At 38.1% G+C, this 1,064,714-nt stretch overlaps 20 protein-coding genes, 3 long non-coding RNA genes and 1 pseudogene across 80 annotated transcripts; 9 read left to right on the forward strand and 15 right to left on the reverse strand.

Moving 5' to 3' along the window:
• Positions 1-5,712: 5,712 nt before the first annotated feature.
• Positions 5,713-166,382, forward strand: LOC114252100 (zonadhesin). 50 transcript variants are annotated; one of them, XM_089736897.1, is made up of 48 exons: positions 5,713-5,834; positions 8,161-8,322; positions 9,673-9,855; positions 11,478-11,669; positions 12,277-12,459; positions 13,619-13,780; positions 15,137-15,319; positions 16,454-16,645; positions 17,155-17,337; positions 50,410-50,604; positions 53,066-53,254; positions 53,321-53,509; positions 55,678-55,869; positions 56,363-56,545; positions 57,846-58,037; positions 58,532-58,714; positions 86,262-86,450; positions 86,517-86,705; positions 87,709-87,909; positions 88,674-88,859; positions 90,273-90,434; positions 90,932-91,114; positions 92,156-92,347; positions 93,158-93,340; positions 94,884-95,045; positions 95,467-95,649; positions 97,517-97,708; positions 98,197-98,379; positions 98,789-98,983; positions 99,901-100,089; positions 100,156-100,344; positions 102,437-102,628; positions 103,117-103,299; positions 104,735-104,896; positions 148,329-148,511; positions 149,661-149,852; positions 150,377-150,559; positions 151,102-151,293; positions 152,214-152,399; positions 153,385-153,470; positions 159,193-159,336; positions 159,699-159,902; positions 160,149-160,247; positions 160,755-160,895; positions 161,301-161,510; positions 162,244-162,388; positions 165,870-166,004; positions 166,248-166,382. In XM_089736897.1, exons 1-47 carry the CDS (start codon positions 5,771-5,773, stop codon positions 166,001-166,003), a joined length of 8,241 nt encoding a protein of 2,746 aa, XP_089593023.1. In that variant the 5' UTR covers positions 5,713-5,770; the 3' UTR covers position 166,004; positions 166,248-166,382. The 50 variants fall into 50 exon arrangements, with proteins under 50 accessions (XP_089593023.1, XP_089593030.1, XP_089593029.1 ...); XM_089736899.1 differs by lacking the exons at positions 8,161-8,322; positions 9,673-9,855; positions 11,478-11,669; ... (3 more) ...; positions 16,454-16,645; positions 17,155-17,337 and adding exons at positions 36,716-36,763; positions 36,847-37,035; positions 37,253-37,441; ... (3 more) ...; positions 44,937-45,131; positions 45,421-45,606 and having other exon boundaries at positions 5,746-5,834; XM_089736898.1 differs by lacking the exons at positions 5,713-5,834; positions 8,161-8,322; positions 9,673-9,855; ... (4 more) ...; positions 16,454-16,645; positions 17,155-17,337 and adding exons at positions 35,358-35,462; positions 36,716-36,763; positions 36,847-37,035; ... (4 more) ...; positions 44,937-45,131; positions 45,421-45,606.
• LOC149500354 (uncharacterized) lies at positions 71,375-83,502 on the forward strand. Its single transcript, XM_089737036.1, has 5 exons — positions 71,375-71,461; positions 76,100-76,285; positions 81,148-81,513; positions 82,020-82,217; positions 83,375-83,502. Exons 1-5 carry the CDS (start codon positions 71,398-71,400, stop codon positions 83,500-83,502), a joined length of 942 nt encoding a protein of 313 aa, XP_089593162.1. The 5' UTR covers positions 71,375-71,397.
• On the forward strand, positions 113,105-120,358 carry serpin-28 (serine protease inhibitor 28). 4 transcript variants are annotated; one of them, XR_016325046.1, is made up of 6 exons: positions 113,105-113,537; positions 113,936-114,145; positions 116,195-116,339; positions 119,103-119,234; positions 119,796-119,930; positions 120,224-120,358. XR_016325046.1 is itself a non-coding variant. In XM_089736948.1 (5 exons), exons 1-4 carry the CDS (start codon positions 113,484-113,486, stop codon positions 119,231-119,233), a joined length of 540 nt encoding a protein of 179 aa, XP_089593074.1. In that variant the 5' UTR covers positions 113,105-113,483; the 3' UTR covers position 119,234; positions 120,224-120,358. The 4 variants fall into 4 exon arrangements, 3 of the variants coding, with proteins under 3 accessions (XP_089593074.1, XP_089593073.1, XP_089593075.1); XM_089736948.1 differs by lacking the exon at positions 119,796-119,930; XM_089736947.1 differs by lacking the exon at positions 119,103-119,234.
• Positions 127,794-130,725, forward strand: LOC149500355 (uncharacterized; annotated as a pseudogene).
• A 6,118-nt stretch (positions 166,383-172,500) lies between the features above and the next one.
• On the forward strand, positions 172,501-174,401 carry LOC149500356 (uncharacterized). Its single transcript, XR_016325091.1, has 3 exons — positions 172,501-173,085; positions 173,277-173,307; positions 174,245-174,401. It is a non-coding gene; the product is annotated as an uncharacterized LOC149500356 (long non-coding RNA).
• A 2,516-nt stretch (positions 174,402-176,917) lies between these two features.
• Positions 176,918-186,183, reverse strand: serpin-30 (serine protease inhibitor 30). The gene is made up of 10 exons (XM_089736950.1): positions 186,117-186,183; positions 184,565-184,639; positions 183,361-183,422; positions 182,518-182,661; positions 181,274-181,480; positions 179,768-179,872; positions 179,548-179,688; positions 178,373-178,582; positions 177,619-177,757; positions 176,918-177,096 (listed from the first exon to the last, which is right to left on the reverse strand). The coding sequence occupies exons 1-10, from the start codon at positions 186,181-186,183 to the stop codon at positions 176,918-176,920; spliced, it is 1,329 nt and encodes a 442-aa protein (XP_089593076.1).
• Positions 186,184-190,735: 4,552 nt separating this feature from the next.
• Positions 190,736-198,462, reverse strand: serpin-23 (serine protease inhibitor 23). The gene is made up of 9 exons (XM_089737028.1): positions 198,386-198,462; positions 197,640-197,713; positions 197,013-197,156; positions 196,076-196,276; positions 194,973-195,074; positions 193,931-194,071; positions 192,603-192,818; positions 192,069-192,207; positions 190,736-190,887 (listed from the first exon to the last, which is right to left on the reverse strand). Exons 1-9 carry the CDS (start codon positions 198,450-198,452, stop codon positions 190,736-190,738), a joined length of 1,236 nt encoding a protein of 411 aa, XP_089593154.1. The 5' UTR covers positions 198,453-198,462.
• A 7,633-nt stretch (positions 198,463-206,095) lies between these two features.
• Positions 206,096-213,558, reverse strand: LOC114247606 (alaserpin-like). The gene is made up of 9 exons (XM_089736951.1): positions 213,492-213,558; positions 212,931-213,004; positions 212,317-212,460; positions 211,227-211,430; positions 210,492-210,593; positions 210,150-210,290; positions 207,901-208,116; positions 207,236-207,374; positions 206,096-206,263 (listed from the first exon to the last, which is right to left on the reverse strand). Exons 1-9 carry the CDS (start codon positions 213,556-213,558, stop codon positions 206,106-206,108), a joined length of 1,245 nt encoding a protein of 414 aa, XP_089593077.1. The 3' UTR covers positions 206,096-206,105.
• Positions 213,559-215,727: 2,169 nt separating this feature from the next.
• On the reverse strand, positions 215,728-228,135 carry LOC114247629 (alaserpin-like). Its single transcript, XM_089737090.1, has 9 exons — positions 227,759-228,135; positions 227,122-227,195; positions 226,504-226,647; positions 220,463-220,663; positions 219,797-219,898; positions 219,016-219,156; positions 217,632-217,847; positions 216,964-217,102; positions 215,728-215,952 (listed from the first exon to the last, which is right to left on the reverse strand). Exons 1-9 carry the CDS (start codon positions 227,823-227,825, stop codon positions 215,795-215,797), a joined length of 1,242 nt encoding a protein of 413 aa, XP_089593216.1. The 5' UTR covers positions 227,826-228,135; the 3' UTR covers positions 215,728-215,794.
• A 35,822-nt stretch (positions 228,136-263,957) lies between these two features.
• twf (twinfilin actin binding protein) lies at positions 263,958-276,289 on the forward strand. Its single transcript, XM_028180623.2, has 9 exons — positions 263,958-264,169; positions 265,728-265,805; positions 266,344-266,455; positions 267,231-267,393; positions 268,789-268,922; positions 269,634-269,737; positions 272,124-272,267; positions 273,047-273,165; positions 274,220-276,289. Exons 1-9 carry the CDS (start codon positions 264,145-264,147, stop codon positions 274,370-274,372), a joined length of 1,032 nt encoding a protein of 343 aa, XP_028036424.2. The 5' UTR covers positions 263,958-264,144; the 3' UTR covers positions 274,373-276,289.
• A 3,166-nt stretch (positions 276,290-279,455) lies between these two features.
• LOC149500357 (uncharacterized) lies at positions 279,456-283,899 on the forward strand. Its single transcript, XR_016324975.1, has 2 exons — positions 279,456-279,720; positions 283,146-283,899. It is a non-coding gene; the product is annotated as an uncharacterized LOC149500357 (long non-coding RNA).
• 140up (RPII140-upstream gene protein) lies at positions 280,225-284,126 on the reverse strand. The gene is made up of 6 exons (XM_028180596.2): positions 283,909-284,126; positions 283,566-283,731; positions 282,952-283,040; positions 281,628-281,761; positions 281,447-281,555; positions 280,225-280,529 (listed from the first exon to the last, which is right to left on the reverse strand). The coding sequence occupies exons 1-6, from the start codon at positions 284,055-284,057 to the stop codon at positions 280,412-280,414; spliced, it is 765 nt and encodes a 254-aa protein (XP_028036397.2). The 5' UTR covers positions 284,058-284,126; the 3' UTR covers positions 280,225-280,411.
• A 9,080-nt stretch (positions 284,127-293,206) lies between these two features.
• On the reverse strand, positions 293,207-815,289 carry heph (polypyrimidine tract-binding protein 1 heph). Of its 5 annotated transcripts, XM_089736955.1 has the most exons (17): positions 510,872-511,502; positions 498,212-498,259; positions 468,066-468,122; positions 354,619-354,720; positions 340,491-340,637; positions 334,100-334,246; positions 325,006-325,125; positions 321,714-321,840; positions 315,159-315,217; positions 302,219-302,378; positions 301,353-301,549; positions 300,950-300,983; positions 300,082-300,174; positions 299,166-299,280; positions 298,969-299,070; positions 298,807-298,884; positions 293,207-297,682 (listed from the first exon to the last, which is right to left on the reverse strand). In XM_089736955.1, exons 4-17 carry the CDS (start codon positions 354,676-354,678, stop codon positions 297,550-297,552), a joined length of 1,572 nt encoding a protein of 523 aa, XP_089593081.1. In that variant the 5' UTR covers positions 354,679-354,720; positions 468,066-468,122; positions 498,212-498,259; positions 510,872-511,502; the 3' UTR covers positions 293,207-297,549. The 5 variants fall into 5 exon arrangements, with proteins under 5 accessions (XP_089593081.1, XP_089593079.1, XP_089593080.1 ...); XM_089736953.1 differs by lacking the exons at positions 468,066-468,122; positions 498,212-498,259; positions 510,872-511,502 and adding exons at positions 603,427-603,531; positions 814,552-815,289; XM_089736954.1 differs by lacking the exons at positions 468,066-468,122; positions 498,212-498,259; positions 510,872-511,502 and adding exons at positions 579,386-579,535; positions 603,427-603,531.
• Positions 631,053-635,163, forward strand: LOC149500358 (uncharacterized). The gene is made up of 2 exons (XM_089737058.1): positions 631,053-633,570; positions 635,060-635,163. Exons 1-2 carry the CDS (start codon positions 631,053-631,055, stop codon positions 635,161-635,163), a joined length of 2,622 nt encoding a protein of 873 aa, XP_089593184.1.
• On the reverse strand, positions 689,091-691,839 carry LOC149500359 (uncharacterized). The gene is made up of 2 exons (XM_089737068.1): positions 691,667-691,839; positions 689,091-691,422 (listed from the first exon to the last, which is right to left on the reverse strand). The coding sequence occupies exon 2, from the start codon at positions 691,420-691,422 to the stop codon at positions 689,428-689,430; it is 1,995 nt and encodes a 664-aa protein (XP_089593194.1). The 5' UTR covers positions 691,667-691,839; the 3' UTR covers positions 689,091-689,427.
• Positions 815,290-815,890: 601 nt separating the features above from the next.
• Positions 815,891-825,166, forward strand: LOC149500360 (uncharacterized). The gene is made up of 3 exons (XR_016325102.1): positions 815,891-815,982; positions 816,757-816,951; positions 824,610-825,166. It is a non-coding gene; the product is annotated as an uncharacterized LOC149500360 (long non-coding RNA).
• Positions 825,167-861,917: 36,751 nt separating this feature from the next.
• LOC149500361 (uncharacterized) lies at positions 861,918-862,431 on the reverse strand. Its single transcript, XM_089737032.1, has one exon. The coding sequence runs from the start codon at positions 862,414-862,416 to the stop codon at positions 862,249-862,251; it is 168 nt and encodes a 55-aa protein (XP_089593158.1). The 5' UTR covers positions 862,417-862,431; the 3' UTR covers positions 861,918-862,248.
• A 46,746-nt stretch (positions 862,432-909,177) lies between these two features.
• LOC114247622 (putative tubulin polyglutamylase TTLL2) lies at positions 909,178-934,555 on the reverse strand. Its single transcript, XM_028180622.2, has 13 exons — positions 934,400-934,555; positions 933,574-933,827; positions 931,432-931,554; positions 930,137-930,240; positions 921,160-921,310; positions 920,204-920,366; positions 918,431-918,544; positions 917,759-917,964; positions 917,041-917,192; positions 915,268-915,406; positions 913,716-913,793; positions 910,831-911,025; positions 909,178-909,466 (listed from the first exon to the last, which is right to left on the reverse strand). Exons 2-13 carry the CDS (start codon positions 933,652-933,654, stop codon positions 909,275-909,277), a joined length of 1,698 nt encoding a protein of 565 aa, XP_028036423.2. The 5' UTR covers positions 933,655-933,827; positions 934,400-934,555; the 3' UTR covers positions 909,178-909,274.
• An 8,020-nt stretch (positions 934,556-942,575) lies between these two features.
• LOC114247569 (cytochrome P450 4C1) lies at positions 942,576-948,362 on the reverse strand. Its single transcript, XM_089737180.1, has 10 exons — positions 947,646-948,362; positions 947,415-947,504; positions 946,793-946,903; positions 946,326-946,511; positions 945,970-946,166; positions 945,418-945,487; positions 944,373-944,574; positions 943,727-943,878; positions 943,342-943,527; positions 942,576-943,108 (listed from the first exon to the last, which is right to left on the reverse strand). Exons 1-10 carry the CDS (start codon positions 947,800-947,802, stop codon positions 942,933-942,935), a joined length of 1,527 nt encoding a protein of 508 aa, XP_089593306.1. The 5' UTR covers positions 947,803-948,362; the 3' UTR covers positions 942,576-942,932.
• Positions 948,363-960,301: 11,939 nt separating this feature from the next.
• Positions 960,302-982,222, reverse strand: LOC114247567 (cytochrome P450 4c21-like). Its single transcript, XM_089737163.1, has 10 exons — positions 981,887-982,222; positions 981,686-981,775; positions 979,771-979,881; positions 978,849-979,034; positions 969,225-969,421; positions 968,464-968,533; positions 962,416-962,617; positions 961,932-962,083; positions 960,999-961,184; positions 960,302-960,774 (listed from the first exon to the last, which is right to left on the reverse strand). The coding sequence occupies exons 1-10, from the start codon at positions 982,041-982,043 to the stop codon at positions 960,554-960,556; spliced, it is 1,572 nt and encodes a 523-aa protein (XP_089593289.1). The 5' UTR covers positions 982,044-982,222; the 3' UTR covers positions 960,302-960,553.
• A 5,808-nt stretch (positions 982,223-988,030) lies between these two features.
• LOC114247566 (cytochrome P450 4V2-like) lies at positions 988,031-1,000,412 on the reverse strand. The gene is made up of 9 exons (XM_089737164.1): positions 1,000,115-1,000,412; positions 998,829-998,939; positions 994,344-994,529; positions 993,610-993,806; positions 991,667-991,736; positions 990,287-990,488; positions 989,830-989,981; positions 988,871-989,056; positions 988,031-988,646 (listed from the first exon to the last, which is right to left on the reverse strand). Exons 1-9 carry the CDS (start codon positions 1,000,197-1,000,199, stop codon positions 988,471-988,473), a joined length of 1,365 nt encoding a protein of 454 aa, XP_089593290.1. The 5' UTR covers positions 1,000,200-1,000,412; the 3' UTR covers positions 988,031-988,470.
• A 4,141-nt stretch (positions 1,000,413-1,004,553) lies between these two features.
• LOC114247565 (cytochrome P450 4c21-like) lies at positions 1,004,554-1,023,819 on the reverse strand. The gene is made up of 10 exons (XM_089736747.1): positions 1,023,631-1,023,819; positions 1,016,070-1,016,159; positions 1,013,576-1,013,686; positions 1,013,163-1,013,348; positions 1,011,515-1,011,711; positions 1,008,593-1,008,662; positions 1,007,682-1,007,883; positions 1,006,571-1,006,722; positions 1,005,427-1,005,612; positions 1,004,554-1,005,200 (listed from the first exon to the last, which is right to left on the reverse strand). Exons 1-10 carry the CDS (start codon positions 1,023,791-1,023,793, stop codon positions 1,005,025-1,005,027), a joined length of 1,533 nt encoding a protein of 510 aa, XP_089592873.1. The 5' UTR covers positions 1,023,794-1,023,819; the 3' UTR covers positions 1,004,554-1,005,024.
• A 9,325-nt stretch (positions 1,023,820-1,033,144) lies between these two features.
• On the reverse strand, positions 1,033,145-1,040,904 carry LOC114247613 (putative gustatory receptor 28a). Its single transcript, XM_089737059.1, is given in 5 exon segments — positions 1,033,145-1,033,250; positions 1,035,594-1,035,683; positions 1,038,758-1,038,826; positions 1,039,865-1,040,276; positions 1,040,278-1,040,904. Coding segments are annotated over 5 exon segments (1,245 nt in total). The 5' UTR covers positions 1,040,889-1,040,904; the 3' UTR covers positions 1,033,145-1,033,187.
• Positions 1,040,905-1,041,070: 166 nt separating this feature from the next.
• LOC149500362 (cytochrome P450 4C1-like) lies at positions 1,041,071-1,059,237 on the reverse strand. Of its 2 annotated transcripts, none has more exons than XM_089736712.1 (10): positions 1,058,979-1,059,237; positions 1,056,747-1,056,836; positions 1,054,950-1,055,060; positions 1,054,216-1,054,401; positions 1,053,389-1,053,585; positions 1,047,603-1,047,675; positions 1,046,959-1,047,154; positions 1,045,906-1,046,057; positions 1,043,046-1,043,231; positions 1,041,071-1,042,802 (listed from the first exon to the last, which is right to left on the reverse strand). In XM_089736712.1, the coding sequence occupies exons 1-10, from the start codon at positions 1,059,133-1,059,135 to the stop codon at positions 1,042,624-1,042,626; spliced, it is 1,527 nt and encodes a 508-aa protein (XP_089592838.1). In that variant the 5' UTR covers positions 1,059,136-1,059,237; the 3' UTR covers positions 1,041,071-1,042,623. The 2 variants fall into 2 exon arrangements, with proteins under 2 accessions (XP_089592838.1, XP_089592837.1); XM_089736711.1 differs by having other exon boundaries at positions 1,041,072-1,042,802; positions 1,046,959-1,047,160.
• Between the last annotated feature and the right edge of the window lie 5,477 nt (positions 1,059,238-1,064,714).

A 1,064,714-nucleotide genomic window follows, 5' to 3' on the forward strand; every position in this document is an offset into this window, starting at 1 on the left:
GTTCACTACATGGATTTATTTAATTGCATTAATGATGAATTTAGTGCCATCTTTACTTCTAAAACTCTGATCTTACTTAATAAAAGATCATTCAATGAATGGGCGACTGTTGGAATTCACAAAAGTAGGCAGAGATTATATGACCTTTATCATGAAAAATCATATAATCATAATAAGTCATTTCATGAGTATGTCTGTAAATATTCCAAGCTGTTTAAAAAAGTCTGTACATTGGCCAAGTCATTGCACTTAGGCAATCTTATAAAAAATGCACCTGACCAAATTAAAATGACTTGGAATATCATTAATAGGAAGACTGGGAATGTCAGAAACAGCAATGCTGAATCAATTTTGAAAATCAATGATAAAATAATAACTTCTCATCAAGAAGTGGCCAGTGCCTTTGAGCGCTACTTTGCTGATATCCCAGCTTCTACTACAAAATCTTTAATTTCATCTCCTACCGTCACCGAATCATTACTGCAACATCATGTTGATAAATGCAGTGTTAACTTTAAGTTCACAAATATTGCTATAAAGGACATAATTGATAATTTCAAGCTCATTAATATTAAAAAAACTGGTGATTTATGGGGAATATCAATTAAGGTTATAAAATCCATTATTGATATAATCGCACCTTACCTTGCTACAATATTTAATGACTGTATTGATAGTGGTGTGTTTCCTGATCTAATGAAATATAGTAAAATAATACCTCTGTTTAAATCTGGTAGTACTTTTGACCCCACTAACTTTAGACCCATTTCAGTACTACCTACATTGAGTAAAATTTTTGAAAAAATTATTTTGGAACAGCTTATGATCCATTTCTATTCCAATAACCTGCTTCATAACAAACAATATGGATTCACTAGAGGCCGTTCGACTATTGATGCAGGTGTAGATCTTATTAAAAATATTTTTCAGGCTTGGGAGGAATCGCATAATGCCCTTGGGGTATTCTGCGACTTATCTAAAGCTTTTGATTGTGTTGAGCATAATACATTGTTGAGGAAATTACACCATTATGGTATTAGGGGCGTTTCATTAGAACTTATTAAATCTTATTTATCCGGAAGAATCCAAAAGGTAGACGTTAAAGGAAAGAGATCTTCCGGTGTCTTACTTAATATGGGTGTTCCTCAGGGTTCCATATTGGGTCCCTTCTTATTTCTTGTGTATATCAATGATTTACCAAAGTTTATTGAAACCTGTCACGAGGTCGTATTATTCGCTGATGATACATCCTTATTGTTTAAAATTAAACGACAATTGGAAGATTATGACGATGTGAATGATGCTATCTCGCGCGTGGTACATTGGTTTAGTGTTAATAATCTGTTATTAAATAACAAAAAAACAAAATGTATAAAATTTACCACACCTAATGTTAGACAAGTAGACACTAATATCATTGTAAGTGGAGAGATACTGGAGCTTGTTGATTCGACAGTTTTTCTTGGTATAACAGTTGATTCCAGGCTGCAGTGGGGTCCTCACATATGCAAGTTAGCGAATAGACTTAGTTCTGCAGCGTTTGCGGTAAAAAAATACGAACGTATACTGATGAAGATACGGCACGTCTAGTTTATTTCAGTTATTTTCATAGTGTTATGTCCTATGGCATTTTGCTATGGGGCAATGCTGCCGATGTCGAAACTATTTTCATCCTGCAGAAGAGGGCTATTCGTGCTATTTATAATATGCACCCGAGGGAATCCTTGAGGGACAAGTTCAAAGAAATCAAAATTCTAACTTTAGCGTCCCAATACATTTTTGAAAATTTATTGTACGTGCGTAAAAACATTGTAGAATTCCCCAGAGTCTGCGATTTGCATAATGTGAACACTAGGAACAAACATAGGCTTGCGTTGCCGGCGGCTCGAATTAAGAAAATAAGCAACTCTTTCAGGGGGCTGGGTGTACAACTTTTCAACAAGATCCCACAAAACGTTCAACTACTACCTGTTCATAAATTTAAGAAAACTGTCAAGGAACGTTTATGCAACAAGGCATATTATAAAGTTAAGGATTTTTTACTAGATGGCACTACGTGGGAATGAGGCGTTCGCTCCTGGCCTTTTCATTTTTCATTATTATTATTATTTATTTGAATTGTATTTTTTTGACTTGTGTTTCGTACCGAAACAGATTTTTCGTGTTTCTGTAATTTTATTAATATCGAGTATTAGACAATACATCTTCAAGACAACACAAGTCTTAACCTAGGTGCAGTAAGGTTCGATCTTGCCTGTAGACGGCCGGCTAGCCAACCAGAAGCTTGCTGAGCAACCCCTCCAAGCCTACGGGCAGAGGTCGCCGTCGTATAGTAACTTAACACACGCGTTCCGCGGCAGACATTCTTTATTACAAACAACAAAAATTATCCAATGCAAGTCACGCGTAACCATTACAACCAGCGACAATTGTTCATCGTGTACCAGTCAAGGGACAGACGGTCCCACCTCCGGAAACGACGCTGAGCCCAGGGAGCGCGAGGCAGTGGAAGGAAGGTGAACCGGTAAGTCTTCAGACTTATTTCGTTCCTTGCTGTACAACTTGTTTTTTCGTATACTGTAAATATGTTTTCTTGTTTAAAAAGAAAAAGAAAATAGTTGAGAAAATACAAAAAAAAAAAAGTCCGCTGAGTTTGTTTCGCCGGTTCTTCTCAGAACTGTGGCTTTTTTTGGAACCGGTGGTAGAGTTAACATTTTCTTTTACATTTTGACATTCAACAAGTGTGTTTTTGATGACATCCAAGTTGAAATAAATTATTTTGAATTTGAATTTGAATTTGAATCGATATATTTATGATATAATTATTATATTATAGATAAATGATGTTTTGTAAGTAATAGAAGTTATGCTATCCGTTGTCAGTTACTGTTATCTATAAATTTATTCAAATTTGACATGCCATTGTTATGTTTAGATTTCGCTAATAGTGTGAAATCAAAATTAATATTACCATAGTTAATATACATGACTGAACATCTTTAACATTGTTAATTATGTGTGTAATATACGAGACATCACCGCCGTCTATGTCAAATATTGAGACAATAACTCAATATAATACAAGTAAAATAGAAATGTCAATTAAATATTTTACTACTTAGTCCAGCCATAACTACTGCTACAAATGAAAATGCATTTTTTTAATGTAGTATGTAATGTATAATAATATTATTAAGATTTAAACCTACATATTTATTAAAGTCTCAGCAAAAAATAGAAAAAATATTCCATTCGAATTGGCCATCTTTGGCTTTTATACAGGCCCTTAATCTGTTTGGCCACGTTTCCTAGGGACATTTTGCCACTGCTTGCTCTAAAGATTTTTTAAGAAACTCAATGTCGCCGTGTTTAGAGCATGTCCTCTAGAACTGAAATAAATAACTCGAAATCTAAAGGGCTGAGGTCTAGATGAGGGCCAGTCTTCAGGTCTTATAAAATCCGGAAGGTTGGTTTCAAGCTAGGCTTGGTTAGTTCGTGCCTTATGACCAGGTGCAGAGTCCTGCTGGAAAGTCCATGGTATATTTTTAAAAAGTGTATTGCTGAGTGGTTTCACAACACGATACAAGATTGTATCTTGATAAACATGGGTGAATTTTTCACTCCTTTTCCACAAAAATGTAGTTTTGTGACTCCTTGATAAGACACGCCCCACCAAATCATCACTGACGCAGGATGATGACCACGTCTTGTATTTTTTTGACCACTTGTTTCTTTAGAATTATGAGCGTCCACTTGATCATTAAGGATTATTGTAGTGTTCTTCAATTGTGAATTTTTTTCATCGGTAAAGAGGATATTTTTGTGCCTTTCCCCTGCATATCGCGACAGAAGGCGTTTTAATCGATCCGCTCTCTGTAATTGTAAAGATTGATTTAGTGCGTGCCCTGTACATCACCGAGCTTCAGGTCTTGTTTTATAATACGCGACGTCTTGGCGGGAATCTTCATTTCTCGCGATAAGAGATTTTGCTTTCTAATGGGGTTTGTATGAATTCTGGCTTTGACAGCATTAACCGTCTTTGTATTTCTAACAACACGCTGCCGCCCCGATCTTTTCTGGTCTTCGGCGTATGAAGTGTTGATAGTACGATATACGAACATATCGCGAATACCAAGCTTTTTCTGGAATATATCGACGGCTCCATACCCACTTTGTGCAAGGCGATCACTGCAATCTTATTGTTACGCCGTTTTAAAGTGCTTGTTAAGTGTTTTAAGTATTCTAAATGTTAATTTATGTTAGCTTATGTAACAGTATTTATGGTCAGATTACTTATTTCAAAAGTCGTCGTGACCCAAAGGATAAGACGTCCGGTGCATTCGTATCTAGCGATGCACCGGTGTTTGAATCCCGCAGGCGGGTACCAATTTTTCTAATGAAATACGTACTCAACAAATGTTCACGATTGGCTTCCACGGTGAAGGAATAACATCGTGTAATAAAAATCAAACACGCAAAATTATAATTTGCGTAATTACTGGTGGTAGGACCTCTTGTGAGTCCGCACGGGTAGGTACCACCACCCTGCCTATTTCTGGCGTGAAGCAGTAATGCGTTTCGGTTTGAAGGGTGGGGCAGCCGTTGTAACTATAATTGAGACCTTAGAACTTATATCTCAAGGTGGGTGGCGCATTTACGTTGCAGATGTCTATGGGCTCCAGTAACCACTTACCACCAGGTGGGCTGTGAGCTCGTCCACTCATCTAAGCAATAAAAAAAATTAAAAAAAACCTGGCGCCGAGTCTTGCTGGAAGGACCATTCTTGATTATTGAACGTGGTGTTGTTAAGGGGCTTCACTACCTTCTCAAGAATGGTATCTAGATACACTTGTGCAGATGTTTTGATAGCTTTTTCACAAAAGTATGGCTCAGCCACTCCTTCATAGCTAATACCCCACCAAACCATCACTGTCGGATAGTGCCCACGTTGCACTCTGTCGACTAATTGGGAAGCTTCCTTAGAGCTTTGAGCACACAAACATTTTACTAATACCAAGCGTATGGAGAGTTTTAAAAATTGCATTTGGCTCCATACCTACTTTGTGTAATGCAATCACAGCGATTCGGTTCTCTTCATCACCCCACTCCATTTTAATATCGCAAAATATTGTACAACGTATTGGCGCCAAAATGAAAAAACTCAATGAGCAATCATATAAAAATGACAGATTCCAAATTTAAACGTAATATTTTGTTTATTTTTAATTGTAACAGTATTTATGGCCAGACTAAGTATGTTAATTACCTTACTATTTTTTATTACAGAAGTACAAGAAAAAAAGTTTTGACGCGGACAGAATCAGGGTTTATCTCTAAAAATGAGAAATTGTAGAATTAATGCACTATTTTAAAGAGCAAGTCTTCTAGGGGACTTAATACGTTTATTGATATTGAAATATCAAAGAAAAACAATTTCGGTATACGAGTCAATTCAAAAACGACATGACAATGAACTTTTCCTGTAATTGAAACAAATTAACAAATTTTCAACCGATTGAAACGATTATGTTAATTTGAAATATGTTTAAATTAAAGAAACCGGTTTAAAATGCTTTAAAAGGTTCACATGAAAATGTAAATGGCAAAACGAAAAAAAAAACAGTGTTATTTTTCTTTTATTTAAATATTTACAAAAGCATCCTTTACATATGTTTACTTATATATTTGTACAAGTGCACGAACTTTAAACGGCGACTATAAAACAGTGAATAGCCTTGATAAGCACTTCAGAAAGCATTCTTTGGTGAAAATGTTAAAGACGTTCTTGTTCGTAGCCTGTATCGCTAATGTGCTTCTAGTAGACTCTACTGAAGGTAAGCTTGCATTATAAATTTCTTACGAAATTGTGTGATAAGAGAATACTGAATTTTTTTTTTTATTCATCCAGCACAAATTTAGACATCGCAATTAACTTCTTTATTTTATTTAAAAAAGTTGTTTAATATTTATATCCGAAAATTTTCATATTTATATTCAAAAAATCACGCAGCGAGATTGCGTAACAAAAAAAAAAGGACTCAACAGAAGACCACTAACGAAATAAATAAAATAAATCACTAAAATAAAGTTTTGGTGTTTTGTCTCAAGATGCCTCGTGATAAAATAAAAAAATCCCTCCCAAAAAAATCTGTTTGCTTACAAAAGACACTTTCTTAATTATATTAGTAAAATACGTTGCATAAAAATTAACTATTTCTATCTCCATATAACAACAAATATTTCAAATTAATAAAATGTGAATAAAAATTGTCGTAAAGTTCTGGAACTTTCGACGAATTTCAAATAATAGTTCACCTTTTATTTTATTTGGGAATAGTTTTTTTTGACAGTGTTTTTTGGTCCGCCCTATGCACTTTATTTTATTGATATTTAATGTCTACATTAAACATGTATGCTAAAAGACCTCCGTGATAAATAATAAGTCCCGATTAGTTTTCAATAAAGACTGGGGTGCCGTTATTCTAAATTCTAAAGCCACTGTCTCTCGCAACTAACCGGTAAAAATAATACCCAATACCGTAATTAATACCATGAGAGTTGATACGGGAATGACATAGGAAAGACTTGTACTTTGCCCCTGGATTGCGTCCCGCTCGATCCTCCCGCGCTCGCTAATATCGAAGCATCAGTGTGCCGAATCTCACTGACGGGACGCGCGCCGATCGTTATCGCGTCCGTTTATCTTCCACCGGATAAGATCGTTCTAAGCAGTGATATCGAGGCGCTGCTCGGCATGGGGAGCTCTGTCATTCTGGCGGGCGACCTAAATTGTAAACACATCAGGTGGAACTCACACACCACAACCCCGAATGGCAGGCGGCTTGACGCGTTAGTCGATGATCTCGCCTTTGATATCGTCGCTCCGCTAACCCCGACTCACTACCCGCTAAATATCGCGCATCGCCCGGATATACTCGACATGGCGTTATTAAAAAACGTAACTCTGCGCTTACACTCGATCGAAGTAGTTTCAGAGTTTGATTCAGACGACCGTCCCGTCGTTATGAAGCTCGGTCGCGCTCCCGATTCCGTTCCCGTCACGAGGACTGTGATGGATTGGCATACGCTGGGCATCAGCCTGGTTGAATCTGATCCACCATCGCTCTCGTTTAGCCCGGACTCTACCCCGTCTCCTCAGGGTACCGCTGAAGCCATAGACATCTTAACGTCACACATCACCTCGACATTAGATGGGTCATCGAAGCAAGTTGTAGCGGAGGGCTTCCTTTACCGCTTCTAATTTCCCGATGATATTAGGGAACTCCTTAGAGCCAAGAACGCCTCGATCCGTGCCTACGATAGGTATCCTAAAGAGGATAATCGTGTTCGAATGCGTGCCCTACAACGCGACGTAAAGTCTCGCATCGCCGAAGTCAGAGATGCCAGATGGTCTGATTTCTTAGAAGGACTCGCGCCCTCCCAAATAGGATCATATGATAGTATCATAAGAGGTGCGGCTCCTGGCCCAAAAAAAAAATGATGCAAAGCCAAAAAATATAACATAATGGATTAACTATCTGGCCATAATATATTGCAATATAAAATATTAGAGCAATTTTACCTTAATTACATTGCACCATAAATTATTTTAAGCATTAGGAAAAAAACTACCATGCACAGTTTTAAAATATTATACATACGTAAACTAAACATAAACTAAAGTTTTCTTTACTTTCTTTCTACTTTACTTTCTACCTGAAAGAGAAATCATTTGCAAGTTACCAAACGTGGCGACTTACGACTGTTTTTGAGTAAAATTCGTTTCGGTTTGAAGGATGGGGCCCCGTAGTATTATAACACTAAAACTCAGCACTCATGTCCCAAGGTGAGTGGCGGAATTTACGTTGTTGTTGACTATGGGCTAAGGTAATTACAACCAAGTGGACCGGAGCTCATTCACACGTTTACTCTATAAAAGAAACATAGGCAGGACAGTGGTACCTTCCCGCGAGGGCTAACTTTATTCCTTAACGCCAAACATTCAAGATTTGGTCTCGGGGTTAGAATTTTTATATAGCTATTTCCTATGTTTCGAACTTATGGACGGTAGTTAACGCCATTTTAAAATTTCTATACATGAAAACTGTAAGCTGTACCATAGCGCATCCAAAAAACAAATAACAAACTTTTTTAATTTAGCAAAACAACTTTGTGGCGAAAACGAAGAATCTTCAGATTGCGCCAATTGCTATGATAGTCCAGATTGTTGTGTGGATCCTATGGATTGCATTCAAGGATGCATTTGCAAAGTAGGATATGTGAGGAACGATGAAGGAGTTTGTGTTCGAGATGATTGTGATGGTACGTACGTAATCTCTATGATTTTTATAAGCCGTGACCATTTTATAACTATTCTAAAATTAAATCACAAATAATGTTACTTATTATTCACATAAATAAATATTAAATTGATTAATTATTAAATACTTTAAATTATGTATTTCATAATTAATTAATAGATTTTATTAAAAAGAAAAGTTACATTTTTTGATTTAATAGCATGCCTTATAGTAAGTGTATACCGTTGCTCGAAGACAATGTCAATGCCAATGTGGTTTGTTATTTGTATTCTCGGGATATTATGCTCCGAACACATAAAAGTCAAACACACCAATTCAACAATATAATATGTGTACAATGTTCTATTAAAAAGTAAAAAGAGTAAACAAGTCGCCAGGCACTACAAGGCACGAATTAAAACTAAAATTATATTACGTTTTACAATCAACTTAAATCAACGCGCGCGAATCTCGCAGTATGACGTCACGGGACACCTGCGCGTTCGGGAACTCCGATTGCATCCGATGACGCCCGAGTGCGACCGAATGTTGCACGCTACACCAATAAAGTATATTTATTATTGTTTACTACTGGAAAGTAATAGGGCTGTGGGAGCGCAGTTTAGAGTGAACTCCACTCAATTTCACTCTAAAGCCCAAAAAAATTTCTCAAAAAGAATGCACTGTTGATGAATGCCATAGTGCCTGATTAAAGAAAAAGTAGGTCTGCTCTGGTGTATAGCTAACCCCCGGTGAAGGTCAAGGGGCGACCTAAGGGGGTAGAGGCCGCGCGGCGCGCTACCAGCACTCTAGCGCGCCGCCAAGGAGTATCAATAATAGAGCGACCGGTTGGCGGTGTATCGCGCCCCGACCCGGCAGGCTGGTTCTGGTCCAGCGGGGTATTCCAGGATACCAGCGGCAGTGTCTGGGCGACCTAACGGGCTGCCGTACCGAGACGGCCGACGTTTCAGAGCCTTCGATTCGCCTTGAAGATTCCGTCGGCCGGGCGTCCTTGGGGTGAGCTGCGCCGTCTGGTTGTAGTGTTGACCGCGATAACTCCCTTACCTCATCGGGGTTCTGTCCTCGGAGGGGATCGGACGCTTGGGCGAAGGGAGCAGGGGACTCATTTAGTGGGTAGGGCCCTGAAAACTTTCTTGGGCCCGTGGTCTCGCAGTCGCGGACCAGTTCCAGATACCCCGCGCGCCCCCTAGGCGCGGGGACCTAATAGGAGGTGCGGCTTCTGGTCCAAAAAAAAAAAGGTGCAAAGCCAGAAAATATTATAACATAATGGATTAACTATCTGGTCATATAAATGAATAATGCATTTGTATTCAAATTCAACGATTAATTTCTTTTACATTTTATTTATTAGACTCATGCAATGGGGATCCGAACGCTGTTGCTGGATGTGGAGTAAATTGTAACAGACATTGTTATAATATCGGCAAAGAAAGTCAAATTTGTGCTGCTGTTTGCTACGAAGACGGCTGCGATTGTAAAGACGGATATTATTACGATGATAACATTAATAAATGTGTTTTACCCGAAGACTGCAGTAAGTTTGGATAATTTATTGAGTACAATTGTATTTTTGTGGTCAATTTCGGAAAAATTTAATTTATACCGAATGTTTTTTTTTTTTTTTTTATTGCATAGCTGTGTGGACGAGCTCACAGCCCACCTGATGTTAAGTGGTTACTGGAGCCCATAGACATCTACAACGTAAATGCGCCACACACCTTGAGATATAGTTCTAAGGTCTCAGTATAGTCAACGGCTGCCCCACCCTTCAAACCGAAACGCATTACTGCTTCACGGCAGAAAATAGGCGGGGCGGTGGTACCTACCCGCGCGGACTCACAAGAGGTCCTACCACCAGTAATTACGCAAATTATAATTTTGCGGGTTTCATTTTTATTACACGATGTTATTCCTTCACCGTGGAAGTCAATCGTGAACATTTGTTGAGTACGTATTTCATTAGAAAAATTGGTACCCGCCTGCGGGATTCGAACACCGGTGCATCGCTTCAACACGAATGCACCGGACGTCTTATCCGTTAGGCCACGACGACTACAATTTATATTTATATTATATTTTATATATTATATTATATTTATATTTAATGAAGTTTTTTTAAGTACTTTCATTACAAAACAATGGAATGAATATGTTTTTAAGAAAAAGCTGTGTCGTTACTGTTTTTGCATATAAATATTTACCAAACGTTGACTCTCACAACAGTGGAGACTGGTCATATTTAGCATTGCTCGCTGTACGCGGAAAACAATCACATCAAAATTGAAAAAAAAAAGGAAAAATAGCGAAAATACAATAATTATATAAAAGCGTAAATAGAAATGGACATTGGCCATAAGATAAAACGAAAAGAAAGAGGAGCAGATTACGATGGGGAAAAGAAATAAATTCAAAACTAAGAAAATTATAGAGACGGTCATACGGCCCACCTGAAGGTGAGTGGTTACTGTCGCCCATGGACTTCGGCAATGCCAGGGGCAGAGCCAAGCCGCTGCGTACCGCAAAATACTATCTTATTTAGTTTATACTAGTTTACAGAATAAATGAATTAGAAAGAAATGAAGTAGACCTCAATATTTAACCTCGACTATATACCTAACTATATAACTATAGCTCAATATTTAATATTTACCTCAATATTTAATAGTGTACATAAACATAATATGTATGAAACTGAAGTGTATTATTATTTATATACACATCTGTTAATAACGAATGTATAGGATTTATATTACTAGAAATTTGTGTAAGAAGTAAAGATTTATAAAAATAAATTTAAACTTATAAAATTTAAAGTGATCTTCTAGATCTTCTAATACTTCTACATCTTCTGTTACTAGACTGACTAATTTTAAAACAAATAACTATACATTTTCAGTATTGTATTTGTCGGAAATTTATTTCTGTATAATTTTCTGTAAAAGACAAAAAACGCAAATTCACAAATTTATTGGTAACCGATTTTTTATTGTAGAAACGTGATAAATATTACTTCATTTTTCTCTATACCCCTTGTTTCTCGCTACACCCAGAAATACTAACAACGCAATACTAGAAATAACAAAATATTAATCTAATCACGTTCACAACTTAAGTCACGAAACAAAACTAAAGATATAATGTTTTTTTTTTTCTTAGCTCCTACTTGTGGTAATGATGAAGTCTACAATGATTGTATACAAGGGTACTGCCAACCGAAGAATTGTTCGGAAATAGGGAAACCCGTTGCTTGCCCAAGAATAGATCCCAAGAATTGCATCAAAGGGTGCTTGTGTAAAGAAAACTACGTCAGAGCTGATAATGGAACGTGTATACCAAAAACCGACTGTCGTGAGTACTTTCAGTTATTAGTAAATATTTCATAATTTATTTAGAACTGTTCATCCTCACTGTTTTTCTATTCTCTTATTCCTCTCGTATGTATGTTATTATGACTGGTCTCCATTTAGACCTTAGAACTTATATCTCGAGGTGGGTGGCGCATTTACGTTGTAGATGTCTATGGGCTCCAGTAACCACTTAACATCAGGTGGGCTGTGAGCTCGTCCACCCAAGTAAACAATAAAAAAAAAATAAAAAAAGTAGACAGGCTTCGGATAGGACATTCTTACTTTTTTTTGAAGCCAATTTCTATGTTATTGTCGGACATGGTTAGCCAACGTCGTATCGTAGATTTAATAATACGTCAAGACTTTATGACTCAGCTGTCTAATTTTTATGATATTTTCAAACTAAAGAGTCAATTCAAAGCTTAGCAATTACAGCTGACACGCATGGATACCATAATCAAAATTAAATCTTATATCTCACAGTGGGTATTTCTTGGTTTGTATGGAGTTTTGTGACTGCGGACATCGGGTGGATGCATAAACTTAGTAAAATAAAGGCCAATTTACCGCGGATTGTCTTATTGAATCTCCTATTATGAATTTTCAAGCATCCTGCGGTGGAGACAACAACGCTCGTTCGGGCTGCGGCTTGCACTGTAGCAAACGGTGTGGCGATATCGGAAAAAAGCCAGGAACATGTGCTGCAGTTTGCTATGACAATGCTTGCGATTGCAAAGAAGGATTTTACCTAAACGAGAATACAGGAAAATGCGTAAAACCAAACCAGTGCCGTGAGTATTTTCAGACGTAGATTGTAGTTTAGAAACTACTTATACAATACTAATAAACTAGAAAAAAGGAATGAAAAATGTCGATTACTTGAAACTATTAACGCGCCTACATTGATGATACTATGACAGAAACCTTCCATGGAGGCCCAACCACAAGTATACGGTACGTACGTACGTATCCTATCATACGAGACAAAAACCTTCCTGGAGTCCCAACTATTAGAATTTCTTTTTCCTTACTCCTTTCTCGACTGCCCTATTCAGGTCTTCCCCTATTAATGCCATCTGTTGATGCTTCAAGTAAAACTAAGTTTGCATCAAGAAAATAAAACCAAAGAAAAAACAAATCAAAAGCGGTATAAAACTGAAATAAAATGCCGGTTTTTAAAACGAAAATTTGTGAATATTGTTAATCAATCAGCATATAAAACTCTCGCGATTGTGAAAATTTAATAAGTATCAAAGATCTTCGGAGTGAGTTAACAAGTTTATTTTTTTATCAGTTCCAACAACATTAAACACTTATCACAAACAAAAACCGCTTTCAAATGAATGCTTTTAAAGGCCAAAGAAATGTTAAAAAAGAGCATACAAATGCTCATACTCGTATGTATATATTTATCTAAATAATCGATATATGCACAATTAATGTATAAAAGTTGTTGGTTCATATTGTCAACAGAACTCTATAGGTAGTCCACACCCTTTAAAATAGAACGCATGACACATGACTTGACCTATATCTATTCCCCTGCCTAGTTCGGCCGCGTAGTAATAATTCGTTTCGGTTTGAAGGATGGGGCCCCGTAGTATTATAACACTAAAACTCAGCACTCATGTCCCAAGGTGAGTGGCGGAATTTACGTTGTTGTTGACTATGGGCTAAGGTAATTACAACCAAGTGGACCGGAGCTCATTCACACGTTTACTCTATAAAAGAAACATAGGCAGGACAGTGGTACCTTCCCGCGAGGGCTAACTTTATTCCTTAACACCAAACATTCAAGATTTGGTCTCGGGGTTAGAATTTTTATATAGCTATTTCCTATGTTTCGAACTTATGGACGGTAGTTAACGCCATTTTAAAATTTCTATACATGAAAACTGTAAGCTGTACCATAGCGCATCCAAAAACAAATAACAAACTTTTTTAATTTAGCAAAACAACTTTGTGGCGAAAACGAAGAATCTTCAGATTGCGCCAATTGCTATGATAGTCCAGATTGTTGTGTGGATCCTATGGATTGCATTCAAGGATGCATTTGCAAAGTAGGATATGTGAGGAACGATGAAGGAGTTTGTGTTCGAGATGATTGTGATGGTACGTACGTAATCTCTATGATTTTTATAAGCCGTGACCATTTTATAACTATTCTAAAATTAAATCACAAATAATGTTACTTATTATTCACATAAATAAATATTAAATTGATTAATTATTAAATACTTTAAATTATGTATTTCATAATTAATTAATAGATTTTATTAAAAAGAAAAGTAAAATTTTTTGATTTAATAGCATGCCTTATAGTAAGTGTATACCGTTGCTCGAAGACAATGTCAATGCCAATGTGGTTTGTTATTTGTATTCTCGGGATATTATGCTCCGAACACATAAAAGTCAAACACACCAATTCAACAATATAATAATATAATATGTGTACAATGTTCTATTAAAAAGTAAAAAGAGTAAACAAGTCGCCAGGCACTACAAGGCACCAATTAAAACTAAAATTATATTACGTTTTACAATCAACTTAAATCAACGCGCGCGAATCTCGCAGTATGACGTCACGGGACACCTGCGCGTTCGGGAACTCCGATTGCATCCGATGACGCCCGAGTGCGACCGAATGTTGCACGCTACACCAATAAAGTATATTTATTATTGTTTACTACTGGAAAGTAATAGGGCTGTGGGAGCGCAGTTTAGAGTGAACTCCACTCAATTTCACTCTAAAGCCCAAAAAAATTTCTCAAAAAGAATGCACTGTTGATGAATGCCATAGTGCCTGATTAAAGAAAAAGTAGGTCTGCTCTGGTGTATAGCTAACCCCCGGTGAAGGTCAAGGGGCGACCTAAGGGGGTAGAGGCCGCGCGGCGCGCTACCAGCACTCTAGCGCGCCGCCAAGGAGTATCAATAATAGAGCGACCGGTTGGCGGTGTATCGCGCCCCGACCCGGCAGGCTGGTTCTGGTCCAGCGGGGTATTCCAGGATACCAGCGGCAGTGTCTGGGCGACCTAACGGGCTGCCGTACCGAGACGGCCGACGTTTCAGAGCCTTCGATTCGCCTCGAAGATTCCGTCGGCCGGGCGTCCTTGGGGTGAGCTGCGCCGTCTGGTTGTAGTGTTGACCGCGGTAACTCCCTTACCTCATCGGGGTTCTGTCCTCGGAGGGGATCGGACGCTTGGGCGAAGGGAGCAGGGGACTCATTTAGTGGGTAGGGCCCTGAAAACTTTCTTGGGCCCGTGGTCTCGCAGTCGCGGACCAGTTCCAGATACCCGCGCGCCCCCTAGGCGCGGGGACCTAATAGGAGGTGCGGCTTCTGGTCAAAAAAAAAAAGGTGCAAAGCCAGAAAATATTATAACATAATGGATTAACTATCTGGTCATATAAATGAATAATGCATTTGTATTCAAATTCAACGATTAATTTCTTTTACATTTTATTTATTAGACTCATGCAATGGGGATCCGAACGCTGTTGCTGGATGTGGAGTAAATTGTAACAGACATTGTTCTGATATCGGCAAAGAAAGTCAAGGTTGTATTGAGATTTGCTACGAAGACGGCTGCGATTGTAAAGACGGATATTATTACGATGATAACATTAATAAATGTGTTTTACCTGAAGACTGCAGTAAGTTTGGATAATTTATTGAGTACAATTGTATTTTTGTGGTCAATATCGGAAAAATTTAATTTATACCGAATGTTTATTTAATGAAGTTTTTTTAAATACTTTCATTACAAAACAATGGAATGAATATTTTTTTAAGAAAAAGCTGTGTCGTTACTGTTTTTGCATATAAATATTTACCAAACGTTGACTCTCACAACAGTGGAGACTGGTCATATTTAGCATTGCTCGCTGTACGCGGAAAACAATCACATCAAAATTGAAAAAAAAAAGGAAAAATAGCGAAAATACAATAATTATATAAAAGCGTAAATAGAAATGGACATTGGCCATAAGATAAAACGAAAAGAAAGAGGAGCAGATTAAGATGGGGAAAAGAAATAAATTCAAAACTAAGAAAATTATAGAGGCGGTCATACGGCCCACCTGAAGGTGAGTGGTTACTGTCGCCCATGGACTTCGGCAATGCCAGGGGCAGAGCCAAGCCGCTGCGTACCGCAAAATACTATCTTATTTAGTTTATACTAGTTTACAGAATAAATGAATTAGAAAGAAATGAAGTAGACCTCAATATTTAACCTCGACTATATACCTAACTATATAACTATAGCTCAATATTTAATATTTACCTCAATATTTAATAGTGTACATAAACATAATATGTATGAAACTGAAGTGTATTATTATTTATATACACATCTGTTAATAACGAATGTATAGGATTTATATTACTAGAAATTTGTGTAAGAAGTAAAGATTTATAAAAATAAATTTAAACTTATAAAATTTAAAGTGATCTTCTAGATCTTCTAATACTTCTACATCTTCTGTTACTAGACTGACTAATTTTAAAACAAATAACTATACATTTTCAGTATTGTATTTGTCGGAAATTTATTTCTGTATAATTTTCTGTAAAAGACAAAAAACGCAAATTCACAAATTTATTGGTAACCGATTTTTTATTGTAGAAACGTGATAAATATTACTTCATTTTTCTCTATACACCTTGTTTCTCGCTACACCCAGAAATACTAACAACGCAATACTAGAAATAACAAAATATTAATCTAATCACGTTCACAACTTATGTCACGAAACAAAACTAAAGATATAATGTTTTTTTTTTCTTAGCTCCTACTTGTGGTAAAGATGAAGTCTACAATGATTGTATACAAGGGTACTGCCAACCGAAGAATTGTTCGGAAATAGGGAAACCCGTTGCTTGCCCAAGAATAGATCCCAAGAATTGCATCAAAGGGTGCTTGTGTAAAGAAAACTACGTCAGAGCTGATAATGGAACGTGTATACCAAAAATCGACTGTCGTGAGTACTTACAGTTATTAGTAAATATTTCATAATTTATTTAGAACTGTTCATCCTCACTGTTTTTCTATTCTCTTATTCCTCTCGTATGTATGTTATTATGACTGGTCTCCATTTAGACAGGCTTCGGATAGGACATTCTTACTTTTTTTTTGAAGCCAATTTCTATGTTATTGTCGGACATGGTTAGCCAACGTCGTATCGTAGATTTAATAATACGTCAAGACTTTATGACTCAGCTGTCTAATTTTTATGATATTTTCAAACTAAAGAGTCAATTCATAGCTTAGCAATAACAGCCATCGATATATTGTGGTAATATATCGATGATAACAGCTGACACGCATGAATATCAAAATCCAAATTAAATCTTATATCTCAAACTGGGTATTTTTTGGTTTGTATGGAGTTTTGTGACTGCGGACTGCGGGTGGATGCATAAACTTAGTAAAATAAAGGCCAATTTACCGCGGATTGTCTTATTGAATCTCCTATTATGAATTTTCAAGCATCCTGCGGTGGAGACAACAACGCTCGTTCCGGCTGCGGCTTGCAATGTAGCGAACGGTGTGGCGATATCGGAAAAAAGTCAAGACCATGTATTTTAATTTGCTATGACAATGCTTGCGATTGCAAAGAAGGATTTTACCTAAACGAGAATACAGGAAAATGCGTAAAACCAAACCAGTGCCGTGAGTATTTTCAGACGTAGATTGTAGTTTAGAAAATATACAATACTAGTAAACTAGAAAAAAAACTTTAAAACTATTGACGCGCTTACATTTATAGTACTATGAACAAAACCTTCCATGGAGACCCAACCACAAGTGTACGTTACGTACGTACGTAAGTTTCATCACAATTGGATCAACGGTTCGGGAATGCATAGAGGACAAACATTCATATTTATTTTAATATAATAATATGTACAGATTGTAATATGAAACGTTTAAGCTTTCAATACAGCCTTTCAACCAACCCGGCATTAAAGCATCAGTCGTTCTGACATTTATTAAACATATCTATCTTAATGACACCAACACCAGCCAGATACAAATAGTATAGCCAAAGAGATTTTATTACAAGCGAAATTACTTTTTCCCGAACCTATTAATATGAATTTATTTGTATCGTTGTGATAATATAAACAAAATGACGTTTTCATTAAATAAGAATATTATGTATTGCAGTGCTACTCCTTTTAAAAACATTTGCCTAGATTAACGTTGAATTACCGTCAAAGAAATGATTTCCTAATTATTTAAGAAAAAATTTACAAGTACTCTATTGATATTAATCTTTTGTGTGAATATGTATGTGTGCGGATTTATATCTGGCTGTGTATTTGTGTGAATACGGATAAGGGAGTTCGTAATCATCCCATATTGATAATACTTATACTTTGTATGGTATGTGTAGTTTTGTGTATATATACTATGTTTAATTTATTTACTGCCTTGTTATATATTGGGATATGTGTGTATGCCTAGTCTTGCCATAAATACTGAGACAAAGGAAAAAAAATTCTATTGCAAATAACATTTATTACTTTTACAGTGTGTTAGTTTAATACATAACTATAAAACAATTTAAAGTATGAAAAGCTTATTCGAAGTGCGACGGTTGCATTGAATAAACGTGTATTTGATTTGCAGCTACTACCAATTCATCGGGAAATGTTGACCAATCCTTGGAAAAACTCCGCAGAGGAAACATGGCATTAGTTGGCCAGTTTCTTTGGGTAATATTACTTAATTTAATAAAAACTGTATTGTATGTAATGAAGCGGACTTGATAGTCAGGGAAGGAATCATAAACGTTGCTACTGAAAAATCATTTCTGGAAGTTAAACAAATAAGCTAGCGCTCACGGTACCAAAGCAATGGTCCCGAAACTGAGCATAGAGTACAGTTCATCCACATTTTCTGAAACTAATATCTTAATCTACAGTGCATTTACACAAACATTTTTTGCAGTCCTCAATGACAAAAAGTGATTGGTGCCCCTGGCATTGCTGATGGTACTAGTGACCATGACCACTGACAGAAAATCAGACTAGTTTTGAAAGAAAGGAAAAAAAAAACAGATAAAATCTCGCTTAAACCAAATAATATTTCTGTATTTAAATTCTGAAATTTTGCAGGCACTCTAAAAAGCTATTTATTTAAAATATTAATATCTACTATACTCTCATATAATGTAATTTTTATTACATTTGAAACATATTGAAAAGGTAAAAAATGTTGGTATATTGTCTTTGATATTCATATTTTTTCTTCTAGGAATTGTACAAAATGGATCCAGGACAAAGTTTCGTTACATCACCCGTATCTGTACTCATTCCTTACGGTCAACTAGCGCTATACGCCGTTAGAGAAACTTTAGATCAACTATTAAAGTTTATAAACCTCGACAATAAGGATCAGGTACAAAGTACATTTCATATTGTTCAAAACATTTTGCATTAAATTTATTTGTTTTTCTAAGAAGCTGATTAGTAGTTTTTACGGACGTCTTCTAAGTCAAGGGCCCTAATGCGTGAATATCTTCACAATTTTTGTTGCAATTATAGAATATGTAGGTATTGTTAGATAATGCACACCCTAGTATGAGCAGGTAAAGGCAGGTACTATCATTCTCAATCAACAGTTTGTGGCATCGGCAGAAGAACTTCCGCAAAATGGGAATACGATGACTCGATTACTTTTAATATATAATTAATACCGAGAGCTTGAAGACTAATAATAATAACGTAATTTATCAATACCAAATATTTTTTTCGCAGATCAAGGAAGCTTTCCCCGCTTTGCTTACGAATTATCGGTCTCAAAGCTCAGTTCTTTTGACGGTGGCAGTTAAATGCTACGGCAACATAAATTATCCTTTTACGGACCAGTTTAAGAACGACGCTGTAACTTACTTTGACTCAGAAGGAGAAAATATTGATTTTAAATATGCGAAAGAAGCTGCAGACACAATAAACGGATGGGTAATTAAATTTAAATTTCTTTATGGAAGTTATTGATTAATTTTATGATAGTTGTCATGTTGATAGTTCTCATAAATAAAATATACATTACATCACTGTGATCATAGGAAACAGATATTAGACCCCTTTAGTGCGAGTGGAATTACAAACACATGCACTATTTTACGTAAAATTGTATAAAGTTTCACTATAGATTTTTTACTGAAGATGTCTATTATAAATGATGTGCTGATTTTTTTTTAAATTTACTTTAAACACACTATTATTTAAAGAACTCTTACCACGATTTTCATCATTAAGGAGTTTACGATATTTCGTTAATTAATATACTTTTATACCTAACACATTTCCAGGTCGCAAACAAAACTAATAACTTAATTCAAAATCTTGTCAGCGAAGATTTGTTCAGCGATGACACTAGATTGGTTCTAGTTAACGCCATTTATTTCCTGGTGAGTTACTATTTTCTTAGATTTAATTTTTTTATTATTATTATCAAACCTCAAGTAGTGAGCTCTCACTGTAATTTGTATCATATGGAGAATGCCACGAGGAATTGTTTGATGTAATCCCAGTCCCTCGTTTACAAACCACACACATAGAAGACCAAAAAGATAATACAGATTTACTGACAGGTACTATGGAATACGTAACCATATTGTATAAGTATAGCCGCGTATTCTGGGAAGAACTCCCATCATCTGCGTTTATAGTTCGCTATGAAGCCTGCCATCAACATTTAAAGTAATGACCACGACCATCTGTTAAGAGTGATAAAGACAAGGAAGAAGAAGAAATAGCATGTCTTACTTCAATTGAGATACTACTTATTTGCAATCAATAATTTTCTGTCAGTCACGACCAGGTAGACTTTAATAGCTACGCCCATCAAGCCATAGCCGCTAACATTGTAGTTAATACATCTTTTACATCACCTTTTTAATGAAATATGTACAAAATTTTTCAGGGAAATTGGCAAAATCAGTTCAATCCTAATAACACTCGCGACAGAGACTTCTACATCACACCAAACAAAACTAAGTCCATAAAGACTATGTATCAAGAAAACAACTTTAATTATGGAGAAAACGAGATTCTCGATGCACAGGTATGAGTCAGCAACAACTTCTTTAAGTTGCTTTGTAAAAAATTGCACAAGAAATGTTGCTCAAAAAAGAATTTTGAGATATAGTAAAAACAAAATTGGCATAAAACCTAATTCTCTCACTCATCGTTGCGAAACAAGTCGAACGCAAGTTAACGCAGACTCGAGAACCTGTGCGAACTTGAAAGAAGAAGAAGAAACTTAAAAATAAACTTAAAACTTTAACTTAAAGAAACTTAAAAAAAAGCAATAAAAATAAAATAAAAACATTAATGACTTCGCTGGCAATATAAATTATTTATCGCTCTGTTGAACAGTTATACGTATACAGCCAAATGGGGAAAAAAATTATAAATTAATGAATATACTTGTTCCATCTTGATAAAAATATAATTATCCCGTTTCAGATCTTAGAATTGTTCTACAAAGGCGGCAATTCTAGTTTAGTAATCTTGTTACCAAAGAAAAAAGATGGCCTTCTCCAGATGTTAGATAAATTACGAAATTCAGATGAATTATCTAATAGCATTAAATCACTTAGGCAAGAGAAAGTCAAATGTTTCCTACCTAAGATGGATATAGAAACGAACATCGATATAGCAGAACTTTCCCAGAAGGTTAGTAATTCTAATAATCTAAAGAGTATTCGAAAATTTCGTTATAAAAAGTGTGAAAAGGGGAAGACTAATGTAAAAAGGAATATCAGTACTAGAATTTAATGCACTATATATAAGTATACGTGACATATCGACTCTCGGGATAAATATCACTAAATAAGAGTATTTCATGAAAATAATTTGAAATAAGAAACTAAGAGTTGTTACATACATCTAGTTGCAAATACAACCGCCCTGTACTATATAAACATTTTTCTCTTGTTTACTTCCTTTGTATCTTAATCACTCCTATAATAAATGCTTATAATTTGCTAATCCCGAGATCTTAAATAAGAACTGACGTCACCGAAACGCCAGAACTTGAAACTTAACAATTTGAATTTATGTTGGGCCGCTCCGATTGACTTAGACAAGGACATAGACAAGAAGAAGAATAATATCGTCTCCTTGAAACTGTATTGATATCAAATCATAAATTTCATGAGTTTAATGTTAAACAACATTTTCAATGTCATAGTAATATCAACTTTGCCTCGAGGCTCTTTCAAAGTATCGAACCTGAAAAAAGTGCCTACTATCTTTTTTGTTTAAGATAACATAGCCTTTCATATCACGACTATTTATTTATATTATATTTTGAAAGCATTAGTTACTGTATGTATACCATATTATGGTACCACATGATTTTCATCACCGATACTAATTGCTACTTGTCATTATAGCTGAATGTAACCAAAATGTTCGATCCACGATCAGATGATTTCGAAGGAATTTTATTAAATTCGGACCCTGTATATGTTTCTGCTGCAATACAGAAAGCTAAAATCATAGTTGATGAAACTGGAACCGAGGCAGCGGCAGCAACTGGTAAGATTATTTTTATGTTTTCAATCGGCAATCAAAATAATAAAATCTAAATCTAATCTATATCTAAATTATGATACTTTCAAAATTGACAAAGCTAAAAAATGTAACACTTTCCAATTTTGGAGTTTTTTTTTTAAAAGAATTCCGTAATATGAAAAAAAAAATTCAATTGTAAGCTTAACCACGACGGCAATTTCAAAGACAAAAATCAAATACGAGGGCTGCAATAAAAGTATCGGGAATGGAATATTTCCACTTCTTGCCCACCTAAGTACCACGACCTGCTTATTCTTGCGTGGTATCATTTATTCTTGTTTTAAAATAAGAAATTATTAAACTTTCAATAAAGAATTCAAACTCATGTCTAAAGGATTCAAACCATTCGAAGTTTGATAACAAGAATATTTCACCATAACAAACAAAATGGTGGTACCAACTTGTGCGAACTTACAATATGCTTTGCATCATAGTATATTTTAAGAGTTCCATTGAGTTTTAAAAATAATTTATAATAATTAGAAGAGCATTTTACGTAATCACGGACGACAGTCGTCACACTGTTGAGATTTTTCGTAACATCAGAAATTAAAATGTACTTAACATGTCAACGAAATGTAGTCGCGTAATAAATATAAATTTACAGCCGTCGTACTCACTAAAAGAAGTGGAACAGATATGTATTATTTTGAAGCAGATCATCCATTTGTATACGCAATCAAAGTTCAAGATGACATTATATTTAGTGGGGTTTTTGTCGGATAAGTTGAACAAATATTATTAATGTAAAGTTAAATGTTTGTAATTGTGAAGTTTTTGTAATAATAATCATAATAAGAGAATTATACTGTTTCGAATAAAAAATGTTTTAATAAATAAATATTTGAATCGCACTATTTTTTTATGATTGTCAAAAAAGTTATATAAATTATCTAGTACACTTAAATTAGTTATACTTCTGTACTCATTTAGAAATGCATTTGATCCTTTATTTGTTCAACAAGATATTTTGGATTCAGATTTACAAGACCATCCATACGTATTCTTCTTTTTGATTAACGATGAACCAATTTTCAGTGGATTGTTCATAGGTGCCTAAGGTGAAAGCAAATTGTGAAATCGAAGGGTGTAACTAATCAAATTGCGATATTAATTTTAGTAACTTTATTTATTCTTTTAATCCATCTACGTAAGGTTTTTTTTTGAAAACGCACCGTGTGGCTCCTAAGTGGGTTTTGATTATTCATAAGAAGGAATTCAAATAAAAAGGCATTATAATGTATGATTTATCAATATTTTCGTGGTTTTGTAATTATATGTCCATTTGCTAGACATTTACAAAGATCTGCCCAGATGATTATTTTTTTAATATATATTATTATTTGAATACCTATCATTATTATAAAGCAAGTTAATATCATTGGCAAAACTAATGTTAAAATCATTAAATACAGACCAAATGCATAAATAAAAGTGAAAAACAAAATTTCAGTGTATATATTTAAAAAAAATTATACATAATGACTGCTTTTGTATAATCATTTGCTGAGGCCGACCAGGTACACTGGCATAACTCTATATTCCGCTCTTTCCTCTCGTTTTATTTTTATAGATGAGATAGTAACTATTACATTAGAAATAAGACCTTGATCATATTGTCGTATGCGCCGGAATGCTATGCGTATGGATAAATGCTATGCGTATGGATACGAACGCCAAAAAGGCAGTGAGTTCCCACACATAAATATACGACAGTAATAATAATGATGGATCTCAATATAATTATGTACTTACAGCAGTAGTCGGTACCACGTTAAGTCTACCGATATCTGAAGTAGAACCATTAGTCTTCAACGCAGACCATCCCTTTGTGTTTGTTATTAAAATTGGAACAGACATAATATTCGGTGGAATATTCGCTGTTTAAGGTGATTTTTAGGAAATTTTGTACCCTCTTCATTGTTTGCTCCTTTAATTCTTGCTCTTTCTAGGTTTCACAAAAAATGGCTTAATATATTTTTATTTTCATTGTACTCTCCTATTAATCTAATATTACTATGGAATAAAATGGACTTCGCAAAACAATTTTCTATTTTCATGTAGTAGGATGTATAATAGATTTATACAATAGACTGGACGTTGAGAATATCGAAATTACCCTATATTTTTCTCAAATCAACTATTTTATGAAATTTGTTAGTTTTTATTAATTGCCATATACGTTATACTATCCTTTAGCCTTTCAAGATGAGGTCAAAATGTTATCAGATTTATGGATCGAGAATCTTAGGAAAAATTATTACAGCTCATCACTATTTTCGATTGCGCATCGTGTGATACGCAAACTATTCTTTTTAAATACTTTTAAATTACTCATAATATGCACACGTTTGGAAATTAGGTAAAAGAGTTTTAATTGAAACATTCTCAAGAACTTTGGAAAGTTGACGTAGCGAATTAATCCATTTTTCGGTATTTATTTCTAAATTTCCAGCTGTTGTCGGTGCCAAACCAACATCCGCAATTATTCCGGAGAACGAATATTACTTCATAGCCGACAGAAGCTATGTTTTTTGTGTGTTACTCCAAAGGGATCCATTGTTTTGTGGTGTCTTTAATGGAAATTAAGGTGACCTTCTTGCGCAGTAGTTCATGTTTTGGCTTTATTAACATTTATAGCGTGTGTTTGTATTGTGCATAACACATATGCTTAAAATAGCATATGAGTAATGTTACTTTACCTATTTCTAAGTATTTTGGGAAATGTAAAGAAAGAGAAAGGTTTTTTTTCGTGCGAGCGTGTATATTTAATCAGTTCTCTAGATTTCTTCGATATATGTGACTAACAAAATTTAAAACGTAATGATACCTTAAAGATTTACTAAATACTAAACTATAATTTAAATTATTTACAGGTCCATCATTGCAGCATATTTTTTCTTTGAGCTAATAAAATGTATTAGATGAAAATTTTTGGAGTTTACTCCTTTAGAATCGATTTACATATATAGGCCCGGGGTATGAAAATTATGGGGACCAAAATCGTACTAGCATGTCACACGAAATGCGTTATGCGCATTTCGTGTGACATGCTAGTACATGCGCCGGCAGTCCGCCACAAAGCCTCGTACTGATCGCGCGTTTCTCTCATTATTGTATTTTCATATATTTGTTAGTCGTTTGTTTTGTGTCTCGTTAATTTGTTAATAATCTGTAGTGTATCGTGTTGTCGTAATATAGAACTATTTCTCGTATTGTTTCGTTTAATTTTTATATCCAGTAAACTCCAGTCGTGCGTCGGAGCGGACACACACACTTTTTTATTACTAAATCAATTTTGAATAAATTATAATATTTTTATGTGGTGTTCTACAACTATTAAAACTATTTGTTTCCATATTTTTGTTTTATTTACATCACTCTCCATAGATATTTGACCTATTAAAAAAATAGAACTCGAACAAAAACTTTATTTAAATTTTACACACAAGGACATATGGTTACAAGAATATTTTACTGAATTTCACTTTGGTTTAAAGGGTGGGATACTTTACGATAGGCAGCGGTTTGGCATTGCTGATGTCCATGAGTGATGGCGACCACTCACCATCAGGTGGGCCGTATACTCGTCTGCCTACAAGGGCAATAAAAAAACCTTTTCGAGATTTCGTCCCCATATGTCAAGATATGGTACAATTAGTTATCAGTTACATCTTCTTGATGTTTACTCCTTAAGAATCGATTTATTAATTAATATTCGCTCGTAGCCTAAGGAGATATTCCAGCTTGTTACGGACGGGGGTATTTCAACAGTACACGAGGCTTACACACACATTCTTTACTGCTATAGATGAGCAAAAGTGGTTACAGCGCAGTTTTTGAAGTGAAACTTTTTTAGGTGCGTTGAGATTATCCTTCTTCAAATGAGACTTGTGGAGAGTACTTAACAGTAGGCAGCGGCTTGGCTCTTCTCCAGGCATTGCTGAAGTTCATGCAGAAGTTCATGCACCACTCACCATCAGGTGGGCCGTATGCTCGTCTGCCTACAAAGGCAATAAAAAAAAAGACAAATTTAACTCTCCACAGATTCGTTACGGCTAGAGAAAAAAAGAGAGAAAGAGCTAGGCCGCTTCTCTTATACACAGCATTCCGTATTACAAGAGAAATTTGATTTAAGGGTGAAAATGAAGAAACCCATAATACTACAGACCGCTAAAGAAGTTTCACTTCTTTCGCGTTCACCAAGTTGCACGCGCATCATTTTTGTTTTTAGCTGTCAGCTTGATTCATTGAGCATAGACAAGACGGTAGTATCCACTAGTACTGAGTGACATTATGGACTTATGAGCTACGAAAGTTAGACATCCGGTAGTTCCATGTCCCGAAAATATTATCCTTCTATAATGAACAGTAGCAGAGGTAATTCAAAGATTACAATTAAAATCCTATGTTATATGGTAAAAATACGAATTGTGGGATTTCTATACAATTTTAATCAACAACTAACTCTTAGAGTTTACGTTTGCTTATCTGTCAGTAAACCGTCGATAATAGAGTTACAATGTCCTTAAAGTACAAATTATAGTCCATCATGACTATAGCAAGGACAGGTCTCTTAAGGGAACAGCTTCCAATCAATAGGTATTAGCGGAATACCCGAGGCGAGAATACCGATAAGTGGAGATCAAATGAAATTACGAAATTGACATTAACTTTATAGCCGGTAGCCATCACGGTACACAATATATTTGACGGATGCCTGAATCTCGCTAACGACATTTTCAAGACAAGCTTGCATACTGCAAGTACTGAACAACCTGAACATTGAAGAAGGAAGAAAGAAGAAGAGAAGAATAAAGAAGGAGAAGATGAAGAGGAATTAAGTGACAGTCCCACCCATCACAATCTCAACTCAAGCCTTCTAGTTATCAACCCGCAACTCACCACCCCCGCCTCGATAGACAGGGAGTCACATGCCCGGGCAGAGGGGTTTCCCCGCGGCGCGTCCCACGCCTTTGCAAGGGGACGCGACGACTAGATAGTACTCGAACATATCGATCGTCGATGTCCCGAGCAATTTCACCCGTTCGGTCGAAGATATTCCCTTTGCCGTTAACCTCCCAAAACTTTAGAAAATACTACAGTCCTGTCACTCGACTTCTGCGAGTGCACCGTCTCGCAGAAGGGGGCGGCGGGGCGGGTGAGGCAAAGCTCTCCTCACTACGCAGAAATCCGCCGCCGCCGAGCAGGGGGTCGGGACCGGGGTCCCATCCATTACCTGGCCCCCTAAGAGCTTTGGGCTCCACCCGTTTATGCGGGGAGGGACCCAACCGTGGGGAGAGGTGATTTACACCACGCCCGTAATAGGAAGCCGGGTGATGGTAGACCGCGTTCCTCCGACCGCTCTGGGGGAAGGTGCAGCGTTGCGCCTTCAAGGTGGGCCCCCGGCCCGTCGACCGTGGCAACCGGTGGCTGTTTCGTTGGCGACCGCTGGTCCGGCCTCTGGGGGACGACGGGATGGATGTAATATGCTCTGCGTAAGCCCTGTCCCGCCGTCTTAATAGCTCCGACTGGGCTCCGGCCCGGTCCGGGGTAGGGCGCCGGCTGTGAGCGGCAGGAGTTTTTAGTGAGGTTCAACTTCCACATACCCCACCCGCTGCGCGGATGAGGATCCGGCGATTTTCTCCTGTGGAAAAAAAAAAAAGAACTTAAGAAATGTTCACGATTGACTTCCACGGTGAAGGAATAACATCGTGTAATAAAAATCCAACCCGCAAAATTATAATTTGCGTAATTACTGATGGTAGGACCTCTTGTGAGTCCGCACGGGTGGGTACCACCGCCCTGTCTATTTCTGCCGTGAAGCAGGAATGCGTTTCTGTTTGAAGGGTGGGGCAGCCGTTGTAACTATACTGAGACCTTAGAACTTAGAATCTGAAGGTGGGTGGCGCATTGACGTTGTAGATGTCTATGGGCTCCAGTAACCACTTAATACCAGGTGTGCTGTGAGCTCGTCCAACCATCTAAGAAATAAAAAAAAGTTATACTATATACTAGAATTCACTAGATGGAGCGTGACAATTGAATACAAAACAATTTAATATTTAGGCAGTATTTGATTGTGTGTGACAGTATTTGAAGTCTAATATTATATTCTAACTAGCTGACCCGGCAAACGTTGTCTTGCCATATATAAGATTTCTAGAGAATTTCTAGTGTAGAAAAAAAATGACTAACTTATTGGAAGTGTATAAGAATGTGGAATATGAGTGAAAAAGGCCTGGAGCGCTGTGAACGATGAGGGAATGTTGTTTAAAAATAACAAAACACCAAACATTAATTGTTTTAATTTATTAAAAGTAATAATTATATATATAATTAATTCATTACATAATAATAATCTCTTAATGCTGCAGCGTGAACAATATTTTTTGTTAGCCCGTCTTTAGCTAATAATAATAATAATAATAATTTATTTATTAATAATAATAATAATTTATTTATTAATAATAATAATTTATTTATTAATAATAATAATAATAATTTATTTATTAACCTTGAAAAACATTTACACGTAACAGTTAATAATAATTAATACAAACAAACTTGATGGTTTACCCACTCGAGAGCATGCAACGTATAATTGTCCGTGTGAAAAACATGGTGTGCTCAAATCTAAGCCACAAACAGACATTGTTTGGCCTTGGGATTTATTAATAGTCATTGCAAATGCCAATCTAATCGTAAATTGAATACGCTTAAATTGAATTGGCACATCTGTGGGTATAATAGGTATTCGTGGTATCAATATATTTTCACCTCGAAACTTGCCATTTATAATGGTGCCTTCGATAACTTTTTTCATTCTTTTTTTAATGACTAATCGCGTACCGTTGCATAACCGTGGCGGGTTCAAATTACGAAGCAATAATTGGAGATCCAACCTTCAATTGTAAGTGGCGTGCCTGGCAAATCCAGTGAGTTCAAAAACTCTGTTGGAAAATTTACAGATTCAGTGTCATCGCAAACTGTATCAATAGATTTATATGATACCAAGTCCCCTGGCAATAACTGTGTTATCTTCAGATTTAAAATGTCAACGTCCAAATTTTTTGCAGCTAACATTGCTCTTTCTGCAAGCCACTCGAGATTTATGTAATTCGTGTGTACATCGAGAAATATTTGTTCAATGAGAGCATCTTGCAAATCAATGATAGTGCAGAAATCATTCGCTAATTTTATGTATCCAGTTTCAGCTATTATGATTTTTCCATCGCCGATATTTAAGAGTTGTTTTGAGAATGTTTCAGCGGATGGATCTTGAAGCATTTGAACGCGCATATTTACTTTCAGCTGTACTATTTCAACATTACGGCACAATGTCGATGATTTTAAGCAGGCGTTGATTTCACCAGCGTATGTTGAACGTGGAATGACGGGAAGTGTTTGTCTAAAGTCACCTGAAAGGACTAACCGAGTGCCACCAAATAGTTTGTCGTTGTTTTTAATATCTTTCAATGTCCTGTTCAACGCCTCAAGCGAATGTTTGTGTGCCATGGTACATTCATATTTTCCACTCTAAGCACCGCCATGTCACTGCCTTTTTGGACATAATTGCAAATGTATTTGATGCTTTTCACAGAACTGCAGAACTCAACATTAATATGAGCATTGTATGTTTTGCTCAGCAGGGGTGAATATGGCACGACCTAACGATTGTCAATATCAATGTCTGTGTTGCTGATGTTTTTAATAAATGATTGTCCGCCATTATCTGGATTCCTTCAGCGATATATTGGATATCCGTCGACATTTGTGATTGTATCGTTAGTGAAATCTTTAGGGATTTTTTTTGTAGATTTTCCATGTGACATGCAAGGCGATGAACTAAAAATGTTTAACTACTACGCTTGAAGCATAAACACTAATAATAGCCGAAAACTGTAGAGGTAACGTCCCTACTCCGTGCTGTTTACTGGGTCAGAAGTGACACCTGTAGACATCTGGCGGGGATAACTAATTAAATGACGATTGATCAGTTTTCGACCGGAGAGGAAAAATGATTAAATTACTAAAATGGCTATTAAAAAATAAGGGTTGATCGTAGAAGAGTGAAAATTGAGGATTGTATGTATTTTTGTATGTTGTATCATAAAAAAATAGAAATTAAAATTTTTGTCTAAAAAAAAAAATTTTGGGGTGGACTACCCCTCACATTTAGGGGGATGAAAAATAGATGTTGGCCGACTCTCATAGATACCGGATAAGCACAAAAAATTTCATCAAAATCGGTCAAGCCGTTTCGGAGGAGTATGGCAACGAAAACTGTGACACGAGAATTTTATATATTAGATGATACATATCATGGGTCTATTTTACTACTTAATAAATTGTCGCATTATAACGTGTCTGTGTCTAAGGGTGTCCCTGGTATGCTGATGTTACATGAGGCCCAGTCGCGTCACTCCCCAAAAGGTGGTCTACGGGTCGAGAGACACGGGGCCGAGTTGCACCACTTCTAGACACGTCACCACCGGTAGACAACCGGTGAACAGGAGACTGTGAGGAGGATCTCAGGGCGCCACCACTTATCGCTCTGGGAGATTCACACCAATAAATGAAAACAATTACAATATAACAAAGCAGTGTTTATTCTATTTAAATAACACGGATACAATTGTTATAATAGTTCACAAAGATTAAATTAGTGGTCAGGTACAATATTACATGTGTGTCGGTAGGTACACCGAACACACGAGAAAGTTATCAACGAAATTAGTCTAAAATTAAATTACTAGAAATAATGACGGTTTCACCAGTTTAGTTAACAAACGGACGATGAAGGTTCACCGGATTGCTTCCCAGCAACTGGGGTTGATGGATCCGAGCAACGCTGGGTATGCAGGTGTGTTCTTGGTCTACCGTAGTCAAGTACTCTTTCTTGGATCGCCTAGCCAGAGTACCTCGCTTCCGGCAGCGTCCACGCAGAAAGGTACTGCGGGATCTCGAAGGTGATCTAAAAGTCACTCTCCGCACCCTAACTGATGTACATATAATGTACTAGTTATTAGGACCTACACGATAAGACAAAGTAGTGTTAGCTTCTAATTAGTTATAGTTTGTGGACACAGTGTGGAGAATAAATTATGAAACACTTACCCTGGTTTAATATAAGACACCAAGGAACTGTTTAATTGACTCAGGTAAATGCGTAACAAAGCTTTCACTGCAGCTCGAGGGATGTTGATCGAAAAAGGACTCAGACAAAGTGACTTGTCGTTTTATAGCAATAGTCTGATGGTTCTCGAAGATTATGCCTAATAGTGCTGTGCCAATCTCACCTTCGAACTATAGACAAGATCGCACAGTCACGTCATGCAGCGTCGAGTGAGAGAACTACTTAGTGTTTTAAAATTATTTTATTTCTCCACACTGCGCCACGTATACGCTAGATGGCGTTAATTTCTAAAAAAAAATTAAATTCAATTTTTCTAGCGTTACAGCATGAGCGTCAGTTCTAAGTTAAATTGGTTTTTCAGAAGTAAAATCTAAGAAATACTATTTAGAAGGATATTTTTTTTCAATTTGAACTAATCCGAGATTATATTTCTCATAAACTACCGTGGCCTTAAAAACGATAGATGACTTATTTAACCAAGAAATTAATATGCGGTTTTAAAAGAAATGTCATTAAGTTTTCACCTACATAGCTGTTTTTCAAAGTACTGATAAGATACGTTACGGTTTATGTCATTTTCGAGCAGTAATAAAATTTCTGTTTTCGAACGAGTTTTTAAATTTTTTTTACTGTTTATATTTCTATTTGGTATATACATTATAGAGAAGATATATATAGACGTGCAAACTAACCAATGACAGTGAGCTTCTCGCCGGATCTTCTAAGCGGGTCGCGATTCCGATCCGCTAGTAGATTCATTCTGGAAGCAGGTGCTCTTGAGCAGTTTAGGTTAGGTTAGGTTAGCTTGGACGCTCGGGCAGCTGATAGCCAATCCCACCTCTCCTGGTGAGCCTTTGCTCGCCCACCTGTCTTGGTGAAACTGGAAAGGCCTCCGGGCCAACAGCAATCCTTCATTCATTAATAAAAAATAAATAAATAAGACATATTTTTCTACCATTTCAGATTATAGGAAACACAGCGGATATCCACTGGTAAAATGACTAAAATATACTATTTTCATAATTTTAATTAAATTATAAAATAAAATTCAAATTAAAAGTAAGCTACATAAATTGCAGAAAAATATTATTGTTTACTTGGAATTGGCTTTTATATAGCAATTTGATAATCAATAAATAAAAACATCATTTCATTTTAATAACACGTTACACGCAATTCATTGCACATATTACTTAAATTATTATTAAAATATAATGTGCATCATTCAGAAGGATCCAACTCATAACTCAAAAGGTGTTATATGCTTAGTGAAGACTATAGATACTAAAACAATGTAAATTCCATCTATTTGAACACAGCCTCAAAAAACAAAGCACATGTAGAGTAAGGTGTAATACGTGTTTGGTTGTGCTATTGTTTTACTGCAGAAACAAAAGGGACGGTGAAACCAAAGCTATGCAGGCCAACAGAACTATATAGTTTTTTCAATAGGTGTTAAAAAATCCTTAGAGCAACGAATCCTGCTTACACTTCTTACTGAATTTCGAAAATATTCGTCATCATCATCATCTTTTATCCGCCTTTATCTGCCCCCTGCTGGACATAGGCCTTCCCCAATGCCTTCCACATAATGCGGTCCTCCGCCTTCCGCATCCAACGACGTCCCGCCGTGCGCACTAACGAAACGAGGATGACGGTGTCCTCACCCTCTCTACGGACCTCCGAAAGCCCAAGGATATGCCATTTAATGGACCTCAATTCTACTTCCAGCTCTTCCACATCCTCATTTCGTCTCAAAGTCCGGGTGTTAATCGTGCCAATGGTCAGTTGTTTATGGTGGCCTGCCGACCGCGGATTCTTCGCACCACCTGCCCTACCGTTACCGTGACCGCCACCGTGGCCAGAAGTAGTAGAGCTGCCGGGTACTGGGGGCCGTAGCATTTTCTGTCCTGTCATTGGGATGTTTGTGCCCTTAAGTCACCACGCTGGGGATGCGGGTTGGCAACTAGGAAGTTTAACGTCGTACCCAGGACGAAAAATATTCGTGACTAACTAAATTCCTATTTACAATAGTATTATGATAAAATCGTCAGTAAAATGCTAACGAAAATCAGAAGCATACAACATCTCAACTACACCACCTAAAGAATGCGTAGACAGTTAATATTATTATTATTATTAGAAAGTCACAAACATAAGATATATAAAAATAAGACCTTAATAAAAAACAAAGATCGTGACGTGCGTCATTTTAGTGTTACACATAAAAAAGCGCAATAAAATGAACACACGTTATCCATAAATTAATTGTTAATTACCTCAAAAGCGTGGTCGTTTTTGGACTAATTAAACAAGGAATTATGTAACATTACGTAATTGCGTTGCTTTTGCAACATTTTGATTTAATTGCAAACCTTACTGTCGATATTGAATTAAATATACTTTAAATATATTTTGATACCACAAGTATATAAGAAATACAAACATAAATTAGGTGATAAGACCTAACTTTTTCATAATGCTGCAGTTGGACACACGAACTCGTGAATAGCCTTTTGTTTAATAATTGTCGCAGCCCATAGACGCCAAAACAGTAGGAAGCCGTATGAAGACGAAATGTCTAGAGTATTGCACGAGTAGCTAGCTGGTCTATCTTTCAAACAGATCTACGGAAAAATAGAATAGTGCCTCGCCAGCTGTCTGTGGTCTCATAGAAAGGCATTCTTCGAATTAAATTTTTGCAGTCTAGAAAGATTTTTTTTATTTCTATATGCACATAAATATAGTATTTGATCTATTATTGAAAAATTAAATCTAATTGAAAAGTCCATTCTTGGTAAATCGCATTTCCGATGCTTCATAATCAAATCGGATATTCATTCTTCTTATTCTTCTTTGTCGTACCTTCACTAATGAAAATCGTGATCATATACGATTTGTCTCTATGCTTAATATTATGAGCGTGGAGTGTTTGTTTCTTTGTCCATCTTGCACATTGACATGAAACGACGGAATGACATAATTTTTTATCCCGAAAAAACATCTCATTCCCACGGGCAACTGTTTTATTATCTAAAAAATACTTACACTTCTTCTTGGACGCGCGGACGAAGCTTGTCATCTATAAAAAGTTAACATCTGAATTAAGGATTTTATTACCTCATGCGCATATTTTAAAGCCAATCGTCTTAAATTTTAGAGGTCATCCGGTTTTAAAACTATTGTAGTGATGTTCACGGCTTTCCTCAACTCAGACATATGTATCCTCATATTTTTTGGGAAATTCATTGTTGCTATGTGTTTTACGAAAGCATGCTTATTTACGCCTTTGGTTTTGAGTATTATCATGATCGTAAGTAAATGGAATGTATTTAATCCACCTTGAGTTTTTTTTTTAATTATTAGTGCAGTAAACACATTTAATGAAAACTCGTAAATAAATTATAAAGAAAAACAGTTATACAAATAATGAAAAACGGGGACCAGACATATAAATAAAGTCAACAGGTATGTGAGTTGAAGGTGAGCTCCAACTATCTATATTAATTACATTATTATTTTTTCTTACATCAGGATTTACCTCTAAAAATTAAAAATGTAGAATTGATGCATTATTTTTAAAGAGCAAGTCTTCTAAGGGAGTTAAAACATTATTGATATCCCAATAACAAAGAAAAAATAATTCGATATACGAGTCAATTCAAGAACGATGTGACAGCGAACGTTTCCTGTAATTGAAACAAATTAACAAATTTTCAACCGATTCAAACGATCATGTTAACTTAAAATATGTTTAAATTAAAGAAAATGGCTTAAAATGCTTTAAAAGGTTCACATGAAAATGTAAATGGCAAAATGTAAATGGCAAAACGAAAAAAAAAAACAGTGTTATTTTTCTTTTATTTAAATATTTACAAAAGCATCCTTAACATATTATGTTTACTTATATAGTTGTACAAGTGCACGAACTTGTATAAGCGGCGACTATAAAACAGTGAATAGCCTTGATAAGCACTTCAGAAACCATTCTTTGGTGAAAATGTTAAAGACGTTCTTGTTTGTAGCCTGTATTGCTAATGTGCTTCTAGCAGACTCTACTGAAGGTATTTATTTAACTTGCATTATAAATTTCTTACGAAATTGTGTAACAAGAAAAAACGGAAAAAATATATACTCATGCAGCACAAATTTAGATCTCGCAATTAATTTCTTTATTTTATTTTAAAAAAAGTTGTTTAATATTTATATCCGAAATTTTTCATATTTATATTCTAAAAATCAGGCAGCGAGATTGCGTAACAAAAAAAGGACTCAACAGAAGACCACTAACGAAATTAAATAAATAAATCACTAAAATAAAGTTTTGGTGTTTTGTCTCAAGATGCCTCGTGATCAAATAAAAAAATCCCTCCCAAAAAATGTTTGCTTAGAAAAGGCACTCCTTTAATTATTTTAGTAAAATATTTACGTTGCATAAAAATTAACTATGTCTATCCCGATATAACAACAAATATTTCAAATTTATAAAATGTGAATAAAAATTGTCGTAAAGTTCTGGAACTTTCGACGAATTTCAAATAATAGTTCACCTTTTATTTTATTTGGGAATCGTTTTTTTGACAGTGTTTTTTGGTCCGCCCTATGCACCAATAAAATAAATTATTGATATCTAATTTCTACATTATACATGTATGTTATAAGACCTCAGTGATAAATAATAAGTTCCGATTAGTTTTCAATACAGACTGGGGTGCTGTTATTATAAACCCACTGTCTCTCCCAACTAGCCGGTAAAAATAATACCCAATACCGTAATTAATACCATGAGAGTTGATACGGGAATGATATAGGCACGACTTGTACTTTGCACGATTTGTGCTTCACCAAAGCAATATTACGGTTTAATCTGAAGACTACCACAACTATTGTAATTACTAAATTAATTTATAGGTAGATTTGAATTTTATTTACTGAGCTAAGTATGTGGGACCGTTCGCATAGCAATTAAAATGGACATTAACGGGTTAATAATAGTTGAATTATGAGTACATATTTGTAGACTGAAAAAAATCGGTTAAATAAAATCTATTAATCTCTTAATCTTTTTTTTTTTTTAAAAGCAGTACTCTACTGACTCCGGGAATATCTTTATGAAATGACTATAATTTCGCGCAGTTATTTATTTTACGAATAAAAATTTAAATTCGTGAATAAACTTCATAACAAAGTTATTATCTGTGAGATGGCCATGTAAGAAACCTTGAATACAAGCTAGAAGTATTGATTTGAATTATAGTGACCACAGCTATTGAATTGAAAATTTTAATTAAAGAAAAAGCAATTTTCTAATTTTTAGAAACATGTGAACAAGATTCGGATGATTATCCAAATGAAAATGACTGTGGTGAGTTTTATCAAATACTTTCTTATCTATCTGTATTTTTACATAGATTTTTACTTTCTACTACATTTGTACAACACTTTTAGGCTTAAATGAAGAATTTTCGGATTGCCCCGATGGTGCCTGCAGACCCTTAACTTGTGATGAAGTAGGATATCCTGTGCCCTGCGCAGATATTGATCCAGAAAGGGGATGCCCAAGCGAACCTAAGTGTATTTGTAAAAATGGATTCGTATTGAATAACAGCAGCATTTGTATACCAATTAGGGAATGCCGTAAGTGTATTTTACTTATTTATTCCTTTTTTTCTTTAAATATACTAGAAATAAATATTAATTTAACGTAGATACTACAATTTGGATGACTGTTTTGATTATAAAGTTGATTATAAGAAAAAAATAATTATAACTATAATATTTCACCTTCAACTTTGCCTTTTTAAACTCTTCATAAAATAAATATGCGGAATCCTTTTCCATCGTTTTCCTATAGCTTCATGCCGTGGAGATCCCAACGCTGAAGGTGGAGGTTGCGGTTTGAATTGTGGCAATCTATGTAGCAACTATGATCAAAAGCCCATCAAATGTTCAACAGATATATGTGAAGCTAATGGCTGTGATTGTAGACAAGGATATGTTTTTGATGAAATCAAACGGATATGTGTCCTACCAAACGAATGTCGTAAGAATAAAAAGCAAAAATAATTTACCTGTTGCTATTATATAATTGCTATAAACTGGGAATTACTATGACGCAAAATACTTGGTTTTTTTTTTTCCGTATTTCCCTGTTGTTATTTCCTCGTCATCGTTTCTTTAGTCTTTCTTGTTATTAAGTTAAGATACTATTGTACGGGAAATTTCGAACTTAATTGTAATATTGAGTGAGACTTTACATTTATTTTAATTTTAAGACAATTTGTTCTAGTACTTATTGAAAATGGATCTTCTCAAAAATGTTGATTCAATTTAAACTATACCGCGATCGATATCTTTATTTCTGGTCGACAGATAAAAATATCTCAGTCCTCAAATGTGCTTTACATGAAATGATGATGAATTTCGTTGATTTCATGATTTCGAAGTCGTCGTGACCTAAAAGATAAGACGTCCGGTGCATTCGTATCGAACGACATTCTCGCTCACGACTCGGTCGTGCGCGGACGTGCTTTCCGATCCGTGGCCCGCTTGCTGCGTCTCTGAACTCACAGTTGTGCTCGACAGTGTAGTGACCGTGAATACATCGTGCGTACAATTCAGTAGTGCGGACGTGCCGATCCGTTGGTCGCTTGCGATCTGCGTATCGAGGTCCATTTTTGTGCGCTAAAGTTTTGTAACCGCGAACCCACCCTTACCAACTGCCTTTTTCAAGGCAAAACCAATCGCTACGTTCAGCTTCCTGTGGCACTCACAGGCTAGCGATTTCCTAACCCTTCCCAAAAACAACAGTCTTTTTCAAGACTAGACCCCCGCTCGCGATTCTGCCTGCTGTAGCACTATACAGCCCGAGCGGGTTCCTTTCCTTTTCCCCGCCGATTGCCGTTTTCACGGCATAGGCATTCCCCCCCCCTGCTCCTTGCTGTCCTGCAGCACAGGGGGGTTACAAATCCTATCCGGGGCCTCGCCTTTCGGCGAGTTCAACAAAAGTCCCGGGGCCGCCCCCCCGGGCAAGAAGACCGAAGATGAGCGAAGATTTTGTGTGCGACAGTGATAGTGCTAGGGACATTGTCGGGTTCCTCCGGGATAGGTACCCGTCAATTAGGGCCGAGTATCTCAGCTATAGGGCCTCTCGTGGCAATCCCTCCCCCCCCGCGTCCGTCGCCGCGTATTTCAACCGTGCCTCGGAGGCACGCCGCGCGCCCCCCGCCGCCGCGTTAAGTTCGAGCGCACGTTCCGACGATGCGGCTCACATAGCGCCTAGCGCTACCCCCACCCCCGCGCCCGCGTCTATTGCGTCAGCCTCACTGACTTCGTCCGTCGCGACCTCGATCGTCTCTAATAGCTCTGTCTCTAATAGTTCAGGCTCCGATACCGAATCGGAGATGGACTTTGAATCCGCGCCCAGCCCTCAGCCCGGAACCTCGGATGGGTTCCAAACGGTTACCCGCGGTAAAAAACGTACTCGCGTCGTGGAGTCCCGGAGCTCCACAACAAAACAAACGAAATCCGCGCCCGCCTCTCGACCGAAGGTAGTAGTTACACCGGAGTCGGACTCCGCGCGCCGCGTAACCCCACCGCCGCGTCCCAAGCCCGCGCCCGCTCCTAAAGTAGCTGCCCCGCCCCCGCTGATACTTCAAGAGAAGACAGCGTGGAATCGAGTATCCCAGGCCCTTCAGGCAAACAAAATTAATTACACCCATGCGCGTAACGTCGCGCATGGGATTCAGATAAAGGTCGCAACGCCGGGCGACCATAGGGCCCTCTCTTCATACCTCCGAAAGGAGAACATAGGTTTTCACACCTATGCTCTTCAGGAGGACCGCGAGCTCCGCGTAGTAATACGCGGAGTCCCCAAGGAGTTAGACATCGACTACGTTAAGGAGGATCTGATCGCTCAGTCACTCCCCATAGTTAGTGTGCATCGGATGCACAGTGGGCGGGGCAAGCAGCCCTATAATATGATTCTTGTCGCGTTGGAGCCAACCCCGGAGGCCAAAAAGAAAATTTCATGCCTCTCGAAAGTTTGCGGCTTATCCGGGGTCTCCATCGAAGCCCCCCATAAACGTGGCACTCCCGGGCAGTGCTACAGATGCCAGCTATATGGCCACTCGGCGCGTAATTGCCACGCGCGTCCCCGCTTCGTGAAGTGCCTCGGCGATCACGCTACGTTAGATTGCGTTAGAGATAGGGAAACCGCGACCGAACCCCCAAGTTGTGTCCTATGCCTTAAGCAAGGGCACCCCGCGAACTACCGTGGATGTCCTAGGGCTCCGCGTAAGCGTTCAACCCTCCCAGCTCCGCGAACCGTCGGCCCAAAGACTTCGGCACCCTCAGTGCCGAAACCTGCCTTCGTGCCGGCTGCAGTTCCCACGGTTTCAGCGTGGAAAAAGCCGCTGCCGTATACGAAGGCGGGAACGCAAACCGCACCCCCGCCCCCGCTCGCGACACGCCCCGCGCCCCAGCCCCTGCTCGCACCTCGCCCCGCGCCCGCGTTCCGCCCCCCGCAACCCTCTGCCGTCAACGACTTCGCGCTCGTGCGCGACTTCGTCACCGCTGTTAACTTCGACCGTCTGCGATCGTTCGCAGACGCGATACGTAGGTCGGTAACCCCCGAACAGAGACTCGCGGCCGCGTTCGATCACATGGACGTATACGAGTCCGTGTCCCGCACTTTATAAAAATCTTTACCGGTAATCAATGGCGCAAAAAGGTAGAGAAAAACCGTATTCCCTTACGTTAGCATTCTACAATGCTAACGGACTCGCGCGGCAACGTGATCAAATTTTCGAATTCCTCCGCGATAATCTTGTAGATATTCTACTAGTGCAGGAAACCTGTCTGAAGCCCTCGCGTCGCGACCCGAAAGTCGCGAACTACGTCATGGTTAGGAATGACAGACTCACCGCCTCCAAAGGCGGGACTGCCATTTACTATAGACGGGCCCTGCACGTTGTCCCTCTTGATACTCCCTCGCTCTTACATATCGAGGCGTCAGTGTGCCGTATCTCGCTGACGGGACACCAGCCGATCGTCATCGCATCCGTTTATCTCCCCCCGGACAAGCCCCTTCTGAGCAGTGACATCGAGTCACTGTTCGGCATGGGAGACTCTGTCATCCTGGCAGGCGATCTAAATTGCCACCACACTAGGTGGAACTGCCATCGTACAAACGTCAACGGTAGGCGTCTCGACGCGTTTATAGACGACCTCACCTTTGAAATAGTCGGTCCCCCAACTCCAACATGTTATCCGTATAACATCGCGCTCCGTCCGAGCACTATAGACCTGGCATTGCTTAGGAACGTAACTCTGCGCTTACGTTCCATCGAAACAATGTCAGAGCTCGACTCAGACCACCGACCTGTCGTTATGCAGCTCGGTCGCCCTCACAACCCAGTCACTGTTACGAGGACCATGGTGGATTGGAATAAGCTGGGCACGTGCCTAGCCGACGCCGCTCCGCCAATCCTCCCTTGCGGCCCGGATTCGAATCCATCCCCCGAGGACACCGTCGAATCCATAAACATCATTACCGATCACATCTCTTCCGCGATCATTAGATCTTCAAAAGAAGTCGATGTGGAGGACAGCTTCCACCGCATCAGACTGTCCCCCGATCTTAGGAATCTCTTAAGAGTTAGGAACGCGGCAATCCGGGCCTACGATCGTCTTCCCACGCATTCAAACCGGATTCGGATGCGTCGTCTACAACGCGAAGTCCACTCCCGCTTAAGCGACGCGCGTAACGATAATTGGCATAGTTATCTAGAACAACTCGCGCCCTCCCACCAAGCATACTGGCGACTAGCTAGGACTCTCAAATCCGAAACTACCGCTACTATGCCTCCCCTCATACGCCCTTCAGGCCAACCACCGGCATTCGATGACGATGACAAGGCTGAGCTGCTGGCCGATGCACTGCAAGAGCAGTGCACCACCAGCACTCAACACGCGGACCCCGAACACACCGAGTTAGTCGACAGGGAGGTCGAGCGCAGAGCTTCCCTGCCGCCCTCGGACGCGTTACCCCCCATTACCACTGACGAAGTTAGAGACGCGATCCACAACCTCCAACCTAGGAAGGCACCCGGCTCCGACGGCATCCACAACCGCGCGCTAAAATTTTTGCCAGTCCAACTGATAGCAATGTTGGCTACAATTTTAAATGCCGCTATGACGCACTGCATCTTTCCCGCGGTGTGGAAAGAAGCGGACGTTATCGGTATACATAAGCCGGGCAAACCGACAAACGAAACTTCTAGTTACCGTCCGATTAGTCTCCTCTCGACGATAGGAAAAATTTACGAACGGCTCCTTAGGAAACGCCTCTGGGATTTTGTTACCGCGAACAAAATTCTCATTGACGAACAGTTCGGATTCCGCTCTAAACACTCGTGCGTACAACAAGTGCACCGCCTCACGGAGCACATTCTGATAGGACTAAATAGGCGTAAACAAATCCCGACCGGCGCCCTCTTCTTCGACATCGCGAAGGCGTTCGACAAAGTCTGGCACAACGGTTTAATTTATAAACTGTACAACATGGGAGTGCCAGACAGACTCGTGCTCATCATACGAGACTTCTTGTCGAACCGTTCGTTTCGATATCGAGTAGAGGGAACTCGTTCTCGTCCCCGTCAACTGACCGCCGGAGTCCCGCAAGGCTCCGCGCTCTCCCCGTTATTATTTAGTTTGTATATCAATGATATACCCCGGTCTCCGGAGACCCATCTAGCGCTCTTCGCCGACGACACGGCTATCTACTACTCGTGTAGGAAGATGTCGCTGCTTCATCGGCGACTCCAGATCGCAGTAGCCACCCTGGGACAGTGGTTCCGGAAGTGGCGAATAGACATCAACCCCACGAAAAGCGCAGCGGTGCTCTTCAAAAGGGGTCGCCCTCCGAACATCACTTCGAGCATCCCACTCCGTAGTAGGCGCGCAAACACCTCCGCCGTTAGTCCCATCACTCTCTTTGGCCAGCCCATTCCGTGGGTCTCGAAGGTCAAATATCTAGGCGTCACCCTCGACAGAGGGATGACATTCCGTCCCCATATAAAAACGGTACGCGACCGCGCCGCGTTTATTCTAGGACGACTCTATCCAATGCTTTGTAGTCGAAGCAAACTGTCCCTCCGAAATAAGGTAACTCTCTACAAAACTTGTATACGCCCCGTCATGACGTATGCAAGCGTAGTGTTCGCTCACGCAGCCCGCACCAACTTGAAATCCCTTCAGGTTATTCAATCACGATTCTGCAGGATAGCCGTCGGAGCGCCTTGGTTCCTTAGGAATGTGGATCTCCACGACGACCTGGAGCTCGACTCCCTTAGTAAGTATCTACAGTCGGCATCGCTGCGCCATTTTGAGAAGGCGGCACGACATGAGAACCCTCTCATCGTAGCCGCTGGAAATTACATACCCGACCCAGTAGACCGAATGGTAAACCGTCGACGTCACCCAAAGCACGTCATTACGGATCCTCCTGATCCATTAACGGTGCTTTTAGGCACCACAAGCACCGGTCACCGTCCTCGTCGAACCCGTCGCTTGCGACGAAGGGTTCGACGAGCGAACTAACCCATAGACACAGCCCACTGAGTTTCTCGCCGGATCTTCTCAGTGGGTCGCGTTTCCGATCCGGTGGTAGATTCTGCGAAGCACTGCTCTTGCTAGGGTCAGTGTTAGCAACTCTCCGGTTGAGCCCCGCGAGCTCACCTACTAACGTTAGGGCGAAGCTGAAATAGCCTCTCAAGGCTATCAGCATAGGTAGGAAAAAAAAAAAAAAAAAAAAATTTCGAACGATACAACGGTGTTCGAAACCCGCAGGCAAGGTACCGATTTTTCTAATAAAATACGTACTTAACAAATGTTCACGATTGACTTCCACAGTGAAGGAATATCATCGTGTAATAAAAATCAAAATTATAATTTGTGTAATTACTGGTGGTAGGACGTCTTGTGAGTCCACTCAGGTAGGTACCACTACCCTGCCTATTTCTGCCGTCAAGCAGTAATGCGTTTCGGTTTGAACGGTGGGGCAGCCGTTGTAACTATACTGAGACCTTAGAACTCATATCTCAAGGTGGGTGGCGGCATTTACGTTTTAGATGTATAGGGCTCCGGTAACCACTTAACCAACCACACCAGATGGCCCATGAACTCGTCCACACATCTAACCAATAAAAAAATGTAATTAATTATCGATTCAGCTTCGAAATGTACGAAACCAAATGAAGTATTCGACGAATGCCCGAAAACATGTCCACCCAGAGTATGTGGCGTAGATGAACGCACGATAAGGTGCGCTGCTCCACCAAAGCCTGGGGATCCTGCATGCAAGCCGGGATGTCGATGTGCTGACAATTATTATCGTAACGAACAGGGTACTTGCGTTACGAAGAAACAGTGCAGTATGTAAAATTATAACAATGAAAAGCTTATAACAAAAAAAAGTTGTTGAACGTTGATATTTCTTTTTAGAAATCAAATGTAATCAGAATGAGGTATTCGATTTATGTCCTGCCCCATGTCCTCCAAGAATATGCGGTATAGACCCAGCCACAGTGAATTGTATTCCGTCGCCTAAAATCGGAGATCCAGGTTGCGAGCCCGGCTGTAGATGTATTGACGGTTACGTCAGGAATAATACAGATGTTTGTATTCCCAGAGAAGAATGTCGTAAGTAATCAAAGCTTAACAAATTCTGTTACTAAATTTCAGTTCACTGACCTGTCTACTGTTAGTATAATATTTTATAAGTAAAGTTAAAAGCTGAATACGAAACTGATTAAATTTGAATTCAAATTGGCTGATGCCTTTTTATCTTTTGCATATATATTTTATTTATTTAGCTGTGGTGTGTACTGGAGAAAATGAAGAATATGATAACTGTCCAGCGCCTTGCCCACCACAAACGTGCGACAGTCTTAAAATAAAATACTCTTGTCCCAAACAACGTATCGTAAACGGAAAATATATTCCAGACGCTAAAAGTGGCCAAAAGTGCGAGGGTTCATGTCGTTGCATACCTGGCTATTATAGAAACAAACAAGGCATTTGTGTATCAAAAGGAAGATGTAGTAAGTTAAAGAGAATTAATATAAAATATCGAGGCACACATAAATTTGAGATTATCCCATCATTTTATATTAAATTCACGGCAACATCCTACCCCTAGGATCATTGGGTTCATTTAATCTTCTGAGACAATTTTTGCCACCCACGATGTAACTCTGAAATGTCGATGCTATAGTGTCCTTGAAAAAAGGAGTGAAAAAAGTTTTTGCAGTAAGAGCACAGCTGTATATGAATATAACACTGAAAGTGAAGAAGTCTAGTTTGTCCTAGATGGTTTTAAAAAGTTTGGATTTCAAAAAGATGAGGAATCGAAAAATTTTAACTCGGTATTATTCATAAATTCATTTCCAACGAAGTCCTCTTCCTTTATTTAATCAGGAAGCAAAATAGACCACAGTTTTCAAATGGTGCATGTTTAACGATGAAAATCTTCACAGAGTGCGGAGAATACGAACGATACGAAGTATGCCCATTTGATACATGCACTGCAAAAAATTGTTCTCAACTCGGATTCGCAATAGGCTGCCCTGGGCAAACTCAAGACGGTAGTTGTCCTGGTGGTCCGGGATGTGTCTGTATCGACGGGTACTTGAGAAATGACGTAGGATCCTGTATACCACAGTCAGAATGTGGTAAGTCTAGGTTATTTGTAATAGAGCCCAAAGCTTATAATTCCTTCCTTCAGGGGAATTTGGAATTATTGTCTATCTTAACACAATATGGACAAAACTGAAATCTTAAGGTTCTTTGTTTTAAAAATGCAGAAATATTTATCTATGAAACTTCACAGACACAAATACAAATTGCCCAGCTTAATGCCATCGGCATCCTCTACCAGCGAAGCAAGGATGATGCAGAACAAAAACCTAGTAGGTTCAAGGGATGATAAAATAAACTAAAACAATATAATATCCTTTATAGAAACATGCGGAGGAGATCCTAACGCAAGAGCCGGTTGTGGGAGTAATTGTAACAGAAAATGCTCCGATATTGGTGCAAATGAAACAAAAGCTTGTACTTTAGCTTGCCGTGTCAACGCCTGTGATTGCAAAGATGGGTATTATCTCGATGAAAACACCGGAAAATGTGTGCTTCCTAACGAATGCCGTACGTAGATTTACATTGTCGTTACATCATCATCGCCTCGAATACTTTAAGAAGGAATAACGTGATACGTTACTATCATTTATATTGTCAACATATATAACAACGTTATCGTCATCACCGTTGCTACAATTAATTACAACCATTTCGTTCTGAACATTGGGATACTATATTTTTTTATTTGAGACACCTTTTGGAAATTTCATCCAATAAAAAAAAACGGTGCGTGTGCCACTTGGTGCACGTGAATGAAGTGAAACTTCTTTTTCGATGTGTAGTAATGTGGTTTTCTTAATTTTTTATCCTTTAATCAGATTCTTCTTATAATAGGGAATGCTGTGTATAATAGATGCGAAATCTTCAACATTAATATTTTAAATATGTTAAATTATAGTTAGAAAAATAAATATATAGTAAGGAATACCCTACAAAAAGGGTATAAAACCTCCACGCAGCTCCGTCACCGGCGCATTTGTCGGTTGACATTCGTTGAGAGAACATCTTTCAAAGACTTTAAGTGTTAATTTAGGAAACACGAATTTTATAATAATGTTGAGGGTACAGTGCCTATAAATAGCGACGCCTTTGCTCGAAACATTCATTCGATCGGCGGCGTTCGTGAGAGAAGGTAGTCGTGGACATGGTGTGCGTGAGTCATTGTTTTAAGTCTCTGTAAACGTGTGCTAATTGTTATTTTTTTAAATGGTTTTTCTTCTGATTCCTAATATCAGAAGTGGGATAAAGGACTCAAATAGCCCACAGTAGCGTAAAACTCTGAACTTCGTTTTGTTTTACAAAGACTGCTTACTTTGATGCTTTCATACTTTATTTGTTATTTTTCTTGTGTGATTGCAAATTTTAACTGTGATAATGAGACATACTGAAACTCCTAGTACACGGAGGCGACCGTCTCGAGATGATTCTCGTAATCGAAAACGATATTATGCTTTCACGATCACAGAGATGATAGACAGAATCGCGATACGAACGATGCGCTCGCGCACGATAGAACCTGTCGCGACACGTTCTAACGATAAGGCGCACGCTGAACAGACCACCGATATTCTACGGACAGTTACGACTCCCATGTCGAATATCGTTGGTTCGCAACAAGGCCACGTAGAATCTAGTATCCCTGGTTCTGAGGCGTCTACGCTCGCCAGTGCTTTGATAAAACGTTAATAGTGATACGGGGCATAATGGGCCCTCAGATTAGAACCGTGAACGCTAATCTACCCGCGATTTGATTTCATTTTTAGTGGAGGTCAGGTTAGGCCGAGTCCTCATAGGGTTCAGGCACTAGTTGAGTCACCAGTGACTCGTAATGTCACACTTGAGGTTGACTGCATACTTCCGAAGGTGAATTCGGGACTATGTTGGCAAAATTGTCAATTCAACTTTTGAGATTACAGCTCATTATGAACATCACAAAATGCAAGACAACAGACATCCACCCTGCAGCTTCTGATAGAAAAGACGCCACCACACCTGTGGTGAGGACGCTAATTAGTGATGTCATGACTGAGGTGTCTTGGAGCCGTGAAGTTCGTCGAGAACTAGGTCGAGGTAGAGCTCATCAATTGGTACCACGGAGTGAAAAGCGACATGATGCTCGCGTGGACGGGCACCGACGAGCAGCAGCCGTTTTTAATGTCGATAATCTTGTTTTGGTAATAACTCAGTCTACAGGAAATCTAGATCCGGCAATCTATGGACCTTACCGAATGGTGAGGATTGTGCCTCACGGGCATTGCCGCCAGCTCGGGCCCCTCGATGGTTCCTGCGACAGTAGCACGCAAGTGACGTGCCGGTAGCTGCGTAATATCGGTCGGCAGGTAAACTTGATTCCGGCATACGTGGCCCGTATAAGGTTGTCGAAATTCTACCCAGTGGACGCTATACCCCTCGGCTGCTCAGCGGCAGTTATGGCAAAACTACGCAAGCAGCTGCACAATATATGGTGTCGTGGCGGGGCGAGTGGACCCCTGAGACATGTGCTGCCTTCTTTGAGAGTCAGTAAAGTTAATAATGATCATTGTTCACAAATATACGTATTCCTATGGTGAACCTGAAGGGTGAGCTATAGATGATTGCTCTCTAGTTACGTATCCCTCACTCGGAGTCACGGTGAGATGCCTCAATACGATTGGTCTAGGCTGGCGTATTGAGAAGCCTCGGCACGTTTGAGTATGGTCGGCGTGTCGGGAAGCTTCACACGTTTGAATACGCTCTGCGTGTGGAATGCACTCGTACGTTTTTAATACGATCTTCGTACGAGTGGGTCTGGGACCATTTTACGTATCCCTCACTCGTGTGATTAATTCTACACGGTGAGATGCCTCAATACAATCGGCCTAGGCTGGCGTTTTGAGAAGCCTCGGCACGTTTGAATGTGGTCGGCGTGTCGGGAAGCTTCACACGTTTGAATACGCTCTGCGTGTGGAATGCACTCGTACGTTTTTAATACGATCTTCGTACGAGTGGGTCTGGGACCATTTTACGTATCCCTCACTCGTGTGATTAATTCTACACGGTGAGATGCCTCAATACAATCGGCCTAGGCTGGCGTATTGAGAAGCCTCGGCACGTTTGAGTATGGTCGGCGTGTCGGGAAGCTTCACACGTTTGAATACGCTCTGCGTGTGGAATGCACTCGTACGTTTTTAATACGATCTTCGTACGAGTGGGTCTGGGACCATTTTACGTATCCCTCACTCGTGTGATTGATTCTACACGGTGAGATACCTCAATACAATCGGCCAAGGCTTGCCTATTGAGAAGCCTCGGCACGTTTGAGTATGGTCGGCGTGTCGGGAAGCTTCACACGTTTGAATACGCTCTGCGTGTGGAATGCACTCGTACGTTTTTAATACGATCTTCGTACGAGTGGGTCTGGGACCATTTTACGTATCCCTCACTCGTGTGATTAATTCTACACGGTGAGATGCCTCAATACAATCGGCCTAGGCTGGCGTATTGAGAAGCCTCGGCACGTTTGAGTGTGGTCGGCGTGTCGGGAAGCTTCACACGTTTGAATACGCTCTGCGTGTGGAATGCACTCGTACGTTTTTAATACGATCTTCGTACGAGTGGGTCTGGGACCATTTTACGTATCCCTCACTCGTGTGATTAATTCTACACGGTGAGATGCCTCAATACAATCGGCCTAGGCTGGCGTATTGAGAAGCCTCGGCACGTTTGAGTATGGTCGGCGTGTCGGGAAGCTTCACACGTTTGAATACGCTCTGCGTGTGGAATGCACTCGTACGTTTTTAATACGATCTTCGTACGAGTGGGTCTGGGACCATTTTACGTATCCCTCACTCGTGTGATTGATTCTACACGGTGAGATGCCTCAATACAATCGGCCAAGGCTTGCCTATTGAGAAGCCTCGGCACGTTTGAGTATGGTCGGCGTGTCGGGAAGCTTCACACGTTTGAATACACTCTGCGTGTGGAATGCACTCGTACGTTTTTAATACGATCTTCGTACGAGTGGGTCTGGGACCATTTTACAGGGATCACTGGTAACCAAATGCAGAAGACACTTAACGAAGGGCGACGCACACTGGCCCTTGGATAATAACAGGAATATGCGCATTAAGAATGATTGTGCTACTGCGCGCACTGCTCCCATGCCGCTACCTGCGCGCGCTTGCCTGCTTCAGGCGTGCATACTGCGCGTACTGCTCGCGTGCCGCTGGCTGCGCGCGCTCGCCTGCTTCAGGCGTGCATACTGCGCGTACTGCTCGCGTGCCGCTACCTGCGCGCGCTCTCCTGTTTCTGGCGTGCATACCGCACGTGCTGCTTATGTGCACACTGCACGTGATGCTCGCGAGCCGCCGACTTCACGGTGCCGTACGACTGGCAGTGACGCAGAGGGCGATGTCGCTCGATCTGTGGCCTGCTGCTTCACTCGTTGGGGACTATGATGCCTTTGGTCCACTAAGCCCGACGCAGAGAGTCACGGAGTAGTTAGTTTGTAGTCCTGCTGAGCTACTTATGCGCTCTGCCTGCATTTTCAGGATTATCTATCAGGACGGTCGAGCGGGACGCCCGCCACACGTGGTGCAGCCTCACATCGTGGTTGCAGACTGGAGCTGGGACGGCTGCCGAACTTTCGGGAGGCGCGGACCTAACAAGATCTTTCGCACGCTTCCGCATCATCGTTACGAGTAGACCCCAGTTATGTGGTCGAGGACGAACCACAGTCAGGAGAGGCCGAGTAAGGAATACCCTACAAAAAGGGTATAAAACCTCCACGCAGCTCCGTCACCGGCGCCTTTGTCGGTTGACATTCGTTGAGAGAACATCTTTCAAAGACTTTAAGTGTTAATTTAGGAAACACGAATTTTATAATAATGTTGAGGGTACAGTGCCTATAAATAGCGACGCCTTTGCTCTAAACATTCATTCGATCGGCGGCGTTCGTGAGAGAAGGTAGTCGTGGACATGGTGTGCGTGAGTCATTGTTTTAAGTCTCTGTAAACGTGTGCTAATTGTTATTTTTTTAATGGTTTTTCTTCTGATTCCTAATAATATTATTATATATTTTTTTTTAAATACTTGATTAAAATATTGGACGCTACTCGTTGCTAACGCTCGCGCTGGCCTGTAACAGGTTTACTACGCGCATGCGTTCGAGTGCTACGCATTCACTGTCGGTCTGTCTCTTTCTAGTATGGTAGCGTTCAACGTGTAACGCAACCTTGTTAGAAGTCTCATTAGAAGCTTTACTTCAATAATAATAATAATAATCTTAGCTTTCGACCAAGCCTTAATTAAATTTCATTGTTTGTTTTTTAGCTTCAATATGCGGTCCCGATGAAGTGTATTCCGATTGTACAAACGGCGGTTGTAATGCGAAAAACTGTACACAATTAGGCAGACCCGTACCTTGCGTTAAGATTAATCCTAAGAATTGCAAGAAAGGTTGCATTTGTAAAGAGGGATACTTACGCGACGAAAACGGCCTATGTGTTCCTGAACAATCTTGTCCTCGTGCGTATATGTTGTTGCTTATCGCTCATTCATCATCATCATCATCAGTCCACAGTCGTCCACTGCTGGACATAAGCCTGTCCCAAATTACATCACTGAGCCCGGTCTTCGACTCTCCTCATCCACCTCTTTTACCATCCACCAACCACCAGTCGATCATTCATATTAAAAGTATTAGTAAGTTAAGTAAATTAGGGCCACTTTTTCAACATTTCTGTCCTACAAAAATCTGGTGGTAAGACTTATGAGGATCCTGTCAGCAGCCTTACAATATTTACCGAAAAACATTTATTTAGGTTTGTAGAGTGGTACAGCTTTTTTTAAATAATAAAACTAGTAACTAATTCTACGTAATGTTTTTTTTTTATGATTGAAAGATTACTGGTGGCCCGGTGGCCTTTCCAGTTTCACCAGGACATGTGGGCGAGCAAAGGCTCAGCCAGGAGGGGTGGGATTTGCTAACAACTGCCCGAGCACTTCCAAAGGAGACCTAACAACTCAAGAGCAATTGCTTTGTGAATGAATCTACTACCGGATCGAAATCGCAACCCACTGAGAAGATCCGGCGAGAAACTCAGCGGGCTGATGCATGGGTTAGGTTGCACGTCGACCTCTTTGTCGAGTTCGACGAGTACCGTTACCGGGGTCCCTAAGCCTGCTCCTAGTGTTAGAGCTGAAGGCGTCTAATGCAAAGGTTATTGGATCTGATGGATCCGTAACGACGTGTCTAGGGCGTCGACGATGACTGGCTCCTGCATGATCAGGATTCGGGGAGTAGTCAGCGGCAGCAACGGTAAGGCGATTATTATGACGCATAGCCTTATCGAAGTATCGTTCCGACGCTGACTTCATGTATTTCTGGACTGATTTGAGGCCCAGGTCATCGTGTAGGTCAACGTTCCTCACGAACCACGGAGCCCCAACGGCTAACCTGCAAAAGCGGGATTGTAGGGATTGGAGGGATAGGGAAATAACACTGCTGTGCTTTTCGCTGGGTTGATGTCTATGCGCCATTTTCTGAACCATTGTCCGAGGGTTAGCGCTGCGCTCTGGAGTTTACTTGCGATTAGGGACTTTTTTCTACTTGAGTAGTAAACGGTTGTGTCGTCAGCAAATAAGGCTAGCTGGGTCGGTGGCGACCGAGGAATATCGTTAGTAAATAAACTAAATAGGAGTGGAGAGAGAACGGAGCTTTGCGGGACTCCAGCCGTTAGTGGTCGCGCGGAGGAGCGGGTTCCCTCTACTCGATATCGAAAAGAGCGGATAGACAGGAAGTCCCGTATGATGAGCACGAGACTGTCCGGTACGCCCATGTTGAAAAGTTTGAAAATCAAACCGTTGTGCCAGACTTTGTCGAACGCTTTTGCGACGTCGAAGAAGAGGGCTCCCGTGTAGATCGGCTTTGGTCGGTCAAGTCCTACGAGAATGTGCTCCGTGAGGCGGTGCACCTGTTGTACGCATGTGTGATTTGCACGGAATCCGAATTGTTCATCGATGAGAATGCCCTTGGATGAGACGAAGTCTCTGAGGCGTTTGTAGAGCAGACGCTCATACAGTATGCCTAGAGACATGAGGAGGCTAATCGGGCGGTAGCTCGTCGGATGATTTTTTGGTTTATCGGGTTTATGTAATCCGATAACGTCCGCTTCTTTCCACACCGCGGGAAAGATACAGTTCGCCATAGCGGCATTGAAAATAGATGCCAACATCACGATGAGTTGGACGGGTAGAAGTTTAATAACGCGGTTAGATATACCGTCGGAACCGGGAGCCTTGCGAGGACGTAAGTCTTTGATCAAGTCCTTAACTTCCATCGGGGTGACGGGTGGTTATGCATCCGAGGCTGGCAAGGAGGCTCTGCGTTTTACCTCACTGTCTACTAATTCTACATGAACAAGGTCCACGGATTGAGTGCTGGGCGTGCACTGGGTTTGCAATGTATCCGCCAGCAGCTCTGCTTTTTCGTCATCATCGAACGTCGGCCTGAGAAGCCTACGAGGGGGGGCATAGTTACTACCGTATCCAATTTGAGAGTACGAGCTAAGCGGTGGTAAGACTTTTGAGAGGGCGCGAGTCCTTCTAAGAAATCAGACCATCTGGCATCTCGGACTTCGGCGTTGCGAGATTTTACGTCGCGTTGTAGGGCACGCATTTGAATACGATTTTGAGCGGTAGGATACCTATCGTAGGCGCGAATCGAGGCATTTTTAGCTCTAAGGATTACTGAAGTCCGTAACATTCAGACTGTTAACTCATTGCTCTGTCCATTGCATTAAAAAGCACATACATAATATGAGCGCTTGTTTCCACATTTTTTCTTAATCACTAACGAAACATAAACTATATTTGGTATACCAAAACTTATTTTTGTAATATTTTATCAACTAACTAACACGATTGCTCGGGTTATATTACTTTATTTTCCGCTTGTATTTTCACTGATTCTATTTTTCTATTTCAGAGTCTTGTAACAAGCCGAACGAAGTTTATGAGCGGTGTACCTTCGACTGCCCTCCACAGACGTGCGACAGTCTCGACAAAGCGTATGCGTGTCCATTGCAGAATAACCAAACTTGCGTAGGAAAATGTAAATGCAAACCCGGCTACTACAGAAATTTAATCGGAGAATGTATTTCCGAAGAAGATTGCCGTACGTATTAAGTTACTTGCTTAGACTTAATCTGGCTAAGTTATTCGATAAACATGTTTATTACAGGAAGATGTCCCGGAAAACATGAATATTATTCTTGTGGCGGAGCATGCGACAACATTTGTGACAAACTAAGCGAAGAGAACCAGACAAGTTGTTCGATAATTAATATAAAATGTAATGAAATGTGTTACTGCGAGGAAGGCTATGCACGGAATAAAAACAATATTTGTGTACCTTTTGATCAATGCAATGGTGAGTATCCAAAATCACAGAAATTAATATATAAATTCCAAAGTATGTCCATTAATTTTCGGTTTGTCTTGTTGTCTTCCAAGATACAGTTATACTACAACATGCAGTTATACTACAGCATGAGCAATAAACACATGGTAGAGCAGATTTTGTGCAGAGATATAATAGGGGTTAAAGTATGAAACTGCCCATTTGTACTGAAAAATTGAAATTCGTTTTTATTTTTATTTAACATATTTATTTAATCAAAATATTTACTATTATTATCTATACATTGCTGCCATCTAATAGGAAGGTCATTTATGCCTTTACGATAGAACTCTGGTGATCTAGATTTTACAAACTATGTGAAAGAATTTTGTGCTGCCTCCTGGGAAGAAAACTTTTTATCAAGTAGAAAATTGTCTAAATCACGAAAAAAATTATAGTCTGTTGGAGTAAGGTCTGGCAAATATGGAGGGTGATGAATGGTTTCTAATTGTAATTCCTGTAGAGTTAAAACGGTTTCTCGTTCTGTATGAGGTCTCGCGTTATCATAAAGCAATAATGGTGAAGATCGCTTCATGAGTCGGGGCTGTTTAACTGCAAGTTTTACTATCATTGTTCGGAGTTAGGCACAGTAGATGCCGTTATTGCTTGACCAGATCGGAGAACGCTATAGTGAGTAACACTATGCTGAGACCACCAAACAGTTACCATTACCATTTTATTGGTAAGCTTTGCTTTAGGACACTGTTGCGGCGTTTGACCTGGGGTCAGCAGTTTGCGTATTTAACTTACGGTTATCTTAAAGAATCCACTTTTCATCACATGTCACAATTCGATCCAACATTCCTTCATTTCTGTATTGATTAACAAGGCAACACAAGTTTCAACACGTGTGTCTTTCTGCAGATCAGTCAAATCATGAGGCACCCATTTTTCATATTTTTATTTTATTAATTTGAAGCAAACGAGTCAATATTGTTGGTAAGGTAACGTTAAACAATGCCGCTAATTTCCGGATAGTTTGGCTCGGATCGGCTTCCACCGTCTCTTTACATTCATTGTTATTCACATGTGTGAGCGGTCTTCCACGTGGTTCATTCTTCAAATCAAAATTTCCATCACGAAAGCGTTTAAACCAAAATCACCCGGTGCGTTATTTAGCAGCCCCCTGTCCAAATGCAACACTGATATTGCGAGCTGTTTCTGCAGCGTTAGTTCCGCGTCGAAACTCGTATTAAAAAATCACTCGAATTTTTGAAGTATCCATCTTTCTTGCCTAAGCTGAATAAAAAAACAACTGAAATTGAATGTTGCACATTTAAAAGAAGAACGAACCCTTTAAAAAAGTTTCACTCATAAATCTAAAGCCACGAAGGTTCTATGTGAATTCGAAGTACCTATTACAATAGAACGGCAATTTCATACTTTAACCCCTATGGCATTTTTTTTTATTCTGGGAAAAGGTATCATGCCATCATTAATTATTATTGAATATATCAAGAAACGTGACATTATACATTCCTGTATGATATTTATTCGTAGTTTGGCCTTAGATTTGATCATCGTTACTCTCCTATTAGAAACAAGTGTAAACTCTGTAACTGCTTACAGTGACCCTTTTTTTAGCAAGATTCCTACGCCGTGTGACATTTTTGTTGAGTTTTTGCCGAACAGTAAAGATCCCTTCCTTTCGCAGTCACATGGTTGCTGCTCCGCGGCCCTTTCTTATCGCTAACACTCATTACATTTACTTAATAAATGTGGTCTGTGTCTTTAATAAAATATGGCAGCGTACTCTCCTGTTTTAACTTTCTTACAATTTGAAGTCGTCGTGGCGTTCTTCTACATCTTCTAATACTTCTTTCTACATATTCTGTTACTAGACTGATTAATTTTAAAACAAATAACTATAAATTTTCAGTATTGTTTTTGTCGGAAATTTATTTCTGTTTTATTTTCTGTAAAAGACAAAAAACGCAAATTCACAAATTTATTGGTAACCGATTTTTTATTGTAGAAACGTTATAAATATTACTTCATTTTTCTCTCTTTACCTTGTTTCTCGCTACACCCAGAAATACTAACAACGCAATACTAGAAATAAAAAAAATATTAATCTAATCACGTTCACAATTTATGTCACGAAACAAAACTAAAGATATAAGGTTTTTATTTCTTAGCTCCTACTTGTGGAAAAGATGAAGTCTACAATGATTGTATACAAGGGTACTGCCAACCTAAGAATTGTTCACAAATAGGGAAACCCATTGCTTGCCCAAGAATAGATCCCAAGAAATGCATCAAAGGGTGCTTGTGTAAAGAAAACTACGTCAGAGCTGATAATGGAACGTGTATACCAAAAACCGACTGTCGTGAGTACTTACAGTTATTAGTAAATATTTCATAATTTAGTTAGAACTGTTCATCCTCATTGTTTTTCTATTCCTCTTTTCCTCTCGTATGTAAGTTAGTATGACTGGTCTCCATTTAGACAGGCTTCGGATAGTACATTCTTACTTTTTTTTGAAGCCAATTTCTATGTTATTGTCGGACATGGTTAGCCATTGTCGTATCGTAGATTTAATAATACGTCAAGACTTTATGACTCAGCTGTCTAATTATTATGATATTTTCAAACTAAAGAGTCAATTCATAGCATAACAATTACAATTGACACGCAACGCAAGGATACCAAAATCCAAATTAAATCTTATATCTCAAAGTGGGTATTTTTTGGTTTGTATGGAGTTTTGTAACTGCGGAAATCGGGTGGATGCATAAACTTGTCTATAAATCTCAACTAGTAAAATAAAGGCCAATTTACCGTGAATTATCTTATTCAATATCTTATTATGAATTATCAAGCATCCTGCGGTGGAGACAACAACGCTCGTTCCGGCTGCGGCGTGAACTGTAACAAACGGTGTAGCGATATCGGAAAAGAGCCAGGAGCATGTATTGCAATTTGCTATGACAATGCTTGCGATTGCAAAGACGGATTTTACCTAAACGAGAATGCAGGAAAATGCGTAAAACCAAACCAGTGCCGTGAGTATTTTGAGACGTAGATTGTAGTTCAGAAAATATACTATTAAACTAGAAAAAAAAGGATGAAAAATATAGATTACTTGAAACTATTAACGCATTGATGGTACTATGACAAAAACCTTCCTGAAGTCCCAAATATTGGAATTTCCTTTTCCTTATTCCTTCCTCGACTGCCTTATTCAGATCTTCCCTTATTCATGCCATCTTTTGATGCTTCAAGTAAAACTAAGTGTGCATCAAGAAAATAAAACCAAAGAAAAAACAAATCAAAAGCAGTATAAAACTGAAATAAAATGCTGGTATTTAAAACGAAAATCTGTGAATATTGTTAATCAATCAGCATATAAAACTCTCGCGATTGTGAAAATTTAATAAGTATCAAAGATCTTTGGAGTGAGTTAACAAGTTTATCTTTTTATCAGCTCCAAGCAGTTAGGAAAAAACTACCATGCAGACATTTAATATATTATACATACGTAAACCAACATAAACAGAAGTTTTCTTTACTTTCTTTCTGTTTTACTTTCTACCTAAAAGAGAAATCATTTGCAAACTACCAAACGCGGCGACTTACGACTGTTTTTGAGTAAAATCGAACCTGATATCAGATAAAGTAATGAAATTGTGGTCTTTAAGTTTTAGGGGTGTATAAAAAATGGGGGGAGCTGAAAAATATTTGATTTTCAAAGGGGGCGGTAAAAGAAATAAGTTTCATAATATCTGGTTTACAGAATAAATTAATTAGAAAGAAATGAAGTAGACTTCAATATTTAACCTCAACTATATACATAACTATATAATTATAACTCAATATTTAATAGTGTACATAAATATAATATATATGAAATTGAAGTGTATTATTATTTATATACACATCTGTTAATAACGAATGTATAGGATTTATATTACTAGAAATTTGTGTAAGAAGTAAAGATTTATAAAAATAAATTTAGACTTATAAAATTTAAAGTGATCTTCTACATCTTCTGTTATTAGATTGACTAATTTTGAAACAAATAACTATAACTTTTCAGTATGAAATACCAAATATGTCGGAAATTTATTTCTTTATTATTTTCTGTAAAAGACAAAAAACGCAAATTCACAAATTTATTGGTAACCGATTTTTTATTGTAGAAACGTGATAAATATTACTTCATTTTTCTCTCTTTACCTTGTTTCTCGCTACACCCAGAAATACTAACAACGCAATACTAGAAATAAAAAAAATATTAATCTAATCACGTTCACAATTTATGTCACGAAACAAAACTAAAGATATAATGTTTTTTTTTCTTAGCTCCTACTTGTGGTAAAGATGAAGTCTACAATGATTGTATACAAGGGTACTGCCAACCTAAGAATTGTTCGCAAATAGGGAAACCCGTTGCTTGTCCAAGAATAGATCCCAAGAAATGCATCAAAGGGTGCTTGTGTAAAGAAAACTACGTCAGAGCTGATAATGGAACGTGTATACCAAAAACCGACTGTCGTGAGTACTTACAGTTATTAGTAAAAATTTCATAATTTAGTTAGAACTGTTCATCCTCATTGCTTTTCTATTCCCCTATTCCTCTTGTATGTATGTTAGTATGACAGGTCTACATTTAGACAGGCTTCGGATAGTACATTCTTACTTTTTTTTTGTAGCCAATTTCTATGTTATTGTCGGACATGGTTAGCCAACGTCGTATCGTAGATTTAATAATACGTCAAGACTTTATGACTCAGCTGTCTAATTATTATGATATTTTCAAACTAAAGAGTCAATTCATAGCATAACAATTACAGTTGACACGCAATGCAAGGATACCAAAATCCAAATTAAATCTTATATCTCAAAGTGGGTATTTTTTTGTTTGTATGGAGTTTTGTAGCTGCGGAAATCGGGTGGATGCATAAACTTGTCTATAAATCTCAACTAGTAAAATTAAGGCCAATTTACCGCGAATTATCTTATTGAATCTCTTATTATGAATTATCAAGCATCCTGCGGTGGAGACAACAACGCTCGTTCCGGCTGCGGCGTGAACTGTAACAAACGGTGTAGCGATATCGGAAAAGAGCCAGGAGCATGTATTAGAATTTGCTATGACAATGCTTGCGATTGCAAAGACGGATTTTACCTAAACGAGAATACAGGAAAATGCGTAAAACCAAACCAGTGCCGTGAGTATTTTGAGACGTAGATTGTAGTTCAGAAAATTTACAATACTGTTAAACTAGAAAAAAAAAGGATGAAAACTATCGATTACTTGAAACTATTAACGCATTGATGGTACTATGACAAAAACCTTCCTGAAGTCCCAAATATTGGAATTTCCTTTTCCTTATTCCTTCCTCGACTGCCCTATTCAGGTCTTCCCCTATTCATGCCATCTTTTGATGCTTCAAGTAATACTAAGTGTGCATCAAGAAAATAAAACCAAAGAAAAACAAACCAAAAGCGGTATAAAACTGAAATAAAATGCCGGTTTTTAAAACGAAAATTTGCGAATATTGTTAATCAATCTGCATATAAAACTCTCGCGAGTGTGAAAATTTAATAAGTATCAAAGATCTTTAGAGTGTGTTAACAAGTTTATCTTTTTATCAGTTCCAACAACATTAAACACTTATCACAAACAAAAACCGCATTCAAATGAATGCTTTTAAAGGCAAAACATAAATGATAGCATACCGTTTGTATGCTATTTTTTATGTTTCTCTTATACTCGTTTAAATTTATCTAAGTAACTAGCAGACTCGACAGACGTTGTCCTGCAAAAATTCATTCAAGTCGATCCAGCCGTTTAGTTGTAGTATAGATAAATAACCTAGATACCGACTGCAGCGCCATTCTTCGGAATGACTTGTGAATCTAAATCATCCAGGGTGCCACCCAAATGCATGCAAAAAAAATCATTCAAATCGGTCCAGCCGTTTAGGACCGTAGAGGCGGGGGCCAGGGAGGCGGATCTCCCCCAAGCTGGCCCTCTAAGTGTTTCGGGTCCCCCTCACATGTCGGTCTGTGGACCGGCGAGGGGGATCTAAGAAGACGACGTGCAAGCTGCTTTGCACGCGTTTTACGCAAGAGCATCCGGGTGATGGAAGGCCGGCTATCCTTGACCCACGCTGGTTCTGACCCAGCGGGGTATTCCGTAGGATAGCTCAGTCTAACCGGCGCCATCTAGGCGGGCTCCGGATAGCCTGCCGACCGAGAGGGCTGGTGGTCGTGGCGCCGACGACCGCCAGTCCGGCGTCCCGAGGGGGAGGGTGATGGGAGAGATGTGCTCCGCACTAAACACTTCACTTTCCCCCCCTTTGCCTTTTCATGAGTTCTGTCTCATGTGAGGTTTGGACGTTGGTTGTTGAGCGACAGGAGGTTATAGTCGGTTCGACTCCGACATGCTCCGCCCGCCATCCCCAGTGGAGGGCGGAAGTCCGGCGATTTCCTCCTGACCAAAAAAAAAAAAAAAGCCGTTTAGGAGCTCAATGACAAACACACGCATTTCATTTTTCATACTTAAATCAGATTGTTCTTATAATAGGGAATTCTGTGTATAATAGATGCGAAATCTTCAACATTAATATTTTAAATATGTTAAATTATAGTTAGAAAAATATATATATCATTATATATATTTTTTAAATACTTCATTGAAATATTGGACGCTACTCGTTGCTAACGCTCGCGCTGGCCGGTAACAGGTATACTACGCGCATGCGTTCGAGTGCTACGCATTCACTGTCGGTCTGTCTCTTTCTAGTATGGTAGCGTTCAACGTGTAACGCAACCTTGTTAGAAGTCCCATTAGAAGCTTTACTTCAATAATAATAATAATAATCTTAAGTTTCGACCAAGCCTTAATTAAATTTCATTGTTTGTTTTTTAGCTTCAATATGCGGTCCCGATGAAGTGTATTCCGATTGTACAAACGGCGGTTGTAATGCGAAAAACTGTACACAATTAGGCAGACCCGTACCTTGCGTTAAGATTAATCCTAAGAATTGCAAGAAAGGTTGCATTTGTAAAGAGGGATACTTACGCGACGAAAACGGCTTATGTGTTCCTGAACAATCTTGTCCTCGTGCGTATATGTTGTTGCTTATCGCTCATTCATCATCATCATCATCAGTCCACAGTCGTCCACTGCTGGACATAAGCCTGTCCCAAATTACACCACTGAGCCCGGTCTTAGACTCTCCTCATCCACCTCTCTTACCATCCACCAAACCACCAATCGATTATTCATCTTAAAAGTATTAGTTAGTTAAGTAAATTAGGGCCACTTTTTCAACATTTCTGTCCTACAAAAATCTGGTGGTAAGACTTATGAAGATCCTGTCAGCAGTCTGGTTTACTGGTTTACTGGTGGTAGGACCTCTTGTGGTGAGTCCACACGGGTAGGTACCACCGCCCCGCCTATTTCTGCCGTGAAGCAGTAATGCGTTTCGGTTTGAAGGGTGGGGCAGCCGTTGTAACTACATTGAGACCTTAGAACTTATGTCTCAAGGTGTGGGGCGTATTTACGTTGTAGATGTCTATGGGTTCCAGTAACCGCTTAACATCAGGTGGGCTGTGAGCTCGTCCACACATATAAGCATTAAAAAAAAGCCTTTCAATATTTACCGCAACACATTTATTTAGGTTTGTAGAGTGGGACAGCTTGTTTTAAACAATAAAACTAGTAACTAATTCTAAGTAATGTTTTGTGATCAGCGTTAATTTTAAAATTGTGGAGTCTATCGTATTCTGGGTGAGCGATTACTGAAGTCCTTAACACTTAGACTGCTAACTCATTAGCATATAGTTATGTTACTTTACTTATTACTAAGCACTTTGGGAAAATGTAAAGAAAGAGAAAGGTTTTTTTTTCGTGCGAGCTTGTATATTTAATCAGTTCTCTGGATTTCTTCAATATATGAAACTAACAAAATTTTAAATTTAAAACGTAATGATACCTTAAAGATTTACTAAATACTAAACTATAATTTAAATTATTTACAGGTCCATCATTGCAGCATATTTTTTCTTTGAGCTAATAAAATGTATTACATGAAAAATTTTATTACTGAATCAATTTTGAATAAATTATAATATTTTTATGTGGTGTTATATAACAATTAAAACTATTTGTTTCCATACTTTTGTTTTATTTACACCACTCTCCATAGATATTATACCTATTAAAAAAAATAGAACTCGAAGAAAAACAATATTTAAATTTTACACACAAAGACATATGGTTACAAGAATATTTTACTGAATTCCACTTTGGTTTAAAGGGCGGGATACCTTACGATAGGCAGCGGTTTGGCATTGCTGATGTCCATGAGTGATGGCGACCACTCACCATCAGGTGGGCCGTATACTCGTCTGCCTACAAGGGCAATAAAAAAACCTTTTCGAGATTTCGGCCCCATATGTCAAGATATGATACAATTAGTTATCAGTTACATCTTCTTGATGTTTACTCCTTAAGAATCGATTTATTAACTAATATTCGCTCGTAGCCTAAGGATATATTCCAGCTTGTTACGGACGGGGGTATTTCAACAGTACACGAGGCTTGCATACACATTCTTTACTGCTATAGATGAGCAAAAGTGCTTACAGCGCAGTTTTTGAAGTGAAACTTCTTTAGGTGCGAGGTGCGTTGAGACTATCCTTCTTCAAACGAGACTTGTGGAGAGTATTTAACGGTAGGCAGCGGCTTGGCTCTTCCCCAGGCAGGGCGACGGTAACCACTCACCGTCAGGTGGGCCAACTCGCCACAGATTCGTTACGGCTAGAGAGAAAAGATACAGCGAGCTAGGCCATTTCTCTGATACACAGCATTCCCTATTACAAGAGAAATTTGATTTATGGATGAAAAATGAAGAAAACCACAATACTACACACTGCAAAAGAAGTTTCACTTCTTTCATGTTCACCAAGCTGCACGCGCACCTTTTTTTTGTAACTTTCAGTTTGGTCTATTGAGCATAGATAAGACGGCAGTATCCACTACTACCGAGTGACATTATGGACTTATGAGCTTCGAAGGTTAGATATCCCGTAGTTCCATGTTCCGAAAATGTTATCCTTCTATAATGAACAGTAGCAAAGGTAATTCAAAGATTACGATTAACATCCTATGTTATATGGTAAAAATACGAATTGTGGGATTTCTATACAATTTTAATCAACAACTAACTCTTAGAGTTTACGTTTGCTTATCTGTCAGTCAACCGTCGATAATAGAGTTACAATGTCCTTAAAGTACAAATTATAGTCCATCATGACGATAGCAAGGACAGGTCTCTTAAGGGAACAGCTTCCAATCAATAGGTATTAGCGGAATACCCGAGGCGAGAATACCGATAAGTGGAGATTAAAAGCGTCGAGTAAGAGAACTACTTAGTGTTTTAAAATTATTTTATTTCTCCACACTGCGCCACGTATATGCTAGAAGGCGTTAATTTCTAAAAAAAATTCAATTCAATTTTTCTAGCGTTACAGCATGAGCGTCAGTTCTAAGTTAAATTGGTTTTTCAGGAGTAAAATCTAAGAAATACTATTTAGAAGGATATTTTTTTTTAATTCGAACTAAACCGAGATTACATTTCTCATAAACTACCGTGGCCTTAAAAACGGTAGATGACTTATTTAACCAAGAAATGAATATGCAGTTTTAAAAGAAATGTCATTAAGTTTTCACCTACATAGCTGTTTTTCAAAGTACTGATAAGATACGTTACGGTTTATATCATTTTCGAGCAGTAATAAAATTTCTGTTTTCGAACGAGTAATTAAAATTTTTTTACTGTTTATATTTCTATTTGGTATATACATTATAGAGAAGATATATATAGACGTGCAAACTAACCAATGACAGTGAGCTACTCGCCGGATCTTCTCAGCGGGTCGCGATTCCGATCCGCTAGTAGATTCATTCACGAAGCAGGTGCTCTTGAGCAGTTTAGGTTAGGTTAGGTTAGCTTGGACGCGGTGCCTGGCAGAAAACCTGCCCGAGTGTTCAGTGGCTGCTGGTCCTTTTGTTTTCTTGAGGACGAGCAGGCGCTGGGCCGGTGCATCCTGGGCGTGGGCAACAATCTCCTCGTGAGGGGTGAGAAAGAGGAGATTGTTGTCCGCGGCAAATTTCTGCCGGGGCGGAGGAGTCGCTCCCGAGGGCTCTCTATCGTAGACCACGGGCTGTTTTACAGTTCGCGGCCTAGGGGTCTCCGCTACGTGGCGGTGTCGAGGTGGAGAAGTCCGTGGGTTGCTCCTCAACCTGTGGCCTAGAGGCATCCGTGGCGAGGTGATTGAGCCACGGTGCCGGAAGGTGGCTAGTTTAAGTTAGCTTAGTTTCGTTTAGTTAAGCAATAGAAAAAAATAAAAAAATTATATATATAGTTTGTAGATACCGAGCAGCGGGCGGTATATCCTGCACCGGAGGCATCTGCGGGCCTCGGGAGGATCAAACACCCTCCCAAAAAGAGCGGCCACATCGCCTTGGGGAAGTGATGTGCGTACCACCCACTTCTTTAATATGAAATATGGCTAACTATGAGAGAGATTTGTCATGCGACCCGGCTGACGCCCGGCCTTGGTTACCGATGGACGCGCAGGAGTAGGCGACCAGGCCTCTGTTGCTGATAATATTACTGGAAGCAGTTATTTTGAAAATATTGACGGAGAACCGCGTGGATCGTCTTCCGTTAGAAAACGCTCACGCGACAATGCTCCAGTGGGAGATGGGTCGGTGGATCTGTCCTCAGATGAGGAAGGCTTGCTGCTCCCGAAGAAATTACCGACCACGAGGAGAGGTCGGCAGGCTTCGAGAGGGGTGAGTGCTTCACGGCCGCGGAGGAACGCACAGGGTAGGTTCGTGTGCTCCAATACTCCGGCGGCCAGCAAAGCAGATAGTGACATGGGGGTCACTACCGAGGACCCTGGTGGCGAGAGCTGTGCCTCACTAGGGAGCTCAAAGGCGGAGATCAACGCCGCCAGAAGAGAGCAGCGCAAAACCATCGCGGCCGACGAAGTGTCGGAAATAGCCCGACGCGCACGCGAGCGACGCGCTGCTCTAGTGGCGGAAGGGGGGGAACCATCTGCGGTGGCCCTAAGTCAGCTTGCCTTGGATGGGGTGGACTTAGTCCTGAAGGTTGCCACCAAATTCGGCAGTCTGAAGGGCACGTTCACCCGCGGTCTGAAGGAAGCTGCCGCGGACATTAAGGAGGCGATTGGCATCCTCCTCGACAGGACGGCCTCTGAAGAGGTTGCGAAGTTGCAGGAGGAAAACAGCCGTCTCCGAAACAACATGGAGGACCTCCGGCGACAAGTCACTGCGTTGAGCGAGCAGCAGCAGCGACGTACGTCCACTGATGCCGCATCGGTAGTGGCCCCGGCTCCCGCACCGAGACCGGCAAGCACTCATACCGACGACGAGGTCGAGCGCATTGTCCGGCTCTGCATGCTCCAGTGCGGGAGCATGGTCAATGCTCGTATGGAGGCGATTTCTCGGCGCCTCCCTGCGGAAATCCTCCGTCCGCCACTAGCGGCCGATACACGGCGGAGGGCTGAGGAGCCGCCGAGACCTAAGCCTAGGAAGGGGAAGCCCGCGGAGGGTGTTAAAAAGCCCGTCGAGGGAACCCCATCGAGCGATCAGCCCACGACTGCTGGGTCTAAGGGTGAGACCTGGGTTACAGTCGTGGGCCGCAAGAAGGCACGCAAGGCCGCCAAGGCGGCCTCAGCAGCACCGCATGCCCCCGGCCAAACCGCAAAGGCGGTTGCGCAGCCTGCGCGGCGGGCTGCCAAAGGCGGTCGCAAAGGACCGACGATACGTGCCCCGCGTTCCGAAGCTGTGACGCTCACGCTAAAACCCGCAGCTGCGGAGCGCGGCGTAACGTACCAGTCGGTCATCGCCGAAGCCAAGGCCAAGATCAAATTATCAGATCTTGGTCTTCAGGCCGTCACCCACAGGCAGGCTGCCACGGGTGCACGGCTGTTCGAGGTGGCTGGTGCTGTGAGTGGCAGTGCCGAAAAGGCGGACGCTCTGGCCGCCAAGATGAGGGAGGTCCTCAACCCCGAGGACGTTCGGGTCTCCAGACCAATGAAAACCGCAGAGGTGCGGATTGCTGGCCTGGATGACTCCGTGACCTCTGAGGAGGTGGTAGCGGCCATTGCCCGAAGTGGAGAGTGTCCGCCGGACAAGGTGCGGGCCGGCGATATACGCACCGACGCCACCGGACTCGGCGTAGTCTGGGTTCGGTGCCCTGTAGTGTCGGCGAAAAAAATCGCCTTAAGCGGCAGATTGCTGGTTGGCTGGGTCGCAGCGAGGGTGAAACTTCTGCAGCCCCGGGCTTTGCGGTATTTCCAGTGCCTGGAGAAGGGGCACGTCCGGGCAAAGTGCACCGCTGAGGTTGACCGCAGTGACCTTTGTTATCGCTGCGGTCAGCCCGGCCACAAGGCGGCTCAGTGTTCCGCCGCGCTCAACTGCAGCTTGTGTTCAGCTGCAGGGAAGCCGGCAGGACACAGGCTGGGTGGAGGAGCCTGTGGCGCACCAGCCAGCAAGGCCAAGAAGAAGAAGAGGAACTCAAAACCTGCCGGGGAAATCTCGCTGCCCCCGCAGGCTGGTAGCTCCGTGGCCGACTCCCGGCCCACGACCGTTGCCGAGGGAATGGAATGTCAATAATGGCACAATTCCATTTCCTCCAGGGCAATATCAATCACTGTGCCAGAGCTCAGGATATTTTACTTCAGAGCATGGCAGAGTGGTCGATCCACGTGGCTGTGGTCGCCGAACCGTACTTTGTCCCCGCCCGTGACAACTGGCTGGGGAGCGTTGACGGCTTGGTGGCCATTATCGGCCAGACTCTGATCAACCCGTCTCGGGGCCGCGGCTGGGTTGTTACGGTCTCGGACGGCGTCGTCATTGTAGGAGCGTATTTTTCTCCCAACAAGAGTCTCGCCGACTTTGAGGGGTTCCTTGTCGAGTTGGGCGCCGTCGTAGGCCGCTATCACCCTCGTCCCGTTCTGGTGCTCGGGGATCTCAACGCCAAGTCATCGGGGTGGGGATCTCCGGTCACTGACCATCGGGGCCAGGTGCTAGAAGAGTGGGCGGTGACAACTGGTCTGGTCGTCCTGAATCGGGATTCGGAATACACGTGCGTGCGGCAGCGGGGCGGGTCGATAGTGGACGTCTCGTTCGCAAGCCCCTCTGTCGCCAACCGAGTCCGCGACTGGCGTGTCGCCGTGGAGGTGGAGACGCTGTCGGACCATCGGTATATCCGGTTCGACGTCTCTGCCCAGACCGCGAGCGGCCGCCAGCCAACAACCCCGATTAACGACGGCCCACGCTGGGCACTTAAGCGCATCGACAAGGAGCTACTCGAGGAAGCTGCCTTAGTCCAGTCCTGGATTTGGGAGTCGACAATGGACGGTCCCGTCGACGTCGAAGCGGTGGCGCTGTGGTTTAGAGGGGCAATGACGCAGATCTGCGACGCGTCCATGCCCCGTGTCCGCCAACAGTCCGCAAGGAGCCAGGTGTACTGGTGGACCGACGAGATCGCGCGGCTGCGCATTGAGTGCGTCGCGGCTCGCCGCCGGTACACGCGATTCCGGAGACGACGTCGACGGGATTCCGTTGAGGAAGACGCGCTGTATGAGGCGTACCGCGCGTCCAAGGAGACTCTGTGGCTGGCCATCGGCGACTCTAAGTCGCGTGCCAGGGAGGAGCTGCTGGGGTTCCTAGATCGGGATCCGTGGGGGCGCCCCTACCGTTGGGTACGGGGCAAGTTGCGTGCCTGGGCGCCTCCACTGGCGCAAAGCATGCAACCCCAGTTGCTAGAGGCGGTTGTATCGACCCTCTTCCCTGAGCGAGCGGAATACGTTTCCCCGGCGATGGCTTCACCCTCAGCTACAGACTCTCGAGAAGAGGAAAGCACCGATGTCCCCGAGGTGACGCAAGTAGAGATGAGAGCGGCCGTGTCGCGACTCCGGTCTAAAAACACAGCGCCGGGACCCGACGGAGTTCCTGGTCGAGCTCTCGTCCTGGCTCTGAAGGAACTAGAGCCCCAGCTGAGGGGGCTCTTCACGGCATGTCTCGAGCAGGGTCAGTTTCCCAGTGTATGGAAGGAGGGGTTTACTTTACGTGTTTACTTTATAATTTGAGGTTATTTATCAATAAATAGATGTCTCTGATTTTTGTAGGCACGGACTATAACAAATTGAAAAAATAGGTAAATGATATGTTTAAATAACATTTTTAGTTTCCTTATCATAGATGAACCAAGGATACACTTATAATAGTACTCGAGTAGGTACCCTTAGCAATTGCAGAGCTACCTTGGTACATATACATACATATTATATCGTTTGTTCTTTCTTCTTTGTAAATGTGTAAAAATGTGTGTCAGAGATAGGTACTTTTAACCTTTTGAACGAATTAGTCACATATTTGCGACAAACGAAGGCTTGCAAAGCTAATTTACTATAGTAGAATTATTTTATCCGTGCAGTTTGGGTCATAAAAAATCGGAGCGGTGAAGCGAGTATTTCGCTCTCTCTTCCACTCACGAGCCTTATGGACGGGCATAGTCATGCGCATTATGTCAGTTGTTATACTGTTCAAATCATTGTCATCTGCAGTGCTGGCATTACTATTACATATTTAGTTATTTAAGTACTAATTGTAACAAAGGATAATTAATATTATTATTTTCATTTTAAATACTTTATGAATATTATTCATTATCAAAAAATATTGCTTTTTTGTCCCAATAGTATAAATGCCATACTTTACAAATGTATTATACCGGAAGTACACAAAAATCGAATTAAAAGCTTATTAAATTAACGTTTTTTCGTGGCTTTGCCACGTAAATCTAACTTCGTATAAAAAACGAGCAAATAAAATGATGAAGTTTCGTTTATGTCTTAATCTAAGACGCCTTTTAAAACATTCAGGTAAAAAATTGCCATTGTTCTTTCGCCAAGACTACACTATAAAAAAATATTAACAAAGACAAACAATATTTAATCTCAATTTGAGAACAGACGTCAAGAACAAAAGTTTGACAATATAATATATATATATATATATATTCTTATACACACTTATATTCCACAATATAATATATATATATATTGTGGAATATAAGTGTGGAAAATTTCATACTCCTCCGTCCGCGCAATTTTCGTAAAAAGGGATACAAAGTTTTTGCTTCACGTATTCATATATAGATATACTATTTTCATAATTTTAATTAAATTATAAAATAATATTCAAATTAAAAGTAAGCTACATAAATTAGAGAAAAATATTATTGTTTACTTGGAATTGGCTTTTATATAGCAATTTAATAATCAATAAATAAAAACATCATTTCATTTTAATAACACGTTATACGCAATTCATTGCACATATTACTTAAGCCTTCGTCAAACAGAACGCGTACTTAGCGCGCGTCATAGCGCTAAACTAACGCCGCGCTATGACGCGCGCTAAGTACGCGTTCTGTTTGACGAAGCCTTTAAATTATTATTAAAATATAATGTGCATCATTCAGAAGGATCCAACTCATAGCTCAAAGGGTGTTATATGCTTAGTGAAGACTATAGATACTAAAACAATGTATATTCTATCTATTTGAACACGGCCTCAAAAAACAAAGCACATGTAGAGTAAGGTGTAATACGTGTTTGGTTGTGCTATTGTTTTACTGCAGAAACAAAAGGGACGGTGAAACCAAAGCTATGCAGGCCAACAGAACTATATAGTTTTTTCAATAGGTGTTAAAAATTCCTTAGAACAACGAATCCTGCTTACACTTCTTACTGAATTTCGAAAATATTCGTCATCATCATCATCTTTTATCTGCCTTTATCTGCCCCCTGCTGGACATAGGCCTTCCCCAATGCCTTCCACATAATGCGATCCTCCGCCTTCCGCATCCAACGACTTCCCACCGTGCGCACTAACGCAACGAGGATGACGGTGTCCTCACCCTCTCTACGGACCTCCGAAAACCCAAGGATATGCCATTTAATGGACCTCAATTCTACTTCCAGCTCTTCCACATCCTCATCTCGCCTCAAAGTCCGGATGTTAAACGTGTCAATGGTCAGTTGTTTATGGTGGCCTGCCGACCAGGGATTCTTCGCACCCCCTGCCCTACCGTTACCGTGACCGCCACCGTGGCCAGAAGTAGTAGAGCTGCCGGGTACTGGGGGCCGTAGCATTTTCTGTCCTGTCATTGGGATGTTTGTGCCCTTAAGTCACCACGCTGGGGATGCGGGTTGGCAACTAGGAAGTTTAACGTCGTACCCAGGACGAAAAATATTCGTGACTAACTAAATTCCTATTTACAATAGTATTATGATAAAATCGTCAGTAAAATGCTAACGAAAATCAGAAGCATACAACATCTGAACTACACCACCTAAAGAATGCGTAGATAGTTATTATTATTATTATTATTATTAGAAAGTCTTATACATATAAGATATATAAAAATAAGACCTTAATAAAAAACAAAGATCGTGACGTGCGTCATTTTAGTGTTACACATAAAAAAGCGAAATAAAATGAACACACGTTATCCATAAATTAATTGTTAATTACCTCAAAAGCGTGGTCGTTTTTGGACTAATTAAACAAGGAATTATATAGTATTACGTAATTGCGTTGCTTTTGCAACATTTTGATTTAATTGCAAACCTTACTGTCGATATTGAATTAAATATACTTTATCACTAAACTTACTCACTAATGAAGATCGTGATCATATACGATTTGTCTCTATGCTTAATATTATGAGCGTGGAGTGTTTGTTTCTTTGTCCATCTTGCACATTGACATGAAACGACGGAATGACATAATTTTTTATCCCGAAAAAACATCTCATTCCCACGGGCAACTGTTTTATTATCTAAAAAATACTTACACTTCTTCTTGGACGCGCGGACGAAGCTTGTCATCTATAAAAAGTTAACATCTGAATTAAGGATTTTATTACCTCATGCGCATATTTTAAAGCCAATCGTCTTAAATTTTAGAGGTCATCCGGTTTTAAAACTATTGTAGTGATGTTCACGGCTTTCCTCAACTCAGACATATGTATCCTCATATTTTTTGGTAAATTCATTGTTGCTATGTGTTTTACGAAAGCATGCTTATTTACTTATGCCTTTGGTTTTGAGTATTATCATGATCGTAAGTAAATGGAATCTATTTAATCCACCTTGAATTTTTTTTTTTAATTATTAGTGCAGTAAACACGTTTAATGAAAACACGTAAATAAATTATAAAGCAACCAGTTATACAAATAATGAAAAACGGGGACCAGACATATAAATAAAGTCAACAGGTATGTGAGTTGAAGGTGAGCTCCAACTATCTATATTAATTACATTATTATTTTTTCTTACATCAGGGTTTACCTCTAAAAATTAAAAATGTAGAATTGATGCATTATTTTTAAAGAGCAAGTCTTCTAAGGGAGTTAAAACATTATTGATATCCCAATAACAAAGAAAAAACAATTTCGGTATACGAGTCAATTCAAGAACGACTTATCAATGAACTTTTCCTGTAATTGAAACAAATTAATAAATTTTCAACCGATTGAAACGATTATGTTAATTTAAAATATGTTTAAATTAAAGAAAATGGCTAAAAATGCTTTAAAAGGTTCACATGAAAATGTAAATGGCAAAACGAAAAAAAAACAGTGTTATTTTTCTTTTATTTAAATATTTACTAAAGCATCCTTAACATAATATGTTTACTTATATATTTGTACAAGTGCACGAACTTGTATAAACGGCGACTATAAAACAGTGAATAGCCTTGATAAGCACTTCAGAAACCATTCTTTGGTGAAAATGTTAAAGACGTTCGTGTTTGTAGTCTGTATTGCTAATGTGCTTCTAGCAGACTCTATTGAAGGTATTTAACTTGCATTATAAATTTCTTACGAAATTGTGTGACAAGAGAAAACTGAAAAAATATATATTCATACAGCACAAGTTTAGATCTCGCAATTAATTTCTTTATTTTATTTTAAAAAAGTTGTTTTATATTATATCCGAAATTTTTCATATTTATATTCTAAAAATCAAGCAGCAAGATTTCGTAACAAAAAAAAAGTACTCAACAGAAGACCACTAACGAAATTAAAGAAATAAATCACTAAAATAAAGTTTTGTGGTTTGTCTCAAGATGGTTTCGTGATAAAACAAAAAAGTCCCTCCCAAAAAAACCTGTTTGCTTAGAAAAGACACTCTCTTAATTATTTTAGTAAAATATTAACGCTGCATAAAAATGAACTATGTCTATCCCGATATAACAACAAATATTTCAAATTTATAAAATGTGAATAAAAATTGTCGTAAAGTTCTGGAACTTTCGACGAATTTCAAATAATAGTTCACCTTTTATTTTATTTGTGAATCGTTTTTTTGACAGTGTTTTTTGGTCCGCCCTATGCACCAATAAAATAAATTATTGATATCTAATTTCTACATTATACATGTATACTAAAAGACCCCCGTGATAAATAATAAGTCCCGATTAGTTTTCAATAAAGACTGGGGTGCCGTTATTCTAAATTCTAAAGCCACTGTCTCTCGCAACTAACCGGTAAAAATAATACCCAATACCGTAATTAATACTATGAGAGTTGATACGGGAATGATATAGGCGTGCCTATATCATTCCCGTGACTTGTACTTTGCACGATTTGTGCTTCACCAAAGCAATATTACGGTTTAATCTGAAGACTACAATAACTATTATAATTATTTAGGTAATTTAGATTTGAATTTTATTTACTCAGCTAAGTATGTGGGACCGTTTGCATAGCAATTAAAATGGACATTAACGGGTTAATAATAGTTGAATTATGAGTACATATTTGTAGACTGAAAAAAATCGGTAAAATAAATTCTCTTAATCTTATTTTTTTTTTAAAAAGCAGTACCCTACTCACTCCGAGAATATACTTATGAAGTGACTATAATTTCGCGCGGTTATTAATTTTACGAATAAAATTTAAATTCGTGAATAAACTTCATAACAATGATATTATCTGCGAGATGGCCATGTAAGAAACCTTGAATACAAGCTGGAAGTATTGATTTGATTTATAGTAACCACACCTATTGAATTGAAAATTTTAATTAAAGAAAAAGCTATTTTCTAATTTTTAGAAACATGTGAACAAGATTCAGACGATTATCCAAATGAAAATGACTGTGGTGAGTTTTATCAAATACTTTCTTATCTATCTTTATTTTTACATAGATTTTTACTTTCTACTACATTTGTACAACACTTTTAGGCTTAAATGAAGAATTTTCGGAGTGCCCCGACGGTGCCTGCAGACCCTTAACTTGTGATGAAGTAGGATATCCTGTGCCCTGTGCAGATATTAATCCAGAAAGGGGATGCCCAAGCGAACCTAAGTGTATTTGTAAAAGTGGATTCGTTCTGAATAACAGCAGCATTTGTATACCAATTAGTGAATGTCGTAAGTGTATTACAATTATTTATTTCTTTTTATCCTTTAAATATACTAGAAAGAAATATAAATTTAACATATATACTACCATTTCGATGACCGTTTTGATTATAAAATTGATTAAAAGAAAGAAAAAAATTATAACTATAATATTTCACCTTCAACTTTGCCTTTTTAAATTCTTCATAAAATAAATATGCGGAATCCTTTTCCATCGTTTTCCTATAGCTTCATGCGGTGGAGATCCCAACGCTGAAGGTGGAGGTTGCGGTTTGAATTGTGGCAATCTATGTAGCAACTATGATCAAAAGCCCATCAAATGTTCAACAGATATATGTGAAGCTAATGGCTGTGATTGTAGACAAGGATATGTTTTTGATGAAATCAAACGGATATGTGTCCTACCAAACGAATGTCGTAAGAATAAAAAGCAAAAATAATTTACCTGTTGCTATTATATAATTGCTATAAACTGGGAATTACTATGACGCAAAATACTTGGGTTTTTTTTTCTGTATTTCCCTGTTGTTATTTCCTCGTCATCGTTTCTTTAGTCTTTCTTGTTATTAAGTTAAGATACTATTGTACGGGAAATTTCGAACTTTATTGTAATATTGAGTGAGACTTTACATGTATTTTAATTTTAAGACAATTTGTTCTAGTACTTATTGAAGATGGATCTTCTCAAAAATGTTGATTCAATTTAAACTATACCGCGATCGATATCTTTATTTCTGGTTGACAGATAAAAATATCTCAGTCCTCAAATGTGCTTTACATGAAATGATGATGAATTTCGTTGATTTCATGATTTCGAAGTCGTCGTGACCTAAAAGATAAGACGTCCGGTGCATTCGTATCGAACGATACAACGGTGTTCGAAACCCGCAGGCAAGGTACCGATTTTTCTAATGAAATACGTACTTAACAAATGTTCACGATTGACTTCCACAGTGAAGGAATATAGTCGTGTAATAAAAATCAAAATTATAATTTGTGTAATTACTGGTGGTAGGACGTCTTGTGAGTCCACTCAGGTAGGTACCACTACCCTGCCTATTTCTGCCGTCAAGCAGTAATGCGTTTCGGTTTGAACGGTGGGGCAGCCGTTGTATCTATACTGAGACCTTAGAACTCATATCTCAAGGTGGGTGGCGGTATTTACGTTTTAGATGTATAGGGCTCCGGTAACCACTTAACCAACCACACCAGGTGGCCCGTGAACTCGTCCACACATCTAACCAATAAAAAAATGTAATTAATTATTGATTCAGCTTCGAAATGTACGAAACCAAATGAAGTATTCGACGAATGCCCGAAAACATGTCCACCCAGAGTATGTGGCATAGATGAACGCACGATAAGGTGCGCTGCTCCACCCAAGCCTGGGGATCCTGCATGCAAGCCGGGATGTCGATGTGCTGACAATTATTATCGTAACGAACAGGGTACTTGCGTTACGAAGAAACAGTGCAGTATGTAAAATGATATCAATGTAAAGCTTATAACAAAAAAGATGTTGAATGTTGATATTTCTTTTTAGAAATCAAATGTAATCAGAATGAGGTATTCGATTTATGTCCTGCCCCATGTCCTCCAAGAAGATGCGGTATAGACCCAGCCTTAGTGCTTTGTGTTCCGTCGCCTACAATCGGAGATCCAGGTTGCGAGCCCGGCTGTCGATGTATTGACGGTTACGTCAGGAATGATACAGATGTTTGTATTCCGAAAGAAGAATGTCGTAAGTAATCAAAACTTAATAAATTCTGTTACCAAATTTCAGTTCACTGACTTGTCTACTGTTAGTACAACATTATATAAGTACTTTAACAGCTGAATACGAAACTGATTAAATTTTAATTCAAATTGGCTGATGCCTTTTTTTTATCTTTTGCATATATATTTTATTTATTTAGCTGTGGTGTGTACTGGAGAAAATGAAGAATATGATAACTGTCCAGCGCCTTGCCCACCACAAACGTGCGACAGTCTTAAAAGAAAATATTTTTGTCCCAAACAACGTATTGTAAACGGAAAATATATCCCAGACTCTAAAAGTGGCCAAAAGTGCGAGGGTTCATGTCGTTGTATACCTGGCTATTATAGAAACAAACAAGGCATTTGTATATCAAAAGGAAGTTGTAGTAAGTTAAAGAGAATTAATATAAAATATCGATGCACACATAAATTTGAGATTATTCCAGCATTTTATATTAAATTCACGGCAACATCCTATCACCTAGGATCATTGGGTTCATTTCATTATATCGTCTGAGACAATTTTTGCCACCCACGATGCAACTCTGAAATGTCGATGCTATAGTGTCCTTGAAAAAAGGAGTGAAAAAAGTTTTTGCAGTAAGAGCTGTATATGAATATAACACTGAAAGTGAAGAAGTCTAGTTTGTCCTAGATGGTCTTAAAAAGTTTGGATTTAAAAAAGTTGAGGAATCGAAATTTTTTAACTCGGTATTATTCATAAATTCATTTCCAACGAAGTCCTCTTCCTTTATTTTAATCAGGAAGCAAAATAGAACACAGTTTTCAAATGGTGCATGTTTAACGATGAAAATCTTCACAGAGTGCGGAGAATACGAACGATACGAAGTATGCCCATTTGATACATGCACTGCAAAAAATTGTTCTCAACTCGGATTTGCAATAGGCTGCCCTGGGCAAACTCAAGACGGTAGTTGTCCTGGTGGTCCGGGATGTGTCTGTATCGACGGGTACTTGAGAAATGACGTAGGATCCTGTATACCACAGTCAGAATGTGGTAAGTCTAGGTCATTTGTAATAGTGCCCAAAGCTTATAATTCCTTCCTTCAGGAGAGTTTGGAATTATTGTCTATCTTAACACAATATGGACAGAACTGAAATCTTAAAGTTCTTTGTTTTAAAGATGCAGAAATATTTATCTATGAAACTTCACAGACACAAATACAAATTTCCCAGCTTAATGCCATCGGCATCCTCTACCAGCGAAGCAAGGATGATGCAGAACAAAAACCTAGTAGGTTCAAGGGATGATAAAATAAACTAAAACAATATAATATCCTTTATAGAAACTTGCGGAGGAGATCCTAACGCAAGAGCCGGTTGTGGGAGTAATTGTAACAGAAAATGCTCCGATATTGGTGCAAATGAAACAAAAGCTTGTACTTTAGCTTGCCGTGTCAACGCCTGTGATTGCAAAGATGGGTATTATCTCGATGAAAACACCGGAAAATGTGTGCTTCCTAACGAATGCCGTACGTAGATTTACATTGTCGTTACATCATCATCGCCTCGAATACTTTAAGAAGGAATAACGTGATACGTTACTATCATTTATATTGTCAACATATATAACAATGTTATCGTCATCACCGTTACTACAATTAATTACAACCATTTCGTTCTGAACATTGGGATACTATATTATTTAATTCGAGACCCCTTTTGGATATTTCATCCAATAAAAAAAAACGGTGCGTGTGCCACTTGGTGCACGTGAATGAAGTGAAACTTCTTTTTCGATGTGTAGTAATGTGGTTTTCTTCATTTTTCATCCTTAAATCAGATTGTTCTTATAATAGGGAATGCTGTGTATAATAGATGCGAAATCTTCAACATTAATATTTTAAATATGTTAAATTATAGTTAGAAAAATAAATATATTATTATATATATTTTTTAAATACTTCATTAAAATATTGAACGCTACTCGTTTCTAACGCTCGTGCTGGCCTGTAACAGGTATACTACGCGCATCACCCTGGTACAAAAGGGTAAGAAGCGCGCTGCGGAGTCCCGAGCTCCCGCGGCCGCTAAAATTAGTAAAGCCGCGAACGCGTCGCGCCCTCGCCCTCCGACTCCCGTCGCTCCCCCTGCCCGTGCCACACCGTCGCCGCGTCCAGTGGCACAAAATAAAACTCAGACCCCTCCCCCGGTAATCCTTCAAGAGAAGGCAGCTTGGGACCGAGTTTCCCTGGCCCTTCAGGCCAAAAAAAAAAATTAATTTTATCAGCGCCCGTAACCTCGCGAACGGGATTCAAATTAAGGTAACGACACCCGACGACCATAGGGCCCTCTCAAGCTACCTCCGAAAGGAGCGTATAAGTTTCCACACTTATACGCTTCAGGAGGAGCGTGAACTTCGCGCGGTCATACGCGGCATCCCAAAGGAATTAGATGCCGATCTCGTCAAGGCCGACCTTCTAGAACAAGGTCTGCCGGTCAATTCCGTGCACCGCATGCACACAGGACGTGGGAGGGAGCCATACAATATGGTTCTCGTCGCTCTCCAGCCTACCCCCGAGGGCAAGCAAATTTTCAACGTACGAACAGTCTGTAGGCTTTCCGGAATAACCGTCGAAACCCCCCATAAAAAAGGCACTCCGAGCCAGTGCCATAACTGTCAGTTGTACGGGCACTCTTCCCGTAATTGCCACGCGCGCTCCCGATGCGTCAAGTGTTTGGGCGATCACGCCACGAGCCTTTGCACTCGCGATCAAAAAACCGCTACGGAACCGCCTAGCTGCGTCCTGTGCCGAACACAGGGTCACCCCGCGAATTACCGTGGTTGCCCCCGAGCCCCTAAAATAAATCGCCGCGTCGCCCGCCAAAATCGCCTCCGAGCTTTCGGCCCAGACATCAAAGCCACGGCACCCTCTGTGCCGAAGGCTAAGCCTGCTTTCGTGCCGGCGTCGGTGCCCAGCGTCTCGGCCTGGGCTAAACCGTTGCCGTACACGAACACGGCTACAACTCTCTCCCCCGCGACTCGTCCCACACCCGCGATACGTCCCTCCCCCGTGACTCGTCCCTCCCCCGCGACCTGCCCTCCGACCTCGTCCGACAATCTCGCTCTAGCGATCGACTTTTTTCAGTCGACCAACTTTGATCGCGTTAATGCTTTGGGCGACGCCATTCGCGCCGCCTCCACTGCACAACACTTCATCGCCGTTGTGCAAGAATACGCTGACGTATACGCGTCGTTAAATACGTACGTCCTCCCCTCACTCCGCTGGTAATCAATGGCGTACATAAGTAGAATCAAGCCCCTATCCGTAACGATAGGATTTTTTAACGCTTACGGTCTCGCAAATCAACGTGATCAGGTTTGTGATTTTTTGCGTGACCATCAAATTGACATCTTTTTGGTGCAGGAGACCCTGCTTAAGCCCGCGCGCCGCGACCCTAAAATCGCGAACTACAACATGGTTAGGAACGACAGGCTCACTGCTCGTGGTGGTGGTACCGTCATTTACTATAGAAGAGCCCCGCATTGCGTCCCACTCGACCCCCCCGCGCTTTCTAACATCGAAGCATCAGTATGCCGAATCTCATGACTGGACACGCGCCGATCGTTATCGCGTCCGTTTATCTTCCACCGGATAAAATTGTTCTAAGTAGTGATATTGAGGCGCTGCTCGGCATGGGAAGCTCTGTCATTCTGGCGGGTGACCTAAATTGTAAACACGTCAGGTGGAACTCTCACACCTCAACCCCTAATGGCAGGCGCCTCGACGCGTTAGTCGATGATCTCGAATTCGATATCGTCGCTCCGCTGACCCCGACTCACTACCCGCTAAATATCGCGCATCGCTCGGATATACTCGACATAGCGTTATTAAAAAACGTAACTCTGCGCTTACATTCGATTGAAGTAGTTTCAGAGTTAGATTCAGACCATCGTCCCGTCATTATGAAGCTCGGTCGCGCTCCCGATTCCGTTCCCGTCACGAGGACTGTGGTGGATTGGCACACGCTGGGCATCAGCCTGGCTGAATCTGATCCACCATCGCTTCCGTTTAGTCCGGACTCTATCCCGTCTCCTCAGGATACCGCTGAAGCCATAGACATCGTAACGTCACACATCACCTCGACATTAGATAGGTCATCGAAGCAAGTTGTAGCGGAGGACTTCCTTCACCGCTTCAAATTGCCCGACGATATTAGGGAACTCCTTAGAGCTAAGAACGCCTCGATCCGTGCGTACGATAGGTATCCTACCACGGAAAATCGTATTCGAATGCGTGCCCTACAACGCGACGTAAAGTCTCGCATCACCGAAGTCCGAGATGCCAGATGGTCTGATTTCTTAGAAGGACTCGCGCCCTCTCAAAGGTCTTACTACCGCTTAGCTCGTACTCTCAAATCGGATACGGTAGTAACTATGCCCCCCCTCGTAGGCCCCTCAGGCCGACTCGCGGCGTTCGATGATGACGAAAAAGCAGAGCTGCTGGCCGATACATTGCAACCGCGTTATTAAACTTTTAACTTTAAATGTTGGCATCTATTTTCAATGCCGCTATGGCTAACTGTATCTTTCCCACGGTGTGGAAAGAAGCGGACGTTATCGGCATACACAAACCCGGTAAACCAAAAAATAATCCGACGAGTTATCGCCCGATTAGCCTCCTCATGTCTCTAGGCAAACTGTATGAGCGTCTGCTCTACAAACGCCTCAGAGACTTCGTCTCATCCAAGGGCATTCTCATCGATGAACAATTCGGATTCCGTGCAAATCACTCATGCGTACAACAGGTGCACCGCCTCACGGAGCACATTCTTGTGGGACTTAATCGACCAAAACCGTTATACACGGGAGCTCTCTTCTTCGACGTCGCAAAAGCGTTCGACAAAGTCTGGCACAACGGTTTGATTTTCAAACTATTCAACATGGGCGTGCCGGATAGTCTCGTGCTCATCATACGGGACTTCTTGTCGAATCGCTCTTTTCGATATCGAGTAGAGGGAACCCGCTCCTCCCCGCGACCACTCACGGCTGGAGTGCCGCAAGGCTCCGTTCTCTCACCGCTCCTATTTAGTTTATTTATTAATGATATTCCCCGGTCGCCGCCGACCCAGCTAGCCTTATTCGCTGACGACACAACCGTTTACTACTCAAGTAGAAACAAGTCCCTAATCGCGAGTAAACTCCAGAGCGCAGCGTTAGCCCTCGGACAGTGGTTCCGAAAATGGCGCATAGACATCAACCCGGCGAAAAGCACAGCAGTGTTATTTCAAAGGGGAAACTCTCCGCTTATTTCCTCCCGCATTAGGAGGAGAAATATCACTCCCCCGATCACCCTCTTCGGCCAACCTATACCCTGGGTCAGGAAGGTTAAGTACCTGGGAGTCACCCTGGATGCATCCATGACATTCCGCCCACACATAAAAACAATCCGCGACCGTGCCGCATTCATTCTCGGCAGACTCTATCCCATGATCTGTAAGCGGAGTAAAATGTCCCTTCGGAACAAGGTGACACTTTATAAAACTTGCATAAGGCCCATCATGACTTACGCGAGTGTGGTGTTCGCTCACGCGGCCCGCACACACATAGACCCCCTCCAATCGCTACAATCCCGCTTTTGCAGGTTAGCCGTCGGGGCTCCGTGGTTCGTGAGGAACGTTGACCTACACGACGACCTGGGCCTTGAATCAATCCAGAAATACATGAAGTCAGCGTCGGAACGGTACTTCGATAAGGCTATGCGTCATGATAATCGCCTTATCGTTGCCGCCGCTGACTACTCACCGAATCCTGATCATGCAGGAGCCAGTCACCGTCGACGCCCTAGACACGTCCTTACGGATCCATCAGATCCAATAACCTTTGCATTAGACGCCTTCAGCTCTAATACTAGGAGCAGGCTTAGGGACCCCAGTAACCGTACTCGTCGAACTCGACAAAGAGGTCGACGTGCAACCTAGCCCATGCATCAGCCCGCTGAGTTTCTCGCCGGATCTTCTCAGCGGGTCGCGATTCCGATCCGGTAGTCGATTCATTCGCGAAGCAATTGCTCTTGAGTTGTTAGGTCTCCTTCGGAGGCGCTCGGGCAGCTGTTAGCAAATCCCACCCCTCCTGGCTGAGCCTTTGCTCGCCCACCTGTCCTGGTGAAACTGGAAAGGCCTTCGGGCCACCAGTAATCTCTCAATCATAAAAAAACTACGCGCATGCGTTCGAGTGCTACGCATTCACTGTCGGTCTGTCTCTTTCTAGTATGGTAGCATTCAACGTGTAACGCAACCTTGTTAGAAGTCCCATTAGAAGTTTCACTTCAATAATAATAATAATCTTAACTTTCGACCAAGCCTTAATTAAATTTCATTGTTTGTTTTTTAGCTTCAATATGCGGTCCCGATGAAGTGTATTCCGATTGTACAAACGGCGGTTGTAATGCGAAAAACTGTACACAATTAGGCAGACCCGTACCTTGCGTTAAGATTAATCCTAAGAATTGCAAGAAAGGTTGCATTTGTAAAGAGGGATACTTACGCGACGAAAACGGCTTATGTGTTCCTGAACAATCTTGTCCTCGTGCGTATATGTTGTTGCTTATCGCTCATTCATCATCATCATCATCAGTCCACAGTCGTCCACTGCTGGATATAAGCCTGTCCCAAATTACACCACTGAGCCCGGTCTTCGACTCTCCTCATCCACCTCTTTTACCATCCACCAACCACCAATCGATTATTCATCTTAAAAGTAAATTAGGGCCATTTTTCAACATTTCTGTCCTACAAAAATATGATGATCCTGTCAGCAGCCTGGTTTACTGGTTTACTATACTGAGACCTTAGAACTTATATCTCAAGGTGTGTGGCGCATTTACGTTGTAGATGTCTATGGGTTCCAGTAACCACTTAACCAGCCACACCAGGTGGACCGTGAACTCGTCCACACATCTAAGCAATAAAAAAATGTAAATAATTATCGATTCAGCTTCGAAATGTACGAAACCAAATGAAGTGTTCGACGAATGTCCGAAACCATGTCCACCCAGAGTATGTGGCGTAGATGAACGCACGATAAGGTGCGCTACTCCACCAAAGCCTGGGGATCTTGCATGCAAGCCGGGATGTCGATGTGCTGACAATTATTATCGTAACGAACAGGGTACTTGCGTTACGAAGAAACAGTGCAGTATGTAAAATTATAACATGAAAAGCTTATAACAAAAAAAGTTGTTGAACGTTGATATTTCTTTTTAGAAATCAAATGTAATCAGAATGAGGTATTCGATTTATGTCCTGCCCCATGTCCTCCAAGAATATGCGGTATAGACCCAGCCACAGTGAATTGTATTCCGTCGCCTAAAATCGGAGATCCAGGTTGCGAGCCCGGCTGTAGATGTATTGACGGTTACGTCAGGAATACTACAGATGTTTGTATTCCCAGAGAAGAATGTCGTAAGTAATCAAAGCTTAACAAATTCTGTTACTAAATTTCAGTTCACTGACCTGTCTACTGTTAGTATAATATTTTATAAGTAAAGTTAAAAGCTGAATACGAAACTGATTAAATTTGAATTCAAATTGGCTGATGCCTTTTTATCTTTTGCATATATATTTTATTTATTTAGCTGTGGTGTGTACTGGAGAAAATGAAGAATATGATAACTGTCCAGCGCCTTGCCCACCACAAACGTGCGACAGTCTTAAAAGAAAATACTCTTGTCCCAAACAACGTATCGTAAACGGAAAATATATTCCAGACGCTAAAAGTGGCCAAAAGTGCGAGGGTTCATGTCGTTGCATACCTGGCTATTATAGAAACAAACAAGGCATTTGTGTATCAAAAGGAAGATGTAGTAAGTTAAAGAGAATTAATATAAAATATCGAGGCACACATAAATTTGAGATTATCCCATCATTTTATATTAAATTCACGGCAACATCCTACCCCTAGGATCATTGGGTTCATTTCATTTTATCTTCTGAGATAATTTTTGCCACCGCCGATGCAACTCTGAAATGTCGATGCTATAGTGTCTTTGAAAAAAGGAGTGAAAAAATGTTTGCAGTAAGAGCTGTATATGAATATAACACTGAAAGTGAAGAAGTCTAGTTTGTCCTTGATGGTCTTAAAAAGTTTGGATTTAAAAAAGTTGAGGAATCGAAAAATTTTAACTCGGTATTATTCATAAATTCATTTCCAACGAAGTCCTCTTCCTTTATTTTAATCAGGAAGCAAAATAGAACACAGTTTTCAAATGGTGCATGTTTAACGATGAAAATCTTCACAGAGTGCGGAGCATACGAACGATACGAAGTATGCCCATTTGATACATGCACTGCAAAAAATTGTTCTCAACTCGGATTCGCAATAGGCTGCCCTGGGCAAACTCAAGACGGTAGTTGTCCTGGTGGTCCGGGATGTGTCTGTATCGACGGGTACTTGAGAAATGACGTAGGATCCTGTATACCACAGTCAGAATGTGGTAAGTCTAGGTCATTTGTAATAGTGCCCAAAGCTTATAATTCCTTCCTTCAGGAGAGTTTGGAATTATTGTCTATCTTAACACAATATGGACAGAACTGAAATCTTAAGGTTCTTTGTTTTAAAGATGCAGAAATATTTATTTATGAAACTTCACAGACACAAATACAAATTGCCCAGCTTAATGCCATCGGCATCCTCTACCAGCGAAGCAAGGATGATGCAGAACAAAAACCTAGTAGGTTCAAGGGATGATAAAATAAACTAAAACAATATAATATCCTTTATAGAAACTTGCGGAGGAGATCCTAACGCAAGAGCCGGTTGTGGGAGTAATTGTAACAGAAAATGCTCCGATATTGGTACAAATGAAACAAAACCTTGTACTTTAGCTTGCCGTGTCAACGCCTGTGATTGCAAAGATGGGTATTATCTCGATGAAAACACCGGAAAATGTGTGCTTCCTAACGAATGCCGTACGTAGATTTACATTGTCGTTACATCATCATCGCCTCGAATACTTTAAGAAGGAATAACGTGATACGTTACTATCATTTATATTGTCAACATATATAACAACGTTATCGTCATCACCGTTACTACAATTAATTACAACCATTTCGTTCTGAACATTGGGATACTATATTTTTTAATTCGAGACCCCTTTTGGATATTTCATCCAATAAAAAAAAACGGTGCGTGTGCCACTTGGTGCACGTGAATGAAGTGAAACTTCTTTTTCGATGTGTAGTAATGTGGTTTTCTTCATTTTTCATCCTTAAATCAGATTGTTCTTATAATAGGGAATGCTGTGTATAATAGATGCGAAATCTTCAACATTAATATTTTAAATATGTTAAATTATAGTTAGAAAAATAAATATATTATTATATATATTTTTTAAATACTTCATTAAAATATTGAACGCTACTCGTTGCTAACGCTCGTGCTGGCCTGTAACAGGTATACTATGCGCATGCGTTCGAGTGCTACGCATTAACTGTCGGTCTGTCTCTTTCTAGTATGGTAGCATTCAACGTGTAACGCAACCTTGTTAGAAGTCCCATTAGAATTTTCACTTCAATAATAATAATAATCTTAACTTTCGACCAAGCCTTAATTAAATTTCATTGTTTGTTTTTTAGCTTCAATATGCGGTCCCGATGAAGTGTATTCCGATTGTACAAACGGCGGTTGTAATGCGAAAAACTGTACACAATTAGGCAGACCCGTACCTTGCGTTAAGATTAATCCTAAGAATTGCAAGAAAGGTTGCATTTGTAAAGAGGGATACTTACGCGACGAAAACGGCTTATGTGTTCCTGAACAATCTTGTCCTCGTGCGTATATGTTGTTGCTTATCGCTCATTCATCATCATCATCATCAGTCCACAGTCGTCCACTGCTGGACATAAGCCTGTCCCAAATTACATCACTGAGCCCGGTCTTCGACTCTCCTCATCCACCTCTTTTACCATCCACCAACCACCAATCGATTATTCATATTAAAAGTATTAGTTAGTTAAGTAAATTAGGGCCACTTTTTCAACATTTCTGTCCTACAAAAATCTGGTGGTAAGACTTATGAGGATCCTGTCAGCAGCCTTACAATATTTACCGAAAAACATTTATTTAGGTTTGTAGAGTGGTACAGCTTTTTTTAAATAATAAAACTAGTAACTAATTCTACGTAATGTTTTTTTTTTATGATTGAAAGATTACTGGTGGCCCGGTGGCCTTTCCAGTTTCACCAGGACATGTGGGCGAGCAAAGGCTCAGCCAGGAGGGGTGGGATTTGCTAACAACTGCCCGAGCACCTCCAAAGGAGACCTAACAACTCAAGAGCAATTGCTTTGTGAATGAATCTACTACCGGATCGAAATCGCGACCCACTGAGAAGATGCGGCGAGAAACTCAGCGGGCTGATGCATGGGTTAGGTTGCACGTCGACCTCTTTGTCGAGTTCGACGAGTACGGTTACCGGGGTCCCTGAGCCTGCTCCTAGTGTTAGAGCTGAAGGCGTCTAATGCAAAGGTTATTGGATCTGATGGATCCGTAACGACGTGTCTGGGGCGTCGACGGTGACTGGCTCCTGCATGATCAGGATTCGGGGAGTAGTCAGCGGCAGCAACGGTAAGGCGATTATTATGACGCATAGCCTTATCGAAGTACCGTTCCGACGCTGACTTCATGTATTTCTGGACTGATTTGAGGCCCAGGTCATCGTTTAGGTCAACGTTCCTCACGAACCACGGAGCCCCTACGGCTAACCTGCAAAAGCGGGATTGTAGGGATTAGAGGGATAGGGAAATAACACTGCTGTGCTTTTCGCTGGGTTGATCTCTATGCGCCATTTTCTGAACCATTGTCCGAGGGTTAGCGCTGCGCTCTGGAGTTTACTTGCGATTAGGGACTTTTTTCTACTTGAGTAGTAAACGGTTGTGTCGTCAGCAAATAAGGCTAGCTGGGTCGGCGGCGACCGAGGAATATCGTTAGTAAATAAACTAAATAGCAGTGGAGAGAGAACGGAGCTTTGCGGGACTCCAGCCGTTAGTGGTCGCGCGGAGGAGCGGGTTCCCTCTACTCGATATCGAAAAGAGCGGTTAGACAGGAAGTCCCGTATGATGAGCACGAGACTGTCCGGTACGCCCATGTTGAAAAGTTTGAAAATCAAACCGTTATTTTAAACAATAAAACTAGTAACTAATTCTACGTAATGTTTTGTGATCAGCGTTAATTTTAAAATTGTGGAGTCTATCGTATTCTGGGTGAGCGATTACTGAAGTCCTTAACACTTAGACTGCTAACTCATTGGTATGTCCATTGCACTAAAAAGCACATACATATGAGCGCTTGTTTCTACATTTTTTCTTAATCACTAACGAAACATAAGCTATATTTGGTATACCAAAACTTATTTTTCTAATATTTTATCAATTAACTAACACGATTGCTCGGGTTATATTACTTTATTTTCCGCTTGTATTTTCACTAATTCTATTTTTCTATTTCAGAGTCTTGTAACAAGCCGAACGAAGTTTATGAGCGGTGTACCTTCGACTGCCCTCCACAGACGTGCGACAGTCTCGACAAAGCGTATGCGTGTCCATTGCAGAATAACCAAACTTGCGTAGGAAAATGTAAATGCAAACCCGGCTACTACAGAAATTTAATCGGAGAATGTATTTCCGAAGAAGATTGCCGTACGTATTAAGTTACTTGCTTATACTTAATCTGGCTAAGTTATTCGATAAACATGTTTATTACAGGAAGATGTCCCGGAAAACATGAATATTATTCTTGTGGCGGAGCATGCGACAACATTTGTGACAAACTAAGCGAAGAGAACCAGACAAGTTGTTCGATAATTAATATAAAATGTAATGAAATGTGTTACTGCGAGGAAGGCTATGCACGGAATAAAAACAATATTTGTGTACCTTTTGATCAATGCAATGGTGAGTATCCAAAATCACAGAAATTAATTTATAAATTCCAAAGTATGTCCATTAATTTTCGATTTGTCTGTTTGTCTTTTTTATTTTTTATTGCTTAGGTGGGTAGACGAGCTCACGGCCCATCTGGTGCTAAGTGGTTACTGGAGCCCATAGACATCTACAAAGTAAATGCGCCACCCACCTTGAGATATAAGTTCTAAGGTCTCAACCACCCTTCAAACCGAAACGCATTACTGCTTCACGGCAGAAATAGGCAGGGTGGTGGTACCCACCCGCGCGGAATCACAATAGGTCCTACCACCAGTAATTACGCAAATTATATAATATAAATTAACCATGTGTACAAAATTACAGTTAAGTACAGTTTTTATCGCTCTTTTGGTTTCGCTCTTTTGCATGATTTACCATAGTAATTTATTACATTTTAGTTCAATTCTTTACACTATCTACATGCATAAAAAAATGGAATAGTATTTAGATACATTTACTCGATTTGTTGTGAACTATGGGATCACTTTAGTCCAATATACCCAAAACGAAACTGTAAGCTGTGCGAATTTGTCCAACTTTACATGTTACTGAAAATCTTTCAACGATAGCTCATATTGTTTTATATGTTACTCCAAATCTTTCAATGCTGGCTTAGATAATTTTACTTGTGACGAGAAACCTTTTATATAAAATTCAGATAATTTTACCTGTTTATCAAATTATGGACAATATATATAAGTGACAATAACTGCTATATGCACAAATGATAGGCAATAGCCTTTAAATATATTCGATGGGCAATAAAAACTATTTCTAGGTCTATTAAAATAATTTCAATCCTACAGTTAGATTCGTTAAAATAATTTTTTTTTCTGATATTTCGACTTTAAATTGCTCTACTGTAAAGTTCACGCATTGTCGCTTAGTCATGTTTGCCTTTCAAGCGTCGATATCTATAATAATGCTCATCTCATGCTCAAACTTAAATGTTTTCAAGTAATCAATCTTTTAGATCCTGTTTGTCCTGAAAACGAAAGGTACGATAAGTGTCCTGCATTTTTGTGTGGTCCACAAAAGTGCTCTGAACTCGGCTTCGGTACAAACTGTCCAGCATCTGTCAATAATGGTACTTGTCCCGGAAAACCGGGTTGCGTCTGTGATAATGGATATGTCAGAAACAATAAAAACGTTTGCATACCACAGGATCAATGCCGTAAGTAAACTTTATAGAGCTCTGTAATTTTTCTCTATGATTGCCAATAAAAATTATCACGATGGGATGACATAAAATGTCGCGTAAACTGAACCAGTACGTATAATTTGAACCATAGAAATTTAGATCAAGCACTGTATGAGTATCTTAGAGCTATACTGAGGTAAAATTTTATAAAACTACATCTCTGGATGCAATCGTAAACGGAATATAAGGCTTATGATTTTTGTAGGTATTAAAATTCTTACTAAAAGCAAATTTGTCAAAAAAAAAGTTGCGTTAATTTTGAGGTTCTTTGATAAAATGAACAAGCTGATATTAAGACTGGTATTAAGGGTTTTTTTTTTTTTTTTTTAATTTATTTATTGCCTTTGTACTTTTTTTTTTTTTACCGGAAACCATAGATATCAGAACATAAATACAGTCATTCACCTTGAGACATACATAGGTATGCAGTTTTAATTGCACGTTATGCAATTAAGACTGCAAACCTATGTATATATATATGAAAACGTTATTTATTCCGCCGATTAAAGCAGAATATTTCTTTGCGCTAGAAATAAGACGGTGGTGTCTACGGCGGCCTTAATATTTACTCTAACTTTGTAATATACTAGTATAGTACTCAGATTAGATGGCTGCCCATTTCACGTGACTTTTGTTGCCTTCTACGAGAAGAGATAGAATAGTGATATTCTAGAGCACACGGCTCCTTCTATGTGTGAAGTAAATATAAGCATTCACATTTATTTGACCTTTTTTAGCTTCATGTGGAGGAGACGAAAATGCTCAACCTGGATGCGGTAATTACTGTGGAAACCGTTGCTCAGATTACGAAGGCGGACCAAAGATATGTCCTCTGATCTGCATCCTGAATTCGTGTGACTGTAGACCGGGCTATGTGTATGATGATCTAGTTAAAAAATGTGTTCTCCCGAAAGATTGCTCATGTAAGTACCATTTTCAAGACTTTAACAGACTTCAAAAAATAACGTCCCGCTAAAACTTTTTTAAAAACAACTGTTTTTATTGCTTAGGTTGTAGGTCGAGCTCACGGCCTACCTGGTGTTAAGTGGGTACCGGAACCCACAGACATCTACAAGGTAAATCCCGCCACCTACCTTGAGATATGAGTTCTAAGGTCTCTGTTTTTACAGTAAAACGGCTGCCCCACCCTTCAAACCGAAACGCATTACTGCTTCATGGCAGAAATAGGCAGTGTGGCGGTACCTACCCGTGCGGACTCACAAGACGTCCTACCACCAGTAAAAATACTAGTACTATATTATATTTGTACTACACGCCTTGAAACTTACCGCACGCACCTATTAAGTTGAAGGACTTCCTTTTCCTCATTCCTTCCTCGACTCCACTATCCACCTCCTTCAGATTTCATGCCTTCTTTTGATGCTCCAAGCAAAACAAAGTGTGCATCATGAAAATAAAACCAAAGAAAAAACAAAGCGGGCGGAATAAAACCGAAACACGATGCCGGTCTTTAAAACGAATACATTTTGTGAATATTGTTAATCAATCTCAAAATAAAACTCTCGCGATTGTGAAAATTTAAAGTGTGTCAAGGATCTTCGGAGTGAATTAACAAGTTTATCCATTTCTCGGACCCAACAACATGAAAAACATAACACCAACAAAAACCGCAATCAAATGAATGGCTTATAAAGGCAAACAGAACATAGAAACGTTAATATTATTATTTATTTATCTAAATGATAATACCTACACGACATATGCATAAACAATATAAAAAAAAAATTTGGTTCATTTTGTCACTAGAACTCTATAGGTAGTCCACAAAATTCCATCAGCTTTATTGGAGTGTTTTTCACAGCCCACCTGGTTTTAGGTGGTTACTGGAACCTATAGATATCACAATATATGTGTATAGTTATAGCATCACCCACCTTCACACATTGGACCTCATGTATTACGTGTATTGTATAGCGGTTGTCGCACCCTTAAAATCGGAACGCATGGCACATGACTTTGTCTGTTTGTATTCCTCTGCCCAGTTCTGCCGCGAAGTAATGCGTTTGGGCTTAAAAGATCTAGGGCTCTAAGGACTCTGCTAACTACAGCCAGGTGGGCTGTGTGAGCTCATTCACAAATCTACGCTATAAAACAAACATAGACAGGTTGGTGGTACCTTCCTGCGACAGCTAACATTATTCCTTTTACACCAAAATTTCAAGATTTGGTCTCCTGGATAGAATTTTTATATCGTTATTTCTGATGTTTTGAGCTATTAGACGGTAGCTAACGCAATATTAAAAATTCGACACATGAAAACTGTAAGCTGTACCATAGCGCAACCGAAAACAAATATCAAACTTTTTTAAATTTAGCCAAACCACTTTGTGGCGAAAACGAAGAATCTTCAGATTGTGCCAATCGCTATGATAGTCCAGATTGTTATGTGGATCCCAAGGATTGCATTCAAGGATGCATTTGCAAAGTAGGATATGTGAGAAATGATGAAGGAGTTTGTGTTCGAGATGATTGTGATGGTACGTACGTAATCTCTATGATTTTTATAATCCGTGACCATTTTATAACTATTCTAAAATTAGAAATATAAATTATCTATCTATTAGAATACTTTTAATTATTTAATAATTAATTAATAGATTTTATTAAAAAGAAAAGTTAAATTTTTTGGTACATTTAATAAGTGTATACCGTTGCTCGAAAACAATGGCAATGCCAATTAAGTATCTTTATCATTGTTTACTACTCGAAAGCTGTGGGATCACAGCTTAGAGTGAACTTCACTCAATTTCACTCTAAAGCCCAAAAAGAATTCTCAAAAAAATGCCTTAAAATGCACTGTTGATGAATGCAGTAGTGCATGGTCAAAGAAAAAGAAGGTCTGCTTTGGTGCAAAGCCAGAAAATATTACAACGTAATGGATTAACTACTTGGTCAAATAAATGAATAATAACATTTGTATTTAAATTCAAAGATTAATTTCATTTAATGTTCATTGGTACATTTTATTTATTAGACTCATGCAATGGGGATCCGAACGCCGTTGTTGGATGTGGAGTAAATTGTAACAGACATTGTTCTGATATCGGCAAAGAAAGTCAAGGTTGTATTGAGATTTGCTACGAAGACGGCTGCGATTGTAAAGACGGATATTATTACGATGATAACATTAATAAATGTGTTTTACCCGAAGACTGCAGTAAGTTTGGATAATTTATTGAGTACAATTGTATTTTTGTCGTCAATTTCGGAAAAAATCAATTTATACCGACTTTTTATTTAATGAAGTTTTTTTAAGTACTTTCATTACAAAACAACGGAATGAATATTTTTTTAAGAAGAAGCTGTGTGGTTACTGTGTTTGCATGTAAATATTTACCAAACGTTGACTTTCACAACAGTGGAGACTGGTCATATTTAGCATTGCTCACTGTACGCCAAAAACAAGCAAATCTAAATTGAAAAAAAGGAAAAAATTGCGAAAATACGATAATTACATAAAAGCGCAAATAGAAACATCGGCCATAAGATAACACGAAAAGAAAGAGGAGCTAATTACGATGGGAGGAAGAAATAAATTCAAAACTAAGGAAATTATAGATGTCCTATCTTATTAGTTTATAAAATAAATGAATTAGAAAGAAATGAAGTAGACCTCAATATTTAACCTCAACTATATACCTTACTATATAACTATAACTCAATATTTAATATTTACCACAATATTTATTAATATACATCAATATAATATGTATGAAATTGAAGTGTATTATTATTTATATACACATCTTTTAATAACGAATGTAAAGGGTTTATATTATTAGAAATTTGTGTAAGAAGTAAAGATTTATAAAATTAAATTTAGTCTTATAAATTTAAAGTGATCATATTCATTTGTTTTTATTTTGGCGAATCGTCTGGCGTTTAACACTGTCTTGGGATATTATGTCGATGTCAAAAAACAAACGGACTATTTTTTTTTCTATACTAATATTATAAAGAGGAAAGATTTGTTTGTTTGTTTGTTTCGAATAGGCTCCGAAACTACTGGACCGATTTGAAAAATTCTTTTTCCATTAGAAGCCGACATTGTCCCTGATGAACATAGGCTACTTTTTTTAATTTTTTTTTTTTTATATTTTTGGTTTCATGTGTGTTTTAATATTTCCGAAGCGAAGCGAGGGCGGGTCGCTAGTTTCTAATATTTTTCATGTTGATTTGATTTTTGAATGTCTATTAGCAAAAACATGTGGACGAAACGAAGTTTACTCCAATTGCACTCAAGCACAATGTGGACCTAAGAATTGTTCTCAACTTGGGTATCCAGTAGCATGTCCGATGATCCAGGCTAGTTCGTGTACCCAGGGCTGTTTGTGCAAAAAAGGATATTTGAGGGCTGAAAATGGCACTTGTATACCTGGAGAAAAATGCCGTAAGTTTATACGAGTAATATTTAAATACTATTAATTAATTTTCAATCCTTCGTTGGTCTGAGCTCCCTCGCAAAATAGAAAATTTCTAATCTAAATTGTATCATCTTCTAACAGTATATTATAAGTATAAGTATCATCATTCATTCATTCTCCCCACTGAACAATAAAAAGCTCTAAAAAAGCGGCTCTACATGATAATCCCTTATCGTGGCTGCCGATAACTGCATATCCGTTCCAAGCGATGTGACTATGCAAAGCCGCCCTTGCCCGAGACATGTCTTGTTGGATCTGTTAGTGCTTTAGGCTCTTCAAGCACCGGTCACCGAGTTTCTCGCCGGGTGTTCTCAGTGGGTCGCCATTCCGATCCGGTGGTAGATTGAGAAGCACTGCTCTTGCTAGGGCTAGTACTAGAAAATTCATTAAATTTGAGCCCGTGAGCTCATTTACCTGCAGAGGGGTTCTTACAGAATAATTTTAAACAAAAATTGTATTAAAAAAAAATATATATATATATAAATATAAATACCAAAACTAGGAAAATCAGCATACTCAAATTCCTCATATAAAAAAACAATGAATATCCATTAAATAAAATTTCTTTTTTGATACTTTTAAAACTATGCAACTGTAAACTAGCAATTTATGGAAGAAATAAAAGGCTTTTTTATTTTTTTATTTTGTCTATTATGGAGTTTTGTAACTGCGGACATCGGGTGGATGCATAAACCCGTCTATAAATTTCGACTAATAAGATAAACGCCAATTTACCGCGAGTTATCTTATTGAATCTTTTATTATGAATTTTCAAGCATCCTGCGGTGGAGACAACAACGCTCGTTCCGGCTGCGGCGTGAACTGTAACAAACGGTGTGGCGATATCGGAAAAGAGCCAGGAGCATGTATTGCAATTTGCTATGACAATGCTTGCGATTGCAAAGACGGATTTTACCTAAACGAGAATACAGGAAAATGCGTAAAACCAAACCAGTGCCGTGAGTATTTTCAGACGTCGATTGTAGTTTAAAAAATATACAATACTAATAAACTAGAAAAATAAGGATGAAAAATGTCGATTACTTGAAACTATTAACGCGCTTACATTGATGGTACTATGACAGAAACCTTCCATGGAGGCCCAACCACAAGTGCACGTTACGTACGTACGTATCCTATCTTACAAGACAAAAACCTTCCTGGAGTCGCAACTATTGGAATTTCCTTTTCCTTATTCCTTCCTCGACTGCCCTATTCAGGTCTTCCCTTGTTCATGCCATCTTTTGATGCTTCAAGTAAAACTAAGTTTGCATCAAGAAAATAAAACCAAATAAAAAACAAATCAAAAGCGGTATAAAACTGAAATAAAATGCCGGTTTTTAAAACGAAAATCTGTGAATATTGTTAATCAATCAGCATATAAAACTCTCGCGATTGTGAAAATTTAATAAGTATCAAAGATCTTTAGAGTGAGTTAACAAGCTTATCTTTTTATCAGCTCCAACAACATTAAACACTTATCAGAAACAAAAACCGCATTCAAATGAATGCTTTTAAAGGCAAAACATAAAAAATAGCATACCGTTTATATGCTATTTTTTATGTTTCTCTTATACTCGTTTAAATTTATCTAAGTAACTAGCAGACTCGACAGACGTTGTCCTGCAAAAATTCATTCAAGTCGATCCAGCCGTTTAGTTGTAGTATAGATAAATAACCTAGACACCGACTGCAGCGCCATTCTTCGGAATGACTTGTGAATCTAAATCATCCAGGGTGCCACCCAAACGCATGCAAAAAAAATCATTCAAATCGGTCCAGCCGTTTAGGAGTTCAGTGACAAACACACGCACAGGAGAAATATATTTATAAGGATTGATAAATGCACAATTAAAGTAAAAAAATGCTGGTTCATATTGTCAACAGAACTCTATAAGAAGTCCACAAAATTCCATCAGTTTTATTAGAGTGTTTTTCACAGACCACCTGGTTTTAAGTGGTAACTGGAACCTATAGATATCACAATATGTATATATGTCACCAAGAAACACGACTTCAAATTATCAAACATATTGTATAACGGCAGTCACACCCTTTAAAATAGGAACCCATGGCACATAACTTGGCCTATATCTATTCCCCGGCCGCGTAGTAATAATTCGTTTTAGTTTGAAGGATGGGGTACCCGTAATATTATAAAACTAAAACTCAGAACTCATGTCCCAACGTGAATGGCGGAATTTACGTTGTTGATGACTCTGGGCTCAGGTAATTACAACCAAGTGGACCGGAGCTCATTCACACGTTTACTCTATAAAAGAAACATAGGCAGGACAGTGGTATCTTCCCACGAGGGCTAACTTTATTCTTCAACATCAAAAGTTCAAGATTTGATCTCGGGGTTAGAATTTTTATACAGCTATTTCCTATGTTTCGAACTTATGGACGGTAGTTAATGCAATTTTAAAATTTCTATACATGAAAACTGTAAGCTGTACCATAGCGCATCCAAAAAACAAATATCAAACTTTTTTAATTTAGCAAAACCACTTTGTGGCAAAAACGAAGAATCTTCAGATTGCGCCAATTGCTATGATAGTCCAGATTGTTGTGTGGATCCCATGGATTGCATTCAAGGATGCATTTGCAAAGTAGGATATGTGAGGAACGATGAAGGAGTTTGTGTTCGAGATGATTGTGATGGTACGTACGTAATCTCTATGATTTTTATAAGCCGTGACCATTTTATAACTATTCTAAAATTAAATCACAAATAATGTTAATTATTATTCACATAAATAAATATTACATTAATTAATTTTTAAATACTTTTAATTATGTAATTCATAATTAATTGATTTTATTAAAAAGAAAAGTTACATTTTTTGATTTAATAGCATGCCATATAGTAAGTGTATATATACCGTTGCTCGAAGACAATGGCAATGCCAGTAAAGTATCCTTATCAAAAAATAAAAAAAATGGTGCAAAAATGGTGGTCAAAAAAAATGGTGCAGAGCCAAAAAATATTATAACATAATGGATTAACTATCTGGTCATATAAATGAATAATGCATTGGTTTTCAAATTGAACGATTAATTTCATTTACATTTTATTTATTAGACTCATGCAATGGGGATCCGAACGCTGTTGTTGGATGTGGAGTAAATTGTAACAGACATTGTTCTAATATCGGCAAAGAAATTCAAAGTTGTGCTGCTGTTTGCTACGAAGACGGCTGCGATTGTAAAGACGGATATTATTACGATGATAACATTAATAAATGTGTTTTACCCGAAGACTGCAGTAAGTTTGGATAATTTATTGAGTACAGTTGTATTTTTGTGGTCAATTTCGGAAACATTTGATTTATACCGACTGTTTATATAATGAAGTTTTTTTAAGTACTTTCATTACAAAACAATGGAATGAATATTTTTTTAAGAAGAACCAAACGTTGACTCTCACAACAGTGGAGACTGGTCATATTTAGCATTGCTCGCTGTACGCAGAAAACAAGCAAATCAAAATTGAAAAAAAAGGAAAAATAGAGAAAATACAATATCTATATAAAAGCGTAAATAGAAATGGACATCGGCCATAAGATAACACAAAAAGAAAGACGAGCAAATTACGATGAGGAAAAGAAATAAATTCAAAACTAAGGAAATTATAGATGTCCTATCTTATTAGTTTATAGCAGTCTTTCTCAAAGTGGACGATAGTGCCCCCTTGGGGGCGTTTGAAACCTATAGGGGGGGGCTTAAGGGGCCTAGAAAAAATGGAGGGCGTTGATGTGGGCTGGGTGGGCGATGTATGATTTGTATTTACATTTACTTTATATAGTATTTTAAATTTCACTAAAATTAAAAACCACAAAAACACATTAAAACACCCCATTAAAACACAATAACGAATAATTAGTTTATATTTCTATCCAGTATGATGTTATAAAAACTTATAGTTAAAAAATTAGAGCAAGTTTACCTTAATTTCATTGCACCAGAAATTAATTTAAACATTAGGAAAAAAACTACCATGCAGACTTTTAATATATTATACATACGTAAACCAACATAAACAGAAGTTTTCTTTACTTTCTTTCTACTTTACTTCTTACCTAAAAGAGAAATCATTTGCAAGTTACCAAACGCGGCGACTTACGACTGTTTTTGAGTAAAATCGAACCTGATATCAGACAAACTTATTAAATATCATCAAATTCATCCATCTCATTAGATTAGTATAAAAACGAAAACTGATTACATATTTATATTGTTTATTTTAATTTGATTAAAATGTATTATTAATTAATATTAATAATACATTTTAATCAAATTAAACCCAACTTTATAATTAAAGTTGGGTTTTATTTGCTCTCACTGGTAAAAAGTTCTAGTTTAGAATGTAAGTTTAAACATCAGAACCGACTAATATAACTAAATTAATTACAGTAATGAAATTGTGGTTTTTAAGTTTTAGGGGTGTATAAAAAATGGGAGAGCTGAAAAATAATTGATTTTCAAAGGTGGCCGTAAAAGAAATAGGTTTGATAATCACTGGTTTATACAATAAATGAATTAGAAAGAAATGAAGTAGACCTCAATATTTAACCTCAACTATATACCTAACTATATAACTATAACTCAATATTTAATATTTACCTCAATATTTAATAGTGTACATAAATATAATATGTATGAAACTGAAGTGTATTATTATTTATATACACATCTGTTAATAACGAATGTATAGGATTTATATTACTAGAAATTTGTGTAAGAAGTAAAGATTTATAAAAATGAATTTACACTTTTAAAATTTTAAGTGATCATCTACATCTTCTAATACTACTTACTACATCTTCTGTTACTAGACTGACTAATTGTAAAACTAATAACTATAAATTTTCAGTATTGTATTTGTCGGAAATTTATTTCTGTTTTATTTTCTGTAAAAGACAAAAAACGCAAATTCACAAATTTATTGGTTACCGATTTTTTATTGTAGAAACGTGATAAATATTACTTCATTTTTCTCTATACCCCTTGTTTCTCGCTACACCCAGAAATACTAACAACGCAATACTAGAAATAAAAAAAAATATTAATCTAATCACGTTCACAACTTATGTCACGAAACAAAACTAAAGATATAATGTTTTTTTTCTTAGCTTCTACTTGTGGAAAAGATGAAGTCTACAATGATTGTATACAAGGGTACTGCCAACCGAAGAATTGTTCGGAAATAGGGAAACCAGTGGCTTGCCCAAGAATAGATCCCAAAAAGTGCATCAAAGGGTGCTTGTGTAAAGAAAACTACGTCAGAGCTGAAAATGGAACGTGTATACCAAAAACCGATTGTCGTGAGTACTTACAGTTATTAGTAAATATTTCATAATTTAGTTAGAACTGTTGATCCTCAATGTTTTTCTATTCTCTATTCCTCTTGTATGTATGTTAGTATGACTGGTCTCCATTTAGACAGGCTTCGGATAGTACAGTTTTACTTTTTTTTTGAAGTCAATTTCTATGTTATTGTCGGACATAGTAAGCCAACGTCGTAACGTAGATTAAATAATACGTCAAGACTTTATGATTCAGCTGTCTAATTTTTATGATATTTTCAAACTAAAGAGTCAATTCATAGCTTAGCAATTACAGCTGACACGCATGGAAACCAATATCCAAATTAAATTGTATATCCCAAAGTGAGTATTTTATGGTTTCTATGGAGTTTTGTGACTGCGAACATCGGGTGGATGCATAAACCCGTCTATAAATTTCGACTAATAAGATAAACGCCAATTTACCGCGACTTGTCTTATTGAATATCTTATTTTAAATTATCAAGCATCCTGTGGTGGAGACAACAACGCTCGTTCCGGCTGCGGCGTGAACTGTAACAAACGGTGTAGCGATATCGGAAAAGAACCAGGAGGATGCAGTGCAATTTGCTATGACAATGCTTGCGATTGCAAAGACGGATTTTACCTAAACGAGAATACAGGAAAATGCGTAAAACCAAACCAGTGTCGTGAGTATTTTGAGACGTAGATTGTAGTTTAGAAAATATACAATACTAGTAAACTAGAAAAAAAAGGATGAAAAATATCAATTACCTACTTGAAACTATTAACGCGCTTACATTGATGGTACTATGACAGAAACCTTCCATGGAGCCCCAACCACAAGTGCACGTTACGTACGTACGTATCCTATTTTAGAAGACAAAAACCTTCCTGGAGTCCCAACTATTGGAATTTCCTTTTCCTTATTCCTTCCTCGACTGCCCTATTCAGGTCTTCCCCTATTCATGCTATCTTTTGATGCTTCAAGTAAAATTAAGTTTGCATCAAGAAAATAAAACCAAAGAAAAAACTAAACAAAAGCGGTATAAAACTGAAATAAAAAGCCTTAATTAAATTTCATTGTTTGTTTTTTAGCTTCAATATGCGGTCCCGATGAAGTGTATTCCGATTGTACAAACGGCGGTTGTAATGCGAAAAACTGTACACAATTAGGCAGACCCGTACCTTGCGTTAAGATTAATCCTAAGAATTGCAAGAAAGGTTGCATTTGTAAAGAGGGATACTTACGCGCCGAAAACGGTTTATGTGTTCCTGAACAATCTTGTCCTCGTGCGTATATGTTGTTGCTTATCGCTCATTCATCATCATCATCATCATCAGTCCACAGTCGTCCACTGCTGGACATAAGCCTGTCCCAAATTACACCACTGAGCCCGGTTTTCGACTCTCCTCATCCACCTCTCTTACCATCCACCAAACCACCAATCGATTATTCATCTTAAAAGTATTAGTTAGTTAAATAAATAAGGGCCACTTTTTCAACATTTCTGTCCTACAAAAATCTGGTGGTAAGACTTATGAAGATCCTGTCAGCAGCCTGGTTTACTGGTTTACTGGTGGTAGGACCTCTTGTGGTGAGTCCACACGGGTAGGTACCACCGCCCCGCCTATTTCTGCCGTGAAGCAGTAATGCGTTTCGGTTTGAAGGGTGGGGCAGCCGTTGTAACTACATTGAGACCTTAGAACTTATGTCTCAAGGTGTGTGGCGTATTTACGTTGTAGATGTCTATGGGTTCCAGTAACCGCTTAACATCAGGTGGGCTGTGAGCTCGTCCACACATATAAGCATTAAAAAAAAGCCTTTCAATATTTACCGCAACACATTTATTTAGGTTTGTAGAGTGGGACAGCTTGTTTTAAACAATAAAACTAGTAACTAATTCTACGTAATGTTTTGTGATCAGCGTTAATTTTAAAATTGTGGAGTCTATCGTATTCTGGGCGAGCGATTACTGAAGTCCTTAACACTTAGACTGCTAACTCAGTGGTATGTCCATTGCACTAAAAAGCACATACATATGAGCGCTTGTTTCCACATTTTTTCAAATCACTAACGAAACATAAACTATATTTGGTATACCAAAAGTTATTTTTCTAATATTTTATCAATTAACTAACACGATTGCTCGGGTTATATTACTTTATTTTCCGCTTGTATTTTCACTGATTCTATTTTACTATTTCAGAGTCTTGTAACAAGCCGAACGAAGTTTATGAGCGGTGTACCTTCGACTGCCCTCCACAGACGTGCGACAGTCTCGACAAAGCGTATGCGTGTCCATTGCAGAATAACCAAACTTGCTTAGGAAAATGTAAATGCAAACCCGGCTACTACAGAAATTTAATCGGAGAATGTATTTCCGAAGAAGATTGCCGTACGTATTAAGTTACTTGCTTAGACTTAATCTGGCTAAGTTATTCGATAAACATGTTTATTACAGGAAGATGTCCCGGAAAACATGAATATTATTCTTGTGGCGGAGCATGCGACAACATTTGTGACAAACTAAGCGAAGAGAACCAGACAAGTTGTTCGATAATTAATATAAAATGTAATGAAATGTGTTACTGCGAGGAAGGCTATGCACGGAATAAAAACAATATTTGTGTACCTTTTGATCAATGCAATGGTGAGTATCCAAAATCACAGAAATTAATATATAAATTCCAAAGTATGTCCATTAATTTTCGGTTTGTCTGTTTGTCTTTCAAAATACAGTTATACTACAATATGCAGTTATACTACAGCATGAGCAATAAATACATGGTAGAGCAGATTTTGTCTAGAGATATATTAGGGGTCAAAGTATGAAACTGCCCATTTGTACTGAAAAATTGAAATTCGTTTTTATTTTTATTTAACATATTTATTAAATCAAAATATTTACTATTATTATCTATACATTGCTGCCATCTAATAGGAAGGTCATTTATGCCTTTACGATAGAACTCTGGTGATCTAGATTTTACAAACTATGTGAAAGAATTTTGTGCTGCCTCCTGGGAAGAAAACTTTTTATCAAGTAGAAAATTGTCTAAATCACAAAAAAAATTTAGTCTGTTGGAGTAAGGTCTGGCAAATATGGAGGGTGACGAATGGTTTCTAATTGTAATTCCTGTGAGTCGGAGCTGTTTAACTGCAAGTTTTACTATCATTGTTCGGAGTTAGGCACAGTAGATGCCGTTATTGCTTGACCAGATCGGAGAACGCTATAGTGAGTAACACTATGCTGAGACCACCAAACAGTTACCATTGCCATTTTATTGGTAAGCTTTGTTTTAGGACACTGTTGCGGCGTTTGACCTGGGGTCAGCAGTTTGCATATTTAACTTACGGTTATCTTAAAGAATCCACTTTTAATCACATGTCACAATTCGATCCAACATTCCTTCATTTCTGTATTGATTAACAAGGCAACACAAGTTTCAACACGTGTGTCTTTCTGCAGATCAGTCAAATCATGAGGCACCCATTTTTCATATTTTTATTTTATTAATTTGAAGCAAACGAGTCAATATTGTTGGTAAGGTAACGTTAAACAATGCCGCTAATTTCCGGAGAGTTTGGCTCGGATCGGCTTCCACCGTCTCTTTAAATTCATTGTTATTTACATGTGTGAGCGGTCTTCCACGTGGTTCATTCTTCAAATCAAAATTTCCATCACGAAAGCGTTTAAGCCAAAATCACCCGGTGCGTTATTTAGCAACCCCTGTCCAAATGCAACACTAATATTGCGAGCTGTTTCTGCAGCGTTAGTTCCGCGTCGAAACTCGTATTCAAAAATCACTCGAATTTTTGAAGTATCCATCTTTCTTGCCTAAGCTGAATAAAAAAACAACTGAAATTGAATGTTGCACATTTAAAAGAAGAACGAACCATTTGAAAAAGTTTCACTCAAAAATCTTAAGCCACGAAGGTTCTATGTCAATTCGAAGTACCTATTACAATAGCACGGCAATTTCATACTTTAACCCCTATGGCATTTTTTTTTATTCTGGGAAAAGGTATCGTGCCATCATTAATTATTATTGAATATATCAAGGAACGTAACATTATACATTCCTGTATGATATTTATTCGTAGTTTGGCCTTAGGTTTGATCATCGTTACTCTCCTATTAGAAACAAGTGTAAACTCTGTAACTGCTTACAATGACCCTTTTTTTAGCAAGATTCCTACGCCGTGTGACATTTTTGTTGAGTTTTTGCCGAACAGTAAAGATCCCTTCCTTTCGCAGTCACATGGTTGCTGCTCGGCGGCCCTTTCTTATCGCTAACACTCATTACATTTACTTAATAAATGTGGTCTGTGTCTTTAATAAAATATGGCAGCGTACTCTCCTGTTTTAACTTTGTTACAATTTGAAGTCGTCGTGGCCTTCTTCTACATCTTCTAATACTTCTTTCTACATATTCTGTTACTAGACTGACTAATTTTAAAACAAATAACTATAAATTTTCAGTATTGTTTTTGTCGGAAATTTATTTCTGTTTTATTTTCTGTAAAAGACAAAAAACGCAAATTCACAAATTTATTGGTAACCGATTTTTTATTGTAGAAACGTGATAAATATTACTTCATTTTTCTCTCTTTACCTTGTTTCTCGCTACACTCAGAAATACTAACAACGCAATACTAGAAATAACAAAAATATTAATCTAATCACGTTCACAATTTATGTCACGAAACAAAACTAAAGATATAATGTTTTTTTTTCTTAGCTCCTACTTGTAGAAAAGATGAAGTCTACAATGATTGTATACAAGGGTACTGCCAACCTAAGAATTGTTCACAAATAGGGAAACCCGTTGCTTGCCCAAGAATAGATCCCAAGAAATGCATCAAAGGGTGCTTGTGTAAAGAAAACTACGTCAGAGCTGATAATGGAACGTGTATACCAAAAACCGACTGTCGTGAGTACTTACAGTTATTAGTAAATATTTCATAATTTAGTTAGAACTGTTCATCCTCACTTTTTTTCTATTCTCTTATACCTCTTGTATGTATGTTAGTATGACTGGTCTCCATTTAGACAGGCTTCAGATAGTACAGTCTTACTTTTTTTTTAAGCCAATTTCTATGTTATTGTCGGACATGGTTAGCCAACGTCGTATCGTAGATTTAATAATACGTCAAGACTTTATGACTCAGCTGTCTAATTTTTATGATATTTTCAAACTAAAGAGTCAATTCATAGCTTAGTAATTACAGCTGACACGCATGGATACCAAAATCCAAATTAAATCTTATATCTCAAAGTGGGTATTTTATGGTTTCTATGGAGTTTTGTGACTGCGGACATCGGGTGGATGCATAAACCCGTCTATAAATTTCGACTAATAAGATAAACGCCGATTTACCGCGACTTGTCTTATTGAATCTCCTATTATGAATTATCAAGCATCCTGCGGTGGAGACAACAACGCTCGTTCCGGCTGCGGCGTGAACTGTAACAAACGGTGTAGCGATATCGGAAAAGAGCCAGGAGCATGTATTGCAATTTGCTATGACAATGCTTGCGATTGCAAAGACGGATTTTACCTAAACGAGAATACAGGAAAATGCGTAAAACCAAACCAGTGCCGTGAGTATTTTGAGACGTAGATTGTAGTTCAGAAAACATACAATAAACTAGAAAAAAAAAGGATAAAAAATATCGATTACTTGAAACTATTAACGCATTGATGGTACTATGACAAAAACCTTCCTGAAGTCCCAACTATTGGAATTTCCTTTTCCTTATTCCTTCCTCGACTGCTTTATTCAGATCTTCCTCTATGCATGCCATCTTTTGATGCTTCAAGTAAAACTAAGTTTGCATCAAGAAAATAAAACCAAAGAAAAACAAACCAAAAGCGGTATAAAACTGAAATAAAATGCCGGTTTTTAAAACGAAAATTTGCGAATATTGTTAATCAATCTGCATATAAAACTCTCGCGAGTGTGAAAATTTAATAAGTATCAAAGATCTTTAGAGTGTGTTAAGTTTATCTTTTTATCAGTTCCAACAACATTAAATACTTATCACAAACAAAAACCGCATTCAAATGAATGCTTTTAAAGGCAAAACATATTCTTTCTCTTATACTCGTTTAAATTTATCTAAGTAACTAGCAGACTCGACAGACGTTGTCCTGCAAAAATTAATTCAAGTCGATCCAGCCGTTTAGTTGTAGTATAGATAAATAGCCTAGATACCGACTGCAGCGCCATTCTTCGGAATGACTTGTGAATCTAAATCATCCAGGGTGCCACCCAAACGCATGCAAAAAAAATCATTCAAATCGGTCCAGCCGTTTAGAAGTTCAGTGACAAACACACGCACAGGAGAAATATATTTATAAGGATTGATATATGCACAATTAATGTAAAAAAATGCTGGTTCATATTGTCAACAGAACTCTATAAGTAGTCCACAAAATTTCATCAGCTTTATTGGAGTGTTTTTCACAGACCACCTGGTTTTAAGTGGTAACTGGAACCTATAGATATCACAATATGTATATATGTCACCAAGAAACACGACTTCAAATTATCAAACGTATTGTATAGCGGCTGTCACACCCTTTAAAATAGGAACGCAAGGCACATGACTTGGCCTATATCTATTCCCCGGCCGTGTAGTAATAATTCGTTTTGGTTTGAAGGATGGGGCCCCGTAGTATTATAAAACTAAAACTCAGCACTCATGTCCCAACGTGAGTGGCGGAATTTACGTTGTTTGACTCTGGGCTCAGGTAATTACAACCAAGTGGACCGGAGCTCATGCACACGTTTACTCTATAAAAGAAACATAGGCAAGATAGTGGTACCTTCCCGCGAGGGCTAACTTTATTCCTTTACGTAAAAAATTCAAGATTTCGTCTCGGGGTTAGAATTTTTATATATTTATTTCCTATGTTTCGAAGTTATCGAACTTATGGACGGTAGTTAACGCAATTTTAAAATTTCTACACATGAAAACTGTAAGCTGTAGCATAGCGCATCCAAAAAACAAATAACAAACTTTTTTAATTTAGCAAAACAACTTTGTGGCGAAAACGAAGAATCTTCAGATTGCGCCAATTGCTATGATAGTCCAGATTGTTGTGTGGATCCTATGGATTGCATTCAAGGATGCATTTGCAAAGTAGGATATGTGAGGAACGATGAAGGAGTTTGTGTTCGAGATGATTGTGATGGTACGTACGTAATCTCTATGATTTTTATAAGCCGTGACCATTTTATAACTCTTCTAAAATTAAATCACAAATAATGTTACTTGTTATTCACATAAATAAATATTAAATTGATTAATTATTAAATACTTTTAATTATGTAATTCATAATTAATTGATTTTATTAAAAAGAAAAGTTACATTTTTTGATTTAATAGCATGCCATATAGTAAGTGTATACCGTTGCTCGAAGACAATGGCAATGCCAGTAAAGTAGCCTTATAAAAAAAAAAAAATGGTGTAAAAATGGTGGCCAAAAAAAAATGGTGCAAAGCCAAAAAATATGATAACATAATGGATTAACTATCTGGTCATATAAATGAATAATGCATTGGTTTTCAAATTGAACGATTAATTTCATTTACGTTTTATTTGTTAGACTCATGCAATGGGGATCCGAACGCTGTTGTTGGATGTGGAGTAAATTGTAACAGACATTGTTCTAATATCGGCAAAGAAAGTCAAAGTTGTACTGCTGTTTGCTACGATGACGGCTGCGATTGTAAAGACGGATATTATTACGATGATAACATTAATAAATGTGTTTTACCCGAAGACTGCAGTAAGTTTGGATAATTTATTTATTGAGTACAATTGTATTTTTGTGGTCAATTTCGGAAAAATTTCGTTTATACCGACTATTTATGTAATGAAGTTTTTTTAAGTACTTTCATTACAAAACAATGGAATGAATATTTTTTTAAGAAGAAGCTGTGTGGTTAGTGTTTTTGCATGTAAATATTTACCAAAACTTTGACTCTCACAACAGTGGAGACTGGTCATATTTAGCATTGTTCGCTGTACGCAGAAAACAAGCAAATCAAAATAGAAAAAAAAGGAAGAATAGAGAAAATACAATATCTATATAAAAGCGTAAATAGAAATGGACATCGGCCATAAGATAACACGAAAAGAAAGACGAGCAAATTACGATGAGGAAAAGAAATAAATTCAAAACTAAGGAAATTATAGATGTCCTATCTTATTAGTTTATAGCAGTCTTTCTCAAAGTGGACGATAGTGCCCCCTTGGGGGCGTTTGAAACCTATAGGGGGGGGGGGGGGCGTTAAGGGGCCCAGAAAAAATGGAGGGCGTTGATGTGGGCTAGGGGGGCGATGTATGATTTGTATTTACATTTACTTTATATAGTATTTTAAATTTCAAAATCAAAATTAAAACCCACAAAAACACATTAAAACACCCCATTAAAACACAATAACGAATAATTAGTTTATATTTCTATCCAGTATGATGTTATAAAAACTTATAGTTAAAAACTTAGAGCAATTTTACCTTAATTACATTGCACCAGAAATTATTTTAAACATAAGGAAAAAAACTACCATGCAGAGTTTTAATATATTATACATACGTAAACCAACATAAACAGAAGTTCTCTTTACTTTTTTTCTACTTTACTTTCTACATAAAAGAGAAATCATTTGCTAACTACCAAACGCGGCGACTTACGACTGTTTTTGAGTAAAATCGAACCTGACATCAACAAACTTATTAAATATCATCAAATTCATCCATCTAATTAGATTAGTATAAAAACGAAAACTGATTACATATTTATATTGTTTATTTTAATTTGATTAAAATGTATTATTAATATTATAAAGTTGGGTTTTATTTGCTCTCACTGGTAAAAATTTCTAGTTTAGAATGTAAGTTTAAACATCAGAACCGACTAATATAACTAAATTAATTAAAGTAATGAAATTGTGCTTTTTAAGTTTTAGGGGTGTATAAAAAATGGGGGAGCTGAAAAATAATAGATTTTCAAAGGTGGCCGTAAAAGAAATAGGTTTGATAATCACTGGTTTATACAATAAATGAATTAGAAAGAAATGAAGTAGACCTCAATATTTAACCTCAACTATATATCTAACTATATAACTATAACTCAATATTTAATATTTACCTCAATATTTAATAGTGTACATAAATATAATATGTATGAAACTGAAGTGTATTATTATTTTTATATACACATCTGTTAATAACGAATGTATAGGATTTATATTACTAGAAATTTGTGTAAGAAGTAAAGATGTATAAAAATGAATTTACACTTTTAAAAATTTAAGTGATCATCTACATCTTCTAATACTTCTATATCTTCTGTTCTATTTTCTACTTCTACATATTGTGTTACTAGACTGACTACATAATTTTAAAACGAATAACTATAAATTTTCAGTATTGTATTTGTCGGAAATTTATTTCTGTATTATTTTCTGTAAAAGACAAAAAACGCAAATTCACAAATTTATTGGTTACCGATTTTTTATTGTAGAAACGTGATAAATATTACTTCATTTTTCTCTATACACCTTGTTTCTCGCTACACCCAGAAATACTAACAACGCAATACTAGAAATAAAAAAATATTAATCTAATCACGTTCACAATTTATGTCACGAAACAAAACTAAAGATATAATGTTTTTTTCCTTAGCTCCTACTTGTGGAAAAGATGAAGTCTACAATGATTGTATACAAGGGTACTGCCAACCGAAGAATTGTTCGGAAATAGGGAAACCCGTTGCTTGCCCAAGAATAGATCCCAAGAATTGCATCAAAGGGTGCTTGTGTAAAGAAAACTACGTCAGAGCTGATAATGGAACGTGTATACCAAAAACCGATTGTCGTGAGTGCTTACAGTTATTAGTAAATATTTCATAATTTAGTTAGAACTGTTCATCCTCACTGTTTTTCTATACCCTATTTCTCTTGTATGTATGTTAGTATGACAGGTCTACATTTAGACAGGCTTCAGATAGTACAGTTTTACTTTTTTTTGAAGCCAATTTCTATGTTATTGTCGGACATGGTTAGCCAACGTCGTATCGTAGATTAAATAATACGTCAAGACTTTATGACTCAGCTGTCTAATTTTTATGATATTTTCAAACTAAAGAGTCAATTCATAGCTTAGTAATTACAGCTGACACGCATGGATACCAAAATCCAAATTAAATCTTATATCTCAAAGTGGGTATTTTATGGTTTCTATGGAGTTTTGTGACTGCGGACATCGGGTGGATGCATAAACCCGTCTATAAATTTCGACTAATAAGATAAACGCCGATTTACCGCGACTTGTCTTATTGAATCTCCTATTATGAATTATCAAGCATCCTGCGGTGGAGACAACAACGCTCGTTCCGGCTGCGGCGTGAACTGTAACAAACGGTGTGGCGATATCGGAAAAGAGCCAGGAGCATGTATTTTAATTTGCTATGACAATGCTTGCGATTGCAAAGACGGATTTTACTTAAACGAGAATACAGGAAAATGCGTAAAACCAAACAAGTGCCGTGAGTATTTTCGATGTGGATTATAGTTTAGAAAATATACAATACTAGTAAACTAGAAAAAAAACTTTAAAACTATTGACGCGCTTACATTTATAGTACTATGAACAAAACCTTCCATGGAGACCCAACCACAAGTGTACGTTACGTACGTACGTACGTAAGTTTCATCACAATTGGATCAACGGTTCGGGAATGCATAGAGGACAAACATTCATATTTATTTTAATACTAGCTGACCCGGCAGACTTCGTTGTGCCTCAATCGAGGAAAAACAAAATTGTTATTTTTATTTAATTGCGAGCATTTTCATATTTATCTACCTTTTAAACCTTCTCTGGACCTATACAAATAATTTAATACCAAAATTAGCCAAATCGGACCAGCCGTTATTGAGTTTTAGCGAGACTAACGAACGAAGTTAAAAAAGTCGCACTAAGCACTGAGTTAGCTTACACGCGATCGAGAAGTTAAAAAATTCGCACTAAGCACACTGCATATTAAGGCACTGCTGGGCTATAAAACTTCAACACTAAAATTTTAGCACCATCATGCGGAAGAAATGAAGTATACAATAGCTGCGTCCAAGGACAATGTCGACCAAAGAGCTGCTCTCAGCTTGGAAAGCCGCTGTCTTGTCCTAGAATTGATCCTAAATACTGTAAAGGAGGCTGTCTCTGCGAAGACGGTTATGTAAAAGCTAAGAATGGTACTTGCATACCAGAGAAAGAATGTCGTAAGTAAATACATAAAGTAAATACGCTTGGCTTAAAATATGAAAGTGAATTTGAAATGTCATTCAGCTTAAGACATAAAACCGCAATATCATCTGAATAATGACTAATGACTCTTACGGGTCTTACGAAACCTCACGGGTCAGTACCACCGCCCTGCCTATTTCTGCGGTGAAGCAGTAATGCGTTTCGGTTTGAAGAGTCAGACGGCCGGTGTACCGTAAAAACTGAGATTTAGAACTCATGTCTCAGGATGGATGGCGGCTTTTACGCCATTGATGTCTATAGGATCCGGTGACCACTGTGTGGGACAAGGTGGGCCAAGATCATCCATAGTGGCAATTAAAAAAGTTGTTTCGCCTCTGAATTAAGACGACATTGCCAAGTCGTGTGGACAAACTGCCATAGCACTAGAACAATTTGAGTTATGAAGAGACATGAATGCGAATGATAGGGATGTTTTAATTGATTAAGGATCTTTGATATCGTCTGTGTACAGCTGGACAGACTTGTCATCTAATATTTAATGATGGTAAAGCTTATTGTGAGCTCGAAAGGAGCTATTTATCATCCTGTCTATTTCGGTCATGATTCAGTTATATGTTCCAGATAAAGGGAAGGAATTGGTTGGACAGCAGTTATATAATAAAATTGAGACTTCAACAATATCAGATGGGTGCGGTAATTACTTACAGTACACGTCGAGCTCGTCTAGCTAGTAGTGTAAAAATATAAGTTCGTCTTCATCAAATTTAGAAATGGTTTGGAACTAATCGGAGATATTTTATCAAACGTATTTTCTCTTTCTGACTGTAAATTGAATCATAATTATTCAACTTAAAATAGAATTTTATAACATAGCATTTAATAAAAGAGCAGTTATTTTCATAAATAAAAAGCCTTACTTTTAAATTACAGCATCATGTGGCGGTGATCCGAATGCCGAAGCTGGTTGTGGGATAAATTGTAACAGGCGTTGTTCAGATGTTGGCAAGGACCCTGAAGTCTGCGAGGAAGATATATGTGCTATAAACGGTTGTGATTGTAAACAAGGATATTATTATGATTCGACTTCATCGAAATGTGTTCTACCAGATCGATGTCGTGAGTGAAATAAACTGTTATTAGTTTTTTATTTATTTATTTTTTATTGCTTAGATGGGTGGACGAGCTCACAGCCCACCTGGTGTTAAGTTGTTACTGGAGCCCATAGACATCTACAACGTAAATGCGCCACCCACCTTAGAGATATAAGTTCTAGTCTCCAGTATAGTTACAACGGCTGCCCCACCCTTCAAACCGACACGCATTAGTGCTTCACCGCGCAGAAATAGGCAGGGCGGTGGTACCCACCCGCGCGGACTCACAAGAGGTCCTGCCGCCAGTTAATAACAAGGTGGTGATAACATGTGTAATTGGGTCTTATTGTGAGATACAGTACGGGTAGATAAAACTATCCTAACTTTTTCTAGAGCGAACCAGTCAAGCGTCCCAGTAAGAAGAGTTGGACAGCCACAAAAAACTTAGTTTCGACCTTATGTCGTGTACCGTCTCCCATAACAACCGTGGAAGGCAGTGGTTCATTTATCTAGTTTAAACAATGTTCTTCTCTAGTATTCTTCTTCTTCTAGTATAAAAAAAAAGTGTAGTCAGGGATAATACCTTTCCAAGGTAATTTAATTTCGATCGAATCGATTCGACACTATGATATTTTCGACACATGTATTTATTATTCATCCAAAGTTCCTTTTAGAGTTGATCAATGATACTCGTACAAAAATAGCAAGAATAAAATCTTACGAGACTGGATCCCCATGATACATTGATGTGTTGAATTTAAATTATAATATCATTGACGTAGTCATCAGTGCAGATACATCCACTACTGGACAACGGCCTCTCCAAAGGTTGGCCAAGGTTGGTCCTAGGCTGACCACCGGATTATCAGGTCCTTTACCAGGTTATCGGTCCAACTTTTGGACAATATGTCCAACTGGAAAATAGTACACTAAAAAATTATAAGCAATAACTATTTTTTCAATTATTCAATCGATTTTAGATTACATTGAATAAACGTGTATTTTGTTTGCAGCTACTACCAATTCATCGGGAAATGTCGACCAATCCTTGGAAAAACTCCGCAGAGGAAACATGGCATTAGTTGGCCAGTTTCTTTGGGTAATATTACTTAATTTAATAAAAACTGTATTGTATGTAATGAAGCGGACTTGATAGTCAGGGAAGGAATCATAAACGTTACTACTGAAAAAATCATTTCTGGAAGTTAGTCAAATTAGTTTAGCTAGTCACTCACGGTACCAAAGCACTGGTCCCGAAATTGAGCATAGAGTAAAGTTCATTCACATTTTCTGAAACTATTATGTTAATCTACAGTGCATTTACACAAATATTTTTTAATGTCCTCAATGACAAACAGTGATTGGGGCCCATTGGGGGCATTGCTGATGGCACGAGTGACCATGACCACTGATAGAAAATCAGACTAGTTTTGAAAGAAAGAAAAAAAAACAGATAAAATCTCGCTTAAACCAAATAATATTTCTTTATTTAAATTCTTTAATTTTGCAGGCATTCTAAAAAGCTATTTATTTAAAATATTAATATCTACTATACTCTCATCTATTGTAATTTTTATTACATTTGAAACATATTGAAAAGGTAAAAAATGTTGGTATATTCTCTTTAATATTCATATGTTTTTCTTTTAGGAATTATACAAAATGGATCCAGGACAAAGTTTCGTTACATCACCCGTATCTGTACTCATTCCTTACGGTCAACTAGCGCTATACGCCGTTGGAGAAACTTTAGATCAACTATTAAAGTTTATAAACCTCGACAATAAGGATCAGGTACAAAGTACATTTCATATTGTTCAAAACATTTTGCATTAAAATTATTTGTTGTTCTACGAAGCTGATTAGTAGTTTTTACGGACGTCTTCTAAGTCAAGGGCCCTAATGCGTGAATATCTTCACAATTTTTGTTGCAATTATTGAATATGTAGGTATTATTAGATAATGCACACCCTAGTATGAGCTCGTAAAGGCAGGTACTATCATTCTCAATCAACAGTTTGTGGCATCGGCAGAAGAACTTCCGCAAAATGGGAATACGATGACTCGATTACTTTTAATATATAATTAATACCGAGAACTTGAAGCCTAATAATAATAACGTAATTTATCAATACCAAATATTTTTTTCGCAGATCAAGAAAGCTTTCCCCGCTTTGCTTAAGAATTATCGGTCTCAAACCTCAGTTCTTTTGACGGTGGCAGTTAAATGCTACAGCAACATAAATTATCCTTTTACGGACCAGTTTAAGAACGACGCTGTAACTTATTTTGACTCAGAAGGAGAAAATATTGATTTTAAATATGCGAAAGAAGCTGCAGACACAATAAACGGATGGGTAATTCTCATTAAATTTAAATTTCTTTATGGAAGTTATTGATTAATTATAAGATGTTGACAGTTGTCATGTTGATAGTTCTCATAAATAAAATATACATTATATCGCTGTGATCATAGGAAACAGATATTATACCCCATTTAATGCGAGTGGAATTACGAACACATGTACCATTTAACGTGAAATTGTACAAGTGCTTTACTATAGATTTTTTTTACTGAAGATGTCTATTATAAATAATAAGCTGATTTTTTTTAATATTTACATTAAACACACTATTACTTAAAGAGTTCTTACCATGATTTTCACCATTAAGGAGTTTACGATATTTCGTTAATTAATATACTTTTTATAACACTTTTCCAGGTCGCAAACAAAACCAATAACTTAATTCAAAATCTTGTCAGCGAAGATTTGTTCAGCGCTGACACTAGATTGGTTCTAGTTAACGCCTTTTATTTTCTTGTGAGTTACTATTTTCTTAGATTAAATTTTTTAATTATTATTATCAAACCTCAAGTAGTGAGCTCTCACTGGAATTTGTATCATATGGAGAATGCCACGAGGAATTGTTTGATGTAATCCCAGTCCCTCGTTTACAAACCACGCATTGAAGACCAAAAAGAGAATACAGATTTACTAACAGGAGCTACGGCATACGTAACCGTATTGTATAAGTATAGCCACGTTTTCTGGGAAGAACTCCCATCATCTGCGTTTATAGTTCGCTATGAAGCCTGCCATCAACATTTAAAGTAATGACCACGACCTTCTGCTAAGAGTGATAAAGACAAAGAAGAAATAGCAAGTCTTACTTCAATTGAGATACTACTTATTTGCACTGAATAATTTTCAGTTAGTCACGACCAGGTAGACTTTAAGGGCTACGCCCATCAAGCCATAGTCGCTAACATTGTAGTCAATACATCTTTTACATCTCCGTTTTAATTAACTGTGTACAAACAATTTCAGGGGAATTGGCAATATCAGTTCAATCCTAATAACACTCGCGACAGAGACTTCTACATCACACCAAACAAAACTAAGTCCATAAAGACTATGTATCAAGAAAACAACTTTAATTATGGAGAAAACGAGATTCTCGATGCACAGGTATGAGTCAGCAACAACTTCTTTAAGTTGCTTTGTGAATAAATTGCTCAAGGAATGTTGCTCAAAAAAAGAATTTGGAGATATAGTAAAAACAAAATTGGCAAAAAATCTAATTCACTCACGCATCGTTGCGAAACAAGTCTAACGCAAGTTAACGCAGATTTGAGAACCTGTGCGAACTTGAAAGAAGAAGAAGAAACTTAAAAATAAACTTGAAACTTAAACTTAAAGAAACTTAAAATAAGCAATAAAAAAAAAAAAAAATGACTTCGCTGGCAATATAAATCATTTATAGCTCTGTTAAATAGTTATACGTATACAGCCAAGTGGGGAAAAAAATTATAAATTAATTAATATACTTGTTCCATCTTAATAAAAATATAATTATCCCGTTTCAGATCTTAGAATTGTTCTACAAAGGCGGCAATTCTAGTTTAGTAATCTTGTTACCAAAGAAAAAAGATGGCCTTCTCCAGATGTTAGATAAATTACGAAATTCAGATGAATTATCTAATAGCATTAAATCACTTAGGCAAGAGAAAGTCAAATGTTTCCTACCTGAGATGAATATAACAACGAACATCGATATGGCAGACCTTTCCCAGAAGGTTAGTAATTCTAATAATCTAACGAGTATTCGAAAACTTCGTTGTAAAAACTGTGAAAAGGGGAGGACTAATAATTATATAAACAGGAATATCAGTACTAGAATTTAGTGCACTATAACTAGTCAGGTCATAAGTATTGTCACACAGTAAAAACTTTTCTTTTAGAATGCTGGTCACAAAAAAGTTTATTGAATTCGAATTTCGAATTGTTCATGAAAATAAAAATGTATAACTTTTAGAATTTTACTCATTTTTAAATATGGAGTGGACGCTTAAAGAAGACCGTGTTGCAGTTATTGCGTTGCATCGTTGCGGTTACGCGCCAATTCAAATTTTTAACATACTGAAAATTTTGAATATAACCAAAAGATTCGTTTATCGTACCATCAAACGATACAATGAAGACTCTAGTGTAGATGACAGGTCAAGAAGTGGTCGCCCTCGGTCTGTTAGGACTCCAGCAGTGATAAAAGCTGTGAAGGCGCGAATTCAAAGAAATCCCAAACGTAAGTTGAAACTGTTGGCCCTTCAGATGGGGTTAAGCAGAACCACGGTGAAAAGGGTGTTAAATGAAGACTTAGGGCTTCGGGCATATCGAAGAAAAACAGGACATCGTTTGAATGCTCGTCTAATGGACCTGAGACTGAAGAGATGCCACGCTTTGTTGAAGCGGTACGTGGGAAAAAAATATCGGGAAATTCTTTTTTCGGATGAAAAAATTTTTACCGTAGAAGAGAGCTACAACAAACAAAATGATAAGGTGGACGCACACAGTAGTGAAGAAGCGAGCAACCGTATTCCGCGTGTCCAACGAGGTCATTTTCCATCCTCGCTCATGGTATGGTTGGGAGTTTCTTATTGGGGCTTAACAGAGGTACATTTTTGTGAGAAAGGTGTAAAAACGAATGCAGTTGTGTATCAAAATACAGTCCTGACGAACCTTGTGGAACCTGTTTCTCATACCATGTTCAATAACAGGCACTGGGTATTCCAACAAGATTCGGCGCCAGCTCATAGAGCGAAGAGCACGCAAGTCTGGCTGGCGGCGCGTGAAATCGACTTCATCCGGCACGAAGACTGGCCCTCCTCCAGTCCAGATTTGAATCCGTTAGATTACAAGATATGGCAACACTTGAAGGAAAAGGCGTGCTCAAAGCCTCATCCCGATTTGGAGTCACTCAAGACATCCTTGATTAAGGCAGCCGCCGATATTGACATGGACCTCGTTCGTGCTGCGATAGATGACTGGCCGCGCAGATTGAAGGCCTGTATTCAAAATCACGGAGGTCATTTTGAATAAACTTCAGTGTCATAAGAATCTATGTTTTGTTAAGTTCATTTTGGTATATGAATGGCTACATAATGAATAAACTTGTTTCAATTATTTTACATTAAACATGTGACAGAATTTATGACCTGACTAGGTATATAAGTATACGTGACATATCGACTCTCGGGATAAATATCACTAAATAAGAGTATTTCATGAGAATAATTTGAGTACTAGTATAAGAAACTAAGAGTTGTTACATACATCTAGTTGCAAATACTACCGCCCTGTACTATATAGACATTTTTCTCTTGTTTACTTCCTTTGTATCTTAATCACTCCTATAACAAATGCTTATAATTTGCTAATCCCGAGAACTTAAATAAGAACTGACGTCACCGAAACGCCAGAACTTGAAACTTAACAATTTGAATTTATGTTGGGCCGCTCCGATTGACTTGGACAAGGACATAGGCAAGAAGAAGAATATAAATATCGTCTCCCTGAAACTGAATTGATAATATCAAATTACAATTTTCATGAGTTTAATGTTAAACAACATTTTCAATGTCATAGTAATATCAACTTTGCCTCGAGGCCCTTTCAAAGTCGATCGAACCTGAAAAAAGTGCCTACTATCTTTGTGGTTTAAGATAACATAGCCTTTCATATCACGACTATTTATTTATATTATACTTTGAAAGCATTAGTTACTGTATACCATATTATGGTACCCCATAATGTTTATCACCGATACTAATTGCTACTTGTCATTATAGATGAACGTAACCAAAATGTTCGATCCACAATCAAATGATTTCGAAGGAATTTTATTAAATTCGGACCCCGTATATGTTTCTGCTGCAATACAGAAAGCTAAAATCATAGTTGATGAAACTGGAACCGAGGCAGCGGTCGCAACTGGTAAGATTATTTTTATGTTTTCAATCGGCAATCAAAATAATAAAATCTAAATCTAATCTATATCTAAAATTAAATTATGATACTTTCAAAATTGACAAAGCTAAAAAATGTAACACTTCTATTTTGGATAATTTTTTTTAAAAAGAATTCCGTAATACGAAAAAAATATGTCAATTGTAAGCTTAATCACGGCAATTTCAAAGACAAAAATCAAATATTAGATCTTAACCTATGAAATTGCCGTAAATTATACAGAAAGTTACGTTCTTTTTTCTAATAATTAAAATATGCACCGATGATATTGATATATCTGCTAGCGCACTGTCATTTTTCAATAGCCCTCCTGAAAAAGTCCGGTATACCGGAGCTTACAAACTGTTCAGAGGCATTTTGTAGTATTTCAGTTTTTAGTTTCCCAGTACTTTAAAACGCAGGTAAAGACCTAACATTAAATACTGTAAACTACCATATTTACCATGGTTTGAGTCAAGTTCCTTTGTTCTTATTCAATCGGGATATGCAAGAGTTGGGAATTTACCATAATACTCATATATGTTATATAGATATTATATACTTTATAGATAAAATAGTATACTAGACAAATCGTTGTGGTACCAACTTGTGCCAACTTACAATATGCTTTGCATCACAGTATATTTTGAGAGTTCCCTTGAGTTTTAAAAATAATTTATAATAATTAGAAGAGCATTTTACGTAATCACGGACGACAGTCGTCACACTGTTGAGATTTTTCGTAACATCAGAAATTAAAATGTACTTAAAATGTCAACGAAATGAAGTCGCGTAATAAAATATAAATTTACAGCCGTCGTACTCACTAAAAGAAGTAGAACAGATATGTATTATTTTGAAGCAGATCATCCGTTTGTATACGCAATCAAAGTTCAAGATGACATTATATTTAGTGGGGTTTTTGTCGGATAAGTTGAATAAATATTTTTAATGTAAAGTTAAATCTTTGTAATTGTGAAGTTTTTGTAATAATAATCATAATAAGAGAATTATACTGTTTGGAATTAAAAATGTTTTTATAAAATAAATATTTGAATCGCACTATTTTTTTATGATTGTCAAAAAAGTTATATAAATTATCTAGTACACTTAAATTAGTTATACTTCTGTACTCATTTAGAAATGCATTTGATCCTGTATTTGTTCAACAAGATATTTTGAATTCAGATTTACAAAATTGTTTAATAGCGTAAAGTTAAGTTTCGCAAATTCACAAACTTCTAGTGGCCCACTAACTGTATTGAACTAAAGCCCTAAGTAGTATTTCATTAAAATCCGTTCATTAATATCCTGTTTCTGTTCGAATCAAACCGCAAATGTTATTTCCAGCTGTTACCGTAAACTCGGATTCGATTGTCGAGGAATCTTTGCCCAAACTATTCATAGCGGATCGTCCTTTCGCATTTTCTGTTCTACTTTACGAAACACCAACTTTCAGTGGAGTTTCTCAGGGAATTTAAGCCGAAACACATAAAATTAAGGAAATAACAATAATAATATTAATAATAATAATTATAATTTATTTATTTCTCTCTTATAGTACAAATACAAATGGAAATTAACCTTATAATTTATTTTGTAAGGCTTTGAAAGAGCTGAAGTCTGTACTAGGTTCAAAGACCTGTATTACTGATATCCAGACTCCCTCCTCCTTAAGATAGATTAGGTTAGGTTAAGTCGTGAACAGATGCGGCCGACTAGTGTTGAGAGGGAGAGCGTGAGATAACACGGGCTTCTCTCGTTTATTGCGCTATCTTTCGGTATCTGCATGCTTTTAGTTCGCAGTTCCTAAGTTCTATTTTATTTCTAGTTTTTTTGTGGTTAATACACTTTTCCCATATGCGCATTGGCGGTCCGCTTGAAATGCACTAGAAAAGATCGTGGGGCTAAGTTTTTACCACTAGTCGATTGAATTACTTTCAGCTGTCATCGCAACATTATCTTCTGGACAAGCCAGCCAAGAAGTTTTGCCCAAATTATTTATAGCAGACCATCCATACATATTTTTCGTTTTGATTAACGATGAACCAATTTTCAGTGGATTGTTCATAGGTTCCTAAGGTGAAATCGAAGGGTGTAACTAATCAAATTGCGATATTAATTTTAGTAACTTTATTTATTCTTTTAATCCATCTACGTAAGGTTTTTTTTTTGAAAACGCACCTTGTGGCTCCTAAGTGGGTTTTGATTATTCATAAGAAGGAATTAAAAAAAGGCATTATAATGTATGAGATCTCAATATTTTCGTGGTTTTGTAATTATATGTCCATTTGCTAACAAAGATCTGCCCAGATGATAATTTTTTTAATATATATTATTATTTGAATACCTATCATTATTATAAAGCACGTTGATATCATTGGCAAAACTAATGTTAAAATCATTAAATAAAGTGCAAATGCATAAATAAAGTGAAGTGAAAAACAAAATTTCAGTGTACAAAATATTTTAAAAAAATTACATAATGACTGCTTTTGTATAATCATTTGCTGAGGCCGACCAGGTACACTGGCCTACCTCTATATTCCGCTCTTTTCCTCTCATTCTATTTTTATAGATGAGATAGTAACTATTACATTAGAAATAAGACCTTGATCTAATATTGTAGTATGCGCTGGTATGCTATGCGTTTGAATATGAAAGCCAACATCAAAAAGGCAGTGAATTCTCATACTTAAATATACGGCAGTAATAATAATAATGGATCTTAAAATACTTATGTACTTACAGCAGTAGTCGGTACCACGTTAAGTCTACCGATATCTGAAGTAGAACCATTAGTCTTCAACGCAGACCATCCCTTTGTGTTTGTTATTAAAATTGGAACAGACATAATATTCGGTGGAATATTCGCTGTTTAAGGTGATTTTTAGGAAATTTTGTACCCTCTTCATTGTTCGCTTCTTTAATTCTTGCTCTTTCTAGATTTCACAAAAAATGGCTTAATACTTTTTTATTTCCATTGTACTCTTCTATTAATATAATATTTCTATAGAATAAAATGGACTTCGCAAAACAATATTCTTCTTTCGTGTAATAGGATGTATAATAGATTTATACAATAGACAGGATGTTGAGAATATCGAAATTTACCCTATATTTTTCTCAAATCAACTATTTTATGAAATTTGTTAGTTTTTATTAATTGCCATATACGTTATACTATCCTTTAGCCTTTCAAGATGAGGTCAAAATTTTATCAGATTTATGGATCGAGCATCGTATTTGTTACAGCTCATCACTATTTTCGATTGCGCATCGTATGATACGCAAACTATTCTTTTTAAATACTTTTAAATTACTCATAATATGCACACGTTCGCAAATTAGGTAAAAGAGTTTTAATTGAAACATTCTCAAGATCTTTGGAAAGTTGACGTAGCGAATTAATCCATTTTTCGGTATTTATTTCTAAATTTCCAGCTGTTGTCGGTGCTAGAGCGACATCCGCAATTATTCCGGAGAACGAATATTACTTCATAGCCGACAGAAGCTATGTTTTTTGTGTGTTACTCGAAAGGGATCCATTGTTTTGTGGTGTCTTTAATGGAAATTAAGGTGACCTTCTTGCGCAGTAGTTCATGTTTTGGCTTTATTAACATTTATAGCGTGTGTTTGTATTGTGCATAACACATATGCTTAAAATAGCATATGAGTAATGTTACTTTACTTATTACTAAGCATTTTGGGAAAATGTAAAGAAAGAGAAAGGTTTTTTTCGTGCGAGCTTGTATATTTAATCAGTTCTCTGGATTTCTTCAATATATGTAACTAACAAAATTTTAAATTTCAAACGTAATGATACCTTAAAGATTTACTAAATACTAAAGTATAATTTAAATTATTTACAGGTCCATCATTGCAGCATATTTTTTCTTTGAGCTAATAAAATGTATTAGATGAAAATTTTTATTACTGAATCAATTTTAAATAAATTATAATATTTTTATGTGGTGTTATACAACAATTAAAACTATTTGTTTCCATATTTTTGTTTTATTTACATCACTCTCCATAGATATTATACCTATTAAAAAAAATAGAACTCGAAGAAAAACAATATTTAAATTTTACACACAAGGACATATGGTTACAAGAATATTTTACTGAATTTCACTTTGGTTTAAAGGGTGGGATACTTTACGATAGGCAGCGGTTTGGCATTGCTGATGTCCATGAGTGATGGCGACCACTCACCATCAGGTGGGCCGTATACTCGTCTGCCTACAAGGGCAATAAAAAAACCTTTTCGAGATTTCGTCCCCATATGTCAAGATATGATACAATTAGTTATCAGTTACATCTTCTTGATGTTTACTCCTTAAGAATCGATTTATTAATTAATATTCGCTCGTAGCCTAAGGAGATATTCCAGCTTGTCACGGACGGGGGTATTTCAACAGTACACGAGGCTTGCATACACATTCTTTACTGCTATAGATGAGCAAAAGTGCTTACAGCGCAGTTTTTGAAGTGAAACTTCTTTAGGCGCGAGGTGCGTTGAGATTATCCTTCTTCAAATGAGACTTGTGGAGAGTACTTAACAGTAAGCAGCGGCTTGGCTCTTCTCCAGGCATTACTGAAGTTCATGCAGCAAGCACTCACCATCAGGTGGGCCGTATGCTCGTCTGCTTACAAAGGCAATAAAAAAAAGACAAATTTAACTCGCCACAGATTCGTTACGGCTAGAGAAAAAAAGAGAGAAAGAGCTAGGCCGCTTCTCTTATACACAGCATTCTGTATTATAAGAGAAATTTGATTTAAGGGTGAAAAATGAAGAAACCCACAATACTACAGACCGCTAAAGAAGTTTCACTTCTTTCGCGTTCACCAAGTTGCACGCGCATCATTTTTGTTTTTAGCTGTCAGCTTGATTCATTGAGCATAGACAAGACGGTAGTATCCACTAGTACTGAGTGACATTATGGACTTATGAGCTACGAAAGTTAGACATCCGGTAGTTCCATGTTCCGAAAATATTATCCTTCTATAATGAACAGTAGCAGAGGTAATTCAAAGATTACAATTAAAATCCTATGTTATATGGTAAAAATACGAATTGTGGGATTTCTATACAATTTTAATCAACAACTAACTCTTAGAGTTTACGTTTGCTTATCTGTCAGTAAACCGTCGATAATAGAGTTAAAGTACAAATTATAGTCCATCATGACGATAGCAAGGACAGGTCTCTTAAGGGAACAGCTTCCAATCAATAGGTATTAGCGGAATACCCGAGGCGAGAATACCGATAAGTGGAGATCAAATGAAATTACGAAATTGACATTAACTTTATAGCCGGTAGCCATCACGGAACACAATATATTTGACGGATGCCTGAATCTCGCTAACGACATTTTCAAGACAAGCTTGCATACTGCAAGTACTGAACAACCTGAACATTGAAGAAGGAAGAAAGAAGAAGAGAAGAATGAAGAAGGAGAAGAAGAAGAGGAATGAAGAGACAGTCCCACCCATCACAATCTCAACTCAAGCCTTCTAGTTATCAACCCGCAACTCATCACCCCCGCCTCGATAGACAGGGAGTCACATGCCCGGGCAAAGGGGTTTCCCCGCGGCGCGTCCCACGCCTTTGCAAGGGGACGCGACGACTCGATAGTACTCGAATATATCGATCGTCGATGTCCCGAGCAATTTCACCCGTTCGGTCGAAGATCTTCCCTTTGCCGTTAACCTCCCAAAACTTTAGAAAATACTACAGTCCTGTCACTCGACTTCTGCGAGTGCACCGTCTCGCAGAAGGGGGCGGCGGGGCGGGTGAAGCAAAGCTCTCCTCACTACGCAGAAATCCGCCGCCGCCGAGCAGGGGGTCGGGACCGGGGTCCCATCCATTACCTGGCCCCCTAAGAGCTTTGGGCTCCACCCGCTTTATGCGGGGAGGGACCCAGCCGTGGGGCGGGGTGATTTACACCACGCCCGTAATAGGAAGCCGGGTGATGGTAGACCGCGTTCCTCCGACCGCTCTGGGGGAAGGTGCAGCGTGGCGCCTTCAAGGTGGGCCCCCGGCCCGTCGACCGTGGCAACCGGTGGCTGTTTCGTCGGCGACCGCTGGTCCGGCCTCTGGGGGACGACGGGATGAATGAAATATGCTCTGCGTAAGCCCTATCCCGCCGTCTCAGTAGCTCCGACTGGGCTCCGGCCCGGTCCGGGGTAGTGCGCCGGCTGTGAGCGTCAGGAGTTTTTAGTGAGGTTCAACTCCCACATACTCCACACGCTGCGCGGATGGGGATCCGGCGATTTTCTCCTGTGGAAAAAAAAAGAACTTAACAAATGTTCACGATTGACTTCCACGGTGAAGGAATAACATCGTGTAATAAAAATCCAACCCGCAAAATTATAATTTGCGTAATTACTGATGGTAGGACCTCTTGTGAGTCCGCACGGGTGGGTACCACCGCCCTGTCTATTTCTGCCGTGATGCAGGAATGCGTTTCGGTTTGAAGGGTGGGGCAGCCGTTGTAACTATACTGAGACCTTAGAACTTAGAATCTGAAGGTGGGTGGCGCATTGACGTTGTAGATGTCTATGGGCTCCAGTGACCACTTAATACGAGGTGTGCTGTGAGCTCGTCCAACCATCTAAGCAATAAAAAAAAAGTTATACTATATACTAGAATACACTAGATGGAGCGTGACAAGTGAATATAAAACAATTTAATATTTAGGCAGTATTTGATAAAGTCTAATATTATATTCTAATGATACATATCATGGGTCTATTGTACTACTTAATACGCTGCGCTATATACGCTAGCGCTGCACTACACCAGGCAACTGACCGGAACCGATGGAGGCTGACAGTAGACAAGCTAAAACGGAGTCACGATCCTCAGCAATGAGGGAGCGATGGAGAAGAAGAAGAAGGCCCTATAAAAGTATAGCCCATGTGTCCGATAGCGCTAGTAGTTCCGATGAGCAGCTCGAAACTGAAGACCTTATTGATTTATTTGAGAACTAAATGTTTTTGTGTGTTCCCCATTGCGGGAGCAATTGTTGCAGGATGGTCGAATGTAACGGACGTGACGTCAGCTGTCATGCCCTGCCGCCATCCAAGCCGCCAAGCCATATTAACACGCCCCCTTCCGGCACAGCCACCGCCGCCGCCGCCAGCCAAAGCCAACGAAGGGGGGATAGTGTTAATAAAACAAGCCGTGCCAGCCATTTCTACCTGCTTTCTACATTCTCGCACAAATAAAAGAACTTGTCGTTACGCTGCTGGTTTTTATTGTCACATCATTTGCAACAATTATCTACTTTTTCCCTTAATAGCTCTGCAGTAGTTGGCAATTTTGTATTTATCATGACGTCTCATGATGTACTTCCCAATCATGCATGAACATTCTAAACTCTCGTGAGCTGTACGCTGGACCATTATCAGTCACTAATTGTGCTGGAATGCCGTGACGCGCGAACTGTTCCCTCAAAAAATTAATAACATGCTTAGAGCTAATATTCGCCAACTGTCCGACTTCTACGTAGTTAGAAAAGTAATCGACTAGGATAATATAGCTTTTCTTTCTATATTCAAAAATGTCGGAGGCTAGTTTATGCCAGGGTAGCGCGGGCACAGGGTGCTGTAGAAGCGGTTGGCATCGAGGCACGTGTAACGCACACGCTGCGCACCGCCGCAGTCCGGGCCAAAATATTTAAATGTCCCTCGTGGACCCTCAACAACATGTCGTCTCGTAAAGCACGGGGTATAAAGACACGTTCCCCCTTGAAAATAATCCCTTCTATATAATGAAGTTCCTCGCGATACAGCCAGAACACTTTTATTTTTTCATTTACATCACGTCTATTCTTTGGCCAGCCATGCTTTATGTACTTAATTAAACACCTACAATCACTGTCCGTCTCCGTTTCTTTTTTAATTACCTCCAACTTTTTGTTACTATACGGTATATTTTCTATCATGAAACACGTTTGCACGTTAACTTCAGAAGAAACCCGATCATTCATCATTTCATTCAAAGGAGCCCGAGATAGCGTATCTGCAATATACATATTTTTACCTGGAGTATATACAACTTTGAAATCATACCCTTGCACGGTTTGTTGAATAAAGCTTCTAGGGGCTTGTGATCAGTATGTACGGTTACGTCGGACCTACCGTAAATATACTGCCTGAACCGCTCAATCCCAAACACAATAGCTAGCATTTATTTTTCTATGTGTGCATACCTAGTCTGAGTGTCGGTGAGCGTGAGTGATGCGAACTCTACCGGACGACCGGCCTGTAGCAGCACGGCACCCAGCGCTACACTGGATGCGTCCACCGACACTACTATCGGTACACTCTCACTGTATTGTGCCAGCACGGGCGCACAGCTAAGCTTCATTTTTAGCTTGTCCACAGCTTCGGAATGATGCGATTCCCAGAACCACTCGAATTCCTTTTTCAGTAAGATCCGTAACACATTCACACTCTCAGAGTAATTAGAAATAAATTTAGCTAAATAATTAACCATGCCTAAAAATCTCTCTAACGCCTTCCTATCTTTTGGATGAGGCATTTCTAAAATAGCTTTGACTTTTGAGTCATCTGCCCGCATACCATTCGCATCGAACTTATGACCTAGGTAAGTAATTTCGGGTACACCGAATTTACATTTATCGCGATTAAACTTTATGCCTACTTCCTTAGCATGCTGTAAAAGGCACTCCAACCTCCTATCATGCTCTTCCTTTGTGCGTCCCCATATTATGACGTCATCGATGAAAGACTCCACACCATCTAAGTCTTCCAAATGCTGCCTGAGTTTAGCATGAAACACTTCAGGCGCACAGTTTATCCCATACGGTAAACGTAAAAATTGATACCGGCCGAACGGAGTACCGAAGGTGCACAGATCGGCGCTGGCGTCGTCTATCTGTACCATCCAGAACCCTTTTTTTTTTTTTTTTTTTATCCTACCTAAGCTGATAGCCTTGAGAGGCTATGTCAGCGTAACCCTAACTTTAGTAGGTGAGCTCACGGGGCTCAAACCTGACGATGTTGCTAACACGAACCCTAGCAAGAGCCGTGCTTCGCAGAATCTACCACCGGATCGGAAACGCGACCCACTGAGAAGATCCGGCGAGAAACTCAGTGGGCTGTGTCTGAGAGTTAATTTACTCGTCGAGCCCTTCGTCGCAAGCGACGGGTTCGACGAGAACGGTGACCGGTGCTTGAAGTTCCTAAAAGCACCGTTAGTGGATCGGGAGGATCCGAGATGACGTGTTTTGGGCGACGTCGACTGCTTTCCATTCTGTCCGCAGGATCGGGAATGTAGTTACCGGCGGCCACGATGAGAGGGTTCTCGTGTCGTGCCGCTTTATCGAAGTGGCGCATGGACGCCGACTGCAGATACTTATTGATGGACTCTAAGTCCAGGTCGTCATGGAGGTCGACGTTCCTGACGAACCACGGGGCTCCGACGGCTATCCTGCAAAAACGGGATTGAATGATTTGAAAGGATTTTAAGTGTATGCGGGCCGCGTGAGCGAACACTACACTTGCATAGGTCATGACGGGGCGTATGCAAGTTTTACCAGAACCCACAGCGCGCGTCGAGCACGCGCGGTGAACACAGTGGCACCACGCAGACGCGCTGCCAGCTCAGACACTGTCGGCAACGTGTACTGGGCGCGCCGCACCTCGCGGTTCAGCGGGCGGGGGTCTAAACATACACGAATGCCACCGTCCTTTTTTGCGATTAAAACAATTGCATTCACCCAATCGGTCGGGTGTGTGACCTTTCTAACCACACCTAACTCTTCCATTCTACGTAACTCGTCCAACAATATACCTTTAATTCCTAAGGGAATTTTTCTCGTTGGACTAACAACAGGCTGTATGTTTTTATTTATTACAATAATATATGTAAAGAAAGTTATTCCTTTCTTTAATTTTAATTATGTCACGCATGCGCTGTCGACATGTGCCGGAACGTCTGCGCATGTGCTGAAAAGTCGAGAAGCCTTGACAGATAAATATTATGTCATTGTATAAAATTTTATGAAAAAAAATTTCTAACAAGATTATAAATAAACTTTAAATGTCGTTTCTTTGTTATTTCGGAGCAACACATTGAAGTTTTATTTTAATAAACATATAATACATATAAACAAAACAACATACCTAATAATCTTATAAAACGACATTTTTGTTTATAAACTACAATCAAAGATGGATAAACTACGTTTTGAATTTACACTATTGCCTGGAAGTGATGGAAAATCAAATATTCTTTCGCTTACCTCAATAACCACAAGTGATAATAAAGTCTATTCAATACCTGAAGAGCTACAAGCAATTAGTTATCATAAGGAAATATTGAAAACAGCCGCTTACAATAAGGTGAAAAATAGTTTGAAAAAACGATACCAGGTAAGAAGGGTTTGGATTACAATGACAGATGAACTCAATAAAATATACATAGATGAAGACGATAATTTACAATTTGAGAATCAATATTTAGAAAAAATAAACCAAGAAAAAAATTCTATTGCATATCAAACAGAAACCGGTACGCTGGAAAATTTGTTTGAGAAATTTGTACAAAATACACAAGAAGTGCACATCAAAATTTATTATTGCACCACCAGTCCAAAGTCCGCTCAGCGGACTTTCCACGTAATGCGCATATGTGCATGTCAATTAATTTTGTCTATGCTGTGTTAAGTCCGCTGAGCGGACTTTGGACTGGCTAGGTTTTTTCGGTCTAGGTTTAGAAAAACGTGATTTTCTCAAAATTTAATTGGAATTATTCAAAATTCCAACTAGATTTATAATTCCAATAAGATTTCTTTATGTAATTTGTTAGACTACACTTGACCTTGAATTATATTGCAACTGTTCTATGAGAAATATAATCGGTTACCTAAATCTTATCTTTTGTTTTCCATTTATTAAAAAATAAAGACCTTGCTGGATGTAAAATTATATATTTTTTGTACAATACTAAGTGTTTGATAAAATAAAAACCAAAAGGCTTAAGTTCCAATACATTTTTTTTATACTGCACATATTTTTAAATTTTCGACAAAAAAAGACCCTCTTCAAATGTCACCTAAGTGGGTCTCATAATTCATTTGTTTTTATTACGTTCTCGGAGTCAGGGACAATGAGTGTTTTGTTTACAATAATTTAAGCTTATTGCCAAGCCAGTTTAAACAATGTCACGTTGTTTTATTCTACAGATCTTGAGTATGAACGTCTCAAATATTAAATACTCAAAATTGGTACAAAAAACAGGGTCTCATAAAAACTAAGATTTTGCAGAATATGTGCTTACAAGTGGTATAGTAATTTGTTATTCAAGATATACATGAAACTAGGCATTCATTCCAATGAAAAAAGCCACATGTTTCGAAGAAAAATATAAAAAAAAAAGTTCATAAACATAGCAAAAAAATAAACATGTCTGCTCCACAAAGACGACGTACATGGTATGGATAGGACATATTCCAAAAAAAATTATCCATTTTTTTTTGTTTTTTTTTAAACTTATTTTACTATTGATAAGTCAAAATTAGAATTATTTTTTTTGTGTGGCTTTGAAGAATGAAAAAAAAAAAAAAAAAGTGTGTGTGTCCGCTCCGACGCACGACTGGAGTTTACTGGATATAAAAAATTAAACGAAACAATACGAGAAATAGTTCTATATTACGACAACACGATACACTACAGATTATTAACAAATTAACGAGACACAAAACAAACGACTAACAAATATATGAAAATACAATAATGAGAGAAACGCGCGATCAGTACGAGGCTTTGTGGCGGACTGCCGGCGCAGCAGCCCGGCGCGCATTTCGTGTGACATGCGCATAACGCATTTCGTGTGACATGCTAGTACGATTTTGGTCCCCATAATTTTCATACCCCGGGCCTATATATGTAAATCGATTCTAAAGGAGTAAACTCCAAAAATCGCGTTGAAAAAAGGAGTCGCATTGAACACTAAAATAATTTATTATATGAATAAAAGTAAAAGTTTACTTTTACGTTTTGGAAATTTATGTTTGTTAGTATCTATACATTAAAACAAACAAATATCAAAATAAAATAAGGTATTCTGGACTAAAAGAAAAGATTTTTCGACCCTAACCGGCTCACTTCTGTACACACGTCTTTTAATTTCACTCCACAAAAAGAAGTCCATGGGCGTGAGGTCAGGTGAGCGTGAAGTATAGCAACATACTCCCGTGATGTGGACTAATAAGCCGTCAGGGAAAACGTAAACAAACAACTGTTGCAACGAAAAAATCATGCGCACACTTCCACTAACAATTTAGCACTGTTTTTTGTTGTTGTTGCGTCGGGGCGCGGCGCGGGCGCAGAGATACAGGGGGTGGCGAGCTTCGACGCGAGTTTGCCGGAATTTATCAATAGAGCAGCGCCCCGTAGGTGTCTCAAACGCCGCTGCACGTACCTACTATCATTGATTTAGTTATTTAGCATTTACCAATTATTACGTATTTTAGTGGACAGTTTTAGGACTTAATGTTTTTTTTATTTTTTAACTACACAACTATAATTAGTTAAAGATACTTAGAGCCCGGTTAAATTTTTTTTGTACTAATTTTAAAATAGTGGTGTATAACGATTTTTCTTCACAGAAAAAAAAACAAAAGGAAGATGATTGGCTTATGCTAAGAATCCTATCCTTGGTATAAAATATAAAAAAAATCAAATATAACCAAAACAACAAAAAATATATCATTACAATATTTAACATGAAGTTCATGTCATATCCATATTTTTTTTACCGGCAGTTATTTTGTCACGTGACCCTTCAAACTAGTGTCTGTGTGCAGTCCGTTTAGCGGACTTTACGGTGTTTTGTATCTTTGAGGACGAAATTTTCGTACTTGCGACTAAAATACACGTATTTTATACTTATTAGATTGAAGTTCACTATATAATGATCTGATTACACATTATTATTTTAATAAATTTCATAATTTTTCTATCAGATATTACAAAACAAAATCCACTTACAACTTCGAAAAATGACTTGGTCGTAGCTTCGATGGTGGTTTTTAACTTAAAATGTAAAGGATATACCCATATTAGTAAATAAAATTAATTAATACTTATTGTTGCATATTTCTCAGCAGACGAACCAAACTTATTACAACAATTAATTGCTGTACGACCGACTAGTTCGCGGGAAACACTGTTTGAAATTGCCACCAACTAAATCAACGATCTTGAAAAATTTTTGTACCACAGACCAAACAAATTTTATGTAATAAGGCGAACTTATTCATGCTTAGTCGATTTTTAAAGTACTTCAGAACGAGAACTCTAGTAAAAATATGTAACAGCCCATAATAGTGGAAGTCCGCTGAGCGGACGCGGCACTGTGGCCGCCACTGGCCGTCTGTGGGAAGTCCTTTGAGCGGACGGGTCACTGTTGATAGATAAATGTGATTTGACATTTCACGTATCTGTGGAGTCCGCTCAAAGGACTCCGAACTGTGGAGAGGTTAAAGAACAAATCTTGACAAAAATTGCAGAAAAGTTTGTAATTGAAAAATTTACAAGTAAACATTCTAATGCTAACCAATGGATTGATATTTTTGAGAGTGAATGTAAACGCTTTGATGTAACAGAGGATGAAAAGAAAATTGAAATACTTAGATTGTTTATGGATAAGGCTTGTGTGGACTGGTATAGTTCAATGGTAATAAAATTGACAATGAATTCGGAATGGTCAACTTGGAAAAACAAATTCTGTGAATCTTTTGCAAACAAAGGCTGGAACCCAGTTAGATACGCACTATTCTTTAAATATAAGGATGGTTCATTATTGGATTACGCCATGAGAAAAGAAAAACTGTTATTGGATATGAGAAGAACAATTGACACAGATACACTAGTGGATCTATTAGCAGCTGGTTTACCAGAATTCATACTAAATAGGATTAATAGAGAAACATTAAAAGATACAGTGGATTTGTTTAATGAAGTGAGTAAGTATGAACATTTGGTAAATTAAAAAAGCTATATGCCTATAATGAAAAATGAAAATATGAGAACTAATAATAGAAATGAAGAAAAATATGTATGCAAGATTTGTGAAAAGTTGAATAAAGGTTCTCGTTATCACCCTGAGTCCACGTGTTGGTTTAGAGCCAAGGAAGATGAAAAACTAAAGAAAAATTTCATTAAGCATGTAAACAATTCGGTGATAGAAGCAGAGTTAAACGAAACTAATCAAAAAAACGAATAGTAACACCATTAATTAATGTCAAACTACTATTGAATGATAAACTAGAAATATATGGGGTTTATGATTCTGGTTCAAATGTTTCTCTAATTAATTCAAAAATACTAAAGTTAAAAGGAATAGGAAACTTAAATTAAATTCCTTTCTTTAATTTTAATTATGTCACGCATGCGCTGTCGACATGTGCCGGAACGTCCGCGCATGTGCTGAAAAGTCGAGAAGCCTTGACAGATAAATATTATGTCATTGTATAAAATTTTATGAAAAATAATTTCTAACAAGATTATAAATAAACTTTAAATGTCGTTTATTTGTTATTTCGGAGCAACACATTGAAGTTTTATTTTAATAAACATATAATACATATAAATAAAACAACATACCTAATAATCTTATATATGAGTCGCCTATTATCAAAGGTGGCAATCTGTGCATTTGGACAAAAATTTTTTATTGATATGTCAATACAGATTGATTTGAATATAATCGTCTCCTTCAAAGAATACGGTTCAAAACTTGCATTAAATAAAGGTTAATACTTAACCTGTTATTTATCTAAGATGTCGTTCAGAAGAGTTTTGTGACTGCCAATGGAATACAAAGTCAATAATTCGTTTTTCTGATTTACCAATAATTGTCCAAAAGTCACATTGCCGGCTTTGATAATAGTCGACTCATATATTTACCAGGTAATTTTCCTAGACCTTGAAACAAGTCTGAGTACTTATCAATATTTATTACATTAACGTTGCTAATTAATCCCAAAGAAATACAGCTTTCTAAACCGAGTACATTCTGACAGTTTAAATTGGCAACAGCAAATGGCAAAAAATAACGTTTGTTATTGAATGTAACACACAGATGTTCAGTAATACCTATAATAGGTAACCTGTTCCCTGTAAAGGAATGTACCCGCAAGGGCTTAAGGCTGTTAATTGATAAACCCAAATTGAAAAAATCAGTTTTAGACATTACATTAATCATAGACCCCGTATCTATTTTTAACATAATATTTTTTCCTTTATATTTTACAATTTCCACCCATTCATTAGACGACTTACAATGTTATTGTTCCTCGCGATCGTATTCACATAGAACATTTCTTTACATTTTTCTTCACTATCACTGCTCGCAGTATCCATACTCAAATTTAATACCTTACGAATCGCTTTCCTTTGCACACATACTCGCGAAAAATGCCCCGGACAACGTTCACCGCCTAGACACCGGCTGTTTCCACATCGCTGACAGGCGCTGCGATCTGTTATCTGCCCGCCGTTACTGCCAACTCTTGCGCCGCGTACTCCTCTCGCGCGCTGTCCTCTTCGTTCACTGCTTCTGTTCTGAACTGCAGACACTTGCACACTGTCCGCAGCGCAGTTAATGTATTTACTGTCCTCTTTAGACATCTCGGCCGCCTGACAGAGTTGTAAGGCCTTCACTAGTGTAAGATCATCAGTGCGAAGAAGTCGATCTCTCACCGTGTTGTTATTGACACCGCATACGATACGATCACGTAACAAACTTTCGTGTAATTCACTGAATTCGCATTGCTGACTCAGTACCCTCAATGCGGTTATGTATTGGTCAATATTTTCGCCATCTTCTTGATCACGGGTGAAGAACTTATACCGTCTTACTATGATATTCGGTTTTGCTCCAAAGTACTTGTCGAACTTATTCAAAACACAGTCGATATCATCCTCACTTTCACCTTCGTTAAAAGTGGAGGTCGTATAAGCCTCGTAACCGGCCGATCCTATGAGATTCATCAACAAACTAGCCTGAACTTCTTTAGGCTCTTTGCTCACTCCAGACGCTTTAAAAAATACTTCGAACAGCTTCCGCCATTGCCGCCACGCCTCGGAGCGTGCAGCCGGACCGCCATCTAGTGATAATTCTGCTGGAGGACGCGCGTGTTCCATATTTATGTTGGTTACTTCCATTTAACGTGTATTAATGTTAAAAACGACGCACCGCTGCCACCACGTAGTGAAACACACGCCAGTTGGTTTAATACCGATTTATTTTAAAGACACCCTCACTACGTCATTATAAATATACTACAATTATAACGTGTCTGTGTCTAAGGGTGTCCCTGGTATGCTGATGTTACACGAGGCCCAGTCGCGTCACTCCCCAATAGGTGGTCTATGGGTCGAGAGACACGGGGCCGAGTCGCACCACTTCTAGACACGTCACCACCGGTAGACAACTGGTGAACAGGAGACTCTGTAAGGAGGATCTCAGGGCGCCACCACTTATCGCTTTGGGAGATTCACACCAATAAATGAAAACAATTACAATATAACAAAGCAGTGTTTATTCTATTTAAATAACACGGATACAATTGTTATAATAGTTCACAAAGATTAAATTAGTGGTCAGGTACAATGTTACATGTGTGTCGGTAGGTACACCGAACACACAAGAAGGTTATCAACGAAATTAGTTTAAAATTAACTTAAACTAGAAACAATGACGGTTTCACCAGTTTAGTTAACAAACGGACGATGAAGGTTCATCGGATTGCTTCCCAGCAACTGGGGTTGCTGGATCCGAGCAAGGCTGTGTATGCAGGTGTGTTCTTGGTCTACCGTAGTCAAGTACTCTTTCTTGGATCGCCTAGCCAGAGTACCTCGCTTCCGGCAGCGTCCACGCAGAAAGGTACTGCGGAATGTCGAAGGTGATCTAAAAGTCACTCTCCGCACCCTAACTGATGTCCATATTATAATGTACTAGTTATTAGGACCTACACGATAAGACAAAGTAGTGTTAGCTTCTAATTAGTTATAGTTTGTGGACACAGTGTGGAGAATAAATTATGAAACACTTACCCTGGTTTAATACAAGACACCAAGGAACTGTTTAATTGACTCAGGTAGATGCGTAACAAAACTTTCACTGCAGCTCGAGAGATGTTGATTGAAAAAGGACTCGGACAAAGTGACTTGTCCTTTTATAGCAATAGTCTGACGGTTCTCGAAGATTCTGCCTAATAGTGCTGTGCCAATCTCACCTTCGAACTATAGACAAGATCGCACAGTCACGTCATGCAACGTCGAGTGAGAGAACTACTTAATGTTTTAAAATTATTTTATTTCTCCACACCACGTATATGCTAGATGGCGTTAATTTCTAAAAAAAAATCAATTCAATTTTTCTAGCGTTACAGCATGAGCGTCAGTTCTAAGTTAAATTGGTTTTTCAGGAGTAAAATCTAAGAAATACTATTTAGAAGGATATTTTTTTTCAATTTGCACTAAACCGAGATTACATTTCTCATAAACTACCGTGGCCTTAAAAATGATAGATGATTTATTTAACCAAGAAATTAATATGCAGTTTTAAAAGAAATGTCAGTTTTCACCTACATAGCTGTTTTTCAAAGTACTGATAAGATACGTTACGGTTTATGTCATTTTCGAGCAGTAATAAAATTTCTGTTTTCGAACGAGTAATTAATTTTTTTTTACTGTTTATATTTCTATTTGGTATATACATTATAGAGAAGATATTATATAAGTGTAACCTACCAATGACAGTGAGCTACTCGCCGGATCTTCTCAGCGGGTCGCGATTCCTATTCGCTAGTAGATTCATTCTTGAAGCAGGTGCTCTTGAGCAGTTTAGGTTAGGTTAGGTTAGCTTGGACGCTCGGGCAGCTGATAGGCAATCCCACCTATCCTGGTGAGCCTTTGCTCGCCCACCTGTCTTGGTGAAACTGGAAAGGCCTCCGGGCCACCAGCAATCCTTCAATCATTAATAAAAAAATAAATAAAAAAGACATATTTTTCTACCATTTCAGATTATAGGAAACACAGCGGATATCCACTGGTAAAATTACTAAAATATACTATTTTCATAATTTTAATTAAATTATAAAATAAAATTCAAATTAAAAGTAATAAGCTACATAAATTGCAGAAAAATATTATTGTTTACTTGGAATTGGCTTTTATATAGCAATTTAATAATCAATAAATATAAACATAATTTCATTTTAATAACACGTTATACGCAATTCGTTGCACATATTACTTATAAGAAATGTTAGTTCTAGAACCCCAACTATTTGACAATAACTTCTTCAAATATACTATACCAAGTAAATTAAGACTATATTATTTTGTATACCTACAGACAGACAAACACACAGACGTACAGAGTCCGAAATAAACGTGCACACAAAGTCGATTAACACTTTGATATTATTAAAATATAATGTGCATCATTCAGAAGGATCCAACTCATAACTCAAAGGGTATTAATATGCTTAGTGAAGACTATAGATACTAAAAAAATGTAAATTCCATCTATTTGAACACGGCCTCAAAAAACAAAGCACATGTAGAGTAAGGTGTAATACGTGTTTGGTTGTGCTATTGTTTTACTGCAGAAACAAAAGGGACGGTGAAACCAAAGCTATGCAGGCCAACAGAACTATATAGTTTTTTCAATAGGTGTTAAGAAATCCTTAGAGCAACGAATCCTGCTTACACTTCTTACTGAATTTCGAAAATATTCGTCATCATCATCATCTTTTATCTGCCTTTATCTGCCCCCTGCTGGACATAGGCCTTCCCCAATGCCTTCCACATAATGCGGTCCTCCGCCTTCCGCATCCAACGACTTCCCGCCGTGCGCACTAACGCAACGAGGATGACGGTGTCCTCACCCTCTCTACGGACCTCCGAAAGCCTAAGGATATGCCATTTAATGGACCTCAATTCTACTTCCAGCTCTTCCACATCCTCGTCTCGCCTCAAAGTCCGGGTGTTAAACGTGCCAATGGTCAGTTGTTTATGGTGGCCTGCCGACCGGGGATTCTTCGCACCCCCTGCCCTACCGTTACCGTGACCGTCACCGTGGCCAGGAGTAGTAGAGCTGCCGGGTACTGGGGGCCGTAGCATTTTGTGTCCTGTCATTGGGATGTTTGTGCCCTTAAGTCACCACGCTGGGCATGCGGGTTGGCAACTAAGAAGTTTAACGTCGTACCCAGGATGAGGAAGATTAACGTCGTACCCAGGAAGAAAAATATTTGTGACTAACTAAATTCCTATTTACAATAGTATTACGATAAAATCAAAGGCCCAAAGTTTCTACCCCAAACGGAACAAAAATGAAATCTTTAGAGATATTTTCATATTTCCGCCGTTTGAGGCCTTCAGCCGTTGAAGCAGCGCTGCCAGCGTTAGGATTAGTCCCAGGAAGATGTGTCGGTGCCATGGTATCTACACAAGTCGCATCCCAAACGAGCGACCGACCCATATTCCAGGGAATAATCGACATACTGTCTGGTCTCTTACCATCGCCTCACACCAAACCATTCGGTTCTAGAATGGTTGGCACGCCGGCGCTGACAAGGGCCCGACGGACGATGTCATTTATGCTGGCGTGGCGGGATATTCTGCCAGCGTTTTTCGCGCATGAGAGCCCGTGGTAACCAAAGCGGTCGACAATGTTGCCACACTGGCAGTGATGCTGAACACAGCAGGCGAAGACAGGTTGCTAAACGAAAGCTATTGTCGGACATTAGAGTGCCGGTGTGAAGTGATGGATGGGCCTGCAACCATAGCCCCGATTCTCGTTCTGCAACTGCGAGGAGGCGAGCACGCTCTGTTGAATCTCTACATGAGTCAAGTAGATTTTTACGTATTAATTCACAAAGCGGCTCATCCCACAGTGGCGATGTCAAGAGACACCGCCAACGGTCGAACGGCCCTCCCGGAAGCCGAACTGCTCCGCCGACAGGTCTGGTCTAACTCCGACCAGGTGCTGAACGATGCGGGCAGCCAGAATACGCTCCAGCAATTTTCCCGCCTCGTCCAGCAGTACGATGGGACGATACCCAGCGGCTGTATCCACCGGGCGCCCCTCCTTTCTCAACAACACAAGTCTGCCCGTCCGCCAGAGCAACGGAAACCGTTCCGACTCCAGGCAACCATTAAATAGCTCCAGGAGCCGGACCCCAGGGCATCGAGGGCCAATGCCAGCACCCGGCCATGGACTCCGTCCGGGCCGGGGGCCGTGTCATTTGCAGTCATCCTAACAACGGCCACACGGAGCTCTGCCCCAGTAATACGGGGCACCTCAGCAGGGGCTTCGCCGTCGTTGGCGTCCGACGGCTCACCCATAGGGGAACAAAACCCTCCCGCTCCTGCGGGAACAACGCCGAAACGATGTCCCGCAGCTGTTGAGGCTGAAGTCGCTCAGTCAAAGGGGGGGCCCACGGGCGTAGCTTGCCACGCACCAGCCTCTACGGGCTCCCCCATGGATCCGCTTCGAGCGCATCTAAGAGTCTCTCCATGTTCTGCTCCTTGGCCCGCCTGATAGCCAGCCGCAGGGCGTCCTTCGCAGCGCGATATTCGCCGTGCAGCCGGATCTCCTCCTCCGCGAACGCGACGGAATCGTCGCGCCGCAGGTGGCGGCGACGGCGATGTCTAGCGCACCGGCGGCTTGCCGGTGCGCTAGACCGGAACCCGATATACCGGTGATCCGACAACGATTCCGCCCCCACCACCACGCCCCAGCCCAGGATGCGCTGTGCGATGGACGAGCTCGCGAACGTCAAGTCTACGATAGACTCTCCCGTCCATCTCACGTATGTCGCGACCGAGCCCCTGTTAACGATACAGAGATCGGCCGCGACCACCCACTCCTCTAACAGCCTACCAAGAGCGTCCGTGGATGGAGAACCCCAAGCGACAGACTTCGCATTGAAGTCCCCCGCCAGTATCACCGATCGGGGAGAGAGGTGACGAGCGATCACCTCTAGCCCGTCCAGAAACCGCTCGAACTCGACGGTAGGCCGATTTGGAGAGAAGTACACCCCGATCACGACGGTATTTTCTAGTTGTAACGCGACGATCTCGGGGCCCCTGGTCACCATCGCCAGGGGAGAAATCATCGCGGATCTTCTTAAAAGTATGGCCGCCAAGCCATCAACGTCCCCAAACCAGCAGTCATCCGCTGGGGGAACGAAGTACGGCTCGGCGACCACAGCCACGTCAATTGACCACTCCGACATAGTCTGGAGCAGCATGTCCTGAGCCCCGGCGGAGTGGTTCAAATTTCCTTGGAGGAAGCGATAGGTGTGATCCATTAAGGCTGGACCACATCCATCGCCCCCTCCCCTACTCTATTGTCCCCGCTATCGGGCTCGAACGCCTCAGTGGGGGCCAAAGTACCAGCTGGTGCTCCCCTGGCCGACCGCCAAGCTAAGCGGCGCCAATTTCGAATTGCATTTTTGCCGGCCTGGGAGCATGCCTTGCCCCCGGTCCGGTGATCAGCCCTGCGTCCGGCCGCCGCACATAATTAACAATGCGGCGCAGCCAAGCACACGGCCGCCTTGTTTTCAGGTTATCCAGGCGGAAGTCCGCTGCGGTCAACCGCACTCACGCACCTGACGAGGCAGTGCCCAGTGCTGAAGCACTGTCGAAGTCGTCGTGGCCTAAAAGATAAGACGTTCGGTGCATTCGTGTTGAAGCGATGCACCGGTGTTCGAATCCCGCAGGCGGGTACCAATTTTTCTAATGAAATACGTACTCAACAAATGTTCACGATTGACTTCCACGGTGAAGGAATAACATCGTGTAATAAAAGTGAAACCCGCAAAACTATAATTTGCGTAATTACTGGTGGTAGGACCTGTTGTGAGTCCGCGCGGGTAGGTACCACCGCCCTGCCTATTTCTGCCGTGAAGCAGAAATGCGTTTCGGTTCGAAGGGTGTGGTAGCCGTTGTAACTATACTGAGACCTTACAACTTTTATATCTCAAGGTGGGTGGCGCATTTACGTTGTAGATGTCTATGGGCTCCAGTAACCACTTAACATCAGGTGTGCTGTGAGCTCGTCCACACATCTAAGCAATAAAAAATAATAAAAAAAGCACCTTAGGCACCGCCAGGCACGCGGGTCTAGCAGGCGCACGTGGGCTGCTATCCAGCCCACGCGCAACCTGGCTGGATTCCCCGACGGTCTCCCGGGCGGAGGAGCAGGGCGACGGCCGCCTCCACCGGGCAACGTACCCACACGGAGCCGGCCCCGGTATAACCGGAGCGCAGCTCCCCTACCGTTATATTCTGCGGGGCACAGTTGCCCTGGGCAGCGACGGCCGCCGCCACCTCATCCCTGGTGGTGCAGCCGTCCAGGCCGGTCACTCTAAATTCGGCCATCTTAACCGGCCTATGCACTCGCACCTCCTCTTCAGGCGGAACCATACGGAGCCTTGCCGCCAGACGCTCCGCGATGCCGGGACTGTTGGCAACAGGACATTCTAGCAGCTTGGCCCCATTGCCAGTCTGCCTACAGCGGAGGCCCTCCCCCGCCAACCATTATGATAAGAAAAATTAAACGAAACCTTAGAAGAATAACATTTTTCTTATTATTTAGTAAATATAATAGTTAATGTATAAACTAAAATAAAATATATGATATAAAGAACAGTTTCAGTTAATTTTATACCAATTCAAAAATTGTCCCACCCTTCGTACTACTTACCGTTCGCGAATACTGACAGTGAAATAGAATTGTACCCAATGGTAAATGTAATCTTCACGATAACTCCCCACCACGACCTCAGTGCCCGCTAGTGACTTGAGCAGATTACAGGTCTTAAAGAGTAATTTGGCGCCAACGAAAAATGAATAATGTATAAAAAATCGTCCAGGTCAAAATAAAATCTTACCGTTCGTGTCTTCTAAAGGTAAGTTATTTGTTCAGATTAATTTAATTAATGATCTAAATATTTGAGATTAAATTAAATATAATAATAAGCCTTTATTGCTATTAAAAATTTACAATACTTATATCTAGATATTATATATATATATATATATATATTTTAATGCTAGGAAACAGCTTTTTTTTTTTTTTTTTATGATTGAAGGATTACTGGTGGCCCGGAGGCCTTTCCAATTTCACCAGGACAGGTGGGCGAGCAAAGGCTCAGCCAGGAGGAAACAGCTTGTCTCTCGACATAGGCCTCGTCTAATGTTTTCCACAAGGTCCTGTCCTTTGACTTTCTCAGCCACTCTCCGCCAGCTATTCTTTTGAAATCATCTTCCCATCTTTGATTTTTTCTGCCTTTACTTCTATGGCCATCTCTTGGGTACCATTCCGCTACATTCTTTGTCCACTTTTCTTGTGTCTCTCTTAACATATGTCCTGCCCATCTCCACTTTTGCATTTTATGTACCTTTTCGACGCTTTTTAATTTTGTTATATTTTTTACGTATGTTAGTCTAATTTTATCTTTTCTCTTAATTCCAGTGATACTTCTTTCTATATTGTTCTGACATAATATGTTTATTTTATTTTATTGTTTTTTTGTCAATGCCCATGTTTGGCATCCATAGATCAGGCATGGTAGAATGCACGTATTATATACTTTTCGTTTGTCTTTCATAGGCATATCTTTATTTTTCATTATTTCACTGAGGGACCAGTATCTCTTCCAAGTATTGGCTATTCTCCGATCGATCTCTTTTTGCATAGTGTCACTTGGCGATATTAACTATAATTAAATATTATATTATATTAAATATTTGAGATCTAAATATTTGATATAAGATTATTTCTCGTTTGGTAACGTATTTAGTCTCATAAGTCTAATAAATAATGCAACGTACACAAATGTTTCCAAATATCTACTCACCATTTTACTATTTACCATTTTTCCCGTTCACATTTTACCCGAATGGTAAGGAGCAAGCTAGAATAGTAAGTAGGTATTTTTTCTTTTTAAATGTAATATTGTTTCAATACATGCTATATTTAAACTGCCGTGTAAATTACTAAACCACTACAAATATCAGATTCAAGAAAAGGGCAAAATAGTACTTTCTGCGTTTTTTTTTCGCTGTCAATCTTCTCTTACAGTACAAATTGTAAGTCTGAAGCCGTAATCACTGGGCTACCAGTGCTCTCATTGAGGATTACGGCTTAATACCTCCTAACTCTTAAAATAGTTGAGAAGAGACCTATGGGATAGTAATGGATAATAATAATAATGATGATGATTGTTTAATTTCTCATTACCGTTTGCACAAAAATTTCAGATCCAAATTGTGACGTATATAAAGGCTTATTTTTGGTCTCACGCATATTTGTGTATATGTATGCTATCAGCTTTGCTTTAATTATCTAAAGAACAGTTTTGGAATTAAAATCGTCTAATATGTTCATTTGCAAATATTCACCCAACAATCAGGAATTTTGTTTTTATTTGTGTTAGCAAGATAGCCCTATCGACTGAATTGAAGGCTTTTTTGATGTCGACTTTGAGAACCACAACCCTTCCCTGCTCATGGAGAAAAGTCCTTAAGGCGTGGACAGCAGCCTCACAGCCGCCTCATGAGCCAAAACCTAATTGCACTGGTTGGAAGTATTGTTTTAATTTTTCCATGTTTTTCTTGCAACAGATTTTGGCTGCCAGACGGCGATATACCGTGCCCACGGCAATTGGTCTTACTCCCCCATCTTTCTTATTTAGAGCACATAAATTTGCACCATAGAGAATGTCAATGATTTTATCAATGACTTTGCCCGAAAGCATAAAATCAATGAAATCTTTTAAGCCTTTTAAAAGCGACTGGCTGACAGCGCCACAGCTGCCACTAGTTAGATCTTTAAGGTGCTGTGGCGTTAGGCTATCAAGCCCGCCCGCAGAACCACTCTGAAAAGATGCAAGAGCATTAGCAACAACCTCTATGGTCGCCTCTATGGCTTGTTCAGAGCTGGGAAGGTCAGGAAAAAATATGTTTGATGACGGATATGGGTGTTTACTTTCGAGAGCTTGCAAAGTATCGGAGGTATCAGGTGCTATTACATCAGTTAAAAACAAAAGTTTTGCAGCACCCCTTATATCACCATCAACGAGCCTAGTTTCAACTTTTCTAAAAAATGTGATCTCAGAGTCGGATTTTTTGGTTGACAAAATGAATGAATCACTATTGAAATCATTGCTAGAGATATATGTGTTATCACTACAATTATCTTTGATTGTTTGTGTTATAGTCGTTTTAATATTTTTGTTAGGTCTAATGTGTAAAATTCTGTAATAAAAAAGAAGGAGACGCTCCCAGGCCGAAAGAGAATTCTGTACTATAACGTTTTTGATCAAATTTGATAACGATTGTGATGCTGCAATCCTTGCACCACGGGGAATTCGTTTAATAACTGGAACGTTCTTTTTTAATTCTGAATTTTTTTCCCAAAAAAGTTTTTCTGCTTGTGACGGAGAAGTTTTAGGGTGTGAAGGAGGAATTATGGTATGATTTGAGGAAGGGTTACCCTTCCAAATGTTGGGTGTTTTCGACTGATATGTATTTTGAAACCACGATTTCCTTTAAAAAGCCTCACTTGGGGACATTTTGGACATTGCAAAATTTTTTCCTGAGATGCAGAAGCTCCCTTAAACCCTGACGAAGAAGAGCAGCCGTCTAACTGAGGGCACCTATCCATACAAATCTTTTTACAATAAACATACTACACATTTAAAATAGATAAAAAAAGTGTGTGTGTCCGCTCCGACGCACGACTGGAGTTTACTGGATATAAAAAATTAAACGAAACAATACGAGAAATAGTTCTATATTACGACAACACGATACACTACAGATTATTAACAAATTAACGAGACACAAAACAAACGACTAACAAATATATGAAAATACAATAATGAGAGAAACGCGCGATCAGTACGAGGCTTTGTGGCGGACTGCCGGCGCATGTACTAGCATGTCACACGAAATGCGCATAACGCATTTCGTGTGACATGCTAGTACGATTTTGGTCCCCATAATTTTCATACCCCGGGCCTATATATGTAAATCGATTCTAAAGGAGTAAACTCCAAAAAGTAAACATATATAAATAGTATATACCTATAGTATGCTATATTTATAATATAGTAGCTATATCTAGAATGTCTATAAATAGTTAGCTCAGCAGACGTTAGTAAAAAAATAATAATAATAATAGAAATGTGGGGCTTTCCTTAAAATCTGTTCCTAGTGAGCGTTCATGACTTGAAATGAACAACGATGCTCAGTTTCAATTCAATCGGACATCAGCTTCGGAGGTCTTGTGATGAGTGAGCCAGTGGTACCCCGCTTACATATATACCTCGCCACGTCGACCAGTGTCCTCTTCTCGTCCGGGGATTATGAGGAGGATCTTGAAGATCTCACTCAAATAGGTTGAAGAATATGTATGTTGGTTGATATGTATATGTATGCACTTTAACGTAGGTGAAGCTTCTATCTTGGGTCCAATTTACTTATTTATTTATTTCACTTTAAATATTATAGCAATATTTATAATATTGGGAATCCGCAATTAACATACGAAAATAATATATAGCGAATATTTTATAATTTTACATTTTATAAAAAAAATTAGACATGTCGTGTCTTATTGTCAAGATGGCGCTCAAAAAGTCCAAATCAAATTGGAAAGTCCATTCTTGGTAAATCGTACTTCACTGCATTTCCGATGCTTCATAATCAAATCGGATATTCATTCTTCTTCTTCTTCTTCTTCTTCTTCTTCTTCTTCTTTGTCGTACCCTCACATATGAAGATCGTGATAATATACGACTTGTCTCTATACATAATATTATAAAAGTGGAGTGTTTGTTTGTTTGTCCATCTTGCATACTGACATGAAACGACGGAATGACATGATTTTTTTATCCCGAAAAAACATCTCGTTCCCACGGGAAACTGTTTTATTATCTAAAAAATACTTACACTCCTTGGACACGCGGACGAAGCCGCAGTCATCAGATAGCTTGTCATCTATAAACAGTTATCGTCTGAATTAAGGATTATACTAGATGATGACCGAGCTTTGCTCGTTTTTTTTTTTCTGATAACGCCCTCTTGTTGTGTCTTTAAAGCGGTTAGTTGCCCTCAATTAAGAAAAATAGTATTATTATTCGCCAATAGATGTCGGGAACAGTTGATTATTGAAAACACGAATAAAACAACATTTTCTGAAAATAAATCGTAGCTAGATCGATTTATCGCCCCCGAAATCCCCTGTATACTAAATTTTATGAAAATCGTTGGAGTTGTTTCCGAGATTCAGATTACATATATATATGACGTAGGAGATACAAAAGTAATGTTTTTTAAAAAGTGATTAAATTCTTGACGATGACTCATGTTTGGGCTTCCAAAACAAAACTTCACGAGAACTTCACAAGAACTGCGTATATTTCACGAGAAGCGTGACAACGTTCAGAGAGATCCGTGGTACTGTGCTACCGATCGGACACGAATGACCAAGCGCTAGATAATACGGCCGTATATTTGAGTCGTCTATTATCAAAGGCGGCAATCTGTACATTTGGACAAAAAATTTTTATTGATATGTCAATACAGATTTATTTGAATATAATCGTCTCCTTCAAAGAATACGGTTCAAAACCTGCATTAAATAAAGGTTAATAGTTAACCTGTTATTTATCTAAGATGTCGTTCCGAAGAGTTTTGTGACTGCCAATGGAATACAAAGTCAATAATTCGTTTTTCTGATTTACCAATCATTGTCCAAAAGTCAGATTGCCGCCTTTGATAATAGTCGACTCATTTATAGGGCTTGGTACACGTCAGCGTGTTTACAAGTTTTTAAAGTATTGAAATTACAGTAAAAGGGACTGCTTAACATCAATTTCTCATCTTAACAAACACAGAGTAATTAGTTGATGACCAGATGATCCGATTATTACATTGAATCATTATTATTTTTATAATAGGTAGGTAAATAGTAATATTTGCGCCGACATATATATTAACATACAAGAATTGCTCGTTTAAAGGTATAAGATTAAGGATTTTATTACCTCATGCGCATATTTTAAAGCCAGTCGTCTTCAATTTTAGAGGTCATCGGGTTTTAAAACTATTGTAGTGACGTTCACAGTTTTCCTCAACTCAGATGTATGTATCCTCATATTTTTGGTATACCCATATTGGATTTAAGTCGTCGTGGCCTAAAGGATAAGACGTCCGGTGCATTCGTATCGAGCGATGCACCGGTGTTCGAATCTCGCTGGCGGGTACCAATTTTTCTAATGAAATACGTACTCAACAAATGTTCACGATTGACTTCCACGGTGAAGGAATAACATCGTGCAATAAAAATCAAACCCGCAAAATTATAATTTGCGTAATTACTGGTGGTAGGACCTCTTGTGCGCCCGCACGGGTAGGTACCACCGCCCCGCCTATTTCTGCCGTGAAGCAGTAATGCGTTTCGGTTTGAAGGGTGGGGCAGCCGTTGTGACTATACTGAGACCCTAGAACTATATCTCAAGGTGTGTGGCGCATTTACGTTGTAGATGTCTATGAGCTCCAGTAACCACTTAACACCAGGTGGGCTGTGAGCTCGTCCACACATCTAAGCAATAAAAAAAAAAAAAACCTCCTCGAGTTTTTTTTTAAATGATTAGTGCAGTAAACACGTTTAATGAAAACACGTAAATGAATAATAAATAAAATAAAAAATATACAAATAATAAATAACCAGACATATAAATAAAGTCAACAGGTAAGTCAGTTGAAGGTGAGCTCCGACTATGTATATTAATTACCTTATTATTTTTTATTACATAAGGACAAGAAAAAAAAAAGTTTTGACGCGGGCAGAATCAGAGTCTATCTCTGAAAATGAGAAATTGTAGAATTGATGCATTATTTTTAAAGGGCAAGTCTTCTAGGGGACTTAATACGTTTATTGATATCGAAATATCAAAGAAAAACAATTTCGGTATACGAGTCAATTCAAAAACGACATGACAATGAACTTTTCCTGTAATTGAAACAAATTAACAAACTTTCAACCGATTGAAACGATTATGGTAATTTAAAATATGTTTAAATTAAAGAAACCGGCTTAAAATGCTTTTAAAGGTTCACATGAAAATGTAAATGGCAAAACGAAAAAAAAAAACAGTGTTATTTTTCTTTTATTTAAATATTTACTAAAGCATCCTTTACATAATATGTTTACTTATATATTTGTACAAGTGCACGAACTTGTATAAGCGGCGACTATAAAACAGTGAATAGCCTTGATAAGCACTTCAGAAAGCATTATTTGGTGAAAATGTTAAAGACGTTCTTGTTTGTAGTCTGTATTGCTAATGTGCTTCTAGCAGACTCTACTGAAGGTATTTAACTTGCATTATAAATTTCTTACGAAAGTGTGTGATAAGAGAAAACTGAAAAAAAAATTTATTCATACAGCACAAATTTAGACATCGCAATTAATTTCTTTATTTTATTTAAAAAAAGTTGTTTAATATTTATAACCGACATTTTTTATATTTATATTCAAAAATCACGCAGCGAGACTGCATAACAAAAAAAAGTGCTCAACAGAAGACCACTAACGAAATTAAAGAAATAAATCACTAAAATAAAGTTTTGGTGTTTTGTCCCAAGATGCCTCGTGATAAAATAAAAAAATCCCTCCCAAAAAAATCTGTTTGCTTACAAAAGACACTCTCTTAATTATTTTAGTAAAGTACGTTGCATAAAAATCAACTATTTCTATCTCCATATAACAACAAATATTTCAAATGAATAAAATGTGAATAAAAATTGTCGTAAAGTTCTGGAACTTTCGACGAATTTCAAATAATAGTTCACCTTTTATTTTATTTGGGAATCTTTTTTTTGACAAAGTTTTTTGGTCCGCCCTATGCACTTTATTTTATTGATATTTAATTTCTACATTAAACATGTATGCTAAAAGACCTCCGTGATAAATAAAAAGCAAATGTGGTGTCGTGGGACACCAGGTAGGAACGAAGTTCCTTCGGCTAATGTAGAATCGACACAATTTGCAAAAAAAAAATCGTGCTCAATTTTATGTTGGTTTTCTTGATTTTTCTCTTAAATTTTGCTGATTAGTTTTTATTTAAGTACAGGAAAGTATTTAGGAAATTCAGTATTTTAGGAAATAATAAATTACGTAAAATAAAAATAAAATCGTAATTCAAATTATCAATTAAAATAACAAAATATGTCTCTTTATTTTTGTTTGACAACATAAAATTACATAGAAATAGAAATAATTACAAAATAGAGAGAGAAGGGATGAGAGAACGAAAAGAAAGAGGGAGAAAGAGAAAGGTATTATACACTACTCGCTTGTGTATACGACTGTCGCACCTGCGCACGTCTCATTTAACGGTTTTATTCCACGCACTTTTTTCCACGGATTTTTTCTTACCGTTTTACTATCACATTTTTTTCAGTTCGATCGCGCAGCAAAATCCCTATCCCCCCCAAGCCTGCCGTAAGGAACTTCGTTCCAATAAGTCCCGATTCGTTTTCAATAAAGACTTGGGTGCCGTTATTTTAAGCCACTGTCTCTCGCAACTAACCGGTAAAAATAATACCCAATACCGTAATTAATACCATGAGAGTTGATACGGGAATGACATAGGAACGACTTGTACTTTGCCCCTGCATTGCATCCCGCTCGATCCTCCCGCGCTCGCTAATATCGAAGCATCAGTGTGCCGAATCTCACTGACGGGACACGCGCCGATCGTTATCGCGTCCGCTTATCTTCCACCGGATAAGATCGTTCTAAGCAGTGATATCGAGGCGCTGCTCGGCATGGGAAGCTCTGTCATTCTAGCGGGCGACCTAAATTGTAAACACATCAGGTGGAACTCACACACCACAACCCCGAATGGCAGGCGGCTTGACGCGTTAGTCGATGATCTCGCCTTCGATGTCGTCGCTCCGCTAACCCCGACTCACTACCCGCCAAATATCGCGCATCGCCCGGATATACTCGACATAGCGTTATTAAAAAACGTAACTCTGCGCTTTCACTCGATCGAAGTAGTTTCAGAGTTTGATTCAGACGACCGTCCCGTCGTTATGAAGCTCGGTCGCGCTCCCGATTCCGTTCCCGTCACGAGGACTGTGGTGGATTGGCATACGCTGGGCATCAGCCTGGCTGAATCTGTTCCACCATCGCTCCCGTTTAGCCCGGACTCTACCCCGTCTCCTCAGGATACCGCTGAAGCCATAGACATCTTAACGTCACACATCACCTCGACATTAGATGGGTCATCGAAGCAAGTTTTAGCGGAGGGCTTCCTTTACCGCTTCAAATTGCCCGATGATATTAGGGAACTCCTTAGAGCTAAGAACGCCTCGATAGGTATCCTAAAGAGGATAATCGTGTTCGAATGCGTGCCCTACAACGCGACGTAAAGTCTCGCATCGCCGAAGTCAGAGATGCCAGATGGTCTGATTTCTTAGAAGGACTCGCACCCTCCCAAATAGGATCATAGGATAGTATCATAGGAGGTGCGGCTCCTGGCCCAAAAAAAAAAATGATGCTAAGCCAAAAAATATAACATAATGGATTAACTTTTTTTTTTTTTTTTTTTTATTGCTTAGCTGTGTGGACGAGCTCACAGCCCACCTGATATTAAGTGGTTACTGGAGCCCATAGACATCTACAACGTAAATGCGCCACACACCTTGAGATATAGTTCTAAGGTCTCAGTATAGTCACAACGGCTGCCCCACCCTTCAAACCGAAACGCATTACTGCTTCACGGCAGAAATAGGCGGGGCGGTGGTACCTACCCGTGCGGACTCACAAGAGGTCCTACCACCAGTAATATTGTATTCAAATTCAACGATTAATTTCTTTTACATTTTATTTATTAGACTCATGCAATGGGGATCCGAACGCTGTTGCTGGATGTGGAGTAAATTGTAACAGACATTGTTCTAATATCGGCAAAGAAAGTCAAAGTTGTGCTGCTGTTTGCTACGAAGACGGCTGCGATTGTAAAGACGGATATTATTACGATGATAACATTAATAAATGTGTTTTACCCGAAGACTGCAGTAAGTTTGGATAATTTATTGAGTACAATTGTATTTTTGTGGTCAATTTCGGAAAAATTTAATTTATACCGACTGTTTATTTAATGAAGTTTTTTTAAGTACTTTCATTACAAAACAATGGAATGAATATTTTTTTAAGAAGAAGCCTTGTGATTACTGGTTTTGCATATAAATATTTACCAAAACTTTGACTCTCACAACAGTGGAGACTGGTCATATTTAGCATTGTTCGCTGTACGCAGAAAACAAGCAAATCAAAATTGAAAAAAAAGGAAAAATAGAGAAAATACAATAATTATATAAAAGCGTAAATAGAAATGGACATCGGCCATAAGATAACACGAAAAGAAAGACGAGCAGATTACGATGGGGAAAAGAAATAAATTCAAAACTAAGAAAATTATAGATGTCCTATCTTTTTTTTTTATTGCCTTTGTAGGCAGACGGTCATACGGCCCACCTGATGGTGAGTGGTTACCGTCGCCCATGGACTTCAGCAATGCCAGGGGCAGAGCCAAGCCGCTGCCTACCGCAAAATACTATCTTATTTAGTTTATACTAGTTCACAGAATAAATGAATTAGAAAGAAATGAAGTAGACCTCAATATTTAACCTCAACTATATACCTAACTATATAACTATAGCTCAATATTTAATAGTGTACATAAACATAATATATATGAAACTGAAGTGTATTATTATTTATATACACATCTGTTAATAACGAATGTATAGGATTTATATTAGTAGAAATTTGTGTAAGAAGTAAAGATTTATAAAAATAAATTTAAACTTATAAAATTTAAAGTGACCTTCTACATCTTCTAATACTTCTACATCTTCTGTTACTAGACTGACTAATTTTAAAACGAATAACTATAAATTTTCAGTATTGTATTTGTCGGAAATTTATTTCTGTATTATTTTCTGTAAAAGACAAAAAACGCAAATTCACAAATTTATTGGTAACCGATTTTTTATTGTAGAAACGTGATAAATATTACTTCATTTTTCTCTATACACCTTGTTTCTCGCTACACCCAGAAATACTAACAACGCAATACTAGAAATAAAAAAAATATTAATCTAATCACGTTCACAATTTATGTCACGAAACAAAACTAAAGATATAATGTTTTTTTTTCTTAGCTCCTACTTGTGGAAAAGATGAAGTCTACAATGATTGTATACAAGGGTACTGCCAACCTAAGAATTGTTCACAAATAGGGAAACCCGTTGCTTGCCCAAGAATAGATCCCAAAAAGTGCATCAAAGGGTGCTTGTGTAAAGAAAACTACGTCAGAGCTGATAATGGAACGTGTATACCAAAAACCGACTGTCGTGAGTACTTACAGTTATTAGTACATTAATTTCATAATTTATTTAGAACTGCTCATCCTCACTGTTTTTCTATTCCCCTATTCCTCTTGTATGTATGTTAGTATGACTGGTCTCCATTTAGACAGGCTTCAGATAGTACAGTCTTACTTTTTTTTTAAGCCAATTTCTATGTTATTGTCGGACACAGTTAGCCAACGTCGTAACGTAGATTAAAGATAGACCTATATAGTTACTTCAGTGAGATTAAATAATACGTCAAGACTTTATGACTCAGCTGTCTAATTATTATAATATTTTCAAACTAAAGAGTCAATTCAAAGCTTAGCAATTACAGCTGACACGCATGGATACCAAAATCCAAATTAAATCTTATATCTCAAAGTGGGTATTTTATGTTTTCTATGGAGTTTTGTGACTGCGGACATCGGGTGGATGCATAAACCCGTCTATAAATTTCGACTAATAAAATAAACGCCAATTTACCGCGAATTATCTTATTGAATCTCTTATTATGAATTATCAAGCATCCTGCGGTGGAGACAACAACGCTCGTTCCGGCTGCGGCGTGAACTGTAACAAACGGTGTAGCGATATCGGAAAAGAGCCAGGAGCATGTATTTTAATTTGCTATGACAATGCTTGCGATTGCAAAGACGGATTTTACCTAAACGAGAATACAGGAAAATGCGTAAAACCAAACCAGTGCCGTGAGTATTTTCGATGTAGATTGTAGTTTAGAAAATATACAATACTAGTAAACTAGAAAAAAAAACTTTAAAACTATTGACGCGCTTACATTTATAGTACTATGAACAAAACCTTCCATGGAGACCCAACCACAAGTGTACGTTACGTACGTACGTACGTAAGTTTCATCACAATTGGATCAACGGTTCGGGAATGCATAGAGGACAAACATTCATATTTATTTTAATACTAGCTGACCCGGCAGACTTCGTTGTGCCTCAATCGAGGAAAAACAAAATTGTTATTTTTATTTAATTGCGAGCAGTTTCATATTTATCTACCTTTTGAACCTTCTCTGGACCTATACAAATAATTTAATACCAAAATTAGCCAAATCGGACCAGCCGTTATCGAGTTTTAGCGAGACTAACGAACGAAGTTAAAAAAGTCGCACTAAGCACTGAGTTAGCTTATACGCGATCGAGAAGTTAAAAAATTCGCACTAAGCACACTGCATATTAAGGCACTGCTGGGCTATAAAACTTCAACACTAAAATTTTAGCACCATCATGCGGAAGAAATGAAGTATACAATAGCTGCGTCCAAGGACAATGTCGACCAAAGAGCTGCTCTCAGCTTGGAAAGCCGCTGTCTTGTCCTAGAATTGATCCTAAATACTGTAAAGGAGGCTGTCTCTGCGAAGACGGTTATGTAAAAGCTAAGAATGGTACTTGCATACCAGAGAAAGAATGTCGTAAGTAAATACTTAAAGTAAATACGCTTGGCTTAAAATATGAAAGTGAATTTGAAATGTCATTCAGCTTAAGACATAAAACCGCAATATCATCTGAATAATGACTAATGACTCTTACGGGTCTTACGAAACCTCACGGGTCAGTACCACCGCCCTGCCTATTTCTGCGGTGAAGCAGTAATGCGTTTCGGTTTGAAGAGTCAGACGGCCGGTGTACCGTAAAAACTGAGATTTAGAACTCATGTCTCAGGATGGATGGCGGCTTTTACGCCATTGATGTCTATAGGATCCGGTGACCACTGTGTGGGACAAGGTGGGCCAAGATCATCCATAGTGGCAATTAAAAAAGTTGTTTCGCCTCTGAATTAAGACGACATTGCAAAGTCATGTGGACAAACTGCCATAGCACTAGAACAATTTGAGTTATGAAGAGACATGAATGCGAATGATAGGGATGTTTTAATTGATTAAGGATCTTTGATATGGTCTGTGTACAGCTGGACAGACTTGTCATCTTATATTTAATGATGGTAAAGCGTATTGTGGGCTCGAAAGGAGCTATTTATCATCCTGTCTATTTCGGTCATGATTCAGTTATATGTTCCAGATTAAGGGAAGGAATTGGTTGGACAGCAGTTATATAATAAAATTGAGACTTCAACAATATCAGATGGGTGCGGTAATTACTTACAGTAGGTACACGTCGAGCTCGTCTAGCTAGTAGTGTAAAAATATAAGTTCGTCTTCATCAAATTTAGAAATGGTTTGGAACTAATCGGAGATATTTTATCAAACGTATTTTCTCTTTCTGACTGTAAATTGAATCATAATTATTCAACTTAAAATAGAATTTTATAACATAGCATTTAATAAAGGAGCAGTTTTTTTCATAAATAAAAAGCCTTACTTTTAAATTACAGCATCATGTGGCGGTGATCCGAATGCTGAAGCTGGTTGTGGGATAAATTGTAACAGGCGTTGTTCAGATGTTGGCAAGGACCCTGAAGTCTGCGAGGAAGATATATGTGCTATAAACGGTTGTGATTGTAAACAAGGATATTATTATGATTCGACTTCATCGAAATGTGTTCTACCAGATCGATGTCGTGAGTGAAATAAACTGTTATTAGTTTTTTTATTTTTTTTTGTTGCTTAGATGGGTGGACGAGCTCACAGCCCACCTGGTGTTAAGTTGTTACTGGAGCCCATAGACATCTACAACGTAAATGCGCCACTCACCTTAGAGATATAAGTTCTAGTCTCCAGTATAGTTACAACGGCTGCCCCACCCTTCAAACCGACACGCATTAGTGCTTCACCGCGCAGAAATAGGCAGGGCGGTGGTACCCACCCGCGCGGACTCACAAGAGGTCCTGCCGCCAGTTAATAACAAGGTGGTGATAACATGTGTAATTAGGTCTTATTGTGAGATACAGTACGGGTAGATAAAACTATCCTAACTTTTTCTAGAGTGAATCAGTCAAGCGTCCCAGTAAGAAGGGTTGGACAGCCACAAAAAACTTAGTTTCGACCTTATGTCGTGTATCGGCTCCTATAACAATAGTGGGAGGCAGTGGTTCGTTCATCTAGTTTAAACAATGTTCTTCTCTAGTATTCTTCTTCTTCTAGTATAAAAAAAAAGTTTAATTAGGGATAATACCTTTCCAAGGTAATTTAATTACGATCGAATCGATTCGACACTATGATATTTTCGACACATGTATTTATTATCCCTACAAAGTTCCTTTTAGAGTTGATCAATGATACTCGTACAAAAATAGCAAGAATAAAATCTTACGAGACTGGATCCCGATGATACATTGATGTGTTGAGCATAAATTATGATGTCATTGACGTAGTCATCAGCGTAGAGACATCCGCTACTGGACAACGGCCTCTCCAAAGGTTGGCCAAGGTTGGTCATACGCTGACCACCGGATTATCAGATCAGATTACCAGGTTATCGGTCCAACTTTTGGATAATATGTCCAACTGGAAAATAGTACACTAAAAAATTATAAGCAATAACTTTTTTTAAATTATTCAATCAATTTTAAGATTACATTGAATAAACGTGTATTTTGTTTGCAGCTACTACCAATTCATCGGGAAATGTCGACCAATCCTTGGAAAAACTCCGCAGAGGAAACAAGGCATTAGTTGGCCAGTTTCTTTGGGTAATATTACTTAATTTAATAAAAACTGTATTGTTTTTTTTATTTTTTTTTATTTTTTTTATGATTGAAAGTTTACTGGTGGCCCGAAGGCCTTTCCAGTTTCACCAGGACAGGTGGGCGAGCAAAGGCTCAGCCAAGACGGGTGGGATTTGCTAACAACTGCCCGAGCGCCTCCGAAGGAGACCTAACAACTCAAGAGCAATTGTTTCACGAATGAATCTACTACCGGATCGGAATCGCGACCCGCTGAGAAGATCCGGCGAGAAACTCAGCGGACTGATGCATGGGTTAGGTTGCACGTCGACCTCTTTGTCGAGTTCGACGAGTACGGTTACCGGGGTCCCTAAGCCTGCCCCTAGTATTAGAGCTGAAGGCATCTAATGCAAAGGTTATTGGATCTGATGGATCCGTAAGGACGTGTCTAGGGCGTCGACGGTGACTGGCTCCTGCATGATCAGGATTCGGGGAGTAGTCAGCGGCGGCAACGATAAGGCGATTATCATGACGCATAGCCTTATCGAAGTATCGTTCCGACGCTGACTTCATGTATTTCCGAATTGATTCGAGGCCCAGGTCGTCGTGTAGGTCAACGTTCCTCACGAACCACGGAGCCCCGACAGCTAACCTGCAAAAGCGGGATTGTAGGGATTGGAGGGTGTCTATGTGTGTGCGGGCCGCGTGAGCGAACACCACACTCGCGTAAGTCATGACGGGCCTTATGCAAGTTTTGTAAAGTGTCACCTTGTTCCGAAGGGACATTTTACTCCGCTTACAGATCATGGGGTAGAGTCTACCGAGAATAAACGCGGCACGGGCACGGACTGATTTTATATGCGGGCGGAATGTCATCGATGCATCCAGGGTAACGCCCAGGTACTTGACCTTCCTGGCCCAGGGTATGGGTTGTCTAAAGAGAGTAATCGGGGGTGTGAGATTCCTCCTCCTAATCCGGGAGGAAATCCGTGTGGAGCTTCCCCTCTGAAATAGCACCGCAGTACTTTTCGCTGGGTTGATGTCTATGCGCCATTTTCGGAACCACTGTCCTAGGGCTAGGGCTGCGCTCTGAAGCTTCTTCGCGATTAGGGACTTATTTCTACTAGAATAGTAAACAGTCGTGTCGTCGGCGAATAAAGCTAAATGGGTCGGCGGCGACCGGGGAATATCGTTGACGAATAAGCTAAATAGGAGGGGTGAGAGGACAGACCCTTGCGGGACTCCAGCTGTGAGAGATCGTGGGGAGGAGCGGGTTCCCTCGACTCGATATCGAAAAGAGCGGTTCGACAAGAAGTCCCGTATGATGAGCACGAGACTATCCGGCACGCCCATGTTGAATAGTTTGAAAATCAAACCATTGTGCCAGACTTTGTCGAACGCTTTTGCGACGTCGAAGAAGAGAGCTCCCGTGTATAACGGTTTTGGTCGATTAAGCCCCACAAGAATGTGCTCCGTGAGGCGGTGCACCTGTTGAACGCATGAGTGATTTGTACGGAATCCGAATTGTTCATCGATGAGAATGCCCTTGGATGAGACGAAGTCTCTGAGGCGTTTGTAGAGCAGACGCTCATACAGTTTGCCTAGAGACATGAGGAGGCTAATCGGGCGGTAGCTCGTCGGATGATTTTTTGGTTTACCGGGTTTATGTATGCCGATAACGTCCGCTTCTTTCCACACCGCGGGAAAGATACAGTTCGCCATAGCGGCATTGAAAATAGATGCCAACATCACGATGAGTTGGACGGGTAGAAGTTTAATAACGCGGTTAGATATACCGTCGGAACCGGGAGCCTTGCGAGGACGTAGGTCTTTGATCAAGTCTTTAACTTCTATTGGGGTGACGGGTGGTAACGCATCCGATGGTGGCAAGGAGGCTCTGCGTTCTACCTCACTGTCTACTAATTCTACATGAACAGGGTCCACGGATTGAGTGCTGGGCGTGCACTGGGTTTGCAATGTATCGGCCAGCAGCTCTGCTTTTTCGTCATCATCGAACGCCGCGAGTCGGCCTGAGGGGGGGGCATAGTTACTACCGTATCCGATTTGAGAGTACGAGCTAAGCGGTAGTAAGACCTTTGGGAGGGAGCGAGTCCTTCTAAGAAATCAGACCATCTGGCATCTCGGACTTCGGCGATGCGAGACTTTACGTCGCGTTGTAGGGTACGCATTCGAATACGATTTTCCGCGGTAGGATACCTGTCATAGGCGCGTATCGAGGCGTTCTTAGCTCTAAGGAGTTCCCTAATATCGTCGGACAATTTGAAGCGGTGAAGGAAGTCCTCCGCTACAACTTGTTTCGATGACCTATCTAATGTCGAGGTGATGTGTGACGTTAAGATGTCTATGGCTTCAGCGGTATCCTGAGGAGACGGGATAGAGTCCGGGTTAAACGGGAGCGATGGTGGATCAGATTCAGCCAGGCTGATGCCCAGCGTGTGCCAATCCACCACAGTCCTCGTGACGGGAACGGAATCGGGAGCGCGACCGAGCTTCATAACGACGGGACGGTGGTCTGAATCTAACTCTGAAACTACTTCGATCGAGTGTAAGCGCAGAGTTACGTTTTTTAATAACGCTATGTCGAGTATATCCGGGCGATGCGCGATATTTAGCGGGTAGTGAGTCGGGGTTAGCGGAGCGACGATATCGAAGGCGAGATCATCGACTAACGCGTCAAGCCGCCTGCCATTCGGGGTTGTGGTGTGTGAGTTCCACCTGATGTGTTTACAATTTAGGTCGCCCGCCAGAGTGACAGAGCTCCCCATACCGAGCAGCGCCTCGATATCACTGCTTAGAACGATCTTATCCGGTGGAAGATAAACGGACGCGATAACGATCGGCGCGTGTCCCGTCAGTGAGGTTCGGCACACTGATGCTTCGATATTAGCGAGCGCGGGAGGATCGAGCGGGACGCAATGCAGGGCTCTTCTATAGTAAATGACGGTACCACCACCACGGGCAGAGAGCCTGTCGTTCCTGACCATGTTATAGTTCGCGATTTTAGGGTCACGGCGCGCGGGCTTAAGTAGGGTCTCCTGCACTAAAAAGATATAAATTTGATGGTCACGCAAAAAGTCAGAAACCTGATCACGTTGATTTGCGAGACCGTAAGCGTTAAAAAATCCTATCGTTACGGATAGGGGCTTTATTCTACTTATATACGCCATTGATTACCGGCGGAGTGAGGGGAGGACGTACGTATTTAATGACGCGTATACGTCGGCGTATTCCTGCACAACGGCGATAAAGTGTTGTGCAGTGGAGCCAGCGCGAATGGCGTCGCCCAAAGCGTTAACGCGCTCAAAGTTGATCGACTGAAAGAAGTCGATCGCTAAAGCGAGATTTTCGGACGCGGTCGGAGGGCAAGTCGCGGGAGAGGGACGAGTCGCGGGGGCGGGACGAATCGCGGAGGAGGGAGTTGTAGCCGTGTTCGTGTACGGCAGCGGTTTTGCCCAGGCCGAGACACTGGGCACCGCCGCCGGAACGAACGCTGGCTTAGCCTGCGACGCAGAGGGTGCCGAGGCTTTGATGTCTGGGCCGGAAGCTCGGAGGCGGTTTTGGCGGGCGACGCGGCGATTTATTTTAGGGGCTCGGGGGCAACCACGGTAATTCGCGGGGTGACCCTGTGTTCGACACAGGACGCAGCTAGGCGGTTCCGTCGCGGTTTTTTGGTCGCGAGCGCAGAGGGCCGTGGCGTGATCGCCCAAACACTTAACACATCGGGGGTGCGCGTGACAGTTACGGGAAGAATGCCCGTACAATTGACAGTTATGGCACTGGCTAGGAATGCCTTTTTTATGGGGGGCTTCGATGGCGATACCGGAGAGCCTACAGACGGCCTGTGTGTTGAAGATTTTCTTACCCTCGGGGGTAGGCTGGAGGGTGACTAGAACCATATTATATGGCTCCCTACCGCGACCGGTGTGCATACGGTGCACAGAATTCACTGGAAAGCCCTGTTCTAACAGATCGGCCTTGACGAGCTCTACATCTAACTCTTTAGGGATTCCGCGTATTACAACGCGGAGTTCGCGCTCCTTCTGGAGCGTATAAGTATGGAAACTTATACGTTCCTTACGGAGGTAAGAAGAGAGGGCCCTATGGTCTTCGGGTGTTTGAACCTTAATTTGAATGCCATTCGCGAGGCTACGGGCATTCGTGAAATTTATATTTTTGGCCTTAAGGGCCAGGCAAACTCGATCCCAAGCTGCCTTCTCCTGAAGGATAATTGGGGGAGGGGTCTGGGTTTTATTTTGTGCCTCCGGACACGGCGACGGAGTGGCACGGGCTGGGGGCACAACGGGAGTCTGAGGGCGGGGGCGCGACGCGTTCACGGCTTTGCTAATTTTAGCGGCCGCGGGAGCTCGAGACTCCGCGGCACGCTTCTTACCCTTCTGTACCAGGGTGAATCCATCCGTCGATGAGGCGGGGGCGAGGTCGACCTCCATGTCCGAGTCAGAGTTGGAGCACGAGGAGGCGGGTGCAGGCGACCTACGAGCAAGTGTAGGTGTTTTAGAGGGCGCGACGGAGGCCGCGGATGATCGCTCAGCTGAAACGATGGTCACGGCAGACGACGCAGCAGCTTTTATCGCCAGTATAGGCGACACGGGAGCGGCAGGCACGACAGAGGCTGCGGTGCTCAATGCAGAAGCTCTGCACGCAGGTACAGGCGACGCAGGAGCAGCGAGCGCGGCGGAGTCCTCGAGAGGGCTCGCAGTGTGATTGGCCTTGAAGGCCAGAAACTCCGAGGCGAGCTGTGGGTGGCGAAGTCGGAGGAATTCCGCGAATACAGCGTCCATGATCGCTGAATACCCAGGTGGGGCGGCCCCGGGTCTTGAAAACACTCGCCTTGCGGCGAAGCCCCAGCTTCTCGGACCTGAGCGGTTCTATTGAAGACAGGTGGCAATGCGGCGCGATTACTACAGGACAAAGAAAAAGCACAACAAAACAGAAATTACAAAAAGAAACAAAACAAATAAATACTTGCAGGAAACCACTTTGTCGGCAAATGTTCCACGAACACAAAAATAACTAAAACAAAACAAATAAAAGCTTCCAGGAAACACACTTGGTCGCCAGATGTATCACGAACACAGGCCGCGCGAACAATGGCCGGGCTAACAAAAGCCGGGCGAACAAAGACCGGGCGATCGAGTGGACGATGAGCACGTCCGCACGTGACGGGTGCCTCTATCGGAATGAACTGTATTGTATGTAATGAAGCGGACTTTATAGTCAGGGAAGGAATCATAAACGTTACTACTGAAAAAATCATTTCTGGAAATCAGTCAAATTAGTTTAGCTAGTCACTCACGGTACCAAAGCACTGGTCCCGAAATTGAGCATAGAGTAAAGTTCATTCACATTTTCTAAACTATTATGTTAATCTACAGTGCATTTACACAAATATTTTTTAATGTCCTCAATGACAAACAGTGATTGGGGCCCATTGGGGGCATTGCTGATGGCACGAGTCACCATGACCACTGACAGAAAATCAGACTAGTTTTGAAAGAAAGAAAAAAAAACAGATAAAACCTCGCTTAAACCAAATAATATTTCTTTATTTAAATTCTTTAATTTTGCAGGCATTCTAAAAAGCTATTTATTTAAAATATTAATATCTACTATACTCTCATATAATGTAATTTTTATTACATTTGAAACATATTGAAAAGGTAAAAAATGTTGGTATATTCTCTTTAATATTCATATGTTTTTCTTTTAGGAATTATACAAAATGGATCCAGGACAAAGTTTCGTTACATCACCCGTATCTGTACTCATTCCTTACGGTCAACTAGCGCTATACGCCGTTAGAGAAACTTTAGATCAACTATTAAAGTTTATAAACCTCGACAATAAGGATCAGGTACAAAGTACATTTCATATTGTTCAAAACATTTTGCATTAATTTTTTTTGTTTTTCTACGAAGCTGATTAGTAGTTTTTACGGACGTCTTCTAAGTCAAGGGCCCTAATGCATGAATATCTTCACAATTTTTGTTGCAATTATAGAATATGTAGGTATTATTAGATAATTCACACCCTAGTATGAGCTCGTAAAGGCAGGTACTATCATTCTCAAACAACAACAGTTTGTGGCATCGGCAGAAGAACTTCCGCAAAATGGGAATACGATGACTCGATTACTTTTAATATATAAGTAATACCGAGAACTTGAAGCCTAATAATAATAACGTAATTTATCAATACCAAATATTTTTTTCGCAGATCAAGAAAGCTTTCCCCGCTTTGCTTAAGAATTATCGGTCTCAAACCTCAGTTCTTTTGACGGTGGCAGTTAAATGCTACGGCAACATAAATTATCCTTTTACGGACCAGTTTAAGAACGACGCTGTAACTTATTTTGACTCAGAAGGAGAAAATATTGATTTTAAATATGCGAAAGAAGCTGCAGACACAATAAACGGATGGGTAATTAAATTTAAATTTAAATTTTGTTATGGAAGTTATTGATTAATTATAAGATAGTGACAGTTGTCATGTTGATAGTTCTCATAAATAAAATATACATTATATCATAAATATAAATAATAAGCTGATTTTTTTTTATATTTACATTAAACACACTATTACTTAAAGAGTTCTTACCATGATTTTCACCATTAAGGAGTTTACGATATTTCGTTAATTAATATATTTTTTATAACACATTTCCAGGTCGCAAACAAAACCAATAACTTAATTCAAAATCTTGTCAGCGAAGATTTGTTCAGCGCTGACACTAGATTGGTTCTAGTTAACGCCATTTATTTCCTTGTGAGTTACTATTTTCTTAGATTTAATTTTTTTATTATTATTATCAAACCTCAAGTAGTGCGCTCTCACTGTAATTTGTATCATATGGAGAATGCCACGAGGAATTGTTTGATGTAATCCCAGTCCCTCGTTTACAAACCACGCATTGAAGACCAAAAAGAGAATACAGATTTACTAACAGGAGCTACGGCATACGTAACCGTATTGTATAAGTATAGCCACGTTTTCTGGGAAGAACTCCCATCATCTGCGTTTATAGTTCGCTATGAAGCCTGCCATCAACATTTAAAGTAATGACCACGACCTTCTGCTAAGAGTGATAAAGACAAAGAAGAAATAGCAAGTCTTACTTCAATTAAGATACTACTTATTTGCACTGAATAATTTTCAGTCAGTCACGACCAGGTAGACTTTAAGGGCTACGCCCATCAAGCCATAGTCGCTAACATTGTAGTCAATACATCTTTTACATCTCCTTTTTAATTAACTGCGTACAAACAATTTCAGGGGAATTGGCAATATCAGTTCAATCCTAATAACACTCGCGACAGAGACTTCTACATCACACCAAACAAAACTAAGTCCATAAAGACTATGTATCAAAAAAACAACTTTAATTATGGAGAAAACGAGATTCTCGATGCACAGGTATGAGTCAGCAACAACTTCTTTAAGTTGCTTTGTGAAAAATTTGCTCAAGGAATGTTGCTCAAAAAAAGAATTTGGAGATATAGTAAAAACAAAATTGGCAAAAAATCTAATTCACTCACGCATCGTTACGAAACAAGTCTAACGCAAGTTAACGCAGATTTGAGAACCTGTGCGAACTTGAAAGAAGAATAAGAAACTTAAAAATAAACTTAAAACTTTAACTTAAAGAAACTTAAAAAAAGCAATAAAAATAAAATAAAAACATTAATGACTTCTCTGGCAATATAAATTATTTATAGCTTTGTTAAACAGTTATACGTATACAGCCAAGTGGGGAAAAAAATTATAAATTAATGAATATACTTGTTTCATCTTAATAAAAATATGACTATCCCGTTTCAGATCTTAGAATTGTTCTACAAAGGCGGCAATTCTAGTTTAGTAATCTTGTTACCAAAGAAAAAAGATGGCCTTCTCCAGATGTTAGATAAATTACGAAATTCAGATGAATTATATAATAGCATTAAATCACTTAGGCAAGAGGAAGTCAATTGTTTCCTACCTAAGATGAAAATACAAACGAACATCGATATGGCAGACCTATCCCAGAAGGTTAGTTATTCTGATAATCTAACGAGTATTCGAAAACTTCGTTGTAAAAACTGTGAAAAGGGGAAGACTAATGTAAAAAGGAATATCAGTACTAGAATTTAATGCACTATATATAAGTATACGTGACATATCGACTCTCGGGATAAATATCACTAAATAAGAGTATTTCATGAGAATAATTTGAGTACTAGTATAAGAAACTAAGAGTTGTTACATACATCTAGTTGCAAATACTACCGCCCTGTACTATATAGACATTTTTCTTTTGTTTACTTCCTTTGTATCTTAATCACTCCTATAACAAATGCTTATAATTTGCTAATCCCGAGAACTTAAATAAGAACTGACGTCACCGAAACGCCAGAACTTGAAACTTAACAATTTGAATTTATGTTGGGCCGCTCCGATTGACTTGGACAAGGACATAGGCAAGAAGAAGAATATAAATATCGTCTCCCTGAAACTGAATTGATAATATCAAATTACAATTTTCATGAGTTTAATGTTAAACAACATTTTCAATGTCATAGTAATATCAACTTTGCCTCGAGGCCCTTTCAAAGTCGATCGAACCTGAAAAAAGTGCCTACTATCTTTGTGGTTTAAGATAACATAGCCTTTCATATCACGACTATTTATTTATATTATACTTTGAAAGCATTAGTTACTGTATACCATATTATGGTACCCCATAATGTTTATCACCGATACTAATTGCTACTTGTCATTATAGATGAACGTAACCAAAATGTTCGATCCACAATCAAATGATTTCGAAGGAATTTTATTAAATTCGGACCCCATATATGTTTCTGCTGCAATACAGAAAGCTAAAATCATAGTTGATGAAACTGGAACCGAGGCAGCGGTCGCAACTGGTAAGATTATTTTTATGTTTTCAATCGGCAATCAAAATAATAAAATCTAAATCTAATCTATATCTAAAATTAAATTATGATACTTTCAAAATTGACAAAGCTAAAAAATGTAACACTTTTCTATTTGGAGTTTTTTTTTTTTTAAAAGAATTCCGTAATACGAAAAAAATATGTCAATTGTAAGCTTAATCACGGCAATTTCAAAGACAAAAATCAAATATTAGATCTTAACCTATGAAATTTCCGTAAATTATACAGAAAGTTACGTTCTTTTTTCTAATAATTAAAATATGCACCGATGATATTGATATATCTGCTAGCGCACTGTCATTTTTCAATAGCCCTCCTGAAAAAGTCCGGTATACCGGAGCTTACAAACTGTTCAGAGGCATTTTGTAGTATTTCAGTTTTTAGTTTCCCAGTACTTTAAAACGCAGGTAAAGACCTAACATTAAATACTGTAAACTACAATATTTACCATGGTTTGAGTCAAGTTCCTTTGTTCTTATTCAATCGTGATATTCAAGAGTTGTGAATTTACCATAATATTCATATATGTTATATAGATATTAATATTATATAGTTTATAGATAAAATAGTATAATAGACAAAACGTTGTGGTACCAACTTGTGCGAACTTACAATAGGCTTTGCATCATAGTATATTTTAAGAGTTCCCTTGAGTTTTAAAAATAATTTATAATAATTAGAAGAGCATTTTACGTAATCACGGACGACAGTCGTCACACTGTTGAGATTTTTCGTAACAGCAGAAATTAAAATGTACTTAACATGTCAACGAAATGAAGTCGCGTAATAAAAAATAAATTTACAGCCGTCGTACTCACTAAAAGAAGTAGAACAGATATGTATTATTTTGAAGCAGATCATCCGTTTGTATACGCAATCAAAGTTCAAGATGACATTATATTTAGTGGGGTTTTTGTCGGATAAGTTGAACAAATATTATTAATGTAAAGTTAAATGTTTGTAATTGTGAAGCTTTTGTAATAATAATCATAATAAGAGAATTATACTGTTTCGAATAAAAAATGTTTTATAAAATAAATATTTGAATCGCACTATTTTTTTATGATTGTCAAAAAAGTTTTATAAATTATCTAGTACACTTAAATTAGTTATACTTCTGTACTTATTTAGAAATGCATTTGATCCTGTATTTGTTCAACAAGATATTTTGAATTCAGATTTACAAAATTGTTTAATAGCGTAAAGTTAAGTTTCGCAAATTCACAAACTTCTAGTGGCCCACTAACTGTATTGAACTAAAGCCCTAAGTAATATTTCATTAAAATCCGTTCATTAATATCCAGTTTCTGTTCGAATCAAACCGCAAATGTTATTTCCAGCTGTTACCGTAACCTCGGATTCGATTGTCGAGGAATCTTTGCTCAAACTATTCATAGCGGATCGTCCTTTCGCATTTTCTGTTCTACTTTACGAAACACCAACTTTCAGTGGAGTTTCTCAGGGAATTTAAGCCGAAACACATAAAATTAAGGAAATAACAATAATAATATTAATAATAATAATTATAATTTATTTATTTCTCTCTTATAGTACAAATACAAATGGAAATTACCCTTATAATTTATTTTGTAAGGCTTTGAAAGAGCTGAAGACTGTACTAGGTTCAAAGACCTGTATTACTGATATCCAGACTCCCTCCTCCTTAAGATAGATTAGGTTAGGTTAAGTCGTGAACAGATGCGGCCGACTAGTGTTGAGAGGGAGAGCGTGAGATAACACGGGCTTCTCTCGTTTATTGCGCTATCTTTCGGTATCTGCATGCTTTTAGTTCGCAGTTCCTAAGTTCTATTTTATTTCTAGTTTTTTTGTGGTTAATACACTTTTCCCATATGCGCATTGGCGGTCCGCTTGAAATGCACTAGAAAAGATCGTGGGGCTAAGTTTTTACCACTAGTCGATTGAATTACTTTCAGCTGTCATCGCAACATTATCTTCTGGACAAGCCAGCCAAGAAGTTTTGCCCAAATTATTTATAGCAGACCATCCATACGTATTCTTCGTTTTGATTAACGATGAACCAATTTTCAGTGGATTGTTCATAGGTTCCTAAGGTGAAAGCAAATTGTGAAATCGAAGGGTGTAACTAATCAAATTGCGATATTAATTTTAGTAAATTAATTTATTCTTTTAAAATCCATCAACGTAAGGTTTTTTTGAAAACGCACCGTGTGGCTCCTAAGTGGGTTTTGATTATTCATAAGAAGGAATTAAAAAAAAAAGGCGTTATAATGTATGAGATCTCAATATTTTCGTGGTTTTGTAATTATATGTCCATTTGCTAACAAAGATCTGCCCAGATGATTATTTTTTTAATATATATTATTATTAGAATACCTATCATTTTTATAAAGCATGTTGATATCATTGGCAAAACTAATGTTAAAATCATTAAATAAAGACCAAATGAATAAATAAAGTGAAGTGAAAAACAAAATTTCAGTGTACAAAATATTTTAAAAAAATTACATAATAACTGCTTTTGTATAATCATTTGCTGAGGCCGACCAGGTACACTGGCCTACCTCTATATTCCGCTCTTCTCCTCTCATTCTATTTTTATAGATGAGATAGTAACTATTACATTAGAAATAAGACCTTGATCTAATATTGTCGTATGCGCTGGTATGCTATGCGTTTGAATATGAAAGCCAACATCAAAAAGGCAGTGAATTTTCATACTTAAATATACGACAGTAATAATAATAATGGGTCTTAAAATACTTAGTACTTACAGCAGTGGTCGGTACCACGTTAAGTCTACCCATAACCGAAGTAGAACCATTAGTCTTCAATGCAGACCATCCCTTTGTGTTTATTATTAAAATTGGAACAGACATAATATTCGGTGGAATATTCGCTGTTTAAGGTGATTTTTAGGAAATTTTGTACCCTCTTCATTGTTTGCTCCTTTAATTCTTGCTCTTTCTAGATTTTACAAAAAATGGCTTAATACTTTTTTATTTCCATTGTACTCTTCTATTAATACAATATTTCTATAGAATAAAATGGACTTCGCAAAACAATTTTCTTCTTTCGTGTAATAGGATGTATAATAGATTTATGCAATAGACAGGATGTTGAGAATATCGAAATTTATCTACCTATATTTTTCTCAAAACAACTATTTTATGAAATTTGTTAGTTTTTATTAATTGCCATATACGTTATAGTATCCTTTAGCCTTTCAAAATGAGTTCAAAATTTTATCAGATTTATGGATCGAGAATCGTATTTGTTACAGCTCTTCACTATTTTCGATTGCGCATCGTGTGATACGCAAACTATTCTTTTTAAATACTTTTAAATTACTCATAATATGCACACGTTCGGAAATTAGGTAAAAGAGTTTTAATTGAAACATTCTCAAGATCTTTGGAAAGTTGACGCAGCGAATTAATCCATTTTTCGGTATTTATTTCTAAATTTCCAGCTGTTGTCGGTGCTAGAGCGACATCCGCAATTATTCCGGAGAACGAATATTACTTCATAGCCGACAGAAGCTATGTTTTTTGTGTGTTACTCGAAAGGGATCCATTGTTTTGTGGTGTCTTTAATGGAAATTAAGGTGACCTTCTTGCGCAGCAGTTCATGTTTTGGCTTTATTAACATTTATAGCGTGTGTTTGTATTGTGCATAACACATATGCTTAAAATAGCATATAGTTATGTTACTTTACTTATTACTAAGCATTTTGGGATCAGTTCTCTGGATTTCTTCAATATATGTAACTAACAAAATTTTAAATTTAAAACGTAATGATACCTTAAAGATTTACTAAATACTAAAGTATAATTTAAATTATTTACAGGTCCATCATTGCAGCATATTTTTTCTTTGAGCTAATAAAATGTATTAGATGAAAAATTTTATTACTGAATCAATTTTAAATAAATTATAATATTTTTATGTGGTGTTATATAACAATTAAAACTATTTGTTTCCATATTTTTGTTTTATTTACATCACTCTCCATAGATATTATACCTATTAAAAAAAATAGAACTCGAAGAAAAACAATATTTAAATTTTACACACAAGGACATATGGTTACAAGAATATTTTACTGAATTTCACTTTGGTTTAAAGGGTGGGATACTTTACGATAGGCAGCGGTTTGACATTGCTGATATCCATGAGTGATGGTGACCACTCACCATCAGCTGGGCCGTATGCTCGTCTGTCTACAAGGGCAATAAAAAAACCTATTCGAGATTTCGGCCCTATATAATACTAAAATTTAACTCGCCACAGATTCGTTACGGCTAGAGAGAAAAGATACAGCGAGCTAGGCCATTTCTCTTATACACAGCATTCCCTATTACAAGAGAAATTTGATTTAAGGATGAAAAATGAAGAAAACCACAATACTACACACTGCAAAAGAAGTTTCACTTCTTTCACGTTCACCAAGCTGCACGCGCACCTTTTTTTTGTAACTTTCAGTTTGGTCTATTGAGCATAGATAAGACGGCAGTATCCACTAGTACCGAGTGACATTATGGACTTATGAGCTTCGAAGGTTAGATATCCCGTAGTTCCATGTTCCGAAAATATTATCCTTCTATAATGAACAGTAGCAAATGTAATTCAAAGATTACGATTAAAATCCTATGTTATATGGTAAAAATTCGAATTGTAGGATTTCTATACAATTTTAATCAACAACTAACTCTTAGAGTTTACGTTTGGTTATCTGTCAGTAAACCGTCGATAATAGAGTTACAATGTCCTTAAAGTACAAATTATAGTCCATCATGACAGGTCTCCTAAGGGAACGGCTTCCAATCAATAGGTATTAACCGAATACCCGGTTAACACCTATAAGCTATATTATATTGCTATATTAAGCTTGCATACTGCAAGTACTGAATAACCTGAACATTGAAGAAGGAAAAAAGAAGAAGAGAAGAATGAAGAAGGAAAAGATGAAGAGGAATGAAGAGACAGTCCCACCCATCACAATCTCAACTCAAGCCTGCTAGTTATCAACCCGCAGCTCATCACCCCTGTCTCGATAGACAGGGAGTCACAAGCCCGGGTTTCCCCGCAGCCCGTCCCACGCCCTCGCAAGGGGACGCGATGACCAGTACCCGAACATATCGATCGTCGATGTACCGAGCAATTTCACCCGTTCGGTCGAAGATCTTGCCTTTGCCGTTAGCCTCCCAAAACTTCAGAAAACACTACAGTCCTGCCACCGGAAATACTTTTAAAGGTAATTGGAAAAAATACCGTAAAGGTTTTTTTATATTATATCTTTTAAAGCAAACTACGCAAGAAATACTTTAATTTATTGAAGTAGAATTTAAATTTAAATTATAATTTGCACAATCACTGGTGGTAGGACCTCTTGTGAGTCCGCACGGGTAGGTACCACCGCCCTGCCTATTTCTGCCGTGAAGCAGTAATGCGTTTCGGTTTGAAGGGTGGGGTAGCCGTTGTAACTATACTGAGACCTTAGAACTTATATCTCAAGATGGGTGGCGCATTTACGTTGTAGATGTCTATGGGCTCCAGTAACCACTTAACACCAGGTGGGCTGTGAGCTCGTCCACACATCTAAGCAATAAAAAAAAAAAAAAAAAATTGAAACCTGGAAATCAGCTCGTCTGTTCGCTTTTATTGTCCTATGTTCAGCGTTTTGGAGTTTTCGTGGCCTAAAGAATAATACGTCTGGTATCTTTGTATCAAGCGATGCAACTATGCCAAAGTTCAAATCCCGCAGGAAGGTGTCAAATCTTCTAAGGAAATACGAACGTTCTACGACGAATTAATACTTAGTATCGTATGATAAAATAAATTCAAGATCTGCGTAATAATGAATAAATAGTTGTACTATAGTAGTACCTTTTCGTGTGAGCTCAAAAAAATTACTATTTCTGCAATCATACATTCCAGATTAAAGGAAACGTCGCATAGCTTTTATACAATAAAATTAAGGCATCCACTTGAAATATCCCATTGTGAGCTGTGAGTTCGTTCACCTAAGTATAATATCTAACGCATATGACCCACTTCATAATTTTTTGTGATCAACATTTGTCTTAATTATATTGTTCACATCACCAATGGTATCTATACGGTGTCATTAAAATATAACATTAATAGTCTATACAAAATCGCAAATAATTATGATACATACTATATTAAACCTCCAATAAGGTAATGACAGGTAATATAATAAATCTTTATTGTCGGAGGACTGCCTAACAACCTCGTCCACGGCCATCTTTTTGGAACGAAGTTCCTTAAGGAACGATGCAGAGGGGTACCCTAACCGGGAAAAAATGTCCGTAACGTAAGATTTTTATTATTTTTGTATAGTCTTAGTATGATGGCTATACAGTATCTAATGTTCAGTCTACTTGATGACGGTTATTATTATTATTCGTATAAATAGCTGTTTCTTTGTATATTATTATTATTATATATTTTTTATAAATCATTGTGAATAAAATAAAGTTGATAACTTTGTAAAGTAGTTTCTTTTATTTTTATCAACAAAAAAATCATAGTAAAAAAGGTATATCCGAATAATTATTTTCTTTATACCTCGAATAGAACTTAAAATTAATATTTTTTATAATAAGGAACTTCGTTCCTATCCGGTGTCCCACAACACCACACATCTTTTTAACATTGCTACGGTAACTTTCCCTCACACCAGAAATCCCAGTATTCATCCACAGTATGTTTCCGGTGATCATCTTAGCACGTACTCGGAAATAAAGTTCACTCCATTACTTTTCCTGAGGGCTGACAATGACAAGTCTGTCTTCAAACAAGATGCTATTAAAACCACTTAACGTTAAGCTCGTCAGCCTACCGAGGGCAATTTCGTTTTATCGAAGCCTAGTTCTAAATAATAATACCAAACTTTAACGAATAAGAAATCCGGCTTCGATACATTAAAATTAGCATATTATCAATGTCACCGAAGTCGAATCAATTTTAAGGATTACTCAAAAACTACTGGTTAGACCATAATATTTTTTTTATGGGATCGCATTAGGAGCACAGCACAAGTTTTGGAATAAAAAAAAAGATATCTAGAAAAAAAATCTGAAAAAACATATAAAAGTTGAATCACGAAACCCTTTTATTTTTTTGTGTCGGTTAAACGAAAACCAGAATCACTCCTGATTTAATGTAAACAAAGGGCCATACATCACACGGAAAGAGCGGTTCTCCCGAGACTTCTAAATTGATGATTTAATTAAGCAGCTACCCACAAAGTTGTCTATTGGGCGGCTAAGGCTCGCGATCATACGAGATTGTTGTCCGCTACATCGGAATTTGCAATTAAGAAACAACGTCTCAGAACAAAATCAGTTCATGAAGTCTCCTAAAGTATTTTATCTAGTTTGATATTTAAACCCAAAAGATCCGATTGATGTGGTTTAAACATTGTTTAACTATTTGATGACCTCGATAAACTTATGGTCGGTGGTGCTACTACTGTACTTACTGTACAGGCTCGTTTTTATCGATTCGATTACCGGAAATCAGCTTGCTTTGAGAGTGTACGGTTCCTTCCCGTGATATTACAAAGAGAAGCTAAAGTGAGGGCCTTTGAATATGGAATATTTTGTAAGCGTGATGACGTAGATTGTAATTTTGGTTTCGGGAAATTCAATGTTAAATGTCCCATATTTATGCGGAGAGGAACCAAGTTCCATTTTGTTTGTGGTTTGTTATATTATTATTATGTTCTCTGTATTTGCGTTAAGTGGTTACTGGAGCCCATAGACATCTATAACGTAAATGCGCCACCTAACTTGAGATATAAGTTCTAAGTTCTCAGTATAGTTACAACGGCTGCCCCACCCTTCAAACCGAAATGCATAACTGCTTCACGGCAGAAATAAACAGAACAGTGGTAACTACCAGTGCGGACTCACAAGAGCTCGTACCACCAGTAATTACGCAATTTATAATTTTGGATGTTTGATTTTAATCACACTATGTTATTCCTTCACCGTGGAAGTCAACCGTGAACATTTTTTAAGTACGTATTTTATTGGAAAAATTGGTACCCGCCTGCGGGATTCGAACACCGGTGCATCGGAAGATACAAATGCACCAGACGTCTTATCCTTTAGGCCACAACGACTTCTAACTTAGGCCAAGACGACTTCTGTTCTGTTTCTGACGTCAGAGGACACCTGCGCGTTCGGAAATTCCAATCACGCCCGATGACGCCCAAACGCGACCCTACTGGTGGTAGGACCTCTTGTGAGTCTGCGCGGGTAGGTATCACCACCACCCCGCCTATTTCTGCCGTGAAGCAGTAATGCGTTTTGGTTTGAAGGGTGGGGCAGCCGTTGTAACTATACTGAGACTTTAGAACTTATATCTCAAGGTGAGTGGCGCATTTACGTCGTAGATGTCTATAGGCTCCAGTAACCACTTAACACCAGGTGGTCTGTGAGCTCGCCCACCCATCTAAGCAGTAAAAAAAACCCTATATGTTAATGTTGCACGCTACATGTTCAAGTTAGAACAATTTTTCAATGAAGGGAAATCTTTTGTATTCTACAATTAATCTGTTATATTCACGTAGTGTATGTAATGTGTTTAAATAGAACGTACTATAATATAATAGATAATATAATATAATCAATAACACTTTAGTTTAATTATTATGTGCTGTGTAACATAGCATAGCATAGTCATTGACTATATAAAGTAGGCAGCGTGAAATCTGATCCTTCAAACACGGTGAAGACTGAAATACTTTCAGAGGAAAAATCAATTAATGTTTTAATTATTAACGTATTGAAATTTAATAGTTTGTACAGGTAAATTGGAATGGTCGAGAAGTGAACTTTGTAAATTAACTTCGAGAAACCTCAGAATTTTCTAGAAAATTTCGATTGCTGTCGATTGTAATGACTGCAGCAAATCTTCGAGGGAAGGCCGGCGTTCGTCGTTCATTATGAAACTTGACTTGGCCGCAAACTAATTAAGCGGACAACCAATTTTTGCTTTAGATCAACTAAAAGTTTTATTTTCCAAACATTTAGAAGACTTGAGGAGACTCAACATTTGAATAATTAAGCCATAAAAGTGCCTTGCTGTTAAAATAGCGTCTAAATGAGTAGCAAGATAACATAGTAGCTGGTATTTTAAATATTGGAAAGGAAAAGTATAAATTTCGGTAATTTGTTTCAGGCACGTCTGCACCTAAAGCTTATGATGACGTGACTCAATTTACGAATATGTATCATTTGTTTGTTTTTTGATATATTTGATACATATTGTTATGCCATAATATCAGTAAAATTAGAGTTAATTTGAGAAGGAAAACATAAGGGGTTAGCAAGGATAAAATAATTGAAGCAAGTATACTTACTGCCACTACTGATAAATTAAGATTTGGAATGCGCTTACTTCAGCTACAAGTGGCCGCAGTCAAATACTGATAATATCTCCTCTCTTGATAAAAAGCCAGACCAAATATTATTATCTTTGTACGTTCATCTAACTATCATATACACGTTTATAAAAATATATAATAGTTTTAATCAATATAAGATTTTTCTAAAACATATTACCAATTCCATAAATGCCTTTGATTTCGACCTAACATTTCAGAGATGATCACGTTATTCTCAGAATTATTTTTTTCTACTTACCATCCAGCTTTGAAATGAACTGCTCTCCAGGATGTTTCCTGAGAGCTGTGTCACGTCTTTCTTTAACCGAGGTTTGCGGAGTACTCAGAGTGGTAGACATGTTTGGTCATTCTCTTGGCATTGCGACATTGAAGACCGACTATACGCACTCACTCCGGAGTGGGCCGTTTGCTCGTCTACCTACAAGAGCAATAAAAAACCCACAACCAATCATTTAAACGTGAATTCATTTCCCCTCAAATTTATTGAAGCTAGCAGCTAGCATTAATTAATTAACGGCATGCGCACAAAATGCTTTTTGAGACATTACAGTGCTCTGAACAGCTGTTTGTGTATTAAAATGTCTTCCAATGACCTTTCTGTTAATTATGAATCAATATTTAAACAAAACACTAAGACAATATTTTCCAATTGTTTCACAATAGCTCGTGTGTGTTCGTATATTATAGCATGTAATGTAATTCAATAACAGGTTTGAGAACGAACCTGTTATTAATGTTACAATAAAACGAGATAACAAAACGTACTGCATGAACTCTTCACGAATATATTACTTAGTATTTATGTGAAATTACTGAAATCCCAGATCACTACAACGATTTTCTCTATATACGTCAAAAGTGAAGTGTCCCTTTTTCAAATTTGAATATTTTGTGGATAATGATTGGTAATTGTAATTTATGAAAATGAAAGTGTTTTTATTTATTTTATTTTGCACTATTTTCTATATTAACGATGCCCTTGTTAGTGTAAGTAACTTATATAATTAGATTAATTAATTCAATGATAACTGTAATAGAAAAAATCACGACGTTGTAAAGACTAACTACAAAAGAACTCAATATACATCGAGAATTATATTAAATATAGAATTAAATGACTTCAACAACTAGACTTGTAGTGAGTCTGACCGGTATCACTACTCTGTATTTATGAAGCAAAGATATCTTGGAATCTAGTTTGAAGAAGTAATCGGACATTATAAAGCAATTGGGACCTCATGTTCAAGTAAGATAATTTTGTTATCATGATAATGTTCTTTTAGGTTGTTTTTTCAACCACACAGTTCAAAATAGACGGTGACCTATCCTTACAGTCAACATGTTTTAAATTAAGAAAAAATTCGAAGTGAATGTGTTTTGGATTACTCTTATGTTTACTAGTTATAAAATAGACATATTGTGGTTTTTTTTTTGCAGAAAAACATCATGAAACGCAGCGTTGATAGTTGTAAGTATTTAGCGTTAATAAATATGTCTTAATTGAGATATTTCTAATTTAAAGTTTTTTTCTCAGATGTTCAGTTATTTTTAATGTATATTTGTACAAGAACACGCCCCGCTTGGTGTTAAATACCGAGCTGATGCATAAGATTATAGACATCGAAACGTAATTGCCGCTACTCAACTTGATACTTGAGCTCAGAGTCTCAATTTTATTGCATATCGGATCTCCCTTGAAACCGGAACGCAGGGCTATTCACAGCAGATACAGTTAGGATAGAGGTACTTACCCGTACGAGCTTAGATACCATACCACTAATAAATTAAAAATAATAACTGATACCTCAAAAACTAGTCAATCAATTGGTGAAGACACTAAATATTTATCGTACTGTAACTTTTATGTATAATTTTACTTATTTCTCATTAAAAAAAAAGAAGTTTTAGAATATTTTAAATTAAATTCTTTGTTGTTTTTTTAATATTCTTCCCTACTTCTGCTAGTTCTTATCCAAAATTATATTATCTCGTCTCTTGAATCTGAACAGTCCATTACGTATTATTTTGTAACTAAGCAATACTTTCAATGCGTATTTAAATCGCGTCATAAAAAAAAAAGCCGTAGCTTATTTGAGTCGACTATTATCAAAGCGGGCAATCTGACTTTTGGACAATTATTGGTAAATCAGAAAAACGAATTATTGACTTTGTATTCCATTGGCAGTCACAAAACTCTTCGGAACGACATCTCAGATAAATAACAGGTTAACTATTAACCTTAATTTAATGCAGATTTTGAACCGTATTCTTTGAAGGAGACGATTATGTTCAAATCAATCTGTATTGACATATCAATAACATTTTTTTGTCCAAATGCACAGATTGCCACCTTTGATAATAGACGACTCATTTTACATATTTGTAAATCGTACTTTTTTTTTTAGTAATCGGTTCAACAAACTTTGGAGCTTCCACTACAAATGGAGAGCAGGGCGTGTCCGATTGCCTGGCCGCTGGTAATCTACCCGGGAAATGTTATACCGAGCAATACGGTATAAATCCAGAATGGTGAAAATAAACTAATCTTTTATTGACACTCGAGACATTATTTTAATTTAAACATAGATTGGTTTTATTTTTTCCATGTTTTTATACGTTAAGCGTCGATTGTGTTCTCAAAAACCACTCCGATGTGATGCCATTGATTTCGTTTAATTAAACTCTGGGTTTTAGTTATCCACTTTATGAACATTTGCATTTAAACAACAATGCTGTAATAATATTTAAATAATGATGTCATTAAGAACATACAATCGTCAGACACTATATCTAAATATTTTATATGTATTTTTTATTTATTTATCTTCTGTATTGTATAATCATCAATTATATTATGTATGTTTATGTTACGTTTTTGTGATATGGATAAAATTAGGTAAAATCCAGTTTATAGTATGGCTTATTAAGAAATTTTAATTTAATTTAAACTTTTATTTTACTTTAAATTATTAAGTATCAAATAACATGATCTAAGTAATATCGGGCGTATCAGCGATAGTAAATCTGTCAGCGTGTTCGCTGATTTGTGAGATGATGTAGAAATGGATCAACGTATCGACTGGGAGTTTATGAATTAGTGATTAGTATAGCAATTCTTCAATCAGTGCCTTTGATAAATATATATGATATTGAAGTATTAAACGTCATTTCGGATCCTCCCGATCCAATCTTGGTACTTTTAGGCATTCCAAGCATCGGTCATCATTCCCATCGAACTTGTCGAATGCGAATGTGAGAATTCGACAAACTTAAGCCACAGACAAATCTCACTAAGTTTCTCTCTGGATCTTCTCAGTAAGTTGTGATTTCGATCCAGTGGTAGATCCACCGTATCACACTTCTTGCTAAGGCAGATGTTAGCAAAATTATCTCAGGATAAACCCCGTGAACTCTCCCACATTCTACGTAAGACCAGAATAGCTCCTAGAGGCTACCAGCAAATAGGCTGGAAAAAGCAAGATCTTGTCTCACATGCTGCCTAAAAATCATAACAGAAAATCGTTGATTCGTACCAATTAGTATGACTATGCGTTGTCTTTTTTTTTTTTTTCTGCCAAGATGACGTCCAAGATTTTTGGAAAAAGTTTAGTCAAGGTGAGTTGAGTTGACTGAGTACAAGGTTTGGGAAGTACGGCGGAAAACGCAAAACTTCCAACTCTAGCCCGCGAGCGTTGTCGTGTAGGAGCCAATAACCAAGGCTGGTATATGATGACCCGCTTAAGATTTGAAAAATAATCCCATTTTCATCGCAAATCACCATACGATTTCAATCTCTCCGTTTCTGTGTCTGTGTCTGTTAAGCAATACAAGGCATTTTTTATTCGGGCCGTGTGTCGAACCTCCTACGAGGTTCCTGCGCGCACCCGCGCGCTGAGAGGGCGCGCGGGGTATGTGGGACTTGACGATCTGCAAGTTGTTAAAAGCAGACCCCGGGCCCAAGGAATACATACCTTAACACGTTCGTCACGCTGGTGATTGGTTCGTGGGGCACCCACTTATCAAGTTGACGCCAATTGACCAAATCGAAATTGACCAAAATTTGTTTTGTTGTTAATATTGAAACCTGCTGCTAAATAAGCAGCTTTCACAATTCCCTTTAATTCTTTTTGTGAACTTTACTGACGACCGCAGGCTTCATTTTTTAGATGAAAATTTCTAGCTCGGTGGCTGCTAAACCAATCACGAGTAGTGCGTTCGTTTGCAACATTCTCTCTGTACACGTCATTAATGTTGTGAGCCGCTTGTGCCATATTGCTAACGCAACGGTACTCTTATTTTTATCGTTTTCACATTTATGAAAAACATAAAAACATAGTGAAAACAAAACACTAATCAATATACAAATAAAATAATATGTGAAAAGCCGCATATAAATTACGTATAAAATGACAACTTCATAGGTAAAAAAAAACTATCATTTTACATATATCTGTCACGAATCTTTTAAACGTTCAACTTTCAAGGATAAGATATCTATTATACAATAATTATACAGTTGAGACTCGAAAGGTATTATTTACTTTGATATCTACAGGTTATGGTGACCAATGACCCATAGATTACTTTAAAAAAGTACATCAGATACGTCTTTCAGAAAGCACTAGTCCTAAAATATATGTACTACAATTACTATTCGGTTCATACCAATTTAAATGGCACAGTTCTGAATTGTCACAAGAAGTACGTGCCTTTAGAACCGTGAAGATTTGTCCGGTTGCGGTTTGGTAGCATGGCCGTGGAACAATTTAACAGACCGCGGTTTCGCCAGACATTCTGCAATCGTAAGCCTTCGTTTGCGGAGAGGAATAAATCTTTACCACACCCTCATTAAAACATCGACTTGTCAGCAAAATATATTATTGTAATATGAAGATTTCAATGAAACAGTTGCTGCTTTTTTAAAGCTGCCACTTATACATGTCATCTTTTAGAGTGGAAGGTTCGATCTTATGTCTCAACTGATTTGTATGTATGTGCCCGCGAAGGACAAGAAAAACAAGTAAATGTGAATTAAATTTATTAAGTCAAAAATTTGTAGAAATTGTGGAGTAACGTATTTAAAAATTATGGTTTACAATATCGTTTTGATAGTAAACACCGGAGAACAGGAGCGATGGAGTGTCGACACCTACGAGATTGTTCAGTATTGAAAATGCATAGGGACGATTAATCTCAATGGTTATCTTATCTTTATTTGCACAGATACTTTTCGCCACATGAGATTTTTTCATTGCGTCTGAAATAAACAAAATGTTACTATAAATGTGATCCAAACAGTTACAAAAAATACTAATTTGAACGACAAGACATAATTGTATTTTATTTGAGTGTAATAAAGAACAGTATAAAAGGAATTAGTGAACTGAAACTGTAGGTAAATAAATAAATAAATAACGGACCCCAAATTAGGATTCCCTGTGTTATGGGAACGAGAGACTAATACAGTTTTTAAATATTTTGTACGTTAAAAAATATACATTTATAGATAATAAACACCCAGAAAAAGAGAAAAAAACCTGTTCACCACATCGATGTGGGAATCGAACCCAGCACCTTCGGCACAAAAGTCAGGGGCGCTAAACACTGCACAACCGAGTCGGTCAAATACGATAGAAACACGCATTTATTTCATTGACGTTTTTAACGTTACCTGAATAAGCGCTGATAAGTTTTTTAAAGATAAATCAATATTCTAATTTATAGAAATTAAAGTTTAATTTTCGTTACCATAAGTATTCTAAAGTCAGTTCATACGTACCGAAATTGTCATCTTCGATCATTTTGCCAACAATGTACACTTCACTGAAGACACCTTCGATAGCACCGGATTCACATTTCTTCGTTACACCAGAAAACTTCGCGCGGTCTTTGTCAAATACTATATCCAAATTTTTAACCTGAAAGTTGGGTTACGAATGGTGCTCAAGACTTTAGAAATACACAATATACATAATAGGGCTCATAGTATAAAACAAAGTTGCTTTCTCTGTCCCTATATCCCTTCTTCTTCTTGCTTCGGTTTCCTCAATACTGAGGGTCGTGACCACCTCCTCGCAACAAGAGTTTATTACGAACCATTCCACGCCATTTGCCTCTATCTGCCGCCGAGTGTAGAGCATCGTGAACTGTGGTGTCGAGGGTAGTGCGGATCTGGTCAGTCCAACGTGTCGGGCCTCTACCTCGTGATCTTCTTCCGTTCACCTTGCCAGTCACCACATGATACTTTTCTATATCTATTCCTATATCCCTATATCCCTGTGTATGCTTAAATCTTTAAAACAACGCAACAGATTTTGATGCGTTTTTAATAGATAGAGTGATTGAAGAGGAAGGTTTATATGTATAATAACATCCATTAAATAGTGGAGAAATCAATAATAAATTATAGTTTCGAAGAGCTAAACGAGGGCGGCTAGTTATTTATATTCAGCTATTATAATGTCTTCAAATATGGCGTTTCAATGTTTTTGTAAAAAAAGCTTTATTAAGTCCCTACGCAATGTTCTTTTTACCGATTTGAGAATTTTCGTAAGATCAGCTTGTGTGGCGGCTCGCTGTAACGGTAGACTTATGTTCACACATCTAAATTCTTGAGCAGCAAAGGCTTCTTCAGATACATTTGATCCCTTAATCTTTTGTAGCATTTCGGGCAAACCGTCAACCTTATCAGGAAGAGCTACGAAAAATGTAAAAGCACCTCCATTCAATGTTATACTGATGAACTGAAAAAAGTATGGTCAAAATAACTGCCTCGATATTATAAGTATCAGAGTAAGTAATAAGTATCAGGGTAAGTATTATAAGTATCAGAGTAAGTAACCATAATACATCTGTATTGTAATTTAATGTTGTATTTTTTACTGTGTAATCGTGAATTAAAATGAACTCACAGTCAATCTGGTGTTAAGTAATAGTTCTTAAACACCAGAATGTAAATTCCGCCTTTGAATGCCTTGAGACGTGTTTTCGAAGTAGGTATGAATTGTAATGTTTAATTACTATCCAATCCATTAAAATTGAATTTATGAGTACTTCTAGGCAGCAATCGGCCGTTTGGTTATTTTTTTGGTAAGGACACACAATACGCCCTATTGCCAGTACCTAATTATTTAAACCTTTAAACAATACGGTTTGATCTATCACACGATAATCCCTTAGTCGTAGAAGTGGATTGCGAAACGGTGTTAGGTACTACATAATATTTTTTTAGACAATTTGACAGAGGAGCTGGTCTTATCTTTTTATCTATTATGCCGCGATGACTTAGTACGCGGAAAAGTACCACTATTGAAGATAGACCTCCTTCATAGTTTCAAAATTTGAAAGTGACCCGAATGTGCTGGTTTTACGATATTAAAGACCATTTAAAATAAAATGAGGTATATTTAAAACTACTTTTACGGTTTAATCTAAGTTTTTTTGTTGTCATTATAATATGATTTCTGACCTTTCGAATACTTTATAGGTTTGTGGTCACAGACGATTACGGGTTTTTGATTGACATTTGAATATTGTGCTGACTACCAACTATTTTTCTATAAAAACATATCTAGAGTTTTAAGTTTCATTTCACACAGAAAGAACTAATACTATTTTGGAGTCTAGCAGTTTCTTTAGCTTGGGTTTTCATCTTTACTGCAAGAGGATCACTGGTGTTAGATAAGTTATATGAACATTAATGATTTACCTGTGCCTTATATTTTTCAAGGTGTGCGTATTTTACGATTCCCGTCCCAACTAGTGCAGGTGTATTAATTATTTTCCTTTCGTTCGAATAAACATTAATTAGTTTAACTTGTCTTGGATTGAATCCGGTGTCGAAATCGAGCTGAAATTTAACATTACGAATCATCGACTCTTCGAAATTTCTATGAAGTATCTCAAATATATTCGCTTTACTTTCTTACCTCAAATTCGAAAGAATTAACAATAACAAAACCTTTATCTTTCTTTATCTTGGTCGCATTCACTAAATCTTTGTTTCCGGCCTGACCGATTTCTTGGCTGTTGACCTTTGAAACAGAATTGTTAACTAAATAAATAAAAAACAATTGATGAGTACTAATTTCAATTATTGGCCCTTTGGTCTATTGAGGTAAACGAACCAGGAAAGATATCCATCCAGCCGAGCGCGCGAATTTGCTCGGTAAGCCGATGGTCGAAATGTTCGGAACTTGTATAATCATATCAAAACTCATCTTGAAAATGTCGTTAGCATCATTCAGGTGTCTGTCATCATCATTCACATCACACATAATGGGGAGATAATTTATAATTAATGATAGAAATAAAAATAAACAAATATTGACACAACACAATTATTTATTTATTTATAACTTTATATACTAGACAGTATAAAGGCGGACTTTTTTTTATTGCTAGATGGGTGGATGAGCTCACAGCCCACCTGGTGTTAAGTGGTTACTGGAGCCCATAGACATCTACGACGTAAATGCGCCACCCACCTTGAGATATACGTTCTAAGGTCTCAAGTATAGTTACAACGGCTGCCCCACCCTTCAAACCGAAACGCATTACTGCTTCACGGCAGAAATAGGCAGAGCGATGGTACCTACCCGCGCGGACTCACAAGAGGTCCTAACACCAGTAATTACGCAAATTATAATTTGGTGGGCTTCATTTTTATTACACGATGTTATTCCTTCACCGTGGAAGTCAATCGTGAACATTTATTGAGTACGTATTTCATTAGAAAAATTTGTACCCGCCTGAGATTCGAACACCGGTGCATCGCTCAACACGAATGCACCGGACGTCTTATCCCTTAGGCCACGACGACTTAATACCATAGGCATTCTCTGACAGTCTACCTTAGGAGGGTGCAGAGATGAACCTTGGTAGGTGTCGTATGATAGTGATATTACTTAAACATATGTGTATATATAACATACATATTTATAGATACAAATACTCGTACTTAAATAAATACATATACATATAAAAATATATATAAATAAATATTATCAATTAGATGACTCTGCTAACTCTCTGAGAAACAGTTCTCGAACCCTCGTCTTAAGCGCTTCACGTGTAGTGGCCGACCTATCTTCTATTTACCGACTTATCTTCTATTTAATATATTTTTGAGACAAACGAGCTGATGAAAAATGTTTTTGTCCTGTAGGTTAGAGAGGGCGTGCATGGGTTTTGTGATCCTATCGTCTGCGTTCTAAATTGTATACCTGTTGCTATCTTAGAGCAGCTTATAATTTACTTTCTAGAGCTATTGCGATAATGTACACTGCGTTCTCCGTGATAATTAAAATTTATATTCGGTAGGAACATCTTTCCAAGTGTTTCCAAGGGCTTGAGTAACATTCGTTTTTGAACAAAGTTAGGAAAGATTACGAGTATAGCCTGCCTATAAAACAAATATAAAAAAAAATACATACCCATGCATTTATGGTTCTGGCCGCTTTGGTAGGATTATCGAAATCGGCATTTCCAGTTTGTCCTATGAAATAGTTTGAGAAGGAGTTTTTGAAAGCCGAACAGAACGTATATTTGTCGTCGGCGTAAATTTTTGTTGCATACCTCAGCGGAAGGTGTAAATCATGGTCAAATGTCCTTTTATTCACTATTTTTAGTATTCTTTTCATCTAACAACATATTAAAATTGAATAAAATATAAACCAAATTAAAAAACACCCCGGGCATTTCAGAAATCCCATGTTAAAACGGAACCTTAGGTACTCACTCCATAATATTTTCCAAATTAATTATCACTCGCAGAGGAATCTATCCCATACATCCAAATATTTTCAAGCACTTAAAATCTATGGAGTATAAAAAAAGTCACATACGCACACACCTTGAAAGAAGAAAAAATAAAATAAATAAATTTTTCTCTTGAAAAGCTATTGCAAGCTATCGCAAGCAGTCGCGATATTGCAACCTATCGCAAACAATCGCAATATTGCTAGATTCTTATCTTGCAATTACATTAGTGGTTAATATTGTTGTAAAAGTTATTCAATCCCGTTTTTGCAGGATAGCCGTCGGATCCCCATGGTTCGTCAGGAACGTCGACCTCCATGACGACCTGGATTTAGAGTCCATCAGTAAGTATCTACAGTCGGCGTCAATGCGCCATTTCGATAAAGCGGCACGACAAGAGAACCCTCTCATCGTGGCCGCCGGTAACTACATTCCCGATCCTGCGGAAAGAATGGAAAGCAGTCGACGTCGCCCCAAACACGTCATTTCGGACCCTCCCGATCTACTAACGGTGCTTTTAGGTACCGTTCTCGTCGAACCCGTCGCTTGCGACGAAGGGCTCGACGAGTAAATTAACCCTCAGACACAGCCCACTGAGCTTCTCGCCGGATCTTCAGTGGGTCGCGTTTCCGATACGGTGGTAGATTCTGTGAAGCACGGCTCTTGCTAGGGTTTGTGTTAGCAACGTCGTCAGGTTTGAGCCCCGTGAGCTCACCTACTAGTTAAGGTTCCGCTGATATAGCCTCTCAAGGTCAGCTCAGCTTAGGTAGGGAAACATTTTTTTTTTGTAATAATAATAACTAGCGCAATTTGTTTTAAATTTTGGTTTATAAATCGAATCCACTACTAATCCCCAAGTGCTTAAGTTGATAATTAACTATAGTTCTTCTTGGTGTAACTTAATAATTTCATAACTTACTTCAGTTGTATTTTTCGTTCCCAGCGCATCCTTGATAGCTTTTAACGTTTGACCTTTCGAGTATAACGAGAACTGCGCTAAGGTATTGTAAAACGCCAAAGCTGATAACACGAAGGTTTGCCTTGGATACGATTTTAGAAGTCCCTGTCAATGTAATTATTTCATACAATAAAATTTCATATTTCATATTCGAAAATATCAATTTGAACTATTCCGTGCTGTAATTAATAATAATAAATAAATAAATATTTACTAACAATCACGCCACGTTAACTGGTCCCGTGATAAGTTCGTAAAGAACTTGTGTTACAGGTACCAGATAACGGAAATAAATGTAAGATTTTTTTATACACATACATATATTTAATATACATACATAACCCTGGAAAAGACATTTATATTTATCATACAAATATCTTCCCTTGGCGGGATTCGAACCCGCGACCCCCTTGTGTAGTGACCATGTCACTTACCACTACACCAGACGGCCGTTGTAATTGTGCATTGCAAGTGTATTTTTTTATAATTTAATATATTATTATGCATTTCATTGTTTTTATTGTTCTTGTTGCAGTTATTGTTGTTGTTGTTGTTATTCTAAGCTCAGGTAATGATAGGTATTGTTATTATATAAAAATATTCGCGAAGCACGACTTCGAACTTCGTTCGAATTTATCGTAATGTTCACAGTTATTTAAAACCAACACATACATACTTATGTTTCTGAATTAATCCTCTTGAAATAATCTACCTATAAATTTTATAACACTAATTTAAGTAATTTCGTCAATAACATCACGATAGCGTTATAAAATGTAAAGTTTTTCACTATTGTAAACTTACGTAAAATAACTGCCGTGTCAATTGATTGTAGTTTTCAACGAGCCGCTTAGTGTCCGGATTACCTAAAACATAAAGATTGCTGAAAATCGTTATTAAGTACATAATGTGTACGTAATAAGCCCTAAAATTCTACTATGCAAATGTTTCGAAGTCATCGTAGCTTAAAGGACCAGAAGCCAAGTATCTTAAATATCTTTTGACTATGCGACTGTACCGGTACTTGAATCCCGTAGGAAGTACCAGTTTTTTAAATGAAATACGTATCGACATGTTCATGATTCTCTTCCGCTAGGAACAACAACAACCATAAGTACACGTCCTCTTTTTATTTTTTATTGCTTAGATGGATGGACGAGCTCACGGCCCACCTGGTGTTAAGTGGTTACCGGAGCCCATAGACATCTACAACGTAAAATGCCGCCACCCACCTTGACATATGAGTTCTAAGGTCTCAGTATAGTTACAACGGCTGCCCCACCTTTCAAACCAAAATACATTACTGCTTCACGGTAGAAATAGGCAAGGTGGTGGTACCTCCCCGTGCGGACTCACAAGAGGTCTTACCACCAGTAATTACGCAAATTATAATTTTGTGGGTTTGATTTTTATTACAAGATACTATTCCTTCACCGTGGAAGTATTTCATTAGAAAAATTGGTACCGGTGCAACGCTCAACACGAATGCACCGGACGTCTTATCCTTTAGGCCACGACGACTTTAAGGAATGGCAGGGTATAATAAAAATCAAACCCCAAAAAACAAAATAAATCCGTGTAATTTAGTGATTGTAGGACGCCTTGAGAGTCCGCACGGGTAGGTACCACCACCCCAGAAGCAGTAATGCATTCGGATTTGAAGGGATAGGGACAGCTGGCGTGAACGACTGGTACTTACAGATGGTTGGGTAAGTTGTTATCCCACATCGGTGGGTGTCACCATCCTGCCCATTTCTGATATAAAGTAACCATGCGTTTCGGTTTCAAGGGCAGGACAGTCGTTTCCCAATACAATTGTCACTTCGAACACATATTATTATCATATATATTGACACTTCGAACACATATTATATCATATATATTGACACTTCGACCACATATTATTATCATATCTCAAGGTTTGGCCGCAAGCATGTTCTAACCAGGTAAGCTAGGAGTTCGGCGACCCGTCGAAGCAAAAATATATCAATAGGACTTGGCGTCAAACCTGCAACTATTTGATTCCGACTTAAAGATGATACGGTCGGACGACCATGGCGATCGAGTGATATGTCACTGCTTCCTGAAACAACATTACTTCATTACTAAGAGCAGAAATAACAAAGTGTAAATAGATTCGTCACGTAACTATTCAATTGCGGGCTTTATTAAAAAGGAATAATTTGGTTCAAGCCGTTTGTTGAAACGTTATTTTATCTGTACAATATAAAACAGTCGTCATTCTCGTTCTTTTCTGTGTGTGTGGGTGTTTGGGTGCTTATGTATGTGTGTACATATTATATACTTTCTGTACGACTGAATGGTCTTAAGTGCATTGTTTACCACGAAGAAAACATTAAAGAGAAATTTCCGTGTACATCAAAATGATGCCTATATGCCTGCAACTGATCTATTGTCCTGACACTAGAATGTACTAAGATAGTCACTGGCCCATGACTTCAGCAGGGGCCAGTGACTTCAGCAGAGAGAAGGGACCCAAAAAAGAGCCCAGGCGAGGTATGCGGAACCCTCTATACTACTACCCATCTAAGCAATAAAAAATAAAAATCGCTTTGCTATCTCACATTACCCTCACCCTGCTGTCTCTGCTAAAATCCTGGCCTCTAATTGTTTAAAGTCTCTTCAGTATTCCGGCTTCGGAGCTAGTGAGAGAGATTCAAGGAAACGACATGTATGCTGCTTTACAGGCGTCGTCTTGCGAAGCGGTGACCGGATAACGGAGTACCCTCATTGAGATTTTCCGAGGACACAAGGTGGAGGCTCCACAAAAGCGGGCTTTAGTAGTCTATCGACCGAGAGACTTAGCGTTTGTGCCGCTTACAACCGCTGTTTCGGCATCCTGAAGTGATATGACCACCGTTGGGTAGGAGAGATGCGATCCGCGCAAAGCGTTTGGCGTTGCACCCCACCCGCTTCTTTCTGTTCGCATTACGTTTTATCTTACAACAGGCCTACACGCAGTTCGTTGAACGACAAGGTACTCGGTCATGCTCGCAATTCATGGACGGATCCGGCGATTATCAGAGTTTACCGATTGCCACGGTGTGCGTCCAACGAACCATACTAATGCTATGGCACCGTGCTAATTTTCGCATACAGCAATATTTAATATATAGTATAATAATACATATATTATAGATAGATAGTATAGATAAAGTATAATAATAGATAAATACAAATCCACGGTAAAGGAATAACATCGTGTAATAGAAATCAAACCCGCAAAAAATTATAATTTGCGTAATTACTGGTGGTAGGACCTCTTGTGAGTCCGCACGCGTAAGTACCACCACCCCGCCTATTTCTGCCGTGAAGCAGTAATGCGTTTCGGTTTGAAGGGTGGGGCAGCCGTTGTAACTATATTTAGACCTTATAAAAATATATTAATTCATATTCCAAATAACGGGGCTGTTTCATAGACCCCCAAAAGTCCAGTAGCCACTCTATAGCCCAAGTACATCAGGTGATTATCTAGCAATACAAGTATAATCAAGTGAAAAAAATACCAGTACTTTAAGTACTCAAAATGCATTATATACCTTTTGAAATTATAACTGCTGATAAACCAAATAATGCACACAAATAGTACACGTTTAACTTCACCATTATTACGCTATACGATTTCTGGAGAATTGGTGATTACAAAACTGACACTTCACTTAAATACTATATAAGACGTATTACCGACATACTCGTAAATGTATTTTAATTTTATTTAATTCAAAACTGACAATCGAAAGTCATTAAACTAAGGTATTTATTGATGTGTTTTTGAATAAAGTTTAGACATTAAATTCGACAATTTAGACATTAAATTAGACAATTTAAGGCTTTGTCAAACAGAACGCGTACTTAGCGCGCGTCAGAACGCTAAACTGACGGCGCGCCATGACGCCGAGATGTGAATTACCACTATAACATACCGTCAAACAGAGCCCCAGCGCTATAAGTACGCAACGCTCTGTCGCGGGATTAGGACGCTTTGACGTCAAGCGTTGTAACTTTTTACAAATTTCATTTTAGCGTCCGAGTGAATTTGTATTAAAATACTGGGTAATGCCCGAAAAATTGATAGAACTAGTTAGAAAATAGTCATGCTTATACAATAGCACATCTGAAACACTCGACATCTTAATACTTTTAAAATTTCACACTGCTATCGAAAGGCACTATGATTTGGCGAATGCGTTGTGTCAAGGAGCGTTGGGCTCATCTAGTCAATTTGTGTGACATGAAAAGAGCGCGACGTTAAAACGCAGCGCTAAGTACGCGTTCTGTTTGACGAAGCCTTTAGATTTTAAATTATATAAAGTACTGTTATTTTCGAAACTAGAGTCAGCTAAATGTCGCACCAAGAAAAAATTATGAGCCAAATAATATTTCATGCATAAAGAAATAGAAGTTTATCTTTCCGAAGAAGAAAAAAATTAATAGAGATGGAAGTCTGAAGTTTAACTTTTGTTTTCATTGCGACTTTGCTGATGTAATTGAATCAAAAATACTGAACATATCCCTCGGAACAATAGCTGGGTGTGTCATCACGGATTTAAGTTTCCTCTTTTTGATTAACTGATTTGATTACCATAAAAAAATATATATTTAATTAGGTCACTACGAGAGAATTTTCCAAAAAAAAATGTACTTTACACAACAGTACTAAATACACATAGGACAACAGTAGCTAGATGAAACAGGGTGACATCGCTAAGTACTGCTGAAAGATTTGTTCAGAGGCCAAATTCAGATCTGAAGTCACCACTACAAGTGAATTCACCGAGAGAAACATATTACTTGATTTAACAACAAGACTCAACCAGTACCTACTGGAAAATGTAGTCTTATAAACTATTTATATTTTGAGTGACATTCCAGAAACGTTGCCGCCTCTAGTGCACAGCAGTTCTACTGTGGAAAAACGAGCCGTTGGCAGAGTATCACGTTCCGACTTAGCAAGGTATTCAGGGACATCAGCGGCACTGACAGGGGGGGTCTTACGGGCTACCGTAACGAAATGGCCGACGTATAGACTTGTCGACTTCGCTTCGGCCAGGCTTTCTTTGTGAGGTGCACTTCGAGTTGTAATTTAGACCCCGGAATCCACATAAGCTTCCACTGGTTTGGTCTCGAGCGTCGGACTAAAGTGCAAAGGAGTTGTATAATGAGTGCCCCTGTAACATCTTTAGCATCAGCCTTGAACTGCTTCGTCCTCGAAGTCCCACATATACCAAGGGCTCCCTAGGCACAGCAACGTTGTAAAGCCGCCAAAATGACAGTCCAGGTCCAAAACCAGCAGATAAACCCGATTGAGCTTCACACATATGTGCGACAGGGTGACGTTATATCGCCGAAACTGTTCACTGTTGCTCTCGAGGATTTCTTCAAGACTCTGGACTGGAGTAAGCTGGGCATCGATGTGAATGGCGAGTATCTCTCACGCCTCCGTTTTGCAGACGATATCTTTATAATGGCAGAGTCGCTGGAGGATCGCAGCTGTATGCTGGGTGAGCTCAATGCCGCGTCACGACGTGTTGGTCTGGGAATGAATCTGGACAAAACTAAGGTCATGTTCAACGACCGTATCATTCCTAGACTGATAATAGTCGAATCCGCGGTACTCGAAGTTGTGTCTGAATACACCTATCTTCTTCTTCTTCTCCATCGCTCCCTCATTGCTGAGGATCGTGACTCCGCTTCAGCCTGTCTACTGTCAGCCTCCATCGGTTCCGGTCAGTTGCCTGGTGTAGTGCAGCGCTAAGTGGTCCGCTGGTTTGCTCGGAGATCTGGTCGGACCAACGTTTGGGGCTCCGGCCTCTAGGACGTTTCCCTTCTACTTTCCCAGTGACCATCAGACGTTCCAAGTTGTCTACACCTCTGCGGGCAACGTGGCCAAAGTAGCGCATTATGCGTTGCAGACAGGTGGCAGACAGGCGTTGAGCGTTCTCCATTTTAAGCTGATGTAGGACCGAGATGTTCGTGCGGTGGGCTGTCCATGGAATCCTTAATAGGCGGCGCCAGCACCACATTTCAAAAGCATCAACTCTGTTTCGGTCAGCTGCTTTTATGGTCCATGTTTCTGCTCCATACACCTATCTAGGCGACATTTTTCAGCTAGGCAGGGCCAACTTTGAGATGGAAGCTGATAGGCGCATACAGTTGGGCTGGGCTGCGTATGGAAAACTCAGTCATATTTTGAACTCAGCAAACCCGCAATGCCTAATAACAAAAGCCTTTAACGCTTGCGTGCTACCGGTAATAATATATAGCGTTGAAACGTGGACATTGACCGTAGGTCTGGTCGGTAAGTTCAGAGTCGTTCAGCGTGCTATGGAAAGGTGTATGCTCGGAGTTGTTTTGATGGATCGAGTCAAAAATGAAAAAATCTGCCAAAGAACCAAAGTAACCGACATAGCCCTAAAGATGAGCAAGCTGAAATGGCAATGGGCCGGACATACGTGTTGCAGAACCGATGGCCGATGGAGCAGACGTGTTCTGGACTGGAGACCACGTATCGGTAAGCGCAGCGTTGGGCGTCCCCTTGCCCGTTGGACCGATGACTTGCGGCGATATGCTGGGAAATATTGGATTCGGAAGGCGGAGGATCGTTCATTGTGGCGGACTATGGGAGAGGCCTACACCCAGCAGTGAAGAGGCTGATGATGATGGCCGAGAAGGCACAATTATTAACACCATCGACAAACATTGTAAGGACGAATAGGGTGATCGAGCTAAGAGAAATACTGAGTACACCAATCACGTTTGTTGTTTTAGAACATCATAGAAATCTTCTCTTGACGTTAGCAAACGAAAACGAATGACAGTTCTTAGGACGGAAGCACCGCTCTTCAAGAAAGCTGGTGGGTAAGTGTGATGTCGTCTACGCACCTTCATCAGCTAGGCTCTGTCGTAGCACGAAGTTAGCCGAGTCCCGATGATACCGCAATCGTGCTGCCATCTCTCGGGAATCATGCTGCGTTTCGTTTAGCTACCAAAGTAATGACCGCCTCCGACATAATAATATATTATGTTTTATATATTATGATATTCAAAAAATTTTCATCAAAACGATGATCCTTCTATTCATGTCCGTCAATAAAATAATAATATGTATTTATAACCATTGACACCACGCACCCCACGCTATTTTTACAATAAATTTACTTTCTATTTTTTATAAAGGCTATTTTATATTTTTAGTTGGATTTTCTATAAAAGCGTGTTTTTTTTGTTTAAGGTACTAAAATCACGCTTTTTAACCGTCTTCAAAAGAGGAAGTTATCAATTCGACCACCATTTTTTTATCTATGTATGTTCACTGATTTCTCGAGAATGCTTGAACCGATTCTAATAATATTTTTTCTATTTTTTTGTTCGAAAGGGTAGACTTCCCGAATGGTCCTGTATTCATCAAGATCTCATGATGGGATCCTCGATCCTCGAGAAAGCCAGAAAAATCTATAATTTTCAATGTGTAGTGAAGTGAGGGAAAATGTCTTTAAAATTAAATACTTGTAATGCATAACGTATTTATTTGAATAGGGACTAATATCATCTTCATAAAAATATCTTCACATATAATGCTTTATTTTGGAACAAATTTGTTTAGCATAAAAAAGGTTATAGTGAGCCAACCTTAAAATATAGAGATATGCTGTCACAGACTTTTTTTTTTACTTTTAAAGGGGAACAATTCTGTCGTACATTATTTTAGCAAAACTTTAACCGTTTTCGCAACACACGCAGCGGAAGCTCTCAAAAGGGAATAAAAAACCCTATTTTGAAACATTCTTTATTGGTGTTCCACTTGTACTGATCTCAGCGTGATGTTATATAGCCTATAGCCCTCCTCAATAAATGAGCTATATAACATTGCAATAATTTTTCAAATCGGACGAGTAGTTCCTGCGATTAGCGCGTTCAACAAACAAACAAACTCTTCAGCTTTATAATATTAGTATAGATAATAAATTTTAACTACTGTAAACATTAGTTAGCTTAGATTTCATTGCAAGTTGAAAAGGCCTAAAATTCGTTAAATTTTAAATTTATTAATTAATTTACAATTTAATTAAGTCACAGGTGCTACCAAATTATAAGCAAAGAAACACTAAAATTTGAAACAAATCTTTATTAAGCTTCTATTATAATTTATATTTATAATTCAGCCATAGTAAACACCAGCCATAAGCAATGCTTTCGGAGTAGCATCCAGGACGTTGTTGATTATGGAAAAGGCGAATGGACGATTAATTTCAACAGCTATCAGTTTGTCTGAACAAACTTCTTCTGCCTTATTGGGTTTCTTCACTTCATCTGGAAATATTGATATACTATAAATATTTGACGTGACTTAAGTATTTCAATTATAAATTAATAATGTATTTTCAGTTTGTAACAAGAGAAACCTAGGCGCAAAACGAATTTCCAAAACACATTACCCCTCACTGCTTTGGTTACAAGTCATTAATGTCAGATCTCCCGGATCCATTCTCGGTGCTTTCTTCAAGCACTGGGCACCGCCCTTGTCGAATTTGTCGATTACGATGAAGAGTTCGACAAGCGAACTAACCCATAGACAAAACCCTATGAGTTTCTAGCTGGGTTTTCTCAGTAGGACGCGATTCCGATAGTGTGGTAGATTCAGCGAAGCGCTGCTCTTGCTAGGGCTCACCTACTCGTTCGCGCTTAGCTGGAATAACTTCTTAGGCTACCGGCGATTAGGCAGGGAAACGATATTGAGATTGTTTTCGACATCCGACAGTATTTTTATTATCTTTTGTTTTGTCTTCGAAGTTTTCGTTAATATTCTGCTTAATTTACTTTATTTTACTTCTCTTTATTTGACCCCATCGACATCTACAACGTAAATGCCGCCACCTATCTTGAGATAATAGTTCTAAGGTCTCAGTTTTTACAGTACAACGGCTGCCCCACAATTCAAACCCAACGCATTACTGCTTCACGGCAGAAACAGGCAAGGTTGTGGTACCTACCCGTGCGGACTCACAAAATGACCTACCGCCAGTAATTATGAAAATTATAATTTTACGGGTTTTTATTTTTATTACACGATGTTATTCCTTCACCGTGGAAGTCATCGTGAACATTTGTTAAGTGCATATTTCATTAGAAAAATTGGCTAAAAAAAACAAAGCCGCTGCCTGCTGCTCAGGATTCTCCAAACCTTGGATGAACAGGGTAATATGACAGCACTTATAAAACAACGTGAAGGGGAATTCCCTGAAAACCCACTATAATAGAAAAAAGTGTCTCTAGGTAGTATGGATGACCTTTGTTTCGGTGGCGGGTGGTGCGATGATAAAAACGAGATGACGGTATCATCTTAAATTATTTCTTAGAGATTTCTCCATTGAACGTTGTTGTTAGAAAGGGTTCTTTAAAATAAAGTCAACTGTTAAAGAGTAAACTACAAGAACGGTTTCTTTTTTCTGTGAAAGTCACATAAAATTAATTAAGCAACTGTAGGTACATACCGAAACTATTTTCTTTAATTATTTTATCAACAAGATAGGTATCGGTCAAGAAACTTTTGATTACACCGGGCTCACAGTTCTTGGTCACACCGGAGAGCTGGGCACGTTTTTTATCAAACAATATGTCCAAGTTTTGTATCTGAAACGTTGGGTTCAAATTGAGAATCACGCTTACAATAAGAAGATATTTGTATATAAATAAAACATTTAAGTCTGTGTTTGTCCGGGCTTCCGAATAAATCAATCCGACTGTGACGAAATTTGATGCGGTTGTCGTTGGCATTTCCAGAATTGCTTGTCATATTACCATTAACGTATGATAGTGAGATGTGGTCAGATGGTTGTTTCAATAAAGCGATGTTTCTCATACAATTAGCGATATTCCCAACGGAAGCCCAATGATGCGGTACAAAATAATTTTAGGTTATTTTTTTCAAATCCGTTAATTATGCAGTTAATTAGTATCAAGAGATAATAGCATTAATTAGCAAATATTAAAATAGAAGATTTAACATAATTTGAATCTTATCACACCGCTTTGAGGGCCTTCGTAATGTCCAGTTGAGTTAATATCTCTCCAAGGGGCAGATGTAGCTCCACGCATTTATATTCTTGGAATGGACTGATTTGTGTGAAAACTTCGGCTTTCGAACTTCTGAACTTCTGTATGAGCTTAGATAATCCATTGATCTCATCAGGGAGAATTATGAATAGTGTCAAGCCGCCTCCCTTGAGGGATATGCTGATGAACTGGAAAAAAATTATATGTGAAGGAACAATCACTAAAATCTGAATTTTCTGAGCGCATATTTTTTTGTTTTTTTGTATTTCCATGTAATTTTTTTATACTTAATGGACTGACTTTGGCTATCTCTTCAGTTGAAGAAGTGCTTGCTGTGGACTTTGCTTAAATCTTGCTTCTCTCTGTAACTTGTCTCGAATGGTTTAGTTTACAAAGAGTGTTCCATAGTGCTCTCAGAATTAGTTCGAGAGCTAACCTCTCTTGAATGGAATTTTAACATTTTCTAATCTGTCTTATGCACTGACACTGCCCGTCCACAGAGTACTGGACTGGGAAGAAGGACCCTTTTGTCGTGGTATCGCAATTACATGGACTATCCCTACAACCTTCAACGAGTATTGGAATTGTTAGGGTCGACATCTGAAGGAAAATTTTCAAGTGCAAACCAAGCTGGCAACAATATTGTTGGGGGACCTCAACAGAAAGAAGTGGTATTTCACGTTTGTATAAAGACTTTTGCTTTACAAAGCACAAGTTTGGCCTTGCGTGGAGTATTACTTCCGCCTCTGGGTTGGAATTTCCAAATACCAGGTACTTGCATTTGACTCCTTATAGAAGAGGGCCGTCGATAACCCCACTCTCACGGATCTCCAGAACCGCTGCGTTCATCCACGGTGCGATTCCAGAGATATTTTCTGTCACGTACCGTCCGCTTCTGAAATTCCTATCCACAGAATTTCCCGAGCGCTATGACATGTCCTTCTTCAAAGGAAGCTTGCGGAGAGTACTCAGAGGTAGGCAAGACTTGGCTCTGCCCCTAGTATTTGTTGACGTCCATAAGCGGCGTTAACCACTCGCTATCAGGTGGGCCGCATGCTTGTCGGTCTTCAAAGGCAATAAAAAAGTCCATAAGTGACAGTAGACGCTAACCCCTCAGTTGGGCTGATATTCGTCAGCTTCTATAGAAATTAAAAAACAAAATAACTACTCGTCCTTGCTAATTGAAACCATTGTAATTCTTTAAGCTTTGTAGTTAATTCTTTATTTACGAGAACATGTATCCACCATTATAATCAGCTTAGATCTCAAATGAGGAATAGGAATAAAAATAAACACTAACCTGTGCATCATATTCCGGAACTTTGGCATACTTTACGATTGCCTTTCCGACCAAAGCAGGTGTCTTTATCTTTTTCTTAGGGTTCAAATAGAAATCAATTGTTTTCACTTTCGTTGGATTGAACCCAGTATTGTAGTCAAGCTGAAATTTATGAAATGATGTTATGAAAACACAAAAAAAGTAAAACTTAATCGGACACTAAACAGGTGAATGTCGTCGTGGCCTGTTAGATAAGATGTTCAGTACTCGTATCGAGTGATGTGATTCAGGTCGGGATTAAAATCCCGGAAGTACATAGACAATTTTCTGAGGAAATACATACATACCTAATTCAGGTACCTCCACGATGAAAGAATAACGTCGTGTAAAAAACAAAAACCATAAAATGTATAAGTTCCTGTAGTTGAGTATTATGAGTATAAGGCCGTACAGATTAAAATCTCAGTTTTACTGGTGGTAGGACCTCTTGTGAGTCGGCACGGGTGGGGAAGCCGTTTTACTATAAAACTTTTTTTCTATTGCTTATATGGGTGGACAAGCTCACAGCCCACCTGGTGTTAAGTGGTTACTGGAGCCCATAGACATCTACAACGTAAATGCGCCACCCACCTTGAGATATAAGTTCTATGGTCTCAGGTATAGCTACAACGGCTGCCCCAGCCTTCAAACCAAGACGCATTACTGCTTCACGGCAGAAATAGGCAAGGTGGTGGTATCCACCCGTGCGGACTCACAAGGGGTCCTACCACCAGTAAAACTGAGATTTTAAGCTGATTTTTCAAGGTGTTCATGAGCTTAGGTAACCACTTAGCTCCAGATGGGCCGTCAGGTTTTATGTCTATCCGAGCAATAAAAAAAATTCACCATAACATAACGATAAAAACATAACAATAAAATTGACACTCCGGTTTAAAGATGAGTAACGGCAGTATCTCTGTGATGTCTACAGACGTAGTCAATATCAAGTGAGCCCTGGGTTCCTCTGTCAATTTACAGCAATAAAATAAAAATAATAAAAATCCTTCCTCTCCCTTAATATTACCTCTAAATCTAGAGAACCAACTACAATGAAGCCATCGCCACCCTTGAATATGCTTGGATCAACTAAATCTGTGGTTCCATATTCGTCGCATTCTTCTTCGACCTAAAAAAAAACTCATATTGTGATGTTTGATTTGTAAAAAAAAAGCACTTACTTTTTTACAATCATTCCTTTCGTTGAAAACAAACATACCACACATAAATAATATTTTTACTGCGAATATATAAAATATATTTATTTTTATGTCTATTCATAAAGAAAGTTGTGTCTAAGCTATAAATTAGCCAAGACAATTCTTATTATTTTTAATTAAAGACATAAAATGAATCTAGATCTTGCGGAGTACATGATTTATTCTGTTTTTTTTTTTCGATCACTGACCGAACATTAATAAGTATACACAGCATACCTTTTTCTCCTATGCTTGCCAAGGACTTTTATTGTTGATTGCTTATCGAGTTCATGTTATATAAAACCAAACAAAAATATTGGAAACAAACTACTATTTCCCTATCTTGACAAGTAAAAATGTCAACAGCACAAGAAAATGTCAAGCCTACGTAAATCTATAGGTACTAGTGGTCCCGCAGTAGTCGAAATTCAACTATAATTAATTGGAATTGTAAGTTTGTACACTATTATGATTGTAATTTTTACTTCTATAATCACAAATTTCGTCAAGACTACACTGTAAAAAATATTAACAACAATATTTAATCTATTCTCAATTTGACAACAGACGCTATGAACAAAAGTTTGACAATAAATAGCATGCATGCGTGTGTGCGTCAAATACATGGTATGTAGTGTGTATAATGTTTTCTTTATTGATTTAATGTATCTTTTATGCATTATTTGGAAAAAATATTAGCATTGTGCACTTCTTCTCTATATTCTCTATAAGTGTGCAAAATTTCATACTTCTCCGTCCGCGCAATTTTCGTAAAAAGGGATACAAAGTTTTTGCTTCACGTATTAATATATAGATTGGTGATTATATTTTTATCAACACTATTACCGACGATATTTTTACAACAAATTAGTTACTTGCATAAAGACTGCAAAGGGAGGAACTTAGGAACTTATCTACTGAAGATACATACCCACTCATTTATTTCTTTGGCCGCTTTCTGTGGTCTATCGAAGTCTACATTTCCTGTTTTCCCTTTAAAGTACTGCGAATAGGTTTTCTTGAAAGCCGGACAAAATTGGTCTTCGTCATCGGCGTATATTTTCGATGTGTACCTGAGTGGAAGATCACTGTCAAATGTCCTTTCGTTTCCTATTTTGAAACTCCTCTTCACCTAATAACAAATTCAAATTTACAGTTATTAAAAAAAAACTAAGGTTCATATCTCGTAGTGTCATATGTGATAGATTTGTTTTTTATTTTTATTGCTTAGGCGGGTGGACGAGCTCACGGCCCACCTGGTGTTAAGTAGATACCGGAGCCCGTAGACATCTACATCGTAAATGCCACCACCTACCATGAGATATAAGTTCTAAGGTCTCAGAATAGTTACAACGGCTGCCCCACCCTTCAAATCGAAACGCCTTACTGCTTCACGGCAGAAATAGACAGGGCGGTGTTACCTACCCGTGCGGACTCAAGAGGTCCTACCACCAGTAATTACGCAAATTATAATTTTGCGGGTTTGATTTTTACTACACGATGTTATTCCTTCACCGTGGAAGTCAATCGTGAACATTTGTTAAGTACATATTTTATCAGAAAAATTGGTACCCGCCAGCGGGATTCGAACACCGGTGCATCGCTATATACGAATGCACTGGACATCTTATCCTTTAGGCCACGACGACTTTTTTGTGTATTTTTTCGCATTTATAGCGTAGCTATAGTGTAAATCAAACCAATATTATTTTATCTTAATCCTACAGACATTTTACCACTCTAGACACCAAAGATACCAATACTAGATACCAAACTACAAAATTATGAAACTTTTTGTTTTTTATATTTCCTACCGGAGGCTGGTATTATGTGGTACAATCTAATATAGTATATATACATCTACATACATCAGTACTATTCTTCAATCCCACTATATCTGTGACAGTTTCAAAAGTTTCTCCTTTGGAATATAAAGAAAGCTGCCCCAAAATGTTGAAAATGGGCACGGATGTTACAGCAAGAGATTTTCCTGGATAATGTTTTTGAAGTTCCTGTAAAAATATATAATATTTTAAACACTGCCAGGACTTAAGCTCTATTTTAGTTCAATATAATATTTATGTCTTCAGTTGGAATGAGCATATTTTTTAAATAGTTTATAGGATGTTTTGAAAATTGCATCTTTAATTAAAAAGTTTATTAAAAGTATTTAAATAATTCATTTTATTTTGCCATATGTCGCACAAACTGCTTGTAGATATTTCAATTTGATAGGAAGATACTTTAATGCATATTAAAAATATTAATTTTCATATAATATTAGTTTTCATGGTCAAAGAAGACGGGACACTAAAGACAAAGATAGATTGGAAATATTAAAAAGTGGAAGATAATCGAACCCTATAAATCATTTCGAACATATCTTAGGAATGATTGGATCAACTGAACAGACAACGTATATTACAATACACTTCCCAACATAATATTTGACTGATATGATACTATGTATAAGAAATTTTAAGTACTAAACTTACATAAAACAGGTTCCTCGTTAACTCATTACTATTTGCAGCAAGCCAGTTGCTTATATTTGCGTTTGGATTATTATCTAAAAACATAAGAGTATCGTAATATATTGCTAAGTAATAGCTGATAAATTATACGCTTTCACTGACAGGCAGGGAGGCACGGGAATCGTGGTATTAAAAAAAAATCGCACGGCATACATTTCTAATGGTAAGACGTATTGTCAATCGTTTTGCCAAATTCTACAAATCAGTAGTTTCGTGTTCTGTTTTGATGGGTTGGGACAATTCATATACAAATGAAGCTTTGACTCCGGGTCTCAAAGTGGGTGGCGATATTCACGTTGTGTTGTCTATCAATCAGCTTTTAATATCGCATAGACTTAAAGCGCATCCTGAAACCCAATTCTATTAAAAAAAATATTAACAGACACCGACCCGATTTTTTTAATGTAGAACTTGTATAGTAAGTTAAGCTACGAATATGTAGAAATTACACAAATTAAGAATGGAACACGTTTTGCTCCATGCCTGTGGTAGAGCATACAAACAAACTTCAAAATGCTGCTTTAAATCAGGTCTACATACAACCTTTATTTATTTACTTTTTCCTATCTTCAGGAATAGTATTACAAAAAAAGGAATCTGATTTTCTAAATTTCAAGTTTCGGTCATCCGATCAGGCTGACTATTTAGTATTTCTAATTCAAGCTGTAACCTTTTGCAAATAAATTACATAAATTTTAACTACAAACCTTCTACGAATGTGGCGGCTAACAACCCAAATAAGGAGCACAAACAACTCAACAAAGACTTCTTCATTGTGAAATGTTCCTGCAATTTCTGGAAAACCAATTGTTCAAACTTCTCTTATATAAAACCAATTTTAATTAATTCTCTTTGTTTAATTCAAAGATAAAATCGAATAATGTAACGTTCTTAATGTGTTACTCAATAAAATTTATTGAGTCGTAATAGTTGTTGAGTTTGAGTTTCAGTTTCTAAAACATGTTAGAAAACGTGACGCGTTAATGGATCTTCGCTAGAGTGTCCTTTCCGAGTTCCATCTTGGATAGAATCGGACGCTTGGGCAGAGTGGCGAAGAATTTCTGAATGCGGTTCGATTCCCGTTATTCTTAATTTGAGTTTTCCTCTAATTAACATTATTATGTTTGCCTATTTAATTGAATTTAAACTGTAATCTTGCTGTTTTCTTGAAATAATAAAGAAATTTTATGGATTTTCATTCACGCAACCTACTAAAAATTCTTTATTTTTATTTTTATTGCTTAAATGGGTGGACGAGCTCACAGCTCACCTGGTGTTAAGTGGTTACATCTACAACGTAAATGCGCCACACACCTTGAGATATAGGTTCTAATAGAGCATCAAAATTATCACAGACGGCTTTCTATAGTGCTGGAGTATGAATCAAATCCATATAGAAGATGAAATACAATAAGACCGTTATATTAAAATTTTCCCTGGCACCTTCCTGTGTGCGTTTGCCGCAAAGATTGCTCTCACCTCACCTCACTGTTTTTTGAACTCTAAATATTTAATTTTGTAGTCCTGACTTAGCCATTATCCTTATGCAGTTGCAAATTTAATTTTATTTCTCAAATGAGCATTGTCATATATCCTTTCGCTTTGTCATATATCCCTCGGATCGCCGGAGTAATATCTGGGTAATAAATAAAAATTTTCAAGCATTAGGACATTTTCAGAAATATCGCGTCAATTCGAGTGTTGCGAGAAATTTCGGAAAGATTCTAATTCGTTCTGTACGACTTTGTCAGGCCGTTCCAGTCCAATTAGGACTCAAATAATGAGAGTGGGCAACTGAGAAGTTCAATTGTAGCTCAAACAATACAAGCCCAAGCAGTGGAGGCAAAGTGAATATGCGAAAACATATTATAATGTATAATTTTAGTGCTTAAAATTGTTAATGGCGTTGAGACCTGTCAATGTCAACGGAATTATTTTAAAAAAAATGTCATTTGGATAAATCAGTCCACTTATATTATTATCAGGCCGCGAGCCTGTTTTGCTAAGGGTCTATGTACGATTGTATGGAAATAGCGTTACTTTTGACGCGAAAAAATCATTAAGATGCAGTCTTCCACTGTCGGGTGCAGTCTATGAGGAAATATTCAATAGATTCTTAGAGAGTGCAGGAGACTAGCTCTATAGGCTGATTGTCTGCAGGGTGCACTGCCTCGTACAGCATTGGTAAAAAGAGTAGTTAAAACTGCAATGAAACGGATCGATAACCTTTTTTTTTTATTGCCTTTGTAGGCAGACGAGCATACGGCCCACCTGATGGTGAGTGGTTACCGTCGCCCATGGACTTCAGCAATGCCAGGGGCAGGGCCAAGCCGCTGCCTACCGCTTAATACTCTCCACCAGCTTCGTTTGAAGAAGGACATGTCATAGCGCTCGGGAAACACCGTGGAGGGGAGCTCATTCCATAGCCGGATGGTACGTGGCAAAAAAGATCTCTGGAAACGCACTATGGATGACCGCAGTGGCTCCAGGTAGTATGGATGAACTCTACTCCGGTGGCGGGCGGTGCGATGGTAAAATCGAGACGTTGGTATCATCTCGAACAATTCCTCAGAGCACTCCCCATGGAACATGCGGTACAAAATACAGAGGGAACCGAAGTCCCTCCGCAGACCCAGAGGCTCCAAACTATTTTACGAATTTAAATTTATGTTCTTTAACAAAGTACGAAAACGTTGCAATTATTTTATTACCTTTCACTTCCTGTAGTTAATGTAAATTTTCGTAAACTAAGTCACTAGACGTATTTATTATTCGATATTGTACTTCAGAAAACAGACGCTGATAAAATGAAAATTTTAAAATAAATATACCACATTTGTAGTATTAATTTAAACACTGCAATGTCCCTGCCAAATTTTTATGTTTTCTGGGATACGATGAATTTAGAATTATGTAAGTGACGGACCGATTAGACTGTTGATATTCCAATATGGCATCAGATAACCTCAAATTCCAAAAAGAAAATACATAATGGTATACCGTGAAATCCACTACATTACACTTGCTAATGATGTCTGTGCGCTTTTGAAAATCATTCTTCCTATTTCTGCCGCAAACCAGTCATCCATTGCGATTTGAAGTGTGAGGCTCCCTAAAACATACCGCTTAGGTTACAAGTAATTTGGTAGGCAGCGGCTTGGGTCTGCCCCTGGCATTGCTGAAGTCCATGGGCGACGGTAACCACTCACCATCAGGTGGGCCGTATGCTCGTCTGCCTACAAGGGCAATAATAAAAAAAATATATAATGTCAGATTCACTGGATCCATAATACATTTAAGTCTTTGATTGATCTCACGGTGGATGGCGGTACAGTACTTGAGTGTAATAAAAAACAGTATAAAATTAATTAGTGAACTTTTTTTACTATTTTTTATTGCTTAGATGGGTGGACGAGCTCAAAGCCCACCTGGGGTTAAGTGGGTACTGGAGCCCATAGACATCTACAACGTAAAGGTTCTAAGGTCTCAGTATAGTTACAACGGCTGCCCCACCCTTCAAACCGAAACGCATGATGCTTCACGGCAGAAATAGGCAGGGTGGTGGTACCTCAGGGCGAGAATATTGTGGACGTTACGTTCGCAAGTCCGGCCATCGCACGCCGTATCCGCGACTGGAGAGTTTTGGAGGGGGCGGAGACGCTGTCAGATCACCGATATATTCGGTTTGATCTCTCCGCCCGCTCCGCAGTCGCGGACGTCCACGGGGACCACCCCCGTGATGCGCCCCGGTCATTCCCCAAGTAGGCACTGAAGCGCCTGAATAAAGAGCTCCTGACGGAAGCCTCTACGGTGACGGTGTGGGCGCCCATGCGTCCACACCCGGTCGAGGTCGAGGGAGAGGCAGGGTGGTTCCGGGACACGATGCGTCGCATCTGTGATGCGTCGATGCCCCGAATCGGCCCTCGACTTCCTAATCGCCAGGCGTACTGGTGGTCGCTCGAAATTGCGCAACTGCGCGTGTAGTGCGTTCGGGCGAGGCGCGAGTGTGCCAGGCATCGCCGCCGCCGCCTGCCGCGGCGCAACGATCAGATGGCGGCAGAGGCCTGGCTGCACGGCGCATTTCGCGTCGCACAGAGGGCATTGCAGCTGGCCATCAGAAGAGTCAAGAACCAACACATGGAGGGTCTCTTGGAGACGCTGGATGAGGATCCGTGAGAGCGGCCCTATCATATGGTGCGCAATAAAATGCGCCCATGGGCCCCCCCGATCACGGAGCGTCTCCAGCCTCAGCAGCTGCGGGACATCGTCTCGGCGCTGTTCCCGCAGGAGCAGGAGGGATTTGTCGCTCCCTCTATGGATGCGCCGCCGGAATACGACGGCGAGGTCCATACTGAGGTGCCCCGTATAACGGGGGCGGAGCTCCGTGTGGCCGTGCGCAAAATGTGCGCGAAGGACACTGCACCAGGCCCGGACGGCGTCCATGGCCGGGTTTGGGCCTTGGCTCTTGGTGCCGTTTCCTTCATCGTGGAGGACGAGCAGACTCGTGCTGTTGAGAAAGGAGGGGCGCCCGGTGGATACTGCCGCCGGGTACCGTCCCATCGTGTTGCTGGATGAGGTGGAAAAGTTGCTGAAAGGCATTCTGGCAGCCCGCATCATCCAGCATCTGGTCAGGGTGGGACCCGATCTGTCGGCGGAGCAGTATTGCCGCTCAACGGTAGACGCGATCCTTCGCGTGCGGGCCCTCTCGGAGGAGGCCGTATCCTGGGGTGAGGTGGTTTTGGCGGGGTCGCTCGACATCGTCAATGCTTTTAACACCCTGCCCTGGTCCGTGATAGGGGGGGCGCTGGAACGACATGGAGTGCCTCCCTACCTTCGCCGGCTGGTGGGTTCCTACTTATAGGACAGATCAGTCACGTGTACCGGACACGGTGGGATCCTGCACCGGTTCCCGGTCGTACGCGGTGTTCCACAGGGTCGGTGCTCGGCCCCCTTTTGTGGAATATCGGATATGACTGGGTGCTGAGAGGTGCCCTCCTCCCGGGCCTGAGCGTAATCTGTTACGCAGACGACACGTTGGTCGTGGGGGGGGGGGCGGAATTTTGCTGAGTCTGCCCGTCTTGCTACTGCTGGGGTAGCGCATGTCGTCGGCAAAATCAGGAGATTGGGCCTCGACGTAGCGCTCAGTAAATCCGAGGCCATGTGGTTCCACAGGCCCCGGAGAGTGCCACCTGTCGATGCCCATATCGTGGTTGGAGGCGTCCGTATTGGGGTCGGGGTGCAGTTGAAGTACCTCGAAGTACCTCACTTTCAGAACCTGGTCCCTCGTTTGTTGGGGGTGGCCGGCGCGTTAAGCCGGCTTCTGCTCAACGTTGAGGGGCCTGACCAGGTGACGCGCTGTCTCTATATGGGGGTGGTGCAATCAATGGCCCTATACAGGGCGCCTGTGTGGGGCCAGTCCCTGGCCACGGGGGTGACGAAGCTGCTGCAACGGCCGCAACGCGCCATCGCGGTCAGGGTCATCCGTGGTTATCGCACCATCTCCTTTGAGGCGGCAGGTGTACTGGCTGAGACGCCGCCTTAGGTTCTGGAAGCGGGGGTGCTCGCCGCTGACTATCAGTGGCGGGCTGACCTTCGTGCCCGGGGCGTGGCGCGTCCCAGCCCCAGTGTGGTCAAAGCGCGGAGGGCCCAATCTCGGCGGTCCGTGCTGGAGTCATGGTCCAGACGGCTGGCTGATCCTTCGGCTGGTCGTAGGACCGTCGAGACGATTCGCCCAGCGCTTATGGATTGGGTGAATCGTGACAGAGGACGCCTCACTTTCCAGCTCACGCAGGTGCTCACTGGGCATGGTTGTTTCGGTGAGTTCCTGCACCGGATCACAGCCGAGCCGACGGCAGAGTGCCACCATTGTGGTTGCGACTTGGACACGGCAGAGCATACGCTCGTCGCCTGCTCCAAATGGGAGGGGTGGCGCCGTGTCCTCGTTGCAAAAATAGGAAACGACTTGTCGTTGCCGAGTGTTGAGGCATCGATGCTCGGCGACGACGAGTCGTGGAAGGCGATGCTCGACTTCTGCGAGTGTACCATCTCGCAGAAGTAGGTGGCGAGGCGCGTGAGAGACGCACAATCCGGCCGCCGTCGAACGGGGGCCAGGGAGGCGGATCTCGCCCAAGCCCTGGCCCTCTAAGTGTTTCGGGTCCCCCTCACATGTCGGTCTGGACCGGCGAGGGGGGCCTAAGAAGACAACGTGCAAGCTGCTCTGCACGCGTTTTACGCAAGAGCATCCGGGTGATAGAAGGCCGGTTATCCTCGACCCACGCTGGTTCTGGTCCAGCGGGGTATTCCGTAGGATAGCTCACTCTAACCGCCATCTAGGCGGACTTCGGATAGCCTGCCAACCGAGAGGGCTGGTGGTCGTGGCGCCGACGACCGCCAGTCCGGCGTCCCAAGGGGGAGAGTGATGGCAGAGATGTGCTCCGCACTAAGCGCTTCACTTTCCCCCCTTTGCCTCTTTATGAGTTCTGTCTCATGCGAGGTTTGGACGTTGGTTGTTGAGCGACAGGAGGTTTTAGTCAGTTCGACTCTAACATGCTCCGTCCTCCATCCCCAGTGGAGGGCGGAAGTGCGGCGATATCCTCCTGATCAAAAAAAAAAAAAGGGTGGTGGTACCTACCCGTGCGGACTCACATGTATGGGGTAAATTCCACTGCGAGTGATAATTAATTTGAAAAGGATGATAGTGGAGGGAGTTCTTATGGTTGCGTTTTAGCATGGGATTTCTGAAATGCTGGGGGTGTTTTTTAATTTGGTTTATATTTTATTCAATTTTAGTTTGTTGCTATCTAGCAACAAACTAAAAGATACCGGCTTACTGTTTCACAGTAATGCGTTTCGGTTTGTAGGGTGAAGAACTCATATCTTAAGGTGGGTGGCGGCATTCACGTTGTAGATGTGTATATGGGCTCCAGTAACCACTTAACACCAGGTGGTATGTGAAGCTCGACAACCCGTCTAAGCAATAAATAAAAAAAATTATGATCCTGTATTCATGTCTGACAATAAAATATGTATTTACAACCATTGACACTAAGATGACACATTCATGTCCAAAATTGAAATAAAGAAAATATATTTTGAAGAAAAAGTAGTTACATACATTTTGATGCATCCTTTACAACAAGATCCCAAAACTTTCTACTACTACTACACATACGTAATAAATAATATGTGCGGTTAAGAATGAAGGAAAAATTGAGTGAACACAAAGTTTATGATTACCTACGAGACCGCGATTAGAGACCAGGGAATGAGGTTCAAACAGTTTGATGTTATCATGCCATTGAAGTTTTCTAAAGCACAAATAAAGAAAATTTTGATTGGTTCTTGTTTATTTTTTTATACCTCATTTATTTATCTCTATATATAAAAATTTATTGCTGTTCGTTATTCTCGCTAAAACTCGAGAACGACTGGACCGGTTTGGCTAATTTTGATCTTGAATTATTTGTGGAAGTCCAGAGAAGGTTTAAAAGGTAGACAAACATAAAAATGCTCGGAATTAAATAAAAATAACAATTTTGTTTTTCCTTTGATGTGTCCTCCGTCGGACGGATTCCTTTTGTTTGTTTTAAGTTTATTTTATACAAAAGCTTAGGTCTCTTATCGATTGAGGCACTATGAAGTCGGCCTGGTCAGCTAGTTTTATATAAAAACTTCATTATTTTCAACCCTATGGATGTTTAATGGGAAATGTCCCGAGCCACTTATCACTTAAGAACATGGCGAATCTAGTGATTACTGATTACTGATACGGAGTTGTCGAACATCAATTTGAAGAATTATGCCAAGGACAACAGATATACACTACTTTATTTGTTTAAATAGTCGACTACTTAGCACGATGATTCTTTAGATTTAAATAAACTAGAGAGACAACGTATAGTTTGTTTTGTAATATATCATATTCAGAGAGTCATGCTATATGCGGCCTGGAATCTATGGAATTCAATGATGTTATCTTTGTTGATATACAAGCATTCTTCTTTTATGGATATCTGACGGAGAAAACGATTAAGATTAAATTTGCAACGTAGATATATACCAGTAGATAAAAATTCAGCTTGAAAAAGGAAAGAAAACAACCAAATGAATACAATTTTCTTCAATCACAAATTATGATTTCTTGGGATTTTTTTTTATAAATTTCATTGGACATACCAGCGTTTGATGCAGTGGTAGCTTATTAAATTAATCAATCTAATTATTCATTTAAATTAATCAATTTTAACTATTGTAAACATTAGGTAGTTTAGATTTTACTGCAGGTTGAAAAAAAAAGCCAAAAATTCGTTAAATTTTAAATTTATTTATTGATTTACAATTTCATTAATTCACAGGTGCTACCAGATTTTAAGCAAATACACACTAAAACTTGAAACAAATCTTTATTAAGCTTTTATTATAATTTATTCAGCCATAGTAAACACCAGCAATAAGAAATGCTTTCGGAGTGGTATCCAAGACGTTGTTGACTATGGAAAATGCGAATGGACGATTAATATCAACAGTGATCAGTTTGTCTTTGTCTGAACAAACTTCTTCTGCCTTATTGGGTTTCTTCACTTCATCTGAAAATAGTTGTCGTGATAATACTTAAGGTATTTCAATTATAAATTAATAATATAGTTTCAGTTTGTAACAAGAGAAACCTAGGTGCAAAACGAATTTTCAAAACGCATTACCCCTGACCGCTTTAGTTACAAGTCATTATAACGTCATATTCAGTGGATTCATTCTCGGTGCTTTTAGGTTATTTCAGCACCGGTCACTGCCCTCATCAAACTCGTCGATTACCACAAAGAGATCCACGAGCGAACCAACCTATAGACAAAGCCCTCTGTGGTGTCTCGCCGGATCTTCTCAGTGGGACGCGATTCCGTCATACGGTAGATTCCGAGAAGCGCTTCTATTGCTAGGACTGGTGTTAGCAAATTCCCTCAGCTTGAGCCTGTGAGCTCACCGACCCATCCGTGCTTAACTGGATGGGTAGGTGATGGACTTGGAATAGCCTCTTAAGCCACCAGTGATTAGATACGGAAACGATAATAATATTAAGATTATTTCCGACATATAAATAGCGCGAGCAGTCAAAACTGAATATTTTTTTCGATTATCGATGATTTATAATGATTTGCAATAGTAAATTTGTTTCTATATTTCTGATCATCTTCTCACGGTTTTATTACTGTGCACATAATCTCAGCGTACGCTTATTTCCGTGTTCGTGTTTAAATGACATTATGCTCGTTTGTTAGTTAATACGGTGAATAGATTTTAATATACGAAATAATCTCAATAACGTCAATCATAGTTTGCGATATGCCTCCTGTTAGTTTGAGTTCATATTAAATATTAGTAATATATTATTATTTTCATGCCTACAGAATGTCAATCATGGAACTAAGCTCACATATCTAAATAATTTAGATATTTAAGCTTAGTTCTTAGAAAATCGATTTCATGTTACCAAACCTTAATTTTCAAAAGAGTTATACGTGTGGAAGTCACGTAAAATTAATTAAGCAATTGTAGGTACATACCGAAACTATTTTCTTTAATTATTTTATCAACAAGATAGGTTTCGGTCAAGAAACTTTTGATTACACCGGGCTCACAGTTCTTAGTCACACCACAGAGCTGGGCACTTTTTTTATCAAACAAAATGTCCAAGTCCTGTATCTGAAACGTTTATTTCAAATTGATAATACATATAAGAGATATACATATATAAATAAATATATCCTTCATAATGTATACATATATATAATAAATAAAACATGTAGGTTTGTCCATTGACACAATGACGTAAATGCCGCCACCCACCTCGAGACATAAGTAAGGTCTCAGTTTTTACAATACAATGGCTGCCCCACCCTTCAAGCCGAAACACGTTAATTATTGTTTCACGGCAGAAATAGGCAGGGTAGTGGTACCTACCCGTGCGAACTCACAAGAGGTTCTACCACCAGTAATTATGCAAATTGTATTTTTGCGGATTTCATGTTTTTATTACATGATATTATTCCTTCACTGAGGAAGTCAATCGTGAAAAATTGTTAAATACGTACTTCATTAGAAAAAATGGTACCCGCCTGCGTTACATCGTTTTGATACGATTGCACAGGGCGTCTTATCCTTTAAGCCACGATGATTTCAAATCATTAATTAAGGTCGAAATTTTAAAATAATTTTAAAAATATCACACCGTTTTGAGAGCCTTCGTAATGTCACCTTGAGTTAATATTTCTCCAAGGGGCAATTGTAGTTCGACGCATTTATATTCCTGGTATGGACTGATTTTATTGTAAACGTCAGTTTTCCAACTTTTGAATTTCTGTGTGAGCTTATATAATCCATTGACCTCATCGGGGAGAATTATGAATAGTGTGAAGTCACCTCCCTTGAGCGATATGCTGATGAACTAAAAAAAATGTGAATGAAAAATTACTTATTATAAATATTAGGTCCTTACATATGAAACTAGCGTTTTGTCGTATTGATCTCTTTCATCTGAAATATCTCCTCTTTGGTGAAGAATTCCGAATTCAAATTTATAAATTCATTTAGCTGGTACATTTGAGTTTTGCAAACATTCATTCACTTGTTTTTTCCTCATTATTTTTAAGCTATTGCATAGCTTCTATTGCGCGCTTTGAGCACGGCGACCGAACCAAGAAATTCCATAAAGAAAATAAAACCTAATTTCCTAGACTCCCCCTACCATGTAGCTCACGTTCAACACATTCACACGTTGCGCTTGTGTAGTGTTTGTGAATAAGCGCGCGGCGTGACGTGATGTGACGTGCATGCGCATCATGCAAAGTCTGCCCAACTCTCTCTTGCGGTTTAGCATAAGTTCATAAGAGTGTGAAGGGGATAGTTAATGGTTTGCTTTTGTTAATGTTTATAAATATAGCGTGGTCTTATTTTATTATTGTATTAATATTAAATTATTATTGTCTAATTATAATTGCATAAGTTGATAAAAAATGCTATGCAATAGCTTTACCGCGGCAGTCCCCGAGTGCCACACGTATTTTTTTCTTTGGCGCCAATTATTACCGCATAATGGAAAACATAAAATATCGGTATATTTACGGGTACTAGTTTTACCGTGGCACCAGTCCTGCATAAACAGCTCGTAGGATTAATGATGTGTACGGCGCTGGTGTCGCAAAAGAAAGTACGAGACGTTTTGATTTCAACGTTTTCGTTCTGGAAATTTTAACCTTCAGAACCAAACCCGTGAACGGCCGGAGACCAAAGTTGAAAATGAAGAATGAAAGGCTATTGTGGAAGCAGATATTATTATGTTATGTAAGGACCAATATTAATTTTCTGGGCGCATATGTTTCGATGTTCTTTTTTATTATTTAGTATACTGAATTCGGCTATGATTCTAGTTCACGAAGTGTCTATAGATTGTGATTAAGCCTTGCTTTTCTCTGTAACTTGTCTCGAATGGTTTATAGAGAGAGTTCTGTAGTGCTGTCAAAAATAATCCGAAAGCTGCCTTCTCCTGAATGAGTTTCCAACATTTTCTGATCTATCTTATGCACTGTCCTTATTATACCGTCCACCGAGTACTTCTACGTATTTAATTGCATACATTGCTGTTGCTATTTCCGGTGTAAATTTAGTTGTGAAATGATCCTGTACCGTCTTAGCTATTTGTTAGAAAATGTTAAAATATTATGAGAATTGTCTTCAAATACAGCTTGAAAAGAGATTAGCTGCCCCTGGAATTACTGTGCCCCTGGGATTACTGATGTTTTGCGTTCACTGCGAAGAAGGACCTTTTTGCCATGGCACAGCAATTACGTGGACTATGGCTACAAACTTCCACGAGTATTGGAATTCTTGGGGTCGACCTTTGGGGAAGAATTTCGGAGTGCTTAAAAAAAAAATATTTTACTTCGTATAAAAGACAGCCGTTCGTTCGGATTGTCGATAACCCCATTTTCACGGATATCTGGAACCGAAGCCTTCATCCATAGTGCGTTTCCAGAGATCTTTTCTGTTACGTACCAACTGACTCAGGAATGAACTTCCATGCACGGTATTCCCCAAGCGTTATGACATGTTCTTCAAATGAGGCTTGCAGAAAGTATGCAAAGGTAGGCAATGAGTTGGCTTTGCTCCTGTCATTATTAACGTCCATGAACGGCCACGGGCCACTGGTCACCAGGAGGGCCAATTGCTTGTCTGGCTTCAAAGGCCAGAAAAAAGTTTATAAGCGACGGTAAGCCCTTAGTTGGCCGAAAATCGTCAATTTCTGTAGTAATTAAAAAAACGAAACACTCCGCCGTACTAATTGAAACCGCTGTAGTTCTTTAAGCTGTAAACAGCTTAAAATAAATTTTTCAATTTATTTGTGAGAGCAGTCACCGATTTTAAACGTGGCGCAGTTTAAATCTACAGTAATAACAAATATAGCTAAAAATAAAGACTGACCTGTGCATCGTATTCCGAAACTTTGGCATACTTTACGATTGCCTTTCCGACCAAAGCAGGTGTCTTTATCTTTTTCTTAGCATTCAAATAGAAATCAATTGTTTTCACTTTCGTTGGATTGAGCCCAGTATTGTAGTCAAGCTGAAATTTTTCAAATTATGCTAAATATGGGAAACAAAAAAAAGATTTGATCGGACAGTAAACAGGTGAATGTCGTCGTGGCCTGTTAGACTAATTTGATGTCTACAGACTTCAGTAGTCAAGGTCAAGTGAACCTTGGGTTCTTCTGTCAATTTACAGCAATAAAATAAATATTAAAAAAAATCTCTCTTTTAATATTACCTCTAGTTCGAGAGAGCCAACTACAACGAAGCCATCGCCCTCCTTAATTACGCTTGTATCAACTAAATCTGCGTTTCCATATTGATCGAAATCTTCTTTGAGCTATAAAAAAACATATTGCCATGTTTGATTCATGAAAAAAACACTAAATCCTTTACAATCATTATTTTATTGAAAACAAATATAGCTTCGACACTTAAATAATATTTTTACTGCAAATATGTATATTATTTATATATCTATATACAAATAAAGTTGTATATAAGGTATAAATTAGGTAGGACAAAATTGTAAATTAGTTATCTTTACTTCGCTAATGTTAAATTAAAATTAATGTTATTAAGAAGTTTGTTGAAATATCAAAAACAGCACAAATATATTTTAATTAAGACTTAAAAGGAATCTAGACCCTGTGGAGTCATTTATATTCTGATTTACACTAGTAAGTGTACATAGCATACCTTTTTCTCTTTTGTTTGTCAAGAATTTTTTTTGTTAATTCCTTATCGAGTTCATGTTTTATAAAAGTAAACAAAAATATTGGAAAAAAAGTTACTTTGTCCCCACCTTGACAATTAAAAACGTCAACAGCATAAGAAAATGTTAAGTATAAATGAACGTAAATCTAGAGGTATCTGAGATTATTGTCAAACTTTACAATTAGTTATTTGCATAAAGAATATAAAGGTTTCCTACCTTTATATTTTTAGGAATTTATCTACTGAAGATACATACCCACTCATTTATTTCTTTTGCAGCTTTCTGTGGTCTATCGAAGTCTACATTTCCTGTTTTCCCTCTAAAGTACTTCGAATAGGTTTTCTTGAAAGTCGGACAAAATTGGTCTTCGTCATCGGCATATAATTTCGATGTATATCTGAGTGGAAGTTCACTGTCATCAAATGTCTTTTCGTTTGCCATTTCGAAAGTCCTCTTCACCTAATAACAAATTCAAATTTACAGTTAATAAAAAAAAACTAAGGTTCATATCTCGTAGTGTCATAATATATGATAGATTTTTTTTTATAAATTACAAAATTTATTGTAAAATAACAAAACCAGCAAAAGAGTTATTAAAAGCAACCTGCTCAAAATTAAGTTTTATTAGACTCTGAGGTTTTAGACCATCTTTCTTTCGTTGCCATTGAAGGCACATGGGTCTACAACGTACCTCATCGGGGTTACTGTGGTGGTGATGCAAACTAAATATCGTATCTCTTCTATTCTCTCAACAAAAATCGATATGAATGAAATGCTGTTCGTTAGTCTCGCTAAAACTCGAGAACGGCTGGGCCGATATGGCTAATTTTGGTCTTGAAATATTTGTGGAAGTCCAGAGAAGGTTTAAAAGGTAAATAAATATGAAAATGCTCAGAACTAAATAATAATAACAATTTTGTTTTTCCTTTGATGTGCCCTCCGTCGGAAGGATGCCTTTTATTTGTTTTAAGTTTATTTTATACAAAAGTTTAGGTATTTTATTTATCGATTGAGGCACTACGAAGTCTGCCGGGTCAGCTAGTATAATATAAAAAGGAATTTTAAAAGGGATAAAATTCAATCTCCCACCATTAAAAATGGTTAATTTTATGTGAAACATCAATATTTTTAAATCATCGAATCTAACATATTAAGGTTCATATCTCGTTATGTCATAATATGTGACTAATAATTTATCGTTTTATATTTTGGCCCCAAGCGAACTAACTGTCAAAACTGTATTATTAGATACCAAACTATGAAATTATGATTTTTTTATTTTTCACATTATTATGTCCCACCGGAGGCTGGTTTAATGTGGTACAATATATACACATCTACGTACCTCAGTACTATTCTTCATTCCCAGTGTATCTGTGATAGCTTCAAAAGTTTCTCCTTTGGAATATAAAGCAAGCTGCCCCAAAATGTTCAAAATGGGCACGGATGTTACAGCGAGAGATTTTCCTGGATAATCTTTTTGAAGTTCCTGTAAAAATATGAATTTTTTAAAACACTTCCAAAACTTAAGGTTTAATGTAGTTAAAGATAAGATTTATATCTTCAGTTTGAATAAATGTGTTTTTATTTTGTCGGATATTTTGAAAATTGTATCATCAATTAAAATTAATGATAGAGGAGTATGGGAGGAGAAAACATCTTTCGCCGACCCCAGGTTACTGGGAGAAGGGCAGGAGAATAAATGGTATCTTTAATTAAAAAGTTTATTAAAAGTATTTAAGTAATTCATTTAATTTTGCCATATCGCATAAACTCAATCGTGAACATTTGATTAGTACATATTATTTCATTAGAAATATTCGTACCCGCCTGCGGGATTCGAATGCCGGTGCATCGCTCATCACGAATGCACCGGACGTCTTATCCTTCAGGCCACGATGACAAAATTGTGTATTTGACTGATATGATACTTTAAGAAATTTCAAGTACTACACTTACATACAACAAGTCCCTTGTTAACTCATTATTATTTTCAGCAAGCCAGTTGCCTATATTTAAATTCGGATACTTATCTAAAAGCATAAAAGAAACGTAATATATTGCCAAGTAGTAATTAATAAATTATGCGCCTCCACCGACAGGCAGGGAGGCACAGGAGTTGTTATGATAAGAAGAAACTTGCGGGTGGCGATATTCACCTTTTTTGTATGTGGGCTCTGGTAGCCTTTTAATATAGCATAGACTTAAAGTGCGCCCTGAAACCCAACTCTATAAAAAAAAATAACAGACTTCGAATCCGATTTTTTCTAAATTTTATGTAATATAGTAAACTAAACTAGAAATGACACAAATTATATAGATGGAACATGTTTTGCTCCAGACCTAGAGCATATTAACAAACTTCAATATTCTACCTACATATTAAGCAATCTGATTTTATAATTTTCAAGTCTCGGTCATCTGATCGAACTGACTATTAAGTATTTCTAATTCAAGGTGTAATCTATTACAAATAAATTACATAAACTAATAAATAAATAAATTTTATTAAATACAAACCTTCTATGAATGCGGCGGCTAACAAACCAAATAAGGTACACAAACAACACAACAAGGACTTCTTCATTGTGAAATTTTCCTGCGATTTCTGGAAAACAAATTGTTAAAGCTTCACTTATATAAAGCCAATTTTAATTAATCTCTTTGTTTAATGTTTAATTAAGACATAAAATCGAATAATGTAACGTACTTAATGTATTTTGTAAAATTTTATTGAGGAACAATAAAATTTAGTGAGTCGTAATAGTTATCAAGGCTTTTCTGAAACATGTTAGAAAAGGTGATGTGTAGATGGAGCTTCGTGAAATCGAACGCTTGGGCAGAGTGACGAAGGATTTTTGAATGCGGTTCGATTCTCACTATTCTTAATTTTTTTTTCTTCTTTTTATTGCTTAGATGGGTGGACGAGCTCACAGCCCACCTGGTGTTAAGTGGTTACCGGAGCCCATAGACATCTACAACGTAAATGCGCCACCCACCTCGAGATATAAGTTCTAAGGTCTCAATATAGTTACAACGGCTGCCCCACCCTTCAAACCGAAACGCATTACTGCTTCACGGCAGAAATAGTCAGGGTGGTGGTACCTACCCGCGCGGATTCTCAAGAGGTCCTACCACCAGTGGTATTACACAAACAATAATTTTGCGGGTTTCATTTTTATTACACGATGTTATTCCTTCACCGTGGAAGTCAATCGTGAACATTTGTTGAGTACGTATTTCATTAGCAAAATTGGTACCCGCCTGCGGGATTCGAACACCGGTGCATCGCTACATATGAATGCACCGGACGTCTTATCCTTTAGGCCACGACATTTCAGAAATCCCACGGTAAAACAGAACCCTAGATACTCTCTCCATTATCATCTTTTTCAAATTAATTATCACTCGCAGTGGAATCTACCCCATACGCGTGAGTCCGCACGGGTAGGTACCGCCACCCTGCCTATTTCTGCCGTGAAGCAGTAATGCGTTTCGTCTTGAAGGGTGAAGAACTCATATCTCAAGGAGGGTGGTGGCATTTACGTTGTAGATGTATATGGGCTTCAGTAACCATAACACCAGGTGGTCTGTAAGCTCGAGAATCCGTCTAAGCAATAAAAAAATTTAATAATTATGATCCTCGTATTCATGTCTGACAATAAAATATGTATTTATAACCATTATCACTAACGTGACACATTCATGTCCAAAATTGAAATAAAGAAAATTTCTTTTGAAGAAAAAAAAACATACATTTTAATGCATCCTTTACAACAAGATCCCAAAACTTTCCACTACTACCCATAAAGTAATAAATAATATGTGCGGTTAAGAATGAAGGAAAAATTCAGTGAACTCAAAGTTTATGATTACCTACGAGACCACGATCAGAGACCAGGGAATGAGGTTCAAACAGTTTCATGTTATCATCCTACTCAAGTTTTCTAAAGCACAAATAAAGAAATTTTGGATTGGTTCTTGTTTATTTTTTTATACCTAATTTATTTATTTTATATAAATACTTCACTATTTTCAAGCCTATGGATATTTTTGAAACCGGTAGTAGAAATCGGATTTTAATTGGAAATGTCCCGAGCCACTTATCACTTAGGAACATGGCGAATCTGGCAGATACACAGTACTTAATTTGTTTAAATACTCGACAATTTAGCACGATGATTCTTTAGGTTTAATTAAACCAGAGTCACAGCGTATAGTTTGTTTTGTAATATATTATATTCAGAGAGTCATGCTATATGTGGCCTGGAATCTATGGAATTCAATGATGTTATCTTTGTTGATATACAAGCATTCTTCTTTTATGAATATCTGACGGAGAAAATGATTAAGATTAAATTTTCAATGCAGATATATACCAGTAAGAGAGAGGAGAGGCCTATGTTCAGCAGTGGACGGCGATAGGCTGAAATGATGATGATGATGATATACCAGTAAATAAAAATTCAGCTGGAAAAAGAAAAAAAAAACAACCAAATGAATACAATTTTCTTCAATCGAAAATTATGATTTCTTGAGAAAAAAATTATAAATTTCTTTGGACATACCAGCGTTTGACGCAGTGGTAACTTATTAAATTAATCAATCCAATTATTAATTTAAATTAATCAATTTTAACTATTGTAAACATTAGGTAGTTTAGATTTCACTGCAGGTTGAAAAAAAAGCCAAGAATTCGTTAAATTTTAAATTCATTTATTTATTGATTTACAAATTAATTAATTCACAAGTGCTACCACATTTTAAGCAAATACACACTAAAACTTGAAACAAATCTTTATTAAGCTTCTATTATAATTTATTCAGCCATAGTAAACACCAGCAATAAGCAATGCTTTCGGAGTGGTATCCAAGACGTTGTTGACTATGGAAAAGGCGAATGGACGATTAATCTCAACAGTAATCAGTTTGTCTTTGTCTGGACAAACTTCTTCTGCCTTATTGGGTTTCTTCACTTCATCTGAAAATATAGATATACCATAAATAGTTGTCGTGATAATACTTAAGGTATTTCAATTATAAATTAATAATATAGTTTCAGTTTTTAATAAGAGAAACCTAGGTGCAAAACGAATTTCCAAAACGCATTACCCCAGACCGTTTAGGTTACAAGTCATTTATAATTTCAGATTCACTGGATCCATTCTCGGTGTTTTAGGTTCTTTCAGCACCGGCCACTGCCCTCATCAAACTCGTCGATTACCACAAAGAGGTCCACGAGCGAACCAACCTATAGACAAAGCCCTCTGAGTTTCTCGCCGGATCTTCTCAGTGGGACGCGATTCCATCGTACGGTAGATTCAGCGAAGCACTGCTATTGCTAGGGCTTGTGTTAGCAAATTCCCTCAAGTTGAGTCCGTAAGCTCACCTACCAATCCGCGCTTAACTGGATGTGTAGGTGATGGACTGGAATAGCTTCTTAAACCATCAGTGATTAGGTAGGGAAACGCTATTAAGATTATTTTTGACATTTGAATAGCGCTAGCAGTCAAAGCTAAATATTCTTTCGATTATCATTTGTTTCATCTTCGTTCAATATTCTGTTTATTTTACTTCCAATCTTTTTTAATAATTTGCACTAGTAATTTTGTTTCTATATTTCTGACGATTCTATTACTGTGCACATAATCTCAGCGTATGCTTATTTCCGTATTCGTGTTTAAATGATATAACGCTCGTATGTTAGTCAATACGGTGAATAGATTTTAATATACGAAATAGTCTCAATAACGACAATCATAGTTTGCGAGATGCCTCCTGTCAGTTTGAGTTCATATTAAATATTAGTAATATATTATTGTATTCATGCCTACAGAATGTCAATCTTAGAACTAAGCTCACTTAACTAAATAATCTAGATATTTAAGCTTAGTTCTTAGAAAATCGATTTCATGTTACCAAACGTTAATTTTCAAAAGAGTTATGCGTGTGGAAGTCACGTAAAATTAATTAAGCAATTGTAGGTACATACCGAAACTATTTTCTTTAATTATTTTATCAACAAGATAGGTTTCGGTCAAGAAACTTTTGATTACACCGGGCTCACAGTTCTTGGTCACACCACCGAGCTGGGCACGTTTTTTGTCAAACAAAATGTCCAAGTCCTGTATCTGAAACGTTTATTTCAAATTGATAATACATATAAGAGATATACATATATAAATAAATATATCCTTCATAATGTATACATATATATAATAAATAAAACATGTAGGTTTGTCCATTGACACAATGACGTAAATGCCGACACCCACCTCGAGACATAAGTAAGGTCTCAGTTTTTACAATACAATGGCTGCCCCACCCTTCAAGCTGAAACACGTTAATTATTGTTTCACGGCAGAAATAGGCAGGGTAGTGGTACCTACCCGTGCGAACTCACAAGAGGTTCTACCACCAGTAATTATGCAAATTGTATTTTTGCGAGTTTCATTTTTATTACATGATATTATTCCTTCACTGTGGAAGTCAATCGTGAAAAATTGTCAAACTAAATACGTACTTCATTACAAAAAATGGTACCCGCCTGCGTTACATCGTTTTGATACGATTGCACAGGGCGTCTTATCCTTTAAGCCACGATGATTTCAAATCATTAATTAAGGTCGAAATTTTAAAATAATTTTAAAAATATCACACCGTTTTGAGAGCCTTCGTAATGTCACCTTGAGTTAATATTTCTCCAAGGGGCAATTGTAGTTCGACGCATTTATATTCCTGGTATGGACTGATTTTATTGTAAACGCCAGTTTTCAAACTTTTGAATTTCTGTGTGAGCTTATATAACCCATTGACCTCATCGGGGAGAATTATGAATAGTGTGAAGTCACCTCCCTTGAGCGATATGCTGATGAACTAAAAAAAATGTGAATGAAAAATTACTTATTATAAATATTAGGTCCTTACATATGAAACTAGCGTTTTGTCGTATTGATCTCTTTGATCGGAAATATCATATGTTTTTGTATTACGATGTTCTTTTTTATTATTTAATGTACTGAATTTGGCTATCATTCCAGTTCACGGAGTGTCTGTGATTATGATTAAATCTTGCTTTTCTCTGTAACTTGTCTCGCTTATAGATAATTGCTTATAGAGAGGGTTATGTAGTGCTCTCAGAAATAATCTGAAAGCTGCCTTTTCCTGAATGGGATTCGAACATTTTGTGATCTATTTTATGCATTGTCCTTATTATACCGTCCACCGAGTACTTCTACGTATTTTATTGCATACATTGCTGTTGCTATTTCCGGGTTAAATTTAGTTGTGAAATGATCCTGTACTGGATAGCTATTTGTTAGAAAATGTTAAAATATTATGATAATTGTCTTCAAATAAAGTTTTGGAATTGCGGTACCCCTGGAATTACTGATGTTTTGTGTTCAGTGCAAAGAAGGACCTTTTTGCCATGGCACAAAAATTAGATGGACTATGGCCACAAACTTCCACGAGTATTGGAATTCTTGGGGTTGATATTTGGGGGAGAATTTTGGAGTGCAAACTAATAAAAATTATTTTACTTCATATAAAAGACAGCCGTTCGGATTGTCGATAACCCCATTCTCACGGATATCTGGAACCGTTGCCTTCATCCACAGTGCGTTTCCAGAGATCCTTTCTGTCACGTGCCAACTGACTCTGGAATTAACTTCCATGCACGGTATTCTCCGAGCGCTATGACATGTTCTTCTTCAAACGAGGCTTGCAGAAAGTACGCAAAGGTAGGCAATGACTTGGCTCTGCTCTTGTCATTATTAACGTCCATGAACGGCCACCGTTCATGGACGTTAATAATGGCACAGAAACAAGTTTTTAAGCGATGGTAAACACTAACCCTTAGTTGACAGAAAATCGTCAATTTCTGTAGTAATTAAAAAAACGAAATACTCAACCTTACTAATTGAAACCGCTGTAATTCTTTAAGCTGTTTATTTTTCAATTTATTTACGAGAAGAGTCACTGATTTTAAACGTGACGCAATTTAAATATACAGTAAAAAATATAGCTAAAAATAAACACTGACCTGTGCATCGTATTCCGAAACTTTGGCATACTTTACGATTGCCTTTCCGACCAAAGCAGGTGCCTTTACCTTTTTTTTAGCGTTCAAATAGAAATCAATTGTTTTCACTTTCGTTGGATTGAGCCCAGTATTGTAGTCAAGCTGAAATTTATGAAGTGATGTTATCAAAACCCAAAAAAGTAAAACTTAATTGGACAGTAAACAGGTGAATGTCGTCGTGGCCTGTTAGATAAGATGGTATCGAGTGTTGTGATTCCGGTCGGAGTTCAAATCATGGAAGTACATAAAAAAAATTCAGAGGAAATACGTACCTAATTTAGTAACAACTTTCACGATGAAAGAATAACGTCGTGTAGAAAACGAAAACCATAAAAGTAATAAGTTCCTGTAGTTGAGTATCGTGAGGCTTATTGTAAGTACAAAGCCGCAAAGATGGGCACTACCATCCTGCCTTTTTATTCAGTGAAACAGTAAAACGTTCCAACTTGAAGGTTGAGCCGTTACTATAAAACTGATTATTAAAGTGTTCGGCGGAATTTACATTGTAGATGTTAAGGGTTCTACTAACCACTTAAGTCCAGATGGACCGTCAGATTTATTGCCTATCTGACCAATAAAAAAAATTAACCCTATCATATAAATAAAATTGACACTTCAGTTTCAAGATGAGTAATTTGATGTCTACAGACTTCAGTGATCAACGTCAAGTGTGCCTTGGGTTCTTCTGTCAATTTACAGAAATAAAATAAATATTTAAAAAAATCCTCTCTTTTAATATTACCTCTAGTTCAAGAGATCCAAGTACAACGAAGCCATCGCCCTCCTTAATTACGCTTGCATCAACTAAATCTGTGTTTCCATATTGATCGAAATCTTCTTCGAGCTATAAAAAAACATATTGCCATGTTTGATTCATGAAAAAAGCACTAAATCGCTTTCTTTATTTATTAATATATCTATATATAAGTAAAGTTGTATATAAGGTATAAATTAGATAAAAGTACATTACTTTTCTTTACTTCGCTAATGTTAAATTAAAATTAATGTTATTAAGAATTTTGTTGTAATATCAAAAGCAACACAAATATATTTTAATAATTAAGACATAAAAGGAATCTAGATCTTGCGGAGTCATTTATTCTGATTTACACTAGTAAGTGTACATAGCATACCTTTTTCTCCTTTGATTGTCAAGATTATTTTTTTGTTAATTGCTTATCGAGTTCATGTTTTATAAAAGTAAACAAAAATATTGGAAAAAAGTTACTTTGTCCCCCACCTTGACAATTAATAATTTCAACAACATAAGACAATGTTAAGTTTGAATGAACGCAAATCTAGAGGTGTCGGTGATTATTGTAAAATTTTACAATTAGTTATTTGCATAAAGAATATAAAGGTTTCCTACCTTTATATTTTTAGGAATTTATCTACTGAAGATACATACCCACTCATTTATTTCTTTTGCCGCTTTCTGTGGTCTATCAAAGTCTACATTTCCTGTTTGCCCTTTAAAGTACTTCGAATAGGTTTTCTTGAAAGTCGGACAAAATTGATCTTCGTCATCGGCGTATATTTTCGATGTATATCTAAGTGGCAGATCACTGTCAAATGTCTTTTCGTTTGCCATTTGGTAAGTCCTCTTCACCTAATAACAAATTCAAATTTACAGTTAATAAAAAAAAAAAACTAAGGTTCATATCTCGTAGTGTCATAATATGTGATAGATTTTTTTTTATAAGTTACAAAATTTAATGTAAAATAACAAAACTAGCAAAATAGTTCTTAAAAACAACCTGCTCAACATTAAGCTTTATTAGACTCGGAGGTTTTAGACCATATTTCTTTCGTTGCCATTGAAGGAAGGCATGGGTTTACAACGTATCTGATCGTGGTTACTGTGGTGGTGATGCAAACTAAATATCGTATCTCTTCTATTCTTTCAACAAAAATATAATGTATATATGTATATAAAAATGAATTGCTGTTCGTTAGTCTCGCTAAAACTCGAGAACGGCTGGACCGATTTGGCTAATTTTGGTCTTGAATTATTTGTAGAAGTCCAGGGAAGGCTTAAAAGGTAGATAAATATGAAAATGCTCGGAATTAAATAAAAATAACAATTTTGTTTTTCCTTTGATGTGTCCCCCGTCGGACGGATTCCTTTCGTCTGTTTTAAGTTTATTTTATACAAATTTTTAGGTCTTTTATTTATCGATTGAGGCACTACGAAGTTTTTTTTTTTTTTTATGATTGAAGTATTACTAGTGGCCCGGAGGCCTTTCCAGTTTCACCAGGACAGGTGGGCGAGCAAAGGCTCAGCCAGGAGGGGTGGGATTTGCTAACAGCTACCCGAGCGCCTCCGAAGGAGACCTAACAACTCAAGGGCGTCGACGGTGACTGGCTCCTGCATGATCAGGATTCGGGGAGTAGTCAGCGGCGGCTACGATAAGGCGATTATCATGACGCATAGCCTTATCGAAGTACCGTTCCGACGCTGACTTCATGTATTTCTGTATAGATTCGAGGCCCAGGTCGTTGTGTAGGTCAACGTTCCTCACGAACCACGGAGCTCCGACGGCTAACCTGCAAAAGCGGGATTGTAGAGCTTGAAGGGTGTCTATGTGTGTGCGGGCCGCGTGAGCGAACACCACACTCGCGTAAGTCATCACGGGCCTTATGCAAGTTTTGTAAAGTGTCACCTTGTTCCGAAGGGACATTTTACTCCGCTTACAGATCATGGGGTAGAGTCTACCGAGAATAAACGCGGCACGGTCACGGACTGATTTTATATGCGGGCGGAATGTCATCGATGCATCCAGGGTAACGCCCAGGTACTTGACCTTCCTGGCCCAGGGTATGGATTGACTAAAGAGAGTAATCGGGGGTGTGAGATTCCTTCTCCTAATACGGGAGGAAATCCGTGTGGAGCTTCCCCTCTGAAATAGCACCGCAGTACTTTTCGCTGGGTTGATGTCTATGCGCCATTTTCGGAACCACTGTCCTAGGGCTAGGGCTGCGCTCTGAAGCTTCTTCGCGATTAGGGACTTGTTTCTACTGGAATAGTAAACAGTCGTGTCGTCGGCGAATAAAGCTAAATGGGTCGGCGGCGACCGGGGAATATAGTTAACGAATAAGCTAAATAGGAGGGGTGAAAGGACAGAGCCTTGCGGGACTCCAGCTGTGAGAGATCGTGGGGAGGAGCGGGTTCCCTCGACTCGATATCGAAAAGAGCGGTTCGACAAGAAGTCCCGTATGATGAGCACGAGACTATCCGGCACACCCATGTTGAATAGTTTGAAAATCAAACCGTTGTGCCAGACTTTGTCGAACGCTTTTGCGACGTCGAAGAAGAGAGCTCCCGTGTATAACGGTTTTGGTCGATTAAGCCCCACAAGAATGTGCTCCGTGATGCGGTGCACCTGTTGAACGCATGAGTGATTTGTACGGAATCCGAATTGTTCATCGATGAGAATGCCCTTGGATGAGATGAAGTCTCTGAGGCGTTTGTAGAGCAGACGCTCATACAGTTTGCCTAGAGACATGAGGAGGCTGATCGGGCGGTAGCTCGTCGGATGATTTTTTGGTTTACCGGGTTTATGTATGCCGATAACGTCCGCTTCTTTCCACACCGCAGGAAAGATACAGTTCGCCATAGCGGCATTGAAAATAGATGCCAACATCACGATGAGTTGGACGGGTAGAAGTTTAATAACGCGGTTAGATATACCGTCGGAACCGGGAGCCTTGCGAGGACGTAGGTCTTTGATCAAGTCTTTAACTTCCATCGGGGTGACGGGTGGTAACGCATCCGAGGGTGGCAAGGAGGCTCTGCGTTCTACCTCACTGTCTACTAATTCTACATGAACAGGGTCCACGGATTGAGTGCTGGGCGTACACTGGGTTTGCAATGTATCGGCCAGCAGCTCTGCTTTTTCGTCATCATCGAACGCCGCGAGTCGGCCTGAGGGGCCTACGAGGGGGCGCATAGTTACTACCGTATCCGATTTGAGAGCACGAGCTAAGCGGTAGTAAGACCTTTGGGAGGGCGCGAGTCCTTCTAAGAAATCAGACCATCTGGCATCTCGGACTTCGGCGATGCGAGACTTTACGTCGCGTTGTAGGGCACGCATTCGAATACGATTTTCCGCGGTAGGATACCTGTCGTAGGCGCGTATTGAGGCGTTCTTAGCTCTTAGGAGCTCCCTAATATCGTAGGATAATTTGAAGCGGTGAAGGAAGTCCTCCGCTACAGCTTGTTTCGATGACCTATCTAATGTCGAGGTGATGTGTGACGTTAAGATGTCTATGGCTTCAGCGGTATCCTGAAGAGACGGGGTAGAGTCCGGGCTAAACGGGAGCGATGGTGGATCAGATTCAGCCAGGCTGACGCCCAGCGTGTGCCAATCCACCACAGTCCTCGTGACGGGAACGGAATCGGGAGCGCGACCGAGCTTCATAACGACGGGACGGTGGTCTGAATCTAACTCTGAAACTACTTCGATCGAGTGTAAGCGCAGAGTTACGTTTTTTAATAACGCTATGTCGAGTATATCCGGGCGATGCGCGATATTTAGCGGGTAGTGACTCGGGGTTAGTGGAGCGACGATATCGAAGGCGAGATCATCAACTAACGCGTCAAGCCGCCTGCCATTCGGGGTTGTGGTGTGTGAGTTCCACCTGATGTGTTTACAATTTAGGTCGCCCGCCAGAATGACAGAGCTTCCCATGCCAAGCAGCACCTCGATATCACTGCTTAGAACGATCTTATCCGGTGGAAGATAAGCGGACGCGATAACGATCGGCGCGTGTCCCGTCAGTGAGATTCGGCACACTGATGCTTCGATATTAGCGAGCGCGGGAGGATCGAGCGGGACGCAATGCAGGGCTCTTCTATAGTAAATGACGGTGCCACCACCACGAGCAGAGAGCCTGTCGTTCCTGACCATGTTATAGTTCGCGATTTTAGGGTCACGGCGCGCGGGCTTAAGTAGGGTCTCCTGCACTAAAAATATATCAATTTGATGGTCACGCAAAAAGTCAGAAACCTGATCACGTTGATTTGCGAGACCGTAAGCGTTAAAAAATCCTATCGTTACGGATAGGGGCTTTATTCTACTTATATACGCCATTGATTACCGGCGGAGTGAGGGGAGGACGTACGTATTTAATGACGCGTATACGTCGGCGTATTCTTGCACAACGGCGATAAAGTGTTGTGCAGTGGAGGCAGCGCGAATGGCGTCGCCCAAAGCGTTAACGCGCTCAAAGTTGATCGACTGAAAGAAGTCGAGGACGCGGTCGGAGGGCAAGTCGCGGGAGAGGGACGAGTCGCGGGGGCGGGACGAATCGCGGAGGAGGGAGTTGTAGCCGTGTTCGTGTACGGCAGCGGTTTCGCCCAGGCCGAGACACTGGGCACCGGCGCCGGAACGAACGCTGGCTTAGCCTGCGACACAGAGGGTGCCGAGGCTTTGATGTCTGGGCCGGAAGCTCGGAGGCGGTTTTGGCGGGCGACGCGTCGATTTATTTTAGGGGCTCGGGGGCATCCGCGGTAATTTGCGGGGTGACCCTATGTTCGACACAGGACGCAGCTAGGCGGTTCCGTCGCGGTTTTTTGATCGCGAGTGCATAAGGCCGTGGCGTGATCGCCTAAGCACTTGACGCATCGGGGGCGCGCGTGACAGTTACGGGAACAATGCCCGTATAATTGGCAGTTATGGCACTGGCTAGGTGTGCCTTTCTTGTGTGGGGTTTCGACTGCGATTCCGGAAAGGCTACAGACCGTTCGTATGTTGAATATTTGCTTACCTTGGGGGGTAGGCTGGAGGGCGACGAGAACCATATTATATGGCTCCCTTCCGCGGCCTGTGTGCATGCGGTGTACGGAGTTAACCAGTAGGCCTTGTTCGAGAAGGTCGGCCTTAACGAGCTCGGCATTCAACTCTTTAGGGATGCCACGTATAACGACACGGAGTTCGCGCTCCTCCTGGAGCGTATACGTGTGGAAACTTATACGCTCCTTACGGAGGTAAGAAGAGGGGGCCCTATGGTCGTCAGGTGTTCGAACCTTAATTTGAATGCCGTTCGCGAGGTTACGGGCATTCGTGAAATTGATATTTTTGGCCTTAAGGGCCAGGGAAACTCATTCCCAAGCTACCTTCTCTTGAAGGATTACCGGGGGAGGGGTCTGGGTTTTATTTTGTGCCACCGGACGCGGCGACGGAGTGGCACGGGCTGGAGGCGCAACGGGAGTCTGAGGGCGGGGGCGCGACGCGTTCGCGGCTTTGCTAATTTTAGCGGCCGCGGGAGTTCGAGACTCCGCGGCACGCTTCTTACCCTTTTGCACCAGGGTGAATCCATCCGTCGATGAGGCGGGGGCGAGGTCGACCTCCATCTCCGAGTCAGAGTCGGAGGACGAGGAGGCGGGCGCAGGTGACCTACGAGTAGGTGTTTTAGAGGGCGCGACGGAGGCCGCGGATGATCGCGCTGCTGGAACGGTGACCACGGCGGACGACGCAGCAGTTTTACTCGCCAGTATAGGCGACGCGGGAACGGCAGGCACGACGGAGGCTGCGGTGCTCGATGCAGAAGCTTTGCACGCAGGTACAGGCGACGCAGGAGCAGCGAGCTCGGCGGAGTCCACGAGAGGGCTCGCGGTGTGATCGGCCTTGAAGGACTGAAACCCGGAAGTGAGCTGTGGGTGGCGAAGTCGGAGGAATTCCGCGAATACAGCGTCCATGATCGCTGAGTGCCCAGGTGGGGCGGCCCCGGGTCTTGAAAACACTCGCCTTGCGGCGAGGCCCCAACTTCTCGGACCTGAGCGGTTCTATTGAACACAGGTGGCGATGCGGCACGATTACTACAGGACAAAGAAAAAACACAACAAAACGGAAATAACAAAAAGGAACAAAACAATTAAACACTTCCAGGAAGACAGTTTGTCGGCAGATGTACCACGAACACAGAAATAACAAAAGGAAACAAAACAAATAAAAACTTCCAGGAAAAACACTTGGTCGGCAGATGTACCACGAACACAGGCCGCGCGAACAATGGCCGGGCTAACAAAAGCCGGGCGAACAAAGGCCGGGCAATCGAGTGGTCGATGAGCACGTCCACACGTGACGGGTGCCTCTATCGGAATGAATGCACTACGAAGTCTGCCAGGTTAGCTAGTATAATATAAAAAAGTAATTTTAAAAGGGATAAAATTCTATCTCCCACCACTGAAAATGGGTAGTTTAATGTCAGCCATCAATATTTTTAAATCAGTGAATCTAATATATTAAGGTTCATATCTCGTTATGTCATGTATGTAATATGTGACTAATAATTTATCGTTTATTATTTTGGCCCCAAGCGACGTCACTCACCAGCTGTCAAATCTGTATTAATAGATACCAAACTATGAAATTATGTTTTTTTTATTTTTGATATGTCCCACCGGAGGCTGGTTTAATGTGGTGCAATCTATACACATCTACGTACCTCAGTAGTATTCCTCATTCCCAGTGTATCTGTGATAGCTTCAAAAGTTTCTCCTTTGGAATATAAAGCAAGCTGCCCCAAAATGTTCAAAATGGGCACGGATGTTACAGCGAGAGATTTTCCTGGATAATCTTTTTGAAGTTCCTGTAAAAATATGAATTTTTTAAAACACTTCCAAAACTTAAGGTTTAATGTAGTTTAAGATAAGATTTATATCTTCAGTTTGAATATATGTGTTTTTATTTTTTATTTTGTAGGATATTTTGAGAATGGTATCTTCAAATTAAATTTATAATAGAAGAGTATGGAAGGAGAAAACATATTTCGCCGACCCCAGGTTACTGGGAGAAGGGCAGGAGAATAAATGGTATCTTTAATCAAAAAGTTTATTAAAAGTATTTAAGTAATTCATTTAATTTTGCCATATCGCATAAACTCAATCGTGAACATTTGATTAGTACATACTTCATTAGAAATATTGGTACCCGCCTGCGGGATTCGAACACCGGTGCATCGCTCATCATGAATGCACCGGACGTCTTATCCTTTAGGCCACGATAGCAAAATTGTGTATTTGACTGATATGATACTTTAAGAAATTTCAAGTGCTACACTTACATAAAACAAGTCTCTTGTCAACTCGTTATTATTTTCAGCAAGCCAGTTGCCTATATTTGAATTCGGATACTTATCTAAAAGCATAAGAGAAACATAATATATTGCCAAGTAGTAATTAATAAATTATGCGCCTCCACCGACAGGCAGGGAGGCACAGGAGTTGCGATGATAAGAAAAAACTCGCGGGTGGCGATATTCACCTTTTTTGTCTGTGGGCTCTGGTAACCTTTTAATATAGCATAGACTTAAAGTGCGCCCTGAAACCCAACTCTATAAAAAATATTAATAGACTTCGAATCCGATTTTTTCTAAATTTTATGTAATATAGTAAACTAAACTAGGAATGACACAAATTATATAGATGGAACACGTTTTGCTCCAGACCTGTGGTAGAGCATATTAATAAACTTCGATATGCTACTGTAAATCAGGTCTCCATACAACCTTTATTATTATACCTTCTCCTATCTTCAGGAATGGTATTACATACTAAGGCAATCTGATTTTTATAATTTTCAAGTCTCGGTTATCCGATCAGGCTGACTACATATTTCTAATTCAAGGTGTAATATGTTACATTTGTATAATTACATAAACTAATAAATAATAAATAAATTATTATACTATAACTACAAACCTTCTATGAATACGGCGGCTAGCAACCCAAATAAGGTACACAAACAACTCAACAAGGACTTCTTCATTGTGAAATTTCGCTGCAATTTCTGGAATACGAATTCTTAAAGCTTCACTTATATAAAACCAATTTTAATTAATCTCTTTGTTTAATGTTTAATTTAGAGATAAAATCGAATAATGTAACGTACTGAATGTGCTACTCAATAAAATTTATTTGAATCGTAATAGTTATTGAGGCTTTTTTAAAACATGTTAGAAAACGTGAAGTTTAGATGGAGCTTTTAATCGGACGCTTGGGCAGAGTGGCGAAGAAGGATTTTTGAATGCGGCTCGATTCCCACTATTCTTAATGTGAGTTTCCCTCGAATCAATCTATGGAATTCAAAAAATTGGATGAATTGGAAATAAAATTTTATTATATTTGTCTATTTTAATAGAATCTAAACTGTGAACTGTGAATAACATGTCACGCAACGTGGTTTTTTTATTACTTAATTTGGACGAGCTCACGGCCTACCTGGTATTAAGTGGTCACCAACTGGTTTACAAAGTGGATGCCGCCACCCACCTTGACTCTCTGAAGTTCGAAAGAAATTAAGTTTTTGAAAGACAATGCAGCATACTTGGTGCTTTTTAAAAATTCTTTTAATACTGCTTCTTATAATTTATTTTTAAATCTTACTTATGATACAAGGCTATAAGGAGCTTTATCATTTACATATTGTTTTTAACAAATCGATGTCATTATTGTTTAGGTTTTGCTTATAATGTGTATCTTTCTTTAAGTGTTATTTTAATATTAGTTTGATCTGAAATATCTTCTCTTTGGTTAAGAATTCCAAAATCAAATTTATAAATTCATTTATGGTATATTTGAGTTTTCAAAACAGTCATTCATTTGTTTTTTCCTCATTATTTTTTTCTTTGGCGTCTCTTATTACTGCACAATAGAAAACATGAAATATCGGTATATTTACGAGTACGTGTTCTACCGTGGCACCAGTGCTGCAGAAATAGCTCGAAGTATTAATGATATGTACGGTGCTGGTGTCGCAAAAGAGAGTACGGTACGTTTTTGGTTTCAGCGTTTTCGTTCTGGAAATTTCGATCTTCTGAACATACCCCGTGGACGGCCGGAGACCAAAGTGAAAAATGAAGACTTAAAGGCTATTGTGGAAGCGGATCCATCACAAAGCACTTCCGAGATAGCTGCAGGCTTCGGGGTGAGTGTTAAAACTGTATTAATCCACTTGAAGCAAATCGGGAAAATAAAATAAAAACTTGTACGATGGGTAGCTCATGAATTGAGTTAATCGAACTTGCAAACACGCGTCGACTGCTATGTTACTTTGCTCAACCGACACAATAATGAAGGGATTTTAAATCGAATAATTACTTGTGATGAAAAATGGATACTGTACGATGATCGAAAGTGTTCGTCGCAATGGCTGAGCCCTGGAGATCTAACCCAATCCTGCCCTAAATGAAAATTGACTCAGAACAAGTTACTTGTGAGTGTTTGGTGCAATAGCGCCGGTGTTGCTCACTACAGCTAAAATCTTGCCAGACAATTACGGCAGATATCTATCGTCAGCAACTACAAATCGTCAAGGAAGAACTAGCTAGTTAGCAGCTGCTAAACAACCAAGATTGGTCAATAGCTCTAGGCACTCCTGCTTCACGACAACGCAAGAACACACACTGCACAACAAACAACCACTAAGTTAGATGAGCTACAATTGGAATATCCACGACATCCACCGTACTCCCCGGACCTTACTCCAACAGATTACCATTTTTTCCGGAATTTGGCCAACTTCGTACAAGGAAAAAAATGCAATTCCGAAGCGACAGTCCAAACCAGCTTCAAAGAGTTAATCGATTCTCACCCCATGGTTTTTTTTAGTAAAGAGATCAATGAACTACCTATGAGATGGCAAAAGTGCATAGATAACAACGGTGTAAACTTTGATTAGTTAAATATATTTTTCACAAGAAAAAATTTACTTTATATTCCTTCCGCACAAAAGGCCAATTTCATATGTAAGGACCTAATACGCGTAACTGGAGAACAAAATTTTATTATCTTTCATGATTATTACATCCTCAGTATGAAATTGTTTGACTGTAAAGGCAAGGTACCCACTGTACTCGTATCCTAGAAATATTAATATCATAAGTCGTCGTGGCCTAAAGGATAAGACGTCCGGTGCATTCTAATCTAGCTATGCGACGGTGTTCGAATCCCGCAGGCGGGTACCAATTTTTCTAATGAAATACGTACTTAATAAATGTTCACGATTGACTTTCACAGTGAAGGAATAACATCGTGTAATAAAAATCAAACCCGCAAAATTATAATTTGCGGAATTACTGGCGGTAGGACCTCTTGTAAGTTCCTGCAATGATAATGATAAGCAATAATGCGTTTCGGTTTGAAGGGTGGGGTAGCCGTTGTAAATATACTGAGACCTTAAAACTTATATGTCAAGGTGGGTGGCGCATTTACGTTGTAGATGTCTATGGGTTCCAGTAACCTCTTAACACCAGGTGAGCTGTGAGCACGTCCACCCATCTAAGCAATAAAAAAAGTCTGGAAATATCGTATCGAATTAAGGATCACAATATGTAGGCAGCAGCTTGGCACTTCTTATGTATAATATAAGTGACGTAAACCATTTCCCATCAAGTAGAGCATCAACATTATTACAGAGGACTTTCTATAGTGCTAGAGCATGAATCAAATCCATATAGGAGATGAAATAAAATAGGATCTTAAAATTAAAATGTTTCCTGGCACTTTCCTGCGTGCGTTTGCGCAAAGATTGCTTTCGCCCTACTGTTTGAACTCTTAATATTTATTTTTACAGTCCAGACTTAGCCATTACCCTTATGCAGTTGCGACTTTAATTTTATTTCTCAAAATGAGCGTAGATATTCGCGTTGTTATATCCCTTGGATAGCTGGAGCAATGAAAGGATAATAAATGTAAAAAATTCAAGCATTACAGGACATTTTCTCAAATATCACGTCTATTCGAGTGCTACGAGAAATTTCGGGAAGATTCTAATTCGTTCTGTACGACTTTGTCAGGCCGCTCCAGTCCAATTAGGACTCAAATGAGAGTGGGCTACGGAGAAGTTCAATTGTAGCTCAAACAATACTAGCAGTGGAGGCGAAGTGAATATGCGATAACGTATAATTTAACAGCCCACTGAGTTTTTCGCCGGATCTTCTCAGTGGGTCGCGTTTCCGATCCGGTGGTAGATTCTGCGAAGCACTGCTCTTGCTAGGGTCAGTGTTAGCAACTCTCCGGTTGAGCCCCGTGAGCTCACCTACAAACGTTAGGGTGAAGCTGAAATAGCCTCTCAAGGCTATCAGCATAGGTAGGAAAAAAAAGTATAATGTATAATTATTGTAGTGCTTCAAATTATTAATGGCGTTGAGACCTGTGAATGTAAATGGAGTGATTTTTAAGGAAATGTTATTTAGACAAATCAGTGCATTGTTATATCAGAGCATGAGCCTGTTTTCTAAGGGTCTATGTAGATTGTATGGAAATAATAGGTTGGGAAAAAGTCTTTTCGCATTATAGTATGTATGAACTTGTAATAAAATCTCTTTGGCTATACCATTTGTATCTGGCTGGTTTTAGCATCATTAAAAGTTTAAATTTTAAAGAAGATAATTCCAAATTCAAATTAGGATAATATGTGATTTTTATATAATTTTCGTATTGTCCAGATGAGTGAATCTAATGAAGAAAATCGATACATTTTAAAACTTTACTACAAAACAGGTTAAAATGCAACGCAAGCCGCGAAAAAACTTTGCGATGTTTATGGACCTAGTGCAGTGTCTGTGAGAGTAGCACAAATTTGGTTTAAGCGTTTTCAATCCGGAAATTTTGATGTCAAAGATGCACGTCGCTCTAAATGGATGCCATTTTTGAAAAAGTGGAGCAAGACCGGCTAATCGATATCAGTAGTTACGACATAACTAAAGAACTAAGAATTGACCACAAAACAGTATAGGCGCATTTGAAAAAAACTGGGTACACAAAAAAGCTCGATATTTGGGTACCTCACGAGCTCACCGTGTACTCATTTGTGATTCTTTATTACGACGTATTGAAACCGAACCATTTTTGAAAAATCTGATAACTGGTAGTTAAAAGTGGATCACGTACGACAAGAACGTGCGAAAAAGGTCGTGGTCAAAGGCCGGTCAGGCTTCACAGACTGTGGCGAAACCCGGGTTAACTCGCAACAAAGTGATGCTGTGTGTGTGGTGGTATTGGAAGGGCATTACTCATTATGAGCTGTTACTAGCAGGTAGGACCATCGATTCTGACCTATACTGCGAACAACTGATGAGATTAAAGCAAGAAGTTGAGAGAAAACGGCCGGAATTAATCAACAGAAGGGGTGTGGTTTTTCATCATGATAACGCGAGACCTCACACATCTTTAGCCATTCAGCAAAAAATAAGAGAGCTTGGCTGGGAGGTGTTAATGCATCCGCCGTATAGTCCTGACCTTGCACCTTCAGATTTCCACCTGTTTCGGTCTGTTCAGAATTCTTTAGGCAGTGTCAGGTTAACATCACGAGAGGACTGCCAAAACCAATTGTCGCGTTATTTGGATCAGAAGCCCCAAAATTTCTATAGCAATGGGATAATGTACCCTACCACAAGATGGCAAAAAGTTATCGAACAAAATGGTACCCACATTCTTTAGTTAACTGTAAATAAACTATATTAAGAAATGTTGTGAATTTTCTTGAAAAATGCGAAGAAAACTTTTCCCCAACCTATTAGTATAATTTTTGATGCTAAAAAATCGTTAAGACGCAGTCTTGCACTGTCTGGTGCAGTCAATGAGGAAATATTCAATAGATTCTTAGAGAGTGCGGGAGTCTAGCTCTATAGGCCGATAGCCTGCGGGTTGCACTGCCTCGTAGAGCAAAAAAAAGGGCAGTTAAAACTGCAATGAAACGAATCGATAACCTACTAAATGTATGTTCTCCTTTAACAAAATACGAAAACGTTAGAATTATTTTATTACCTCTCATTTCCTGTAGTTAATGTAAATTTTCGTAAACGAAGTCTCTTACTATTCGATATTGTACTTCAAAAAACAGACATTAATAAACTGAAAATTTTAAAATAAGTATACCACATTTCTAGCGATAATTTGAACACTGGATTGTCCCTCGCAAATTATAATGTTTTCTTGGACACGATAAATTTGGTATTATGTGAGTGACGTATGTACCTATTTATTTGCATTTAACAACATAATATTTCTTTGGAACTTCTCCATACAAATTTCAAAACCGAATTTAGTGACGAATAATCAAAATAATCATAACATTTGATGCTTCATACCAAGAAGAAAGTTGCAAGGAAAATATGGCACAAAATTATATTTGATAGTGATGTCTGTGCGCTTTTGAAAATCATCCTTCTCATTTTACCTCAAACTAGTCATGCATTCCGGCTCGAAGTGTGAGGCATCCGTAAAATAATACATCTGAGACTTTAATACATCTCACGGCTGATGACGGTTTTCGTGTAGATAGATGTCTATGAATTCCATTAACAAAATTATAAGCCGCGCCAATAAAGAAACGAATCTAAAATGGCGGCGGCGATCATGCGCTCTCACTCTAAACTATTGCTGTCTTTAGTCGCATACGGCGCGTACTGCGTGCAAAAAAAATGTCAGTTTTGACTTTGTTGTTGAGTTCGAGTTTTTTCACTTTTGAGTTGTGCGACTTAGATGACTGGCAGCAAAAGTGTATACGCAAGTTGCATCCCAGATGAGACACCTCGCCCTGTGCCAGGGCATAAAGTAAAGAACATTCTCATTTGCTTTTTTTATATTTTTTTCAATTAACAACTTTTCTTTCTATCTTTGTTTTTATTTGTTGACCCTACCATCTGTCAGTGCAGGTACATAGACGCCATTTTCGATTCGTTTCTTTATCGCGTATAAGTCGCGCACAAGGTGGGTTGTGACTCCTTTAACCCACGTACTTAATAAATAAACAAAAACCTTCCGACGATAGTAAAAACAAGTCTAAAGTAGTAGATGCATTGATTTTCGCTGCTATGGATTTATATCTTCTAGTTGGATAGATTAATTTGCGGGTAGATCTTCAGCTGTCTGGTAGTCGAAAATAATTTGCTCTCCGTTTGTGATGCAAGCACCTTAGCTTGTTAACTAGTTTGCTACAGAAAAGTGTTTTTTTTTTTTTAACAATCACGCTACGTTAACTGGTCCCGTGATAAGTTCGTAAAAAACTTGTGTTACAAGTACCAGATAACGGAAATAAATGTAAGATTTTTATTATACACATACATATATTTAATATACATCCATAACCCTGGAAAAGACAATTATATTTATCATACAAATATCTTCCCTTGGCGGGATTCGAACCCGCGACCCCCGTATGTAGTGACCATGTCACTTACCACTACACCAGACGGCCGTTGATTATAATCACTTGATATTTCTACATACACTTATCACTTTTTATTATTATTCTCATTATCCTCTCGCAGGTCTGCTGGAAGAGATTTCTCAAAGAAATAAGCAGTGCCTTTGTACATAATTTTCCTATTACTCTGTACTGTGTCTTGTTTTCTGTGTGTACATAAATAAATAAATAAATAAAAATAAATAAATATTTACGTACGTAACTAATGTGAACAAAATATATCAAATCGCAATTAAAACCTATGTTTGGTTTGTTCTCCACGCAGTGGTGGGTCGTTTTCAAGTTTGGGGCCAAGAGCGAGTTATTTGATTTAATTCTCATAACCTTAACGTTGCCGTAATTATAAGTACATTAAATTTGTTGTCGTGTCAACAAGCGGGTGATCCTATAACTATATTCGTAAACACTGCTAAATTAGGAGTTATACATTAAAAACTACCCCAAATTTCATTCGTATCACTGGTTCGAAATTCAAATTCTAAATTGTTTGCTATTTTTCCAGTAATGCGTGTTGAAATTAGGCAATTTTGTTTAATCAGTATGTAATACAGTAATAAAGGAAAACTAACTGGATATTACAACATTATTAAAAACGAAGTACGATTTCTAAGCTTTTAAAAAAAAAAGTTTCTATTTGAATGGTCATCCGTGTTGGTGTTATCGAATGCGTAAAATGAAAAATATAAATGAATATTATATAATATTATCAATAAATGAGTGGTTGACTTGATTGTGATGAAGCATTTTTCATTTTGAACATGCCTAAATACAAAAAAAAATGGAAAATTAAAGAAAATTGAAATTCATGAAATCGTTACTTTTTTGGACCGCAAAATTGCAAACGGCCTGTGCAGCGGACGAATGATGAATCATTGCAAGCCTGACGGCGGCAGCTATAATCATTGCACCCCCAATACCACTATAATACTTAAATAAAAAACCGAACGCCTTCAACCGAAGGGGACTGATCCGTAAACGCTTCCTGGGACTTTGTCACCTCAAAATGCATCATCTTAGACGAACAGCAAAGATTCTGTACTAAGCACTAGTGCATTCAACAAGTGCACTCACCACCTTATGGAGCACAACTTAGCTCAACATATCTAGACCCTTTTTCCACGCGAGCCGTCTTATTAGATATCGTGAAGGTTTTCTACAGAGCCTGGCAGTACGGCTTAATTTACAAACTGTACAACATCGCAGTGCCAGATAGTTTCATGTTCATCACACGAGACTTGTTGTTGAACCGTTCCTCTTAGTATCGGGTCGAAGGAACCTGATCTCTCCCCCTTACTATTTTCTTTGTATGTCATTGATATACCCCGGTCACCGGCGACCCAGCTAGCCCTCTTCGTGAATGATACGGCTATCTATTAGTCGAGTAGGAAGATGTCGTTCATCTACCGTAAGCTCCACATCGCAACCAATTTAGGAGAGTGGTTCTGGTTGACATCAACCCCACGAAAAACTCAGTCGTAGTTTTCGAATGGAGTCGATCACGACATCACTGCGCGGTATTAGGCGCGGTAACTCCATTGCCGCCATAAAAATCTTTAATCTATCCATTTATAAAATATAGTGAGCCCTTACCCTGGGCAGCTAAGGTGTAATACCTAGGTTTTTTTTTTTGTAGATGAGTGGACGAGCTCACGGCCCACCTGGTGTTAAGTGGTTACTGGAGTCCATCCCATTGTAGATGTCTATGGGCTCCAGTACCTACTTAGATGTAGATGTAGATGTCTATGGGCTGTGACCTCGTCCACCCATCTAAGCAATAAAAAAAAGGTCATCCTCGCCAGAGAGATGAAATTCCGTTTCCGAATATTGTTCAAACCTGTGTTCTTAATCGGTCGTCTCTACCCCATGAGCTGCAAGCAAAGTGAATTGTTTCTTTCGTAAGAATATGACAAGTAACACAAAACGTGCATACGTTCAGTCATGACATATGAAAGTGTAGTGTCCGCTCACGCGGCGCGCACATGTAATCTCTCTCCAGATTTAATCAATATTTTTTTCGACTTTTGCGAGTCTTACAAATAATGAAAATTACTTTTACAGCTTAATCTCAGATTCATATTGCCAGTACATTATTTCCTATGCTTCAAATGCCTTACAATTTTCGTCAAACAATTTACAAGTTTCGTCACATACATCGTCCGTGTCGGTGGTGATGGACTATTTGATTATAGTTACAATAAAAAATGCTAGACTAAATTTTTAAAATTGTTGAATTAACTGTATAGACTAATTTAGTTTCAAGAAACTATAGTTATAGCGCCTTAAAGATTTAATTGAAATGATATGAATCCTTTTTTATCTTCAAAATATCGTTCCAACAATTTATTGTCTATTGTTTTCATTCAAATTAATTCATTAGTATGTTAATAGTTGAGAGCTAAGCCGTGTCTTGGCATAATTAGCTTGATTTACATTCTGCTCGTACTTGACAGGTTAACTAGCATGTGCCAATATTGAATCTAGTATAAATTGCCTATTTGTTATACCGCAGAAGGTAGGTACTTATTTTAGTTTAAATCGTATAATAAAAAACATTTATTTTTACTCAGATATGTCTAGCGGTCAGGTAACTTCGATGAGGAAAGTTCATTCGAAAGTCGGAAGGTACTTGGGAAAAACGCAGTGAGGATGAACGAATTAATTCTACACAGTATAATAATACATTATATATTTTATTAAATAATATGTACGTTCTGTTATACAGATTGTAAATTATAGCATTAGGTTTTTACCTACCTACGAAAGTACCGTTTAGTAAACAGAAAGTTAATAAAAAAAATATAACTATTTCTTATTTCTATCAATCGAAATATGCACTCATGATATCAATGCACCTCTGCGAGCCTAATGGTAATATTTCAATGCCTCTCTTGAGAAAATCAAGGGTACGGGATCTAACAAACTCTTCAAAGGCATTTTTTTTTCTTGGGTATTGATTTTTTTCCCTGACGTTGTCCAAGCTTTGGAAAAAGTAAAATTCTTTTAAATAAGGTCTGGTGAGTACAGTGTATAACGTAAAGATTTCAACCCTAGCTCTTGTAGCTTAAAGATCATTTATTGTGCCGCATGAGGTCGAGTGTTTTCGTGTAGGAGCTTAACCAAGGCTGGCCGGAGTTTTTTTTTTTTTATTGCCTTTGTAGGCAAACGAGCATACGGCCCACCTGATGGTGAGTGGTTACCGTCGCCCATGGACTTCAGCAATGCCAAGGGCAGAGCCAAGCCGCTGCCTACCGCATTCTCGACCTTCTCTATCATTGTGTCCAGTTCCTCACAGTACACATTCGCAGAAATGCTGGGCCATTTGGTAATACGCTGTGATTAATTATACCAGCACTTGACCATAGAAGAGTGACCACAGTGTTTTAGCGGAAAGTTTTCCTCTAAGCGCTGAACCGAGTTCTAACGAAATTATCAAAAAGAATTTATTTTTCGGCATATGTGACAATACGGTACAAAATCCCTTAACTGTTAAACGTATGCTCATGTTGAAAGCTGCTGCTATCTCAGAGATATATAGAGTATCGTCAGCATTCTCTATCGCTTTTAATTTTTCTACCTAGGTGCTAAACCAAGTTCTAACTAAATTATCGAAAAAAAAATATTTTTCGGCGCATGTGACAATACGGTACAAAATCCCTTAATTTCTGTCTCTGTTAAACGTATGCTCACGTTGAAAGCGGCTGCTTTCTCAGAGATATATAAAGTATCGTCAGCTTCCACTATCGCTTTTAATATCTCTTTGTTGACTTTAGATTTCGGGCGAACTCGGGGTTCAGTTTTCAATGCCGGAAGCATTCATACCAATAACAACGAGCTGTGCGATCATTTGTAGTATTCACTCCATACACCTCATTAACAGTGTGAACCGTTTTAATATCCTACTTACTTTATTAATCTCTCTCTTCAATCGGTCCCTCATTGCTGAGGATCGTGACTCGGTGTGATTCCGTCAACTAGCTGTCTCTATCAATCCCGTTCTGTAGCTTTGTGGACTGCGTCGCTGACAGGTATTATTAGTTCCTTCGCTATTTGGTTCGACCATCTTTGGAACCTCTACCCCTAAGTCTTTTTCCCTCTATTTTACTTTGTTAATACTACTGTTCATATTTTTAATTGCACAAGCCTGACCTGGAGGCTCACCTACTGAAACCCATTTGCACGAAATGGAAGTTTCATAATATTGTAAGTAATTCCGAATGCTTCCGCTCTTAAAACCATAAGGTACACCTAAAACAATAAGTATCAAGTATTTGCGACCTTAAATTAGTAAATGAATATAAAATTAAACAACACACTAACTTTTTTTTATTTTACATAATTAAAGATTCCCTATTCGATGGTTCGAAATATTATCAATTTAACATTAATTTTTAAATATCGTAGAGGATCAAACAAATTTCAGAGAGTGCAGGCGATTTTCAGCAGAGCCATGAATACCTCAAAGGTAATTTGGCCTCATTTATTCAACACCAAGTAAAATTGTGTCGTGTACGCAAAGATTTACGATGAAGTCATTACGTTTTATGGGCCATAATTGATAGAGATAACATCTCAGGCCCACTGAAATTGCAAAGTGGGGCTCCGGAGCACATTGAACTCGAACTTTTGCATTAGTGCAAAGAAAAATAACCTCTATTAACATTTAAACGAACGACGCCATTGTCATTAATTACAAAATGTTATAGGCGATTTGCACGCGAACAACCTTTCATGTTAAAAATGTTAACATAAACACTTTTTTTCAACCGACCCCCATAACTGTTACGAAATGAGATCTGAACATAACAAGTGAAATTTTTTCTTCGAATTACATTTACAAACATGCTTAACATACTGGTCGATTATTACCGAACTAATTTTTTTTTTAAATCTTATACCTTTAAACGAGCAATTCTTGTATATTAATATAATTATATGATAATATAATCTGAATCTCAGAAACGGCTCCAACGATTTTCATAAAATTTAGTATACAGGGGATTTCAGTGTGATAAATCGATCTAGCTACGATTTATTTTCAGAAAATGTTGTTTTATTCGTTTTTTCAATGATCAACTCTTCCCGACATCTATTGGCGAATAATAATACTATTTTTCTTAATTGAGGGCAACTAACCGCTTTAAAGACACAACAAGATGGCGTTATCGAAAAAAACCGAGCAAGGCTCGGTTATAATCTAGTTTAATTAAAACCCGTAATACTCCATGTAGGTAATTGAATTTTCTCTAATTTCCTGTAGTTATTCAATAATTTGTTGCCTAATGAAATTACCACTCTAGGTGTTTGTAATTTTTACACTGCAGTATTTTTCACTTATTCCTGTTTTTATTTTATGATGTTGACAATAGTTTACATTGTCGTACCTATAATTGTGGTGACATTTGTCCTGTAGGTACTTTAATGTTTCCACTTACAAATTATCTGAATTAGTGTCCACTCTTTTAGTATAATTAATTTAATAAATATATAAACACTATTTTTAGTGAACGTTAGATATTCAATAAGCACATTATATTTATTATTCGAAATGGTTAAATATAGGAAATTTACTGTTCAGTAAAATGCTTTATACCCAAATTACCTGCGAAATAAATAACAGTAGACGAATAAACAAAAGCCCAAAAAACTCTAACTCGATTATTTAATTTGAAACTCGTGCACGCACGAACTTTTAACTTGTTCTATCAAGTTACGTTTCTCCAGGTGCTAATTTATTTATGGGCCACCATACAACTTGTTAGGTAAAGAGCACTACAAAATTAATATCGTCCTTTGCCTCAAGAGCTACAAGTTTATACGAGGTAAGTTTGTGAGCAAACTTATGATTAATAGCATCCAAGAATTTACGAACAAGTGATAGTTGACCATCTCTTTGGGATTAAACTTCAAATTACTAGAAGCAGCGTTCTCGCACGCTGTTTATGCTATTTTTCTATCGTATAAATATAGTGTGAAGTCGGCGGAAACCCGATAGAAGTAAACCTTTGCATATTTATGAACGAAGTTAAATTTTTTTCCATGCAACACATCAATATCGTTTGTCAAAAGCTATTTTAGAATAGCCAATCCTCAATAATAAAATCACTTTAAGCAACTTAATAGCAAGCGGTGTACTTTAATTTTATTTAAAAATTTCAATTCAAAATATTAAATAGAAATGAATTCTAATCTTTAAATTCATTCCGAAAATCCCAAATTCAGTGGTTCGTATTTGCATACGAATACATTTGCACGAAAAGCATTCGTCCATTAAGGAGGGTTCCTATGTGCTCCTTTACTTAGACGTTGCAGACTGCTTATTACTTAATTTACAAGTTAAAGGCCGCGCCCTCAACCTGCCCAAAAGAAAAATGGGTTACGTGAAAGCTCTGCCTTACTAATTGAATGCTTTCAAGCCCACATGTGGCATAATGTAGCATATTTATCCGAATAAATAGTTGTGCCTGTACGAAACGGTAGAATAATCGACCGACATTTTAAAAATCGGCCTTCTATACAAAAAAAAAATATTCTTGAGAATTTATGTGGCAATCTTGCCTTTCAATCTGTTAACTATCTGTTAATTAATCTATAGTTAATCTTCAGTTAATTAAATACATACAGCTGGTACATTTTTTGTTTCGTGAAGCGAAATGAGATTGTTTTTGTTCCTATTCGTACACTCTTTACAGAGTGGTCGTGGTCATGCATCAGTCGGATCCTGCGATACCGATGCTCTCGCGATGAAATTAATTAAATATAATAACCGAAATGAGATGAAGTTGATTAATTTGGGAGTTTAATCAGTTGCGATGAAATTAAATGAAACGACATTAGTTAATAAACCACCGTTATCATATATTTAAGCCTGTAGAAACACTAAATTAATAAAATAAAATAATTCATACAACCGTGCTTCTCATGTTCCAGCGAAAAGTCGTAGTTCAATTTATTTAACCCCGACAGTTCAATATTGTTATTTCTTGTACAATTATCACGTTACTGTTTGGTTCCAGTGTAATCGCAAGAATTATCAGGCGAATTATCATACTGAAGGACAACGAACTCTACCCTTTAGATATCCTTAGGTTACAGTCTGGCGTACTTTCATAGATGTGCTTTACGTAAAGCCTGTTGCTTCAGGACAAAGTCGAAGCTTCCGAGCTAAAAGGTAAGCTTATGTAAGTTACAGTAGCATAACGTCGTTGGAACAGGTGTCTGCAAACTGTCGGGCTAGGACTAACTTAAATTAATTTTGGAGACCGTATCTTTTATGACTAGTTATGGAACCGCATTGAGAGGACGGTTTTGATTCTTATTTATAATATCATTTCGAGTACGGCGAAAACGAGTTTATGGTCATTCTGGTATTAGGTTACATAATTAGATTACCGTCTTCATAGCTTGGATGCCGCCACACACTTTCAGACATAATTTTGAATCTTTTGATTTAATTCGCGGCCCTGGTATTATTAAGTGGTTACCGTAAATACCGCATCCTTGAGATTTGATTTCTGAGTCTCAATTGTATAATAATTACAACAACAATTACATAAATTGTACTTTTTGAATACAAGCATAGTCGCAAGGCCTTCAAAAGGCTCAATTGCACAGTACCACGGCTATCCCGTCATCAAAGCAAAACACACCACTGCTACGGTGCAGAGCGTAAGGGATAATTGGACTTATTGGCTTATAAATATAATATTAGGTATTTTCCTACGAAATTGTCGTTTATAGCAATATCATTAATAAATAAACTAAATAGGAGCGGAGAGAGAACGGAGCCTGGCGGGACTCCAGCCGTGAGTGGTCGCGGGTAGGAACGGGTTCCCTCTACTCGATATCGAAAAGAGCGGTTCGACAAGAAGTCCCCTATGATGAGCACGAAACTGTTCGGTACGCCCATGTTGAAAAATTTGAAAATCAAAGTGTTGTGCCAGACTTTGTCGAACGCTTTTGCGACGTCGAAGAAGAGGGCTCCCGTGTAGATTGGTTATGAACTGCCTCCGTGCTATCTCTACAACGCCTTTATAGTCGATACGACATCCCTAGAATTATCGAGAACATTACTGACAAATCGAGTAGTTTCGATTTGTGTTTTCGCTATTTGATAAAAAATGACGTTGTACTTCTCGAGCGTTTTTGATTTTACTAGTTCTTTCGATATTTGTTTCTGCTATTCGACGATAGATGGCGTTGCTCTTACCGGCGTAACAATACATATTAACTCGATTTGCGTTCCAAATGTAAAAAAAATAAAGCGAAACGAATGAAAAAAAAAGAGAAATTAAAGAGAGAGAGAAATCTTTTAAGGGCTTGCGGAATCCATAGAAAGTAAAGGAAAGTAAACAGAAACATTTGTTTCAAAACGAGTTTCAATACAATAAAAACCTGAGAACTTCTCTATTATAAATAACTTGTTAAAAAAGCCTTTCCCTAACATTGTTAAAGTTGTACGTAACTGCGAGTTCTCAACGAAATAAGTCCTCATTGTATACTGAATGTATTGTTACGCGAACTGTATTGGATTTGTTATCATAACTAAGTTCTGGGCTCGTTAGTATTGTTGTACGCAATATGTATTCATTAGAGCAAGCTGTTTACATAAGACGTAATTGTGACAGTGTCTGTTTTATAGACAGTATAAAGAAATAAAACTTTAAGACTTTAAGAAATAAGAATTAACTTTATTTCATATACGGTTCATTTTGCTTAATATGAATAGATGAATAGTCGCGTCACTTATCCGCTTGGGATACCAGATTACAATTATTTTTTTTAATGAAGTTTTACTGGTGGTCCAGAAGCCTTTACAAATTCATCAGAACAGATGGGTGAGGAAAGGCTCAGCCAGGAGGGAATGGGCTGCCCGAGCACCTCCAAAGAAGACCTAACAACTCAAGAGCAACAGTTTTGCGAATCTATCTTCAACCGGATTGGAATCTCAAAAATCTCAGTGCGATGATATGTGGATTAGGTTGCACGTCGAGCTCTTTGCCGAGTTCGACAAGTGCGTTTACCAAAATCTGCTCCTAGGGTTGAAGGTATCAAATGCAAGAGTTATTGGATATTTAAGGACGTGTCTAGAGCGTGAACTAGCATGACTAGCTACTGCGTGGGCAGGAGTAAGGGAGTTGTCCGCGAGGGCAACAATAAGGCGATGAGACCCATTATAACGCGAGGCCCCTCCACAACGCGAGACCCACTACAACACGAGGCCTACTACAACAAGAGGCCTACTACAACAAGAGGCGTACTACAACGCGAGACTCACTACAACGCGAGGCCTGCCAGAACGCGAGACCTACTGCAATGCGAGAAAAATACAACGTGGGGTCAACTACAACGTGAGGCCCACTATAACGCGAAACCTGCTACAACGCGAGGCCCACTACAACGCGAGACTCACTTAAACGCGAGACCTACTACATTGCGAGGCTCACTACAACGCGAGGCCTACTACAATGCGAGGCCTACTATAACGTGGTGCCTACTACAACGTGGTACCTACTACAACGTGAGGCCTACTACAACGCGAGGCCTATTATAACGTCTAAGGTTTCAGTAGACTATTTATTATTCTAACACGAACGCTGTGGTTACTCTATGATAAATATAGCGTTTGACTTTATGTAGGCATAGTTGAGTTTTTTATTGTTTTGATAGCTTAGATGAATGTGCGATTTCACGGCTAACCTGGTATTTAATGGCTGCAGGAGCCCATAGACATCTTAAACGTATATACCATCATTTGCCTTGAGATATGAGTTATAAAGTCTCAGTTTTAATAGTACAACGGCGGCAAAATAATGAATCATGGAAATTCATGAAGAGGAAAGATTAGATTATTTGTTTGTTACCGTTAGGTCCAGATTATCTGCGGCACTCCCGTTTGGTGCCGCACCCGCAAGAACGTCGCCATGCTGCGACATTCGCATCGCGCTATCGAGGTCAGGGCGATCCGTGGATACCGCACCGTCTCTTACGAGGTGGCGTGCCTGCTTGCCGGGGTGCTACCCTGGGGCCTGGAGGCGGAGGCTCTCGCTGCCGAGCACAGGTGATGTAGCGACCTTCGCTCTAGAAGAGAAGGGCGCCCTGGGTAAGGATTCAATAATATAAAGGACGTAATTTATATTATTGAAGTCTATGGGCGCTGGTAATCACTTAACACCAGTGAGCGCGTTCACTCTTCGATGCAATATAAAAGGCCTTTGAAACAGACCTTAGGATCGGAATCGCAACCGCTTTCGACGAGTTCGACGATATTGGTGACCGGTACTTCGAAGGACCCATGACCTATGCAAGTGTAGTGTTGGTTCACGCGGCCCGCACTAATTTGAAACCCCTTGAAGTCATTCAATCCCGTTTCTGCAAGATAGCCGTCGGAGCACCGTGGTTCTCAAGGAATGTATGATGATGATGATCCGTAGCTTGATTCAACAGTACATAAATATATACAGACAACCATCAATGCGCCACTTTGAGAAGGCGCCACGACACGACATTACATAAACGACCCTGTGAATCGAATGGTAAACAGTCGACGTCGCCCTAATCACGCCATTACGGATCCTCCCGATCCATTAACGGTGCTTTTAGGTACCTCAAGCACCGGTCACCGTCCTGGCCGAACACGTCGCTTGGAGGGTTCGGCGAGTAAATTAACCCATAAACACAGCCCACTGAGTTTCTCGCCCCGATCTTCTCAGCGGGTCGCGTTTCCGATCCCGTGGTAGATTGTCTAGGGTCAGTATTAGCAACACCTCCGGGTTGAGCCCCGGAGCTCACCTACATGCTAGGGTAACGTTGATATAGCCTCTCAAGGCTATCAGCATAGGTAGGATAGTAAAAAAGATAATGCCGCATGCGGTCCTCATGTTAAAATGAAATGAAGATTAAATATTATGAAGAACTATCAAGAGGATCATAAAGGACACCTCTATGGCGACGGCACTTGTTTTATTCTATTCCCAAAATGCATTATTGTATGGGCCCTTAAAAACACAAGAATACGTTTACGCCGAACTTTCACCTTGTTAGCAGCATTCAAGCAAATGTTCTCAAAGCCGTTTTTTTTCTTCAATTTATTCTTTTCTCAGCCTTTGATATTTTATTCGAAAAAAGATTTGCAGTTCCGTTGGTACCACAAAGCGCTTCCGCTGCGACATTTCAAGACATCTTTCACACACATGTAAAGCGGTATCGCTTCAAATGTTTAAACGACTGAATAAAATTATAAGTCTTTACCTAAGAAGTTTCCGCTTAACATAACTGGTAATTAATTCTAAATTACGGCGTCTCCGACGGCTATCCATCAAAATCGGGATTGAATGACTTTGAGGGGCTTCAAATTAGTGCGGGCCGCGTGAGCGAATACTACACTTACATAGGCCATGACCGGGCGTATGCAAGTTTTGTAGAGTTTAACCTTATTACGAAGGGACAATTTACTTCGCTTGCAAATCATGGGATAGAGGCGTCTTAGTACGAAAGTGGCAAGGTCATGTACCGGATTTATGTATGGTCGGAATGTCATCCCTTTGTCGAGGGTGATGTCTTGTATTTGACCTTCGAAGCACACGGTATTGGCTGGCCAAAAAGAGTGATGGGGCCAATGGCGGAGGTGTTAACGCGCCTGTTAGGAAGTGGGCTGCCAGAAGTGGTGTTCGGAGGGTGACCCCTTTTAAAGAGCACCGCTGTGCTTTTCGTGGGGGTCGATGTCAAGCTGAGCTAGCAGTATCTATTAAATTTAGCGATCATCAAAATGGCAAGGTAAAAAAACTTGATAAGTGAATGGAATAAAGAAATTATTTCTTTTATAAAAAAAAACCTTCAACTTTCTGTATAATAAATATAGGTAATTCGTAGATAAAGTATATTTACATTCATTAAAATTAATTTAACTACCAGTACCACACCGGTACCCACAATTATTTGAATAACAATAAGTCAAAGTACATTGACCTTTCCGTTGCACTATGTAGACGTTTTCCAACCATTTACCAGATAAAATAACATCTTAAATGATACAGTTCTACAAATTTTCTTATTCGTATATCAAAAAGGTAGGTGGGTAGATTTCATAGCCAAAATCCTCCGGGGGTTACTTAGTGACTTTGTCATGTAAATCAGCCACTCAAATCCCTCGAGGAGACGCTATTGCAACTGAAATATTGTAAATGTTTTAGTTCTGAATACTTGACTTTGGTATCTATTTTCATTACTAGTTTTATTTAACGTCTATCAACATAATTAAAACTGTATTTAATGGTATAGTCTTGCGTTTATTGTTTTCATTGTGTTTTATCTAACGTTTCAAATGCTTACAGGTTTTTTGGCCCAGACCAGACGACTAAGGTGATATCCGTCGACACGTGCATATACTGCACACTGATATCTAATTAAAAAAGTCTTTATTGGCATTTAACTTTTTTTTTCCATCATTATGAGTATATCAGAAGAGTTTCAGAAGGCAAATATATTTACTTTGTTTGAGATCATAAAAAAACTTTAAAAGCGTTTCCTTTTTTTTTAAATATCCATTCAAATCACGGATTTCTAAACAAATTAACGATGTTAGTAGTGCCAAACCTATTAGTCAATAAGAAGCATTTTAATAAATGTATGTGGCTTATAACAACGAATTTCTATGAGCCACTTTTCAGAACAGTACGGGTAGGAAGACAACTTCAATCCTTTCTTATAATTGTATAAACAAACAGCTACTAAAAAAAGAACGTAATATCCGACACAATATTTTTATTAAAAATTATAATTGAAAAATATTATCTAAAATATTTAGAACTAATAATCTCAGTCATATGGTTAATATGTACATATTGTACATAATAATAATATGGTAAATTTGCTTTGACATATTCGTGATTTTGTTGTTAGTTGATATACTTTTGGCTGTGTGAAAATCTTTTTTTATTTTTTTTATTGCATAGATGGGTGGACGAGCTCACAGCCCATCTGGTAAGTGGTAACTGGAGCCCATAGACATCTACAACGTAAATGCACCACCCACCTTGAGATATAAGTTCTAAGGTCTCAGTGTAGTTACTTCAATTTACTACTATTCTTATAGTTCAGTATAGTTTCCAGAGTACTTACATAATATTCCCCATTACTACAACTTTTTCTGGCAGATTGAATACCTTGACATTACAGTTTATTCGTCTCCTGAAGCTATCCACGAATTAGGCAATTTTTTGAGCGGAACTACTGACCAGCCCTGCCTCACACAGTATTGCCCTTGATACAATGCATTGCTTAGAAAACGAATAGTTTCGTTAATGTTTATTATAAAACAATGACCTTTTTTAGGTTTTAGTTTTATATTATTGTTTATTATGTTTATTTATGTCTGTTTTACTACATATGCAAGTTCTACTACAAAACACCAACGGGAAAGATCTGTCCGCAGTTGAGTTTAGGTGAGTATTACCTTGCTCTTTGTATAATATTGCGCACGATTATAATATTAAATTAGTGTGTATGTTAATTCAAAGCACACTTTAGTGTTGGTAAGTTTAGTGTAAGGTATTCTTTAGAAATATTCTTTAGAATACCTTACAATGTTCAAACAAAGCTGTGACCCGAATAAATATTGAACAAAATTTTATCCATCTTGAACGATACACTAAGAACGTTTAACCGGTTTATTGATTTCTTTGAAATGTCGAACATTTTGATTTCAATAAAAATATCACTTCGCACGACGACAGATTTCATCTTTGATATGTAAATCAACCCCTCGGGAATTCATACCTCAAATGGGGTGTCTGAAGGCAGGCATACACTTACAAAGATATTCCAATATTTATGTTCCTTTTACGCCATCCATTTTTAGATCCAAGCTGATGCCATTGTGAAAAACAATGGATCAATTTTGTCGGATCAAATATAAAATTTAATCTAAGTAACGATATCTTTGTTTTTGTCTGTTCCCTGTACATTTTTTTCAATTAAAATTCAAAACTTAGATTTCATGGTTTTTCTTAACATTCCCGGCCCACCAGATATTAAATGGTCACAAGAACCAAATTTAATTCAGCCAGAAAACGAGCAAGAAAACACCTTCTGCTTCTGTGAGGCAAAAATTGGAGAGTAAATTAGTAATGAATATACTAATGCTATAAACTGATTAAAGGGATACAGTCATCACCCTATTGACATAGCTTGAGCGCATACTATTTATTGATCTAATTGACCTTTTTCTCGGGCTGGATGTCAATGATCCTACAAGGCTCTCGGTGGCGCGGGACGTGTGGGACTCGATGGTGGAAGATGGTAAAGACCTCGGCCGAAAGACCAGGACCGAAGATGGCAAAGGTTCACCTACCAAACGAATCGCCTGTACCTCCGACCGACGCCAGATCCACCCGAGAACACGGAACAGACAAAACCACCAACCGGTTGCTCTTCCACAGCAGCTCACAGAAGTCAATCATCGCCTTCCAAGACTAGTCGTCGCCGAGCATCATAGCCATAACGGCGGTAGCGACAAATCCGTTCATTTAACTGGCTAGCCAAACCAGACTATTTCAATCTGGCCTAATTTTTTATTAATTCTTCTCAGTCGTACACTCTGGCGGAGTGGTCGTGGTACGTATGTCTTAATGCTTGGTTGCGGCTTTTGAGAGACTTCTGCATCTCTCTCTATTTGTGGCGGTACGTCTACATTCAGTAAAGGAACACTTCATAGATGACTTTTCTAAAACCATCCGCATTATGTTTTCGGTATAGATATTAAACAAAAGAGGGGAGAAATTTAATTATTAAACAAAATTTTAAGACTCAAGCACCAGCTTGAGTCTTAAAATTTTCGGAATCTATTCCGTCCACGCGAACAGCAGCTGTGCCGTCTTCATAGTCTCTTTATGAGATAAACTAGATGTTCTGGTACTCCCATTATTATTTATTATTTTTATTAATAGTATAATAATAATGATTTCAGGCCTGAGTCTTTATATTAAAATAAAACTTTATTACCACTGTAAGACCCCTATATTCTGTTTTATGGCACCGAATCGATTTTAACTCTCAAACGACACACGAACCGAACGTTCGCCATCAACTGTTTCAAATATTTGACGTCCCAGGAAGATGTATTCCGTCCTAAACAAACAACCGAACAAGATCCTTCGATACTTCTCTGTGTCGATGATACAACGTACGACACGGTTTTGCGACGTGAATATTTTTTTACCCAAGCGCCAGTAAAAATGTATGTTAGCTTTCGTCTTTGTTCGTTTTCTTTCAGTGTTTATTTTTCCTTAAAACTAGCTGAACGCATAAATATATAAGATAGAACGTCACACAGAACGATTTCAACCGATATGTAATTCTCTTGTTAGGAATTTTTGATTATTTCGTTTGACAACATTGATCGCGTGCTCGCCTTATACAATTGTACTCTCACTACAACGTGGATTTTGCTTTCAAACAATATCAAAGTTCCAATAACTTTAATAGCTGCGTCCTGCTTTTCGAGTCGCAGCAAACATATGTTTTCGAAGCTTATCTTCAAACAAAAAAGATCTTATCGTCCTCTTACCGCCTAATTACACGAAAAGCTAAACTCAAATCAAGAGATTTCATTGAATCCTTGTGCACATACCAGAATGACATCCCAGTTTTACATATTTTATACCTTATCTCAAATATGCTGAACAGAATACAGTGCTAAGCAAAATTCATTTAAAAGAACAAAAGCGGTTCACGGCGCTTCACCGAATGCAAAGTGCAGAGCGCAAAGTTCAAGCAATTCCCGCGAAATGGGGCTCGCGTTTGAAACAAGAACGAATTTTCTTACCTAAGCATTCTCACTAAACTGTATTCTCTATACTTGGGTACACTACGTGTCAGGTATTGAACGGTAATTCTCCACTGTCAAACTGCTCTTTCCCACGTTTCAGATTTACCTACCAGTGATTTTTTGTTTTATAAAATACTTTTTTTTTACTGCTTTGGGTAGACGAGCTCACAGCCCACCTGGTGTTAAGTGGTTACTGGAGCCCATAGACATCTACAACGTAAATGCGCCACCCACCTTGAGATATAAGTTCTAAGATCCCAGTATAGTTACAACAGCTGCCCTACCCTCCAGACCGAACCGTATTACTGCTTAACGGCAGAAATAGGCAGGGCGGTGGTACCTACCCGTGCGGACTCACAAGAAGTCTTACCACCTTTTTAGTGTAATATTGAGGACATGGTAAATATTTAAAAGGCACAGTTATACACATAATAATCATACAGATCAATTTCAAAGTCTAATACTAGTATTGCGTAGTTTGTGTGAAAATAAACCAGTTTTAACAGGAAATTTAAATTGCTAACGAGGTCTTACCTAAGCAGTCTTCATTGAACACTATTTAATATCAAATTATGTGTATCAAACGATAGGAAACTCATTACTGCTTTACGGCAGAAATAGGCAAGATGGCGGTACCTACCCATGCGGACTCACAAGACGTCCTACCACCAGTTATTTAGTTCCGCAAATTATAATTTTGCGGGCTTGATTTTTATTACACGATGCTATTCCTTCACCGTGGAAGTCAATCGTGAACATTTGTTAAGTACGTATTTCATTGGAAAAATTGGTAACTGGTGGCGAGATTCGAACACCGATGCATAGCTACATACGAATGCACTGGACATCTTATCCTTTAGGCCACTACGATTTTTTTTAAATGACCATACCGTTGCTATATCAGATGTGCTACGTCAGCATAAGCAACGTTGACTATTTACCATCTGGTACCGGGGCGGCAGGTGTTATGATCGTCTGCCAAAAAAGACAACTAAAAAACAGGAGTACAAACTATATATTGGTTAATTCTTGTTTTTTTATTGCTTAGATGGGTGGACGAGCTCACAGCCCACCTGGTGTTAAGTGGTTCCCGGAGCCCATAGACATCTACGACGTAAATGCGGCACCCACCTTGAGATATAAGTTCTAAGGTCTCAAATATAGTTACAACGGCTGCCCCACCCTTCAAACCGAAACGCGTTACTGCTTCACAGCAGAAATAGGCGGTAACCCGCGCGGACTCACAAGAGGTCCTGCCACCAGTAAGTTACTTTGTCTGACTACTTCAAATTTTAGTTATCGACAGTTTCAATACGGTCGGTCAGGTGACCATAACTATATGATGATTGGATAAAAACCCGATAAATAACTCCTATATCCATGTTTAGTTACATTACAATAAAAAAACATCATTTCAGTGACAATAACATAACGAATAGTCTATAAACACTAGATGAACACCGACGAAATTGAATTAAACCTACAACGTATAAAAAACCAATGAATTTTCAACCAACATAAATATTTTCAGACGAGGAAACCGTGTTTTATTTTTGAAAACACTGTACATTATATGCTTACTATTTTAAAAGAATTCCAATTGTATTGCATTCACTGACGAGCTTCAATTTTATAGTTTTAAAAGATATTCATATTTTAGTTGCACTTTATTTATTTAAGTGAGGCTTTTAAGTTCATAGCGATGTTACTGGTTGTTTTCTTTCATAAAAATATCACTCATTTGCGTTTAAAATTATTATCATATGCATGAATAATCATTGCGATAAACTCGCAGACTGTTTAATGGCAAATCGACAAAGCGAACAAAACGGTCGATTGGATCTCAAAGCGTGGAAATACAACGCGAAAATTGACTATTATAACACCGAATTTATAAATGTGTGAGTACAATTTATAATACAAACCCGTTTTAGAAGAGGAGGTTAGCTTGAAAAGATAATCTAAATAGAAACAATTCATTTGCTTACTACGGCGTATTAAATTTCATACTGAAGCCAATTAACAATAAAGAAATACGTAAATTTTTACATTTAAATAATTATTTATTACTAAACAGCAGTACGCGGTATGCAAAGTCTACCTAATCTTATGTGATTTGAGCCGAGGGTCTGTAAATCAGAGTCTCCAATTAGCGTATACCGCCTCCCAGCTCATAATACCCCAATAAATGTTTCGCACAGAAATAGACCGGATGATGGTGATCATCCATGCAGGCTCACATCTTATATTGTACTAGCGACCCGCCCTCGCTTCGCTTCGGAAACATTAAATTTTATTATTGATACCTAGTTGAGTCCCGCGATGTTACCCGCGGTTATTGTTGTACCGCGGGTGACGCCGCGGGGCGAAGCTAGTCTAAAAAAAGTAGCCTAAGTTACTCCTTATATCATCAGCTACCTGTCAGTGAAAGTCCCGTCAAAATCGGTCCAGCCGTTCCAGAGATTAGCCGGAACAAACAGACAGACAGACAAAAATTGTAAAAAAAATTATTTTGGTGTATGTACCGTATATATATTCATATGCATGTAGTAAAAAGCGGTTATTTCAATATTACAAACAGACACTCCAATTTTAATTATGTGTATAGATTACGCCTGTAGACGAGGCCAAAAGATTCAGGATGAACCTGGTAATTTAAGAATGACTACCTGATACTCCACATGAGCCGAGGGAATTTGGTAGCTAGTAATATGGCTGGAGTTGCAGACGCGCATCTCCAAACGCATATATCAGGGATGAGCCCTCTAATCTCATTGTTTTGGCTGATTAAACTACTGCCTGGAAGCCGATTTGTATGGTAGGCCTGATGACATACTGTTACATACAAATAGCAAAACCATACTCCATTCATATCAATAGAGGAATATCATGGAAATATTAAGATGCATTGTAACTTATGACTTAGTACAATGCGAAGATCACGCTTTATACGAGCATGCTATTAAATCGACTCCTCTACAAAATTAACCAACTAATAGTAAAAGTATTACACTGAAAATTTTTAACTAAATCGAATCCTATTGGACTGCGTTTTGTTCTTGTTAATAAAGATATTCATTCAAGTATAGGGCTTGAAAATAGCTCAGTCAGCAAACACGGGGAACAAGCATTAATTTAACACTTCTGTGCAATTAACGTGAAACGCTGGCCCGTTGAAAACAATGTTCGTTTTATTTAGCGCAGCCTTCCGACAAACAACGCGGACCTCCGCTATCCAAACAAAATGTGAAAGCGAAAAATATTTTCGTATACCTACAGCTAAAATACCGGTATTTAAAAAAAAACTTTTCGTTGAATTTTTACTGAAAACCCATAATGCTTAGTTCGTAGTGAATGTGTGTAAAAAAGCGTGGTAGAATTATGGATTTTCGATTGTTGTTGAATATGTGATTTCTTGACGTGACATAATTTTAGTTCATAATTTTCTAACGAATGAGGTTGGTAAGGAGAAAATGAGGTTGGTAAGAGAGTGTTAACTGTGAATGTGGAAGGATATAGAGGAAGAGGTAGACCTAAGAAGAAATGGATGGATTGTGTGAAAGACGATATGGGTAAGAGGGGAGTGAGCGAAGAAATGGTATATGATAGAGGAGTATGGGAGGAGAAAACATGTTGCGCCGACCCCAAGTGACTGGGAGAAGGGCAGGATAATGATAATGATGATGAATTTTCTAACGAATCGATTTCGATATGTAAAAGAATTTTAAGAATTTGTTTAAACTGAAAAGAGTCGTTTGTCTCAAATTCCACGGTGCCATAACGCAACTGAAGAATCTCAAAAATTTCTGAAGTATGGTGTACCTCTAACACGTAAATGGCCTTATGGGCGAAATCCCTGGCTACATTTTCAGCGTAAGGGCCTGGCCACAGCTACTGGCGGTGCGTTTTGCGGTGCGTTGCGAGGCGCGGCGGGCGGCGTGATTTGCGGGGGTATGCCACAGCTAGACTAGTTGCGACGGCGGCGGCGTCAGAGGTGCACGTATTTAGAAAGCCCTATCAAATTTCCCTTTCAAAAGTGGCACGATATTACCTTGAAATAAGTGCGTTCTTAGCTGAAGATATTATTCAATCAAGAATAGGAGCGCACCCAGTTAGAAAAAGAAAGAATTTGGCGAATTTCACCCTATTTATTAGGTATTCTATTAGGAATATTAGGAATATAAGAACTATCCCGATAAATAGATTATTAATAGATTCAACCTTCACAGAGATTACCAGTTTCAAATCTCAATTTACCATAAGTGTTAATTGCTGATAAAGCCTATCCTCTTAAAAAATTTTTGATGCGCCCATATCCACCGGGTGGTTTAAATGCGGAACAAATAATTTTCGACAAAACATTATCCCGGGCAAGTGTCACAATTCAGTACGCGTTTGGTATTCTAACTAATAAATTTCGTATTTTTACGAAAAGTGTAAAGGCAAACAAAAAGCACGCGACATTGATTATAAAGGTTTCGTGCCTTAAAAGAAAGTGATGGAGACAGAGATGCAGATTTTCAGCAGTTTGTTTCCCAGTTTGGAGACTCCAATATTCACAATAGCGTACGCAGATCAAGACGGAATAATCGAGCAACGGTTCAAGCATCTAGAATACGAAATGAATTCAAATTTCAAATTTTATTTCAATAATCCTATCCAAGAGTATCTAGGAAACCATTAGTACCAGAAAATTGTTGTTTTATTTCGTCCCACATTTTTTTTATAACATGCCTATATTTATGATGTGGATGTTTTGACATCCATATTTCTGGTCTACTCAGTATTTCACTAATGAATTGTTCCACATCCATTATATTTTATTAGCTCAACGCGCGGTAAAAACAAAATGATTTGTTTAGGTCGCGCGATGCCTCAATGCGTCCACCGACACCGCCGCGCGCGCCGCTCTGAGCTGTGGCCGCCTCCATATTGTCTAGTACATTTGTTTCACTCGCACATGGCGCAGCTCGTCGCCGCCAGATGTCACGCGCCTCTCACCGCGCCTCGCAACGCACCGCAAAACGCACCGCCAGTAGCTGTGGCATACTTCATAGGCTGTCTACCATTTGTTTTCGCCGCTCCCGCTTGCCGCGCCTCACGACGCACCGCAATTCGCACCGCTCTTGGCTGTGGCCAAGGGGTAAGGGCCTGGCCACAGCTACTGGCGGTGCGTTTTGCGGTGCGTTGCGAGGCGCGGCGGGCGGTGTGACTTGCGGGGGTATGCCACAGCTAGACTAGTTGCGACGGCGGCGGCGTTAGAGGTGCACGTATTTAGAAAGCCCTATCAAATTTCCCTTTCAAAAGTGGCACGATATTACCTTGAAATAAGTGCGTTCTTAGCTGAAGATATTATTCAATTAAGAATAGGCACCCAGTTAGAAAAAGAGAGGACTTGGCGAATTTCACCCTATTTTTTTTTTTTTATTATTGCTTAGATGGGTGGACGAGCTCACAGCCCACCTGGTGTTAAGTGGTTACTGGAGCCCATAGACATACACAACGTAAATGCGCCACCCACCTTGAGATATAAGTTCTACGGTCTCACGTATAGTTACATAGTTATATATTTATTAGGTATTCTATTAGGAATATTAGGGATATAAGAACTATCCCGATAAATAGATTATTAATAGATTCAACCTTCAAATCTCAATTTACCATACGTGCTAATTGTTGATAAAGCCTATCCTCTTAAAAATTATTTGATGCGCCCATATCCACCGGGTAGTTTAAATGCGGAACAAATAATTTTCGACAAAATATTATCCCGAGCAAATGTCACAATTCAGTACGCGTTTGGTATTCTAACTAACTAATAAATTTCGTATTTTTACGAAAAGTGTAAAGGCAAACAAAAAGCACGCGATATTGATTATAAAGGTTTCGTGCCTTAAAAGAAAGTGATGGAGACAGAGATGCAGATTTTCAGCAGTTTGTTTCCCAGTTTGGAGACTCAATATTCACAATAGCGTACGCAGATCAAGACGGAATAATCGAGCAACGGTTCAAGCATCTAGAATACGAAATCAATTCAAATTTCAAATTTTATTTCAATAATCCTATCCAAGAGTATCTAGGAAACCATTAGTATCAGAAAATTGTTGTTTTATTTCGTCCCACATTTTTTTTATAACATGCCTATATTTATGATGTGGATGTTTTAACATCCATATTTCTGGTCTACTCAGTATTTCACTAATGAATTGTTCCACATCCATTATATTTTATTAGCTCAACGCGCGGTAAAAACAAAATTATTTGTTTCGGTCGCGCGATGCCTCAATGCGTCCACCGACACCGCCGCGCGCGCCGCTCTGAACTGTGGCCGCCTCCATATTGTCTAGTACATTTGTTTCACTCGCACATCGTGCAGCTCGTCGCCGCCAGATGTCACGCGCCTCTCACCGCGCCTCGCAACGCACCGCAAAACGCACCGCCAGTAGCTGTGGCATACTTCATAGGTTGTCTACCATTTGTTTTCGCCGCTCCCGCTTGCCGCGCCTCACGACGCACCGCAATTCGCACCGCTCTCGGCTGTGGCCAAGGGGTAAAGCCGCTCAATATTTATTATTCATTCATAAGGAGCACTGCGATATTTACTCTCCCATTACTCGAGCCTCGGAGTCGCGTTTCTTTCATTTAAAATTTAACACAAAACCCGACTAGAAAGAAAAAACGAATAAAATGTTTATTGAACTATATTAAACAGACATACTGTCGAACGTTCGCAAAAAGGCGACAGTTAGACTTGCGCAACAATCCGCAGTTCGGGTTTTACTCGTAGAAATTCAATTCGGGATAGACGGTTAAATTCTTAATCCGAAATCGATTGTTACGGACTGTGTTCGCGTCAATAAATAACCGCAGAACGATAAAGCTGAACAAATCTATATTCACGTAGGCGGGTGTGTGCGAGTTTCGGAAAAAATTGGAAACTATTAGCACTACACTGCCGGCCGCTGCGACCGTTCGACAAAAAGCTATCAACTGGAGTAATTTAGTTTCAATCGTTGAAGTATCATAAAGTGATTTATATTTTATTTTTAAAATAGTGAAGTCCCGCTTCGCTTTGGCTATAGCTGATTGCGTGAAAGGAAAAACAATTTCTTGGAGTTAATCGCGAACCATTTGCTGGACATTGTGGTAGGTACTGTAACAGAAACCTGAAGCAGCTGCTCTCGAGTTGTTAGGTCTCCTTCGGAGGCGCTCGGGCAGCCGTTAACTAATCCCAGCCCTCCTGGCTGAGCCTTTGCTCGCCCACCTTGATAAAAGTGGTAAGGCCTCAAGGCCACCAGTAATCCTTCAGTAAAAAATAAAAACAGAAGCCTTCCCTGGTGTGAAAGCGAACAACAACTGCACCAAGTGGTAGAGCGAATCTACGAATCGGCCGTGCGCTGTTGACTCGACTGTATACAGTAAAAATTTGATTTTCAGAATTGTAGGACCAGGGAGAGACCGTGCCCTAACTTTTTCAGCAATTTCCTCAACGTGGATTTCAGTTTCTGTGGGCGACCACCTTTCTTCACCGCTTGATAATTCTCGGAGACAGCTGATGTGATCGACGGTTACGTAGCTCTAGAATATGCGAGACTTGTCTTATATATTACTAGCTCTCGACCGCGATTTCGACCGCGTAGAATAGTTATGTACTTTGGCATAACGCTAAATTTTACCCGCCTCTTCATTTACGCAGAAAGTGAAAATATTTTTGAATAACAGTATGTAAAGGAGCTATTTAAGGTACCAAAATTACGTTCTTTAACCGACTTCAAAAGAGGAAGTTATCAATTCGACCATAATTTTTTTATCTATGTATGTTCACCGATTTCTCAAGAATGCTTGAACCTATTCTGATAATTATTTTTTCGTTCGAAAGAGAAGACTTCCCAAATGGTCCTGTAATAATCAAGATCTGACGATGTGATCGTAGCGAAATCTAGCAAAATCTATAATTGTCAAAGCCTATCTTGAAGCGATTTGAGTGTTTCAATGTTGTAATGAATAGCGTATTTATTTGGATAGGACTAGGATAGGATAATGTCATCTTTATAAAAACACCTTCACAGATAACGCTTTATTTTAAAACAAATTTGGTTAGTACAAAAAACATTATAGTGAGCCAACCTTTAGAAATAGACATATTAATATGCTGTCGCGGACTTTTTTTAAACTTTTAAAGGGGAAATTTTTTGTCATACATAATTTTAGCGAAACATTAACCGTTATCGCAGTGCACGCAGCGGAAGCTCTCAAAAGGGAAAAATACTCCGATTTTGAAACATTCTTTATTGGTGCTCCGCTTGTATTGGTCTTAGCGTGATGTTAGTATAGCCTATTATAGCCTTCATCAATAAATGAGCTATCTGACACTGAAAGAATTTTCAAATCGGACCAATACTTCCTCAGATTAGCGCGTTCAAAGAAACAAAAACTCTTCAGCTTTATAATATTAAAATATAATAAGTATAGATTTACTTAAATATTTTATGCAGCGGTTTACTCAGAAATTTCGTCATTTCTTCTATTGGCGGTATTTTTATATTGCCACAGATTATTTATTATTATGCAGCAGTCTCAAAAAAGGATTTATGGGTATGTAACCTTTCCCAAAATTTAACTAAAGAGCTTTACCATGATATTTGATCACAATCGAACTCATAGACGGTTCAAATATACGTCTATCTTCCGTCTGAACGTTTTGCATAGACGAGAGAACTAGCTGAAGGCATTAAGGCATTAAGCGGTTAGGATTTGAACACCGGCAAGCGATTCCCTATACCAGGCGCTTTCTCCTTCCGAAAGCGACGATCTATGTAAGTTTACCTATGTTACTTATGTGCTTTGTTATGTAAACGTTCCCCTAATTCTTGTCCTTACTTGAGAATTCCAGACCTATCGTTCCCGATGGCCAATGTAAAACAAGTTACTACTTTTAACCAAGTGCCTTATTGTGATATTCTATAGAGTCCATCAACAATATAAAGAAAAAGCGACAATTTAAATCTCTATGTATTTGAAACTAGGTCGTAGCAGAGACATTTCAATTCTTTTCGATACACGGTTTGTCGGATCGCTATGAAACAGTTGACCCGTGAAGCACTAATAATAACGAAGCATACAATAGGCATACCAAGCAAAACCGAGCGGTTCCGTTGAATCAGCGAAGTGAAAGGAATCCTCGAGTTGGATCTGCGCCCGGTCTTCACGAGATTGCAGCAATTTATCCAGTCCGTGACATCTTAGATACGTTGGTATTGTTACTTATATATCACGTTGATATCTAGATTTATTGAACTTGACTTTTCATCACATCTATCCAGATACGCAAGAACTAGTACCGCTATTACAAAATATTAACACACTCAATTCCCTGCTAAGTGAATGTGTAAAAATAAATAAAAAAGATGTGTGGTTTCGTGGGACACCGGATAGGAACGAAGTCCCTTATTATAAAAATATTAATTTTAAGTTCTATTCGAGGTATAAAGAAAATAGAACTGGAGGTTTCGCAACAACGCGCGGTCATTCGGTAACGTGCGAACTTATTGTGGTACACTTCATTCACAATTGTTTGCATAAGAGTTAGTGTATTGCGCAAACGAACGCTCTGAGATCGTGGTCAATGAATGATAAAAAAATATGTTATTTTTTGTACGTTATTACAAAGTTAAGTCGTACACTGTGTGCATTACTAATAAAAATCTTACGTTACAGACGTTTTTTCTCGGTTAGGATACCCCTCCGCATCGTCCCATAAGGAACTTCGTTCCAAAAAATAAAAAATAGTTTAGAAGGCAGAGGGCTTTTGCAATTGACTACGAGGTTTATTCAGGAGAGGTAAGTTTGTTACCCCAGTCACCTTCTGATGCAACTATTATTTTCTTCGTTTATGCTCCGTAGTAGTGACTTCACATACTTTCTAGTAACATCTTCAGTGTTCCCTCATTCATAGCGGTATTGGTGGTAGAGCGTGTGTTAGCGCGGTTCATGCAACACGGGTTGGTATTGTCATCTTCTCTGTTTCGGCCATAAACCATGTTCCAATTAAACCTAAAATTCGACCGGCGGTCTCAAAGAGGTGGTCTAAAGTCTTTGTTCAAACAGGGGACAGTGAATGAATCATTTTGTTTTTGCTAATAAAAACACTAAGAAATTCTTAATATATCATCGGATAAATCTTCCATAATGAAAATATCATTTTAATCAAAACATGTTTGTACAGTACCGAAGTGAAAAAAACTCGAAGCGCTTTGATATTCCTTAATATTTCCTCCTTTCATTTCTTGGACTCTTTGGAACCATATACAGTTCGCAAAGAGCTTTTGAATGTAACATAATATGTACATTACTAACAAACTCATGGTCGGATTCTAAATCAGTTTTATACGGATTTATATGCGGCTAACTAACACATATAAAGCGGACGGGGGCAGCCGGCGTATAGTGGTGGCCGGCAGCCCTAATGGCTTCCATTACGTTGCTTACCACCTGCGCTAATGGCTCAGAAATATTTAATTGATGAGAGCGGTACAGATTTCCACGATTCACATTTTTCATCCGTTCGTTAGTGCTTTATGTTCGTTTTATGGAAACATGTCTCATTAGGGCTGAGGTCTCGCGCTGTTCACGTTTTTGAACGAAACGTGCGGATACTAGTGCATCTTTTTTTTTATCTTAACTTAGCTTTTATCTTGATTTAATTACAATTTTTGAAACTGATAATGAGTGGCGACTTGTGTTATTTCAAAAACTTATTCTGATTTAGGCGTCAAACGCAAAGCAATAGTATCAAAACAAACTATATTTTCTGTTTGTCATTTTCAAAAGTAAAACTAGAATATTACTAACATACTAAACACAAAGATAGCTGTTACGCTTATGAAACGCTTTGACTTCTGATGCAGTTTACTGGTGGTGCCTTGCTGTATAGCGCGAGCCTGTTTGTACGGGTAGGTACCATCACTCTGCCTATTTCTGCCCGAAGCAGGAATGGATTGTGTTTTGAAGAGTGGGACCGTTTTATTATTGAACTGAGACTTTATATTCATGTCTCAAGATGGGTGTTGGCATTTAAATACCGAATAATAATTAAAAAAAGATCTATAGACTCATTCAACAGATTTGAAGACAATTACCTTCTCAACTTTGATAGTAATAGAGCTTATTGTGAGCGCGCAAGACTAGGTATAACCATTCCATTTCTGCCGTGAAGTAGCTTTCCCGTTTGAAGGGTTTATAGTCTTTATGTATGTGATCCAATTTATGGCGAAACAAATAATTATCCATTAATCAAAAGATCCTTCAAAAACATTAAAGCTTGGCACTCGAAACATTAAAGCTACCTATGTTACGTTGTATTATTTTAACTACATTTCAGCCACTGAGCATGGCTACGGCTGAAATCGACTGATGTTTATTTACACACAGAATGGACTAAAACAAGTCCTCAGCACCGAATCCAGATTGTGTTTGTACGTTATGAGGAACGTGAATCAAACCGTAAACGTATGTAGGACTGTTTTCATTTACTAATTAGATATAAGGGGGAATTGTTTGTACAATTCGTATTTACAAACAAAACTGTAATTTGTGTACCGCTTTCGCTAAAATTCATTTGGTGTGGACTTTAATTGTCGTTCATAATGAAAGCATTTGACTAATTAAAAAAATTTTCATGTTTAATTTTTTAACTTCTCTCCTTTGTTTAACCTTAAACCATCAAAGATAATTGTAGGTTTCTTCCAAACATTTCTAACCTTTTTTGTGCTATACGCATCCAACTATCTTACCTACCTGGCTTTCCTAATTTTCTACTACTACTTTGAATTTGATGTAATCGTTTAAATAGACTTTTTAATAAATAGTTGACCCGGCAGACTTCGTAATGGCTCAATCGATAAATAAAAGACCTAACCTTTTGTATAAAATAAACTTAAAACAAACAAAAATAATCCGTCCGACCGGGGACACTTGAAAGGGAAAACAAAATTGTTATTTTTATTTAATTCCGAGCATTTTCATATATTTACCATTCAAACCTTCTCTGGACTTCCACAAATAATTAAACACCAAAGTTAGCCAAATCAGTCCAGCCGTTCTCGAGTTTTAGTGAGACTAACGAACAGCAATTCATTTTTTTATATATAATAGATAGATTTAGTACTGCTGGCCTGGAGGCTTTTCCAGTTTTAGCAGGACAGACGGGCGAGCACGAGCTCAGCCAGGAGGGGCGGGATTTGATAACTGCTGCCCGAGCGCCTCCGAAGAAGGCCTAACAACTCAAGGGCAGTTGCTTCGCAAATGCATATACCACCGGATCGGAATCGCGACCCGCTGAGAAGATTCAGCGGGAAACAGGCAGTGACTTGGCTCTGCCCCTGGCATTGCTGAAGTCCATGAGCGACGGTAACCACTCACGATCAGGTATCTGGGGCCATATGCTCGTCAGCCTACAAGGGCAATAAAATAATAATAATAATACTGAGCGTGGTGATGTAAGTTTGGCAGTAGTACGGTTACCAGGGTTCCTATGCCTGCTCCTGGTGTTAGAGCTGCAAACTTCTAAGAAGCGAGGAGAATGGACCCGTAAGGATGTGTCTATGGCGTTGACGGTGACTGGCTCCTCCGAGAGCTGGAGTTAGAAAATAGTCAGCGGCGGCAACGATGAATCGATTATCATGACGCCTTATTGAAGTACCCTGAAAAAAACTGGATTGAAGAGCCTGAAGGGTGTTTAGGTGGGTACGGGCCGCGTGTGCGAACACCACACACGCAATATGCCGTATTCAAGTTTTGTAAACCTTATTACATTTTACTCCGCGTGCAGATCATAGGATAAAGTCTGTCGAGGATAAATGGAGTGGAAAGTGCACGGCTGTGCTTTTCGCTGTGTTAATATCGATGGATACTGTACAGTGTACTACGTAGGGCATGGTCAATACAAAGTACTGACTACGCTCGACGTTACTTGACTTCGGTGATCAGACCAGAACCAGTTTTTTTGACATGAAATGGACGTTGGCTTATTTATTCTGCTATGTTGTATGTCGATTGTAACTTCTCAAGGTGGGTGGCGCACATACGTTTTAAATTTCTACGGGCTCCAGTAACCACTTAACATCAGGTGGGTTGTGAGTTCATCCACCCATCTAAGTATGAAATAAAAAAAAAAAAATTAACAATCGTAAAAGCGCACAAATGTACAAAAATGAAGTCGCTTGACCTGGCTTTTTGGGTTTTTTGCGGATGTTTGCTGATCTAGTCACCATTTTACTAAGACTATATTTCAGCCTATCTCAACTTATCATTTAATTCCACCTCAATTGATTACAGTCCCGGATAAATCAACTTCATAGATAAAAGATAAGCCTGTATGGTCTGATATCTTCACTAAGTTATAAAAATGGAAGTACTACAAAAATAACTGACAACCAAAGCTACTGACATTAACTCAGATTATGACTTTTTGGCGGGAACGCGAGGAGCGAAGTTATGTGAATTGTTTTAATTTGTCTATTTAGTGTTTCTTCAGGTTTAATAACGGTGGTTTATTAACTGTTTGATATCTGTGAAAGTGCATAAATGTGGGAAAATGAAACAAAGCCGCTGGACGTAGCTTCTCGGGATCCTCTCAAAATACCACTAAAGAGTCTCAGTAAATAATCACCATTTTACTGAGAATATATTTTATCCCATATCATTTAATTTTATTTCATGCTAATTGCTTAATGTTTCAAATTGATTAACATAATTTAATTCATTATACACAATATTATAATTATTCATAAAAAAAAATATATATTATATAAAAGAATAGGTTATGGTATGGTAAGATACTCTTGCCTTTTCAGTTGGAAAAATAGAACTATTCAGATTGTGAATTGTCAGTAGATTGTCAGAAACTCAAATTGACATTGAAAATTTCGGCAAGTGGCGCATACTTCTAAATTAGTTACTATTTAAGTTTTTTACAATTATTCGCATATATTATTTTATCAATAGTTTTTTTAAGTAATAATTATAATATATTAGAAAGCTGTACGTATATTTATAATGTCGCACCAAACAGGGATTCAAGGTGGGTGTAGGAAAATTGCAAAATACAAAATACAGTTATTTGTCAATTTTTCTAAATGTGTGAAAAATAATTTTTAGAAAATTCATGAACCATTTAAACTATAATCGATTAACTAAATATGATTGATATAGTTTTGTTGATGACCTCGGACAGCATTGACAGTTAACCTCAAGTTAAGTGATGTATTTTTTAAGCAAATTTCTTAAATAAAGTAAGATTATCTTTCCATAACTTTCACTTAATTCTGAAGATCGTAAAAACTCCAAGTTGGTATGGTTGGCCCATGTCATTCTATTATGATCTGGTTATACATGATATAATATAGTTCTATAATACGTCTGAGTTCATAAAATATTTCTAAGAATCTAAAAATAAACTTCAATGTACTTCATAGATGACTGAATCCGTTTATCATGTTAGTGTATAAAATACAAATTTTGATTGTTACTGAAATGAAAAGTTAGTTTCTCTTAAGTTAACGAAATAAATCAATATTAAAAACTAGCTGAAATAATTGAGGTTGACATAAGACATATTATACGAACATGTAATCTTCAGTGACCAATAACTAATTTCAGATTAATCCATACATTTGATGTGATTTGTTATTGTATTCGTCACATGTATTACAAAATACCTTATGTGAACAATTTAAATTAAAGATTTTTTAGAATTTTCAGAAATCCATTATCTCACATACATACACATACACTCACTTTTATGATTGGATTATGCTTATAGTTTACTGTATTATTCACTAATACTGGATTATAGTTTATTGAACATATCAGCGTTTGCTTGCTTGATATGAGGTGATTTGAGAATTGACACTTCTTTTCATTATGATATTTGTGTTTTATTATCACATTTTTATATTGTAGAAAATATGTAGAAATGTGATTAAACTTTGGCAACCACTTAACATCAAAAGGATATACTTATCCTTAATGGCATTTAAAATTACATATTGGTTTCCTGTCCTGGTGAAACTGGAAAGGCCTCCGGGTCACCAGTAATCCTTCAATCATTAAAAAAAAAAAAACATATTGTTTCATTCTGGGACATTTAAAATTTTTATGCGAAAGAAAACCTCTTTGAAACTAGCTGTTGTCATAATTTGCAATAATATGGTTGATGCCACTAATGTGATGATTACCTAACATTAAATTCTTGGCACGGTAAAAGTAAACCTCAAAGAGTATTTCTAATAATAGACATAAAATAATTAAAGTTAATAAAACCAGCGCAAAAATTGTAAATGCACCATCACAACAAACTAACATACCCAGCACACCAGCCCAGGGCATGAGCAGAAATTACTATAAAAAAATATATCACAGTATATTTCAATGCAATCTAAATGACGCTCACCAAAATTTAAATGGATAAGCTGTTTCTTTGGACTTAATGTTAGCATAGCTCCTATAGATGGTGTCAGCATGATTTGTGTATATCCTATTTCTGACTGCTGGATATTGTACTGGTTGAATTCAGCTCATATTAGATTCATCAGAATAAGAGGGAACAAACTAACTAAATCCTTTCTATTTTATTTCAGCAAATGCTGAGTTAAAGAAGTACATCAGCAAATGCCGGGATAGTAAACTTCGTGTTTTAAAAGTCACTATTGAAAATGGTAGGTGTCTTCTTATTTATGACTTATATTAACATGAAAAAAAAACATAGGCCTGGGCAATAAAACTTTTTGCCATCCACTCTTTTCCAGATACTGGACAATGGTATGGTCCATATGAATTCCAAGATATGAGTATGATCTTGCTGAGATGTGTGGATAGATGTCTCTTTACCCTATTTTATCAAATGTGAAGAGATCCTTATGCCTAGTAAATTGAAACGACAGTCACATATACATTACATTTTATTTTTTATTGACATTGTGCCATAGCACTGCTGAGTCATCATCGAACAATTCCTATGCCAGGCAAATATTTGTGTATGTTCATGTTCTTCATGTTATATTATAATTATATTTATCAGCTTCTGATTCCTATAATACAAGGAAACCTAGTTTGGGTCAGAGGACTATGTGATTCAAATTCAACTCTACTTATTTAATAAAATATGACTAAGCTACCTGAATTTTATGATTTGATGACTAGTAAATTATTAAAGAGTATTGAATGCATTATAATATATGCTGTGTGAATTTTCAGAACAGCTGACAATGGCTAAGCATTTTTCCACAAAAGGAACATGGGAGCATGATTTTGATAAATATATACCATCATTGATTGAGGAAGATCAACCTTGTTATGTATTATATAGGTAAAAACAAATATTTTAATGATTTTCATCAAATGTGTTTTCTTAAGGAAATTATTTATAACTTTTTTTTTATTTTATTACCTGGCGTACCTGATGATGAGTCGTTACTGTCGCACATATTCACCAACACACCGGGGCACAGCCTCGTCGCTTACTACCTTTGACTACTCTCCAGAAATCTTGTTTGAAGAAAGGCATGTAATAGCGCTCAGGAAACACTGTGTAGGGGAGTTTATTCCTAAGACAGAGGGTATGTGGCAGAAAATATCTCTGGAAATGCACTCTCGATGAACGCAGTGGTTGGAATACTTTTGTTTAGATAGTAAGAATGAACTCTGCTCGGGTGGCAAGCAGGGCCATGGTAAAGATGAGATGATGAGGATGCGCTTCCGATGTAACATACGGTACAAAGTACAGAGAGAATCGAAGACCTCCGTAGATCCAGAGGTTTCAAACGATTAGTGAGCATGGGGTTATCAACAATCCAAGCGGAACTCTTTTGTATGGAGTCCAATGGAAGTAGCTGGTATTTGGAAGCCTCAGTCCCGAGTTGGAAGCACTACTCCACGCGAGGTCGAACTTGTGCTTTCTAAAGCAAAATTATGGTGTGAAGAACCCCTTTGCTCTGATAAGGGCTTGAAGAGTCTCGGCATTTCTGATGCTAACCTGGTTTTGCTGTCCAAATGACTCCGATACTGGACATCCCTCGAACGTCAACTCCAAGAATCCCAATAACACATAACGCATCATAAAAAGTTATTCATTTTTTTTTCAGGTTCGATTCAAAAAATTCCCTTGGTCACGAATGGTTGCTGTTGAGTTGGTCCCCAGATAGTGCACCCGTTAGGCAGAAAATGTTATATGCTTCAACGAAAGCCACATTGAAACAAGAATTTGGTTCCGCCCATATTAAAGATGAGATGCATGCAACTGTTAAGGTACACAAAGCTCGGAAAAGAAAAAATATATATTGGCATATCATTAAAATTCAGTCTTATTCATGAACAAAAATATAAATTGTAGTGCATTAATGGATAATCGCGTCAAATTTAGATGATGGCAAATGTAGTTTCTCGAACTGCTTCATATTATTTTAATATAGAACATCGAAAGGACTTTATTACGAGAATGCGAGGAGGGAAATCATGTGAATTTCCTTTATTTTGTTAATTTGGTATTTCTTTAATGTATTCATAGGTTTCATATGTAATAACGGTATCTTTTTAATTGTTTACCATATTTAAAAGAGGCCAACTCTGGGTCAAGCCAAAGTATACAAAGCCGCTGGACGGAGTTTCCAATAAGTTCACTGAAAAAGCCGCGATAAATAACCACCATTTTACTGGGACTTTATTTCATCACATCTCGTTTCATGTAATTTCATTCCAATTGATTAAAGACCCAAATTAATCGGCATCATATCATTAATATGTCCATATTTTTTTAACTATCGAAGATTTCTTATGAACTTGGCAATGGCAAACAGTGACGTCGTAAGAAGCCAAGTAAAATGGAGGAACACCGAAAGTTTGTTTCATAAAAATAACATTGTCTAAAATATTAACGCGGTGGGGGTTGTCATCGATATTAATAAAATATATAACTTTATAACGGAACCAACGGTACGGAATTAAGAGACAGAACTTTCTTTTCTGAGCCAAAAACCACGCGCCCTCGGCGTGCGCGAAGACGACCGGCAAAATATTGTCAATATTAGCTTGTCTGGACTTTTCTCATTTTGTTTTATTTTAGTTATTGTGTCGCTTTTCTATTCAAATCTTATCCAAATCAGTGTTCACATCAGTTTTATACTCTCTTCGCAAACAGCCCGGAACACCGAAGAAACCCACAAAAAACTCACAAAAGTCCCGCCAGTCGGACTTTTAGTGTTAAAACTTATATTTAAGTTGTTGATACGAATAAGTCGAATTGCAACCACAGTCTACTCTATTATCATCAATCATCATCATCATCAGTCTACAGCAGCCCACTGCTGGACGTAGACCTATCCAATTGCACGCCACTGAGCACGATCCGCGGTTTCTCTCACCCAGCTCTTGCCATAAATATCATAACTAACACAAAAAATTAAATAAACGTAATCTCCAGTTGTCAAAAAGACCATTCTAGTTTAAATCTTGTCTATGATGCTTTTTACTTTAATAACACTAACTTAACAGAATCAATTCTGGAGACAAAAGAAGTCATAATATCTAAAGAAATTGAACCATGACGCACACATTGCTACAAAAACCTTTTATGTATATGGAGACTTTTTTAAGTTTACTTGATTTGAAATTGAAGAAAATAAATCCATTAAAATTTTTTTACAGGAAGAAGTCTCTTTGAAAGGCTACAAGGCGCATTTGAGCGGAGTGAGTGCACCCGCCCCCCTCACGGATAGAGAGGAAGCCTTGAAAGAGTTGCAAGAAAGCGAACATAACACCAACTACGGGGTTGATGCCAGGTAAAATTGTAAATGTACTTAGACAGTAATAATATAGTAGTCTAATGGTAGGCAGGGGATTGGCTCTGCCCCTGGCATTGCTGACGTCCATGCGCGACGGTGACCACTCACCATCAGGTGGGCCGTCTGCCTACAGAGACAATAAACAAAAGAGATTCCAAATAGATAAGTAAATTTCGTGAACCGGCTCCGGTCACCGTCCTCACCGAACTCGTCGCTTGCGACGAAGGGCTCGATGAGTAAATTAACCCTCAGACACAGCCCACTGAGTTTCTCGCCGGATCTTCTCAGTGGGTCACGTTTCCGATCCGGTGGCAGATTCTGCGAAGTACTGCTCTTGCTAGGGCCAGTGTTAGCAACACCCCCGGTTTGAGTCCCGAGAGCTCATCTACACTACACGCTAAGGTACCGCTGACATAGCCTCTCAAGGCTATCGGCATAGGTAGGAAAAAAAAGTGAACCGGCCATTGTAAGACTTCTGGCGGACGCAACTTATGTTCTAAAATATGTTACCCAAACCGTACGTACGTACGAACGTAGACCACAAGCAAGCTCGTATTTTCCTAGAGTATCAAAAAAAAAAATACCATATGGATAAGGAAAATGTGAGCTATGTTTGTACACATAAGATTGGTTTTGTCTCAACAACCAGGCGACTGTTAAGAATATTTGCAAGTACAACATAACATTAATAATAATTGTATTTTTCAGGCAATCAACAATGGGTGGTGTAGCCTTTCCGATAACAGAAGCCGCTAAGCAAGGAATAGTTGATCTCCAAAGAGGTTCCTATAATTATTTACAATTTAGAATAGGTAAGATTTGTTTTCGAATATGTGAATCTTGAGGCTATACAGTTAAGGCTATATAGTGTCTACATAGTATTTATTATAGCCTATTCGTTATTTTGATGTTTGATCAAAATCCCTCTGTTAGTTTTTGCGTGAAAGTGAAAAACTTCCATTAATCTACAAAAACTTTTCAATTATAATATTAGTAGCATAACAGAACATGTCCCATACTCCAAGCCGATAAACGTGACAATTAGTGGCAAAAATGCAGAAAATGTCGGATTATTTGTCAATTAAAACTTCACCACTCTTTCTCAACTTGAAGGTTATTAAAATGTATATATGTTTGTGTGTGTGTGTGTGTGTTAGGAGTGGGTAATATCGGTTTTGCCGCGTATCGAATCGTATCTATATATCGAGGATCAATATCGGATATTGAATCTATATATTTTCTGAATCTATATATTGATGGATGCTAGTAGATTTTCTCGATTCATGATATTTGAGATTTGAAACGAACGCTGATATAATATCGTAGTAGATATAGATTTAAGTCAACGTTATACGGTTGGTTTTCTGATATCAATTTATAATATGATCTTAAAGTAATAAAAAGAACATGAAAATAAAAATATCAAAAAAACTTTCCTTCATGCCCAGGCTTAGGCTTAGGACTGGCTACATTATTTTCAGTTTTTAGTATTTTGTGTCTTAATTTAAAATTACAAAATATACCAAAAGAGTGTAGATTTCAAAAGTTTAATACAAACACAAGAAATAAACTCAATTATTTGGATAAAAATAGAAAAATGTGTACTTTAAAAATCAAACACAAAAAACTTTTAAGTATTTATAAACACTTGTCCAAAAATTCTAGTTCAAGGTCAAAGCGCGTGAAATTAAATTCAACGATGCAAATAGGCTATACTGCATTCAAGTTAGGGTCGAAAGTTGAAACTTCTTTCCTTAATTGTATCCTGCTGATACGCTAAGAATAATCTACAGACATATGGACTTAAATATAAGGTTAACAATTGTATGGATAATGCCTGTTTCTGTTTCATTCATCACATGATATCCCTATCGTGCGCTCGCTCACTCTGGCCGATTCGATACGAACCAAACGAATATTGCTGATATTAACGAATCGGTACGATATGCCGATGCGCATCACATCGAGCAATATCGTGTATCGGCTGATATCGAAATATAGATTTCGATTCACGAATCGCTACGATATGGCGATGCGCATCACATCGAGCAATATCGTGTATCGGCTGATATCGATATATAGATTTCGTGCGGGGCGATATCGGATTCAACGATATTGCTGCGATATATAGATATTGAATCTATATACGATTTATATCACCCACTCCTAGTGTGTGTATGTGAAAAGGAGTAGAGCAATGATTTAAAAAAAAAACATGGAGAACCGCTGGCCTTATTTTTTTATTTTTTTTTTATTGCTTAGATGGATGGACGAGCTCACAGCCCACCTGGTGTTAAGTGGTTACTGGAGCCCATAGACATCTACAACGTAAATGCGCCACCCACCTCGAGATATAAGTTCTAAGGTCTCAGTATAGTTACAACGGCTACCCCACCCTTCGAACCGAAACGCATTACTGCTTCACGGCGGAAATAGGCGGGGTGGTGGTACCTACCCGTGCGGACTCACAAGAGGTCCTACCACCAGTGATTACGCAAATTATAATTTTGCGGGTTTGGTTTTTATTACACGATGTTATTCCTTCACCGTGGAAGTCAATCGTGAACATTTGTTGAGTACGTATTTCATTAGAAAAATTGGTACCCGCCTGCGGGATTCGAACACCAGTGCATCGCTTCAACACGAATGCACCGGACGTCTTATCCTTTAGGCCACGGCGACTTATTATTCTGGTCATTGGTTCTGCTGTAGTTTATAAAGTCTTACAATCTCATAATTATTCCACAAAGCGAACTCTAGGAGTGTAGTTATTTTTAAGCAAGGAATTTTAGCAATAAAACACATCAATAATTACAATTTAATTTCTCCGATGCAAACTTTAAACCAAACAAAAACACCTTTTATAATATTTGTTCGTCCTACGTCAACCAACAAAAACACTTAAATAGCAAACAAAAAACACTAGGGTTGGTTATAATTATGTGAACTAAATAACATACGAAAATAAATAGTTATGTAAGTAGTAAATAATGATTCCCACAGTGAGCAGATTATTCCCAAATTTCAAAATAAATGACATCACATTTAAACATATTTTTTCTGTAAGTCTGAGGGTAGGTTGTTAGATTGGAGATGCTACTAATAGGTTGACCATGAGTTCTTAACTGGTACGTAATTTTATTCATGCTTTCTCATACCATCTGCCTGTTGTCCTTGACTCAGCATCTTAATTTTCAGATTTAGAAGAAGAAAAGATTAACTTATCGAAAGCGTCAAAGATATTATTAGAAGAATTACCTCTCCAAGTTCCCAATGACCAAGCCAGATATCACCTTTACATATTCACACACACGCACGAGGGAGACCACATGGACAGTACAGGTATCAAGATAATAACGTGCTTATTTGTATAATATAGTTTCAACGAATACTTGAATTATAAATATGAATGCAAAAGCTCCTTGAAAATATTGTTTATGAATTTTTTTAAACTTCATCAATACATAATATTGAAATTAATATGAAAACTTAAATACTCTTGACAGTCCTAGTATATTGGATTTTTTTGGTAAATAGCTTATGGAATTGTGTGCGGTGAGTTATAGGGCGTGGTAAGGCACACAATGAGTCAGCACGTGTAGATCCCAACAAGTCGTCGTGGCCTAAAGGATAAGACGTCTAGTGCATTCGTATCGAGCGATGCACCGGTGTTCGAATCCCGCAGGCGGCCACTAAATTTTCTAATGAAATACGTACTTAACAAATGTTCACGATTGACTTCCATGCTGAAGGAATAACATCGTGTAATAAAAAAATCAAACTCGCAAAATTATAATTTGCGTAATTACTGGTGGTAGGACCTCTCCGCTAGTCTAGTCCGCACGGGTAGGTACCACCGCCCTGCCTATTTCTGCCGCGAAGCAGTAATGCGTTTCGGTTTGAAGGGTGGGGCAGCCGTTTTAACTATATTTGAGACCTTAGAACTTATATCTCAAGGTGGGTGGCGCATTTAAGTTGTAGATGTCTATGAGCTCCAGTAACCACATAACACCGGTTGGGCTGTGAGCTCGTCCACCCAACCAACCACAAAAAAAAAAACGGATACCTGTATGTGTAAAAATCATTGAAGAATCAACTAATATTTTTCATTGTTGTTTCAGTATTCATCTACTCAATGCCCGGCTACAACTGTAGTATTAAAGAGCGAATGATGTATTCAAGTTGCAAAGGGCAGTTCTTAGAAATCATAGAGAAAATGGGCGTCGAAATAACAAAAAGAGTGAGTTAGTTGTTTTTGTCGTCATACTCCCTATGACATGTCCTTCTTCAAACGAGGCTTGAGGAGAGTATTAAGCGGTAGGCAGCGGCTTGGCTCTGCCCCTGGCATTGCTGAAGTCGATGGGCGACGGTAACCACTCACCATCAGGTGGGCCGTATGCTCGTCTGCCTACAAGGGCAATAAAAAAAAAAAATATGACTCCGCTGTTGTGATGATGATACACAGATGCTATCACTAATTCCTTATCCATAAAACCTTAAAAGAATCTAGAAATTTACATGTAAATACATTGTGGAGAGTATTAAACGGCAGACAGCGACTTGACTCTGCCTCTGGCATTGCTGGCATCCATGAGCTACGGTAACCACTTACCATCAGGTGGGCCGTATGCTCGTCTGCTTAAAGAGGCAATAAGTAAAAAAAACAAATACATATTATACAAAAAATGCTAACGCACTGTCTAAAGTTCATCGATATTTAATGACAGGATAGTGCGGCGCCGTCTTTATTAACATGCCATTAATGATTATGACAACCCTCCGTAAGTCTTAAGTATTAAATTAACTCATTAGGAAGCTTCACTGCTGTAAACGTTTTACTTAATTTGGTTTTTTTGAATATTCACACGAATTGTATTACCGTGAATAGAAAACGGTTACCTATGTAAAAATTATAAAAGGCGTCCTCAAAATGTAGGAACAATTCAGCCTCGGGAAAACATTAAATGTATAAATTAATATTATGTTGCAATCGTTCCATAAATGGTTAATTTATAGAATATAGAATAATTCGGCTTTTTTTAATTTTGGTACATCATTGTTTTTTGTCATTACATAAGTACAATAGTTATTTTTACGCCTATCACAGGCTCTCAAACTTTTTGGTCCCACCACTATTAGTTTTTTTTTTTGTAATACTTGACTCATATAATGAAGGTGATTAATACGCATGAGTAATTATGCGAGCCGAAGCAGTAGCACTAAGGAGCCAGACTTACACACCCCTTTCATACTTTTATCATTAAATGTATAAAGTAAAGATTTTTTTTTTTCAGTTGGAAATCGACGATGGCAAAGAACTGACCGAAGAATATCTATATGATGAAATACATCCGAAGAGAAACTTACACCGTCCCGCTTTTGCCAAACCTAAAGGCCCCCCGAATAGGGGTGCCAAACGTATCACAAAATCACAGACCTCTCAGTAGTAAGATATTTAAATGTTTTTACTATTATATTATTTTATACTCTTAAATCATGCCAAGTAGTTTTTAAGTATATTACCTGAACGAATTTACCTATTTTTTTGTGCCGAAAATTGTTTATAAAATTTCAATGCTTTTGCTGGTTTTTTTATATGATAAAAATAATGTTTATAAAGTACATTACTGTATATTTTAATGAAATTACATTATCACTTTGTATTTTTTAATCTATTGCTTCTTTGTTTTAAATGCACCAGCACCAAAGGCTGTGTGATTGATTTTCTTCGAATTTTTTTTAACTTTTTTAATGTATTTATTCCCCTAAATTATTTGATCCATATTTAATACGTATTTCGTGCAATCATATTCAATGTTTGGAATATTTTATTTATAAGTTGAAAATCAAGTTGAAGTCAGCTTTTATGGAACGTATTATCTAATAATTATATATCGTGTGGTATTTAGTTTAAGAGATATTTTGGTTAATACGCGACATATATCTTTGTAATTAAAAGTCCGTTTTATTTGGTATTAGTATCAACAGTACGATATCTTTATTTAAACTTCAATTATGTTTACGATATTCAAAGAGCTGAAGAAGTTTTTTTTTTATGTTATTTTTTTTCAAATTTTAAAATTTAAATAGCTCTTATAAAGTTGCAAAAATAGCCTTTCCGATATATACCTATATACCACTCGATATATACCTAGTTGAAATTTAAATAAGGCTTATTTATTTTATGTATTGTTTTGTATATAGGTTATTAAATTATAGAATGAAACGAAATGTATTATGGAGTCATTATATATCAAGTGATTTTAAGAAGTCAGTATTTATTTAGTTTCTTGCCTTTTATAGGCGTAAAATGTATGTTTGTACAACGTATATTGTTTTTACGAAGTTCGCCTGAGAATCAACTGAAGCTAAATTGATCTGATGATTGTTAAAAATCCGAAATTTTTATTTTAATGTTACGTCTCTACGTCGCAATTAAATCTCGTTAAAAAGCAGTGCTTTGAGACTGCCTATTTTAATTGAAACCTTATATTATTATAATACACATAAAGTGCGGAAGTTTCGTTGCAAACATAAATGACTCTGACGGATAATTAACGTTTATACGAATAGTATCTATAGTAAAGGTTTTATATGTATGAAATTAATGTAGAAAATGCATAATATTTTTCGTAATTGATAAATTATATTTTTATTAGTGTCGCAATATGCATGTTTTTTCACTTTAAAAAATCAGAGCAGTACACTGCACGTGCTCAGAAAATACCGATTTATTATTGTGGGCGAATGAATCGAATAAATCGAACCAAACTTACTGTGTATTAAAAATAACTAAAAAATAAATGTAGCCGACATACGAATGTACGTACAAAATTCATGACAATAATAAAGTATGAAAGCTGCGTATTGTTAAATCGAGTAATTTATAACTAAAATTACTACTGGTTGGAAATAAAACACGTGAAAATTTGTCGCTATATACAGATTTTTTGTTCTCTCGTAAATTGAGTTTGGATATGCTTACGAATGGTTACACGTTTTTTTTGCAATGTAATATTATCATTCGCATATATATATTTACACCCTTTTTTTACAGTGCCAATGAAATTATGCTTTTTTATACTGCCTAAAACTTTGGTTGTGTACTGTACCATTTGAAATCTGTTTGAAAATATATAATAAAATCGTGATTTTGCTTGTTTACAACTAAATATTCTAATTATTTTATTATTAAAATTAATAAATGAATATTAATGCAAAAAAATCTCCACGTTTTATGCACAAAATTGTATTGTATAAAATGTAGGTACCTACTTGATATTTTTGTATACTCTGATTATGAGATCGTTTTGTGCGGAAACATTTTTTGTATCTGTTCATCAATAAAGTAGTATTTTCATTCATAATATGCGTTTTATTTACGGTGCATTCAAGTTACAGGACATTACCTGCAACATACATATTTTTCAGTTTGCTTAGAAAAATCAGTAAATTTGAGTCAAATTTTTTACAGAGACTTGCTAGTGTATTTCACATTATAAAAGTTTACAGATACAATTGAAAGTCAATATGATAAAATAAATAGTTTTGTAGGTTGTTTCTAATTTTTTATTCCTTAAACTACTCGTTTTTGGGCAAAAACGAACAAAAAGATTATTTTAGAGTGCTTTATTGTACACCAATATAAAAATAAAACAAACTCAAAATACAATTACAAATTTCAATGGCAGATCTTACCACTAAGAGCGATCTCGTCCAAACAACCTTCAGATGGACAAGGATCATCTAAGAAACTAACCACGATGTACTTACAATGCCTGCGTCAGATTTTGAAAATCTTTTGGCCCGAGACGATCACTAATAAAGAGCTGTGGAGGATCACCAAGCAGACACTAATGGAGGAGGAGATCCTTACACGGAAGTGGTATTGGATTGGTCACATATTGAGAAAGCCCGATACACATCTATCCAAGAGAACACTGACTTGGAAAGTGTCTGGCAAAAGGAAGAGAAGCCGTCCCAGAACATCTTGGCGTCGCTCGGTGGAACGTGGACGTCTAGGGCATGACGTGGGAGGAGCTAGAACAAACTGCCCAAGACCGATTTAAATAGAACGATTTGATTCGAGCCCTACACGAGGTGGGCCGTGTGCCTCACCATCAGGTGGGCCGTGTGCTCGTCGACAAGGGCAATAAAAAAAAGGAAGAAAGAAGAAGACTTAAAATGTATGACATTAATATTTTACACATAAAAGCAATAAACAGTCTATACTTAAACTAGTTGAACCGCGCCACTTCCTCTGCGTCACATAAGAGAGAAAGAGATGGTTAGAAAGACTGGAGCGTAGGCATCCTATGTTAGGTCAGGTTAGAATCTGAAACTTTGTTTTATCTACGAACCACGTCTGGAGAATAATTGACCCAAATTTAGTAGGTTGGTACCTGCATAAATTAAAAATAAGACGAAACCAGGTGAAGCTTTGTATATCTTTAATCGGTAATATTTATCGGTTATTTCGAAGATTTATTTTAATTTTTCAACTATCTACAATAAAAGTTATAATAAGGATATCTTGTGATAGAATAACAAACTTTTTCTGCAATCTGATTGTGATACTGTCCTTGTGAAAAAGTCTTGATGTAGGTAAATCTATTCTTACGTGATCAAATGTTTGCGGCAAACTTGCGAGATACTGAACGAATATGTAATGGGAAATTTTATTCATCTGAAGTTAATAAGCAAATCATTGGGATACGAGGCTACCAATCGACCAAGTGACTCCTGTGACTGCAGCGCATATAGGTAATTCCGCGTTATCATTCTTTTTTGTAAATATTTAAAAACTGTTATTTAAGCTGAAATGTTCATTGAAATCAAATTATGTAAGGAACGATTTTGTTCGAAATGAAATACTTGTAATGAATAATTTAGGTATCTGCATTTGATTAGTACAATGTTCATAAAAAAGTCCTTGGCCATGAATGGATTATTTTAGAACATATTTTATTACGATTAAAAAAAATTATGATGAGCCATCCTAAAAATATATCTAGCTGAAATACGCTATTTTAGGAACAATTTTTGGAACTTTTTAAGAGGAACAATTCGATCAAACATGATTGTTGCGTAGCTAACCATTTTCGCGACGCACCCAATGGAAACTCTCAAAAGGAATAAAATATCTCAGTTTTTGCAACATTTTAAAATAAACTCCTGTCCGGCTAGGGTGGTGAGCATGTTGCGCGGGCGCAACGCCCTTATCGATAAATACAAATGAGTCATCGAAGGCAGGTATATACACGGCGGCGGGGTGGTATACGAAGGGTGGTGAGACATTGTTGTTATGAGTTATTTGTACTTACCTGCAAATTATAGTATAATAACCGGCAAACTTCTTGAGCATTTGTCGACGTAGTGGGGGTAAGTTTGCGCATGGTACACTCACGTGCAAAAACATTACTTACTCTGCGTCATAATGCTATTAAATTATTAAAATCAACATATGTATTTATTTATATATTTATTAGAACATCAACAAAACATATAGGTTAATAATTGTAATAATTTAATCTTGGGGTAAAATAGATATTCCTTCTATTAAGTCAAAACTAGAGCTGTTGCCAGGTCTTGGTTCAGTTGAAGCGAAGCTGGTATTTGTAATTTTTTTTTCGTTATCATAATCTTGACCATCATCATCATCACTGTTTTCATCACCCGAGTCGCTATCATCGTGATGAGTCGACATAGGGCTCATCGGCGTAGTTTACAACTCTGTCGATTCGGTCTTCTTTTTTGTCTATAATTAATTATTTTTTGAAGATATTCGATTCGTAGTAATCGAATGTTACTTTTTTCATTTACCAGCTTCCGATTATTTTCTGTTCTTTTTTTCCATCTGAAGCCTAGCTCTTTCATAATCCGTCGTAAGCTTAATTCCGAGCCATTAAAATTTATATCTTCTTTAAATTTTTCGAAGCCTTTCTACGGTACGGAGTTTCGCTGCTTGTTATGTAGTTATTATGATTACATCTTTTTATTACAGATTGAACGAAACTATCCATTCCGGTAACTTTCTTCTTCCCTGATCTTTTCTTACCCGGAGTCCGAAACACGGCGAGCAAGCCAGAGCCTTTAGCTTCGTTAATAATGCACCTAACAGTACTCACTGATGTTTTTGTTGCTTCCGAAGTCTGTTTTAATTTTTCCATATCATTCTTCCCATGTTTTATAAAGAAGCAATATACGTCGTACACAAATTTTCTACCCTTTCTTTTAAGTACTACACCAGTTTGTCACGGCATAGTGTATGTTTTATAAAAAATCAACAAACACTCAACAAATAGCAATGGCAACAAAGTCCACAAGCAATTATAACAAATAACTTAACGATTAATAACGATAGACTTTCCACTGTACGCAAGCGTACTTTTGGGAGCAAGCGGAATGAGGGCGCAGTGCGGGACGCAGGGTTAGACTGATCTACCAATAACGCGCTCGATACGATTTCCCCTGCCGTCGCGCCTCACCCTCACCACCAAAGTGATCTAAAATTCGGTTCTGCGCAGTCAAGGTCATTTGCTCACGAAGTTTGCCGATTACTATACATTATGTCGAAGAGAAATGTGTTTTTATGCATTCGTTCTCTGAATTTCTTTAGTGACACAATGGCTACTCATTTGTTTTGTATCAAAACGGCAGAATTTATTCAAAATAATATTTGCACGTTTTGTTATCAACAATGTGTTAAAATTTTTCACTGAAATAAGAATAGATCCCGAAAAGTGACAGTGTTAATTTCTGCCGTTCTCGTTAACTTGCTGCGGCGATATGTGGTGTAAGTGTTCGATTAGTGATTTTTTCTTTCATTTTTATCACTAACCCAAAAAATGACAAAACTAAATACACTATCGATAACGCTTATCGACAACAATAATGCGCATTGCTATGCCCGTCCATTAAGGCTCATGAGTGGAAGAGAGAGCGAAATACTCGCTTCACCGCACCGCTCCGATTTTTTATGATCCAAACTGCACGGACAAAATAATTCTACTTTAATCGGAAATACAAATTTATTTTACCGGAGGTGTGTTCTACAAACGAATGCAGTGAAGGAAGAATCAATTCACTGCCATCATTAATTTTACGTCTCATCAGAAAACAGGGAGCCAATATGTTATCACGAGCGAACTCCAGGCGTCTTTTGAGATAAAAAGGAACTTTGCCATAAAAGGCAACAAATGTTCAATGTTATGCAATGAAATAAAATAACAAAACTATAATTCATTATGAAGAGGTTTTAATGTACAACACTTATTGAAATAAAATAAGAAAACAATAATTTCATTATAATGAGGTTTTAATGTACAACACTTACAATATTTACAAACATAAAATTAAATAGGTAGTAACTGTTTTAATCTCAAATGCTTTGCAAAAGCATATTCTATCAAGCATTCGAAAGTTTTATATACCATCCTAGTTTATTACATCTTCGTGAAATTACGGTATGATACGTTGAATTTTAATTAAACCTCCTCAATCTTCACTTCACCTTGCTCTTGGACTATTGTGTCATGATGTCTTGTCAAATCGTCGTGTTTGATTTTTGATGATTTCTCTATTGCTTGATTATAGTGATCAGTCCTATTGAATAAGAGAACAGTACATTAAAGCAGATATAGTGGTATCATGCCAATGTTTTATATTTTTTACAGTCACACGCTAGTAGTCAGATGTTGAATTCTGCACTACAGTGATCACTCATTGTGATTTTGAACAAGTGCTTAACGTTTTTTATTAGCATCCGCTAAGAATAGCACAAATAAATAAATAATCATAAACCAGTTTAAAAACAATAATTTGCATATAGCCTACCTGACCATATGCTTGTGATTCCTAGAACTTATTATATTATTTTGATTTTATCTATACTACTCGTAATATTACAAATAACCTAACTGAATAGATTTGTATCAAATATTGCAGAGATTATATTAAAAATACATCCTGGATTACCACATGGGATACTTTATATCATGGTAAATGACATGACCCTGTTAATGCCAGATATATCTAGATAATCTGCTATGGTAAATATGAAAATATGACTATGAATATAAAAATGGAATGAGTTTTAAATAAGCAAATGACACTGAAAGTCTTTATTCTAGGACAATGCAATCTGTTTCATAATTTCTAAATTACAAATTTAACATGAATGAAACTGCAAGGCATATTATTAATAATAATAATAATAATGTTTTTATTGCAAGTAACCATGACTCATATAAATTGTTAATAAGACTTAGACCTATGTTAGTAGTTATATTTACATCACAATGAATTACTGTCGTAACATCCCATGGGAGATGGCACCACAGCGACCCATGTATACACAGTCCAGCCTGCTTGCGATCATGCTCAGGATACTGTTGGAGCTGGCCCTCACTCTGCTTACCAGAGATGCACACCTCTTACGCATGGTAGTGTAAAAACAATCTATGGCATAGCTAGTACTGACTAATTTTGACATTTTCTCTGAAGCTGTACTTGAAACTTACCTAGATTCTTTGATTTTGTATAATGCTTGTCGTATATCGCTCATACGAACACCAGTAATTTTTAATATTCCAATAATTAAAAGTCCACCTATTGTACTTAATACAGCTCCTAAAAATAAAGAAATATATAAATAATATGGTAACTAGTAGTAAAAAATGTCTGGCTGTTTCTAATCGTTACCTAGGGAACCACCAACAATCATAGCAGCCAATCCTAAATTTGCTTTATACAATGCTCCGGTAAGTGCACCTGCAGTTGTGTACTCGATGAGTGTTGTATCTCCACGATATGCAGATATTGTTGTGGCTATCAAACTGAAATGTTCCAAGGAACTTAACAAACATTCACGATTGACTTCCACAGTGCAGGAATAACATTATGTAATAAAAATCAAATCCGCAAAATTATAATTTGTTTAATTACCAGTAGTAGGACGTCTTGAGAGTACACACGGGTAGGTACCACCACCCTACCTATTTCTACCGTGAAGCAGTATTGCATTTTGGTCTAAAGGGTGGTGTAGCTGCTGTATTCTTAAAAATGAGACTTCAGAACTCATGTTTCAAGGCGGTTGGCAATATTTATTTTGTAGATGTCTATGTGCTCCGTTAACCACTTAACATTAGGTGGCTCATGAGCTCGTCCTGCCATCTAAGCAATAAAAAAATGTAAATACAGTAAAATCAGTTTAATTTATTCAACCATTAGGTTATAATTATATGACTATCACATTTTCACATATTGCAATGTTCGATTATTATCATGATCAAACACTGCGATAAAATTTGACAAACAATTGTTAAAATGTAGTGTTATTTAAAAAAATCACTAAATGAGTTGTAGAAGAAATTGTTTCAAAAATGGTACAAGTTATATGTACCTTATAATTACTTCGGCATGAAAATGATATGAATTAGTAATGTGTACATTTTTTTTCTCATTCAAAATTTTCAAGAAAAAAAATTGGATCTTTGTTTTAGATATCTTCATTGCTCATAACTAATACTAAAAGCATATGTAATACTGATGATAAATATAATTCCACTTTAAGTCCAGTGCATTTGAACTAATGATGAAATCTGCGTCTACTGCGAGACTAAAGTCTTCACAATAAAATTAAATGTAAAATAGGATTAAATAACAAATAGAATATATGCTAAGAATGTTAGAGATTTGATTCCTTGTGTTTACATGTACTGTATTTATATGTATATATATTATATTTATTTATTTATTATATTTATTTGAAAGGCAAACATGACTAAGCAACAATGCGTGAACTTTACAGCAGACGAATTTAAAGTTGTAATACCTGAAAAAAATTATATTTTAACGAATCTAGCTGTAATTGAAATGGTTTTAATAAACCTAGAAAAAAAATTTTTTTTGCGCATTGAATATGTTTATTGCCTATCATTTATGTACAAAGCAGTTATTGTCGCTTAGTCACGTTTGCCTTTCAAGCGTTGATATGTATTGCTTATATTAGTCTTAATAAATTTACCTGAACATTCCTGTAAAAATACTTAATTTCCATCCCCACTTGTAGGCACCTTTGGCAAATCCAATTGTTACATAGTCTTGCAGTTTTTTCTGTAATCCATCACCAAGGTTTTATAAAATCATTATAAAAGATAATAAATTAAGGATAAAAATAGTAATAATTTATATTCAATATAAACTAATAATAATTTACAGCTTTCTAGGCAGACAAGCATACTGTAATCCTGTGACAGCATTCTACCAGGTGATCTGTAGCTGTATTAAGCAGGATATGGAGAAAAGATATTGAAGAACCGGTACATATTCTAGTAGATATTCTTGGAAATGTTAAAAAAGTTAATGAGTTTGTTTCCTCGCTGGCCACTTGTTACATGTTACCACTTACACATAACACCTAATATAGTTAAAGTTACATCTATTGTGAATTAAAAAATAATTCAAAAGTGGGTTAAGATTAAGCGGTTGAGTGTTTGGGAGCATCTTTATCTTCCTGAACATTCCAATTATGAATGTATCAATAAATTAAATAAAGAATAATAGTTAAGGATACAAAACATTTGAGTCAGCATCTCTATTTTAAAAACAATCATGTATTATGCAAACCTTTTACAATACCTTTGCATCGCCTACTGTTTTATAAGCGGTTGCTTGATTATTTTCAATAAAATACAGGTAGGCTTCTCGAGATGAGATAAATCCTCCGAAACAAACACCAACAAATGCACCGCACAATGTGGATTGTACAACTGTATTCAGTTCAGGAGAAACTTCGTCGAATTCGCTAAAATATTTGTTTATTTCATAAATCTCATGGAGTTCACTTAAATTTGAAGCACTAATGCGATTCAGTCACGAAAATACCATAAATCCATAGTATTATTTTATTAGTAATTTTAAACATAAAATCTTAGCGAGTATGATTATTAAATAATATTGATGAAAAATGCAATTTTCTTACTTTTTTTTATACATGGCTTTAACCCGATCCCAGCCTGTCTGAGGGCCTCCAGGCAGAGGTCTGTTAAGGACATCGTAATCATTTTCATTTCTTTCACGAAAAATTGGTAAGACAAAACTTGGAGACAACCTGATTACCGTTCGGATCATTTCGACAAGATCCCTTTCCCTTTTTGATAACTACAGAGAAGACAGACATCACCAACCAATCTGAACTTTTAACTTAAATGATCTTTTTTTAAAGGGATTTTATGACTTGGTAACTAAGACCTTTAAGTCACATCTTATTTTAATTTATGTTCTTATTTTTATGAAAAATTATAATATGAAGTGAAATGAAATGAAGATGAGTAATTTGAGACATTAATCAACTGAGATGAAATTAAATGAAATGATATCCGATTTGAGAGTACGAGCTAAGCGGTACTAAGACATTTGGGAGAGCGGGAGTCCTTCTAAAAAATTAAACCATATGGCATCTCGGACTTCGGTAGGTAGTCTACCTATCATAGGTGCAGATCGAGGCGTTCTTGGCCGGAGTCCCTAACATCGTCGGGCAATTGAAGGAAGTCCTCCGCTACAATTTGCTTCAATGATCTAGCTAATGTCGAGGTGATGTGTGCCGTTACGATGTCTATGGCTTCAGCCGTATCACATTTACTCACTGGAGCTTACCCACTGGGAGCTTAGGTGCTCACTGAAACGCTCATCTGAAGGCACGCCATAATAGACCAGTGTAACAGGCACTGGTATCCCCGAGATGACTGGACCTCCAACGAAATTACTCCACTTTCTTTAAAAATAAGCAATTTCCCTAAAATGTCACTAGCACGATTCAGCCTTTCAGTGAATAGCTCTTAAAATAATTCGTATTCTTAAATTATTTTCACATGTGTAAATAAGTTATTCAATTATCGTGCTACTTTATTTCAAATATTTAGTATTTTGTGTTTAAATTAATGAAAATATTGTTACGTGCAACGAGGTCGTTCAACAATAGTGTAGTATGAGGATGGTAATGACTTCAACTCGGCTTACTTAGCTCCAGTTAATTGGAGGTGTGCGTAGCTAAACTTTTTCTGGTGGTAGGACCTCTTGAAAATCTGCGTGGTTAGGTACCACCACCCTGACTATTTCTACCATGAAGCAGTATTGCGTTTTGGTCTGGAGGGCGGGGTAGCTGCTGTACTGTTAAAAGTGAGACTTTAAAACTCATGTCTCGAGGCGGTGGCAATATTTACGTTGTAGATGTCTATGGGCTCCGTTAACCACTTAACATTAGGTGGGCTGTGAGCTCGCTTTTGAAGTCGTCGTGGCCTAAGGAATAAGACGTCCGGTGCATTCGTGTTGAGCGATGCACCGGTGTTCGAATCCCAGGCGGGTACCAATTTTTCTAATGAATTACGTACTCAACAAATGCTTACGATTGACTTCCACGACGAAGGAACAACATCGTGTAATAAAAATGAAACCCGCAAAATTATAATTTGCTTAATTACTAGTGGTAGGACCTCTTGTGAGTCCGCGCGGGTAGGTACCACCACCCTGCCTATTTCTGCCGTAAAGCAGTAATGCGTTTCGGTTTGGAGGGTAGGGCAGCCGTTGCAACTATACTGAAATCTTAGAACTTATATCTCAAGATGGGTGGCGGATTTACGTTGACTCCAGTAACCACTTAACACCAAAAAAAATACGCTTCTATTCTAAGGACGGGGGAGCCGTTTTAAAATTTTATTCTTCAATTTCGAGCATTAAGGTATTCAATTAGAGATATAAATGAGCTCCAGTAAGCATTGGACACAAGGTCATTCCGATAGAGGCACCCGTCACGTGCGGACGTGCTCATCGACCACTCGATCGCCCGGTCTTTGTTCGCCCGGCTTTTGTTAGCCCGGCCATTGTTCGCGCGGCCTGTGTTCGTGATACATCTGCCGACCAAGTGTGTTTCCTGGAAGCTTTTATTTGTTTTGTTTTAGTTATTTTTGTGTTCGTGGTACATCTGCCGACAAAGTGTTTTCCTGCAAGTATTTATTTGTTTTGTTTCTTTTTGTAATTTCTGTTTGTTGTGCTTTTTCTTTGTCCTGTAGTAATCGCGCCGCATTGCCACCTGTGTTCAATAGAACCGCTCAGGTCCGTGAAGTTGGGGCCTCGCCGCAAGGCGAGTGTTTTCAAGACCCGGGGCCGCCCCACCTGGGTACTCAGCGATCATGGACGCTGTATTCGCGGAATTCCTCCGACTTCGCCACCCACAGCTCGCCTCAGAGTTTCTGGCCTTCAAGGCCAATCACACTGCGAGCCCTCTCGAGGACTCCGCCGCGCTCGCTGCTCCTGCGTCGCCTGTACCTGCGTGCAAAGCTTCTGCATTGAGCACCGCAGACTCTGTCGTGCCTGCCGCTCCCGTGTCGCCTATACTGGCGAGTAAAGCTGCTGCGTCGTCCGCCGTGACCATCGTTTCAGCTGAGCGATCATCCGCGGCCTCCGTCGCGCCCTCTAAAACACCTACACTTGCTCGTAGGTCGCCTGCACCCGCCTCCTCGTGCTCCGACTCTGACTCGGACATGGAGGTCGACCTCGCCCCCGCCTCATCGACGGATGGATTCACCCTGGTACAGAAGGGTAAGAAGCGTGCCGCGGAGTCTCGAGCTCCCGCGGCCGCTAAAATTAGCAAAGCCGTGAACGCGTCGCGCCCCCGCCCTCAGACTCCCGTTGCGCCCCCAGCCCGTGCCACTCCGTCGCCGCGTCCGGTGGCACAAAATAAAACCCAGACCCCTCCCCCGGTTGTCCTTCAGGAGAAGGCAGCTTGGGATCGAGTTTGCCTGGCCCTTAAGGCCAAAAATATAAATTTCACGAATGCCCGTAGCCTCGCGAATGGCATTCAAATTAAGGTTCAAACACCCGACGACCATAGGGCCCTCTCTTCTTACCTCCGTAAGGAACGTATAAGTTTCCATACTTATACGCTCCAGGAGGAGCGCGAACTCCGCGTTGTAATACGCGGAATCCCTAAAGAGTTAGATGTAGAGCTCGTCAAGGCCGATCTGTTAGAACAGGGCTTTCCAGTGAATTCTGTGCACCGTATGCACACCGGTCGCGGTAGGGAGCCATATAATATGGTTCTAGTCACCCTCCAGCCTACCCCCGAGGGTAAGAAAATCTTCAACACACAGACCGTCTGTAGGCTCTCCGGTATCGCCATCGAAGCCCCCCATAAAAAAGGCACTCCTAGCCAGTGCCATAACTGTCAATTGTACGGGCACTCTTCCCGTAACTGTCACGCGCGCCCCCGATGTGTTAAGTGTTTGGGCGATCACGCCACGGCCCTCTGCGCTCGCGACCAAAAAACCGCGACGGAACCGCCTAGCTGCGTCCTGTGTCGAACACAGGGTCACCCCGCGAATTACCGTGGTTGCCCCCAAGCCCCTAAAATAAATCGCCGCGTCGCCCGCCAAACCCGCCTCCGAGCGGAAGCCCAGACATCAAAGCCTCGGCACCCTCTGTGTCGCAGGCTAAGCCAGCGTTCGTTCCGGCGCCGGTGCCCAGTGTCTCGGCCTGGGCGAAACCGCTGCCGTACATGAACACGGCTACAACTCCCTCCTCCGCGATTCGTCCCGCCCCCGCGACTCGTGCCGCTCCCGCGACTCGTCCCTCTCCCGCGACTTGCCCTCCGACCGCGTCCGACAATCTCGCTTTAGCGATCGACTTCTTTCAGTCGATCAACTTTGAGCGCGTTAACGCTTTGGGCGACGCCATTCGCGCTGCCTCCACCGCACAACACTTTATCGCCGTTGTGCAAGAATACGCCGACGTATACGCGTCATTAAATACGTACGTCCTCCCCTCACTCCGCCGGTAATCAATGGCGTATATAAGTAGAGTAAAGCCCCTATCCGTAACGATAGGATTTTTTAACGCTTACGGTCTCGCAAATCAACGTGATCAGGTTTCTGACTTTTTGCGTGACCATCAAATTTATATCTTTTTAGTGCAGGAGACCCTACTTAAGCCCGCGCGCCGTGACCCTAAAATCGCGAACTATAACATGGTCAGGAACGACAGGCTCTCTGCTCGTGGTGGTGGTACCGTCATTTACTATAGAAGAGCCCTGCATTGCGTCCCGCTCGATCCTCCCGCGCTCGCTAATATCGAAGCATCAGTGTGCCGAATCTCACTGACGGGACACGCGCCGATCGTTATCGCGTCCGTTTATCTTCCACCAGAGTTCCGTTTCAGAGTTAGATTCAGACCACCGTCCCGTCGTTATGAAGCTCGGTCGCGCTCCCGATTCCGTTCCTGTCGCGAGGACTGTGGTGGATTGGCACACACTGGGCATTAGCCTGGCTGAATCTGATCCACCATCGCTCCCGTTTAGCTCGGACTCTACCCCGTCTCCTCAGGATACCGCTGAAGCCATAGACATCTTAACGTCACACATCACCTCGACATTAGATAGGTCATCGAAACAAGTTATAGCGGAGGACTTCCTTTACCGCTTCGGGTTGCCCGACGATATTAGGGAGCTCCTTAGAGCTAAGAACGCCTCGATACGCGCCTACGACAGGTATCCTACCGCGGAAAATCGTATTCGAATGCGTGCCTTACAACGCGACGTAAAGTCTCGCATCGCCGAAGTCCGAGATGCCAGATGGTCTGATTTCTTAGAAGGACTCGCGCCCTCCCAAAGGTCTTACTACCGCTTAGCTCGTACTCTCAAATCGGATACGGTAGTAACTATGCCCCCCCTCGTAGGCCCCTCAGGCCGACTCGCGGCGTTCGATGATGACGAAAAAGCAGAGCTGCTGGCCGATACATTGCAAACCCAGTGCACGCCCAGCACTCAATCCGTGGACCCTGTTCATGTAGAATTAGTAGACAGTGAGGTAGAACGCAGAGCCTCCTTGCCACCCTCGGATGCGTTACCACCCGTCACCCCGATGGAAGTTAAAGACTTGATCAAAGACCTACGTCCTCGCAAGGCTCCCGGTTCCGACGATATATCCAACCGCGTTATTAAACTTCTACCTGTCCAACTCATCGTGATGTTGGCATCTATTTTCAATGCCGCTATAGCGAACTGTATCTTTCCCGCGGTGTGGAAAGAAGCGGACGTTATCGGCATACATAAACCCGGTAAACCAAAAAATCATCCGACGAGCTACCGCCCGATTAGCCTCCTCATGTCTCTAGGCAAACTGTATGAGCGTCTGCTCGACAAGCGCCTCAGAGATTTCGTCTCATCCAAGGGCATTCTCATCGATGAACAATTCGGATTCCGTACAAATCACTCATGCGTTCAACAGGTGCACCGCCTCACGGAGCACATTCTTGTGGGGCTTAATCGACCAAAACCGTTATACACGGGAGCTCTCTTCTTCGACGTCGCAAAAGCGTTCGACAAAGTCTGGCACAATGGTTTGATTTTCAAACTATTCAACATGGGCGTGCCGGATAGTCTCGTGCTCATCATACGGGACTTCTTGTCGAACCGCTCTTTTCGATATCGAGTCGAGGGAACCCGCTCCTCCCCACGACCTCTCACAGCTGGAGTCCCGCAAGGCTCTGTCCTCTCACCCCTCCTATTTAGCTTATTCGTCAACGATATTCCCCGGTCGCCGCCGACCCATTTAGCTTTATTCGCTGACGACACGACTGTTTACTATTCTAGTAGAAATAAGTCCCTAATCGCGAAGAAGCTTCAGAGCGCAGCCCTAGCCCTAGGACAGTGGTTCCGAAAATGGCGCATAGACATCAACCCAGCGAAAAGTACTGCGGTGCTATTTCAGAGGGGAAGCTCCACACGGATTTCCTCCCGGATTAGGAGGAGGAATCTCACACCCCCGATTACTCTCTTTAGACAACCCATACCCTGGGCCAGGAAGGTCAAGTACCTGGGCGTTACCCTGGATGCATCGATGACATTCAGCCCGCATATAAAATCAGTCCGTGACCGTGCCGCGTTTATTCTCGGTAGACTCTACCCCATGATCTGTAAGCGAAGTAAAATGTCCCTTTGGAACAAGGTGACACTTTACAAAACTTGCATTAGGCCCGTCATGACTTACGCGAGTGTGGTGTTCGCTCACGCGGCCCGCACACACATAGACACCCTCCAATCCTTACAATCCCGCTTTTGCAGGTTAGCCGTCGGAGCTCCGTGGTTCGTGAGGAACGTTGACCTACACGACGACCTGGGCCTCGAATCTATCCAGAAATACATGAAGTCAGCGTCGGAACGGTACTTCGATAAGGCTATGCGTCATGATAATCGCCTTATCGTTGCCGCCGCTGACTACTCCCCGAATCCTGATCACGCAGGAGCCAGTCACCGTCGACGCCCTAGACACGTCCTTACGGATCCATCAGATCCAATAACCTTTGCATTAGACGCCTTCAGCTCTAACACTAGGAGCAGGCTTAGGGACCTCGGTAACCGTACTCGTCGAACTCGACAAAGAGTTCGCCGTGCAACCTAACCCATGAATCAGCTCGCTGAGTTTCTCGCCGGATCTTCTCAGCGGGTCGCGATTCCGATCCGGTAGTAGATTCATTCGCGAAGCAGCTACTCTTGAGCTGTTAGGTCTCCTTCGGAGGCGCTCGGGTAGCTGTTAGCAAATCCCACCTCTCCTGGCTGAGCCTTTGCTCGCCCACGTGTCCTGGTGAAACTGGAAAGGCCTACGGGCCACCAGTAATCTTTCAATCATAAAAAAAAAAAAAAAAAAAATGGACACAAGGTGTGTGCGGTAAGTTCGTTCACCCATTTAAGAAATAAAGATTTGAAGTTATCATTAGATTAGCGGTTAACAATTGTACTCAATTTACTTGCTTTGAGATACTAGGTATATTATATTGTCCAAATATCGGGACCTAAATAAATATAATATTCGTGACGTTTTTGTATATTTTTATTTCTTTTAATTCTACTTAATAAATTGCTCAGTAGCAGAATAGTTGTGTCGTAAAGTATATAACAATATTTTTAACAAATCATTTACTAATTTCATCCTGCCTATAATCTGCCTTGTTGTCGCATTGATCGTTGCTTAGATCGGTGAAAGCGGTAGACCTTAACAACGTGGATAGCGCTCCCACCTGACCCGAATTCTAAGTCTCAGTTTTATAGTACAGCTGCTCCATCCTTTAAGCTGCAACGTATAACTGGTTTAGGGCAGAAATTGGCATGGCAGTGGTACCTACCCGTATAGGATCACAAGACTCCCTACCACCAGTAAGCCAGAAAAACTTGTACTAATAGCAATAAGATTCAAAAAAAGTCCTCGGGGGTGAACAGTGATTTGGCCGTGTCCCTGAAATTACTGATGCCCATAGGCCATGATACTTTATTTGCACCCGGTGGAAAACACCTAAAACAACAGGTCGAATGTTGGCTCATCTGTCTTCGAAAGTCTAAAAAGAAAACTGATTCTCCAATATATATTTTTTCGGAAAGTTTAGCGGCCGTATCGCATTGCAAAGTGCTAGTATAATATGTGGCGGGTGAAACAAATAATTAAATTTAAGCAATGCTTTTGTATTGCAGCTAAATGTAAGGATATTGAAATTTAAAATAAAACACACAATCATTATTTTCAACTATGTTTTATTATAAAATCACAAAGAATAAATCTAGAGTTCAATAGGGTAGTCACTTAGATTGTAAGAAGTGTAATATTAGTATAATTTATATCTGCAGTAAAGTAGACATCAGCGTTTCCGGCTTCAAGAGGCCTTTGAACTTCACAGAACAATTACTTAATCTTCAAGAACGGCTATCATCAAAATATGTTTTATTTTTCAATTTAATACTCGTTATAACTAATTCTTCCGCTAGAGCTTATAACGTGTAACGTCCATAAAATGTATATCGAGAATTTAAGTTAGGTGAAAAGAAAAAAAAATAGGTAAGTATTAGATCCCTGTTATTATGTCCCAATGATTGGTCTTTGGCATATCGATTAAAACGCTATGATATTGAATTTGGATAGTTCCAGAACATTCTAGGTTAAATAAAGTAGATGTGCACATTTGAGAAAACAATTTTTTTTTCGTTACATGAACGATTGTTTAAATCTATTAAACTATTTTAACTTTACACACAACCCTTCGATTTGCACACCATTAAATTCATTTAAAATAAACAACTTAACGATCATTTATTTAGCAAGGAGCCACGGTAATCTAATGTTAGCTAGGAAGTTTTTTTTATTTCGATTAGTAGATTTAAACTAGATTTACCTATTGAAATTAGAATAGGATACATTAATTAGTTAATCTTACAATAATGATTATGTTATTCTTTACTGTATGTAGATACTATATATTTTTATATGTAACTATATGTAACGTAATTGTATTTTATATTTACATTTGCAGATAATATAACAAGATTACAACTGCCATGTATTAGATTCACCCGATTTCCTTAGCATTTGATACTTAAATTTATGAGTATCATCTAATCTCTAAAATAGATATGATATTATGAGTGTTTTATTTTAATATAATCTTTTCCCTTACTTGGACATTGTGGTGAGTCGGGTCCCGTGGGAAAACCTCTTTCGATTGGCAGTTGTATATATTTTGCTAAGACAACAGTTTAAATACGGAATGATTCAGTTCTTCGCGTTTTGGGAATAAGGGACGTGGCACGGACACAAAATAACTGTCGTGGGCTTCACTTAGCCCCTGGACAGCATTAAAAATTCACAACATACCCTGTGCGTAGTATATTCCATTTGATAATATTATATAAAACATATCATATTTATCATTGGCGATATTTAAGTCCCTTACTCCTTTACAAAAATTCATTTAAGCATTTCCTAATATTCATTTACTAGTCAGATCACTCGTGTGAACGCAAGACGAATTTCATATTTCTATAGTAGTACTTCGAAGCGTTTTGAAGTTAGTGTAAGATCGTGTAGATTAATGACAGATAGAAGTTAGATCTAAAGTACGAATAAGTCTAGAATACCAATTGTGTACTAATTGTACATATTTTTTTTCATTATATTGATCCCATTTAATATTTTATAAATTTTATTTACAATGATTTCTCATTTATTACGCAACGAAATGATTACTGAAATAACGATATTATTTTGTATTCAGGTATTAATAAGATAATATATTGATTTTATTGATTTCAAAACTGACATACAGAATACGGACTTAGTGAAAATGGCAATCTCAAACATCTAGTTACCTATGGTGTACGGTATACAATTGGTACATTGTAAGTTTAAAAAAATAATAGGAAAAAGGTAATAGGATGGGATTGGAGAAAAATAATGAACAAAAAGTATCAATGATAATAATAGTTTAATTATGAAATTGAAAATAAAAATGAAATTGACCACACACAAAAAAGGCTTAAAATTAAAAATAAAGAAATAGGTGTAGTAGACACTAACTTACCAAACGATTAAAATATAAGAAAAAATACGATTATTCAGATTAATGTGTCGCGGCGAAGTGAAAGAAAACAGAACTTCAAAGCCAAGTGAAGAAATCGAAAAGCATTGATAGCTAAGTTTCTGTTTATTGATATGTTGGTTTTTATTCTTCTCAATAAAGAATATAAAAATATAGTTAACATGGCAATAGACGAAAACTTACGAAGCGCAATAAAGTTTAAGCACTGGATGATATGAGGAGATATGTGTTGTAGTAATAACACCTAGTATTCATGAAGTATATAAATACAGTTAGTATTAATTTGTAATAAGACCAGCATTGGTTAAGGGAAACGTGGAATCAGAAACAAATGAAGTAATCAAGAAAAATCTGAATCAACTTCACAATTATCAATGCACAACTTTAACTAACAAATTGAAACAATATCTAATTCACAATGAATACAATTGCATAATATATTGCGTTTAATAAAACTCTGTAATATAATTTAACTGTAACATTTTCATCAACTTTTCAATAAATGTTAAGATTACTTCATTAATCATTTTACCTAAAATAATGTGTATTGACTTTAAATTTGGCATCTCATCCTAAACATTGATCTATTATTTTTAATAACATTAAGATTATTATCTAAATATTTAAAATACTTTTCTAAACACATAAATTCCTATAATAATTATCTATTAGTCAATACAATGTAAAAAGAAAACTTAGGCCCAAAGACGCTACACACTTATGTATATAATCCCCTACAAATTGAGCAGAAGCACTACAAGTGTTAACTGTATGAATTATGAGTGTGATATCTATACAAGCGAACAAATAATATAAATAGGAATTTCAAAATTTGTGTGTAGCGTTCTACTCTATATAGTGGATATGTAAGTTCCTTTTTGCATAGTTGATTTATTTATTCAATTAAATATGTAATAATAATAATAATAATAATAATATTTTTAAAATTACAAATGCGTTTACCATTTTTATCGCAAACAGACCACCACCAGTCGCGTACCACATTCCGAGACGTTTCATAGCACAGGCACGTGATCCTGCATCTTATATTAAAACATTTTCAAAAACGTGCAAAATATCACCACACCCTGGTCACCTAACATTATCTAAACCGAATAACTACATTCTTACCGTATATAGGTACTGGTTAATACGATTTGTATGATTAAATTTTCACTATTAACTCTTAAATCGTAATGACAATCTAATATTTTTATTTTTATTTTTTTTTAGTTAAATCATCTTACTAAGCTCTATTTTTAATTACGATAAGTGATGTATACTATACATTTTTTAATTGTGTAAATATGCGTTATTATATATATTTTTTTGTTTTTTTTTCAGAAATAACTTATAAAGTAAAGATATTTTTGTGACTATGTGATATTTTGTGACTACGGTAGATATGTTAAATCTGGAGCTAAATGATGTGGCGTGCGTAATGATCGGCTAGATAAAATAATGCGCTACATTTACATTTACAATTCATAATCCTTCTCCGGTTAATCATTCCTCCGAATCGAATCTCCACAGTGGCGGGTCGCGATAATTTACATTTTATAAAGGTGCATTTCAATCAAATTCAATCGGTTCAAACGAAGACGGCGTTGTTTATTTTGTCATAAATTCAAATATCTGTTCCACGCATGCTTTGCCTAATCACATAAACTGGACGTGTAACTGAACACTCAAAAAGGTCCTAAAGGCCGTATTTCGAGACGTCTAAGACCGAACTCACTACAATTGGTATTCTATTTAATATAATTTCATTAAATTAAAAAAAAAAAAAACGTTCGGAAGAGTGTGTTGAAATTTTCCCGTGTCAGTAAATTTCCTTAACGAAAAAAAAAAAAAATACGAAACCTTAATCTCCTTCTTATTGGACTAGACGCATTTCAAATTAATTCAAGAAGGCGAACATGTGTGAGAACCAATCGTGTATTTTTTATTATTAGCGGAGTGCGAGAGTATGTGAAGCTTAGGTGGCCGAAGTTGAAACAAAGGAACATATTATTTACAATACGAAGAACCGAGCGACAGTTATTCATCTAAAATACTGTTTTATTAAAGTAAACTATTGTGACCTAGTGTAAATACTGCTGATTATTTATGTATTAGAGCAATATCAGATCGTGCTAATACTTTCGCAATCGCCCTTGTCGCCTCTCACGAGCGAGTGTGGCCGTTTTTTTTTTTAGATAGTTTTACGGCCCTGGATGCGAGTCCTTATGAGCCCGTAGTAAGGTAGTGTGACCGACCGCGTCGACTTTACCTGCCAACTGTAATGTCGCATTCGAGCTGGTCACACTGCCCGCGTATAGGGACAAAATAAATAATAACCTTAAATTAATCGTTTAGTGAAACGCATGCACGAGCATTTATTTTACATTATTTAATGTTGTAGCTACCATTAATTTAAATTATCATCGAAATAAATGCATCATGTCACTATTATGTCACTGAACATAACGTTATAGTTTAACCGCGCACGCCATTTTTCCTTATTAGGTTCCGAAAGGGAAATAGGAAACCCGTGTTCGATTTCCGAATGCAATGCATTTCGTTGAAGTGCTCTATACAGCGCACACGCTTAACCCACTGAGTTTCGGGTTTTCTCCGTGGATCGCGATTCCGATCCGGTGGTAGATACAGCGAACCACTGCTCTTGTTAGGGCCAGTGTGAGTAATTCTCTCAGATTGAGCCCGTGAGCTCACCTATCGGTCCGTGAGCTGTTGAAATAGCCGCTTAGGCTACCAACGATTAAGTAGGGAAAAAGAAATAAAAACACACGTTCTTAATTTTTCCGGACGGAAACGTGAATAGTGTGATTAGTGAGAGTTTGTTAACGTTCGCGTAAAAGTTAGTCCAATTTTGTATGCAGTTGGAACAGCGCCCTTAGCGGCAAACGTAGGCAAAGGATCCCATTCCATACAAATATGAGCTAACTTTTACGCTATCGAGAACGTTAAAAAACTCGCACTAAAGCACACAGAATCATTCATATCGTATTCGCATTTCCTGGTTCTCGAAACCGAATGTGAAAACGTGACGTGAGCGGCCACGCTTAAAAAGTGATTTAAAACTAGAGGCTTAGCTATAGAACTGTGATTACACTAACTAATCGTCAATAACTATTATATTATCGAAGCAAAGATAATATTTACCTAAATAACGAAACAAGTATGGAAGCATGAAGATGGACACCGATTATCCGGCAGCAGAAGACAGTTGTGTCTAATATATTTTATTTAACAATTACTTCTACAACTAATATTGCACACACATACACATTTCTAAATATGACATTTCTGTATTTAAAATAATAATAATAATTAAAAAAAAATGTGTATGCGCACAAAACTACATTTATAAAGAAAACGCTATTAAAATATAATAATAATATAGTAAATTGTGCATTTTTAATAAGAGCGAATAAAATATATTTTATAAAATACAATTCAAGAGTTGTAACTGCAAATCATATTGTAAATATTGTAACCGATGAATATAATAACAATGTAATGTAATAATAATTAGGGAAATTTCCGTATCCTGAATTTAAAACAACAAGCGTGGCAATGTCATACATTGCTATCAAAATACGTTCCATTTCACATAATATTGCCAAACGAATCTAGCGCAATCTAATTGCAAAATAAAACTGTTATTTTAATTCGTATAAATTCAAATTATGTTGATACAATATAGAAATCAACGCACGAATTGTCTACAAGAATAAAAACGTACGTAAACAAATAATTAGAACGAATATCACACAAAATAGAAATCCTCTCCTGTGTAACAACGGTTATGGAAGTTAGATACTATTCTGATAAAACAAGCATGATTCGGCTTAATGTTCATGTGACGATTCATCTTAGATTTAATTATATTGTAACAGTTAAATGTTATTCATATAAGAAAATAGAATAGCACTTAATCTATAGACTGATCCGAGTAAGCGTAATACATACATATATAAAATTTTCAGTCGAGCGAAAATTCTCGATTTTTATGAGAGGTGAGATGTAATTGACAGTCGCATCGAATTGATATGCGTTACTGGAACACGAGTCTCCGTCGACACAATCTAAAATAATTATGACAAACAGTACCGTAAGAATCTTCAATTATAGTTTAGATCCAATAGAACGGACGCGACTGCCAAGTATTGTGTGATATTCAGTTTGATAGTCCGGTCGAATCCGTTTAGATGCTTGATTTGGAGAAAGACACCCTGAGGTGATTGGATTCCGAGAGCTGGTAGTTGTGCATCTTGATGAGCGCGGTCACTGCGTCGTCGATGGACGACAGTTGGACCAGAGCCATTTTGCGGTCCTTCCTGTAAATAAAAATCGAACTCTATATCTATATTTCGTTTGAAACACATCCAAACATAACTCTTATAATTGCTTTGTTACTATAAAATTAGAAAAAAAAGGCGCGCGTGAATGAAGTGAAACTTCTTTTTCCATCTGTATTGTGGTTTTTTTCATTTTTCATCTTTATATCAAATTGCTCTTGTTATAGGGAATGCGGTGTATAAGAGATGCGACTTCTTCAACATTTATATTACATAATAATATATTTTAAATTATAGATAGAAAAATAAATAAATATATATTTTTAAATATTGCATTAAAATATTGGAAGCTACTCGTTGCTAATGCTCGCACTGGCCTGTAACAGGTATACTACGCGCATGCGTGCGAGTGGCACGCATTCACTCTCACTCTGTCTCTTTCTAGTATGGTAGGGTTACACGTTTAACGCAACCTTGTTGGAAGTCGCATTAGAAGTTTCACTTCAATCATGTTAAATGTCAAAGAATACGAAAAGCTTTCATATTTATTATGGTTCAGGCATCTCGTGAGCCCGCATGGATAAGTACCACCACCCACCCTACCTATATTATTTCTGCCGTGAAGCAGTAATGCGTTTCTATATGAAGCGTGGGGAAGTTATTGCACTGTAAAAACTGACAATTTTAACTCATATTTCAAGGTGAGTAGCGGTATTTACGTTGTTGATGTTCATGGGCTCCGATAACCACATAACATAGATGGGCCATGGGCTCGTCCAACCATTTAAGCAATAAAAAAAGACAACATGCAATATCACGGTAGGTAGCGGCTTGGCTCTGCCCCTGGCATTACTGAAGTCCATGGGTGACGGTAACCACTCACCATCAAGTGAGCCATACTCGTCTGCCTACAAGGGCAATAGAAAAAAATAAAAAATCCTAATTCCTAAGTCGTCTTTTATGTCGCTCACAGAAAGATATGGCGTGATGCTATTCTATTGTTTGGTGTTGCCACTGCACGACATGTTACCTACCACTACAATCTCTTGTAAGAATCTGAAGTAGATGGTAGAAATTTTCCACATGCATTCACAAACTCAATATTAAATCTGGCATCAACGCATCACTTCAGACTTGTTCAACGAAACTGAATTAAAACTTACGGGAAAAATTTAAAAGCCTTAATTGTGAATCCCCGTTTGGAGAATGCATCTTTGATATCCTCTTCAGTCACGGTGGCTCTGAAACATCATCATTAGCAATTTAAACAAGATCTCTTGAAATTACAACGTTGTGTAACTATTGAAGATTAAAAGAATGCTCACGGAATGTTCGACAGATGCAGAGTGGCGCTTGGCGGGTAGATGTTCTGGTAATTTTTGCTACCAGGTTTCTTGAATCTGTGGAGTGGGCTCTGCGAGTAGTCCCTGTACCAAAAAAATTACATTAATAACACAAATAGCCTCATTCCCGTGATCCTTGTTTCGTTGAGGGCGATTTTAACGATGCGAACTTCACTTACCTGGTAAGACCAGCGTCAGGTTGTCCTTCTTTAGGGAGCTGAACAGTTTGGTGCTTACTTAGCATAACGCGCATTGCCTTTCCGAACACGCGTAACTTGTCCATGTGGGTCAGGGCTGAAATTGAATGTAACCAATTAGGACAACTTAACTCAAGTCGACATCAAGGAGAGACTATCGTCAACAGTCCAAATACGAATCAAGTTCTTCGGGCACATCACTCGTAATGAGGACTCCGTTGAGCGGTTGGTGGTGCAAGGGAAAGTCGAGGGCAAAAGATCTCGCGGACGATCTCCAACACGATGGACCGAACCTCATAAAATCTGTGACTCACTCTAACATAAATTATTACTCTCATTCTGCGAAACACCGTGCCACATGGCGTCGCATCGCGAGAGCATCGGTATCGCAGGATCCGAATGATGCATGACCAAGACCACTCTGTCAAGAGTGTACAAATAGGAAGAAATTAGGACAAGCTTATGAGAGCTTGAATATTCATTGTACAGTCATTACGAATATCATCTTTGAGATCGCTTGTACTGTTAAAACTGAGACCTTACAACTCATGTCTCGAGGTGGGTGGCGGCATTTACGTTGTACCTAGATTTCTATGGGCTCCGGTTACCACTCAACACCAGGTGGGCCGTGAGCTCGTCCACACATCTAAAGTATAAAAAAAAGAGGAAATTGTTCAAAATAGGAATGAGGAAAGGAACAGGAAGTTAAGTACCAAATAAGGTCACTACTGGTATAGAGGAATTATGATGAAGTTGCTAAGAGAAGATGGAGGAGGCCGGAGATGAAAACCCTTGATTTTCGTAATATGTCCTGTCAATGTTTGACCTAATAATGAAATTCTTGAAAGTGCCTCTAGAATGTTCGTAATAGAAAGACCATAATTTGTATTTATCATACCTAGATGGGCCTGGTGCGGTTCTGCCATCTGAATCAAAGCCGAATCCTTCTTGTTGTAAAGTATCTTCACCCGTTGCACGTCACCATACACGCCTATACATACAAAATGTCTTACAAGTCAATATTTGATCTTAACATATCCAAGCTCGGATAACAATAAAATATTTAGTTCTTCAATATCTAACTAAACTACTGACATCGTTATTAACAGTACCCAAAATATGCCATAAGAGTAGTCGCTAGCTTGAATGTAATCTTATAAATCATTATTGCAAGATGACAATACACAAGGAATTTTAAGTTGTTTGGTAATGCCACGAAACAATAGCGAGAAGATAACACAAGAAGAAACAATTCTAAGCTCTCTAAGCTGGTCACGTTAAGCTATCGATTAATATTGTAGCTGTTAACAGATGAGCCTCGAACGAGTTTATCTTAAGCAAAATTTTCAATACAACATTGTTACTAAATGTACAACATATTTTTACCAGAAAAGAATTTGAATTCAATCGAAACGGGATGTGACAATAGTATTTTTTGTCATTAAATCAGTCATTTTAGGCAGGTTTAACGATTCTTATTTAGGTATAACTGACACGGGTGGTTTACAGTGAAAATACAAAACTGGGTACAAAATACACTAACTTAACTACAAGTGTAGGTCTGAAACACAAATTGTCAAACGAGTTAATAAAGCATTAAAGACTGGAACGGTGTTATCAAGCGAAGCTTCGACGTAGATTTGTCGGATGCGGTTATCAGTAGAGAAGACAAGAATGTTAGCTGACAATTTGTCTTCCAGGCGACAGGGCTCAGGAGTAATATTAATGTTTTTAATATAAAATACGGAATGTATGTGCACACGTACCGAAAAGGGTAAAGAGAGCGTCAGGCGTGACCATCTAAAACAATAGGAAAGAGAAAAGAGACAGTATTATAAATAGTCGTAAAAGATATCTGACATCATATCTATATAAATTAGCAACTTATTTTAAGGAGTTTACATAGAATATAATAATATAATTCAAACAGCCCGTAACGACGTTCGTATTAGTGGATGCATTAGTTGATGTTTTGTAAACTTGAATCCATTATTGAGAGGTATTTAATGTAGACGTTACCGACTGTTATCTTAGCGTGATGATTATTGCCAATACGGGAACTATTACATGTTTATATTACGTTCCACTTTTCTTTTGATTATTAATGTAAAGTGGTCTTTTATTTTCAGTGTTCTCGTAAAATTTTGGTTATGTTAGCGGGAGACTTACCTCTTCGTTTAGGTTAGACACCAGTAGGACTGTGGCTAATGGCAAAGGTGGGGCAGCAAGAGCTCGCAGAGCAGGCGAGGCCGGTGTGAGAGTGAGAGCTCCGAAGGCTGGAAGCCCCACTCCACCGACACCCACACCATACGGCGAAGCCAATCCCGAACCCAAGCCCAGGAACTGAGGCGCCAACACACCTCCGCCTGTTATATCACAACATGTATTTAGTAAGAGAAAAATAATAAGAAAACGTCAAACGTTCGATTTCAAAAGATTTTTCAATCAATAACATTTTTTTATTTTATGTTTTAGCAATTAAGCATTAACAAACTTTAAATAAAATAAATAATCAATTTCAGGAAATGTTAATTTAAAATAATACTGACTAAAATTAAATAGGTATGTCGAAGTTTGAATAGAACATCACAAAGAAATAAGATTGATTTAAAGAACGTGTGAGAAATCCTCTATGGTGCAGTTGGGATTGGAAAGTAGATTGATCGTATCATGAACTGTATCTAAGAAATAAGAAATGGAATAAGTATGTCTAACAAGCTATTGTCTTTTGACTACGTGAACAATGTTAAGTAGATTTTTCACTTTAAGAGTCACTCTGTATTGCTGATCGAGTAAGATACGTAATGTATGGTACAAAGAGGGATGCTATTATGAATCATTTAACGAAATAAAATTTCATAAATTTCAAAAATCAAACTAAGCGCAATCAGAAAAACGGGAGTGAAGAGTCTACAAGGGCGTGTTCAAGTTTGAGGGCAGTGTTGAAAGCGTCCAGGTGCTCGGAGTAGTAGAGGACTAACTCATCCTGGATGCGAGGGCCAGCGCGAGGCGTGCTCGCAGTGGCATCAACTCACTGGTCAACAGCTGATGAGCGTCGCCGTCTCCGGAGGGAAGCGTCGGATTCGTGTAGTCCCGCGACTTGTCATTGTTGTATTTCACGTTCAGGCAAGTCATCTTCGAATAGTCGATGCGGAGTGTGCAGCACCCGTTGTAGATATTCTGCCCGTCGAGCGCCTGAAGAATTACAAGGGATCAAAATTCTAAAACGAGTTAACACTTTTTATTGAAATAACTTTTCTCGTTTCACATGAACAGGATAGACGAGCGAATTATAAATCCCATCAAAAATATATTAGCACTTCAAAAAGTTTTATTTCCTCCGACGGTCGAGATTTTTTTCCCGTAATAAGGACTTGTCGCTTTCACTGACGTAACATTTTGATTGCAAACTCTCAACTTGAATTATACAGGTCAAATGATATTTCCACTTGTTTCTTTCGACCTACTCGACGAGGTATTTTCCATAATTCAAATTAAGCTAAGATAAAAGTGCTTTCGAAGATTTTAATAACAGTGTGTACACTAGTCGTAACACAGAAGAAAAACTCGCATTATGGCTGTGTCAAAATCGTTATGTCCCGAGAGTAACAGCTATTTGTTTGTTCGCGACGCCTGCGGCAGGCTGATAACACCACATCGCGATAGAAAAGAGAATTAATTAAAATGCAACAGCACTCAACCCATTCCTGCGCGCTTTATGCTTCTCAGCGGCTTGTACATATTATTTTTGTAATGAAAACACTAGTGCATCGCATTTTGTTTTACACAATGAGCGCTGAAATATGTAACAGCACGGTGTAATTAAATTAATAGCTCTGTAACGAATAGAGTTCTAAGACTGTTGTATCATTTAAAGTAGAGCTGCAATTAATAAATTGATTTGATTTCTTTCGTTGTTAATTTTGTGAACTGTCTCAGAAGTTCAATTTTCATTATAACCTATAACTTATCTCCCTTGAGAGTTCTAAATCAAATTTATTAATTTTAACAATTAATGACGCGCGCCAATTAAGACGACGGAAGTGTCTTAAGAACATGGAACATTTAATGTATTGGAGTGATTTGTAACAAAATTTGGTTGGAAATAAAAATATTTAATTATATTAAGTATCCTACGTTGTTGATATATTATGTTACTGCATAAAAATCTCAAGATATTTTATAGTCACGTTTGATTTGTTGCTCGTGTGGCTGAACGAAATCACGGCACAGATGGTGTTAAATGGTTCGCTGAAGTCCATTGATACCAAAGAGACGGCCGGCAACTATGAGACATATGGTTGAATTTTCACTTGTGTTCTGCATCGACTATCCTACCTATCCTTCAAGCTAGAACACATTACTGCTTCGCGGCTGAAATAGGCGAAAAGATTCTTTCATCGTCAGAGTCATTCGTCAACACGTGTTAAGTAGGTACGTGTTGCTTTGAAATAATTCCTTTGGATAAATTCCTGTGACGTTTGAATAGCATCGTTTCGTGTAAGTACATCAAACGTTTTAATCTCTGGGCCGCAATTATTGATAAAACTGTTTTTAATTTACAGACAGAAAGCCGAGCAGTAGATGCCGCTTTTTTGGCTGAGTGGTTCACAATCCTGACAGCCATTATTAACGATCCTAGTCACTATCTTTGCTAAATATGTTTCAAGTTCAGGTTATGTGAATATTTACTATTGACTCTTTTATCGTATGAGTGTTTTCAGTATCGATATGAGATAGTCATATGTTGGATTCAAGGCTCGTAAACTATAGCATACTAATTAATACTTATATGACGCTATTTCTTATTTTATTAATTCATATCTAGAGTACCTACTATTAATGATTAACAACGTAATCGCAAAGACAAAACCGCCATTACATTAATTCAACGGAGGCTTCAAGATAATGCTTTAAGGTCTCCCCGCTACCTTCCAGTTGTAGTATCTTTGGGTTTCGGCAACCACCACGGATAATTCGGACTGGAAGTTTGTCTACGATTATAAAAATTTATGTTAGCACTGACGAATTATTTGTTTTAAGCACTCATACATTTTGTATACCTAAATATTATATCGGTATTGCTTTAGTGTATTATGGATATGATTCACCCATAATGAGTATTCGATATTGAAAAGAGGTGATAGAAAGATGCAAAGCGGCGATGTCGGCTCTCAGAATATTGGCCGCAGATTTAATAAATTTTTGTTCTATATGCAAATGTGACCCCCTGATGTGTAGACGTGAATAGATTGGCTCGTTTAAAACTCAACTTATATGGAAATTCGAAAGGCACGTAAGAAAACGTGGAAGAAGAACGCTTCGATACGTAATTAGTTTTGTAGACCCTCGCGGGTGTGCGGATTCCGCTCCCAATGCCGAATGTAGGCGGAAAGCGAAAATAACGAGTAATTAATTTACAATTCTAATGAATAAATTTTCTTGAAGAATTGACATCGGAGCGCCGTTACGATAATATTGAATTTCTAATGGCCAATGATCTGCATTTACGTTACGTAATGTAATTGATTTGTTGAATTAATGTATGTAATTAATATACTTCCATTATTTGTAAAATCTTTTATTTTTATTTTTTTTATTGCTTAGATGGGTGGACGGTGGTGGTGGTAGGACCTCTTGTGAGTCCGCGCGGGTGGGTACCACCGCCCTGTCTATTTCTACCGTGATACGTCTCGGTTTGAAGGGTGGGGTAGCCGTTGTAACTGGCGCACTGGGTGGCGCATTTACGTTGTTGATGTCTATGGGCTCCAGTAACCACTTAACACCAGGTGGGCTGTAAGCTCGTTCACCCATTTAAAGAATAAAAAAATTAATAAAAACGAGATCACAAGCCACCTGGTATTAAGTGGTTACCGGAGCCGATAGACATCTACAACGTAAATACGCCACCAACCTTGAGATATAAGTTCTAAAGTCTGAGTACAGTTATAACGGCTGCCCCACTCTTCAAACCGAAACGCGTTACTGCTTCACGGCAGAAATAGGCGGGGTGGTGGTACCTACCCGTGCGGACTCACAAGAGGTCCTACCACCAGTAATTACGCAAATTATAATTTTGCGAGTCGCGTTGACGCACTTATAGAAAATATATAATGTACTTACAATAATAAAGTTATATAAAATGATGTTCTTGCCAGTTTGACGCAGATGGCCGAGAAAGAATGAGTGAATAAAAGTGTAAGAGGGCAAGGATTTTGAATTGCAGATTAATTTCTTACTTTTTATAAGCTTTCCAGGGGCACTTTCGTATTTAAGTCGCTCGTTACTTTACGAAGTCTTATTTTATATTAAAGGTTTTGGAAACCAAAGATTTGTTTTCTACTTTTTTTTAATTGTTGTTTACGACGGACACAATTATGGTGCTTTTGCCCTTAATGGAGACCATAGACATCACATAGTGACATGAAATAGAAGTTTTAAATGTGTCGGAATAGCTGCCTCATGGTAGTATTTGAAATTGACGATAAGGTGGTATCGGCTAGTATGAACGCATAACATACTGCCAACACTACCAACAATTAAATGTTGCCAGCTCTTTAAGAGTTGCGTGCGTTTTTTTATTGTCACCACTATCAGTGACCTCGAAAACAGTAAAGTATTTAACACGTCTGAAATAATATAGTAATAATAACAATAAAGAACGTGAAATTAATCCGTGAAAGTATTTTTTATTATAACAATATTATAAACATTAACTGTTGTAAAAGAAACACGCGAATCCGAAAAAGGCTACATAACACTACAGGGATTCATAGCTATACTCCCAATCAACTCCTATCGATATCAATATTCGGGGGAATTTTATTTTAATCTTCCGAAATGGTTATTTGCGATCACGGGGGGGAGCCGTAATTGAGGTAAAAAAAATATTAGGAGGAGTGACAAGGTGATAAAACGACAAACGTCACGCCCGATTTGATATTGGGATCCCTTATTGCGTAATAAGGAAAACGAATCTCGAATGTTTCGTTTCTTTCCCTGAATTTATTAGATTCGTGAACGGTCAGAATGGCGGACTAAAATTTAATTTATTATTCAAATATACTAGTAGAAGTGGATGTATTGATTTCTATATAAATAAACAAATTCAAACACAAACCCTAAGCTAGAGTTTTCTCCCCCGAAAAACGTAATACAGTTCCTGATTGACATAAAATGGACTGCGATGGATGCAAGAGTCACTAAAGGACGAAAATAACAGTAATTTTTTTTTACTCCATAGATGGGTGGACAAGCTCACAGCCCACCTGTTTTTAAGTGGTTACCGGAGCCGGAGCATAGACATCTACAACGTAAATGCCGTCACCCACCTCAAGACACGAGTTCAAAGGTCTCAGTATAGTTAAAACAGCTGCCCCATCCTTCAAGCCGTAACGCATTACTGCTTCACGGCAGTAATAGGCAGGGTGATGGTACCCACCAGCGCGGATTCACAAGAGTTCCTACTATCAGTAATTACGCAAATTATAATTTTGCGGGTTTGATTTTTATTACACGATGTTGTTCCTGAAGAAACCGTGGAAGTCAATCGTGAACGTTTGTTAAGTATGTATTTCATTAGAAAAATTAATACCCGCCTGCGGGATTCGAGCACCTGTGCATCGCTACACACGAATGCACCGGACGTCTTATCCTTTAGGCCACGACGACTTCAAATCGAAACGCATTCAATGGTATTTTGTAATGCCCTTGTAAGCAGACGAGCATGCGGCACACCTGACGCTGAGTGGTCATCATTACTCATGGACATCAGTAAAGTCAGAGGCAGAGCCAAGCCGTTGCTCAAAACATCCGACAAAGGTAAGAAGTAACAAGTGTCTTATATCTTTAAATTACGCTCTTGGTAATTGTTTTATCTTTAGGTCGTTAGAACTCGTTTAAGCAAAGCCTTCTTAGTGAAGGATTAAATGCGGTCCGCCTTAATCCAACCCCCTTTGCTAATTCGGGCGGTTTTTCCGCGGAGTGCAGACAAACGTTTTTGTTGGGGGTCCCGTGTCGTTCTTGAGAGTCCGAATATTTCAAGCTCCAGTGCTTCTGTTACGATAGAGAATAGGTAATTACGAGAATATTCATTAAAAAAAATCCCTCTTTCTCTGTCTTTTTGATGAAATAGCCTGGACTTAGCGGACAACTGTCAATAGGTACTTTAAATAATAATGTGCACGAACTTATCAAATTAGGTATTATATCCACGTATAGTATATAACATAACATATACGATGTGTGTATACATATGTGTATATGGATGGATTTTAAATTGACACCTGGAGACTTCTAATTGAATTGTTTTACAAGACATGCGATTTTTTGCTTCGAAAACGTGTGCCACTTTAAGAATTAAGTAGAATACTCTGGAAAATAAGAGGCTATAGAATAAAGAGAAGGTAATAAATTTTGAAGTCTGGAATATTTTCAGGCGCTTAAATTTTACAGTTGAACCACAAAACATATTTTTCTCTAAATTATGACTTCCTTTGATTTAACCCTACTAGCCTACTGCGGAACCTTCTACTGTGTGTTGTCCGACGCGGACTTGCCCGGTTTTTGTGAATCTTATATTCAATACTTATAAACAAAACACAGTCTTGATTACCTTATTTTCGAATATTAAGTACTTTTCGTAAGGACCTCTGTATAAAGAGATAATAAGTTATTGAGACGACGATTAGAAAACCTACTAATAATCCTTTGAAAATATTTCATTCCAAAATCATCACAAAATACGTCAGTATGAATAAATCAACTTCATATTATTATTGATTCTTCATTTTTGATAGGCAAAAGCACTTAAATTAAGAGCAGCAGGTACAAAATGAAATTGAGCTTTGACGAATTGCACTTTCAGTAATTAATTGACTGGGGCCTGTCACAAACCAAGCTACAAGCGTATACGTCTGTATAGTGCTATAATATTTTATATGACAAGCAAACATACCGTTTCCGATGGCGAAACGGGAATAGGCTCCGGAGGAAAAATATGTATATTTTCTAAGATAAAAAGTGTGATGTTAGTAAGTTCAGATGTAGTGCACTTGTAACGCAAAAGTAGCAAAGTAGCATATGTTTGAGATAGTAGATTATCAGTTCATTTTTCATTGTGTGCAGCGCAAAAAAGTGTCCGTAATAATTACTAGAATAAATAATTCGAAAACAAATCTATCATATCACATTTTTTCGGGAAATTAGAAAATAATATATGGACTACGTGTGTCTAAGGATATATATTTAAATATGAACGTAATTTACCAATATATTTATATTGGTAGTGCATCTGCACAACTAAATTACAAATGTATGTGTGCAGTGAAATCCGGCTTATGTTCAGACCAGTCTGTCCCGAGATAGTATTTATAATTCAAATGTTTTTAGAAATATTTCATTCAATATATGTAGCTATAAATTTAATATAGCTATATGTTTCTATAAAAACTACCACATATACAATAAAATATACATAAAAAAAATTAAAACAAAAATAAAAAACTTTTTCCTTTTTTTGTCGAGCGGAGGAGCAAGTTTAGTGATTTTTCAAGATTATATCGAAATATACAAAACGTATTTTGAATCCAGCGATAACTAAAGCTTTCTCGAGATATGCCGTTGCCTCTCTAAAGGTTAGTTTTATCTTCTATTTTTATTTACCTCGTGTCCTGTGGGCTTCCGTAACCACTTAGAATCAGGTGACCATTGAGCATAGCAACGTATATCAAGTGGCTATTTTTTTTTATTGCTTAGATGGGTGGACGAGCTCACAGCCCACCTGGTGTTAAGTGGTTACTGGAGCCCATAGACAGTATAGTTACAACGGCTGCCCCACCCTTCAAACCGAAACGCATTACTGCTTCACGGTAGAAATAGGCAGGGCGGTGGTACCCACCCGCGCGGACTCATAATAGGTCCTACCACCAGTAAACTCATAAGAGGTCCTACTACCAGTAATAATATAATAATAACAGCCATATCAATTAAAATGAGCGATTTTAGCTCTGACTGTAAGCACTTTCGTAAGCACACATTCGATTAGCCCTCACTAAACAAACCGCATTCGCTCCATTAGACAATGTAATTAATACTGATAACCCCTAATTGTGGTTGACATACATTGACGTACTAAAATCGAGCGACGATCACCTAACAACCGCGCCCACTTATAGCACTATTCGAGTTTGCTTTGGAAACGAACGCCGAATTGGCGTCAAATGTATACTGTGACATCATGAATAATGAAGTCTCTACGTTTGTAGCCGGAGGAGCATGAATCGGTTTTGTCTGCGAACAATATTATTGTTCCCCGAATATAATGGTATTGTTTTACGGGTCCTAAATGTAGCGGGCGTGTGCGAGGCGTTTCGCAGCCCAAAATATGAGCACGGCAACATGAAAGTTTGGAGCGGATGTTGATTACGGTAAGCAAACCTCGACGTAGAACACCAACAAAACTGTTAAACAATGTTTGACACGTAACTAGGTGATATAGAGTGTGGCTCAAGTGCTGTTGACACAACCTACAGGAACCTAAGTGGGGGAGGGCGATGGAACGTCCAATTTTAAACGAGACTTGGACCAACGCTGGTGCTTCACTGTTTGTAGCGCACCGTGAAATATCAATGAAGTTTTCGCAGGCGAACGAACGCCACATATCGGACTTAGCAACTAGCTTTCGGTGCTTACCTTCTATCTAATATAAAATATAGTTACTACCTACTAATAAAGTAATCCTAAAAATGAATACTTTAGAAAAGTTAAGAGACTATTTTTTTTTTTTGACAATTCTTATGTAAAGCCGCTGAAAAACTAAAACAATTATTAGGTACGAACGATAAGAATCTTAAAATAATTTATATCGTGAACATTGTTTTAAAAACGTAATTTCCGTGAAGTTTTTCAACAACACAATCCAAGTTTGTTCTCTTGTGTGATGCGTATATTTTTTAAATATATTTTAGAGGATAATAACAATTAAAAAAAAAAAAGATATATTTTAAAAGATAATAAGCATTTTTCTCTAAAAAAAAAAGCGATTTCGTAGTTACTACAAACATACTGGTAGCGTGGAACATCAATCGCACGACGCGAGTTATTACAGAGGACTCCGGGCGGAGATATAACATTTTTGTCGTTACATTGTTTGAGCACGTTCTTTTGTTGACACAAAGACACCGGTAAGACGTAGCCGCAGTGCAAAGTGCAATTTTAAAATGTAAACAAAGCTCGCACCTTGAGTCCATAAACGCTATCTCGGATTTCGCCTTATTGAACCTCCGAGGCGAAAAATAATCTTTTCATATTTGCTTCGCTTTATAACGAAGAAGTGAACTTTGTTATGTAAATCTCTTTTGAAATAGTTCTTGGCAATTTTATAACGTTATTAAAAAAAAGCGCATCTTTCGTAACTTCTTAAGAATATAATTAATTCTGTGAAAACAATTAATTTCTTGGAACAATAATAAAACATACTTGCGGGCCATCTATCGTTTGCTGATGGTTTTATCACAAAAACCACCCGTGGGGTGCTAACAACAACATCTGTATCAAGTTTCATCATAATCGGATAATTGTTTAGGAACACACAATGGACACAACTTAGATACAAAAATATGTTTTTATTTATTTAGATCTAAAAAAAGTATATAGCTAACTATAAAATTTTAATATAGGTATATTAATATAAATATGAATGTAATTCATAATTACAATCTAATTTGGATTCTTATTTATTAACAAACTCCGTAGCATCAGTATATTTTTTTTCTAATGATAAAGAACAAGAATTATTTATTTTAAATAATAAATACTAGTGGATTCTAACAGTACATAGAAATTAAGCAGTTTTGGTGTATTAAGTTTATTAACTTTTCTATGTACGATTTCTTTACATTTAACCGATTTACAAAGACATAAGAAAGAAAGTAATTTGTTTACGGCTTAAATAAGATACAATACGCCAACGAATGATAGTTTGCTTTGAATTGTGATAATAAGGATTGTCAGTGACGGGGCAGTCTAGTTATGGATGAGGCAGTACAGTGGTCCAGAATCCCGCATGAATCAAATTGCTATCAATCATAACTTACTGATGGAGCGGCTGCGGTCTGATTAACGTTGGTCCTACTGCGACTGACTAATGATTGTTGCGTAATTTGAACATGTTTTCAACTACATCATAGTCTTTCTACATCTTCAGTTGAAGGCGATATGATTGATCTTTCATATTCACTTTTCAATGATGTCGGTTGTATTAGAGTGATTTTGAATTTCGTGTCAAAAAGAACTTGCTTTTCGACTATTTTAACCGAATGTTCACGATTGACTTCCACGGTGAAGGAATAGCATCGTGTAATAAAAATCAAACCCGCAATTTAATTTGTGTAATGACTGGTGGTAGGACCTCTTGTGAGTCCGCACGGACACGCGCCCGTTTTATGTATTTTATTGCACATTTCTGCCGTGAAGCAGTAATGGGTTTCGGTTTGAAGGGTGGGGCCGCCGTTGTAACTATACTGAGACCTTAGAACTTATTTCTCAAAGTGGGTGGCGCATTTACATTGTAGATGTCTATGGGCTCCAGTAAACACTTAACACCAGGTGGCTGTGAGCTCGTCCACCCTTTAAGCAATAAAAAAAAGATGTGTGGTGTCGTGGGACACCGGAGAGGAACGAAATTCCTTGTTATAAAAAGATTAATTTTAAGTTCTTTTCGAGGTATAAAGAAAATAAAACTGGAGGTTTCGCTACAATCCACGGTCATTCGGTAACGTGCGAACTTATTGTGGTACACTTCATTCACGGTTGTTTGCATAAGAGTTAGTATATTGCGCAAACGAACGCTCTGAGATCGTGTCAATGAATCATAAAAAATACGTTATTTTTTTGACGTTATTAAAAAAGTTAAGTCGTACACTGTGTGCATTACTAATTTCTAGGTTATTACAAAGTTAAGCCGTACGCTGTGTGCATTACTAATACAAATCTTACGTTACGGACGTTTTTTCTCGGTTAGGGTACCCCTCCGCATCGTCTCGTAAGGAACTTCGTTCCAAAAAAAAAGAGTGTAAAATCCAAGGCTATCTCAAAAATAAAATTTAAAGTCAGCGCATTAAAAGCGTACGTTTCGTGTCTGCGTATACAGGCTGCCCTCTGAAAGATTTGGCGAGGTTAGAGATTTATGTCAAGGATCATAGAGGTAGGGATCGAGGGATTTCAGCGCTCCTAACATCCGACTGTGCCCTTTGTGCCTGGAGCACTATCCGGGTTCACTTCACTTTGTACCTCTTACTTGTGTTGCCACTTAACTCGCGGGACGTTTTAATTCCATTTCGAGAAAAATTCGTGGCCAGTTCCTTCCCGAGTGGTTTCGTGAGGAGTTGCGCGGATTACAGCTCTCTCGTCTAACTTTTTCCGAATAACATCACGTAAGTGATGTCAGTTTGTCGACCGATATCGTCTGTACGATATATAATATGGTACCTAGTATGTACCTAGTATTTATAATACGCTCTTATTACATACGTATTAAGCTAGGTGCGTATGTATTTTTGTGTGTATGTAACAGAATATTTGAACGTGAATTTCTCCGATTTTGAACCTATGACAATAATTTGCAAAATTTCGCTCTAATATCCTGACCAGTATCAACGGCTTAAAAAAATATGAAAGTAATTGTTTGTTCCTTGCTATTTAAGCGCGTTTTTGTTTTTGATTTTAAGCTGCATACTTTTAATCAAACCAAAGTGGGGCACTAAAATAATTAGTGTGAAAATTGATTACTTTTTTCCTTCTTAGTTGATATTTGAAAAGTCCAGTTATGTTATCAGATCTGTTAACGGGTGCCAGACTTATTGCAGTAGCGAGCGCCATAATGCTACTGCTAATGCATTGTTACTACGCGGCTAATACGTAATGTACACTCGGTCTCCCGCAGCAGTGCAGGCTACGTAGTTACTCTAATGTACTGTTTTTATTTCCATTTTTTGTTCACTACAAAATTAGACTTCATGTGTAGGTGTAAACTTTTTTTTGTCGTCTTTTTTTTCCTACATATGCTGATAGCCTTGAGAGGCTATATCAGCTTCGCTCTAACGTGTAGGTGAGCTCACGGGGCTCAAACCGAAGTGGTCCTAACACTGGCCCTAGCAAGAGCAGAATCTACCACCAGATCGGAAACGCGACCTACTGAGAAAATCCGGCGAGAAACTCTGTGGGCTGTGTCTGTGTGTTAAAACTTATCGCTAAGACATCGATCTTAAAAGCATAATTCGAGTGACCTTTTGTAAATAATAAAGGGTGCCACATCCAAATGGTATTTCGGTTTGTTTTAAAATTTCAATTACTGGCCACTTCAAAACATGAAGTTAATGTTTAAATTTAGGAAGCCGCATTTGAAACAAGTATTCCGTGCGGACTTTATTTCTATTAAAGCGGACTCCATTAGCAGAGTCGAGTTGATGAGACTTAGCGTTGCTAAGTTTTCACCACTACGCTTTGCTGGTGATATCTCAATTTCATGACGGGTTTCCTCGCTACAGAACATTAATTTCATAAATAAGCCACGAGCGAGTAGCGTTTTGTAACTTATAATATTCTATTGTCTGCCATGTTAATGAAAGCAGAATGATGTTAATACGCTTCACTTTTACACTTGTACCGCCAGCACTCCACAGGAATCGGGCGTAAAGAGCGACTAATTAGGACGACTAGTCGAGTCGCTATTGTAGAATTCATTAGCGAATTGTACTCCGCCGACAGGGGTATTACAGGCAAATTCGACAAATGAACAGAGTAACAAGCTTTTCAAAATTTGTTTTTGTATTCGGGCCCTCTATTATCGATTACGTGCGTTATCGATTTCATTGTCGTGTTTCAATAACGCAAAATAAAATTGTTCTGCTATCGACTCGTAATAAAATTACCGAGGTTCATAGTGGCGCGCCGACGGAAAGCTTCGATAATTATGTTCGCGAACTGAGTTTGCGGAAGCCACAAAACGAAATTTAATTTGCCCTGAACGCTGCATCAGAAATAAAGTTAAAACAGTCGTTGCAGTCGGCCGCCGTACGTCCAACTTCTAACGCAAATGAATAGCGAATAGGAAAAGTTGGGTCGAGAAAAATGATGTCCCACTCGGTAGCGGGCGAGGGCTATTGTCGCGGACTCGCAGCCGCCGCTCTGCTTACCGATATTATTGTTATTAAATGTGCATAAACGTTCTGTTGTAACTTATACTTTCAACAACCACGAACGTACAAAAACATTAAAGTTGCTTTCGCATAGAACTAGTAGTAGTACCTATTCTGAGCAATCTGATTTATAAAGTTTATACTGTCACACGTATGTTCAAAAACAGTTTTTACTGGTGATAGGACATCTTGAGAGTCCGCGCGGGTAGATACCACCGCCCTGCCTATTTCTGCCGTGAAGCAGTAAAGCGTTTCGGTTTGAAGGGTGGAGTAGCCGTTGTAACTATACTGAGATCTTAGAACTTATATCTCAAGGTGGGTGGCGCATTTACGTTGTAGATGTTCATGGGCTCCAGTAACCACTTAACACCAGGTGGGCTGTGAGCTCGTCCACCCACCTAAGCAATAAAAAAAAAACATATATTTTCTAATTTTACACATGTTTCAATGTGAGTGATGTTCATTTCAAATTATGAGATAGGTTTTGCTATTGTTCGACTTAATCCGTAATCAGGAACAAAACGTCGAGCTTAATAATTACGAATGCGGTCGGTTATGACGCTGAATACAACAAAGTGGCTACAAATACATAATTGCAACTATCAATATGAAACTTTGGTACCTACGCAGTCGGAGCGGAGTAGATAAGAAGACTTCATACCCAGATAGTTCGAAAGCGAGTCATTAAAGTGAATGAAACGTGCGGCAATAGGAACTTTGTTTTATGGCATTGCTTTACAAACAGTTAAATAAAAACAAAGAAGTCTTTAGTGCTCACCGTTTTTGCTGTTTGCGCCGACACCGTGTCTGGATACTGAATGAGAGCTTGGAATGAATCTGAAAACAAAATACATTTACATTATTATCAGTGGATTTAAACTCGGAATAATTCGCAACTTCTCCCGAATTCTACCGTTAAAAGTATTTGTAGTATTTCAACAGGGCTCTCTAAAGCAAATTCAAAAATTGCGTGACCGTTTTCGAGCCTTAGATATTATTAATGGATACTTCGTAAAATATTATTTACAATATGCGGACAATGAAGACGAAATTGGCGCCCAACGTGGGGCAGACCTGAACCCATGCGTCATCAAGAGTAAGTCCCGTCTCAGGTGCAACACAGCTATTTTATCATGTACAACACTTCAGTAAATATTCGAGCACGTAAGTTTCGCGCCTATTTTACATTCGGGGTAGTCGTGAAGTTACAAAATTTATTGCTTCAGTAGCTCATTCGCGACTGCTGTTGTTAAAAGTTTGATGATACGACGGCGTTTTAAGAGATAATCGCAAACTTATATTGAGCTCTATAATATTTTAGTGCATATTTTGTATGGTTACTATTGTTAACAAAGCTAAAACGAGAAAGCCGTGATAAATAATAAACGAACAAAGTAGTTGGATATGTTCTCGCATTCGACGTGAATGGCCTTGCAAGTAATATAGTTGGTCGTCGAGTATATTTACTGCGAGAGGAGTAGCGTTAAACCCCCTAATTTAAGGCGTGATCCGGGCGATCATTGCCGCCCGTTGGCCGAGGACATAAATTCACATTTTTAGGAAACATTGGTAGAGCCACGTCGGTCGCCTATATAAGGTAACGTTATGTTGGTACTTGAAGATAGACCAAAGTTTTTTTTAGGTGAGGAAGACGGAAAATTCGCGCGATACTATTTCGGCGTGTATTCAGTATATTCTATCATAGTCTTATTTTAAAACTGTAAAAAAGTTAACGGAATGGCCTCTCCAGTTTATAGGCAGCGAGAAAATGAATAGAAAAAAGATAATGCACGCTCACGTCGGACCCATCGCAGCTAATTCCCTTGCCCTTAATAAATTTGCAAGACTTATAAAATATAGAGAAGAGAATCACTCAACACACAGTTTGTTTATTTTGTTGTTAGTGATAGATTTAATGGTAATAATTTATTTTTACAGTAATAATTTGATGTTGTGACTGTACTCCTGTACCACTAACTACCTGTTTTGTTCTTTTTGTATTTTTTGTACGATAATGCGGCTTAACTTATGAATTTTTTTTTTAGCTTTTTTTTATGTGTGTGACATTTTGGACATTTGGACTTTTTTTCTCTGTAAGCCACGATTATTATAATGTATTAGTTTAATAAATATATAAATAAATAAAGATACGATAGTCAATGTAAATTAAAAGTAACGCACTGTGTCTTTCATAGATAGTTAAACGGTAACGTGCGAGCTTGTTGTGGTACACTTCATTCACGGTTGATTGCATAAGAGTTAGTGTATTGCGCAAACGAACGTTCTGAGATCGTGGTCAATGAATGATAAAAAAATATGTTATTTTTTGTACGCTATTACAAAGTTAAGTGTACACTGTGTGTATTACTAATTTGTACGCTATTACAAAGATAAGTCGTACACTGTGTGCATTTCTAATTAAAAATCTTACGTTACGGACGTTTTTTTCCCGGTTAGGGTACCCCTCCGCATCGTTTCATAAGGAACTTCGTTCCAAAAAATAATAAAAATGATGAATTTACATAAATATATGCACAATAATGTACATAAAATATTTTCTTAAATAGATACATACTGTACTGTACATATGATTTAATTGATTCAAAAGTTACAATGCGTCAAGCCGTTAACTGTGAAACTCTTACAAACGAGCCGGACTGCTAGACACTCTTGCTTCGTTTATTTATTCATGCTGAAATATTCAAGTTCTAATTCAATAAGATGTTCCGATTGCGCGCAAGTTATTCAAATCTCAATCAATCGGCGGCGTGCGCGCCGCTTCATTAAGTTTCATTAAAAATTCAAGCGGAAAGCGCAATTACATAATGGAATATTCAAACATCGATGTCTGCGTAAACACAAGATGGAAGTTGCGGTGAAATTAAAATTTCGTAATCCGCATTTCGCTGTAGCGAAGAGGTTGCTTCCGCTATGTTAATATTAAGCGAGAGGGCGGGCGGTCGCCGGCCGACCGATTACAGTATAATTTGATATCTTAAATCTCGACATCTCCCCTGCAATGAACGGGCTCCGTCAAGCTTGAATGCGTCCTCGTTCGCAAATTACGCGTCTTTTCAGCTAACCGTTCAACTCTGATACTCGGATACTACTGGTGAATCTGACTCGAACAGATGTAAGTAGATGTCGGAGAAGCCACAATTATTAACACCATCGTCACACATCATAGGGACGAATAGGGTGAGCGAGCTAAGAGAAATATTGAGTACACCAATCACGTTTGTTGTCTTAGAACAATTTAGAAATCTTCTCCTGACGTTAGCAACGAAAATGAATGACAGTTCTTGGACGAGGGCACCGCTCTTCATGAAGGCTGGTTGGTAAGTGTTAAGGCATCTACGGGTCTCGTATCGTACTGTGTTTCGTTTAGCTACCAAACTAATGACCGTCTCAGATATGACTCGATACTAAACTCGATACCCGATAGTTAAATATAAATTTAAAAGTCGATCATGCCACTTAAGTACAGTTTCATGTTAATTTATATTGGACGGTTAAGCCTGAACGGCATCCGAAATGAGATCATAAGATTTAGACTCAGACACCGCACTGTCCGTAGACGAATCAAATCCTTAATTAAGGGGGTCCGACGACGAAATAGACAAGACGTGTACCGCAAACAGGGTACGCATAATAATTGTAGCGGTCTGCTACACCTTAATAAAGCCAATCGGGGCAGACGAGGGGCGAGGAGATCACGGAGGGGGAAGGATTACGGCGACTCCGCGCTCTTCATTGAGATTTGTTTCGGGATTAGGAGCGCGTTTGATGGTAACCTCCGTGAGGTCGCAGCCTGTCGCTAAGAGCGCACAACCGTCATCACATTCCCCGTCCGCATTCAATATTAACACGATACACGAACTTAATATTCATCAGAGAAACTTCAACGGGACTCGTGAAAGTAGCACGCGTGAAACAACACGTATCAAAATTTAGTAACAAGTTCTGAACGATGGGAGTTCGAGCATAGTCGAATCGGTGCCTACCGTATAAGATGCTTAAGTAGTAATACCACTTTATTAATCCAAGAATCGGTAGCGATTTAACTCCTGCACTGCTAATACGGGCGAGGGTACCACTCACCTTCAGATATCACTACTTGTCAGCCTTTCAAGGCAATGAATAGCAAATAAAAAAAACACGGATTTTTGGTTCAAATATTTTGGTTTACATTGCTTTCAATTTTGCCATTAAATAAACTCTTTGACATATACATAAGTATATCAGTTCGCATGAACGACAAGAAAAGCGGTTTAATGCGACTTTTGGTGCGTGATGATACGAAAACTATTCATAACATTCGAATATAAGATGTAATATTGTAGTTTATGTATTTGCTACCACGAGATCGGGTAATTGAACTAAGAATTTATACGTTCCGGATGTACCAACTACTTTGGGTTAGACGCCAATATCTCCTTACACGGGTTTCTGAATTCACACTAACTTTTCAGGCGTGTACGGGTTATGATACGTTTTGACTTTTAAGTGTTATGTGCATGAAAGAAATATCATTATTAGATATTACCATTGCGCAAATCTTTATGGGCCCGGCAGCCACTTCATATTGTGTGGGTTGTCAGCGAGTTCACTAGTCCAGTAATAAAAAATATGATTAGAATGAGAAGGGAATGAGTTTTCTAATAAGTTTTTAAAAATTCCGTTTTTTAGTAGTATTATTTGTTGGTTTATCTTATGTGATCGTATTTGTGGGATTTAGTTGAGACTTTGTACAGCTATTGAGTTCGCTTGTGATGTATATGGTGTATATGTAATTCAGATATTACTAAGTTCAACTAATACAAGATAAAATCGATTTGTTTTCCAACACCAGCTTTTTTTGGAATTAGGAACAATTAAGAAACAACTTAGTATTGGAAAATACCTATAGAAAAAAACAGTCTTATATTTATTGTCCACGCTCGGGATAAATAATAAGTCGGTTGTGTGTAAGTGATGTTATATATTTTAGTCCGACAATAATAATTAGTTAAAATATGTGAAAATTTATTAAAAAAAGGCGCCAAAGTCGTGATTGAATAAAAAATGCACAGATAATAAAAAAAATGAGGATAAGTTTCTTTTCACGTTTAATGTAATATGAAAAGATACTCTTCTGAAACACGAAAAACTGTGGCATTCGGAGCATTGAATATTTCGATACAAACAAAATAAACATTCCCAACAGATTTCAACGAAAACACTATGCAAATTCACGGTATGTTTACAAAGCAATTTACAAAAATTACCGCGACTCTATCTGTCTATGGTTGGAAATGTTTCATACTCGCATGAATATTCAAAAGAACAATACCGGAAAATAGTACGAGCCTAAAGCTTTTTACGATTGGACAATGATGAACGCGCTAAAAAAACAAACAGCCGGTCATCGGTACAATCCGAACAACACGAACTCGACGTTCGGAAATTGGAAACGCTTGCATTAGCACAGGTGCTGTGATACGAGAGGAGTTATGAGCATCTATGCTGTTTAGCGAGGACCCTTGTGCATCCAAGAGTTTGCGTTCGATTAACTTGGCCATGACAAATGCGATCCAATTTAGATTTTGAATTTAGAACTCGAATTCAATGTGGGTTTTAGTCGTATATCTATAGACTAGCTTGGAAACGCATTTAGATGCTACTATATTTAGTACTTATTTACGTAATTCGTTTTTTTGGAAACATAAATGATTGATGTCATGGAAATAAATGGGAAAAGCTGGATTCGAACATTAAAATATTGTGTAGTATTTTTCGTTGATTTTGTTGGTGAGTACTTTTCGAGGGGACGAGGTTTTTATATAAAAGTTTATTTGAGGTTTCCGACTAGGCGCCAGTATAATTAGGCGAGAGTGAGCACCGACTCAACGCTCACCCGAGAGCTTATCAAATATGTACCTACCTGCTGCCTCCTGTGTGCCGGATTTATTTAGGATATGCATGAGGGTACAATTTAAATTTTAAACGGATTGCGCCCTTGGATTTCGGCCCTGTGTTACGCTTGGTAAATCTATCACTATAACGCGGGCGAAATTAATTTTAAAGCCCACCTCGATTCGATTTATTAATAGTGGTTTTAGTCGGTGTAATCCTGCTGGGATGTAATGTACAAACGCATTTGCAATCAGAGGCTTATCAACGGATGTATTTCGTCGCGAATACATTTGTAATATCTACAATTACTTGTTGTGTGTTGTTTCAAAATTACGTATTCAATTTTTTTTTATTGAAGATTTTGTAGTCGATACATCTATATATATATAAATAAAATTAGAGTGTCTGTTTGTAATATAGAAATAACCGCTTTTTACTACGTGCATCTGAATATATATACGGTACATACACCAAAATAACATTTTTTTAAATTTTTGTCTGTCTGTCTGTCTCTTTGTTCCGGCTAATCTCTGGAACGGCTGGACTGATTTTGATGAGACTTTCACTAATAGATAGTTGATGATATAAGGAGTAACTTAGACTACTTTTTTTAGACTAGCTTTGCTCCGCGGCGTCAACCGCAGTAATTGTCGTACCGCGCGCAACATGGCGAGACTCGCGTATCAATAATAAAATTTAATGTTTCAGAAGCGAAGCGAGGGCGGGTCGCTAGTGATTACATAAAGTAAGATACTATTTGAAGATATCCAGATTATGCCGTAGTTGGATCATCGGAAGACAACAAATCTGTCAATTACGTTTAAATGTACTTACTAGCTAAAGAATTTGTAAAATTTCCTTTATTTATGATTGAATGATTACTGGTGGCCCGGAGGCCCTTCCAGTTTCAACAGAACAGGTGGGCGAACAAAGGCTCAGTCAGGAGGGATGGGATTTGCTAACAGCTGCCCGAGTGCCTCCGAAGGAGACCTAACAACGCAAGAGCAACTGCTTCGCGAATGAATCAACTACCGGATCGAAATCGCGACCCGCTGAGAAGATCCGGCGAGAAACTCAGCGGGTTGATGCATGGGTTTGCACGTCGACCTCTTTGTCGAGTTCAACAAGTACGATTACCGGGGTCCCTAAGCCTGCTCTTAGAGTTAGAGCTGAAGTCGTCTAATGCAAAGGTTGAAATTTCCTTAAGACTTATGCCGCACTATCTGCATGGTATTAACTATCACCTTATCCATTTGATCCTGTGATGCAGTCTTGCCTTCCTGTTTGAAGAATACTGTTTTCTCTTTGCAATTTTGGACTACGAGTGGGTTTTCTGGTGTCTTCGGTCATCGGCAACTTCTTCAAGTGCGCTTACTCATCTGTGCTAACCTACCATTACTATATTTATGCAAAACGAATGATAATTAAAATAACTTACTGTTTTTAGTGAAAGTTACAATCTTGAGCACCTTGCCGTAGCGTTGGAAGATCGAGTAGAGGACGTCCAGAACGATGGGATATAACATATGCTCTATGATGACACGCAGTACTGTATTGGGACCGCCCTGTAACAATACAAAATATTTTTATCATTTAAATATACCTATACATATAAAATAAAAAATAAAAAATTACGTAAATTATGAATTTAAATAAAGAATAGAAGAAGGTTCATTTATTGCATATTTGGGAGAACAAGCTCACGGCCCGTCTAGTGCTAAGTGGTTAACGGAGCTCATAAAATCACAACTTTAAAGCCGCTACCCACAGCCAGATCTCAATATTGAAATTTGTAGTTTGACGTTGTATTGGACTAAATTCATTACATACACGCTATTTTCATGGTGTGTGCTGAATACAAAGACATATAAAACGGAGCTTACTAATCAGTATTGTCTTCACAAAAGTGAATCACGTATCGATATTCGACCGAATCTATGAAAATTTAGAAAATTAGCAAAAGCTATGAAAGTTCGGTCGGATATCGATACGTTTTTGAGTTACTCAACAACGCATTACCATATTGTTATTAATTTAAATAAAGTAACACAACGCCTGAAATATCATATTATCATCAAACTAAATTCATTAATGCACGTTGCTTTAAAACGGCACATTGTATGCCACGAGCAATTAATTACCTTACAAATACAACTGTGAAATTGACTTTTGTTAATGAAAGTATTTCAGTCAGTTAGAGTATTATAAGTTATCCGGTGAGTGTAGACCAAAAAATAAACTTATATAGGATTAAGAACTTGACATGTGAGAGTCTATTTCAAGTGAGATCCTTTCTTACATGTACTTTTTGTATCGTAATTATTGTGTTTCTGTTCGAGAAATAAAGAGTATATATTTATTTTGTTTGATATACCTAATGTTGTTTGTGTCATCGTACTAATATAATGATACATTGCCCTTATGTAAGTTCATTGAAATTGTTATTTTTTTTAGCGTCTTAAAGTATTTTTATTACTTTTGATAGGTAAACTATCTCCGAACCTACCTGATGTGGAGCCAACAATTGTTTTGTATAAATATGCTATTTTAAAAACGAAAAACAGTGATTGCTTCTCGGCAAACATTTGCGGCATTGTAGTATCTATGCGCACGTCATGCTCTCAACGATGAAATAAAAATTAATGTTCACAAAGTGACACACGAAGTTCACGAATTTTAAGTATAGTTCACTAATGACTGTTTGGTCTATTGAATTAAACTGTAATTAATACAAACTAAGAATATATTAATGAATATAATCGGAAACATATCACATATGGTCACCTATCTGTTAGTGAGGTTTTCCTTCACTATGAAATTCAGAGACTATTATAAATACTAGTGGTCCCGCAGTTGTCGTGAATCGACTACAATTAATTGTATTTATAAGTTTGAATGGACATTATTATGGTTCTATTGTCAAAGACTAATTGACTTTTTTATTCACAGATTTCGCCAAGACCACACTATAGAAAAATAATATTAAAGATAAACAATAATAAACTGTTCTGATTTGACCACAGACTAAGCAATAACAAAAGTTTGACAATAAACAAAGAGTATATTAAATGTGTGTGTCTCAAATACATGGTAGTGTAAATTTTCTAATTGGTTTAATGTATTATTAATGCATAATTAAAAAAATAGTTAAGCATACTGCACTCCTTCTCTATATTCTCTATAAGAGTGGGAAATTCTATACTCCTCCGTCGGCGCAATTTTCGTTAAAAGGAGTACAAAGTTTTTTTTTCACGTATTAATATATAGATACATATATATTTTCGTGACACGAAGCTTTGCCCGTTGTGGGAATAGAAGCCACGACTCTCGACGATCGAGTCAGTCATAGCTCAATATTCGAAACATTGTCTTGATGATTACGAAATATTTAAATCCGATTTGGCAGTATGTTAACTAAGTAAACTATTCCGGAATAGCATAGTTCGGTGTATGGACAAGGCTTTGTTTCAAGCATATTGGCCGTCGCGACCGCTCAAGTGCCATCGAGCCTCGGGGTGACCGATCTAACGATGCGTCTTATAAGCTAGTATCGCAATCTGCATACGACAAACTGCCCAGAAATTGATTTTAACGTTAGCCCAAAGGGAATATTGAGATCTGATTGAAGCAGTTGTTGTATTCAAGATGGATTTTGTAATAGGCTTGTGTTTTTAAGGTCGGGTTGAGCGCAACTTAAGGTTTCGCTGTGAATCGCCCGGTTTATGTTTTTTATTGCCCCACCCCGCCTATTTCTGCCGTGAAGCAGTAATACGTTTCGGTTTGAAGGGTGGGCAGCCGTTGTAACTATACTTGAGACCTTAGAAGTTATACCTCAAAGTGGGTGGCGCATTTACGTTGTAGATGTCTATGGGCTCCAGTAACCACTTAACATCAGGTGGGCTGTGAGCTCGTCCAACCATCTAAACTATTCTAAACAAAAAAAAAGGTCGATCTAGATGAGATGTCGAGCTCGCGGCTCACTTAGTGTTAAGTGGTTAATGAAGTTCATAGATATCACAGGATTATTAGTGCAGTACACCATGTCATTGTAAAATGTTTAAATATTTCATGTAAGAGAATAGATCGATCATGCATTGGCTGACTAGATGTTTTTTGTTGTTTAATGGTTCGGCTCTTTAATGTTGGGACTGAATCAAGCCGCTGCTGGAGATTCATGGATTTGGTAGCCGATTCAGATGACACCAGAATGAACTGTTTCGTTTGCCATTTATGTCCGAGTTCATTGTCTATACGTTTATATATTTAAAATCAGTCTCTGCTCCCATGTGTGATATGTATCGAATATACATACAAATATATTTTTTAACCTACTTACTAAACTATTGCACAGCCTGGAGAAACTCATCATTCTCGGATAAATGGAGGGGAAGCGCGCTAGAGGAAGAGCGCCAGCTAGATGGGTGGACCAACTCAAGGAGGTGACTGCAGGCCAGATACAGGGAGCGGTATATATGGCGCTGAACCGGACCGAGTGGAGAAGATTGATATACAGTCACGATCCTCAGCATCGAGGGAACGACCAGAAAGAAGAATAAATAATTCCACATACTACATACCTACTATACATCCAAACACAAGAATGCGTATAGAAATATTTAGATGTTTCTTCATTCAATTCAATAGTTATGTAGTGTTATATTTGAAGAGATCTCTAAAGCGTTGCAAACGATATAAAATACTATTGTGGCCCTCGCTAATGATTTTCATACCTGTATTTCTGTACCGCCATTAGCTGGTTGCAAAGCGTTACCGCCGCCCGCAACAATGGCCGCACCAGCGCTATTCGATATGACTTGTGCCGCCTGTAAAGCCGCTTGCGCCGATGCTGACTGCAACAATGATATACGGATTGTAAGGATTTTAGGATATTAGAATATCAGAGAAAGGATGGTAGAATATTAGAAAGAAAATATCAATATTTTGATCCCCTCATTTCCTTTTTATCATCGCACCTCCCGCCATAGGAGCAAAGTTCATCCATATTATCTGGAACCGCTGCGTTCATCGACAGTGCGTTTCCAGAGGTCTTTTTTGCCACGCACCATCCGGCTATGGAATGAGCTCCCCTCTGCGGTGTTTCCCGAGCGCTATGACATGTCCTTCTTTAAAAGAGGCTTGTTGAGAGTATTAAGCGGTAGGCAGCGGCTTGGCTCTGCCCCTGGGATTGCTGAAGTCCATGGGCGACGGTAACCACTCACCATCAGGTGGGCCGGGCCGTATGCTCGTCTGCTTACAAGGGCAATAAAAAAAAAGAAGAGAGAAATATCATTTAAGAAACTTCAATCTGAGAATTCAAATGTTCTTAATTGACTATAATGCACTTTGTCTCTCTCTCTCTCTCTCTCTCGTATATTATGTATTTCCGACGCTTTGACTATGGATGGGTCTAGTGTCTATTTTTCAATAAAATTTTTGAACTTTTACGTTTTTTTCACACATAGCGAACCAATATAATCTTGAAGTCTGGCATTTTATTTGATTTGGATTCATTATCTTCACGACAAGAGGATTCCGGGTGATAGATAAATGCCAACCATCAACTCTATTAAATTCTTGAATAGATCGATTCCTGAATTAAATGGTTGAAGTCATATAATTGTTTTTTAGTTACTGCAGATAGATAGCTAATTAACAATCGTTTTAGTCTCAAAAGCAGGACTACTTTGCGTCACAGTAAAGTGGTACTCTCCTAATCGGGTTCACAATAAACTCAACCAGCATTTGTACAAACAACGCCGTGTTATTCTTTTATAGGAAAAGTTTTTCGTGAACACGTTCCGTAAATACTTGACGTCTGACCCAGGATTTGAAGGTCGGCCTGATTGCATCACTCGATACGAGAGGGTAGTCTTTACCGGGTGTCTTACAGTGTCTTTAGACCTAAGATATTTTTCGTCATACCCGAAACAGGGATTTGGGTAAATCAAAGAGATACGTATTTATGGACGCAAACGCCACTATTGGCAATAATTAACATAATAAGATATTGTTCACGACGTTCAGGGCGAGAGAGGGGACGGGGGAAGGCAGTGGGAGGAGGATGCGCCCGCGGCCTAAGATTCGTGTTGGTCGACCAGCAGCCGTGACACGCGTCAATCTTTGTTAATAATATAATGTATTTTGCAAGTAAATAAATAAAACTATCAAAATTCTGTCATGCGTGGTTTCTTCTTCACCATCGTCATGAACAGATATAGTTTAGTTTATTCTATGTTATTGTTTATTTATTCTTAGCAAAATGAAACTGTTATTCTACCATATTTAATAATTAGCAGACACTGTTTTGATCTTAAGATGTTCGTTTATATTAATGTTTAAAAACACAAATGACTGTATAGATAACTAAATATGAATAAAGCATAAATATTAATAATAATTTATATTATAATTAACAGTAATAATTTAATTAAGTATTGTAATTGTTATGCAATTATGTTGTTGGCGCCATCTATTATTACGCTGGTTAATAACCATGTTAGTTTATATTAAAATAGTTAAAAGTAATTTATGTAAAATAAATTAATGTCAGAGTCATGTAAAAATCACTAAAATGTGTATTGTGAATATTAAGCCATATTTTGAAAATTGTTTCGCAGTAATTACATTTGTTTGTATAAAAGAAGTTGTAGTTGCTATGACCATCACAAAATGGCTAATTGTGTAAGAACTAAGACGTGGCTTTTTGTAATAGACAAGTAATGTTAAAGTTTTATAGAATTGTATTGTATTTTCATTGTAAAAGAACTTATGTGTGAAAGCCCTGGCTTAACGCCGACATATATTATACTTGTTTAATCACAGGTAATTTAAATTTTCAACTACCGCTCACAAATATATCTATTATAAAAAATGTATATAAATTAAATTGTAATTTATAACTTCGTTATTTTCGTATTCAATAAATAAGTATATTTTAATTTAATTTTAAATAACTATATATGTATTAAAAACATTTCTGTCTATTAATATCATATTAACGAGTTTTTAAGCAGGCATTGTCGGCAGTAAGTAAATTTTCTCGGTATGTTTGAAAGTATACCTATTTAAGATAACTGCCTTAAGTCTCGCGGGCTCCCAGCACATAATACATTTAACGTATAAAGTTTTTGGGTTGCTAAGAGTTTGTTCAGGTTTACCTGTCACATCTGTGTGTCCCGACAGTCGAAGGTAAGTAGGGACGTTAATATTGTACATGGTAATGTATATGGTTATAATGAATATGCTTTAATAATATACGAATATGAATGAGGGGGAAGTGAAGGTATGAATTATTTAATTTTATTTAGAAAATAGAATATTCTTTGGGTCTGGTTTTTAGTGTATGTATGTACGTGGAGGATACGTTTTCGCTATCTCCTGAGAAGATTCGGTTAGAAAGTCAGTAGGAAATGTGACCGGTGCTTCAAATACCTAAAAGCACCGAAAGTGGAAGTCAATCTCCGTCACCTCAAATTGCTTATATATTACTTCCATATCTACTATCAGTCGTAGTATCTACTGTCATTACAGTATTGTTTTATTAAAACCTCCTTTTTAATTCTATATTGCTTTGCCGGCATTAGATTTGACGATAGTCGGTAGACGAATCAAAAATCATGATTTCTGTTTCTAATTCGCACTTAAGTATGTGGAAACTTAATTTTGCTTACATCATAACAATGTTTACGCTCCGTCTATATATTCGGAACAATAAAACGTGTTATGAAGCTGATGAGTTATCTCGTGCACGCATGAGCCACCTTCGAATGTCCCAAGACTAACAGATAACATTGACCACAACAGACAAAAGCCGGCCGTAAACTTATTTGTATCATCAGAACAATTCGTTACTTTGTTACCTCGTAATGTAGGGGTGGACGTCATTGTGGAACCCCGAAACGTGAACGTGCAGATAAGACGTAAATAAATTGCTCACACAGAAATATAAAAAAAAAAGCAAAAACAAAAAAACGTCACCCGACTCTGTGTTTTGTTATGAATGAAAAAAAAGCGTAATGACAGGCGAGTGAAATACGTTGTGTTTACACGTTACGATCGCATGCAAGGGGTGCGAGCACTTTGATCCTATATTTCCACATGGCTTTGTGCCCGACGACGGCCTGACAAGCGGGCAGGCCAGACACAAAAATAAGGCTTTAACCGTGTCATGGTAAGCCTGCCGCCGACGGCAAAGGCTCCTGAACAAATTCACGTTGACTTGCTCTCGCTCTACCGTTTTCCTTCGAAATAATATAATATGTTCTTTGATATATCTATTCTACGAAACCTATGAAGGGTTATGTCTTCCTGCAAAGCGTATTTTTCATGTCCTGTGTACCAAAAGGTCCTGACTTTTTAAAATTTACTAAAATATATTGACTTAGCTCTCTATTTCGGTTACTGAGGAGTTTTGTGTTTTATGCTGTGAAATTTTAATACTGTTAGGGATGTTTGATGTTAGATGGACAACTTATGACATTTTGAAGATTGAAAGTGGTTATTTCACCTGTTTAAAGTCGTCATTGCTCGCTTTTAATGCTTAAGAAGTGCAGCCTGTCAGATTCTTCGACTTGCGGACTTATCGCGACAACTTTTCCATTTTCCATCATGAAGAATCGCCAACAAGAAATTAAATGAAGTCGTAATGGCGAATGCGTTAAGAATAAAATGCCTGTTGTACTCATAGCGAGCGATGCAGCTATGCCAGTGTTCAAACTCCACGGGCAGATACAAATTGATTTTAATGAAATATTTAATTAACTCACCTTAATTAAGTTTAATGTTCACAAGTGACTCCTATGATGAACGATCGGGTAATAATAATCAAATCCACAAAAATTAATTTACGTAATTACAATACAATTGGAACATAGACATTAAGTCTTGAGCTGGGTGGTGGCTTGACATATCCATGGGCTCCGGTGATCATTTAACACCAGGCTTAATACAAGAAAACAAGTCGTTTGTCATAATGACCAGGCTAACAGTTTTTTTTTATTGCTTAGATGGGCGGACGAGCTCACAGCCCACCTGGTGTTAAGTGGTTACTGGAGCCCAGAGACATCCACAACGTAAATGCGCCCCCACCTTGAGATATAAGCTCTAAGGTCTCGAGTTAGTTACAACGGCTGCTCCATGCTGTTCGATAGTTCCCACTTTTTACAACCCGATCTATATTGTGCGATCGCTATGCAATACCGAAACGATTTAAGCATTAATGCATACGGAAATCATCCGGTGAGTTCACTTTAAAATTCTGAAATTCATAAAACGAGCACGCAACAGGGATACGGGTATATGCGATTCGATCAAAAATATTTTCCATGTCACCGACGCTTGTGCCGTGCCGGGCTCAGGAATTATTTGAAAAGTTCTTATTCTGAGGACGTGCAATCTTTCACCGCGACTATAGTCAGACGACTTGACGACGTCTTCACAAAATAGTTCCGAATGCTTCGTTCGGCTTCACAAAAAACCTTTCGTATCGCACGATTGATCAAAGCTTTGTGTCGCGCGCACTACGAGTGCACTCTTGATATTTTTTCTACTTCTAATTTGAAGGATAACACTACGTTTAGCTAGGAACGTACATCGGGCGAACGACAAACGTGACGTAATTCCCGGCGGCTCTTTTCATGTGAACCTCTGTAACAATGCGTAGTCTGTCTTTTCGTCGTAACTCCCTCGTTATAAGTTTTAATAGTGTGCGATACAAAGACCTCCCGAATTGTGAGGACGAAGTAAATCTTTAGCACATATTATGTGATCTATTAAGAGTAAATGCACACACATTGATATCGTAGATAAACTCTGAACTTTAGAATTGTCGTGTTGTTATTTTTAAAAAAATCTCATTCACCAATTTGGTTGAAGTCTTTTTGTTAAGAAAATTTTAAAATTTAAATAAGCATCTGTGAGTGAAAAGTGCCTCGGGAAATGAGTCCTTGATAATGGTAACGAGACGACGACAAAGCACGAGTCACGTCGTTATGAAGAACCATTGAACGTGGCGTCTCAGGAAATGGAGATGACAGATCCCGTCAAAATATTACCTTACTTTATGTATTGCATTTTATGATGATTAGCTCTCGGACGAATATAATGCTTCTTAAGAAATTAAATGAATCGATGCAAATGCTTCCCTGTTTGAACATAATTTATGAATGTAACACTGGATTGTTCATTGAACTAATCATCTTAATAGTTTACCATCAAAGTAGTGTTGAGAAATTATCCCTTTAATTGTGGAGAGTGATTGTTATATTATCCTTAGCAGTTTCAATGTCATTAAACATTTTAAAAATACATAGGTAGTTAACATTTTGAAACTTGGCCCATTATTTTTTATAAAAAATAATAATAATTTAATGCTTAGATGGGTGGACGATCTCACAGCCCACCTGGTGTTAAGTGGTTACTGAAACCCGTAGACATCTACAACGTAAATGCGCCACCCACCTTGAGATGTAAGTTCTAAGGTCTCAGTATAGTTACAACGGCTGCCCCACCCTTCGAACCGAAACGCATTTATTGTTAAATTTGTTACATTTCTTACGTTTTTACTCACGAACATTTGTTAAGTACGGATTTCGTTCGAAAAATTGGTACCCGCCTGCGGGATTCGAACACCGGTGCATCGCTACATACGAATGCACCGGACGTCTTATCCTTTAGGCCACGACGACTTCGATATATTCCTATACGTTGTTATGACTGAAAATCAAGCAGGTATCCATTTTGACGGCCAATTTTTTAAATGTGTTACTTGAACAAGAGCTCATCTGTAAAACTGATTTGATATGTACATATATATTTATGCATATAATTTTTTTGTTGGTTCTCAACCACCCGTTTAAAAGAATAAACAAAATAAATATATAAAACTACGGACACTTTTTATTATTTTATTGAGATTAAAATTAAAATTGTTTCTATATGGCTTATCACAATTGTCATCCATTACTTTTTATATCACAAAGCAGGTAGATAGGGAATCAGGCACATTAAAGCAATAGTTTTTAACAACAATCACGAGGTTTTATGAATAGAATTTTTGTGGTTAAAGATGACTCAACACCATCCAAATTGCTTCGTGATAGTTGAAAAACAATGTAAATTTTAATGGCCTAAGCTGCTTACTACCCTTTTTCTTCCCATCCATGTATATACCTTAATTTATCATTCATTTCAACATTTGACCCTATTACTGGCAAACATATCGAAATGTACATTTTGCAATCGTAAAACTGTCAGTAGCTTCATGCAGTCCATTTGTTTGTATATTTGGTCAATCAATTAATACATTGGTAAGCTAATCATCCAGCTGCAATATGCGCATATTACATACGTAATTGATTAAACTGCAATGGGGACGCAACGAATGCACTAACACAAACATTTCTCGTAATCCAGTGGTCAATATTTTGATGCACGAATTTACTAATAATATATCTCTACTTTGTTGCTAAATTGCTGATCATACGACATAACTTATTGGTGGTAGGACGTCTTGTGAGTCCGCACGGGTAGGTACCACCAACCTGCTCATTTCTGGTTTGAAGAGTGGGGCAGCCATCATACTGTTACAACTGAGACCTTACAACTCTTGTTTCAAGGCGGGTGGCGGCATTTACGTTGTAGTTGTCTATGGGCTCAGATAACCACCTAACAACAGGTGGGCCGTAAGCTCGTTCACCCATTTAAGCGATTAAAAAAACATTCACTTCTTCCAGTTATATTGTAATAAACAAACATATAAAGAAATTAAATAATAGCCTAAATCCAATAAGGAGATAGGTGAGAAAAAAATATTGAAGGGTAAGCGTGAATCTTAAATAGAAATGTTGAAATATTTGATCAAAGGATAAATTGCCTTAGAATAACTCTTTCGAGTCGAAATGCACAAATACTTCGCAACCAGACTGTGGAACCAACATGTCTGGATTCGTGACACACCCTGCCATCACTGTTATGGTAGTATTTAAAAGGAGATTTATGTAGGAAAATACTAATAATACCACAAATGAAAGAAATAGTATCTTCAGTACCGTATCAGATTACTCTGGCCTTTACTCAAAATAGCGGCTCAGATACTTGATGCTCTATGACAAACTCATGGAATATTCACATTTTAAAATTACGCTGTTAATAAAAAAATAAGATCAGTGACATTAATTAAAACATGAAATTCATTTTATGTAACGTTTTGGATTCAAATTAAATCCGAAAGCCACAGTAAAGCATTTCAGAAACCAGCATTACACTACCGTAAATATTTACACAACGCCTCATAAAGGGTTTGCGGATTTGGGCAAACAGATAATAAACACCTAGTTGTATCCGTTTTCAGTATAATCATCACATTAATTAGCCATTGTATTGACACAAACCGTTGTTTGCATAGCTGGCAATTAGATCAAATAATTCGTAACTATTTATTTAACAAACAGCCACGTATTGTGATGTTATTAATTAATTGTTCGACAATGTTTAACGTAAGAATATTGACGGGACAAAAAACGTTGATTTAACCGAAATAGGACGATGAAAATAAAAAGGAAACCGATAATATTGAATGTTGATTTAATTTGACGTAATTGACACCAATCTAAATTGTGTTCCAGTTATAGAATAAGTTTGTTTTCGAGGAAGGGCTGGCATTTGAAATTTTGTTAACGTAATTCCAAGATCTTCCTAATTCAACGCAACTTATGTATAATTATAATGATCTTATGATATTATTAACGATCCTTGATTGAGTGTTTGTTTTTGATAGGTATCATGGATAAACGAAAGCAATTTAGCGTTTTAATTAATCCTCCCATTGGGTGTTTTGTTACAGAAATTATCGATTTACTCTGAGTGAGTAAACCTTTGGGGAAATTCTTTTACGGGTTCGCTTGAACCGTAAACCTTTATTAGTGCAATGCTACAACGAAAAAGTTTTCTGTCCTGTATTAATTTATGTTAATTATCGAAAAAAAAAACAAAATAATCTAATAAACATTGAAAACTTAAACAATTAAACGGCCAAATTTTTTCTCGTGAATATCAATTACCCCTGGATTTAGCAGATGGTGTTAAAGCGACGATTAAATTGTAATTCGGGAAGCGAGATTGTCTCGAGCGTGACGTCAACGTACATTTAAGAGTCAGGACACGCACCGTCCTCTGACTGGGGTGAAACGCACAGACAGTCAACGGTTATAGTTCGTAACTCAATCAAATCCGAACAGCGTCCTCCAAAACGTTCCGAAGCGACACGAGGGTTTATTGAATACTGTTATCTTAATTTCGGGTTCTTGATGTCCCAAACAACGATTAAATTAACAGGTCCACTGCGAGCCCCGCTTTTGTAACTGTGTATTTCCAAATTGGCAGCCGGCCTTTAGTTTCAATCGCGTACCACACAATAATCTGCTTGTAGTTGTGATGGCGCTAATTGAACTATGGTTACCTTGTTAGGCATCGAATATACGAGGTTTGATTTGTTCGAATTTAATGAAAATCAACAGTTAGGATCGGATTAACTATTTTCATTTTGAATTTAAGAGTTTATCTTAATCATCTCGTTTGTGTTTAAGTATCTGTCCACATTGACCATAACAAAAGAGTTGAAATGTGGTTATGTTAGGATTTCAAGCACTGATTTCTTGTACAATGCGCGTGTTGTTGAATAGGTACATTCAGTGATAAATCCAATTATTTCATTGAATTATTAATTGAAATTAATTAATTGAGAGAATAACCAGAAATCCCTATAGGTTTCGATTTAGGAGTGTTTTCAAATAGTAGTTTGAAAATGAAGTTCTAGATTATACTTACGGCATTGCTGTGCGTCTGATCAGTTTTTAGCTCCTTGTGGTTGGAGAACTGAACGTAAACCGCTCGGCCACGCAACTGCGCTACACATCCTCCGAAGTACGCGACCATAGCCACCGCAGATATCTCCTCTGCCATTTCAAGGAATGCCTGCACAAAATGAAAAATAAATGAAAAGTCGTCCGGGATAAACTATGATTCCTCAGGCCCAAAACTAAGATTCGCTATGGAAACTATACTATGGGAACCAAAGACTATATACTAGAGACAAATCTAATACCTTCGAGTTTAATGTATAAATATTAAATGCCAAAAGAAAGAGCAAGCGAACTTGTTCGTCGTAATGCCCAAAACAGGCAAAAATCGGACATATGATTCCCAGTATTCGATTACACTGATGATGACACACTAAAGATGGAGGACGATGAAGAAAAAGAAATAGCTTTGATAGTTTAATAGTTTTTTTCATTCAAGTGCAATGTTTTTAGCTTCTGTACTAAATTGAATCAATTTCATATGAAACGAAGTATTTCATGCTCGCACATATTATGGAAACATAAACTAATGAAACGTTTTAGTTACTGGTAGTATTGGTCTAGCTAGTGCTGTGGAGTAAAACAATATAGGTGTAATTCGGTGCACCTCAGCTCGGTCTGTATTCGTTGAAAACACGTAGCTCAAATCGGATTCAGTTCTTTAGACCGTGAATATACCGACTCAAACAACACCGGCCCGATACTCTGCAATCTCTGTGCCGATGCTAAGCACATTATGATTTCGAACGGCTATTTTGAGGGTAAAATTTAGTTACCATCGCATGCACGTTCCAGACCGCAGAATTTCTGGTTCTGGCATCAGACAATACTGACACGAAACAAACCGCCGCTAGTGTGTGTTTATCCGCAATTTCAAAAGCATTTACCTATTTTAGCAACACGATGAATAAATTTATCACATTTCTTAAATTTTATTTTGTATGTGTGGAAACTGTTTTTTTTGGACCTCTTAGGAGATCGGACGCTTGGGCAAGAGTCTATGGGAGTAATTTAGTAGGTAGGGCCCTAAATTCCAGCTCATAGGCCTATGGTCCGCTCCTAAAATCTGTGGACCATCCAGTTCCACATACTACGGGCGCCTCCTAGGAGCGGGGACGTTGTAGGTGGTTCAGCCCCCGGCCCAAAAAAAAGGAAGAAAAGCAAATCTACCGCTTTTACTATTAAAAAATAAATTTAACAAACTACAATAGTCCAACCTTAACGGCTGAATTCACTATTGTGTAGTACTTGAATTAGTAGTAGTATCATTGGAAATTAAAATCGAAATATTCCATTCAATCAGGATTTTATCCTACGATATAAATTAATATCGATGGATAAAATGTACTTGTCACGATACGTCCGATCGTAAAATAGTGTCAATGGCTCTTTGAGTTTAATCACTGAGAGTGGAGCAGATTGTCGGGCCGACTCTTACAGTGTTTGCCGTCCTCTCCAAAAAGCCTTTGTAACTGGACCGGGAGCGTGGCCACACATTGTCAAGGACATTTTTCATCATCTATCGAATCTTGGTAAACATTATAACGACTGTCATTTTTAGGTGCTTTAATTTGCTTGAAATAAACAACATTTAAATAGAATTTATAAGGAAAAAGAAGTTGGAAGAATACGAACGCTTATAAAAAGGGACTCGTCATATTTCTTGGTGTAAGAGAAATTGTTTTCTCCACGGAGATATTGGATAGACGTCATACGAACTATTTATTAGACCGGGAAACATTGTCACGGCAGCGTCCGGACTCGTAATAAGATTTTTCCTTTTATTTCTCGGTTGTAAACTAACTCGTTTTTAATTTGTCTGTGGGAGACCGTAAATTTGTCGTTGCACGCGCCCTTGCGGCTGTCCCGACGTAAAAGTCGCCGTAAAACAAACTGGATGCCGCGTTATGACCTGGGAAGTACTTGGCACTAGGGTGATCATGTCAACATGCCCCTTGATGCGTCGCCCCCTGTAATGAACGGTGTCAGTGCAGTTTATTTAATACGTAACTTTTAATTTGTAGCCTCTAACCTCTGGGACATTGGTCCGTATGTATGTGTAAGTCTGTTTTATTATTATTATTATTTACGTCTTGATTCTAAACTAAATGGCCACATAAGAGGACTTAATTTTTTTTAATTATGAATATTCACCATTTTTTATTCCACCATTTCACAAATCGCAATAAACAATAAATAAATAAATTATGCTTTTTGTACCTAAAAAAAATTCATCCCCGAAGAAGTAAATCGAGCACGGCAACGTCAATGTTGTTAGTTTTATTAATTTAATGTTTAATAATCAAACCACAATCGGATAGATACAGATACCTCCAACCATTTACATTCAGAGGTGAACCCTACTCGACCCAAATTGATTTTAAACGTCAACGCTCCTCTTTCATTTCCGCTAAATATAATTTCAGATGCAATCTCACTTTCGGGTTCAAGTCGGGAAGCTTCTGTCGTTTAAAAATTTACGATTGAAAACGTGAAAAATACGATTCCGAGATCTGTATGGTCAGTTAACATTAATAATTGCACTGGGTGTAATGAAAAAAAATCGGTTGTCTGTAAAGTCGGTTTACTGACGATAGTTGAACGTGACAACGTCATAAGAAAATACTGATGGAATGGTTTCATTTTTCAATTATCGCAATTATCGTTGCTATAAACAATTGACACCACATTCACTTTTCACTGAACTTCATACTTGACGAAAACATGTAAATGTATTATTGTACAGCAGCTGTCCACGCGGATGCATCGCTCACTCAAGTAGGAGAGAGACAGATGTCGAACGCTGCCGAACGCGGAGGCCGATTGTGCCTCTTTGTCGCTCATTGCGCGCTCTCGCTTACACTACAAGCCTTAAATGGAACGCCTCAGAGCGAGGTAACGCCGTATGAATCATGTTTTTTAGTGCGTGCAGCCGGCTCCATCGAGTTATAAGACGTTGTCACGTCAAAAAAAAAAAAGAATTGTATTAATTTAGTGTTAAATGAATTTAGTGCTTTTTGTGAATGGATTAATAAATTTATATTTAAGCTTCCGTTATTTTAACACATTTCTGAAGTCATAAAGATTCTGTAGGTAAAAGTCACTGAGGAGTTTTAGGAGCTACGATCCTCTACGAGCTATGAGACTTAGAACTTAGAACTTGTGTTTCAAGGTGGGTGACGACATTAAAGTTGTTAGTTGTTACGGGCTCTAGTAATTATTTACCAGATGGACATTGAGCTCGTCCACTAAGCTATAAAAACATCGTTCAGATATTAGGGTTTTTTGAATTAATGTTAGTGGACGGGCAGTCTACAAGTCAATCTATTACCAGAAGCTCGAATTTCAGTTGTGTTTATAGAGCGAATGCCCTAAAAGTATCATAATGTTATTATTGCTACGTATGGCAGAGGATCAATATTAAAATAAATTTTCGGATACTGATTTGGTTTACAATACAAACTCTAATTAAATGCGGAATACGATCTAGTTCAATTTCACTAATGGTTTATGACAACTGGAATGTGTGTTCCACAACATCGTTATGTCATATCGTCAATAGAATAATGAAATTGTTTGAAACTAATCGAAGTGTGACAGTAACGAGGCCGGGCTATAAACGTTAATTGGCTATAAAACGATAAGATGCAGAATCTCTGATCATCAAAATGTGTAATATACGGTTACATGGATGTTACGTAATTTCTTCGAAAATATTATTACCCGTGACGGCTTTATTTACATCACACGTACATATTATTATATTACTTTTTTTTTCGTTTATATCGATGGAGGATCGTCCACCTGATGTTAAGTGGCTACCGGAATCCATAGACATCAACGACGTAAATGCTGCCATCCACCTTGAAACATGAGTTCTAAGTCTCAGTTTTAAAATATCCCGCCCCACCCTTCAAACCGAAACGCATTACTATTCCAAGCCTGAAATAGGCAGGGATGGTGATATGATGCTAACCGGCTTACAAGATGCTCTACCACGGATTCCGAAAATTATAATTTTTGCAGGTTTCATTTTTATTACAGTTATTCCTTCACCGTGGGAGTCTTTCTTGAACATTTGTTAAGTACAAATTTTATTCGAATATTATTGGTAGCTGCCCGCGAGATTTGAGCACCGGCATGGTCACACCGCTCGCTACGTATGAACCGAGAATCTTATCCTTTAGGCCACAACGATATCAAAATTAATTATTACTGTACTATTTTGCTATTTAGAGTAACGGATCGTGTATTGTCAACGATAGCTTTTACTACTGTGTGAAGTAATCATCACTTCTACAATTTTCTTGAGATTGTTATATCTAATGGCGGCATTATTGTTAGATAATTGGCGGCATTCTTGTCTACGGGAATAGGTGACTGTTAACATCAAATAGACTATGCACTTATCTTTAGTAATAAAAAAAACAAGAAACGTCAACAATCGCAGTTTTTGTTTAAAAACAAAACGTTTAGCAGCTGCAAATTTAATTTAGCTCTAAATTTTTGCAAGAACGCAAACTGACTGGTTAGGAAGTTACACATCTGGGTCAATGGGGTATCGTATATTAGAATATTTGCTCACCAACGGCATCTTCGTATGAATATCCAGATAGTTGGAATAGTTAAAGGTAATGTTTCCTTGCCCATTGTTAGAATTTCATATCAAAAATATTGGCTTTTAATGTTTTTGTATAATGATTATTGAAGCATGCTGTTTAAGAGATGTTTTTAAATAGGCTCACATACTTTGGCATGTTGGTTTCAGTAAGATTTAAAAAAAAAAATATTGCCCTTGTGGGCAGACGAGCATACGGTCCACCTGATGGTTAGTGGTTACCGTCGCCCATGGACTTCAGCAATGCCAGGGGCAGAGTCAAGCCGCTGCCTACAAGATTTCCGGATGCTTCGAATTCAGAAAGGTCGTAGGGTTTGCGTCAATTTTTTCGCGATGATATCTCGAAGACTGCCTCCATTATATATTTTTGTTCAATAAAGCAGAGTAAAATCACGTAGGCTGAGGTGTCACAATGACTAGCGGCCTATTTGCGGAGCGCCCCACCCACTTGTTGTGCCTTCCGGCGCAACGTCCATTGTGCCTAGAGTAGCTATGTTACATGACCGAGTTAATTTACTAAATGAGGGAAGTGATCAGTTACATGATAAAAGTTAGTCGGGCGCCTCATCATTATTTAGCCTGAGAGCCTTTCGCCGTTTTCTATTTCCAAGTTAATTGCTAGGGCAGAGATTGATGTTAAAGGATATTGTTTTACTTGTAGGCAGTACTTTATTTGGGTTTTGATTTGACGACAATTCGTTTTGTGTAAAATCAGTATAATATAGCTTATTTGATAACAATGCCAACTGAGATATAAGACATCGCACGCATGTGCACTTGTTAGGTTACTGTACTTGAATTTGAAGTAAGACATCTATATAAATAAATATAACTGAAATATCCGTTTCTAATAAAAAAAATACAGCTTTTTTTACTAAATGCTTCCGCAAGTATACAGTAATTATGGGATTTATCAAGACGACGATGATACTTTCAAGGGCTGATATTATAAGAAGCTATTTAAGCTTTTTATTATTTTAGAAAAATATTGATTGAATTTGATTTCTTCGAGAAAAAAACCGGTGAAACTATGAACAAAGTACCGATTCAAATAGAAAAGTAAATATTATACGCATTATTAATATCAGACAAAGCTAAAGTATACTTTGGCTGGACGTAGCTAGCGTTGAAGACAATAATTTGACTTGACATTTTCTTTAGTCGTGTCTAATATTTAGGTAGAATAGAAGTTTCATGAAGATATGCCAAGTTGCATTGTAATTACGTCATATTATGACGTCAGAAGCTATGATCGTTTTGCAGAGAAGCCTGAGCTAATTATCTTTTTTTTTTATTGCTTAGATGTGTAACGAGCTCACAGCCCACCTGGTGTTAAGTGGTTACTGGATCCCATATACATCTACAACGTAAATGCGCCACCCACCTTGAGATATAAGTTCTAAGGTCTCAGCATAGTTACAACGGCTACCCCACCCTTCAAACCGAAACGCATCACTGATTCTCGGCAGAAATAGGCGGGGTGGTGTTACATACCCGTGCGGACTCACAAGAGGTCCTACCACCAGTGGTTACCGTCGCCTATGGACTTCAGCAATGCCAGGGGCAGAGCCAAGCTGATGCCTACTGCTTAATATTCTCCACAAGCCTCTTTTAAAGAAGGACATGTCAAAGCACTCAGGAAACACCGTGGAGGGGAGCTCATTCCATGGTACGTGGCAAATCAGTTATCAGTTATCAGTACGCTTATCTATAAATGTGTGTAAACAAATTATCGTTGTACCTGATTTTTGCCTTTGAGCACTAGAACGTTGGTGACTCTTCCGAAGGGCAATCCGAGTTGTATGATCTCCGCTTCCGTCGTCTCGTTCGGTATGTTCCGTATGTGAATGACTCGAGACGGCTTACCGACATTTTGTTCCAGTTTCACCTGGCGAATGAAAACCAAAATTAATACGAGCTTAACCAACAAAATACATTATAAATTTATAACTGATTTAATTTTTTTAAAGATTTTTCGCATGTTTAGCCTGCCCTAAATTAGGATACACTGTGGTATGTGTACCAGAGACTTACGTACATACTTATGTACGTTTAAATAAATACGTATATAGATAATAAATTTCCAGAAAAAGAGCAAACAGACTTGTTCGTCACACAAATGTTTCCAGATGTGGGAATCGAACCCACGACCCTGGATGCAATAGTCAGTGGCGCTAACTACTGCATCGCTGTGTCAGTTTTGATTTTAGGATTTTATGTACATAATTTTGATATAATGAACATTGACACTAGTCCAATAAAGAAACAACCTTCGTCTACAAGATGGATACGTCGATGGATATACACATGCATGTATTTACCAAATACGTATGAAATAAAATATTCCATAGTCCAATTCAATTTTGATCTATACTAATATTATAAAGAGGAAAGATTTGTTTGTTTGTTTGTTTCGAATAGGCTCCGAAACTACTGGACCGATTTGAAAAATTCTTTTTCCATTAGAAGTCGACATTGTCCCTGATGAACATAGGCTACTTTTTTTTTTTTTTTTTTTTTTTCATGTGCGTTTTATTGTTTCCGAAGCGAAGCGAGGGCGGGTCGCTAGTATCTTATAAAATTAAAGTCATTTTTGAATTCACAAAAGCACAGATATCAATTGATCTCATAATAGGCGCTGCTAATAAAGAACATCATTATCGGGAATGTAAATGGCACGGAGATTGTAAGCTGACCGTCCTAATACACGTAAATAAACCTAGCATTGTTCGCGAGGAAGAGCAGTTGGATAATTGAAAAGTCGATGTAGTATAATTGTCGAGGCTTATCGGGACCGGGCCCGATGTGGGCGCCATTGTTCCCGTGAGAGCCTTTTGATTACGGCGGCGGGCCAGAATCGAGCCCCAAATATATTGTAGCTTTGTATGACACTTCACTCTCATTTGAGGTGAAAAGAGCAACCCTAATTCAAAGATTTTTATTTGATTTTTATGACCGCGGCAATTAGGATTAGTGATTACAATTTCGGAGGCACAATTAAGCGCTACAATTACCTAAGAGTAGCGTAATTGAAAGGTACAATATTGAAAAGAAATAAATCTTCGAACTAAGTTTGTAAAATACTTGATACCGAATGATCATTGTTCTATACTCTTCGTATATACTGTGTTACTTATAATATTTTGTATTCAAGTTTAACAATATTTGCTATGTGTATGTGCATTACTATAATTATTATGTTGTATTTGTTATTTTAGCTGTTCTACACACACTCATCACTTTTAATTATTATTCTTATAATCCTCTCGCAGGTCTGCTGGAAGATATTTCTTAAAGGAATAAGCAGTGCCTTTGTACATAATATTCCTATTATTTTGTACTATGTCTTCTTTTTTGTGTGTACATAAATAAATAAATAAAATAATCATTAACTTCTTAGTTCAATTCCGTTGACACGGATTATGAGAGTTCTCACGAATTTCACGTTATCATTAAAGTAATTGAGCATAAAATCTCTTTAGTCTTTTCTTCCGTTTCACTTAGGAGTTAGAGCGAGATTTCGGGAGACTATCTATCTATCCCATTTTTACGTTCTTTGGCGGGCGGCGAAGCGTGGAGGTGTAACAAATGAGTCTAATGCCTATTAGTTCGACCTTGTTAAGTTCAGACAAAGTGAGCAGCTGTTACAAGGAAAGTGCAAGGAAAAAGCTGAACCTGTTCGGAACCGCGCGGCTAGACGGGCGAAACTAGAAAAGAATTCATCTTACATTTAGTCGTGTTATTTTGGAGTGTCGTGTGTGTATTTAAAAAAACTAGAGGTCCCGCAGTAGTCGAAATTCTACTATAATTAATTGGAATTGTAAGTTTGTACACTATTATGATTGTATTTTATACTTCTATAATCACAAATTTCGCCAACACTACACTATAGAACAATATTAACAAAGACAAACAATATTTAATCTATTCTCAATTTGACCACAGACGTCAAAACAAAAGTTTGACAATAAATAAATAGTATGCATGCGTGTGTGCGTCAAATACATGGTGTGTGTAGTGTTTTCTTTATTGATTTAATGTATCTTTTTTGCATAATTTAAAAAAAATATTAGCATCGTGCACTTCTTCTCTATATTCTCTATAAGTGTGGAAAATTTCATAATCTTCCGGCCGCGCAATTTTCATAAAACGGGATACAAAGTTTTTGCTTCACGTATTAATTTATAGATATCACGTTATTCAGTATTTATACTCAACCATCAATTTTCTAATTTTCTTAAAGGGTTCAACGAGCTCACGGGCTCTCTAGTGTTATGTGGTTACCGGAGCCCACAGATAACAACATTATAAATGCCGTCATCTACCTTGAGACATGAGTTCTAAGTCTCAGTTTTATAGTTCAATGGCTACCCCGCCTTTTATACCCAAAGCGTATGATTATGTCGCGGCAGAAACAGTCTAAGTACTGGTACATAACCTTGTAGTCTCACAAAACAGCCTAGCACCAGTAAAAAGTTATAATACTAGCTTATAATAAAAACAGAATAGTAGTGATATTTTTGAACTATTCCAATATTGTTATATTCGACATCAAAGGACCCGACTCCCCGTAAACAAACAAATAAAAAAACATTTTCCAAAGTGACTTGCAAAAGGGAGGAATAAATCTTGGAACACCCTCGCCCACCTCGATATTTTCTATTCTCGTGCAGAGAAACAACTGGCACGTGAAAAGCAAAAAGGACATTACTTACGTTAGGTCAAAAAATCTGCAAGGAATGATTTTCGCATGAAGCGCTTTAAATCATCCGCTCCGGCTCACATTTCGTCCATAAATATTAAATCTTAACTCGGTCATTCGGACAAAAAAAAAAAGATGTATTACATGACATTTCCCTGAGAGGATTCCCCGGAATCGGTCAATTTTCTCGGTGATTGCGTCGACCATGTTTATTGAAACACCTACTCCAGTATACTGTGGCAATCGTTCACATGGAAAATATTGCATAAATGTTGTAACTATACTTGAGACCTTAGAACTTATATCTCAAGGTGGGTGGCGCATTTAGTTGTAAATGTCTATGGGCTCCAGTAACCACTTAACACCAGGTGGGTTGTGAGCTCGTCCACACATCTAGCAATAAAAAAAAAAAAAAATTTTTAAAATCAATATCTTATCACATTTTTTAATAAGCACAAAACATACATAGCTGCAAAGAAACTAACTGTTTTTAAAGTTTTCGAAATTCACAACCCTAATAAACTTGTTTCTGATGGATGCTGTAGTTTATTCGAAGTTAATCTTATCGTTTTCTGCTAAGGAACTTCCTCGGATCCTTCCGACTTTACATAATTTCAAGTCAACTTTATTTTAAACTTTGAAGATAAAACAACACCGTATAAGCATAGATTGAGATCGCTCAATACGAAATAAGCAAGATAATAATCATTTCTTTCGCCATGTCACTCAGTAAAATATCTAATAACAACACGTATACTCATATTAGCAATGAAAGACTATTATTTATATTTTGGCTTATTACCAGCTTCTTTCTTTATACGGAAAAATAATTACTGTTTAGGTAACGTAATATAGTGTGTAGGTACGTACATACAGAGCTACGTATGGGGTGAGTGTATCTTACATGTCGACAGAATATTCCCGTAGGTTGTCGGTAAAGGAACATGTAATCCGCTTGTAGGCCAGGTCACGGTGACGTAGGTTCACGAGAAATGGAGATAGGGGGCTTATTTATTAGATACTCGTAGGATTATTGTAGTCTTGATACTTCTCTGTTAGTTATAACCGTATAGGTTATGTTAGATTTATAAGGATTTTCTCATCAATATTATGTCTGTGAAAATGTTCACTGGCAGACAAAGCTATCAGTCAATCTGCTTCTTTAGTTTTCCCTTAGACTATTATGACTTACGTATTACCATTTATTTGTCTTGATAAATAAGGTTGAAGTATCAACTGCATCGTAATTAGGATTATCATACTCTTTGCGTTGTAGACATAGTTTTCCTCAATTTATTATCAGTACTCAGTACAGGAATTGTTTAAATCATATTTTACAGTTAAGAATATTAATGCTTAACATTAAAAAAATAGCAATAACGGTTCATTATGTTATTCTTCTAGATATCTTCTAGGTTAAAAAGTGACTCTCAACTGGAAACAAAATAATTTACAATAAGCACATGCGTTAACACCATGCGTCCCGTTGTAATTTGTAATTGTAATTACGATTTGTTATAGCATAGCTTTTTTTTGGTTTCATCTAAATCGTTATAAAGTTTAAACATGTGTATGTTTATATTCGTAATTCTCAAAAGTGAATGTCGATACATATTTTAAATTTAAAATCTTTTTTCTTTTTATGGAACAGCATACGTAATAGGTGAATCATATTAAAATTTCTGATAGTCACGCACTTCGTGTTATCTATTGTAATGTTGAGATGGTAAGAAACGAGCGTGCGGGTACCGAACGTGGACAGTGACTTGGCAAATATAAGGAAGGTGAGAGGGCTCCGCACGTAATCGATTTCGTGATACAAGCAAGATCCCAAGGGTGTTATCCAGATATAAACATCGATGCACTCCGCTTATATTGGTCAAAAATGCTCATTTATATTTTCGGTTCCCTTACTATGACTTAAGAGATTTGTTTGCACGTCTTTTTTTATTTGTTGTTGGCAATTGAGTTTACGGTCCTTCTCGTGTTAAGGGGCTGTCGAAGATATCAAAGCGACTTGGTTACGTCGCAGATGGTTTTGGTGAAATAGCATCGTAAACTTCAAGCAGAAGCGCACGATTACTGCAGATCACAAAATGTCCGTCACGGGTAGGTACCACCATCCTGCCTATTTCTGCCGTGAAGCAGTAATGCGTTTCGGTTTGAAGCGTGGGGCAGCCGTTGTTACTATACTTGAGACCTTAGAACTTATATCTCAAGGTGGGTGCCGAATTTACGTTGTCTATGGGCTCCAGTAAACACATAACACCAGGTGGGCTGTGAGCTTGTCCACCCATACAAGCCATAAAAAAAAAACATACTAATTTAATTTTGCAACATACACATACATACACACACTTGAAAATTTTACGTTAATTTCTATTTTCAGATATATAAACTTAATCGTTTGCATTATCTCAAAGTTTAATTTGATCTAAGCATTATAATAATGTAAATTTACAAATGCCAAGAAATTCAATATGAAATTGCACTAATTTGTTTTGCAATCCATACATACGGCGATTTAAAAACTTTTGCAACTAAAATGAATCTTACAACTGAGTGATCGATGAATTTATTTACCATTGGACGCAGTAGCGAGTGACGCCAATAGAGTTGCATTCGCTGTTAAATTTCAAGTGCATTACTACACTAGAAATCGGGGCCCGGTCCACTGAAACTTTTAATTGGCTGTACGGCTGAATACTGTTATTGCATTTCCGTTATTGATACCATTCGATACGGATTTACAGGCACGTTGTTTACTCTCAACATTTTTTTTATATCGCTTATCCATAGGGTAGAGCGGTTCGAGTCAGCTATAAGTCGAATGTTATATATATATTTTTGTAATGCTATGTTTGTACATATATAAACTTATGGAAACAACATTTTATTGACCTTTTAAAAAGACCAACGCAAATGCTTAATTAACGCACGCAAATGTACCAAGTGAATTGCGCGCTTCGAAGCATATGAAGTCTTTTTTTTATAATTGATTTAAAATAGGCCAATTTAATCACAGCTCACAAGGTTGTTAAGTGATTGTGAGGTCATAGACATTATTACGAGAATGCAGAAATTTAAAATATATATTATTAAGTCAATTTTTCAATTGTATCCGGTATTTAACTATTGTTTCAGCCAACTTTTTAAAGTGTAAAAGTGATTTGCAACTTTAATAATTAAATAGACAAGATGTAAAGATGTGGGCTCACAATAAGCAAAAGCACAATACAAATAGCAAAGCAAAGAATTTTTTTATTTTTTATTGCTTAAATGTGTACACGAGCTCACAGCCCACCTGGTGTTAAGTGGTTACTGGAGCCCATAGACATCTACAACGTAAATGCGCCACACACCTTGAGATATAGTTCTAAGGTCTCAGTATAGTCACAACGGCTGCCCCACCCTTCAAACCGAAACGCATTACTGCTTCACGGGAGAAATAGGCGGGGCGGTGGTACCTACCCGTGCGGACTCACAAGAGGTCCTACCACCAGTATTGGTATTTTATTTCCTTTATTGTTTCGTGTCTAGGGTCTCTATTGTTCGTGAAAAAATAAAACGAATACACGTGAATTTGAATCGTAAGAGTATGTAGTAAATATTTATTTTATTTATAAATTTTCGCGGGTTTCGATGTTTCAATTTTACAGGTTTTTGTGCTTTATAGTCAGTGGAGGTCATTCATGAACGCGAGTAAGTCACGTATTCACCTGCCTATCCGTCGTCAACCCTACTCGGAAATCGTAGATCTTGGACTGGAAAATCTTTATAAGAATTAGTACTAGATTAAAGCGATAAAAACGTATCCAAATTCGATAGGATATCAAAGAGGATTTATACATATATATGAAACTAGCTGGCCTGGCAGACTTCGTTGTGCCTCAATCGATAAATAAAAGACCTAAGCTATTGTGTAAAATAAACTTAAAACAAACAAAAGGAATCCGTCCGATGGAGGACACATCAAAGGGATAACAAAATTGTTATTTTTATTAATATTCCGAGCATTTTCATATTTATCTACCTTTTAAACCTTGTCTGGACTTATACAAATAATTCAAGACCAAAATTAGCCAAATCGGTCCAGCCGTTCTCGAGTTTTAGCGAGACTAACGAACAGCGATTCGTTTTTATATATATAGATATACCAAGAATTAAGTGAATTAAATTGAGAATAATTTAAAAAGAGAATGAAACATTCTTTAGTGAAGAGAACTTGTGGGACATTATATAATAGTTTCAGGAATGTATATAATGTATTTATATCTCGAAAACGAAACCCTTCAGTTGAACTTCATTAACAAGATACATCTCAGAGATTACTTAGAGGCCTTTAAGTAATAACAGTAAAATGAACACGAAGAGTATTGTTTACACGGCACTCGGTTTAATTAGTGATGCAGCGAGCATTAGCGATGAGAATTGTTTCATTAGCATAGAAATTATGTGCTAACAATGTTAGTATCGATTGGCATATACTAATATAGGTATTTAACACAAGTACCACAAGCAATTTGTGCAAGTCATCAATAATTTTAGATATGAAAACTGATAGTTTTCTTTCTTTCCTGGTTATTTGATAATTAGTTTTTTGACCCAATGCCCAAAAGTGGGTGACGTATATATTGAGATCTCTGGTAACCACATAGCATCACAAAGAATTGTAAATGCCTCTAATTATGTAAAAATTCCATGGCCTAACTTTGGATTAAAGGCAGTTGCGACAACATAAATCCATATCGCAGTTCATTGTGGAATTATTACTCTGTGCATACTCAAAATGGTTAATAACGGAATTTTAGGGCAAAGTGGGACGTTACTAACATCTTTTCTAATACTAGTAAAAATAAAGAGCTCAAGTTGATCGGTAATTCTGAAACGAAATTCCCTGGGCAATGCTTTTTATTGTCTTATTAGATAGATGAGCATTCATCAAACTTGGTGATCAATGGTCACCGATGCTCTTGAACAGCTATACCTGGGAAATCTGAGCCGCTGTCTATCTAATATGTAATAGCTAATAATGAGTCCCATATTTAAATTATTGCTTTGTACGTTTATTTGTTTTTTTAACTATATTAATAATTTTACTCACCGATCAAGATGGATTCATAAAACACTATCTATATAATAATATATAAAAATGAATTGCTGTTCGTTAGTCTCGGTAAAACTCCAGATCGGCTGGACTGATTTAGCTAATTTTAGTTTTGAATTATTTGTGGAAGTCCAGAGAAGGTTTAAAAGGTGAATAAATATGAAAATGATCGGAATTAAGTAAAACAACAACAAAATTGTTTTTCCTTTGATGTATTATGCATTACGAAGTCTGCCGGGTCCGCTAGTTAGTAATAAATATTTGTATTTAATAAAATATCAGTCACGATTTTTCACGATCTCTCATACCAGGTTAAGTATACAAGAAAGGCTTATCTCGGTCGGTCCGAGGCTTCCTAAAAAATCAAAGGACCGGGTTGGTGACTTCATCAATTATTATTTTATAGCTGTATCTTTTCAATGCGGCAATCTAGTAGGTGATCGTAAAAAGAAAATAACATTTACCTTTGTCAATGAATAAAAGAAAGGCACCCAGATAAGGTAAACTCTATTCCGTATAAGATCCTTGAAAGTGCGTAAAAAGTGGGAACTCTCCGAGACAAGCTCGTAAATGGTTAAGTAGTGGTAAACGCGGTCAGGGAGTATCTTTTGTTTTGATTGATCTTCAAAGAGTGGGACTCTCCGCCTTTTTACAGGCAAACGTCACGAAAATGAGGAAAAAAACAGGGAACATAATTAATTACTTTATTTGGACATTAATGACCCGGTCAAAGCGGACGAGGGTTGATTAGTGTATTTTCTGCAGACGTGCTCTGACCGATATTGGAATTTGGGCATAAGAAGACAGCAGTAAATATTTCCGTTAAAATACCATACTATTCAAATAGATTGGAGTCTGAAGTTTTTACACATAAGTTATATGGCGACATACAAGCGTTCCATATTCGAATTATATTAGAAATAATACCCGTTAGACAATTTCGGTCATTACAAGAACACAGTCCCCTACCTTTTTTGTATACCGTTTATAACATTAAAAAAAATAATCTATGATATTTCTTAGATAATAAAATATCTTTTTTTTCAACCAGCATATCTTAAACAATCTAACTTAATGACTACCTGGTGACGGAATACTATAAGTTAGTTGCCGTTTATAGACTTGTACATAGTCCAATGCAGTTGTGTAAAAAAAAAACGAATAAAAAATATGGCAAGAGAAACAGATATTTAATATTTTACTTATTTAATAACATTCCGTGCTCCCTGGGAGATGCAAAGAATGGGCATAAAAATACTTTAAAAACGAGTCGCCGATAGCCTCCCAAATGAATATTCAGAGTAACAAAGAAGAAGGGGTGTCGCGAGAGGCGTCTTATAAATTTTCACAGCGGAAAAAAATTGCCTCGCCATTGCTAAACCATAAAATGGCAAATAAATAAGAAAGACAGCGACACGTCCCTGTTTAATTATGAATTAGGGCCAAGCTGTAACGAGATCACAATGTAATTAAGATTACTGCGGCGGAGTTTTTTCACCCCGACCCCGAACAAGTGAGAGTAAATGGCCTGCAAAATGTTGCTCAACTAAAATACCTTGTTTTGCTTACAGAGATACTGGGCGTTTGTTTTTTGCGACACTTAGTTCAGATTCGTCATTTGTACGTAAATTTATTCCGAAAAATTGCGTTTAGCATTAAAATTTAGAGGATTCGTTGAAAATTTTAAGAAATAAAGTTACTACATCCAATGAATAGTTGATGACGGAAAAAACGAAAAAAAAAACAATAATCATTTAATTTTTAACTTTATTATTTAGTTAAGAATTATTTTGAATCTAGTCATTTTAAAAAAAAAAAATATTTATTTTATTGCATAGATGGGTGGACGAGCTCACAGCCCACCTGGTGTTAAATGGTTACCGGAGCCCATAGACACCCACCCACCTTGAGATATGAGTTCTAAGGACTCAGTATAGTTACAACGGCTCCCCTACCTTTCAAACCGAAACGCATTACTGCTTCACGGCAGAAATAGGCAGGGTAGTGGTACCTACCCGTGCGGACTCACAAGAGGTCCTACCACTAGTAATTACGCAAATTATAATGTTGCGGGTTTGATTTTTATTACACGATATTATTCCTTCACCGCGGAAGTCAATCGTGAACATTTGTTCAGTCATTGCAAAGACTTGTGTACCGGAAGACGTAGCGTAGGTAAACCTATCGCAAGGTGGACCGATGACCTATTAAGGTTCGCGGGGATCCGCTGGATGCAAGCAGCGCAGGATCAATCTTCGCGGCGAGGCTTAGGGGAGGCCTATGTCTAGCAGTGGACGTCTGTGATCTCATCGAATAGAACAGAATTGCGAAGATTACCGTGCAGAAATACAAAAACCCTATCTACGATTCTGTTAGAAACCGTATAAGTTTTAATATGACCGTTTAATAATTAAATTATTTCCAATGCCATATTTATTCAGAGATGAACGGAGACGCTTAAATATTTTTCTTCTCGTAAACCAGGCACGATATTATATTTTATTTTCAGTCTGACATAATGACCGGTGACAGCGGGGAAAATAAACTGCCCGAGGGAAAGAATAAGAAAATGGTTCCTTTTCAACAGGACGGTTCGTTTCTATTTAATTTACGTAAATGATACCTAAGGAGTTTGGTACATAAGAACGTATTTCAATAAGGTACGATTGTTAAATCGAAAGCTATTTACCGACGTCGGTAATGCGTTTTGAAAATACGAGCTCCTTTTCGAGTAGTGCTCATTTATATAATTAAATTCTGTAATTGAAATTTCAGGGCGGCATCAACATTAAAATTATATTCAATACTAGCGACCCGCCCTCGCTTCGCTTCGGAAACATTAAAACACACATGAAACCAAAAAAATAAAATAAAATGAAAAAAAAGTAGCCTATGTTCATCAGGGACAATGTCGGCTTCTAATGGAAAAAGAATTTTTCAAATCGGTTCAGTAGTTTCGGAGCCTATTCGAAACAAACAAACAAACAAATCTTTCCCCTTTATAATATTAGTATAGATTATTTTAAAATTCATACTTGTTTTAAAATTACGAATAGAAAAATAGCTTTCTTATGAAAAATACAGATACCTAACCAACTGAGATAATATGATTAACATTCAAAGAGATACATATCTTAAAAGATATCTGACGACTAAATTATAATGACACTTATTATACGCACATTTTCCCTTTGAGAAGATATCATTCAGCTCTTAAAAGAAACATTATACAAACCAATTACCTTGATGAATGAAAATAGACGGGTATGTAACACTGAAGAACAGACTCTGAATGGTTTTAATTTTCGTGAAAAAACATTACCGTGTATTTGGAATCATCTTCCCGAATCCGTCATATCTTGTTTGAACTTTCCGTCAGTGTTTTTGCTTACATTTAATTTTGATTTCATATTGTTGCAATAAAGTCGAGAGGGTGAAGATTAATCGAAATTGTACTATTCTAGTAGATGGTGGTAGGCTCAGATGCAAACATCTTGCCTATTTATTTCGTTGCCTGTAATTTCAATATTATTAATTTTTCATCAGACCGAAATGTATGTAAATAATATGTTGTAGGTTTTTGGATTACTTAACATTAAAATCAGATTCCCTTGTAAAACTTATCTATTTTGATTTAGTAAAATAAATTCGAAAAATATCGAAGGTTTTAGTTTGGATTTCTTTGACCTACATAAATAGAGATTACTAAAAGTAACAAAAGCACAAAACTAGACGAAAACGCTTCTGAATTGAATTGTGTAACATCGTCCCCGTAACGTGTTTTAATGGATGATGCAATCCATTTGGTGGTCGGCACGCGGACAGCAGCGGTCTCCGCAAACAAAGAGCATGTTTGCACAGCGGCAAACAAAGTGTGCATGCAAAACCCGCTCCGTATTTATGTAAATACACGATGGAACAACTGTGCAACGGGAAAAGACCCCGAAATGCGCGACCTTGCTTACATATTTTTTTCCGGGGCAGTTTCTTTGACGTTGATTGTTTTCTACTCTCCATCCTTTTGTGCATTTGTGTCGAGAATTAAAATTGTCGCTTTTAAAACTCCACGCCGCGCCGTATTTAAGAACGAAGCATAAAAACCTTTTTACATGGAACGTAAAGAAGGCTTTGTTAAAGTGCCTACTGTTTAGTGTTTTTCAATGGAAACTTCGGCATACGTTTTTCAATTAAACTTTTTAAAACGTCAAACGCTGTTGTGCCTTATGCTTTAAACTTTACTACTTTTCTGTTTTGCAAAAGAATTGGACATCATTCTGAATAGTTTAATATTGTTCTTAATATTTATTTTAACATTTTGTGAAAGCATTTATATTTATTAACAAGTAATTTTGAAATTGATACGATAATTTTACATTATCTTATTTTACTAAAGTCTTACGGTGCCAATAAAAATTAGACAGCCGTTTTTACATTCAAAGCTATAAAAATAAACAGGTACATACCGAAAAACATAAATTATTTTCTAAAGAACGAATGATAGGTGAATAGAGCCATGAAAATGGAATAATGGTTGCTCATGAGATATGTTGTTTTATGAATATTGTACTCTGAAGTGAAGTTTATAGGTTCACAATGGTTTTACTTACAGACCGTAGTGACGTGAAAATTTTATGGGAGTCTATTCGATGAGGTATCGCAGGAGTTACGTAAACGTTATAAATTACATTTGTACAACTGTAATGTACAGAGAAAATTCTAGATTACAATCGTTATATGTAAGGGAAGACTTCAGTGAAAATCTGTACGTAAATAGGGAAAATACGTAAAGGTTAAGTGCTATTTTCTCCTTTGTCTCCGATTTTACTTTATTTCACTCATTTAGAAGCTATTATTGACGAGCTTGAGTTTAAATACAAATGTTTTGAAAACAGTCTTATGAATAAAACAAAAAAAACTAAAATAAAATGGAAAAATCTCGAAGTGCCAGTAATTGTAATCTAATTTCGATCATTGGCCGATCTTTTCAATGGCCGTTATCATTCACAGCCTTTCCACGTTCAACAAATTCAATTTACTAAGATATTTTCACCGGTGCCGGAGACGCGATGCAAAGAAACAGCTTCAGAATCAAATATCTGACGGAGATATTAACGAAACAGGAAACGAACCATGATTCCGTGCTACGGTAACCTGACTCATGAACCACTTAACTAATAAGACGATCAAAAAAAAAAAGCGCGTAAAAGAATAATGATAATGAAATATCACATTTGTCAAATAGAACAAAAAAAAAAAAACTGTAGCCAAAAGGATCCCGATTCCGAGAGCCATCAACGTCATTTCAATTCCACATGTAAAATCTGTCCGATCGAAATTTGTAGGTAGAGATTAATAAAAATTTGACCCTCCAAGCCATTGGGGAAGCCTTTTATGGCACGTTGGCTTTTTATGAGGGCCCTTTTATTTTAATACTTATTACGGTTTCGCGATTTCGTCGTTTTATCGTTTTTATCACGATTAATCGTTTTTCAATTAATTACACAATCCACGAACTCGTTTGCCGCTTTTTTATGTGAAATGTCTTTGTATTGCATCAAGCGATTGTTATGAAAACTCAATTTTACGTATGCACTTGTATGTTAATTGCGTTAATTTCAAGTTTTTCATGCTTCGGATAGACCTGACTCATCGACTGATATCATCGACTAGTAAGTACTGATCTGTCTTGAAACGTGAGGTTGGAATCTGAATCTGATAAACAGAATAATCTAGCTGTGCGGTTTCATAGCACGCCGTACCGATAAAATCTTATCAGAAACAAAACTGGATGTTCTATTTCTAATAATAAATGATTCGATTCTATTACTTTTTTTTAATTTATTGACCAAAGTTAAGTTTATAAGAGCCTTTTTTGCTCGAAGCACAATGTTGTCTAAGCTATTTTATGTTGCATATATTATTATGATAAGGGAAAGTTTAACATAAACATTCAGATCCAGCTGCCCGTGATTGTGAAAACTAAAACGTGCATTACCACAATAAATAAGCTGATGGATACGGCGCAAGACTGTTGTTTCAATGTTAGCTGGCTAGAATTACCTTCTTGGCAGCAGAGTCCTGGTTGTTATTGTCGGCATGGTGCGGAGCGGCGGGCGCCATGACGGTGACGCCACTCTGCGACAGAAGCTCGTCGGAGCCTCTCTGTAACAAAAAGCAACAAATCATCAATCCATTCCATTTTAAAAATTACCACACAAAAAAAAGGTTTGTTATTGCCTAGCTAGAACTGAAAGAGGATCCAAATACTCAATAACTATGTAATGTATAGCAATAACTATACTGAGACCTTAGAACTTATATCACAAGGTGGGTGGCGCATTTACGTTGTAGATGTCTATGGGCTCCCGTAACCACTTAACATCAGGTAGGCTGTGAGCTCGTCCAGCCATCAAAGAAAAAAAAAAAAAAAAAAACTCAAGTGCTATTACTATTACCATTGAAAACGAAGGACCATTAAATATTCATGACCACTCACGAAATGTCTATATCAATTTGAACTCTTAAAGGTGTATAATACGCGCGTTTCTTTTAAGCAAACATGTCCATCAGAATTTGAAGAAGCGAAAAATAAGATCTAAAATATGTTCTCAGGTAACGTTGCGTGTGTGTGTGTCTCATCCCCTTACGAACAAAGGTGGAAGGTAACGAAATAAAACAAAAACACAATTTCGCGACACACCAACGCACATGTCAAGCCGCCCTTCCCCGGGATCAATCTCAATTTAAGACGGCGAAATGACAGACCTCAGCAGTTAAACGCACCGGGCCAACATATAAATCACGTTACGTAATAAAGCAAATGTACGAATGAAACAAGACGACAAGATTTTGTATAGCGCGTGTGTCTCGTCTGTAATACACCTGCCGCGAACGTATCACTCATCTCCGGCACTTATTGAATTCGAAAATCTTACCTACGATACGTAAATGAATTTTTGTGGACCTAAAGGTCATCTGTGTAGACTAACCCTGTGTATGCCCGTCTGCCTACAAAGGCAATAAAAAAAGAAAAAAAAAAACCGAAGTGGTTTGTATATAAACTATAAAGAATTCGGCTGGAATTGGTCCGGTTCATTTTAACAGAGTATACAAGATGTTCTGGCAAATTTTAATAACTGAACTTATCTCGTTAAAGTGAAAGACTGTTAAAACAGATCCCTCTGCCTCATTTTCAGCACGAGGCTTTCGTTGTAGAGAAAAAAAAAACCATTTTCACCGAAATAAAAGCAACACTCGCGCAAGTCTTATTCCTCGGGGTAATTCCGTAGAGCGCGAGTAATAATTGCTCGAAATTAAATAACATTTTTCACAACAAAACAGTAAAGATGGAAACATTCCGCGGAAGAATACTGTCAGATATAAAGTGATGTCGTCAATTAAAATTGAATTTTAAGAGTTTCACAAAACGTCTATGTAACATAGATTTTTTTTTTTTTTTTTTGCGTTTCATTTTAAAGGATAATGAAATGTGTCGTTTAGAAAATAGAGTAAAAATTTAATTGCATTTGTTAGTGTAGGAATATTTTTATAATTGTTTAACTATTTGGAGCATAAAATTCATTAAAAACCTGCCGAATAACTAAAATTATCTACTAACAAAAATGTTGGCCAAACTTCCCTGAAACTCCGATGATTGTTAAAGCGATCTCATTATTATTCCCGAAATCATATCTTTGCTATTCCAACTTAGATACTCGAAAATTAATGATCAATTATCATTAAGTGATTATCATAGTCAATTGAAGTTGAATTTATTTGGAGGCGATTCCTTAATTCATTTTCCTTATTATTTTTATTACGAAGAATAATTATTTTTTTAGACGTCTAAGACAAAGCCGGAACTTTTTGGGGGCGTAATTAAAAAGTAAAAAGTCTATAAAGATTATAAAAATAGAACATAAGTTCTACTTTTAAATCATACATATGCGAATGTTTAAATTTTGTTTACTTAAAAAAAAAAAGAGATTAAATGGAAACCGCTTTTGCGGAATCAATCCGCGATATTGGTTCACGATTCGATGTTATTTGGTTTTGCTCTCGAAAGAAAACTGTATATTTTCTCGATCAAGCATATCGTCGAGCGTTTCGCCAATATGTCATTTGAATGATACTGGGGGGCTCCATCAAAATATTGAGAATAAAACATACATGAAAGGTTTACTTATAACAGACGAGTGAATCAGGCCCTTTTGAGATAGTAAAGACGCGGAATGATATGTTTACGTGGTCAAAGGAAAACGCTGGCCATTGTCGGAAATCAATACGGATAATGTATTAGTGATATTAAAATGTACGACAAACATGAGATGTGGTCCAGAATGTTTTCGACTATGTATACTTTTGGCTGCGAATGTTTTCCTTTTACCTTAGTTTTCATAAAAGATACGTTTTTGGTAAATAAGAGAAAACGTTCCGATATAACGTATAAATAAGAAATGTAATAAGATTGTGACAAAAGTTTGCTCAACATTTTTTTTATTGCTTAGGTGGGTGGACGATCTCACAGCCCACCTGGTGTTAAGTGGTTACTGGAGCCCATAGACATCTACAACGTAAATGCGCCACCCACCTTGAGATGTAAGCTCGAAGGTCTCAAGTATAGTTACAACGGCTGCCCCACCCTTCAAACCGAAACGCATTACTGCTTCACGGCAGAAATAGGCAGGGCGATGGTACCTACCCGCGCGGACTCACAAGTGGTCCTACCAACATGCGAGATAGGCGTGTAATTTACGTTTTCAAACATTACAATCATCGAAACAGGATATCTACATATAAATTTTATCGATATATAAATTCGTACATTTACGATTGCACGTATCCGTGTATATATGAATAAATCTACGATCACATAAACTGTCGTAAGATAACAACAGATGTCGGGTGCGTTGTGCAAATAAAATCTCCACTCCACGAACTAGCCAAAGAGCCTCCGATTTTTATGAGCATCGTAAACGCGAGCAACGCACTATCGTTGTTCATGTGAAACATTTATGCTTTGATCATATTAAAAAAAAAAAAAATTGATTGACGTTCGATTTTTATGGAACTCATAGTTTTTATTTCTATTTTATTTTTATTGCTTAAATGAGTGTCCGAGCTCACAGTCCACCTGGTGTTAGTAGTTACTGGAGCCCATATACATCTACAACGTAAATGCGCCACCCACCTTGAGATATAAGTTCTAAGGTCTCAAGAATAGTTACGACGGCTACCCCACCGTTCAAACCGAAACGCATTACTGCTTCACGGCAGAAATAGGCAGGGTGGTGGTACCTACCCGCGCGGACTCACAAGAGGTCCTACCACCAGTTTTTGGAGCAACTAAGTGGTATATAGCACGTAGATATATAAGTTTTTGGAAGGTGAAACTACCCTTAAAAGTGCTAAGTGAACTCTATTATTGTTTTGAAATTCTACTTTACCAAGCACAGGTGTGACTTAGCGTATATCCATATATGTTACTGTGTGTTCTTTAAGGCGTGCTCTGAGATCTGTTTGCGTTGAATCTCTCAAATTTTTTTTACAAAGACAGCCTTTAATGAAGGTATAGATCGAGCTAATTATCTGGTATCATCTCAGTCATACACAGTATAAAAGAGATAGGTTTTTGCTGTGGATCATTAAACTGCAGAATAAACTTCCTTAGCATATCCGCAGCACTGTGACACTGGATGAGACATTTGATCTCTTAGTAAGGATATTCATCATTCTCTTACACTTCTCCCAGTCACCTGGGATCGGCGCAACATGTTTTCTCCTTCCATACTCTTCTATCATATGCCATTTCTTCGCTCACTCCCCTTTTACACATATCGTCTTTCACGCAATCCATCCATTCCTTCTTAGGTTTACCTTTCCTCTTCGTAAGGAATGTAAAGAGTTATTATCAGTTAGCAGATATCTATAGATATTAAGCAAGGTAGCTTTTTTCTCGGGCCAAGATCCGATAATCCTACGAGGTTACTGTGCCTAAAGAAGCAGGGTATGTGGATCTCAGTGGAAGTGGAAGATTGCAAAGGTGGTGCTGAACATTTTAAAAGGCTCACCCACTAAGTGAACCAAGAGGGTTCCACGCCTATCTGTGTCTTTAGAGCAAATCTATCTGTCTCTATATATAAAAATGAATTGCTGTTCGTTAGTCTCGATAAAACTCGAGAACGGCTAGACCGATTTGGCTAATTTTGGTCTTGAATTATTTGTGGAAGTCTAGAGAAGGTTTAAAAGTAAATAAATATGAAAATGCTCGGAATCAAATAAAAATAACAATTTTGTTTTTCCTTTGATGTGTCCCCCGTCGGACGGATTCCTTTTGTTTGTTTTAAGTTTATTTTATACAAAAGTTTAGGTTTTTTATTTATCGATTGAGGCACTACGAAGTCTGCCGGGTCAGCTAGTTAGAAATATAAATGAATGCCCGCTAAAATAAGTTCATATACATAATTCGAGTTTTATAACACATTTGGTGAGTATTAAAACATTATCATCTCACTCACGTCTATTTTTTAACAGTACAAGTATAGTTTATTAGCGGTTTTTTTGTTTTTGTTAGAATACGATTCGAAAATTAATAAAGAAAATTAATATAGGTGTTTTAATAAAAAAGTGGTCACAATTTAAATGACAAACAAAAAAAAACCAAGAAGAAGCAAGAAGCAAGGGAAAGTGAACGTTTATGATGCGAATGAAAAATCGCTTCGGTATTTATGATGTCATTGTTCCTGAGAACGGGTTCTAATGCAAAAAAAAATGGTCCAACAAGGAAAGGCTGTAACGAGTCTAATAATTTTTATTGCGATTTCACGAGCTCACAGTCTGATTTAAGTCAGCGTGTGTAAATTATGATTTAATTTCATAACCAGCGCTGGAAACGAGCGTAAAATGTTTTTATGCCAGATAATACCGTTTTCATTAAGAGTCATGCGTTACCTCGCAGCTTTATATTCGTTTTTATGGGCTCAAGCAAGTTGGCGGAATTGAATCGTTAGCAAAAAATGTATACAAATTCGCGTTACCTATAAGCACGCGAGTATGAAGTACGCACCCGAAAATGCACGTCATAATCACTCAGCTGCTCAGGATAAAGAGAAAATTAACACATTTGTCTGTTTTAAAACAAAACCGCAGTCCTGCTTTTAACTCTAATTGCGGCTTTGAGTCAAAAGGTTTATGAAGAAAACTGGATGAAACAATTCGAAGGAAAGTGCTACGGTAGTTCAAAAGAAACTGCAAGGAAGCGGATTAATTGGTACAGGCATTCCTATCGCTGTTCGTCCAATTAAGTTTGTGACGCACTTATTAGGAATTTAACGAGTAATTCTGGCCTATTTTCAGTTCTGTTACTTAACGTATCTCGCATCAGTGAAACAGATTCGACTAAGATGTCGAAATTAACGATCTCGATAATATTTGTCGGCTCAACGCTGCGAGCTCCACTTGTAATTAATTGCACCAATTTGTTCTGCGCTTATAACGGGCATTTGTCAAGAAGCCATCCGCGCCCGATGATTTTCGCACTAACTTCATAATCGATATTCGGTAATATCGATTAATCGCGGAAAACCTTTGCCCTAACTTCGATATTAAGACCTCCCACAGTAATTAATAAGCCGTAACGATGTTTTCCTCGAGGACCGACTGGAATTAATTGGATTAAAGATTTATTGAGGTTCAGAAGCGCATATTGAAAAATTCATAGCGTGTGCAATAAATCACGAAAATTGAATATATTGTATGTTTAAGATCTCAGTACTCATCGAGGCTGCGGTCTGGGCTCCTAAATCCCAGAACAATATAAGGCTACATTATTCGTTGTCACAAAACTCACGGTTCTATTTTATAGGAAAAGTAAAAGGATGCGCAAGTTTGTCCGAACAAAGTTGTTTGGGTCCGTTACTTCTGTAATGGATAGAGACGTTAGGCGGTAACCACCACTCGAGTGTAACTGGCATACCGTTTTAAGTTCCACGCCGTAAACTAAACAATGTTGATTTAATACGATCGCAACCTACTTTATTTTAACTAACTGCTTCAATAAGAATGTATCGCAGATTTCACGATTGTTTTCAATCATACGAAACGTTAATGCAATATTATTTCATCGGTGACATTTTCTCTTGTTGCAATTCACTGTTAAAAGTGAGACCTTACAACTTATGTCTGAGGGTGGCGGAATTTACAGTGTAGATGTCTATGGGCTCCGGTAACCACTTAACATCAGGTTGGCCGAAAGCTCTTCCACACAACTACGCAATTTAAAAAAAAATTGCTGTATCAAAATTCCTAATGTTATTAAAAATGTAATACACGCGTGAAGCCAAAGCCAATATCATTAAGTTTTACTGGCAAGAACACATTCTCTGTATTTGTAGAATCCAAACTAATTACAAGAAAGGTTGAATGATAAAAGTTAACAGAAGCAATCAGAATAAAGGGAGATGTGAATTACAATTAAAAGGTCAAAGTTTTGTCCAAAAGTGCATTGAAACTGCTGTCTCGTTGCCTTGTTGTTTACATTAGTAAGAAAATAAAATCAACTAAAGATATTCAATTCATATTCAAGGGTTAAAAAAATGTATACATAGAATGTTATTCAAAAATGTTCGATTTATCTAATCCTTGTATAATTCACATAAAAAAATACAAACGCACGCATGTATTTGGTGAAGTCAGTGAAGAGATATTAATAATAATATCGTATCGTTACATTCTTATTGTTAATTGTCTAAATCGTACTTAGCGCTTATACGTAAAGTATAATTGAGAAGTCATTATTGCATTATACGTTAATATCCAGGGTCCTTGTAATACTTCGATCAACAACTATTGTTGATATTTATAAGTGAAGCGATTATGCCGAAAATAAATTCATGCCGAAAACAATTTCCTGCCGAGCAGGTATAATTTTTCCTAAGTAAAACGAAAAATAATAGTTACTTATTTTCCCGACTAACAGATCTAACAGATCTAACAGTAGTCATTAAAATATATCATTGTTTCAACGTTGGAAAAATGTTGTAATTTTATTTATCCTGCATTCAGTATTATACATCGATCGGCGGTCGGACAATAGAATTTGTAACTATTAGCAACAATGTAACTCTATAAAATTTAATCTTCATGAAATTTAAATTCGGTTTTTCTGTTGATGAGGCGGTACTTAGTATGTTATCCTTGTGAAAATAAAAAGCGCATTTATATGTAATCGTGTTATCCAGAGCTTTTATAAATCTATAATCCCGCGCCAATGTGTTACGGCCACGTAAGGTCGGACAATAGAGTTTGTAACTATTAGCAACAATGTAACTCTATAAAATTTAATCTTCATGAAATTTAAATTCGGTTTTTCTGTTGATGAGGCGGTACTTAGTATGTTATCCTTGTGAAAATAAAAAGCGCATTTATATGTAATCGTGTTATCCAGAGCTTTTATAAATCTATAATCCCGCGCCAATGTGTTACGGCCACGTAAGGTCGGACAATAGAGTTTGTAACTATTAGCAACAATGTAACTCTATAAAATTTAATCTTCATGAAATTTAAATTCGGTTTTTCTGTTGATGAAACGCTACTTAGTGTGTTATTCTTGTGACAATAAACAGCGCATTTATAATAATATGTAATCGTGTTATCTAGGGCCTTTATAAATCTATAATCCCGCGCCAATGTGATACGGCCACGTAACTACACATGTATGATTACTTGAACGCCTTCATCAAACATAATTAGTGACAACAACGTTTTTCTCCTGTTAGATTAAGTTAGTTCTCTGGATCCAATAAAGCCTAACGTCACTTTGAGAAACGTGTTAATGGATGCTATTTATCGTCCTAGAGCGGCGCGTGAGAACAATCGCTAATTCGGTTGAAGACGGACATTGGATACCGGAGGAGGCTGTTTTATCATTGTAAGAAATTGCATTTAATATATCAGAATTAATTGTTTTAATAAAACTTTGAAGTTTTGTAATTATCTTAGAGTATCTTTAGATTTGTGTCTTCAGTGTACAAATTCAAAATTTACTAGGTGTAACTAGGTGCATTCGGTGTATTAGGCAGTGATTAGTTATCGTGATAGATCGTATTATAAGTATACGGGTGTTTATCACAATACTACCCAATTTTTCCGCGCATTGTAATACGTACTAGCTGGAACATACGATCACATATCGTTATTACGATACAACAGAAGCTTCGAACTTATATCTCAAGAAGACTGGCAGAAATCATATTATAGTGCCTATAAGCTATAATAACACAATTCTAAGTGAGCCACGATCTTGTTGCGCCAAATAATGGCATCATGAAATAATTTATGGAAAATATTCGCTTGAGAAATAATCAACTACAATATTTTATTTTATATAAATAATTGTTTATCGAATAGCGGATTGGCAAACTTTGTAAGAATGTGCAATTTTTCTCATTTGATATAGCATGATTTAGGTAGGTAACGGCTTGACTCTGCCCTTGGCTTTTGCTGACGCGCGACGGTATCCACTAACTATGAGGTGGGCTCTACGCTCGTTTGCGTACAAGGGAAATAAAAAAAAAAAACACGTGTGGCACTCAGGGACTGTCGCGGTAAAGCTATTGCATAGCATTTTTTATCAACTTATGCAATTATAATTAGACAATAATAATTTAATATTAAAACAATAATATAATATTGTATAAATAAAACCACGCTATATTTATAAACATTTACAAAAGCAAAACATTAACTATCCCCTTCACACTCAGAAGATAGACCGCGCGAGACAGAGATGGGCAGACATTTCATGATGCGCATGCAGTGGAGTAGGTTTTATTTTCGTTACGGAATTTCTAGTTTCGGTCGCCGCGCTCAAAGCCCGCGATAAAAGCTATTCAATCGTTTAAAAGAAAAGAAAACAGTAAATTTAGTATTTTGTGAAAATTTGAAATGAAATTGATCACAAATTTATTATACTCGGTGCTAACATGTAACAAGAGAAACATTATTATATTCTCTTTGAAAGCATCGTAGAAGGGACGGGACACAAATAGAAACACAAATTATCTTCAATTGTAGAGGAAACAGAGTACTGAAACACGACTAACTCCCAAACTAACAGACCTGCACAATTTAACCTTAAAACTTCAATAGCATTAAATTGCCTTGTTTGCACTTCGAAACCGCATTCAAGTAAACTCGAAGTTGCATGGGGAAAGCTTAGAATGTGACCAGACCGGAGGAGTCTCGCGCAGTCTACTAATGAGAAACTATCAAACTCTGACAGCACATTTGTCTTGTTAATGCTAATATTCAATACCCGAGGCGGCGCTCGCTAAATAGGCTTTTAGACCTCTATCAATGAACGGGACGAGCACTTCCTATTATATTAAGTTGATGTAAAACTAAAATATGTATATTACAGAATGAATATACTGATTGGAAATTACATGAAAGTAAAGACTATAAGAAAAACAATCGATTTCACACGAGTCAACGAAAAACAACCGGTGATAAGACCTCTTGGTGGTAGGACCTCTTGTGAGTCCGCACGGGTAGGTATCACCACCCCGCCCATTTTTGCCGTGAAGCTGTAATGCGTTTCGGTTTGAAAGATGAGGCAGCCGTTGTAACTAAACTGATACCTTAGAACTCATATCTCAAGGTGGGTGGCGGCATTTACGTTGTAGATCTCTATGGGCTCCAGTAATCACTTAGCACCAGGTGGGCTGTGGCTCGTCTACCCAGCTAAGCAATAAAAAAGAAGAAAAAGTAGATTCTTCATGGCGATGTACGGAGGTAACAATTCAGACTCAATGGGATGCGTGGAATCCAAAACGATCGTAATTTCGTCGGGTAATATTCTGACTTTTCATATTTTCCTTTCTTGCCTTCCAAACGCTATATCGTGCCCAATACAAGACAGCGATTTCGTTTGTTATTTCAAGCCCCCTCACGCCCCTAAGATTTCGTATATCGACACGTGAAGCATCAGTTAAATATAATAGAGGCACTTGAATTACACCATTTGTCACACAAAGGATAAGTTCTGAATCCAATTTGATTGTCTATCTAATTAGTATTTTCACTAGCAAGTACACTCATGAAAATTTAAAGGAAGAGTGAAAGAAATATGGAATACTATTTCAAACAAAATAATGATTTCACGAACGAATTTGTGTATACTTTTCAAATTTCCATTTCATACAAACTGCAGCGTCGGCTCGTTTGCTACCTTTAGATAGTATCGATAGAAGTCTTTCACAAGCTCGGAAAAGACAAAACGCGACACCGTTAGTCGTTGCACGAGACTATGTCAAAGAAGACAGTCCACAGCTTATGTTGATTTTGAGCTTTTGAGGAAATGCATCCGGCACTAGATTATGCATGCTTTTAAACTGCCAACGAATATGTTGTGTGAGTATTCCGATATTTGTGAAGCGTATTTGGACGAAGTTCCCGTATCAATTTCTTTATGAAGTTGTTGGGTAGAAGTTTCGCGTTTAAACCATATTTACATTCTCCCATAAATCTCTTTAGGGACACAGGAGTCAAGATGAAGTTCCCAAATTGATCGATAGCTTTGATCCATTTATTCAATTTTGACACTTTTCAAAATCAGATCATATAACATATACATACATATTTACAAACAACCACGCCACGCTAACTGGTCCCGTGCTAAGTTTGTAAAGAACTTGTGTTACAGGTAGCAGATAACGGATATAAATGTAGGATTTTTATTATACACATACATATATATTAATATACATCCACAACCCTGGAAAAGACATTTTATATTTATCATACAAATATATCTTCCCTTGGCGGGATTCGAACCCGCAACCCCCTTGTGTTGTGACCATGTCACTTACCACTACATCAGACGGCCTTTAAAGACGACAGATCGCTCGGTTGTTTTTTTTTAAATTAGTGTAAGATTTTTTTAGTAACTGTGCAATTAATGAAATTACAAGCTTGAAGAACAAAGCAAAATATTTTTAATTCTATTTCATTCAGCTAAAACAAAACGAAACTCTTTTGGCTCTGTTCTGTGTTAAAAATAGAAGAAAAATGTACTTAAGGTCTTCTATACAATTATCGCTATTTTGTTGGACGCCGGCTTAAAAGGAAGTGAAAGAAGTCATTCCAAAGGCAGTGGCTCTATTTACATTTGTCTCTGGAAGTTCGCCATGTAGCCTCAGATATTTAACTGCTACCGGCGCTCAATAAATAAAGCGACTTGGACTTAAATTCTTCAACTTGTGATTCATTATCATTATTTACAGTTAAGCGATAAGCAGTGTGCCTCATTTTATTTTAGCAATTTCTTAGGTTTTAACGAGTCATAGACATAATTAAAACTACTTTTACAGTTTAATTCGTTGTCCGTGACAGTAAAAAAAAACACAAAATGAAATGGTAAAAGTAATTTTAATTAATTATTTTATCTTATACCTTTAAACGAGCAATTCTTGTATAAAATATATATAATCTGAATCTTTATACCTTTAAAGGAGCAATTCTTGTATACAAAATATATAATCCGAATCTCGGAAACGGCTCTTACGATTTTCATAAAATTTAGTATACAGGGGATTTCGGGGGCGATAAATCGATATAGCTACGATTTATTTTCAGAAAATGTTGTTTTATTCGTGTTTTCAATAATCAACTCTTCTCGACATCTATTGGCGAAAAATAATACTATTTTTCTTAATTGAGGGCAACTAACAGCTTTAAAGACACAACAAGATGGCGTTAACAAAACGAGCAAAGCTCGGTCATCATCTAGTCTCTATTTAAAAGCAGATCGTTCTTAAAATCACAGCAAATTTTACATTTAATTTAAATGTTCTGCTTAATGCGAGTATATTTTTAAGGTAAGTTGCCATTATACGTAACTAAAATCTGGAATGTAGTTGGAAACTCTGATATTATTGAAAAAATATAGACTACTCATCAAAACATGCTTTTATCTAACAGCCCCATTCAGATTACGTGCTATCCATAGATGAAAATTGTAGCTCGTCAGCTATTGATACCGCACCGACGGTAATATGAGTGCTATTATGCTGTTTTAAACAACAGAAACTGCTGGCCACAATTTCAATGAATTTGTTTAGGATTGGCCCGTTCAGAGTAATTCGATTTTCATTTTATGTATTTAGTGAACCACGCTAAATATGTTCTCATATTGTTTTTGAAGTTATACTTTTTTAGGCGCGTTATGAAAAATTTATGAGGCAGAAATAGGCGGGGCGGTGGTACATACCCGTGCGAACTCACAAGAGGTCCTACCACCAGTAATTGTGCCAGGTGTGAGATTTTTGTATCGCTTATTGAGTGAATGAATTAATTAATCGCGTATCTACGTATATGGATGATCGTATCGTCTTCTTTACCATGTATGGAGCAGAGACAAGTTTGTTGCAGCATTATAATCAAATCAAAACACCAGATTTTCACAAAGGCTTACATAGCAATTGACCGGATAAAGTAAATGTTGTCGGCAACTTCCAAAAGCCTTTTGTACGAAAATAGTTTGTGAACGGCGGTCTTTATCTTGTAATGGAATTTTCAACTTTGCCCAACGCGACGGAAATTTATGTTTTCTATCTTTATACAGAATATCATCAATATTAATATAAAATATGATGACAGTGTCGTAGGTAATTATGAAGGTTTTGCTTTATTTCTATATTGTTACACGAATAGGGTGGCCCGTAGTTTTATGAGTATACTAAACCATCGTTCTGCCCACATATACTGCGTTAAGCAATTGCGCTTCGGTTTCAGAGGTAAGACCAACATGTATGCAATAGAATTGAGATTTCAATCTGATTTCTTAAGGTGGGAGGGGATTGTTAAGCATTTCAGTAAACATTTACCATTATGTGGACCGTATATCTGACGCCGATAACAAAGTATAAAATGTATAATAAAATACATACTGACAAAATCAAGTAATTGCGTGTTGTGTCACCCACACAACTTTAATATGTATGCATAAATGTTCAAAATACTATAATTACTTGACATTCATTGATTCAGATAATGATATGACGGTCGCTTCGCAAAGCCTTTTAGATTACAACTCTATGATGATATAAGCTCAAATTACTAAATCGTCTTCTCGCATTAAAACTGTATAATCTCAAAACTTACTAATCATACAGGAGAGTGTTTTAAAGGATTCACACGTGATATTTTTAATATTAATCATCTTTGCAACATTTATTTTTTTATTTTTTACCAGATACATTATCTGTATTTTAAAGTAAGATAAAATTATGTATTAATTTTGTTAATAGTATACAATACAATATAGGTTAACTAAAAAAAAAACTAAAACTAAACTACACTCTTTTGTCAGTATTTAAGAGAAAAATACTGGTGATACCAAATGATTCCGCATATTAACACAATTTCGAATATTTTTGGAAATTGTACACTTTAAATGCGAAAAGACGAAATGTAACTCATAAGTTTAACGCTTTCGTTACATACTAAATCATTCCAAAGTTTATTTGACATTTGGCATTAGCTAATGTTTGAAATCGGGACAGTCGGGTAATGAGCCACTACAAATATTTTGCCTCTTGGAAACGCTACCTGACCGAAGAAGTGGCCGCGGGCGCGGGTGTCGTCGGAGACAAAGTAAATACGTCCCAGTATCCTCGGTCCTCCCCACATTTTATCGGGGAGCGATCGGCGCTCGGGTCGGGAAATGAATTTAAAACGTGTTTGCGGGTAATCTGTTATCGGTCCCTTGTCTCTACGATATAGACGTTTGGCGAGCCCAGTATCTCGTAGTGATTTCGTGCCTCCACTATACGTGTTAGTTGTGATTGTCGGTGTTCATTCGATGGAACAGATATATGAGTACTATTGTCTAACAAGTTACAAGTTTAAACAGTTCAATATTTAGATAAATGCTTTCACAATCCAACAATTCTGCTCGAAGATTCACGAAACAGCCAATGAAATTTGAAACACATCAGCAGTATTCATAAATTCAAGATGTGCTAATACAGACATCACCGGGTTAATTGTTTCGGTATGAGAGTAGTCGTTAGCTACTACAACAGTGCTTCAGCCAAGCTTGGGGGGCTATAAAAGCTACATTATTCGTGGCGACGTAAAACTTTTATTAGTTTAGTATCTGCGAAATAGTCACACAGAAAACATATCGTAAAATAAAACCTGTCGCATTGATGAATGCCTATTTTTATTTATATTAAAAAGTATTGTATAACGTTGGTCTAAATCCAGGATGCAGCATGGATGGATAAGATTTACCGACCGACGTGTATTTCCATAGAAAATGCAGACTTTATGGCAACTGAGGGATAAGTTTCCACTTTAAATTGAATACTTTCTCTGAAATATTTCCTTGTGTCTCGTCCGAGCTCAGTTCACGATTCTGAATAAAAATTCACGTCAGGTGAGAGCATAGAAATATTTATACAAACTTGAGCACTTGCTAGGGATGCAAGTGGATAAATAAATACACACAACCCACCCAGTGCTCACTGTTTTGATATTTGCCGATACTTTCGAAGATATTTTATTATTTCAGTTAATGTAATAATGCTTGCACAAGCACAACGAGAAACGCTGGAGGGTTAAAGTGGATTGAGGTAAAAGTTCCAACAAGAATTATTAAAGTTTTTTTTTTACGAAAATGGGACTAAGTCTCGGATACGCCCATTTACATAGCCGATGTCGACGCGATGGTGCGTCGCGACTTCAAATAGGAATTATAATACCAAATTGAATACAAAACTTTCCTTTCAGTGCCAAGTAATGGAGGATTCTATGCACCGGAACAATCGAAAAGACAAATAGAACGAGGGAAGAGACGAGCCTCGCTCTGTTCATAATAAGAGGCTGAAGTCTTTTTGCGGGATCGTGTCGACAGTTTTGAAACGATAAATTTAAGCGCTTTGATTTTTCTCACTTAAATAAGCTTTTTATAAGTGAACTTCACAACTTATGGGTCGATATTTCGAAGCATTAAGTGAATCAACGAAGCGATTTTCCTTTCCGCCGGCCATATCATTCTGATTGAAATGCAAATGAAATCGTGTCTATTCGGAACGCATTTATTATGTTGAGCTATGAAATAAAATCAATATTAAAAAAAATGTGGTGTCGTGGGACACCAGGTAGGAACGAAGTTCCTTCGGCTAATGTAGAATCGACACAAATTGCAAAAAAAATCGTGCTCAATTTTATGTAGGTTTTCTTGATTTTTCTCTTAAATTTTGCTGATTAGTTTTTATTTAAGTACAAGAAAGTATTTAGGAAATTCAGTATTTTAGGAAATAATAAATTACTTAAAATAAAAAAACATCGTAATTCAAATTATCAACTAAAATAACAAAATATGTCTCTTTATTTTTGTTTCACAACATAAAATTTCATAGAAATAGAAAAATAGAAATAATAATAGAAAGAGAATGGATGAGAGAACGAAAAGAAAGAGGGAGAAAGAGAAAGGTATTATACACTACTCGCTTGTGTATGCGACTGTCGTGCCTGCGCACGTCTCATTTAACGGTTTTATTCCACGCACTTTTTTCCACGGATTTTTTCTTACGGTTTTACTATCACATTTTTTTCAGTTCGGTCGCGCAGCAAAATCCCTATCCCCTCCAAGCCTGCCGTAAGGAACTTCGTTCCAAAAATATGCAATATTTTAGCGCTTATTATAATTGTTTGAATGATCTGTATTTTTACGGGGTAATTTAAAGCAGTTCACTATTTTGTTCCTATTTAGCACCCAATGACTTTCCCATCGTTTCTTTTGAACATTCGCTAATTTCAGGGATATTTTTGCATTCCTGGTTCTAAATTTCTTGTATTCTTTACATAATATAGTGATGCTGTTGTAGAATTGACACGAAGTAACTGTGTTACCAGTGTTGAAACAAGCAGCAAAAAACATTTGCCTATGCCAACGTTAGTGAATTGTTCTCCTCTGTCTGTGGCTGGGTAATTTCCATACATTTCAAGTTCCATCGCCTGCGGGACGTTCGTTCTTTTGTTGATAAATGTTTGACGGCAACTCCGGGGACGCCATTAAAAGTTTTTTTCGTGAATAATTCCAGTTTACATACGCAAATGTTTACTTGTGAATTTACCCGCACTCACCTATTCGGTGATTTCTTTTCATGGGCGTTTGTTCAAGGAGCGGTAGATGTCTGAACCGACTCGTTGAATACGTAATTGAAAAAGTTTCGTGTTTTCTTTGTTCATAACCTTAGTTCGGGCGCGATTCGTTTCTTGTCGCCAACCTTTGATGTTGATATTATCAGGATCTCGTTTCCCGAAATGAAGTTGATTGAAAAGGTGAGTTTCAATGAAAGTTTGCAAGAAGTTTTTTGTTGGAACAAACTAACCGATAGAGACACGTGGCCCTTAAAGTTGTCGGCAACGTTTACGGAGAGGCGGTAAGTTTCCGGAGCTATAACTCACCGCGGTGAGCTTGTTCGATCAGATTGTGGAAACAAAAAGAAGTGGTAGGATCACGAGAGCTAGATTGCATGGATAAACGAGCTCTCTCGACACCGCGGGCTAAGCTCTATCTTATCAACTGTGTTTTGCAGTACACAAATAATAAATTTACAGTTTTTGGAATTAAGTTCCTTATGGGACGATGCGGAGGGGTACCTTAACCGGGAAAAAACGTCCGTAACGTAAGAAAGTACAAAAAAATAACATATTTTTTTTTCATTCATTGACCACGATCTCAGAGCGTTCGTTTGCGCAATACACTAACTCTTAAGCAATCAACCGTGAATGAAGTGTACCACAATAAGTTCGCACGTTACTGAATGACCGTGGGTTGTTGCGAAACCTCCAGTTTTATTTTCTTTATACCTCGAATAGAACTTAAAATTAATATTTTTATTATAAGGAACTTCGTTACTATCCGGTGTCCCACGACATCACACATCTTTTTTTTAATTGCCCTTGCAGGTAAACGCCGCTGCCTACCGAGAGACCTACCGAGAGTATAGTATGTTATATTATGTTAACAGGTGCGTGCGCCAAGCCTCAATCCGCGAATTATGGAGAACAGCTGTCAAGGATTTAATAAACAAGGACTCCACATGACCACGACTGCTCTGCCAAGAGTAACCGATTATGATGATGATGATGTTAGTAGATACACCATCATATTATTTATACATTTAAGAGAAAATACGCAGCTTAAAAAAGACAATAGGCGGTCTTATTGCTATTTTTCTTTAATTTCTTACCGACTCCTTGGGCAACACTAAGAACAAAAAAATACTATATAACCTGTGTAATGTTTAAATCTACTTAAAATTTTCAATATGCTTAATATTATAGAGAAAACAATTAGTACGATTCGATAATCAGCGACGCACCGATCTAGTTAGGACCAGTGCTAGCATTTCTCTAGGGCCAGTCAAAAATTATGTTTAAATTATTGAAACATTAAACAAATACTACCAACTCTCTTACAATCTCATAAAAATGCAAAATAGGAATCGTCAATACAATGGTTTATATTAAAATTTTATTGGCCCACACTGTTATTATTGTCTACATAACTAAAATAATAGGTATTATATGTTTTTCACGTCTTGTTTTATTGTTTATTTCAAGTAACGAATATTTGAATATTATTAAAGTTTGTATTTCAACCTCAATGGGCGGCTATCGTCATCAAATAGCACACCCAACATTTTCACGACTATACTTAGTCTAAAACGTTAAATACTTTACGGTATTACCACTGTACAACTTGTTTACACTCTGTAGTGCCATAACACTCCAGATTTTACCGCGAACAGGGCTTTAAAGACCAATGCGATTCCACAGAATATTGATCCTGAATGTTCACCCTTTACTCGTCGTTATGCAGTAGAAAATGGAAACAGTTATTTTATTTAGTACCTACACATCAAAAAGAATTGGAAGCTTGTTTGGAACCATCAACAAAACTATAAACATAATATCTTTCGTGTAAAATACCCCACTAACAATATGGTAGTAGTATGTATTAGGCGGTCTCGTTTTATTGCGCTCTTTTCCAGACTATTGAGGAACTAACTAATGCTACTGGTACACCGGTAAGAGTAGCGCCATCTATCGCCGAATAATCGAACGAATATCGAACGAAGGATCTATGATTATCTAGTATTATCTAGAACACTCGAGAAGTACAGCGCCATCTATTGTCAAATAGTGGAAGCACACAATACTAGACTTTTGTGGAATATTATCGACGATTCTAAGGATTTCGTCTCGACTATAAAAGCGTTACAGAGATGGTTGAGTATTTTAACGTGTTTTAAGTGCGAACACAGAGTTAACTTGTAATTCGATATAATTTTTATTGATCCCGAACCCTAGGGCGTATCACTATAATTATTAGTTTGTAAAATAATATGAAAAAATATCAAATTATAAAATGATCTTCTAGAAGAAGATTTCAGAATCTACTAGAAAGCAAAAAGAGTTTTTTTTTTCGCATTCGTTCACAAAAACCACTGATATAAAAATGAAACGTACGTACTTTATTTAAATTTTCTATTAAACGGTGGGGGATGTAAGCATAAATAATTTTAAGGATCAGTGGAGGCAGCCAGTGTGATTATTTCGCGCTAACGAAATTAATAAGGTAAATTTCAGCGGTGTGAGAGAAGGCTTTATTGCGTTACAGCGAGACCGCTTGTTTGATGTGAAACAGCCAGGAAACGCAGCGATTTTAACGAAACATTAACACGACATTGATGATTGCTTTTTATATATTTTTAATTAAACCCGGGTAGTTAATTCCATGAATTCATAACTATCATAGTAAAATATGCATAGTATTTTATAAACGCATATCTGTCACATTTTTTTTAAATAAAAGTTTAGAGAATTCCCTCCTCCTCGCGTCGTTTTCCTCATTACTGAGGGTCGTGACTCCCCCGCTGCATCAGTTTCTCCCGTACGATTTTCTTCCATCTACTGAGATCCTTAGCTTCATGAAGGGTATTGTGGAAGTTGATGTTCAGAGAAGATCGTATTTGGTCCGACTATCTCGTGGAACTGCGTCCTCTGGGACGTTTGCCATCTACCTTTCCTGTCACCATCAGCTGTTCTAGAGTGTGATCTCTAGAGAGCTCTAGAGAATTCTAAATATAAGTTATTATGTACTAAAGAAACGAATAATAATAGTACCAAAAATTAGAAAATAAAACAAAATAATAAAATTAGGTATATAAGTGGTGAAACTTGATTGAGGAAATTGATGGGCGAGGAGAAAGAAACTTGAACTGTATACCGTATATTCGGATCAGTCGCACAGACGAATATCGAGATCCTTTAACGTAAGATATCTTAACTTTTTATGATGTCCTTATTAAATTTTTCCTTATAATTTGATCGGCTAAGATCTCGATTATTAGTTTAATCATATTCGCACGACTTACAAGAAAATAATTAGACTAAAAACAAACAAATTCTGCTAAAGATAAAACGTGAGTTATATTTTCAAAATATTAACAATATGCTTCACAAAGTACTTGTGCTATAAGAAATCGTAGTGAAATGAGAATATCTAAGTGAGAAGCAAGATTCTTACCAGTTAATAGATATGAAACTTTTACGATCCATAACGTCAACTCCGAAAGTGAAATAAAAGGTTATAACTTTTTTTATGCAGCAGCTACATAAACATAGGAGGGTTAGTGTATTGGCAATATGAGATAGTGTTATTACCGTGTTTATAAATTTGATAGTTTTTTCAAACACCAACAGAATTGTTATCATTATTTTACTCGTCTAGCTGCTTTTGAGTTCGTGGGTTATTGAACGTCAATGAATATGCACTAGTTTTAAAGAGCTTACTACTGGTTTTGATTGCATTTTATGCTTACAATCATTTCGTCAGCAGCTAATGTAGTATGACTTATCTTAGTTCTACCAATGTCGATAATTAAATAACTATAATCGTGTACTAATAGTAGATTTGATGTTAAAATGTACTGAAAATCTAAAAAATTGTGGTTATTTCACTAATGTACATAATTAAATGATTTTTATTTAATTCTAAAGACACAAATGTGTATTATCCGCTTCGGGTTCGTAGGACAAATTATGTGCCAAGTAACAGATAGCGGAATTGTCCTCACGAAAACACTTTTCCCTTGTTTTTCCACGAAAACGTGTACGAGAGGGAAAGTGCTAGTTTGGGAAGACAGCTTGATCCGGCATTCGACCGTTTGAAGGGCAGCAACAAGTCCCACATGAGGCGAAACGAAGGTGAACTTTATGTTTGATGTCTTAAAGTTTATTTTTCAACTGAAAAATTTTTCATACATGTCTCTGAAGAGGTGTAGTGCGAGAATGATAGAGCTCTTTTATATTATGTGAAGATCAATTGTACTTGAAGTAGAATTGTTTTGTGTTTATTGTTCTTTTTCATAAATAATTGATTTGCACCCTTTATGGCCGCTAAAATTGTTTCGTGGCCTGAAAACCTTGCACGATCTGTTTGTCTTATTAATAACGTATTTGTTCAAAAATATACATTTGGCTGCCATTTCCTTTTTATATTGCACGCTAAAGAAAATAATTCACAGATAAATCAAAATCTTAAAAAAGATAATTTAGTGTCCCTGTCTGATTTCAAGCTGCCAAAAGGAAGCTCTTTTATGTAAGGAAATGACAGGCGACCTATCAAAAGAGTTTTGTGTAAAAATGAAAACTTGAAACTAAGCCATAGAGAAGCTATAAAACGCTATTAGGAAAGTTTGCAGCCTTACTTATTTTCCAAAGGAGTTTTTCGAGTTAGACCCGTGTTCTCTGCATGTGACTGAGAAAATGTCCATGGTCAATGAATTGTGAATAAAGCTGTAGTTGTAGTTGTTTATGTAGCGGGTTGGAGGGGGTTTTGGAACGGCCCGCAAACTGAGTGGGTTAAATGGAGCGTGGACGAGGCGAGGCACCGCTGCACTTGTTGCAATTTCACTCCACTCCACAACTTAATTGTGCCGAGTGTACCATTACATTCAGTATAGACGAATGGCGTTAATTCCGTCTCGAAAGGTTACCGTCCATTACTCTAATTGCGAGCCACATTTCATCTAAGCATCTCACAACTTCGTTCGGTGGCGACGACTCTCGGAGCAAAGTTGAGAGAATTTCACAGAAAGCGACTACCGAAGAGTATAGACGTAGACGAGGAAGCTTGTCTAATATTCCTAATTAAGCTTTTAATGTAATTGAATAAACGGAGACACATCGCGACACGGTGCCGCGAAGTTACGCACCCCTTCGCGGCCAAAAATACTCTCAGATAAATTACTTAGAGGAAGTTCGGTGCGCATACAAATCGACCAGCGATTCTCCATATTTCACGTTTCTGAACGCTCACTAGATTTACACACACCCTTAATAGGGCGAGGAAGAACGAAACCATTTCTTTATATAGGTAAGGAAAAGTGCAGATCCAAAGTCGATGAAAATTAAGCCATTTCCGCAACGTTGAATCTCGTTGCAAATTTATTATTGGGTCACGTTACAAAAACGCTAAAAAAAGATTTTTCGATTTAAAGTAAAACCGGCGTCAAGATCTGGGATCGTGCTAAACTGATACCGTTTGGCGTCTGTCGCGACGTGGCAAATAGCCGAAGAGCCGGGGCACCTGTGCTCGATAATACAACGCCCCGTCTGGCCGAAAGGGCGAGGAATCAATTAGGCCGTTGCCGAATTGCGTAAAGGCTCTAGTTACGAGCGTTACGAGTGGGTCTGCAGCTGCTTTTTGCACATCTAACCTCCTGTTATTGCGCAATCGACATTCGACGCCTCAGATTAAGATATTACGTATTCATCCGATCTTTTTATTATAGTTTTATTGTAAGGATTCCGGAAGAAAGGCTTTGTTACGCTTTACGACTCACGAAGCTTCCAAATAACTTCTACAGGCCAACAAACGTTATATAAATACATTTTAACTTAAAATTGTATTTTTATCTCATCAGGTTAAGAATGATTGGTAGTTTTTGAGCTGATTTGGCATATGATTGTCACAGCATCAATGTATTTTGTGCTTTAAGCTGCATATTCTTGATGAGTACTATTTTATAATACTTAATGTTTTAAATTTTGAGCTTAATTTGTTCTATGTGTTCCCGCGTCGTTTATCCGATTCGCGTTGAAACTTGATAGAATTGCTTTTGATAGTTCTTTAAGTGAATCTTTTAGGAAATTAGTGTGTTTTACGTTTTTTTGAGAAAGTGTTGCGTACAATTGATTTTTTTTTAAACCATGCCCGATTTCGACACTAAAGTAAACTTGTACCCTAGCAATAGTGGGAACACTATGCATTTATTTAGCTATATATAAATAGCTGTCGTTTCAATAAGATCATTGTCGCGAGCTCGCAATGAATATAAATGGGATGCAGCTCACATGCACACTTTGTTTATAATTACATTACGCGCTGTTCAAAATATATTAGCAAAATGAAAATGTTTACTTTATCGATTTGTTTTTGTGTTATCATCGTTTTGTTTATTACCTATCTTGGTTTTATTTATTGCATACATAGCCAATTTTACGGGTCATCTAGTTTTCACACCAGGTAATCCTGAACAGGGTTAGGCCGAAGTACTAAAATTAATGTATCGTCATCGGTGTTTGATACTTGTACAAGATTTTAAGTTTCTAAAATGTCTTGAAATTAGTCAAAGTTGTTAATAAAAAAGAAGATCGGTCTAGAAGCAGAGAACAGAAAGGTACTTACTGGTGGTAGGACCTCTTGAGAGTCCGCGCGGGTAGGTACCACCACCTTGCTTATTTCTGCCGTGAAGCAGTAATGCGTTTCGGTTTAAAGGGTGGGGCAACCGTTGTAACTATACTTGAGACCTTCGAACTTATATCTCAAGGTGGGTGGCGCATTTACGTTGTAGGTGTCTATGGGCTCCAGTAACCACTTAAAACCAGGTGGGCTGTGAGCTCGTCCACCCATATAAGTAATAAAAAAAAAAAAAACTGAAAAAGAAATCGTTTTATCTTTGCCCATCCAAATATATTAGGATAAAGCCGTCTGTCCAATTGTGATGGTTTTCCAGAAATTATAAAATTCAAATTAATTAGGTCGAATAAAGTCATCGCGCGAGGGAGCTCGTAATTTTCGACGATGTCCGTTGTAGATTGCGGGGTGTGAGGGCAGTCGTATGTGAATTATTTAGAGGCGGTCGCGCGGCCGACTGGCCCGCAATTAATGAAGTGGACCGAGTCGTTTGTCAATGCGGTGCTCTGTGGTGGTCGGCGAGCGCTCACCTATAGCTGAATCTTTCCTTAAATGTGTCAGTTCACCGCAAGCCTCAAGGTCAAATTTGATTCATAGTTCATTTGATTTAGTGCAGATTCGGTACACAGCAATTGTAATTAGCTATACTAATCGTAGGTAGGTAGTCTATGATTATAATAATATGAAGTTGTAAATATACAAGTTATCGTGGCATACAATAAAAAAATCGGTTGTCAGTAAAGTCGGTTTACTGACGATAGTTGAACGTGACAACGACATAAGAAAATACTGATGAAATGGTTTCATTTTTCAATTATCGCAATTATCGTTGCTATAAACAATTGACACAACATTCACTTTTCACTGAACTTCATACTTGACGAAAATATGTAAATGTATTATTGTATAGTAGCTGTCCACGCGGATGCATCGCTCACTCAAGTAGGAGAGAGACAGATGTCGAACGCTGCCGAACGCGGAGGCCGATTGTGCCTCTTTGTCGCTCGTTGCGCGCTCTCGCTTGCACTTCAAGCCTTAAATGGAACGCCTCAACGCGAGGTAACGCCGCATGAGTCATGTTTTTTCGAGCGTGCGTCGAGCTCCATCGAATTATAATACGTTGTCACGTCAAAAACAACTAAAAAAAATTTGTAAGTATTTGCCAAGATACAATAAAAAAATATTATTGCTAATTTTATTCGATATTATATTTTCTTGTAATTATTTAGTTATTGAAACTTTGTTGACTATCACGGAAAAATGATCCTAAAGCTAATGTTAGCACGTTAAGACCTTTTCGTGATCTCGCTATCCGATTCACAGCCGTTGAATAGGAGGAGAGCTACAATCATTTTATTATTCAGATTACAACGCACTACCTCATACCTATTCAATTAAATTTCACTAATATCCATTCAGTGTTGTGACATCATTGTGGCTATATTCTAAAAGGTGATTATAAATCTAGTGAAGAGGTCGGAAATAGGCCGAAGCGAGGTCCCCGTTAATTTTAATGACGAGATTTATTTGTCCCCGATTACACGCAGTTTGATCAAATTTCGAGTTGGCGTGCAAACGTTCTCGCGACGACATTAGACGCTGCCCGAGCCGCGCCCCTGTTATCATACCGTTTAAATATAATTGCAATAAGTTAATAAAATCCCACAGCTCTTTTAATTAATTTGTGGCGACACAGGCGCCCAATTAAATGGGGATTTCGGAAATTTCATAAAGCGCCGTTGTGTGGTAAGTGCTATTTTTGTAGCGTGTATTTTAAACGCGGCTCGTTTTTGCATGCGCGGTTGGTCATATTGCTCGGGAATATATAATAGATGTGTTGAATTCGTGTGGCTACATTTAATTAATTTGATCCTAGTTTATACCTATGATATTTAATTTTGTATTACGTACGCCCTTTTCTTATGAAATCTCAATGAATTGGTATGTACATAATATTATATATGTATGTATGTATGTAACTACCAAAATCACAACGAATCCTAAGTTTACCAATTCAACTGCAAAAACTCAACTATACAGCACCTAACTCGACAAAACAGGTACAGTATACATGATGTCCATATGTAAGTAACAAAAATAAAATACGTACTACTTCCTCTCTCTACGTTTCCTAGTTGATACTTACTTGTATGGCGAGAAATCACAGAACGGGTTCATTTAAAAAAACAAAAGACAATTTTTCGGTTTTAATTATCGACGTATCGATACGAATACGAACGTAATAATCATTTACATCGATGCCAATAGCAATTAAAATATTAAATGTAAAACGTATTGTACAAATCTATATGCATTAGGGCGGATGAAGTGCAGGTCCCGGGCTCTCATTACTCCGATGTGTCATCAAAGACGTCCATGATACGGACCGTGAAGTGTCCCGGATACAAGCCGCTCAATTATGTTAATGGATTTGCAGAATTCCCAACAACAGGGCCGTCGGCTGGTTGATATGCAGCTTCCACTGTATCAAAGACTACTATTACGTTTATGTACATGTAAAGTGGTGCAATGACTACATCTGTGTACAACTCGATACGGGTCATTTATAGTCATTTCGCATTAAAAGTGTACAATTTCGAAAAAATATTCGAAATTGAGTTAATATGCGGAATCATTTGGTAACGCCAGTATTTTTCTCATAAATACTGTCAAAAGAGCGTAGTTTAGTTTTACTTTCCTATTTTTTGACTACTATTAAGAAAATTTATACATAATTTTATCTTACTTTAAAATACAAATAATGTAACTGGTAAAAAATAAAAAATAAATGTTGCAAAGATGATTAATATTAAAAATATCACATCTATACTAATCTATCTATACTAATATTATAAAGAGGAAAGATTTGTTTGTTTGTTTGTTTCGAATAGGCTCCGAAACTACTGGACCGATTTGAAAAATTATTTTTCCATTAGAAGCCACCATTGTCCCTGATGAACATAGGCTACTTTTTTTTTTTTTTTTTTGTTTCATATGTGTTTTAATGTTTCCGAAGCGAAGCGAGGGCGGGTCGCTAGTGATATAATAAACCTTTAAAACACTCTCCTGTAAAATTAGTAAGTTTTGAGATTATACAGTTTTAATGCGAGAAGACGATACACGTTCGTATTGGAATTTGAAGCTATCAACTGTATTTATTGTTGTACTTCTCGCGGCTCGTATTTCATCAAAATCAATACCGAAGTTTCCAATAAAACAAATAAATATTACATTTTATCTCTCGACGTGTTGAGGTCCGGGCGGATGATTGATAGTGCTAGTAGATTTGAGCACACAAAGGCTATTTGGTCAAAATAAGCGAGGGGCCCTTGTGGAATAACGCAATAATATCAACTTCAATCACATATACAGAAACAATGTTACAATGAAAAACATTTTATAACTTGACTTCAAAACAAAAGGTACTCACTCAAACAGAATAGGAAACAAGGTATATGCTATGTGTAACTTACACGTGATTCTCAAAGCGGTCCCGTCAAGAGTTACACTCACAGGTGCGCTGTAACCTTAAGATCGTCAGGAAAACGTCGACTCACTCAGGCCAGTATAAGCTTAAATTACGCGTAAACCCGAACACAAAGGCTATGCGTATTCAAATTCCATTAATCTCCAGCCCGGGCGAAGGTGGGGTAAAATGAACCGGCGCGGACAAAAACAATGCCTCCGGCAAATAACCGGCTCAGCATTGTTCCGGCAATTAGAAAGCTTTCCCATGTACCGGCCGTGTATAAAAACAGTGTAACATCAGCACGAATCGCAGCCTATTGCTCGTTACCGTTGATGCTTATTACGGTTATTAGGACTAAGCTGCGGCTGTACTATAACAACGTTTTCGGTATAAGTTGATTTAAATTAATCACATGGTACAATTTCGCGTATGACTCTCCGAGGAGGCACTCAATCTGTTTTGTAACAGACCTATTTAAATTTAATTCCGATTGTAATACCGGTTAGACTAAGGCTTGAATATTTTATTTTAACGGAGCGGTGTCGTACGCCGATAATCTGCGGAAAATCCGGATCAAAGGTGGAACATCGGCGAATTAATACTGGCTGACCGATACCGAACGCGACAAATGACGTCGATTTACGAATTGATTTTGAGATAATCCTTATTAATCCATCATGAAATAAAAGAGTTTCTACTATAAATTTAATTTCTCTTAATTGTTTTTTTCAAGCTAACAGACTATTAGTATTAATCGGTTATCGGAGTCCATGGACAGCACTGCAGATTGGCAGAAAACGAATAGTTAGTTGGATCCGATTTATTATGAGCGTTAATATATACTACATATTATTAATCGTAATCACAATATAGGTATATAATTTAGACATTGTTAGACATTGATCGTTTGAATTAGAACATGATTGTTTATAATCACACTATACACAACATGAAAGTATTTTTTTTCTTACTTTAACATTCCCCAAAACGGGATAACAAAATGAGAACGGAAAAAAAATATACAGCACGCAATTTCAACTTTGACTCAAAAATCTTCAGACTCCAAAATAAGTTGATCATAATAAACTGAAATAAACAACCGACATTCAAGTGCTGTTTGCATCTTAGCGAAACTTGTGCCACGTAATAGAACAATACGGTCTCGCAGTCATAAGGATGGCGGGCCATTGTTTTTACCGCTGTTATTGCGGAGTGCCGAGTGGCAATAAGCGTTGTTTGCTAGGGCCACTATTGTACTTGATTATTAGGACAGTGGCGACCGTCGCAGCGGGCTACGATCGGCTCAGAGGCTTGCTGCTGGCAGATCTCCTTTCATCTGACAGTTTCACGATGAGGCACAAACAATTTTAGATTGTGAGCGCATTTTGCAGTTTCGACTTCTTATAGTCTTTAAATCATGTGATTGCTATTATTATATTCATGTCATAAAGTTTTTGAAACGAAGTTCCTTATGGGACGATGCGGAGGGGTACCCTAACCGGGAAAAAACGTCCGTAACGTAAGATTTTTATTATTTATGTATAGTTTTAGTATGATGGCTATACAGTGTCTAATGTATAGTCTTCGTGATGACGGTTATTATTATTATTCATATAAATAGCTGTCTCTTCGTATATTATTATTATATATTTTTTATAAATCATTGTGAATAAAATAAAGTTGATAACTTTGTAAAGTAGTTTTTATTTTATATTTATCAATAAAAAAATCATAATAAAAAATGTATACCCGAATAATTATTTTCTTTATACCTCGAATAGAACTTAAAATTAATATTTTTGTAATAAGGAACTTCGTTCCTATCCGGTGTCCCACGACACCACACATCTTTTTTTAGGCGTTTTGCGAGTCGTAGACATAACTATAACGACTAACTATAAGATCGTCCGTGATTATCAAAACTGTAAAGTATTGAAAACGTCAGAAACAATATGATGACAAGAAAGAAACTAAGCTGCAAAACTTATTTTAATTCTATTTAAGTGATTCGTGTAAATAAGATAGTCAATTGAAATGTTAATATTAAATAATGAAATTATATCCAGTATTCGGTAATTGACGATACAAAAAAAAAAAAAACGATTGTAATCGTAAGATAAGATGCGAGAAGTAGGGAGTTAGATAAACAAAGTTAAACGGCAAATAAAAACGGATGCAAAGAACGACAATGTATTCGCAAAGTACATTCTGAACAGTCTGTAAAACACGTTTTAAACAAGTCCGAAATGAACTGAAACAGAGAACCAAAATACATTTAGAGCGCTTACTTTAGAGGAAATTAATGGATGCTACTGTGACAGTCCCCGGTGTGAGAACAGAACAGGTTTTGTCAAAACAAGCTCAGGTTCTCGGACGTAAAGCGTTGCTCTTTTCACATAAAAAAAAAACCCGACTCATTTATCAAATCACTGTTGTCTACATTACGGCATCGGAGGCGTTTTGTGAGCTAGCTAAAAAGCCCGTCTACACAAAGCAGCATTTTGAGACAATCTCGACACGTTTTATTGACAAACGAATATAAGCCTTATGTGTCATCCTTAAGATTTCTTCTCGCAATATCAATGATTGTCATTCAAGCAACCGCCCTATTTGCAACAGTTATTTAAAGCGTAAATTAAACGCGTTAAATTTAACAAATGAAATTAATGAAAGCGAAAAAGCGCTACAGTTTTCCGAATAAACACATTACTTTGCAGACTGTGAATAATTAAGAATTATTTTAAACGCTTGCAGTCAGCACACAATGGAATTAATTTATTGAGCTGTACCGTTTCACAGCTGCTTACAAGTAACTTCGAAAGTAAATTACGACATGCATACGTCAATTGATTTTTTAACGTATTGCATGTTATTTTAAAAGTGTTGTAGTTCACGGCAATCACTGAATTAATCTAATACGATTCGGATTTTGATATGTAAATTAGATGAAACTGCTATTATATTTTATCGGTGATTTATTTCCGGCAATAGACAGGTTATCTCGCGGTAAAATGCGTCAATAAGCCCCATCAATCCAGTATAGGGAAACCTTTTTGATACCCGGACATTCAATCTGATTGTTACGATCAAAACAATGGGATTTATCATATACGACGTCCATTAAAATTTCAGCAGCTTACGGTAAATCGGATTTCCTTACGTCGGAATGGCTACACAGGATAGTTTTATATCTAAATGGTTTTAAGTTATGTAAGTGTTCAAGCATAAATACAGAGAACCTTGTTGAATAAGATGAAGTGTGCAACGGGAAAGGCTTACTTAAAAATTGCCCTCAGTAATTTCTATGACGAGCACGTACAGTTCCAGTGTACTTCACATCGGAACCGAAGGCGGAAGGCTTCATCGAGCCTCGTTACATACTCCCGCTCCATACCGCTCTGCGAGATCCGACGAATCGACTAAATCAATTTAGTCTAAGCACTCGAAGTATTACCTGCACTCGCAAATACAAGGACCGGCTTTAGAACCTGATTATCGACTAAGTGAAATCTATTTTATCACGCATCGTCGACGTGTTTTATTGTCTAATGGAACATTCCTTTTACCTTTTCCTGAAGAGGCAACAAGAAAAAATGTTTCAAGCTTTGAATATTTCAGTAATGTGCTTTCCGTCAACACGGGACGAAAAAAGGCAAACGAAAGAAGTATTATTGAAAGATAATCCGCTTTTCCCCTTTCTATTATTATTAAATATAAACACGCACTTAAGCAATTCTTAAGAAGGAATGAAAAAAATATTTGCGCCACGTCAACGGAGGAGTTTTCTCGTTGGAAACTCATATAAAAGACATTTCGGTGGAGCTCGTTGCCTATCGGCGGTATTATTCAAATTAATTTAGCGCGGCGAAGCAAAAAGTGTACGCGTTGAAAGCGCCTCCCCATATTCATAGAGCTGCCCTAAATTAGCATCACAATGAAGTGTTAGAAGCGTGAGCGGCAAGTGCTTAATGCTACCTACGTCTCCTCACACGGTTATGTTACATACTAATGAATTAAGTATAAAACTTCACAGCCGCGAATTTGTTTGAACTCACACCGAATTCACTAAGAGGATGATAGTTATGGAACGCTGTATGTATACCATGGAGCCCGGTAGCTTAATGATTATGTTTCGTCCTCATAAAACTACGAGACTTGCGTCGCTTATTCGAGGTAAGAGTGTCCATGAAATTTAATCATAAAAGTATATTATGCGAAGTGTTCCGGGCCGCGTCAGCTGAGCGTCGCGGTATATTGTTTTTGGACCACCCTTTTACGCTTTCACGCCTATAAATAAATCAAAATATTCGGGAAGGGCTCGACTTTAAGGCGGCTTAGCGGAATCGTAAAATTCAACAGCGTTCGCATCGCTCCAGGGTTTATCTTTCGCCAACGTTTGCCATGTTTTTCGCTGGAATCGTAAAAGAGTATCACGGTGTATGAATAGAAAGCGACCGATTCTTTTACTGAGCACACACGGAGGAGAGCACTCCGAACCTTTAATGCTGAAAGCAGATTATGTCAGAACAGTGCGAAGCAAAAGTGTTCTCAGGTGAGAGTCGCAGTTAAAATTATTTTAAAATGCATTAGTGAAAAGGTTACAAGCTTACTTAATTGAAAAGTTACAGTAAAATAAACATAAGGTATCGTAATAATACCTTGAAGTTTTCGTTTGACTAAAATATATACGTAAAATACGACCCCTGTTATTATTCAAAAACAGGGGTGTTTGGGTCATTAATAACCATTTGTTTCGCACAATACCGTAATTTTAGTTTACGAATTCTACTAACCTTTGTGAAAATGAGGATTTGATTTTAAATCATCTAAATTGATTAGTTAGATAGTTTGTTATAAATTGCACGAGTTTCAAAGTTGCGTTCCAAAGAATAGTTTTACGAAGCACCTTTTGTTTTACAAGACTAATTTTTTTTTATTGCCCTTGTAGGCAGACGAGTATACGTCCCACCTGATGGTAAGTGGTCACCATCGCTCATGGACGTCAGCAATGCCAGGGGTAGAGCCAAGCCGCTGCCTACAGCTTAATATTCTCCATAAGCCTCGTTTGAAGAAGGACAATTCGGTTGATTATTTTAAAAAGGTAAACTACATTGATCGATTAAATAATTAGTTCTAAAAAGTTTAGTTTTAAAATGATATGACACTATAAACTATAAAATACTGCTGTCCACAATTAACGTCATAATGAGAATTAAAATTCTAATTTAATAATTCAAACAGGCTTTCACTGGTGCTTTTTATAGTCATGTTCGACAACAGGTTCGAAATTAACTTATACAACTGAAAAGAATCGGCAAGTAGCCCGCCAAAGTGTTGCTAATACATCAAAGCCTTCCTAGATTAAAAAAAAAACATTCCAGTTAAGAAAGGAAAAAAGAGAAAATTAAATCAGACGACGAAATAAATTCATCCCAAAAATTACTTTACAGAAAACACAGAAATTAATTTAAAACGGCATAAATCAACATTAAGACCCCAAAACAGACTTTCGTTTGTGAAAGCTTTTTTTTTGAAATATAATGAAATTACCGTTGGAACTAAAGTGACCTGCCTCAGGAAAAATAATACTCTCGGCCCCTTACTACAAAGAGGCTAGCATTCGTATTATCATTCCATTAAACAAAAGTCACCGGAGTTTCAAATGAAAACACAAAACTCATTATTCCTGGGACAGAGAAATGATTTCGAATGTTAACAAGATTCCCCATAATAGAGTTGTTCACAGAGAGATTTAAGAAAAATAGGTTGAAACCGCGGCGTTTTCCTTGTGCTGCGATTTCGGGAAATTGTGTAAGTCGATTAAAATGCCCGATCCCAAAAGGGTTTACATTTTTGTTAATATTTAACAGCCGTTTCTCATAGATGAGTCTCTCGTGACTCAAAACTGTATTCTCTTGATTTTTATCTACGACTAGCTGACCCGGCAGACTTCGTAGTGCCTCAATCGATAAATAACAGACCTAAACTTTTGTATAAAATAAACTTAAAACTAACAGAAGGAATCTGTCCGAGGGGGGACACATCAAAGGAAAAACAAAATTGTTATTTTTATTTGATTCCGAGCATTTTCATATTAATATACCTTTTAAACCTTCTCTGAACTTCCACAAATAATTCAAGACCAAAATTAGCCAAATCGGTCCAGCCGTTCTCGAGTTTTAGCGAGACTAACGAACAGCAATTCATTTTTATATATATAGATTAAGCTAAATATTTTTTTGTTAATACTGATTTATTATTTTTATTAATTTAACGCATAAAGTTTCACTGAAAGCTTTTTGTAATATCAGAATTCTAGTTGGGCACATTTCTATTTTTTACTGAGTATACTGCTCTACGTAAAACGTGACAATAACGTATGCTTAAACAATAATACGAGTTTCTTCAACGCCAAACATGCTCAAAACAAGAAGGGATAGGGCAAATCCAGTACATTTTCGCTGAGCCCCTTGAGGAATTCCCGTATTATATAGTACATTGGGGAGGATCATTCTGCTCGTTTACCGCTGGATATATCTGTGGAAGCTCGTTTGTCAAATGCGCAGTCATTTATTCAACGATAATAGGTTCATACATTTCAAATAGGAGCTTTGTTTTGAAATTTTAAACGATAATGAATTGATATGTTGCACGTTTATTTTAAAATACTTCGTGGTACATCTTAAGTCTTCCATTACTTTCAATTTGAGGTTTAATATAAAAAATCATCCAAAGTATGGAATCGAGAATAATTGTAGCTCCATATATTTTAACGCGTTTTCTTAGATTTTTAAATATATTGTATGTATGTTTGTCTGTAACTGAATCATTGAACGTCATTTTCATGGACTTAGACGTCAGATTAACTTGAAAATCTGCATACGACCGAATCTCAAGGATCGATGACAACACAATCATTTTATACCGCTACCGTTTAATTCTACAAGTCTATGCACCCACAGAGGCTTCGAATGAAGACGAGGTGGAACGGTTCTATGATACTATCAATGAAACTTTAAGAAAGACAGGTAAGAACATAATAGTTATGGGCGACTTTAACTCTAAAATTGGGAATCCTAGACCAGAAGAGAGCCTGATAATGAAAAACCATGGATATGGGGTGAGAAATAATAGAGGTGAGCGCCTGATTGATTTTGCATACGAAAATAAACTGAGCATTACAAACACCTTCTTCAAAAAACCAAAAAATCTAAGATGGACCTGGAGATCTCCAGATGGAAATACGAAGAATGAAGTCGATTACATATTAACAAATCTGGATAAAAATGTTCTAAATGTGCAAGTCTTAAATGTGAACTTTCCCACCGACCATAGACTTGTAAAGGCAACTTTTATACTACAAAAAATTACGAAAAGCCGTGCAAAATACACAAACTGTTTAGGAAAAACATTGAAAACCGAGATGGAAATATCATCATACAAACTATGTTTAGAAAAGCTAGAAGAGCAACTGCAAAATAAAGAGGATGCTACTATACAAGAAAACTACGATAATATAATTCGAGGCATAGAAAAAAGTCTACGTAGCGCACAAAACACCCAACAACACACTACTAAACCTAGTGTAATCTCAGCCTATACTAGGAAACTCATGGATCGGAGACAGCAACTACATGTAACCAAACCAAAAACAAGAGCATTGAAAAATGAACTAAAAGCTTTATATAAACTCATAAGTAAGAACATAAGGAGAGACTACATGCTCCATCGATCAAAAACATTTGAAAAACATATAAGTACTACTGGGAGCATTAAAAAGGCGTACAAGGAGCTAATTACCTACAAGCCTTGGATTAAACAACTAAAAGAGTCAGATAAACTATCACATAATAGGACTGATATTATGAAAACCGCAACCAATTTCTACAAAAAACTGTATGATTGTCAAGTCCAAAACTTTACAAATATATTTGTCAGCACCAGCATACAATCACCAGCGGAAGACGTCTCACAGATAAAAAAGATAGATGATTTAGAAGTTATAGAAGGAATAAAAAAACTTAAAGCTGAAAAATGTCCAGGGCCCGATGGAATCACTAACGAGGCAATAAAAATAGGTTCTAAATATCTTGCACATCCTCTTTAACTCTATATTAGATTCAGGCACCACACTTTTTCAATGGTCAGAGTCGAACATGATTCTACTCTACAAAAAGGTCGATCCCACTGATATAGGCAATTATCGTCCTATCAGTCTGCTACCCACACTCTACAAACTTTTTTCATCAATAATCGAAAAGAGGATTAGTAAGAGAATAGAAGAACACCAACCAATAGAGCAAGCTGGTTTCAGACGTGGATATTCTACAATAGACCATATCCACGCAATCGAACAAATTGTCGAAAAATATAATGAATATCAGAAACCACTCTATGTTGTGTTTATCGATTATCGGAAAGCCTTCGACACAATCCGACACTCTTCTATATGGACCGCCCTAATCTCACAACGCGTTGAACACAAATATATAGAAATAATAAAGTATTTGTATAACAACTGCACAAGTAGAGTCAAACTTGAGACGACAGGACCACCGATACCCATAAGGCGAGGTGTGAGGCAAGGCGACCCACTATCTCCGAAAATTTTCATAGCGGTACTGGAGATGGTCTTCAGCAAACTAAATTGGGAAAGAAAAGGGCTGAATATTAACGGCAATTTCATCAACCATCTAAGATTTGCGGACGATATTATTCTATTATCTGAAAGTGCTAAAGAGATGGAATCAATGATACACTCGCTAAAAACTATGAGCTATGAAGTGGGTTTGGAAATGAATTTAGAAAAAACAAAAATTATGTCGAACAGTATAAAACATCCCATATATCTCGACGAAAAACCATTAGAATACGTAGATAGCTACATATACTTAGGCAAACAAATTTCCTTTGGAAAACAAAACAATGAATTAGAAGTTGAACGAAGGATTTCAGGCGCATGGAAAAAATTCTGGAGTCTAAAAGACATACTAAAGGGAACGATGCCTATTAACTTAAAAAAGAAACTAATGGACACATGCCTGCTCCCCTCTATTACCTACGGCTGCCAAACGTGGAAATACACGCTACGCGTAAAGAACAAAATCAGGTCTTGTCAACGAAGTATGGAGAGAAGCATTACGAATGTGAGAAAAATACAAAAAATCCCACATAATGTCATACGGGAAAAGACTAAAGTTATAGATGCACTAGATTTCTCACAAAAGTTAAAGTGGCGCTGGGCAGGCCATGTAGCCAGGATGAGCGATGACCGCTGGACCTGTAGACTCACGCTATGGCGGGGGCCTGCAGGTATTAGAAGGAAAGGAAGACCGGTAACGCGTTGGGACAACGATATAATAAAAATCGCTGGTAAAGACTGGAAGACAATTGCCAAAAATAAAGACAAATGGAAAAGTCTGGAGGAGGCCTTCACCCTCACATAAGAGGGGTTCTTGCATGCCTGCATGCTAAATTCATATAACCTTTTTATATCTTTTATGTTGATCCGACTAATATTATACACAATTTATTAAGAATTCTATCATAATTAGTATCTATTATTATTAATGTATTATCAACAATTTATATAATTTTCGTAATGTCACTTTTTTTAAAATGCAAGAAATAAAAGGCTTTTTATTTTTATTTTATTTATTTATTACCGTTTAATTCCGATACCGCCACCATCAATAGGAAAAAATATGAACTTAGTTTTTTCTTTTCAACTACATTTTCTTAAGCTTTAGCTTAAGTGGCCAGCTTGCGATTTCAGCATTAAAATCAATGTAAATCCGAATTAGGCATGTAGAAGATACCCGCGGATAAACCACTTTTTACTTTTTATTCGCACTTTTTACTATCATTGTATTATTACCAAGAATATTTCCAGTAAGCGTAGTGTTTACGTAGTCAGTTGACCATAATAATGTGACGATGATTACAAAAACACGCGAGCTTAAACTGTAACAATAGGTTTAATTATGTCCATGACAGGCAAAAACCGATGAAATAACTAATAACGAAATGTTAAATACTAGTGAGATAAACAACTCAGTAATAAAGCCCGTATCATGTCAGAACCTAACAAGCACTAGACTGATACAATGCACATCCTATGCGATTGAATGTGATAAATTCTATTGCGGTATTCGGGAACTGATCCTAACTATCACGGACCTTTCTCTCTGCATGCTATTGACTGGACAACACAATAGGTCAGTGTAATGCTAGCCTAACTAACAGTATTGAACTCAATTCTGAATTATGATCTAATAGTGGGCCTGAAGACGTTATTATGCTGAAATGAAAAATTCGTATATCTGATTACAGTACCAAAGCACCGGGTCTAATAAAGTATTTTTTTAAAGTAGTTTTACAAGTTTATATTCTTTTATTTTATCTAAAAGGGAGCTTTCCTACGATGTTTTTCGCGAGAGCATCTAACATATAAATAGGTACATAGCATTAACGCCTAATAGGTGCAGCTTGAAATCTAAACCATCGCCAAAAAACACTAAAAACATTTCGTTAAAATCGGTCCAACCACTCCGGAGGAGTTCCGTATCAAACTGATACATACATTTTTTAATTATTTCTACTGTTTTAATTAAGCTAAACTATTATTTATTTAACTATTATTAAATGGTAACTAAAATAAGTTTTTTTTAGCTATAGTGGAGATCAGAGTGTATTTATTATCCGACATACAAAAAGTTTATTTTTTACTTTAATATTTTGTGTTTTATAGATTGATTTTTATAGATTATTTTATATATTTATATTTTGCTGTTGTTGCTCATATACCATATTAATTAGAAGATCGAGCTTTTGAGATATCTCATGATAGTCTCTATTGTATGTGAGCGGTTTTTTTTTATGTTTATCAATCATATTCAGTTAGTTATGCGTATGAAATCATTAACAATCTTTAAACATCTTTGAACATTTTGTGCTATAGAAGTTTCTTCGGTTTTTCAGACTTAGATGGTTAACACTACTTTCACAGTTTCATTTTGCTGTTTTAATGGCGTTTATAACCGCGTTTTTTGTCACTTAAAGTTTTAGCATTTCTTATTTTATTACTTTTTCCCTATTTCTATTATTCGATTCCTAGTCGGACTCTCTGTCTTAATAATATTTGGAGTCCAGACTGCGTTTATCTTATGTTGTTTTTAAATACATCTCCAGTACCCATAAAACAGAAGAGAATCCTAATTCACGGTCATTGTATGGGAAACGTTTGTGAGTTTTTTGATTTGAGTTCGTATACCTATTTCCTAAAATCTGTATTTCTATAAGTTAAACGAAACAGTCAGACTGCATCACACAACGGCATCACAAAAGCGTTTTGAATACGCTACAAAATAAACGAGTCAATTTACATGCGTTGTGAATAGTGAAATTATTCGGTCATTAATCCGCAATTCATTGAATATCAACAATTATTTCCCCTCGGTAATGAGTCGTAAGTATCATATTGGAGTCCGTCTAGTCACAATGCAGATGCAGGATATATAACAGCGTGTAAATAAACAAACCATTAAACAAATTTATGTTAAAATTGATATTATGTAATGATTTGTTTACGCTGTTATTTTTCATAGTGAGATTATTTGGAAATTCATAATATGACGTGTACAATGTTTCCCGTAGCAGATACATAATTTATTTAAGTGTGAAGATAAATTTGAGGTAAAATATGCTTCAGTAAAAAATAATTAATAAAAATTTGGTAGGCAGAAATGTTTCTGATCTGTGTTCAGAAGATAAAGAAGGAAATATATATGTTTTGGATAAAAGCGATTGTGAGTTTTGATTGATCGGTGTTAAGTTCGTCTTGAGATGAAAGTATCTGTTGAAGTCATCGTGGCTTAAGAATATCCCGGTGCTCGAATCTCGCTTGTAGGTACAAATTTTAGAAAAAAAATATTCATATGTTTTTAATAATGAATAAGGTATTTAGCCGCCGTTTCATTAGTTTGTATCATTCGTCAAAACATTGTGTAATAAAGAAGAGATCCACATGATTTATAAAGTTGCGTAATTACAGGCGATACATGCCTATTTTTGTTGAACAAAAGTCATGTGTTAAATAGGTATATTGAAAGATGAGTATTTATAGGACATAATTAATATTTTGACTTCATATTTCTAATTGGATGGTGGCATTCACGATATGACATCCACGAGTTCCAGTATCCCTAATATTTCTAAGAAGGCCGTGGTATAGTTGGTCCGTTCATGATGCGAATAAAGTTGCTTATACATCTATCTTATCATTTTTAACTGAAGCGCTAATTCATATTAATTATGTACTAAAAAAAATTCAACATGTCAAAATTTTCGTCATCTTATTTCACAAATGAAATAAACTTAATAGAAGTAAAATGTAAAGATACCGATCTAACATCAATAAATTATAGGGTGGCAAGTCGAGTGGTGGAGGACACGATTGTAAAAAGTTTCCGGCCTCGTAAAACAACCGCGCTGTAAACTGAATCCTTCATATTTATTTCTGTTATTCGTTAAAGGCCTCGTAAAGTTAATAAAGGGTTTTTTATAACAAGTAACCAGCACGTTCGAGATAAGCCCCGGTTTCGAGTTGGAATCTTTTAAAACGTCGTTAAAACCAACCCCTACTCGGTACAGACAAAGGCCCAACGGCCCTAATTGTTGACGAAAAATATTCTCGATGCAAATTCGCTCTTTACAGCCCATTCGGAATTTGTACTGGACCCGAAAGAAGTTAACGTAATTAGCGCCCGCTGTACGAGAGCTTCGGATTTTGTTGCTGTGCATTCGAATAATCATGTTTTCATTTATGTTTTTGGTATCCTTAGATTTCATTGTTGCTGATTCTCAAGTGTTTTTGGATATTTTAACACTGAAGATTTAATTTAAAAAAAAAGTCAAATATATTTTTATCGTAGTAGGGATATTAGGAATATCCTTCACGGTTGTGGTTGAAATTTAGTGGTTACATAATTAAAGTGACTTTCAATTATACTTTTATCGTAGTAGGGATATTAGGAATATCCTTCACGGTTGTGGTTGAAATATAGTGGTTACATAATTAAATTTGACTTTCTACCATTACATTATTTAAACCATTTTAAATTAAAAATATTTTAATGAACATAACATAAAATATTGTGTTTCACTCCATTTACGCAAAATTTTGTTTAAAGCGGCATTTAATTAAAATAATTTCAGTGAAAACGTCGCATATCACAAAATAGATTGTTATTAATATTTAATTAAATTCTTTGGCAATGAAACGGTGCAGTAGAATGTCTAACATTAGCAGCCTTTGATTTAGATTCCTATGTAATGGAACGTAATGAATACACTGGACTGCTTTGGTCATTGATCTGAGATGATGATAGGAATGAAGCTGATTGTGTTGTGAAATGGATTGATAGATGTGATTAAATTTAGGTGTATATTTATTATTCTTAGTTATTGCTTTGCTTACTATCTCTTATGAATAGTTTATTGTGAGAACTTCAATTTTTTGTTGAATTTCGTGCATTCAAGGAAGTAGCAACAATATTGAGTGGATTAAAAGTGCACCGAATCGAAACAGATGTCACAATAAAAGCTACATAGTCAAGGAAAACAAAACAGAAGTCCGTGACAAAAATATTTCACAACAACAATATAAATCCAACGAAGCCTACAAAGAATCCTGTTGCTAAAATATGTCCGCAAGTTGTTGCTGCGTAAGTGTTGAATATATTACATTTCACTTGAACATTGAGCGCGGTATCAAACTTATTGGAAGTATCTAACGTACTTACCGACTTCTTTTATGTCTTTGATATGTGAACGCGTTGGAAACAAAAACGAAACAAGAAAGTTAGAAACACGCGGCTCGAGATAAATATTCAATCTAGTGAATCGCTAAACATAATGATGGATAATACAAGTATTTTCAATAATTTGCAGATTATGCAATTTAAGCTATTGCTTACAAATTACTTATTACACGTTAAATTTACTAGGACACAACGTCAACGACAATTGCGAATTGTTGTTCTTAATTGGTTTCTACTGGTATCCAGAGAGCTCATTGGGCACACTTCTCCCAGAAGACAAAGGTTTTTCGAGTCCTTGCAATCGGATCCGCCGCCGTCGTGCCCTCTCGGTAATTTTCTCGTTAACGGAATGAATAAAACATTTCATTCCTTACCTTTCTTTTGTAATTGTTAATGGTTGATGGGTTTTGGAAATTTATGTTCGGTTTCTTTCAGAAACCCTATTTTACAGGGTCATTTGTTATAAGATATCCTCGTTCGAGATTTAAGTGACGCCCATCTAATTTGTTCTTCGGGAGCGATCGACAATGCAAATCGTCTCAAGCGGAGACGACTCAATTGTTATCGAGATACAGTGCTTACAAAGAAATCTGAGAATTATTATTTCTCCTCGTGTAAAATACTCAAAATAATAAAAGTTGCCACCGCCGCAACAGTCAATTTGCAAAAGAAAATACATCACGATAAAAAATGTAGCTCTAACGAGAACATCAAAATGGCTCGTAAGCAATGAAACAGCGCAATTTCATGAGAAAGGCGGCCCACAAATAAACCAAAGCGGAGCACATTCCCGCCTCCATAAAATGCAAACTGAAATAAACGTAACAGAGTCTGGGCTCTTCAAAAAATCCGTCGACAACGACAACCGCAAAGCTCAGCAGAACTCTCTAGAGTGAGGTGGGATTCCAGTGTTGGTATTTTCATAAATGGCGGACGACGCCGACGGTCGTGGAGGCGTTCCAGGTGAAAAATACCGAATTTATATCCGGTGAAGCGTGGTGACGCCGATCAGGTTCCGAGCACGATCGGGGATCCTAGTTTTGTAGTTTATGATATACGGACCGCTATACCGTACGCCGCCCTCACGCCTCTCACGAAATATGCCCGCGGCCCTCCGATGACAATAAACACCCCGTGCGAACGTTGCCCACGTGAAAGTTTATTTCACCAGGTGTCATGTTCACGTATGCGTTAAATGAATACGACCCTGTTCTCTGTCATTAAAACTAAATTGGAACTACACTTTATTGAACATACAGCCACAGCACACACTATAAAAATGTTAGCTGCATGTTTATTGTGTTAATTACTTTACAATATTACATATAGCTCTGTTTACACAATTTGAATTCAAGTATTCATATATGTTAATGATTCCTAATTCTGATCAAACATCCGAGTGAAGTAAGTATGAGATTGTGGGCAACACCTCGCGAAAATTACGCGAGTTTTTCATATGAAGCCATTCGGCCAATTTCCTCATATCTAACGTAGAGGCATAATAAGGGAGGCTTTTGTGAAGGAAAGAGGTTTGTAGGTCTACTACAATGCGTAGGCACCGCGTGTATGCGTCGTTGAAAAGGGTGGAGAGAAGCAATATTTGGTTCTCTTTAGGATCGGATAGCTTGGACGGTTTTGATGTCACCAGCGAAAAGTAGCGAACTCATAATTTTTTTTTCAGCCTTAAGACTTACTCTAAAATTTTCCGGTCAATATACCGGACTTACTGTTTGTGTTTTGTTTTTCTTCAAATAGAGAATCGCTTACCTGAAAAAAAACACAACAGTCAATCAATATTTGTTTTTCGTTGACAAGCGTTAGCAAAAAATACAGGTATACAAAAAAAAATTCGGTGAAAATTATGATAAGTTTTCATACCAGACGTGTCATATCGCGCGTTGAAGCGGCCGTATCCAGCTTTTCATTAAATCTTGAGTAATAAAATGGATGCGCCATCAAAATCAACATTTTAGTAGTCAAGCAGTTTAGGAATAAGAACTAAATAAAATTTCGGTAGGTGTCGCTACGAATATCTCGCCTGACTCTGCCGAGGATTCAAACATTCTTGTTCAAAGGATAAGTATTGTTTATTACGTTGCAACTGAGTTATGTCTCTGGCTGTTTTTTTATATATTGTTCTAATTCCGGCTAACACCAGGCGACAACGGTGAGCGAAATTCAAATAGGTTGATGATTACGAATCTTTAAAAAAAAATTTAAAGTGATCTAAATGTTAGCGTGATCAAGAACAAAACCGATTATATGACTTCTTTTGTTTTGGAAGTATGAGTGAGTATCTGAGAGTTTTTATCGCAATAAATTTAGTTAAAAAACACGATTTAATAACAAGTCGAACTAATAAAGCAATCGTTTTTTTTTCTCATACCTATGCTGATAGCCTTGAGAGGCTATTTCAGCTTCTCCTTGTCGTGTAGGTGAGCTCACGGGGGCCGGGAGTGTTGCTAACACTAGCCCTAGCAAGAGTAGTGCTTCGCAGAATCTACCAGCGGATCGGAAACGCAACCCACTGAGAAGATCCGGCAAGAAACTTAGTGGGTTATGTCTATGGTTTAATTTACTATTCGAGTCCTACGTCGCAAGCGATGGGTTCGGCGAGGACCGGTGCTTGAGGTACCTAAAAGCACCTTTAATGGATCAGGAGGATCTGTAATGACGTGTTTAGGGCGACGTCGACTGTTTACCATTCGGTCCACAGGATCGGGTGTGAAACATCGCAAGATACTGATAAATAAATTGGGCCTGAGTATAAGGTCTTTGACCCGCGTGAAAATTTTCAAAATAATCGAATGTCTTAAAACTACCGTAAGATTCTGTTTCATGGGTCACAGGTAAAGCTAATGAAAGCGCGTTAAAAAGGTTTTTGCTTATGTAAAGTGTACAAGTTTAATAAGAGCACACATTCGCACAAAGGTACGCTTAATTAATTAACCCACACAACAGTTTCCGGCAACACAAACAGATGATTGTGACAGCGTTTGTTGCGGTCAACTCGGGTCGCGCCTGTAAACGTCCCACGAATCTGCTCATACCGTACTGAATATTAACCGTTCTGAAAATATTACTAGGGTTTTTTTTTTTAAGTTGAGATTTAAAGAAATACTGGATTTTTGGTTTATCGTTTTTAGTTTTTTAAAGTTTTGTTGTTATTTTTCATTTATGTTTTTAAAGCAAGTCATTTAATAATCTCTAAAGTGGTGAGAGGTGAGATGAAACTCAAAATCAAACAAACTGCCAGCTGTTAAGATAGTGTTATCCGTGCAAATAAATGTAATTATCCAAATTTTTTTTTTAAACATTAATCGGCAGGTAATGCTATGTTTGAATGTTAATAACCAAAGATTTTTCTTCGCCCCTGGCAATGCTGATTTTGATAAGCGATGATGACCGATTACCATTTCATGTGCCGTATGCTCGCCTGTCTAAATGCCATTAAATAACGAGAAAATCAACAAATAACACCTAAGTCGCTCGTGATCACGAAATCTGTAAAGTACTTGAAAAATAGTAAAGTGATTATAAAAAAATTATCGCATTTTTTATCGCAGATAGGGTGATTATTTCGCAGCGGGAATAAGCAACAAGGCACTAACCACTCATTACAATACGCATTACTATTTTGATTTTTATTACCCGATGCTTTTCCTTTATCGCGCAAATCATTCATGGGCATATTACCTAAAAAGTTTGGTACCAGTCTATGCGAAATTATTACAAAAAGAGTTGCATCTTTCCACAAAAGTTATCGAGTGTTTCATTATTTAGACAACGACAACTTTCATAGTTGTATGTCTGAAATAGTCCCTCTGTAATCTTCTGTTAATGATCATGGTAGAAAATTAAGTTTCTCGCCAGTTCTTCTCAGCGGGTCGCGATTCCGATCCGGTGGTAGATTCTGTGAACCCACACCTCTTGTTAGGGCTAGTGTTGGCAAATTCTCTCAGCCCGTGAGCTCATCTACTTGTACCCTTTAAGGTTTCAGCGAATGGGTAGGAAAAAAAGATCTGCGTACTTCATATCAGGTGAGTGGGTAATGCGCGAACACTTCCAATACAAATACAATGCATATTATTATTGCAATTATAATAATACAAATTTTGTAATCGTATTTATAATACTATCAAAGTTCACATAGCACATCCTAAATAATTATTCGTAATATTGTATATGATGACATAAACTCAGCAAACACGCAAAACCATGTGGTTACGACGGCTGATGTTGACAGTAGCGGTTGTACAGTATTCATTTACTTCATTAACGTGTATGACGAATATTCAAATAAATTCTATAAAAATAGGTATCATTTTGTAAAAGTCCGCTTTTTTTAATAAAGACTCAATATGTAAAGATAGGAATGATTAGTGTTGTGTATTGTTGTATAGTGTAGTATACTTCTTCAAAAGAGGCTTGTGGAGAGTATTAAGCGGTAGGCAGCGGCTTGGCTCTGCCCCTGGCATTGCTAAAGTCCATGGGCGACGGTAACCACTCACCATTAGGTGGGCCGTATGCTCGTCTGCCTACAAGGGCAATAAAAATATATATATATATCGGAATTGAGGATAAGTCCCCCGCTATATCCATAACTACGGCGGTATTTAAAATCCAAAAGCAGATAATAGTTTCGTAAAAGAAGTATCTACGCACTGAAGCAATAAGAATCAAAACTGTGAAATTTATAAATTTGCGTAATTACCGGTGGTAGGAGGAAATGTAAGGCCGAACAGTTAGGTATCAACTTCCTGCCTATTTCTGCTTCAAGGCAGCAACACATTCCGGTTTAAAATGTCGTACAACCGACAAACTGTCTGTTAATGGTGGCCATTCGTAAAGTCCAACAACATCAACCTCCACCACCAAAACCAAATAAGTAATGATTAGTACAATTTCCGAACACAGATCAAATATTGGGGAAACCACTAACCCAACAATACAGTGCCTCCAATAGAAAGAAAAAAATAAGAGTGTATAACAATCTAATATGTTCAATGGACTATCTAATAAAATATCGGACATATTTCAATTGCTGTCCTAAGAGAACGGTCCGGCCGAAATTTATTTGTGTAGTAACACCCCTAAGGCCGCAGTGGACTACGAAAACGGTATTGCCATAGCAATAAATTGGTACAGACGTGCTCGCGTCGTGGTAACGCGGTTACTGGTTGCCGTTTTTACTGTCGATAGTTTTCTGCGTTCCGGGACCATAAGGACCGGTCCCGGGGCGAACGGTTAAGAAATAAGAATTCATTAGGATCGTTATTTATTGTTGTTTACGTGGCTCGCTCGTATTTATGTTTCGTTCGGATAATTATCTGCGTTGGAACGTATGACGATCCACGGAAGGGCGGTGTTGTCCGAATGTTTCGGGAGAGGTAATGTTTCGTTCGATTTTTTATCGCCCGTAAAATTGTTTTATTATTATTTTTATTTATTGCTTAAATGGGTGGACGAGCTCACAGCCCACCTGGTGTTAAGTGGTTATTGGAGCCCATAGACATATACAACGTAAATGCGCCACCCACCTTGAGATAAGCTCTAAGGTCTCAGTATAGTTACAACGGCTGCCCCACCTTTCAAACCGAAACTGCTTCACGGCTGAATTAGGCAGGGTGGTGGTACATACCCGCGCGGACTCACAAGAGGTCCTACCACCAGTACACTTGTTACTTAGAAAGCTTTCTTTTTTTTAGTAGTCAATTCCCTTAGCAGTAATTTTGCTTACGTCAGTTCATTTGGCACATACATTGTTGTTTGTCGTTCACGTAATGGATGTTCCATTGAGTTAGAAAAATAAAATAAAAGTGTCACCTGTATGTAATAAATCAGGAAAGATTTACTGATCAGATTATGACTGAGGCGATCCAACGTTTCTCCAAAAACAGTGACACTTCGGTAGTTTACGTACAGCATTAAACATGGTCACAGTATTTTTACGAGTGTCGCTTATCACACAGCGCTATAAAACTAAAGAAAGTACTACATATAACAACACGTCGGAACATAAACAATGATCATTTTGATGTTCGTTAGTTGATTAGGCGCTAAACAATAAAATTAATCTGGATTCCTTATGATATCTATATTTATTAATACGCGAAGCAAAAACTTTGTATCCCTTTTTACGAAAATTGCGCGGACAGAGGAGTATGAAATTTTCCACACTTATATAGAGAATATAGAGAAGAAGTGCACAATGCTAATATTTTTTTAAAATAATGCATAAAAGATACATTAAATCAATAAAGAAAACATTACACACACTACATACCATTTATTTGATACTATTTATTGTCAAACTTTTGTTCTTGACATCTGTTGTCAAATTGAGAATATATTAAATATTGTTTGTTTTTGTTAATATTTTTTATAGTGTAGTCATGGCGAAATTTGTGATTATAGAAGTATAAAATACAATCAAATAGTGTACAAACTTACAATTCCAATCAATTATAGTCGAATTTCGACTACTGCGGGACCTCTAGTAATGATAATTATGGCTGATTCCCTTTAGCAAACGAGACCCAGGTACTTTAGATCGAAAAAGCTCGAGCCCATGACCACATGTTGTCCATGAAACAGCAATTGCTTTACGACAGAAATGAGCAGTTTAGGCTCGAAACAAATTCTCCAATTATTAAAATCTCACGGCAAGAGTAACATTTCCTCTTTATCTCTCTCTCTTTCTCTATATCTATCTCTTTCTTAAGATATTCTTATACATCACCAAACAACATTGTATTGAAATGCTAAACGTTTTATTCACGTACAGTGAGCATAAATTACGCGCATACAGCGTTTATGCTCGTTCGTTTATTTTTAGGGTTATTTTTATTTAATTCTGGGCAGGTGAGTTACGACAGCGTTTCACCTATTTTCGTACAATTATCATGTTGATGAAAAACCAACAACAGAAAGCTACGTAGCCTTCAGTACGAAGTTTTAATTTTACATGAAATTTGTATCCGCCGTTGAAAAACAATTGTCTTCGAAACAAATATTTTGAAGGAATTTTTCTTTACCACGTTTTTTATTTATTGCTTAGGCGGGTGGACGAGCTCACAGCCCACCTGGTGTTAAGTGGTTACTGGAGCCCATAGACATCTATAACGTAAATGCGTTACCCACTTTGCGATATAATTTGTAAGGTCTCACAGTATAGTTACAACGGTTGCCCCGACCCTTCAAACCGAAACGCATTACTGCTTCACAGCAGAATTAGGCAGGGTGGTGGTACCTACTCGTGCAGACTCACAAGACGTCCTACCACCAGTAATTACGCAAATTATAATTTTGCGGGTTTGTTTTTTAATTCCACGTTATTATTCTTACACCGTGAAAGTCAATCGTGAACATTTGTTGAGTACGTATTTCGTCAGAAAAATTGGTACCCGCTTGGGATTCGAACATCGGTGCTTCGCTCAACACGAATGCACCGAACGTCTTATCGTTTAGGCCACGACAACTCTGTTCTATATTCTTAATGTTATAATTATATAGTTAATGAACAAAATCGATTAAGTTAGGTATACGGAAACCAATAATAATGGATGATCGTTATTTTAGTGATAAAAAAAAATCGATATGAAAACAGGACTAGCATACCGAGTCGAGAGTGCGCAGTGGTTGATTTAAGATACACAGCCTTCCTTCCGCGGTTCGTGAATTTCGTGTAAGCAAGTATAAGTGTAGAGGCCGACTACGGATAAATCTTCGAGTATTATTGAATTCATATTCAGGGGAAGACGGCTGCTCCGATACTTCCCTTTATGTATCGGTTAAGCTCTTCAGAAAAATTGAATGAAGACTTTGTTAACTGATAACGAATTCATCCCCCCGTGAAAACGTATTGCCGTTCAAATTCGACCCTTGGTTTGAATAAATTTTCGAAACGAAGACATGATTAAATATAAAAATCATAAAAGCACAAAAAAGAAAACATATATCGTGTTTCTTTCTACTTAAATCTTTACAGCCCGAATAATGTTTCTAGGTGACAGAGTAAAAACATTTTTGGTAAGACCTACTAATTTAATGATATCTAAACAGTTTCTTCATAGCTATTGTTTTGTTTTTTGTTTTACAAATTTGTAATTTTATGTGTAAATTTCTATATCTCCTCGTGGTGTATCGTAAGTTCGTACGGGTTGCCGACTGTTGTGGCATCGATGCTCGGCGGTAACGAGTCGGGGAAGGCGACGCTCGACTTCTGCGAGTGCACCATCTCGCAGAAGGAAGCAGCGGGGAGCGTGAGAGACGCACAAGCCCTCTAAGTATTTCGGGTCCCCCTCACATGTGAGTCTGGGTACAGGCGAAGGGGGCCTAAAAATCGACGTCCAAGCTGCTCTGCGCGCGTTTTACGTAAGAGCCTCTGGGTGATGGAAGGCCGGCTATCCTCGACCCACGCTGGTTCTGACCCAGTGGGGTATTCCATAGGATAACCCATTCTAACCGGCGCCATCTAGGCGGGCTTCGGATAGCCTGTAGACCGAGAGGGCTGGAGGTCGTGGCGCCGTAGACCGGCGGTCTGGCATCCTGAGGGGGAGGGTGATGGGAGAGATGTGCTCCGCACTAAGTGCTTCACTTTTCCCCCTTTGCCTTTTCATGAGTTCTGTCTCATGCGAAGTTCGGACGTTGGTTGTTGAGCGACAGGAGGCTTTAGTCGGTTCGACTCCGACATGCCTCGCCTGCCATCTCCAGTGGAGGGCGGAAGTCCGGTGATTTCCTACTGACAAAAAAAATTCGCACGGGTAGGATGCTGCGAAGCAGCCAATCGCTCCAGTTTGAAGGGTGGGATAGTCGTAGATAATTAAAACGAGACATATCGCAAGGTGGGGGAAGGTCACTCTTCGAAGTTTATTAGCACCGGTAACAATTAACATTAGAAGTTCAACCGCCAATTAAGAGCTTGTAAAGCAATAAAATGTTCAACTACAGTATATACGAAATAGTTTTTTTGGCGAGACGATTTTTAATTTGAATACTATGAATTACCACGTGAAAATTTCATAAAAAGTGTATATATTATTCTGTATATAATATACATACATGCGTTCCTAAGCGATTTATTTGATTGTGATGAAACTCGATATAGTTGCTTGACGTTCCTGGGTTTACTGGTGGTAGGACCTTTTGAGTCCACACGGGTAGGTACCACCACCCTACCTATTTCTGCCGTGAAGCAGTAATGCGTTTCGGTTTGAAGGGTGGGGCAGCCGTTGTAACTATACTCAGACCTTAGAACTTATATCTCAAGGTGGGTGGCGCATTTACGCTGTATATGGGCTCCAGTAACCACTTAACACCAGGTGGGCTGTGAGCTCATCCACCCATCTAGCAATAAAAAACAAAATGTCATAGTACCGTCAACGTTAAAACGTAACTTTAAAAAATCACATACAAAATGATATAATAATAATAACATTACTATGATATAAAATGATAGTATACGCCTATGCACGAGCGCCGAGAGACACTGCTTAACGCCGAGCTCTTGAAGAATGGAAATATTGGTGCGAAGTTCATGGGTATATGCATGGGTGCATACTATCGTTCTTTGGACATATCTCCCGGCGAGGAAATAGCTCCATAGAGCGTCTTGTCGTTCAGGGCAAAGTAGATAGCACCAGACCGCGTGGAAGGTTGCCCATGCGATGGACCGACCAGGTCAAGACGGCAGTTGGCGGCTGTTTGCATGAGTGTACCAGGCTCACCACAAACCGGGAGGAGTGGTGATTGCTCGTGAGGCGTATAGCATCCGCCCACAGCAATTATGGTGAATGACGACCACGACCGCTTTGACAAGAGTGATACGACAAAGGAAAAGATGATATAAAAACTAAGCTAGACATTCCCCCACCAATACCACACGGCACTAATCATTAAAATAGATTATCACTATTATAATTGAGATAAACGCGAATAATGCAAATAATTGTAACAAACAGACTCATAAATAATACACGAAAGAAAAATGTAAATAAATAGACGGGCGGAGTCAAACATTCCGATCAGTGAATCGAACAAGATTTACCTACGGACCGCGATGCGAGAGTTGGTTTGTTTATACTGTAATATGCCAGTTACGATGTAAAAATACAAGAACGATCTTTAAACGCGGAATTTCGGATTCCATGTAATGGAGTACATGGTGAATGTGGGCTGACATAAAAATGGAAAGATTAAACGTGAATGTTTTAATTTAGGGCGCTAAAATTTGAAATTGCGCCATATTTTCTTGCTTCTATCATTTGTAAAAAAAAGGGTGTACGCGCGTAAGAAGTTATACTTTATTTTTATTAAATTTATTTCTTTTTTTTTAATATTAAATAATTAATAATAAATATTTAACGTTAATAATTTAATAATATTTAGTATGAACTATATTAAATAATATTTTTGTCATTTATATTACTAAAAAATGAATGCTAATAACACTTTTTTTTACGAGTGTACATGCGCGAAAGTTCACCTGCGGCTATATTCAGACTCGCCAAGTTACGTTGGTCGTATTGTAATGAGCGATTTAGTGGGCAACTTAATTTCTGTTAATTTTGTGTCACGGTGCGCGCGTATCGTAAAATTTCACTCTCATCAATTTTTCATAACGCGCCTAAAGAAGTATAGCTTCAAAAATATGTGACACAAAATACAGTGATATTCAAAATAACTGAACAGATGCACGAACCGGCCAAAGTTAAATGATGGGTATAAAAGTTGTGCAAATATGTTCATCTGTGCGAGTAAAAATTTTTCACAGTGAAGTGCTTGGCGACGTGACACGACTGAGAAACATGCAGGGCGATATGTTACGCCACCCGCGATGCTTTCCTGTGATTAAACGTAAGAATATTCTATTTTACCGCTCATTGTCAATACTTTAGTGGAAGCTTCGGATAAGTGTATTTAATAGAAAATAACTTCAACAAAATTATTATAAAATGTCCATTTTTACGCATTTAAGGTTTAATTAATAGCCGAAGCCTTTAAAACCGTTTTTCACAGTATTAATGGCCTTAAGAAGTTATGGCCAAGCATTTCGAATATTTCCTAATCCGATCTCTCGATCCGGATCTCTAAGCCGAAACAAGTTAGTTATGATGGTGATACATTATAATGCGTTAGGTAGTAATATTTATCTTATCTACCTAGTCAGGTCATAAGTATTGTCACACAGTAAAAACTTTTCTTTTACAATGCTGGCTACAAAAAAGTTAATTGAATTCGAATTTCGAATTGTTCATGAAAATAAAAATGTATACTTTTAGAATTTTACTCATTTTTTAAATATGGAGTGGACGCTTAAAGAAGACCGTGTTGCAGTTATTGCGTTGCATCGTTGCGGTTACGCGTCAATTCAAATTTTGAACATACTGAAAATTTTGAATATAACCAAAATATTCGTTTAGCGTACCATCAAACGATACAATGAAGACTCTAGTGTAGATGACAGGTCAACAAGTGGTCGCCGTCGGTCTGTTAGGACTCCAGCAGTGATAAAAGCTGTGAAGGCGCGAATTCAAAGAAATCCCAAACGTAAGCAGAAACTGTTGGCCCTTCAGATGGGGTTAAGCAGAACCACGGTGAAAAGGGTGTTAAATGAAGACTTAGGGCTTCGGGCATGTCGAAGAAAAACAGGACATCGTTTGAATGCTCGTCTAATGGACCTGAGACTGAAGAGATGCCGCGCTTTGTTTTTTTTTTTTTTTTTTTTTTCCTACCTATGCTGATAGCCTTGAGAGGCTATTTCAGCTTCACCCTAACGTTAGTAGGTGAGCTCGCGGGGCTCAACCGGAGAGTTGCTAACACTGACCCTAGCAAGAGCAGTGCTTCGCAGAATCTACCACCGGATCGGAAACGCGACCCACTGAGAAGATCCGGCGAGAAACTCAGTGGGCTGTGTCTATGGGTTAGTTCGCTCGTCGAGCCCTTCGTCGCAAGCGACGGGTTCGACGAGGACGGTGACCGGTGCTTGTGGTGCCTAAAAGCACCGTTAATGGATCAGGAGGATCCGTAATGACGTGCTTTGGGCGACGTCGACGGTTTACCATTCGGTCTACTGGGTCGGGTATGTAATTTCCAGCGGCTACGATGAGAGGGTTCTCATGTCGTGCCGCCTTCTCAAAATGGCGCAGCGATGCCGACTGTAGATACTTACTAAAAGAGTCGAGCTCCAGGTCGTCGTGGAGATCCACATTCCTAAGGAACCAAGGCGCTCCGACGGCTATCCTGCAGAATCGTGATTGAATAACCTGAAGGGATTTCAAGTGGGTGCGGGCTGCGTGAGCGAACACTACGCTTGCATACGTCATGACGGGGCGTATACAAGTTTTGTAGAGAGTTACCTTATTACGGAGGGACAGTTTGCTTCGACTACAAAGCATTGGATAGAGTCGTCCTAGAATAAACGCGGCGCGGTCGCGTACCGTTTTTATATGGGGACGGAATGTCATCCCTCTGTCGAGGGTGACGCCTAGATATTTGACCTTCGAGACCCACGGAATGGGCTGGCCAAAGAGAGTGATGGGACTAACGGCGGAGGTGTTTGCGCGCCTACTACGGAGTGGGATGCTCGAAGTGATGTTCGGAGGGCGACCCCTTTTGAAGAGCACCGCTGCGCTTTTCGTGGGGTTAATGTCTATTCGCCACTTCCGGAACCACTGTCCCATGGTGGCTACTGCGATCTGGAGTCGCCGATGAAGCAGCGACATCTTCCTACACGAGTAGTAGATAGCCGTGTCATCGGCGAAGAGCGCTAGATGGGTCTCCGGAGACCGGGGTATATCATTGATATACAAACTAAATAATAACGGGGAGAGCGCGGAGCCTTGCGGGACTCCAGCGGTCAGTTGACGGGGACGAGAACGAGTTCCCTCTACTCGATATCGAAACGAACGGTTCGACAAGAAGTCTCGTATGATGAGCACGAGTCTGTCTGGCACTCCCATGTTGTACAGTTTATAAATTAAACCGTTGTGCCAGACTTTGTCGAACGCCTTCGCGATGTCGAAGAAGAGGGCGCCGGTCGGGATTTGTTTACGCCTATTTAGTCCTATCAGAATGTGCTCCGTGAGGCGGTGCACTTGTTGTACGCACGAGTGTTTAGAGCGGAATCCGAACTGTTCGTCTATGAGAATTTTGTTCGCGGTAACAAAATCCCAGAGGTGTTTCCTAAGGAGCCGTTCGTAAATTTTTCCTATCGTCGAGAGGAGACTAATCGGACGGTAACTGGAAGTTTCGTTTGTCGGTTTGCCCGACTTATGTATACCGATAACGTCCGCTTCTTTCCACACCGCGGGAAAGATGCAGTGCGTCATAGCGGCATTTAAAATTGTAGCCAACATTGCTATCAGTTGGACTGGCAAGAGTTTTAGCGCGCGGTTGTGGATGCCGTCGGAGCCGGGTGCCTTCCTAGGTTGTAGGTTGTGGATCGCGTCTCTAACTTCGTCAGTGGTAATGGGGGGTAACGCGTCCGAGGGCGGCAGGGAAGCTCTGCGATCGACCTCCCTGTCGACTAACTCGGTGTGTTCGGGGTCCGCGTGTTGAGTGCTGGTGGTGCACTGCTCTTGCAGTGCATCGGCCAGCAGCTCAGCCTTGTCATCGTCATCGAATGCCGGTGGTTGGCCTGAAGGGCGTACGAGGGGAGGCATAGTAGCGGTAGTTTCGGATTTGAGAGTCCTAGCTAGTCGCCAGTATGCTTGGTGGGAGGGCGCGAGTTGTTCTAAATAACTATGCCAATTATCGTTACGCGCGTCGCTTAAGCGGGAGTGGACTTCGCGTTGTAGACGACGCATCCGAATCCGGTTTGAATGCGTGGGAAGACGATCGTAGGCCCGGATTGCCGCGTTCCTAACTCTTAAGAGATTCCTAAGATCGGGGGACAGTCTGATGCGGTGGAAGCTGTCCTCCACATCGACTTCTTTTGAAGATCTAATGATCGCGGAAGAGATGTGATCGGTAATGATGTTTATGGATTCGACGGTGTCCTCGGGGGATGGATTCGAATCCGGGCCGCAAGGGAGGATTGGCGGAGCGGCGTCGGCTAGGCACGTGCCCAGCTTATTCCAATCCACCATGGTCCTCGTAACAGTGACTGGGTTGTGAGGGCGACCGAGCTGCATAACGACAGGTCGGTGGTCTGAGTCGAGCTCTGACATTGCTTCGATGGAACGTAAGCGCAGAGTTACGTTCCTAAGCAATGCCAGGTCTATAGTGCTCGGACGGAGCGCGATGTTATACGGATAACATGTTGGAGTTGGGGGACCGACTATTTCAAAGGTGAGGTCGTCTATAAACGCGTCGAGACGCCTACCGTTGACGTTTGTACGATGGCAGTTCCACCTAGTGTGGTGGCAATTTAGATCGCCTGCCAGGATGACAGAGTCTCCCATGCCGAACAGTGACTCGATGTCACTGCTCAGAAGGGGCTTGTCCGGGGGGAGATAAACGGATGCGATGACGATCGGCTGGTGTCCCGTCAGCGAGATACGGCACACTGACGCCTCGATATGTAAGAGCGAGGGAGTATCGAGAGGGACAACGTGCAGGGCCCGTCTATAGTAAATGGCAGTCCCGCCTTTGGAGGCGGTGAGTCTGTCATTCCTAACCATGACGTAGTTCGCGACTTTCGGGTCGCGACGCGAGGGCTTCAGACAGGTTTCCTGCACTAATAGAATATCTACAAGATTATCGCGGAGGAATTCAAAAATTGGATCGCGTTGCCGCGCGAGTCCGTTAGCATTATAGAATGCTAACGTAAGGGAATACGGTTTTTCTCTACCTTTTTGCGCCATTGATTATCGGTAAAGATTTTATAACGTACGCGACACGGACTCGTAGACGTCCATGTGATCGAAAGCGGCCGCGAGCCGCTGTTCGGGGGTTACCGACCTACGTATCGCGTCTGCGAACGATCGCAGACGGTCGAAGTTGACTGCGGTGACGAAGTCACGCACGAGCGCGAAGTCGTTGACGGCAGAGGGTTGCGGGGGACGGAACGCGGGCGCGGGGCGAGGTGCGAGCAGGGGCTGGGGCGCGGGGCGTGTCACGAGCGGGGGCGGGGGTGCGGTTTCCGTTCCCGCCTTCGTATACGGCAGCGGTTTTTTCCACGCCGACACCGTGGGAACTGCAGCCGGCACGAAGGCGGGTTTCGGCACTGGAGGCGCCGAAGTCTTTGGGCCGACGGTTCGGGGGGCTGGGTGGGTCGGACGTTTTCGCGGAGCCCTAGGACATCCACGGTAGTTCGCGGGGTGCCCTTGCTTAAGGCATAGGACACAGCTTGGAGGTTCGGTCGCGGTTTCCCTAACACGCGAGCAATCTAGTGTGGCGTGGTCGCCGAGGCACTTTACGCAGCGGGGGCGCGCGTGGCAATTACGAGCCGAGTGGCCGTAAAGCTGACATCTGTAGCACTGCCCGGGAGTGCCACGTTTATGGGGGGCTTCGATGGAGACCCCGGATAGGTCGCAGACTGTCGAGAGGCATGAGATCTTTTTCTTGGCCTCCGGGGTTGGCTCCAACGCGACGAGTATCATGTTGTAGGGCTGCTTGCCCCGCCCGCTGTGCATCCGATGCACACTAACTATAGGGAGTGCCTGAGCGATCAGGTCCTCCTTAACGTAGTCTATGTCTAGCTCTTTCGGTACTCCGCGTATTACTACACGGAGCTCGCGGTCCTCCTGAAGAGCATAGGTGTGGAAACCTATGTTCTCCTTTCGGAGGTATGCTGAAAGGGCCCTATGGTCGCCCGGCGTTGCGACCTTGATCTGAATCCCATGCGCGACGTTACGCGCATGGGTGTAGTTGATTTTATTTGCCTGAAGGGCCTGGGAAACGCGGTTCCACGCAGTTTTTTCCTGGAGAATCAGCGGGGGCGGGGCAGCTGCTTTAGGAGCGGGCGCGGGCTTGGGACGCGGCGGCGGGGTTACGCGGCGAGCGGAGTCCGACTCCGGTGTCACGACTACCTGCGGGCGGGAGGCGGTCGCGGATTTTGTCTGCTTCGTCGTGGAGCTCCGGGACTCCACGGCGCGAGTACGCTTTTTACCGCGCGTTACGGTTTGGAACCCATCCGAAGTTCCAGGCTGAGGGCTTGACGCGGATTCGAAATCCATCTCCGATTCGGTATCGGAGCCTGAACTCGAAACGATCGAGGTCGCGACGGACGAGACGCGCGATGACGTAGTCGACGCGGGCGCGGGGGTGGGGGTAGCGCTAGGCGCTTCATGAGTCGCATCGTCGGAACGTGCGCTCGAACTTAACACGGCGGCGGGGGGCGCGCGGCGTGCCTCCGAGGCACGTTTGAAATACGCGGCGACGGACGCGGGGGGGGAGGGATTGCCACGGGCGGCCCTATACTCTAAGTACTCGGCCCTAATTGACGGGTACCTATCCCGGAGGAACCCGACAATATCCCTAACATCTTCTTGCTCCATTTCTTCGGTCTTCTTGCCCGGGGGGGGCGGCCCCGGGACTTTTGTTGAACTCGCCGAAAGGCGAGGCCCCGGATAGGATTTGTAACCCCCCTGTGCTGCAGGACAGCAAGGAGCAGGGGGGGGGAATGCCTATGCCGTGAAAACGGCAATCGGCGGGGAAAAGGAAAGGAACCCGCTCGGGCTGTAAAGTGCTACAGCAGGCAGAATCGCGAGCGGGGGTCTAGTCTTGAAAAAGACTGTTGTTTTGGGAAGGGTTAGGAAATCGCTAGCCTGTGAGTGCCACAGGAAGCCTGAACGTAGCGATTGGTTTTGCCTTGAAAAAGGCAGTTGGTAAGGGTGGGTTCGCGGTTACAAAATTTTAGCGCACAAAAATGGACTCCGAGACGCAAATCGCATGCGACCAACGGATCGGCACGTCAGCACTACCGAATTGTACGCACGATGTATTCACGGTCACTACACTGTCGAGCACAACTGTGAGTTCAGAGACGCAGCTCGCAAGCGGGCCACGGATCGGAAAGCACGTCCGCGCACGACCGAGTCGTGAGCGAGAATGCGCGCTTTGTTGAAGCGGTACGCGGGAAAAAAATATCGGGAAATTCTTTTTTCGGATGAAAATTTTTTTACCGTAGAAGAGAGCTACAACAAACAAAATGATAAGGTGTAAGCACACAGTAGTGAAGAAGCGAGCAACCGTATTCCGCGTGTCCAACGAGGTCATTTTCCATCCTCGCTCATGGTATGGTTGGGAGTTTCTTATTGGGGCTTAACAGAGGTACATTTTTGTGAGAAAGGTGTAAAAACGAATGCAGTTGTGTATCAAAATACAGTCCTGACGAACCTTGTGGAACCTGTTTCTCATACCATGTTCAATAACAGGCACTGGGTATTCCAACAAGATTCGGCGCCAGCTCATAGAGCGAAGAGCACACAAGACTGGCTGGCGGCGCGTGAAATCGACTTCATCCGGCACGAAAACTGGCCCTCCTCCAGTCCAGATTTGAATCCGTTAGATTACAAGATATGGCAACACTTGGAGGAAAAGGCGTGCTCAAAGCCTCATCCCAATTTGGAGTCACTCAAGACATCCTTGATTAAGGCAGTCGCCGATATTGACATGGACCTCGTTCGTGCTGCAAATAGACGACTGGCCGTGCTGATTGAAGGCCTGTATTCAAAACCACGGAGGTTATTTTGAATAAACTTTAGTGTCATAAGAATCTATGTTTTGTTAACTTCATTTTGGTATATGAATGGTTACATAATGAATAAACTTGTTTGAATAATTTTACATTAAACATGTGACAGAATTTATGACCTGACTAGGTATATACCTTATATAAAAATGAATTGCTGTTCGTTAGTCTCGCTAAAACTCGAGAACGGCTGGACCGATTTGGCTAATTTTGATCTTGAATTATTCGTGGAAGTCCAGAGAAGGTTCAAAAGGTAAAAAAATATGAAAATGCTCGGTATTATATAATAACAATCAATTTTGTTTTTCCTTTGATGTGTCCCCGTCGGACGGATTCCTTTTGTTTTTTTTTATGTTTATGTTATACAAAAGTTTAGGTCTTTTATTTATCGATTGAGGCACAAGGAAATCTGCCGGGCCAGCTAGTTAACATTAAATTTTCCGTATAACCACGATACAACACTTAATAAAAGTATTCAAATGTAATGGAAAAACTAATTATAGGCTCAAAGCCAAATAATGGTACGAAGCACCACGGAATGGAAATGCTGACGATAAAATTTAAAAAATCAATTAATAGCACGTGATCCCATTCAGCACAAAAGCAAGTGACGGAATATATTTTTAATTGATGCATACAGCGTCCGATGTGTCGAGTAAACATTTACGGGGCTCGAACGATGGTAGGGTCGCCTTTGTGAACGTTTTTAACGCGAAACATTAATTGACGAAAAACTGTATATCTCACGTGCTTAAACATTCGGTGGATGTAAATATTAACACTGTAATTATGAGGGCTGTGATTGTATGTCCTGTTGATGGTAATTACGTATTTCGGTTATTTATTTTACTTAATTAATTGCTTAATTTAGTTTTTTTGCTCTATTTTTCAAAGTCAGTCAAAGCAGATGATTCGCGAAATCTATACTAATATTAGAATATAAAGCTGAAGAATTTGTTTGTTTGAACGCGCTAATCTAAGGAACTACTGGTCCGATTTGAAAAATTGTTCCAGTGTTAGATAGCCCATTTATTGGGGAAGGCTATATATAGGCTATATAATATCACTCTAAGACCAATACAAGTGGAGCACCAATAAAGAATGTTTCAAAATAGGGTTTTAAATAGCTCCTTAACATTCTATAATTCAAAAATATTTTCACTTTCTACGTAAATGAAGTGGAGGTAAAATTTAGCGTTATGCCAAAGTTACTATTCCACGAGGACGGAGTCGCGGGCTAAAGGTAGTGGTGTATACGCCGCAAAAACTCAAGTTTATTTTCCAGTTACCTGAATCTTAAGTACTACCGAGATGGAAATACGACATAAAAAAACAAAGTTGAATCTTGTTTTCCCTTGTCTCTTTATACGAAAAATATAAAAATAAATAAGCCACATTATAGGTATTTACAAAACAAAAACGGAGCAAAGACAAAAACGTATTTAACGCGTGCGAGTTCTGAACGTAACATCATTTTTAATTTCCGTCGTTGGGCCACCCACCGTAGTGAATACCAATTACCTCGACTGTAACTGTTGAACAGGCGGTATGTAGTTCCCTTGGCTTACCGGATCGATGGTACGTACAACGCTTCTGAGATCTGATATGCAGATATACTTGATACAATAATGAAATGTGTATTTTTAGAACAAAATATGTACTAGTAGTACCTGTGTTCTAGAAACACAGATATTTAAATTTTTAAATTATCGTTCAGACTCCAAATACGTTTGAGAGATATAAAATATAACCAATTGAAAAGTTCAGATTTTTATTTGGAGGTTTTTTTGACATGTATTGTACACATTTTTCTAATGAAATACCTACGTACTCAACAAATGTTCATGATTGACTTCCACGGTAAAGGAATAACATCGTGTAATAAAAATCAAACCCGCAAAAATTATAATTTGCGTAATTACTGGTGGTAGGACCTCTTGAGAGTTCGCGCGGGTAGGTACCACCATCCTGCCTATTTCTGCCACGAAGCAGTAATGCGTTTCGTTTGAAGGGTCGGGCAACCATCGTAACTTTACTTGAGACCTTAGAACTTATATCTCAACGTGGGTAGCGGATTTACGTTGTAGATGTCTATGAGCTCCAGTAAAAACTTAACACCGGGTGGACTGTGAGTTCGTCCACCCAACTAAGCAATAAAAAAAAAAGATTGAGACGATTTCTTTTAAGAAACAGTATTAAGTCATGAGTAGGTAAGGAAGTAAGTCATTCCCTTTTATACCGAAAAAATATATCATTCCCAAGGGAAACTACACTGACACGTTTCCTTGAACACGCGAGTGAAGTCGCGGGTAACAGTTAGGTAGCAGTTTAATATAACTAGGTAGTTTTCATATTAGATATTTTATTATAAGAAACTTTTCTTATGAATTGAAGATTGGCAGTCTCGATTTCAAAGAAATAAATCGATTGAAAGAACTGTAAGAAGATTAAGCCGTAAAAGCGGTTTTATGGTCTATCACCCGGGAAAACGATGCAAATACTGCATTGAATGAGTTAATTTAATTGAAAGAGATGTTTGTTAATAGCACGTTGTCATAATTAACAGGTTATATAGTCAAAGATTAATTCTTTGAAACAAATGCCACAAATATAGTTCCTGGGACGAAAGCCATCAACAGCGTGGAAGTTCTTACGTTATTGAAATTAGCTTTTCAAAACAATGTTAAAGTGCATCACGGGTGCAGTATTTACGCTGTGACTAGTTCGGGATAGTGGCCGAAGTTTTTACGATAGCTCCAGAATATTGTTTGGTGCATTAAAGTTTAATGCCCCCAGCAGTTTCGTTGAAATTTAAAATTGGTTCACGAGCGGTGGCGATTAGGGCCGGATCCGGGGCTAAACGTATTGTCGGCTTGAGTGTTTTGTACCGTAATAGACTATTAGAATTGAAAGTGATCTTGAAAGGGTTTTAAGTGGAATTCACTTTATTTTAATGAGATACGATTTTTTTCGTACAGAAATTTTGGGAACTTTTGATTTAATTTTCAAATATACACTCTTACTACAACAGCTGTTTAACATAATATATTCAAATCACGCTGCTGTGTTACTAACTATTATAGAATTAATGAAAATTTGTTTGTAATATTTACTTAAGTTTTGCTAAATGCGAGTGATAGTGTAGCAGTAATCATTAGCGAATGTAGATAGTCTAATAAAATATGAATCGCATTAAAAACAATATCAAGAAATCTTGGTTATTATGTCAAACAAAAATACCCAGTCCATAGTTCTACTGAGCAGAGACAACAACCCGCTTGGCGTACTCATTATGCAAAGGAAATCATTGATTAAAAAGCATGGCAAACTTTTTTTTATGTTACTTAGATGGGTGGGTAGACGAGCTCACAGCCCACTTGGTGTTAAGTGGTTACTGGAGCCCATAGACATCTACGACGTAAATGCGCCACCCACCCTGAGATATAAGTTCTAAGGTCTCAATTACAGTTACAACGGCTGCCCCACCCTTCAAACCGAACCGCATTACTGCTTCACGGCAGAAATAGGCAGGGTGGTGGTACCTACCCGCGCGGACTCACAAAAGGTTCTACATATTACTTCAACATTACACTGAAGACTAGCAGGAGGTAATACTTAAATTGTAATTACATTTGTTTGAGAGCAACTCAACATCTTCTTGTGGACTTTAAAGTCTATTCACGGAAAGTAGTATTGTTGCTGACATTTAAACAACTTTATGTTTCAAGGGGACATCGTTCGTCGGAGCGGTATCAATTTCCGGGCCTCCGCTGCCATTTGATTTATGTTTGCTCTGGCTTTTCCAAACAAAACTGTTTTGTTGTGAGCCTGTGTGCTACGAGAAGAGCATGCGAATCTAACTTTTGCACGATAAGCGTATTGGTGCAATACTAGCGGCTTGTTTACTGAAAAATTCGGGAAATAATAGTTTGAAAGTTATTCGACAATCACACTGCAAATTGTATTTGCTCGGTGGAATCGATTTATGAATTTTTTTTAGTACGAAAATTTTTTTATTAGGTTTTTTTAACTGATTGCGAACATTCAATGGTGAATATTCAGTTCTAAAAACTGTTTGTACTCCCTGATTCTAGGTATATTTAACGATCGTCTGGTGTAGTGGTAAGTGATATGGTCACTACACAAGGGGGTCGCGGGTTCGAATCCACCAAGGGAAGATATTTGTATGATAAATATAAATGTCTTTTCGAGGGTTATGGATGTATATGAAATATATGTACGTGTATAATAAAAATCTTACATTTATTTCCGTTATCTGGTATCTGTAACACAAGTTCTTTACGAACTTAGCACGAGACCAGTTAACGTGGCGTGATTGTTATTAAATATTTATTATTTATTTATATTTTTCTCATTAAAGTTTACATCGGCAATATAAGAAACGTGCTGCTGATTGAAGGTAAGCGCTATTTAAAGATGCCCCGTAGAAAGATATACATACGTACCTCTGGAAAAACATTGCCTATTCCCATCAGAGTATATTTCAAGAAAGCATACGAATCGTATTTTATATATGTCATTGATACGCTTGAATTTCACGCCACATCATACAAATGACTAATCAAAAACGAGCGAACTATTAACAGCTGCCGACAAAAGTGCTCCCGACCTTAATATTGTTACAAAACAGTACCTCTCAGGTGGCAGCCATGTTACTATTCAGTGATTAATACATAGACCGTGACTCGACATTTACACGCTTGCCGTAGGTTTTCTTGGCTGATACTGGATGTTTTTATTTTTTTTTTATTGCTTTTATATGGGTAGCGATCTCACAGTCCATATGGTGTTAAGTGGTTCCCGATAACCATAGATAACAAAACGTTAATTCCGTTACCTAGATTGAGATATGCATTAATGCAAGTTTTCTTTTATGTTGACAACGAAAAAAACATTTTTAAATTCATAATACTGTATATATTTTGTGTCTGATTAATCAAGGTGGTTACTGTGGTTAGTAATCCGGACAATTTTAAAAACTATATTAAAATTGAATAATTTTGAAAATACATATTATATATTCAACTACGCGAAGACGATGATTTTCAAATTATATAAAAAAAAAATGGTAAACGTGAAATTGAGGTCATGATGGTTTTCATTGTTTTTTTTTTTATTAATTTTTTTATTGCCTAGATGTGTGGACGAGCTCACAGCCCACCTGGTGTTGAGTGGTTACTGGAACCCTTAAGCATCTACACCGTAAATGCGCCACACACCTTGAGATATAAGTTTTAAGGTCTCAGTATAGTTACAACGGCTGCCCCACCCTTCAAACCGAAACGCATTACTGCTTCACGGCAGAAATAGGTAGGTGCGGCAGAAATTGGTTAAAAATACATATTATTATTTCGTTTCCGACCACAGCTTTTACGGTCAAAGTTCGTTTAGGTTGTTATAGTGCGTTAATTATCACAACCCTATTTACACTTTAACACTAATTACAGACATTAATTATTATTAACAGAGCTGTTGTGAAATTCTATAACTGTGAGTTCCGTTCAAAAACTCGTTAATGAATCGCGCTACGCAAGAAAAGGCGTAACGAATTTGATTCATAAAATTTGTTAACACATTATTTTATTGTAGTCAATCAATCAATCAATCGCGACTACAATTGAAATGAAGTAGGCGTTAAATTTGATAAGCTATTGTGCGACCTCGCCATTCATGAGCGGAATTCTTTAGAAAATATGTTTCGTGTTCAATGCCTACGGATTTCATAATATCTAAATATTACAATTTTTTTACTGATGGTAGGACCTCTTGTGAGTCCGCACGGGTTTTTCATAAATTAGATCGACAGTTGAATATTGATAGCTAATAATAATAATTAAAAAAAAAAAACGAACAGCTAATAAAACAAAGCATTGTTATGTTTTAATTTGGAATTCCATATTACCATTTCATTAAACCGAAATTTGAAATTTAATCGAACGTTCTTATTTTAAATATTTTTCATGAAATAAAAAATATTATGTAAGTTAAAATAAAAAAAAAAAGAAGGAATCATAATAATATATTACATACTGCTTATTTATTTACCTGGTTGACTTGATCGTGATCATGCAAACAATTACGTTCGTCGTGTATATAACGCAAGCGCGAAAGCATTTCGCGTAGACTAAACACCATTTTTTCTATTTGACACTTGAATAAAAAAAGAAAAAAATATAATATTGTAAAGAGGACAGATCAGAAGTAACTTTAAGATATTGAGAATGGCAGAATAAAGATTTTTATCAAAACAATTAGTACGCCATACTGAATGTTGGTGGTTTTTTTTTTTAACTACCTACCATAGAAAATTAAGAATTCATTTTTTATGAGGCAAAGAAGATTAAGTCCTACAGTCCAATGCAATTATATAGTTTATTTTTAGTTTGCAAGTTTATTGGGGTTTTATTTTCTTAATTTGTGTATATTGTTTTTAAGCTATATTATTATAAAATTTAGAAAGATATTTAATTAACTACATTATTATAGGGCTTTTTTTGTTACTACGTTTCCACTGATCAAAATACGGTTAGAATAGAAATAAAAATTAAAATTGGTATTTAAATTACATAGCTGAAGCAGCTTGACTATGGCCCTGTCATTGTCGATGCCCACGAGCAACGATGTCGCACTAGCACCTTTCAGTCAGATGATCTATATAAAGCATGAATTGTAATATCTACGATCATCCTTACTAAGCACGTTCATAGCTATCATATCTCTAATCAGATTCAATACTAAATTCCTAAAGTTCAGATCGTTTCCATATGTCTAACAATCGCAGCGGAAACGCACGCACGGTCCGCTGGAGCGAAGCTGTCAAACGAAGAGTTCACGTGGAAATCTTACGCTTTTCCATTCCAACTACGAGCTTCGGATCTTTCCTACCGGTAATATAATTGCTTTCACAAAGTATAACTAAACAAGCATTTCTCCAATATAATTCCTGCAACATTCTAGACTAGCATTCTGCCCAATCTAGACAGGCCATGTTGCTTAATATCATTACCCGTACATCTTGTTTGTGTGTGTTTTTTTTTATTGCTTAGATGAGTGGAAAGGTCACAGCCCACCTGGTGTTAAGTGGTTCCTGGAGCCCATAGACATCTACAACGTAAACGCGCCCCCCACCTTGAGATATAAGGTCTAAGGTCTCAGTATAGTTACAACGTCTGTCCCACCCTTCAAGCCGAAACGCATTACTGCTTCACGGCAGAAATAGGCGGGGTGGTGGTACCTACTCGTGCGGACTCATAAGAGGTCCTACCACCAGTGATTACGCAAATTATAATTTTGCGGGTTTGATTTTTATTACACGATGCTATTCCTTCACCGTGGATTCTTCGAAGCAGTGCCCTTACTAGGGTCAATGTTAGCAACACTCCGATTCGAGCCCCGTGAGCTCACCTGCATGTTAGGGCGAAGCTGAAATAGCCTCTCAAGGCTATCAATATACGTAGGAAAAAAATGTAGCTTATTAGCATTATCCCTTCATCGTGTGTTTGATATGTTAGTTAATTTTTTATTTCTGTTTTCTTAATAGATATGTCCATTAATTTGTCGGAGATTTTAGGATTTTTATTATTGCTATCATGAGATATGAAAGGGAATGAACAACGAAAATTCACAACACATTATATTTAAGTCACAACAAATTTGTCACTTGTATACAAACCAGACCCACAGAACTCGTTAAGTAAATTAAGAGTCAGTCGAACAGAGCTTAGTGGTATTATTCGAAACAGCCGTCAATTACAAGCTGTGTTGGGTACAATGTTGTGTGTGAGCGAGACCGCATCAGATGCCGGATGCAAGTGCATAATATGTTCCTTAATGAACAATGGCACGTCCACTTTAGTCTATTGAACCAAACACTACAGACTTGGGTATGGCTTAGTGGTTTTTGTACGATATGTCCGATGGAGGATCGGAGCCGCAGTACCGATTGGTTCGATATTGTTAGGCGTTGTTGAGCCGGTAACCGGTCTTTTAAGCTTCGATATTTTTCCTTTCTTATTTTTTTCTATTGTAATGCGTGCTTGAAATAAATGTTTACTGTTATTATTACATAATGACACTAGGTCTTTAGTGGTTAGGAGTCTTAAATTTTTTTAATGCATAGACGGGTGAAATATTTCACGGCCCATCTAGTGTTAAGTGGTTAGCAGAGACAAAAACACCACAATGTGTACGCCATGCCCTAATCCACATTGAGACTAAGTCAATTTTTTTTTTAGTCTGTTGCCTCGAACCTCATATGAGGCCGGCGCTCAGGAGATGCGCGGTGTATGTGATACTTGAAGGTCTACAAACAGTGTGGAGCAGACCGAGGGCTCAAGGTGTTTTTACCCACTAAACGACTCGGCTTGCACTGTCACGCCCATCGACCGATCTCTACTCGAGGTCGAAACCCGGGCAGAGTAGGAATAGTAAAATGAACTTTTGGCTATAAGATTTGAAGACCAGCATAGTCATGTTGCTTGTTAGTATACATTTGGAGTCTTATTTTTTACACTATGACGACACCCGATAATAATACTGTCATTTTTTGTATTATGAGCGAAGATGAGCCTACAAACCAATTGGTAACAACTATCGTTAATATGATATACTATGATAGATATGCTATGGGAATTGTTAGGCCGCAGCCTAATTGGAGTAACAAGGCAACTGAAGGGTAGGACAGTGGTTATCAAATGCAGCTTACACTTCGACCTCTGCTATCTTTACTACTATTACTATCTAACTTGAGTAAAGAACCTCAAGGTAGATAGCGCCCCATATTCTGATGTCTACGGGCTCCAAAAAGCTACGTCAAACTTTATATATATATTTCTTCTGTGCGTGTTTGTCACTGAACTCCTCTTAAGCAGCTGGACCGATTTTAATGAAATTTTCTGTGTACCTTCAGGTGGATTTGAGAATAGTTTAGATTTACAAATCAGCCCGGCAGATGGCGCTGCAGTCGGTATCTTGGTTATTTATCTTTCCTAGAAATAATTTATATGGCGATACAACCTTTGCCGGGCCAGCTAGTATATATAATAATATATACATTTGCGGATGTTTATCGAAGAAAGTCAAAGGGTTGAAAGAAAAAAGCGAGAACCCCACAATATATAACATTTAGTATATACATATAAGCCTAAAACGCTTTCAGCTCCTATTTAGGCTTACGTACAATTTCCACTAATATGCTGTCTAGTTAAGAAAGTTACCCAGATGCTTCTATCCGGGGATCTTAATACATTAAATAGTTTTTTTTCGTGTAACCCAGCCTTGGAACGAGTAATAGAAGACAATTCACGTAAATGTTTATTCGATTCGAATGTCTGTCGTTCGAGAACTTTCTGGTAATTGCTTAAATAATTTAGAAGTTTCTATTTGTAAAATGTAACAGATATATAACACTATGTGTATAGGCACACTTCTAGGGATAACTAAGACTAGTTTTACGGTTTAATCTCTTTTTTTTTTTTTTTTTATTATTTCTGAGGTATGAAAATACTTAAAAGTTTTTTATGTCACAAACGACAAAGGTTCGTACTATTTTTAATCTATTTTTCTATCAAAATATAAAATGTATCTAAACTTTTACTTTAAATTTTAATCGTAAATATAATCGTCTTAAACTTAAATTGTGTACATTATTTCGAGCGGTGAAAGGCTATTTGGTTTAAACGTCTATTTAGCAACTTTAGAAGAGAAACATTTACAGTTTAAAATTTGAAAAAAATCTATATATAGTTATATATAAATTAATTGCTGTTCGTTAGTCTCGTTAAAACTCGGGAACGACTGGACCGATTTGGCTAATTTTGGTCTTGAATTATTTGTGGAAGTCCAGAAAAGGTTTAAAAGGTAGATCAATATGAAAAATCTCAGAATTAAATAAAAATAACAATTTTACTTTTCCTTTGATGTGTCCCCCGTCAGACGGATTCCTTTTGTTTGTTTTATGTTTATTTTATACAAAAGCTTAGGTATTTTATTTATCGATTGAGGCATTACGAAGTCTGCCGGGTCAGCTAGTATTATAATAAAAAAAATTCTTCTGTTATTTGAATGGAGTAAACTTAATTGATGTTCAATTGAAAATATCGAACTGTTGATACTGATACCAAATAAAACGCATCTTAAAAAGATACATGTTGCTTAAACCAAAGAGCCTCTTTCACCTCTCGAATATAATAACAATAAAAACGTGATATTCAACAGTAAAGGTGGTTTTAATTGTGTCCACTACTCGTGTTGACCGAAAACAATGAGTATCTAAGTAATTGAAGAGATTCATATTATAATAAAAAAATAATGCTATCAAAAATACAAATATTTTGTATCTGCTAAGAAGTAATTTGCTTAAGGTACACGTAAGACATTATAATATGCTGCTCTTGGCTTAAAGTATGCAGTTAATCAGTTATTTTTCTTCAGACAAACGTGTCACTGCTTGATGACTAAAATAGGTGGGACAGTGAAATTAACCTACTCTGACCCACAATAAACTCCGTAGTAGGATAACATTACTGAATATAAAAATACAGGACGGTAGTAGAGGAAGCTAGACTAAACTAAGCGGTGATAATTCTGCTGCTATTAAGGACGCCTCTTGAACAGTAACCCGATAAGATCGGGACTACTATAAATTTGCGTTGCAATCATTGATTCAAAACACACTGAAATAGTCATCATATCTTAAAAACACACTAACATCACAATATGTGCTGTAAGATCGTTCAGAAATAACATAACAGAATCATAATTTAGGCAGCTTTCGCGTTGATCCTAACAAGCAATTACCTAGTTACGTGTAGCGTAATAGGATGTAATTGCAATCAATGATTCACGGTCGAATTCTTTTCGTTCTCACTGGCTGTATTAAATACCCAAATGATTCGCCCAGTCCAACAGCCGAGCTTGTGTATTCAAGCATCTAATCAAATGAATACGAATGATCAACCTATCGTAGCTTGTGCGAGTAGAATAAAACAAACAAAAAGAATCGTAAACAAAGGGATGTAGCACACGCAGAAAGTCACAGTAGGACATAATGCGTACTCATATTTCTTACATAAATTTTACACACGCGTCGGTGAGCAACACAAAGCTCGAAGGCTTCTTTAAATATTCCTTTCCTTCATAATCAAAGTGCTGCGTTTGTAAGATAAGAATTCCCAACGCGCCAGAACGTCTACTGTGTATGAGAATCGTTATGGGATGAACGAAATTATTTTACTCGGCTATTTATCAAAATACTGCGCGGAAGGAGACGAGAAATAATTCTATAATTCTGTCTCGTTACTGTTTGCAGCCAGAGACACGAGTATGTTTAATTCATGTACATAAGTCCTTACTGAATTAGCTCGATTCTTATTAAAACCTACGATTGTTTGTTTTGAATTCGCGGCGTTGTATTCATGTTCCGAATGTGATTTAGAGTATTAATTTGTGTGAGAAATATGTTGTATTAGTTTGGTTTCGTTACGAAAAATAAAAAAAAAACAGAATGCAGCCACACTGCAGTTATTAATTTAAAAGTACTATTTGAATGCGCTATTGAACACGGCTAAGCACTAAACTTAAATCAAATGTTGTGAGTCAAAGAAAGGTAGATAAGGTTTTCTCAGTTCCATATACATATTAGGCGATTAATATTTTCGGCTTTATCATGAAATATTTTTAGTTAACTTGAATGGGCAAATGTTGAATCCTATTTTAATCGTTCACCGAATCACGTAGCAACCATAATTGTAAATAATAACGTTTGCTTTGAGACATTAGATTAACATAGACGATTAATTTAGTTTAAGTTTAACAGTATTCATTGTACGATACCGCTTGGTTCTATAAATGTTTTATTTTACATAAACGGTTATCTAGAAGAGTTTGCTTTAAATTCGGTTAAGCTATCTGTACTTGCTGTGTTTTTATGTTATGAAACAAAAATAAATTAGGTTGATTTTTTATTGCATTGACATAGCGATAGGACGAATCCTGCGATATCAGACATTACTAATTCGATTGGTACCCAATCTATGTGAGTTTAGAACATATGGTATCATTTTAAAGAATTCCGATCTTTATTTAATAAAATATTATCGTTTTAAATATCTTATACCTTTAAACGAGCAATTCTTGTATATGTATATATATATATTATCTGAATCTCGGAAACGGCTACAACGATTTTCATTAAACTTAGTATACAGGGGATTTCGGGGGCGATAAATCGATCTAGCTACGATTTATTTTCAGAAAATGTTGTTTTTTTTCGTGTTTACAATAATCAACTTTATCGATAATCAACTTCATGACTCTTCCCGACATCTATTGGCGAATTATAATACTATTTTTCTTAATTGAGAGAAACTAACTGCTTTAAAGACACAACAAGATGGCGTTATAAAAAAAAAAACCGAGTAAAGCTCATCATCTAGTGACATTTAAGTGTTTTATTAGCAAGTGAACAAAGCTAGCAAAACAATAAATATAAAACACCCAGATGTATTATGTGAAGTTGCTCGGAGCGTGAAATTTCAATGAATACCCTTAAAACGTGCAGATTAAACCTGTGAAAACTTTTTGTATTTGCTTAGCGACTGATATAAGTGGATTGCAAAAGTTCCGAGGATGAGCATAAAAATGCTCAAGTTAGGGAAAGAAAAGAAAATCAGTATTAAGAGGGTGTCGCAATAGCTGCGAGTATATTTTTGTTACGTGAAAGTTCTTGAGTACTAGGCAAAGCTCGAATAACGGTAGTCGAGTAACATTTTACGAGTGACATTAACTCAGAGAATTGCCTTACGTCTTGTGTACGCAAGGTTTATAGATGACTGATATTATTTTATTCAAGATTTTTGTTGTTTATTGCACGATCACGTTAAATTATTACCTGAGAATGTGTGGTAGAGAGACGGGCACGCGTATGAGGTCGAGAACGTTGTTCTTTATCTTTCATGAACATTACGCTATTAACTAAATGATTTCGTTTCAAAACGAAAATCGCAGAATTTGGGCCGTATTTTCAAACAAATAAACGACATATACTGGTGGTAGGACCTCTTGTGAGTCCACGCGGGTGGGTACCGCCCTACCTCTTTCTGCCGTGAAGCAGTAATGCGTTTCGGTTTGAAGGGTGGGGCAGCCGTTGTAACTATACTTGAGACCTTATAACTTATATCTCAAGGTGGGTGGCGCATTTACGTTGTGGATGTCTATGGGCTCCAGTAACCACTTAACACCAGGTGGGCTGTGAGCTGGTCCACCCATCTAAGCAATAAAAAAATGTTTTTTTTTTTTTTTATTCGAATAGATAAGTGGTTCTCCAAAACAAAACTCAGTAAATCGAATTGCGATCTAACAAAGTGTTTGTGTATTTTTAGTACTACGTATTCTTCTCGTTATATATTTCAGTGAACTAGTGTAATTACTGAAGTGGGCTGGATGTTGAAGATCGTTAATTTGCGATAGAGCCAACGATGGTCCTGAATGGAGATGAGCTGCCCGCAAAATGTGGATGGGTCGCTTGTAACAAGACAGGATATATTGTCCGACACTTAAGTATTTTCTAAGAAGTTTACTCAAACTGTTATTAAGAACCTTTAATGTTTAGGGCACAAAAGGTCAGGTAGTTTGTTTACCATTAAGTGTTGGGAATTGAAGATAAAAATTTATCGAGTTTGCTCTTTACAGAAGTTATGTAAGAAGATTATATTTTTGATGTTTCTTTTTGGGAAACATTAACTTTTACGCCAAAGATGTTTTCAAGGAAACCTGAATTAGGAGAATTACACTGAAAATATTACCGCCCACTGAACTTACTAGGCGATGTATTTAGCATACATATTTAGTATAGGCTAAGAGTTATTTTTATTTACTTATAACATTTTAATTTGTCATATGCCAGTATTAAATAATTATTGGTGAATTAGTTTTCGTTTATATTCATGAAATTATCCTTCGTTATTTTACCTTTATTCTACTAGGTGTACAACATTTATCCATTTTATAGTTTCATATGGCTAACAACTGGCCCCCTGTATCGGGAGGTTTAATCATTGGATTATTAGAGCGTATTGGACCTGTGGAGTTGTATTTTTTGGAAGGCTGAATCGACTTAAAAATTCCACTGCGGCTTCGGGCAAACGCACGCCGGACCAGCAGTCGTCGATGGTCTGTACGAAGCCCACTCAAACGATACCCCACGCATCCTGAGATACCCCTCTGATAATCGAAAGCACCGGGTTCAATGACTTCATTGATCTTGGATAACATCGACCAATGAGAATAGGCTTAGCTTTGGTAAAATCAAAGCTTAAACTAGTTGTAAAGTTAGGCTGTGAAGTAAAGTCAGGAGTGCGAGTAGAAACACCGTTTGACAACACAATTTTTTTATTGCTTATATGCGTGGACGAGCTCACAGCCCACTTGGTGTTAAGTGGTTACTGGAGCCCATAGACATTTACAACGTAAATGCGCCACTTACCTTGAGATATAAGTTCTAAGGTCTCAGTATAGTTACAACGGCTGCCCCGCCCTTCAAACCGAAACGCATTACTGCTTCACGGCAGAAATAAGCAGGGTGGTGGTACCTACCCGCGCGGATTCACAAGAGGTCCTACCACCAGTAATTACGCAAATTATAATTTTACGGGTTTTGATTTTTATTACACGAAATTACTATTGGTGAAAGATGAGGAACTAAAAGTAGTAGCTGGAAATGACTCGAGTAATATAATGTGAGATCTTTTTGATGAAAAATGAAATATCTTAAATATAAATAACTATATCATATTCATAGCCTAGAGGTAGGCAATGGTTTTGTTTTCTCCTAGTATTAACACTATGCACGAGCAACGGTAACTGAATTATAATAGTTTTACTAAACTAAAACTAATTTGTCTCTATACATTACAAGAGTTAAATAAAGGAGTAGAGCTTGTCATCCAAAATGTTTAAAATAAAGTTTTAAAAAAATCATTGATGGCTCACGGACCACATTTATGTATCAAGACGTTATCAATTCATCGTATCGTCTTTTATAAAATAGGATCATTTTGTAAAGAAAAAAAAGGAATCATAATATAACTTGGGACATTTGTCCAAGGGAAACATTTTTTCGAACATCCGAAAAACGTTAAGTTAACAATAGCCTTTACAGAAATAAGATATTCAAGACGCGCTTGGTTTCGTTCGACTTGAATTGCGAGAATCCCTTTCATTTGATGGATGCACTTTTGAAAGCAATCATTGTGCTATTTAGAAAATTCTATTTAATTTTAATTAATTACCATTCATTTATTTATATAGTTTTACTTTCTTTCACTAGTTCCCTGAAATTTTCATCCTTGAAACTAACCAAGAGAAGAAAGACACAAAACTATTTTCATTGTTTTCAATAGAATTTTTTTTTCCCTTGTAGGCAGACGATGACATGGCCCACCTGATGGTGAGTGGCTACCGTTGCATGTGGACTTCGCAAATCCAGGGGCAGAACCAAGCCTCGTTTGAAGAAGGACATATCATAGCACAGGAAGTACCGTGCAGGGGAACTCATTCCAAACCTGATTTGTGTCAATGAAACAAGAAAGTTTGGTTTTGAGCTTTAATCAGACTCACGATGCACCTGACGTTGATCAGGTCATGAAACCAATAGGCTTGAATATGAGTCCACACTAAGCTGACTGACTCAAAGACCCATTTACTTTCCTGTCATTGAAACTAAAATCCAAGATTGTTACTAAGCCATTACTGAATGTATTCTAGTTACAAATGCTGATATATAAAACAAATTTAAACACTGTAACCGTCACACGGATTCAGTTTATAGTCAGAACGTCAATTTAATCGATACATCGGAGTGAAATAATGAACTGACCGTCGCGACCATAAAACACGATTTTATCATACCGTTGGGAGGGACACGCTTTCGAATATCGTAATAAAAATTCACAGATGTCAAATTTATGAGGATCGACCATTGTAGAGAGATTAAAAGATTTACTACGGATGAGGGTGCCACGAGCGCTACGAAGCTACGGCGCTACGGAGCTACGAATCAAGTTCTACGACGAAATTTACAAGTTTAATAGCATTGTAATCCTGCTATATCGGTTTTGAGCTTCTTATAGAGCACGTGTTACCTGAACTGCTTCGTGTATTCTGTGAGACAATATTCCGAATTGTACGAAAGATAATTTTGAACTCTGAGCAGTTAATTTTTCTACTGATACTCTCGTGGATATTAACTCACCCCTTTTCAATTAATGATCACAGAAAATACATACCTGAAACAAAATATAAAACATCAGTATATAGTCATATCAAAAAAAATTAAATTAGTTGCCGCTTAACTTAATGCTTTTTGGAGTTTACTCCTTTAGAATCGATTTACATATATAGGCCCGGGGTATGAAAATTATGGGGACCAAAATCGTACTAGCATGTCACACGAAATGCGTTATGCGCCTAGCATGTCACACGAAATGCTTTATGCGCCTGATTGGCTCCTGATTGCGTGATGCGTGCGCGCGCCAATCAGGAGCCAACGCGCGGCCGCGTTATCGCAGGTGACGCCGGGCTGCTGCGCCGGCAGTCCGCCACAAAGCCTCGTACTGATCGCGCGTTTCTCTCATTATTGTATTTTCATATATTTGTTAGTCGTTTGTTTTGTGTCTCGTTAATTTGTTAATAATCTGTTGTGTATCGTGTTGTCGTAATATAGAACTATTTCTCGTATTGTTTCGTTTAATTTTTTATATCCAGTAAACTCCAGTCGTGCGTCGGAGCGGACACACACACTTTTTTTTTTCAATTTTGATAGAGGGCTTCGAAATAATTTAGTTATTATTAATTAATTATGAAAAGAGGTAAATGAATGAAAAATAAAAATGTCATCGAAATCGTATTTCAAGTGAATGAAAAACTGTACTAATGCTATAACAACGGGAGATTGAGTTTATTTGTTACGCTTTCACGTCTTAACTACTAACCAGATCATCATAAAAATTTACACACAGGTGCCGAAAAGACAGAATATATATTTCATTATATTTAGATTATAGATTATATTTCAGAAAATACTACTATTCTGAAATAATATTATTATTGTTTTCAATATTACATTAATGCGATCGAAACCATGTGTAACAGCCAATTGGTTAAAAGCATTGGAATTTCTTAAGCATTTATCCTATCCTTATTTTTGAGATAAACAATAAGTTAATTTTCTTTAAAAAAACTATGAGTACCTTCTTGTTGCTGTACAGTGGTTGTTAAGCAAAAATATAAAATGTTGTTAAGGTGAGAGATCATTTTACGATTGTAGGATTTTCGGAATCATTCTGAGTTATGAAGTTGAAAGTATTAAAGTACTGAATCGTTTTACACGTACAAAACAATGCCAGCCAAGCAAAGCTGTGACTTTAGTTAGCATACGATGAAACAACTCGTGTACTGTCTAACAGATATGTGCTCTTCTATTAAATACTAACCACTGAATCCAGTTTCACTTAAATCGATGATAAGCGGTACACATGAACTCGATACACACCACTAAAAATACAATTTAGTATTTATTATATTTGTTTATACAGTCATTGTTTTGTCCGCTGCTTAACCAAGCGCGTCAACCTCTGCGAATTATGAAAAAGATATTTCCCCCGGGCTAGGGCGACGCCTTATAAATGTCCGTTACGCGAAGTATAAATCACCGTAAACGCTAACGCCGCCAAATAAATAATTTTCTTTATTCATCAAAATTAAAAGGGGCAGTTGACAAAGCTTCGCCTTAATTAAAATCCGTCGGCCATTATGCCTTGATCGGGCTTAGCTTATTTAGTGAAAAGCTACAATCACTATTATTAAGGTGAAGTTGACTTAAGACCGTTCTGTTCATATTTTAAATTTTTATTTGATCATAGTTATCGAAAAAATATTTTTTGAGATGAACTCAGAAATAAAACCGTGATAAATTAAAATTTAGTGCGCTATTTAGCATATAAATGTTTTATGCCTCCACGATATATTTGTAGGGTATCGCCAAACTCCTATTTGTGCCAAAAAAATACTACACAGCTTATGTTTGACGCATCGCTGGCAAAAAAACTCAAAATTCTAAAACGTTACAGCGGCGCTCTTGCTTCTTTTTATTATTGGACAGTAGTGATATTATCACCTATCTTCCTACTTTTCTCTTCTTCAACCTTAAGCTAAACATTACCGAGTGTAGGTTCCTGTCACCTATGTTAAACTTTTTTTTATTGCCTTTGTGGGCAGACGAGCTTACGGCCCACCTGATGGTGAGTGGTTACCGTCACCCTTGGACTTCAACAATGCCAGGGGCAGAGCCAAGCCGCTGCACATAACATATTTGTACCTTACGTTTTTTGGCTATACGCATTCAGTTATTACCCAGGGCTCTGCCCATATTTGACTATTTTCCTTTATCTCTAATTAAAATCTTAAATACGATGTTGATGACAAAGAAAACTGCAACCCCGTATATGTGGTCACCGTCCTCTTTAATTAAAGAAGTCATCATATATTCCAGCTTAAAAAGCAATCGTTGTTACAACGCAACGGACTAATAAACAAATTCGTATCAATTCGTTTAATTTTAATTTTTAGTTATTTAATTTTATATGCGTTCCAAAATTTGCTTTACCTACAGAGGGCACAAATACATTTTTACTTTATTGGCCAGGAGCAAGCTTGACTCGCCAAAACCTAACACAACATTTACTGACCTATTATTTACCTTCAAGCAACTTCCTTGAAAATAACCGGTATCATTGTTTGAATTTACTTTGAAAAATAAATAAATATAAACACATTTTGTTTCTAGTTTATAGCTCGAAGTGTATGTAGGTCACGACTATTTTAGAAAATCGAATGTAGGTCTTCTAGACTTGAGTTTTTTTTTTCATTCTTAATTTTTTTTCTGTTCCCTATTTATTTTTGAAGGGAAAGAAGCAACTTTTACTAGGATGCATTAGTGGCGAGCTTCGGCGCAGACCAGGAGATTAGCTAATGGTCTAAACTAGACGCGAACTGTTCGAGGAACAAAAATAGCAGGAAAACTTAAGTGGTTTGTTAGGGTTCGTGTTGTATCAAGAAAATGTTCAATTGTACCAGTGTTGTCCATTATTTTTTGGTCTTTGAGGTCTTCTTTGCTTAGAGTCATTATATTGTTTATCGTTATTACCGTGTTTGAGGACATGATCTCAGGGCTCACCTGATGTTAAATAAGTCCAAAAACAATAACAAAAGCAAATTATAATCGATAAAGTCATCACTGATTTGACATTATATAATGAAAATAGCGGTACATCATAACATTATTTAAGTGTTTAAACAGTAGCTACAAATTGAGTGATAAAAACAAAAACTAACTAATTCAACGGCCTCTAAAGAAATTACTAACAACCTTAAACTTTTGTGATATTAAATCAAATTGAAAAAGATATCTTCCGAACAATAACTAGCTTAAGTATTTGACGCTTTCTATAATTAAATTATAAAGTTTAATAGAAAATATAATATTACTGGAACTAATTAGGCATTTGGTAATTTTCGTAAACGTTTGCTAAAAATTTGAACATTGATTCAATAATTGGAATCGTACTTCCACGAGCTTTTTTTGTTAATATGAAAAAACTATATTATTAAACATTTTTGTTCTAAGAAGTATAAAGTGAATATGAATTTATACCACAGCTACTAATTTTGAAATTATTTTCACAATGGTTCTATTATTAAGATTCGTTGCAGCAAACTTTTTGTAATTCGTTGTAGCTATACTTGAGATCTTAGAACTCATATCTTAAGGTGGGTGGCGGCATTTACGTTGTAGATGTCTATGGGCTCCAGTAACCACTTAACAGCAGGGGGGCTGTGAGCTCGTCCACCCAAACTAAGCAATAAAAAAACTCATACTTCAAACGCATTAAAAGAAGAGCTCCGTTTTTTTTTTCTCCAAGCTTTTCTCGTCTGCGCCTAATTAATTTTAACTATGCATTTAGCATAAAAAGTAAGTTATAAACAAGACCTATAAATCTCGAGTCGTAAAAGATTTATTTGCGTGTTAGCTTTCCGTTCAAGTGCACATCGAGTTTTCAATTACACAAAGTGACGGGCGCTGTGTTGCGGGCGTACCGCGAAAAACGTTGGCGCGGTCAGGCGGCCTGACCGATTGCACGCCGCTCACCCAAAACTGATATTACCAAACTAAAAACAACTCAAGCAAACAGATGTTAAGGCTCGCAATCCAACGAGCGAGCCGTGAAAACTACTAAAGTCGGCGGACAACTCGTTTTCGAAAGGTTGAAGGAAAACTCGATCGCTTTTCCAGGGGGAAGCTCTCAGTGGTTTATTGCGTTATTACCTGGACGTGTCTGCCGCGACGGGACAGCCGCAATTCGAGAAGAAAAGAACGATATGTTGTGAGGAAAGGGATTTTATAGAGCTCTAGAGCGAGCTCCCGAGAAAAGACCAAGTGAACAACCACTTTCCGCACCAACCGTAATTTTCTTTGATGAAAACTCGACTGGACATCGCAAAGTTTTTATTTTTCATTCAATTCAATATCGTTGAACGGTTTGCAAGGTAGGACCGGTAGGTTTTCCTGTTTTATATTTCCAGGTGATCGTAATCAAAAAGTTCGAAACGAGGACAACAAACGGATTTATTTTAAAACTAGCCGTAGTGTTCACACGCTGCAAGAAATGCACTGCTAGAAAACAGAGAGCTTATATTGTTTAATCCAGTAAAATTGTATTTACTATTTACTTTAAGAGCATTTTTTTTTTATTGCTTAGATGGATGGACGAGCTCACCGCCCACCTGGCGTTGAGTGGTTACTGGAGCCCATAGACATCTACAACGTAAATGCGCCACCCACCTTGAGATATAAGTTCTAAGATCTCAGTATAGTTACAACGGCTACCCCACCCTTTGAACCGAAACGCATTACTGCTTCACGGCGGAAATAGGCGGGGTGGTGGTACCTACCCGTGCGGACTCCTAAGAGGTCCTTTTTTTTTTTTTTTTTTTCGGGTAGAGGGCCGAACCTCCTACGAGGTCCCCGCGCAAAAGGGGCGCGTGGGGTATGTGAGACTCAACGATCTGCATGGTGTTGTGAGCAGACCGCGGGCCCAAGGATTTTAGGACCCACCCACTAAACGACTCCCCTGCACTCTTACACCCGACGTCCGATCCCCTCCGAGGTCAGAACCCGGATGAGGTAGGGGGGCTACCGCGGTCAACACTACAACCAGACGGCGCGGCTCACCCCAAGGACGCCCAGCCGACGGAGCCTTCGAGGCGAATCGAAGGCTCTGAAACGTCGGCCGTCTCGGTACGGCAGCCCGTCGGGCCGCCCAGACGGTGCCGCTGGTGTCCCGGAATACCCCGCTGGACCAGAACCAGCCTGCCGGGTCGGGACGCGATAGACCGTCGACCGGTCGCTCTATTCACTCCACGGCAGCGCGCTAGAGTGCTGGTAGCGCGCCGCGCGGCCTCACCCCCTCAGGTCGCCCCTTGACCTTCACCGGGGGGAGGCCGCCACCTACAGGGGCCGGGACGTGCGGGCGTATTCCCGCCTCCGGCCCCCGGCTCGACGGCGACGGATCGGTGCGGAAAGGGAAGAGCTCTCCCTCTCTCGCTCCGCCGCCTCCTTCTGCGAGATGGTGGACTCGCAGAAGTCGAGCATCGCCTTCCAGGACGCGTCGCTGCCGAGCATCGTAGCCACGACGCGCGGCAGCGAGAGGTCCTCTCCAATGACCGCGACGAGGGCGGCGCGTTGCTCGTCGAATCCAGAGCAACGCGCCAGCGTGTGTTCCGCTGTATCTTCCTCGTCGCGGTCCGCGCAGTGGTGGCACTGCGCCGTCGGTTCCCTTCCGGCTATCTTATGCAAGTACCGGCCGAAACATCCGTGGCCGGTAAGCATTTGCGTCAGCCGGAAGGTGAGGCATCCGCGGTCGCGGCCCACCCAGTCCGCGAGAACCGGGCGGACCGCCTCGACGGTACGGAGGCCGGCCGACGGGTCCGCCAAGCGGCGAGACCACGCCTCCAGCACGGACCGCCGAGATTGGAGCCTCCGCGCTCGAACTACTCCTTCGCCGGGGCGCCCTTCCCCCCTAGAGCGAAGGTCGCTACGCCACCGGTAATCGGCAGCGAGCGCCTCCGCCTCCAGGTCCCAGGGTGGCGTCCCGGCGAGCAAGCACGCCGCCTCGAATGACACGGTACGGTATCCTCGGATCGCCACTGACCGCAATCGCGCGCTGCGGACGTCGCAGCGCCGCGACGTTCTTGCGGGTCAGGGCGTGGCACCATACGGGAGCCCCGTATAGTGCCATCGACCGCACCACCCCCATGTAGAGGCGGCGCGCCACCTGATCGGGACCCCCGACGTTTGGAAGCAGCCGGCTCAAAGAGCCGGCCGTCGCTATCAGTCGAGGGCCCAACTTCGCAAAGTGAGCGCGGAAGTTCCACCTCCTAAGAGGTCCTACCACCAGTAAATTTTTTATTGCCTAATTGTATGGATGAACTTAGGCATCACCTGGTGTTGATTGGTTACTGGAGCTCATAGAATGTCATCAGATACCTTGAGAAATAAGGTCAGTCTCAATTATATTGTATAATGACAATTTCACCCCCTAAACCGAAATACATGACTGTACAAATGCGTTTTAGTAGAAATAAAAAGTAGTACGTATCTGCACGGACTAACAATACACCCGACTACCAGTATTTGATTCCAATGGTTTTCTTATTACAGTAAGAACAATTCTCACCAATGCGAATTCAGTGAATGAACTTTATTACGCCGAAAAAACCTCAGAAATTGGTGACAAAAAGTGTAACACAGTCTTAGGAGTCGTGAAATAAGAGTGATGTCCATAAAATAAAATAATAAGCGCCCAATAAAATCTATCGTTGCGGCCGGGTTTGGGACAAATCTGTCAAATTCGTCTGGTCGATTGAGAGGGGGAACAAAAGGAAGACGTCAGGGGCGAAGTGGGTGAGAAGTGGTCGAAATTTGATCTGAAGCAGATCGCGATCGTAGTTGCCATCAATCGATGGGTAATTGGGAGCCATGTCAACCGAGTAAACGATACCGCCAATGTGACAAGAATATTGCCGTTTTATTTTATTTGCGGGGCTCGGAAGTCATTTTTGCAAATCTTTTCTTCTTGTATTTATTTCGTTTTCTTTGTATCATTTTTATGGCTAGGAGGCTATTTACATTTTAATGACGTGCATATATATAATAATAATATGTAGATGTTGTAAGAACATAATATGTATATTAATACGTGAAGAAAAAACTTTGTACCCCTTTTTACGAAAATTGCGTGGACGGAGAAGTATGAAATTTCCCACACTTATAGAGAATATCGAGAAGGAGTGCATAATCCTAATTTTTTTTTTAAATTATACTTTAAAATATAATACATTAAATGAATAAAATAAAAATATTATATACACTACCATGTATTTGACACACACACGAATATATGTTCTGTTATTTATTGGTAGTCTGTGGTCAAATTCAGAATAGATTGATAATGTTTGTCTTCAATATTATTTATCAATAGGCTATGATAATCTTTGACAATAGGCCTAATAATGTTCAAATTTTTTATTTAAATTAATTATAGTCGAATTTCGACTACCTTCCGGGCGACCACTAGTTATATTAAATAAGTTATATTAACAATTTGTTTAATTTAATTAATTTCAATTTAGAGATTAAATTATAAGTGAATTAAATTAAAACTTTCAAATATTGATTTCACCACAACATTCCTTCATCAAGGGGTTCGTGAACAGTGGATAAGTATGTATTTCCTTAGAAAAAATGTCGGATGCGGCTTCGATATCAGCGTAGTCGCATCGCTTCTAATAGGACATCGGCCGCCGTAATCTAAAGGCCATAGCGCTATAAACAAATAATTTAAGCTACATAATACTAGTTACTAATTATTTAAGCATCATGTGTTTTTTATGTTTAAACTCTAATCTTTTTTGTAACGAAGTTCCTTATGGGACGATGCGGAGGGGTAGCCTAACGGGGAAAAAACGTCCGTAACGTAAGATTTTTATTAGTAATGCATACAGTGTACGACTTAACTTTGTAATAACGTACAAAAAATAACATATTTCATTGACCACGATCTCAGAGCGTTCGTTTGCGCAATAGACTAACTCTTATGCAAACAACCCTGAATGAAGTGTACCACAATAAGTTTGCACGTTACCGAATGAGCGTGGGTTGTTGTTAAATTTCCAGTTTTAATTTATTTATACTTCGAATAGAACTCAAAATTAATATTATTATAATAAGGAACTTCGTTCCTATCCGGTGTCCCACGACACCACACATCTTTTATATTAAATATTAATCATTTCAACTATGATATTAGACAAAAATACGTAATCGATTCTTGATATGGACATCTGAATATCAACGCAAGGGATTATGCAGAAACATTTCATCCGGCAGATGGAAACCTAAGCAATAATAATATGGTACATACAAATTCCTCTCTGTCAGTTATATGACTGACATTTTCTTGAAAGCGACGTTTAATTAAACGCGATTCTGATCGGAACGGATTTTACCAAAACAATATCGTGTTACATCTGATCCGCAACGTGGAAATGGAAAATTAATTAACGACTAATTTGTGTTGTTGCACGTTTTTGTTATGAATTTTGATGCACGAAGTTAAGTTAAGCTGATGTTGTTCTAAGAATTCTGATGCTTCGAGTTTTTCGCTGAACTGCTAATTAATTTCTAGAAAGATTTAGAGGTTAAACATCTTCATTGGAACGTTATTCAAATTTTATCGGGGTGAGACGTGGAGTGAGCACAAATGGTTTGATGCCGCTGTCCCGGATAAAATATCGAATGCTTCTGTCCTAAGCGAAACTGTTATTCTAATGTCATTTAGACTTCAATCTCACATGTCAAGTTGAGCACCATTATGAATTCAGAATGCTGCTCAACTTTCAACTTATTATGATTTTTTATAATCTCATCAACACTAATTGAAAACAACAGTAAAACAGCCGTCGACTAAATAATATACCACCAAATAATAGTATTGTAAATGAAAGCCATGGTCCGTAACACACAATCATTGAGCGCAGTTACTCGCCACACTGACTATAGTTTGTATCAATTAACGTTATAGTTAAGCATAGGGCAGGCACGCGGATCGAATCGCCCATCCGAGCGGCCGATTCACCGGAAATGACGCAGAAAATTGCTAGCCGCCTCACGTGGACGCAATATCCTACGACGACTTCCAATTATGTAGATTATGTACCTGACGATACACTCACATGGACATTATGTGTAACGGTTTTTAATGTTCCGACTTACACGAATATAATACACAAACATATAATTATAAAGTATTATTAGGACTAAAGTAAAGTGAATTCATTTTAGAAAAATAATTTCACAAATTTCAAACCGAATAAATGTTTCCTTTTTATATGTCATTATAGGCAGACGCATACGGTCTATCTGATTATGTTTAATAATATGTCTAGTACTTATTGAGAAACAGCTTAAAAAATTAATTATAAAAAAGTTTCATTTTAAATATAGTTTTCTTTTATAATTCAGGTATGCGTAGGTAGGTAGACAACATTTTATTGATAAAATGTACATTAAAAGTAACTAGTATTCGCCAATGATCGAAATTGGACCATAATCACTGACGATCAAGATTTAGATTCGTTTGATGTATTATAATATATTTTCTCTTTGGTCTTCTTAAGATTTCGAAGAAGAGAATACTGATTTATTTCTAATTATTTTATTATTAGCACCGAAACTCATCAATAGAGAATAACCAAAAGAAAATCGGTTGACAAACAGAGAATAAAGTGCTACTTCTTTGTATGGTGGCATAACCAGCCCAATGCCTACTCCAAAACTACTACAATTATAAGAAGAGGCTAGACTTTTGATATATTAATATCTAATATACAAAACTCTAATAAAAAACTCTAATATACACTTTTTTGTTAATACGGCGATGACATCGTGATAGTTAGTAGTCGTTTATGGCATGTAATTGTGGCAGTTGCTATGATAGAATACAAAATACTCGCATATGACAGATGCTTGAATCTCGCTAACGATATTTTAAGGATAAATTTGCATATACACAAGTGCCGAACAACAACATTCGGACCGTCGGTATTCTGCACAATTTCATACGCTCGGTGGAAGATCTTCTTATTATAATTACCTCTCAAATATTTATGATTACGACGAATTCTTTTGCACTTAAAAACATAAATATTTGATGTTATTTCATAATTTAACGGCATTAGTTAAAAATTACCCAGAACAAACACAGACACGAAAAATATAAACAAAAATTCATTAGTTTATATCTTTCAATAAATCACAATTTCAATTTTTAATTTGAGACTACATTTATGAAATCGCGTTTAATAAAGAAAAAAAAACATTCTAAGTTATTATTGCTGTGCATTAAATATTTATAAAATACAATTAAACCGAACGAAGCGATTCAAAACACGCGGCGTGCCACAACTCAAACCGTATTTGTTCAAATAATTTTATCTACATGCTAATACAAGACATAAAAACGTAATCTCGTCGAAAATAAACATGGCTGCTAATATTTTATGGCAGACAAAGTTTAAAGAGGTCGACAATCGTACAGCGCTTAGTATTATTATTATATGCAACATGACTGTTGGAAAGTAGAATTTATCGAAGATTTTTTTAGTCTCATTATTTTGTTAAGTTTCTGTCTGTAGTGCTAGATTTTTACATATATAAACTTACTTTTTTCTTTATTATATATGAAGGTACAATATTGTATATACAATTTGTATTTTTGTGTTATATTTATTTATAACCTATCATTTAGCTTAATTTAAACCGATTCTCCTTTAAAAATATGTAAAGCTATAAATAAATAGACCATCGAGTACAATTAACTTACGAATTAACATAAGTCTCCAAAATGATCCCCTGCACTCACATACTGATATATTATGAACATTATAATACATGTTCTAATTAATACATTAATTTAATTTAAAATTAAATACTCAGATGAAGACCATACCATATTATAATAAACTATTTGACTTCTTTCTCTTTAGTCGAATAACTTTTTTTATTTTACATTATTAAATATCCAACAAGACATGATAGATAATAGTAGTTTTTTATATTTCAGAGTAGGGTAGGGTGGGTTTGATTATTACCATTTTGGAAGGGTAATGTCATGGTAGAAAGCTTACCTGGCTATCATGCTACCGATTTCTACCGCGAAGCTCTCATAAAATTCTGGTTGAAAAAACAAAAAACACATAATCTGAACGTGGAGCAATCTTAAATATCTACCTTTTTTAATAAGTTGAAATGAAAATTCGTTCAGTACTTTGTGGAAAATTATTCAAATAATAAAAAGTCCCGTTGTGCTGTCTATAGCAAGTGTCTGTATTGTCTAGTAAACATTCACATGTGGATCGAGGGCCAATCTGCATAATGAAAAGAGGTTATTGCGCGGATCGGACTAAGTCTGCAATTTCCCGCCTCAATTGTTATGGTCTCGGGAGCACTGCATATTGATTCTTAGTGTCGTGCTGTTTTTTGTTAGTGGTTACTGTGTAGCGGATTTAAAATGATAGGTTGGATCCAGGAGGGTCGACTTTAATGTTTTTACCGGCGGTTTTAACGCATCTTGTATGCTCACGTGGTGTTGGTACCACTATCCTACCTATTTTTCCCGCGAACCAGTAATGCATTACGGATTACGCAAATTATAATTTTTGCGGGTTTGATTTTTATTACACGATATTATTCCTTCACCGTGGAAGTCAATCGTGAACATTTGTTGAGTACGTATTTCATTAGAAAAATTGGTACCCGCCTGCGGGATTCGAACACCAGTGCATCGCTATATACGAATGCATCGGACGTCTTCTCTTTTAGGCCACGACGACTTCAAACGACTTTATGGGCCTTTCATTCTTAGAACAACTAAATGCATCGATATCTCAGTTTCAATATTTTTAGTTTTACCGCAACCTCAGTAAACCAAATTAAATAAAGTTGTTTCAATTAAAATTTTAATAAATAAATAATAAAATAAAAATTATCATTAGCCTAGTAAGAGATTATTTGATTAGGTAATTTTAATGGGATTATTCATTTTGTCTTGAGGATTTCTAAGAACTTTGTAAACATAGATGCGGCATCATTACTACAAATATTTCGGCTTTAAAGAATATAATATGAAAGACTTAGACTAGATCCGAAATATAAAATATATCCATATGACTATATTGCTACTGATATCAGAGCAACAGTCCGTGAAATCAACGTTCCATAGTACTAATAACGGTTACAGTATAAAATGAAATCGAAATACATTCTCAAGAATTCAGAAATGCTTAAGAAGAAAATGACAATGACCTCATCTACCAGTAAAGTATGAAATTTTTGATATTTCCAAAAAAAAAAATTAATTAAAACGCTAACATAGAATGCGGTTTATATACCACGTCACGATCAATGGCTCTAATTCATCCCGAGCGTCACGCGATCTGCCGTGTTCGGTTTTTTTTTCATCAGATGAAAGCCCGTATTTATAAACTACGGCGAATAGTTTCAACGGACCAGCGGGTTACGAGTTTTTGCAACAAATGCACCCGTGGCTGATTCTGTTGAATGTTAATTGGCCTACGATATATACTACGTGTTTGTTGTTTTTATTAGAAGAAAATTCCGTTTAAACTTTACGTTTATTATATTACAAAAGGTAACTCTTGGAGGTAACAATTTGTTTTTTATTTGGATCGTTTGGTTGAGCTATAATTTAAAATCACTAAATCAGGTTTTGAATTGTAATTAATAGATACCGTTCACTTAAGTAAAGGGTTTTTCATTAGGATTATCGTTCCGTGGTGAAATGTAAAGACCAAATATGTGTTCATGTCAAATTTGACAGGTATCGCTTTACCAAGATGGCCGCTATGAGCTGAGCTATCAAATTCGCGCGTCCCTATTGAAAACCCTATAATTTTAATTTTTTTTTCTCTATTATCTTCATCGTTCTATTAATTTCAGGATTTTAAAAATGATTTCACTTCATAACTTATTTCCATATAAGATATACCAAACTTATATTTTCTATATGGTTACTTAACTAGCTACAAATTAATCTACGGACGTCTATAAACATCAAATAGGTACCTTTTGAGGTAACTGATGCGATATTGTAACCGGAACCTAGAGAATTTAGTTAGTGAAGACTCGAGGTCATCACTAGTCTCAACTGAAATACAGTAACAATTCATGCCAAAAAGCACTTTGTGTTTTTTTATCTCCAACGAACATTATCCAGCAAATCCCTGGAAAACAGATCTAAGAATTGCCCGCTATTAAACGCTCTATTATCGTGAAAGTGTTCTTAAACAGCCTTGCGCTGGTGAGACCGTAGTGAAGTCGATTAGACGAGATTATGTTGGAGCTATGCAGTTACTACGCAACTGCAAGCCACGATTGCTGTGTCATCGCATTTCAGCGAGAGCTACGTGACCCCATCAGCCAGTAATCCAACAGCACCTGGTTTTCAAATCTTCATTTCCTTTGCAACGATTTGTCGTGAAACCGTTCGTTCGGATACAATGGAAATGCTAAGTTTCAATTGGCTTGTTTTGAAATTCTATAACGTTTACTTGGAAACATTCCATACGAATATACGTGTTTATTTTTTTATTACGGCTTACAAGATTATTCCAAATCCAGAACACTACCTTCAAATATTTAGCCTGTGTTATTACATTTAAAATATCAACGATTACTTAAATAACTAGTAAAATCAATCTCGTTCTAACTCTTGTATATTTACATTTTAGCAGTAATTAAAAATAAGGAAGCACAATTCCTACTTAATTGGCCGCCAATGCAGTCACAAGTCTTTCCGCGATGCTCAAAATTATTTCAAGCGAAATTAAAATGTTTACGACGAAGCATTAACCGGATCTTTCCGGAGTTTCTGTTAATTAATCTTTTAAGCTATTTAGTCAAAGAGAAGTAAATTCCTTTGGCAGCTTTATTGAATTCGTAAAGTTAGTTTTAAATAAGAAAGCATCGATACTGGTGTCTGAGCTCGGTACCCTTAAAGTGATTTCCCAACTTAATATAAAGTTACAAGATTGTGTAGACGGGGTTTCAAGCGTTTTATTGAGATTTTCGTTACAGACACTGTTCGTTCCAGAATTGATTAAACATATTTTTAGTTTATGAAAATAGAGTACTGTTGATGATGATGAAATTTTACGTTGATCAAATATAATCAAATCAAACGTTGTATTTTTTGTATTAAATACAGCGCATGAAATCAGAAATATGTTCTTAATATTTTTTTAATTTGAGTGTGAAGTGATCATCACTTAGATTTATAAACAACTATTGTACGGCATTACTATTGCAATTAACAGTAGAAGCAACGTAATTTTAATCAAATTAAGCACGCTAACGTGTCGTCGATAAAATTTGCATATATGATTCATCAATATTGATACAGTTTTCATTAAATTAATTGCTTATTTGTAACATAAATGTTGACAAAGTAATCGCGAATATTGAATTACGAAAAGTATTGGATGCAGGAGATGAATCTGGCTTTTTGTTGAAACTCCTGTGGGAAATTCCGGGCAACACTGACGACAAAGCCTCGATTTATGCAGGGACCGCATTCCCGTCTAGCTGGATGACAATTTTGACATATAGAAATACGAACACAGGGATACAGACATTTGGAGAAATTCAGAATGTATGCTCTGTGAATGAAGACAGAAACAAAGTGAATTTAAAGAGTGCTAGATTTGAATAGGATTCAATTTTACAAGATTTTTGAAGTGAACGGAGTAAAGGTGTTTCGAGAAATTACCGTCTTATTCTAGTTTGGCCTTATGTCTGTCTGTGAAAATTTCAAAATAGTTACTGCTATATGAAAAGAACGACCGCAATAGGCATTTTGTATAATTCTGCTTTAATAATAACTGTGAGAACTTGATTAGAAATCAATGATAATACAAGAGACGTTGTCACTTCAATCTGTATTGCGTGTTAGTAAAACAAATAAAAATAGTAAACCTAGCCAGTCCATCGGAATTGATAGCAATGTCGTGTACAAATCTTTTATAAAGCACGAGTTCCCGTTTGAAGAATCTTTGAGCTCTGCTAACGTACATACTAATAACATAAATAGAAGAAGCTCTTTAGAACACGTTATCTTAGGTATGCGAAAAAAAAAACAAAGCTACTGTACTCCTTTACATATTGACATAGTCGCAAATTCGATTTACAAATTTACAAAAAACTATTGCTTGAGCCTCATGTATAGCTTTCCATTCCCTAAACACAACAGCCCTAAGACAATACGCAGACACAACTAAATCCAGTACAAATTCTAGGATCACAGACACACATAGTCGGTATTGTATCGGTGGGGAGTGGGACGCCTCAACCTGTTGCTTCAACTATTTTATTAGCGGGAATGTGTCGGCGCTCCATTCTTTATCGTTCTTTTGTTGTACGCCGTTTAGCGTACATTGTGCCCTGTAGTGATTGGATTCAAAACGCAAACGGAAAGCGCAGTTCCAATTTCCTTTTGTATTTATTTATTGGAATTGATTGATATGTTTTAGCTCTAAAAGCTTAGAAGTTGAGTTTACTTCTGCGGTCGTTAAAATAGAAAAAAATTGTAGTCACATGACGTTCTTGGTACCAACAGGTTATTTCGGCCAAGAATTAGTCTTTCTTTCCAGAGATCTCAACTGTATGTCTCAAAGTGTATGCTGGTATTAACTTTGATTGCTCGTATCGTATGAACATTACAGAAAAAACTGTCAAACAACGAAATTTAACGGTAGGCAGTGGCTTGGCTCTGCCCCTGGCATTGCTGAAGTCCATGTAAGCTACAAGGGCAAAAAGCAAAAAAAAAAGCGAAGTAATCCTAATTTCAATACATCTAAATCTGACTTTGAAAAACGTATTTTAAACTGTGTACAAATAAATGTGTTAATTCTTCTAATTCCCGTCGATGACGTGAATAAATGAATCCAAAGGCCCATAATAAGCCCGCAGAGTTATGTAGGTACAAGCTACAATTCATGCGTTCCAGTTTAAAGGGTGGGAGGGCTTTGTAATAATTGCGACTTTTGACTTAAGGTAGGTAATGACATTCACGTTGTATCTCTGGAAACCGGGCAGGCTGTGAGCTCGTCTACCCATCTAAGCAATACATATAATAATTCCTCTATACTTACACAAATAGGGTATAAAGTTCCACTTATGTTTTGGTGCCCTTAAAACCATGGAAAGAAGGGAAAAAAAATGAAACAATCCAAAGCCACCTCAAAATAAAGGTAACAATCAATAAAGGTGAATTAATTTCCTTGAAAAGTCTAATAAATTTGCGCTCTAGGGATTCAGATGTTGTTAAAAATTAATTCGTCAATTCCTTGAAGCCACAAGCCGAGAGCTCGAGGGTTTCCCTGCGTCGGAATGTAAGAACCCTTTTACAAGGAAAGTTACTCCTGTGGGAACGTTCTCTTTATCAGTCAGGTATTTAGCGAAGAAAATACAAATCGTCGAAATAACATCAAGAACATTACACCAATTAGTGAAAGATAGGAAAGTATTATCATCGTCTTGTTTGCGATTACGCTTTTCTCATTTACTTAAGATGGGCAGATCGATAAACGATCTACACCGTATTTATTAGTTACTAGCTTTTGCCCGCGACTTCGTCCGCGTGGAATAGTTCACAAATAATGCTTTATTTTAGAACAAATTTGGTTAGCATAAAACACTTTATAGTGAGCCAACTTTAACATATAGACATATGCTGTCGCGGATTTTAATTAGATCTTTTGAAGGGGACCAATTTTGTGATACATTATTTTAGCGAAACTTTAACCGTTTCTGCAGCGCACGCGGCTGAAGCTCTCAAAAGGGAAAAAACCCCGAATTTGAAACAGTATTTTTGGTCTTGACGTGATTTTATATAGCCTATAACCTTCCTCAATAAATGGGCTATCTAACACTAAAATAATTTTTCAAATCGGACCCGTAGTTCCTGTGATTAGCGCGTTCAAACAAACAAACTCTTCAGCTTTATAATATTACAAAGTACTATAGATTGGAGCCCACAGACATCACCATGTGAATGTTCCCTCTCATCCGGAGATATTAAATCGAATCCTTAATTGACTGTGCCGCAGTAGAAATAGTCAAAAGTCAAAACATACTTTTAAAATTGAATGGGTTTCTTTTCTAATGCACAATATTTTCCTTCGTCGTGATAGATATCGTTACGTCACTACATTGTACGTTATCTACATTATGAAGCTAAGAAATGTGTACGTCATAAAGTCTACAAGTCACATAAAACAAAACACTATCAGTAGCCGAAATCCCGGTTCTCAAACCATCTGTAGCGTATTCACTAGTGTAGTTGTATTCGGATGTGGAGTGTCTATTATGTGCCCGTACGATGGAGGGCTCTCGACGCAAACCTGCATTGTTTTACCGACCGGACGCACTTGAGTCCCAACTTGGCCTATATTTACGTTACGACTATATGAACTTGCTTCTTTCATTTGCCTTTAGCGTTTTGAACTCGTTAAGTTTTAATGATAATGGATACGTAACGGTTCTTGTCTTATGCGACGGTACAATTAATAACTTTTTATAAGCTAAGACGAGGGTTCCTAGTTCCTTTTTTTAAATTCAAATGTAAATCTAAATGTCAGCAGCATATAAAGTTCTATCCTACATATTATGATTACATATATGTATACATCTATACGACGTTACAACCAATTCCAATTTCAAATGGTCAGTTTGTAAATATAAAAATATGCATACCGACTCAATATCGCTAATTTAGAAAGAGCTATTGCTAAGAATCTTATACTTAATAAGGTACAAGTGAAATAAATTGTTATCATTACTAACACGCAAACTCACGCCTAAACAGCACACGCGAACACAAGAATGCGGTACGACAAGTCAAACAACTGTTTTCCAACATTTACACAATACAACAAAACTACTTATGCTTTTGGCAAATTTTACCTATGTTGACTAAGCGCTGTTTACGGGACAAGTAAGCAGGGCGGCTGCGGACGTTGAGCCCCTAATACCCGGTCGCGTGTACCGTGCGGTTTCTGTAAGGGATTTGTAAGTTTCTTCTATTGGTACAAATGCTTATTTCTGTTCGCTGCAAGTTACGTAACTTCCCGCACCTTGTTTTTGGAGTCTCAACTAAACCTTTGATGTCTCGACGATTTGCGGTTCGTTTTCTGTCTAAGCGTTTCGTCGTGATTATCTGAAAAAGCTTTCTACTCGTGAATCTTCTTGTATCAAAACTAGTTGTTAATCCGATCAGAAGCTTTGAGCGTATTATATTTTTAATTAATCAGCTTAATAAAAAAAGATATATCAGATTTTATGTATATTTTTTTTTAAAGCCAACGCTTATAGTAATTGTTTACCGCCCATGGACATCGACGAAACCAGATACACAATCAAGTCACCCACGTTTTATGAAATAATAATAAATGATGAACTTACATCAAACCAAAACATGCGTGTTGATAATGATACATGATTCGAGTAAACATCGAAAAATACAATTTAGACAATCGATTTTACATTTAAACGTCACGTACCAGAAGCTCATTAACGAGAAATACGTGTACATCATTTACAAAAGTCATTCGTTTCCGAGACATAATATTATTCGGAGCTCGAATAAAATGAAAAGACACGCATTAAATTATGAATAAACAAAAGGCCTCGTTGAGTGTTCGACCGCGGACGGCGGAGTACAATCTATTATACAAAACAGCGAATACATCGCTCGGGAAAGCGACTAAGTGAGGAGTGACAAAACTTGAGTCGACGACTAATTAGCAATACAAACATGAATCAGAGGCTATTAGTTGTAATTGAATTGTCGCTGGCGGCGGAGTTGTCGCGGCGGCAAATTTAAATATCGCGCTTTACGAGGTTTCAGCGGAGCACTTTGTTCGCTGTTGTTATGAATGCGTAACTTTTAATTGCAAATTTTCGATGTCGACCAAAGACTCCGCAGTAAAAAAAAAAGGAAGCGCAAAATCTGATAAGGAAAAAATATTAAACTAAATGCCGAAGGAATGTTTTATGCAATCACTCAAATTATGAAATTCCTATTTTCATATTTCAGTGACTTAAGTTGTTTTATATTTTGTACGTTTATTTGTTGATTTAAGATATCTAAGAAATTCGCGGCCCGTCCAGCAACAAAAGATGTAACTTACTAATTATATCGACATCACTATCCTATAAACCGGAAATAATATTTTTTTCACGACAGTAAAAGTTCATTCAATCCATACAGAATTCCCTACTACCAGTACTTAGTTTGAAACTAGTTATTTATATATTAGGAAGATATTTAAGTGGGAAAACACATGAGCGTATGCGATGAGAAAAACTTGAAAAAGTCGAAGAATGTGGAATCGTATAACCCTTAGCATAGTTTTGCTATTAATTGCCATACGGAATATTCTTAGACTAGACTTCAGATTTTTTAACCCAATAATATGAAAATAAATAGGTAGGTAGGTAGTAAAGGCATATCACTTCAAAGAAATTTATTTTCCACATATTTCATATAAATGTAAAAATGTCAATCGATTTCTACATTGAATTTCAAAACGGTCATTGTTTTCGGATCATCTAATAAATATTCATAGGAGACAAATGGCGCTAAATTACTGAGGCGAGCCGACCCGATCACAAGACCTCTACTCCGTTTTTTTTTTACAGCGACAATTTTTCACTGAAATTCATAAAACACTCCTGTCGTTGCTCCGAGGAAATTATCTCCCCCATTGACTAAAATTTTTCACGGCAAGTTTGACTTCAATCCATTACTTTTTCCCACTTTTATCTCGAAACCGTCACGGGAAAGTTAAATTGCGTTAATTGCGGACTTGGTTACTTTTCGTGGTAGCATTTCGCGATAAACTGAGCGAGTTCTTTTTTTTTTTAAACGTGAAAAATTATTGCGGCCGTCGAATAGTTTAGGAGCCGTGATAATGTTTTGAAGCATCATTTATTTTCTGCTTTTTTTTAACTCAACTTCCTCAAGAGACTTTATTGTTCATAATTCTAGCTCCAATTATTTTTAAGTCTAAATTTATATAAATGTATGTATGTCTAAACGGATTTCGTTCGTGATTTACTCCCTGTACTTTAAGGTTAGCAGATTAAATCACATAATTATGCTGTCCTTGCAGTCCTACCTTGAAGTCGCAATTATATTGTTGTTTATCACCTTATATTTTTATCTACTAAAATAATAACGTCTTGCTGTTTAAGATTTTTAAATTGCGTAAATTATCTCACTAACCTCTTACTACGTTATTACCTTTTTTTTTACCGGGCACGAGGCAGATACCTCGTATATGAGGTTTACGTTTTTTTGCCACGTACCATCTGGCTATGGAATGAGCTTCCCTCCACGGTGTTTCCCGAGCGCTATGACATGACCTTCTTTAAAAGAGGCTTGTGGAGAGTATTAAGCGGTAGGCAGCGGCTTGACTCTGCCCCTGGCATTGCTGAAGTCCATGGGCGACGGTAACCACTCACCATCAGGTGGGCCGTATGCTCGTCTGCCTACAAGGGCAATAAAAAAGAAAAACGTGTCTAGGTGGTGCGTAAGGTATGTGGGTCATGACGGTCCACAGACGTTGGAAGTGGACGACGGCCCTAAGGATGTTTTAGAGCCCTATCCACCAAACCCTTGCCGTCTCTCACCCAACTTCGGATCTCCGTCCGGGGATAGAATCCTTGCAGAGTAAGGGGTTTTTCGCGGTCAACACTACAACTAGACTCGCGCGCCACCCCGAAGAAGGATTTTCGGTGTCGATGTGTTAGTCGACGACCAACAACACCGGTCTCCGCGGTACGGCAGCCCGGGTAGTGCCGCTAGTGTTTCGAGATACCCCGCTGGGTCAGAACCAGCCTGCTGGGTCGAAACGCCAGACACCACCGATCAGGTTACTCTTTCAGTAAGTCTGGCGACGACGGTGTCAACGCCAATGAGGACTGCAATGCAACCGCAGTCGCCACCGCGTCATGTGAACCTGCTGGTGACAAAATTAACAACCAACTCTAACTAATTTACTAAAACCAAACTATTAAACATTTACTAGTAGCACACTTACTAATCCTTACTAAATTCAATCCGGAAAGCATGACGAATTTGAGGCATAAGTAGACATGATGGTGGAATCAACCCATGTGTGCTTCTATCACAACCAATGACTATATAAATTTATAATTGCGGCTGTTTTAATTTTTATGACACGAAAGGATAAATAGCCGCTTCATCGTGAGATTTGTCCGTGGACATTCATTAAAAAAGTGTACAATTCAAAGTCGGGGAAGTCGAACTTTATGTCCCATTATGACGTAGACTGTAGATGTATGTGTTTGTCTCTTTCTAGTAGAGTTGTTTAGTTAAGGGAATTATTATATTATAAGAATATTTCACTATGAAAAGTTGATCTATACTATTATACTATTATTAATATTATAAAGAGGAAAGATTTGTTTGTTTGTTTGTTTCGAATAGGCTCCGAAACTACTGGACCGATTTGAAAAATTCTTTTTCCATTAGAAGCCGACATTGTCCCTGATGAACATAGGCTACTTTTTTATTTTATTTTTTATTTTTTTTTTTGGTTTCATGTGTTTTAATGTTTTCGAAGCGAAGCGAGGGCGGGTCGCTAGTACACGATATAAGTAATTAGGTAGCACGCGTCCTCGCGAAGCTAGTTCAAGTAGGTACGTTCCCGGACTAATTGCGTCACATACGTGGAAGGCGCTGACATATCCTCCGGTATCTTATTGCATCTTTGCAACCCCAGTCTAACACGAGTCTGCATTAATTATTAGAATTATATTCTGAGTGTGTTCGCAATTCACGTTAATATAGGATTACGTTTACGAAACTGCACAAATTGAAATTTTTAAATGTTTATTTCATTACAATTTAACTGGTGGTAGGACCTCTTGTGAGGGGTAGGTACCACCGCCCTGCCTATTTCTGCCGTGAAGCAGTAATGCGTTTCGGTTTGAAGGGTGGGGCAGCCGTTGTAACTATACTGAGATCTTAGAACTTATATCTCAAGGTGGGTGGCGCATTTACGTTGTAGATGTCCATGGGCTCCAGTAACCACTTAACACCAGGTGGGCTGTGAGCTCGTCCACCTGTCTAAGCAATAAAATAAAAAATAAAAATACTTCTTTAAAAAAATTCATGAATATTTTTCCGATTAAGATTTAGAACCATATATATTTAAGTTTATTTAGTTAACTCTAAAAATCTGAATGGTCAAAAGAATTGAATAAAACATACTAATTGTTCTTATATAAACGACAATCCATAAATAATCTCTTTACGAAAAAAATGTACTAAGCAGTTTTTGATGCAGGTTAATTGCAGACAAAAGACCTGACTAGCAAAATCGAAAGGTAGTTTGTATGAGAATGGAATTCCACGAGTCAGCTGAGGGTGGATTACGTTTTTTCGGGCAAGTTTTGAGATTTCTGAATCCCTCCCACTATCCCGTCAAATTTATGGTTTTCATAAATCCATATTATGAGTACAATTTGATGTAGTTAAGTAGTGACGTAATAGTAATATTAAATAACTAACTAGCTTTTGCCGGCGACTCCGTCCGCGTGGAATAGTTACTTTGGCATAACGCTAAATTGTACCCCCCACTTCATTTACGTAGAATTATTTGAATTATAGAATATTAAGGAGCTATTTAAACGCCTATTTTGAAACATTATTTATTAGCCTATAGCCTTCCTCAGTAAATGGTCTATCTAAAACTTAAAGATTTTTTTTAAATGGAACCAGTAGTTCCTGAGTTCAGCGCGTTCAAACAAACAAACTCTTCAGCTTTATAATATTAATAGTATAGATTAGTATTCATAAGCCGATTCCAAAAAACATATAATTCGACTATTATTAAATTGACAAAGATATTTTTCTTGAATTCTAAGTATCAAACAAGACTTATCGAAATCACATCTATATTTATAACTCAATAAACACGCCTAATCGTTCAAGTACTTTAAACATAGACATTCTACGAAAAGGAACGAAAATATTATATTATGTATAAATAAATATATATATATTTATGTATTCCAAAACGTTCAAACGAAAACAATAACAGAACCTCCGGAGCACACGCGCGTACAAAGAAAATTCTTTAACAAAATGATAAAAGCCTCACGTAAATCATAAAAGGAACTTTGACCGATCGGCGTAAACTGATATTGATATATTTATTCTTAGATTGCTTTTCCGCCGCAAAAAAATAGCGGCACGTTGTTTGAGTTGGACAAACATTATCCCGGAATCGGGGCCGTCCCAATAACGTATACGTACTATACGGTTAGAGTCCGTTTTCACTCACCAACTCTAATAAGTTCCGCAGAGAACGGACTTTACTATTTAAACCTATTTACTCGGCGAGTCAATAGCAGTGATTGTTTTTAATGAATACGAAATTCGAAGTTGCTATCTAATAGTATATTATATACACTATTAATACATACGAAGTCGATAGTTTAATGGATTTCAGGGATTTTTTTGCTTTGTTTTTTTTTTTGTTTATATGGGTGGACGAGCTTACAGCCCACCTTGTGTTAACTGGTTACTGGAGCCCATAGACATATACAACGTAAATGCGCCACACACCTTGAGATATAAGTTCTAAGGTCTCAGTATAGTTACAACGGCTACCCCAACCTTCAAACCGAAACGCATTACTGCTTCACGGCAGAAATAGGCAGGGCGTTGGTACCTACCCGTGCACAAGAGGTTCTTCTACCACCAGTAATTACGCAAATTAGTTAGCAATTAGTTTTATCTTTGCCTTTTTGTAAATCTGAATTTTATGATTATAGTTTTTGTTTTTGCCTGAATGGATGAATGAGGCCGTATCCCACTTAAAATAAATGGTTACCGGAATTCATAGGTATCACAATGCAAATGGTGCTACCCAATGTGAAGTGCAAATCTTAGATATATAGTAAATTTTACTAACCTGTCCACCGCATCAGACATACAAATTTTTATTTATTTATGCATTGCATAGATGGGTAATCAAGCTCACAGCCCACCTGATTTTAAGTGGAACCTGTAGACATTACAATGTGGATGTCTCCACTCACCATGAGAAGCGATGTGGAAGTTTCAATTGCATAGATTTTTCAATTGCATATAACGGCTGCGCCAATCCTTCAAAGCGGAACGCATGATATTTTTTGCAATAAAAAAAGCAGAGTGGTGGTAAATAGTTGTGAGGGCATATAATACGCTATATTACCAATGCTTAAGCCATATTTTTTTTTTCTTATCTCTATTTATATTTGGGGGAATTTTCCCCCCACCGCGGAAGATGTTCGTGGACTTACGTAGGTGCTAAATACGTTTTCCATATTTTTTTTAATTGGCACCTGTCTTCAGGGCCTGGACACTAATATTCTTCTTCTCATTCGAACACTCTTGACTAGAGTAGTTCTGATTAACTTTGACTATCACTTGCGCGTCGGAGTATTTTTCAGAGTTGAATTGTTGGTTGTTATCTCGTCGGTCCAATGTACAGATTTTACGAGATCTAAAGTCATTGCCTCGTATCGAATTCTCTTCAATTCTGATAACTAGCTAATTAAATGAAAATCATAAAAAAATCTGAACGTATTGTGTGCAGAAACACGTATGAATAAAACAAACGAATTAATCTGACTAATCTATAAAGAGCCAGTTATATAAACGAATCTTTAATAAAATCAACAACTACTCTGATATACATCAGGCCTGTAAGAAACCTTACTAAACTTGTTTCAAAGGTTTTCGCCTTCTATAGTGCACGTAGTGTAAGACAACCGAGAGGTCCCCAGACTTTATCTGATCTAGTCCGTGGATTAATTAACTTAAATGCAACAAGTCCAAGTTTGTTCTCCTCTTCAGATAGACTGTCGCGTGTTTTATTATGGAAGCTACTGAATTAAGTAAGCACCCGCGACCTCTTGGATTTTATTACGTTTCGCCATCGCCGAGTCGACAATCGCGTTATGATCTGTTTATTCTAGTTTAGCTTTTTTAATATCAAAAGTGTTTTTTGATTCGTCTTGCGATAGCTACAAAGTTTATTTTGCAGCAAACAAAAAAAACTTAATAATTATGATCGAAAGCGTTCGCTACGAAATTAATAGGAAAATTTAATGTTAAACAAACAGCGAATACGCTTGTTGTACTCTGATCGTTAGGTTTAATTAAAAAGAAATCGCTTACAAAACTCGGAAGTATGATACTCGTGTATATTTGTTTTATTATGTGTATTGTTTCCGTGAGTTCGCTAGCTCCGATTAATTGACTTAAAACGTAACAAGTCAGTTTGCTTTTCAGAAAAACCCGTAGTATGTTTTTTTTTTTAATACAGACTTAAATAACGCTCGAGGCTGGCTTTCAGTGCGGAGAATAAAAAAAAAATATCCATTCGTATCTGCTAATAGGGACGATGAGATCTGCTTCCGACTTCCTTGGTAACTAGAAAATTTTGTATTTTTATTTGCCCTTAAAGAAGTTACAAATTTCATGGCTATTTACAATTGTGGGTATAATTATTTTGAAATTAAATTGAGTTTTAACTATTTCTACGTACGCTTTCCATTCTCATTTTCAAATAGAACGATTTAATATCAATATACTGTAAGTTCTCAAAACACGAATTACTTTACGACGGGCACATAAAAACTTGAGTATCAATAATTTAGATTCCATCATCGTAACAACATTCGAATCTAGGGTTACCATATTCCGGAGTCATAAAATTGTAGTCCCGAGACGGACATTCGAATTTATCCCATTCGTCCATTGAAATAGATTCGGGTCATTCGGGATGTACGGGAGGTTTGTAGGGTTGTACGGAAGCGGCCTAATGACGGCATCCAGCACAATAGCACGTGTGGACCCCTTGTTATTGGTATCTGACTTGACCGCTACGAGCGATTTGTCTAAATGAGATCCGGACCTCTTCAGTGCTACGTCTCGTTATGTTTTTTTTTTTAACTTTTGTACCTCAAGTTATTCTTTCGAGTGTCACACAAATGAAAGGACCATCCACTTTTATTTGGAGTTTTGCTAGCCCTATATTTTGTGACTATACCATTCCATGTTAAAACGTATGTATATGTAAATTATAAACATTGTGAAACGATTTAATTTTGTTTAAAAATTTATTGAACGTGGACTAATGATTATTTCCTTTTAAAACTATTAGATTTGGTTAATTAGTCAATCAAACTTGAAACAAAATAATGAAAATAGATTATTGAAAAATAGGCAATTTAGATTGTAGCATTTACCTTCATTCGGTATACATTAAACTATAATGAAATAGTCTTGTTAAGCATAGAAGTTTAAGTAGCCATCATACCTGGAGGTCTAACTTATTTACTCATAGAACCACAAACGACTTTAAGCCTTCCAGTTAAGGGCTTAGAGGTGAAAATAGTTAAATAGTTTAAAGGTTATAGATGCTTGTGTCCACCACAACTACCGTAATCCCAAATGCCGGCGATTAATCTTCGTTCCGGCTCTCACGAGGTGGTTTGTTGTGGGTAAATTTGTGGGGATAGCCACGATTTGCTGGCCACGGGTCCCTTGGGTCGTGTTCGTCATACATTAATCCTGGATAGATTTAATCACCTCTTTTATCGGCCTTAGATAAGAGACGTGAGCGAGATTCTTTGGAAAGTATTAAGATTTTTAGTATGGGAAAGTCGTAACAGGTTCGAATTTAGTTCATTAGCGTCATTAATTTAATGGTGTACAATTTTGGGTGTGTTCAACGTTAGTTTTAAAGCTGTTTAAATTATCTGACCAATTCGAACACGTTTTGTCATCGGCGAGGGACGACAACGGAGAAAGTTTTGTTCGTTTTGTATCTTTTACCGTGCGAGTATATTCCATGGGCGATAACCTAAAATAATTGTTTGAGGTGACTTATCTTTTACAGTCTCACCGGCTACCAGTTAATCTCTACCGCTTGGAACCGCTACGTTCACCCTCATTACCGTCATATGAAATATCTTCCACGATATTTTCCGCGCACCATAATATATGCTTCATTATAGCGCTCGGTACATGCTTCTTCGAATAAAGTTTGCTAAGGGGTTCTTAGTTGTAGATATAGAGTCAGTTCCTTGTACATCTAAAATTCCATGGTAATCAATTATGTTCGGAAGTGCTATGTTATATTGCTGGCCTGTAACAGCAAAAAAATAAATAAACTAAAACACCCGGGCCCAGTGAAAACAATCGAATGCCGCAACATTATAAGACTCATAATGCCCGCACCAAATCCTGAACCCTTTGATTAGCAGGTGGTGTAAACAAGTCGCACCGATAAGCCTCAATAATTAGACCTTTCGTATATAATTTTCTTCGAAAACACATATTAGAACATTAATTTTGTATTATTTCTTAGTAATTTGGTGAGTGTCGTAGGCAAAGCGCGGCGAAGCGGGCCGCTGTCACGTGACTCGCCCCGCCCGCCTAATGTTTCACTCGCGTTACTGTGACAACTTCTACCTTTTACCAAATTGTATTTTCGTGTTCGGCCGAGTTTTCCTTATAAATACTGTCATTAAGACAGCGACACCGTGACAGCTGCTAATGTTTGTGGAAGTATCGAACCCATTTGTAAGTAATGTAAACAATACAATGCGTTATGACTTTAAGTGACCGCTCGTGTGATTGGAATTCGTATTTGCCTTCTGCTTCTGTATGAAATGAAAGTTTCAAAATCAGAACGATCAAAAAATCGGTAGTAAAACAGATTTTGTTTTCGGGAATATCAAGCTATTTCTGTATTTACTAACTGACCCGGCAGACTTCGTAGTGCCTCAAATTTAAACTTTTGTATAAAATAAACTTAAAACAAACGAAAGGAATCCGTCTGACGGGGGACACATTAAAGGAAGAACAAAATTGTTATTTTTATTTAATTCCGAACATTTTCATTCATTTATCTACCTTGTAAACCTTCTCTGGACTTCAACAAATAATTCAAGACCAAATTGAGCCAAATCGGTCCAGCCATTCTCGAGTTTTAGCGAGACTAACGAACAGCAATTCATTTTTATATATATGGATAGATAAATAGATAAATGCGACGGCAACTTATCATAATCTGAATACAGCGGATTTCTAAATAAATATCGTTAAAAATATTATTTAAACAAGCTATTTAATATCGGTATAAATTGAAAAATTAACGTCTGTGAAATACACAGCTCGTGCCCATGTGGTGAGGGTATTAAGCGGGATGAAGTATAAACCCACAAATGATGTTAGATACGACTATAACGACAAGAACTCTCGCGAATAAATTAGAATAGGGGAAACATGGAGGGGACAAAACGGCTTCTATCAACCTATGTTTTACGAATTCTAAAACGCGGCTACGAATTTTTGGAATGAAAACATTTTAAATCTCAAATCAGGAAAGTTCTCGCCACAAAACGACACGGGGGGTTCCTTCCAATCTTGAATCTTACTACAGTTGCCCTAATTTATGTTTTATTGTCCGATCTCGGGTTCAAGCAAGACAGGTCCATCAGATACTACACCAGTAAATTTGGTGTAGCACAGAGCAACATCAAGTTTAAAATGGGCTCTAAAGGACGAAGAAGAGCCCCTCCTGGTGCGTCATTACGAGGCCCCACGTCATTTGTTTATTAAACATCCACCGAGCTGGAACAAAATAATGGCGCCGTAGACTTTGTCACGGCCGCTTTCCCTGAAATTAAATCATAATGACGATGCGAACCTCACTAGCCGTCGTTTTCGGCAGGCACGACCTCTCCCCAGTTATCAAGTCCCATCTTGAGGTCAGAATGAATGGGATTTTTTAAAAGCTTTGGCGTGACAACTGTCATAGTTATGAAAGGAATCACGTTGAGTGGCGCGCAGTCGTTATACAGAATGTTCTCGAAATAAACCGCTTTTTTAACGACCTTGCTTTTTTGCGGGTGAATAATCGATATCAAAAATGAGAATTAAAAAAGGAAACTTTTTTTATACGAGACAGTGTTATGAAATACGACAAATATTTTTGATCAATGTAATTAATTACATTACAGGAGAAACTACACCGTGTGACATGAAATATAAAGTTTGTTTGAAACGAATAAGATTTTGTTTTTATTATTAAATTATTATTTGCTTTTTTTTTTAAATAACCTTTCATTTAATTTATTTCGTTAGCACACAAAATTACCCACTCTAACCGGCGCCATCTAGGCGGGCTTCGGACAGTCTGCCGACCGAGAGGGCTGGTGGTCGTGGCGCCGACGACCGCCAGTCCGGCGTCCCGAGGTGGAGGGTGATGGGAGAGATGTGCTCCGCACTAAACGCTTCACTTTCCCCCCTTTGCCTTGTCATGAGTTCTGTCTCATGCGAGGTTTGGACGTTGGTTGTTGAGTGACAGGAGGTTTTAGTCAGTTCGACTCTGACATACCCCGCCCAGTATCCCCAGAAAAGGGCGGAAGTCCGGCGATTTCCTCCTGACCAAAAAAAAAAAAAAGCACACAAAATTAAAATACTTGATATTAATTAAGTATTAACTTCTTAATCTAATTTTAACGTTTTAATTGAGACGGTCTTGACTGCGTCGGTCTATGGCAGTGTTCATAGTAAAAAGTACCCCATCCTGAGCGGGAACCCAAATGGTCAACAAACAAACCCCAAATTTAATTTAACTTTTACCCAGATAGTGTAATTATAGAAGCAACAGATTAATGAGCTTATGTTATCCTATTTCCAATAATGAGCTGATATTTTTTTTTTACTATAAGATATTTGAGTTGCAGGACGCGTCGTTAGCAAGTAAGGGTACATAAATCTGTTTGATGTTTAAAAATACTTTTAAAGTTTAATCCCGAATTACTGTCATTATATTGTTTCCAACGTTTCCAATACTTCACAATTTTCGTGGCCGTGGACGTCTGTTGTATACGCAAGATTAAGCTGTGAAGGTAGTTTTAATAATATCTACGACTCGTGATAACCAAAGAAAGCACTAGACTCAATTTGAGTTTAAATGGTATTGAATGATGCGACCGTGCAATAGTTTAATTATACGGTAGATACCATTTGCTCCAAGGGAAGACATGTCTGGCAAAATTTCATTATTGAATTTCACGATCGAGGAGAAAATCGTGTAGAAAATGTATTTTGTAATTATTATTTTTATTTACGTAAAAGAGGTGCTTGTGTGAGCTTATCTGCTACCATCGTGCCGAAAATATTTGCCGTGAAGCTGCTAATAAAAGAACGCAATTCTGACTTCGGCGCGTCTCACGATGTGCGGTGCTAGCAGTTTATCATCATAATTTAAAATGGTCATGACGACTGTAACTTATCAGCCCACATACGTCGGATGACGGTCATGGTTATGACGGCTATGTCGGTTACCATGCTTTTCCTGCGAATCTCCTCATTTCTGCTTTGATCTCGCAGGGAAACTCCGAGCATAGCCCTCTCCATTGCTCTTTGGGTGACTTTGAGCCTTCTCATAAGGCCCATTGTGAGCGACCACGTCTCAGTGCCATATGTCATCACTGGCAACACACACTGGTCAAAGACTCTCGTCTTGAGACACTGTGGTATTTGCGATGAGAAGATTTTACGTAGCTTTCCGAATTTGACGACCGTAACAATAAACTATATTTTTGCACAATCAATTCCAACCATTTTAATTGAAGAAATATTGTACTTTTTATTTTTATTGCTTTGATGGATGGACGACCTCACAGCCCACCTGGTGTTAAGTGGTTACTGGAGCCCATAGACATCTACATCCGTAAATGGGCCACCCACCTTGAGATATAATTCTAAGGTCTCAGTATTGTTATAACGGCTGTCCCGCCCTTCAACCCGAAACGCATTACTGCTTCATGGTAGAAATAGGCAGGTTGGTGGTACCTACCCGCGCGGACTCACAAAAGGTCTTACCACTAGTAAAGAGTACCTGTTAACGCTTAATAAAAAAATGATTGACATGTTAAAGAAAATATGTGTAATATATATTTTTTAACGCGAAATGGTACATTTCCTGTACAGTAACATCGAGGAAAACGGACGTTCAATTCCCGGAGCCGAGCAACTGCCAAGCGCATCAATGTCATATCAATTACCTCGTAAACTTTTCTTATGTGACATTTTTATTTTATTATTTTGTTTCTAAAATATTACCATAGTGTTGGGGGACTTCGTTTGAACTGCGCCTTTGTTATATTGTTTTTTTTTGTTTTTTGTTAGTTAGATAATACTCACAGAAACAATTTCACTGACCGATTGGGAGCAAGCACCTTTGCGATATTGGTGATTAAAAATACTTATTTAGAAACTGCTTAAACTGATCCTAGTTTTCGAATATCAGCTAAACTGGAAGAGAGGTCGGGCTCCACTTGGAGGATAACGACTTTTTTATTGCATGAACGAACTCAAGATCCACCTGGTATTAAGTGGTTACTGGAGCCCAATAGCCGAGAACAACGTAAATGCCGCCATCCACTTTGAGTTATAAGTCTCAGTTTATAGAGCAACGTGTAACGGCTTTCCCACTCTTCAAACCGGAACGAATTACTGCTCCTGCAGAAATAGGCAGGGTGATAATACCTACTCGTAGGGGTGGGTCACAAGACGTCATACGAATAATAACTCAAATTATGATTTAAACGGTTTTTATTTCTTTTACGCAATGCTATTTATTCTTCATTGTGGAAACGATTCCTGAACGTACCTATATTAAGTAAGCATTTCATTATCTAAGCTCTTTATTTCATTTTTATTATTTCTTATTACGAAATAAAAAGCCTCTAGAGGCTTCTATACATTAAGAAAGAGAAAGTAATGAAGAAATATGTTAGGTGAGTAATAAGCCCTTTAATGCATTGGTCTTAGTTCGATGGCATTGTGAATTTTTCCAAAGGTTCACAGCGTTTACATAAGCGCTTAATTTCTGCACCGTCCTACGTCAGCAAGTCGAAGCACACACATAAATCCAGACGAAGCATGCGCTCCCAGGGGATAAGTGTGGAGTAATTTGCGAACATACGAGCTTGCTCGACTTGGCGCGGACATTAACTATTAAATTCGTTGCATATTAAACTACAACCTTAGCTGTAATCCGGAGACGACCGGAACACCAAGCTCACGTCCCCTTAAGAGTCTTCAGTGCATTCTTTAACTACTCCACTAAATAATATTGAATCACAATCATCAAAAATATGAACATATTATTGAACGGGCCAAAATTTTAATCTTACGATTCAACCTAACGCGATTGTTCTGGAAATATTTTGAATATCGAAGTATAAAAGTGAACTTCGAATATGAAGTCGTCGTGGCCTAAACGATAAGACGTCCAGTGCAATCGTGTTGAGCGATGCACTGGTGATCGATTCCCGCAGGCGGATACCAATTTTTCTAATGAAATACGTACTTAACAAATGTTCGCGATTGACTTCCACGGTGAAGGAATAACATCGTGTAATAAAAATCAAATCCGCAAAGTTATGATTTGCATAATTACTGGTGGTAGGACCTCTGGTGAGTCCGCACGGGTAGGTACCAACACTCTGCCTATTTCTACCGTGAAGCAGTAATGCGTTTCGGTTTGAAGGGTGGGGTAACCGTTGTAACTATATTGAGACCTTAGAACTTATATCTCAAGGTGTTGAACAGGCCAAAATCACAATCTTACGATTCAACCTAACACGATTGTTCTGGAAACATTCATATGAATATCGAAGTATAAAAATAATGTTGATCGCCTAATTGGTCTGATGAATAGCGATGACCCCTATTGTACTGTGTGTTAGTTCGACTCTCAGTTCGAGTCGATTCCGATCTTTGAAAGGTATTTTTCCAGAGCCTGGGAGTGCTTATTTCGATAAAATTTTAAGTCTAAGTCGTTGAATGTGAAATCCTCAATCACATGATTAAATCGACAACATAACAACAACAAAGCAGCAAACGTATAGAAAAGAACGAGTCACAACGCGTCATATATAATCTACTTGAAGAAAATACTATAATTCATATGATATTAGTAGAATTTTAAGTTATAAATGACTTAAAGGACGTGGCATCAGTTGATACAGTAGTCCTCAAAGAGAAGAATTACGTCGGAAAATACCCACTTTATTCAACAGGGAACAGGCACTCTGTCCTGCTGAGGAGCACGAAACCCACTTGACACGCTTCATTTTTACCTTTTTTAAATCTAAACTGGAACGAGGGTGCCTTTTCTATGCGCCACATATCAGGTGTATGTAGTAAAACACATTTTCGTAATATTTTGTAATTTCTATAATTTTTTTTTATTGCTTAGATGGGTGGACGAGCTCACCAGCCCACCTGGTGTTAAGTGGTTACTGGAGCCCATAGACATCTACAACGTAAATGCCGCCACCCACCTTCAGATATGAGCTCTAAGGTCTCAGTATAGTTACATGCGGTATTCGTGTTACGGAATCTATAATTTAACTGTTGTTATGTTACGGCAAGAAGAACTTTTCCCATCGGGTGCGGTGCACTGCAGCGTTCGTGGCAATGCACTTTCGCTGACCCTTTGCCTCCTCCCACGGAATCTTTCTCTGTCACCCCAACAGCTTTCCTAGAAAGCTATCTCGCTTGCACGCGTGTTTGCGCTCGCGCTTCCCGAGCACCGAGGTAATAACATTCTACGACGCGGTACACCGCCGGAGTGGAACGGGTTCTTTCGACGAATTCGACGATTATCTGTACGAGACAATGGTCAGAATGAGTACTCGATGGCTTCGCGAGAGCTATCGAAATATTGACAGTATCTGACGTCACGTTTCTGATAAACGAATGCGCGTAACAGCCGCGAGATATGTCCACGATAAAACATCAGCGTCCTGATACTGATGCAATTGCAAAATCTTGTCAAACATAACTTTGACGTGTCGAAACATTACCCGAGAACAGTGTGCTTAGTGCGAGTTTTTTTAAGTTCTCGATAGCGTAAAAGTTATTTCATATTTGTATGGAATGGGATCGTTGGCCTACGTTTGCCGTTAGGGGCGCTGCTCCAACTGCATACAAAATTGGGTTAACTTTTACGCTATCGAGAACGTTAAAAAACTCGCACTAAGCACTCTGCTCTCGTTCAGAATACCGACTTCTTATTAATGAGCTATAGTCCGTCGCTTAAGTTAAAGAAAGCGCAACGCTAGCTTGGTTGTATCACAACAATATAATCTCGGCCGACGAGCTCCGTAATGTATGAGCAATTGACGCTACATTCGTTCATTTACTCCGAGTAACTGGAATAACTTTCTTGGTTAGGAGAACGCGACGAGTGTCTTTGTTAACGCCCTATATAGTTCGCTTTTATCTACATGCATTCTAGGTGAACGATCTTCCTACACAATATTTCTACGTACGCGCTGCAGTCGGCACAATTCTAAGTATACATAAAACAAATTTACGCTTCTATTTTTTGTAGTCTCGATTTGACTTCGGTTTACTTGTAGAGTATCGCGAGACAGAGTCAAGTTACGGATTACGTGGGAGTACGCCAGAATGATCCCTTGTCGCGAGATGAGACGTCGGGTATGCGATCAGGCGAGGATGATATTTCGACTTTATATATCAAAAATTTAGGACGACATTCGTTAGCATCGGACTCGGGGGACGCCGTTCTAGGCTTGCCAGCATACTGTGAAAGCGCGGTTTCAAAGGCCTTAAAAGCAACGTGCGCTTTGTTGTATTTCGAGACGTGGGTTTGTGGGTTAGAGTACAAATTCGTTTGGCTAGCCGCTGCTGGTTTGGACCGTTGAGACTGGGAAAATTCCATAGCTCAATGAGTAATTTAAAAATTCAAAAACTCGTCGAGGCCCGACATGCGCCAGGTGAAGCGATCCGACGAGTGGCGCTTTGCAATCGACACTGTTATCTGTACAACGTTACATGGCAACACGCAACAAGAATAAACCCGCGCTGATGGATAACATGGTTACCTAAATGTATTATCCGCTGTAACATATTATAACAATACAATATACGTAATGGAAATTGTTACTGCAAATATGCTTTAGATTGTTTGTACGTACTAAAATTACTATATCTAATACTCATTCTGGAGCATTATGTAATGCTGGTAAACGAGAAAGGGGGGAATTTATATACCCTTACATCAATCCTATTGTTAGTTCTAATTAGTAAGCATGTAGCGATCAAATCGCGCAAGTTCCGTCGGTCTGAGCTATTTTAAAATTAAATTCTTTTCTCTCATGCATTCCAGAGCACGATTACAGCGCAATCGGCAAACTTCGGTTTTCGAATTCCCAAACAGATAGTATTTGATTGCAATTTAATTATTCAGCCTTCATACGTTATTTTGTTGGTGTTGTTTAGAGAAACTCTGAATTAAACTGCTGAGAAATGCATGTTTTTATATTAGGTATATTTTTTATTTTTTTATTGCTGAGATTCTCGGACAGATGGAGGGGAAGCGCGCTAGAGGAAGAGCGCCAGCTAGATGGGTTGACCAACTCAAGGAGGTGACTGGAGGCCAGATATGGGGAGCGGTACATATGGCGCAGAACCGGACCGAGTGGAGAAGATTGACATACAGTCACGATCCTCAGCATTGAGGGAACGACCAGAAAGAAAGATTGCTGAGATGGATGGACGAGCTCACAGCCCACCTGGTGTTAAGTGGTTATTGGAGCCCATAGACATCTACAACGTAAATGCGCCACTCACCTTGAGATATAAGTTCTAAGGTCTCAAGCATAGTTACAACGGCTGCCCCACCCTTCTAACCGAAACGCATTACTGCTTCACTGCAGTATTGCTACCGCAACAAAACAATTTTTTTAAATTCTATACCCTTCATAGGCCGATACTAATTATGATGATTAGTTGTCACCGTTGCTTCTGGATGTCAGGGATTCCAAAGTTACAGCCAAGCGTATCGCTGCGGATTCCCCAATTAAGTCGTTTGAAGAAGGGCAGTCATAATGCTGAATGCACATTTTGGAGGCAAGTTTATTCCGAAGCCGGATGTTACCTAGCCTTAACAATCTCCGGACATAGGAGTATGGAATATGCGATGGGTTATGATCGGATAATTTCACCATGTCGTATACGATAAGATACTTAGAGAATGATATCCGCAAAATTATAATTTGCGTCATCACTGGTGGTAGGACCTCTTGGGAGTCCGCATGGGTAGGTACCACCACCCCGCCTATTTCCGCCGTGAAGCAGTAATGTGTTTCGGTTCGAAGGGTGGCGTAGCCGTTGTAACTATACTGAGACCTTAGAACTTATATCTCGAGGTGGGTGGCGCATTTACGTAGTAGATGTCTATGGGCTCCAGTAACCACTTAACACTAGGTGGGCTGTGAGCTTGTCCATCCATCTAAGCAATAAAAAAAAAAAACCGAACGATCCTCTTTGGTATGGAGTCAAATGACTTCCATTTGACTCCATACCAAAGCTGGTCTTTTAGAGTCCTTGCCAAGAGATTAGGAGTATAACACGTAATGCCGACCTTAGGTATAATTTCTAAAGCATAAGTCGTTATCAAAGTATGAAGGATCGCTACCTTCTGTTACCTCCAAACCGTTCAATCATTCGTAACATTATGACCATATTTGGTCGAAGATTTTTATATGAAACCTCGCAAATTGTTATCGCTTCTAACATTTTGTAGATATGTTCATTTTAAGATAATGATTATATTAATAATTGATAAAAGTATTGCGAAATGCAAGTCGAGACGAGAAATGAAACCAAGTAATTTGAAAGCAGATTTTCGCAAAAAACTAGACATGATCGTGTGCCTCATTGTTTGAATTGTCAAAAATCTTAAACTTTACCTTTATAGAACTAGTAATGTAACTTTTCTGTTGCTTTAATGAATAAAGAGAAATATTTGACTACGGGATCAATACCACAAAACCGTAGCGAGTATTTTTCACAATTTATTACAAATAAGCATAAAACCCACTTTTCATCTCAAAATAATAAGCGGCCTCGAATCTTAAAAACTGGGAGGGAAATAATTACAGTTATTAGTAATTACAAACTCGTGGTATACGAACGAATCTTGAAAGTTAACCAGCTCGAAAATGGTTTAATCGTTTCTCGTACAAATTCAGCGCTAATTCCTTTACGCATAAAGTGTAAAATTGTTTAATTCTAGCAGCTTAACTTGCACAAGTCGAATTTTAAAGTTGGAACATAGACTTTATGAAAAAGTCGTTTAGTATCAATTCGACTTGACTTTGATTATGAGATTATTAAGGTATGCGATAATGAACGTAAAGGTAATTATGATTAAGGATTAAATTTATTTGTTCGTTTTGCTTTCTCTCGCTACGGATGCGGTTGAAACATGCGAGTATTAGAAACTGCAGTGTAATTTGTGTTTGTATTTATAGCGCGGACGGAAAATAAAATTAAAATTGTCTATGAACAACGGCATGCAATTTTGTATGGAAAATCAACTGACGAAAACTCATTGAATAGATTTATCATTAGTTTATGTCAAAATAGAATAGAAGATTGCACATAGTGGGAATGAGTTGCTCGCTCCGGGCATTTCAATATTATAATAATTGTTACGTTATAATACCAATTGTAAAAATTTTTTTTTTTAAATCTAATATTAAAAAAAAATCTAATATTAAAAAAAAAAAGAAGACATGCCCGCTGAGTTTCTTGCCAATTCTTCTCAGGACGGAAGCTAGTTCTTGTGAATTGGCGATAGTTCTTTTGACGTTCAACAAGTATGTACTTTCATTTAGGTATGTTGAATAAAAAAAAAAATGATTTGATTTGAATAAAATAATAAATTTAATAAAATAATAAAAAACTTATTAGTGAACTGCATTAAGACATATTCTTCAATTTTTACGACCCTCAAACTTTACGATTTAACCGTTTCCTTTCATTTGAAATCTGAAACACCTGGATGCTTATGAAAGGGGGTATCGTGAATATGAAAAACCCAGGTTAAACAAACTGCCAGACCTCAAAATATTCCTAGCTCTTTCTGTGCGCAAAGAAACGTAAATGACAAATTCTAATATAGAAATTGTGAAATAGTTGACGCATTAAACAAACGTCGAAGAGAAACAACATCTTAATCGTCTGTGAATATGAAATCTAATTCGAAACGCTGGTGATAATAAAAAACAATTGACTTGGAATCAAACCGGTGGTAGGACCTCTTGTGAGTCCGCGCGGGTAGGTACCACCACCCTGCCTATTTCTGCCGTGAAGCAGTAACGCGTTTCGGTTTGAAGGGTGGGGCAGCCGTTGTAACTATACTTGAGACCTTAGAACTTATATCTCAAGGTGGGTGGCGCATTTACGTTGTAGATGTCTATGCGCTCCAGTAACCACTTAACACCAGGTGGGCTGTGAGCTCTGACACCCATCTAAGCAATAAAAAAAAATTGTAAAATTACTTTTAATTACAGGTCAATGCAATTTAATTATACTTTAACTATTATATTTTCACAAAATCGCACATTGAACTTTGCACTTAATACTTGAATATCATAAACACAACAGACCAACTATAGCTATGTTATCAGATTGCCTCCCACGCGTTCAGTACCGTGTACATACACTTTAGGATCCGCCTTATCAATTAAACCCTCAACTAAAACTAATCTCATTGACGTTCCACGTGCGAAACACATGTAATGACATCATACGCGTTATCTTTTACGATCGATTCGAATCGGGTAACGGCTGCGTCCAACTTTCTTGAAAACTGAAGGCTTTGAGCTAAACTAGGAGTTAGCTAGTTTGTGTTCAAATCTTTTAGTTCCTTTTACCTAATCATAAGCGGCTACCACAAAAATTTCAGTGTCCAAATCTACCTTGCAATTTGTGGTTGTATTCTATTTTACAATCTCTTAGAACAGCAGGACGGTGGCCAGGCCGTGAGTAATAGCATGTTCAGTTTTGCGGATTATATAATAGTAAATCACACCCGATCATCTGGCTATCCAAACTAGAATTCACTGTACTATTGGAACCAATTAAATTAGAATAATTATAAATTACGCTATAGTTTTCATTGATTGTAGTAATTATAAAAAAATCACTGGTAGTAGGACCTCTTGGGAGTCTGCACGGGTAGGTATCACCGCCCCGCCTATTTCTGCCGTGAAGCAGTAATGCGTTTCGGTTTGAAGGGTGGGGCAGCCGTTGTGACTATACTGAGACCTTAGAACTATATCTCAAGGTGTGTGGCGCATTTACGTTGTAGATGTCTATGGGCTCCAGTAACCACTTAACACCAGGTGGGCTGTGAGCTCGTCCACATATCTAAGCAATAAAAAAAAATAAAAAAACATATTTACTGAATTTTATATTCCAAAATTGCATCTTTAATTTGCTTTAATAAATGCCGTTATTGACCATGTACAGAATTAATATGAAAGGTTAAATTGTAGCATCAAAATTATGGATACACAAATAGGTGTGCGAATAATCAAATAGGTATCTACATAGTTACTTTAATTTATTTAATTCTAGTGTTAGTAGCAAAATGACTTACCGTCTCGGACGCTGTGTAACGCCCGTTGCTGCACTCAAGTAGTGAAGATTCACTCACCTGAAACAAATTATTTTTAAAACATTAATTCATTTCCAAAATATAAATTTTGGTTCATAAAGATTAAACATAACCTAGACGAAATATTATCAGCAAAGATCATCCTTCCATTTGGCAGGCCATAAGTTCATCGACCCGTCTTAATATTTAACACGTACTAGCTTTTCATTGTCAAAACATACTCAAACCTAAACTAATATGTCATATTTTAAGAGGGAATATCTCATTATATCTCTGAACCACTATTCGTAACCTTTTTGTCTCTTTAAAATTAGTTCATCCCTGTGCGGCTTTTAATTATCTCAACAGATTTAGAATAACTTTATTTTTGACATAAATTAATAACCGCTAAGTCGACATCCCTATTCCGAATATGTGTGTACAAAGTGTTCACTGTTAGACCCAAACGTACGAATCATACGGGCCGAGGAGAACAGGCCACAATCTCCGCTTAACTTCATTATTAAAGCGAATTGCTAAACGTTCCTATTGTTGACCACGGCCCCACGCCCCTGGTCCCGAGTTTAAGGGGGCGGTTAGTCATGCAAATAGAGATCAACTGGAAACAAGAGCCCTCGTGGGATTCAAAATGTGTCCCGCTGTTTTGGTGTCGGAGGAACTTCGTTAACTAAGACTTCAATCGCAGGAACACGACAATTAATTTATATTATTTTTGTACAAATGTGTAATTATATAAAAAAAAAAAACTATAAATAAACCTGTACGAATTCCCTGAGTAAATGTTCCTTTAGTCTAGTTTCACTTTTTTTTCTTCATCTTTTATTTAGTGTTTAAATTCATTAATGTCAGTACAAATGTATTTAATATGATCATGCTTTAAATATTAATTGATATTTTAAATCACTGCAAGACACAATGAATTCTATTGCTATTCCGAGACTGGCAATGATAAAATTAAGAATGATCAGCACGCATCAACTTAGTTTGCAAAGAATATAAAATAAATGAGTATTAAATAAGTGAAAAAAAAACAAAACAGCAATCCACTTTAGAAAAGCCGGCTTGCCCCGAATACGATGTATAGGATTACCAAAATGTACAATTAGTAAACAAATCGTTTTGAAAATATGGAACAATAGTTTCCAAAACTGAAAGTCAATTGAATGCGACGAAGGCTAAAATGATTTCACGTTAATACACGCTTAAAGCACAAAGGACCGTAATGGAGAATGGATTTATGGATCGTTGGATTAATAATGCAATTGTAGCAATGTTGCCTGAGTTCCGGATAGAAATGCAATCGGCACGAACAATAATGATGTGTTGAGCGACCGCCGATGAAATTTGTTTCGTATTAGGATGATGTATTGGAATGTTTTCATTAATTGCTTTTACTTTAATGAGTTTTATTTGTAGTTATTTAGTTTTAGACTCAAAAGGTGCATAGAAAATATAGCTAAAAAATGAAATATATAACGAAAAATGATGCATGAAATGTGGTAAAGTTTTTCAGTAAAGTCATCGTCAGTCAGCTATTTTGAAGTTTTGAAAATTATGGCTAACTGATGATAATCGCTATTAGTCATTGTGGCTCACGGACATCAGTAATGCTATGGGTACAACCAAGTGGCTGTCTTCGGCCACGTAGATATCCAAATACATCAAAATTGTAAGTGCGCATTAAAAACGAACGATTTTAAATCATAATGAAGAGAAAAAAATAATTCAAAATATCTGAACTTCGCTTTCGACGTTGAAAAATCAAACATTGTACGGATTTTTTTTTGCCGTACATTACATTGGAATGTGAACAATGGCATCGAAAGTATTGTAAAACGATCCTCTGATACGGACTACCTTTATTGAGCGAATTCCTAAGGTTCCATTCATTATATCTGTTTAATTTGGGCAAGCTATACATATGTATATATTACATTGAATGATATGGAATACATAAATGTATGAAATTTAGATAGCATTTTAACAAAAAATTATAATAAGATTTTTGTGGTTTTTCGTCTATTCTAATTTTTATTTAAATGGACAGGCGAAGTCAGCAACGTGAGGTAAGGTAACCTTAAGTCATCGGGTTCAAGTGTCAATTTTATCCAACCCTCCGAAATCGGAACGCATGACTGATTCTGGACAGAAATAGGCAGGATTTTATTCAATGTCATTATTATATTGTACTATTAATGAACGTGGCAGGTATACGCATTCTGATTCTGTAGAAGTTATTTATGCCGGTTCAAAAAGGTTTTTTCCTTGAAACAATCCAAATGTGACTTTTATCTTATGTTGAACCTTATCTATACTAATATTGTTAAGAGGAAAGATTTGTTTGTTTGTTTGTATTGAACTACTGAACTGATTGGAAAAATTATTTCACTGTTTGGAATTATTCACTATTCCCGAGTGACATCTTTTTTGAAAAAAATTAGGGATCCTTACTAAAACTCTAATAACGTAATCCTAGGTGTAAAAAAATTCCTAAAATATTATTTACATCGCGTGTCATGCGAAAGCTATTGATGAAATAATTAAATAATGTACTACGACTTTGTAGAACACATTATTATTTACAAAAAGTGTCGCGACAGCATATGTCTGACTATTATAGTTATGCCATAATAAGTGTTCTTTTATTTAAAAAAATAAAACAACGTCAAATATCGTTGAAATTTTTGTTAAAGACTCGGGCGTAGCCGGAGCGGGCCGCTGGCTATAGATAATTATGTCTCTGCTTATCTATTCATAGAAGTGTTCTAGCGGCCAGCTCACGATATTTTATGATAAAATTAACAATTTCAATTGTCTCAAAAAATCATGTCAAATAGACATTTTATTAATAATACAATAGATAGACGCGAATCAATCACGTAAAGAAACGTTTACATTTCAGATATTTGCAAGTGACGAAGCGACAAAATGCGCAAAGTTACTCGCTACGTCGAGCACGATCTCAGCTCACTGGATCACACCAACTCATGGATTCTATTGATGCTCATTCCACGTATTGCTCGATTTTCATCGATTTTATTCAGCCATCTTCCGATTTACTTTGTAACTTCCCAACCGGAAAGCTTTGTGAAACTATAGCAAATAAATAAACAAATTATTAGATTTTTTTATTTATTTATAAATGGGTGCCTTATTTTTTTTATCGCATAATTGGCATTGCTTTTAAAAATACAGGCTGTTATTCAACATGACCAGCCCTTGCGAATTACTTTATTAACAAAACACCGTTAATGTGTATATATAATCTTCACAAAACTACGCATGAAAATGATTCCATTTGTAATATAACATAAACTGCCCAAAAGCATGCAAGCTCAAACATAAAAACGAACTTATTTATTTAAATGTGTCTGTACGATTCTAATTTTAATACGGCTGGGTAAAAGTGATAAGCATTTGGTAAAACATCTTTAAATAATATACAATCATAACCGAGGCCCGTAAAAATATAAACTTAAATATTCACTTTAATTAATTTGAAACATAAACGAAACTTCTCACAGTTGGCTGCAAGTAAATCTTCGTCTTGTTACTCAGTAAAACTAGCTTTGTGCCAGACAAGGGATTTTCTTGGAAACTTCAACAGAATACAATGATGTTGCTCCGGGGTGATCACAAGGTAATTCAGCGCCAACTTGTTGCACTTACATGTCTTTAAAACTTGACTATTTGACTATCTAATTAATTAAACAAAACTATGTTTGCTGTAATAATGTTCAGGAATTCATGAGTTGAGTTGCCAACAAAGTCGATGTCGGTGAATCTCTTTGTGTAAGGAGTTCAGAGCTCATATAACGAAAACTGTACTGTAAACTAGAACTACTCGTGTTGTTTGTTCGCGTTCCAATCTTTGGACCAAGAAAATACCATTCCTTAACGAAGTATCGAAAATAGTTTGAAGGCACCTTACGCTCGGTTCATTAGCTGGTCTACGTCGACTTATGTCAGGTTATGTTCAAAACTTAATAAACTTCAAACAATACCCAGGAAGATGCGTTGTCAGAACTTGCGAAACTCCAAGTTAAACTGGCAACTGTGGAAGTTTCACCCCATATTAAAATACATATTGCGTTTAATATATTAATAACATACCTTCGGTTCACGCCTGTTATTAATAGATTTAGTAAACGGGGCTACGAGAAAGCTCTAAATGCAAACGTAAACTGGGACCGCAATTGAAATCAAGAATGTAAGCGCAGTTAAGTCAATGACACTGCAATGGCGTCCACATTATGATGCTTCGACGAATTTGTACGACGAAACATATGCGGAATGCCTTCCAGTTTAACAGTTCACTTCGAAGAAGTAGCATAAATAAATTTGTATCGAAGAACATTCTCAAAATTTATTTGGTCAAAATAAAACTTGAGAAATGTACAGCTTAGGCTCATTCGCAAATGTTTTCACATCACTGACAAAGAAAAACTTTTTGATGAAATGTCTCTTGTAAAGGAAGAAGAAATAGTTTGCCGCAAAGTCGTTCGATTTCATTAAACCGCACAAGTTCTCATAAGCAACGGAACTTCGCTAACTACGAATTAGTTTTCATCTTCAAAGTAGACATTCCTGAGGTAAATAAAATATTGGAATCGAGGTCCTGAGATACTCGAAACTCAGTGACGATGGTCCCAATTCCTTGCCTTTGATCACAGGGTACTTGGGGACTTTTCTCGTCAAATTTCCAAAAAACTCGGCTTTGTTTGTGCGAGTTGTTTGACCACTTCTTTTTTGTTTTGATGGCAATCGAAATGCGAATTATAGATCACGTTATTGGCGAGTACACTTAAAATACTGAGCGAAATGTATAAAATTGTGTTAATTTGTCAGGAAATATGGTAGGTATAATGTCCTAATAACTGAAAGCTATCACTATAAATAGCATGTCCGTAAAATAAAAATATTACCGTAAGGAACATTTTACGACTCACACGTGAAGAATGTTCTACATTATTTAATTTCAGGCTAAGACTATGGTGCATTATTTTCTCCGCTTATAATATGAAACAATTTTTTAAACAGAGCTATAAAGCAAAGCCTTTTAGAGCCAACTCGGCTAGCTCACCGGAAATTTAATAAAGAGAACCTCTTTCTATAACGTCTAGAATTATTTAAAATAATTCATATCATACGAGAATTTTATTTTTTGTTATCCATTACTTTTAATTTGGAAAACATAGACTCATCTTTAACATAAAAGATATGATCCATATACATAAATTTGAAAGAATCTTTGCTAAGATTTTACATAGAATTCAGAAATGAAATAGAATATCCAATAAAATAATAAAAGTCGATTAAGAAAAACCCTTATTTGTTTCTTTTTTAATTCAAAGAGCAATTTGAGTGGCGTCATAAACTCACGATATACTTATATTAATCAAATGCTTCGTTCGAACTGTATTCCAAAGCTCTTCGTACATACATACATCTTTATTAATCCTTTGTATGCTTTCGACTAGTTCCGAAACCGTAATCTCATATATTCAAAGCACGTCGAATGTTTATTAACATATCGACCATGAAACGGACAGAAGCAAATCTCTGCCGATTTTTTCCGTTTTTCCGGTGCAGACGGTGCCTATTCAGTGAGAATTTTTTGCTGTGACGCCCAACGAACTATTTTGCTGAAAAAAAAAGAATATCGATGCCATGAGTATCTATGTACGCAGAAAAAACGAGAGGTTACATCCTGTTGAACTGAGGTATCGCTTTAATGGATTACGGAGTATTGGTTTTTGGGAAAAAATGTGTGTATCTAAGTCACGTTTCGGTTCGTGAGATTGCACGTTAAATAAACACTTTTTAGCTGTGGCTATTTTGATAACAGTAATTACAAATTGTTACTTCACTACATAGTATAAAACAAAGTCGCTTTCTCTGTCCCTATATCTGTCTGTTCCTATGTGTGCTTAAATCTTTAAAACTACGCAACGGATTTTGATGCGGTTTTTTTTAATAGATAGAGTGATTGATAATAACATCCATTAAATAGTGGAGAAATCAATAATAAATTACAGTTTCCGAAGCGAAGCGAGGGCGGGTCGCTAGTAAGAAATAAGACAGTCAGTTAATCATTCTTACTTGTGGATGGGCTTTTAGTTCGCTGGTATCTTTACCGTGCTTCTGTCTATTTCTAAGCCGAATTGGTTATAGGTTCCAGATTGAAGGGTGGCTACCTTTCCAATACCCTGGAAAATTGCATGACAGTAATCACGCCATGTTTATTCTAGGCAGACTGTATCTGATCATCCACTTGCGGAATAAATAGTCCTTTCATAGTAAGGTAACACTTTACAAACCATACATTCCCCATTTACGACAAAGGCGTGTCTGGTGTTGGATCACGCGGCCCGCACCCACATAGACTCCATCCAAATATTACAGTCTAACTTAAGTGAGATCTCAAGCCCATCCGCTAGTCTATGAAGCTAGCATTGAAGACTACTACGAGACAGTGATGCAGCACAAAGCCCCCATCATCGTGGCTGTGGCTAACTATACCCTGTCACCTAGTCGTGTGCTCACGCAGCAGTCGGTCACCTAGTCGTGTGCTCACGCAGCAGTCGGTCACCCTCAACGCCGTAGACAGGTCCTGTTCAATTCACTCGATCCACACTTAGCCGTTTGAAGCTTCTAGTTCTAACTCCAAGAGCAGTCATAACCCAGATCACCGCACTCGCGGAACTCACGAGGTCCACGACTCACCTGATGTTAAATGCTTACCGGAGCCCATAGACATCTACAACGTAAATGCCACCACCCACTTTGAGACATGACCAAAGGTCTCACTTTTAACTACGGCTGCCCAGCTCCTTCAAACCGAAACGCATTACTGCTTCACGGCAGAAATAGGCAGAATGGTGGTACCTACCCATCCGGACTCGCCAAACGTCCTACCACCAGTAAATGAAATTACATTATATAGATACTCCTTTTATTAATGAATTAGCCCTTGCTCGCTCACACGTCCTTATGAAACTGAAAAGATCGTCAGCCATCTTTCCTAAACAAAAATGTATGCAATAGGAAGATTGAGCTCAAACCTACGATGGTACACAAGACAAACGATGGCATTCCAGTCGGCAGATTTAAAACGTGACTACCTAAAATAAATTTTATTCCACAAAATTTTAACATGACAATATGAAGAAAACGACAAATAAATTGTAAACGTTCGTATTGAATGATGTTTACATTGCATCCATCGAATCTTCGAGACGTTTCTATTCGCAAGCATCTCGCAACGTCAACTCCAGCAAACACGAGAAAATGAAAATAAATAGAGACGTACTCACAAACGTTATGCGACGCAGAAAAATGAATCTGTCTAAACGAAAAGGGGGACAAAAGATTAATTGAAAATCGATACATGGACATACCTTCGTGAATCTATCAAAACACCTACAGAATTTGCTTCAAAACGATAGATATCGTCGGACCGAATTATACTGTCAGTCCTGATTAATGCTGACTTATGACACGGTTTATTGACTCTTCCGAATGATGCTGACTCCGCATATTAAGAGAAAAAGCAGCTCGTCACGAGGAAAGGGTCCTTTCCGGACTAATTAAATGAAATGGTAATAATGATTTATTATTTGCAATTTGCATTAATTAACAATTCGTTCGCATTAAATTTACTCGGTGACGCTAAATCAAATTGAAATTTGATTGCGAGTAAGAATACAAGTAGTAAAATACGATGTATAATGATACAAAATCCGTTATACGCGACAAACTAAAACTTGGTTTGATTAAAAGTATTGAATTCTGAATTCGATACTTTACAAAGTACATGAACATCAGAAAATAACGAGGTTACGTATCAATTAGTTCCATTTTCCCCTTTTTTTATATTCTGAGCCATTAAATAGCTCTGGTTTATTTGAAAACCATTAGCGAGCCGAATGGATACGGTTTGAATCATCGATAAAATGAATGGCTGTCTTTCACAAAGGCCCGGTATGGGGGTCGAATGTGAATCGAAATTATTAAATCAACCTTAGTAAAATATCTGGGATGAAATGATTTTTTTTTTTAATTTACGTACGCAAAATATCTACCGTCCTCTGTTAATTATAGGTAATAAATCACTGAGTATTACAGTCCATTGATCGGATATTTAGGCTTCACTTTTGGAAAATGCCATTGGGTAGAGAAGCAGCTAAGGCGTATCGCACGTGGCTTAATTGGGTCGAATATATTGCTGAAAAATTCGATTATGAATATAAAGATGGATGAGTTGTGTCATTGAAAAGCAATGAAAAGGGAAGGGCCGGCAAATTTTTAATTACTTTTAAACCGATACAAAACCGCTCCAAAGAACACAATCAACGCTGGGTGCACAACACTAAATCAAAACAAACTTCCGACTGGATCCCTTTTACCAACTTTCTAAATAACGGCGAACAATCTTTTTCATTAAAAATCTCCATGAGCCCGATTATTAGGGGAGTAAAACGCCTCCGGTGGGCCAAAGCGAGTTTGCGAATTCGCCTTAAGATTTTCGCGAGGTCAAACTTGGGAATGTTAACAGATAATTACGGGCAAGTTTTAGCTAGTACGAGACATTTAACAGATGCTTTATTCGGGAGCGCGCGGCCGCGAGCGCACGATGAATGCTAATGAGATATTGCTTTAAATAAGCGTCGCTTTTATACGCTACGGCATAAGATCTCATATTGCGTAGCCGCCCAATCGATCCGAGCTTTCGGGAAACGCCCGTTAACACATTTGGATTCGTGTCTAAGGTTAATTAGATTAGTATCCAACAATGCTACGCAGATGTTATGGAAAAACAGATTGGGTGTGTTTTATTAAATTGTATCGTTATTGTCGGTTCGAGAATTGAAAACTTTGAGAATGTCAATAATTACAACGCCGCATTGTTGTGATGAGTCCGAAGTTTTCAGATGTTTACCTAAATTTTGTATAATTCGATGCTAAATAGATATTTTAATAGGAGCATTTTAATATCGTAAAATATACGATTCTAAAGCTCGGCGGAGGTGGAATTCATCAGAAGTTCAGGATTCCCGAGAGCTCTAAGATACCGGCAATTTACATGAGTTGTTGCAGTCATACATCCTTCCGTGCGTTACGGACCAATTAATTTTACACGGAAACGGATATGCGAAGCAAGGCGCAAACGGGTTCATCACACGAATAACATACACCTCGGTTAGTTTGTGTGCTAATACACTAGTTGTGCTTCGAATGTTCGCTTACTAAATACGTTAATTTAAGGTTGCTACGCTAAAAGCATTTTCTGTGTACAAATATGCAAAAGGTATCTTTATGAAAAAGGTATCTTTAATTTGGATGTATGCTTATGTTTTACTGGTTAATTGACAGACGACCTTATGGTTGATTTCGTAGTGTACGGTTATCAGAGGTCAATGTTTTTCACATCAAGACTACGATGGTCTGTCTTGAGAAACGAGGTAGCCTCAATTATATTATATGATAAAGATTTTCCAACTCTTTAAATTGCTTTAAATGCTTGATAGAAGGGGTAAGCAGTGCTGTTAAACCTACCGAGTTTTATTAGGGAATTAGATAGGAAAATACATAAATACGATTAAAAGTGTTGATGGTAGGAAAGTTGTGGCACAAGGAATCTAAGGGTCAGAGTAATATCTATTGTATGTGATCAAAACACATACAATTCTAGTTGCATAAAATTGTCTCCAGAATTGTCTTCAAATTAAAAGGATCTAGTTAGTATAATACCTAGTTTTAAACTTCAATGCCCTCTTCTGAGAGGTACACAATAAACCAATAGGGTCATGTCATCTTGGCTCAACAGTGTATTTATTATTCATAGCGATAAGTATTCTGACAGGAATGGACGGTCTTTATCTTTAATATCGATCTTCAAATTGAAACGGCCGTCTGGTGTAGTAGTAAGTACATGGTCACTACACAAGGGGGTCGCGGGTTCGAATCCCGCCAAGGGAGGATATTTATATGATAAATATAAATGTCTTTTCCAGGGTTATGGATGTATATTAAATATGTGTATGTGTATAATAAAAAATCTTACATTTATTTCCGTTATCTGGTACCTGTAACAAAAGTCCTTTACGAACTTATCACAGGACCAGTTAACGTGGCGTGATTGTTAGTAAATATTTATTTATTTATTTATCTATTCACTACACTACATTCGGCCACCTACGAGATGGGGCGACGACCTGGTAAGAACCGCTGGGTCACGTTGGATGCAGGTGGAAACGGACCGGCCGCACTGGAGATCACTTGGAGAGGTCTATGTTCAGCAGTGGACAACGGACAGGCTGAGATGATGATGATGATGATTCACTACATGTAGAGTACCAGTATACTGTGATTCCTGATGTCTAATTTCAAAGCATAAGCTCTAAAGTTTAGAAACTCGATGCTCTGATATGTAGGCCTGAAGCCTAGCTTAAGCACCAGTCTCTCTAAAATATTGCTCATTATCATTTGTAATCTAAATTTGTAAAATGATTTATAGTGTAAGCTAAATTAAAGCACAATATGTTCTGGAGTGCTTTTTCTCTTTGCTTTAGTTACAGTGCAATTATTCAAGGAGCTAAACTTCGAAAACAACGTAAAAGCCTAATTTATTCCGCCCAGGAAACGGAAGGGCAGCAGGTCGCGTCATTATATGCATAATGCAACATGCATCGCATGCGTTCAGCATACTAACGTCTAGGCATGTGTCGGACCGCCTTAATCGCGGATAATCCTAAGATTATATCATTAGCATTATACATATATAAATAAAAACTTACTGAATCCATTATTTATTTTATTTATACTTATTGTACACAAAAAGAAAATACAATAAAAACAGATTTAAAAAATGTCTAAATACTATGTACAAAAGCGAGCTTAACTCATTCATGAGTTTTCTTCCAGCAAACCATTAGCAGAGAGAAATACGATGTATAAGAGGGGAATAGTGTACAATATAAGAGCTATTAAAGCATGATTTTTAAACTAAGCTTTAAAAAATATATCTAATATTAAATGAAAAATACATATAAATAAAAATACATAAAACAATAACTTAAATACAATTAAAGTGACAGGAAATGTTTCTTCATTTGACGTGTTTTGCGTGTCATCCTTGCGCAGTCTTTGCGCATTCTTAATATCAGTCAAATTTCATTTTGAGTAATCGGATAGCGTATCTCTTTTTGGCTTTATCGGTAATTACAGAAAATATACACTTAGAACAGTATTTAAGCTACTAACAACACCGTTTGCATTGAAAGTTATTGAAAATCGAATACGTGGACTTAATTCCGATGCATCTAATACTTTACATGGAAATTAACAAGAATCAAGAAATAATTTTACATAAATTTAGACAGTGCTTAGCGCAATATATAAATGATCGGCTCGACAAAGTTCGTTAGGAATAACATGCATTTTTTTTATATTACTTAGATAGATGGGCTAGGTCACAGCCCACCTAGTTGTTAAGTGGTTACTGGAGCCCATAGACATCTACAGCGTAAATGCGCCACTCACCTTGAGATATAAGTTCTAAGGCCCAGTATAGTTACAACGGCTTTCAAACCGAAACGTATAACTGCTTCAGTTCAGAAATAGGCAGGGTGATGATACCTACCCGTGCGGACTCACAAGAGGTCCTACCACCAGTAAAAAAATTCCATTTGATAAATTTGTAATTTCTGGTATGTTTTGATTCTGATTTTTCAGTGTATTTTTAAAATTACCTTTCATGCATAAAAACTTTTTCGGATATGAATAAAATATATAAAACGAATATGATCCGAATATGATCATTAAATATTTTTTTTATTTTATTTATTTATAACTTTATATACTAGACAGTATAAAGGCGGACTTATTGCCATAGGCATTCTCTGACAGTCTAGTCTCTGCCGAGATGAACCTTGGTAGGTGTAGTGTGATAATGATATTACTTAAACATATGTTTTTTATTGCTTAGATGGGTGGACGAGCTCACAGCTCACCTGGTGTCAAGTGGTTACTGGAGCCCATAGATATCCACAACATAAATGCGCCACCCACCCTTCAAACCGAAACGTATTACTGCTTCACGGCAGAAATAGGCAGGGTGGTGGTACCTACCCGCGCGGACTCACAAGAGGTCCTACCACCAGTAAAAAATATATAAATATGTATTTATAATATTAGTTTCAATATAATTCCTATTGATTTTACAGTCAAAGTAAATTCGTTCATAGATTCGAACGTGTACTTTATTAACACAACTTTTAAAACAATATAGTAGCCGGTGCGTTTGTTTGGCGTCTGGTGTATTTCACTCGCCGAGAGCTATCGTTATTGTTGTAAATCACCAGCCGTACTTGCTGGATTTTATTTTTAAAACTATGACTATTTAAAATAGTGGCCACATTTAGGCGTAACCATTCGTTTTTTTTTCTTTTTCGAATGGCTATTTAACTGTTGCCATGTTAATTTTTATCATCATAAAAGAAATACTGGAACGCGTTATTGGGGACGTATCTTTTGTGGTGCTGTTACGAAAGTCCGATACGCATTAGTTGGCCTTCGTCTTGAATGGCGCTATGCGTTCTTGTATTACGTGAAGGAATGTCAAGCTTAACAATTACTAAGTGAGTAACTTAAATTTGAAAAACGTAATTTTTATGAACGCAACCTATGAGGAGCCTATGAAAAATTGGTTATTATTATTTTGCGTTTTGATCAGTTGTTGTTTGAAACTATTAATGAAGAATAAGGATACATCTATTACTGGTGGTAGGACCGCTTGTGAGTCCGCGCGGGTAGGTACCACCGCCCCGCCTATTTCTGCCGTGAAGCAGTAATGCGTTTCGGTTTGAAGGGCGGGGCAGCCGTTGTAACTATACTTGAGATCTTAGAACTTATATCTCAAGGTGGGTGGCGCATTTACATTGTAGATGTCCATGGGCTCCAGTAACCACTTAACATCAGGTAGGCTGTGAGCTCGTCCACCCATCTAAGCTATAAAAAAAAAAAAAACATTCAACATGTGGGATTTATTGAAATCGTCCTTGACGCGGTTCCGCCGTAGCTTAGAAGATAAGAATTCCGGTGTAATCGTATGAAGCGATAGCACTATGCTAATGTTTAAATCCCGTAGAAAGGTACCAATAGTTCTAAGGGAATAAGTATTTAACGCAAGTTCATAGATCACTTCCACATAAAGTGTATTTGCTGGTTATAGAGCGCACTGAAAGTCCATACGGGTAGGCATCACCGTTCTGCCTATTTCTGTCGCTAAGTACTTACACCTTCCGATTTGATGAATGAAACAGACTCTAGACAAAACAATTGAGATTTCAATCTCATGTATCAAGATAGGTGATGGCATTGACGTTGCAATATTCGTTGGACACAGGTACTTATTTAACGCCAAGCTTGGTCATTTATTTCTGCAATTTTAATAAATAGTATATTTTTCCATTATAAAGACCGTTAAAATATAAGACATATGAAAAATTTGAACAGTAGGGCGGAAAATAGAATGTTATTCGATTTTAACTATAGTAGCTTGTTGTACAGCGGGCAATATTTATTCAAGATCTGGGCAAGATCTTTTATTAAAAAAATATTTATCGTAATTTTTAACATCATCCTTTATATCTCACAGAAAAGGTCTCGAAGTCTAGGAAGCTTCTAGAAAAACATGATAAACGACTATTGAAGTACCATAACTCAAGCGTATAGGCTTTTTTGCAGAAAACCACCGGCCGTAATTCACGCACGGCTACACATCTGCAGAATGCAATTTACAATAAATTACGTTGATATTAATAAGTAGGTACGTAGGTTAAGGGTTGGATAATGGTTTGGCCATTCATCGCACGATAAATTGCGAGTGGAGACACAGTGTAGTCAGATTACGTGTTCTAATATCCGGAATAAGCCGAGGATCGAGGGTCTATTCTCGAGAATTGTCGCTTCCCAAGTTTTTCGAACTTTTGCGAGTAAGATTTTTTTTTGTGGGTCGAAGCGATTATACAATAATTGTTTCGACGATGTAAGAAATTTCTGACTGTATCATGATTTATTGTTTCATGAATTACGGAATGGGAATACGAACTTCTAATGATTCGGTCAAATCTATATATTAATACGTGAAGCAGAAACTTTGTACCTCTTTTTACGAAAATTGCGCCAACGGAGGAGCACGAAATTTTCCACACTTATAGAGAATATAGAGAAGAAGTGTACAATGCTAATATTTCTTTAAAATAATGCATAAAATATATATTAAATCAATAAAGAAAATATTACACACACTACATACCATGTATTTGACGTACACACGCATGCATATTATTTACTGTTAAACTTTTGTTGTCAAATTGAGAATAAATATTGTTTGTCTTTGTTAATATTTTTAATAGTGTAGTCTTGGCAAAATTTGTGATTATAGAAGTATAAAATACAATCATAATAATGTACAAACTTACAATTCCAATTAATTATAGTCGAATTTCGACTACTGCGGGACCACTAGTTTTGTTAATTTCACAATGTGACGTTGTTTTTAGTAAGGTATTGAAAAAAAAAACAGGAATTCCATTCGGAAATGAAAGTTGAATTTCGTACCTACATCAAATAAAAATGTTATTCCCCAAATATTGACATGCAAATTTACTGTGTCAATGTTTCACGAAATATTAGGCCGAATACAAATTTGACGAATCAGAATTCAATCTAATCCACGTATTTACAAATTGAACGTATCCAACGGTAAACTCTTTGAGAACGTTCCTGTTTAGACACACACAAGCCTAGTGATAGCTTACTCAAGCGACCGACGAAAATAATGTTAATTTCTTTTTCCGAACACATTTCGTGAGGCATCAGGCGTTTCCTCGTGAAATTACAGCGGCGACCTGTCGTGATGAGGAAATCGTAGTTATTTGTGAGCCTAATGTAAGCTATATGTTTTTTTAGGTGGAGTATTTCCGCTAAGAAACTTTTGGAAAGTCACAACAAAAATAAGGAACTTCTCGTATTTTTAGTACTCCAATTATAGATATTATAGCAATTGATAATGTGTATTAAGATGTATTAGAACCCACAAAGATATCGACAAAACCAAACTACAGAACAAACACAAAGATCTGTTTAACATTCGCCGAGCGGTTGACAGATTAACTCCAATATTATCCTTCGAACGCGACCCGGCTACAGAACTATAGACATCGATACGAGTCAAATCTTAACACTTAATCCTCACTAAACACTATTACATAGACCACGTAAATTTATTCGACGGAGATCGCTAACGAAACGGATAAACTTTCATTGTCGCCGACAAAGTTCTAAGCGGTACACTAACGAATAGAAAATTGAACTCTATTGCTTAAGCTCAAGTTTCGGAACTGATCGGCAATGGACGAAATCAGTGGTGTCGGTGCAAAATGAGATACGTAGTTGATTGACAGAAGTCACGCTGTACATTGTATTGAGGGATTGGGGGAACTTAAACTGTCAGGCTTGTTACCAAGTTGAATGGGTCGTAGGCTTAGCGCAGATCGCAAACTGCTGCTTTGATCTTCATAACAGCTAATTAATTGGGTAAGGAAAGCTTAACCAAACGCATTGACGGGCCGAGAATTCTCGCCGTGTTTCTCTTTAAACAACTTAAGGGACCGAGATTGTTTAATGATTACCTTACGGTGCGAATTTTCCGCTATCGCCTCTTGAGATATGTTAATAATATGAGACCATTCTGTGTATCTTATGGGTTCTAGTATTTGATTTCGTTTGACAATTTCATTGGGTTATTTGTGTAAAAATAACATTTTATTTAAATGCCGTGAGATGACGTCACATCGGAGCCATTCAGGCATTTATTACGGTACTGGTGATTACAAAGCGTTTCATTCATGATCCAACAAACGTCCGTGGTGTACAAACGCGTCACTTCAACGGAGAGGTATAATTTTCGCAAGGCATGCGAGTCGGAACGCATACTGCATGAATAACGTCGGCAAGTAAACAGCCCACAGGTAATTCTGGTATTCATGTCTCGATTCAGCACTAGCACAATTAACGCAGACGAAGTGGCCTCAAAACGAACGAGTATTGTATAACTTGAGACATAATTTGAAATTTATGAAAGACTTTCTTCGAACCTTTGATTGGGCGGATGGTTGGTTATATTGTAGAATAAATGAATTATAAACATTAATTTTATTTACACATTAGTTCAATTAGCAAAATAGCTTTATTCGTGTTTTATCTCTTTACAAGCGGCCCGCTCCGCCTCCGATCGGGTCTATAACAATTTCAACGATATTTGACGTTGTTTAATTTTTTTAAATAAAAGAACACTTATTGCGGCCTAACTATAATAGTTAGAAATATGCTGTCCCGACCCTTTTTGTAAATAATAATGTGTTCTGCAAAGTCGTAGTACATTATTTTATTCTATCATCAATAGTTTTAGGGCACGCGATGTAAAGAATATTTTAGGAAACTTTTTTACACCTTTGGTTACATTATTGGTAAGGATCCCTAATTTTTTTTTTCAAAATGATTATAGCCTATGTCACTCGGGAATAGTGTAGCTTCCAAACAGTGAAAGAATTTTTCAAATTAGTCCAGTAGTTTCCTCTTTCCTCTTTATTAGTATATTAGTATATAAGATAAGATAAGAAGTATAGATTTCGAATTTCTAATATTCGATGAATTATTTTGTACTGCTGCCAAAGTGCATATACATACACTATAAAATACACGTTCGATGTTAAGCGCCCTCATAAAAATATATGGATTTTAATTGATAGTACTTTACGTGCTACCGTGCTTGTTTGCAACAGGATACATAGCGAGCAATTTTACTATAATATTTTATATCTATAAAACGAATGGCAAATAAAAAAGTATTTTTTAAAAACGAAATATATTTCTCTTTAGAAAAATAAAATCATTTTAGTTTTACTGCGTTCAACTGACAATAGAATGGCTTTATCATTCCAACGAGTGTCTCTAGTATTTCACACAAATTCGTAATGTTAATAAAAATGAAAAGGATACACGAATTATATTGTTTATATTTTATCGCTAATTATTACAATGGAGTCCTAAATATAACTTAGTATCTCATACATTGCGATGCGTTCCTACGCACTATTCCCTCCCCATAGCTGCTGAAACAATTGAATGTCTTTGTAGTAATTTAGAAAAGTTTAGACAAAAATTTGGAGGTTATTTTAGTGAACTTGATTGATAAATACGAATGCATAATTAGTACGATGCAGTACCCTTAATTTAACAATATTTATAATATTACATCACATACAAACTACAATTGCATTCTTCAAATAAACAAGGTACTTTTCGTCTTATTTTACGAATCACACATAAAATGTATTAGACAATAATTGTACTGCCCAATGGCGGTTGAGTCTATTCCCTAAGTAAACAGTTGGTAATGCCCGATAAGTAAGTTGCACCACGAGCAAAATCCTCACTCCGAGACCGGAGTTACGATTTGTATGAGGAGGGTTAAGTAGATCTTATCTTAAAATTAATAACGATTGGATCGCCTTATTTTACAAAGGTGCCTATCCTTGAAGAAGATTAGCAATGTTAAGCCTGAGTTTAAGTTGTGAAAGGTTAGAGCTGTTATCGGAGGATTGAAATTCTGTGGAAAGTACCGATTTTTCTAAAGAATACTTAAGTAGCTGATAAGTATTTTGGTCATAAGTGCGTTATTGATATACGCCTGATAGCCTGCGAACCTATTTGGCTTGACTTGAGGACGGATCTACATATTTACAAAATTTTCTTTATAGGAATATTATTTTCATTTGTGTGCTGTGATATATACAAACATCTCTTCCTTTTTTTTTATTACTTAGATGGTTGGACGAGCTCACAGCCCACCTGGTGTTAAATGGTTACTGGGGCCCATAGACATCCACAACGTAAATGCGCTACCCACCTTGAGATATAAGTTCTAAGGTCTCAAGTATAGTTACAACGGCTGCCCCACCCTTCAAGCCGAAACGCATTACTGCTTCACGGCAGAAATAGGCGGGGTGGTGGTACCTACCCGTGCGGACTTACATGAGGTCCTACCACCAGTAAACTTCCATGAAGTAGTCATATACAACAGTTTTGTGGGTGGGACTGCTGCTATACCAGTGGAGTCGTAGTTGTTATTTATACCGATAATGACTTAACTCGTTGAAACATGCGCTCTTCTAGTGTGATTGTTGTTTTTCTACGACCAGAGGTCCTGCAGTAGTCGAAATTCGACTATAATTAACTGGAGTTGTAAGTTTGTACACTATTATGATGTATTTTATACTTCTATAATCACAAATTTCGCCAAGACTACACTATAAAAAATATTAACAAAGACAAACAATATTTAATCTATTCTCAATTTGACAACAGACGTCAAGAACAAAAGTTTGACAATAAAGAGTATGCATGCGTGTGTGCATCAAATACATGGTATGTAGTGTGTGTAATGTTTTCTTTATTGATTTAATGTATCTTTTATGCATTATTTTAAAAAAATATTAGCATTGTGCACTTCTTCTCTATATTCTCTATAAGTGTGGAAAATTTCATACTCCTCCGTCCCCGCAATTTTCGTAAAAAGGATACAAAGTTTTTGCTTCACGTATTAGATACGACGTTTAATATAAAGTATAATAATGTCATTAAATAAATTAAAAAGCACGAATATGTACTTGGAACAAATTTTTAAATAAAACGCTATTGTTACAGGGATCGTAGTTGAAAGAATAAACAAACAACATAAAAGCAAGCAACAATGTAAGCATGTTTAAAACCAAACTGTAGGATCTAGAGCAGTGATTCTCAACCTTTTTTTTGTTGCGGCACATATTAAACGATTTCAAAATTTGGCGGCACACAAAAAAAAATGATAAAAATTATTTACTTGCTACAACACACTGCATAAATAGTTTATCAAAAAATTTTAATATACGAAATAAACTAAAATATACTATAATTTTTTTTTGTGGATTTAAATATATATTCATGTTTAAAATATTTTTCTTTTAAAATGATATATTTTAATAATATTAACATTATTATATATTCGCAAAATTTGGCGGCACACTTTTGAAATTTGGCGGCACACAAAAGTGCCGCGGAACAGTGGTTGAGAATCACTGATCTAGAGTATGTACGCGTTATTATGGCTACTACTAAGCTTGGCCCATCAAACGCTACTGGTAATGGACTATGTTTAATAATTATAATTTCCTTGTATCGCATTCTGTGTGAGGTCTATAAATAATAAGTGACTAAACAGAACTACATTTTTTTATAAAAACCCTTTGTATTATGTTTATTTAAATAAATATTTTTTTACTGCAACAACATTATTAAATTATTATAATATAATCTTTATTTATTATTAAAAAAAAAAGAACATAATATTCCTAACCTAAAAGTACATGTTATTATCCGCGACATGCTTCGTCAGATTGCAGAAATAGAGTTATCAGCAACATGCTTCGTCAAAACTAAATTGTGTTGTGTTACCCAGGTTTTCACATACGCAGCTTCGTTAGAGAAATAGATATATTTCATAAACCATAAAACGCATATTGCGACAATTACCATATGACGATAGCACGTAAATTATACGTTGGGTACGGCGCCGTTTTTATTATTGTTTTCACTGTTCGAAAAACCATAAAACATGTATATGTGCAGTTTACGCGACTGAATGTTGTCATTGAACATTTTAAAACCGATAATCAAACAGAACGTGATTGCTCAACGAATGCTAGTGATAGTTTGTTTCGTTGGACGGATTCAAGGTTTTTTTTATATTTTATTCAATATCTTCACTTATACTTTCATTAATAGCTTTCAAATTTCTAGCTCCATGGTTACTGTCTTCAGTAATGGATGGTAAGTTTTTTTTTTTGGAAAATTCCATCGGTAGCACCAATTTTCCTAATTTTTCTTTGGAAACAGCTTTGCGTTTTTTTTTTTTTTTTGAGAAGATCGGACAGCACTGTACGAATCTTATGTTTCAAAATGGGTGAAGCCAATTGACGACGACGATTTACCTATGGGCCTCGGAAACCTTCAAGTGCACCTATGAGCTTGTCTTTTACCGAACAGAATGTATTACGGTTTTCCCGTTCTCACAACAAAACGCATGAATACTTGACATAAATAGACAGGGTCGTGGTATCTTTTCGAGTGTGCCTACAATACGCTCAGCCCGTAAATCTATAGACAACATAAAATTAAATAGACAAAAGAATACAACAAAAAATCCACTTTAGCGACCAAGTACCCGCACAATAATCTCGACCGCCCCGATGATTGTCCAAAGCATCGGGCACTCAGAACACAAGCCGCAGCTTCGAAAGGTAAAAATCAATAATTATGATGTTTCGGTGACCGGGTGTTTGGTTATCCGAACGTTTTATCGTCTGCCCGAGTTTTCTGCTTTCACGATAACATAACTCTGATTAGAGATAATGAATTGTGGAACTAATGTTTTTAATTCATTACGCTTTTTTTGGAACGAAGTTCCTTATGGGACGATGCGGAGGGGTACTCTAACCGGGAAAAAACGTCCGTAACGTAAGATTTTTATTAGTAATGCACAGAGTGTATGACTTAACTTTGTAATAACATACTACGTTTTATTTTCTTTATACCTCAAATAGAACTTAAAATTGATATTTTTATAATAAGGAACTTCGTTCCTATTCGGTGTCCCAGGACATCACACATTTTTTTTTCTGTGCGAAAGTAATCTAGCAGATAGTTCATAATAAGGGGTTGCCGAGGAACACAGGCATGATTCTAGATGGGGCGCGATGCACTTATAGACATGAGGTGAACATTTCGATTGTATTTAGTAATCACTTGACACAAGGTTTTTTGTGAGTTTGTTTACCTATTTAAATAAAATAAAACAATACTAATTGGGGGGATCCTTCATTAAAGCTACCTGTAGTACCTGTAGTATTTAATACAATAAGTTTATTAGTAGAACGGATAAAGTAAATCACTATCGAAACATCTACATACGTAGTGTTAGTTTAAGTAAGATAAACCAAAGCTTCAAATACCGAACGAATAATTTGGCAAACGTTTTAAAACTCCAACGAATAAACAACAGAGAAAATCAGTATCGGCTCCAGAATTACGCGTAAGCAGATAAATAAATCCTCGGGACCGTATCTCTAAATACTAGCACGATCTGTTCTGTTGTCGATAAATCCATCCTCACTCACTTCCATAACGCACTCCCAACTTAACAGATAAAACTTTGACCCGTTTAGTTCGATTATACAAGACGCCGACTTCCTCTATGACCCCCTACTTGAGGTTACAAATTTAGGCGCTACCTATTTAAACGGCGCGGTGCCAAATATCCACGTATGTAATTTAACCAAAGTGCGGTTCACACCGGTTCGTGTGTGTACGTAGGACTGTGAAACGAAATAAATCTCGGACTGGGAACCCAGCGATTTATAAGCAACCGGTGATTTGTAAGAAACCCACCGGGAGAGACACGAATTTGATTACGAAGGAAAATGGGCTTGAAAATTTTGCAATTGTAATGTTTAATAATAAATTATTTCACATTGCCACGGTGTTTGGTGAAGCTTTTATGTGCCTTTCGAGATTTATTGTCTACAAGATTTTGTGGAATTCGGATTTAAATTGAATAATTGCATTCTTTTCATTTGATCTTATCTATCTTATCTTTATCTTCAGTCAATCAGTGATTAGTTTGATATTTTGCTCGAGTTCGAAGATTTTTGCCGATAGGCGTACTAGCTTAAGGCGCTTCTCGTTTCAAACAGCTACCGGAGCTCATAAAGACTATAATGCCGCTACCTAGATATAGAGTACAGTCAAGTATCGAAGCGTTGTCATCCTTATTTAAAGGGACTGTAAGATAAAATTTCTTTGCAGCAGATATCTTCAGAGCAATGATGCCATCTCATACAGACGCATGACAGATCCTACTAGTCACATAGTAAGACAAGGTGAGGGTACAAATAGTACGGTAGGATAATTGCAAAGCAAAAAATAAGTATTAAAGTAAGAGATTCAAGAATTCGGGCTCATATACTGTGTCCTGAACTTGTTTTTGAGCAGATCACGTAAAATTATTTTACTTGTGACTGAAGCAAAATTGATACCTTCCTTCTAATCTTTTATTCCAATAATCCACGGTCGACTTGATTTCCTAAGCCCATAGACATTATTACAACAGCATGAATACCGATGCTCATCTCGAAACATGAAGTTGAAGTTTGAAATACATTGTTTAACTGCTGTGCCTGTATGTTCCTACAAATCAGATTGAATAACTATTTCATGGTAGAAAGAGGCAGATTGTACCTACTTAAGGTACTCGCTACCGTCAGTAAAAACCGACTGGCGATCGTAGAGCGCTTTTTTTTTTTTTTTTTCCTACCTATGCTGATAGCCTTGAGAGGCTATTTCAGCTTCACCCTAACGTTAGTAGGTGAGCTCGCGGGGCTCAACCGGAGAGTTGCTAACACTGACCCTAGCAAGAGCAGTGCTTCGCAGAATCTACCACCGGATCGGAAACGCGACCCACTGAGAAGATCCGGCGAGAAACTCAGTGGGCTGTGTCTATGGGTTAGTTCGCTCGTCGAGCCCTTCGTCGCAAGCGACGGGTTCGACGAGGACGGTGACCGGTGCTTGTGGTGCCTAAAAGCACCGTTAATGGATCAGGAGGATCCGTAATGACGTGCTTTGGGCGACGTCGACGGTTTACCATTCGGTCTACTGGGTCGGGTATGTAATTTCCAGCGGCTACGATGAGAGGGTTCTCATGTCGTGCCGCCTTCTCAAAATGGCGCAGCGATGCCGACTGTAGATACTTACTAAAAGAGTCGAGCTCCAGGTCGTCGTGGAGATCCACATTCCTAAGGAACCAAGGCGCTCCGACGGCTATCCTGCAGAATCGTGATTGAATAACCTGGAGGGATTTCAAGTTGGTGCGGGCTGCGTGAGCGAACACTACGCTTGCATACGTCATGACGGGGCGTATACAAGTTTTGTAGAGAGTTACCTTATTGCGGAGGGACAGTTTGCTTCGACTACAAAGCATTGGATAGAGTCGTCCTAGAATAACGCGGCGCGGTCGCGTACCGTTTTTATATGGGGACGGAATGTCATCCCTCTGTCGAATGTGACGCCTAGATATTTGACCTTCGAGACCCACGGAATGGGCTGGCCAAAGAGAGTGATGGGACTAACGGCGGAGGTGTTTGCGCGCCTACTACGGAGTGGGATGCTCGAAGTGATGTTCGGAGGGCGACCCCTTTTGAAGAGCACCGCTGCGCTTTTCGTGGGGTTGATGTCTATTCGCCACTTCCGGAACCACTGTCCCAGGGTGGCTACTGCGATCTGGAGTCGCCGATGAAGCAGCGACATCTTCCTACACGAGTAGTAGATAGCCGTGTCATCGGCGAAGAGCGCTAGATGGGTCTCCGGAGACCGGGGTATATCATTGATATACAAACTAAATAATAACGGGGAGAGCGCGGAGCCTTGCGGGACTCCGGCGGTCAGTTGACGGGGACGAGAACGAGTTCCCTCTACTCGATATCGAAACGAACGGTTCGACAAGAAGTCTCGTATGATGAGCACGAGTCTGTCTGGCACTCCCATGTTGTACAGTTTATAAATTAAACCGTTGTGCCAGACTTTGTCGAACGCCTTCGCGATGTCGAAGAAGAGGGCGCCGGTCGGGATTTGTTTACGCCTATTTAGTCCTATCAGAATGTGCTCCGTGAGGCGGTGCACTTGTTGTACGCACGAGTGTTTTGAGCGGAATCCGAACTGTTCGTCAATGAGAATTTTGTTCGCGGTAACAAAATCCCAGAGGCGTTTCCTAAGGAGCCGTTCGTAAATTTTTCCTATCGTCGAGAGGAGACTAATCGGACGGTAACTAGAAGTTTCGTTTGTCGGTTTGCCCGGCTTATGTATACCGATAACGTCCGCTTCTTTCCACACCGCGGGAAAGATGCAGTGCGTCATAGCGGCATTTAAAATTGTAGCCAACATTGCTATCAGTTGGACTGGCAAAAATTTTAGCGCGCGGTTGTGGATGCCGTCGGAGCCGGGTGCCTTCCTAGGTTGGAGGTTGTGGATCGCGTCTCTAACTTCGTCAGTGGTAATGGGGGGTAACGCGTCCGAGGGCGGCAGGGAAGCTCTGCGCTCGACCTCCCTGTCGACTAACTCGGTGTGTTCGGGGTCCGCGTGTTGAGTGCTGGTGGTGCACTGCTCTTGCAGTGCATCGGCCAGCAGCTCAGCCTTGTCATCGTCATCGAATGCCGGTGGTTGGCCTGAAGGGCGTATGAGGGGAGGCATAGTAGCGGTAGTTTCGGATTTGAGAGTCCTAGCTAGTCGCCAGTATGCTTGGTGGGAGGGCGCGAGTTGTTCTAGATAACTATGCCAATTATCGTTACGCGCGTCGCTTAAGCGGGAGTGGACTTCGCGTTGTAGACGACGCATCCGAATCCGGTTTGAATGCGTGGGAAGACGATCGTAGGCCCGGATTGCCGCGTTCCTAACTCTTAAGAGATTCCTAAGATCGGGGGACAGTCTGATGCGGTGGAAGCTGTCCTCCACATCGACTTCTTTTGAAGATCTAATGATCGCGGAAGAGATGTGATCGGTAATGATGTTTATGGATTCGACGGTGTCCTCGGGGGATGGATTCTAATCCGGGCCGCAAGGGAGGATTGGCGGAGCGGCGTCGGCTAGGCACGTGCCCAGCTTATTCCAATCCACCATGGTCCTCGTAACAGTGACTGGGTTGTGAGGGCGACCGAGCTGCATAACGACAGGTCGGTGGTCTGAGTCGAGCTCTGACATTGCTTCGATGGAACGTAAGCGCAGAGTTACGTTCCTAAGCAATGCCAGGTCTATAGTGCTCGGACGGAGCGCGATGTTATACGGATAACATGTTGGAGTTGGGGGACCGACTATTTCAAAGGTGACGTCGTCTATAAACGCGTCGAGACGCCTACCGTTGACATATGTACGATGGCAGTTCCACCTAGTGTGGTGGCAATTTAGATCGCCTGCCAGGATGACAGAGTCTCCCATGCCGAACAGTGACTCGATGTCACTGCTCAGAAGGGGCTTGTCCGGGGGGAGATAAACGGATGCGATGACGATCGGCTGGTGTTCCGTCAGCGAGATACGGCACACTGACGCCTCGATATGTAAGAGCGAGGGAGTATCGAGAGGGACAACGTGCAGGGCCCGTCTATAGTAAATGGCAGTCCCGCCTTTGGAGGCGGTGAGTCTGTCATTCCTAACCATGACGTAGTTCGCGACTTTTGGGTCGCGACGCGAGGGCTTCAGACAGGTTTCCTGCACTAATAGAATATCTACAAGATTATCGCGGAGGAATTCAAAAATTTGATCGCGTTGCCGCGCGAGTCCGTTAGCATTATAGAATGCTAACGTAAGGGAATACGGTTTTTCTCTACCTTTTTGCGCCATTGATTATCGGTAAAGATTTTATAACGTACGCGACACGGACTCGTAGACGTCCATGTGATCGAAAGCGGCCGCGAGCCGCTGTTCGGGGGTTACCGACCTACGTATCGCGTCTGCGAACGATCGCAGACGGTCGAAGTTGACTGCGGTGACGAAGTCACGCACGAGCGCGAAGTCGTTGACGGCAGAGGGTTGCGGGGGACGGAACGCGGGTGCGGGGCGAGGTGCAAGCAGGGGCTGGGGCGCGGGGCGTGTCACGAGCGGGGGCGGGGGTGCGGTTTCCGTTCCCGCCTTCGTATACGGCAACGGTTTTTTCCACGCCGACACCGTGGGAACTGCAGCCGGCACGAAGGCGAGTTTCGGCACTGAAGGCGCCGAAGTCTTTGGGCCGACGGTTCGGGGGGCTGGGTGGGTCGGACGTTTTCGCGGAGCCCTAGGACATCCACGGTAGTTCGCGGGGTGCCCTTGCTTAAGGCATAGGACACAGCTTGGAGGTTTGGTCGCGGTTTCCCTAACACGCGAGCAATCTAGTGTGGCGTGGTCGCCGAGGCACTTTACGCAGCGGGGGCGCGCGTGGCAATTACGAGCCGAGTGGCCGTAAAGCTGGCATCTGTAGCACTGCCCGGGAGTGCCACGTCTATGGGGGGCTTCAATTGAGATCCCGGATAGGCCGCAAATTGTCGTGAGACATGCGATCTTCTTTTTGGCCTCCGGGGTGGGTTCTAGCGCTACTAGAATCATGTTGTAGGGCTGTTTGCCCCGCCCACTGTGCATCCGGTGCACACTAACTAGCGGGAGGGACTGAGCGGTCAGATCGTTCTTAATGTACTCGATATCTAGCTCTTTTGGGACTCCGCGTATTACTACGCGGAGCTCGCGGTCCTCCTGAAGAGCATAGGTGTGAAAACCTATGTTCTCCTTTCGGAGGTATGAAGAGAGGGCCCTATGGTCGCCCGGCGTTGCGACCTTTATCTGAATCCCATGCGCGACGTTACGCGCATGGGTATAATTAATTTTATTTGCCTGAAGGGCCTGGGAAACGCGGTTCCACGCAGTTTTTTCCTGGAGAATCAGCGGGGGCGGGGCAGCTACTTTAGGAGCGGGCGCGGGTTTGGGACGCGGCGGTGGGGTTACACGGCGAGCGGAGTCCGACTCCGGTGTCACGACTACCTGCGGGCGGGAGGCGGTCGCGGATTTAGTCTGCTTCGTCGTGGAGCTCCGGGACTCCACGGCGCGAGTACGCTTTTTACCGCGCGTTACGGTTTGGAACCCATCCGAAGTTCCAGGCTGAGGGCTTGACGCGGATTCGAAATCCATCTCCGATTCGGTATCGGAGCCTGAACTCGAAACGATCGAGGTCGCGACGGACGAAACGCGCGATGACGTAGTCGACGCGGGCGCGGGGGTGGGGGTAGCGTTAGGCGCTTCGTGAGTCGCTACGTCGGAACGTGCGCTCGAATTTGACGCGGCGGCGGGGGGCGCGCGGCGTGCCTCCGAGGCACGTTTGAAGTACGCGGCGACGGACGCGGGGGGGGAGGGATTGCCACGAGAGGCCCTATACCTAACATACTCGGCCCTAATTGTCGGGTACCTTTCCCGGAGGAACCCGACAAAATCACTGTCACTAATAACACTCTCACTGAGTTCTTCCATGCTTCGGTCTTCTTGCCCGGGGGGGGCGGCCCCGGGACTTTTGTTGAACTCGCCGAAAGGCGAGGCCCCGGATAGGATTTGTAACCCCCCTGTGCTGCAGGACAGCAAGGAGCAGGGGGGGGGAATGCCTATGCCGTGAAAACGGCAATCGGCGGGGAAAAGGAAAGGAACCCGCTCGGGCTGTATAGTGCTACAGCAGGCAGAATCGCGAGCGGGGGTCTAGTCTTGAAAAAGACTGTTGTTTTTGGGAAGGGTTAGGAAATCGCTAGCCTGTGAGTGCCACAGGAAGCTGAACGTAGCGATTGGTTTTGCCTTGAAAAAGGCAGTTGGTAAGGGTGGGTTCGCGGTTACAAAACTTTAGCGCACAAAAATGGACCTCGATACGCAGATCGCAAGCGACCAACGGATCGGCACGTCCGCACTACTGAATTGTACGCACGATGTATTCACGGTCACTACACTGTCGAGCACAACTGTGAGTTCAGAGACGCAGCTCGCAAGCGGGCCACGGATCGGAAAGCACGTCCGCGCACGACCGAGTCGTGAGCGAGAATGCGTAGAGCGCTGAGACCGTTACTGCCGATTCTCCGGTGAATCTCTTAGTCGCCTTTTATAACTCTGTGGAATGCTTAACGACGAAGGGAAGACCTGCCACCCAGCGGATGATATCGCGGATAGTGTTGTATAATGGCTACCGTCACAACACCTACGGGAAGAAACGGAGTGAAACTATTCTAGGTCAAACAGTCTATAGGCCGACACTATACAACTATTTCTTCTATTCAGAAAAATCTAAACAAAATACATGAGAGTAACAATAACACTTCATTTATCAGACAATAAATAATTTAACCAAAAAAAAAAAAAAAAAACTCTCCTTTTCTTTGTAAAACTGACCTTGCATCGTGCATTAAAATCAACAAGTTTTTTTTTTTTTAAAAACACTCCAAACTTTTTATCCCCCCCTTCAAATTAATATTTATTTGGCGTGCAAGCGGTACGGTATCTCCCCATAGGTAAAGTAGCTAAGTTCCGTAGTACTGTCATCATTTAAGCCCCACATTAGCAAAACTTGCGCCGTTTATACTGACACCTGGGACCGCCGCGACACACTACTCGATATTTTACTACGAGAATTAACTGTCCTACAAAATGTAATTTTCAAGTTGGCACAACTTATCGTAGTAGCTTAAGTTCACAAGATTTTGATTGAGAGTCTATTTTTTTTTTTTTTCAGTTAAGCGAGAGTCACACGCGCGTCGCATTATTTAAATTGTTTGAGCATAAATAATTATTTTCGCGATTACGATATTAATGCGCCCCCGATATTTAACTAGGCTTAAATTTATAATTTAGAAATAATTGATACGCATTGCATAAAGAGTTGTTTGTGTCACTCTCTAGTCCACAACTATTAGTCTGTAGATGCTTTAATACGTAAAATCACGAAACAACAAATTGTCGTATTTATTACATCTTATACTCGGTATTGTGCGGCTCATCTCATCCACTATAATAAAAAGTGTCCTAACTCTTAATCAAGAATATAGCATGTGTCATTACTAATTTGCATCCAATTCCCGTTAGTTGTGCAATTTTGATAGTCTTTAATATTGATAATATAATAATAACAGTATACCTGCATACTTAGCTTTGTTTGCTATATGAAAAGTTAGCGTAAGTACCTACTATACCAAGGGGTCCGCCTTCGATTCCAGATCTTAATCACCATTTTTGTCGAAGATATTTAGTCTTCACTGTTTGAAGGGACATATTCTTGTCTCGTATTTAGTTTCAGTAACCATAATTTGAAACTTATAAAACATATTTTATTTTGATGTAAGTTCTGTTATATTGAGATTATAAAGTAATACTGGATGATTACTGCTCATTGTTAAAACATCTATTGCTCTTGTGAATAGTATTATAAAATATGGTCAGAATGACTGTTGAAACATAGATAGAGGTATTGAGTTCAGCTCAGTAAATTCATTCAGTACAGAATAAACCAGTGAATCCGTAGCTTTCAAATGTAAACAAAAAAACTAAAAGAAACTGACGGAGGTTCTTTTCAAACGCAAGCCGAAGTGAATACGTTCTACACGTTCACGGGAGGATAGAATTTAAATTTACAGTGTCTACCTTAACCAAATCGTTGGATATCGACCCGTGCTCTACCTGAGACCTAAAGGGCTTTCTGAAAGCCTTCTGTTTGTACAACCCGGTTCAGAGCTTAAGTATAATCGGGGCGGTTCTCTTCTTCATTCAAATTCTTTGACAGTACGTTCAACTAGTGTGATAAAATTTACATGCGTTAAAAATATATTATTTTTAAAATGAAAAGTGAAATTTTGGCCGATTAAGTTATTGATATTAAATTTAAAAGTCGCCGTGGCTTAAAAGGATATGACGTCCGGTGCATTCGTATCTAACGATGTAACAGTATTCGAATCCCGCAGGCGGGTACCAATTTTTCTAATGAAATACGTAGGTACTTGACAAATGTTCACGATCGACTTCCACGGTGAAAGAATAACATCGTGTAATAAAAATCAAAACAGCAAAGTTATAATTTGCGTAATTACTGGTGGTAGGACCTCTTGTGAGTCCACACGGGTAGGTACCACCACCCCGCCTATTTCTGCCGTGAGGCAGTGATGCATTTTGGTCTGAACGGTGGGGTAGCCGTTGTAACTATACTGAGACCTTAGAACTTATATCTCAAGGTAGGTGGCGCATTAACGTTGTAGTGTCTATGGGATCCAGTAACCTCTTAACACCAGGTGGGATGTGAGCTCGTCCACCCATCTAAGTTATGAAAAAAAAAACTAACATTTGACTGTACTCACCAAATATAATCAAGTACATAAAAACAAAAAAAAACACACACACACACATACACAGGAAATAAAACAAAACCTACTACTTACGCTGTAACCAACGTAAATCTACTTGAATTTTCTCTAACAACCACGTACCTGAGAACAAAAAAAAATTAATTATTAATAAAACGCCATCAGGTCAGAGAGTAGAAAAATTAATTCAATTAATGTTACACGAAATCGAAACAGAATTCCCGATACGCTTTAGCTGCGTTTGAAACAAACCAATACCCTCGCTGGGGAGCCACAGTGCGCCAGTTAATCGCCGCCAACTAGTGGGTAATCCTTTCTAGTGGTGTGCATATAACGACTGCATTCCGACCCGCGTCGCGTTCCAAGCGCATACACTGAAATTGCTACACTCGAACCGCTCAAAGCGATGACGGGCCGTATCATAGCTCGATGTATATCAGCAGCGTATGAGAGCGACACGCTAGCGATCACTATGTCTGTATTTTGTACAACTAGTACGAAATATTTTTGAATTGAGGCCATATCAGCTTCTCCTTGACGTGTAGGTGAGTAGGTAGGGCTCAAACCGGGTGTGTTGCTAGCATTGGCCCTAGCAAGGATCGGAAACGCGACCCACTGAGATGATCCCGCGAGAAACTCAGTGGGCTGTGTCTATGGGTTAATTCACTCGTTTAACTTTGTGTGCCCACAAGTATTTTATTGAGATGATTCTTTATCCGAATAAATTAGACGAGAAGCAGTATCGGGAGTTTGTTCTTAAAGTTCCAACTAGTAGCCTGTCGCCGGTCTATGCAAGTGACGCTCAATTCGCCAGCTCTTTGAACGAAATGGCGCGTGCCATTTCCCAACTTACACCAACTTCTGAAGCTTTCAAGTCTCACCCACTTCACAAAGTCAATTCGATGAGTTTTGGAACGAAAGTCCTTATGGGACGAGGAGGGGTACCCTAACCGGGAAAAAAACGTCCGTAACGTAAGATTTTTATTAGTAATGCACACAGTGTACGACTTAACTTTGTAATAACGTGCAAAAAATAACCTATTTTTTATTTATTTTTACCAATAAAAAAATCATAATAAAAAATGTATAAACAAATAATTATTTTCTTTATACCTCGAATAAAACTTAAAATCAATATTTTTATAATATGGAACTTCGTTCCTATCCGGTGTCCCATGACACCACACATCTTTTTTTTAGCTTTTTTGAGATTAAAGAAAACTAGGGATATTGTTCTGTAGTTTCACAGAGATGTTCTGAATGGGAGGCTGAGAGCTGCGCCGGCGCCGCGTGCATTGCCCTCGCGTGTCCCCGCGCCCTCCCCCCAAGACGTGGTACGAACGCGACTGACTGCATTCCGGCGCGCTTCCTGACCAGGGCAAGTGCACGGCATTACGCTGTAAGTACGCAGTCCGTCCCCCGCGCCACGCTCGCCCTGGCTCCTAGCTTACTACTGAGGGTTACACAAAGAAAAACGAAAACATCTCATTTCGGCACGGCAACGTAATTCAATAAAAAAATGTCTGATCAATGGCACCGCCTTTTGATGTGTAGAAGCGACGAGACTTTTCTCCTTTTAAAATAATCATAAAATCTAATACGAAAAAAAAAGGGAAAACTCCTCGCTCGATGTTCGCTTGTTCCGAGTAAGCCCTTTGTAATCTAATGCATTAAGATTATTAGGTTGTTGTAACATCATCTTATTTCTTTAAAAAATTACTGGTGATTTAGAATATTCTGACTGAGAAAGGTTCGTAGAAAACATTTTATATTTTGCTTATTGATTTCAATCTGAAAAGCTGTATGAATTTTCGAATCAAATAGCAGATGAACTAGCTGAGTGAGATCACAGTTCAAAGTGAGTAATTAATACCAGCGAGGAATTATCAAACGTAGATTCCGATCATGCTCTCAGCGGCTCCGCGTAACGTACTACACATAACTCAGGCCCGACGGTTCAAAAGCAAAAAGTACGGAAACGCCCGTAATAGTCTGGCTGCTGAAAGCGTTTTCCATGAGGCTTTTAAGCGCTTATCTTCGGAATGATAGCCGTTGCCGGACGTTGAAAGGTTGTGACGGCAATTTGCTTACATTAGGACATTCCCTATTCAGACATCGGTACACGAAAAGCTTAAGTTTCATTTTTGCCTTGTTAATTTAGGAATTGATGTAACACGCCAATCGAACCAAAGCCAGTCAACTATGAACTCGAAACATATTATTCAGGTATCCATAATGCTACAGAGACTGATGCGTCGGTTCGTTCAATTCAATTGAGTATTCTATTGTTTCAGAACGTAAGGCTACGTTGATACGACTTTGAAACGGAATACAAGTTTAACCTTTTAGTTCTTGGACAAAATACTGAAATGACAGCAAAATTTCCCTTCTGTACTCATTATTCGATTGTTATTTTAGCGTTCCCTATTACTGTACATTATAATAAGTAGCCGTGCAACGTAATATTATTAAGTGAACGAATCAAGCTAATAATAAACTGTTTATAATTCAGTAGATTATAAAATCTCGGGTAGGCTACGAGAGTGCGGTCTCCAGTTGTGTTTGTTTTCCTCTGCTATTTCTGGCTCGCGTCCGCGGCGATTGTTCCATAAGTTATGGCCGTTGAGGTTAAAAAACAAAACTATCAGAGAATAAAAGTGAAAATATTGAACGAACCCTATATATTATGTTACGGGGGATTTATCGTAAGTGTTCTTTGGAGTTGTGTAAGGAATTTTTCGAGGTTCCAGCTTTACGCTGTGGGTTGTTGAAATGATTATTTTCAAAATTTTATTTTGCTTTTCACGAACCCAAAGATCCTTGGTGTATACTATTATTTTGTCTCTAAACAGAGGCGTGAATTCTGTCGCCTTCTTACAGAAATTCAGACGAAGTTTCAATTGAATTTGAACCGCTGCTTTTACGTGGTTCACTTTGTGGCTAGAAAATACAAATTTCAGCTATTCTTTAGCGGTATCAGCATGATAATGACGCCTAAGGCAAATAATCTTTTTCTTACATTTTTCACAATACAAGAAAAATCGAAAATTTACTATAACACAAAAACGTAGATATTTGCGAGGTATGTTTGCACGCATCGCGCTGACGCGGTACCTGGCTGTTGCTCACGATTCAATTGCGACCGATAGTTTCGGTATCCAGATCGTTATTGCTCCAAAGTAAACCAATATTGCCGTTAATGGTCGATCAGTTTCAACGTTTGCAAGCATTTTTCTCGGATTTCTGTTTCGAAGTCGGATTCGTGGCGACCGTGATACCTTTATGAAATCCCGCTTCCCACATTGCAGATTAAAATAATGAGTTTCACTTTTTTTTCTGTGACTCTACAGTTTTCCAGATTCAAGACTTTGACTTGGATTTAAATATATTCAGGTGTTGGTTTTATTATAGTGTCCAATAAAGGTTGCTCGATACTGTATTTTAACGATTGGAAAATTAAGAATTTTTAAGAAGGCTTTACGCAAAGTTGATGAGTTTGGCGAAATAGTGGTAGCACCTTATCCCTCCTCGTCAATGGATAGCAGCGTTTTCCGAGCGTTATACCAGCATCCTTAGATCACGAGATTGTTTTTTTTTTTGCAAATTTATGTATTCTCAAATTAGAGGAAGAGGTAGACCTAAGAAAAAATGGATAGATGTATGAAAAATGATATGACTAAGAGGGAAGTCAGCGAAGAAATGGTATATGATAGAGAAGTATGGAAGGAGAAAACATGCTGCGCCGACCCCAGATGACTGGGAGAAGGCAAGGGGAATGATGATGATGATTATGTACAGCCAAACTGGCATGGCCAACGATGAGTGGTCACCGTATCTGGTGGACGCCAGCAAAACCAAGGCACAGCCAAGAAATAAGGTTAAAAATCACCACTGAAGAAAATTTTCTTAGAGCCACTAGCTCTAAGAAAATTTTATATAAATTATTAAGAAGATTATGACAAAATGATATTATTAAATAAATTCAGAATTTCTAAACTTCTTAAACATTTTGTGAAGACTAAATCATTGTTCGGAGCTTTTATCGTCTTCCATCTTAAATTGCACAAAAGAAATTGACAATATTAAAAATTACTAGACTCGTAACAAAGGTACAAGAAATTTATTTTTTTGTCGGTAGCTCAAAAGGAAGGTTAAAAGTTAATAAGCTTATGTACAATCTACCTCTTTTATGCTGACCCGAGAATTTTTTCATGCCATATTTTTTCATAACCTGCACTATAAAGAAAGAATTTTCCACTTCTCCGTGACGTATTTCTTCACAATACCCTTTCTTCGCATAATGCTATTGTTGAAGAAGCAGTACAATTATTATTAAAGAAATTATTTCTTAATACTTGTCCATAGACAAGTCCTTTTGTTTTTAAAATACCGTGTTTTTACATTGTCTTGAAAAAAAGATAAAAGGCAGATTCGGTTTTAATTGATTCTTTTTCCCGCTTTTTTTTTAATTCTTTATTAGAGCCATACACCTATTAGGTTAAGTCGGCTTCCCGCTTTTAATGATCAAATAACTTTTTTACTTTATTTCATTTTTCCTGCCAATCACAGTAAGTCAAATATTTCGATTTTAAAACAATTTCAAATGTTTCTTTGAACACCACGTCCGGTAATTCTAAACCGCGATACAAACAAATAAATAACACTTTAATTATTAAAGCAGCGGTTGAGTTTCACCCGATATTAATATTACGCGAGAGAGCCGACGAGGAGATATTCAACGAAATTGCAGTTGGAAAAGATCCTATTAATGAACGTCCTGAAGGTCTTTGTCCGCTGTCGAAGCATTTCCTGCACAATCGCTCAGAAACCGAGTAATTATGGAGAAAAATTCGTTACTCCGTACCTTGCGTCACTGGTAAAATTTATAAGTCGATTCTCAAAAGAACTAGTTGTCCAACAAGTCAGTTTTGTGACAATAAAAGGTTACGTGGCTTACATGAGATAGGAAAGGAATTTTAATTTAATCTGTAGGTATACGAGAAAAACGCTTACAGATCTGTACAGTACTAATAAGTCAAAGTTTATGTTATGTACATTCCATCAAATCTCGGTACAGGTTCTTACTAGTGGTAGGACCTCTTGTGAGTCCGCGCGGGTGGGTACCACCGCCCTGCCTATTTCTGCCGTGAAGCAGTAATGCGTTTCGGTTTGAAGGGTGGGGCAGCCGTTGTAACTATACTTGAGACCTTAGAACTTATATCTCAAGGTGGGTGGCGCATTTACGTTGTGGATGTCTATGGGCTCCAGTAACCACTTAACACCAGGTGGGCTGTGAGCTCGTCCACCCATCTAAGCAACAAAAAAAAAAAAAAAAGATTTATCAGCCACTGTAGGAAAAGATTTTATTTTAGAATGTTATCGTTGTGTGGCAAAGGTTGTCGCCTAGTCATTTAAACTGATGTATTTCATATATTTAACGATATTGGATTGATACGCTAGTGTATTTAATAAAGGAATTCACTGTGTACTTTTATATACTCAAAGAGCTGCAGCTAATTTTCATCAAAGTTCACTTTGCATTTTTTAAAGGACACTTAAAGCTCAATTAAATTAAGAAGGAATATTTTTTTAAAGAGGTTTGCGCGTAATATACCGATTATGCTTCAGACTGTACTGAACATAAATCAGTCAGTTCTAGAAGTAGTAGGTACTAAAACTCGTCTAAGGGAAATCAATAACAAACATATTCTGACTTTTCTTTAAAAAATCGCCCGTCTAGGTTCAGGTAGCCTTGAGATTTTGTTTTTGACTATTAACACTGTGTGGTGAGTGATTACTGTTGTCCATGGACATCAAAAACACCAAGGGTACAGCAGAAACGAATCTGAACGCCAGTATTACGAGAAAAAATGATTATGTACTGGATTATTTGCATGTACTTCTAGAGAAGACGCTAAAAATGGCCAGAAAGACAATAGCGGGACAGACCAGTATTCTCAATATTCCCAAATGTATTTTTTATGTTCTTTACACCTAAACATAGGTAAACTTAGTTACGGTACCATAAAAACATAACTTAAATGAAAATTAATTACACTACTTGCTATCATAATTAAATTAATATCATTTTTCAAAAGATTTTTGGTCATCAACATTGCGTTTTTAATGTTCTGCTATATTCAGGACCTAGACTTAATTCCCCTTCCCAGTGTTTTGAAGTTATAAAAGTATTGTAACAAACAATTTACAGATTTATATCAATTGATCAAAAACCACTGGATCATTGTCTAATCGAAAAGGTTTCCGGCTACAAACACTTATTTTCAATCACAATTTACAATCTAAACTACAATTAGATGATTTAACAGAACTTAAATCGCAAAAAAGCCTCGCGTACATGAATCTTCACATTATTTTAACAAAAGAGTAGCTACAAATAGTAAGAAGCTGGTTTTTACAGACACCCGTCGTATCTTTAGTGAGTTACTAACACATATTATTGTACATCTGTTCTGCTCTCGCGTGTGGTACGGTTAAAGAGAGCGAGTGTGATGGAGAATTAAGAAATTTTAAAGTACGGTCGGTAAGCTCAGTCGACACTTGAATCTACGTTCCGGTTCGTAGTCGGCACGATGACCTTATATTATTTATGGATTGGAGTAAAATGTGGGCGAAAGCGTTGTGAAATTTTACGAAGACACATAGTGTAGTATTTTTATTTACATTTGAATATTCTATATAATAACGAGTTGTTTTTAACAAAATTAATTTATAGTTCATAACGACAATTCGAAATGTTGTATTGTATATTAGAATCGCTTTTAGTGTTGTTACTTGATGATACACCTCAAGCACTTAACATTATTTAATATTGCCTTTTTTTTGCTTAGATGGGTGAACGAGCTCACAGCCCACCTGATGTTAAGTGGTTACTGGACCCCATAGACATCTACAACATAAATGCGCCACCCACCTTGAGATATAAGTTCTAACGTCTCAAGAATAGTTACAAAGGCTTCCCCACCCGTCAAACAGAAACGCATTACTGCTTCACGGCAGATATAGGCAGGGCGGTGGTACCTACCCGCGCGGATTCACAAGCGGTCCTACCACCAGTAAGTACCCTGTCTATGGGTGACTGAAACAAGACGCTATTAACATAACTGTCATAACAGATCATTTAAAAATATAGTCTGTGTTTATTGCTATAAGCACCATTTTAAAACCAGTCTCCCCAATTATTCTATTGGTCGGCGGCAATATCTAATCATCGGCGGTCTAATCATCCCATAATCAAACGCTAATCGCTTAACACCGATACTATATAATTATAATATGTTATGAATTTTTCTCAAAACACGCGATGACGCAACTGGGCCCCTAGGAGTACAACTTTTTATATGCATGGCCGTAAAATGACCAATCTTGATTTCAGTAGAGCTTTTGTCTTCGAATTCGCGGGACAAGTGGCTTATCGTATTATCGTTGTCGAAAAAATATATGAATTATTTGGAATTGAAACGGAAAATTTACATTTGATCATTTTCTTTTTGAAATTTAATTTCAACGTCACAGAGAAGCGTATCCCCCGGTAGCCGTACTCGTCGAACTCGACAAAGAGTTCGCCGTGCAACCTAACCCATAAATCAGCTCGCTGAGTTTCTCGCCGGATCTTCTCAGCGGGTCGCGATTCCGATCTGGTAGTAGATTCATTCGCGAAGCAGCTGCTCTTGAGCTGTTAGGTCTCCTTCGGAGGCGCTCGGGTAGCTGTTAGCAAATCCCACCCCTCCTGGCTGAGCCTTTGCTCGCCCACCTGTCCTGGTGAAGCTGGAAAGGCCTCCGGGCCACCAGTAATACATCAATCATAAAATAAAAAAAGAAGCGTATGAGTTAGTGGCCTGAATTACCATCCCAAAGACAAAGTTAATGTCAACGCACTTGAAACTCGAAAATCAATTACAATTGAAAACGACTACCCTATTCAACAAATGGCATGATAATTATATTAGTAATTTGCTGGGTTCTAAAAAGATATTTTGGCCCGCCATTCGCTCCCAATATCCGTGAACTGTCCCGCATACTCCGCGCACTTTCTAGACGCGGACACCTCATGCATGAGGCTTGGTCACACGCCCGAAACAAAATAAAAAAGGTAAACTATACTCTGTCCTTTTTTGACATTCCTACCACCCTAATCACACTACTAAGTTAATAATCAGATTTATTCAATATATTGCTTTCCACACGACGAATGTTTGTTTGCTTAACGATTTTAGTCAATTTTATCATTCCACGAAAAAGAATAATAATTTGGAAAATAGGTTTTTTAGATAGCTTTAGTTATAGATGATGTCGCTTACGATACAGTTAATGTCCACAGATGTTTCAATTTTACTACGTGAATACGATTCACTTCGTACAGATATAAAAAGGCCTAAGTCTCAATTAGCACTGTAACCCCATTGCGTTATTAATCAAAACTACATGTACTTTAAGCCGGAACATTTTTCTTTGCATTTAATATGGTAAATAGTTTGTACTGATTGAAATAATAAACAATTTTAGTTTTTATCAAAGACCAGCTGACCCGGCAGACTTCGTAGTGCGTCAATCGATAAATAAAGGACCTAAACTTTTGTGTAAAATAAACTTAAAACAAACAAAAGGGATCCGTCCGACGGGGGACACATCAAAGGGAAAACCAAAATTGTTATTTTTATTTCATTCCAAGCATTTTCATATTTATCTACCTTTTAAACCTTCTCTGGACTTCCACAAATAATTCAAGACCAAAATTAGCCAAATCGGTCCAGCCGCTCTCGAGTTTTAGCGAGACTAACGAACAGCATTTCATTTTTATATATATAGATAAATATTAAGTGCACAAATTTATAAATTATATAAAATAATCTCTACGGATTGATTGAAAACTCTGATTCTACGGAAGCACTTCGGTTGTTTCGGTTTTGTAAATTATATTCCATTGGGAGCGTTGATAGTTTAAGATGATCCCGACCTCGTTTTTACCATCGCAACGTCTGCCGGAGACGAGTTTATGTGCTCGGTCCAGAATCACTGCATTCATCAAGAGCGCGTTTCCCGACATAATTTTTGCTATATGCCACCCGCCTTTGGAAAGAAATTCCTTCTTCAAGCTTCCCACAGCCCACTAAGTTTCCTGTCGGATCTTCTCAGTAGGTCGCGATTCCGATCCGGTGGTAGATTCCGCGAAGCACTGCTACTGATAGGGTTAGTCTTACTAAATTCTCTCAGGCTGAGCCCGTGAACTCACTAATTATCCAGGCTGAGCTGGAAATAGTCTCTTAAGCTAACAGCGAATAGGTAGCATTTTTGTTTGGTTGTAGGTTTGGCTATTTTCCTGGCATTGCTAACGTCGATGAGCAAAGGTAACTAACTACTCACCATTAGCTGGGCCATATGTTTGACTGACTACAAAGACCATAAATAAAACAAAAACTATTTCTGTCTATTCTTTAGTCAAGATATAGTTGAAGTCATCAATTACAGTAACATTTGGAATAGTACGGTACAGTCATAATTAGTTTTGATAAATTTTATTACGATGTTTACATGGTAGTAAAGTTTTCTGGGAATATATTAATATATATTATACATATATATATTTTACTGTTATCTAAAACTTGAAATCGTTGAAATAATGATAAAATGACGACATATTTAAACAAAAGGGGTACAAACGGAGGAGAATACTGCAACACTAGTATTTTTTATAGAGATATTGTATTTAGTTGACTTTGCCAAGGCCCGACCATACTGTGATATCAACGCTTGAATTATTAAAATAGATGATACTGAATTTAAAATTTGTATCATTTTAGAGGAGGAGGTTTTTAATGTTTAATTGTTCGTTGCACTCCACAATTTTAATTCGAAATCTGTACACTATTAATCCTAATTACCATTTTTGATTAGTATAACGTTCACAAGTCATTCACTTAAAACTATAATGTATAATTTCGAACTCAAACATCTAAAGACGTAGCTCTCGATTTTGCACTTTTCGAATTTAGAGAGCGCATTTTTTTTTAAAGTTTATTTTTATTGTTCTTGTAGGCAGACGAGCCACACGGCCCACCTGATGGTGAATGGTTACCGTCGCCCATGGACTTCAGCAATGCCAGGGGCAGAGCCGAGCCGCTGCCTACCGCTCAATACTCTCCACAAGCCTCGTTTGAAAATAGAGTTCGAAACTGTTTTGACTTAAGATGATCGTCACAAACAAACGTAACTTTCTCAGTGAAACCGTCACATGCGAGCCATCATCATCATCATCACGTGACAGAATTTCTGAATTAATCATTGAATCGGAATTAATGCATTCATTAGATGAATGCAATTAGGCGAACATTGGCGAATACCGTTACGTGCGGCCGCACACCGCAGCTTTCCAAGTAAACGGTGAAAATTGATCACATATAAACGCGATACAAGAATATCTTACACGACTTATTAGTAAATGCATGTAAGTTACTACTCTGGGTTAGACTAGACTGTATTTTTTTGGTTCTTTTGTAGTATATAGTCGGATGAGTTAATTGACTTTTTGTTATTAGATTATGCTCACATACGAAAAGACGGCTTACGGAACCATCATTCATGTCATTATCCGTGATTAATGTAATTCTTGTTGTCTGGCCTAATATTGCATGCAATAGTGATCCTTATTTAATTCTACATTCTCCCGTTTTTTCCTAATACTGCTTCTTCTTTCTCTTTTTTCACCTTACCACACTAGGTGGGATCGGCACAGCAAATTTTTCTCTTCCGTTCTCTTCTACCAGTCGTCATCGCAACACTCACTCCTCTCTCTCTCATATCGTTATTCACAAACTCCATCCATGTCTTCTTTGGTCGACCTCTTCCCCCTCAACCTTGCACTACCATTTTCATACATCTCCTAGTCTCACATGCATCTTCTGTCTACGCATCACATGTCCATACCACGCTAACCGTCCGCTCTTTAATTTGTTATCAGTATTAGAAGTATTTTTCCCAATACTTTATAAATCACTAGCGACCCACCCTCGCTTCGCTTTGGGAAACGTAATTTATTATTGATTTTTCCACTATTTAATGGATATTATTATACATATAAACCTTCCTCTTCAACCACTCTATCTATTAAAAAAAACCGCATCAAAATCCGTTGCGTAGTTTTAAAGATTTAAGCATACACAGGGACAGACAGATTTAGGAATAGAGAAAGCGACTTTGTTTTATACAATGTAGTGATAATGAAATATTACTAAGCAGAATCAAATCATGATTTCGTACGGTATAAATTAATTGCAAATGAAGGACGCCGCCGTATCCAAGTATAGAGTATTCCGTTATCTAGACGCAGACTTCCTTGAAGTATAAGCATGGTAATGGTTCTTCATTCTTCGGTTACATTTTGTGGTCCGTTATAAATGGCCGTCGCTCTGAACAGTGACGTGCGTGATGTAAATTCAAACGATATTATTCAAATGAACATTAGCAGTGATTTTCTCTTACATTTTTTTTTGTTTTTTTTTTATTTTTTTTATTTCGTAGCAACGACAATGCGTAGACTAGTTTAAGTGAATAAGGAAAATGTACATGAAAATATCCGCCAACCAGATTAGAAATTTTTTTTTATTGCTTACATGGATGGACGAGCTCACAGCCCACCTGGTGTTAAGTGGTTACTGGAGCCCATAGACATCCACAACGTAAATGCGCCACCCACCTTGAGATATAAGTTCTAAGGTCTCAAGTATAATTACATAGCGAAAGGGATTTAATTACGTTAAATTATTGGACGCGTTCTCAACTGACCGTGCTGTGAAAGAAAATTAAGACGAGGAACAAATATTAAAATAAACACATCCAACGGGTGCTCTTAATGAGAAAACTTTGATGCAAGTCTTTCATTCGAGTCGAAGCTCTCTGTCATTGAGTTGCGCCTCTGTGCATACGTAGATAAGGCACCTGAAGCGAAGTAAGTGTACACAAATAAAAGTTGATTTGTTATCGAGTGCCGAGAGTGTTTCGTTCGATTTCCACTTCGCCCCTAAGTTCCGGGATTGCATTCGAAATCGCGTTAAAAGTTTACATTCACCAAGTTGTCGGCGCGAGTTTAAAACGTTATTTCGGTTAAAGATAACAAAAGTCCCGCCAGACAAATTCGAAAAGTCGTATTTTCCGATTTAGAATATTTGTACTTTGTGGAACGCGGTGTCATGAATGTTCTTAACAGTCACTAATTAGATTAATGTTAATAGATTATTGCTTATAAATAAATATTAACTAAATAGGAGAACAGTTTGAAGTGTCAAAGTTCATCAATTAATTTCAATATTCTCACGAGATCAATATAGTCGAAGTTAAATTCGCCGCGGAGACGTTAATACGCTTAACTTATGCGTGCGAACTTGAACTTCTCTTAGTTACGACTTACGAGCCAAGTTAAGCAAGTAAGGAACGCTTAGTTCGCTTGTCTATGAATAACTTCATTAAACGACATTACATGGTAAATAATAGATATTTATATTTGGGTCGGTACAAGTTTTGATCGGTGTGCTATTCGTGTCGTATTCAGGGTTTGGAAGCAGCGATCGTATCGCTATACATTATTTGTCGGCCCGAGAGACTTATTATCAGATCTGTTCGTTCGTAACTTTGGCAGCGTCGTATTCTCCACTTGTAGAAAGTTCTAGATAAAGCTATAGAAGAAGATATAAACCGGATACGGAAGTTGTGCGGACTTACCATGTTAGAGAGCAGCAGTCGATGTTGTTTAGCGACTTGGGGATCTAGAGCTTGGAGTGGGAGAGCGAGGGTCAACGGGAGAGGCAGTGACAATGGGAGTGGATGCGGAGCCGGCTGCACGAGCAGCGGCGGGCAGCAAGCGCACGGCGTCACGTAGGACACGCACCCGAGCTGCGGTGGGAACAGCGTGCCGGCGGCCTCCTCGAGGCCTCGCACTCGTCTCTCACGACCGCATCCGCGGCCGACCTCCGAGCGTTCGACGGTCTCTTGCACCGCCGACTTCCCGAAACTCAACTCGACTCTCGTACTCTTTAGTGCCGTGACTTAACAGCCGACCTGATAATACAGGTCACTTCGGACGACGCGCGGGAACTTTGAAAGTTCTCAAATGACTCCCAAAGTGCGGAAAAAGTATCGAAACTCGAGCGCTAAGTTACGGGATAGGACCGGATCGCCGCGAGAAAGCGGGAAACTAAGTGATCGGGAGAAGCGAGAAACGACGCGCAGGGCTCGCGAGAGTGTGGAGAGAGTGGCGTCGTGCACGGAGCACAAGTCGCCAGGCCGGCGTTTGGCGGTGGACTGAACGGCGAGGCAGGTGCGCGAGACGCGCGGAGGGCACTGGGGGCGGGCCCACCTGACTCACCTGGGCGCCTGCGCCGCGCTCGCTCAGCCTCCGCGACCACATCTCCCTACATCTCTACGCTCTCTCTTACTTTTAAACGCTACTCTAGTGTGCGGCGAACGGACTTTCCGCTGCAACTTTTAACACTTGATATGAAAACTTTCGAAGTTCATACGACTGAATATGATATGGACATTACGTTGTGGCTATTAGGTTTGTTTTTTGTTACTTTTTTTTTTGTTTAGTGACAAATGAAAACGTTATCAATATTTTTCAATGACCAATGAAAAAAAATGTTATTTTAAGAGAGAATGTCCCGTTTTTTAAACTACAACTGCATTGCACAAACCAAGCCTTCTCATGGTTCGTTGAAGAGAAAATCCGAAAATCGCTGAAAATTGACGACTCAACGTCGCAAATAAGCGAGCATTATCTTGCGGAAATCTTTAACGGGTAACGGGGACAAATCGCATTGATCTCAGAGGTCCGACTTTCGTTAAAGGACATCTGAGCACGCGATGTAAGCTCATTGTACGTGCTTACGGAGGATTAGGCACCTTTTAACGTCGCGCACTATTTACCTTTCCTTTCTGAAAGCAGGAGACACAGATTACTCCGTCTCGTTAGTGGACGAGGAGTAAACAAATAAGTATTTACCTGAACAGGTTCCACTTGAAAGCACGCTTAATTCCATTAGAAATCTTATTTTCTTCGAATGTAAATAAAATAAACAAGCTTAAGCTGTCTGTGGAACGAGCGAAGCGGTTACAATTAATTTTTAATTATGTGCATCCTTATTCGCCAAAGTTTATCAAAGTCTGAGATTTCACATATTCTTTTTAAAGAATTATGAAGTTTTACAACTTACTAGATTTCGCAGAAAGCAAAGGATATTCGGCGAAAATGTTATCCAAAAAAATATATATACTATATTCATTGCTTCTTTGTTACTTTTCTGATAGGTAACGTGATTAGATCGATGAGCTTAATACATAAAACATAGTTTAAAAATCGTCGTGACCTATGAATGATTAATAACGTGTAATAAAACTCAATACCGCAAAAATTATAATTTGCGTGATTGCGTACAATTGAGACAAATCTTAAAACAGGATGGCGGCATTCACGTTGTCATGTCAAGAGCTCCAGTAACCATTTAACACCAGGTCTTGGCCAGGTCCAAGGTCCAGCGGCTTGGCTCTGTCCCTGGGATTGCTGAAGTTCACTGACGATGGTAACCAATCACCATCAGGTGGGCTATATACTCGTCTGCCTACAAGAGTAATAAAAAAATAAAAAAGTCGACTATGAGCTCACAAATTAAAAACTCAAATTTAAAACCTTTTTTTGATAGAAACTAGCGACCCGCACTCGCTTCGCTTCGGAAACTGTAATTTGTTATTGATTTCTCCACTATTTAATGGATTTTATTATACATATAAACCTTCCTCTTCAATCACTCTATCTATTAAAAGAAACTGCATCAAAATCCGTTGCGTAATTTTAAAGATTTAAGCATACATATGGATATAGGGACAGAGAAAGCGACTTTTTTTTATACTATGTAGTGATATGTTAAAATCGCAAACATATTTATCAAATCCACTTAAATGACACATTAACAAACACAAACCTTCCGAAGAATAACTTAAATTTGAATTTATCGGTTCTTACTTTAGCTTTTAGTTTTCCACAAAAATTAATAAAGCTACAGAAATACAATTAATTGCTTAATAAAATACTTTATTAAATTGTGAACTCAACTAATCATTTCATTTTAATAACGCATTTCTGACTTGCCTCCTTCATTTTATCGGATATTTATTTATTATCGAAAAGCCTCCATTATTTGTAATAAAGTTGAAGCCTTTTGACGAACTAACGAGAAATTGTTATTAAAACAGATTACTATTATGATTTCCATTTGTAATTAATTTCTTAGTCGTCGGTGTATTGTAGATAGATTTTTGTATACACCAAAAATAAATTTAAAAAATTCTTAAATTGGTTGCTCACTTCTCGGAAATTTTGCTTATTAGTTAACTACTTTTAATTTGTCAAAACATTTAACTATTTCTTTAAGTCAATTCGTAACCATTTTCTGGATGTTAAAAAATGCTTGAACCCGACTTGAATTTTTCAAATTTAAGAATGTGTAAATAATTCAAAACTCCTTTAATCAAATACTAAAATTCAAACGTTTACTCATAATTTTTTTTTTTATTGCTTAAATGTGTGGACGAGCTCACAGCCCACCTGGTGTTAAGTGGTTACTGGAGCCCATAGACATCTACAACGTAAATGCGCCACACCCCTTGAGATATAGTTCTAAAGTCTCAGTATAGTCACAACGGCAGCCCCACCCTTCAAACCGAAACGCATTACTGCTTCGGCAGAAATAGGCAGGGCGGTGGTACCTACCCGTGCGGACTCACAAGAGGTCCTACCACCACCTATCTAAAATAATAAAAAGTTTTAAATGAATTTAAATTATTTGAGATAATTGTTATGAAAACGCGTATAAATCATTTTTACGCGTAAATTTGTACGTACATATAGTTACATTAAATTTATATCAAAGCACATGAGTTGATGCCATGGTATAGAAATATAAAATGTACCGGCTGTGGATTCGTTAAGCTGAAACATGACTGGTACCACAGAGAAATGAGAGGCAGTAGTGAACCGTGGTTTAAGCCGCCAGACAGAAAATGCCAGCGTCAATGTTGAATCTGAAGACTTTTTTAAATATGGAAATATTAATATCGTGGAACTTAATGTTTATAATTTTAAATATTATTTAATTCGAACCCGTTTTTGTGTGGAATTAAATGCTTCAATTATTCCTGTTTTATTTATTCCTCCCATCTATTATTATATTGAATAATGTTCATTACCAATTTAACAAATTATGGTGTAATGGGTAAGACTACTGAGCTAATAGTAGGCCGTGGCTTGCTCTTTGGCTCTTTGGATCCTTAGCTCCTGGAATTGTTGACATGCATGAGCGACGGTAACCACTCCACCATCAAGTGGGCCCTAGACCTAAAAGGGTCATAAAAAAGAGATGTATGGAATTAACCGATTATACCACTGTATGTCTTTTTCTCTGTATATTTGTATGTATTACTTACGTGATCACGAATGACTTTTTGTTGAATATTTTTAACAAAATCAACCCGAAGATTTGTAAACATGCGTTACACTTTATTATTGCAAAAACACAGACGAGCTCACAGATAACACAATCAGGGAGGGCTACACCCCCTTTTTTTCAGGCAGGGGGAGAACCTCATACGAAGTGTCCGCGCTTCAGGGCAAGCGGGGTATCTTGGGCTTGACCCACAGTCTGCATTTTGGGAGCAGACCGTGGACCCAAGGATATATACATGTATATACCCTTCCTCCTATCTTTTCCTACCCATGTCCTACCATCACTGAAAATACTAAGACAAATTCGGGTAGGACACAAGGGTAAGTTTAATCGGTTATTTTTAGCCAACACATTTCAAATAAAATCAATGGATTACCACAAAAATATTATTTTTTTTAACGTAAAAGGAATATTTCAATTTAGAAAGGTATACAAATCAAAATGAATACATTCAAAACACAAAGCTAATCGTCTACTATATATCCTATCATGCTCCAAAAACGGCTGTTTTCGATAGTATTAATTTAATTCTCGTCATCGGCACATACGAGGTAATTAAGGGGAATTATCAGCTTGTTTTTGAAGACACAGAAACGTTATCTCTGTTACACTAATTAGATTAACTTACCCTTAAGCCAATATGTTCAAGACGTTCGGGATTCAATTATAATAGGGAAGATTCATGAGGTTTTTATTTTCCTCTAATCGTAATACCGTCCACAAAAATGGTTCGTTTTTGTGATTTATGTACATAATATTTGTCGGGGGAGATACAGATGGAACGTTTTTAAAAAGTGTGACGTCAGCATTGCTGACGTCACGGTTATTGCTTTGTTGACGACAACTCATGTTTGGGTTTCCGAAACAAAACTTCACGAGAACTTCACAAGAACTTCGTATATTGCACGAGAAGCATAACAACGTTACAGAGATATCCGTACAGTACAACGGCTCGGACACGAATCAATCAGTGCTAGACAGCACGGCCGTATTTATGGGGCTTCGTACCCGTGAGCGTGTTGACACGTTTTAAACACGTGAGCGTGTTTACACGTTTTTCAAACACGTGAGCGGGTTTACACGTTTTTCAAACACGTGAGCGGGTTTACACGTTTTTCAAACACGTTTTAAAGTATTGAAATTACAATAAAAGGAACTGTTTAAAATTAATTTCTTATCACAGAGTAATTAGTTGATGATCAGTAGGTAAATAGTCATATTTGCGCCGACACGGCCATACTGACAGGCGGTGCGCGCTCTGCACCAGCCGCCCATGTATGGTGTATCACCAGAGAGTTCTTGGAGTCCATCTGAAACAATGGAATGTCTGTTTCTGAGATTGGTATCTGTGTACCTTTTTATGTTACTTTGAAAGTAACTTATTTTGTGTAGTTTTATATTGTGACGTACACTGTGGTACTATGTAGTGGACGTACACTGTGGTACTATGTAGTGGACGTACACTGTGGTACTATGTAGTGGACGTACACTGTGGTACTATGTAGTGGACGTACACTGTGGTACTTATGTAGTGGACGTACACTGTGGTACTTATGTAGTGGACGTACACTGTGGTACTTATGTAGTGGACGTACACTGTGGTACTTATGTAGTGGACGTACACTGTGGTTCTTATGTAGTGGACGTACACTGTGGTACTTATGTAGTGGACGTACACTGTGGTACTTATGCAGTGGGCGTACACTGTGGTACTTATGTAGTGGGCGTACACTGTGGTACTTATGTAGTGGACGTACACTGTGGTACTTATGCAGTGGGCGTACACTGTGGTACTTATGTAGTGGGCGTACACTGTGGTACTTATGTAGTACAGAATAAAGATTGAGAAGCTTTATACAAAATTGTTATAAGTATAGGAATGCTGTACATGGGAGGTGAGCGATGATATTGAAGTGCTTGTAATGCTCCACGCTTACTCGCACGATTTATGTACTCGTAGATATATCGATACAAATGCTCCACGCATAATTGCACGATTTGATTTCTCGTAGATAGGATTGATGCTGTGGCGCTGAGCGGTCTCGAACGCCGTGGTCCACAGGGGCTCTAATGGAAGTGGGAACTAGGACGATGCTGGGGCCTAGGCCTAAGTCGGTCAAAGTTAGTCAGTCATAGTCAATCATTTTGACCGTGGTCCCCAGAGGCTCTGAAAAGTAATGTTTTGCCTTTTGTTTAGGCTTATGAGGGTTTGATGCTGTGGTGCTGAGCGGTCTCGTACGCCGTGGTCCACAGGGGCTCTAAAGGATTGTGAAGGTCGATGCTGTGGCCTGGGCCTTATATTTATGACCGTGGTCCACAGAGGCTCTGAAAATAAATAGCGTAATGAAGAGCTCACATGGGAATGATGCTGTGGTGCTGAGCGGTCTCGTACGCCGTGGTCCACAGGGGCTCTAAAGGATGTAGGTAGGACGATGCTGTGGCCTAGGCCTTATGTATTATGACCGTGGTCCACAGGGGCTCTGAAATTGGTTCAAGGAAGGAAAATAGGATAGGGGTAATGTACAGGCTTACTTTTAATGATGGTCGACCCGTCAACAAAGACAAAGGCCAACGGCTGGATCTTACTGCTGATGTTGATACTGACTTTCTCATAAATTGGTAAACATTTTAAGTAACTATCAGGATAGCAGTAAGAAATATAAATCGGCGCGCGGCGGGGATGGTTAAGCGGTAGTTTCCGTTATCACTCGTGTTCGATTGAACTCAGTTTAGTCAATAAAACTTTTTGAATAATAATTATTGAAACCCAACACACACAACTTTCACAATGACAGGGTAAACCGACAGTTTCGTGCCACATACCAACAGACTGACTGACTGCCAGAGACTCATTGACTCTGACGGACGGACCGTCTGATACGGACTGGATGACTGTCTGACACGGAACGCCACGACTCTGTCCACGTACCGCCATTTTATACTGTGGCGTTACGGAGTCTACCCTACATTTTGTGATATTTATCAAAACAGCATTTCATCATTTAAAATAATAGTCAAAATAACGTCTTAATATTACTAAAAGTCTTTAATCACGACACGGCCATTCTGACATGTCACACGTCCCTGTGTGACGCTCCTGCTAGAAAAATAACCTTCTGTAATATCAAACAGGTTTCGTCTCGGCCAATCCTGATTCATTCAAGATTGAGGATTGGGATTCTTTCATTACAAAACATAACGTTAGCTTTCAACAAGATCTTTAACCTGTGTGAGTAGATAATTTAATTACCCAATTATTAGCGACACACTATACAACTGAAAAATTTCATTAACGCTCAATAAGCATTAGAAACCAGAGTCATTACAAAACTAAGTAATGTGAGTAGTATTTCATCAGTATTCAGTATCAATCACAAACTGTCGTTACAATCACCTCCATCTAGTGAGAGTAACTCATGCCACCTATATCGAGTGACGATAACCTTGATACCTCCATCGAGCGACGCAAATAAGTGGGACCTCCATCCGGCACCCAACTTCAACATAAAACACACGCTCGATTTAGGTGATGTGTTCAATTACCAGTTTTATAAATGACACCGAATACTTATCTTTACTAATCACACAAAATAGGACAACAAAAATCCTTACTTTAATCAGTTAGTTGTATCGTGGTCTTTTGACTCTACATCTTCTAAGTCACTAGTTTCAACAAAATCGTATTTAGGGATTGCACTACATTTTGATGAATTAAGCACACACACATAGTAAAAGCTTAGAAAATTCTCAAGTATACGGAAATAATTGATCACAATAAACTTCTAGAGCAAATTAAAGAGCGGAGGATGATCAGAGCCTTGTACCACCGTCGTTTATTCATTCAACCATTTAATTAAGCATAATTAAATTATCGAAACTTCACATAAGCCTCTCTATCGCCACGGCTCTCCCGCCGACCAGCAATCGCAATTGCCCTCATGATGCGCATCCACAGCGTGAATCGCCCGTGTGCATCACCCCCTGACTACACACGATGGTATTTACAGACCCCGACCTCCGTCAGAGCCAAACGCGCACCGCGCACCCACGGACTACTTGAGTTGCCTCAAGAGACATCGATTTCTACCGGGCTATGACTACGTAATAGCTACTAGTACGGTCGAACACAATACGGCCGATAGAGTCTTACTAGAGTTTCCAGCACAACTTAGGCTCACTCATCTTCAATAGGATCATTGTCAACATCAACTTCGACTGGTACATGACCTACTGATATCCTCCTCAACCTATCGTGTGCATATTTGTACGTACGCTTACCGGAAAATTTTAAATTTTCGCCTTTGTTTGATTAAATCGCGCCTTATCATAATCTTTTGTTCTCATACGCTATCTCGCGAATTTCGTCAATATCAATTTCAGTCTACATCGCTACACATCAACGACGGTCTTGCAACCTTGCCGATTAAAAGCTCGAGTGGCGATGCTTTCGTTACACGACTCATCGTGCAATTAATAGCTAGCTGAACCTCACCTACAACATCTTGCCACGATCTGGTATCGCTAGTCTACCGCTGTTAACATTGCTTTTAGGACACTCATAACGCGCTCTACCTGTTCATTAGTACGAGGGGAACCGGTTGCTCTCTGGTCTCGTCAAGGTTAATCTCTTGTTTTCAGTATCATTTAAAGTAAAAAGCTTTTCGGGGTATGGCACACGAATTATTAAAAGCTCAAGAGGGCTCACCCTTTTTATACGTTGGATAGAACAATTTAAAAAATATGTGCTTCTAGCACTTCTTGTCAAGAACATGTCAAGAACAATTCCATGAGCTAATTGCGAGCTTGGTCAGCAATAACGCAAGTGTGGGCTTTGAATAAGGACACACTAGATTTAAGTGCTTATTTCGCTGAATGCTCAATCTCACTGAACCGATTAAAACAACTATCGGGTAGTACATGACATTAAAATGGTTAAGCAATAAATCATCGCAAAGGATTTGTTCCGTACAGTTTTGGTCAAAACAACAGACCCTTTATGAGAACCATCGCATAAAATTCCTGAATTATGAAGCTACTACTAATAGATTTCTCGACAAGAGAACATTCGGCATCAGATTCCAAATAAAAGTAAAACGACTCACCAGATTTTTCTCATTTACCAAAACACCCGATGTTACGCAGCTACCGGCACGTCGCTCTGCTGCTGCGTTGCTCGCGGCCGTCGATGACATCGCGCCATCAATTTGCCTCGGCGGCAACTCGTGGCAATGTTTTTGCTTAGATGGGTGGACTATGAACGAGCTCATAGCCCACCTGGTGCTATGTAGTTATTGGACCCACATATATCCACAACGCAAACGCGTCATCCACCCCGAGATACAAGTTTCAAGGTCTCAGCATAGCTACAACCGCTGCCCCACCATTCAAACCGAAATACACCACTGCTTCACGGCAGAAATAGGCAGGGTGACGGTACCCGTGCGGTCGATGGCACTATACGGATCACCCGTCTGGTGCCACGTCCTTACCCACTAGAACGTCGCTGCGCTGCGACGGCGGCAACGCGCGATCGCGGTCAGAGTCATTCAAGGATACCTCACAGTCTCCTACGAGGCGGCGCGCCCTAGCGCAAGTGCAGCCGGAGCGCGAGGGCTCCAAACTCGGCAGTCCGTGCTGGAGGCGTAGTCTCGTCATTTGGCGGACCCGTCGGCCGGCCTCCGTACTGTCGAGGCGATCTGCCCGGTTCTCGCAGACTGGGTGGGCTGCGACCGCAGAAGTCTCACCTCTGGCTACCTGTGCAGACTCACAAGACATCTTACCACCAGCCACCACGCAAATTACAATTTTGCGGGTTCCACCTCTACTACACGATGTTACTCCCACACTGCGGAAGCCAACCGCGAACACTTGTCAAGCACGCACAAGCACACACTTCACCCGAAAAACTGGCATCCGCCTGCGGGACCCGAACACCGCCGCATCGTCAGACACGAACGCACCGGACGGTGTATCTTACAGGTCACGACGACTTCAAATGTGTCAATTTTCTTCCCCACGAAAAATTGCTTGCTTTCTTGTTTGCTTGCTTGTCGTCATGACAGATCCATTATTGTGATCGAACTTCCACTTGAGACTTGCACTTGCCTTAATTTCTTGCAACAGCTTGTTTTGTGTCCTATTTCCGCTAGTAAATGCCATGTGATAAAGTTTCTTCGTGGCTCAGATCTTCCATCGAGGTAGCAGACGCTATTACACGACTTGCGTATGCTGCATTCACGCTTTTGTGGCTTACCATTGCTTAAATTGATAAGCGTCGCAGCAAGAATTTTGCATAACGAGCGAGAAATAAGTCGCAAATGCCTCCATGTGACACTTACGTATGAAATCCGCGACAATCATGATAAGGCACCGCCTTTCAGGGCCCCACTGAAGACTACAATGAGCCGTGAACCATCCAGTAGACGTTTATCGAGGTACATATCAATCGTAGCGCACCAAGCACATGGATCGGAATCTGTCTGTTCCCGAAGAATTTCTGACCCGTGATCTCAGATACCGTTACTGGTATTCTCATCTGCATCATGTTTTTCCGCTGTACTTCGAACATGTTCAAACACGTCACGCCAGTGAGAGTAAAGTCCTGATCCTTCACTTCTGATGTCGGGGGAGATACAGATGGAACGTTTTTAAAAAGTGTGACGTCAGCATTGCTGACGTCACGGTTATTGCTTTGTTGACGACAACTCATGTTTGGGTTTCCGAAACAAAACTTCACGAGAACTTCACAAGAACTTCGTATATTGCACGAGAAGCATAACAACGTTACAGAGATATCCGTACAGTACAACGGCTCGGACACGAATCAATCAGTGCTAGACAGCACGGCCGTATTTATGGGGCTTCGTACCCGTGAGCGTGTTGACACGTTTTAAACACGTGAGCGGGTTTACACGTTTTTCAAACACGTGAGCGGGTTTACACGTTTTTCAAACACGTTTTAAAGTATTGAAATTACAATAAAAGGAACTGTTTAACATTAATTTCTTATCAGAGAGTAATTAGTTGATGATCAGTAGGTAAATAGTCATATTTGCGCCGACATATTTATAACAATGTTTGTTTATGTATGTTGAAGCTATTTTAAAAGGGAAAGTATTCTTGTGGCTTGTTATAGATGCAGCAACCGATGCATAATATATTGAATTGTTTTCGCAATCAGATTATTTCCTTTAATTTGTCGCGAGTGGCAATCGTCATAACGCAACTGTCACCACCTGGTTAAAACTAGAGTTCTACGCTATGAGAGTTGTTGAATGAGACAATGTAAATAGATTTCACAAACTGAAAACATAATGGTACATCGCCAATCTCAAAACTTCGCAACTCGCAAGAACGACAGATGATTTTTACTATAATTAATTAGTTTTTCACAAAAAAAAATTTGTATTTTATCAAAACCGTTGAAATTATAGCAGCCCCATACTTTTAAATCCGTTCAGCAAAGTCTAAGTTACATTTTGAAATTGGGTGGATAATTAACAAAAAGGAAAGGATTGAATGGTTCATGACGTCATGGCCTGTAAATGCGAGTGTGCAAGAGAGATAGCACAATATGCACATGCTCTACATTTAAAAAAAGCACCAAACTCTAGAGCTGCAATCCTTTAAAAGATCATAACGTGAATTTATCTCAACCAAGTGTTATCATAAAAATGAACAAATTTATTGATGCAATGCAAACACATGTCGCCACTGAGAGGAAGCGCCAAGAGTCGAGTTACACGCTACGTCACGCGTGATCCAAATCGCGCCTACTGCTAACATATCAGCAAACACGGAGTAGCCCTGTGTTAATGAATTGAAGAATACTAACATGCGTATCCTTTCATATTGGCCTTTTTTTTTAGATCGTACATTAGATTAGAGTAGGGCTCACGTAAGGCAGCAAGGCACGCAAGGCTCTACTGGTGGTAGGACCTCTTGTGAGTCCGCACGGTTAGGTATAACCACCCCGCCTATTTCTACTGTGAAGCAGTAATGCGTTTTGGTTTGAAGGGTGGGACAGCCGTTGTAACTATACTGAGACCTTAGAATTTATATCTCAAGGTGGATGGCGGCATTTACGTTGTAGATGTCTATGGGCTCTAGTAACCATTTAACACCAGGTGGGCTGTGAGCCCGTCCACCGATCAATGCAATAAAAAATAAAAAAGGCATTTTGTGGTTTACCGCAGCACTATTGTATCCCAAAATTTTTTTACTGCCTAAATGTGTGATCGAGCTCACAGTTCTACCTTACCTGGTGACCGGAATCCATAGTCATCAATACGTAAATGCTCCAATCCGCCTAAAAAATGAGATCGAAGTCTCAATTTTATGATTATAACGGCTTTCCACCCTGCAGATCGTAAAGCAATACTGCTTCGTGGCAGAAATAGGCAGGACGATGGTGCCTACTTGTGCGGACAAAAAACGCCCTACCACCAAAATAAATTGGAGACCACTAAATATTACCGACGTTTCTGCTTTTTCATTACATTTCATGCTTGAATATTGTACCCCCTATGAAATATGATGTCGAAGTCCCATTTATATTGTATACTGGATGTTTTACTTATCAAACTAGTACGTGCAGTCCCACCACATATTTAGGTATATCATTCGCCCAAAAAAAACGCAGACCAGATAACGCGTTGTTAATTTGGCTCAAATTCAATTTAGCGCTGTAACACAAATCCGAAAAAAAAGCGTGATACTCTTCATTGATCGGTTTATAAGTATCACTAACATAAAAGAAACAATTAAAAAAAAAAAACAATCACTTAAATCTAAAACATATCGTACAAAGAACGCTAGTAATTTTCCTTCAATCTACATTCAAAAACCGCTCTGACTAGTGTGACTCAATTGACTAGTGGTAGGTATGTGTGTGCGAATTCCACATTCAAGTTAGAAGGCTGTCGCGCCTGCACGGCCTCAGGTCATTGAGCCGGCGCTCGCGCCAAGCCGTCTACAAAACTGATTATGTAACATGACCTTAACATTGTCACTGTGGAACTAACCTTATTCAAAACGTCCTTGCGACTGTCTCATGATAATATCTCGGTATTATTTTGGACAATAATTTAAAAAATTGGGGTCGGAAATTTGTAATCTATATAATTAGAAAGCAAAACAGTTTTAGAAGGTTTTCTCGTCTATGCCTTAGAAGAAACAAGTTGAATATTGCACGATATCAAAAGTCAAATATGGTCTGTTATGTTTTTACAAAAAATCACAATTTTTGTAGTATTATTGTTTTTCAAGCTGAACTATATGAGATTTTTTGATCATAAATTTAGTCACGAAACAATAATTGTAAGCATGGAAATTTAAATAATGAATATCCTTACTTATTCCTGAAAATTAAATATTGGTTTTGATATTTTATTTCGCCTCATATTTCAACATGAATTTAGATTATGATGTTTCCAATAGCTCTATATCAACAGTTAGGCCACGGGCAGATTATTTAGTGGCAGCACTAGAATATTCTTATAAAAAAACGCTATAATACCCATTATTTTATGCATAATATGTTGTACTTATTGTCAAAAGGGTAGCGTGAAGGATTATCACAATGTTGGAAAATTAATTAAATAGCTTCAACTTCATAATTATTATATTTTAAGAACAACAATTAAGTATTATGACACCAATTTACTTTTATACTCTGTTAAATCTGTGATTAAGAATAATGGAACTATACTCAATTTACTAAAAGCAAACTAGCTGTATATGCATTATAATTTTTATTGAAAAATTAGCTAAGCGTATTCACTGTTTGAGCATAATGTACTGGATGTAGAGTGTACCGATCACCCACCACTACCCACTAGCTTTGTACTAGGGTCTTGTTTATTTTTAGCAAGCAGCAACCGCGTCTTTTGGCTTCAAGAATTGAAAATAAATTAACTGAACAGACAGACAGACAGACCTAGAAAAGCTTGACCTCCGGTATCAAGGAAGGAAATTCGCGCTTTAGTGACCTGGGAAACTAATCTACCGAAAAAATGTCTTTATATTAGTTTCGTACATATAATACTTGTGTTTTTGATTTATGCGTCTTAGCTTAAATAGGTAGTGATTCTAAAAATATTTACATAATTAAAAAGACGTCTAAAATTTGTAAGCTAATGTTTCTACGTTATAAGCAATGTAATCCAATAAAAAAATGGCTGTTGCCCGGAATCATCGACCAGTAGGAAGCGTAGGAGGCGGTTACCGATCGTCTTTGGCGTACATCGCGGGTCCATTAAATTCAAGTCTACGAAAACTATTAAATATATTCTACTTTTAAACGGATGTTCCCGTTTTGCCTTCGGAAACTCTCTTTACACATGGTAATTAAATGTTAATGCTCTGTTCTTAAATATGCCTCGCGCTGTAATATTACATGCGCTATGCCTGTGTTGTTAGTATTTTAATTAATTTCGATCTGTGGAGACCTTGCTGTCATAGGATAATACAAAAGTGTTCATGCTTTCATGCTTTATTAAACAGGTACTTAGATGTATTATATCAATTACTATAAATGGGAAAGTTTGCGTGATTTTTACATCTCGTTCGCGGAGCAATGTGTGGGTGACTCACATGTATTTATTTATTTTATAATATTTTATTATAATTACACTACACAACAACACATACATACTTTATTTTATATCAACACATTAATTTATCACACAATCATACAAAACATTATTTCTTCTAATGAAAATATTTTTTGCCCCTGAATATATGCCGATGATTGCGTGTGGCATATCAAACCCATGAGCAGAAAGACAGCTTGCTCCATTGCTCCACAATGGAACGCTAATTTTATCAGTAAGATTATGCGTCAGAGAGCAATGTATACAGACATATATGCTACTATTGATTAATTGACGTGTCTCAATATTTTACAAATACAGCAACCCCTGAGCACAGCTATTTCATACTTTGTAGCTTAAAATGGAGATTGAAAAACACAATGTAGCTTCATCTCAATCATCACGTCCAAACAATTAACAGTGACGAAACTCATTTAAAATTACTGCCTAATTATTTACGCATTAATTTGTTCTTAATTGACTTTCAGTCGCTGAAATCGGAGACCTGTTCATTCCTGTTAAGCAATTAAACGAAATAAATTATAATTTATTTACTTTTCTATTTAAAACAAGTTAGACCCATCCAATATTGATTAGTAATGTTTTGTACAATTTGCGTTGGGGTTGTGTTGGATGTTACTGTTTTTTTTAAGTTAATTTTATATGCAATGAAAGTTTTGGTAAGACGCTAATCTTATCTAAGCTCATTTTTCGATCGACGCCCTGCCTCTTCTTAATTTGAGTGGTTTGTAGAATTCCACACATGATTAAAAATAAATTGAAATTGAAATTTCATTTGTGACGAAATCGTGTTCTAAATTTATGAAAAATTTTGTACTTTAACGCTGCTTTTTATTAAGTACACATTTTATAATTTACTAGCGACCCGCCCTCGCTTCGCTTCGGAAACTGTAATTTATTATTGATTTCTCCACTATTTATTTGATGTTATTATACATATAAACCTTCCTCTTCAATCACTCTATCTATTAAAAAAAACCGCATCAAAATCCGTTGCGTAGTTTTAAAGATTTAAGCACACATAGGGACAGACAGATATAGGGACAGAGAAAGCGACTTTGTTTTATACTATGTAGAGATCAAGCAAAGAACGCTTACAAATTCAGTAGAAAAACAGTAATACTGTAGGCATACGCACATACAACACGAACACAAAAGTAAATTTATTAACCGTATACAACTGCTTATAATAGTTAAAAATTCTACATACTTAACAAGCTTATCATATCACAGTAAAACATTTGAAACAACAAACAAAACAATCTTTAATCCATCCGGACACACGAAGAATTCAAAATAACGGACGTTTAAAACAAGTAAAAATACAAAACAAACGTATCGAACGTAAGTAAATCGACCGTGGAACGCGAGAACAAAACGGAATAAATTGTTTTAATAAGGCATAAATTGTTTAAGTAAAAAACAATTGCGAAGAATAACTACGCGGCTACGATGGGTGACCATGGCATTTACGCTTTACTGGATTCTTTGGACGATGCGTTCTGCATTTTTTTGCAAGTACATAAGCTTCAGTTCACCTGATGTGTTGTTTCTGATCAATGAATCCGAAAAGATTATTAAAGGTCTCGTTTTTTATAACACATAAACGTTCTAGTATTAAGTAACGAAAACATCACAATTACGAATGTCGAAGAATCAATTGTGTTGTACAAAATTGTATAATTTTTTGTATACAGGCTTTGTTCATGGAAGAAATAGACAACAATCTCTGTGGACCCACAATCTTAGACTAGATTTTTAAGAAATGGTGCTTACTATGCACAGGTCAGTCTGATTGGTAGTGACGATCAAATGGTGTAGAGGTACGAAATATCGTAATTGTAAAAACGCGGAAATAAGACAGAGATCCTTTCGATCGGATTCAATGTACTTATCTATACTAATATTATAAAGAGGAAATATTTGTTTGTTTGTTTATATTGAATCGGCTCCGAACCTACTGAACTGATTTAAAAAAATCTTTCACCGTTGGAAAGCTATGCTATCCCCGGGTGAGATAGGCTATCTTTATTACATTTTCAAAAAAAGGGATATTTGAAACTCCAATAATGTAAAAATTACCTAATTTTGTTTACATCGCGTGCGCTACTACCCAAGCGAAGCCGGGGCGGGCCGCTAGTTTCTAATAAACAAAACCATACTTGAATCGTTGTGAAGGCGGCCTAATACTGGTTTTTGCAGTTTATTTGCGCCGTAATTCTACCATAACTGTTACCTCTGCGTTGCAACGGGACGTTATGCTTTGATGGACTCTTGGTAATGCAAAGTTCACCACGTGTGGATGATTTTTTATTTATTTTTTAGATGGCATCTAAGTAATTAAAAAAAATATAGTTGAACGAGCTCACAGCCCACCTGGTGTTAAGCGGTTCCTGGAGCCCATAGACATTTACAACGCAAATGCGCCACCCACCTAAGAGATATAAGTTATAAAGTCTCAAGTATAGTTACAACGGCTGCCCCACACTTCAAAGCGAAACGCATTACTGTTTCACGGCAGAAATAGGCAGGGTGGTGGTACCTACCCGTGCGGACTCACAAGACGTTTTACCACCAGTAATAAAACAGCGTAACAGCGTTAGTTAATGTACTTTGCTGTTGGATAGTTTTATAGCAGTTCTATTTGATTAACATCGATATTCAGATGAGCTCGATCGTTAACTATTGCGTCAGCGCTCATAGACTTGACCCATTTTATGAGCAACAACTTGGCTGTGGCCCTGGCTTTGCTTTGTTCTTGAGCAACGACGACTATTTATCATCAGGTGGGCCGTAAACTCGTCTACCAACAAATTAAAATCGTATACCAACCAATGCAATAAAAGAGATCCTCGAAAGTTGAAGGGTTTTTGAATTTTAAACCGAAATATGTAAGTCTTCGCCGCAGAAAGGACAAGATCACCAACCCGAGTGGATTCACAGTAAGCCATATTACAAGTTCTATAATCCGGCCGTCGAGTGAACGCTATCGATATGACTTATATTTAGAGTAAAATTTTAACATTTATTTATAATAGTCGACGTTATTTTTTTAATTCAATTTAAGTCATTCGTTCGATTATTGACACATTCTATCAGCGGCCGGGCAGCATTCGCGTTACTTATAATATTAAGCCTCAAAGAAAACATACACCGCTAACTTATAATTATCAGTCTTTATCATGTAGTGTGCAGCTCGCCTAACCTTATATTTGTAACTGCACACACTAAATTATGACAGTATTACACGAATTCTCGACTTGAACAGTTCTCTTTTATTTTGCCTACATCACTCCAATACAATCATGAACCTTGATCTCTTTAAATACAAGCCATGCTTACCCTAAGAAAAACGGTTTAATGTTTTGAATAATTATTTCCTTTCCGTTGAGGCTCGCCTACGTGGAGTACGCTTATTTTGTATGGGCGAAGACCCACGCTTAGCGGTGGGATGAAAGGCCTATATTCTTTCCCGGGTCTCTTACTATTTCCAAATCGAATTAAGTAAATATCCATTCCGCAGTCTGGGCATAAGAAAGTAACTGAGTTTTTCTTCAAATATTATTGATTGTGTAATCTCTATCTATATAACATTTTAATTTGTATTTCTTTCTAATCTCCGTCTATATTAAAAGGAAATTTGAAAAATCTTTAAACGACAATTTTTTTTTTTTACAATTTCCGATTTTGATGAATCCAAAGCCTTCCTTCTGTTCCAATTATCTGTCTACCTATGGAGATTACATGAAAACTAGTTCAGTAGTTACGGATATGTGTGCAAACAAACATATGACAGGCAGACAGATATTTATTGAAAAAATAGAAAAAAAATATTAAAACATCTTTAGAAGAAAGCAGTGAATCTACTATTAGTACCTTTCCTTATTTATAGTATATCAGATTTTACTGTATCAATATTTATTGATGACTAGCTGACCCGGCAAACTTCGTAGTGCCTCAATCTATACTAATATTATAAAGAGGAAAGATTTGTTTGTTTGTTTGTTTCGAATAGGCTCCGAAACTACTGGACCGATTTGAAAAATTCTTTTTCCATTAGAAGCCGACATTGTCCCTGATGAACATAGGCTACTTTTTTTTTTTTTTATTTTTTTTTTTTTGGTTTCATGTGTGTTTTAATGTTTCCGAAGCGAAGCGAGGGCGGGTCGCTAGTCGATAAATAAAAAACACATCAAGGGGACACATCAAAGGAAAACAAAATTGTTTGTTTTTATATAATTCCGAGCTTTTTTATATTTTCTCACCTTTTAAACCTTCCCTGGACTTTCACGAATAATTCAAGACCAAAATTAGCCAAATCGGTCCAGCCGTTCTCGAGTTTTAGCGAGACTAACGAACAGCAATTCATGTTTATATATATAGATGATTCAGTACTGTCTCTTTTTTGTTTTTTTTTTAAATCCACGACATAACATAGATAATATTCTTGGCTTAATACAAAATATACTTGTAAACTAGAGACAGACTAAAATTTATGCAATGCATAATTCATTCATGTTGGTTTTTATTTGAACTCTCTAACAAGAAAACAAGTAAAAATTATTCTACAATATTTGTTTACAAAAGCCTCATTAAAATTCTACATTAACGAATAGCATCTACACAATACGCCAATTCATTCCGCTGAAATTTCGGTTTAGTGCTTTCACTGGAATATGTTTATGCACGTAACTGAATGCTCATTATTAAATTATAATAGAAGTTGTACCAAATACGTTGTGGTTGCATTAATTACAATTTATTATGCTGAAACGCCGGAAAACATTCTAAATAGTCGAATAGTACACGAAAATTATAGATTAGTTAACGTAGACAATCGATATTTTATTTATAGCGTGTTCATAATGTTGTTTTGTGTTTGATGCGATTATATCCGATTGTTTGTGGATGTTAAAATTTTGTTAAATGAATGCTTGTTAAGGCGTTATTGCTTTGATTCCATTATATTCAAGTCATGTTTTCTTTCTGTTAATAGATTTTGTCTAAACTGCTTAAGCTATATGTAAATGAAATTATTTAGTAACCCTTTACATATTTTTTTAAACAATTATTTATTAATTATTAAGTAGTGTTCGCACAGCTATTTCATAATAATTTCAAGATTTAGGTTAATTTCACGTTTTATTTTTTGGTTTGTTACAACTCTTCATCGTTTAAAGGTGGAAAGGATAGAAGAAAAATATATTTACTGATACCATTAAAGCTGGTCATTATTTATTTACTAAAAAAAATCGAATAAAAATCTGAGAAATATTACTGTCCTTTTTTGTCTTTACCTAATTATATAAAAAAAATATTTCTATACCTACTGCATGAGTAAATGATCTCACAGTCTACTATTCTAGTTTTAAATGGTTACCGAATTCCATAGACATTTCAAAAGGTCAAAGCCTCGATTTTTTTTGTAATATAGCTATTTTTTATTACTCTTTTTGACGCGAGCAGTGAGCAATGCCAGGGGCAGAGCCGAGCGGCTGCTTATAATTAAACTCTTCTTACCCTTCAAACAAGAATGCACGACTGCTTCGAACGTGAATGGCTCTTATTACGAACAATTTCACGAAGTTAATCTCGTTATAACTTTAATTAAACACGAAGAGTAACCTATAACAATCAAAAACGAAAAAAAAAAAAAACACGAAAGGATTCTCGAAAATTAAACAATTTCGATATCGACAAAATGCTCTTGCGAACAGATCCAGCGCTGTTTCCAGCGTCAACTTCGGATCAAATTAAAAACGGAATTTATTATAAATGTTCATTAATTATTAAATGCAATACGGGCGATGCGAGAGGGTCCGGGCTCTGACCGCACGACGTGTTTTTGCAACGAAATTTACAGGTACAAACAGAATAGGATATTTAGATTAACACTGTAAAGGGATACGCAACTTTGTAAAGTCGTCAACGTTGAGAGGGTAATTAGTTCCTCGCATAAAATATCACTATAACCTGGCCTTAGTGTCTGCCGCATTATATTTTATTTAAAATCCTTTTACGAAGGTGTTAAAGTGGAAAACGTAAGTAAATTAAGGTATTATTAATTTTAAGTTTATCCTGATATTTTTACCGTCTTTTATTTGTTCATTTTTAAAGGTACCGCCTGGCAGAAAGACTCTTTTAGCCCGAAGCGTCATTCATGGACCACACGTAGATTTAAAAATAATATTGTTGAATTAAACTCGCGAAAATAAATAACTAGTGAAAATGGATCACCAAGTTCTAGACATATTTGATTGAGAAAAAAAAAAAACCGCTATTCAACCGGTTTCGATAATCTAGATTTATAGCGGCGAAAGCGAGATGAAAAAGATTTTTCTATTGACAATACGTTAACCTCGAATATCTGCTTACCGTACAAATACGCGTTATTTGAATAACTTACAATAGGGCAATACTTTTCCCTTACTAAACTCGAATAGAAAATACATGACACTTTCCCGATTATTCGGCTAAAGGCTTCTGATTTATATTTATAGGAAACGGCACGTAATCCTCGCGTAGAAGATAATCCGACACTTCTGTATGCTAGTTTTTGTATTTCGAAAAAACTTTTCTCGGTGGAATTTTACGTGTTTTTTTTTATTAAATATGAAAACTTTTCTAACTTCACGACAGAAAAAGTATTTTTTTTTGTATAAAAAAATATCAACATGCTTAAATTTAAATAAAATGGGCAACGAATTCTCACGTGTAGAGCAACTTCCACTAAATTAGGGTCTATTGTGTCATCCCTGAAAAATCCACGGAACAGCGAAACTACCGGAAACTTTCGACTTGAATGCCAAATTAGTCTTTTGAACGTCTGTTTGCATTAATAGTGGGCACAAAGGGCCACGACACGGAATTAAATATGAATATTTGTCTGGGCCTCGTCAACAGAATTTTCGGAAGGTTCAAATCTCTAGTTCTTTATGACTTTGTAGCGGTTTGCAAGCACCAAACGAAGGTTTACTTAGGTCGTGTCCTCCGGGCTACTTAGGACGTCCCTACTCATGAACGAATACGAAAACGTATTTGCTTTGTGACTTACAAATGCCCCTTGGTAATATGACTACATTGTTAATAAATAAGTTGCAAGACTGAGTCTTGTAAAAGTTTGGCGACGCGTGCAAGATTGTTGTAGTGGGACGGAGAGAGCAATGTGGACTTAAGTAATGTGGACTTAAATTAATTACGCTCGTAAAATTTGAAATGTACACCGACCAATAAATTTATGCGTAATCCACACATTTTTGGGAATGCCTTACATTTTTTAGGGTATAGCTTTGTTGTGCGAATTAGTAACAAGATTTTTTAGGAAATGTTGGTATATTTTTGTTTACATCTATACATATAAATAAAATTGGTGTGTCTGTTTGTAATATTGAAATAGCCGCTTTTTACTACATGCATATGAATATATATATACGGTACATACACCAAAGTAGCATTTTTTACAATTTTAGTCTGTCTGTCTGTTTGTTCCGGCTAATCTCTGAAACGGCTGGACTGATTTTGACGGGACTTTCACTGATAGGTAGCCGATGATATAAGGGGTAACTTAGGCTACTTTTTTTTAGACTAGCTTTGCCTCGCGGCGTTACATCGCGGGACTCAGCTATTAATAATAAAATCTAATGTTTCCGAAGCGAAGCGAGGGCGGGCCGCTAGTCAATATAAACATTACATTTTAACTATTTCTAGGCATTAAATGTTCTGTGTAGATTTATCAAGCGATGCGATGCGACCGACATAGTGGGTATTCAAACTCGGCAGGCTGGTTCCAATTTTCGTAATGAAATACTTAAGTTTTAATATATATTTACGAACGACTTCTAAAACGTACGAATAACATAGTGTAAAAATCAAACATACTGTTATACATTAAAATTGAAATTCATACTGATTGGGCCGTAAGCACTTGCCTCCTAACTAACTATAAAAATTGAACAAAAAAATGCATCTGTAATTTTTTACTAGCAAACATGTAGCTTAGTTTCACGATATTTCTCTCTTACTCAGTACATTGTTTCGATTTGTTTTCATTGAAAGCTCTGTAGATTACAAACACTTCCACGAATTCATCACCACTCTGTGTATCTATACTAATATTATAAAGAGGAAAGATATGTTTGTTTGTTTGTATTGAATAGGCTCCGAAACTACTGAACCGATTTGAAAATTTCTTTCACTGTTTGGATGCTACACTATTCCCGAGTGACATAGGCTATAATCTTTTTTGAAAAAAATTAGGGATCCTTACTAAAACTCCAATAATGTAACCCCAAGGTGTAAAAAAATTACCTAAAATATTCTTTACATCGCGTGCCCTGCGAAAACTATTGATGATAGTATAAAATAATGTACTACGACTTTGTAGAACACATTATTATTTACAAAAAGTGTCGCGACAGCATATGTCTAACTATTATAGTTATGCCACAATAAGTGTGTTCTTTTAGTTCTTTTATTTAAAAAAAATAGAACAACGTCAAATATCGTTGAAATTTTTGTTAAAGACCCGAGCGAAGCCGGAGCGGGGCGCTAACTTACAATATATTTGTCTTAAGTGCAGACAAAGCGCACCTCTCTCGACTCTCGTTAAACAAGGGGAAGCGTTCGAGGTAATTGATTTAAAATGTACATGTCGAATGTTAATGAGTCAGTACATAACCACAGATTTACGTAAACACTAGAAACGCCCATAAACCGCTGACTTAATCCATCGGTAACAAATTAAAAACATTTAAAAAAATATACATATTGCTCTTTCTCCGTTCTATTACAGACTAATTTTACTAATCCACGTAGACTAGTTTTGATAATAAAAGCTTGGGTTTTTGAGATAGTTCACTTGACTCGGTTGAGTAATTTTCTTCTGCATAATTAATTAAGTTTAACAACTATTTAGGGCGTACTTCGGAGATTTACTGAACATAAAAGCCGTATCAATCTCACTGAGTGCCCGTTTGGTACGATAACGCTCGTATTTCTCATTATCATTATTGCGGTTAATTAAATTTTTGGTTCCTTAACCTTATTACGGGTAAAACTAGGAACGGGGCTGTAATAATGTAATTGGTTCGATTGAATTTGAACAGCTGTTGGTGGGACGTGACGTTGAGAAGCCGAACAAAGTTTGGCGATTGAGGGTCTAGTTGAGATTTTTAAAATTCGTACGTTTACTTCTAAATGACAGAGACAGAGAGAGGTGACATTTTTATTTAAATCTAGCTGTACCCGTCCGCTTCGCTGGCCATTCAAAATTAACATTATCGTTTGTCACCCCCACAAAGATTCTCATCATTAACGCCCCCTCAACCGGTGTAGGGAGTCCAACACTCATAAATATTAGTCTATCCATTAAGTACATGTATTTTCTACATGGATACCAAGTTTCAAGTCAATCGGATGCATGGTTCAGTAGTTATAACGGAACATCCGTAAAAACCACTGTAGATTTATCACTATAGATATGTTATATATTTGTATAGATATGTCGCCATATATAGATATTGTAGGTGTGCATCCACAATGAATACGCGGTGGCGGAAGCAATATTAGGAGCGTACACGTGGCCACAGTGTGCAGAGAGCTGTTTTTATCGCGTATATGTATTTCAGTTACCGAAAGTCATAGACGAGTGCTCTGAGGAATTGTTCAAGATGATACCGACATCTCGTTTTTACCATCGCACCGCCCGCCACCGGAGTAGAGTTCATCCATACTACCTGGAGCCACTGCGGTCATCCACAGTGCATTTCCAGAGGTCTTTTTTGCCACGTACCATCCGGCTATGGAATGAGCTCCCCTCCACGTTGTTTCCCGAGCGCTATGACATGTCTTTCTTCAAACGAGGCTTGTGGAGAGTATTAAGCGGGAGGCAGCGGCTTGGCTCTGCCCCTGGCATTGCTGAAGTCCATGGGCGACGGTAACCACTCACCATCAGGTGGGCCGTATGCTCGTCTGCCTACAAGGGCAATAAAAAAAAAATACGAGTTTTCAATATATGTGTTCTGACATGTGTTGTACTTAAAATGATTTTCATGAAATGAATTAAAAAATCAAAAATCGTATGCGGTAAATATTTTGTCAACTAGATCATAATATTTGATTATTTTAAGTACTGTTTCATTGACACCACCATCCTACTTATTCCTACCAAGACTTCCTCTTACATTCTACGCAGAATATTGACCAATTCAATATAAATATGACTTTAAACTCACGTTATAACCATAAGTGCTGCCAATTTATAAATAGTCAAGTTTATGAGACAAATATTTTTCAATAATAGCTTCGTCTTCATTACAAGGCTGTCTCATAATCCGAATATTATATTTTGAGCCTATATGTCTTCAGCGTTATAAATGGTTACATCATTTTCATTGAATTATTATTGAAGGACCATTAATTTAATTGGCTTGGTGTTTGCAAAGGATTCGTCGATTCCAATCAGCCGAGATTCCATCATCTGTTCCTTATGAACAATATACCTCTGGGGTCTGGCTTTAGTAAAAGCTTTTCTTGTTTATAAAACTTTTTGAAGTCATGTTTAATGTTTATACATAGTAAATTGTGATCTATGATTTTAGTAGAGAGCTTGTTATTGTGCACGAAAATTAATATGCACAGCTTTTAAGATAAACGCTTGATTATTTTAGAACAAATATTTTAAAGGAAGGAAGGAAGAATCGATGAAATTAGAGAGTGCTGTGAAATAAATCTTCCTTGAACTGCCAACCACAACTATATCTACGTGGTACATCCGATTTTTGTTTATGGTTTAGCATTCAAAGAAATAATATTTTTTCATTATATATATATATATATATAGATTTGTACCTATGTGCATACATTTAATTTAATAATATGCCACCAAATATCTTTGTTATTTTAATTTAATTAATATTTTCTTCGGTTTTCGCGAATCGTAAACATAGTTAAAACTATTATACTTTTATGGTTTTAAACTATTTCACAATTTTCGTCAGACGTCTGACCCGCAAAAACTGTAAAGCATTTGAAACGTCAGATCCAATGTAATTATAGTAACTAGTGGTCCCGCAGTAGTCGAAATTCGACTATAATTAATTGGAATTGTAAGTTTGTACACTATTATGATTGTATTTTATTCTTCTATAATCCCAAATTTCGCCAATACTACACTATAAAAAAATATTAATAAAGACAAACAATATTTGATCTATTCTCGATTTGACAACAGACGTCAAGAACAAAAGTTTGACAATAAATAAATAATAGTATGAATGCGTGTGTGGGTCAAATACATGGTAGTGTGTATAATGTTTTCTTTATTGATTTAATGTATTATTAATGCATAATTTTTAAAAAATATTAGCATTGTGCACTTCTCTATATTCTCTATAAGTGTGGAAAATTTTATACTCCTCCGTCCGCGCAATTTTCGTAAAAAGGGATACAAATATTTTGCTTCACGTATTAATATACAGATAAACATTATTAAACCGTAAAAAAGTTTTTGTTTTTGACGGATTACTGGTACAATATAAGGATAGGTGGTACCATCACTTTGGTTATAGTTATGTCTTCTGGGTAATTTAAACCTTAAGGGTGGGACAGCATTAATTTTATCAGATACTTCGTTTTCGTAATTTTTCTCCAATCGTTTTTATGTAGATTACGGCTAGCACTTCGAATGATTTATCATACTTGGTACTCATGAATTTTTATAGAATCTGCTATGAAATAATAATAAAAAACACTTAAATCCCGCATATCTCTGCATTTGAAATTATAATATGTATAAAATAATATACAGTAAGCTCCTTTCAGGGCCGTGGTACATTAACAGCAGAACTCTCAGGAGATTGTTAGCTTTAAATGTAAAGTCATTACATATTAACAAAATTCTGTGTTTACGTACCTAACTAAGCTTACAAGTTACCTAGGTGAGAACTTAGAAAATCGGCTTACTACTCGAATCCCGAGAGCAATAGTTTCGAGAACTTACCATATTAAACACACAATGTACTATGATATTTTAACGCGTATACATATACCTCAAATTTTTTAATTACGTCTATATTAGTTTTTTGAGCTTAATCGAAACGCAAGCCGCGTGTCCGACACACTTGGTGTGGTTATGTGGGTAGACACAAATATATAAAGGGCTGTTAAAATTATCGAGTAATGCATTCGGGATGCTGATGGGGCTAACCCGAAAATGATTTTGAGGTTGATAGTTACAGTTTTCAATTTTTCAATTTTTTTTCAAGACCAGACGGTTAGCGTGGTATGGACATGTAATGCGTAGAAAGAAAATGCATGTGACTAGGAGACGTATGGAAATGATAGTGCAGGGTAGAGAGGGAAGAAAGAGGTCGACCGAAAAAGACATGGATGGAGTGTGTGAATGACGATATCAGAGAGAGAGGAGTGAGCGTTGTGATAACGACTGATAGAAGAGAATGGAAGAGAAAAATTAGCCCCCACCTAGTGGGATAAGGTGGAGAAAAAGAAGGTTACAGTTTTCAATGTCAACGAACTCTTGAACATTCTAATTTGATAACACAAATTCTTATAACTGTACATTGCGTTTGTAACAAAATAAGATTATGTAGATAAATTGTGAGAAGCGCTACCGAGTCAGTCACAAAAAGCAAAACCGATGTGGATTTTATTTATAGATTGACATGAGCTTCTTACAAACTATGTATGATACCGTCAAAGTATATTATTATGACATACCGCATTCCCAAAAAAAATACAACTTTCAACAACAACAACAAAAGTGTGAACGCTCATGGGCTTTTTTGTGAGTACTTAATAAAAATAATTAAGAAAGCTGATATTGTGTATAATAGTTTTACTGCTTATGTAATTCTTAAAATGTAGTCATAATTTAAATTGAATTTAGAATCGAATTAAATGTATAGGTATCGGTAGCACGATTCGAATTTTGAGGCCGATCCCAATTTTTTTAGGTAAGCCAGTACCAAATCACTGTTAACAAATGACTGTTACAGTCATTTCTTCTACTAAAATATTATCCGGATATTAGAAAAATTAGAAAATTTTCATAATCGAATCAACGCAAGTCGAAGTGCGACCTTAAGGTAAATAATTGGTCATGCCGCCTATATCTATCACAAAGCATCTATTCCATTTTCTGGGCATTTTTCGCTTATGACTCATAGTGCAGTAGGTTGCGGCTTGGCTGTGCCTCTGACATTGCTGATGTCCATGAGCGACGGTGACTACTTACAATTAAATTGGCCATATGCTTGACTGCCTACAAAGAAAATAAAACGCTTTGACCGCAAGTGTTGAGAGTTTTCCACAAATTTTTACACGAAATCACTATTTTGCTAAAATGGAAAATATCATATACAGAACGGGAAATGAATAACAACTTCACGGAGATAGTAAAAATAGCCAGAGGGATGCGAACTGCGCTCATTAAAGCACTCTTATTCGAGTAAGCAGACTTTCTTCGGTTGACTGCGCACAGAAAAGTTGATTTAATCAGATCAGGTATTCGGAATGAGTTCAAAGTGTGCCCAGCCGTGCGGACCTGGGCGTCACCTCTGCTCGCGGCAGTTACAAAACAAGAAACATCTCTTGTTATATTATAATATTCACTTTTCCCCTCCCCGCCCCCCGACCCCGTGGTCCCTTCCGAAAGCTCTTAATGCCAAGGCGGCCTGACCTCATGCCGGTTCCATTAAGCCGTTTATACATTATGTATGAATTTGTTATGCCGTTTGATGTAAAGAAGCTTCAGCCCAGGTAGTGATAAGGTTTCAGGTTGAATTTCTCTAAATATTTGACAGGTTTTAGCGCTCCATTTATTAATTTGAGAGGCGTTAGGTTTGACACTTGTTACGCTTTTGTGACAGTAAAAAATATAAAATAAACAATATTTATTTGAGTTTTAATGTATAGTATATTAGATAATGATAATATATGTATACGTACATATAAAATATAATATGTTATGTATATTTTTTTAAAATAATTTTATTCAGCGAATTTCTGCTCCACTATCACCGTTATCTCGTGTATACGTTTTAATGTAGTACATATTTACGATTTAATTTTAATTTTGAGTTATTTAGCTATTTAATTATCGATTTGATTATCATACTGCATGTAACATTGGACACAAATAATTTGTTTTAAATAACGATTTCAAGAATCAAAGCATTTTTTATTTATTTAACTCAATTACGTTTCTTTGTAGTTTCTTATATCAGATTTAACAAAAACTAATTTGTACGAAGTAAGGTAGGTGACAGTGATCACGTCTTTGGTTCCGGTAGCCCCTTTACACCAGGTTGGCCGTGAGCACGTTGGTGCAGCTACGTAATATATTTTATTACAAATAATCGAACACATTTTTTTATATTATGTACGGAACCTATATAGGACACAAGTCCTACTCACGTTCGTCCATACAACAAGTAAAAATAATCTACTCTCTTTCAAAGCCAACTAAAAGTTCCAAACAAAACGACATGAAGCTTTCATCAAACGAAAATATGTACGTTCTATCAAAAAAAAAAAAAAAACACATTAAAATGTTTACAAATTTACTTCCGCAAACGAATTTGGCGCTGAATAAATTTCGAGCTTAATACGAATGCGCAAAGTTTTTTTTTCTGTGGAAAGATGTAAAACAGGTCAACACAGATGTTAATGAAGAAACATTGAAAACTACTGGTTCCCTGTGGCTCGGGCGGAAAAGTTGTAATAAAAACAAACGAAAAACGAAACCCCATTCACTCCGGCTTCGGACCGTGCAGCTCTGATGTAGTCAGCTATCGGAAAGATTTCATACATTTATCACAGCAGTTCATACATTCAGATATCACTGAAAATAAATAGCTGTGTGATAAAAACAAAATATTGCTTAGCTATTGCGTTTTAAAATCATTACGATTTATCATCAGCATGACGACATTAAAATTATAAGGTGGTTGCGCCTGCGGCCCAGTTCGAATATATTAGATTACTAAATGATTTTCAGAAAAATAGTAATAATGCCATCTATTAATTACTACTATAAACGCGGTTTAAAACTTTGTGGCGCATCACTATTCAATGCGTGCGCCCATCACTACGCGATCGCGTAACGAGGTAGCGCGTGTTAAGACTGGCGCAAACTCACGCGCCAGCAGTCAATGCGACGAGCCCATAACTTAAAACTTAAATTAAATGAAGTCAACTTAATTATTTTTCAGATAACCACCAAGTGGTTTAGAATTAAAACCAAAAATCTAATTTCGAGCATGGATCATGGATCCATGGATGGAGCATGCATCGCAGCAAGAGAATTTTGCTGCGATCCATTATAGGTATATTATATTAAAAGGTATAATTTTTTGATGACGTAACAGGTTAACAAGCTTACGGCCCACCCGGTATTATGTAGTTACCGAAACCCATAGTCATCCAATATGAAAGCCGCCACCCACCTGCAAACATGACGTAAAATTAAATTCTCTTGCAAACTCAATTTTATGACATGACCATATCGGAGCAGAAATAGACAGCCAATCGCTGGCTCCATAGTATGCTTTAAATAAATTACAAATAATATTTATAAAAAACGTATAGACAATACATCTTAATGCGTATCAAATAAAATTGTTAATGGAACTATAAAACTAATTCAGAGTTCAAAAATTTCAGTCGAAATAAAATAAATGATAACGTATTTTGATGCAAATTTGTCTTCTAAAACGACCTCTCAGAGCTTTCCTTGTTGAAATGCTTAAAACGTTAAGTAAATGGCGAAATGATTGCTATGCACCTCGTTACAGAAGCTATCACAGCTTCTTGTAAATCAGATAGTTCATTATTATTTTCTTTCATCGAGAAATCGTTTTTAGCTGATACTTATACTGAATATGATGCTAGATAGATATTAGCCAAAGTTAAAGTATAAGTAACCATCGCGCTGTCTCTAGTATGACAGCAGTAGTTAAGCTTTTAAATAAGTAGTGCAAAAATGTTGTTAGCTGCAACAACGACCAACAACTGCAAAAACAAATAATAAGCTGGAATGAATGATGCTCGAACGCTACGAACAATAATACCGATTTATTTTTGCAATTAAAAATGTTTTCTAAGTATTCTGTGGCCTCACTACCGGTGGTAGGACCTCTGACGATTCCTCACCAGGTAAGGCTGTGAGCTAGTCCAACTATCTATGCCATAAAAAAATCATTGATCTTCTTGTGAATCTGTCATCTGTAAGAAGGGTTTTGAGCTCAATTTCCGGTCATAGGTAGTATCTTTGGATCGTTGACTAGAGCCAAAGAGACGACGAGTAGATGACGGATCAGAGATAGCCCGTCGACTTCGACTTCGATGCTCGGAGGTTGTGGTACAGATGACCGTCGGTTTTACTATCCGTGGGTGGGGAGACACGGACTTCTCGCGAAGCATGACACCTTGGGTCCAAGGCATGCTCATTCAACCCTATCTCGTCATAGACTCAGACGCATGTTGTTTAACGAAAGCTGCTATCGATGGCTGCTGACCGAAAAAAAAACTATTACCACAGAGTGCTTTCATTTTACGCAGCCATTATCGGGAGCGTTGATTTAACTCTGAAAGGGTTATCTTAACTGTGAATACTTCCAATATGATACCCGTACAAGTTTTTATAAAGGATTTCAAAGACGAATTTCCAGACGAATGAGATTATATTTTTCTATTGTAATAACAAGTTCTTTTGAGTTCTCTGCAAAACGACGTTCTCGTAGTCAAGCGAAATAAAATGTTCAAATTTTCTGTTCAATGGCTCGACAGTATTTGTAGGATCGCGAGTTACTACCGGATAAGATTGGCTCAATACTTGGATGAATGGAAGAGAGGTGTAATTATGACGATGTACTTAGATAATACTGGCTATATGACATTTTTTTAATTTTTTATTGTTGCTTAGATGTGCGGACGAGCTCACAGCCCACCTGGTGTTAAGTGGTTACTGGAGCCCATAAACATCTACAACGTAAATGCGCCACACACCTTGAGATATAGTTCTAAGGTCTCAGTATTGTCACAATGGCTGCCGCGCTCTTCAAATCGAAACGCATTACTGTTTCACGGCAGAAATAGGCGGGGCAGTGGTACCTACCTGTGCGGACTCACAAGAGGTCCTACCACCAGTAAAAATATGTTGCAAATTCATTACGATTTGAGTGAAAGCAGTTTTGGATAACTGTCCATTTCTGAACTACAAACGAACGTAGAGACATTAAATTGCAGCAGACCCATTAGTAATCTGTTTGAATGTAACTTGTTGAATATTTAAGATCCCCAGATACCTTACAGGCAATAACGTTTTCTGATTATACAACGAAACTAAGATGTGAATTCGTGCATTCTGAACTAGCTATTTGAATAAAGGAGAGGTTTATAAAATTCAGTACATACATTCTTAAACTACTTGATAATTTTTGTACAGATACATAAAAATAAGTACCTGGATTTCTGACATTTAGCCAAACCAAATATATGTGTTTTAAAACGTAAGGCATTAATTTTTTTTACGAAATATGTACCTAGTCAGGTCATAAATTCTGTCACACGTTTAATGTAAAATAATTGAAACAAGTTTATTCATTATGTAACCATTCATATACCAAAATGAACTTAACAAAACATAGATTCTTATGACACTAAAGTTTATTCGAAATGACCTCCGTGATTTTGAATACAGGCCTTCGATCTGCGCGGCCAGTCGTCTATCGCAGCACGAACGAGGCCCATGTCAATATCGGCGGCTGCCTTAATCAAGGATGTCTTGAGTGACTCCGAATTGGGATGAGGCTTTGAGCACGCCTTTTCCTCCAAGTGTTGCCATATCTTGTAATCTAACGGATTCAAATCTGGACTGGAGGAGGGCCAGTCTTCGTGCCGGATGAAGTCGATTTCACGCGCCGACAGCCAGTCTTGTGTGCTCTGCGCTCTATGAGCTGGCGCCGAATCTTGTTGGAATACCCAATGCCTGTTATTGAACATGGTATGAGAAACAGGTTCCACAAGGTTCGTCAGGACTGTATTTTGATACACAACTGCATTCGTTTTTACACCTTTCTCACAAAAATGTACCTCTGTTAAGCCCCAATAAGAAACTCCCAACCATACCATGAGCGAGGATGGAAAATGACCTCATGGACACGCGGAATACGGTTGCTCGCTTTTTCACTACTGTGTGCGTACACCTTATCATTTTGTTTGTTGTAGCTCTCTTCTACGGTAAAAATTTTTTCATCCGAAAAAAGAATTTCCCGATATTTTTTTCCCGCGTACCGCTTCAACAAAGCGCGGCATCTCTTCAGTCTCAGGTCCATTAGATGAGCATTCAAACGATGTCCTGTTTTTCTTCGATATGCCCGGAGCCCTAAGTCTTCATTTAACATCCTTTTCACCGTGGTTCTGCTGAACCCAACTGAAGGGCCAACAGTTTCTGCTTACGTTTGGGATTTCTTTGAATTCGCGCCTTCATAGCTTTTATCACTGCTGGAGTCCTAACAGACCGAGGGCGACCACTTCTTGACCTGTCATCTACACTAGAGTCTTCATTGTATCGTTTGATGGTACGATAAATGAATCTTTTGGTTATATTCAAAATTTTCAGTATGTTAAAAATTTGAATTGGCGCGTAACCGCAACGATGCAACGCAATAACTGCAACACGGTCTTCTTTAAGCGTCCACTCCATATTTAAAAATGAGTAAAATTCTAAAAGTATACATTTTTATTTTCATGAACAATTCGAAATTCGAATTCAATAAACTTTTTTGTGGCCAGCATTCTAAAAGAAAAGTTTTTACTGTGTAACAATACTTATGACCTGACTAGTTATATGTAGAGCTATAATCCGTCTAGGAAACAAAAACCATTGTTCTTTGTTATTTCAATGTAAAGTAAAAATTCCTAATTTAGCATCGACAACAATGACGACAGATTGCACGTGAAAAATGAACTCCGATACAGTCAACGGTACAATGCGTTTCGATTCGAATGGACGTGTTCCGCGAATGATGTACCAAACCATCCCTTTGATGGCAGATTCCCCTTTGTTTTACCAACTACAAAAAAAATCAATTAATTTAGTAAGTTTTCAATGGGATTTCACGACCCGTTTTACTGATATGATAAATCACCTATATCGAACTTATTGTTTAAGTACTAAGCTAAAATTGGATATTTCAATTATATTAAGACGCCGCTGTAGAAGAATATAACCACTATCGGAGTATTTGAGGAACACATCGGAACTTGGTCTGTGAAAAAATTTATAGTACAGGAGACTAAGGACGAACGCCGAGATTAAAGAACCGACTGGTGTTTGAACCAAACACTAAAGGTGAAACAAAAGCACACTCACTCCGCTGGTTCCGCAACGGCTGGTTGGGTGATCCAAGCACTATTGTAAAGATCAGGTTCAGGAGAACGTGCTGAAACCCCAGGCCATACAGTTTCAGAAAGCAGCACAGGACCACAATGAACCGTGGGAAGGAACCACAGGGTCTCGTGGTATCGGAGGTGAAGCTTTAGTTTTGGTCGCTGCGCTAACTTTAGCTAGCTAGCTTTAGTTAGTTAGTTTTTCACCAAACTTACCAGTATATTTTCAACCATTACAGCTTGCGAAAGCCGTTGACGAAATCAGCAACAATGTCACGAAAACAGAAATAGAGTTTAGTAAGTGCGGTAATCAACATTGCGGAAAAAAAAAAAACTAGAATTCAGTAGTTGGTATGAAGCCGGTGACCGATGTTATGGCCACGGACAATGTAACGTAATCCCACTGGTAGAACGGCCAGGTTATAAACTGCAGTAGACGTAAGCTTCTCACTGCTGATACTTTAATGTTATGTCCAAACACCCAGTATTCAGGGAGATTACAGAACAAAATATAAAAAAATGTTGCTTTCACTCGTGAATTGTACTGTCACTGTTGAACTTAAGCGGTTAATAGACAAGCAAGCTATTTCCTAACTTCTAATGTGTTATAGTACAATTCCGTTTTTTTTATAAGTTGAATAAATGAGCTTATAACCCACGTAGCGTTAAATGATTTCGGAAGCACAGAGACATCCCAAAATGCTACCGCACGACTTGAGATAAGAGTTGGAAGTATCATTATTATTATTAGTAGATCCGGAATGCTTAACGGCATATACAGGCAATGCAATAATGCCTACTTCAAAGCATTTTGATGTAAGTACACCATTAAATAAACATACTAAAAAAAATTTCGTCACTATACTCTAACTATGAAGAACATGAGAATTTTTCGATACAGTTATCCATCTGCCATCTGAACCTCAATTCAATTTGTATAGTTTTATATAATATTGGTCCCGCAGTAGTCAAGATTCGACTATAATTAATTGGAATTTTATGTTTAAACATTATTATGGTTCTATTGTCAAACATATTATACTTCTATAATATAATCACAGATTTCGCCAAACTACACTATAGGTAAATAACATTAAAGACAAACAATATTATGTAATCTATTCTCAATTTGACGACAGACTTTAAGTATTAACAAAAGCTTGACAATTGACAATAAACAAAGAGTATATATTTTTATGTATGTGTGTGTGTCAAATACATGGTAGTATGTGTAATGTCTTTTTTTAATGATTTAATGCATTTATTAAGCATAATTTTTAAAAAACTAGCATTCTGCTCTCCTTCTCTATATTCTCTACAAGTGTGGGAAATTTCATACATACTCTTTCGTCCGCGCAATTTTCGTAAAAAGGGGTACAAAGTTTTTGCTTCACATAATAATATTTTGTATATTATTATATTAAATATCGCGCAGGAAACTTTGAATTGTGCTGAAATGCATCCAGCTTTGAGGTAACGGAGGCAACTTGGACCTTTGATTGCGAATCGCAAATGTTTGCCTTCGCACACGAGAGCCGCATCAATTATTCAAATAACTCCGCACACAGAGTGACTAGACGAGTAATTTTGCGAATATTACCTCTAGAGGGGCACGATATGTAAGCAGCTTACAAGTTTTGCGCCAAATAACTTAGGGACACCCGGTAAATGGCTCTTGTGATAAGTATGCAAGTCCGCGTTTCAGAGCCTAGTTGTTAGTTAAGAGGATATTAATCCGATGAAAAGACCCATTGATCGTATCTAGGCCTTTTGGAGTTTGCTCGACAGGATTATATTTACTAATTAACAATTTAATTGGAATCGGGACGCTTTTGTCGACAGCTCCATTGAATTTTAGTAAACAATATTCAAACTTTTAATCGTGATTGTCTTTTACGTATTTTCTAATATAGTACATACAACGAAACCTTATGATTGATATTTGAATGGTGGAAATATTAAGAACTGAAACAACGTCGACGTCGCCCAAAACACGTCATTACGGATCCCCCGATCCATTAACGGTGCTTTTAGGTACCACAAGCACCGGTCACAGTTCTCGTCAAACCCGTTGCTTGCTACAAAGGGCTCAACGAGTGAATTAGCCCCCTGAGCTCACCTACATGTTAAGGCGAAGCTGAAATAGCTTCTCAAGGCTATCAGCATAGGTAGGAAGAAAAAAAAACTGTAACAACCACTGAAATAAGGTAAGCTTTAAAAAGGAGAAAGATACAATTAGAATAAAGTCAGTATGATTTTGACTCTAAAAGGGAAGGAGGATTAAAGAGGTCACGAAGCTGACATAGTAGGATTAACTGAACGTAGCCGTGTCAGCAAATAAATGATGCTCTTTTGAACGGATACCGCATTCAATTGAAGAGATGTCGAATAGGTACTTTTAAAATTTTTTGTACTTGCCAATTGAACAGAACTGGATGATTACCGGTTTTTTTTTTGATAACGCCATCCTGTTGTGTCTTTAAAGCGGTTAGTTGCCCTCAATTAAGAAAAATAGTATTATTATTCGCCAATAGATTTGATTATTGAAAACACGAATAAAACAATATTTTCTGAAAATAAATCGTAGCTAGATCGATTTATCGACCCCGAAATCCCCTGTATACTAAATTTTATGAAAATCGTTGGAGCCGTTTCCGAGATTCAGATTATATAAGTATATATTAAAGGTTATAAGATCAGAGAATCAACAATTTTCAGTTAACTAATATATCGTTTGCTTTATTGCAAAACGATTCAGGCACACTGAAACTAGAATATTTTTGAAATGAAATTGGTGTTATTAGACTATCGTAAAGAGTTATTGAAGTGTTAAGCGCCTGTAATGCCCGTTGCATTGAATCAAGAATCTCAATCTCTGAATCAAGAAAGATCTCTGAATGTAACTGGCTCAAGATTGGATATACGCCACATGCGTTTATCTGAATGATAAGTACGTAATTTTGCGTTTTTAGACGAGTACCGATAGCTAAAAACTAGTTGAAAAAATAAGGTTTGAATTGCCCAAGAAGTGAGTTTGCAATTTATACAATTTATACAATTGACATTTTGAACAGTGACAATGCCAACAGAAAGAAAAAAGTTCGTAGTATTTTGGGAGATATATTTAATAATAAGCCCTGCTTGTCATATATATCAGGAGCGGTCTAACGACTTGAAAGAGTAGACAGAGATTGTGATGTTGATAATTAAAAATAGTTAAATATAAGAGAATAGGTATAACAAAATTCGCAGTCCTCTTCCAGTTAACGATAGCATCCGTTGATTCCCTTGAAAATAGGCTTAGTCGGTCGCGAACACGTCAATAAATCTGACACTTGTCAACAGCGAAAACGCTTACATTTTCTCCGCTTTTGATTTTAATGGCGAGAAAAAAATATATACAAAAAATGTTATCTTTAGCATTTATAGTACGAGATGGATTAGATTCTTAACTTTAGTGTCATTGCGTACTTTATAAACCTATGTGTATTTCAGGACTTTTGTAGTCTCATTCATAGGCATTAAATATTCGAGTAAAATCTATATCTTCTCTCTATCTAATATATAAAATTCTCGTGTCACAATGTTCGTTCCCATACTCCTCCGAAACCGCTTGACCGATTCTCATGAAATTTTTTATGCATATTCAGTAAGCCTGAAAATCGGCTACTATCTATTTTTCATACCCCTAAGGGGTTGTCCCTAACATATGTTTTTTTATTTGGACTTTTTTTTGTTATAATGAGGTATTATGTGGTTGAATGAGGTTTTGTTATTTTTATTATATATTCCCTCAACGTTCACAGCGCTACATGTCTCTTTCACTCATTTACCACATCCTTACACACTTACAATAAGTTAGTTTTTTTTTCTACACTAGAAATTCCCTAGAAATCTATTATATGGCAAAACAATGTTTGCCGGGACAGCTAGTATTATATAAAAATGAATTGCTGTTCGTTAGTCTCGCTAAAAGTCGAGAACGGCTGGACGGATTTGGCTAATTTTGGTCTTGAATTATTTGTGGAAGTCCAGAGAAGGCTTAAAAGGTAGATAAATATGAAAATAATTTCGGAATTAAATAAAAATTACAATTTTGTTTTTCCTCTGATGTGGCGCCCGTCGGACGGATTCCTTTTGTTTGTTTTAGGTTTATTTTATGCAAAAGTTTAAGTCTTTTATTTATTGATTGAGGCACTACGAAGTCTGCCAGGTCAGCTAGTTATTAATAATAATTCAAGTATCAAATTATCAAAACGCATTGATTTTGTTTAATTTAATGGAAAATAGTAAAGGTTTTTTTTTTATCAAGGTGAATTTAATACATTGCATTGTCGTATGAAAGACGAAATTAGAAAGAGAACGTTCATTTAAAATCTTCACACTCCGCTGAACAAATAAATACTTCTGAGTCAGTTTTAAAATTCAGAAAAAATAATATTTCGTGCAACAGAAATACGAGAATTTTGTACGAGCTGTTTGGAAAAAATTCGCCAAGAATCTTTAATGAAGTAGTTATAAAATTTAAAAAGAGAAGAAGGAACGAATCCCTTCCGCAAAAAGTAAACATAGTGCCACTAATTGAGTTGTAACTTAGTCTTCCTCTGGTGTGTACCATCACAGCGATTCCCTCGTATTTAGCGAAGATAAAAAGCAAAACAAACTTCATTGCGATGTTTATTTTACCAGCATTTCAATTATACGCAGCTCAGAATGAACCTTAACCAGAACTATTACAGTTTACTTTTAATTCAAAGAGTTGCATTCAGCTGCAAGTACATTTACGAATTCGTATTTTAAGCTTCGCTTCAGAATCACAGGATATTAGATAATGGTAATAGGTACAAAATGTACTGTCAATGTTAACACAAGTCGGTTTTTTCCCGGTTCTTATTTTGTGAAAATTATAGAATATATTATTCTATGTTTAATACGTTTATTTTTCAATGCAGCTTATCAGGCATTCTTTAATTTCATATTTATCGGAGCCATTTTTAACAAGCGTAATTAAAAAGTCCTCGGAAACTATAGACGTCTGTGTGAATTCGCAAGGTATAACACTCATTTATATTAAAACACCGCTGTTTTACCATTCAAACAGGAACCGATGACTATTTTGGCGCGGGTAGATAAGTATTTATTTCTAATATTACTGCATAGTCGCGTAGATCGGTAAGAAATCGCGAATTTAACTCTTTTCTTTATGGCTAATCCCAAAATAAAGCTATTTTTATTTGTAGCCTGTATCACCTATATGTTGGGTGTAGTATCAGAACTTATTTAATACCATGGACGAGAAAAAGCCCTCCCGACGTTAATAAGTACCAGATCTAAAAGATACCACCCTGCCTATTTCTGCCGTGAAGCAGTAATGCGTTTCGGTTTGAAGGGTGGGGTGGGTGTAACTATACTTGAGACCTTAGAACTTATATCTCAAGGTGGGTGGCGCATTTACGTTGTGGATGTCTATGGGCTCCAGTAACCACTTAACACCAGGTGGGCTGTGAGCTCGTCCACCCACCTAAACAATAAAATAAAAAACGTGAATGATCCACCTTCTCCCACTCTCAAAACCAGAATACATTACTGGTTCGCGGCAGACATAGATATTGTGAAAGTACCAATGATTAAGGTATCACAAGACCACGCCGCAAGTAATTGCGTAAATAATGTTTGCTAGTTTGATTTTTGTCACACCATGTTATTCCTTCAGCGTGGTCGTTTTTGGAAACGATTCGTTACAGCTTGTGGAGCTAGCAGCTAGCTAGTGTGACGTGATTCTATTATTAGTAAGAGTGATCGATCTATCAATCCTTTAACTTCTATCAAGCAGCAGTATGTAAATTTTGTTTTATCAATTTCATTAAATGATGAGTAAAAATTTTGTAGTTTATTAAAATAAAATTTATTAAATGACGTTTAGTTTATTGGATTTAATAAAAAAAGAAGGATAAACTTTATCAAAAACTGTTTCTTCCGCAAACACCATTAGGATTAACAAAATCCCCTTTCGCAGCTCTAATTTCGCCTTAATCAACGAATAATAAATACACAAAATCATATTTATAATTAAGTTAAACATCGACCGCCATTATCCGCTTTGTTAAATTTTTAATTAGAATCGGAAGTTATGACTTGTATACCTGACATAGGTACCAGTTTGAAGTTGAACCATAAACTTCTCTTTGTTTATACAACTCGGAGTTTGGGAAGCAGGTAAGTTTTAGAACATTGCGGTTTTAATGATCTAATATTAAACGAACGCTGAAGGTATTAATTAAGGATTCGGTGTTTAATAGCTACGGAGAAATTACTAACGCTTGGCCGTAATTCGCCTGTGAGGCTCTGTTGTATCGGATACCCGTTAATACGTTTAGATATTTTTTGTTATTAATTTAATCCTTTCTATGAAATATTAACGATATGAAACTTTATAAATTTCATCCCTCTTATCATTCCGAATCGAGTTCAAAGTGCTGTATTGTATCTGATAATTACGTAGTAAGACGACATCCCTTAAATCGGATATTTTAAAATACAAAATCGAAATTAATTAGACTTTTGATGATAAAGGACGAAGAAAGATGAAGAAGATGGCATGAGAACTAAAAGTGAACACAGGTGTTTTGTGTTACTCCAAGTATGCGTTTTAGATAAAATGGTGTTAAAAATGTATGGTAGGAAAACAAATACAAATTTAGCACTAGCGGAAATAGTAATTAACTCATTCCACTCGATTTTTATATAGCAGAGTGCGTGTTGATATAGTAATTGATTTTTGTGAACTCGACCTAACAACAATCACATAATGAGATGTCAATAGCCCGACGGGAAAAAAGATAATTTATATTAAGACAATATGTATTATGAAAGTTTAATTTCGCGTTATAGGTTTCGTTGTGATGGACTGCGTTGACGTCACCCGAAACACGTTATTTCGGATCCTCCCGATCCACTAATGGTGCTTTTAGGTACCTCAAGCACCGGTCATCGTTCTCGTCAAACCTGTCGCTTGCGATGAAGGGCTCAACGAGTAAATTAACCCACAGACACACACAGCCCACTGAGTTTCTCGCTGGATCTTCTCAGTGGGTCGTGTTTCCGATCCGGTGGTAGATTCTGCGAAGCACGGCTCTTGCTAGGGTTCGTGTTAGCAATGTCGTCAGGTTTGAGCCCTTTTTTTTTTTTTTTTTATAACGCTGGGGAATCCATTTACGGATACCCGGTTGAGGGGGGTAACAGACCGGGTTATGTCGGACTCCGGCGCCTCCTGAGAGGAAGAAGGGGAGAAGAGAAGAGCCGAGGTCCTTCACCTCCCCCAATTTCTCACAGGAGACTACGCCTTGAAAAAGGCGCGCGAAGCACTTGCCCCGCAGAACGACTACCGACTAAACCCCATCGAGCCCCACCACTCCGACTCCACGAAACCCACGGTACCGCACAGTGCGCGCCGAAGGCTCGCCGTCGCCGGTTCCTCCTGTTAATAGGACGGCACTCCATCCCCGGGAAAATCCCGCAGGACGTCGTCTCGGAGACACACCGTGAGCGGTGCACAGGAACCACCTTGCGCCGCCTCACCACCGGACCAACAGCCGAGTACCGGGCACCCCCGCACCCGGCACCCGACAGCCCCTACGGGAGATGAACGGGAGCTTCGCGCCCGTGCCGCCCACTCCGCCTTCTTCGCTGTGAAGCCGAAGAGGGATCCCACTCCCTTTCGCGCTCCTCAGCCTCACGGACCGCCATGACCAGGTCGCAAAACCTGGTCATGGCCTCCCAAGAATTCTGGTCCTCTAGCATGCGGGCGATGACAGCCCGCAAGGAGAGGTCTCTCCCCAGCACCGCGATGAGATCTCGCCGCGAGCGCTCCCAACGCGGGCACGCTTCGAGTGCGTGCTGAGCGTCATCGTCCGGATGCCCGCACTGGTGGCAACCCGGATGTGGCTCTCTCCTGCAGACCTTCCACAGGTACCTCCCGAAGCAACCATGCCCCGAGAGGACCTGCGTTAAGTGGAAGGAGAGCACGCCGTGTCGTCTATCTGACCATGCCTCCAGCACGGGCACCAGGGCCTCGAGGGTGCGTCGGCGAGTGACTGAAGTTTGGCCAAGCTCCTCCAGCAACCGCTCCCTCCACTTGGCGTACGCCAGATGACGCGCAGCACGCCTCCACCGACCGACAGCCGACGGGCCGGGCGTCCGTCCCCGACTCAGGGACTGTGTTCTGCGCCGGTATACCGCAGCTGCTACCTCAGCCTCGAGATCCCAAGGAAGGGAACCGGCGAGGGCGCAGGCGACCTCCCGGGAGATCGTACGGTACCCCCTGATGACTCTCACCGCGAGCACCCGCTGCGCTCGTAGCAGCAAAGCTGCATTGCGCGCAGAGAGTGCGGGCGACCACACGGGAGCGCCGTACAAAGCCATACTGCGCACGACCCCCAGGTACAGACGCCGGACGCCGGCGCTGCAACCACCGACGTTGGGGAGAAGACGGGCTAGTGCGCCCGCCATCCCCAGCAGCTTCGGGACTAACTCACCAAAGTGGTGGTCGAAGCGCCATCGACTGTCCAGCACAAGGCCCAAATATTTGAGCTTCGGCTGGACAGCGATCGATACTCCGCCGACTATGAGATTCGCTCCCGGAGGAGGTCCCCTCCGGACTGGGTGAAAGCACACCGCTTCGGACTTGCGGAGGGCCACCTCAAGACCTAATCTCCGAATGCGACTAACGACGGTGGAGACCGCCGCCGTCGCAAGGATCGCTGCGGCTCTGTAGTCAGCTCCGCGGGCCGTCACCAGCGTGTCGTCGGCATAGCACCCAGTGAGCTTACCTACTAGTTCGCTGAATCTGGAATAACTCCTCGAGGTTGCTAGAATAGGCGGAAAAAAAAATGGACTGAAGAAATCTTTACTGCTCAGCTCTCTTCAATTTACAGTCCGTACCGACTATATTTTGCAATGTTTCAAATTTGGAATATATATTATAGAAATGCATTCGTATCAAGCGATGTAACGGTGTTCGAATCCCGCAGGCTGGTCCCAATTTTTGTAATGAAATACGTTCTCGACAAATATTCACGATTGACGTAATAAAAATGAAACCTGTAAAATTTTAATTTGCGTAATTACTGGTAAATTATTACCAATACAATTTGGAAGCGCCTGTAAGGCCTAAATAGAACATAATTATAGGTATATAACATAAATAGAGATATTTAGATTTTTTGATAGATGGATCCATTTTTGGCTATGTTACATTCGTCAACCTGTTTCACCGTAAAAATGTCTATAGTGAATTATAATCATGTCACCAACATTCCCTGTATAACCGAAATGCATTACTGTTTCGCGGCAGAAATCGGCACCTACACGTGTGAGCTTACAATACGCTTTACCACGAATTGTTATTATTATTCTTTCAAATTAGAAGCTGTTCATAAGCATGCATTAACTACCCAATTATTTGACTTGTAAACTAATACTAGAAAATTTTGAATTGAAATTAGAATTTACATTCTCATAAACAGGAAAACGTAGAATTTCTAGTCTTCTGAAAACTTCGGTCCTTAAACAACTGCAGTGAAAAGACTATCATTCTTGTGACTCCACTTTACGAGCAGGAATTGACTACCAATTCTATAAAGATCCGACATTCCAAAGGTTTTATATTTATTACTCGAATATGAGTGCCGGAACGAGGAACGGTGTTCATTCCAGAAAACAATTAATTATTTTTGATGCCCCAAGGAAATTAAATGTGTAAAACAGCTTTAATGTGCGATCGTATCAAGGAATGGAACCAATCAAATAAAATAATGTTCACAAAAAGTATGTAAGAAGTTGCTATAAAAATAATTTACGAAGCAACGTATTCGAAATCATACAATTTCTATTCAGTCACTTGTTTATTTCGAATATAAACGAGAAAAATGGCAGAATTTTTACACTTGCCCATGCAATCTAAGAATATGTTTTACCTTTAAAATTTTTAATATTAGTTCTATGCATTTTATATCTATAACTAGTCAGGTCATAAGTATTGTCACACATTAAAAACTTTTCTTTTAGAATGCTGGCCACAAAAAAGTTTATTGAATTCGAATTTCGAATTGTTCATGAAAATAAAAATGTATACTTTTAGAATTTTACTCATTTTTAAATATGGAGTGGACACTTAAAGAAGACCATGTTGCAGTTATTGCGTTGCATCGTTGCGGTTACGCGCCAATTCAAGTTTTTAACATACTGAAAATTTTGAATATAACCAAAAGATTCGTTTATCGTACCATCAAACGATATAATGAAGACTCTAGTGTAGATGACAGGTCAAGAAGTGGTCGCCCTCGGTCTTTTAGGACTCCATCAGTGATAAAAGCTGTGAAGGCGCGATTTCAAAGAAATCCCAAACGTAAGCAGAAACTGTTGGCCCTTCAGATGGGGTTAAGCAGAACCACGGTGAAAAGGGTGTTAAATGAAGACTTAGGGCTTCGGGCATATTGAAGAAAAACAGGAAATCATTTGAATGATCGTCTAATGGACCTGAGACTGAAGAGATGCCGCGCTTTGTTGAAGCGGTACGCGGGAAAAAAATATCGGGAAGTTCTTTTTTCGGATGAAAAAATTTTTACCGTAGAAGAGAGCTACAACAAACAAAATGATAAGGTGTACGCACACAGTAGTGAAGAAGCGAGCAACCGTATTCCGCGTGTCCAACGAGGTCATTTTCCATCCTCGCTCATGGTATGCTTGGGAGTTTCTTATTGGGGCTTAGCAGAGGTACATTTTTGTGAGAAAGGTGTAAAACGAATGCAGTTGTGTATCAAAATACAGTCCTGACGAACCTTGTGGAATCTGTTTCTCATACCATGTTCAATAACAGGCACTGGGTATTCCAACAAGATTCGGCGCCAGCTCATAGAGCGAAGAGCACACAAGACTGGCTGGCAGCGCGTGAAATCGACTTCATCCGGCACGAAGACTGGCCCTCCTCCAGTCCAGATTTGAATCCGTTAGATTACAAGATATGGCAACACTTGAAGGAAAAGGCGTGCTCAAAGCCTCATCCCAATTTGGAGTCACTCAAGACATCCTTGATTAAGGCAGCCGCCGATATTGACATGGACCTCGTTCGTGCTGTGATAGACGACTGGCCGCGCAGATTAAAGGTCTGTATTCAAAATCACGGAGGTCATTTTGAATAAACTTTAGTGTCATAAGAAGCTATGTTTTGTTAAGTTCATTTTGGTATATGAATGGTTACATAATGAATAAACTTGTTTCAATTATTTTACATTAAACATGTGACAGAATTTATGACCTGACTAGGTATATATAAAAATGAATTGCTGTTCGTTAGTCTCGCTAAAACTCGAGAACGGCTAGACCGATTTGGTTAATTTTGGTCTTGAATTGCTTGTGGAAGTCCAGAGAAGGTTTAAAAGGTAGATAAATATGAAAATGCTCGGAATTAAAAAAAAAATTTGTTTTTCCTTTGATATGTCCCCCGTGGGACGGATTCCTTTTATCTGTTTTAAGTTTATTTTATACAAAAGCTTAGGTCTTTTATTTATCGATTGAGGCACTACGAAGTCTGCTGGGTCAGCTAGTTTATGGTAAATTTAATGAGGTATGTACGTGACTTATGATTTAAATCTCGGCACTGGTTTGTCGACAAGCGCGAATAAACAATAAAAATAAAGCAATCCAATTACGTTGCCCGTATAAAATTATTATGCAAAATTGTCTCCAACGTTTTTTCGCATGTCCCACCCAAATGAGCATTGTAATACATTTTTGCATTGTCAACTTCGCGCTTCAAGATAATTTATGACCCGTCCATAAATTTTCTCACTTGTTACGTGTGACTAATAGCGTTTTATTTTCGTCTTTTAAAATATTCACGTCAACTGTTTACTTTTTTAAAGTAACGCGAAAGAACTTATTTCCCACCACGTGCAACGTTAGGAACACGGCGGTACTTACACTGTTACTTCAATCGGCTTCTGAAATAATTTAACACCAAGTGAGTTCGTCCGATGCCGCGTCTTAAAGAATTATTGGTGTCCATAGGTATCCACAGCCACAGCCTATCACGGGGATTCCATTCGTTGATCTAACTACTTTTATACTCACCAAGCGTAGGTTTAAAACATGCCGTATCATAATTACTTAAAATGATAATTCTACGGATGGTCAACAAGCTATTAATTCCGCGGAGTAGACATTGGACAGGGACACAACTATTATTGTAACGTGACATGTTTATGTTTTCCAAAAATAAATTGCTATTTTTCATAGATGTAGTCAAATTATTGATCTCAATTAGAATTAATGTTGTTTATTGCAATATGTTCTGAATAAGACCAATAGGGATTGGATCCCTTTGCCTTACACGGCCGCTTGAAGTTGTGACAGCTATGTTGCGTATGTCAACTGTCACGAAGCCACGACGACAATTTGAGATAGGTCGATCTCCGGAGATATGTTTTTTTCGGACAAAACTCGCGCCGAGAAGAACAGTACGATTTATAAGTAAGGAGGTATTAAGATTAAAACCCGCAATAAAATGCGATAGCCACATTGGGGCCAATTTTTAATTAACCAATCTAAAACATGAGAAAAAAATGAAATAATGGAAAAAATGGTCACATTTGAAAACTATAAAATGTATTTCAATTGAAACACACCCACGACATAGCTATCGAGGTACCTTAATAGCGGAATCTCGCTTAGTCGTAACGCTACAATCAGAACCAGATTTCGAAGGCAAATTATTCAAACCCCTAATAGAGCACGGTTCGCCCTTAACTAATGAGGCGTGCCCTCAGAACGATTTCTATCAATCTGATGGTTCGTTCTTACGGGCACATACGTCTCTATGCTTCGCTGACTCCACCAATTCGTATCCTTAGAGTTTAATAAGGGATGTAACCAGAAAATAGGCTGGGGAGGATCCGAGAAAACGATTCGTGGTTTGAGAAATTTGGCGTTTTAATGATGCTATCCTGAGATGGCTTCAATGGTGTACTCAAGTGGAAATATTTCAATTAGTTCGTGTTCAGATCGCACGAGTACCAAAATCTGCAATAGCCTAATAATATATCTCAGCCAGTACTTTTTTTTTCCTATCTAAGCTGATAGCCTTGAAAGGCGAGGCAGCGTAACCTTAACTAGTGATGGTAACACTGAACCTAGCAAGAGCAGTGCTTCGCAGCATCTACCACTGGATCAGAAACGCGACCTACTGAGAAGATCCGGCGAGAAACTCAGTGGGCTTTGTCTATGGGTTAATTCGCTCGTCGAACCCTCCGTCGCAAGCGACGGGTTCAACGAGGACGATGACCGGTGTTTGTGGTACCTAAAAGCACCGTTAATGGATCGGGAGGATCCGTAATGACGTGTTTTGGGCGACGTCGACTGTTTACCATTTGGTCAACAGGATCGGGTATGTCAGTCAGTACAATGCATCAGTTATATCTTATACAAAATTTTGCACCCATGAGCAACAGTAGGTAATAACCTATACCTTGTGTGCCGTAAACTCTTAAAATATAGTCAAAATCTAATAATGTTGCACTAACAGCAGACGACTTGTCTCATTTTATATAATTCATACAATAATATATTCTGTAACTTTAGAACTACAAACACAAGATTTGGCCTACGCAAAAATGTACACTAAAAAATTTAAATTCATTTCGTTCTTATACTGTTAATATTGCAGTATTTTCATCGGTTCTATTGATACTGGTCAGGATATTAGAGTGAATTTATAGAATTATTCTATATTATCATTAGTTGGTTGAGGTGTGCGCAAATTTTCGAGTTAATCGGATGTCTAGAAGTCAATAAAAACGACGTTCAAAGTTTCAGTTACATACAAACAAACATATAGACATACCAACATAATGAAATCGTGTAAAAAAAAAAAAGTATTCTTGACTGTTTATTCGTAGAATGTCAATAATGGGTCTAGAATACCTAATTTCATATTGTTGTTAATTATTTTAAGGCTTCATTTGCTATAAAATCAAATATCGAATATAAATTATGTTTAATCAGAATTTAAGTCATTTACTTAAGAGAATAGAAAATACCTATATATACAAATAGACTGCATGCTATACTTACTATCTTGATATTAATACAGCAGGGTTCAGAGTGACTAGTCTTTAATAAAAACAAAGACCCAACTTCTAAAGGTGTATTAATTAAACCAAGCCAGGCGCTGTACGAGATGCATGTTATTTCAATAAAAAGGTTTATAATATGACGCTACCGTTCATGCATATAAGTAGGTATGAAGCGACGAAGTTAATTAAATTATTAAGGTATATTGGAGGCTAAATTATTGATGCTATAAATTCGACAAAAGCATGGCGGCCGTATGCTAAGAGAATATTGCTGTCTTGAATTACGAAATATACCCTACAGTCTTTCAAATATTTTGGTACATCTTCACCTGAATTTGATCTCTATGTTGTCTTTTGCTTTGGTTATTTCCATCTCATCCATACAAATTTCATGAGTGATGTGATATCAATTGTTGACAGTTTGATATTTGAAAATAAGTCATTATTTAAATTTTATTTGATCTATTAAATAATAAACAAACAAATAAATATAAAGTTCTTCGTGAACATAATAATATGTTAAAGACGTATGCTCGAGACAATCGGGAAAATGGGATCTGCACTGGATTCCGAATCATTACATTGCATAGCCGCATCATTCGTTACAAGTGAACCAAGAATGAATATTCAAGACGTAATTGAACTAACGACGAAGGAATCGAATTCGATTTTGTTTTGTATAAAGTTTGAACAGAGCCTCATGAGGGTTTTTGAGATCAAAAATTCATAAGATACCAGTAAGCCAACATGCACTTTCTTTACTGGCACATCACTAAATAAGCTACAAATTATTCATAACATAATTAATTCCCACGAACAATACGAAATGTACACAGAAATACAATGTAAAAAGCAGACGATATTATCTCGGCTTACCGGAACTGTTGATGCTCAACAGCCGATTCAATTAAGTGGGCAATTATTAAAACATCGCTCGACAAAATTTATTTCAAACTTATTAATTAACAGTACAGTGCATTTTTATTTTGTTTTAATTAGTACAAACAGTACGAGACGCAATGCATTATTCGAATTTCGAATATAAAGGACAAAACAATGCAATCAAAACATAATATTATATAGAACATGAAACCGCTGCCCTCCTTGAAGAATTAGATATAAATCTAAATTGCATTCAAGTATCAATTATTTTACTCTTTGGATAGGACTTTGGGATTGATTTATTCCGGAATCAAACTGTACAAAGTTATTAGATGACTCATAAAACGCCGGACAGTGCTAAAAATGGGAAAACAAAATTTGCATTGAACTTATTTACATTTCCCATAAAACTCAATAAAGCGTTAAACTATCGAAAATAACAGTTTTAATTGAATCCAGTGGTTCAACGGTGTGAGAGCTTACGCGAAAAATGTTCATTGTTCAATGCCTGTAACTGGCCTTTTGTGTTCATTGAACATTTGTATTTAAATTTCAGGCTTGGTTATTGAAGGCTATTTAATATTTTCGTGACGACAACCCACATGATTGAGAGCTGTCAACAATCACACTGCTGTTTAACCATAATCTGGATTTATTTGTTCACAATTTCAATGGAATAAAAATTACCGCTGTGCCGATCCCATCTAGACCCATTTCAGGCAAGTGAGTTTACGGATTACCTAGTATTAAATTGTCAATGAAACCCAAGGAAGTTACAACATAACTTCCGCAGCCAACCTTGAAACGCGAGGTTTTTTTTTTTTTTTTCTTGCTTAGATGGATGAACGAGCTCAATAGACATCTACAACGTAAATGCGCCACCCACCTCGAGATATAAGTTCTAAGGTCTCATTATAGTTACAACGGCTACCCCACCCTTCGAACCGAAACGCATTACTGCTTGACGGCGGAAATAGGCGGGGTGGTGGTACCTACCCGTACGGACTGCCAAGAGGTCCTACCACCAGTGATAAAATGAAATGTCGAAACTGGGCTGTGTCGCAAAGCAGCTGTCTCTGTCAATCGCTTGACGTATTCATTAATTTACGTCACATAAGCTGAATATGCACAATAAATGATCTAACTACATTGGGAAATAGGTAGTTTAGCAAAACAACAATTCTTACATTTGCACATAGGAATGAACAACGATACACGTTTATCCGGAAGAACACAAACATTGCTATGCAAATTAAAATGAAACAAAAAAATACAAAATAGACAAAAAAACATCAAACGGCTGAATTAATTACCATAGTATTTAAAACAAACAAAATATAATTAATAGCTAACCATTTAAAATTACAAGCGAGCGGTACATAGAAACCGGCGCGGCCATTGCTTTTGCTTTCACATATTTAAATTTAATTAACTTTCAAGCGCACATCTCCTTTGTGCTTCAGGACCAAGGAACGGAATGTTTGCCGGGCAAAAGAGGCCAGAAGCTCGATCTATAGTTGTTTATGTTGACTTCGTAAATAATTGATATATGATTTTAAGCTATTGCATAGCTTTTATCGCGGGCTTTGAGCGCGGCGACCGAATAATGAAATTCCGTAACGAAAATAAAACCTAACACCCCCCACTCCGCCTACTATATAGCTCGCGTTCAACACATTCATACGTTCCGCTTGTGTAGTATTTGTGAATAAGCGCGCGGCGTCAAGAAAAGTCTGCCCAACTCTCTCTCGAGCGGTCTAGCTTATTAGTGTGAAGGGGACAGTTAATGTTTTGTTTTTGTTAATGTTTATAAATATAGCGTGGTTTTATTTTTTATTGTTTTAATATTAAATTATTATTGTTTAATTATAATTGCATCAGTTGATAAAAAATGCCGAGTGCCACAGGTTTTTTTTTTTGTAAACGTAACTAACAAAATAAGTCTTGATGAAGTCATTACAAGTAGATAAATCTAAAAAGGTTCTAGATAAAAATATGTACCAAATCCCCTGAGTAACAAAAAAATTATGACTCACGAGAGGATTTGACACATTGATTTAAGACAGAAAAAAGTTTATATTACAGATAACGGACGTACTTTACTTTTCATGTGACGTCATATAATTTAGATATAAATTTAATTGTGATCAGCACGATTTTCCTAGGTACGAATAGAGCCGTCTAAGAACTTAAAACTGTATTTGTGAATTTAAAAATATTATTATATATGGTCCAACAAAATTATGAATCACCGTACATTCTACAGATACCGCTCACCCACTTGAATTCTTGCTCTAAAAAAGGCTTTTTATTCCATTTAAATCAGTGTCTCACAGAATGAATAGCCCTGCCATTAATTAGAGATTTTATTTCATATAAAACGTCCTATTGAATAATATTATGAATAGTAGCGCGGTTCTTAAGTGTGTCAACTTATTTTTTATACTCTTAATAAAATGCAATTTCAAAATTAAAACCAATTTGGAGATCACGGAAACACTTAATACAAAATACTGGAAATGAAACTACAGATTAAACTACAAAAGTAGTTCCGAATCATTGTCCTGGTAAATTTTATTTTAATGGAGAACAACTTTTCTAAGAAATACTGTTTTCTGATTTTATTGAGTTTCGTGGGGTATCCTTTAAATGGATCTTAACGTAAATTGGGTTTTGAAAATTAATATGATAATATTATGCTCTATACTAATATTATAAATATGAAATCATTAATATTTGGATGTTTGTTGTTCAATAACGCAACAATAGCACGAACGTATTTGATTTAAAATATCGCGCAAAAATTGTTTATAATCAGGATGAATACATAGACGAAACTGCTCAGTGTATGCGAGTGAAATGGCAAGGCACGTCTAGCTAGGAATTGAAAAGAAAAGTTTTAACATACAGTAGAGGTATAATCCGTATAGATACAAATATATTAAAAACTACATATTTCTGCCGGGAAGTAATTCACTGTGGTTTCAAGGGTGGGGAAGATACAATAGAAAACAATTGAAGCTTCATCCCCGTGTATCAAAGTGGATAGCGCCATTCATGTTGTGAGGTTCACATGCTCTAGTAACACAATGTGGGCCGTGAGGTTGTTCGCTAATGAAGCTGGATTGATCCCGTAATTTTATTTTATTTTATTTGGAAGACAAACAGTGAACTTAAACTATATAAAATCTAATCATACAACTAAACACCATTTAAATGTCTCCGCATTTGAATAACTAAAAACGATTGTGGCGTCGCATCGCCTAAAATTAAATAATTAAAGCAAAACGTAAAATAAAAAAATAAAAAACCCAATTTGAAAAAAAAAAACAGAAAAAAGTAGTAAATAGAAAACAATCAATCAGAAATTTGCATTCAAGCATCGACTGACTAATGTTCTCCTAATACTCTTAGTAGAGGTGTATTAGGAGCACCATCGTACCATCCATCAACTAAATATCCGCTATCTAGAATCACCATCTGTATCCACAGCTCAAATTTAAATTTTAGTTATGCAACGAATATTTCGTCTAACGTTTGAACTCTATTCACTAAAGGCTATGACATGTATTTCTTTAAGCAAGGCTTGAAAAGATTAAGCAACGGCTTGTCTCTGAAGGAGTATAGTGCTCTCTGATCTACCAACAGTCTGCGTAGGCTTCGTTCCATCTTCTTTCCATCGTACGAAGATTATTTGTTCAACGATGACTTTTTAATGCAATTAAAAATTTAGAGGCACTTAAAATAAAACAATTGACAGAAGTAATAAAATACACGAATTAAATAAAGAAATCCAAGCCGAATCTCGACTCTAACGAATAAACATCTAATTAAAAGAAGCATTCGAACATAATCACTAAGTAGAAACAAGCTCTCGGACTACTAAAGACTCATTGAACACCAATTACCTCGAAGGCCTCCAAAAGCCTTTAATTAAATCCTTCTCCGATGACGTCATAATTATAGAATAAATTGGACTGAGACACCCTTGTTTCGTTAATTTCGTGAATGAAACAATCTCTTGTATTAAATTAAAAAAAATAAGGCGGCTAGAAATAATTGCCTATGGACTTTATTTAATATTCGATTTCAATTCCGAATAATTTATCTAAAATATGTAAAAAAGGATAGATTCACAATCAACTCGACTTATAAAATCGATTTTCACATTCGAATATTCATTGAATTATATTTAATATTTAAGTATACATTACCGATTTTTAATAAACAATCTAAAGAAAGGAATTATACCAAAAATATTTTCTACAATTATTCCATTAAAATGCTCTTAAAGAAAACAACAAAGTTCCATCATTGATATGCCTTAATGGACACTCAATTAAAAAAAAAGAATTGTGTCATCCTTTTATCAACCATAAAAAAAACTAGCTCTTGAACAAGGAACATCAAATTATGAATTATTCTGTTTTACACAGCAAATGGAACACGAAAGGAGGATGGAAAAAAAAAACATAAATTTTCAGCTTATTTGCGTTGTCTTGTTTTGTTTATTTTTGCGTGCATATACAAAGAGACTGAAAGTCTAGAGTACGAGAAGGTGGCAAATGTAGAGAACGATAGTAGAGACGCTAAAATTGTAACTATGTATAAGTTGAATCCAAGTTTCAGGAAGGTTTTTTTTTTTCCACAGGAGAAAATCGCGGGATCCCCACCCGCACGGCAGGTGGGGAAGGTAGTTAGTTTTAGCAGATGGTTTACCTGGTGTTTCTGTTCGTAATGGGTATGACAATCTATGAACTCAAACCATCGAGGCGAAAAGTAAAAGTGGTTCCATATAGAGTAGGGTAGATGAGCACAGTGGTAAAAAGGAATTGATGGGATAATCTCAAATTAACACATAGAATAATACTGTTTGATGCAAAAAAAAAATACGTCCTGTTTTATCAATATGCAATAAAAAGGAGAGCATGAAGTGAAGAAGAACGAATATATTTTTCAGAAAATTAAATTCAACAACCCCTTGGGCATATTAGTCGCTTATCTCACGGTCTGCTTTGTTTGTGAAATTGTATCAGGAATGATTAAATACAAAAGTTCAATGCATCTAAGATTAGAGGTAAAGAAGTTTCGGAAGATAATAATTTAATTTTGATACCATCATGAAAATATAGAAAGACTAATAAAATGTGATATTGTTACCTTTTGGTTTTTGAAATTCTAATTGGTTGCGTTCTGTTTACGTGTTGTGTATGTTATGTGTTGTATAATCTTTATAATAATATAATGCAAGCCGTAGAACCAAAAAGGGACTAAGTAAAATAAACAGAAAAAATCCCCGACTATGTCACTTTGCAGTTGATATACTACTGGAGCTAAAACCAAAGCAGAGTTGACGTCAGGCAGGTAGGTGTTAAAACTTATGCCAATTCTAATGCAGAACTGCGCCGACCTCACATTATATGGGATAAGAGCAAGAAAAAGATGTTTCCAAAGATACTTAATTTATCTTTTCTAAGAAAAATTCAAAACAGGAACCGAATTATGCCGTATTTAAAAATAGTTTTTGTATTTATTGGTTTGGTTAACATCCTGGCTAATAATGAAAAACTGGAAATATATAGGATGAAACCAATCCATACCGAAACCCAAAAGCAGCGAAAAAAAAAACTCCATAAAGTTTTTAATCAAATAATTAAATCCCAAAAAAACTAAGAATCTGTATTCGAATGATACAGTACCCCGAGTTTACTCAGCTCTACGATCGGTACGATATGGCCATTATAAACTGATCCAGGCGGTCCATCATTATCGATAAGAACGTCGTAAATACCTTTTTTTTTTATTTTCTTCCATCAAAATATATACATGAACACGTTGTAACGTTGTAACGTTTGTTTCGGAACAGTCCGAAACAAACGTTAATTGGTAACGCAATCCAGGGTTTGTACAAATAAGCCAAGTTTAATTGGACGATAGTTGGTGTACTTTGATATCGGCTGCACGCCTAATAACTTAATTAAATATGAGTAATTTCACCAGGGTCCGAACAACAAATTGAGGTATCCGAAACTTTAATTCTTGGGTGCGACCCGTATTAAACGTAGACCTTGCCAGTTTTGTAAATAATAGTTTCATTTGGAGCATATATTGATTTATTTAGTACGCTTTATTGAACACCAGGTCGTACTATTAAAAGCAATATTTTTCAGGCAATCATTGTTTAAATAATGTGACAAGAAATATCTAAGGAAATTATCTTTTCAATAGTATTATAATAATAATGTTGGTTAATTTCACTATTCCTCAGGAAAGGCCTCATGAAAGTAGAATAGAATAAATTTCTAAAAAAATTAATCCTGGCCCAAGTGACTACCTCTATGTGGCATGTTAATTCAACTGTCACTAAACTAAAACTGAAAGCTTCGAAGAATAATGTCCTAGAAGCTTTCTCTATAAAGTTGGTTATAGACCTGGTAGAGAAGGCGGTCATTCTTGACACAACGCACGTTGTAATGAGTCCTAACCACAGATGACTTTGATATATTTAAACCGCTTGTGGCAAAATATTTTACAATGGTTTTGAAAAAAAAAATAAAAAAAAACGTGTGGCACTCGGGAATTGCCGCGGTAAAGCTATTAGCATTATGCGCATGCAGTGTGATGTCACGCCACGCGCTTATTCACAAACACTACACAAGCGCAACGTGATGTGTGAATGTGTTGAACGCGAGCTACATAGTAGGCGGAGTGACGGGTGTAAGGTTTTTTTCGTTACGGAATTTCATGATTCGGACGCCGCGCTCAAGGCCCGCTATAAAAGTTATGCAATAGCTTAAAAGTATTATTTGAAATAAATACAACTTGTAAAAACCCATTTGTAATTAAAATTTATAAGAATTATAAAATACACTGTTAAAAAAATAAAAAAAGATTGTCCTTGAAGGCAGACGAGCATACGGCCCGCCTAATGGTGAGTGATTATCGTCGCCCATGGATGTCAGCAGATGTAGAACCAAGCCGCTGTCTACCGTTAAAAAAATAATGAAATATTCAAATGATTAAAATAAATTACTTAAAAGTTAAAATAATCAAATGAATGCTAAAAAATAGGTCTAGGACAAAGTAACACATACAACCAGACAACCCATATTATTGTAAATAAATTCAGAATTCGGTCGTAAATATATTGCGGGTAGACGGAAGATATTATTGTCTAATGAATAATTATAATTTCACTGCCTTTTTTATTTCATTGCACTACCATTATAATATATGGGGTTATTTTTTCCTTTCCTACCTACTCTAGTAACCTCGAGGGGTTATTCCATGGGCTTAAGGAGCTTACAAGCCATCTAGTATTAAGTAGTTACCGGACCTCATAAACATCAAAATACGAACGTCACACCCACCTTAAGATGTGATATGAGATCTGAGACCTTATAACTTATATCTCAAGGTGGGTGGCACATTTACGTTGTAGATGTCTGTGGGCTCCAGCAACCACTTAACACCAGGTAGGCTGTCATGTCGTCCACCCATCTGAGTAATAAAAAAAATTTGAAATCTCAATTTTTTTTAGTAATTTTTTTTATTGCCCTTGTAGGCAGACGAGCATACGGCCCACCTGATGGTGAGTGGTTACCGTACGAATACCCCACCTCTCAAACGTAGAGCGTGAGCGTAGAGCGTGACTACTTTACGGCAGAAATGGCAGGGTGGCGATATCTACGTTAGACTTGAAAATATTCATAAACCATAATAAAAATGCTTTGTCCACTTGAACAGCTTCGATAACACAATATTGCACAGACAAAAGTGGCGTGCGAAAGTCTCTTTAAAAGTTTGCTCAACCATATCGTAATTATCTGTTTGTTATCGTGGAACGCCTAAAAAAACACGTGTGCTGTAGATAAAAGCGAGTGTCCCGGCCACATTACCTGTGAATATTCATTTTGTACGTACACGTAAAACAATTTGCCAGTCAAATGAGTTTTCTAAAAAGCCGATTAAGCGAAAACTAAAATTGGTTAGTTATTTATCGGACCTGCTTTTAAATGACACGGTATTATCGTTTCGGCATCCGCTTATAAATGTTTAAAGCGCGCGTATGAATAGAGTTATTTGAAATTAATAGTATTTTATAATGTGAAACTGTGTCCACGACTATTTTTAGAATATCATTTCTGAAGGAATGACGTTCTAATTCTTAAATTAAATGTGGTTTTCGACTACTGACTTTTTTATAGCATAAAATGTCAAACTTTACTATAATTCCAGTACTCATCAGTGGAGCAGTTGAAGAAATCATCAGGAGACTTAATTAGTGCTGATTCGTGAGAATACTACATACCTTCTTTCGTTTTTTTTTAACTTAAAAAAAGGAATCCAGCTTACCTGAAACAAACAAAATAAATATTTAAGTCACATTTCACAGTTTCCTTCCAAAATTTTATTTTCTAGACGCAAAATTTAGTACTTGTAAATATTATATTGTTGATTTGTAAATTTGATTTTTTTTTTGTTATAGATGTGTATGGGCTCCGATAACTACGAAGCACATGTCGATTTCGCTCACTCATCTATGAAAAAAAAACATAAAAAGGACTACCAGATTTTGTATTAAATTAATTCTTAGTCCCAAGCATGACTTAAAATATTATCTTCTAACAGGAACACACCCATTTTATCTTTTATGTAGCAAGCTTTCCTGAAAATAGCGTTAGTTGAATCACAAAAAGTACGCATTAACTAGATCCCATCATATCGGAATTAATGATCTTTTCACACAATCTCTAGGGACTAATTGAGGTATAATAGCTAAGCTCTATGCTAGAATTTTGCTAAGCTTTGTTGCTTCATTTAATATTTTTTTATTGTTAGGATGTTTAGGTGAATTTCAAGCTTAGTTCTTGCTTGATGTCTCATATCAAACTTAACTTAATTTTTAACCTATCTGCCAGTAGTATCTAGGAGTGATTCTGGCTTCACCTTGATCAGCGGGCAAACTTGAAAAAGTTTTCTAACATCCGCCCTATCAAGAGCAGCACTTCTCTGAAGCTATCACCGGATTAGAATCGCGACCCATTGAGAAAGCGGCGAGAAACTTGTGGGTTACTAGCTTCACTGATTGTATAGATAATCTGAAACGCTGCAATTATATTAGTAACATTCGTCAGTACCATAGCATCAGAGTTTTTATCTGCATTGAAAAAACAATGAAAAAAAAAGATGTGTGGTGTCGTGGGACAAGTTCCTTAATATAAAAATATTAATTTAAAGTTCTATTCGTGGTATATAGAAAATAATAATTCGGGTATACATTTTTTATTATGATTTTTTTATTGATAAAAATAATCGTAAGGGTCAACCTCTACGCAGTGCAATGGAACAGCCTCGCCCTGGGGGAACCGCCTGCATGATCACGGTATCCCTTACGCCAGGTAAGTATGATTAAGCAAGAGAAATACGAGAACGTCTATCAACTGCGTAACATCTCGTCACCGCGATTCAGGAATTGTTGAATTTACGTGCAGCGACATCTGTTGAAAACAAACTAAGTAGAAAAATCTTACGTTACGGACGTTTTTTCCCGGCTAGGGTACCCCTCCGCATCGTCCCATAAGGAACTTCGTTCCAAAAGATACTGCTAAGTAACTAATGGAAGCTAGAAATAGACAGGGGGACGGTACCTGCTCATACGGATTCACAAATGGCAACAATCTTTTTCGAGTGCAAACATGTAGTCATCAATATTTGGCGGTGCGCTGTTTGCACTCCTGAGCGGGGTAACATCGAGGCTTTTATACTAACATTTAAACAGCGCGTCGGCTTCGGAGAAGATTAAGGTTTTGGATGTGTTCCATGTTCAAAACTGTTACACATCTGGTTTCAGCTATTAATTAGCTGGTTGAATCTTTTCAGGTGAATGATATTTTTATGAAATTTACTTATTTTTAAAGGTTAAGTTATTAATTAGTAAATTGATGTAATTCACACATACATACATATGTATACGCTTGAAAAATAATAGAGCGAATTTAAATTTAGATTTGTTTTTTAAGCGTCTCCATTATAGTAGTTTATTCTAAATAATTTTCACATTAAGATACCCGTAACATTTTTCCGTTACTTACTTTTCCGGGAAAATCATTTAAATACGTCCAACTAGAATTTATATTGGCTCGGCATATTTGGCTTACAGTATATCCTTCCGAAGCCAACTAACCTTAAGATGACGTTATCAAATCCGGTTTAAGATGCAGCCCTTTCACGATAAGGCCACCAGATGTCTCCATCCTTGTAATTGCGTCCTTTGTGCCATTTCTAATGAAAGGTTGGCGAAACTGATATAGCTATCTTTAATCAAAGAGAAACTTGTGCGTTATGCGGGTGTTTGACAGCGGATGTCACAGACAATGTACGGATTACGTCGAAAATAATTATGACCGCAAGCGACAGACATGTCTGTTATAGGGATATTCGATAGTTGTCAGTGCATTGTGATTCACTGCAGTACACCGAATGAAATTCAAGTTGAGATTTTTATTTGAATTATTTGAAAATCATTTCATATACATCAATTTATAATGTATACAAATAAGAAAAAACCTTTTTGTTCCAAGGTCTCAATGTAATGGGCTACGTTCGGACATTTTGTAAATCATAAAAATTCCAATTCGTACGGCAACATTGAAGTGTAAGGAAACTAATCTCTTTGAGACAATACTAAAGCAATATCTCTGGTTTACGACAGCCCATGCTGACTACAACTACAAATATTTGAACAATTCTCCTTGCCACCCATTGTCTAGGTCAAAGTAATTTTGGCGTCCTCTGTGGCGGTAATTTAATTTTGCATTAAGATCATCAGTTTAACTCGTCTGGTTAACCATTCTATTAGGCTTGCTTTGAAGCTAAACGTCCATAAATGAGCCATGATCTTCATTGAATTAGTAAAACAGTTTTGAGATTTGAATGAATGTACATATGTATTTCTATATTCAAGTTATAAAATCTCTATATATAAAAATGAATTGCTGTTCGTTAGTCTCGCTAAAACTCGAGAACGGCTGGACCGGTTTGGCTAATTTTGATCTTGAATTATTTGTGGAAGTCTAGAGAAGGTTTAAAAGGTTTCTAAAAATATGTAAAATGCTCCGAATTAAATAAAAATAACAATTTTGTTTTTGCTTTGAAGTCCCCCCCGTCGGAGGGATTCCTTTTGTTTGTTTTAAGTTTATTTTATATAAAAGGTAAGGTATTTTGTTTATCGATTGAGGCACTACGAAATCTGCCGGGTCAGCTAGTATCTTTACAAATATTTAAATTATATAAAAATTCCTTTTAATTATAATTGCGAAAATATTATGTACGAGTTCGATACAATGTTTTCTATGGCAATACAAACCTAATACGTTTGCAAGAACGACTTCCGCAATGAAGAAAAAACTTCAACTATAAAAAGATAAATCTAAAAGTTTTATAAATATTGGAAAAATTCTAGAAGTGAACCGGCGCGGACAGTTGCGATTATGCTGTTTAATCTGCCACATAGTTTTAAAAAACAGTTGTGACTTTGAATTCGTGTGGTGAAATAATAATCTATGGGCACTGATAGTCACTGAATAGTAGGTAGGAGCATTCTCCATGTGCCAACATTAACAAAGAAAAAAACCCCGTAAAAATGGTTTTAATTTAATTGCATTTTATTGTAACAATGATATTTGAATTTAACTTTTTCATCATGAGAATTACTCACTTTCGTTTTTGTTACATCGTATCCCCAGTTCTAAGGTTAGTATTATTGTTACGCCGGTAAGAGTAACGCCATCTGTCCCCAAATAGCCGAACGAATATTGAAGGATCTAGTAACATCTAGAACGCTCGAGGAGTACAACGCCATCTATTTTCAGATAGCTGAAATACAATACTTGAAATGTGTGGAATATTCACGATTATTCTAGAGATGTGGTATCGGCTATAGAAGCGTTGCAGGGGTGGCACGCAGTCAGTCAGTATTCGGAACTACTCGAAGCGAAACAGCGAACGGATCACCTGAAGCGAAGCGGAAGAAGCGAATTGAGAATTTTATCTGTTTGTGAAGTGCTGAATATAGTTTTTAGTTATACTTTGGTGGAATTTTATTTATCCCGAACCCCAGCGCGTAGCAATATGTATACCGAATAACTGTAAGTTTTAACATGCCTTTTAGCCAACTGCTTCCACCTCACCATGACGTAAAGTAAATATAAAAAAATTATACCGGGATAAGCTTTGGCCTCAGCCGTTGACCATTAACTATGGCCACTGGAGTTAATTACTCAGACGTGGGGGGGGTCACATACTATTTTGGTTTTGGATTCAATGAAAGTACTTCCTTATATAACCAAAATGCATAGCAAAGAACGGTTAATCGTCACTATTACAGTGCTATGCCGTTTTATTTGCAAGAAGCGAGTTACGCTCCGGCGCATAAGGCCAGTTCCTCGGCGGGCTCATACATCACTTAGTCGCCCGAATTGGCTCTAGCGCGCATGCGCCAAAAGTAATTTTCCAACTTCAACGAAACTACGTTATGCCCCTGGGATTTTAGATATTTTGGACACGGCTTTTGAGACGTTTGGGCGGGATCAAAAATATTCACGAGTATATTAGAAAGTGAGATAGTGTAGGGCCGAAGTATTGTGTTATTTCTAACGAATTTCTCTATATTACTACGCTTTTATTGGCTTCAGACGTATGTATGTAACGGAATCTTTGTACATGATTTTGACCCCCTTCAAAACGTGGGATCAACTCGAAATTTGGCATATTTATTAAGAAGAAGAATGAGAATTCAAAATAAAAAAAATATATGACAAAATTGAAACTCAACTAAAAAAAAAAAAAAAAAATTGTTTAAAAAAACTTAAAAAATACGCTTTTATAGAAAACGTTACTAAAAAATAGAAAATCAATTTTAATAAATTTCAATTAAAAATAGTGTAAGAAAAAATGATTTTATTGTAAAAAAGCGTGGGTGCTTTTCAGGATATTGTCAAAATAACCCTTCTACTCAAATCTGTTCATAAAATATTTATAACTACTGATAACATGCACCCCATGCTTTTTTTTACAATAAAATCATTTTTTCTTACACTATTTTTATTTCAAATTTATTAAAATTTATTTTCTATTTTTTAGTTGGATTTTCTATAAAAGCTTATTTTTTTTAGTTATTTTTTTTTTTTTCATTTTATCTCGTTTATTAACAAAAAGTCAAATCAAAATAATTTAACATAACTCAACCCACACAGTAGAACAGATCTTCCAACGCGCTTGAAGGAGGCACAGTCCCCAAGATACTGGCTACGTTGCCTCGTTGGACAGCCAGACTCACTCTCTGTGCAAAGTACCAGCCAGCCTTAGCATCATGTGTAACCTCCTTCAAGCGTTTGGAGATTTCTGTTAAAAATTTCTTTGCTTCAGGGCCCCAAGGGCCCATCGTCTCAACCGCGAAAGGCAAAAAAGAATAAGACAAAAAAGAATAAGAATTTTAGTTTTTTAAAACTATTATTTATTATTAAATGTAGTCGAAAAAGCTTTTACTACATGCGCCGTCGTCAAAGCCTAAAAATATCGATGTTATTTCGTGTATCTATTTTTGGACATGTTTTACATAATTAAATACATCTCTATGTTACGTAAAAAGTTTAATAAATATTTCTTCCTATAAATGTACACACAATCACACTGTATATAACCTTTTTAACAACATACATTTTTTTAAATATGAACCCAGATGACCGAGCGGGAACTGCTGATTAAATTACGGTCCTTTTGATCACCGGTCGACCGACATGCGTACTCGTGATGGGATTGAAAAAATAAAAATATCAAAATTAAAAAGTCAACTGAATTTTGCTTGTTTTCATTAGAGCCGCGGCGAGGCGACGTCAATCCACACAGCCAATTACAACTCCGTATTTATCTATGAAATTATTTAAAATCTACGAATACGACGAGAGCTTAAAACACCAATTATAAGTGAATGAAACATTTTCAAACATCAATAGACGAGCAAAGTTAAATAGAAATTTGCTGTCTTTCAATTAGGTCAAAGCGAAATAACTTTGACTAATAAGGTAGCGCGATAGTGGCTTGACATTGACATTGACGTCCATGGGAGAAGGTAAACACTCACCAGCTAAACCTAGTGGTGAGTGGTCACCTTCTGAAGCCACCAATGGTCGTGTAAGTAATCACACAAGCTAATTATTTACCATGTCTCCTCATTTCCTTACACAATGTCGAAGATATGAAATAGAAAGTACAGAAATCACTGTGACCTGAGTAGTAGGTAGTAGTTAAGCAACATTTTCCCAAGTTATCTCAAAATTATTACAAGTACAAAAAACGATCGCTTATCTATCTGTAAACGTGCCATGAATTTCAATAAATCGACGTGAAAGCATTGAAGTTTCTTCACAAATCGGCTTCGCAAATTGAGTCTCATGGGTCGATGGCATTTACCTATCGCACCCAACCGACTCGCTAACTAGTCGATGTCGTATAAAATATTGCTGATTCAAATAAAAAAACCGATTGCTATCTCACTTTGATGTTGTCAGAGGAAATGAGATCTGCTTCCGATCCGCGAGAAAAGGAAAAACCTTCCCGATTCGAAGTTCCGTAGACGCTAACCGGAACCCCTTTTAATATTGATTCAATATTTATCCGACCTCGGTGCAGCCGTTCAATGCATTACGGCTAAAATGATTGATCTTGTGATTTTATTATAGCTTTACCTGATTTGTAGCTTCATAGTTTTTAGAAAATTATACGGACGAGAACTCTTTTGAATTACTTTTACTGGTGCTAGGACCCTTTGTGAGTCCGCACGGGTAGGTATCACCACCCTTGCCTAAGCAGTAATGCGTTTCGGTTTGAAGGGTGGGGCAGCCGTTGTAACTATACTGAGACCTTCGAACTCATATCTCAAGGTGGGTGGCGGCATTTGCGTTGTAGTTGTCTATGGGCTCCAGTAACCACTTAACAACAGGTGGGCTGTGAGCTCGTCCACCAAGGTACGCAATAAAAAAAAATAAAAAAAAACCACCACTTTTTAACTTATTACTACTTATACTTCTTTTACTTCAAGAACGTGTGATAGTTTCTGTTGCTGCAATTAAAATGTAGTCAAACTTAATGTTAATGGGCCCTTTTTTATTGCTTTACAGATCACGGCTTATCTGTGGTCATCTGCGTATCGAATTAGAATTATTACGTTTTCGGATTATCCGATTTGTGTAAATTTTACTTTTTTTTTTGTTTAATATTTTCAGCTTCACTTGACGATTGATATAATGTTTGATCCTTCAATTGTAATACTTAAAGCGTACTTATATAAAGGCTGGTACAGAACCATACAGGCTGTGCCCGTGTTAGCTTTGCATTTCAAAAGTCTTCCCGCTAGCTAACGGGACGAATAGCACGTCATATCACCGGTAAGGGGTCGGTGTCGACTTTTGACCGTTTCGAGTGCCGATCTAATTTGTGGAATTGAGGAAGCATGTGAAATTTAATCGATTCAAATCATAGCAAAAACGAATTCAAATATTCGCGATTCTAAGATTTTGCACAAAACGTGTACTGCTACTAGGAAATTGGTGACGCTTGATTTTGATTACAGGGAGATTTATTCTACAAACTTTAATTGAAATCGGTCAGATCTTCTTTGATACTAACACATTTATTATGAAAAAGAGGATCGGAACTACCCCGATGCACTAGAATCATTCAAGTAAGAGACGGCGGTTTGCAAAAGTTTACATATACTATGAGGCAAATATGAAGGCACACAGCCACGTACTACTCATTTCTGCGAGGAGTGTAATAGCTATTAAGCAAATTGGGAATTCGACTACATGCCTATGGGCATTCAGTTATAATATCGGTTTACTTCGACGATCACTCTACATCCATCAAATTTTACTACAAAAAAAAACCAAATGGCCCAATAAACGTTCAATATTTATTTAAGTTTCCAAAAATCGTACTCACATTTTATATTATAATAATTATTATTTCGCACTTATCTTATTTTAAGGCGACACTTCGAATACTTTCCAGTTTTGTTATTCACTGTTTACTGAAAATATAATAAGTGCGTCAATATCAAATTGACACCGAAAATTTCTAAATAATAATTTTTGTCACTCAACCCAAAACAAGAATTTGACGTGTTATGCCAAAAATATACACATGCATACAAGTTATGAAACAGATACACAAGGCACCATCAAACTTCGAATTTCAAATATATTAAAGGTAGATTCTGATAGCGAATTTTGAACTTTATATAATATTATCTAAAGCTATTTAGAAAACTTCGCCCCAGAAGAAACGATTAAGGACTGAATAAAAGACAGCACGATGTGAAAACTCGAATCCCATTTACAAAACAAAACAAAAAAAACTCTACTTGAATTAGAAAATTGAATTCCGAATCAAGTTTCAATACTTTTAACTTATAAACTATACCGTAGCTGTATGACACTACGAGTATACCATCATGAAATTTAAACTTACAAAATGGAACATGCTGTCGAAATTGTTAATTAAAATAAACAAAAAACATAAACGACCGCACGCAGATCAAATGTATCTATTTCAATTCGGATGTCCAATGTTAATTCGCGGTCAGCGATGCTCATATTAATTATGTTTTATACATATATATGTAGAAGCTCATTACAAATGGAATTGGCCAGAGTGCGGTCGCTTCTGTGTCTTACTTTAATCCGCTGCGTTTGACAGGATTTATATTATGCGGTCAACGGATTATTTTGGTAGTATCCTGCTTGCATTAAGCTGGCGATTGACATGAGCGTACGGTTTCGTAATGTAACATTCGCAACGAGCGCAAGTCTTAGGAAATCTGCTAGAAATACGCTAAGAGATTTTACACGATCCTTGTGTTAACGCCATTTTACTTGAAAAACCAATCCGCCCTTCAAACAGAAATGCCTCATAGATTTGCAGCAGAAATAAAAGCGATGCTGAAGTCGTACCGTCAATGAAATTTGTATTATGGACAAACATACACACACACACACACACACTTCACACATACACACACACAGACACACACACACGCAAAAACACGCACACGCACACACACTTCACATACACACACATACACACACACACACACACACACACACACACACATTCCACAGTCCTAAGATAGAATTATCTCTCATGTAACGGGTGATTTAATCTCGCACGTAACAAATAACTTTTACGGCAAATCGAACCCGCACCCCGTTCTGCAGATGTTCACTAGCCATTCTAATGACCGCGCGGTGTTAGTCAGTCTGAAATTATACGTCCATTTGTCAGATCGCGACCAGTCTCTCATCCGTCCACGGTCTAATTCATATTATTAGTGCTGGCGTGTTGTCAGTTCCTACAAGTCGATACACAATGAAATCTGTCCTAAAGTATCATACTGGTTTGAAGGCAAAATGGCCGTTAATATTATGACAATTCATATTCTGAGTTTAAGATCTAAAGAGGACAGTTGCACTAATGCTATGTTATTCTATGTCTGTAACGATATCTCTAATGGCTCAGTACATTCATTATACACTACTGACACAAGTAAGTCGCCAGTCACACGTACATTGATTTTTAAAATTATTACCTTTATTTCGGGCTGTTTGGTTTTCTTAGATTTTAGCTTATATTTAGGTTTAATAAAACCTAAATATAAACGCAAACTTAATGCTTACAATAGTAAGCATTAAGCATCATTTGCGTTTCAATTGAAGAACTGTACGTTTATTCAGAATTCAATACAATTTATAGTATGTTGTTTTTTTTTTTGCTTAGGTACCTGGACGAGCTCACAGCCCACCTGGTGTTAAGTGGATAATGGGGCCCATAGACATCTACAACGTAAATGCGCCACCCACCTTGTGATATAAGTTCTAAGGTCTCAAGTGCAGTTACAACGGCTGCCCCACCCTTCAAACCGAAACGCATTACTGCTTCACGGCAGAGATAAGCAGGGCGGTGGTACCTACCCGCGCGGACTCATAAGAGGTCCTAGCACTAATAGGTACGTCAAAATTATTAAAGAGAAAAATATACTATACAAAGTATCAAAACAAATACGATGATTAACTGTGCGTTCTTATCTGAACATAATTATACATTTTTCATATGTGCTATGAGGTTATGCTGAATCTTTTCAATGCTACGAGCAGCCTCCGATTACCCCCGTTTTTCCGCCCCGTATCACTTCTCGCAAACGCTTTCTTTATCCAATTATCCGAAGATAAATCTCACCTGTGACTGCTGAGGAAATAACGAAAACCTTATGTTAGGGAAAAGTTATATTTCCACAAATCCTGGCTTTTTCTCTTCGTTTGACTTACTGAAACGGCGCGTCACGTTCGTAATGATATCTTTGCGTTTGTGATTTAATTTCTGTTTCGTTTTTCAATTTATTAAGAACAATGTTACTGGGTTTTATCTCGCATTTATATTGTGACAGGCTCTTCCGCGGTTACAGTAACTAGATATTTTCAAGGTTGATTTAAATTGTAATATATACAAAATAAAAGTGAGATTAAATTTACTGGTGGTATTTATTTACTGGTGGTAGGACCTCTTGTGAGTCCGCGCGGGTGGGTACCACCACCCTGTCTCTTTCTGCCGTGAAGCAGTAATGCGTTTCGGTTTGAAGGGTGGGGCAGCCGTTGTAACTTACTTGAGACCTTAGAACTTATATCTCAAGGTGGGTGGCGCATTTACGTTGTGGATGTCTATGGGCTCCAGTAACCACTTAACATTAGGTGGGCTGTGAGCTCGTCCACCCATCTAAGCAATAAAAAAAAAATTGAATATCGTGCTTACATACTAATGGCATGAGTTTTGAAATTGATGTTATTTGTACAATGGATAAATTCGAAACAAAACATAAAAACTTTAAAAATTAAACCAAAATTTAACATTAGTGATAGTTAAATTGAAACTGTAGCACATGTTACTAAAATATAAACAAAACTTACCTGTAACAAGAAAACATTTAAAAAAATGCACACAAGCACACACTCCGAATATTAAAAATTCAAACAAAAGTAGCATGAATGTTAAACATTGCTTAGAGTGTAAGACGTCACAAAATAAACTTCAGAACAGCCCTACTTTCATCTAAAATACTCTAATTAGTTAATTTTATTGGTTCATTCTAATGTGCAATCGTGACCAAGCTATCTCAAGAATTTAAGTTTGGTCCAAACAAGATTAAAAGCTTCAATTTAACATTGTCTTAATTCCACGAAGCCCTGAACGAGAGCGTAATTTTTTTGTATCTTAGCAGGTATATCTTTGCCGATGTCCACGGCCAACGCTTCTTGAGTAGGTGGGCAAATAGCTTATTTGCTTTAGTCAAGATTCAAAAAGTACATTTACATTTTAAGATGTTCATATTTCAATTCAGTATTTTAAGTTTGAATGTATTAAAATTAGATAAAAATTGAAATGAAAAGAACACGAACATATCTGCGAATATTGCACGTACGTAATTCAAAAGGTAAATCCGTAATGCGTTCCGAGTCGGGTGTTTGATTTATTTTGCGGTTTGTGAGTGATTTAGAAATGTATTTACAAAGTGAAGCCCAAAACAGACGAAAGGGTTAGCGTGGCGTAAATTGAGAGCGGTGAATAATTCATATACGTATATTTGTGAATTACCTTAACCATTTCACGTAATGCGTCCGGTCGCCAGTCGGAGACGTCGGGCCTCAACTAAGTTCAACTTTATTTAAATTTTACATACACTACTTGTTCTACTTAACGTTTTCTTTTACTGTCTTCAGTTGGAGTTCAGGATAATAGCGGGTCCTGAAAATCAATTCGTAGCGTTAGTAAGCGGCAACAAAAGAGCGAGTGTTGAAAAATGACTTCAATTTTATGTAGTCGTATACCTTCTTCAGCTTTTGCGAGTCTCAAACGTAATTTACTTCTACTAATTTACTACTAATTTACTAACTACTTTTGCGATTTTATCTCGCCTTTACTGTTTTCATTTTATTACAATTCTATAGTTTTCATCGTCACCTACAACTAAGATGTTATTCGTCGGCATTTAAACATTGTGAATATTGTGAAATATTCAAACCGTAAAGTAGTCTATACTAATATTGTAAAGGGGAAAGATTTGTTTGTTTGTTTGTATAGAATAGGCTCCGAAACTACTGAACCGATTTAAAAAATTATTTCACTGTTTGGAAGCTACACTATACCCGAGTGACATAGGCTACATTCTTTTTTAAAAAAATGAGGGATCCTTACTAAAACTCCAATAATGTAACCCAAGGTGTAAAAAAAATACCTAAAATATTCTGTGTATGGCGTGGGGGCGGGCAGCTAGTTTTAAATATAGGGATGAAACGACATACGAAAGAAGTTCTATACCCAACAAGAGCACGAGACATTAAATCGAAAGTGTTGTAGGTAGGCAATGCAGTGCGCTTCCGAACTGGATATTGGCATTCCCGTTTTTTTAAGCGAGTTTCGAGTTTGCTCGCCGGAATCAGTTTACGTCAACATTCTATCGAGTATTCCTTTCAAGAAGCTAAGCGACGGTGGCTGATAATTTGTGCTGTGTTAGGTAAACAAGATCGGCGTAATTTTTGATGTAATCGAAATGTCCACGCCGCGATCCGTTTAAATTTTGTTGATCTTTGTGACATTTTAAATGGAAAACATCTTATTTTCATTTCCGAGCTTTATAGTTACTTATTTATAAGCTTCAGCTATAGTTTGGAAACGAGTTTTCAATAAAAACAAATTAAAGCTTCGAAGGAGTCCCACGCTGTGTCTCACAATCAAACTATTATTGATTCAGTCATTATTTAATTTTTAATTGTTCAATATGCTTAGCGTTTTTTATTAAATGATAATAATCCTGTTTTTTTTGGTAAACTATTTATTAATTGATCATGACTTAGTTTATTTCGTTATTTACATTAATTGTATGTTTATATACTTTAGGCGAGAACGTTAATTCCTAAATTCTTTATTGCGTTCTGGTGCACCAAAATAAAGGCAATATTTACTGGTAGTTCGCACGGGTAGGTACTACCACCCTGCCTATTTTTACCGTGAAGCAGTAATGCGTTTCATTTTGAAGTGTGGCGCAGCCGTTGTACTGTAAAAATGATCGCTTTCAGGGATAAATTCGCCCATTGTACTTTAGTTTTAAGGTTATTTTTTCTCATTCACTTTCTCTGTACTTTTTATTTATTGCTGATTACCGGAGCCCATAAACAGATCCCAGTGCTTAAAGTACAGCACGTGAAGAGAATAGTGTTAAATTTGTATTAAAAACTAGCTGACCCAGCAGACTTCGTAGTGCCTCAATCGATAAATAAAAGACCTAAACTTTTGTATAAAATAAACATAAAACAAACAAAAGGAATCCGTCCGATGGGGTACAAATCAAAGGAAAAACAAAATTATTATTTTTATTTAGTTCCGTGAATTTTCATATTTATCTACCTTTTGAACCTTCTCTGGACTTCTACAAATAATTCAAGACCAATATTAGCCAAATCGGTTTAGCCGTTCTCGAGTTTTAACGAGACTAACGAACAGCAATTCATTTTTATATATATAGATAATAAAAACATTTATGATAATTTTTTATGATTTATATTCCTTCTAAAATAAAAGCACACATCCTTTGATATTCTATTTGAAACATATTTTCGTATGTCTGTATTTTTTTTCTGCTCTGCAAGCTTACAGATAAAACAAATAAAGCTTGCGCATCGAAACAGCGGGCACTGCGTTCGGTATTTGGCCAATATTCATGTTTTCTCATATATGCTGCGGACGTCTATTTTTTAAGCAGCACTACAATATTGAGAGTACATCGTTGTTACTTCATAATACTCGAGTTTATTGTTATCGAACGAACAAAACTTTTTGCATCATTGTTGCGATGCCTCTGATATTATAACGGTTTAAGGAAAACACTTATTATGAAAAAAACAATGATTATGGTATAGATGTTAGGTTAAGTTCTTTTTTATTGTTTTATAATGTTTTGGGTAGTAAAGTAATATTTCATACAGCCATTGCACACGTGATCGGGCTAATGAATAGATATTGGAAATAAATAAAGTTAACAATTAAATAAATTTGAAATAAAAATAGTGTAAGAAAATATGATTTTATTGTAAAAATAGTGGGGTGCTTTTTAGGATATTATCCAAAAAAATTAGGATATTTTCTTACACTATTTATAATTCAAATTTATTAATATTTATTTTCTATTTTTTAGTTGGATTTTCTATAAAAGCGTATTTTGTGAATTTTTTTTATGTTTCATTTTTTAGTTGAACTTCAATTATTTCAATTATTTTTTTTTCAGTTATTTTTAAATATTGTATTGTCATTGGTCCTTAATAAGTATACCAAATTTCGAGTTAATCCGGCGTTTTGAAGATTTCCTTACATAGGTAGATAAATACATAGATAGATACGACTCAAGCCAACACAAGCGTCCTAATTTATATGTGTGAGTGTGTGTGTGTGTGTGTGTGTGAGTGTGTGTGCGTGTGTGTGAGTGCGTGTGAGTGCGTGTGTGTGTGCTTGTGTGTGCGTGTGTGTGCGCGCGTGTGTGTGTGTGAGAGAGTGTGTGTGTGAGAGAGTGTGTGTGTGTGAGAGTGTGTGTGTGAGAGAGTGTGTGTGTGAGAGTGTGTGTGTGTGTGTACATATATGTACGACTGGCTAGGTGGTTTCGTGGGTTCGATTCCAATAAAGGGCAATCGTTCGTGTGATGAACGAGTTTGTTTGCCTTTTGTGTGTTTATTGTTTTTATGTATGTGTATATTTAAACGTATATAAATATGTTTGTCGGTCTCTGGTAGCCATGACACAGGGAATCCTAAATTGGGGCCGAATGACCATGCGTAATTTGTTACCAATTATTATCATTATTACTTTGTATTCACTTTCAGATTTTAAAGTTCATACTTGAATATTTTTAGTGGACCAACTCACGGCCTATCTTGTGTGACATGGATATCGGAGCCCATAGACATCAACAAGGTAAATGCCCCCACCCAACGGCTACCCCACCCTTTAAGCTAAAACGCATTACTGGTTTACGGCAGAAATAGGCGGGGTTGCGCAACATGCCCATGTGGGCTGACAACAAGCCTTACTACCAGTCAGAAATATTTATGTTTATCAATGTGCATTTTTAGTCTTTTTTTTAATTAGGCCTGAATTTGATTGAGTCTAACTTGTATCCCCTAATATTAGCGATAAAAGACGGTGACCATTCACCATCCAAAAGATCGTGGGCCTTGCTGCCTTCGAAGACAATTTTTCACTCTTTTTTTATTTAGTTATTGCTTAGATGGGTGGACGAGCTCACGGCCCAGGGCCCACCTGATGTTAAGTAATTACTGGAGCCCATAGACATCTACAACGTAAATGCCGCCACCCACCTTGATATATGACTTCTAAGGTCTCAGTATAGTTACAACGGCTACCCCACCCTTCAAACCGAAACGCATTACTGCTTCACGGCAGAAATAGAAAGGGTGGTGGTACCTACCCGTGCGGACTCACAAGAGGTCCTACCACCAGTAAGTCTTCTTCAATTCAAAAATTCTTCAAAAACATAGAAAAATAAAATAAAAACTTTAATTTAGTTACAAAATAATAATCATTTATTACAGATTTGCAAACAATTCGAGCAGACGATAAATATGGATCTCGTGAATAAATTTCAAGAGTACAAAAATCATTGTAATATGTACATTTTTGATTTTTCTATAGGCTTCATATTATTCTTTCAGGAGCGCTCGTCGTAAGTAGCCTTTTAAAAGTAAAAACCGACAAAAGAATATCAACAGGCTTGTCTTTTTCAATATTTTTTCTAAGATAAAAAGTTACGTTGCCCTTATTCACAAGTTAAGAGAAGATTTCCATCTAAAGTCTTGGAAACAATAAAGCTAGAATACAAAGAGAATATAACATGTGAATAGTGATGTGTTATGTTTGCAACTGTGTTGCGATACTTTAAAAATAGTAACGCGAAATACATTTGAAGTAAATCGCGGACAGGGACGTCATTCGGTTTTAAATATTGATAGGTTGAAATGACAATAATATATTACAAACATTTATTAGACTAAGTCTTAATTATATAGTATAACAGCTGCCTCACTCTTCATCCTGGAACGCATTACTGTGTCGTGGCAGAAATAAACCGGGTGGTGGATATCCATGTAGGCTCGTAAGACCCTTTACCGCCAGTAATTACGCAAATCGTATTATATATTTTTTTCGAGTTTGATTTCTCGATATTACCCCTTTATTGTGAAAATTATTCGTGAACATGTTTCTAGTTCGCATTTTAAAATAAAATGCGGAATTTCAACATTGGCATAGTCACATCGCTCATATATAAATACGCTGGGTGGCTTAGGTTTTTGGCCGGAATGACTTCAAAATTCATGACTGGTTGCTAGGTTTAGCTTAATGAAAAAATAGTTACATTATTTTACTTTGGCTCAATAACATTTAGGTAGATAATACAGCGTAAAAGCTCGAGAAAACCACCAAAGAATATTCTTATTTAATAATTTACGAAATATCAAGTTGCTTCGCCTTTATGAGAATATTAAATACTTTAGCAGCGAAACGAGTAATTTTATTAATTAAAGTTTTAATTTTCTTGCTTGCGATTTTTCATTATATAGTTGGGTAATAAGTAATGAAGGGTTGAAAGGGTTATGTTTTATAACGACATTTTCATTTATTCAGCTCTGAAAAATTCCCCTTTGTAGCTTATTGAATACTTTTGTTTAAAACATTTTCTGAAGTAATTAGCTAACATGTTTTATTAAATTATTGAAACGAGATGAATTGGTTTGCAAATATTTTTTTTACCAACAAGCACGTATCGCTTTGGATGTAGAGAAATGTGACGGCTATGAAGAAGCATAATCAGATAAGACGGCGTTTCCTACGGCCTCACGGTATGCAACACGAGTAAATGTTTGGCTGTATGGACTTTTAGAATAGCACCACCCTATCTCTTCCTACCAGTCTCGTAAAAGGCGACAAAAGAGATTCATTGGGGTATGTCCAGCAGGGTTTTTTGCGTATTAAACCAGGCTACTGCGAACGTCTACTGGCATTTACACCAAACGACCTCATATCTCAAGATGGCTAACGGTATACACAATATAATGTCTATGGTTCGACAGCCATTTAACATCACCGTAAGTTTGTCACGTTGTGACGTCGCCACAATACTCACATTATGTTAGTCTCCGACAATTGCTCACACCTAGCACCTACCAAAAAACAATTTCCCACGGAAATGTTAAATGAAAATAAATCTACACCACGCTTCCACTAATAAACAAGTTAACAATTTTATCGTTTCCATCTAGTTGGCAGTGTACTTAATCACCGGGGAATTAAGTCTTCGTGTCCGGAAACGGGCCGTCCGCGTCGCTTACGTTCCGGATTGCCGGAAGTTTTGCTTGTATTCTAACACCAACTGTGGCTTCTTGGTCGATGACTTGATTAGGTTCATTTGAATGTTCATTTTACATGGATGATTATTTGAAATAGCAGCTAGGGTCGATCAAGCTCCAAGACTTTTGAATTTAGCTGTGATAAGTATCATTCTTTAAGTATGTTTTTTACTTGTTTGAGTTCACGATCCGCCTTATGTTATCGAAGTTTTTAGACCATTTTTTTTATTTGGTCAACGTGCTAAACCTCATATGAGTTAATTCGTGAAATCATAGTATCAAGTCATGCATGCTCAACTCGCCCTGCCTTCAGTTTAGAAGATAAGAATAATGAATAAAGTTAGACCGAAAATATATTGGTCATAGCTGTATTTTGATTAAATCTGAACGCTGAAGCCTCACCTAAAGAATATAAATAGATTTTCGATCACTGAGAAGCATTTTCGAGAGTGAACCTAATTACCAAAGGATTGGACATTCGACTCCAGGTCAGTCTCCTATCCAGGTACATCCCTAAGTACTTTACATTTTCAGATTGCGGGATCTCTATATTATTCAAGGTGACTGCAGGACAAGTTTGTCTTCGAGTGGTGAAAGTAACTTGTACAGACTTAGATTCATTCGCTGTTATGTTCTGATAGCTAAGGTTCGGATTCCCGCTGTAATTTTGCTAGTGCTGTATTAAGAACTAAAATTCTGTTAATAATTTTACTATAATTTCAAAACTAAAATCAGATAGATTCACTTTTCTGACACACGTCACTTTTATTTTTTGAAGGAAATATAATAATGTACATATATGTACCCTTTTTCTGTGAATGAAGCTATCATAAGCTTAGTATCAATCTTCTCAAACCTAAGGGAATGAGCACGATGGCGTTAGATTGTACGATGTGGTTTAAAAATAATAACTGTGTGATTCTAATTTCTAATTATCCAATCCCAAGAATAAGTATTATTCAAAATTAAATCCTCGTTGGCGTAATGAAATTTTAATTTTGGCAATGTTACTCGATAAAAATTCAAAGTGACATTAAAAGTATATGAAAAAAAAAAACAAATATAAAAATTACAAAGGTACGTCATAAATTGCTACTGGTGGTAGGACAGCTTGTGAGTCCACACGGGTAGGTACCACGACCCTGTCTATTTCTGCCATGATGCAGTAATGCGTTTCGGCTTGAAGAGCGGGGCAGCCGTTGTACTGTTAAAAGTGAGACCTTACAACTCATATCTCAAGGTAGGTGGCGGCATTTAAGTTATAGATGTCTATAGGTTCCGGTAACCACGCGGGCCGCGAGCTCTCCACTCATCTAAGCAATAAAAAAACAAATAAATTGGACAAGATAATAGGTATTAATGTTTCGAAATGACCAACTTTCACCCTGAGAACTGACAATAAAACATTTTTCCCACCCGGTGACCGACGAAATGAAAAGCTTAATTGACCTCGACAGAAGTACAGTAGCCACATGGTTTTTTTTTTTTCTGTTTTATCAATTTTCAGTAACTATCTAGTTGTTACCACGGTATTACGAATATCAACTCTTACATTTTCATTAGTTTGCATTCGTCACCATGATGCTAACAATTTCAATACATTAGTAGGCGGCTGCTAACTCGGACTCGTAAAATAACCCACGTCACAGAATTGCTTAGAAAAGCTCTCGCATTTTAAAGTTAAATCCTACTCGCAAATAGTTTACTTGGCAATTTATGAAAGGCAACCGGTACGCTGTCTCGGCAACCTCTGGCTGATTCTACTCTTTGGTATCGTTATCTTCTATTCGGCTACCTTCTGGTTCCCAAATTAATCCTCTCCTCTTGGGTTTCTTCTTAATCATGCGGCAAGAATAATGAGATCATCTGCCAATCGATTGCAATAAAAAAACATCGTTTTTACTTTTTTTAGTGTTTCCTCCGTTACATAATAATATAAATATTATATCGAGGGGTGGAACTCTCACCCCTCAATATGCAAATACGCAGACGTGATAAAACAGACTTTAAAAAAAAGATTTATAAAAATATATGAAGGATATCACTTTCCATCACGTATTAGTACCGTCTGTTTCACCTGTGATACCGAAACCGATTACTGTTTGGTGACAGAAATTATCATGATGGTAGTAATGGCGGTGCACGCTTATAATGTGCTCTACCTAAATTAAAATTTCCAACATCACGAACACTACACGTATTTTTGTACTCATGGATATAGGATATTCAAGTTGGTGCTGTTCTTATTCCAATAGTAGAGCCCTTCAGTAAATATGTATGTAGAGTACCATTGACACGCATACCTCAAATTACACAGATAGCAACTGTTAAAAGTTAATTTATTTGACACCGCGTAGTCAATGAGTGTGCTTTCATAAAGTTCGAAGCTAACTTTGGCTTTGTTGCTACTTATACTTAGTGTAGAAGTGTTTTTTCACAGTTTAGAATATACCTGTGAATAATATAGTGTTCGGTCATTTACCTTATCACCATTTTGAACATTAGAAATATAATGAATTTAAAAATAGATTTCAAAAATGAATAATTTTCCAGTCTAATTACATAAAAATTTTACGTCTTCAATTAAGTTTATGGACGGATGTTGTTCAAATGACTTATTTTATTAGTGAACGCCATAAAACTCAACTCTTAATTAAAATTTCAGAATTGTATCAACATTAAAAACTTTCAATTATTAAGCTGTTTTTTTTTTCCATAACAATATTGATGCTTTACATTGATACCGACAAATTAGTCTAATGATAGATAATATTGATCGATCATCCTAATATGTACATTTGCCTGGGTTTTTTGTCAATCCTTCTTTGTCAATCCTGTTAGTAGTCTTTTAGTTTGTGAGTCCTCACTGAATACAAAATAAATACTTCGTAGCTAAGGTAAGCAATATGGTAATATGCTCGTGACCTTATTCGCTCACAACACTTCTATTGCTAGTAATTACGAATATTTATAAACTCTTATATTGGATTTTATCACCCGATGTTATTCCTTCTTCGCGCTACACATGCTAAGCAGTTTCATAGTTACTTAGGGAAATTGGTAATCCTATCGCACCTACTGTTGTGGGTGCACCTAATGCACATTAAATTTATACTACGTTCAAAAACACGAGTGTATCATCTAATAATCCATGTATTCCCAATCTCTATATATAAAAATGAATTGCTGTTCGTTAGTCTCGCTAAAACTCGAGAACGGCTAGACCGATTTGGCTAATTTTGGTCTTGAATTATTTGTGGAAGTCCAGAGGTTTAAAAGGTAGATAAACATGAAAATTCTCGGAATTAAATGAAAATAACAATTTTGTTTTTCCTTTGATGTATCCCTCGTTGGACGGATTCCTTTTGTTTATTTTAAACAAAAGTTTAGGTATTTTATTAAGGCACTACGAAGTCTGCCGGGTCAGCTAGTAATCAATAAAATGTTTTAAATGTACTAATTAAACAAAAACCCAAACACAATATCGTAAGTACTTTCTTGTCTCCAACTTTGTTTCCTAAGTCAATGGAAGGCTACGACTGCTATCAATTGTCACCTGTAAGCAATAATCGAAACAACGGCACAACTTACCTATTGGGAGGGCCCTTTATTAGAAAACTTTTATCCCTCATATACGTTGAGGACACATGGAAAAATAAAAGTTGGCTGTACGTGGTGTAAATAAGACATAACGACCGACATCCAAAGCTGGGATTAAAGTTAACGATAGCTGATAGTATTGTTTAGCGGTTCAATATAACATGATGTGTAAGCCGATAGAAAATTTCTACGCTGATGATGCAAGCATATAGTTTCTAAGAAGGATTATAATAAAATGTAACTGTCGTAACATTACAGAACAGATGAAACAAGATGTAATGTGATGTAGTCCATTCACGTGATCATTAAAAAAATAAAAATGTACCAAACAACTTTTGAGTATAAAATAAAAAATTGCACAAAAGCCTGGGAATAACGCTATTTGAATCTTTAAATAAAGAACTTAAAATATATTCTAGAACGTAATGGGATACATTATTATTTGCGGTATATGAGATTTTCTGACAACTATGATCATTATTCTAAACTAAGATTACAACTATTCTCCTTCTGTAATCAATGTTTTTATGGATAATGTGTAAGGGAATAGGAAATATGTATTATTGTGAAGCTTGTGGATACATGGAGATATTAAATACGACTTTCTTAGGAAGGAAGGATTACTGATGGCCCGAAGGCTTTTCCAGTTTCACCAGAACAGGTGGGCGAGCACGGGCTCAGCCTTTTCTTGGTCATAATTAACTGTAGCTGTATTTGTTGGGTTTTTTTACACAAAATTCGAGTAACATTATTACTGTTAAGGAATTTTGGAATATCAGTTTAACCGTAACCATAGAAATCATTTTTTTAGCAATCGGCAGACAAAATTAAATAACCTCGTATTGTATATTATACTCGATGTTTATATAAATTCAGAACAGGAATGAGCAATTTTCGCAGGTATTTTTGGTATTGGTTCTGAAGACGTTCAATGAATCGTTACGAGCTCCTTTTGTTAGATTTATATGGATATATTAAAGTCACCGTTTGCTGAAAATTAGTATGGTTCTTCTAAAATTCTTCAGACAATTTTAATATATGCATAAATGTTCACTTATTGAGAAGTTTACGAGAATTTTGATTTAGCTGTAGTGATTTTTACATTCTAAGGTGTTCTAGAGAGATTCACTGGTGGTAGGACCGGTCCGCGCGGGTAGGTACCACCGCCGTATTTCTGCCGTGAAGCAGTAATGCGTTTCGGTCTGAAGGGTGGGACAGCCGTTGTAACTATACTGAGATCTTAGAACTTATATCTCAAGATGGGTGGCGCATATTTACGTTGTAGGTTGTCTATGGGCTCCAGTAACCACTTAACACCAGGTGGGCTGTGAGCTCGTCCAACAATCTAAGCAATAAAAAAAAAAAATTTGACTGTAAATGATTTTTTTACTATTTTTGTTGATCAATAGACACGATAATTCAGTGGTAGTTTCCAGAACTTCTAAACGGTACTGGCAAACGAGATGGAATACGTGATTGTATTAGTAGTATGCCTGCTTATGCTGTTCCCATAAAAATCCATACAATAATACAAGAGAAACTATGTGATGAATACAAATAAATTGAATTATTTTCCATTTAAAACTTCAATTTTCACGTTGTCAAATATTGATTGTTTACCTGTTCCACCGAATATAAACCGACACAAAGCAGAACATGAGATAAATGAATTCTGTATGCTCTGTTCAGTTCTGCCCTGAGGCAAACAAAGTCGGATCATTTCCATGTAAAAATAATTTTGAATATACTAAATAAGTAAGCTAGCGTGTTCTTTTGTCAAATGAAATGTTTTTGTGAATTCACAGGAATAATAAAATAATGTTTGTTTTGGATAGTGATCATATGATATTAATATTATGGACTATTATTATATTAAGGAAACCAAATTAGCTATTAGCTATTAGTGTTTAAATGCGAAAAAATTAAAAATAGTCGTATTGTTTTTTTTTTTTTTGTTTAATCGATATTAAGTTTGAATTTGTAATTGTATAAACGTAATACAATTAAAATAAATAAGGGGATATCTTCCGTAGACATACATCAATAACATGAATACCTAATTAATTAATAAATAAAATAAACTTTTATGTCGTAAATTAATTCAACGCAGTTTTTTTTTTTTTTCCTACATTTGCTGATAGCCTTGAGAGGCTATTTCAGCTTACCCTAGCTTGTGTAGGTGAGCTCACGGGGCTCAAACCGGAGAATTGCTAACACTGACCCTAGCAAGAGCAGTGCTTCGCGGAATCTACCACCGGGTCGGAAACGCGACCCACTGAGAAGATCCGGCGAGAAACTCAGTGGGCTGTGTCTGTGGGTTAATTCGCTCGTCGAGCCCTTCGTCGCAAGCGACGGGTTCGACGAGGACGGTGACCGGTGGTGATAAACACATACAGTACATTCTCATTTATAAACAGATCAACTAAACCTTTAAATTTATGATTAATTAACACGGCTTAAAATATTACATCTGAATATAGTTTCTCGCTTTTGACCAAAGATCTGCCTTATGCCGATTATAATAAAAACCTAGTTTACTTTAAATTCTCAGTCATGCAATCAATCAATCTATACATATTGAACGTTATGCTTAGACAACTTAAGTCATTCCTTTATCGTGAAAGTTGCATATGAGGCATGTGTTTGGTACGTATTAATTAAAAAAATTGAAAGCTGTCTGTGAGATTTGAACTCTGGTATAGTTGCCTTACTCGATACGTTTACACCGGACGTCTTATCCGTTAGGCCGCGATGGCTTCCAAAGAAATATTCATTTAATATAAAAACTGATAAAACATCGCAGCGCAGTCAAAATATCGCGCTAGCGACGTTAAATAACAGGGCATTATCTCCGGAACAATATAACAGCAACCTGCGCCGCAATAAGCAACGCTCACCAGTTAATGGCCGTCCGTCCGTCAAAAATGGGGTGCCAATGATTTGGGATGGATTTTTGTTTGTTTTATCTGAACGTGGTAGTTCGTTAACCCTCATAAGTAGACATGAATTCAACGTTTCACTTTACCACAAGCACCGGTCATTGTCCTCGTCGAACCCATCGCTTGCGACGAAGGACTCGACGAGCAAATTAACCCACAGACACAGCCCACTGAGTTTCTCGCCGGATCTTCTCAGTGGGTCGCGTTTCCGATCCTGTGGTAGATTCTGCGAAGCACTGTCCTTAACTAAGGCCAGTATTAGCATCACTCCGGTTTGAGCCCCGTGAGCTCACCTACATGCTAGGGCGAAGCTGAAATAGCCTCTCAAGGCTATCAGCATAAGTAGGAATAAAAAAAAAGTTTCACTTTAATAGTTTTAGCAGCGAAATCCTAGTACTAACCTTCATCGATAACCCTTATTACCAATCACCGCTAAAAATTGCGAGTTTCGTTATTAAAATCGTACGCGAAAGCGTGGAATGTGCTGATTTACTTCGTTAACATTTACTTAAAGAGAAAAACCATAAATTTTTGCATGACTATGCATTACTTAGTATAAATACTTCAAACGTCTTGCTATGGTCAACCAAGCTAATGTCGTTTTAAAATGCTTTTATCTAATAAGTATTTCAAATAGTTGTCCATATTGTACATTTATTTTGTTCATTATTTATTTTTATTAAGGTATCAAAATTTTGTAATTACAAATTTATACGCGGAAAAATGTAAATTGTGCCTTTTCCTTGAAAACATGCAGGGAAAAACTTTATCAACAAACTTTAATTGAGTGAAGAGAAACATTAAAATATGTATATTTTAACTTTTACAATTATCAAGTACAGAATTATCTTCTATTTTTAGGAGTCTTAGACGTAATCAAACATACTTTTAAGGTTAAGCTTCATGGTTATTATTAGAGAATTAGCACAATATTGAAATTTGACAACTTAGTCACCCTGGACCACGAAAAATGTAGAATATTCGGAGCGTTCGAAATAATAAACAAAATTAATAGACGCAAGATTAAAACTCTAATCAAATATTATCCGATTAGAAATTGACGAAGAATGTAAAAACATTCTGACCTTTTTTCACAAGCACCCTTTTTAATCAGATTTCTCTGAACAAAAATTATGGTTAACCTAATCTTGTTTCGTCTATAGAAAAAGTGTTATACAGATATTGACATTTGTATTTTGTGGCCTCGCCGTTCTATCCTTGTTAGTAAAATTTATTTAGTATTATTAAGTTCTAGAGTTGCTATCTGATTTGAAACAAAAGCTTCATTGTCTATCAGTATTTCTTACTTAGTTTCGAAATATGTTTAATTAATATTATAATGATGTTTTTTTTTTCAGCCTTTCTTTTTCTAGTTAGACAATCTTTTCGTCTTCTTCTGTATAGTATAAGAATTCACACAAACACGAATGCTCATCACGTTGCAGCAATATACAACAATGTGATACCAATATATTCAAATAACTAGGCACCGTCAGGACAGCCACAGCCCTTTCCGATATAGGCACCCGTCACGTGCGGACGTGCTCATCGACCACTCGATTGCCCGGCCTTTGTTCGCCCGGCTTTTGTTAGCCCGGCCATTGTTCGCGCGGCCTGTGTTCGTGGTACATCTGCCGACCAAGTGTTTTTTCTGGAAGTTTTAATTGTTTTGTTTCCTTTTGTTATTTCTGTGTTCGTGGTACATCTGCCGACAAACTGTCTTCCTGGAAGTGTTTAATTGTTTTGTTTCTTTTTGTTATTTCCGTTTTGTTGTGTTTTTTTCTTTGTCCTGTAGTAATCGTGCCGCATCGCCACCTGTGTTCAATAGAACCGCTCAGGTCCGAGAAGTTGGGGCCTCGCCGCAAGGCGAGTGTTTTCTAAGACCCAGGGTAGCCCCACCTGGGCACGTAGCCATCATGGACGCTGTATTTGCGGAATTTCTCCGGCTTCGCTACCCAAAGCTCACTTCCGAGTTTCAGGCCTTCAAGGCCGATCACACCGCGAGCCCTCTCGTGGACTCCGCCGAGCTCGCTGCTCCTGCGTCGCCTGTACCTGCGTGCAAAGCTTCTGCATCGAGCACCGCAGCCTCCGTCGTGCCTGCCGTTCCCGCGTCGCCTATACTGGCGAGTAAAACTGCTGCGTCGTCCGCCGTGGTCACCGTTCCAGCAGCGCGATCATCCGCGGCCTCCGTCGCACCCTCCAAAACACCTACTCGTAGGTCACCTGCGCCCGCCTCCTCGTCCTCCGACTCTGACTCGGAGATGGAGGTCGACCTCGCCCCCGCCTCATCGACGGATGGATTCACCCTGGTGCAAAAGGGTAAGAAGCGTGCCGCGGAGTCTCGAGCTCCCGCGGCCGCTAAAATTAGCAAAGCCGCGAACGCGTCGCGCCCCCGCCCTCAGACTCCCGTTGCGCCTCCAGCCCGTGCCACTCCGTCGCCGCGTCCGGTGGCACAAAATAAAACCCAGACCCCTCCCCCGGTAATCCTTCAAGAGAAGGCAGCTTGGGAACGAGTTTCCCTGGCCCTTAAGGCCAAAAATATCAATTTCACGAATGCCCGTAACCTCGCGAACGGCATTCAAATTAAGGTTCGAACACCCGACGACCATAGGGCCCTCTCTTCTTACCTCCGTAAGGAGCGTATAAGTTTCCACACGTATACGCTCCAGGAGGAGCGCGAACTCCGTGCCGTTATACGTGGCATCCCTAAAGAGTTGGATGCCGAGCTCGTTAAGGCCGACCTTCTCGAACAAGGCCTACCGGTTAACTCCGTACACCGCATGCATACAGGCCGCGGAAGGGAGCCATATAATATGGTTCTCGTCGCCCTCCAGCCTACCCCCGAGGGTAAGCAAATATTCAACATCCGAACGGTCTGTAGCCTTTCCGGAATCGCAGTCGAAACCCCACACAAGAAAGGCACACCTAGCCAGTGCCATAACTGCCAATTATACGGGCATTCTTCCCGTAACTGTCACGCGCGCCCCCGATGCGTCAAGTGCTTAGGCGATCACGCCACGGCCCTATGCACTCGCGATCAAAAAACCGCGACGGAACCGCCTAGCTGCGTCCTGTGTCGAACACAGGGTCACCCCGCAAATTACCGCGGATGCCCCCGAGCCCCTAAAATAAATCGACGCGTCGCCCGCCAAAACCGCCTCCGAGCTTCCGGCCCAGACATCAAAGCCTCGGCACCCTCTATGTCGCAGGCTAAGCCAGCGTTCGTTCCGGCGCCGGTGCCCAGTGTCTCGGCCTGGGCGAAACCGCTGCCGTACACGAACACGGCTACAACTCCCTCCTCCGCAATTCGTCCCGCCCCCGCGACTCGTCCCTCTCCCGCGACTTGCCCTCCGACCGCGTCCGACAATCTCGCTTTAGCGATCGACTTCTTTCAGTCGATCAACTTTGAGCGCGTTAACGCTTTGGGCGACGCCATTCGCGCTGCCTCCACTGCACAACACTTTATCGCCGTTGTGCAAGAATACGCCGACGTATACGCGTCATTAAATACGTACGTCCTCCCCTCACTCCGCCGGTAATCAATGGCGTATATAAGTAGAATAAAGCCCCTATCCGTAACGATAGGATTTTTTAACGCTTACGGTCTCGCAAATCAACGTGATCAGGTTTCTGACTTTTTGCGTGACCATCAAATTGATATATTTTTAGTGCAGGAGACCCTACTTAAGCCCGCGCGCCGTGACCCTAAAATCGCGAACTATAACATGGTCAGGAACGACAGGCTCTCTGCTCGTGGTGGTGGTACCGTCATTTACTATAGAAGAGCCCTGCATTGCGTCCCGCTCGATCCTCCCGCGCTCGCTAATATCGAAGCATCAGTGTGCCGAATCTCACTGACGGGACACGCGCCGATCGTTATCGCGTCCGTTTATCTTCCACCGGATAAGATCGTTCTAAGCAGTGATATCGAGGCGCTGCTCGGCATGGGGAGCTCTGTCATTCTGGCGGGCGACCTAAATTGTAAACACATCAGGTGGAACTCACACACTACAACCCCGAATGGCAGGCGGCTTGACGCGTTAGTCGATGATCTCGCCTTCGATATCGTCGCTCCGCTAACCCCGACTCACTACCCGCTAAATATCGCGCATCGCCCGGATATACTCGACATAGCGTTATTAAAAAACGTAACTCTGCGCTTACACTCGATCGAAGTAGTTTCAGAGTTAGATTCAGACCACCGTCCCGTCGTTATGAAGCTCGGTCGCGCTCCCGATTCCGTTCCCGTCACGAGGACTGTGGTGGATTGGCACACGCTGGGCATCAGCCTGGCTGAATCCGATCCACCATCGCTCCCGTTTAGCCCGGACTCTACCCCGTCTCCTCAGGATACCGCTGAAGCCATAGACATCTTAACGTCACACATCACCTCGACATTAGATAGGTCATCGAAACAAGTTGTAGCGGAGGACTTCCTTCACCGCTTCAAATTGTCCGACGATATTAGGGAACTCCTTAGAGCTAAGAACGCCTCGATACGCGCCTACGACAGGTATCCTACCGCGGAAAATCGAATTCGAATGCGTGCCCTACAACGCGACGTAAAGTCTCGCATCGCCGAAGTCCGAGATGCCAGATGGTCTGATTTCTTAGAAAGACTCGCGCCCTCTCAAAGGTCTTACTACCGCTTAGCTCGTACTCTCAAATCGGATACGGTAGTAACTATGCCCCCCCTCGTAGGCCCCTCAGGCCGACTCGCGGCGTTCGATGATGATGAAAAAGCAGAGCTGCTGGCCGATACATTGCAAACCCAGTGCACGCCCAGCACTCAATCCGTGGACCCTGTTCATGTAGAATTAGTAGACAGTGAGGTAGAACGCAGAGTCTCCTTGCCACCCTCGGACGCGTTACCACCCGTCACCCCGATGGAAGTTAAAGACTTGATCAAAGACCTACGTCCTCGCAAGGCTCCCGGTTCCGACGGTATATCGAACCGCGTTATTAAACTTCTACCCGTCCAACTCATCGTGATGTTGGCATCTATTTTCAATGCCGCTATGGCGAACTGTATCTTTCCCGCGGTGTGGAAAGAAGCGGACGTTATCGGCATACATAAACCCGGTAAACCAAAAAATCATCCGACGAGCTACCGCCCGATTAGCCTCCTCATGTCTTTAGGCAAACTGTATGAGCGTCTGCTCTACAAACGCCTCAGAGACTTCGTCTCATCCAAGGGCATTCTCATCGATGAACAATTCGGATTCCGTACAAATCACTCATGCGTTCAACAGGTGCACCGCCTCACGGAGCACATTCTTGTGGGGCTTAATCGACCAAAACCGTTATACACGGGAGCTCTCTTCTTCGACGTCGCAAAAGCGTTCGACAAAGTCTGGCACAACGGTTTGATTTTCAAACTATTCAACATGGGCGTGCCGGATAGTCTCGTGCTCATCATACGGGACTTCTTGTCGAACCGCTCTTTTCGATATCGAGTCGAGGGAACCCGCTCCTCCCCACGATCTCTCACAGCTGGAGTCCCGCAAGGCTCTGTCCTCTCACCCCTCCTATTTAGCTTATTCGTTAACGATATTCCCCGGTCGCCGCCGACCCATTTAGCTTTATTCGCCGACGACACGACTGTTTACTATTCCAGTAGAAACAAGTCCCTAATCGCGAAGAAGCTTCAGAGCGCAGCCCTAGCCCTAGGACAGTGGTTCCGAAAATGGCGCATAGACATCAACCCAGCGAAAAGTACTGCGGTGCTATTTCAGAGGGGAAGCTCCACACGGATTTCCTCCCGTATTAGGAGGAGGAATCTCACACCCCCGATTACTCTCTTTAGTCAATCCATACCCTGGGCCAGGAAGGTCAAGTACCTGGGCGTTACCCTGGATGCATCGATGACATTCCGCCCGCATATAAAATCAGTCCGTGACCGTGCCGCGTTTATTCTCGGTAGACTCTACCCCATGATCTGTAAGCGGAGTAAAATGTCCCTTCGGAACAAGGTGACACTTTACAAAACTTGCATAAGGCCCGTCATGACTTACGCGAGTGTGGTGTTCGCTCACGCGGCCCGCACACACATAGACACCCTTCAATCTCTACAATCCCGCTTTTGCAGGTTAGCCGTCGGAGCTCCGTGGTTCGTGAGGAACGTTGACCTACACGACGACCTGGGCCTCGAATCTATCCAGAAATACATGAAGTCAGCCTCGGAACGGTACTTCGATAAGGCTATGCGTCATGATAATCGCCTTATCGTAGCCGCCGCTGACTACTCCCCGAATCCTGATCATGCAGGAGCCAGTCACCGTCGACGCCCTAGACACGTCCTTACGGATCCCTCAGATCCAATAACGTTTGCACTAGACGCCTTCAGCTCTAGGAGCAGGCTTAGGGACCTCGGTAACCGTACTCGTCGAACTCGACAAAGAGTTCGCCGTGCAACCTAACCCATGAATCAGCTCGCTGAGTTTCTCGCCGGATCTTCTCAGCGGGTCGCGATTCCGATCCGGTAGTAGATTCATTCGCGAAGCAGCTACTCTTGAGTTGTTAGGCCTCCTTCGGAGGCGCTCGGGTAGCTGTTAGCAAATCCCACCCCTCCTGGCTGAGCCTTTGCTCGCCCACCTGTCCTGGTGAAACTGGAAAGGCCTCCGGGCCACCAGTAATCCTTCAATCATAAAAAAAAAAAAAAAAAAAAAAAAGACAGCCACAGTTTTGTAAATCCTTTGGTGCCATTGTCCTGTACTATTCTGCTGATGCAAAGGAGTCACGCGTTCCAATTTAATAGGAAGTACAGCAGTTCTAGTGTGATAAAAGTGCACGATGTCGTACAACGGTGTCGTTTCTGGTGGTAGGACCTCTTGTGAGTCCGCACGGGTAGGTACCACCACCCTGCCTACTTCTGCCGTGAAGCAGTAATGCGTTTCGGTTTGAAGGGTGGGGCAGCCGTTGTAACTATACTTGAGACCTTAGAACTTATATCACAAGGTGGGTGGCGTATTTACGTTGTAGATGTCTATGGGCTCCAGTAACTACTTAACACTAGGTGGGCTGTGAGCTCGTCCACCCATCTAAGCAATAAATAAAAAATAAAACGTAAATACCGCCGCCCACAAAGATAATATGAGTGATGTGACTTCTGAGTTTCAATTATGTAGTACAACAGCTTCCCCTCCCTTAAAAACCGAAAAGCGTTAACGCTTCGCGGCAGAATAGGGGTGATTTTACTCATCTGTGCGAGATCATTAGACGTCCTACCATCAGTAAGTACGTTAAAGAATTTATAAGATTATTTTTTTAATTTTCATCAATTGCGTACTACGGTGACAGTAAAAAGTTGTCTTTGGCTCAAAACTTTAGCTGTTATATTATAATTATCAAAAAGAATCGCGTTGGCCAGAAAGAATCACTAACAAAACTTAGTCAATGGTATCTACTTTTTATTTCATATTCATTGACTATTATTAAGCGCTATTAGGTTGCAAGCTTAACTTAATTTATCGCTTTATTCAGTACAATCACGTAATAACTCATCGAATTTGAATTATAAACAACAGCTTATCACGTAGCGACCGACGTAGCGCATTCGTAGCATGACTCGTAGCAGCGGGATAGATCTAATGAGGGGCACTGATATTGTAGCGCTCAGCCGGCGGCCAACTCCAGCGGCCTTTATAAATTGGTTTCATGCATATTTATTTATTCAAATATTTATGAATTGAAATCTCCACAACTACTGAAATATGCCCTCTCCGGGCCAGAACTGAATCAACAAGGTAAATTAGGTAGACGCGTGCAGTAATAAATAATGTTTGGTTTTAGACCGATCCGAATGAAAACTAACTAAGAAAACTTCTCTTGTGGTATTCAAAGTATTCTTCATAAAGTTTAGCTTTCGAACGAGAAAGCTGCGAGCATTTTTTAAGTTTTACTCGCCTGACGATTCAGGGAATTGGTGCATAATGACCGAACTTCTGCACTTTTGTGATGCACGTGCAGTGTTTAATGAACGTTTCTATAGTGCGTACGCAGTCAGGCCTTACTGATAGATTTATAATATCTTCACTAAAACGAATATAATTATACGCTTTGCATATTTTGAGATTGTGTAGTTAGACTTTTTTTCTGAGAATACGCTAGAATACTAATAAGTGTAATCAACAGTATCACATACATACATTGTGTCAATAAGTTTTTAAATAACTTAGTACACACTATTTATTTTAAGGAAAACACGGTAACAATATACACTATTAGGAAATTTATATCAGTGAAGAAATATTATGTCGTGTGAAATTTTAGTAATTCACCTTACATTTAAAATATGGCAACAAAATGTACATAAAAAAAACGATGTTGTCAATGGACATAAATCATAAGTCGTGACGTGAGTATGTAAAAAGCTTAAGAAAAACAAAATAAGTTAGTTCTCTGCATTTTCTTCAGTCAAACATTTCCTTAGACCGACTTCAAAGCTCAAAATTGAATCGCAAATTATGGCCACCGAATCTAGATGCGCATTATATGTCTACAGTTAGGGCTACAATTTGGTAGATATTTTACCGGTTAATACATAGAAATTTTCGCTGAAATTCTGACAACTTCGAAAGGCTGATAGTAACATGTGAACAGAAAAGACCAATGGTCAATCACCTTACAGGCATGCTTATTACTGAAGCAAAACTGCCGAAGATAAAAACACGTGAAGAAGAATAGAGACGACCGTCAGAAATAAAGGTACCGACTCAGAAGAAGAAGCAAAAAGTTGTAAGGAAAAAAATAGGAAAAATCAATATCTCATGCTATTTCCTAAGTTGACTTTTAAAACATACATTCGAACAGGCTTGATAAGTGAGGGGAGCTTCTCGAATTGGAAACTAATTAAACTCGAAGGCACGAATCAATACTTACAGTTGTGAATTAAGACATTTCTACTTGCGAAGGTAATTGGGCAAAAGTTCATTTCAAATATTGATATTGGTGTAAGGAAGATTTTACTTTGAATTGAAGGAGATTTTAGGTGGTGCGTGCAAAGTTTCTTAAGATTCCTATTTCTTCTACCGATAAAGTCATGATACTACAATCTTATATATGAACTGCCTTAATAACCAACAAAATGGATCCCGGAAAAACTGCGGATGAGAACTTCGCTATCCACGATCTGCTGCCAAAGGATCTTCTTTTATTTTGGCCACCTGCCCGTAGATAACTACAAGACCTCGACAAGGCTATTATGGTTATTAGGGAGAAAAACCTGACGATTAATCATCTTGTACTTGTCGAGTACTAATAGCTACCTAAGGGTATCAATTCTTTTATTAGCCAGAGTGCAAATCTTTAATGATATCCCTGGGTAAAGGGATAACCAAAAATAGGACGGTTCTTTTAATATCTCTCCTACATTCTTCGCTTTCATGCTTTTAATAGATAATTTTGTTAATTCTTCATTCAAGTCATTTGTATTTTTTTTGTTTTTAATTGCTTAGGTATGTGGACGAGCTCACAGTCCATCTGGTGTTAAGTGGTTACTGGAGCCCATAGACATCTACGACGTATATGCGCCACCCACCTTGAGATATAAGTTCTAAGGTCTCAAGTGTAGTAACAACGGCTGCCCCACCCTTCAAACCAAAACGCATTACTACTTCACGGCAGAAATAGGCAGGGTGGTGGTACCTACCCGTGCGGACTCACAAGAGGTCCTACCACCACTAAAAAATTTGTGAATATGTCATGTGCGTATTTCGTTAGAGAACCTGTCTGCGGGATTTCGTCACCAGAATAGTCGTGTCACTCGATGCGAGTACATCGGGCGTATTATCCTTTAGGCGACGACGGCTTACTGAACCATAAGCTATCCGTTATACTACTGAGTCTACTTCATGTCTTAAAATGCACAACATGTGTCCTGAACTCAATTTATCATCGAGTTCTAGTAGCGAACAATTCAATACCTCTGATTAAATTTAAAAAAATATATAATTCGCCCCAAATTGCGTTGCGATTCTCATTTCCTAATTTTAATCTCCTTTATCCGAGTAAACTACATTCGATTATAAACGATACGAACTAATAGGACCGTAATTGGTTATCGAACGCAACTAATTTGTTAAACAGCGTATCATCGCCGTGTTACGCAACAAAGCGATTCGATTTCGTAAACAATTCGTATTATTAGATATATTGCGAAGAAGAAAAATAATGATGATATAATTAACATTTAAAGCGGACTTGAACGTACGTGATCCTAAGTGACTTGTTGCAAAAAAAAAGAACTATAATATTGCGGGTTTCATTTTTATTACACGATGTTATATCTTCACCGTGGAAGTCAATCGTGAACAATTGTTAAGTACGTTCATTGGAAAAATTGGTACCTGCCGGCGGGATCGAACGCCGATGCATCGCTACATACGAATGCACCAGGCGTCTTATCCTTTAGGCCACGAAGACTTCAAGTTGATAAAAATATAATCCAATTAAAGTTTTATCAAAAAAAAAACGTCCAAAAAAACGCTTCTCTAACTTCCTTTAGATCCCAGCGTCGCGTTTCAAAGTTGTATTATATTCCTGTGCTTACTTTATATTATTTAGCTTTGATATATTTGCAATTTAAGTTGCCTGAAACTCGGCGAGAGTGAGGCCAGATTAAATTACATATTTTTGTGTTACTCTCTAAAGAAAGCAAACGACTTTAGACTGTAAACAAGACAGGGAGAGAGTAAAAAACAAAGTTAATAAAATTGAACGTACGAATATTAATACGCGAATTGGCTTAAGGCTTTTGAAAATTAATAATGGAATTGGCTGAGACAAGTGCCTGGCGTATGCACGGATTGTTATTTGGGATTTTACTTATAAAATTTTTAAAATAATAACGCTTTTGGTTTATTAAGAGGTAAAACTGGTATTTTGATTCGTTTTTGCTTAAACATAAGTACATCTATAAAATTCTTCAATATATAGAGTCTACCACACCACCTTACCACGGTATTGTCATATTTACGTTTTAAGCAGCCAAATGCATTTCAATATTACTATGGTCGCCTTAAGAGCTTACAAATCGCTACCAGAGCAATTCCGTACGGTAAATACCAAAAAATTATGTCTATTTTTGCCGCATTGCAATTATGGTAAGCGGTAAGGTCTTCATTTATATTCCAGGCCGGCCGAACCTCATACGAGGTGTTCTCGACTAGGATGTACGCGGGGTATGTGGGACTTGACGGATATTTGGGGCAGACCGTGGGCTTAAGAATATTATTAGGGCTCTACCCACCAAACGCCCTCCGCCCGTGATCTCCGCCCGTGACCAGAACCCGGGCAGGGTAGGGGGATTCCCGGGGTTAACCCTACAACCAAACTCGCGACGCCACTCTGAGGACGCCCGACCGACGGGTTGTCGAGGCGATCGTTGACGACTAGCGGCGCCAGTCTCCGCGATACGGTGGACCGTCTGACCGCCCGAGTGGTTTCGCTGGTGTTCCGGGATACCCTGCTGGGTCAAAACCCAGTGATGACGTATGTGATGATTCAAAAACAGCACGTGAATACTACCTTTCAAATATACCTGAATTGTAAATTTCTTATGGCCCACCATTTCGTAAGAATTCACATTCACTTCTAGACTATCTATACCAACCATACATCTATCCACTTATGGTAATAAAAAAAGATTACATATTTTGAAAACTGATAAAAGTTCTTTTATTATTACCTTTATTCCAATGTGGATCGGGAAGTCTGAAGCTAATGCTGGTTGCGGATGTAACGCCGGCAACAGCGGCAGTGGCAAGGGACAGGACATCATAGTTGCGCCAACCTAGAAAGAAGAAAAACATCAAATAACTGCTATAAATAAGTAGCGTAAAGAGTACACTTTTAATGTCAACGTCATATCTAACATTGGTGTCTTTTGTTTCAAGATGATTTAAACAATGATTCCTAAAAATGTTCATTAATATTGTTTGGAAACTTCATAGATTTTTTTTTTTTTTTTTATTGCTTCGATGAGTGCACGAACTCACAGCCCACCTGGTGTTAAGTGGTTACTGGAGCCCATAGACATCTACAACGTAAATGCGCCACCCACCTTGAGATATAAGTTCTAAGGTCTCAATTATAGTTACAACGGCTGCCCCACCCTTCAAACCGAAACGCATTACTGCTTCACGGCAGAAATAGGCAGGGTGGTGGTACCTACCCGTGCGGACTCACAAGAGGTCCTACCACCAGTAAAAAATTCGCATAAGACATATCGATTAAACCAACAATTGGATGATTAAAATTCTATGCGAACGAAATTTCGGTGCGAACTCAAATCATTACGAATTATTAAAATAGCACTCTTGAACTCATCAAAGTTTGTTTAAAAATAATACGTAATACCTTGTCTTAAAACCTAGCGAGAAATATTACTAAGGCTATAAAATTATACGCCTTGTAAAACACTGTATTTAACAAATAAACGACACATTACCGTTTCGCTGGACACATTTAGTTAAGATAAATGAGTCGCGATTTGAGAAAATAAAAAGTTCCCCTGAATATTAGCACAAAAAGTATGTAAATTACAGTTTTAATGGAGGACGCGATGAAGCGACATCTGCTGGGATAATTTAGCGGGGGACACTAATTTCAAAGGATGTACTATAACTTGAATCGGTCGCTCGTTAAGGATTCAAGGAAATATTTAAGAATGCTATCAGGTTTTCGCTTATGTAATTTTTTCTCTAAGTGTTTTTAGTTTTACATTGATGCTTTGCCATGATGAAAATAGTATTTTATAAGGCCTCGGGTGGACATTGGACTTCAATTTTAATTCTAAGTAATCCATCACTAGGATAATACTGAGAATTCAATACGTTGTAAATTGCATAGTGATATTAAAAAAAACAAATTACATATTGATCCACGTGGCACTTAATAACGACTGTTGACTTGAATCTTTAGGAGACCTTTCATTTAATGGCACTTACTACTTGTGCCAGCCCTAATGTCGTTCAGGATGTAACCAGAATAAAATCACGAGGTTTTATGATAATTTTTTTATTGCTTGGATGGGTGAACGAGCTCACAGCCCACCTGGTGTTAAGTGGTTACTGGAGCCAATAGATATCTACAACGTAAATGCGCCACCCACCTTGAGATACAAGTTCTAAGGTCTCAGTATAGTTACAACGGCTACCCCACCCTACAAATCAAAACGCATCAATGCTTCACGGCAGAAATAGGCGGGGTGGTGGTACCTATCCGTGCGGACTCACATGAGTTCCTACCACTATTATGAATGCGGAAACCGTAAAATCTATAATTAATTATATTCACGACTCGCGAAAATGGATTAAAACACTAAAGATAATTAAAAGTATTTTTGTTGTTAAAAATGTGTATCTAAGCTGCAGATTTGATAGCAGTAATTTCGTTAAAAGCTTATCGTATTTCTTTTTGCTATAATGTATCAATAAGCGCCTTTAGGTATACAGTTCGGAGATTATATCCTCCTGATTCACTATTTGTTTTTTTTTTTTTTTGTCAGGAGGAAATCGCCGGACTTCCGCCCTTCACTGGAGATGGAGGGCGGGGCATGTCGGAGTCGAACCGACTAAAACCTCCTGTCTCTCAACAACCAACGTCCAAACCTCGCATGAGACAAAACTCATGAAAAGGCAAAGGGGGGGAAAGTGAAGCGTTTAGTGCGGAGCGTTTAGAAGTCGTCGTGGCCTAACGGATAAGACCTCCGGTGCATTCGTGTTGAGCGATGCACCGGCGTTCGAATCCCGCAGGCGGGTACCAATTTTTCTAATGAAATACGTACTCAACAAATGTTCACGATTGACTTCCACGGTGAAGGAATAACATCGTGTAATAAAAATGAAACCCGCAAAATTATAATTTGCGTAATTACTGGTGGTAGGACCTCTTGTGAGTCCGCGCGGGTGGGTACCACCACCCTGCCTATTTCTGCCGTGAAGCAGTAATGCGTTTCGGTTTGAAGGGTGGGGCAGCCGTTGTAACTATACTTGAGACCTTAGAACTTGTATCTCAAGGTGGGTGGCGCATTTACGTTGTGGATGTCTATGGGCTCCAGTAACCACTTAACACCAGGTGGGCTGTGAGCTCGTCCACCCATCTAAGCAATAAAAAAAAAATAAAAAAAAAAAAAACATCTCTCCCATCACCCTCCCCCTCGGGACGCTGGACTGGCGGTCGTCGGCGCCACGACCACCAGTCCTCTCGGTCGGCAGGCTATCCGAAGCCCGCCTAGATGGCGCCGGTTAGAATGGTCTATCCTATGGAATACCCCGCTGGGTCAGAACCAGCGTGGGTTGAGGATAGCCGGCCTTCCATCACCCGGATGCTCATGCATAAAACGCGTGCAGAGCAGCTTGCACGTCGTCTTCTTAGGCCCCCTTCGCCGATCCCCAGGCCGACATGTGAGGGAGACCCGAAACACTTAGAGGGCCAGGGCTTGGGCGAGATCCGCCTCTCTGGCCCCCGCTCGACGGCGGCGGGCCTGTGCCCTTCGAGATGGTGCACTCGCAGAAGTCGTTGTTCTTCGAGATGGTGCACTCGCAGAAGTCGAGCATCGCCTTCCACGACTCGTCGTCACCGAGCATCGATGCCACAACACTCGGCAACGACAAGTCGTTTCCTATTTTTGCGACGAGGACACGGCGCCACCCCTCCCATGCGGGGCAGGCGACGAGCGTGTGCTCCGCCGTGTACAAGTCGCAACCACAATGATGGCACTCTGCCGTCGGCTCGGCTCCGATCCGGTGCAGGAACTCACCGAAGCAACCATGCCCAGTGAGCACCTGCGTGAGCCGGAAAGTGAGGCGTCCTCTGTCACGATTCACCCAGTTCACAAGAACCGGGCGAATCGCCTCGACGGTCCTACGACCAGCCGAAGGATCGGCCAGCCGTCTGGACCATGACTCCAGCCTCCTGATTCACTAACGGTGCTTTTAGGTACCTCAAGCACCGGTCATCGTTCTCGTCGACCCCTCGCTCGCGACGAAGGGCTCGACGAGTGAATTAACCCTCAGACACAGCCCACTGAGTTTCTCGCCGGATCTTCTCAGTGGGTCGCGTTGCCGATCCGGCGGTATATTCTGCGAAGCACGGCTCTTGCTAGGGTTCGTGTTAGCAACGTCGTCAGGTTTGAGAACGCGTGAGCTCACCTACTAGTTAAGGTTACGCTGAAATAGCCTCTCAAGGCTCTCAGCTAGGTAGGAAAAATAAAACGGAGATTATAGCCAACGTTACACATTGACGGCTCAAAAAGTCAACATTAATTTAAATGAAGAGATAAATAAAGGACGATTGTGCCGGCTGTCCGTTTGGCCGCCGCTTATATTTGTCACGGTACGAACCGTTCGTAATACCGGCCTGATCTCCGGAGCTTCGAATTCGGCCAGATATATTATTCATAACATTTTCGGCGGACGTACCTGTCCACACGGAATATTAGAGGGGAATATCTACTGAGCTTATTCGGCTTTTTCGAATCCATTGGTAACTAAATTGTTTTCTGTGCATCGGTTTGTTTGTACCCTAGTTTATTTCATTCTTTTTAATGGCCTACAGAGGACTTATGGAGTTAGCGTTCGCCAGTTGACACAACTTGTATGCTCTGTGTATATCCGTTTTGCGCAAATCGATCGTTTGCGTTTTAAGTAAGAAAAAACTTTTTGTTTAAAATTCGGAATTAATGACTTCTTTAAAAAGTACAAAGACATATTATTGGACAAGCTATTGTTATTAAAAGTGACTGCTGCAGTTTTTAGACATAATTATGTCGATTTCTCGTCCTTAAGGCGAGATTTTAAATTCAAATTTAATTCGCACTGGTAAAACAGACACTAAAAAACTTCTAATCATTAAAAGAGTTACATTGTTCATTATTGAATAGGAACAAATAGCTTCTAAATAAAAGCAAGAATGTAAATGATATGTTTTTATTAACAGGTATCAAGAAAAAAATAACAGCCTCTCGAGAAGATTAAAACCCTTAAATTAACAGCGGGATAAACTATTTATAAAGATCCTCTGACTCTAGAAGTATCTTATTCAGAAACAGTCAAATCATAGATTGAGCTAAAAGAATCCAATCCAGAAGAAATCCAAGAAGCCAATCCAAAATCTTATTTATTTAAGAATATCTAAAAAGATGAAGAAATGTCGATGTAACGAAAAAAAACTGATAATTTTCTAAAACTGTGAATAACAACAAAATAAACACATAGTTTTAATACCCCACAGTAGTCGTGTAATCCGAAATACGATTCAATTAAGCTTATGTTATCAAAACATATTTCAATACAATGTTGTTTTTGGGAAGACAAAAAGTTTTAATCGAAATTTTGGAGGCTCAGTTCCGGTTACCCCGAGGGGCCGCTCGTTACAATAAATTAATTAAAACAAGCACTAATTGAATGACATAAAACAAATTAATTGTTCAAGTGTTATTGATAGAAAAGCTCTGTTCAAATGGCGTTTAGCTTAAACAAAACAAGACTTTATCTATTATTTGAGTTTTATTGTTTTATTAAGCGTTCGTCTGAATTATTTATTGTTTATGAATGGTGAATTCGAGATTACATTTCATCATTATCATCATCATCATCATCAACAGCCCACAGTCGTCTACTGCTGGATATAGGCCTCTCCCAATCCACACCACTGAGCCCGGTCTACGGCTCTCCTCATCCACTTCTTGCTGACAACCGTTCGGAGGTCATCGCACCACCTAGCCAGAAGGCGTCCCACGTTACGTCTTCCGTTGCGCGGTCTCCACTCGAGAACCCGTCTGCTCCAGCAATCGTCAGTCCTACGGCATATATGGCCAGCCCACTGCTACTTCAGCTTGCTGACTCTTTGAGCTATGTCGATGACTTTAGTTCTCTGTAGAATAATCTCATTCCGGATTTTATCCTTTAGAGAAACTCCGAGCATGGCCCTTTCCATGGCTCGCTAAGCGACCTTGAGCTGACGGACCAACCGTACTGTGATTATTATTACATTTTACTATTTAGTATTTCGACGATAATTTTTTGCGTGAATGTGCTCGTTCTGAAAGACTATCAATGCTGTTTATAGGACAGCAGCTGTCTTATCTACTAACGTGGGACGACTGATTGCTCAACACAGAAGTAAGCGAGATGATGGTATTATTCCGTGCGAGCTTACAACATGCCCTACCAATGATGGTACTTATATATTGGTGGTAAGATCTCTTGTGAGTCCGCACGGGTAGGTACCACCACCCCGACTATTTCTGCCGTGAAGCAGTAATGCATTTCGCTTTGAAGGATGGGGCAGCCATTGTAACTATACTGAGACCTTAGAACTTATATCTCAAGGTGAGTGGCGCATTTACGTTGTAGATGTCTATGGGCTCCAGTAACCGCTTAAAACCAGGTGGGCTGTGAGCTCGTCCACATATCGAAGCAATAAATAAATAAATAAAACTTAGTTTAGGAGTCAGATTGAAACAATCGACCTAAAATCGATAATTCCATTCCAGTTTCTGCTTAAAGAAGATCTGATAATTGATACGTTAAGGAACAAATTCTGTTATCGCTGACAACAGACTATCTGACCGCGACGGAGCACGAGCAAAACCGAGCTCAACAACTATTCGCGCCTCGGAGTTGTTACTATGACAGTTTGCCTAACTCTATTCATTAAATTAATGACTGCATTAATATAATTTAATGAGTTAGAAACTACGCCGCGGGCGGATACTTCACCGAGACGTTGAGTTGAGGTTTTTTTCTCTATATTCGTTTGGTTTCAGACAAATATAACTTTAGAATTTTCAGTTCACAGTTTTATTGTCACTCGTGTCGTTTTTGGAGATTGTGAACTGAACATGAATCGAGCGGAAGAAGTTCTCAAGAATGGAGGGATTTTTGAGCTACCGTACCCTAAAAGGATACTATGTGAATTCGTACGGGTATCCATCCACTCTGCCTATTTCTGATTCAAAGTAGGACTGGGTTCTGATTTGTAAGGGGACAGGCGTTATAATACTATTTAATTGGGACGTTGAAGCGGGTTTGTTACATGTGTTGATTTCTATAATAACAATTATACATCAGGTCTAGTTTTTTTCTTGGCGGCTTGTTTTTGGTCCAGCGAGCTACTCCGGGAAATCAGCGGTATCGCCTGGGGCGGCCTAACGAACTGCCGTAGGCGTACCGAGACGCCTGACGTTGAGTAGTCGACTATCGCTGCGACGTCCCATCGATAGGGCATCCTAGGAGTGACGCCGTGAGTCTGGTTGTAGTATAGATCGTGGGAATCCCCGACTCTGCTTTGGTTCTGACTCCGGCTGAAGATTGGACGTCGGGTGAGTACAAGAGGAGTCGTTTGGTCATTAAAGCTCTAAAACATCCATGCGCGCGGTCTGCTCCCAATATCTGCATACCGTCAAGTCCCGCACGCCCCCTAGGCGCGAACACCTTGTATGAGGTTCCGCCTGCTAGAAAAAATAAGGTCTAGTCTATCAGAATAAAAAAAAAACATAATGTTTAAAGCATTTAGTGTCAGTTCAATCAAATATTTAGTAACATTTAATTTACCCTATGTAACATATCTGTAGACCCAATTTAATTGGATCTGACCTGGAAGAGAATGGCACCCAACTCCAGAAATAATAATAAAAATATTCAAACGCCAAAAACAATCAGTACTGAAATAAGATTCGATTCCTATAATTTTGACGGATCCAATTATTTAATCGCCCTGAACGGCTGAATACCCTCGAAATTAATTAATTAACTATTGGTTTAATTAATTCATCTCGACTCCGTTAAATTTATTCTTTCGGGTGACGGGCAAAGTTACTTAGTTGAAATACTGTGGCAGTTGGATCACGAGATGATTGACATTACTCATGTTTGGCTTGCTTCACATAATGTTAAGAAATATAATGCTTCATAATTACAAAGCTGAAATAGGCGGGGTGGTGGTACCTACCCGTGCGGACTCACAAGGGGTCCTACCACCAGTAATTATACTCATGTTTGGTTTGCTTCACAAAATGTTAAGAAACATAATGCTTCATAATGACAAAGCTGAAATAGGCGGGGTGATGGTACCTACCCGTGCGGACTCACAAGACGTCCTATCACCAGTAATTACGTAAATTATAATTTTGCGGGTTTGATTTTTTTATACGATGTTATTCCTTCCGCGGAAGTAAATCTTAAGCAATTATTAAGTACGTATTTCATCAGAAAAATTGGTACTTTCCTGCGGGATTCGAATACCGATGCATTGCTAGATACAAACGCACAGGACGTCTTAACCTTTAGGCCCCGACTTCAATATAGATAAACCAGATTGATTTCAGTTTTTTGTGTCGATCCTTAGTCCTAGAATACAAATCAAATGCATCATTTCTCTAAGACCTATTCATTATTTGTAACAATAAACCAAAAGCACATATCGAATCTAATTGAGCGATGCATTTCTCGTGAATAATCTGGTATTGTTCCGATAAACATATTCATAGTTCATGTGATTCGCGGACTTATTTTGTATATTCCAGTGGAAGTGGCTGGTAAGCTGGAGATTGAGCATAGTCCTTACATATGTACTATAAGTTTGTGTCCAAGGATGAAGTGCGTCTTGTTCATAATTCCCCATAGTTGAGTATAACTAGCTAACTTCTACTTGCCTTTATGGATAATGGATATATTATACATACTATATTCAGAATTAATGAAAAGGTAATAGGTATATTACTTAAGCCAGCCGTTATATCGCTTAAGGCAATAAGAAAACAAAAATGTTGCCAACCCTGCACTAACTAAAGTAAGTTTCAAAAATTAGCAAATTTCTGTCTCGAGCCCTGATACTTTCCCTTTGGACGGTTATAAAGTAGATCAATAGAGACTTTAACGTCATGTCGTAATGTATCATTTACGTCATGATGTCTATACAAATCAACCACGGTCATCCGGCTGCAAATTAAGTAGGTAGGGAAAATGAGTTATACTTATAACACAGGGAATCCTAATAACTACTTAAAACCCTACTACCCACTAGAGGTACTATTAAGATACATACTTATATACGTTTAAATCTATACATATTTATTTATATAGATAATAAACACACCTGTTCATCACATGAATGTTTGTTCCCAATGCGGGAATCGAACCCAAGAGCCTCCTCGCAACAATCAGAGTCGCTAACTACGCACGCACTACCAGATCAGTCAAATTATAAATTATTAATCAAAAGTCTATGAATTATAATATGTGAGTTGTTACATGATTTTCCCCTAAGCTTCAAATTTTAATTCAAGAACAAAGTACTGAGCGCCGTAGCTCACTCAAACTGTTTATTAAAACAATACTAATTTCCATGTTTAAGAAACGTAATCTTAAATGCGCTCATAATATTATATTGTGAACTTATTGGAACAGAAAACGGAAGTTGGCCGGCTTCGAACTGACTTCACACAATGAGACTTAGCGTCCGCTTGTTTGTTGTACGCTAGAACCCTGTCACATTTACGGAGGTAAGCTATTTACAAAAAGTTTAAAGAAATATAAGTAAGATAAAAATGTAAATTAAGCGGATATTCGATAAAATAATTACAATGATAACTTCATTAATTCAATCTCCCAGTCGGCAAGTTTTTATTTATTTATTGGAACGAAGTTCCTTATGGGACGATGCGGAGGGGTACTCAAACCGGGAAAAAACGTCCGTAACGTAAGATTTTTATTAGTAATGCACACAGTGTACGACTTAACTTTGTAATAACGTACAAAAAATAACATATTTTTATTATACATTTTTTATAAATCATTGTGAATAAAATAAAGTTGATAACTTTTTTTTATATTTTTATTCGCTCTAATGTACTCCAACGAGCGCACGTTTAACCTTATGTTAAGTTGTTACCGGAGGGGTGGCGCCGCGTGTCTGGTTGTAGTGTTGACCGCGGGAACCCCCCTACTCTGAACGGGTTCTGACCCCGGACGGAGATCGGACGTCGGGTGTAAGAGTGCAGGGGAGTCGTTTAGTGGGTGGGCCCTAAAATCCTTGGGCCCGCGATCTGCTCTCAACACCTGCAGATCGTTGAGTCTCACATACCCCGCGCGCCCCCTAGGCGCGGGGACCTCGTAGGAGGTTCGGCCCCCGGCCCGAAAAAAAAAAAAAAAGTTGTTACCGGAGCCATCATACCCATAGACATCAGAACGTGAATTTAGCATAAGTAGGTATAGATACTTGAAATCATTCAATAAGTCAATCAATTGTCAATATGTATTTAGGATATTTTTTTGCGGGATTGCTTGTTACGCTGTGGTTTCCTTCGTCGTAGAAGATATGCGTGAACAGGTGTGAAGTACGTATTATTTAAGTAGAAAATGTCGTACATGGCTGCGCGATCACCAGCATAGTCGTATCGCTCGATACAATTACACCAGGCGTTTTATCTTTTAGACCATGACAACTCTTAATTCATCAAGTGAATTTTATTTGTTACTAGTTTTTACCTGCGACTTCGTCCGCGTGGAATAGTTACTTTGGCGTATATATCTACATATAACGTAAGCCCTCAAAAGGGAAAAATACCCCGATCTTGAAACATTCTTTATTAGTGCTCCGCTTGGTCCTATTCGTCTTATTAGTCTTAGCGTGATGTTATATAGCCTTCCTCAATAAAGAGCAATCTGACACTGAAAGAATTTTTCAAATCAGACCAGTAGTTCCTGAGATTAGCGCGTTCAAACAAACAAACTCTTCAGCTTTATAATATTAGTATAGATTCTGATTCGATTTTTGTGTTTTTACAAAATTTCTAAAACTTTGATCTAATAAATCTTATAAACTCATCGCTAAATATCTACTATATAGTAGGTAGGTAGCGAGCGATGCACGAAAAACAATCCCTTAATACAAATATGCGTTATTTAAAATGTCATAAATTCAAATTGAACTTTTGTTAATGGATTGTATAATTAATATTTGAATAATAAGCTTACAACTACAATTATATACTTCGTTGAATACGCACCTACTTTTACAAAAATTAGTTCAGCTAATAGCTATACGTAGGACAGTTACTTAGCTTAGCGCACAAGTCGCAACGACATGATTGCAACTTAATCTCTAACTTAGTGCTTAGTACAAGTTAAATCCTTAAGAAATAGTTTAAAATTATTGTTGGAATTGTAAGATGCGGTTTGTTCGCCGGAGAATACAATTAGATGCGGCCCGGGGATCTGCAGCTACCCTTATCGTTTAACGAGCTTAAATTAAAAAGCTAATTAGTTTTTTGAACTGTTTATCCTTTTTATTGTATTTTTTTTATGATTTGTTCTTAACGTCTTGCGTGTTTTTTTTTTGTTGTTTGTTTTTTGATGTTCGATTTGTAAGCCTGCATGCGAATGAGGTAATCATGCATTCGGTTTTGATGGGTGTGAGAACTGTTGTATGTACAATGCAATTGAGACTTCAATCTCGAATGTTAAGGTTCATATTTCACAAACAGCTGCTCATAGCTTCCGTAAAAACCCAATAAAACAAAGTCATAAACTCGTCTGTTGAGCTCAAACAAAAAATTGTTTGAAAATTGAATTGCCTTAATGTGTAACATTTTGCGCATATTTTTACCTTTTAGCTCTAGATAGAATAAATAAATAATAATAATAAATAAATAAATATTTACCAACAATCACCCTACGCTAACTGGTCCCGTGATAAGTTCGTAAAGAACCTGTGTTACAGGTACCAGATAACGGAAACAAATGTAAGATTTTTATTATACACATACATATATTTAATATACATCCATAACCCTGGAAAAGACATTTATATTTATCATATAAATATTTTCCCTTGGTGGGACTCGAACCCGCGACCCCCTTATGTAGTGACCATGTTACTTACCACTACACCAGACGGCCGTTATTTACTATATATATTATTAGAATATTCATTATATAGCGGTTGCGGACCTCTTTGCTATTTTGATAGTTGATGTTGTATTTTATTTCTTGGCTTTTTAACGTTGTCTATTCATTTTTACCTATTTCTTTCCGTTTACTTAATTCTCTGTTTTTATTTTAAAAAAAAATAAGTCTCAACTTGTTTCATCGTTTATCATTTGTAGAGATTTATTTAGTTAGTTCACTTCAATAGCCTTACTTTATAAAGCACGCTTTATTCCGCGGATAACTAAATGTAACCGGCGAAATATTCTCCTTGAATTAGTTTAATAAATCTGCTGCTCATTATAACGGACAAATATCCGGTACCTCAGGAACGGTTTTCATAACAGAATCTTTGCCGCCTATTCGAGCCTAATTAAAACGATTGAAATATTTCATAACGAAGTGAAAAACGCATTAAAAGTTTATCGGCGTACGGCTAGGAGGCCTCCCCGTCGCCCCTAAATAATAACAGCGGTATAGATTACAATTTTATTTTCTTAACACCCAAGATTTTTATTTGGTGTACTGTTTCTTTGATTGTGATTTAAAACATTACAGTTTTTTTTTTTTTGTTAATAATTACTTGACGTTCCGTTTGTGGTTAATTGTTTTTGAAGTATAATTGAATATGCATTTTCGAAAAGGGCACATGTCGCATATTTTGTCAAATACGTTTTTTCATATACATGTAGTTTTGAGACTTACCTACTTGCCCCATTTTATAATAATTCCAGTAATTTTCAATTGCTAATTAACACTAAAATATATCTCAAAAGTTAATATTTTTTATTTTACACTGCTTTAGAAAATAATTTAGTTTTTTTTTCATTTCCTGAACATTTTACATTTTCAGAGACATGTGCCCTTTTCGAAAATGCATATTCAATTAATTGCATTATCTATAGCTCTAAAGTAAATTCTGTTTTTTAAATTCAATTGCTTACCTTTAATGATGTTATTAGCCAATCGTCGCTTTATTTATAGCAGTATTTATGTCTTTTAGTATACTCGTTATATACTATGCAAGCTTATAGCATTAATCTATATATTAATACGTGAAGCAAAAGCTTTGTATCCCTTTTCACGAAAATTGCGCGGAAGGAGGAGTATGACATTTTCCACACTTATAGAGAATACGGAGAAGGAGTGCACAATGCTAATTTTTTTTTTAAATAATGCATAAAAGATACATTAAATCAATAAAGAAAACATTACACACACTACCATTTATTTCACACACACCCATACATAAAACTATACTCTTTGTTTAGTGTCAATTGGGAAACTTTTGTTATTGCTTAAAGTCTGTGGTCGAATTGAAAATAGATTAATATTGTTTGTCTTTAATAGTATTGATCTATAGTGCAGTTTTGACGATTACAATTAGAACTATTATTAGAACCATAATAATAAGCTTATAATTTCAAATAATTGTAGTCGAATCTCGACTACTGCTGGGCCACTAGTTCTTTATAACGGATATGAAATTTTAAAAGATTAGACTGTGACTTGGCTTTATCTCTGCCATTAATGACGTCCATGCGTGACAGCGATACCTCATTATCAGAACCATCAAGTAAAAAATATGTTTCAACTAAATTACCTACTCTATACTTTTTTTCTATTGCTTATGTGGGAGGACGAGCTCACAGCCCACCTGGTGTTAAGTGGTTACTGGAGTCCATAGAGATCTACAACGTAGATGCGCCACCCACCTTAAGATATAAGTTCTAAAGTCTCAAGTATAGTTACAACGGCTGCCCCACCCTTCAAACCGAAACGCATTACTGCTTCACTACAGAAATAGGCAGGCGGGCAATATATACTCTATAAATTTTCTAAGTTCAATGAATTATTATTATCAGTCAGCAATAGTTGTCGCTTCATAGAATTCAAGGCACAATCTCTTGTTCATCGACACTTGCGCATGTTACACGAAATCTGAACACAGCATACGTGTGCCATTAATACGAGGAGTTATCAAGACAATGTGACGAGGCCGGAACGTCGATAGTGCGCCGATATACAACCTATCGCTACATAAACCCGCTTCCTCGGTTTGTGTTAGATTAATTGCGGCGGCATTCTCCGCACAACTCACCGGCCCGGTATGTCAATGAAAGCAATTACTCGTACCAAACACGCACGTTGCCCAATACCAATAAGCAAATCGATTAACTAATAGATACTCTAAGCACATCTCAATTTGGTTATGCGATATATTGAGGCTTTGTTCCTTTCACACTTACACGGATGATGGATTGCTTACCAATAGCTGGTTGGCAGCTCGCAAACATCCACTCCATCAACAGGGAAAAAGCGCCTCTAACAGCGTCCTCGCGCCCTCATCGATCTACGACTTAAGGTCGAACTTCCTTTGCACAATTGCAAACAATTTCTTTTACAAAGATGTAAACGCCAATCGATGTGTCAGTGGTGTGATAGGTAAACTTTTCATTTTGCCGATGTACCTACCCGGCCCGGGCTGTTCGTCGAGAAACAATTTTCTTGTTGTTTGAGAGCTCATTTTTAACGTTATTGAGTGCGAATTTTTTCCGAAGTTTTGTATGTATTATTTTGCCAGTTTTCATTGTTGTTTGATGGATGGATTATTATTATCGGGGATTTTTTTTTTACTATAGTCGATTAGGTGCGGAACGTACAAGCTATTGAATATTGGTCACGTTACGGCAACCGAAGAATATTTTTGTATAGTAAAGACACGGTTGCTAATGGGGACTGAGTTAGAGAATTCTATTAAGCTCACATCGAAATCTGTGTTTAGCAACTCATATAATTGACTGATTCGGTGATGCAGTAGCTAGCGCTGTCGCACCGAGGGTGGTGCATTCGATTCCCATAAATATCCTGAAGAAAAATTATTTTTAGAAACTAAAGAGTTTTAAATAATTGAAAGTTTTTCCTTGAGATATAAGTTCTAAGGTCTCAAGTATAGTTACAACGGCTGCCCCACTTTTCAAACCAAAACGCATTACAGCTTCACGGCAAAAATAAGCAGGTCGGTGGTACCTACCCGTGCGTACTCACAAGAGGTCCTACCACCAGTAATTACGCAAATTATAATTTTGCTGGTTTGATTTTTATTACACGATTTTATTCCTTCACCGTGGAGGACAATCGTGAACATTTGTTAAGTACGTATTTCATTAGAAAAACTGGTACCCGCCTGCGGGATTGGAACACTGGTGCATCGCTAGATACGAATGCATCGGACGTCTTATCCTTTAGGCTACGACGACTTCAATATAACACAGAATCATTCAACGATTCCCGTGATCAACAATGCCGCGTAGTAAAAATTATACCTTCATAATTATAATTTATGAAATTACCGATAGCACGTTGTATCGTATTACTGATGCCCGTGGACTCGTTCACCTGTCAGTGCTAATTAAAAAAAAAAACTATGCACAACTGTTGTACTAGTACGATGCGAATAGCTTAAAAAGGAAATGCTCTTTATAAACCACTAGTACCTACATTATCGTTGTTAGCAACTATTTAAGTATCGTCTACTTAAAATAAGACTCTAATACTTAAGAAATAAGTACTCTAATTTCCGAGCTAAACAAATAAAAGACATCGAATAAAATCCCTAAATAATGTAATACTCGAAGAGTGAATACCTTAGCGTCGGATGTCAAGAGTACAAAATGATTTAGTAGAACAGGTAAGTACACTATTTTTGTTGGCGGCACGTCCTTCGCCAGTTTTGCCAATTTTTCTTCATTCATTCTAGAGTACTACCAGATTGTTTGATAAAATATACGTTTTTGGGATGGAAAAGAACATTGATTTTATTTTAGTTGTTTTTTTTTTCTAGAAATAACGTAGGTACTTAAAAATTCATGGTAATCTCGTATAATGTAAAAAGAATCTTAAAGGTACTTTATGTGAATTCCTTAGCCGATTTTGAGAAGTGTGTTCGAAGTATATTTTTTTATTTTTTTTTTATTGTTCTTGTAGGCAAACGAGCATACGGCCCACCTGATGGTGAGTGGTTACTGTCGCCCATGGACTTCAGCAATGCCAGGGGCAGAGCCAAGCCGCTGCCTACCGCTAAAACCGTATCTATAATATATTTTTCTGCAGTAGATGTGACGTGGCAGAATTAGACAGAAGATACAAGGTACGACAGTCAGGCCGCCAAGACCGCAGGCGTAGCTTCAGACGCAACAGTAGTGCTAATTTGTAACCTTCTTTTAATGATACCTCATTTCTTCATTCAATCATCTGCCTCATATTATATGCAGTTAAAAAGTTGAAAATGAACTTTAAAAGTATTCAAATAATGGCTATCCTTGTAAGCGGAACGCGTGAATCCGTCCCGGTAAAAATAAGCTATGCGGTGTTACAAAAAAACGATACAGAATCAAAGCGTAAAGATTTCGCTTTGTAAATTAATGGAAGCGTATTTATTACTTTGTTGCATGAAGTAATATGTAAAACCGATAGGCGTGTAAATGGGTTGTGGTCTAATCACAAAAAAAACACAGCATTGTTTTATTTTACGCGATATTTAATTATATTATCATACTAGCGACCCGCCCTCGCTTCGCTTCGGAAACATTAAAACACACATGAAACAAAAAAAATAAAAATAAAAAAATAAATAAAAAAGTAGCCTATGTTCATCAGGGACAATGTCGGCTTCTAATGGAAAAAGAATTTTTCAAATCGGTCCAGTAGTTTCGGAGCCTATTCGAAACAAACAAACAAACAAATCTTTCCTCTTTATAATATTAGTATAGATTTTCACAATTACGCTTCAATGAGACGATCGATACGCGAACGTGTAGACTATGAACAAAAAAGCGTATGTATTTTAAATTAAGCTTAATTGACTTCAATAAGGAGGCTCTATTTTTTATTGCTTTAGATAAAAGAACGATTTCATGACTTTCTAGATTTTAAGTAATTACCGAAGTCCATAAACATGCCATGTTGATGAGGTCTCAATTATATAGCAGAACAACTCTCCCATCGTTCAAAACATAAATAAGTAGGATAGTACATAGTTGTATGGGCTTATAATATTGTTACGCGCTATCAGGCAATAGATGGCGTTGTACTTCTCGAGCATTCTAGGTGCTGCTATATCCTTCGATATTCGTTCGACTATTCGACGATAGATGGCGTTACTCTTACTAGCGTAACAATATTTACTGAATAAATGAACAAGAGAGAGCTCATTCGGACCATTGTCGTAGTTTTTCTTAAATACATTTTTTACGTAAGCATATAGACATCAAATTAGGAGTCGTAGTAGAAATATCAGTATCTTGCTATAATATGTGGGCATTAATGTAAAAATGAAAGTTAATAAACGACGGTCAAGACAATTTGGAAGTATAATTTTTGTGGACACATTACAATCATGCAGATTTCAAGCGAGCTACTCATCCCATAGTTTAATCAGACCCAAATAACTGAGTTCAGCCAAGTTTTGAAAATAATTAGGCTATTACCTTCAACGCGTAATTATTTAGTTTTATTCATTTAATAGGTTCAAATTTGACAATTGTAGTAAATGTCTAAAACAAACCACCATAACTTTAAACTTGTATCTTCTATCGCTCATAAATAATATAATATTTGAAATTTTGGAACGAAGTTCCTTATGGGACGATGCGGAGAGGTACCCTAACCCAAAAAAAACGTCCGTAACGTAAGATTTTTTTTAGTAATGCACACAGTGTACGACTTTGTAATAACGTACAAAAAATAACATATTTTTTTATCATTCATTGACCACGATCTCAGAGCGTTCGTTTGCGCAATACACTAACTCTTATGCAAACAACCGTGAATGAAGTGTACCACAATAAGCTCGCACGTTACCGAATGACCGTGGGTTGTTGCGAAACCTCCAGTTTTATTTTCTTTATACTTCGAATAGAACTTAAAATTAATATTTTTATATTCGTTCGTTATATATTTCGTTCCTATCCGGTGTCCCACGACACCACGCATCTTTTTTTTTTTATTTCCTCTATAAAACTCTAAATAAGTAAGGCTTAGTAAATAATAATTTAAATTTATATTCAATTAACAAAAGTTAATAAAAATCGCTTTCGCCTGTGACTTTCACGGAGGATAAACTGGATATTTCGTATTTTAACTGAACCGGGCGGCATGTTTCTCTTTATATGCCTTTATGCATTCGGTAATATTTATGTAATACCCATTACATACAAGTTGAGCCTTCGACGCAAAATCCACATTCTATAATGAAGCTTTATTGAAATAACATTCAACGCAATCTGAAATGTTTTGATAAAATTCATACCATGCCGGCTTTTCTAATTCGTCGACCATCAAATTATTTTATGGCGGCAGCGGATAATGGAAAAGCTTTGGCAGATGCCTGAATCTCGCTTTCGATATTTTTAAGATAAGTTTGCATATATACAAGTTCCGTCAGTCTAACGAGCAATATAAACTGCTCGGTGGAAGATCTTCCCTTTGTCATTACGTACCAAAAGTTAAACCTTTTTTTCATGTTAGCTATAATTTATTGAACAAGGGAACACATATTGAGCACAATAAACATAATGTATAAAAACATATAGTGTGTATATTACACACACATAAGGTAGGAGCGTAAGAAGACAGATCTTTTTATTGCCATTACGGGCAGACGAGCGTACGGTCCGCTAGATGGTAAGTAGTCACCGTCGCTCATGAATGTCAAACAATTCCTCTAAATTATAATCCCCATGGAAGGCGTTCTTCTTCCTAGTCGTAAATTCTTGACATTGTGGTCGTGGTCATGTATCAGTCGAATCCTGCGACACCGATGCTCTCGCGATGCGACGCTATGTGGCACGGTGTTTCGCAGAGTGAGAGCAATCATTTATGTTGGAGTCACAGATTTTATGAAGTCGATCCATCGTGTTGGAGATCGTTCGCGAGATCTTTTGCCCTCGACTTTCTCTTGCACCACCAACCGCTCAATGGAGTCGTCATTACGAGTGATGTCTCCGAAGAACTTGAGAATTCGTATTCGGACTGTTGACGATAGTCTCTCCTTGATGTTGAGCTCTTTCAGGATCGAAACGTTGGTACAGTGCGCGGTCCACGGAATTCTGAGAAGATAGAAGGCGTACGAACGCTGGATGTTTATTCCATTAAAACTTGTTGGTAATTCAAAATTTCTTGCAAACGTCTAACATTGGGTAGGAATCATCATAAAATAGATATGTGTGTAATTTACTTACCCACGCACGGAAAACGAGGTTAGATAGTTTTTTATAAAAGAGATGATTTAGACGAAAGAAATAGTGACCGTCCATTTTATATGAAAAGCTAACGGCTATTATCTAAAACCCATATTAAATTAAGCCTTAGCTTTCCTAGAATTTCGGTTTGAGTTTACTTAACGTACTGAATGGGAATTCAAAACACCTGTACAAACAGAAATACATAAAGGACTACAATATATGAAAAACGTATCGTGTAGCTTTGATCACCCCTTTTTCAATAATAGAGGCGAGGTCGGGTGCCTTTGTGTCGGTTCTAGCCTGAGGCCGCCCTGTCGCGGTACAGTAATGTGTCCATTTAATTTACAATACGAAAATTAGACTCGAGACCGCACCAAGCAATATTACGCTTTAACGTTCATGATAGTAGTTACAAATTCGCGTCTCGCCAAACTGTGTTGACAGTGAAAGCGACGTCACGTCTGAATGGAATTTTTACATTCGTGACGAGTTCAACAGTTTTCCTTTTAGTACTCAAAACAAGTATTTTGTGGTGCTTGTGAAATGTCTTTATGACGTGTAGGTATACATTTTAATTACAAAATGTTGATACTTTAAGTTGAGTGATTGAGACAAGCTTAAACTAACAGACAACGATGGATAACGTTAAATTTCGTTTTAAACTATTATCGAAGTGAAACTTCTTTAGGCGCGTTGAGAGTAAAATTTAACTCGCGACAGATTTGTTACGGCTAGAGAGAAAATATACAATTTAGGAAGAGCGAGTGTGGGAAAATAGACAGAACGTCTCGCGAACCCTTCGACCGTGGAGAGAGGAAAAGGATAAAGCGAGCTAGGTCGTTTCTCTTAAACACAGTATTCCCTAATACAAGAGAAATTTGATTTAAGGATGAAAAACGAAGAAAACCACAAAACTATACACCGCCAAGAAGTTTCACTTCTTTCACGCGCACCATTTTATTTTTTAAGGTGATTCGATTTATAATTAAGATAATTCTTTCTCTATGGATACTTTCGCTTTTATTTGAACGCATTTTGTAATTTTCACTTGTTTTAATTTTTCTAGAAGTGAAGACGGAGCATAAAATTATTATTTTTGTGTGTTTCAGTTGTTAATAGAATTTTACGAGGCAGTGAAATCACGTGTAATAATTAATTTATGTATATGTTATTCATAAGCACAGTACCGACAAACGTACAATACACAGCGATGGAATGCGGGTTGACAAACAAAGATGCCGCACTCCACGTCGTTTTTGTGGCTCTCCCCAAGATATGTACAATTCGTTTGCGCATACTTTTATGAATTTATTTATTTACTTGGTAATATTTTGAGTCGCAATGAAAAATAAAGTCCTTCAAATCAAAATATTGCCTATATTTTGATTTGAAGGACTTTTTTTTTTCACCAATTAATTTATCTTTTTGTCATAACATACCTGACAGTTGTTGTGGCCTAAAGGACAAGACGACTGGTTTATACGTATCGAGCGATGCGAATGTGCCGGTGTTAGAATCATCACGCAGGCAAATACAGTTTTTTTCTATTGAAATATATAAAAATTCAGAAACGAATTCCATGGTTATGGTATGGTAATTACTGGTGATAAGACGTGTTGCGAGCATGCACGGGTTGATACTACCACCCGGCTTATTTCTGTCGTGAAGCGGTAATGTGTTTCGGTTCGAAGGGTGGGGCAGCCGCTCTAACTATACTGATACCTTAGAACTCATATCTCAAGGTGGGTGGCGGAATTTACGTTATAGACGTATATGGGCTCCAGTAACCACTTAACACCAGGTGGGCTGTGAGCTCGTCCACCCAAATAAGCAATAAAAAAAAGATGACCTGGTTTTAAGTGACTTCATTCAAAATGATAATGGTGCGATCCACCTTGACATATGTTACCGTACAATATTGATATCTTTAGTTCCAGACAAACAAAATAAACTTGCTCATTTTAGGTATAATGGCAGTAGTTTTTCACGTGAGATATTCAATGATCATCGACGAAAAATCAAAAATTATATTATTATTATTGCTACTAACAACACCTATAATTCTGTTAGCATCTCAAAGCAAGATACGGATTTTCTCATTTCAGAAAAATAAGTATGACTAAAAAAAATTATATTTCGCATCATATAGCAACACTCTAAGCTGCCAGTTAGCTGCTAGTTATTTCTTCCACCTTTTATGACACTTAATGATTTAAAATTGTTGACACTGCGCCAAATTGTAGAAACGGAATCAATTGATGGTATATCAACATAAAATAAAATACACTATAAGAAATATGCTAAAGTTAGTAGGTGCGAAGCTAAGACGGTCAGAAGTTAGTATTGTAACTTTAAAAAAAAAAACTTTTATCTTCAGTTCTTGGTAATGTTTTATGCTACTCGTAGTGCAAAAGGAAAGATGCATACGACCTGTTTATCCTTGAAATCGGGGGTTCAACACTTCAGTTGATTTTAATTGTATTTTATTACATGCACTGCAAAAATACTCGTAAAAAAATTGCTTTTTGTTTTAAGCCAAACGTCATCAATCACCAACAATTTTAACTGTCTTCATTTTAGAAATGGTTCCTTTGCACTAAGCAGTTCATAATTAAATGGCCATTGCACACGGGGTGTAACAGAAAACGAACTAAAAGAAAATATTGCGAATACGTTCGCTACGACTTCTGTTTTTATAGGACTGCGGTTAAAAATTACAACGTATTTAATGTTGTTTTATATTCAAAAATACACAGGGAATTTCGCAATGTTTTTATTCGTTTGCTTAAAATAGAACACGGAGAGCTCGTACATAAATGTATTTTTAATGTGAAGCTGCCAGTTGCATCACAAAATATTTAAACAATTTAAAGCTATTTGATAATGTTTGTACCTCGTTATTTGAGTACGCATTGGTATCTAATACCAGCTTACATAATATATGTATTTGCCGAGAAACGGTGATGAGGCTTAAGTTGTGACTGTCTATTTATGTATAAAGAGAATAAATAAAAACTATTTTATACTATTCTATAATACTATATATTAAATACTATCTATAATTCTATATACTAAAATTGTTGTACAAGTAATTTTTTAAATGTTTTAGCATACCTACGTGTGTCAATAACAAAATGTACTAATTAAATTAAATTGAGAAAATCTAATGTCGAGCAGTTTACATTGCATGTTCATATGGAGAACAATTTTACTAATATTATCACAACCAATCCATCAGACAATTCCATCGGACTATATTAGCATTAGCTGACCGTCCCTACAAAGGGTTTAATTCACTTATCTCACGCTTTGTTACCGCTCTATTCTTTATTCTGTCTTACCTTTTGGATCTCATACAATTTACTTTCAACAAAGAGATACCCTTGTGTGTTTGTGAATTCCCGAGTAATGTACGGGAATTGATATTACGAATTACGTTGAGGGGCATTCCATTCCATTAATAAATTATTTTCTTTAAACTTGAATAAATTTTAATCGTATTGTTTTGTTTTAGAGCTAGGCTACCATTATACATAACTATAAGCAAATAGGTAAATAAAAAAACCGGGAGACAACAATTTTACACGTTAATCTAACCTCAAATTAGGACTTCCTGTGTTTTGGAAAACAGAGACTTATTTACATACTTATGTAAAATATATAGATATGGACAAAGTGCAAGAGAAATTGTTTCATAAGACGAATGTTTGTCCGATGCGAAAATAGAACTCACGACTATCGGCCTAGTAGATAGGGACGCTAACTGCTATACCACCAAGTCAGTCACGATGCCGTTGATTTGATATTGAAACGGACTGTTCGAAGGAAGGTTTGACGATGAACATTTTCTAGCGCTCAAAAGCATAGAGGAATAGTTTTCGTGACGAATTACTGAAAATAATATACGGGCTAGTTTTTAACCTCCTATAAAGTTAGAACTAAATCTGAACTCTTGTTTGGGCTCAAGGTCTTATAGAATACTGAACTAGGCTTGGTGCATATCCAAAGTCAAAAAGATAAGACAAGTAATGATTTAGTTGTTTGTTGATTGAAAAACAGAAGGCAGCGACTTTGCTTTTCTACTATTTTAATTGGTAAGGTTCACGGACGATGACAATCACTCAATATCAAATAGCTCGTATGCCCGCCAACGAAAGAAATTGATAAAATAAAACTAGCAATATATTATCCTATCTGCTTCGCATATGTTACTCTCATATATGTATTTATATCACAGCACAAGTTTATTTTCTAAAGTTCACAAGAAAATGTACAAGATCAAATAATTGGTTTCAAAACAAATAAATCAAAATCGTGTTTTAGAGTAGAGTATGCTTTACTATATGCCAATATAAAATTAACTTAAAAAGAAAAAAATATACCTATATATACAAAGCTTTTTTTATTAAGTAGTAGGTATTGCTTATTTTGCGCAACCGACATCAAAAGGGCTAGAAACTCGGCTTATTCGATAGATATAACGCACTGTAGATTCGAAAATTTCTTAAAGAGAAACGACGAATGCTTCCACCATTGTACTACGATAATTATAATTTTCGACTTGAATATATACGCGAATACTTTTAAGCGCTTTCTAAGTTAAGTTTAAATTAAAGCTAAAATTCGGCAGCATTTATAAAGGCAGCTAAAGAAGACGGCCAGCCTCCGCCTGGAGGCACCCTACTGAGCAGATTTAATTAACAAGATATGGGTCTCTTTTAAACCAACTCTACCTACTTTTTGGAACATTGGAGATTAAAATTCAATGAGCCGACAAGATATTAAATAAAACCGAAGCCTGTAGTTTCGCGTTTACGTAAAATGGAGTTAATTAATTTTTAAATGAATCAAGTGGCCGAACGCTCTGTCAATAGCGGAGCTCTCGCAACGCTGAGCGGGAATACGAGAAACATTTTTTTATTTTATATTCTGTAATTCGATTAAATATCTGACGTAGAATTGTTTTCATTATCCATTTTGTTTTGGTACACTGTTTACGGCTGTGGATCTCGTAAATTATGAACTGTATCCCGTGCTAGCCCTCAGGCTGGACTGCCGATACAGTTAAACCTGTTAAAACAAATTGAAAACCGGTAATCGAATGCGCAACGGGAACTATGTCAATATTTTTATTTAAATATCAAGTTGAAATACGAACGTGTTGTAAAGTTTTTTGAAGTGAAAATTTATTTATTTTACAAACAATATTATTTAAAAACATCACGGAAACGCTGTAAAGCCAAAACATTTTCGGTGTCAGATTTAATTTCTGGCTATGATTTGAAAGTAAAAATATTAAATCGTGAGATTGTTGTAAGAATACCAATAAATTTTACAAAAAGAAATGGACATGAAAATTAGCTTCATAGCTTAATTAAATACTTGCAAAGATTATGAATTCTAACACAGGGTCGAAAGTTCATTGCTGCCACCCCCGAGACATCTTTCTCGTCATCTGACGACGCACTTTGACGGCGAAATTAAAAAATATCACAACACCTGCGAGCCTTAATTAGAATTTTTCGAATTATACTACGTTTTTTTTTTTTTTTTTTGTTACGTCACGTCCGGATACTTTCACTAAATTACATTGTGTACCAAATATTTTAAGGCTTCGTATTAAGAAAACATCCGAAATGTGTGCACCACAAGTTGGATCTCAACGTCAACTAAACAGTAATTCACTTACTGACATTCTACGCTCTCAATAATTTCGCAGAATTCCCCTTAATTTACCTGCAATAAAGAATGCAAAAATTAAAATATAACTTTTATTTATTAATGCGTTCCAGTATAAAGGGTAGGGGAGCTATTGTCTAATGCTACAAAGACTTTCATTTTTGGTCTCAAAGTGAACGCGACCATAAGTTTGTGAAGTCTTATGGGCTTTTATAGGCACTCAAACAACGTTTCACCCTGAACTCCATGGTCATTAAAAGCAAAGAAGCAATGGATCTCGTTTTTATGCTCATAAAGTTTTTAATTCAAAACATCTTCTATACTACATATAAATAAAATTGGAGTGTCTGTTTGTAATATTAAAAAAAACGCTTTTTACTACATGCATATGAATATATATATTATGTTAACGGAAATGTATGTAATCCGTCATTGTATACAATTCCTAGGAAATGTATGTAATTCCTAAAATCGCACGGAAATGTGTGAAATAAATTATATTATACTTGCACATTACACATTTCCTAGGAAATCTATACATTTCCTAAATAGCAATCGGAAATGTAAAACATTTAAGATATTGGTGGGTACGCGGGGACAGCGGGACGAGTCTTGCACTACGGTCAGTTGCCAACTTGCAATCCACTGGAACCGGCCAGGGATTTAAGAAGTGCCTTTGCAAGAAAAGCTGTGCTACATCAAGATGTCTGTGTTTTAAAAATAAAGTATGATGTACTTCCAAATGCCATTCGAGCTTACCCTGCAAAAATAAATAGCTATATGAACTGACAAAGTATTATAATATAAAGATTTACTTTTATACTTTGACATTTATAATTACTGAATTATCAGACTGATTACTTGCCAAATGAAAATTTTATTTTAGAAGAATAAATATAAGTTGATTTTGTGATACGTTAAAAGTTAATAGATAGTTGATTTTAGAAGATTTAATTAGTAAGATAATATGAATATATTATTATTATTTTACGGTATGACTGTTACTCGATTGTCTCAATAAGTGTTATAATAAAAAAATATTATTAACAACGTATTTTATTACAGAAAGCATTTACTTTATACATTTCCTAATACGATATTGGAATTATATACAATTCCGAGGAAATTTATACATTTCCTAGGATATCTATGCATTAAATAGTTTTTCAAACAATATTTTATACATTTCCTAAATAGTATCGGAATTGTACACATTTCCTAGGATTTGTATACAATTCCTTGATTTCATACATTTCCGGTAACATATACATTACATACACCAAAATATATTTTTTACAATTTTTGTCTGTCTGTCTGTTTGTTCCGGCTAATCTCTGGAACGGCTGGACCGATTTTGACGGGACTTTCACTCACAAGTAGCTGATAATATAAGGAGTAACATAGGCTACTTTTTTTAGACTAGCTTTGCCCCGCGCCTCCACCCGCGGTACTACAATAATCGCGGGTAACATCGCGAGACTCAACTATCAATAATAAAATTTAATGTTTCCGACGCGAAGCGAGGGCGGGTCGCTAGTAAGTTTATAAATGTGTAAAAATAAAACGAGTCGGTGGTAGGTCTTGTACTAAGTGAAAATTCAACAGAATAAAGTCAACAGGTGGTGCTGGCGTGCTGCCAGGCCGGTCACGAGTTGTGCTTATCTCGACCACAACTAAATATCTATTGAACCACACTGGACACTAGCAACGAAGCTTTAATAGGAAAACTAATTTTTAGTATGCAGATAACGCTTATAACATTAAAACTTTATATATCAAATGACTTTACTTGTATTTCAGAGTACAAAAAAGAATACATTGTACTTTTAAACAGGCATGAGACCGAACCAAATAGTAACAATGTGAATTATATGTGGCACTTTATCGAGTATATAAAAGGTTAAGAATCCAGTTACGCGAAGTTTCATAGTAACATACAAATAAAATCAAATAACCAACACATTTAAAGTTCAACAATGGTTATATGAAAGCAAAGCCACATACGGCCTACATCATATTGACAAAGGGCTCTCCCTAGGGTAAATAAGGTTTAAACGCAAACCAGAACTGAATTTATATTTCACTAAATGGAATTAAGTTGTGTTCTCAACACTAGCCTAGGATTTCGGTTCAAAATACTTAAAATAGAGCATTTAGATTGTGTTGACACAAGCTTCCCTTGGGATTCGCTTAAGCTACAAGGTTCCACTCGTGTCGAATTTCAAAATCGACAGCAAGAAATGACGTTCCATTATTTCGAGATAAAAAAAATCTGCTTTCCGAGCTATTTCTCTAATCTCTCATTCTCTCTAATCTCTCATTCTCTATGTAATCTGACATTCTCTCTCTAATCTCTCATTCTCTCTCTAATCTCTTATTCTCTCTTTAATCTCTCATTCTCTCTCTAATCTCTCAACACAGAACAGAAATATCAGATAGTGATATTTCTGTTCCTGCGTTAACAAATAAGCAGAAAGTACCGATTCGATTGGCTCGTACTCGGGCCGTGTCAGCAATCACAGCGATGGCATCTGGACGCAAGAAAGGGACAACGAGTGCGACAACAGTATTTCCTACGTCTGCCGCACATTCCGTTTGCACTTTGCATGACAAGCCACTGGATCAACCTTCATCGGATGCCCCTGTTACCCATCACAACGTCACTAAAGCGCAACTATCGCTTTCATCCGGGACAGCTGAGGTTCAATCTGGAACACTCAATGAAAAGTGGGTTGAGGTTAAGTCGCGTCGTTCCCGAGGTCCACCAGCTAATGTACTCAAAGGAACGGCCACGCCCGGAACTATGACCATCGAGGCTGCTGAGAGATGGAAGTATTTACACCTTTATTTTGTTAAGGAGGGAACTACCGATGACATCATTCGCGATCACCTTACGCAGATTTGTAAACAAGATGTATGTATAGTCGAGTCACTAAAACCTCGCGGTAAATACGCCTCTTTCAAAATAAGCGTTCCCGTTAAAATGGAGGGTTTGGTTATGTCTTCGGCAAATTGGCCAGAGGATATTTGCATTAAGCCATGGCGGCTGGGATTTCGTAAGCCCAGCGACATTTAAAAATACAAAAAATATTGGTAAATCGTTTTCAGTGTATATTTTATATCAAAATGTACGCGGTCTTAGATCTAAGTTAAGTTTATTTAAAAAATCACTTTTGAATACGAATGCACATTTGATAGCTGTTACCGAGACATTTCTTGTTAGTTCGGTATATGATGGAGAGCTGTTCCCTAGGGGATATACTGTCTATCGACAGGATCGTGCTAACGATGCAGGCGCGGGTGGCGTCTTGCTCGCTGTTCGCGACACTTTCTCCTCACGCCGTATTACTAATATTGATGGTCTCACGGCGGCGCAGGAGGTTTTATTTGTATTAATAACTTATAAAAATATTAAGTTTCTCTGTTGTGTAGTATACTTACCGCCTAATTATAATAATATGGAGTATATACATGTGTTACAAACCATCGAAAATGCTATTTGTAAACTTGCACCGGTGGAAGTAGTTGTTATTGGTGATTTCAATTTAAATTCTGTGTCTACCTATGTACGCGAGCAATTCGAATATTTCTTAAATTTTTGTAAATTAACGCAATTTAATACTATTCCAAATCATCATGGAGGTATCTTGGATTTCGTTTTGAGTGGACTACACAGAGAACGTGTCTGTGTTGTGAGGGGAATCGGTGCTCTCGTGCCGGAGGACTGCTATCATCCGACGCTTGAAGTATCCGTGCGATGGCCTAGCAGGCGGAGCTGTGTCGGCGCCGGCATGCCCTCCCTCCCTCTATCATCCGATCCAGCCTACGTACTGGATAGCGGCTTCCAATGGAATTTTCGTAAAGCTGATATTAATGTACTATATGCATCTTTTGCTGAGATTGATTGGAGTGACATTGTTTCTGAGACAGATGTCAACATCGCTCTTAATACATTTTATAACAAATTATACTCTATAATCGACTACTGTGTGCCGACCAAACGTTGCATAGTAACAAATCAAACCAATAAATACCCAACTTGGTTTACTTCCGAAATAATACAAAACTTAAGATTCAAACATTTTAACCACAAAAGGTACAAAGCTGAGGGAAAAGAAGTAAATTTAGAATTGTTTAAATATTATAGGAGTAGAATAAAATATCTGATCGAGACAGCGTATAAAAAATATTTGTTGAGTATAGAGAGAGACATCGGTGATAATCCAAAAATATTTTGGAAGTTTATTAAAGATAAGCGACAAAGTAGGCATAATTGTAATAAATATTATGATTACTTGGGAAAACCTGTGGAAGGACAATACGCGGCAGATGCATTTGCAACTTACTTCAGTTCAGTTTTCTTAGCCGATGAACCCAAATTAGATCCAACTGAGGCCCAGCATAGTGCAGCAATAACATCACAGTTTTGTTCCAGTGCTCGAGTAGCTTTATTGACTGTAGATAATTCCGACCTGCGCTGTGCTGTGAAGCGCATTAAGCCGTTCTCCGCATCAGGTCCAGATCGTATCCCTTCCTTTTTGGCTAAGGATTGTATAAGTGTGCTTAGTGTACCACTACTACATATTTATAATCTCTCACTCCGATTGTCCACATATCCATCTACGTGGAAGCACACTAGAGTAACTCCGGTCTTCAAGGGTGGTGACCGCACAGATGTGAAAAACTATCGACCCATCGCAGTATTATCAGTATTTGCAAAGATATTTGAGTCCATTATTAATAAACATGTTAGTGCGCAGATCCGGAACCAATTGACTGACAGTCAACATGGTTTTCGAGCTGGTAGATCTACGGCAACTAACCATATTAATTTCGTCAACTATGTTGCTGCTGAAATGGATGCAGGGAAACAAGTCGACGCTGTATACTTAGACTTTGAAAAAGCCTTCGACCGTGTCGATAATGACGTATTGTTGATGAAATTTGCTTCATTCGGATTTACCCCAAAACTCCTCAAATTATTTTCTTCTTATCTCTCTGATAGGTCTCAGCATGTTGAGTTAGCGGGTTTCAAATCTAAAACTTATTTTACAAGATCAGGGGTCAGTCAGGGTAGTAACCTTGGTCCCACTCAGTTTTTAATCATGATAAATGATCTATCTTCTATTCTCAGTGAGAGGACCAAGTGTCTTATGTTTGCTGACGATCTTAAGCTGTACGTTGGGGTCGGGTGTGATGCTGAGCGCCATGCTTTGCAACGCGACATTACTCGGGTTGCAGAATTGGGAGAGCGTAACCGCTTGCATTTTAATACTAATAAATGCAAGGTCGTTGCTTACAGCCGGTCACGGTCGCCCGTGTTGTTTCCATACCATTTATCTGGAGTCATTTTGAATCATGTGGCAGTTATACGTGACCTGGGAGTTATTTTCGATTCCAAGCTAACGTTTAAAGATCACATACAAAATATATGTAAAAGGGGTAGTGGTCTGCTCGGGTTCATAATTCGTCAGACGCACGACTTTGTAGGCCATCGTGTGATTGTTATGCTGTACGATGCCTATTTGCGAAGTAGTCTTGAATATAACGCACTCGTGTGGGATCCTCGCGAAGCAGTTCAAAAGCTAATGCTGGAAAAACTACATAAAAAATTTTGCAGGTTCCTATTCAAGAAAATGTATGGATACTATCCGTTCTTGTATCCATCACTTTATGTGACTGGTATGGTCGGATTAGATACTCTTGAGCTCAGACGGAAGATGACTCTTGTGGTGCATTATTATCAGCTATTGCATAACAAAATTGATAACTCCACTGCACTGGAATCAGTGTCGTTATATGTGCCTGATGGCTACATGCGCGGATGTATGTGTGGAGGGGTGCGTCGCCAGCGGCAGCTTCTTAGTACTACGCACGCGCGTACGCAGCACACCGTTAACTCCCCGACGCATCGTGCTGTCTCGCTACTCAATGGCTTGCTAGCTTATGCTCCGGAAATGGATATATTCCATGATGGTTTGCAGCGATTTATTTTTGTTGTCAGGAATTACTTAAGCTAATTATTAATACCTTACAAATGTTTTGGTTTATACTGTTAATTTGTAAGTAGACTAATTAAATAAATAAATAAATAAATAAATAAATAAATAAACTAAAGACCCAGTTCTAAAATAGTCCGTTTAGATTGTATACAACCTAGAACGCAGTTGTTTGATCCTCAGTGCGTTTCCAGAAATATTTTTTGCCACGTACCATCCAGCTTTGGAATTAACTTCCTTCCACGGTATTTCCCGAGCACTACGACATGAGCTTCGTCAAACGAGGCGTAAGGAAAATGGTCAGCGGTAAGCAGCACCTTGGCTGTGCCTCCGGTTTTGTTGACGTCCATGAGCGACAATGACCACTCACCATCAGGTGGGCCTTATGCGCGTCTGCCTACAAGGGCAATAAATAAAAAATATATCGCTTTCAAAAAGTCATGTCAATTCATTATTGCCTTGCTGCGTGATAGAAAAGCATCAATCTGAGGTCATCAGATATTATTTGCAGCTACTCAGAAGGAGTGGGTATGCGACTCTAAATCTGTGCTATTCCGTCAGAATTAGTCAGATTATTTGGTATTTTCTATCCTGCTCCCTAATTAAGGACCCCCGAGTTTCACTTCAGGAAAAAATATGGTATAGTTTGTTGCGTGCTCATCAATACATCTGCCACTTGATTATTTATGTCTCGAATCAAAAAAAATATTTTTGAAAGTTTTAGCAGTTTTCGATGCCTAGTTCTCATAGTAGATGGCGACATTCACGTTGTGTTTCCTATGAACTGTAGTAGTCACTTGACACAGAAGTGGTCTATAGGCATTTTGCTGTGTAAAATTTAGCGAAACCAGATCGATCGTTTTAGAGAATTCTTTTAGACGTATTCAAGTTTTGTAACATCTTAAAAATAACGTTTTTAGCAATACAGCTTTACTGCAAATATTATTCGGATTCAAATGACGGTCACAGTCGCAGAGTTGAATTATTCACGTCTCTCTCTTCGCCTCGCACCGAAATAATGAAAGCAGTAAATGAACGAAATATATTTGGTCATACTGCACCTAGTTTAAAAAGAGGTCACTTAATAAAAAGTTCGAAATATGAAATAAAGAATTTCGTGGTATTTGTTTAAGGTCCTTTACTTTTAACACCTAAAATAGTGTTAGATGAGAAGCAAGAATTCAAGAAGTCTACTATGACGTTAAATAGACAAGCTTTCACTTTGAGTCGAGTCCATTTTTAGATAATTCTTATAAAAAATACTTGAAAATAATGCCCACCTACTCTTTGGATCACAGAGCAAGATTATTTTCTATACCATCAAGCAGCAGTTAGCAATATAAAACAACAATTTAAAGAATGTTATGCAATAGCTAAAAGGTCAGTCTAAGGTCAGTTAGTGTTTGTTTTAAAATATAAACGGGAAAGTAAAGTCTTTTCTTAGTTTTTTTTAACTCGTGCAACAGTTACTAAGGTCTATGAGAGGCTTAAGAACATGTCAGTACAACAGGTAGGCTGGCATGCGGCCAACGGCTGCGGCTACGCTTTGTGCTACGATCCTACGATGTAGCAGTGCTACGTGGCTTTTAAATGGCTGCAGCTTTAAGCATTTATATTGCGGTTTTGTTCTTCTTCAAGGTTAAACAAGAAACTTTTTAAGTATATTTTTTTTTAATACGAATTTAAAAATCTTCTAGTATGCCATCAGTAAATTTTACTTAAGTAGTACTTACTATTCAAGATCTGGTTGTTATGCTCTAGTAGCGCAATAAAATATATTTTTTTTGTAACAAAGCTCTTAGTTATTAATTGATCAAAAAAAAATCTGTCTAGACGATGGACCCCAAAAAATTGCATTTTACGCCCTTTTTCCAAACGCGTAAAAAAGGTATACGATCCGAATTAAGAACTACTTCCTTCTTTTCTGAAGCCGGTGAATAAAAAATACAACTCGACTTCCATTTTGCGTTTCCAGGCTTATGACATCCACTGATTGGATAAAACTATAGACGCCCTACGTCTTCCGTCGGGTCGGTGGCTCAGACGCTCATCACCAATTGAGAAATACGTGCGTCAAATATAATACTTCAAACATTTTAGCTTCTAGAGCTATTCTACATTTAAATAAATCAAAAGCACATGTTTTTCTTTGCATAATTTATCTTTCACTCGATGCTAGACGTACAGGACGAATTACCCATTCTCATTATACACCGCGTCGCCAAAGAGCACAGTCGGGGGTTAAGCGCGCGTATCATACAGACGTTTACAAATTTTATTACCCATCTCCTTTTGTTCTGGTTGCGGGCGTCGGGTTCCGTACGTCTTATTGTAGAATACAGGGTGTGCATCTTAATTGTTTAGAGCACGTTTTGTGCCCAATTTTCTATGTGCCTTGATGTTTTTTTTTTGTTCTTACTCAGCAATCATCATTAGTATTATTACTCACTAGTGAAATCTAGTAACAATGTGATTATTTTTATATTCACTACTTGCGCCTTACGTAGTTGTAATTCTAGAAACATCTCAAATATAAAATAACCCTTGAACATATTTAATTTAATTGATGACGTAGAATGGCGAATAAATAAAAACACAAGGCCACAAATATCCCTTTTCGAAGGAATATTGTTGAAAATCCCTGTTTTTACTTTAGAAGGTCAGAATTAGACTTGTTTGCGGACTTTACCAAAGTCCAATATTTAATAAATAATAAAAACACACACACATAGTAAATAATATGTAGAAATCAATTTTGGCGCGACCAACGTCAAACAAGTGTTACTGGTGGTAGGACCTCTTGTGAGTTCGCACGGGTAGGTACCACCACTCCGCCTATTTTTGCCGTGAAGCAGTAATGCGTTTCGGTTTGAAGGTTGGGGCAGTCGTTGTAACTATACTGAGACCTTAGAACTAATATTTCAAGGTAGGTGGCGCATTTACGTTGTAGATATCTATGGGCTCCAGTAACCACTTAGCACCAGGTGGGCTGTGAGCTCGTCCACCCATCTAAGCAATAAAAATAAAAAAAAAGTGTAATATAATGAATTCGGATAAGCTGAAATATATGGGTAATTGGTTTCTATTCTTTATTAATTTATGATATAATTCAATCTTTTTAGTAATGATTTGGTTTTATTTTAACATACCCATGTTTTTTTAACACACAACCATGAGATTATTCATTTAGAACATCCTGTGCCGTTAAAGCCCCTATATCAGACGGATTAGCGAAAATATAAATTTCGAAGAAATCTCCACTCTCCGAATGAATTATGAACAAGCTTCACATTTCTCGATTGCTGAGGTTCTTAATACGTACATGTCTTTGTTGAGGAGCCGAATACATACGTCGTTTGGAATTTTAAGAACATTCAATCTATTGCGTGCTTAAGGATTATCCGTATGTGTATAAGCACACATACGTTGAATTTCCACATGTGCGTTGTCACTAATTTTTTTACTGTAAATCGACAGATTATCTGACAGTTCGACAAAAATGTTTTTCTATGTATATTATTTATATTTTAATGATAATAATAAAAATAACTATATATATATAGTGTAAATATAGTATGTAAAATTATCATCGATACTGCACGCATTGGAACCGGTGGTAGAGTTAACATTGTTATTTGTATTTTGACATTCAACAAGTGTGTCATACTGACATCTAAGTTAAAATAAATTATTTTGAATTTGAATTTGAATTCGTGAGGAGTTTTCTCACTCTGGAGTCCTAACCACTGGTGGCTTGTGTCGTAGACACCGCCATCAGCGGCAATCTAATTTTATATTGTGTTTTTTAAAAAATGTATAATATTTTTAACATCTTTTTTAAAAAATATTGTATAATTAATAAGATTTTAAATAAACATAAATAAATTATAAAAACATTATTATAACTAACCCGTTACTCGAGTAGAAGATTTTTTTAATCAAAAAACCACCCTGAAGCTTTTATGCAATAAAATAATAATAAAGAAGGAAGCAGAATCCCCTTTACAAATGAAGTACAAATAAGTACTACGAGGGAAGTTCTTCGGCTACGTCGTTTATCAGAAGTCTTCGACAAAACTTTTTACGGTTTGATTTGTTACCACTCACTAGCAGGGATGTTTAATCAATGGATCTAACGTTGATATTTTAATAAAATAACACTTAACCTTTTGTTTTAACAAAACTAATTCCTTTTGTTTTGATTTGAACATGAGCACTGAGACGCTTATGTAAAGAAAATTGAGCCAAGTTTTCCAAATTTTTAACCGTGTAATCGTCAAATACTGAATTGAATATTGATCCATTTCCAATGGAATAACGTTGATTTTTTTTATTCAATTCTCGTGCCATAAAATATGTATGTGTACACGAATTCCGTTAAAACAAATAGTTCTACCGCAATTAAATAGTTCATTTAGGAAATTGGTAAAAACCAATATTAAGGGTGAGATAAATCTATCAAACTTAGGAAGATCTAGAATTATCCAAAAAAATTGACAATGAAATAATTTTGCTTAATTAGCACTTGCTTGCTCATTATACTAACTAAATATGAATTCTATTTTAATTACTAGCAGACCCGGCCACATAAGAAATCATTTTATTGTTAATTAATAAATGTTGCGACCATTAATCGGAATAAAAACCATCGTATGACCTAAGTTGGAACAAAAGACATATTAAAAAAAAAGTTAAAATTCATTCAGTAGTTTAGGTGTCCATCGCGGACAAACAACTTGACACGTTATTTATATATATTAAGATTTAATGTTTTTAGCTATATCCAAACATATTCAGGATCTTTACATCTGTGTTTGGTTACGGCTTCACGCTTTGCAAATCTATCGCTCCGCTCCGTTTGAACTCCTTAGTTATTTTGAAATGTTTAAAAAGTTCTCGGATTAAGGAATGGATTTTACAAGATAAATACAGTTACGAACTTACTTAATAAGCATTTCGATTTGTAAGCTTGAACGAATTAGCGATTCTAGTTTGATTATATTGCATAAATGTAATTACTGATTTTAAAAAAAAATTGGGTACATATTTACGAGTAATTTCTTAAACCAACATACAATATTGAAGTTATATTAACGTTATAGAACAATAATTTTGAATACAATACACACAGCTATAAATAAATGACAATCGTTTCTTTTTAGGGAATTTCTAAAAAAGATACAGCAGGTATGTTGCGGTGTACTGTTATGTATTATATAAGTACATATTAACGACATATATATAGAACAATGATTTTGAATACAATACACAGCTATAAAAAAATGACAATCATTTTTATGCAGGGAATTCTGAAAAAGATACCGCAAGTATGTTGCGGTATACTGTTATGTATTATATAAGTACATATTAACGACATAATTATTTTAAATAAAAATATTTCTTGGTAAAGAAATTTAAATGTCGTAAAATTTTAAGTATTCGAAACTTTAGAATTAATTAAATGATACGTATTTTATTATTTTCATATGCCATGGTAAACTAATGGTGTTCATATATTCGGTAGTTACTAGAGCCGTATACCATGGCATATGTGCATCCACTTCTAATCGGCCGTAGGGCGCTGAAGAGGTAAGTGGGATATTTTAAACACAAATAATGGATATGTACCTGTATGTATACGGGATACGTACTTCAATTAAAATCGCATGGACCTTACGGTAACCACTTAACAATTTAGTGGACTGTAAGCTCGTTCACCCTTTTAAGTATAGTCATGTTATTAGTACTAGTTAATTACTGCATAAATTGATGATGATTACTGCATTTATTTTAATTTACTTTTTTTTTATTAATTTAAAATACATTTTTTGCTTCTGATTCGGCATTACAAAGCCGCAATCTTTTATTAATACATTTTAACGTAATATCCAATACTACTGTAACCATTTACATCAGGCGGGCCGTAAACTTGTTCACCCATCTAAGCAATAACCCTGCCTTTGTTCTGCAGTAAGCAAAAGGGATTTTGTAAACGAAATTCATTTTGAATAAAACTCCTTTTAAATTAAAAGATAAGTAATTTTATCTTGCGGCTTACCCCTGGCAACATCGGTAAAGGACAATAGACCCCGGGGTGAGTCCAAATGATCCGTGTCGAAAACGAGACGAAATCAATTTAAAATTTTCTCCTCGATTCTACATCTTTTAAATGTTCGCTATTATCTAAGTATTATGTAAGAGACTTCTCAGATTATGGTGTAAAGTTGAAATTTTATTAGTTCCGCGAGTTCTTTTTGTAATCTCTCGTAGTGGTAATTTTTTTTTGTATCGCTTAGATGGGTGGACGAGCTCACAGTCCACCTGGTGTTAAATGGTTACTGGAGCCCATAAACATCTACAACGTAAATGCGCCACCCATCTTGAGATATAAGTTCTAAGGTCTCAGTAAAGTTACAACGGCTGCCCCACCCTTCAAACCGAAACGCATTACTGCTTCACGGCAAAAATTGGTAGGGCGGTGGTACCTACCCGTGCGGACTCACAAGAGGTCCTACCACCAGTATATGGGCAGCTATGCGATAGCTACCCAAACACTAGTGTTAAATAGATATATCTACATACTTCACTTTCTTGCGTAAATGAATTGACTAATTCATGGCTCATCTTGTCCAAAGCAATCAGCGTGATCTATGGAAATCACCAAGTGAATACTACCATCTACCCTTCAAACCGGAATGCGTAACTGTTTCTGATAACGACAAAGGTAAAATCTTCTACCGAGTGGGTAAAATTGCACGATAGACAAATGGTCCAAATTGAACTTGCATAATCCAAACTTATCTTGAAAATATCTTCAGCGAGATTAAAGCATCTCTCAAATCTTGTGTTCTATCTATGATAACCACCCGATACAAATAGACTAGGAATAGGCAGGATGATGGTATCTACTTGTAGGGGCTTACACTACGCCTTACATCAAGCGAATGAATGCGACTTATCGATCGCAATACGCTGATATAATACTCAGAAATAGCTGTTACTTATTATCCGCTAATTCCCTTAGTCATCTTTAACGTCACCCACAGTAAGGGACGGAGTGATCTATTCTACTACATAACCAATTAGAGAAGTTATACTACAAGTACGTACAGGTGTGAGGTTAGCATGACCCGTGGCCATGTTCTGCTCACCACGTACCACCAACATAATATCCAAATAGACTTTTTACCTAAACTAGTGGTCCCGCAGTAGTCGAAATTCGACTATAATCAATTGGAATTGTAAGTTTGTACACTATTATGATTGTATTTCATACTTCTAAAATCACAAATTTTGCCAAGACTACACAGTTAACAAAGACAAACAATATTTAATCTATTCTCAATTTGACAACAGACGTCAAGAACAAAAGTTTGACAATAAATAGGATGCATGCGTGTGTGCGTCAAAAACATGGTATGTAGTGTGTGTAATGTTTTCTTTATTGATTTAATGTATGTTTTATGCATTATTTAAAAAAAATATTAGCATTGTGCACTTCTTCTCTATATTCTCTATAAGTGTGGAAAATTTCATACTCCTCCGTCCGCGCAATTTTCGCAAAAAGGGATACAAAGTTTTTGCTTCACGTATTAATTTACCTAAATATTGCAAGCGTCAAGAAATAAAATTTAGAATTTACAAAGTCGACTAGGCTGCGTTAATCTTTGTGAAGCTCTATCGAATATTTCATCTGGAACATAAAATAAACGTCAGACATCACGCCGTAGGTACAGGATGGTACGTAAATAGCGTAATCCTTATAAGGGCGCTTTCACACTAGATAAAAAAAACACACACAGGGTTATCAGACCCCAAGCTAAGATTCCCTGTACTATGGGAACCAGTTAAAATATACAAACAAATAAATCATGAAATATAATATTCATAATATAAATAAATCATTAATAAATATATTGATTGATAATGATTTGATTTTGATTTAAAAACACACAAAAACAGAGCAAATAAATATATGTATGTATTTAACTTAGGACGTTTTCAAACTTTCAAATATACAGTAATTATATGTACATTCCAGCATATATTATACTCTATTGTATAAAAATATATACTTTTATGTATTTTTACTGGTGGTAGGGTCTTGAGAGGTACGTCTTGCGAGTCCGCAAGGATAGGTACCACCACCCTGCCTATATCTGCCGTGAAGCAATAATGCGTTTCGGTTTGAAGATTGGGGCAGCCGTAGTTAAAAGTAAGACCTTAAAACTCAAGTCTCAAGGTAGGTGCCGGCATTTGCGTTGTAGATGTCTATGGGCTCCGGTAAACACTTAACATCAGGTGGGCCGTGAGCTCGTCCACCCATCTAAGGAATAAAAAAAAGAATTATATAAAAAAAAATTATATATATACTATATACTCATATGTATGTACCTAAATATTTTATAATTTTTTGAGAGTCGTATTGTACAATTCTGATGAGTTTCTCACCTCATGTCTAAAGATGGCTGTCGACATTTACGATAAGAGAGATGTCATTGTAATTGTACTACATTACTCGCAACACAAGAATCGTCCGTCTAGTACATTAAATAAGAAAGGAAAAGGAAGGAAAAGGAAAAAAAAGACAAATTAATGGTCATACTGTTATCAGTGCAGAATATGAATGACCAAAAACTACTCGCAGTTGACATTATTAATACTGTGTGACAATAATTTCGAAGTATTTGCTTGATAGTCATCGGAAAGTTTGTTAAGCACATTTTTATCTGATAATTTGCGTTATCTATACTAATATTATAAAGCTGAAGAGTTTGTTTGTTTGAACGCGCTAATCTCAGGAACTACTGGTCCGCTTTGAAAAATTATTTCAGTATTAGATAGCCCATTTATTGAGGGGCGTAGTCCCATGCGCTGGTCCGAACAGATTAAGACGATTTTGGAATCCAGCATCAATGTCGCTATCCACTGCGCGGAGGACACAAGTGAAAGGAGGAACAAAAGTGCTAAGTAAAGGTCACGACCCTCAGAACTGAGGAATACGACGCACGGAGGAGGATAGGCCATATAACATCACGCTAAGACCAATACAAACAGAGCACTAATAAATAATGTTTCAAAATCGGGTTTTATTTTAATATTAAATTATTTTATTTAATCACTTATTATGATGTTTTCGTCTTATTTTCGGCGGTAAAAAAATCTCGTGCCCAGACTATCTTCTTTATTTAAACCTCTCGTGCGTTCCGGTTTACGCAACACACAAAAAAAATGGTGCGTTCTTAAACGGCACATATCTAAACACGCCTTAAGAACTTTGAGCACCAGTGTGATTCTCGTCATCTTCCCGCCATAACAGCGGCCATTGTAAGCTCGCTTATTGTGCGACGGGATTGGTTTCTCGGCGAAGAAAGCACTGGAGAATCGATTTAAAATTTCTCTCGAACGAACGATCCCGCAATAGCGGTTAATATGGGATCTCTTGAATCTCGTACATGCGGTATTATTAATTGGGTATGTTGTCGGATTTGTCGCTTTTATCTTTCCTTATTCCGGGTTAATATAGGGCCGTGTGCACGACGTGTATCCATATAGTAATTTGCTTTGATTTACAGTCACACCTATTGACAACAATCAACCAGCAAACGTTCAATTGTGAAACTTTTTAGAGGGTTACTTTAATAATTTATTTATTTATTTACTAAAAGGAAAACCAACAACCAACTATTATTTAGTCTGGCCATAAATACTGTTACAATTAAAAATAAACAAAATATTACATTTGAATTTGGAATCCGTCATTTTTATATGATTGCTCATTGAGTTTTCTCATTTTGGCGCCAATACATTGTACAATATTTTGCGATATTAAAATGGAGTGGGGTGATATAGAGAACCGAATCGCTGTGATTGCATTACATAAAGTAGGTATGGAGTCAAATGCAATTTTTAAAACTCTCCATACGCTTGGTATTAGTAAAATATTTGTGTACCGGGCTGTTAATAGATGCAATGAGACCTCCTCTGTTTGTGACAGAAAATGATCTGGCCGTGCACGTAGTGTTCGTACGAAAAAGGTGGTCAAAGCAGCAATGGAAAGAATTCGAAGAAATCCTGTCTGAAAGCAAAATATTTTATCTCGGGAGATGAAGATAGCACCTAGAACTATGTCGCGTATTTTAAAAGATGACTTAGGACTTGCAGCCTATGAGAGACGTACTTTTTTTTTTTTTTTTTTTTCCACTGGAGAAAATCGCCGGATCACCACCCACACGGCGGGTGGTGTATGTGGGAGTTGAACCTCACTAAAAACTCCTGCCGCTCACAGCCGGCGCCCTACCCCGGACCGGGTGGGAACCCAGTCGGAGCTATTGAGACGGCGGGACAGGGTTTACGCAGAGCATATTACATCCATCCCGCCGTCCCCCAGACGCCGGACCGGCGGCCGCCAGCGACACGACCGCCGGTTCCCTCGGTCGACGGGCCAAGAGCCCGCATTGATGGCGCCGGGCTACACCTTCCCCCGGAGCGGTCGGGGGAACGCGGCTTACCACGCCGCCCCACGCCTAGGCTCCTTCCCGCACAAAACGGGTGGAGCCCGAAGCTCTTAGGGGGCCGGGTTACGGACGAGACCCCGGTCCCGAACCCCTGCTCGGCGGTGGCGGATTTCTGCGTAGTGAGGAGAGCTTTGCCTCACTCGCCCCGCCGCCTCCTTCTGCGAGATGGTGCACTCGCAGAAGTCGAGCATAGCCTTCCAGGACTCGTCACCGCCAAGCATCGACGCCACGACGCCAGGCAGCGACAAGTCCGGTCCTATCTTTGCGACCAGGACACGGCGCTGCACCTCCCAAGCGGGGCAGACAGCGAGCGTATGCTCCGCCGTGTCCAGGTCGTGTCCACAATGGTGGCACCTCGTCGTCGGCTCAGCTCCTATCCGGTGCAGATACTTTCCGAAGCATCCGTGCCCAGTCAGCACCTGCACCAGACGGAAGGTGAGGCGTCCTCGGCCACGATTCACCCAGTCATCAAAGACTAGGTAAACCGCCTCGACGGTCCGTAGACCCCACGTGGGGTTGGCCAACCGCCTCGACCACGATTCGAGCACGGACCGCCGAGAATGGGCCTTCCGCGCCCGCAGCTCACTTTTGGAGGGACGCACCACGCCCAGAGCACGAAGCTCGCTGCGCCACCGATAGTCGGCAGCGAGCGACTCCGCCTCCAGCTCCCATGGCGGCGTCCCCGCCAACACACACGCCGCCTCGAACGAGACGGTGCGATATCCACGGATGACCCTGATAGCAACGGTGCGCTGCGGCTGCAGGAACCGAGCCATAGCTGCCCGGTTGCGTGGCTCAGCCCATACAGGCGCACCGTACAGGGCCATCGATCGCACCACCCCCGATAAGAGACGTACTGGTCATTTTTTAACTGATAATTTAAAAAAGAATAGAGTAGTAAAATCGAAACAACTACTGAAGCGGTACGCAAAGGGAGGTCATAGAAAAATTTTGTTTACGGATGAGATTTTTTTTACAGTTTAGCAACATTTTAACAAACAAATGACCGTATTTATGCTCAAAGCTCTACGGAAGCTTCCCAATTAGTCGACAGAGTGCAACGTGGGCACTATTCGACTTCAGTGATGGTTTGGTGGGGTATTAGCTATGAATGAGTGACTGAGCCATACTTTTGTGAAAAAGGTATCAAAACATCGGTACAAGTGTATCAAGATACCATTCTTGAGAAGGTAGTAAAGCCCCTTAACAACACCATGTTCAATAATCAAGAATGGTCCTTTCAGCAAGACTCGGCGCCAGGTCATAAAGCTCGGTCTACGCAGTCTTGGTTGGAAACGAACGTTTCGGACTTCATCAGAGCTGAAGACTGGCTGTCGTCTAGTCCCGATCTTAATCCGCTGGATTATGATTTATGGTCAGTTTTAGCTTGCTCTAAACGCCATGATAATTTGGAGTCCCTAAAACAATCCGTACGATTGGCAGTGAAAATTTTTCCCATGGAAAGAGTGCGTGCTTCTATTGATAACTGGCCTCAACGTTTAAAGGACTGTGTTGCAGCCAATGGAGACCACTTCGAATAAGCTTTTTATACTTTAAATTGTTTTATACTTATGTATTAAACTAACACACTGTAAAAGTAATAAATGTTATTTGCAATAGATTTTTTTTTATTTTTAATTGTAACAGTATTTATGGCCAGCCTAAGTATAGCAAAGAATAGAAACAAAGAAATTAAAAACAATCAGCCTATAATGTAGGATATTACTGCTGTAAACATTTTGTGGAGATCTGGGTCGCTTACACAAGTCTACTGATTATTACAATAGCAGGATAGGATGAAATCATGTAACATTTCCATTACTAGCTCATTTCAGGGGTGTTCAATGAACAATTATGAAACGAGTATTATTTTTAGATTTTTTTTTTTTATTGCTTAGATGGGTGGACGAGCTCACAGCCCACCTGTTGTTAAGTGGTTACTGGAGCCCATAGACATCTACAACGTAAATGCGCCACCCACCTTGAGATGTAAGTTCTAAGATCTCAGTATAGTTACAACGGCTGCCCTACCCTTCAGACCGAAACACATTACTACTTCACGGCAGAAATAGGCAGGACGGTGGTACTTACCCGCGCGGACTCACAAGAGGTCCTATCACCAGTAATTACGCAAATTATAATTTTGCGGATTTGATTTTTATTACACGATGTTATTCCTTCACCGTGGAAGTCAATCGTGAACATTTGTTGAGTACGTATTTCATTAGAAAAATTGGTACCCGCCTGCGGGATTTGAACACCGGTGCATCGCTTCAACACGAATGCACCGGACGTCTTATCCTTTAGACCACGACGACTTCATTGACGACGACGAGATTAATTATAGTCGGTAGTGTAAAACTCAATGCCCTGTACTTCAAAGTTTTTTTGCTGTTAAATAGAACGACATAACAAAAATCGTTTGGAACCTCGTTTAGAACATTTGAGTCTACGGAGGGACTTCGGTTCCCTCTGTATTCTGTACCGTATGTTCCATGGGGAGTGAGTGCCCTGAGGAATTGCTTGAGATGATACCATCATCTCGTTTTTAACATCGCACCGCCCGCCAATGGAGTAGAGGTCATCCATACTACCTGAAACCACTGCGTTCATCCACAGTGCGTTACCAGACATATTTTTGCCACGCACCATCCGGCTTTGGAATGAGCTCCCCTCCACGATGCTTCCCGAGCGCTATGACAATCCTTCTTCAAACGAGGCTTGCAGAGAGCACTTAACGGTAGGCTTGGCTCTGCCCCTGGCATTGCTGAAGTTTTTTTTTGTTGTTTTTATTGCTTTGATGGTTGGACGAGCTCACAGCCCACCTGGTGTTAAGTGGTTACTGGAGCCCATAGACATCCACAACGTAAATGCGCCACCCACCTTAAGATATAAGTTCTAAGGTCTCAAGTAAGTTACAACGGCTGCCCCACCCTTCAAACCGAAACGCATTACTGCTTCACGGCAGAAATAGGCAGTCCATGGGCGACGGTAATCACTCACTATCAGGTAGGCCGTACGCTCATCTGCCTACAAGGGCAATAAAAAATAAAATATAAAATGCGTTAAAATATAAAATGTTACGAGCAGATCTTATTATATACAAAATCCACATAATAAACTAGTCGCATTCAAGTTTCCGTATTCATTGACCGTAAAAATGTTTTCTATTTTGTGAGATTGAATTTTCTGTAACATTGTTTGTAGGCGTTCATGTCAGGTAAGGAGAGCGTATAAATTTTATTTTATACGAGATGCGATGCGGTTCTCTTCGTTATACGCCTTTTATGGATTTATAGCTTGACGGTAACTGACAATGTTGTCTATCATCCTTAGAAAATATCTATATCGATGCCTACACAAGTGGCTTTGAGGAATGTATAAATATAAAATTAATAAAAAAGACGATGAATTATTGGTGTCGGTTCGACGAGAACTTTTTTGATTTTTTTATTCAAATTCAAATTCAAAATCATTTATTTCAACTTAGATGTCAGTATGACACACTTGTTGAATATCAAAATATAAATAACAATGTTAACTCTACCACCGGTTCCATTACATTAGGTTGTTACCGGTTGTAACCTATCATCAAGTGAATCGACCAACTCACCTCTGTTTGTTACATTCACAACCCTAATTATGTTTATATGTGTGTGACCTAGGCCTATAGCCACTTCACATGTCGCTATCCCCTTTAGAATCAGACCTTGAACTCACATTGTTATTGTCATAATGATCATCGTCTCTCTTACTGTAAAAAAAGCTTTGAAGTCGTCGTGGCCTAATGGATAAGACGTCCGGTGCATACGTGTTGAGCGATGCACCGGTGTTCGAACCTTAGGTAGGCACCAATTTTTCTAATGTAATACGTAGTCAACAAATGTTGTAGGTTGACTTCCACGGTGAAGGAATAACATCGTTTAATAAAAGTCAAACCCGCAAAATGACTATGAGTCTGCGCGGGTAGGTACCACCATCGTACCTATTTCTTCCGTGTAGCAGAATGCCGTGAAGTAATGCGTTTCGGTTTGAAGGGTGGGGCAGTCGTTTTACTGTAAACACTGATATCTTAGAACTCATATCTTAGGGTACGCAGCGGCATTCACGTTGTAGACGTCTATGGACTCCGGTAACCATTTAATACTAAGTGAGCTCGTCCACCCATCGAAGCAATAGAAAAAAAAACTTTAATTCATAGAATAGTCGGAAACGCTAAATTGATCGCAAGTTTGCACATGTAATATTAAAGAGAAAAATATAAATGTGGTGTCGTGGGACACCAGGTAGGAACGAAGTTCCCTCGGCTAATGTAGAATCGACACAATTTGCAAAAAAAAATCGTGCTCAATTTTATGTTGGTTTTCTTGATTTTTCTCTTAAATTTTGCTGATTAGTTTTTATTTAAGTACAGGAAAGTATTTAGGAAATTCAGTATTTTAGGAAATAATAAATTATGTAAAATAAAAATAAAATCGCAATTCAAATTATCAATTAAAATAACAAAATATGTATCTTTATTTTTGTTTGACAACATAAAATAACATAGAAATAGAAATAATTACAAAATAGAGAGAGAAGGAAAGAGAGAACGAAAAGAAAGAGGGAGAAAGAGAAAGGTATTATACACTACTCGCTTGTGTATGCGACTGTCGTGCCTGCGCACGTCTCATTTAACAGTTTTATTCCACGCACTTTTTTCCACGGATTTTTTCTTACGGTTTTACTATCACATTTTTTTCAGTCCGGTCGCGCAGCAAAATCCCTATCCCCTCCAAGCCTTTTTTTTTTTTTTTTTTTAACGCTGGAGAATCCCCTCCAAGCCTGCCGTAAGGAACTTCGTTCCAAAAAAGTAAAAAAATCCAAGTTATGAAAGTAAATTATAATATGTATGTACAACAATAGGGTAAAAATAATAAAATTCAGTATGTTTGTAGAAGAAGCGAATAAAATAAATAAAGATAAATTAAAATCACTCTCTCTAATTTTGAATTCAAATGGAGGAAATTTACAAAACTTAAAGGTTTGAGGTAAAAAAGGAACACATAACATAGACTACATTAACTAATCAAACCTCACCCATTTTCCTGGATCATTTTTGATTTGAATGTTGATACGATCGCTACCAAAATTCACAGAATTACTCGTTAGGTCAATCTGAAGATTTTCTGAAAATTTCAATGAAACGGGTCCGCCTTTTCAGAGTCTATACAGAACATAAGCAAGCACACATCGCCTTTAATACATATAATATATTATTTGGATTAAATGCTATGTTACAAATACATAGTAACAGAAAAATATAACCTCAGGTCACTCCTGAAAATTGCTTTTTGACTTTACTTAAAATCGAAAAAAAGTTATCTATATATTAATACGTGAAGCAAAAACTTTGAACAACTTTTTACGAAAATTGGGTGAACGAAGCAGTATGAAATTTCCCACACTTACAGAGAATATATAGAAGAAGTGCAGAATGCTAATAATTTTTTTTAATTATACAATAAAAATACATTAAATCAATAAAGAAAACATTACACACACTACCATCTATTTGACATAACACATAAGTATAAATATACTCTTTGTGTATTATCAATTGTGAAACTTTCGTTACTCTTTAAAGTCTGTGGTCAAATTGAGAATAGATTAATATTTTTTGTCTTTAATATTATTTATCTATAATGTAGTTTTGGCAAAATATGTATTATATAAAATATATTAATATCTGTATTATTATAGAAGTATAATTGTGTTTGACAATAGAAGTATAACAATGCTTAAACTTTTAATTTCAATTAATTATAGTCGAATTTCGACTACTGCGGGGACCACTAGTTATTATTTCTATTCTAAGAGGCAGTCAAATTTAAACGCTCGCGAATAAATAATGTTGGTAAATGACTCTTTTATCAACTAATTACACAAAGCTATGAACTTAATTGAGATCTACAGCTAACTCAGAAGTTGAGAATAATAATAAATATTTTAACTACTCAAGGTATGATCGCATTTTGCTTTCAAAATTCAATGAATTTTCGTTAAAGTATTCATTGCCCTGCGATCGTTATTTAACACAATATTCAATTTTATCACTATATAGAAAAACTATAATGTGGCAGCGTATATATGGAACTCAAATAAAAAAATGGTCACAATTGGAAGTATTATTTAGTTCAGTATCAAGCAAGCGAAATCTAAACTTTTTATTCGCCCGACTTATATGATCGAATCTCTTACTAAGTGTCGGACAATGTACAAACTAGAGAAGGAAACATACTGGATACAGTAATTCAAGATTTGACGTGAAGTTCTTGTAAATCTATAATAATTGTAGACATCACGAAAGAGTTGGATAATGAAACGCCATGAACTATACGTACATATAATTACTTGTCCTTACTGACTATTTCCTCAAGGAAGAACCTAAGCCGCTAAGGATATAGAAATATTCTAGTAAGCGTTCACTAAGGAAGGCTTTTTCGAAATTTCTCCCATAAGCTGGCAAAATACGGGATGAACGGCTTTATAGTATAGTCCTTTATTTTCAAAGTGACATGCCCGAAATTTGGTATGTTTACACTTACAAATATGTATGTATGTATTTATATCGGTTTACTTTTTAAGTTTTACCCCTAACCGGATTAAACATTATCATTGAAGTTTTATTGTAAGTTTGAAACCTTTGAAGGAAGAAGCTTGAAAAGTAACATTAAAGATTCTGATTAATAATTACTGTATTTTAATTTCAGCACAGTTAATGCTAGGTGGTTCGATAGTATTTGTAAATCGCTGACAAAAAAGTATTTCAGAACATGATACGAAAGTGGTCTCAGTAATTCGAAAGAACCTTGGTTGTCACTTCTTATAAACAGTCGAGAAAGCATAGGATGTTTTGTGATATTTCATCATAAATGAATCCTATCAAAAATACATTCAAAGCTAAGTTAGTACAACTATAACTACATGTGAGCTATAATTAACAATGACATCGGCCATCACATATTAACACGACTAGTAATTCGCTTTAGATTTATTTTAATTTAATTAATTTATTTTATTAATTGCTTTAGATACGAGAGACGGATACATACATTTGTATATCGGTTTTATTTACTTATTAGGCACAAAACCTGAGATTTGTCCTATTGCATCAGGCTTATTGCAACAGTTCAACTACACTGATTGCTAAAATAACTAGTATACAGATAATCCATTCGTGGATCATGTGTTTCGATGCATCGGATTGTACAAATTAATTGGATCAAAGCTTGAGGTAATTACACATGTTCCGAGTTCTTGTCCTATGTTCGATACAGTACATGACATATTGAATGCGAATTGTAATCAATGGACTGTACAATAGGGATTGAGCGGACAGTGCAGTCGGTGCCTACAATGCATCGGGGACAATGACGTCACCTCTTTGAAATAAGGAGATCGGATATAAGAAGTTTAAATTGAATATAGAACGCCTATTATGTGTGCAGACAAATCTTGAAACCACTATATTGTCCGTTGTAACTGATTTGTTATAGATGTTTTATTTTCTATATTCTGAGCTTAGAGGGTTTATCAAGTTTTTATTTTATTTTGTAGCGATAATTTTTATATTGCGCATAATAGTTGTTATGAGGACCCCTCGCCGCCTTGGGTTCTGGAAGCGGAGGCGCTCGCCGCTGACTATCAGTGGCGGGCTGACCTTCGTGCACGGGGCGTGGCACGTCCCAGCCCCAGTGTGGTCAGAGCGCGGAGGGCCCAATCTCGGCGGTCCGTGCTGGAGTCATGGTCCAGACGGCTGGCCGATCCTTCGGCTGGTCGTAGGACCGTCGAGGCGATTCGCCCGGTTCTTGTGAATTGGGTGAATCGTGACAGAGGACGCCTCACTTTCCGGCTCACGCAGGTGCTCACTGGGCATGGTTGCTTCGGTGAGTTCCTGCACCGGATCGGAGCCAAGCTGACGGCAGAGTGCCACCATTGTGGTTGCGACTTGGACACGGCGGAGCACACGCTCATCGCCTGCCCCGCATGGGAGGGGTGGCGCCGTGTCCTTGTCGCAAAAATAGGAAACGACTTGTCGTTGCCGGGTGTTGTGGCATCAATGCTCGGTGACGACGAGTCGTGGAAGGCGATGCTCGACTTCTGCGAGTGCACCATCTCGCAGAAGGAGGCGGCGGGGCGCGTGCGAGACGCGCAGGCCCGCCGCCGTCGAGCGGGGGCCAGGGAGGCGGATTTCGCGCAAGCCCTGGCCCTCTAAGTGTTTCGGGTCTCTCTCACATGTCGGCCTGGGGACCGACGAAGGGGACCTAAGAAGATGACGTGCAAGCTGCTCTGCACGCGTTTTATGCAAGAGCGTCCGGGTGATGGAAGGCCGGCTATCCTCAACCCACGTTGGTTCTGACCCAGCGGGGTATTCCGAGGGTAGACCATTCTAACCGGCGCCATCTAGGCGGGCTTCGGATAGCCTGCCGACCGAGAGGACTGGTGGTCGTGGCGCCGACGACCGCCAGTCCGGCGTCCCGAGGGGGAGGGTGATGGGAGAGATGTGCTCCGCACTAAACGCTTCACTTTCCCCCCTTTGCCTTTTCATGAGTTCTGTCTCATGCGAGGTTTGGACGTTGGTTGTTGAGCGACAGGAGGTTTTAGTCGGTTCAACTCCGACATGCCCCGCCCTCCATCCCCAGTGGAGGACGGAAGTCCGGTGATTTCCTCCTGACAAAAAAAAAAAAAAAATTAGGACCCCTCCAGATCAGGCTAGGGAGACGACAATGGCCTCGGTTGCAAGCCGCGGTTGCCTCCTTAGGTCATCCTGTGACCATTGCCGAGAGAAGACTGACTCCTCACAAAGGATGGAACCGCGTGAAAGCCCTTTTCCAGCTCCTGGCTCGGGGGTGACGGATTAGTACGGGTAGGGACGAGCTCTCCCTCTTTCTTTCCGCCGCTTCTTCTGCGAGATTATGGAGTCGCAGAAGTCGAGCATCGCTTTCCAGAACTCGTTGCTGCCAAGCATCGTAGCTACGACAATCGGTAGCAAGAAGTCCGGCCTATTTGCGCGACGAGGACACGATGATATTCCATCCATATTCCAGTTACGTAGGGCACTGCTCAAACAGCTGAAGACTCTATCTGCATGGAACATGGAATAGCCTGATAATCATCATAATATATACCTGAAAGGACGAATAACAGGGCCGGATTGTCTACGGAATCCTATCACCTATCGTTATGGAAAAATTCATGGATGCGGTATTTGAGGAAGTGGATTAAGGATCGTGACTTAACATGAAACAAAAGATCCTTAAGGGTCGAAGTGTCAAACGATTGGACCGCCCAATTTCGGAAGATAACACATGAGTCAGGGTTTAGGATTTTCAAAGCTGGGTAAGAATTATAGAGTCATAGTTCCGGTAACACGATTGTTTCATACAGATAACTTCTGATACTTGTGCCTAAATTAAATATTGTCGAACAAAACGAATTCAATGTTGCGACAAATTGCTTCTCGTTCGTCACTTCCGAAGTTCATAATTCAAGAACCGGCTTAAAAACAGGCGGCTTAATGTCAGTTTTTTCCATTAGGGCGCCATCGCCTTGAGTCGGGGATGAATCGGCGACCTGTTGCTGAGTTCATCGATGTATGTGTATGTAAGTCGCTACCACTTGCGAGTATTCTATGTATGATTTTCTTCGAATCAAATCAGTTCCTTGAAGTGCTTTTGCTACATGATAACGCAATTTGTATCAATTATCACAGAGCATTGGCTCAACTCAAGATAGTTATGTAGCTATTAAATTACTATACCAAACCTGTATTAAAGGTAATAAGGTAAAGGTAATCCAGGTATATGGTTAGGTTAGGTTAGATTACCACAAATTGCCGGAGGTCGGAGGAGGGCATTCATCCAGCTTCGGCCCTCCTCAGAGGCAGTCACCTTCCGGTGATGGTCATTGCGACCTGAGGGGGTTTGAGGCTGCGGCGTACGCTACCGTCACTCTAGCCCGCTGGCACCAGGAAGATGTCCGCGATGAGTTCCGCATTGACGTTGTCGCTGTTGTCGCTCAACATATTCCGGAAGAGCAACCCGGTCGGTGGTGTATCTCGTTCCGACCCAGCTAGCTGGATCAGACCCAGCAGGATATCCCGGAACACCAGCGGCATCGCACGGGTGGCCCTGAAAGCCGCCGTAACTCGCCCTTACTCTGACCGTGTTCTGACCCCGGGCGGAGTTCGAACGTTGGGTGTGAGAGTGCAAGGTGAGTCATTTGGTGCGGTAGGGCCCTGAAAATATCATTGGGTCCGCGGTCTGCTCCTAGCATCTGTAGACTGTCAAGTCCCACATACCCTGCGTGTACCCTATGCGATGGTACTTCATAGGAGGCCTGACCCCCAGCACAAAAAAAAGGTTACCATCATAAAAAGGATTTTTTTTTAAATGTACATTATATTTAAAATAAATAACATTAATATTTGGAATTCGCCCACGAGTTTCAGGGTACAACGTAATACCAGGAAGACTGTGAATTCCTCGGCCTTTCTGAAACAACTAACAAAGATATCCGCTATTTAACAAATGTCGTCATCGTGGTCTAAAGGATAAGATATCCGGTGCATACATATCTAGCGATGCAACGGCGGGTACCAATTTTTCTAATGAAATAAGTACTTCAGAAATGATCGCGATTGACTTCCACGGTGAAGGAATAACATCGTGTAATAAAAATCAAACCCGCAAAATTATAATTTGCGTAATTACTGGTGGTAGGACCTCTTGTGAGTCCGCACGAATAGGTACCACCGCCCTGTGTATTTCTACCGTGAAGCAGTAATGAGTTTCGGTTTGAAGGGTGGGGCAGCCGTTGTAACTATACTGAGACCTTAGAACTTATATCTCAAGCGTGCAATCATTTACGTGGTAGATGTCAATGGGCTCCAGTAACCAATTAACACCAGGTGGACTGTGAGCTCGTCCACACATCTAAGCAATAAAAATAAAAAAATGTATTTATGCTTGCTCCAAATAAACAAACGAGGGTAATGTAGGCTTATTTCGCCTGTCATTTTTAATCTTACCCGATTATTTTCGGTTGTGATAAAACCGGTTAGTTAATGATTTTGGGGAAGCCTAACGACAGAGGGAAGATCTTCCACCGAGCGGGTGATATTTGCTGGGTAGACCGACGGTCCGAATGTTGTTGTTCGGAATTTGTATATTTGCGCTTTATCTTGAAAATGTCGTAAGCGAGATTCAGGCATCTGTCAAATATCTTGTGTTCTGTGATGATTACCGTCACACCACTCCCCTCCGAGACTGGAAGTCGTGTCATTTAGTTAGCGTTGTCCGTGCTGTGATTAGATTGCAAGGGCCAGTGCTGCTCGAAACCTGCGGTGAGTCGAGGTTGAGCTTGAATGCTGCGTGAGTGTCGCCAGTGCTGCTCGAAGTTTGCGGTGAGTCGAAACTGAGCTTGAATGCTGCGTGATTGTTGCCAGTACTGCCCGAAGTCTGCAGTCAGTCGAGACTGAGCTTGAATGTTGCGTGCCGTAGGACCAGGAAGCGCGGTGAGTCGGCTGCGATGGTCCTGTTGAGGCTGTGATGCTGGCTTGCTGTGGGACGACTGTCAATGACTTGCTTTTATCTGCGAGAATGCGGGAATTGTGGTAGCCGAAGTTCTTGATGCGCTGATTATGAAGGCTGCAGTTGTTCTGTCGCAGGTCACCACTTGTAGGCATACGACAAAGGGAAGATCTTCCACCGAGCGGGTGATATTGCTCGGTAGACCGACGGTCCGAATGTTGTTGTTCGGAACTTGTATATATGCGCTTTATCTTGAAAATGTCGTAAGCGAGATTCAGGCATCTGTCAAATATCTTGTTTTCTGTGATGACTACCGCCACAATGATAAATGAAGTTGGTAGCTATTATTTTTTTTAATATCAAATATTTAAATATTTGTAAATTCAAATTAAATTGAAAGCCGTAATAGATTATTCATTCCATACAAAAAGTTTTCGTAAATCCATTGTTGAAGCATATTGTGCCAGTCCGCTGATTCTCGGAAGCCGAGGTTCTGTAGAATACTGTATAATTTTTTTTTTTTTTTTTGTAAAACATCGACACATTTCTTCACAACAATACATTTATTTTGAAGGAGATTCATCTTTTTTTTTCATTATCATCCAGCAAAGTTAAATTTTTTCCCTTCCAACTTATTTATTTAACATTAACAAAAGGAATAAGTAAGAGAGGGAACAAAACACCGATCCGATATTAAAGAACCTTATTTCTTCCGTGAAAAGAGAGTAGCTATCGAAAACATCGAATAATACTTATTACAGCGTACAAGTTACAATAGCTCATCCTCTACTCACACCGTCGTGTAACTGATGTTCTCTCATATATATAATGATTCATCGCGAACGTTAAGTTTCTCGGTCCAACAGAAAAGTATTAAAAGAAGTAAAACTGATTTTGTTTTAAATTACTTAGTATCTGTGTTTAAGCATACTTTACTATTCACTATCTAACTTACTTATTCACTATCTAACTAACTTAATAATAACAAAAAGCCAACTACACATGAACCTATTAAGGTGAGATTATTTCATGAGCTTGAATTTTTATACTTAAACTTCAAACAAAAGTCACAGTCCAGAATAAAAATTGAAATGTGGTCGCAAACATTTCACGCGGTTGACATTTAAAAAAACAACGTTCAAACTTAATAGATCTTTAAAAATACATTTTGATGGTGAGAACATAAATTCGACATACAAAATAATACAATTACAGAAATGTGAAAATGTGGCGTAAATTGGAAAAATGTGTGTATATATGCTTATATTCAAATGTCAAACGCAAGCTCTACACCAATCTAAATTATTATAAATTACTAGCTGTGTTCGTCCGCTTCGCTGGGCATTTAAAACTAACATTATTAATTCTCACCCCCAAAAAGATTCTCATCATTAACGCCCCCGCAACTGGCGTATGGAGTCCAACACTCATATAAATATTAGCCTATCCATTAAGTACATGTATTTACTACATGGATACCAAGTTTCAAGTCAATCGGATGCATGGCTAAGTAGTTATAGCGGAGCATCCGTAAAAACCACTGTAGATTTATATATTAGTATAGATAAAACAAGTTTAACTTGTTATTACTAGGGCTTTATGCCTCTATAGGTTCTGAATATAGAATTACTGTAAAGTACAATTAAATATAATTTTCCAACGGTTAATTAAAGATTCACAATCATAGTTCACTGGTGTGGGTACATAGTGAACGGAATTGGATTTTTTTGGGACGGAAGTATTGCTGGTATTGTGAAAGCAAGAAAAAGGAATGAAAGAACGGATTGGCGAACTTGCGGATTTAGAAGGAATGGAAAGGCTTGGACCGGAATTGTAAACTGCTGAAAAGATCCATTGAGAAATGCAAGGGGGTAGGTGCCACATTAAGCACTTCGACCGTTTTGAAAGTACTGTTACCTATGCTTTGGCTACTGCTTGACTGAGAACTGGTAGATACATACAGTACCTGCTACATAAGCCAGGTCGGGAGAAATTCGCTTTTCAAACAAGATAAATAAAAAAATATTTACATTACTCAACGGTGTACTAGATGGAATGGTATTTGTAAGTCTGGACCAATTAAGCGCACGGATAGTGAAAATCACTTCATCATTCGTGTAGCGTATAGCTCAATCGATACGTGAATTTATCAAAAAATCACTAACGAGCTTTTTTATATTCAACACCATAGCAGATTCCAGTTATATGCTACTTCGAATACGTAAATATTATGCAAGATTTTTTTCGATGGGTCCTTCGTGTCTCGTTTTAAGAGTGATTAGTTTAAAATTTAGGAATAGTTGGTTGGTTCACATTTGTACAGCAACTGTTGGTGTCGAGAAGAAATTTGTTGCTTTTCCTTTCAATTTTGAATATATCAGATGCTTATTAAAATGTCATCACGCAGATAATCTGACAACAATCTGTTCGGGTATTTAGTGGATGTGGTAATAACTTAGCACCGGTAAAGCCGAAATCTCATCTACCAATCCACATTAACAACAAATATTTTGACATCTTGACATCCAATTATCGTTTGAATTCGTCCAATTTATATGACAAAATTGTGTTAACAAAATGAACTATTTCATTACATAAAGTGACTATAACAGTGACTACTAATAACGAACCATTGTAACAATCAAACTGTCGCTAAACGTTGTAAAACAACGTACAAATCTAACTATAATTATGTCCCTTTTGTCCGTCGTATTCACTCCTAAACCCTCCCGTATAATCCTGCAAGCAACAATGTCCGCCTAATGAATTTCATTATAAACTATTTCCGTTATCTAACAGGGATTAACGGAACTATTCTCACTTAAATATTTATTGGTTTAAGGCTCTATCCATCCTCTAGGAAACCGCAGCTCGTCAATAAGGGAACATTGATAGATATTTGTGACAGTAAGTCGTGAATATTACACAAGTTCGTAGGACTTAGTCATGTTTAATTTCTAACTGCCCCGGTATTGTATTGATTCTGTTCGTGTGTTGGCACAGTTGGGAGATTGAAGGCTCAATAACCACATTATTTGGAACACTACAAACAATATTCCATTCAAAGAGTTACTTAACTTAAACTTACTAAGTCGAATTGTTTTTCTTTGATGTCCCACACATTTATGAGGATACAGGTTAAAGTACCAACATCTTCGGTTTTCAAAACTAGTCTTATTTTGTTTCCGTTACTATTTACGTACAGCTTAAAGTAAAGTCAGTTTTGAAGTCTTCGTGGCCTAAAGGATAAGACGTGCGGTGCATTCGTATCTAGCGATGCACCGGTGTTCAAATCCCGCAGGCAGGTACCAATTTTTCTAATGAAATACGTACTTAACAAATGTTCACGACTGACTTCCTCGGTGAAGAAATAACATCGTGTAATAAAAACAAACCCGCAAAATTATAATTTGCGTAATTACTGGTGGTAGGACCTCTTGTGAGTCCGCACGGGAAGGTAACACCGCCCCTCCTGTTTCTGCCGTGAAGCAGTAATGCGTTTCGGTTTGAAGGGTGGGGCAGCCGTTGTAACTATACTGAGACCTTAGAACTTATATCTCAAGGTGTGTGGCGCATTTACGTTGTAGATGTCTATGGGCTCCAGTGACCACTTAACACCAGGTGGGCTGTGAGCTCGTCCAAACATCTAAGCAATAAAAAAAAAAGTCACCCATTATTACTAAAACTGTAAAGTAACATAGTAAGTGTGAGTTTGAATCTTAGTAGAGAATAAGCTCCAGTTGCACAAAACAGTATAAATCTATTGAGACCATTTATTTTCATCCAAAAAACAGGTACCGTTGAAGGATCTTAAAATATTAGATTTCACAACTGATATATTATTTCTCTGCTCTTCAATTTCTCAAATTTTATCCAGTCGAAGCTTAATTTCTTAATAATAGAAATAGAATCCGATAAGAATCATTTTACTGAAAAATGAACTTGTGGCCGAATTTACACAGTAACTAGAATTAGTATGATATAAATTTGAATCACGCTCACGATCACTTTATTTACGCATTTCAAATTATTATACATCAATAAATATATATTAATACCTTCTGAAACAATATTTCTTATGTACTTAAATTCTTATATAGTATACAAATATCCGTATTTTTAACGAATGTATGAGAACAGTTCTAGTGGATTAATCCATAAAACTCGTATTACAAGTGCTATTTAAAAAACAAAATTCCGATATGACGAACCAGTGATAAGGCTTGTAACTGAGAAATTAGAATTTGAAAATTCAGACATATCAAAATTAGACTAATTATTTCAAAGGCATCGTAAACATGTAAACAAAACATGTAAACAAAACTCGTAAACAAAACGGGATCGTAAGCAAAGCCCATCTAAGATATTAGCAATCCTTTTTAAGTTACATCCGACTGTGACAAATGAATATTTAGCTGAGGGTACCAGGTGCTCTCGGTTTATGAGGCGCGGTCTCGTGGCGACGCGTAAATCAAAATAGTAAGTAGAATTGGATGTTTTAAGTATCAAAGAGCTTCTTCGTTTGTTTATTTCTTTATACTAGAGGTCCCGCAGTAGTCGAAATTCGACTATAATTAATTGGAATTGTAAGTTTGTACACTATTATGATTGTATTTTATACTTCTATAATCACAAATTTCGCCAATACTACACTATAAAAAATATTAACAAAGACAAACAATATTTAATCTATTCTCAATTTGACAACAGACGTCAAGAACAAAAGTTTGACAATAAATAGTATGCATGCGTGTGTGCGTCAAATAAATGGTATGTAGTGTGTGTAATGTTTTCTTTGTTGATTTAATGTATCTTTTATGCATAATTTTAAAAAAATATTAGCATTGTGCACTTCTTCTCTATATTCTCTATAAGTGTGAAAAATTTCATACTCCTCCGTGCGCGCTATTTTCGTAAAAAGGGATACAAAGTTTTTGCTTCACGTATTAATACATAGATTTAAAGTTAATATGAGAATTCCTTTTTTCAAACGTTTCGTGCAAAGCCTTAATCCGACTCATAAAATAATATAGATTTTTAATTACTTACAATTTACTTGGTTTTTAGGACAATTTATTAAATAAAATTTAATCTTTTACATTCTATTTGCATTGCATTTTACCTATTCTCCTCCTCCTCCTTGCGTCATATTCCTCATTGCTGAGGGTCGTGACCACCCTTTTGTATCACCTTCGCACGCACGATCTTTCTCTTCCCATTTTTGTCTTACTACATTACCCATTCTAGCTAGTATTAATTATTATACAATAGTAACTATTATTATCATTATAGTACCTTTATAGTTGTACTCATAATTGAGTATTGAGTTTTGTGTCTCTCTTTCGAACTGGTTTGAAGTTTGCTGTCAAATAAAAAAAACAGCGTTCCAATAAATGACTCCACGGATTCATTTCTTCTTCTTCATTGATTTAGGGGATTAATTTTACATTAACGAATAACAAAAACCGATAAACTTTAAAACTATCAATATTTAGAGGATAAATAAAAGCCATCGGTATGCAATTTACACATAGATCATAATAGGTTATGGAAATATTCTTAGGTGAATTCAAATATGTTCGAAAGCGTTGCAGATTAAATTAGAGACATGTAGTTTATATTTCCATTCTAGTTTTTCTAATAGCAAGTAAACCATAAGTACGAGAAATATTGAACGGAATCAAAGTTCAAGACAACAAAAGTCAAGTATTTTATTGTATTGATTCGCTTTCATGTTCCTGAAATGTAATTGATAATATATTTTTTTCATTTGAAACTGTTAAAAATCAGATGTTGCGAATGATCTACAGTTTTCGTAGACAATGAATGCTAAATAACTTTACTTTATTTTATTATCAATTATTGTTAGGTGGTCGAAATTTCTATTAAGCTGTATAGGTTCCTTATTCTTTATAGATATTATCTATTTTATATATATTGCCAGAAATATTTCCAAAATCACTTCCTTCCCTCGTGGCCTCGACTTCGTCGTACTGTAAGGTTAAGGCTACATAGATATAGACATAGGCGATATAGATTCTATTCCTACAGACAGGCATCGCAAATGAAATACGCACTTAACTCATTTTTACGACTGACTTCCACAGTGAAGGAATAAAATCACGAAATAAAAACCAAATCCTCAAAAATCATAATTTGCATAATTACTATATCATTGACATATAAGTCTCAAGTTCGGTGATGGCTTTGAGTTTATGATGTATATGACTTCAGTAACCACTTAACGCCAAGTCAGCTTATTCATCCATCTATGCAATAAAAAAAGAATTTCGGCAATTCTACAAAGTGAATTTTTAATGAAAAAAAGATTTCAAAGTAATTAAGCATAAATAAGATAAAGAAACAAATACGGATTTTTTTCTTTTAGTCTTTTAATTACTCAATTGAATAATTAGCAGTGAACTTCAAAAAGATTGTGACATGAAAGAAACGTCTTTATTAATCTTAATTAATTAGTATTTCCTCAGTGAAATGCTCCTTTTCATTTCGGAATTTCGTCTTTAATATTTTCTCTGTGCATATAGTGATTCTTGTGATTTGGAACCACTTCGAAACTAAATTATTACGATATAATATACTTATTTTACTGTGTTTTTTTACTGATGAAGGTGGTGGTAGGAGGTATTGTAAGCAACTCGGTTTGCGGTGCGCCTTATTCCGGGGTATTCCGGAATACCAGAGACAATGCGTGGGTGGCATAACTGACGCAATATCCAGGAGACTGGTGTCGTTGACGAACGGGTTGGGTGGCCTCGGGGTGGGCCTTCGATTCTGGTTGTAGTGTCAACCGCGGGAACCTCTCTACTCTGCACGGGTCCTGATTCCGGACGGAGTATGGACGTGGACGTCGGCTGAGAGAGTGTAAGGGAAAATGTTTGGGGGGGTAGGGCCTCTAGAAACATCCTTGCGCCGCGGTGTACTACAAACATCTGTACACATTCAAGACCCAATAACCCGGTGCGGAGCCTTCGAGCGAGACTCGGCCCCTGCACGAGAAAAAAAAGGAGATATTGTAAACATGGTACGATCATCCTGCCTATATTAAACTTGAGACCAGTGCGGCCTACTGCCAATAAAAGTGTTGGTTGTTTAAAAGCGATCATAACTGACGTTCAAAGACTCCGCTATATAGAAACGTTAATGAAATACGTACTCAACAAATGTTCACGATTGATTTCCACGGTGAAGGAATAACATCGTGTAATAAAAATCAAACCCGCAAAATTATAATTTGCGTAATTACTGGTGGTAGGACCTCTTGTGAGTCCGCGCGGGTGGGTACCACCACCCTGCCTATTTATGCCGTGAAGCAGTAATGCGTTTCGGTTTGAAGGGTGGGGCAGCCGTTGTAACTATACGTGAGACCTTAGAACTAATATCTCAAGGTGCGTGGCGCATTTACGTTGTGGATGTCTATGGGCTCCAGTAACCACTTAACATCAGGTGGGCTTAAAAACAAACATACCAAGATAACAAAAGCGTTTTAAAAACTATATTTACTCAAAACTAGGATAATGGGCACATTACAGCCATATGCGATTAAGCAGGATATACTTTACAATTATTGGGTCGCTACCAAAATATTTGCATAAACACAACACTTAATCTGTCAAGAACATAAACACAAGTGTACCTATGTTCGTAAGTAAGCGGAACTCGAGAAAGAGTCAGGTAGCAAGCGTAAGACAAACCACTAAAAGAACACGTTACTTCCCGAGACACGTTAAGACTTTTTAGTGTTGTATGCAGTTTTATCGATAAAGAAAAGTTTTTAATTGTAATTGCTACGGACAAAACGACCTTACTCGTTTATATGGCTACGGAAATCCAGGTACCTAGTTTGAATGTTACGATAGCAGCTATTTTTATGTGTTCAAAACATCGATCTTATATCTGCAGACATTCGCACCTACTGTGGTAATAAAGTAATATCCTACAAATTGCATGAAGTGCGCATTGCAATCACGGGATTAGAGGTCGGATATTTTTATTGCTTGTGTCGACAGACGAGCAAACGGCTCAACCGATAATGAATGATTACCATCGCCCATGAACATCTACAATCCCGAAGGCACATTCAAGTGAGCCTTCACAAGTCACACCTTCAAGTTCAAGAAGAAAAATGGAATAGAAGAATGTTAGATGTTACAAGTAAATTTAAAAAACCGGAATATCAATGTTTTTTCTTATGTGAAACGTGCTCAAGTGCTCACGACAGGCGATTTACTGGTGCTACAAGTATCGGATGTATTTAAACAAAATGAAATCGCCTGGAAATTATTAGCCTTTTTGGTAGTTTGCCAAAAATGTCGATACTCTAAGATGTTCGCCCAGCACTAGTGGGGCGGGGCGGGCCACGGGCGGACGATTAGCCGTGGTGTTTCTCTGGCCACCGTCTTGGAAATAGAAAATAAAGGCCCCGTGACATGGGCGTCTGCTGCGTTTGGATCTACTTGTATGAAAGCGTTTTATTATATATTATTTGCACAACATTACTATGAATTTCCAATATATGCAGGTTTTGTTTTTTTAAATTTAAGTATTGCTTATAGACTTCAAATTTGACTTGTTAAAGAAAAATAAAATAATTAACAACAAATAAACTCAATCATTTTTTTTTAAATGTACAATTGTAATTTGAATTATGGAGTTTATATGTTAATTAATAGACAATAGATAGATGAATAGACAAATTTGCATTTTATTATTATTGCTAAAGTCCGCGGATATGAGAAAGTGAATGCCGTAGTAAATCAACGAGAAACATTAAAATTTGTCTATAAGCTTTCATGAATCGTGGAAGTGAAAAAAGTGTGTTCAAAGCAAAATTAAGAGACGTCGCATATTATAAAGGATGCTAATTACCAAATTAAATTCAAGTAATAATCATGTAACTAATATCTCTTAACTATTACTATACTATTTGCGTAAAATTATAATTTGCGTAATTACTGGTGGTAGGACCTGTTGTGAGTCCGCGCGGGTAGGTACCACCGCCCTGCCTATTTCTGCCGTGAAGCAGTAATGCGTTTCGGTTCGAAGGGTGGGGCAGCCGTTGTAACTATACTGAGACCTTGCAACTTATATCTCAAGGTGGGTGGCGCATTTACGTTATAGATGTCTATGGGCTCCAGTAACCACTTAACACCAGGTGGGCTGTGAGATCGTCCACCCACCTAAGCTAAAAAAAAAAAAAAAAACTTAAAACTGTATTCGACTTACTAGAAAATTGTTCGAAATTAATTTACAAAATAGTGTTGCACAAGTTGACTCGCACAAGTAAGCTAGCGCGTCTAAGCACACCCCATTCCATAGGCGATACAAGTGAAATGCGCCAGAACGTGACCGTTTTACGTATTTATGCAGATGTACATCTCCTTTATACCTGTCACGCTTCGGTCCTAAGAATTCAACTAACGTCACCAAGTTAGGGCTTATTATTGGAAGGCGGATTACGGATTTTCTTCACAACGAAAAACAATGAACGGGCATTGATGGAGCAACCATAACGGTATTTTGATGTAGTACGGATTGTACATACGGAATTTTTCAAAAACATTTATTTCAACGAAATATTTACAATTCAATTTTGAATTAGTTAATAAACAAATTAAATTGGCACATTTATAATGCCTATTTTTGGGGGTTAGGGGTTAGCAATAAGCAATAAGGGTTAAGCAAGCTAAGCAATATAAAAAAATATTCAAAATCAATAGAATATTGACCGAAATATTCCGTAAGATGCCAACTAGTAATTTCTCTGTGAGCTCAACGTAATTAGCTAGAGTGATAATTATAGTAACAATATTTTTGTTTCTATTACTAAATGAGAGAACTTCACTCAAAAGATTCAGATGCGCGATAAATCGAACGACACGTCTGCGTAGATAGTCAAATAGGCGAAGTTAGCATTCAGGAGTCTCAACCCAAAAGTTGAAGTTATACGTTGAACGATCCAAATTTCACGGCCCCAAGCTAAGTAGGATTGTTTCTAGTGATATTGGTACTAGAAACACATGCGAGCAAGTAGAGCAAGACCAAAAGTATATTTAACAAAGATAACACTCAAACCGAGAACGGAACTGTGTCCTCGGATACATTAAACTGACTAATAAAACCAACAAAGCAATCTAAGGTGAGAGTGCCCCACGCGAGATCCAACTTAGCCTTAAAATAGCAAACCTTTATTCATGAATGAACAACGAAATAATAAATTTTAAATGAATATTTTTAGGTTTGTTTGTTTGTTCGCGCCTAACTAACAAACTCTTGACGCGTTTACCGCATTTATTTATTATTTAGTCTAAATTTTACACGATCTTTATAGACATCTCAGGGAAAGTTTTTGGTATAAATATCACTTAACCATGACCGTTGCACCCGAATGATTTCAAAAAAGATACATAGAAATATAAATTTACTGGTGGTAGGACCTCTTGTGAGCCCACACGGGTAGGTATCACCGCCCTAACTATTTCTGCCGTGAAACAGTAATGCGTTTCGGTTTGAAGGTTGGGGCAGCCGTTGTAACTTTGTAACTATACTGAGACCTTAGAACTTATATCTCAAGGTAGGTGGCACATTTACGTTGTAGATGACTATGGGCGCCAGGAACCACTTAACATCAGGTGGTCTGTGAGCTCGTCCAACCAGCAATAAATAAAATATTTTTATTTTATTTTATTGCCGAGCCTACGACCTTCCTAATGGTTACTGGTTACCGCCACTCAGCAATGCCAGCAGAGCCAAGCCACTGCTTACCATTATTTCATGTATTTCATAGAATTCTTATAGTATTATTTTGCTTTCTCTTGAGTATGGAAAGCATGACTTAGATACGATTTTCTTTGAAACGTGTTTCTTGCCGATAAACATGCACGGACATACGAACATTATATATTGTTATGTAGCTTGCATGAACGGGTTCTGTCTTCAGCACTCACTGTTAATAACATTCCCGGAGAAAAATCATAGTTTATGGCGCACAATCTTTCGCCACGAAAGTCGAGAGCCGCAAAGAGCGAAACATTAATATTGCTTACAGTAAAATGTAAAATTCATTTCATAAACTGTGGCTAGTTTTATTACGTTTTTTTTTTCTTTTTTGTTTCTGAATAGTGATAAATGATATCGCAAAGTAATCTCGCGAGCAATTAATCAGGTTCTTTCGCAATATTTGAAACAAAAAGTCGGTTCGGGCTGTCCGGAATTTCTTATTTATTGTCGGTTGATAATCAGATTGTAATATTCAGTTTTATTTTATGTTTTTGGTTATAGTTGTGCGTCAAACTAAATTAGCAGCCGCAAATCGTTGTGACTATTGCTAAACGGCCTCATATTCTTGCAGTTAATGACTACGGTATTCTGATGTTGAATCAGGTCTCGGTCAGAGTCAAATCTTTGTTAAAAGCCATTTGGCATTCGGTGTCTAAGCTTACTTGTTCTTGACTCGCATATCATTCCTCATTTACAGTTGATTTGAACTTGGAGATTTTGTATGTAATTTTCTTACCATATTTCTCAAATATGCTCAATAGCCCGATAAGCTGATATCATATGATTCTCTGAAACACTTCCATTAATTCAATATTGAAGAGTTAAATAATATTTTATTGTATTCCAGATTTGCGCGAGCTGCAGATGTAGTGAAAGGTAAAAATAATATTATAGGTTTTTATCATTCATTTTAGATGAGTAAAAGAAATCATATCCGATAATTTGAACTTGAAGAAATGTTGCCACCCAGTCCAGTCCAGTCCATTCCGAGATAATCTATCGTGAAATTAAAATTTTATTGTATAGGCTATTCAGATATTATTTGCTTCAACATTTTCAAATATGATGCGAAACATAGCATCTTTTAACATATCCCCGATTCCTTTCAAGACTCCATAACATTACACAAGCACATTAATCACAATTAAAATCTCAAAGCGAAGTCATTAGCCATAATAAATCAAGCAACAAATGCTTCCTGTAAATCAATCATCGCCGCCTAAATCGTTTTCCAACTTAACTCACATTTGCTTAAGGCCTCAAACGTCTCGGAGGACCTCACGAGCCAGACAGGATCCCTCGTCACACGAATGTGAAAAGGGAAAATCCCGTGAATTAGGATGGAGTGATTCGAAAAAGCATTAGGAGTTACTAAATCAGGCGGTGGATGAACTTCACCTGTTGGTAGTGAAGCAGATAAACGTAAGAGAGGCACATAAATCAATCATTCAATAAACGAACCCCGCCGAGAATCGTAACGATTTGTCATGTGACCGAGGGGACCGCAGTGCGCTTTCACTCAACTAAAGCTTCCGCATTCTTGTTTCATTATTTTAAATCGTGCATTCTATTATATTGGTCAGTCTGTATAAAGACATTAAATTATAAGTACGTTCTGGACCTAATGACTACATTAAAAAGAACGTTTACCAAATTATCTTGCTCTTTAATGTTTGAAAAGAAATTAAAACATATTTTACATTTAATTATCGATATAGTGTTACGAACAATTTTTGGTACGGAATCACTTTCCATTGCAAATTCTTACCAACCTAATCAAACTGTTTATTCACTTTAATCATTATTCGACAAGACTAAAATAACATGAAATGTTCTAAAGTTCTTAATTCTAATTGACTCAGTATCAGAATCTGCTTTAAATAAGCTGATCAAAATCAGTTTTCCTCCTTCCGATAATTCCAACGATATCTACGTCTTTCGATTTAGTAAAATAAATACGTTTCGAATGTACATCTAAAGATATCCGTCCCTTCAAAGGACGCTTTTGTTTCTCAAAGCAAACTCCGATTATCCTTGGATTTGTTACAAAAATAATAATAATAGGTAAATAAAAATATTTCCTGCAAACAACTTATGTATTCGTTTGCTAACAATGCGCGCCCCTGGGCCCCTTTTGTGAGGTTGGGTCAACCTCACACTTCGTTATCGAATAGGCCCGTGTTATATCTGCCCGTTACGTATTACTTTAATGTTCCCTAGAGATTTTCTTATAGCCTCTTAACAGATTCCAGACCGCTGGACGATTTAAATGGAATATTTAAATCCAGACGGTTCTGATCAAGGCTTAGTTGAAATCGTTGCACTGTAATTACATATTTTAATTGAAACAAGAGTCATTGGGTCGGAACAATCTTCAATTCTTCTTTAATCGTTTCTCAAATCTGCGTGTAGATACTTCATCATTGAAAACGTTTTTTTCGTTATCTTCATCAGTACATGACCTAACTGATATTAATTTATCGGAAAGCGTAGGTAATAAACTAAATGCCATTATTAAACTTAAAATTAATCAATTGCTTTGATGTTAATCTGTCTGTCTTTTTCTTTCAATCCAAACGCTTGATATCATCGCAGCAGTGACCTGCAGGGAGGTGGTACCTATTCGTGCTTGCTTGACACATGCCCTACTACTAACACTTGAAGTAGGACTTTAGGAATTAGGGATATAGGTATGAAAACTGAAGATCCTACTATTTCAGTAACGAATGGGTGTAATTAAAATTTTATTGTTTTATTGGTTTGTTAAACAAAATCTTATTGTAGTAACTATTCTAGAAGCTGGGTTGCTAGTAACACCGACTTAGTGAATGTTCTTCAAGATTAATTAACTACGTACGACAAGGATGTAACTTTTTTTATTGCTTAGATGGGTGGACGAGCTCACAGCCCACATGGTGTTAAGTGGTTACTGGAGCCTATAGACATCTACAACGTAAATGCGCCACCCACCTTCAGATATAAGTTCTAAGGTCTCAAGTATAGTTACAACGGCTGCCCCACCCTTCAAACCGAAACGCATTACTGCTTCACGGCAGAAATGGGCAGGGTGGTGGTACCTACCCGTGCAAACTCACAAGAGGTCCAACGACCAGTACTTACGCAAATTATAATTTTGCGGGTTTGATTTTTATTACACGATGTTATTCCTACACCGTGGAAGTCAATAATACGTATTTCAATTAGAAAAATTGGTACCCGCCTACCGGATTAGAACACCGTTTGTAATAGCTTGAGGACTGGATCATATGACCGTGTCTTGTGATTAATAGCCGAAACAACTACTATCATTCCGAACCTCTGACCTTTATTCGAATCTGTTATGACATACCTATTATACATATCATACAGTATCTTTACCGCTTTGTTATTCTGGGGCTTAGTAATGCTAAATATACACGAGATCAGAATTCAATCTTCCGTTAGTATGAACCTAGCGATTCTTAACGGCTGATAAACATAATAACCAAACACTTCGGCTTAATAGTAATTTTATGTTCGGATCAGCAAGTTAAAAAAAAATATATTGTCAATTTGGCTCGATATGAAAGCGACTTATTTTGTTTTTAAACTTTTTTTTGTTGTTGTGTAGGAGCACTAATCGTTATTACTTCAACGTTCAAAGTGTTGCATCATTTGATTTGAGGTGTTCACGATCTCCAGTAGCTTCTATAATAATAAAAAGTGTCTGTCACCAACAACAGTGTCAAGTGACAATTTTATTATCATCTATTCATTGTTGTCCCAAACATTTTCATTGAGAATGTTACAAAACAAAAAAAACGGCATGTTATTCATTTTCATATTGGCAGTGGATATAATAATATTAAAAAGAATATAAGACGAGTTCTAATAATAATAATAATATAACACTTTATTTACACCATATGTACAAAGTAAGCATATAAAAACAAATAATAGTCGGTGACATAAATTGGTGGCCTTATCTCCAGAGAGAGATCTCTTCCAGGCAACCTTGCAGGGAGAGGAATAAGCGAACGGGACGGTGCTATATCTTAATAAACTTACATAAAAATATATACTTGTATACACAAGTGAACAATAAATACAATATAAGATAGACTTACATACGATTAAATACAAATAAATACTAAAAATATGCAAGTAAATACAAAATAAGTAGCAACTTGTACAGTTATATTGTAGGAGCCATATTATTATTGTGAAAGGTAGCGCCATCTTAATCTGAACTTGAAATTTTCCGGCGAGGACGATTGTGGTAGTGCATTCCATAAACGGACTGCTTCAACCGTAAAGGAATGGTCATAAAATGACGTCCCGTGAGCCGGAAACTTCAGCATTAAGTTCTCCGATGAACTAAGTGAATGGGAGTTTGCAGTATGTAGGAAATCAAAACGTTCCAGAAGGTAGCGCAGGGACGAGGAATTAAACAGGACACTGTAAAGAAGAGACAATATATGAACATACCGGCGATAACGAATAGGAAGCCACTTGAGCTTAACTCGATACTCAGAGACGTGGTCATATTTGCGTAAACCAAATATAAACCAAATATAATAATACAAAGCGAATCTGCCAAAGATTTTTTTTTTATTACTTAGATGGGTGGACGAGCTCACAGCCCACCTGGTGTTAAATGGTTACTGGAGCCCATATACATCTACGACGTAAATGCGCCATCCACCTTGAGATATAAGTTCTAAGGTCTCAAGTATAGTTACAACGGTTGCCCCATCCTTCAAACCGAAACGCATTACTGCTTCACGGCAGAAATAGGCGGGGTGGTGGTACCTACTCGCGCGGACTCACAAGAGGTTCAACCACCAGTAGGATGATAATAAAATTTAAAAATATTATCATAAAAAATATACCATATTGGGCCGTCGTTAGAATTTACGTGCTTGTGCTTAACATTTAGGAACTGATATTAAATTTCATCAAATAAAGACAAACAATTTTACTTTGATGATACTACTTCTGCTACTGCTCGACTGCCCAAAAAAGAATTATAATTTTTTTAGAGTTGCTGAAATATGAATTACTTTACACATGTAGTTTTTGATACGCAACTGTATACTTACCTACCATATTGTGCTTCATACCTTACAATTCTTATAATATTTCGAATAGCACTTACGGTATGTACGGTACTTTCGGTATGTCAAAGAGTCAAACTATAGTTAAATCTTTTTATTTATAGCGTTTTAGAAGTCTGCATAATATTTCCAACTCAGCATTCCAAGTATTTTATAGAATCCGTTATCTATAGTGTAAATGAGTCGACTATTATCAAAGCCGGCAATGTGACTTTTGGACAATTATTGGTAAATCAGAAAAACGAATTATTGACTTTGTATTCCATTGGCAGTCACAAAACTCTTCTGAACGACATCTTAGATAAATAACAGGTTAAGTATTAACCTTTATTTAATGCAGGTTTTGAACCGTATTCTTTGAAGGAGACGATTATATTCAAATCAATCTGTATCGCCATATCAATAACATTTTTTTGTCCAAATACACAGATTGCCACCTTTGATAATAGACGACTCAAATATCAAATAAAAGTCTTCTTAAAGCAAGACAAGATATAGCACTCCATACAAATTTTTCAACGGAAATTCTCAGACGCTTTTCTCGAAAGCAAATATTCACGATAATACCGTGAAGCTACAATTGTGCCAAATACATTTAGATGCACGTCGAAATTCGTAACAATACTTGAGTATCTCCGTAGAGCAATACGTAGGTAAATCAAGTATTTCCCGAACAGTGAATAAGAAATATGCCATAATGGACGCTACAATACTGAATATTCTATTTAAATAGCTGTACATTTGGCTCAAAAGCTTTCTCAGTCGACATCATAAGAAATGCACGAGGTCACACTGGATTGAGTCGCAAAAACTCAACGATCGTATATACATAACTAAATATGTATGTTTATATTTAATATCAGCTCTACAAGCGCCTTTTTTTTTTTTTTTTTTCGGGTAGAGGGCCGAACCTCCTACGAGGTCCCCGCGCAAGAGGGGCGCGCGGGGTATGTGAGACTCAACGGTCTGCATGGTGTTGTGAGCAGACCGCGGGCCCAAGGATTTTAGGACCCACCCACTAAACGACTCCCCTGCACTCTTACACCCGACGTCCGATCCCCTCCGAGGTCAGAACCCGGATGAGGTAGGGGGGCTACCGCGGTCAACACTACAACCAGACGGCGCGGCTCACCCCAAGGACGCCCACTCTACAAGCGCCTGTTTTATCATTGTTTTTTTTTTTTTTTTTAATGTATGAAAATTATACTAGATGTACCTTTTTTAGTTGCTTCGGACACTCGTCTTATGCGTTTGTAAGTAACTTTTTATGACGACATAAATACGTTTTCAATAATGATGCTGGAATAAATAGGATTGATTGATTCTCTATAACGCATTGATACCTGAACAAGGAATAAAAATTGAAATGAAAGTATTTTTTTCGGTTTTCCTGGCTCGTAGGTATAATGAAGCCAACTTATTCGTTTTTTTTTTGTCATAATATTATTTTTAATTATTTAAGCACTACAGTTTTCGTGGTGATGGACATCTAAGGTATTAATCGCCGATATTTGAACAACTATAAACTAAGAAAAATTTACGCCATTTTCTTCGTTAGTTAAGTAAAATTAGGTGTCTATGTATGATAATGTAATTTTTTTTTCCTGAAATGGCAATAGAGACCAAAATAAAACCAAAACGGAGATATATTATTATGTAAATAGTTGATTTGTCCGTCCGGTAGTATGTTTGGGTTAATTTTTGAAACAGCTCAAATACAAATCGAAGCTTTCACAATCAAAAGAGTATTAAAAGCTGAACAGTTACAAGTGAAGTCAACAAAATCGTATAAAACTTTTTAAGAGTCGCATGAAAGGTTATGACTGAATTCGACTTTCGTTGATAATTTTTTAGTCAAACCCTCAGTGGGTCAACGATTTCAATCCTCAGTAACTCATAGTCAATTGAACGATACGGATTCTCCCTTCTTTGATAGAGGCGGAGGACTTTTTTTGCCACGTACCATCCGGCTTTGGAATGAGCTCCCCTCCACGGTGTTTCCCGAGTGCTATGACATGTCCTTCTTCAAACGAGGCTTGTGAAGTGATTATTATCGTATCCAGTATTATTAAAGTTATTCCGGAAAAAATATCTCAATATAATCATAAATATTACCGTTCGTATGTTTCAGTAGTTTTTCTATACGAGTGAGTACAACGGTAGTCTGAACCACGACTTCATCATCGTGGTCAGAATCTTAGTCACAATCGTAAAAACAATTGTAGTCATCTCTAGTTGTTGCAGTTATTATGAGATTATCTATATATTAATCCGTGAAGCAAAAACTTTGTATCCCTTTTTACGAAAATTGCGCGGATGTAGGATTATGAAAATTTCCACACTTATAGAGAATATAGCGAAGAAGTGCACAATGCTAATATTTTTTTAAAATAATGCATAAATGATACTTTAAATCAATAAAGAAAACATTACACACACTACCATGTATTTGACACAACACATACATAAAAATATACTCTTTGCTTACTGTCAATTGGGAAACTTTTGCTATTGTTTAAAGTCTGTGGTCGAATTGAAAATAGATTAATATTGTTTGTCTTTAATATTATTGATCTATAGTGCAGTTTTGACGAATACTGTGATTATATTATCAAAATATGATAGTGTTTGACAATAGAACCATAATAATGTTTAAACTTATAATTTCAATTAATTATAGTCGAATCCCGACTACTGCGAGGCCACTAGTTTTCTTAATTTCATGATATTACCATTCGTATTCTCCAACAATAACAAAATAATTCCAGTAACGAATTGAACAAAAAACGTGTTACGAAACAAACTTTTATGGCAAATAAGGCTTTTATCGAAATAAGGCAGTTTACCCAAACAATTTATAAGCAACGTTATTTATTTAATTCTAATTGCGCAGAATAAATAATGCAACGGGGTTCACCTCATTATAAGCGAGTGCCTCAAAAACGAGACAATTAAAGAAATATATACAAAAACCCTTGTTTGGACTTAGGACGGTCTTTGAAAGGTTCTCGTAGAAAACATTATTTAAGGAAATCTTGTTATGTTGCTTTCTTTGGAATTAAATTCGGAAAAGTTGGAATTAAAACGTCGTATATTAAATAGCTCATTCGGTTCAAGAGTTTATTTTGTTTGTGTTTTATTTTTTACTAGAGGTCCCGCAGTAGTCGAAATTCGACTATAATTAATTGGAATTGTAAGTTTGTACACTATTATGATTGTATTTTATACTTCTATAATCACAAATTTCGCCAAGGTTACACTATAAAAAAATATTAATAAAAACAAACAATATTTAATCTATTCTCAATTTGACCACAGACGTCAAGAACCAAAGTTTAACAATAAATAGTGCGTCAAATACATGGTATGTAGTGTGTGTAATGTTTTCTTTATTGATTGAATGTATCTTATAAGCATTATTTTAAAAAAATATTAGCATTGTGCACTTCTTCTCTATATTCTTTATAAGTGTGGAAAATGTCATACTCCTCCGTCCGCGCAATTTTCGTAAAAAGGGATACAAAGTTATTGCTTCACGTATTAATATATGGGATATATGTTATTTTATGCTACATCTTTAGAAAAAAAATATTATGTAGCACAAATGACAAATCAAACTTTTTATTTATTTATTTCCGTATAGGCAGACGAGCATACTTACGGCCCACCTGATGGTGAGTGGTTACCGTCGCTCATGGACGTCAGCAATGCCAGGGGCAGAGCCAAGCCGCTGCCTACCATTGAGTACTCTCCACAAGCCTCGTTTGAAGAAGGACAAGTCATAGCGCTCGGGAAACACCATGGAGCGGAGCTCATTCCAAAGCTGGATGGTACGTGGTAAAAAAGATCTCTGGAAACACACTGTGCATGAACGCAGTGGCTCCAGGTAGTATGGATGAACTCTAATCCGGTGGCGGGCGGCGCGATGGTAAAAACGAGATGGTGATTATTGGTAGCAGGGCGTCTTGTGAGCCAATAAGGGTACGTACCGTCAACTTGGCTACCGGTTTTAGGGGTGGGACAAACGTTATATGTGTAACACAATCGAGACTTCGATATCATGCCTTAATGTGCTCACTGTCACATTTCGAAATCGAAAGAAAATTCAACGATTGAAAGTTTATTTGAAGTTATTATCAAACGTATTATAATCCATATGGAGTAAATACGAAAGTAGCCAGCTAACTCTGTTTGTCACTTACGTTTTCTCGCTCAAACCACTCAGTCAATGTTCTTAAAATTCGTACCTAATGGAAACAACTTGATCCCTATGAAAACCTAGTTTGGCAAACAACTAGTACAAATTACATTCGTTTGAAACGTTAATCATTTCAATAATAAGTAAAGGTCTTTTAAATATTTTACAAGACTTCAAAAAGTATTTAATTTCATCATGTTAGTAGCGACTGGTATTTACTTTTTTTTCAGGTAAATATTTTAATAACAGCGCCATCTGTGAAACCACCCAAGAACTATATTGCGCTGTATTCCACGTTAGGAACGAATCGAAATGTGATGGTTCCAGAATATTAACTACGCGACACTAGCGCTCCTGGTTGCTAGTGGCAAACACGGTAACTTAAATCGAAAATAAATTAATTTATTCCTCCATTTTTGATTTATGTAAACAAAGAGCCTGAATAATATTATATTGCATTTGTTTCTTTAATGTAAAATTATTGGCAAATTGAGTATTTCATTGTGCCATTAAAAGCTAGGCTGGACTTATTTAACATTAACAAATTTTTAACTAAAAAAAACTTAAATAGATAAAAACTCCGGACTTTGTGTTCATAATTCATTCATTGTTGTTTGGATTTTTTTCATCCGTACATTCATTAAGTACCTGAAACAAGAAATATACGATTTTTAATAAAATGAATAAGAAGCATTTATATTATGGTCAGCAACTACATCATACAAATGAAAAATCAGCACAAAACTATTGACAATGGACCCCCCGTATGGAGCAGCCTTATTTTCAGTGCAGAAATTAGCATAAAAGTAAAGTTAACGTTCAACAAAAAAAAATATTATTTTTCACAATAATGTATTATCTATAGTACACCGCAACATACCTGCTATATTTTTACATTTTCTAGAATTTCTGTAAATTAAACGGTTGTGTGGAAGAGATCGCTATTATCGATAAGACGGCCTATTGTACAAATGTATCTGCTTTTTTTGATTGTTTTTTGAATGTAAATTGTGTTTTGGTGTGCAGTAAATAAAGTGTATTCTCTCTCTCTCTCTCTCTAATAATAAATATAAATTTTTGGACGAAAAACTAACTATATACAAATAAACGGGCGTCAAACATTTGAGTAGCACTCACTTCTATGTGTGTCAACGTATAAACATTGTTCTAATGACTCTAGTGTTTTCAATATTTAAATTTCGAATTGGCGACCATATCGATGCCCCCTAAGTACCTACTTATCACTGAGTCAAGTACACAAATTTAGGTAATTTTATTTCGCGCTTTTAAAGGTTTTGTGATTTATAATTGTTGTTGTTATTTTTCTAGTCCTAGAGTACCCCGCTGATACATAAGGTCCTCACAAGTTGTCTTCACTTGACCCCGTCTTGCGCTTGATCCTTAACATCACTCCAGGTGAGTTTGAATTATTTATGATTAAGGGCAGTAGGGCATCTTGTGAACCCGTATGGATACTCAGCACGGGTAACCTGCCTATTTCTAACCTGAAGCACTAAAGCTTGAAGGATTGGACAGCCGCTGTTCTATAAAACTGAGACCTAAAGCTTATGTTTCAAGGTGGGTGGTGGCATTTACGTTTTTGGTGTCTATGGGCTCCGGTAGCCCTTTTGACATCCGGTGGGCCGTGAGTTTGTCGAATCATCGAAGCAATAAAATAGAAAAAGAGATCACGTATTATCTCTTTGTTGCATTAACATTGGGAATACAGTATTTTGCTCTTCTAATCGTCTTCCTGTTATGTTATTACGAGTACTTACATTTAGAAGCATACTTAGCAGCCACCGGTATTATCACGCTTGTGGTAATTCTATGCAGGAATGCGGGTGCAAAAGTAACATTATGATACTTAGAGCTTTATAAATGATCATCACGACATATCCCACAGTTCTTCGATGAATTACGATAATCTCAAAAATAGGGTCAAACACAGAACGCTTATATACCAAATTTCATTTTTTCTATGCCACCTAGATTCTGTACGCGTCTAAGTTTGTATCTCATTGAACAATTTTACTCATGACCCGGATGTCACATATCTCATAGTTATAAAACACGTTTGGAAAATCTTCACTATGAATTTCCATAGCGAAATCTACATACGGATCATAGCCGACGTATGCGAACCGTCACGTAATTAGTATTCTAAACACCACGTCACGATTGTCGGTCGCGATGGGGCACTTAGTTTTAAATCTGTTTAAAAATCACAACTGCCCGTCAAATTGAGAAATAGCATCGCGGTATTTCTGACTTAACACTTTTTGACATTTGTCATCCTTTTGGATGAGTTCACGGCCCACCCCATCTCAGGTATCTGCTTCAGCACATACACGATGTGAATGCCGCCACCAATCCGAAAACACAAGGTAGAAATCCCAATTTTAATGTATTGTAAAACGTAACAATTTTGCAGTTAAAATAAGCAAGGTGGTGGTACTAAGCCCCTTGCGGGCTTACCATACGCCCTGTAACCTGTAAAAAGATCTCCAGCAATCTTTGAAGTTCGCGACTGTCAATCAAAATAGTCGTCGTAATTTTGCGGTTAAGATAGGCAAGGTGGTGGTACTAAGCCCCTTGCGGGCTTACAATACTCCCTGTAACCTGTAAAAAGGTATCAAGCAATCTTTGAGGTTCGCGATAGTCAACGAAAATGGCCGTGATAGATCTTTGTAAGCTGTAGATATCAAATCAAAGTTATGTTTTTTTAAATATGGGCATTGTAGTGAGATAATCATACGCCCATTTCGATTACTGAGTTTTGAAAGATTTTCGTTTACTTGATTACTAAGCATCATTTGACCAATTCGATTAAACGGGTAAATAAGAATTCCTATAATTTTAAGTCAGTAATTAAATTAATTTCAAACTAGTTTTGAAGTCTGTTCAGAATACTTTTTATAAAGATTTATGAACATACCTTAAAGCGTTAGTTAAATTTATACAAAATACTAATAACAGCATATATACATGCATATATTATATTAAATTAATTTATAAGCACGGCACGTGGAATATTATAGAAATAGCTTGGCACTTCTCTGTCTTGCAGTTACGCATAACTGTATCAGCTACCGGTGCATGCGTGAATGCACCATAAACAATTCGCGCAATCGTCTTTATTGCTTATGCTTCGTTTAGTTTACAGCACACCACTTGCACGAGCCACTAAACTATAATTATTTTCTAAAGCGATTTCCCATCTAAATTAATTGGGTTTTCCGTATGTTCTGTTCTGGTCCGGCTGGTTTGCCACCGCTCATCTTAAGGCTGAAGTCCCAATAAAGGATATCTCACTTATCCAACACAAAAATGGTGCTATCTACCAAAGTTAGCCCAAAAAACATCTTATCGCTAGTAAAAACACATTTAGCTAAGGTGTTAATTACACAACGCAATGTAATTTAGAATAATTTTCAATCTCACTTAAAACAAGGTACAGAAGAAGTAATAACATCATTTACGCTCATCTTCTACACAGAAGGATCAGTAAGAAAATCAATTAACTTTCGGAATAGGCTGGAAGCTTAATGCACATCACATGTCGAAGCCATTACCGCTGCTCTAGCTGTCTGAACAGGCCTTAATACAGAGCTATTTATTTAAAGACGTGTAGAATAGACAATAGTTTTTGTTAGTTTCAGGACAACGACTTACAAAAATGTAGTTTTTGTAGATTAATCTAAGAACAGGACGCTATGTGAAAATTGTGTTTTTTCACTAGACGGAAAATATAGTTATGTATGTATATGTCATTACGTATTTTGGAACGAAGTTCCTTATGGGACGAGGCCGAAGTACGGCCGTACGAGGTAACGAGGCCGGTTAGTACCCTAACCGGGAAAAAACGTCCGTAAGGTAAGATTTTTATTAGTAATGCACACGGTGTACGACTTAACTTTTTAATAACGTACAAAAATAACATTTTTTTATCATTATTTGACCACGATCTTAGAGCGTTCGTTTGCGTAATACACTAACTCTTATGCAAATAACCGTAAATGAAGTGTACCACAATAAGTTCGCACCTTACAGAATGACCGTGGGTTGTTGCGAAACCTCCAGTTTTATTTTATTTATATCTCGAATAGAACTTAAAATTAGTATTTTTATAATAAGCAACTTCGTTCCGGTGTCCCACGACACCACACATCTTTTTTTTAAATGTACTTCATAGAGCTCAGAATAAGTAAAATGCCCAGGAGAGCTTTCTAGGTTTCAGAAAAATTGATAATGAAATACTATTTGTAAGCGGCCATAGCTGTGACGAGTACATTTTGATCTGATGTCAGTTGAAAAGTAAATTTTATAATAGATTACGTTTTGTGCATTTTAATTAAAATATATATATATATTTCTTATTTACTAGAACACAGCAAAGGCTACATCGCATTCACAAGCCTGCGGCGTAGAACGAAACGTCAGAAGCGCAAATGGGGGACGTCATAATAGAGAGATGTACGCGATTCCAACGCTCAAGGTCCCAGACGATTGTTCCGTTTCAAAGATAAGTACCATGAGTTATACCAGATAGCTCTGATATAACGGTGGATGTTAAAACTTTAGGTCGCTTATGGATTGTTCGGACTAGGTCTATTTTATTTTAGTCGAGTACCGAGTAATTTAGTAGCTAAATGTGTCTGAGCACCAATAATTTAGTCGAGTAGGTTAGTAAATAATTTAGTCAAGTCAATCCATTTTGTTCTATTTTTTCGGGCGAGTAGCGAGTAGTTTAGCCACAAAATTACTCGGTACTCGACTAAAATACTCGCCTAGTCCGAACAAGGCTTTACGGATTGATGTGAGTTTACTGAGGGTATTTTTAAATTTGTTCGTATACAAATGCATATTATGTCGTATTTACTAGACTAAGATTTCGTTAATGACAAAAAGAGTCGGCAGACGCTGGAGTTGAGGTCACCGTTTTTCTTGTTTTTGTCGGGAACGAAATCGCCATACGTCAGAAGCGATTGCCTCAATTATTCGAATACAATGGAAACTCATTATTGATATATCGGCTGTCGACTAAAAATTTAAATCCTTTTCGTGATTTAAGGTCAATGACAAAGTCCCGCTTTTGGTTTTTTTTTATTGGTGCTGGCCCAAACGAGCTTACTTCCCTGGGACTATCAATAGGATTTAACATATATTTTGAAAATTAGAAAAAGCGTCAATTTTATTCTGCCCTCAAATACAGTACAGGAATGCTCTGGGTTTTGAAAGCCTAAACAGCAGTATCCACCCATATAGACTCAAGTACGTCCCACAATTCGTCTCCTAAATTGTGACTAGAAAAACCTGAAACCAGCGTCCTATTTTGAAAACAACAATAGGTTTTACTGTGCGACTTGACACAATAACGTGGATGTGGACGAATTATTTTTAATGATGTATTTTTAATGGTGCCTCCTGCAGGATACCGTTCCGCGGGCAGTGTTTTGTTTATTTATTTTGGGATTCAGCTGTCTCCTCTTTATCATAATAATACACGCTAATAAAACAGACTGCATTGCTAACTTCGAACCATTGCAAGCCCAATGCGCTCTAAGAGACTTAGAGTTACTAGTCTTAGTGACAATATGTATGTTTCTTGGTTATTTTAAGATAACATTGTCATGTATTGTTATAATCATAAACCAAAATTTTATATTTTGGTGCTATATAAAAATTGGTCCCGTTAGCGAGTGCACAAGAAGGGCCGCGGTACGCGAGGAATGGCGACGTCTGGTGAAGCGCACCACCAACCAAAGTGATGACCACGACCACTCTGCCAAGAGTGCATACGACTGAAGAGAGAGATAAAAAATTTAATATGTTTTGGAAGTTTTGCTTTTGATTTATAAAGACTATTGTATTTATTATTAAAAGCTATTTTTTTGTATGTATATTTACACATTATGCTTGGAACAAATTACTGTAGCGATCTACTAGACAACTGCTTATGAAATATAAAGCGAAATTACGAATTCGTATTTAATCACTACATAGTATTAAAACAAAGTCGCTTTCTCTGTCCCTATATCTGTCTCTCCCTATGTATGCTTAAATCTTTAAAACTACGCAACGGATTTTGATGCGGTTTTTTTTAATAGATAGAGTGATTGAAGAGAAAGGTTTATATGTAGAATAACATCCATTAAATAGTGGAAAAACCAATAATAAATTACAGTTTCCGAAGCGAAGCGAGGGCGGGTCGCTAGTAAAGCAAAATAAAGCTTTTAGTTAGCATTTTTTTCTAACAAACAATTAGCGTAATAGGGGCAACTGTTAATTTTGAATATAATACTGTAGTTTTTTTTTTGCGCTGATGTAAGGCTAAGTGGCAGTGTCCCTATTCTGTTCTATACAAACGTTGCTTACATAAATAAAGCAAGTAGTGCTCTTACGTCACAGTCAGGGCACCGCTTGTTAACGAATCCTCGTTTGAATAGTCGTCGTTGTACGCTCAGTAAACTGTGTCTGACGTATTAACTGTTGTGATGAATTAGGGGACACGAGATAATATTTTATGACCATTGAGGTTCAAATTTGAAACGATTACATTCAATTTAGTTTAGTCAGTGGCAGTTTTAACATGACAGCTAGAATTTTATGAATACGGCATTAATGATAAAGTATCTGTCACTGTTGTTTTAAAGTTTAATGGTACAAATCAACCGTGGCTTGAATACTTGTGGTCGTGCGACTTTGATGACGACCGATTATAGAACGCATACTAATTTCCTAATTATCTTAATTTTCAAAATATCTACTACATCCATAACACCATAATAACACCGAGATAAAATAAACAAAAAGTCATATTTGGCGACAGTTTTAGTAAATACCAAATTATTTTACTGGTGGTAGGACCTCTTGTGAGTCCGCACGGGTAGATACTACCACCCCGCCTATTTCTGCCGTGAAGCAGTAATGCGTTTCGGTTTGAAGGGTGGGGTAACCGTTGTGATACTGAGACCTTAGAACTTATATCTCAAGGTGGGTAGCGCATTTATGTTGTAGATGTCTATGGGCTCCAGTAACCACTTAACACCAGGTGGGCTGTGAGCTCGTCGACCCATCTAAGCAATAAAAAAAAATTTTTTTTTTCATTTCACAGCACCAAACAATTTTAATACATTGCAAATGAATAATGATTAAAGAGAAGCTTCAACAACGACATTCTAGTAAATGAAATTTCTTGCAAAGTAACGTTTTCCAATAAATAAATGAAACCGGGTCACGGTACGAAAATAATCGCAAATTGAATTCTATCTTTTACACGAGATAATAAAGTCGTCGTGGCGTGTTGTAATCCGGGCGTTACTTATTCACTCGACATCACACTTTTGTGTAAACAGTTAGCGTGCGAAGCGACAAACCCCTCGAACTAATATTAGTTTCGCATTTCATTCACTTGCTTGTAAATTTTAGTAGTTTAATGTTTTGGCACTACACACTAACAAACTTACATTTACTGTTCACGAATTATTTACAGTCGGTTAACGTTCTAGTTCGTGTGATCATAAAGAATAAATTCGCTAAATTTTAATGAATTGCTATCGGTGTTTTCGAAGTACTTATGTGGTACACGTCTTGACGTTTGAACAGAATATTATAAAATTTGATTTATAAGAAACATATGTGTTGGTTTATTTAAAAAAAAACGTTTTTTTCTTTTCTCAAGACCCGAAGACATTACTTTTGTGAGCAAAATTTTCTCGGCAACTTTACATTTTCACATATAGCAACCGAAATATTTATTTTCACTTCCTAGAACTTTGCATAGCATGAGGAAGTTAGACCAACTATTTTACTGCCCCTTCTCCATGTTTGGAAATATTATTACAACTGATATTTCAACATTTTTATCAATTAAAATTTTAAACATGTCTTTATTGTAAAAAAATGGAGAAGAAAATTCTCAAAAGCGTTTTTCATCCTATATATATAGGATGATTCTATCTTACACAGATTTTTACTTTTCATAGTTATTTGAATAACTGACAGAGAGCACACATGACCTGCCTCTGATAGGACCGGCCAAATTCTCTTATTGATAAGTCGTCCGTAAATTTTCTTTTTTACGATGCGATGTTACGAAAGGACATATTAAATAAAGATTCAATATGTTGGGGCTACGGTAGAACTGGGGCCACATCGTGCGACACCATTAGGAAGTGGCGGCACGGAAAACCTACGGAATGTTCTGCCTCCTTTACATCTTCGTATTCCACTTGACTATATTTTAAATCGCTTTTTCATTTTTAATTCTGCAAACAAGTAGATAAGCTCACTTCATTTTTAAAATGATCGAAGCCCATAGCCGTGTAGACGTGAATGCCGATAGCCCCTTTCAAAGGTGTTAAAGTCTCATAGCTATCCTATTCTCTGAACTTGTAACCCACAAGTGCTTCTCAGCAGAAATAGGCAGTATTATTGTATCAACTCAGCTCACAATATTATGATTTAACAAAAGCACTATGCTTTAGTAAAAGTAGCGATCCATCCCATTTAAAAAAGACATTGTGTATTTTAGAAATGTGAACTATGCAGTCTTTCATTTTTTGGCATTAATATACCTACATGTGTAGAATTTATATTATGGATAATATACTATGGAATTTTTGGTGACCTTAATTAAACTTACTTAAACTAAAATTAGCATGAATATTAGTGTCCACAATGATACCAATACCTATATAATATAATTAGGACTTGTTTTGATTGTTCATAATGTCGGTGGTTGTACAAATAACAGCCATTCATTTCAGTATTAATTTTACAACATAAGTATTTAAACTACTTTTACCGAATCGTTCCAATGATCTTGGCACTGAAAAGATACGTACGGAAACACACAGATACGAGACAAGAGCAATTATTGTGACAATAAACTGTCGAATAACCATAATAAACATGTTGATTCTAACCTGGGATGCTAAGTCAATGAGCTGAGTAGTAGACGACCTACAAGCTATACCTTATCCTTTATTAATCACTTAATGTTTCAATAACATGAGATAAAATAACTAAAAATCCAATTTAAAAATTTGTTACACAAACACACGATTACGTCGACTACCGCTGAAGAAAATTTACTACTAGCCAACATTTTTCATGCAAGTTAACTCGCTAACACAAACGAAGCATATACACGGATTCCATTGAAATGAAAGGATATGCGCTGTGAAAAAGCTCTCGACCTGAGTAGGGCACCTCGAAGTAAAATATCTCAGTCGCCAAATCTTTTATTCACTTCGATACTATCCTAACACCAACTATTCGATCAGGCTATCTCACTCTTTCTTCAGAAGTACGAGGGAAATAGAAAATTGAATAGTTTTAAGAAGCTGTTGGTAATAAATGAATTAATAGTATACACATGGTTTTATACATTAGTAAAGGGCCAAAAGTAAACTCACCAATAAATTATCGTTACGTGGTTTATGAAATCGTAATCTTGAAGTGTTCATGAAGACAAAAACTTCATTATATTATTATATAATATTATTATAGGCTTAATAGGCAAATTTGATCTATACAAAAATTGACGAAATAATTTCAGGATACAAAAAACTAAATAAGAATGATAATGTATTAGAAATATATCCGGGAGAGTTGCCTTCCCGAGAGGCATACAAGCAGTGCTGTTGTATTTTACTCATAAAGAAAAAACACATCGTAGGAGCTGCGAAGAAGCGATTTATTTTGTTAATAATTCACTATTATCCTTTGGTTATTTTAATCATGTTAACGGCATAAACTGTTCAGATACCATTAATAATTTGATTTGCAATTTCGGCACAAGGAGTTAAGGCCGATCCCGTGTTGGTTACAGGAATGTTTAGACTTTTTTTTATTGCCTTTGTAGGCAGACGAGCATACGGCCCACCTGATGGTGAGTGGTTACCGTCGCCCATGGACTTCAGCAATGCTAGGGGCAGAGCCAAGCCGCTGCCTACCGCTTAATACTCTCCACAAGCCTCGTTTGAAGAAGGACATGTCATAGCGCTCGGGAAACACCGTGGAGGGGAGCTCATTCCATAGCCGGATGGTACGTGGCAAAAAACATATTCACATATTCATACGTATTGGGATACTAAGTGCGTGAAAATGTAAAGTCACAGAATCCATTAGCAAAAACGAAGTAGAATACTGCGATAGGCATTGTTCGTATTAGTTTTTATTTATTGAGTGTGCTAGATAATTATTGTATTCTCGCCAAACAATAAGCGAGTCTATTATACATTCCCAGACAACGTTACAAGAAGAATGACGACCGAAAACATAAAAATCATAGTGCGCCATTCCGTACAAAATGTTTTGTAACAATTTACTAAAGATTTATCGCGGTCGTCAACTTGAGTTTATTTACTGTACAATCAATCACTGTTGGCGATAGTTGTGACATCGTGATGATGTGGGTTTCGGTGACGAGAATTCAAATTTTTATCCTCACGCCTCTCAAACATTTTCATTGATGATTTGTAAGAGCTATTTGACATCTTGTAAAATGTATTTGTGTGATAGCGGGCTTGTACTTATCTTTGTTTGTTGCATGCGCTTGTTGCTGTCTCTCTATGCGATTTAGTTGAAAATTTTCTGTTGATACTTTAGGAAAAGTTTTTGATGGGAAATGTGGTGCCCAAATAGTTTTATTAAATGGCAGTTCTTTCACATATCCAATTCTAATTATACTATAAGCGAACTACACTTTCATTTACAGCCAAAGTTATGCAGATGGTGTAGTACAATATTAATTAAGTTTTGATTCCCTTCGCGAATTCGATTGACTCACACTTAGATGCTATTACGATTCGACTACTGTATCTTAGTTAATCGAATTACGATTCAATTCGATTAAATATTGTTAACATTTTAACATAAGCCCTTTGTTTTACAAAAAAACGGTGCCTTGTTTTCGTCGGTACATTTTCTGACCGGTGACTTGAATTACTTTTTCATGACCCCATCTTTGGGGCTGTAGATTAGTATGGACCACGCCAGTCCGGAAGGCTATCCAGAATGCGACAGTGCCTCACGAAACTCGGAAATATCCAGCGGCGTCTGAACAAGCGTGCGAACACTATCTATCACCCGGTTAGTTTTTGGCAGGCAATGCAATTGCTTAGAATTTCTGACACCGGCAGCATTAGATACTACTCATTATTAGGCCGGTGGAAACTACTTTTGTTCATTGCTGACGCATACTGAAACTATTTATTCCATCGCGAGAAGATAAATTTTAAAATTCAATACGTCAAAATAGGCGTTTTGATGAGCGCCTCATGTTTGGAACTGTAACATCAAAAATTATATTGAGGAAACTATAAAAGTTCGGATAATCGTAAAAGCGGCGCTGGAAGGCAGCCAAAAGCCCGACAATGAAAAATAATTCGACATGCGCCAAGATGTTCAATGGATTCAGTTCAAAGTTTCGGTTTTATTGCGTTTCTTTAATTTTTATTTATAGAAGCGGATACATCTGTCAGATAAGAATTTAGTTCGTCTTTCTTTTTGATACTGAAGATTGTTTCGGATTTTAGGTCGAATCGAAACGCGGTTCCCATATTGTATCGATGTCAAAATTAAGGACTGCAAATTTAAGATTCGATTGTAGATTTACCCAATAATAAATATGTAAATAATTATTTTGCCCGTGTATGTGTTAGCGAACTCGTCCTAAACGGTTGGACCGATTTTGATAATCTTCTTTGTGTGTGTTCTAGTATATTCAAAAATGGTTTTGATTCACAATTCGGTACACTAAAAGAGGCTTTTTTAATAATTTCTTTCTAAAAAAGGTTTCAGATTTAGGACAGAAAAACGTCTATCAGGCCCACTAGTTTATTTATATTTCTCATTGATCAGATGTGAAGCGATTACTGGAAACCGTGCACGTCGCAATATGAATGCTCTCTTAAGAAAACTCACTAAAACAAATCTAAGTGGTAATGTAAAGTAGTAATGTAATTATATATCACAATTGCATTGGGCAAAAAAGGCAGATAGGCAGAGAGGCAGGTAGATAGTAGTATCTACTCAAGCTTGCTGGCTATATGCCCTACCAACATAGAAAGCCGGCTGGCGATCATAGTATGCTTGTATGCGATTCAGAGACTGCTGCCTATTCTCCAGATGCTGTGGTGCTATTTAAGGCCACCAAGAAAGGCCAGACTTCGGAGGCATTGGAAAAAGAAACCTTAAAGACATGAAATTCTATCAATCTAAAAAATATTCTCCGTAATGAAGAATAAATTGAAACGAAAGAACGATTGCAATTTCTGTAACGCTCAACCAATAGCGGTTTGCTTGGAGATTTTCTCAATTTAATGAGAAAGAGTAGACGACGAGTTAACAACTACCCGTCCTTTTGAGATTTAGACCTTTAATTTTTATAGCATACTATCTTTTTTCCGTGGCTTCGTTCGCTTTAATGTAGAAAAAAATATCTCGGTAATAATGATTTTGGATGAAAGGTTTTTATGATAAGAAGTGATAATATTTCTGAAGATGCGTTATTTTGTCTATTGACAACGTAAATGAAATATCATCATCATCATCATGATAATCAGTAGTGTAGATATGATGGAAAAGCGTCAGAAATAAATAAATAAATATATTAATTAAGTAAAACCCATTTAAGCATATCAAATTTTGCGCAACTAAAAACGCTCAGATTAACATTAAAACAAATCGCCTCACGTTGAGACAACACAAATCCGGAATTGCAAGCGTTACACCCAACATACAATGACGTCAGAATCATACAAATGATGGAGTCATCTTCAAATAATTTATTTTCCTTACCGCATTATTCAGAAGCTGCAGTGACGTCTTAGTTTATATTTATTTTAAAAAGAATCATGTTTAGATTTAGATCTAAATCTAACGCCCCAGTGAAACGCAAAGCTTCGGAATTACCCTATTTATTGTTTAAAAATCCTTACTTTTAAAATATATCGATCCATTTTCCGAAGTAAGTAGTGTCTTGATGTTCTAATTATTCAGTTTTCTCCCTGCTAAATTACAATAACTAAATGATTAATCTTTATTACCAGTAGTAGGGTAGACTGGGTACGGTTGAAACATTTTATCGTTTATCATGCACAGCATTGGAATTTATTATGAGAGTGATGACGTAAATATATTAAATAAAAGACCTTATATCTGTCTACTACTGGGCAATGTTATTTAAGATTATTGTATAGTATTTTCAGTATAAAATCATATTTAAAAAAAACAGTAATTTGTTTCAACCGTTCCCATTCCAGGGTCGGTTGAAACAGTGCCTGGGGTCGATTGAAACACATGCAAATAATACAAAATATAATCAATAATCATGTTTCATTAATCATCTAATAATATTTTACAAATCGTAATGACACAGTTGAATATCACAAATGTGTTTTTTATTAATAATCAATCTTTGGCGATACTTATAATCTAACATTATTTTTAATCAGCCTTTAAAGTTTTATGATAAGTACAACTTAAACTAAATAATAATCATACATTGGTGACGATATTTTTGCAATATTTGTGTGAATATATTTCTCAACTATTGACAGCATTATAAACTTTTAGAAAAAAAAAGACATTATTCCTATAAAAAAATTATATTTAAAAAAAAATACTTGAATGGTTACGAGATCATTCGGAGTCACAATTGTGACAAACATAACTAAGGCTACCTTGTGTGCACTCTTCATGCGCCCACATTTTACATACTGTGCATTGTATCCATTTTTCCCTGGGTCTGCTTTCTGAATATGCTGACATACAAACAACACAGTAGCACTCCTCTTCTTCTGATGATGATGACTCTTGGTGCATCTTAATTTTTCCCCTGCTTCTAGCATTTGTTTTAGTCTTTCCCCCATCTAATCTTTTCTTAACTTGTTTAGCTTTGGTTCGTTTCAATCTGTTTTCATATTCTCTTCTTATCTCTTCTTTTTCAGGTGTGTCTGTGTAGATAGTAGATTTCCTGGTTTTTCGGCCCCTATTTGTTAATTTCCTTGGAGGAGCTTTTGGTAGTGGTCGTATTACTTCTGGCGAAAATAAAGATGGTGTAGTCGAAGTCATGATACTTCCCATTTGATTTGTTAACACAGGAATGGATTGAGAACTTGTAGAGGATTTGGGTGAAATTTGCTGAGCGCTACTACTACTTTGATGTCCGGGTAATATAATCAAAAGTTTTGGATTTGCAATAATGTTTTCCTGTTCTTTATCAAGTACTTGTGAACATTGTGGCATATTTTCAGTCGGTTGTTGTACAAGAAGAGCTTCATTAGAAAGCTCCTCCATCTCTTCTTGTGGTTCGAGGGTTAAAATGGAAGGTGATGTTGGTGGCGTTTTATCCTCAAGTGTATTAATATTCTGAATAGGACCATCAGCTGCTTCTAATGGATTTGGCCTATCTGTCACAAAGGCAGGTGCAAAATCGAGCTCAGTAAACAAATGTCGATTAAATGGAACAATCCCAGTTGTGCGAAAGCCAGCTTGAATATTGGATTGTGTAAGAGCAAGCGGCATAGCAGTAGTTAAAATCCCTGGAATGTCGTATATTGTCATTGTCTTTCCGGGGTGGCTTCGCATCCATCCATCGCAGGTCGAATTTACAGCTTTTTTTAGTGGACCGAATACAGATCGATCAAGTGGTTGGAGTTTGTGTGAGCAGTGGGGAGGGAAAGATAGCATTACAATACCATTCGTCTTGCAAAAGTCTAGTGCGTTAATGTGTATATGTGATGCGTGGTTATCAAGCACAAGTAAAATTTTACGCAAAGGAGAAGCATTCGTATGTTTCCTGAAGTGATCCAGGAAATGCATAAATGATTCATCCTGCATCCAGCCAGAAGGATTTGCACTCCCAGCAGATCCTATTGGCCCATCCCTGACAAAGTGATCTTGGTATCGTACTCGCGGAAAGACAAAGAACGGAGGAATAGCATTTCCGATGGCATTGACCGCAATGGCTACTGTAACTAAAGCACCCCTCTCCGCCGAAGTTACTGAGCCTACTTGACGAGCACCACGTCTAGCTATAATTCTGTCGGGTTTTTGCACAGTAGTTATGCCAGTCTCATCAACATTATAGATATTTTGTGGTTCAAATTTATAGCGGTCCATAACATTAGCCAAATTGTCGTAGAAAGCATCTACGTTTTTCCTATTAAAGCTAGTCGCCCTAGAAAGACTTGTGGCTTGTGCTGCACGTACTGACAGTTCAGAATTTCTTTTCATAAACATGCGAAACCATTCTTCGCCAGCCATTCCGTTGTCATCCCAAGTCCGAGGTCGTGATAAGTTGTACTTGACGGTTAGTTCGTATGCCAATTTCATGACATCCTTTTTAGTTAGGCCAAAATATATATCTGCACATCTGATTAAATATTTAGATAACTCAAGCTCTTGTTCCCGGGTAAACACCCGATTGTGGGCCTTATATCCCATTTCTTGATTTTCGTCGTTACCAGCCGCATCTCGTTTATGTACATATCGGAACAGGGAACAGTGGTTCAGTCCATGTTTTTCTGCCGTTGTTCTTAACGACGATCCCGCTTTTACATCATCATAAGCTTGTTTATACGTTGATAAGTCTGCCCGACCTTTCGTAGTCTTTCTTTGGCGTACCCTTGGCATCTAGGAAACAAGAAAATTAAATAAATAAACTGTTTCAACCGTACCCACAAATAACGTTTCAACTGTCCCCAACCCCCGCTCTTGGTATAAAACGGTTCGCAGTAAGAATGATAATAAATTTAAATAAAAACTAATCATACTGCGATATTCTTCAAACTTCAATTAAAACGGAACAAAACGCTCAATACTCTAACTTTAGACAAAATCTTTATAATTGCAAAAATGTAGTTACCAAAATACTTACTTTTCCGTCAAAAAAGACAATGGGGCCTCCTATACACGAGGACGACACCTGAAGAGCGACGTAATACTAAAATTCGTGTTCCGACTTGTCGTCCGCTTCGTACTCCCCTTGCACCCCTCACCTTACCACGCACTGTTTACGCGATATTCATTTTGTTTCAACTGTCCACCGTTTCAACCGTACCCAGTCTACCCTACTATAAAGATGCCGTTATGTTTACTGGTGGTGGAACCTCTTTTGAGTCCGCACGGGTAGGTACTACCACCTGCCTATTTCTGCCGTGAAGCAGCCATACGTTTCGGTTTGAAGGGTGGGGCAGCCGTTGTAACTATACGGAGACCTTAGAACTCATATCTCAAGGTGGGTGGCGCATTTACGTTGTAGATATCTATGGGCTCCAGTAACCACTAAGCAGATGGGCTGTGAGCCCATCCACCCATCTAAGCAATAAAAAAATTAAAAAAATATATCGACAGAATAAGACGCCCGGTGTACTCGTATCGAACTATGCGACTATGACTAATGACTGTAACTATGGAAACCAGGTTCAAATTTGGCTTCCACGACGAAGGGACAATATCTTGTAATAAAAGCAAATGTCAAATTAGTAAAATTACTGATGAACTCACAATAATCCTGTCTATTTCTGTCATAAAGCATCAGTAATTCGTTCCAGTTTAAAGGGTGGGATAGCCTTTGTACAATGCAATTAAGACTTTAACGGCATGTTTTATGGTGGATAATGGCATTCTCGTTCTGATATTTTTAGATTTCGGTAAGCTTACAGTAGAGCTCGCTGATCTAGTTCATCATCATTCATCATTATCCTGCCCTTCTCCCAGTCACCTGGGGTCGGCGCAACATGTTTTCTCCTTCCATACTCTTCTATCATATACCATTTCTTCGCTCACTCCCCTCCTACCCATATCGTCTTTCACACAATCCATCCATTTCTTCTTAGGTCTACCTCTTCCTCTAAATCCTTCCACATTCATAGTTAACACTCTCTTAACAACCTCATTTGATCCTCTTGAACCTCGCTGATCTAGTTAAGCAACATAAATGTAAAGAAAAATATGAAGATTGATAATTGTCATTCTATGTATTATATAACAAACGAAACAAAAATATAAGCAAATTAATTTGATTTGTGGTAACCCTAACGACAAAGGCATATAAAACCAATGAAGTATAAAACCTATATCTTAACTTGACATAAGTCAATTTGTTCCAAATTAATTCTGCGTTCATGTAACAGGTTTATTGTATATCATAAAATCACTCTGTTCCTCTCACACTAGTATTTCTAGCAATGCTTCTATGTTCGTCTAAGATTTATGCCAACGCAACATGCTCCAGCTTATTTATTGAGTTTCAAGTTTGTATTATATAATTCGGTTTTAAGGATAAATTAATCTTGTTACTGTCAATAACAATGCCTATAAAGTTTGTGTTAGATAATAATAATCTGTTTAAACGAAGCTCCGACAGAGGAATGGATCTTAAACAGATTTTAGATAATTTCGAAATAAAGGCAAAATGGAAGTCTTTTTTATTATTGTAGATGGGTAAACTTGTTCACAGTCCATCTCGCATTACGAACCAGAGTCCAAAGAAAGAGAGATAGGCAGGATGCTGATACCCACCCAATCGTGGCTTCAAAACTCCCTACCATCAAAAATGTAACTAAAGAACTCTGCTAACTGTTCCGTAATAAATCATTTATTCGCCTCTTGTGATGCCTAATGAAAAAGACGTGGTGGTGTTATTCTAAGCCAATACACAACCAAAGACATGCCAGATAAATAACGAACTTCACAAGTCAAGTAGGTCAGGAAATAAATAAATAATTTGCAAGCGATGTTAGCAATATTCAAAAGTCTATCCTCAAAATAGAAATGCCTAGCGAATCTACGTATGAACTCAATAAAAAATGTGATCTAGAAAGCTCAGAAAAAAAACGAGGAGGGGCGCTTCGCAGCTGATTGGGCGATCTCATTAAAATCAGGAAGGAACTGCCGACGTTAAGCGTTCCGTTACCGAGCCGTCTGTTCTGAAGAGAGTTTTATTCGTTTATAAAAACAGGTCACAAAAAAACATGCTAAGTTTTATAACTGTGAATGATTTCGCAAATTTTCAAAACTAACAGTGAAACTATATTTTTTTTATTGCTTAGATGCGTGGACGAGCTCACAGCCCAGTGTTAAGTGGTTACTGGAGCCCATAGACATCTAAAACGTAAATGCGCCACCCACCTTGAGTTATAAGTTCTAAGGTCTCAAGTATAGTTACAACGGCTGCCCCACCCTTCAAACCGAAACGCATTATTGCTTCATGGCAGAAATAGGCAAGGTGGTAGTACCTACCCGCGCGGACTCACAAGAGTTCCTATTACCAGTGAAATTTACCTAAATATAAGTGTATATAGAGAATGTCTTATTTTCTTCTTCAACTTCTACACATGCTCCAACTATAATATAGAATATCATATAATTAAAAGATTTTTTTACAGATCTCACATAATAATATGCTTTTATCCGACTTCATACTGACCGACTGATGGTTTGGTGGGGTATTAGCTATGAAGGAGTGACTGAGCCATACTTTTGTGAAAAAGGTATCAAAACATTGGCACAAGTGTATCAAGATACCATTCTCGAGAAGGTAGTGAAGCCCCTTAACAACACCATGTTCAATAATCAAGAATGGTCCTTCCAGCAAGACTCGGCGCCAGGTCGTAAAGCTCAGTCTTGGTTGGAAACGAACGTTTCGGACTTCATCAGAGCTGAAGACTGGCCGTCGTCTAGTCCGAATCTTAATCCGCTGGATTATGATTTATGGACAGTTTTAGAGAGTACGGCTTGCTCTAAACGCCATGATAATTTGGAGTCCCTAAAACAATCCATACGATTGGCAGTGAAAAATTTTCCCATGGGAAGAGTGCGTGCTTCTCTTGATAACTGGCCTCAACGTTTAAAGGACTGTATTGCAGCCAATGGAGACCCCTTCGAATAAGCTTTTTATACTTTGAATTGTTTTATATTTATGTATTAAACTAACACACTGTAAAAGTAATAAATGTTATTTGCAATAGATTTTTTTTTATTTTTAATTGTAACAGTATTTATGGCCAGACTAAGTATATAGATTAAGTTATAATTATTTAATAAAACAATTAAAATAAATAATTTAAATAAAACAATAAATATAGGTAACACTTTGTAACCCACTCTAGCTACATCTAATATATAAAATTCTCGTGTCACAGTTTTCGTTGCCATACTCCTCCGAAACGGCTTGACCGATTTTGATGAAATTTTTTGTGCTTATTCGGTATCTATGAGAATCGGCCAACATCTATTTTTCATCCCCCTAAATGTTAGGGGTAGTCCACCCCTAAATTTTATTTTTTATTTTTTAGACAAAATTTTTAATTTCTATTTTTTTATGATACAACATACAAAAATACATACAATCCTCAATTTTCAGCCCTCTACGATCAACCCCTATTTTTTATTGGTTAATTATAAACTTTAATTTTTTTGGCAAGATTTTCATTTTTATTTTGTCATGAATTAAAATAAAAAATCTGATGTTACTCTCAATTTTTCATCCCTCTATGATCAACCCCTATTTTTTATTTGTTAATTATAAACTTTAATTTTTTCGGCAAGTTTTTTATTTTGTTTTGTCATGACTTAAAATAAAAAAAATCATATTACTCTAAATTTTCACTCTTATACGATCAACCCCTATTTTTCCATTCCGATTAATATTTTTTTTATTCTATGCACAGATCCGCAATAAGGTTGCAAGATGGCAATCAAATATTATAATTGTAGTACGATAAATTCTTATTCAGAGTTTATAATATCAAGTTCCTTTAATTATGATTTTTTTTAAATTGAATTTGATCTCCCGCCCTCGGCGGTCGACTACTGATCAACTATCAATCGATCAGCTATCCCCGCCAGGTGTCACCACTCATCCAGCAAACATCACGTAGTAGGGATGAGGACGAAGCCGGCGAGGGAAATCAGTTCCGATTGCATCGCCGTTCGGTCCGGACGCGTTTTTGCAAATTATTGTCGCTGCCGTCGCGAACGTGAGTCTCGAGTTGTCCAGCATTGTCGTTGTCGCACCGATCGCGGCATTGTTGTGCATTCTTGACGCGCTGTCGCTGGCGTCGCGACCTTGAGTTGTAAAAACAGTTTGTACTTGAGTTGTGCACTCGTAACGCTAACTCATTATCACCCATCCATTTCATATATTAAATTCATTTATATATTCGGCGAGCAAAACAGTCTCTTTCGAGACTAAAACTCCACTGAGATCACCGCTTGTTGTGGCATTCTCACAACCCAGTGGAGCCCTACCTTCCCAACTTTCCACCCCAATTCCCAGCCGACTGCCGTTTTCACGGCAAAGGCACTCCCCCCCCTTGGAGCTGGTAAAGCTCAGGGGGTGAACTCCCACTCAGGGGACTCGCCTTTCGGCGAGTTTGCTTAAGTCCCGGGGACGCCCCCCCCGGGCACACACTCACCATGAGTGACGCCAATGGCGCGCTCTTCTTTAAGTTCGTCCGCGACGTCTGTCCGGACATAATCGCCAAGTTCGAAGCTTACAAGGCCGGCCTTGACGCGCCGGCACTCCGCGACTCTCCGTTGTCGCCCCCCGCGCCGGTACCTCGCGACTCGCCGATGTCGCCCCCCACCCCCGCGCCTGCGTCGATCGCGTCTTGCGCGTCATCAAGCTCCGGCTCCGACTCCGAGTCGGAAATGGAGTACGAGTCCGCCGCGAGTCCCCAACCGGGAACCTCGGAAGGGTTCACCACCGTCGCGCGCGGGAAAAAACGCGCCCGCGCCGTGGAACCGTCCGCGGCGCCGAAACAGCCAAAGGCCGCGAACGCGTCGCGTCCTAAAGTCGTGGTCTCACCCGACTCCCCTCGCCGCGCAACCCCGTCGCCGCGACCCCAACCCGCGTCCGTCCGCAAAATTCCCGCGCCGCCGCCGGTAATTTTGCAAGATAAGACCGCGTGGGATCGCGTATCCCGTGCCTGTAAGGCACAAAACGTAAACGTCATCCATGCGCGTAACATCGCGCACGGCATTCAAATAAAAACGGCCTCACCGGACGACCACAGGGCGCTGACAGCCCACCTCCGAAAGGAACGCATAAGCTTCCACACTTATGCGCTCCAGGAGGATCGCGAGCTCCGCGTAGTAATACGCGGAGTACCGAAGGAGCTCGACGTCGAGCTGGTCAAGGAGGACCTCATCGGGCAGGCGTACCCGATTGTAAGCGTGCACCGAATGCACAGCGGGCGCGATAAATTCGCATATAATATGGTTCTCGTCGCGTTAGAACCAACCGCCGAAGGCAAACGGATTGCCTCAAGCCTCCGCACCGTTTGCGGCTTATCCGGGGTCACCGTCGAGGCCCCATATAGGAAAGGCACTCCCGGGCAGTGCCACCGCTGCCAGCTGTACGGCCACTCCGCGCGCAACTGCCACGCGCGTCCGCGGTGCGTTAAGTGCCTCGGTGACCACGCGACAGCCGACTGTTCGCGGGTCAAAGAGACCGCGACCGAACCTCCGAGCTGTGTGCTCTGCCAGAAGCAGGGCCACACAGCCAACTACCGCGGATGCCCCAAGGCCCCGCGGAAGCGTCTGGCCAACGCGCCCCCAAAAACCGTCGGCCCAAAGACTTCGGCGCCCCGTGCGCCGAAGCCTGCCTTCGTGCCGGCACCGGTGCCCACCGTCTCCGCGTGGGCAAAACCGCTGCCGCTCACGCTGGCAGGGAAACCACCGGCACCCCAGCCCCTGCTCGCGCCGCGCCCCGCCCCCGCGCCCGGTCCCGCGCCTCGCCCCGGCCCCGCGCGGCCTGCTGTAAATGACTTTACAATTATTCGCGACTACATCGCCGCGATAAATATCGACCGCATGCGTGCGTTCGCCGACGCCATGCGCAGAGCGGTCACGGCCGAAGACCGCCTAAACGCGACGTTCGAGTACATCGACGTCATCGAGTCCGTCCAGCGCACGCTGGTTTGATTACCGGTAATCAATGGCGTGCAACGGTAGGGAAAAACCGCGTTCCATAAAGTTAGCATTTTATAATGCTAACGGACTCGCGCGTCAGCGCGATCAAGTATATGAGTTTCTCCGCGATAATCTCATCGACATCCTTCTGGTGCAGGAGACCTTCCTAAAGCCCTCGCGTCGCGACCCCAAAGTCGCGAATTACGTCATGGTTAGGAATGACAGACTCTCCGCCCGCAAGGGCGGGACTGTCATTTACTATAGGAGGGCCCTGCACTGCGTCCCTCTCGATACTCCCTCGCTCTTACATATCGAGGCGTCAGTGTGCCGCATCGCGCTGACGGGACACCAGCCGATCGTCATCGCATCCGTTTATCTCCCCCCTGACAAACCCCTCCTGAGCAGTGACCTCGAGACACTGTTCGGTATGGGGGACGCGGTCATCCTGGCAGGCGATTTAAATTGCCACCACACTAGGTGGAACTGCCATCGCACGAATGTGAACGGTAGGCGTCTCGACGCGTTCATAGACGACCTCACATTCGAAGTATTCAACCCCCCGACCCCCACGTGCTATCCGTACAACGCCGCGCGTCGTCCGAGCACAATAGATCTGGCACTGCTGAGGAACGTAACTCTGCGCTTACGCTCCATCGAGGCAATGTCAGAACTCGACTCAGACCACCGACCTGTCGTCATGCAGCTCGGTCGCCCACTCAACCGCGAACCAGATACGAGGACCATGGTGGATTGGAAGAAGCTGGGCACGTGCTTAGCTGACACCGCTCCACCAATCCTCCCTTGCGGCCCGGATTCAACTCCATCCCCCGAGGATACCGTCGAATCCATAAACATCTTCACTGATCACGTCTCGACGGCGATCATAAGATCCTCGAAACAAGTCGATGTGGAGGACTGCTTCCACCGCATCAGACTTTCCCCCGAACTTAGGGACCTCGTTAGAATTAGAAACGCGGCAATCCGGGCCTACGATCGATATCCCACGGATTCAAACCGGACTCGGATGCGTCGCTTACAGCGGGAGGTCAAATCCCGCTTAAGCGACGCCCGAAACGAAAACTGGGATAGTTATTTAGAAGAACTCGCGCCCACTCACCAAGCATACTGGCAACTAGCTAGGACCCTCAAGTCCGAAACTATAGCCACTATGCCGCCTCTCGTACGCCCCTCAGGCCAACCACCGGCTTACGATGACGATGACAAGGCAGAGTTGCTGGCCGATGCACTGCAAGAGCAGTGCACCACCAGCACTCAACACGCGGACCCCGAACACACCGAGTTCGTCGACAGGGAGGTCGAGCGCAGAGCTTCCCTGCCGCCCTCGGACGCGTTACCCCCCATTACCACTTCCGAGGTCAAGGAGGCGATCGATAGCCTACAACCACGGAAAGCTCCCGGCTCCGACGGCATCCGCAACCGCGCGCTTAAATTGTTACCAGCCCAACTGATAACGATGTTGGCCACCATATTAAATGCTGCTATGACGAACTGCATCTTTCCCGCGGCGTGGAAAGAAGCGGACGTTATCGGCATACACAAACCGGGCAAACCGAAGAACGAAACCGCGAGTTACCGCCCCATCAGTCTCCTCCCGGCGATAGGCAAACTATACGAACGGCTCCTTCGTAAACGCCTCTGGGACTTCGTATCCGCGAACAAAATTCTGATAGACGAGCAGTTTGGATTCCGCGCCAGACACTCGTGCGTCCATCAAGTGCACCGCCTCACGGAGCACATCTTACTAGGGCTGAACAGGCGGAAACCCATTCCGACAGGAGCCCTCTTCTTCGATATAGCGAAGGCGTTCGACAAAGTCTGGCACAACGGTTTGATATACAAACTGTATAACATGGGAGTGCCAGACAGACTCGTGCTCATCATACGAGACTACTTGTCGAACCGTTCGTTCCGATATCGAGTCGAGGGAACGCGTTCCCGGCCCCGTCACGTCACAGCCGGAGTCCCGCAAGGCTCCGCCCTCTCCCCGTTACTATTCAGTTTGTATATCAACGATATACCCCGGTCTCCGGAGACCCATCTGGCGCTCTTCGCCGATGACACCGCCATCTACTACTCGTGTAGGAAGAAGGCGTTGCTTCATCGACGACTTCAGACCGCAGCTACCACCATGGGACAGTGGTTCCGGAAGTGGCGCATCGACATTAACCCCACGAAAAGCACAGCGGTGCTCTTCAAAAGGGGTCGCCCTCCGAACACCACGCTGAGCATCCCCCTCCCGACTAGGCGCGTCAATACCCCCGCCCCCGCCGTTCGCCCGATCACGATGTTCGACCAGCCCATACCGTGGGCCCCGAAGGTCAAATATTTAGGCGTCACCCTCGACAGTAGGATGACATTCCGCCCCCACATCAAGACGGTACGCGATCGTGCCGCCTTCATTCTAGGACGTCTCTACCCGATGATATGTAGGCGAAGTAAAATGTCCCTTAGAAATAAGGTGACACTCTACAAAACTTGCATACGCCCCGTCATGACCTATGCAAGTGTAGTGTTCGCTCACGCGGCCCGCATACACTTGAAATCATTCCAAATTATTCAATCCCGTTTTTGCAGGATAGCCGTCGGAGCCCCGTGGTTCGTCAGGAACGTCGACCTCCATGACGACCTGGACTTAGAGTCCATCAGTAAGTATCTGCAGTCGGCGTCCATGCGCCACTTCGATAAAGCGGCACGACACGAGAACCCTCTCATCGTGGCCGCCGGTAACTACATTCCCGATCCTGCGGACAGAATGGAAAGCAGTCGACGTCGCCCAAAACACGTCATCTCGGATCCGCCCGATCCACTAACGGTGCTTCTAGGTACTTCAAGCACCGGTCACCGTTCTCGTCGAACCCGTCGCTTGCGACGAAGGGCTCGACGAGTAAATTAACTCTCAGACACAGCCCACTGAGTTTCTCGCCGGATCTTCTCAGTGGGTCGCGTTTCCGATCCGGTGGTAGATTCTGCGAAGCACGACTCTTGCTAGGGTTCGTGTTAGCAACATCGTCAGGTTTGAGCCCCGTGAGCTCACCTACTAAAGTTAGGGTTACGCTGACATAGCCTCTCAAGGCTCTCAGCTTAGGTAGGAAAAAAAAAAAAAAAAAAAAAAAAGACGAAGCCGGTCTCCTGTCTTACGTACTCACTATACATCATAGATTATACACCTAATATATTTGAGAGCTATACAATACTATACATTTTTCAGCCATGTTTTTTTGGTTTTATTTGTGTATCAATAGTATGTTCAGTCTGAGAATCGGCTACTATCTGTTTTTCATACCCCTAAGTGAATTTTTTTGGATATTTTTTTTTGTTTATAATGAGGTATTATGTGGTTAAAGGAGGTTTTTTTTTCTACAGTAGAATTTCCCTAGAAACTTATTTAAGGCAACACAACGTTTGCCGGGTCAGCTAGTAATATATAATATTGGTGGTACTTAATAAGTACTCATAAATTCATATTAATCAAGGTAATTCAATTATAATGTCTTAATAAATAATAAACGTGCTTGTATCTATCCAGCCGTTCTCGAATTTTAGCGAGACTAACGAACACCAATTCATTTATATATATATATAGATTTAATGAATAAAATACATGAATTTATCGAACTACATATTATATTAAAATCGTACGATCGTATCGAAACGTAATCTGGTACATAAAATTCACTTCAGCCCCGCCCGAGGCTTTCGTTTTCACTCAAAGTAATTCACCCAATTAGACGGCTGAGTTCTCCTTCCCGCGCCAGCAGACACCGATTGCTTCCACGATACTTATGAATCACCTGATGCCGATTGTCCTAAAATTGAACGGGATTTCATCTCATTACTTATGTATATTACGATCGATCCATCCACGAAACAAATGGGTTTCCGCGACTGTTTTTCAGCGTCAAATTCTATCAAAATAAATACCTCGGCACTTTGGGTTTTATTTTGACTAATTCAAAATATAAGAGTAATTTGATTTGGTTATTTTAATTGTAATTAATTTTTTTATATCGTTTTGTGCATCGATAAATTCTAATATTTCTGCAACGGTTAAAGGCTCAGCTATTGTTTTTCTTTTTTCGGAAGATTCAAAATAATATAAACAAACTTAGCGATAAACGAAATTGCTGCCAGTAATATAGAACCAGTTACATTTTCGAGTTATTGTGGCCAAATCTGACAGAGCTAATCAATAACTAAGCATCTAGCTCTAGACTATTCATTCAGTCAAATAGTCATGCAGTAAAAGCTAAAAATATGAATTTAATGATAATTAAAATTTGAGCGTCTAGGTCAGAAGTCACGAGTCAAAGGTCATACTTTTAGGTTTTTCTTTAGAATGGAGGAATCTATAATGGCGCCGATTTCTTTCCAGCTTCATCAAAACAAATTGGTGAACCTGGATGCCCAGTTGGCAGGTTTTTAGGTACACGAACCTGACTTCTCTGAACACTCATATTAAGACTTGATGCTAATCTATTAGGCATTACTGGTAAAATAATATATGTACATATACTGGCCTCTCACTGCGATTAACTTATATTCCAGCCTCAAGGTTAAGGTAAATATTATCTAGACTTTCGTCTTCCAACATATTAAGATACTAGCTCTTACCTGCGGCCTCACACGCGTGGCCAAGGACAAGTGTCAGCGTAGCTTACGGTGGAAATGAGATGTTGACCCGGGAATAAACGTTACCTATATCACATTCCTGACCACCCTGTCACATACCATTACTCTAAAAAACACATATCAATCCGGTGCTTGAATTCAACGTGAAAGAAAGACAAACAAACACACACACTTTCATTCTCATTCGATGGACTGCGACCTCATCTAGACAAATAAAGCAATAACAAAAGAATAATTCATTATATATATATCTTTTAAGCTCCATCACAGAATGTCTAAAACAAAAACGATGAACAGAAATAAGTTATTTATACGGCTCTCTTCATAATATATCCCACGTATTATTTCGCCCAGGGTAAATCCCGGGTCCGCGTAATGTTAATATTTTTTTAGATTATCAAAGTTAATGAAGACACGTGAACACCATCAGAACTTACGAGAGCTGTAAATAAATACTTTCCTTGAATTTAATAATAAAACGAAAGCTTTCAAAGCTCTGCGAAAAAGATAAGATCAGATAAGTTGAGTTGTATTTATTTCCCGCGAAATTCTCGTACAGGAAAAATCCTCAGATTCCTTTTTCATTAAAATATTTATTACATATATATCAGGGTCAGTGTCTAGCTGACCATATATATCATGGTCAGCTAGACATTGATGAAAATGAACACCAAGTATATTTTAAACAGTACCAATGATAAGATAAAAATTCACAATGTATTTTATTATTCAAGTAGGCCTCCATAGGCCTATTAAATTGTCATGACTTTACCGCCGAATCTGTATTCACTTCGGAGTAGAATCCATAAGAGACTCCTACCTTTCTTATTTCCAAATATAATATATCTAAATGACATAAACTAATTTTAGTGTTTTTTAAGTAGTGTTTACTTTGTTACTTCTTTTACTTTTCTAGTATTTACTAAAAATACGTTTATTAGTCAGAATATGCGACGGTGATTGGTCTACATTTAAAATTTTTTTTTTAACCATTCATAAAATTCACATCGTTAAATACACGGTCCTAAGCGTTTCATAACCATTAATATAAACGAGTTAAAAGACGTGAATGCAACAGCTGCTCCTACTAATTTCTTCGAAGTATTTTAAATATGTGAACATGATTTTTTTCGTACCTATAATTAGGTACGTTCACACGAGACGGGACGGGACATTGATTTATGTATTTAATCGTTATTTTTAATGAAATTTCGAAGATAAAATGAAAACTAAAAATCGTTTTTAGTGGCGTACTGTGAGACGTCCCGGCTAAATCCGCATAATTTAGATGTTGTAAAATACGACATCAAATTCAATTGACTTCGATGTCATGCATGAACCTGGATGATGGCAATAAAATGATGACGTCTACGGAGTCTGGTAATCTGGTAATAGCACTACGAAGTTGTTATTGTTGTTGTGACCCAACAATGGGTTCATCTCTCTTGCATAAGCCCGACCCCGTAGACTTAACACGTCGATTGCTGTTCCGACGCCTGAAGCGCCCGTCAAAAAAGATGTCTTTATTTTAATCACGTATGTTATTCCTTTGTCATGGAAGTCGTTGCTAGTACATGGTAACTTGAAAATTTGTTGCCTACTCAACGGCAAAGTATATTGGATTATATTATATTATTTTACAATATATAATTATGTTGATGTTAAAATTAATATTTTGTGTATTAAATTATAAAAAAAAGAGAAGATCGTTTATGGTGTAGTATCGATTTTAGGGCGCCATAGTTGCGTAATTAGTGCTGTCAAAACGACAACAATCGTGATTCAGATGGGATTCAGCTGACGCCGTCAATTACATAATTAGTAGAACGACAGTTTCGCTAATGTTCATATAAACGCTTGGAATTAAAACCTCCTTCAACGGAAAATCTAATTATCTCATAGCGAAATAGCGGTTTCTTGTAATTATGTTTATGGGAGATTTCGAGCAAGTTCTAAAATAAAAATGGTTAATATATCATTCTCCTGCCCTTCTCCCAGTCACTTGGGGTCGGCGCAACATGTTTTCACTTTCCATAATTCTCTATCATATACCTTTTCTTCGCTCACACTTTTCTTACACATATCGTCTTTCACGCAATTCATTCATTTTTTCTTAGGTCTTCCTCTTCCCCTAGAACCTTCCACATTCATAATTAAAACATTCATTGTAATTTCGTCTCATCACATGTCCATACCATCCCAAAAGCGCGCTTCTCAACTTTTCCGTCACAGGTGCCAATTTCAGACTTCCTCTAACATATTCATTCCGTATTATATCCATTGTCGTTACTACACATCCATTGCAACATTCGAAAAATGAACATTAGAGTATAAGAATAATCAGGAACATTTTTCTCGATTTTTCGATTAACTAAAACAGTCGTATTGCTGACATAAGACTGACTCGATGGCATAGTAGATAGCGCCCTTGACTGCTGGGCTGAGAGTTGTGGGTTTGATTACTAAACCAAGCAAACAAACATTCATGTGACGACCAGATGTACTTTTATTTAGTTTAGGTGTTTAGTATCTATTTAATTAAACGCATATTAGTTCGTATACAAGTTTCTTGCTCCCTTCTTGTTATTATTGGGAATCCTAGTTTGGGCCAGATGATCATCTCTGATTCGTTCATGATATATAAAAAAAATTAAAAAGCATTTCTCGTAGTAAATACAATATTGCTGCCAATCTGTTAATTATTTATAAACTACCTACCGGTTCGATGTTAAAGTCACGACAACGTGTATTTAAAGAACCTCATAGGGTTGAATTTCAAGTAATTTTTTTTCAATAAATGGCTTTTTTATTTCGACCACTTCCGAATCTCTTATTGTAATAACCAATAGAATGGATAAGCCCCGCTAATTTTCCAACAGATGTACTATCATCCTACCTATTTAGGCCGTGAAGCAGTTTTATAATCAAATTTGAAACCTGGGACTCCAGCTATGCAACACAATTGATATTTAAGATCAATGTTTTAAGTTATGGTAAACCGTCGACGTCACCCAAAGCACGTCATTACGGATCCCCCTGGTCCATTAACGGTGCTTTTAGGCACCACAAGTACCAGTCACCGTCCTCGTCGAACCCGACGAAGGGCTCGACGAGCGAATTAACCCATAGACACAGCCCATTGAGTTTGTCGCCAGATATTATCAGTGGGTCGCGTTTCCGATTCGGTGGTAGATTCTGCGAAGCTCTGCTCTTGCTAGGGTCAGTGTTAGCAACACTCCGGCTTGAGCCCCGTGAGCTTACCTACAAACGTTAGGGTGAGCTCAAATAGCCCCTCAAGACTATCAGCATAGGTAGGAAAAAAAATTGTTGAGTTTATCATTAATGTAGTGATATTTCTGGGCTCCATTTGCTCACTTGTAAACATTTAACAACCGGAATTCGTTCGCCTTATACCCATCTAGTGCTTTAAAGGAAAAGTTTGACAAAACAATAAAAATGTAATAAATCATATTTCAATGTTACTCACGTAAATAATAATAGAGGTAACATTTTTCAAATTGAACGACGAAGTGAAACTCTGTCAATATACGTTCATATTTTAAGCGATAGTCAACAATAAGCTAACGCTTCTATAAAGTTGATTACAAGCATTTGGTCCAACACATCACAAGCTCCGGCCTTTTCTGAGAACAACTCACAATTACGTATTTACAAAACACCATAACGTTCGTTTTGAGGGCGCATTAACAAAAGATAAATAGATGACCGGCCTCGGACGGTTGTGTCAACAAAGAATCAAGCTTTGATCCAATTCCAAATCTTGGCCGCTAAACAGCGAGTACCCGGATTCGGTACGGTTATCTAAATATTGAATTATATGTTTCGCTCCCGTTTTCACTGGAACAACATCCGTGCGGTTTGGCATCCATCACGTTTCGAACCGCAAAATTGTGTTAAAGTACACTTTAAGATGATTTAGTTCATATTATGAGATTTTTCGCGAATATTTAGGCTCATCGGACATTTTCAACCTGTTCAGTAAAATCATCATAAATTGATCTCTATATCGCTAATAAAAGATATTTCAGCGAAGATACAATGCAGTAGTATTGTAGAAAGCAAGAAATATAACTTTGGTATCGTAAATTTTTATTTATTTAAACTATCTTTATACTAAAATTGAATAAAGCGTTGACCCAAATCAAATAATCTTCTTACTTTTTTACCATAAACAATTATTTTCTTTGTAACCAAAGCGTTTGAGTCTACAGGTCATTAGATCGTAAGCGTCAATCTTTCGCGTTTAAAGAACATTATTTCATTAAAAATATTCACAGTAAATTACTAAAACAAGTCGAAATCTCGCTAGATTTACGTAAATTTATTCATGTAAGCATTAATTAAGTAGCTTGTTTATTAGTCTCAAAGATATATCACGATTTAATCTGAGTAAACGTAACGTGGTTGAAGCATGAGCGTATCCGAATCTTAAAACACATGACCTAATAAATTGCAATCTACATTCCAGGAATAACTTAATTACAATGTAATATCATGTAATCTATGCTACGCGTCAGACGTTAAAACACGACAACGTTTAAATAAGGTATTGAAAATTAATTACACTCGTAGTAGATTTTGAAGGAAATCCGTTTCACGTACAATGTAGGTACAGCGTTTTTTATTCACGTAAATGGACATATTGCTGGCCTCCTGAAACAACGTATCTAAATCGCCTTTTTTTCCAACAATTAATATTGATTACTTGCAAACTCAGAAACTATGTTTCTGCAGTTTTTTATTTTACTCTTGGTAGTGGTCAAAATAGAAAAATAAAACACCCATTTCAATGCTTTTTAATTTTAAACCTACTCAAAATTTCTATTCAATTACACTTGTGTTCCTGACTTAACCTAATTATACACTACTTCAAAATATAACCACTTGTTATATAAAACTAGTTAGAGTAAAATAAAACTTTAAAACTAAGCCAATTAAGACTCGATCCTCCATTAATTAAGCAAGAAGTATAAATTTTATTAAACCTGTTAATATTCTGTTTCAATAAAAAAAATGATTTCGATTGTAAAATTGTAGATTTTAGACGATTTTATTCCTTTATAGCCATCTTGGTGGCCTAGTGGTTCATCGCCATGGTTACTGTATTGGGGGCTCGGATTCGATTATTGATGGTGAGAATAATTAATGAGATTTAATAAGTTCGCATGGCTCTAAAAAATGTTTGTGGTTAGAAAAAGAAGAAGAAGAAATAGTAAAATAGATTCTGGTTTCTTTATCGAATCAGTGTAACATTTTACCCAATATTTAAACAATATTTTGGAACGAAGTTCCTTATGGGATGATACGGAGGGGTACCCTAACCGGGAAAAAACGTCCGTAACGTAATATTTTTATTAGTAATACACAAAGTGTACGACTTAACTTTGTAATAACGTACAAAAAATGACATATTTTTTATCATTCATTGACCACGATCCCAGAGCGTTCGTTTGCGCTATACACTAACTCTTATGCAAACAACCGTGAATGAAGTGTACCACAATAAGTTCGCACGTTTCCGAATGACCGTAGATTGTTACGAAACCTCCAGTTTTACTTTCTTTATACCTCGAATAGAACTTAAAATTAATATTTTTATAATAAGGAACTTCGTTCCTATCCAGTGTCCTACGACGCCACACATATTTTTCTGACCATAACGAACTGACCATACAATAAGCTAGCATAGCATTTTATTTGATCAACATGAATGTTATAGTTATTTTGAGTAAACTCTCACTGTAACGGAAGTTAATATTAATTTGAGATGAACTAAAATAATTTTATTCAGTAGTGCTCAGTTTTAACGTTACCGCCCATCGCAACAAAATAGAAATGAGCATTCACAAACACACTTTGATCTGCAAGTCACGAGATTGCAGATTTTTAACATATAATGCTTCTATAAAATATTCATATTTACCAATACCGATCAACTAAAATCTTCTTAAATTCACAAAGAGATGTAGCTGACGAGAACTGATTTACAGGAATAAATCCTATACGGCAACGGGGTAATCGTCTTAACAGTAGAGTGAAATCTGCGAATTGAAAAGCTTCTGGAATGAATAAATAAAGAAAACACTCGTGATTTAGATTGGATCGCTACTTCACATGCAATTTATGATAATATGGCAGAACAGTACACTGAGATTCTATAATAGAAAATTATTACACGATGAGATATTTTTACTACATAAGACACAATCTGTGGCCTCAATCCTAGTTGGTAGCCGTAGTTAATAGATATCAATTATGCTGAAGGTAGAGCTACGCCACTAAGCAAAGCGGCTAAAGACAACGCTATCTCCCAAAGAACCGCAGAAGAGAGTTAGCATTTAAGAACTAATTCGTAAAAGCAAAACTGGAAGTAGGGTGTTAATGAAAACAGCGGTTCTTGAAGTTTTTTTTTTATTGAAGGAGTACTGGTGGCCCGGAGGCCTTTCCAGTTTCACCAGGACAGGTTGGCGAGCAAAGGCTCAGCCAAAAGGGGTGGAATTTGCTAACAGCTGCCCGAGCGCCTCCGAAGGAGACCTAACAGCTCCAGAGCAGCTGCTTCGCGAATGAATCTACTACCGGATCGGAATCGCGACCCGCTGAGAAGATCCGGCGAGAAACTCAGCGAGCTGATTCATGGGGGTTCTTGAAGTTTAGATGATCTCTGCTCAACAATTAATGGTAACAAAAGGGGAGGCTATTTAAAAATACCCTTAGAGAATCCTTGACAAACAGTTCAAAACATAACCAAAAATTGTATTCCTGTTGGCACCATAGGCTTCAAGTTAATAGTGATACCAGAGCCATGGGCAATTCGAATGACTTTATAAAGTATAAAATCATATCGAAGAGATTCGGTTCCCCGACTAAAAAAATCCAATTGAAATCTACTTTTCAATACGTTAATCTATTGCAAACAACCCAATTATTGGACGCACAAATTGAAATACTAACCAACAACTGAACGGAACACCAACACACCGATTGAACTACCAACTTATCCTGATACAACATTATTATTTTTATTTCTTGTTTCCCTTACATTTCCAGTAGTGAAATTGGAAAACAAACACAATCCTCTGATAAATAAACTAGGAACGAACCGAGCTCGAACAAATTGAGGATACGTGTATGGTTGGTATAAAGCTTCGCTTCACGTTCTGTAAAATACACTATTGGATTAAGGATATTGAATGATTGGGCCTTGATTTAAAAGTAACCAGATTGCTTTGTCCCGAAATTTGTTGTCAAATACATTTTATTTGTAGCTAGGTAGCGTGATAGCTCTTTATGTGAATCTGCATAAAAAAAAATATTTTTTTGGAACGAAGTTCCTTATCGCTCGTTGTGAAAGGGGGCTAGACGGAAAAAATTCTTACGAAAAGTTGTCACGACACTTTTTAGATCCGTCATTTTGACCAATCAACGTGTAAGCGCTTATCGCGTGACATTGCTCGTATCCGATTGGTCCGCGTAATGAGTACAGTTTCTCGAGACAGCGTTTCACAATAGTAATTTAGTTCATAGTATTGTTTTTTTCTTCTTCATAATGCCGTAATTTATTATTATAACTTAAAAAAATAATTACAATTCCTTCACTAATTAATCGAAAGGAACTTCGTTCCATCCGGGTGTCCCTTGACACCTCTGAAGTTTTTTTTTTTTTGTTTTTATTGCTTATAAGTGTGGACGAGCTCACAGCCCATCTGGTGTTAAGTGGTTACTGGAACCCATAGACATCTACAACGTAAAAGCGCCACACACCTTGAGATATAAGTTCTAAGGTCTCAGTATAGTTACAACGGCTGCCCCACCCTTCAAACCGAAACGCATTACTGCTTCACGGCAGAAATAGGCGGGGCGGTGGTACCTACCCGTGCGGACTCACAAGAGTGTCCTACCACCAGTAATTACGCAAATTATAATTTTGCGGGTTTGATTTTTATTACATGATGTTATTCCTTCACCGTGGAAGTCAATCGTGAACAATTGTTAAGTACGTATTTCATTAGAAAAATTGGTACCCGCCTGCGGGATTCGGACACCGTTGCATCGTTATATACGCATACACCGGACGTCTTATCCTTTAGGCCACGCGACTTCGACTTTGATACCATTGTGAGTTATTAATGCGTGCTATCTCTTTATGTGAATCTTAAGCATTATAATTTAATTGTGACTCATCAACTATTCGACGTATGAAACAATTGAAGACATGAGTGAATGAAGGGATTAAGTACCACTTTTTAAGATTTTTGAGTTTTTACATTGAATGAAGGTGCTATGTGCCTATAAACCATATTAGACCTTAAAACTCCAGATTTAATGGCTATTTTTAGAAATGTGATGAAGGTTCCTTCATCGATCCTTCGATGTACGAAGAAAAAGTACAAGTAATAAAAGTTTGTTGCCCGACTTCTCAAAATTAACAAATTGTTTTTTTTTTTTTTTATGATTGAAAGTTTACTGGTGGCCCGAAGGCCTTTCCAGTTTCACCAGGACAGGTGGGCGAGCAAAGGCTCAGCCAAGAGGGGCGGGATTTGCTAACAACTGCCCGAGCGCCTCCGAAGGAGACCTAACAACTCAAGAGTAGCTGCTTCGCAAATGAATCTACTACCGGATCGGAATCGCGACCCACTGAGAAGATCCGGGTCGCGATTCCGATCCGGTAGCAAAAGGTAGGTAACAAATTGTATCATATCCCCTTCATCTACTCATGTCTTCAATTTATTACCTATTTCTACCTGTGTTGTAGAGTGCTTGGCTTGCTTGCCATATTATGTGTAAATTATTAATACAAAATGACCCCGGGCTTTACTATGATCTTAAAATGTCAATAGTTAAGGCGATTAACTTCTGCAAAATTCCATTTTTTTTTTGTTAAATTTGTTTTGAGATTGATGTCCACAGTGTCAGGAAACACATGAAATTTTCCACACTTATAGAGAATATAGAGAAGAAGTACACAATGCTAATATTTTTTTTAAAATAATGCATAAAAGATATTAAATAAATAAAGAAAACATTACACACACTACATACCATGTATTTGACGCACACACGCATGCATACTATTTATTGTCAAACTTTTGTTCTTGACGTTTTTTTTAAGGGATTTTATGACCTGGTAACTAAGACCTTTAAGTCACGTCTTATTTTAATTTATATTTATATTTTTATGAAAAAGGATATTATGGAGTGAAATGAAATGAAGATGATTAATTTGAGACATTAATCAACTGGGATGAAATGAAATGAAATGAAATGAGATGATATGGGATGAAATATAATCTCAGTAAAATGGTGGTCATTTACTAAGATTTTTTCAGTGGACTTTTTGGAGGATCCCGAGAAGTTACGTCCGGCGGCTTTGTTTCATTTTCCCACATTTGTGCACTTTCACAGATATTAAACAGTTAATAAACCACAATTATTACACATTTAAACCTGAAGAAACACTAAATAGACAAAATAAAACAAATCACACAACTTCACTCCTCGCGTTCCCGCCAAAAAGTCCTCTTGACGTCTGTAGTCAAATTGAGAATAGATTAAACATTGTTTGTCTTTATTCATATTTTTTTATAGATTAGCCTTGGCTAAATTTGTGATTATAGAAGTATAACATACAATCATAATAGTGTACAAACTTACAATTTCAATTAATTATAGTCGAATTTCGACTACTGCGGGACCTCTAGTTTTATTAATTCCGTTGTTTCGAATACTTAATAGTGTTCATGGCTCACTTACAACGGAAACGTAATGTAAGCGCTGTAAGCGGTAAAATTTCGTGGACAATATAAAACTCGAAATGAAATCGTAATAGGAGTTTTAATTAAATTATCAAATTTTAAAAATAATTTCAAAATCAAACTAATTAGTGGTTAGGCGTAATAATATTTCGATGCCCCCAATTAACACTACGCTAACTCCAAATTCGTAGATTTACAGGAGGAGCATTTAAACGAAAAAAAAGTTGATAAAATCTTTATTATTGCAGATATATTTATGTTTTTTTTTTGTGTAGCTAGCTTATTTACCCTTGCTTTGAACCCCATTAATAATGATTAATTGTAATACTTTTAACATAGTGAAGCGATTTGCGTGAAAAATGAAAATTTCAAAATTTTGAGTATCATAGCCGACTTAACCTAATAGGTGTATGGCTCTAATAAAGAAAAAAAAAAAAAAAAAAAAAAATTTGAGTTAGTGTAGTGTTCATTGGAGGCATCGATTTTATGAACTGACACGGGCAATTTATCATCAGTCTACTTTGTGCCGCAAAGTAATCATGAATTCCGGTTTGAAGGGTGGAATGCAGTAATAGATTAACATGTATGCTATACTACAATTTTTTTTTCTATTACATCTTTTAATAATTATACACAAATGAAAATCAAGTATTACATAAACAAGTCATCACTGTAGGCCAGTGATTCTCAACCACTGTTCCGCGGCACTTTTGTGTGCCGCCAAATTTCAAAAGTGTGCCGCCAAATTTTGCGAATATATAATAATTTTAATATTATTAAATTATATCATTTTAAAAGAAAAATATTTTAAACATGAATATATATTTAAATACACAAAAAAAAATTATAGTATATTTTAGTTTATTTCGTATATTAAAATTTTTTGATAAACTATTTATGCAGTGTGTTGTAATAAGTAAATAATTTTTATCTTTTTTTTTGTGTGCCGCCAAATTCTGAAATCGTTAAATATGTGCCGCAACAAAAAAAGGTTGAAAATCACTGCTGTAGGCGATGAAAGGAATACTAATGAATAAAACTACGATTAAAAATTTTTTTTCTTCAGAGTATCTTATGGATTAGTTTTTTTTGCCCTAGTAGGCAAACGAGCGTACGGCCCACCTGATGGTGAGTGGTTATCGCTCATCTTCAGCAATGCCAGGGGCAGAGCTAAGCCGCTGCCTCATTTTGGATTTGTGAAACAATTTAAAGAATATACCTAAAATGTTTTAATAGTTTCTATGGTAACAAACGGGAGAAGATCACGTGGACGTTACTGGAGCCCATGTACATCTACAACGTAAATGCGCCACCCACCTTGAGATATAAGTTCTAAGATATCAATATAGTTACGGCAGCCCCATCCTTCAAACCGAAACGCATTACTGCTTTACGGCAGAAATAGGCAGGGTGGTGGTACCTACCCGCGCGGACCTACCACCTACCAACCACCAGTAAAATCTTCGTTTATTTCTATTTGAAATAGCCCACGACAGTATATTATACGTATAAATAATTTACATATTCTATAACAATTCTACAAGGAAACAGAAAAAAACTTAATCTTTACAATAGAACAATTCCACAAGGTAAATTTTCACGAGGAGTTTGGCTTTTCATATTTCATTCACGCAATACTGTGCCTAATTTTTTTGGCTATGTGGGCGTTTCTTTACAAGTATATTAATTTCCAGTGAGATTTCCATTTCAACATGCTTTCATTAGCTTGATCTGTATCCATATCTATATAAAGAAATCTTTCCAACGTATTTACGAGTATGTACGTCAAGTGTCGTAAAATTCAATAATTTTATTTGTGCACCTAATATGTACCCTGACAAACTTCATTAGGAATCAATTTCATGAAGATATTGTTCGCTAATATGTAGGTACTCAATGCGTCTTTTTTTTGTTAGGAGGAAATCACCGGACTTCTGCTCTCCACTGGGGATGGCGGGCGGGGCAAGTCGGATTCGAACCGACTAAAACCTCCTGTCATTCAACAACCAACGTCCAAACCTCGCATGAGACAGAACTCATGAAAAGGCAAAGGGGGGAAAGTTAAGCATACTCAATGCGTCTGGGATAAATTTTACAAAATTCAAAATAGACACAAAATCGTTTTTTTTTTCTCAACTAATTGAAATAACTTCCTGTAAATGGAAGTGTTTCGTTATAATAACTCTTTAAAATTAACATTTAGTGAATCGTGAGCGAATAGAGAGGACTTATGTATCTTACTGGTGATAGGGTGTAATTTGAGTTTATACGGGTAGAAACGCATGACTGCTTCACTACAGAAATAGTAAAAAATGCAGTAAGTGATTCCAATACTTCTGTAATAAAAAATCGGGTGGTGATATTCTACAAGACGGTTATACACATAGACGGTATTCAAAATATAATGACTGGAATCAACTCTTAAGAACATAAAAATGAAATGAACGTAAAAAACAGGAAACATCAAGGCGTAAGCCCTATTTTAATTATGTCGTGAAAATGTTCTGTAGATAATTAATCAGAAGACTTAGGAATAAGCTCTTTATGTTAATGAAATGAGACTAAGAATTTCTTATGAAAATTGTACTAATTATTTAACATAAAGAAGGTTTGCACGGCGTGAACTTTTCCATTGATGGATAAGGGGGGTATTAACTTTGACGAGCTCACGGATTACCCGATGTAAAGTATAAAGTAGACAAAAGGTATCACACCGCGCTTTGTGTAACGATTGTCTCCTCTTTCAAGTCGGACTTATTACTTGGTGGCAAAAAAGACTACATAACTTCTCCGTATGCGATCATAATGAGCCCTTAGTAATTTTTTTTTTCCACAGTAGAATATCGCCGGATTCCCACCCGCACGGCAGGTGGGGTATAGCAAACTTTGTAATTTTAACAAGTTTAATTCTCGTTAAACTATTTCATTATGCCTCCATTTTTGAGGAAGTCTTTGATAAACACGTGTTTATTACGTAGGACGTCTTGTGGGCTAGCTTGTCTATCTCTATCGTGAAGCAGTAACATTTTTGGCCTTGCAGGGCGTGGCAGCCGTTGCGCTATAAAATTGACATTCAGATCTTATGTCTAAAATTTGATAGAACATGATAAATACCAGAAAAAAAAGTCGCCTTTAAAATCATCGTACTCAAATCAAACAACATTAATGTAAATCACGAACAAATATGAAACGTTTCAAAAGAATTTCGGTGAAAAGTTAAGCTTTCTAAAGTTAAATGGAAAAGTTTCTGTTCAAATTGACAGGCTCGGCAAATCGCGGTTTACCCGCCCCCTTTCAAACGACGTTAATAAAATTGCTTTTGCGACATAGAAGCAAAGTGTTACGTCTCGATTACCGCTTCAATAAAATAAGTTTGTGTCCGATTCGATCGTGACGATTGAACCCGCGCTTCGGTAAACCTTTATGGTTGTAGGCGTTCTCAGAAATCTTTTTGTGAATTTTGTCCAATGATATAAGTCCAGGAGGCTTGCGCGCATTCAGCGTCGCCATGTTATGCCACGTATTATAAAATTTTGAAAGGTTGATTTTGAAAAACGCTGTCATTTATTATTTGAAAAATATCTATGAAACGCCTTCAGTGGTCAGTTGTATCAAAACCATCCATACAGAATTTCAACTTAATCCGATAAACGGTTTGGGAGTTCAAAAATATTTTATATATTTAGAACATAAAATAATAGTTATAAAAGACTCCGGTATGTCTGTGTATTGATAGAAAGTAATAAAAAAAAGAGTAACTTAATAACACAACATAGAAAGAGATTAATTTGGAGCAGAACACAGTGTTGCATGAAAATGGTGTGTTGAAAAAAATTTATCGCCATTTAAATGTTTTCAAAACTTACTTTTATGCTGTTTATGTTAGTAGTTACATACCAATTATTATTGTCTGTCTACTATATGATAGTAACTATGTTTGTCTGTTACGCCTAAGCCATTCAACCGATTTTGATGAAATTCAGTATTGAAATAGTTTGAGCCTTGGCAAAGGGTATCGACCAGCTTTCATCCTATTTCTGAGCACGGCTTTACGCCCACATGGTATTAAGTGTAGACTACGCAGGTGTAAATACAGGGCGAAAAGCTGACTTATTAATTAATTTATTTTTTATATTATGACAAGAGAACGACTTCTTCGTTAAAGTTATTCGTAAGTGCCTAATGTTAGGTACATAGTGCTTAAAAAATTACAATTCCCTCCCCCAGGGTTATCCAGCATAACCGCATGATTAATAAAAACTTACATAACTACAAACTTATTTTTGAAACAAATTATCAATTAAAAAAATTTCTAAATGTTAAAAAAAAACATACTTATTGTATTACAAATTGTTATGAAGACGAATCACGATCATATAATTTGCAACTCTGAATATATTATGTAGGTACATTTTATGAGCACACACATGCTATTCTTAGAAATCTCCACAGATAGCACTAATATCGGATATCATGCGAATTCGCTACAGAAAGTTCTCGACAAAAAAATACATGATATGGCACTCCGCAAAAAACATAGATTTAGCATTATTGAAGGAAATCGCGGGAGGCAAACCTTCATTGTGGGCAAGCGTCTGTTTGTTGTGAGGATTTGGTCCGGTCCGGTGGCCGGATAATACAAAAAGTCTTAATTTCCAAGACCGAGACGGGGAACCGTGAAAGTTAACCGGAGACCACGAGCGATCGGAACTTTGAAAAAAATTTAATAATCTCTTAATTAAAAATGAATTGCTAAAGACGATAGCGAAGTTTCATCGCGAGCCAAACTGTTTAGTGCTCGCCGTGCGAGATTATCAGAGATTTCATTGTCTTTAAACGTTCTGAAGTTATATCGAGTGAGAGTAACTTTTTAATTTTATCTTCCATGTCTTTGGCGATCTCTGTTATTAAGAATATAGTAAATTTACTACCAAAGGTAGTCTTAATGTCTCAGGTACACATTTACTAAACAGGGAAAAAGGTTTCCTAGATAGATAGCAGAAAAACAAAATTAATTTATTGAAACTACACGGGTATCACATGGCCCACCATGTTCACGAATGACTTCACACTTGACGAAGCATCTTCTAGTAGACTTCTAGTAGCATCTTCTAATAAAAATAAAATGAACAAAAAAATATTTTCATAATTACTAAGGCATCTTGTAAGCCCGCACGTGTAGCTTATTACCCTGCCTATTTCTCCCGTGCAGCAAATAATTAAATTCAGTTTGAAAGACGGGGGTGCTGTTGTGCTACTAATATATTTACTATATGTCCTACTAAGACTATAAACCTGAGACTTAGAATTCTTGTATCAAAGGAGGTGGCAGTATTTATGTTATTGCTTCCGGCAATTTCTGCCGAAAGGCATTCCAGTTTGAAGGATGGGACAGCTTTCGTATCATACAAATTAGAGTTAGACCTCATGTCTGTCTCAAGGTAGCTAACATTCACTCGGTGATGTCTAAGGGCTCATGAAAACCGTAAACCTGTCCACCCAACTTGGTAAAAAATAAAAATAAACACTAATTTTAAATTATAATAATTAAATTAAATTATTTAAAACTAAGTTATAATTATTACAAAATTTAAATATTTAATATAAGTGAGTAATTTAAATAAAACAATAAATATAGGTAACCCTTTGTAATCCACTCTAGCTACATACAATTGGTGGCACTTAATAGGTACTCATAAATTCATACCTAATCAAGGTAATTTGTTAAGAATGTCTTAAAAAATAATAAACGTGCTTGTATCTATCTAATAAGTACGGAAAGTGAAGCAACTTAACTACAAAAATTTATTAATAATTTATTAATAAATTTTATAATTATATAAATAATAATAATTTAATAATTTATTAATAAATTAAAAAGATTTATTAATAAATGCGTGTTCCATTCACTTGTGCGTATTATCACGGATGCAATATTTGAAGTTACACATTGCGCCGTTACCTGCACATGGGCAATTGTTTTCGTGCACATATCTCCGGTTGTGTGCACATAGCAATTACGTATGTCTCCAATCATAGCCGCCATCAACTTGTGTCTTCGACATAATATGGATCCCTAAATCAGCTAAACGTCTGCGCGAACGATTAAGGATTAGCATTGTGTAATCAAATCATACCTGTGAAATTACTAAAATAATAACGCAATTACTGTAGCAGCGTGTACATGTTTTGAGCCACTAGCAGGTACTCTATTATACTACCTATCTATACTGTAGTTTGAACATTCGTTAAAATAAATGACATTTCATAATCAGGTTGGCGACGACACGATATCCAAATTTTACTAGTAAGTCAAATTTTATCATTATACTTATACATATAATATATTTGGGAGCTAATTTCCTCATGAGGTTAGATAGATCATGAGCTCATCCTATTTACACCACTTAAAGTACTACACATTCAGAAAAAAGGAAGACGAAACTTATTTGTCAAATAACGAATCTACGACCTCCCGCCCGAGAATCGCATACGATACCGCAGGGCCACAAGCGCGAAATTATTTGTAACGTGCTCGCTAATGTAAATAGTAAATATGAAGTCGGAAACCGGCGATCTAAAATTAATTAAGCACGCAACTTCCTTCGTAATGTGGAACGGGATGTTTAGTCATGTACGTAAACTGTTAGGAGTAATTTTAAAAAGATATTATTCAAGATCAAACGCGCCAGTTGCGTGTGATATCGTTCATGACAGCATAAAGTTTTTCGTAACGTAAATATACAAAAAAAAAAGCGTATGTAAAGAGTTCTAATTTAAATTAAATTTGGATTGTGGGATTCTCAAAACAACGCATTATAAACCTTTATAGCTTGGGGGAGGGTGATGGGAGAGATGTGCTCCGCACTAAACGCTTCACATTCCCCCCTTTGCCTCTTCATGAGTTCTGTCTCATGCGAGGTTTGGACGTTGGTTGTTGAGCGACAGGAGGTTTTAGTCAGTTCTACTCTGACATGCTCCGCCCTCCATCCCAAGTGGAGGGCGGAAGACGGGCGATTTCCTCCTGACCAAAAAAAAAAAAGCTTACGTAGTGGTTGAAAATTATGATATTCCCTTCCCTTTAATTTTGTTTCTTTCAATTTGATCAAAACTATTTGTTGAAGCTGTGATTCAAAATTATTTCAGCGTGCACAGTTCAACTCAAAACACGTCTGTTTCTCAGTGTTTATCGAAAATCAAAGACTTAATAACATGAGTTTCACTACCCACTTTAGTGATGAGGTCGAATACTGAAATAGAATTTTTAAAAGACATTTTTATTTCCCAATTTTGACGAAATACTAAAATTTGTTTTACCCAATAAAGCACCTCAAATGTTTGCAATTCAAATTACTGGACGCCTCGAGTTCGTTGGCGACAGCAACATAGAAGAAATCGTCGGAAAAAACCTATCAAAAGTTGAGAAAATTCAATAAGGCCACTTGAAAAGTTTGTTAAAGGAAGTAGCGGGGGGATATTTTCATAAAAAAGTATCTCAATTTGTGTAGCTGGCCAAATAAAAATAAGCAAAAAACTTGAGCTTTACTTTAATTCTGTTTACAAAGTGGCTAATTTAGATTTATCTGAATAATGAGATTTGGTAATAATTAATTAAGAAATTTAATAGGAAAAAAAAAAGTAACTTAAAATTAAAGACTTATATTTCTTACCCTTGAGGCCTTTAGATGGTAAAAAAAATTGTGTCATCGGCCCTTGATTTAAAGCATCTTCAAAGATAATCGGTTATCTTTAAGTTGATGATAATTACATTAAAGATAGATTTTGTCCAAATATATACCTTATAATAAATACCTTATTATCTATGCGAATAGATTATGCATTGTGAAGTTTGATCGCATGAATGGAACTTTACCACATCACTGCAGGAATAGGCATGACATTACCTACCCATGCTGGGTTACAATATGCCTTCAATTAGTATAGCTAAGAAGTGAGTGCTTTGTGTGCATCTTTGGTTACTGTTTTTTTTCTATCCTAAGCTGGGAGCCTTAAGAGGCTATGCCAGCATAACCTAACAAGTAGGTGAGCTCACAGGGCTCAAGCCTGACGACGATTCTAATACTAACCCTAGCAAGAGCAGTGCTTCGCAGAATCTACCAACGGATCGGAAACGTGACCCACTGCGAATGTCCGGCGAAAAACTCAGTGGGCTGTGTCTGTGGGTTAATTTACTCACCTAGCCCTTCTTCGCAACCGACGGGTTCGACAAGAACGATAACCAGTGCTTGAGGTATCTAAAAGCACCGTTAGTGGATCAGGAGGATCCGAAATGACGTGCTTAGGGCGATGTCAATTGACTGTTTACTATTCGGTTCGCAGAATCGAGAATGTAGTCACCAACGACCACGACGACAGGTTCTCGTGTCGTGCCGCTTTTTCTAAATGGAGGTTGCTGTGAGTGTGCTACATATAATGAAAAAAAAATATATTTTATCGTCGTAAACCTGAGCCTGATGCCTCGCGCACGTCTGTTGCTGAGTCAAATGTATATGCACACTTATTTACATTCGGTTCACTTTGGAATATAAAAGAATTTTATCCAAAAATGAAAGCCAGCTACTGGGCTTAAACGGTGACTGTAAAATTCCAGAAACTAACACGCTACTCATAATTAATTATTAAAGTAACTAAAATTGTTTCGCTCACGCTACCAACTTCCAAGGACACGTGTGAATGACAATGCATACCTGAAACAAACGAAAAAATCTTATTAATTACGTATTACATGAAGTAGTTTTAAATATTAGAAGTACTCAAGGTACAAAATCAATGGTGAGCCCCAGTTGGCAAGGGCATGAACATTTCTTTTTTGAATTCAATTGGTTTGAATTGTTTTTATTGGAATCTCTGGGTAGCTGACGAACTACCTGATATAAAGTTTTTATGGGTACTTTTCGTCAAAATCATGCAGGTTTGTGGTGAGATATCTGGCTCACGATACGCCTGTGTTAGATTTTTATATCCATAATTATATATTTTTTTGTTTCATTTGAATTTTTCCCATATATGTACATATGTATAGGTATATGCGACCATATTTAGGTAAAATATTCGTTCTGTAATTGATTTATTTGGTTAGCTATTTGTTGGTCAATTAATTAATTTGATTCGAGAAGAAAGAATTATCAAGACCCCCAAACAATAAAAACACATAAAGTCGTACAAGAGTCATTTTTATAAAACTAGGTTCGACCTTATACTCTTCATTTTTAGGTATTTTAATAGTTTTTATTTTTATTGCTTAGATGGGTGGACAAGCTCACAGCCCACCTGGTGTTAAGTGGTTACTGGAGCCCATAGACATTAACAACGCAAATATGCCACCGGCTTGAGATATAAGTTCTATGGTCTCAAGTATAGTTACAGCGGCTGCCCCACCCTTCAAACCGAAACGCATTACTGCTTCACGGCAGAAATAGGCAGGGCGGTGGTACCTACCCGCGCGGACTCACAACAGGTCCTACCACCAGTAAAGGTAATGGGACTATATCGATTAGCCGAAAACAATCCATCTGGCAGTTGCTAGCAAAACACGACGCACGTTTTACGAACATCATTAATCAAATCACGGCTATGCGGTTTAATGGCAGACTAATTACAGTTTGCGCTCGAATCAGCTGCACACACCGCTGCAGTAATTACTGCATTAAACTGTCAACGCTTGATACTTGATAATTTTGATTACGTTTCAGAACCTGAGTCCATGCAATCATTTTTACCTGGAATTTTTGAGACAATGCTAGTAACAGTAGAGATTTTAGCGAGAATATCAGAAACTATATTAATTGTTTAGTATATTGTTTTAGTTTTTGGAAAAATGACGACTTCTTGACGACTTCGACGAAATGATGTTTAAAAAATGTAAAACGGTAAAATAACGTGAATTCGCTACTCATATAGAAAATTACAAAATAATAAATGAATATTTGGCTATAGAGCCAAAATCCAGTCAATTAAATAATTATAACAATTAAAATAAACTGTTATTCTGAAGTCAGTGAATAACATAAAATAAGTTCACGGCTTTCTGCCTGTAAACAAATTAGCTTTTTTTTAACTAGCTGTGATTTTACGTTCCACCTGATTTAAAACAAACAGTGGAGCCTTTAGCAAAATCAGGTGAGCATTGTTCCTTAAAAAGAATCAAAGTTTTCCATATTGTGCATATCATACACTAAAACATTTGTCAGTGTGTAATATCACCATCATATTTTCTTTATTCTGTATATCTTCCCTGGGTGCCGTAAAAATCACCTAAGAGATTCACTGGAGATTGGGCAGCAGAATCATTTTGTTGCATTGCTTCGTGTACTGCGATTTTCAATGAAAATTTACTGGAGGTAGGACGTGTTGTTAGTACGTGTGGATAGCACCATCCTATCTATTTCTGTGAAGCAATCACGCTCATAATGCATTACATGTGACATTTTTAGTTTTTTATTGCATAGGTAGGTGGACGAGCTTACGGCCCACCTGGTTTTAAATGGTTACCGGAGCCCATAGGCATCTACAATGTAAATGCCGCCACTCACCTTGAGATATGAGTTCTAAAGCCTCAGTATAGTTACAACGGCTGCCTTGCCCTTCCAAACACATTACTGCTTCACGGCAAAAATAGGCAGGGTGGTATTAACTACCCGTGCGGACTCACAAGAGGTCCCACCACCAGTAATTATGCAAATTATAATTTTGCGGGTTTGATTCTTATTACACGATGCTATTTCTTCACAGCGGAAGTAAATCGTGAAAATTTGTTAAGTACGTATTTCATTAGAAAAAATGGTACTCGCCTGCGGGATTCGAACACCGGTGCATCGCTATATACGAATGCACCGAACGTCTTATCCTATAAGTCACGACGACTTTTGACTCTGTGTCCCAGATTTTTTGGCGCTAATTGTTATATGATAAAAAATTTGGTTATCTATAGTAGCATTGAACAATAACAGAATAGTCCTCGATATTAGGGTTTTACATTTCAATTGCTATGTCAGTATAGAGTTTTATGGGCACCACTCCCTCGATTATGGGAATCTGAATACAAAACGACAATGTTTACAATGCCACGCAGTAGTCACGTTCTGTATCGGGTCATTTATTTTTATTGTGTCCTTTGCCTGAAGTATACGATGTGATTATACAAAAAGATGCGATAGTTTGTATTCGTTACATATGCTAGTAGGCGAAATCGTTACTTATGAGATTAACAATGCCAGTACTTTGCCTTGCATTGCTTATTTTTCTTTCTACTTAATCGTTGATAGCCTAAGAGGCTATTCCAACTTCACGCGGACGGTATGTAAGCGCACAGGCTCAACCTGAGAACTGCTAACACTAGCCCTAACAAGAACAATGCTTTGCTGATTCTACTACCGAATCAGAATCGCGACACACTGAAAAGATCCGACCAGGAACTCAGTGCATTGCATTGCTAAGGACATTATTTGTGTATCATTATAAGGACATTTACTTTTCATCTTTTTGGGCTCAACAAAAATCACCGTAAATCAGCCTTATGAAAAATATCTACTTTGGTATATTCGAAATTGCTCTCAACAAATATTAAATGTATCGAAATACAAACACCATTTAGCATAATATCCATTCCTACTTTGAACGCCGCGGGGTTGTTATCATTTTGGATATCATAAAAGTGTATCAAAGTGATTGAATTTTACTGTTTAATCTCCCGTTTAATTATTCATTGGACAATATTGGCTTGGAATCGATTTCGAAAAAAGTACTTGAAATTACGACATGACATAGAGATGTAGTACGTGTCTCGTCTTTATTCAGTGACGCGAGGGAATTCAGTATAAGTCAATAGTCGGGGGGCTAAACAATATGCCCAGAAGGCACAACTTCCTTGTTTCTCTGCCGTTAAATTATTTCAAAGAAAAATTGATGTAAAATTTATCAATTTTGTAACTATAGACATTTATACCATCCTGTCTATTATTGTCGCCAAACAGTAATGGTTTTCAGATTGTAGTGTAAGATAACTCATGTCTGATGAAAATTTAACACTAGGTGGGCCTTAAACTCGCACAACTATTTATCATATGAAAACGAAAATATCCTACTAAAATATTTTTATATTAAATTTAGATGTTCGTGTATGAACTTGACTAGTAACACGATCCACAACACCGATTTAACGTGTAATACTTAGTGCCAGTAACATGTGGCCAGACTTTACGACTATGATATCGGGACCAAAACGGTTTATAACCGATAAAGAAATTATACTCGTACAAACTGAAATACATACATAGGAACAAACACGAACGCTTCGTTACATTAATAAATCAGAAATATTTCTCTTCAGAAATAGTCTCAAGAAAAGTGTTTGACTAGTGTGTGTTACCAGTGATGATATATGGCAGTGAGTTCTGGTCGCTGCAACTACGCCTTATCAAAAGGCTCAAAACCACCGAAGTGTAACAGAGAAGGCTATGCTTGGACTTTGCCTGCAAAATCGAAGCATAAATTAGGAGTAGAACTAATTTTATTATAGTCAACCTTGCAGGAGGTCCTATATCCAGCAATGGACATCTGTGTGTTAAAAAATTCTAAAACGGATGAGATCAAACAGTAACGAAAATGAATTTGTAATTTGAATCTGGTGTTAAGTGGCTGCGCCCATAAACACCACATTTTCAACGCCTACTTGGGATAAGAGTCGCCTCGAAGTCTCAATTGTATTCTGTATTGGCTGTCCCGTCCAATCCCTCAAAACAGAACGTATCAATGGGCAAGATAGTGGTATAAGCCCATGCGGGCTCACGATCGCACTATCCTTATATGACAGAGAACGCTGTAATCCATTTTCTTGTGAATCTCTAAGTCCTACTGTACGACACCGACGGGTAGAGATTCTAACAACATCTAACATCACACAGCCGAATTTGTTTTTTTTAAATGTTTTTTTCAAACTTCAAACTTTCCCAGCAAAACCTTTCTTCAAACTTTCCTAGGTAACAAAACTAGAATAATAAGTTTCCTCAGATACAAAACGAACGTTGACTTTCCAACGTTTCCAAACTTATAAAATAATTTGCAAGGAAAAGTGAATTTCCAGCGCAAACAATCGAAATGTTCGTTTGCGAGCGCGATAACTACTGGCATATCGAAGCGAAATTTTATAAACAACTTTAATCGTCGATTGTTCCGGCTCTCGGTTTCCACTTGCGTCAAACCATTGTTGTTCTCGGAGATCAAGATACTTTTATTTACGAACGTTCCCGTTCCGATGCGCGCATTGTTCGCCGACCGTGCCGTCTGCTGAGAAACTGGCACGAAATGCATCAACGTCAGCGGGTAAACGGTCGCGGACAATCGTTCCCGAGCCAGGGATTTCAGCACGAAATGAAACTTCGCAGAATACTTGGGCGAAAAGAAAAAGAAAAAAAAGCAACCGCAAGAATAGTTCGGTGTCAGATGCAACGACAGTTCGTGGTATGAGTCTGTTTGAAACTTGAAATTCCTCAGGCGCGTCGCGGAACATTGTCGCGAAGTAGCGTTTTATAATTTATTATTTTGAAAGACCTTTGAAAGATTTTCTTATAATTTACTAGCGACCCGACCTTGCTTCGCTTCGGAAACATGAAATTTTATTATTGATTATTTACGACATCACATTAGAAACCTCAAAAATAACAGTATTTCTCCATTATTTAATGGATGTTATTATACATATAAACCTTCCTCTTCAATCACTCTATCTGTTAAAAAAACCCGCATCAAAATCCGTTGCGTAGTTTTAAAGATTTAAGAATACATAGGGATATAGGGACAGAGAAAGCGACTTTGGTTTATACTATGAGTGACTACCACAAAATTTATGACGTACACCTATTTGCTGACACGACTTGCACCATCTATCGCAAATTGATGTCATAAATACGAGTACAACGTACAAGTGAATAAAGATTTAACTCGGTCAAAACAAAGCATTAATTACAATATAATTTCTTTGTATTAGATATTGTGTGAACAGAAGAACAAGCAGAATAAACTGACGCGATCCTTAAGAAAAGTTTCAGAGAAACGCTTGATGAAGTCTGGTTCTAGAAAGTAATAAATACTTCGCAATGAAGTTACAATAGTGAGTTAACTAACAATCTGTGGAACAATAACCGCATGAAATATTTATGAGTGCATACACAAACCGGTGGGCTAATTTTCATTTGCCTTTTCAACTCCGCTCCGCAGACTATAATTCGATTTGAAAGAACACTCGCCGGCTACATTTGTACGATAATGTTTTATTGAAATTCAACATGCGTGCGTCACATAAATAATAAACAAACGTTCCACTGAATCGTGGAATCGTGACGTTGGAGGGTTACTCACTCGTTCAATATGTTCATAATTCTTTACTGCACTTAGCAATATTGAATCTCCCCACTTAGTTTTAAGGCATGAATCGAGAAGACACACAAAAAGCCAATACGGCATTCCAACCGCAGACGAATTCACGACATGTGTAGCTTTAGGCTTCGGAACGGTTATTGAAGTTTATGTCGTACCGCTTTAAAAATGGAGTCTAAAATTGACAAGTTCGCTCGATTCGTTTTTGTTTAAATCTCATGCCAGTGCGAGCCGGCAATCAATGCGGTGTGAAGCGAGATTTATTGTGATTGTGAAACAGTTTCAGTTTGCGAACGGGTCAGCAGTATTGTATATGCATGAAGGCATCCACAAACAAGACAAACGTCAAGAACGGTAATTGTCCTCCACTAAGAGATTCCAGACCGTGGCATCTTTATTTTAATAGGGACAGACTTGTTGCATGCGATGTATTTTCGTGTGTGGTTTACAGTTTTCTGTGTTATCTTTTATATTTTTAAGCTATTTCAATCATGAAATTCCGTAACGAAAAAAACCTTCCACCCCTCACTACGCCTACTATGTAGCTCGCGTTCAACACATTCACACGTTACGCTTGTGTAGTGTTTAAAGTAAGAAGTCTAGGCACCGATTTATGTACTATCAAAATATGTGTTAAAATTTCGTGGGTAACACAACGATAGCGCGATCCAACTTTTTGTCAAGCGCCATCTATCGGCGACAAACGGAATTGTAAAATAGAAATTTATATCACATTACAATGCGTTGGGCGTGCCATTTTCTATCGCTTAGTCGAAGAATTTTATTAGTACTCCTACTACTCATTCAGTGATTGGAGTGGCATTAAAAATAAACTAGCTAAACCGTTGATTCTGGGCGAATGAGAGTTAGAACTAGCATCCAAAGGCGTGCCTCTATCCCATGTAGCGCCCTCTGGTGAGTGCGCGGTCAAAATGGAATACTCACAATGTAGCAGATTCATCGAAAGTTAGCCCACTGAGTTTCTCGCCGGATCTTATTTTATTGTTGTTTTAATATTAAATTATTATTGTCGATTTATAATTGCATAAGTTGATAAAAAATGCAATAGCTTTACCGCGGCAGTCTCCGAGTGACACACGTTTTTTTTATTTTTTTATTCCTTAGATGGGTGGACGAGCTCACAGCCCACCTGGTGTTAAGTGGTTACTGGAGCCCATATACATCTACAACGTAAATGCGCCACCCACCTAGAGATATAAGTTCTAAAATCTCAGTATAGTTATAACGGCTGCCCCACCCTTCAAACCGAAACGCATTACTGCTTCACCTGGTGGTGCCTACCCGCGCGGACTCACAAGAGGTCCTACCACCAGTAAACTAATACATTATTAACTGCAAATCGCTTAGCATTGTTTCCAATTTACAATTCCCGGTGTCGAACGCTGCAATTTTTATTGCGGTTCGTCGTGGGTGAGTTCAATGGAACAGTATTGAAATCAATAAGGGCTGCTATACTGGCGTCGTAAAGAAACCCGTTTATGGCACCTAATAATCGTAAATAGTGAGTACGATATTTCCGAAATAGGAAATAATAACTCACTTAAGCGATTTAACATTGATTCTATACCGTTTTTGCATGAAGTAATTATCTATTAGAAGTCTTGTATTTAGGTGTAGTGGAGAGGACCAACACTTGGTCGTTTCACCCTCTTCAGATGGTCGGTCAACCGAACGGAGGGTGTCAAGTTGCAACGCTTCCCGAACGTGATCTCCACTTTAGGAGTCGTCAACCCCGCCGGTTATAGGCGACAGCTGCGACAATTCGCCAGATCCGAAATTATTTTTTAAAGCAACTTTCCGTCTGATCTCGAATTATGGTTCGCTAGACTTTTTGCGATAATTTTATTTTTATATAAAATATGACCTAGATATAAATGAAGAATGAATATAGAACCAGAAAAAATAATGATTTGGTTAAGTTGATTAATGATCACTACAATCACAACAATATTCGAAAAAGATACCGATGAATTTTATGAAGAGACAGAGTACATTAAGAATCGCATGCAGTCACCTTGGTTAAAAAAACAGTGAGAGAAATAGCGAGTATACTCTATTACCCAAAATAATTAATATTGAAAATCTATCTATCTATCTATAATTATCTTTAACAACGATCTCTTCTAGATCACCGTTTTCAACTAGAGAAATTCTGAAAATAATACAGCAGGTATATTAAAAATTACGTTTTATTTTACTAATATTCCGTAACACTAGAATATTTCCTTAAAGGAACTTTGTTAATCGACTATCTATATTATTTTAAATATGGACTTATCTAAGTTTATTACGCATTATATATTAATTAATTTAAGATCACACAGCGAAATAAGTAGGCGATGTCAATGACATTCAAATCCTCCATACCGCTTGACCTGTTCATCTTCAAACATACGCTTAGATGCGGAAAATGATATATACGCCATACGAAACTAACAGAATAAAGTCTGCCGTTGGGCGATAAATTTAAAGTTGATTTTTCAATGCTCGTGCACATGCATAATTCGGTGTGTTGTGAGCATTCAATTAAAGGCCCTATCTTGAGTATAGTGGAAGTGGTTTGGCATCATGGATACGTATGCACGTTATATAGCTACTTCGATTAATGTCAATTTAACTGTAATCGTAGAGCATGTGGATATGACTATACTATGTAAATGGAGATTTGTGAACGCACACAACAATCTGTAAAGAAGCGTGAGATTGAAATTAATATTGCAACAACATATTACCTGAAGTCGTCGTAGCCTAAAGGATAAGACGTCCGGTGCATTCGTATCTAGCGATGCACCGGTGATTGAATCCCGCTGGCAAGTACCAATTTTTCTAATGAAATGCGTACTTAGCAAATGCTCACGATTGACTTCCACGGTGAAGAAATAACATCGTGTAGTAAAAATCAAACCCGCAAAATTATAATTAGCGTAATTACTGGTGGTAGGACCTCTTGTGTGTCCGCACGGATAGGTACCACCACCTTGCCTATTTCTGCCGTGAAGCAGTAATGCGTTTCGGTTTGAAGGGTGGGGCCGCCGTTTTAACTATACTGAGACCTTAGAACTTATATCTCAAGGTGGCTCTACTCTACTAACCACTTAACACCAAGTGGGCTGTGAACTCATCCACAAATCTAAGCAATAAAAAAAAATTAAAAAAGTAATTTTACAGCTTAGTCTCGTTTTTTAATTGTCATTGTATATCATTTCCGACTTTTAGAATTCTATATAGTTTTTATGGTTATGGACGATTTAGGTGTTTGTTATTCGTCAACATTTGCATATTGTGGTAGGATTTGCGTACACAAAAACTACATAATAATGACAAAATGCGAGATTAAGAAAGAAAGAAAATGGGAGAGTCCTACCACCAGTACAAATTATAATGTCTAAAATAAAGTAATATTATTTTGTTTTTAGACCACAATATAATAGAATACAGACCACAGACTAACTAAGTTATTATCGTATCGTTTTATATTACATTTCCTTTGAAAAATGATTACACATTATAATAAATTGAAAAGGGCCGAACGAAATCTAAGCGTAGCTACGTTTTCAGTGCAAAGTCTGATGGAATTTAATTAGAACGATCATTGATTTCATTAAGCTCCGTAAACAGAAGGCTTCCAGGCGGTTTAATTTATCAAGAAACTCCTATTGTCAGATCAAAGTCTACCTACAATAATGTTAAGCTACGAGATGGTACATTTGGACGGAATTGAGTTTATTAGATGCTTAGAATTCATAAGTTAGGTAAGTCTGAAACGCGGTGACGCTACAGTGTAACTTTTGCTAAATCTATTAAAAACTGAGTTCCTCGTCGGAGCTTCTCAGTGGGTCACGATTCCTATCCGGTAGTAGAGTCAGCAAAGCAACTCTTCTTGCTAAGGTTATTGTTAACGAATCCTCCCAGGTTGAGCACGTGAGCTCACCTATCCGTTTGCGAGAACCTGGTATATATAGCCCCTTAGGCTACCGGCGAACAACTAGGGATTTTTTTTGTTAAAAATTAACTTGTGTTAAAACCATTCGTGCGATGTGTTCATCTTACGGTGACAGTACTTACTAATACACGTCATTTCGGATCCTCCCGATCCACTAACGGTGCTTTTAGGTACCTCAAGCACCGGTCGTCGTTCTCGTCGAACCCGTCGCTTGCGACGAAGGGCTCAACGAGTAAATTAACCCTCAGACGCAGCCCACTGAGTTTCTCGCCGGATCTTCTTAGTGGGTCGCGTTTCCGATCCGGCGGTAGATTCTGCGAAGCACGGCTCTTTGTAGGGTTCGTGTTCGCAACCTCGTCAGGTTTGAGCCCCGTGAGCTCACCTAGTAGTTAAGGTTCCGCTGATATAACCTCTCAAGGCTATCAGCTTAGGTAGGAAAAAAAAATCTTACTAATACTTTAACCTTCGTTGAACTCTGAAGCATAGCTTGTTAGAGTATTCAGCATCATTTTCTCATCTTCATAACTGACTAAATAAACAAACATACCTGCTGTATATTTATCTTTTTCAGAATTTCTGTAATTAAAACGGTTGTCCGGAAGAGATCGCTTTTAGCGATAAGACCGCTTATTGTACAAATATGTCTGCTTATTCACTGTTTTTTTATTCATGTTAATTGTATTTTAGTGTACAATAAACTATATTCTCTCTCTTTCTCTCTCTCTCTAAATAAGCTATACGGTTTTTTATTATTATTTTTTATTGCTTAGATGGGTGGACGAGCTTTCAGCCCACAGCCTGGTGTTAAGTCGTTACTGGAACTCATAGACATCTACAACGTAAATGGGCCACCCACCTTGAGATATAAGCTCTAAAGTCTCAAGTATAGTTACGACGGCTGCCCCCACCCTCCCAACCGAAAGGCATTACTGCTTCACGGCAGAAACAGGCAGGGCGGTGGTACCTACTTACGCGGACTCACAAGAGGCCCTACCACCTGTAATAATAAGTAAAATAAGATTTGAAAATTCGCTTATTTGCTGTACGTCATCGCCATAGCCATCGCTAAAACTCATAATAAACTGTAATACGAAAATCGCGAATTCGAATCTGAAATAATTCCAGTTGATATTGTAATAAAGCCTACACATAATAATGCCGGAGTCGGGCCGCTTTGTTCAAACTGTCAACTTATCTGATGAGAAATTAATTACAATCGCTATCAATCACGGAGAGACAAACCGGTTTAATGTGTTTATTACGGATCGAACTGTTACACCGATGTGTGGCCTGATTATGCTTTACAATTTCATAACTATGATGTTTTGATGCGAATATTATGTGTATTATGAATATTAAAGTTCAGCTTATGTTTTATAGCGCTGCAAATCCAATCAAAACCTTGAAAACTCCCAAATGTAAAGACGAAAGTAAGCTCACACGGATACTTTTACCACGGTTATTTCTGAACCACTTAACATCAAGTGGACTGTGAGCTCAGCTACAGGTATTAATTGTATTTTTTGACTTGCTTTTTCCTTTATTGTAAATATTTTTATTTATTTAAAATAAAGAAAATATTTGAGAAAAAACAAAAATAAAAAAAGCCCGCTGAGTTTGTTTCGCCGGTTCTTCTCAGGACTGTGGCTTTTTTTTGGAACCGGTGGTAGAGTTAACATTGTTATTTATATTTTGACATTCAACAAGTGTGTCATACTGACATCTAAGTTGAAATAAATGATTTTGAATTTGAATTTGAATATGAGGTGTGTTAAAGAAATGAAATGTATAATATTTTTTTTTAAATACAACGGTGTAAATTACAAGCTTTATTTCGTTTCGTGAACGATTACAATGATTCGACTAAATTAATTGTATGAATTTGAAGCAATTACTATAATTAATACAACCATTATTTGATGTGTACAGAGCGTTTGATTCGCTAATGTGTTTGAACTATCGTATACCTAATATTAACTAATAATCATAGTTGATACTGACGCTAAATAAATGTTTAGATGTTATCTGAAAACTGGCACTGACTGATGATCTATTCACCTTCAAACGGAGTCACCACAGTGGTCTATAGCCTTCCTAATATCATCTCCCTATATTTTACTTCTTCTGCCTATATTTCGCTAATTTATTTACTGTGGGAAAACGAAAATCTAATTACAGAACATAGCACCCAAAACATGGAATCAAAACTGCCCATTGGTCGTCGTGGCCTAACGGATAAGACGTCCGGTGCATTCGTGTTGAAGCGATGCACCGGTGTTCGAATCCCGCAGGCGGGTACCAATTTTTCTAATGAAATACGTACTCAACAAATGTTCACGATTGACTTCCACGGTGAAGGAATAACATCGTGTAATAAAAATGAAACCCGCAAAATTATAATTTGCGTAATTACTGGTGGTAGGACCTCTAGTGAGTCCGCAAGGGTAGGTACCACCGCCCCGCCTATTTCTGCCGTGAAGCAGTAATGCGTTTCGGTTTGAAGGGTGGGTCAGCCGTTGTGACTATACTGAGACCTTAGAACTATATCTCAAGGTGTGTGGCGCATTTACGTTGTAGATGTCTATGGGCTCCAGTAACCACTTAACATCAGGTGGGCTGTGAGCTCGTCCACACAGCTAAGCAATAAAAATAAATAAAAAAAAACCATAGGTGGTCGTTTTATCTCGCACCATTATCAGCAAAAAACAGATAGGCATTCTTCTTCTTTCCTCTCTGCGGCCCAGCCATGTAAGATAGTATATTCTCTATAGTATGGGCTTTACTAATCGAGCAAAATACCTTGCCCACTGCCATTTCAATCTTGCAATATTCCTACTATGTCAGTTACTTTAGTAATAGCCTTGATACAAATGTGTAACCTAAAGTAAAGACTCTTAATTAACACAACTGGAAACTTCATAGAGTGAAACTTAGTGTAAAGTGTAAATAATAAAAAAAGCAATTTAAACCATACCGTGGTAAGTAACGTTCACGGTTACATTATAGATTAAAGTATCAATAAATTATTTTTCTCGTCGTCCAACTTTAAGCAGAAAGTTACTGAAAACGTCAAATCTCTCAAAAACTTGTCAACATTTATCTTGTTCAAACCAATTTTCTTTGACAGTTTATTTTGAGTTATATAAACTCAAAACTTTTTACTAGTTTCCGTCAGATACTGGAAGTTAGAGATCATTTTTACGACTCTAAAAGCGCATATAAGTTTTTGGCTTAGAAAATAAATGTGTATGAATATAATCTAATTTATTTTCATGATATGAAAAAGCTTTCAATAAATAAATACCTAGGAATAAATCTTTGTTATAGCTACCAGAGAGAAGACATATATACTTAAAAGGGTTTTTTAATGAATACACATACAGATAATAAACACCTAGACAAAGATCAAATAAACCTGTTCATTATACTAACGTTTGCCCATAGTAGAAATCAAGCCCACGACCCTCGATGGCAACATACAGGGCCAGTACCACCGAATCAGTCCGTTTTAATAACATCTATACTATCAATTTCTTTCATCTTTAAATGAAAGATTCCGTCTTTTGTCAATATGGTACGGAGCTTCTAAGTATGATTACATGACAAGCGCACAATTGTATGCCTGTAAAGCTAATATTCAAATTATAATAAAACTATTTAAGTACACTAGAAGATTAATCATTAATTAGATAGATGAAACGCTGTGCTACCCGACCTTACTCTACCCATGATTCGGAGACGTGACCACCGGCTAATTCGGCCCAGTGTAATTGAGAGAGACAGTTGTGATGGTCATTAAGAAATTTGCATAAACTTCTGTCCGTTACAGACACCGAGCTGGAAAATAGCCGGTCAAATATTTCAATGGGCTCAACTCTTCATATACCATAGTGAATAAGATGATTATTCAAGGTTTTGGCAAATTCAGAGCAATTATTAAAAAAAAATCAATACATTAAATTTACGACATACACAAGGCTCACTTCTTTCTGGATTATTTTTGTTAAAATGGTTCCAATAACTATTTTCATAGGAATAACCTACCTACATTCTTCGGATACATGTGACGTACCCTCGTATTCCGCTCGTTATTTTCACGCACATTACATTTCAAAGCCTCTTACTGTCACATATGTGTAAACATATATCTTGTTCGTGGAGAAAATTCTCATAGAAATTGTGGGCCTTGTGAGTGGGTACGGGAGGTACCATAACTGAGCCTATTTCTGCCTTGAAGCAGCGTTTCGGTTTGAAAGGTGGGGCAGCCGTTGTACTATAAAAACTGAGACTCAGAACTCATTTCATTTCAGAGCACTTGGTTGGTGATGTCTACGGGCTCCGGTGACTACTTAGAACAAATGAGGCGTAAGCACGTCCATCCAACTTAGCAATAAAAAAATAGCTTTGAAGATCCCAATTAAAAATAATAATTATATCACTATTTTAAATATGAATACAAATCGTATGTAAAATAATCTGTAAGTGTAATTAACTATTAAATCACGTTATTTTACATCTTGGACAGTCAATTCCTAAGAAAAATAAATCAGGATATTTTAATTTAATCTAAATTAGGTACATACATTTTAATATAAATTTCAAGTGGTTTTATCAATACCAATTACTCTATATAATATATTACTTATATATATTCGTTATTTGAATCGTGCTATCCAAGTCAAGTCTGCTCTTTCCAACACTAGATGACGATCACGATCATAATAAGTTTTTGAAATTGTCAAAAGTGAAATGGAAAATTGTTTCGGACGAAGACATAAGATATACAGTGTATTCATACAGAGTTGACAGACAATGAACCTAGCAGTTATATTTTTATTTAAGTTCATATATAATTTACTTGTAGAAATATAGTATATTGGAAATAAATCAAGATTTAATAATCATTATTATTCACATTCATAAGACCCGAAGTAGAAGATTGAGTTCTGTAAGTCATGAATTCGAATGATGTAATTATTTATTTATTTACGTTTATTTTATTCAAAATACATGGTACCAATCGTTACCGTTCATATACAATATTCATAACATAACACGTAAATACATAATATAGGCTACTACACAATAACCAAGCAGCACACTGTGTTTATTGCATCAGGATGTCTGTCTCAATTGGTTTATTGGCTATCAAGTCCCACCCAAGAAATTGTCTGTTAGTTGATAGACATTTCCTCTGATAGTGATGTTGGAACATTTTATGTGTTGGCCACTAAATTTAATAGGGGCTATCAAGGGGCGTGTGGAGTTTCATGTATTGTTGTTGGTTGGTGAAGTTTTTTAAAGTTTCGCCGGTTCATATGATGATATTTCATAAATCAGTAGATTATTATTGTCGGTAAGAGGTATTGTAAGTTCACGACTTCAAACGTCCTGTCGATTTCTGCCGGGAGAGCACACACATTCGGGCTTAAAAGAGAGGATTGGTACAAATATCACTACAACCTTATGTCTCAGGTCTATGACCTCCAATAACCTAAGTGGTTCAAGAGCTATGTCTCTTAATGCTATTGCGTGGATAGGTGAACGACCTCACTATTTAATATGAAGTGATTACCGAAGAACATAGACATCAGAACGTGAATGCCACCATCCGCCTTGAGACCCAAGCTGGAGCCTTAGCTGTATTGAGCCTGTGGTACATGGTCATTAACTGCATCACCAGCGAGAATATATCAGACTTGAACTATTATTTCTTGGCATCAAAATCAAAAGTTCAAATCTACTTTTTGAAAGTATAGCTATTATACAACCCCGTGTGCTTTTTTGACTTTCGGTTCTCGATTTCTAGTCTAATATTCAAATTACTATTGCGCAATTTATTAAGGTATTTATATTAAATTTTCTCTTTTGTTTTGTTCTTGACATATCGACGAAATCCATTTTCTAATAAGAAAAATAATAACATTAGACAATAACAATATTAAAAGCTCACCAATAGCTACTAAATAAAATAATCTATTTACACACAGCCGACAGAATGTTAAATAATAGTGTATTTATGTGTATGTGTAAATAATGGTGTGTATTAATTTACTTAATCTCATCCTAGAAATGAATTTAAAATGTGAATTTGAAAAATGTAATTTACAATACATAGCTAACCTTAAGCCTCTAACGTTGTGATTTTATTTTTCATATGTCAAATTACCTATATAAAATGTCATAGTTTTAAAGATTAATTCTATAAATAAAACAAAATGTAATATGTAATAAGAAAGAAACGTACGAATATTTCATAATCTTTAAAGCTTCTTACGCATAGATCCCAAAGATATCGTAATAAAATTTTCATCTAATATAAACAAGATAGGATGAATACAACAAAAATAAACAGTCAGCTCGTAACAACTAAGAATAACAGATTAAAGCTGTGTGAAAATAACAAATTATAAACTATACGTTTGCTTCAAAAAATATATATTAGAATTTTTTTAGATTAATATTAGCTTCAATAACAGTGGTGTTATGAATTTTAATTTATCATTTCAATCTTTATTAGAATCAGTTTGGCAGATTTTTTTTAATACCTCAAGTAAGGTGAGCGTTTATATGATTTAGCAAATTACGCCACTTCGATAAAGCGGCACGACACGAGAACCCTCTCATCGTGGCCGCCGGTAACTACATTCCCGATCCTGCGGACAGAATGGAAAGCAGTCGACGCCCAAAACATGTCATCTCGGATCCTCCCGATCCACTAACGGTGCTTTTAAGTACTTCAAGCATCGGTCACCGTTCTCGTCGAACCCGTCGCTTGCGACGAAGGGCTCAACGAGTAAACTAACTCTCAGACACAGCCCACTGAGTTTCTCGCCGGATCTTCTCAGTGGGTCGCGTTTCCGATCCGGTAGTAGATTCTGCGAAGCACGGCTCTTGCTAGGGTTCGTGTTCGCAACCTCGTCAGGTTTGAGCCCCGTGAGCTCACCTACTAGCCACGGTTACGCTGGAATAGCCGCTCCAGGCTACCAGCTTAGGTAGGAAGAAAAAAAATAAAAAAAGGAAATTACAATTTTGTCATATCTATGAGATTACTCTACCTACTCCGTTTATAAAGGTCCAGGTAGCCTCACCAATAGTCAATTAGGTAGTAAATTAATGAAAAAGTCATCCTAAGGTCTCAGCTTATACAGTACAACGGCTACTCGACCCTTCAAATAGAAACTGCTCAATGATTAACGACAGAAATAAACAGGATGATAGCATTTATTACTGGTGGTAAGACCTCTTGTGAGTCCGCACGGGTAGGTACCACCGCCTCACCTATTTCTGCCGTGAAGCAATAATGCGTTTCGGTTTGAAGGGTGGGGCAGCCGTTGTAATTATACTGAGACCTTAGAACTTATATCTTTAGGTGCGTGGTGAATTTAGATTGTAGATGTCTATGGGTTCCAGTAACCACTTAACACCAGGTGGGCTGTGAGCTCCTCCACACATCTAGGGAATAAAAAGAAACACTATTTTATCTGATCAAAGATACGTTCAAATTTCAATAAATTTATTTGGGAACGTATTTTGAATTCGCGTATTGTTCAATGTTCCGAATAAAATATTATTATAATATATTTATCTACAACTTCATTTGGGCCATTACTTGCATTTAAAAATGGTTGTGTGCTTACTTTCAATATAATTTAAATATCATTTTTAATCAGGCATAATTGTAATTATGTATTATATTATATTACTAGTGTATTATTATTGGTTACAAGCAATGAAATAAAAACAGCGTGTAACAAAATGGATTAAAATACTCCAAAGTGGAACATCCTCGCTATTCTGTTCCATTGGTAGACAAAAAAAATATATTATGTGAATACAGAGTACGAAAGAACGTATTCAAAATCAAAATGGGGAAAAATTCAAATTTGATTTACATAATTTGCTAATTAAAAAAATGTCATTGTGTACTACTTTTAGTGATTTTGAAATTTCACGAATCCTCAATGCAACAGAGTGTTCTTCGCTCTTTCGAGATCGTATATTCCGTTTACCCTATGATATTTTTTTTGTGTCGAATCTCTGTGATTCCTTTGTGGCTATAAAAATCCGAATATTTATGTCGGGACAACGCTTTTGTGATACCGTCCACAAGGTCGAAAGTAAAAATGGTCAGATACGAGTATCTACGCACCGTTCCCGATTGTCATATTTAGATAAGAAAATATTTGTATGAATACTTTCAAAATATAGATCTTTGATCAATAGCTGCGTGTTTTTTTTCCTACCTATTTTGGGAAGGCTTAAACGACGAAAGGAAAGATCTTCCACCGAGCCGGTGCTATTTGCACGGTAGACCGACGGTCCGAATGTTGTTGTTCGGAACTTGTATATATGCAAGCTTATCTTGAAAATGTCGTAAGCGAGATTCAGGCATCTCTCAAATATCTATCTGCCAAGTATGGCTACCCGCCACACCTACGCTGATAGCCTTGAGAGGCTATTTCAGCTTCACCCTAACAGGTAGGTGAGCTCACGGGGCTCAAACCGGAGTGTTGCTAACACTGGCCCTAGCAAGAGCAGTGCTTCGCAGAATCTAGCACCGGAACGGAAACGCAACCCACTGAGAAGATCCGGCGAGTAACTCGGTAGCCTGTAATCGTTTATATTATGTGAGTGTGTGTATGTCGATATTTGGACTAGCTTTCACTCGCAACTTTACCCGGACTCTGCATCATGACGCGCGGACGGAGTACCATGCTCAGAAGCGGGATGAAAGTTTAGCACCCATTGTTTCCCAGGGCTAAAACTATTTCCATATTGAATTTTGTGAAAATCGGTTCAGTGGTTTGAGTGTCAAAATGTAACAGATAGACTAGAGTAACTTTCATTTCCGTAATACTATCTGCTATGAAGTTCTATCGTAAATAAATGAACATCCAAAAATTTGCGTTAATAATTATAAAACATCCTATTTTACTGAAACAAAGCCTACAATCTCGAATAATCTGCTCTGTCTGAGCATAAGTGTTCGCTAACAAACAAACAAACAGGGTCTAATTCGCTACTTTATAATATGTATGTTGTTACACTTCTTTGGTTACCCTTTCTATTGATATCACTTTTATTGAATTTAGAATGTTTTAATGATGGACTTATCTAAATTTTTGGAAACAATTTCCTTCTCTTATTAATGCGTATAAGACCATTGCCAGTAACGGGCGCAGCTAACGCGCGGGCGTCTGTCTAGTCCTATATTAAGTTTATCATAAAGTAATACCAAACTACCACTACCAGAATGCCAAATATAACGAATGAAATCATGTAAGAAATATTTTTTTTTATTGCTTAGAGGGGTGGACGAGCTCACAGCCCACCTGGTGTTAAGTGGTTACTGGAGCCCATAGACATCTACAACGTAAATGCGCCACCAACCTCGAGATATAAGTTCTAAGGTCTCAGTATAGTTACAACGGCTGCCCCACCCTTTGAACCGAAACGCATTACTGCTTCACGGCGGAAATAGGCGGGGTGGTGGTACCTATCCGTGCGGACTCCCAAGAGGTCCTACCACCAGTGATTACGCAAATTATAATTTTGCGGGTTTGATTTTTACATACGAATGCACCGGACGTCTTATCCTTTAGGCCACGACGACTTCAATTTGTCGAATTCCTAAATTTGTATACTTAGTCTGGCCATAAATACTGTTACAAAGGAAAACAAAAGAAATTCTATGGCAAATAACATTTATTACTTTTACAGTGTGTTGGTTTAATACATAAATATAAAACAATTTAAAGTATAAAATGCTTATTCGAAGTGGTCTCCATTGGCTGCAATACAGTCCTTTAAATGTTGAGGCCAGTTATCAATAGAAGCACGCACTCTTTCCATGGGAAATTTTTTCACTGCCAATCGTACGGATTGTTTTAGGGACTCCAAATTATCATGGCGTTTAGAGCAAGCCGTACTCTCTAAAACTGATCATAAATCATAATCCAGCGGATTAAGATCGGGATTAGACGACAGCCAGTCTTCAGCTCTGATGAAGTCCGAAACGTTCGTTTCCAACCAAGACTGCGTAGACCAGGTAGTTTATGACCAGGCGCCGAGTCTTGCTGGAAGGACCATTCTTGATTATTGAACATGGTGTTGTTAAAGGGCTTCACTACCTTCTCAAGAATGGTATCTTGATACACATGTTTTTTTTTTTTTTTTTTTTTATAACAACGAGGGGCAAACGAGCAAGATGTTTGTGCCGATGTTTTGACACCTTTTTCACAAAAGTATGGCTCAGTCACTCCTTCATAGCTAATACCCCACCAAACCATCACTGAAGTCGGATAGTGCCCACATTGCACTCTGTCAACTAACTGGGAAGCTTCCTTAGAGCTTTGAGCATAAATACGGTTATTTTGTTTGTTAAAATGTTGCTCAATTGTAAAAATTTTCTCATCCGTAAACAAATTTTTTCTATGACCTCCCTTTGCGTACCGCTTCAGTAGTTGTTTCGATTTTACCACCCTATTCTCTTTTAAATTATCAGTTAAGAAATGACCAGTACGTCTCTTATAGGCTGCAAGTCCAAAGTCATCTTTTAAAATACGTGACATGGTTCTAGGTGCTATCTTCATCTCCCGAGATAAAATCTTTTGCTTTCGGACAGGATTTCTTCGAATTCTTTCCCTTACTGCTTTGACCACCTTTCTTGTACGAACATTACGTGGACGGCCAGGTCTTTTTCTGTCACAGACCGAAGAGGTCTCATTGGATCTATTAATAGCCCGGTACACAAACATTTTACTAATACCAAGCGTATGGAGAGTTTTAAAAATTGCATTTGGCTCCATACCTACTTTGTGTAATGCAATCACAGCGATTCGGTTCTCTTTATCACCCCACTCTATTTTAATATCGCAAAATATTGTACAATGTATTGGCGCCAAAATGAGAAAACTCAATGAGCAATTATATGAAAATGACAGATTCCAAATTCAAATGTAATATTTTGTTTATTTTTAATTGTAACAGTATTTATGGCCAGACTAAGTACATATACAGTGATATGGTGTGCTCGCACTACCCTAGTATCAGATTCTAATTATGACTGCAGTGAAACAATTACTCGTTCCAATTTGAATATGAAAATTGAACACCACGAAGTGAGCGCTACCTTTCGACTTTAGTAGATCTCTGTTATAATGAAATCATGAATGTTCTCATATTGGACCTCATAAGGAAGGATTAATAGTTGGGGCTAAGATACCGATACTAGCAGACTAATAGCACGACTATCCCATGACTATACGTTGAATGGTGGCATTCGCTCATGGACCATAAAAGTTCAATAAAGTTTCAAAAGTTCAAAAGTCGCAACCGGGCCGCTGCCTACCTATAAATCTCATTAAGAACAAGCAATCTGCGTGCGTATGTGCAGCTTATTTAATAAAGTAGCTCACCCAACAGACTTCGTAGTGCCTCAATCGATAAATAAAAGACCTAAACTTTTGTATAAAATAAACTTAAAACAAACAAAAGGAATCCGTCCGACGGGGGACACGTCAAAGGAAAAAACATTGTTATTTTTATTTAGTTCCGATTATATTTGTCTACCTTTTAAACCCTTTCTGGACGTCCACAAATAATTCAAGACCAAAATTAGCCAAATCGGTCCAGCCGTTCTCGAGTTTTAGCGAGACTAATGAACAGCAATTCATTTATATATATATAGATCAATAAGCTTCTATTAAAGACCTTTATCATACTATTTATTACTTTCGTATCAAATATAATATTTTCAGATAAATCTAAACCTAAGCTATTTACAGATTACGGAAACCAGTACGAAATTATTTATACAACAATCCAAATCCTTTTAAATGACTTTTGAAAATGCTTTTGAACTTCCTTATCGTTATTGGAGCTATATTCACGATAATATTTGGTCGTGAATTAACATGCAATACTTTGGTTAAAATCTCATAAAATGTTATTACTTAATCACGATACGAACGGGTAATTAATTAGATGTTCCTTATACAAGCTTTCTGATAGTAAATTTGTTTCTTCTAACTCGCTCTTATTAGATTTACTTCTAAATTTGAAAATCAAAACACACTTCCTGTGTTCAAAAATCAAAACACAATGCTCCCAGACTATAATTTATTTATCAATATATGACTATCAACTATCAATAAATGAATTTACAATAATTAATACTTCAAAAGGCATACAAAGCAAGAATAAACTTTTTGTGTATTAACACTTTACATACACTTATGCATAAAACAGATATTTTATTAGATTCTTATAATATTCAAATGCCTTAGAGCCACCTACCATAATGTTCATAAGATCCAAGTATGCCCAACGACGCTCCGCTGTGACTGTCTTTCTTTCCCCCTACCTATGTCGATAGCGTTGAGAGGCTATTTCAGCTTCTCCTTGACGTGTAGGTCAGCTCACGGGTCTCAAACCAGAAGTGTTGCTAACACTGGCCCTAGTAAGAGCAATGCTTCGCAGAATCTACCACCGGATCGGAAACGCGACCCATTGAGAAGATCCGGCGAGAAACTCAGTGAGGTACGTCTATGGGTTCATTTACTCGCCGAGCCTTTCGTCGCAAGCAACGCGTTCGGCGAAGACGGTGACTGGCGACTATCAGTAATTATATGAAATTTGTTGTTTCCATCACAAACTCTCAGTACTTTTAGGCTCTTCGTGCACCAGTCAAGGTTCTCATTGAACTCATCCATTACGATAAAAAGTTCCACCAGCGAACTAACCTATAGACACGAGTTTCTCGCCGGATCTTCTCACTGGGCTGCGATTCCGGTCCGGTGGTAAATTCAGCGAAACACTGCTCTTGCAAAGACTAATATAAGCAAATCCTCGCAGGTTGAGCAACGTGAGCTTACCCAGCAATCTCCATGTAGTTGGAATAGTGCCTTAGACTACGTTTTAAGTGGTTTTTACTCCTGCGACTTTAACTAAACTCCTATGTCTAATTTTGCACATATATTTTATGCTTTACCTGTAACTTCAAGATACTGAAATAAAAGCAGCATTTAAAAATGCAGCAAACGCATGGTGAAAACCATTTACTGAGACACGAAACATTTAATAGCATTTAGCTTATACCGATAGCAATCGTCGAATTTACCTTGAATTGGTTAGTTCAATTCCAGATGGATTTCAAAGAAAAACAGAATTTCCACTACTATTTGACTAAATGTGTATTTCGAGAAACTTTCGAGTTACAGAGATGACAAATAACGCTGTACAGACTGCATCGTATACACGTCGAACACCGATAACGTCACGTCATTTCTCAGAAGTACCCTGATTTACATAAAGAATTGTAAGTTTTCAACTCATTTAAACCTTTCGAAAGTGTACAAATCAAATGTAACTGATAAACGTGACAATAGGATAGATAATATTTGGAAGAAAAACATGAAATTCGTAGAGTTAATAGTTAAATAAAATGATTTATTTTTTCCAAACATTGATGAGCATGTAGTAAACGTGTTAGCTACTTGAAATTCAGCCGGCGTTGGACTGAGAGTGGGTGGTCGTGCAACAATAGTTGGGGGAATCGAGCCCCGGTTAACACTTATAGGTCCACATGTTTCAATTGATTCTCCACTGAGACTACTTACGTAATTTTGTGTTTGGGAAAAATCGAATTTCCTCCGTTGGCGTAAGTGTTACTTTGATAATAAAAAGGATTTTTTCGTTATTCTCAGAGTAGAGAAACAAAAAATACCAGCATCGGAGCTTAATAAAATTTCAACCAAATAATTAATACAAATAAACTTGTCATTGTAATCAGTATTAAGAGAAGTTATAGCCAATCCAATAAAGAATACAATTACACAGAGAGACTAAGAAACGTGTAGTGCTTTTAGAACATGTAGCGCTCAAACCTCACTTGTCTCAGGAGGAAAGTAATTAAATAGAGTGTGTTACATGATATAAATGTTTTAATTGCCCATCTTTTTTTTTTCATTAAGCCATCATTACCTAAATATTTATGAGTAAAATTATGGATTGAAAAGAAAGCGTGTGTTTAGTATCAAATTTAGCTATAACTTCTGACGTCATTTATATACGCTGTCAGAAAGGTAAGTTAATGAAAGCAGAACATTTCTTTCATTTCATTTATTTTATTCAAAAAAAATGCAGAGAGCTAAAAATATCAGTAAAATATTTAGATAAATGTGGATAGTTCAGTTGTTCCCATTCAAAGCTACATAATGAATACTTACTACACAATTGTACCGTATGATATTATTTGGCAATGGGTTTCATTACTCGACCGCTCACCCGGAAATTCGGTGCTCAAGCGATTTACCAATATAAAAGGATAATATTTCTATTCAATAATATTTCAATAAAAACAAGTTCAAATTCTGTGACCTCTGTACACGTGACTAAAAACGAAGCCTGAATTGAATTATTTTCCCAATCCGTAGTAGGTTTATCATAATTTGTGAATATAATAATTAATTAATACGTGAAGCAAAAACTTTGTATCCCTTTTTACGAAAATTGCGCGGACGGAGGAGTATGAAATTTTCCACACTTATAGAGAATGTAGAGAAGAAGTGCACAATGCTAATATTTTTTTAAATAATGCATAAAACATACATTAAATCAATAAAGAAAACATTACACACACTACATACCATTTATTTGACGCACATACGCATGCATACTATTTATTGTTAAACTTTTGTTCTTGACGTCTGTTGTCAAATTGAGAATAGACTAAATATGGTTTATCTTTGTTAATATTTTTTATAGTGTAGTCTTGGCGAAATTTGTGATTATAGAAGTATAAAATACAATCATAATAGTGTACAAACTTACAATTCCAATTAATTATAGTCGACTACTGCGGGACCTCTAGTAATAATTAACTTACTTCCTTTAATACTTTATAATCAATAAAAATTTAATAAAGTTTAACAATATTCGAGTGTGGAACTCATTTAATCTGCATTATAAAATGACTAACAAATTTCTGCCTTAAATTCGGAATCAATGATTACAGATTATAAAGATATACTAAACAGGGTGTCATACTAAATATTATCAAATCGCAATTCGAAATATCTTATAAAATGCGTTATCTGAATAGAAACTTCTAGACTCAACTCACGTACCGTATTGTCACAGGCTAATGGGCAAAGAACGACCAATTGAATCAATGGATTCGACCTCGAAACAATGTACGGAAGATTGTGGATTTGGTCTTAGAGCTAGAGCTCGTGAATTAGTGTTTATTTAATCTTATTCGAGTTTCTAGATCTTAGTAATAATTGGTGGTTCGACAATTTTTGAACCGCCGATTGTGAGTCACCATCTTTACTTCTAAAACAACAATAATTAAAATCTAGACATAAGCAGAAGCTTATTAAGTCAAACAAAGTACCAGAGCTCAAAATATTGTTGGTTCATTCTGTTTGAAAAGAAACATGATAGTTAATTATTTCTTTATTTGGTCGGTAGCTATTGCAATGTTCCAATGTCTAAGAAAAATTCCTTAGTCCTCGATAACCACGAAAACTGTGAAGTGATTACCTATTTCCGAATACAATTACCTATTGTTCTTATTATAAAACCGTCAATAATATTGTTTAAAAAACATTTGGTCTTATTTAATAATTAATAATTTTTCTCAATTTTTTTTACCTTTTGGCTCACAGATAATGTTAGCAAAAACATTATTATTCCCTCACAAAGTTAACGAAGCACTCTTTCTTCGAAATTAAATTACCTTTTCATATTTTATATCAGAAGAATTTGGGATCTAGACTTTCAATATCACAAGTATTAAATTAGGCGTTCAAAGAAAAGCGATAGGAAAAAAATTTGAGAGCATATAAAATTTCTATTATTACCAAGCACTTTTCATAAAGGAAGAGATACATTTAAAAAATAGTTACTTTAGAATAAGATATAACGGTTATTATTAAACAATAAAAAAATTGTTAAATCAAAAGTGCCTCGCGGTGATAAAAATGACATTTTTTTTTTATTTCTGACCGTATTGTCTATTAAATATCTTATATATTTATGAAATAGATACAACAAGATAAAGACAAGATAAAGAATGAGTATATCAGAGGAAGTGTGAAAGTGGCCCCGGTAAGCAACAAATTAAGGAGCGGACAGTTAGCGTGGTATGGACATGTGATGCGTAGAGAGAAGATGCATGTGACTAGGAGATGTATGGAAATGGTAGTGCAAGGTAGAGGGGGAAGAGTTCGACCGAAGAAGACATGGATGGAGTGTGTGAATGACGATATGAGAGAGAGAGGAGTGAGTGTTGAGATGACGGCTGATAGAAGAGAATGGAAGAGAAAAATTAGCTGTACCGACCCCACCTAGTGGGATAAGGTGGAGAAAAAGAAGACATATGTTTATGAAATATATTAAAGTGTCAACGATAAAAAAAAGAAATAATTTTCATTCTGTAAGTAGACAAAATGCTCAATATGATAAGATAAAATAATAAAACGTTAGTTCAATCATTTCATAAGCAACATTGCTTACCATCAGCCTGCGGTCAAATATTGACAGATAAATATCGGCATAAATATCAAATGGTATATTATGTTTATACGCGATCTCAGCCTACAAACAAATAAGCGAGGGCGACTATTAAAATGGGATAGTGACATTCGGCATCCAAAATTTGTTATCCAAAATCGTTGAAACATTATAAAAGCGTCATCATTTTTCATTTTTCGTCCACGTTCCAAGCCACGCTTGATGTATGACTCATGGGTCCGTCCTTTGACATCCGGCAAAAGGCACGTCTTGGCCGACTCGAGAATTGTTTCCGAGGGTCGGCACCACTTTACGCACCGTTTACTGTTCTTCAATTATGTGATTTTCTTTAAGTGGTCACAGTACCTTTTTCTGCTTTTCTGAACATTAGAACCGACAAATGCGAAATTTATTTGTGAATCGTAAAATTATAAATGACCCGTTTGATTTTATTTCTGTGATCAAAATTTCAAAAGAAAGTTAAGACGAAGAATTCACGAATAGGTGCTTTTTCCAATTCCAAAGTTATGATATAAAAAATCAATGTTTAAACGAAAGACTAATAATAGGTAATCACCTATAAAGTGGCCGCTTAACCATACTTGCCATTAAAAACGTAATTTATGTGCACCAACTATGATTGAATATCATAAATAAAAAAATATGGAGTTCTACTATTTTCAAACGAGTTATTTGTTTATTGATTACTGTATTGTTTTCACTACATTTATATATTTTTCATCATTATGGACACGATAAAAATACGAATAATTCGCATTCGTAGAAATAAAAATAAAGTCATCGTGGCTTAAAGGATAAAACGTCCGGTGAAGTCGTATCAAGCGATGCAACGGTGTCCGAATCCCGCAAGGAGGTACCGATTTTTCCAATTTCGCCAGAAGAGACAGAGTATATTTTAATGCACACGAAAACACAATTTACATTAAAATCTGTTAATAAGCACTACTGCTATATTATAACAACAATTTAATATCGTTCATTCGACTGCTCCTGTCGCGAAGCGCTCACGCATTTCAATTCGTCTGAGATGACGTATTAATGCCAGAAATATATTTTATATTGAAGCTGCTTTATGATATTTAATACGCTCATTCAAACATACGCTCGATTATCATCCTTATCGCACTAGATGATCTCGGGATGTATCAATGTTGTATTTCAATTAGAGTAACTCAAATTAAAAGAAGTACTCTGTCCAAGATTAATTAATGTGTAGTTTTGCGTGTAACGTTAATGTATATTTAGATTTTGCGTTAGATTAGCAGGTAAGAAATTAGAGGAATCTCAAAACAGAATATACTATGTATCATTATGTTGTAAAATACTGTGATCTAAAGAAAAAACTTCATAATTTGATATTTACTTGGAAGTTCAGAGACGATACCAATTAACAAAAAAAACGCATTCTAAAGGAAAAAGCGTGTAGCTTTAATTTGGTGGTGAACTTGCCACCACATTTTTACAGCAAATTATAATATTTCATTAAAATTCTTTAACCACAAGTTAGACTTGAGGAATGTTAATCAAGAGCTGACAAAGTGAACAGGTGAAGTTTCACATAGATTAGTTGAATAAATAATAATGAAATGGTAAATTGCGAACTGGTGAGAATGTTCACAGAGGTCGTAATTTTTCTGCGGATTATAATTTTCAATCTTTAAAAAACTTTTTATTATAAAATGGTTCAAAGTAAATAAAAATAAAGTATGTTAAGAAACATATTATACATACAATTATATTAAAGTTTATGAAACTTTACATAAGACAACCAAATTTCGCTTAAGAAATTTGTAGTAGATACAATTAAAAAATATTTCGTGGCAAAAATTAACAGAATGTTCGTGGTAATTAAACATTATTTTGGTGGCAAAAATTAAGAGAATGCTAGCACCCCCAATTACTATATAGATAGAATCTTAGCTATGGATTAAATGCTATCAGTGCCATCGAACTGAAGTCGTATTTTCAATTTGTCATCAAATTTCATCAAACATCTTCAAACAACCAATCAAATTTCTTCAAACATTTTTATTCACATCATACTGCTATTGTAGGAAGTCACAACAAATACCAACCATTGTGACCAGCGTCATAGCAATTGAAATTCAATTGGACAATTTTATTGACATCGTCTCATCGTATCACTCAATTCAAAAACAAGTTTTTATTGACATCATGACTTTAACAATCATTATACTGAGTTCAGTGGTTCCTTGGACTTTGACCAGACATGTAGTTTTCAATTAATCAATCCTCACGCAACACTGTAACATTTTTTTAATAGAAGTGCCATTGAATTATATTTCTTTTGTTTCTTTTTTTTTCTTCAATAGGTCGATGAGCGCATGGCCAATCTCGCTTAGTACCAAAGCGTACAGATAGCACAATGCAAATGGCGCTAAAATTGGAAAACAAAATTGTTAATCGGGAGTCACAAATTGTCATGTGGCATACGTCACAATACATTCCACCCACAAACTGGAACACATGATTTCCTCACTCCATAAATAAGTAGAACTATCATACCTACGTGAAGGAGATCACCATAATTATAGCTAGGGCTTCACAAAAAAATCTATTTTTTAATGAAAGTAGTTGATAAAATCTTGACAATATTCACGTTCATGCTTCAATATTTCACAGAAATTTGGTACAAGTGAAAGACCACACAATTGCCCAATAACGAACTTTAAATTGAGTATAATAATAAAATCAAACACTGGCGAGCTCAGGTTCGTTGTTTAAGTGCAAAATAATCACACGAAATGTGTTTTTAATGAACAGTTTCTTTGCAAGGAACATTTTGATTTGATAAAATATATGTATATTTTTTGGACACTAAAAAACATTTTTTTTTTTTTTTTTTTTTATTGCTTAGATGGGTGGACGAGCTCACAGCCCACCTGATGTTAAGTGGTTACTGGAGCCCATAGACATCTACAACGTAGACGCGCCACCCACCTTGAATATACATAATCCGTCAGCCGCTAATATTTCAAGCTCGGCTTCAAAAAATATGCGGTCACGTAACCGAGATAAACCCAGTCCCTTTTATATTATTATAGCATTTCAAAAGGCACGTCAACTGTATGAGCGTTTTATAAATGGGTATAAATTTCAATCCAGGCAGGCTTATTGCGGTTTCAACATCAAAGATAGTTGCGAATGAGGCACAGGACATGATAACGAAAGGGACTGTCGTTATAGGAAGGAAGCCTAAACAGAGCAATGGACCGCGATATGAAGAATGCTCGCCATACAAAGTTTCTCTCGTTACAATTTACCCCACTAATGACACCAAACCAGACCTTTTTGTGTAATCGGTCATTCGTCTTGCAACCGTCGACGCGAACAGAAGGTTTTACCCTGTCCATTCGTGGACTGATAAATGGATTTGCGTTTACTAGTGTAACCCTTATGCAAACTTAAGAACATTTTGAGAAGTACATCTCTCTTTACTTCGCCACTAATACTTAATAGCAGGTATCCTAGAACTTCTCCTACAAGTCTACGGGTTTCAGTTCCATATTTGGTAACAAATTTTTTTTCGATTTAATAGATTTTATTAGACGTGTCTAATCCTAATTAAAAGTATTTTGGAATATTATTATTCCACACATCGATTTCGGTGGAGCGTTAAAACAAATTGGACAATCTAAATGCTTAGGGAAAACAAATATATTGACCTTTCGATTACGGAGCTATTCAGGCTCGTCTTTCTTCCCTCACAATCAAAAATTTAAATGAGTTTCCCCTTTCTACGAGTCGAGCGTTTTTTTTTTCTCTTAATGCCATTTTGGGATGATATTACCCTTAAATGAATATTCATTTGGTGCGAAATCGTTTAAGAGATAATAGAATGGGGTTCATATTAGGTTCATAGACAATGAATGATGGATCTTCATTTTGTATTCGAGAATTCTTGACCTTTTTTTTACGTTTTGGAGTGATTAATTCATTTCATAAGTAAGTGCTTTTAATCCTTACCTTTCAAAATTAAATCCAATTAGTGCCTATTGTAGTAACTATTGTGGACGTACCTGAAATAAGAACAATAAGATTTAAAGGAATTATAAAAAAATACATATTATTGATTTTCTGTTTAAATATTTTTTCAGTCACGGATAAAATGGTCGAAATGCGAGAATCACAAATGATTACAAATCAAATTTGTTAGTCGAGTGTCCAAATTGGAATACACAACAAAAGTGAACCTAATAAAATTGCTTACGTGATTTCCCTTGAGCAACAAGAAAAATGTAGCTTATTACTTCACAGAACTGAATGTAACTACAGCCGAAACTAACTTGCCATTGTTGAAAGTTACGGTTTTCAATCTTGAGCGAGTTAGTTCATAATTCAGACTCACGGGACGGTAAGTCGAAGCTGTAAGTTTTGCTTGTGGGACTCGAACTGTAGGAGACGAACGTAGCTATTACGGTTTAAGTAACAAATAAATGAAACGTTAAGTTCTTCTTTTTGTTTATCTTTTCGTGAGTGCCATAAACAGACATGCGATTCCCTTGTGCCTACTTGCGGTGAGGGTTTAATCGCGCTATTTATTTTACTGAGCCCTTTATGTGACTTGTAATTATTTTGGTACTAAATGAAAAAAAGCGAAGTGTTTTTGTGCACACTTGTATTTTGTACAAAGTACAGCAGGTGCGCAAAAACATAATGTTAATATAAAATGACTCTTACAGATTTTTTTTATTGCCTTTGTATGCAGACGAGCATACGGCCCACTTGATGGTAAGTGGTCACCGTCGCTCATGGACGTCAGCAATGCCAGGCGCAGAGCCAAGCCGCTGCCTACCATTAAATTAAATTAAATTAATTGTACCCACTATGCATAACAATAGTTGATCATAGTCGACCTTAATTGAAAATTTAGTTAGATATAGGATTTATAAAATTGGTATCGGAAAGAACTAACTGGTGGAATTAGTTACCGCCTCTAAGACTTACTTACGGAGATTTCTTGGTGAAAACCTTAAAGAGCTGTGCGTTTTTCGTCGTGCTTGAAAAATAAACAAAACAAACAAATTTGTTTGACCGAAAGTTTTAGCACAAAATTTTTCAATTTCCTAACTCCCGAACCGGCCATTTGACTCTAAATTAATTTAGTTATATCAGAATCCTCGATCAACGTCACTGCTCTCGGTATAGGCCCCTTTTCATTCTGACGAGTGACGTTTTAATAACCTTGTTATTTTGAATTTTAGGGATATTGTTTTAATTTGAAAATCTCTCTTTAGTTATTTATTCTTTTTTTATTGAAAGTCGAATTGAATGTATAGGTATTAGATAGAATATATTTTTCAGGTTATTGGACATATAAGACAGTGTAGTCAGAATAATAGGCGTACATCTCGACGTCAAATCCCCTAGCGACCGCGTGTCGCCGGTTGATAAGCAGTCGATGGCGTAGCATGCTATGAGACAAGTCATAGGAATTAGAGGTTGTGTAAGAAACTGTAAAATATTATCTAATACGTGTAGCAAAAACTTTGTACCCCTTTTTACGAAAATTGCGCGGACGGAGGAGTATGAAATTTCCCACATTTCTAGAGAATATAGAGAAGGAGTGCAAAATGCTAATATTTAAAAAAATATATGGAAAAAAATAGATTAAATCAATAAAAAAAGCATTACACACACTACCGTGTATTTGAAACAACACATACATATTGATTTTCAGGATATTGTCAAAATAACCATTCTACATCTATAAAAAAAATAATTATAACTATTGATGCCATGCACCCCACGCTTTTTTTACAATAAAATCATTGTTTCTTACACTATTTTTAATTCAAATTTATTAAAACATATTTTCTATTTTTTAGTTAGATTTTCTATAAAAGCGTATTTTGTTAGTTTTTTAAACTATTATTTATTTGTATTAAGAATGTAATTCATGCATAGTTTTTTATGTACGTTTTAGGGCATTACTTTACGCCAAAGGAGGCCTCGTTTGCCGCGAAACTCCAGCGCTCTGATTGAAAACTTCAAATCGCTTAAGCTTGATTCTTGAGCCGTTTATCGTTTGCAACGCTGCCCGATGATAGCAACACCCTGTTAGCTGACCGCAGACCAACGACAGTTACGGTTGCCACGTCCTCGTTCTATTACACGTTGGAACGCGTCAGTGGAAGTCGAATGACTTTAGAACTCCACTCGACTATGACTGAAGGCGCATTGAGAATACTGTATTCAGCATCGCAGTTGTAACGTTTTCGGACGCGAATGCGAGGGCAATTGAAATCATGTATTTGTGAAAACGTAAATACATTTTACTAAGTAAGATTTTTTTAATCAAGATTTTTGTATTTTTCCTTGTATTGTGACATACGACATATTTTAAATAATAGGGTGACAGCGTTGTGTCTACACTAGGTATACTAAATTACGTAACAAATGTGTCAACTTCTTACGTACGAACATACATTTAACGTATGCTCCTCAAAAATAGAGTTATCTCACAAAATTTCTCAAGATGTTACTAAATCTAATTTGACTTTATAAAACCCGTCTGGGCTTCGTACTGGTGTTAATTTTCACGAGTACGTATTAAATCCAGACAGCTGGAGATGGTTAGGTTAGGAAATATATTCGGAATATACCTAGACGAACATTATTTACAGAGAGACAATAGCGCGAGATAATAACTAAAATTTTCAATTAAACAGCCGTCGTCGCCTTGGAAGGCATTGTGTGGCGTTTCGTGGCGCGGAATGGCGGAGAGCGGTGCGGTGTGGCGGATGTCCGGCGCTCGAAGCCGAGTCATCGCTAGAACGTCGTTCGCTCGCGCCATTACGCTGCCAATGGCGGAGATTACGTATTGATATCATACGAAAGCGCCGTCTTTGAAATATGTCAATCTAAGAATGAAATGAACTGAGGTTTTCGTTGCAAAGTTTAAAATTTAAATACAGGTATAATAATATACTCAACATAATTTGTCATACAAGAATGTCAGTTCAAATTATATTAACATAGAATCTATAGAGACCGGGTTATGTCAGACTCCGGCGCCTCCAGAAAAGAAGAAGGAGAAGAGGACGACCGGGGTCCTCCTCTTCTTCCAATTCCTGCCGGGAGACTACGTCTTGAGAAAGGCGCGCGAGACGCTGCACGGCGTGAGCCACGCAAGAGCTACCCCGCAAAACCGACTACCGACTAAACCCGAGGCGGTGCAAGGTGGCTCCTGTGCACCGCCTACCACCAGTAAAAATCTAATATCTGAGATCTAATATATCTAATGTATGTATGTGTATTTAGATGTTGTTAATTTTTTTATTCCTTTCTTTCAACTTTTTATCAGTATTTTGTATTGTTTGTATTGCAATTCTTTTCATTGTAGGTTTTTTACCCGGTATGACTACGTTAGAAGATCTATCATAGACATAGAATATACACTACAGAATTATGGTTGGGTTAATTGTAGATGAAGTGGAGTAAATCATTATGCTAAATAAAATTTTTACGTGCTAGATCCTCGATCTGGCTCTTTGTCACACGCTATGATTATTAATATTAATACCTATTACATGTATACCTACATATTAGGAAAGAAGTAAAATATAAAATAATAACAAATGGTTTAATATTTGAATTTTTAAAAACGTTGTCGTGATAGATTTATCAATGAAATTTCTAAGGAACATTTTAAGGAACACGTCGGTCGATCTTCACGTCAGCTATCCGCAATCGCGATTTCTAGACATGACGGCGTGAACTGGTTCACAGAATCAAGCGTTACCAGCACTCGTATCCAGATGTTTTATCGCAATAGTCATTTTGGCAGAGCATCAACTACTCAACAATAGGAGACGACAGACGTAGAATTTAAATGGAAATGTAACGTTTTAGATTCGGAGACGTCACTGTTGGAAAATGGAAAATAACGCGTTTTCAAAAAAGTTGTTTTAGTTTGTTTTTTTTGGCCTACCTATCCTAGTAGCCTTGAGGGGCTTAGCGAATATGTAGGCGAGCTAACGGTGCTCAGCCTGGCGAATTTGCTAATACTAGCCCTAGCAAGAGCAGTGCTTCACTAAATCTAACACTAGATCGGAATCGCGATCCCCTGAGAAGATCCAGCGAGAAACTGGGCTTTGTCGGTGGGTTAATTTTGACGCCGAACCTTCGCATTTGACGGGTTCAACGAGAACGGTGACTGGTGCTTGGAATGCCTAAAAGCATCGATGATGGATCGGGAGGATCCGAAGTGACCCCGCCATCGTTCTCGTCGAACTCGTCGAGTGCAGCGAAGGGCTCGACGAGTAAATTAACTCACAGACACAGCCCACTGAGTTTCTCGTCGGATCTTCTCAGTGGGTCGCGTTTCCAATCCGACGGTAAATTGTGCGAAGCACAGCTCTTGCTAGGGTTTGTGTTAGCAACAACGTCAGGTTTGAGCCCCGTGAGCTGACCTGCTAGTCCGGTGACGCTGATATGGTCTCTGAAGACCATCAACTTGGGTAGAAAAAAAAAACGAAGTGACGTGTTTTGAGCGACGGCGACTGTTTACTGTTTGGACGTTGTAAGTCGTGCGACCGCAGCACTGCTTTCCCGTACCATTTTTGGAAATATTTACAAAATTCAGTGATTGTATAACTATTGTTATAGCGTATGTAATTTTTGTTTGAGTATAGGTGAACGTATAATTTATTACTGTCACGTACTTACATTTATTACTTACTGTAAGTAGTTACCGAAAACACAAGCAAAGTCATATAGTTTTTGTGCCATCGGTATCACACATGTCTCTACACCACGGAGCGATTGGTGCAGTTTGAGATAGTTTCCGTACTAATAAAAAGTATTTTCACTTATTACGCAAGTATTTCTATATGTCCGTAAGAGGCAAAGCACGCAATGTAACACAAATAACATTCAGCTGATTCGCATAGCGAACGAGCCCGAGCGAAGCCGATGGATGGTACATATAATATTATAATACTAGACGATCATTTTTTTGATAACGCCATCTTGTTGTGTCTTTAAACAGGGTTAGTTGCCCTCAATTAAGAAAAATAGTATTATAATTCGCCAATAGATGTCGGGAAGAGCTGATTATTGAAAACACGAATAAAACAACATTTTCTGAAAATAAATCGTAGCTAGATCGATTTATCGGCCCCGAAATCGCCTGTATACTAAATTTTATGAAAATCGTTGGATCCGTTTTCGAGATTCAGATTATAAATATATATATATATTAATAATATACAACAATTGCTCGTTTAAAGGTACAAGATAAACTTATTAGGCCGAAAAGCATTACGGTACATACAGATAAACATTGTATTTTCAATTCACTTGAGCTAAAATATTTCATTATATTATTTCGTTTTCAGTTATCGGATTGATTACTTAACACGTAACGTTACGTTTGGCATAAATGTGACGTTGCAGTTTCATAATCCTGTGTAGTAAAACCTAATCATAAATACAAGATACATAACAAACAGATTGAACCTAAACAATTTGGTATCATAATACCGTACGTTCATCAGTGAAATCTTAAAGGCTTTATTGAATAACTCACATCATGAAACGTGACATCATATCTATATTCAGTGGGTACCCGACAAACAAATGTACAATACGATATGAATCTCGCTACAGACACCCGACAAACATACAGTTGTATCTCCCCTCGTTTCCTGCATCGTAAGTAACACACGTCCCACGTAAGTTGACAACGATAGCTATGCGTTCGATTTCGACTCTACTGCAATTATTATAAGATGATAAATGGCATAGCAGACACGCTTTTAATGCGCTAGCAGAATCGGGACCTAGCCCACTGAGCTTCAATCTACTGAGAGGGAACGTTATTTTGGTCCGCATGGCATACACAAGCGTTCTTTGAAATTTTAATCGTTACATTCACCCTGCCCTTATGGCACACAAGGGACGGCGTGCTGTCGTGCTCATCATAAGAACTGCAGTGAAAAGGATTAAAAAGTCTAAGACGTGAAACGAGGCTTCCTGTTTGATGTTCTCGCATTTATTCAGTTTCTATTTACTATCTATTTACGTTCGTACATTTAACAAACAAAAAAAAAACATGGAATGTTAAAAAAAAATACCACACGCGGTTACGCTGTCCCAAATAAACACACTATTTCGTTATAAAAACACAACACAAAAATGGGATACAGACAAAAAATAAATATTCCCGACACGCGATGTGACAGTTTTTTTCAATGGCCACTAATTCGCTGGCACACGTTCACTACGACACTTAAAAATTCAAACGCTATTTACATTCAACCCCCCAGAGCGGCGTCTACTAATACCCAAATAACGCTAAAACAATCCGCATCGGGACTATTCCCGACGCCCCTTTACTAACGTTAAAATAGAGCTGCAGTAACCCTAAATATAAAATTCAATAAGCAGAGTAAACAGTCGGTTAACCTACATTCAGAGCACGAACTACGTATGAGAGTTAAACCCTCTTATATTTGGTTATAAATTGTGAGCTGAAGAATATTATGACATTGTGGAATAAACCCATAATGTTGAATGAGTAAAATTGTATTTACTAATGAAAAATTTAAAATTGAAAAGGTTTATATGATCTTACAGTATTCATATAATAATATTAAAGTTCCTATATTAAGTTAATTTTACTGTACAGTAATTAGATTTGTTGTAGTAACATAAGTAATTAAATGTTAATTGTGTTCAATCAACAGAAATAAAAGGCCGGATTCTAAATGAAAAGATTTATTGTATTATACATTAAATACCAAAAAAGACGTTGTAAATAGCAAAATTTAGAAATCATTTTGTTGAATACTAGTGATCCTGGTCAGGATATTAGACTAAAATAATAAAGCAAGTGTGCTGTCATCGTTCCTTGATACGTGTAAAAGTTTTTTTAATTTAATTAGTAATCCTGAAGCTTGTAGAAAAAATTACGTTGAAAGATTCCATTAAATAGAAATTGAAATAACAATTTTGTTAATATGGTCAAGGATATTTATTGCCTTTTATTTCTTCTATAATTTTACTATACCCTATAATTACTATAATTTGCACAAAACTTATTTAAGCGCTGATGAAACCACTTCTTTACAAGTGCCAACTATGCAATGGTAAAAGGCTGTTACATAAAGTCATGAGAAAATGTCAGATGGTGTTAATAAATGACGTATATTCAATGACATTAGACATGAACACTTGCAGGTCGATGTATCTACGTGCTTATTAAATTTTAAACTAGTTATATAGCAGACGATACTTGAAAATGAAATTATAAAACACTACACCAACTTACATTTAACAGGTTCTTACCATAATTTTAGCATTAAATGAGTTCCCCGTGATATTCCGGCGTTGCTGCAAGCACCATTATCACGGGTAGACTCAGTCTTCCTCAAATTATTTGTTAAGTTTTTTGTTATGTGGGACTAAGTTGTAGTAGATCAGTAGCTCACGAAAACCATAGCTATTTATTGGTATCTTCTGCTAAATATTCGGACAGACTATTCTATAAATATATCCTATGATTCTCACGCCCATATTATTAGAATGACGAGTAGGAAGCACCCTATTTGTTCCAAAATAACCAATTAAATTGACCAATTATTTATCTAGTTTAACTGCTTCCACATTAACATAAAAAAGAGTAGCTTCTGTTTCTTTCTTTTCTTTCTGTACCCATGAGCCAGAGTTTCAATTTGCGATGTGCTCAACGTCACTAATACCGATTTATCGAAAGTAAGCCACCGTTACTTGTATCAGAACGATTCTTATTTACAATTCAGTTTGAAATAAAGTCGTAATCTACTTCATTCTAATACTAATAAGAAGATTTAAAAGGTAAATCCATTATCTGATTTAAATTTCAAATAAGTTCGTTACTGTTGGCTAACATTATACAATTCACGTCTGTTTTTTAGCATAAAGTTAACAAAGTGCCATAGAGTTTCGAATCATACGCTGATTTATTATTTAATAATGAGAAAAAATTGAATTCTTGTTTCTATGTTTCTTCCCTATTTGTGCTAATATTGTCAATTTGTTTTATGTTAAATTATTGTCAGTATATTTGTAATTTATTAACGATTCGTAGTCTGTATTGTTAATTTATTATGCAAATTTTTATTTAATTTGCTAGTAATGAAGATTACAAATTGTTTTAAACAATATAAACAGTAACGGGTTCTTACCCGGATTTTTAGTTTATACGAGTTCAGAATTTATTCGTCATCATTCCGGAATTTTTGAAATGATTAAACCGTGTATTTATCACGTCTACGATTCGTGAAGATTTAAAATTAATTAAATGATTCGTCAAATATTTCACGTAATAATGATTCGACTATGTATGAATATCATTTATTAAATACCTGTGAAGATGGCTCCGATGGTATCGAGACCCGTTAACCTTGAAGTCTCGACGTTTAAGCCCCTTTGTTTGCATTCTAGTTACCGACACTCGATCGGTCGTATGAACCGATTGCGAACGTCTTCGACTACAAATCATGTATGTCTATTGATAGAGATAATTGTGATTCCTTATTTTATTTTTTTGAAACCATCTAAGTTTTAATCGAACGAGGAACGCTAATAAAATAATTTTTTTTTTAATAACCTTTTATTACACATCTACTTATGAAAGTTTATATTATACAAGATAGAAATTAAACTTAATTGAAATATTATTAACTTGAATGTTCCTAAGGTACATTTTCATTCAGTTAAAGAATTTTTTTTTTTTTTTTTTTTTTTATTATTGCCTTTGTAGGCAGACGGGCATACGGCCCACCTGATGGTGAGTGGTTACCGTCGCCCATGGACTTCAGCAATGCCAGGGGCAGAGCCAAGCCGCTGCCTACCTACTAATGATATTCGAAGCCTAGCCAGTCAATAAGAAAACACCGATACAGTTATTTTTTATTTTTATGGGAATATACAATTAAAAGCTCATACGAACAAGCATTTTATTAAATCATAAGAAATACTTCTGTTACTTATTACGTATGGGTTAAAGACTAAAATGTTTAAATTATCTGCAGGGATAACATTGTCTGAATTAATGTGATTTTTTCTTTAAATTCTTCTAGTGGGTGGTTTAGCTCACTTGGTATTTGGTGGTTACCGGAGTCCATAGACATGCCACACCCTATTGTATAGAAATACACAACCAACCGCCTCTGAAAAAAATTCAAACTAATAAATCAAAATAGGTATAAAACTCGCATACGGCATCCTTCTCGTCAAACAGGCCATTAAAAGCCAATGTAACAAAATTGAATATTAAAATATCAATAATTTAAAAAAAAAACATCAAAGAAATTAAATTTACTCTGCGGTGATTAATGGCGAGCGATGAAAACGCTGTCCGCACTTTCGATCGTCACAGTACTCTAAATTCATTAACATTAAACGATTTTAATATTTATAAACCATTCAATTTACTATCTGATTTTATGCATTCGTTTTACGTGTTTGTTATTGAATTCGAAACCTACGTATTTCCAATTTTAAACAGTCACGCGTTCTAATTTGAAAAGTAGTACGCTGTTCCTATGGGCTCTAGTGCTTGAGCAGTGACTATATATAGTTAGAAAAAAAGAGGTGTGGTGTCGTGGGACACCGGATAGGAATGAAGTTCCTTATTATAAAACTATGAATTTTAAGTTCTATTCGAGGTATAAAGAAAAGAATTATTAGGGTATACATTTTTTAAAATATTACGATTTAATTAATGATAAAAATAAAAATAAACTACTTTACAAAGTTATCAACTTTATTTTATTCACAATGATTTATAAAAAAATATATAATAATAAAATATACAAAGAAACAGCTATTTATATGAATAATAATAATAACCGTCATCACTTAGACTATACATTAGACACTGTATAGCCATCATACAAAGACTATACATAAATAAATCTTACCTACGTTACGGACGTTTTTTCCCGGTACCCCTCCGCATCGTCCCATAAGGAACTTCGTTCCAAAAACTGCATTAAATGTTCAAGCGAATGTCATTCAACATCTTCTTTTACGAGTGACAGCTTTAGAAAAAAACATAAACTAGTTAACATAGTACTATGGTTCCAATTCTTTTGTTTCAGTCATTTCGGTTTGCACACTGATCCAGTTTAAGTCGTTCCATTTTAGCTCCTGACGTCACACACCGTTTGAACTTGAATTTCTATTCAGAACTCGTCACGTCACGGCTCGTAACAAGATGACATCAACTAACACGCTCGCTGACTGATAAGTAACATGCTTCCATATACAATTCAATTTAGATTTGAATTTATTGTTAGAATTGGGTTCGCATGGGTTAGATAAGTACTATTTATGGAGCAAAGCCACAGTGCGCTCCCATTGAAAACTAAACTTTCATATTGTACAAACGGGCTGACGGAAATAAGACTCAATAGTTTACCAGTAAAGTGTTTTCTTTGAAAATTCTTTCAAATTAAAAAAAATATTATGTGTCAATGAACTACATAGAAGACTTTTTGAAATATATGTGTATTGTATAAACCATGATTAAAACGTCTAGCATCGGTCTACTGTTTATCTGTTTGAAAAGATTTGAGCACAAAAAAAACACTAGCTTTGTTCCAATAGGTTGTATATACCCGTGGTAGTACGCAGAGGGAATAACTGATGGAATAAACCAAGATATGTGACAAATACATTAAAACCAAAATTTTGATTAGCCCTTGGGTTTTTTTTCGATGCACAAAAGCCCACCTATTTCAGTCTGTAATAGTTATTATCATAAAAATCTGATCACGCTGATGACCTTTACAAGGCAAGTTTTCTATGTACATACATACACATCATAGTCTCGATCAGAAACATTCGGGGCTTTTTTATACTGAACAATATTGCTAGTTCGGTGAGAGATTGGCTTTGCGTTTCCTACAAACGTAGAAAAGAAAAAAGATAAATTCCCTGTATCATAAAAGTTAAAACTTAAATCTTCTTTTTCTCCACTTTATCCTACTAGGTGGGTTCGGCATCGCTAATTTTTCTATTTCATTCTCTTCTATCAGCCGTCATCTCAACATTCACTCCTCTCTCTCTCATATCGTCATTCACACACTCCATCCATTTCTTCTTTGGTCGACCTCTTCCGCCTCTACCTTGCACTACCATTTCCATACATCTCCTAGTCACATGCATCTTCTCCCTACGCATCACAAGTCCATACCACGCTAACCGTCCACTCTTTAATTTGTTGATTATCGGGGCTACTTTCACACTTCCTCTAGTTAAAAATTAAATCTTTTGGAGTTTACTCCTTTAGAATCGATTTACATATATAGGCCCGGGGTATGAAAATTATGGGGACCAAAATCGTACTAGCATGTCACACGAAATGCGTTATGCGCATTTCGTGTGACATGCTAGTACATGCGCCGGCAGTCCGCCACAAAGCCTCGTACTGATCGCGCGTTTCTCTCATTATTGTATTTTCATATATTTGTTAGTCGTTTGTTTTGTGTCTCGTTAATTTGTTAATAATCTGTAGTGTATCGTGTTGTCGTAATATAGAACTATTTCTCGTATTGTTTCGTTTAATTTTTTATATCCAGTAAACTCCAGTCGTGCGTCGGAGCGGACACACACACTTTTTTTTTTTATTTATTTTTGATTTTGATTTAAATCAGGTACTTCCTTCAGTGTCTTGAGTGCTGTTATGACACATACAAGATAAGAACAAGTGCACACAGAACCGGAATGACGAATATCTTGAAAAAAGAGACAGCCTTAGACCAGGAACTGAACCGGGAGCCCGAATACAAATAAAAATCACTGGCACCGACTTCTGACTGAAATACACTCTAGAAGAATTACGTGAAGATAGACTAAAAGTAAACAACGCTCCACCGTATTCTATTAAAGTATATTCCAGCAGTAATGAAAGAAACTAGTGCGAAACAACAAAAAAAGCTTTTTGATTACTTTCAACAAAACCGTTTCATGCGTGCAACAATAACCAGTTTCTTTGTTTACAATAGCTTATACATTGTGTTAATAAGCATTCCTGAAGCCGAAAAGGATAATGTATGAGCTTAAGAAAACCGGAAAACAATATAACAATTAATTTACCAAGCTAAGCATAAATGAATGGACTTTTTGGGACGGTAACCTTATGCGCTATCAACCTAAAGCGAAATCGGCTTCTTTTTAATCAATTACATAAACCCAACAATAAATTTTTCGGCGGCCATTTTTATTGAATAAAAAATTACTAGTATAATAACCACGTGTTTACGTTTCCGATTATCCAAAATCCGGGATAATTTAAAATGAATTTAAATGCGTCTCTCAATGCATAGTACTCTTTCGAAGCATGTTGTTTTAAGAGAGTTTCACTTGGCCGGGGTTACTGACCTCATTCACGGTCAAAGTCACAACGTATTCACACCCGCTAACTAACAAATTAAACAGGTAAGTCCAGTTTCTTGGCTCGTGTATTTCAGTTTCTTTAGGCCCTTCTCCCAAGACATTGTCGCGCTTTTTAGCCTGTGTGTTTTATTTGAAAGGCAGAATATTAGAGTGACTACCGGAATATTACGCGCGTGAAGCTTTTTTTTTTAATTATAAAATTTAGTTTCTCAGTTTTTACTAATTGGTCTTAGATGTTAGGTAGTAAATAATATACTGTAATTTTCAATATGTCTTACTGTGTATTACAAAATTGATATTTTTCTCCCCATTTCTCCATATTCCCCCTTACTCCATAAATAAATCGGTAAAACTATATGACCGCATGCTGTACTCACAAAAAAACTTAATTTACAATCAAAAATATCTTAGTTAATGCTTGTTCGATTGGATAATTAACACAAACGCCTCTTAATACGGCTCCGAGATGTAGAAGCTAAAACTTTTTTGTGGAGATCAGAAGGGGTCCTTTCTCCGCAAATCATCTTAATAAATATTGAGATTGGCATTCGACATAATTATATGAAATCGTCAAAGAATAATTAAACGACACGTAATTGTGATTATTCAAAAATACCTCTTGCACTTAAAGGGCGCAGAGTTCCGATTAAACTTTTTAACTTCTGTCCGAATCGATAAAGAAGCCGAACAACTTGAATAACTCTACGCGATAAATATTCAGCGGCTCGCTAACCTTGAAAACGTCTTGAATGAAACAAAAAGTTTAGTATTCAAATACTGATGTAGGCATGGTGTAGATTCGAAGATTTTTTATATATTATATTCGACTCTTAAGAAATTGTTGATTCGTATATTTTGGATTGTATGTACGTATGTATGTGTATATGTATGTGTACATATATGTATATGTGTATATGTATATATATTTCACTGGATTGGTACACCGCGCGTAGTTCGTTTCCAAATTATTCTTGTCCACCTGATGGTTGTCTGGAAGAGATCGCTCTTAGCGATAAGACCGCCTTTGTATTTAATGTATCGCACTGTTTATTTGTTTTTTGGTGTACAATAAAGAATAATCTCTCTCTGTCTCTCTCTCTGTACTTTTTATCGATGCGGGTAAAATTCTGCAATGAACATCAAAGAAGGTTAAATTATTTTTCATACTAATACTGTTTCATTAATTCCATGCGTTCTGGGCGTTGAAGGGCGGCACACCGTACAGGTGAGATTGTGACCGCATGTCTCAAGGTTAATGATGTGAACATGATTGTGAGAGCTTCGAGTTTAATACTTTTTTCATTTCTATCTCGTAGTGCTGTCTGCTGCATTCACATTTTAGTATTAAACATAACTAGTGGCCCCCGCAGTAGTCGAAATTCGACTATAATAATTAATTGAAATTATAAGTTTGAACATTCTTATTGGTTTTATGGTCAAAAACTATTATACTTCTATAATCACATATTTCGCCAAGACTACACTATAAACAAACAACGTTAAAGACAAACAATATTAATCTATTCTCAATTTGACCACAGACTTTAAAGAATAACAATAGTTTCACAATTGACAATTTACAAAGAGTATATTTATACATATGTGTTGTGTCAAATACATGGTAGTATATGTAATGTTTTCTTTATTGATTTAATGTATTTTTATTGCAGGTAGGACGGTCGATGGGGCAGAAAGATCCTGGAGTGGCGACCACGTACTGGTAAGCGCAGTGTGGGACGGCCACCTACTAGATGGACCGACGACCTAGTAAAAAGCGCTGGGTCTCGTTGGATGCAGGTGGCAATGGACCGGTCGCACTGGAAATCTATTGGAGAGGCCTATGTTCAGCAGTGGACGGCGATAGGCTGAAATGATGATGATGATGATGATTTTTATTGCATAATTTAAAAAAATATTAGCATTCTGCACTTCTTCTCTATGTTCTCTATAAGTGTTGGAAATTTCATATTCCTCCGTCCGCGCAATTTTCGTAAAAAGGGATACAAAGTTTTTGCTTCACGTATTAATTTATAGATTATGTTCCGGCAACTGCTAATCTGTAGATAAGTAGGCAAAGACAAATCAGTTACATGCAAATTTCCAATCAATTTTCAACTGATTTTCTTCATTTATTTGTTTGTTTGTTTAGTAGCCATAGAGACTTAATTAAAAATATGCATATAATCGGTTGTTAATATAATCATGTGATACATAAAATGAAAGCAAATCTTGGGGTGTCAGTGATTATGGTCGTATTTTGATCATCGTGCGAACAATAGTCTACATTAATAAGCAAAAAATCTACATATTTTTTCGACATAAACCATCATAAAAATATGAAAATAAGGAATCAGGACCTTGAACGTGCTCACGCATCGTTGTGCTCAGCCCCGCGCTGTTGATGCGAGATAATGAACACACATGAAAAACCCAATTTAGTAAATCTTAATGTACGGTACAAAAAGTAGAGATTGTCTCGATAATTTAGAAATGTTTTAATGTCACAAAATCGCCTATTAATATTTAATTGTAATTATTTCGCAACGTCCCTGGCTTACAGATACTTTAACAGCGTGTCTGAACCATAGTGAACCGTCAATGGTGTACACACATCATTGGATTCGCTACGCCACCGGTGATGCACGATTATGAACACACATGAATAATCCGATTAAGGAATCATGATAATATTAGGGATGTCTCAATTATAATACACGTATATGTATTTTACATTTCATTCAATAAATTTACAATGAAGGAATGTTTTTCATCACTTTCTTGTGTTCATTCTCAATCATACAATATCCTAGTTCCCTCTTTCCACCGTTTTTGATACATAGATAAATTCACTAAAGTAAGATATATATAAACTTTTTCAAAAAAAAATCACTCAACTAAGAACAAGTCCAAATTATGCTTATGCTCCTGAATCAATTTTATAATTGAAAATAATAATTTAGTCGTAAATGCTGTGTTATTTTAAACGTATGCGAATAAGCATGGTAATAAGACATCCTGATTTCATATTGTCAAAAGGCTAAGGGGATAAAACATGTCATGGTGTATGACATAATTTGATAGCTTTTTTTTTTAATTTTTTATTATTGCTTATATGGATGGACGAGCTCACAGCCCACCTGATGTTAAGTGGTTACTGGAGCTCATAGACATCTACAACGTAAACGCGCCACCCACCTTGAGATATAAGTTCTGAGGTCTCAGTATAGTTACAACGGCTACTCCACCCTTCGAACCGAATCGCATTACTGCTTCACGGCAGAAATAGGCGGAGTGGTGGTACCTACTCGTGCGGACTCCCAAGAGGTCCTACCACCAGTAAATCTATCAGAGCCCATAGAAATCACAATTTAAAAACCACGTTGATCATTGAGGTAATTGTTTTGTTTTAATTATAATACCCACAATACTTGATAAATTATTTTTGCGTATTTTGTTTTTTTATTACACGATGTTATTCCTTCAACGTCGAAGTGGTTCTTGAATTTGAGTTAAGTGCTTATTCCATTAGAAAAATTGGTACCTCTCCGCAGGATTTGAACACCGGCATAGTCGTGAAAGATTCAGAGCCTCCGATGGAAGACGGGCCTACCTTAACCACCATTGGGAAGGCAAGCTTCAATATTCTAACTATTCATCATTCATCCTCAACACTAATTTCATGATCAGCTCATCACAATCAACATTCAACAGAAAGTCAACTAAAAGTACCAAACACTTATGCCAACATGGCAGAGAGTCCAAGTCTGGGTAGAGAAGGTTTCCCCAAGGCCAGATCCGTAATGGTACATGAGGACTCAACGACGAAAACGCGTTTGCTTACACGATGACACAATATAAATTATGTAAGAAATATTTCCTCTATGTTCTTATGAACTCTGATTATCTGTTTTTTTTTTTCAATTAAACACCAAACAAAACAAAAGTGGAAGTAAATTAAGAATTAAAAGAAAAAAATAATTATGATTCCCGCCATGATTACATTACTGGTAGCGTTCAGACGGCGCGTTCACCTGCGAACGAGGTGAAGGTCGCGTAACTCGTGAACTGAACTCGCCCGAACGCAAATGACAATGTAAATATTCAAAATCATCCCCGATACCGACATCTCGAACTTCAGCTAGACTAATGTATGATTTAAAAAAAAAGTTCTAAAATAAATTGTTAACATTCTTGGAAATATTCTATCATTAGATATCTTACTTAGTACTGAGCTTAACGCTATATAGCAGCGGTCGGGGAACCTGGGTAAATTACACCAAATGGGGTAGCATGAAATTTTGGGGAGTAAAAATGTAACTTTTGTGAGTAAAACGTATATATTGAAGTGAAACTTCTTTAGAATCGTTAAATTTTTAGTTATTGTTTTCTTTTCAAAATTATCATGGTGGTTATAATATTAAAGATGCTAAAAAGAAGCGATTTCATTTTTTTTGTTCTTCGCCATGGGATAATATCAACTTACACAAAAATATTTTGGGGTAATAATTAAAAAAGTTTACCGACCGCTGCTATATAGTATGAAATGATGACAACATATCCAGACGTAAGTGTAATAAATCGTGTTAGAGGAAATACAGATCCTGTCAGAAAAATAATCAATTTATATCAAGTACTTTAAAGTTCTTCTACATTTTTACGTAATATTTTATACTGCCAAATGTACTATGAATGATTCTCCATTCTCTATTTCCATAAAGAAGACTTAATGATTCTAATAATATATAAAATATTTAAATATTGTTTAAATGACATAAATGACATATTTTTTTTGACAACATTGATGATTTTACTGAAATTATTTCATAATAAAAAAAAACAAGTGCAATGACTTTTTGATGACAATTCATCTTTCTAGGTCCTACATTTTTTTTATTATGAGACCCGCTTTATTTTAAGCACTGAACACATTATTAAAACTGAATTCCCTTTTCCGGTCCCCTGCTGTAGAACAAAGCCTCCAATTAAGCTTAATAGTCGCAAGCACCCTGATAATTAACACAAGAGAAATAAAAATGAGTTTCACCACAATGCCAAGGCTATACTAAGTTCATTGAAATGCCTTGACCACATACTATAGCACACATTTACAAAACCACTACAATATTTAATATAAAAGCAGGAGTAGTATGACACCTTCCAAGAGTATTGCGATTCTTGGAGTTGATATCGCTGATTTTACCATCGGAGCTATTTGGAAGATAAAAGCAAGTTTTTGTCTAAAATGTTGGCCTTCAGCTGAATTTATAATTTATAAAGCACTAATAACTCTGCTGCGTGTGAAATACCGCTCCCATCCTGGCGGCACCCAAATTATAATTCCATTTGACTCGGACAATAATTCAGGGGCTATCACGTTATCACAGGTTGCTTGAAATATATGTGTCTTCGGAGAAACTATGGTTCTCTATGTATTTTGTACCGTTATTTCACGGAAAGTGCTTTGACGAATTGTATGAGATGATCCCATCATCTCCTTTTTACCGACGAACTACTAGCAGAGTTCGTATATTCTCCAAGGGATTTTTGAGCGCTATATCATGTCTTTCTTAAAACGAGACTTGAAGAATGTTCTAAGCAATACAGCGCCATCGCTAGTCAAGGTCATCGTTCCTAACTTTATTACACAGTAGATTTTTTTAGAAGAAAGTTTATTCACACATAATTCAATAAAGAATTAAAAACATCACACAAACGCAGTAAACATTTTTACATGCAAACCGGCTACAAGAGCGAAATGATCGTTAATCAAAAACGCATACAAATATAGTTTATAGGTAGTTCCCGGCGCTTGAGAGGACAGCCCGCTGGGTTACTAACGAAGAGAAAAGTGCCTATTTCCGTAGCTTAATGACGTGTCAGCTAAACCGGGTCAAATACCTAATTTCGAGGAAAACCTAGATTATTATTTCAATTTGTATGTTGAAAATGCTACTGAATTACTTGACAACTTGTCTTACTTTTGTTTAACTCTATTTCTCTTTACCGATTTCTTTCAAATTCCTCTGATGAAATATATATTTAGCTGCTCTAAACTCGGTCCACTTTGCACATATATCCTCCTGAATTTCTCACAATTTGGCCAGTTACTATCGTAAAACAGGCATATAATAATGATTAATCCTAATGAAATAAATAACAGTAACTACATCAGTTAGATAAGTGGTAGTGTGACTAAATGTAATGGCTTCTAGATAAACGTAAATAGTAAAGTAATTTAACTTAAACAGCAATTCTTAATTTTGTATTAAAGCCAATAGTAATATGGCCAGTAAGTCTGTGGTTACCGTATGATCATTTTCTCAAATATATGTTTCTCTAATGATCAAAATAGGTCTTATCTCTGACACCTGCAGAGCTAGTTTAATTTTATGTATTATTACATTTTCATATTTTCTTTTAACTTTTGTTAGTGATGTTTTGATGGAAAATAGCGGCAACGATGAGGCGATTATCATGACGCGTGGCCTTATCGAAGTAACGCTCCGACGCTGACTTCAGGTTCTTCCTAATTGACTAAAGGCCAGCTTATAGCTCGATACAATTACACCAAGTTTCTTCTAATTCATTTCACGAAAGACATAAATTTATTTCCATTTCAAATTATTTGAAAAATAAATTTATGAGAAAAAAATAATCACCATCCAAATTCAGTAAGTAATATTTAATTTTTTGTTTAAGTAAAAATTGCTCGAAAAGCCTCCCTTTGAACGTATCTTTTCACGAATTCTGCCATTTTATTGTGAAAATAATTTATATTTGACTTTTTTCTCTGATGATACAGTCCGATCCTGAAAACAGCCGAAGGCAAAAGCAGAATTGTTTACAAATTTCGAAGGCACTCAATGTCTTTCAGTTTCTTCCAATTAGATCCAGCGCGGTCGTCTGAAAAAATTTGATGGTATTCCTTTTATTTCCACCTCCCGTTTTTATTTTTCTTACAATATTTTTGCAAACTTTTAATTGGTTTGATAATGCAGTACTTGTATAAGAGAAACAGTCGAAAACAGAACATCTTGACCCTTGTCAGTATCTAGAGAATAATTCAGAAAGTTTCGATAAAATATTGCGTTCCAAGATATTCATCCCGGAGACACGGGTCCAAAAGACGTTAGAGAAGTTCTTGTTCAACTGTATCCATTTTGAGATAAAGACATCTTCTACGTACTACGGAACAATCGAAGGTTTGTAATTTAAGCTAAAACTTAATCTTACCAATAGACTTAGCATTATACTAATCTGTTAGTATAATCTCGACGTTATTTGTTTTCCCAACCCCAATAATTAATAATAATATGAAAATGCACTTCCAATAAAGTATGGCACATAAATCGTTAAATAAAATTCAAGTATCATTTTTTTTACTTTCAATAAGTCTGCTTTCATACATCATACAAAAATATGGTAAATTTCGAGGTCAACATTTAAGCATTGTCATTATCCATTACACTAATGGAAACTCATAACTTATTTTATAAATAGCAAACAAAAAATAAAATCCATATTAGCCTATTTCACAAAACCTAAATATGCGTAATTATTTTTCTTAATAAAAACTCATTACACATATTGATGAAAAATATGCTCTTTATTATAAAAATGAAATGGTTGTAATACGTATATATTGCATATATTGTGAAGATTCTCTTGGAAACCATTCAACTTTTTAGGGTTCGCCTAATTGTGATATATTATTTTTTAAGGTGTTCAAATGATTTGTTATTTTATATTATTTTGGGATGAAACCATACTTTTCAGTTTTGTCACATTTTGTAGCTTGTGTAATATTATATTTATGTGGGGTGGTCCTCAAACAATTGTTAGTAACAAAACGGAATTGGAAATTGAGTTTTTTTCTTATGCTATAGGAGCTGGCAATTTAAAATAAGACATAAACAACTAAAAGAAACTGGCAAAAGCTATCAACTGCGTATAATGGCAAACACACTTCTCAATGTACAAGCAGAATGTGTCTAGTCTTAAAACTATAACCCTTTTAACGTGGTACATAATATCGCTTAGCTACGTGCTCATTCATATAATGTCAATTGAATCTAAAATATTACATAAACTATAAATAGCGCACTATCTGATAAACCAGTAAGATACTCTTAACAGTACATACTGAGCTCTATGACATGTTCTTCCTTAAATGAAGTTTTAATAAACGAGCCCTCAGCAATAAGCAGTGGCATTACTTCTTGCAACCCTTAATGAGAAGGATATGGGACATATATGATACAAATAAATGTGCCATGAAGGAATACAAATAATCAAATAACCATAGAATACATGAAAGAAACATTATTACAATGTTTTTCACTAAGAATTAGACCATTTATTAAGAAGAAGTAGATACGTCAGGTTGAAGCTATTCTTGTGAGCGTTGCGCTTACTTTTAAAAAGTACCAAATTTTGGATTTGTTAACACAATGTCAGTTTACTCACACAGAGGAAACAACGTTCAAACAGGCCGATACTCCAATTTTGGAAATCACCGAATATTAAGAGTTCACTAAATTTCTATACCATACTACAATTAACGGTATTTGAAACATTTCTATGAAATATACGATAGCAAAGTATGAATCCGTGTTATTCAGAGCATGTAACTCACAGACGGAACCTAGTATAATATTTTTTGTGCAAACACTCGGATAACCCATAGTAACGCTAACTTTGTACATTCCGAGTTTTCCAAGGTCCTTGGTCTGAAAACTTTTCTTAAGTTAAACAACAAAAGGTCGGGGACCGATAAATTTAAACTTCGTACCTACCTTTTGTTTTGAATTAGATTAAAAAGTAGAGAAAGATCACCATTTTTTTAAGTAATAGGAATTAATTCTCGTTGAAAGAATGAGCATTCGTCTAACTAGCAAGTATTTTTGGTATTAATTATACTTATAGAAAAGAATTGATATTTACGAATTAAAAGCGATGCTGTAACTTAAATCGATATTAAGCTAAAAATTATATACGTATTATTATCGGGAACTTCTGTTCTAATTATTTTGAAATAATCCCACGTTCCCATAACGCATTCGTCTCTGCCATTACTAACTTAGTTTTCTTTGTTTTTAGATCACACATATTGAAGATGTAATTTAAAAGCACGATCAATGCAAAGTGTTGTTAGTAATCTATACTAATATTATAAAGAGGAAAGATTTGTTTGTTTGTTTGTATTAAATAGGCTCCGAAACTACTGAACCGATTTGAAAAATTCTTTCACAGTTTGGAAGCTACACTATTCCCGAGTAACATAGGCTATAAACTTTTTTGAGAAAAATTAGGGATCCTTACTAAAACTCCAATAATGTAGCCTAAGGTGTAAAAAAATTATCTAAAATATTCCTTAAATCGCGTGCTCTGCGAAAACTATTGATGATAGAATAATATAATGTACGACGACTTTGTAGAACACAATATTATTTACAAAAAGTGTCGCGACAGCATATCTTTAACTATTATAGTTCTGCCACAATAAGTGTACTTTTATTTAAAAAAAATTAAACAACGTCAAATATCGTTGAGATTTTTGTTAAAGACCCGAACGGAGTCGGAGCGGGCCGCTAGTTGCTCATAATTAGATTTTTATTTTATTTTAGACCGTATCAAAAATATCTTCTGTATGAAAACGTATAGAGCGGGGTATTTGATACTTCAAATACCGTCAATATTTAGCAGAGAAACCAAGAATGATAGCTTATAAAAGATATATGATTATTCATACATGTTTATACAATGTTTATACATTGGAAAGAAAATCGTTAAATGATAGGTCATGGATAGAATTTGGAAAGATATAGGTCTCTTTGCAAAAATCGATTGAGATACATTAACGAGACACGCTACGAATGGAGGTGAGTTGATTTTTTTCTCGCCCAGCTCGAAAAGGGATCCAAAGTATCTGAGTACCGCAGACATTATCGTGAAGGTACGGATCCTTCCTTAAGGTGAGCACTTTTATGTGCTCATCAAAGGTTACGAGATCAATAAAACACAATTGTTTTCCATTAAGACGGACGTCCACGTACTTACTACCTTGAAATAAATGTAATGCTGTTTTTTTCGAACGTGAGTTTATAGTGCATAATCAATAATAATTTTATATTCTTCTATTAATAGCTAACCAAATGTTAAAAAATAGATTACTATGTTTTATAGGCCCATAACTATAAACGGAATTTTTCTCAATACAATTTCTAGATTCAGTAAAGTTTATATTATTTTGTCAATAATTTTCCCTCAACTACATATTATGTGGTCAAAATCTCAAATATAGCATATGGCTGTTTTATCCATGGAACTAAGCCGCGTGAAAGCTTCTCTAAAGTAACGATAATGTTCATCACATCACAAAGTGAAATTTAATGTTCCTCAAATTCATCAATTAAGTTATTCAAGCAAAAAAGTTACGAGCATAGCAAGTTGTATTATCATCGAAAAAGTTTTCCATAATCGTTTTTACATATTCATCGCGTTGGGGTGCGTTTGTGACTCGTCTGCGAGAATTTGAATAACAAATGGGTGACACCTCCACGCTTCTAGACGGGATTTGAACAGATTTCTCGCAAATCCGTGGGCTCGGATCGGTGGTATTCTAAAGGGAAATCAGCGCACTGGCTAATCTTGTTCATTGTGTGCTGTATAGTGTGTTCCAAACCTAAAAACAAAAGCTTAGTCTTTCCATGACAGTTATAATCGGTCTAAGTAATCGTTCTGCTTATTAAATGGATTAAACTCTATGCTGAGTCGTGTATACGCCAACTCCCCTCCTGTCTTCCTATAACTGATGAGAAATTGAATACAAAAACTGATAAATTTTCATAACCATCAAAATCAACCACGAAGCAAAAATAGTTTCATCAAATATTACATTGTAAAGATTTTTAATTTAATTCAGTTTCTGCGGTGACAGTCGTGATTGTTACGACAAAAACAAAATTATAAAACAATTTAAAATACATCGTCTTGTAACAACGTTGCACAACGCTAGTGACAAACAAAATACAAAGTGACCTTCGGCATGACTTCGAAACTTAAAACTTAATAGTTGAAAATGCGAATTCATTTACTAACGTACCTACCAACAAAAATACTTAGCACGCCGGAGGTCATCGGTCTGCTATAACCAGACCTTGCGTCATCAGTCGCCAGACAAACGCCTGTTGAATTACAATTATAGTAGACCACTACCGAGAAAGATAATTAAATTTTCCACACGTATAGCTCAACAAGTCGAAACGGAAAGAAAGGCTCCCGAACTCTCCACTAAATTATTGTTAGAAAAGAAATATTATGCACTCGAATCCCACGTTAACAATATTTCAAGTGTTGGGTAGGAAAGCTGAGGCCCGGAATTCTCTAGACGGCGATTAAGTTCCAGGTTACTGTAGCATTTAGTTATAACCGAGCCGCAAGAATACATTCGACTGGAAGAAAATAACAGACATCAGACATTTTGTAGATTTATTTTTCAATCGGAGGGATTCTGGATATGGTTTTTTGTTTTTCAAGGTTTGATCGCATCGGCCGTACAATATGGATACTATTTTATATAATTTCAGAAAGAATATGTTTTGAAGTGAACAAAGACTGGTGAGGTTTTAAAAAAAAAAGATGTGTGGTGTTACAGGACACCGGATAGGAACGAAGTTCCCTATTATAAAAATATTACTTTTAAGTTCTATTCGAGGTATAAAGAAAATAAAACTGGAGATTTCGCAACAAGCCACGGTCATTCGGTAACGTGCGAACTTATTGTGGTACACTTCATTCACGGTTGTTTGCATAAGAGTTAGTGTATTGCGCAAACGAACGCTCTGAGATCGTGGTCAATGAATGATAAAAAAGTATGTTATTTTTTGTACGTTATTACATAGTTAAGTCGTACACTGTGTGCATTACTAATAAAAATCTTACGTTACGGACATTTTCTCCCGCTTAGGGTACCCCTCCGCATCGTCCCATAAGGAACTTCGTAACAAAAATTCAAAAATTTTAATCTTGTCTTTCTCACCAGCTCACCTGATTTCTATACCAACCACATAACAGAATCACAGCAAAGTATAACGCAGCACGCATTATGATATAACTTTTATGTGGTTTTAACAGCACGAATTATTTCATAAGGGCTCCCCGACTCCATTATGCTGCAAACATTACCTCTGCGATGAGACGGTAAATTGCGCATTTTGTCAGCCGCGACACTTGCAAAAGTTAAGTTCGTAGGCGTAAATTTAGAACCCCAGTTATCACACAAACGCTTACTCTCCCTTTGATACGGGTGTATATAAACAATCTTCCTAACCATAAGCATCAAATGCAATTTTACAAAGTAATGACACTTTATTGCTGCCTGTTGATTGAGCATCTTAACAAGCATAGCAGCAATATCATATTATAATATCAGCACATTTTTCATTTGTATTTTTTATGGCTTAAACGGGTCAATAAGTGTTGGCCCACCTGGTGTTAACAAACTTATTGGAGCCCATGGACATCACGTAAATGCTGCCACCCAACTTAAGACATGGGTTTTAAGTCTCAGTTCTCTACTACAAAGACTGCCCCACTCAAAGTGTTTCCATTATTACCAGTAGATTTGATTGCGTTTAATAAAATCGAGATTGAGAATTTGGTCAACATAACCATTGCTACTGGTCATTTGTATTAAGCTAACGGATTTAATGTTAGACCTTTCAATCAACAGGAATGACAATTTTCCAATTTTTTTTATTGCTTAGATGGGTGGACGAGCTCACAGCCCACCTGGTGTTAAGTGGTCACTGGAGCCCATAGACATCCACAACGTAAATGCGCCACCCAAGATAAGCTCTAAGGTCAAGTATAGTTACAACGGCTGCCCCACCCTTCAAACCGAAACCATTGTTTCTATATATTCTGGTCTTTTATAAAACAGTATACCAAGATGGAAAATTATTAGAGGACATCTTAAGTGATGATGAAACCAAACTAATAATGATAGCATAGAACGACATAAAAGAATTATTAAGAATTCTTGGAGGAACCATAACATGTTTTATTGTCAACCTAAAAGTTTTTCGTCGAATTGTCCGCAGCGCACTTTAAATAACACACCTATGTGTGAAATACTGGTAAATCCGGGATCACTGACATCATTTTTGCGAATGCCATAAGAAATAACGAACATCAAACCATAGAGAAACGAGATGGCTTGAGTGCAAAATCCTACTCTTAAAAGCTGCCTTTTAAGTACCGCGGTTTCAGCCTTCTTATCCACGTGGAGTGCGGTGACGTCACAATGCCCTCGAGCGCTCGTCCTGGAAAACGTTAATTGCACGACACCGACCGCGGCGAGCTTCTTCTTATCCACACCGCACCAAACGCTTCACTGTGTGATGAACGATTTTCAACTTTATCACTTTAGGGGTTCAGACAAATTTAAATTAATCTTAAAACGGCGGTTAATATAGTTTAAACGAGACTGGACTCAAGACCCTGAGACCGGGAGCGTTTATGGTAAACAAAAAAAATTTAAATGTTCTTGCTGTCATTTTCTTTTAAATGTAAAAATGTTCATTTATCGACAGCTAATTAAAATTTAAGATAAACATGAATACTTATTATTTATCTTTAATTTATTTATTTTATACTCTTAAGGTTTGAAAATGACATAAACTTTATAAAAATATTTCGCATTCCTAATTGATTTAATTGATTTTACATGTTTTCTTTCTCTCTCTCTCTCTCCGATCGGTCCCTCACTGCTGAGGATCGTGACTCCGTCCGATTCCATCAACCAGCTGTCTCCATCGATCCCGTTTTGTAGCTTGGTGGAGTGCGTCGCTGACAGCTATCCCCAGTTCCTCCGCTATTTGATCCGACCATTGTTTGGAACCTCTACCTCTAGGCCTTTTTCCCTCTATTTTACCGGTCACCACAAGGCGTTCCAAATTGCTGGTATCCCTGCGTGCAACATGACCAAAATACTGCAATATTCTTATGGTATATAATAATAAGTCTTACATGTTTTAAAGACCCGAATAAATAACGATAATGTTACTAATAAATAATATTTTCTAAAAACGTATTTTGAGTACAATATCCAATACATTAACTAGTGAATGCGTCATAATAGTGAATATTATACGTATATCTATTCCTATAACAGTAGTTCCTGAATCATAGATAATCAATCCTTCTCTTAAAAGTAAGAAAATAAATTTAGTCTCTGCAAATAAAATGAAATACGGGAATGAAATGACTGTTAACATCGCTGATGGGTTAACAAATTACCCAGTAATCCTTCGAGAACATGAATCCTAAGTCGAGCACTCATTAGTTAAGTACGACGCAAAGACCAAGCCAGTTTATATCTCGACAAGGCATCCGCTACCATCAACAAATAAGTAACATATAAAACGATTGGAAACCCCCGACCAAGAAAATCCTATTCAAATTGAACCTAAATGCAATTACGTATAAGATCGGATATCGCTCAACCGTGTAACCAATAAAGGGAAAGAACGGCGCAACAGATCCCCAAGAATATGTTCGCAGGCTCACTCCGAGTTACTAACACTCGCAATTCATTTTGTGAACTGAATATATTATCCTCGATAAGAGATAAGAAACTGTTCTACGTGAGAATAAGGGTCAGAATTGAACAGAAATAGAATGGTGTTATAAACACGATGTTCTTCCTTCGTTCTGGACGATTTTCACTCATATCCTCCTATTAAATAAGTGTAATATTCTTCAAACCAAAGAGTTATTCATAAGAATTCCCAAAACGAGAGCATAAGTTAAAACCATAATAGGATCGGCGTATAAAAATAATTTCATAAAAACTTTTCAACTCAGCAAAATTTTGAATGAATTGAATTTATCTTGATTTTTTTAAATAATAGTCAATTCATTCTGCTGATATAGATATGAATAATTGCGCAAGAAACGAAGAGATAGATGCCAAAATCTCAAACAAGAATTTCAAGTAGAAACATTTGATGTAATAAAGATAAAGGAACTCCGTTGACCAGCAATACGTGTTTTATGAACCCATAACCATTACAGCAAAATTGATTTCAATTTTATGGTTTCTGCTCCCCTGAATCCAATCATTGTTATCGCTTTCGTAGGCTGTTAAGTGTACCAGACGCGTATGCTGTTGAGGCCTAATTTTTCATTTTAATTAGGTACTTTGGGATATTACAGTATTTCAAGTATGGTGTATCAAAACTCAAGGCTGACTATGACCAACACATCTTGCTTAGAATTGTAAGTGACGGAATTGTCGGTAGCCGCCTAATCGCTAATCTGGTCTCACGATTTTCGAAGAGACTTATTTCTGTTTCAAACCCTATTCTGCCCTCCTTCTCTATATTCTCTATAAATGTGGGAAATTTTATGCCCCTCCGTCCGCGCAATTTTCGTAAAAAGGGGTACAAAGTTTTTGCTTCACGTATTAATATGTAATAGACATTAACTATATTATAGCAGTTTTAGCACTGTTATCTAAGCATTTAAAATTAATATATTAAAAGGCGGTTTGCCATTTAACCCCATAATTATTTTAATTTAACAACTTCATAATTACTTTAAAGTCATCTATTGTCTCTTACATGAAAAGTGAAAAAAATCTTAAGAAAACACTATATTCTCGATATATCGAACAAAATTGTTACTCCACGATAATGCTATAAAATGTTTTAATTTCTTTTGTTCCTTTATGTTTTTTATTGTGGTAATAAAATTTTCTATGACTACATCGGCTTTTTGAGTGGACGGAAAAAAGGTCGAAGAATTTGAAGATTACAGCTTTTTTCGCGCCCTTAATGCCACAACATCGGGTCGTGATGTAAAGAGAAATAGGTTTTCGAGGTAAAGCACTCTTAAAAGTAAATATACATGTATATATTTTTTTTTCATTTAAAAAATTTAGCCTCCCAACGCCTTTCATCTGTGGGATTTAACAATTTTGTACGGGCGATGAAGTTAGATATGCCCTATTCAGCATTAAAATCCGTCAGCTGTTGTCTTTGTAACCCAACATAATGGACGCCCCTAATCTAAGTCGCCATAGCAAGTGTAAGCGAAATACATGATATGAATCTTAACGTAACATGTTCGCATAGACGCTCAGCTGGCATAGACGCTCAATCATGGAATCCTGCCAGCCGCTCCGATACATATGATACCTATTGATACATGATACGGCATATTTTAATAATAAGTACTATCTTACTAAGGATCCATTGTGACGTCAAGATTCGCAATTTTTTTTATTTTTTTTGGAACGAAGTTCCTTATCGCGCGTTGTGAAAGGGGGCTAGACGGAAAAAATTCTTACGAAAAGTTATCACGACACTTTTTAGATCCGTCATTCTGACCAATCAACGTGTAGGCGCTTATCGCGTGACATTGCTCGTATCCGATTGGTCCGCGCAATGAGTACAGTTTCTCGAGATAGCGTTTCAAGAATAGTAATTTATTTCATAGTATTGTTTTTTTCTTCTTCATAATGCCGTAATTTATTATTATAACTTAAAAAAAAATTACAATTCCTTCACTAATTAATCGAAAGGAACTTCGTTCCATCCGGGTGTCCCTTGACACCTCTGAAGTTTTTTTATTTCTTATTTGGGTGGACGAGCTCACAGCCCACCTGGTATTAAGTGGTTACGTGGAGCCCATAGTCATCTACAACGGTAGACGAGTAAAGTAAGAGTACTCTTAAACGATTTAAGACAATTCGTGACAAAAGCGTATTTAAAAATATCACCATACAGTCTACCTCAGTAAAACCGATTTAGTTAATAAAACCTTGGTTTTATGGCAACAAGGAATAGCTATTATGATAAAAGGGGATGATTACAAACAGCGAACAAGTCATGTTTAGAGAGTGCATAATGTTTTACGTATAAAATATACCATCGTCAAGAATTATAATGGCAAGTGTTTTTTGAACCTGGAAATTTTTGAAAGTCATCGTCTGAATCGAACAATACAAAACGTGTAGTATGTGAAAGTTACAAATTACCGGACTTGATGGACATCAACTCATTTTATTCAATTGAGGTAATACTCAGATGTGGTGAAAGTTCTGCTAATCTCTATACTATAAAAACTGGACTCGAATTTTTGACTATAAATTTACAAATAGATTTATTTTAAAATTAATGTAATTACAAAGTGCCAAATTTTTTTTTATGCGTAGATGGTTGGACGAGCTCACAGCCCACCTGGTGGTAAGTGGTTACTGGAGCCAATAGATATTCACAACGTAAATGCGCCACCCATCTTGAGATATAAGTTCTAAGGTCTCAAGTATAGTTACAACGGCTGCCTCACCCTTCAAACCGAAACGCATTACTGCTTAACGGCAGAAATAGGCAGGGTGGTGGTACCCACCCGCGCGGACTCACAAGAGGTCCTACCACCAGTAATGAAGTGAGTAAGTGAATAAGTGAGAAAAAAACCATCTCTTACTTATGTACTACAACAATGGACTAGACTTTACTTTTTTTTTTATAGCTTAGACTAGTTGCTGATATCACTGCCCAACTTAGGCTAAGTGGTTATCGGAGCACATAAACATTATATCGTGAACGCCATCTCCCATCATGAAACTTGAGGTATCATTATGTCTTAATTGTACAGTTGTCGTGCAATAAAAAGCATCTAAGCAATAACAAAAAAAAGATATTAAGCATATTATAAATATTGCAGGTTTGATTTTAGAACGCATTATAAGTTCTTCGAATCGATAGACTTCTACTGAATTACATAGTTGCTAAATTCCTGTCAATCACTCGACATCCGACGCAACTAGAGAACGCTGAATGATTGTGAAATAATTAATAACATTAAAGAGATAAACTTACTGGTAGTAGGACCTGTTCTGACTCCGTACGAGTAGGTATCACCACCCTGACTATTTCAGCCGTGAAGCAGTAATGTGTTTCGGTTTGAAGGGTGGGGCAGCCGTTGTAACTATACTGATACCTTAGAACTCATATCCCAAGGTGGGTGGCGGCATTTTTTTTTCTTTTTTTTTTCCTACCTAAGCTGGTAGCCTAGAGAGGCCATTCCAGCGTAACCGTAACTAGTAGGTGAGCTCACGGGGCTCAAACCTGACGACGATGCTAACACGAACTCTAGCAAGAGTCGTGCTTCGCAGAATCTACCACCGGATCGGAAACGCGACCCACTGAGAAGATCCGGCGAGAAACTCAGTGGGCTGTGTCTGAGGGTTAATTTACTCGTCGAGCCCATCGTCGCAAGCGACGGGTTCGACGAGAACGGTGACCGGTGCTTGAAGTACCTAGAAGCACCGTCAGTGGATCGGGAGAATCCGAGATGACGTGTTTTGGGCGACGTCGACTGCTTTCCATTCTTTCCGTAGGATCGGGAATGGGCGGCATTGACGTTATAGATGTCTATGGGCTCCGGAAACCACTAAATACCAGGTGGGCTGTGAACTCGTCCACCCAACTATGCAATAAAAAATATGTTTTTTTTTACGTTATCACAAAGTTAAGTCATACACTGTGTGCATTACTAATAAAAATCTTACGTTACGGACGTTTTTTCCCGGTCAGGGTACCCCTCCGCCTCGTCCCATAAGGAACTTCGTTCCAAAAACCAAAAAATATACTAGGCCTCCTTTCCTTTACTTTCCTTTACTTAGTAAATTAATTAACAACAGCGTTTTGAATCCTTGAATTAGCAACGATGAATCCTCGTTCAACATCGAAGTGCCATTTCAGTGTACGTTGAAACAAACAGAATTGTATGTAGTTCAGTTGAATGTAGTGAATGCGTCAGTCGGGTTGTGGATGGCTCAGTGTGACATTGGAATACAGAAAAGGTGTCCCGGGGGCGTCGCCACCGCCCTCTACTGCCTGTCTACTGCACAATTCTGTTTTATAACCGTACACAACCGTATAATATTTGCATTCGCTACTACGGTGCGCGTCTGCAAAGTTTGAACTGAGAATTTTTGAATGACCGTTCCTCGTTTTAGCCGGATTATTGTTTTAGTTTTCATGAACGTTTCACTAACAATTCCAATGGACGTGGATTCGGTGAAATAGTTGATTTTTATATCGTAACTTTATTCAATGATGCTTTTATTTTAATAAAACCTACTACTGAAGTTGTAAAATATTCGATGACACACCCGAAGTATGAAAATTAGCGAAAACATAAGAAAATTCTTTAAAATAGTACATAAATTTGATTGTCGAGTTGAATTTGTTTATTACGGTTTTTGCGTGTATTCATTGTCTTCTTTAATGTGCATATTTCTGTTACGTTATAATATTTCTGCAGGAACAGAATGTAAAGCCATTGAAGTTTCTAATCAAAATTTGTAACTCGAAAAAAATTACATTACTTATTGTTAATACCAACATAATCTTTGGGAAGCAATAAGGTTAAAAACTTAGTGCTTTAAGTAATATTGGCATGTCGCGATCACTTTCATAACGTCACTAAACTACATATTTCATGCACGACTCGTGAAACAACATAAACTTAATTAGTTCCAGCTTAAAGACAATTAACGGAACTTATAGGTGTTCGGATCATTAGCACGGTGTCCTACACACCATTTGTTATCTTAGACACAAGCAAATAAAGCACAATATCTACGGATTAACCTTAATTTTCGTGTTCTTTTCATCAATTTGTTTTCACTTTTGTTGAAAATACGCGGTTTTTTGACAGGTGACCCAATGTCAGCCGGCAAGTTTTTATCATAATTTTCCAAAAAAATGTTACTGGGAATCTCGTCATGATTCCAGTGAATTGTGTCGTCAGTGTTTTAAATAAACCTTTATAATCGAGATTTAGACGTCACAGTTCCGCGTTTAGGAACGTGGATCTTTCGAGAGTTCCCCCCAACATTCCATACATAACTGAACTTGGAGCCGTATAAACGAGCGTGACTTATGTTCAAATCATCACATTAGTGGAAAAGCAATCTTATCTCAACAAGCTTTAGGTGTAAAATGTTTACATGCAAGCAATTTTTGTTTGAGGTCATGATTTTGCTGATTCGATCAGTCTCTGTTGGTGGTTGCAGTGAGTTCCAGTGGCGGTTCTATTATAACTTACATACCTAGAATTATATTATAAGTAAAAGAAAAAAATGCTATTTCAAATTCTGTTAACGTTTACGATTCTCTAAAACAACTATTATTCAAACTCATCATACTAATTCACATGGATACAAATCATTCCAATTCGTGAAGCCAGCCCATCTATTACACCCCAGGTTCAATATTATAAGTAATTTTAGTGGACATCAAATCAGCTGTACTTTTTCTCAGGCGCCGTATACCCATCTGCCTACAATGGCTTTAAAAACGATTGCTTTAGCCTTAAAAGCCGTCATTACAAACGGCAAGTATATGTTTCACTGCCTTCCATGTTAAGCCATGTAGCAGTCATGTATTTCAGTTTAAATCATGGAATTGGTATTTTAAAATACATATCTAATGTCCCGAGGCGGCTGGTAGCATTGAAGTTGTGTATATGTAGATTCTATTGATTCTTAGACATTGAAATTCTGGCCCCCATCGAGAGTGGTAACAAAAGAGTAGTGTCGTTATAAAAGAAAACGACGACATGCAAAAGTGAAGCGAAACAATAATTTTATCTATTTATATAAATTTCGCAATGCACATTAACATGACAAAATAACAGAAATGAACACTATTAATTAAAAATTATCAACTGATTCTCACATCAGATGATTGAATTCGAAGAACGATTTAATACTTCGCATGTGAAATTGATTACCAATTAAATACGTAGTGTGTACGTTTTATCATACTTCTTTAGAACGAATTTCTATGCATTGTGTTTCCATAGTGTAATGACTAACCTACTTCAAATGAGGTTTGAAAGGAGACAGCTTGGGATGTTAACCCTGACAAAGTCACATCACTCGATACGAATATCCGCGAACAACTTATATAGAGATAGCAAATAATAAAATATCATTAAAATTATTAAAAAAAATAGTTCGGTAGTATAAAAAAGTTTAGATATCCGGGTTTTCCGATTAATAGCCTACTAGACGCAGCCCACTGCCACATCCGTATTGGGGATTCAGAGTTTCTTATGCAATCTATGCTACTCGTATATAAATTACGAATAGATTTATAGATATGTTCGTACGTAATAAATCACTAACTAAGAAACAAACTATAATATTAAGCTATTGCATAGCTATTATCGCGGGTGCGGCGACCAAATCAAGAAATTCCGTAACGAAAATAAAACCTAACACCCCCCTCCGCCTACCATGTAGCTCGCGTTCAGCACATTCACACGTTGCGCTTGTGTTATGTTTGTGAATAAACGCGCGGCGTGACGTCGCAGTGCATGCGCATCATGAACAGTCTACCCATCTCTTTCTTATGAGTGTGAAGAGGACAGTTAATGTTTTGCTTTTGTTAATATTTATAAATATAGCGTGGTCTTATTTTATTATTGTTTTAATATTAAATTATTATTGTCTAATTATAATTTCATAAGTTGATAAAAAATGCTATGCAATAGCTTTACCGCGGCAGTCCCCGAGTGCCACACAGATTTTTTTATAGCAGATATATCCTATAATGCTTGGGTCATGTCATTTAAATTGATAAAAAAATTATCGCATGTGTTAATTCAAGCTAAAAACCATCTTTTTGTCAAATTTTATCTAAATTCGTTGAAGTATTGGCGTGATTGGGTAACAAAAAACCCAGAAAATAAGCGCTGACATTTATTATATTAGTTTTGATACAGTGAGGAACAGCATTATCTCCTTAATTCAAAACACGTCTATGGTATAAATTTTCAAGGTCAGCTCTGTCTTCCCCAATAGCTTTACCGCGGCAGTCCCCGAGTGCCACACGGGTTTTTTTATAGCAGATATAATATGATGCTTGGGTCATGTCATTTAAATTGACAAATTTTATCGCATGTGTTAATTCAAGCTAAAAACTATATTTATGTAAAATTTCATCTAAATTCGTTGAAGTATTGGCGTGATTAGGTAACAAAAAACCCAGAAAATAAGCGCTGACATTTATTATATTAGTTTTGATACAGTGACGAACAGCATTGTCTCCTTAATTCAAAACACGTCTATGGTATAATTTTTCAAGGTCAGCTTTGTTTTCCCTATCCTGTATATACAATTATACTACATTCTAAACCGACGACTTTTTAAACTAATTTTAAAGCAATTCATAAATCGTTGTGTTAATTTCGGCGTCGATGTCATTATTAATAACCGTCATGTAACCGGATATCCGCTGGATATACGAGGAGGCTAATGACCTCCCAACCCGATTGTTCCTAATTCAATTATTCACTCAAATTCAATGAGTATTTGTAAGAGTATTCTCACAGGAACTGAATTTAAATATAGAATGCTGCTTACATTATCTTTAAGGTTTCACGGGTAGGGTACTCGTTAATGCAATTTGGTTATTGACAATGTCTTTACTATTAACTTTAATCCTATTAATCCTAATTTCGTTTAATGGCTTATAATTGAAACAATTGTAATATTCTAACAATTTTTAGGAATGAAGATTTTTAGGTTTTTAGGTTAGAAGTGAATTATGCTCCATCTCTATCCCGCAAAGCCAGTGTCCGAATAGAATTTATATAGCTCTCTCAAACTTTTTTCGTAACATCTAAATTTCTTATTTCTATCCAGGTTTTAATTGGTTTTAATTAAATAACAGTACTTAAAGTCGATTTCGACGGAAAATATTGTTACTGTCACAAAAATAAATCGGCATTCAGAATGAAACCTTAAACCTTATGACGAATTCCGGAATTAGCGTAACGATATTTATGGATACATACATACATACATACGTAGGTACATAGCAAACGGCAGAAAGCATTAGTTATAATTTATCCTATGTGGATAAACTTAATTTTATACTAATAATTGTATTGTAACTATACGTGAGACCTTAGAACTTATATCTCAAGGTGGGTGGCGCATTTGCGTTGTGGATGTCTATGGGCTCCAGTAGCCGCTTCACACCAGGTGGGCTGTGAGCTAGTCCACCCATCCAAGCAATAAAAAAAAAAAAAAAATTGTGCCGCGTCAATTAGGTATTGTAAACATAACGTTATTTTGACGTATTACTGGTAATTGCTGTATCGCGAAACCCTAGGTATCATTAACGTAACAATATTTTAACGTATTACTAGCAACTATTGCTCAAGTACAACCCGTTTACCTCTATTTAAAACTTCGTGCGTGTTGTATCACGATAATGATATCACCATTTAACACTTCCATGGTTGAACGATCACTTCGTGTATCAAGTGTTGTGATTTCATCATCAATCGGTTACTTTTTTGAGATATGTGCGATCTAATAGCCGTTTTAAGCCAATTACATCTTCTCGTTTTTTTTTCCCGTTGTACCGTCTGCAATCGGAGTAAGGTTCATCCCTATTATTTGAATTCTCTGCGCAGTCCATAAGGACTGGCCCAGAAATTCTATCTGCTATACGCCATGCGACTCCGGAAAGAGCTACCGTTCTCATCTTACCCAGCAGTTTTGTGAATAAGCGCTAATTCTTTATCGTTTATCCGTTTTTAGTAAGCACTGGTGCATTGATACATTGGCGTTGTCCCGTCTACGTGAAACTGGAATAACCCTTCGGCTACCAGTAAATAAAAAAGGTGCTGCAATGTTGAGTGCTATTTTCTGCCTGAACAAATATTCTTATTCAGTTTGCGATCTTACTTTTCATACGATCTACTAGCATACCTAATCTAAGTGGTTATCGTTGCTTTTAACATAATAGTGAAGGCTTATTATATGATCAATGACTACATGAGTGAAGAAAATACATTGGAATTTGTGCTCTACATACACAGTAACAGTACGAATAGGGCCTTAACCAGTGCTTGGTAACATGAATATTCAATATAACATTAAAATATCATGCAATGCTATGAGTCATATCAATTACCAAAAACAAGTTATTGAAAACTTATTAATAGTTTCTAAACATAAAGAAAACAACTAGAAAAGCCCTTGATACATTTAGGAATCAATGGTACTAAAATATTACACTTTTGCCCATGAATATATTTATAACATACTCATTTAAAATTCCTCATAATAATTCCAATCTCAAGCGGGCCATCTTTCAATGTATTTTTACCTATAAAAACGCCAGTGGGTGGGTGAAAAGCGCATATCAAATCACGATCAGCATCGCTTTGAGTACTTCTTACCTGAACTAAACAACTCACATCACCCTGCTTACTGTAAAATTATCTTTCAGTTTGAACTACATATCTTCTATTCCACATATCCGCTGAAACTGGCCTAAACTTATTATAGTTACTATGGAGATAATGAGGTTGGAATTTACTTTTACACTGCTTCGTAGGCTAGGCTTCGTGGGTTAGGCCACTTTTGCGCTGACGGCTTCAATTCCGAGATTATATTATAAAGAAACATAATTACAACATTAGAATTTTGTTGTGACGTGTAAAAAACAACAAGCGAATAAAACCAAAGCAAAGTTGCCTTGTTCTCTATCTGAAATCAAGACCAAAGGAAACAGACTGCACATTATTCGTTCACTTACACTTGCAACCAATGTCTACTGTATACAATATGTATGTGACGACCCCACGACCACTATCCCGCATTCTGTTTCATTAACAAGACTAACCATTGTTTATGACTCACAATCCATATGCTCGATTCTCTTTATGAATGTGCGCTTAATTAATAAATATTAAATGGATGAGGCGTTACGATTAAGAAAATGTTCCTCGTTTATGAAGCTGTGCTTTTATGTTCGTAACGTTAAATATTACATTTTAGGTCGAAACACTGGTCAGTCCGGATGTTAGTAAAAACATAATGAGATCTTTATATTCGTTCGTGGTAATAGTTCTTTTTTAGGTAGTTTTTCAATTAACCTAAATATATTTCCTTGCTAATCTTTCATAAGAAGCTGCCACTGTTGTGTTAGGCCAATTAAATAAAGCTATTATCAATTTTCACAGTATCTTCGTCTCGTTTCCTAAGTGAACTAAATTCCAATTCTTCTACTTCTGAGTGAATTCCGATTATTATTTTAATGCGATCTATTTTAAAAAATCACATCTCCGTACAAAATGCGTTCATCATAAACAAAATCCGTAGACATCACAAACTGAATCCCTCGACTGACCTTGAAATATGATTATAGTGTAAAACGACTTCTGCACATGAAACTGACTGAAACATGATTATTTTATGACAGGAACTGACAGGACGGTGCCACCTTTCCATGCGCATACAACATACACTCTGTAAAGAAACTTTCATGAATAATAATGAATAAACATTTGTTCATTAATTGCATTGTTTTTGCCAATTACATAACCAATTTTCTTAACATTTTCACGCTTACTTCTAAGTCACTCAACCACTTTTTAAATCATTATTTTATCGACAAACAATTTAACGATTTAAGTCTGATGGCTTTACCTTTGGGGGACGCTATCGAAACATTTAAATCCCTTGGCGAGCTTCTCGACTCCTGATATTGTGACAAGAAAACTGAGTCAATTTGAATAAAAACGTTCATTTATTGAATTCTTCGATGATCGATGATCTAAACGAATATGTTATAGTAAATTGATAAAAATTGTCAAGAGATACGATTGACGCGATGACAGCTGTCACACGCGATAAATAATTCGGAACACTCGAGGCGTTATCACCGATAACGTGAGAGGAGTATTAAAGATAAGAGTCGGAGATTAAACTTGCAGTGAAACGATCGGAGACGGTGTGAAATTTGTGCATTTTTAGTCTAGCCTAGGCGTATACTGACAATGAACCAACACAATCAACAATTAAAATTAATTACAAAGAGATGGCCGTTGAGTAATAGTGAACACATTCTCAATAAAGTTTAAAGCCAAATAAAACATAATTATTCTTAAATTGTTTACATTTCTTTTTCTGTTCTATGGGTTTGACTATTGTTTTCATTAGCGAGGTGTTTATTTCGTGTAGTTGTTTCTTATTTTCGTTTTTCAGAAGCTATTTGACTTTAGATTTGTGTTAATTAGGACTTTTTGTTTTGTTTTTTGTTTTGTTTTTTGTTTTAATTTAATTTTTGTTGTTGTAAACTATTAATCCTAGTAATGGATTATTTTATGATCATATACTTTTTCTGGGAGTAATTAAGTAGATAATTATTTGCTTATTCGTAACGTCTATATACTGGGTTGGAAAGTCAAATTTTAGAAAATCAGCGAGATGTTAGTACGGTTAAATCACAAACACACAATCATGAACATTTTGGGTGCGCGGAAGACGTTACTTAATTCCAAAACAGCCCGTGAAGTATCCAGAATAGATTATGTTAAAAAAAGGATAATTTTTTTTACATTCCTTATCTATGGGTGATAAAAGAAAACATTTATGGAATGTTACTTGATTTAAAAGGCGGTGACGGTGCGGACCGTAGATCCAAGAGGGAATTTGTGTGATGCGGGGTACGGAACGCTGAGCTGTATTCATTTGAGAGAGAGAGTTCGAGAACATTTAAAATTTTATTTATTTTGGCGGCCAAACAATATCTTCCGCTTCAGTTAAGACTATTATTACCTTTTGGGCTTGTAAAATCGTAACCTAATATCATGTATATTTAAATTACAGAAATAAAAATGGCTGATGCACAGATATACGATCATTTCCTGTTAACGATGGAGTTAATGTACCTAATCGATTGCTGGAGAGCTTCCAATTTTTTTCTCTCGCTACACGCCCGCGGCTGGCTCAAGATATCATTCAATGATATCTGATGCCTCGTACTAAATTAATTCTAAATTTACATTGTTATATACATTGCTCCCGAGAGGATAAGAAATTTTTTATTTTAAACGAAATTGCCACTTGTTCCTTCATATTCCAGTTAACAATTTGGTGCGATGGGATTCAAAATTTAATAGAATTTATTGAGAAAAGATGTGTCACAAAACTGTCGTTAAAATCAAAACAACCTCTACCTATTTGACCATAACTATTAAATAGTTATTAATATTAAATTTTAACAGTGTTGGCCTTAATACTGAATTTTAAGTTACTACATATTATTATGTGCTATAAGAATTTGATCTACATTTGTAAAATGTATATTGTTTCTGTCATTTTTTATTTTAGCTTCCGAGGCTTATCAAAGGACAATTAAAAAAAAACATAAAAACCAATGAAATGTTTCATCATAAGTACGGAAATATAATGATTGAGAGGAAATCAACAAATAAATAATATTTTTAAAAAAATACGCTTTTATAGAAAATCCCACAAAAAAATAGAAAATAAATTTTAATAAATTTGAATTAAAAATAGTGTAAGAATAAATATTTTATTGTAAAAAAGGCGTTATTTTCCATTTTTTAGTTGAATTTAAATTTTTTAAATTTGTTTTTTTTTTAATATTAAATTGTCATCGGTCCTTAATAAGTATACCAAATTTCGAGTTAATCCGACGTTTTGAAGGGGTTCAAAATCATGTTCAAAGATTCCGTTACATACTAACATGCATACGCCTGAAGCTAATAAAAGCGTATTAAAAAATAATGGCTACAATATGTGAATTTATTTAAAGACTAAGAAATACCGATCAGACGTGCACTTAACTTGTAACCTTGACTATACGTACTTACGTACTGACCATTCTACAAGGCATACCGATTTCGAGACTATAAGCGAAGGTCGCATACGCAGTCCGTCACGTGGAGCTCTAGCAATTTTAGGACGTTATCCGATACGGTTCGCGGTTCACATGTTACATATTACTCATTTAAGATTCAAAGATTTTTATTCATATACGCTTTGTAGCTTTCGCGACGTTTGAACAATATTGGGTAGTAAAAATGTATTCTGCAAAATTTACTAATACGTTTTCGGAGTTACTGTTTTGTCGGTAGTTTGATAATTGATAAGGCCGTACGGGTTTCTAAGGTGTTCTAGAATGTACCGGTGACAGGGGCATAATGTGATTCTTTACGGGAAAGAACTATTTCCCCCTATTACTTTTCCTTTGTATTCCAGTTTAAAGGGTGGGACAGTCGTTCTATTAAACGATTGAGACTTTGATGTAGTATCTCAGCACGGCAGCGCTCACATCATGATGTCCATGGACTACGGAGGTCGCTTGACGCAAGTAATATAATGAAAAAAACAAATGAACGACACCAAACAGTTGTTTAAAATTAGTGTAGCTTCATTATGGCATTTAGCGTCGGGTCAAGGTTTAGCTGAGTCATTCAAACATCATCTCATACCGAATTAATGTTAGATTCATAAACAATATTGAATATACTATTGCGATTATGAGAATTAATGAAATCACATCACATGAATATGACTTAACATACAAATGTTTGAATAGTCGTTGATAGGGACCAAATTGCATTAGTAATTAAAATTTAAAACAATTTAAAACTCTGTATGGATCTGAAATCGCATTTACCTAATCTAATGGATTTCTTAAGAATATAACATAACGTACACGAGTCAAAAATAAACAATGATTAAAAAAATTCAAACGTTTTAACAATTGAGTTTCGAGTCACCCACGACCTCTCGTGAACACGAATTTTTATTTTTGTTTTTATTCAAATTTCGTGACTTCAAAACTAAACAATAGTAACAAAATAAACGTGAGATCAACGCGTGTTTTTAACCGAATTCAAAAAAGATTTTCAATGGATCGGCTTTTTTTTTAAAAAAAAAAACATCGACAGCTCGCCTTTGGAAAATTCTGATTCTTACTTTATTGTCATGATACATGATTTCTATTAACGTAGCACATCTTCTTTCTAGCATATATATTTTCGTAGCATATAAATTCTTTCGTCACCAGCGTTCTTAAAGTACATAATATTAAAAAGGTATACTGCGATCACCAACCATGCATCTAATGCTGGTGTGATGTGTTTGCCACCGCGGTACCGCCATGTTGCTTAATTCTGCCACGTAACAATCTTAGGTTCCAGTCAAATTCGACCTATGTCTCGAGATGGCGGTCTATATATCATCAACGTTTACAACCAGGTAGAACTAAGGCAGAACAGGGACTAAGCTATCTTCTTCAAACGTAAAGATAAAAAAAAAAATTGTAACAGAATCCATCCCCAAGTAAGTACAAAGTGGCTGCGACACTGAAGTGAAGTATCCGTTTAGTCAGTTTATAATTAATTTATAAGCTGTGCTACCGGTGGTGAGAGCTTTTGAGCTATACTTATTCCTTCTATTGTAAGTGTAACAGGCTTACATTAGCCAAATTAGTGTTTAGGTGGAAAGTCCGATTAAGTGGAAAATTACGATATTAACACACTACACTCTGTGCCAGCGAACAGCTTCGGCAAATTTTTAAATATATTTGAATGGCAAACCTAGAAACGGTTCTAGACAGAACGGTGCTTTCTCCGGAACAATAATGATGCGATCAGGTTTGAATAATTTTACTAACAGAATTATTCTTCGTCTATGTGGCTTCGATTATGGCTGTCACGTGCTTTGTGCTAAATTTCGCTACCCGGCGACTCCTCTCTTCTGATTACACATCTGATACTTACGTAATAATACTAAGACTGTAATCTCCCATCTTGGGATAGACCGGAGAATTCACTATATCATGACTTAAGGTGTATAACGCCATTCATTAATGATTTTGAATCCAACAACAGCAGATATTGCTAAAATAGAAGAAGGCAAAATAAAAAGAATAAATTTGTCATGAACTTCTTCAAATACTTCTAATTTTTATCCAACAATACATCCAATACATACCCTATGGTATCGTATTAAATTTTAAATGATAAGGAAATAAATTCAGGGATAATATAGTAAGTCATTTTTAGCTTCATCATCTAACCCGATGGTTGTTAAAATATTCACAACCAATACCCTTGAAGAGTCAGCCGTGTAAATTTTGCTTATCATTTCTATACGAGTATAAAGGAATCGTTCACTAAATATTTTTAACTTTACTGGTAGGTCTGCTAATGGATTAAACGCGACCTTTACCCTCACGCCGAGGAATTTAAATAAATTTATAACAACATCGGTTTCTTCGTCGTCGGCATTAGAAAACGGTCTTCCAGTTATAAAGAATAGAGTTCGCTTCATCCTGTAAATATAACCAGTCGGTATCATAAAAATGAGCATATACTATTTGGCAGAAAAAATCTTCTACGTATATAAAAATGACTTCACTCCCTCCCCACTTCGCTCGCTGTACATACATATTATTATGTAGAGAAACTCAATTGCGTCTTTGTTTCATTTTCCCGAAATAATAAATATATTTATAAAAATTCCATCATACGAATTAGTGTACGTTAACGCCTTTGCCGTATCTGCATGTCGTCTATAATCTATATTAAGCTAACTGCTCTGTAATTAAAATATAATCTGTCTCTTAACACTTTTACGAGGAACAATTCCCGCTTTTTTTCTACCTACTTAATTCAATTTATACAAGCTTCTTGCTTCTTTACTTAATTACTTCATTTAATTCATCAAAAATACAAACTAAACATCTCTACTCTAAACAAATTATTGTACAAATATAAAATAAAGTCTCGTAATAGAAAACAACGGGATTTCATTGTATCATCAGATACAGTGCATAAATTTTGGTTTATAGGTATCCATCTTCAAGATTGATATATGAATTATTTATGGATATTTTCTCCTATAAATAATCGCATTGGTAATGGATAGTAAATAACATTAAAATTTAAAATATGCAATTCAACAAAAATTATGAATATGGTATCTTTATGGTGTGAGACTTGAATATCTTGATTCATTTTATTTCGAGATAAAGACTGTAACGTTTAATAACAGAATATTTCATTGTTTACCAACAAAATAGCACAACAAACAATCCGATAATGCAACCAGTAGATCCTGTTAGAGACAGAGCGTAAGCAAATATTGATCTTATTACATCAAGTAGAGGAGGATTATATTTAAGAGCTTACTAATTAATGAGGTAACCTTCTTAACAATCCGCCGATCCTATATACACAAACTAGAATACACAATCGGAATGATCCTGGTTGTTCCGGCATAAATTCGTGCGTAATATTACAGTTTCTTGCTCACGTACAACCGAAATTGCCTTATCTGAGTTTGCAACGTAATTCCCTAATATTTCTGAATCTTTACCGCACAGTAATGCGAGCGATAAATTTTGATGGACGCTGTTTGATTTTAACATTTAATTTCTCTTATGCTCATGCAGAATTCACTCTATCAAAGTGCTTAGAAAATAGAAGAAATAGAACATAGTAATTATGCCATGGGCCCTCCCATTCGCTCTGCGAAATCGTTTATATCACCTTCATTATCTATATATTGGTATTTGTTATGTTCACGTTTGTTCTCATAAAATATGTTTTCTGAACCACACACACTGCTTGGACCTTAACTTCGATAGGGCTTCTTCATTTAAATGCGTCATACTAGCAATCTACAGCGCCTTATTATCCTTAAGCGTGACATTTTGAGCGATTCCAATTTCGGAAAGTCAAATATATAACCTAAAAATACAAAATAGGTCCTGCCTGATTTGGGCAATGATTTTCACACTCGTGATTAATAAACTCTTATCGAACTACGACATTGAAAAAAATTAAGGATCATATGAAAACAATAACTGAGCTGACAAACATTACCAAATTCAAGGTTCAAAGAAACATTCCTTGATTCGTATTTGGGTAACCGATTTACCATGATTTTAATAATAGTATTTGTATAATTATCATCTATCTATTTTCTAATAATATTAATTTCTATTATCTATTCTATATCTATATTATTATTTCTATTAACTACGTATTGTATGCGAGTATAATATAAATTCTATCAGCAGGAAGTTCGTATATACAGACTAAAAGCATCAAACTATAACGGCCAAACGTTCCTGCCATAAACCGATTTCGAGACTATTAACAGTATCGACGCAGGAAGCGAGTATACTAGTTTACAACGTAACTTTGTTTTTATTGGTTTAAGACGACAGTCGTGCTCTGTTGTCTACGAGGTTTTAGCGACAAGTACGCTATTTAACAAACAGAATCAGGAATTACTTAACAAATTAGGTTTTGTTTTTTTGCTTTACAAAGACAAAGAGTACTTATAAACCATAAGAAATTCGACAACCCTATGAGTTAAATATTAAATTATTCAAAGAATCAACTTGATTCTAAAAAAATGCTTTCTATTTGTGTTCTGTTGTATTTTGTAGCTCATATTACGTTCACTGTTTCATTCCAAATTGTATAAATTGTGTTTTCAAAAGCACCTTATTTAATTATCGTATATACATATTACGTACAATAGGGGTACGTTTTTACTGCACAAATATCGAATTATATTTGTTTTTGAGTAGTTACAAAACTCAGACAGTGACAACCTTTTTAGCTTTGAAAATTTCTGGAATGACGCAACCAGCCTAAGGAAACATTTTGGAAGTTTCGAATTCCGTCACTCGAAGGTCTGATCCAGATAATGACTTGATGAATTCAATGAAGTTGTATTTGTATTATTGTACCTGATCATTTACTGCATAGAATTAATTCTTAGGTAAATAACCTTTATGTTTACTTAATGAAAAACGTCTAGCGATTGTTATATATTTAATGGGCCAGTCAAACCAGAATATGTTTAAATAATACGTGAAGCAAAAACTTTGTATCCCTTTTTACGAAAATTGCGCGAACGGAGGAGTATGAAATTTTCCACACTTATAGAGAATATAGAGAAGAAGTGCACAATGCTAATATTTTTCAAAATAATGCATAAAAGATACATTAAATCAATAAAGAAAACATTGCACACACTACATACCATGTATTTGACGCACACACGCATGCATACTATTTATTGTCAAACTTTTATTCTTGACGTCTGTGGTCAAATTGAGAATAAATTTAATATTGTTTGTCTTTGTTAATATTTTTTATAGTGTAGCCTTGGCGAAATTTGTGATTATAGAAGTATAAAATACAATCATAATAGTGTACAAACTTACAATTCCAATTAATTATAGTCGAATTTCGACTACTGCGGGACCTCTAGTATGTTTAAATACACATAAACGTAGACAGTATCATGAAGTTTTTGCATTTCGATAGCCAGCTATGTTAATGACAATGAAATTTTAAAGCGATTTTAAAACAATTCGTACAAAGGAAAGATTGTACCGGCAGTTAACATGGAATAGAGAAAATCTGACTAGAACTTGAATCGTGCTGACGACATTTACGAAAATAAGGTTACATTTTATATGCAGGTTCCGAACACTGATCAGACCGCCAGTCTTGCCTGCAGTAAATATCAGCTTAGTGGAAGAATTTCCCGTTTACATTTACTAATTTTTATTATATAACTAGGATACCGAAAGTATCTATATTAAGTATATTACTGAATTATTAAACATAAATAACTAAATAAAACTCTGAAGGGGTCATAATTATTATTTATTGAAAATAATTATGAAATATAAATAATAAATAAATATTTACTAACAATCACGCAAAATTAACTGGTCCCGTGCTAAGTTCGTAAAGAACTTGTTTTATAGATACCAGATAACGGAAATAAATGTAAGATTCTTATTATACACATATATATATATTTAATATACTAGGTTGATTGACTCGGTGGCGCAGCAGTTAATGCCTCCAGCTGAGTCAAGGCTCGTGGGTTCGATTCCAATATCGAATAAAAATTATTTGTTATTTACATGATTGTTTAATGTTTACATATGTTTATATTTAAAGCTATTTAAATATATATTAGTCTCTGGCTTGCATAGTAGAGCACCATTGCTTGCAACGAAAGGATCATTTGTGAATGAGCAAAAGAAAAACGCTGCAAATGTCATTCTTAAATTGAAATTTCACTGACAGTCATATGCGATCTAAATATTATTTTTCAACAAAATCCTTCTACCAAACCGATGCCAATTTTAAAGAACAAATATGCTCGAGACATATCACGAAGTGTATTATTACTTATATTCCGCTCGAGTCTTCTACCTTCCGTCCGTATTCCGTTGAATTTACTGACTATTCGACAAATACGTCGTTTTTAAAAAGTCTATACTTTCTAGGAAAAGAATAGTATTAAATAAAACCGATATGTCTATCTGTCCTTGGATTTTGCATGATTTTTCTTTTGTTTATTTTGGTTTAAGAAGCTATTAATACTTTTCGATGATTAGCAAACAAATTCGCATGACGTTAATTGGTTAATAGAGTCCATGGACCAACGCAGATTTTAAGAACTTTCCAGATTCCGTTAGGGGTACAAGATAACGAATTTTGTCACTAATAATATCAGTACAGATATGTTCCATGGCTCACAAGAAAAAACGAAAGTATTTTAGTACGGGTTTTATTTTCCTCCTATAAATCTATTAAACGTTAGCATTAAATAATAACACAATTCACAATCCTAAATTTAAACTAAATTTAAAGCCATAAAATTAAATAGGCAGCCATCATTGTTTGAACAACTAAATTTTATTGCGTTATTTACAAATTCAGTAGCAGTCCAATACCGTGGTCGAAATAGGCACGCTCTACCCTTAGCATTGAGGATTGACGATGCAAGCAGATTTAAAAATGAAAGCATCTCCAACATCAACCTCATGTAGGTTACGTTTTATTTTAGCTGGGTAGACGAGCTCACAGCCCACCTAGTGTTAAGTGGTTACCGACGCCCATAGACATTTACAACGTAAATGCGCCTCCCATCTTGAGATATAAGCTCTAAAGTCTGAGTATAGTTACAACGACTGCCCCACCCTTCAAATCGAAACGCATTACTGCTTCATGGCAGAAATAGGCAGAGCGCTGGTACCTACCCGTGTGGACTCACAAGAGATCCTACCACCAGTAATTACGCAAATCATAATTTTGCGGGTTTCATTTTTATTACACGATGTTGTTCCTTCATCGTGGAAGTTAATCGTGAACGTTTATTGAGTACGTAATTCATTACAAAAATTGGTACCCGCCTGGGATTCGAGCACCGGTGCATCGCTCAACACGAATGCACCGGACGTCTTATCCCTTAGGCCACGACGACTTCGAGGTACGCTCTACTCTACTAGGCTACTCTAAGCATCGAAGGTTGACGATGCAAGGAGATTTAAAAATTAAAGCCATTTCCAACATCAGCCTCATGTACGTTACGCATAGACTTAATAATCGTGATTAGCGCAATGCGACTTTTTTCTGTAGGTGGGAAAGCCTTAAGTCAGATTGCAATCGAATATCAAAACACTAGGAGGCGAGCGACCTACGCTTAGTTAACTTCAATCGGCTGGCACCGAGGGGTAGGGTCGAACCGTAATTAATTACTCCTGTCGTTGACAAGCGAAGGCTGGTAAGCACTTATCCATCGTTTCATAAATAAACTATATTTGCGTTGAGATGGAGTGAGCTAGTTAATTTGAGTGCCGATTTCGGTTAAGACCGCCCCTGGTAAATGATTCTGTTCTGATACCGCCAAGTTCTTGATTTAAAAAAATTATTATTAAACGAAGTCGGAATAATATTACGTATTGTTATGGTAAACGTAAATAATATTTACTTTTGTTAACTTGTATTTGATTTGTTTATGAAGCATCAATTGACCTGACTAATGCACCAACATGTTTTTAAAGTGTAAACAAGGGCTCATTAATAAAGGGAAAACTTGGACCTCATGTCTCAAGGTGGACGACGGCATAAACATAGAGATGTTCATGGACATATGTTTCTCTCATACTATATAGTGAAATAGTTACTTAATTCTTCTTAACGAACGACTTCCGGGATGAAGAAATAACATCGTGTAAAAAATAATCAAACCCGCAAAAATTGTAATTTTATTAATCACTATATAATTGACACATAGAACTCAAGTCACAAGTTGAGTGACGGCATTCAAATTCTGATGTTTATGGACCGCTTTATACAAGGTGGGCCGAGAGCTCGTCCATTAGTCTACGCAATGAATACAAACAAGTTATGTGCTGAACACACAAAATTATATCTATTAGAAGAGGCCACATTAATGCATATCCCGGGACAGTGCCCTTTCTAAATAAATCTTTCTATCTAAAGGCAGCCGACAAACAGGAGAAATACGAACATGGTCCTAAAATAAGAAAAGATCGTATCCATTTATATACAACGAATATAGATTAAGCCATTCCTGCCCCAAGTTTCCATAAGGCCGGCTTTTTTTTTTTAAATCCCACCTTCTATATCGATTAAAAAAATAAAGATTTTATATTTGTTCTTCAAACTAGAATATACATAATAATATTATTGACAACAATTCATTTTTCAACAAATTATGTTTTGATGCATTCGCCGTTATTATCTGAAACTCATCCAAAGTTGTTTTTGTTATTAATTAAAATAATCATTCGCGCAGAGGTATAATAAATCGTGAGTGCTCACAAATTTAATTCCTTTGAATTAATCCACTGACAGATTATAAAATTAAAATGACAAAACATTCGGCTTCTCAGAACAATGTTTTCAATGTGGATACAGCTTTGTTTTGTTTTTCACGAATCGTCAATAAAGTTTGATTACAGTTGAATTTTAATGTGAGCATCTAAGTTTATTTCGGAATACCATTTCCTTAATTACCTCTGTATTAAGCTAGTTCTTTTTAATGTGACACATTTTCTTCTTTATTTTAATTGGAATTTTACCTAAAGTCAAAGGATTCCACAGACATAAAAAAAAATGCTATTAATTTCAACCTTAAGTGAAATAAAATACTTAATGTTTAATGCATAACAAATAAATGATGCTCTAATATTATTATATAAGTCTGTTAAAGTGTTCATCCAACGGTCAAATCATTGCAGTATAAGCCGTATTATTAACGCATACGATATAATATTCTTATTTTGCAAAAACTGGCAGACGAGCCCACAGGCACTGACTAAAGCCAGCTATCAAGATCTCCAAGATCCTGATTGCATTAGAATAGCAATAACAATAGTAAACAGTGCCGTGATACCAACCCGTATAAGCTCAAGCTCTGAGTTCTCAAATCAGTGGAAGGCGTAAATCGAGTTAAATTGGTAAAAAGCTTGTATATCAATCTACGAATGTTAAAAAAAGTGGTGATATTAGCTGAACAAGACGTTTTTATCGTAACAACCAAATAATAATCCTACTTGTTTTTTTTTATGAATGATGGATTACTGGTGGCCCTGAGGCCTTTTTGTAACTAAAAGGAATCTTACTTCACTTTACAAAATGTATGCTGAAAAAAAACACAAATACAACAAAAAAAAAACATTAATCTCTTAAATATATACATAAATTATATTGGACATTGACAATTTGAGAATAAGATTTGCATGGCTCGTTGATAAATTATTACTAATCGATAATCGTTCGTTTTCGAAATAAATTTTAAGTAATTCCAATGCCAAATTATAAAAAAATAGAACAAATGACCTTCGATAAGTGAAGACGAGGATATTACTTATATAAAATTCCTTAATATCCATAAGCCTTTTGCATAAATTAATAAGTTTAAATGGTACGCGTATTTTACCAGTCAAATATCAAGGTTCAGTGAGGTAATGCATATAATTATTTCGAATATACAATACCGGTTAAAGTTTAAAGAAGTCAATAGATAATTGTGGGGCTCTACCTGGTAAGCACGCGCGGGCGACCCCGGCGCAAAACATGAGATTCGGAAAACCAGTTTCAAAACATGTGAACTTTTTTATTTGCTTTTTTATCGATCGTCTGCTGCAAATTGATACCTGCGATCAGGCAGTTATAATACTTTTTTCCTTTGTTTTCATTAAATACTTTATTGCACAGATCACGCCAACCTGGTGTTAAGGAGTTAACGAGCTCCTTAGACTTCACCTAGACGGCGGTTAGGCGTCCTCTGGGTGATGCCGCGAGTCTGGTTGTGGAGGACCAGGGGGACCTAGCTACTGTGACTAAGTTCTGATCCCAAGCGAAGATTGAACGTCGGGTGAACGCGTGTAAGGAGAGTCGTTTGCTCCATACACTTTTATTATTACCCCTGTTGGCAGACGAGTATACGGCCCAACCAATGGTGAGTGGTTACCGTCGCCTATGGACCTCAGCAATGCCAGGGGCAGAGCCAATCTGCTGCCTACCGTGAACTTAGCAGCGTGAACCCACCTTGAGGATGAAGTCTCAATATACTGTATTTAACAGCCGTTTCAGCCATCAAACATCAACGCGAGGCTTTTGTAGCAGAAATAGGCAGGATGGTGGTTCCTACTGGAATACTTCTAATGGAAAATCAACCGGAAGGCCAATGACTGCATTGAGCTTCCGACCCAGCAGATCGGCTATGGTTCAGTGAGGTATTCGGGAATAGCAGCAGCCCTACCTGGGGTGGACTGACGCGATTCCGTACCCTAAGGGTCGACGTAGAGTCGTCGACTATCGCCTGAACGACTCGGCCAGTCGGGTGTCTTGGTCTACACATCTCGTTGTAGTGTTGACCGTAGTTACACTACTGTTTAGTGACCCTAACCGTAATGATGTCTATAGGCTATATATATTATATATTATATGAGTCGTGAGCTCATTTCCTCATCTACGCAATAAAAATAAAGCTATTCAAGACATTAAATATTCAGGATCCAAGTGCTATTTTTGTTTCGTACGGGTTTCCTGCACCCACAACATATCAATAAAGCATATCTTTTAGGTCGTTGAATGTGGGACGTTTTGAATTATGTTAAATCTACTGAAGGGTCACCAAAGGTCACACGTGCCTAATATGAAATACTGAAAATATTTTTTTCGTGAATAAGTGAAGTAAGAAGTAATTTTTGACTCAACGTAAAATATGTATGTAATACTGCCAAAAACAATAAGTAAGGTTTTTAAATATCAAAATTAAATGCATAGAAGTACAATGTCCTCCGCTTGGCGTTGATCAATTAATAACAATTTAATAGTAGTCATATATTATACTAAAGACATATCCTATTATAATATCGAAGTTCAGATTGCGTTGTCGTAAATTTGAAAAATTTGCAACATTTGGCCAATATTGGCTTCCAATAACCGAACATATACCAAAGTAGTTAAAACGCAAACGTCCACTTGAATCGATGATATCAGAAAATAAATCTGTACGCTGGTTTCTCTAGAGGCATCGGACGGGACTCGCCCGGATCCGGTTATTTAGCTCAATCGAATCAACTATTTTTATTACACTTGATGTTGGCATAAAAACTATTTTGGATCATTACAAATATTCGGATGATGGCTCACCGACGTTGGCCGTCGACGGTGTTTAACAGAATTATTTGTTTTGCAATTGTACCAGTAAAACGCTTTAGGCGGTCTAATGACCCGATTAGCGATGAAAACTTTAAGCCAGTGATTCGATTATCAACGTAAATAATGACCAATGTGTATTTTTGCAACTACATTTCGATGCCTCCAATGAACACCACTCTAACTCAAAATTTTGAAATTTTCGTTTTTCACGCAAATCGCTTCACTATGTTAAAAGTATTACAATTAATAATTATTAATGGGGTTCGAAGCAAGAGTAAATCAGCTAGCTACACAAAAAAACCATAAATATATCTGCAATAATAAAGATTTTATCAACTTTTTTCGTTTAAATGCTCCTCTTGTAAATCTACGAATTTGGAGTTAGCGTAGTGTTCATTGGAAGCATTGGTTTATTCTATCGGGTTCTTCGCTTAGATCTTAAACATATTTCACTTTAAAATTATTTGTTCCGCCGAATTCAGACGACTATACCGTCACTCGCGGACATCAGTAACGTGAGAAACACAGCGAAGTTGCTGCCTACCGTTTATATATGACATTTGTAGATTTTACAGTCTTTATTAAACATTAGATTTTTGCAATTAATAACGTGTTGAACTACTTACTACAATAACAATAAAAAAAAAACATTCAAAGAACATTAAACCTATATTTACCAACGATTTCCACGATGAATGAAAAACATCGTGTTACATAATATATTTTTGAAGTGAAAACTTCTTTAGAATCGTTGTGATTTCAAACCGGATGCAAAGGAAAAAACGACAGGTAAGAGACACAAATACAAATATGTGTAGGATGAAGCCAGCAAAGAATGAGACAGAAATATACATACTATTTAATACAGCGCCATCTGTGAGATTTTTTAATACTAACGTGTGTATGAAAGCTCTTGTAGTGAATTTTAATTTAGGATTATACGTGAAATTAAAATATCAATTCACAGAGGGCGCTACCTTACAATTATTTACTAATGACAAAATTTTACATATACTTAAGACGTTTAGGATAATTGTATTTTAATTTTGGAAGGTTTCACTTCTACCACGTGTGAATTGCACACATTTTTATTTTTTTATTGCTTAGGTAGGTGGACGAGTTCACGGCTCACAGTGGTTACGGGAGTCCACAAAATTATCTACAACGTAAATGCCGCCACCTACCTTGAGATATGAGTTCTAAGGTTTCAGTTTTTACAGTACCACAGTTGCTCTACCCTTCAAACCGAAATGTATTACTGCTTCACGACAAAAATAGACAAGTTGGTGATACCTACCCATGCGAACTCGCAAGACGTCGTACCTCCATCGAATATCGAACCCAGTATATTTTTAAGTTTGTCGGTTACATAAGAAGTGGTTGAGTATATTTTGATGCCCGCACGAGTTGATAACATCGTTCTTTTCAATCCTGCAGCGAACCAGACATTTCTTCCGGTAATTGAGAAGAATTGAGAATTCCAGAATTGAGAGTCTGTATATAGGTACTGGTGGTAGGATCTCTTGTGAGTCCGCGCGGGTAGGTACCACCACCCTGCCTATTTCTGCCGTGAAGCAGCAATGCGTTTCGGCTTGAAGGGTAGAACAGCCGTTGTAACTATACTGAGATTTTAGAACTTATATCTCAAGGTGGGTGATGCATTTAAGTTGTAGATGTCTATGGGCTCAAGTAATCACTTAATATCAAGTGGGCTGTGCGCTCGTCCACCCATCTAAGCAAAAAAAAAGGTGGTGAAAACGATGTCATGTCGATAAGGTCCGGTAACTAGCACCTAGTGATCTGTAAACACAAACTACAGCTAAAATTACTAACAAAAACATTATATTTAATATCAATTTTTACTTGATAGTTTAAAAAAACTGCAACAGACGAGAATATAAACGAAGTGGGTCAGTGGCTTTCAAACTTTTTATAACAATAATTTTTATTAGAACGCTCACTAAAACCAAAACTCAGTCAATAATATTCAACCATAACATTTCATGACTCACGATTTGGCTGTTTACTAAAACCGAAAGCTAATTGAAATATCCACATTTGAAAAAACCATAAACATTGGATAAGGCTATTTTTGCAATTCAATCTCAATCATCATATTATGTTGATTTCACAATCTAAATTTTCTAATTTGAGCTTTAAACATTTTGTGTTCACGTTCTATCTTTGAATTGTCTACTTTTAGTTATGGCTGCCACTTGCAAAAATCTAAGGAAAGTAGATATTTTATATTGTTGTTTTTTGTAAAAGAGCGTACTTATATATCCATCGCGTACTTTGTGTAAGTACAAGTAAAAAGATTTATATGAGAGCTTATTTTTAGTCCGTACGATCATTATTTCCGCTTACTATTTCCTCCATATAACGTTTGCCCATAACCTTCTGAAGCGTAGAATAGCCATAATATTAAAGTACTATTGAGGGTTCCACCTATTGTCTCAACGAGAGCGACTTTGTTTACTTTATAACGCTTTTGTATTCATCTAGCGCCAGGTATTCTACGTCTTCTTGACATGCCACAGTAGCTCAGTGCCACCCGAGAAGTCTCTTGATCTCCTTTGCGTAAAATCTTCTTCCGTCCTTGCTCTCTACTAGAGAATGCCATATTTGGGCTTCGGGGTCAGGCTAAAACAATTGAGCATCTATCACACCCACTATGTCGGTCCCAGGGTTTTCCATTCAATTTCATGCTCCATCACTAAAAGCTACGTATAAATGATTTCTTTAAGATTTTGTTTTATTGCGTAAATGGGTGAACGAGCTCACAGCCCACTTGGTGTTAAGTGGTTACTGGAGCCCATAGACACCTACAACATAAATGCGCCACCCACCTTCAGATATAAGTTCTAAGGTCTCAAATATAGTTACAACGGCTGCCCCACCTTTCAAACCGAAACGCATTACTGCTTCACGGCAGAAATAGGCAGGGTGGTGGTAGGTACCACCCACGCGGACTCACAAGAAGTCCTACCAACAGTAAAAAGCCTCTAGGATTCGTTTAAAATTTAAATGTAGCTAATAGATTTTATAAAAAATAAAGTTGAAGTAAATTGGTTTTATAAGTTGGCTTTCTACAGCAAACATTCACACGTACAAGTTTAAGACAAGTTCGTTCATAAATAACTCCACCCGACTCCCGCAAAATGACATTCGACCCCACATAAGTTCGATGTGAATTCAACAACTTCAAACATTAGTTATGAACTTAATTGGAATCTTATGTGCAGATAGGGTGTTTTAACGGATTCTTTAAAAATCGATTAGAAATGACAATCTTACAGTGGAATAAGAGTAAAATTTATCTATTCTACTAATCACAGTAGAGTATGGTTTGTCGCATCAATCTAGAGTGTTATTAAAATTTATATTCGTTTGCAAATTTTACTTTAAAATAAAATATAAAATGGTCAGGGTCTGAGTGTATAATAATCGAATTGAATTGATTTATAGAATTGAAGGTAAATAAAATATATTAAACATATCTATGGTGGAGCCACGTGGGTAGTTTGTCATATCATCTAATGTGTTTATGTCGAAAATAGCCATGCGCACTATTTGCAGATTGGTAGGGCCCATTAATTGTTGAGGCTTCTGTCTCATATCTAAAGGCTTATGTAGCTTCGGAAACCACTTAGTACCAGTTGGACCTTGTTTTTGTCCAAATATTTAGTCCAACACGCAAACGATCACATGTAAACGCAACATATTAAAATAATACCCGACGTGTTTTTTTTAAGCTATTGCATAGCTTTTATCACGGGCTTTGAGCGTGGCGACCGAATCAAGAAATTCCGTAACGAAAATAAAACCTAACACCCCCACTCCGCCTATCATGTAGCTCGCGTTCAACACGTTCACACGTTGCGCTTGTGTAGTGTTTGTGAATAAGCGCGCGGCGTGACATCGCACTGCATGCGCATCATGAAAAGTCTGCCCATCTTTCTCTCGCGCGGTCTAGGTTATTAGTGTGAAGGGAACAGTTAAGGTTTTGCTTTTGTTAATGCTTATAAATATAGCGTGGTCTTATTTTATTATTGTGTTAATATTAAATTATTATTGTCTAATTATAATCGCATAAATTGATAACAAATGCTATGCAGTAGCTTTACCGCGGTAGTCCCAGAGTGCCACACGTGTTTTTTTCCTATTCCGCACAAGTACATAAACTACGTTGAGTACAATTCAACCAATCGTAATAGTTTGACTAAGTTAAGTAAGGATTTCTGAGTGCTGCGCCTGCCTGAGATCCACCAGTCGAACCGGTTATAGCATTGGAATGCAACCGATGTTTTGACTTAGTAAAGGTCGAATTCTGTTGTGCAATAAGACTATTTAAAAAACAAATAGCACTGTTGCTTTGTTTTTGTTTAATCTATTCTGATTTTTAAATAACACTAGCTGACCCGACAAACGTGGTTTTGCCTTATAAATTATTTCTAAGAAAGATAAATTAGCCTAGATATCGATTGCAGCACTATCAGCCGGGCTGATTTGTAAATTTAAACCATCCAGGGAGCCACCCAAACGCATACAAAAAAAAATATTCAAATCGGTCCAGCCGCTTAGGACAAATTAGCTTAGTGACAAACACACGCACAGAAGAAATATATATATAAAGATTTTAATATTGTTTAGCTACGGGTCGAAAAGTACGCATTAGCATTCACGTTCTTTGCGAGTTCCAGTACCCGTTTAAAGCAGTGTAGAAGAAATTATAATTAAATTATATATTTTAAAATCTAAAAGTACCCGCTTAAACAGCAAACCAACCTAACGATTAATTGCATTTTTTTATCCGTTTTTAGTACTAGTCGGGATATTATTGTTTTAAAACTAGTGTGCAAGTTTTCAAATTAATCGGAAAACCCGCACTACGTAAACACGGCCTTAAAAAAATCCCTTACCTCAAATAAACATATTTACATATCAAACTAATAAAAGTGTGTTAAAAAGCTATTAATACTATTTTACTATAAAAATTATAATAGTTAAATACATTAGCTTACTACAGTATTTGAGATACTATGTCAGTAATTATAATATATAATATCGATATAATAATAATAATGATATAAAAACGATGGTAGAGCATAATAACAATACTACTGATAATGCTGCCTATTTCTACTATGTACCCTTCATGTGCTATTCAATTATTTAAAACTATTGCTTACAAAGTATAGTGTGGTTAGCTTCTTAAATACTATTTGTCAGATAAAGCTCATTAAAGGGGAAAGAAGATTCTAGGAGAAAATATGAATTAAGCTAACTATAGCTCACCTTCAATTATAAAAAAGTCTTAAAAATATGTTTATTAATTTTTTCTTTGAAACCCTTTTCTTCACTTAATATAAATATTATTTTATAACACTTCTACTTGAATTAAAAGCCACATTAGCTTTTTTTTTTCATAACCTAAATAGTAGGTATACAAGCATAAGGCAAAGCGGATGGAGAATTAGAGAATGATTGCCATCGTATTATGGATATTGGCAATACTAGAAGGATATCCAAGCAGCTGGGATCGCTGTCTTATGATCTAGCGATCAAGAAAGGCCTCAATAATTTAGCCTGGCTTATCTAGTGTCTTACCTCTCAATCTTTCTATTTTTTTTTTTGGAATTCAATAGCTAACACAAAAAGTTCGAGAAATGATGTTCCGTTTAATTCTATAGTAAGTGGGTTAAAGACTAAAAAATAAAACCACATATGGCTTATATGCTCGACTGTACCTAATAGAACGGAGAAACGTGCAGGCCAACAACATCTACTCGAGTATACTCAAGGCACGAGCAAATACATGAAGATTGTCGACGTAAATATTGACTTTGGTTCCGTTTGGAACCTCGTTTAACTCATCAAAGGCATTTAATGTGAAGAACGATTTTCATTTTCATAGACGTACGTATGTACATTTTAAGACACGAATTAAAAGTCTTAACTCTTAAGCATCGCCGATGAGGGCATCCCGTGAAGTCAAGATCGCGGGGAAAGATCCTCTGAATACTTATACATGACGTTGTCCCGACCAGCCTCGATTTAATTCTGTACAATGGAAGACAACACTTTTTTTTTCCTATCTATGCTGATTGCCTTGAGAAGCTATATCAGTTTCGCCCTAACGTGTAGGTGAGCTCACGGGGCTCAAACCTGACGACGTTGCTAACACTAACCCTAGCAAGAGCCGTGCTTCGCAGAATCTACCACCGGATCGGAAACGCGACCCACTAAGAAGACCCGGCGAGAAACTCAGTGGGCCAGACTATTGTGCGATAGGGAGTTTAGGAACGTTAAACTGCAACACGCCTCGGGTACCGTTTCCAAAGCGTACTGTTACGAGGATTTATTAGAAAAGCTTTTTAAAAAACTAAGTTTATTTAATTGTAATAATTAAAATATTTCAAATTAACAATTGAAATTAATTGGGGCAAGTGTCACCGGGAGCGCGGTCAGAATTGAACTGCGTGATCGATCGGCAACCTAGCTAAGCTGCATTACGTCGTACACCTTACATTGCATTTTTAGGTACATTAAGAATATATAACAGTACGCAGAGGTCCCGATAGCTACCTTCTCACCCCAAAAAAACCCATTCAATCTAGGATTGGCCCTGGTTTTCCCATGATGATTTTTTGAGTTGCAAATCTGTTTACTTTCAATTTTTATTTACAAAAAAAAACAATATACGTCTTAGTCATGAGCCATAGACGATAATACTTTTAAAGTAAGTTCAGTTCTCCGCCTACGTTCGCTTATGTAATGTTAAACATATAAATCCCACGATTTTGGCTTCTGGACTTCTAATTGAAAGTAATTAGGTAGGTACAATGTTCCAACCTACAGAGTTACTGTTTTTAGAATCAAAAAGTTTGAATTTTGTGTATCCTCCGTACTAACGATTACCATTTTCAGCGTACATACGGCGTATTGTGTGCCCACACAGATATGCATCACCGCCCCGCCTATTTCTGCAATCGTATATTCTAGTTCTTAGAGACAGCAGTTCAGAGACAGAGATGAGGGCAACCTCACGACCTGAACATTAAAACCAATCGTTATTTTTAAACTAACAAAATCAATAATGGTATCAAATTCGAGCTCCAAAAACATGCCATGAACAAACTTCACAACCATCATTACTTCCTTCATTAAAAGTCCCTTAATTAAAAGTATCACAAAGCAATCAGTCCTGTTCGAGTCTAGTTTAATTCGTTATCCTAATACGTTTTTCGTCTGACGATATCCAGAATAAATTTTAAAAATCCGCTTTTCACGGAATCACTTGACCCAAAGTTACGTTTGAAATTTACGGGGCACTCCATTGTTTATAAAGTAGATAATTAGTCACAATAGTAAAATAATAATTTGTGTAGGTGGGTGAATAATTTCACGGCCCATCTGATATAAATGTTATGCTGCTACCGGTCCATAGACATCAATCACATCCTGAATGTCACTACTTACTTTAAGAACTGAGGGCTAAATCTCAATTATGTGGTAGTAATTAATAGATTAAGGAAGACAATAAGAAGATGATATGAAGTCTTATTTACGTTGTATGTATAATTTCCCTAGTTTCAACACATAACAAATATTTTTCGCGACTAAAATAACGATAGAAGTGGTACCTACCCGTGAGGATTCACAAGAGGCTCTACTACTAGCAAGATATGCAAAAATATTCAAAATTATTTACAAGAAGAGAGAGGTACGAAGAATATGAACAACCCATAACTAAACTAGTGCTAATGCGATCCTGCTTATTTTATCAAGTGACTCGTTTGAATTTACAAGATGGGACAGCCATTATTCAATGCAAATAGGACTTCATCTCATCTCTCAAGGTGTGACGTTGTGATGTCTACAGTGAACAATGAACTCATCTGCAATACAATGTTTACGTTTTTTTTATAACTACAGGTCCCGCAGTAGTCGAAATTCGACTATAATTAATTGGAATTGTAAGATTGTACACTATTATGATGGTATTTTATACTTCTATAATCATAAATTTTGCCAAGGCTACACTATAAAAAAATATTAATAAAGACAAACCATATTCTATTCTCAATTTGACAACAGACGTCAAGAACAAAAGTTTGACAATAAATAGTATGCATGCTTGTGTGCGTCAAATACATGGTATGTAGTGTGTGTAATGTTTTCTTTATTGATTTAATGTATCTTTTATGCATTATTTTAAAAAAATATTAGCATTGTGCACTTCTTCTCTATATTCTCTATAAGTGTGGAAATTTTCATACTCCTCCGTCCTCGCAATTTTCGTAAAAAGGGATACAAAGTTTTTGCTTCACGTATTAATATATAGATAAACTGTTTACATTAAACATTGAAAAACAGATTTTATCACTGGCATCAGTGTGTGTATTTTAATTTAAAAACGCAATAAATACGTATTTATTTATTAATCTTAATTCAATTACTTCTTTTCACACAAAAATACACCTCAAATATACGAACAACAAAATCTAAGTTACCTTTTATAACCTATTAAAAAACATAAAAGCGTAAAATAAATCACGAATCTAGCTTAATTTACGTTAACAGCTTTCGAAAACCAAACACAATATGCGAAGCAAGCGAACCAATCACACGTTATAGCACAGGATATGTCGGTCACCGCAGCTGAAGTTGCCTTCAATAAGCATCGATTCAGACGTAGCGCAGGAACAATGCTCTATCTGTCTACATGAACATTTATAAATGAAGAATTTCGAACTCTATATAATTACTCTGCTCTACATAAAAATAATTTTGCCAGATTCCAAATTGTATCTGTATAAATAATTAACTTCTTTTAAGCAACCACATTGAAATTTAAAATAAAAATAAATTCGAATTCTAGAATCATATTAATGCTGTATACACTCGCGATATTTCTTGACGTAGTTAATGCGATATTATAATTTAAAATGATGACAAACTCCATCTTAGTCTTGCGTGACCCCGAAAGCAGTAACATATTTGAAACTTGAGAATTATAAATTCGAGGAAATCGTAAAGTGATTTAAATAATACTCAATAAATGGCAGCGTAACTTATTATAATATATTATTATGATAATAATAGATTAATGAACTAAAGATAAATTAATAAATCGATAATAATAGATTATTATAATATTACATTATTTTATACATTTTAATCATAGTAAATCTATGATATTTTTAGGTTGCACAGCGCTGAATACGCGAGGTATTGTGAACTTCCTAAAGATATCAATTATTTAAGTAATTCTGAAATGAAAAGAATAATTTTCAAACTTACTCAACATTGTTGCCTTCTATAAGCTTGTCATAATATACCTAGGTGTGTATTTTATTCCTCTAACTAATGTATATGTGAACTTATATGATATTGCCAAATTGTTCATTCCCACTACACAACAGCTGGTCGTATAAAGGTCCACATGCAATGATTAACGTTTCGACTTTAATAGGTAGCTTGGAATGCACAACATAGCCACATACTACATAATATATTATCGCGTTTATGTGTGATACTCGTAAATGTCAAGCCGCCTCTAAGGAAAGGTGGGTGGCGCATTTACGTTGTGGATGTCTATGGGCTCCAGTAACTACTTAACACCAGGTGGGCTGTGAGCTCGTCCACCCAACTAAGCAATAAAAAAAAAAAGGTGGTGAAAACGATGTCATGTCGATAAGGTCCGGTAACTAGCAACTAGTGATCTGTAAACACAAACTAAACACAGCTAAAATTACCAACAAAAACATTATATTTAATATGAATTTTTACTTGATAGTTTAAAAAAACTGCAACAGACGAGAATATAAACGAAGTGGGTCAGTGGCTTTCAAACTTTTTATAACAATAATTTTTATTAGAACGCTCACTAAAACCAAAACTCACTCAATAATATTCAACCAACCAAATTAACTTACACCACTTACGTAACATATAAAAATATATTTTGTTTTTTTTTTATATTAAAAACTTATAATCAAGCTGTGTAATAATATACCACCACATATACCAATTTAATGTATAATCATAGTACTAAGTATTCTATTTGAAAATATTGATTTACTGATGAATAAGTCAAGGTTTTTTTTTATTGCCCTTGTAGGCAGACGAGCATACGGCCCACCTGATGGTGAGTGGTTACCGTCGCCCATGGACTTCAGCAATACCAGGGCCAAACCCAAGCCACTGCCTACCGCTTAATACTCTCCACAAGTCTCGTTTGAAGAAGGACATGTCATAGCGCTCGGGAAACACCGTGGAGGGGAGCTCATAGCCGGATGGTACGTGGCAAAAAAGACCACTGGAAACGCACTGTGGATGACCGCAGTGGATCCAGGTAGTATGGATGAACTCTACTCCGGTGGCGGTCCGAAGAGGATGTATTATTTATTGCATGATTATCATCTGCCATTGCGTAAGTTGCAGTCGTAAAAGGCGACTAAGCGATTAACTCGAGAATAGACAGTACTATCCTCTATACTGTACCTGTTATAGTGTGTGTATGGTGCGCCTGCAATCACCTAATCGACATTTATTGATGGTGACGCATTTTACGAGCCTACACAGACGGGTAATATCATCTTGCCTAACGTTGCTACGAAGCTATCGTGCGTTCCAATTTGAAGATTAAGACAGCTAGCTGGCTCCGGTAACCATTTACTATCAGGTGCGCCGTGAGTTCGTTTCTCGACAATACTAATAGCAAAGACAATGAATATGGGAACCCAGTCGCACCCTTCTCCAACCTTCATCTTCTATATTTTCCGATCATCTGTCAGAAGCACCAATATGCCTTGTTTACCAACTTAATCGTCCCACTAGTTTAAATCATGATTTGCCAAATCCAATGGCTAACATAAAATATTTATTAGGCAGTAACCAAAAAAATTTGTGTTAAATTATCTGAGACTAGTCTTATAACTTCACCTGAGGGAATAAATAAGAAAAAAAAAGCATCAATTTCATATTAATAGACGGTAAATAGTATTGTTAAAAAAAATTAATAGCTATTTTATTTATTTATTGCCCTTGTAGGCGGACGAGCATACGGCCCACCTGGTTATCGTCGCCCATGGACTTCAGCAATTCCAGGGGCAGAGCCAAGCCGCTGCCTACCCTTAAGTACACTCCACACGCCTCGTTTGAAGAAGGACATTAATACAATTCATAAATAGAAGAATATTTTCTCAACAATAAAAGCCTTAACCAGATACAAAAGTCTAATTTTCAACTTCATACATAATAGTCAAAAAATTAAGTAAATACTAATAAAAACTACAGACTTAAATCTAATGTATACACATAAATACAAACAAACATGCGAGAAGAATACAAATCAAGTCCTATTAAAGCCATCGCAACGAAATCACAAAACAATGGAACGTTTTTCTTATTTAAAAATCAAGTTAGAACGAGACGACATCACGGGATGTTCCATTGATGACGTCAACCATTAGACGCACGGGCCGAGTCGAATAAAAAACTTATACATACAGAAAAAAAGCCAAGACCTCCACACACGAGCAGCACAAAAACTAGCGATGCGTTTGATGAGGAAACTTTTTTTCACGCCTCACGCACCTGCATTCTGTGTAGCATTTGAATAACAATTGGTCCCTAAAGACTTTTTCAACAACACCCAACATGCTTTTAAATTTTGGTCGACGTTAATGTTAACTCATTAATGAAATCTGTTCAACTCACCTTTATAGAGAAATCAGTGCGCGCGCAGGTAAAACACAGGAATCCCACAGGTGAACGGTACCAGCCGTTTGAAAACTTAAATTAAAAGCTCGAAAATCGGACGACTGTAACACTCGTGCACTCCTTGTTAGCAGCGCAGCACTACACTTACAACAACACTGTCACGGTTTGTTTATCAAATTACGGGCTGCTTATTAATAATTTCAATGACCCCAAGTGCGCATGCCCGTCCAACACGCGCCCACTTTGAAAATAGGTTATGTTTAAGTTTTGAGCACTTCCACTGAAACACCGGTACACGCAGAAGCACAAACTTCCCAGAAGAATCCAGTTGGAACAACTTGAGAAAACTTTTCAAAAGCCCGCCTTTTCCTCAACTTTTAAACTTTGAGACAAACAGGTTCCCACGGGTCTCGTTTCCGTTTAATCACTTAGGAAGCACAATTTGACGATCAACCGGCTCTCCTAACGTAAATGAAGGCCGTATGCGTTTTTTAAACACTTAAAAACTCCGAAAACCGGTACGATTTGATTCCACACGTGACACAGTCAAAACGTAAACACAGTAACACACGAATTCACTTTGTTTCGATGAAGGATAACATGTTTAAAGTGGCACGAAGTTCGAGTGACAAATTAAACGAATAGAAAAAGAAAAGAAACGAAGAATACTAAAGTCGGCGACTGCGAAGCCGAGCGTCCGACACTCCTGCTGAGCGGTGTACTAAACGCGAGAGGCCGCGCGACCCGCACCGCCCCGCGCACCTCAAGCGCCGCCCCCGAGCGCCCTGCGACCCGCGCTCATCTAAATAATGTTCAAAAAAAATTCAAGAGCATTGAAAAAGTAAGCCTTCGGGTGACCCTTAGCTTTCTCAACGTGTAAATTAACCCATAGACACAGCCCACTGAGTTTCTTGCCGGATCTTCCCAGCGGGCTGCGTTTCCGATCCAGTGGTTGATTCTGCAAAGCACTGCTCTTGCTAGGGCCAATATTAGCAACACTCCCGGTTTAAGCCCCGTGAACTCACTTAGACGTCATGCAAAAGCTGAAATAGCTTCTCAAGCATCAGCATAGGTAGAAAAAAAAGGGTAATGCAAGCTACCGAACCTGCTTGCAGAAGTTTAGTAGGTGTCGATGTCGTCCGAGAGCATGTCGTCGCGTGCACCAGCGCCGGAAAACATTCTATTAGTCTACCAACACGTGCGTAACGCACCCTCCCCGACCCGCTGAGGCTATCATTCAATTCATTGAATTCCGCGACCAATTGCACTGCCAACTTCCGATTACATTTGAACTACTTGTACAAACAATGCAGACATTGTAAACAAGTGACTCTATAAAAGGAGAGTTACAAATATTTTTTTATAATGTAGAGTCGGATATTTAGAAATACACATGAAAAATAAAATTCTGAATTATGTCATAAGCCAGTAAGTAAGATTTGTTTTTAAATTATTAAATAAAAGCTATAGAATAGTTATGCATAACTTCATTATATTTTTTTGTTGTTTAAATATAGTCTAACTTGATATGAAAAAGAAAAAACATAAAGAAAAACACATTTAACAATTTCAAATTTTATCGAATTTTTTTTTTCTGTGAAATTTAGAAAATCAATCTTAAATTTTAATGAAATGAATTACAAGAATGATGTTAAAAAATATAGAATTACAAAATTCAAACTAAAAAGATTGGTTTGTAGCGGCTTATCAACAATTTTCAACGGGTTTTATGATTAGTTATGCAACACAACCTGTACTGTGAAAATATGATTGAAAAATTGACTAATACATTTTTCTTAATAAAATAAAAACAAGACGGGTTCGGAGCGAATAAAAAAAATGATAAGCTTTTGTTAGTTTTATTGATTGCTTAGTTATATGAAGAAGCTCATACCCTATGCCGTGATAAATAGTTACCGGAGTCCACCACAACACAAATGCTCCCACCCTTCTTGAAACATGGTGTTGAAGTCTCATTGCATTGTACAATGGGCACCCCAACCTACAAACGAAGAAAGAAGACCAGCTTCGCGTTAGCAATAGGCCGGATGGTGGTACCTACTTGCTCATTTGATTAATACGCTCTACCACGAGTAAGAGTCATTTCCCAATTATCTATACCCCAAACACTTCCCGTGGTCACGACTGACGGTCAAAAGAAATACAATATCAAATCATAAGTGCTTTTAATTCTGCCCACAGAAATTGCACTTTATTTGCTGGTGTCGGTAAAATCTCGATACAAGAATGAATTACGTGGACTATCTCGATCCGAACTTGTACCTTCCATGAAGTGTTGAATTTAAACGAATTTCGAGAATACTCCGTGAAAGGCATTAAAGAAACGAATCAAGTATCGGTATGCGGCGCATAAGACGAATAGAAACTGACTGAAAGGTTTGTCGGGTTTATATTTGCATACAGTATGTACACTTAAGAGAAACGTGCCTCAACATTTATTTCAATTAACCAAAAGATCTGATTCGATGTGTGTTTATACAAAATAAAAAATTCACGTGTGATGTTATACCTTAATATTTTTTACGTAAAAAGTTATTTAAGGGCTAGAATTAACCATAAAGACACTTGTGTGCTCAAAAATATCGTCCTTGGTGACCTCAATAATTTAAGGTCTGAAGTTTAACTTTAATTAATAACAGAAGTAGAGAGGGAAGAGGTCGACCGAAGAAGACATGGATGGAGTGTGTGAATGACGATATGAGAGAGAGAGAAGTGAGTGTTGAGATGACGGCTGATAGAAGAGAATGGAAGAGAAAAATTAGCTGTTCCGACCCCACCTAGTGGGATAAGGTGGAGAAAAAGAAGAAGAAGAAGTACTCTCAATTACCATCTTCTCTTGAAACTCTTCCGATGTCCCGTCCCTGTGATTTTTGTAGTAAAGTCAAATCCATTTTCATTCTATTATACCTATAATATTTTCTGCTGCAATGTATTCGCACGCTCCAATCTAAAGGATATAATGACAGACATGTTGACATAGATACGCCGACCTGCTGTCTCAAAATAATGGTATTTTTCTAAATTAATTATCGGTGCCGATATATAAAATCTCATGCAATGAAAAATAAAACGCAAAAGTACTAAAAAAATTAGTAATGAAAATAACAGAATATAAGAACACTATCTAGAAATTAATTACGCATAAATTAAATGTTCTTACAAGATTCACATACCTTCGGATTTTTAGGCTTTAAAATAACAATTTCATGGAGAGAAAGAAAGAGCTTTTTTATTTTGTTGTTTTCTAAATATTAATCTTTCAATTCAACCTGCAACTTTTCAAAAAGTCGACTGCCATCTAGCTCGTTACAAAAATTAGGATGGCAATAATACAGTCTATTAATGTAAGCCACAATTAAAGTCAGATCCCAGTAACCTATCTAGTCTGTCTGGAGTTGAATAGCATAATGCTTCTCAGCAACGGAGTCGATAATTTTTGTAATATCGATCTTAGGCAGCTACCATAGACAGTGAGAACGCTACGATCTTAAGCTCGAGATATAAAGTTTGGTGGTACCTATCCACATGGACCCATAATAGATCTGATCAATATTCTTGGAATAACAGCTATTATCACTGCTTAGAACGTAACAAGTACCTAATTAATTTTTAGTAAAAATAGGTTACATGGTAAAACAGTCTGTGTAGGCTTACAACTGGACCGACAACCTCTCGAAGAAAACCAGAGGAGGGTTAGATAAGATACAAACAGGATATTGTTACGTAAAACCTGTTCAAGGAAAGCTATTATTGAGTATTTCCATATACATATAATAAAAAAGCAGTACAATTATAATTAAAAAAAAAACGTTCCAAATTCAAAAACTGAAACATACAGCCAGACCCTTATTTTTTAACAAAGAAACTAAACTGAATAGTATCATTATGGACTAGACCAAGGAGGCGATAAAAATGGTTTTACGACATGAACTGGTACTGAAATGAATCTACCTGTGCTTAGATCCTGAACAGATATGAAAAATTGTCACGTGATAAAACAGAATGAGCACGTTTACGGGCTGATGATACTCGTTAACGTATTTTACTGGTACCACACTACTAATTAACATCGTTTCACAATTAACGTTTTTTTTTTTGGGTCGTAACCTACTTATTCTGCTCTTTGTTTAAGTCTTGATAGACGATTTTTGGTTGAGAATAATGGACATGACATTTTTTTTTAAATACACGTATTCGTAGTTCTTTTTTCTGTATTTGTAAAATTTATGTAGAATAGGGATCGCAGCGCATAAAATAAAAGTTATACTATTCCAAAATCTTCTATTATAATAGTAATTAATAATTAACACTAATTTTATTACGTCTTACTCATTTTTCAACCGTCTTCGCCATCTTCCAATTCTCTGTCATTCTATCTGTCATTCTCTTCTCCCTTTCTTTCCGTTTTCTCTCACTCACATCTTAACGCTCCGTTCCACACTCTATTCATACGTTCCGTTCTTACCAATCCTACATTTATATAACTAAATAATATTAATATAATAAAGTTAACTACTTTACACGATGTGAGGCGTGAGCGTAATCATCTATGCAATAAAAAAACTTAATATAGTTTTGTGAGAACCGAAGGAGAAACTTGTACATTTTATTATTAAAAAACCGCAAATTCAACTGCATCTTTACGACTGTTATACAACTGACAGGCAATAGGCAGGATGGTAGAACCCATGCGGGAATACCATACATATGAACACTAAATGTAGTGGTCGCAGTGTTCTAGTATAATAATAAGAGAACGGTAATATCTAATGAAACCATTAATCGCCTTTTACGACATCCACGAAAAGAGATGTGGTGGTGCTGTTCTAAATCGATACCACACTCTCAAAAACACGTTCCCGTATTATTATTTTTTTGTTTTTTGTAATAACAATGAAATGCGAATCCTAAAACAATTACAAATGATCTGATACGAGCAACAAACCTCCATAAGTCACTAAATTTTAGGTTTTTTTTTTTTGCTTAGATGGGTGGACGAGCTCACAGCCAACCTGGTGTTAAGTGGTTACTGGAGCCCATAGACACCTACCACGTAAATGCGCCACCCACCTTGAGATGTAAGTTCTAAGGTCTCAGTATAGTTACAACGGCTACCTCACCCTTCGAACCGAAACGTATTACTGCTTCACGGCGGAAATAGGTGGGGTGGTGGTACCTACCCGTGCGGACTCCCAAGAGGTCCTACCACCAGTGATTACGCAAATTATAATTTTGCGGGTTTTATTTTTATTACACGATGTTATTCCTTCACCGTGGAAGTCAATCGTGAACATTTGTTGAGTACGTATTTCATTAGAAAAATTGGTACCCGCCTGCGGGATTCGAACACCGGTGCATCGCTACACACGAATGCACCGGACGTCTTATCCTTTAGGCCACGACGACTTTGTAATCTAATTGCTAACTTTAGCAAAGATTCAACTTTCTTTTGTGCATATTACACGTGCCCTTCAATACTTATAATATTATTATATTGTTAGCAAATTATGAACAATCATAATGTAAAGCCGCATGCAAAATAATTTTATGAACATTTCGATCTTCCTCCATTATATTAAAAAGCTGAGGCTTAGAACTCATGTCTCAAGCTGGATGACGCTATTTACGTTGTTGATGCCTATGGACTCCAGTAATCACTTAACACCAGGTGAACCCTGAGTTCGACCACGCATTTAAGCAATAAAAATAAATAAGAGTAAAAAATTCTTCCAAGTTTTCATCTATGTCTCATCGGCAAACTACGCGGTATATTCTGCTACTAAATAGTACTAATAATCACATGACACCGTTTGGCATCTTCATTAGTACGGATGAGCATCGTGTTCGTCACAGGAGACCGTGATAGAGTGTAATGCGACATCTAAATCCCAAATTGGCACTTCGGAGAGCAATAAAATCTGCGTCGGGAGCATGCGACTTGATAAAAACCGAATCTAATAAAATATTTCATGTAATGGTAAGGTCTATATATCATGTTTACTGGCCACATAAATCTTTGCTACAATTCCGACGAATAGCTAGCAGATTACGAGTAAATTTTTTGAACCTTCCAATTTTGTTTGTGTTTCGTCTAAAATAAAAAGGTCTAGGCTTTTTCACAGAACATTAGCTTAGATTTCTTTCATCAATAGCGCTCCTCACGTCTGACGTTCGTGACCACCTCCATCAATCAGTTTCGTCCTCATGATGTTGCTGTTCCTGATCACGATCTCCTCCTGTCTTCGGCTACTATGAGAGCATCGTCTGACTATCGGTAACGATGCGAACCTGGTTAGACTAACGCATTTTGGATGTAAATTGACGGCACCCAATGCATCCCATTACATGGTATTCATGTAAAATCACCGCATGGAATTATGGAAATTAAATTAGATATTAGGATTAGAAAGATTAATATAATGCTTCATATGACCATGAAACTATCACGGGTCGAAACTCGCCAACTATGCAATTCGACATGGTAATAAAAAATAGAAAAACTAAGCTTGGATCCCATTAAACTGCAGTGATAGTATCCATCTGTCTATCCAATGTCCAGCCAAGTTATTGTCGACCTATAGGAATCTTCCGGTCTATTAAACGACAGATACTATGAAAATTACAATTTCTCATTTTAATAACATTCACATCATAAAAACTTCAACTTATCCGTTCCAACTTGGATTAAGGCTTCAATATCAGATCATCGCACTAAACATTAAATATGTATTGCCTATGAGTGCGGCTGACTGAAACTTCGAACTCCTCAACAAACCTACTAGTACACGGGTATCGCAGCCTATAAATTATTAGGTGAGGTAGTTCAAGTTACCGAATATACGACGATATAACCAGAGAGTATTACGTGTTAAACAGGATACCTATATTATACGCAACACTCAGACATAGTATAGAAAGTTTAAAACCAAGCTGTCTATCATAAATACGTGAATAGGTTATTTACTCAAAACTCTTTCTTATTTCAATCATTATCAAGAACATACGTCAAAATTTTCCTATTTTTAGTTCTTTCCACAGCTCTGGTGGTAGGGCCTCTTATGAGTGTGCACGGATAGGTACCACCACCTTGCCTATTTCTGCCGTGAAGCAGTAATGCGTTTCGTTTTGAAGGGTGCGGCAGCCGTTGTAACTATACTGAGACCTTAGAACTTATATCTCAAGGTGGGTGGCGCATTTACGTTATAGATGTCTATGGGCTCCAGTAACCACTTAACACCAAGTGGGCTGTGAGCTCGTCCACCCATCTAAGCAATAAAAAAAAGCTTGGATATAATTAATAATTAATTTTGAAATCTGCACCAAAAATTCTAAATTCAATTAAAGACCCTTGAAAAATATCCATCCATTTTCATTCCAACGACACACCAAAAGAGACATTTAAAATTTCCAGATAAATAAATTCCACTTTGCATTTCACTGGCAAAATCTGCTGGCAATGCAACACAAACCGGTTTTATTGGCCAAATTAACGTGACGATGCACTCGAATGCTGCACTATGCCGCCTACGTGAAATCAGAACCGGGATATTCATTACGCGATATTTTCTACCCCAAGAGAAAGTCGCAATGAAGCGTGCGTAGAGGAAAAAAACGGCGAACTTCGTTTCACAAACAAAGCGAGCGCCTGAAAGGGGCCCGTGAAAAAACATTTTCATTGTGTCTGCGAGTCCCTCGATTTTTAATCTACCCCCGCGTCCTTCTGTAAGTTTATTGTAACCTTAACGGCACGGTTGACTGGTATGAAGCCAGCGTTTGTCATTGACAGCATTCAATTCAAATTAACTACATGAATATTAACCTCCGTGACCACGAAAACTGCAAAGCAATCGAAACGTCGGTAGGGACATAATGACAGTTAAAAAAAACATGTGGCACTCGGGAACTGCCGCGGTAAAGCTATTGCATAGCATTTTTTATCAACTTATGCAATTATAATTAGACAATGATAATTAAATATTAAAACTATCATAAAACAAGACCACGCTATATTAAACATTAATAAAAGCAATACCTTAACTGTCCCCTTCACTCTCATAAGCTAGAGCGCGCGAGAGAGAGATGGGCAGACTTTTCATGATGCGCATGCAATGTGACGTCACGCCACGCACTTATTCACAAACACTACACAAGCGCAACGTGTGAATGTGTTGAGCGCGAGCTACATGGTAGGCGGAGTGAGGGGTGTAAGGTTTTTTTCGTTACGGAATTTCATGATTCGGTCGCCGCGCTCAAAGCCCGCGATAAAAGCTATGCAATAGCTTAAAAAAAAGAAAATTAAACCGTAAAACTAACTCTAATTATTTCCACGATCCGAGAAAATCGAAGAAACAACAATAAATGTTTAAGTTGAGATTTTTGTTTTATCTACCTCTTGACGTCGACATAAAAACGCGGACGAAATTATCTAAGTTGCATTAACTTCGTTGACATAAAAATCTAATCAAACTCACCGTCAAGCTCTTTGAAATCTTATCAACACACAATAGAATCATATTACTATAAAATGTTGATTTAATATTGTTAAAATTTTAATGTCATACTAAAAATAATAACCTGAAAATAAAAAAGAAAAATCCTTTAGAACGTGATAAATCGTTTCCTTAACTTGTATCCTTAAATCTTCTAAAACGATCCGAACAAAACAGAAAACCAAACCAATCAATTTGATAGTCACATCTACTGCCTATTCGTACTCTCTTAGTTGTTACATTTGCAAGGATTCTTATTGTCGCCAGTGTTTCGAGGTCCATTTTCGCATACGAACAGTATTGCGACGCGTCGGATTTTTATGGCATTGAAATAGGATAAGAGACCTTCGTAATCTGGACCGTTACATGTGTGAAAGGGATCCACATGATGCCCGGACATGTTTTATTCATATCGTCGAAGACAACGATGGTGAGACTAAAACAAGCCAGCCGAACAGTCATGCATTGATCACTGCTATTTCCTTATAACCGTTTGAATAATGTTAGTTCTGAGAATATAAGGTTTTTACGATGCCATTTACAATAAAAGAAATTGAGTTTGTAAACGTAATGTTTTTAGACGCCAATTTACTTGTGTTTTTGGGTAAATGAGTTCCATTCATTAATAAAGAATATGTAATATATTAACTTCTTTATTTTATCTCTTTAATCGATTTAAAAACATTCGTCAACAAAATCACAGGTGCATCTAAAATTTCAGGGTGTTCTTTATCTCTATCCCGGTGAGTTTAATTGTTATTTATTGCATCAACAGGTGAATGAACATTCGGTCCATCCGATGTTAAGTAGTTACCGGAGACCATGACCATTATTTTCTTTCTTTCTTTTTTAATAACAATTACGCCATGCTAACTGGTCCCGTGCTAAGTTCGTAAAGAACTTGTGTTACAGGTACCAGATGACGGAAATAAATGTGAGAGTTTTATTATACACATACATAATATTTAATATACATCCATAACCCTGGAAATTATAATAAATTAAATTATTTTATATTTATCATACAAATATCTTCCCTTGGCGGGATTCGAACCCGCGACCCCCTTGTGTAGTGACCATGTCACTTACCACTACACCAGATGGCCATTTGCGACATTTCAATGCAAATGTACATTCCCATCGTGACACATGAGGTGCTAGTATCCATTGTTTTCCATAACGGATGTCCTACTCTTAATGCCGAAATGCATGAATGCTTCGCGGTACAAAAGGGTTTTTTTTTATTGCTTAGATGTGTGGACGAGCTCACAGCCCACCCAGTTAAGTGGTTACTGAAGCCCATGGACATCTACAACGTAAATGCGCCACCCACCTTGAGATATAAGTTCTAAGATCTCTAGTAGTATATAGTTACAACGGCTGCCCCATCCTTCAAACCGAAACACATTACTGTTTCACGGCAGAAATAGGCAGGGCGGTGGTACCTACCCGCGCGGACTCACAAGAGGTCCTACCATCAGTAAACTAGGGTAGGCGTGATACTATTATTTTACCTATTACCTAAATCTCATACACTTCAAACAGGATCCGGCTCCACGGCGATCCCCAAGCATTATGACATGTTCAAACGGAGAAGAGACTACCCAGCGGTAGGCAGCGACTTGGCTCACGTCTCACCATCAGGTGGACCATCATCCTACAAATGTATTAATGAAATCATTCCCCGGTTTCGGTATTAGCTCTACCCGAACTCTACTTCAACTGTTTACCTTCATTTAAAGAAGACATATTTTCCTTTGCAAGCATATTGTCAGTAATATGCGAATTATACGCTCAATTAGCCGCGCGAATGCAAATCAAAACAGTATATCTTTGCTATTTACCTACATAGAACTACTACATACATTGTAATCGTAAAACGCAAGGTTTTTTTTTAACGAAGTTCCTTATGGGACGATTCGGAAGGGTACCCTAACCGGGAAAAATGTCCGTAACGTAAGATTTTTATTATTTATGTATAGTCTTAGTATGATGGCTATACAGTATCTCATGTATAGTCTACGTGATGACGGTTATTATTATTACTCATATAAATAGCTGTTTCTTTGTATATTATTATTATATATTTTTTATAAGTCATTGTGAATATAATAAAGTTCATAACTTTGTAAAGTAGTTTTTTTTTATCAATAAAAAAGTCATAATAAAAAATGTATACCCGAATAATTATTTAATAACTCGAATAGAACTTAAAATTAATATTTTTATAATAAGGAACTTCGTTCCTATCCGGTGTCCCACGACACCACACATTATATATTTTTTTTTCACATAAGGGTGAACTAGTTCACGAACCAACTAGTGTTGAGTTATCTTTTTATTGCCTTTATAGGTACGACCCACCTAATGGTAAGAGATTACCGTCACTCATGAACTTCAGCAACGCCAGTGGCGACTTTGACCTCTCCCATTATACAGTACGATTGACTTCTTTCAATCGCAATAAAAATAAATTGGAGAACTGGCTACTAATCTGGAGTATATTTGAACATCGTTCACACCACATACAAGATACACAGATGTTTTAAATTGAAGGCAAAACAGCTTTTCCAGTAAGTGAAAATAACTGTTTATTTGTTTTTTTTGTACATGATTAAGTTACTCGCTTGCAGTCCTTATATCACTAATTTTGCATAAAAATATTTTGTTAAAACTGCAATTAACACAATACACAGCTTTTTTTATTTTAAAAATAATTTCAACTTAAAACTTGCATTTATTTTAACAACAAGAAAACCATCCTGAGCGGGTACGCTTCAGAAATTTCCAACAACAGAAGTGGTCATGAATAATGGTGGCATTTCGGTCCGACAATTATTGCGCCTTGTTTTACTTCTGACTCGTGAAAAGATATACCTCAACTATTATTTTGTGAAATTCCCGCTAAAAGCCGATTAATGTTGATTGACCATAACTTCAGCTCATCAATATGGATTTTTTTGTAACATATTATTTAATTCAAACCGATAACTATGCAATTGTTTTTAAGAAATATTTCTTCACAAAGGTTACTTTAATTAAAGAATTGTAGTCAAGAGATCGAAGCCCCAAAAAAATATGCAAAAAAAGTTTCAAAACACTCAGTCCTTTTTCAAGATGATAATAACATGACAAAAGGGCTACTATTATATACACAGAATGACAGTGTCAGTGTTTATGAGCAATTTTTAGTAATAGTAGGTAAATAATAAGAGTATTGTTAATGAATCAATCTCGTAAACAAATCCACTATTATTTTCTCACTATCAGCCGACTGGTATACAATGAACAATGAGTTCTGACTATGTATCAAAATGCAAACAGTGAAATAAAATAATATTTTTAAGCTCTACATGCGTCTTGAAAAGTTGAAAGTAGAGCATTGTAGAGACAATTGATTTTCTAGGGGTAATGCGATTTTAGAGGAAAAACAATTGGTTTCTGCCGGCTGAATATGAACAGAATAATATTTAATATTATAATTAATAAATAATAAATATTAATAAGTATTTAATAAATAAATTAATTAATTATAATATTATTATTATTATTATTATTTATTGCTTAGATGGGTGGACGGGCTCACAGCCCACCTGGTGTTAAGTGGTTACTGGAGCCTATAGACATCTACAACGTAGACGCGCCACCCACCTTGAGATACAAGTTCTAAAGTCTCAGTATAGTTACAACGGCTCCCCCACCCTTCAAACCGAAACGCATTACTGCTTCACGGCAGAAATAGGCAGGGCGGTGGTACCTACCCGCGCGGACTCACAAGTGGTCTTACCACCAGTAATTACGCAAATTATAATTATGCGGGTTTGATTTTTATTACACGATGTTGTTCCTTCACCGTGGAAGTGAATCGTGAACATTTGTCGAGTACGTATTTCATTAGAAAAATTGGTACCCGCCTGCGGGATTCGAACGCCGTTGCATCGCTTCAACACGAATGTACCGGACGTCTTATCCTTTAGGCCACGACGACTACGTAACGACTTTACTATTTTAATATTTCAAAGTACGCTAGATGAGCGGCTATCTGTCTTGCCTCGTGCAATAGCGCGTATACGTTTCATAAAAACCCGCTAAGTGCTTTTCAGCATTATGATGGGACGTTACAGCTTTTTAGTTGTTTAACTTTTTTTTTTGAGGCATAGAGAACAAGATCATAGAGAAGTATGAGATCACGGTTTACTTGCTGTTAAATGATTATGAATGTCCATAGGCATGTCAACGTAAATACATATTGAAAAAGATTCTACAGGCTCGCAATATATTTGATTTCATTCCACGATGCACTTTCTTCATTGTGAAATTTATTAATGAGTATTGATTAGTATCCTTCCAAATAATGGTATCTAGACCACGGCTATAGGCCACGATGACTTCAAGCAGAATTATCAGGAAGAGGCAACAACGCAAAAAAAAAACAATTTCTATTTACAAATAAACCACATACGCTCAACTAAGTGACGGAAAAACCACTTCACTTTACTTTGTACTTTGAACGTACCCAACTTTTTTAAACTGAACTTCTTAAAAATATCTCTAACATAGAAAGGTCGGGTGAAACGAGATAAGGTTTCATTTTAATGCAATTATATCGTAGACTCGACGTGCCCTGCAGCCACGCTTGTGTTATATTTTTATTTCAAAACTGTTCAAACACGTTGCATTTCGTTGGGATTAAAACGGATCTATGTGTCTCTTTCTGGGCCATAAACTGGAAATTGATTTACGTGAAATAAAGAACCTTCGAACATATTGTTGTATATGTTTTAAACAAATATACACGACGCTACCCGAGTTATTTATCTGGTCAACTTGTGTCAATCTATATCTATACTAATATTATAAAGAGGAAAGATTTGTTTGTTTGTTTGTTTCGAATAGGCTTCGAAACTACTGGACCGATTTGAAAAATTATTTTTCCATTAGAAGCCGACATTGTCCCTGATGAACATAGGCTATTTTTTTTTTTTTTTTTTTTTTCATGTTTCCGAAGCGAAGCGAGGGCGGGTCGCTAGTTTAGGATATAAATTATATTTGTGTAACGTACCATTCAAATACAGTCTAGTATAGTGACGTCGATATTTTTAACCGACTTCAAAAAAGTGAGAGCCACAATTCCAATGCATTTTTTTATGTATTACCTCAGAACTTTTTTCGATGTGTACCGATTCTGATGATTGTTTTTTTTACTTGATAGCTAATACTTTTCATGTGTTCACATGTCTGTAAATGTTATCAAGATCTGACTAGTAGTCGTTGAGTTATACTTAATTATATAAATACATATTATTATATTTACATTCTATTTATTATATTTATTATATTATATTTGCTTCGACTACATTGATGATATTCTCATTTTATTATTTTGAAGTTGGTTTTCTATTTTGTTAATTTTTTTTATTTCGTTCACTTATGAGTCCTGGTTAAACTGGCCTGTACATCTCAGTAATAAACCCTTCCTAAAAAACCGGAAATTCAGTCTAGAAATCACCAATTATTTTAATTATTTCAGCCTAAAATTTGGATTCAAAGCTCATCAATACTTATCCCGAACATCCTTACCCTAACCCCTAAACCCTTATGTAAGCCTCCAATTAAGAAACGAAAATTGTTTAATCTCCTCATAAAATATCGATTCTAAATCCAATTAACTTTAGCTAAACCGGTTTTTTCAATTTTATTTAACAAACACCTCAAAATATTTACAAACCGCTCTTTAATTTTTTTATAGTATTTATTAAGCTTTATCGGAGCTATTCTCCATGGAATACGCAATTAGCAAAGGCCTATATTCGCAAACAAAATCATTTTAAGCAAACTTGCTGGTGGTAGGACGTCTTGTGAGTCCGCACGGGTAGGTACCACCGCCCTACCTATTTCTGCCGTGAAGCAGTAATGTGTTTCGGTTTGAAGGGTGGGGCAGCCGTTATAACTATACTGAAAACTTAGAACTTATATCTCAAGGTGGGTGGCGCATTTACGCTGTAGATGTCTATGGGCTCCAGTAACCACTTAACACCAGGTGGGCTGTGAGCTCGTCCACCCAACTAAGCAATAAAAAAAAGACATACGAGATTAATTCGTTATGTTTTTTTATTAAGCACATATTGTTATCTGAACGCTGTAAGGACATAGCAGTTTTGAGCAAGTCGTATAAACCAGTTTGTTTTCGATAATGAATAAAGCTATATCTACATCTAAAAGGCAATCGTTAAAGCGACTACATAATGAATAACCGCGCTAGGGTAGTCGCAATTGCATAAAGTTTCAAACATCCTAACTCGCTCAGAATTCTCGAAGGCTAATTGATCGGATCTATTATTCAATGGCGGAAGTTGCCATTGTTGAACGTCGCATCAGAATGAATAATCTATTGATGTTATTACTATTGTTAATTGCTTAATCTAAATGATGTTACACGCTAGATATATGGCAATATGTCATATTGCCTAAACAAGAGGTAGAGCGTGAATCGATTGTCAATGACAACACGCCTTTCCACCTCTAAATAATTTGATTAAACTATCATTCTCTCGGCTTAATGAGCGAGGTGATCATTGAAGCATGTTATAACGTGTAAGATGAGATGATAATGATGACGATTACGTGTAATGAGTGAGATAACTCACAAAAACAGTTCGATTAAATTGTTTTTAAATTGTGACCTCGCATCTACTTAGTCTGGACATAAATACTGTTACAATTAAAAATAAACAAAATATTACATTTAAATTTGGAATCTGTCATTTTTATATGATTATTTATTGAGTTTTCTCATTTTGGCGCCAATACATTGTACAATATTTTGCGATATTAAAATGGAGTGAGGTGATGAAGAGAACCGAATCGCTCTGATTGCATTACACAAAGTATGTATGGAGTCAAATGCAATTTTTAAAACCCTCCATACGCTTGGTATTAGTAAAATATTTGTGTACCGAGCTATTAATAGGTGCAATGAGACCTCTTCTGTTTGTGACAGAAAAAGATCTGGCCGTCCACGTAGTGTTCGTACGAAAAAGGTGGTCAAAGCAGTAAGGGAAAGAATTCGAAGAAATCCTGTCCGAAAGCAAAAGATTTTATCTCGCGAGATGAAGATAGCACCTAGAACCATGTCGCGTATATTAAAAGATGACTTAGGACTTGCCGCCTATAAGAGACGTACTGGTCATTTAAAAGAGAATAGGGTGGTAAAATCGAAACAAGTACTGACGCGGGACGCCAAGGAAGGCCATAAAAAAAAATTCTTTACGGATGAGAATTTTTTTTACAATTGAGCAACATTTTTACAAACAAAATGACCGTATTTATGCTCAAAGCTCTAAGGAAGCTTCCCAATTAGTCAATTAGCCGCAAGTATACTAACCGCAAATCGTTCGATCCAGTTTAGCTACTATCCAATTAAGATTTCGATTATATCATGTGGAGAAGAGCCATATGTGTATAAGAGGGCATGGTTCGCACGAATCCAACACCCGCGGCTTGGTTTTTAGTGGATTGTTAGTGATAAACATAAACTAGGAAACCTTGTTTATGAGGAACAAAGTAAAAGGGTATGCTGAATTGTTCACCCGTTTCCTTCTTGTCCGCCTTTTATCTCCCGACAAATCTTGTATCTGTGTTGCAGAGTTAATCACGTAGCGCAATTGTTTTGGCGCTTATGTAGCTCCATTTTGAACATGTGAGACTACCTACTAATTTCCATTAGTTACTATTTTATCGTTTATTACCATCGATAGGACGTCCTGTGTCCGTAAGGGCACTACTGTGCCTATTTCCGCTGTGAAGCAGACGTTTGAGTTTGAAGGCTGGGGCAGGCGTTGCACTGTTGTTAAAACGAAGACTTTAGAACTCTTTTATCAAGGTGGGTGTCAGTATTACGTTGCAGATGTCTATGGGATCCGGTAACCATTTAACGGCACTATACAAGCCGTGAGCTCGTACATACATCCATCTATGCAAGCTTTTTGCATATATCGTTATATGTTTAATCGCAGTATTTATATTTTTAAACTAACATTTGATTAATTAATTTGTATAAAAGCATTTCAGCCAAAAAGCTCAATTTTGTGTTTACTACTTTATAAAAGTTACTTTATCGGCTAGTCTACTACAGACCGACTGAAGATGCGCGTCTGTGATCCCGATATCCTGAAGCTACTTACTGCTCGTAATTTTATTCCATCCCTTTATAGTACAGTATTCATTTGACGTTCCTAACTCAATAATACATAGTCTCCTAGTAAGCTCGCAGACTGTACTGTGTATTGTTACAATACTGTGTGACAAATATATTGACGTCAATTTATGACCGATGTCTATAGTCATTCTGAATCTTCTATATATATTTATATAGCAAGTTTTTTATAAAAACTGGTTACTATCATTGGACTACGGAATTTCCATAGTACTATCTTATTTTTTTATTGAAAAATAACTTATTTTTTAAATTTTTTAACTTATTTTTTTATTGAAAAATAAGTTAGTACTATCATTTTTTTAATTGAAAATTAGATTAATTTAATTCTAAGCCTATCTCGTAGTAGTACTCATTTCCTTCTCGTTGACCGTAATCATATTTTCGAGTTTGTGAGTGTAGGGCTGAAGTCTCAAATGTATTGGAAGACGACCGTTCCCACCTGTACTATTTTTTAGGCAATTTAGGAATATAATCCGGACGCGATCAATGGAGCCACCGGTGTCACGCATGTCGTTCGTCGGTAGATTATTATTTCTTTAAAAGCAGAAGTAGGGATAATGACAAGACATTAAAACCTATTTTATATGAAACTATATCTTTTTTACACCTTTTGTTTTATATTTGCGTGGGGCTTTGTGAGTTCCTTTGCGTGGAATAGAATGGAATAATAAAAACATGATAATCGGATGAGAACTAAAGAAATAAGAAATTAAATATTTTAGTTTGATTCAAAACTTGATAGATTTATTGATTGAACATGTGCGGTACCCTAAAATGAAAGTTAATACAAAAAATAACTTGCAATTAATTTAAAACAAAAGCTCAATAGCCGTCACGATATTTCCGACACGGCAGATAGGCGGTAGCTATATTTTCTTTACTATATACTTGTTAATTTATTTCTTTTGGTATTTCAACCTTGGCATGCTCATATTAAATTAAGGCATGTATATTTAGACGCACACCGGTTAAACGTAATACAGATAGCCATAAATAAATAATAAAACAAAGAGATAACGCGCAGTCTGCTTCCATTACTATTTGCTGTTACATACGATCAACTATGCTCCATAATGAACATCCGGTTTGGACTTTACCGGCGCGGCGTCCGGTTTTCAACCGGGTATTAAAAAATATTTTCCATTAGCAATGGCCCGCTTCTGCCTGCGGCGTCGAAATGAGCCTTCGCTTCCATTAGGATTATCTATTATATAGAATTATTAACATGCACTCGCGTCACGTGTAAAAAGGTAAAATTTGAGCTCTGTTTCGTTCTTTATATTTTGCCGAAAATTTTATTTCCCGTTCTAGGTTGGTTTATAGATATTGATGAATCAGTATCTAGAATAATTAGTCACTAGATGATGACCGAGCTTTGCTCGCCTTTTTTTTTTATAACGCCATCTTGTTTTGTCTTTAAAGCAGTAAAAATAATATTATTATTCGCCAATAGATGTCGGGAAGAGTCATAAAAGTTGATCATCGATAAAGTTGATTATTGAAAACACGAATAAAACAACATTTTCTGAAAATAAATCGTAGCTAGATCGATTTATCGGCCCCGAAATCCCCTGTATACTAAATTTTATGAAAATCGTTGGAGCCGTTTCCGAGGTTCAGATTATATATATAGATATACAAGAATTGCTAAAACAAACAATTATAAGTCTAATACACTGAACGTTAAAGGTTAATTTTTTACGAAACAAATTCATTTACAAGTTCGCAATTATTCTATATTCAATTTGTGAACGGTTCCCCGGAGAAATGGAGATGTAAGAATGATTGAAATGTTTCCTGGTTAATGAGCTTGTTACTTTTTCATCGAAACCTACCGGCGTATATCAGTGTTAAAAATTTGAAATACTTTATTTACTGATAATAGCAAGACCATAGAACTTCACGGACATATGTAGCTACCACTTTCTCCTTCTACCGTAATAACAACCAAGTTTGTAAGCCAAGATGACGAAACAACAACTCAAGTCGTATAAAGACTCAGCTGAAACCTCGGCTTTTAAACTTGCCATATTAAATTAAATTTAAATACGTCACCGCGTCAAAAATTGCCATAAACACATCACCGTGCTCACAGCTTAATGACTTTATTTAGTGCACGAACACAAGCCAAAGCCGAGCATCGACAAACATGTATTTATTGTTTCGTTAAAAGGCAAATGGATTTTTTCCATTATGCCCACTGAATGATTGATATTTTTTATTGATGCGTTTGTGCTATGAGTTTTCGAATAGGAATTTACTGTTTCCATTAAATGTTCGCGTGGCTTCGTTGGTACTGCTTAGCGCTGATGTTCAAGCAGTGTAACGTGTGTGTACCGTTATCAGTTGACCACAAGAGAAACATCTTAAATAGCATTTACGATTTTATTCAAGCCGTCTTGTAACATATTTTAATGTCTGCGAATTCGATCTCGAAATTAGAATAAGAAAATCTTGCCTTGCTGCCACTGGTTACCTTGAACTATCAGCAGTCCTACACCTGTCCTTTTATTTCACTTGTAATGTTTGGTCCAACCACCAGCAATTACATTTCAGCGTTCTTTTTTTTTCTCCCTACCTACGCTGATAGCTTTGAGAGGCTATTTCAACTTCTCCTTGACGTGTAGGTGAGCTCACGGAGCTCTAGCCGGGGATGTTGCTAGCACTGGCCCTAGCAAAAGCAGTGCTTCGCAGAATCTACCACCGGATCGGAAACTCTGTGGGTTGTGTCTATGGGTTAATTCACTCGTCGAGCCCTTTGTTGCAAGCGACGGGTTCGACGAGGACGGTGACCGGAGAGTGTTCTTCTTTACTCTCCTATTTATATCCTCATTTCGGGTCAGTCCTAGAGCTTTGCGAAGTATATTACGCTCTGTTACAAGAAACTTGTTTTCTTCGTTTAGAATGAGCGTCCAATCTTCGGATCCGTACATGAGAATTAGTCTGTCTTATGACGGTTTTATATATATGTCGGCGTTAAGCCAGGATTTACACACATAAGTTCTTTTACAATGAAAATACAATACAATTCTATAAAACTTTAACATTACTTGTTTACAACAAAAAGCCACTCCTGAGTTATTCAGTGGTTTTTACACAATTAGCCATTTTGTGTTGGTTATAGCAACTACAACTTCTTTTATACAAACAAATGTAATTACTGCGAAACAATTCACAAAACATAGCTTAATATTCAAAATACATATTTTAGTGTTTTTACATGACTCACATTTAATTTATTTTACATGTATCACTTTTAAGTAATATTAACTAAAATTTTTATTATCCAGCCTAATAATAGATGGCGCCAACAACATCATTGCATAACAATTACAATACTTAATTAAATTATTAGTACTGTTAATTATAATATAAATTATTATTAATATTTATGCTTTATTCATATTTAATCATTTATACAGTCATTTGTTTTTAAACAATAATATAAACATTAAACATATTCTGAACATTTTCACATCAAAACAGTGTCTGCTAATTATTAAATATGGTAGAATAACAGTTTTGTTGCTAATAATAAATAAATATTAACATAGAATAAACTAAACTATATATTATTAAGTTAATTATTGCCAACAGTGGTGTTTGCGCCCATATATACGTACTTCTTCTATGCGTTTACTAGGAGTTGCTGTGTAGCGCTGCACAACAACCTCCACGATGGACAATTATTATTGTAAGCTTCTTTACTAACCATATATGTAATAAAAAGTTGTACATTTTTTTTTTAATTATCGCACACTTGCAAACCACCTGTTAACCATTTCAAAGCACAGAGCATCATGGCAGTTTTTTTTTTTTTTTTTTTTCCTTCCTATGCTGATAGCCTTGAGAGGCTATTTCAGATTTACCCTAACGTATGTAGGTGAGCTCGTGGGGCTCAACCGGAGAGGTGCTAACACTGACCCTAGCAAGAGCAGTGCTTCGCAGAATCTACCACCGGATCGGAAATGCGACCCACTGAGAAGATCCGGCGAGAAACTCAGTGGGCTATGGGTTAGTTCGCTCGTCGAGCCCTTCGTCGCAAGCGACGGGTTCGACGAGGACGGTGACCGGTGCTTGTGGTGCCTAAAAGCACCGTTAATGGATCAGGAGGATCCGTAATGACGTGCTTTGGGCAACGTCGACGGTTTACCATTCGGTCTACTGGGTCGGGTATGTAATTTCCAGCGGCTACGATGAGAGGGTTCTCATGTCGTGCCGCCTTCTCAAAATGGCGCAGCGATGCCGACTGTAGATACTACATGGCAGAAGCGGCATTGTTGTTATCTAAAAATTTCGTCAGAAGTAAGTTGTTCTCTTGAAATATTCCCAGTAACTACAAAAATGTATATACAATAATAAACAACTCCACATATTCAAGACGCTATCCCGAAAGGTTCCATCTGATTGATTGACAACTGAACCTTTCAATGCGAGCGTAACTTGCGTGACGTCACAACGCCTGTTCATACCACCAATTTCACGAGTAATATCACCGAATAATGCCCGGGATGTGAGTAGACCCTCTCGAATACGACCGCATTATTATAATCATAGAATGTTTTGTGAACAAGAAATGGGTCACATTCGGTACGTGAACCGAACGATTTTCTGCATCACTATTTTCAAACGACGATCATTTTCAGAAGTAATTTTTGTAGTAATTTATTGTGAAATTCGTCCTTGTTATATTCTATTACAATACGAAATCGTGAGGGTACTACATATCTACAACGTAAGACATCTAATGTGCGTGGTCCGGTACGAACTTGCCTGATTTTTATGTTTGTATTCAACTTAATGGTCATTGTTGACCATGATTTGGTATCTCGTCGACCACTTTATTTATTTTCACCCAAAAAATTCGGTAAAAAAATATCACTCACCCCTGCATGTATATGCTTCATTAAGACCATGTTGTAAGCTACCCACCTAAACTAATAAGAAACCTTAAAAGTAAATGTATTTATATATTGATAGTCTCCCTCTTTTTTATAGGTAGAATAGTGTGAAGTAAAACTGGATTAGTTTTTTTTTTTTGTTGCTTCGATTGGTGGACGAGCTCACAGCCCACCTGGTGTTAAGTGGTTACTGGAGCCCATAGACATCCACAACGTAAATGCGCCACCCACCTTGAGATACAGGTTCTAAGGTCTCATGTATAGTTACAACGGCTGCCCCACCCTTCAAACCGAAACGCATTACTGCTTCACGGCAGAAATAGGCAGGGTGGTGGTACCCACCCGCGCGGACTCACAAGAGGTCCTACCACCAGTAATTACGCAAATTATAATTTTGCGGGTTTCATTTACTTAAAACAGCCCATGCTCGAACTACATCTAGCATTCTCTATCTACGAACAAATCTCTATAATGAATAATAAGGATTTTTTGTGTAAATATTTAAAACTTAACGACTCTTTCTATCCCATTTGTTAAGGAAGCCCGGCTCTTCATAAAGTATTCATGAGACAAAACCAATTGCGTTCCGGACGCATGAATCTCTTAATACAAAGAAAAAGTAATTATTTACTTGGAATTTTTTACTTCTTGGTAATGTTTTTTGATGTTACTGGACTAATTCGATCAGTGATATTGTTATTTTTGTACAAAAGCACCTGCTTATTAAAATTGTTTACGTGGTCAGTTGATTACACATTATAAATTACGTGAATGACTGGTGGTAGGACCTCTTGTGAGTCCGCGCGTGTACGTACCACCACCCTGCTTATTTCTGCCGTGAAGCAGTAATGCGTTTCGGTTTGAAGGGTGGAGCAGCCGTTGTAACTATACTTGAGACCTTAGAACTTATATCTCAAGGTGGGTGGCGCATTTACGTTGTAGATGGCTATGGGCTCCAATAACCAGTTAACATCAGGTGAGCTGTGTGCTCGTCCACCTATCTAAGCATTAAAAAAAAAGTTTGAAAATGGCTAACGTTTTGAATACCGTAAAATGCCTTTAAGTTTTTTTTTTCTTTCGATACCAAATCTCCGGCATACTTTATCATGAGTTGAGTTGAGAATTATTTTCGAGCATTGTTTGAGGAACAACATGTACTCGGAAAACACTACGGCCTTCATTCCAGAGAGCCGGGTCGCAAAATATCACACTTTTAAACACTACGATGGTTAACAAACTATCCTTCCGTGGCGTGGTGCGATAATGAAAAGTAGGTAATAAAATCATCCCAACAACTCCAAGCATTAGACATGGTGCGAATTGGTATATCACAAATGTGGACTTTATGTAATTTAAACCGTTTTTTAAATTATAAATATTAATAAATATTATAATTAATTTAAACATTTATTTATTTATTTACTTCTTATAAAGTAATTTAATTCTCGTTCTGTTCAGATAGCATGTATGTTATGTTCAGAAATAAATAAGAATTATTGTATTAATTAACAAAAGAAATACACAGCAATTAATTTTATTCTGGTATTGTATTCATGAGGTCCCTAAATCAGATTTATATGAATTTAAACAAATAAAAAATATATTTCAGAGCTAGCATAGTCCGATTTCAAAATTGTACAAAACACACGTCTGATGACATCTGATGATCTAATACGACAATCATAAGAATGACAATAAAACTACAGCAATTTGATGAATCAAGATGAAAGCCACCGATCAGACGAGCTAGGGTAATTTGTGGAGGATATGAGAAATTTATGTGCTCTTTGTGTAGATTAAATGGGCACTTATGGTGCATCGTTGCATCGCCTATAACCAAGTTCAAATAGACAATAATTTAGCTTTCAATACAAAGTTATAAGTTTGAACCGTATTTTTCTATGTTACAGAATCTTTCAAGGTAATTTTAATCAACTTCAATTAACTTGAAAATTTTTACACGTTTAAAGGAAACAAAAACAATTGGCTTAATTTCCTGACCATGATAAACGTATTTTAATTTAAGTTCGACTTACTTTTTTACTTAATCGGGTGAGTTACCTTCGTGCGCACCTGATTTTATGTGATTACTGGTGTCCATAGACATCACTAAGTGAAAGCCGCCACAAACCGTGAAACACGAGGTTGAAATACCGAATTTATAGTACGACTGTACCAGCCTCCAAAGACTGCTTCACAGCTGAAATTGGCGGTATAGTGGTACCTATCGGCGAGGGCTCACGAGACAGTCTTAGGTGCGTAAATTTCACTGTTGATAATTATTTCTGTACAATTCCCAAGTAAACGTTATGGTATCGTGATTATTTAGACAAATATTGTATCATGCATACTTATACATTGTGGTATGTGGGAACATTGGGTCTGAAATCGGTCCAGAATAGTACTGCCCCATCTCTTCTAACTAAGGGATTCACTAGCAAACGATCAACAGCTTAATCAAAATATAATACACCACCATATTGCGTTCTCCAAGACGCGTTCACGTTTACTTTGGTAGAGCGTGTTCTTGACATGTACGAGTGTGTACCATGTCATCTAATTCTGCCGCGAAGACATCATGTGTTCCAGTTTTGAATTAAAAAAAAAGCCGTTACATAATACATCAAAGTGACAGCTCTGCAGTAGCTGCGACTAGGACAGGGCGGAGCACACGCTCAGAGCCGTAGGTCGGAGGAGGGAGTTCATGAAGCTGCTGCCCCTGTGAGGAGGCAGTCTCCTCCTGGCAATGGTCACGAGGCGACCTGAGGGGGTCGAAGCTACGACGCACGCTACCATAATATTCTAGCGCCCTGCCATCACGAGGATGGAACGACGCTTCGGAGGCTGCGACCCGCGTTGCCATCGTCGCTGTCATCACCGAACGTACTGTGGAAGAGCAACCTGGTCGGCGGTGTATCGCACTCCGATCTGGTAAGCTGATTTTTACCCAGCGGGGTATCCTGGAACATCAGAGGCCACCTGGGTCGGTCGACGACCTGATGGTCAGGCGTCCTGGAGAGGCCCCGCGAGTGTGGTTGTAGCATAGACTGTGGGAACCCCTACCGTGCCCGCATTCTGACCTCGAGCGGAGATCGGACGTCGGATGAGAGAGCGCAAAAGAAGTATTTTTGTGGGTAGGGCTCTAAAAACATTCTAGGGCATGTGGTCTGTTCCCAGCATCTGTAGATCTTCAAGTCCTATATACCCCACGTGCTTCCTAGCTGTGGACACCTCGTATGAGGTTCAGCTTCCTGCCTGAAAAATCAAAAGTCTACCTTAAACCTATTCTAACTAAAACTTACGTATACTATAAAAGTAACAATTGAATCGACGTTTTATTTTCCCTAAAATTGATTAAATTTTCCTACAATAGGAATTAAGTTCGTAGGATATTAGAAAGGGAATATGAATGGGATAAGAAAAGGATGCTATGACTATAGATAAATTTTGGGAGCATTAATCAATCGAATCACATCAATTTGATTGAAGGGTAACCACGTAATATAAAGTTTGCTTACAAATACAACAGCAGCTATACACAAAATATATTACACATATTATGTACCTGAATATTCTATGCATATATTATTATCTCCCAGGTAAAGAAGTATGTATATGCAATTCGTCCGGCTAAACGCCAATAAACCCACTTTAGCAAACTCACCCTCAAATCTGATTTGTTTGCTGAACGTCAATTAACTAGTCTCCGTCCAAGTGGCTAAGTAATTGGCCGGGCTCAGGTGTACCACAGTCCTCGGCTCCTTGGATAACGAGAAATAACTCCCACATAGCAGTTCGAAATCCAAAGGGATTTCCTCTTTTTTATTCTCCATTTTCTTAACTTAAATAGTTTCATTTTGTTACGGCAAACGATTTTCTCTGTATTATAATTTTAACGCTAAAACGAAAATTATATTTGTTCAGAAATGTTGGTGATATTCATTTTGAAACATTTTAAATAAATTAGAAATAGCATTAGCGAATAAAAATGTTCTATTTGTGTCGATTATTACTTGTATTTTTTTTTTGCTGGCGACGTTAAGCGATGTGGTATTAAATCGTCACCATTACTTACACTTTTAGTCACTATCTAGAAGCAAGGACTCTATATAAATGTCACTTCAAAAGGATAAGTTATAGAGCTACGGAATCTCTGTGTAAACAAGATCCACAGCCTGATATCACACACAGTGCATAACACAGTGTGCATAACACAGTGATAACAGACTGTGACTGCAATAGCACTATGAATAACGCAACAATTTCCGGTAAACTAATTCTCCTCCATTACCCGACGGTGCTGTCGTAAATGAGATGACGGGATCATGACAAAGATTTACAGTTAAAAAATCTAATGATCAGACAGCGATGATCTTCAAGTCGACCCAAAGGCCTTCCAAAGGATCCGTGAAATGAGGATTATCAGGATTCTTAGAGGTCCTCTTTAGTTTCGAGTCATATAACATAAAATTTAAATCATATGTTCTCCAGCTTTCGTCAATCGTTGATGTAGTTAAAAATGCTTTAACAACACATTCGATATGATCCGTGATGATTACTCAATACAAAAATAACGTGAACTGACTATTGGCAAAATTAATTTTAATCTAAACCCCACTGAAATAACTTCAAAAAATTCATTGATGTCTGCTCAATACAAAAATGACGAGAATTGACTATTGACAAAACGAATTTTAATCTAAGAACCACCGAAATAACTTCAACAAATTCATAAGGTCACAAAACATAACGCCAAAAATCGCCACGAAGCGGTCATGATTACCTCACGAAGACACGGAGGAAGTGAGTCGAACGATCTGTGAAATCATAAGAAAACACATAATAATAACTTAAATCTCATACGCATTTGATGCTCATAAAAAGAACAAACAACTACGAATTGTCCAAAATAAATCAAGTAAGAAAGAAAGAAAATTGAAAAATATATTTCATAAGCCCTAGGTAATATAAAACTCTCGTTGCGTAGTGCGTACTTGTACAGGTAATGTGGCTTACAACGGCATATATTCGGGAGGCGGAGGAGAATAACCTCTCGTGATTTCTCTGGAGATGCCTTGTGAATGGCGGTCGCTGGGCTACGATGCCTATGTCATGTTTGCTAAAGCGGAAAAGGACAAATTAAAAAAAAAACTTTTCTTTTATTGACGGTGTTTTTTTGTATTTTTATTATTAGGTGAATTCTAAATGAAAAATTATTCCATAGATTAAATTATTCTTACTTCCTTTAGTTTTAGTCACGCCTTAGCAATATTCGTAACTTTTGCATATCAAAATTATAACTTTTAATAAGTCATGTACGTTACATTGGATACGCAGAGGTGAATTGATTAGAAATATATTACCAATGATAATAAAATTTTTGTATTTTGTTATCCAAATAAATTGTTAATAACCATATTTTCTAATTATCTAAGAAATCTATAAAGTATCATTGTAGAAAAAAATTACCATGACCAAAATAATCAAAAATTACAATCAACCTTATTGCACTACATCTCGTTCTTTGTATAAATTGATAACAAAATATGTAAGAAATTTTCATATCGACCAAACATATTATTTTAATATTAAATCTAAAATACATTAATAGCTGTAATAACTTTAATTCAACTTTACACTAACAATACATAAGTAAGACATAAGTAAGTAAGCGTCCAGCTAAGTCTACAAAGTTACTAAGACTTAGTATAAGGCCACCGAAGCTGTTGAGCATCACAACAAAAACACATCCTTTCTTAACTATCTATTGCAGAAATTATTTAAAAAAAAGCCGTTTCCATATTTCATTTTCCTTAAGAAAACCAAGATTCCGATTTCTTTGTAAAGCTCCATGTATTAAAGGAAGCCCTAACAGGCAGTTAATTTTGGGCCAAATTCACGTAATTTCATTACATTAATGAAGTTAAAATTCGTTTATCTGTGCACAGAAGCGGGTTCATCCCATTGAGTCCGCGGCTTATTTCTTAAGAGGTACGCATTAAACCCAAATTAAATTAATTTCTTAAATAGCCCTTTTAAGATTTCGGGCGATTGCCACTCCGGTGTTGGTTTGTCAATCGCATAATTTTCAGCTTCACAAAACCATTTTTTTTTTATAATTGACTTATGAAATGTTTAGTTGAATAACAATTTGTTGAGCAAATCGTGGATGGAGTCTGCGTTCAATGGAGGACTTTTCTTTTGATCGAAAGGAAATTTCTCCTAAGCTCCACTTTAGTCCGACGTGAAAGCTGTTTCATATCCACCAATCCTATGCAAACAAGGACAACAGGACAAGATGGCATACCGTCCAAGGATATCATTTTACCAAATTATCCCATTTAACCATAAGTACTCTACGCGGTGCCTTCTGCGCGAACGCAGAACCGCGCCTCATGCATATGTACCTACCCGAGATATGTTTTGTCCACCACTATCGAGAATAAAAGCATAAATGAGATTGGGACCTTCGACCACCGCGGTTGATATTGTGCTTAGGCAGCAAAGATATCTTTACAAAGGTTTTTTACTGGTGGTAGGACCTCTTGCGAGTCCGCACGGGTAGGTACCATCACCCTGCCTATTTCAATCGTGAAGCAGTAATGCGTTTCGGTTTGAAGGGTGGGGACGTTTAAGCTATACCTAAGAACTTATGTCTCAAGGTGGGTGGCCCATTTACGTTGTAGATGTCTATGGGCTCCGGTAACCACTTAACACCAGGTGGGCTGTGAGATCATCCACCCATGTAAGCAATAAGGTTTAAAAAAATCGATCGATATATTTATATTTACTCTTAGACAGTCAAAATACAAATAAGTCATAATATGAACACAAACTAAAGTTGTTCTTGATCAACTATTTTCTAGCACCACACTGGCAATACCTATAGTCTCACAATATTTTATAGCTATCACAGAGTTTGGTATTTTTCTAGAGAAGTTAAACTTCCATGTTTTTTTAATAAAAATACCTGTTGTTTCTAGTTTCTAGAAGATATAAGTAAAGACTAAGGTTAATTAAAATGAAATCGTGCTGCTTGCGAAAAATGAAAAATAGTCTATGGGAGTAACTTTTCAACGTTTACATTATTCAAATTGCGTGCAGCATTAAATAAATAAAAACTCACATACTGACATCCTTACTGAACATCGAATAACCGTAACTACATACATCAAATCAAAACCTTATTCGGTGAATGCAAATTTGTAATATCTCGAACTATTACCGACCACTAATTCAGTATCAAAGATCCCAATATCAGACGTATTGATTAAGGAATGATTCCTTTACTTTGTCGGCGATTCACTTGTAGGAAGAGGAAATCTGTTTCCCGTTGGTTTAGCCGAGATCATAGACTTTGGTCTGTGGCCGACGTGCTTTGAGCAGAAACTAATTGCAAGGGGGCTAGCTACATCACCCAGATGCTTCTTCAATTGAACAGATAATAAAGATTTGAGATTTTTATTTTTACAGACGGATCGGGGAGTTTACGGCTTACTTGATATTTCTGAAGTAAAGTAGGCAAGCGCTTCGGTTTGAAAGTTGAGACATTCATTATAGCAACTCAATTGAGATTTCAGCCTCAAAGTGAACGATAATATTTGCGTTTTAATGCCCATAGGCTACAGCAACTGATCATCGAATGACTTTATGAATGATTTCCTTTATCAGTAATGATATTTTATAATAAATGAAAAATATTATTGGAAATTTTGAAATCTATATATTAATACGTGAAGTAAAAACTTTGTACTCCTTTTTATGAAATGGACGGAGGAGTATGAAATTTTCACACTTATAGAGAATATAGAGAAGAAGTGCACAATGCTAATATTTTTTGAAAATAATGCATAACAGATACTTTAAATCAATAAAGAAAACATTACACACACTACCATGTATTTGACACATCACATACACAAAAATATACTCGTTGCTTACTATCAATTGGGAAACTTTTGTTATTGTTTAAAGTCTGTGGTCGAATTAAAAATAGATTAATATTGTTTGTCTTTAATATTATTGATCTATAGTGCAGTTTTGGCGAATACTGTTATTATATTATCGAAATATAATAGTGTTTGACAATAGAACCATAATAATGTTTATACTTATAATTTCAATTAATTATAGTCGAATCTCGACTAATGCGAGGCCACTAGTAATAATAGATACAGGAATTTTTTTACTAATATATTTCACTATGACAATTTCATTATGACTTTTGTTACTTTCAGAAAGCAAAAGTTTTACTCTTTCCTGTAAATTTAATTCCGAGTTAGGGTCCTCTGGATTAAAGCCAAGAAAGATGTTTGCTGTAGTTTTGAATAAGAAGATAATATTTGGTGTACAGTAAATCTAGAAAATCTGGAAACATTTTGAAGTCGTCGTTGAATAAAGAATAAGAAGTCCGGTGCATTCGTATCTAGCGATGCAAGCGGTGTCTGAATTCCGCAGGCGGGTACCAATTTTTCTAATGCAATACGTACTTAACAAATGTTCACGATTGACTTCCGCGGTGAATGAATAACTACGTGTCTAAAAATCTTGTGAGAGCACACGGGTAGTTACCACCGCCCTGTCTGTTTATACCGTAAAGCAGTAATGCGTTTCGGTTGGAAGGGTGAGGAAGTCGTTGTAGTGTAAAGATTGAGACCTTAGAACTCACATCTCAAGGTTAGTGGCGGAATTTACGTTGTAGTTGTCTATGGGCTCCAGTAACTTAACACCAGGGGAGCCGTGAGCATGTCCACCCATATAAAAATAAAAAAACAGATGAAGGTCGAATTTAATCGCTTATAAGTATTTTTGAAGCTTTAAACCTTACATACTTTCTTTCTTACACACTTTAGTACACAGCCATTATAATACAAATTAATATCGATACATAACAATATACAAATGCCACCTCAATTATATTCTTAGATGTTTCTTTTTTTTAAATACAAATAATTATCAATCAAATATCCATTATACTTTAATTAAGACACACCTGGTTTGATCGATAATCTTCTAAAGACACAGAGATAATCATCACTCATCCGTGAAAGGTTTATTCTTAAGCTTACTGATCTAGATAACTGACTCTTGAATCGAGCGACCCTTTGTCCGAACCAAGAACGTTGATTTAATTCTCAAAAAGATAAAAAAAGGTAAGAAACATAAACATTCCAAATTCCACGATGACAAACTTTAAGTAATAAGATTTGCTTCTGTATTATGAACACTTGTACCGGAAACTAATCTTGCTAGGTCTAGTGTTAGCAAAATCTCCGGACTGAGCCCCATGAGCTCATCTACATATTCGGTGAAACTAGTATAACCCCACGAGGCTTCTAAAAATAGGTAGAGAGAAAACGGAAACGCATTTGAATCGAACAGATGCAGACCTCAAATACCTAAACATCTATAAGAAAGATACTGTCATGAATAGAGGATGGAACCCTGAACCCGTTTTTTTTTTCCTACCTAAGTTGATGGTTTAGAGAGACCGTATCAGCGTAACCTTAACTAGTAGGTGAGCTCACGGGGCTCAAACCTGACGATGTTGCTAACACGAACCCTAGCAAGAGTCGTGTTTCGCAGAATCTACCACCGGATCGGAAACGCGACCCACTGAGAAGATCCAGCGAGAATCTCAGTGGGCTGTCTTTTTTTTATTTTTTTATTGCTTTCGATATGCAGACGAGCTTACGGCTCATCTGGTGGGAAATTATAACCGTCGCCCATAGACATCCAAACTACATCAGTGACTCAGATGCGCTGCCTATCCTGGCCTGGATGGGCAGCCTTATGTATGTTACACCGGCTATCCTGTCCTTCAGACCGGAACACAGTATTACTGTTTTGCGGCAGAAATAGACAGGACGGTGGTACCAACCCGGGCGGGCTTCTACACAGAACCCTACCACCAGTTAAATGTCTGTGGAATGAACCCGTAATGGATGTTCAACTACATATATAGGTATTAGTATGATGACGCAAACAAAAGCAAGGCAAACTAAATTTATTTGATCATATTTTTCTGTTGCAAATATTAAGGTATACACTAAATGTTAGTCGGTTCCTAAGACATGGGGTGAGAATCTCGATTTGAATAAAACCATACTTTTCCCTTTGAAGCCCTTTAAATTAAATGACTCCATTGCTATGCAGTAAAACTGGATAGAAAGATTTAAATCCGCACGGTCTCATGACACGCCCAAAAACCAGTAACTACGTAATAAACAGATTTAATTGAGTATTTTCTTCGGTTTTCGAAAGCCGGAGACTTAATCTATCTATATATAAAAAAATTAAATGCTGTTCGCGTGTTGAATGATTTGTGGAAGTCCAGAGAAGGTTTAAAAGGTACAACATATGAAACAACATATGAAAATGCTCGGAATTAAATAAAAATAACAATTTTGCTTTCCCTTTGATGTGTCCCCCATCGGAATGATTCCTTTTGTTTGTTTTAAGTTTATTTTATACAAAAGTTTAGGTCTTTTATTTGTCGATTGAGGCAACGCGAAGTCTGCCGGGTCAGCTAGTTTATTATAAAAGTGGTTTTTAGATTTAATAAATTATAATTCTTACAAATTATGGCATTGCCATATTAGTAATTTCGTCGTTCTATTGCTTTGATCAGCATTAAGCAATACATAATAAAAAGTACAAAAAATGGAAACAAAGACATAGCAGTGATCAGCGACGGAATCCATAGACGGAACTTGATGCTAGTCGATCTTCAACTACTGCTTTAATTAGATGAAAAATATATTGGTACAAAGTACTAGCAAGATTTTTAAAACGAAATGTACATGTACGATGTAATTAAATTATAATCTATACTAATATTATAAAGAAGAAAGATTTGTTTGTTTGTTTGTTTGTTTCGAATAGGCTCCGAAACTACTGGACCGATTTGAAAAATTCTTTTTCCATTAGAAGCCGACATTGTCCCTGATGAACATAGGCTACTTTTTTTATTTTATTTTTATTTTATTTTTTTGTTTCATGTGTGTTTTAATGTTTCCGAAGCGAAGCGAGGGCGGGTCGCTAGTAATGTAATAATTTGAAGTCGTCGTGGCCTAAAGGGTAAGACATCCGGACATTCGTGTCGAGCGATGCACCGGTGTTCGAATCCCGCAGGCGGGTACCAATTTTTCTAATGAAATACGTACTTAACGTGAAGTAATAACATCGTGCAATAAAAATCAAAACCGCAAAATTATAATTTGCGTAATTACTGGTGGTAGGACCTCTTGTGAGTCCGCACGGGTAGGTACCACCGCCCCGCCTATTTCTGCCGTGAAACAGTAATGCGTTTCGGTTTGAAGGGTGGGGCAGCCGTTGTGACTATACTGAGACCTTGGAACTATATCTCAAGGTGTGTGGCGCATTTACGTTGTAGATGTCTATGGGCTCCAGTAATCACTTAACACCAGGTGGGCTGTGAGCTCGTCCACCCATCTAGGCAATAAAAAATAAAAATAAACTATTTTTTACAGCTTTATCGTTTCGTAATAATTTTTTTTTTATATATTGGAGACATATAAACAAATGCAAATTTGACAAAGAAATAATGATTTATAGTAGTTAGCGTGTGTAGTGCCATCTCATAAAGTTTTGAGGTATCTGAGTGCTGACACCCAATAATGCAACAATAACACACCACAACATAACCACAGAGTTTTATAATGCGGCGTTATAAAAAACTGTATTTGGGTGAAATCTCTTTGTTTATCAAAGACCGACCGATCATCGTTCTCGTCGAACCCGTCGCTTGCGACAAAGGGCTCGGCGAGTAAATTAACTCACAGGCACAGGCCACTGAGTTTCTCGCCAGATCTTCTCAGGGCTCGCTTTTCCGATCCGGTGGTAGATTCTGCGAAGCACGGCTCTTGCTAAGGTTCGTGTTAGCAACGTCATCAGGTTTACATCCCCGTGAGTTCACCTACTAATTCGGTGAATCTAGAATAACCCCTCCAGGTTACTAGCATAGGTAGGAAAAAAAAACAAAGACCGATGTAGATAAATTAACAAAAGACAAACGTCAGCTATATACAAAACTTGATATAAATCGTTAACGCCGTTTGCTACATGAAATATTATTTATTGATATTTGATTATTACAATGTTTGTCATCTCAAGATATTGTAGAATAATATAAAACTAGAGGTCCCGCAGTAGTCGAAATTCGACTATAATTAATTGGAATTGTAAGTTTGTACACTATTATGATTGTATTTTATACTTCTATAGTCACAAATTTCGCCAAGGCTACACTATAAAAAATATTAACAAAGATAAACAATATTTAATCTATTCTCAATTTGACAACAGACGTCAAGAACAAAAGTTTGACAATAAATAGTACGCATGTGTGTGTGCGTCAAATACATGGTACGTAGTGTGTGTAATGTTTTCTTTATTGATTTAATGTATCTTTTATACATTATTTTAAAAAAATATTAGCATTGTGCACTTATTCTCTATATTCTCTATAAGTGTAGAAAATTTCAAACTCCTCCGTCCGCGCAATTTTCGTAAAAAGGGATACAAAGTTTTTGCTTCACGTATTAATATATAGATGAATAGATCTTACAAATTCAATATCTCCATGCTAGAATTTTATCTTGCGTTACGTGTTTCGAATACACAGGGCACACACAAAACGAAAGAAGAGCTAATAATGCACTTGCGCACCGAAGACCTATCTTTCTCGATGAAAAAAAGAATATGTGTAGAAAGAATACCCCCGAATATTTGGATTTCACATTTTAATCAACAACAAAAAAACACGATTGCGAAACGATCTAAAAAGTATAGTCAATGTCTCTTGAATGACGTAAAGACTAAAACGATACTCCACACGTCCAAATCTTCTCGAGCATTTTATAGTTAATGTTGAAATAAAAAAAATCTTTAGGGCCCACCTACTAAACGACTCCCCTGCACTCTTACACCCGACGTCCGATCCCCTCCGAGGTCAGAACCCGGATGAGGTAGGGGGGTTACCGCGGTCAACACTACAACCAGACGGCGCGGCTCACCCCAAGGACGCCCAGCCGACGGAGCCTTCGAGGCGAATCGAAGGCTCTGAAACGTCAGCCGTCTCGGTACGGCAGCCCGTCGGGCCGCCCAGACGGTGCCGCTGGTGTCCCGGAATACCCCGCTGGACTAAATTAGCCCTGGAAACGGTACTCTCCTTTTTTCTGTACGCGGAAAAAATCTACATTTGACAAAGACAAAAGCATATTATGTAGGTACTGCCGATTTGGTTTGACAATGAATAATGGACGTAAACTCTATAACTTTGAGCTCATAGATTTCAGTTAGCTTACAGTATTTACCTAATGCATTATTCTGGATAAACTTTTGCTGTAATTCTTAAGACCTGCTTGCTGCATTTTTATTTTACAACGAAAATATCTAAAGTGAATTACAAACTATTTAAATCTACTGTATTATCGACCTAATACGTTCCTACTCCAGAATTTGGAGTAAACACTCAGAGCACGTAGAATAATGTACACGATACATGGAGTTACATTACAACCAATTTAGAGCGTTGGGTGAGGCATCTAATTGCAAGCTAATCTCTGGCCACCGCGTAAGCTTATCCCCCACGCTTTGCAAAACAACCGTACATAAAATTGCTTGAGCTTTAGACAAATAATAAAACAGGCTTAACTGTTAACGTTGGTTGTCTGTATTGTAATTAATTAATTTAATTTGAATTTCACGTGAAAACTTCGTGAAAGCGTATATATTTTGTACGAAAAAGCTAAAAGTACTATTAGTGCAAATCTTTGGATAACACATGTTTTTTTTTTTTTTTTTAATCTCACTAAGAAAAATTGCCAGTACTATTTATTGAATTGTAATATCTAATTTTCAAACTAACAGTTAGCTACGTAGTAATCCTAACCTTGTTTCTGAAGCCAGTCACAAATCAAAGAAACTACAAATTACAGAGATGAAATTGGTATCGGTTGTGTTCGCGCCATTTAGTGACACCTATTACTTTATCTGGTTTAGAATGAAAAGAACTCCTGAAAGCACAAATATATAAGCTTGCCGTAATTATGGAACGATATACAAATCAGAATATTTTATTATATACGCAGTTCAAAGGCAGCAAGATGCTGAGACATTAATTCTAAGTGAGAGTTATACTGAAATAACGATTATCCTGCTGTGATGGTCCACAATACTCTACCACTAGTACACTAGATAGCAATTGTGGAAGAATTGATAGTAATAGCTAGCAGATACAATCGTTACAGGTATCTTCTAAATATATTCCCAATAGATCATCATCATCATCATCATCATGTAATATTCTTAGGCATACCGTAACTGAGTTGAGACAAGCAAAAACATAAGGCATTAAATGTCGCATAGATTAAATCACAGCGGTAGATAGGGTTCATGATATAATTTGGCTTCGATCAGTGTACATTAAGGCTTAGCTGCTTGATTTTAGATTTCAAACGTAATGAATAATAATATAAAAATAGCTAAATAATGAATATTATATATTTTAACAAGTTTAAAATTGAGGTCGTCGTGGCTTAAAGGACGTACGGTGCATTCGTATCGAACGATGCAACGGTGTTCGAATCCCGCAGGCGGGATACCAATTTTTCTAATGAAATACGTACTTAACAAGTACTTACAACGATTGACTTCCACGGTGAAGGAATAACATCGTGTAATAAAAATCAAACCCGCAAAATTATAATTTGCGTAATTACTGGTGGTAGGACCTCTTGTGAATCCGCACTAGTAGGTGCCACCACCCCGCCTATTTCTGCTGTGAAGCAGTAATGCATTTCGGTTTGAAGGGTGGGGTAGCCGTTGTAGCTATACTGAGACCTTAGAACTTATATCTCAAGGTGGGTGACGCATTTACGTTGTAGATGTCTATGGGCTCCAGTAACCACTTAACAACAGGTGGGCTGTGAGCTCGTCCACCCATCTAAGCAATAAAAAAAAAAAAAAAAAAAACATGAAATGTCGCATAGGTTAAATCACAACGTTAGGTAGGGCCCGTGATATAATTTGGCTTCAATTAGTGTAGGCTTAGCTGCTTGATTGTAGATTTCAACGTAATGAATAATAATATAAAAATAGCTAAATAATGAATCTTATATATATTTTAACCAATTCGGCCACCCAAGATATTTTTGTCGCAAAACAGTAATGCGTTTCGATTCGAAGGTAGGGGTAGCTATTTTACTATAACTATACATATATAGGTATAACTAAAACTGTTGTCTCAGGGTGGAGTGGCAGCATACTGATTAACCGTGGATTCGTTTGAGTTCAAATTATTATACCTACATACTATACTACTACCTAAAATCCACACTATACCTAAGTTCATATGTGAAGATAACGAAATTCGAGAGCTAAATTAATGTAGTTACGTACTTAATTACATTGTAATCGTATCATTCGACTACTATGTATGCAGTATAAAGCATCGTGTGCACTATAATAAAGAGCTGTACGCTGTGAAACTAACTTTATTATGGCCGTAAAGCTTACAAACAGGAACATATGGTGTATTTGATGCGTTGTTCAACGTATAATGTACCTTAAAAAATACTTTTAATCTGTATATATAAGGTTTAGATTAGTTTCGTTCGAGAATTATGTTTGTCTCTAAGCCTTATGGACGATTTAAGTCACAGGACCACATTGAGACATTTAACTAAGGCTGGGCTGTTCCCCTATCATTGCTGATGTCCACGGGCGATGTTGACTACAGTAAGAACGCAGTAAAAATAATTCGGATACTATATACGAGCTTACAACATTCAGTACCTGCCTACTTAAAGCATCAGTTAGTGGATTAAAAATTTGGAGGTTGGTTCCATAAAGTAATGGTAGAGATACTTCAAGTCCATGCGAATAGTAGATTGATAGATTGGATAGAGTAATATGGCTATTACTAGCTGCTGGGATCTGAATGACATTACTATTTTGCCTCACTAAAGGCTCGACTATTATTATTTATAATTTAAGATTTCTGCTGGATAAGACTGGCCCCTACAAAGCATAAGATCGAGGCAGTTGGAAAAATCAAACTAAATAAAAAATAAAATTAAATTAAAACTTATTAAAAAAACATTTTGTATTCGCGACCATTCTCAACGATGACTGATGACTTTGATCTATTAAGGGAGCGACGAATTTTTATTCATTTTAAGCGCATGTTAAATTATAATAAATTCAATTACAAAACATAAAAAAGGAAATGCAAACTTTTTAAATTCTATTAATGTCAAAAAGAGTAAAAACCGCCTTTATTTCTGCTTTGTCACTAGTCACCTTGATTACTGAATAGCTAGCATCCCAGTTAGAGGTCATAACGTAACTCAATCTACTAAAGGCTGGATAAACAGTTACCTGATACTTCAACCCTCGGTCTCTTTTGTTAAGAACTGGGCAAAGAGTTGCCCTTCTTCTTATCAGTCCACAGACGTTCACTGCTGGACATAGGCCTCCCCCAAGCTTCACCACAAAGACCGGTCCTGCACTGCCTGCATCCAGCGGATCTCCGCGAACCTCGATAGATTGTAAGAGTTGCCCAACCATTGGTATTTTTTATATCGGTCCCCTGCCTTCCATTTTTCATCTTACATGAGTTTTGTCACAATCTTCGGAAAAAATAGCGAATAGATATCTTGCTTTAAAATCGCTATTGGCTGTCCATGTCCAATCTTGTTCTTTCTAAGTCGTCAGCATCGCAATGTATATTAGGCATTGTTTTTACTTCTGACAATCTGCTAGTGGCTTCCTCAATCAGATTCTTTTCGCTCTATAGCGGCCCAAATCAAATGTCTGACCTAACTTCTACATCTAAGGATAAAACTAATGAACATACTTTAAAGTCTTACATGAACAAATACCAAAAATACATTAAACTTCAATAATAAATAACCGTAATCCGTTTCCTGGATATTCAAATGATAAAGTGTATTTTGTGAATTAAAACGATTCGTAGAATCTTGGGCAGGTCGTCGATTTTGTTTTCGAAGTAATTAAAAGTTATTTCCTGCAAAGATACAGGTGTATTTTATCTTCGCTCGTTAATTCTAAATTCAGTTAGACATTTTAAATGAGGAAGTTTATTTGAATTCAAATATCGAAATTATACGCTAAAAACAAATAAAGTAGAAGAATAAGTAGAAGCATGAGAAGTATGCGTAGATGACGCAATAGCTCAAAAAAACACAACCCATCTAATTTATTAGTTTGTGCATATATTAATTAGTAGTGGGGTGTATTAAATACTTAGGAACAAATTAGGGTAATGTATTACATACAGTCATCACACCTTTCTAACCAGATCACACTTGTGGAGAGTGGTAGGTAGCGGCTTGGCTTTTTCCCTGGCATTGCTGAAGTCCATGGGCGATGGTAACCACTCACCATTAGGTGGGCCGTATGCTCGTCTGCCTACAAGGGCAGTAAAAAAAAACATAATTGCTTTGCGGCAGGAATAGGCTAAACAGCGGTAAAACTATGGTGGTATACTATGGGTATTGTGGGACAAGAACATTAAGAACAAACTCGAAACAGTTTACGGATAGCGAAATATTTTCTTCAATATATAAATATCTACTAAATACGAAATATCTACTTCAGCGATAGACCATCGCTGTCAATCATAACTATCTTAGGTTGGATCTATAACAAACTGTCATGAACGAAAACCACACAATAATTTCTCGAATCTAAGGCTTTTTAAGGCGTACCATACACGATCAATACTACTAGAATAGGTCGATGATACGTCGCCAGGGACGTCTTAAACTAGGCTGGGGCCCTTGGGCACACAAGAATTTGAGGCCCTTTTGGAAAGTAAAAAAAGCTAATTATAATATTTTTTTTATTGCTTAGTTGGGTAGACGAGCTCACAGCCCACCTGGTGTTAAGTGGTTACTGGAGCCCATGGACATCTAGAACGTAAATGCTCCAGCCACCTTAAACATTTTTTACTGAGTATGACCATTTATTATAGGTAATCAAATACAGTATGATATAATAATATTAATTATATTAGAACGCTGCTGGTTTTTTGGTTACGATTACCATAATGGTTTCTTTCGGGATTTCTGTTGAGCAAAATATTCCATTATATCTTTAAAGTCAATTTTATGAAGGATATCACTTTCTATGCCCATAATTGACAAATTAGTCAGCCGTTCTTGTAACATTGTTGTTCGCAATTCATTTTTATTCTCTTAAGCTGCGAAAATGACCGCTCTCGACTACAATTGGTAACCAAATTGTCGGTCCTTCGGGCCCCCCTGAGAATGGGGGCCCTGGGCACGGGCCCCGTGTGCCCTTATGGTAAATACGGTATTGGTTGTCGCTTAAAATGCAAGCATGACTGATCATTATATTACAAAATAATTATTAACCTATAGATTGTAAATAGCAGTTACTTTTAATAGAATGTAAGCTATGATGAGTTGGTTCCACCTTCACTGTGGCCTATTGTTGCAGCGAAGTGAACACGATTTCTGGCAAAAAGAGTAAGACAACCTAATCAAATAATACAATCAAATCGACTTCAAGCTTCAAAGTGAGTGCTCACGCTGGGTTATCTACAGCTTCCGGTAACTATGCAAGGCAATTAAGCAATGCGCAAGGCAAAGTGGGACAAAATAATTAGAGCTGTTTTCTTGTGAGACAAGATTTGATGTAATTGTTGATTTCAGAGAAGTTGATAGTATGTGGTGTGCCTAAGTTCAGCCGAGATCTAGGGTAGGAGTAATTGGAAGCCGTCGTAGTGGGCTTCGAATGATAGACCGCCTTCTCAATGCCAGCATCCATATGCCGTAATATAGTAGTAACGTTTTTAAAGATTCGTTGAAATTGAAGCATTATTTTGGTTATCATCAAATGGATGTATTGTTATTGAAAAAATAACACCCGCTCATTGAAACAAAATGAGCGCCACTGAAATATATGGACAGAGCAATGAACTAAATTTATACACCTCTATCAAACAGGAACATGAAATGTAAATATATATGTAGATAGAGTGCCTTAGAAAAGGCAATAAACAAACAAATATTCTGAATTCAGGAATTGAATGAATCGAACGAAACTGTTCCGAAGGGTACAACATTGTAATAAAAAAAAAACTATAACAAACTAAATTGGATTTTGGGCAGGATTTTCAGATCAGTTATGATGTAGTATTAAAAGTCTGTAATAACCGCTTGTTTTTTTTTTTTAATTACACTATTAAAATAGAAAAATACTGATGGATTCTTATTAAATAAAATATGAATTTTTAATGGTTAAAAGATTGTCGGTTAAAATTATAATGCTGATTTATTAATAATAAATAATTAGCACACAAATTCAAATCGAGGAGTTTAAATTTAAATAAAAACACTGAATTTCTTATACCAGCATTTCTCTTTTCCTGTTTACCCAGACCATACTTGCAATACGAATCGCAGAAGTTGGACCTGGAGCAGTTGGACTACTTCATGGTAGTCGCTTTCTTCATCACTGAAGGTCGTGTCTTTGAAGCTTTTTTTTATTGCCCTTGTAGGCAGAGGAGCACACGGCCCACCTGAGAGTGAGTGGTCACCGTCGCCTATAGACTTCAGAAATGCCAGGGGCAGAGATAATACTCTCCACAAGCCTCGTTTGAAGAAGGACATGTGATAGCGCTCGGGAAACACCGTGGAGGGGAACTCATTCCATATCCAGATGGTGCGTGACAAAAAAGACCTCTGGAAACGCACTGTGGATGACCGCAGTGGCTCCAGGTGGTATGGATGAACTCTACTCCGGTGGCGAACGGTGCGATGGTAAAAACGAGATGACGGTATCATCTCGAACAATTCCTCAGAGCACTCCCCATGGAATATACGGTACAAAATACAGAGGCAACCGAGGTCCCTCCGCAGACCCAGAGGTTCCAGTTTGACCGTAGCCTGTCTCGTGAGCTGTTTCCACCTCGTCCGACTCTCAGCTCGTAGGGCGGTTGTGACTGGCAGCTCACTTAGGGTGGTTAGGACTGCACTAGAGCCAAAATACATACCTAAAGCACGGATATTGCTTCGCTATTGTAGCAAACGCCTCCACCTCCAGGTCGCAGGCCTATGTCCCCGGATATTTCAAATAGCCCAGACAGAGATAGTGCGCAGCGGCCTCCCCACTCTTAGAGTCAAGTGATCTGATGAAAAGATTAGTCGTTATTCACAATTCATCTCATTTCAGTAACCACGATGTGATTTTTATACGATAAACCAGCCACTGAACACCAAGTGGGTAATGAGCCTGTATAAAGCCATTTAAACTAAAAATCATGAGAAAAAAAACGTAAGCCCCAATTTGAGAACCTCATTTTTGTCTTGTATTCGGCCATTTAAATATTTGTTTTATTAAATTGTTCTGTGCTATTTCAAAACAGAATTATATCATACAATCTCCACAAGAGAATCCTCCCTCAGAACGCATTCAAAACGAATGTTTAACTTCTCATAAAATAATTGCGACATTTAAAACACAAATTTAATCTTACATTTTCGTGTAATTACAATAATCTCGGTAGCATTACAGCTTACAATAGTCATTGTTCGCGGCAGTGTTGTTGGATTCTCGCAAAACTTTTAATAGGCATAAAGCTTGGGATTGAATGGAGACCCCGCTAATTGTTATATCAGGACCCGTTTTGGGGGTAAAGACACCATAAAATATCGCTCCCTGTGATAATTTATTTTTTTATTCATTACTTTTGCACATTATATAGTTAACGGTGAATTTTAATGCTCATATATGCTCTACCAGTGATAAGGGATTTAGATTATTACAAACCTAGTAATATACAGATTTTCAAATGTCATAAATAGTTTTTTTTAACGATTTATTACCACAAATTTTATCGAATTTCTGATATATTCGCGGCGTTGCAAGCGCGATGATAAAGAGACGACTTTAGTCTGTTGGTAAGGTGCTGTGTATTTCCGAATAAATAAATACCCATCATTTAAAATAATTATAATGTAGATAACTACGAAAATTGAGAATGAGAAACGTACTAATCAAAATTTTACACGAAAGATAATACCGCGTTTTAATGGAAAATTTCCAAGCGCATTACCCTTCAACTAATAAATATGCTTTGCTAAATAACGATCTTGACATTTCAATCATCCAGTCAGCGCTATCAAAACATCTTTTCTCACGCCACTCATTTAACAATCCAACAAAGATCACGACGCACGTTACTTTAATTTACAGAACGATTTACGTCGACGGTAACACTAATTAATTTCGAGTGCCGTCAAAACACTTCATCAACTAACACACGTCAGATTTACTAACGAATCGTCGTCGTAATAACAGTATTGTGGCTGTTTTGACACTTGACGCACAACGCATACCAAGCGAAAACCGATACACGGTGCTCCATCATTCATAATAAATTCTATTCGATTGTACTCGGTGTTTCGCACGGTGGATGCAATTGGAAAACAGATAGTGGCTCGGGAATTAAGTGTCTGTGACACAGAATAAATAATGAAGACGGGGATTGGGTCGGTACAAAGCGCGAGCGCTCATATCGCGAGGCCTGCGACGGCTTAAAACTGTAGCTGGTAAATAAGCCGACAGTAAAAGAATACCGTAGAGTAGTTTACAGGTAAAATAGTTTGTTTGAAGTGTTTGAAACTATACGAAGAACTCAGTGTACAAAAAAACCATTACCGAAAGTGAAATTGAAAAGATTTAAAAAAGATAACTCAAACGTGAATGATAAAATTTTATAAATTAATAGTACTTTCAGGATTCAATCTCACGTTTTTTTTATTGGCCTTACATTATTTCCGACGTATCGAATACTGTACATACAGTTTTGTGATTCGTATAAGTAGTTACAATTGTGTCTACGCCTTCCGAAGAGAAAATTGCAACATAATAAATAGTTCGGTAGCACTGAATGAAGCCGAATGAAACAAAATGTATTAAGCAGGTATTGCCATTCTTTCGAGATATTTGCAGCAGATTTAAATCACAAATCAATTGCAGACAATGCAAACAACTGGGCTATGTGTTTCCTAGTATAATATTTTAATGTTTTCGTGTTATCAAGTATCAGCTTTAGCCTCATCCGTCTTCGCTTTGGAAACGAATTCAGTACTGTCTCCATACTTACCTACAAGTAAATATAAAGTAGGGTAAAGATAACACAATAAGTGAAAAATTTTATAAGATAAATTAGCAATGGACGCATGTGTGCTAATAATGAAATGAAGACTAAATTGACAATGGAAACTAAATTCCCCTACCAAGACCAGAAAACAATTAAATTAATCTCCAAAAGGAATTTACCTATAAGTACCTATAACTAACAGTCCCTCTATTTCAGACACATAAAAGAAATTATGATTTTAATATTATAATAACCATTAAAACAAAATATTGTCATAAAAATTTTCAAGAAAATTCAAAACATTTTCATCTCCATACATTTTATGTTCTCACTGGCAACGCGTCCGCGGAAATCCGCGCGTGCATTTATAAAGTATAAACGTTCCGCAAAGTTACTCTGCGCCTCGAACCCATAAAACTACTCACGTCCTTGTATTCACAAAGCCACAAGGCTTGTAAAATTAATTTAAATATGTATGGATAGTCAATGGTGAGATACCTAAAATCGTAAATGGATTTTTTTTTAATTGAAAGCATGCAAAGTCTATTTATGCAATGGTATTAAACATGTCAGCGGTAAGCTACATTAAAGCATCTGTGATGGATGGATGATGGAATTTATGTTGTGGTATCTAAAATGGGCCCATGTGGTGCGAGTGGCCTAACTAGGACTTCAAAAAAACCTTCATTAAAAAATTTCTAAGGATTGAAACAGTAACCACACATCGAAAATCCAAATAATGTTATGCCTAAATTGCTCAATAATACTAATCCCGTCCGGTGTAATAGGAATAGCCCCATAAAGCTACCAACGTTTAAGTAGAAAAAAAGATACTAAAACTATCGAACACTAAAATTTGCATGTTTGAATAACTCTTATCGCCATCTAGTGATAAAGGTTTAGCAACATTAAAAGATATGGTAGAGCTGCTAGTTCCTTTAATTTATCATAGATGGAGCTTAAAGCAATTTTTTTTAATAAAAAGAAACGAAATTATGTTTGAATTTCAAGAAGTTTTGATGTCAAAAGTACATGCCCGACATTTGCATGTAAGCAATGTAATTCTGTCATAGCAATCACTTTGTGATCAGTTCTATCAAGCAAGCACAATGAAATATATAATTAAAATTACATTATTATCATTTATTTTAGCATTTTATGGCTTACTTTGATTGTAATGAAATTATACCTAAATTTTAGATATATCAAGAAGTATCAACTTCAAAAAAAGTAGGAGGTTATCAATTCGACTCTATCTTTTTTTTGTGTGATGTTACTTCAGAGCTTTTATGTAGCTGACCCGATTCTTTTTCATTTGATAACTCGCGCTTCTGATGTGATTGTATCTAAATTCTGACCCGTAGTTTATGAGTTATCCTTAAAAACGCACATTTAATTGACTCTTTATACAAATAATATTTCCATTTTATTTTGTTAAAGCGAATTTTCATTTTTGTTATAATAAAATTATGTAAAACTTTATTCATGTTTATTTAAAGTTGATATTGATCAACATATCACTCTTTCATATCTTAAGTGCTTCATTTAAATAAACAATTTGTTACATTTTATTACAAAGTTTATTACTAATTGATTACAAAAAATACCAATTCACACATGTTTGTAAATTACACAACAAAAAATGGAAAAAAAACATTCTTAAAGATTTTATTTGATTCCGTAAATAATAAACTTTAGATATACTCCTAAAGCTTTAGTTAGGTCTCGAGTTTTTATACGCACTAATCTATGAGTTCACAGAGACCTATTCCCGACAGCTACGTCTTAAAACATCAGATTACACCGAAATTCGTAAGTCTTCGAAAACTCTCAATCTTGTAACCCGTACTGGTCGAGTAGCGAAGTAATATTTCACAAAAGTTTCCCCGGGTCCGGCGTTGCAGTCTGCACTTTATTTCCCCCGGATAACAATGAGCCGGCCGACGTTGACGGATCACGGCGACCGCCGAACCGTAACGACTCCCGAGAACGCGGAACACACGTTTGCTATGTGAAAACTAAATCGGGCAATGCACTTTGTTATTTACGAACGCTGCAATTGGCCCTCCAGTTGTCGTACCTACAAAGCTTGTAGTCTACAAAATTGAAACAATATTATTAGGAATCAGAAGAAAAACCATAAAAAAAAATAACAATTAGCACACATTTGCAGAGACTTAAAACAATGACTCACGCACACCACGTCCACGACTACCTTCTCTCACGAACGCCGCCGATCGAATGAATGTTTCGAGCAAAGGCGTTGCTATTTATAGGCACTGTACCTTCAACATTATTATAAAATTCGTGTTTCCTAAATTAACACAAAGTCTTTGAATGATGTTCTCTCGACGAATGTCAACCGACAAATGCGCGGGTGACGGAGCTGCGCGCCGGTTTTATACCCTTTTTGTAGGGTATTCCTTACACGGCCTCTCCTGACTGTGGTTCGTCCTCGACCACATAACTGGGGTCCACTCGTAACGATGATGCGGAAGCGTGCGAAAGATCTTGTTAGGTCCACGCCTCCCGAAAGTTCGGCAAAGCAGCCGTCCCAGCTCCAGTCTGCAACCACGATGTGAGGCTGCACCACGTGTGGCGGGCGTCCCGCTCGACCATCCTGATAGATAATCCTGAAAATGCAGGCGGAGCGCATAAGTAGCTCAGCAGGACTGCAAACGAACTACTCACCAAAGGCATCATAGTCCCCAACGAGTGAAGCAGCAGGCCGCAGATCGAGCGACATCGCCCTCTGCGTCACTGCCAGTCGTACGGCACCGGAAGTCGGCGGCATGCGAGCAACACGTGCAGTATGCACGTCAGAAGTAGGTAAGCGCGCGCAGGTAGCGGCACGCGAGCAGTGCGCGCAGCCAGCAGCACGCGAGCAGTGCGCGCAGCCAGCGGTACGCGAGCAGTGCGCGCAGTATGCGCGCCAGAAGTAGATGAGCGCGCGCAGCCAGCGTCACGCGAGCAGCACGTGCAGTATGCACGCCAGAAGTAGGTGAGCGCGCGCAGGCAGCGACACACGAGCAGCACGTGCAGTATGCACGTCTGAAGCAGGCGAGCGCGCAGTTACGGCACGCGAGCAGTGCGCGCAGTAGCAATCATCCTTAATGCGCATATTCCTGTTATTATCCAAGGGCCAGTGTGCGTCGCCCTTCTTTAAGTGTCTTCTGCATTTGGTTATCAGTGATCCCTGTAAAATGGTCCCAGACCCACTCGTACGAAGATCGTATTAAAAACGTACGAGTGCATTCCACACGCAGAGCGTATTCAAACGTGTGAAGCTTCCCGACACGCCGACCATACTCAAACGTGCCGAGGCTTCTCAATACGCCAGCTTAGGCCGATTGTATTGAGGCATCTCACCGTGTAGAATTAGTCACACGAGTGAGGGATACGTAAAATGGTCCCAGACCCACTCGTACGAAGATCGTATTAAAAACGTACGAGTGCATTCCACACGCAGAGTTTATTCAAACGTGCGAAGCTTCCCGGCACGCCGACCATACTCAAACGTGCCGAGGCTTCTCAATACGCCAGCCCAGGCCGATTGTATTGAGGCATCTCACCGTGTAGAATTAATCACACGAGTGAGGGATACGTAAAATGGTCCCAGACCCACTCGTACGAAGATCGTATTAAAAACGTACGAGTGCATTCCACACGCAGAGTTTTTTCAAACGTGTGAAGCTTCCCGGCACGCCGACCATACTCAAACGTGCCGAGGCTTCTCAATACGGCTCAGATTGTATTGAGGCATCTCACCGTGTAGAATTAATCACACGAGTGAGGGATACGTAACTAGAGAGCAATCATCTATAGCTCACCCTTCAGGTTCACCATAGGAATACGTATATTTGTGAACAATGATAATTATTAACTTTACTGACTCTCAAAGAAGGCAGCACATGTCTCAGGGGTCCACTCGCCCCGCCACGACACCATATATTGTGCAGCTGCTTGCGTAGTTTTGCCATAACTGCCGCTGAGCAGCCGTAGGGTATAACGTCCACTGGGTAGAATTTCGACAACCTTATACGGCCCCCGCATGCCGGAATCAAGTTTACCTGCCGACCGATATTACGCAGCTACCGGCACGTCGCTTGCGTGCTACTGCCGCAGAAACCATCGAGAGGCCCGAGCTGGCGGCAATGCCCGTGAGGTACCATCCTCACCATTCGGTAAGGTCCACGGATTGCCGGATCTACATTTCCTGTAGACTGCGAGTTATTACCCAAACAAGATTATCGACATTAAAAACGGCTGCTGCTCGTTGGTGCCCATCCACGCGAGCATCATATCGCTTTTCACTTCGTGGTACCAATTGATGAGCTCTACCTCGACCTAGTTCTCGACGAACTTAACGGCTCCGAAACACCTCAGTCGTGACATCACTAATTAGAGTCCTCACCACAGGTGTGGTGGCGTCTTTTGTACCAGAAGCTGCAGGGCGGATGTCTGTTGTCTTGCATTTTGCGATGTTCAGAATGAGCTGTAATCTCAAAAGTTGAGTTGACCATTGCCAACATAGTCCCGTCTACTTGTTGGGTATTATGCGTCACTGGTGACAACTAACCTGAACCCAACAAGGACTCGGCCTAGCCGGACCTCCACCAAAAATGAAATCAAATCGTGAGTAGATTAGCGTTCGCGGCTCTAACCTGAGGGCCCATTATGCCCCGTATCACTATTAAAGTTTTATCAAAGCACTGGTGAGGGTAGACGACTCAGAACCAGGGATACTAGATTCTACGTGGCCTTGTTGCGAACCAACGATATTCGACATGGGAGTCGTAACTGTCCGTAGAATATCGGTGGTCTGTTCAGCGTGCTCCTTATCGTTAGAACGTGTCGCGACAGGTCTATCGTGCGCGAGCGCATCGTTCGTATCGCGATTCTGTCTATCATCTCTGTGATCGCGAAGGCATAATATCGTTTTCGATTACGAGAATCATCTCGAGACGGTCGCCTCCGTGTACTAGGAGTTTCAGTATGTCTCATTATTACAGTTAAAATTTGCAATCACACAAGAAAAATAACAAATAAAGTATGAAAGCATCAAAGTAAGCAGTCTTTGTAAAACAAAACAAAGTTCAGAGTTTTACGCTACTGTGGGCTATTTGAGTCCTTTATCCCACTTCTGATATTAGGAATCAGAAGAAAAACCATAAAAAAAAATAACAATTAGCACACATTTGCAGAGACTTAAAACAATGACTCACGCACACCACGTCCACGACTACCTTCTCTCACGAACGCCGCCGATCGAATGAATGTTTCGAGCAAAGGCGTTGCTATTTATAGGCACTGTACCTTCAACATTATTATAAAATTCGTGTTTCCTAAATTAACACAAAGTCTTTGAATGATGTTCTCTCGACGAATGTCAACCGACAAATGCGCGGGTGACGGAGCTGCGCGCCGGTTTTATACCCTTTTTGTAGGGTATTCCTTACAATATATATACATTTTTTTAAAGTTTTTATGTGTTTCTTTCGACTTTCAGCTGTGTGTGTAATCCCACTTGAAAAGTTGTCAGCCTCATTGACGTCACAATTATGACGTTTTCTTCTTACATTACGGCACTTGATTCTTAGGTTTTTCCCCCTACACATTTGCTATGCCATTCCAGCTACGCGGGTATTGGTAGGTGAGCTCACGGACTCAAGCAGAGAGAATTTGCTAACACTAGTCCTAGCAAGGTGATACCAAAGGGTGGTCACGACCCTCAGCAATGAGGAATACGATGCAAGGAGGAGTCCTAGCAAGAGCAATGCTTCGCAGAGTCTACCGCCGGATCGGAATCGCGACCCACTGAGAAGATTCGGCGACAAAGTCACTGGGTTGTGTCTATGGGCTAGTTCGTTCGTCGAACTCTTGCTTGTTACTGGCGGTAGGTCATCTTGTGAGTCCGCACGGATTGGTACAACCACTCTTCCTATTTCTGCCGTGGAGTAATGCGTTTCGGTTTGAAGGGTGGGGTAGCCATTGTAACTGTACCGAGACTTTAGAACTCATATCTCAAGGTGGGTGACGGCATTTACATTATAGATGTCTATGGGCTCCGGTAACCACTTAACACCAGGCGGGCTGTGAGCTCGTCCACTCATATATGCAATAATAAAAAATAAAAGACAAAAACCTCGTTACCGACGAGTTCGACGATAATCGGTACTCGAAGAGCCTAAAAGCACCGAGAGTGGATCCGGGGGATCGGACAAGACATTAGTGCGACGTTGAGCTTGCGTGACCCCGGTCACCTGGGTCCGATATGCTTAGGGGGTAAACTAGGACGTTAGATTTTACCTGTCCCTACATTTAGTTCTGAAGTTATTGAATATGTTTAAGACAAAACAAATTATAAATACTTCATCTAGAACGTGTTTTTCGCATTTACACTCGTAAAATTTATTATTTGGCAATAATAAAAAAATACGTGGTGCTAGCCCGATATCAAGAGTTGCTTGTGTTAATTTCTAATCGATAACATGCAAACACCCTACCGTATTTATTATAACAGATTTATGACATCATTTACCATGATGTAAAGTAACCTATGTGCTAATCTAAATTGCATACTATTTTTATGCGATATTTAATTAAAAATTCTCATAACTATAGTTTATGTATAAACCACTACATATATAATATTAAACTACGTACACACCGTATACAAACATTGTCAAAAATATCTTGTTTTTTTTTTTTAAATTCAATATTAAATTTGCATTTTCATTGATAATAGTACATACTATTACATAAGTAGGGATACATACACCGAGTACTCTGAGGGATTATTTTGAACTGATCCTTTCATCTCCTCTTAACCATCACATCGCCCACCACCCGGCAGAATTCATCCATGCTGTTAGGAGTCGCTGCGTTCATTCACAGTGCGTTTCCAGATATTTTTTTCCACGTATGACCCGCCTCTGGAAAAAAAACCTTCTTTAAACGCGGTTTGCGAAGAATCGTCAGCTGTAGGCAGCGACTAGGCTGTGCCCCTAGCATTGCTAACGTCCATGAGCAACACTGGCTACTTACTATCAGGTGGATCGTATGCTCATCTGCCTACAATAAAAAAAAGAGTTAAGCTTGAAACGAAACCAGAACAACGAATTGCTTCTAAATTGAAAAAAAAAAAACATATTACTTTAAAATAACTACAAAAAATTATTAGTCTTATTCAACATTTATGACAGAAACGGTTGGAGATTTTCTCAATTTACTTCCTGTTATACATAATACCGAGCACTTTTAAGATGTGTTCTGGGTCTGCAGTTAGTTGCATTCATCGAACACGACGAGAAATTCGTCATGACAGTCATGGTCGAGTTTCTCGTCGGATCTATTCAACTGGTCGCGATTCCGATCCGGCGATAGAAACAATAAAAAAGTAGGTGCCCTTAAGCTCTAAAGTCTACTTCTTAGGCGCTCGGAGGATGTTTGACAAACTACCACTCCTAGCTGAGCCTTTGGACTAATCAAGCCAGAAAAACCTCTGAGCCACCAGCAATTACATCTTAAGTCAGCGTAATTTAATCATTCCTAGAATATCCCATAGTTCTACTAATTTGAAGGAGTGCACCAATGACATGCAAATTATCTGCCATTCTAGAATTCCAGACTACTTACAATCATAAAAATATTATTTGAAATTGTATAAAATAATAATCGTAACTTTGGCTCTGTTTGTCGTTAATCTTCGAAGCGGTTGAATTCATTAGTGCTTTTATTAGCAGATAGGCAATTCCATAATTTAATTCTAAGCTTGTTTTTTATCTCAGAAACAGGTCCCAGGTTCTTGCCTATAAAAATATATATGTTTTTTTTACTTTAATTTGAAATTCCCATAAGTATGTCATTGAGTCAGAACTACCTATAGGTTATTTTCAGGGAATAAAATAATGCAGTTTTATCTTTCAAACATGCACGGATGTCATACTAATCGATAACACTTCTCACGTACGTTTTAGCGTAGAACATATCTGGTATAGGTTACAAATTTTGAACGGAACCCTCTTAAATTCAATGGACCTAACAACATAAGTCTACATTAAACTAGTTTATATTGTTTAGAGTGTGGAACGGTCACAAAGCTGCAGTTGACTCGTCTGTTGAGACAAATTGCGTTTTTATGTTGCCACGAACTGCGGTTACACACTAAACGGGCCCTCGATTCGAAGAATTACCACCGGTTTGCTCCCAAGATTTATTTTGCCTTTTGACATTTGGTAAATAATTGTTGTTTTCTAAATCGCGTTTTAAGTAGCAACAGAAGCTAGGACTCCCAATAAAACGATTGAAAATGAAAACTACCATAAAGTTAAAACTGTATTAATAAATATGTTTAAATAGTTGTAGTCCTGCCAACGAGACAATTTTTCAGAATACTATTTTTTTATGAATTTTCAAAGAAAAAACTAAGATGACTATTTTTTTGCCTGCCAATAGCCTCTAGAGGATAAGTTGGCTTCATCGATTGGGTAGGCGTGCTATACACAAGCTATACAACCGATACATAGCTATAAAAAAATACACAGCTATAGCGTATAAATATATGATAACAATCAAGGACGGAGAAGTTTAAGACGTCATAGTTCAAACGTGCGAAGGAGATAGCAAGATATTTCTACTACTCACCCTCTCCATATAAACGCATCTATCATGTATTCACCACGATATTTCTAATTTCAACACCATTTTCAAAACCCATTTAATTAATAGTTTTTATGGATGTATTTGGGTAGACGAGCTCATGACTAATCTGGTATAATCACCTACCACCAGGTGTGTGGGTAGCCCACAGCATATAGAGGTCACAAAGTGAATGCCTTCAACCAGTTTTTTTTATCCTACCTAAGCTGATGGTCTAGTCTAGAGATACCATATCAGCGTAACCTTAACTAGTAGGTGAGCTCACGGGGCTCATACCTGAGAATGTCGCTAACACGAACCCTAACAAGAGCACTTCCTCACAGAATCTACCACCGGCTTGGAAACGCGACACACTGAGAAGATCCGGCGAGAAACTCAGTGGGCTGTATCTGTCGGTTAATTTACTCGCAGAGCCCTTCATTGCAAGCGACGAGCTTGATCAATTCTATCATACGGCTTATATATAAAAGTTAGAAGCGGTCCTACTCTTTGAGCAGTAACGCATAGCCTCATCACTACAGAAAAACCACTAGTGACGTAAGTTTGTAAATTATTCGAGTGTCATTTTTACATGATACGTTGTTCCTTCAACGTGGAAGTCGTTCGGGAAAATGTTACACGTACGTATTACGTTAGTTCATACGTTAGTTCACGGGATTTCAAATCTGGCATAGTCGCATCGGACGTTACGAAGACACCCAATACTTTATCTTCTAAGACTTCATTTAATATTACAGCGTCGAGATCCATATTCGATCGACGAACCCATGATAGGGCCACAATAGTTTCCCCGCAGGAACTTTTCAATAGCTAGATAAGAGGCTTGCGCGCACCCTCGATATTTATTTACCTCAGCGTTACGAGAAGCTCTGCCTGTCAACAATAAATTGCACTTATTTATTATTCAATAGTCGGGAGCTTAAGCTTTTATGAAGCACAGTAATGAGCTTAATGATTTCTCGCTGAGAGGTTCCTTTTGAAGTAGCATTCAGTTTAAAATTGTTTGTTTTGTAGATTGTTTTTAATTTTGTAAGGTACTTTGTGGTTTTAATAATACTTATAACAAATGTTCGCAGTCCTTTACAATAAAAGGTATCGTTGTTTTACAAACTTTAATATTGCTAATAACGGCTACCCCACCCTTCAAACCGAAACGCATTACTGCTTCACGGCAGAAATAGGCAGGGTGGTGGTACCTACGCGCGCGGACTCACAAGAGGTCCTCTACCACCAGTAATCCGCACTAGTACAGTATAGTATTCCTATAGATGATTAGGTAAGTGTATAAGCAGCTCGAATAAGTCAAGGTCGCATACCAGTTTCTGTTGATCAATGCCCTGACCGATACCTATCATTAAAATCTTCTCTAACTCAATTTATTCATGTCTCATTACCTTGATTCCCCAAATTCGAAGTCAAGAGGAATCAATCTCTTTAAATCCTAAACATTTGCCATCGCTCCGAGCCATGAATATAATTTAAACTTCCCAAACTAAGCCAAAATTGGCTGCCGTTAAATAATCTAGTACTAAGTAAGAACTAAGCCAGGCATAAGTCGGAGGGTAGCTTGGGAAGGTTCAGTAAGCCTCCACGCCTAATCAATGATTCACAAACGTTAATTGCTTCTTCCAAAAAGCGGCTCATCCCGACGAAACTTTTCGCCGAAGCTAATGACTGCCTGTATATTATAAGTAGATAAGGTTGTAATACAAAAGGTTTTATCGTCTTTTTTTAAACGCTTTATGACGGTTGTAAGATAACTGGTCTAGATAGAGAAGACAGGCTACTAATAAATTATCCCTGACACGATAAATACATATATAAAATTGAAACTGTTCACAATATAATTTTTTCACGGTAATGTAATACAATTAAAATTAAGTCAGAATTAGGGTCAACGGTCGCGTGAGGTGCCGAGAAGATGTTATGCACCAGTCACTTTGACTTACATTGCGTGTTCACAAAATTATCAAATACATTGTTTTTCGCTGTCAGGGAAGTACCGTATTTAATTGGACTACGTTCGAATATAGATGGTAGGTCTTTTTTTTATATATTTTTTTTTATTTGCACCCAATATACCTATATAGTTAAAAATATTTCAATTCAATAATATAAGCTTGGAGAGAAATGAATTGGTATCTAGACTAATATTGTCACCACAAATTGCCTACTTAAATACCTATGACTTCAATTACAATGGATGAACTGAAATTTGAATGTTATTGATACCGTCCGTTACTACGTTTAATGATTTTTTTAATTATAAGTAAAATTTATTTAAATTTAAGAACTCAAGTTTAATAATCTGAAGAAAATTATAATTAAAGATTCCTAGAAAGTCAGCTTTAAGTCTCGATATCAAATTTCATTTATTTCTTTTTTTTTTAATAATTAAAAAAAAAATTATATACTTTGCAGCTCACGGCTGACTTCACTACATTATTTCTCTCCAAAATGTACCCCGAGCCATACATACATACATACATCCAACACTCACTAATTTATAACTATTACCCACACATTACATGCTATGTAATGTGTGGCTACACATTACATGCCATGTAATGTGTGGCTATTATTGAAAAGAAAAAAAAATATATGAATTTGTTTTGGAAACATTGAGGGACGAATCGTTTCAACTACTAAATTAAATCCCTGATACTCAACAAGTATAAAATCTTATAACTTTGCATACCTCAAAATGAACGTCGCCCTGTACCAGCCCTGTCAGAACTAACATATGTCCTTTTTAATATATTCCGGGGAAGTAAAACGCTGCGAGGACTCCAATAAAATACAACATAAAATGCTCGGAAGACATGCCAGCAGGGAAACGACTTTCGAATTTCAAGCATCACGTAAAACGTAACATTTTCATATCACTTAACGTGAAATTTCGGTGAGTTTTATGTCTACGGTGTGTTAAAAGCACCGATAGTAATAAGTATTTCTATGGTACTAAAATATACCTATGGTATTGGGTAAACGTGTATTGTATTACCGATAATGTGAGGATAGTGGTTTTTGGACATTTTGTTTGGAGCAAGCTGTAAAATCCCACGAAGTTCCCAAGCCGAGCGGGCACGCAGGATATGTGGGACTTAGTGGCTGATGGCCAAATACAGTAAAAGCCAGACATAGGATGATAGAGGCCCAGTGACATCGTTGGGGTGAGCTGCGCGTTTGCTTGTTCTTTTGACGTCGCCCGGGTTCTGGGTTCTGTGTCTCTGGTGGGAATCGAGCGCTTTGGCGACAGTGTAGGGCTTACAATACTCACAAGTATTTGTGCAAATTAATTTTTCTATGAGTTTCATTTTTATTACACGATCTTATTAGTTCGATGCGGAATTCCTCCATAATTAAGCGTCAAGTATAATATTAATAACAATAGTAAAATATTTAATTGGTTTCACACAAAAAACGCATCGATTATTACAAGTAAATAAAAATTCTAATACTAAAGGAAACGCAAAATGAGGTAGCTAATGCTGTTCGAAGTGGTTGTATCTAACAGTGCCGATTTTCAGTTAACTCCGCTCCGCTTTGGTGTTTACTTATATTTTAAATTATTTGTATATAATTCGAACATCTGAGATTTACTACATTATGTTAAAATAAATATGATGAATTCACCATTCTGTAGACTCTAGTCAATAAATAACATCAGTACTTTCCCCGAATCCTGATCACGCAGGTGCCAGTCACCGTCGACGCCCTAGACACGTCCTTACGGATCCATCAGATCCAATAACCTTTGCATTGGACGCCTTCAGCTCTAACACTAGGAGCAGGCTTAGGGACTCTGGTAACCGTACTCCTCGAACTCGACAAAGAGATCGACGTGCAACCTAACCCATGCATCAGCTCGCTGAGTTTCTCGCCGGATCTTCTCAGCGTGTCGCGATTCCAATCCGGTAGTAAATTCTTTCGCGAAGTAACTGGTCTTGATTTGTTAGGTCCCCTTCGGAGGCGCTCGGGCAGCTGTTAGCAAATCCCACCCCTTCTGGCTGAGCTTTTGCTCGCCCACCTGTCCTGGTGAAACTGGAAAGGCTTCGGGGCCACCAGTAATCCTTCAATCATTATAAAAATAAAAAACATCAGTACACTCTCGTGTGCCCATTAAAGCATTTAAAAAACTTCAAGTGCCATTCGTAGCAATATCTGGCTGATTTATAGTAAAAACATTCACAACTATGCCATTAGCATTTACAACAAGCTTGTAATACTGAATACTGTTCAAATTATGCAAATCTGATCTGTGTAGTCCATCTTATATATTATATACTTTTATTTTATAAGTCTATGGCAAGCACTTTCACTCTATCATCTATTTCTCCTCCGAAGCAATCATGCGTTCCGAGTTGAAGAGTAAGAGAACAATTAAAACTTTGACCTCTGTGTGACATGAATTTTGTAATACCGTCTTAAAGTTTCTCAAATAATTATCTTAAGGTAGGCGTGCAGTGATAAATTTGCCATGATTTTCTACATCGATATTAGATGTTTAAATACTTGTCATAATCGAATTTTAACATTCTCGTAGTAAAATAAATACAAACAGAGACACTGAATAGAATTTCAGGAGATAGGGAATTAAAGTAAAATACAAGTTCCAAAAATCGTCACCATTGCTTTTAAGTATTAATAGATATACGATGCTTGTACACCAATATTATACCTAAGATCGCAAAAAGCTGCCAAAAAGCCGCAAAATGCCGCCACCTACCTTGAGATATAAGTTCTAAGGTCTCAGTATAATTACAACGGCTGCCCCACCCTTCAAACCGAAACGCATTACTGCATCACGGCAGAAATAAGCAGGGTAGTGTTACCTACCCATGCGGACTCACAAGAGGTCCTGCCACCAGTAACAGAATTCATTAGGAAAAGTCGACGAAGCAAGTAAATTTAATATAAACCGTAAATCGCTGTCACCGCTAGCTTACCAATATACGTGGCATCCAACAGATTTGTCCATTAGTTGCCTATGAATATGTTATGACTCCATTTACCTTATAAAGCTTATGGCGCGTAATACTAGCAAGCTACCCGAACGTTCGTATTTGTCTGCTGTTTAATAACTTTCACACCTGACTTTTACATATAATAACAAAATTGTACCTTGTTGCTTTGATTTTATAGCAGAAAGTCGTTGATACATCACGTTTGTGTATATTGTATTCTTTTTATTAGTTTTCCACCCGCAATTCCTCTCAAGGACGTAATGTATGCAAAGGAAGTAATCCGTAAATAATATAGCATTTATAATAAAAGCGAATAGTTTACTTAACTGGAAACTGGATACAAATTAAAATCGTTTTACGAATAGCAATATTTCTATTACGAAATTCATTACCAATCCGTTTTATTTCGAATCCAGTTTTGCTTAAATTGTAAATTGCTTTTGATTCGTGCGATCATTATTATTAACACCCGTCTATGTGTGGTTACTTGGTTACGTGGAACTTTTAAATAGTTAGCAACTTTGTGTAAGCTTTCTCTGCATACATAGATGTATGCGTACAACAGGTGCACCGCCTCACGGAGCACATTCTCGTAGGGCTTAACAGACCTAAACGGGAGGGGAGCCCTTTTCTTCGACGTCCCAAAAGCATTCGGCAAAGTCTGGCACAATGGTTTGATTTTCAAGCTTTTCAACATGGGCGTGCCGGTCAGTCTCGTGCTCATTATACGGGATTTATTGTCGAAACGCTCTTTTCGATATCGAGTTGAGGGAAACCGATCCTCACCGCGACCGCTCACGGCTGGAGTCCCGCAGAGCTCCGTCCTCTCGCAGCTCCCATTTAGTTTATTTATAAACGACATTCCCCGGTCGCCGCCAACCCAGTTAGCCTTATTCGCTGAGGACACAACCGTTTACTACTCAAGTAGAGACAAGTCCCCAATCGCGAGGAAGCTCCAGATCGCAGCATTAACCCTCGGACAGTGGTTCCGAAAATGGCGCATAGACATCAACCCAACGAAAAGCACAGCAGTGTTATTTCAAAGGGGAAACCCACCGCTTATTTCTTTCCGCATTAGGAGGAGAAATATCACACGCCCGATTGCCCTCTTCAGCCAACTCATACCTTGGGCCAGGAAGGTCAAGTACCTGGATGTCACCCATCCGGCCCGCACACACATAGACACCCTCTAATCCTTAAAATCTCTTTTTTGCAGGCTAGCCGTCGGAGCTCCGTGGTTCGTGAGGAATTTTGACCTATATGACGACGTTGACCTCAAATCAATCCGGAAACACATGAAGTCAGCGTCGACGGTACCTCGATAAGGCTATGCGTCATGATAATCGCCTTATCGTTACCGCCGCTGACTACTTCCCGAATCCTGATTACGCAGGAGCCAGTCACTATCGACGCCCTAGACACGTCCTTACGGATCCATCAGATCCAATAACCCTTGCATTAGACACCTTTAGCTCTAACACTAAGAGTAGGGACCCCGGTAACTATAGTACTCGTCGAACTCGGCAAAGATTTCGATATGCAACCTAACCTAACCATCAGCCCGCTGAGTTTCTCGCCGGATCTTCTCAGCGGGTCGCGATTCCGATCCTATCCCATGATCTGTAAGCGGAGTAAAATGTCCCTTCGGAACAAGGTGACACTTTACAAAACTTGCATAAGGCCCGTCATGACTTACGCGAGTGTGGTGTTTGCTCACGCGGCCCGCACACACATAGACACCCTCCAATCCCTACAATCCCGCTTTTGCAGGTTAGCCGTCGGGGCTCCGTGGTTCGTGAGGAACATCGACTTACACGATGACCTGGGCCTCGAATCGATCCGCAAACACATGAAGTCAATGTCGGAACGTTACTTCGATAAGGCTATGCGTCATGATAATCGCCTTATCGTTGCCGCCGCTGATTACTCCCCGAATCCTGATCACGCAGGAGCAAGTCACCGTCGTCGCCCTAGACACGTCCTTACGGATCCATCAGATCCAATAACTCTTGCATTAGATACCTTCAGCTCTAACACTAGAAGCAGGCTGTTAAACCCCGGTAACCGTACTCGTCGAACTCGACAAAGAGGTCGACGTGCAACCTAACCCATGCATCAGCCCGCTGAGTTTCTCGCCGGATCTTCTCAGTGGGTCGCGATTCCGATCCGGTAGTAGATTCATTCGCGAAGCAATTGCTCTTGAGTTGTTAGGTCTCCTTCGGAGGCGCTCAGGCAGTTGTTAGCAAATCCCACCCCTCCTGGCTGAGCCTTTGCTCGCCCACCTGTCCTGGTGAAGCTGGAAAGGCCTTCGGGACACCAGTAATCTCTCAATCATAAAAAAAAAAAAAAAAAAAAGATTCCGATCCGGTAGTAGATTCGTTCGCGAAGCAGCTACTCTTGAGTTGTTAGGTCTCCTTTGGAGGCGCTCGAGTAGTTGTTAGCAAATCTCACCCCTCCTGGCTGAGCCCTTGCTCGCCCACCTGCCCTAGTAAAACTGGAAAGGCCTCCGAGCCACCTCTCAAACATAAAAAAAAGCTTTCTATATCTGTATATTTCGTTTATGAGCAATTTTGCCGTTTCACTAAAAAAAGCCTTTCCCAAAAATACAATACAAGCGTCGACAAAACCTATTGATCTAAGAACTGCAACAACGGGCCACTCCGCGGCTAACAATCAGAATATTTCTAACAATAGCCCCAACCACATTGACCGAACAGTTTATTTGCCGACCGTAAACATACGCGGAAGCCAAAGCATTCGTTAATTACGATACGTGTTAGAAATTGTGATCGTTTTCAGTTTTGAAACAAAAAGCTCACAATAATAATATTCGCAATGAACTTTTTTTTATTGCTTAGATGGGTGGACGAGCTCACAGCCCGCCTGGTGTTAAGTGATTACTGGAGCCCATGGACATCTACAACGCAAATGCGCCACCCACCATGAGATATAAGTTCTAAGGTCTCAGTATAGTTACAACAGCTGCCCCACCCTTCAAACCGAAACGCATTACTGCTTCACGAGAACTTAAATAAAAATGTAAAAGCACATTACTTTATAGGTGTAATATGTAGTTCCGAAACGGGTAGATATCAATCTTCCTTTTTCGACCGCGAAGCAGTCAAATATTCCTCTAATGGGGGACCTAGCGGCTGTCAGAACGGCTCACTTCGGCCGGCAATGTGATAGGAGGTAGGATATAGTAATGTAAATAAATCAGTTTTTACAGAAATCCTAGTTTTATTTCCACCATCGTCATCATACTGTTGAAATGATAGATCACTAAGTAACATAACAGTTCAATAGAGATTGTAACGTTTTGAAAACGATTCTTATTGATTTAAATGGCTTAGTCGACTTGGAATTATAGTTGATGACTTAGGATTCAAAGATGTCACAATACGAATGCAACAACCAACTATGGATAGATGCAAGTAATTTACATATATATTTAATAATTCAATAATAATACACAATAATGAAACTCATTAAAAGCAAAAACACAATTTCGTTGACATATTATTATATTATATGACATATTTTTTCACTTATTTAATTTCAATATACTGAAGGAACAATATAGTTTGAACTAAATAAATATGTAAATAAATTTGAAAAAAAAAATCCAAATCGGTTTATAAATAGTCATTTATAGATTAGTTCGATTGAGTAACGAACAGAAAAAATATCTCCTCCAGAACCTCTTCTTTTTCTTGAAGTCATTTAAAATATCATACTTTATCTTAAACTAGCGACCCGCCCTCGCTTCGCTTCGGAAACATTAAAACACACATGAAACCAAAAAATAATAATAATAATAAAAAAAAAAAGTAGCCTATGTTCATCCGGGACAATGTCGGCTTCTAATGGAAAAAGATTTTTTCAAATCGGTCCAGTAGTTTCGGAGCCTATTCGAAACAAACAAACAAACAAATCTTTCCTCTTTATAATATTAGTATAGATAACAGTATTTATAAACCGGCAAGGATTTATTATACAAAAATCATCAAAATTAAAATGAGTTATTGTAATTAAGTTATGACCATGATAGTTATAGCGATACCTAATCAATCGCCAGTTGGTACTACATTCGTGCATTTGTGCCCTAAAATTAAAACGGATACGTTGAACAATAACGAATGGCTACTATTTCATTATTTTGGTTTTGTTCCTAACTCCCAATTATGCTACCGTTTAATTACTTATTTCTGTTTGATTTCAAAGTTTGTTTTACGTTTACATATTTAAACTGCTATTGAATAACAGGTCAACATTTTGTTAAAGATAATGTAATTGATACAGACTTCACGATTTCTATTTTTCTAGATGGGTAGACAAGCTCGTGTCTTACCTGATTTTGAGTAACCCTTACCATAGCATCTACCAAAGCCCTTAGATATTAGAAGCCGATTTCAAAGCAGCAATCATTGCTAAAATGCTGCCTCTATCTAGATATATAAAAATGAATTGCTGTTCATTAGTCTCGCTAAAACTCGGGAACGGCTGGACCGATTTGGCTAATTTTGGTCTTAAATTATTTTTGAAAGTCCAGAGAAGGTTTAAAAGGTGGATAAATATGTTTCCCTTTAATGCCGCCCCCCACCCCCGTCGGACGGATTTCTTTTGATTGTATTAAGTTTATTTTATACAAAAGCTTAGGTCTTTTATTTATCGATTGAGGCACTACGAAGTCTGCCGGGTCAGCTAGTGAGAAATAAAGTTGGTTTCGCATAAAACAACAACGCTAGTAGCTAGCCCTCCGAACATGTTATTTCAAATATATATTTCAATTAAGCAAGTTTACATTTGAAACGTAAGTTAAATTCACAAAGCATTCGGCCAAGGTGTGCAGCCTCGGGGTATGACTGTGTAGCTCGACCCGGCAAAACTAAACTAGTTAGGGCGGCCTATCAGAACGCTTTTCAAATGGAATAACAATAAAGTCCTATACAAATAGAACAGTTATCTCACGTGGGCGGTTTGTTTCGTAGGAAAATTCAGGAAGAAGTATTTTATTATTTTTTTAAACCGAAGGTCTTTGTATTTTAGCTTCCAAACCAGCCAGATCTTTAATCATTCCATAAAATGTGTTTTCTTGACGCTAATGAAAACCCTCTTGATAAACTCGAACATTTGTAAAATCTGTGCATCTGCGTAATCTTCGTATTTTGGAAATATGAACATGTGCCTCAATTTGGACCGAATTAGGGTAGCTGACGATTCGACGACCTTTTAACTATCACTTTCTTTCTCTTGTTATTAATTATCTAAATGAAATTCACAATCTTTCTTCACAAGCCATTTGACTATCTGAAGCATTCGAAGGTCTTAACACGCTATGTTGATTACCTGAAGATATGGATAGTTTATCTTGTGTGATAGTACTATGACCGGCTTCTCCATCACGCACAATTGCCTCACTTTTCCTCCTTTACTTCCTCTACACTTTCGTCTAAATAAGATCTACTAGTTTTAGATGAATTTTACTGCTTTCAAAACATATGGTCGGTCTAGCCGTGAGATGACAATGCGCCTGTGGACCGCCATGCCGCCGCCTACTACTTTGCACACCCTTCTAACGCCATGTACCTTGCAGTTATTATAATTCCAGATCCTCATGTTAAGTAGCAAAACATTTCTCTGAAAATCCACTGTGGAAGAATGCACAAGGGTTATAAGATGAAGGTAGGTACGTATATGGATATATAGGAAATGAAGGGATAAATTACACCAATGTCCTGTCTATATTAACGCGAGGTCATCATTTGTTTTCATTTAACTATCTTTTAAATCTTAAATTAGTTTTTAAATTATTTTAGAATACTCGCGACCCAAAGTAGACAATGTAACTGACTAGTGTAAATTCGCATATTGAAGAAAAAAAAAGAATTGAACAACTACATCTTCTCTTATCTAATGAAGGTCGTGAACTCCAGATAATAATCTACTGTGTAGTGTGTAGTCAGCTAATAAGGTCAATCCCCAGCAGCCCGGTCATCCTCAGAGATTAAATCCCTGAAAAATATAAACCCGAACCAATCCATGGTACTTCTGCCTCTAGATCTCTTTTCTTCGATATTTCCAGCAGCATATGTTTTTCTAAATTATCACCTCGCTTTGTTGCAATACGTCGGAATTAAAAAAGCATAAAGATAGTCGAAATTGATTTTTAATTAATTGTTTACTTAAAGAAGCAAACAATTAATAGTTTCGAACAAGACCTCATTATTTTCTAGTAGAGTTCAAACGAAACATAAAGACCTAACCCTTCTCATTGAATTATTAAAATTAAGCCGTTTTCGAGTTGTGGCCTCAAAGTCGGTTTGTCCCGCAAGAAAGTTGCGAATTCTGCCACAAAGGATCCACACCGGGGGCCATTTGCAAAGCCCGCGTATTTGTTCGCGCCTAATTAAACACGAACAGTGGAAGCAGCAGGTATTCCAAGGGAATTACGAGTTCGCCCCGCAATTTCGATGTATGATTTTAATGTGTTTGTTCCAATGAAAGACAAACAGGTAGATCCCGGTCGTTTCTCAGAACGAGCGGCTCGAATGAATAAGAAAATTATCATCGTCATTTTAATTGGCTCAAAACACCGGTGGAAGGAGCAAAATGTCAAAGCCGTCGAGGCTTACAAGGATAAAATTTATACGTTAAAAATATTTATAAAACTGATACGTGTATATTCAATTTGTCCTTCGATAAGACATAAGTTCCAATTTGAAGTGGCAAAATAGTAAGTGCGGTGTGAGCTCTGAATCTAAACTTACAATTAATTTACAAAGTTAATAGGGTAAAGATGTACTATGACTCCATTTGGAGACCTCCGTGGTGCCTACCCAATACGAGGCAGCTATGAAAGGACAAGAGGTAGTACTGTCCTTAAATACCACAGAGCCGTAAAGACGGACGATGATCACTTTATTTATACAAAGGTCATATCTACGCTCATATGTTGAAAAGTGTTGGCCAAAGCTTTCGACAATTTTTTTTTTTTATTGCCTGTATGTGTGGACGAGCTCACAGCCCACCTGGTGTTAAGTGGTTACTGGAGCCCATAGACATCTACACCGTAAATGCGCCACCCACCTTGAGATATAAGTTCTAAGGTCTCGGTATAGTTACAACGGCTGTCCCACCCTTCGAACCGAAACGCATTACTACTTCACGGCAGAAATAGGCAGGGTGGTGGTACCCACCCGCGCGGACTCACAAGAGGTCTTACCACCAGTAAAAACACCTTTTTACCACCAGCACCAGCTTTTAGTTGTTTAGTCATTTAGCTGAAGTGTTCACGAGTGCACACGAATGATCGTCTATTTGATATAAACAAGTCATCTCGTTCGCCAGGTAAATTAATAAAAATGTATCTAGAAAGTACACATAGATAAGTGCAATGTGTACATGTAATAAAATTAAAATTAGAAGAATAACATACTTGGAGATGTTTATCATATAAAAAACACAATGCACGTATTTTTGGGTCAAATGCTGTGTTTGTTTGTGTTTCTTGTGTTACACTTTATCTTTTATATTAGTTTTTATTAGTCTTATATCTATGCAATCAGATGTCTCAATGCATTATTACCAACCTTAAATGGCACCAAAGAACTTGAAAACTTGCAAGCGTATCAAGAGCCGACAAGAATACCACAATTTTATTTATTTGAACGAATTATAATAAAACGTATCATAAATAATAATAAAAATAACACGAGGATAATTAGTTTTTTTTTTTTATTACGTCCTCTTATGAGATATAAAACCACTGTAAATGATTGATCTGGAAACATGAATAACAATTACGGCCGAATCCATTTACAAACTAAAATTAGATCAGAGTCACCGTCATCTCGTTTTTACCATCGCACCGCCCGCTACCGGAGTAAAGTTCATCCATTCTACCTGGAGCAACTGCGGTTATCGACAGTGCGTTTCCAGAGGTCTCTTTTGCCACGTACCATCCGGCTATGGAAGGAGCTCCCCTCCACGGTGCTTCCCGAGCGCTATGACATGTAATTCTTCAAACGAGGCTTGTGGAGAGTATTAAGCGGTAGGCAGCGGCTTGGCTCTGCCCCTGGCATTGCTGAAGTCCATGGGCGACGGTAACCACTCACCATCAGGTGGGCCGTGTGCTCGTCTGCCTACAAGGGCAATAAAAAAAAAGACTTCAAGCTTCTGATCTCATCCGTAAAAAAATATTAATCATAAACCGCTCAACGAGAGCACAAAGAAAACAACTAAAGCGACATTCTCGTTTCATTACCGGAGCTGCGCGCACAAACTACAACGCGGTAAGTGCTTACTGTTCCATATTAGCGACCTCGTTTCATTAACGAGAGCAATCCGCAAACATTTGCATATACGACCGGCTGCGTTGTCAGTTTATCGAGTACACATATACCCTTCGCAATCAAAACCAATACGCCGAATATTAGCAGTCCGCAAGTATATATACAGACGGTCAGCTTAGAACTTAATTGTGCTATTACGTTCCCATTTCACTCATTCGAAGCGAATGATAACGAACGCTGAATTTACTTGTGCTGCAGAATGTGTAGAGAACTCAGATGGGTATGGACTATCCTCTTGGTTATTTCTACCGCGACACGGCCAAGCATTCCAACTTAGAAGATGAAAAAGCCGTTTTGCCGCCAATCTTGCCTCTTCAGGTCGTCATTGAGGTTGTGATGTCTATAAGCTCTTGTTACCAATTAACATTAGTGGGCAATAGCCTCAGTTGTCTATGAACAGCAATAATCCATCATAATATGTGGAGTACCTCTAGACACCGGCACGATCAATGTTAAAGCAGTCTTAAGTCGGTTCTAAACCATTCTCCTTCATCGTATTTCTTAAAGTAGAATATCTCATAGTACTGAAAGAATACTACGAAGATGTCATATTTTAATGTATAACTAGTTCTTTGTAGAAATTTAGACGAGATCACTAATAGACTCATTTTAAATTTGTACTCGATATTTCGGAGATTCATCCCTTTTTTAGTTCCTACCAATTGAAGGCTATTTGGAAAATACTGTCTTAGGCGGCAAACGATTTAGTATTATAATTTGTGCAGAATAATCATTTATTTTCAGATGACGTTGCTTAATGGTTCTAGCTTGAAATTTTCTCGTCGCTAGGAAAATGCAAATGATAAACATTACTATCATGCATGCAATCTCTTGGCTGTTTCACCTCAACTCTCATGGTTCAGTGAGCCCACTAAGAATTCATGAGAGCGCCGCCTGCTTCATTGTGAATTTCCAATCATAATACGACTTGACAATCCAATCATGCGTATTCCAATTAAAACTGAGCCGCACAAATCCTCGTTCTGAGTGCTCCGCGTCTTCATCACGTTTCTCCGCGAAAACAAATCGTCAAACACATACCTAGCCGACGAAATAAAATATTCTATTAGGAAAATCCGTTCACTCATAATTCACGCGTGGAGTTTCGTTCTGCGAGCATCACAGGTGGTCTTAATAAATACGAAAATGCGCTATAGTCGAGTTAGTAATAAATTCAAAAGGCAATCAACGCCACAGGAGCGGGTAAAAATATTAATAGCCGAGAAATAATTATGTATTCATGACTTTCAACGTCGGGTTGGAGCTTTCTCTACTGGAGTTACGGGTTAACTAAATCTGTGGGATTGGAAAGCAAGTCACTACGTCCTCCAGTTAAACCTCTCTCGGCACCATTATAAAATCATATTCAATAATCGATTCTAAGCAAACCATTTCAAATAACGTCCTCTATAAGCGACATCGACTTAATACGCTGTATACTAACATTACCTTTTAAAAGTTTAAGGGGTATTATGTAACTTAAAACACATGTTTATTATCAAATGAGTGCGTTGTAATTTTAATGATTTACTGAAAGTTCGACCTTCGTGGGACAAAGTACCTATATGTTTTGTACACTTTACTCTCGATTGGGCTTCGTTAATTGTTTTAAACTTTCGTTTCTATCTACATTGTAAACATTACGCTTGCTTTCGTCTGAAATTCGCGGTAAGTACCTGTTACATTATAATGTTTATAGACTTCATTAATATTAGTGGACTTTAACAGGAAATACCGGAGCCGTTTCGTTTCATTGTTCACATGTCGCATTTAGTTTTAACCCGTCGAGACTTGTCCGATCGGTGGAAGCAAACAATGAAAATCAACTTCTGAAACCATGTAGGATTCATCAATCAATCGTTAATCTACGTATGCAATAGCCATAAAACGTAACGCGGGTCGAGCCGGCCGGGGCGGCTTGCATTCGGTACATAATTCTGGCGTAGCGAGCCGACGACAATGCCGCAATCGGACCGGCAATCTGCATAATGGATTGCTCGCCCGAACGCGTCGTCCGGTCGCCGCTCATTCAATTGTCGCGGTCGTCGATGTGTCGCACGGTTATTACGGAATACGAAATTAATCATTTCACGGACGTACGGGCGCAGTTACGTGCTATACTTGTTAGATATACTTTTTGAAGTGAAGCTTCTTTATCGACGTTGGGAGGAAAAAACGTATGTAACGTTTTTCGGTTACGCGCCATCATAATTTCTTCCGTTACGCGCCATGTTTATTTTATTTCTATTTAGTTTGTTATCAACAAATGTCGCTGCACGTAAATTCCACAATTCCTGAATCGCGGTGACGAGATGTTACACAGTTGATAGACGTTCTCGTATTTCTCTTGGTAAAACATAGGTACCTAGCGTCGGGATACTGTGATCATGCAAGCTGTTCCCCCGGGATGCGGCTGCTCCATTGCACTGCGGAGTGGTTGACCCTTGCGATTATTTTTATTTTTTGTAAATTTCAATTCTACCGTGTGTGTGACTTGCACACCTATACTTGTTAGATATACTTTTTATTACCTGGTATTATCGGTTACCGGATAAATTCACGCTGAGCAGCGGCTTGGCTCTGCCCCTGGCATTGCTGAAATCCATGGGCGACGGTAACCAGTAATCATCAGGTGGGCCGTATGCTCGTCTGCCTACAAGGGTAATAAAAAAAGGTCGAACGGCAAAGACACATGATCGTTGCTGTCACATGTAACAACTATCATCAGTTGGGCAAAAACAGTTGCACTGATTACAAGAAATGTTAATCAATACATAATACAACGTAATTACTACGGAAGACGCGACCTTCAGTATTGAAGAGAACAACCAGAGAAATAATAATTTAAAAAACTAAAAAAAAATGCTTTAAAAGCCCAACCCAACCCAACCAACTAAAAATTAGGAAACAAATTTTAAAAAAAGCGTGTTGTGCGTGTTGTCAATAGTTATAAATATTTTATTGACATATACGAATAGATTTTCATTTTTTAATTTAGTTTTCTTTAAAAGCGTGTTTTTTAACTATTATGTACATATTTATTAAATATGGTATTCCAATTCAACATAAACGTGTAGATAATAAACAATTAATTTCTACAGTGGTTGAATTAGGCTTTGTTAATATTGTGAAGAACTGTTAAAATTAGAACTTGGCTCACTATAACCTTTTTTATATTAATCAAATTCGTTCTAAAATATAGCATTATTTGTGAAGGTACTTTTATAAAGATGATTGTTGCATTGTGCTAAATGAGAGTGGACTGTATTTATTGCTTTTGAGATATTTATTAGTCCTTATGTGATAAATTAAAGACTGAATATAACAGAAATATGAAATCGATCGATCGAAAATGATATTAATGTGCGCGGCGGCACAGAATAAGAAGAATAACAAGAAACACCCAAATCACTTCTAGATAGGCTTTGAAAATTCTAGATTTTTCTCGATTTCTCCAGGATCCGATCATCAGATCCTAATCCTGACAGGACCATTCGAGAACTCTACGAACTTCGAGTCTTTCGAATCTTTCGAACAAAAAGAAATCATTATCAGAATCGGTTCAAGCACTATCGAGAAATCGGTGAATATACATAGATAAAAATATAGTGGTCGAATTTATAACCTCCTCTTTTGAAATCGGTTGAAAGTCGTGATTTTGGTGCCTTAAATAATTCCTTAACATTCTATTATTCAAAAAAATTTTCACCTTCTACGTAAATCAAGTCGCGGGTACAATTTAGCGTTATCCCAAAGTAGCTTCTACGCGGACGAAGTCGCGGGCAAAATCTAGTTAACATAATAATATATTATATTAGTAATGGTACAACTTTCAATATTTTAATCACAACGTGCATAGCTCATAAAAATGTAATCGTCGCTTGCTAGTAAATAACGAACTTCAAAATTCATTACTTTACTGAACTTCATGATGGCAACAATAATAAGAAAATCTTTCAATCTCACATCCACCCTACTCCATTACATACAAAAATTATCGCGCACTGACTTCATAACATTCGCACGGGAGTTGCGCGGAAGACGGGCGTTGTGTACATTTTTATTTCCCTTTATTTTCACTACCGTTCCAATGACCGCATTATTACTATTTATATACTTTATATATTTACACATTATGTTTTTCGATACATTTTTTTATGGCCTCTCATATTTTATAAGGTATAAAATATCGGCTCTTATTTTAATGTAATTGAAACGCGAAATGACCTCCAAAATTGATGTCATCTTTAAGGTTCTAGCATCGATTCCCTCGTCTTGTTTTGAACAACAATAATTGGATGGAAATAGAACAAATGTTGGAACAAATAGAAATTGGATATTATATCACAACAGCATATTTAGATGATTAAAGAGGGCCCTGTATTCGCTGTGGGCCACTTATGTACATTATGTAACATTTAAATACAAATTGAGTTTTCGGAAAGTGAGACATTTTCAGATACGTTGACATCCCGCTGACGTTACATAAGCAACCGACTCAGAACTTTAAGAAGTCATTTCCCGAAGTTCTACGTAAATTTCATCCATAAAGTAATTTAAGATTCCGAATAGTTAATGTCAAAAAAATGCCTACGAGTGTGTCTAATACTAAACTAAAACTATTTTAATTAGGCTTCTTGCGCCAAATAGACTATAAAGCATTATTTCGAAAGGCTGTCAATTGATGGCAATCCTATGCAAAATTCCTTGTGGTGACGAGATGACACAACCTTTTATTGAAATAGGTTGACGTTAATGAATATAGTTGTCGCCCGGTTACGCTGGCATAATCCTTTTAGGTAGTAAAAAAATAGCTCTCACAACACAGTAGCTTTGCTTTTAATTACGCCTTCACCAGTACAACGTTATACAGGGTGAATTCAGAGAAAAACAAACGAGAAATCTCAACTTCACTTCAAAACCTACAAAAAAGGCCAATAAAACAAGATTTTTCAGAGGCGCGTGCGTGCTAACGATGCTCTACACCGCCTCGCGTACATGTAGACTTTCTAGACCTTAAAACTCACAAACATCGCAATAGCGAAGCTCACGTGAATTGCGCTAGTTCGTAGTTTTGAATATGAAACGGCAAATTGTCACAGCGAGCCAAGTTGGACAGATCCCGAAGGGCTTCTTTGCATATTCGACAAACTGTTTTGTCAAACTCTAATCGCTAATTCAGTGGCCTCTGTGGACGCTTGTTTGATTTGCTCATTAGAAATCCACAGTGACAATAACATGTCATTTATGATTCGTTAGAATTATGTATTTCAAAATACTAGTGGTCCCGCAGTAGTCGAAATTCGACTATAATTAATTTAAATTATAAATTTGAACATTATTATGGTTCTATTTTCAAAGACTTTTACTTATTTATTTACAGATTTCGCCAAGACTACACTATAGACAAATAATATTAAAGACAAACAATACATACTAATCTATTGTCAATTTGACCACAGACTTTAAATAAAAAAAGTTTGATTATAAACAAAGTATATATGTATTTAAGTGTGTGTTTGTCAAATAGATGGTAGTGTGTAATGTTTTTTTTTTATTGATTTAAAGTGTTTTTTTTTTGCATAATTTAAAAAAAAATTACATTCTGCACTCCTTCTCTATATTCTCAATAAGTGTGGAAAATTTCATACTACTCCGTCCGCGCAATTTTCGTAAAATGATGTACAAAGTTTTTGCTTCACGTATTAATATATAGATATTTCAAAATGTAATTGAGTCATTTGAGGAATTATTTCCGATAATCTAGCTGTCTTGTACGTACTTACCGTCCCGCCAGTAGCGATGCAGAGCTACCTGGAAATACTACTTCATCAACAATACATTTTGCTATGTACTATCGAGCTTTGAGTGAACTCCTTTCAATACTATCCATATGCCAATACATTATACTTAAACAAAACTGCACCTTTCGGCCTGTTTTTACCTTCTCAGGCTTTAGGCGGAAATTACTTAGGCAACAACGGATGACGTTTTAGCTTGGCTTCAAATACCAAAGGCGGAGGCGGTGTCCGATTTTTTCCTGCAACCGCAAAAGGCATACTTGGACGGAGACTATACTGAAATCATTATTGTTAAATTGGGGGTTCCTAATTCATAGTAATTAGTCCTGTAGTCGATTAGGGCACCGTATCGCTAGTATAGGTAGTCGTATCGCTACATACGAGTACATCAGACGTCTCATATAAGTCATTTGGGTCACGAAGACACAGAAACTGCACTCATTAAACAAAGAAACAATTCACATTGTTATTTTTTTTTTGTTAGAAACTTCTGCGTCTAAATGTAGTATATTATAGTACTGGAGCCCTTTCGGGAGACTAGAATTTTGTTCGTTTTACATATTTTTTTTATTGCTTAGATGGGTGGACGAGCTCACCGCCCACCTGGTGTTAAGTGGTTACTGGAGCCCATAGACATCCACAACGTAAATGCTCCACCCACCTTGAGATACAAGCTCTAAGGTCTCAAGTATAGTTACAACGGCTGCTCCACCCTTCAAACCGAAACGCATTACTGCTTCACGGCAGAAATAGGCAGGGTGGCGGTACCCACCTGCGCGGACAAAATGACATGGTATTTGCCAATAGTTTTAGAGTCAACAAGCTCAGAGTAAGTTGTCCCTATTCGGTAAGCGACACTGCAGTAAGTCTATTCATCGACTAAAACATATTCTTGAATTATTTAAACTGTACAAACATTTCTGAGTTGCCGTCTTACCGGTCATACGTTTGTAACAACGGTCTATGTAGGTATAGGCCGCGTGTGGTTTTCAAGATGTACGGTTCAATAACGCGTTCTTATCTAATCCTGGCTCCGAGAGCCTCCAGAGATTTACTGCCCTCACATATTATACGTGTTCACTGAAGATTGCACAAAGGATATTGATCTTAAGAATTATTTGTTGTTCCTGACCTGGGGATAGGCGGGCAAGGCAAGACACAATGTTTTCTGAGGTTTTCATGAGTTACGAACCCCTTTGTAATTTAAGCTAGCGCTTGTTTTAATACACACGTTTTCCTCGCGTAATTTCAAACTAGCATTGTTAAATACAGATTATAGAATTTTTAGATTTCACCAAATATTTGAAATTCGTTTTTTTTTTTTTCAAGAATTTTAACACGCTCCTAAAATGAATAGCGTCTACTGTGAAACTGTCATGTATGTTTTTGTGGTATTTCTTCTCCATATAACCACGACGATATTGAGCTCATAGACAGTTAAGGGAACTGTCTATGAGCTGTTGTAATTGCATAGCACTAGATTGACCATAAGCTCATATTTAATTGCAGCTACGAACTACTACAACAATAATAACAAAAAAGCACAGCACAAATAACGACTTGACTATGCTAGGGGCACATCTAACGTCGATAATCAAGGGTAGCCACTCACTATCGCATGGACCATAATTGTCTTTTTTTTATTATTATTGCTTAGATGTGGACGAGCTCACAGCCCACCTGATGTTAAGTGGTTACTGGAGCCCATAGACATCTACAACGTAAATGGGGTGGCGCATTGAGATATAAGTTCTAAGGTCTCAAGTATAATTACAACGGCTGCCCCACCCTTCAAACCGAAACGCATTACTGCTTCACGGCAGAAATAGGCGGGGTGGTGGTACCTACCCGCGCGGACTTACATGAGGTCCTAACACCAGTAGTTCTCTGTTTATAATGGTAATTCAAAATAAATACAATTGTCTATTATTAAAGCTCCAGTATCAAAACTTTTTTTTATTTTATTGTCAAGAAATAGTAGAAAAAGCAATATCATTCTGGATTGATAAGAATAAGTATCGGATGTTTTAGTTTAAAGAGCTAGTTAACTATGAACTAGTGAAATAATAACTGCGATCGCAAATTAATCCGCCCTTCTACGTCCATCTTAATAATCCCATGAAGACTAGAACTTGAAACGATATATGAAATGGTCTAACCTATCCAGATTCCATGCGAGTAGCTCAAATATATAGGTACTGTCAGATAAAGCGTATTCTTCCTTTGGTGAAATCCAGCCAAGTTTAATGCTTTTCGTCGACATTCAAATATTGTGCTAGCTACCGTCTACTTCAAAAAAACTAGATTTTGTTTACTTATTGTATAAATGGGTGGACGAGGTCACGGGCCACCTGGTGTTAAGTGGTTACCAGAGGCCATAGACATCTATAACGTAAATGCCGCCACACACCTTGAGATATGAGTTCTAATGTCAAGTCTGTCTAAGTTTTTCAAATACAGCGGCTGCCCCACCTTTCGAACGTATCATATCGTTCAGTGTGAACCTTAGTCGTCTGTGACCACGAAAATTGTAACGTATTTGAAATGCTAGAAATAATACAACGGGAACAAAAAATTGCGATATCGAACCATAAGAGTAGTTTTTAATGAAATTACCGAAAAATATTCTTTAATTTTTACACTAACATTTTTAATGGATCATTAAATGCTTAACATGCCGTAATGTCAACGTGATTTCCGCCTTATAATCAACAATAACTAAAATGTCAAACGTAAAATCGAAAAGGACAGTACCAAGTCCAATTGTTCGCTCTCTGCTCAATTAAAATAACCAATCCGGCTTTTTCAGTCGCAACGCGATTGCAGTAATGGAAGTGTATGAACTGCACGGCCATTTCTCGTATGAGCCTCGGTCAATAGAAAAACACAATAGCCATAGTACAATGGACCCCATTCAATGCTCTTTAAACGCTCCGAAGCCAAATGGAAATTTCAGTACTCACGCGAAATATCACCGTGTCATATGTGATTAGTTTTTTTTACTCTCCGCTGTCACGAGTTTCACTTATTGTGCACGTTGCGTTGTAACGATATTTCCCATTTGAATTTTTTTCAGAGCTTTACTGTAGCTATCATTTTGTACTAACTGATTAAGAAACTATTTGTAATACGCTTTACTGGTGGTTGGACCTCTTGTGAGTCCGCACGGGTAGGTACCACCACCCTGCCTATCTACTGCCGTGAAGCAGTAATGCGTTTCGGTTTGAAGAGTGGGGCAGCCGTTGTAACTATACCTTAGAACTTATATCTCAAGGTGGGTGGCGCATTTACGTTGTAGATGTCTATGGGCTCCAGTAACCACTTAACACCAGGTATGCTGTTAAGTCGTCCACCGATCTAAGAAAAAAAACTCATATAATAATCCTTTTTAATAAAATCAATTGCCGATTCAAATGCGCGCAAATGTCCATATGTTCCAAATATGTTCCAAAAAAAATATACCAAAACTTGATCGTGAATAATTTATTATTGTGCATTATCTTCTTTAAAATTGCTCAACAGTCATAATGAATGTTTTAAATCTATTACTAAAACAGTTAGTTTGTTTTTCATACAACGTCTAAGTATATGACGTGAATGACGTGAATTTTGTATTTTTACATTATTGCCTCTTCTGACGCGATGCTGTTGCTTGTTACTAATATTGTATACAAAGTATATGACGATTTGACTATCTGAAAAAAGAAACATTAACATTTATTAACTTTAAATCATATAATTTTAAAATTTGAATATAAATCGAGGGGTGAAAGAAAGGCTATTTAGATTAAGCGACATTCCGCTTAATACGCGACATTTTTCTTTGTAATTAAAGATGCGTTTTGTTTGGTATTAGCATCTACAATTCGATGTTTTTAATTGAACTTCAATTAAGTTTACCGCATTCAAATAGCTGAAGCAGTTTTTTGTTATCATATTTTTTCCAAATTTTAACCTTTAAATAGCTGTCTTGTTAAGTTACAAAAACGTCGCATAAACCAAATATCCCTTCAAAAGAAAAGTTAACTTTTATAAAAAGTTAATTTAAAGTAAGTTTAAAGTTAATTAAAAGTTAATTTTTATAAAAACTGAATTAAAGTTCAAGTATATTGAGCAGCTTAGGTTTATCTCAAGCTGCGTGGCGATTTTAAAGTTTCTTCAAAACGATTTCTGCGGTCTTCCGTGATCACTTAACACCAAAAGTCTCATGAACTCATTTACCACTCTATTATAACGAAAAATATATATACATTGTTAAATTCTTCATATCGAAATTTATCCACTAACTCAGTTATAATACTCTGGTTATAAAATAGATAGTTGTTTAGGTGTTGCATGTAGTTTAAAATTGAAAGATAAAAACGCTACTCTGCTACTAAAAAAAAGGTTTTTTAAGTCGTCAAACCTATCATTCTAATCTGATACTTGTTTTGAGCTATACCAGAGAACCAGTTCTCGATTTTCAGTTCAAGTAAATATACTTAAATACGTAAACAATCTTCAAGAAATATATTTACTATCTGGGATCAGGGTTTGTTGCTGGCTCCCGAAAAAATATCCCTAGCTCTGGTCTGTTTAACGTGCGAATAAATAAAATGTTCAATACTACATTTATATTTACATACAGAAACAAAACTGTCCAAAGATAGAGGTACGACTCTAGCAATTCGCACTACCAGCGGTCTCGTCCACCGCGGCATCGCGATCAGAAACATTTTACGGACACCTGGCGAGGCTGATGACCAATCACTCAAATACAAGGAAGTATTTATGTATTTGCTCTGAAAAAATTGAACATTAAGCATATCTAAATTTGAAGACTGAACAGAAAAACAAACAAAAAACAGCAATTTTATTACTGGTGGTAGGACCTCTTGCGAGTCCGCGCGGGTAGGTTTTTTTTTTTTTTATTGCCTTTGTAGGCAGACGGGCATACGGCCCACCTGATGGTGAGTGGTTACCGTCGCCCATGGACTTTAGCAATGCCAGGGGCAGAGCCAAGCCGCTGCCTACCACTACCCTGCTTATTTCTGCCGTGAAGCAGTAATGCGTTTCGGTTTGAAGGGTAGGGCAGCCGTTGTAACTATACCTGAGACCTTAGAACTTGTATCTCAAGGTGGGTGGCGCATTTACGTTGTAGATGTCTATGGGCTTCAGTAACCACTCAACACCAGTTGGGCTGTGAACTCGTCCACCCATCTAAGCAATAAAAAAAAAACTAACAAACACAAAAATAATTGTAGTTAATTACATTTGTCGTAAATTTATTATAATTATCGTGAAATTCACACTGATAACAGGTATTAGCTTCCAGTAGAATTGAGATGGTCAGTATAATACAATAAACTTATTCAATTATAGTGTTGTCACGGGTTCTAAGTAAGTTTGTTAAATTTTAATGTAATCTGATTGTTTTCCGTGTTAAATATAAAGGCGAAGCTAACAAAAACGTATTAAAAAAATGCTCACCTCGTAGCTAACAACGTTACCGTAATAGCAGTATATAAACATTTGAGTCAACAATACGAATATAAAATTCAACAGAAACACAACTTCTAAGGACACAATGTAGGTCTGCAACAGAAAAAATAATGCACTAACATAAACATGGAAAAGTCTTTAGAATTTCAACAAAAAAGTGTATTATATCGGTCTAGATATGAATACAAATACAAAATTTTCTTGTTATATTCTTTTGTTTATAAATTTATTTATATCATATTATATTTATTATAGTACATATTTATTTATATTATAAATTTTCTTGTTATATTTATGTAGCTTTTGACTAGTTTTAGCGCGAGGAATTAAAAAAATTAAAATAAATTAATAAAATAGATATAAGTCTTGAGGTGGCAGTTATTATGCTCATCATATCTTAAGAAGTCAGCCGTCCTGAAGTTAAGTGATTTTTTTTATTGCTTAGATGGGTGGACGAGCTCACAGCTCACTTGGTGTTAAGTGGTTACTGGAGCCCATAGACATCTACAAGGTAAATTTGCCACCCACCTTGAGATATAAGTTCTAAGGTCTCAAGTATAGTTACAGCGGCTGTCCCACCCTTCAAACCAGAGACTGGAGACAGCGGCTTGGCTTTCGGTAGGTAGCGGCTTGGCTCTGCCCCTGGCATTACTGAAGTCCATGAGCGACGGTAACCACTCACCATCAGGTGGGCCGTGGTCAGGTATGCTCGTCTGCCTACAAAGGCAATAAAAAAAAATAGGACACGCACAAAGCATGCTGCCACGCGAAATCAAACATGGAGTCTTTGTACGATTGTATGAGAATTAATTTTAAAAACTGTACTTTAACGCCTTGATTGTTTCCAAACTGTTACACCACACTGGCGCTAGATGGCGTTTAATTTAAAACGCAATTGAGGCTTTCATAATGTCACAAAAAAGCAAAATTTGAAGAAAAAAAAAGGAAATCGACTTCAACGAAATAAAATCATCAATGTAGCCGAAGACAATTATTATGCATTATTATGTAATAATTCAAAAAGTACTGGTGATTAAAATTTAAATGAGATCACATGAGAAACACAAACTTTCAAATATAAAAGTTCTGAGGCAACACGCATAAAAAAAACAAGTGAGCTTAGAAACTCGCCCATTTTTTTAAGTCGATTAAAAAAAAAAAGTGGTGCTATGAAGTGAATCGTGCATGGCTAGAAAGGTATGTTTTCTTACATCGCTCAATTTGTATATCACTATACATATCGCGACAGATGACGTGAAAAACTGAAATGTCAGACATGGATTGAAAATGTCGGTGACCTCGTTTATGAGCCTGAAAGAAAATTTTATTTAATTGGGATACAAAACTAAATAATTAAAAAATAAAAATTATTTCTCGACTATCTGGCGGTTCTCAATAGCACAGAACAGATTTATCATTAAATTAACAGCAGCTTTTTTCGACTAATGGACACCATTGTATCATCTATACTTCTATACTGATATATAAATCTACAGTGGTTTTTACGGATGTTCCGTTATAACTACTGAACCATGCATCCGATTGACTTGAAATTTGATATCCATGTAGAAAATATATGTACTTAATGAATAGACTAATATTTATATGAGTGTTGGACTCCCTACACCAGTTGCGGGGGCGTTAATGATGAGAATCTTTGTGGGGATGAGAAATAATAATGTTAATTTTAAATGCCCAGCGAAGCGGACGGGTACAGCTAGTATTTTCTAATTTTCAAACCTCGAAGCACGGTTCTCGGCAAAAATAGGCAGAATGATGTCAGAATGGTGTGATACTTACCCGTACTACTAGCCCTCATTACACCGTACCTCAAGTAATCATGGAATTATAAATTTATCCGGTTTGATTTTTAGAATAAGATCCCTTCATCGTAAAACTGTGTTCGGTACCTGCAGGAATTTAACACAGACATTGCCATAACGCTCCAAAAATGTACAAAGGACGGTATATCTATAACTATATAATATAAGTGCTTATAAAAACCGAAGTTTACGAACTTAAAAATTTTTTAACACTACTGTCCAGAAGAGATTGATTTAAGTCAATCTTAAATTAACATAATTACTTTTTTCTCCTCCGGGCGGAAAGTGGCAACTTTCGTCCCGCTGCGCTAAACAAAGTTGCCGCTTTCCGCCTTTGTCGGACCAAAAAAATAGTATACAGCCCTTGGAAAGTAAAAAAATTAACTTCAGATCACATGTATGTCGCCTCGCTTCGGCCAACAATTACCTACATGTGATCTGAGGCTTTTCTTATTGTCCTTTCTAAGGTGTGTAATACTCGTATACAATTAAATTTGACATTAAAATTTAGCGTTCATTGTATTTAATTCTACTTACCAATTTACTTTATCGAAACGTTTCACGTAATGTAAAAAGCGATTCTTAACATCAACATCAGAATTTGAAATTCGTTCATCGCTTTTTCTCGATTCGAACAAATTCTCTAAATTGTACTTAATTATTTTCAGCTGAACCTGTGCTTGTGCGTAGTATGTCACAATAAGGCAATCCAATGTGACATGTCCATAGCCGACCCAGAATATCGGAAAGCAGAGCATAAAGAGTTGCAGAAGAAATCTAAAAAAAACATCGCGTAGTATGATTTATTGTTGAGCCCACACACATACGAAGTCATACATGTGAAGTCGTCGTGGCCTAAAGGATAAGACGTCCGGTGCATTCGTGTTGAAGCGATGCACCGGTGTTCGAATCCCGCAGTCGGGTACCAATTTTTCTAATGAAATACGTACTCAACAAATGTTCACGATTGACTTCCACGGTGAAGGAAACATCGTGTAATAAAAAACCAAACCCGCAAAATTATAATTTGCGTAATCACTGGTGGTAGGACCTCTTGTGAGTCCGCACGGGTAGGTACCACCACCCCGCCTATTTCCGCCGTGAAGCAGTAATGCGTTTCGGTTCGAAGGGTGGGGTAGCCGTTGTAACTATACTGAGACCTTAGAACTTATATCTCGAGGTGGGTGGCGCATTTACGTTGTAGATGTCTATGGGCTTCAGTAACCACTTAACACCAGGTGGGCTGTGAGCTCGTCCATCCATCTAAGCAATAAAAAATAAATAAATAAAAAATACGTACAACCACTCTGCATTTTTATCAACCGGAGACAGACAGCTGTTATACAATAGAAATAAAACTTCGACCCTAGCGGTTAATACATTTGGTGTTGTCCATGAGTAAAACCACTGGACATCAGATAGACCGTAAGATCATTAGCTGAACTACAACCTGACAATTCGGGATTGTACATGCCATGTGAGAAATTTTAATAGCATGGCCGAAGCATTTATTTGACCCACTTGCGCCCCCCGCAGACATGGAGGCTTCGGAAGCGCTCTGCTGAATTCTTTGATATAATCCAGTCAGCTTTTCCGACACACCGCTAGCCACCGAGGCATCCCTACTGCGTTTTGAGACATCATTTTTGGTAGTTATTGGTTTATCTGGCTGAGGAATGAACTACCCTCCACAGTGTTCTCCGAGCGCTATAACAGGTCTTTCTGCAAATCTAAATCTGAAATGTGTCCTCAGCTATATAGGCAGCGACTTTGAATACAATCTAAAATTAACATAAACGTATTTACTTCGTCCAGTTATCTGGCGTGAACGGGACGTAAAAAGGTACAACTGTATTCGGGTCTTTAATTCGCCGAAAACATAAGGACATTGGCCAAATGAAACCACCAACTGTGACATAGGTTAGTAAGAGTCTCGCGAATCGTGTGACTTCCTTCTTATTCTGTATCAGATGTTGTTTGTCCTTCAAAGTTTTTGCTGCGAATATCGGATCTGAGAATCAAATAATAAATTATCTTACATATGTACATATATAAATATAATGCCTACGAATAAACATAAACTTATTGTAATAATAGTCAATGGAGTGTTTTAAGTTATTTTAAGTTTTATTATTAAATAAATTATTTTGGTATTGTTTAGTATTTGGTAACCAAATTACAAATGCAGCTAGCTAAGTGCACTGGTGGTTACCGGATCTCCTAGATATCGTCACACCTACTATTATTAAACATAATTTAAAATTCTGGATCCATTGAAATATAAGGTATACTTTTTCTTATGGGATTTTATGACCTGGTAACTAAGACCAGTCAGTCTTATTTTTTATTTTATATTGTTATTTTTATGAAAAATGATATTATGGAGTGAAATTAAATGAAATGAGATGAGATGATACGGGATGAAATATAATCTCATTAAAATGTTGGTCATTTATTGAGACTTTTTCAGTGAACTTTTTGTAGGTTCCCGAGAAGTTGCGTCCAGCGACTTTTTATTTTCCCACATTTGTGCACTTTCTATTAGTTCTAAATAATTATTAAACCACCGTTACTACACATTTAAACCTAAAAAAAACCTAAATAGACAAAATAAAACAAATTACACAACTTCACTCCTCACGTTCCGGCCAAAAAGTCCTAAAAGGTATACTTTTTTTCGTTTTATTGCATAGAAGAAGAAGAGCTCACAGCCTACCTGGTGTTAAGTGGTTACTGGAGCCCATAGACATCTACGCCGTAAATGCGCCACCCACCTTGAAATGTAAGTTCTAAGATCTCAGTATAGTTACAACGACCGCCCCACCCTTCAAACTGAAACGCATTACTGCTTCACGGCAAAAATAGGCAGGGTGGTGGTACCTACCAGTGCAGACTCACAAGATGTCCTACCAGCAGTAAAATGTTCTTTTTGTGTCTGAATTATAATACATAGGGAAGAAAGGCTATTCCTTCTCATGTTGCTCTAAGTTTTGGCAAAGTTTTTATGACCGGCCGCCTGCCTGACGTCAACCCTCCTTGGGAATGCTTTTGTTGACCTTGGGCCGAGGTTTTATTGGCTTTGGTCTGGCTTTGGCTCTTAGTCGCCTTCTACGACACCCATGACCTAAGTTTGGGTTGGGGGTATTCTTAGGCGCCCACCACACGAAGCTAAGGAGTGCACGTTTGGGATGGTATGGACATGTGATGAGAAGAAATGAAAATGAGGTTGTTAAGAGAGTGTTAACTATGAATGTAGAAGGATTTAGAGGAAGAGGTAGACCTAAGAAGAAATGGATGGATTGTGTGAAAGACGATATGGGTAGGAGGGGAGTGAGCGAAGAAATGGTATATGATAGAAGAGTATGGAAGGAGAAAACATGTTGCGCCGACCCCAGGTGACTGGGAGAAGGGCAGGATAATGATGAGGGAAGAAAGGCTATTTGGTTTAATCGAAACTTTTGCAACTCTACAGGAAAGCCATTTAATGTTTAAAAAAGTCGTCGTGGCCTAAATGATAAGACGCCTGGTGCATTCGTACGATGTGATTCAACGGTGTTCGAGCCCCGCAGGCGGGTACCAATTTTTCTAATGAAATACGTACTCTACAAATGTTCACGACTGACTTCCACAGTGAAGGAATAACATCTATATATGAGAGAATGGCTGGACCGATTTGGCTAATTTTGGTCTTGAATTAATTATTTGTGTCTAGTCTAGAGAAGGTTTAAAAGGTAGACAAATATGAAAATACTCGGAATTAAATAAAAATAACATTTTTGTTTTCCTTTGATGTGTCCCCCGTCGGACGGATTCCTTTCGTTTGTTTTAAGTTTATTTTATACAAAAGCTTAGGCCTTTTATTTCTCGATTGAGGCCTTGAGGCACTACGAAGTCTGCCGGATAAGCTAGTCGTGTAATTAAAATCAAACCCGCATAGTTATAATTTGCGTAATTACAGGTGGTAGGACGTCTTGTGAGTCCGCACGGGTAGGTACCACCAATCTGCCTGTCTCTGCCGTGAAGCACTAATGCGTTTCGGTTTGAAGGGTAGTGTAGCCGTTGTACTGATATAACTGAGATTATGAAGTCGTCGTGGCCTAACGGATAAGACGTCCGGTGCATTCGTGTTGAGCGATGCACTGGCGTTCGAATCCCGCAGGCGGGTACCAATTTTTCTAATGAAATACGTACTCAACAAATGTTCACGATTGACTTCCACGGTGAAGTAATAACATCGTGTAATAAAAATGAAACCCGCAAAATTATAATTTGCGTAATTACTGGTGGTAGGACCTCTTGTGAGTCCGCGCGGGTGGGTACCACCACCCTGCCTATTTCTGCCGTGAAGCAGTAATGCGTTTCGGTTTGAAGGGTGGGGCAGCCGTTGTAACTATACGGGAAACTTTAGAACTTGTATCTCAAGGTGGGTGGCGCATTTACGTTGTGGATGTCTATGGGCTCCAGTAACCACTTCACACCAGGTGGGCTGTGAGCTCGTCCACCCAACTAAGCAATAAAAAAAAAAAAAAAGACCTTAGAAGACCTTAGAAGGTGAGTGGCGGCATTTACGGTGTGTATGGACTCAGTACAACCACTTATCACCAGGTGGGCCGTGAGCTCGTCCGCCCATCTAATAAAAAAAAAAAAGTTTTAAATTTGGAAAAAATATCATGAAAAAAAATTCTTCAGCTGTTTGTTTGAATGGGATAAACATAATTGAAGTTCAATTAAAAACATCGAATTGTTGGTGCTAATACCAAATAAAACGAACTTACTTAATTACAAATATGAATGTCGCTTAAGCCAAATAGTATTTCCCCCTCGTTAAATAATGCGAATGAATCCGCGGAGCAGGTCTAACAAAATACAATAAGAAACTATCAATGCGACAATTACCATTTAACAATCCATGAAGATGGTCAACTCTGGAACTCCGAAGATTCAAATTAATACATTTCAAAAATAAATTTAGTTGAGGAATCTCCGTCATCATGCCTTCTAACCGCTTACGGCTGTCCTGATCAAACTGGAAATAGTATTACGACTAATTAAATCACAAAATAATTATCCTATAATCCTATCCTGCTAATATTATAAACGCGAAAGTTTTTAAGATGCATGTTTGTTACTCTCTCACGCAAAAACTACTGAATGGATTTTGATGAAACTTTATAATAATATAGCTTACTAATCAGAATAACACACATGGTCTATAATTTATAAAGATATAGCGTGAATTACTCAAAATGTAGTGATGAGTGTCTAGTAAGTAGGAAAAAAATCAGCCATCTGCGAGATATTCTGGCGTGCGCCGCAAAAACCGTTAGAGCAACACGTATATAATGTAATATGGAAATGTTTATCTTAAATAGTCCTATAAAAAAGTCCAAGACAGCATAAACATATCTATCTTTTATGCATAAGCCATTATCGCCAAAATAGTGAACCATAAATACAATAAAAATTGATAATTTATTTCTTACGCATATTGATAGTAACAAATTGAGCCTTATATCCATATAAATTATATTGTCGTTTCCGGTATTTAAAGTAAACAAACTTTGTCCTTTAAACTACATCATTTGGACAAATGCTTGAATAGTTATGACGATAAACAACCAAGTGCGCGATATTATGAAAGATGAAGATAGAAAATTCAATAAGTTCAATAACAAATTACAATTCCCGAAGCGAAGCGAAGGCGGATTGCTAGTATATGTATATACCTACCTAGGCGGCACTGAAAATTTTGGGAATTAACGAAGTGACACAACATTACTATTTAAAAATGTATTTATTGCTTTTCGAAGTATTCTCCGCGAAATTTGACACACTTTTCCATACGATGGAACCAATCATTGAAGCAACCATTCCATTCGGAAGTTGGGGTCTCCAAAATGGCCGTTTTGTAGGTAGCAAGAAGGGTCGTCGTACCCCCTTTCGGGGGCACGGAACGGGCCTCGGGGCAAACCCCACTACCCGGGACGGAGCTCCCTGCCACACAGGGCAGGGGTATGTGGATGCAAGATGTTATACTAGGGGGGGGGCTGCTCGTTATGCGCGTCTCGGCGCACTACATCGACAAAACATATATACTTATACATAATACGATGGGCTTGAATGGCTCCAGGGATGACGCCCGGCAGCAGGATCCTCCGGCGTCGTGTTGTCCTCTTTTTTTTTTTTTTTTTTTTTTTTTTTTTTTTTTTTTTTTTTTTTTTTTTTTTTTTTTTTTTTTTTTTTTTTTCCCTTACTAACTAACTACAAGCTAACTACAAACTAAACTACACTACTATTTACACGGGGACAACAGTCAGCGGCTACGAGGGGCCCGCCACCGGCCCCATGCCGCGGCCCCGCCTCTACAAATCAGAGGGGGAGCCGCGGCACTAGTTTGGCGCTCACCCGCTCCGGGCTCCCCAGAAGGGGAAGTCCGTCACGGGGAGGGGCCGACTTAAAACACTCCCCAAACGGGGGAGTGGTCCACCCTCGGGGGTGGAAAATGGGTCCCCATAGGGGGGCACCCCAACAATGTGGGGGGAAGTGACGAGTGTGGACAGCTCAGTCCCATGGGGGCACTCATTATGAGCACTCCCATATCACTCCGATTAACCCGACTATCTTACCATAGCCGGGGGTTCCAGTAGCTCCCTTGGTAGCGCCAGACCATCAGGTGGTCTAGCGTGCAAGGGAGCTAAATTGTGGAGATGCTCGTGGGGTCCACCGTCAGCCCGCTCGTAGAGATTACGAGCTAGCCTCCGGATGAACTCCTCGAGCGACTCCACATCCAGATCCCGGGCGATTACGGCATTACTGACGTAACGCCCTGCTCCGACTATCGTGCGAAGAGCCAGATTCTGCTGGGCCTGTAACTTCACCCGCGTGACTTGCGGGATGAGGTGATACCAGGCCGCAGCTGCGTACGTGATACGGGAACGGACATACGTCTTATAAATGCCGAGCTTAGTCCTGACCGGCAACCTGGAGGCCAACACCGGCCGGAGGAGGAATCTCGCGTAGCGAGCGGCCGCCAACGCCATATTGGCGTGGGCGGTCATCCTCAAACTCCGGTCGATATCGACCCCCAAGTACCGGACGCTGGATCTAAACTCGACATTAGCGCCACGGAGACTGAGCTGTCCCGGGACGACTCTTGTGCGGACCGGACCGAAGAGAATAGCCGCGGTCTTCCCCACGTTGACCGCGACCCTCCATCGGTCCAGCCACTGGGGCAGTAAGTCCAATAACCTCTGCATCCTCGAAATGGCCGCAGAGGGGAAGTTGGATGACGCGAAGTAGGCGCTGTCGTCGGCAAACAGCGCCAACTTCACGTCGGCTTCCCACGCTTCGAGGTTGCCCTCGAGCGTGGGAATGTCGTTGGTGTAGAGAGCGTAGAGGAATGGTGCCAGGACGCTCCCCTGCGGAACTCCGGCCGTGACTGGGCGCACCGACGACTTGGCGCCCTCGACCGCGACAAGGAAGGATCTTCCCTCCAGGTACGACCCCAGCAGTCGCACGTAGGCGTGCTGGAGGTCCGTGTTCTGCAACAGCTTGTGGATCAGTCCCGCATGCCAGACACGGTCGAAGGCCTTCTCGATGTCGAGAAAGACTGCGGCCGTGTACTGGCGCGCGTTGGTCCGATCCGCCAAGTGATGCATGACGCGGACCAATTGCAGCGTTGTCGAGTGACCGCTACGAAACCCGAATTGCTCGGGTCTGGGAAGGATGTGCGGCGACATCCTTCTCAGCAGCAGCCGCTCGAACAACTTGCCCACGTGCGACAGCAGCGTGATCGGACGGTAACTGGAGGGATTTCTCCTGTCCTTGCCGGGTTTGGGCAAGGCGATAACCTTGCCCAATTTCCAAATTCCCGGGAAGCGTCCTGTGGACAGAATGGAGTTGAACAGCCGTGTCATATATGACACGACCGTTTCAGGGAAGTGGAAAAAAGCGAGGGAGGGAATACCGTCCTCGCCCGGCGCCTTGCGCCTCTTCATCCGCTTGATGATGAGGCGCAATTCGCTGGGAGTGATGAAATCACCATCTCCCAACGGTGGCACCGGGGAGGAGAGTAGGCTTGCTACGCTCTCTTCCACCGATTGGTGGAATGCGGCCTCTGAGGGTGCAGAGTCATTAGGAGCGAACTGCCGCTCCAGCATATCGGCCAGGATATCGGCGCGGGCCTGAGCCGAGAAGCATCGGTTGCCCCTCTCGTCCACGAGTGGACAAGTCGGGGCAGGCCGATTTGAGAGCTGGCGACAAAGCCGGTGAAGGGATACTGAGGAGGGGTCCTCGCGGGCCTCCTCGATCCTCTCCTGCCAGGCATAGCCCCGGAAGGTGCTAATCTTTGTCGCCAGCTCCGCTTCCAGCTCATTAAGCTCGCGCTTTATCCTGGGACAACGAGTTGTCGCCCAGAGCCTCCTCAAACCCCTCTTCCGGCGAATAATCGCCTTCAGATGGGCCGGGAGTATACCTCTGGGCCCGCCGCTGGGCACAAGAGTCGTCGCCTGGTCGATCGCTCCCCTGATGGAGTCAACAAGGCGGATTGCCGCATCGTCGACCCCATCAGGGGTGTTGGGGTCCTGAACCACGGGAAGGTCGACTAGTCGTCTCTTAAAGAGCTCCCAGTCGACCTTCGGTCGTAGGGGCGAGGTCGCAACCCGGGTGAGCCCCATTCCCAGTGTCACCAGGATAGGGAGATGTGGGGTACCCAGGTCGTACAGTGCCTCGATCGTTACGGGGCACCGTAGCCCCTTGTGCACACACACATCCAGCACATCGGGCTGCTAGCGCGCGGCGGTCGGGATGTGTGTGGGTTCGTCGGGGCCGACCACGGAGTAGTCGCCCCTATCGGCATCTTCTAACAGCCGCCTGCCCACCGCTGAGTTAAGTCGGGAGCCCCACGCGACGTGCTTCGCGTTGAGGTCCCCGACCAGCAGAGCTGGGCGGCTGTCGTGATTCAGGACCCGTCTTATGTCCTCAGGGTGGAATTCAGGCCCCGGGGGTCTATACGCGGCATAAATCCGCATATCTCCCCCCGAGGTGTGTACCCTCACACCGACCGACCTTGTCGATGTGAAGGACAGCAAATCCAACTGATCATGCACCACGCCCCGCCTGACGAGGGCTGCAGTGCCCCTGAACGGCCGCCCGGCAGGGGTAAGCTCGTCACGTCGGTACATGAAGTAGTTTGGAATCCTGAACGCATCCTGAGGACGTAGCTTGGTCTCGCCCAGGAGCAGAACCTCAGGGTTGTACTCCCGGGCGAGAACAAGCAGCTCGTTTTTCCGGGACTTTATCCCGTCGGGGTTCCAATAGATGATGCGAAGCTCTTGGCTAGCCATTGAGCCTCGCCATCAACTGGTAGAACCCCGACAGGACAGCCCCAAAGGGACTGGCTCCCGAGGCGATCTCACGGATTACTCCGGAGATCACCTCGGACAATTTCTCCCACAATGCGAGCAGCCAGGCAGCGAAACCGGCAGGCTGGGAGGCCTGTCGGTCGCTGCGCCGCTCGCGCTGTGGGCGGGGGGGGAGAGGGGGCTGAGATATGCCCGAGATGGCTGGTTGAGCCTGGGGCAGTGGGGTCGTTCCGATTGTGAAGTCGGTTGAGAAGTTGGGTCGATGGGTGGGTTCACGTCCACCTCCATTGTTATAGGAACTGCGGGAGCCGGTGCAGTAGGAGCACTCACCACTGCTTCCCGTTGGGCTCTCTTCCTTAATTTTTTTTTTAATTTTTTTAATCTATTTTTTTTTTGTTTGGGACCTGATATTTGTGGGACTTGTGTTCCAGCACGAGCTGGAACAGTGCTATTAGGATGGGGCAATCTAACAGCGTGCGAACCACGAGGGGTAGGAACAGGTATACCCCGCCGCGGAGCGTTGGCCTCTGCCATCAGCGTTACCGCTGATGGATTGGCCTCCACTGACACGGCAGGGGGGATGGGTGAGGACAGGGGAGGGGGTTGGGGCTGGGAGGATTTCCCTTTCCCTTTCCCCTTCCCCTTCGGAATGGGAGCTACAGAGGGAAGAGCTGTGTTCCCGGGTCGAGGCACCATTGGCGCAGGAGGAGGGACGGTTACTCCCATCATCCTGGCCTTCTTGCGGTAGACCGGACACCGCCTATCAACGGCGGCGTGGTCCTTCCCGCAATTGGCGCAGGAGAATGGGCCGTCCCTCGGCCTCGGGCAGTCCGCTACGACGTGCTCCCCGGCACATCGAACACAACGGACCGCTCGGTGACAATTGTGGGAGGCGTGCCCGAAGGCCTGGCAGCGATGACACTGCGCAGGCCCGCGGGTTGGTCGCCATCCCTCAACTGTCACCCCCGGCAAGTACAGCAGTTCGTTGACTGCGTACAGGCGGGCGAGGTCGTCCTTCGAGAGGTGGTCCAAGGCTACGTGAAACACGCAGCCCGGGCGCCCTCTCTGGGACCTGATGCACCTGGCGTGACGAGCCGGGAACCCCAGCTCCTTCAGGGCATCGGTTATTTCTGCCGCGTCAGTATCGGCAGGGAGGCCCCGGACAGCCACCTTGGTCGGAATCTCCCCTGTCAGGGCATAGCAGTACCATTTAATGGTACTATCCCTGGCAGAGGCCTCCGACAGGTAGGCCTGGACCGCCCTGTATTCCTCTACCGACGTCGGCAGGAATCTAAAGCCGGCGCCGAAGGGTCGCACCGAGGGGGCGCGACCGAGGCGCTCCCTAATGGCCGCCATGTGGCGGGACCAATTAGGGAGGGCCTCCACCATTATTGGCGGATGTCGGCGCAGCTCCTCCTGGGCACGACCCTTCGGCCTCGGGGGAGGGACATGAGAGGATTGGGATGTCCTCTGGGTGGAAGGAATACTCGGCCTAGCTGCCATGGCAGCATAGGAGGTAGAGGGAGTGGGGTTAGGCATAGGGGCGTGACGTGGTCTGGTGGACTCGAGGTCCATGTACCTGGTGGAGTCCAGGTTACCCGCCGTGCCGCTTAGGGCGGGGGCACCTCGGGTAGAGTCCACCGGGATTGGGGATAAAGTTGGGGAAGGAGAGTGAGGAGGGGTTCTCAATTGCCTAGGAGCAATCCCTGTCCTGGCGGGTGCTCTAGGCTTGGGAACGGGTTGGACTGGGATGGGACTCCCAGAGGGGGAAGTGGATCTTGACGAGGAAGGAGTGATAGACTCGGTAGAGGAGTGATCCGTAGACGTGGTCACGCTCTCTTCTCCCTCCGACCTGGAGGAAGGGCCTATACGCGGGCGTTTATCTTGGTCACCCGATGAGCCTCGGTCAGACTCGGACCTGGCCTTCTTCCGCGGCCGAGAGGGTCCGGAGGGATCGGTCGACGAAGGAAAGGTACTTTCCACCGGTCCGATCCTCGGGAACCCCTTGGCCGCAGCCGAAGACCCGGACGAACTATCCAACCGAGGACCCATCGGGGCCATACGGACTGCAGGTGTTGGTGTAGGACGCAATTCGGGCATCGCCTGACGTCCCATTTGGGACGGGCCGGGTGTGCTGATATTAGGGGGTGAATTCCCCCTCGACATGACTTAGCCGACCTAAGTTTGGTCACAGCTAGAGTCGGTACATTCGTACTACTAATTACAAATTACAATAGACGGCCGATCCAGCTTTCATGTTGGGGATACCCAACACAACTATTGTAAAATGAATGAATGAATTATAACTAATTGATAATAATAGACTAATTTGACAAATAAAAAGGACTAGAATCGAAAGGAATTAAAATTAATACTTAAGAATTTACTTACAATTAGGCCCGAAGCACGCCGCAGGCATCCGTCGCGACCGGTTGGCCAAGTGTACGTAATTAAGTAATAAACTGAATAATTAAAATAAAAACAGTGAAACAAACTTACCCTCAGGGGTCCAGCTCGTTCGACGTATAATATACTAAATTTAAACTATTAAATGACTACTACTATAATTATAAATTAATAATAAAATAAGAACAGAAGAAAGAGCTAGAATTCCACCCCCACTTAAAATAAGATAGGGATAGAATACCAACACTAAGAATTAATTAAATTATAAACTAAAGCAAATACTCAACCGGCAACGACGGGAAAGCCCGCAATATGTCCCGTGACAATAAAAAAAACATACAACTCAAAACACAAACAAGAATACTTAAATTTACTGACTCAACTGAACTACAGCAGGAATGATCACTTATGAAAGTGGGACGGCCGCCAGTATGCAATCAGACAACATTTAATCAATACAATTTGAAATTTAAAAAGGAGAAATAAAAATATTAAGGTTATGAAGGGTATATCTAAATTACGACTAATTATTGTACATAAACTGCCGCAGTGGCGCTAGTAGGTAGTTGAAGTAACTACCCTCTGATACTAATTACTAATGCATAAATTTAATTAAATTAAAGCTTAGGTTAATTGTATAAGAAAAATAAAGGAATTAAAATTAGAATTAGAATATAACAATGAATCAACTATATAAGAACAATAAACTATTAACCTAAGACGGAACTAACTAAGTACTGGTTTCCCGACGCTGCCGTGATCCACCACCATAAATCGGCTTACGCGGGTTTGGTAACAGCCCCTCCTAACCCCGAAGGGTAGGGGAGGACTGGGAACGGACACAGCTGGCCAGACTCAAAGGCGCTAACGTAACTCGGTTATTATTCTTAGAATAAAATGAGTACGCAGCTTTTCCCGGCTGATCGACAACTACCCGCAATTAACCAATGTTAAAAAAAAGAAAGTGTCGAACAACTCACCTGTTCCCGGGTCCTGCGTTACGTTGCTCGGAACGTCTCCGCGCCGAAACAACACCGCTAGATCACAACACTCACGCTTTGGGCACACACAATCGCACAGCACAAACAATAGGGGCCTCGTAGCACTGGTGTCCCGGGCGTTTTGTAGGTGTCCACAGGTTCTTCAGGTGATGAAAATCTCTGTCCACGCAATTTATTCTTTATTTTAGGGAAAGTATAGAAATCATTAGGGCTTAGGTCGGGGCTGTACGGCGGATGGTCTAATAATTCTATGTTTTCTTGCTCTAAAAACTCTTTTGTTCTGTGCGCGGTGTGAGAACTCGCATTGTCGTGATGGAGGATGATGCGGCGGTTGCAGTTCTCTTTACGGAGTTCAGAAACGACCTGTGGCAAACAAATGCTAGCATACCATTCTGCATTAACCGTTCTTTGTCCCTCAAGAGGAATAGTCGTAACATGGCCGGTTTTGGAGACAAACGTGGCCACCATTTTTTTTGCAACACTCTGTGAACGATCAATTTTTGTTGGCTTTAACTCAATTTCGAACACCCAAACTCGTAACTGGTTTTTTGTTTCGGGTTCGTACGCGTATATCCAGGATTCGTCACCTGATACAATGTTGTATACAACATTTGAGGATCCTGCGTGGAATCTTTCGAGAGTTCTGACGCACCAAGTAACGCGAGCCGCTTTTTGCTCTTCACAGAGCGAATGCGGTATCCATCGGGAAAACAACTTTTTTACACCTAATTGTTCATGCAAGATTATTTGTATTTGACTCATGCCAATGTCTAAAGTTGCCTGAATTTCGCGGTATGTCACATGTCGATCTTCCTCAATCAGCTTACGCACAGCATCAACGTTTTCTTGTGTGACTGCAGTTTTTGGACGACCTTGACGGGGATCATCACTGAGCTTGACACGTCCACGTTGAAACTCAGCAAACCAGCGATAAATTGTGGTTTTGGATGGGGCTTCATCACTAAATGCAGAAATCATCCGGTCAACACACTGTTTTTGTGTTAAACCACTTCGAAAGTCATAATAAATCATCGCTCTTGAATTTTCTGGAGTCAATTCCATTTTCTCAACGACTAAACAAGTTTGACAAAACCTCGTGACAAGACCGAGAATCTTTTTTTAAATAAATAAATGGTATTCGATTTTTAAAACCAAGGAGTTATCAATTAAAAAGATTTTAATATGACAGGAACAGTGGAAATATTCCATTCCCGATACTTTTAGTGCAGCCCTCGTATATTATGTGTATGTATAATATGTGTATTTTATAGGTATATATTATCGATATATTAGATATATACATATATTATATCGGTTGGGGGTTCTTAATATGGACGTCGAAATAATGTCTAATCTATGTCCCATTCTATGTTTCTGAGGGACGGATAAAATTATCCGGTACAACATTCTTGAAACTGAAACTGATGACAGATTCTTGAATACAAACGAAAACATAAATTTTAAAATAAAATAAAAAACCGTAGATAATAAAACAAAAAAAAATACATTTTAAAATAGTACGCGTTTTCTGAGCTTTTATGAGCTGCCACTACCCTGCCTATTTCTGCCGTAATGTATTTCAGTTACAAAGGACAAGTCATTAAATTATAATCCAATGAATAATTTGGCTTCGCATCCCCGTATGGGTAACCGAAGTCCGCGTTGTGATGTCTATGGTCTTCTTTAGATACGCAACACCAAATGAGCACGTTAACCCGTCTAGTGCAATTGAGAATATTGCCTACTCTTTGACTAAAACCTTACCTGTACTATGAATAGCAGATGTTGCAAATTAAAACATACCACCACCATAAAAGCCATTACTCGATATATATGATGAGAAAATCTTTTGATGACATTCGTCGGTTTCCGTATTGGCTTATAAAATCCCACCCACCAGAGAACTTTGTACAATAATTTAAAAGAATCGCTCGGACGTATTTCAATTAGCTCGTCCATTTTCGGAGAATGCTCTTCGGTAAATAACAGAGGGAACTAAGTAATTGTTACGTCTACTGCCTAATTCGACTAATTAATTATGCTTAATTACCGCCTATGAGTTTCTTCATAATTTCGACCACCTTAATTACGAAAGCTAGAAAAGATAAATAATTCAATTGCATCATTTTTACATGCTTCTGTTGTGAGTTCAATTATTACCATGGGAATAGTTTTAATAACGATTTTGTTTAAAATTCTATCAGCAAAATGTCTTTAACTGACACGTTTTTTTAAAACATTTTAATAAAATACGAATATTTCTACTAATTGTTTTCATTAAAATACGCTTCACTTTCCCCCCTCTGCCTCTTCATGAGTTCTGTCTCATGCGAGGTTTGGACGTTGGTTGTTGAGCGACAGGAGGTTTTAGTCAGTTCGACTCTGACATGCCCCGCCCTCCATCCCCAGTGGAGGGCGGAAGTCCGGCGATTTCCTCCTGACCAAAAAAAAAAAAAAATTACTACATATTTATGGTTATTTGTTTTTTTTTCTTTGCGTTTTGTCATCTCGATTGTAATTTTAAATGAATTATTGTAATAAATCTTATCCTAAAACGTTTGCATCTTATGCACTGAACATAATTTGTAAAGTTGCAAATATATAGAATATCTGCCTTACGCAGCAGAGTCGGGAAATATCATACGTGGAACACGCTCAACGAAATCTACAGCACGAGTAAGAAATTAAAATGCGCTTAGGTATACAAAGCTATGTATATATTAGTCACCACGTTGTATCAGTACCACTGTGAAATATATTATTAGGGTTCCGATACTTGATGGGCAATGTGCACTTATTCTTTTATGGTAAGTATGATAATACGTAACACAGGAGAACGTTTCGAGGCAAATGTAAAATTTACCGGTCAATTTTCAGGTAAGCTTGTTGTAGCGTGATCTTGGACCAAGTTCACAAAAAATATGCTACAAAATAATAATCATAAAAAAAAACGTATGATTTGAGCAAGCATTTATTAACACATAACAATTATCTGTGTACCGTAAACATTAAATTATTATACATACATTATTTTTATCTTAAAACATTAATCGCATCAAAATGGCGGATGCCACACTTCAAAATGCGCGCCATACTGTAGCTTCCTTCGGAGTGCGGCCTCGAAAACAGAGTCGCGCGCTGAATCGCGGATAGCGGCATCGCCTCCGCTATCACGGCTCACTTCACGCGCTGCCCGAATGAATTTGGAAACGTGCGCGACACTTTCGCGGGCATCCTCCATCGGGACCTGTCCAAATTTAATCTATAAATCTACGTTATTTTTGGCACCAAAGCCGTCAGTGTTCGTCCTCGAAGCAAAAGCGCTACTGCTACCGTAAAATAAGGTAAGGTTACGCCTTATAACATTCTTGTTAAACGTTGTTGTAACATGGAAATATGGTGAATTAACACATATCTTATTCTACGAGATTGAAAACTAGCAAGGAAAATCTAATTGCAGATAGGATTAGAGAAATCTGGTAATAGAGATGAACTTTCCTCGATTACTGTTATTGTTATGTTTAGTCGTCGTGGCCTAAAGGATGAAACGTCCGGTGCATTCGTATGTAGCGATGCACCGGTGTTCGAATCCCGCAGGCGGGTAACAATTTTTCTAATGAAATACGTACTCAACAAATGTTCACGATTGACTTCCACGGTGAAGGAATAGCATCGTGTAATAAAAATCAAACCCGCAAAATTATAATTTGCGTAATCACTGGTGGTAGGACCTCTTGGGAGTCCGCACGGGTAGGTACCCACCACTCCGCCTATTTCCGCCGTGAAGCAGTAATGCGTTTCGGTTCGAAGGGTGGGGTAGCCGTTGTAACTATACTGAGACCTTAGAACTTATATCTCAAGGTGGGTGGCGCGTTTACGTTGTAGATGTCTATGGGCTCCAGTAACCACTTAACATCAGGTGGGCTGTGAGCTCGTCCATCCGTCTAAGCAATAAAGCAATAAAAAAAATCTATCAGCTAAAGTAGCTAGCGAAGGCCTATTTCCTAGTAAAATGTAGATCATTTAAAATAACTGATAAAGGATGCATAAATATATAATTTTAAAAACAAAAAATGTAATTATATCTGCACCATACCCGGTATAATTCATAGACGTCTGACTTAAGACAACAGTACGCTTAATAGCAAATTATTATTACAACTATAATATATTATAACAATTTTGGGGACAAAATCTAACACACGTAGATTATTTTATTTATTGCTATGATATGAGGACCATGAGACATGAGTACTAACTACTAAGCATACTAAGTCTTACTTCTTATATATTAGTATAACGGCTGCCCCACACTTCAAACCTAAGCGCATTACTGCTTCACGGCAAAAACAGGCACGGTGGGAGTACCTAGCCATGCGGACTAACAAAACGGCCTACTAACAGTATTTTTTTATGTAAAATACTACATCTTACAGTGTAACAAATACATACATGAATCTGGATCTTCAATTAAAAAAACACATTTTTTTTCATTTCTATAAAAGTTTTCATAATAACTAATTTTAGCTATATAGCATGTAAGCATAGTTCGTATCAAGAAGATCACAAATGCTTCAAACTATACTAAGAATTAGAGATTAATTTTCTTACTTGGTCTTCATTAGGTAGTAAATGTGGATATATTCGCACCCATTGACCCACTCTCCCCACAGCTCGATCCCACCGCACGCCATTACCCCAGCTGCAAGCGTTCATTATCTTCCTTCGCGTCGCAACCGTCGCGTACCCACCGCGCCACGTTTCGTCTGCATTATCCGCCGATTGTGTGGCCATACTCGAAGTTGACTGTGAAAGCTCAGATATTTGATTATGAAATGTTTGATTGTTTATTAAACAGTTCAAATCAACAAAAAATCTAAAGATCTATAAAATTAAATCTATATATAAATAGACAAAAACAAAAGAGTTTGTCAAACGATTTTCTCTTTTGTTTGTTTAATAGCTATTGACGAGCTTCAATGCTTGATTATCTCTTTAGAAAAAGCAGGAACATATCAAAACAGACAATGCAGTACATAAAATCAACAAAATTCTTAAGATGTCAGGGATTATGGTTGATCGCTGGGCGAACAGTGGTAATCTCTAAACAGGAAGTCGTCGTGGCCTAAAGGATAAGACGCCCGGTCTACTTTTATCGAGTGATGCGACTATGTGAGTTTTCAAATCCTACAAACTGGTGCGAAATTTTCTAATAAAATACATATACTTAACGCATATATAATTATATAAATCACTTTCACGATGAAGGAACAAATGCGTGTAATAAAAAAATCAAAACCGTAAAACTTCTAATTTAGGTAATCACTAAATGTATGTATTTATGTATGTATATGTGATTGTGCATATATGAATATATATACCTACCACTATTTACTCTGCACTACCTTTGGTTGACTGGTAGAGAATGCCTTAGATATTAAGTCCGCCAATGTAAATTTTATATGAAGTGTAATAAATAAATATATAAATAAATAAATCGTGCTAGGGCGTCATGTGAGCTGACACGGGTAGGCGCCACCGTTCTACCATTTTTGTCACGAAATAGTAACTCGTTTCAGTTTTAAGGGTAGAGCAGCCTTTATACTACACAATTGAGATTTAGAACTCATGTCTCAAAGTGAGCGGCAGCATTCAGTCAATGTGGTCTATGGGCTTCAGCAAATACTTCACAGAAGGGAAGCCGTGTACTCGTCCACCCAACTATGCAATAAAAACCTTCAATCTGTAAAAAAACCAAGCGTTCGGAATTTAATTGCTCGCTTTGATTTCAATAAAATCATAACTAGTAATTTTAGTCATGTCAAGTGTCAATGGACAGACAGACTTTTTAAGTGATTTTTCATTCATGTTTATCGTTTATTTACCACAAAAAAAAACCTAGGTTACCTATTAATAGCTCCTATATATATTTAAATATGCAAATAAACTAATATGTAAATTGAAATAAACACCAATATAAAAAGAATTAATAGAATTAATCACGATGATGTTACAATTTCGTGAGGTCGTCACAACACCTGACTCTGAATAAATTTAAGTCAAACAAGTTCTATGACGCATTATTTGATTACTATAAATGATATTCCGCTCTGTACGAAAATCCACTAAACGACAATTTTAGGGATCCGTAGCCTAATTTAAGAAATCGAAATAATGATCTCGTCATTTAAGTTTGTCTGTTATAGCTTGTAGATTATGTACTACATACTAGTAACTTCATTTCGAAAAGTAGGTTTTTTTTATTGCCTTTGTAGGCAGACGGGCATACGGCCCACCTGATGGTGAGTGGTTACCGTCGCCCATGGACTTCAGCAATGCCAGGGGCAGAGCCAAGCCGCTGCCTACCGCTTAATACTCTCCACAAGCCTCGTTTGAAGAAGGACATGTCATAGCGCTCGGGAAACACCGTGGAGGGGAGCTCATTCCATAGCCGGATGGTACGTGGCAAAAAAGATCTCTGGAAACGCACTGAGGATGACCGCAATGGCTCCAGGTAGTATGGATGAACTCTACTCCGGTGGCGGGCGGTGCGATGGTAAAAACCAGATGCTGGTATCATCTCGAACAATTCTTTAGAGCACTCCCCATGGAACATACGATACAAAATACAGAGGGAACCGAAGTCCCTCCGCAGACCCAGAGGTTCCAAACGATCCGAGAGAATGGGATTATCGACAATCCGAACGGCCCTCCTCTGTAACGAGGTCAAATGGAAGAAGCTGGTATTTAGGAGCCCCGGCCCAGAGATGGGAGCAGTACTCCATGCGAGGCCGGACTTGTGCTTTATAAAGCAAAAGTCTATATAGTCTATATTAAGCAAAAGTAATTTCAAAACCGCACAACAATGTATAAAATTTGCACTACGTTCGGATAAGGGTTGAATAAAGGGTTTTTGCTAACATTGGCGTATAAGATATCTTTAGATAAGTGCTAAAAACGATAAATAGGTACAAGTTCCATTAGGTGAAATATCTGGTAATTTACAAATAATACATTTTTTTCTCTACATTACGTATAGTTTTTTTTTTTTCAGTTTATATGTCTGATGTATATATAATTATATAATTGATCTCTTAAAAAAAGATGAAATTTGGATATGGGACTGCACCATCCCTCAACCAAAATGTATTTTTTTACTCAAAAGGAGACCCCAATTATACATAGTATATTATGTAAAATGATGATATTCTCATGATTTAAACAAAAACCTCAGCTAAAGTTGATTTCAAACGGAGTCTTAACAAGTTTTTGAGAAATAAGTTATTCTCTGTTACCGCCACTTAGAAACAAAAATGATTTACTTTTTCTACGGAACTCTGCCTACACTTCGTATGCCAACAAAGACTCTTTCAGTTTTTATAATTAAAATTTGAAATTGTAATTATTGACGTAAATGTTGAAATTATATTAGTAGGCAATGACGTGCGTGCTTTAATTAAAGAACCGACAGCCTTGATTTTTTTTTTGGAAAATACCTGTAAGTCAGTGCTATCTGTGGAAATATCGGATGATATTTTAAATTGTCTTCCAACGGTTCCATCTCCAGGGGTATCCTGTAAAGAAGTTTGAACATGGAATATAAAACATCAATTAAAAACTTTAATGCTTTAAACGACTAACTGAATACTCGCGTAAAATACAGATAAAGATATTTTGATCAATATTTCGAACGCAATTACCAAAGTAATCCTTATGGCTATTAATTACGATCAGAACCCTTACTTTAAAATCTCTGATGCTTTAAGCCTTAGTAAGAATAAATCGAAGATACGCAAATTAGAAAAGTCAAAAACATTCAAAGATCACGTTAATCGTTGTAGTGGAATTGAAAATTAAAGCCTTTAGGATTCAGGACAGGCATAAGAATAATATGTTCCTTGCTCGAGAATTTTACATTTCATATCTTTTGCCTTATGGATAGTGACAAAATCTAGATTTCAATATTATATTTTAAACTTATGTTGAACATAGTAATTGTCTTTGTTCGATGTTTTTACATTTACATAATAAGCATTTCTGTTTAAAAATTATTGTAAATTTCAAAAAACTTTCACTAGTTTTAAATTAAATTAAGTACCGCTTATGCTGTCTATGAAGGACGCAAAAATTAAGCAAGGACCAACCCTGCAGTGGAACACCTTCATATGAAAGAAATATTCAACTACATACTACTTCTTCCAAATACATCAACAAAACTATCCTTTATAATAACGTCGTTGACTGTTTAATTTTTCGCTTTCAAGCGAATATTCAAATTCAATATTATATATTGAAATTTGGAAATAAATTTAAATTTATTATTTAATTAAATAGTATTTAATTTATTTGCGAATTTGACATTTCGGTGATGCTTGTCATCTGCCGCCTCAGGCAACAAATAGTTCGTTGCACTCTACTCTAGAGTTGTTGCTAGATTTAAAACGGGCCGAGAATTTGCATTATGTTTTGGCTATTGTCGTTATTGCTCAGAATGTATCACTGACTTATCACGACTAACGATAAAATTGATATTTAATTTAATTTTAAGTCGTTACCGGAGCCCGAAGATATTAAAGCGCAAACGCCGCCACACAGCTTGAGACACGAGCTTAAGCTTTCAATTGGACATGTACAGTTGACCCCATAAAACGGAACACACATCTGTTTGGTCAAAAAATACATAACGGTGATACCTACCCATACTAGTACTACGTACCTTGATACCAATAATAAAATATTAAGTACTAGCTGACCCGGCAGACTTCGTAGTGCCTCAATCGATAAACAAAAGACCTAAGCGTTTGTATAAAATTAACTTAAAACAAACAAAAGGAATCCGTCCGACGGGGGACACATGAAAAGAAAAACAAAATTGTTATTTTTATTTAATTCCGAGTATTTTCATATTTATCTACCTTTTAAACCTTCTCTGGACTTCCACAAATAATTCCAGACCAAAATTGGCTAAATCGCTCCAGCCGTTCTCGAGTTTTAGCGAGACTAACGAACAGCAACTCATTTTTATAAATAGAGATAAATTAAACATACCGTTAGCTTTTCATTTGTCGGGGCTTGTAAGTTAACGCAATGTACAGGTAAAGTCCTGCGTCGTCTCCATCGGAGTCCACGCCGCGCGCCTCCTGTCCGAACAGGCTTTGATGTACCGCTCTCGTCCTCTGAACTACAACTGATTTTTAAACCCATACAAGAAGTATTATTAGAAATATAGATCTGTGTGCTTAGTGCGTCTTTTTTAACTTTCTCGATAGCGTAAAGGTTAGCCCAATTTAGTATGCAGTTGGAACAGCGCCCCTAGCGGCAAATGTAGACAAACGATCCCATTCCATACAAATATGAAATAACTTTTACGCTATCGAGAACGTTAAAAAACTCGCACTAAGCACACTGGCTTCTTTCGCCATTCACATAAAGGGTCGTTTTCAATTTTGCGGCCAAAAAGTCACGATTTCATGAATTTAAACTTTCTCTAATTTTCCATTTTTTTTTTTATTTAGGCGTGCTCAGAATAAAAAATGCTTCATCACAATCAGGTCAATCACTCATTTATTGATAATATTATATAATATTAATTTTTATTTTTCATTTTACGCATTTGATAACGCCAACACGGATGACAATTTAAATAGGAAATTTTGTTTTTAATAAAGTTCTAATATCCATTTAGTGTTCCTTTATTATTGTATTATTTACTGATTAAATAGAATTGCCGAATTCCAACTCGCATTACTGGAAAAATAGCAAACAAGTTAGAATTTGAATTCCGAACCAGTGATACGAATGAGATTTGGGGTAGTTTTTAATGTATAACTTCAAATTTAGCAGTGTTTACGAATATATAGTTATAGAACCACGTGCCTGTTGTCATGGCAACAAATTTACTGTCCTTATAATTTTATTATTACGGTAACATTAAGGTTATGAAAATTAAATCAAATAACTCGCTTTTGGCCCCAAATGTGAATACGACCCTAATACCGTATTACTTTGAACGTGCACTTATGAGAAAATCAAAATTTTTTATTTTAATTTTCACCCGTTTAGAATAGTGTATCATCGTGATCATGTTATCTGATAGCAATAGTGTTTTACCGTTGGGCTGGTTTGGTTATGATCTTCCTAGATGAGCTAAGAAATTCTTGATTGATCACTGGGTACAAGTTATCAGCCATTAAGAAAGCTTACAACGCATTAAGCGGTAACTAGAGACAAAAAAGTCTATAAATGCAGGCAACCTTAGAACTTTTTGAATTGAAATTCTTTAGGCGCGTTGAGGGTATAATTTAACTCGCGACAGATTCGTTACGGCTAGAGAGAAAAGATACAATTTAGGAAGAGCGAGAGTGAGAAATTATACAGAGCGTCTCGCGAACCACTCGACCGTGGAGAGAGGGAAAGGACAAAGCGAGCTAGATCGTTTCGCTCACACACAGCATTTCCTATTACAACAAAAATTTGATTTAAGGGTGAAAAATTAAGCGAACCACAATACTACACACCGCAAAAGAAGTTTCACTTCTTTCACGTGCACCTTTTTTATTTTTATTCAATTCCACCCGAGGAGGGGTTCGTGCAAATAATTAAACATAAAAAATGAAATATTAGAATAAATAAATAAACACTAATATTTTTTACTAGAAACAATTCATTTTAAAATATACAGAGAAATAACATTGCGAATTCTTTTAAGATTTAGCAAAGTTATAAGATTCATATATATTTTTTCATTAACGTTTTTTTGAATTTTTTAATGCCATCTTAACTTCGGAGAGGTAACTTATCAACTTATTTATTCATTCATACCTTGTAACTTGGGTATTAGGTGGACCTTGTAATTGCGATAAGCCAGTGTGTTTCATGGGCAAACCAAGAAGATCAAACAGTTCGTGTAGCATCGGCTGTTTCACGATTATATCTGCTTCACAGTTGGTACCGAGTGCGGGTGAAAGATTGACCTAAAATACATAAAAAACAGCCATGATTCTTGGCAAGAAGTTGTGAGTGGAGTCCTCAGCATTGGGTAGCAGTTCGGCTGTGCCCCTGACTAACTTATAGTAAACATTACCTAAGCTTCATGCCAATACAATTGATGGTTCCATCTTAAATTTCATTTATATGCCTTTATGTCGACGTGCTGTAGTTATTGCGTAAAAGCCAGTTGGGCGGTATGCACTTCTGCCCATATAAGCTAATGAAATAAAAGTCTCTTGCTACAAGATATAAGATATGCTACAAAAGCTCTCATACCTTTAAATTATAATTTGCGTAATTACTGGTGGTAGGACCTCTTATGAGTCCACGCGGGTAGGTACCACCGCCCCGCCTATTTCTGCCGTGAAGCAGTAATGCGTTTCGGTTTGAAAATTGGGGGAGCCGTTGTAACTATACTTGAGACCTTAGAACTTGTATCTCAAGGTGAGTCACGCATTTACGTTGTAGATGTCTATGGGCTCCAGTAACTACTTAACACCAGGGGTGGGCCGTGAGCTCGTCCACCCATCTAAGCAATAAAAAAAAATACCTCCAAGAGCCAAGGCTTCAAGCTGTCGTCAAGCAGGACATCGAATCCATAGAACTCGAAGCAGTTCCTAGCTGGAGGAGTACCAGCCGCCTGCGCTAATAACGTGAGGGTCACCAGCGCTCGTATCCTCTGCCAAACCAACCATTCTGCGGCACCCCATCGTCCTATTAATGCTCTTCGTACTTGCTTTAATGTCCATTTACAACCTGAAATGGAATTTAACTTGATAGTTCAGAAGTCAGACAATCTTAAGTTATAACCAGGCTTAGCAACAGTGGAATCTCTATTTCTTGGCCAGTAGCGATACTACCAAATTGCCTCAACAGATACTTAAGTGTTGTCACTTAAGTAACTAACGCTGTCAAGCAGGGTCATGGCGTGAATGCTTCCTTGAAACAAGCGAATTGGTCCTCAAATATATAAAGAATAACCATTGTATTTTAATTTGAAATGAAATACGTAATTTATTTGCAACATAAATAAACGACTGTGACTCTCCGGACAGATAACACAACAAACTAGAAGCTAAATCAAATAACTACATAGGGCTGATGAAGTGCCAACTCCGAATTTACAAATATCCAGCTAATTTGATCTAATCGATTTAAAAAAAAAACATAAAATTTTAAAACATTAAATTAAAATAATTTAAAAATTCCATTCAAACATTACCGTTGCCAATTCTGTCTTTACATTCGGCGAAGCGAGGTCCGGTTTTATTCAATGACGAATTCGTTAGATGCCTATACGGATTGTGAATATCTGATAATGTGTATTTATCCGTTCCTGTAAAATACAAGATATTCATAAATAAATAAAATTAAAATTATTAATTCTATTAAAGCTTAATGTCGCTGTAGCACGTTAGGTAACATTTATGCCATGGGGAAATAATTTTCAGCCTTACTTTATGCCGTAAATAATGGAACACGAAAGAAAACAATGGTTACTGATGTCGGAATCGAACTCACGACCTTTGGCCCAGCAGTCGCTAACAATAGTGACACCGAGTCAATCAATTAACCGCATATTACGGCTAAAAACCAAATCGTAACAGAAGTTTTAAGCAAATTTGTATAATGATGTTTCCATTATTGAATCTTTATTCGGTGTTTATCGAATTTGAGAGCAAACATGATAAATTAGGATTCCTCAATTACATAACAAGTTTTAAACGAGTTTGCTCATTAATATAATTACATTTATGTCACTATGTCAACAAGCACACAATTACTTGTCTGGTATCCCTACTTTTTTTTAATTGCTAAAATGAGTGGACGAACTCTCAGACCACCTGGTATTAAGTGGTTACCGGAGCTTATAGACGTCTATAACGTAAATACCGCCAGCCATCTTGAGATATGAGTTATAAGGTCTCTATAGTTACAATGGCTGCCCCATCCTTCAAATCGAAACGCATTACTGCTTCACGGCTGAAATAGGCAGGTTGGTGGTATCTACCCGTGCGGACAAGAGGTCCTACAACCAGTAATTACGCAAATTATGATTTTGTGGGTTTGATTTTTTTTACAGGATATTATTCCTTCACCGTGAAAGTCAATCGTGAACAATTGATAAGTACGATTTAATTACAAAAATTGGTACCCGTCTGCGGGATTCGAACACCGTAGCATCGTAAGATACGAATGCACCGGACGACTTATCCTTTAGGCCACGATTAATCCAGATAGGAGTATAAACAATATTTATACAATGTAATAAAGATCCGGCAGTAAAGAAAGCTTTATTATTATTATTATTATTAATAAAGATCCGGAATATACAAACATCACGTTTTTTATGTAACCCACCTCCACTTTAGAGCGAGGTTTGTTTATTTGCCATAAAATGCAGAAAAGCATATTATAACTGATCATAGATGACCATCGATCAGTAATACAAGAACCAAGATATTGCCCGCTACTAGAAACCATTTGAAAACTCGTTTGAAAATAGACATGTCACAACACATTCGTCTCGTTTTTATTATCGCATCGCCCGCCACCGGAGTACATCCATACTATCTAAGAACCATTACGATCATCCACAGTGCGTTTCTAGAGATCTTTTCTGGTACGTACCATCCCCACCTCGATATTTCCTGAACGCTATAGCATGTCCTTCTTCAAGCGAGGCTTGTGGAGAGTACTTAACGGTACGCAGCGGATTAGCTCTGCCCCTGGCATTACTGACGTCCATGTGCACGGTAACCATTTAGCATCAGGTGGATCGTATGCTTCGTCTGCCTACAAAAGCTACGAAAAAAGGCAGTTAAATTATCGTGTATTCAGACATAATTCCAGGGCCAGGTAACGCCTCACAAAATGATCTCATAAATCGCTTTGCTTCTCACGATGCCTCATAACATAAATTTTGTCGTAAAATAACAGACTAGTAAATTGCTCTGCCTCTCGGCTTAACTTAGTAACAGTTTAGATTAAGTACCAAATCTCGCAAGTCCTTCGGCATATAGGTACGCTGTAAGCGGTCTGTAACTGGGCACGCACACGTACAGTCTGAGATCGAACTTGTACCCGGCGATCAGTAATGGCCGTTCGATATATCGCTGCACCACCGCCGCTGTACCACAGCTCATCTCGCAAACGCTCTAAAAGTGGAAATAGATACCAACAAAATCATTGTTCCAGATTGCTCAATGTTAACAGTTTGATCTTTTTAAGCTATTGCATAGCTTTTATCGCGGGCTTTGGGCGCGGAGACCGAATCAAGAAAATCCGTAACGAAAATAAAACCTAACACCTCCCACTCCGCCTACCATGTAGTTCGCGTTCAACACATTCACACGTTGCGCTTGTGTAGTGTTTGTGAATAAGCGCGCGGCGTGACGTCGCACTGCATGCGCATCATGAAAAGTCTGCCCATCTCTCTCTCGCGGTCTAGCTTATGAGTATGAAGGGGACAGTTAATGTTTTGCTTTTGTTAATGTATAAAAATATAGTGTGGTCTTATATTATTATTGTTTTAGTATTAAATTATTATTGTCTAATTATAATTGCATAAGTTGATAAAAAATGCTATGCAATAACTTTACCGCGGCAGTCCCCGAGTGCCACACGTTTTTTTTTTTTTTAATTCATTTTGTATTGCCATCAATGACAGAAAAGCATCCGGTAAGGTTAGTCACGTTAGCAAGGCAGGAAACGTTGGCAATACAGTTACGCAAGCTGTAGTATATCGAGAATCCAGGTTTTTAAATGTCAAGATAGATCAAAGATTTTATGGCCCGTCTGGTTTTAAGCAGAAGTCTCAATCGCACTGTGTATTTTTTGGTTCGCGGCAGAAATAAGAAGGATCGTGGAACCTACCCATGCGGGATATACATTGCGCCCTATAGGACCGTATGAGATTGTATTGAAAATATGAGTCTCTGAAAACTTTACCCGAAACAGGAATATTCCTCTGCCTTGACTCTGTGCTACCGGCTTGAAGATCCAAACGACGCTAGACCCAGCAACACCTTCATCTCGACGAAGTCTCGAGCATTCGGAAACCAGCTTAGCATACTCGAGCGGTAAATGATAGCAAGGAGGTCTGGAATCAAAATTAAAAGATCTTTAACGACATAATCATTTTAGGTGATCTTGCAGTTTGGCAATATATCAATCTTTTGTAACTCCAAGGAAAGAGATTTCGGTAATGAAACATTTTTTGCGTAACACGTTGTATATTTCTTATGTCTCTAGCTAAAGGTTCGGGGATGCAGGCAGATTATAGTAAAGTTTTACATAGAAGTCACGACCCTCACAATAAGGTGGACGCTGCAACGAGGAGTCCAGCGATGAATAAGTGAACCCCAAAAAAGTGCCCTAAAAAAAGCTAATTACGACAGGCAATTAAATTTCGTAGTAGAGTAGTGGTTTTTTTTTATCTATACGTTAACGCCGCTTAAAAAAGCTTGACACCGTGGAAGTCGTTGTGGCCTAAATGATAAGACGCCCGGTGCAGTGGTATCAAGAGATACAACGGTGTTCGAATCCCGCAGACAGGTACCAATTTTTCTAATGAAATACGTACTTAACGAATGTTGTACTGTAAAAACTGAGACCTTAAAACTTATGTCCCACACATCCAAACAATAAAAAAGAAAATCCAGGTAAGCCATACTCCAACATTATTCACAACGTCAACGCTCTCACACATGTAAGTATTACAATAACCGATAAACTCCGGATTCGATTGAAACAGTTCAGTTGTGAGAATCATAAAATTCACATATCGCACCGCTATCAGTTTCCGCGTAAAATTTGAAGCTATCGAGTGCCGGAAGAACAGTTCTGAACACGCAACGTCATGCTGAAAATCGGATAAACATAGCGTAATTCAGTAATAAGAATTCAGTAATAAACACAGATAACTATCAGATCGTATTGCAATTTTCAGAACTATAAGTCAAAATTCAAGTATTATAAATATCAAAATCAAAAGGTTCTTTATTAGGCCGCCGATTTCAGTGGACAACACATAAATCAATAAAGGACCATAATCATTCACCAACGATAAAAAAATTGTAAAATGTTATTATCGCATTTCTAGGGTCTTCGACAAATATTACAATTTAAACCCATTTAAAAGAATTAAAACTAATTCAACCTTTTAATCTCACGTTTACTATTTAAATTTTATTATTTCCAACATTTCGAACACTACAGTTTTTGTAGGGAAAATGATGAAGAGATGAATGGAAAATTGAAGTAGGTACTATTGGACGACATTTGTGTGTTCCGGTAAGTAAAATAGTTATATTCTATTAAAAAAAGCTTGTCATTTATATTTCTTTACATACGGAAAATTATTATTGTACTTAGTGCGTGCGAGTTTTGTAACGTTCTCTATAGCGTAAAAGTAAGCACAAATTTGTATGAAGTTGGAACGTTTGCCTACGTTTGCTACTTAGAGCACAACTTTGGTTAAATAATTCAGACAACCATCTGTCTAGCGAGGCGGTAGGATCGGAAAGAATAGATATGTAGATCTTAGGCTCTGATCTACTTCGGGTCACAGAACCAAAGGTGAAAGTACTTGTAAATACTAGTGTGAGCCCGTACTAATATTTTTATATATTAATACGTGAAAGAAAAACTTTGTATCCCTTTTTACGAAAACTGTGCGGACGGAGGAGTATGAAATTTCCCACACTTATAGAGAATATAGAAAAGGAGTGAAGTATGTTAATATTTTTTTAAATAATGCATAAAAGATAGATTAAATCAATAAAAAAAACATTACACACAGCGCCATGTATTTGACACAACACATACATATAAATATACTATTTGTTTATTGTCAATTGTCAAATTTTTGTTATTGTTTCTGGTCAAATTGAGAATAGATCAATATTGTTTGTTTTTCTGATTATTTATCTATAGTGTAGTTTTGGCAAAATCTGTGATTATAATAAAGAAGTATAATATGACAATAGAACCAAAATAATGTTTAAACATAAAATTTTAATTACATAAAGTCGAATTTCGACTATTGCGGGACCACTAGTTTTTATAAAAGCATCTAAATTTTTTACTCAAAGTGGGAATCCAGAATTTTCTACAAGCAAGTAAGCTGCGGGTCGAAGAAATTTAAACCTAGAACCTCAGCCTGTAGAGATAAAGATTACCAACTACTTAATGACAGAACAGAAGTCTAGAGCTACTAAATAAATCTACACCAGTTGCCACTCATGCTTAGGGAGCCGAAGCTCCTCGGAATCCTTAGGGATAAAAAGTTGTGCAATAATTCAAAAATAATAATACCATCCGGGAAAGACAACATCCAAGGTGGATTAGTCAAAAACTCTGGGTCTCAGATGGAAAAGAATTCCATGAATTAGTTTTACAGATCTGGAATACTGAAGCTGTTCCGGAAGATTGGAATAGAGCAGTTATCTGTTCCCTCCACAAGAAAGGCGATGTTCTCGACTGTCATAACTATCGGGGCATTTCATTTCTTGATGAACCCACATTGGACTTAGGCTGAGTGATGCCCTCTCCTGCCTTCCTTTCAAAGTTGCACAACAACGAGCAGTGAATCCGTGACTCAGCGATAGAGACTTATCTGCCGGCCTATATCTAATATAAAACTTTCAATGAAACATCCGCAGAATAACTGCAGCAGCTTCTGTGGATCCAAGTATTATTTTTAAATTATAACAGTTTAACAATGGCCGAATATAAACTTTAGTGAATGATTTCAAAGACTGCGTGCATCGTGTTCGAATTCTAATCTTCCAACCTGAAACAAAACAATGATACCGCTTCCTATTTTTCTTGGGGACCGTCACGCGAGCCCCCGTACCACTTGGTGTAATTGCTGCGGAGCACTGCTCATTAATATTCTAAATATTAACCGTAGTATAAGGAAACTTCGACCTTTATAATCTACTCATTCAATTAAAATTTTAATTCGACATGCAAGAAAGTTTTACTAAAAAATTGCTTTAACTGTAATATGGATACATAGCTATTACACTAAATACATAGGTATAATTTGGCAGACTAATTGTAAAGGGGTAATTTAACACCGCCTATAAATCTACGACAGTTAGATCCCTGAATTCAATGACAAAACGATATAATCATCATCTAATGGGACCCATGCGAATTCATGTAGCTATGCGAGAAAGCATCTAAAGTTCTAAAGCTTTTGAATTTGCATTTCATATTGCAGAATATTCTTTAAAATAGGCAATACGTGAGAAAAATATTCTACAAATACATACACTCCACATATCTGTGTAACTAGAATTTGCATCAGTCTACGCAGACGCTTTTTCCTAGTTCAAAAAGTATTTTCGCTCTAATAATTACAAAAGGCTTATGGCGATTATTTATCATCAATATTTTTCTAGGTTTTCAAGTATCCAAGATTTACTACATAATCCCGTGATTCAGTCAATCGTGATCATTAAAACAGTAAAATTCCATTTGATGAATACAATAGATAAAGCATGCTATGCATAGTCCAAAGAATCCTAGATTGAAGACAGATGATCGTGAGTGGATTAAAAAAAATTTAATTAAGCTAAACAAAGTGCTCTGCGGTGCACCCAAATGCTAATAGATCACAAATTTAATGATTTGATAATTAACTGAATAATGCTGATAAAACAGTAGATATCTAAATTACCAAAAATAAATTACTTCATTATGTACAGTGATGATTGAAGAAGAAATCATAGGAGAAATTACATTACGTGCAAAGCAAATACATCTTAGAGTATATTTTGACTAGATTTTTTTTGTGTTGGCATTTTTGTGTTATCGGCGACCCATTTTTGTTTTTAAGAGCGGTTTGTATTCACCCTTTATACATTTTATCCCACCTTTTTACTACGATTTTACTAGCATGACCTGCTTTTTTTTTATTGCTTAGATGGGTGGACGAGCTTACAACTCACCTGGTGTTAAATGGTTACTGGAGCCCATAGACATCTACAACATAAATGCGCTACCTACCTTGAGATATAAGATCTAAGATCTCAAGTACAAGTTACAACGGCTCCCCACCCTTCAAACCGAAACGCATTACTGCTTCACGAAAGAAATAGGCAGGGTGGTGGTACCTACCCGTGCGGACTCACAAGAGGTCCTACCACCAGTGTGCCTATGTAATAGAATCTTTCGAATATAATCTCTAATCGTAATTTATACCACCTAGAAAAATACGATTAATTTAAAAAAAAATCCACATCCATAATTTTATTACTTTAGCCCAATAACATCAACAGGATCACCAGAATTAGAAATTGCTTATTTAGTTTTAGTTGGGTGATCTATGAAAGCGCGTTTTTAAATGAAAAAAAAAAAATTATTCTCATACACTTAACAATGCAATTGTCGCTGCCTAGCACATAAACCCACACGCAGTTTAAGAGCAATTTCTTTTTTTTAGTATGCCGCTATAAAAATATCGTATGCAAGACTAGTGTCGTGTGACACGCGAATGAAGCGCGTAGTTTCATTCAAATAACCGATGACGTGGTCGATTGACTTGTGCCCCCTCCTTGATACACTTTGCAATCGAACCAACGTATATCAATATAAAGCCTACGCGTAGTTAGATACATTGAATATACAAGGAGTTTCGGATGTGGTATTTTGTATTTAACAGCTAATTTTATTTATTAGTTTCGGTAAACGAACTTTTTCGTTTGGCTCTTTTTTTTTTCTACCTATGCTGATAGCCTTGAGAGGCTATTTCAGCTTCGACCTAACATGTAGGTGAGCTCACGGGGCTCAAACCGGAGTGTTGCTAACACTGGCCCTAGCAAGAGCAGTACTTCGCAGAATCTACCATCGGACCGGAAACGCGACTCACTGAGAAGATCTGGCGAGAAACTCAGTGGGCTGTGTCTATGGGTTAATTCGCTCGTCGAGCCCTTCGTCACAAGCGACGGGTTCGACGAGGATGGTGACCGGTGCTTGTGGTACCTAAAAACACCGTTAATGGATTTGGAGGATCCGTAATGACGTGATTAGCTCTTGCAGGCCTTTGAGATCTTTAAACATATTTAAACTTAAATAAAGGTTATTGAGTTGTTATTTTGATGGAAAACACGGCTGCTTTGAATCAGGTAGAGGCGAAATTGTTATACAAAAAGAATTCTGAATTTGACTTCAAGGGTATTTGGCACCCGGGTATGCTCTAGCGTTTAATAGCCACTTAACGCTAAGTGGGCCGAGAGGTCGTAAGTCTCAAAAGAAACATCGTGCTTTGAAGGACTGTCGAAGATTTCAATTCAGTAATTCTAAATGTAGCATTGAACCCTGACTTAGCCCATAGGAACCATGATACTGAATAGTATAGAATATTTATGCTTTGTGTGTCCCTATATCAAGTGTAGGATGGGATCACAAAATATTTTAATTATATTCGTTAAGTTCATATATAATTCATTTTTAAATCCAATCAAAATTTTAAAGGCCGCTAGACATGAATCCTGCCTCTCTCCTATTTTATGCCCCAAATAAAACAAAGAAAACAATATATTAGAAATATCGAAACAGCAATCCATAATGCGACATTGCTATTTAATATAAATAAATCATTCGTAAACCAGTAAAAAACGAATACATTTCTAAAGAATCATTAAATTTATTAACGGCTGTTCTATAATCGGAAAGAGCCATGAATAATTGAAAAGATCATAATGTAAAAAATTTACGACGAATCTAAATCAAATTTCGTTAATATTGTTTTGTAAACAAGACGGATAACCTTAACTTAATTTCCATCGAGACAAGATTAAAATTTACAAGGGCGGCGCGGTCGTGGTCTCGCGTGTCCAATATTTTCTTTCGTTTCATTTTATTGTTAGAAATTTCAGTAAAACGAAACGTTCATTAACATTAATGAAAAGGAAATGGAAATGCTTGGGTTACTTTCCGGGTTTTTTAATAAAGAAAAATCAAAATACTGTACTAAGCTCGCGACACAACTGGCCGACGAAAATACCCTACGTGGCTACCCCGCCCTTTTTAATAATAATATACTATTGGAATAATATATAATATTGGAAAGCATTGAATGTCGTTTTGGGGATTTCTGATTTATGAGCACGAAATATATTTTTTAACTATCCTTTTCTGCACAGCACGCAATGCAACGTGTTACGCCGGTAAGAGTAACGCCATCTATCGCCGAATAGTTGAACGAATATCGAAGGATCTAGTAGCGCCTAGAACTCGAGAAGTACAACGAGAAGTACAACGCCATCTATTGACTGATAGCGGAAACTACTACTAGAGATGTGTGGAATATTCTCGATAATTCTAGGTATCAGCTATAAAAGCATTGTAGAGATGGTACGCAGTCAGTCAGTAATCGGAACTACTCGAAGCGAAACAGCGAACGGATCACCTGAAGCGAAGCGGAACAAGCGAAATGAGAGTTTTAAGGTGTTTGTTGAGTGTTTGTGAAGTGTTTAAGTATTCTAAGGGTTGAATACAGTTCTAAGTTGTACTTCGGTGGAATTTTATTTATTCCGAACCCCAGCGCGTAACAAACGCAATTATATATCCATTGAAGCCCAGTATGTATCATATCGTGAGAACGAACGAGGACGCTGACTTTGCGACGAAATATGATTATAGTTAAAGTATTTATGTCTCGTTCTATACATGAATAATGATTTCCCATTTCTTTTACACTAATAATAGTAGGCTTTGTATCCTTCGAACGGCAATGCGTGATTACTTCACTAGCTATAGAAAAAGATGGCGATTCTGGTTCTCAGTACGACATGGTTCTACAGCAAATCAAGTTTGTACCACCAGGTACACAATAACTATTAAAAATAACATCGGCCTCAGGATAAGCTTATAATATACTGCAAAGAGCCGCCGTTAAATGCTTCATATATCTAATCTACCTCTTGATTGGACCTCTTGTGAGTCCACACGGGTAGGTACCACCACTCTGCCTATTTCTGCCTTGAAGCAGCAATGCATTTCGGTTTGAAGGGCAGGGCAGCCATTATAACTATACTTGAGACCTTAGAACTTATATCTCAAGGTGGGTAGCACATTTACGTTGTAGACATCTATGGGCTCCAGTAACCACTTAACACCAGGTGGGCTGTGAGCTCGTCCACCCATCTAAGCAATAAAAAATATTTTGTTATCGATTTTATAACTAAACATTATGCCTTTTTTATGTATGTTTTTGGGTAATAATAAACCAATATAGTCCTAAGGGGCTTAGGGCCCCGCCGCCGCCGAGCAGGGGGTCGGGACCGGGGTCGTATCCGTGACCTGGCCCCCTAAGAGCTAGGGGTCCCACCCGTTTTGTGCGGGGAGGGACCCAGACGTGGGGTGGCGTGCTCTGCACGCTCACCCGCAATAGGAAGCCGGGTGATGGTAGACCGCGTTCCCCCGACCGCTCTGGGGGAAGGTGTAACGCGGCGCCATCAAAGCGGGCTCTCGGCCCGCTGAACGAGGGAACCGGTGGTCGTGTCGCTGGCGGCCACCGGTCCGGCGTCCGTGGGACGGTGGGATGGATGTAATGTGCTCTGCGTCAACCCTGTCCCGCCGTTTCAATAGCCCCGACTGGGCTCCGGCCCGGTCCGAGGTAGGGCGCCGGTTGTGAGCGGCAGGAGTTTTTAGTGAGGTTCAACTCCCACATACCCCACCTGCCGCGCGGGTGGGGATCCGGCGATTTTCTCCTGTGGAAAAAAAAAAAAAAAAAAAAAAAAAGGGGCTTAGGGCAAAACAGATTTTATATAGGACCTCAACAAAATAAAACCTAAATGCCTATTTTTTGCCTTTTGGCGAGATTGACTGCGCAACCCCAAAACCACAATAATTTTTTTTTTCTATTATATTTTTTACTCTTCCTCAATAACTTTCTATGCAAATAAAATGCATTTTTTTATTTATTATAATATGAAACAAAATAAAGGTACAACATTTATTAAAAACACTAATTGAGCACAATTTCCCCTTAATTATTGCCTAACCTTCTTTATGCCTTCCGTAACGTCAAGTCACGTTAAATAATTAATTAATGTGGGCAACATTGCACTAATTGGGTTTAGGGTAGACTAAAACGGCGCGCTGTCACGAGACGGTTCGGTATCCTGCGCGTTCACAATACGATAGTAAATCGACAATACCTACTAATTGATTCAATGAAGAAAACACTGAAATCTGGTATTCAACGTTCGGCTTTCCCCTATGATGTGTGATGATAACAAAATAAGACAAAATACGTTTTATGCTTCGACGTACATAAAACTGCAATTTATTAAATTACTAGCTGACCCGGCAGACTTCGTAGTGCCTCAATCGATAATTATAAGACCTAAACTTTTGTATAAAATAAACTTAAAACAAACAAAAGGAATCCGTCCGACGGGGGACACATCAAAGGAAAAACAAATTTGTTATTTTTATTTAATTCCGAGCATTTTCATATTTATCTATCTTTTAAACCTTCTCTGGACTTCCACAAGTAATTCAAGACCAAAATTAGCCAAATCGGCTCTCGAGTTTTAGCGAGACTAACGAAAAGCAATTCATTTATATATATATAGATTATAAATACAATATGAAAACGAAGCAATCTAATCATGTAACGATCAATCATGTAATACATAAAATTTATGACTTTACGTAATTTCTAGACACCACATGGCTAGATTGGTATGTTGGTTGAGATTTCGCTATCATGTTTCTATTCTCATGTCTCAAGGTAGGCGGCGTGGACTCCGGTAACCGTTTAGCACCAGATGGAATGTGAGATCGCCCTCTTATAAAAAAAAAATTGCCTTTATATGTAATCTTTATCACCTTTTGATTAAACCCTCTGGTTCTATGACTATCAAATGAAATCATTTTAAAGGGAACTATATTATAATGTACTCACGTAAAATCATAAATGGTTCCGTAAATTTTTCGCATACAACGAAGCAGTCTAGACAGATTATCTTTCCGACAAATTGAACCGCCCTTCGGTATGTGGTTCATAAACTGAAAACAAATTAAACTGTAGTTAAGAATCAAGCAGGTTCATTTAAAAAGGGTTACCAGCATAGGATATATAGGCTATGTGTATCGTATTTTAAATTATATTCGATCGCAAACCATGGCTGTGGCTATCTCAGTGAGAAAGAGATCTCTCCTTCTCTTAGGAGATACTTTATTGTACAACAATTAACATTGAAAATAAGTCAACAGGTAGGCATGTAAAAGCGATCTGTTCCAGATAACCGTTTTCATGTAAGAAAATTCTCAAAAAATGTCAGGTATTTTGCAGTGTACTATTAAGACTATTAAGAGAGATCCGCTAAAATAGTTTAAATATATTCTTGAAGAATAATAATGAAAAAACATAATACATTAAATATTCATGAGCACGAGGAAAAGCAGCTTATTCAAGAAGCGGTTATTTTGTCGCAAAATACGACACACACACTATGGGCGAACCCAGTAACTGCAAGTAGTTGATAAGTTCAACTTCGGCGGCGTGAGGTAGAAACAGTTGGAAACAACAAAGACAATATCAAAGGACAATTTTATAAAAGCAATTAAGTCTTTAAGAAGGAAGAGGGAAGAGGGATCTTAAGAAGGGAAGTGACATTTACGTTATTAACGCAGCTTTTTGAAAGTTATAATCAATAAAAAGGCGTCGAGATCGCTTTAGTTCTTTTTTTCAAAAGAGTGTTCGGGACAGCTTTGTGCCGCAGACAGTATTTGATCTGTGACTGCTTATAATAATTTCCTACTTCAAACTAATAGGAAAACTTTTAAAATAACAGCTTGAAGCCAGAATTTCCAGTTCATATATTTTGGTATGAATATTTGTCTGTGATTGCATAAATTTTTTAAAATTAAAACTATTAAATACTGAGTCTCTTTAACAAGTGACAATGTAATATTTATCGTAGAAAGTAATCACATTTATGTAACAATTGATCTTGACTAAAGGATATCTTACACTTGCAGAATTAAATTTATTTTAGCACCTGGCTATACCATTGTTTATCGTGTTCAATAAAAAAGGTATATGCTAGACTATTTTGCCAATATATCCACGATACTGTTCCCAAAATTAATTTTCGCTTAGAATTAGAACACGCTTAAATAAAATATTCTGTAATAGTTTTTTTTTTTTTAATATTACATTTCTAATCAGATACTTTTAAAATGTTATTATAAAACCTGCCAATCTCCGAGGGTTTTGTAGCAGGCAGCAGGAAATGCGCTTGATCTCCACCAAATATTCCACTTCTCTTCACTGCCGTTATAACCTTGATACATTCTCCAGCCACGTTCTGCGCAGACCTGCAGTCATCAACAGCATATATAATCTAAAGCTATCCTATGCGATCATAACATCTGGACCTACCAAATCTCGTATGGTAGCGTTTCTATTCATATAGATAGATAGCCGCTGGGCAGCGTCTTGGCTCTGTCCCTGGCATTGCTGAAGTCCATGGGAGACGGTAACCACTCACCATCAGGTGGGCCGTATGCTCGTCTGCCAACAAGGGCAATAAAAAAAAGAGAGCTGATTACAAGATCCTACGCTGATAATAACCTCTCAAGCTATTCATCGGGAGATATGAGTACGTGACCCTTATCAAATTTAACTACTGTTACAAAATTGTCTTAACTGGTAAGAGTAACTACTACCAGGCGATAGGGAAGAATATATCCGCATCCCACTATTATACTTATCTATTCTAGAAAGCTACTATTTATTACATAAAATATATAGAAATCTCAATAGCATTGCAATAACATTCTCCTCCATCAGCTATATTTCTATCACTGTCTTTAGCATCCTCTCTGTTCTTTGAGGTTACTAAGCCCTATACTATTTTATTACGTCTCAGAGTCATCAGTCTCAAACTGAGATTTTCTTCTGTATCATAAGTACCAGGAAGACCGAGACATAGCATACCAAACAACATTAACGAAAGCAATGACACCCGGGTCTTACTTAGACCATCTAAGCTACAGGAATATTCAGACTGAATTAATTTAGAATGGTGAGTATTGAAAGTCGTAGAATTACTATAAATTTGTGGATTATCTAAAAGACTGATAACGGTGAATTTAGCAACAGTTAACTGGGGTCTACTAATTTCGAAATTCCCTCACGTTGGTGCTAAACATTCAACTATTGAGCAAGCTTTTAGTAATATTCCGAAGCAGTCAAGTAGCAGTAAATACGATAAGCTAGTCCAAAAGATATGTTCTCATGTAGCTTTTTTACTTTTAGAATCTCGCTAAGATTTAGTTAAACTTAGAATATAATTATGCACCTTTATTAAATTGTATTTGTCTATTTTTATGCCAATACTCAATAGATAAATTGAGTTTTAGTAAACCTTAATTTTAAATTTAGTTTCACTATCAACATTCTAACTTCTATTGCAGCAAACCATTGAAGTAAAATAAATTGTGCAACAAAATCCAGTATGTTTTATACCTGTAATGATGCCAAGCTGGTTTTTTTTTTTTCCTACCTAAGCTGAGAGCCTTGAGAGGCTATATCAGCGTAACCCTAACTTTAGTAGGTGAGCTCACGGGGCTCAAACCTGACGATGTTGCTAACACGAACCCTAGCAAGAGTCGTGCTTCGCAGAATCTACCACCGGATCGGAAACGCGACCCACTGAGAAGATCCGGCGAGAAACTCAGTGGGCTGTGTCTGAGAGTTAATTTACTCGTCGAGCCCTTCGTCGCAAGCGACGGGTTCGACGAGAACGGTGACCGGTGCTTGAATTACCTAAAAGCACCGTTAGTGGATCGGGTGGATCCGAGATGACGTGTTTTGGGCGACGTCGACTGCTTTCCATTCTGTCCGCAGGATCGGGAATGTAGTTACCGGCGGCCACGATGAGAGGGTTCTCGTGTCGTGCCGCTTTATCGAAGTGGCGCATGGACGCCGACTGCAGATACTTACTGATGGACTCTAAGTCCAGGTCGTCATGGAGGTCGACATTCCTGACGAACCACGGGGCTCCGACGGCTATCCTGCAAAAACGGGATTGAATGATTTGAAAGGATTTTAAGTGTATGTGGGCCGCGTGAGCGAACACTACACTTGCATAGGTCATGACGGGGCGTATGCAAGTTTTGTAGAGTGTCACCTTATTTCTAAGGGTGCCAAGCTGGGCGACCACTACCTAAATTTATACTTTTTGTGTTACTTATAATGTTGAATACACAAAATGCGAAATACGCATTAGGCAAGTGTTACTTTAAAAAAAGTAACCAGCCACATTTTTAGCTGCTCATTTTAATGGAAGCACCAAAGCTTCAAATACAGTGGAGACACGTGGTAAATCTTACCTTTACTACGAGGTTCGGTCCAGTTCCATTATCATTCAGGCGGTAGATAAACGGCTCATCACCTTCAGAAGTTCCTTCCATTTTGAGAGCTAAGCCTAAAATTACTTTTGAATGAAGATCAAAATAAACTCTTTTATTTTCACGATCCTTTTGCTTTGATAGTGTTGATTCGTCGAAAATAAACAGCACGATGTCATTGGAATTTCGATCTCATATCTCAAGACAGACGGCGTTGTTCACTTTATTATGCATACCTGTAACCAGATCAGATCAGCAAAATAGCCGTCAACTTATCTGCCACTCTATGCTGATGCAAAAAATCAAATAATAAATCTCGAAATGAGAAGTATGTAAAAGGTGGGATTTACTCTCGGAAAACATGCCTCAGTTGTCGCTTATAATTATTGTAATCTTCTTCTCATCTTCTCCACTATTGAGCTAGTTTTTTTTAATGAATAGTTCGATGCCTCCAATGAACACTACGCTAACTCCAAATTCGTAGATTTACAGGAGGAGCGTTTAAACGAAAAAAGTTGATAAAATCTTTATTATTATATTTATATATATATATATATATATTTGGTGTAACTAGCTGATTTACTCTTGCTTCGAACCCCATCAATAATGATTAATTTTAATACTTTTAAAATAGTGAAGCGATTTGCGTGGAAGACCAAAATTTCAAAATTTTGAGTTAGAGTAGTGTTCATTGGAGGCATCGAGTTTAAACTTCGTGAGATTTGATCCCGCTTACTGAATCTGTATGAAAACAACAAAACAATACTTAATTCTGCTTTACAAACAAACAAAACACAAATAAACTCACCGAAGTTGTATTCATAAATACAATTCTCAAAAGTACACTGTTTTATACGAAGACGAACACGTACGTGGCATGTCAAATAATCGTATCATACCGCTCCGCACGTTACGATATCGTAACGATTAATTGTAACGAGTTTTCGGCTGCACGGTTCGGCCGCCCGCCCTGCACTGTCCTTTTGCTTCCCAGCCGACGGGCAGAAGGCAACCCTTCGTGATTTATAGCCGTATATTCGTGACAGAAACACTGAAAACGTAACAGCGGTAATGCATGCCCTGATTACATTCGAGCGACGCTTTATTAATACGATCGCATGGTTTAATTTTATGTCGGAATTCAATAAATTTTAAATTACGTTACGATTTTTATGCGACGATTAATAAACGAATGATATAAATCTCTGCTTTTTGTTCGTTTCGATTTAGACGGTTTCAATTAAGTTTTTTTTACTTTTTATTTGTTATAGTAGTAGCTTCTATGCATGTCAATTTTTCAGAATACGCGGTGTAGTGTACGTTTTGTTAAATTCGACGTAACTTACAATTTTTTCGCTGATTTTTTATAAAACAGTGTACTTCTGCCATTTAATATATCCAACGCATAGAACCAGCATACAAGAGAACGCTCTGCCGTAAGTTTGAAAGTTTAATTTCCACTTTGCTTTTTTTTAATTTTCAATAGTTATTTTTTTCTTTTAATGAATAATAGTGTCGACGTTCGGCAGTATTTCTAAGCTTTAGTTACCACTGTATAGGGTACAGGAACATGGTACAAAGATACAGGAATTCGCAGAGCTACGGATACCAAGTGGTTACTAGAGCCGAATACCCGATCCTGTGGACCGAATGGTCGACGTTGCCCTAAACACGTCAATACGGATCCTTCCGATTCATTAACGGTGCTTTTAGGTACCTCAAGCACTGGTCACCGTCCTCGCCGAACTCATCTCTTGCGACGAAGGGCTCGCCGAGTAAATTAACCCATAGACACAGCCCACTGAGTTTCTCGTCGAACATAATAGCATGAATGCCAATGCTAACTTTAAGAAATGAGGAAACCCACTGTGTGGTATAAAGCTTTTCTTTTTTACTTTCAAACTACGATTTCAAAAACCAAACGTGTGGTCACTTCAGGGCAAAAACAGACAGGGTCCCATTTTTTTTAATTCATCACCTACGAGCGCTACGAGGTATCGTCGTTTCTCAAAGCATTTCCGTTACACAATCGTATAACTACAAGTATTGATAAGAACTGTTTGGTAAGAGCCTAGTCTCAAACTCGCCGCCCGTCCCCCACACATACAGCCCACTGAGACTCTCGCCGGATCTTATCAGTGGGTAGCGTTTCCGATCCTGCAGTAGATTCTGCGAAACACTGCTCTTGCTAGAGCCAGTGTTAGCAACACCTCCGGTTTGAGCCCCGTGAGCTCACCTACACGTCAAGGAGAAGCTGAGATAGCCTCTCAAGGATATCAGCATGGGTAGGAAAAAAAACAAGCCGCCCGAGAAGCACGCAATGAATCACGAGAGCTAATTAAAAGCAAACTCAATTTAAAATCAAGTCAAGAAAAAATAATTACATACAGGAACGTATCTTCAATTACCTTAAATTAGCTGCAGTTATCCTTTAGCTTTACGTTTCTAATAGCTTGACGTGTATTAATTGTGTAACGAAACCTTTCAAATGCTCACTAAATTCAAGGCGTCTAAGCAACTTGAAAATTTGCACATAAACGACCGATGGTAATGCAATAATAGTAAAAGCCAAGGGTATTTGACCTGATATCTGGACCATAGTCACGAGAAATAAAATGTCTCATTTCACACTTTCAATCTTATTTATTTTTATTCACGCGTGTTTATTTTCTTATTTTCGAAACACATTTCCTTTTTTATTATGATCATTGTACTTGTTACCAACGAACATTAACAACAATTTGTTGTTGATTGTTGAAATATGACTCAATACACACAAATTGCAGACAGATTGATGACAGGTAACTTTGGTACCGAATTATGTAAAATGCAATTACCGAACGACAGATAGTAATTTGACATCATTAGAAAAGTTGACGAAGCTCGATGGAAGGACGACGGTTTTGGTTAAGAATATTCGAATATTGGCGTTGCTTACTTAAAATACATATATCGAGGAGAATTTACATAATAAGCGACATATTCGCAACTTTGCACAAAAGCCATTTAAAAATGTAGAAAAAATATCAGAACAAAAAACTTTGTCAACTATTCGAATAGGGTAAGCTTAAGTGAAGTTCAGTTAAAAACATCGAACTGTTGATGCTAATACCAAATAAAACGGACCTTTAATTATTACAAAGATAAATGTCGCGTATTAAACGTAATGTCGCTCCAACCTAATTTCCATTCATCACTGGAACAGAACTGAAATTTTACTAAATTTCTAAAAGGGGGTGATACGTAATTACCGTGCAATCCAACTAAAAGTTTAGTTTGATAGAGAACTTACTATTGACGTTTTAACCGACCAAAAAAGGAGGTTGTCAATTAGACTTTTTTTATGTTAACTCTGAAATTTTATCTATCTTTATGAAGGATTTTAATGATTCTTTTTTATTTGAAAGTACCACTTCTCATGTGGTCCCGTTTTATAAAGATTTGACTAGTTGAGTTATCCCCAAGGATACATATATCGTTGACTTTAACTATATTGAGGATATTCTCATTTTATTTTGCTGATGTCGTTTTCAAGTGAAGCAATTCTCGATCTGATTATTTTTGCTTCTTTCTGACCGTCATGCAGTTATATTATATGAATAAGTTGCTCATTGTGTAACGGTAATTCGTAATTCCAATTAGTCTAATTAAAATGTAATACGTTTAATAATTATTATTGTAACTATTGTAATTTGTCAGTGCGTATCTAATTTTTTTATTTTGTATTTTCGTTGTATTAAGCTTTATTTGGCTACTGTTTGTCCGTAGATTCTTTTCCTGGTTGAAAGCTCTAGTTCACTTATCCGCTCTAGCTGAGCGGCTAGGCATCTAGACTTCCCGCGATCCTACCATACCAAAAAAACCTTTAAATTACACCTGTCGGGATACATAGCTGTCACGGCATTCAACATCTGTACTATCAGAAACTCTTAGTCTTTGTATTGAAGTAACAAATATAAATAAATTTACCTCCAATAATATTTCGGCGATGTGTGACCTCATATTTTGTAGGTCGCAGTGTGACGTGCAGACAAAATGTGATTAAAGCAGCTGTACGCATTTTATATTATGTATAATATATGGTATTTATTAATTACTGCTCGCAGTGTAAGGACGTGCATCACAAAGACAAGCCCATGTGTTGTAAAAGTCACAAAATTTCACTACAGCTCATTCCAAAATCCTGAATCTCTAATTTTTTGGCGCTCCGTTGTTACCGAGGACAAAAATAAGGTCCGGTTTTTAAGTACAGAGGTCATCTCTCGTCACGGATTTCCGCTTACGTTTATTGTATACTTAGAGTAGAATCCCGTATACTAACATAGTTTGCTTGATACCTTTTGACAATTCGGTGTAAATAAAGCATATTATTTTGATATTCACAAATAATCGCCATATGTTTATAATTATGTCCAGTTTCAATGAAGGAAACAGTCGTAGTTACGTAAGGTTCTTGAATTATCTTCAACATCATTGTCTGTTCATTTGCAATAATAATTCAGACTCAACACGATAAAGTCATGGTAAAAAATCGAAGAAATTAAAAAAATGGTAGATTCTTTGCGTTAAGACATAATTCAAGATTAAACGATAATTTATGAAAACAAATGAAATCTGAAATAAATTTGTTAAACACGATCTAGTATAATTTTGTGACCAGTAGTACATATAGGATATTTTTGATATTATCTTTTTTTTTTGTTGTTCATTAGTCTTTGTCTACAGGTGTACTTTACATAAATTGTGTGCATAACAAAAAATACTAAATAATATAAAAATATAATAAATACTAACAAATAAATACATTTTTGTTAAGCTTTCTAGCCTAACTTTAGCTCAGGAAAACCGATTAAAAAAGATTATATAACGAAAGCTATCTATGACTCGTAACGATTGCAAAAGAAATATGTATTATCAGACTTAATAAAAAAAGCGCCGGGGACCCGCGATCGGGAATGTGCAAGGCCGTGACGACCCCATTAAGCTAATTTATAAATAGTGTGCAATAAGTTCGAGGTCTTAGAAGCTGGTACCGATTTTAATGAGCATTAGCATGCAATACCACTTTGTTTTGTATTAAAAAAATTCAAAAGGAAAAAGTGAAGATAATATAAAGAGCACTGGCGGAGGGTGTTCGTCACTTTTTCCGTTTTTGACGGGCGCAATGCATGCATTCTAAATTTGGTATCTGTCATGAGATGAACACTACACTACTTCACTACGACACTACATCAATCGATACGAATACACGTATCTTAAGCTTATCTCTTTGGCAGACTTAAGGTATCCAATATTTAGACTCCCATTGATGGTCACGGGGCGACCTGAAGGGTTTGAGGCTGCACCGCACGCTACTGACACTTCAGCGCTCTGGCACCAGGAGGACGGAACGATGCTTCGGCGGCCGTGGTTCGCGGTGCAGTCCGCGTTGCCGTCGTCGCTATCTTCAGCAAACGTACTGTGGAAGAACAACCCAGTCGGCACCGTATCGCGTTAGCAGGCTGTTTCTGACCCTAGGGGTGGCGCCGCAAGTCTGGTTGTAGTGTTGACCGCGGGAACCCCTCTACTCTGTCTGGGTGCTGACCCCGGGCTGAGATCGGACGTCGGGTGAGAGAGTGCAAGGGGAGTCGTTTGGTGGGTAGGGCCCTAAAACATACTTGGGCCCGCGGTCTGCTCTCAGCATCTGCAGACCGTCAAGTCCCCCTATGCGCGGGAACCTTGTAGGAAGTTTGGTCCCCGGGCCAAAAAAAAGGCTTTTCCGACCCAGCGGTGAATCCCGGAACATCAGTGACATCGCCTGGACTGCTTGACGGGCCGCCGTACCGCGGAGACCGGCGTCGTTGGTCGTCGACTATCTAGTGCTAGGGTAGTCGTTTGATGTGCAGGGCCCTTAAACATCATTGAGCCCGCAGTATACTCTCAACATCTGCCAACATCAACATTTAAAACAACGAATTTCAATTTTCATTCGATGTGTGGACCGTCCCCGTAGACTGTCATGATTACTATCATCCTCTTAGAAATATCTCATTCAGCATGAATGCATCGTATATAAATGATAAGTTTAATACCAATACTGCAATATAATACCAATCGGTTCGAAAAACTATTTGTGAATATAAAACATGTTGACTAAACAAAATTTATATTTTACCCTATACCTGTACGAAGCCATAAAGAAATATACTAAAGGATGGTTGAAGCTCAAAACTCGGTATGGAGCCACAGCAATCATGATCGATAAAAAATAAGTTTTCAGCAGTGATGCCATTGATGAGGGATATAATATTGAAAGCTTATGTCTAGACTGCATGAAAACATAAAAAAACACGAAGCTTATAAATTACTAATATTAAATAAACAAAGCTTACAAAAAACGAGCTCAAATTGTAAACGAACATTAGAATGACGTTTCGGTATTAAAGTCTCCTAAACATTACAAATTATTCTTTGCAACACCGTAAGAAAGAATCGAAAAAATATTAGACAAAATATTTTAACATTCCCCATTGTGCATAACCTTGAACTACGCGATTACATAGCAGTAAACACTGACCACATGCTCGCTGTCTCCGTGATCAAAAACAAAATGCTTTTCCTTAAACAATATTGCTACTTGCAAATTTCTGAAGGCGAAAACACATTTAGGTCCGTTAATATTCAGCAACACGCTTCGGGAAACATTTTAAACGCTTAATGCTTCTATTTAATATGTGAAGGCTTGACGACGTGACCAAACACGAAATATTACATAAGCGTTGTGGTTTACGAATGTTTATATACTTTAATGCGTTGTTTATGTAAAAAAACAGTACATCTGATTTTAATACTTTCGCAGCTAGGACTGTTAAGTCTTATGAAACATACCAGAGGCCTATCCAAAATCCAATCTACTAGCGTTAAGGCTAACGGCCACAAATATATGGCATTACCTTTTTTCCTATTGCTCAGACGTGTGAATTAACTCACGGCCCACCCGTTATGAAGTGGCTACCGAAGCCCATAGACACCGACGACGTGAATTTCGTAACCCTCCTTGAGACATGAATTCTAACTGTCTCAAGTATCAATCAATCAATCAATCAATCAATAGTATGACGATTGTCCTACCCTTTAACTAGAATGCAATACTATTTTGCGGCAGAAATAGCCAGGATGGTGGTATCTACTCGTGTAGGCTCACAAAAGGCGCTTTACCACCAGTAATTATGAAAATTATAATTTTTGTGCGTTTCGTTTTCTTCACACGACACTGTTGCTTTATCGTGGATGTTTCTCGCGGATACCTGCTAAGTACGTGTGGGTCTCCATAGAAAAATTAGTATCTCCATACAGGATTGGAATTAAAACGCATATAGTTGAGTCATATCTGTCTGAGAAACAAGTATGAATCATTTGAAAAACCCAGTTTTGTGGTTCACGTAGTGAAATGTTCTTGACCGCTTTATAAGACAATTAAATAAATTCAAAACACATCGTGTGATACATACATTCTTGAATAATCTAGATTATTGTCCAAGGCTTGAATCACTTGCCAAATTGAATGGTTCGCGTATATTGCATAGTACTTCTCAAAACATATGTATAATTTCAACCCCCACATGTATAATTTCAAATTTCCAAACAGAAATCGTTCTAGCAAAATATAAGTATGTAGGTACTGGTAGTGAGGCGTCCTGTGATCGCTTCGGCCGCAAAGTAATAATGAATTCCGGCTTGAAGTATGAAACAGCGTTTGCATCATACAATAAAAGCCTCTTATCTAAAAGTGGGTAGCAATATTCACTATGAAATGTCTGTAGAAGGTATGCTTCGGTAAACACTTTACACCAGGTCAGCTGTGAAACTCAACTATCTGTCCATTCAATAAAAATTAATAAATTAATGTATAAAATGAAGCGTTGATAGCACGCTCTTAAGTTCCCACAGGTTGAAGAGATATTTTTTTAAATGGGGTTACGCTACGACAAGCCTCTTAAAATCTATATATTAATACGTGAAGCAAAAACTTTGTATTCCTTTTTACAAAAATTGCGCGGACGGAGGAGTTTGAAATTTTCCACACTTATAGAGAATAACTATATAAAGAAGAAGTGCACAATGCTAATATTTTTTTAAATAATGCATAAAAGATACATTAAATCAATAAAGAAAACACTATACACACTACCATGTATTTAACACACACACATATACTCTTTGTTTATTGTCAAACTTTTGTTATTGCTTAAGGTCTGTAGTCAAATTGAGAATAGGTTAGTATTGTTTATTTTTAATATTACGAGTATTTGTCTATAGTGTAGTCTTGGCGAAATCTGTAACAATAGGACCATAATAATGTTGAAACTTATAATAATTTCAAATAATTATAGTCGAATTTCGACTACTGCGGGACCACTAGTATATCATAAAGTGTGTCACGTACGTACACACGCTTCCTGTAACGATAAAAAAGCAACTTTGCCAACGTCATTAACAACTACGTTTTGTGGTAGAGCATATTGTCAGCTTGCACATATTAATGCTTCCATCATGTAAAAGGCGGAAGGTAACAGTATGAATACCATTCTAATGAGTCTCAGATTTAATGAAAATTGCTTACCTTCTAGTCATAGAACGGTAAAAATAAAAGCAAATAACCTCAACAGCTGAATGTTCTGTCTTCTTTTCCGGTATAGCAATTACCTGCTCGGACCAGTGGCGTAGTGATTCATTTTTGAGTAATTATTATTATTATTATGGTTACCTATAATGTGTCTCGAATTGAAGAGGTGGGGCAGCCGTTCCATTGTAAAAGTTCAGACTTAGAAATCATGTCTGGCGCTGTTGATTTCTATGGGTTCCGGTATCCATTTAAAATCAGGCGAACCGTGAACCCGTCCGCCCATCTAAGCAATAAAAATACGTGACCGAGGAATGCATTGTGTCATTGGGGTAGTGGCAGAAGAAAAAAAATCTTTTTTTTTTTCATATGTCATGTCGCCTTTTATTGAGACCATCGTTCATGTCATCTTGTGTTTCTTTGTATTTTTTTAACTTTAGTGATCATACAATACTGTTTGTACGTTGGAAATTAGGATTTATTGCATTAAAAATGTAGGTATACTTAAGCTACAATTAAATTTAGAATAAGCATTCTGACTGCAGGTTCTCCTGCGTGAATTACACTTTATGTCGTGTCAGAGAATAAGATGAAAGGTAGCCTAATTTTTTTCCCAGTGCTATCGAATTCACTCGGCTTATCATCGGCTTATAATTGCCTTGGTATACTATAATAACATCTCTTTTATTACGTTTTAACTATACGTTAACAATTTACGATTGTACATGTTCGCGCGCTGCTATTTTGTTGGCCTTCTCTCCAAAGCAACCTGGCACCCTTCCACTGACTTCATCATGATGTCCAGTTTGACCCTGATTCGAGGTACAGGACCTTTCTCCGGTTCCCCTACCACCTTGTATCTCCGCAAAATCGCAGACAAAGATGTTTTAATCGATATCATCGCATACTGGTAACCTGAGAAAATGTACAACAAACTAATTCACGCGTTACGGCTTCAAGCAAGAAAAAAACAAGCAAAATTCCAAGACTATTCAATATAAAAAGTAACTGATATGTTAACGTGAAAACTGGTATAAACAACTGTCAACATGCAACAACAACAAGGAACTCCTTGTCCCGTGGAAAGGAGAATGTTAAGCGCAAAAGCTCTAGCGCAGTGGATTTCTTGGTATGAGCATAGTACTCACCCAGACAATTCCTAGGGCCGCTACTGAACGGCATGTAGCAGCACGGGTGCTCAACATTAAAACGCTCCGGTAGAAACCTGTCTGGATCGAAGTGTTCCGCCTCCGGACCCCAGTACTTTGGGTCTCTATGAATTCCCCAGATAGAAACCACTATTCCTGAACCGGCAGGCAAAACGCTACCGGATGCTAAAATTAAAGGGATTAATAGCATTAATAAGCTGAAGAACATTTTTAAACCAGTCTTGCGATTATTCCGGTCGATCTTAGGACGGCTACTTCTACTTCTGCGAATCTATCAGAAGACCTATCCTCACTCTACCATGAGTTATCATTAATCTATAACGTTATCATAATAATAAGAAAATAAATGTATTCGTCTACTTACGTAGTGTAATATCTTCCAAAACTTTTCTTATAATAAACGGAACGGGAGGGAATAATCTGAGAGATTCCTTCACAACTCTCTCCAAATATTTCATTTTTTCTAAATCTTCCTTAACTAAAGGACGTTCCGAATCGCCGAACACTTCGCACAATCTGCAAAGATTACAAATGGTATCTTAGAAGGTATTATAGAGACGTGAAATGTTTGTCTTTGCACCAATCAAAAACATAAATTCTTCTCAATTTCGGAAACAATTATTTGCGGCATCTTACACAAAGAAGCAAAATTTTGTTTCGCAAGATCATAAACATTTATTGATATCTGCTAAAATCGAGCATGTTATCATAGATTGCCTATAAAATAGTAATCTATAATATTAATTTTAAAAGAAATTTACTGGTACAGGGCGTAATGTGAGCCCTCACGGGGAAGGTACCACCACCACCCTGCCTATTTCTGCCGTGAAACAGTAATGCGTTTCGATGTGAAGAGTTGGGCAGCTATTGTACCGTAAAAACTGAGGCCTTAGAACGCATGCTTCAAGGGCGTTATTGATGTCTTAGGGCTCCAGTAACCACTTGATACCAAGTGGCGTTGGTACAACAACCTAATAAAACATATAATTCAATAAAAATAAAATACTTACTCTTTGTAAACTTTTTCTTGTATTTCAGGATATTTTGATAACAGCTCTAGTGTGAATCCAATGGCGACTGCAGATGTATCTGTGCCTGCTACTGTCAACGTCAGTACTTCTTCTCGTAGTTCAATGTTAGTATAACCTTTTTCAGCTCCAGATAATGTAATGAGGATATCAAGAAATGTCTTACATTTGTATGATCCTAGATCTGATGAAATTAATATGATTATTTTTTTATTTTATTTTTTATTGCTTAGCTGTGTGGACGAGCTCACAGCTCACCTGATGTTAAGTGGTTACTGGAGCCCATAGACATCTACAACGTAAATGCGCCACACACCTTGAGATATAGTTCTAAGGTCTCAGTATAGTCACAACGGCTGCCCCACCCTTCAAACCGAAACGCATTACTGCTTCACGGCAGAAATAGGCGGGGCGGTGGTACCCACCCGCGCGGACTCACAAAAGGTCCTACCACCAGTAAAATATCCAATCATATAAGAATGACAGATTCCAAATTCAAATGTAATATTTTGTTTATTTTTAATTGTAACAGTATTTATGGCCAGACTAAGTATATATGTTTATATTTACAGTTTCATAGTGAATTATTGTAAAGTATTTTATTTATTGAATTCGGTTTTCGTTTATGTTAGAATACTAATATTATTTTGTTGACCCTAATGAACTCTGAATGACTGAAATTCGGCTTTATTTTGTCAGTATAGGACAGCATATATCCATCTCTTTCTAGAAGTGTCATTAAAGGTGAGTAATGGATTAAGGGCAGCAGTATCTCCTGAGTATGTAGCGTACTGCCATCGCTACCCGGCATTTACTGGTGGTAAGACGTAATATAAGCCTGCACTTATCAATACCGCAGATCTATTTCTGCAGCAAAACAGTAATGCGTTCCGCTTCGTGATTAACCAAATCAACAAACGTTCATTTTTACATACCAGAAGATAAGATAAACCACTCATGAACTACCTGTATCGTCTAGGAACTTGAGAAATGTATTAAGTATTTACATTAACAGTAGCATACTTACTATATTCATAATCAACTTCAGTTTTTGAATTATTTTCTCTCTTAATCTCTTCTCTTTTATTTTGTATTACCTGTAAATAAAAAAAACGGTGAAGTGGAAGATTTCAGAGAATAGAAGAAGTCGAAATATCAATTTCAAATCAATCTTGCATTTTATTTTAATATACTAATCTCGAACAAAAATATCCGAACAGAACTTTTTTCGACTTTTGACTTTTTGTCAGACTGTTCTAATACACAAATAATAAACAAACAAACAGACAAATAATAAATACCGAAAATATACCGAAACCACCAATGAGCATAATGTGAAGAATCTGTCTGCCTATTCTAGAAATATAATATCAAAAGGTTAGCCTAGTATAATAAGTCTGAGCTCACGGCGACTCATCTGCATGTTACTGAAGGCCGAGCTCTCTTCCCGAAGCCCGTCTTATGGAACCCTGAACGCTGGGATTTAGAACAGAAGGATTATTTCCCATATTATCTCACAGTCCCAGCAAGTGGAGTGTGATCCGGCCCTACAACCCATTAAATATTTAGTTTAACATACCTTATCAACAAAATCGTGTAACATTTCAATACAACTCTGGTGCTCATTGAAGACGGGAAAAAGCTTGAATAGCCAAACGGGCTGCAGCCACAAATGAAATATCCTCATACATACTATATTAAGAATACGATTCATAGATTTCAAGAAACTTGAATCCTTATCCTCTTGTGCATTAATCTTTACACCGAGTGCCGTTTCTGAAGAAAAAAGTTAACAATTCAAATTCCACTAAATTAAAACTAAATTGTAAATTAGCTTATCGCACTTAGTTATTTTATGTTAGTATTTATTTACTTCTTAATATTCGTAACTCATACCACATAATATAAATCAATTGAATTTAAGCTGTAAGTTACCACAGACAGAGTCCAATGTGTAAGCGCTTAGAAAAGGCCATGAGCTGAACATTCCTTTGCCGACACATTTATCCAAATTTGAAGATAGCTTTTCGCTTTGCTCAGAGATTATTCCTACAAAACTCTGAACAATTTTAGGACTGAACGCTGGTACCATAATTTTTCGACGTCTTCGCCATATCGACACTGAAATATAATGCAATAAACATTTCCTTGAGAATGATATATTGGCTATTCTAGCATCTTAATATAATAATTATATTGCCTATCAGTAATTTCAGAGACTTGAGTCAGTCTGCACAGGTGAGTCTCTATAGAATTAAAATAAATTTTCTAAGGAGTCAGTATTTACAAAGCTATAAGTTTTCACTAAAAGAACAGTTTTTAGATAAAGTAGATGGTGATGGAGAAATGTAAAGCAGATTAATGATTAAAATTAATTGTCATCAGTACCGATGTGTACATACCTGGTGCAAAAATTCCTCCGTAACCGATAACTGCTCGTATAAATCTATGTAAATCGTCTTTTTCCAAACATGTCTTGAGCACCACTTCCAAGTCGACGGGGTTCGATAAAACTAAAAAGTATAAAAAGAAATCTTAGTTTTTCTAGAACAATAATACATTCTGATGTCTGTGCGCACATAGACATGTCGTTCTTTAGGAGATCGAATTGTTCATTATTTTGTCTTAATTGCCTGTTGGGAGTCGTAGCAGGCTCTGATAATAATGAACCCAGTAGGGATGCTGCTTGTATGTGTGGACGAGCGCACAGCCCACTTCGTGTTTACTAGAGCCCATAGACATTTACAAACGTAAATGTGCCACACACCTTGAGATATAAGTTCTAAAGTCTCAGTATAGTTATTGTTTAGTAATTTATCATTTAGTACCTATGTATTAAAAAAGTGCGGCAATGGCAAACATCGTATCCGTGTGTCTAATTGTCTTTATAAATTAAACTTACATTTTCAACCAGAAAGAGCACTTGCACAAGTAGAATATCTGTATGAAATGCAAATAGTATTCCTATTAGAATAACTTAATCCTGAAATCACACTAGCAGCGGACTACAAGCATTCAACTTACCAAAATAAAGAATGTGACCCAACCAGCCTTTCGCTAGGCCGTTATGCTTCATAGAGTTATAACTGTATCTTTGAAGTACCGACATTATCTCTACAACAATAATAAAGATATTAATAGATAATTATAGTAAAATAATATAGAAAATATTTTTTGAAAAAAATGTCTTTGTAGCATTAACAAAATACAGCACATTATTACCTCTACCTGGGACACTTTACAAGTAAAACTCACCCTCTGTGTTGCCAGTGAATTTATGGGCTATGCCTAATAATGGTATATGCTCGTCCACATCTGGGATAGCCGCTGCCAGCTTGTACATATTCCGTCGTCTGTACCTGAACACCGAAAACCAGCCGAGGACAAGTACTATCAGTAAAATCACGATCATTTTGTACTGAGAAAGTAGCTACTATTTTAAAAACAAAAAGAATACTTTTACACAATTCACGTATGACTACTTGGAATAAGATCCGCTTAATAGTGTCGTTGAAGTAAATTCTCGGTTATATACGTATATTTTACGTGAACGATTGCGGCCTTCCTTATACCTCTAAGTTATGTTAAATAGTCCACGCTGCGATGGTTCATGCTGCCTTTGACCACCACATGATCTTATAACCCTTTTCCTCTTAGAAAACTTTATCCAGGATCTTCAAATGTAGATCGTAGTGAGGTAATCACAACATGAATGCATTAAAAAAAAAGGGTGCGTGTACTTATGTACGCGCGTAGGAAGTTATACTTTATTTTTATTAAATTTATTTCTTTTTTTTTAATATTAAATTAATATTAATAAATATTTAACGTTAATAATTTAATAATATTTAGTATGAATTATATTAAATAATAATTTTGTCATTTATATTACTAAATAATACATACGGATAGTTAACCTTAATTGTATTGGAGCACTTACGAAGGTTGATGAGCACAGTTTTTTCACAAATATTTTCTAATATTAATTAGTATTGATTTAAATATTCAATTCGCACTTGTATAATGAAAACAAAATGAAAACACATGCTTTAAATATAGAAACTCAAAGCATCTGGATAAATATTATAAATATAAATGCACAGTGAACAGAGGCGGCGTGCGTGCCAACATTTTTTTTTTTTTTTTATGATTGAAGGATTACTGGTGGCCCGGAGGCCTTTCCAGTTTCACCAGGACAGGTGGGCGAGCAAAGGCTCAGCCAGGAGGGGTGGGATTTGCTAACAGCTACCCGAGCGCCTCCGAAGGAGACCTAACAACTCAAGAGTAGCTGCTTCGCGAATGAATCTACTACCGGATCGGAATCGCGACCCGCTGAGAAGATCCGGCGAGAAACTCAGCGAGCTGATTCATGGGTTAGGTTGCACGGCGAACTCTTTGTCGAGTTCGACGAGTACGGTTACCGAGGTCCCTAAGCCTGCTCCTAGAGCTGAAGGCGTCTAGTGTAAAGGTTATTGGATCTGAGGGATCCGTAAGGACGTGTCTAGGGCGTCGACGGTGACTGACTCCTGCATGATCAGGATTCGGGGAGTAGTCAGCGGCGGCTACGATAAGGCGATTATCATGACGCATAGCCTTATCGAAGTACCGTTCCGACGCTGACTTCATGTATTTCTGTATAGATTCGAGGCCCAGGTCGTCGTGTAGGTCAACGTTCCTCATGAACCACGGAGCTCCGACGGCTAACCTGCAAAAGCGGGATTGTAGAGATTGAAGGGTGTCTGTCTATGTGTGTGCGGGCCGCGTGAGCGAACACCACACTCGCGTAAGTCATGACGGGCCTTATGCATGTTTTGTAAAGTGTCACCTTGTTCCGAAGGGACATTTTACTCCGCTTACAGATCATGGGGTAGAGTCTACCGAGAATAAACGCGGCACGGTCACGGACTGATTTTATATGCGGGCGGAATGTCATCGATGCATCCAGGGTAACGCCCAGGTACTTGACCTTCCTGGCCCAGGGTATGGATTGACTAAAGAGAGTAATCGGGGGTGTGAGATTCCTCCTCCTAATACGGGAGGAAATCCGTGTGGAGCTTCCCCTCTGAAATAGCACCGCAGTACTTTTCGCTGGGTTGATGTCTATGCGCCATTTTCGGAACCACTGTCCTAGGGCTAGGGCTGCGCTCTGAAGCTTCTTCGCGATTAGGGACTTGTTTCTACTGGAATAGTAAACAGTCGTGTCGTCGGCGAATAAAGCTAAATGGGTCGGCGGCGACCGGGGAATATCGTTAACGAATAAGCTAAATAGGAGGGGTGAGAGGACAGAGCCTTGCGGGACTCTAGCTGTGAGAGGTCGTGGGGAGGAGCGGGTTCCCTCGACTCGATATCGAAAAGAGCGGTTCGACAAGAAGTCCCGTATGATGAGCACGAGACTATCCGGCACGCCCATGTTGAATAGTTTGAAAATTAAACCGTTGTGCCAGACTTTGTCGAACGCTTTTGCGACGTCGAAAAAGAGAGCTCCCGTGTATAACGGTTTTGATCGATTAAGCCCCACAAGAATGTGCTCCGTGAGGCGGTGCACCTGTTGAACGCATGAGTGATTTGTACGGAATCCGAATTGTTCATCGATGAGAATTCCCTTGGATGAGACGAAGTCTCTGAGGCGTTTGTAGAGCAGACGCTCATACAGTTTACCTAGAGACATGAGGAGGCTGATCGGGCGGTAGCTCGTCGGATGATTTTTTGGTTTACCGGGTTTATGTATGCCGATAACGTCCGCTTCTTTCCACACCACGAGAAAGATACAGTTCGCCATAGCGGCATTGAAAATAGATGCCAACATCACGATGAGTTGGACGGGTAGAAGTTTAATAACGCGGTTGGATATACCGTCGGAACCGGGAGCCTTGCGAGGACGTAGGTCTTTGATCAAGTCTTTAACTTCCATCGGGGTGACGGGTGGTAACGCATCCGAGGGTGGCAAGGAGGCTCTGCGTTCTACCTCACTGTCTACTAATTCTACATGAACAGGGTCCACGGATTGAGTGCTGGGCGTACACTGGGTTTGCAATGTATCGGCCAGCAGCTCTGCTTTTTCGTCATCATCGAACGCCGCGAGTCGGCCTGAGGGGCCTACGAGGGGGGGCATAGTTACTACCGCATCCGATTTGAGAGTACGAGCTAAGCGGTAGTAAGACCTTTGGGAGGGCGCGAGTCCTTCTAAGAAATCAGACCATCTGGCATCTCGGACTTCGGCGATGCGAGACTTTACGTCGCGTTGTAGGGCACGCATTCGAATACGATTTTCCGCGGTAGGATACCTGTCGTAGGCACGTATTGAGGCGTTCTTAGCTCTTAGGAGCTCCCTAATATCGTAGGACAATTTGAAGCGGTGAAGGAAGTCCTCCGCTACAACTTGTTTCGATGACCTATCTAATGTCGAGGTGATGTGTGACGTTAAGATGTCTATGGCTTCAGCGGTATCCTGAGGAGACAGGGTAGAATCCGGGCTAAACGGGAGCGATGGTGGATCACATTCAGCCAGGCTGACGCCCAGCGTGTGCCAATCCACCACAGTCCTCGTGACGGGAACGGAATCGGGACCGCGACCGAGCTTCATAACGACGGGACGGTGGTCTGAATCTAACTCTGAAACTACTTCGATCGAGTGTAAGCGCAGAGTTACGTTTTTTAATAACGCTATGTCGAGTATATCCGGGCGATGCGCGATATTTAGCGGGTAGTGAGTCGGGGTTAGCGGAGCGACGATATCGAAGGCGAGATCATCAACTAACGCATCAAGCCGCCTGCCATTCGGGGTTGTGGTGTGTGAGTTCCACCTGATGTGTTTACAATTTAGGTCGCCCGCCAGAATGACAGAGCTTCCCATGCCGAGCAGCGCCTCGATATCACTGCTTAGAACGATCTTATCCGGTGGAAGATAAACGGACGCGATAACGATCGGCGCGTGTCCCGTCAGTGAGATTCGGCACACTGATGCTTCGATATTAGCGAGCGCGGGAGGATCGAGCGGGACGCAATGCAGGGCTCTTCTATAGTAAATGACGGTGCCACCACCACGAGCAGAGAGCCTGTCGTTCCTGACCATGTTATAGTTCGCGATTTTAGGGTCACGGCGCGCGGGCTTAAGTAGGGTCTCTTGCACTAAAAAGATATCAATTTGATGGTCACGCAAAAAGTCAGAAACCTGATCACGTTGATTTGCGAGACCGTAAGCGTTAAAAAATCTTATCGTTACGGATAGGGGCTTTATTCTACTTATATACGCCATTGATTACCGGCGGAGTGAGGGGAGGACGTACGTATTTAATGACGCGTATACGTCGGCGTATTCTTGCACAACGGCGATAAAGTGTTGTGCAGTGGAGGCAGCGCGAATGGCGTCGCCCAAAGCGTTAACGCGCTCAAAGTTGATCGACTGAAAGAAGTCGATCGCTAAAGCGAGATTGTCGGACGCGGTCGGAGGGCAAGTCGCGGGAGAGGGACGAGTCGCGGGGGCGGGACGAATCGCGGAGGAGGGAGTTGTAGCCGTGTTCGTGTACGGCAGCGGTTTCGCCCAGGCCGAGACACTGGGCACCGGCGCCGGAACGAACGCTGGCTTAGCCTGCGACACAGAGGGTGCCGAGGCTTTGATGTCTGGGCCGGAAGCTCGGAGGCGGTTTTGGCGGGCGACGCGTCGATTTATTTTAGGGGCTCGGGGGCATCCGCGGTAATTTGCGGGGTGACCCTGTGTTCGACACAGGACGCAGCTAGGCGGTTCCGTCGCGGTTTTTTGATCGCGAGTGCATAGGGCCGTGGCGTGATCGCCTAAGCACTTGACGCATCGGGGGCGCGCGTGACAGTTACGGGAAGAATGTCCGTATAATTGGCAGTTATGGCACTGGCTAGGTGTGCCTTTCTTGTGTGGGGTTTCGACTGCGATTCCGGAAAGGCTACAGACCGTTCGGATGTTGAATATTTGCTTACCCTCGGGGGTAGGCTGGAGGGCGACGAGAACCATATTATATGGCTCCCTTCCGCGGCCTGTATGCATGCGGTGTACGGAGTTAACCGGTAGGCCTTGTTCGAGAAGGTCGGCCTTAACGAGCTCGGCATCCAACTCTTTAGGGATGCCACGTATAACGGCACGGAGTTCGCGCTCCTCCTGGAGCGTATACGTGTGGAAACTTATACGCTCCTTACGGAGGTAAGAAGAGAGGGCCCTATGGTCGTCGGGTGTTCGAACCTTAATTTGAATGCCGTTCGCGAGGTTACGGGCATTCGTGAAATTGATATTTTTGGCCTTAAGGGCCAGGGAAACTCGTTCCCAAGCTGCCTTCTCTTGAAGGATTACCGGGGGAGGGGTCTGGGTTTTATTTTGTGCCACCGGACGCGGCGACGGAGTGGCATGGGCTGGAGGCGCAACGGGAGTCTGAGGGCGGGGGCGCGACGCGTTCGCGGCTTTGCTAATTTTAGCGGCCGCGGGAGCTCGAGACTCCGCGGCACGCTTCTTACCCTTTTGCACCAGGGTAAATCCATCCGTCGATGAGGCGGGGGCGAGGTCGACCTCCATCTCCGAGTCAGAGTCGGAGGACGAGGAGGCGGGCGCAGGTGACCTACGAGTAGGTGTTTTGGAGGGCGCGACGGAGGCCGCGGATGATCGCGCTACTGGAACGGTGACCACGGCGGACGACGCAGCAGTTTTACTCGCCAGTATAGGCGACGCGGGAACGGCAGGCACGACGGAGGCTGCGGTGCTCGATGCAGAAGCTTTGCACGCAGGTACAGGCGACGCAGGAGCAGCGAGCTCGGCGGAGTCCACGAGAGGGCTCGCGGTGTGATCGGCCTTGAAGGCCTGAAACTCGGAAGTGAGCTTTGGGTAGCGAAGCCGGAGAAATTCCGCAAATACAGCGTCCATGATGGCTACGTGCCCAGGTGGGGCTACCCTGGGTCTTAGAAAACACTCACCTTGCGGCGAGGCCCCAACTTCTCGGGCCTGAGCGGTTCTATTGAACACAGGTGGCGATGCGGCACGATTACTACAGGACAAAGAAAAAACACAACAAAACGGAAATAACAAAAAGAAACAAAACAATTAAACACTTCCAGGAAGACAGTTTGTCGGCAGATGTACCACGAACACAGAAATAACAAAAGGAAACAAAACAAATAAAAATTTCCAGGAAAAACACTTGGTCGGCAGATGTACCACGAACACAGGCCGCGCGAACAATGGCCGGGCTAACAAAAGCCGGGCGAACAAAGGCCGGGCAATCGAGTGGTCGATGAGCACGTCCGCACGTGACGGGTGCCTCTATCGGAATCGCGTGCCAACATGCGCCACTAACAGAGGTTCCATTTTTGTTTTGTTGGTAGCATTTTTTACGAGTGTACATGCGCGAAAGTTCACCTGCGGCTATATTCAGACTCGCCAAGCTACGTCGGTCGTATCATAATGAGCGATTTAGTGGGCAACTTCATTTCTGTTAATTTTGTGTCACGGTGCGCGCGCATCGTAAAATTTCACTCTCATCAATTTTTCATAACGCGCCTAAAGAAGTATAACTTCAAAAATATATATGAATATTGAAGGCGAAAATAAAGTATAAATCTAGTAGCAATATTTTTCCCTTAGCTAAAATTATCAAATTCCATTGCACACTAAATACACACTAGATATGGTATGATTAAAAACAGCATTGTGTTTGATCTAAATAACAGATGCAACTCAAACTCCCAATGGCAAAATGAAAAACAGTTCTAAGTCGTCGTGGCTTAAAGGATAATTCGTCCGGCGTATTTGTAATTAGCGATGCAACGGTGTTCGAATCCCGCAAGCAGGTACCAATTCTTCGAATGAAATGCGTACTTAAAAAATGTTCACGATTGACTTCCACGGTAAAGGGAATAACATCATGTAATAAAAATCGGTGGCAGGACCTCTTGTGAGTCCGCACGGGTAGGTACCACCACCCTGCTTATTTTTGCCGTGAAAGAGTTATGCGTTTCGGTTTGAAGGGTGGGGCAGCCGTTGTACTATACTGAGACCTCAGAACTCATATCTGAAGGTGGGTGCCGGCATTTATGTTGTAGATTTCTATGGGCTCCGGTAAGCTCTTAACACCAGGTGGACTGTGCAATAAAATAAAAAGTTGTGATAATCTATCAATACGAAAAAAAAAAATGAATCATAAACAAATCATTCAATTCCGATACTTTTTTGACAGTATAATATATAATTATGGCATCTTCGCATGGACTATTATACCAATTCTGGTGTCTTTCAGTTTACGATAGAAGGAGAACTGCAAAACTAAGAAAAAGTAGTCAAAATGTATATTTCGTTTAGTGCAGGTAAGGTGGCGAACTGTGAAAAAGGAGAAATAAAAGGTCTTGTTTTATTGTAGATAAATACATAAGATGGGCAAATATTTACGCATTTAGATTAGATTGGGCTGTGTGGTGTAGCTGCTAGCTTCCTTACATGTAATCTACATGCATCATACATCTTCGCTTGGCAGGCGGGTTGGTGACCGTACTGCTATGTCCTTCCCTTAAGATTTTACCCGTTATGAAATCATATACCCGTTATTCGTTATAATAAAAACGTAAATTATTGTAAAAATACTTCCTGAAAAAACTTGAAATCGTAAGTAGTGAATTCGCGCGTTATTGTGAAAAACATAACTTCTGTGTTTTGTGTTCCACAATAAAGGATTTCATACTGTGATTCATAATATACATGTGTGTTTAGGTATTTAGTATTCTTTTCGTTGCAATATGAAACTTAATTTCAAATTTGTTGCGAAATTTATACTACGTAATGACTTATCTATCTACTTGCCGCCATTAATGAGCAGATCTATGCTATGAGACCGTTGTAGTTGGACTATGTTTTGAAATTGTATATTTCCCTCTGGGGAGTCTTTATAGATACCAATTTTCAAAAACGTAGTGGAACGAAATACAAGGCAGTCAAAAGGAAAAAGAAAGAGAGGCTATTAATAATTTTGACAAATTGGAGAAGCTAAATTTTGCAGTTTCTTATGCGAGTTGACAAGAGGGGGTGAAGTTTTATGACGCTAAGTCTAGACGGTTCGGTCCGTTGAGTAAGTTGAAAAAGTAGAACTAAAAGGAGATATTTACTGGTGGAAGGACCTCTTGTGAGTCCGCGCGGGTAGGTACCACCGCCCCGCCTATTTCTGCCGTGAAGCAGTAATGCGTTTCGGTCTGAAGGGTAGGGCAGCCGTTGTAACTATACTGAGATCTTAGAACTTATATCTCAAGGTGGGTGACGCATTTACGTTGTAAATGTCTATGGGCTCCAGTAACCACTTAACACCAGGTGGGCTGTGAGCTCGTCCATCCATATAAGCAATAAAAAAAAAAAAAAAATGGTTTGGGAGGGAAATCACTTTGTAGAAAAATCTATCGATTAGAAACTCTCCACGCAAGGCTAAAGGAGGTTCAAAACATTCAACTTGTAGAGTATTTATAGGGGATGATTTCATAGCGCCCGAGATGATTCTGAGGCATTTTGATAGAATACGATTTAGTTTTGTAAGTACCGTTTTATTACATGGCTCCAAAACAAAGCCACCATAGTCTAATTGGCTTCTAATTAAGGCCTTATAAAGAAGCTTCTGGCAGTAGGGATGTGAACCCTATTTAACGTCGGAGAGAGCGCGTAGAATATTGATGCTCTTTTCAACTTTATTGCAGATATAGTTTAAATTGTAAACACCGGAGATCTTAAAATCCAAGAAAATGCCCAAACTTATGTTTATTCAATACTGGAATAGATCGGTTACAAATTTCAATATTAATTTCAGGGATAACTCTCGTACAGGAGAAAGCAACCACAGCATCTTTAGGGATGGACAGGGATAAGCCGTGATCATTCTACCAATAATTCAGATTAAACAAAATTTAAACGGTTACAAGCTTCTGGGAAAGAATTAGATATGGCATAGAAGGCAATATCGTCAGCATATTGGAGGATACGGCAAAAACAGTACACGGTAATATCTAAAATAGCAGTGTAAATGTTATAAAGCAGAGAACTGAGAACGGAACCCTGAGGTAGACCTTTCCAAGTCCGCTGAGGAGAATTTTTACCTAAGATGCGAACTACAATAGTACTGTCATAAACCAAATCGAAGATAGAAATTCACAATCCTAGGTGCAATATTCAGGTTAATACGTTTTTGTCTAAGAAAATAAAGGTCGACATTGTCGTATGCAAAGTCGGCAAATACCTAGAAAAACTGATATAACATGACGATTTTGAGAGAATGCAAAGCGAATATCTGAAGTGAGGAGGCTCAGACTGTCCAATGTACCGTAACCTCGTCTGAAGCCAAACTGACTATTAGGGAGAACAGACCTGTGTTCAACTATCCATTCCAAACGATTTTTTATGAGATGTTCCATAATTTTAGCTAGCACACTGGAGAGAGCAATAGGTCTTCTTGCCTAGTTTTAGAATTGGGATTATCAATTAAGTTTTCCAAGAGGCCGGAATAGACCTGGAGAGAAAATAAATATATGATTTAAAAGATTTAGAAATATTTTTTTTAGAACAGCCGGATAAATTTAATCAATGTTGATTAGATAGATTATTTCTTGTTAGTTAATTATTTATTGTTTTTTTTTGTACATTTCTTTTTGATTATATATTTTATTATGTGTATGTATTTTCTGTGTGTTTCTGTATTTTATGTTTTCCTCTATTATGTATCCTTGATAATACGACAGATCCGTATTTACAGACTTTTGACATTATGTTTTATTTGACAGTTGACGAGGGAAGAGATTAAAGGGTGGATCTGAACTAAGAAGTAGTAAGAGGAGTTGTTCGGTACGATTTCATAGAAATTTGATAAAATATCTAGAAACAGGTTTGACATTAGTTCCGCTAGATTATCATTTGTGAAAAAGGCACACGAGGTGGAAGAGCTAAGTGCACAACCATTGTGTAAACAAGAGTTAGGAGGGGAGATAATATCGTTATGAGCATGAGAATTATAAGACTTTTATAATAAAAACGGTTTTTTTGTATGATGAAGTGGACGTACAATAATGGGACGATGAGAGCGAGGAAGACGGGAGGATGTTGGAAGATGGAGCTGATCGGCTAAGGTAGATAAGTTTTTGGGGAAGAGAAGAATTGGCAACATCAGTATAGGAGGTGCGGACTGAAGGAAATCTGCGAGCTGTCTCAATTTATCTAATATGTCGGCGCAAATTCACTATTTAGTTAACTAAAAATAGTTAAAGTTAACCATTCCCTTCATGTTACGCATGTCAATAACTGCTTAAGACGGTATTCGAGAGAATTCATGACTAAGCTACCCCCACTTTCCATTATAAATACGAGTGACTATTTTTGCACAAAAAAACAGACTCGGTTGATTAATCGGACTCTCTGAGCTCGTCGTCGTAATCGACGAGTTCGACGAGGACGGTGACCGGTGCTTGAGAGACCTAAAAGCACCGAGAGTGAATCCGGGGGATCCGACAAAACATGTTTCGGGCGGCGGCGGCTCTGGGTTGCCTCGTCGCGGTCGGATAAGTAATTAACGGCGGCCATGATAAGAGGGTTTTCGTGTCGCGCTGCTTTGTTGAAGTAGCGTTCTGACGCTTCGTTGAGATACTTACGTATCGGTACTAAATTTAGATCTTCGTGAAGATCTACAATCAATCAATACAATCACAAAAAAGATTGAAAAACTGTACCCGTCGGTTCTCAGACGGTTTTTCCGTCTATTTTTTCTTCTTATTCAATCTTCTGGCTTTAATAACGGTCGTTGGAACAGACCGACACTCAATCCATGAGAATAGGTCCTCAAGAGACCATTCTACACGAATTTGTCTCACGACATCCATCCTGGTAACTTGTAATAGCAACCCTATTTCTACCCATGTTTTTAATTTGATCTACCCCTGAAACCTTACCATTGTAAATAATTTGTCACTATCTGAACGAAGTGGAAGGGTACCCATGCAATGGACCGACCAGATCAAGTCGGCAGTTGGCGGCTGTTTGAATGAGTGCACCAGGCTCACCACAAACCGGGAGGAGTGGCGATTGCTCGTGAGGCGCATAACATCTGCCCACAACAATGATGCTGGATGACGACCACGACCGCTCTGACAAGAGTGATACGACATACGATCTGAACGAGTTTTTTTTTTCTCCCTACCTAAGCTGATGTCTTTGAGAGGCCATTTCAGCGTAACCCCAACTAGTAGGTGAGCTCACGGAGCTCAAACTTGACGACGTTGCTAACACTAATCCTAGCAAGAGCAGTGCTTCGCAGAATCTACCACCGGATCGGAAACGTGACCTACTGAGAATATCCAGCGTAAATTAACTCATAGACACAGCCCACTCAGTTTCAGCGAAGTAGCAGTAGTAAATTCAGCGAAGCCCTGCCCTTGCTACGGCTAGTGTTAGCAAAATAGCCAAGCTGAGCCACGTGAGCTCGCCTACTTGTTACAAGGACAGGAAAAAAAAACTCAGGTACTAACCGCTTGTTTGGTTGCTATTCGATAAAAAATCAGGACATCGTGCCGTGTGAATGAGAAAACGCATACGTTAATGTTCATTCGATTTGTTTATATGTATGTATATGCCAGTATTTATTTTATACTTTATTATAATTTATAGAAATCATACAAGCTAAGTTTTTTTATTTTTTATTGCCCTTGTAGGCAGACGTGCATACGGCCCACCTGATGGTGAGTGGTTATCGTCGCCCATGGACTTCAACAATGCCAGGGGCAGAGCCAAGCCGCTGCCTACCGCTTAATACTCTCCACGAGCCTCGTTTGAAGAAGGACATGTCATAGCGCTCGGGAAACACCGTGAAGGGGAGCTCATTCCATAGCCGAATGGTACGTGGAAAAAAGACCTCTCGAAACGCACTGTGGATGACCGCAGTGGCTCCAGGTAGTATGGATGAACTCTACTACGGTGGCGGGCGATGCGATGGTAAAAACGAGATGCCGGTATCATCTCGAACAATTCCTCAGAGCAATTCCTAAGTCCTGCTGTTATGAACACAATGACAAAGCCAAATCGATCGAACCATTCTAAAGCGATGCTCCGAGAAATAGGGCATTTGAACAAGCAAATAACCACAGCAACTGAATATATCCGAGTGTCTTCTCTTCGGGCATAAGAATTAACTGCTTGGATTAGTGAACGAGTGGCGAGTCTTCTTCTATATCTATACTAATATTATAAAGAGGAAAGATTTGTTTGTTTCGAATAGGCTCCGAAACTACTGGACCGATTTGAAAAATTCTTTTGCCATTAGAAGCCGACATTGTCCCTGATGAACATAGGCTACTTTTTTTTAATTTTTTTTTTATTTTTTTTTTTTTGTTTCATGTGTGTTTTAATGTTTCCGAAGCGAAGCGAGGGCGGGTCGCTAGTTATGTAATATTACTCCATACAACTTCCACATGGCTGCTTGATTACTGATGATAAAGCATCTTATGATCTCCCACGGGTAGGTACCATTCTGCCTATTTCTGCCAAAAAGCAATAATGCGTTTCGATTTGAAGGGTGAGGCAGCAGTTGCACTGTAAAAGTTGAGACTCAGAACTCATGTCTCAAGGTATAATAGGTGGCTGCATTTATGTTGTTAGATTCTATAGGCTCCAGTAGCCATTTCAAACCAGATGACCGAGAGCTGTCCACCATCTAAGTAATAAAAAAACATGACCCGCGGATGCATTGCGTCATTGGGACACTGGCAAAAAAATTTTATCGTATCCGAAAGAATGATGTTGACGCATTAAAAAATATTTATTAATTACGTTATTCGCTATTGTATTATATTGTCTAGTATAATACAATAACAATAATACAATAATACGTGATTGAATAACGATTTAAATACATCGTTGAAATTTTACATTTTAGGATATTAATATTTGTCACTGCCTAATCAAACATTTAAATAGAATAAACATGAATCAATAATTTGAATAAACTTAGTACCATTTTAAAAACACCAAAATATTCATTATCTCTCAAAAAACCAACTTATATTATTAAGAAAACTCAAAAAAAACTTATTTATATCCAACGTTTTGCCCCTAAACTTAAATGTAATTCTTAAAAAGTATTTAGAATCTTTTTCCATGTATATTTGGTATACCATAATAACTTCCCTATTTTTACGTTTTAACTGTGCGTTGACAATCTACGATTGTACATGTTCGCGCAATGATATTTTGTTGGCCTTCTCTCCAAAGCCACCTGGCATCCGTTCACTGACTTCATCATGATGTCCAATTTGACTCTAATTTGAGGAACAGGACCTTTCTCCGGTTCACCTACTACCTTGTATCTCCGCAGTATCGCAGATAAAGAAGTCTTTATCGAAATCATTGCATACTGATAACCTGCGAAAATATAAAACGAACCAATTCACGTGTTACAACTTCATACAACCAAAATTAATTTCATTAAATAAATAAAAATAGTAACTGATATGTTAACTTGAACACTGGCATAAGCAACTGTCAAGATACCACAACAACAAGGAACTTCTTGTTCCGTGGAGAGGAGAAGGTTAAGCGCGAAGGCTCTAACGACGTGGATATCTTGGTATGAGCACGGTACTCACCCACGCAATTCCTAGGGCCGCTACTGAACGGCATGTAGCAGCACGGGTGCTCGACATTAAAACGCTCCGGTAGAAACCTGTCTGGATCGAAGTGTTCCGCCTCCGGACCCCAGTACTTTGGGTCTCTGTGAATTCCCCAGATAGAAACCACTACTCCTGAACCGGCAGGCAAAATGTTACCGGATGCTAAAATGAAGGGATTAATACCATTAATGAGCTGAAGAACATTTTTCAACCAGTCTTGCGACTATTCTGGTCGATCTTAGGATAGCTACTTGCTATGTACAGCTATGTGTACGCGAAGGACTTCCGCTGTATTTTTATAAATAAAAAGCTTACGACTTCGACCTTGTTTTCCACAGACGGTGTTGATGTTGTAATACCCACAAAGTCCCTGTCCGCCAAACAATAGTTGTATCTCATCCACATCAAAAACACTCTCAAGGAAAAGGACAAATTCTAAAGTTAATTTTTAAGTTTACCTGGACGATAACATGGTTACAACTACAAACATTAATTACAGAGGTACTTTCACTAGATAGAAATGAAATTATTCGATTTGTAAAGTTAAATTAATATTTAATTAATCGCAGTTCTACATTAATTTGTGTAAGTACTAGAATACTTTTTAGTCCTTTTTTCATGCGAGAAATTGTAATATCAACGGATTGTAAGAAACAGTAGGAACCGAGAAAAACTAAAATGTGTACTGTTAAAATTTACGACTAGTTCAGTAGTATTTAGAACGAGAGACGAGAAAATAACATATTAATAAAGAAGAATAACGCTATAATGGGAATACTGCATTATCAATCCTTAAATAATGAATTCGCCGTATCTATTTCTATTTCAAAACTAAAGAGTGAGAGTGATGCTAGTCAATCTATTCTTAGTCTATTTGTGACGAAAAAAGAAATGTCTTCATCTACTCACGTAGCGTAATATTTTCCAAAACTTTTCTTATAATAAACGGAGCTGGAGGGAATAATCTGAGCGACTCCTTCACAACTCTCTCCAAATATTTCATTTTTTCTAAATCTCCCTTTACTAAAGGTCGTTCCGAATCGCCGAACACTTCGCATAATCTACAAAGAGTCAAAAGGTATCTTATAAACTAGAATATGAAACGTCTAATAAAAATTTATGCATCAATTAAAAACGTAAATTCTTTTCGGTTTCTGGAACAAACATCGCCGGGATCTTACACAAAGAAAAAAAAATTGCTTTTATTATTTGTACGTCATCAATAGTACAAGTATCTGTACATTTGTTGATATCGTTTTATATTGCCTATAAGATGTCATTGCACATTCTTGTGAAGAAATAATCAAAGATATCCAGCGGTTTTTACCTTTAAATAATAACTGGTTAAATTCATAGGAATTATCAGACCATACCTAACTACCAAAATACTTACTCTTTGTAAACTTTTTCCTGTATTTCAGGATATTTTGATAACAGCTCTAGTGTGAATCCAATGGCGACTGCAGACGTGTCTGTACCTGCCACTGTCAATGTCAGCACTTCTTCGCGTAGTTCAATGTTAGTATAACCTTTTTCAGCTCCAGATAATGTAATGAGGAAATCAAGAAATGTCTTACTTTTGTATGATCCTAAGTCTGGTGGAAATCAACATAGTTATATATTTATTTATTACTTACTAGCTGATCCGGCAGATTCGTAGTGCCTCAATCGATAAATAAATAAGACCTAAACTTTTGTATAAAATAAACTTAAAACAAACAAAAGGACTCCGTCCGACGGGGGACAAATCAAAGGAAAAACAAAATTGTTATTTTTATTCACTTCCGAGCATTTTCATATTTATCTACCTTTTAAACCTTCTCAGGACTTCCACAAATAATTCAAGACCAAAATTAGCCAAATCGGTTCAGCCGTTCTGGAGTTTTACCGAGAATAATGAACAGCAATTGATTTTTATATACAGAAATAAAAAATAATAATCAGTTTCATACTAAAGGTTAATTATTATATCGACGCTTGAAAGGCAATCCTGACTAAGCGACAAAAGTAGGTAAAATGAGTTACATACACCACTGGAATTGTCTGATTTTTCTGCGTCGTTTAGTATAGGTTCATCACTCTGTAACATGTTTTATGTCGCTTAGATATGGTGTGATTTTCATAAAAATGCAGAGTTTTTCCTACCAAACGACAAAAAAAAAGTTATTTTAGAGACATCCTGCAGTTAGGACATTTTAATAATAAGGTATTATTCACTTAGTCAGTTATTCATGTTTTGAAATTTTCATTTGTTTGTATTTATTTATTTTTACTTGTTATGAAATTATTCTTTAAAACCACTTAGTAGATTGTACCTATACAATTTAACCTGAAACAAAATGGAATAATATTGAATCTTAGATAGTTTTACTTGTTTAACATAATATCCCTTGCCATCCGTAAATATTTTTACATGACAACATTTCTAATAACTACGTCGCCTAGATAATTTTACTTGATTAATTTCAATGGTTACTTTTGGCGCTTAGTTATGTTTACCCGTAAGCAAAAAATATATTTTTTGTCGCTAAGGAACTGCGCGAGTTTAAATACGTCGCGTGGGTATGCGCAACTAGTCGCGTACCACGTTTTGGCGGGCTGGTAAAATGTGACATTCGTAGGCTGGGCGTCGCTTAGTAAAGTCGTTTGTCGCATTATTTTGCATTTTGTTCCCACGAGGGAGATGTGAACCACCAAATAAGACCAAAGAAACGACTATAGATTCCGTAAAAAGATTTATCAACAGTTTACAGAGTCGTCGTGGCCTAAAGGATAAGGCGTCCGGTGCTTTCGTATGTAGCGATGCAACGGTGTTCGAATCCCGCAGACGGGTACCAATTTTTGGAATGAAATACGTACTTAACAAATGTTCACGATTGACTTCCCCGATCATCGTTCTCGTCGAACCCGTCGCTCGCGACGAAGGGTTCGGCGAGTAAATTAACCCACAGACACAGCCCACTGAGTTTCTCGCCGGATCTTCTCAGTGGGTCGCATTTCCGATCCGGTGGTAGATTCTGCGAAGCACTGCTCTTGCTAGGGCCAGTGTTAGCAACATCGTCAGGTTTGAGTCCCGTGAGCTCACCTACTAGTTAAAGTTACGCTGATACATCTTGTGAGTCTGCACGGGTAGGTACCATCACCCTACCTATTTCTGCCGTGAAGCAGTAATGGGTTTCGGTTTGAAGGGTAGGGCAGCCGTTGTAACTATACTGAAAACTTAAAACTCATATCTCAAGGTGGGTGGTGGCATTTACGTTGTAGATGTCTATGGGCTCCAGTAACTACTTAACACCAGCTAGGCTGTGAGCTCGTCCACCCAACTGAGCACTAAAAATAAAAAAAATACCAGCGGTACCTTCGCATTACTATCGTCAAAATTCGAGCAAAGTATACCTTTCTGAAGAAATTAAAAATATCTCCAACTTATACAAACTATACAAAAAGCACAACACAATCGTGTAAGCGAGAGAATTTTTCGTAAAATATTCTTAGATAATTTCAACATCGGATTTCATGTACCTATAAAAGTCAAGTGTCTAAAGCGTCTTTCTTCACTACGAAAAAAATGAAAAATCTCGAAAAACAAAGAGAAAAACAATAACATGAAACAGAAAAAGAAGAAAGCTATACCCGTTTTAGAGCCCACAAAAATATACACCGAGATGATCCGTCATCTCATATGCTAGTTTCGGAAAAAGTACTCAACACGCCTTTTGTACAATCTATGCTTTTGTATTATGCTCGTAGTAGGAAACTAGCCGTATGTAATTTTTGTGTTTATGAAACGGAACTCGTAATGTTTTTGGTTACTACTGGGATGAGAGTATTGGCAAGCGTGGTGCCAATGAGATTGCAACTATTTTACATAAATATATTCAGTCCATTGATGCTAGAAGAAATGTTATGCGATTACTTCTCTATTGCGACTGTTGTCCAGGCCAAAACCATACGGTATTAGCAATGTTGCATTATTCAAATAAACTTTCTTTTGACATGTCGATACCATGCCATTGTAAAGAATCGATCAAAAAATACCACTGTTTACGCATCATCACAATGGTTTACAATATTTTCAACAGCTAGGCAAGATTCATCGCCTTTTCAGGTGGAAAGACTGAGTTATGATGATTTTTATAAATGGGATAGTATTAGTGATAAGTACTTCAAAGGCAACCAAACGGGGAAAATAAGCAAGATCCGTGTTATGACTTTCAAAAAATACAAGCAAAGCGTTAAATACAAAACATCTATGAATGCTTCTGCATTATCTTTTGATGTCGAAGTTCAGCCTAAAATCAAGTTATCACTGACATCTTGTTATAGGTCTCAGTTACCCATATCAAAAGCCAAATATGATGATTTGCTCAAACTTTGCACTGACAGTCATTCCTAATTGTCTTAAACAAGAGTTTCTGAGCATTTCACGTGCACGACATTGCAAGATTGTGATTGATTAACAAAAAATAACAAGATCTCATGTCGCATATCTACCGTATGCCTTTGGAGACTGATTATATTAGGTACAATAGTGTTGTTAAGTTTGGTTATGTTCAATAGCAGAATACAAATTTTTTTTTTTTTGTTGTTGATTTACTCTGAAAACTAGAGCTTTTATGAGTTTTAATAATTCTCTATTGTTTTTAAGACTGATGAGGCAATAACTAGATTTTGGTATTATATTGGAATACACTACAATGTGTTATGGTTTATTTATTTAATATTGGCAAAATATTGTATCAAATATAATAGTAATAGCGTGATTTTGTTACAAAAAATATATCCCTATTGTTTTTTACAATAAATGTTTATTCATAAACGTCTCGCTCTTTTGCATGATTTACCATAGTATTACATTTTAGACCATTTACCATTACATTTTAGATCAATTCTTTACACTTTCTACATGCATAAAAAAATGGAATAGTATTTAGATACATTTACTCGATTTGTTGTGAACTATGGGATCACTTTAGTCCAATATACCCAAAACAAAACTGTAAGCTGTGCGAATTTGTCTAACTTTACATGTTACTGAAAATCTTTCAACGATAGCTCATATTGTTTTACATGTTACTCCAAATCTTTCAATGCTGGCTTAGATAATTTTACTTGTGACGAGAAACCTTTTATATAAAATTCAGATAATTTTACCTGTTTATCAAATTATGGACAATATAATTATATAAGCGACAATAACTGCTATATACACAAATGATAGGCAATAACCTTTAAGTATATTCGATGGGCAAAAAAAACTATTTCTAGGTCTATTAAAATAATTTCAATCCTACAGTTAGATTCGTTAAAATAATTTTTTTTCCAGATATTTCAACTTTAAATTGCTCTACTGTAAAGTTCACGCATTGTCGCTTAGTCATGTTTGCCTTTCAAGCGTCGATATAGACACCTTCCGTGGTGTACCCATGGAATTGTATATTCTTAGAATGTATTAGAGCTATTGAAATTTTATTATGAGTCATTTTGAATTGACAGCGCTTTGACTACGAATGTTTCTCGAAACGTCGAAGTCCATAAATCCTGTACAAAAAATGTCGGTGGGAAAATTATTAAAACATACAATTCTGAATTGATGAAACGAAAACGTAACCAAAGAACGAGGTAATTGGGCACACTTCGAGCAAACATTTTGTGTTATTAGATATAGCTATGTAGTTTGGTTTTGCACAAAAGTTCGAACACTTCCTTAAAAAAACTTATAACTTTTGATGTTTATAGAAAATATTAACAGAGAAACAAGCGTAGTTAATTTTACAATAAATAATAGCTTAAAAAACGAACAAAATACGGTTTTAGTCTGGCCATAAATACTGTTACAATTAAAAATAAATAAAATATTACATTTGAATCTGGAATCTGTCATTTTTATATGATTGCTCATTAAGCTTTCTCGTGCTTCATTGAGGAAACTCAATGAAGAATATTTTGCGATATTAAAATGGAGTGGGGTGATAAAGAGAACCGAATCGCTGTGATTGCATTACACAAAGTAGGATGGAGCCAAATGCAATTTTTAAAACTCTCCATACGCTTGGTATTAGTAAAATGTTTGTGTACCGGGTGTTTGATAGGTGCAATGAGACCTCCTCTGTTTGTGACAGAAAAAGATCTCGCCGTCTACGTAGTGTTCGTACGAAAAAGGTGGTCAAAGCAGTAAGGGAAAGAATTCGAAGAAATCCTGTCCGAAAGCAAAAGATTTTATCTCGGGAGATGAAGATAGCACCTAGAACCATGTCACGTATTTTAAAAGATGACTTAGGACTTGCAGCCTATAAGAGACGTACTGGTCATTTCTTAACTGATAATTTAAAAGAGAATAGGGTGATAAATCGAAACAACTACTGAAGCGGTACGCAAAGGGAGGTCATAGAAAAATTTTGTTTACGGATGAGAATTTTTTTACAATTGAGCAACATTTTAACAAACAAAATGACCGTATTTATGCTCAAAACTCTAAGAAAGCTTCCCAATTAGTCGACAGAGTGCAACGTGGGCACTATCCGACTTCAGTGATGGTTTGGTGGGGTATTAGCTATGAAGGAGTGACTGAGCCATACTTTTGTGAAAAAGTTATCAAAACATCGGCACAAGTGTATCAAGTACCATTCATGAGGAAGTAGTGAAGCCCCTTAACAACACCATGTTCAATAATCAAGAAGGTCCTTCCAGCAAGACTCGGCGCCAGGTCATAAAGCTCGGTCTACGCAGTCTTGGAAAAATTTTCCCATGGAAAGAATTAGTGCTTCTATTCATAACTGGCCTCAACGTTTAAAGGACTGTATTGCAGCCAATGGAGACCACTTCGAATAAGCTATTTATACTTTAAGCTGTTTTATATTTATGTATTAAACTAACACACTGTAAAAGTAATAAATGTTATTAGCAATAGATTTTTTTTTCTTTGTCTCAGTATTTGTGGCAAGACTAGGTATAATTTTTCGAAACTTGGCTTTGTTGTGTTACTGGTGGTAGGACGTATTATAACGGACCCTGCCCGCATAGGTCGACACCGCAATCCTAGATATATCTGCAACAAAGCAGTAATGTGTTCCGCTTCGAAGTGTGTAAGATCCGTTATAGATATAATGACCTTATGGCTAAAGATGCGTCGCGGCACTCATGTTGTGATTTCTATGGGTTTCCTTACTATTTAAAGACAGGTGTACCATGAGTTTATTCACAAAATCAACAACTCATTTTTTTAACATGCTAGAAGACTAGATAACTACTCAAGAATTATTTGTATTAATTGGGTACTTGAAAAATAATTTTATTCATCTCGAGTGATAATTATGTTTGCTTCCGTGAGTAGCAAACATAATTATCACTTAATTATGTTTGCTACTCATATTAATAATTATTATTTCCTTATGCTACCAGCGATTAGATAGGAGAAAAAAATGATTTGCAGTGTACTTACCATACTTATAATCAACTTCTATGACAGAATTATTTTCCGTCCCAATTTCTTCTCTTTTCTTTTGTATTGCCTGTAAATAAACGTTTGTTTATAAATCGCGATGTCAATTTCAATCTAATCTTGCATATTATTATAATATCTTTTTTTTCTTGCCCTTGTAGGCCGACTAGCATACGGCCCGCCTGATGATGAGTGGTTACCATCGCCCATGGACTTCAGCAATGCCAGTAGCAGGGCCAAGCCGATGCCTACCGAAAATTTAAATTTAAATTATTATAACATAACAATATTATTACAACATACTAGTTCCGAACAATATTATTCGGACAGTCGGTCTACTGAGCAAGGACACCGGCTCGTTGGAAGATCTTTTCGTCAACCTTTATCATTTTCATTACTTTAATATTTTCCTATTTTGAAACTATTATAAATATCACGCCATACTATATCAATAATCGTAATGTAAAAAGTCTCCTTCCCTGTACTAAGCGTATAAGATCGAACTTTAATTTAATAGGTCAGACGGGCTAAGCTCCCTAATCCGCCTGTTACTGAGAGCTGTCTCTGTTACTGAGAGAGAGCTCTCTTGCCGAAACCAGTCTCAATAAGAAAGAAAGCTTGGTTTTCGAACAGGAGGGTCGTTAAGTGCGGTTCCTGTCCCATCTCAGTTTCAATACGTGACATAAAAACCAACGTTGATTAAACGGCCTAGCATCGCTGTCTCGGCCTTGGAACCAATGAAACATTTTAGTTCTACTTACCTCATCAACAAAATCGTGTAGCAATTTTTTACACTTCTGGTGCTCATGAAAGACAGGAAAAAGCTTGAATAGCCAGGTCGGTTGCAGCCACAAATGAAATATCCTCATACAGACAATATTAAGTATACGATTCATAGATATCAAGAAATTTGAATCCTTATCCCCTTGTACGTTGACCTTTACACCCATTGCCGTTTCTGAAGAAAAAAAGGGTGCGTGTACTTATGTACGCGCTTTAGAAGTTATACTTTATTTTTATTAATTTTTTTTTTTTTTTTTAATATTAAATAATTAATAATAAATATTTAACGTTAATAATTTAATAATGTTTAGTATGAATTATATTAAATAATAATTTTATCATTTATATTACTAAAAAATTTATGCTAATAACACTTTTTTTTACGAGTGTACATGCGCGAAAGTTCTTGCCAAGTTACGTCGGTCGTATTGTAATGAGCGATTTAGTGGGCAACTTCATTTCTGTTAATTTTGTGTCACGGTGCGCGCGCATCGTAAAATTTCACTCTCATCAATTTTTCATAAGGCGCCTAAAGAAGTATAACTGGGTCATACACAAATAGAGCACAAAATAGTGCAGCAACAAAAAAATCTCAGAATTAGTGCGAAACAAACTATTTATTATTTAACTATTTATCATCAATCTTTTAATCACTGTAACCGAGATCAATATGTCTTATTTTTGGCATAATCGCAATTTCTATCTTTTTGCGGACCACAGAAGAGACGATTTGGTCTACAAGAGAGATAAAAAGCTGTGATGCAGCGTAAGCTAAAATATATGAAGACAAAATAATCAAACACGTGTAGCCATTGGTATAAACGAATACCGAAACGCAAATAAAATGTCAAGATGATCACATTAATTGGAAAATAAAAAATAAAATAATAATGTCTATAGAAAGGAAAATCCCTTCGGTGGACTTATGAAACAAAACAATTATCGAATTATAATAATTTTACAGCCATGGTATATTACTCGTATATAATTTTTTAGATAGCTAATGAATTTTAATATGCAATGTAGTGAAATTTAAGGACTCATTATTTCAAAATATTTCCAGAGAACTATCAGAATTGTCTGAATATTGTAAAGGAGTTGATAGCCATCATTTTTTTGATGAAAAACTTATGGAGCAATCGGACTCACTATCAGAATATAATATACGCAGTGCCCGCTTAATAGGTTTACGTGGTTCTCGATCATATATAATATCATAATCTGGAGTAAACCTGTCTGAGAAATTAAGTGATATTGATAGCGTAGATGCGTTGGGTGTTACTGGTATAAAAGGAGAATTAGGTACAGATAAATAGTCTATTTCAGGAGTATTTGACCCAGAATCTAGAACATGTGAGGCCCGAAACCAATTCAATGTCTTCATTTGCAAATTTATTTGACCTAGACGATAATGAAAACAATGCATATCAGCTGTATTTCTTCACTATTTTCTTTTTTCTGTCTATACGTTGCTCTAACTGACGATTTGTTCTTCTCTTTTCTGTTTAATTTTGATAATTGCAAACGATATCTAACTAAGCCAGAATCCATGTTTGAAATTTTTATTCTTAAATACTTATTCTCTGCTTTAAGTCGTCGCAAGTTACAAGCTCTAATAACATTACCTACACTAACACGAGATCTTGCCAAATATGATGAACTTGAAGATGAAGTGCTACTAATCAAATCAGTAGCCTTAGCTTTTTGCTGTTTTTCTTTTCACGTCTTATTTTCGCTTTTTCTCTCCAAGCCTTCCTATGTTCCTTTGCTGCCTGGGAGTGTAGACTTTTATAATTTTAATTAGACCTTCGGCTTTCTTTTTCTTGTATCTTTCTTTGTCTTGTTTTTTTATCTCTTCAATTTCTGCTCCGCTCAGCTTAGCACGTGTGTGTCTCATGCTCAACTTCTTTCTTTGTTTTTTTTCTTCTTCTTAGAGTTGAATTTTAGATCAGCTTTCTCGAAGCAAGATATGGACCAACGCCCCAAGGGTTGAACCCCCTGAACGAAATCAATAGAAATAAAAAAATGTTTTCGTTTCCTCTATTTACATTGATTAGATTTATATTTTTTTTATTGCTAATCAAATGTTGCCAAAATCAAGCCTCTTTCTAGCCAACTTTAAAAAAGGAGTAGGCCCTCGGTTCGACTATTTTTTTAGTTCTTCTCTACTTAGACCAACTAAGGTATGTTTCTTACCCCTTTTCTGTGGACATAGTCTTTTCAGTGGCCATCGTGTGACCACAGGGAAGATGTCCACAAAAAAGATGCTTTATAAAAACTCTTGCGCAAAGAAGTTAACTTTGAGGTTAGAAATCAAGTAACATGCTTTTCATTTACTTGTACTAAATGCTCATATAAAAATAATAAATATACATTTTTATAGATAATATTTATATGTCTATAATTGGAACAGGAAAGAACACTTGATCTTTTACGTTTATGTGTGTTTTGGAATAAAAAATATACTTTCACTCGCACTGGAATCGAAACAACAAAATATCAAATGCCGGAATGGCCACTATTTAGTGATGCCAACAGTTAAAAACACAAGCTTAATGCGGTCGAATAAATAAAAATTTGGTGTCGTTTTATCGCGTCCACAGAAAAGACTCCATTTCATGTAACCATAAGTTTATTGGATTTATTGTATACAGATAGTAACTGTTCGCGACGGACATAAATAAATATAAGTTAGAATAGATACTGTTCGCGACGAACATAAAAATCATAGTTGTTCCCGACGGACATTTAGAAAAATTAGAAATATAATAGATACGTTAAAATAGTTTTAGAATAAGTAAATAAATAGAGAATGTCCGTAATGAATAAATAAAGAATAGCCAAATAGACAGTATGTTCAAAAATAGTTAGCATACAAATGTAAATAGAAATAAGTTAATTTGTAAATGTTATTTTGTAAATAAAGATTGGTCCTCGTGGTCTTTGATTTGGCGTGGGAACGCAGGAGCGAGTCACAATACGGGCGAGTACTAATAGAGCGACTGGGCAAACAATAGGCGAGCGAGGCGGCCGAGAGAACAATAGACGCCCACCGCGCCTCGAATTCATAATAGCACTAGACGAGCGCGCGTGGGCGACCATAAATAAGGGGCCTACCTCGCTGCAAATTTAGTAGCATTATTATTTAGTCAATTAAGTAGTTTAATTTCTTTTTCTTAGTAAAGCTAACAATACATTGGTCGGTAACTAGCTTACAGTGTACAGTCACTATCACGGATGTACCGACAATCGTGGTGACCCGTAAAAATATCGGCTAGAACATGTCGGGGGGGACATCACCCCCCATAATCAGCACACCCGGCCCGTCCTGCAAGGGACGCCAAGTGATGACGAACTTTGATTCCGACCCTCACCGGCAACCCGTACAGTCTCGATGGGATTCGGGACGGACAGTCCGCCCGGGCCTCCGGTCGCGGCCCAGAGGACTCCGAGGATCGAACCGGAGGAAGATATCCTTCCCCCGTTGACCGATCCCTCTAGGCCCTCTCGGCCGCGGAAGAAGGCCAGGTCCGAATCCGACCGAGGCTCATCGAGCGAGAAGGACAAGCGTCCAAGATTAGGCCCCTCGTCTAGATCGGAGGGAGAGGAGAGTGCGACCACATCCTCTGCACATTCCTCAACCGAATCGGTCACTCCTTCCTCATCTAGGTCTTCGTCCCCCTCTGGGAGTCCAATCCCAGCTCAACCAATTCCGAAGCCTAGGGCTCCCGCCAGGACAGGGACAGCCCTAAGGCAAGTAAGATCCCCTCCTCGCTCTCCTTCCCCAACGTTATCCCCAATCCCGGTAGACTCAACCCGAGGTGCCCCCGCCCTAAGCGGCACGGCGGGCAACCTGGACTCCACCAGGTACATGGACCTCGAGTCTACCAGACCTCAACAGGTCCTTAAGCCCAACCCCACTCCCTCTACCTCCTATGCTGCCATGGCAGCTAGGCCAGGTATCCCTACCGCCCAGAGGACTTCCCAATCCTCACGAGTCCCTCCCCCGAGGCCGAAGGGTCGCGCCCAGGAGGAACTGCGCCGACACCCACCAATTATGGTGGAGGCCCTACCAAACTGGTCCCGCCACATGGCGGCCATTAGGGAGCACCTGGGCCGCGCCCCCTCGGCGCGACCCTTCGGTACCGGTTTTAGATTTCTGCCGACGTCGGATGAGGAGTACAGGGCGGTCCAGGCCTACCTGTCGGAGGCCTCTGCCAGGGACGGTACCATTAAATGGTACTGCTACGCCCTGGCGGAGGAGATGCCTTCGAAGGTGGCGGTCCGGGGCCTCCCTGCCGACACCGACGAGGCAGAAATCATCAATGCCCTGAAGGAGCTGGGATTCCCGGCTCGATATGCCAGGTGCATTAGGTCCCAGAGAGGGCGTCTGGGCTGCGTGTTTCACGTAGCCCTGGACCACCTCTCGAAGGACGACCTCGCCCGCTTGTACGCAGTCAACGAACTGCTGTACCTGCCGGGGGTGACGGTTGAAGGATGGCGTCCAATCCGAGGGCCTGCGCAGTGTCATCGCTGCCAGGCCTTCGGACACGCCTCCTACAACTGTCATCGTGCGGTCCGTTGCGTAAGGTGTGCCGGGGAGCACATCGTAGCGGACTGCCCGAGGCCGAGGGACGGCCCGTTCTCCTGTGCCAACTGCGGGAAGGACCACGTCGCCGTCGACAGACGGTGTGCGGTCTTCCGCAAGCGGGCCAGGATGATGGGAGTAACCGTCCCTCCTCCTGCCCCACAGGCGCCTCGAGCCGGGAGTACAGCTCTTCCGGCTTCAGTACCTGTAGCAAAAGGGAAGGGGAAGGGGAAAGGGAAAACTTCCCAGCCCCCTCTCCCTTCCCACTCCGCTCCGTCTGCTGTGGTGGTGGAGGCACAGGCCAACCCGCCACGGCAGTCAAAGAAAGTCCAACCTACTCCTGCTCCCCGTGGTCGCACTTCTGCTGGTGCTCCCACAATATCCCGTCCGACTAGCGGCATTACGACTCTAAACAAAAAAAGGGAAAAAAATAGGAGGAAAAAACAGAAACGGAAAATAAGGAAAAGAGAGGAACGGGAGAATGCAAACGGAGGCATTCCGGTGCCTACAGTGCAGAACCCTGCACCACAACCAACCGACCCAGAGAACATGGAGGTCACAGAAAATTCCACTCCGGCCCATACGATACCAAGCCAACCATTGCCTTTTCGGCCCATTCGGTCGATGTAACCACTACTGCCAACATAAATAATTTGCCCCCCTCCCCCCCCGCCCACAGCGCGAGCGGCGCAGCGGTCGGCAGGCCTCCCAGCCTGCTGGTTTTGCTGCCTGGCTGCTCACATTGTGGGAGAAATTGTCCGAGGTAATCTCCGGAGTAATCCGCGAGATCGCCTCGGGAGCCAGTCCCTTCGGGGCGCTCCTGTCGGGGTTCTACCGAATGATTACGCAGTTCAATGGCTAGCCAGGAGCTGCGCATCATTTATTGGAACCCCGACGGGATAAAGTCCCGAAAGAACGACCTGCTTGTTCTCGCCCAGGAGTACAACCCAGAGGTTGTGCTCCTGGGCGAGACCAAGCTTCGTCCTCAGGATGCGTTCAGGAGTCCTAACTACTTCATGTACCGACGTGACGAGCTTACCCCTGCCGGGCGGCCGTTCAGGGGCACTGCGGCCCTCGTCAGGCGGGACGTGGTGCATGATCAGTTGGATTTGCTGTCCTTCACATCGACAAGGTCAGTCGGTGTGAGGGTACACACCTCGGGGGGAGATATGCGGATTTATGCCGCGTGTAGACCCCCGGGGCCTGAATTTCACCCTGAGGACATAAGACGGGCCCTGAATCACGACAGCCGCCCAGCTCTGCTGATCGGGGACCTCAACGCGAAGCACGTCGCGTGGGGCTCCCGACTTAACTCAGCAGTGGGCAGGCGGCTGTTAGAAGATGCCGATAGGGGCGACTACTCTGTGGTCGGCCCCGACGAACCCACACACATCCCGACCGCCGCGCGCTATCAGCCCGATGTGCTGGATGTGTGTGTGCACAAGGGGCTACGGTGCCCCGTAACGATCGAGGCACTGTACGACCTGGGTACCCCACATCTCCTTATCCTGGTGACACTGGGAATGGGGCTTACCCGGGTTGCGACCTCGCCCCTACGACCGAAGGTCGACTGGGAGCTCTTTAAGAGACGACTAGTCGACCTTCCCGTAATTCAGGACCCCAACACCGCTGATGGGGTCGACGATGCGGCAACCCGCCTTGTTGACTCCATCAGGGGAGCGAGCGATCGACCAGGCGACGACTCTTGTGCCCAGCGGCGGGCCCAGAGGTATACTCCCGGCCCATCTGAAGGCGATTATTCGCCGGAAGAGGGGCTTGAGGAGGCTCTGGGCGACAACTCGTTGTCCCAGGATAAAGCACGAGCTTAATGAGCTGGAAGCGGAGCTGGCGACAAAGATTAGCACCTTTCGGGGCTATGCCTGGCAGGAGAGGATCGAGGAGGCCCGCGAGGACCCCTCCTCAGTATCCCTCCACCGGCTTTGTCGCCAGCTCTCAAATCGGCCTGCCCCGACTTGTCCACTCGTGGACGAGAGAGGCAACCGATGCTTCTCGGCTCAGGCCCGCGCCGATATCCTGGCCGAAATGCTGGAGCGGCAGTTCGCTCCAAATGACTCTGCACCCTCAGAGGCCGCATTCCACCAATCGGTGGAACAGAGCGTAGCAAGCCTACTCTCCTCCCCGGTGCCACCGTTGGGAGATGGTGATCTCATCACTCCCAGCGAATTGCGCCTCATCATCAAGCGGATGAAGAGGCGCAAGGCGCCGGTCGAGGACGGTATTCCCTCCCTCGCTTTTTTCCACTTCCCTGAAACGGTCGTGTCATATATGACACGGCTGTTCAACTCCATTCTGTCCACAGGACACTTCCCGGGAATTTGGAAATTGGGCAAGGTTATCGCCTTGCCCAAACCCGGCAAGGACAGGAGAAATCCCTCCAGTTACCGTCCGATCACGCTGCTGTCGCACGTGGGCAAGTTGTTCGAGCGGCTGCTGCTGAGAAGGGTGTCGCCGCACATCCTTCTCAGACCCGAGCAATTCGGGTTTCGTAGCGGTCACTCGACAACGCTGCAATTGGTCCGCGTTATGCATCACTTGGCGGATCGGTCCAACGCGCGCCAGTACACGGCCGCAGTCTTTCTCGACATCGAGAAGGCCTTCGACCGTGTCTGGCATGCGGGACTGATCTACAAGCTGCTGCAGAACACGGACCTCCAGCACGCCTACGTGCGACTGCTGGGGTCGTACCTGGAGGGAAGATCCTTCCTTGTCGCGGTCGAGGGCGCCAAGTCGTCGGTGCGCCCAGTCACGGCCGGATACGCTCTCTATACCAACGATATTCCCACGCTCGAGGGCAACCTCCAAGCGTGGGAAGCCGACGTGAAGTTGGCGCTGTTTGCCGACGACAGCGCCTACTTCGCGTCATCCAACTTCATCTCTGCGGCCATTTCGAGGATGCAGAGGTTATTGGACTTACTGCCCCAGTGGCTGGACCGATGGAGGGTCGCGGTCAACGTGGGGAAGACTGCGGCTATTCTCTTCGGTCCGGTCCGCACAACAGTCGTCCCGGGACAGCTCAGTCTCCGTGGCGCTAATGTCGAGTTTAGATCCAGCGTCCGGTACTTGGGGGTCGATATCGACCGGAGTTTGAGGATGACCGCCCACGCCATGTCGGCGTTGGCGGCCGCTCGCTATGCGAGATTCCTCCTCCGGCCGGTGTTGGCCTCCAGGTTACCGGTCAGGACTAAGCTCGGCATTTATAAGACGTATGTCCGTTCCCGTATCACGTACGCAGCTGCGGCCTGATATCACCTCATCCCGCAGGGTATGCGGGAGAGGTTACAGGTCCAGCAAAATCTGGCTCTTCGCACGATAGTCGGAGCAGGGCGTTACGTCAGAAATGACGTAATCGCCCGGGATCTAGATGTGGAGTCGCTCGAGGAGTTCATCCGGAGGCTAGCTCGTAATCTTTACGAGCGGGCTGACGGTGGACCCCACGAGCATCTCCACAATTTAGCTCCCTTGCACGCCAGACCACCTGATGGTCGGGCGCTACCAAGGGAGCTACTGGAACCCCCGGCTATGGTAAGATTGTCGGCTTAACCGGAGTGATATGGGAGTGCTCATAATGAGTGCCCCCATGGGACTGAGCTGTCCACACTCGTCACTTCCCCCCACATTGTTGGGGTGCCCCCCTATGGGGACCCATTTTCCACCCCCGAGGGTGGACCACTCCCCCGTTTGGGGAGTGTTTTAAGTCGGCCCCTCCCCGTGACGGACTTCCCCTTCTGGGGAACCCGGAGCGGGTGAGCGCCTTACTAGTGCCGCGGCTCCCCCTCTGATTTGTAGAGGCGGGGCCGCGGCATGGGGCCGGTGACGGGCCCCTCGTATCCGCTGACTGTTGTCCTGGTGCTGTTGTAAATAGTAGTGTAGTTTAGTTTTAGTTAGCTTGTAGTTAGTCAGTAAGGAAAAAAAAAAAAAAAGGAAAAAAAAAAAAAAAAACAGCTTTAGGAAGCAGAGGACAGCTGCCGGCGCCGGGGTGTCACCGCCGCGGGCATTGAGCCGTCATCAGACTGCCCATCGTATTATATATAAGTATATATAGATGTAAATTGCCGCCGAACACGCAGCGAACAGCGTACCTATCCCCAAATCCTCCCTGCATCATTTCACCCCCTGCCCTATGTGGCAGGAAGCTTCGTCCCGGGCAGTGGGGTTTGCCCCGAGGCCCGTTCCGTGCCCCCGAAAGGGGGTACGACGACCCTTCTTCTCTTCTCTCTGCAAATTTAGTTCGAGACAGCGAGCCGACGAGTCAAGACCTCTCCGAAAGAAGAGGAGAGAAGAACCGACAAGAAGAGACTCGCTCCTACGCCCTGCGCCGGTCAAGCCACGAGGACCGTGTGAACGCCATACTGAAGCCTTCGTTATTTTCCTCGAACCAATCCCAGCACCCGTTCCGCGACAGCCACTGCGCAATACTCGAGCCGCCACGTTTCAACACGTAAGAACTCTAAAAATCACACGTGGGGGCCGAAACCTGAGCGGTGGCCGTCCGGAATAATAACGATATATTTGGTTTATTCTCAATATTATCATCTTTATTATATTGTTTGTGTTACAAGTAAATAATTTTAATACATAGGGTACTTTAACTATTTTTAAACATGGCTCAAACATTATACCTTCGTCTTGTAACAGTTCACAGGAAGAGATTTTTTGAAGTTTAACGCCATCAAAATGAATTTATGAAATGTAAATATTTTACAAGATACGATTAAAATGAGTAGTAATATAGTACCTTTACGATTTAAATGCTTTCAAATATTCATCAATTTCCTCTTTTAGGTGATACATTGCTATAACACTTTTTTACCCTTTTTGTGTATGACCCAACTTCAAAAATGTCAATAACATTAATATGAATTCCACAAATTAACACTAAATTGTGCTATAAAGTTACCGCTTCTACAAATAGTAGAACAGATTCAATTGCTTCTAAAGACACCTCACCTCATATCAAATAGTATAAAGCAATTCAATTTAAACTGTAACTTGCCACAGATAGAGTCCAATGTGTAAGCGTTTAGAAAAGGCCATGAGCTGAACTTCCCCTTGCCAACACATTTACCCAAATTTGAAGCAAGCTTCTCACTTTGCGCGGAGATTATTCCTACAAAACTCTGAACTATTTTGGGACTGAAGGCTGGCACCATAATTTTCCGACGTCTTCGCCATATGGAAACTAAAATTTAATGCGATAATCATTTATTTGAGAATGATGTAGAAGCTATTCTAATATCGTAATATAATGATTATCTGCGATTTCAGAAACTAGAGTCACTCTGCACATGTGTAAGTCTTAGAATGAAAAAAATTGTCTACCTATGATGTTGTCGTTTTACAATAATGACCTTTGAAAAGTAATTTATTTATGGCTGGCAATCAATTTGAAGTCGTCGTGGCCTAAAGGATAAGATGTCCGGTGCATTCGTATGTAGCGATGCACCGGTGTTCTAATCCAATTCGGTACCAATTTTTCTAATGAAATACATATCTACTTAACAAATGTTCACGATTGACTTCCACGGTGAAGGAATAACATCGTGTAATAAAAATCAAACCCGCAAAATTATAACTTGCGTAATTACTGGTGGTAGGACCTCTTGGGAGTCCGCACGGGTAGGTACCACCTCCCTGCCTATTTCAGCCGTGAAGCAGTAATGCGTTTCGGTATGAAGGGTAGGGCAGCCGTTGTAACTATACTGAGACCTTAGAACTTATATCTCAAGGTGCGTGGCGCATTTACGTTGTAGATGTCTATGGGCTCCAGTAACCACTTAACACCAGGTGGGCCGTGAGCTCGGCCACTCATCTAAGCAACAAAAAAAAATCTAACATCAAATGAATTTAAATTAAAAAAAATTGGAATTAAAACAAGAATAAAAATACGTAACACGATATCTATTGTACAAACATACCTGGTGCGAAAATTCCGCCGTAACCGATTACAACTCTCATGAATCTGTGTAAATCGTCCTTCTCCAAACATGTCTTGAGAACTAACTCCAAGTCAACGGGGTTCAATAACGCTAAAAAAAATCAGGAAACTGTTTTTCTATAAAGATAACAAAGTTTGCTTTAAGACGCTCAATATATTAATATTGTTAAATTTAAACACTAGACTACTTCTAAGAGGTACCCAATGACGTCACGCAACCTGCCCTCCTTACAAACTAAACTATTCTAACATCCGTTTAGCTAAATCAAATTCAGCAAAATTGTAACACTATTCAAGCTTTTGCCCATATCAAAATAATCATAATGGTTTATGATTAGTATCCATCCATTTTTCCAAATAAACATGCTAAAACAATAGGTAAAATGATAATGATTTTAAGCTGATGCTAGTTTTTATAAGCCGTAGCGGACTTCTGCATCGCAAATGGATTCTAGGCATTGTACTATATATAATTTATTTGTAGCATATATTACTATAAATAGATAAGTGTTAAACGTATGAAATTATACATAAGACATTTTCTCTTTATTAAAAGGGAGAAATGCACAAGTGTAGTTTATGATTAACGTTATTTTCAAAAGTGCAGCCATGTCTTATCAACATAAATCTAAGTGATAAGAGCAAGCGTATTCTCAAAGAAAATAATAATTATACTCGCATTTCCAACCAGAACAAACTTATTTATTTGTTTATTTGGGAAACCAACAGTACAAAATAAACATATAATATTTGAAATAATAGCTAAAACAATAACCAAACATGTTTCCGCCACCAAAATCACATCCCGAGTAAAAACAGAATTTAGCCGAATCACCGCCGAAGCACCGCCGCACGGCATTTTAATCGCCGAAGCGCCGCCGCACCATGACTGTGACGATTTGAATGTTTTTATGGTCGCCGAAGCACCACCGCACCATAGCCGCGACTGCTTACGTAAAAGTGGGTTCGCTGCTCTACCGCCGAAACACCGCTGCACGGAATTTTAATCGCCGAAGCACCGCCGCACCATAGCCGCGACTGTTTAATAAGAGTGGGTTCGCTGCACTACCGCCGCACCACCGCTGCACTACAGCAGTGACATATCCTTCTCATATACATACATATGCGTGTGTGTGAATGTAAACGCTTTTTACGTCCAGTGTTTATTAATTTAAGTGCTTGTAAAATTTTAATTACCAACGAATTTTTTTTTTTTTTTTACTTATAATAATGATTTGTGTCGGCTATGCTTCGGCTGTGGTGCGGCGGTGCTGGGAGATTTCTTTCGAAGCGTGCGGCGGAACTTTCCGCCAAATGGCGGTGGTGCGGCGGTGGTTCAGCGTTGTGGTGCGGACACCATGCAGCGGTGGTTCGGCGATAGACTTGAAATTATTTTTTTTATGAAAAAATTATAATTTCATTTTTACTCGGGATAATATAGAGAGTAAACTAAGAAAAAAAAATAGAAATTTAGAAATTTAAATTTACACAAAAAATACAAAAAAAAGCAACACAATACGCACATATTATTATGTACTTCAGCTTACACTATAAAACTTAATAATACTCATCGGACTAAATCTCCTTATAAATATTCCAAAATAGCCTTTCTATCTGCTACAAGTGACAAACAAAACATGTCACCATTAGAGAACTTAGTGTCATACAACCTACAAGATCTACGGACAAGAGTTCGAAACCTATTTCCTTCGAGCCGTGGACATGTGGAAGGTCTGTTTAGCGCGGTAATACGACTACATTTAAATGAAATAATAAATAAAATAAATTATATATCCATATAATATAGAATATTGGTGTGAAATCAAATAGTATTCCTATTAGAATAACGTAATCCTGAAACCGCATTATCAGCGGACTATAAGCATTCAACTTACCAAAGTAAAGAACGTGACCCAACCAGCCTTTCGCTAGGCCGTTATGCTTCATAGAGTTATAACTGTGTTTTTGAAGCATCGACATTATCTCTACAACAATAGTAAAGATATTAATAGATAATTATTGAATAATAAAAAAGAAAATAATTTTTGAAAAGAAATTAATATAGGTAACTGGGACACTTTACAAGTAAAACTCACCCTCTGTGTTGCCAGTGAATTTATGGGCTATGCCTAATAATGGTATATGCTCGTCCACATCTGGGATAGCCGCTGCCAGCTTGTACATATTCCTTCGTCTGTATCTGAACACCGAAATCCAGCCAAGGACAAGTACCATCAGTAAAATCACGATCATTTTCTACTGAAAATGTAGCGACTACTATAATACCCAAAAAAAATACTTTTACGCAATTCACGTACGACTACTTTGAATAAAGTTCGTTTAATGGTGTAAGTGAAGTAAATTCTCGGTTATAAATGCTTGTTTTACATGAACGATTTCGGCCTTCGTTCCACCTCTGTATTATATCAAATGGTCCACGCAGCGCTGGTTATGTTCACGCTGCCATTGAACACTGTGTGGGCTTCAAAATACACAATGAGCCATTATTCAGAGCTTCATTAATTATTATTAAACCCTAGTGTAAATGACCGTGCAGTCGTCATACCATTGATTGATTCAGAAATTATTATTAGTGAGAAAATGATGTTTAAATTTGGTTGAAATATTTGTTTCCGTAGATTTTTCATATTTAAATTGTAGTAATTTTTTTTTCGTTTCTATTTAATTAATAAAAATATTTTTGTTACGCCGGAAGCGAAATTTCGGTTGCGCTCCCTTCCTGCAGAGTGGAAAGTGTCAGGAGATTTCCTGATTACATTTTTTAATAAATTATTGCGCATACATACTTCAATTTCATTGGCGTATACGCACTTATCTTTTTGGCATGTAACTTATTAACGATTTTGGTAAGGCCATCTAGTTACGATATTGCTAGGGCTATCTTAGTTTTACTAAATGTCCAGGCGAGCTCACGGGGCTCAGCCTGAGAAAGTTTACGACTACTTGCGCTCGCAAGGGTAGAACTTCTCTGAATCTACCGCCGGATCGGAATCGCGGCCCATTGAGAAAATCCAGCGACAAATTCTCAACGTGGGACATTATTTATTTATTTATTAAGTTGCACTAACAAAGTGATCATCAATACAAAACATTGACCAATTGACAAAAGTTCATGGCATATGTCACGTCAATTGTAGGTGCAATCGACAGGGCATTAACAACAAAAATAAAATTAATTATATAACTAAGATTTGATTACATTTGATTGATTGCTTAAGATTAATTTATATTTAATTGGGAAATGACCCGCGACAGATTTTTCCTGTAAGTTGTGAGACAATTAGAAATAACATCTATTTCACTTAAAGATCTTAGAACTTATATCTCAAGGTGGGTGACGCATTTACGTTGTAGATGTCCATGGGCTCCAGGTGGGCTGTGAGCTCGTCCACCCATCCAAGCAATAAAAAAAATGTAGGTAAGGTGGCAAACTGCGAAAAAGGAAAAATAAAAGGTCTTGTTTTATTATAGATAAATACTTAAGATGGGCACATATTTACGCATTTAGATTAGATTGGGCTGAGTGGTGTAGCTGCTCGCTTTCCACCGGTGTCTCTGAAAGTGACTAAGGGTTTCACCGGAGAATGGACAACAGCATTCTCTGCACAGGTTAATCTTGCGTTTTTTTATTATCATTATTATCATATCATACTATTAATAAAAAACTCTAATTATTTTCCCTATACCATCGAAAAGTAGCAACGCTTCTACGATTATATTGTATTTTCAAGATTATTACATGTGATCTACATACATCATACATCTACTCTTGGCAGGCGGGTTAGTGACCGCAGTACTATGTCCTTCCCTTAAGATTTTACCCGTCACGAAATCATATACCGGTAATAAAAACGTAAATTATTGTAAAAAGAATTCCTACAAAAACTTGAAATCGTAAGTAGGTTTTCGCGCGTTATTGTGTAAAACATAACTTCAATTTTTTGTGTTCTACAATAAAAGATTTTATACAGTAATAGCGTTTGCCCGCGACTTCGTCCGCGTGGAATAGTTCAAATCAAATCAAATCAAAATTTTTTTGTTTAACATAGATGAAAGTACATACTTGTTGAACGTCAAAAGAACTACCGCCAATTCACAAGAACTAGCCTCCGTCCTGAGAAGAATTGGCAAGAAACTCAGCGGGCATGTCTTTTTTTATTTATTTTAAATATTAGATTTAAAAAAAAAATATTAGATTTTTTTTATATATTCATTTTTACAATGAGTATTATAACGTTACAATTATTACAATATTGAAATGCCTGGAGCGAGCAACTCATTCCCACTTTGTGCAATCTTCTAGATAATCATTGAGTTTATAGTAAGCTTTATTGCACAGATGTTCTTTAATAGTTTTCTTAAACCTATGTATATATAGGTTCTGGACATCTTGTGGGATTTTGTTGTACAGGCGCACAAACACCCGAATGAATTTCGTATCTTATGTAACCTACTCATCGGCACAACAAGTTTGTGTTTGTTCCTAGTATTTCTATTATGTATGTCCGACTTTTTAGGAAACTCCTCAATATGTTTACGAACATACATCAAATTTTCAAAAATTTACTGGGATGGCATAGTGAGAACTTTAATTTCTTTAAAATTTTCGCTCAAGGATTCCCTTGAGTGCATGTTTGTTATAAATGGCACGTATAGCTCTTTTCTGCAGAATAAATATCATTTCTACATCGGCCGCATTGCCCCATAGCAAAATGCCATAGGACATGACACTGTGGAAGTAACTAAAGTAAACTAAACGATGAGTTACTTTGGCATAACGCAAAATTGTATCCGCGACTTCATTTACGTAGAAAGTGAAAATATTTTTGAATAATAAACTGTTAAGGAGCTATTTAAGGTATCAAAATCACTCTTTTTAACCGAATTCAAAAGAAGAAGTTATCAATTCGATCATAATTTTTTATCTATGTACTATGTTCACCGATGGCTCGAAAATGCTTGAACCGATTCTGATAATTCTTTTTTTTTTTTGTATGAAAGGGTAGACTTCCCTAATGGTCCTGTTTGCATAAAGATCTGATGATGGGATCTTGAATAAATCCAGAAAGCTCTATAATTGTCAAAGCCTATCTTGAAGTGATTTTAGTGTTTCAATGTTGTAATGAATAACGTATTTATTTGGATAGGGATTAATATCATCTTTATAAAAACACCTTCAAAAAAAATGTTTTATTTTAGAACAAATTTGTTTAGCATAAAAAATGTTATAGCCGACCCTAATACATAATTATGCTGTCGCGCACTTTTTTTAGATCTTTTAAAGGGGAACAATTTTCTCATACATTACTTTAGCGAAACTTTAACCGTGTCCGCAGCGCACGCAGTGGAAGTTCTCAAAAAGGACAAAGCCTTTGAAGATTCCGATTTTGAAACATTATTTATTGGTGCTCCGCCTGCATTAGTGTTAGCGTGATGTTATATTGCCTATAGCTTTCCTCGATAAGTGAAAGAATTTTTCAAATCGGATCAGTAGTTCCTGAGATTAGCGCGTTCAAACAAAAAAAAATTCTCTTCAACTTTATAATATTAGTATAGATTCATAATATACATGCAATATGAAACTTAATTTCAAATTTGTTGCGAAATTTAAACTAGGTACGTAATTACTTATCTGTCTACTTGCCGACCTTAATGGGCAGATCTATGCTATGATCAGGCCGTTGTATTTGGACTATGTTTGGAAATTGTAAATTGGCACCTGGGGAGTCTTTATAAATCCCAATATTCAAAAAAGCTGTGGGGCGAAATACAAGGCAGTCAAAAGGTAAAAGGAGACGGGTTATTTATAAATTTGAGAAATTGGAAAAACTTAATTTTGCAGGTTCTTATACGAGTTGACAAGAGGGTGTATAGTTTTATGACGCTAATATCTAATTGGCCAACGTTTCGGTCAGTTGAGCGAATTGAAATAGTAGAACTAAAAGGAGATGGCTTAGGAGGGAAATTATTTTGTATGCAGACTTAATATCTAGTAATAAAGTAATAAACTGATATAACATGACGGTTTTGAGAGAATGCAACGCGAATATCTGAAGTGAGGAGGCTCAGTCTGTCCAATACACCGTAGCCTCGTCTAAAGCCAAACTGACTATTAGGGAGAATAGACCTGTGTTCAACTATCCATCCCAAATGATTTTTATCAGGTGTTCCATAATTTTAGCTAGCACACTGGAGAGAGCAATAGGTCTATATGAACCAGATTGAGACGGATCCTTGCCTGATTTTAGAATTGGGATTATTAATTTAGTTTTCCAAGAGGCTGGAATAGACCTGGAGAGAAATATATGATTTAAAAGATTTAGAAATATGTTTTTAGAAAAACCGGGTAAGTTTAATCAATATTGATTAGATAGACTATTTCTTGATAGAAGATAATTATAATAAAAATAGTTAAAATTCACCATTTCCTTCATGTTACGCATGCCAATAACTGCTTAAGATGGTATTCGAAAGAATTCATGACGAAGCTACGCCCACTTTCTATTATAAATACGAGTGACTATTTTCGCACAAAAAAACAGACTCGGTTGATTAATAGAACTCGCCGAGCTTTTTGTCGTAATCGAAGAGTTTGACGAGGACGTTGGCCGGTGCTTGAGAGACCTAAAGGCACCGAGAGTGAATCCGGGGGATCCGACAAAACATGTTTCGGGCGACAGCGGCTCTGGGTTGCCCCGTCGCGGTCGAATAAGTAATTAACGGCGGCCACGATAAGAGGGTTTTCGTGTCGCGCCGCTTTGTCAAAGTAGCGTTCTGACGCTTCGTTAAGATACTTACGTTCAGTACTAATTTAAAATCGTCGTGAAGATCTACAATCAATCAATACAATCACAAAAAGATTGAACAACTGTACCCCTCGGTTCCCAGACGGTTTTTACATCTATTTTTTCTTCTTATTCAATCTTCTGGTTTTAATAACGGTGTTTCGGACAGACCGACACTCAATCCATGAGACTAGGTCCTCAAGAGACCATTCTATACGAATTTATCTCACGACACCCATCCTGGAAACTTGAAAGCGTGGAATAATTGCTGACAAATAGTTAAATGAAAGCCTCGTTATATGCTCTAAAAATAATAGCAGCCCTATTTCTACCCATGTTTTTAATTTGATCTACCCCTGAAACCTTACCATTGTAGATAATTTGTCACCATCTGAACGAGTTTTTTCTCTCTACCTAAGCTGATGTCCCTGAGGGGCCATTTCAGCGTAACTAGTAGGTGAGCTCACGGAGCTCAAACCTGACGACGTTGCTAAGACTAAGCCTAGCAAGAGCAGTGCTTCGCAGAACCTACCACCGGATCGGAAACGTGACCAACTCAGAATATCCGGCGAGAAACTCAGTGGGTAAATTAAAAACCAGACACAGCCCACTCAGTTTCAGCGAAGTAGTAGTAGTAGTAAATTGAGCGAAGGCCTGCCCTTGCTACGGCTAGCGTTAGCAAACTAGCCAGGCTGAGCCACGTGAGCTCGCCTACTCGTTTCAAGGATAGGAGGTAAAAAAATCAGGTAGGTACTAACCGCTTGTTTGGTTGCTATTCGATAAAAATCAGGACATCGTGCCGTGTGAATGAGAAAACGAATACGTTAAAGTTCATTCGATTTGCTTATAAGTATATACTAGTATTTATTTTATACTTTATTATAATTTATAGAAATTATACAAGCTAAGTTCTGTCTGCTATGAACACAATGACAAAGCCAAATCGGTCGAACCGTTCTCTGAGAAATATAGGGTATAGACAAGCAAATAACCACGGCAACTGAATGACAATGTATCCGCGTGTCTTCTTTTCCGGCATAGGAATTAACTGCTTGGACTAGTGGACGAGTGGCGAGTCTTCTTTATGTAATATTACTCCATACAACTTCCACGTGGCTGCTTGATTACTGATGATAAAGCGTCTTATGATCTCCCACTGGTAGGTACCACCACCCTGCTTATTTCAGTCGAGAAGCAATAATGCATTTCGGTTTGAAGGGTGGGCAACAGCTGCGATGTAAAAGTTGAAACTCAGGACTCATGTCTCAAGGTAGCTGCATTTATGTTATTATTCTCTATAGGCTCTAGTAGCCATATCAAACCAGATGGCTGAGAGCTGTCCACCATCTAAGCAATATAAAAAAATGACCCGCGGATGCATTGCGTCATTGGGACACTGGCAAAAAAAAAACTATCGTATCCGAAAGAATGATGTTGGTGCATTAAAAAATAATTATTAATTACTTTATTCTCTATTGTATTATATTGTCTAATACAATAACAATGATACAATAATACGTGATTAAATAATGATTTAAATACATCGTTGACATTTTACATGTTAGGATATTAATATTTGTCACTGCCTAATCAAACATTTAAATAGAATAAACATGAATCAATAATTTGAATAAATTTAGTACCATTTTAAAAACACCAAAGTATTTATTACCTCTCAGAAAAGCAACTTGTATTATTAAGAAAACTCAAAAAAAAACTTATTTAAATCCTACGTTTTGCCTCTAAACTTAAATGTAATTCTTAAAAAGTATTTAGAAGTTTTTTCATGTATATTTGGTATACCATAATAACTTCCCTATTTTTACGTTTTAACTGTGCGTTGACAATCTACGATTGTACATGTTCGCGCAATGCTATTTTGTTGGCCTTCTCTCCAAAGCCACCTGGCATCCGTTCACTGACTTCATCATGATGTCCAGTTTGACTCTAATTTGAGGAACAGGACCTTTCTCCGGTTCACCTACTACCTTGTATCTCCGCAGTATCGCAGATAAAGAAGTCTTTATCGAAATCATTGCGTACTGATAACCTGCGAAAATATAAAATGAACCAATTCACGTGTTACAACTTCATACAACCAAAATTAATTTAATTAAATTAAAAAAAATAGTAACTGATATGTTAACTTGAACACTGGCATAAGCAACTGTCAAGATACCACAACAACAAGGAACTTCTTGTTCCGTGGAGAGGAGAAGGTTAAGCGCGAAGGCTCTAACGACATGGATATCTTGGTATGAGCACGGTACTCACCCAGGCAATTCCTAGGACCGCTACTGAACGGCATGTAGCAGCACGGGTGTTCGACATTAAAACGCTCCGGTAGAAACCTGTCTGGGTCGAAGTGTTCCGCCTCTGGACCCCAGTACTTTGGGTCTCTGTGAATTCCCCAGATAGAAACCACTACTCCTGAACCGGCAGGCAAAACGTTACCGGATGCTAAAATGGGATTAATACCATTAATGAGCTGAAGAACATTTTTCAACCAGTCTTGCGATTATTCTGGTCGATCTTAGGACAGCTACTACTTGCTATGTACAGCTTTGTGTACGCGAAGGACTTCCGCTGTATTTTTATAAATAAAAAGCTTACGACTTCGACCTTGTTTTCCACAGACGGTGTTGATGTTGTAATACCCATAAAGTCCCTGTCTGCCAACCAATAGTTGGATCTCATCCACCTCAAAAACACTCTCAAGGAAAAGGACAAATTCTAAAGTTAATTTTTAAATTTACCTAGACGATAGCATGCTTACAACTACAAACATTAATTCCTAAGTAGGCTCGTGCTATTCACATTACAGAGGTACTTTCACCAGATAGAAATGAATTCATTCGATTTGTAAAGTTAAATTAATATTTAATTAATCGCAGTTCTACATTAATGTATATAAGTACTAGAATACTTTTTAGTCCTTTTTTCATGCGAGAAATTGTAATATCAACGGATTGTAAGAAACAGTAGGAGCCGAGAAAAACCAAAATGTGTACTGTTAAAATTTACGACTAGTTCAGTAGTATTTAGAACGAGAGACGAGAAAATAACATATTAATAAAGAAGAATAACGCTATAATGAGAATACTGCATTATCAACCCTCAAATAATGAATTCGCCGTCTCTATTTCTATTTCAAAACTAAAGAGTGAGAGTGATGCTAGTCAATAGATTTTTAGTCAATTCGTGACGAAAAAAAAATGTCTTCATCTACTTACGTAGCGTAATATCTTCCAAAACTTTTCTTATAATAAACGGAACTGGAGGGAATAATCTGAGCGACTCCTTCACAACTCTCTCCAAATATTTCATTTTTTCTAAATCTTCCTTTACTAAAGGTCGTTCCGAATCGCCGAACACTTCGCATAATCTACACAGAGTCAAAAGGTATCTTAGAAACAACAATATGAAACGTCTAATAAAAATTTATGCATCAATTAAAAACGTTAATTCTTTTCGATTTCTGGAACAAATATTGTCGGGATCTTATACAAAGAAAAAAACTTTTGTTTCGCTATTTGTACATCATAAAGAATACAAGTATCTGTACATTTATTGATATCTTTTTATATTGTCTATGTCATTGCACATTATCCAGCGGTTTTGTACCTTTAAATAATAACTGAATAAATTCATAAGAATTATCAGACCATACCTAACTACGAAGATACTTACTCTTTGTAAACTTTTTCCTGTATTTCAGGATATTTTGATAACAGCTCTAGTGTGAATCCAATGGCGACTGCAGACGTGTCTGTACCTGCCACTGTCAATGTCAGCACTTCTTCTCGTAGTTCAATGTTAGTATAACCTTTTTCAGCTCCAGATAATGTAATGAGGAGATCAAGAAATGTCTTACATTTGTATGATCCTAGATCTGATGAAATTAACATGATTATATATTTGTTTATATTTACAGTTTCATACTAAATTATTGTAAAGTATTTTAATTATTGAACTCAATTTTCGTTTTTGTTAGAATACTAATATTATTTTATTGACCCTAATTTTGTTGAGATCAAGAAATGTCTTACTTTGGTATGATCTTAAGTCTGGTGGATATCAACATACTTATATATTTATTTATTATAATACTCAGTTTCATACTGAAGGTTAATCATTACATAGACACCTTCCATGGTGTACCCATGGAATTGTATATTCTTAGAATGCATTAGAGCTATTGAAATTCTATTATGTGTCATTTTAATTGTCAGTGCTTTGAGTACGAATGTTTCGACTCGAAACATCGAAGTCCTTAAATCCTTAGTCTCTCACCCGTGTACAAAAATTGTCAATGGAATGTTTTTAAGACATACAATTCTGAATTCATGACACAAAAACGTAACCAAAGAACGAGATGATTAGTCACAGTTCGAGCAGACATTTTGTATTATTAAATATAACTATGTATGTAGTTTGGTTTTGTCACAAAAGTTCGAACACAAACACTTCCTTAAACAAACTGTTTGACTTTTGATGTTTGTAGAAAATATTAACAGAGAAACAAGCGTAGTTAAATTTACAAACAAAAAAAAACAGGTTATTTCATGTGCTTATTTTGAATGCAGTCCTTCTACTACCGTGACAGTTTTGAGATTTCCAATACTTTTCTATTAGTTAGTCGACATCAGAAAAGGAGAAGATTTTCCAATTTGAGTATATTTTTAATGTATACTCGGAACTTTTCGAGGGTAAACGATTTCGATGATTATTTTTTATATGAAAGCTGGTACTGCTGGTGTAATAACCGTAATACTATATAATGACATTATGGCTAAAGATACGTCGCGGCACTCATGTTGTGATTTCTATGGGTTTCCTTACTATTTAAAGACAGGTGGACCATGAGTTTATTCACCAAATCAACAACTCATTTTTTTAACATGCTAGAAGACTAGATAACTACTCAGGAATTAATTGTATTAATTGGGTACTTGAAAAATAATTTTATTCATTTCAAATGATAATAATTAATGCTTCCGTGAGTAGTTCAATAGCCCCTTAGGCTACCAACGATTAGATAGGGGGAAAAATAAACAGCAGTGTACGTACCATACTTATAATCAACTTTTGTGCCAGAATTATTTTCTGTCCTAATTTCTTCTCTTTTTTTTTGTATTGCCTATAAATAAACATTATTTGTAGCGGTGATCGCAGAGTAGTAGAAATCGCGACATCAATTTCAATCTAATCTTGCATATTTATTGCAATATCATAAATTGTAAATATAAATCATTATTTTATTGCCCTTGTAGGCAGACTAGCATACGGCCCACCTGATGGTGAGTGGTTACCACTTTAATATTTTTCTTTTTTCAACCTATTTTATATACCATACCACACTATATCAATAATCGTAATGTGAAAAGTCTCCCTCCCTATATTAAGCGTATAAGATCGAACTTTTTTTTTTTTTTTTTTATTGCTTAGATGTGTGGACGAGCTCACAGCCCATCTGGTGTTAAGTGGTTACTGGAGCCCATAGACATCTACAATGTAAATGCGCCACACACCTTGAGATATAGTTCTAAGGTCTCAGTATAGTCACAACGGCTGCCCCACCCTTCAAACCGAAACGCATTACTGCTTCACGGCAGAAATAGGCGGGGCGGTGGTACCTACCCGTGCGGACTCACAAGTGGTCCTACCACCAGTAATTACGCAAATTATAATTTTGCGGGTTTGATTTTTATTGCACGATGTTATTCCTTCACCGTGGAAGTCAATCGTGAACATTTGTTGAGTACGTATTTCATAAGAAAAATTGGTACCCGCCAGCGAGATTCGAACACCGGTGCATCGCTCGATACGAATGCACCGGACGTCTTATTCTTTAGGCCACGACAACTTCCATCATCAACATCCATTAAATAGTGGAGAAATACTGTTATTTTTGAGGTTTCTAATATGCGTCGCCCCGCGGTCTCACCCGCGGTGTCACCCGCGATACGACAATAACCGCGGGTAACATCTCGGGACTCGGCTATCAATTATAAAATTTTATGTTTCCGAAGCGAAGCGAGGGCGGGTTGCTAGTACGGTATATTTTGATTTTGAGCACTCACCGCCCGCCACCGGAGTAGAGTTCATCCATACTAAGTACCTGGAGCCACTGCGGTCATCCACAGTGCGTTTCCAGAGGTCTTTTTTGCCACGTACCATCCGGCTATGGAATGAGCTCCCCTCCACGGTGTTTCCCGAGCGCTATGACATGTCCTTCTTCAAACGAGGCTTGTGGAGAGTATTAAGCGTTAGGCAGCGGCTTGGCTCTGCCCCTGGCATTGCTGAAGACTATGGGCGACGGTAACAACTCACCATCTGGTGGGCCGTATGCTCGTCTGCCTGCAAGGGCAATTAAAAAAAAACAACGCGTTAAGAGCAAGCAAAACTGTACGTCGCACAAAGGTCTCCCTGATGCGGTGGTGGTAGCTAGCAACCCTGGGCCCAGCAGTCAGCGGCACCATCAGCCCGACAATAACCACCATAAATACTAACACTAGCACTCACCATGAATAGTGAAAATTGAGATCTCGTCGAAGCCCCATGGAACCCCATGAAGGATATGAAGAATAGGAGCATCGACAGGAACGCTGCGCCAAGACCCAAAGACAGGCTTAATTCTTCTTTGGGGAATAATACCTGAACAATTACCAGAAGGGTTCGTTGATTTCTCAAGGTCTAAGAGTTCCTATTAGAAGCCACATTATTAACTTTAATTTAATAGGTCAGATGGGCTAAGCGGAGGCGGCGCCGGGTCCCGGCGGCTCATCCGCCTGTTACTGAGAGCTGTCTCTATTACTGAGAGAGAGAGCTCTGATGCCGAAACCAGTCCCAATGAGAAAAAAAGCTTGGTTTTAGAACAGGCTCAGTGCGGTTCCTCTCCCATCTCAGTCTCAGTACGTGGCATAAAAACCAACTTTGAATAAACGGCCTAACCTCGCCGTCTCGACCTCGCCCTAAGCTCGGAACCAATGAAACATTTTAGTTCTACTTACCTCATCAACAAAATCGTGTAGCAATTTTTTATACTTCTGGTGCTCATGAAAGACAGGAAAAAGCTTAAATAGCCAGCTCGGTTGCAGCCACAAATGAAATATCCTCATACAGACAATATTAAGCATACGATTCAAAGATTTCAAGAAATTTGAATCATTATCCCCTTGTGCATTGACCTTTACACCCATTGCCGTTTCTGAAGAAAAAAATGCGTGCGCGGAAGAAGTTATACTTTATTTTTATTAAATTTATTTCTTTTTTTTATATATTAAATAATTAATAATTAATATTTAACGTTAATAATTTAATAATATTTAGTATGAATTATATTAAATAATAATTTTGTCATTTATATTACTAAAAAATGAATACTAATAACACCTTTTTTTGCGAATGTACATGCGCGAAAGTTCACCTGCGGCTATATTCATACTCGCCAAGTTACGTCGGTCGTATTGTAATGAGCGATTTAGTGGGCAACTTCATTTCTGTTAATTTTGTGTCACGGTGCGCGCGCATCGTAAAATTTCACTCTCATCAATTTTTCATAACGCGCCTAAAGAAGTACAACTTCAAAAATGTCAATAACATTAATACGAATTCCACTACTTAACACTAAATTGTGCCATTAAGCTACCGCTTCTACAAATAGTAGAACAGATTTAATTGCTTCTAAAGACACCTCACCTCATATAAAATAATATAAAACAATTCAATTTAAACTGTAACTTGCCACAGATAGAGTCCAATGTGTAAGCGCTTAGAAAAGGCCATGAGCTGAACTTCCCCTTGCCGACACATTTACCCAAATTTGAAGCAAGCTTCTCACTTTGCGCGGAGACTATTCCTACAAAACTCTGAACTATTTTGGGACTGAAGGCTGGCACCATAATTTTCCGACGTCTTCGCCATATGGAAACTAAAATTTAATGCGATAATCATTTATTTGAGAATGATGTAGAAGCTATTCTGATAATCGTAATATAATGGTTATCTGGGATTTTAGAAACTAAAATCACTCTGCATAGGTGTAAGTCTTAGAATGAAAATAATTTTCTACCTATGATGTTGTCGTTTTACAATAATGACCTTTGAAAAGTAATTAATTTATTTATGGCTGGCAATCAATTCTAAATTCAAATGAATTTCAATTTTGAAAAATTAGAATTAAATTTTAAAATTCAGTCAATGTTTATTGATTAGTGTTTTGTTTTCACTACACGTGTATTATTGTTTCAGCAATTTGGATAAAAAACTACGAGAAATTACGGAATTCGAGTTCTGTCACACAGTAGCAATGTTACACAAACAGCTCCAATAAATCCAAGTCATCAAGTTTGTGATTATTTGCGTGATCAAAAAATTGACCCATTTTTGTTCTTTTTTCGGGCCGGGGGTCCTACCTCCTACGAGGTCGTACGTTCGCCTAGGGGGCCCGTGAGTATGTGGGACTGATCCGCGATTGCGAACCGCGGGCCCAAGGATATTTTTAGGTTCCTACCGCACTAAGCGACTCCCCTGCACTCTTACATTCGACGTCCGATTTCCGCCCAGGGTCAGAACCCGCTCAGAGTAGGGGGTTCCCGCGATCAATCTACAACCAGACTCGCGGCGCCACCCCCAGGACGCCCGACCGATGGGTCGTCATGGCGATAGTCGACGACCAATAAAGCCAGTCTCCGCGGTACGGCGGCCTGGGCGATGCCGCTGGTGTTCCGGGATACCTCGCTGGGTAAGAAAAACGGAACACGATACACCACCGACCGGGTCGCTCTTCCACAGTATGTTCGGCATCCGCAGCAGACGACGCGCCGTCCCATCCTCCGGGTGCCAGCGCGCTAGTGACGGTAGCGTGCGGCGCAACCTCGACCGCCTCAAGTCGCCCCGTGACCATCACCTTGAGGAGACTGCCTCCTCACAGAGGCCAAAGACTCTCGTATTGGATACGATAGTAACAATGCCCTCTCTCGGACTACAAACCCAGTGTACCTCCAGCACTCAATCCGTGGACCCCGTTTAAATAAAATTAGTAGGCAGCGAGGTCGAACGCAGAGCCTTTTTGCCACACTCGGACGCGTGACCCCCCATTACCCCGATGAAGAGACATCACCGAAGACCTACAGCCTCGCAAGGCCCCTCGCATTATCAAATTTTTACCCCCCCAACTCATCGTGATATTGGCATCTATTTTCCATCCTGCTATGACGAATAGCATCTTTCCCGCGGTGTGGAAAAAAGCGGACGTTCTCAGCATAGATAAATCCAGTAAATCATAAAACCATCCGACGAGTTACCGCCCTATTAGCCTCTACATCTCTCTAGGCAAACTATACAAGCATCTGCTCTACAATCACCTCAGAGACGTTATTTCATTCAAGGGCATTCTTATCGATGAACAATTCGGGATCCACTCTAAGCACTCATGCATACAACAGATGCATCGCCTCACAGAGCACATTCTCGTTGGGATTGACCGACGTAAACCGTTCTACACGGGAACTCTCTTCATCAACGTCGCAAAAGCGGTCGACAAAGTTTGGCACAACGGTTTGATCTTCAAACTATTCAACATGCGTGTGCCGGACAGTCTCGTGCTCATTATACGGGACTTCTTGTCGAACCGCTCTTTTCGATATCGAGTCTAGGGACCAGCTCCTCGCGACCTCTCAAGGCCGGAGTTCTGCAAAGCTCCGTCTTCTCTCCGCTCCTTTTTAGCTTATTTATAATGATATTCCCCGGTCACCACTAACCCAGTTAACCTTTTTCGCTGACGACACGGCCTTATTATTCAAATTATATAAACACTATTGGTGTATCTTCGTCAAATTAATAAGGTTAGAAAATTATAAGTGGGTACTGCTCGAATTGAAAATTGAACGATTTCCAGCGCGACGAACGCATTAAGCATTAATCATGTTCACTGTTTCGTTGTCTAATGCCAATATAATTCATCATAACTTCTTCCCAAATGACACCCGCATTACCGTGGATGTTTACTAGGACGACACATGATAGATGAGCTTCTGAATCTCCAGCCAGACTTGGCTTATCGCTTGTCCGCGCACAACAGACGGTCTCTAACCTACAAGAGCTAGAGTTGAAAGTTTTGCGCCATCCACCGTACTTACCAAACCATGTGCCATCAAAATTCCACTTTGTCCAAAGTTTGAACAACTTCATGGTAGAGAATAAAATTAGTACCGTAGGACTTTAATATATGTAATATATAATAATATATTGAAACTGATTGATACAATACAGAAGTATTCTTACTTTTTGTTACGCATTAAGTCATTGCGTCTTACTAAATAAGTTCAGTAAATTCAATAAATCAAGTTTTGTCAGACTTATTATGCCTAAGTAATCTTAATTGCAAAAAAAATACCTAGTCAGGTCATAAGTATTGTCACACAGTAAAAACTTTTCTTTTAGAATGCTGGCCACAAAAAAGTTTATTGAATTCGAATTTCGAATTATTCATGAAAATAAAAATGTAGAATTTTTTAGAATTTTACTCATTTTTAAATATGGAGTGGACGCTTAAAGAAGGCCGTGTTGCAGTTATTGCATAGCATCGTTGCGGTTACGCACCAATTAAAATTTTTAACATACTGAAAAATTTGAATATAACCAAAAGATTCGTTTATCGTACCATCAAACGGTACAATGAAGACTCTAGTGTAGATGACAGGTCAAGAAGTGGTCGCCCTCGGTCTGTTAGGACTCCAGCAGTGATAAAAGCTGTGAAGGCGCGAATTCAAAGAAATCCCAAACGTAAGCAGAAACTGTTGGCCCTTCAGATGGGGTTAAGCAGAACCACGGTAAAAAGGGTGTTAAATGAAGACTTAGGGCTTCGGGCATATCGAAGAAAAACAGGACATCGTTTGAATGCTCGTCTAATGGACCTGAGACTGAAGAGATGCCGCGTTTTGTTGAAGCGGTACGCGGGAAAAAAATATCGGGAAATTCTTTTTTCGGATGAAAAAATTTTTACCGTAGAAGAGAGCTACAACAAACAAAATGCTAAGGTGTACGCACACAGTAGTGAAGAAGCGAGCAACCGTATTCCGCGTGTCCAACGAGGTCATTTTCCATCCTCGCTTATGGTATGGTTGGGAGTTTCTTATTGGGGCTTAACAGAGGTACATTTTTGTGAGAAAGGTGTAAAAACGAATGCAGTTGTGTATCAAAATACAGTCCTGACGAACCTTGTGGAACCTGTTTCTCATACCATGTTCAATAACAGGCACTGGGTATTCCAACAAGATTCGGCGCCAGCTCATAGAGCGAAGAGCACACAAGACTGGCTGGCGGCGCGTGAAATCGACTTCATCCGGCACGAAGACTAGCCCTCCTACAGTCCAGATTTGAATCCGTTAGATTACAAGATATGGAAACACTTGGAGGAAAAGGCGTGCTCAAAGCCTCATCCCAATTTGGAGTCACTCAAGACATCCTTGATTAAGGCAGCCGCCGATATTGACATGGACCTCGTTCGTGCTGCGATAGACGACTGGCCGCGCAGATTGAAGGCCTGTATTCAAAATCACGGAGGTCATTTTGAATAAACTTTAGTGTCATAAGAATCTATGTTTTGTTAAGTTCATTTTGGTATATGAATGGTTACATAATGAATAAACTTGTTTCAATTATTTTACATTAAACATGTGACAGAATTTATGACCTGACTAGGTACAGGAGAACATCTTGATTTTGTGCCGTTTTATGTGGACCATTACACTTAGCTCCTTCTGCTTCGCCTCCTCAATTGTTCTCTCCTTTTTGAGGATTGCAATTCTCACGGCACAGTCGATTGAATCATGGACATCTGTTCCAAGCCTGATGGAAAACTGTGCAGAGACGTATTTAAATGATACTGAATTAATTAGGGTGGTGCAAATCGATGCAGTTTCTGAATTACCTTCAAACGTATTTTTGACAATTATCACGGTGTATATGTCGGTAAAATGAATAACAATATCTTGTATTTGAATTGTTATAAGTAATTAAAACTGATTACCAAGATAATGAAGTAACTGAAAAGGCTTAGTTGATAAAGTCACAAAGGAAAGTGAACAACCTTATTTGGTAAAAAAAATAAAGAAAATTAGTGTTGAAAATTAAATACGATGAGTGAGAAGAAATTATTATATTGCTCCGATGTATCGAAGCAACAAAAACAAAAATACGTAACACGATATCTATTGTACAAACATACCTGGTGCGAAAATTCCGCCGTAACCGATTACAACTCTCATGAATCTGTGTAAATCGTCTTTCTCCAAACATGTCTTGAGAACCACCTCCATATCAACAGGGTTCAATAACGCTAAATATAAAAAAAAACGGAAAACTGTTTTTCTAGAATGATAACATAATATGAATTTGGTTTTTTTTATTGTTTAGATGAGTGGACGACCTCACAGCCCACCTGGTGTTAAGTGTTACTGGAGCCCATAGACATTTACAACGCAAATGCGCCACCCACCTTGAGATATAAGTTCTAAGGTCTCAGTATAGTTACAACGGCTGCCCCACCCTTCAAGCCGAAACGCATTACTGCTTCACGGCAGAAATAGAAAGCTTTTGCCCATATCAAAATAATCATAATGGTTTATGATTAGTATCCATCCATATTTCCAAGCAAACATGCTAAAACATTAGGTAAAATGATGATGATTTTAAGTTGATGTTGCTTTTAATAGATTTAATCCGCTTCCGCATCGGAAACGAAATTTTAAGTATAGTATAATATATAATTTATTTGTAGAATATATTACTACAAATAGATAATAATACTATATAGTATTAAACTTATGAAATTATAGATAAGACATTTTCTGTTTATTAAAAGGAAGAAATGCACAACTGTAGTTTATGTTTAACATTATATTCAAAAGTGCAGCCATGACATATCGTCATTATAAATCTAAGTGATAGGAGCAAGCATATTCTCAAAGAAAATAATAATTGAACTCACATTTCCAACCAGAACAAACTTATTTATTTGGGAAACCAACAGTAGAAAATAAACATATAATATTTTAAAAAATTGTTAAAACACTAAACAAACATGTTTCCACCATCAAAATTACATATAAGTAGAGAATGAAAAAAAAAGGAAATTTAGAAATTTAAGTTTAGATAAAAAAAATTAAAAAAAAACAAAAAAAAGCAACACAAAGCACATATTGTTATAATAATAATACTCATCGGACTAAATCAACTTTTAGATATTCCAAACTAGCCTTTCTATCTGCTACAAGTGACAAACAAAACATGTCAGCATCAGACAAGTTAGTATCATACAAACCTACAAAATCTACTTACGGACAAAAGAGATAGAATCATTTTACGTTCGAGCCGTGGACATTAGAACGCGCGGAAATACGACAACATTTAAATGAAATAATTAATAAAATAGATTATATATACATACATATATATAATATTAGTGTGAAATGCTAATAGTATTAGAATAACGGAGTATAAGCATCAACTTACCAAAGTAAAGAACGTGACCCAACCAGCCTTTCGTTAGGCCGTTATGCTTCATAGAGTTATAACTGTGTTTTTGAAGTACCGTCATTATTTCTACAACAATAATAAATGTATTAATAGATCATTATTGAAAAATAAAATAGAAAATAATTTTTGGAAAAAAAATATGTGTGGTGTCGTGGGACACCGGATAGGAACGAAGTTCCTTATTATAAAAATATTAATTTTAAGTTCTATTCGAGGTATAAAGAAAATAGTTATTCGGGTATATATTTTTTATCATGATTTTTTTATTGATAAAAATAAAAATAATCGCAAGGGTCAGCCACTCTGCAGTGCAATGTAGCAGCCTCGCCCTGGGGGAGGGGGAACTGCCTCCATGATCGCGGTATCTCTTACGCCAGGTAAGTATACTTTCGGAAGAGAAATACGAGAACGTCTATCATCTGTGTAGCGTCTCGTCACCGCGATTCAGGAATTGTTGAATTTACGTGCAGCGACATCTGTTGATAACAAACTAAATAGAAAAATCTTACGTTACGGACGTTTTTTCTTGGTTAGGGTACTCCTCCGCATCGTCCCATAAGGAACTTCGTTCCAAAAAAGTCTGTAGCATTAACAAAATACAGCACTAACTGGGACACTTTACAAGTAAAACTCACCCTCTGTGTTGCCAGTGAATTTGTGGGCGATACCTAATAATGGTATTCGCTCGTCCACATCTGGGATAGCCGCTGCCAGCTTGTACATATTCCTTCGTCTGTACCTGAACACCGAAAACCAGCCGAGGACAAGTACTATTAGTAAAATCACAAACATTTTCTACTGAAAATGTAGCGACTTCTATAATACCCAAAAAAAATACTTTTACGCAATTCACGTACGACTACTTTGAATAAAGTTCGTTTAATAGTGTAATTGAAGTATGTGAATTCTCGGTTATAAATGCCTGTTTTACATAAACGATTTCGACCTTCGTTCCACCTCTGTATTGTATTAACTTTTTTTCCCTACCTATTCTCTGGTAGCCTAAGAGGCTATTCCAGCTACGCCCGGAGGGGCAGGCAAGCTCACGGGCTCAATCTGAGAGATTTTTTTAACACTAGTCCTAGCAAAAACAGTGCTTCGCAGAATCTACCACCGGATCGGAATCGCGACCCACTCAGAAGGTCCGGCGAGAAACTCAGTGGACTGGGTCTATGTGTTAGTTCGCCCGTCCACCAGTTCGACGAGAGCAGTAACCGATGCTTTAGGGTCCTAAAAGCACCGAGAGTGAATCCGGGCGATCTGACAAGACATGTTTCGGGCGACAGCGGCTTTTTTGCCCCGTCGTGGTCGGGTTATTAATGTTACACCGGTAGGAGTTACGCCATCTATCGCCGAATAGCAGAAACGAAAATCAAAGGAACTAGTAACATCGAGAACGCTCGAGAAGTACAACGCCATCTATTGTCAGATAGTCGAAACACACATCAAAGCTACTCGCCTTGTCCAAAATGTACTCGATAAATCTAGGGATCTACTCCAAAGGCGTTACAGAGATGGCACGAAGTCAGTTAGTAATCGGATCTGCCCGAACCGAAACAGCGAACGGATCACCTGAAGCGAAGCGGAAGAAGTGAATTGAGAATTTTAAAGCGTTCCTAAGTGTTAATACAAATTTTTATTTGTACTTCGGTAGATTTGTTATATATCCCGAGCCCCAGTGCGTAACAGTAATTAGCAGCGGCCACGATGAGAGGGTTTTAGTGTCGCGCCTATTCCTTAAAATACTTACGTATCAGTAATATATTTAGGTCGTCGTAAAAATATACATTCTTCACATACCACTGTGCTCCCACAGCTATCCTGCAGAAACGGGATTGCATGCCCTGGAGAGAGTTAATGTGTGTACGAGTCGCGTGAGCGAACACTACGCTTGCATAGATCACGACAGAACGTACGCAAGTTTTATTAAATAGTCCACGCCGCGATGGTTATGTTCACGCTGCTTTTGATCACAACATGAGCTTCAAAACATCAAAACCTTCATCCAAGATTCTAAATCTCATGGTGTAGTAATCAAAATATCAATTAATTCAAAAAAATATTTGTGACTATTAAATACGAAAACCAAGTATAAATCGAGTTGATATATTTACGAATTCTGGTGTCTTTCAGTTTACGATACAAGGAGAGCTGCAAAGTTAAGAAATGTATGTAGGCAAAATGTATGTGCATTTCGCGTAATGTATGTAAGGTTGCAAACTGCGAAAAAGGAGAAATAAAATGTCTTGTTTCATTGTAGATAAATACATAAGTTAAGCACATATTTAGGCATTTAGATGAGATTGGGCTGTGTAGTGTAGCTGGTTCTAGATGTCTTCCCACAGGTGTTTCTGAAGGCGACTAAGGATTTCACCGGAGAATGGACGACAGCGTTCTCTGTACATATTATTCTTGCATTTTCTATTATCATTATGTATGCCCAACTCCAAATATTTTTCCTATACCATCAAAAAGTAGCAACGATTGTACGATTATTTTGTATTTTCACGTATTACCATTTTGTCAAAGTATTTATTTTTTTACAAACTGCCTAAACTCAATTAACGAAATTTAAAGTATTTTTTCTACAACTTTACTACCTAAATTTTATCTACATGGATAATACGTCATGTGTATGTAAGTACCTGGGTGGGTATAAGGAGTAGCAATGTAGTCACAGCTACTTAATAGCCAATCTCACCTGCTCGTGGTGGGCCCTGTTAGCTAACGGATAAAACCCTGGCGACCGACAGATGTCGGTATAACTTATATATTAAACTATGTATAAAAACATACCCGGACATAGGCAGCAGCATGCCCTGAGAAAAGACTAGTAATGCGGTCACCTAATCGCCTGCCAAGCGTAGTGACTATTGACATAACCCTCCTAAGGGACAATGCACAAAATGAACGGCCCCAGTCCTGGGCAGCCCCGCTATTCCTAGTTACGGGAGTGGCCACAGTAGGGCAAAGGGTGCTAAGAATCCCACGGTGCGATCCGGCTGCCATAAACGATTGTAACTTGACGCGTATACCTGGATATTGCAGAATGTTGCTGCATGTTAAACATCTCGAAGAGCTACAAAGAGAATTGAGCACAATAATATGGCATATTATTGGGTTATCGGAGATTCTAAGAGAGGAGGAGGTTTTCAGAACTGTAACCCCAGGAAACATGCTCTTTTGGAAGGAGAAAAGCTCTCGCAGAGCTGCGTTGCCTTCCTTGTCCACAGATCCCTTGTCAACAACATTGTGGAAGTCAATAGTGTATCGGTGCGGGCTGCGTATCTTGTAGTAAAACTAAACAGCAGATACTCATCATAAGCTGTACAGGCATACACTCCCACATCGACATACTCTGAGGAAGTCTGGGGGGTCTTTTACGACGAAATCGTAAAAGTCATCGAACGCACCACCAAGACCCTATTATACCGTGGTGACGGAGGATTTGAACGCGAATGTTTAATTTTTAATTAAGCAGTAAACAGTATTAATAAACTATACAAAACAGCTCTTTTTTACTGAATGATCGACTTCACTCCACGGCACTGAATCACACTGAAGAAAAATCATTTTTGAAAAGTAAAGAACTTTAAATAATAAAGGTTGTTCTTTACACCTCAGAGGAAAATAATTACGTGTAATTGTTTAAATAGACTAACAATGCAGATTATTTTGTAATGTGATAGAGGTTCGATTCCACTTTCTTCTGTGTGATGTCCGTACAATATTTTTATTATTTTCATTAATTTTACATCGGATCCTATTAACTATAGTTTGATTTAACCTCTCAAAAAGCCCATTTGGAAATGGTGAAAATGGTAGAAAATCTTTAAATTATTTAGAGTTTATGTTCATTAAAATTAATCTCACAATTGTGTGTGGCTATCACTGATAGTTCCGACATATCTCGTGGACTTTAAAGAAATCATACAAGCTAAGTCCTGTCTGCTATGAACACAATGACAAAGCCAAATCGGTCGAACCGTGAAAAATATAGGGCATAGACAAGCAAATAACCACGGCAACTTAATGTATCCGAATGTCTTCTTTTCCGGCATAGGAATTAACTGCTTGGATTAGTGAACGAGTGGCGAGACTTCTTTAAGTAATATTTCTCCATACAACTTCCACGTCGCTGCTTGATTACTGATGATAAAGCGTCTTATGATCTCTCACGGGTAGATACCACCACCCTCCCTATTTCTGCCGAGAAGCAATAATGCGTTTCGATTTGAAGGGCGAGGCAGCAGTTGCACTGTAAAAGTTGAGACTCATGTCTCAAGATATAATAGGTGGCTGCATTTATGCTGTTAGATTCTATAGGCTCCAGTAGCCATTTCAAACCAGATGGCCGAGAGCTGTCCACCCATCTAAGTAATAAAAAAGCATGACCCACGGATGCATTGCGTCATTGGGACACTGGCAGAAAAAAAACTATCGTATCCGAAAGAATTATGTTCACGCATTAAAAAATATTTATTTATACGCTATTCTATTATATTGTCCAGCACAATAACAATGGTACAATAATACGTAATTAAATAACGATTTAAATACATCGTTGCATACATTTACATGTTGATATATTTGTCGGTACCTAATCCAACATTTCAATAGAATAACATGAATCAATAATTTGAATAATACCATTTTAAAAACACCAAAGTATTACCTCTCGAAAAAACAACTTATATTATTAAGAAGACTCAAAAAAAACTTATTTAAATCCTATATTTTGCATTATTTGTACGTTGGCGATAAGGATTTTTTGCATTGTAAATATAGATATACTTAAGACTTGCTTTGGTATACCATATTTACTTGTCGACTATTACGTTTTAACTATACGTTGACAATCTACGACTGTACATGTTGGCCCGATGCTATTTTGTTGGCCTTCTCTCCAAAGCCACCTGGCATCCGTTCACTGACTTCATCATGATATCCAGTTTGACCCTGATTTGAGGAACAGGACCTTTCTCCGGTTCACCTACTACCTTGTATCTCCGCAGTATTGCAGATAAAGAAGTTTTAATCGATATCATTGCGTACTGATAACCTGAGAAAATATACAACGAACCAGTTCACGCGTTATCGCTTCATACAAACTATATTTATTAACTTCAAAACTATTCATAAAAAAAAAATTGATAGGAAGTAAGTTCATCCAAGCATAGATAAGTGTCAACATACAACAACAAGGAACTCCTTGTTCTGTGGAAAAGAGAAGGTTAAGCGCGAAGGCTCTAGAGTCGTGGATTTCTAGTTATGAGCACGGTACTCACCCAGACAGTTCCTAGGGCCGCTACTGAACGGCATGTAGCAGCATGGGTGCTCGAGATTAAAACGCTCCGGCAGAAACCTGTCTGGATCGAAGTGTTCCGCCTCCGGACCCCAGTACTTTGGGTCTCTGTGAGTTCCCCAAATAGAAACCATTATCCCTGAACCGGCAGGCAAAACGTTACCGGATGCTAAAAAATAAGAGAAAAACAGTATTATTAATCGTGACTATTAAAAGCTCAAATATAAACTCAAATTCATTTAGGAGAAACAATTAGTAACCTACTATAGCCACTTACAAACATATTTAGGTATAAGGTGATGTACCGATGTACGAGTAATTAGAGAGAAAATAACTCATGGATGAATAATATGTATGTATATTCGTTTCAAACTGAAGCTTTAATTCATCAAAGGACTGGCTATAGAATTCTTTTTTTTTTATTGCTTAGGTGGATGGACGAGCTCGCGGCCCACCTGGTGTTAATTGGTTACAGGCTCCCATAGACATCTACAACATAAATGCCACCACCCACCTTGAGACATGAGTTGTAAGGTCTTACTTTTTACAGTACAACGTCTGCCCCACCCTTCAAACCGAAACGCGTTACTGCTTCACGGCAGAAATAGGCGGGCGGTTGTCTTGAGGTATTCTAATATTCAAATAATAATACTTCTCCTTAGCCGACTTCGGCCACGGCGATCATTTCAGCTCCGTTTATATCTCCGTCTACATACTACTTACTCCGACCGTAATTGTCACGGTGTGCTCGTGTGTGGGTAACATAGCCAAATTATTCCTAAACGCTAGTGCACATTGCGAACAGGTGAGCACACCATTATAATAGTTGTAAGAGATGGCATAAGGTGGGTTTGCTTTCAGTTCATCGCGACGAGCATCTATTTCAGACCAGCATTTCTCTTCAAAGTTTTTTACTCTGGCTTTCACCAAAGACTTCCATTCCGGTCGAGCGGCTGTTTACTCCCACTCAGAAGGCTCAATATCCCACCTCGAACGCTTAACGTCGCACTTCTTCATGAGGCGCTTAAGCACATCTTTGCCCTCCTCAAGTTTAGAAAAAAAGATGCGCTTTGCCGTACCACCGCAAATAACTATTGATGAAAGAACAACGCTTGACTACTACTTACGCAGTCTCGTATCCTCTAAAACTTTTCTTATGATAAACGGAACTGGAGGGAATAATCTGAGAGACTCCTTCACGACTCTGTCCAAATATTCCATCTTTTCTAAATCTTCTTTAACTAAGGCACGTTCCGAACCGTCGAAGATTTCGTACAATCTGGAAAAAAAAATATTAATTTACCATTGTATGTATGTATGTATGTGTTTCTTTATCTCAACTACAAATAAGTTTTTTTGTTGCTTCGATTAGAGCTCTTTTATTCAATGAGCTCACGGCCCATCCGGTGTTATGTAGTTACCAGAGTCCAGAAACATCATCACGCCAATGCCGCCACTCACCTTGAGTGTTAATAAAAGTCTACTCAATTGCATAATATGAGGGCTATCCCCCTTTTCAAACCGGAACGTACCAATGCTCGACGGCAAATAGGCGTAGTGGTTATTCATAATAATAATATGTTCGTATCGCCCTATATGAGTATAGTTACACCTGCTGTTTTATCCCTTAAATCAAAATAGGACTTGACGGTCTGCAAATGTCGGGAGCAGACCGTGGGCCCAAGGACGTTTTTAGGGCCTGAACCACTAAACGATTCCCCTTATCGATTTTCGCCCGAGGTCGAAACCGGGGCAGAGCAGCACGATTCCCGCGGTCAACACTACGATCAACTGACCCGCTGCGTCAGAACCATCCTGCCGGGTCCAAACAGTCTGACAGAACTCATCACTCCCGGGCATCGTTGCCACGACAATCGGCAGCAAGAAGTCTGGTCCTATCCATAGCGATAAGGATGCGGCGCTGCTCCTCGAAAGCGGGACAGATCGCGAGCGTGTGCTGCGCCGTGTTCTCGTCGCAGGGTGCAATGGTGGCATTCCAGTTTGAGCCGTTTTTTGTCCAGCGTTTCATTTTTAGTTCATAATGTTTGGATACTTTAATAAAATTGATTTTAACGTATTATAGCTAAAGTAAATATAAAGTTCTAGTGGCTTGAAGGATAAAATAGCAGATACTTCGATATAATAGTAACTTTGACCACTTAAACAGACGTATGAATATTTAAAAAAAAACTTGTATTTAAATACAAAGAAGAAGATAAGTTACAGTATATTTCTTACTCTTGGTAAACTTTATCCTGTATTTTAGGGTATTTAGCTAAAAGCTCCAGTGTGAATCCAATAGCAACTGCTGATGTGTCTGTACCTGCTACTGTCAATGTAAGCATTTCTTCTCGTAATTCAACGTTAGTATAACCTTTTTCATCTCCAGAAAAAGTGATTAGAAGATCCAGGAATGTCTTCCTTTTGTATAACCCCAAATCTGGGAGAAGAGGAAATTGACTTTTACAATCTAAGATGAGTCAATTCAAAGCCGACCTGAGAATCATAGACAGCTTGGCGTGAATGCCTCTGTTTGCTTACTTACATAAGATTGATATCTCAATTGCATTGTAGATAGACTGTCCCTTCAAAACTGAACAAATGATTTCTTTGTGATAGAAGTTGACAGGCTGAAAGACCTCCAACACCAGCTAACAAAATATTCTACGAATAGTGGGTGTTGGAAATGGGTAATTAGGTAAATTTTAAGAGACAAATAATAAGATACTGCCAATTATAAAAAAGTGTCAGAAGCTTTCTGAAACCGTATCCGCGTACCCATGTCTTCAGTTTTAACACAGGAGAATGAGCAGCAGTGTTTTCTAAGTATCAAACCGCTATCACCAGCCAATATTTACTGGTGGTGTAACGTATTGTAAGCCCTGACGGATAGAATACAGTTTTGGCATTTCCATGAATTAATTTGATTTAGAAAAAATTTTCAAGTCCTCTGCCTTGTGACGTTCAAGAAATGATGTTGAAATTTATATTACATAATTCCATTGTTTACTGAAAATAATCTCATGACTGACGACGTTAAAAGCTGTATACGTTTACTTGCTTTAAAAAATATTTTACTCAATTTTCGACATTGAGTAAAATGAAAACTTTAATTGTTTTATAACTTGTATATACTATACTGTACCTACCATATTGAGTATCCACTTCTATTTTAGAAATCTTCTCTATCTGAAACTCTTCTCTTTTATTCTGAATTACCTGAAAATCAAACATAAAATTATAATATGATAAAACTCTGAACATCTGTGGTTTAGGGTTTTTTTCGTTGCCTTAGTGTAATGAGCGCTCTTTGTTGCTTTATCGTTAACACTTACTGACAATTTCGGGCAGGTAGGCCTAGCACACCTTAACTTGCCTAATTACGAGCGAGAACTGACGTGTGAAAAACTGCTAGGGCGTGTTCTGATATGTCCGTCTTATCTGCTTCTATCGCAAAATTATAATTAGTTCTGTTTAAATGGTCACGACATTCACGTCAGCTCGCGCCGCACGGTCCAGAGGTTTTATTATTATTACTATTTTTGAATAACAACTAAGCGTATATTAGTATTTATTTTTACAATCGAACCGTTTACAACCGAAACAGAGTTTATCCCTACAGTACTGTACTGTAGGGTTGAAATATTATATATACTAACTATTATATTATATATATACCTAGTCTTGCCATAAATACTGAGACAAAGGAAAATTTTTTTTATTGCAAATAACATTTATTACTTTTACAGTGTGTTAGTTTAATACATAAATATAAAACAATTTAAAGTATAAAAAGCTTATTCGAAGTTGTCTCCACTGACTGCAATACAGTCATTTAAACGTTGAGGCCAGTTATCAATAGAAGGACCCACTCTTTCCATGGGAAAAATTTTCACTGCCAATCGTACGGATTGTTTTAGGGACTCCAAATTATCATGGCGTTTAGAGCAAGCCGTACTCTCTAAAACTGACCATAAATCATAATCCAGCGGATAAAGATCGGGACTAGACGACGGCCAGTCTTCAGCTCTGATCAAGTCCGAAACGTTCGTTTCCAACCAAGACTGCATAGACCGAACTTTATGACCTGGCGCCGAGTCTTGCTGGAAGGACCATTCTTGATTATTGAACATGGTGTTGTTAAGGGGCTTCACTACCTTCTCAAGAATTATATCTTGATACACTTGTGCCGATGTTTTGATATCTTTTTCACAAAAGTATGGCTCAGTCACTCCTTCATAGCTAATACCCCACCAAACCATCACTGAAGTCGGATAGTGCCCACGTTGCACTCTGTCGACTAATTGGGAAGCTTTCTTAGAGCTTTGAGCATAAATACGGTCATTTTGTTTGTTAAAATGTTGCTCAATAGTAAAAAAATTCTCGTCCGTAAACAAAAATTTTCTATGACCTCCCTTTGCGTACCGCTTCAGTAGTTGTTTCGATTTTACCACCCTATACTCTTTTAAATTATTAGTTAAGAAATGACCTGTCCTAAGTCATCTTTTAAAATACGCGACACGGTTCTAGGTGCTATCTTCATCTCCCGAGATAAAATCTTTTGCTTTCGGACAGGATTTCTTCGAATTCTTTCCCTTACTGCTTTGACTACCTTTTTCGTACGAACACTACGTGGACGGCCAGATCTTTTTCTGTCACAAACAGAGGAGGTCTCATTGCACCTATTAATAGCCCGGTACACAAACATTTTACTAATACCAAGCGTATGGAGAGTTAATTGCATTTGGCTCCATACCTACTTTGTGTAATGCAATCACAGCGATTCGGTTCTCTTTCTCACCTCACTCACCACCTCACCGGCTTATGTGCTTCGGCCAGCATCTGTAAAGTGTCACCCGGAATGAACCAACGATAGACTGCAACAACTGTGACAGCGACGACTTGGCTAAGCACATGATCGTATACTGGCTCGCTTAACTGGAGTAGGGCCGTATCCTCGTCACACAAATATGACAGAACTTGTCACTGCCAACGGTCGCTGTTGCACTGATCCGTCACTGTCGAGCCAGGGGCCAGAAAAGGCCTTTCACTCGGCTCTGGCCTTGTAGGTAGAGGTGTATTGCGCGGTATTCCGGGACATTAGCGGTACTGCCTTAGGCGACCTGCTAAGAGTCCTCGACTATCGCCACGATAAATCGGCCGGTTGTCCTAAGGGGAAGCTGCACGCCTGGTTATACTGTTAACCGCGAAAGTTAGGGGGAACACCTTGCCCTGGTTCAGTTTCTGCCGGCAATCGGACGTCGAACCGAAGTATTCGTGGAGTTTAGCCGGTACTCGTCCTGTAGGGCAGTTTTTGGACGATAGCTCACGCGTCTTTCTCAAGATGTAGTCTCTTCGAAGTCGGAGACCGAGATATGTCCCGGAATCCCGATCGGATGCCCCATCGGCCTGGTATCTCCTAAATGTATCTAAATGTATTCTCCAAACAAAACTACTATGTGACTACGACAAACTGCACCTTTTTTTTTTATTGCCCTTGTAGGCAGACGAGCATACGGCCCACCTGATGGTGAGTGGTTACCGTCGCCCATGGACTTCAGCAATGCCAGGGGCAGAGCCAAGCCGCTGCCTACCGCTTAATACTCTCCACAAGCCTCGTTTGAAGAAGGACATGTCATAGCGCTCGGGAAACACCGTGGAGGGGAGCTCATTCCATAGCCGGATGGTACGTGGCAAAAAAGACCTCTGGAAACGCACTGTGGATGACCGCAGTGGCTCCAGGTAGTATGGATGAACTCTACTCCGGTGGCAGGCGGTGCGATGGTAAAAACGAGATGCCGGTATCATCTCGAACAACTCCTCAGAGCATTCCCCATGGAACATACGGTACAAAATACAGAGGGAACCGAAGTCCCTCCGCAGACCCAGAGGTTCCAAACGATCCGTGAGAATGGGATTATCGACAATCCGAACGGCCCTCCTCTTGCAGCTGCGGCGATATCTCCTTAAGCTAGTGAGTCACTTGAAAATTCGCTAGTTAATCAGTCTATAATTATAAATGAATAGCTTAAGTAGTTAAAAAAGAGAATAGATATATAATAATATAATACCTGGTCAATAAATTCATGCAACACTTTAATACACTTCTGGTGCTCATCAAACACAGGAAACTGTTTGAAAAGCCAATCCGGTTGCAGCCATAGATGAAATATCCGCTCACAAATTACATTAAGAAGACGGTTCAAAGATTTCAAGAACTCTGAATCAACCTTTGCTTGTGCATTGATATTCACGCCCATTGCTGTTTCTAAAATGAAAATGTATGATTAACCTTATTCTCTCTGAAAAGTTGGACGGCCTCAACTACTTTTTGGTAGGCAGCGGCTTGGCTCTGCCCCTGGCATTGCTGAAGTCCATGGGCGACGGTAACCACTTATCATCAGATGGGCCGTATGATCGTCCGCCTACAAGAGTATAAAAAAACTTTTAAGCGATTACTGGAGCTCATGGACATTACAGCGTGAATAGATAACAATAAATATAGCCCCAACTTGAAATATTACAGTGAGGTTGCAAATCTGTTGAATAACGACTGCCCCCTACCCTTCAAACCATAATACCTACATTATTACTTTGCTGCTAAAATAGACAGGTGATGATACATGTCGGACTCATATCACCAGAAGTCGTCGTGGCCTAAACAATAAGACGTCCGGTGCATACGTTTTGAGCGATGTACCGGTGTTCGAATCTCAAGCGGGTACCAATTTTTCTAATGAAATACGTACTCAACAAATGTTCACGATTGACTTCCACGGTGAAGGAATAACATCGTGTAATAAAAATCAAACCCACAAACTTAGAATTTGCGTAATTACTGGTGGTAGGACCTCTTGTGAGTCCGCGCGGGTAGGTACCACCGACCTGCCTATTTCTGCAATGAAGCAGTAATGCGTTTCGGTTTGAAGGATGGGGCAGCCATATAACTATACCTGAGACTTTAGAACTTATATCTCAACGTGGTCGGCGCATTTACGTCGTAGACGTCTATGGGCTCCAGTAACCACTTAACACTAGGAGGGCTGTGAGCTCGTCCACCCATCTAAGCAATAAAAAAAAAGTAATTACAAATTATCTTTTGGAAGTTCAATTTTTACAAACAATAAAACTTGTATGTTTTAACGGAAGTCGTTTGTAAACATCTGTTAAGAATGTACGTGTGTCATCTGATAAAACTTATAATCTATACTTCTATACTAATACTAATATTATAAAGAGAAAAGATTTGTTTGTTTGTTTGTATTGAATAGGCTCCGAAACTACTGAACCAATTTGAAAAAATCTTTCACTGTTTGGAAGCTACACTATTCCCAAGTGACATAGGTTATATATTTTTTTTTTAATTAGGTGTCGTTACTAAAACTCCAATAATGTAACCCAAGGTGTAAAAAAATTACCTAAAATAATCTTTACATCGCGTACCCTGCGAAAACTATTGATGATAGAATAAAATAATGTTATACGACTTTGTAGAACACATTATTATTTACAAAAAGTGTCGCGACAGCAAATGTCTGACTATTATAGTTAAGCCGCAATAAGTGTTATTTTATTTAAAAAAAATAAAACAACGTCAAATATTGTTGAAATTTTTGTTTAAGACACGCTTTTATGCAGAAGACGCTTTTATGTATATAAAATCAAAACGTTAACAAAAGAGACTTAGTGTTTGTTAATTTAATTTAAGCCGTAACTTACCACAGACAGAGTCCAATGTATAAGCATTTAGAAAAGGCCATGAGCTGAACTTCCCTTTGCCGACGCATTTACTCAAACTTGAAACAAGCTTCTCGCTTTGCTCAGAGATTATTCCTACAAAACTGTGAACTATTTTCGGACTGAACGCTGGCACCATAATTTTTCGACGTCTTCGCCATATCGACACTAAAATTTAATGATATACACACAAATGTATTACACGAACTCTTTACGAACAACTATACAAGACTCGTAGCAATTAAATGAAATAATTTTAAAGCACACAAAAATGAGCCAACGAGATGACACTATCACTGCATAGTTCAGACAAGCTAACGAAAACTAAGAATAATTAGCAGATATTATATGAAGTATGAATGAATCTCTGAAACATACAAATTGAACACACGTACCTGGTGCAAAAATGCCGCCATACCCAATCATCGGTCTTAAAAATCTATGTAAGTCGTCTTTCTCCAAGCAGGCCTTCAGAACTAACTCCGTGTCAACGGGATTTGATGACACTATATAAATAAATAAAAGACTTGCACAATTTTTTTGATGTGAAACATCTATAGCCGCATGTAAAACCGATTTCTGGCGTGGCGATGTATGCCGTGGCGACGGGTCGCCACGCTATATGATGGTATATATATACAGTCTATATGCAGTAGTGTGTACAGTGTGGCGACGCGTCGCCATGCGCAATCGACTATGCGATTTGTTTGTGTGTAGTGTATACAGTGTTGTTTACTACAGTACACATAACCTGTGTTTTACTTGAAAACAAATTGTTTTTTCGTAATATTTTATTTTATCATTATGACATATTTAGTTCCTATCACAATCTGTTCTTTTCTGCATATTACTTTTACAAAATAATGTCGATGTTTCACATCTGCCAGGCGTCCCGTGACGGCTCACATATTTTTTTCTAATCAATTCTCCTAATATTCTAATTCTATTTCGAACAACAACTAACATCTAAACTAATTCTTGGTGAACAACAAATTAATCTAAACGAAAAAATTACAAAGTTAAAATCATTTTTCAAGACGACGCATTATCCGCGCGAACTACAAGCAACAGCGGAAACGCTAATCGAGCGACAAAAAACGTATATGACTGACTTAGGTCAGCGAAGAAAAGACTGTAATTAATTAATTGTTAATTAAAATAGCAGTCGTTAAATAGTATATTACGCACCGAGGGAGAAAAGTAAGACATTCACGACCGCGAATTGTTCACAATCGCGGATGGGCATGTTCTACCTTTCTCCCTAGGTGCGTAATATACTATTTAACGACTGCTATGTTGAAAATTTCGCTCTTAGTCTCTGGCACCCCCTCACAGTTGTATTTTATTATGAGGAAATATATGTTATTAAAATGAATGAAGAACGGATTTATAACATTAAATAAAATAAAATTACGTTCAGGTACTAGGCGCGTTCAATAAAAAGTGATAATGAGTATTACGCAATAATATTTTACCAAATGTTATTTTATTTTTCAGGTTCACACTTTATATATCTTTTTTTCTAAAACTAAAATTTCCTTTATTTTTTAATCTTCTTCGTGATCCCTTACAAAATCGTGTAGCGCGACGACTACTACATCATCATCTTCAAATTTATGGCCCCTCAGATTTTCCTTTAACCGTGGAAATAGGTTAAAATCACCAGGAGCTAGCTCCGGTAAATATGGAGGATGTTTCATCAATTCGAAGTCATCTTCTTAAATGGCAGCCATCGCAACTCTCCACTTGTACACGGGGTTTATCTTGGTGAAACAAAACAACTTTAGCGAGTTTCTCACGCCGTTGCTTGCGGGCTTTCTTACGCAACTTTGTTATTTTTCTAGCCTACTAGGGACTAGCCCTGTGGGGTCGTCGTTAATAGAGGCTACCTATCCGACAAAGCCGCCATCGCCCGAAGCATGTCTTGTCGGGTCCCCAAGATCCACTCTCGGTGCTTTAAGGCCTTTCTAGTACCGTTTACCGTTCTCGTCGAAATCTTCGTCGTAATCGACGAGTTAGCCCAAATACACAACCCAACGAACGAAATAACCTAAATATACAGCCCACTGAATTCCTCGCCGGATCTTCTCAGTGGGTCGCGATTTCGATCCGGCAGTAGATTGTAGTAGTGCAGTGCTTAGCCCTAGCTAGTGTTAGGAAATTCTCTCAGGTTGAGCCCATGAGCTCACCTACCCGTCTGGGCGTAACTGGAATTGCCCTGTAGGCCATCAGCGAATAGGTAGGAAATAAAAATTGAACTTCTTCCTCGCTTGAACTCAGCACACAAACGTTCAACCGTAGAATATGGAGCAGCATGAACCCATAATGTTGCTTTCAAATCCTGATTTACCGGCTCCATATTCAAACTTTTCAAGCAATGATTTATTTTTTTACCGTACGAACTTCAATTTTAATAAAATAATAAATGAAATAAAAAAAACAGAAGAGAATTGATTTTATTTTATTATTATAGCTAATATCTCGATTACGCCTGCTAGTATTTTTTTGTCTTTTCATTCGCATTTTCACTACTTAATGAACACCACTTGTAAATTCACATTCATGTCGTAGGTATACATATTTTTATGATAATTAGTTCTCTGATGTATTAAATATTAACAATGAAATACCGGATGATGAAGGACAGAACACCAGAGGTATGCCGGAATCGAAGAACTGCTAAGCCTAATAAATTGGTAAGATAAAAAAATCATGAACTTTGCCCATAATCTGTGTCTGTAAACACATCTAACACAAAAAATACTAATTCCGAATTTCGTTAACATTAACCTTCTCAAAATGTACTGAAAAAAAGGATATCGGTCGATAAATTTAATGGAAAATTGTACTTAAGTATTTTGCCTATTTATATAAAAATACTCAACTCACCAAAGTAAAGAATGTGAAACAACCACATAGTCACTATGCCATTGTGTTTGATGGCATCGTAGCAGTATCTTTGAAGTGACGACATTATTTCTAAAAGAACAAATATTGGAGTTGAAATTATGCCGTCGCATGTATACTTTGTTTAAAGACTATTTTTAATCTCAACAATGTCGGTTACTATTTGGAATCGAATTCCTAGATTAATACTAGGTATAGGAATAGTGAAGATAGTGAAGTAATAGGTACTCAGCCAAAGAATCTGAGCGGTGGTTTTAAACGACGGTTTGAAGCGTGGAACAATCATTTTTTATAGATGCTTTGAATGCCTCAGCATAGGTGATGGCATACACGGTTTGACTCCGCATTAATGGACGCCGATAACCGCTTAACACGATATGGGCCGTAGGCAACTTTTTTCAATTTTCTCTTTTAATTATTTTATTTATTAAATTTCATGCATATTAATTTAAAACACATTAGCGGACTTAATGACTAATACATTATCTACCAATCAATCAAGGGTGATTCAGAAAAGAACATCATTAGTGCATTTGTTGATAAATTAAAGTTAAAATAGATACTTTATAATTTATTAACTTTGTGTACTAAACGAGTATCAACCTACATAAAATGTAAATATACTAAATGCATGAATCATAAACAGATATAGACTTTAAACATATACAAACAAATTAAACATATATATAAATATTAAATATGTACATATTATTATATACATTTAAAAGTTTATGTGTACATACGTGCATGACTTACAAAACACTAGAACAATTATGTCTTATATTCCAATTATTGTAGTCCAACGTATTAAAAGTAAAATTACAATGACATTATCTGCGCTAAAATGATTTTAGATTTCAACACCTTGACGCCACTGACTAATTTACTTTTACAACCTTGTAGATCTATGTTATTGCTGGCATAAAGATACTACATGCCACAAAACCTCTAATCCAAAAAAAAATGAAGAACCGTTTTTTATTATTATTTTATAACCTTGTCTAAGAAACAATTTATACTAATATTATAAAGAGGAAAGATTTGTTTGTTTGTTTGTTTCGAATAGGCTCCGAAACTACTGGACCGATTTGAAAAATTCCATTAGAAGCCGACATTGTCCCTGATGAACATAGGCTACTTTTTTTTAAAAAAATTTTTTTGTTTTTTTTTGTTTCATGTGTGTTTTAATGTTTCCGAAGCGAAGCGAGGGCGGGTCGCTAGTACATAAATATAATGATGAAAGTAATCTAATAAACGAATTTTCCGATTAATTAAAAAAATCCGTTTCCAATCTTGTACTGAATTGAATGAACGAATGAAATAATAAATAAACGAATTTACACGCTATTTAACAAAAAACAGTGTTAAAATTGTGTAATGAACTCTCAAAAGTTCTGGAAAATGTAATTAACGATCTAGCGTTTCAGGAACGAATACTATCGACATTACTAAGACTTACTACACAGATTAATTTTATATGTGATAATAACACCTAGTTACGATATTGTAAAATATAGGTACAGGTAAGTAGTCTATAAATCCTTATATGAGACCGCTACACAATAATAATGTATTATCTGTGACACTACTAAAAATTGCCGCCAAAAGTTGAAAAGTGAAAAAATCATAACCGCATAAACCGCTGCTAAAATAAAAGTAATTACCAAATTCGCATTTACTTATTTGAGTAGTCTCGCATGTTTGAAAGTAAGATACATAATCACCAACCGCATTGTAATTGGCGATCACCTCTGTCATCGCGAGTTTTCGAGCGGCAATAGTTTTTTTTTTTTTTTTTTTTTTTTTTCCTACCTATGCTGATAGCCTTGAGAGGCTATTTCAGCTTCGCCCTAACGTTAGTAGGTGAGCTCGCGGGGCTCAACCGGAGAGTTGCTAACACTGACCCTAGCAAGAGCAGTGCTTCGCAGAATCTACCACCGGATCGGAAACGCGACCCACTGAGAAGATCCGGCGAGAAACTCAGTGGGCTGTGTCTATGGGTTAGTTCACTCGTCGAACCCTTCGTCGCAAGCGACGGGTTCGACGAGGACGGTGACCGGTGCTTGTGGTGCCTAAAAGCACCGTTAATGGATCAGGAGGATCCGTAATGACGTGCTTTGGGCGACGTCGACGGTTTACCATTCGGTCTACTGGGTCGGGTATGTAATTTCCAGCGGCTACGATGAGAGGGTTCTCATGTCGTGCCGCCTTCTCAAAATGGCGCAGCGATGCCGACTGTAGATACTTACTAAGGGAGTCGAGCTCCAGGTCGTCGTGGAGATCCACATTCCTAAGGAACCAAGGCGCTCCGACGGCTATCCTGCAGAATCGTGATTGAATAACCTGAAGGGATTTCAAGTTGGTGCGGGCTGCGTGAGCGAACACTACGCTTGCATACGTCATGACGGGGCGTATACAAGTTTTGTAGAGAGTTACCTTATTACGGAGGGACAGTTTGCTTCGACTACAAAGCATTGGATAGAGTCGTCCTAGAATAAACGCGGCGCGGTCGCGTACCGTTTTTATATGGGGACGGAATGTCATCCCTCTGTCGAGGGTGACGCCTAGATATTTGACCTTCGAGACCCACGGAATGGGCTGGCCAAAGAGAGTGATGGGACTAACGGCTGAGGTGTTTGCGCGCCTACTACGGAGTGGGATGCTCGAAGTGATGTTCGGAGGGCGACCCCTTTTGAAGAGCACCGCTGCGCTTTTCGTGGGGTTGATGTCTATTCGCCACTTCCGGAACCACTGTCCCAGGGTGGCTACTGCGATCTGGAGTCGCCGATGAAGCAGCGACATCTTCCTACACGAGTAGTAGATAGCCGTGTCATCGGCGAAGAGCGCTAGATGGGTCTCCGGAGACCGGGGTATATCATTGATATACAAACTAAATAATAACGGGGAGAGCGCGGAGCCTTGCGGGACTCCGGCGGTCAGTTGACGGGGACGAGAACGAGTTCCCTCTACTCGATATCGAAACGAACGGTTCGACAAGAAGTCTCGTATGATGAGCACGAGTCTGTCTGGCACTCCCATGTTGTACAGTTTATAAATTAAACCGTTGTGCCAGACTTTGTCGAACGCCTTCGCGATGTCGAAGAAGAGGGCGCCGGTCGGGATTTGTTTACGCCTATTTAGTCCTATCAGAATGTGCTCCGTGAGGCGGTGCACTTGTTGTACGCACGAGTGTTTTGAGCGGAATCCGAACTGTTCGTCAATGAGAATTTTGTTCGCGGTAACAAAATCCCAGAGGCGTTTCCTAAGGAGCCGTTCGTAAATTTTTCCTATCGTCGAGAGGAGACTAATCGGACGGTAACTAGAAGTTTCGTTTGTCGGTTTGCCCGGCTTATGTATACCGATAACGTCCGCTTCTTTCCACACCGCGGGAAAGATGCAGTGCGTCATAGCGGCATTTAAAATTGTAGCCAACATTGCTATCAGTTGGACTGGCAAAAATTTTAGCGCGCGGTTGTGGATGCCGTCGGAGCCGGGTGCCTTCCTAGGTTGTAGGTTGTGGATCGCGTCTCTAACTTCGTCAGTGGTAATGGGGGGTAACGCGTCCGAGGGCGGCAGGGAAGCTCTGCGCTCGACCTCCCTGTCGACTAACTCGGTGTGTTCGGGGTCCGCGTGTTGAGTGCTGGTGGTGCACTGCTCTTGCAGTGCATCGGCCAGCAGCTCAGCCTTGTCATCGTCATCGAATGCCGGTGGTTGGCCTGAAGGGCGTACGAGGGGAGGCATAGTAGCGGTAGTTTCGGATTTGAGAGTCCTAGCTAGTCGCCAGTATGCTTGGTGGGAGGGCGCGAGTTGTTCTAAATAACTATGCCAATTATCGTTACGCGCGTCGCTTAAGCGGGAGTGGACTTCGCGTTGTAGACGACGCATCCGAATCCGGTTTGAATGCGTGGGAAGACGATCGTAGGCCCGGATTGCCGCGTTCCTAACTCTTAAGAGATTCCTAAGATCGGGGGACAGTCTGATGCGGTGGAAGCTGTCCTCCACATCGACTTCTTTAGAAGATCTAATGATCGCGGAAGATATGTGATCGGTAATGATGTTTATGGATTCGACGGTGTCCTCGGGGGATAGATTCGAATCCGGGCCGTAAGGGAGGATTGGCGGAGCGGTGTCGGCTAGGCACGTGCCCAGCTTATTCCAATCCACCATGGTCCTCGTAACAGTGACTGGGTTGTGGGGGCGACCGAGCTGCATAACGACAGGTCGGTGGTCTGAGTCGAGCTCTGACATTGCTTCGATGGAACGCAAGCGCAGAGTTACGTTCCTAAGCAATGCCAGGTCTATAGTGCTCGGACGGAGCGCGATGTTATACGGATAACATGTTGGAGTTGGGGGACCGACTATTTCAAAGGTGAGGTCGTCTATAAACGCGTCGAGACGCCTACCGTTAACGTTAGTACGATGGCAGTTCCACCTAGTGTGGTGGCAATTTAAATCGCCTGCCAGGATGACGGAGTCTCCCATGCCGAACAGTGACTCGATGTCACTGCTCAGAAGGGGCTTGTCCGGGGGGAGATAAACGGATGCGATGACGATCGGCTGGTGTCCCGTCAGCGAGATACGGCACACTGACGCCTCGATATGTGAGAGCGAGGGAGTATCGAGAGGGACAACGTGCAGGGCCCGCCTATAGTAAATGGCAGTCCCGCCTTTGGAGGCGGTGAGTCTGTCATTCCTAACCATGACGTAATTCGCGACTTTCGGGTCGTGACGCGAGGGCTTCAGACAGGTTTCCTGCACTAGTAGAATATCTACAAGATTATCGCGGAGGAATTCGAAAATTTGATCGCGTTGCCGCGCGAGTCCGTTAGCATTGTAGAATGCTAACGTAAGGGAATACGGTTTTTCTCTACCTTTTTGCGCCATTGATTACCGGTAAAGATTTTTATAAAGTGCGGGACACGGACTCGTATACGTCCATGTGATCGAACGCGGCCGCGAGTCTCTGTTCGGGGGTTACCGACCTACGTATCGCGTCTGCGAACGATCGCAGACGGTCGAAGTTAACAGCGGTGACGAAGTCGCGCACGAGCGCGAAGTCGTTGACGGCAGAGGGTTGCGGGGGGCGGAACGCGGGCGCGGGGCGAGGTGCGAGCAGGGGCTGGGGCGCGGGGCGTGTCGCGAGCGGGGGCGGGGGTGCGGTTTGCGTTCCCGCCTTCGTATACGGCAGCGGCTTTTTCCACGCTGAAACCGTGGGAACTGCAGCCGGCACGAAGGCAGGTTTCGGCACTGAGGGTGCCGAAGTCTTTGGGCCGACGGTTCGCGGAGCTGGGAGGGTTGAACGCTTGCGCGGAGCCCTAGGACATCCACGGTAGTTCGCGGGGTGCCCTTGCTTAAGGCATAGGACACAGCTTGGAGGTTCGGTCGCGGTTTCCCTAACACGCGAGCAATCTAGTGTGGCGTGGTCGCCGAGGCACTTTACGCAGCGGGGGCGCGCGTGGCAATTACGAGCCGAGTGGCCGTAAAGCTGACATCGGTAGCACTGCCCGGGAGTGCCACGCTTATGGGGGGCTTCGATCGAGATCCCGGATAGGCCGCAAATTGTCGTGAGACATGCGATCTTCTTTTTGGCCTCCGGGGTGGGTTCTAACGCCACGAGTATCATATTATAGGGCTGTTTGCCCCGCCCGCTGTGCATCCGGTGCACACTAACTATCGGGAGGGCCTGAGCGGTCAGATCCTCCTTAACATAGTCTATGTCCAACTCCTTGGGGACTCCGCGTACTACTACGCGGAGCTCGCGGTCCTCCTGAAGAGCATAGGTGTGGAAACCTATGTTCTCCTTTCGGAGGTATGCTGAGAGGGCCCTATGGTCGCCCGGCGTTGCGACCTTAATCTGAATCCCATGCGCGACGTTACGCGCATGGGTGTAGTTAATTTTATTTGCCTGAAGGGCCTGGGACACGCGATTCCACGCTGTCTTCTCTTGAAGTATTAGCGGGGGCGGGGCAGCTACTTTGGGAGCGGGCGCGGGCTTGGGACGCGGCGGCGGGGTTACGCGGCGAGCGGAGTCCGACTCCGGTGTCACGACTACCTGCGGGCGGGAGGCGGTCGCGGATTTAGTTTGCTTCGTCGTGGAGCTCCGGGACTCCACGGCGCGAGTACGCTTTTTTCCGCGCGTTACGGTTTGGAACCCATCCGAAGTTCCAGGCAGAGGGCTTGACGCGGATTCGAAATCCATCTCCGATTCGGTATCGGAGCCTGAACTCGAAACGATCGAGGTCGCGACGGATGAAGCGCGCGATGACGTAAACGACGCGGGCGCGGGGGTGGGGGTAGCGTTAGGCGCTACGTGAGCCGCATCGTGGGAACGTGCGCTCGAACTTGACGCGGCGGCGGGGGGCGCGCGGCGTGCCTCCGAGGCACGTTTGAGATACGCGGCGACGGACGCGGGGGGGAGGGATTGCCACGGGCGGCCCTAAACTCTAGGTACTCGGCCCTAATTGACGGGTACCTATCCCGGAGGAACCCGACAATGTCACTAGCGTCTTCTTTCTCCATTCTTCGGTCTTCTTGCCCGGGGGGGGCGGCCCCGGGACTTTTGTTGAACTCGCCGAAAGGCGAGGCCCCGGATAGGATTTGTAACCCCCCTGTGCTGCAGGACAGCAAGGAGCAGGGGGGGGGAATGCCTATGCCGTGAAAACGGCAATCGGCGGGAAAAAGGAAAGGAACCCGCTCGGGCTGTATAGTGCTACAGCAGGCAGAATCGCGAGCGGGGGTCTAGTCTTGAAAAAGACTGTTGTTTTTGGGAAGGGTTAGGAAATCGCTAGCCTGTGAGTGCCACAGGAAGCTGAACGTAGCGATTGGTTTTGCCTTGAAAAAGGCAGTTGGTAAGGGTGGGTTCGCGGTTACAAAACTTTAGCGCACAAAAATGGACCTCGATACGCAGATCGCAAGCGACCAACGGATCGGCACGTCCGCACTACTGAATTGTACGCACGATGTATTCACGGTCACTACACTGTCGAGCACAACTGTGAGTTCAGAGACGCAGCTCGCAAGCGGGCCACGGATCGGAAAGCACGTCCGCGCACGACCGAGTCGTGAGCGAGAATGGCGGCAATAGAAGAGGGCAACAGACTGAAGTCTACGAGGAAAACGCTGAACAAGTTAGTGCACGGTCTTCTTTTATTTATCGTCTCATTTTTTTTATAATTAGCTTGTTATCGCGTACAGTCCGCTTAAAACCCAATATGTTTGTTATATTTTATATTCGTTACCTTATCTTCTAATAACTTTTTCTTCTTTTTTATTTTAATATAAAATGGAATTTCTATATTTGTTAGATTATGTTGAAAATTTGTACAACTGGTATTGGCATTTGGTACAATCAACTCGGTTGCATTCGAGTACTTTTTTGTACAGAAAATGTATGGAATGAAATATCGTAAAATTCACTAAGCGATCACAAACAAATTTATAGAAAATCCGTCAGGAGTACACCGGAGTTAACTGTTTTTATAGATCACGTACATTGCGACAGTAACAAGGCTTGGTCGGATTTGTTTTATAAAAAAATGCTTACCCTCTGTGTTACCCATCAATTTGTGGGCCACGCCAACTAAAAAGTTTGTCTCGTCAGGAGTCGGGATAGCCGCTGCCAATTTATACATATTCCTCCGTCTGTACCGGAACACTAAAACCCAGCCGAGCCCAACTAATATCAGAAGAAGTGCAATCATTTTCATATAATTCGTTTTTACATAATGCAAGTACGTCTGCTTTGGTTAAAGCCGGGGTTATAAAATTACTTATGGAAAGATCTCTAATTTATAGTATTGTTTCGCAACAACGATTATCTGACTTCCGGGGTAGACACGAAACTTGCAGCACTTAAAAACTAGTCAAACTGAACGTCATGCGTCTCAGAAACTATACTTAACATAAAATATCAATTTAACAAGCACAAGATGTCTAGTCTTTGAAAAACTCACTTTTTCAACACATTTTCTTGATTAGATTATTTTTGTAGTAGACATAATATGTACATATATCGACAAATTGTTGATTAAACGGCGAAGCTATCTCAAAGAAATCATATTCTAAAAATGATCAATTCGAATATGAATTATTTGTATTAAATGATATTTTTTTATAAAACTTAAAACCACCGATATGCGACCTCGTGTTGTTTGCTTCGTTGGTGTGATCAGAGTTCGGTATTCGGCTCATCATATCTTGTTTCAAAACGCGTTCGAATGCAACTCGATTTGAACATCATAGAGCCGAAGTATGGAAATAGATATATCTTTGATTTCGGCAACGACGACCGGCTTATTCGTTTGTAATATATGTATTTATATATACTATTTTATCGCAGCGTATGTGGGTCGGTCTGCAGACGTTGGGAGCAGACCGCGTGCCCAAGGATATTTTAGGGCCTTACCGCACCAACAACTCCGCTTGCACTCTCTCACCCTACGTCCGATCTCTGACCGGGGTCAGAACCCGGCTAATGTTGGGGTGTTCCCGCGGTCAACACCATAACCAGACTCGCGACGCCCTGCGAGGACGCCCGACCCACGGGTCGATGAAGCGATCGTCGACAACCAACGACGCCGGTCTCCGCGCTACAGCGGCCCGTCAGGCCACCTGGGCAACGCCGCTGGTGTTCCGGGATACCCCGCTGGGTTCGAACTAGCCTGTTGGGTCGGAACGCGATACATCACCGACCGGTTTGCTCTTCCACAGTACATCCTCCGACGCATCGTCACATTCTCCTAGTGCCAGCCTCGACTCCCTTAGATCATCCCCGTGACCACCACTGAGAGGAGACTGCTTCCTCACAGGAACCGAAGGTGGACGAACGCCCTTCTCCGACTCCCGGCTCGGCTGCTTTTTTTTCCCTACCTAAGCTGAGAGCCTTGAGAGGCTATTTCAGCGTAACCTTAACTAGTAGGTGAGTTCACGGGGCTCAAACCTGACGACGTTGCTAACACGAACCCTAGCAAGAGCTGTGGTTTGCAGAATCTACCACCGGATCGGAAACGCTACGCACTGAGAAGATTCGGTGAGAAACTCAGTGGGCTGTGCCTGAGGGAGCGCCGGCGCGGCGCCGAAAGGGATGAAGAGCTCTCGCTCTCCCGTTCCGCCGCATCCTTCTGCGAAATGGTGGACTCGCAGAAGTCGAACATCGCCTGCCAAAACACGTCATTACCGAGTGTTGTAGTCACGATGGTCGACAACGACAGGTACGGTCCTGTCTTCGTGACGAGGACGTGGCCTACTCCGAAAGCGGGGCAGCTTGCAAACGTGTGCTCCACCGTATCCAGTCGCAGCCACTGCACTGGTGGCACTTCGGCGTCGGCTCCCTCGGGGCGACTACATGCAGGTAGGGGCTGAAACAGCCCTGTCCCGTGAATACCTGCGTCGCCCGGAAGGTAACACGTCCTCGGTCGCGATTCACCCAGTCCGAGAGGACCAGGCGAATGCCACAATGGCTTGTCGCCCGTAGGCGGGGTTCGCCAGGCGGCCAGACCACGCCTCGAGAACGGCTCGCCGAGATTGGAGCCTCTGCTCGCGAAATAAAAAAGATATAGCTTAACCTATACGCGAACGAAAGTTTAACGGTTAGTTATAATTGACATCATGGCTTGTATAATAAATAATTTTTAATATACCTAGTCAGGTCATAAATTCTGTCACATGTTTAATGTAAAATAATTGAAACAAGTTTATTCATTATGTAACCATTCATACACCAAAACGAACATAACAAAACATAGATTCTTATGACACTAAAGTTTATTCAAAATGACCTCCGTGATTTTGAATACAGGCCTTCAATCTGCGCGGCCAGTCGTCTATCGCAGCACGAACAAGGTCCATGTCAATATCGGCGGCTGCCTTAATCAAGGATGTCTTGAGTGACTCCAAATTGGGATGAGGCTTTGAGCACGCCTTTTCCTCCAAGCGTTGCCATATCTTGTAATCTAACGGATTCTAATCTGGACTGGAGGAGGGCCAGTCTTCGTGCCGGATGAAGTCGATTTCACGCGCCGCTAGCCAGTCTTGTGTGCTCGTCGCTCTATGAGCTGGCGCCGAATCTTGTTGGAATACCCAGTGCCTGTTATTGAACATGGTATGAGAAACAGGTTCCACAAGTTTCGTCAGGACTGTATTTTGATACACAACTGCATTCGTTTTTACACCTTTCTCACAAAAATGTACCTCTGTTAAGCCCCAATAAGAAACTCCCAACCATACCATGAGCGAGGATGGAAAATGACCTCGTTGGACACGCGGAATACGGTTGCTTGCTTCTTCACTACTGTGTGCGTACACCTTATCATTTTATTTGTTGTAGCTCTCTTCTACGGTAAAAAATTTTTTATCCGAAAAAAGAATTTCCCGATATTTTTTTCCCGCGTACCGCTTCAACAAAGCGCGGCATCTCTTCAGTCTCAGGTCCATTAGACGAGCATTCAAACGATGTCCTGTTTTTCTTCAATATGCCCGAAGCCCTAAGTCTTCATTTAACACCCTTTTCACCGTGGTTCTGCTTAACCCCATCTGAAGGGCCAACAGTTTCTGCTTACGTTTGGGATTTCTTTGAATTCGCGCCTTCACAGCTTTTATCACTGCTGGAGTCCTAACAGACCGAGGGCGACCACTTCTTGACCTGTCATCTACACTAGAGTCTTCATTGTATCGTTTGATGGTACGATAAACGAATCTTTTGGTTATATTCAAATTTTTCAGTATGTTAAAAATTTGAATTGGCGCGTAACCGCAACGATGCAACGCAATAACTGCAACACGGTCTTCTTTAAGCGTCCACTCCATATTAAAAAATGAGTAAAATTCTAAAAGTATTTTTACATTTTTATTTTTATGAACAATTCGAAATTCGAATACAATAAACTTTTTTGTAGCCAGCATTCTAAAAAAAAGTTTTTACTGTGTGACAATACTTATGACCTGACTAGTTATTATAATTTAAATACTATTATAACTTTTTCGATTATTTTGTTTTTGGTGTCCTATTAAAACTAATCAGACATTATCATTAAAATGATGGAAAAGACAATGCAGACCGATTTTTTTTTTTAAAGTTACATACTTGAAAGAACATTTAATATATAGACGAGAATTGTTGTCCCCCGTATAGATGTGGATGAGTATGTACGGGTCGTCCGGACTTGTAGCGTAATTGAGGTAAAGGTAAGTAGGTACTTGAGTAGGCGCCGTCGGTGTTCGGATAATAAATTAAAATCGACACCTTGCACACTAATGAAATGTTTATTACAACTAACACTTAGTCCACACGAAAATACAACACAGTCTATATTATTATAATAATGAAGAATAGAAGGTTACGAGCACAGAGAGATATAGTTTATGGGTAGTACACAGAAGACACTTTACACAACAATACAGTAACGATAGACACAAAGAAAGCGCGTTATCACAAGTGAGGCAAAAGCTTCGAAAACAATAAACAGTATACAATAAGCGATAGCGACGTGCGTTCAGTACGAGGTAAGTTTCGACTGGGGGCGTGGCTAGCCGCGATCAGCTGCGCAGGAGTGCTTTGTCGATCTACCCGCGACATTCCGTCCAAGCGCGCGTGTCCACAGCGCGAACGAACGGGCGACCAGCTGATTGACGCGGCACGATAAATTGTCGTGTGTGTATGTCTGTTGTATATGTAATGTAGTAATAATATATTAATAGATATGTTATATGTGTGAATGTATACTCTGTGTGTATTAATAATTATATTATATAAATATTATATTGTAGAGTAAATCTGTGTGCATGGAATGTGGGATAAGCCTACAAATATATCGGAATGAGAACTAATTTATCACTATTTACTTCTCTGTGCCCATTTATGCCACAATACATAAATGCGTTTCTATTTCCTAACCCCCTTCAATTCCTTTACTAAAAATAAATAGTTTTTCGCTTTTTAATTTGAATTTTAATGTAGTCAAGGTTTTTCGTTTCATTTCATAACTTATTTTATTTCACACTTTTTTTTTATTGTATATAAAATAATTTAGCTCTATGTTCTACTCTACTTATGTTCTCAAATTTTTTCCTTGTATCACGACTAAGACAAATAAAACGACAGGTTGTAATCCGCCGTAAAGGTTCACAGAACTTAGAGTTAGACTTTTGAGGCTCTATATTTCTTTCCAAAGGCTGCTAACTCATTCGTTTCTTAAAAACAATTTGCTCGAGTTAATATGTATTTATTGTTCACACGAAAAGATTGAGAGATTTGTTTCAATTTCGATAAAAAGCGCTAAAATTCAGCTTTTAGCTGTCGCTTGGAGTCGTCATGGCCTAAAGGATAAGACGTCCGGTGCATTCGTATCTAGCGATGCAACGGTATTTGAATCCCGCCGGCGGGTACCAATTTTTCTAATGAAATACGTATTTAACAAATGTTCACGATTTACTTTCACAGTGAAGGAATAACATCGTGTAATAAAAATCAACTCTCTTGTCAGTCCGCACGAGTAGGTACCACCGCTCTGCCTATTTCTGCCGTGAAGCAGTAACGCGTTTCGGTTTGAAGGGTGGGACAGCCGTTTTAATAATAATAATAATAATTTAACTCTTTATTGAACACCACATGTACAGAGTAAGCATTATAAAACAAATAATAGACGGTGATATAAGTTGGCGGCCTTATCGCTGAAAGCGATCTCTTCCAGGCAACCTTGCAGGGAGAGTAATAAGCAAACTAGCATGGACGGTGCTATATCTCAATAAACTTACATGACGGAAAAGGGACGTCCGTAGTGTTTTTAAAAAGTGTGACGTCAGCACCGCTGACGTCGCGGTCATCACTTTCTTGACGAATGCCTCATGTTTGGGTTTCCGAAACAAAACTTCACGAGAACTTCACGAAAACTTCGTATATTGCACGAGAAGCATAACAACGTTACAGAGATATCCGTACAGTACAACGGCTCGGACACGAATCAATCAGTGCTAGACAGCACGGCCGTATTTATGGGGCTTCGTACCCGTGAGCGTGTTGACACGTTTTAAACACGTGAGCGTGTTTACACGTTTTTCAAACACGTGAGCGGGTTTACACGTTTCTCAAACACGTTTTAAAGTATTGAAATTACAATAAAAGGAACTGTTTAAAATCAATTTCTTATCACAGAGTAATTAGTTGATGATCAGTAGGTAAATAGTCATATTTGCGCCGACACGGCCATACTGACAGGCGGTGCGCGCTCTGCACCAGCCGCCCATGTATGGTGTATCACCAGAGAGTTCTTGGAGTCCATCTGAAACAATGGAATGTCTGTTTCTGAGATTGGTATCTGTGTACCTTTTTATGTTACTTTGAAAGTAACTTATTTTGTGTAGTTTTATATTGTGACGTACACTGTGGTACTTATGTAGTGAACGTACCCTGTGGTACTATGTAGTGGACGTACACTGTGGTACTTATGTAGTGGACGTACACTGTGGTACTTATGTAGTGGACGTACACCGTGGTACTTATGTAGTGGACGTACACCGTGGTACTTATGTAGTGGACGTACACCGTGGTACTTATGTAGTGGGCGTACACCGTGGTACTTATGTAGTGGGCGTACACCGTGGTACTTATGTAGTGGGCGTACACCGTGGTACTTATGTAGTGGGCGTACACCGTGGTACTTATGTAGTGGGCGTACACTGTGGTACTTATGTAGTGAGCGTACACTGTGGTACTTATGTAGTGAGCGTACACTGTGGTACTTATGTAGTGGGCGTACACTGTGGTACTCATGTGGTGGCGTACACTGTGGTACTCATGTGGTGGCGTACACTGTGGTACTCATGTGGTGGCGTACACTGTGGTACTCATGTGGTGGCGTACACTGTGGTACTCATGTGGTGGCGTAATTTTATTAATCAAAAATAAAAACTTATCCTTATGCCGATTGTTGATTTTGTTGTTCGACCATCCTGGTTTGTGAAGTAGATGGTAGAGGTTCATCGGCTGATGCTGGTGGTTGTCTTCTTCCGCCGATACGGTTATCTGGTCACCAGGTTGTTGCTCAGCGGAGGCGGCATGTGATCCCACTTGGGCGGTGCGCGCTCTGCACCAGCCTCGTTGATTCTCGTAGGTTTTCTTTGATGCCCATTGATCTGCAGGAATAAAAAGTTTCTCTGAGTAGCGCATCTGTTATACTTGCGTTACTTGTAACTATGTAAGTTTGAGACTATTAATGCGATTTTATTGTAGGGCTCTCGGAGGTTTTCGTAGATTTCTCGGAGGTTCTCGTAGATTTCTCGGAGGTTCTCGTAGATTTATTGAAGGTGGGATAAGAATGTGTAAGGTGTTGTTCGTTGTGTAAGGATATCATGGTCTTCAGATGAATTTTGTGGTGAAATTTTAGTAACCAAAAATAAAAACTTATCTTTTGTATTCATTCATCAGTTGATTGTTGATTCCGTCGCTCGACCATGCTGGTTTGTGAAGCAGACTGTACAGGCTTATCGGCTGATGCTGGAGGGTAGTCATTATCCGCAGATACGGTTATCTGGTCACCAGGTTGTTGCTGAGCGGAGGCGGCGTGTGATCCCGCTTCTGATGACGGAAAAGGGACGTCCGTAGTGTTTTTAAAAAGTGTGACGTCAGCACCGCTGACGTCGCGGTCATCACTTTCTTGACGAATGCCTCATGTTTGGGTTTCCGAAACAAAACTTCACGAGAACTTCACGAAAACTTCGTATATTGCACGAGAAGCATAACAACGTTACAGAGATATCCGTACAGTACAACGGCTCGGACACGAATCAATCAGTGCTAGACAGCACGGCCGTATTTATGGGGCTTCGTACCCGTGAGCGTGTTGACACGTTTTAAACACGTGAGCGTGTTTACACGTTTTTCAAACACGTGAGCGGGTTTACACGTTTCTCAAACACGTTTTAAAGTATTGAAATTACAATAAAAGGAACTGTTTAAAATCAATTTCTTATCACAGAGTAATTAGTTGATGATCAGCAGGTAAATAGTCATATTTGCGCCGACATACATAAAAATATATACTTATATACACATGTGAAAAATAAATACAATATAAGATAAGATTTACATACGATTAAATACAAATAAATACTAAAAATATGCAAATAAATACAAAATAAGTAGCAACTTGTACAGTTATATCGTAGGAGCCACATTATTGTGCAAGGTAGTACGATTTTAATCTGAACTTGAAAATTTCCGGCGAGGAGGATTGTTTGATGCTTAAGAGTAGTGAATTCCATAAACGGACTGCTTCAACCGTAAAGGAATGGTCATAAAATGACGTCCCGTGAGCCGGAAACTTCAGCATTAAATTCTCCGATGACCTAAGTGAATGGGAGTTTGCAGTATGTAGGAAATCAAAACGTTCCTGAGGGTAGCGCGGGGACGAGGAATTTAACAGGACACTGTAAAGAACAGACCATATATGAACATTCCGGCGATAACGAATAGGAAGCCACTTGAGCTTAACTCGATACTCAGATACGTGGTCATATTTGCGTAAACCAAATATAAACCTCATGATGGAATTTTGAAGACGCTCAAGTTTATTTAGCTGGGCCTCGGTTAGATCGAGATAGCGGGCGTCGGCATAATCAATAATAGGGAGTAACAGAGACTGTGCAAGTACAATTTTAGTAGATGTTGGAAGAAAATTACGCAATCTACGTAAGGAACCCGCAGAGAAAAATAGTCTGCGACTAACTGACATCAGTTGTGGTCCCCATAACAAACTGCGGTCAATGATAACACCAAGATTTTTAACGTAGCCACTAAGCGGGACGTTTATCCCGTCAAGAGACAATTTTGTAGTCGTCGTGGCCTAAAGGATAAGACGTCCGGTGCATTCGTATGTAGCGATGCACCGGTGTTCGAATCCTGCAGGCGGGTACCAATTTTTCTAATGAAATACGTACTCGACAAATGTTCACGATTGACGTCCACGGTGAAGGAATAACATCGTGTAATAAAAATCAAACCCGCAAAATTATAATTTGCGTAATTACTGGTGGTAAGACCTCTTGTGAGTCCGCGCGGGTAGGTACCACCACCCCGCCTGTTTCTGCCGTGAAGCAGTAATGCGTTTCGGTTTGTAGGGTGGGGCAGCCGCTGTAACTATACTGAGACCTTAGAACTTATATCTCAAGGTGGGAGGCGTATTCACGTTGTAGATGTCTATGGGCTCCAGTATCCACTTAACACCCACCTAAGCAACAAAAAAAAAAAAAAAAATACTAAGATTTAATATACCTATCCTGACAAAAAAATCTTAATTGTTGTACAAACAAACAAAGTGATCCTAGGATTCCGTTTGCTCTTTTTGAGGGTATGATCTTAAAATTTACTTAGGGCCAACATTTTATTTATTTATTGCTTCGATGGCTGGACGAGTTCACGGCCCACCTGGTATTAAGTAATTACCAGAGCCCATAGACATCTATAACGTAAATGCCACCACCCACCTTGAGACATAGTTCTAAGTCTCAGTTTTTACAGTACAACCTTCACCTTCAAACCGAAAGGCGGCAGGAATAAGCAGGGTGGTGGTATCTACCCGTACGAACTCACAAGACGTACAAGACGACCAGTATTATTATTATCTCTAAGTCAACAACATATTTAGTGTCTGTTGACTACAGTTTCTCATCTGTTTGTCAACAGATTTAACTTGATTATATACAATTACATACATAAATATATATCCGAAAAACATTACCTTCCTTAGACAAGTAAAAATTGAGCGTCACCTTGAAAGTCAGTTTTTAATGTTGGATAGTTGAAGGTAAACACACAATTTTATTGTATGAATATTTAACGAGAATGTTTTGTAATGTTTCCTAATTTGATTTGGAACTTTTTTACTGTCACGCTTGTTCAAAAAACACAAATACATAATGATATTTAAAAATGCACGCACTTCGTTTTGTCTATTTATTCTCGTATACTCGTAACTCCTAAGCATCAAGTGGACGATGTCTTGTTCTGTATGCCATATAAATAAGGAATAATTTAGGTGTTTTAAATAACAATATGTTTTAAGCATTTGTGATATTTTAATCGCAGATATTAAATTAATAACGTACAATTCAAACCCTGTCGGTGACAAACTGCAGCACGATGACAAGGTACGTGAACACAGAACGGGCCCCCTGAAAAAAAAACAGTTCTTGACTTATTATTGACGGGGAGACTCACACACAGACTAGCGGAACGAATGCCCTTCCTTATCCACCCCGCTATATAAGTTCCACGTCTATTTTTACAAAGATTTTTCGATCTGAAACAAAGAACTGCTCCTACTTCTAAAAATTTTACTCTTAAATCTCGTCTGGTGCTGGTGCTGACCCGGCATGGATGCTTCGGTATCTGCACCGGATAGGAGCTGAGCCGGCGACGAGGTGCTAACATAGTGGACACGATCTGGAAACAGCGGAACATACCCTCGCTGTCTGCCCCGCTTGGGAGGTGCAGCGGCGTGTTCTAGTCGCAAAGATAGGACTGGACTTGTCGCTGTGAGGCGGCGAAGCGAGTGCGGCAAAACTCTCCTCACATCGCAGAAATCCGCCGCCGCCGAGCAGGGGGCTCCCATCTGTGACCAGGCCCCTAAGAGCTTTGGGCTCCATCAGGTTTGTGCGAGGAGGGACCCAGACGTAAGGTGGCGTGCTCGGCACGCTCGCCTATAATAGGACGCCGGGTGATGGTAGGCCGTGTTCCTCCGTCCGCTCTGGGGGAAGGTGCAACGCGGCACCATCAAGGTGGGCTCCCAGCTCATCGACGAAAGGAACTGGTGGTCGTGTCGCCGGCGGCCGCTTTTGCGCCGTCTGGGGGACGGTGGGAGGGATGTTATATTCCCTGCGCCAACCCTATCCCGCCGTCTCAATGACCCCGACCGGGCTCCGGCCCTGTTCGAGATAGGGCGTTGGCTGTGAGCGGCAGGTATTTTTGGTGACCGACCGTCGTGGCTACGATGCTCGGCAGCGATGAGCCCTGGAAGGCGATGCTCGACTTCTGCGAGTATACCATGTCGCAGAAAGAGGCGGCGGAACGAGAGAGGGAGAGTTCATCCCTCTCCGCACCTATCTGTCGCCGCCGAGCCGGGGGCCGGAGAAGAACTTTTGCAAGACTGCGGCCCCTGTAGGTGGTGACCTCCCTCGGTAAAGACTGAGACAGGGCCCGGGCGACCTGAGGGGTTGAGGCTACGTGGCGTGATGTCTGCACTCTAGCGCGCTGGTAGCAGTTCCACGGAACTGTTGTGTAAGAGCAACCGATTGGCGGTGTATAGCGTTTCGGCCTGTCAGGGTGCCGTACCGAGACGGCCGACGTAGAGTCGTTGACTATCGCCTCGATGACCCGTCGGTCAGGCGTCCCAGGGGTTGCGCCGCGAATCTGGTTGTTATATTGACCGCGAGAACCCCCCTACTCTACCTGGGTTCTGACCCCGGGCGGAAATAGGACGTCGGGTGAGAGAGTGCAAAGGGAGTCGTTTGGTGGGTAGAGCTCTAAAACATCCTTGGACCCGCGGTCTGCTCTCAACATCTGCACACGCGCGCCCCCTAGGCGCGGGACCTCGTAGAGGGTTCGGCCCCCGGCCCGGAAAAAAGGGATTTTTGGTAAGATTCAACTCACACATACCCCGCCCACGCGACGGATTGGGACTGTGGGGATTTTCTCTTATACAATAAAAATCTCTTAAGTTGAAGGCATATTGTACCTCTATAGTGAATTTTTCGTGACCCGACCTTGAATTACCCGGGTCTGGTTACTGAAAAACATATACCTATGTAAATGTATAGTAGCATTTCTCAATGCTACGAAACCATATTTCTTCTTTCTGCAGAAAGAATAACAGTTTGACTTGCAATACTTAAAGCAATTTATTATCCGTAATACTTTTGGGCGAATTTCTCAATGCTACGAAACCATATTTCTTCTTTCTGCAGAAAGAATAACAGTTTGACTTGCAATACTTAAAGCAATTTATTATCCGTAATACTTTTGGGCGAATTTCTCAATGCTACGAAACCATATTATTTCTTCTTTCTGCAGAAAGAATAACAATTTGACTTGCAATACTTAAAGCAATTTATTATCCGTAATACTTTTGGGCGATTAACTATTATATTTTATCACTAAAACCAAAATTATCATTCTGTAACAGCGGTAACGTAACAATAACTGAAGCATTTCATTTAAATCAATTTAAAAAATACAATGGAATTAACAACTAAAATCAGATTTTATTCAGTTTTTTAAGAATTTAATAATAATTTTGTTTACCTACTGGAAAAAAGAGAATGTGTTCGGAGACTTTAAAATTTTTACTTACGCCTTAATTTCCCGGCTACGTTACAGGAGACCAACACAATACAACGTCAATCCCGACACCCAACTTAAGACAAGAGGTCGAAGTCTCCATTGTATCAGATTCAACAGTAATTTTTCTACTACTACTTTTGTCATAAATAAATTACAAGTAAAATGTAATTCCTTACCTCATACAACAGAGCATTGTTTAATTCGAAAAGGCCATTGGCGGTAAACTTAGGAACCTCGTGTAGAAGTTGCATCGACAAACGCATCGCCTACAACAATAATTGTCTCTTAAATTTGCTGTAAATCATCACGGCCTTAGGGATAAAATGCCGAAAGTATGCTTATCAAATAATGAGACTATACCGGAGTACTGATTACAGTTTAAGGAGATATTTAACTTACACACGTGTTTCACAAACGACTTTCACAATGAAGAAATAACATCATACAATAAAAAACAAATCCAAAAAAGTTATAAATATGCATAATTACTGGTGTTAGAATGTATCTTAAATCTATAAACGACCAATTCTTGTATATAAATATACAAATAATCTGAATCTCGGCCACGGCTTCAACAATTTTCATAAAATTTAATATACCTATATATAGTTGAAGTCGTCGTGGCCTAAAGGATAAGACGTTCGGTGCATTCGTATGTAGCGATGCAACGGTGTTCGAATCTCGCAAGCGAGTACCAATTTTTCTAATGAAATACGTACTCAACAAATGTCCACGATTTACTTCCACGGTGAAGGATAATAAAAATATGTAATAAAAATCAAACCCGCAAAAATTATAATTTGGGTAATCACTGGTGGTAGGACCTCTTGTGAGTTCACCCCACCTATTTCCGCCGTCAAGCAGTAATGCGTTTCGGTTCGAAGGGTGGGGTAGCCGTTGTAACTATACTGAGACCTTAGAACTTATATCTCGAGGTGGGTGGCGCATTTACGTTGTAGATTTCTATGGGCTCCAGTAACCACTTAACACCAGGTGGGCTGTGAGCTCGTCCATCCACCTAAGCTATAAAAAAAAACGGGATTTCGGGGGCGATAAATCGATCTAGCTACGATTTATTTTCAGAAAATATTGTTTTATTCGTGTTTTTCATAATCAGCTTTATCGATAATTTTGATTTTTTCTTTAAATAACCAGTTCATATTTTTTTTATTATTCTGTCCGTATGATCGAAAAATATTATTCATATTTCATCATTTTATCAATATGTATTCGTATTTAAATATAATTTCTAAACAACACAATTTAAAAAAAAAAATTATCCAGTCATTATCCAGTTATACATTTAAGCCCGCCTGAATACCTACCACTCTTGCTCACTACTACCACCAAGAAGACATGCGTTCCGGTTTGATGGACCTCATATATCAAGGCGTGTGATGGCATTAACGTTTCGATATCATTGTCTCCAGAAACTATTTAACACTAAATAGACGGTGAACTTGTTACTCTTTCCGGCGGTATGGAAAAAAGCGGACGTTATCGGTATACACAAGCCGGGCAAACCGAATAATGAAACCGCTAGTTACCGTCCGATTAGTCTCCTCCCAGCGATAGGCAAAATTTACGAACGGCTCCTTCGGAAACGCCTCTGGGACTTCGTTACCGCGAATAAAATTCTAATAGACGAGCAGTTTGGATTCCGCGCCAAACACTCGTGCGTACAACAAGTGCACCGCCTCACGGAGCACATCTTAATAGGGCTAAATAGGCGTAAACAAATCCCGACCGGCGCCCTCTTCTTCGATGTAGCGAAGGCGTTCGACAAAGTCTGGCACAACGGTTTGATCTACAAACTGTACAACATGGGAGTGCCAGACAGACTCGTGCTCATCATACGAGACTTCTTGTCGAACCGTTCGTTTCGATATCGAGTAGAGGGAACTCGTTCTCGTCCCCGTCATCTGACTGCCGGAGTCCCGCAAGGCTCCGCACTCTCGCCGTTACTATTTAGTTTGTATATCAACGATATACCCCGGTCTCCGGAGACCCATCTAGCGCTCTTCGCCGATGACACGGCTATCTACTACTCGTGTAGGAAGATGTCGTTGCTTCATCGGCGACTCCAGACCGCAGTAACCACCATGGGACAGTGGTTCCGGAAGTGGCGAATAGACATTAACCCCACGAAAAGCACAGCGGTGCTATTCAAAAGGGGTCGCCCTCCGAATACCACTTCGAGCACCCCACTCCCCAATAGGCGCGTAAACACCTCCGCTGTTAGCCCCATCACCCTCTTTGACCAGCCCATACCGTGGGCCCCGAAGGCCAAATACCTAGGCGTCACCCTCGACAGAGGGATGACATTCCGTCCCCACGTAAAAACGGTACGCGATCGCGCCGCGTTTATACTAGGACGACTCTACCCAATGCTTTGTAGACGAAGCAAACTGCCCCTCCGTAACAAGGTAACCCTCTACAAAACTTGCATACGCCCCGTCATGACGTATGCAAGCGTAGTGTTCGCTCACGCGGCCCGCACCAACTTGAAACCCCTTCAGGTTATACAATCCCGATTCTGCAGGATAGCCGTCGGAGCACCATGGTTCCAGAGGAACGTGGATCTCCACGATGACCTGGAGCTCGACCCCGTCAGTAAGTATCTACAGTCGGCATCGCTGCGCCACTTTGAGAAGACGGCACGACATGAGAACCCTCTTGTCGTGACCGCCGGAAACTACATACCCGATCCTGTAGACCGTTTGGTAAACCGTCGACGTCGCCCAAAGCACGTCATCACGGATCCTCCTGATCCATTAACGGTGCTTTTAGGCAATACAAGCACCGGTCACCGTCCTCGTCGAACCCGTCGCTTGCGACGAAGGGCTCGACGAGCGAATTAACCCACAGACACAGCCCACTGAGTTTCTCGCCAGATCTTCTCAGTGGGTCGCGCTTCCGATCCGGTGGTAGATTCTGCGAAGCACTGCTCTTGCTAGGGCGGTGTTAGCAATTCTCCGGTTTGAGCCCACGCGAGCTCACCTACACAAGCTAGGGTACGCTGATATAGCCTCTCAAGGCTATCAGCATAGGTAGGGAAACAAAATACTCTTCTTAGGAAAAAATATTATTTTGACAATGCCTTCTCGCAAACTATGCTATAAATAAATAAACAATTCATCTTCTTGATGTTAAATTTAGCAGATTAATTATAATTTATTAACACGAAATTAGCTCTGTCTGTCTGTTACGTTTTTCATTCCAAAACTACTGAACCTATGTTTACGAAATTCGGTACAGAATTAGTTTTAACCCTGTGGTTATAAAGAATGGTCCATTGAAAGCTACGGAAAGCTACTTGTAACGTAAAATATATACGTACTTCTGTGTTAACTTCTGAGTCAAAATCACTATTTATTATTTCGTGAATCACGAAAGAAGTATTCTTCGTCTGTAAAATAAAAATATAATTGCTAGATATAAAGACTAGAATGTAATCATTTTAATCAAGTAATCTTACTTCAGAATAGCTTATTAAACTATCAATGTATATTTCCCAATCGTCTGTACTAATAATAATATTCTCACAATATTTTTCAACTAAATCCTCACACTATAATCCCTGTTACATTGCCACTTTGGGAATAATGACAAAGGGAAGATCTTCCACCGAGCGGGTGAAATTTCTCGGTAGACTGACGGTCCGAATTTTGTTGTTCGGAACTTGTATATATGCCAAATATCTTGTGTTATATGATAGCTAACGCCACATCAACTCCTTTGCAATGCCCATCAATTTAAAAAGGATCTACAGGCTTCACCCGCCGGATTGCTCTATGACAAACCTCTAGGAGATTTAAATCTCCCCGGTAAATTTGTCAATCAAACCGTACCCAGTACAATGGTCGTAACCCACTTCACTGCTCAATTAAGTTCTTTCGCCAAAAAAATACAGCGGATCCCCGCCCTACGGCATAATAAACAAAGGAACAAACTTTTCAAGGAGAAACGCCGCATATGTCTACCTACGAGACGACTCTTCGCGTCCTCCATTTCTGCCAGCTTTCACAGAACCACACCAGGTTTTGGAACGGCACGAAAAAAAATTAAAAATACTGAACAAGGGTAAACTGATAATCGTTACTACAGACCGCCACAAACCAGCTTAGTCTTAGCTGAAGAGGGTTCCTTACAGGGGATTCGTGGGCAATTATGAATTCATCAAGCTCCCACAGAAAATCCTTTGGTAGTACCTAAAGCAACGGTATTGGACGACATGTCCGGTTTCCAAATTATTATCGCCCGCGTCTCTGGAGGGTAGGGATATTATGAGCTACTACATATTATTATACACTCACACACAACTGAGACTCATTTACATACACCACACATTTACATTTAATACCGCGCACACCAATTATCGCTTGCTAAATTAAAAACGAAAAGTTTTTGCCTCGTTGCATAATGAATTAAATTAAAACTTACATACCTCTCGCGTAATGGATTCACTGAAATAAACATTTGCGTAAATAATGCTGAGAGCATGCGACATCTGCCAAAAGACACAAATCAAGAAATCCACATACTTCTTTACATCATACAGCAACCCTGAAGCGGTAGCCTCCATGAAATAAAACATGTACAATATTATAAATACCATATACAACAGCATGGTCAAGACCAAAGCTGTACCGTACATTCGCTTTATGGCTTCCGTTGCCTTGTATAACATGCTATAGATTCTCGCACAAGCCTTGATCTTCTCGCAAACAATTCTATCTTGAAGCCTCTGCACTTTCTCCAAGTCAGGGGCCACTTTGTTACGGACAAAAACTTTGTACTCCCAAGCACTACGAGTCTTTATTTCACTAAGAACTTTATTGATATATTTGTATCTGCCAGAAGCAATAATGTGAAGTTATAACAAAAGAAAGTGCATCAGTGTAGACGACTTGGTATAGTTTCTCAGTTGGAACAATGACACTTAGATTTTCCAATGATAGCCATATACAAAACATGCGAACAAGAAAGTCACCGAGTTGAGCGATCGAAATGACGAGAGCTGTTTTAGCGTTTTTATTGTAGTCCACAGCCTCGCCCATATTTTCTATTGCGCTATCGATATCTACAATCCTTTGTATAAAAACTTGGTTTCCACTCATACGGAACGGAACCTTCCACATCGAATAAGTGACGTAGACTATTGAAGCTATTCTCTCGAAGTCATCGCCATAACGCTTCAATTTCGTATTGTATATCGTTCGCAAAATCGTTTGGTCTTCACTATGGGCTTTGTACGTGCAATAAAAATATAAAATATACCAGAATAAAAAGAATATTGTACCGATGAAACTAAATTTAGTAACGATACGATTTTCAGAGTTGACAGCGAGATATACCACGGAAACTCCAGATATTTTCCTTATAAGATCAGAAGGTAGCAACGCTTCGACGATGTTGTTATAGTTTCGGGTGTTTAGCAGTTTGTTAAATTTTTTTTTTCTTTCTCTCATTTTGTATTACGTGGGTATCAACCAAAATTCAAAGAACAATAAGTTAAATTAAATGTCTATTGTTTGTTTCATTTTTACTTTTATTACATCTAATTTACATGTATAATACATACAAATACCTACCTAATATGATTTTGAGAAATTATAATAATTAGATAATAGTGATAGTGCTTTTAGGAAATTAAAAGAAAATGTTTTAAGTGTGATAATCTACATTTATTATTCAAAACAAAAAAATACATAATAATATGTACATACAACATCGAGCTGAAATTTTATAGTGTATGCGTGCCGGAAACGTTTACCAAATATTAACAACTACACTCAAATACAGATCACCAAATACCATGCATAAAGGTATATGCCCGGGCCCTATGGTTTGGTATCATAAAAAAGTTATCTAAATTAGCAAATACATATACGACAAGGCAAACAATATGACAAGACGAACAAAACAAAAATACAAAACCATCTGTGATCGTTCAATTGTAACAGAAAACTCACTAAAGCATATTTAATTGCATCTCTCGTAATCGACGATAAGAAGCAAAGAAATTGTACTAGCAGGGGTTTGAAGATTGTAGATAAAGAAAATGTCACCTACACAGGAAACGCTATATTAACACTGGGCCACATAATAACTAGGAGTTAGAATGGAATTGGGTATGGTAATGGGATTTTAGGTTATGTTAATTTGCTTATATGGGTGGACGAACTCACAGCCCACCTGGTGTTAAGTGGTTACTGGAGCCCATAGACATCTATAACGTAAAATGCGCCACCCACCTTGAGATATAAGTTCTAAGGTCTCAGTATAGTTACAAATTTCAAGACTTAATTCCTGAATATCCTGCATACTAACTCTTTGCACTCTAGAGGTGACTCGCACAGTAAGCATAGTGCTGAGCATAAAATTCAATTAAAATTATTACCCAAGTCTCAAGTAAAGTTACAACGGCTCCCCACCCTTCAAACCGAAACGCATTACTGCTTCACGGCAGAAATAGGCAGGATGGTGGTACCCACCCGTGCGGACTCACAAGAGGTACTACCACCAGTAATTACGCAAATTATAATTTTGCGGGTTTGATTTTTACTACACGATGTTATTCCTTAACCGCGGAAGTCAATCGTGAGCATTTGTTGAGTACGTATTTCATTAGAAAAATTGGTACCCGCCTGAGATTCGAACACCGGTGGATCGCTCAATACGAGGGTACCGGACGTCTTATCCTTTAGGCCACGATGTGGGAGGATTAGTAATATAAGATTGGATGCTTCCATATATCGTTCTTGTATAATTCAAATGCTTCGTGATATCAGCATTCCAACGTGATATACTCGGCTTATAATGAGCGCCTTTTTTATGAATCACAAAGGCTTATTTTCTAAGAGTTCTTTCCTACTTGATTGGTGGTAGCCTAAGGGGTTGGTAGCTGAGCTCACGGAGCTCAACCCAGGAGAACTTAATATTAGCCCTAGCAAGAGCATTGCTTCGCTACCACCGGATTGAAATCGCGACCCACAGGAGAAGATCCGGCGAGAAACGCAGTGTTTATGTGTATGGGCTAGGTTGAACGTCAAACTCAAAATTCTGAGAGTGTTTGAATATGTCTGACATAATGACTATAAGGACGAATAAGTGGCGCACAAACCGATTCAATGAATGTAATATATTTCAGACATGAAGTATGTTCTATTGGAAATATCAGCAACAAATTTTCTCTTTAATATATTATAATTTGGTCGGCCTTCTCTCCAAAGCCACCTGGCATCCGTCCACTGACTTCATCATGATGTCCAGTTTTACCCTGATTCGAGGAACAGGACCTTTCTCCGGTTCACCCACTACCTTGTATCTACGTAATATCGCAGATAAAGAAGCCTTCATCGAAATCATTGCATATTGATAACCTGCAAAAATATAAAACGAACCAATTAACGCGTTGTCGCTTCATACGAGCAATATTAAGTTCAAACTATTTATTACAAAAAAGTAATTGAAGGGAAACAGTAAGTTCATCCAAGCGTAAATAGCTGTCAACATACAATAGCAAGCAATTTCAACAGTTTATCCTGTAAAAAAGGGAAGGCTGACCTCGAATATATGGCTCTAGGCTCGTAAATATCTGGTCGTGGTATGGACACAGTACTCACCCAAACAATTCCTAGGGCCGCTACTGAACGGCATGTAGCAGCACGGGTGCTCGACATTAAAACGCTCCGGTAGAAACCTGTCTGGATCGAAGTGTTCCGCCTCTGGACCCCAGTACTTTGGGTCTCTATGAATTCCCCAGATAGAAACGAATATACCTGAACCGGCAGGCAAAACGTTACCAGATGCTTAAAATAAGAGAAAAGCACTATTATTATTGACTATTACATAAAACTGTTTTATTACAAACTAATACAACCTCAAATTTATTTAGGAGAAACAATTAGTGACCTACCATAGCTACTTACAAAGATGTTTAGATATAATGTGATGTTTTTAATGAAGAAAGGATTAGTGATGGCCCGGAGGTCTTTCCAGTTTCACCAGGACAGATGGGCGAGCAAAGGCTCAGCCAAGAGGGGTGGGATTTGCTAACAGCTGTCCAAGCGGCTCCGAAAGAGACCTAATAACTCAAGAGCAATTGCTTCGCGAATGAATCTACTACTACTGAATCGGAATCGCGACCCCTGAGAAGATTCGGCGAGAAACTCAGCGGGCTGATGTATAGATTAGGTTGCACGTCAACTCTTTGCCATAAGCCTGCTCCTAGTGTTAGAGGCCGTGGTAGATCGCGCGGGTGGAGCTGTAGCCACCAGGCGATATCTTCCTTGCTTTCCAAGGTGACAGAGCGAATAATCAGTGACCGACAGTACGGTTTCCTTGGAGAGCAAGGGCGAGGCTCTTGCTGTGAGCCTTGATATCTGGAAGGCCTTCGACAGGGTCTGGCATAGGGCACTTCTGTCGAAGCTACCATCTTACGGAATCCCCAAGGGACTCTGCAAGTGGATCGCTAGCTAGGAAAACTTGTGTCTGAAGTGGAAAACTTTCTGGGGCGAGTCAACCCCCAGGGCCTTTCTGGCGGGCCTTTCTGGGTGGAGAGAATTCAACCTGTTGAAGATACAAGTTTGCGCGTTCACTGCGAAGAAGGATCCCATTGTCATGGCGCTGCAATTCCAAGGAGTATCCCTGTAACCTTCCGAGATTATCGGGATACTTGGGGTCGACATTTCGAGCGATGTGTAATTTCAGAGTAATTTGGAATGCAAAGCCAAGTTGGCATTTTCCCATTGCTTGAATGCTTGGCTCAACAGAGCCAAGCGGTACTTTACGCCTGGACAAAGACTTTTGCTTTATAAAGCACAAGTCCGGCCTCGCGTGGAGTACTGCTCCCATCTCTGGGCTGAGGCTCCCAAATACCAGCTCCTTCCGTTTGACTCCATACAGAAGAGAGCCGTTCGGATTGTCGATAATCCATTCTCACGGATCGTTTGGAACCTCTGGGTCTGCGGAGGGACTTCGGCTCCCTCTGTATTTTGTACCGTATATTCCATGGAGAGTGATCTGAGGAATTGTTTGAGATGATACCATCATCTCGTTTTTAATATCGCACCGCCCGCCACCGGGGTAGAGTTCATCCATACTACCTGGAGCCACTGCGTTCATCTACAGTGCGCTTCCGGTCTTCGAGGTCTTTTTTGCCACGTAGCATCTGGCTTTGGAATGAGATCCCCCCCCCACGGTGTTTCCTGAGCGCTATGACATATCCATCTTTAAACGAAGCTAGTGGAGAGTACTTAACGGTAGGCAGCGGCTTGGCTCTGCCCCTGGCATTGCTGAAGTTCATGGGTGACGGTACAAACTCACCACCAGGTGAGCCGTATGCTCGTCTGCCTACAAGAGCAATAAAAAAAAACACCACATTCCTTGAAATTATCTCGGATTACATTCGAAGTGCCCTCTTTTTTTGGTTCAGAAACGTCTGCACCCTGTCTGGCTCTAAAGTCAACTGTCATTTGTGAAAACCTTGAAATTTCCGAAGGAAAAAATCTGAATATGTACACAGAACACACAGTCCTAGCGTTATTTCAATCAGAGTTATCGTAACAACAAAATACTGAAATTTAAAATAGGAAAAAATGTGAGGTAATGACACGATTTTTTTTTATTGCTTAGATGTGTGGACGAGCTCACAGCCCGCCTGGTGTTAAGGGGTTACTGGAGCCCGTAGACATCTACAACGTAAATGCCCCACACACCTTGAGATATAAGTTCTAAGGTCTCAGTATAGTTACAACGGCTTCCCCACCCTTCAAACCGAAACGCATTACTGCTTCACGGCAGAAACAGGAGGGGCGGCCGTACCTACCCGTGCGGACTCACAAGAGGTCCTACCACCAGTAATTACGCAAATTATAATTTTGTGGGTTTGATTTTTACTACCTGCACGATGTTATTCCTTCACCGTGGAAGTCAATCGTGAACATTTGTTGAGTACGTATTTCATTGGAAAAATTTGTACCCGCCTGCGGGATACGAACACCGGTGTATCGCTAGATACGAATACACCGGACAGTTGATTTGATTTTAATTCTAGTTTGCCGTTTGGTATTCTAAATTACCACTGCAAATAATAAAGCTCCTCCTTTGCCGATTTCGGCCCTGGAGATCATTTCAGATCCGTTTTTATCTCCGTCTCCATCTTTACTCCGTCCGTAATTGTCACGGTGTGCTCGTCGTCTGTGGCTAACATAGCCGATCTTATTCTTAGCCTTTGTGCATAATGCGGACAGGTTGGTAATAGTTGTTTTTTACTCTTCGATTCTGGTCGCCGAGCAGCTGTTTAGTCCCACTCAAAAGGCTCAATGCCGCACTTCTTCATGAGACACTTAAGCATATCTTTGTACCTCAAGAGTTGTCCGCCATGCTTACGTTTGCCTTCCTCAAGTTTAAAGAAAAAGATGCGCTTTGCCGTACCACCGCAAATAGCTATTGATGAAAGAACAACGCTTGACTACTACTTACGCAGTCTCGTATCCTCTAAAACTTTTCTTATGATAAACGGAACTGGAGGGAATAATCTGAGAGATTCCTTCACGACTCTTTCCAAATATTTCATCTTTTCTAAATCTTCTTTAACTAAGGCACGTTCCGAACCGTCGAAAATTCCGTACAATCTAAAAAAAAAATTATTAATTTACCGTTGTATGTACGTATGTATGTATGTGTTTCTTTAACTCAACTACAAATAAGTTTTTTTGTTGCTTCAATTAGAACTCTTTTATTCAATGATCATCACGGCATTGACGTGATGATATCACCTTGACACTTAATGTAAGATCTACTCAATTGCATAATACGAGGGCACCGGAACGTATTAATGCTTCGCGGCAAGCAGGCATGGTGGCTATTCATATATTCGCATTGCCCTATAAAGTGCTGTTTTATCCCTTAATTCGAAATATAATAGGACTTGACGGTCTGCAGATGACGGGAGCAGACCGTGGGCCCAAGGACATTTTTAGGGCCCGAGGTCGAAACTGGGGCAAAGCAGCACGACTCCCGCGGTCAACACTACAACTAACTGATCCGCTGGATCAGAACCATCCTACCGGGTCGGAACGCGATATACCGCCGACCGGGTTGCTCTTCCACACTCCGTTCAGCGTCGACGGCGACGACAGCAACACAAACTGTCGCCCCGTGACAATTGCCGGGAAGAAACTGGCTGGAGCTGGGCGAACGCCCCCGTCCGACCCCCGACTGGGTGGCGACGACTACGAGAGGAAAGAAGAGCTCTACCTCGTGCCCCGCCGTGTGCTCGTCGTAGCCGCTGTAATGCTGGCAATCCGGTGTGAGCCGTTTAAATTTTAGTTTATAATGTTTAGATACTTCAGCGAAATTTATTTATAGTATTATAGCAAAAGTAAATACAAAGCTTTGGTGGCTTAAAGGATAAAATAGCAGATACACCGATATAATATAGTCAGTTTGACCACTTAAACAGACGTATGAATATTTTAAAAAAAACGTGTATCTCAATACAAAGAAGAAGAGAAGTTACAGTATCTTTCTTACTCTTGGAAAATGTTTTCCTGTATTTTAGGGTATTTAGCTAAAAGCTCCAGTGTGAATCCAATACCGACTGCCGATGTGTCTGTGCCCGCCACTGTCAATGTTAGCATTTCTTCTCGTAGTTCGACATTAGTATAACCTTTTTCGTCTCCAGGAAACGTAATCAGAAGATCCAAGAGTGTCTTACTTTTGTGTGACCCTAAATCTGGGAGAAGAGGAAATTGATTTTTTACTATCTAAGATGAGTAAATTCAAATCTGATCTGGCACTAATAGACAGCATACTGTGAATGCCTCTGTTTGCTTAAGCACACAGTGTTTTTTAATTATCAAACCAGCGTACTGCGGTCACAGCTTATATTTACTGGTGGTGTATCGTATTGTAAGGCCTCACGGGTAGAATAAAGTTTTGGCATTTCCATGAATATATTTAATTTAGAATAATTTTCAAGTTCTTTGCCTTATGACGTTCAAGAAATGATGTTGAAATTTATATTACAGCATTCCATTGTATACTGAAAACAATCTCATGAATACCAACGTTAAAATCTGTATAAGTTTACGTACTTCAAAAATATATCACTCAATTTTCGACTTTGTGTAAAAAAATTGTTAAATTGTTTTGTAAATTGTATATACTGTACCTACCATAATGAGTATCCACTTCTAGATCTTTAGAAATCTTCTCCATGTGAAACTCTTCTCTTTTACTCTGAATTACCTGAAAATCAAACATAAAATTAAATGATAAACTCTGAACGTCATGGTCTAGGCTTTTTTTCGTGACCTTAATGTAGTGAGCACTCTTTGTGGCTTTATCTTTAATATTTACTGACAATTCTAGACGGGTAAGCCTAGCACATTTTAACTTGCCTAATTACTAGCATGAACTAACGTGTGATCAACTGCTATGGCGTGCTCTGATATGTACGTCTTACCTATTTCTATCGCAAAATTATAATTAGTTCTGTTTTGATGGTAACGACATTGACGTCTGCTGGCATTCTACGGTCGAGAGGCTATTCCAATTGCGCCGATTTTTCTATCCAGAGCGTTCAGTTCGGTCTGAGTCCACCCGAGCACGCCGAAGGTACACATAAGAACGGGCATCAGCCAGCCGCTAAACGCCCATGTCTTATTTACACCCGACAAAAGGCTTTTACACACTTTTGTCAGACGTTCATAAAACACGTCGCATGCAGCCTGTTTGAAGACCACAACGTCAATACCTATATTTTGTACATGCCCAAATACCGGTATGTTTCGCCCTTGGAGAGTGCCAAAGGCTTATCCTAATGGATACGGGTAAACGATTCAATGAGACTATTCTCCCTCTCTCTACACAGTGTTAACCGTGAAATTAGGGACGACCTTGCCCTTGTTCTGTCTTTGTGGCAATCGGACGTCGAGCAAGAGTATTCGTGAAGTTTAGTCGGTACTCGTCCCGTAGGGCAGTTTTCGGAAGATGACCCACGCGCCTTTCTCAAGATGTAGTATCTTCGCAGACGCCGGAGTCCGAGATAAATCTGAAGTCCTGATCCGATACCCCATCGGTCTGGTATCCGTAAACGAAAACTTCAAAAAAACTTCTAAGTGACAGCGTAACAGCAGCGTGTTACTTAGGTACTATGAGTTAGTGAGTCACTTCAAAATTTGGTAGTTAACAGTTTATTAATTACTAGCGGTCCCCGGTAGTCGAAAATCGACTATAATCTAAATAAGTAAATAAATAAGTATATACTAATATAATAAATATAATAGTATATAGTAAGGAATACCCTACAAAAAGGGTATAAAACCGGCGCGCAGCTCCGTCACCCGCGCATTTGTCGGTTGACATTCGTCGAGAGAACATCGTTCAAAGACTTTAAGTGTTAATTTAGGAAACACGAATTTTATAATAATGTTGAGGGTACAGTGCCTATAATAGCAACGCCTTTGCTCGAAACATTCATCGACCCCCGTCAGTAAGTATCTACAGTCGGCATCGCTGCGCCACTTTGAGAAGGCGGCACGACATGAGAACCTCTTGTCGTGGCCGCCGGAAACTACATACCCGATCCTGTAGACCGTTTGGTAAACCGTCGACGTCGCCCAAAGCACGTCATCACGGATCCTCCTGATCCATTAACGGTGCTTTTAGGCAATACAAGCACCGGTCACCGTCCTCGCCGAACCCGTCGGCTTGCGACGAGGGCTCGACGAGCGAATTAACCCACAGACACAGCCCACTGAGTTTCTCGCCGGATCTTCTCAGTGGGTCGCGCTTCCGATCCGGTGGTAGATTCTGCGAAGCACTGCTCTTGCTAGGGGCGGTGTTAGCAATTCTCCGGTTTGAGCCCCGCGAGCTCACCTACACAAGCTAGGGTACGCTGAAGTAGCCTCTCAAGGCATCAGCATAGGTAGGAAAAAAAAAAAAAAAAAAAAAAAAAAAAAAAAAAAAAAAAAAAAAAAAAAAAAAACGAAACATTCATTCCATCGGCGGCGTTCGTGAGAGAAGGTAGTCGTGGACATAATATTAAAGACAAACAATATTATTGTATTCTCAATTTGACCACAGACTTTCAACATTAACAAATTTTTTACAATAAACACAGAGCATATGTGTGTGTAAATGTGTTGTTTCAATATATGGTAGTGTGTGGTAACGTTTTCTTTGTTTTTTGTAGGATTGGTAAGAACGGAACGTATGAATAGAGTGTGGAACGGAGCGTTAAGATGTGAGTTTTTTTTTTTTTTTTTTTATTGCTTAGCTGTGTGGACGAGCTCACAGCCCACCTGGTGTTAAGTGGTTACTGGAGCCCATCGACATCTACAACGTAAATGCGCCACACACCTTGAGATATAGTTCTAAGGTCTCAGTATAGTCACAACGGCTGCCCCACCCTTCAAACCGAAACGCATTACTGCTTCACAGCAGAAATAGGCGGGGCGGTGGTACCTACCCGTGCGGACCACAGAGGTCCTACCACCAGTAATTACGCAAATTATAATTTTGCGGGTTTCATTTTATTACACGATGTTATTCCTTCACCGTGGAAGTCAATCATGAACATTTGTTGAGTACGTATTTCATTAGAAAAATTGGTACCCACCTGCGGATTCGACACCGGTGCATCGCTTCAACACGAATGCACCGGACGTCTTATCCGTTAGGCCACGACGACCACATAAGAAGTGAGAGAAAATGGAAAGAAAGAGAGAAGAGAATGACAGATAGAATGACAGAGAATTGGAAGATGCGAAGACGGTTGAAAAATGAGTAAGACGTAATAAATTAGTGTTAATATTAATTACTATTATAATAGAAGATTTTGGAATAGTGTAACTTTTATTTTATGCGCTGCAACCACTATTCTACATTTTTGGGGGCTCGTCCGGGATAAAAACAAATATTCGTCCGTGATAAATGACAAATATTCGTTCGGGATCGACGCCAAAAATTTCAAGATTTTAACGAAAGACGTGGTAAGGAGAATAGACGAATTTTTATAATAGACGAAAATATAACGACGATTATTAAGAAGAAGACGAATTATAAAACGTAAGAAGATTTCAAGAAGAAGATTTGAAGACGAATTACGATCACGTTGTTTAAACGGTGGCAAATATTTCAAGATGTCTTTCAACCAAGGAACTTTTATTTCTACGGAAAACAAAGACCCAATTTTCAGTTTAATTGATATGACTAAGTTCAGTGGCGAAGATCACACTTACACCTCGACGAAATGGGCGCAGGATCTAGAAGACAACGCCGAAATATTTGGATGGTCGCCTCAACAACTACTTATCATAGCACGTAGATCTTTATCAGGAACAGCACAGTTATGGTTAAAGACGGAGAAGGTTCATAAAAGTTATGAAGAACTCAAGGCAGCCGTGCTCAAAGAATTTCCTGATGTGATGAACAGCAAAGAGATGCATGAGCTCATGACGGCACGCAAGAAACATAAAGACGAGTCATATTATCAATATATGCTAATTATGAAGGAGATGGGAAAACGAGCGAGATTCCCAGATTACGTTGCCATTCAGTACCTCATAGACGGCATTACAGACCTGGAGATGAATAAAGCAATTTTGTACGGTGCGGTTACTTATCCGGTGCTGAAAGAAAAGTTGTTGTTGTACGAAAGAATCAAAGAAAAATCTGCCAAACAGAATGCTGAACTACATATTAAACGAACTGCAACGGCTTCGGTTAGAGATTCCATGTCAAGAACCAACCAGTATTGTTACAATTGTGGAGAAAAAGATCATCGAGCTAGTGCATGCCGAAATGGAATGAAGTGTTTCAGGTGCAATGAATTCGGCCATATTAGTTACAAGTGCACCAATTCTAACACAGGAAGTACCGAAAGTTCGAGTTACACGAAAACGTCGGTAAAACAGCTGCCGAGAGCTGTCAGATCAGCCAATCAACGGGTTCAAATCCATCCATTGATAAAACAGTCCGATGTAGAACCGAAAAAAGAATCGGTTATGTTCGGAGCGACTTCGTCGGAAAATCAGAGCGAAGCATGCAGCCAAGAAAATTTGCAAGATGAAGGATGACAACTGTAATGACAGCAACGTCATGCAGGTTGTAAACAAACAACGTGACCGGCAACATAGCCAGAATAAACCACTAAAATCGATGAAAATAGGTGATAGATTAATAAGTGCATTAATAGATACAGGTAGCGACGTGAATTTAATATCAGAAGATCTGTGGAAAGAGTTAAACTTGCCGTGTAACGATGATAACATGATTTTATCTGGACTTGGACTCTATAAAGTAAGGTCGTGCGGTAAAATCTTTGCATGTATTATTTTCGATGAACGGTGCTATAACAATGTAATTTTTCATGTAGTACCGAATGGGTCAATGCCCTATAGATTAATTATAGGACAAGAATTTCTACAAAATGTTGTGATGTTAGTACGTGAAGGTGCTGTACTATTTTTTAAGAAAGGTGATGAATGTTTGTCGTGTGTAAATTGTGTGACTGAGGTTGATGCTAGTGAACATATTAGCAATCCCGATTTAAAGACGAAAGTTACGCGAATTGATGAGTATAAGCCGATACAGACGAAAGAAGCTCTTATTAAGATGAAGATAATGTTAAAAGATGATGTACCAATAGCTCAGCGACCTCGAAGAATGTCACTTATTGGAACAAAGACAAGACGTAAAAAAGATATGAATATGATTGACGTTTTGGAACAAGAAATTAACGATGGATATGATGAAAATAAAGATAATTTAAGACAGAAGGCCAAGCAACAGATTAAGAAGATACAAGAAGAAAATATTATAACATTTAATGATAAAGGAAAACGTAGTTCAACTTATGAGTTGGATGATTTAGTAGTCATTAAGAGAACTCAGTTCGACCCTGGGCTTAAACGAAAGCATTTAGGACCTTACAAGATTATTAAAGTTAAAAGATATGATAGGTATGATGTCGAGAAACTGTATGATACTACCGAAGAGCCAAAGAGGATTTCCAGCTCTGCAGACAATATGAAGAAATGGCCAGATAAGGATGAATGATTGTTTGTGTGTGTGCTTGGATATATAACTGTTGTATCTATAATACTACTCACGTATCCTCACGAATTTTAGGCTATGTATTTAAAACTTATTTTGTTATTCAGTAAATTTTTTTTTTTTGTGTAAAAAGTAAGACTGTCAGATTCAGAACTATTTTATTTTATGACGTTGTATGGAGGAGCCATATCTGAGGGCAGATATGAGAGCAGGATGGCCGAATGTAGGATTGGTAAGAACGGAACGTATGAATAGAGTGTGGAACGGAGCGTTAAGATGTGAGTGAGAGAAAACGGAAAGAAAGAGAGAAGAGAATGACAGATAGAATGACAGAGAATTGGAAGATGGCGAAGACGGTTGAAAAATGAGTAAGACGTAATAAAATTAGTGTTAATTATTAATTACTATTATAATAGAAGATTTTGGAATAGTGTAACTTTTATTTTATGCGCTGCGATCCCTTTTCTACAATTCAATGAATTTTTTATGCCTAATTAAGAAAATTATTAGCATTCTGCACTCCTTCACTATATTCTCTATAGCGACCCGCCCTCGCTTCGCTTCGGAAACATTAAAACACACATGAAATCAAAAAAAAAAGAAAAATCAAAAAAAAATTGCCTATGTTCATCAGGGACAATGTCGGCTTCTAATGGAAAAATAATTTTTCAAATCGGTCCAGTAGTTTCGGAGCCTATTCGAAACAAACAAACAAATCTTTCCTCTTTATAATATTAGTATAGATAATATTAGCATAGATATAGATATAGATAAGTGTGAGAAATTTCTTACTCCTCCGTCCGCGCAATTTTCGTAAAAAGGGGGTACAAAGTTGATAAATGAGTTTTATCTTAAACTATAATAAAAAAATACTTAAGTACGAACACATCAATAAATTTACCTGGTCAATAAATTCATGCCACACTTTAATACACTTCTGAAGCTCATTGAACACAGGAAACTGTTTGAAAAGCCAATCCGGATGCAGCCATACATGAAACATCCTCTCACAGATTACGTTAAGAAAACGGTTCATAGATTTCAAGAGCTCTGATTCAGCCTTTGCTTGTGCATTGATATTCACGCCCATTGCTGTTTCTAAAATGAAAACGTATTTTTAATCTTATTATCTCTAAAAAGTCCAACGGCCTCAATTACTTTTAAGTGATTACTGGAACTGTAAGGATAATATCGCCCTGAAATATTAGAAAGTCGTCATTCCTTTTAAATAACGACTGCCCCCCACCCTTCAAACCGTAATACATTATTACTTTGCTGCTGAAATAGACAGGGTGGTACATATCCGTTCAGACTCATATTATCACGAGTAATTTTTCCAATAAAATACGTACTTAACAAACGTTTACGATTGACTTCCACTGTGAAAGAATAACAACGTATAATAAAAATGAAAGCGGCAAAAAAACTGTATCATTTGAGAAACTGGTGGTAGGACTTCTTGTGAGTTCGCGCGGGTAGGGTAGGTACCACCACCCTGCCTATTTCTGCCGTGAAGCAGTAATGCGTTTCGGTTTGAAGGGTGGGGCAGCTGTTGTAACTATACTTGAAATCTTAGAACTTATATCTCAAGGCGCATTTACATGGTAGATGTCTATGGGCTCCAGTAACCACTTAGCACCAGGTGGGCTGTGAGCTCGTCCGCCCATCAACGCAATAAAAAACTAAGGAGACTTAATATTCGTCAATTGAATTTAAGCTGTAACTTACCACAAACAGAGTCCAATGTGTAAGCGCTTAGAAAAGGCCAAGAGCTGAACATCCCTTTGCCGACGCATTTACTCAAACTTGAAACAAGCTTCTCGCTTTGCTCAGAGATTATTCCTACAAAACTGTGAACTATTTTGGGACTGAACGCTGGCACCATAATTTTTCGACGTCTTCGCCATATCGACACTAAAATTTCATTTTATACACACAAATGTATTACACGAACTCACCAATACTATACAAGACTCGTAGCAATGAAATGAAATAATTTTAAAGCAATCTATATATATAAAAATGAATTGTTGTTCGTTAGTCTCGCTAAAGCTCGAGAACGGCTGGACCGATTTGACGAATTTTGGTCTTGAATTATTTATGGAAGTCCAGAGAAGGTTTAAAAGGTAGATAAATATGAAAATGCTCGGAATTAAATAAAAATAATTTTGTGTTTCGTTTGATGTGTCCCCCGTCGGTTGGATTCCTTTTTTTTGTTTTAAGTTTATTTTATACAAAAGTTTAGGTCTTTTATTTATCGATTGAGGCACTACGAAGTCTGCCGGGTCAGCTAGTATCCATATAAAAATGAGCCAACGAGATGACACTGTCAATACGTATTTGAGACAAGCTAACGAAAACTAAGAATAAATAACACTATAATAATAAATATGTTAGACTGGTAGAAAATATTATATGAAGTATGAATGAATCTCTGAGACATACAAATTGAACAAACGTACCTGGTGCAAAAATGCCGCCATTCCCTATCCCCGGTCGAAAAAATCTATGTGAATCGTCTTTCTCCAAGCAGGTCTTCAGAATTACCTCCAAGTCAAAAGGATTTGATGACACTAAATAAATAAATAAAAGATTTGCATAAAATTCTTCTAATCAATTCTCCTTATCTTCTAATTCTATTTCTACCAACAACTGACATCTAAACTAATTCTTGATGAAAAACAAATTAATCTAAACCAAAAAATTACAGTGTTAAATTGATTAAGCCGACGCATTATCTGTGCGAACAGCTGTACGGCAACAGCGGAAATCGAGGTCATTTCGGATCCTCCCGATCTACTAACGATGCTTTTAGATACCTCAAGCACCGGTCATCGTTCTCATTGAACCCGTCGCTTACGACGAAGGGCTCGACGAGTAAATTAACCCTCAGACACAGCCCACTGAGATCATCTGCAGATCGTCAAGTCCCGAAAAAAGAAAGAGCTCTTGGTCCTTCTCGTAATAATATATATCTCGTAATAATAAATAAATAACATTATGGACAGTTCTTATAGAAGACTTCATTTCTTCTGCTAGAAAACAAACAGTACCGTGACGATCCGCCAAGACAACGTTTTCAAAATTTTAAATCATTTGTTCAATCACTACCAATGTAGGGCATCCCGTGCTGGGATCGTCGTTAATCCCGAAATCATGTCTTGTGGTCGCGATTCCGATCCCACGGAATAGATTATATTCATCTATTCCGTCCTAATACAAAATTAGAGCAAAGGCCTTTCCAACCTTATTTATCTATTCCGGGTCCGATCCGGTAGTAGATACTGCTAAGCACTGCTCGTACTAGGACTAGTGTTAGGATTTTTTCTCAGGTTGAGCCCGTGAGCTCACCTACCCGTCTGGGCGTAGCTGGAATTGTCCTCTAGGCCACCAGCGAATAGGCAGGGGAAAAAATTGAAGTTCTTCCTCGCTTGAACTCAGCACACAAACGCTCAACCGTAAAGTGTGAAGGAGCATGAACCCATAATGTTGCTCTCAAATCTTGATTTACCAGCTCCGTAGTAAAATTTTACAAGCAAAGAAACTTTATTACCGTGCGAACTTAAATTTTAAAAGAACACATTCCGACGCAAAAAAAAATGTCTGCTATTTTAAAAAAACAAAAGGAAATTGATTGTTTTAATTACATTTTAACTTACATCTCGACTATGCCTACTAGTAATTTTGTTTCTTTCCAAGGAGATTGTGTCGCATTATCACTATTTATTTAGCACCCTTTGTAAACCCACAATCATGCGGTACGTATACATATTTTATGATAATTAGCTGTTTGGTTTGTTAAATATTAACAATGAAATACCAGGTGATGAAAGGTAGAACACCAGAGGTATGCCGGAATCGAAGAACTTGTAGGAACACAGTTTGTTATGTAAACAAAATTGTTCGTAGTCATAACATGCGGCTGCGCCCGCAATCTCCTTTGCTTTTTACTTTTTACGTTCATTCAGTCGCGAATAAACGCTCCGATTAACCAGTTGTGTTATTTAATCATCTCACTTCCGATAACGCCCTGAACCATTATTGACCACTACAAAAAAACTGCTAAGCCCAATAAAATTGGCTAGATAACAAAATCATGGAGTCTGCTCATAACCACATCTAACACAAAAAATACTATTTTCGAATTTCGTCAACATTAACCTTCTTAAAATGTACTGAAAAAAAGTATATCGGTCGATAAATTTAATGGAAAATTGTACTAAGTATTTTGCCTATTTATATAAAAATACTCAACTCACCAAAGTAAAGAATGTGAAACAACCACATAGTCACTATGCCATTGTGTTTCATGGAATCGTAGCTGTATCTTTGAAGTGACGACATTATTTCTAAAAGAACAAATATTGGAGTTGAAACTATGTCGTCGTATGTATACTTTAATAATAATAATAATATTTTTCAAGCCTCTTAAAATACAAACATGTACAAGAATTCTTAACACTAGTATAATAATATACATGGCTTTTTTATGAGGTATACAATAACAATATTCCCTGGCTTTTATGCTAGGAAAACTTTTGTTACAAAAGTCAGTGGTTCAGTGCTAGGTCACCAGGTAAGATAAGTTAACCAGGAAGAGCGATCTGTAAGAATGTAGTACGTACGTGTGAGTGTGTGTGTGTGTGTTACTATTTGGAATCGTGAAGTAATAGGTACTCAACCAAATAATCTTGGGTGGTGGTTTTAAACGACGGTTTGAAGCGTGGAACTATCATTTTTTAGTAGATGCTTTTTATACCTCAACATATGTGATGGCATACACGGTTTGACTCCGCATTAATGGACACCGGTAACCGCTTAACACGATATGGGCTGTAGGCAACTTTTTTCAATTTTCTCTTTTAATTATTTTATTTATTAAATTTCATGCACATTGATTTAAAACACATTAGCGGACTTAATGACTAAGACATGATCTGCCAATCAATCAAGGGTGATGCAGAAAAGGACGTCCTTGGTGCATTTGTTGATCAATTAAAGTTAAAATAGATACTTTATAATTTATTAAACAAAGTTTGTTTACTAAACGAGTATACTACATAAAATGTAAATATAAGAAATGCATAAATTATAATCATATTATAATACATAAATATTAAATATGTACATATATACATTTAAAAGTTTATGTGTACATACGTGCATGACTTACAAAACACTAGAACAATTATGTCTTATATTCCAATTATTGTAGTTCAACGCATTAAAAGTAAAATTATAATGACATTACCTGCGCTAAAATGATTTTAGATTTCAACACCTTGACGCCACTGACTAATTTACTTTTACAACCTTGTAGATCTATGTTATTGCTGGCATAAAGATACTACATGCCACTAAAACCTCTAATCCAAAAAAAATGAAGAACCCTTTTTTATTATTTTTTTATAACTTTGTCTAAGAAACAATACATAAATATAATGATGAAAGTAGTCTAATAAATGAATTTTCCGATTAATTAAAAAAAATCCGTTTCCAATCTTGTACTGAATTTAATGAACGAATAAAATAATAAATAAACGAATTTACACGCTATTTAACAAAAAACAGTGTTAAAATTGTGTAATGAACTCTCAAAAGTTCTGGAAAATGTAATTAACGATCTAGCGTTTCAGGAACGAATACTATCAACATTACTAAGACTTACTACACAGATTAATTTTATATGTGATAACACCAATTAGTTACGATATTATAAAATATAGGTATAGGTAAGTAGTCTATAAATCCTTATTTGAGACTGCTACACAATAATAATGTATTTATTATCTGTGACACTATTAAAATGGCCGCCAAAAGTTGAAAAGTGAAAAAATCGTAACCGCATAAACCGCTGCTAAAATAAAAGTAATTACCAAATTCGCCTTTACTTATTTGAGTAGTCTCGCATGTTTGAAAGTAAGATACATAATCACCAACCGCATTGTAATTGGCGATCACCTCTGTCATCGAAAGTTTTCAAGCGGAGATAGAAGAGGGCAACAGACTGAAGTCTACAAGGAAAACGCTGAACAAGTTAGTGCACAGTCTTCTTTAATCTATCAATCTCATTTTTTTAATAATTAGGTTGTTATCGCGTACGGTCCGCTTAAAACCCAATATGTTTGTTATATTTTAGATTCGTTATCTTATCTTCTAATAACTTTTCCTCTTGTTTTATATTTAATATAAAATGTGAATTTCTATGTTTGTTAGATTATGTTGAAACTTTGTACAGCTGGTATTGGCGTTTCAGATCAGTGCATTTCATTTAGTACAATCAACTCGGTTGCATTCGAGTACTTTTTCGTATAGACCATTTGTATGGGATTAAATATCGTAAAATTCACTAAGCGATCACAAACAAATTTATAGAAAATCCGTCAGGGGTACACCGGAGTTCATCCGGTTTATCCGGAGAGTGTTTTTATATATTACATTGCGATAGTCACAAGGCTTGGTCGGATTGGTTTTATAAAAAAAATGCTTACCCTCTGTGTTACCCATCATTTTGTGGGCCACGCCAACTAACAGGTTTGTCTCGTCAGGAGTCGGGATAGCCGCTGCCAATTTATACATATTCCTCCGTCTGTACCGGAACACTAAAACCCAGCCGAGCCCAACTAATATCAGAAGGAGTGCAATCATTTTCCTATAATTCGTTTTTACATAACGCACGTACGTCTGCTTTGGTTAAAGCCGGGGTTATAAAATTGCCTAAGGAAAGACCTCTCATTTATAGTATTGTTTCGCAACAACGATTATCTGACTTCCGAAGTCGACACGAAACTTGCTGCACTTAAAAACTAGTCAAACTGAACGTCATGCACCTCAAAAACTATACTTAACATATCGATATAACAAGCACAAGATGTCTAGTTTTTTAAAAACTCACTTTTTCAACACATTTTCTGGATTAGATTATTTTTGTAGTAGACATAATATGTACCTATGATAAAGAAATCATATTCTAAAAATGGTCAATTCGAATATGATAATATTTTATCGCAGGGTATGTGGGTCGTTGCTCTGGATTCGACGAGCAGCGCGCCGCCCTCGTCGCGGTCATAGGAGAGGACCTCTCGCTGCCGCGCGTCGTGGCTACAATGCTCGGCAGCGACGCGTCCTGGAAGGCGATGTTCGACTTCTGCGAGTCCACCATCTCGCAGAAAGAGGCGGCGGAACGAGAGAGGGAGAGCTCTTCCCTTTCCGCACCGATCCGTCGCCGTCGAGCCTGGGGCCGGAGGCGGGAATACGCCCGTACGTCGCGGCCCCTGTAGGTAGCGGCCTCCCCCCGGTGAAGGTCAAGAGGCGACCTGAGGGGGTAGAGGCCGCGCGGCGCGCTACCAGCACTCTAGCGCGCTGCCAAGAAGATACGAAAGAGCGACCGGTTGGCGGTGTATCGCGTCCCGACCCGGCAGGCTGGTTCTGGTCCAGCGGGGTATTCCGAGACACCAGTGGCACCATCTGGGCGGCCTGACGGGCTGCCGTACAGACACGGCCGACGTTTCAGAGCCTTCGATTTACCTCGAAGGCTCCGTCGGCTGGGCGTCCTTGGGGTCCGATCTCTGATCGGGGTCAGAACCCGGCTAGTGTAGGGGTGTTCCCGCGGTCAACACTATAACCAGACTCGCGACGCCCTGCGAGGACGCCCGACCCACGGGTCGATGAAGCGATCGTCGACGACCAACGACGCCGGTCTCCGCGCTACAGCAACACGCTAGGCCACCTGGGCAATGCTGCAGTATGTTCGGCGACGACAGCGACGACGAAAATGCGGACCGCATCGCAGTCCGCAGCCGCCGACGCGTCGTCCCATCCTCCTGGTGCCAGCGCGCTAGAGTGACGGTAGCGTGCGGCGCAGCCTCAACCCCCATAGGTCGCCCTGTGACCATCACCGGGAGGAGACTGCCTCCTCATAGGGGCCGGAGCTGGACAAACGCCCTCCTCCGACCCCCGGCTCGGCGGCGGTGGCACGACGCCGAGAGGGAAGAAGAGCTCCCCCTTTTCCGTTCCGCCGCCTCCTTCAGCGAGATGGTGGACTCGCAGAAGTCGAGCATCGCCTGCCAAGACATGTCATTACCGAGCATCGTAGTCACGATGGTTGACAACGACAGGTCCGGTCCTGTCTTCGTGACGAGGACGTGGCCTACGCCGAAAGCGGGGCAGTTTGCAAGCGTGTGCTCCGCCGTATCCAGTCGCAGCCACTGCACTTTTGGCACTTCGGCGTCGGCTCCTCGGGGCGACTACATGCAGGTAGCGGCTGAAACAGTCATGTTCCGTGAATACCTACGTCGCCCGGAAGGTGACACATCCTCGGTCGCAATTCACCCAGTCCGAGAGGACCAGGCAGATGCCTCAGTGGCTCGTCGCTCGTAGGCGGGGTTCGCCAGGCGGCCAGACCACGGCTCGCCGAGATTGGAGCCTCCGCTCGCGATATAAAAAAGATATAGCTTAACCTAGAATATACGCGAACGAAAGTATAACGGTTAGTTATAATTGACACCATGGCTTGTATAATAAATAATTTTTAATATATTGTAATTTAAATACTATTATAACTTTTTCGATTATTTTGTTTTTGGTGTCCTATTAAAACTAATCAGACATTATCATTAAAATGATGGAAAAGACAATGCAGACCGAATTTTTTTATTTTAAAGTTACATACTTGAAAGAACATTTAATATATCGGTATGAGAACTAATTTATCACTATTTACTTCTCTGTACCCATTTATGCCACAATACATAAATTTGAATATATTGAATATATTTGAATAAGTTTGAATATATAAGTTTGAAAAAATATATATATAAATATATATATATATAAGTTCTGCTCTACTTACGTTCTGAAATGTTTCCTTGCATCACGACTAAGAGAAATAAAATGACAGGTTGTAATCCGTCGTAAAGGTTCACAGAACTTAGAGTTAGACTTTTGAGGCTCTATATTTCTTTCCAAAGGCTGCTAACTCATTCGTTTCTTAAAAACAATTTGCTCGAGTTAATATGTATTTATTGTTCACACGAAAGATTGAGAGATTTGTTTCAATTTCGATAAAAAGCGCTAATATTCAGCTTTTAGCTGTCGCTTGGAGTCGTCATGGCCTAAAGGATAAGACTCGGTGCATTCGTATTAGCGATGCAACGGTGTTTGAATCCCGCCGGCGGGTACCAATTTTTGGGATACTTAGGGTCGACATTTCGAGCGATGTCCAGTTTCGGAGTCATTTGGAAGGCAAAGCCAAGTTGGCGTCCAAAATGCTGGGAGTCCTCAACAGAGCGAAGCGGTACTTCACGCCTGGACAAAGACTTTTGCTTTATAAAGCACAAGTCCGGCCTCGCATGGAGTGCTGCTCCCATCTCTGGGCCGGGGCTCCCAAATACCAGCTTCTTCCATTTGACTCCATACAGAGGAGGACTGTTCGGATTGTCGATAATCCCATTCTCTCGGATAGCTTGGAACCTCTGGGTCTGCGGAGGTACTTCGGTTCCCTCTGTATTTTGTACCGTATGTTCCATGGGGAGGGCTCTGAGGAATTGTTCGAGATGATACCGGCATTTCGCTTTTACCATCGCACCGCCCGCCACCGGAGTAGATTTCATCCATACTACCTGGAGCCACTGCGGTCATCCACAGTGCGTTTCCAGAGATCTTTTTTGCCACGTACCATCCGGCTATGGAATGAGCTCCCCTCCACGGTGTTTCCCGAGCGCTATGACATATCCATCTTTAAACGAACCTAGTGGAGAGTACTTAAGCGGTAGGCAGCGGCTTGGCTCTGCCCCTGGCATTGCTGAAGTCCATGGGCGACGGTAACCACTCACCATCAAGTGGGCCGTATGCCCGTCGGCCTACAAAGGCAATAAAAAAATTGTAATGATATACGTATTTAACAAATGTTCACGATTTACTTTCACGGTGAAGGAATAACATCGTGTAATAAAAATCAACTGGTAAAATTATAATTTGCGTAATTACTGGTCGTAGAACCACTTGTGAGTCCGCACGAGTAGGTACCACCGCTCTGCCTATTACTGCCGTGAAGCAGTAACGCGTTTCTGTTTGAAGGGTGGGGCAGCCGTTGTATAATAATAATAATAATAATTTATTTCTTTATTTAACACCACATGTACAGAGTAAGCATTATAAAACAAATAATAGACGGTGACATAAGTTGGCGGCCTTATCGCTGAAAGCGATCTCTTCCAGGCAACCTTGCAGGGAGAGTAATAAGCAAACTAGCATGGACGGTGCTATATCTCAATAAACTTACATAAAAATATATACTTATATACACATGTGAAAAAGAAATACAATATAAGATAAGATTTACATACGATTAAATACAAATAAATACTAAAAATATGCAAGTAAATAAAATAAGTAGCAACTTATACAATTATATCGTAGGAGCCATATTATTGTGCAAGGTAGTACAATTTTAATCTGAACTTGAAAATTTCCGGCGAGGACGATTGTTTGATGCTTAAGAGTAGTGAATTCCATAAACGGACTGCTTCAACCGTAAAGGAATGGTCATAAAATGACGTCCCGTGAGCCGGAAGCTTCAGCATTAAATTCTCCGATGACCTAAGTGAATGGGAGTTTGCAGTATGTAGGAAATCAAAACGTTCCTGAGGGTAGCGCGGGACGAGGAATTAAACAGGACACTGTAAAGAACAGACCATATATGAACATTCCGGCGATAACGAATAGGAAGCCACTTGAGCTTAACTCGATACTCAGATACGTGGTCATATTTGCGTAAACCAAATATAAACCTCATGATGGAATTTTGAAGACGCTCAAGTTTATTTAGCTGGGCCTCGGTTAGATCGAGATAGATAGATAGCTGGCGTCGGCATAATCAATAATAGGTAGTAACAGAGACTGTGCAAGTGCAATTTTAGTAGATGTTGGAAGAAAATTACGCAATCTACGTAAGGAACCCGCAGAGAAAAATAGTCTGCGACTGACTGACATCAGTTGTGGTCCTCATAACAAACTGCGGTCAATGATAACACCAAGATTTTTAACGGTGTCACTAAGCGGGACGTTTATCCCGTCAAGAGACAATTTTATAGGCGTCGTGGCCTAAAGGATAAGACGTCCGGTGCATTCGTATGTAGCGATGCACCGGTGTTCGAATCCCGCAGGCGGGTACCAATTTTTCTAATGAAATACGTACTCAACAAATGTTCACTATTGACTTCCACGGTGAAGGAAAAACATCGTGTAATAAAAATGAAACCCGCAAAATTATAGTTTGCGTAATCACTGGTGGTAGGACCTCTTGGGAGTCCGCACGGGTAGGTACCACCCCGCCTATTTCCGCCGTGAAGCAGTAATGCGTTTCGGTTCGAAGGGTGGGGCAGACGTTCCGTGTTCCGGTAACCAGTATGTGCTCCGGTAACCACTTAACACCAGGTGGGCTGAGAGGTCGTCCACTAATCTAATAAATAAAAATAAATTACCAAATATTATGATTTTCGTCCGTCATTTAGCCATTAGCATTTGATACTAAGATTTAATATATCTATCCTGACAAAAAAAATATTAATTTTGTACAAACAAACAAAGTGATACTAGGATTCCGTTTGATCTCTTTGAGGGTATGATCTTAAAATTTGCTTAGGGCCAACATTTTATTTATTTATTGCTTCGATGGCTGGACGAGTTCACGGCCCACCTGGTGTTAAGTAATTACCAGAGCCCATAGACATCTACAATGTAAATGCCACCACCCACCTTGAGACATAAGTTCTAAGTCTCAGTTTCTACAGTACAACCTTCACCTTCAAACCGAAACGCATTACTGCTTCGCGGCAGAAATAGGCAGGGTGGTGGTATCTACCCGTACGAACTCATAAGACGTACAAGACGACCAGTATTATTATTATCTCTAAGACTAAATCATAAACAACATATTTAGTGTCTGTTGACTACAGTTTCTCATCTGTTTCTCAACAGATTTAACTTGATTATATACAATTACATACATAAATATATCCGAAAAACATTACCTTCCTTAGACAAGTAAAAATTGAGCGTCACCTTGAAAACCAGTTTTTAATGTTGGATAGTTGAAGGTGTTTTAATGTTGGATAGTTGAAGGTGTTTACCTTCAACTATCCAACATTAAAAACTGGTTAAAACATAAAAAACACAATTCTATTGTATGAATATTTAACCAGAATGTTTTGTAATGTTTCATAATT

The sequence above is a fragment of the Bombyx mandarina genome, chromosome 22, assembly GCF_030267445.1.
Source record: "Bombyx mandarina strain Sakado chromosome 22, ASM3026744v2".
Taxonomy (NCBI): domain Eukaryota; kingdom Metazoa; phylum Arthropoda; class Insecta; order Lepidoptera; family Bombycidae; genus Bombyx; species Bombyx mandarina.

Excerpts from the sequence above, each read along its gene's own strand:
- LOC149500361 (XM_089737032.1), bottom strand. The coding sequence starts at position 862,416 with ATGCGGGGGCCGTATAAGGTTGTCGAAATTCTACCCAGTGGACGTTAT.
- LOC149500358 (XM_089737058.1), top strand. The coding sequence starts at position 631,053 with ATGGAGTATATACATGTGTTACAAACCATCGAAAATGCTATTTGTAAA. Across the intron at positions 633,571-635,059 it reads AATGGATATATTCCATGATG|TTACTAAGGTCTATGAGAGG; the intron begins GTTTGCAGCGAT and ends CTCGTGCAACAG.
- serpin-23 (XM_089737028.1), bottom strand. The coding sequence starts at position 198,452 with ATGAAGAAGTCTTTGTTGAGTTGTTTGTGCTCCTTATTTGGGTTGTTA. Across the intron at positions 195,075-196,075 it reads CCAAAGAAATAAATGAGTGG|GTCGAAGAAGAATGCGACGA; the intron begins GTATGTATCTTC and ends GTTTTTTTTTAG. Across the intron at positions 190,888-192,068 it reads AATTAAAGAAAATAGTTTCG|ATGAAGTGAAGAAACCCAAT; the intron begins GTATGTACCTAC and ends CAATATTTCCAG.
- LOC149500362 (XM_089736711.1), bottom strand. The coding sequence starts at position 1,059,135 with ATGATTGCACTCCTTCTGATATTAGTTGGGCTCGGCTGGGTTTTAGTG. Across the intron at positions 1,047,161-1,047,602 it reads AGAAGTGGATACTCATTATG|ATTTAGGGTCACACAAAAGT; the intron begins GTAGGTACAGTA and ends CTCTTCTCCCAG. Across the intron at positions 1,042,803-1,043,045 it reads CGGCCCTAGGAATTGTTTGG|GTTATCAATATGCAATGATT; the intron begins GTGAGTACTGTG and ends ATATTTTTGCAG.
- serpin-28 (XM_089736947.1), top strand. The coding sequence starts at position 113,484 with ATGTATCAAGAAAACAACTTTAATTATGGAGAAAACGAGATTCTCGAT. Across the intron at positions 113,538-113,935 it reads ACGAGATTCTCGATGCACAG|ATCTTAGAATTGTTCTACAA; the intron begins GTATGAGTCAGC and ends ATCCCGTTTCAG. Across the intron at positions 114,146-116,194 it reads TGGCAGACCTTTCCCAGAAG|ATGAACGTAACCAAAATGTT; the intron begins GTTAGTAATTCT and ends TTGTCATTATAG.
- LOC114247566 (XM_089737164.1), bottom strand. The coding sequence starts at position 1,000,199 with ATGACGGTACTTCAAAAACACAGTTATAACTCTATGAAGCATAACGGC. Across the intron at positions 998,940-1,000,114 it reads GGGTCACGTTCTTTACTTTG|CGTTATTGAACCCTGTTGAT; the intron begins GTAAGTTGATGC and ends TTTTATATTTAG. Across the intron at positions 990,489-991,666 it reads AAAAGTTGATTATAAGTATG|ATCTAGGATCATACAAATGT; the intron begins GTACGTACACTG and ends TAATTTCATCAG.
- LOC149500359 (XM_089737068.1), bottom strand. The coding sequence starts at position 691,422 with ATGCCAAGGGTACGCCAAAGAAAGACTACGAAAGGTCGGGCAGACTTA.
- LOC114247567 (XM_089737163.1), bottom strand. The coding sequence starts at position 982,043 with ATGATCGTGATTTTACTGATGGTACTTGTCCTTGGCTGGATTTCGGTG. Across the intron at positions 979,035-979,770 it reads CGGCGGAATTTTCGCACCAG|TTTCCATATGGCGAAGACGT; the intron begins GTATGTTTGTAC and ends ATTAAATTTTAG. Across the intron at positions 960,775-960,998 it reads CGGCCCTAGGAATTGCGTGG|GTTATCAGTATGCAATGATT; the intron begins GTGAGTACCGTG and ends ATATTTTCGCAG.
- twf (XM_028180623.2), top strand. The coding sequence starts at position 264,145 with ATGTCGCACCAAACAGGGATTCAAG. Across the intron at positions 265,806-266,343 it reads AAAAGTCACTATTGAAAATG|AACAGCTGACAATGGCTAAG; the intron begins GTAGGTGTCTTC and ends GTGAATTTTCAG. Across the intron at positions 266,456-267,230 it reads CCTTGTTATGTATTATATAG|GTTCGATTCAAAAAATTCCC; the intron begins GTAAAAACAAAT and ends TTTTTTTTTCAG.
- 140up (XM_028180596.2), bottom strand. The coding sequence starts at position 284,057 with ATGATCCGAACGGTAATCAGGTTGTCTCCAAGTTTTGTCTTACCAATT. Across the intron at positions 283,732-283,908 it reads AAAGCCATGTATAAAAAAAA|CGAATTCGACGAAGTTTCTC; the intron begins GTAAGAAAATTG and ends CAAATATTTTAG. Across the intron at positions 283,041-283,565 it reads AAACAGTAGGCGATGCAAAG|AAAAAACTGCAAGACTATGT; the intron begins GTATTGTAAAAG and ends GATGGATTACAG.
- heph (XM_089736953.1), bottom strand. The coding sequence starts at position 603,519 with ATGATGTCCTGTCCCTTGCCACTGCCGCTGTTGCCGGCGTTACATCCG. Across the intron at positions 300,984-301,352 it reads TGTCTAACCTAAACGAAGAG|ATGGTCACGCCTGACGCTCT; the intron begins GTAAGTCTCCCG and ends CTATTGTTTTAG. Across the intron at positions 299,071-299,165 it reads CCTGACGCTGGTCTTACCAG|GGACTACTCGCAGAGCCCAC; the intron begins GTAAGTGAAGTT and ends TTTTTGGTACAG.
- serpin-30 (XM_089736950.1), bottom strand. The coding sequence starts at position 186,183 with ATGGTGAAGTTAAACGTGTACTATTTGTGTGCATTATTTGGTTTATCA. Across the intron at positions 177,758-178,372 it reads TTACGAAAATTCTCAAATCG|GTTAAAAATTTGGATATAGT; the intron begins GTAAAAAGAACA and ends CCCAACTTTCAG. Across the intron at positions 177,097-177,618 it reads GATCGAAGATGACAATTTCG|ACGCAATGAAAAAATCTCAT; the intron begins GTACGTATGAAC and ends TGTTTATTTCAG.
- LOC114247569 (XM_089737180.1), bottom strand. The coding sequence starts at position 947,802 with ATGATCGTGATTTTACTGATAGTACTTGTCCTCGGCTGGTTTTCGGTG. Across the intron at positions 947,505-947,645 it reads ATTCACTGGCAACACAGAGG|AGATAATGTCGGTACTTCAA; the intron begins GTGAGTTTTACT and ends TTATTGTTGTAG. Across the intron at positions 943,109-943,341 it reads CGGCCCTAGGAATTGTCTGG|GTTACCAGTATGCGATGATA; the intron begins GTGAGTACTATG and ends ACATTTTCTCAG.
- LOC114252100 (XM_089736897.1), top strand. The coding sequence starts at position 5,771 with ATGTTAAAGACGTTCTTGTTCGTAGCCTGTATCGCTAATGTGCTTCTA. Across the intron at positions 97,709-98,196 it reads TATACCAAAAACCGATTGTC|CATCCTGTGGTGGAGACAAC; the intron begins GTGAGTACTTAC and ends TAAATTATCAAG. Across the intron at positions 102,629-103,116 it reads TATACCAAAAACCGACTGTC|CATCCTGCGGTGGAGACAAC; the intron begins GTGAGTACTTAC and ends TGAATTATCAAG.
- LOC114247565 (XM_089736747.1), bottom strand. The coding sequence starts at position 1,023,793 with ATGAAAATGATTGCACTTCTTCTGATATTAGTTGGGCTCGGCTGGGTT. Across the intron at positions 1,007,884-1,008,592 it reads AGAAGTGGATACTCAATATG|ATTTGGGGTTATACAAAAGG; the intron begins GTAGGTACAGTA and ends CTCTTCTCCCAG. Across the intron at positions 1,005,613-1,006,570 it reads TTTAGAGGATACGAGACTGC|CATCCGGTAACGTTTTGCCT; the intron begins GTAAGTAGTAGT and ends CTTATTTTTTAG.
- LOC149500354 (XM_089737036.1), top strand. The coding sequence starts at position 71,398 with ATGTTAAAGACGTTCGTGTTTGTAGTCTGTATTGCTAATGTGCTTCTA. Across the intron at positions 71,462-76,099 it reads TCTAGCAGACTCTATTGAAG|AAACTTGCGGAGGAGATCCT; the intron begins GTATTTAACTTG and ends TATCCTTTATAG. Across the intron at positions 82,218-83,374 it reads TATTCCCAGAGAAGAATGTC|ATGCAGAAATATTTATTTAT; the intron begins GTAAGTAATCAA and ends TTTGTTTTAAAG.
- LOC114247606 (XM_089736951.1), bottom strand. The coding sequence starts at position 213,558 with ATGAAGAAGTCCTTGTTGTGTTGTTTGTGTACCTTATTTGGTTTGTTA. Across the intron at positions 212,461-212,930 it reads TAACAAGGGACTTGTTGTAT|GAACTTCAAAAAGATTATCC; the intron begins GTAAGTGTAGTA and ends ATATTTTTACAG. Across the intron at positions 207,375-207,900 it reads TTACGAAGGCTCTCAAAACG|ATACAGGACTTGGACATTTT; the intron begins GTGTGATATTTT and ends TAAACGTTTCAG.
- LOC114247629 (XM_089737090.1), bottom strand. The coding sequence starts at position 227,825 with ATGAAGAAGTCCTTGTTGAGTTGTTTGTGTACCTTATTTGGGTTGCTA. Across the intron at positions 219,899-220,462 it reads CAAAAGAAATAAATGAGTGG|CTCGAAGAAGATTTCGATCA; the intron begins GTATGTATCTTC and ends GTTTTTTTATAG. Across the intron at positions 215,953-216,963 it reads AATTAAAGAAAATAGTTTCG|ATGAAGTGAAGAAACCCAAT; the intron begins GTATGTACCTAC and ends CTATATTTTCAG.
- LOC114247622 (XM_028180622.2), bottom strand. The coding sequence starts at position 933,654 with ATGGAAGGAACTTCTGAAGGTGATGAGCCGTTTATCTACCGCCTGAAT. Across the intron at positions 930,241-931,431 it reads AAACCCTCGGAGATTGGCAG|TTTATGAACCACATACCGAA; the intron begins GTTTTATAATAA and ends ATTTGTTTTCAG. Across the intron at positions 911,026-913,715 it reads CAGATAGCACTGACTTACAG|TCAACTTCGAGTATGGCCAC; the intron begins GTATTTTCCAAA and ends GAGCTTTCACAG.